We start from the raw sequence: 1,151,468 nt of genomic DNA, 5'->3' as shown, positions 1-1,151,468 counted from the left end.
CCCCTTCGTCGCCCCAGAACAGGCCCCCTTCGTCGCCCAGAACAGGCCCCCTTCGTCGCGCCAGAACAGGCCCCCTTCGTCGCCCCAGAACAGGCCTTCTTCGTCGCCAGAACAGGGCCCCTTCGTCGCCCCAGAACAGGCCCCCTTCGTCGCCACAAAACAGGCCCCCTTCGTCGCCCAGAACAGGCCCCCTTCGTCGCCCAGAACAGGCCCCCTTCGTCGCCCAGAACAGGCCCCCTTTGTCGCCCCAGAACAGGCCCCCTTCGTCGCCCAGAACAGGCCACCTTCGTCGCGCCAGAACAGGCCCCCTTCGTCGCCCCAGAACAGGCCCCCTTCGTCGCCAGAACAGGACCCCTTCGTCGCCCCAGAACAGGGCCCCTTCGTCACCCCAGAACAGGTCCCCTTCGTCACTCCAGAGCCAGACTCTTTGTCTCCACAGAACCGGACTCTTCTTCACCCTAGAACTGGGCCACTACATCAGCTCAGAACCAGGGCACTACATCACCCAAGAATCGGGACACTACATCGCCCCAGAACCGGGCCATAACATTGCCCCAGAATCGGGCCACTACTTCATTGCCCCAGAACTGGGCCACTACATCTCCCAAGAATTGAGCCACTACATCACCCTAGAATCGACCACTACATCACCCCAGAATCGGGCTGCTACAACACCTCAGAACCGGGCCGCTTCATCTCCCCAGAACCGGGCCACTACAGCATCCCAGAACCAGGCCACTACATAACCCAAGAACCAGGCCACTACATCGCCCCAGAACCGGGCCACAACATTGCCCCAGAATTGGGCCACTACTTCATTGCTCAAGAACTGGGCCAAAACATCACCCCAGAAATGGCAAAATATTGGAAATTATTGAAGGGTGTGCCTTTACTTGGAATGGAGGGGGAGGGGTATAAAAGTAAGCCATTGCTTAATTTCTGCCTTTTCGGAGCCCAGGCATCAGGATATCAGGATGTCTGTGTAATGTACCATCATTGCTCTGTTTCTTTACTGTAACTTTCCTGTCTGGTCAGAGATTCCTACTGCTGCCCTGCCTGAGTTCCTTTTGCAGTCTTTTTATTTCTGTTGTGCCAAAGCCTGGTTTCGGACACCCACTCTGAATTTGTTAACTGCACTCGCTATTACAGCTCCAGGAGGTAGGGGTCTTCATGGTAAGGGCAAAGCTTCATATAAACTGTCCTGACCTAGGCATAATCTCTACATCTGCAAGTGGACTAGGGGACCTTTGCTGGGTAACCAGTGCTTTGAACAGACCTGGGTGGCTGTTGAAGTGCAAAGCAGTTTACTAGCAACCAGACAAGAAACGCACATGCGGAATGTCCAGTTGCCAAAAGAAAAAAACAACAAACAAAAAAAAGACTCCAATGTTAAGCCTTCAGATGGCCAATGGGTAATATCCCTGGGGATCCCAGCATTGGGATGTTTGCTGCCTTGTGGAACTGCAAGTGTTGCACCTCCTGCAGGATCTGATCTTCGGGGGAACCCAACCAGTTTCAAGACTCCAGTGGTGAGGCACCTCAATGCCCCAAAACTTTGGCCCTGCTGTATATTTTGCAGTGCATAGCAATGCACACTGAAGTAGGAGTACAATAAAAATATAATAAAAACCTCCAGCATTGGTGTCAGTGGATGCAATAAAAATCCCCTGCATTGACTTGAGTGGACACAATAACAACCCCCAGCATTGATGTCAGGTGATGTGGAATTGGCAATATACAGCAGAGAGCACAGAATAATGTATATAAGTGTCCTATACTCTTATATTGGGACTGAGTACAGCAATGCTGGCCAATGGCACTTTAACGCATGTTGTGGTGCACTGCAGTGCCGGTACTTTGCCCACTACTGTAAGGGCTTGTTTACACTAGCTTCAAAACATGGCATTGGACACACTTTTTTAAAGCACTCTGAACGCCAATCAAAGCACTTGTTACTAAATAAAAAGTTTACAGTCCTGTGTTTGCTTTGCTTCGCTTCAAAAGTTATACCCCATGTCACTTTAATGGTGCTTCAAAGCGTCTTCAAAGCCTCCATAGAAGTCTATGACAAAGCTATGACCTGTAGCTTTTGGGAAACTTTTATTCAGCTTTGGCTTCGCTTTGTTTTGGAGGTATTGCAGGTATGAGATATTCACACACACACAGCTTCATTAAAGCTTCACAAAAGCATCATTGAAGCACCACCAAAGCATCATTGAAGTACCACCAAAGCATCTTTGAAGCACCATCAAAGCATCATTGAAGCACCACCAAAGCATCTTTGAAGCACCACCGAAGCATCATTGAAGAACCACCAAAGCATCTTTGAAGCATCAAAAACACATCAAAAAAGCATGTTGAAGCAGTAGGCGCTTTAATGTGTGTTGAAGTAGAAGCAAGTATAAATGAGTCCTAATAGTGTTTTGTGTGCCTTCAAAATTAATGCATCGTAATGCACTTATTTAAAGGGAGTCCCTATTTAAAATGGGCCCAGTTGGGGCCAGCATAATAGTCCTGAGCATATATAAGAGCCAGTGATGACAATTCCCAGAAATATAAACCCCCAATAAGCATCAGGGCCAGCAATAACAATCCACTGTAAAACTAACCCACAGCAAATATCAGGGCCAGCAATGATAATCCCCAGCAATACTAACCCTCATTAATCATCAGGGCCAGCAATGATAATTCTCATCAAGGGCCAGGGCCAGCAAAGACAATCCCCAGCAATACAAACCTCCAGTGTCAGGGCAAGCAATAATCCCCAACAATGCTAACCCTCAGCAAGTGTCAAGGCCAGTGATAATCCACAGCAATAGTAACCTCCAGCAAGTGTCAGGGCCAGAGATGATGGTCCCCAGCAATGCTAACTCCAGTAAGTGTGAGGACATCGATGATAATCCCAAACATGTCTAAACCAAGCAAGGGTCAGAGCCAGTGATGATAATCCCCAATAATACTAACTCCCAGTAAGTGTCAGGGTCAGTGATAAACCCAGCAATACGTACCCCCCAGTAAGTGTCAAGGCCACCAATGCAAATCCCCCGCAACACTAACCCCCATTAAGTGTCAGGACCAGCAATAATACCCAGTACTTCTAACAACCAGTAAGTGTCAGGGACAGCAGTGATAATCACCAGTAATAATAATCCCCAGTGAGTATCAGGACCATTGATGATAATCCACAGCAATGCAAACTCCTAGTAAGTGACAGGGCCAAGGTGATAATCCTCGACAAAACTAACCCTCAGCACGTGAGGTGATGATAATCCCCCTATAATACAAACCCCCAGCAAATGTCAGGGCCAGCGATCATAATCCCAGCAATACTACTGACCCCCAGAAAGTGTCAAGTCAAGTAGAGCCTTGGACTACATGGAAAACACTGTGCATGCATTTCTGATACAGAAAAATAGGTACTGGACTTTATTTAGTGTAAACCAGCCTTAGTAAATATTTTGTACCTTCTGCGTCTTGAGTCTACAAGTACTGTCAGAACTGCATACAGTGAGCACTGATTTTGCATCTGGAAATGGCCCTAACATCCAGAGTCATCCAAATTCTATCTCTAGTTATATTTGTTAGCCACTAGATGGCAGCTTGTTACCATATTTCATCTTATTTGTGTTCACAAAGTTGACCACAAGCTGGCCATATACTCTGCAATTGTCTTACATTTAACCAAGTAATTACAGACCTGTTAGTTTAACTTCTATAGTTGGGAAGATACTGGAGAGTTTAATAAAAGACCACATAGATGAGTTCTTGCTGGAAAAACAGATGTTGTCAAACAAATCTGATTTCTTTTTATGAGGAGGTGAACAAAACGTTGAACAGAGGAGTGGCGTTGAACTTGGTATACATGGATTTTGCAAAAGCGTTTGACACAGTTCCCCACACACGGCTAATGTGTAAGGTAAAGTCTACAGGCTTGGAAAAATCCGTATGTAAATGGATAGAAAACTGGCTAAAAGATTGTATTCAGAGAGTAGTGGTTAATGATTCATACTCTGAATGGTCTGAGGTTGTCAGTGGTGTACCCCAAGGTTCAGTGTTGGGACCCTTACTTTTTAATATATTTATAAATGATATAGGGTCTGGGATTAAAAATCCCATTTCAGTCTTTGCAGATGAAACCAAGCTGTGCAGAGGAATAACGTCCTTACAGGATGTCTCCAATTTACAAGCCGACCTCAATGTACTGTTTAATTGGGCAACTATGTGGCAAATGAGGTTTAATGTTGATAAATGTAGGTTAGCACTTGGGGGATAAGAATATGCATGCATCATACATATTAGGTGGGGTACAACTGGGGGAATCAATGGTGGAGAAGGATCTGGGGGTTCTGGTAGATCACAAGCTTAATAATGACATGCAATGCCAAGCTGCAGTTTCTAAAGCGACCAAAATCCTCTCTTGTATTAAGGTATAGGCTCCAGAGAGAGATATCATATTACCCCTGTACACATCATTAGTAACACCTCATCTGGAATATGCAGTTGAATTTTGGGCACCAATTCACAAAAAGAACATTGGGGAACTGAAGAAAGTACAGAGAAGGGCAACTAAACTGATAAAAGGCATGGGGGAGCTCAGCTATGAGGAAATATTAGAGGAACTGAATTTATTCTCTCTAGAGAAGAGGAGATTAAGGGGGGATATGATCAACATGTATAAATACATCAGTGGTTCATATAGTGAACTCGGTGTAGAGTTATTCACCCTGAGGTCATCACAGAGGACAAGGGGGCACTCTTTACGTCTGGAGGAAAATAAATTTAATCTCCAAACATGAAAAGGTTTCTTCACAGTAAGAGCTGTGAAAATGTGGAATAGACTCCCTCAAGAGTGGGTTCTGGCCAGCTCAGTGGGTTGCTTTAAAAAAGTCCTGGATTCTTTCCTAGATACACAGAATATAACTGGATACTAACATTGATAGGTAAAGTTGATCCAGGGAATATCCGATTGCCTCTCAGGGGATCAGGAAGGATGACAAAGCAGATCACTGGGTAAATACAGTTGCCGGTAATCGGCTGCACTTTCCTCACGCTGTCACAGCGTGAGGAAAGTACTGTCAAGAACCGGCAATTGTCAGTGAAGAGATCGTCCCTGATGATCAGGGCCCAGCAGTGTCGCCCACCTGTGCCCATTAGTGCCATCCACCTGTGCCCTGCCGTGCCACCCACCTGTGCTCTGCAGTGCCACCCATCAATGCTGCCCAGCAGTGCCGCCCATCATTGCTGCACATCAGTGCTGCCTATCCGTGCCACCTCATCAGTGCCCATCAGTGCTGCCTATCAGTGCAGCCTCATCAATGCCCATCAGTGATGGAGAACAATTACCTGTTTGCAAAATTTTATAATAGAAACAAAGAAAACCTTTTTTTTTTCAAATGTTTAGCTCTTTTTTTGTTTATAGTGCAATAAATAAAACACCCAGCGGTGAGTAAATACCACCAAAAGAAAGCTTTATTTGTGTGAGAAAAAAAACAATAAAAATTTCATATGGGTACAATGTTGCATGACCGCACAATTGTCATTCAACGTGCGACAGCGCTGAAAGCTGAAAATTGCCCTGGGCAGGAAGGGGGTATAAGTGCCCAGTAGGCAAGTGGTTAAAGTGATATTAACTGCTTCACCACCGGCCTATAGAGAGACTACTGCTACAGCAGAGCAATACACAGCAGAGCTATACAAAGCAACATGTCTCCCTAGTAAAACACACACAGCACATAATGTAAAACACAACACAGCACACAGTTAACCCTTTGATTGCCCCAGATGTTAACCTGTTCCTGCCCAGTGCCATTAGTACAGTGTCAGTGCTTTTTATTAGCACTGATCACTGTATTAGTGTCACTGGGGATGTCAGTGGCAGTTAGTTAGTTCCAACCTAGTGTCAGAATGCCCGCTGCAGTCCCACTGTAAGTCATTGATCGCCACCATTACTAGTATAAAAAAATAAACAAATACAATTCCAGTATATATACCTCCATTTGTAAACGCTGTAACTTTCACATAAACCAATTAATTTACATGTATTGGAATGTTTTTAGCAAAGACATGTAGAAGAATACATTTTGGCCTACATTTATACCGAAATCTGATTTTTTTTTTATATTTTTTTACTATGATATGTTATATAGCAAAAAGTCAAAAATAGATTTTCTTTTCAAAATTGTCAGTGTTTTTTTGTTTATAGCACAAAAAAATAAAAACTGCAGAGGCGATCAAATACCACTGAAAGAAAGCTCTATTTGTGGGGAAAAAAAGGACATAATTTTCATTTGGGTGCAGCGGTGCATGACCGCGCAATTGGCAGTTAAAATAGCACAGTACCTATATCTCAAAAAATGGCCTGGTTAGGAAGGGGGTAAATCCTCTGGAGTGCAAGTGGTTAAACCCTTTAAGCACTAATTTATTTACCTATTGAGGATGCTGCCTATTTATCTTTTAATCCTTGCCTATGTTCCAGTTTAAACTGGTCCACTGATCACTACCCCAAGTTTCCAGTTTCAGGGTGGCTCCTTTCTCTTGCAGTGTTCTATGGAGCCACCCTTGCATACAAGGACCAGAGTTCAGTCTCCCTTCACTGTGTGCATCAATAGAAACACACAGCCCCATAGCCTGGAATGGCAAAGCACTCCCCTGCTCTTCCTTCCTCCCTTCTCCAAATAACAGACTCAATGGAGACTGCACTGCTCACTGTTAACTTTTTCCTGTGCAGACCAAATGTTCAGGCAAGCAGCACCGACAGAGCAGGAGCCATCAGTATTAAAAAATCCCATTGAAGAATTTTAGCAAATAGTTTACCAGGGAATATCAATTTTACTGTGCTCATTGTTTTAAACTAAAAACACCAAGGGGTTAACACTACTTTAAGGCTTCTTGAAATGCAGGAATTCATGTTTAGTGGCTGGAGGCTAATGGTGGTAGATGCTGGAGATGCAAAAGGGTGCAGGAGTAGAGAAACATGGAAGCTGGTATCAGAGAAGATAAAAGTCAATTACTTCTCCTAGATGTAAGCAGTGAGCTTTCATACACACTCATACGTTTTGACAATGCTGAGGGAGACTTGACTGCATGTAGTCATGGTAAATAAAAATGCATCCAAGAACTGCAAAATGTCTTTGTGGGATCTTGTTCTTGGAAGAGTTAGTGTCACAGTGCATGCACCTACACTTAGAGAGTGCATCACTTTAACCTGCATGGGTGGTGTGCCTTGGAAAAACCTTTGCTGTCCAAAAAGAACATTAAAATAACACTAGAGTTTGTCATCGAACATATAGGCAATGACCAAGTCTTCTGGAACAATGTGATGTTGATTTGTGAATTAAATATAAAATTGTTTGACTACAGTAGCAATAGACATCATTGGTACAAACCAATGACTTCATTTCAGAAGAGCTTCATACCAACAGTGAAGCATAGTGGTGAAACAGGTATGGTTTGGGGCTGCTTTAGATCTTGGGCAACTTGTAGTCATCCAGTCAACTATGAATTCTGCATCATATCAAAGTGTGCTTGATGAGAATGTGATTATAAAAAGAACTTTTCTCATATAAGTCCAAAAACATAAAAACCCTAAATCCCAAAATACCCAAATACAAATAGAAATCACTAAAAAGTCTCCATATAATATAATAAAGTCTCTATATAATAAAGTCTTTCAATATATTTCTTTGCTTTATCCCACGTGATGCTTCCAGATTTTCTTGTACCTCAAAAAAAATATAAACTCAAGATAGTGTGTTACCTTCAAAACTAATACTTGACGTGCCATAAATCGTGAATCATGCAAAACTGCATAACATGTGCAATACACACGTGAAGAGGATGAAAGAGAAAGAAAAAAAAAATTATGTAAGATAAAAACAAAAATATAAACAAATAAAATTTTAGATATGAAAAATATATATTCTTATTGTGATCAAAATATAATATCATCAATACAAAAATCAGTATTACACGTGAATACACTCAAATTGTGAATACTCAAACTGCAAACAACAAAAAGTGATTCACTCCAATTAGTGTAAAACCACACTTAATACAAAAAGGTGATCACACTTCCAAAGCAGCTATTATGCAAACAACCCCTTATCTATTTGTGCAAAAAGAATATGTAAATATTATTGTACATAAAGCCATGCTATCAGAAGTATCAGGAGTGCAGAACAAAGGCTTTCCTACAACTCACAAGAGAAGTATAGCCAAAAGAGCTTTAGCCATACTTCTCCTTTAGACTCGGTTCACATTACTGCGACCCCAACGTCATGCCACTTGCTTGCAACCTCCTTGCGACTTGCTTGTGACTGTTGTGATTTAACATTGCGGTTTGTGGCACTCAAGTCGCACGAAAGTCACAAAAGTAGTTCAGGAACCTTTTGTTTGTTGCTGCGACTTGAGTCACATTGATTAAGACCCATTGAAATTAATGTGTTTTGACTTTTCATGCGACTTTATGTGTCGCAAGTCGCATGATAAGTCGCAGCAGTGTGAACCAGGGGGCTTAGGGGTCCATTCACACTATGGAGGTGCAATTGAGTGCATGAAGGTTTTGGGTGTTCCCATGTGTTGATTTTAGGGCAGCCCATTGATATCAATGGGCCACCCTATGTGGTAGGAACATACATAAAAAGATCCAGCACCATTTTAACAATAGCACAGCACCAAAATGCATAGTTTGCGTGTATATATGCAAGATCCGCGGGGGTGCCACTAAGAATTGCAGGAAAGTGCGCAATTGTGCACACATCCCTGCAATGCACTGGTGTGAACAAAGTACTAGGGTCGGTTCAGACTATAGAAATGCAGTCCAGATGCATTCTGGATGCGTTTTTGCATGCACGTTTTTGGTGCGTTTCGGTGCGTTTTTGAAGCATTCCAGTGTGTTTTTGACGCAATCCAGTTCATTTTTTCTACTCCCTTTTTCTTCAATTTAAATAGGGACATGTGCGTGCCAATGCATTTTTGGTGCATTTTGGTGCGTTCCAGTGCGTTTTTGATGCGTTTTACCACGTTCCAGTACAGTGCTGTGCAGAAAAAATGCAGCATGTTCTACTTTTTTCTGCAACTGGAATGCACTGAAACTGCAAGCACTGATGTAAACTATGACATTGTCAACCATATAACCTATTTTCTGTGTGTTTTGGATGCAGAAAAAAAGCAATTGAAACGCATGTAGTGTGAACTGGCCCTTAGAGATTTTTCAAATTTCTTTTTATGGTTTACTGTACTCATAATGTGTATAGATGTGGCACACCCACAGTGTCTATATTCAATGATTATTGTGAACATTCTTGTATTGTACAGCAGGGGCAGACTGACAACTCATGGGGCCCCCGGGCAATAGGGGATCATGGGGCCCCTGTGTCCTTGCCCAAACTCAAAAAAGCCTATGAAAAAGGTACCAGGGGCATCTCATGGGGCCCCCTACTGACCCCAGGCCCTCCAAATGGTCAGTCCGCCCCTGTTGTACAGTAACCCTTAAGGCCTCATGCACACAGGGTGTTTTTGCAGCCACTTTTAGGGGCGTCAGGCGTTTTTTTTACTGCTTCCAAACAGCCCTCCATGCACACATAGACTTTTAGAAGCTTTTAGTAGCAGTAGCGTTTAAAAAAAATCCCAGAGCTAGTGCGTCAGTGAGCAGTAGCATTTCAGCAGAAAAATGCTTGACGCTGCTAAACTCGTGTTAATGCTAGGCCTGTTTAGCGCTTATTAATTTCAATGGTCAGAATAAATTATTATTTTGGCCAATGAAATTAATTAACGCCCAATCGCTTGATGATTGTAACCACGACTAAACGCTTGTAAAGCGTTAAATACTTTTACAAGCAGCAGGCGTTTTTTCAGCAAAAATGCTGCTACCAGGAGAAAGGCCTCTAGGAGAGTTTTCTTTAACTACTTCCCGCCTAGCCTATAGTAATATGATGGCCGGGCGAAACTCTCGGCCCTCCGGGGGGACATCATATGACCATACACAATTCTTTGCTATGCGCAATCAAATTGTGTAAAAAAAAACTGATTACTACTTTGGGCATAGTGTAATATGAAAAAAAAATCTTAAAAAAAGCAAAAACAATTTAATAAAAAATTTTAAAAAAAATTAAAAAAAAATTTTTTCCGTACTGTCACCAGTCAGTGTCACTGATCACTGCCACACCAGTTATTTGATGACACTGTACTGGTGACAGTATGTAAAAAACAATTGTGAAAAATTTTTTTTAATCTCTTCTTTTTCCAAAAAATTATAACAAAAAAATTACAACTTCAAAAAACTCGCCATGCCTCTTATGAAGTACGTCGGACTGTCTACTTTGCAAAAAGGGGTCATTTGGGGGATATCTGTACTGTTCTGACATTCTTGGACCTCAAGAAATTAGATTGGCTGTCAGTACTTCAGGATTGATCAATTTCCAGATATATCCCATAGTTTGTGAACTCTATAACTTTTCCTACAGACCAAATAATAAAAACTGCTTTGGGTTATTTTCACCAAAGACATGTAGTAGAATACATCTCGGCCTAAATTTATGAAGAACAATTATTTATTTGCAAACTTTTATAACAGAAACAAAAAAAAAGTGTTTTTTTTTTTTTAAATTGTGATCTTTTTCTGCTAATTTAGCAAAAAATAAAAACCCCAGTGGTGATTAAATACTGCCAAAAGAAAGCTCTAGTTGTGTGAACAAAATGATAAAAATTCAGTTTGGGTACAATGTTGTATGACCGCGCAATTGTCATTCAAAGTGTGAGAGCTTTGAAACCTGAAAATTGGCCTGGGCAGGAAGGGGATAAAAGTGCCCGGTATGGAAGTGGTTAATGTCCTGTGTGCATGAGGCCTTATAAGTGTACCAGATTTTTAAATACAATGTTGGATTTTGTTAAAAATTTGACACCCCCCCCCCAGGGGTGGACTGACAACTCATGGGGCCCCCGGGCAATAGGGGATCATGGGGCCGCTGTGTCCTTGCCCAAACTCAAAAAAGCCTATGAGAAAGGTATCAGGGGCATCTCATGGGGCCCCCTACTGACCCCGGGCCCTCAGGGAGTGCCCGAGTTTCCAAATGGTCAGTCCGCCCCTGACCCCCCCCTTCCCAACGGAAAACATTGCATCCAGGGGCGGACTGACCATTTGGAAACTCAGGCACTGCCCGAGGGCCGGGGGTCAGTAGGGGGCCCCATGAGATGCCCCTGGACCTTTTTTATAGGCTTTTTTGAGTTTGGGCAAGGACACAGGGGCCCCATGATCCCCTATTGCCCGGGGGCCCCATGAGTTGTCAGTCCGCCCCTGATTGCATCACTTTACTTTAAAAAAAAAAAAAAAAAAGGCCAATCTCAAAAGTTTATTTTTTTTATACATTCAAGTCAAGTATGTGTTCTGTTCTCTTTACTGATAGGATTCCGTTATTATATATTCGTTTTCAGGATATGCTGTGTCATTTCAGAGAGCTTTTCAAAGAGATAAGATGATGAGAGCAATCTGCACTGTACAATCAGCAGTCATTGATCTGATAGGCTACCATACATTGCTATATATCATACCGTCGATCTGATAGGCTACCATTGATTGCTATATTTTCCATCATTGATCTGATAGGCCACCATGGATTTCTATCTATCATATCATTGATCTGATATAGGGTTGCCACCTCATTCCTTTAAAACCGAACACATAATGACACAGGTTCTGTGGCTAATGTAATGCAGATAAGGCACGAAGTGAGTTTACTTAACTCCTTAATCAGCCACAAAACCTGTGTAATTAATATGTATTCAGTTTTAAAGGAATGAAGTGGCAACCCTAGCCTCATCCAGTCGCAGCAGCTGTCAGCCTCTCATAGAGTTTACCATGCTGCCGGCAGTGGAGATGAATGATGCACCTGTACCTTCCACCAGCACCTAAGTGCCAAAGCCTCATACACCAGGGCTATTTTGCATGAGACCTTCAGGCCAGTTCACACCATCCAACATCTGAATCGCACTTGAACACGCTGTGCATTCCTGTGCAATTCAAACCGCATGCAAAACGCACTATGACTGCAATCTGCAGAGGGTGTCAATAAAAAGGTAATGACACCCGAAATACAGGCTGCGTTTGCCCACTCCGGATTAGTGCATAGGTTTGCCACCTCACCCCTTTAAAACCGGACACATATTAATTTCACATGTTCTGAGGCTAATTTAATGCAGATAAGGCACTTAGTCTAAGTTCACACCTATGCAGGTTGTGTTTGAACCATTTCTGCATTGCATTTTGCATTTGTTTTCTTGTTGCTAAGCAGATTTAAAATGCAAAACGAATCAAATCATGGCACAAATGCATCAAAAATGCACTACATGCTTTTCTGCGGTGTTTCCATTGAAGTTCTATAGAACCAAAAATGCAACTTTTTGCATTCAAAAAAGTCCCTTACCCTTCCCAAAAAACGCACCAGGTGAAAATGCGCAGATGTGAATATGTCCCATAGGAAATCATGTTAAACGGACTGTACTGTCTTTCTGCAAAACACTGCAGAAAACAATTAGGTGTAAACCTAGGGTCAGGATCCTTTCACATGGCCTGGACCCATTTAGCTGATCTGCTTGCTCAGCGGGGGCTCTCTCCACTGATCCCCCGCTGAGCAGGCAGATGACAGCTCTGTGTCCGCTCCACTGCTGCAAAGCAAACACAGAGCTGCTTACTCTCCTCAATGGGTAGTCGGATGAAAATGGTCATCCAATCATCCAACCTGATCCAACGGAGGGAAAGGGAATTGGATCCCTATCCGTCCATTTTTGGCGGAAATGTAAAAGGACACGTCTGTTCATATCTGCCACTCCATAGAGGAGAATGGAGGTTCCAATCCGGTCGGCCTGAAAAACAGGCAGGTGGACCTGATTGGAACATCCATGTAAAAGAGCCCTTAGTGAGTTTAATTACCACCTTAATCAGCCACAGAACCTGTGTAATTGATGTGTTCGGTTTTAAAGGGATGAGGTGGCAACCCTAATCTGATATATATTAGGTTATATTTCCCATCATCAATCTGGTAGGTCACCATGGTTTTCTATATATCATCAATATGATATCTGATATATATCAGGTTACAGTGAATTGCTATTTTTACTGGTACTTGTCTGTTAATTCACCGGATTTATATATATATATATATATATATATATATATATATATATATATAAATCCGGTGAATTAACAGACAAGTACCTTTTTCCCATCATCACTCTGGAAGGCCACTATGGTTATATAGCACATCATCATTGCTCTTTGCACATTCTTGTTGTTGGACAAAGTTGAAAGTGCTAACAATAACATCAATACTATGGTATTAGGTTGGCTTTGCTCATTCATCTATTTGTTACCATTCATTAATTCTGCTGTAAAACATAAAGGCTGAAGTGTAATAATATAAGAGTTGCCATAACAGGACTCCGCTTGATAATGACTCATTTCAGCTAACAATTAGTTCTTGTATCTTTCTTAAGAGGCCACAGTCTCCACCAATGAGTTCCCTGTAATGTACGTCATAAGCTTCATTCTATCTTCATTTCAGACACCTAGCCATAAATAGATGTGGATGAATGAAGCCATAATGAAGAGAGGCCACATTTCAGGAAAGGCTCTTAGCATTACAGCTCTATTCATAGGTTATCTGGCTAGACCTTTAACCCTTTCAATACTTAAATAGAATGGAGCTCACTGAAAAAGACTTCCAGAGGTTCACTTGGTCCTAGTCACTCTAAAAAGTTCCAAACATTTATGGGTGTGCACTAAATTGTGGCCATACATGTTTCCATACATTTTTTTTTCTGATCGATCTCTTCTGATAGGGGTAATCAATCTATAGTTGGCAACCCATATGATCAATATGCTGCACAGATGGATTTAGATTTGGATTTATAGTTGAGATATGATAGTAAACGATCAATCTTTCCACCATGTTATCTTATAATCTGATCAATCGAAATTAGTGATGCACCGAAATGAAAATTCTGGTGCCGAAACCGAAAATTAAAAATGCACTTGGCCAAAAAACCAAAACCGAAATGCGCGTTTTTTTTTTTTGGAAAAAAATACGCTTTGATTTAAAAAAACAACATAAACTCTATTTTTTTGTAAAATATGAAAGAGGATGTTACAGCGAGTAAATAGATACCCAACATGACATGCTTTAAAATTGCGCACACTCGTGGAATGGCGTGAAACTGCGGTGCTTAAAAATCTCCATGGGTGATGCTTTACAAATTCCTACAGGTTAGCAGTGTAAAGTTACAGAGGAGGTCTAGTGCGAGAATTATTGTTCTTATAATAAATAAATTGGTGCTATCCCAAAAATAATATTGTGAAATGCCCTCAATGCTGAAATATCCTTTCTCTCCCAAAAATCAAAGTCATAAAGTCCAGTAGTTCAGCGTCTCTATAGAAACACGTGAAACCCCACAAAAAATGTTTTCTTTATAAAATGATCTTCCAAATTAACAGGAATCCTTCTTTAAAAGGAAAAAAAATGTTGTTGTTTTTTTAACTCTTCTTCTGTGAAATTCCCTAAAAAAAAAAGAAAAAAACAAAATCTCAAATAGTGCATTATCAAAAAACGCATGATAACTTTCAAAAACGCATTTTCAATAAATGTGGAAATACGTGAAAAAACACTTCAAAAACCACTTCAAAATAAAGTGCACAAATGTGTCACACATTCCACCTAGTGAGGGTGTAACTATACCTTCCCCATAAAATAACGTGCTCTCCAAATCACAATTAAGACAGGTTAATAATTGTTCTTGCTCTGACGTTCGTGGAGATACCTCACATGTGTGGTTTGAACACCATTTACATATGTGGGGATGGCCTACATATGCGTTCACCACTATGTGTGAGCATGGGGGGCCGGGGACACTTTAAACATTTTTAAAAAATTTTTTTTTTTTTTACACTGTCCCTTTAAAAAAAATTTTAATCACTTTTATTCTTATCACAAGAAATGCATTCATCCCTTGTGATAGAAATAATTAGTGACAGGTCCTCTTCATGGAGAGATATGGAATCAATAAGCATTGATCTAGTGCTTTAGAAAAAAAAATTGCCGGAACTGGAAGTGACATCGCTCCGGTCCTCCAAGGGCACCAAGAGTGAAGGCCATCTTTCCTTCACTAATCTCTATGCCCAGCGCCGGGATCGTTTCATAGTTTCTCAGGTAAGGCTGAGAACTACTGAGCGGCGGCCGTGCGGTGGCGAGGGGCAGGGTTTTCTCGGCACCTGTATTGATGCTTTTTTTCATAATGGCCGAAAGGGGTTATTTCGCCCAAAACGTTTCGACCACCGAAATAGGATCGTATTCATGAACAAAGTATCTCAATGCTGATAACTGATGCAAAATGACTGATCATTTTCTACTCTGGCCTGGCCGAACGACTCAATTTGATTGATTTGATAAAAAATTGAGCCTAAGGGCCCTTTCACACAGGTGGACCGATCGGGTCTGCCTGTCCATTTTTCAGGCTTCCCGATCGGACCACCCATTGTTCTCTATGTAGACATGGATGTACAGTAAATGAACATAGTTACATAGTTAGTCTGGCTGAAAAAAGACAAAAGTCCATCCAGTTCAACCATAGAAAAAAAATTTAAAATCCTATACCCACAGTTGATCCAGAGGAAGGCAAAAAAAAAACAGCAAAGCATGATCCAATTTGCTCCTGCAGGGAAAAAAATTCCTTCCTGATCCCCCGAGAGGAAATCGGATATTCCCTGGATCAACTTTACCTATAAATGTTAGTATCCAGTTATATTTTGTGTATCTAAGAAAGAATCCAGGACTTTTATAAAAGCAATCAACTGAGCTGGCCAGAACCAACTCTTGAGGGAGTCTATTCCACATTTTCACAGCTCTCACTGTGAAGAAACCTTTCCGTGTTTGGAGATTAAATTTCTTTTCCTCCAGACGTAAAGAGTGCCCCTTGTCCTCTGTGATGACCTCAGGGGGAATAGCTCTACACCCAGTTCACTATATGAACCACTGATGTATTTATACATGTTGATCATATCCCCCCTTAATCTCCTCTTCTCAAGAGAGAATAAATTCAGTTCCTCTAATCTTCCCTCATAGCTGATCTCCTCCATGCCTCCATGTGTCCTTGTACACCGGCTTGCATCCGATCCAATCCGCTAAAAACAGACGAATGGGAATCAGTTCCCCATCCGTGTAGTGAATCAGATGACAGTCGGATGTAACCAGAGAGGCGGTCCATTTACATCCGTCCGCCCCATAGACAACAGAGGGCTCTGCACAAGCAGAGCAGACACAGACCTGTCATCTGCCTGATCAGCAGGAATCAGCGCACAGATGCCCTGCTGACCAGGCAGATCTGCTTGGCGGAGTCCACCTATGTAAAAGGGCCCTAAGCCCCCGGTTACATCGGGTGCAACTTGGCATGCGATTTGCATACCATGCGACTTGCAAATGCTAAGTCGCACCCTATTGTTCGCTTTACAGTGGTCATATTGGTGAGGTTCCAACTTGGTCAGAGCCGCACCGATTTCTAAAGTAGTGCACTGTGTCAGATGTCTTGCAAATCGCAACTGAAATCGGCAGGTCACCCAATTTTGAAATCATGAGACTTCGCTGTAGGTCCTGTAATTTCAAAATTGGCTTTGATGTGACCGGGGGGGGTAAATCAATGAAATGGGAAGTTATGGCTTTTTGATTGTTTGCAGGTTTGATTGTTTTGATTGCACATGGATCAGATAACAAAAATAACAATCCTTCCTCCTGCTGGGTGTGTGTTTTATTAAGATTTTTTTTTAATTTAAAGGGGTGGATTGTTGGATGACAGACACCTATCAATTGTTAAAAAGAGATCCTGTCCATGAGAATAAAGAAAAATTACATAAATTGGCTAGGAAAGGAGAGAAAAAAGGAATCCCTAATAAGAAAAGAAGCCTTATATTTGGACCAGGGGCGGACTGACCATTTGGAAACTCGGGCACTGCCCGAGGGCCCGGGGTCAGTAGGGGACCCCATAAGATGCCCCTGGTACCTTTTTCATAGGCTTTTTTGAGTTTGGGCAAGGACACAGGGGCCCCATGATCCCCTATTGCCCGCGGGCCCCATGAATTGTCAGTCCGCCCCTGATTTGGACTTAATTTCTTGCTATATACCTATCATATACTTTTTGCCCAACATACATAAAAGTGCTGAAAAACAACCTGGCAGTCCCATTGTTAATGAGAGCGAGTCTGTAACCTCTAAGTTCGGGCAATATATAGAATATTATTTGCAATCAGTGGCTGCAGTCACTAATGCATATTTGAAAGATACCAAACAGTTGTATGGAAATTCCATGCCATAATCAGAAGCCAAGCACTTGGCTTGCGGTTGCAGCACAGCCCCATTGACCTAGATGATGGTAATGCCAGTCAAATTCTGCAAGTTGATCTACGTTTGCTGTTTCCGCAGCATATGTGCTATGCTATCTGGCTGCCATGTTAGGATTTAGGTGGGTGGTTGAGGGGCAATAAAAACATGGCTGAACCACCTGTTTTTACTGCACCTATGCCACCTGTGTGAAATGGCCCTAAGGGGTGTGCTGTGTAGCAGCGGTGACGTGTGCTTTATGTTGGTACAATATGTGCTACTGTTTAGCTTCTTTTTTTTTTTTTACTTTTTCACATAAAAGACTTTTCATTCAACACATGTTGTGGCATGCCGCAGTGCAATGAGTTGTGCTGCATAAAAACACATATATGCTGCACTTTTTGTGTAACGCACACCACCACACATATATGGTGTGAACAAAATCTAAAACCCAAATCAGAAATGCAATACAGTGCCTTGAAAAAGTATTCATACCCCTTGAAATTTTCCACATTTTGTCATATTACAACCAAATATGTAAATGTATTTTATTGGGATTTTATGTGATAGACCGATACAAAGTGGCACATAATTGTGAACTGGATGGAAAATGAGAAATGGTTTTCAAAATTCTTTACAAATAAATCTGTGAAAAGTGTGGTGTGCATTTGTATTCAGCCCCCCGGAGTCAATACTTTGTAGAACAACCTTTCGCTGTAATTACAGCTGCAAGTCTTTTTGGGGATGTCTCTCCCAGCTTTGCACATCTAGAGAGGGACATTTTTGCCCATTCTTCTTTGTAAAAAAGCTCAAGCTCTGTCAGATTGGATGGAGAGTCTTTTGCAGGCCATACATGGCCTTAATATAAACGGGTAAAAAGTGAACGCTTTTCCTATAAGCAGCTGTACACTCAAGGTAACCAATAAAAATCCTTATTCGTATAAAAAAGTAAAAAGTGCAGCGCTAAGTAAAATGACAGCTATTTCCAACTAAATAAAACAAACAAATGCATACAGATGTAAATTGGTGCGAATAACCATAAGTGGGGTGATTAATAAATATTAATGGGTAAATTGAAACAAAATTTCCACATATGTGATTATGTAGAAGAAAGTCCCACAGCTTCAAACCGTTGCCAGTGCTTCGTATTAGTAGAAATGCCCACTCACCCGACGTGCACTATATTAGTGCATTGTGTATGGTATCCTGGTGTCAATAAGTAGTCATCTGGGCCACAAAAAGGAAAACTCCCTCTCAGGATGATTAGGGTCTAGGGACTTTATTGTAGATGTCCAGGAGTGTCCAGAGTTCCCCTTTAGGGATGGATGGGTGCAGCTCTCACAAGATAGGCAGGAGGCTCCCTCTCTGGTTACATAGGGTACTGAGCGTCTGTGGAAAATGATACTCCCTGCAAGGGGTCAGAACAGAAGGATGCCGATAGTGTAGTATAAATGTATTTATTGGTAAAACATAAAGGATGCATCCAGAAAAGTTAAAATCATGTGCAGTTAAGAACAAACGGACTAACCATCCCTTAGAGGAATGGCCACCGGAGCTCCACGATGCTCCGACGGCGTGACGTCACGGCGTGCGTAGGCTCCTCCTTACGCATTACGTGCTACGCACATCATCTTTCTCTCAACTGATTTTGCTACAGAAAAGAATTTTCGTGGTCAATAATTTTCTTTTCTTTCCAGGTCACAGCTCACGCTCATTTCTTTTTCAATTACAATTCTTGCACGACTCTCCCATCATTGATTAGAAATTCGTTCGTTTTTAAAAAAATTTCCAGCATGCCCAATCACTCAAATTCAATGGTCTCGAAAATCGGCTGTTTCTGTGGCCCACCAACGGTGCGAAATTTGAACGAAAATTCTTAGAAAAGATTTTCAAAAGAAAATTCTTTCAGAATTCGACCCATGTATGGATGGCTTTGCCAGAGATTCTCAATTGGATTTAGGTCTGGACTTTGACTGGGCCATTCTAACACATGAATATGCTTTGATCTATACCATTCCATTGTAGCTCTGGCTGTATGTTTAGGGTCATCATTGTCTTGCTGGTTAAAACACATTTACGTTTTTGGTTGTAACATGACAAAATGTGGAAAATTTCAAGGGGTATGAATACTTTTTCAAGGCACTGTATATTGCAGCTTGTCAATTCTTAGATGTGATGGCTGCATTAGTTTTCTTTTTTTTAGGGGTTTTTCTTTTTTTTCACCTGTTGATCCTGCCGGTATTCTAGTATTTTTAACTTAGTTTACAGAAGAACTAAAGTCACAGTACTTACCTCTTCCCCATCGATCGTCCATGAGGGGATGACATAACTCCTGCACATGTGGTGGAACTCATACTGGCAAAATAGGCTGGCATGCTCGGCTCATTGTACATACCACACAAGACTGCAAGCAGGCAGGTAGGTTTATTTTTTTTTTGCAGAAGAGATATTGCATGTCTCTTGTGCTATAAACTGCCTGTCTGCACGTTTTGTCATTTCGACTTTAGTTCTGCTTGAACAGGCCTGGCTGTTCTGCATATGTATCAGTTAGAGGGTTGAGAAAAAGGCTATGTAAAACCTTTATCTTATAAGGAAGTACACTGTTGCTGTAACTGCTTAAAAAGTCTTAGCTGGAGTCTGTCTTTAATTTGTAATAATCCACCTTAGGGGCGGACTGACAACTCATGGGGCCCCCGGGCAAGAGGGGATGATGGGGCCCCTGTGTCCTTGCCCAAACTCAAAAAAGCCTATGAAAAAGGTACCAGGGGCATCTCATGGGGCCCCCTACTGACCCCGGGCCCTTGGGCAGTGCCTGAGTTTCCAAATGGTCAGTCTGCCCCTGATTCACCTAAACCTACCCTACTAGTCCCTCTGATACTACCCTTCCCCCAGATTGACAATACTGCTGCTGAATGGTGTCTCAGATTCTCCTCCAATCAGACTTGAGATACCCAAAGGTCCCTTTGACGTGGGCAGCCGGAGGGCAGTAAAAACAGGCAGCTGAGCCACCATTTTTCCTCCCCTAGCTGCCCACCTTAAGTGCAAAATACACCTTGAGTAGGCTGTTCATATGTTGTGGGTGCAATGCTTTGCATCTTGGCAAATTTAATGGCAGCATTGCCTGTCAAACTCAAGCATTGAAGTCAATGAGGCTTGCCATTTGCATTGTATTAGCCCCATTATAAATTGCCATTTAGAAAAAAAAAAAGCCAGCTACTCAGGAGGAGGCAGAATCACCTCTTGAACACTTGACAGCAGCTGCTTAGTTCCATTTTGAAAAGTGATCTACCACAGATTGCTTTTCTGAGACTGGGCTAGTATGAAACTAGACAGGATGTGTGTTACTGACCGAATCAACAGGTGAAAATAAAGGAAAAAACACCTAAAAAAAAGAAAACAAATGCAAATACTAAAAGTAACCCCTTCATGATGAAGGTTAAACAATACCTGAACACAGTTTTGCAATTTTGAAGTATGTTAATAAAACTGTACAGAGCATGACAACTACTTAGTGTATCTAGGAGACTTTTACCTTGGTTTTTTTAAGGACAAATTGAGCTTTCATTTAGCAGTAAATGGTAATATTTCTGATTTTCTTTTTTTAATGAAAGGAAAACTGTCATAAAGAACCAACCCAACCCAACACAGAACAACCCAACATTAATTATCCTGCTCCTGAGGATCACAACGATACCACATACAGTATGTGTATATTAGTTGTTGTTTGGGCTCTACTAAAATCATACTTAAAACACATCGACACTGACATATTTTTTTTTAAAGCTTTTTTTTTAATCATACCAAAAATACACTGACCTGACCACTGACCCTGACTTTTGACCATAACCTTGACCCTAGGTCCCTTTCACATGGGTGATTTGATCAGGTCTGCCTGCTAGTTTTTCAGGCAGACCCAATCAGACCCTTCATTCAGCCCAATGAACCGGTGGGTGCAAACACCACTGTGGGCAGCACAGTGGCTAAATGGTTAGCACTTCTGCCTGGCAGTACTAGGGTTGTCGGTTCGAATCCCAACCACAGCACCTCCTGCCTGGAGTTTGCATGTTCTCCCTGTGCCTGCGTGGGTTTCCTCCAGGTACTCTGGTTTCCTCCCACACTCCAAAGACATGCTGGTAGGTTAATTGGATCCTGTCTAAATTGGCCCTAGTATATGTATGTATGAATGTGATTTAGGGACTTTAGATTGTACACCCCTTGAGGGTTAGGGACTGATGTGAATGTACAATATATATGTAAAGCGCTGTGTAAATTGACAGCACTATACAAGTACCTGAAAGAAATAAATAAATATAATACCTCCAATCTAATCTGGTAGTATGCTAAAAAAACACAAGGGGATCCATCCCCCTCTGTCTCTGATTGGATCAGAGGGCAGTCAGTTAAAAGCGGACAGTGGGGTCCAGTTACACCCGGTTGCCCATAGAGCAGAGCGGGCTGTGTCCATGTCCACTCTTCATGGACCTGTCATCCACCTGTTCTGCTCTGATCAGTGAAGGCTCTGTAGACAGCTCCCCTGCTGATCAATAAGAGCCCTCCCCGGGTGACTTAGATTAAACCCTGAGCTAGATATTTTTTCTTTATTTCTGTCTTATGTATTTAGTTTTTGCACACACTTATCTTTGTTTACTCATTTTTTTATTATTTATTTATTTCAGGTACTTATATAGCACCATCCATATTACACAGAGCTTTACACATATATATATTGTACATTCACATCAGTGCCTAACCCTCAAGGGGCGTACAATCTAAGGTCCCTAACTTACATTCATACATACACATACTAGGGCCACTTTAGACAGGAGCCAATTAACCTACCAGCATGTCTTTGGAGTGTGGGAGAAAACTGGAGTACCCAGAGAAAACCCACGCAGGCACAGGGAGAACATGCAAACTCCAGGCAGGTGGTGCTGTGGCTGGGATTCGAACCAGCAACCCTAGTACTGCCAGGCGGAAGTGCTAACTATTTAGCCACTGTGCTGCCCATACTCTTTTCTCTTCTACCAGGGAGAAAAAGATCAATCTTTTTCTCCATTCAAATGAGTAAAACCACACAGGGGTGGGCTGTACAATGATGCTCACTGCAATAGCCAATTAGAGGCTATCTCAGTGATCAGATGATTAGGAACCGGACCTCCAGGTTCCCAATCTTTAGTAAGAGACCCAGAGCTCTCAGTGAAAGCTCGGTCTCTGTGCTGGGAGCTCTCTGTGCAGTGTGCTCTCAGCACAAACACAGTGGCACATCTGCGTGGTCCCATGGATAAAGACCCTCTCTTGAGAGGGCACGTATATGTGTACACTCATCAGGAAGGTTAAAGATGCATTCCATTTATGGCAATTTTTACTTAGTTACATTGGTCCAGCTTGGAACAACAGAAGTATGCATGTCCTACCTCTGCTGGATCCCTTTGGAAGCTGGAAATCACTGTAGTGGGATCACCACTACAGTGATCTCCAATAGCTTCTGGGTCCTGTGCCGAGCAGCTGCCGTGCTTCCTAATGAACACAGGAGGTCGTTCACTTTGCCTTGGCACCATTCAGGGAACACTTTGCATCTTCTCAATGACGGCAAAGCATTTTCTGATTGGATGAGGTGGGGTTCTGACATCATGATCTTCACCTCATCCAATCAGAGAGCAAAAAAAAAAAATGCAAATGTAAGGCAGGGGCTGATTGGCAACTTTTGGTCCCCCTCCCGCTTTCCTTCTTCCATGCCTCCTCTTGACCCCCATCCCAAGCTGAAGCTCTGCTCCAGGTACTCTCTGCTCGCTGGGTAGGCAGGACTGGACAGTGCCTGCTGCACTGACTCCGGGTTCCTGAACTGGCCAGCAGAGGGGGGCTGGGAGCTGCAGGGAGGGGGGGCTGGGTGGCTTGGTTGGGGTTGGCTGGGGAAAGAGAGCTTCCAGTGGGGCACGGAGACAGCCTCTGCTCAGACACGGCATACACCATCTATGCCTGGGGGCCGCCTTTGCTCTGTCCTCATCCTCATCCCGCACTTGGTAGGACTCCAGCAGGAACATTTTATACCCCTTCACCAGAAAGCTTTTAGGCATGTCTGTCAGTGTTGCCAAAAACAACATTTCTCCTTTTATATGAAGGTCTGGTTAATATAACCATGCACAGAGTTCCCCCTTCCATCAGAGTCTGCAGGATTCCCCCTATCTGCAAGGGGAATTCTGATGTAATGTCGAACGCTCTGCCAGGGGCGGACTGACAACTCATGGGGCCCCCGGGCAATAGGGGATCATGGGGCCCCTGTGTCCTTGCCCAAACTCAAAAAAGCCTATGAAAAAGGTACCAGGGGCATCTCATGGGGCCCCCTACTGACCCCGAGCCCTCGGGCAGTGCCCGAGTTTCCAAATGGTCAGTCTGCCCCTGCGCTCTGCTATTCATGAATTAAGGAGGAATGCTGCAGACTTTGGTGTAAAGAGGAACTCTAATATAAGGTGGTCTTTGGTCACCAGAGTCCTCCCTTACATCAGAGTCCACAGCGTTCTCCTTTACATCAGAATTGCCACTTACATCAGGGTCTGCACAGCTTCCCCTTGCACTGTAATGGGGAATCCTGCAAACTTTGATGTAAAGGGTAACTCTGAGGACACTGATTTAAGGGAGAATGCTAGAAATTTTGATGTCGGGGATCTGGTGACCACAGACCACCTTTTGCAGTGAATAGACTAAGGTGTGGGGGGAGGGGATTCTGATATAAAGGGTAACCTTTATATCAGTGTCCCCCCTTACCTTACTGTATTCACTCCTCCCTTACATCAGTGAACCCCCCCCAGACTGGCCTCGCGGTGCTGTCACTAACCTCCTCCCATGTGCACCATGCAGGGCTCAGTCAGACGGACCTCTCCGGCTCCAGCTTGTTGGCTCTGGCTTCATCCCACATTCTTCTTTCCACAGTCCACACATGTCTGACACCTCCTGTGACTCCCGTCTTGGCGGTGCTCCCTCTCTTGACTCCTCTCCAGGCTCCCCTTCAGAGACTGCAGACATGATACAAGAGATGGTCAGAGACTGCAGACATGATACAAGAGATGGTCAGAGACTGCAGACATGATACAAGAGATGGTCAGAGACTGCAGACATGATACAAGAGATGGTCAGAGACTGCAGACACACTGCAAGAGATGTACAAAAAATGGCAACCATCCCAACCTATAACCAGCCTTAGCAGCAAGGTGCACATGGAAGGACAATGCACATCACAAACAAACAAAGGATTTCCTAGCACAGTTACCAGCCAGCCTGCAAAACAACCAAATTGGCCTTGTCTGACAGTTTGCATTAAAACAGAGGGTTTTGTTAGCACACATTTGTAAATACAAGCGTAAGTAACTATATAACGTAACACCTATGTAACTATATAATATATGGGCACACACTGTGGAAAGGGGCACTCTGATGGGCACACCTGACGTGATGGGGATACATGATGTAAAGTTGCCCTCTGATGGCAACACCTAATGTAAGGGGGCACACTGATGGGCACACCCTATGTAAGGTGTCACTGTGATGTGGGAACCTTATATAATGGGGCACTCTAATGGGGACAACTGATGTAAGGGGGCACACTGATGGGAGACACCAAATGTAAGGGGGCCTTCTCATGCATAAACCTGATGTAAGGGGGCACACTGATGGAAATGCCTGATGTATGGGGGCACTCTGATGGGAATGCCTGATGTAAGGGGGCACTCTGATGGGAATGCCTGATGTAAGGGGGCACTCTGATGGGAATGCCTGATGTATGGGTTCACTCTGATGGGAATGCCTGATGTATGGGGGCACTCTGATGGGAATGCCTGATGTAAAGGGGCACTCTGATGGGAATGCCTGATGTAAGGGGGCACTCTGATGTGAATGCCTGATGTAAGGGGGCACTCCGATGGGAATGCCTGATGTATGGGGCACTCTGATGGGAATGCCTGATGTAAGGGAGCACTCTGATGGGAATGCCTGATGTAAGGGGGCACTCTGATGTATGGGGGCACGCTGATGGGAATGCCTGATATATGGGGGTACTCTGATGGGAATGCCTGATGTATGGGGCACTCTGATGGAAATGCCTGATGTATGGGGCACTCTGATGGGAATGCCTGAAATAAGGGGCACTCTGATGGGAATGTCTGATGTATGAGGCACTCTGATGGGAATGCCTGAAATATGGGGGTACTCTGATGGGAATGTCTGATGTATGGGGGCACTCTGATGGGAATGCCTGAAATATGGGGCACTCTGATGGGAATGTCTGATGTATGGGGCACTCTGATGGGAATGCCTGAAATATGGGGGTACTCTGATGGGAATGCCTGATACATGGGGGCACTCTGATGGGAATGCCTGATGTATGGGGGCACACTGATGGGAATGCCTGATGTATGGGGGCACTCTGATGGCAATGCCTGATGTATGGGGGCACTCTGATGGGAATGCCTGATACATGGGGGCACTCTGATGGGAATGCCTGATGTATGGGGGCACTCTGCTGGGAATGCCTGATGTATGGGGGCACTCTGATGGGAATGCCTGATACATGGGGGTACTCTGATTGGAATGCCTGATACATGGGGGTACTCTGATGGGAATGCCTGATGTATGGGGGCACTCTGATGGGAATGCCTGATGTATGGGGGCACTCTGATGGGAATGCCTGATACATGGGGCACTCTGATGGGAATGCCTGATACATGGGGCACTCTGATGGAAATGCCTGATGTATGGGGGCACTCTGATGGGAATGCCTGATGTATGGGGGCACTCTGATGGGAGTGCCTGATACATGGGGGCACTCTGATGGGAATGTCTGATGTATGGGGGCATTCTAATGGAAATGCTTGATGTATGGGTGCACTCTGATGGGAATGCCTGATACATGGGGGTACTCTGATGGGAATGTCTGATGTATGGGGCACTCTGATGGAAATGCCTGATACATGGGGGTACTCTGATGGGAATGCCTCATACATGGGGGAACTCTGATGGGAATGCCTCATACATGGGGGCACTCTGATGGAAATGTCTTATTGACAGGATCTTCTTGAATTTGAATTCATTACCCCTGGTGTATATAGTGGCATTGGTGAAAGCTGGAGCAATGTAACTATGTAACAATGGAGCACACCTGGGATCCTTCTTCACTGATTGGACATTGTATTATATATGTACTATTATATGTAGAGTGTATTCTGTATTTTCAGTATTTGGGTCGCATTCCTTTCATCACATTCCGCTTCCCAATGTTTCCCTTCTACATGAACAGCTCCTATATGTGTAGATCCAGATCATCATCAGAAGGGGCGTGTCCCCATCCTCCAATCACAGCTCTCTGGGCTCCAATCAGAGTGGGCGTTACATGTCCAGCCGGGGAGATGGAGTTAAAGGTCTTCTGTCACATGTCGGTATTGGTGGTGTCAGGAGCCCCGTCCAGGTGACGCACACAGGACTCCTCATCCCCGGCACAGCGAGGAGCGCTGCCCACTGACACTCCGCTGTCTGGGGATGAACAATAGACGGACCCGGCGCTGTGCCGCCTCCGCTCCTCAGCGCCGCTCCGTTCAGCACCACCGCCGTCCCGGACAGCTCCGACACCATCACTGAGCGAGCCCAGCTTCCTCCCCCTCCCCCCTCCGATACACTGCAAGACGGTTCTAGCAGGGCACCGAGCCCGGGGGGCCATGGGGCTCCACTCTATCCTTGTCTTCACTGCCCTCCTCGGGGTCTATGTACACGGATTCCCCAAACCCGACACCACCCAAGGTGAGATCTCCCCCCACCACCTACCGATCCGTCCTACTCCGACATTACATCACATCGTCAGGACAGACTCCGATCTACTGCAACCTTCATCGGATTACATCGGGCAATACTTCATCACATTATTACTGCAGAGTATCATGTTATTGGGGAAATGTAGATCATCAGTGGAGGATGGAGCCATAGAGACTCCGATGTGCTGCAACCTTCATCGGATTATTACATCGGGGCAATACTTCATCGGATTAATAATGTAGATTGTTACATGGGGGGAAGGGGATAAACTCAATGTAGAGGAGTCTGGTGCAAATGATTTCATTGGGGAAATACTTCATCAAACTATTAATGGAGATTATTTCATGGGGATATGTATAGGATACTTCATCAGATTATTTAATGGGGGAGATGTAGAGGATACCTCATCAGATTATTTCATTGGGGAGATGTATAGGATACCTCATCAGATTATTTAATGGGGGAAATGTATAGGATACCTCATCAGATTATTTCATGGGGGAGATGTATAGGATACTTCATCAGATTATTTAATGGGGGGAGATGTATAGGATACCTCATCAGATTATTTAATGAGGGAAATGTATAGGATACCTCATCAGATTATTTCATAGGAGAGATGTATAGGATACTTCATCAGATTATTTAATGGGGGAGATGTATAGGATACCTCAACAGATTATTTCTTGGGGGAGATGTATAGGATACTTCATCAGATTATTTCATGGGGGAGATGTATAGGATACTTCATCAGATTTTTTCATGGGGGAGATGTATAGAATACTTCATCAGATTATTTCATGGGGGAGATGTATAGGATACCTCATCAGATTATTTCATGGGGAGATGTATAGGATACTTCATCAGATTATTTCATGGGGGAGATGTATAGGATACCTCATCAGATTATTTCATGGGGGAGATGTATAGGATACCTCATCAGATTTTTCCATGGGGGAGATGAATAGGTTACCTCATCAGATTATTTCATGGGGAGATGTATAGGATACTTCATCAGATTATTTCTTGGGGAGATGTATAGGATACCTCATCAGATTATTTCTTGGGGAGATGTATAGGATACTTCATCAGATTATTTCATGGGGAGATGTATAGGATACTTCATCAGACTATTTCATGGAGGAAATGTATAGGATACTTCATCAGATTATTTCATGAGGTAAATACTTCATCAAACTAATACTGCAGATTATAATTTTATTGGGAAAATGTAGACTAAATGTAGAAGATATTCATCAGATCATCAATGCTGGATGGAGCCATAGAGCAACTGATTTACTAGTAAACCATAAATGTATCATCTATCAGATATGTATACAGATTATTTCATTAGAGAAATATATACTAAATATAGACGATACTACATCAGATTAATAATGTAGGAAGCAGTGATAAAGCAATCGATTCACTATTAAAGCATGACTGACATTCATCAGATTAATAATGCAGATTATTTCAAACAGAAATGTAGCCTAAATGTAGAATACACTTCTTTAGATCATTTCATTCATGAAATACGTCATCAGATTATTGCTGCAGAATATGTATAGGATGTAGAGGAATCTGAATTAAATGATTTAATTGGGGAAATACTTAATCAAACTATTAATGTGGATTATTTCATGGGGGGAATGGATAGTATACGTCATCAGATTATTACAGATTGGGGAAATACTTCATCAGATTAATAATGTAGATTATTACATGGGGGGATAGACTCGGTGTAAAGGAATCTGAATCAGATGATTTCATTGGAAAAAAACTTCATCAAACTATTAATGCAGATTATTTCATGGGAGCAATGTTTAGTATACTTCATCAGATTATATCATGGGGGGAAGTGTATAGGATACTTCATCAGATTATTTTATTGGGGGAAGTGTATAGGATACTTCATCAGATTATTTTATTGGGGAAAATGTATAGGATACTTCATCAGATTATATCATGGGGGGAAGTGTATAGGATACTTCATCAGATTATTTTATTGGGGAAAGTGTATAGGATACTTCATCAGTTTATATCATGGGGGAAGTGTATAACATACTTCATCAGATTATTTTATTGGGGGAAGTGTATAACATACTTCATCAGATTATTTTATTGGGGAAAGTGTATAGGATATTTCATCAGATTATTTTATTGGGGAAAGTGTATAGGATATTTCATCAGATTATTTTATTGGGGGAAGTGTATGGGATACTTCAGATTATTTCATTAGGGAAATACTTCATCAAATTATTACTGAAGATTATAATTTTATTGGGAGAAAGTAGACTAAATATAAATGCTTCATCAGATCATCAATGCTGGATGCAATAGAGCAACTGATTTACTAGTAAACTATAAATGTATAATTTATCAGTTTATTTATACAGATTATTTCATTAGATAAATATATACTAAATACAGAAGATACCACATCAGATTAATATGCAGGATGTAGTGATTAGAGAATTGATTTACTATTAAAGCATGACTAACATTTATCAGATTATTCATGCAGAATATTTCAAAGGGGAAATGCAGACTAAATGTAGAATATACTTCTTTAGATTATTTCATTGGTGAAATACTTCACCACATTATTACTATAGAATATCATGTTATTGGGGAAATGTAGATCATCAATGGAGAATGGAGCCATAGAGACTCCGATCTACTGCAACCTTCGTCATATTATTACATTGGGGAAATACTTCATCGGTTTATCTCTGCAGATTATAATTTTATTGGGGGAATATGGATGAAATGTGGAAGATACTTCATGAGATTATTAATGTAAATTATTACATTGGGGGAAAGTATACTCAATGTAGAGTATTCTTAATCAGATTATTTCATTGGGACATACTTTATCAGATTATTCATGCAGATCATAATTTTAGTGGGGGAAATGTAGACTGAATATTGAAGATACTTCATCAGATTATAAATGCAGGATGGGATGATAGAGCGACTGATTTACTATTAAAGCATGATTGTAACCTTTATCGGATTATTAATACAGAATATTTAATTAAGGAAATGTAGAAAATACTTCTTGAGATTGTTAATACAGATTATTTAATTGGAGGGAATGTATCCTAAATATAGAAGGTACTTTATCAGATTATTATTACAGATTATTTCATTGGAGAGAATGTATCCTAAACATAGAATATACTTCATCAGATTATTAATACAGATTATTTCATTGGAGAGAATGTATCCTAAATGTAGTATATACTTAAGATTATTAATACAGATTATTTCATTGGGGGAATGTATCCTAAATGTAGAAGATACTTTATCAGATTATTTCATTGGGGGGAATGTATCCTAAATGTAGAAGATACTTTATCAGATTATTTCATTGGGGGGAATGTATCCTAAATGTACAAGATACTTTATCAGATTATTAATACAGATTATTTCATTGGAGGAAATGTATCCTAAATGTAGAAGATACTTTATCAGATTATTTCATTGGGGGGAATGTATCCTAAATGTAGAAGATACTTTATCAGATTATTAATACAGATTATTTCATTGGAGAGAATGTATCCTAAATGTAGTATATACTTAAGATTATTAATACAGATTATTTCATTGGGGGAATGTATCCTAAATGTAGAAGATACTTTATCAGATTATTTCATTGGGGGGAATGTATCCTAAATGTAGAAGATACTTTATCAGATTATTTCATTGGGGGGAATGTATCCTAAATGTAGAAGATACTTTAGCAGATTATTTCATTGGGGGGAATGTATCCTAAATGTAGACGATACTTTATCAGATTATTAATACAGATTATTTCATTGGAGGAAATGTATCCTAAATGTAGAAGATACTTTATCAGATTATTAATACAGATTATTTCATTGGAGGAAATGTATCCTAAATGTAGAAGATACTTTATCAGATTATTTCATTGGGGGGAATGTATCCTAAATGTAGAAGATACTTTATCAGATTATTAATACAGATTATTTGATTGGAAAGAATGTATCCTAAATGTAGAATATACTTCAGATTATTAATACAGATTATTTAAATGGAGATAATGTATCCTAAATGTAGAATATACTTTATCAGATTAATAATACAGATTATTTCATTGGGGGGAATGTATCCTAAATGTAGAAAATACTTCATCAGATTATTAATGTTGGATGTAGTGATGAAGTTAGCAATTCTTATTAAAGCATGACTGTAACATTCATCCGATTGATAACACAGATTATTTCATTGGAGAATTGTTGACTAAACGAAGAATATACTTCATCAGATTACCAATGCAGGATATAGTGATATAGGAACTGACGTCCTGTGAAAGCCTGACTTGAATGGTATACATGTGTAGTTTGCATAAAGGAAATGCAGAGCAGGATGGATTTGAAGGGTGGCCAGTAGAGATGTTCCCTTCTAATCCTCAGATTAAACTAATCCGATTAGACGTGTTTCTCCACAACCAGCTCTTAAAGGAATGACATGTTCTGTAAAGCACAAGAATTCTTCAAAAGGTTATATTTGTTAATTGAAAATGAAGTCCATTCGTTATACCTTATGTCTAAAGCACCAGTCTGAAAATCTGTTAATCTGTTTTGTTCTTTGTAGACAAAGCTCTGCATAATAGAGAACTAAGTGTAGAAAGACCCCTAGAAGAGCAGGTAAGTTACCATGTGGTGTGCCTGCATATAGCTGGTATATTTTCATTTTGTATCAAAAGAATATTGCTAGGGCACATATACGGGATATCTACTAGAATGGAATTGATTTGTATAGTCTCGTAGTAGATCACTTGCTACAAGCAGGGGCGGACTGACAACTCATGGGGCCCCCGGGCAATAGGGGAACATGGGGCCCCTGTGTCCTTGCCCAAACTCAAAAAAGCCTCTGAAAAAGTTACCAGGGGCATCTCATGGGGCCCCCTACTGACCCCAGGCCCTCGGGCAGTGCCCGAGTTTCCAAATGGTCAGTCCGCCCCTGGCTACAAGTGTAAAGAAGTTGTTAAATTGTGCAATATGTTCAAGCAGATGTTATGTTTACAAACATAGAAAGACCCCTAGAAGAGCAGAGACATGTAATGTGTCTGCCTACAACTTGTATGTTTTCATTCATTTCATATGACATGTCTGTGACGGTTCCCATTTATTCAGATCATGGTATATTTAGTAGTAGATAGTCACATTGATGCAGACTGTAATGTTGAAGATGTTTCATAGCTCAGTGTTTCTCAACCTTTTTTCAGTCAAGGCACCCTTTAAAATTCTGCACAATGTTGAGGTCCCCCCGTTACAAAATGTAAAAAAACGAATAGTTTTACAAAATGCAAAAATATCTTCACATGTGGGACACCCAGTGTTAGAGGTGATTTATTCTTCCAGAGCAAATATACCTTTGCACACTGGTACTGACTAGTATTCCTTTGTTTCTCTTCTCCCTCAGTTTCTCTCTAACTCAGCTAATGTGATCTCAGTGCTGATGGAGAGGGGCAGGGAAGGGGCAAACAAGGATGCTGTGCTGGTGCCCAACGTCCTTCTTATCAACTGATGACATCATTGGTTGTTATGTCATCGACAACTAGAAAGTTGTAATGACCCACATCGAAAACCTGTGCCTTTGCATAATTAAAAGGCAGGCTTGATCCACCTGTTGGTTTGTATACAATGTTTTAGGCAATTTTTAGGCATTTTACCAAGGCACCCCTGAAGAAACCTGAAGGCACCCTGGTTGAAAAAGGCTGTCATAGCTTATAAGGCCATCTTCTGCGTTTCTAGAGTGTCAGGAAGATACCCCAGCATTTATATCCACACCTTAGGACACCCTAATCCAATCACCACAGAATGTACCAATTGATTGTTTAGGAGCAGGATCAGGGGTATGAAAATTGTGGTGCCATCACCTCTTAGGTATACCCCATTGTTGGTGTCAGAAACCTGCATATGTGCTTTTTCCTAGATTTACCTGCCTAAAAGTGTGAATTGTTGTCAAATGGAAGGGTAAAGGTGTTAAACTGGCATTATATCAAAAGAATAATGCTAGAGCAGAATATATAGAATATTTACTACTGTAAACCTAGTAACGAATTAAGATGGATTGTGTATAATAGGGATGCAACGATACCAGTTTTTTAAGACCGAGTACAAGTACTGACACTTTTTCTCAATTACTTGCCAATGCCAATCACCGATACCTATATTTGGTGTTGTGACAGTTTTTTTAAATCAAAAATTATTACTGTTTCTTTATCATTATAAAGGATTGTAGCTCATAAGACATTGCTCGGGTGATTTAGTGGTAGCCCAGCAGTGTATGGATTTATATATTTACAAATTAAATACTAAATGTAACTATTTTTTACGTTTTTAACTTATTTATTTCACTACACCTATTTGCTGTGCCTTTGTCCTGGTGGTGTAGTGGTAGGCCCCAGCAAACATAAAATCAATCATTGCCCTTGGATACATTTATTTTTACACATAATGCCCAACTCACCTGTCTCTGCCCTGGTGGTGTAGTGGTCGTGCACTTGGCAGAGCTTCAACAGTCTGGATGTTGTCTCACACTGCAGCACCCTAATTGATGTGTGTGACGTCAGACTTCCATGAGTCGCCCTTGCATGATGTGCTCCTGCGTCTCTCTCCATAAAGGGGCGGTTACATTCTGCAGACTTGAAGGTATTGGTTTAGTATTGGAGCATTTGCACGAGTAAAAATGCTTAGTATCGCCACCAATACTGGTATCGATGCAACGCTAGTGTATATACAGCAGGTAAACTATTGAACATGTCACCATTTTCTCAGTAAATATATTTCTAAAGGTGCTATTGACATGAAATTTTCATCACATGTCAGTAACAACCAATGAAATCTATACATACAAAGAAATCAAAACAAATAAATTCAGAAATTAAGTTATGTGTAATAAAATGGAATGACATAGGGAAAAAGTATTGAACACATGAAGAAAGGGAGATGCAAAAAGGCATGGAAAGCCAAGACACCAGCTGAAATTAATCAGTAATCAGAAAGCAATCCTGACACTTGTTAGTGCAAATCAGCTGGTTCAGTCTCAACTGTTGGCCTATTAAAAGGTGTCTCATTACCAAGGTGTCGCACAAGAACGAGAAACGCAAATAACCTTCTCAAGACCTTCGCAACTTTTTTGTTGCAAAACATACTGATGGCATTGGTTACAGAAGGATTTCTAAACTTCAGAATGTTCCAGTGAGCACTGTTGGGGCCATAATCCAGAAGTGGAAAGAACATGATTTCACCATACATTGGCCACGACCAGGTGCTCCTTGCAAGATTTCTGACAGAGGATGGAAACGAATTATCAGAAGAGTTGTCCAAGAGCCAAGAACCACTTGTGGAGAGCTTCAGAAAGGCCTGGCATTAGCAGGTACAATTGTTTCAAAGATAACAATAAGTAATGCACTGAACTGCCATGGCCTGTATACACACTCACCACGCAAGACTCCATTGCTGAATAAAAAGCATGTTGAATCTCGTTTAAAGCTTGCACAACATTTAGACAAGCCTGTGAAATACAGAGAGAATATAGTCTGGTCAGCTGAGAACAAAACTGAACTCTTTGGATGTCATAATACACACCATGTTTGGATGTCAAATGGCATTGCACATCACCCCAAAAACACCATACCAACAGTCAAGTTTGGAGGTGGGAACATCATGGTGTGGGGCTGTTTTTCAGCATACGGTACTGGCAAACTTCATGTGATTGAAGGAAGGTTGATTGGAAAAATGTACCAAGACATTCTTGATAAAAATCTGCTGCCATCTACCAGGATGATGAAGATGAAATGAGGGTGGACATTTCAGCAAGACAATAATCCCAAACACAAAGCCAAGAAAACTCTCAATTAGTATCAAAGAAAGAAAATAAAGCTGCTAGAATGGCCCAGCCAATCCTTTGACGTGAATCCAATAGAAAATCTATGGAAAGAACTAAAGTTCAGAGTTCATAGAAGATTTGAAGGCTGTATGGAAGAATGGGCCAAAATCAAACCTGAGCGATGCATGCGAAGCATACCAACAAAGGATTTTGTACGAAGTATTAAATAAATTTCAGTTAGTGTGTTCAATACTTTTTCCCTGTATTATTCCATTTTATTACACATAACTTAATTTCTGAACTTATCTGTTTTGGTTTTTTTTTCTATGTCTGGATTGCATGGGTTGTTACTGACATGTGGTGAAAATTTCATGTCAATAGCACCTTTAAAAATATACAGTATTTACTTAGAAAAATGGTGACATGTTCAATACTTATCTTGTCCGCTGTACATATGCACACACACATATATATATATATATATATATATATATATATATATACAGTCAGGTCCATAAATATTGGGACATCAACACAATTCTAAAATTTTTGGCTCTATACACCACCACAATGGATTTGAAATGAAATGAACAAGATGTGCTTTAACTGCAGACTGTCAGCTTTAATTTGAGGGTATTTATATCGAAATCAGGTGAACGGTGTAGGAATTACAACAGTTTGCATATTTGCCTCCCACTTAATGGACCAAAAGTAATGGGACAGAATAATAATCATAAATCAAACTTTCACTTTTTAATTCTTGGTTGCAAATCCTTTGCAGTTAATTACAGCCTGAAGTCTGGAACGCATAGACATCACCAGACGCTGGGTTTCATCCCTGGTGATGCTCTGCCAGGCCTCTACTGCAACTGTCTTCAGTTCCTGCTTGTTCTTGGGGCATTTTCCCTTCAGTTTTGTCTTCAGCAAGTGAAATGCATGCTCAATCGGATTCAGGTCAGGTGATTGACTTGGCCATTGCATAACATTCCACTTCTTTCCCTTAAAAAACACTTTGGTTGCTTTTGCAGTATGCTTTGGGTCATTGTCCATCTGCACTGTGAAGCGGCGTCCAATGAGTTTTGAAGTATTTGGCTGAATATGAGCAGATAATATTCCCGAAACACTTCAGAATTCATCCTGCTGCTTTTGTCAGCAGTCACATCATCAATAAATAAAAGAGAACCAGTTCCATTGGCAGCCATACATGCCCACGCCATGGCACTACCACCACCATGCTTCACTGATGAGGTGGTATGCTTAGGATCATGAGCAGTTCCTTTCCTTCTCCATACTCTTCTCTTCCCATCACTCTGGTACAAGTTGATCTTGGTCTCATCTGTCCATAGGATGTTGTTCCAGAACTGTGAAGGCTTTTTTAGATGTCGTTTGGCAAACTCTAATCTGGCCTTCCTGTTTTTGAGGCTCACCAATGGTTTACAACTTGTGGTGAACCCTCTGTATTCACTCTGGTGAAGTCTTCTCTTGATTGTTGACTTTGACACACATACACCTACCTCCTGGAGAGTGTTCTTGATCTGGCCAACTGTTGTGAAGGGTGTTTTCTTCACCAGGGAAAGAATTCTTCGGTCATCCACCACAGTTGTTTTCCGCGGTCTTCCGGGTCTTTTGGTGTTGCTGAGCTCACCGGTGCGTTCCTTCTTTTAAAGAATGTTCCAAACAGTTGTTTTGGCCACGCCTAATGTTTTTGCTATCTCTCTGATGGGTTTGTTTTGTTTTTTCAGCCTAATGATGGCTTGCTTCACTGATAGTGACAACTCTTTGGATCTCATCTTGAGAGTTGACAGTAACAGATTCCAAATGCAAATAGCACACTTGAAATGAACTCTGGACCTTTTATCTGCTCATTGCAATTGGGATAATGAGGGAATAACACACACCTGGCCATGGAACAGCTGAGAAGCCAATTGTCCCATTACTTTTGGTCCCTTAACAAGTGGGAGGCACATATCCAAACTGTTGTAATTCCAACACCGTTCACCTGATTTGGATGTAAATACCCTCAAATTAAAGCTGACAGTCTGCAGTTAAAGCACATCTTGTTCGTTTCATTTCAAATCCATTGTGGTGGTATATAGAGCTAAAAATGTTAGAATTGTGTCTATGTCCCAATATTTATGGATCTGACTGTATATATATAGTCTCACAGTAATTTGCTTGTTACAAGTGTATTGAAGTTGTTAAATTGTGCAAAATGTTCAAGCAGATGTTTTGCTCACAAATATAGAAAGACCCCTAAAAGAGTAGAATAACATGTAAAGTGCCTGCCTAAAACATATATGTTTCATTCATGTCAAATTAAAGTGTATGTGAAGGTTCTCATTTATCCAGGTCATGTTATATATACAGTCATGGCCGAAATTGTTGGCACCCTTGATATTTTTCCTGAAAATCAAGTATTTCACACAAAAAAGGTATTGCATTAACACATGTTTTGCTATACACATGTTTATTCCCTTTGTATGTATTGGAACAAATATAAAACAGAGGCAGAAAAGCAAATATGACATAATGTCACACAAAACCCCAAAAATGGGCTGGACAAAAGTATTGGCACCCTTAACTTAATATTTGGTTGCACACCCTTTGGAAAACATAACTGAAATCAGTCGCTTCCTATAACCATCAATAAGCTTCTGACACCTCTCACCCGGAATTTTGGACCACTCTTCCTTTGCAAACAGCTCCAGGTCTCTCTTATTGGAAGGACACCTTTTCCCAACAGCAATTTTAAGATCTCTCCACAGGTGTTCAATGGGATTTAGATCTGGGCTCATTGCTGGCCACTTCAGAACTCTCCAGCGCTTCTTTGCCATCCATTTCTGAGTGCTTTTTGACGTATGTTTGGGGTCATTGTCCTGCTGGAAGACCCAGGATCTTGGACGCAAACCCAGCTTTCTGACACTGGGCCCTACAGTGCGACCCAAAATCCTTTGGTAATCCTCAGATTTCATGATGCCTTGCACACAGTCAAGGCACCCAGTGCCAGAGGCAGCAAAACAACCCCAAAACATCATTGAACCTCCACCATATTTTACCGTAGGTACTGTGTTTTGTTCTTTGTAGGCCTCATTCCGTTTTCGGTAAACAGTAGAATGATGTGCTTTACCGAAAAGCTCTATCTTGGTCTCATCTGTCCACAAGACGTTTTCCCAGAAGGCTTTTGGCTTACTCAAGTACATTTTGGCAAACTGTAGTCTTGCTTTTTTATGTCTCTGTGTCAGCAGTGGGGTCCTCCTGGGTCTCCTGCCATAGCGTTTCATTTCATTTAAATGTCGACGGATAGTTCGCGCTGACACTGATGCTCCCTGAGCCTGCAGGACAGCTTGAATGTCTTTGGAACATGTTTGGGGCTGCTTATCCACCATCCGGACTATTCTGCGTTGCAATCTTTCATCAATTTTCCTCATCCGTCCACGACCAGGGAGATTAGCTACAGTGCCATGGGTTGCAAACTTCTTGATAATGTTGCGCACTGTGGACAAAGGCAAATCTAGTTCTCTGGAGATGGACTTGTAACCTTGAGATTGTTGATATTTTGCCACAATTTTGGTTCTCAGGTCCTCAGACAGTTCTCGTCTCCTCTTTCTGTTGTCCATGCTTAGTGTGGCACAGACAGACACACAATGCAAAGGTTAAGTGAACGTCTCTCCTTTTTATCTGCTTTCAGGTGTGATTTCTATATTGCCCACACCTGTTACTTGCCCCAGGTGAGTTTACAGGAGCATCACATGCTTGTAACATTCTTATTTATCCGCAGTTGTGAAAGGGTGCCAATACTTTTGTCCAGCCCATTTTTGGAGGTTTGTGTGACATTATGTCGAATTTGCTTTCTTTCCTCCCTTTTTTTGTTTTGTCCCAATACACACAAAGGGAATAAACATGTGTATAGCAAAACATGTGTTAATGCAATACGTTTCGTGAGAAATACATGATTTCCTGGAGAAATATCAAGGGTGCCAACAATTTCGGCCATGACTGTAGTTAGTCACATTCAGTTGGACTTGTTTTGCAATATTGAAGACGTTTTATAGCTTATCAAGTCAATCTTCAAGTGGAACTTCACCCAAAACGGGAAGTTCCGCTTGTCTGCCTCCTTTTTAAGTTTTGGCGCTTCATTTTACTTGGGGGGGCGGTAGGGGGCAAGTACCTAGTTTTGACAGGTACCCTCTCCCACTTCCGGTCGGATCGCCGTGGTGTTCTGAGAGTAAAATCACCTCCCCTCCTTTCCCTGCATCCTTCTGGGACACATCACGTCCCAGAAAGCTGCAGCAAAATTCACAAAGTGCAGTGCGGCTCTTGCATGCGCAGTGGGAGGCCAGCAGTCACAGCTAGCTTCCCAAAGTAAACACGGCAGCGCCTGTATCCGAAGACAGCCAAAGAGCTGACTCGGGTAAGGAGAGGACAGGTAAGTGTCCTATTGTTAAAAGTCAGCAGCACTGGATCCCTGGACAGGTAAGTGTCCTATTTTTAAAAGTCAGCAGCACTGGATCCCTGGACAGGTAAGTGTCTTATTGTTAGAAGTCAGCAGCGCTGGATCCCTGGACAGGTAAGTGTCCTATTGTTAAAAGTGAACAGCAGCTGCAGTATTTGTAGCGGCTGACTTTAAATGTGTAGTTTTCAGGGTTTTTAGAGTGTCAGGATACCCCAGCATCTATATGGACACCCTAATCTAATCACCACAAAATGTGTAAATTGATTGTCCAGGAGCAGGAAGAAGGGTATGAAAATTGTTGTGCCACTTTGTTTTAAGTACACCCCATTGTTGGTGTCAGAAGGCTGCAGAAGTGTGAATCTTTGATTTCCAGGGCTAAATGTGTGAATTGTCAAATAGAAAGGTAGAAATGTTAAACTGGCATGTGGAAGAAAGATGATTATGGTGATGGTGGTATCAACAGAATATTGCTAGAGCAGAATATACAGCATAGTGCACACCTAGTAACGGAGTAAGATGGATTGTGTCTATGTATAGCCTCATAGTAGATTGCTTGCTACGAGTGTAATGAAGTTGTTTAATTGTACAATATGTTTAAGCAGATGGGTTGTAGATACCAAATAAAGGTAGTCAATGACTGTGCCGGTTCCTACCGTATCAGATATTGTGAATGCAATGTACAAATGATGTGTATGACCTTTTTCAAACGGACTTTTATGTGAAAATTGTGCGCATCGTAGGTGGATGTTGTATAAGTCTTGAGTGAAAACATCGACAAATGGACCCCTAGGTATTTGAAAGGCTTTTTTATGGTGTGAAATGTAGCATATGTTACAATCTGGTGCATAAAAATGGCATGTTATGGGGGCTTATGTTACAATATTATGTACATATAGGATACAGTGATTATGTTACAATATTATGTACATATAGGATACAGTGATTATGTTACAATATTATGTACATATAGGTTACAGTGAATATATTACAATATTAGGTATACATAGGATACAGTATTATGTTACAATATTATGTACATATAGATTACAGAGAATATATTACAATATTATGTATACATAGGATACAGTGATTATGTTACAATATTATGTACATATAGGTTACAGTGAATATATTACAATATTATGTACATATAGGTTACAGTGATCATGTTACAATATTATGTACATATAGGATACAGTGATTATATTACAATATTATGTACATATAGGATACAGTGATCATGTTACAATATTATGTACATATAGGATAAAGTGATTATATTACAATATTATGTACATATAGGATAAAGTGATTATATTACAATATTATGTACATATAGGATACAGTGATTATATTACAATATTATGTACATATAGGTTACAGTGAATATATTACAATATTATGTATACATAGGATATAGTGATTATGTTACAATATTATGTACATATAGGTTACAGTGAATATATTACAAAATTATGTATACATAGGATATGGTGATTATGTTACAATATTATGTACATATAGATTACAGTGATTATGTTACAATATTATGTACATATAGGTTACAGTGAATATATTACAATATGATGTATACATAGGATACGGTGATTATGTTACAATATTATGTACATATCAGATACAGTGATTATGTTACAATATTATGTACTTATAAGTTACAGTGATTGTGTTAAAATATTATGTATATATAGAGGCTGATTTACTAGACAATTTGAGAAGATTCCCTTCAGTTATCCAATCATGCAAATGTGCAGCTGAAACAAATTAACAAAATTTTTTTTTCACATGGCTGTATATTTAAAGTGATACTAAAGGCTTACATTAAAAAAAAAAACAAAAATGTCTATACTTACCTGATGTGTGCAGTGGTTTTGCACAGAGCAGCCCCACATTTTTCTTTAAGCCCCCATTCACACCAATGGGATTTGTCATGCGATTTTTCAGTTCAAAATCGCATGACAAGTCGCACCCTATTTGTGCCTATGGAACTGTTCAAATTGGTGCGACTCCGACTTTGCGGTGTAGCACCAATTTTGAAAAAAGTTCCTGCACTATTTTTGCCGATTTCAAGTGCGACTTGCATAGACATCTGTGCATAGAGTTGCACAGATGTCAGGCAAGCTGAACATGAAGTCTCACTTACCAGCGGCTTTGAAATCGCGCTACTTCAAGTGAAGTAGTGTGATTGCAAAGCCGCATTCAGTGTGAATCAGGGCTAAGAGTAACTTAGATCAAGGCACAAGTCACACTGAGAAATGTTAATGAGAAAAAAAGATAATTATACAAATCACGAAGAATACTGCATCATGTTAATTCTCTGGGTTTTTTTTTTTAATCCTTTCTCTAAAAAGATTGCTGAGGCTGACACAGTGAGCAGAGGTGCAAGCACAGGTAAGTCACAACAGCCATGGAAAGGAAACATTTTTATTGTTATGCAGTTTTGAAAATGCTAAATTTATATTCATTTTGTCATCCTGTAGAAACGAAAACTAAAAATGATTCCCTTGTGGATGACTTGAGTTTCTTGATGTCAGTGGCAGAGAAAGAGAAAAATGTGAAAAGAAGCGGTGGAGTAATAAGTACAACTGGTGGCCAGAGGACTGCCACTGATGACGCAGACTCAACAAAGAGCTTGAAGCCTGTGGAGTATTTTGACTCCACCAAAAGTGGCCTGGATTATAAAGATGAAGGTATTTTACTGTTTTTTACTGTTTTGCAACCCGACACTTTTATATATTTAGATGATGAAGCCAGACATGTTCATCTTAGTATGATTCTGAGATTCTTCTCATTTCCACCAGCAATACTTGTAAGGAATTCTCAAACTCAGATGTGGAAAACACCTTTCAAAACAAAGGGAAAAAAATAACCTTCTTTCCCTGACAGCCACTGCACTCCATAGACAACTTGACATAGGAATCAATTACTTAAGCCTACTTTCAAACTGCTTCGTAGCAAAATTGCAGTAAAAACACATATGAGTTTTTGCCGCGTTTTAGATGCGTTTCCATTTAGTTTCCAGTGTGTTTTCTGATTGCATGCACCAGTGACAGATGGAAATGTGACTCAAAAACGCACCAAAAATGCAAATGTGGTGCTTTTTTTACTCATTTCTGCTGTGTTTTTGCCATGTTTTCCATTAATTTTAATGGAGAGGCTGTGTTTTTGGTGTGGTTTGAAAACCAAAGATGCATCATGCAGGAGTTTTCAAAACGCAGTGCACCCCAGTAGTGTAAAGAGTCCCATAGGACTTAAAGGGAAACATTTTTCTTCTGTTTTTCTTGGACAGTAAAGATGCAGGAAAAATGCATCAGTGTGATCCCGTAAGGGTTCAGTAGTTTACCCTATTTCCCTAACTAGAAAAATATACAATAAGAACCGATAATATACATAGGATTCTTCATTAACTTAAAATTGTTATTATTAGTATTAACATTATTATTAATAATAATAATAATAATAATAATATTACTCTATGATTTTTCATGGATTATTGTTTATTTTGACATTGTATTACATATTTTATATTTTGATTATATATGAATATTCAGGCCATGCTTGGTAGGCATGATTTCCTAAGTAGCATATCTACATTTTGCATTTATATTGGTAAAATGTTTTATAATGAATGTCTTTGTATTCTTACATCTGTATTTGGACAGATTTTGTTACTTTTAGTATAATGCATTTTTATATTTCACAAAGTATACACTGCTATAAACCAGACAGTCTCCAGTCTTCATTTATTTACAGACTTCTGTTAAGATTAACTGAAATTTAATTATAAGTTCATAGAAAATGTAGACGTATATTTACAGCAATTCACCATATCTGCAAATATTTGTGAAGTCCAATTTTGGTTTGGCTTTTTAATTACAGACAGCTTTTAATATCTTTCTTTCTCAAGTGCATTATTTTTTGTATATTAAGTACACAAAACTGAAAGAAATTCCTTGTGTAAATGAAACCGATAAATAATTTTACCTTCTTTATGTATGATGCATTATAAATGCAAATAAGCTAGGAGAGGTTATAAAGAGTGGAATCAAAACTAAAACCATGTACTAATGAAAGCAATGTTGCCATCGTTAGCTCTGATCTAAGCTGTATTTATAACCAAGATCCAGACAGTAGAAGCAATTAAAATTTTATTTATTCCCTTAGATGATCCTGATGGTCTCCATCAATTAGATGGAACCCCATTAACTGCAGAAGATATTGTTCAGAAGATCGCAATGAGAATTTATGAAGAAAATGACCGAGGGGTGTTTGATAAGATTGTTTCCAAGCTCCTAAATCTGGGTCTGGTAAGTGATCAAATATGTATAATTGTAGTTATTTTCTTACTGTACAACTTTCAGCTTTGCAGCCATCAGCACAAGGGACATATTTAATTCAATAAATGTACTAAAAGTACCATCCTGTGTGCTGAATAAAATAACTAAACTTAAAGAGTAACTCCACTTTTGTTGAGAAAAAAATCATTCCCCTTTGGGTGGTACTATGTACATTGCAAGGATTTTACCACAGTTTGTTGCAGATTCCTACCTTTTGTTATTCAGAGTGAATCTGTATGGGAGTGATTTTATAATTATCAATCAGCTGCTGCACCTGTAGCGCTCTAATAAGGAAAATTGGCTTTAGACAGGATTGCCCTTTAGGAGTATCTCACCAAAAATGACTTTGTTGCAGGGGATGCCAAAAATCTGACTTATCTTAGTGCAGACTTCTGGGAAAATCAGTGAGCCAATCACACAAGCAGGAAATGAGGTTTCTTGGGGGCGTTCTGTACACCTTCTATGTACAGAACACTTCCAGGTTGCCATATTGCATTACATTTTACAGAAAATTACAGCTCTGCAGATTGAAAAGGAAAGGTCATTTTTATTAACATTCAACTACAATATAACTTGTGTCGCAGTTTTATACATATCATTATTTTTTTTTCATTTGCTACATTTTTTCCCATGAAAGTGGAGTTACCCTTTAAGCTTTAAAGTTAACTCGTAGTGAGGGAGGCTGCCATTGCTTGACCTCCTTTTAAAATTGTGAGAACCTTGACTCTTTTGCTGACCTACTGGCATTATTACTGAATAGAACAAGAACATAGCAGATCAGGAACATCAAATGTCTTTAAAGGAAAACTGGTTTTCAGCTAGGGACTCAAAAAACTGAAGCAAAAGAGTCAGCGTGGCAGCCAGGCAACTAACAATGGCTGCTTTTATGATAGTTTTCCTTTTGAGAGGGTTAGTTCACCTTTTCAGAAAAAATTAAAAGGTAAACCAACACCCTGAGAGGTAAGTACAGAAGGGACCGGGAAGGGGGTGTAGGGTGCTGGTCCACGTTTTTACTTTTTTCTGAAAAGGTCAACTTATATTAAATGTGTTCCTCTTGTTATACTGTATATATGGACTCCATTCCTGCTTTTGCAAATGCATTGTAAATCACAGATTAGGGACTGGATAAAATAATAAATATGCTGTTGTCATATAAATTGAAATGTGCACTACATCTGGCTACTTTGAGACTATTGTATCACCAATATGGTAATCCAATAATTTTTTACTAGAACAGTGCATTAAAAACACAGATACTAAATAAGAAATTATTTGATGAATATTAATGTTCTAAATTAGGAGATAATTTTAGAGCTATGTGGGTTTGGGTGTACAACTTAGAACGCAGTTAGTATGCACCTGTACCCGCACGCATGTCAAATTGGGAACAGCGGGTGTGTCCATGCAGCCACTGCATCCAAGTTGACATGAATGGGACTGCCTGCACAAGGAAGCACAAAGCACCTGTAAATCCCCATGTGAGCAAACACGGCCTTCGCACAGGCTTAATCTTAAAGAGGTTCTTCGCCCTGATTGAAAAAAATAAAAATACTGTAGCTGCTGACTTTTAATAAAAGGACACTCACCTGTCCAGGGATCCAGTGCCATCCTCCTCAGTTGTTCACTAGTCTTTGGGTCCCCTCCGCCCATATGGAAGAAAAATATATTTTAAATATATTTTAAAAATATTTTTCCCAAATATATTGACATATATATGAAATGCTACAATTTTGGCCATATTCAATATATTTCAAAATATATTTATATAGATATATATATATATATATATATATATATATATATATATATATATATATACATACACACACTGCATGTTGAAATGTGTTTTTATTACAAAATATATGCAAAATATTTTTTAAAATACATGTCAAACATACTGTATGTCTTTAAAAATACAAATTACATTTTTGGAATACATTTACAAATATATGTAAAAATAAAAATGTAAAATGACTTTTTTTAAAAATCTGAAGAATATATTTTAAAAAAACCTATTTTAATATAAATATAAAAATGTCATTTTAACATATATTTTTGCATATATTTGTAAAAATGTAGATTTACATATTTAAAGACATACAGTATATTTGAAATGTATTTAAAAAAATATTTTTCATATATTTTGTAATAAAAACGCATTTCAATATGCAGTATGTGTGTGCGTGCGTGTGTGCGTGCGTGTGTGTGTGTGTATATATATATATGTGTATATATATATATATATATATATATTTATTTATTTTTTTTAAATATATTTCAAATATATTTTTCTTCCATGTGGGGGGTGCCAGCATGTTTACTGTGGGAAGCCGGCTGTGATTCCATGTGGCTTCACAGCCTGCTTCCCACTGTGCATGCGCGAGCCGAGGTGCGCTTTGTGAATGGTTCCACAGCCTTCTGAGACCTACAGTCCCAATAGGTTGCCGGAAAGTGGGGGGGGGGGAGAACTTCCATTGGAATCACCATGGCAATCTGAACATAGGTGTCAAAACCAGGTACCCATTCCCCCCGCCCCTCCAAAAAAAGTGCCAAAAAATAGAAGAGGAGGGCATAAAGCAGAACTTCCCCTTTAGGGTGAAATTCTGCTTTAAGTATGCCCATGTAAATGAGGCCTTACGGTCCCCTGTACAGGAGTGTTCAAACTAGAAGTGGGTACTGGAGCACTCAGAGACAATTCATTGCATTGTTTTCTCTGTGGATATGGCTACAGAAAGAGTAGAGCACAATTAATAAATGCTGCTCTTTCATTGTCATGTCACAAACTGGGGTCGGTCCCCAGCAAGGACCTATTGTCTCTGTCCTCACAGATGGGGGGGGGGTCGCAAGACAGGCTGAACAGAATCATATATCATTTGGCAAGATAGTGGTAAACAAAATTTCAGCTTTTGTGATGTTCCCCTGGAGTTCAGCATTAATACCTCATGAAAAGTAATTATTTTAGTTTTGCTGACTGCAGTGTTGGACTGGTAAATGTCCATTAAATGGATATTTGATGTTTTAATGCCATATTAAAATTACATTTTTCAGCAGAGAATGTCATAAAGGAAAACCTTTGATCTTGGAGGTGACTGGATAATGAAAGTTGAATAGAATATTATTTCGAGGGGTCTGCAGGCACAGCTTAAGTTACAGTGCTGGGAATAGCAGGAAGTTAAAGATCCAGAGCCAGAGCTGCAGCACGTCTCATGCGGGTCCGCAGACAATAAATGAAGAAATTAGACGCCAGGAGGCTTAATAAATCAATTCCTCCAGCAGCAGAGAAAGGAGGCAGCCAATGCTTATCCCGACTTGTAGGACACGAGCTGGATGACTAAGAGGAGGGAAAACATTGGCAGCAATTTTATGATGACGACTATCACTTTTATTAAAATAGCTGAAATTCACAGCTTTTTACCAGAGAAAATGACTTGAGTCACTGTGACATTATGTTATTGAATTTCTGATCTATACAGCATGCATAAAAGCCTGAGATTACAGAGACCTGAACTTTTCCAAGTTAAATCCTTGTCTATGGGGCAGATTTGTTAAAGGGGTAATGAGTGTTCACATAGCATCCAGAATATAATGAAGCTATATCTAATTTCAAGGTCTAGTTATGTGCTAGGAAATGTTCAGTACATATGAACATAACTGGATGATGAAAATGAACACAGCTTTACTTAAAATGGATCTTCACCCTTCCAGATTAGTGTCCTCCATTCCCAACCCTCCAACTCCATTACACAGGCATTGTTTTTTTTTTGTTTACGTACAAGAAAAAGTTTCGGCATGCCCCCCCCCATCCTCCCTCATGTATGTGACATGCATATCCCAGGAGGCTTCAGGAGCACTATAATTATTGCATTCAAAAAAGCATGAGGGGCGGGCTTAGCGGCACCTGACTGGGAGGTGGTGCCTGAACACGGAAGAGCCTTCTGATGACTTCCCAGGAGGAGATGGTGCCACGGGACCCGAGCAGTGGCTACAGAGAAGAGGATCTCAGCGGGACAACACTGGATCTCCTGGATGGGTGAGTATCTTTACTGTGCAGAACACAGCATCAGCTAAGCAGGGATATATTAGGGAGGAGGGTAAAGTTTAAACAAGAATTCCAGGTATGGAAATATTATACATAGTGGTCTAATAGTATATATACATAGTGGACATAGTGGTCTAATAGTATATATAGAATATTATATATACTGGTCCAGCTTGGACTAGTGTATTTAGGTTTTCTACTGCCCTAGGCAACACAAAAATCGGAGGCCCCCTCCCCCTCCCTGGCGTAGAGAGCCTGAAACCGACCAACACCAGCCTGCCCGCGGAGAGAGTCTGACAGTGACCAACAACACCCCTGCCCCCCCCCCCCCCCCACCCAAGAGCCTTCCACTAACAAACCAACCCCCCCTCCCCCCCCGGCGACAGAGAGAAAAACACTCACCTTCACAGCTCTGGACAACCCCGGGAACGACAGTCGGGCTCTGCATACACCATCAAGCAGCCTCTCGGGTTCCCACTTGGTCCCCATGCCGCATATGTCCCTTCTTCCAGGGGGCAGTGCTGCCCACCTAAAAAGAAACGCCTTAGGCAAATGCCTTGTTTGCCTTGTGGTAAATATGCCCCTGGCTTGGATCAGTGTAACTTTGTATTTACTATGCCTGGCTGATTCCCCTGGTAGTGGGAAATCAGTTTTGGTTACTTCAGTGATCCCCTCTTGCTTCCTGAGCTGAGTGGCTGTCCTGATGTATTCTAAACACAAGAGGTTGGCTGAACATCATGGACGTCTTTCAGAGAATGGTTTGCATCTTGGAATGAATGCAAAGTATTCTCTGAATGAACAAGGTGAAGAGCCAGGGCAAATTAAAGCAGAATTCTACTGCCATATCCATCCCCTCCCCCATCTCTCTTCCATGCCGCCATCTTGAAATTTTTGGTGACTGTGCAGATGTGACGCCAGTCCAAAACACTTGGAAGAACCTGGTGACACATCTGCCCAAACATGAAAGGGGGGGGGGGGGGGGTTCTATGCGCATGAACAATGCCACCAGTGCTGGTATATAGGCACTCTATTTGCTGATATTGCAACGTTTTGTGCCGATGAGCAGATGTACAGTACACTGCCTTCTGGGATAGCCGCGACTTAGGCAATTCCAGGAAGGATTGGGGCCCAGCCTAGACCAAAAAGTAGGAAGTGTTGCAGCACAAAAAAACACCCAAGGGTACACATTTTTAACACGTTTTTTTTTTCACATTTTTGGGGAGGGGGAAAGACCAAAAAGAAAACAAAAATTGCTTACATTCTGCTTTAACCCCTTTACAACTGCCCAACACATATGTCCAATGGCAAAAGGGCAGGCTCTAACACCTACTTCTCATTATAAAGCACAAAGACCGAGCTGTCAAACACAGCTGTCAGTCTGGAATAATAATCAGCAGCCGACAACACCAGTTTCAGATCATGTGACCACTGTGACAGTGGGCATTACGAACTATTGAAAGGGACCCTGGGGCAGATGGGAATCAGTTAAATACCGTGTTCATTTTTGGAAATTTTTTACTTCTATGTACCCCGTATTGAGAAAGATGGATTTTAGTTTTTTTCAACTCCTGGCTAATCTAGTTGTGTAGTTGTCTCTCTATTCATTATTATCTGAGACGGTGACTACTTGGATCTGGAAAGTCAGTGCGGAGTCACAACTACTTATTTGAAACTTGTTCTATTTCATTGACTAATTACTGAAGCCATTGGATCAGCATGACAGCCAAGGAACTGTCATCATAGGCATCCTCTATACTTCCTCGGTACAGATTTCCTTTAAACAGACAGTAATATAAATGGTCCACTTGGCCTGCCCTGCAGTTGGCAGCATTACTGTCAGGCTGATTCAACAGTATGATGTAATGAACTAAGTATAGTTTAATGAGCATTGTCCTTTTTTTACCAGATTACAGAAAGCCAGGCATACGCATTAGAAGATGAGGTGGCTGTTGTTTTACAACAGTTAATTGCTAATGAGGCTAAAAATCGTGAAAAGGGATCAGAAGATGTGGATAATCCTGCAGTCAGAACAGACGTCAATACAGAGGAGAAGCAGGAGGGGAAAGTGGTAAGTTTCTTTATTCTGATTGGCGAATGGAGAATAGTGAGCAGTTTGGCCTTAGGAAATCAATATTTTACAAAAGCTTTTATTGAAGATGTCTCATATATTGACTAGATATCGGGCTAATAATAACTCCTGTGTTCTGACATCTCCATAACACTGGTTATTCAAAGAAGGTTTGAGCTTAGAAGGAGGACAAGGGTTTTCATTATTTATTACAGGTACTTAAATAGCACCGTCAATTTACATTTTACCTATATAGTATATTCACATCAGTCTCTAACCTTCAAGGAGCGTACAATCTAAGGTTCCAACTCACATTTATACACATACTAGGGCCAATTTAGACAGGAACCAATTAACCTACTAGGGTATGTTTGGAGTGTGGGAGGAAACCACACAAGCACAGGGAGAACATGCAAACTCCACCTTAGTTTAGTGCTGCTAGGCAGAAGTGCTAACCACTTACTCACTGTTCTGCCAATTATCATTGGCATGTAGCTACAAAACAACCATTATTGTCACTATGATACCTTTGGTTCACAATGACATGTAGAAAAGAGAAGAGGGAAATGAGAAGCTCAAGAAAGGAAAAAAAAGGAAAGGAATGAAAAAATGTAGTAAGTTCCCCCCTCCCCATGGACCACAGTGGTGTTTTAGTACCTCAAAGATGTAGCACTCTGTGGCTCAATTTGGAGTATGAAATCCATGGACACCACATTTTAAAACATTTCTCATGGGTATCAGATGAGATAGCTGATAGTTTGTCATTTACCATGGTTCCATTGATTTGTTAATCAAACTTTATTAAAGCTTTTATGCAGTACAAATATGTAGAAGAAAAATGGTAGAAAATGTATACAAAGTACATACAATGTACAGCAATTCACTTGCGTAAAATATAGCAGACACAAAATAGACATGGTCCAGGTGCAAGCTGAACATGAAGAGATAGGCTGGGCCAAACATACACAAAGGCACTCAAGCTAGGTCAAGCACATGTGGGTCCAGTAAGACTAGCAGGAATACAGCATATTCAAATTAGCATCAACACATAATGACAAACTATGTGAAGTCTGTACATTGTAGGAAGATCCACTATGTGATGGAATAAACATAAAAAAAATGCACAAAAAGAAAATCATAAAAAAACAGGAGAGCAAAAAAATAAATAAATACCTGACAAACTATCATCCGGGTTGTTTGGTTTTTCAGCAGAGTAGTACAACCAGCCCTTCCCCGCATCCCTAAATTTCTTGTGTTGAATGTTAACCATATGTACCCACGGTTTTGCTTCAATAATAACTTTCACTTCACTTTTCCATTCTGTAAGTGTGGGGCAGGCAGTCTGTTTCCAGAATCTAGGAATTAAAGATTTTGCCTCATTCAGCAAATGGGAAGTAACACTCTTTTTATAAGATGTCATAGAGGAGGGAACCCCATGGAAAAGCAATTGAAAGGGGTTACCATCTATTGGTTTAAGGGTTGTTTTCTTAGTCCAAGGGGTAATTGCTTCCCAAAAATCTCTAAACTTGGTGCAAGACCACCAGAGGTGGAGAAATGTGTCTCTATCGGCTCACCTCCTTCAACAGCAGGGAGTTTTGTACCACCTGGTGAGTAATTTGTAGGATAACTCTTGGATACAGGTACTAATGGATGAGGTGTGTGTCAATTGATTGATCCTCTGAATTCCAATCCAAGTTTCTTCTTCCATTTCCATATAAAGTATGGAACAGACACAGAATGAGTGCTTAAAATGAGTTTATACATATGAGTTAACAGGTGTCTCAAATCCGAAAGTTGTTTACACATGGATTCAGACGGCGTAAGAGTATTTTAAGGATGTGGCTTAGGCTCCAAGCTTAGTTAGGAAGTCTGTAAGTTGGCATTATCACCAATTCATGAGTGGGAAGGCCCCATAGGAGGATTGTAGGATGTGGAGGGGTAAAGGGGTACTTTGGGGAGCAAAATCTCCAACCTTTCCCCAAGAGCAAAAGAACCCAAGATCCTCTCCTGGTGGAAACCAGGGATATCCCTCTAAAGGTTTTAATAGGGACATTCTGGGAGTATATTGGCCAGAACCATTCACTCTATGCCAAACTGCCAGCGTAGTTTGAGTCAGGGGGGACGCCCAGATTGAAAGTCCTTAGGAAGCAGTTGGGATCCAAGGAGCACTCACCAAGTTCCTGCCTGGCACTGATTTCTCTAATGAGACCCACAATTTAGTTGGAAGCCATGGTCTTATAATATAGCGTTACATCCGGGAGACCGACCCTGCCATCCAATTTATGTATACATAAAATGTTGCATGCCATTCTAGAATGTTTGCCATGCCAAGTAAAGGTCAAAAATGCTAAACGCAAATGTTTAAATATAATTTGGGGTAGGGTAATGGGCACTGCATATAAAATATATGCAATCATAGAAGGATAATCAATCTGAGGACAATCACCCTCCCAAACCAGGTCAAGGGGTGGACCCTCCAAAGATGCAAATCTTTCAGCACTCTGTCCAACAAAGTACCATAGTTAAGGTCATATAGAAGATTTGGGTCAGTACAAATGTAAGATCTTAAATATGGCAACAAGCCCTTCCGCCACACAAAAGGGAAAGATTATTTGAATGATTCTGCTAATGTGGAAGGAACATGGATTGGTAAAAGCTCAGACTTTATTTAATTGATTTTAAAGTTCAACAGTAAGCCTAAACTGTGGAGTTCCATCTTGAGTACTGGAAAGGAGATATGAGGTTTAATAGGGTAAAAGAGGATATCATTGGTCTAGGCCCATCATTTTTATTCCTTAGAACCAGTTTGGAACCCTGTAATGTCTGCATGGCTCCTAACTATTCTTAGGAATGACTCTAGGACTAGGGCAAACAGCAAGGGAGACAATGGACAGACAAGGGAGACAATGTGAATATCAACATGAACAGATAACATACCATTAACCTTAATATGGGCCTTAGATTCCTGATATAGCTCCAGAATCCAGCCCAGCATCCAGTCACTGAGACCCAGCCCTCGAAGTAATTCCACCATTCACCCTATTGAAGTCCTTCTCGGCATCCATCGACAGGCATGCATTCAGGACCGTGTTCGGCTCATTGTACCATGGTTCCTTTTAGTCAGGAAGGCTGGAAACTTTCCATGAATGGGCAATTGTTTTATGGCATTAGAAATAAAAGTGCTTAGTTTCAATACTGAGCGTGTATTGTCCTTTGAAGGTCGTCATCCCCTCATTTCGCCCCATGTATCATCACAGATCACATGATTTCATCAGGGAATCAGCCCCATCCCCTAATGAAGTCACGTGATCTGTGACAATCCGCGTGGGGCGGGATCATCATTAGGTGATGCTGAGACTAGAGGACAGAAAGTGCAGTGGGGAGCCTTAATGCAGTTTTTATATATGTGAAATGTGAGTGCAATCTTAATAAATCTACTGGTAGTGTTAAATACTTCACAATGTTGGCGTCCATGTTTCCTTTGAGCTAACCTTGCAGAGAGAGAGAGTTGCAGAGGAAGAGTTGAAGGTGTAGTGACCCTGAATATCTGAGTGGACTGGAGAGATCCCGGTCAGATCTGAGAAAGCATTTTATTATCCCTATAGTGGGGACAATGCTCTTTTGACCTATACTGGTTTATGGGTCAAAGGTCCACCTTTAATCACGGTGATGGTACACAAAGTGTGAAGAATTCCCTGTTACAGTACAGGGATTGCGGGATCAGTTCACTTATGTTGACTTTTTAGGGACACTTGAAACCCCATTTGTATATAATTGTGAAGAGGAATGTGGGTGTTTTGAAGGCATTGGGATGTAAATGGACTAATATGCATGTGCACTATACACACCGGTATATATGTTAAGTGCTTATTTAAGCGTTGTGGGAAGAAGTGTTATCACATTTTTGTAAATATTTTATTATATCTATTCATGTGACAATACTGAAGAAATGACACTGTGTACAGCTTGTATAACAGTGTAAATTTGCTGTCTCTTCAAAATAACTCAACACACAGCCATTGATGTCTAAATCACTGGCAACAAAAGTGAGTACACCCCTAAGTGAAAATGTCCAAATTGGGTCCAAAGTGTCGATATTTTCTGTGGCTACCATTATTTTCCAGCACTGTCTTAACCCCCTTGTGTATGGAGTTCACCAGAGCTTCACAGGTTGCCACTGGAGTCCTCTTCCACACCTCCATGACAACATCATGGAGCTGGTGGATGTTAGCAACCATGCACTCCTCCATTTTCCGTTTGAGGATGCCCCATAGATGCTCAATAGGGTTTAGGTCTGGAGACATGCTTGGCCTGTCCATCACCTTTACCCTCAGCTTCTTTAGCAAGGCAGTGGTCATCTTGGAGGTGTGTTTGGGGTCGCTATCATGTTGGAATACTGCCCTGCGACCCAGTCTCCGAAGGGAGGGGATCATGCTTTGCTTCAGTATGTCACAGTACATGTTGGCATTCATGGTTCCCTCATGAACTATAGCTCCCCAGTGCCAGCAGTACTCATGCAGCCCCAGACCATGACACTCCTACCACCATGCTTGACTGTAGGCAAGACACACTTGTCTTTGTACTCCTCACCTGGTTGTCACCACACACACTTGACACCATCTGAACCAAATACGTTTATCTTGGTCTCATCAGACCACAGGACATGGTTCCAGTAATCCATGTCCTTAGTCTGCTTGTCTTCAGCAAACTGTTTTCGGGCTTTTTTGTGCATCATCTTTAGAAGAGACTTCCTTCAGAGACGACAGCCATGCAGACCAATTTGATGCAGTGTGCGGCGTATGGTCTGAGCACTGACAGGCTGACATCCCACCCCTTCAACCTCTTCAGCAATGCTGGCAGCACTCATATGTCTATTTCCCAAAGACAACCTCTGGATATGATGCTGAGCACGTGCACTCAACTTCTTTGGTCGACCATGGCGAGGCCTGTTCTGAGTGGAATTTGTCCTGTTAAACCGCTGTATGGTCTTGGCCACCGTGCTGCAGCTCAGTTTCAGGGTCTTGGCAATCTTCTTATAGCTTAGGCCATCTTTATGTAGAGCAACAATTCTTTTTTCAGATCCTCACAGAGTTCTTTGCCATGAGGTGCCATGTTGAACTTCCAGTGACCAGTATGAGAAAGTAAGAGCGATAACGCCAAATTTAGCACACCTGCTCCCCATTCACACCTGAGACCTTGTAACACTAATGAGTCACATGACATAGAGGAGGGAAAATGGCTAATTGGGCCCAATTTGGACATTTTCACTTAGGGGTGTACTCACTTTTGTTGCCAGCAGTTTAGACATTAATGTCTGTGTGTTGAGTTATTTTGAAGGGACAGCAAATTTACATGTTATACAAGCTGTACACTCACTACTTTACATTGTAGCAAAGTGTCATTTCTTCAGTGTTGTCACATGAAAAGATATAATAAAATATTTACAAAAATGTGAGGGGTGTACTCTGTGAGATACTGTAGGTTTATTTTCTGGTCTACATGTGAAGCTGTGATATTACTTTGCATTTCACTTTTTGAGTTTAATTTACACCATCATCAGTGCAACACAAGGCACATTTGTGGGAAAAATCCTGAGAGGGGTTATATCCCTCTCTTACTCTATCTTTTTTTACATATATGGATCTTTACCATCAGTGTGATAGACTATTATTGCACATAACGATTTTGGTGGACACCTTTCCATGTGTTTGGACTATTTGCACCGTATTTGTGTTTTAGATTATTTGCACTGATTTTTCCATGGTTTTGCACATCATTAGCTTTATTGCACTATTGCACTTTATTGAGGGAGTCTTATTTGCCGAGGGAGTTCATTCATATTGTCATTTTTATGATTTTATAGATTTATGATATGGCTTTCTTTATTCATTTTTGCACATTTAGCTATCTACTTTCAAATAGTTTACACACTGAATTATTTAGTCATTTGACTGCATAGTTGAAAAATCTATTTTGAATGTTTGCACATTTGTTTGAACTATTGGGTTGTTTTGTTGGGTGTCATTCTTGTTTGAGGGTGACAGGGATGGGTCATAGATGGCAGGTATATTTTCCCACTATTTGGGTTGTGGTCCCTTTGAGGGGGATAGTTTGATGACAGGGTACTCAGCGGTTTTCATCCATGCTGGGTGAGGGGTTCTGGGGTAGTTCAGTTAGAGGAGAGGACTGATTTTCAGTACTCTCTGGATTGGTAAGTCCTCATTAGTAACCTGGAATTTGGAGGTTAAGCCTAGTATACACGATCAGAAAATCGGACGGAAAATTGCGCTTTTGAAGTGATTGTACAATAATCTGATCGTTAGTACACAGCTTTCGTCTGAAATTATTAGAAGGGACAAACACAAAAGTTTTTTTTTGTACAATACCAGATTGTACAATTTTCATTTAATCAGTACATAATCAGAAAGCAAGACTACACATGCTCAGAAACTAAAGTATACATTACAATACAATACAATACAACACATTACATCACTTCCGAAGTTATATTCTGTTGTATGAGAATATTTGTAACTTTAGTAACCTCTGCGTTTTCATTATGAAACTAGCATGCAAAAAAAAAATGGATGATCATTTGTCCTATATTCTCATTGTGTGTACCAGGCTTTAGATGGGAAAGAACCTCCAAATGCTAATTATGGGTACTTTTGAAGGAGTTAACCTATCTGCATCAGAGTCCAGAATAGGAAGAGTTAACAGCCAGCACCTGTCTGTATGAGTTCAGATGAGTGAGCAATGTGGGCTAGCTTGTGGCAGAGACACGGCTGCTGAACTGTGGAGGCCTCCTCTGTGGGACCCCTGAGACAGACAGGAGCTTTCAACACCCTGTAAAGGACGAGTGTAACTGGCGGAAGACCAACATCTTTTTTTGTTGTACCAACAATTGATGGACTATCGTGTTTGCTGAAGATTAGCTATTTTTCTGTTTGCCTGTTTTTTGAAAATAAAGATGACTGTTTGCTTTTACCAACGTGCTTGGCTGATGGTCTGGGGCTCCTCAAGGCTGCAGAAGGGTAGCAGAGAATTTCTTGGTTTATATATTTTTATTGTTTGTGTCTGCACATCTATTGCACCATTTCAGAAAGAAAATACTCTCCCTGAAGGATTGTTAAATTGTTTAAATCACAGAGGATGAAGAAGAAGAAATGGAAAACCCACATGAGTGCAAACATAAAGCACACTAAGAAATCCATATAAAATACATGCCAGAAGATGACTCAATACACTGCACTCCACCCTTTTTGAAAAATAACATAATATTTTTGTTGCTGGGCGATTACATAATGTGGGCCAAGCTAATATTTGGCATCCAAATTATCGGTTGTAATTGCAATGCTGAGTAATCCTGATATTTAATTAACTCTTCGGCACAGGCATATTCTTCAGAGAGACAGTATGCAGCTAATATACAACAGGAGAAACATAAAGTACATTATTATTATTATTATTACACAGCATTTATATAGCGCCAACAGTTTGCTCAGCACTGTACATTACAATGGGAGACAATACATGAGACAGTACAGTAACAATACAATAGAAGACACGAGGGGTTCGAGGGCCCTGCTCCTTGGAGCTTACAATCTAGAAGTACATGACATCCTATGAAATTAACATAGACCTCCTACATATTGTTTTCTAAATAAATTTCAGTATTTGTTACTTTAGCTTGCCTCTATAGAAAAGCCTTATCAATTCTGAAAAAAAGATGTATGTATATTTATACAATATTTTTTATTGTATATTTGTAATTAAGGAACCACAAGAGAAAGAAGTCTCAGAACAGAGCACCAGTGTAGCTGACAGTGACTGGTCCCCTGCAACTAATTTGGAAAGGAGAAATGAAATGCCAGTGGAAGAAAACTTTGAAGATTTACAATATTTCCCAAACTTCTATCAACTCATAAAGAGCCTTAATTCAGGTAAATGATGAATAATAACTATTTGGATCCTATTCCTGCACCATTGTATTAACCTTCACTGGAAAAGCATAGAAAAATATAATAAGGCAAAGGAAAACCATCCTACTGAAAAAATACTTGATTAAAATGGCATAAAACATAAGCAGCAATTGCACTCACATGTCATCCATCAGAGTAAGCATCAAAGTAAACAGCCAGACTGCAGAGAAGGAAATCCTGGAATTCGGGGTTATAGGGAATATCCAGGTGTTTGAAACTGGCCCACTCTTCCACAAGCAGATTCCTACAGGCCTTGAAGGAAGATGGCACCTGTCCACGCCTGCCAGATACCTCGACATCGCCGCTGAGCTGAGACAATGGCCAGATCTCCAGCTGTAATTTGTTCTGCCAAGGCTTGAGAAAGGGGGATCTGCCTCCAAAACACGTTGTCATGGATCATTACCGCACTGATGCTCCCTGTTTCCTGAGAGGAAATGGGCAGAACGTTTCACAGCTGCAGCTCTGAAAAAGAAGATCCCAAAACTGGGGAAAGGTAGTGCATCTCTCCTGCACAATTATAGATTTTTGTTTGTCACCAGAACAACAGTAGAGGTAAAATCTGTTAGTGGGGGCACAGGTGATGACCGGGGATCCAATCAGTTTTGAGGGATTTCCTCCCACTTCCTGTTTTGAATATGGGACAAGAAGTGAAAGGAAATCTTCCCAATGGGACACAGGTGGCAAAAGTAAAATTAAAACAGTTATATCCCTCCCTAACGTTATCCAAATTAAAAAAAAATGGCTTTAGTTCTACTTTAAGTGCATTTTAGTTAAAAATCCTACCTAGTTTTGCTACATTTGCTTTGTAAAGTTTAAGAGGGGGCCGTGGAGTAATGTTTGTCCTAATTATCGCTGTCTGTACTGTGCTGGCAGGTATCAATATCAGTTGAATTAAAGACCTTTAATCCTAACCCAAGTTTTCAGTGAACTTTAAATAGTTTGTTAGGACCAAGCTGGTCTAAATGAACTATTTTCTTCACAAATGTTTGTGCCTCCTATTAGCTACATACAGTACACAGCACTGTGTTCTGGCAGTGGGGTGGGAACTTGCCGTCTCACTCCCGGAGCAAAACTGAGTTTGGCTGAGTGCTGCTCAGCCATTCATAGAAAGCTTTATGAATTGATGCATGCTTCCTCTGATCGTGCCTACCTTTCCACCTCAGCCAATCAGAGGAAGCTTTGTATTCATTCACAATATTACAAGGCTTTGAGTAAATGGCAGAACAGCACCCAGCCTGACTCGAATGTATTCCATATGGCTGCTGGAATATAGCGCTGTATACTATACAGGCGTACCTCGGTTTACGAACGCCTTGGTTAACGTAATTCTCGGTTTACGAATGAAAATCCATTGAAAATAATGCCTCGGTTTACTATTTGTTTTCGCAATGAGAAGTTTCCCCAGGATGCATTGCATCTGGGAGGTTTATAGTGCCAGCCCCGTGCCTTTAAAGTGTAGTTTATAAAGAGTTTTGAACAGATAAGACTTTTTTTACTTTTTTCTGACCTCCGGAACGGATTAATTGGTTTTCAATACATTTATGAATTTTTTTTTTAATCATGTCCCTGTACAGTATTTATGCCTTTAAATTGCATTTTATAAAGAGTTGTGAACAGATAAAACTTTTTTTAACTTTTTTCTGATCTCTGGAACGGATTAATTGGTTTTCAATGCATTCCTATGGGAAACCGCCTTTCGGTTTACGAATTTTTCGCAATACATTCTGGAGAACGCATTAAATTTGTAAACTGAGGTACGCCTGTATATAGCTTATGCTACATACAGTTTATAAAGTACTGATGGGGCACAAGTTGTCGAGCCCTGGACCAGCAATTGCATCCTGGCACCAGGGCTCGACAAATCCCAAGCGCTATCATTAGGTCGCCATGGTGATTAGAAATTGCGTCCTGGCACCTGTCAGCCCATTCTCTGCCGTGGTTGCTGGCTACAGGGCTCTGAGAATGTCTCTCTCATGCAGCCCAGAGACAGCAGTGACAGATTCTCATATCTGCCCCTTATCTTCACATTATCCTCTATTCTAAGCACTTCTTTTTAGGCATGCTATGTAAATGGAAAAACGTAACAACATACAGTAGGGGTTCCTCAAATTTAACTGCAAAAGTGTAAATACACTTTAAAATTCTTCCCAGGCAGCATTCAACATTTTTACAATTTTCCTGGAAGTACAAGAGATTTTTTTTGGAAATATGGCATTACATTTAAAGCAAGTATGTCTTTACAAAATAAGAAGTACAATGCAAAATTGGCATTCAAGTACAACCACCATAATGTGTTATAGATAATTTTTTTATTTTTCATATCAGCCTTCTGTCTGAAATGTGGAGTATATTCTGCCTATTGGCCTATTGCCTGTTGGTATTTGTAGAAAAAAAAAAAAAAAGGTGTTTGGATTCCAAGGGCACTTTAGTCTATTTGTACTGTAACCTCATAATATAGGTACCTGTATGCCAAGGTTGCTTATCCGCTTCTTGACCAGCCGCAGTACATTTACTGTGTGCAGCTGCACTAGATTGCATACATGTATTTGATTAATCCAGCTCTTCCGGGTATAGGGCGCACACGCGCACGCCCCCTGCCCAATTTGTGCTGTGAATTGCTACAGCACAAGTTTGGCAGCAGGTACTGGTCAATGATTTATGGTCTGGACCTGCTGATCGGCTATATTGTCAGCAAAGAGCCTTGTGTTTACTAACAACACAGGGCTCTGTACACAGAGCAGTGATCTGGCTGTTTCTTCTCCCTGCAAAGCAGATCTGACATCTATTTGTAAAAGCAGCACATAGTACACATTGTTAGGTTAACCCTTTGATTGCCCCTATATGATCCCTCCCTTCACAGCCCGTGTTATTAGTACAGTGACAGTCTACAATATTAGCACTTATTACTGTATTAGTGTCACTATTGATGTGTCAGTAAGTTTGTGTCCCTCCCAGCCAGTGTCAGCTAGCGCAAGATTTCCCGCTACACTATCAGTTACATTATAAGTCACTGATCACCGCCATTAACAGTATATCTTCATATCTGCATTAATTCTTGTTTATATAACATAGTTTGCAGATGCTATAACTTTTACACAAACCAATTAATATACACTTATTGGGATTTGTTTTTACTAAAGACATAGCAGAATACATTGGGCCCTAAATTTATGAAGAAATCTGATTTTATTGGATATGTTTTATAACAGAAAGTAGAAAGTATAGGTTTTTTTCAAACATTTCAGTGTTTTTTCATTTATATAGCAAAAAATAAAAAACCCAGTGGTGATCAAATCCAAAAAAAAAGAAAGCTCTACTTGTGTGAAAAAAAAATATAAATTTGATTTACGTACAGTGTTGTATGACCACGCAATTGCCAGTTAAAGTAGCACAATGCTGAATAGCAAAAAATGCCCTGGTCATGAAGGGGGTAAAACCTTCTGGAGGTCAAGTGGTTATAATTGTATATGTTATGGCATGGAGTTATATTAACTGTAAAGTGATTGATAATATATTGATAACATTTCATATAAAATTATTTGTATGCATAATTATATTTATGTTTATAAATTGTATAGCTTTATCTAATTCCCACATTTTTATCCATAGAAAATGACGCTAAAGAAAAGGAAACATTAATAACCATAATGAAAACTCTTATTGACTTTGTGAAAATGATGGTAAAATATGGAACAATTACACCAGAAGAAGGAGTCAATTATTTGGGTAAGAACACATTTACATATACGTACAAAACAAAATGTAGCTTTTTGACTGCAACTGGAATATAAAACTTTAGAAGGATAACACAACCGTAAAATCATTTTACTTTATAAGGAAACATGTACTGAAATAAATGTTAAAGTAGATCTAAACTCAGTAATTAAAATTGCTTATATGCATTAATATGTTTATGTAATTTCAAAAGATGCATTCAGTCTTTCTTTCTTTTTTTTTTCAGCCTTCATTAACCACCTCAGTACTAGCATGTTATTCCCAGGGGCAGACTGACAACTCATGGGGCCCCCGGGACCCTGTGTCCTTGCCCACACTCAAAAAAGCCTATGAAAAAGGTACCATGGGCATCTAATGGGGCCCCCTACTGACCCCGGGCCCTCGGGCAGTGCCCGAGTTTCCAAATGGTCAGTCCGCCCCTGGTTATACCCCCTTCCTTTCCAAGCCATTTTTCAGTTTTTATTTCTATCATAGTTTGACTGACAATTACTTGACCATTCGTTAGTTACATCATTTCTTAGACAAATAGACACAAATATATCATTATTTTGGTGGTATTTATGGTATTTAATAGCTATTGGATTTTTTTTTTCGCTATATAAAGAAAGAAGTTCTAAAAGATTTTGAAAAATACTGTTCCACTTACATTCCGTTATGTCCAATAAATAGCTTTTCTTCATAAAGAAAATAATATAAATGAAAATGTATTGTATGGTAGGTGTCATACTCACACATGTAAAAGCAGGAGATGTGTATACATTTTATGGAGGGGGGGGGGTGGTGTTATACATATATAGGCAGGAGGATGTGTATATTGATTATGTTATACACATGTACAGGAACAAATGTTGTTTGTGTATACATTCTATATAACTGTGTCATACTTGCACATGTACAAGCAAGAATGTTGTGCATACATTCTATATAGGGGTGTCATACAGGAAAGAACATTGTGCATACATTTTATATAGGAGTGTCCTACAGGCAAGAATGTTGTGCATACATTCTATATAGGGGTGTCATACAGGAAAGAACATTGTGCATACATTTTATATAGGAGTGTCCTACAGGCAAGAATGTTGTGTATACATTCTATATAGGGGTGTCATACAGACAGGAATGTTGTGCATACATTCTATATAGGGGTGTCATACAGGCAAGAACCTTGTGCATACATTTTATATAGGGGTGTCTTACAGGCAAGAATGTTGTGTATACATTCTATATAGGGGTGTCCTACAGGCAAGAATTTTGTGCTTACATTCTATATAAGGGTGTCATACAGACAGGAACGTTGTGCATACCTTCTATATAGGGGTGTCATACAGGCAGGAACGTTGTGCATATATTCTATATAAGGGTGTCATACAGGCAGGAACGTTGTGCATATATTCTATATAAGGGTGTCATACAGGCAAGAATGTTGTGCATACATTCAATATAGGGGTGTCATACAGACAGGAACGTTGTGCATACATTCTATATAAGGGTGTCATGCAGGCAAGAATGTTGTGCATACATTCTATATAAGGGTGTCATGCAGGCAAGAATGTTGTGTATACATTCTATATAGGGGTGTCAAACAGGCAAGAAAGTTGTGCTTACATTCGATATAGGGGTGTCATACAGGCAGGAACATTGTGCGTACATTCTATATAGGGGTGTCATACAGGCAGCAACATTGTGCATACATTCTATATAGGGGTGTCATACAGGCAGGAACGTTGTGCATACATTCTATATAGGGTTGTCATACAGGCAGGAACATTGTGCGTACATTCTATATAGGGGTGTCATACAGGCAGGAACGTTGTGCATACATTCTATATAGGGGTGTCATACAGGCAGGAACGTTGTGCATGCATTCTATATAGGGGTGTCACACAGGCAGCAACGTTGTGCATACATTCTATATAGGGGTGTCATACAGGCAAGAATGTTGTGCATACATTCTATATAGGGGTGTCAAACCGCTAGCAACGTTGTGCGTACATTCTATATAGGGGTGTCATACAGGCAGCAACGTTGTGCATACATTCTATATAGGGGTGTCATACAGGCAGGAATGTTGTGCATACATTCTATATAGGGGTGTCAAACCGGCAGCAACGTTGTGCATACATTCTATATAGGGGTGTCATACAGGCAGCAACATTGTGCATACATTCTATATAGGGTTGTCATACAGGCAGGAACATTGTGCGTACATTCTATATAGGGGTGTCATACAGGCAGGAACGTTGTGCATACATTCTATATAGGGGTGTCATACAGGCAGGAACGTTGTGCATGCATTCTATATAGGGGTGTCACACAGGCAGCAACGTTGTGCATACATTCTATATAGGGGTGTCATACAGGCAAGAATGTTGTGCATACATTCTATATAGGGGTGTCAAACCGCTAGCAACGTTGTGCGTACATTCTATATAGGGGTGTCATACAGGCAGCAACGTTGTGCATACATTCTATATAGGGGTGTCATACAGGCAGGAATGTTGTGCATACATTCTATATAGGGGTGTCAAACCGGCAGCAACGTTGTGCATACATTCTATATAGGGGTGTCATACAGGCAGGAACGCTGTGCATACATTCTATATAGGGGTGTCATACAGGCAGGAATGTTGTGCATACATTCTATATAGGGGTGTCATACAGGCAGGAACGTTGTGCATACATTCTATATAGGGGTGTCATACAGGCAGGAACGTTGTGCATACATTCTATATAGGGGTGTCATACAGGCAGGAACGTTGTGCATACATTCTATATAGGGGTGTCATACAGGCACCATGTCACAAAGGTCAAACAATTTATTGAACATGACAATGAGTTCTCTGTACTCCAATGGCCTCCACAGTCACCAGATCTCAATCCAATAGAGCACCTTTGCGATGTGGTGAAATGGGAGATTTGCATCATGGATGTGCAGCCAACAAATCTGCAGCAACTGCGTGATGCTATCATGTGAATATGTTTCCAACACCTTGTTGAATCTGCCAGGAAGAATTAAGGCAGTTCTGAAGGCAAAAGGGGTCCAACCTGGTATTAGCAAGGTGTACCTAATAAAGTGGCCAGTGAGTAGATAATTTGGCCAGTAGTAGTAAAGTAGGGACCAGCAGATGGAATCATAGCATGTGGCAGGATGAATCAGGCACAGAGTAGTCTGGAACCTCCTCTTTTGGGGTCCTCTGCCAATGCCTTTGAATCCTCCTGTTCTCTGTATGCCACTATAGGAAATCAGTTCCTATGGTGGCACACCTGTGGGCTCGCTTCCGAGCCAGGCTGTTTGCATCCATACACACACACAGCACAGCTCATCCCTGCCCCCCACTCCCCCCTCACAGGATTTGATTGACTTCAGCAGAAGCCAATAGTTCCTACTGCTGTCTCGGAGCCAGTGAGGAGACAGAGAGAGACCAGCGCTGCTGCAGACGGGCACATCGCTGGATCGATACAGGTGAGAAGTAAAGGGGAGTTACAGCTATTAGGACGTTATTGCAGGAAATGCATTAACATGATACTAAACCCACAACAGTAAAATCAGTCTGTATATGCAGTAAAATGTGCTTGTTATACTGATTGTGGAATGTAAGGGGTTAATCCTTTGTAATGTGTAAAAAGGCTGTTACTGATGATGTCTTCTCTGATCCTCCCCTTCTTCTACTGTCTCAATCCATCTGCGATAGTATAGAGCACTAGGAGTCACTCTGCACATCCTCAGTTTAGTGTGTATTCCTTGTGAGTTTTATTTTTTCTTTGGGAGGGTGCATGTGATCAGCACAGACCCAATCAGCACTGTCCAGACAGAGGTTCAGGGGTTATTCAGCCTCATACGACAGTCAGAGCAGAATGAAAACACTTCCTACAAGCTTTGACCAGTGCTCAGCTGGACCTGGTAGAGGATCTTTCTGTTTTTCTGGGAATACTCCCATCCTACAACTTTTATTTGGAGTGGCATGCTATCCATCACTATTCCAGCCTTTACGACTTTATTATATATTTTGCATTGCACTTGCAGATTTGGACATTTAGCATTCAATGCACATTTTTGATGTTTATCACATTTGTTATTTATGAATTATCACAACACTTGTTCTGTGCCACTCTATGTGACCAGTACATTAACTCCTTCACTTCTTCCTTCCTCTGTGTACAACCTAAATATTATTGCAGCTAGTGCACCTTTACCAAGCTTTGTGTTTAACTCCCTCAATATCAGCGGGTTTCTCAATTTCCCAAAAATTGTGGCAAAAAATTAGATCACGGTCTCTACTTTCCAAGAAATGGTCACTCGGGGGGTTTTTGTACTACTGTATTTGTGCCATTTTAATTTCTACCAGAAAGTAAGGGAAACAGGTTTTCATTTTCAAAATGTTTGATCTTTTTTTCATTTTTATAGTAAAAAATTAAAATCCCACCAAAATAAAGCTCTGCCTGTTTCAAAAAATGATATGAAGGTAATTTGGGTACAGTGCTGCATGACAGAGTGATTGTCAGCCAAGCTACCATCACATTGAAAAAATGGCCTGGTAATGAAGGGGTATTACAGGCTGGTATACAATTGGTCAATCAATTGATACATGGGCTGTCTTTGGCTGGCCATACACTATACAATTTTCTGTCCAATTTCTGCTCAATTTTATTTAGATTTACCTTCAACTGTGTAGAGCCTGCCTAATTGGATACAATTGAAAGTGTTGTTTGGGTTTGACCTCATATTATATGGTTTTTGGTAAATCTAAAGCAAAATTCTCAAAAAAATTGTATAATGTATTGCCAGCCTTTGGCTCACTTGGTTTCAAATGTGTTCCATCAGCGCAGATAGCAAGTCCTAAAATTTGACTTTGCAAAGCACATGCAAAAGTCACATTTTCTTAGCTGTCACTTACCTTCATTCTACATTCTCTGCCCCTGAATATCACTTTGACTGACAGACTAGTGTGGACTATTTTAATAACCCAGCTTTTCTTTTCCTAAGGCAGCACGAACCCTGTCATTGCACCCAATTCATCCTGCAGAAAGAACATCTGCAAACTACTAGATCAAATAGCAAATGAGTCATGTATACTGCAGAGATCACGATCTATGCATATCACGTCTATTGATTTTTTTTTCAACCCAGAGAATATTAGATATATGTAATCTAATACCATGAGCATAATGGGAAATCTCCTACAAAGAGCACTGCACTTCTTGGCTGTAGTATGGATCTGAATGACATTAGAAAAAAAATCTACAACTTTCTGATCTCCCAGCAAAATTTCAATGACCCCGTAAAGCTTCAAGGTCTTTCAGATTCCACTTGTCAGGGTTTTAAAAGAAAATTGTGATGCGAACAATAACTGCCAGTTATACGAGCTGGATAACAGAGATGGGGATGCCCTTGTAAATTCTCCTAGCCTGTTTATAACCTTGGTTCCTTTTATCACCCAACAATGCATCTGCTTATAAATATTTATATGTGCTTGCTAAGCTATAGGTGTTACTGTGCGTCTGTGGACACCGTGTACTGATATCCGAAGCTCTGCTTGCTGCATAGAATAGGGCTGCTCACTGGCAGAATGGCAGATCTGAGAACCTGATATGGGAAATACAGTGTAATAAGAAGGCAAATAACAGAATTGGAACGAATAGGAATAATAATAGGAATAATAATGGGCAGCACAGTGGCTAAGTGGTTAGCACATCTGCCTGGCAGTACTAGGGTCGTTGGTTCGAATCCCAACCATGGCACCACCTGCCTGGAGTTTGCATGTTCTCCCTGTGCCTGCATGGGTTTCTTCCGGGTACTTCCAGTTTCCTCCCACACTCCAAAGACATGCTGATGGGTTAATCGGTTCCTGTCCAAATTGGCCCTAGTATGTGTATGTATGCTATGCACAGCCATACAAAGCAGCGTGCAGGAACTGACAGGGGAGAGATCTGTATTGTTTACATACAGGTCTCTCCCCTGTTGCAGATACTCGGCAATCACTGGGTGCCAGAGAGTAATCACCAGCCGGGACTCGGTGATTGACAACCAAGGCCGTGATTGGCAGCGCGGGTAGGGCGCGCACACGCCCCCTACCTGGAACTGCAAAATCACGTATATATACATGATTTTGCGCACCCCTGCCGCCCTGTAGCAGTATTTCTGCTATAGGGCGAAGAAGAAGTGGTTAAAGTGATAATAAACCCTTAGGCCCCTGTGGGGAGGTGTCACTTGGTGCGAGTGGTAAATACACAGTCCGGTTGTAGTAAAACTTGGAATTTTTATTAAACAGAATGCCAACATTACAAACACCCTGGTGGGAGAGCTCCAATTGGGAAATAACTCACAGCTCAGTGTAGTCAAATGTGGCGAAGGAGAGGTGCCAATGGCATCTGGTTCAGAGGGTGAAGTGCAGCCTGGCCGGTCGATTTTTATTAAACAGAATGCCAACATTACAAACACCCTGGTGGGAGAGCTCCAATTGGGAAATAACTCACAGCTCAGTGTAGTCAAATGTGGCGAAGGAGAGGTGCCAATGGCATCTGGTTCAGAGGGTGAAGTGCAGCCTGGCCGGTCGATTTCAGGAGCGATTTCAATTCGCAATTTGCAATCGCACCGGTGTGACCTGGCACTTAGGTAAAACCTTTATCCCAAAAGCAACAAAACTCTTGTTACTGTAACTGGTTAAAAAGTGTGAGTCCACGGTCCTCTAGTCCACGGGTGTCAAACTGGTGGCCCTCCAGTTGTTGCCAAACTACAAGTCCCATGAGGCATTGCAAGACTGACAGTTACAAGCATGAATCCCAAAGATAAAGGCATGATGGGACTTGTAGTTTCGCAACAGCTGGAGGGCCACCAGTTTGACACCCCTGTAATGATTTAAAACTACCCTCCCCCCAGATTGACACTGATGCTTTCCAAAGGTGTCTCTGTTGCTCCCTCATCCAGAGTGTAGGCACTGTAATACAGGAGGTATGTTTCTGGCCAGATCACCAGGCAAAAACAGAGGAAAAAAAACTAAAAAAAGAAAACGAATAATGGCCTGTGGGCAATAAAGTCCACCCTTTTGTTACTGCACATACAGTGTTCATCACAAAGGGGTTAAAGGCTGACTCCACCTTTTCACCATGTTACACCTTGCACCTGTAGTTAGGGCGACCATTTAACTTGGTGCAAATGGAAACCCCACCCATGAGTCATATGTTGGGCATCAGGCTTTCAGATTTAACAAGTTTTCCTGAACATTGCATTCAACTTCTATATAAACATGTAGGTCTTTGCACTGTACAGTCAATAAATCTAAAGGAGATTGTACAATAAAGTTGTAACCAGTCTGACTAGCTTCATGGGACAGGTGCTGCAACAAGGTCCTCCAGCTCCCAGGACAAGGTCCTCCAGCGCCCAGGACAAGGTCCTCCAGCGCTCAGGACAAGGTCCTCCAGTGCTCAGGACAAGGTCCTCCAGCGCCCAGGATGAGGTCCTCCAGCGCCCAGGACAAGGTTCTCCAGCTCCCAGGACAAGGTCCTCCAGCACCCAGGACAAGGTCCTCCAGCGCTCAGGACAAGGTCCTCCAGTGCTCAGGACAAGGTCCTCCAGCGCCCAGGACGAGGTCCTCCAGCGCCCAGGACAAGGTCCTCCAGCGCCCAGGACAAATATGCCAAACTGCGCCCCCCCTTTCAAGATGTGCAAGCATAGGGAATCCTATGGCCAGGAGTCACTCAATTGTCAAAATCACTACTCCTGTCAGCTATGTAACAGAAGGAAGGTGCCCCGTCCCTACAGTAAGCCACGGCACCCAAGGCAGCCGCCCCTCCTGCCCACCCTTTGTCCCGGCCCCAGGTGCAGTGTTTAGTATCACATGATATAAGGGTAGGACAACAATGGGGCAAAGCCTGTTTTTCACCCCAGATTTTGGATTAAGCCCAGGTTCACACTGATGCGGTGCGTAATTCGCGTTTTCTGTGCGAATTCCGCACTGCATCAGAATCGCACCCCGTTCATGCAAACCGCTGCAGGTGTGTATGTTAAGTTAACAACACCACGGAATCGGTCTGCAAAATGCTTTGCGACGTGCAGAATCGAGTCGCATAGGTGTGAATACTCATGTGATCTGATTCTAGTGCGGACCCAAAAAAGGGTCCTGCATCTTTTTAGTGCGGGTGCGGTGCAAATAGATACAATCGCACTGCACACAAATCGCATGTGATTTGCACAGGAATGCGGTGCGATTCCTGTGCGAATCACATGTGATGTACCACACCGCATATATGTGAACCCAGGCTGAAAGGTTTATGTCTGAGAGAGCCAGGCATATGTCTGAAGTTAGAAATAAAATCAAATACTTAATTTGTCTTTTTTTTTTTTTTTAAGTTACTGACCTCCTTTCTCCTTAGAAAGTAAATAGAGGCCGCTTATAGCCTTCACCTGCCAAGCTCAATTACTACAGAGTCTGTAGGCTGTCCCTTGTGTTCCGGAGAGCTCCAAGCAAATTATTATTTTTCACAATCTCAGATTACTCCTAGAGCCTCCTGAGCATGAATATAATAATGTAGCCAGTACTACCTTGGCTGCAAGTATTTGTTTCCTGAAAAATAAATAACATCCATAGCCATTGGGCAATAAATACATAAATTAGTAACTATCATTAGTAACTCTTCCTGAAATAATAATCATCATTTGTAGCTACACGGTCTGATTCAGATGTGATTTTAAAATGTAAAACATTTATTCTGCTACAATATATTGTCCATGTGTGGACATTTGTTCTATTTTATTTTTACAAGTTTCAATGTGAAAGAGATCTAATGAGTTTTTAAAAAATGGTGGATACCTGTCTTGGAAAAATAACCCTAAGCCTGGGTTCACATACGTGCAGCTCTGTATATCGAATGTGATTTGCACAGGAACCGCACTGCATTCCTGTGCAAATCACATGTGATTTGTGTGCAGTGTGATCGGAGCCATACATTTTGTATGGCTCTAATCGCACCGCACCCACACCAAAAAGGTGCAGGACCCTTTTTTGGGTCCGCGCTAGAATCGGATCACATGCGACTCGATTCTGCATGTCGCAAAGCATTTTGCGGACCGATTCCGGGGTGTTGTTAACTTAACATACACACCCGCTGCGGCTCGCATGAAAAGGGTGCAATTCTGGTGCGGAATTCGCAAATTCCGCACCGCCTCAGTGTGAACCAGGGCTCAAGGTGAAAGGAAATCCCAAATTTTGGGTTGTCGCCCGAACACTAATAGATGGGAAATTTTCCAGTGAAAACATTAGTTCTGGTGGTCACCTATATGGAAGAAAACTATATTTGAAATATATTTTACAAATATTCTTCCCAAATATATTGACATAAATATACATTTCAAATATACTGTATGTCTTTAAAAATACAAATCTACATTTTTGGAATGCATGTACAAATATGTGTAAAAATATATGTTAAAATGACTTTTTTATATGTTAAAAAAAATTTGAAGAATATATTAAAAATATATATATTTTAAAAAATATATATTTTTTTAAATATATCCTTCAGATTGTTTTTAACATATAAAAAAGTAATTTTAACATACTTTTACATATATATATATATATATATATATATATATATATATATATATATATATATATTCATATACATAATTTATATTATTAAAAATATATTTCTTTAAAATATATCCCTCAGATTTTTTTTAACATATAAAAAAAGTAATTTTAACATATGTTTTTACATATATAAGTAAATGAATTCCTATAATGTAGATTTGTATTTTTAAAGACATATTTTTCATATATTTTGTAATTAAAACGCATTTCAACATACAGTGTATATATATATATATATATATATATATATATATATATATATATATATTTATTGAAGTATATTTTGAAATATATTGAATACAGCCAAAATTGTAGCATTTCAAATATATGTCAATATATTTGAGAAGAATATCTTTAAAATATATTTCAAATATATTTTTCTTCCATGTTGGTTTCCCTCATTTTGTGGGGATTTCATCTCACTTCCTCTTTTGGCTATGAGACAGGAAGTGAAGGGAAATCTCCCCAATGACAGGGGTTATATCCCTCCCTTACTTTATCCAAAATTAGTTTTGCCCTTAGTTCTACTTTAAGCCTGAGAGATAATTTGCTGTCATTTCAGCCAGTGCAAATAAAACCATAAAAATGGAGATCCTGCTAGAGCTAGGCCGTATATTAAACATTGAGTATAGTATTATAAAATATCAGGTTTCATATCCATTACCAGTAAGAGTATATTTGGTAGAAGAACAAACGTTTAATCCATTACAGGAAGCGCTTTCTATAAAGTAAATATACTCCCGCACATTTTCTTTTAACTCCTCTAAGCCACGAGCGCTTTGTAATAGATAATTACCATGAACTGCACCGCAGTAAAATGGAGAACTTAATACTGTGTTTCATTGAAATGCATTAATGTAGCTTTATCTGTAATAGAAATGAGAAACTGTGCTAACTGAAGTATAATACATTCAGAATAAAATCTGAATAATAATACAGAAGACGTTTGAAGAAATAAAAGCTTATCATTAAGGCTTCATTTTTTAGGGTCGGCATCTTTGATCTTTTTTTTTGCAAGTTTCAACACACATTTTCCGCACATTTTCCGCACATTTTCAGGTTTGAGTGGTTTTTGTTTTTTATTAGCCAGTGGAAGGCTAAGTAAGCACCAAGGAGCAGCGCCCTCCTTTCCCTCTTGTATTGAACTGTATTGTTGCTGTATTGTCTCCCTTTATATTGTAAAGAGCTGAGCAAACTGTTGGTGCCATATAAATCCTGTATAATAATAATAGTAATAAAATAAGTACTAGGAGTGACTATTCATCACTCTGTCACAATGCTTAAGGTGTGCTCAAGTTGCCCATTAGCACATTGCACGTGAGCCCACTTTAGCTTTCCATAAGTGATGAATTAGAGACCAAACATGTATTCATATCTGGATGTTAACCAGAGAATAAATGTAGAAGTTAGATGCAAAAATGATATTTAGCACTGGCACACATGATGTTAAGAAATATATTTACATCAGCTATTCCATTGTATTCTATTTCTATATTTTCTATAGTGATATACTATAATGTAACTCTGGCCTAGGGACCACTGCCAAGGGTAGTAGTAAACTAGAGAAACACCATGACTTTCCCTCAATACATGTCACATTGGTCTTAGTGGATGGAAGTCTGGTGTGGATTCTGACTACTAACCAACCTTTCAGAGGTCTCCTCTGTCATTATGTGAAGAATTAATTTGGATTACAGCTCATGGCTTTGTGCCTTCATGAGGTCTTAGTGACATTAACATTGCAGGCAAAGGACATATGATACAGGCTGTATTGTGAGGGAGTGGAAATTTCCGTACCTGGGATATGGACAGTGATAAAGACGTGTCAGTAGTTCCAACCTTTACCTTCTCAATCCAAAACAAAGATGGAGTTCTAATCCAGATTGCAAAAACAGCCAATGGTTTGAAAATTGCAGTAACCTTCTTTTTATTTTTTAAAGAAGTCAAAGTGCTTTTAACCACTTGCCTACCCGGCACTTTCACCCCCTTCCTGCCCAGGCCAATTTTCAGCTTTCAGCGCTGTCGCACTTTGAATGACAATTGCGCGGTCATGCAACACTGTACCCATATGAAATTTTTATCATTTTTTTGAGACAGATAGAGCTTTTTTTTGGTGGTATTTAATCACCACTGTTTTTTTTTTATTTTTTGATAAACAAACCAAAAACAACTGAACATTTTGAAAAAAATAATTTTTTCTTAGTTTCTGTTAAACAATTTTGTAAATGAGTAATTTTGCTCCTTCACTGATGTGCGCTAATGAGGCTGCACTGATGGGCACTGATAGGCGGCACTGATGGGCACTAATGAGGAGGCACTGGTAAATGGCACTGATGGGCATTGACAGGCATCACTGATGGGCATTCACAGACATCACTGATGGGCACTGAAAGGCAGTACTCATATATGGCACTGATAGGTGGCACTGATAGGTGGCACTGACTGGCACTGATAGGCGGCACTGACTGGAACTGTTAGGTGGCACTGATGGGCACTGATAGGTGTCACTGACTGGCACTGATAGGTGGCCCTGATTGGCAGCACTCATAAGTGGCACTGACTGGCAGCTCAGATGGGCACTGATATGAGGCATTGATGTGCACTGACAGGTGGCACTGATGGAACTACACTGATCATCAGGGCACTGACCATCAGTGCCCTGATGATCAGTGTATATGTCCCCTCTGAGAAATGCCCATTACCGGCTCTGCTCTCCTCATGAGCTGTCAGTGTGACAGCTCGTGAGGAGAGAAATGCCGATAACCAGCATTTCCCTATTTATATGCGATCAGCTGTGATTGGACACAGCTGATCACATGACCGAGCCAACATCTTCGGCTCTTTCCGTTGATCGGTGATCCACTGCATCCGAGGGACACAGCGCACCACCGATCGCCACGCTAGGCGCCCCTGGAGCCGCGCACGCACGGTTAGAGTGGGAGGACGTGATGTGACGTCCTCCCAAAACGAGGGAACCGCCTTGGGCCCGTCATTTCCTTATATGGCAGGTGGGAGGCGGTTAAAATGCACTTTATAAAGAGTTTTGAACAGATAAAACTTGTTTTGACTTTTTTCTGACCTCCGGAACGGATTAATTGGTATTTAGTGCATTCCTATGGGAAACCTCGTTTCGGTTTACAAATTTTTCGCAATACAAAACGTCCCAGAGAACGCATTAAATTCGTAAAACGAGGTACACCTGTACATCATTATTAATAGCCCAATAAAACGGTTCTGGATGCACTTGTTTTCTACTTTTTTCTAGGTTGCCAAATGCAGTGCAAATGTACACTGCAAGACACCCAAAGGCTTAATTAATGCATTTTCTGCAACTGTGGAAATGAGCCCTTTGCCTGAAATCCTGGATAATATAATAGTGCATGTGTGCTGTACAAAGAAGTATGTGTTTAGAAGAGTATTATTGGAGGCAGACAGAGAGGGGCTTCCTACGTGCAGTCGAACTACACACCCCTGCATACTCACCCAGCATTGAACTTACAGCCAAGCTCCAGACAAAACCTTTTTTGTATTTCAATGGTTTTTATTAATTTTAAACAGTATAAAACAGAGGCAACAAAACACACCCACGCAGGGGCTATCAATTGCACCAATAAAAAAGGCATAATAGAGCAGACAACGCTCTAATTCCAATAAGGCAAAACGTATGCCCACCAAAGAGCAGGGGTCCACGAGCGCCAATACCAAACTCCATTGACAAAACCTTTTTTAATATTTGGTAGGGCAGGCAAGAGTCAAATTGTCATTAAAGTGTTTATTGCTGTACAGACCATTCATGCTTATATAAAAATCATTCATAATCACATAGAATGATACAACCAAAGATCAAAAAGCTGAAGTAGATATCTCTTTATAAAGACTAATTATTAACACACATATGTTGTATTAAAACTGCATTCCATGGTATTCTACATTTAATACCATTCTGAATAACTTGGACATCCAGTTTATAAGACATAGTATAATATACAAGTTGGGACACATCAGAGTCTTCCTTTACATCAAGGACCTCAATAGACTAGGGCCCTCATCACAGTCCCCCCTTACACCAGGGACCTCATCAGAGCCCCTCTTACATCAGGGTCCTCCTCATAATCTCCCCTTACACCAGTGTCCTCACCAGAATCTTCCCTTTCACCAGGGTCCTCATCAGAATCTCCCCTTACACCAGGGTCCTCATCAGAATCTCCCCTTACACCAGGGTCCTCATTAGAATCTCCCTTTACACTAGGGTCTTCATCAGAATCTGCTCTTACATCAGTGTCCTCATCAGAATCTCCCCTTACACCATGGTCCTCATTAGAATCTGCTCTTAAACCAGGGTCCTCATCAGTATCTTCTCTTACACCAGGGTCCTCATCAGAATCTCCCCTTACACCAGGGTCCTCATTAGAATCTCCCTTTACACTAGGGTCTTCATCAGAATCTGCTCTTACATCAGGGTCCTCATCAGAATCTCCCCTTACACCATGGTACTCATTAGAATCTGCTCTTAAACCAGGGTCCTCATCAGTATCTTCTCTTACACCAGGGCCCTCATCAGAATCTGGTCTTACACCAGGGTCCTCATCAGAATCTCCCCTTACACCATGGTCCTCATCAGAATCTACCCTTACACCAGGGTCCTCATCAGAATATGGTCTTACACCAGGGACCTCATCAGAATCTTTTCTTACACCAGGGTCCTCATCAGAATCTACCCTTACAGCAGGGTCCTCATCAGAATCATTCCTTACACCAGGGTCCTCATCAGAATCTCCCCTTACACCAGGGTCTTCATCAGAATATCCCCTTACACCATGGTCCTCATCAGAATCTACCCTTACACCAGGGTCCTCATCAGAATATGGTCTTACACCAGGGTCCTCATCAGAATCTTCTCTTACACCAGGGTCCTCATCAGAATCTGGTCTTACACCAGGGTCCTCATCAGAATCTGGTCTTACACCAGGGTCCTCATCAGAATCTCCCCTTACACCAGGGTCCTCATCAGAATCTGGTCTTACACCAGGGTCCTCATCAGAATCTCCCCTTACACCATGGTCCTCATCAGAATCTCCCTTTACACCATGGTCCTCATCAGAATCTACGCATACACCAGTGTCCTCATCAGAATTGTTCCTTACACCAGTGTCCTCATCAGAATCTTCTCTTACACCAGGGTCCTCATCAGAATCTTCTCTTACACCAGGGTCCTCATCAGAATCTACCCTTACACCAGTGTCCTCATCAGAATCATTCCTTACACCAGGGTCTTCATCAGAATCTACCCTTACACCAGTGTCCTCATCAGAATCGTTCCTTACACCAGTGTCCTCATCAGAATCGTCCCTTACACCAGGGTCCTCATCAGAATCTACCCTTACACCAGTGTCCTCATCAGAATCATTCCTTACACCAGGGTCTTCATCAGAATCTACCCTTACACCAGTGTCCTCATCAGAATCGTTCCTTATACCAGTGTCCTCATCAGAATCGTCCCTTACACCAGGGTCCTCATCGGAATCTTCCCTTACACCAGTGCTTCTCAAATAGTGGGGCGCGCCCACCAGGGGGGGCACGTCGCCGCCCCCCCCCCTTCCGACAGAAGGGACACTAAGTACAGGGGTGGGCAGAGGGCTGCTGTCTCTTACCTGGCTCCCACGATGATCCATCCAGGAAGCGCTGCTCCTTCCGTCACTCCGGCCACTCCCTCACTCCTGCCGCTCGGCTCCGCCTCCTCACCGGTGATTGGCCGCCAGAACTGTAGCTCAGGAAAGGTACACAGCGGCCAATCACGGGCGAGGAGGCGGAGCCGAGCAGACCCGCGAAAATCGAGTGAGGGAAAAGCCGGTAAGTGTGCAGTGCAGAGGTGCTGCTGTAACCACATATGCTGGCTGCAGCAGCACCATCATACTGCAACAGGGGTCAGCAAGTGTCATTGGTGTCAGTGGGAGGAATAGTGCCGCATCATTGGTGTCACTGATACTAATGATGGGGCATTATTCCTCCCACTGACACCAACGATGGGGCACTATTCCTCCCACTGACACAAACGATGGGGCACTATTCCTCCCCCCCACTGACACCAACGATGGGGCACTATTCCTCTCCCGACTGACAGGGTACTATTCCTCCCACTGACACCAATGTTGGGACACTATTCCTCCCACTGACACCAATGTTGGGACACTATTCCTCCCACTGACACCAATGATGGGGCGCTATTCCTCCCACTGACACCAATGATGGGGCGCTATTCCTCCTACTGACACCAATGTTGGGACACTATTCCTCCCACTGACACCAATGATGGGACGCTATTCCTCCCACTGACACCAATGTTGGGACACTATTCCTCCCACTGACACCAATAATGAGGCACTATTCCTCCCACTGACACCAATGATGGGGCGCCAATGATTAGGTCCTAAGTAAATGTTGGTGATCGGTTTGAATTCATTATTATTTATTGATTTTATGTATTTTTTCAGTATCATATGGTTTGACATGTCCAATCAAAAAATGTTTATAGTTTAATTAAGGATTTAATTTTTTTTGAATTTCTAATGCACTTTAAATCTTTTCTGCTACAGTTAATAAAGCTATTCTTTGTTGTAAATTGATCCACATTTCTTTCTTTTTTTATTCTCTTATACGTTAATAAGGATACAGTGTTATGCAGAGGTGTACTTATAACAATTTTATAGACAAATGATACTATTTACAGTCGCGCGGGGGGCGCGAAATGTTTTCTTCTTCCTAGGGGGGGCATGACAGAAAATAATTAAGAAGCACTGCCTTACACCAAGGTCCTCATCGGAATCTTCCCTTACACCAGGGAACTCATCAGAATCCCACCTTACACCAGGGTCCTCATCATATTTCCCCCCTACATTGGGGCCATGATCAGAGCCCCCCCACCTACCTTCACATCAAGGTTCTCCTTGCCACTGTAATTAGGCTTACAGTGTGGCTGTAGCTTTGTGCAGCTGGGAGGTGGAGCAGGTCTCCTCCTGTGAATGCTGGGGAAAACAGTCTGTCAAGTGTGGTCAGTTTTAATAAAAAAATAGAGGGACTGGCAGGAACACCAGGGATTTCACACAAAGGAAGCAATACAAAGAGAACAGGATACATTTTCATACAAGTACATGGTACAACAGGCATGTATCAGGAATATGAAATGTTGGGTTTACGTATTCTTTAAATCAAAATACTTTTAGGCATCAGAGAGCTCTTCTTCAGCCCTTCATAGGGTGGTAAATATTCCAAGAAAACAATACAAAAAATAGCACTCAACTCCCTCTACCAAGACCCCAACAAGTCACTTAGCATTCCTTCCCCTGAAGTACATAAGTAATGAGATAATAATAAGCAAACTTAAATAAATAAATAAATAAACAAAAATACAAAGTCCCATACACCTAGAGTCCAAATAAAGTCCAACTTAAAATCCAAATCCAAAGAATTCTTGCATGTGATTTCCCAATAAATCTTTATCCCCGAATAAGATCGATGGTATACTCCAGAAAATCTTCATATACCTCAAAGAAAAAAATCTCAACATAGTGTATTACCCCAAGTATTAAAATAAAGTGCCACACGTGTCACATGCAGACAAACAAAAGTGCCACAGCAATCGTGAGATATCAGGACTCCAATAACTCAATTAGTAACTCCACTGCACACAATATAAAGAGTGCATAATGTTTGGAGGCAATCTCATCTTTATTATGGATCCTATGCTGATTTTGTTTATGTTGGGGTAATTATGCACTCTTTATATTGTGTGCAGTGGAGTTACTAATTGAGTTATTGGAGTCCTGATATCTCACGATTGCTGTGGCACTTTTGTTTGTCTGCATGTGACACGTGTGGCACTTTATTTTAATACTTGGGGTAATACACTATGTTGAGATTTTTTTCTTTGAGGTATATGAAGATTTTCTGGAGTATACCATCAATCTTATTCAGGGATAAAGATTTATTGGGAAATCACCTGCAAGAATTCTTTGGATTTGGATTTTAAGTTGGACTTTATTTGGACTCTAGGTGTATGGGACTTTGTATTTTTGTTTATTTATTTATTTAAGTTTGCTTATTATTATTTCATTCAAAGAAAACAGCTATTTGCTTTAATATGATTAGCACAGGGGCCATCCATTTAGGCTGTATTGTGCTGTCCCCATTTGTATCAGTCAACATCATGCAACACATTAAGCAATAAAATCATAGAATGACTACAAATGGTGCACAGAGAGGTTAGAACAAATACGTCAGTAAAACATGAGCTAAAATAAAGATGCTTCTGGAATTATTTGTTATCCATGGAATAAAAGTCAAACTGAAATGTCAGAATGATAAGATCCTGCGAAGCCATTAGGACAATCAGTTGCTTGGAAACTAGCCACAAACTCCAACCTGGTGCCTGGGATGAGTCACCTCCAGCTATGCCGTAATGTACCTCAAAGCAAACATTGTCCACCTGTGCACAGATGGCTGTTATCCCATTATGTATTTATGCTTCAGACAATCAAGGTATAGCTGTCAGCCATTTGTGGAATATCAGGCAGATGGTTCCGTTTATGCAATTAGACGGACAAACATAATATATATCTTTTAAAAAAAAAACACATTCATTTTCTTGTCTCTTTGATGAAAGGTTTTGTTCTTATGATGTGATGTTGTTACACTTCTCCTTGTGTGTAGCTCCGGCCATAGGAAACCAACCAAATGCCAAAAAATATGTTTTTCTAAGACTGACAGTTTTTATTAACTTTTGTACAAGAAAATACAGGACAGCTGTGCAGCTTATATGAGATAAACCTTCTAAACCCCCAAGACCAGCAATATGCCTTGAGGCTGAACGTCACCACAATCCCCCAAGGTAGTCCCCACTAGAAGGTGGTGAGTTAGGTAAGTGGAGTCTCCAAGACGTCCCACAGTTCTCAGACTTGATTATGTTTGTCTAAGGAATTATTCAGGGAAGTTCTAAAGTATTCCATCTTCATTACATCCCGGATCCTGGCATGTAACTCAGTCAAAGAGGGAGGATCCTTCTGTTTCCACCTAAGTGGTGACACTAGGCACCATGCAGCTGTTTTTTGGAAGTTTTAAAGAACGTTGGGTGGGGGGGAAGTCCTAGGAGTCTCAATGAGAATGTTTAGGATCAAAGGGGATCCAGGACCTAAAGAGGGAATAGAGAAGAGTGTAAACGGACTGCCAATAAGGCTTGGGGACTAGACAGGACCAAGAAATATGGTACAACATTCCCAACTTCTTCTTGCAGCACCTATCAGTAGATGTGAATGGAGCAGTTCGAGGACTTGGTACCAGTGAAAAAGGATTTTATACTTATTTTCCTTATACGATGTGCAAACTGAGCTTTTGGAGGTTTGTGACCTTACAATTTGCCATGTTTTTAGTGGTTATTCCTTCCCCCGGATCTACTCCCATTTTTTCATATATGCATGTCAGGGTGGGTCTTGTTCAGGAGGAGACATATCAATTTTATACATCCAGGAAATTAAACCCTTGGAGGACGGCCCCACCATACAGGTTGTATTAGATGCTCTCAATTTAGAAAATTAAAGGTAGTTTGTAAGAGATTGTGCATAGTTGCAAATTCGTACGTAAATGAAGAAAGCCTGTTTAGGAAGATCATAAGGTTCTTGCAGGTCCTGGAAGGAGCGCAATACTCTGGTTTTAACATCCACCAATTGACCAAAGTGAAACAAAGCCTTATCTTTCCGATAACACTGTTCAACAGGTAAAAAGTTTTGGGCATAAAATTAGCTAATCTTACATAATTTTGGGGTGCTGAAAATGAAAATGACCCTAAAAAATGTTGATTGGCTCTAGTTTCCATGATATATTCACCCATCTAATGACGTAAGCCATTCAAAATTATGATGCAACTTCAGCTGCATATTGCGCAATTGATACTGGTGACCAATAGAAAATTGCATGTATACTGAGATGATGCAATATTAGCCTTTAATTGCATCACTTCACTGCATAAAAGCTGCAGTATCTGTAGCTGATTGTAGTTCGACAGCGTCTTTACATTTCGTTTTATGCTTATATAGGCTACTCAGTAATGCCTCGAACTTGTGTGAATAAAGCAGATAATTTCTGCTATATCTGCGGTGAAATAACTTTTATCTCACAAAAAAGGAGGATAACAGGAATGATTAAGAAAGCCTACAACTTGTATTTTGGCTGCAAGATAGGAGACCAGGACAAGAACTGGGCACCACATATATGCTGCAATTCTTGTGGGACGGCACTGGAGCAATGGTTGAATGGGGAAAAAAGGCATCTATGCCTTTCGCTGTGCCAATGATTTGGAGAGAGCCAACAGATCATGTTAGTAATTGTTACTTTTGTATGGTGCCTCCAACAAAAGGGCTAAATAAGAAGAAAAAGTTATCTGTGCACTATCCAAATATTCCATCGGCAATACGTCCAGTTCCTCATGGAGAGGGGCTACCAATTCCTAAAGCACCAGAATCCTTCGTGGTTGAGTCAAGTGAGGAAGAACCTGAAGCGTGTAGTCACGTGCAGTTGTAAGAGATAGCCCTTTCCTCGAAAATAAGAGAAAAGCCAAGAGAAGCAAAACCGACACAAACTGAAGACAAAACTAGTGAGAATCCTAAGTATTAAAATGATTCAACTTAGCTTATGGCTATAATTTTTCTTGGTAATCCTATGCAATATATTATGCCATTTAGGCTTTGTTATGTAGTCAATATCACTTGCTTTATATTTGTGGAAAGACATCTATCTATATAATTATTGTGCATTATGTAGTCATTACGCCTATAGTAGAAAACTTTCCGTTTACAGAAAAACTAGAGCCAATTGACAAATTTCATTGTTATATTTGAACTCAGAATGTGAAATTCATTAAGAAATGGATCCTTTTGTTTCCAAAACTGGCAAAAAATAAAAATTTGTTGAACAGTGTAATGGGACATCTGCATGGTTAAATAATCTGGTATAGCAGGTGTGAATATGAAGGAGGTTGCTAAAGAAGCTGCAGTGGTGAGGGGATATGACTGCTTAACACACTTCCATATGGTTCGTAGGAGACATAGGACCCAACAAGCGAATGAGATCGAAAGTCACAGTGCCAAAAAATATTTGAGACACTTGACAGATACAGGGACATACAATAAATGCTTGCAAAGAGAACATTGCCTTTCTACAACAGACAGTCAGCAGAGGATTTGGTTATATCATCACCTTCTCCCTTATTCTTGTTATATGTGCATGTTCTTTTAGTTTTTGTTACTGAAGTAAGTACAGTATGTGCATATTATTTAAGTATACCTTTAAAACATTTAATCAGTTTTTTTATCCTTTCTCTCAATGTCTAACTATTCTGAATCTTTTCTTGGCAGAAAATCTAGATGCCACGATAGCTGTACAGACAAAGAACAAACTTGGAAATAATTCCACATATCAGAAAAACAGGCTCTCAACAGGTATTTCAATTTTTAGTGGTCAGAGTTATTTGTTATAACTGAAATGATTGCATGGTGGTGCCATCCACCAATACGGTACAGCACTCTGAATGATCTGTGGGCAAACCTGTAAGTTGTGCAATTTATGCAATTCAACTTCCCTATGGACCGCAAAACCAGATAAACAAAATTATTAATATTATAGGCAGGTCAAGATAGCTGGTTTTCTTTTTTTAACCACTTGGGCCCTGGAAGATTTTACCCCCCTTCATGACTAGGCCATTTTTGCTATACCGTGCTGTGTTACTTTAAGTGGTAATTGCACAATCATTCAATGCTGTACCAAAATAAAACTTATATAATTTTTTTCACACAAACAGAGCTTTCTTTTGGTGGTATTTAAACACCACAGTTTTTTTATTTTTTGGCAATATAAATAAACATTTCTTCCATAAAACAAATCCAATATAAAATTTTTTTTTAATTTCTTCATAAATTTTGGCCAAAATGTTTTCTGCTTCATGTCTTTGATAAAAAAAAAATCCCAATAAGTATATATTGATTGGTTTGTGTGAAGGTTATATTGCCTACAAACCATGGTATATAGCAGGTAAAATAAGTATTGAACACGTCACCATTTCAGTCACCGTCTCAGTAATTATGTCTAAAGGTGGTATTGACATGAAATTTTCACCACATGTCAGTAACAACCCATGTAATCCATACATACAAAGAAACCAAAAGAAATAGGTTCAGAAATTAAGTTATGTGTAATAAAATTGAATGACACAGGGAAAAAGTATTGAACACGCTAACTGAAATTTATCTAATACTTCGTACAAAATCCTTTGTAGGTAATGACAGCTTCAAGACACCTCCTGTATGAAGAAACTAGTCACATGCATTGCTCAGGTGTGGTTTTGCCCCATTCTTCCACACAGTCTTCAAATCTTGAAGGTTCCATGGACCTCTTCTATGAACTCTGATCTTTCGTTCTTAGATTTTCTGCTGGATTCAAGTCAGGTGATAGACTGAGCCATTCTAGTAGCTTTATTTTTATTCTTTGAAACCAGTTGAGAGTTTCCTTGGCTTTGTGTTTGGGATCATTGTCTTGCTGAAATGTCCACCGTCGTTTAACCTTCATCATCCTGGTAGATGGCAGCAGATTTTTATCAAGAATGTCTTGGTACATTTTTCCAATCAACCTTCCTTCAATTACATGAAGTTTGCCAGTACCGTATGCTGAAAAACAGCCCCACACCATGATGTTCCCACCTTCAAACTTCACTGTTGGTATGGTGTTTTTGGGGTGAAGTGCAGTGCCATTTGACCTCCAACATGGTGAGTATTTTGGTGCCCATGGAGTTCAATTTTGGTCTCATCTGACCAGACTATATTCTCCCAGCATTTCACAGGCTTGTTTAAATGTTGTACAGCAAACTTTAAATGAGCTTCAACATGCTTTTTCTTCAGCAATGGAGTCTTGCATGGTGAGTGTGTATACAGGCCATGGCAGTTGAGTGCATTACATATTGTTTTCTTTGAAACAATTGTACCTGCTAACTCCAGGTCTGTCTGAAGCTCTCCACAAGTGGTCCTTGTCTCTTGGACAACTCTTCTGATAATTCTTTTCACTCCTCTGTTAGAGATCTTGTGAGGAGCAACTGGTCGTGGCCGTTTTATGGTGAAATAATGTTCTTGCCATTTCCGGATTATGGCCCCAACAGTGCTCACTGGAACATTCAGAAGTTTAGAAATCCTTCTGTAACCAATGCCATTGGTATGTTTTGCAACAGTAAGGTTGCAAAGCTCTTTGCTTTTACCTATCATGAGATGTTTCTTGTGTGACACCTTGATATTGAGACACCTTTTTATAGGCTATCAGTTGAGACTGAACCAGCTGATATTAATTTGCACTGACAAGGGGCAGGGTTGCTTTTTAATTACTGGTAGATTTCAGCTGGTGTCTTGGCTTGCCATGTCTTTCTTGCACCTCCCTTTCTTCATGTCTTCAATACTTTTTCCCTGTGTCATTCAATTTTTTTGCACATAACTTAATGTCTAAACTTATTTGATTTGGTTTCTTTCTATGTATGGATTGCATGGGTTGTTACCGACGTGGTGAAAATTTCATGTCAATAGCACCTTTAGAAATATATTTACTGAGAAAAATAGTGATGTGTTCAAAACATATTTTACCTGCTGTATAGTCAGTAATTTTTATTTTTTTTTATACTATTATACTACTAATGGCAGTGATAGACTGTGATAGTGCAGCTGACACTAACTGATGCTGGGGGGAACTAACTAACTGCCACTGACATTAATACATTGATCAGTGATAATATTATACACTGTCACTGTACTAATGACACTGGCTGGGAAGAGGTTGACATCAAGGGCAATCAAGGGGTTAAATGTGTTCCTAACTATGTGTAATGTGTGTAAAATTTGCTGATTTTACTAAGAGATTTCTAACACAGAGAAGCAGAGATTGTTCCCTTTGTACAGAGCTCTGTGTTGATTGTCAACACAGAGCTTTAGGCTGTGATTGTAAACAGCCAATCTGCAGGTCCCGGCTTTGAATCATCGGCTGGCACTTGCTGACAGGCTCCCGATATGTACAATCACAGCGGGTTCCGACAGCTGGTGCGCATGCAAGCCCCCGAAACCTGCAAGTAGGCAACAACGTATGGGTACATTGCTTTGCTTACAGCGGCCACCCATCCGCAGTACATTGCAAGTGGACAGTTGCTAAGTGGTCAGTAGAAGAATACAGCAAAGATTTAACATTGAGTAGGAATGGGTGCCTAAAGCAAACACCTTTAAAATCCCATTCCTACACAATGTTAAATGTGGTGCTACTAAGGTATACGCCTCTAACCCGCAATCACATTTATTGGTTAATAGAGATGTTTTCCTCTCTAAATGTTCATTTCCTATAAGCCCAGCTGTAGTGGCAGGGAAGGGTCACTTCCTTCATACCCAGTGTGTAGGCCATTATAGAATGTCTTTTTTATTGCAGGTGAAAATTGACTGATTGTCCCTGCTTACATGTGCAATAATGAGGGAGATACTTCTGCACTGCTACACATTGTAAAGGCCAAAGGGTGCAGTGTATAGATTGGTTCATTTTCCACTTTTCCCTGCACTATGACACTGATCAATGCACACACAGTATGTCACAGAAGTGAGTACACCCCTCACATTTTTTGTAAATAATTTTTTCTATCTTTTCATGTGACAACACTGAAGAAATGACACTTTGCTACAATGTAAAGTAGTGAGTGTACAGCTTGTATAACAGTGTAAATTTGCTGTCCCCTCAAAATAACTCAACACACAGCCATTAATGTCTAAACCGCTGGCAACAAAAGTGAGCACACCCCTAAGTGAAAATGTCCAGATTGGGCCCAAAGTGTCAATATTTTGTGTGGCCACCATTGTTTTCCTTTCCAGTACTGCCTTAACCCACTTGGGCATGGAGTTCACCAGAGCTTCACAGGTTGCCACTGGAGTCCTCTTCCACTCCTCCATGACGACATCACGAAGCTGGTGGATGTTAGAGACTTTGCGCTCCTCCACCTTCCGTTTGAGGATGCCCCACAGATGCTCAGTAGGGTTTAGGTCTGGAGACATGCTTGGCCAGGCCATCACCTTTACCCTCAGCTTCTTTAGCAAGGCAATGGTCAACTTGGAGGTGTGTTTGGGGTCATTATCATGTTGGAATATTGCCCTGTGGCCCAGTCTCCGAAGGGAGGGGATCATGCTCTGCTTCATTATGTCACAGTACATGTTGGCATTCATGGTTCCTCAATGAACTGTAGCTCCCCAGTCCCGGCAGCACTCATGCAGCCCCAGACCATGACACTCCCACCACCATGCTTGACTGTAGGCAAGACACACTTGTTTTGTACTCCTCAACCTGGTTGCCGCCACACACGCTTGACACCATCTGAACCAAATCAGTTGATCTTGGTCTCATCAGACCACAGGACATGGTTCCAGTAATCCATGTCCTTAGTCTGCTTGTCTTCAGCAAACTGTGGGCTTTCTTGTGCATCATCTTTAGAAGAGGCTTCCTTCTGGGATGACAGCCATGCAGACCAATTTGATGCAGTGTGAGGCGTATGGTCTGAGCACTGACAAGATGACCCCCCCACCCCTTCAACCTCTGCAGTAAAGCTGGCAGCACTCATACGTCTATTTCCCAAACACAACCTCTGGATATGATGCTCAGCAGGTGCATTCAACTTCTTTGGTCGACCATGGCGAGGCCTGTTCTGAGTGGAACCTGTCCTGTTAAACCACTGTATGGTCTTGGTCACCGTGCTGCAGCTCAGTTTCAGGGTCTTGGCAATCTTCTTATAGCCTACACCATCTTTATATAGAGCAACAATTCTTTTCTTCAGATCCTCAGAGAGTTCTTTGCCATGAGGTGTCATGTTGAACTTCCAGTGACCAGTATGAGAGAGTGAGAGCGATAACACCAAATTTAACAAACTTGCTCCCCATTCACCCCTTAGACCTCGTACCACTAACGAGTCACATGACATCGGGGAGGGAAAATAGCAAATTGGGCCCAATTTGAACATTTTCCCTTAGGGGTGTACTCACTTTTGTTGCCAGCAGTTTAGACATTAATGGCTGGGTGTTGAGTTATTTTGAAGGGACAGTAAATTTACACTGTTATACAAGCTGTACACTCACTACTTTACATTGTAGCAAAGTGTCATTTCTTCAGTGTTGACACATGAAAAGATATAATAAAATACTTACAAAAATGTGAGGGGTGTACTGTGAGATACTGTATTCACCTGCACTCCCTGGATCATCAAATGTTGTCCAAGACTTTTAGTGCAGAAAGATCACATCACAAAGGACCAAGTGCAATGTTTCAGACCTGCACAGGACCCGTTCGTCAGGCATGGAATGACGTTATCACAAGCTTGTCATAGGGATCCTGCATGGCTCAGAAACATTGCACTTGGTCCTTTGTGATGTGGTCTTTCTGCACTAAAAGTCTTGGACAACATTTGATGATCCAAGGTGTGCTGGTGAATATGTGCATTGATCATCATGATGAGTCCAGTATCCAGCTGGTGGTCGCTGCAGCACTGTTACTAACAAGTGTCCAGGAATGTGTGCAATGGGAATATAGACAATATAGAACATAGACAATACACTATGGCACTGTAACAAGCCATGCATGTCACAGCTATGTTGCTTGAGAATGTATCATATGGTATAGTGAACATTACCCATGATCCCTTACTTTATCAGAGTCAGTCATTATTTTAGCAATAAATGTTGGAATGGCAGAACACCAAACTATAGAATACATGGTACACCATTTACTGATTCCTCCTTGTGTATTCTACAATCAAGCTGAGATGAAAGTTGAATGTTTGCATTTTTCAAGAACATGAATTATTTATTCATCGATGATCCCACAAGACACAAGCTAAGAGATGTAACGCCCTGTCATTTCTTGATGTAGCTGACAAAATAGATGAAGAGGCCGATAGCACCAAAGAAGCTGCAGCTAACATGGAAAAGGAGTATGAGAAAATCAAGGATTCTACAAAACTCGAGGAGCCTAAAGAATCTGCAGATGTTATAAAACCCAAAGGTATTCGATGATAAGTACAGTGAATGTGTTCTTCTTTTAAATATGCGTTCAGTGATATACTGAACACATAGTTAAAGGATAAGTTCACCTTTTAGAAGAAAATAATAAATGCACATTTTTTTGCAGGTAAAAAAATGTGCATTTTTTATTTTTGTCTGTAGGAGTCTGGAAACAATTGCACCCGCCATCAGAAGATCGTTGGCGCCATGCAGGTGTCCTGCAGATCTGTCAGTATATCTGGTTGGCCGTACGGGATGTACTGTCAAGCACATTTACTGACAGGAAGAATGAATGAACTACTATGCTGCTGTGAAGTGCCGTGGTAGTTCATTGAGGACTACAAGCTGACAGACAATAAGGCTGTTGGGACTTGTAGTCCCTCACTCACAGATGACAGCAAATGAGTGACGCGGCTGTGTGGGTGGAGCCCCGCAAGCCCACTTTTTTTTTAATTTGACAGTTAGCAGGGGAGGTTTGAGATCCCCCGCTAGCTGTCAAACAGGGGGAGCAGGGGACGGTCAAATCGTAACATGTTACACCCTGAAAAGGTGAACTTATCCTTTAAAAGCAAAACTGCCATTCTTTTCCATAGAGTGAAATCTCCCCTCACCTCTCCCAGGGCCAATGCAATGTTTGCTTGCTAGTAGCTTTAGGTTGGCAAAAATCTTCCCAACGAGAATGCGAGGCGCTAAACACATTTTTAGAAAAATGGGGAAATATATATCTTTTGTCGGGATTTTAATTGCGTTTGGTGTTTCCATGAAAGAGATGTGGTCTTGGACCGGAAGTGAGGAGAAATCCCCTTGCTGGGGCACAAACAGAAAAAAAGAGCTTATGCATAACAATTCATTAAACCATACCACACAGACATCCATAGGTAAGGGCTCATGTACACTGTAGCTGAGAAACTCACACTTAGGAGCTGTTCAGCGTTTTTTTTCAGCAGCCCCTGAACTCACCCTAATGTTTTCCTATGTGTCCATGTACAGTCGTTTATTTGAATGCAGAAAACTTGCATTCAGCAGTCGGTTTTATCAGCGTTTCAAACCCAAAACACTTCTAAACGCAGCAAATCGCGTTTATAAGCGTTTGCCTTTAAATTGTTTTTTAACTCTTCACATTCCTGATGCTGTCCAGAGCCTTTTTTTATCATGAAAAATGCATGCAAAGTGTTTTCAAGGTACTCAAATGGACAAAACACTGAACACAGGATGTTCCTACCAAGCTTGTCACACATTGTGATCACCAAGTCACACCTCAGACTTCTCCCACCCATGGAAACAAAAGATATGTTAATGGACATTCACACCTCAAATTCCTCATGAAGACCCGCCGCCAGGTTGCCTTAATGACTCATTCCACCAGACACCTTTCCCACCCTTGGAAACAAAAGAAATGTTAATGAGCAACTCACACCTAAGTTAATCTCAACACATACTGCTCTCTCTGCTTCTACTCTCTGTATTTTTCTGAAACAGTCTGAAATAGTTAATAATTTACCACTTTTCAGTGAATTCTGGGCATTTGGGAGGTTCTCCTGTGCTTATCTTTAAAAAATGCTTCTAAATGCAAATGCTCATAAACGCATTATGCAAGCGCGGCTAAACAGACGTTTTTTAACCTACGTTTTCCAGCAGTCAGTTTCCCGTGTACATGGGGCCTAACTGTAAGGGCTCGTTCACACTTGACTTTATTTCTAACTCTTACCAAACGCTCCTATAGCGTTTGACAGGTGTTTGGGAAGCATTTTAACGCACCCCAAACGCTCCCAAAACACCCTATGCGTGGTTTTGAGGTGGTTGATAGGCGTTTGCCAAGCGTTAAAACCGCACCACAAACGCCTATAATGAAGTTAAATGGTATTAACGCTCCACAACTGCCTCGCAAACACCTGCCAGGCGTTTGAGGAGCGGCACCATGGACTTGAATGGGAGGCTTCAACTCCTCCTGACTCGACAAAAGACATCAGTTTTGCCGCGATCCTAATGCTTTAGTGTGAACAGCACTGTGTGCTGCCATGTACATAATTTTCATAAGCATTTGAGAAGCGTTAAAAACGCTTCCCAAACGCCTGTCTGATGCCTGCTGACAAAGCTAGTGTGAACGTAGCCTAATAATAACTTTACATAAGCTGCTTTTTAGGTTCGTATTCTTTTAATTATGAATTCATACCATACGCCAACCACTTTTGTTGGTCTTAAAAAGTAAAGTGAAATGTTTGAGCCATGTTGAGTTTAGCAATAAGTAAAGTCAATTGGGAGCCGGAGCCTCTCATGTATTTGACACTGGTTTATTAATCCTTTAGGCTGGTTTTATTCTGGCAAGCAAAAGCTATTAGGTTAAGTTAAGACTTTGTTGGAAGAAAAAAAAAAAAAAGAAGCTACCCTGTAACTTTGGTTACTCATACAACACAATGCAACGCAATGTAGATGTCTTAAAAAATCACAACAGCTTTTCAACTTGTCCATGATCATCCTTAAATCACTGTTATGCTGTAGACAAGGGAAAAGAGAGCGCTGTTCTAATAAAAGCATACAGGATATACCGTAGTGTGATCACGTCAGTCTCTTTTCCCACTCATCAATTATAAATCATCCCTGCTGTTTTTCTCCAGGGAAAGGAGAAGCATATTTAGAAGCAATCAGAAAGAATATCGAGTGGCTGAAAAAACACAAGCAAGGAAGCAAAGAAGGTAAAAGCAATCCTAAAATTTTGAGCAAACATGACACTATGGAAATAGGCCGCAGTGTTATTTCATGGACAATTTATTGATAATGTGATGTACAGCGCCGCCATCTTGAAACAGAAGGTATTTACAAATAACATTGATCGCTGACATATAGCACAGATAAAGCTCAAAAATGAAAGAGTCGTGGAATTTTTACTTTAAAACAGCTGTTTAACCCCTTCACGCCTAAGGGTAAAACAAATCTAAATGCCTAAGAACAATTTTGCAACGTTAACATGTGTTAGTAAAACTGTACATATCATCACAACTACTTTGTACATCCAGGTGAATTATACCGCGTTTTCAGGACAGATTGGGTTTTCATTTAGTGGTAAATGGTAATGGATATTTTCTGATTTTTTTTTATTATCAAAGGAAAACTGGCCCAAAATAGTAAAAAAAAAAATTTTTTTTTAATTTAGCTGTGTGTTTCTTGTACCTACCATAACCTACCACCAAAGAGCAACCCAAAATAAATTCTGCAGCTCTTGACGATTGCAGTTATTTGTTGTTTGTACCTGTAGTACAGCCCAAAAACAATAGTGCGCATTTTGTTTTTGTCTTTTTTTTACCTAAAACACATTGACACTAACTGACACTGATACCAATTTTTTTTTTTTTTAATCCTGACATTTGACTCTGACCTTGACCCAAACAGTAACCCTGGCACTGAACTAGCTCAAACCTTGATCTAGGTATTTTTTCTTTATTTTTTCTTTTATTTTGTAATATTTATTTATTTATTTATTACAAACATTTTTTTTCCCTCTATGCCAGAAGTTAGAGAGATACAGTGTATCGCTCTTCTCCATTCATAGAGAGATAAAAAAAACAAGGGGGGCTGGGCTGTACAGTGACTGATCACTGTGATAGCCAATCAGAGGCTATCACAGTGATCATGTGACCCGGAATCGGGAGTCCCGGGTCCCGATTGTTAGAACGGGACCCGAGGCTCTCAGTGACACCATGGTCTTTGTGCTGGGAGCGCATAGTGCGCTCCAAACACAAAGACGGGTATGCAAATATGCGGCCCCATCAAAAAGGCCCAGTTCCTTGAGGCCGCATATTTATGTGACGTCAGCGTGAAGGGGTTAAAATTTGTTGGCTTTTATCAATGCAGAGTGTGGAAACCATATCTTTATGCAGAAGGCTTGGGGAGTAAGGCCTAGTTTATATTTTTGGTTGGGGATGGGGTGTAAAAACAGGCAATTAAGCTGTGTTTTTAAACCCCACCCTTCCCAGCAAGCTGTAAAGGCGTTGCCCTGGAAAATGAGAAAAATGATCCCCCTAGTCGCAAAGAGGACCCATTCAAAAATAGGAGGTGAACCACTGGTGCAGAGTTTTAGGGACCTGATGTGTTCTCCTAGCAGGGGGGCAGGGAATCGTCCCTGCCAGGAGAACACACTGGGGTAATTTACTTCAAATGGAAAGTGCAAAATCTGGTGCAGCTGTGCATGGTAGCCAATCAGCATCTAACTTCAGCTTGTTCAATTAATGCAGGCCATACATGGTTCGAATTCCGAACAATTTTTCATCCGAAAATTGAAAACACCGTTCGCTCAGTAATCCGATGGTGCCATCAATGATTTTGAAAATCAGCCAACCAAGTCATAAAGTTCACTCCATATAACATGCAAAACTTTTGTTCCTTCCAGGTTACTGCTCATGCGCATATTCTTTTTGGAAAAACGATCATACGATTTGACCATCATTGAGTCAAAAATCGGTCATTTTTCACAAATGTTCCAACATGCCTGATCACCAAAAAGAGGAGGAACCACAAAACTCGACCAGTGCCATTGACCCACTAACAGAGCACTAATCGGCTGATTATTCTTAGGTCCGATTTTCAGATGACAAATCGGTCAAATTTCGACCCATGTATGGCTGGCCTAAGCGTTCACAAAAAAACCTGGAAGCTGATTGGTTTCTATGCATATCTGCACCAGATTTTGCACTCTCCAGTTTTAGTAAATCAACCCCAGTGAATATTGCTAGCAGCATTAGCCACTGGCAACGATCACATGTAAAAAAAACGACATGCTGGTTGTACCCAAGTCAATCAATGGATCGACTTGGGTACAATCAGCCTGCCCATAAATGATCTGAATCTTGGCTCCTGCTGAACCAGCTAAGATTCGAAACACCTATGGCCATCTTATCTGTGTTAAAAAATAGTAGATGGCAATTTTAATATCTGTGTTTAATGACTTCTTGTGTCATTACTTTTGAACCAGTGATCTTATATCTACATCTCCCTAACTTTTTAGATAACTTATTAGCTTCAGTCATAAAAACACAATGCTTGGTAATATTCTAATGCAGGATTGTCTCCAAACTTTCTACACAAAGGGCCTGTTTACTGTCCATCTGACTTTAGGGGGGGGTCGGAGTATGGTCAGTGGGAGTAGAAAATGGCCTGGCATAAGTGGAAGTAAATAATGCCCCATCTGTGGTATTAGGTGTAATTGTGCCCTATCATTGGTGTCAATGGAAGGAATAGTGTCCCATGATTGGCGCCAATGGAAGGAATAGTGTCCCATCATTGGCGCCAATGGAAGGAATAGTGTCCCATCATTGGTGTCAATGGAAGGAATAGTGCCCCATCATTGGTGTCAATGGAAGGAATAGTGCCCCATCATTGGTGTCAGTGGAAGGACTAGTACCCTCTCATTGGTGTCAGTGAAAGGAATAGTGCCCCATCATTGGTGTCAATGGAAGGAATAGTGTCCCATCATTGGTGTCAATGGAAGGAATAGTGTCCCATCATTGGTGTCAATGGAAGGAATAGTGTCCCATCATTGGTGTCAATGGAAGGAATAGTGCCCCATCATTGGTGTCAGTGGGAGGACTAGTACCCTCTCATCGGTGTCAGGGAAAGCAATAGTGCCTCATTGTTGGTGTCAGTGGGAGGCACAATGTCCCAATGGCTGGATAAGGGGCAAGCAAAGGGCCACAGTTTGGAGACCACTGCCGTAGACAAACTACATTTATATAGAGATGGAAACATTTGCATTCAAAATTAATGCTGACTGCTTGCTAGATATTTGTGTTCCTAAAGATTCACCCATAATTTGAATATCTTTCCAGATTATGATCTTTCCAAACTGAGAGACTTCATTGATCAGCAAGCAGATTCGTACGTAGAAAAGGGAATCCTCGATCAGGAAGAAGCTAATGTAATAAAGCGTATCTATAGCAGCCTGTGAAGAAGAAATGGAGCTGAGCTCTCTTCTGTTGTGGGAAATAAGCTTTAGATTTAGAAACAAATACCATAAATTTCACTGTTTTCCAAAGTTTACTGCAAAATATTCACTGGGTAATTGACTAAAGGTGTATTTTTTCACCAGTCCAGTGTCCGAGTTATTTTGCTATATTTCCTTGTGTTAGCTTGGTTTTGTCCAACCCACGAAGGACTGGAGGTAAATGTTCCACATTCTGGAGAAAAGTTACACCTTTCAAGTGCACCTGCCATCTACACACAAAGTGTGGGAGAAATGTATGAGTCTGAACCCTCCAGAAAAATGTACCTCATGAAGATTTTGTCATTAAAGGGGTTTTCTGTGTTACCAAGTTATCCAATACCCCATTTCTTCTTGAACATTTGATAGTTAAAATATAAAGTGCCAATTTCTTCCAGTTTACAATTTTCATGCAATTTAATGAGACCCCCTAAACAGCTTTCTGAGAGTTCAGACAACTGTTATGTCACTGAGATTATGTATCTATGGCATAATCTTTCACAGAGCTGTAATGGGTCCACATGCTGCCCTGTGATTGGGTTGAATAGCTTTAAATATATCAGGTCTGCACACAGGGGAAGTTGCACAGGCAGAACTAACTAGACTACATATTACAATAAAAGTGTCCATGAGGTATAATTAATCTTAATTATATGGTAGTTTTACCTCCTTTGTAGTATTTGAAACAGGGTTCAAATGGTAATCCCTATATGTGCCCCAATGCTTTCACAAAATAGCTTCAAGCCACCATCAAATGGTTTACAGGTTTTGAAATCTGTAGGTGACAGGTGCTCTTTAAGTCACTGGTTCAATCTCCTTACATGTGTCTAGTCTGTAATTTCAGCCCTTTGATCGATTAGGATTCCTCTTTTATAACTGATGTGACAACCTTGATAACCTCCCTGGTTGTGTTTTCAGCACCTTTAGTAAGTCAATGGATTTTCTTCATAGTCTACAGAGATAAGGCTTCCTGTAGTTTCATAGTGTTTTACAGGACCAATCTTCTGTGCTCTGCTTAATCTTCTGATTTGAGTTCAACCCAAATATTACAGATACTGAAAAAATACAGGAAAAGAACAAGTTTGACTATTTCCAGTTATTCCAAAAGATAGAGAATGAAAAAGCCAGAATCGAGGGATGCCTTATTTTATATTGTACAGATGTATGTTCCCTGTAGAAGATACGTTAAAGCTGTGTATCCAAGATAAGATTGTGCCCTGAGATGAACAGATTATCACAGGCTGTGGCCATGTTTACCTTGTCAATACCCTGGGATGTCTATGCTAAGGCAAACCTTTGATGACAGTAATACTGAGATTTAGAAGGGAAATCCCTCTACGCTTGGGTTGGTGGTAGGGTCATAATACAGGGACTGCACACATCGTATACACTGCCAAAAACAAGGTGATATCAGACATTGTCAGTGTCTATGGCCTGTGAATGCACATAAATAATTCTGATGGCTAGAAATAAAATTGAACTGTGACATCCTACAAAGGCTGTATTTTCAATTCTACCATAGAGCTGTACATAATTACTGTTACATGAGCTCTAGGTTTTGTCTGGCATATTGGTGCCATGCAGTAGAACATTTGTATAGATCTATGCACCAGTAACTGGAATAGGTTAAAAGGATAAACCGTAGAATGCAATGGTAGCTTGCAATAATATATTGAAAGCCATCTCTCTACGTTGTATTCTTTGCATTACAAACTGTATTCTCCTTGAACCAAACAAGCACTTTCTAAGACTGGATCTGTAAAGTAAACTAAAGTATACAGTTGTGTCCAAAATTATTCAACCCCCAATGCTGTAAAGGGGTTTAGGGACTATAGTGTACATTTGGAATTGTATTCAGAATCAAATCCTACAAGGACGTTGTAACTACCCAAATGCAACTAAAATGACATCAATTGTTTATGTAATACAGTAGTAAATGGTTCTTATGTGGTTTCTTCATTGCCACAATTATTCAACCCCTTAAAGACTACCACTCTGAAGAACAGAGGTTCATACAGGTGCTTTCCATCAGGTATTGAAAACACCTGTGGATGTCACCGAGCAGCAATCAAGCATAATAAGCACCAATTAGGCAGCTTTAAAATGACTGTGATACTCAGCTCCTTCTAGACATTTACTGGTGTGGTTACAAACATGGTGAAGGCAAGAGAATGGTCCAGGAAGACAAGAGAAGAGGTGATTTCTCTTCACAGGAAGGGCAATGGCTATAAGAAGATTGCAAAGATGTTAAACATACCAAGAGACACCTTAGGAAGCATCATTCGCAAATTCAAGGCAAAGGGCACTGTTGAAACGCTACCTGGTCGTGGCAGAAAGAAGATGCTGACTTCGACTGCTGTGCGCTACCTGAAGCGTAGAGTGGAGAGAAGTCCCCGTGTGACTGCTGAGGAACTGAGAAAAGATTTGTCAGATGTGGGTACAGAAGTTTCAGCCCAGACAATAAGACGCACACTGCGTAATGAAGGCCTCCGTGCCAGAACTCCCAGGCGTACCCCCTTGCTGTCTCCAAAGAATAAGAAGAGTCGACTGCAGTATGCCAAAAGCCATGTGGACAAACCACAAAAGTTGTGGGATAGTGTTCTGTGGACTGATGAAACAAAATTAGAACTGTTTGGGCCCATGGATCAACGCTATGTTTGGAGGAGGAAGAACAAGGCCTATGATGAAAAGAACACCTTGCCTACTGTGAAGCATGGTGGAGGGTCAATCATGCTTTGGGGCTGTTTTGCTTCTGCAGGTACAGGGAAGCTTCAGCGTGTGCAAGGTACCATGAATTCTCTTCAGTACCAGGAGATATTGGATGGAAACGTGATGCAGTCCGTCACACACCTGAGGCTTGGGAGACGTTGGACCTTTCAACAGGACAATGATCCCAAGCATACCTCCAAGTCCACTAGAGCATGGTTGCAGAGGAAAGGCTGGAACATTTTGGAGTGGCCATCGCAGTCACCAGACTTAAATCCGATTGAGAACCTCTGGTGGGACTTAAAGAAAGCAGTTGCAGTGCGCAAGCCTAAGAATGTGACTGAACTGGAGGCCTTTGCCCATGAAGAATGGGCGAAGATACCCGTAGATCGCTGCAAGACACTTGTGTCAAGCTATGCTTCACGTTTAAAAGCTGTTATAACTGTAAAAGGATGCTGTACTAAGTACTAAGATTGAATGTCACTTGGGGGTTGAATAAAACTGATAATGCTGTGAGCACAGAAAAGACATTTGTGGTTATTTCATTATAACTGTTATGTTATATTTGTCTGACCTACAAGTGCCTCTTTAATGTAAATGTAAGCAAGATGACTGAATGATCAAAAGCAATGTCAAACTGGCCAAAACACTCAATTTCAGTGGGGGTTGAATAATTTTGGACACAACTGTAGATCTACCATTTTGCACCTTTTGGGTAGATGCTGTATTTTCTGTGGCATCAGAATAATCAGATTTGTAAATTATATTTATTAATAGTCTTGTTTTTTAGGCTAGTAAAGTAGGCATTGGGGTCGGTTTTATTTATTTTTTGCCTTGTTCAAATTTGAATTAAGGGCAATGTATGCACATGGAATGCTGGGTAACCATTCCACGGGCAGTACTTGATGACTGACACTCAACCAGAACATTTGCATAAATTCAGCATTAGCAATGGGCATATACTTCAACAGTCTGTACAAGCACAGCAGAACTAGAACATTGCCACTGGGCACATTCCATATTTCATGAGTCTGTACAAGCGCAAGATGGAATGCCCATATAGTCCTGTAGTACATTCTATAAATACAATATCTGATTTGCCTGAAAGGTGCAGATAGGTAGAGTTATGCATGGAGCTCTAACTTTACCTAAAGTAGAACTCCAGCCGAAATGTTTTTTTTTGTTGTGGATAGAGTGGGGGAGGTTTACAACCTCTTTCAGTTTGTGGTTTCTCTTTGGACCCCCATAGCAGAAGATTTCTAATTCAGTTACGGTGGTCATTGAAAGAGGAAGTGGTAGAAATCATTGATATGAGGATGCATACAGCAATAAAAAAAATGAAAAGTTGTATCAAATACTTCCCATAATTTTACTTCAGTGGTGCCAATCCATGGCAGTATACGTAACCACATGTATGCTATGTTGGTGTCAGGGAAAAACGTTTTCACTACAGTGGAGAAGTGTTTTTTTTATGGTCCAAACCCAAGTTGGAGAGATTTCACTCACTGCCCATGCAGACAACAATCACTAGATTGTGGAGTGAAGGGAAGTATTTCCAAAGGGGACTCAAAGGGCATTAGAAGCCTGAATAAGGTTCTAGCCATTCAGTATTTTATCCAAAACGAAAAAAAATGGTTTGGCTGGAGTTACGTTTTAATTTCTAGATGTGTGATTTACTGTTACTATTTGCATTCTTGTAATTTATATAAAAAAGGAAAATAAACTGTTAATTTTTAATGTAAAAGAAATATATGAAAGTATAAATTATACAGAAAGCAGAAGTAATCTTTATTTAATCTAGAAGGTCATGATGGGGCAATTAAGAGGTGGGAGGTGAAAATGGAAGAGATGTAGTCTAGAGATGTATGTAAAACACTCATGATACCATTAAAGTGGTAGTAAACTCCGTTTTTTTTATTTTTACCTACAGGTAAGCTTGCTAAGCACCGTTTAGGAGATATTCGCTCCTTTTGACAGCTGGCGCATGCGCTCTGAAGAAATGGCATACCGGTACCATTCCTTCAGAGGACTATGCAGTGGCTTGGGACTCCCACACGCATGCATGGGAGTGACATCATTGTGGCTCGGCCAGTCAGACGGCCGTGGCTCATGAACTCAGAAGGAAACCAGGTGAAGATGGAAACCTCTGCAGCGGTGACAACACACCACTGGAGGGCTTCATTTTAAGGCAAGTCCTTCATAATATGCTTAGTATGCAATGCATATTAGCACATTATGAAATTATCTTTCAGGGGAAAACTTTTTTTTTTTTCTTAAGTGCGGTTTACTATCACTTTAATGAATCTGTGGATAAACATTGTAGGCTGAAGGACTAGTAAAATCGTAGGAAACCCAAAAACAAAAATTTGTTATATTACAGTTTACCGATTCTTAAATGTGGTGGTTGCATTATTCTTAATGCTTTTTTTCCTTTATTTTCACTTGGTGATCGAGCCAGTAACACATTTCCTGTTCTAATATGTCCACTCTGGATGAAGAAGCAATGGACACACCTTTGGACAGCAGAACTGTCAATCAGGAGAAAAGGTAGCTGGGTACACATAGGATATCACCTGAATCGGTCAATTCGGCAGGAACCATCCAACTTTCAACCTGTGTATACGGCTCCTTGTTGTGACAGAAGCCGGTCACATGACCAACTTCTGTCGAACGAGCATGCTGGAAATCCAGCATCCGATCAGCGCTCACAGCCAATGGCTGCAAGTGTTGATCATTGTGTCCTGGCAGGGGGTGGCCCCCCTATCAGAACACAGTAGCTCAGCGGGGAGATTGCCACACTTATTGGATGTGTTAGTAGGGTCATCTATAAGTTTTTCATTCAGCCCGCTGGGTTGAATGAAAGAAAAGCTTCCTATGTGTACCTGGTGTTAGAAGCATTAGCACATTTAACAAATCTAACAAATATCACCTTAGATTGTGCGCCCCTTGAGGGTTAGGAACTGATGTAAATGTACAATATATATGTAAAGCGCTGCGTAAATTGACAGTGCTATATAAGTACCTGTAACAATAATAAATATTACAGCTGAACTCCAGCTAACACTTTTTAAACAGTTACAACAGTGTTTTCTTTTTGGGATAGAGATTTTATACAAAATGAAATTAGGCTGATAACCGTAAACACCCCTGTCAGTGCTAGATGGTTGATCTCATCCCTTTAACTGCTACTTTTGCCTGGACCACTTGGTCTGTTAACCACTTCCTGTCCGGACACTTTTACCCCCTTCCTGTCCAGGGCAATTTTCAGCTTTCAGCGCTATCACACTTTGAATGACAATTGCGCGGTCATGCAATACTGTACCCATATGAATTTTTTACCATTTTTTTGAGACAGATAAAGCTTTATTTTGGTGGTATTTATTCACCGTTGGGATTTTTATTTTTTTTAATATGTAAATGAAAAAGTCCAAAAGTTTTGAAAAAAAGTTTTTTTTTATAAAATTTTGCAAATAAATAATATTTCATCATAAATCTTGGCCAAAATTTATTCCGTTATTTTTTTAGTAAAAAACAAAATCCAAATTAGTTTATAACCAAAAATTATAATTTTTAAACATTTTTTTTTACATTTGTATTTTATTTTTTTTATATTATTATTTTTTTTTTTTTTTTTTTTTTTACATAATGTCACCCTAGCAGTACAGTGTCACCATGGTGACACTGTACTACTTGTGGGGGGTGATGAAGATTTGTTTTTGTTTTGTTTTTTTACACTGATTGCTTTTACACCCATATAGGATGTAAAAGCAATCATTTCTCTTTCTCTCTGTCTGCATTCTTGCAGTCATTGAGAAGTACTGAGTGAGTTGTGATTGGTCACAGCTTGTCACATGGTACAAGGCTGTTGTGAATAGCCTTGTACCATGTGACCTCTGTGATCATACACAGATTTCACACATAGTAAGCAATGATGTCACAAGTGACATCTTGCTTACTACTTTGCATGTGATCACTGATTCGCCAATCAGTGATCACATGATCGGGACCTCGTACAGAGGTCCCGTCCGACGATCGGTGTTTCACTGTGTCCGGAGGACACAGCGGGCACCAGATCGCGGTGCTGCGCGCACCCAGGGAGCGCGCACAGCTAGAAAAGGCGGGTGCCGTTTATGAACGGCAACCCGCCCCTGGTCTGCCAACGCCCTGCTGTTTATAAACAGCAGGCGGACGGCAAGTGGTTAAAGGAAGTCAGATTACCAGGTGAAAATAAAGGGGGAAAAAAAGCAAAAAAAAAAGAGAGAAAGAAAACAAATACAGTCACCACATCTAGGAATTGGTAAACTGCAATATATCACATTTTTGGGTTTGGGTTTAATACTGCTGTAATAATTTACACAATTACATATTTGCTAATAATAATGTGTGCGTTTAGAGGTGAATGGATGACGGTGGAGTTTTTGTTTAGTACCACACCACTCACAGCAGTGTTACAGAATCTTTCCGACATGCTTGGAAACTAATGATGAAGGATTGTTCCAATTCGCAACAGGATAGAAGGTGATATTTTACCATGTATCAGTATGAAAACAATGCCCTTAAATAAAATAAAGTGTCTCTTGCAGATACCTCAAAATAGGAAAGAAATCGTCTGGTGTATGGCTAGCCCCACTGGAATCTGCCTGAAGTGACCTTTTATTACACTTCAGTTTTGTGTAGGACAAGGCCCTTCCCGCAGGACCAGAACTTTATTTTAAGCAGGCCATACATTATGCAAGTGTATCTCCTTTAACTGTGGGTTAAAGGAAAGAAAATTGCTGGATTCCCCACAGTCAGTGTGATCAGCACTATTGTGTACTGCCGGTGGGGAAAGCAGTGAGATCTCCCCACTGGCAGAATACAATGATCACTGCTGGCGGCTGTAGCTACTAGCAGTGAACGCATGTAAAAAACCAACAGGCTGGTTGTACTGAAGTCGATCGATAGATATCTGTGTCTTGAAGAAACAACACAACTAAATGTATATTAAAAAAATACAGATGATCCTCAAAACTTTTTTAGACGCTTCATACCCTAATACAACAGCAGAACTCCTTCTCAACCCTCATTCTAGGCATATCAAATTCTAAAGCTGATGTCAGCCTGGTGACACATTGCCAGCAGCAGAATCACCGAGCGGCAGAAAGCACTTCTCCTAATTGGCAATGCTCCCTTGCTGGCTTGGAATGTCACAGAAACACATTAGAGAGGAAGCAGCACCAAAAGCAACATTTCGCTACTTTAGGCAGCAAGGGAGCGAAGGAACAGGAGACGGTAAATGGTCTTTTAACCTTCCTTTTGCTCATGAGTTGCTGCTAGTGACAGGAAAGCTCATATAACATGGCCTTTGTTCTTTCCCAACAGCTTCAATATCAAGTACTGGGGTGACCATCCACTATACTTCGTTCCGCAATGAATGTTAAGCAAAGATAAAAGACAGCAGAGAATGGACTGGAAAGAAAAAAATAAAAGCTACACCTGCTTTTAAGCCACCTATCTGTCAATAAAAGCACTATGAAGTGCTTTGCCTATGGCTACAGGTGTCCAGGTTGGAAAACAAATATCCAGCAATTTAAATGGTGGCCCAAAGCAGCTGTAAAGTTTTTTTTTCAGGGAAGAAGTGATCAAATAGCTGAAACTTTTGAACTTTAACTTTATTCCAATCCCCCCTGATACACACCAGTATCAAAGATATTCATAGCACATAGACCCCTTGCATAGGCTAAGCACAATGGGCACAGTGCAAAAAAGGAAAATACATCAGTTGTTGATGTCCATAGGTCTCAGGCTTAGTATGTTAGAACACAAAAATGAATAGGCCAAAACTTAAAATAGACTTAAAATGATTCAACCAAAACCCCTAAGAAAATGCTTTGTAGAAGTTAGCTAAAAATATGGCTGGAGTTCCTAAGCTTTTGGTTGAAGTTTGCAGTACTTTCTAGAAATATCATGGATCATACTAAATCTAATCCACGTGTCAAACACATCTGGCTCGCCAGTCCATTTCATGTGGCCCTTGCTCCTCTCCTGCAGTTGCAGCACCCCCCCTTGTCTCTGCCCCCATCTTGTTTCAGCAGTCAGCAGCAGAGAAGAGGATAGAAAGAACTCCTACAGATCCTGTGCCTCTCTGTGCAACCGCAGCACCCAGGTCCCAGCATTCAGCAGACTCTAGCAGCTCACTCCAGCCCTCCTCTGGTTCTCCTCCAGACCCCCAAATCTGCTTCCTAGCTCCACGTCCAGCTTCGTTCTGGTAGCAGCACAAGGTAAGGGAGGTGCACTGTGATGTAAGGGAGGGTGGGGGTCTCTAGACCTCTGGTGGTGGTGGTGGGGGGGGTCTGGGCTCTTGAAATCTAATGTAAGGGAGGTAGGGTGCTCTGGATATCTAGTCTTACAGACACAACTGTCCCTTTGAGGGCAACCATAATGCTGATGTTGCCCGCAATGAACCTAAGTTTGACACCTCTGGTCTAATCCATTGGTTGTCAACTTATGACCTATAGGGGCATCAAATGTGACCCCTGACAAAGCCAAACATAATGTTCCATATGTGTAATTCTTGAGAGGATTGTCAGTAACTGCAGACCTAATAGAGGAATTGAGGGTCAGATAATGTGTAGATGTGGACATGCTACATTTTTGGCTGGTAATATGCTACAGAAGACAATATGAAACTGGAAACATGTTACATGAGGCTAAAAGAGATCAATGCTATTACCGTAATCAATATTCCCACTACAGACTGCTAAGGTCCGTGGGCCGCACATCATATACCAAAGGGACACAAGTTGGGCACCAGAGATATAATCGCTATGGACAGTGGACACCTTGAATTGATTTTGTAGGTAAGAAGGAAAATTAAAACACGCAACCTGCACTTACCTCGCTCTGCACCACTGGAGCCCCCAAAATGCCTCATAACTTGTACAGGGCTAAGGGAGCTCCACCGCCATTCAAGTGACATCATTTAGGTCACTCAATCCTCAAAAACACTCCAGTTTTCCCAATGGTGCTCAGATGTGCAATGAGGCATGCATCCCTCCACAGATCAGGGAATCTTCAATCAACTGCAAAAAACATACACAAGAGAGCACAAACTCCTCGTCCATTACCACCATACAATTTATTTCATTTCCAGAAACCAATGGATACTCACATTTAAAAACAGCAGGCATATAACATGGAAACTTCAGACATAGGAGATGGGACCTGTCATTGAACCATCTGGTTGGAAAATGAATGCGTTTCGGGAGATTAGCTTCTTTCTTCAGAGCTGAACCAACCTCTTACCATGTCACCCCTTAAAAGGTCACGGAACAGATGGTCCAATGGCGGGTCACATCGTCTATGTCTGAACTTCCCATGTTATATGCCTGCTGTTTATAAACGTTTGGGAGTATCCATTTGTCTTTGCGGACAAAATAAATTGTATGGTGGTAATGAAAGAGGAGTTTGTGCCCTCTTGTGTGTGTTTCTTGAACTTAACATCATTTAGGCCCAATACTTGGTCACTCAGGCACCGAGAACAACATTGTGGGATGAAGGGATATTGTACAAGTGTACCTGGTATTTGTACAGGATCGGGTGGTGAAACCTAGCAGCCGTGGAGCAAAGCCAAACCATCTGCATAGTCAGCATAGGCCATGGCTAATTTTGCCTGCAGCTTTAGGAATTGGTTACATTGGCAATAGAAACAGGCAACTGAGACAAGTTTTTACCACTCCTTGAATGCCTAGTAAAGCAATGAATAATATGGACTGCAAACAGAGTTGTTCACATTAGAAAAACGTAGCATTTGCATTGCTGTGCGGCAAAAATGAAGCTGCATGTCAAGTGTGGGAGCAGTTGAAGCTTGTCAACTTCTTCCATTCAAGTCTATGGTAACGTGCCATAAACGTGCTTCAAGCCTTTACAGCGTGTTGACAGGTGTTATTTAAATATCAATGAAGTGGAAGGTGGAATATCAGTGAGGTGGAAAAAAAATCACTTGGAGGGTGTCTGGGGTGTGTTTTTAGAACGCCTTAAACATGTATAAAATGGATGTTAATGCTATACGCACATTGGTTTGCGCTACTGTCAGCTTTAGTATTTTTAGAAAGTGAAACTTAGCCTTGAAACGGAATGGCACTCTCTTAACACTGACTATTTTTAATCCTCATGCTGCTAGAATTAAAAAATAGATAGGAAAGAATATTGTATTTGCTTGTTTTACACATTTTTTACAATTATTCCATTACTTCCTGGTGTCTGTGCCTAAACAAATGATGTCACACATCCCAGGAGTCTTCAAGAGGGGAGGAGGGTTTTTTTCAGCTAAACACACCCTCCTGCTTGTATGCCTGAGCTAAGGGGAGATGGATTCCAGGAAGTAAATGCTACATGAATCATATGCCCTTACTCAAAATGGCTGCAGCCAGAAATGCTAGGGGGGTGTTTTTCAAAGTGATTTCTCAACAAATAAAGCATGGAGACATGGATGGATAGATGAGTTTGTTTTGAATAATAACATTTATTAAGTAGCATTTTTGGTTTGTGGTGCTCAAATGCAGTGTAGATCTGCTTTAACCATTTGCTGACCAGTCATGTACCTGGTAGGTCACCAATCTTCAAGTGTGTGTAGCATGATGATGCAGCTGCAGGCATCATCCTGGTAATGTTGTTTTAGAGCCGGAGGTTGACTCTGTTATAATAAAAGCAATCAGAACAGCTAGATAGCCGCTCAATCGCTATTACAAGCAGAGGTAGGGGACATCTCTCCCCTCCGGACACCTTCTGTTGCTTCCTCGGGCTCTTGTGTCCCACCAGGAGACCTGAGCAACCAGTCGGCATGTCTGCTGGCTGGTCGGATAGCAGAACAAAGCTGGGATCGGCTTTAATTGCCTCCCTGCCATGGTATCTGCCTTCTGGGTTACTCGGATGTAAACGGTGCCATTTTTAAAAACTAAGAAGCATTCAAAAACACAGATCTTGCTTTTAAGTGCAGAGGAGGGCTATTGCTGTCACAAGGATGTTTACATTCCTTGTAACAGCAATAAAAGTGATTTTAAAAAAAATTAATTCACAAAGCAAGTGTAAAATAAATAATTATATCTATCTATATATATACAGGTGAAACTCGAAAAATTAGAATATCGTGCAAAAGTTCATTTATTTCAGTAATGCAACTTAAAAGGTGAAACTAATATATGAGATAGACTCATTACATGCAAAGCAAGATAGTTAAAGCCGTGATTTGTCATAACTGTGATGATTATGGCTTACAGCTCATGAAAACCCCAAATCCACAATCTCAGAAAATGAGAATATTGTGAAAAGGTGCAATATTCACGGCTCAAAGTGTCAAACTCTAATCAGCTAATTAAGCCATAACACCTGCAAAGGGTTCCTGAGCCTTTAAATGGTCTCTCAGTCTGGTTCAGTAGGAATCACAATTATGGGAAAGACTGCTGACCTGACAGTTGTGCAGAAAACCATCATTGACACCCTCCTTCCTGCTTCCTGCCGCAGACGAGCTTTATGGGGATGCTTTTCAGAGGTCCGATATTGTTCTATGTACAATCCTTGTTTTATTGATTGCATGTAATATTCTAATTTTCGGAGATTGTGGATTTGGGGTTTTCATGAGCTGTAAGCCATAATCATCACAATTATGATAAATCACGGCTTGAACTATCTTGCTTTGCATGTAATGAGTCTATCTCATATATTAGTTTCACCTTTTAAGTTGCATTACTGAAATAAATGAACTTTTGCACCATATTCTAATTTTTTGAGTTTCACCTGTATATAAATTAAAGTGCTCCCATCCCCCTGTGCTCTTGTGGAAAACAACGATCATCCCACACATTTGAGGTATCACCTGAAACTTCAGACCATGGGCAGTAGTTCTAGCACCAGACCTCCTCTGTAAATCTGAAGTGGTAACCTGTAAAGGCTTTTAAAGCATTGCCTACATATAGTAAAGTGTACATTGCTGCCGTTGCACAGGCGTGCACAATTTTAAAGCATGACATGTTTGGTATCTATTTGGTGTGGTTTTTTTGCATTAAAATTTTTTAAAAAGTGTATATTATTCCAAACAATTGTGTTTGAAAAAATGCTGTGCAAATGCTTTGTGACATAAAAAATTGCAAAACCCACCAATTTCTTCTCTAGGTGCTTTGCTTTAAAAATATATAATATTTGGGGGTTCTAAGTAATTTTCTAGCAAAAAAACGGATTATTAGATGTGAACAAAAAGTGCCATAAAATGCATGGTCCTTAAAGTGGAGCTCCAGTCTCTGATGAGAAAAATAAATCAGCAGCTACAAAACCTGTAGCTGCTGATTTTTAAAATATAGAAACTCATTTGTCCCTCGATCCAGCAGTGGATCTGTCCCCGGCATCTTCAGTGTGGGCACCCGGCTGTGACAGCTTGCGGCTTCACAGCCGGGTGCTCACTGCGCACATGCTAATAGTACTGCTCATTGTGAATGGTCCCGCAATCTTCTGGGACCAGTCACGTATCCCACAAGACTGCGCGGGGGGGGGGGGGGAGATGACATTCTGCTTCCAATCAACTAGGTGGTCGGAGTGGAAGTGGGAGCAGGTACCTGTCAAAATTGAGTACCCACTCCCCAAAGGTGTCAATTCCTAATGGGGGAGTCATTAAAATGGAACTTCCCCTTTTGGGTGGAACTCCACTTTAAAACACTGCCACCTTGCCCATGCAAATTTACAAGGTATGCAATAAATACTCCTAAAGTTACAAAGCAATCTCTCTTGATAAAGAAATCTGATTTTCATTTTCATCCAGAAAAGTATCAAAATCTTGGAGAGCCTTTGGCCTGCCACCCCCAGCTTCAGCCCTGATATCTGAAGCTTTTCTGCCCATTGCAGTCAAAATCTTTGCCTTTCCTAATTATATCTATGAGCTTGCAATTGGAAGCTCCAGCACTTACACTTTGACACATCGGTGGTTCACTGCAGCAGGTTCTTGGCAGAGCGTCGTTAAAGTGACAGTTCTGCAGATACTAGGTCCACTGCCATCACTAGGAAGATGGCAGTGGCCAGGTAAGGAAGATAGTAGAATGAGGATTATTTATTATTTGAAAGAGTAACTGAGGACAACGAAAAGGGCAAATTTACGTTATGAATAAAACATTTTGATCACTATTTAGTGCTGATAGTTAACTTCAGAGGGCATTGGGGTTGATTTACAAAGACAAAAAGGTTGTCCACTTTGCAATAATAAAATTCTATGGCGCAACCCTGGTCCACATGGGACATAGGAGCCAAATTAATAACAATTACATAAGTCCATAAAGTCCAAAATATTAAAATAGTCCACAAGTAGATTATGCACCATGTAGGCAGCTCCATCAAAAGGACTGGAATTGGTCCCTTCTGTATTAACAAGACAAAGCACAAGGGGGCACCTCTGAGTGCAGCATTAGAAACACATTATTAAAAATTATCAGTAATGCACTCACATTAATAGATGAACAGTGCGCTTGTGAAATGAAACAGGCTTCAAAGTCAGATCTGCGAGTCCAATGGTGGTGATCTGGGAGATAGAGATCAGGTCCAGGTGGTAGCAGACCCCTGTAACCACCGCTGTAGAAAGTCCAGACAGGCGCAGGACCGGAAGTGACGCCAGAACCACCGTTGAACACACGACAGGATGTGACGCTAATGTGTATAAATGTGATCTACACTGCATTAAATTCATTGGAGGGTGAGAGAATGTCTCATTAAAGAGAACCAAAAAAAGAATCACCTAAAAATAATCACCTAAGGGACTCATTGTCTCCTATGTGATGAAAAAAAAGTTAAGCAAAAAAATTTTTTTTTTTATTAAACCCCACCTACCTTCATATACACGCACATACAAATGTAAATCTACATGTCAATTGAGCTACACATGCTGCATATTGTCGTGCGCACCAGTGAGAACAATAATTCTAGGGCCACTATTTACTGTTAACTCCAAACTCATGACCTATAGGGGCTTTTAAAGTATTGCCCATGGACAATTTATGGTACTGAAGTTTGTTGACGTTTTAAGGGTGCACACAATTTTAAGGCTTGACATGTTGGGTATCTATTTACTTGGTGCAACTTCATCTGATATATTCTACCAAAACATTGGGCAATTTATTGCATTAGTGTGCCCTAAAATTAACTTTAGTATGTCTTTTACTGAAATCTTGTGTTTCCTAAACCATTATAAGCAATAATATTGCGTGACATAAAAAATTGGAACTACCACTATTTTATTCTCTAGGATGTCTGCTTTCAGAAAGTATATACAGTGGGGAAAATAATTATTTGATCCCCTGCAGATTTTGTAAGTTTGTCCATTTACAAAGAAACAAAGGGTCTATAATTTGTATCATAGGTGTATTTTAAATAATAGAGACAGAATATCAACCAAAAATCCAGAAAAAACATGATAGAAATATTATAAATTGAGTTGCAGTTCAGTGAGTAAAATAAGTATTTGATCCCCAAGCAAAACATGACTTAGTACTTGGTGCAGAAACCCTTGTTGGCAAGCACATAGGTAATACATTTCTTGTAGTTGGTTACCAGGTTTGCACACATCTCAGGAGGGATTTGGTCCACTCTTCTTCACAGATCTTCTCTAAATCATTAAGGTTTCTTGGCTGATGCTTAGCAACTTGAAGTTTCAGCTCCCTCCGTAAATTCTTTATATGAATAAAGTTTTGGAGACTGGCTAGGCCTCTTCATGACCTTATTGTGCTTCTTCTTGAGCCACTCCTTTGTTCTCTTAGTGGTATGTTTTGGGTCATTGTTATGCCAGAAGACCCATCCACGACCCATCTTCAGTGTTCTGGCTGAGGGAAGAAGGTTCTCATCCAAGATTTTAAGATATATGGCCCCGTCTATTGGCCTCTCAATGCGGCAAAGTCAACCTGTATATTAGCAGAGAACCAGCCCCAAAGCACAATGTTTCCACCTCCGTGCTTGACTGTAGGGATGGTGTTCTTAAGGTCATAGTCAGCAATTTTCTTCCTCCAAATATGGCAAGTTGAGTTAATGCCAAAGAGCTCAATTTTGGTCTCATCTGACCACAGCACTATCTCCCAATCCTTCTCTGAATACTTAATATGTTCATTGGCAAACTTCAGATGGGCCTGTACATGTGCTTTCCTAAGGAGGGGGACCTTCTGGGCGCTGCAAGATTTCAATCCATGGTGACGTATTGTGGTTTGTTTGCTGACTGCCTTGAGATCATTAACAAGCTCCTCCCGTGTAGTTCTGGGCTGATCCCTCACTTTTCTCATGATCATCCTTACCCCATGAGGTGAAATAGGTATGGAGCTCCAGACTGAGGGCGATTGATGGTTATTTTGTATTTCTTCCATTTGCAAATAATCGCTCCAACAGTTGTCTCCTTCTCACCAAGCTTCTTGCTGATTGTCTTGTAGCCCATTCCAGCCTTGTGCAGGACTACAATCTTGTCCCAGACGGCCTTTGACAGCTCTTTGGTCTTGCCCATGATGGTGAGGAAGAATGAGATTGTGTGGACAGGTGTCTTTTATACACATAATGAGTTGTCATTAGGAGCACCCACTTAAACTGACAGAACTAATCTGTGTACCACATGAGAACAAAACCAGTCTGTGGGAGCCAGATTTATTGTTGGTTGGTAGGGGAGCAAATACTTATTTTACTCACTGAACTGCAACTCAATTATAACATTTGTATCATGTGTTTTTTTCTGGATTTTTGGTTGATATTCTCTCCCTATCATTTAAAATACACCTATGATAAAAATGATAGACCCTTCAGTTCTTTGTAAGTGGAAAAACTTACAAAATCTGCAGGGGATCAAATAATAATCTGCAGGGGATCAAACAATTATTTTCCCTGCTGTATTGTTAGGAAGTTTTATGTAATCTTCAAGCCTAAAATTATTGAAAAAAAAAAAAAGCAAAAACTGCTCTGGTTTAAGGTTTATTGCTTAGGGTTAATCCGTAAAGCCAAACCATGTCAAGAGAAACCTGGCACTAACTTCTTCTGAAAATGCTAGTTGTAGATTGGTTTTATGCCATGTCATAAATTAAAAGAGAAGCATGGGTTACAAAAAAACCCATTTATACTCACCTACGTGGATGCAGCATCAGTCTGATGTTGCGTCTGTCCCCTGCCAGCTCGAAGACTGAGAACTGAGCGATCAAAGATCGCTGTTCACTCAGTTATCAGTCTTCAGTGAGCAATCTGTGGCTCTCTGCTCTGCCGCAAGCTCTGAGCTGTGCTGGGGGGGGAGTGGGAATCTCAGGCTCTCCGATGCCAGTCCAGGCATCTTGGCGGACTAACTGCAGTCCTGTGATCCCTAGAAGAAGTGCATACTTCTCCTTTAATTTGCTACATGCATGTTTCAAGACAGTAGCTCAGACTTTATTGAACACAGGATTAGCATTAATGCCAGGCAAGTAGCATTTGTAGCAGCAACTCAGCGATAGCAGCCTGCAGGTTTCTCCCAGCACAGGTTTCCTTTAAGGGAAAACTAGCATGTATTTTAAATGGCAGGCTAGTTGTAGGGTAACATTATTTGCTGTGACACTGAAGTCAAACTCAATTGCTCACATATGGTTGCGTTATAACAATAAAAGGATATGAACTGTAATTTCACGTTCCATCCAAAAGATGAAAGCAGCTATTTATAGTACACCTCAGCTACGGATGTAACAAAAGCTGCACAAAATGTCTAATGTGACTTAGATCCGACACCAATTCATCAGTTTTTATTACACACAGGCCTAAATGACTTCCTAAGGGCATAGATACACAAATGATTGTTAACTGGTTAGAACATGAGATTAACTTGATTACAAATGTCTTATTACAACGCTTTGATTTTAATTGTGTCTTAAATGAGAACATCATTTTTCGAGAGCTAATCTCTTGCTTCTATGTAGGTAAAAGCCGCAGGTGTAGCGAAGTCCATAATTACTAATCAGGCAATATGATTTCTTGTATTCCTGTTTAGTAACATTTATATACTTGGAGAGACCACAGGGAAATGAGCCAATTCAGGAGAAAAATCCATTGCCAATCACTATTGTTCCCCCTGAAGACAAGCTGGCACCTGCGGTGCCCCCCTCCACTGTCCATAGGCAGAATGCAAGTTTCCCATGGCTAACCTGAATATTTGTAGAATATTTGCTCCACAGTACATTTGTTCACCTGCTGGAAAGTTCATGCCTGGCTAGGCTCAATGTAATGGTTTTTCAGCCCTTTAAAGTGCGCCTGACCTAAATTTAAAAAAAAAGTGAAGATTTGCTATCTTCTAGGAAACATCTAGAAATATTCATTATGCCTAAGGCCCCATGCACACTGGGCTTTTCAACAAAAGGCTTTGGCATTTAGGTGCGGGCAGAAGGCACAGTTGCACCATCCAGCCCTGCTGTCAGCAGCCTGTCAAACAAAATGAGAGGTTGACAGCTGCTGCTGGACAGTGCACTGGAGTGGGGCTAATATTAACTGTTTTTTGTCAAAAGGTGCACTTATCCTTTAAGCAGCAGGAAAGGTGCAGAAAGCAAGGCTAATATTTAGGACAGTATGCACCCAGGACAAATTCCTGGAACGCAAGAAGTCTGTATTCCAAGTATTTACCGCTGCTGGCATACTGTCCTAAATGTTATAACTACTCAGTGCACTGACCAGCACCATCCAGCCTCAGCAGTTCTCAGCCTCTCATGGAGTTTTATAGGCTGGCGGCAATTGGACTGCACGGGGTACCTGTGCCTTTCTGCAGAACGTAAGGGCCACAGGCTCATGCTAGATGCCCAGTGTACATGGGGCCTAAGTAGTACACTAACACAAAAAAAAAATTACTTGTAATCCATGAATGAAAAATCCTGAATCCATTCTGAAAAAATGCGTTGCAGGTCTGTGCCTATAACTGGCCATACACAGTTAGACCTGGTTCACACTAGCCTGCAGGCTGCTGTTCCCGCAACTGTATCGTGCTGTTCTTGTGAGACATGCAAGGGTGCCATTCGTTCTGAATGGCACCCCCATGCATCTCAGACCAGAGCACGCTCGGATGAGTTTTTGAAAAAGTTCTTGTACCTTTTTCCTGCTAGAAACATGTGCACAGCAGCCCATTCAAATGAATGGGCTGTCATGCCCACGCAAACGTGGGCCACATGACCCATGCTAGTGTGAACCGAGCCATAGGTTTTCAATTAAAAACAATCATTTTTGTAACATTCATTCTATTTTAACAGTTGATGGGGACAAAGTGAAAATAGTTTTTGACTGTAGGGAGCAAAAAAGAATTCAAGAAGGGTTAAAAATGTTTCAGATTTTTTATCTAAACCAAACTTTATAAACAAAGGGCCAGTTAACTGTCCTTCAGGCTTCTAGGGGGAGGGAGCAGACTGTGGCCGATGGGATTAGAAAATGCCTTGGCATCAGTGGGAGTAAACAAAGCCCCATTACTGGTTTTAGTGGGAGGAATGGTACCACATTATTGGTGTCAGTGGGAGGAATGCTGTCTCAAGGGCTAGATAAAGGTAAGCAAAGGGCAGCATCCGTTCTGTGGGCTGCAGTTTGGAGACTACTGATCTAAACAAATTACATTTCAACAGAGAATGTTCTCAATTGGAAAAGTCTGTTATTGTAATGAGCATGAGTGGCCATCAATATTCGTTTTAATATCTATGGTATAGAAATGTATGAAAGAATAATGCAAAGGTTTGTGTAAACTTGGAAATGTACTGTATATGTATAATTATATAAGTATATTGTATCTATATATTCAGTACATCCACTGTAACCCCACAGGCCCATACTTGGAATATACCTACTGTATAAATCTACATATAAATATACACAAACTTTGATTTGCATTATTCTTTGGTTGTTTTTATTAAGCGTTACAAAAGAATAATTTTATAATAAAACACATTATTTAACAGCTGCACTTATCTTTCATATGAAATTGACAAAAGATTTTTTCAGAAATATGTACAAACATTGGACGATGGTCTAACTCCATATGACCAGCTTAAGAACTCCTGTATCTTGATCTCATCCTGCAGACATACAGCTATGAGTCTTACTGAAGGCACTCGGCCTCTGATTGCTAGTTTGACAAGATTTTGAGTGAGATTTGAGTTACAGTCACCACTGTACTGCTCACTGTTCTCCTTGCTGCAGAGAAAGCAGTCCCTGCAAATCTGCAGTGCAAAGTTCTCCCTCCTTCGACGTAATCTGTTCTGGGGCCTGTGCTTTCTGCACCTTTCCTGCTGCTTAAAGGATAAGTTCACCTTTTGATAAAAAACAGTTAATGCACATTTATTTGCAGGTAGAAAACACACCAAGCATTTGTGTGCCATTCATTTTTAATGGCACTTAAAATGCAGTGCAGTCTTACCATGATTACTGCATGGCAATCATGGCAAACCACACTGAGTGAAGCTTATAGTCCAAAAAGCAGCAGGAATTTAATTTGTGGACAAGCTTCGTGTGTTGCAGTTTGCCACGTGACAATCAAAGCAAAACCGCACCACATTTTAGTTGCCAATAAAACTGAATGGAACACAAACATGCCTGGTGTGTTTTGCAAAAATTGCAGTGCAATTTGTAATTCTAAACCGCTAGATGTGAACAGGCCTGAATGTTCCCTCATCAGTTATCAGGGGGGTAGTTCGAAATAAGGAAGCAGCTGCACCTCTATCAAGATGGCTGCCTTCACACAGGCTTGTCTATATTCGCATCGCACACTTTTATGGAAACGGTAACATTTTGAAGCAGCGCAGGACCTCTGGCAGTCATGTGATTAATCACATGTCTGATGAAGGGGTCCTGTGAGGCTCAGAAACTTTGCACTTGGTCCTTTCTTATGTGATCTTTTTGCAGTAAAGGTTTTGGACAACATTTGTTGATCCATGGTGTTCTGGCGAATATGTGCATTGTGGCTTCACACAGTGGGGGGAATGCATAAAGGCTGTTCTAGACACCTTGTAGAATGTCATCAGAGAGAGGTATATAAAGCATTCAGAGCACCGACAGCGCTTTAGTCTGCTTGCTTGATCCATCTGGCAATAGTTGACTTAGCAGCCTGAAACCCTTGACGTTTGCCGGAAAAGAGGACAAATAGAGAATCAGACATACTGAATTGTTTGGATACTTCCCAGTAATGCAAAAGACATTTCCTTACGTCCAGCAGACTGAAATTCTTTTCTTTCTCGTTTGAGGCAGAGGAACAAAAAGAGGGCAGCATAATGTCGTGTTACCTATGGAAATCCATGGTTACTTTCAGCAAAAAGTCAGGATCTGTTTTCAGAATTATCCGGTCATCAAAAACCGCCAAGTATGGCTCTCTGATTGATAGAGCTTGCAGCTCACTAATTCTACGAGCCGTAGCGATAGCCACCAGAAATACTGTCTTCCACACAACAATCTTCACAGAACCTCCATCAAAGGCTCAAGGTTTTAGACGTCAAAACCTGTAAGACTAATGAAAGATCCCAAGAAGGGCAAGACTTCGAAGGTACGGGTCTCATTCTAGCCACTGACTTAAGGAAGCGAAAAACTGTAGGATCTCCCAGGAGGGAAACTTTCAGAAATGTTGCCATGAAATAAGCTCTTGTCTACACCCTCCTGAAAAAAAACTAAGATTGTCTGAATGGAAGTTTCTAAATGTTCCTTCTCCATTACCCAAGAGTTAAATTTATTCCATATCTTAATATATATAGCTCTAGTAACCGGCTTTCTGTAGCTGACCAACATTTTGCAGTACTTTATCCAAAAAAACCTTCCTGCTTTAATAACTGCTCCTAAGGTATCACGCTGAGAGGTTTAACATGTCCAAATCTGGACACCGAACGGGCCCCCGGGACAAGAGATCCTCCCCTTTTAGGAGTAATACTGGAGGACCAACTGCAAAGGATTTCAGGAGGACGAACCAAGGGCATTTCGGCCAATGTGGAACTATCAGAAAGAGATCCAACTTCTCCAGCTGAAATGTTTGTAATACCGCTTGGACCAATTTAAAGGGGGGAAAAGCATAAGCTAGACTGTAGGGATACAGATTTGCCAGAGCATCTATGGCTACTGCTGCATCCTCTAGATTCATGGAAAAAAAATCTTGGAACCTTCATGTTCGCTTGACAGGCAAACAGGTCTATCTCCGGCTAGCCCAAAATATCTGTGAGCCAAAAGAAAAGCTCTTCGGCAAGAGTCCATTCTTTCTGGCACACCGCTTGACAGCTGAGAAAATCTGCGAACACATTCTGAGAGCCCTTCAGGTGTAAGGCCGAGATTGATGCTAGGTTGACTTCCGAACAAATCAAGATCCTCTGCAATTGCCTGGAGCACGGACTTCTGGTTTCTCCTGGTTTGTTAATATAAGCCACCGTCATGCTATTGTCTGAGAGAACTTGTAAATAATCCTTCAATTGCTCCTGAAATTTTACCATTGCCTTTTCCACAGCTCCTTTTGGTTTGAGGAATACTTGGCCTCGTCCGCTGGCAACTGGCCCTGGGTCAACCTCTCTTGTATGTGTGCCCTCAACTCCATGAGGAGGCATCTGTCGTTATCCTCTGGGAAACCAGCAAGATCCACTCTAGCCCCCTGGAAAGATGAGCCTCCGTTCTCCAACACCACAGAGACTGCCTGACGCTCCGCGGAAGGAGAAACCTGAGCTCCAGGGTGTCCCTTGCTGCATCTCAAGCCCTGAGCAGAAAGTGCTGTACAGGCCTCTGGTGAAAACAAGCCCATAAAACTGTTGGAAAACATGCTGTCATGAGACCTATAACTGCAGAGATCTCCCACAGGAAGAATTGACTGCAACAACGCTACCCGGTACCTCACTTTGTCTAGTTTGTCTGCGGGGAGAAACACCATTTGAACTGTCGAATCTATGATGTACCCCAGGAATCTTATCGACTGAGATGAAACTAGATTCGATTTTTCCCAATTGATCACCCATCCCAGTGATTGAAGGTAGCTCTGGGTAAACTGTAGATCTTTCCGCAACTGCTGTTTGCTAACAGGAGATCGTCTAAATAAGGAACTATCAGAATGCTCTTTAGTCTCAATGGGGCAATAGCTTCTCCCAGGACCTTGGAGAAAACCCTTGGGGCTGAAGATAGTCCAAAAGGGAGTGCTCTGCACTGCAAGTGCTGGAAATTCTCCCCTAACTTGATGGCCATTTTCAAGTATTTTTGATAAGGATGAATGGGTATATGAAGGTATGCATTCTTCAGATCTAGGGTCACAATACAACATCCCTGACGCAGGATATACCTGAGAGAGAATATTGATTCCATACAAAATTCACAGATTCAGAATCAGACATAATTTGCCGGAGGGTTTTTTCAACACAAAAATGTGAGAATAGAAACCCTGACCCCTTTCTTCCACCAGAACTGGGACCAGCACCCTCTGATCTACCATCTCTCTGATCTGCAAGCACAACACGCTTGCTTTTTCCTGATCCTGAGGAAGATTTGTGATCAAAAACCTTTGAAGGGGCAAGGAGTTGAACTCCAGCCTGTAACCCTGATTTATTAGAAGGATGAACGAACTGGAGGTGACGGACTCCCACACTGGGTGGAATGCCTCCAATCTTCCTCCCACTGGGAGGAAGGAGTCATTGGGTCTTGGTGGAGAGTTGAGGAGGATTAAATAAGATTCCTCATTTACTCTTGGCTTTGTTACCTGACCAACGTTTCCTTGGCCTGGCCTCTTTACCTTGGTCGGCTTGTTGTCTTTTGTCCCCTAAAGCTCGGCGTCCTTTTATTTTTCTGGAAAGGACTTTTTCTTATCAGCTGTGTGTGCTCTAGCGCCTCCTGTAATCCGGAGCCAAACGGGTTATCTCCCAAAAAGAGCAAAGCACACAACCGTGCCTTAGAAGTGAAATCACCAGACCACTTCTTTAGCCAAAGTGATCTCCTAGTGGAATTTACCAGAGCTACCATTCCAACTGCTTCCGCTGAAGAATCAACCAAAAACCCAACAGCTTTAAAAAGCATAGGAAATGATTTTAAAATTTTCTCTCTAGATGTACCACCCACTAAGTCATATAAGTCTTAAGCCAAGAGAATCAAAAATCTAAATTTCTGGCTTCACATGGAGAAACAAGGGCTGGTTTGAGACTATTTACAGTAGAATCCCAGGCCCTTTTGAGGAAGACATCCCTATTCTTATTCATAGTGTCCCTAAAGACTCCCATGTCCTCAAACGCAAGGACAGATCTTTTAGAAACCTTTGACAAAGGTGCGTCTAATTTAGGCTCTTTATTCCAAGGATGCTCAACCTTTCTTCAAAGGGGAATCTTCTTTTGAGGTTGTTGGAAAATAAAGGTTTGCACCCTGGCTTCCATTCCAATTTAGTAGCCTCCTTCAGGGGTTTATGGACAGGGAAAACCCTGCACTTTTTACCCTGAAGACTCTCATACATTAAGTCATGTCTAGAGAGATGGACCCTGTCTTCTTCTATTTCTAAGGTTTCGTAAATGGCCTTCGGCACTTCAACTACTTCATCTAGAGAGAGATTGTACTTAGATGACCTAAAACCAGAGCCCTCCCGCTCCTCCTCCTCTTCTTCTGAAGAACTCCCCTTATCCTCACTTTACGAAGAAGATGAGGAATTTATCACTGAAGCCCTATCTGTGACTTCCCGCCTGATCTCAACAGGTGTACGTCTTGGCTGTAGAAGCACGGGCTTCCCCAGAGGAAAGTGGAGGTGGGGTAGGACTTTTAAAATCCTCCAAAAAAGTCTTGAAGGAACTGAACATTGTTACCAATTCATTCTTGACTGGCAACAGCAATTTGACACAAGCTGAGGAGAGTCCTCCTTCACAATACTAGTAATACAAGACTGGCATTTCTCCAAGAAGATCCAAGTTTTTCTGCACAAAACGCACATATCCTTCTCTTGGGGCCAGGGTCTGGACCTTTATCCTGAGCCTTAGTCTGTAAACAAAAAATAGAAAAAAAGGGGACCTTCGGACACTATTTCACTAGATCAGTGTTTTTCAACCTTTTTTGTGCAAAGGCACACTTTTTTCATGAAAAAAATCACGAGGCACACCACCATTAGAAAATGTTAAAAAAATTTATTGAAAAACTTTTTGACTTGAGGGCCGCAATGGGTTCATATATTGGACCCGGGGGCCGGACCAAGAGTAGATGAATGATGTGTATGTGTCATCCATAGTAAGTATAGTAATTAGAGATGAGCGAATTATTCAAAAATTCGATTCGGCTGATTCGCCGAATTCGCGGAATAAATTCGATTCGAGGCGAATATATTCGCTGCGAATTTAACTTATAAAAAGGGTGTTTCTAGGCTTCAGAGAGCCTTTATATTAGTGCAGAACACTGTACCTTTAATTTAAATGCCCTTGGAGTCTGCTGGGGAAGAGAAATAATACTGTCAGTCAGTATGACATGCAGATGAGTGCCGTCGATCTTAGAATCACCGCACACTTCACTCATTTGGGCAGTCACGGGGCCAAAACCAGAGTGTGGAGCCACAGTGTGGCGGTGGAGGCAGCAGCAATGGGAGGCCATACAGCACCCTATGACAAAATGGAACCCACCAGCAGTGTGAGGAGACCTGAAAGTGGCACATGGCAGAGTGTGGCGACAGCAGCAATGGGAGGCCGTACAGGGACCCATGACACACTCTGGACCTGGCAGCAGCATGAGGAGGCGGTACAGGGGCCCATGACAGATTACGGGCCTGGCAGCAGCAGTGGGCGGGCGGTGGATGCAGCAGTATTCGGAAGCCAAACACAGGCCTCGGTTAAAAAGCGGAAGCCGTCAGCAGCGTGAGCAGACGACAGAGACACATGGCGCAGGGTGGCGGTGGAGGCAGCAGTATTCGGAAGCCATACACAGGCCTAGGTTAAAAAGCGGAAGCCGTCAGCAGCGTGAGCAGACGACAGAGACACATGGCGCAGGGTGGCGGTGGAGGCAGCAGTATTCGGAAGCCAAACACAGGCCTCGGTTAAAAAGCGGAAGCCGTCAGCAGCGTGAGCAGACGACAGAGGCACATGGCGCAGGGTGGCGGTGGAGGCAGCAGCAATGGAAGGCCATACAGCACCCTATCACAAAATGGAACCCACCAACAGTGTAAGGAGACCTGAAAGTGGCACATGGCGCAGGGTGGCGGTGGAGGCAGCAGTATTCGGAAGCCATACACAGGCCTAGGTTAAAAAGCGGAAACCGTCAGCAGCGTGAGCAGACGACAGAGACACATGGCGCAGGGTGGCGGTGGAGGCAGCAGTATTCGGAAGCCATACACAGGCCTAGGTTAAAAAGCGGAAGCCGTCAGCAGCGTGAGCAGACGACAGAGACACATGGCGCAGGGTGGCGGTGGAGGCAGCAGTATTCGGAAGCCATACACAGGCCTAGGTTAAAAAGCGGAAGCCGTCAGCAGCGTGAGCAGACGACAGAGACACATGGCGCAGGGTGGCGGTGGATGCAGCAGTATTCGGAAGCCAAACACAGGCCTCGGTTAAAAAGCGGAAGCCGTCAGCAGCGTGAGCAGACGACAGAGGCACATGGCGCAGGGTGGCGGTGGAGGCAGCAGCAATGGAAGGCCATACAGCACCCTATCACAAAATGGAACCCACCAACAGTGTAAGGAGACCTGAAAGTGGCACATGGCAGAGTCTGGCGATGAAGTCAGCAGCAATGGGAGGCCGTACAGGGACCCATGACACACTCTGGACCTGGCAGCAGCAAGAGGAGGCGGTACAGGGGCCCATGGCAGAGTGGCGAAGCGTAAGCAGCTTAAATTGAAGGCCATACAGAGGCCTATGTTAAAAATAATAACATGTTTGGGGCATGATTCATGGCGGATTTAGTCAGTTGTGTCAGGAACTGGTGGTTTGAAATCCAGACTAATCCACGCCTGATTAATTTTCACAAACGTGAGTCTCTCCACACTTTGTGTGGACAGTCGTGTCCTCCGCGGAGTTACAATACCTCCTGCCGCACTAAACACGCGCTCCGATGCCACGCTACTGGCCGGGCATGACAGCCTTTCAAGGGCAAATTCAGCTAGGTGGGGCCAAAGGTCAAGTTTCGTTGCACAGTAGTCAAGGGGATTGTCTACCTCGGTTGGCAGGGTGCTGTCCAAGTAGGCCCGAGCCTGTTGTTTGAGGTCCTGCTCCAGGTCCACCTGATGCTGCTGCTGCTGCGGCTGGTTAGTAGTTTCCTCACTGCGCTGGTGAAGAAAGCTACTCATCATCGACTGCAGACTGAGGCAGCCGCTGCTGGTGGAGCTGCCACTGCTCCTACCACCCCACCCCTCCCCTGCTGCCATGGCAGCGGAACGCGAGCGCACAGGGCCCACAGTGTCTGAGGATGGACGTTGGCGCAGACAAGCAGAGACCAACTGACTACATAGGTGGTTTTTATAGTACGTTATTTTGGCCTCCCTCTCAGCAGGTGTGAAAAAGGCCACCATTTTTGAACGGTAGCGAGGGTCCAACAAGGTGGACAGCCAAAAGTCATCCCTCTGTCTGATGGTTATTATTCGGCTGTCGCTACGCAAGCAACCGAGCATGCTATGGGCCATTTGTGCCAAGGAATGCGAGGGACTCCCTGCCTCCATCTCCACAGCATACTGCCACGGTGCGTCTGGGTCCTCTGTCTCCTCCTCCTCTACCAGATGCTCCTGCTCCTCCACTCCTGTCCGCTGAGTGGAAAAACCACCCATTTCACTCAATAATTCCTGAGCACCAATGTCCTCCTCTACCTCCTCCTCTTCTTCCTGTCCTGCCCCCACAGGGGTCATGTGGCGTTGAGATCTGTGCGCCACGTCTACCGCACCCTGACCAGCCATTGTTAACAGCATTTGTTCCAGGACGTGCAACAGAGGAATGACGTCGTTCATCCCATAGTCCTGCCGACTCACGAATAGCGTGGCCTCCTCAAAGGGCCTGAGCAAGCGGCAGGTGTCACGCATGAGCTGCCAATGGCTGACATCTAAGTTACACAGGGGAGTACCTTTATCCGCTTGTAACATCAGGAAATCGGTGATGGCCTTTCGCTGTTCGTAAAGGCGGTCTAACATATGTAGGGTTGAATTCCACCTTGTTGCAACGTCGCAGATCAGGCGATGCTGTGGAATTCCGTTCTGCCGCTGCAGCTCAAGGAGGGTGTGCTTTGCGGTGTAGGAATGGCTGAAATGCATGCAAAGTTTACGTGACATTTTAAGGATGTCTTGCAGTGGGATGGTGGATTTTAGGAACCGCTTGACAACCAGATTGAACACGTGAGCCATGCATGGCGCATGGCACAACCTTCCTTGACGCAGAGCAGACACCATGTTCTTTCCGTTGTCGGTCAACATGGTTCCGATTTTCAGTTTGCGCGGAGACAGCCATCTGTCGATTTCTCTGTTCATTACACTCAGAAGTTCCTCCCCTGTGTGACTACGTTCGCCAAGGCATACCAGGTGCAGCACAGCGTGACACCGTTGTGCCCTGCACATGTGATATGCCGGTCGGGTAATGGGACTTGGCACGGGGGTGGCGGCTGAGGACACGGCGGAAGAAGAGGTGGTAGAGGCGGACATCTTTGCTGGACCAAGGACGTGCAAACGTGGAGGCAAAAGCGGCGTGACCTGTCCAAGTTGCTGGTGCGGCTGTGCCGGCACCACGTTCACCCAGTGGGCCGTAAATGACATGTACTGTCCCTGACCGTAGTTACAGCTCCACACGTCGGCGCTGCCGTGCACTTTGGCAGAGACCGACATGCTCAAAGACTGGCCCACCATCTCTTCTACATGTGAATGCAGGGCTGGCACTGCCTTTTTGGCGAAGAAATGCCGGCTTGGCACTCTCCACCGCGGCTCGGCACAAGCCATCATTTCTCGGAAAGGTGCTGAGTCCACCACTTGGAAAGGGAGGGACTGCAGCACCAGCAACTTGGACAGGAGGACGTTCAGCTTCTGCACCGTCGGGTGCGTGCTCGCAAACTGTTGTCTCTTGGAAACGGATTCCAAGAAAGACTGCTGACGGAATCCGTGAAGAGGAGTAGCAGGAGAAGGAGCATCTGAACGAGCGGAAGATGCCAACGAGCGACAACTCCCCTCAGCAGAGGTGTTGGAGCCTTGACTGGCTGATAGAGGGCGATTGACGTCGGGTGACGGAGCAAGTAACGGAGCGGGTGATGGAGCGGGGGCTGGGGCAGGCAGAACCGCCGTATCTTTATCACGGTTTTCCCAGGCCACCGAATGGTGACGCTGCATATTCTGACGCAACGCTTTAGTCCCAACATGGGCCCCCTGGCCACGCTTGACTTTCTGGCCACATAGTCGACATACGGCTACGTTTACTTCCTCGGGCGGCTTGACGAAAAATTGCCACACCGCCGAGTAGGAAACTTTGCCCCCGCTACTCCTCACTGGCTGACTGCTACTTCCTCCGTGCACACCGGCACCACTACTGGCCGTGGTGGTAGGCTGCAGTGGAGCTGGTGCTCTACTCCGTGGCCGTTTGCCTCCACTGACACTGCTGCGACCCTGCTGCCTCCTGGGCAACCCACCGACTGTTTTGCTCGCTGGCAAGCTGGCACCCTCTTCTCCTGATGATGCGGAAGCAATAGCCTGATGACGACGAGGCTGCCAAGTGCAATCAGCCTCATCATCATCAATTAGGGTCTCCGCGTCACTACTAGCCCCCTCGGCTGCGTGTGGGTCAGGAGACAGACCTGTCTCTAGACCGGCTACCGAGCCACTCTCCTCGCCAGTACTTCTTCGCCTGGCTGCTGAAGAGGCGGATGTCTCCCCCCGTTCATGACCGCCCTCTGTTAGCTCTTCCTCACTGTACAGTGGGGCTGAGCCCACAGCATGCGATACTTCGCTTGGTGAGGGAACACCAAAGGACAGGGGCAGGTAGAGGACACGTGATTTCAGTGGGCTTGCTCCCGGGCCATGCCAACTAACGGTTGTGTCTGACGTACCCACCGACCGTTGGCTGTAGGTGTCAGAGGTGACCTGGGAAGAGGAAGACAACCGAGTCAACCAATCGATGACGGCAGGGTTGTCGGTGGAGACACGACCGCTGGATGACACCGGGAGCACTGGCCTCTGGCTGCGACTAGTGCTGCCTCGACCCCTTCCTCTGCTGCCACGTCTGCTCGCTCCTGAAACATTGCCTCCTCTGCCACTCCTCTGCGTGTTGTCTGACATACTCTTTAATTCAATAAGCACCCCAAACATAAAACAGGATTTAACTCTTTGAACGTACAATAGTGGTTGTGAAGCAGAAAGTAACGATTCTGTGTCCCTGAGTAACAATTCTGTGTCCCTGAGTAACGATTCTGTGTCCCTGAGTAACGATTCTGTGTCCCTGAGTAACGATTCTGTGTCCCTGAGTAAAAATTCTGTGTCCCTGAGTAACAATTCTGTGTCTGTCCCTGAGTAACGATTCTGTGTCCCTGAGTAACGATTCTGTGTCCCTGAGTAAAGATTCTGTGTCCCTGAGTAACGATTCTGTGTCTGTCCCTGAGTAACGATTCTGTGTCCCTGAGTAACGATTCTGTGTCCCTCAGTAACGATTCTGTGTCCCTGAGTAACGATTCTGTGTCCCTCAGTAACGATTCTGTGTCCCTGAGTAACGATTCTGTGTCCCTGAGTAACGATTCTGTGTCCCTGAGTAACGATTCTGTGTCCCTCAGTAACGATTCTGTGTCCCTCATTCTGTGTCCGAGTAACAATTCTGTGTCCCTGAGTAACAATTCTGTGTCCCTGAGTAACGATTCTGTGTCCCTGAGTAACGATTCTGTGTCCCTCAGTAACGATTCTGTGTCCCTGAGTAACAATTCTGTGTCCCTGAGTAACAATTGTGTCCCTGAGTAACGATTCTGTGTCCCTGAGTAACGATTCTGTGTCCCTGAGTAACGATTCTGTGTCCCTGAGTAACGATTCTGTGTGTCCCTGAGTAACGATTCTGTGTCCCTGAGTAACGATTCTGTGTCCCTGAGTAACAATTCTGTGTCCTTGAGTAACGATTCTGTGTCCCTGAGTAACGATTCTGTGGCCCTAAAGTCTCTGTGGCCCTAACTCTGTCCCTAATACAGACAGGTCTGTCTCTCTTGAATGACCGGAGGCTAATGGAGAATTCTAAGATGGCCACGATTTATAGCTCCACCATTACACAGTGCTGGCTGGCTGGCTGCTGATTGGCTAATGCGATCACATGTCCTGAATGAATGCATTATGGGTCAGCGCGCCTTGTCTTCCCGCTCCGTCGCCACACATGTCGCCGCCATTTTTGGGAAAATTCGATTCGTGCATCCGAAGTTTGCTAATTTTCGGATTCGGCGCGAATCGAATTTTTCCTAATCTTCTAAACGAATTCCACTTCGTCATGTTCGATTCGCTCATCTCTAATAGTAATTCATCCCCCATATAGTAATTCATCCCCCATATAGTAATTCATCCCCCATAGTAATTCATCCCCCATATAGTAATTCACCCCCCCTATAGTAATTCATCCCCCATATAGTAATTCATCCCCCATATTAAGTCCCCAAGCCCCCCGTGTCAATTCACTTACCTTTGCTCCGCTCGTTCCTCTCGCCGTTCCGGTGTAGCATGAAAATCTGTCTCCTATGAGGATCTGTCCCCCTCGACGTATCTGCGCATGTGCCAGTTTCAGGCATTAGCAGCCGATCGGCGATCTCCGGCACATGCGCAGATACGTCGAGGAGGACAGATCATCCTGACAGTATCACGCTCCGCGGGCCGGATTAAAAGGTCCGCCGGGCCGTATACGGCCCGCAGTTTGCCCATTGCTGTTCTAATGATTGGTCTATTTGTGAGCCGAGGCCACATGTTACGGATGAAATTGCAATTTTTCCCACGGCACACCAGACAATATCTCACGGCACTCTAGTGTGCCGCGGCACAGTGGTTGAAAAACGCTGCACTAGATAAGACACCCTGTGCTCTAGCAGAAAGAGGAGGAAATGTGCTCTGTCAGAAAACAGCATCTCACCCCAGAAGCTGTATGTGACAGAAATAAGAACCTACATAGGCATACATCTGGGAGCTTTCCCCACTGTCATTACCTGTGAGTAGCTGGTGCCTGCTTGCCCGGAATCAAGCCCCTGAGTATCAGCCGCAGGAGGATTCATAGCCGCCGGTCTTCCCATTTCAGCCTCTGCTGTAGTGAAGACCACTGCACCAGCCACCCGAAAAGTCAGCCCTGCGTCCTTTTTCAAATGGGGATCAGAACCAGAGTCCCCAGTGCTCAGTGATGATATCACCCGCATCCCAGAAATTATTTCACTACAACATCCGGAGCCAGCCTGGAACGCAGAAGCTCCGCCCCCGTGGCACGAAGAGGAAGGCCGGGCAGCAGCAGAATTCAGCTGCCTACACTCCCACAGAAAGTGGACGGCAAGTGAAGGTAAAGCCACGGAGACCACCCTACTTCCCTCCACAGGCAGGGAGACTGTCACCACTGTCCCAGCCCCAGGAAGGCTCAGGCTGATACAGCCTAGTCTCCTACCGCCCCTAGATGAGAGTGCTGCAGGGCTAGAAGACAGGAGATTTTGAGTGAACCCTCCACAACCAAGCTTCCAGCCAACCCTGATGAGAGCGATTTTCACATGGTTTCAGGAAACATGTTACCTCCATCCAGAGGAAACACTAAAAACTGAGGCTTGGAGGACCGCCTTTTATTCTCTGAAGGGTAACGTGTCCTGTGGAAGGATCTATACGTCTCTTGGGCTGTCTTGGAAGATGGCTTGGGAAATGGTGCATATGCTTGCCTGAATGATACAAGCCATACATGGGTCGAATTCCGAAATAATTTTTTTTCGAAAATTGCAACTAAGAATGTTCATTCAAATTTCTCACCATTAGTAGGCAGCATTGGCTGATTTTCATGCGGACGTCAAATTTAAATATTATTCTACAGGAATTATATAACGCCAACAATTTGCACAGCACTTTACAAAATGAAGGTAGACATTACAGTAACAATAAAATTTGGTACAAGAAACAGAGGGCCCTGCTCGTAAGAGCTTACAATCTAGGAGGAAGGGTTGAGTGATACAAAATGTAATAGCTGTGGGGGATGAGCTGAAGGAGGAAATAAAAGTCAGTTTACTAGTTAGAAGTAGGATAGGCTTCTTTAAAGAGAAAGGTTTTCAGGGATCATATAAAGGTGGATAGATTAGGAAATAGACGTACAGAATGGGGTAGGGAGTGCCATAGGATGGGAGAAGCTCAGAAGTCCTGGAGGCAAGCATGGGAGGAGGTGACATGGGAACTAGACAGCAGAAGGTCTTGGGAGGATCGAAGAGAGCGGTTTGGTTGATATCTTTAGACCAGGTTGGTGATGTAGCTGTGGACGGCTTTGTAAGTTGCTGTTAGCATTCTGAATATTATTCGTTGGGTGAGTGGAAGCCAGTGGAGGGATTAGCAGAGAGGGGTAGCAGACACTGGTAAGGTGGATGAGCCTGGCAGCAGCATTCGTGATGGACTTAAGGGGGGATAGCCTATGTAAAGGTAAGACAATGAGGAGGGAGTTGCAGCAGTTGAGGCAAGAGGTAACCAGGGAGTGATTTAGGAGGTTTGCGGTATCATTGGTTAAAAAGGGGCGTATTCAGGAGATGTTGCGAAGGTTGAAGCAGCATGATTTGGACTGGGATTGGATGGGGGCCTAAAAGGATAGTTCAGAATCCAGGGTTACCCCAAGCACCCTGGCAAGTGGGGATGGGTTGATAGTTGTGCTACTGATCCTGACCGAGAAATCAGGGGAAGAGGCACGTGGAGGAGAAAACATTATGAGCTCAGTTTTGGATAGATTGAGTTTTAGGAAGTGGTAGGATATCCCGTCTGATATGTCTGTTAGTAAATCAGTGATATGTGAGGAAACTGATGGGGTGAGCTAAGGAATAGAGAGATAGAATTGTGTGTCATCAGCATAGAAATGATATTGGAAACCATGGGAAGCTATCAGTGTAGATCGAGAATAGGAGAGGTCTAAAGGACAGAACCTTGGGAGATCCTGACGGTAAGTTGTAAGTGACACTGAAGGTACGGTGAGATAGGCAAGATTCAAACCAATGGAAAGTACAGTCACGGAGGCAAGTAAATAGAGTTTTTTGAGGAGGAGGAGGGGGTGGTCAACCATGTCAAAGGCAGAGGAGAGGTCCAAGATAAACAGTATGGAATAGTGACCACTGGTTTTAGATGTTAGTAAGTCGTTTGTGAGTTTTAGGAGAGCAGTTTCTGTGGAGTGCTGTGGGCGAAATCCAGACCAGAAAGGGATTGAGAAGGTTATTCTCAATGAGATGGCAGATCAGCCAGTTGTAGATTAGATTTTCAAGGAGTTTGGAGGCAAAAGGGAGTAAGGAGATGGGTCTCAGGTTGCTAGGATTGGTGGGGTCCAGTGAGGCCTTTTTAAGTATGGGGGTGACTAGCACATGTTTTAGAGAGTTGGGGAAGCTGCCAGTAGAAATGGAGAGACTGAAGATATAAGTCAAAGAGTGAAGGATAGAGCCTGAGAGTGACCGTAGTATTTGCGAGGGAACAGGGTCCAGGGGACAGGTGGCTAGGTGGGCGTTAGAAAAATAGTTTGCCAACCTCCTCTATAGTAGCTGGATTAAACAAGGAAAGTATAGATTGAGCAGGTGAACAAGGAGTATAGGGTGATGGAAGTATTTGTACAGGGGAGATCTCTTCACTAATTGTATCAATTTTATTTTTGAAGTCATTAACGATCTCCTGGGCAGCGAGTAAATTAGTGGATGGAAGTAATGAAGGACGAAGTAGAGAGTTAAAGGTAGAAAAGAGTTGACAGGGACTGCGTGAGAGGGTGTTAATGAGAGTGATAAAATAGCTCTGTTTGGCAGTGTGGAGACAGGAATTGCATTTTTGAAGGGCAGATTTATATTGGTCGAAGTCTTGCTAGGTTTTAGTCTTAGGCCATAAACACTCAAGAGCACGGCTATGTTTTTTGAGGCATCTGGTATTGTCTGTTTACCAGGGCTGTAGCGGTTGGGGTCTAATTCTGTGTGTAGTGAGGGGGACCAATGTGTAGACAGAAGTGGCCAGCTTGGGGAAGAACAGGGTTGAGATTTTGTCATAGAGACAATTTGTTGCAGAAAAAAGTAGAGAAGGCTTAAGATAGCAAAGGTTTCTATGCGTAACTGTTCGGTAGTTGGAAGACAAGGAGAGAGTTGAGTTAACTTCCCTAGCGGACTGATTATGCCCATATTTCTGTGCTCAAAGCGGTACATTTTTTTGCATGGAAATATGTATTTTTTTTTACTGTAGGCCTGTAATTTTTAGGAATAACTCACTGAAATCTGTCCGAACAAGAGTCTAGTAAACATCCCGGGTATGTTAAAATTTGAAACACGAAATCATAAATTATAATTTACTAAATAATCATAAAAAATAATAATATATTAATAATAAATGTAAATCAATAATATAATCAAGCCAAAAACACTGAAATTTGAAATATGGCGCCAAGTTCGCACATCACTGAGCAAAGTCGCAGAATCGTTTTCAGTGTCTGATGACGAATTTCCCCACAAATCATTATCACTCAATTCTGCAAGTAGTACTAATTTACTATCGCTGTTCTGTAGCTGGTCTAAAACCGCTTTTGACTTAAAAGGGACGCTTTTTGGACACCATGGACGTTTCTCAGTTTCCAGGCAGAAAGAATGGTAAAAATGCAGGCAGGGCACAGGGCAAAGCACTAGGGACAAAATGTATGTGAAATGGTTTGATACAGTAATGTTTTACTATGAGATTTTAGTGAATTTAGTGACTGTCACTTTTTGTCATTTTCAAATTTCCCGCCAGTTCCGTCCCCGTACGTCCCGACGCTCGCAGGGGACGGAACCTAGATGACAGATGCCGGCATCCGCCAGAGGACATTACAGGGGACACTGCAGGAGGGACATCGTGGGAGTGCAGGACAAGGTAAGTGATCGAGGGATCCCGGAGCAGCGCCGCATGGTAAGCCCGAGCGTAGCTCTGGGTTACCACTTCTGGTACTGAAACTTTACCCCGAGCTACACTCAGGAATACCGCCAAGGAGGTTAACAAGGGAGTGATCAGAGAGAGGAAAAGGAAAGTTGGTGAGGTTGCAAGGAGTGCATAGGTAGAATACATAGTCGAGGCAGTTACCATTAGAGTGAGTAGAAGCATGTGTCCTTTGTTTTAGGTCAAAAAAGTGGTTAGACTCAGAGGTTTAGAAGTAGCAGGAGTGTTAAGATTAACAGGGATGTAGAAGAGAGAAAGTAAGGCAGCCAAGCAGAGAAGTCATCAAGGATGGAAGGAATAATCGGGTATGTTGGAAATTTTTTGAAAAATGATAACATTTCTAATCAATGATGGGAGAATCGTGCGAGAAATATAAATCGAAAAAGAAATGAGCATGAGCCATGACCCGAAAAGCCACAAAAATTCTTTTCTTAGGTAACATGAGGTGAAATTGAAGGATTGGTTGGTAGAATTTCAGAATCAATGGTGGCACCATCGGATTGCAAAACACACAAAATTTCTGATTTTCTAAAGAAAATTTGTTCCGAATTCAATCCATGTATGGTCTGCATTAGATACGGGTAGTTCTAAAGGGAACTACTGTTAAAAAAAGGGTTCTAAGTACTTTATTAAATTCTCCTGTGAAACAAGGCATGGTAAGTTAGTAATGAAAGCAGTAATAAAGTCCTCTTGCAGTGTTATGCCATAATGCGCTACTAAGCATCACATACTAGCAGATTATGGCAGACTTACTTTTAAAACAGAGTCCTCCAGCACTGCCCTGTCACTGCTGCTTCCACTCTCAGGTTTGCACTCTCCAGGTGTATAAATGACTGTGCGGGGTTGTGATGACTTCACTCCCGCACATGCACATAAGACTCATCATCGCATGTAGTGACTTCAATGGCACATGTTTAGGAGTTATTCAGTGTACCTAGAGGTAAGACGTAACTGTAGGTACAAGTTTTATATATAACTTTGCAGGGAGCCTATAGGCAATACTGGTGACCTTAGGCTAAGCTTCTAAAAACCAAACCCTAGAAGTCTAAAACTAATCTACATTTAATGGGTATAATGTAAAATTAATTTAAAAAAAGAATCGGAATGGTAAGCTTAAGATTTTTAATCTTCAAAGCACACACAACACAAGTCATACTCCATTCTTTCGGAAAACTAAAATACAAATAAAACAAACGCAAGGGACTGAAGAAACAATAGTTAAAATGAGCAATGATAAATCAAAGACACGCTGTCTGTATTGCAAATGGAACAGGTTGCTGAACAGTCATATAATAGAAACAGTCATAGGGAATGAATATTGCAAACAACGTCCCTTTGTTTAAAACTTCAAACACAAAATAATAAATCTTGAAAATAGCTGGTTACATGAAAGGTCAGCAAAAGATAGATAAAAGTAAAGGCTGCTGTGACATGAAATTCTGTGAATAAAATAGATATAACAGATTCAGTGCAATTATAGCAATAAAATAGCTATGGATCAGCAGATCAGATAGAAGTCCATTAGATCTTCCGGGTGTGGTGAGATCCAGATCTTGAGGAATCTGATGGATCGTGCTCAATGCTGATAGGAGGAAGTCGAATAGTACTCCTCCTCTTCATGTCTAGAAGTAAAAAAGAAACATAAAATTGGTCAAGATTATCGAAAGACAAGACCTTATATAGAACTATATTCCCTTTAGTCAAATGAGTTGCTCTACATGCTATGCTTCAAGCTGTGGCCACTGCAAATTCACCACAACATGGGGAGCTGACAGCATGACTGGTCACACGTGGTCTTTAAAATCAATGGGGCCACACCAGAACTGTGGGACAAATGCTTGGCTCACAGTTGTAGTGCATTAGCCCCATTATAAAAAAAAAAAAAAAAAAAACCCAAAACGGCATTCAGGGGGCGGCAGGATCTCCTTCTGAACACCTGACAGCAGCTGCTTAGCTGTGCTCTGAAAAGTGAGCCACTGCAGATTTCTTTTTCAGAGCCTTGCCTATTGTACGTCTAGCTTTGCAGGTTATTTTTTTTTACCCTTCCTACTGCTGTAGATTAAAGACTTGATACATGCATTGCACCATCCAGAGTTCAGATTCATTTCTAAAGGGACACGAGGAATGCCGCGTTCCAGCTAGTTTTGCACGACTCAGACTTGTCTGCAGTAATGCTCAGAGAGGAAAATGGGAAAGGAACCCACATTTCCTCTGTATTCCTTTAGACAAAACAGTACAGAGCTAATTTATAAAAAAAATTGCTGTGTGAATGTCTCTGCATTCACACAGTTGCCGTTAAGAATCCCCTTAATGTGTCTAAAATGTGTGAAATGTCATCTCTTTATTTTCTATGATCGCTCACTCCATCTAGTGGCCATAGTGCAGTATTTTCCTAATTAAGGTATTTCTGGAAAATACTGCATTATGGCCACCAGATGGAGCTGACAAACATAGAAAATAACATTTCACACATAATACACACATTACAGGGATTTTTCACTACGATTATGTGAATGCTGAGGCATTTACACAAAATATCTTTTAATAAATAGACCACCTTGTGTTTTCACAGAAATAGGATCTTATTTCCAAAACTCCAGTAGGATATTATTAAGAGGACCTTTATGATATAAACATTGCTTCAAAGTTGTTCTTTAACCACTTGCCCTCCAGAGGATTTACCCCCTTCCTGACCAGGCCATTTTTTGAGTTACGGCACTGCGTTATTTTAACTGACAATTGCGCGGTCATGCAACACTACACCCAAATGAAACGTACGTCCTTTTTTTCCCACGAATAGAGCTTTCTTTTGGTGGTAATTGTTCACCTATGCGGTTTTTATTTTTGTGCTATAAAAAAAAAAAAGTGACAATTTTGAGAAAAAAAAACAATATTTTTGACTTTTTGCTATTAAACATGTCCAGTACAAAACTTTTCAAAATGTTGTCATAAATTAGGGCAAAATGTATTCTACTACATGTCTTTGCTAGAGGAAAAAAAATTCCCAATACATGTAAATAATTGGTTTACGTGAATGTTATATGTGTTACAAATGGCGGTATATATACACTGGGATTTTACTATTAATGCAGGAAATCAGCGACTTATAGCAGGACTACGGTGGGTATTCTGACACTGGGGGGAACTGACTTGGTGTCACTGACATCCCCGGTAACACCAATACAGTGATCAGTGCTAAAAAAAAAGCACTTACAGTGTACTAATGGCACTGGGCAGGAAGGGGTTAACATGTGGGGCCATCAAAGGGTTAATTGTGTGCTGTGTGTTTGCTTCACTGTAAACACACTGCTTTGCATGGCTCTGCTATGCAAAGCCATGCATAGCAGTGTGCGGGAACTGACAGGGGAGAGAACTGTATTGTAATTACAGTTCTCTCCCTCCATCAGTAATAATCCTTGTTCACTGGATGCCAGCGAGTAATCACCGGCTGGGACCCAGTGATTGACAGCTCACGCGCACCCCCTACCTGGAGATGCAAAATCACGTATATATACATGTGATTTTGCGCATCCGTGCCGCTCTGTAGCAGTATTACTGCTATAGGGCGAATGGGAAGCAGTTAATTAGATAGTTCTGCAAAGGAATTAAAAAAAAAAATGGTGACAGACAGTTTTTGTCAGAATTACAGCTGTAAACCATTGTAATGTATACACACACACACACACACACACCATACATACACACTTGCACGGCTAGTAACAGCCAAACCAATACAGTTAACCAAACAAAAAACAACACTATCCCAGTAGGAGCTTTATTGCAGCAGGGGCATGGGGCACATTTTTTTAACTGAGCAAATTTATTAGAACTTTTACCCCTGGTTCACATCTGTGCGGGTGGTGCCGTTGCAGATCCACACAAAAATAAGCACAGCGGAATGCGGACCCGCAGGCGGGTGCCTTTAATTCTAATGGCATGCCACCTGCACTGGAAATCGAAACCTACTGGGAACCGAGGTTCCTGTGTGGCCCGCAGGAACGCGGAGATGTGAACCTAACCTTAATCAGAGGCACATTTTCTGCAAAAAAAATTAAATGAAAAAATAAATATTGTCCGATTGATTGTCTGCCTCGATTTTGAGGGTGATATTTATAGATTCAGGGTTCAAAAAAACAGATTTGTGACTTTCAGACCTAAAAGCGGGAATGGGCCTCGGAATGTCAATATATTTTTTTGACATCTGGTAGAGAAAGAGTCACTAAAATCTATTTTGAGAGGAAGACTACTGTTATTCTGAAGCCATGTCACCCACAAAGGACCTTTAAAAGGATGCCATTTACAGTATGATTATTTCTTTTATGTTGCAGTGACAATGTTGATGCGTGACCACACAAAATTCAATTCAGTAAATGCTTGGTGATCCCCATGCAGTAAAGCCAAACTACAAAAAACATACACACACACACACACACACACACACACACACACACACACACACACACACACACACACACACTGCTCTCGAAACACCCCGGTCACATCAAGCCCGACTTTGAAATCATGTGACTTACATTGGAGCCACGCGATTTCAAAGTTGGGCGACATGTCGATTTCAGGACACAGATGTCTATGCAAATCGCACCAAAAGCAGTGCATGCATTACTTTGGAAATCTGTGTGGCTCCGACCAAGTCGAAACCGCACTGATATGACCACTGTAATTGCAGACAATAGGGTGCTACTTGCAATGAGATTTGCAAGTCGCAGGGCATGAAAGTCTCACCCAATGTGACCGGGGTGTAAAGAAACACTTTTTAATCAGAGTATAGCATCAAGTCAATTAAACTCCTGGGATATTGATCTGGTCAGTTAAGTAGCAGAGAGGGTTGCTAATCAGTTTCAGCTGCTTTCGTTTTACAGGTGGAGGCCACTGACATTTTTTTCCCTACTCATCTTTTCTGACTGTTTTTCACTAGTTTTGTATTTGGCTAGGGTCAGTGTCACTACTGGTAGCATGAGGTGATACCTGGACCCTACAGAGGCAGTCCAACTCCCCCAGAATGGCACATCAATACGTGTCATTGCTAGTGCCGTTTGCTGTGTCTCCCAGCACAGTCTCAGGAGCATGGAGGAGATTCCAGGAGACAGGCAGTTACTCTAGGAGAGCTGGACAGGGCTGTAGAAGGTCCTTAACCCATCAGCAAGATCTGTATCTGATCCTTTGTGCAAGGAGGAACAGGAGAGCACTGCCAGAGCCCTACAAATAACCTCCAGCAGGCCACTGGTGTGAATGTCTCTGACCAAACAATCAGAAACAGACTTCATGAGGCTGACCTGAGGGCCCAACAACCTCTAGTGGGCCCTGTGCTCACTGCCTGGCAGCGTAGAGCTCGATTGGCATTTGAACACCAGAATGGGCAGGTCCGTTACTGGTGCCCTGTGCTTTTCACAGATGAGAGCAGGTTCACCCTGAGAAGCACATGTGACAGACATGAAAGGGTCTGGAGAAGCCGTGGAGAATGTTATGCTGCCTGTAACATCGTTCATCATGACCACTTTGGTGGTGGGTTAGTGATGGTCTGGGGAGGAATATCCATGGAGGGACACACAGACCTCTACAGGCTAGACAATGGCACTCTGACTGCCATTAGGTATCAGGATGAAATCCTTGGACCCATTCTCAGACCCTATGCTGGTGTGGTAGGTCCTGGGTTCCTCCTGGTGCACGATAATGCCTGGCCTCATGTGGCGAGAGTATGCAGGCAGTTCCTGGAGGATGAAGGAACTGATACCATTGAATGGCCCCCACGCTCGCCTGACCTAAATCCAATAGAACACCTCTGGGATATCATGTTTCAGTCCATCCGACGACGCCAGGTTGCACCTCAGACTGTCCAGGAGCTCAGTGATGCCCTGGTCCAGATCTGGGAGGAAATACCCCAGGACACCATCTATCACCTCATTAGGAACTTGCCCCGACGTTGTCAGGCATGCATACAAGCACATGGGGGCCATACAAACTACTGAGTATCATTCTGAGTTGCTGCAATGAAATTTCAGCAAAATGGACTATAAAGCGCTGCACTTTTTTGTTTTATTATACATACATATATACATATATTATATACACACGCGCATACACATTGTGTGTGTTTATATACATAAAATTTTAAATAAAAAAAAACAAAACTACTTGAGATCTACATTAACATTAGTTTAAATTTTTAAATCAGTCCCCAAGCTGTGAGTGGGAAATTGTGTACTGCATATCAGTGACATTTAACTGAATCACACAATGCCACCAATTCACCATGTTTCAGGCCCTGGAGCTGCAGCGGAGTTGTTCAAGCAGCTTAATGTAAGATAAGAACCCTTTGCTAGTTAAATCAGCAGGACAGTGACACTTTCAGCTGCCAAACTGAGAAAGTAAATTGTGGCCGCATCCTCCGACCCATACAATGTGCCAGAGATGTGTGACTCAGAACCAGCAGAAGAAAAGTAGAAATATTATGGCAGACGAAGCAGTTTCTGGACTGATGCACACTGTGCATTTGCTTAGCTCCTCTGAACGCCTTTACTCCTGGCTGGAAAAAATTCCTTAAAAAAGTGGTAAGAGCCGAGAATTGCACACACCAGAATGCTAATTTAGGCATTTTAAATGCAAGTTTTGCATTCTTTCTACTCAAAAGCTCCTCTCTCAAACGTGCTAGTGAGGTTTTTTTTTCTGCCTGTAAACGCTCTTCTTCTAATTCGCCTGTAAATGCCAATGAGGGCATTGACACATAGGCTATCATAGAGAAAAAAAAGTGGCCTTTTTTAACCACTTCCAGTCCGGGCACTTTTACCCCCTTCCTGTCCAGGCCAATTTTCAGCTTTCAGTGCTATCACACTTTGAATGACAATTGCGCGGTCATACAACACTGTACCCATATGAATTTTTTAGCATTTTTTTGAGACAGATAAAGCTTTATTTTGGTGGTATTTATTCACCACTGGGATTTTTATTTTTTTTGCTATATAAATGAAAATGTCCTAAAATTGTGAAAAAAATATTTCATCATAAATCTTAGCCAAAATTTATTCAGTTATCTTTTTAGAAAAAAAAAATAACCCAAATTAGTTTAGAACCAAAAATTATAATTTTTAAAAAATTTTTTTACATTTTTATTTTATTTTTTTATATTTATTTATTTCAGGTACTAGTATAGCTTTGTCAATTTACACAGCGCTTTACATATATATTGTACATTCACATCAGTCCCTAACCCTCAAGGAGAGTACAATCTAATGTCCCTAACTCACATTCATACATACACATATTAGGGCCAATTTAGACAGGATCCAATTAACCTACCAGCATGTCTTTGGAGTGTTGGAGGAAACCGGAGTACCCGGAGGAAACCCACGCAGGCACAGGGAGAACATGCAAACTCCAGGCAGGTGGTGCCATGGTTGGGATTTAAACCAACGACCCTAGTACTGCCAGCCGGAAGTGCTTATATTATTATTTGGGGTTTTTTTCTACATACTGTCACCCTAGCATTACAGTGTCACCATAGTGACGCTGTACTACATGTGGGGGGGTGATGAAGATTTTTTTTTTTCTACACTGATTGCTTTTACACCCATAAAGCAAAGCTGTAAAAGCAATAATTTCTCCTCCTCTCTGGCTGCATTCTTGCAGCCATTGAGAACTACTGTGTGAGCTGTGATTGGTCACAGCTTGTCACATGGTACAAGGCTGTAGTGAATAGCCTTGTACCATGTGACCGCTGTGATCATTCACAGATTTCACACGTAGTAAGCAATGATGTCAGAAACCGGAGTACCCGGAGGAAACCTACGCAGGCACAGGGAGAACATGCAAACTCCAGGCAGGTGGTGCCGTGGTTGGGATTTGAACCAACGACCTTAGTACTGCCAGCCAGAAGTGCTTATATTATTATTTATGGGGGGTTTTTTCTACATACTGTCACCCTAGCAGTACAGTGTCACCATAGTGACACTGTACTACATGTGGGGGGTGATGAAGATTTTTATTTATTTTTTTTTTACACCGATTGCTTTTATACCCATAAAGGCTGTAAAAGCAATCATCTCTCCTCTTCTCTGGCTGCATTCTTGCAGCCATTGAGAACTACTGTGTGAGCTGTGATTGGTCACAGCTTGTCACATGGTACAAGGCTGTTGTGAATAGTCTTGTATCATGTGACCTCTGTGATCATTCACAGATTTCACACATAGTAAGCAATGATGTCAGAAGTGACATCTTGCTGACTACTCTGCATGTGATCACTGATTGGCCAATCAGTGATCACATGACCGGGACCTCGCACAGAGGTCCCGTACGAAGATCGGTGTTCCACTGTGTCCCAGGGAGCACGCACAGTCCATAATGGCGTGCTCCATTTATGAACGGCAACCCGCCCCTGGACTGCCACCGTCCCGCCGTTTATATACAGCGGCCGGGCGGAAAGTGGTTAAGCCCTGTGTGCATGAGAGATAGATAGATAGATAAAAATGCTTATCAAATGTACATTTAGCGGTTAGGCTACAACTCTAATTTTTTTCTTCTACCTTTTGCAGAAAATTGCCTGAATGGTATATAATTTATGTTATAGTCACCAGAAATATGATCTAGCTTGTAAACATCTGGAGATGCATACAAGGGAATTCAAAACAGTCCTTATAGCACTTTTATAGCAGTAGTTCCCTTAAAAGAGAAGTAGAGCCTTATTCCCTATTTATATTTACCTAGGTGGATGTTGCATCTGTTCCCCACCAGCTCTAAGTGTGAGAACTCAGAGATCACACGATCACCAAGTTCTCCTCTCCAAGCATAGAGCGGGACTGTCATTCACCGCTGTCTGCTCAGCCCCTCCAGTGCTCACTGGAGCACTGGGCTGTGGACAGGGAGGGAGTGGCTGACTCAGGCTCTCAGTGCATCCTTCAGAGGCTGAGCCAGGTGCCCCTCTAGATTCGGGTGGATCCTGGCATTGAAGTTGTGATCCTTCCCCAGCCTGGACTGGCTAAGTGACATCAACCAACAGCGGACTTCAGTACGCTGTCAGCTGAAAACTTGGTACCAGGAGTGCAGAATGAACTGCACCCATGCTGCAGGAGAAGCACACCAGGTCAGTGTGAAAGAAGCTTTACTATGAAGAAGCCTTTCCATATGTGAAGGTTGAATCTCTATTCATCCAGACATAAAGAGTGCCTCTTGTCCCCTGTAATGACCTGAAAGTGAATAAGTCCAAGTTCATTACATGGACCACAAATGTATTTATACACGTTGATCATATCCCCCTTAATCTCCTCTTCTCTAGAGAGAATACATTCAGTTCCTCTAATCTTTACTCAGAGCTGAGCTCCTCCATGCCTCTTATCAGTTTGGATGCCCTTCTCTGCATTGGAGACCAAAAATTTTTTTTTACAAAAATCATGCTATTTACAAATTTTTTCTGCACGCCGCAGACACAGCTAAGAGCTCCTTTGACATTCCAGGTTATGCTCCAGTTCTATGGACGATATATCTCTGTAGCACCAAGGACTTCTAAAACAAACCCAGACAAACACTGGTAAAGCCTCCTGTAATAAAAGTGTAGCAACTGACATTTACACATGGATCAAGCTGTATTTATTTTTTGGAAGATTTATAAACTTCTGTTCTGATCTCATAGTACAAGCCCTCTCTAAGCAGTTATCACATTGACATGGAATACAAGAAATCATGCAGTACAGGAAGAGTGTCTATGACATGGTTTGGAATCCCGTTGTGCATTCACACGACAAATGTTGATGCGGACAACAGATTCATGTACCTGCTGTAGACAAGTACATGAATCTGCGGCACAAGCCAAGTGTGGACGCACACTGAGACCAGAGCATCCATACGAACACTCCACCCTCAGTGCAGGTGTGCTCTCCCACCTCTGCTGCACACATCAGACATCACAGCGGCAGGGAGTTTTGTGCCTGAAGGGGCAGAGCCTGATGGAGATTTACAGCTACTACTTCCTCAGCAGGTCCACTCCCCTTGTGACTGACATCAGGCAGTGGGAGGATCCTTAGCCAACAGACAGCTTTCTATTGGCTGTATACACTCACCGGCCACTTTATTAGGTAAACCTGTTCAATTGCTTGGTATCACAAATTGCTAATCAGCCAATCCTATGGCAGCAACTCAATGCATGTAGACGTGGTGAAGACGACTTGCCGAAGTTCAAAGAGAGCATCAGAATGGGGAAGATGGGATTTAAGTGACTTTGAACATGGCATAGTTAGCACAAGACAGGCTGGTCTGAGCATTTCAAAAACTGCTGATCTACTGGGATTTCCACACACAACCATCTCTAGGGTTTACAGAGAATGGTCCAAAAAAAGAGAAAATATCCAGTGAGCAGCAGCTGTGTGGACAAAAACGTCTTGATGTCAGAGGAGAATGGGCAGACTGGTTTGAGATGATAGAAAGGCAACACTAATTCAAATAACCACTCGTTACAACCAAAGTATGCAGAATACTATTTCTGAACGCACAACACATCGAACCTTGAAGCAGATGGGCTACAGCAGCAGAAGACCACACCAAGTGCCACTCCTGTCAGCTAGGAACAGGAAACAGAGGCTACAATTCACAGGAAACAGAGGCTACAATTCACAAAGGCTCACAAAAATTGGACAAGAGAATATTAGAAAAATGTTGCCTGGTCTGAGGAGTCTCGATTTCCCTAGAGATGGCTGTGTGTGAAAATCCCAGTAGATCAGCAGTTTTTGAAATACTCAGACCAGCTCGTCTAGCACAAACAACCATGTCACGTTCAAGGTCACTTACAGTGGGGCAAAAAAGTATTTAGTCAGCCACCAATTGTGAAAGTTCTCCCACTTAAAAAGATGAGAGAGGCCTGTAATTGGCATCATAGGTAGACCTCAACTATGAGAGACAAAATGAGAAAAAAAATCCAGACAATCACATTGGCTGATTTGGAAAGAATTTATTTGCAAATTATGGTGGAAAATAAGTATTTGGTCAATATCAAAAGTTCATCTCAATACTTTGTTATATATCCTTTGTTGGTAATGACAGAGGTCAAACGTTTCCTGTAAGTCTTCACAAGGTTGGCACACACTGTTGCTGGTATGTTGGCCCATTCCTCCATGCAGATCTCCTCTAGAGCAGTGATGTTTTGGGGCTGTCGCTGGGCAACACGGACTTTCAACTCCCTCCAAAGGTTTTCTATGGGGTTGAGATCTGGAGACTGGCTAGGCCACTCCAGGACCTTGAAATGCTTCTTACGAAGCCACTCCTTCGTTGCCCGGGCGGTATGTTTGGGATCATTGTCATGTTGGAAGACCCAGCCACATTTCATCTTCAATGCCCTTGCTGATGGAAGGAGGTTTGCACTCAAAATCTCACGATACATGGCCCCATTCATTCTGTCCTGTACATGGATCAGTCGTCCTGGTCCCTTTGCAGAGAAACAGCCCCAAAGCATGATGTTGCCACCCCCATGCTTTACAGTAGTTATGGTGTTCTTTGGATGCAACTCAGCATTCTCTCTTCTCCAAACACGACGAGTTGTGTTTCTACCAAACAGTTCTATTTTGGTTTCATCTGACCATATGACATTCTCCCAATCCTCTTCTGGATCATCCAAATACTCTCTAGCAAACTTCAGACAGGCCCGGACATGTACTGGCTTAAGTAGGGGGATACGTCTGGCACTGCAGGATCTGAGTTCCTGACAACGTAGTGTGTTACTGATGGTAGCCTTTGTTACGTTGGTCCCAGCTCTCTGCAGGTCATTCACTAGGTCCCCCCGTGTGGTCCTGGGATTTTTGCTCACCGTTCTTGTGATCATTTTGACCCCACGGGGTGAGATCTTGCGTGGAGCCCCAGATCGAGGGAGATTATCAGTGGTCTTGTGTGTCTTCCATTTTCTAATTATTGCTCCCACGGTTGATTTGTTCACACCAAGCTGCTTGCCTATTGCAGATTCAGTCTTCCCAGCCTGGTGCAGGTCTACAATTTGGTTTCTGGTGTCCTTTCGACAGCTCTTCTGTGTGATAAAAATTACATCAAAATTTGTCCAGCTTAAAGCTGATTATATGTGACCAGTGTTTTACATTGAATTTCCATGCTTGTTTAGTGCTTCCCTCTTACTGTTTATACAGCTGCTCCTGCCTTGTCTACTGCTAGCAACTAGAAGCTAGCTTCGGCTTAATTTTGAGGTTATTAGGCAACTATACAGAGACACAACTGGTGTTTGCAGGAACATCTGCTTGTATTTGGATAGTGGTGCTATGACACATAAACCTGTTGATTGTTGTATTATCAGAGAACGTATAAATGTTTGCACAATAGTTGCTGTCCTTTGCTCTGCAATGTACAGTTCGTCATGAGTATTGTAAGCTATACAAGGCTACCTGAGCAAACATGAGGCTTCAGTGATGTAAAAAGCAGTATTTTTTTCGTTTTGCTATGTATTGAGTTCCGTGGTGAAAAATGACCAGAAAGTGCACCGGCATAGTGTAAAAATGCCCAATACAAGTTTATTTTATTAGAAGTCTTAAAGGAAAAGTTCATCTTCGGGAACATGTTACATGTTCCACCCAGGGGCGTATTTACAACAAGGCATTTGCCTAGGGCGGCTTTTATTTTTTAGGGGGGCAGCACCGCCCCCTGGAAGAAGGGGCATATGCAGCATGGGGACCAAGTGGGATCCGAGAGAGGCTTTGGGCTCCGCGGGCGGGCTGGTGTTGATCGGTGTCAGGCTCTCTCCACCAGGGAGGGGGTGCCTCTGATTTTTGGGTTGCCTAAATACACCACTGGCACCACTCTAAAAATGGAACATGTTTCCATCGCTGCAGCCGCTGACCGATTGCCCCCCACCTTACCCTCCTTGGGACAGCAGTACGGGGAGAAGGTCCCTGTACTAGCTGTCATTACTTAAAAACAGCACACCCGTGTGGGGCTCCACCCACACAACCACGTTCTACATTCACAGTGTTCTGTGAATGAACTACAAGTCCCAAAAGCCTTAGTGGTTGCCGGCTTGTAGTTCTCAATGAACTTCCACGGTGCTGTGGAGAGTCGTGGTAGTTCACTGAATCTTCCTGTGGGTATATTTGGGTATATCTAGGTCTGCAGGAGACTTGCATGGCACCAGCGATCTACTGATCGCTGGAGCAATGCATTCCAGGGTCCTGCAACCAAAAATAATAAATGCACATTTTTTTACCTGCAGAAAATGTGCATTTATTATTTTTGTTCAAAAGGGGAACTTTAAACTCACAAAAGCACTTGTGGTAAGAGCATGTAATACATCTTCCATATAATGCACAATCTCTCTGACCAATGGGCACAGTTATTTGACTGCTGAACCCTCACAGGCTACATAGGCAATGCCACCATCCTGGTTTATGTACTTGAGGGCATACCCTCTTCATTAGAGCCCTGATAAAGAGGGTACCCCTCAAAATCCAAAAAGAAAAATCATCATGTTCTGAACACAATAGCATCCCCAGTGCCCAAAACCACCTGCTCCTCTAAAAGCATCTTTTCTGGCAGATGTGCTAAAACAGTAAAATTACTGAATAAATGTGTTTTTCAGAGACTTTTTATTAGGAAATGTAAATACCCCATCTGACTAAGCAGCAAACCCTAATGTAATATATTACAGTTTATCAGTCTCCTTAGATATGGTGGCTACATTAGTTTTATTTTTCAGGCTTTTTTCCCCCTAAAAAAACACAAATATTTGGTTGCGGTGTGGCCACACTCTCTTGAATACGTTGAATTTGGATGCTATACTGCCCACTGCCAAGATGGTATAATTTATGTGTGTAGAACCCTGAGTGGCTGAATGCTATCTTTTAGGTGGGTGGTTGGAAGGTGGCAAAACCATGCCTCAACTGCCTATTTCTGCTGCCCACCACCCTGGCAGCTCAACAAAGCCTTGCAGTATAGAAGCAGCCCCCTGCAAGGGAGGATTTTTACTTTCTCTGGAGATGGGATTTTAAAACATGTAAGTACACACCACTTCCCCAATATACATTGTGTTTAGTGGACTGATATCTCTTGGATGGTCTTGGTATAGAGAGTTATTTTTCTAATGATTAAAAACCAATAGAAAAAGTTTATTGTAGCCTCCCTAGCGGTCTGATTATGTCAGTATTTCTGTGCTCAAAGCGGTATATTTTTTTGCATGGAAATATGTCGTTTTTTTATTGTAGGCCTCTAATTTTTAGGAATAACTCACTGAAATCTGTCCGAACAAGAGTCTAGTAAACATCCCGGGTATGATAAAATTTGAAACACGAAATCATAAATTATAATTTAATAAATAATCCTAAAAAACAATAATAATAATACATTTAAATCAATAATATAATCAAACCAAAAACACTGAAATTTAAAATATAGCACCAAGTTCACACATCACTGAGCAAAGTCACAAAATCGTTTTCAGTGTCTGATGACGAATTTCCCCACGAATCATTATCACTCAATTCTGCAAGTGGTTCTGATTTACTATCGCTGTTCTCTAGCTGGTCTAAAACCGCTTTTGACCTAAAGGGATGCTTTTTGGACACCATGGACGTTTCTCAGTTTCAAGGCAAAAAAAACCCAGTAAAAATGCAGGCAGGGCACAGGACAAAGCACTCGGGACAATATGTATGTGAAATGGTTTTATACAGTAATGTTTTACTATGTGATTTTAGTGTATTTAGTGAATGTCACTTTTTGACATTTTTAAATTTCCCGCCAGTTCCATCCCCTGTGCGTCCCGACGCTCGCAGGGAATGGAACCCGGGAGACAGATGTCGGCATCGGCCGGGGGACATTGCAGGGGACACTGCAGGAGGGACAAGGTAAGTGTAGAAGAGATCCCGGAGCAGCGCTGCAAGGTATTCCCGAGTGTAGCTCGGGGTTACTGCTTGTGGTGCTGAAACTTTACCCCGAGCTACACTCGGGAATACCTCCAGGGAGGTTAAGCAACCAGTACACAAGCAGTGCTCTTCCTAGATTAATTAAAGCATATATCGCTACCCCCCCCTGAGAAAAAAACAAAAAAAATACACAGCCAAGCTCGCAGACAAAATTGGCCTATATGAAAAAATATGGACACCACGGGCCTTAAGCTCATCCCTTCAGACTTCAATGAACACCTTTTATCACTTTGATCTTTTTCCATTATTCCCACATCAAACAGACATGGGACTGTTAATCCTCCTGTATTACCCTACCTTGTTTCCTCCATCCTTTTTTCTCTACTCCTTTATATTCTCCTGTAACTTTGACTACCACAGATGCCTTTTGCATGTCTCACCTAAAACTGGAGAGTGCAGAATCTGGTGTAGCTGTGCATGGCAGCCAATCAGCTTCTAACCTCAGCTTGATCAATTAAGTTTTGGTAACAAAACCAGGTAGTATTATTATTATACAGGATTTATATAGCGCCAACAGTTTGTGCAGTGCTGTACAATATAAGGGAGACAGAACAATTACAATACATTTCAGTACAGAAGGAATGTGAGGGCCCTGGTCGTGGAGCTTACAATCTAAAAGGTAGCTGATTGATTTCTATGCACAGCTGCACAAACATACAACCACCATCTCCTGAACTCAGGGGCTCCGATCAGAGGAAGATTATTACTGATAAAGTATGTTCGTCCAATACTGATCAAAGGTTGTGCGGCTCTATCACAAAGCTGGGGAAGCTTGATATAGACTTTTTTTTGTTCTTCACTACAGTCTATGCAGAGCTGCACCAGATTTTGCACTCTCCAGTTTTAGTAAATGAACCCCACAGAGTAATACACTGAGTAATGGATCTCTCATTTCTAAATACCAACATAATGCATCTCCTTATCCTCTACTTTGATTGTAACACTGTTGGTTCATCAAATGGTATTTCCTCTTCATTTTGTACAATGTATCCACTTTTATACCAAAATGAAAATTGATTGAATCAGAGAATGCTGCATGTAAGGAACAGTACTCACTGATCCTGCCAGAAACCCAGAGAGATCCTAACTCGGCCTTTCTAGCACTAAATCCCAAGAAGTGTTTCTCCAATCAACTACAGAACACCTCCCCTCCATGTTATGTGGAGACGGGGGGGTATGTATTCCATCAGGGAAAAACTCAGGGCAGGACTGCCAACATGGCATTTCAAGAAGTTAGGCATTCACTGGATTTCTGGCAGATCCAGGATTTGTTTTCTGTATATGCAGCATGTTTAAAGAGATATATGTATCTCTAATACATGTAGTGCAGAGATGTACTGCATATTTTATAAGATTTTCCCCAGACACACACTTTAAATGAAAAATAACAGATACTGCAATTATTTTAGCCAAAGTAAAATATATCTACAAAATAAAATGTATTTGCCTTATCCCTACAAGGCCTTTCTCCTATAGTTTTTCCTTTTTTTTGGACAAATTCAAATATACTTTGAAAACCTCCAATTTCAACAATGCACCAAACTGTTAAGAGAGGAGTAAAGTATGCAGAAAGGACAGGGTTAACTTCCAGGCAGCTGAATGGATGAAGCTTCTTTCCAGCACAAATAATCTGCATAGTTAACACATAGCTGTGAGCACCCGATTCACACTGGGGAAGCCGACAGACAAGATCATCTCAGCCTGACGGAGTGGAAAGAGAGCTCCGGGCAGTCAGCCAGAAGACAGCCAGCAAAAACAATATGGTATTATACAGGAAAAAAGAGCTGTGCTCTACAATCTCTATACCAGTCCACTCATCTGCCCAAAGCCGTCCATACACACATACTGCAGATTTATGTCTGTTCAGCTTGCAGCCTAAATTGAATAAAATCAAACCGATTCCTCCATTTACGTTATACAACACAGATGAACAAATCTCTCTCTGCAGCTACTGTATATTGACAGCTGGCAGGGCCCACTGTCAAACTACCAAAACAGTGGCAGCATCTGATTGGATGCAGCTACTGTTTGTCTGACAATTTTCCAATCACAGGGCCACCCACTGATCAAGTATCAGAATTCACAGTGCGTACAGCCAGCTTAAAAGGCTACCTCCAGCTTTTTCACAATGTTACAGATTACAGGTAATTAGGGGCAAATGCCCCCCTTCCCTCCTGTAAAAAAAAAGTGAAAAGGTGGACTAAATCAGGCCATACATGGGTCGAATTCTGAATGATTTTTCAATCGAAAACATTGTTCATTCTGTAATCCGATGCTGCCACCAATAATTTAGAAAATCAGTCCTTTTTCACAAATTTTCCAGCATGCCTGATAAACGAACGGGGGAGGAACCACAAAAATCGGCCAGTGCCATTGCCTCACTAACAGAGCAAAAATCAGCCGATTATTCTTCGGTCCGATTTTTGAACAAAAAATCATTCGAAAATCGACCCATGTATGGCCAGCCTAAGCCTTTAACTATACTTACACAGGTATACAGTATGCCTGATGCCATAATTTGTATACCCAGCTATTATACCACACTCTATACAGTAATTAAAACCACTATATTTCTATATACAGTAAAATTAATTTAGACCCTTCCATGATAACTATAAGTTCTTTTAGTTTACAATTCTTATTTTTGGATTTTAGAACATTAAGGTCTAGTTCACACCATGTGTTCCAGTGCATTTTGTCTGCATCCAAAACACATAACGAGTAGGCTCAGTTGTTTTCAATGGCATAGTTCACACCAGTGCTTGCAGTTCCAGTAAGTTCTGGTTCCAGAAAAAGTAATAAAATATGATGCATTTTTCTTGCACAGGACTGTACTGTAATACATTAAAACAAATCAAAAATGCATCTACACATCTCCTGCCAGAGAACACAGTGATTACTGCTAGCGGCTATAATAGTCCCTAAGAATGATCTCATGTAAAATCCAACAGGCTGGTTGAATGATCGATCAACTTGGGTACATTCAGCTGGACCACACATGGTTCGAATCTTGGCCGGTCCCTACTGCACCAGTTGAGACTTCAACTGTCTATGGCCGGCTTTAGGGCAGCTCATTCTTTTTAGTGAGAAAAAAAACCAAACATACAGTCAGGTCCATAAATATTGGGACATCGACACAATTCTAACATGTTTGGCTCTATACACCACCACAATGGATTTGAAATGAAACGAACAAGATGTGCTTTAACTGCAGACTGTCAGCTTTAATTTGAGGGTATTTACATCCAAATCAGGTGAACGGTGTAGGAATTACAACAGTTTGCATATGTGCCTCCCACTTGTTAAGGGACCAAAAGTAATGGGACAATTGGCTTCTCAGCTGTTCCATGGCCAGGTGTGTGTTATTCCCTCATTATCCCAATTACAATGAGCAGATAAAAGGTCCAGAGTTCATTTCAAGTGTGCTATTTGCATTTGGAATCTGTTGCTGTCAACTCTCAAGATGAGATCCGAAGAGCTGTCAATATCAGTGAAGCAAGCCATCATTAGGCTGAAAAAACAAAACAACAGATCAACTTGTACCAGAGTGATGGGAAGAGAAGAGTATGGAGAAGGAAAGGACCTGCTCATGATCCTAAGCATACCACCTCATCAGTGAAGCATGGTGGTGGTAGTGTCATGGCGTGGGCATGTATGGCTGCCAATGGAACTGGTTCTCTTGTATTTATTGATGATGTGACTGCTGACAAAAGCAGCAGGATGAATTCTGAAGTGTTTCGGGCAATATTATCTGCTCATATTCAGCCAAATGCTTCAGAACTCATTGGATGCCGCTTCACAGTGCAGATGGACAATGACCCAAAGCAGACTGCAAAAGCAACCAAAGCGTTTTTTTTAAGGGAAAGAAGTGGAATGTTATGCAATGGCCAAGTCATTCACCTGACCTGGATCCGATTGAGCATGCATTTCACTTGCTGAAGACAAAACTGAAGGGAAAATGCCCCAAGAACAAGCAGGAACTGAAGACAGTTGCAGTAGAGGCCTGGCAGAGCATCACCAGGGATGAAACCCAGCGTCTGGTGATGTCTATGCGTTCCAGACTTCAGGCTGTAATAGACTGCAAAGGATTTGCAACCAAGTATTAAAAAGTGAAAGTTTGATTTATGATTATTATTCTGTCCCATTACTTTTGGTCCTTTAACAAGTGGGAGGCGCATATGCAAACTGTTGTAATTCCTACACCGTTCACCTGATTTGGATGTAAATACCCTCAAATTAAAGCTGACAGTCTGCAGTTAAAGCACATCTTGTTCGTTTCATTTCAAATCCATTGTGGTGGAGTATAGAGCCAAAAATGTTAGAATTGTGTCGATGTCCCAATATTTATGGACCTGACTGTACAATCACACAAGTGCATAATCCTTTTTAAAATATGGCCCACATTAAAATGCAATGGTACTTTATTATCATGCATTTCGACCCGTGTGTCAGCATGGTGCATTAAGAATGAATGACACCACTGCACGCTTGTAAAAGCAAAACGTATTTTTCTGTATTACAGATATAAGCGCAATTTTACATTCATTCCCGCAACACACAAAGGGAACCTAGACCAATTTCTCTTTCAGAGAAAGAATCAGATACAGGAACTGACAGCACGCTATGGGCGTTGTTCAAACAATTGTTTTCAATAAAAAAAGAACATTCAGTTTTTATCACAAGTGCAATAAAATCAATCTTTCCTCATTTGGTAGGGTTGAATCTTTGAAAGGATCAAATCTTGGTTAAAGCTGAACTCTGAGCAGACACGACAGAAACAAATTAATGCAGCTCTATATTCATGAATACATTGATACATTTATTTATTTTATTGCAAGCAGTGTAATGGCCGGACTCTGACTTGGCATCAGCTTCTTAAAATCCCTGTACATCAGAGCTCAGGCTGGAAGAGGGCGTAGCAGCACAAAGGGCCAATCAGGTGTGCTGAAAGAAGAAGCATGCTGACAGGAGGAACGAGCAGAGTAACAGAGAGATATTCGGTTCCTGTGTGACTCACATGCAGTTCTGCGCAGTGCAATTTCAGCCCCATTTATGCATTTGTGACCTGCATTTGGGGTGTTAACTTTGCACTGACACCAGTTGTAGATCGCAAGGGCATTGCAATTAGAATGCCATGCAGGAAACCGCACAGGAACGCACGTTTTCCATACTTCGTTCTACATTAGTGTGAGTATATAAGTGTTGTTGAACTACAGCTGACAAAACTCAGGACTGTGCTATGGGGCAGAGCTGTAAACCTCACAAAAAAATACAAAACCTTTGGCTGGAAAAACAGCTGCCATACATGTATTTCATCTGTATATTTAGCCATTTGCCTGGAGTTCAGCTTGATCATTATGTGTATGGCCAGCATTCAACTAAATCCCCCCAGCCCCAGCTGTCTACCTTGTCATCTTCATATAATGAAGGTGATGGTTTATATCTATTAGGAGTTCTAATTGAATTCACGGATGTGCAAGTTTGCATGGCTTCTGACAGAATGCAAGGTGACATGCATGACTAGCAGTGACATATGTAAAGAGCAATCAACTCCTCATCTCCCCTACGTGATAAATGAATAAGACATTCATTTAGTTATCATTTTCCTTACCGCCATCTATTTCTGAAGACTGCTGATGGGCATTCAAACATCTGCAAGTATCAAAGTGACACTATATAAATACGGGACCACCAAACGGGTCTGCTTTCTGCCAAACAGTCATGTAGTTGTATTTATTTCTAACACAGACATTCAGGAGGATGCAAGGAACGGGCTAACAATTCTAGCAATCACCTTGTTCCATGCTGTCACATAAAGGATACACCATCTTCGTATCCCTATGTTTTTCTGAAGAGCAGACTTATATTGCAGAATCATTACTTCTTTGTGAAGTCATCAGCAAAACTGCATACTACTAGTAAAGCGTTCAGATTGCCAGATTTTCAGTCCATGTATTTTTATCGATATCCCGCAGTGTACTGGCATGCCTCCTGCTAATGGATGCCAATGTTTCCTCCGCAACTGCCTTTCTAATAGCAAAACGTATGCCAGGAATGTTAACAAATCTACTGAAATTCCTTTTCAGACAAACAATATCACTCCCTGCTCAAAGCTATGCCTCACATATGCTGGTCTAGCGTCCCCTACTGGTGAAAATAAGTATATTCCAGAATGCTTTGTGTTTGCTTCTATTGTATCCATAAGATGGTTCGAGATCATACATAGCTATACGTGGAGGTGGAAGCCACACAAATGTTAAATCACAAAGTCAAAATAAAATTGTGTCTGCTATCTTCCCAATGCAGTTTATTAGGGCTCATTCACACTTGACTTATTTCTAACTCTTGCCAAACGCCCCTATAGCATTTGACAGGCGTTAGGCGTTTTGCTCCCCAAATGCCCCATGCACAGTTTTGAGGCATTTGATAGGCGTTTGCCAAGCGTTAAAACCGCACCACAAACACCTATAATGAAGTTAAATGGTATTAACACTCCGCAACCGCACCGCAAACACCTGCCAGGCATTTCAGGAGTGGCACCAGAGACTTCAATGGGAGGCTTCAACTCCTCCTGACTCCACATGAGGTGCCAGTTTTGCCAAGACGCAACACTAACGCTTCGGTGTGAACAACACTGTGTGCTGCCATGAGCAGAATTTTCACAGGCATTTGAGAAGCATCAAAAACGCTTCCCAAACACCTGTCTGACGCCTGCTGACAAAGCTAGTATGAACGTAGCCTAAGAGGTAAAACAACAGCTTTTCCTCTGCAGAAGTGCTGTAAGTAAATTATACCAAAACATTTCTAAACGGTAAATAGCAGAGATGAGATTGTGGGTGGTGGACTTCCTGAACACATTACATTGCTGCATTTAGGTCTAGACGTTTTGTGGCTAAGCATGTGGAAGTGGGTTTAGCTTTGCTCAAAGATAGGCTTTAAAGTCCTACTAAATGTTAGTTTTCTTACCTTAAAAGTTACACTAAAGTTTTTTTTTTTTTAAAGCAGATTAACTTACATGTATTTGCTGTTTTTTTCCCCAATAAATTCCTTCTCTGTTTACTTTTGAAAGTGTTCCCCAGACACACTGACTCTATATGTTCCCCCGTGTCGCAGGGACCTATGGAGCCCCGTAGGAGTCCTCTTTACATGCACACTCCCGCTTTGTTCTGCAACTGTACTTGCATTGTCCCAGTCCCACACACACACAGGCAGTACATGAAGGACACAGAGCAAAAGCCATGCCTCTCCTCCTCAGCAGTGGTTGACCAGGGCTGTGTGTGCAGCACTCGGTGCATGTACATTTGTAGCAAAAACAAAAAAGAAGCGCACCAACCTTGCACATTACCTCGGTAAACCAAATTTTATTGAATACAAAAATATACTCACAAACAATGAAGTATTTCAAGCATGTAAGTTCTCAGAGCAACTTTGGAAAGGTAAAACCTGCGCGAGTCCCATCATAGGGGTGGACACTCAGGGAACAGCTGACGCATTTCGAAGGGCGTCCCTTCTTCATCAGAGCTCCTCTGAGAACTTACATGCTTGAAATACTTCATTGTTTGTGAGTATATTTTTGTATTCAATAAAATTTGGTTTACCAAGGTAATGCGCAAGGTTGGTGCGCTTCTTTTTTGTTTTTATTTCACAGTATTGGTCGGGCTTCCCCAGCCTTGTTTGAAGCTCCACAGCCCCATATACGCAGGTGGTCAAATTTTTTCAAGTTCTGGTTCCATCTTTCCACCTCCTTTGGGTCTCTGAGCGCAGGAGAGTTTGTGTCTATTTGGAATGTACATTTGTAGAACAGAGTGAGAGTGTGCCTATATGAAATATGAAATGTTGGGGTCACTTGAAGGCCCAATTCACGCTAGTGTGAGTTCACTTGTGTTTGTGCTGCAATGCACAACAATGGATATTACATTATTCCCCATGGCGCTCATTCACATTAATGTAACAGGGTGAATTGCAATTTTTGAAAAAGTACAGGTGCATTTTCTGGTGTGGAACATTGTGCTTTTTTTGGCCCCACAGACTTCAATTAGAACACATGAAAACATGTGTATAAACATTTTTGGTGTGTTTTAGGCAGGGTTTAGTGTTCAGACTCCAGTCTCCTATGCATGAAAATGCATCAAATATATGTGTAAAAACAAGAAAAGAAAACACACTGAAAAAGCATGATAATGCGGCAGCACTAGTGCAAACCTAGGCTGACACAGAAAAAAAACAATGGGATTGATTTTCTAAAACTGGAGAGTGCAAAATCTGGCGCAGCTCTGTATAGAAATCAGCTTTCAGGTTTTTTTTGTCAAAGTTTAAAGGAACAAGCTGATGTTAGAAGCTGATTAACATGCACAGCAGCACCAGATATAGCACTCTCCAGTTTTAGCAAATCAACCCCACTGCTTTTCAGAGGTTTGTTAAGAACCACTGCATGTGTGAACAAGGCCTAAAGGAGCTTTTGCAAACAAACCAGAACAAAATATTTGAACAATAAAATGGAAATTTTTTTGTTTAGTTTAAAACTTTTCTTCAAAACCTTACCTAGGAAAAATAAATGATACTTCTCAAGGCCTGGTTCACACCTATGTTTTTCTTTAGTGCTTTTTGCATTTCGCAGAAATGCACTACAGTCCATTTAACATGGTTTCCTATGGGACACATTTACATTTTTTTTGGTTTTTTTTTTCAGCTGAGGTGTTTTTGGAAAGGGTCAGGGACTTTTTCAAATGCAAAACGGATTGTTTTCGGTTCATCAGACTTCAATGGAGATGCTGCAGAAAAGCATGTAGGGCGTTTTTGACGTGTTTTTTAATCTGCAAATTGGGCAAAGAAAGCATAAAAAAGGCATCAAAAAACAGTGTGCAGCATGCGTGTGCAAAAATGCAAAACTGCAGAAATGGATCAAAAGCAAAAACTGTAGGTGTGAACCAAGCAGGTATCAGAATAACATAACACCTTCTCCCTCAATACAGTTCTGATCTTTCAATTTCTTCTCTGAAAGTCTATTTATACTTCTGATAAATTTAAAAAACTGAAAATATTTAAATTAATTTTACTTACAAGGGAGATCACAATTTGCCTACACCAAAGCAAGCATGTCATTGGCTGTTAGGAAGCCATCCAGGAGAAGCAGAGACCGTAGGAAGCCTCTGTTGATTTGAATTCTCAAACTTTGCACATTGAGGTTACATCAGATGTTGCAAAAAAAAAAAAAAATGTCCAGTTTTTTTTTTTGCAACTGAATATTGGTTCACTTATTTTGATCACTGTATGTTTTTTGCCACTATATTGTCTTATGTTTATATTTGTCACCTTTTTGCACTAGATATTCCCTATGAGGGATTACACGCATGACACTATTATATAATTATTGATGAGTTTGGATATATACTCCTAGGGGGTGTATATTGATTATATTTATTGAGTTTATTTATTGTATCACCTATTCACTGGATATTTATATACATTATTTATTAGCGCTGCACTGTTTATTTAATTGATCATTCACTTATTTTGGGTATAAGTTTAGTGTCAGCAGCTTTCTTTTAAGGTTAGGATTCCATATAAGCGCAGGAGGTCCTTTGTAATTATCAAATGTTGGCCAAATACAATCTTGTAGTGGGACCAGATGTGGCCCGAGGGCGATAAAATGGAAGCTCCTGCCCTATACAGATATACAGTACTCTATAAGCATCTTTATAAAATGGAGGCTCCTGACCTATACAGATATACAGTACTCCATAAGCATCTTTATAAAATGGAGGCTCCTGACCTATACAGATATACAGTACTCTATAAGCATCTTTATAAAATGGAGGCTCCTGCCCTATACAGATATACAGTACTCCATAAGAATCTTTATAAAATGGAGGCTCCTGCCCTATACAGATATACAGTACTCCATAAGCATCTTTATAAAATGGAGGCTCCTGCCCTATACAGATATACAGTACTCCATAAGAATCTTTATAAAATGGAGGCTCCTGACCTATACAGATATACAGTACTCCATAAGAATCTTTATAAAATGGAGGCTCCTGACCTATACAGATATACAGTACTCCATAAGAATCTTATCTTGTTTGTAAAAATCCAACCTTCAATACAGAAGGAGGCTTCTATTACCTTGGAGTGGAGAATATATTTTGTTAAATAGTGTATTAGGGCACTTCTGTTTGAACGGTTTACCTGAGGTATTCTTCTTCTTTTAGCCTTTTGGCTGCCTGTGTAGACCTCTTTATCTGCAAGTCCAGTCTATGAAGGAAGTCTTTGGCAGACAGCTCTTCATCCTGTGTAACTATGGGTCGGTTTGATTCTGGAGAGCTAGGTGGAGATGCATTCTTAGCTGGGGAAGAAACAATGTCTTCCCCTTGAATATTGCTATCTTCTTGAGAATCAGTCTCAGGTGAGTCCAATAAATTAAGTCCGTTAAATAGGGAGGTCTTCTCTGATATAACTGGAATGTTCAGTGACTTTCTCAGGAAAATACAATCTGTGGAAAACAGTTTGTTGGCCCTTTTAATCTGTTCCATCTGGAAAACAACAAAGGAGAAAACAGGATCATTATATGGCTATAAAATAGGACATGTATTTGGATAATCAATCATTATTCTAAAAGATAACATCCCTTAATTTTGCAAGAAGCTCCGGTCATTTTGCATGGCACCCCAGAACAATGCATCCACACTACAGGGCACCACAATATACTGACATATGTTATCTATGGCACAGCTCATGTTAAAATGCATTGGTTAGGGCATTGGAGCATCAACATGTGAATGGGCTCTTAGGAACTATTCATACCTATGCGTTGCATTAATGCACAGTAAAGCGCACGCTACCATAACATACATATCACAGTGCAGTACTGTACTTCATGCATTCTATGCCTGAAAGTAAAAAACCTTCTGTGTGCAGCAGTGCCCCCCCATCCCCCCGCAATACTTACCTGAGCCTCGCGATCCAGCGACGTGCACCACCGCCTTGGCTGTTCCAGGTCTCTGCCTCCTCAATGGCTGAGACAGCAAGCGGAAGCCATTGGCTCCCGCTGCTGTCAATCACAACCAGTAAGCCAATGAGGAGAGGGGGGTGGGGCCAAGCCACAGCTCCGTGTGTGAATGGACACACAGAGCAGGGGCTTGAGAACACACCTGCTCGGGTGCCCCCATAACAAGCTGCTTGCTATGGGGGCACCCGACAGAAAGGAGGAGCCAGGAGCGCTGGCAGGGGACCTGAGAAGAGGAAGATCCAGGCTGCTCTGTGCAAAACCATTGCACACAGTAGGTAAGTACAGACACGTTTGTTATTTAAAAAAGAAAAAAATTAACCTTTAGTATCGCTTTAATGTATTGACCAGCTGCACTTCCTAGGTTTTCAAGATTTACTTTGAAGCTGATAACTAAGCAGACGTAAACATGAATATTTAATACAGATATTGTTTCTTCTCTAAACCTGGGCACACACTCGCAGATAAGGGGTGAAAGAAACCTAGAAGATTCCTAAATCCACTCTAAACAGTGTTAATAGAAGTATCCTCCCTTCTGGTTATTGTATTCTGACAACTGCAACTTTTGCTGTCAGAATACCCAAGCAGTACTGCATCTGATTATATGTAGGCACTGTTCAGCCGACAATTTTCTGCCTGGTGCCTCTGACAAAAATCAACTGAACAATCGACTCTTTTTGATCCAGGTGGTGCAAACAGGGGCACCAATGGCTCAAAGTTCAATGGATTCAGCTGAATCAAACAACATTCGAGCCGTGTATGGCAGCTTTTCATCACCCTCGTATTGTATTGTATTGTTACTGTCTTGTCTCATGTTCTGTCCCCCTTGCTACTGTACAGCGCTGAGCATACCCTTTGGCGCTATATAAATACTGTATAATAATAATAATCAAAATCTGCCATAGTACATTATCTGATCAATGTACTGATGCTCCTCCATTCACAGGCTGGGATGGGTCTTAGACAAGGTTGTGTTTCTGACTCATGGAGCTTAGAGCTTCGCTGTGCTGTCCAGGAGTGCCTGGATCGCAAGACTAGCTGGATAAAAAGTACAAACCCTCCCCGGCCCCGTGGTGCCACCTCACCCACCGACGCCACATGCGGGTGGGCAGCGCGCCGCACATATGCGTGACGTCATCGTGCTCATGCGTGGCTTCAGTGCGTGGGTGGGTGGGGCGGCACTGAGCACTCGCGGGGCTGGTGGACCGCTATTTGAGGCCATGGGGCTGCCTTTGTGCAGCAACACAGAGAGAGAATTCAATGATAAATTATATTTGGCACCAAATATAGGCAATCAGCCACTGGCCTACCAGTATCAGCTTACCACTATTTACACTAGCCGTTTTCCCATTATTATCTCCCTTGGATCATCATGAGGTGGCTCCACGTGATAGCACAGCAATACCATTGGTGAGCACTCTATAATATCCTTTTACGCTCTCTTTCTAGTGGGGGGTGGGTCTGTTTAGAGATAGGCTCACAAATGTGTTCTTTGCTATCTTTACCTAGGTCGGACTTACTAGGCTATTGATTACTATATTATATATTTGAATTGAGCCCCTACATTAATAATTCATGCGTCTGAGCTATATAGTAGATTACCCCTTTGTGATAAATAACAAATAGCAGATCTCTTTTACTATTTATGGCCTCTATTATACTTTACAGATCCACTCATTGGCTGTTATAACGTGGTCCTTGCCTGCCCTCTTCCTGACGTGTCATTCGGAGAGCATCCTCATTCAATTTTATACAAATATTTGTCATTCATTATTCGATATGGTGCAATTTGTAAGTGTTTGAGTAATCAGCTTTGTTTCACATATTTTTAAAGTAATACTATGTATTATGTTGTTCACATCTATCGAATACTTTATGTTTTAGACCTGACATACTTGTTCCTTGAAGAAGGAAACACGAGTTCCAAAACAAGTTGGATTTGTCTGGACAACATTACTGTACAGGCACTTTTGGGTTGTTAGCCCATTTGTCAGTTGATGTATTACAGTCTGTTGTCAGGTCTTATGCACACTGTGTATGTTTTTGTATGTGAACTATGAACTATTGTTTTGAATTGCAATTATTGTATTGCAACCTACTTTATAGAATCTTCTGATTCATTTTATAGAAACTATTTTATTGTAATAAACATTTACGGTTTTATACCTTTTGTATACTCACTGTGCTCTTTGCCATACAAAGCCCCAGGGGGATATCTTTACATTTTTTCTTGGACTTTTCCGAAGACAGTATAGCATTGGAAACCCTGCTGCCTCCTAAACATCTTTTTTTTTTTTTCCTTTTTTTTTTTACCCAGGGGGATTCTGTATTAAAATATCATACAGTAACCGCATGCCAATTGCTTGGCTCACAGTTTTGGTGCGTGCCAAGTCACCTCAATTGGCAAGTTGATGGGCAGTGCTGACTGTCAAACTCTGCACGCCAAGTTAAAATTGCATGTGTACAACCCTGACCAGCTGTAATGCTAGAATTTAGGTGAGATTCCAGGTGGTAGAAAAACTGGGGCCTAACCACCTGTTTTTACTTCACCCCAGCCTCCCGTGTGAAGGAGCCCCAAGAGTGAGCAAAGGAAAATGGTCAGCAGGTATAAGACTCCATGTACACGAGCCTACCCTGACCGTCGGTCACGGGAAAGTGCAAAACGCGGCAAAAGCGGTACAGCGATTTTGCATTTTCCTGCGGCCGGCGGTAAAAACGTTCCTATCCTGAACGCGATCCTTCTTCATTCAGGAGAGGTAGGTTTAACCTCACCTAAACGCAGCAACTCCTAAACTCTGCTAAAAGCCTATGTGTACATGGACACATAGACTTTTATGGAGTTGAGTTTAGGAGCTTTGGCAAAAAAAATGCTAAAAGCTCCTAAACTCGAGTTTAGCAGCTGCTTGTGTACACGACCCCTTGGTGTTCCACCATGCTCAAAATTTACAATATAAAAAGCAGTGGGAGAAACATAAATGGAAATGCATTCAGCATACAATATGAGCATATAATAGGCTATGTATAACAACAGATTTGTTTACAGTAAGCAAGCCAGCAAATTCTAAATTCCAAGTTAGATTCCAGAATGCTTAGTGGATAAGAAACAGAAAACACAATTACAAGACTATAAATTAAACAATTTCCTGGGTCTGTACTACAGGAAATCTTCTCATAGCCGGTTTATGACTTGTGGAAATATCTACATGCTGCAGATATTTCCTTGTGTAAATTCAATTATTGTCATTTATACAGATCGCTGTTAATGACTTACTACAGCAAGATTTCAATGGAAATACAAAAAGGTTCCAGAGCTAGATGAATCCCTATTGCCAGTGAATTGATACGTAAAGTTTACTAGTTTATTGTGTGTAATATACATTTCCTGCAGAATATAAACGAAGGGTCCATGTACACGGTACCAATATAATCTACTACTAAAGAAGGAGATGTGCTTTATGTGCCTACGCAAGTAAAATATTGACCAGTAATGCAGATTATTTTTTTTACTGATCTAAACATGGCACTAGTTTACTAATATTTACATGCCTCTGTGTACAGGTCCAGTGAAAGCAATGGGCTGCATTCAGATCAGTAAAAAAAAAAAAAAAAGGCCTGAACACCTAATAATGTGGCATATTTGGCATTTTTTACAGAAGCCCTAAAAGTTATATATTTTCACATTTGTGATGGATGGGTGATGGGTGATGGATGGGTTTTCAGTGACTAAGACTATCTGACAGTTACAGTTTTTTTATTTCTCATTCTTTTTGGACCTCTCTAAGGCTACATGTACACTGGAACTGCCGTTGACATTAACACTACTGGCAGCAGAAAAGCGCTAAACGTGTTACCACTTTTGGGCGTAAATTAATTTCATTGGCCAGAGTACTTGCGATGGAAAAGAATTTAAGCCCAAGCACTGAATGCGTCTACTGCTTAGGCACGTTTACACCCGTTTTTGCCCCATTTGGCAGTCTTTTGGCCAAAACGTTCCTCTCCTGAACATGATTCTTCTGCGTTCAGGAGAGGGACGTTTATCTGCCCTTAAACTCTGCTGCTGCTAAACTCTGATAAAAGCGTATCTGTACATGGACACATTGGCTTTTATTGAGTTCAGGGGCCTTGGCAAAAAAAACACCAAAAGCTCCTAAACTCAAATTTAATAACAGCAGTGTGCATGAGGCCCAAGATTTTTACTGTGCCCACCAGTTTTTTCCTGTAGTCTATGAACCATTGGACCACATTTACCATCCTCCTCTTTCCATTCTCTGACATAGATAAATCCACACCATCACGCAGCCATAAATAATGAGTATATTACCCCATCAAAAGCCAATAGAACATCATTAAACAAAAAAGTACCATAAAGGTTTCAAAACTAAAATCCTAAAAGAGCACCTAAATGCAAACACCTTTACACATGGATTGAGGAAATCTAAACATGTTGGGGATGATTCAAAAAGGAATCTGCAACATTTCCAAAGGTGTGGATGTAGTCGGAAGCCTTGGGCAAACATCATGAAGGCTGTGCAACATTTTCATTGTCAAGCTGGCCATACACCGAGCGGGGACCACACGAAGCACCCCTACTCAACAGAACATGATCTGACTTTTGTCAAAGCAGGAGGATTGCTCTATCCACTTCATTATGTGGATGGAAGAACCTGATTCCCTCCCCCCCCCGTTCAGCCTATTGGGTGAAAGGACAAAAAAAAAAAAAAAGGAGTATGGACACAGCTTTAGTAGCAATATGTGCAAAAACTTCATGTAGTCCTTATTTGTAACACTTTTACTGCCTGTCGCCATTGCTGCAACAAATTTGGAAATAAATACCAAGATATTGGTGATGAGGAAGGTGCGGATAAATCAGACCTCTTGCATGTTGGAGTAAATTGTATCACACATATTAACTATGGTTCTACATCTATGAGACAATTCTGCAACAAAATTCTTCTGAGACAACAGATTCATACAGTATGTAACTTACCGGTACACACATGACTCTAACGCAAGTTGTGCCATTTGCCGCACTACCATGACACAGATGGTTTGGATCTTTGCTTTATTGCATGAATTGACTTTTCAACTACAGGAAGGCAAGTCATAATTAATAGAATTTCTTTCCTTCCAACAGGGATAGAAGCAGTGATGTTCGATTCCTATCGCCCGAGACATGTAATTTGGGTAGGAAGTTTTCTCTACCTTTAGCCCTGCTGCGGGCAAGCAGCGGGCTCACCTCTCAGGTGGAAACATTTGGCGGCAGCACTGCCACCCGACTGCTTCCACACAGTGCCAGCCTCTCCCCCCTGTGAGGTCTCCTGGGCTCCGCTTGCCCATCTGCGGGCCCAGGACCAGCTCACCGCCATCGGCTAGAGGGGAGGGAGGAGAGCAGACACGTCCGCTCCACTCCCCTTCTTGTCCTGACCCGGAAGCATCGTTATGATGTCACTTCCAGGTCTCCATTGAGAGATTCCCAGCCATGGAAGCCAGGTAAGAATGTAATGCATTACATTCCGTGTAGCACAGGGGAGACATGCAGGGTCTTTTAGACCCTGGATGCCTCAATAAAGAGAACCTGTCACCAAAAAAATTAACACAAAGGGACTTTGTCCCCTAAGTTATTGAACAAAAAAGTAAAGAAAAAAAAACAAAGTTTTTTTTCTAATTGTAAAAACTGAAAGTTACACCCAAACACATACCACCCCCCCAAAAAAAAATTGAGGCCCCCCTACCCCCACATATACGCACGTACAAACATAAAAGCACACGCTGCAGTGCCTATGCACTGAGATACACAAGTCACATATAAACACGCATGCCAGACTGAGAGCCATAATTCTAGCACCAGACCTCCTCCATAACACTAAACTGGTGACCTATAAGGAGCTTTAAAAATGTCACCTATAGAAAATACAGGGTACTGAAGTTTGTCAGCATTTCACGGGCGCGCACAAATTTAAGGTTTGACAATTTGAATATCTATTTACTCAGTGCAACCTCATCTTTTGTTTTAGAAAATAGGGTAATTTATTGCTTTTTTGTGCCCTAAAATTAACTTACTTGTATTTTTTACTGAAATTTTGCAGTGATTGTACATATTGTAAATATACAAAATTGGAACTACTACAATTTTATTCTCTAGGGTCTCTGCTTTCAGAAAATATATGTTTGGTGGTTTTATGTAATCTTCAGGCCCAAAATGATTTTTTAAAATTGTGCAAAAAAATGCAAAAATGGCTTTGGCAGCAAAAGGGATAAAGGATAAGCCCTACACTCCCCTTTCCTGAGGAGCAGCCAATTAATGCTCACTACACTGCAAGGTATCTCTCCTCCCTGCTAGTCCCCGGGTGTAGTGCTGGAGACAGGCAGGGAGGGGAGGAGGAGATAAACAGCGCAATGGAAAAAATATTAAACGTTTAAGTTGCCATAAAGCCCCTTTTTTTTTTTAAAAGCCCCAGAGATTCCTAATATCACCTCCGATTTAAATACAGTTTTGGTTAAAATGTATTTTTTTTTTTATCTGGACAAGTAGATTGTCATGAGGGACAAGTACATTAGGGCACTGATTTAGTTCCTGGACAGGCAGTTTTTTCAAAAACTTCCACACCCCTGAGAAGGAAAGAAAAATGCTTGATTCACTTATCAACACAGTCCGTGTTGATGGGTGAAGCCCTCTCGCAGCATTATTGTGTTCTGCCAGCGGAGAGCCACAACACAATGATTGCTGCTGGCTACCATAACCGCTGGCAGGTATCGCATGCAAAAAATCTGAAAGGCTAATTGTACAGAAAACGATCAGCGTAAGGAATGAATGAGGGACTATACACCTATTGTCTAATATCCGACAATAGTGAAAGAAGTAGTGGCGTTTGGAATACACATAGTATATATTTGAACCAAGAAATACATAGAACACATTGTAAATCATCCCTGTGGGAGAGCCAGTGGGGTGAAAGAAAGAGAAGAAGGGGAAAAAAGACAAGAAAGGATTGAAAGTAGAACCTCAAAAGCGTCTGAACCTGGGTTATGGGGCCTCCAAAGTTATAGCGAAGTAAAACTGCCTATTGGTATAGCAGGATGGGTGTGTTGAATCCACATAGTCCATGTTTTAAGGAATCTCTCGTGAGTATCTGAAATAATGATAGAGAGTTTTTCATTAACCAGGAAGAAATCTAGGGAGTGATGGACTTCCGTAAAGCATATGAACTGTTGTTTCCAGGCTTTTGCTATAGTTTGTTTAGCTGCCAATAGTACGTATGTAGCCAAATTGAATTGGTGTTTTGTAAGGCCCGGGGGCTTTGGGTATAGAAAAACATGCCAAGGGTCCCTTGGGAAAGGGCAAGCTAATAATGAATGCAAGAGTTTAAGGATCTTTGACCAAAACCAAGAGAGCATAGGGCATGTTCACCATATGTGTAGGACTTCTCACTGGGTAGCACAGCCTCAGAAACAGGTACCGGTGGTAGATGCATGAACGTGAGCTAGATGGAACAGGACCAAGTACCAACTTGTAACAGTTTTAAAGGCTGACTTCACTGTAAGAATACTGATAGAGCATGAGGTCAGGGTTGTCCATATCTGTGACCAGCAGACAATATCTTTGTTACTTTTAAGGTCCTATTCCCACCTGGACATGCAAGTGTGGTTGTTGGGATTCTGAAGGTTAGTCAACTGTGAGTAAAGGATACAAATAAGTTTGGGGGAGAAGGGTGTCCGATGACAAACATGTTAAAACAGGGACAATTGAGTCGTCGAGTCTTTGTCAGTGAGCACCAAAGTCACCCAATGGTTAATTTGTAAAAATCGGAAAAGTTCAGTATGAGGAGCTTGGTATTCCTTATTTCTGCCCAAGTGTAAACAGAACGACCACTGAGGAACGAGTGGATATACTGAAGTTTGTGGGAGACCCACCAATGGAAGGCACTGGGAAACTCAAGGCCAGGAGGAAACAGAGGGTTGCCTAAGAGGGGGAAAAGTGGTAGATAAAGGGAGATTAGACCACTGGAGTATTTGGTGGAGTCCCATATGTGCAACGAGTGGGCCATTAGAGGGCTGAGAGTTGAGGGCCTAGATCTTGGGGGAAGCCATAAAAGTGAGTGTGACGGGAGTGACTTTTGGGGGTGGGGGGACCGCTTGGTCAGCTCATGTCACCCTCATTATGTTTAACCCACCCTGTGCCTGTTGAGGGGTACAGGGTGTGAATGTCCCAGTATTGTGTATAGTGTGTGTCCCTTTGTCCCTGCCATGTGCTCCCCCCCATGGTGCTGTGTCTTCCTGCCCAGCCAACTATTATGGGATGTACTGTTTGTGTATTGGTGTGGGGGTTGGTCAATGTCCTTTGCCACATGGTTGCATCCCACTGTTCTGTGTCTGGTTGGATGGGGAGGGGTGATGAGGTGTTTCCTGCCTATACTGTAGCCCTTCCCACTGATAGGGTGGGCTGATGATGTGTTTCCTGTCCCTGGTTGTCTTTCCCCGCCCTCTGTATAAAACATGTTGTTTTGTGTACAATAAAGTTGTTGGCTTCCTGTTTTAGTAAGAGCTGGGTGTTGTCTGTTTTTCCTGAGGAATTTCGAGGGTGTGGTCCGTGGATGGTGTTCGGACAGGGGAAGTTGTGCTATAACGGAAAAACTCAGTGCAGTCTGGGTTCCGGTTCCGTTACATTGGTGGCAAGCGGTGGGATTGTGCTTCCAGCTGTAAACACATCCAAACCACCACCGGGATTCAAGAGCAGGAAAAGACGTCAGTCACCCCAGTGGAGATATGGACCTGGCATCAGAGTTCCCAGGGCTGCTACAGACTGTTCTTGCAACATACCCCAGGACTGTGTCTACGGATCAGTACCTGGAGCTCAGGCAGCGGATTTGGGAGGTGCTTTGGAGAGGAGCCGTCCAGGCTGCTAGAATGGACAAAGGCAAGTGGTATCCAACCCCAGAGGAGAGGGCCAGGGACCATCGGAATTTACGGATGCCATTCCTGGGAGAGCAACCCCAGGAGCAGTGGGTGACTGAGTTGGACAGGCTGGTCCAGCAGGAAATACAACTGGACAATAGATATCGGGCTCTGCGGTGGTACGCAGAGCAGGAGTATTTAGGGGAGGCAACAGAATGCTTTCCTGAGGGACATGACTTTGGTGGGCCTGGATTGCTGTGGGAGAGCCTTACAAATCTTTCTGTGTTTGGCGATAGAGGAGAACCTACTCTGAAAGAGTTACGAGAAGGCAGAGAGGCTATGTTCGGTCTCAGAGGGGTCTCAGAATTTAAACCAGATCTGGAATACCTGCTCAATAAAGAACTGGATCTAGAGAGGGCATACAGGCAGCTGCTAGGATATGTTCGGCCGCATGCCCAAGAGTCATCAGTGGAAATTCCAGAGACTGGGGATCTGATAGACCTCTCAGCTGAGGAGGAACCAGCAGTAGATCTGGCAACAGGGCCAAACAGTACTGAACTCTGCCCAGCACTGGTAATGTCTCCTGAGTTCCACGGACAGGAGATGGTGAGCCCCGATCCCCAAACACCAGTTGCAGAGGCTGGGGATTTGATTGATTTCTTTTCTGAGGAGGAACCAGCCGGGGAGCCGCCACCTGAAGTGCTGACAACCGGACAGAGGGTCCAGGACCTCTGTCCCATGCCTGTGGTAGTTTCAGAGGCCCAGGGTGAGAAGGGAGAGGAGGTTGTTGTCCTCTCCCCCCCACAGTCAGCCAGAGTGGAGGAAACTGTTTTCCCTCCCAAGCCAGGATCTGTGCACCAGGGGGACAGTGACAGAGGAATGCCATATCAGCAGCAGATCCACAGTCTGGGAGGGGAGGAAGCCGGCCTCCCTCCCCTACAGTTAGCCGGAGCAGATGTGGGGTCCCCAGCAGAAGTTCTGGCAACAGGGCAGAGCGCCGCTGGCCTCTGCCTAGCAACTACAGCCACCACCTGGATACCCCAGGGATGCTGGGCAGTCGGCCCAGATTCCCCACAGAAGGATGAAGGCGGCCCAGCCACCCTGTCTTCTCCCCAGCGGCTGAGAGGATTCCCGGGAGAAGGACTAGTCCGTACTTCTCCCCAGCGGCGGGTATGTTCTACGGGAGAGGCAGAGGTTGGCTGGGTGAGTAACGCTTGGTGTGGGACAATTTGCATGGGGTACTGTGCGGGTGCTGGCATTGGGGGACTGGAGGTGCAGAGTAACTTCAGAGTACATCCGTCTGGGATCTACTCCTGTGTTACTCTCCTACCGAAAGGGGAGATATGTGACGGGAGTGACTTTTGGGGGTGGGGGGACCGCTTGGTCAGCTCATGTCCCCCTCATTATGTTTAACCCACCCTGTGCCTGTTGAGGGGTACAGGGTGTGAATGTCCCAGTATTGTGTATAGTGTGTTTCCCTTTGTCCCTGCCATGTGCTCCCCCCCATGGTGCTGTGTCTTCCTGCCCAGCCAACTATTATGGGATGTACTGTTTGTGTATTGGTGTGGGGGTTGGTCAATGTCCTTTGCCACATGGTTGCATCCCATTGTTCTGTGTCTGGTTGGATGGGGAGGGGTGATGAGGTGTTTCCTGCCTATACTGTAGCCCTTCCCACTGATAGGGTGGGCTGATGATGTGTTTCCTGTCCCTGGTTGTCTTTCCCCGCCCTCTGTATAAAACATGTTGTTTTGTGTACAATAAAGTTGTTGGCTTCCTGTTTTAGTAAGAGCTGGGTGTTGTCTGTTTTTCCTGAGGAATTTCGAGGGTGTGGTCCGTGGATGGTGTTCGGACAGGGGAAGTTGTGCTATAACGGAAAAACTCAGTGCAGTCTGGGTTCCGGTTCCGTTACATTGGTGGCAAGCGGTGGGATTGTGCTTCCAGCTGTAAACACATCCAAACCACCACCGGGATTCAAGAGCAGGAAAAGACGTCAGTCACCCCAGTGGAGATATGGACCTGGCATCAGAGTTCCCAGGGCTGCTACAGACTGTTCTTGCAACATACCCCAGGACTGTGTCTACGGATCAGTACCTGGAGCTCAGGCAGCGGATTTGGGAGGTGCTTTGGAGAGGAGCCGTCCAGGCTGCTAGAATGGACAAAGGCAAGTGGTATCCAACCCCAGAGGAGAGGGCCAGGGACCATCGGAATTTACGGATGCCATTCCTGGGAGAGCAACCCCAGGAGCAGTGGGTGACTGAGTTGGACAGGCTGGTCCAGCAGGAAATACAACTGGACAATAGATATCGGGCTCTGCGGTGGTACGCAGAGCAGGAGTATTTAGGGGAGGCAACAGAATGCTTTCCTGAGGGACATGACTTTGGTGGGCCTGGATTGCTGTGGGAGAGCCTTACAAATCTTTCTGTGTTTGGCGATAGAGGAGAACCTACTCTGAAAGAGTTACGAGAAGGCAGAGAGGCTATGTTCGGTCTCAGAGGGGTCTCAGAATTTAAACCAGATCTGGAATACCTGCTCAATAAAGAACTGGATCTAGAGAGGGCATACAGGCAGCTGCTAGGATATGTTCGGCCGCATGCCCAAGAGTCATCAGTGGAAATTCCAGAGACTGGGGATCTGATAGACCTCTCAGCTGAGGAGGAACCAGCAGTAGACCTGGCAACAGGGCCAAACAGTACTGAACTCTGCCCAGCACTGGTAATGTCTCCTGAGTTCCACGGACAGGAGATGGTGAGCCCCGATCCCCAAACACCAGTTGCAGAGGCTGGGGATTTGATTGATTTCTTTTCTGAGGAGGAACCAGCCGGGGAGCCGCCACCTGAAGTGCTGACAACCGGACAGAGGGTCCAGGACCTCTGTCCCATGCCTGTGGTAGTTTCAGAGGCCCAGGGTGAGAAGGGAGAGGAGGTTGTTGTCCTCTCCCCCCCACAGTCAGCCAGAGTGGAGGAAACTGTTTTCCCTCCCAAGCCAGGATCTGTGCACCAGGGGGACAGTGACAGAGGAATGCCATATCAGCAGCAGATCCACAGTCTGGGAGGGGAGGAAGCCGGCCTCCCTCCCCTACAGTTAGCCGGAGCAGATGTGGGGTCCCCAGCAGAAGTTCTGGCAACAGGGCAGAGCGCCGCTGGCCTCTGCCTAGCAACTACAGCCACCACCTGGATACCCCAGGGATGCTGGGCAGTCGGCCCAGATTCCCCACAGAAGGATGAAGGCGGCCCAGCCACCCTGTCTTCTCCCCAGCGGCTGAGAGGATTCCCGGGAGAAGGACTAGTCCGTACTTCTCCCCAGCGGCGGGTATGTTCTACGGGAGAGGCAGAGGTTGGCTGGGTGAGTAACGCTTGGTGTGGGACAATTTGCATGGGGTACTGTGCGGGTGCTGGCATTGGGGGACTGGAGGTGCAGAGTAACTTCAGAGTACATCCGTCTGGGATCTACTCCTGTGTTACTCTCCTACCGAAAGGGGAGATATGTGACGGGAGTGACTTTTGGGGGTGGGGGGACCGCTTGGTCAGCTCATGTCCCCCTCATTATGTTTAACCCACCCTGTGCCTGTTGAGGGGTACAGGGTGTGAATGTCCCAGTATTGTGTATAGTGTGTTTCCCTTTGTCCCTGCCATGTGCTCCCCCCCATGGTGCTGTGTCTTCCTGCCCAGCCAACTATTATGGGATGTACTGTTTGTGTATTGGTGTGGGGGTTGGTCAATGTCCTTTGCCACATGGTTGCATCCCATTGTTCTGTGTCTGGTTGGATGGGGAGGGGTGATGAGGTGTTTCCTGCCTATACTGTAGCCCTTCCCACTGATAGGGTGGGCTGATGATGTGTTTCCTGTCCCTGGTTGTCTTTCCCCGCCCTCTGTATAAAACATGTTGTTTTGTGTACAATAAAGTTGTTGGCTTCCTGTTTTAGTAAGAGCTGGGTGTTGTCTGTTTTTCCTGAGGGATTTCGAGGGTGTGGTCCGTGGATGGTGTTCGGACAGGGGAAGTTGTGCTATAACGGAAAAACTCAGTGCAGTCTGGGTTCCGGTTCCGTTACAGTGAGCAAGGGGAGACCGGGAAGCAAGAGAGTGCTTCCAAGGTGATCCACATAGGGGCTTGCTGGGCTGCATATAAGGAGGTTCAAGGATGCGATTTGAGCCACCACATAGTACTTGGAAAAGTTGTGAACCCCTAAACCCCCTTGTTTCCGGTGTATGAGCATGGTGTGTTTGGTGACCCAAGGTCTCTTGTTAGCCCAGATAAAGTGGAGAACATAAATTTGAAATAACTTTAGGGCATAAGAAGGGACTGGAATGGGGAGGGTACGGAATAGGTATACCTCCCTCTTCTTCTAAGACACAGGTTGGAGGGGTTTGACATAGCCTGTGACTGGCAGAAATTCACCCACACCGTGTTATTTCCATAAAATAATAAAGAATTGATTTCAAATATATATTTGTATGACAATTTAAAACAGTTTATTGATATCATTTATTTTACTTTGTACCCCAAAGGCTGTTTTTTTTAATTTTGGTATTTTGACCATGTGACCAGCAGCAGAGGACTGGAAGTTTCTCCTGCTTATGTTTCCCTGCAGACAGAAAAGATCTGGGTCATGTGACAGCTGTATATCTATTAGAAAAAAAAGGTACATAGGTGCTTTTTTATTTCTATTAAAATACTTACAGTGCCATCATCTCCATACAGAAATAAAACAAATAATGTAAACTAAAACAGTATGTGTTTAGTATCATTTTAAAAGGAGACATATAGCCAAAGCTATTTTGGCTACACTTCACCTATGGATCACAGGAGTGCAATTCTTTCTGCCACACTTTTCAGATATTTTGGAAATCATTTATCATTTTCCTTCCACTTCACAATTATGTGCCACTTTGTGTTGGTCTATCACATAAAACCCCAATAAAATACATTTACGTTTTTTTTGGTTGTAACATGACAAAATGTGGAAAATTTTAATGGGTATGAATTCTTTGTCAAGGCACTGTAGGTCAGTATAATAATAAAAAAAAAAAAAGAATCCAATACTTCTATTTTACCATAAGTTTTAGCAGCTCTGTGGAGGAACATCATAAATAGCATATGTGGAAAACAGCAAGTAAGAACGGCTAAAATAGGGAGATCCCCAAGCTTCTTTTGCAAATCCATTATCTTCTATGTAAAGAAGGAGATATAAAAGTCACAAATATTGGGGACCATCTTCCAGATTTTTTTATACCAAAAAGACAATACATTCTGTGGATTTCTGAGCAAATATAACCAACATAAAATAGGCCATGTGATTTTTTTCCTCTAAACCAGGATTGCTTTGTGTCCCTGCCTTAGAATACATCTCTGTCCCAGCAGACATACCCCCCTCCCATCCTGTTTTCCTATTATTTAAGCCCTCGCTACTGGGGTCACGGTGTACTTTTTCCAGTGGCAGTGGAAAAGTTATTTACTGCAGTCACATGAAACACAAATGTTCTGAGACACAAAATTTCACACCTGGGTGCACAATACAATGAGCGGCAGGCCTGACACATAAAGGACAGCATTCATTTCTACAATGCTCGGCTCAGAATGCACTATGCTCAGAAAACGACAGCCCAACTGTCTCACGAGGTCCTGGAATTTTTAGTATATACACTGCTCAAAAAAAGTAAAAGAACATTTTTTTATTCAGAGTATAGCATCAAGTCAATGAAACTCCTGGGATACTGATCTGGTTAAAGTGAAGCTCCATTCAAAAAGGGAAGTTTCGCTTTAAAGACTGGTCCTCTGCTCCCCATTAAGGATTTGCACCTTTGGGGAGCGGGTACCCGAAATTGACAGGTACCCGCTTCCACGTTTGCTGCGATCGCCTAGGCAAAACAGAAGACATATGTATTCAAACTAAGCATAGGTGTTTGCCAAAGCATATACAAAAAAGAAAAAGTGCCATAAATAGGGGTGTATCCACCCATCAAAAAGCATTTCCCCGACTCACCATAACTGAGGTGTGGATTCTAAACCAAAAAGCTTATAAGATAAAGTTAGCAGCTGACAAGAGCAGACCTGCCAAGAGATGGTATATTATGAATACTACGCGGAGTAAATTTATTTTATTAATTTATTTACTCTGCATAGGATTCATAATATACCGTCTTTTTTGGCAGGTCTGCTCGTCAGCTAACTTTATCTTGTTTGCCAAAGCATGTTCAGTTTCCAAAAAGTACCCTGTTCCTTAACTTTGGTCAATTGATAAGGTAGCTCCTCTCGCTCCATAGTAAGTGGAGACATAGGCGTGCAATCGGCAGCATTTTTTACCTGCCCACCAGAGCTCCTCCTTGAAATCACCCTATACCAGGGGTGGGCAACCGTGAAACAGGCAGTGAGGAGTCATCACATCACTTCCTCACCGCCCATCAGTAGCCTCTGAGACGCGATCCGAACATGGATCAGACTTCAGAGCAGGGGTGTGCAATTCATATCGCCTGGGCACCGGACAGGTGTTTTTCATTTTTTTCTTTTTCATTTTTTACACATAGCCCTGCTGTTATGAATCAATGCCATTCATTACAGCTGTTTCTCTTCCTAGTGAGCGGTGATTGGCCTACAGTTGTCACATGATACATGAGGCCAATCACAGCACCCTGTACCATGTGACCAGCTCCAGCCAATCACAGATCACTAATCTGAGCTGTCCAACTTAACGCATTCATGACAGTTCATGAATGAGTTAGGTTCTGACAGCAAGCTTTGCAGTGCAGGAGAAATTATTTTCATTTCTCCTGCAAAGCAACGTGTTAAGAAAATAAATAAAAAATCCCTGATCACCCCTCCAACACACACACACACACACACACACTAGTACAATGTTGCTATGGTAACATTGTACTATTCTTATAAAAGTATTAAAAAAGAAAAAAAATATTAAAAATGTAAAAAAAAAAAAAAAACCCATATTGAGAATTTTTTTTTTTTTTTAACTACTTGCCAACTGCATACCCGCATTTAGCGGGTGAGCAGCAGCTCTTGGCAAAGCGACGTAATCATGCATTGCTTCCTATTTCCTGCGCCCCTCACTGCCCCCCACCTGTCGGTCCAGGGAGAGAAGAGAGAACACGGCATCAAGTAAAAGCACCACTACATTTTACACGCATGTCACCCAGCCAGTGCCATTAGTACAGTGTCAGTATATAGAATATTTCACTAATCACTGTATTCCTGCCACTAGTGACATCAGATAGTGTCAGGGTCAATTAGTGTACCTCCCAGCCAGGGTCAGCTAGCGTTAGATTGCCCGCACACTATCGCACTCACGCTCTAGGTCACTGATCACTGCTATTACTAGTTTAGTCTTTGTACGGATCAATATATTGATCATGAACAGAACTATACTAGTGCCTCCTTTGTATAGTGTCCACAAAAATGCAGAGTTACAGGATCGGCCCCGTTTGCTGCCAGCACTAGCGTTTAACCCCTCTGCTGTTTTTCACGGAAGATTTGTATCAATTGATTGTGGGCCAAGGCAATTTATACACACAACAATACATGGTCGCCCACCCAAATTCAGCTCTTGCCAGACAATTCACATTGAAACCTATCATGGTTTCTGAATTTAAAACTCTTTTGGGCCTAACCCTCAACGTGGGCCTTACAGAAAAGAATGAATTGCGGTCATGTTGATCCACAGAGCCAATTCATCATATGCCTGTGTTCTCTGCTGTTACATACAGTCAGGTCCATAAATATTGGGACATCGACACAATTCTAACATTTTTGGCTCTATACACCACCACAATGGATTTGAAATGAAACGAACAAGATGTGCTTTAACTGCAGACTGTTAGCTTTAATTTGAGGGTATTTACATCCAAATCAGGTGAACGGTGTAGGAATTACAACAGTTTGCATCTGTGCCTCCCACTTGTTAAGGGACCAAAAGTAATGGGACAGAATAATAATCATAAATCAAACTTTCACTTTTTAACACTTGGTTGCAAATCCTTTGCAGTCAATTACAGCCTGAAGTCTGGAACGCATAGACATCACCAGACGCTGGGTTTCATCCCTGGTGATGCTCTGCCAGGCCTCTACTGCAACTGTCTTCAGTTCCTGCTTGTTCTTGGGGCATTTTCCCTTCAGTTTTGTCTTCAGCAAGTGAAATTCATGCTCAATCGGATTCAGGTCAGGTGATTGACTTGGCCATTGCATAACATTCCACTTCTTTCCCTTAAAAAACTCCTTGGTTGCTTTTGCAGTATGCTTTGGGTCATTGTCCATCTGCACTGTGAAGTGGCGTCCAATGAGTTCTGAAGCATTTGTGTGAATATGAGCAGATAATATTACCCGAAACACTTCAGAATTCATCCTGCTGCTTTTGTCAGCAGTCACATCATCAATAAATACAAGAGAACCAGTTCCTTTGGCAGCCATACATGCCCACGCCATGACACTACCACCACCATGCTTCACTGATGAGGTGGTATGCTTAGGATCATGAGCAGTTCCTTTCCTTCTCCATACTCTTCTCTTTCCATCACTCTGGTACAAGTTGATCTTGGTCTCATCTGTCCATAGGATGTTGTTCCAGAAATGTGAAGGCTTTTTTAGATGTCGTTTGGCAAACTCTAATCTGGCCTTCCTGTTTTTGAGGCTCACCAATGGTTTACATCTTGTGGTGAACCCTCTGTATTCACTCTGGTGAAGTCTTCTCTTGATTGGTGACTTTGACACACATGCACCTACCTCCTGGAGAGTGTTCTTGATCTGGCCAACTGTTGTGAAGTGTGTTTTCTTCACCAGAGAAAGAATTCTTTGGTCATCCACCACAGTTGTTTTCTGTGGTCTTCCGGGTCTTTTGGTGTTGCTGAGCTCACCGATGCGTTCCTTCTTTTTAAGAATGTTCCAAACAGTTGTTTAGGCCACGCCTAATGCTTTTGTTATCTCTCTGATGGTGTTGTTTTGTTTTTTCAGCCTAATGATGGCTTGCTTCACTGATAGTGACAGCTCTTTGGATCTCATCTTGAGAGTTGACAGCAACAGATTCCAAATGCAAATAGCACACTTGAAATGAACTCTGAACCTTTAATCTGCTCATTGTAATTGGGATAATGAGGGAATAACACACACCTGGCCATGGAACAGCTGAGAAGCCAATTGTCCTATTACTTTTGGTCCCTTAACAAGTGGGAGGCACATATGCAAACTGTTGTAATTCCTACACCGGTCACCAGATTTGGATGTAAATACCCTCAAATTAAAGCTGACAGTCTGCAGTTAAAGCACATCTTATTCATTTCATTTCAAATCCATTGTGGTGGTGTATAGAGCCAAAAATGTTAGAATTGTGTCCATGTCCCAATATTTATGGACCTGACTGTATATGCCCAACATGGACCAGCAATGTACTGGTACGTTGCTGGACTTTGAGTGGTTATACCATGATGCCTGCAGCTACAGGCATCATCCTGGTATCGTTTTTTTCAGCTGGCGGTTGGCTTTCATGTAAAAACAATCCTAGTGGCCAATTAGCTGCTGAATTGTTTTTACAAGCAGCGGGAAGGGACAACCCCCACCCTATCTCCTGCTGCCTTGCACAGTTTTCTTGGGCTCTGCTGTCCCACAGGGGAATCTGAAAATGCACCCGCAGATCCGCTGGCTGACTATAGAGCTGATCAGAGACCAGAATGGCTCCAATCATCTGTATCGTCTAAGAGACCGGAATCTACAAGCATTTCATAATTTCCATTGCGCCGGACTTTAACAGCACCATTTGTAAATTGGGAAAGCATCTGATCACACCGATCTTGGTGAGTTTAGATAATGTAAGGGCAGAGGAGATATCTAGAGTCTCATAGACCCCACATTTCTCAAAAAAGAATGTATGACAATTCCTATTGAAGCTATAGGGGATATTTGCATACCCTGTGATAGCATTAAAAGTGATAAAAAAAAAAAATATGAAAGGGACAGTGTAAAAATAATTTAAAAAAATAGCATCCTTGCCCCCCTGAGCAAGCACACCTGCGTGCGCAAGCGTTGACCCAGTGGTTGTACCATGCATGTGAGGTATCACCGCGAACGTCAGATCGAGGAGAGTAATTCTAGCACTAGATCTCTTGTGTAAATATAAATTGGTGACTGGTAAAGGCTTTTAAAGCATTGCCTATTAATAACAAATATGTATGTACTTTGTTGCCATTGCAGGGGCTTGCGCAATTTTAAAGCATGTCATGTTTGGTATACATTTACTCAGCGTAACATCATCTTTTATATTTTATCAAACAATTGGGCAATATATTGTGTTTTTGTGAATTAAAATTCTAAAAAATGTATTTTTCCCAAAAGATTTGTGTTTGAAAAATTGCTGCGCAAATACTGTGTGACGTAAAAAATTTCAACACTCACCATTTTATTCTCTAGGGCTTTAAAAAAATATATAATGTTTGGGGGTTGAAAGTAATTTTCTAGCAAAAAAAGTTTTTTCATGTGAAAAAAAAAAGTGTCAGAAAAGGCTTGGTCTTCAAGAGTGGGTGGTATGTGGCATAAGCTTCTAATGTTGGCCCTGAAATGCCAGAATAGTAGAAGCCCCCCCCCTTCCAAATGACCCCTTTTTGGAAAGTAGACACTCCAAGGTATTTTCTAAGAGGCATGGTGAGTGTTTTGCAGATCTCATTTGTTGCCACGTTTTTGGAAAATTTTTTTTTTTTTCTATTTCAAATCCCTGTGACAAAAATGATATCTGTAAAATACTCACCATTACTCTTATCAAATTCCTTGGGGTGTCTACTTTCCGAAAAGGAGTCATCTGGGGGGGAGGGGGGTTTACTATCCTGGCGTTTTAGAGCCTCCGAAACTGTGATAGGTAGTGGGGAAGTGACATGAGGAAATAAAGCCCTTTGAAAGCCTGGAGCTGGTCATTGGATTTTGGGGGCCTGTATGTAGCTAGGCTGCCAAAAAGTCTCACACATGTGGTATCCATATACTCGGTAGAAGTAGAAGAATGTATTTTGGGGTGTTGTTCCACATATACCCATGGCTTGTGTGAGCAATATATCAGCTAAGTGTCACTTTGTGTAACAAAAAAAAAAAAAATTGGCATATTCAAAAAATTGGTGTCAAAAAATAAAATGTTCAATGGACTCAACATGCCTCTCTACAAAATCCTTGGGGTGTCTACTTTCCAAAAAGGGGTCATTTGGGCGGGGGGGGGTTGTACTGCCCTGGCATTTTAGCACCCCAAGAAATGTGATAGGCAGTCAGAAAGTAAAAGCTCCGTATATTCCAATATATATACCATAGTTAGTAGACACTATAACTTTCACACAAACCAATTAATATGCAGGAATTGAGATTTTTGTTAGACATGTAACAGAATACATTTTAGCCTAAATTTATGACTAACTTTGAGTTTATTGGATATATTTTATAACCAAAAGTGAAAAACGTTAGGGTCTTTTTTTGTTTATAGCGCAAAAAATAAAAACCGCAGAGGTGATCAAATACCACCAAAAGAAAGCGCTATTTGTGTGAAAAAAGGACATAAATTTCATTTGGGTATAGCACTGCACGACCGTGCAGTGCGAACAGCAAAAAATGGCCTGGTCAGGAAGGGGGGTAAATCTTCAGGAGGGCAAGTTGTTGCCCTCCTGAAGATTTCTTCAGGGGTTATAGGGCCCTACTCTTTCGAGCTTACAATCTCCTAGATTGTAAGCTCGAAAAAGTAGGGCCGTATAACCCCTCGTGTGCTGTTTGTAGTTGCTGTAATGTTTCATGTATTGTCCACCCCTCTATTGTACAGCGCTGAGCAAACCCTTTGGCGCTATATAAACTAGATGTAATAATAATAATAATAATACTCGTGTGCTGCATAATTGCAGAGCTGTGTTGTTCTGGGGGTGCACTCAGTTGGATCCTAGTCCAAACAGAGAGCATTTAGAAGGTGGTGAGGATGCATTATGTTGCTTCCTCACTGCCTGCTTTAACCCCTTGATCCCTGCACAAATATGCCACAACCTCTGCCAATCCTTCCACTTGTTTCCGATTTCCCAACGGATAAAATTCAAAATGCTAATATTGACGTACAAAGCTGTTCATAACACTGACCCAAACTACATCACCGACCTGATATCCAAATACCACCCAAAATGCACTCTCCGCTCCTCACAAGACCTACTACTCTCTAGTTCCCTGGTCTCCTCCTCCCATGCCCGCCTCCAGGGCTTCCCCCATCCTCTGGAACTCACTACCCCAATCCATCAGACTGTCACCTACCCTCCTCACCTTTAGGCACACCCTGAAAACCCATCTCTTCAGAGAAGCCTACCCCACCCTACCCCACCCTCACCTAACTGCTGATCTCCTCCACTCTTCCTACCACTCCATCCCCCACAGCTATTTCCTCCTGTACCACTCTCCCCTCCCTCCTAGATTGTAAGCTCCAAGGAGCAGGGCCCTCGAACCCCTCGTGTATTTTATTGTATTGTTACTGTACTGTCTCATGTATTGTCTCCCACTATAATGTACAGCGCTGAGCAAACTGTTGGCGCTATATAAATACTGAATAATAATAATAACAACAATGTGCATTTCACGCGGTTGCAGGGAGCTTCCATTCACTAAAACTGGTCATGTTTGGCGGATGTTATACCCTTCAAAAGCAGGTAAAATTATTGCTGCAGCTTAAAGCAAAGCATTGAGGTTGCAGCATGTGTACACCCCTGACCACTGCCTCTGCTGCAGCTAAAGGGGGTAGCGGTTGGGGGGGTGGCAAACCTGTGGGCTTTTACTGCGTCCCTTAGAGCTTGTTCACACAGACAGCAAGTGGATGGTAAAAGTAGACAGTTGAGCCATGACTTTACTGCCGTCTGGTCACCCTCCTAAACTTTGGCATGCAGCCACTCAAAACTATACACATGCCACAGCACAAATGATACAGTATGTAGCTATTGGCACGTATGGTAGTACCACCACCAAACGCATCCCATTTAAGTGAAAGGGGTTGTACCGTAACCACCATGCAACCATGTGCAATGCGCTGGGTCACCATTTTGAAGGATAAAACAGGCAGGGAGGTGATATATCACCTCCTCTCCACCTGTCAAATGCCTTTCGAAAAATGATCCACCTTGGATTGCTTCTTGGGGGGTAGCATTTCAGCCACATATGTGGATGAGCTTGGGCCTTCCGCAAATGTATTTCTGGCCAATCCTGGGCCCTTTTTTTTTTTTAAACTCCAATAAGCTGCAGGCCGGGTCATTCCTGTTTGGCAGCTCATGCAGACAGAAGGCTGTGGAGAGAGGAGTTGGAATGACCTGGCCTGCGGTACATCGGTGTACAAAAAAAAAATGAGTATAGGTAAGGTCCCTTTCATACAAGCGGTTCTGTCAGGTTCACCTTTCCATTTTCAAACAGACCTGATCAGAACCTCCATTCTCCTCTACGAGTAGTCGGATGTAAATGGGCTTGTGTCCATTTACACCCAGCTACCTCCGATCCGATATGGCACAAACAAACAGAAGGGAGATCTGTTCCCTTCCGTCTGCCCGGATCGGATGGCAGTAGGGTGTAAATGAACAACCAGTCTGTTTACCTCTGACTGCCCATAGACCAAAGCATGCTGTATCTGTTCTGCAGAAGCGGAGCGGACATGGTACTGTCATCCGGAAGCTCTGCTCAGCTCAGCAGGGGATCAGAGGACAGATACCAGGCTGAGCAAAACGAGATGAGGCCTGTGTGAAAAGGGCCTTAGAGATGAGCAGGAAGAACCCCTGAGCTCATCTGTCCTGGTAATGAAAGGCTAATACAGGCTGGTACATAAGTGGTTAAAAGTGACTCCATCTTTTATGTCACATATATATTTAAGGCTTCTTCATGTGAGCACTCACTAGTCTTTGAAGAGCAATCGGCGTTTGGTGCATTTTTTGAGTCACTTTTTCCACTGGTGCAAAACACACCAGAAACACAGGAAAACACATGCTTTTTTTTTTTTTTTACACAACAGAGCAGTGTGGAAGTAGGCTTAAAGCTGGTTCACACCAAATGCAGTCCAGTGCTTTTTTCTGCAGGCATGTTAACTGTGGGCAGCCGGCCATGACTCCTTGCAGCTTCACAGCTGCCTCCCCACTGAGCATGTGCGAGTCACGCTGCGCTTTGTGAATGGTCCCACAGCCTTCTGGGACCTGTGGTGTGTCCTATAAGGCTGCGGGGAGGGGGGAGGGAGAGAACCTTCAGTGGATTGCCATGGTGATCTGACCGAAAGTGGGAGTGGAAACCTGATGAAACCAGGTAAGCGCCCCCCCAAAAAATCTAGGGGGGGTTCTCCTTTAAGGCTCCACTCCTATCTGTGGGTTCTGTGAACATGCAAAGAACGCATGAAATATTCCATTTACAATGAGGCTCCATTCACACTAGGGTGTTTCAAATCGCGGGTGCAATGACCGCGATTTGAAAACGCATTGTGAAAGTGTGAAAACGTGCAATCGCATGTTCAGGTGCCATTCATTTCAATGGCACCTGAAAACGCAGGGTGTTTTTGCAGCGATCCCACAAACAAAATAAAATGTTTTGGGGCGTTACACATCCCGTGATTTTGTTTGTACAAGCGCGGCGCGTTTGCCCTGTGTAAAAACGCACCACCCTACGTTTTCAGGTGACACTGAAATGAATTGCACCTGAACACGAGATTGCACGGTTTCAGACTTCCATAGCGGGTTTTCGAATTGCGTTGATTCCACCCGAGATTTGAAATGCCCTAGTGTAAATGGAGCCTGAAAGATGTCTTGTCTGCCACGCTGGCACCTGAGTGTTGTGGGAAGGAGTGAGGGAACGCGCAGTGTGCTTGTCATCTCATTCCTCCCGATTGGCCCCCCAGACTCCGGCCTTCAGGCTCCATTCACATCTGAGCGCAACGCTTTTGTCGCGATTAGTTCAGGTGTTTTCAGGCTTGAGTTCTGGCGTTTTTGTGCATTTTTTCACGTTTTGTTGTGCGATTTTATGCGCTAATTGTTCAGGCTTCAGTTCTGACAATTTTGACAGGGAACATTTACACTGAATCAGCGCAGACCCAACAGTGCCGTCTCATCAGTGCCCATCTATGAACATCAGTGAAGGAGAAAAATTACTTTTTTTGCAAAAATGTTATAAAAGAAACTAAGAAAAATGCTTTTTAATAGAGAAAATTTTCATCTGTGACATCAATTGTTGCCATGCCAGATAAGCTGCTATTGGTCGCACAAAACACACAAAAGTGCATAAAATTTAGTGATTTGCGCGTTTCTATATATTTCTATGAGAATAAAAACGCATAAATCTGCCTTAATGGAGCTACAAAAAGTAGTTCCAAAACTTTTTTGTGCTTTAGGTGTTCTGCTTCAGGCGACTTGGAGTGGAGCCGTGAACCATCTCCATAGAGTAATATTGATTTTTTTCTCCGCGAGCGTTCTGGACATTGGCGCTACAAAAGCTCAGGTGTGATTGGAGCTTCATACAGGAGCCATTCACACCTGGTGTAGCGGGAACGCACGCTTTTTGCACAATGCGCATTGAGCAACCAATTCATTTGAATGGCCGGCCTACGCATGACAAGAGCGCAGAAGAGGCCCCAGTACCTTTTCCAGGTGCAGAGCTCGGGGCGTTTTTACTGGGTGATGACAGAGAGGGCGGCGGGGTCCTGTGCTATATCCCGGGGTCACCATCATCACATGTCATATGAAGGCTGACGGATGATTCAGCAGGTAGGCAATAGTGTGACCCCTGGGGAGAAGTGATGTCTGGGGTCACCATGACCTCCTATACAGAATACACATGACTCCATAGAGAATGAGGTCTTCCCCTCCCCCACCCCCGGTCCAGGCCCAGGCTTACCGTCACTCCGTACTTCAGAGCGATCCCCTGCAGAGTATCGCTGGGGCTGACGGTGTGCTCGATGAAGCGCTCAGCCCAGGGGGTGGTCACACTGGCCGTGCTACCGTATGAGCGGGTCTTAGTGCGGGCCAGGCTCAGGGACAGCTCGGCCTCAGACTCCCCCTCCGAGCCGGGGAATACCGTGTACCCGAGACGGCTCCCTCCACCCCTGTGCGAGGGCAGCACCGGAGACAGTTCCGCCATCTTCTGCGGGGGGAGACGCTCCGGTAACGGTACAGTGGACACTCTACACCACCACCACTGACATGACTGAGGGCTGCCGCTAGGGGCGCTACACGGGCCGGGACAGCTGGGGCGGGGCCTGGTGTCCATAGAGATGGATACATCCTCTGCTGTGATACTGTATGCATGCCGGGCATGCGCAATGATTTAGGTGCATTTTACATTTGACTGAGGGTGTCGGGTGGCAGGGATGTGAAGGTTGCACTGCCGGAGCTACGGCCTACTGCTGGGGGTACCAGGATGTCATACAGAATCCCTGTCTGCCGTCTCTGACCGCGTGCTTTTACCCTCGTGTTCTCCGTCTCTGACCGCGTGCTTTTACCCTTGTGTCCGCCGTCCCTGGCTTTCTGCTTGTACCCTTGTGTTCTCCGTCTATGACCATGTGTTTGTACCCTCGTGTCTGACCGCATGCTTGTAATCTCGTGTTCTGCGTCTCTGACCGCATGCTTGTACCCTGGCGTTCTCTGTGTATGACCGCGTGTTTGTACTCTCGTGTTCTCCGTCTATGATCATGCACCGCTTGCTTGTGCCCTCGTGTTCGCCGCCTCTGACCGTGTGCTTGCGCCCTCGTGTCCGCTGTCTCTGGCTGTCTGCTTGTACCCTCGTGTTCTACGTCTATGACCGCGTGCTTGTACTCTCGTGTCCGCCATCTCTGGCCATCTGCTGGTACCCTCGTGTTCTCCGTCTATGACCGCGTGCTTGTACCCTCGTGTTTTCCATCTATGACCATTTGTTTGTACCCTTGTGTCTGACCGCGTGCTTGTACTCTCGTGTTCGCCACGTCTGACCGCGTGCTTGTATCCTCGTGTTCGCCACGTCTGACCGCGTGCTTGTACCCTTGTGTTCGCCGTCTGCTTGTACCCTCAAGTTCTCTGTCTATGACCATGTGCTTGTACCATCGCGCCTGACTGCGTGCTTGTACCCTTGTGTTCTCTGTCTATGACCACGTGCTCGCCGCATTTGACCGCGTGCTTGTGCCCCCGTGTCCGCCGTGTCTTACTACGTGCTTGTAACCTTGTCCGCCACTTCTGACCACGTGCTGTGCCCTCGTGGCTGCCATCTCTCACTGGGTGTTTGTACCCTTGTGGCCGCCTTCTCTGACCACGTGCTGTGCCCTCGTGTTCATTGTCTGCTGTTTCACTCGTGTCTGACCGTGTGCTGTACCCTCGTGTTCGCTGCCCCGACCGCATGCTGTACCCTCGTGTCTGACCGCGTGCTGTACCCTCGTGTCCGCAGCCGCTGACCGCGTGCTGTGCCCTCGTGTCCGCCGCCCCTGATCGTGTGCTGTGCCCTCGTGTCCCCAACAAAAAGACATATATGCAAATTAGCAGCCCCACGGAAAAAAGTCCTGTCCAGTGGGGCCGCATATATGTGTACCAAAGGCAAAAAAGGTTACAGAATCGTATATAATCCTATACCAAACAAATGTTTCCTCATAAACAGATGCAACACAAATAGGCTGATTTACTAAATGAGTAAAGATTGAAGATTCACTTCAATTGTCCAATCAATGAAAGACACGTGTTTTATTTTATCTGCACAGGATTGAATACGTAAAGTAAATCTCTTCTTCAGTGAACATTCTCAACTGTAGTAAATCAGCATCAATCTGCCTTCAACCAGAAAGTTGACTCAACTGAATGTATGAAAGAGCTGAATGTTAACCACTTGCCCTGGAAGATTTATCCCCTTTAATGACCAGGCCAATTTTGCTATTTGGCACTGCAGTATTTCAACGGGTAATTGCACAGTCATGCAATGCTGTACCCAAACTAAATTTATGGCCTTTTTTTTTTACACACAAATAGAGCTTTTTTATGGTGGTATTGGATCACCAATGTTTTTTTTCTTTGTGATATAAACGAAAAAAGACTGAAAATGTAAAAAAATTTTTTACTTTTGGTTATAAAAATTATCCAGTAAACTCAAAGTTAGTCATAAATTTAGACCAGAATGTATTCCGCTACATGTCTAGTAAGAAAAAAAATCCCAATACAGGTATATTAACTGGTTTGTGTGAAAGTTATAGCATCTATAAACTATGGTATGTGTGCGCGCACACACTCTCACTCTCAATAATACCAGTGTGGTGAATAAAGCTCAAAATCCTTCTAATAGCTTTTATTTCCATACACACAAATGCATTGGGAACACTACACATTCTATTCCAAATCAAAACATGAAGAAAACGCAGTTATTTACCTGTTAACTGTATTTCCAGGAATCTTCTAGGGCAGCTTTACTTGAGAGATAGGGCTCCTCCCAGGAAACACCCGCTCTACCTTTTTCCCCTTTATAAGTATCCTCTCTCCCAGGGGACCCTCAGTATAAGAATATGACCGAAGGCTTAGGAGAAAGCATTAAAAAAAACGGTAATAGAGACAACCCATCACAGGTTTATAACATGCCTGGACATCAGTACATAATCACACAGTAATCGGGAGTTACGCTGTCCTAGAAGATTCCTGGAAATACAGTTAACAGGTAAATAACTGCGTTTTCCCAAGTCATCTTCTAGGACAGCTTCACTTGAGAGGAGTTGAATAGAAATACATACACTAGGGTGGGCCTCTTGCTTGTAGGACCTTCCTGCCGAATGCCTGGTCCTTGCTGCCAATCAGATCCAATCTGTAGTGCTTAGCGAAGGTGGCGAAACTGGACCACGTTGCGGCTCTGCAGATCTGTCCGGGGGAGGCCCCCACCTTTTCCGCCCAGGAGGCTGTGGTTGCCCTGGTCGAGTGTGCTTTTAGGCCGGGCGGTGGTGACAGGGCCGCCGTTCTATAACCTTCTGAGATTGCCTCTCTTATCCACCTTGCGATGGTGCCTTTGGAGGTGCTGTCCCCCTTTTTTGGACCCTGGAATAGGATGAAAAGACGGGACGAACGCCTCCATGTTTTTGTGCGCTTGATGTATGCAATCAAACATCTCACATCGATTTTGCTGTAGTCCCCCTGTTCTGTGCCGCCTGGGTTGCCATTAACCTCCCTGGCGGTATGATCATGTCAGGAATTTTGTGCTGAAAGCGGTACCATTTTTTTGCATGGAAATATGTAGTTTTTAATTGTAGGCTGTAATTTTTAGGAATAACTCACTGAAATCTATCCGAAAAAGAGTCTATTAAACATTCCGAATATGATAAAACTTGAAACACGAAATCATAAATTATAATTTAATAAATAATCATAAAAAATAATAATATAATAATAATAAATTTAATTCAATAATATAATCAAACCAAAAACACTGAAATTTGAAATACAGAGGCAAATTCGCACATCGCTGAGCAAAGTCGCAAAATCGTTTTCAGTGTCTGATGACGAATTTCCCCACAAATCATTATCACTCAATTCTGCAAGTGGTTCTGATTTACTATCGCTGTTCTAAAACCGCTTTTGATGTAAAGGGACGCTTTTTGGCCGCCATGGACTTTTCTAAGTTTCCAGGCAGAAAGAACAGTCAAAATGCAGGCAGGGCACAGGACAAAGCAGTGGGGACAAAATGTATGTGAAATGCAGTGAAAAAGCAATGACAGCAAAAATGTCATTTTTTAAAAATTTCAAATTTCCCGCCGGTTCCGCCGCCCGAACGTTCCGACGTCACGGGGACCGGAACACGGAAGTCAGATGCCGGCATCCGCCGGAGGAGATGGACGGGGACGCTGCAGGGGACACATCGTGGGAGCGAAGGACAAGGTAAGTGCTGCAGGGACCCCCAGAGAACGCTGCATAGTAAGCCCGAGTGTAGCTCGGGGTTACCGTTCTTGATATAGAAATTCTACCCCGAGCTACACTCGGGAAAACCGCCAAGGAGGTTAAGGGAAGGTATTATTATTTCCTGTGACCTATGAAAATGTGACGCGACCTTAGGTAGAAATGCCGAATCTGTGCGGAGGATGATTCTGTCCAACATGATCGTGCAGTATGGTTCGATTACTGATAGAGCTTGCAATTCGCTGACTCTGCGGGCGGAAACTAATGCTATAAGGAGGGTGGTTTTAAGAGTTAGAAATCTGAGAGAACATTCCTCCAGTGGGCTCAAAAGGTTCTTGCTGAAAACTCTTCAGGACTGTGCCCAGGTCCCATATGGGGTATTTCGATGTGGACGGGGCTCGGCGCCTAGAGATAGCCTTCAGGAACCTGATTATCAACGGGTCTGCCGCCAACCTCAACTCCAGAAAGTTTGACAGAGCCGCTACCTGCACTTTAAGGGTATTGGCAGCCAGGTTCTTATCCGCCCCGGCTTGGAGGAATTCAAGCACTGTATGCAAGATGGGGGCCCCCGGTGCCTCATTCCTGTCCTTCCAGGAGGAAAATTTCTTCCAGACTTTATCATATATGGCGTTTTTCGATTTCTTCCTTCCATCCAAGATGGTGGCGACCACTCTTTCTGACAGCCCCTTCTCCGCTAGCCTGTCCCGTTCAGAAACCACGCTGCTAAGGACAGCCTTTCTGGGTGAGGATGTAGCACTCCCCCTTGCGCGAGTAAATCGTGTGAGGGTGGTATCATCCATGGGTCTGTTAAGCTTAGTTCCCTCAACCGGGAGAACCATGATCTTTTGGGCCAAAATGGCGCAATCAGGATGACCATGGCTTGAGATGACTGGCTCTTCTGTACCACCTTTGGTAACAATCTGAACGGAGGAAAGGCATAGAGGAGGTTTCCTTCCCAATGCTGGGATAGCGCATCTATCCCTGCTCTCCTGGGGTCCTTCTGCAGGCAGAAGTACCTCTCTAGTTTCGTGTTTTGGCTGTTGGCGAAGAGATCCGTAGAGGGAGTGCCCCATCTGGCGCATATTTGATTGAATGCTGTACGGCTGAGGCACCATTCTGTCTGGGTGACCTCTTTCCGACTCAACTGGGCCGCCAACTGATTCAGATCCCCTTTTAGATGCACCGCAGTGATGGACTCTAGGTTTCTCTCTGCCCAGCTCAGGTGGGTTCCTGCCAACTCCATCAGCCTCGGGGATCTCGTGCCCCCCTGCCTGTTCAAGTATGCAACTGCCGTTGTGTTGTCGGATAAGATCTGGACTTCTCTCCCCTCTATCCTCTCCTGAAAAGCCGTAAGCGCTTCGAAGATTGCCAAAAACTCTTTGTAGTTCGATGATTTCCTCAAATTTTCTACATCCCATCTGCCCTGGGCCAGGCAGTCCTCCATATGAGCGCCCCACCCTGTCATGCTTGCATCCGTGGTGATCCTTACTGGGCTGGCTTGCTTCCATTTCCTTCCTGCCTCCAAGGTGTTGATGTCCCCCCACCTTGCGCGTGAGGCGGATCCTGGAATTTAGACCTGCTTGGCTGCCATCCCAGTGGGAGAGGGTGTGATTCTGTAGTACCCTGGAGTGAAGCTGTGCCCATTGCACCCTTGGTATTGCGGTTGTCATGCTCCCGACTAGCTTCATTGCGGTCCTGACTGTGCAGGTCGACATCCTCCGGAAGGTCCTCGTATCTTGCTGCAGTTTGAGAGCTTTTTTCGTTGTCAGGTATGAGCAGGCATTTGCAGAGTCCAGGATGTACCCCAAATACGTGATCCTCCTGGAGGGTACTAGCTGTGATTTTTCCTCGATCAACCACCCCAAGCTCCCTAGAAAAGATATTGTGCGTTCTACGTGGGATCTCAGGCCTCTTTCTGTATCCGCAAATAGAAGCAGGTCGTCCAAATAGGGAATGATATTTATCCCTTCCAGCCTCAAGACTCTTAGGGGTTCCGCTAGGATCTTGGTGAATATCCTTGGAGCTGATGACAGGCCAAAGGGGAGTGCATTGAACTGAAATAGAACCGTTCTTCTTGTGCCTTCCAGCGCAAACCTCAGAAACTTCCTCGGTTCCTCCCTTATCGGGACGTGCAGATATGCGTCCTTCAAATCTAGGTCATAAATGCTCCTGGCGACAGGAGTTCCTTCACCATGTGTATGGTCTCCATGCGGAGCTTCTTGAGTCTCACAAACTCGTTTACCTTTTTCAGATTTAGTATCATCCTGTAGGTTCCGGACGCCTTCTTCCTTAGGAAGAAATGGGAGTAGAAACCACTTCCCCTCTCTTCCTCCTCTAGCTGGCAAATCACGTTCTGCCTGAGCATTCCTTCCAGGAGGTCCACCAATGCATCTGCCTTTTCCCTGTCCCTTGGCAGGGGTGTTGTGAAGAATCTTTGAGGGGGGGGGGCCTTGAAAACTCTATTCTGTAACCTCTGTGAATGGCATCTAGAATGTAAGTGTTCTGGGTGATCTTCAGCCATTGTGTGTGGAAGTGTCCCAGCCTTCCTCCCACCTGGCTTTTCCAGTCACTTGGGCTGGGTCTTGGGTCTATTCTGGTTGGGATTGAAGAGGAAACCTCCCCTTCCCCTTGACTTGTTCCTGCCTCTCCTCGAGCCCCAGCCTGTGCGCTGCCCTTGAAACCTAGTCTCCCCTCGTCGTGTACTGCCTGTTGGGGCGAAACCCCTTCCGTCCTACTTGCCTGCTGGGGACTGGGAAGCTTTTCCTTTTATCAGCCGACGTTTCCAGGACCGAAGTTAGTTCCAGCCCGAAGAGGAGTTTTCCCTCAAAGGGCAGGCCGCAGAGTTTGGACTTAGAGGCAAGGTCCCCCTGCCAAGACTTTAACCAGATAGCTCTTCTCGCGGAGTTTATGAGCACCGTTGATCTAGCTGAGAATCTGTAAAACCACCGCTTTTTCCAGTACCGGCAGCGATTTCAGGATCTCCTCCGCCGGGGTACCTTGTTCCAGGTGAGAACGGAGCTGCCCCAACCATACATCCAAAGTTCTGGAGACGAAAGTCGTCGCTACTGCTGGCTTGAAGTTCACCGCGGACGCTTCCCATGCTCTCCTCAGGAATGTGTCTGCTTTCCGGTCCAGTGGATCTTTCAGGGACCCGCCGTCCTCGAAGGACAGGTCCGTCACTTTTGAGATTCTAGAAAGAGGGGCATCTGGCTTTGGGCAGGTTTCCCACACGGAAGCGTCTTCTTCTTTGAACGGGAATCGCCTCATAAGATTCTTGGGAAAGAAAGCCTTCTTTTCCGGCTCTTCCCACTCCCTTATAGTGGACCATAGGGTAGGGTGCACTGGGAATGTGCGGCTGCTCCTTGTTTGTAGCCCTGCGTACAGCTGGTCATGGAGAGAGAGGTCCTGTTGTTCCTCCTCCAGATCCAGAGTATCGTAGATCACTTTCAGAAGGCCATCCGTGTCTTCTGTCTGAAAAAGAAATCTTTGCGCTTTTGGGTTGTGATCCTCTATCTCGCCTTCCGCCGAGTCCGAAGTGCTCGAGGGTTCGGCTCCTTTGCAGCAGTTGCCTGGTCCTGCTTCCTCTTTTTCCCCCCCTGGGTACTGCCTGAAGTGCCTGGTTGGGGCTCGTCCTGGGCTGGTCCCGGCCTCTGCTCCCTAAAGCTCTGAAAGGTCTTAGACATCTCTTGTGTCATATTCTGCAGGAAATCCTTAAAGAGGAACCCAGACTCCTTTTTGATAAGCTTATCTATGCAGACCTGGCAGAGTTGCTTCCGCCAGGAGCTTGCCAGCTTCTTTCTGCAAGTAGCGCATTTCTTTTTCCGCTTGCAAGGAGCTTCTCTTCCCCCTCTATCCTCCTCCTGTGGGCCCATCTGGGGATAAGGAGACATAGGTATTTATCAACCGCGGGGGGCCCCCAGGGATTGCCCTACGTGCACCCCCCAACACCTTGAAAAGCCAGCAGTGGGGGGCGCCCGAGGATCCCGGAGAGGGGAAGGGGATGAGTGGTGGCCAAAAAGTCCCTTACCTTGCCGCAGGCCTCCCCCGGCCCTGACAGATCTGCCTCCATCCTTGCTGCGAACTCCTCCTCAGTGCGGTGGTTTTTCAGGGACTGGCGGGCCCCCCCCCCCCGGGGGTCCCTGCGCGCTGACCTCCCTCTCACGGTTGCCGGTGAAGAAGCGGCCGTGGCGTGGGCTAATCCCGCGGTCCGCCGCCCACATCCAACATGGCGGCGGCTGCTCCATGTTTCCTGTGCCGGAAGTGACGCGGTTGCGGCGTCCTGACCCCGAGCAGCTGCACCCCCTGGCCATGCTGCCGGGATCCCGGAAACAGGTAGGACTTACCTCAGCCCACAGGGAAGGGCACCACTGCCCAGGTCGGCGGAGCGGGCTCCTACCCCCTTGGAGAGCCCCGCTAGGACCATCCGGGGTCTATCACTCCCACCCCGAACGGTCTGTCCATGACAGGAGCCTGACTGAAAGCCCTCCCACAAGGCCCCTGCCTTGCTAGAGAAAGGAGGAAGGGGGGTCTCAGCCAGGGGCCCTCTGTACCTCGCCAGACAGCCGGGAAGAAAAAAATAAATCGGGTGTAGCTCCATTCTGGCTGGAGGAAACACTAATATTGAGGGTCCCCTGGGAGAGAGGATACTTATAAAGGGAAAAAAGGTGGAGCGGGTGTTTCCTGGGAGGAGCCCTATCTCTCAAGTGAAGCTGTCCTAGAAGCTGACGTGCGTTGCATGGAGTCAACCAACTTCTGGCACCTGTGAACAGGTATTCCAGCCCAGGATGATTGGACTACATTCCACAGTTCTTCTCTATTTCTTGCTTTTGCCTCAGAAACTGCATTTTTGATGTCACCCCACAAGTTTTCTATTAGATTAAGATTCGGGGATTGGGCTGGCCACTCTACAACGTCAATCTTGTTGGTCTGGAACCAAGATGTTGCACGTTTACTGGTGTGTTTGGGGTCGTTGTCTTGTTGGAACACCCATTTCAAGGGCATTTCCTCTTCAGCATAAGGCACCATGACCTCTTCAAGTATTCTGATGTATTCAAACTGATCCATGATCCCTGGTATGCGATAAATAGGCCCAACACCGTAGTATGAGAAACATCCCCATATCATGATGCTTGCGCAACCATGCTTCACTGTCTTCACAGTGTACTGTGGCTTGAATTGAGTGTTTGGGGGTCGTCTAACAATCTGTCTCCGGCCACTAGACCCAAAAAGAACAATCTTACTTTCATCAGTCCACAAAATGTTGCGCCGTTTCTCTTTAGGCCAGTCAATGTGCTCTTTGGCAAATTGTAACCTCTTCAGCACGTCTTTTTTTCAACAGTGGGACTTTGCGGCGGCTTCTTGCAGATAGCTTGGCTTCACATAGGCGTCTTCTAATTGTAACAGTACTCACAGGGAACTTTAGACCTTCTTTGATCTTCCTGGAGCTGATTGTTGGTTGAGTCCTTGCCATTTTGGCTATTCTTCTATCCATTCCAATGGTAGTTTTTTGCTTTCTTCCACGTCTTTCAGGTTTTGGTTGCCATTTTAAAGCATTTGTGATCATTTTAGCTGAGCAGCCTATCATTTTCTGCACTTCTTTACATGTTTTCCCCTCTCCAATCAACTTTTTAATCAAGGTACGCTGTTCTTCTGAACAATGTCTGGGACGACCCATTTTCCTCAGAATTTCAGAGAGAAATGCACTGTAACCAGCATGTACAACATTTGCTGCCTTCCTTCCTTAAATAAGGGCAATAATTGCCACTTGTTTTTCAAAGAATGAATGACCTCACTAGTAGAACTCCACACTGCTATTTTTTTGAACATGCCCCTTTCAATTAGTGATTCAATTACACAGAATCAGCAGCATGCATGTCATGACTGTTGGGTCTGTTGGATTTCTATTACTCTACTACACCTGCTAGTAAATTATTTGCCATGTAAAAATATCATTTCTATCAAAAACAGCGATTGATCAGGTTAGTGATGTCTGACTGCTATTATTTTGAACACAACTGTATATATTGGAATTTACGGAGCTTTTACTTCCTATCACATTTCTTGAGGTGCTAAATTGCCAGGGCAGTTCACAAAACCCTATAATGACCCCTTTTTGGAAAGTAGACACCCCAAGGAATTTAGTGAGAAGCATGTTGAGTCCATAGAACATTTTATTTTTTGCCACAAATTTTTGAAAACTGATTTTTTTCTTTTACTCAAAGTTGTCACTTAAAATGATATATTGCTCACACAGGCCATGGGTATATGTGGAATAACACCCTAAAACACATTCTGCTACTTCTCCCAAGTATGGGGATATCACGTGTGAGATTTTTTGGCAGACAAGCTACATACAGGCCCCCAAAGTCCAATGACCAGCTCTAGGCTTTCAAAGGGCATATTTCCTCATATAACATCCTCACTACCTATCACAGTTTCGGAGGCTGTTAAATGACAGGATAGTAGAAACATCCCCCAAATTATCCCTTTTTGGAAAGTAGACACCCCAAGGAATTTAATAAGAGGCATGGTGAGTATTTTGTAGATATCTTTTTTTGTCAGGGTTTTGAAATACGTTTTCATTTTCTTTCTTTGTTTTACAAAAACTTGTTTTACAAATGAGATCTCCAAAATACTCACTATGCCTCTTAGCAAATACCATGGGGTGTCCACTTTCCAAAAAGGGGTAATTTGGGGGGGGTGACGATTGTGCGCAATAGAGGCATGGGCGCTGTACATGACAAGCCATCTTGTTAGGGCGTGTTGTCTCTCCTATTCTCCCTCCTCCCTTTTGAATGGAATGTGAGTCTGTAAGTGAATGGAGTTCAAAAGTGCATATCATCCTAGATAAGCACAGCTGGATGAGCTCCATGGCTGTAAACCACTAATTAGTCTGGTTCCAGGAGGTCTGCTTGAAAACCTGTTTCCTCTGCCCAATCGTAAAACAATAACTCAGTCAGTCATGACCTGTTAGGCCATAAGGGGTAAAGCATGCCATAAAACGTACATTCCACATGAGTCATTTTTCATACAAATTCATAAACTTCAGCAGGAATTGGGCACATTAATATGACGTATATATTCAGATAGTTAATGTCACATGACACCTTACATCCCTTTGTAGCACCTACAAGAGGGTAGAAAGCAATTTCTTTTATCCGGAGTGGCAGCATATGCTAAAGTTTGGTATCTGTGAAATATAATTCTAATTATTAATCTGCCAGTTGCTAGGATGCTACCTGTACCTATTGAAGGTTATTGACCTTAGTATGAACTTGTAAGGGATTTGGTCATAACCTTAGTTCCCGCCTAACACCCATCCCCAAATGGGGTGACTGGCCATTTGTTCTCAGGAGACACCCCTTTGAGATAATAGAAAAAGACTGACAGCCTGGAGAAAAATGAGCTCTCCTTCTAACATCGAACAGGAACATCTAACAGATTTGAGAGCAAAGGCATTCTTTTGTTCGGAGGATTGGACTCTGCTCAAACCAAGGATTTTCTCAAGTATTCTGCCTTCTGAAACTTTTCTTTTATTTCTCTGTTGTTTTATTGCTCGCTTTATATATTTGTTACATCTTTTTCTGTAAATATTTTAATTGCACCATTTTGCCATTTTTAGTAATAAATCCTATTTTCTGAAAAGTGTTGAACTGTCTCTAAAGCTTTTAATGCAAACTAAAGAATTGCCTCTTGAAGAGTGCTACTGCATGTAATAGTCCTCTGAATACATTTGTCTGTGGTGAGTGTGTATTACAGACGCTTATACTAATATCATAGTGTTACTGTGAAGATTTGTGAGTTTCCTCCTTCTCTGTAAAAAAGGTGGTGGTGGCAGTGTGAAGGGTTAATTACGTAATTAACCTGACCCAGTAACAATCGCTCTCAGGCTGCTGGCACTTAGATTGTGGTCCTGCGAGCTGGAAAATCTTTGTGCAGGGCGCAGCTGAGAGTGGTATTGTTACGCAAGTGACAGCGCGGTGTGAGATCGGCTGGTCCTTCGGTCACAAGTTGGTGGGAAGGGCTGGGGTCTGACGCCGCACAACGTCACAGGGGGTGTTTCTACTATTCTGGCATTTCAGGGCAAACATTAGAAGCTTATTCCAGACATCACCCACTTTTCTAACCACTTGAAGACCAAGCCTTTTCTGACGATTTTTGCTTACTTGAAAAACGTTTTATTTTGCTAGAAAATTGCTTTGAACCCCCAACCATTATATTTTTTTTTTTTTAAGCAGAGACCCTAGAGAATAAAGCGGTGGGTTTCGAATTTTTTTATGTCACACAGTATTTGTGAAGCGATTTTTCAAACGCAAATATTTTAGAAAAATACACTTTTTATAATTTTAATGCTTGAAAACACAATATATTGTGCAGGAGAAACAGCAGAACACTGATCTTCCTGGTGAACGACCATGAAGGGCTCCAGTGTCAGGAGACATGTGATCATTGGAAAAGAGCAGGCTAGAGCATTGACCGCACTTACAGTTACATTGGCTGAAAAAAGACAAAAGTTCATCTAGTTCAACCATTTAAAAAAAAATAAAAGTTATCCTATACCCACAGTTGATCCAGAGGAAGGCAAAAAAACCCTGCAAAGCATGATCCAATTTGCTCCTGCAGGGAAAAAAAATTCTTCCTGATCCCCTGAGAAGCAATCAGATATTCCCTGGATCAACTTTACCTATAAATGTTAGTATCCAGTTCTATTCTGTGTATCCAAGAAAGAATCCAGGCCTTTTTTTTTGAAGCAATCCACTGAGCTGGCCAGAACCAACTCTTGAGGGAGTCTATTCCACATGTTCACAGCCCTCACTGTGAAGAAACCTTTCCATGTTTGGAGATTAAATTTCTTTTCCTCTGGACATAAGAGTGCCCCCTTGTGCTCTGTGATGACCTCAGGGTGAATAACTCTACACCCAGTTCACTATATGAACCACTGATGTATTTATACATGTTGATCATATCCCCCCTAATCTCTTCTCAAGAGAGAATACTTCAGTTCCTCTAATCTTTCCTCATAGCTGATCTCCTCCGTGATTCTTATCAGTTTGGTTGCCCTTCTCTGTACTTTCTTCAGTTCCCCAATGTTCTTTTTTGCCCAAAACTGAACTGTATATTCTAGATGAGGCATTACTAATGATTTGTACCGGGGTGATATGATCTCTCTCTCTGGAGTCTATACCTCTTTTAATACAAGGGAGGATTTTAACAGGATAGCAGAGGGACTGGAAGGAATAGGAGGGATTTCCAACAAGAAAAGCAATACAGAGAGAACAGGATACATTTTCATATAAGTACATGGTACAGCAGGCACATATACAGAACATGAAATGCTGGGTTTACATATTCTTTAATGTGAAAATTATCACCTAAAATGACTGGTAAATGTGTTTTATGTTGTAGAATAAAAATGTTATCCAAAGTGCTTACATACAAATGATGACATCAAAGAAAAAGTTTGACTTTCATTCATAACAGGATTTCTGTGAATCCCCTTCAGTTTGTAACGGAAAACACAGCTATAAATATTCCAAGAAAGAGGCTATTAGAGAATAGCTGGAAACCTGCGTGTGTACAACAATAGAGCATGCTTCACTATACGGGGAGCTTATGAATGGAAATAGATGGAGATGCGGATGTGGATAATAGAAAAGGATTACGTCATGGGAGCGGTTGCCATAACAACACTGCCTACTTGGGATGAGTCATGCTCCGTAGATCGCTCCGATAACTTGACATGCCCTTTGTCATCTCACTGTAATGAAAATATGTTGTGGTTCTGCTTTCCTTGCTAGATATTGAATATGACAAATGTGATGCTAAGACAGAGAGCGTAGTCTGCGTGGGAGGATCAGATATAGGATTGGAGGAAGGAATCCCTACTAAAAATGATCATAGAGACCTGATGCTGAACACCCACGGACTTGTGCAGTGATTGTGCAAGGAAGGAGCTTCTTTCTGATATCTCTCTCCAGATCTTATCCTCTATTTGCCTTTTATCAAAGAAGAATTCTTGCTAATATATACACAACTGAATGGGCTTACTACAGAATTTCAGGCACGGTTTATTTTAGTTCGGACCGATGCCCCTGGTAGCTAGAAGTCACTGAAGAATAGGCTGCTATTGCAGTGATCTGCACTTGAAGAGTTATCTCCCATGCCAGCTTGATGCGTCCTAAATACAGGAGGTCGGCTGTTCAGCAAGGGTGCCATTCGGAGATCGCATTGCATTTTCTGAATGAATGCAAAGTGTTCTCTGATTGGAAGAGGGGGAGAGCATGATGTCACCGACCGCCTCTTCACTTTGTCCAATCAGAGAACACTTTGCATTCATTTAGAAAAAGCTAAGCATTCTCTGAATGGCACCCATGCTGTGTGGCTGGCCTTTTGTGTTCATAATACATCGGGACAGCTGCTCAGCACGGGACCTGGAAGCAAGTGGAAGTCACTGGAGTAACCAAATCTACTTCAGTGATTTCAAACTTTCAGGGGCATTGGCCAGGTATGGTATATGCCAGGGACATCCTAAAGTGATTCTAAAAGCTTATTTAAAAAAAAAAAAAAACATGTCTATATTTACCTGCTGTGTGCAGTAATTTTGCACAGAGCAGCCCGGATCTTCCTTTTCTCGGGTCCCCTATCAGTGCACCTGGCCCATCCCTCCTGTCGGGTGCCCCCACAGCAAGGAGCTTGCTATTGAGGCACCCACTGCTCCGTGTGCCCATTCACACACTGAGCCGTGTCTCAGCCCCGCCCCTCTCTTCACATTGGCTTACTGGCTGTGATTGACAGCAGTGGGAGCTAATGGCTCCCTCTTCTGTTCTAGCCAATGGGGAGAGGGAGTCCTGGGATAGCCAAGACTCCAATGCATATTGCTGGATCTAGAAGGGCTTAGGTGAGCATTAGGGGGGCTGCTACACAAAGATGTTTTTTTTACCTTCATGCATGAAGGTAAAAAACCTTGAGCCTTTAGAACCACTTTAATGTGTGGTCACTGCCCAGGGGCCCTAGGTACATGGCAGGGGCCATGATCAGGGCCAGGAGAAGGGGGGAAAAGCGCTGTGTTGGGGAGGGGTTGCAGTGGCGGTTTGACCGCTTGTGTCGCTCTTCTTTGACAAGTGTTACTGCAATATCAGTCCTGTCAGCAGGAGCAGTGGCTGGCCTCTGCTGGAGAGACACTGTGATGGGGATGCCTTTTGTATATAGACTCTGTGATGGGGACACCTAATGTATATGGACTCTGTGATGGGGACACCTGATGTATATGGACACTGATGGGGACACCTGATGCAGGCTGGTAGGGGCCCCAGTGCCTTACTTTGCCCAGGGGTCCATGATGCTATTAAGGTAGCACTGTTAGTTACATTGGTAAAAATATATATCACACCAGGAATTCATCTTTAAGTGCAGGTTTGAAAAATGTTCAGAATTTATCATTTCTATTTCTTTTGAACATAATAGTATTTTGAGTTGCATGGACTTGGATTACTGGTCATTGTCTGCATTTGCTGGACTAAATGACTTGAAAGCACCTTTTTTTATTTGCAAGAAGCACGTCTTGTTCCAAGACACATGGGTGGAAACACACCTGTGGGGAACCAAAACTGTACCAATTTATGATGTCTCAGTTATGTCCGACTGTACTTCCCTTCTTTTTCCTTTACAAAATTCTACCCTGATCACATTTCTTATGCTTTCTGAGCAAATTTATAGTGATACCAAGTCCAGACCATGCATGCTAAAGTGTTTACATATTCTGACCGTGCAGTAACATTGCTTTAAAAGAAGCCACTATAGTCCCTTTAGCTATAGGTATTGTGCAGGGAAATTCATCTTCAAATGGCACAACAAAAGCACAGAAATCTTTTTTTTTCTCTTTACTTTTTTTGCTGCAAAATCAGGCTAGCTCTCTATCCTAAACCCACAGTAGGTGTTTCTAAGTTGTTGGAGACCAACTGAAACCCAGCTTCAGAGTCCTTGTTCTGATCTTTGAGATTGAACTTCTTCACTGTGTAGCAGCTAGAGAGGTTAGGGATTGTTTAGAAACTATTCACTAAAAATACTTTAAAGTGGAAGTTCATCCTAGAATTATTCGATGAACATTAAACAGCCATATAAAATAGGATATAGAACGAGCGCTAGGTAAGAAGCTGCTAGCATCAAGGTATACAGTTGTGTTCAAAATAAAAGCAGTCAGACATCATTAACCTGATCAATCACTGTTTTTGGTAGAAATGATATTTCTACATGGCAAATAATTTACTAGCAGGTGTAGTAGAGTAATAGAAATCCAACAGACCCAACAGTCATGACATGCATGCTGCTGATTCTGTGTAATTGTTCAAAATAATAGCAGTGTGGAGTTCTATTAGTGAGGTCATTCATTCTTTGAAAAACAGGTGGCAATTATTGCCCTTATTTAAGGAAGGAAGGCAGCAAATGTTGTACATGCTGGTTACAGTGCATTTCTCTCTGAAATTCTGAGGAAAATGGGTCGTTCCAGACATTGTTCAGAAGAACAGCGTACCTTGATTAAAAAGTTGATTGGAGAGGGGAAAACATATAAAGAAGCACAGAAAATGATAGGCTGCTCAGCTAAAATGATCGCAAATGCTTTAAAATGGCAACCAAAACCTGAAATACGTGGAAGAAAGCAAAAAACTACCATTGGAATTTCTAGAAGAATAGCCAAAATGGCAAGGACTCAGCCAACAATCAGCTCCAGGAAGATCAAAGAAGGTCTAAAGTTACCTGTGAGGACTGTTACAATTAGAAGACGCCTATGTGAAGCCAAGCTATCTGCAAGAAGCCCCCGCAAAGTCCCACTGTTGAAAAAAAGACGCGCTGAAGAGGTTACAATTTGCCAAAGAGCACATTGACTGGCGCAACATTTTGTGGACTGATGAAAGTAAGATTGTTCTTTTTGGGTCTAGTGGCCGGAGACAGTTTGTCAGACGACCCCCAAACACTGAATTCAAGCCACAGTACACTGTGAAGACAGTGAAGCATGGTTGTGCAAGCATCATGATATGGGGATGTTTCTCATACTACGGTGTTGGGCCTATTTATCGCATACCAGGGATCATGGATCAGTTTGAATACATCAGAATACTTGAAGAGGTCATGCTGCCTTATGCTGAAGAGGAAATGCCCTTGAAATGGGTGTTCCAACAAGACAACGACCCCAAACACACCAGTAAACGTGCAACATCTTGGTTCCAGACCAACAAGATTGACATTGTAGAGTGGCCAGCCCAATCCCCGGATCTTAATCCAATAGAAAACTTGTGAGGTGACATCAAAAATGCAGTTTCTGAGGCAAAAGCAAGAAATAGAGAAGAACTGTGGAATGTAGTCCAATCATCCTGGGCTGGAATACCTGTTTACAGGTGCCAGAAGTTGGTTGACTCCATGCAACACAGATGTACAGCAGTTCTCAGAAACAGTGCTTATACAACTAAATATTCATTAAGTGATTCAAAGGAAAGCAAAATCTTCAAACATTTTTCAGTTTATATAGTGAATGTTTGAGTTTGTAAAGAAGAATACAAACACTGCTATTTTTTTAAACAGTCTAATATTCACTTTTCTTCAATTGTTTTAGAGGAACAACACAAATTTGATATATTTTTCTTCATGTTTTGATTTGTAATAGAATGTGTAGTGTTCCCAATGTATTTGTGTGTATGGAAATGAAAGCTATTAGAAGGATTTTGAGCTTTATTCACTTTTTTCAACACACTGCTATTATTTTGAACACAACTGTACCCCCTACCCTCTAAAAAAATCTCAAAATGGATGCAACTCCAAAATAATAATAGTAATAAAAGTGAAGCATGTGCAAGCGCCAGCAGGCGTAGAAGTGAAAAGATCATGAATCGTCCAAATTTGACGTATAAATAGTGAGAACAATAATCAATGACCAATATAATCAATAAACTAGTCATGTGACTATGGTGGTGAATATGAAGTCCACTGAAGTAATAATTTGATTCCGTGAATTCCATGACTTGAGTGATTAGACATGGGAATGTGAATGCACTAACCGGAAGCACAATCTTTTTGCGCATTTGTGTGAAAGGTAAATCCGTCATAGTCATCTGGATGTGGATAGGACCAAGGCAATCATCTGTCTCACGTCAGCATACAAGTTTATTAACGGACCATATGCACATTCTCGAGGGATATCTCATATGTTCATGACCGATGGACAGGGACATACAAAGTGCGTAATGGTATCCACCTTAAAAGGCTTGTGTATTGCCAGCACTCTAGTACAAAATATGCAGAAGGATCGAATTTTTAAGGAAGTTCACCGACCTCCTGATGTGCAATCCACACTTCGAACTGCTAGCCAGTAACTGACCAAATACTGCACAGGAAGACAAACTACAAGGTTCATCATGCCTTGCGGAAATGTTTCTCTTCACAGCCGGGTGCCCACTGAGAATGCACGAGTAGTGCTGCGCTTTGTGAATGGTCCCGTAGTCTTGTGGGACCTATCAGGTGTCCCAGAAGACTACGGGGAGGGAGGACAACTTCCGTTTCCAATTGCCTTAGGCGATCGCAGCTGAAGTGGGAGCGGGTACCTCTCAAATTCAGTTACCCGCTCCCCAAAGGTGCCAATCCTTAACAGGGAGAAGGGGGGGCAATGCATTAAAGTGGAACTTCCCCTTTTGGATGGAGCTCCGCTTGAAGACAGAAAGGGGTGTATTTACTAAAACTGGTGCACTCAGAATGTGGTGCAGCTGTGCATGGTAGCCAATCAGCTTCTAACCTCAGCTTGTTCAATTAAGCTTTGCCAATAAAACCTGGAAGCTGATTGGTTTCTGGGCAGAGCTGCACCAAATTTTGCGCACACCAGATTTAGTAGATAGCCCCTAATGTGTGCTAATGGCAGAATCACCAGGATAAAGGAATAAAAGAATAAAGGAAAACATCTATAAAAGAAAATGCAGCCATGATTTTTAAGGATTGGTAAGCTGCAATATATTACACTTTTGTTTTGGGGTTAAGTAGTACTATATGCAAACAGAAACTTCTCTTTTCTAGAATCTTACAGTTATAGTTTTAAATCTCACCCTTACAGGTGCATCTCAATAAATTGGAATACCATCAAAAAGTTATTTATTTTAGTAATTCAATTCAAAAAGTGAAACTCATATGTTATATAGATTCGTTACACACAGAGTGATATATTGCAAGCATTTCTTTCTTTTAATTTTGATGATTATGGCTTATAGCTAGTGAAAACCCAAAATTCAGTATCTCAGAAAATAAGAATATTGTGAAAAAACACCTGTAAAAGGTTTCCTGAGCCTTCAAATGGTCTCAGTCTGGTTCAGTAGATTACACAATCGTGGAGAAGACTGCTGACAAGACAGTCATTGACACCTCTACAAGTCACAAAAGGTCATTGCTAAAGAAGCTGGCTGTTCAGAGTGCTGTATCCAAGCATATTAATGGAAAGTTGAGTGGAAGGAAAAAGTGTGGTAGAAAAAGGTGCACAAGCGACAGGGAAAACCACAGCCTTGAGAGAATTGTGAAGCAAAGGCCATTCAAGAATTTGGGAAGATTCACAAGGAGTGGACTACGGCTGGAGTCAGTGATTCAAGAGCCACCATACACAGACGTATCCAGGACATGGGCTACAACTGTCGCATTCCATGTTGTAAGCTACCCCTGAACCAGAGACAACTTCAGAAGCGTCTTACCTGGGCTAAGGAGAAAAAGGACTGGACTGTTGCTCAGTGTTCCAAAGTCGTCCTCTTTTCAGATGAAAGTAAATTTTGCATTTTATTTGTGAATCAAGGTCCCAGAGTCTGGAGCAAGAGTGGAGAGGCACAGAATCCAAGTTGCATGAGGTCTAGTGTGAAGTTTCCACAGCTTGATAATTTGGGGAGCCATGTCATCTGCTGGTGTTGGTCCACTGTGTTTTATCAAGTGCAAAAGTCAGCGCAGCCCTCTATCAGGAAATCCTAAAGCACTTCATGCTTCCCTCTGCTGACCAGCTTTATGGAGATGCTGATTTCATTTTCCAGCAGAACTTGGCACCTACCCACGCTGCCAAAAGTACCAATACCTGATCATGGTATCACTGTGCTTGATTGGCCAACAAACTTGCCTGACCTAAACCCCATAGAAAATCTGTGAGGTATTGTCAAGAGAAAGATGAGACACCAGATCCAAGAATGCAGACGAGCTATGGCCACTATCAAAGCAAACTGGGCTTCCATAACACCTCAGCAGTGCCGCAGGCTGATTCCCTCCATGCCACGCTGAATTGATGCAGTAATTCATGCAAAAGGAGTCCTGACCAAGTATTGAGTGCATGGACATACTTTTCAGTAAGCCAACATTCCTGTATTAAAATTCCCTTTTTATTGGTTTTATGTGATATTTTAATTTTCTGAGATACTGAATTTTGGGTTTTCACTAGCTGTAAGCCATAATCATCAAAATTAAAAGAAAGACATGCTTGAAATAGACAGTGCCTTGAAAAAGTATTCATATCCCTTGAAATCTTCCACATTTTGTCATGTAACAGCCAGGGGCAGCACAGCCAGGGGTAGCATTGGCAACTATCATCTTGGCTAAAGTATTCATCTTGGATTAAGTATTGAGCATTGCACTTCGGCTCTGCACTTTACTGAATGCACAAAGTGAGAAGCAGGCAACTTCAAATACTAAACAGACAGCAGGTGTCCTGTTTCCCCATCAAGCTCTTTTAGCTCTTATCCAGTCTGCTTCTTCATCTCACCACTCTGTAACATGCACTCCCTACTCCTCCTTCTCACAGTTGTATCCTCTCTCTTCAAAATCTCTCTCCTTCACGCCACAACTTATATATATCACCCTCACTCCTGTCTTCACTTTACTACTGTTCTCATCAACTCCTGCTAATTCTGAACCCACATACTAATAAAACCGCCAGGACCCTGGAACCTGTCTCTCCATATAAGTCATACTCCTATATTTCCTCCTTCATCCTTCTGCTTCTCCTAACATCTGGAGATATTTCCTCAAATCCTGGGCCGCCATCTTTTTCCTTTGATCAACACACTCGGCACCCCCTCTCTTCTAACAGCAGCCAAAATCCACACAATCTAGTTACTATTCCTCTTCTTCCTAGAACCATCTTCCTCTTTTCCTTTGCCCTCTGGAATGCCCGTTCTGTCTATAACAAACCTCTGTCCATTACGTTTTTATCACAAACTCCTTTAACTTGCTTGCAATTACAGAAAACTGGCTTCATGAATCTGACTTTCCCTCTCCTGCTGCGCTCTCCCATGGTGGCCTCCTCTGGACTCACTCTCCCAGGCCTAGTGGAGGGAAAAGAGGTGGAGTTGGAATCCTGCTATCCCCTCAAAACACTTTTCAGGTCACCTTCATTCACCTCCCTCTCTATCCCTATCCTCATTTGAAGTTCATTCTATTCGTCTATTCTCTCCAGTTTCTTTAAGAATTGCTGTGATCTATCGGCCTCCTGGAGCGGTATCAAGCTTCCTTGATGACTTCTCTTACTGGCTGCCTTACTTTCTCTCTTCTGAAATTCCCACAATCTTTCTTTGTGACTTCAATATCCCTGTTAATCTTAACACTCCTGCTACTTCTAAACTTCTGAGCCTAACCACTTCTTTTGACCTAAAACAATGGACACATGCTTCTACTCACTCTAATGGTAACTTCCTTGACCTTGTATTCTCTTACCTATGCACTCCTTGCAACCTCACCAACTTTCCTTTTCCTCTCTCTGATCACTCCCTTATTAGCTTCACTCTCTCCTTGGCTTCCTCCTCCTTGTCTTCCAACTACCAAACAGTTACCGGTAGAAACTTAGCAATCTATGGCCCATCTCATTCAGGCCCACATCCAATCCCTGCCCAAACATGCCGCCTCAACCATCGCAACATTTTCAGAATACGCCCCTTTTTAACCAATAATACCACAAAGCTCCTAATTCACTCCCTGGTTATCTCTCACCTGACTTACCTTTACATAGGCTATCCCCCCTCCAGTCCATCATGAATACTGCTGACAGTCTCATCCACCTTACCAACCATTCAGTGTCTGCTACCCCTCTCTGTCAATCCCTCCACTGGCTTTCACTCGCTCAAGGAATAAAATTCAAAATACTAACAACAACTTACAAAGCCTTCCACAACTCTGCCCCCAGCTACATCACCAACCTGATCTCAAAATATCAACCAAACCGCTCTCTTCCATCCTCCCAAGACCTTCTGCTCTTTAGTTCCCATGTCACCTCCTCCCATGCTCGCCTCCAGAACTTCTCCCAAGCTTCTACAATCCTATGGAACTCCCTACCCCAATCTGTCCGGCTATCTCCTAATCTATCCACCTTTAGACGATCCATGAAAACCTCTCGTTAAAGAGGCCTATCCTACTTCTAACTAGTAAACTGTTATTTATTTCCTCCATCAGCTCAACCCCCCCACAGCTATTACCTTTTGTATAACTCAACCCTTCCTCCTAGATTGTAAACTGTAACAAGCAGGGCCCTCTGTTTCCTCTTGTACCAAATTGTATTGTAACAGTAATTGTAACTGTAATGTCTACCTTCATTTTGTAAAGCGCTGTGCAAACTGTTGGCTCTATTTAAATCCTGTATAATAATAATAATGTTACAGCCAAAAACGTAAATGTATTTTATTGGGATTTTATGTGATAGACCAACACAAAGTGGCACATAATTGTGAAGTGAAAAGAAAATGATAAATGGTTTTCAAAATTTTTTACAAATAATTATCTGAAAAATGTGGCATGCATTTGTATTCAGCCCCCTTTACTCTGATAACTAAAATCTAGTGGAACCAATTGCCTTCAGAAGTCACCTAATTAGTAAACAGAGTCCACCTGTGTGTAATTTAATCTCAGTATAAATACAGCTGGTCTGTGAAGCCCTCAGAGGTTTGTTAGAGAACATTAGTGAACAAACCGCATCATGAAGGCCAAGGAACAAACAAGACAGGTCAGGGATAAAGTTGTGGAGAAGTTTAAAGCAGTGTTAGGTTATACAAAAATATCCCAAGCTTTGAACATCTCATGGAGCACTGTTCAATCCATCTTCTGAAAATGAAAAGAGTATGGCGCAACTGTAAACCTACCAAGACATTGCCGGCCACCTAAACGGACAGGCTGGACAAGGAGAGCATTAATCAGAGAAGCAGCCAAAAGGCCCATGGTAACTCTGGAGGAGCTGCAGAGATCCACAAATCGGGTGGGAGAATTTGTCCACATGAAAAGTATGAGTCGTGCACTCCACAAATCTGGCCCTTATGGAAGAGTGGCAAGAAGAAAGCCATTGTTGAAAGGAAGCCATAAGAAGTCCTGTTTGCAGTTTGTGAGAAGCCATGTGGGGGACACAGCAAACATGTGGGACACACTAAACATACAGCCAGAGCTACAATGGAATGGTTTAAATCAGAGCATATTCATGTGTTAGAATGGCCCAGTCAAAGTCCAGACCTAAATTCAATTGAGAATCTGTGGCAAGACTTGAAAATTGCTGCTCTCCATCCAATCTGACAGAGCTTGAGCTATTTTTCAAAGAAGAATGGGCAAAAATGTCACTCTCTAGATGTGCAAAGCTGGTAGAGACATCCCCAAAAAGACTTGCAGCTGTAATTGCAGCGAAAGGTGGTTCAACAAAGCATTGACTCAGGGGGGCTGAATACAAATGCACGCCACACTTTTCACATATTTATTTTTAAAAAGATTTGAAAACCATTTATCATTTTCCTTCCACTTCACAATTCTGTGCCACTTTGTGTTGGTCTATCACATAAAATCCCAATAAAATACATTTAAGTTTTTGGTTGTAACATGACAAAATGTGGAAAATTTCAAGGGGTATGAATACTTTTTAAAGGTGCTGGGTCACTCTGTGTGTAATGAAGCTATATACAGTAATATATTTTCATTTTTTGAATTGAAGTACTGAATTTAACTTTTTGACGATATTCTGATTTATTGAGATGCACCTGTATTTGTTTTATATCTAGTTCTTATTTCCAAGAGTTTTTCTGAACCAAAAGAACAGCATCGTTTTCCATACAATGGTGCTTGTACATGAACAGCTTCATACTCCGTTCACTTGCCAGTTTACCCACAGATGCATCTCCTGCATGGCAGACTTACCCCTGCTGATCAGGTCATGGAAGAAGCTGAGATGATAGGTGCCTTTTGTTAGACCTGTCATATTCTGTAATGAATGAACAGCCTTCGCCCCCACCCCCCTTTTTTTAATTCAATGAAAGACATGTAGCAGCTGCTTTTGAACAACTTAGTGAACTGTTTTATTTGAAATGAACACAAAGCAGAAAAAAAAGGTAAAGTGAAAATAGTCGAGAAACAACCTCTGACCCTTCACATAAAGTGTAATTCTTCATTTCCAGCTCCACAGAAGTATAACAATAATTTGGTCATTGAACAGTTAACTTTCAGTTTTGCTGGAGTCAGGATTCTGCAGGAGGAAACCAGTAATTACAAGAATGACACAGTTTGCATTGCAGGATATTGAAAAAAAACCAATGATTTCCGTTGTAAAGTACTACTAAAAGTTCTTTGTTCCATGGAGAACTAAATGTAAAAAAAATTGTGATAATTCTTCTTTAAAGCAGAACTAAACCGTATCTGAGCACTGAAAACTGAAAGCACTATTAAATTAATTTTTAATCATCAAAGCAATCCCAGCCATCCATCCACTCATGTCTCTGTGCTTTATTTTGTTGAGAAATCACTTTGAAAATCACCCCTAGCATTTCTAGCTGAGGCCATCTTCAGTAGGGGCAGAAGATTCAGGTAGCATGCTGTGCATGTGTCTCTCCTTTGAGTATTGGGTTCTTATGTGGCAAAGCAGTGTGCTAGCAGTTGAAAGCACTAACACAGCCCACAGTAAAACAGCACACAGTTAACCCCTTTGTGCCCAGTGCCATTAGTACATTGTCAGTGCTTTTTATTAGCACTGATCACTGTAATGGTGTCACTGGGGATGTCAGTGACACCAAGTCAGTTCCCCCCAGTGTCAAAATGCCCACCACAGTCCCACTATAAGTCGCTGATCATCGCCATTACTAGTAAAAATAAAACATTTTTTAAAATTCCCAGTATATATACCACCATTTGTAAATGTTATAACTTACACGTAAACCAATTAATTTAAATTTTTTTTACTGGACATGTTTAACCACTTGAGCTCCTGAGGATTTACCCCCCTTAATGACCAGGCCTCTTTTTGCTACTCGGTGCTGCACTAATTCAACTGATAATTGCGCGGTCATGCAATGCTGCACCTAAACAAAATTTACGGCCTTTTTTTCACACAAATAGAGCTTTCTTTCGGTGGTATTTGATCACCTGTGCGCTTTTTAGTTTTCACGCTATAAACAAAAAAAGACCAAATATTTTGAAGAAAAACGATATTTTGTAACTTTCAGCTATAAAAAATATATAGTAAACTCAAAGTTAGTTATAAATTTAGGCCAAAATGTATTCTTCTAGATGTTTTTGGTAAAAAAATCCCAATAAGTGTATATTGATTGCTTTGTGTGAAAATTATAGCGTCTACAAACTATGGTATAGATACTGCAATTTACGCCATTTTTTTGCTATACAGCGCTGCACTAGTTTAACGGACAATTGCGCAGTCATGCAATACGGTACATAAATTAAATTTATGTCCTTTTTTTTAACACAAATAGAGCATTCTTTTGGTGGTATTTGATCACCTGTGCACTTTTTTATTTTTGGCGCTATAACCAGAAAAAGTTTTGAAGAAAATTTTTTTTTTGAAAAAAACAATATTTTCTCATTTTGGTCATAAAAAATATCTAAAAAAACTAAAATTTCATCATAAATTTAGGCCAAAATGTATTCTGCTACATGTTTTTGGTTAAAAAAATCCCAATAAGTGTATATTGATTGCTTTTTGTGAACGTTATAGCGTCTACAAACTATGGTATAGATAATGGAATTTACATAGCTTTTACTTTCTGACTGTCAATCACATTTCTTGAGGTGCTAAAATACCAGAATAGTACAAAGACCCTCAAATGACCCCTTTTCGGAAATTAGACACCCTAAGCTATCTGCTGAGAGGCATATTGAGTCCATGGAAGATTTATTTTTTTCCACAAGTTTCTGGAAAATGACAAAAACTTTTTTTTTTTTTTTTTTACACGAAGTTGTCCTTTTAATGATTTATTTCTCGCACAAGCCATGGGTATATGTGGAATTACACCCCAAAATACATTCTGCTATTTCTACTGAGTATGGGGATACCACATGTGTGAGACTTTTTGGGAGCCTAGCCACATACAGGAGCCTGAAATCCAATGACCACTTTGAAAGCCTGAAGGTGCTTAACTTCCTCATTTCACTTCCTCACTACCTATCACAGTTTCGAAGGCCCTGACATGCCAGGATAGCCCCAAACCCCCCCAAATGACCCCTTTCTGGAAATTAGACACCCCAAGGAATTTAAAAAGAGGCATGGTGAGTATTTTGCAGATCTCATTTTTTTCTCACAAGGTTTTGAAATATAAAAAAATAGAAAAAATGTTTTTATTTTTTTTCTTCATTTTCCAAAACCTTGTGGCAACAAATGAGATCTGCAAAATACTTATTGTGCTTTTTATCAAATTCCTTGGGGCGTCTACTTTCCAAAAAGGGGTCATTTGGGGTGGTTAGGTGCTATCCTGGCATTCCAGGGCCTCCGAAACTGTGATAGGTAGTCAGGAAGTGTAATGAGGAAATAAAGCCCTTTAAAAGCCTGAAGGTGCTTATTGGATTTTGGGGTCCTGTACTTGGCTAGACTGCCAAAAAGTCTCTCACATGTGGTACCCCCATACTCGGGAGAAGTAGCAAAATGTATTTTGGGGAGTAATTCTACATATAACCATGGCATGTGTGAGCAGTAAATCATTTAAGTGACAATTTTGTGTACAAAAAAAATATATATTTATTTTTGTCATTTTCCAAAAACTTGTGGTAAAAAAATAAATTCTTCTATCGATTCAACATTCCTCTCAGCAAATAGTTTGGGGTGACTACTTTCCAAAAAGGGGTCATTTTGGGGGGTGGGGGTGTTTTATGCCCAGCATTAGAAGTTTATGCCACACATCATTCACTCTTCTAACCACCTGAAGACCAAGCCTTTTTGTTCACATGAAAAAAATCAGTATTTTTTGCTAGGAAATTAATTTAAACCCCCAAACATTATATATTTTTTTAAAGCAGACACCCTAGTGAATAAAATGGTGGGTACTACAATTTTTTATGGCACATAGTACTCGCGCAGCGATTTTTCAAAAGCAATTTTTTAAAAAAAAATACACTTTTTTTACTTTTAATGCACAAAAACACAATATATTGGCCAATTGGTTGGTAAAATATAAAAGATAATGGTATGCCGAGTAAATAGATACCAAACATGACATGCTTTAAAACCGCGCATGCCCCGTTCAATGGTGACAAACTGCAAACATTTTTAATATCCATAGGCAGCGCTTTAAAAGCCTTTAAAAGCCACCATTTTAGATTTACAGAGGAGGTCTAGTGTTAGAATTGATCTGACGTTCACGGCAATACCTCACATGCATGGTGCAACCGCTGTTTACATAACGGCACAGGGTCAAGGCTTGTGCACACAGGTGTGCACGCATGGGAGAGGCAATTTTTTTTTTTTTTTTAGTTATTTTGATTTTTCTTTTTATTATTTTCACATTGTACCTTTCATTTTTTTTTTTTAATCACTTTTAATGCTATAACAGGGAATGCAAATAACCCCTATAACTTCAATGGGCATTGTCATATGTTCTTTTTTGAGAAATCTGGGGTCTATCAGACTCTAGATATCTCCTCTGCCCTTACATTATCTAATCAAACCAAGATCGGTGTGATCAGATGCTTTCCCAATTTACAAATGCCGCTGTTTATATCCTGCGAAACTGAAGTGATGAAATGCTTGTAACTTCCGAATTCTTAGACTATAGAGATGATTGGCACCATTCTGGTCTCCGATCAGCTCTATGGTCAGCTGGCAGAAACACCCGCTGCATTCTCAGGTTCCCCTGATGGCACAGGACTGCCCGAGAAGGCCGTGGAAGGCAGCGGGGGAGGGGGGACATCATCTCCCACTGCTTGTAAAAGCAATCTTGCAGCTAATTAGCCACTAGGATTGCTTTTACATGAAAGCCGATCACCGGCTGAAAAAAACGACACCAGGATGATACCTGCAGCTGTAGGCATCATCCTGGTATAACCATTCAAATCCAGTGATGTACCAGTACATCGCTGGTCCTTGTTGATTATATATGCTATGTTCTTTTTTTTTTGTATGCAGCCAGTGTACTGAATGAAAAAATTAGAAGAAATCTCTGCCAGAAAAAGTGTGTGGTATGCCCACCATTAGAATATACCGCCCTGCATCCACCCACTTCTAATGGTGGGCATACATTAGGTCACACTTTGCCACAAGTGCCAGTTCCAAGATTGAATAAATGTCTAAATAGTGGCACACTTGAATAAAAATTGTCCACGTATAAGTGGTACCCCATATGGAGAAATTATGACACCAAGTCCCAAACTATCTTGCCACTGCTCCCCATGTAGTCTGGGCATCCAGGAGGCTCCATGTGACTATCTTTTCCCTCGTAAATCCAAAACTTATAAGTATAGCCTGTTGTCCTCTCACAGGTCTTCTACATCTTGACCCCATATCTGGCACGCTTGCAAGGGAGAAATTGTTTGAATGCAAGGCGGCCAGAAAAATTAACCAGGGACTCATCAATGCAGATGTTTTGCTGGGGAGTATAAACATCTGCAAATTTTAGGTTAAGGTGATTTGCGAGGGGCTGAATTTTGTGGAGCCGGTCAAAATTCAGGGTCACCCCGAGGATGACAGAATGTATTGTCGCTGAAATGCATAAAACACATTATACTCTCATATCTATGCCTGGCCATGGCAGCAGAGAACACGGCATATGATGAATCGGGTCTGCAGACCAATACAACCGCAATTCATTTCTTTTAGTAATGCCCATGTTGAGGGTTAGGCCCCAAAAAAATGTAAATTTGAAAACCGTAATGAGTTTCCATGCGAATGGTCTGGCAAAGTTTGAATTTGGGTTGGCGGCGATAAATTGTTGTGCATATAAATTGCTTTGATCCACAATCAACGCATACAGATATTCCGTGAAAAACAGCTCCAAAAATCAAGGATGCATGTAAAAGACCAGGATGTACTAGACCGCTGGTACTCGCCAGTTCACCAAAAGGTAGCGCGGCACTAGTACTTGCAACTCTGCTGCATATGAGAGTCATCAAAATTTACCAGCAAGTGCTAACAGAGATCAGGCCTGATTCTGCGAACACTGCGGTTTTGTGTGCAATGTATCAAGTGACAGTGACCTACTGACACTGCACTTGCTGGGGGAGAAGGGGGGGTAAGCGTAGGGGCTAAACGCAGGTGCTGGCAGGTGCAGGGGCTGATCCCGCTAACGCTGCGTTTTTGGGGACGCTATACTAATGTGAACGCTGGTATAGTGCTGACCTGATCAAAGATATTGACCCGTTCAGACACTATACTAGCAATGGAGGTTTATTGTACATGAGCGTGCTCCTGGCAATCAAGGGGTTAAATGTGATGACTGGTGTACTGACGGGCAATCTGACGCTATCTGGGAGGGGCGTGAAAACCACGGGAGCGCGAATCACGTATATATATATATACGTATATATATATATAAGTGATTTTGCGTACCCATGCCGCCCTGTAGCAGTATTTCTGCTGTAGGGTGGTCAGGAAATGGTTACAGAAGAGGTTTGTGTTACGGCGCTGCGTTACTTTAACTGACAATTGCGCGGTCATGCAATACTGCACCCAAATTAAATTTACATCCTTTTTTTCCCACAAATTGAGCTTTCTTTCGGTGGTATTTGATCGCCTGTGCATTTTAAATTTTTTGCGCTATTAAAAAAAAGGTTGACAATTTTGAGAAAAAAAAACAATATTTTGGACTTTTTGCTATAAAACATGTCCAGTAAAAAAAATTAAAAAATCAAATTTTGTCACAAATTTCATCCAAAATGCATTCTGCGACATGTCTCTGCTAAAAAAAATCCCAATACGTGTAAATTAATTGGTTTACATGAAAGTTATAGCGTTTCCAAATGGTGGGAAAGATACTGGGATTTTTAATTTTTATTTATACTAATAATGGCGGCGATCAGCGACATATGGCGGTGATCAGTGACTTATGGCAGGACTGCGGGACTGCGGCAGACATTTTGACACTGGGGGGGAACTGACTTGGGGTCACTGACATCCCCAGTGACACCAATACAGTGATCAGTGAAAAAAAACCCCACTGACACTGTACTAATGGCACTGGGGAGGAAGGGTTAACATTTTTAGGGTTTACTGTGTGAGGGGAGTGTTTTACTAGGGGGCGGGGGTGTGTGCTGGGCGGGGACAGGCTGATCGAGGGAGAGAAACTCTTCTCTCCCTCTGCAGCTTGTCACGAGCTGTCAGGGAACTGACACAGAGCAGGGCTGTGTGTAAACAATGCAGCCCTGCTCTCTGTCAGCGATCACCGCTAATCCCAGGGAAACGGCCGGTAATCACCGGCCCTGACCCGGCGGCTGACACCCGCTGCTGACACCCGCGGGACAGGTAGGGCGCGCGCGCACGAGGTTTTGCCCAGCAGTGCCGCCCTGCAACCGTTTTAATGTGGTGGCTGGGCGGCAAGTGGTTAATAGCAAAAAGTCAAAAATACTGTTTTTTTTTCTCAAAATTGTTGGACTGTTTTTTTTTTATAGTGCAAAAAATAAAAACTGCACAGGCAATTAAATACCACCGAAAGAAGAAAGCTCTATTTGTAGGAAAAAAAGAACGTAAATTTCATTTGGATGCAGCGTTGCATGACCGCGCAGTTGTCAGTTAAAGTAACGCAGCGCCGTAATGCAAAAAATGGCCTGGTCAGGAAGGGGGGTAAATCCTCAGGAGGGCAAGTGGTTAAAGTCAGCCAGAAATGGTCAGAGATAATTGTGTGATCTAACCTCTAAATGATCTTTCCTTGTGAGATATTCTCCCATAAATGCACAGTATTGGATTGCTGGAGTGTAAATGATTGTGGCTATGGGGGAGAAGATAAAAATGGAAGACATGCCTTCTCACAGCTTATTTTGGAGGAAAACAATAGCTATCAGTTTAAAAAAAAATAAAAAATAAAATGTACCAGAGCTCAGTAATATGACCCCCAAGATCAGGTGGGTGGGAATATCTTTGGAGGTCTCCCGCCGCATATAGACAAAGGATCTTTGCTAATCCAGCCAAGTTCAGCAATCATCCCATATCTAGGGGTCATCTAAGTCACTCCAGATATATTTTCAGTTACCCAAGTATGTCTGGAAAACAGACATTTAGTGCATAATTTGTTTCCTAATTGACTGTTTTGACTTTGTTCAATTCTAATCTACATCTCTGCAGAACCACAGAATGTGAAATATCTGTTCCCTACCAAAATCTGTTTCTGCCCTCCTGTGGCTATCAGTAGGCATAGCAAGGAAAAAATACTCAAAATATTTATTTTAATATAGGCTTTCTTTTAACTGGAGCTCTGGAAGGTTTTTACCCGCTTCATGACCAGGGCATATTTTACTATTCAGCACTGCGCTATTTTAACTGACAATTTGCATGGTCATGCAACACTGTATGCAAATTAAATTTGTATAATTTTTTTCACGCAAATAGAGCTTTCTTTTGGTGGTATTTCATCACCACTGGGATTCACTGGTCAGAGACTGCAGACATGATACAGGAGATGATGAGAGGCTGCGTACTCAGTACAGGAGATGGTTAGAGGCTGCAGACTGTCAGAACTTTTGCTATGAGAAAATAATCAGTATATAATTTATAACAGGCAGGGATCTGGAATTAAGGAGATTCACTACTAATTTTTATAAATCAACTGATAATCCGAGTTCTTTACTTGTGCTAATTTGAAGACGAAATAAAAAGCAATAATGTGCAAAAGATAGATATTTATTAATAAAAATCAGTGCAAAAATGGTAATGAAATATACACTGCTCAAAACAAATTAAAGGAACACTTTGAAAACACATCAGATCTCAATGAGGAAAAATCTCATGCTGGATATCTATACTGATATGGACTTGGTAATGTGTTAGGAATGTAAGGATGCCCCATCGTTTGATGGAAATGAAAATTATCAACCTACAGAGGACTGAATTCAAAGACACCCCAAAAATCAAAGTGAAAAAATGATGCAGCAGGCTAGTCCATTTTGCTGAAATTACATTGCAGCAACTCAAAATGGTTCTAGGTCAAGTGAGCGTGGGGGCCATTCAGTGGTATCAATTCCTTCATCCTCAAGGAACTCCCTGCATACTCTCGCCACATGAGGCCGGGCATTGTCGTGCACCAGGAGGAACCTAGGACCCACTGCACCAGCGTAGGCTCTGACAATGGGTCCAAGGATTTCATCCCCATACCTAATGGCAGTCAGGGTGCCACTGTCTAGCCTGTAGAGGTCTGTGCGTCCCTCCATGGATATGCCTCCCCCAACCATCACTGACCCACAACCGAAACGATCATGCTGAATGATGTTGCAGAAAGCATAATGTTCTCCACGGCTTCTCCAGACCCTTTCATGTCTGTCACATATGCTCAGGGTGAACCTGCTCTCATCTGTGAAAAGCACAGGGTGCCAGTGGCGGACCTGCCAATTCTGGTGTTCAATGGCAAATGCCAATCAAGCTTTGTGGTGCCGGGAAGTGAGCACAGGGCCCACTAGAGGATGTCGGGTCCTCAGGCCACCCCCATGAAGTCTGTTTCTGATTGGTTAGAGACATTCACACCAGTGGCCTGCTGGAGATCATTTTGTAAGGCTCTGCCAGTGCCCATCTAGTGCACCGGTTCCTGTTCCTCCTTGCACAAAGGAGCAGATACCGGTCCTGCTGATGGGTTAAGGACCTTCTACGGCCCTGTCCAGCTCTCCTAGAGTAACAGCCTGTCCCCTGGAATCTCCTCCATGCTCTTGAGACTGTCCTGGGGACACAGCAAACCTTCTGGCAATGGCAGATATTGATGTGCCATCCTGGAGGAGTTGGACTGCCTGTGCAACCTCTGTAGGGTCCAGGTATCGCCTCATGCTACCAGTAATAACACTGACCATAGCCAAATGTAAAACTAGTTAAAAACAGTCAGAAGAGATGAGTAGGGAAAAAAATGTCAATGGCCTCCACCTGTAAAGCCATTCCTGTTTTGGGGGTCATCTCATTGTTGCCCATCTAGTGCACCTGTTGTTAATTTCATTAACACCAAAGCAGCTGAAACTGATTACCAACCTCCTCTGCTACTTAACTGACCAGATCAATATCCCAGGAGTTTAATTGACTTGATGCTATACTCTGATTAAAAAGTGTTCCTTTAATTTTTTTGAGCAGTGTAAAAGGTGATAAATAATAAATCAAATCTAATCAAAAATAATGGTTAGAAATTTAAACCAGCAAGTATTTTCAAATATTAATGAATTAGGACTGTCTAGAAATGCAGCATAGGAAACTATCAGTAACTTTACTATCAGTAAAGTAAGAAGAATATGACAATGGCTATGCAAATCGACCACGTGATCTCTCTACAGCCAGATATTCAAAGCTCAAAGTGTAGCTTGGCATGAATTGATTTGGAATACCATACACAGGACAATCCAATAAGCTTAGAATCTATCTGAGGCTAAGAACAAATGTTACGCTACGTTGTCTACTTTGTCATATATACCCAGCTAAAGCATTGAAAAAAAGCTGAAATTAACTTCAGGGATATTTCAAAGAGAATCGTCTTCCCAGAGAATTGAAATTAGGATAATTTATACTGCAGTTAAAATTATTTCACATCCACTCCGTTGCTAACCATATCCGTTATCAGACTAAACGGTTTAGCTGGAGAAATAAGGCGAGTACAAATTGCCTGCAGAAAAATGAAAGTTATACTTTACCAATATAGATTCTATGGTGTCAGTGATGTCTGCTTTTGGTCAGTGTGCTTCTGTGTGTATGTATGTCCATCTGTTGTCCCTTGTATCCTGTCATGTGTCCGTCTCTGCCCATCCTCTAACTTTCTGATAAAAAAAAACAAAAATAGTTCACAAGTAAAAACACCCCCAAATAGCAATACCCGGCGTAAAACCTAAAATGACCCAATAGAAAATGTTAATAACTAATAATAAATATAAGGTAAAAATGGGGACTCTCATTACGCTGCTTGAGTTCGGCACATCACATGACTATCATGAATATCCATCCTTTTACATACATACCCACATATAATCTATTTATTAATTCAGCAAAAAGCAAAAAACAGCATAATAAATAATAATTTATTTCCCATATAAAAATACAGGCGTACCTTAGTTTACGAATTTAATTTGTTCTGTGTTCCGGAGGTCAGAAAAAAGTTAAAAAAAAGTATTTTATCTGTTCAAAACACTTTATGAAGTGCACTTTAAAGGCATAAATACTGTACAGGGACATGATTAAAAATTTATTCGTAAATGCACTGAAAACCAATTAATCCATTCTGGAGGTCAGAAAAAAGTAAAAAAAAAAAGTTTTATCTGTTCAAAACTCTTTATAAAGTGCACTTTAAAGACATAAAGGGACATGATTAAAAAAAAAATCGTAAATGCATTGAAAACCAATTAATCCGTTCCGGAGGTCAGAAAAAAGTTTTAAAAAAAAGTATTTTCTGTTCAAAACTCTTTACAAAGTGCACTTTAAAGGCATAGTACTGTACAGGGACATGATTAAAAAAAATAGTAATTTCATTGAAAACCAATTAATCTGTTCGTATTGTGAACAAAATTCATAAACCGAGGCATTATTTTCAATGGATTTTCATTCATAAACCGAAAATTACTTAAACCAATATACTCCTGTACATAAAAACACAAAAAAGTGAAAAATGCCATCTAGTGGCCAAAAAGTATATAACTTCCTCAGCACAAAATAAATGTATGACCCTAAAATAAATATTCCTGAATAATTATAATTAAAATCTACAATAAAACAATTTAAGTCAAAATCTAGATTTAAACCCAAAGAAACCAAAGTCTTCATAAGATAAATCCAATTAGCTTCTTTTTGATTCAGGACCTTAATTTTTAAGGAACCCCTCAAATGTCGCTGAGGTTAAACCTTAGATCTAGATACAGTGAGGAACAGAAGTATTTGAACACCCTGCGATTTTGCACGTTCTCCCACTTAGAAATCATGGAGGGGTCTGAAATTCACATTGTAGGTGCATTCCCACTCTGAGAGACAGAATTAAAAAAAATATTTAGGAAATCACATTGTATGATTTTTAAAGAATTTATTTGTCTTGCACTGCTGAACATAAGTATTTGAACACCTAAGAAACAGCAAGAATTCTGGCTCTCAAAGACCTGTTACTGTGCCTTCAAAACGTCCACCTCTACTCCACTCATTAATCTAACTTAGTAGCACCTGTCTGAGCTCTTTAAAGACACCTGTCCACCCCACAGTCAGTCAGACGCCAACTACTACCATGGGCAAGACCAAAGAGCTGTCAAAAGACACCAGAGACAAAATTGTGGACCTCCACAAGGCTGGAAAGGGCTACGGGGCAATTGCAAAGCAGCTTGGTGAAAATAGATCAACTGTTGGAGCAATTGTTAGAAAATGGAAGAGGCTAAAGACGACTGTCAGTCTCCCTCGGATTGGGGCTCCCCTGCCCCTCATGGGGTATCACTGATGATAAGAAAGGTGAGGAATCAGCCCAGAACTACAAGGGAGGAGCTGGTCAATGACATGAAGAGAGCTGGGACCACAGTTTCAAAGGTCAATGTCGGTAGAACACTACACCATCATGGTTTCAAATCATGCATTGCACGGAAGGTTCCCCTGCTCAAGTCATCACATGTCCAGGTCTGTCTGAAGTTTGCCAGTGACCATCTGGATGATCCAGAGGAGGCATGGGAGAAAGTCACGTGGTCAGATGAGACCAAAGTAGAACTTTTTGGTCTAAACTTCACTCGTCGTGTTTGGAGGAAAAAGAAGGATGAGTTGCATCCCAAGAACAGCATCCCTACTGTGAAGCATGGGGGTGGTAACATCATGCTTTGGGGGTGCTTTTCTGCAAAGGGGAGAGGACGACTGCACTGTATTAAGGAGAGGATGAATGGGGCCATTTATTGTGAGATTGTGAGCAGCAACCTCCTTCCCTCAGTCAGAGCATTGAAGATGGGTCGTGGCTGGGTCTTCCAACATGACAACGACCCGAAGCACACAGCCAGGATAACCAAGGAGTGGCTCCGTAAGAAGCATATCAAGGTTCTGGAGTGGCCTAGCCAGTCTCCAGACCTAAATCCAATCTTTGGAGGGAGCTGAAACTCCGTGTTGCTCAGCGACAGCCCCGAAACCTGACAGATCTAGAGGAGATCTGTGTGGAGGAGTGGGCCAAAATCCCTGTTGCAGTGTGTGCAAACCTGGTCAAGAACTACAGGAAACGTTTGACCTCTGTAATTGCAAACAAAGGCTTCTGTACCAAATACTAACATATTATATATGTTAATATTTAAATTCTGTGTCTCAGAGTGGGAATGCACCTACAATGTGAATTTCAGACCCCTCCATGATTTCTAAGTGGGAGAACTTGCAAAATCGCAGGGTGTTCAAATACTTCTGTTCCTCACTGTATATCTAATATGGCTAATAGGGACAAATACCAAAATGAGAGAAATAACCCCAAGGAGTTTATAGAATGCTGGGTTTTAATGATTATGGTGGGAATGCCCCTAGAGGCCACAGAGGAGGCTATAGGGGTTCATAGAGAAGGGAAAGACCTTTCTTTAGACAACAACCTAATTGAGGACCCCCTGCTATAAATTATCCATACCACATCCCAATCAATACTTATAATCGATTTGCTCCTCTACAAGCTGAATATAAGACCCCGAGGAGGGATTTTTTAGACCGATGGGGGGAACCCATGGGTCCTACAGGGAATCAAGGTGGCGGCAGAAGGTCTCCAGACGAAATAGGGGATGCAGAGGAGGCAAGAAGAAACAAAAGACGCAGAGTGTAATAGGTGAAGGAATTGTTAATGTTAGCGGAGTACCCCTTAACCAGGATGAATTAAGAATTTTGGATCAGGGATTAAAGTTAGCCCCTTTTAAGAAACTATATAAATTTGATACATACATAGGGATACATAAGTATATTAGGAAGCTAACTATTAAGAAATATTAGTTATCTGGGAATAGTGACAATGAAATAAAACATAGTGGACTTCGCAATAAATCTAACCAAATTTTTAACCCTCAGCTTAATGATAATAAATTTGTGGATGTTTTTAAAAAGATGGTGATAGAGGACCTTGAAAAATTACAAGTAAAAAAAGCTAAAGACTCTGATTTTATTACTGAATGCATAACGTCATTGGAAGAAAAGAAAGATGTGATCACCAGCTGATAAGGGGGGGGGGGGTATTGTAGTCATGTTGAAGGATGACTACAACAGGGAGGTTTCTAGACAGTTGGAGGATAGAGGAACAGATGGTTTTAAGGGGTAACCCCACCCAAGAATTCAAGAATTCACTATGCTCTCTGGTTAAGAAAGGACAAAAGAAGAAAATCTCGGACCAGAGGGAAGGTAAATATTTGGTTCCTAATATATGTATATATTACCTAAGATTCATAAGGATAAGGACCATCCCCCAGGATATCCTATTGTAAATGGGATTGGTTCAGTTTGCTCTAAGATGAGATGAGTACATAGATGAATTCTCATAGCCAGTGGTCTCCAAAACTAGTGCATATCTAAGGGATACTAAACATTTATTGCAGCTTTTGAATTAGGTAGATGTCAGTGAGGATCTGATCTTTGCTACGGCAGATGTTGGGTCTTTATACACGATTATTGATCATTCTGAAGCAGTGGAGGCTGTTAGATGGGCACTTGACAGGTAAGGTGAGTTTTGTGGAAAACAGAAAAGATATCTTGTGAAATGCCTTGATTTCTGTCTGGGCCATAATTACTTTTGGAAAAGGGGGGGGGGGCACTACTATCAACAGATTATGAGAATTGCCATGGGGGTCTCTTTTGCCATAAGTGTCCCTAAACTGTTCATGGCTAAATAGGAAGATAAGGTGATATTCACCAACAGACCTAGAACATTGGGGAGCTGGAGAAAGTGAAGGGAAGGGCAACTAAACTGATAAGAAGCATGGAGGAGCTCAGCTATGAGGAAAGATTAGAGGAACTGAATGTATTCATGGAGGAGATTAAGGGGGATATGATCAACATGTATAAATACATCAGTGGTTCATATAGTGAACTCGGTGTAGAGTTATTCACCCTGAGGTCATCACAGAGGGCAAGGGGGCACTCTTTACATCTGGAGGGAAAGAGATTCAATCTCCAAACATGGAAAAGTTTCTTCACAGTGGGAAAAATGTGGAATAGACTCCCTCAAGAGTTGATTCTGGCCAGTTCAGTGGATTGCTTAAAAAAAGTCCTGGATTCTTTCTTAGATACACAGAATATAACTGGATACTAACATTTATAGGTAAAGTTGATCCAGGGAATATCCGATTGCCTCTCGGGGGATCAGGAAGGATTTTTTTTCCCTACAGGAGCAAATTGGATCGTGCTTTGCTGAGTTTTTTTGCCTTCCTCTGTGGGTATAGGATTAGAACTTTTTTTTTTTTATGATTGAACTGAATGGACTTTTTTCTTTTTTCAGCCAGACTAACTATGTAACTATGTAACCTAGTCAGCTGATTCGGTATCGTAGATTCATAGATGATATACTGATATGGAAAGGTGACCGGAAGGAGTTGACAGTATTTGTGGAGACTTTAAACAGGAATAATAAAAATATTGAATTATCCTGGGAAATCAGTAAACATAAGATCACTTATTTAGATTCTGAGATTTTTAAGGATTCTGAAGCAATTATCACCAAAACATTTTTTAAACCCACGGACAGGAATGCTTACATCCCTTATAATAGTTGTCATGCCTGGCTTAACAATATTCCTACAGGGCAGTTGTTGGAAGTCAGGAGAAATTGTTCTAGCATTAGTGATAACCCTCAGCAAGCAAATATTATTGGAAAAAGGTTTATGAACAAGGGATATGAGGAGTAGGTGATCATGGATCATATAAAAAAAATGTGAGACAAGTGGATAGGAAAGAGTTGATTGAGGACAAAAAGAACTGACAGGAATGTGGATTTTTCTACGGCAATTGTTTTGGATTTTAATCGTCAACATAAAAAGGTAGAAAAGATCATAAAAAACATTGGTCTATTCTGAAAGCTGACAAACTGTTAGGGAAAGCAATCCCGGAGGCCCCTATGTTTATTTATAAGTTGTTAGATCAGTAGTGCACAATGTGCCATTTTTTTGCCCAGAAAAGTTTTCATGTGTGTGGTAGATGCTACAGTTGTTGTAGGACTATAGGCAACCTGAATAAGAGGACTTTTATTTCAGAAGTCGCAAAAAAAGAAATTGATATTAGGAACTGTATTACATGTGACACAGAGGGTGTCATATTGTATCAGGTGCCCTTGTGGAATGCAATACATTGGGTGCACTAAGCTCAAAAGAGAATACAAGAACACATCTAACATTTCTATTGGGTAGAAGAAACACTTTCTTTCTAATCACTTTATACAGGTCCAATACAAGGATCTGACTGGCCTTCGGTTCTGGGGAATTGAGACGTATAGGAGACATTGGAGGGGTTCTGATAAAATTAGGGTCCTAAATCAAAAAGAAGAAAAGTGGATTTATCTTAGGAAGACATTGGCTCCTTTGGGTTTAAATCTAGATTTTAACTTAAATTGTTTTATAGAACATTTGTATTTATAGTTATTCAGGGTCTGAATATTTATATAAGGGTCATACATTTATTTTATGCTGAAGGAGTTATATACTTTTTGGCCACTAGATGGCATTTTTCAATTGTTTTGTGTTTGTATGTATTTTTATATGGGAAATAAATTATTATGCTTTTTTTTGCTTTTTGCTGCATTAATAAATAGATTACATGTGGGTATGTATGGAAAATGTGATGTGCCGAACTCAAGCAGTGTAATGAGAGGCCCCATTTTTACCTTATATTTATTATTAGTTATTAACATTTTTTTATTGGGTCAATTTTAAAGGTTTTGCCCCCCTGATATTGCTTTTTAGGGGCGTTTTTACTTGTGAACTATTTTTGTTTCTTTTTTATCGTGTTTCGTTTTTTGGTCTTCTTTAAAATGGCTCAGAGGGTAATAGGTATTTGGTTGTATTTGGTTTGACCTCTACATTTTGAGCCTAGGCAAAATGGCCACCATCACTTTGAAATTGACAATTGGGCGAGTATATATATATCTCTTGATGTTGGCACCAGCTTTTCCTATGATTAAGTCACTGCAACAAAACGCGTCAGAGGGGGCGCCAAGACATCATTACACCCGGAAGTGTGAGTTCAGCCATTTTAGATACTACTCCACAAATACGAATCCTTAATAGGGCCATATACTATTAGAATGGAAATGTAAGCAAGCGATCAATCAATCTAGTGCAATGGATGTTACAAGTGCACCATACTTGTGAGTGTTTTTAATCTTCTTTTAATAAACAATATTAAGTTACTCTGATACTTCTATGAGATCTTTGTTTTATTTTTGACATGGATTTGGTTGGCGTCTTGGGGTCTTAAAGTGATACTTACCTATTACAAGTGAATTGGAGGAATATTGCCATTTGTTACACTTAGAGTGTTGGGAAAGAGTGCTTGACCTTACCTTTGTGTGGGTCAAACCTTGAGCTTGGAAGGTGATGGTTCACTGTGGTGGAGGACATCAGCAATTTTATATTGAGCACGCATGACATGTTCATGTCATGAAACATGATATTTTGAAGATAAAAATTTCTCCCTGGATATTCTGGGACTTTATGAATTTTGCTTTTTGTATTTGTTTAATGTGTATGTGTTTACAAGCATTTTTTAGTATTTATAAAGTTTATAGAGGGAATATGAATTAAGCTCTCTATATATAAGGGAGGTTGGGATTCATTGCACGTTATCTATTGATATCATCAGTCATATCACTTATTGTGTTTTATGCATTTCCATGCGTTTGCCATTTTCATTGAAAAATGTTTTTTTGCACATTTGGTATTGGGTTATTCATTGCACTTTATCTATTCATAATATCAGTTATATCACTTATTGTGTTTGATGCATTTACATGTGTTTCCCTTTTTTAATAACACACATATATATATATATATATATATATATATATATATATATATACATACATACATACACATATATACATACGTATACATACATATACATGTATGTATGTATATATATTTATATATATACATATTTTTTTTTTTTTTGCACATTTATATTGGATTATACACATTTTACTCGCGCTACTCTTTTCTATATTGATTTCTATTGGTGTTTGAATGCACAATAGTGAGGAGCTACAACATAACACATAGGGTTTTGATGTATATTTGGGTTAGCGCAGATGTTTTCATTTGTTTGGTTGAATTTTTTTTTATTTCTTTATTGGATATGTTTTATAACAAAGTAAAAAAAATTGATTTTCTTTTTTTAAAATTGGTGTTTTTTAATCTATATAAAAAAAAAAACCCACAGGTGATAAAATACTACCAAAAGAAAACTCTATTCATGTGAATAAAATTATATAATTTTTTGGGGGTACAGCACTGCATGACCGTGCAATTGCCAGTTAAAGTAACGCAGTTTCCCCTCATTTCTGTTTACATCTGGACAGGAAGGAATAAAAAAGAAAAAGGAAGAAGCAAGGTGTTTAGTAAGAGAGGGTTATAACACTGTCCCACTTTTATTTTTGCCATCCCTTTTGGGGAGATTTGATTCACTTCCTGTCCCTTAGTCATAACAGGAGGTGACATAAAATCCCTCCAAAGTCACTGATAGTCAACTGAACTAGTGTTCCTCTATTGTTATGTCCAGTGATGATGGCAAATCAAAGGGCAAATAGGACAAGTCTCCTTCTTTGTTGTGGGCAGGGACCACAATAAAAATCTGCCAGGAGTCCTAATCCCTCTCCACTCTATCCAAACTTTAAAAAGTTTTGCCTTCAGTTATACTTTATACGTTTTAACTGACCTCCGTCATTTTCTACCTTGCAAGTTTTTATCTTAAGGCTACATACACATGAGCGCATTTGCCCAATCAGTGTAAAGATACGACGTGTTTCTGGTGTCCCAGAGCTGTAAACAGCCGCCTGTAGACATGAATGGATGAAAGTAGCTGTATGCAGTTATTTGCGTAAAGTAGCGCACATGCACAGACATAATGCACTGAGTGCGCCTAAAGTGCATTTGGTGTATTACGTTTGTGTGTGTGCGCTACTTTCCACAAATAGCAGTGCATACAGCCACCTTCACTAATTCATATCCATGGATGGCTGTATGCAGCTCTAGAACATTTGGCACATCAGAAATATGTAGTGTCTTTAAGCCGCACAGGAAAATGTGCTCATGTGCTTGTAGCCTAAGGCGGACGAAAACCCAAAACAAAACTTTACACCGTGTTCCAAATTATTATGCAAATGATATTTTTCTCATTTACCTAAATAATTGATGTAAATAACAGTCAGCATAATTCTCATGTTATCAACTATTAAGAGTACAATTCACATTTTATTGAACAAACCTCCTAATTAGAGATGAGCGAATTATTCAAAAATTCGATTCGGCTGATTCGCCGAATTTGCGGAATAAATTCGATTCGATGCGAATTTATTCGCTGCGAATTTAACTTATTAAAAGGGTTTCTAGGCTTCAGAGAGCCTTTATATTAGTGCAGAACACTGTACCTTTAATTTAAATACCCTTGGAGTCTGCTGGGGAAGAGAAATAATACTGTCAGTCAGTATGACATGCAGATGAGTGCCGTCGATCTTAGAATCACCGCACACTTCACTCATTTGGGCAGTCACGGGGCCAAAACCAGAGTGTGGAGCCACAGTGTGGCGGTGGAGGCAGCAGCAATGGGAGGCCATACAGCACCCTATGACAAAATGGAACCCACCAGCAGTGTGAGGAGACCTGAAAGTGGCACATGGCAGAGTGTGGCGATGGAGACAGCAGCAATGGGAGGCCGTACAGGGACCCATGACACACTCTGGACCTGGCAGCAGCATGAGGAGGCGGTACAGGGGCCCATGGCAGATTACGGGCCTGGCAGCAGCATGAGGAGTCGGTACGGGGGCCCATGGCAGATTACGGGCCTGGCAGAAGCATGAGGAGGCGGTACAGGGGCCCATGGCAGAGTGGCGAAGCGTAAGCAGCTTAAATTGAAGGCCATACAGAGGCCTATGTTAAAAAGTCCCCCCAGCAGCAGTGTGGGGAGACGACTCTCAAGAGTCCCCCACACTGCTGAAGAAGAAGGAGAAGAGGATGATGAAGAGGATGAGGATGAAGAAGAAGATGAGGATGAAGAAGAAGATGAGGATGAAGAAGAAGAAGAAGAAGAGGAGGATGAGGAAGAAGAAGAAGAAGAAGAAGAGGAGGATGAGGAAGAAGAAGAAGAAGAAGAAGAAGAAGAAGAAGAGGATGAGGATGAAGAAGAAGAAGAATAGGATGAGGATGAAGAAGAAGAAGAAGAATAGGATGAGGATGAAGAAGAAGAAGAGGATGAGGATGAAGAAGAAGAAGATGAGGATGAGGATGAAGAAGAAGAGGATGAGGATGAGGATGAAGAAGAAGAGGATGAGGATGAAGAAGAAGAGGATGAGGATGAAGAAGAAGAAGAGGATGAGGATGAAGAAGAAGAAGAGGATGAGGATGAAGAAGAAGAAGAGGATGAGGATGAAGAAGAAGAGGATGAGGATGAAGAAGAAGAAGAAAAAGAAGAAGAGGATGAGGATGAAGAAGAGGATGAGGATGAAGAAGAAGAGGATGAGGAAGAAGAAGAAGAAGAAGAAGAAGAGGATGAGGATGAAGAAGAGGATGAGGATGAAGAAGAAGAGGATGAGGATGAAGAAGAAGAAGAAGAAGAAGAGGATGAGGATGAGGATGAAGAAGAAGAGGATGAAGAAGAGAATGAGGATGAAGAAGAGGAATGAGGATGAAGAAGAAGAAGAGGAAGAGGATGAAGAAGAAGAAGAGGATGAGGATGAAGAAGAGGATGAGGATGAAGAAGAAGAAGAAGTAGGATGAAAATAAGAATTCCAGTACAGCAAAAAGTGTATCTGCAGAGAGCTCCGCTATTTCTGACAGTTCTCTGACAGTTCCTTCACATTTACAGCGGTTGAAACATTGTATCTATTTGTTTCCGAATAAAAACATCTGTATCCTAAATGGAAACAAATAGATACAATGTTTCAACCGCTGTAAATGTGAAGGAACTGTCAGAGAACTGTCAGAAATAGCGGAGCTCTCTGCAGGGACACTTTTTGCCGGCTGTAGAAGGGATGAAAATCTGCCGATCGGGGAAAATTCGATTCGTGCATCCGAAGTTTGCTAATTTTCGAATTCGGCGCGAATCGAATTTTTCCTAATATTCGAAACGAATTCCACTTCGCCAAGTTCGATTCGCTCATCTCTACTCCTAATGATAACAGGATTTTTTTTTAAACATAACTGTTACAAATTATTACGCACAGTAAGTTTCAAAACACTTTATAGGTTGTAAAGAACTGAAAATTGTCATTTGTTGTGTCTGCAGCATATTTACTGAAATCAAAAGCTATTTCAATCAAACTTTTAACAACCTTTTAACTTTTTAAACATTTTAACAGATCACGTTACATTTTAACATAGGACCCCTATTTGATAGCAGCTTCACAAGTCTTGCATCCATTGAACGTGTGAGTTTTTGGACAGTTTCTGCTTGAATTTGTTTGCAAGATGTCAGAATAGCCTCCCAGAGCTGCTGTTTGGATGTAAACTGCCTCCCACCCTCATAGATCTTTTGCTTGAGGATGCTCCAAAGGTTCTCAATAGGATTGAGGTCAGGGGAGGACCATGACCATGACTTTCTCTCCTTTTATCCCCATAGCAGCCATTGATGCAGAGGTATTCTTTGCAGCAGGAGATGGTGCATTGTCATGCATGAAGATGATTTTATTACGGAAAGCATAGTTCTTCCTTCTGTACCAGGGAAGAAAGTGGTCAGTCATAAACTCCACATACTTTGCAGAGGTCATCTTTACACCTTCGGGGTCCCTAAAGGGGCTGACCAGCTCTGTTCCCATGATTCCGACCCAAAACATGACTCCACCACCGCCTTGCTGACGTCGCAGCCTTGTTGGAACAGGGTGGCCGTCCACCAACCATCCACTACTCCATCCATCTGGACCATCCAGGGTTGCACGGCACTCATCAGTGAACAGGAATGTTTGAAAATGAGTCTTCATGTGTTTTTCTGCCCAATGCAGCCATTTCTGCTTGTGAGCATTGGTTAGTGGTGGCCGAATAGAAGGTTTATGCACAGTTGCAAGACTCTGGAGGACTCTACACCTTGATGTCCATGGGACTCCAGAGGCACCAGCAGCTTCAAATATCTGTTTGCTGCTATGTAATGGTATTTTACAAGCTGCTCTCTTGATCCGATGCATGAATTTGGCAGAAATCTTCCTCAATGTGCCTTTATCTGCATGAACCCGTCTGTGCTCTGAATCAGCCACAAATCTCTTAATAGTGCGATGATCACGCTTAAGTTTTCGTGAAATATCTAATGTTTTCATACCTCGTCCAAGGCATTGAACTATTTCACTCTTTTCGGCAGCAGAGAGATCCTTTTTCTTCCCCATATTGCTTGAAAATAGTGCTCTGCTTAATAATGTGGAACACCCTCCTTTAGTAGTTTTTCCTTAAATTGGGCTCACCAGCCAATCTAATTATCACAGGTGTCCGAGATTGTTTTCAGTGATCAAAAGAGCCTTGACACACAATGCCATCCATGAGTTACACTGAAAAACAAAATATGTAATCTTTGTGACACTTAAATAGAATTTGCATAATAATTTGGAACACGGTGTAAAGTAAAAGGAAAGGCCATCACAATAACCCGCCAATTAAATCTTTCTCCGTTAGCTGTAATCTGTTTCTCTGCAGTCACTTGACCACAAAGCTGCTGCTGCTCTCTCTCTCTTTCCCAGCTGAGAATGCTTGGACACCCTGGGAGCTATGGATGCTGGCAGCATGACGTCACCTCCCTGATATTCAGCACTATTGGTGGAGGCGCTGAAGCTGTGTGGTCATCAACCACACAGAAACACTTTGCCCTTCCATTCTGCAAAAAGAAATAGCAGTTTATATAATGTTTCAAACTGGTGCATAGAAGCAGAAGTCAGTAGAACTTCAACATGTAGCAAAATATTTTGTAGCCCTGGGCATACGGACTGTGTTGATGGAGGAATCGAGCAATCTTCTTTTCTTCCACCCATGGTGGAAGGAAATAAAATTGCATAATCTATTGCATGCCTAACTTTAGAGAGACCATGTCACCAGACCATTTATTTCAAAAACAAAAAAAATCCCAAAAGATTATATACACATTTAAAGTATTCTCCGCAGTGTATTACCTGTCAAAGCCTCTCTTGTGTAGGCATCCAAAGCCCTGAAACTCCTGCTGAGTGCCACCATCATGGTTATGATGTCTGGAACTCCAGCAGACTCAGAACTCAAGTGATACTTTTTATATTTCCCTTCACTCCTCCCCCAGTAGCTACATATAAGGATTTGTAGAGGGGAGAGGTAGAGGAGCTAGACCAGCACACACAGTAATTAGACACTTCCAGAAGAGGAGAGAGCTATGATGTACAAGAAGGGAAGGGGTGGTACTAGGGAACAGACTAGCCATTTTTTCTAACCATTTCAAAAAATCATTTATGTTAAAGAAAAGCACTGCAAATGAGAATTTGAAATTGTGTGATTTTTATGCACAATTTTTGAGCTGAGGACAGGGTCTCTAAGTTCCTTCCATCAGTACATTGCAGTGTTATTTTTGTTGCTGTACTTAGTTGGTTACTGATGACAGACGTAGATCTGCAGATGCTATTGTCGCTTCAAAACAACCGTGCTGCTACCTAATATACACTGTATTAATCAAACATTGGCTAAGTTCACACAGGCAGCAGAGGGGCAGTAAAAACAGGCGGTTGATTTGTGTTTTGGCAGTACACCTCCAAATGAACACGACGGATGCTCAGGTGAGTATGAATGGCCATGATGCTTCATGGTTCAGCAACTTAAACTCGAAATGTGGCTTGGCAACTGTGACACAAACTCGCCTATGGAAGTCAATGGGATTGCATTCAGTTGTAGCATGGTATTTCACTGCAAGATCATTCTTCGGCTAGAAAAAAAAAAGACAGAAAAGGAGAAAAAAAAAAAGCATTCTGGAGGCCAGCAGTTTCGCCCCCCCCTAACGTCTGTAAACTGTCTCTGAAATCCACCACTAGGCGGTAGGGACTGGTGCCCGTGTGAAACAGGCCTTACTAAGTGAATGCATAAGATGAGTGTAACTGTGTAATGCACTGAACTATTACAAGTGAAATATTAGAGTGGGCAGACATATGGTCTCACTGAGAAGGAAGTGGGAGAGATATCTAAAAGTCCTCAGCCCCACCAGTACCTACCTTGACTTTCACTTAGTGCTGTGTAGTGGCCAAATGAAGATTCCATGAAGTTGAAAAAACACCCTGTGTGGTAAAAGCACATTTCTGCTGGTGCTGTTATCACCCCCTAGGGAAGTCCTGCATGGGCCTATATGTTGAAGACAATTCTTAAATTTTGCTGACACAGACAATGTGTTTGGTCACACATAATTATAGAGTTATTGCTGTTTTCATAATTAGCTAACCACTTGCCCTCCAGAAGATTTACCCCCCCCTCCCCTCCCCTTCCTGCCTGACCAGGCCATTTTTTTGCAATATGGCGCTGCTTTACTTTAACTGACAATTGCGCGGTCATGCAATGCTGTACATAAATGAAATTTATACAGTTTTTTTTCCCACAAATAGCGCTTTCTTTCTGTGATATTTGATCACCTCTGCATTTTTTATTTTTTGTGCTATAAACAAAAAAGACTGGCAATTTTGAAAAAAACTATATTTTTGACTTTTTTTTGCTATAAAACATATTCAATAAAAAAAAATTTCTTCATAAATTTAGGCCAAAATGTACTCTACATGTCTTTGCAAACAAAATCCCAAGAAGTGTATATTAATTGGTTTAAGTGAAAGTTATAGCATCTACAAATGGCGGTATATATACTGGAATTTTTTTTTTTCATACTAGTAATGGCGGCGATCAGCCATTTATAATGGGACTACAGCGGGCATTCTGACACTGGGTGGGAACTAACTGCCACCGACATCTCCAGTGGCACTAATACAGTGATCAGTGGGCAGTTAGACATAACTGAGGCATCATAAATTGGTACAGTTTTGGTTCCCCACAGGTATGTTTCTACCCATGTGTTTTGGAACAAGGCCTGCTTCTTGTGGCTAAAAAAAGGTGCTTGCAAGTCATTTAGTCCAGCAGATGTAGACAATAACCAGTAATCCAAGTCCATGCAACTCAAAATACTATTATGTTCAATGGAAATAGTGGGTGGACCTATTAAAGGCAGGAGTACCTAAAGATAAGATAGATGGGATTTCTACTTCACAATTGTTTAAGAGGTGGAAACAGTGGGGAAACCTGTCAGGATTAGGAACACTAGTCTTGGTGAAGATAACATCAACCTAGATTTAGAGGAAACAGAACAGACCCCTCCTTTTAGCCTCAAACCAATTCCCAAAACAGCACATGAACCCAAACCCCTTTATACTGGGAAGGAGTTAGAGACTCAGAAAAGGGGACTGGGAGGTTCCTTGTCCTTTATGAAGGGAAGGTGGGTCTCCCGTGATAGAAGTAAGAACAGTGACAGCAGGAGAATGACGCCCATATGCACCTGTCCCTGAATGATGGGGGAAGTCATCTTCTCCTACACATTTGATGGCTTTAATTGATACTGGAGCTGAAGTTACACTTTTGCAAGAAAATCCTTCCCATCACAAAGGAGAAGTGATTCATGTAGAAGGTTTGGGAGGGCAAACCACACCAGCAGTTAGGACATGGGTGAAATTGGCAACTGGCAAGGGACCAGGATTTTGGACAAATGTTTTGCTATCAAAGTTACCCGAAAATATTCTTGGGATGGATGTACTTCAAGGTCAATCAATTCAGACTGAAAGGGGTACATTCACATTCGGGTATCCTGATAAAGCATATCTGGTTAGGGCGGTGAATGCTGTGGTCAGAGGTCATGCAAAATGGACCAGTCTACATTCCTCCACCAGAGAAGCCAGTCTGTCTCAAGCAGTACAGACTTCCTGAGGCCACAAAGAAATTGGGAAGACTATTCAAGAACTGTTGACAGTAGGGATCCTTTGACCTGCTGTAAGTTCTTTTTCGTCTCCGGTGTTCCCTGTAAAAAAAACCTGATGGGACATTTAGAATGACTGTGGATTACAGAGGTCTAAACAAAGTGGCACCTCAATTGAAGTCAGCTGTACCTGATATGATCTCCATCATTGGAGAAAATTGCTAAAGCAGGAGAATATCATGCTGTGATAGCTAATGTTATTTTTCTTGATTTTGATAGACCCGGAGTGTCAGGACCAGTTTGCCTTTGTGTGGAATGACCTCCAGTACACTTTTACTGTCCTTTCGCAAGACTACATTCATTCTCCAATGATTTGTCATGGACTGATTGCCCAAACTCCAAACACACCAGTAAACGTGCAACATCTTGGTTCCAGACCATCTCCACCAAACTTTGGTTTTATTAGAAATCACTCTGCTGTGTGCAGAGTGAGCTGTGACTGCAATCAGCTGTAGTAAGGGGGGTCCCGATATACAGTTGTGTTCAAAATAATAGCAGTGTGTTGAAAAAAGTGAATAAAGCTCAAAATCCTTCTAATAGCTTTTATTTCCATACACACAAATGCATTGGGAACACTACACATTCTATTCCAATTCAAAACATGAAGAAAAATATATCAAATTAGTGTTGTTCCTCTAAAAAAATTGAAGAAAAGTGAATATTAGACTGTTCAAAATAATAGCAGTGTTTGTATTCTTCTTTACAAACTCAAACATTCACTATATAAACTGAAAAATGTTTGAAGATTTTGCTTTCCTTTGAATCACTTAATGAATATTTAGTTGTATAAGCAGTGTTTCTGAGAACTGCTATACATCGGTGTTGCATGGAGTCAACCAACTTCTGGCACCTGTGAACAGGTATTCCAGCCCAGGATGATTGGACTACATTCCAGTATTTCTCTATTTCTTGGTTTTGCCTCAGAAACTGCATTTTTGATGTCACATCACAAGTTTTCTATTGGATTAAGATCCGGAGATTGGGCTGGCCACTCCATAACGTCAATCTTGTTGGTCTGGAACCAAGATGTTGCACGTTTACTGGTGTGTTTGGGGTCGTTGTCTTGTTGGAACACCCATTTCAAGGGCATTTCCTCTTCAGCAGAAGGCAGCATGACCTCTTCAAGTATTCTGATGTATTCAAACTGATCCATGATCCCTGGTATGCGATAAATAGGCCCAACACCGTAGTATGAGAAACATCCCCATATCATGATGCTTGCCAACCATGCTTCACTGTCTTCACAGTGTATTGTGGCTTGAATTCAGTGTTTGGGGGTCGTCTGACCAACTGTCTCCGGCCACTAGACCCAAAAAGAACAATCTTACTTTCATCAGTCCACAAATTGTTGCACCATTTCTCTTTAGGCCAGTCAATGTGCTCTTTGGCAAATTGTAACCTCTTCAGCACGTCTTTTTTTCAACAGTGGGACTTTGTGGGGGCTTCTTGCAGATAGCTTGGCTTCACATAGGCATCTTCTAATTGTAACAGTACTCACAGGTAACTTTAGACGTTCTTTGATCTTCCTGGAGCTGATTGTTGGCTGAGTCCTTGCCATTTTGGCTATTCTTCTATCCATTCCAATGGTAGTTTTTCGCTTTCTTCCACGTCTTTCAGGTTTTGGTTGCCATTTTAAAGCATTTGCGATCATTTTTAGCTGAGCAGCCTATCATTTTCTGCACTTCTTTATATGTTTTCCCCTCTCCAATCAACTTTTTAATCAAGGTACGCTGTTCTTCTGAACAATGTTTGCAAAGACCCATTTTCCTCAGAATTTCAGAGAAAAATGCACTGTAACCAGCATGTACAACATTTGCTGCCTTCCTTCCTTAAATAAGGGCAATAATTGCCACCTGTTTTTCAAAGAATGAATGACCTCACTAATAGAACTCCACACTGCTATTATTTTGAACATGCCCCTTACAATTAGTGATTCAATTACACAGAATCAGCAGCATGCATGTCATGACTGTTGGATTTCTATTACTCTACTACACCTGCTAGTAAATTATTTGCCATGCAGAAATATAATTTCTACCAAAAACAGTGATCAGGTTAGTGATGTCTGACTGCTATTATTTTGAACACAACTGTATGTGCTCCAACTTTGGAAACACTCAAAATGTATAGATAAGACTGCAGTACACTGGGGTGCCATGACGTGCCCACTGAAGCTTACGCAAACATTTACAAATGTGTGCAAACTAAACCCCTTGTTTTATCACGAACTGTTAGGGTTAATTTAGTTTGTTGCAGGCTGGCTGGTAAGTGAGCTGGGAATTTTTGTTTGAGGTTTTAAATATCTTGTTTGCAGAAAGCACATTTTTAGACTCACTAAAATACATACTTGCCCCAACAGTAATAGCTGGCAACATGTACGATATTCATACCGCTTGAAATTTTCCACATTTTGTCATGTTACAACCAAAAACATTTATTTTATTGGGATTTTATGTGGTAGACCAGCACAAAGTGGCACATAATTGTGCAGTGAAAGGGAAATGATAAATGGTTTTCAACAATTTTTACAAATAAATATCTGAAAAGTGTGGCATGCATTTGTATTCAGTCCCCCACGAGTCAATCTTTTGTAGAACCACCATTTATTGCAATTACCACTGCAAGTCTTTTTGGGCATGTTTCTACCAGCTTTGCACATCTAGAGTGTAAAATTTATGGTGGGGATGGTATGTTCAGGATGATGAGCAGTGTTAGTTTTCTGCCACACATAGCCTTCTGCTTTTAGGCCAAACAGTTCAATTTTGGTCTCATCTGACCAGAGCACCTTCTTCCATGTTTGCTGTGTCCCCCACATGGCTTCTCTCAAACTGGACTTCTTCTAGCTTTCTTCTTGTCACTCCTCCAGAAAGGCCAGATTTGTGGAGTAATAGTTGTCCTGTGGACAGAGATTTCTGTAGCTCCTCGAGAGTTACCATGGGCCTCTTGGCTGCTTCTCTGATTAATGCTCTCCTTGTCCCACCTGTCAGTTTAGGTGGGCGGCCATGTCTTGGTAGGTTTGCAGTTGTGCCATACTTTCCATTTTCAGATGATGGATTGAACAGTGCTCCGTGAGATGTTCAATGCTTGGGATATTTTTTTTTTTTTAAACCTAACCCTGCTTTAAACATCTCCACAATTTTATCCCTGACCAGCCTGGTGTGTTCCTTGGCCTTCATGATGCGGTTTGTTCAGCAATGTTCTCTAACAAACTCTGAGGGCTTCACAGGACAGCTTTATTTATACTGAGATTAATTTACACACAGGAGGACACCATTTACTAATTAGGTGACTTCTGAAGGCAGTTGGTTCCACTAGATTTTAGTTAGGGGTATCAGAATAAAGGGGGCTGAATACAAATGAACGCCACAATTTTCAGATATTTGTAAAAAAAAATTTGAAAACCATTTCTCATTTTCCTTCCACTTCACAATTATGGGCCACTTTGTGTTGGTCTAACACATAACATCCCAATAAAGTACATTTACGTATTTGGTTGTAACATGACAAAATGTGGAAAATTTCAATAATTTGTTTTATAAATTATTTAGTATTTTTAAGTACAAAAACACGTAAACACGTAATTAGAATAGGCAGTGTTCTAAACAACATATCAAAAGGTAGAAATAGAACATACATTCTTTTGTCGGTTAGTTAGTGCACAGAAAGGGTTGTATGTCTGTAGCTCAACCGCCATCACTGGTCAAGGGTATAGCATTTGAGATATACTGATATGCTATCAAACTAAGAAATGTAGGACATCTCGTGAGTTGTAGGGAGTCAAAAAACAGAAATGAAAGAAAGAGGAAGAAGTAGAAGCAGATTGAAAGAGGTGGACATTCAGAACGCTTGAGTTGAATTTGGAAAGTTCAAGAGGGGTATAGTGGAGTGAAGCTGTTCACTGAAATCTCGGGATGGGCGTGTTGGATCCATGGAGTCCAAGTTTTGAAGAATCTCTCATGAGTGTCTGAGAAGATGCTAGACAGTTTTTTGTTTATTAAAAAAAAGTCTAGATGGCGGTGAACTTCTGTAAAGGATACAAACTGCTGTTTCCAGGCTATTGCTATGCTTTGGCCGCCAAGAGTACATGGGTGGCTGGTTTAATTTGGTGCTTAAGACATGCCCGGAGGTTTTAAGTGTAAAAGCATACCAAGGGTCTCTCGGAAAAGGGCAAGTAAGTAGTGACTGGAGTAGTTTGAGAACCTTAGACCAAAATCTGGAAAGCACAGGGCATGTCCACCATATGTGTAGAAAATCGCCCGGAGCGTTACAACCTTAAAAGCAAATATTAGGAGCGGATGGTGAAGAAATGCTAAGCGGGACAGGACAAGATACCATCTTGTCACCATTTTGAAAGCCGATTCCATACTGAGGACGTTGATAGAACATAAGGTCAGCGTTAATCATATTTGTGACCAGCACACACGATCTTTAGTGCCTCTAAGATCTCTTTCCCATCTGAAAACGTAAGCATGATTGTTGGGGTTCTGTAAGTTAGTTATTTGTGAGTACAGGATAGAGATATGTTTAGGAGAGAGAGGCGTCCAGTGGCATATGTGTTCGAACAAGGATAATTGTGTGGTCAGGTGTTTATCAGTAAGGACTACTTGAGTTTACCCAACATTTGATCTGGAGATATCGGAAAAGTTCCGTGGAGGGGGCTTGATGTTTATCCCGTAATTCTGCCCATGTGTAAACTGAGTGGCCTGTGGGGAATGAGTGAATACATTTGAAGTTGGTATGAATACTTTTTCAAGGCACTGTAGTGCACTCATCTCCTGCACATCCTGCCCACAAAAGTGTTGTTCTACATTCTACAATATCCCCCATATCTATTCTGAAACAGGCATATTTTGCTAATCTATAAGTAATATCATCAGTTCTGAGTATGTCCAGAATTACCAGTCCTTATAAAAGGTTAGTTCACCTTTTCAGAAAAAATGAAAAGGTGAACTCTGTACACCCTCCCATCCCCTGACGTACTTACCTGTGTGGGTGACAATCTGTCAGTGCCTAGGCAGCCTGTGCAGCAGTCCAGGCATTTGAAAACCCCACTCTTCTCCTCTTCTTTCTCTAGTGCTTCCAGGACAGGTCAGAGCCATGTTCTGTATCAGTGCTGACAAATCAGAGTTGCTTTGATCCATCCAGGAACTGCTGCAGAATAAACGGCGTGGATTTAGAATCCCCAGACTCCTGCACTATGTTGCCTGGGCATTGACAGCTAATCACCCAAGGAGGCAAGTATAGTGGGAACTGGGAAGGCAGTGAGAGTTATTTCACCTTTTCATTTTTCTAACAAGGATTTAATCATTCTTGACTCTATACTTAAAGTGTATGTAAGGCTAATTTTTTTTTTTTAGTTTTGGATAATTATTTTTATTTATCTGTGTAGAAAGCAGGCACAGCTGGTTTAACGACACCTATCCCTATGAAGATACACACATTGAAAAAAAAATCTTTATTTATAAATGCTGAAAACATAAAGGGCTTTCATTTGAAGGCAAAAGTAGTATATATTTTACACATGATTTTCTTCTAACACAATACAGTGTTTGGCACCCTTTAATGATGTATAAACTATAACAAAAAATACAGCCAATGTACATAATTTCAGCATCTAAATTAGGAATGATAAAGGAAATAAAATGTTATTTTACTCACATAACTATGAAAGTAAACATGGAGTTCAGACAATGAAATCTAAATAACATCAATGTTTACTGGGGCTATCCCTTAATTCATGAACATAGTTAAGACATATTCCTGCTTTTACACTGTAAAACCGCAGGCAAACGCGGTTAAGACATAAAATAGCATACCCAGATATATAGCTGCCTGGGCCGTGATATTTGGTACATTCTGTTTCCCTGAAGTTATCAATTGTTCTTTTTTTGTAGCTTGTACATTTCTCCATGAATGATATCATAAAACTGATGGAAATCGTTCAATACCTTGTATTACCGAAGAAGTCATCTTGCTGGAGAAGTGGTTTTCCATAGGTCTGCATTTGTGTTTGATAATTAGGAATAAAATCCAGCACTTGAGTATACAAAAATATAATTATCACTTCATCCTACCAATCAACATGTCCTTAGGTCTAAAACATATACAAAAACTGGAGCAGGTACCCATAATGATTACGTTTCAGCTTTTAAATAAAGCAGTAAAGTGGCTTGCTACAGGAACCAGCTGTAGTTTTTTTTTTTCTAAATGATTCCTTTAAAACTGAATTTAATTTAGTCTACAGCTGGTCACAGAAATTAGACAATAGTTGGATGTCAGAAAATGGGGTAACAGTTGACCTAGGGAATCACAACTCAAGTCCTTAACAGCCAAAAAACCCTTTTACTTGTGGCACCGCACTTTGCTTAATTGTCTAATATCTATTGGAGAACACTCTGTGAGGAACCTGGCTCACCTGGGCAGCCCTGAATTAATCTGGGAGCAATAGTATTTTTCCACAAATTGTGTCTTCAAAGATCATGATTACCCCACAGTTAGCCTAGTTTTTGTGGATACGAACAAAAGTTAGAAGTATGAACTGATGGAGTCTAATGGCAACCACAAGGCTCTCTGTTCTACACTACCACAGAATGCCTCCAGTTTAAAGATGCTTGTAGATGGAGATTTTTCATTGTTCTTTTACAAACTATTCAACCGCTGAAATACAGCTGTATGCCACTTTCACCGGATGGAGGAATATAGTCTTCAGTGCATATTGTACCCTATTGGCTGCACATAATGAAGAAATCGCACGATACATTATGAGTGCAGGATCTACATTTTTCTCAATGCTTCACTCCCAAGCTATCTGTTCTGATTGGTCTTCCCATACACACCAGTGTGTGATTGTCATGCAAGGTGTGTAAATCTATAACATTTAAGACAAACTCTATGTATGGGTACATTTAGCCAAATGCTAAGGTATATTTTGTTTATCCAAATTACCATAATCTGTCAGACGAAAGTATCATGGATAGTTATACCATTGCTACAAAGTTCTGGTTCAATTAGGGAAACTCTTTACGTTAATATATACATTTCACCAATTTTTTCATACAAAATAGCAGTGAAATGGAATACTATTCCTATAATAACTCTGACATAACAGTCTTCACCATTTATTATATCATTGATTATATTTTTTAGACAGTTGTAAATTAATGAGAGGACACAGTATTGAAGTTCCCTGCAACCAAGACATTCCCTTTTTAAGGTCCAGCACATGATACTATTAAGCTTCTGTCTTCATATTCCACATCTCTTTAAGCTGGTCTTTCCATCAAATATTTTTGGATGACGGCTATTCCTATCATTTCATAAGCAGACTTTAAATTGCAAATATCCAATATATGGCTCTTCAGTTCATTGTCTAATGAGTTTAAACTAGGTTTAATAAAAAGAAGCAAGGGTGTCTAATATAGTGAAAGAATGATCAGATAATGGTTCTGCTGTTTTCCAGTATCTTCCCTTCGTCTCAGCCAGGTCTGAGACTCTGATTACTCAAACAGAGCAGATTTTTTTCAGCAATGGAGCACGCTCTTCAAATAATAAATAAAGCTTACTCGCAGTCCCCTTCCACTCTTCGCTTACGGACTGTAAAGAGAATAGAAAACATATGTGAATCACATTTTTGAAAGTGTGTTTAACCACTTGCCTACAGGGCACTTATACCCCCTTCCTGCCCAGGCCAATTTCCAGCTTTCAGCGCTGTCACACTTTGAATGACAATTGCACGGTCATGCAACACTGTACCCATATGAAATTTTTATCATTTTTTTGAGACAGATAGAGCTTTCTTTTGGTGGTATTTAATCACCTCTGGGATTTTTTTTTTTTAAACAAACCAAAAACCACTGAAAATTTTGAAAAAAAAAGTTTTTTCTTAGTTTTTGTTATACAATTTTGTAAATAAGTGATTTTTCTCCTTCACTGATGTGCGCTAATGAGGCTGCACTGATGGGCACTGATAGGCTGCACTGATGGACACTGACAGCTGGCACTGATGAGGAGGCACTGGTAGGTTGCACTGATGGGCACTGACAGGCATCACTGATGGGCACTGAAAGGCAGCACTGATACATGACACTGATATATGGCACTGATAGGCGACACTGACTGGCACTGATAGGCGACACTGACTGGCAGCACTGATTGGCATTGATAGGTGGCACTGACTGGCACTGATGGGTGACATTGAAAGGCAGCTCAGATGGGCACTGATATGTGTCATTGATGTGCACTGGTATGCACTATGTGGCACTGATGGGCACTGACTGCTGGCACTAATGGACACTGACAGGTGGCACTTCAGTGCCCTGATGATCAGTGTACATGTCCCCTCCGCGGAAAGCCGATTACCGGCTCTCCTCACCTCTCGAGCTGTCAACGTGACAGCTCGAGAGGAGAGAAATGCCGATAACCGGCATTTCCATGTTTACATGTGATCAGCTGTGATTGGACACAACTGATCACATGACCGAGCCGACATCTTCGGCTCTTTCCGTGAGCCGCTTTGTCCGAGGGACACAGCGCACCGGCGCTGAGCCGCGCACGCACGGTGAGAATGGAAGGACGTCATATGGCGTCCTATTAGAATGAGAGAACCACCTTGCGCCAGTCATTGTACTATATGGTGGGCGGAAGGTGGATTAATTATAATGTCCCATGCCTCTATACCTTAACAGCATTGGCACAGTCCCAACTCCTGAATTCCCTTGTTGCTGTGGTTTGCAATAGCAAAAAGCCTACAAAACTCTTTGATAAATCAGTGCTGAAGACGATTCCACTGTGACTAGTTTCCACCAGCAGGTGGAGCTGTATGTGACAAGGAATATCAGCCTCTAGTACCATTGCACCCATAACAACCTAAAAGAGGAATGTAAAGGTGGTTGTATTTTTATAATGAAACTGAAAGACGTCATTTTTAACCACTTCCCATCCAGGCCCATGTATATAAACAGCCGGACGGGGGCAGTGCAGGAGCGGGTTGCCATTCATAAACGGCGCCCGCCATTTTGGACTGTGCGTGCTCCCTGGGAGCACGCAGCACTGCGATCTGGTGCCCGCTGTGTCCGGAGGACACAACAGAACACCGATAGCTGTACGGGACCTCTGTGCGAGGTCCCAATCATGTGATCACTGATTGGCCAATTAGTGATCACATGAATAGTACTAAGCAAGATGCCACTTTTGACATCATTGCTTACTACTTGTGCAATCTGTGAATGATCATAGAGATCACATGGTACAAGGCTATCACAGCAGCCTTGTATCATGTGACAAACTGTGACCAATCACAGCTCACACAGTATTTCTCAATGGCTGCAAGAAAGCAGCCAGAGAGAAGGAGAAATGATTGCTTTTACAGCCTTTATGGGTGTAAAAGCAATCAATCAGTGTTAAAGAAAGGAAAAAGAAAAAAAAATCACCCCCCACAAGTAGTACGGTGTCATTACAGTGACATTGTACTGCTAGGATGACGTACATTAAAAAATAAAAATAAAAAAAATTTAAATGTAAAAACAAAATTTGAAAAATTATAATTTTTGGTTATAAACTAATTTGTTTTTTTTTTTTTACTAAAAAGATAACTGAATAAATTTTGGCCAAGATTTATGAAGAAAGATTATTTATTTGCAAACACTTTTTTTTCAAAATTTTTGGACTTTTTCATTTATATAGCAAAAAAAATAAAATAAAAATCCCAGTTGTGAATAAATATCACAAAAGTTTTAGCGGTCTCAAAAAAATTAATATGGGTACAGTGTTGCATGACCGCACAATTGTCATTCAAAGTGTGACAGCACTGAAAGCTGAAAATTGGCCTGGACTGGAAGGGGGTAAAAGTGTCCGGACTTGAAGTGGTTAAGTAAATTCTATGCAACCTCTGATTTTTCTCTTAAGTTTCTTTTCAGTATCTTTACACGGAACAGATGTGGAACAACACTAGTTTAACTACTTGTCCTACAAGGCCTCATTTAATAGGTACAGTGGATAAGACAACGTCCACATGCATGTAATATTTTAATCATTGGCATTAGTATTGCACCACAAATCACATATGGTAGTAGCATACAGGACAGGTAGTGTACAAAATGTTGGCTCATGCTATTAGAATAACAATACACACATACAACAGATCTAGAATTAGAACTTAAGCCAAAACCCTTTTTTTTTTTTTAATTCAGGAGGAGATTACAGCCCCACTCACTTTCTTTTTTTCCCCCCATCTGAGCCCTATTGGACAGATTTCTCTTCACTGCCTGTCCTACAGCCACAGCAGGAATGGAGAAAATCCCTCCAAAGTGAGGGAAATCCCTGGTAGTCACCAGAGCCCGAACCGCTATTTGAAGATTTCCTCTTCTGGTGACAACTCAAAATATGGGAATTTATTTTGCTTTATAATACTCACCAGGACAAATAAAAAAAAAAAAAAAAAAAAAAGAAGGAGGGTGAATCTCCCAAGGGGGACACAGATAGCAATGAAAACCTGAAATGTATTCTAAGCCCTCTCCACTCTATCCAAAACTAAAAATAAAGGTTTTGCCTTTAGTTATACTTCAAAAGTAAACTCGAATTGTATATAACCAGATGAATTCAGCTAACACATTCACCTGTCCTCAAGGACACACCAAATTCTTTTGGATAATTAAACCAGGTTTTAAAAAGCAGACAAGCAAAGCATAAACACCAGGCAGACAGGACAATGGAAAGAGATGGTACATTTGGCAGCACTATAACCTGTGTCCCTGCAGAGTGAAGGTTGAAGAAATGCCAGTAGATGTGAAGTGACAAAGACTCGTAAACGCCACACTGAGGAATGTAACATATCGGAAAGAAAAGAGAACAGCAGAAAAGACTTAGCAAACAGCTGGAATTAGACAGGTCACTCCCTGGCCCTAATATAGGAGTGAGATTTCAATAACAAATGAATAGAGAATATCTGTTAATTTCACAAGAGTTTTGCTTTTCTAAGATGAGACCTTCAAATATCAATTTAACAGTAAGCAGCACAACTGCAGAGACAGGATGAACAGAAAAGACACCCAATGATTAACAAGGTTTGGTATCATACAGTATACCGTATATAGAAATTGTTATTTAGCAAGCTTCACTTTTTCACTAGAGGCTACCATACACTACTCATACTTCAAGCTGTGGAACCCACTGTAAGCTTCATCCGGCTAAATCAGCTTTTGTTGAAGGAGTGTGTTGGAAAACGGTCGGTCAAACAGTGACTGCATCCAATCAGGTGCAGCCACTGTTCAAATATTCTGACAACCACTGATGCCGGCTCTCAGAATACAATAGCTGTCTGTGGAGATTCATCCATTTGTGATGTTTAGCATGGATGGACAAATCTGTTCGATTCTATATGTTCAGCTAGCAGGCTGAATGAAAGAAATCTATAAATGTCTAGATTGTAAGCTCCAAGGAGCAGGGCCCTCAAATCCCTCTTGTATTGAACTGTATTGTCTCCCGTTATATTGTAAAGCACTGAGCAAACTGTTGGCGCTATATAAATCCTGTATAATAATAATAAATGTTTTTCCATTATGGAGACTGGAGGCTGGTCTGGTTCTGAATCACCTCAACACTGTATCTTCTATTTGCTGTGTCTGAATACATTTTCTTTTTGCATGAAGATAAAAAACCTTCAATGTGCAGCTCTTCCCTGCAGCCCCCTAGATAGTTACCCGAGTCTGATCGCGATCCAGCGCTGTGCACGAGGGTCTCGCCTGTTTTGGCTCTCGTTCACCTCACTGGCTGAGACACAGCAACGGGAGCCATTGACTCCTGCTGCTCTCAATCACAGGCAGTGAGGAGGGATCAGGGGGTGGGGCCGAGTTGCACTCTGTATGTCTTATGGACATACAGAGCCACCGCAGGAGCGAGGAACGCACAAATACCCTCAGAGCAAGCGGCCTACACTCAGCAAGGAGGGGTCAGGAGCGCAAGCAGTACGTATGTATGGTCAGCTGAAGAATCTGGGTCAATGACATTAGCTTGAGATGCTTCTTGCAGAAGACCTACCTCTTACCAGTTTCAAGCAAGATATGCATTACCACAGACTTGTATGAAAATGCAGAACCCACAAAAACAAAAGCCCATCGACACTGGCCGTAAAAAGACTCATTTACAAAAACAAACAAAAAAAAAATACCCACATTGATAAAGCACCAAAGTGCATTACAAATGTGCTGTGCACAGACAGATTAGGAACTTTGAAAGAAAAAAAAAAAAAAAAGTTCTACAAAAAGCAGGGAGGAGAGCCTGACTTTCCTCCAATCATTGAGCTCCCTCTGCTCCATCAAAAATGAACCCCATGGGGCTCTGCCAGCTCCACACTGCTTAGTTTTAGAAGCCATTTGGGGAAGCCCTGGCAATTAGGAGGCATGGTTCCACATGTGCCAAGTCCAAGATTGTACAAATGTCTAAATAGTGACACACTTGTATAACAATTGTCCACGTATAAGGGGTACCCCATATGGAAAAAGGGTAACACCAAGTCCCAAACTATCTTGTCACTGCTCCCTATCTAGTCTGGGCATCTGGGGGGCTCCACATGACTATCTTTTTTCTCAGAAATTACATATGTAATCTGTTGCCCTCTCACAGGTCTTCTACATCTTGACCCCATATCTGGCACGCTTGCTGCAGAGAAATTGTTTGAATGCAAGGCGGCCAGAAAAATTAATAAGGAATTCATCAACGCAGATGTTTTGCTGGGGTGTATACACATCTGCAAATTTCTGGTTAAGGTGATTTATGAAGGGCCGAATTTTGTGGAGCATATCATATTCAGGGTCACCCCGAGGACAATAGAGTGTATTGCCGTTGAGATGCATACATTGCAGTACATTCTCATATCTATGCCTGGCCATGGCAGCAGAGAACACGGGCATATAATGAATTTGGTCTGTAGACCAATTCAACCGCAACTCATTCTTTTTAAGCCCAAAAGAAATTTTAAATTCGGAAACCGTAATAGGTTTCCATGCAAATAGTCTGGCAAGGTTTGAATTTGGGTTGGCGGCAATACATTATTGTGTATAAATTGCTTTGGTCCACAATCAAATTATACAAATCATCTGTGAAAAACAGCTCCAAAAAAAAAGGGGAGTAGTTAAATTTGCTGTTTCCACCTGAATTCCAGGTTGGGCAGTGAATGGGGGAAGTACGGGTGCTGCAGAATGTGTAGGATACTATGGGCTCTACGGGCCTGTGTTCGAATTCTTGGTGGCTTTGGGTCACTCCCCGTGCTAGCCATCGCACCAGTTTGTACTGCACTTATGGGACTTGCCACGTCACCAAGTGATACTGCAGTGCTGGTATGTAAAAGACCAGGATGTACTAGGCCGCTGCTGCTCACCAGTTCACCAAAAGGAAGAGTGGCACTAGTACTGGCACTCTGCTGCATGAGAATCATGTAATTGTAACACCTCAGCAACCTGGGAATGGGGTCAGGTACGCCTGACCTTAGCAGGGACCTCTACTCCATCGTCTGACCTATCTGTCAGGGTGCCGCTGCTCTCCACAGGGTCGTATTCTGAGCTAGATTCTGTCAATGAGGCTTCCCCTTCACTCTCATCTGACATAATCAGAAGCCTGTAGGCCTCTTCACTAGTGTACCTTTCGTTGGACATTTTGGCCACTAAATTTAAAAGGTACCTAGTGCAACTCACAGGAAAAAGAGCACCTGGCTGTCAGGGACTGCTTTGCTTGAACCACTACATAAAAAAAATTACCTGCTGGTGCTAGCAGAGATCAGGCCTGATCTTGCTAACCCTGCAGTTTTGCATGCAATGTACTAAGTGACAGTGATGTACTGACACTGCACTTGCTGGGGGAGAAGGGGGGGGGGGGTTAAGTGTAGGGGCTAAACATAGGTAGTGGCAGGTGTCCGGCTGATCCTGCTAGCGCTGTGTTTTTGAGAACACTAAACTATTGTGAACGCTGGTATAGTGCTGATCTGATCAAAGATATTGATCCGTTCAGACACTATACTAGCAATGGAGGTTTATTGTGTACGTGAGCGTGTTCCCAGCCAACAAAGGTTTAAATGTGATGACTGATGCAGTGGCAGGCAATCTGACGTTATCTGGGAGGGACGTTAACTGATGCTAAAGCTATCTGAAGTTGCCCGTGACACTAATACAGTGATCAGTAAAAATAAAAATAAATAAAAAATCTGTACACTGTAATAATAACACTGGTGACAGGGCAGTGAAAGCGTTAACTGGGGGGGGGGCAATCAAGGGGTTAAATGTGACCTAGCTGTACTTTTACTGTCTCAGTGTAGTGCTTTAACTCATGTGGATCTGCTTTCTTCTCTCTATGGACTGGAATGTGGTCCAGGGAAAGAGGATTGCATAATTTCCTGTGTAATGTAAACACAGGCACAGGAAGACCTCTGGATCAGATTGGTTTTGCACCAAATCACAGCACACACGTGATTTTGTGTAGGAAGTCTACCCTGTAGCAGTAAAACTGCTATAAGGTGGAGTTTAACTGGGTAAGGAGCTCAAAATGTGCTTCTCATACTACCTGCCAAATAAAAAGAACTAAGCTCACCGGCCACTTTATTAGGTGCACTGGTACTTGCTGGTACTGGGTTGGACCCCCCTTTTGCTTTCAGAACTGCCTAAATTCTTCATGACAGATATTCAACAAGGTGTTGGAAATATTCCTCAGAGATTTTGGTCCATTTTGACAGGAGTAACTGTTGCCTATCATCTCAAACCAAACAACCCATTCTCCTCTGGCCTCTGAGATCAACAAGGCATTTTTGTCCACACAACTGCTGCTCACTGGATATTTTATCTTTTTTGGACCATTCTCTGTAAACCCCAGAGATGGTTGTACGTGAAAATCCCAGTAGATCAGCAGTTTTGAAACACTTAGACCAGCCCATCTGGCACCAACACCCTTGCCACGTTCAAAGTCACTTAAATCCCATTTCTTCCCCATTGTGATGCGTAGTTTGAACTTCAGCAAGTCATCTTCACCATGTCTAGATGTGTAAATGCATTGAGTTGCTGCCATGTGATTGGCTGATTAGCAATTTTTTTTACTAAGCAACTGAACAGGTGTACCTAGTAAAGTGACCAGTGAGTGTGTAAATATATCAATCATTCAGAAAGTATTCAGACCCCCTTCAATTTTAGAAATGTCTGTGGATTTATTAAAAATAAAATAAAAAGAAATATCACATTGGCATAAGTATTGAGACCCTTTCCAACAACACTTGAAATTTAGCTTAGCTCAGGTGCCTCCCATGTCTATTGATTGTTGTTGAATGTATCTACACTTTCATTGGAGTCCATCTGTGGCAAATTAAATTGATTGGACATGATTTGAAAAGGCAACAAAATTGAAAAAAGTGAAGGGGAAATATCTAGCAGCGTAGCCTGCGCCCTGTTTTGAGGGGTGTTCAGACCCGGGCGACGTGAAGCACTTATGGAAGACCTGCCCCTAAGTTAAGCACCTCTGGATTTGAGTGTACGCTTTAGTCAATGCGATCTTTTATTCTAATATATGCAAGGACCCATATACAAACACTATATTGCCAAAAGTATTGGGATGCCTGCTTTTACATGCACATGAACTTTAATGCATCCCAGTCTTAGTCCATAGGGTTCAATATTAAGTTGGCCCGCCCTTTGCAGCTATAACAGCTTCAACTCTACCAGGAAGGCTGTCCACAAGGTTTAGGAGTGTGTCTATGGGAATGTTTGACCATTCTTCCAGAAGCGCATGTGAGGTCAGGCACTGATGTTGGACAAGAAGGCCTGGCTCACAGTCTTTGCTCTAATTCGTTCCAAAGGTGTTCTATTGGGTTGAGGTCAGGACTCTGTGCAGGCCAGTCAAGTTCCTCCACCCCAAACCTGCTCATCCATGTCTTTATGGACCTTGCTTTGTGCACTAGTGTGCAGTGATGTTGGAACAGGAAGGGGCCATCCCCAAACTGTTTCCACAAAGTTGGGAGCATGAAATTGTCCAAAACATCTTAGTATGCTGACGTCTTAAGAGTTCCCTTCACTGGAACTAAGGGGCCAAGCCCAACCCCTGAAAAACAACCCCACATCATAATCCCCCCTCCACCAAACTTTACACTTGGCACAATGCAATCAGGCAAGTACCGTTTTCCTGGCAATTGCCAGACCAAGAAACGTCTATCAGATTGCCAGACAGTGAAGAGTGATTCGTCACTCCAGAGAACACGTCTCTACTGCTCTAGAGTCCATTGATGGCGTGCTTTACTCTGCTGCATCCAACGCTTTGCATTGCACTTGGTGATGTAAGGCTTGGATGCAGCTGCTCAGCAATGGAAACCCATTCCATGAACCTCTCTACACACTGTTGTGCTAATCTGAAGGCCACACGAAGTTTGGAAGTCTTTAGCTATTGACTCTGCAGACAGTTGGTGACTTCTGCGCAATGTGCGATGCAGCATGCACTGACCCAGCTCTGTCATTTTAAGTGGCCTACCACTTCGTGGCTGAGTTGCTGTTGTTCCCAGTTGCTTCCACTTTGTTATAATACCTCTAACAGTTGGCCAGGGAATATTTAGTAGCAAGTAGATTTCACGGATGGACTTATAGACAGTTGGCAACCTACATGGTACCACACTTGAATTCACTGAGCTCAAGAGAGAGACCCATTCTTTCACAAATGTTTGTAGAAGCAGTCTGCATGCCTAGGTGCTTGATTGTATACACCTGTGGCCATGGAGTTGATTGGAACACCTGAATCCAATGATTTGGAGGGGCGTCCCAATACTTTTGCCAATATAGTATGTGTATATAATATATACACATACATACATACATGTACACACAGGTTGACCTTAGGTGCTGTTCTGTGTACGGTACTTGCTATGCTGGGAGTATTTTTTGGTTTACATACAGGTCTTCAACCACTGGGAGCCATATTTATCCCTGTCTTCCTGAAGAAACGCAATGAACCCAGGGCACCTTCATTTTGTTGTTTTTCATTGTCATTTTTTTTTCTTCTTTTTTTATTGTATGCAAAAAAAATATTGTGCAAAAAGTGAAGGGAGTCTGAATACTTTGTGAATGGTTGGTGTGTGTGTGTGTGTGTTGCTTAATTTAATAAACAGTGAAAATAATTGGCAACAGCCTCAATAATATGTAAGATGAAGTAAAACACATCTTGCATTACCGAGATCGTTGTTCTTTGTTATGGCAGCGGCTGCCCTTGTCCGTGGACCTTGCTGTGTAAAGTGATATCCAAATTTAAGAATCGATGAATTTTCCTCCAGCAGTTGAGCAATCTTCATCTCCACTTCAGTTCCCAGCTGTTGTCTCTGTTGGAAAATTGAAAAATGAAATGATAAAAAAACAAAGACAAGCATAGCCAAGATGAAATGGTAACTTCTATTAATCTTTCTGAGGTTTTGGTACTTACAGTGGCGCAAAAAAGTATTTAGTCAGCCACCAATTGCGCGAGTTCTCCCACTTAAAAAGATGAGAGGCCTGTAATTGGCATCATAGATAGACCTCAACTATGAGAGACAAAATGAGAAAAAAATCCAGACAATCACATTGGCTGATTTGGAAAGAATTTAATTTGCAAATTATGGTGGAAAATAAGTATTTGGTCAATATTAAAAGTTCATCTCAATACTTTGTTATATATCCTTTCTTGGCAATGACAGATGTCAAACGTTTCCTGGAAGTCTTCACAAGGTTGGCACACACTGTTGCTGGTATGTTGGCCCATTCCTCCATGCAGATCTCCTCTAGAGCAGTGATGTTTTGGGGCTGTCGCTGGGCAACACGGACTTTCAACTCCCTCCAAAGGTTTTCTATGGGGTTGAGATCTGGAGACTGGCTAGGCCACTCCAGGACCTTGAAATGCTTCTTACGAAGCCACTCCTTCGTTGTCCGGGCGGTATGTTTGGGATCATTGTCATATTGGAAGACCCAGCCACATTTCATCCTTAATGCCCTTGCTTATGGAAGGAGGTTTGCACTCAAAATCTCACGATACATGGCCCCATTCATTCTGTCCTGTACATGGATCAGTCGTCCTGGTCCCTTGGCAGAGAAACAGCCCCAAAGCATGATGTTGCCACCCCCATGCTTCACAGTAGGTATGGTGTTCTTTGGATGGAACTCAGCATTCTCTCTCCTCCAAACACGACGAGTTGTGTTTCTACCAAACAGTTCTATTTTGGTTTCATCTGACCATATGACATTCTCCCAATCCTCTTCTGGATCACCCAAATGCTCTCTAGCAAACTTCAGACGGGCCCGGACATGTACTGGCTTAAGCAGGGGGACACGTCTGGCACTGCAGGATCTGAGTCCCTGGCAGTGTAGTGTGTTACTGATGGTAGCCTTTGTTACGTTGGTCCCAGCTCTCTGCAGGTCATTCACTAGGTCCCCCCGTGTGGTCCTGAGATTTTTGCTCACCGCTCTTGTGATCATTTTGACCCCACGGGGTGAGATCTTGCGTGGAGCCCCAGATTGAGGGAGATTATCAGTGGTCTTGTATGTCTTCCATTTTCAAATTATTGCTCCCACAGTTGATTTGTTCACACTAAGCTGCTTGCCTATTGCAGATTCAGTCTTCCCAGCCTGGTGCAGGTCTACAATGTTGTTTCTGGTGTCCTTCGACAGCTCTTTGGTCTTCACCATAGTGGAGTTTAGAGTGCGACTGTTTGAAGTTGTGGACAGGTGTCTTTTATAATGATAACAAGTTCAAACAGGTGCCATTGATACAGGTAATGAGTGCAGGACAGAGGAGCCTCTTAAAGAAGAAGGTACAGGTCTGTGAAACCAGAAATCTTGCTTGTTTGTAGGTGACCAAATACTTATTTTCCACCATAATTTTCAAATAAATTCTTTGCAAATCAGCCAATGTGATTGTCTGGATTTTTTTCTCATTTTGTCTCTCATAGTTGAGGTCTACCTATGATGCCAATTACAGGCCTCTCTCATCTTTTTTAAGTGGGAGAACTTGCACAATTGGTGGCTGACTAAATACTTTTTTCCCCCACTGTATTAGGAAATAATGCAACTAACAATGTCAAAATATTAAAATTACCTAATCTTATGCACCATTTTCCTTTCGGAAAATGAATATGCAGTCAAAATGTGACCTAAAACTGTGTCATACTAGAGTGCAGGGCTGTGTTAAAGTCAAAATTATACCAGATTATGGTTCATCTTATTATTACCTCAGATTGCAGTACTGTATCCCATGGCAAACAGTTGTGATCTCACTTCTACAATTAGGTGAGTAGTTAGGACTCTTACAAAAGTAGGGAAGTTTTCTGTGCTGATGTCAACATAATGGGTATCTGGTTACTAGTGGCTTCTGCCTCACATTAATGCTGAAATCCCAGCAAACACATAAATGCACCAATAATACATAAGTGAGCCCATTTTTCCTACCAAAAGATCTGTATATATTTGTCCATCCAGTTTTGAGATTTACACAGCTCTACATAACTCTCTTCTATGGTCACATTCATTTTATACCATAAGCACTGTAAGAACAATACAAACAATAGTTATTTTTGACAATCCAATATAAGCTTACTTGGAAACCCTCCTTTCATGTTGTGAGCTCTGCCTGTTTGCTGGCCATCTCTTTCCACAACTTCCTGTAATCCACTCAAACTAGAGTAGTAAAAGCATATCCCTGTATCCCAGAGTATACCAATCCAGAGGGCTAGTAAATGTAGAGGATCGTTACTACTTCCAACCAGCTCAGGTGAGTAAACGATAAGGAGCAGGCTCAGCCTACATGTCTCCACCAAACCACACACCCTGGTGCACTTTACCCCACCCACCGGGACTTAAGCTGACCATACAATATACAATTTTCTTGTTCAATTTCATTTAGATTTACCTTTAACTATGTAGGGCAAGGGAGTGCCTGACTGCATACAAATTGAGTGTTTAGATTTACCAAAACCATATATATCAAATCTAAAGGAAAATTGCATGACATATGGCCAACCTTAGCCATAGGGTCACCAAGCCCTAGTGGGTGAGACAAATTGCATAGGGTTGTCTGGTTTGGTGGAGACATGTAGGCTGACACCGCTCTGTATCATTTATTTTTCTGGGCTGGTAGGGAGTAGCGGCGATCCTTTCCTCATTCCATTTACTAGCTTCCTGGATTCCCCTCGTGCCTATTCATAGGTCATAGAGAATACGTGTCACAGGACTCAAGGAAGTGAATACGAGAGGAATCTCCTAAAATACATTTACAAATTTCTAGTTTGTTTAGATTAATATGATTAGGCTAGAAATAAATGAAATTCAATGTAGAAATGAATTTCTGATGTTCCATTTTGACCATAGATACATGTTAACGATTACAGTTGTGTCCTCTCTCCACCCCACCATGCTTACTGGACAGTGAAAGAGCAGCGGCTATCCCCTCCTAATGGCATGTTTCTTGCATATGAATTTTGAATGGGCAGATACCATTTTGAATTCAGGTATTTAAAGCTAGGCAAGCATGGGGGTTTTTTTGAACGAACGAACGAACACGCACGCACACACACACACTGGATGGAGGAATTCTCCCCGCTGAAACATTGTATTCTGACAGAACTCCTCTGCTGTCAGAATACACTGATCACTGCTGCAGTCAATTGGCTGCGGCCACAGATCGAGAACGATTTTCAAACATCTCATTAGATTGACTTCTGTCATACGGAAACAGCCACAGATGGAACTGGTTGAATTTCGATCCATCTATGGCCTGCTTTACACTGCTTAAGTTTACCATATACTTTAGCTCATTTTCTTTGTTGTCCCATTGATAAATTGTTCAAAATATATATTAAATATCCTGGAAAAAAAAAAATCACACAAAGCATGCCAGTGGCCTAGAATGCTTTAAAAGTTCTGGCTGTGGTTAGAGTTAGCCTGATCACTTGGGGCTTCATTCTGAATATGACCAATCATGTATGCCATATTAGCTTCAATGTAAAAAATTAACTACAAAACAGATACACTTGATATGGCAAAGTCCCTGGAATCAGGGACATCTGTGAAGGGTTTTGCCATGTCTGGGATGCTTCCCCACAATGGCTTGTGCCATTTCCCTGTGCCATTGTAAGTATGGTATGCTGAATTTATAAAAGCCTATCTGTACTGATGCAGGCATTTAAGAACTGGTGGTGGACATGTTGTGCATAATGCTAGATTTGGCTCTGCTTGTCTGTGTGAACTAAATGGAATGGGCCCTACTGAAACAATCCAACACCATTTACATATCTGCCAGAGCAACACTGCAGATGTGTTTGGGGAACACCAAAAGGCCATAAGGCGTATTCTGCTGCATACAGCATTGAAATATACCAAGAAAGCCTTACCTGATTGTCAATTTTAATTTCTCGTAAACTTTCATTTTCTTTTAGTGCCTCTAACAAAGCCAAGATGCCTGTTCCAGTGACAAAATTGGATTCAATATTTAAACTCTTCAGACTTCGGTTTACCTTCAACATGTCAGCAAATGCCTTAGAACAAGAAAAAAAAAAAAAAAAAAAAAACAGGAAAATTATACATTTACTTTAAAGTGGTTCTAAAGCCTTAAGGTTTTTCACCTTAATGAGTTCTATGCATTAAGGTGAAAAACCTTCTGTGCAGCAGCCCCCCCCCCCCTTTTTTTTTTTACCCGAGCCATGTCCAATCCAGTGATGTGCATGAGAGCAGCAGCTCCAGCCACCATCTCCTTCCTCATTGAGCAGATTGATAGCAGTGGGATTCTGCTGTCAGTAAATTGCTGTGACACAGGAGCAGGGCGGGGTCGAGCCGCCTGCTCTGTGTCAACAGACGCAGACAGGGAGGCTCAGAAGCAAGCCCGCAAGGGTGCCCCCATGAAGAGCAGCTTTCCATTGGGGCACCCCTCACATTGGAGGGGCCTGGAGTGCCAGCCGGAGACCCCAGAAAAGGAGAATCGGGGCTACTCTGTGCAAAAGCATTGCACAGAGCAGGTAAGTATAGACATGTTTGTTATTTTAATGAAAAAAAATATCACTTTAAGAGATGCATTCTATTTAAGATACTGCTATAATACAATAGCTAAAACAACTGATTTGTTAGCTGGTTTTCTATTGCATATATTCTAGTGTTTGTGCCCACCTCCCCTCCTCTGGCATTATTATGCAGTGCACATTGCATTTCTTAATCTTACACGTTTACGACAATTAGAGCTACAGATATCCTATGTGTTATCTGGTATTTTTTAAGCCATATAGTATTGTTCTTGAATAGAAGACAAACAAAACTCATAAACATTAAAGCCATGTGAAGTCATGCAATAAATACCGGTAACTTAAACCAACACAGGATAAATTCTCTTTAATTCTGTAGCAACACTATAATCTAAAACAGGGGGTCAGCAACCTGCAGATCGTGCCCTGCCAGTAGATAGCACCCAGGTGGCTGGTAGATCGTGGTCTGGGCTTGCTGACCCACCATTCCAGAGCATCAAACAGTGCAATCAGAGGGACTACTTGTAAAGTTGGAGCTGTATTAGGGAGCAAGAGCCACATAAGCTGATGCCTCCTCCGTAGTGCTGGCTCCTGTCCCATGTGGAGTGATACCAACTGCACTCCATCTCTTATCCCGGCTAGTGGTCTCCAGAGTGGTGCCAGCAGCAGGAAAGGAGAGATCTTCATGTCAGTGTGAAGTAATACACTGGGCATAATAGTATAGGGCTGCTTTCACACTGATGTGCTGCGGTTTACCCAAAACGCAGTGTACCTGCAGCTTTCCTGAGGGTTTGCTGCGCTTAGCCATAGGCTTCTATTATATCCTGCAGGTTTGGTGCACTTTCTGAAATCACAACAATACTCTTGCATTCAGGAGTTTCGGTGTGCTTTCAGAAAGTGCACCACACCTGCAGGATATAATAGAAGTCTATGGCAAAATGCAGCTAACCCAGGAAAGTCACAGATGCACTGCTCTGCACGCGTGGTGCTAGTAAACTGCAGCACATCAGTGTAAAAGCAGCCTTAAAGGAGCTCAGAACAGTAAGGGCTCACTTACATTCGCAGTTTGGGGGTGGTAAAACCCCATAGTTAAGATGTGATTTTACCACCCCTGCCCCAACTGCACACTCTTCAGCTGAAGTAGACATGTTGTACACATGTTGCGGCCAAAGCAGGAGCTATATGCCATGTCATGATTGGTGGATGCTGTGCTATTGCTTTTGGTGGGTGCTACCGCCTGCCAATCACGACCCATTCAAGTAAATGGGGCCACTCTGCAAGCTCCCTGCAACTGCATGCATCTGTTCATGGGGTTAAAGAAGTGGTGAGAAAGCAAAACAACACTGCCTGATTTAGCCCCTTGTTTGCTGTACTGCACAAGGTTGAAGGGCACTTGCAGAGCGGCCACATTCGCTTGTCAGGCAGTAGATCCCACCAAAAGAAACAGCGAGTTTATTTCCTGGCATGTGTACACCTTTGGCTGCTGCTTCAGCAGCTAAAGGGGGTAGGGTTTGGGGCAGTAAAACCATGAATCAGCTGCAGAGTTTTACCACTCCCTAACGTTATGTGTGAACCAGCCCTAAGGGTGCCGCTGCCAAAATGCAACTACGGGCTCATTCACAAGTGCAGTAGGCACTGCTGCTCCTCTGAAAAGCAATCAGTGTTTTTGACAGGTACTGACCTCACCACCTGTATTAAACCCATGATTGCTGTGCGATGCTCACGATTGCAACACGGTAATATGGCAATTAGAGGTTTAAATCAGCTGTGAGGAGGTGACACTGTGCCAGTGATCTTTGACTTCTCCCATGTTGGTCAGGTAGATCTACACCTCTTTAAGGTTGCCTACCCCTGAACTAAAAGCATTCCCCCCTTTCTATGGCAAATAGTCGCTGAACTAATATATTAAACGGCTTCAGAATGAAAACAAATACATATTTACCACTGCAACTGGATCATTGCTTCTTGTTGCTGCAACACTGAATTTTTTAACTTGTGTGTTTTTTTCCAAAGCCTTTGCAAATTCCTTTAAGGTGGGAATTGGGATATTCTGGGGAAAAAAAAAAAAAAAAAAGTTAAAACATGATGCCCATATAATCAAAGTATTCATTTTGTGGGGAAACAATTAGGAAAAATGCTGCATTCACACAAGTAAGCAGTAAATACATTTAATTAAAGTGTTACTAAACCCAGGACCCTGCAATCACTATATCTGGTCTCTCACAGTACACAGAACATGGACGTGCAATTATTTTAGTAAATATAAACTGCTAAATACCTTTTCTCATTGGCAGTACATAGCAGTCTTGTGACTTCTGTGTCCAGCCCAGCACTAGCTAAAACTTGTAGGAGAAGTTTTCTTTCTTCTCTTGGAGGATGCAAAACCCCTGACCCTCTGTCTGGACAGTGCTGATTATCCCTGTGCTGATCACAGGCACCCTCCCAAGAAAAAAAAAAACCTCTCTAGCAATACACACAAAACTGAGCATGTGCATGTCAATGGATCAGTCTGGAGATAAGAGGTGGTCGCTTGAAAAAAAAGGAGAAAAAGAGAAGAAAGAATCAAAACGGCCTTTTTACACAATGCAGAGGAATAACCCCTTAGGTTACACAGTGAGTATAACAAGCATGCTTTACTGCATATACAGACTGATTTTACTGTTGTGGGTTTAGTAACACTTTAATTCTGTACATAAATTTCTATTTCAAACCGTACAGACCAAGGTGTCCAGTAAAAATGACGGGTTTTGGGACAAAACAAAGACAGGAGTGTTTGAACAGTTATATTTAATTCACATGATTTATAACTTCCTCAAGTCAACTAGTTAAAGTGGTAGTAAACATGTTTAATCCATGCATACTAAGCAATGTGGTAAACATCCCCCACAGCACAACATGCAATGTATGTGTGCAGAAACACATTCTCTTATTCCCCACCGCTGGTTCTGGGTTCTCAGTGCGGCTTCTCCAACGTCCTTTGAAGTGAAAGCAAGCACTCACCCAGATCAAAGAGCATAGCACAAGCACCAGCAGCCAATAAGTTTGGAGGGGGGGGGGGGGGGAGAGAATGGCTTGCTTGGGTTGTGTGTTTGAATGGATACACTTCCATTCAGTATTAGTCTGGACCGGAAAGCACACAGGGTGTTCTCTAGTCCAGGTATCATGGCCAGAGATGGGGGGGGGGGCAGCTGAAACAACAGAAAAGTCAGAACAACAAGAGGCAGCATACGAGATAAGTCTGCATCTTAGTAGGTGAAATTTATTTTAAAAATGTATCCTAAAAAAAAAAAAAAAAATTATTTTGGTCCGATGCTGCATCTGTCTTCCGCTGGCTCTAAGTGTGACAACTCAAAGATCACATGACCGCTGAGTTCTCACAGCCAGTCTGAGCAGACAGCGGTGACCGTCAGTCACCACTGTCCGTTTTGCCCCCCCCCCCCCCCTTTTCCTGCGCTCACTGGAGTACTGGGCTGTGGAGGGAGAGGGAGCAGCTCAGGCTCTCAGCAGAGAGGCTGAGGCAGGAGGTGCCGCTCCAGAGTCTGGGGTACATCCCAACTTTAAAGTCGGGATCTTTCCCCAGCCTGGACCAGCTGAGTGACATCAACTGACAGCTGAAAACAGGTCACAGAAGTGCAGAACTGCACTCCTATGATCCATAGGAGAGGTACAGCCAAAAGAGCTTTGGCTGTACTGCTCCTTTAATAAGTGTTTTAGACTCTTTACCATATTCTTTAAAGCAAAGTGCCGTTGTCTTAACATTGCATCCATAATATCACCTTTATGTTATTCAGGTTAACTTCGGTTAATCGTGGGTCATTGTCTTTGATCCTTTTTAAACTCTCTTCCACGTTGGTGGGATTTGGAGGTTCATCAAAGACAGGCAGTAGTGCCTCTGCTTTCACCACATCTATTAATAAGTAGAAAATACACAAATTTATAAAACAAGAACAAGGAAAGTGTATAAGAGAGGTAAGCAGTTTGGTCTGTATATAGTGGAGAGCACCCTGGCCATAATAGGAGTCAGAGTTACCTACTAGGATTGACTTACAAGTTCTGGAGAATCATTTGGAAGGCTGACTTAGAATTATTCATTCATAAGAGGAAGTAAGTTATTGTGTGCAATTACAATCCTCTGAGGCCACAGACTTGTGTAGTAACGGGTTTCATTTATAAATACATGCTATGCTCAGAGAATATACATTAACCCCTTGCCCTCCAGAGGATTTACCCCCCTTCCTAAACAGGCCATTTCTCACGATAGGGTGCTGCATTACTTTAACTGACAATTGCTGGTCATGCAACACTGCACCCAAATTACATTTATGTCCATTTTTTCCCAAAAATGGAGCTTTTCTTTCAGTAGTTTTTGATCTCCTGTGCGGTTTTTATTTTCTGCGCTATAAACAAAAAAAGACCGACAATTTTGAGAAAAAAACATTTTTGACTTTTTGCTATTAAACATATCCAGTAAAAAAATTTTAAAAATCTAATTTCTTCAGAAATTTAGGCCAAAATGTATTCTGCTACATCTTTGCTAAAAAAAAAAAAAAAAAATCCCAATTTTTTTTATATACTAGTAACGGTGTCGATCAGCGACTTATAGCGGGACTGCAGTGGGCATTCTGACACTGGGGGGAACTGTCACTGACATCCCCAGCGACACTAATACAGTGATCAGTGCTAATAAAAAACACTGACACTGTACTAATGGCACTGGGCAAGGAGTTAGCATCTGGGGTGATCAAAGGGTTAACTCTGCTATGCAGAGCAATACAAAGCAGTGTGCAGGAGCTGACAGGGGAGAGATCTGTATTGTTTGCATACAGGTCTCCCCCCCCATCAGTGATACTCGACGATGAATAACTGGCGTGAACCCCCTACCGGAAATGCAAATGTGTGTGTGTGTGCGATTTTGCGCAGCCCTGCTGCCCTGTAGCAGTATTTCTGCTATAAGACAGCTGGAAGGCGGTTAACTAGTTCACTTTCCCTTCCTATTTTTAGTTGAACAAATGTGGATAGGTTTTCACATCAGTAGGGCCATACAAATGTTACGGTTTGGCATAGGAAGCTATTACAATAGACTTGTAACACTAACTGTAGAGTTATCTGGCAATGAACAAAGCTCAGAATATATCCTGCTCCCAGAACCCGGATGAGTGTATTGGCCAGACTGATTCAGTTATTGTTTCCCTAAGGCTCCATTCACGCTATGACGCAGGTGTCAGGTACCATTCACATGCATGTAATTTTTTGTTCATACACTATTCACATAGGGCAGCTCAATCATTTCAGTGGGCTGCTCTACGTGAGGCAATGCACCCTTTTGTGCTTTGCACATTTAACTGCATGGTTTTGAGCATTGATCAAGCAAAAAACACGTCTGCTTGCCAAATTTGGGGTGTCATTAATAATTAATGGCACTGCAAAGATGGCGTGTGTTTTTTGTGCATTTCATAAACGCATTCAGGCACTGCTATAGTGTGAATGCAGTCTAAAATAAGAATAGCACTTTGGTGCCTGCCAAGTATACAGCATACATGTTGCAATGATCATTAGACAATTTTCTAAAATGAATGATCTCTTAACAACCAAGCCTATCTTTAGTTGCAAATGTTTACAAATCAGTAAATATACACAAAGCTTTACTACTTACTTGGAAATCCTTGACTATCATAACCATTGCTGGCGTTATTTGGCAGCAGATTGTGCATTCCAAGGATTGCTAAAAATATATAAACAAATATGTATTAAGAATCCACATTATGAATTTTCCATAAATGAACTGTCTTATTCACATGTTATCAATGCTTACTCTATTCATAACATTTTTGGGCCTGTACAAAACAATCATTTTTTAAATGTCATATTAAAATACATGTGTTGCTGCACGTATTTTACCTTAAAGTGGTTGTAAACCCTTACATATACCCAGTGAGGTGACTGGCCTCAGATGATACTCAGAGATTAAACAAACCCTCTTAAATAAGTTGTATTTGTCTATCTGCAATCTTCTCTTCTCTACCTCACAGTGTTAAATTTATAAAGCTTATCTGAGAGTTCAGAAAACAGGGTGTGGCAAGCTGAAATTACACACTGCAGAGCTCAGTGAGGGGAGGTCTGAGAGCTGATTGGAGTGAAGAGACACCCCCCCTCCACACATCTCACAGGAACAGAGCTGAGGCTGTCAATCTGCTGGAGGTCCCTTCCCCTGTCACCATTTTTCTCTTGGGTGCCAGGAAAGCTTGTCAGAAGCAATTCATGCTGATGGCAGTGGAACAAAGAGGTACTATAGAGGGATGTGCTTTGTTCATATGTCATATCGGAGGTTTACAATCAGTTTAATGTAATTAAAGCCCCACTCTGAGCAAACCCAATTTATTTATTTTTTTTTTTTTACAGTACCGACCTTGGGATTTTGAGCACTCAGGTTTCCTGGAAGGTGGCAACAATGTAACGGGCACCTTGAGGAAGTGGGGGTATTCAGCAAGGCAGACCTTGAAATTTTATGAAGTGTTTTAAAAAGCAGTCTAATGCAATCACATTCATTCAGTGTAGATGCATTTAACAAACAGTCCAGTCTAGTTTAGATGTATTAACTATTTATGAGCCAGTTTGTCTATTAAATGCTAACCTGCAAGGTCACACAGTTCTGTGTCTGTGGCACTGCTCAATGCCTCTTCCAGCTCCGGATCAAGTGATAACGTCTCCTCTGTATGGAAATCTTTGGGCTTTTGTTTAGGAACAAATATTTTTCCTGCAAAAGAAATACATTTTGATGTTAAAGGTCAGCCTGGAACTAAACAGTTTTAATTACTACAAAAGAAAGCATGCAGAGTCTTTGTCCTGTAGATATTGCAATGATGATCAACTGCATAAATCACAACAAATATGATGTAATCTTCCCCTCTTAGGCTAGGTTCGCATTTCACATGCATCCCTTTTGCAGGCATGTGGCAGTGCCATCAATTCTTAATGGCACTGCAACCCACCTTGCTAAAGTGCGGGAAATTGTGCGCCAAAGCACATGGCGCCAAGGTACCATACGTTTTGGTGTAGAACACACACAAAAAAAAAAAAGAAAGAAAAAAGTAATGCACTTCTCTTGTGTGATTTTTGTGCACAAGGATAAATGTAATGTGCACAAACACATGCACACTGTTACACCTGCATATGTGTGAAAGGGGCACTGGAGTCCCCCATTTCAGAAGACAAACTTTATTTTTAAAAAGGTTTTCCAGTTTTACTGAAAACTTCATGAGTAATATTTTACAGGTCATCGTGCACATGACCTGCACAATATTGAATACTACCACTGATGAGCCTAATTACAAGTCAAGTTGTTAGGCAGTCCATTCAAAATAAATGCGCTGTAACATTCCTTTATGCAAAAAAATAAAATGTTGCCATTTATTGCATTTTTACAGTGAGGAAAAAAATTGTGGTACACTATAATGCATTAAATGGATGAAGATTGCACCCCAATGCATGAATGTCTGCACAGTGTATTACCAGGATAGTGCATTTGGTTCCTAACTCTACATATCAGAAACTTTTAATTATTTTTTACTTAATAACATGGTGCTTGAGTGTTGATAGTAGTTTTCATTTGATATTATTACACCACACTCTAAACTATATTCATGTAGCATCAAGTAAGTCAAATCATAAACAAAACATGCTCTCGGCATTTAAATATTTGCATGGTATGCATGGTTGTTTATACTGGAACTCAATGTATTATATACGTTGTGTTCTGTAACAACCCCCACTGAGATCCTGGCGCATGAGAGAAACACAAACAGGAGCTGAGAAACACACAGTACACAGCAATACATACAAGTGGTACATCATTATATAATAAACATACAATCCAAATAGAAAGCTGAGCCTCCCTGGAGACCGAGTCTGAGTGCGCAGGAAGCAAACAGCAGTCATCAACTGCGGATATAAGGCATGGAAACGTTTATGTATTTACTAAGCCGTTTGTCTTTTAGTCAATGCTCATCCAGATATTCCTGTTCTACAACATCAGCTGTAAACGTTTCCAGTGCTAGGCATGTGAAACCTCAACTGACAGATGTCAGTGCTGCCATTCAGTAAAATGTATTAGTGGCATTATTCCTGACCAGACAGTAAAGTGTCCTGACAAACGGTCACACAACCATAATGCACTCGAGCCGTCACATCGTATAACAAGGATGGTAATTCTAGATTTCAACCTGGCAATAGAGATTTTTATGAGTCTGCTTATCACTGAGGGCTCATTTACATCGCAGTCCCTGCGTTTAGTGTGCAATTCCACATTTACATGCATTTGTGGTGTGTCTGCAGTGCGTTTTTTGTCATCAATGATTTTTATTTATTTTTTTTTACTAAATTGCATTTACATGGGGATTGCAATGTGTTGTAGAAGTTTATGTGTGCAAAAAATGCAGCATGCTGTGCTTTTATTAGGGCTCTTTTATACCCCAATCCTTTTCTTTAGTGTACAGTTCCTCATGCATATTTACATGCTTTTGTAACACTTTTATGGTGGTTATTTTGGCATTATTAAGAGATTTTTCTTCTTTCTACTGAGTTGCATTTACAGACATTTGAGGTACATTCATGTGTGTCCCAGTCCAGACAGTGTTTGGCTGCATTTGGTCTAAACGAGCCCTTCAGTCTCACATGAAAGTTCCACAATGTTGTAAACTAGGCTCATTAAAATCCATTACATTTTATTGAATATGCATTCACACTCCAGGCTGAAACAAAAACATTCTCTTGCAGTGGGGCCCCCTACACTGCAAGGGTTAACCACCTGTTATGTCTAGGAGTGTTGGAATGAGGAAAGGTGCTCATCTTATTGCACCCTCCAGCAGGCTCCTTCTATCTGTGCGACCAAGTTGCTGTAGCCTCGTCTTTAAGGTGCTCCCAGCAACGACATGCTTGTCCCCCCATATACAATGCAGGATTAATGGCCCTGTATTGTACGTGATGACGTCAAGGGACTGCCCACAGGCTGGAGCTATGGGGAGAAGAGGAGAGTGCTGGAGCCAGCTGGAACGAATAGGGCAAGTACTGTAATACAGACTTCTCTACCCCCCAGAAAAAAAACAGTTAACCCTTGGAGTGCAGGGGGGCCCATTTGAAGGGTATGTATGTTTGTGTTCCAGTCCAAAGTGCAACTTTAAATCTTACTGTGATATCACTTTTGCATACAAGGATGACAGCAGACTGAAAAACAGGAGTCGGCTATTGTGCTCAATCCCCAATATGTAAACACAGCTCAGTGTTCTAAAACACATGCAGATATTCTCACATGTATCAAATTATTGGCTGTTATACAAGGGCTTAGCTTCAGAATACGATCAGAACAGTCCAGGCTATTATTCAGCTGGTTTTGTTTCAAATAGGAACTCACAATACAGTCCTGGATCTAATGTAATTTACCTGTGTATTTGGGTAAACCAGTCAGTAACACAAGGCATTAACAGTCTTGCCTGCTCTTTCTTATATAGAAAATAATGGAATACATGCATCACAGATATAAAATATAGCCAGCTACCCATAGTAGGCATTTCATGGAAATTATTGTATTATAAATATCTTCATTCAGAGAACTCACAGATCATTACATTTTCTCTAAGCCTATAGCGCAGGACACAATAAGGCATAATTATAAAAAATAAATTCAGAGCTCTGTGAAACTGCAGGTACCGTATTTTCCGGCGTATAAGACGACTGGGCGTTTAAGACGACCCCCTACTTTTCCTGTTAAAATATAGGGTTTGAGCTATACTCGCCCTATAAGACTACCCCTCTTCCAACGCACACCAAATAAAAATGAAAAAACATCAGATTTGATTTCAATATGGTATGCTATTTCAGTATGGTATTCCAATGATGGGGTGCTATTCCTCCCACTGACACCAATGATGGGGCACGATTCCTTGCTCTGACACCAATGATGGGGCACTATTCCTCCCACTGACACCAATGATGGGGCACTATTCCTCCCACTGATACCAATGATGAGGCACTACTCCTCCCACTGACACCAATGATGGGGCACTATTTCATCCACTGACACCAATGATGGTGCCTCATCATTAGTGTCAGTGGGAGGAATAGTGCCCCATCATTGGTGTCAGTGGGAGGAGTAGTGCCTCATCATTGGTATCAGTGGGAGGAATAGTGCCCCATCATTGGTGTCAGTGGGAGGAATAGTGCCCCATCATTGGTGTCAGTGGGAGGAATAGTGCCCCATCATTGGTGTCAGTGGGAGGCATAGTGCCCCATCATTGGTGTCAGTGGATGAAATAGTGCCGCATCATTAGTCAGTGGGAGGAATAGTGCCCCATCATTGGTGTCAATGGGAGGAGTAGTGCCTCATCATTGGTGTCAGTGGGAGGAATAGTGCCCCATCATTGGTGTCAGTGGGAGGAATAGCGCCCCATCATTGGTATCAGTGGGAGGAATAGCGCCCCATCATTGGTATCAGTGGGAGGAATAGCGCCCCATCGTTGGTATCAGTGGGAGGAATAGCGCCCCATCGTTGGTATCAGTGGGAGGAATAGCGCCCCATCGTTGGTATCAGTGGGAGGAATAGCGCCCCATCGTTGGTATCAGTGGGAGGAATAGCGCCCCATCGTTGGTATCAGTGGGAGGAATAGCGCCCCATCGTTGGTATCAGTGGGAGGAATAGCGCCCCATCGTTGGTATCAGTGGGAGGAATAGCGCCCCATCGTTGGTATCAGTGGGGAGAATAGCGCCCCATCTTTGGTGTCAGTGGGGAGTAGGAATAGTGCCCCACCGTTGGTGTCAGTGTGGAGGAGGAATAGTGCCTCATCGTTGGTGTCAGTGGGGGGAGGAATAGTGCCTCATCGTTGGTGTCAGTGGGGGGAGGAATAGTGCCCCATCGTTGGTGTCAGTGGGGGAGGAACAGTGCCCCATCGTTGGTGTCAGTGGGGGAGGAACAGTGCCCCATCGTTGGTGTCAGTGGGGGAGGAACAGTGCCCCATCGTTGGTGTCAGTGGGGGAGGAACAGTGCCCCATCGTTGGTGTCAGTGGGGGAGGAACAGTGCCCCATTGTTGGTGTCAGTGGGGGAGGAACAGTGCCCCATCGTTGGTGTCAGTGGGGGAGGAACAGTGCCCCATCGTTGGTGTCAGTGGGGGAGGAACAGTGCCCCATCGTTGGTGTCAGTGGGGGAGGAACAGTGCCCCATCGTTGGTGTCAGTGGGGGAGGAACAGTGCCCCATCGTTGGTGTCAGTGGGGGAGGAACAGTGCCCCATCGTTGGTGTCAGTGGGGGAGGAACAGTGCCCCATCGTTGGTGTCAGTGGGGGAGGAACAGTGCCCCATCGTTGGTGTCAGTGGGGGAGGAACAGTGCCCCATCGTTGGTGTCAGTGGGGGAGGAACAGTGCCCCATCGTTGGTGTCAGTGGGGGAGGAACAGTGCCCCATCGTTGGTGTCAGTGGGGGAGGAACAGTGCCCCATGGTTAGTGTCAGTGGGGGAGAGGAATAGTGCCAAGAGTGTCACAGCATGGTGCTGCTGCACACTTACTGGCCGCTCCCTCACTCGATTTTTGCAGGGCCGCTCGGCTCCGCCTCCTCGTCGGTGATTGGTCGCCTGTGTGCCTTTCCAGTGCTGGCGCCCAATCACCGGTGAGGAGGCGGAGCCGAGCGGCCGCACGACCACCGAGCGGCCGAACTGAAAGAAGGAGCAGCCGCGCTTCCTGGACCGGATCGTCGTGGGACCGGAGCCAGGTAAGGTACAGCAGCCCCCTGCCCGCCCCTGTACTTAGTGTCCCTTCCGCCACCGTGCCGCCCCTCGAAAAAGTGCCGCCCTGACACCGGCTCGCCATATATCGGCATATAAGATGACCCCCGACTTTTCAGAAGATTTTCATGGGTTAAAAAATCGTCTTATACGCCCGGCAAATACGGTACATTTGTTTAAATGTTAGACAATTTTTTTTTCTCCAGGTTAAATGTTACACATCCATTAAAAATACAGTGATTCAGGAAAATATTGAAGTATGGCTACATAATGGAGCTGACAATTATATAAACATTTATTTCCTATGATCACCATCTCCATCTAGTGGCCATAATGCAGTATTTTCCAGATTCACTCTATTCTGTATGAAGAATCACATTCAACCTGGAGAGTAACACTAGATTTCGACTCCATTCCCATGGAATAAATATGCATGCAGTTTCACAGAACACATACTGTAGTTATATGAACCGTTTTACATAATTAGTTGTATGGCAGATACAGCTAAGTCCACCTGAAAAACAACAAAAGCTGCACAAAACGTTTTGCATAAACACTGGGTCCATGTCACATTATACTTCAATGTCTTGTGCAGTGACCCATAGCAGCATGTATGAGAAATCCTAACAAATCAAGCTGTATAAGACAACTTCTGATTGGTTATGTTACTGCATGTCAAAAAATGTTACTCCAATAGTTATAAGAAAGCCGAAGAAATCTAACCAATCTGATCCGAATAAGGCATTACCCCCTAGTGACCAAAGGACTAATGTTTCAATGACCAGAGGAACAGAAATGTAAATGGTTACCAGTGGCTTAGTGGTTAGCACTTCTGCCTAGCAGCACCGTGATCATCAGGTTCTCCGGAGTTCTTCCACACATGCTGGTAGGCTATCTGGATTCTCTCCAAAGTGACCCTAGTATGTGTATGAATGTGAGATAGGGAACTTCGATTGGGAGTCATGCTTGTAACTGTCAATCTTGCAATGCCTCATGGGACTTGTAGTTTGGCAACAGCTGGAGGGCCACCAGTTTGACACCTGTGCTCTACACTATACAAGTTACATAGTTAGACTGGCTGAAAAAAAGACAAAAGTCCATCCAGTCCATGTAATAAATAATTACTACAGTCTGTACATCCAATGATTACAGAATTACTCTTTCTAGAAGGAATATCTAGCCGGCAATCCTTCGTGGACTTTCAAGGAGTCTGCAGCCATAGAGCAATCTAAGACATCACTTTTCATCGTGTTATTTTAATCCACCAATGCAAACAATATGCGATTGACATAACTGAATGACATCATCCAAAACAAACCAACTCAGTATTTATTGCTCTGAAGGGTTTGGACTTGTAGTATGTTACACAGTGTTCACACAAACACTCCCAAAACCTCACCTAAGCCACCAAACACATACAGTGCAATGAGGAGACGTGGAAATGAATGGAAATGTATCGATTTTCATATTTTAAGTCTTAACCGCATCTTACAAAACCAAAATGGACATCATGATCAACAATAGATTCTACAAATCAAACACTCTTTAGCATTATATAAAAGCCATCCCATTGCTTTAAAACCATTTTAATCCCACACCTAGAAAAAGCCTTACACTTTCCGGCTCCATGCACACTGGGTGGTTAGCCCCGATACCTGAGACTCTGGTGTACAGGTGGATGAAGGCACAGATGTACCATCCAGCCCAACTTCGGCCAGCCTATAAAGGTCTACTGAATGCTGAACCAAGGTTTAGAGCCGTATGTGCTCAGGGATGAATGTCCATAACACAAGCAGTTTTCATTCCGGGCATTCTTCCCTGGGCACACACCGCATTAAACATTAGTAGTGCTTGGTGCAACGTTTAGCCGCAGCAGCTGTCATCAGCCTCTCAGACGTATACAGGTTGGCATCAGCAGAGCTGGATGATGCGTCTGTAGCTTCTGCCTTCACCTATACGCCGGAGTCTCATGCGCTGAGGCCAAACATTGAGTGTGCATAAGGCCATACAGTGTATCTAACTTTTTGCTTTTTTCAATTTTATTTGCTTTATTTTCAGCTGTTGATCTTGCCAGTAACAAACATCTTGCTCTGGGGTGAACATGTTCTCTCAGTGCCAGAAGTGCAGTGTTGACATCAAACCCCAGGCAGTATGCTAGGACTAGCACACCGCTCCTCTCCACAATGGTCTTCTCTATAACAAGAGAAGTGGGGAGTCCACAGATGTTATCTCGGCTGGGTTAACATTTTTTGAGATAACACAGGCAGAAGACTCGGGACAGCACTGGATTTGTGGCAGGATCAATGGGTATTTCTTGCACAAACAGATTGATAATATTTAACAGACCACAAGAGAGCAAATAAGAGAAGTTCATCATTACGGTTTGCTGACACTTTAAAGTGGTTCTAAAGGCTCAAGGTTTTTTACCTTCCTGCAAGGTAAAAAACCTTCTCTGTGCAGCATCCCCCCCCATACTTACCTAGGCTCCCTCTCGACACAGCGATGCCATTCGCTCGATGCCGACAGCCGTTGGCTTCGGCTGCTGTCAATCACAACCAGTGAGCCAATGAGAAGAGGGGGGGGGCGAGCCACGGCTCCGTGTGAGAATGGACACACAGAGCAGCAGGTGCCCCCATGGCAAGCTGCTTGCTGTGGGGGAACCCGACAGGAGGGAAATGCCAGGAGCTGGGGGGGACCCGAGAAGAGGAGGATCCGGGCTGCTCTGTGCAAAACCACTGCACACAGCAAGTAAGTATAGACTTTTTTTTTTTAATTTAAGCCTTTATAATCACTTTAAGGGATCATTCACATGTAGCTGCTGGCATGTGTCATGAAGGAAGCTGCTTTTGTGTTGTAATGACGCAGTGCACTGTTTATATTGTCCTTTTTTCTCCCAATTTTATTGAAATGTGATAACATTGCTCCATGCATGGTCAACGTTACATAAGCAGCCTACATTTTGATTGGTTCCATTGAATACTATAGCACTATTATTTGCTTTATTGAAAAAAATCTGTTGGTAACGAACAATTCTGCCACAACTTTTGTTGAACACATGTAATTTATCAAAATGATCAATACTTTTCCTATTAGCTTCAGTATAAAGTTTTGGGTGGTTTTAGATTTTAAAAGAGAATGTTTGAAACTCTCGTCACTTAGGGAATGTATTTATAAAAAAAAACAAAAACATTTGCATAGTTAATTGTCCACCGAAAAAACTGCATGTAAATGCATTGTGTGCAAAATCAAACGTTCATTATGGCCACTAGATGGGGCATACTTGTTTCCAATGATAGTCAGCACCATCTAGTGGCCCTAATACAGTATTTTCCAAATTCACACATTTGAATTGCAAAATATATAAACTAGATTTTGCCCCATTCACAAAGATTGAATTTACATGCTATTTCAATGCAAACAGTTAGGCACATTTTGTATAAATACACCCCTTGGTGTGAGCTAGCATTTGCAGACACCTGCTGCTGCTGTTCTTTTGTCAGCTGCACTAATTTCTCAACTGCCTGATGTGCTAAGCACTCCTCAACTTTCTTCTTTTTAAGGCAAAATCAGACAACATCCTTGCATTAGAAGTTTGAAGACCAGCTAAACCATTGTAAACCAATTACACAATGAAATATCTGACTGTAAATACCTCTGCAAACATGACAGTACAATAAAACCTTTGGGAAAATCTGACTATTACCACATCAAAGCTCCAGAAAGACGTATGCTTCAGAAAAGATTGAATAAAGCTTTTCTGGCAAACTACCATTTTCTGTGGTTTTCTGTTAGTCAAAATACACTAAACCTCTTGGTGTAATAAATGTAATGAACAGCCATATAAAACATCAATGCAGCTCCCAACTCCATTGTGATGGTGCTGCTGTTACTGGCATGTAATCAGGAGTTTGTTACTATATATTAATCTGCTTGTTCAAGCCACATTGCTTTCTATTGACTAAGAAATAGGAATAACCTGCAACTCCACAGTAAGCAGAACAACCCATGAGCCAGGTCATAGCTGGATCAGTTTTTTTCGATCGGCCAGCTGGACTCCTCCACTGTCAGAATACATAAAAAAAAAAAAAAACACAAAAAAAAAAACAAAAAAAACACTGATCAGAGCTGCAGCTAACTGGCTGCAACTCTGAACACAAATTTTGCGACAAGCTTGTTTGTGAAAAGATGTATTTTTGATCAACTTCTCACGAACAGGACTAGAAAGACCAGAATTCAGCTGGTCCTTGCTGATCCAGCCAAATTTCAATCCATCTATGACCAGCTTAAGAACCTAAAACACCAAGTGCCTACCAGCACTCAGGATTTGGCTGATCTTTTGAATTGTACAATTATTTGACCATTCTGAAGCATAGCCTGCAGTGGATTGGCATGACGCAGCAAGGTAAGAACAACCACAATATACAGCGGGTAGAATAAGTATTGAACACGTCACCATTTTTCTCAGTAAATAGATTTCTAAAAGTGCAACTGACATGAAATTTTCACCAAGTCGGTAACAACTCATGTAATCCATAAATACAAAAACTAAAACAAATAAGTTCAGAAATTAAGTTATATGTAATAAAATGGAATGACACAGGGAAACCGTATTGATCACGCTAACTGAAATGTATTTAATACTTCATACAAAATCCTTTGTAGGTAATGACAGCTTCAAGATGCCTCCTGTATGGAGAAACTAGTCACATGCATTGCTCAGGTGTGATTTTGGCCCATTCTTCCACATAGTCTTCAACTCTTGAAGGTTCCATGGACCTCTTCTATGAACTCTGATCTTTAGTTCTTTCCATAGATTTTCTATTGAATTCAAGTCAGAGAATTGGCTGGGCCATTCTAGCAAGCAGCTTTATTTTCTTTCTTTGAAACCAATTGCGATCTTCCTTGGCTTGCTGACATGTCCACCTGACATGTCGTTTCATCTTCATCATCCTGGTAGATGGCAGCAGATTTTTATCAAGAATGTCTTGGTACATTTTTCCATTCATCCTTCCTTGAATGAAATGACATTTGCCAGTACCGTATGCTGAAAAACAGCCCCACACCATGATGTTCCCACCTCCAAACTTCACTGTTGGTATGGTGTTTTTGGGGTGATGTGAAATGCCAGTTGACCTCCAAACATGGTGTGTATTATGGCATCCAAAGAGTTCAATTTTGGTCTCAGCTGACCAGACTATATTCTCTCTATTTCACAGGCTTGTCTACATGTTGTGCAGCAAACTTTAAACGAGCTTCAACATGCTTTTTCTTCAGCAATGAAGTCTTGCATGGTGAGTGTGCATACAGGCCATGGTGGATGAGTGCATTACTTACTGTTTTCTTTGAAACAATTGTACCCACACCGGGTATGTTAAAATTTGAAACACAAAATCATAAATTATAATTAATCATTAAAAAAAATATAATAATAATACATTTAATTCTATAATATAATCAAAGCAAAAACACTGAAATTTGAAATAGAGCGCCAAGTTCGCACATCACTGAGCAAAGTCACAAAATCGTTTTCAGTGTCTGATGACAAATGTCCCCACGAATCATTATCACTCAATTCTGCAAGTGGTTCTAATTTACTATCACTGTTCTCTAGCTGATCTAAAACCGCTTTTGACCTAAAGGGACGCTTTTTGGACACCATGGACATTTCTCAGTTTCCAGGTAGAAAGAACAGTAAAAATGCAGGCAGGGCACAGGACAAAGCACTCGGGACAATATGTATGTGAAATGGTTTGATACAGTATGTGATTTTACTATGTGATTTTAGTGTATTTAGTGAATGTCACTTTTTGACATTTTAAATTTCCCACCAGTTCCGTCCTCGTACATCCTGACATCACAGGGAATGGAACCTGGAAGACGGATGCCGGCATCAGCCGGAGGACATGGGCTGAGACGCTGTAGGGGGACATCACAGGAGCGAAGGACAAGGTAAGTGCAGAAGGGATCCCGGAGCAACGCTGCAGAGTAATCCCGAGTGTAGCTCGGGGTTACCGCTTGTGGTGCTGAAATTTTACCCCGAGCTACACTCAGGAATACCTCCAGGGAGGTTAACCTAAACCCAAACAAAAAAATACAATAATAATAATAAATACACACATAAAAATAATCAATACTTGTAATAATAAATTAATAATTAACCCATAACCTTAACTCCTATAACCTAAAAAAGTAATAAAATATTAATACCAATAATTTATTAATAATAATGTATTTTTTGTTCAGGTGTTTATTATTAATTCATTTATTTTAAGGTTAGGGGTTAATTACTATTTATGATTTATTTATCATGATTTACTTATATGTGTATTTATTTTACATTTGTTTATTCATATATTACGGTTTTTGAAAACATTTTTTCATTTGAGCAGAAAATTTTGCAAAACGTGCAAAAGCGCACAAAAACGCGCCAATTGCGCGTTTCTAATATTTTCCATGGGAATAAAAACGCACACAAAAATGTGCAAATCTACCCAATTTGAGCTACAAAATTAGCTCCAAAACTTTTTTGAGCTTCAGGCGTTCTGCATCAAGCAATTTGGAGTGGAGATGTGAACCATCTCCATAGAGTAATATTAATTTTTTAATTGAGCTTCAAGCTACAAAACGCTCAGGTGTGAATGGGGCCTTACTGAGACATGTAAAATAAATTTCTTCTAACAATATGGTATAAAGGTAATGAATAAAACCATAAGCCATACATATTAGTATTCCCAGTGATTGTTTTGCCACTTCCCATAAACTCTCTCTATCCAACTTTTGCACACATGAACAAGTACACTGGTAAAGCGTTACACAAACTAATCACCTAGTTGTCAGACAATTTACTAGGACTCCAGTACATGGGTGCCTGTACCAAAACACCTGGATACACTGGTATACATAGACTTGGCAAAAGTCTCCACAAGATTTAAAAAAAAAAAGTTTTTCACCTTTTTTTTTTTTTTTGTAAGGATTCTTCTTTCTGACCTATTCTTAGTCCTCACTATTTTATCAGCATTCACAGAACTGAACTCTGCCCAGGAGTCTGAAACAAAGAGGGAAAGCCTCTCATAACAGCCATAGAGCTTGGTGACCAGACTTTTTGATGCCTTCCTAATGAAGACTTTTTCTGAATGAATCCAACATCATCAATTCCAATATGCAATAGATATTTCATCAGAAACAAATGGGTGTTATGAGAAAGATGTGGTAAAATAGTACAAAATACTCCAAATACAGTATATGGTATATGAGATCAGCTCTTGGGCACACTGTCTTTATAGGGCCAAGACTTGAGAAAGGTGACTCTCATAACCAGACTTCATTTTACTAAAGTCCAATTCAGTAAGATATGCAATTAGAATGGTCGCCATAGGACACTACACATTGCACATTACACCTGCTCTGTTCTCCGAGCGACAGAATACTTAATGCGGAACTTCACCCAAAAGGGGAAGTTCCGCAAGTTTGCATCCTGTCCCCTCCACTGCCACATTTGGCACTTTTATAAGAAGGGGGGGGGGTACCTGGTTTTGATAAGTGCCCAGCTCCCACTTCCAGGTAAGATTGCCACAATAATCTTTCAGCCCCCCCCCCCCCCTGCAGCCTTCTGGGACACATACAGAGCCCAGAAGACTGTGGGACTGTGGGAGCAGATTGGCTCACACATGTGCAGTAGGAAACCAGCTGTGAAACCAAAAGGGTTAGCTGCTGGCTTCCCTTATCCAAGATGCTGGCTCCTGAACCCGAAGCCGACTGAAGAATAGGCTCGGGTGAGGACATTGCTGGATCCATTGGACAGGTAAGTGTACGTATATTAAAAGTCAGAAGCTACAGTATTTGTAGCTGCTGACTTAATTTTTTTGGGGGGAGACTGCAGCTTCACTTTAAAATACAACCTAAAGTAAATGTAAACCACAGACATGAAACAAAGCATATCCCTCTATAGCGTGTGCTTTTTTCAATCCAGAGCACTAAGTGTGATATCTGTTCACTGCCTCCTTCCTCTGTTATAAGAACAAGTCATTTCTGACAAGTTATCCTGACACCAAGAGAAAAATGGTGACAGGGGAGGGCACAGCATGTAATTGACAGCCTCAACTCTTGTTCCTGCATGCTTTGTGAAGGGGGGGGTGTTCCTTCCCTCCAATCAGCTCTCAGAGCTCTCCTCAGAGATTTACCTTCAGCTCTCTACCCCATGCTTTTCATAGCTGAGAGATCCTGTTTAAATTCTGCACTATGAATTCACCAAAACAAAAAAAAAAAAAAAAGAGAGGGTGAATCTTCAAAATGGGGGGACAGGCATAAAAATAAAAAAAAATATTTTAATCCACCTCCATTCTAAAACAAAAAGAAAAAAAATGTTCTGCTTTTAGTTATACAGTACTTTAATGCTGACACACAACTATCCCAGGACAAAGACGCAAATATGCAGTAATCCGAAAGGTAATGTCACTGTGACAACTACTTCTGTAATGACAGTGATCATTGAAAGGATTACAAGTTCATCATTTGGAAGCCTAAGGGCCACGTCACATAAGAGAGTCTGTCACTGGCACCTTCTGTCCACTCACCTTCTATGATGTAACCTCGTCACTCCTTAGCTGGGAATCGAGATTAATTCCAGGGATGAAGTAAGTAAAGTGGAATTTTACTTTGGTGATCCTTCTACTAGTGAGGTATTGACATCGGCATTATTGCCAGCGTGACTTAGGCTAGCCATACACTATACAATTTTCTGCCCAATGTCTTTTAGATTTACCTTCAACTATGTAGTGCAAGGGCCCGCCTAATTGGATACAATTAAAAGTGTTGTTAGTTTGACCTCCTATTATATGGTTTTTGGTAAATCTAAAGCAAAATTCCCAAGAAAATTGGATAATGTATGGCCAGCCTTAGGCTCCATCCATCAGTGCAGTGCACAAAAATACGTGTCCTTATTATAGTTGTGCTGTATTGCCATCAGCACCCCAATCACTTTGCTAAGGCACTACATCCTAGAGAACCAGATACTCAGGCACATCTGGCCAGCAAGGTGGTGTAAACCATTTCAGAACTCTCTTTATTGAATGACCTACACAATTACAGTATAGGAAATGGACCACACTGTCATATCACAATCACTATGAAATAAAACTCAGGCTGTGTGTACAGCAAACACGGCTGCTGCTGCCATATACATATATAAAACTATACACAGAAACATTTCTTCTTCATTTAGATGAGTGATTACATTCACTCTGTATTGTTTTAATTTACGAGAGTTGCATTTTTTTTTTGTGACAGTGAATGTCATACCTGTCTATATCCACCACCTGCTGCCAGATTTACATTTAAGGTAGTTAAGCACAGAGGTCAAAGATGCATTTCATGGTGCTATTGTATTTGATACATTGTATACATAAAAAAGGAGGAAGATAGACAAAGCTGGCAATGAATCGCAGGACTCAACACCAAACATTCAGCTGGACTCAAACAGTGTGCTTCCTTGTAAGCAATCCTCGGAATATTCAAGGCTGATGCAAATGGGGATGGTGTTATTGCTGGCGGCTCCACCACCGCCAGGACATTTAGGCAAAACAAGAAGTGTTTGGGTTATGTTTGACAAGTAAGGACAGGATCTCAGCAGGCGAGGACAGCTATCCAAATTCATGTACGAACAAGGCATAATATTTATCATTTCTTCTGAATTGGACAAGTAATGACAGGGCCTGAGGCAGTCTCTTCATGGCTCAATACCACATCAATTGTGTTCCCACAGCAATGTTCACAATACTTACAATGCCACAACCTGAAAAAAAAAATGTTATTGGAGAGCCGGAACTTTGAACACAAAATATCCTTGGAGTAGGCACCTGGGTACACCCCCTCCCTAGGCTGCTAGGGGTAAATGCTCAGCATGTCTAGGGGTACCGGAACATGGAGACATACTGTACTTACCCTATTCGGCACTCCAGCAGGCTAATGCTATCTGTGTGACTGGCTTGCTGCTGGACTCCTCTCTAAGCCACTCATGGCTTCAGATGTACAATGGATCACCCCCTTCACATACAATGCGGGGCTAATAGCCCTGCTGGATATCGCTGGAGCCTGCCGTAGTGAGGAAAAAGGTAAAAAAAAAGTCTTTACCTCCTAAAACATTTACCGTTTGTAGTGCAGGGGGACCCACTACAAGAGTATTTTTTGTTCCAGCCCAGAGTTTAGCTTTAACAAATGAAGGTTATTGCTGAAGGTTTTTGCCTACTACAGCAGTGAAGGTCAAACTACATTTCTATGTTTTCTGCACAATCCTCACAGAACAAGTCTAGCCAAAAAAATAATAAAAAACTACAGTCAAAAGAACCAGAACAGTATGTTAGGCTTCAATCTTATAAAAGGAAAGATGGTGAATTTGCTTTACAGAACGCTGTACAAAGGTTAGAGGAGTGCCATAAAAGTCAGCCTTGGTAATGTATTGTGAGGACATAAAGGACACTGACAATGATATACAATGTAGCATCATTTACTAAAACTGATCAGCCATTTATAGAGTGGCCCCCAAGAGCCCTGCAAACTGTATATTTTTCAGTTTTCTTTATCTAAGCGTTACTCAGGCCAGTAAAAGGAAAAAAACATTTAGACTTGAGTCTAGTAGTTAAATGGCTGGATTTACTTCTTTCACACTATGTTACTTTTTCTGTGCTGTACATTCCTTTTCACATTTACACCGCGGTCACATCGGTTGCAATTTGGCATGCAATTTGCATGCCATGCGACTTCCAAATTATATGCAAAGTTGCACCCTATTGTCCGCTATTAGTGATCATATCGGTGCGGTTCCGGCTTGGTGAGAGCAGCACCGATTTCAAAAGTAGTACGTGCACTACTTTTGGTGCGATTTGCATAGACATCTGTGTCAGATGTCTTGCAAATCGCAACTGGAATTGTTAGGTCAACCGATTTTGAAATCGTGCAACTTCATTGTAAGAGCTCATGTACACTGCAGCTGATAAACTGACGTTCAGGAGCTTTTCTGTGTTTTTTTCAGCAGCCCCTGAACTCTCCCTAATGTTTTCCTATGTGTCCATATACACAGTCATTTACAGTGGTTTACAGGCAGTTGAGTTTACAGTCGTTTTTTTGAACGCACCAAACTTGCATTCAGGAATAGATTTTATCAGCGTTTCAAACGCTTGTAAATGCGTATAAACGCGGATAACCGCTTTTGTAAGCGTTGTTTAACTGTTCCATATCCAGATGCTGTCCAGAGCCTTTTTTCATCATCATGCATGCAAAGTGTTTTCCATGTATTCAAATGGACCAGGTACACCAGTGCAGTCAGTTCCAGGTTTTGTGTGAAGGAAAAAAAATGGTAGAACGTGCCGCATTATGCTCATGATAGGATCCATAGTGAATACAACCAGAAAAGACAGGTCATCTCAACACATACTGCTCTCTCTGCTTCGGCTCGCTCTATTTCTTTTAAAATGTCTGAAAGTTAATTTTTACTGTTTTTCAGTGCATTCTGGGCATTTTGGAAGGTCACCTGAGGTTATCTTAAAAAAAAAAAACCCCTCTAAACGCAAACGCTCATAAATGCGCATGCATACGTGGCTCAACAGACATTTTTTAACCTACGTTTTCCAGCAGTCAGTTTTCATCGTTCAGAAGAGTTTTCCAAACGTCCCGTGTACATGGAGCCTAAGTCGCACAATTTCATAATTGGCTTTCATGTGACGGGGGGGGGGGGCTAAGGGCTGTTTTAAAATGCAGCACAGTGTACCCAGTTTTCGTGCAGATTACCCAAGGTTCCCATAGACTTCTGTTAGATTTTTGTGCGTTTTTTGAAAACATACTAAACATTGAAGGTTTGAAGGGATACATCCAAGACACGCCAGGACTCATTAATTTAGATCAGTAGAGTAGTGAAAGGTAAAAGACAATCATTTAAAGAGCTCACTGGTTTTGGTTAGCAGGTTCACATGCAACAAGGGCTACCTTCCAATACTCAAGAATGTGACTCAGCAGCTTAAAACAAGTGCCAGAGCAAATTCATAAAGGAGTATAAAATAGACCATTCACTAAGCAACCCGTGGTTGGAGGAAAAAAAATTGCATGATTCCACCATCAACACATTCATGTTTTTGGGGCAATCCAAACAAAGTGTTTGTATTCCGACAGCCAGAGGTTTCCCAGCTGTCAGAGTACAGTGATCACTGCCAGCTGCTGTAGTCACCAGCAGTGATCAAAGGGAAAAAAAAAAAAAAGACAGCTTCAGTACAACCAGCTTGCCCCCATACATGGATCAAAATTTGTCCGGTTCCTGCTGAACCGGCCAACTTTCAATCCATCTATGGCCAGATTAAAACCACTTTAAAGTGGGATTCCAGGCTAGAACTAAACTTAAAACTTCTCCCACTCCCTTCTAACACCTATACTAACTACCCTGGAGAAGGAACATGCTTATACTTACCTATTTTCAGAGTGGTCTGGTCACATGATTGCCTTCCTTGTGGTCGGTTTCAGGGGAGATGAAGGTCAGCTGACAACAGATGCCTCATAGTAAGCTTTTGGGTGATGTCAACACCCAGGCATTCCATCCGTTGTCAGCGCTCTCGCCTCTCCCCTGAAGATGCTTGCAGAGGAGATCACATGACCGGACCAAAGCGCCCTGAGAATAAGCAAGTGTACGCACCTTCCTTTTACAGGGTAGTTGGTATATGTGTCAGAAGTGGGAGCAGTTTTAAGTTAGATTGAATTTTGAATTCCACTTGAATGCTTCACAAAACAGCCACTGGGTTTCGGGGGGGGAAACCCTCCCCCCCCCATTTGGAGTGTCAAAAGAAACTGAAGTACCTGGAGGGAGAACATGCAAACCACATGTTCTGACTGAGATAAAAACTGGGTCCCCAGTGCTGTAAGGCAGATATGCTAAAAGCTGAGCCACTGTATTGCGGTGTATATACTTTTCTTGAAGCAGGAAACAATTTAATATAGATTAAAGGATTCTCGCAAAGTTTGCATCGGCGTCCCAACCCAACACTGCACCTTCTCAGAAGAAAGGTGGGCCAGGGAATGAATGCACAGCATCATGGCAGATTAGCCTTTACTTTGTTCAAGCTGAGTTGACATTACCAAGGCTGACTGTCCACATACAAACATTTACAACTGTAGAATTTCAGAAATCGTATCCAGCCACCCAATCCAGTAGTGCCCAAGCAAGAGAAGAGGGCTATCACCTGGATAAGAAGTGGATTTGGGGATCAGAAGGGTTGCTTTATTTTGAATGGGATGAGCTCTAAATGATATATTGGAGGTGAACAGGTTTATCACCTGGTGTGGTGGAGGTACACTGATTATGTAAGGAAGAAGTGAACACATTTAAGTCACGAGCGGATGTATATGTGTGTTATGGAGATTCAATTGGACGTCCATATTTTAGACTTTGGTTATAATATTTTTTGCACCAATTGAGTTTAGATGGTGTTTTTGAGTAAATTTGATTATGTTGCGCTGCACTTTTAATTTTATTATCAATAGTGACACTAATACAGTGATCAATGATTATACTATACCCTGTCACTGTACTAATGACACTGGCTGGGAAGGGGTTAACATCTAGAGGCAAAGGGTTAATTGTGTGCCTAACAATGTGTAATGTATGTAATATGTGCTGCTTTTACTTTACTATATGGCTGTTCCCTGTACACAGATTTCTGTGTTTTGAAAAATCACTGGCTCTAATCAGCTGTCAAACTCGTGCTGTGTCAAATTACAGCATGGGTCGGCAGGGGGTGTGCAAAGGAAATTTGTAAATTCTGTATAAAACTGTATTCTATTTTGTATGCTTTGCCTATGTATTGCACACTGCACTTGTGCAATAATAATTTTTTGATTACGTTTGCATTCCTTCAAGTCCTGATTAGATATTAGACTGCCTATGTAATGCCCCTTGTTACCATAAAAGTACTATAATATTTGTGATAATGTGATACTATAATATTAATATAATGTGATACCTAGGTAAGCATGTGTATAAAAAAATTAAATTGCACCAAATAAACAGAAAAGGTATTTGGAAAGATGCTGAGTTACATAGTTAGTATGGCCAAAAAAAAGACAAAAGTCCATCCAGTTCAACCATATAAAAAAAAAAAAAAGTTATAATCCTACACCCACAGTTGATCTAGAGCAGGGGTGGGCAAACTTTTGACTTGAGGGCCGGAATGGGTTCATATATTGGACCCGGGGGCCAGACCAAGAGTAGATGAATGATGTGTATGTGTCATCCATAGTAAGTATAGTAATATTCCCCCATAGTAAGCATAGTAATTAATCCCCCATATAGTAATTCATCCCCCATATAGTAATTCATCCCCCCTATAGTAATTCATTCCCCATATTGTAATTCATCCCCCATCGTAATTCATCCCCCATATAGTAATTCATCCCCCACAGTACTATTCCCCCCCAAGTAGTAAGCCAAGTCCCCCCTGTGTCAATTCACTTACCTTTGCTCCGCGCGTTCCTCTCGCCGTGTTCCCGCGCCGTTCCGGTCTTCAGGGCGGACTGTGAGAGGAGCCTAGCTCCCCTCACGTTCGTCACGCTGCCCCGCCTACACACATCCTGACAGCCACATCCGCGGGCCGGATTAAAAGGTCCGCCGGGCCGTATACAGCCCGCGGGCCGTAGTTTGCCCATTGCTGATCTAGAGGAAGGCAAAAAACCCAGAAAAGCATGATCCAATTTGCTCCTGCAGGGAAAAACATTCCTTCCTGATCCCCCGAGAGGCAATCGGATATTCCGTGAATCAACTTTACCTATAAATGTTAGTATCCAGTTATATTCTGTGTATCCAAGAAAAAATAAAGGCCTTTTTTAAAGCAATCCACTGAGCTGGCCAGAACCAACTCTTGAGGGAGACTATTCCACATTTTCATAGCTCTTACTGTGAAGAAACCTTTCCGTGTTTGGAGATTAAATTTCCTCTAGACGTAAAGAGTGCCCCCTTGTCCTCTGTGATGACCTCAGGGTGAATAGCTCTACACCGAGTTCACTATATGAACCACTGATGTATTTATACATGTTGATTATATCCCCCCTTAATCTCCTCTTCTCAAGAGAGAATACATTCAGTTCCTCCAATCTCTCCTCATAGCTGAGCTCCTCCATGCCTCTTATCAGTTTGGTTGTCCTTCTCTGTACTTTCTCCAGTTCCCCAATGTTCTTTTTGTGAATTGGTGCTCAAAACTGAACTGCATATTCCAGATGAGGTCTTACTAATGATTTGTACAGGGGTAATATGATATCTCTCTCTGGAGTCTATACCTCTTTTAATACAAGAGAGGATTTGGTCGCTTTAGAAGACACAGCTTGGCATTGCATGCCATTATTAAGCTTGTGATCTACCAGAACTCCCAGATCCTTCTCCGCCATTGATTCCCCCAGTTGTACCCCCCTAGTATGTATGATGCATGCATATTCTTAGCCCCCAAGTGCATAACCTTACATTTATCAACATGAAACTTTATTTTCCACATAGTTGCCCAATTACACAGTGCATTGAGGTTGGCTTGTAAGTTGGAGACATCCTGTAAGGACGTTATTCCACTGCACAGCTTGGTGTCATCTGCAAAGACTGAAATGGGATTTATAATCCCAGACCCTATATTGTTTATAAATATATTAAAAAGTAAGGGTCCCAACACTGAACCTTGGGGTACACCACTGACAACCCTAGACCATTCAGAGTATGAATCATTAACCACTACTCTCTGAATACGATCTTTTAGCCAGTTTTCTATCCATTTACATATTTTTCCAAGGCTGTAGACTTTACCTCACACATTAGCCGTGTGTAGGGAACTGCGTCAAACGCTTTTTCAAAATCCATGTATACCAAGCCTGTTCCCTACTGCAGTAGTTATTAATTTGGAACCACTAATCAATACAAGGATAGGAGTTGCCTATCTATCAAATTTCCAGAACAGGGCACGATCATGTATATATAAACATGTGATCATGCCTGCACCTTCCGCCCTGCCGTGGTAAATTTACTGTGGTGGGATGGCAAGTGGTTAAGCACACGAAAGTCTAACTCTAGCTACCACTTTTTAAACATTTACAGCAACATTTTTCTTTTTGTGATAAAGATTTGAACCCACAAGTTAACCGTTGCAACATTCAAATCCCCTGTCAGTGATAAATTATATATTCCAACCCCAGTAAATTCAATTTCTGCTAGACAGCTTGGCCTGACAGAGGAAGAGAAAAAAATAACAGATCTACTGGCAGGATCAACAGGTAATAAAATTATGTTACAGGGTTAATGCTACTGACATCATATTTTATTATTTATTATAAATACTTATATAGAGCTGTTGATTTACATATTTATTATACATTCACATCAGTCCCTGCCCTCAAGAAGCTTACAATCTAAGGTCCCTAACTCACATTCATATATACACATACTAGTGCCAATTTAAACAGGAGCCAATTAACCTACTAGCATGTCTTTGGAGTGCTGGAGGAAACCAGAGTACCCGGAGGAAACCCAAAAGGAGAACATGCAAGCTCCATGCAGCTGTGGTTGGGATTTGAACCAACGACCCTAGTGCTGCTAGGTGTTGTCATATATAACAAGGATGAGGAGTGATAATTATAGTTGTTGAGGCAACAGTTCGCTAGCCGATATGGAATACAAGAGTTCGCTAGCTGATTTGGAGTGCAAAACTCCTCTATCCAAGAAATGAATTTTTCCAGCAGTAACTTTGTTCTGTGCTGTGACCCAATAAATGCAAGCCTCTCTAGAAAACCGAGTCCACAGTGTTTGCAAATAATACAATGATCAGAACCCTTCAACGTACCCAATCCTGCTCTGACGATACGTTAGTTTGCCCACTTACAAAGAAATGTAAGGTCTATAATTTATATCACAGGTGTATTTTAAATGACAAAGAGAATATTTTAAAAAATCCAGAAAAAGCATTATACAAATGTTATAAATTGAGTCGCAGTTCAGTGAGTACAATAAGTATTTGATCCCCTACCAACCAACAATAAATCTGGCTCCCACAGATTGGCTATGTCCTCATGTGGTAGGCAGATTAGTCATGTCAATTAGAGGTGTTCTTAATGACAACTCATTATGTGTAAAAAAGACACCTGTCCACAGAATCTGTTTCTTCTATTCAAACCTTGCCACCATGGGCAAATGACCAAAAAGCTGTCAAAAACCGTCCGGGACAAGGTTGTAAACCTACACAAGGCTGGAATGGGCTACAAAACCATCAGCAAGAGGCTTGGTGAGAAGGAAACAACTGTTGGAGCGATTATTCCAGCATGACAATGACCCAAAAAATATTGCCAAGGCAACAAAGGAGTGGCTCAACAAAAAGCACATTAAGGTCATTGAGTGGCCAAGCCAGTCTTCAGACCTAAATCCTATAAAAAAAATTTAAAAAAATTTATGGAGGGAGCTGAAACTTCAAGTTGCCAAGCGACAGCCATGAAACCTTAAGGATTTAGAGAAGATCTGTAAAGAAGAGTGGACCAAAATCCCTCCTGAGATGTGTGCAAACCGGGTAACCAACTACAAGAAACATCTTACCTATGTGCTTGCCAACAAGGGTTTATCCACCAAGTACTAAGTCACGTTTTGCTTGGGGATCAAATACTTATTTTACTCACTGAACTGCAACTTAATTTACAATATTTGTATCCATGTGTTTTCTGGATATTTTGTTGACATTCTGTCTCTATCATTTAAAATACACCTATGATAAAAATGTCTTAATTTCTTTCTAAGTGGGCAAACTTACAAAATCTGCAGGGGATCAACTAATTACTTTCCCCAGTGTGTGTGTAACTAACACACATACATACATATATACATACATATACACACACTCCCCACTTAGTCGCTGTGCTTCTCATGTAAGTAATGTGTGATTTTGCCCATAGTTCCACTTCAGTTCCCACTGTTTAGTCACAACAATCTATGGATAATCCTGTAACCATGCTGAGTCTGCCATTTCCATCAAAGTTGATCACCCCAATAAAATCAAATTTGACTGTCAGGTGCAGCAGCCATGTAACAAAAGGACCTGCATCAACTAACTATGCTAGATGCAAAACCTGAAGCTACAAAAATATTTTACAGCTAAGTCCCATCTCACTAATAGTAAGTAATGTTCTAAAATCCAACACATAACACTTTTTCTAATAAAACTAATCACCGCAGTGAAAAAAACAAAAAAACCCACCAGCGTCTATCCTTAGCATGTTCAGGTAAGCTTTGAAAATTAAAGCTTAAAATGCACAACTGCTCCAGATTGATTAAATTTCCTTCATTGTGTGCAATAATTTATTAACATTTGTGACCTTATTTAGTCAGCTGTCGCTATTTAGTGTTTTGATAATTATATCAGCAAAGGAAAGTCATGTGTGACCTTTTTATCTTTTCTCCATGTGTGAACTCTACCTGTGCAGGTATAAACGCAGCAAAATAAAATGATTCCATTTAAGGTATTGTAACCAAATTGTTAACCATATCTCTTCATTTGTGTCTGAGTCACAGGCTGGGATGCAAGTTCAGTTAATCAGTTACTGATATGTAGGTCTGCTCTGTTTATTACACTTAAATACTTGGTTTACAGTGTGTTTTGTCATCAACAATCCCTAGGAAACACCCTATACTTTCAACCCCTAATATACAGACTGCATACCAGAAAATCAGATTTACAGTATTTTCTGGCATATAAGACTACTTTTTATACTTAAAAATATACCCCAAAATTTGGGGGTCGTCTTATAAGCGGGGTATAAAATGTGAACCCTGAGTTTGTTTGGGTCAAGCTGGCTGGATGTGTGGTGATACTGTACATACAGTACACCATGCTGAGCCAAGCTGGCTCACAACAAATGTCCCTATGACAGATTAATCTGTCAGCCCACTGGATGTGTGGTATATACAGTATACTGAGTATATACCACTGTGGTATATACAGTATACTGAGCCAAGCTGTTTCAAAACATACCGGTACGTCCCTACTGTAATCAGCCCGCTGGATGCATGTATGTACGGTAGCTGCGGCTACATATAGTATACACTGGGCCAATCACGGCGAGTGATGTATTCTACTAATGAATACAAAGCCTGCTTGGACTGGCTGAGTCAGAGAGGTGGGCTGATGATGTCACAACCTCAGCCAATCATTAGTAGAATACATCGCTCGCCTCAATTGGCCCAGTGTATACTGTATGTAGCCGCAGCTACCGTACATACACGCATCCAGCGGTCTGATTACCGTAGGGACGTACCGGTACGTTTTGAAACAGCTTGGCTCAGTATACTGTATATACCACAGTGGTATATACTCAGTATACTGTATATACCACACATCCAGTGGGCTGACAGATTAATCTGTCATAGGGACATTTGTTTTGAGCCAGCTTGGCTCAGCACGGTATACTGTATGTACATTACCGCACATCCAGCGGGCTGTATATATACTGTATACTGTATGTAGCCGAAGCTACCGTATTACCGCACATCCAGCGGTAACCATCCGATTTGGAATTTGATCCATATGACTGTCTTACAAATGTATCACAAGATGTCATTCATGAACTTATGATGTCAGAGGATGAACATGAGGATTTTAAGTACCGGTAAGTCATAACCATTTCAATTAAAAAATCTGATGTTTTTAAATGGTGTTGCCTCGGAAGGGGGGTAGTCTTATATGGAGAGTATACCCCGAAACCTATGTTTTAACTGGAAAATTAGTCGTCTTATACACCCAGTCGCCTTATACGCCGGAAAATACGGTACATATGTAGACCATGTACTATGTGCATGTGTGTCTTTATTCACGTGAAAGTGAGCAGGTTCCTCTCCTTGCACCTGCTGTCACATTTAAAAATTGTCACGGCTGTGCAGTCATTCATTCATTCACAGCAATCAAGTCCCATCTTCCACCATGGCAAACTGCTTGTAGTACTCAATGAACTGTGAAGGAATCGATGAGCGCCTTTGTAGTTCATTCAGAAGCTCTGCGGCTTTCAAACTGACGGCCCATACTGAGGTACAGGCAGAAAGCATAGCATTTGTCTGCAGGAGCCTGACATTGCACATGTGATCCACTGATCGCAGCTGCAATGCTTTGCAGGCTCCTTGGGGAAAAAAATAATAAATGCACAATTTTTTTTCTGCAAAAAATACATGCATTTATTATTTTTCTCCCCAAAGGTGATCTCATCCTTTAACTTATTAAACTAACTTTTCTGGACACATTTTCCTGAGACACACAATTCTGTCAGTTGTCTTTAGAAACTCTGTAGGTGGATAATGAGATCAAACATATCTAAAATGTATTTTTTGGGATTATTCTACCTTTTTTTTCTCCTGTAAATGGCACATAGTCCTCCCGGTCCTTCTGTGCAAGTGCCTCCTTTTCCAAATATTCCAAAAGACCTTCCCTATCAAAAGGACCTGTGGCATGCTTCACCGTCTGGTCTTTCTGACGAAATCCTGCTGGTAGCAGTGCATTCTGTTATAAAAAAAAACATTAGTTGGCAATATTCATGACATACAGATACTTCCAATTGAATCCCAAAAGCACTTTACACAAGGATAGGTTAAAACATTTCTCAACAACCTCCACTTTTTAGCACACTACTTACTCCTAATAACACAGATGGAAATTAATGAACACATTTCATTGTGTCATTTTTAGAGATCTTACATTAAGAAGTTAATATGACTTCAGAGACGTAATGATATGTGGGTGAGAAAGTCATTGGCAGGGCAGATGAGATGCTATTCTTATCAATGACAGGGAGCAGAGAATCTGGTAAAGCATGGAGGATCTTTCCACACATACATAATTTGTTTTTTACCTGTGTGCCAAGGGGGGCCTTTCTCTACAAATGGAACTTTGTATACTTTGGAGGGCATAATTCTGAAGACTGAGTAGGCCTCTCTAGCTTAGCAAGAAGGGAGGCAATTCTACATTCTGATGGTATTTCAAGGGCAGTTGCCCTATAAAAGTGAATAAGAGGAGGAAGGAGCCCATGAATGGAAATAGTAGGAGGCCCTGTAATCTGAAATGCCACATGAGGCAGAAGGAATCACCACTGTACCCCTAAAGGTAGAATTTCAAGTTTAATATGACTTTAAAATAGTTCATATTTCCCCTACATAATGCAGCCACTGTGTGCATTGTAATATACGGTGGTAGATTTGCTACACACAGTAAGCGATGCTGTGTTCTGGAACTAGTATGGACAAATTCCTGCTTGCAGTTCGAGCTAAACAGAGTCGAGCTGAAAGCTTCTTTACCATTCAGGAGAAACATAGATGAATGATGACAGAAAAAAAAGGCCAAATAGTCCACTGAGTCTGCCCCATTGTTTTTCTTTATATATGTTTTTGGTGAATGTTTTTTATAGAACTTTTTTTGTCTGAGTATTGATCTACAGTATGTTTGGCCCGCGTGTTTGAATAAACTTAATGTTGCCTGACTCACTACCTCTGCTAGAAGTCTATTCCAAGCATCAAGGATTACCTTTTTCAGTAAAATAATACTTTCTAAGAATAGTTTTGAACTTCCCTTCTACTTGTTTGATGTCATGTCCCTGTGTTCTTGATCTTGGCATCATACTGAAAATACAGCTTCCACTGACTGGCCAAGGTGGAAAGAGGAGTAGATGATGTCACAATTTCAACCCAGCCAATCAGATGAAGCCTTCTATTCAATGATAAAAGTACAAGGCTTCTCCTGAATAGCGGAGAAGCATTCAATCCAACTTTAGTTCCGGCAGCAGATGGGGAGTCGCTCATACTGCTACTGGAACAGTGTTGAATCCTCCATCTGACTAATGCTACTACAGTACATTACACCATGGCTGCAGAATTAATCAAAATAGTTAGTTTGTACCAGCTAAGCCAAAACAAACTATTTAAAGGTCTAAAAAACATGGAATTTTACTTTAAAGTAAACCTGTCCTGATGAGATATGATATGAGCACAAAACTAAACAATCTATTCAATTTGTACCTAATCATGCAGGCTCTTTCATTACATCAGTTATTAAAAGACTCAAAGGAGATTGCACATTCGGATTGTAGAGTGTGAGTAGTTTAAAAGGGAAACATACAAGTAAATTAGATATTTCTACAAGGTGAAATTCCTATAAAGGGAGGATATACATTTGCAGTTACAGGACTTGCTGAAAACAGCTTATCAAAATGAAGGTCTTGCATGTTCCTACAGCGTAAGAAATGAAGGCGTTACAACACCAGTATATCCTGATAATCTGGGAAACCGAAAACTACAGTAACACATTATTATAGATGAAAAAACTTTGTCCATGCTTTTACTGCAAACAATAAATGGTGGCTTCAAACAGCAAGACTTCATGTTCTTTCTTGCCTGAAGCGCCGGAGACCTAAGAACAAACCCTGGGGAGGGACCGTAATCTACAGGAAATGCAAAACTCAAGACAAACAGAAACTGTTTGGCACACAGGAGCTCTGAAGACAGGAGTTCAGAGAAGTAGAGAAGACAGGCCTAATCTTCAGGTGTGCTGGGCTGAAGGGATTGAAGGATTAATTAGATTGCTTTCTAAATTCAGATATAAATGTAGGCTTCTGTTATAACAATCAGTAAAATGTTAAACCATAATGTCACAGGAAACAATCATTACTGTTTCACTAAAATGTGCAAGTCCCCATAAACCCTGCTTACTCTGGAACTGACTCATTTCAGACTGTACCTTGCAGCTGTCTCTATCAACTCTTACATCAAGAAAAAATGTGCCCGTTCTAGATTGGGTAAGGGTAGGAGATTACTAACAATGGTAAAGAACTGTTAAGACAGATAATATGTACAAGAAAGGAGTGCAGATTGTATGATAGTAGGCAGTATGTGTAGGAGTGGATAGTGACGGGAGTGACAGCTGGTAACGTGAGAAGTGTGAAGGGTACGGGAGCTGGCACTATGTGCAGGAGAGAAGTGTGAAGGGGATAGTAGCTGGCACTATGTACAGGAGAGAAGTGTGAAGGGGATAGTAGCTGGCACTATGTACAGGAGAGAAGTGTGAAGGGGATAGTAGCTGGCACTATGTACAGGAGAGAAGTGTGAAGGGGATAGTAGCTGGCACTATGTACAGGAGAGAAGTGTGAAGGGTACAGTAGCTGGCACTATGTACAGGAGAGAAGTGTGAAGGGTACGGGAGCTGGCACTATGTGCAGGAGAGAAGTGTGAAGGGTACAGTAGCTGGCACTATGTGCAGGAGAGAAGTGTGAAGGGTACAGTAGCTGGCACTATGTGCAGGAGAGAAGTGTGAAGGGTACAGTAGCTGGCACTATGTGCAGGAGAGAAGTATGAAGGGGATAGTAGCTGGCACTATGTACAGGAGAGAAGTGTGAAGGGGATAGTAGCTGGCACTATGTACAGGAGAGAAGTGTGAAGGGGATAGTAGCTGGCACTATGTACAGGAGAGAAGTGTGAAGGGGATAGTAGCTGGCACTATGTACAGGAGAGAAGTGTGAAGGGTACAGTAGCTGGCACTATGTACAGGAGAGAAGTGTGAAGGGTACGGGAGCTGGCACTATGTGCAGGAGAGAAGTGTGAAGGGTACAGTAGCTGGCACTATGTGCAGGAGAGAAGTATGAAGGGGATAGTAGCTGCACTATGTACAGGAGAGAAGTGTGAAGGGGATAGTAGCTGGCACTATGTACAGGAGAGAAGTGTGAAGGGTACGGGAGCTGGCACTATGTGCAGGAGAGAAGTGTGAAGGGTACAGTAGCTGGCACTATGTGCAGGAGAGAAGTGTGAAGGGTACAGTAGCTGGCACTATGTGCAGGAGAGAAGTGTGAAGGGTACAGTAGCTGGCACTATGTGCAGGAGAGAAGTATGAAGGGGATAGTAGCTGGCACTATGTACAGGAGAGAAGTGTGAAGGGTACAGTAGCTGGCACTATGTGCAGGAGAGAAGTATGAAGGGGATAGTAGCTGGCACTATGTACAGGAGAGAAGTGTGAAGGGGATAGTAGCTGGCACTATGTACAGGAGAGAAGTGTGAAGGGGATAGTAGCTGGCACTATGTACAGGAGAGAAGTGTGAAGGGTACGGGAGCTGGCACTATGTGCAGGAGAGAAGTGTGAAGGGTACGGGAGCTGGCACTATGTACAGGAGAGAAGTGTGAAGGGTACAGTAGCTGGCACTATGTACAGGAGAGAAGTGTGAAGGGTACAGTAGCTGGCACTATGTACAGGAGAGAAGTGTGAAGGGTACAGTAGCTGGCACTATGTACAGGAGAGAAGTGTGAACGGTACAGTAGCTGGCACTATGTGCAGGAGAGAAGTGTGAAGGGGATAGTAGCTGGCACTATGTACAGGAGAGAAGTGTGAAGGGGATAGTAGCTGGCACTATGTGCAGGAGAGAAGTGTGGAGAGTATTACAGTAGGCAGTAAGTGCAAGAGAGGAGAGTTGGGGATAGAACAGTATTTAGTATTTACAGAAGTGGAGTGCAGGGGTATGACAGCGGGCAGTATGGGTGACAGCACAAGGGGCAGTATATACACAAAAGTAATTCAAAGGGTATGGCAGTGGGTAGTATGCACGGAAGAAGAGGGTGTAAAAGCGAGTAGTATGTGTAGGAGAGAAGTGCAGAGTGTATGACAGTGGGCAGTTTGTACAATGGAGGGCATGACAGCAGGCAGTATATGCATGACAGGAATGCAGAGATGCGATAGTGGGCAGCACAGTGGCTAAATGGTTAGCACTTCTGCCTGGCAGTACTAGAGTCACTGGTTCGAATCCCAGCCAAAGCTCCACCTGCCTGGAGTTTGCATGTTCTCCATGTGCCTGCGTGGGTTTCCTCCAGGTACTCCGGTTTCCTCCCACACTCCAAGGACATTCTAGAAGGTTCATTGGATCCTGTCTAAATTGCCCCTAGTATGTGTATGTATGAATGTGAGTTAGGGACCTTAGATTGTACGCCCCTTGAGGGTTAGGGACTGATGTGAATGTACAATATATATGTAAAGCGCTGCGTAAATTGACGTCGCTATATAAGTACCTAAATAAATAAATAAAATATATGCAAGAGAGTAGTACGGAGGGTATGAGAGGAGGACAGGGATATGTAGGGTATGAAAATGGACTGTATATGCAGGAAAGAAGTGACCCATCAGTTTTGTCCCCAAGCATCCCCCTCAGTGTGGCTTGTTGTGACTCCTCTGTGTGGCTTTTGCGTGAAACCTCTGTACAAAAGGTGGCAATAACTCCAACCCTTAACCAGCCTATACAGTAAGGTGCACATGGAAGGGCAACACATGTCACAAACAAACAAAAGATTTCCAGGCACACTTACCAGCCAGCCTGCAAAACATCCAAACTGACCCTGCCTAACAATCGTTAAAACAGAGAGTTTTGTTTGCACACATTTGCAAATGTATGCGCAAGTGTGCTGGGAAAACTTTTGTTTGTGGCATCTGTTGCCCTTCCAAGGGCACCTTAATGCAATGGCTAGTTATAGGTTGGGATGGTTGCCACTTTTTGTACAGTTGGTTGAATTGGGTGTGGGGATACACTGGATGCCTTCAGCTGCGATCATGCTCTATCTGGGCGTCACGGTCATCCCTGTGCCTTTAAGGAGGGGTTCGCACCCTCTAGGCACACTTGCAATTATTCAGCCCATTTCTATATGTGCTCCTACTAAGAAGTTCGGACTGCAGTATACAAAAGAGCCTTGACATGGGCACTGCAGCGTATTCATGTATTTGAAAAAGTGTGCAAACAAAACCCCAATTTAATGATTGTTAGACAGGGTCAATTCGGTTGTTTTGCAGGCTGGCTAGTGTGCCCGGAAATATTTTGTTGTGGCAGTGGCAAGTCAGCTCTGTGTTTGCACTGTTCGGTGACTCTTGACTGTAACAGCCGAACCTACTTTGATATATTTATCCTTGAGTTAATATAGCTCATGGAAAAGCCCATGCAGACATTGAGTGTGTACCCTGCAGGTAGCAGTCCGGGGTCTGAGGACGTTAAAAACTTTGAGGGAACAGTGGCCACAGAAGTGAGTGTGCAGGGATGCTTGGAGGTGGTGGAGGAACTTGGGAAGAAGGTGTTAGCGAGGTTCTGGCAGCAGCTCCCTGAAAGGATTTGTGATTGTCACCATTGAGCTGGGTGCAGATTCAATGGAGGTTGGGGTTCCATCCCTTGCTGGGGAGGGGGGTTAATGTGCTGTGTCCTACTGGAATGTTTCACCTGGGGACCAGAAACCGAGCAGAGTGTTACATGCGTCTGTTTAGTTTCCCCATTGGTAAAGCAGAAGTAGGACATTTTCCTTATATTGAGGATTTAAAATGAGCTGATTTAAAATGTTTTGCTGCACTTGGTTTGAACCAGTTGATGTCAGCCAGTGAAGTAGGATAAATGGAAGTAGCCAGAGAATTAGACATGTCCCAGCTACGCTGCTCTTCAAGGAAACAATTCCTTGCATTTCATTGTCGAACACAAACATAAAATTCACTACAGTGGAGGCACACCAAAAAAGTTTCGTTAATGCACACCTAAAAAAGTTTAGTTAGATGAACTTCCAGAAAGCAAGTGAATTTACAGGGAGTTTACAACTTAGCCACTAGGCCCCATCTTTTTGTAGCCCACGGCCAGGGGTCTCATGACTCTTGAGCCTCATCTACATGTAGACAATAGGGCAAGGGATAGGTGTACTAATTTCAACTGAAAGGTTGCCAACATTTTATATATTCTGTGGTGCAAGTGTCTACCCCCCAAAAAAAACTATTTAAAAAGCAAAATAAACACCCGTTCCAAGTCCAGTGTAAACGTTTCTCTGCTTACATTACATTTGTCTGTAGTCTGGACAGCAGTGTACAGAGCAACTTATTCTCAAACCAGAAAAGAGGACAAGGGAAGATTTGGATTCTGCAGTGCACAATTGGTTGTCTGAAATTATGTGGAACTGAGGTGTGTGAGGGGCTTAACTACTTTAACTATTGGAGTAGATGCCTTGTTCCCAGCCATGCTGCTCTCCATACTCTCCTGTGCAAACTGCAGACTGACTAACCAAAGAAAGCAATGTTTACAGTAGCATGGCCCTGTGGTGACACCTTTAAACACATCAGGAAGGAACAGGCAAAGGTAATATGTTATCTAAAAAGTTATTTGGTGTCCCTAGGTACAGGCTAGAAGCAAATGTGTTTTAAAAGTAGTTACCCTTACAGAAGAATTCCAAGTATGGATCTTCATGCATAGTTACATTGGTTCAGCTTAGACCTGTACCATTCCTGGCGAATACCCCTGGAAGCTGGAAATCAGTGTAATAGACACCGCTACTCCAGTGATCTCCACTTGCTTTCAGGTACCATGCCAAACAGATGCCTTCTAAATGAATGCAAAGTGTGTCCTGACTAGGCGATGTAGAGAGGTGGAGCTGGGAGGTGGCATCATGTTCTTCACCTTGCCCAATCAGAGAACACTTTGCATGCATTCAGAAAATGCAAAGCATTCATGACACCCCTTTCGAGGGGCCGACCTCCTGTGTTCAGTACACAAAATTACAACTGCTGAATTTGGGACCTGGAAGAGAGTGGAGATCACTGAAGTAGCAGTTTCTATAGTATGGTGTATAGTACAGTATATACATAGTTACCTTGGTCTAAGCTGGGTAGTCCATACCTGGATTTATTATTTGATATTCCATTTAGACAGAAAAGGAAAATATTCGATAACAAACATCATATATCAAAATATGATTCGTTTAAAAACATTCCCAGCCAGCAATAGGAAACAAAATCTTTAGAATCGTGCATCTGCATGCAGCACTAATGATTCTCATGTCTCTTCTTCTCAGTAACACAATTGACTTTTTATTGTTAAAGTGGAACTTCACTCTCAATCAACATGGTCTATTTGTAATCCCTATGTTGCTAGCATTAATAAATAGATAGGAAAGTATATCAGATTTACTAAGTTTTAAACCTTTTTTTTTTTTTTACATTTCTTCAGTTACTTCCCGATTTCCTGCCTAGGCAAGTCTTCAGGAGGGGAAGAGGATTCTCAGCTCAGCCAACCCCTAAGCTAAGGGCAGATGTATTCCAGGAAGTAAATGCTACATTAATCATTTGCCCTTACTCAAGATGACCACAGCCAGAAATGCTAGGGGGTATTTTTCAAAATAATTTCTCAGCAAAATAAAGCATGGAGACATGGATGGATGGGGGAGTTTGCTTTGAATATTAACAATTAATTAAATAGCATTTTTGGTTTGTGGTGCTTAGATGTAGTGCAGTTCCACTTTAAGAATTTCACTAACATTTTAGTTTTGCTAATGATCTGCCTTGATTAGTAACTCAGTGCTTAAAAATAGATTTAATTCTTATCTGTGTACCACGCCTTCCTTTCTTGACAGCCCTTTCCTAACACAGTGGTTGGGTCATTACCACTCAAACATTAAAACCGGAAGGAACATTTGTATTTACGCTTTAATTTGCCTACAAAATGAGTACGTCTTAAAAACAAAATTAAAATAAACATGACTATTTTAACACTATACTTCATACTATCTCAGTGCTATCCCACTATCATATCAGCAAGAAAGGTACTTAGCAACTTTTTCTATTGTCTTAAATAAAACAATAAGGCTTACATATAATTTCACAAGATTTTGGCCTCTTTCACAAGGATATCTGGGGAAGAGTGGTAAAGACATGGTCTTACTGCCGTCCACCTAAATTGTAACATACAGCCAGAGTGGGCTGTTAACATGCCACAGCAGTGATGCTTTGTGTCATAGCAAATTTAATGTGCCATGCCGAGTTGACAGGTGGTGGCGCCTATAAAACTTGGCCATTCTAGTCAATTGGCCGGTGCTGCAACCCAAACGCATGGGTTGCGGCGCATTAGTGCCATTTGTTAAAAATTCTTTATTTAGGTAAAGAGAAGGTAGAATTCACTGTTACATTCAGTGTAATGAAGTAGCGCTGGTATTACAGGCATACATTATAAATCAGTGCCCAAAAATTATAATCAAATGTATTTCCTATGCAGTAGACAAGTGTGTTTTTTATACTTAAAAACTCCTACTCAAATCATATAGATTGTTGTGACATTCTAAATTTTGTTACCTGCTTTCTTTTGTTCTCCATTTTTTAAAAGGGAGAAACGTACTATGGTAGGTAAAGCTGTAAGTGAAGAGGGGGGTTAATGGGCAAACCGGGTATAGGGAACAAGAAGAGGGGTAAGGAAGATTATAATTGGGGAGAGAAAAGGATGGAAAAAAAAAAAAAGAGAGGAAGATTCCCTTTTTTTTTTTGTGTCATTTCATTAGACGTCAGGCTCGCATGGCTCAAGGAGTCTGGCGGCTGTTATGGACTGTTATGAGTAAGAAGTCAAAGATCACCGGGCACCGTGTCAACTTCTCAAAACTTAAACCTCTAACTGACCTAGTACCGTTTAGCAATCGCGTACGTAGCACAGCAATCATGGGTTGAAATCAGGTGGTGAGAAGGCAACACATCCCTTCCTCACCACCTGTCAAACACACTCAGATCAACCCTGCGGTTCAGTCATGGTTTTACCACCCCCAATCCCTACCCCTTTAGTAGCTGAGACAGCAACCAAAGGTGTACACATGCCGCAGCAGGAATTAAACCCCTTGTTGCTTAAGGTGGGTGCTACCGCCTGCCAATCACATTTCCAGTAAATGGGGCCACTCTTCAAGAGCCCTGCAACTGAATGCCTCTGTTGGGTCCAAGGGGTGTGACACAGCAACACAATGCTGCCTGATTTAATCCCTTGTTTGCGGTACTGCACAAGGTTGCAGGGAACTTGCAGAGGGCCGGTAAATTCACTTGAATTAGTCATGCTTGGCAGGTGCTACACCCACCAACCATGACAGAGCATATAACTTCTGCTGTGGCTGCGACATGTGTACACCCACGGCCACTGCAGCTAAAAAAGGATTCGGTGGGGTGGTAAAAACACATCTTAACTATGGGGTTTTGCCACGCCCCAAACTGTGGCATGGCAGTTCAAATTGAAAAAAAAAAAAAAAAAAAAGGGGGCATTCACCAGGGTGGCAGGATCACCTTCTAAACACCCGACAGTGGCTGCTTAGCTGTACTCTGAAAAGCAATCCACCATTGGCTAGTGTAAACCTAATGGCTGCACACCGATTATGTCCCTTCTGCTATACCAGTACTCGTGGCCTTTTTCAGTTTAAAAAGAAGCATGTGTCAAAACCATTAGCAGCCAATCAGAATGCATTTTTAACTAACTTGACTACAAAAACTAAAACCTGATGGGCTACTGCACTTTGCACATCATCGTGAGCCAATGTAAGATGAGACAATCCCTGGTAAGCAGCTTGATCAGAAATCTAAAAACAACTCCTATCTGCTCTTACCTCTGGATCAAGTTCTTCCAGGACATTTTCAAGTTGTTTTAGATCAGCTTCAGAGAGATTCCCGAGCAGCTCATCATCATCCATGTCCCTGTACTTTTCAAAGTCTTTCCGAAATGCTGTGGTCATGGCTTCAGCTAAGCGTCTCCAACACCTGACTGCAAGTTTATCACCGTCTTGTTAATGAAGCGATCGCTCTACAGAAAGAAGACAATAACATCTGTTTAGGTCATAACAAAACAAAATTGTAAAACTGACGGTAATCTAAATGTTGGCTTGCTGAAAACGGAGCACTTACAGTGGGGATCGAAAGTTTGGGCACCCCAGCTAAAAATTTGTATTAATGTGCATAAAGAAGCCAAGGAAAGATGGAAAAATCTCCAAAAGGCATCAAATTACAGATTAGACATTCTTATAATATGTCAACAAAAGTTAGATTTTATTTCCATCATTTACACTTTCAAAATAACAGAAAACAAAAAAATGGCGTCTGTGCAAAAGTTTGGGCACCCTGCAGAATTTATAGCATGCACAGCCCCCTTTGCAAAGCTGAGACCTGCCAGTGTCATGGATTGTTCTCAATCATCGTCTGGGAAGACCAGGTGATGTCAAGCTCAAATGTTTTAAATGCCCAGACTCATCTGACCTTGCCCCAACAATCAGCACCATGGGTTCTTCTAAGCAGTTGTCTAGAAAACTGAAACTGAAAATAGTTGACGCTCACAAAGCTGGAGTAGGCTATAAGAAGATAGCAAAGCGTTTTCAGATGTCAATATCCTCTGTTCAGAATGTAATTAAGAAATGGCAGTCATCAGGAACAGTGGAAGTTAAAGCAACATCTGGAAGACCAAGAAAAATATCAGACAGAACAGCTCGCAGGAGTGTGAGAAAAACAATTCAAAACCCACGTTTGACTGCACGATCCCTCCAGAAAGATCTGGCAGACACTGGAGTTGTGGTACACTATTCCACTATAAAGAGATACTTGTACAAATATGGTCTTCATGGAAGAGTCATCAGAAGAAAACCTCTTCTACGTCCTCACTACAAAAATCATCATTTGAACTTTGCAAATGAACATATAGACAAGCCTGATGCATTTTGGAAACAAGTTCCGTGGACCGATGAGGTTAAAATTGAACTTTTTGGCTGGAATGAGCAAAGGTACGTTTGGAGAAGAAGGGGCACAGAATTTAATGAAAAGAACCTCTGTCCAACTATTAAGCATGGGGTTGGATCAATCATGCTTTGGGGTTGTGTTGCAGCCAGTGGCACAGGGAACATCTCACGAGTAGAAGGAAAATGGATTCAATAAAATTTCAGCAAATTTTGGATGGTAACTTGATGCCATCTATGAAAAACCTGAAGTTAAAGAGAGGATGGCTTCTACAAATGGATAATGATCCTAAACACACCTCGAAATCCACGGGGGATTACATCAAGAGGCGTAAACTGAAGGTTTTGCCATGGCCTTCACAATCTCCTGACCTCAACATCATTGAAAATCTATGGATAGACCTTAAAAGAGCAGTGCGTGACAGACAGCCCAGGAATCTCAAAGAACTGGAAGACTTTTGTAAGGAAGAATGGGCAAAGATACCTCAAACAAGAATTGAAAGACTCTTGGCTGGCTACAAAAAGCGTTTGCAAGCTGTGATACTTGCCAAAGGGGGCAGTACAAGATATTAACTCTGCAGGGTGCCCAAACTTTTACAGATGCCATTTTTTTGTTTTCTGTTATTTTGAAAGTGTAAATGATGGAAATAAAATCTAACTTTTGTTGACATATTTATAAGAATGTCTAATCTGTAATTTGATGCCTTTTGGAGATTTTTCCATCTTTCCTTGGCTTCTTTATGCACATTAATACAAATTTTTAGCTGGGGTGCCCAAACTTTCGATCCCCACTGTATGTTCTGTGATTTTTTTTTTCCTTTTTTCAACAGTTTTTCTACAGCATATATGATGAAGTGGTTTTCCGCTAGGAAACACATTGTGGAGGGGATTTTATCTGCGGCAGCTCAAAATAATAATGTTTTAGGCTCCATGCTACAGTTTTGCCATCCTAATATAGGCAGCAAGCTCATATTTATTAATTAGGCTGCATAAACTGGTGTATTTGTTTTGTGCTGCAGATTTTACCTGAGCTGCTAGCACACTTGAGATCCAGACCGCTGCTCAACACAGAGCACATCAGTTCAGGTCTCCAGCTGCCTGACACTCAGGGAAGTGAGAGGTGTGCTGAGCAGTAGTCCAGATCTCCAGCATGCTGCCAGCACACAGAATTTGAATAAAAACTGCAGCACCCAAATATTAAAAAAAAAAAAAAAAAAAAAAAACCACAACATCCTTTACTATTATTGAAACCTGACTACATCGCAAGAAAAACCAAGGTTCAAGTGGGTTCAAACTGCTATTTGGGATTGGCCAAGCAGACATATTAATGCAGTGGAGGATGGAAGGGTGAAAGCAGCTAGATAATTCTACAGGAAACATCTATAATTAACAGAAAAAAATCCAAACAGGCCAATTCTTTGGTTCTTTGAGAATTGGGTGACAGCCATCCTTTATTTTTTGGGTACTTTAGATCTATTGAATGTATTTTGCAATTCATCAATAAAAAAAGAGATCCATCTGTAATCTGTGCACAGATATTTAGCATTTTAAACAATGCTTTGCATTCATTATTCACTTTCTGTAAAATCACTTTTAAAACGGGCTTAAAGCCATTAGCAGCAATGAAAGCTACTAAAGTGCATGCATTATTTCTGATCTTTAACAAGCTGATATATTGGACAATGGTAAAGATTTTGTAGACTGCACATGCAACTGAACTAAAAAATGTCTCTGTAAAGACTATCCACAGTATGTTCATATGGAGCTACAATAACAATCAGACCTACCTTTTCCACACCCTTTTAGATCAGTAACTACTTGCAGGTCACCAGCTGCTGTGTAACCACAAATCCTAATTCTTGCCATATCCCTGGTTAACCTTCTATATATTCTTTGGATATTGTAGTATGATAAATCTACTGGTTGCCAAACCCTTGGTTACACCAACACCAGTGCAAAGGGACAAACTACCTCTCATTATGTATGTCCCGTGTGTGGATGGCTGCTACATTAGTTAGAACCCTGCTCGTTAGAGCTTACAATCTAGGAGGAAGGGTTGAGTGATACAAAAGGTAATAGCTAGTGGTGGGGGGGGGGGGGAATGAGCTGATGGAGGAAATAAATGGCAGTTTACTAGGTAGAAGCAAGATAGACTTCTTTAAAGAGAAAAGTTTTCAGGGATGTTCTTTCACTTTCGGTGATAATGGTAAACATGACAAAGCGGGTGAATCTCCCTAAAGGGGGCACAGACAGAAACAAAAACCTGACAGGTGTTCTAATCCCTCTCCACTTCATCCACAACAAAAAATGCCTTTATTATACTTTAAAATTTGCTAGTCCCTAATATAAAGTCCAGCTAAATCTACTAGTTCATCTAAAAGTCCGCCATAGACGTTCAACTCTCGGCCAGTTTAGAGTGGGCGAGCCGAGATTCGAACCACATATAGGCAGGCTGAAAATACCCAAGTTGACCGGTCAACTTGGAAACAACCAGCCTGCTGGATCTTATATGTGATAATTGCTAGGGGCTGTTATAGCTGCTAGCATTAATCACTGTGTTCTCCTGGCAGGGACAAAATTCCCACACCCAGAGAACAGAATGGCTCCACAGGAGGGATTCCCCTTTCAACACTGACTGTGTTGGTGGGGGAATCAAGTAAATTTCTTCGAATGGGGAGATTTGCTCCACCTATGGCCAGCCTAACACTACCTTTTGTAGACAGTGCTGCTGTTCAGAGGGTGTCTCTGTTGCTCCTCTGTCCAGAGTGGAGAAGCCATAAGACAGGAAGTGTCTTACATTCCCTCCTAGATTGTAAGCTCCAAGGATCAGGCCCTCCTAACCCTCTTGTATTGAACTGTATTGTTGCTGTATTGTCTCCCGTTATATTGTAAAGCGCTGAGCAAACTGTTGGCGCTATATAAATCCTGTATAATAATAATAATCGACCGGATCATCAGCTGAAAATAAATGAAGACCAAAAAAAAGTAAATGCAGCTAAGGATTGACAAACTGCAATATATAAAGTTTTTGGGTTTGATACACTTTAAATTGCCTATAGATGGATCTTTTTCAAAAGAAAAAAAAAAACCACAACAGATTGTCCATCCATACATTAGAGGCTGATGAAGGAATCCTCTCTGCTGTGCTATTGTGGTCCGACAGTGGGACAGCTCCAAGAGCTGATCGAACAAAAACACACCAACAGTTCCATTTGAGAGGAGTCAATCGTTAGACCGACTCCTCTCCAACAGGAACCACCATAGGTGGATCAAAATTCAGTGGGTCCCTGCTGAACTGGTCAAATTTCGATCCATCAATAGCCAGCTTTAATAAAATGTTCTCACTAGTGCTGGTTTTGTATTGTGGCAAAATGAAAAAGGAAATCTGATTTGGAGGCATTTAAAGTCATCAATATTTAGATTATTTCCATATTTCCTATAATAAAATTAAAACCTAAGAGTTCATTTAATTCATTTGTTCAGAGTTTGTAATTTTCCTTGAAGGAACGCAGAAAAATGAAGGCTAAGAAGCTTGATAAATAACTTGTGATAAATGTAAACCTTTAGCTTCCGAAAGATGAGGGGAGAGGGAGTTTTTCCGGTCTGCTGTAACACTGGAAACATTAAACAGTCATCAGCACAGTATCAGGCGAGGAAACTCCTTCCTGTAACTAATAACAGAGTACACTGGAGCCAAGGACTGGGCTGTATAAACAACCTTGCTATTATATTGTGCTGAGATATCAGTAGCTCTCTTTCTTTTCTCTACTTCATAGTAAGTTTTGCATCTTATGTCTACAGAAACCTCTGTATTGTCACTACGTTTACAGCATCTATATTTATTTCAGGTACTTATATAGCGCTGTCAATTTACGCAGCGCATTACATATATATTGTACATTCACATCAGTCCCTAACCCTCAAGGGGTGTACAATCTAAGTTCCCTAACTCACATTCATACATACACATACTAGGGCCAATTTAGACAGGAGCGAATTAACCTACCAGCATGTCTTTGGAATGTGGGAGGAAACCGGAGTACCCGGAGGAAACCCACACAGGCACAGGGAGAATATGCAAACTCCATGCAGGAGGCGCCATGGTTGGAAATCAAACCCATGTCCCATTTACTGCAAGGCAGACATGCTAACCACTATATGTCCTACAAGTCAACAAATGCACAGAAAATATTTGTGCTGTCTACGAGTTATTCTAGACGTTATTGTTGTTGCATCTCATTTAATTCATATACCAGTGAAAGTTTTCTTTTTTTCAAGGATTCCCATGAAAAACATTCATAGAAATACATCTACAAAACAAAGAATGATCAGCCACTTCTTCATATTGATGAAATGCATCTCTATCATGAGAAAACAAGATATGACAAGCAATGTACTCTCCTGAACAGTGGAGAGCCTAGCTGGGGGCAGACAAAACATCATGAACATGGACAATAGGACCATTGAATTACGTAGGCAGATGGTAAACATGGTCTCTGGGAAAGAAGCCTGTCTGCACTTGCTGAGGTGTTTGAGCATGTCGGAGCCTTCCCTTCTGGTAGCAGTGTAAAATCAAAGCCTACACTAGACACATAAAGACAGCAAAATAGGTCTTGAAGGTGCTAGACAGTGTAAAATAGAGTTGGCTCAAAGCGCTAGACTTTCTAACATAAGTCACATTCCTACAAGGGAAAAGATACTATCCACATGGTGTAGGCTCATTCACCAAGAACGTTTTCATCCACCAAATGAATACACTTTCTCATACGCCAATCGGCCATAACATTATGACCACTAACAGGTAAAGTTAATACCAATGTTTATCTCATTACAATGACATCTGAAAGTCATTGAGATATATTAGGTAGCAAGTAAACCTGTTGTGCATTAGGCTGATGTGTTGAAAGCAGAAACAAATGGTAATTGCAGTTTGCGGTGTTCGGTGTTGTCTAGCTGCAGACCAGTCAAGAGTGCCCATGCTGACCCGTGTCCACAGCCAAACGCATCTACAATGGGCATGTGAACATCAGAACTGGACCACGGAGCAATGAAAGGTGGTCTGGTCTGATGAATCACATTTTCCTTTACATCATGAGGATGGGCGGGTGCGTGTGCGATGCTTACCTGGGGAATAGATTGCAGCAGGATGCATCATAGGAAGAAGGCAAGCTGGAAGAGGCAGTGTGATGCTTTGGGCAATGTTTTTCTGGGAAACCTTGGGTCCTGCCATTCATTTGGATGTTAGTGGACACCAGTGCTTTTTTTTCTGGCGGAATGCGCTGGACTACTGTTTCAGCACCTCCGCCAGAGGCAGTGTGGGCGGCACTGGGAGCAAAACCTGCTGCCGCGGTGAAATGATCATATGGTGGAGCGGGTGGGCAGATGAAGTAGGCAGGAAGGCAGACATGTGATAAGGCTCAGCTCCAGCCACTCCTGACAGAGCAAAAGGCGGAATCATCTGCACTCCACTCCGCCTCTCCCTGCAGACCAGAAGCTCGTTTTGGTGCCATTGTGTGTAGGAGAGGTGTGGAGTGGATCGACTGTGGGGGAGACAACTTATTAATTGACAATGCTGCGGTTTGGGAATTTGCTGTGCCTGTCCCTTTGCTGGATTGGGTTATTGGTTTGCTGGATGATGGGCCTGACTCTTTACAGGACTGGGCTGCCTGCTGGATTGAGCTATTTGCTGGATATAGGGGATGCCTCTTGGCTGGATACAGGATCTGACTCGGCGTGGCCTCGGGGAGGGAAGGTGAGTTCCTGCACCATTTCTCTGAGAAAAAAAGCCCTGCTTGACACGTACCACCTATCTATACATTGTTGCTGACCAAGTACATCCCTTCATGGAAACGGCATTCCCTGTGGCCTCCTTCAGCAGGATAATGCATCCTGCTACACTGTAAAAATAGTTCAAGAAAGATTTCAGGAACACGACAATGAGTCTGAGGTATTGGTTTGGCCTCCAAATTCTCCAGATCTCAATCCATTTGAGCATCTGTGGGATGTGCTGGAAAAACAAGTCCAATCCATGGAGGCCCTCCTGGCAACTTTCAGGACTTAAAGGATCTGCTACTGGCAGCTTGGTGCCAGATAGAACAGCACACCTGCAGAGGTTCAGTGGTGTCCATGCCTTGACAGGTCAGGGCTGTTGTGGTGCCAAAAGCGGCTATTTTGGCAGCAAAAGGAGGACCTACTCAATATTAGTTGGCTGGTCAAAGTTATGGCTGATCAATGTATTATCTGCACATCAACACACTTTGTTTCCAACAAGAAAGCAATAATCTGTAAATCATTGTGCCAGTTTAGCTCGGACACTTTCATACACTGGGCTATAGACTGTTTAGTGATACCTAAATCTGAAGTTTAACTGATTTCAATACGTGGCTGCTTGCCCTATTTTAATCCAAACATGTCATAATAATAAACAAACAGTTAAAAGGTATGTGAAAAATGACAACGGGTCCCAGTAGTACAGAGATTCCAGAGAGCACAAGTCAGGTCTCTTAGGCCCATCATTCTAATAGGTAATGCAAACCCAATCATTATAAATTAATAGGATTCAACAAGTTAAAAGTGATTTAGCAATTTGTTTTCAATCTCTTTACATCTGCAGCTTTCATTAACATTATACCTGGTGATCCTGCCACAAGGGTCCTTATTCAGACACTTCCTGTTAAAGGGTGAAAACTATCTCCCAATTGTGCTCTTGCATTGTTACTCTATTACACACTCCCAGTAGAGAATAAAAGTAGCCATGATGAAACACAGGCATGTTCTGATGTTGGAGACCATTCATGTGAAATAACATGCAGTGTACAAGCACTTAGGATAGGTTCACACCTATGCAAGTTGTGTTTGAGCAGCTTCTGCATTGCGTTTTTGCAGAGTTTAGCTGGGTTTTATTTGTATTTTTTTTATTTTCCTTGTTGCTTGGCAAATTTAAAATGCGAAGCGCATCAAAAACGCAATACATGCTTTTCTGCAGCGTTTCCATTGAAGTCTATAGAAACAAAAACGCAACTTTTTGTGTTCAAAAAAGTCCCTGACCCTTTCCAAAAAACACACCAGGTGAAAACGCACAGGTGTGAACATGTCCCATAGGATATCATGTTAAATGGACTGTACTTTGTTTCTGCAGAAACTCCTAGGTGTGAAGCTAGGGTTAGACAGGAAGAGGCTGCATCAGTGCTGCAGGTAATTAAGGGTACGGAGATGCTGCTGATCACCTCAGTTTAATAAAACATAGTGACCATTTTAAATATGTTAAAAATGTCAACTGATTATTTTACATAGTGCTTTAAACAAAATTTCAAAAGTAATATGTTTTTACTGATGTCTGTGCTGCTGTTAGGCAGATTCACACTATTTGTCCTGTTTACTGTTAGTGAAAGTAAAAGAAAATCCCAAATTTTGGGAATAGGAACATCCAATGACACTAGTTCTGGTGACAACCAGGGATTTCCTCACTTTCGATGGACTTTCTCGCTCTCTTCTTGTTTTGGCTATGGGACAGGAAGTGAAGAGAAATCTCTCCAATTGGACCTAAATGCAAAAAATAAACTTTACAAAGGCTAACCACCCTTACTCTATTTAAATTGAAAAAAAATAAGTTTGCCGGTACTTGTCTGTCAATTCACCAGATTTATTTATATATATATATATATATATATATATATATATATATATATTTTTTTTTTTTTTTTTTTAATGTTGTATTTAAATATATCATATATATTTAAATAAAACAAAAAATAAAACAAATATATATATATATATATATAAATCCGGTGAATTGACAAGTACCAGTTTGCCCTTTAGTTCTACTTTAACCTTTAGAAAAGTGAACACCACTGCAGACTTTTGAATTTCCAATTACTGGGATTAAGAAACATTCTATGGTATTTTGTGAGCTGCCAAATGCTATGAATGCTCTAATGCTGGCTGTAACCTGTGAGACCTTTCACAAGTACAGTACAAAATATCCAAATATTTTCTCCTTCTGCAATCTCTGAGCAAGCAAACTGAGTGTCGAAAGCTCTTCTTGTTATTCAGAAACACCCAGCTCTTCCATAGAAAATGGTCACACTGTTGAAATGATGAAAGATTTCACTTGCCCGGTTAATTTTCTTAGCAATATAATGATTGTGTCATCAGTGAGGACAATGCTTTTAAAGGAATCCGTAAATTACACAAAGGTTACCTTTGTGCAAAAGAAATACTATGTATGTGAGAATTCCTACACCTATACAAAACTTGAGATCATGGGGTTGATATGCAAAAAGGTAAAAAAGCTCTTCACTTTGCAAAATGAAATTGTACTTTTCAAGGGTTTTTCTTCTTTAGCTTAGAGAATGAGGTGAAACTCTGCTGACTTCCATCATCCAACCATGTACAAGCAAAGACACTTTTTTTTCCTTGCATTTGATTGGGTATTCTTTGCAAAGTGAATTTTCACCAAATTCATTAAGCTCAGGGAAAATGCCCTTGCAAAGTGAACAGCCTATTTTCCTTTAGTAAATCAATCTCTGTGAGTCAGCAAAGTCTGATAGGCTAAATCATCCCTTGTTTCTCATAAGGCTTTTGAATCCTCCTGAAATGAGGTCATATAATAATCAGAATAAGGAGAGGAATCTCAGTCATCACACACTATGTAAGTCCAGCATGTAATAGGTGATGACAGCCTCAGTCTGAGTGCCGATTCACAAATATGCGGATTGGATGCGGTTTGACCCCACATTCCATTCTGCATGATATGTGAAATAACATTGCTTCCTATGGTGCCTGTTCACATATATCTGGTGCACTGGTGGTGCAGATTAAGTGCTGTTTGGAAAGAGCAATTTTCAAGCAGTGCCGTCAGGTTCAGGTGCAGATTACAGGCTACTAACTTCTATGGGAACCATTTTTAAACTGCAAACATGTGAACAGGAGAAGATCCTGACCTAATCCTCTCCTGAACCTGATGTAAACTGCTGAATAACTACCGTGTCAATTAGCTGTGAAATCTGAGCTTCAATCCGTGTGAATCAGCTCTTACTCCATTCAGTCTATGCCTTCCCGACATGTTTCGCCCCGCCAAAATATGTTGGGGGGCGTGGACCTCATTAAACCTCATTAACTCAGATGAAAATAACTCTCACTTTCTTGGAAAACAGACATTCATTTATCTTGGTACGTTAGATTATGAAACTCTTTCTTTAGCTTTAATGGGAGCAGTTTGCCCACTGCAAGAAAAATGTTGTCCAATTCCTGGCGTTCAGCTTTAAACCTGCAGCTTCATATTCTTTCATAGGTTCTGCAGTGTTCATGCTCTTCAACTATCCCCCTTCTACCAAAAACAGAAATATCAGTTTCAGATGAACTGATCCTTTAAAAAACTATTGTATAGTGACAGCTTAGTATTCAAGTTTCAATCTTTTATACCTTTTGTGTAGCTCTAGTACAGTATGCTGCATGCAGAATATTTCACTGAGAACACCAGCCTAGATACTGAATCTATTGCTTTTCCAGTAGCTACTTCTATGCACACAGCTCCAGGGAGACCTTGTTACCTGATCTGTAGAATTATTTCCTCCAACTTGGTTGCAAATGTAGAAAGCACATGAAAAGTTTTACGCCTTATCCATAAAAAATCAAGATGAGAAACATAGAACATAGAAACAGAAGACAAGATGAGAAACACATGTTTCGGTTTCTAAGAAGGATGTACATATGCAGGGCATATTTGCTATACATACACATTTCCCTGTGTTTTATCCCTTCAGAGACCCTGCAGTCACAGAAAAATTCAAGCTAGACATACCGGTAATTTGTTTTCCAGGAATCTTTCAGCACAGTACCAGAGAGGCTCCTCTCACAAGACAATTAGAAACACCTCTTCCACCAAACTTTTAAAAGGAGGCTTCTACTCACAGTTTGCCAGTTGTAGCAGAGTACCTCCAGCCCAAGCTGGAACACATAAGCATAATATATTAAACAGCATAAGGCGGGTCAATACTGTCCTGAAAGACTCCTGGAAAACAAGTTACCGGTAAGTCGAATTTGAATTTTCCCAAAACATCTTTCAGGACAGTACCTGAGAGGATAAACAAGACTTACCAAATTAGGGAGGGACAACTGCTTGTAGGACTTTTCTGACAGGAAGTCCAGTCTATAGTAACAAACACAAGTTGAAAAGTTTGACGAAGTGGCTTCTTTGGAAATTTGTTCTAGAGTGGCACCAGTCTTTTCTGCCCAAGTGGCTGCAAGAAAATATGCCCGGATCCCCAACGGGGGAGACAAATCTGTCCTGGAGTAAGCTTCCAAAATAGCCAATTTCAGCCACCTAGCAATAGACCCCCCTGAAGCTTGGTGACCCTTTCTGCTGCCTGAAAAAGAATAAATAGAGTCCAAAGACCTAAAGTCTCTTGTAGCCTCAAGGTACCTTAACAAAATCCTTCTTACATCTAAAGTATGAAAAATGTCTCTTTTTGCCCTTAAGGACTGGAACAAAAAGTTGGAAGAGCAATGTCCTGAGAAAGGTTTTGAACTGATGCCACTTTTGGTAAGAAACTCGGATCCATCCTAAGAATATTTCTATCTGGGAATATAGACAGGAAAGGCTCCCTGATGGATAGAGCGTGGAGCTCACCGATTCTACGTGCAGATGTAAGACCAACTAGAAGCACCGTCTTGAAGCTTAAATTTTTCAGAGAAATCGATTCCAGTGGTTCAAAAGGTTCCTTTGTCAAAGCCTGTAGAACTAGACAGGTCCCATTTTGGGAATTTCTTTGTAGGGGCTGGTCTGGATCGAACAAGTGCTTTGAAGAATCTTGAGACCAAGGGTTCTGAAGAGATAGATCTTTCTATCGTACTAGCTGCCAGATCCTCACCCGCTCCTTCCTCGAAGAATTCCAAAGCAAACTTCTCCAGGGCTCGGTTCGTTGAAATACACCAAGAATTATAAACTTGCCAAAATTTTTCATAAATAGCCCTAGACACTTTCTTTCTACTTGACAGCAGGGTGGATATTAAGGGTTCTTAAAATCAATTTTCCTAAACAGCTGCTCCTTAGATACCAGGCGGTTAGTGTCAACCTTGCTACCTCTGGGTAGCTCACTGGACCCTGGATCAGCAAATCTTGTCTGAGTGGACGGTGCCAAAAAGGTTTGAACTCTAGCTGTAGAATGGTGGAAAACCAGGCCCTCCTTGGCCAGAAAGGAGTAACCATAATTATTGGAACTCTTTCTTTCTGAATCTCTCTCAATACTAGCGGGATCAGCTGAAAAAGGGGGGGGGGGGGAGGCATAACACAGGTGAAATCTCCAAGGGTGTGCCAGAGCATTCATCCCCAGGGATCTGTCATCTCTGTGCAGAGAGAAGAATTGAGGAAGTCTTGCATTCTCCTTGGGTGCACACAGGTTCACCTGTGATTGCCCCCAATTCCTGGCGATCAGAGCATAGACTTCAGGCAGAGGTTCAGTGACCATTCTGCCTCCTGAATGCGTTGCCTGCTTAGGAAATCTGCCACCTTGTTCAAAGTGCCTGAGGTGGATCGCTGACAAGGACAGTAAATGATTTTTGGCTCATTTCAAGATTTCTACGACCAGCAACTGAAGGGACCTGCTTCTTGTGCCCCCCGCCTTTTTCAAGTAAGCCACTGTTGTGGCACGGTCTGATAGAACCTGGACATGAGGCCCCCTCCAATTCAAGGATTTTTTTCGCTTCTGTTCTGGACCAGTTTCCCTGTGCCAAACTTTCTCTCCAATGGGCACCCCCAACCCCAGGAACTGGCATCTGTCATCTCTTCTCTCGACTGGAAAAGACCATAGGAGACCGCTTGACGATTCCTCCACCACCAAACAGACCTCTTTACCTTGGTGGGAACCTTCACTACCACGTCTAAGGATTCCTGACTGTGGTCCCACACCATCAGAAGAAAACTTTGGAGCAGTCTGAAGTGCAGCCCTTGCCCACTGAATGGCTGGTATCTTCTTATTGACAAAGTCTGATTGGACAGCAACAGAGATACAACATTCTGAACTTTGATGCTTTTCCACTGAACTGATCTGGTAGCCCAGAAACTGCATTTCCTGTGCAGGCTCTAAATTTGACTTTTGGTAGTTCAAATTCCACCCCAGTTTCTCCAGATGGTCGCGGGCTCTGACCTAAGCTTCCTGCAATCTTTCTCTGGAAGGGGCAAAAAAGAGAATATCGTCTAGTGATTGCAATATCACTGCAATCCCCTGAAGATGAAGTGACGCGAGAGCTTCCACCTTTACCTTCGTGAATATCCACGGGGCAGACGAAAGGCCAAAAGGAAGAGCTTTGAATTGCAAATGAAGAATCTGATTCCCCATATTTACTGCAAACCTGAGAAATACCTGCGACTGAGAAGCAATGGCAATATGAAGGTAGGTGTCCCTCAAATCTATCGATGCCATTAAGCATCCGGTCATGCAGCGTTAATTCTTTTCTCTCTCCTCCTGAGCCCAATGTAGCTTAAATAGCCTTAAGCAGTCCATCCACTTCGTCTAGGCACAGCTTATACTTAGAGGGAGTACATTCACCCCCTTCACCTACCCTCTTCCTCTGAATCGTCTTCAGAATGAGTGGGGTAATGTTCCTCTTAGATTGCAGTATCCCCTGCTTCTGCTTCTACCAAAGCGGTCAACAGTGAGCTCTGTGGGGATGCTGAGGTATACTCTTGACTCGGGGTTGGAACTATTAGTGAGGAATGGAAAGACTGCATAGTGGCATACAGCTCGCTCTTAAAAGTAGCAATTAAATCACTGCCCACAGAAGCAGGCACCAGACCCCTATAGCGCCGCTGCGCCAGACCAGAACTGGAAATAGGCACCAGCCCCAGGTCCTTTCTTCTCCCCCTGCGCCGAGCGGCTGGAAATGACGCAGTGTGCCTGACCAGGTAGCTCTGCCCCTTTCAGATACCTCACTACTGGCAGTACGGCCTGGCCACCAAAAAGATGGTAGCAGCATCCTATCGGCAGCGCTGCCACCTGGGAGCAGAGCTGCCCCTGCCAGTACAGACTCCCCGAGTAGAGAAGAGGGAGAACAGCCCATCCACTGCCTACAACCTCAGGTGGGACTGGGAGTCTTCAAACAAAAAGAAACAAAGGTTAGTGAAAAAAACAAAAACAAATAATACACACAAAGTCTCTCAAGACAAAACCCAAGAAATCCTGGCTCCCAGGTGTTGCCATCAGGCTGGAGGAAACATAAAAACTGGCAAGCTATGGGGAGAAGCCTCCTTTTAAAAGTTAGGTGGAAGAGGGGTTTCCGATTGTCTGGAGGAAGAGCCACAAGCTCTCAGGTACTGTCCTGAAAGATGTTTTGGGAAAATACCTATTGATTTGCCAAAAAAGCACTCAGCTTCTAAATTCCTATTTTGGGCTGACAACACACAGCCTTTTTGTGGACTAAGCCCTGGTTCACACTGCTGCAATTTCTCATGCAACTTGCTATGACATAGACAAGTCTGATGACAAGACAAAATACATTCATTTCCATGGCTGCCATCTTAATTGCTGTGACTCAAGTTGCAGCAACAAAGTTCCTGCAACACTTTTCTGTGTCTTCCTTGTGACATGAGTGCCATAGAATGCAATAATAAAATCACAAGGAAGTTGTTTCTTTGTTTTATCTTTGTGACTGCCTGCCTTTGTAAGTTCAATAATATATGTCACACTCTGTATAGTGATGATTGGTCAAAGTGGCAGGCAAGTCACAAGCAAGTCGCACAACTATGGGGTTGCAGCAGTGTGAACTAAGTGGTGCCCAAGTGGTGTCACTCCTGCCAAATGTCTCTTGCTAAACTACTCAACCATTTCCACTGTCTTTTTATACACAGAATAGAGACTAACTGACTTGTAGCCCAAAAGAAGAACAGAGGGCCAAGTAGTCTCTTTGAAATAACACAGACATAGGCTCCTTTCACACAGGCTGTCTGATCAGGTCAGTAAAGACAATGGTGTGGCACAAAACAGCAACTTCTCTGAACAATAATATAAATTCCCAGTGGCACCATACACATGAAACTGTACTACAATGCACCTCCCTCAGTAGTGCCCTTAAAGCAGAGTTCCAGTTTTAATAAACACACACTCACCTATCCCAGGATCCAACAATGTGCTCACCTGCGCCGTCCCTTCTCTCCCCCTGGCACCGGTATCTCAACCGTGGGCACCTGCCTGTGACAACTTGCAGCTTCCAGCAGGTGCCAGCTGCGCCTGCTGAATGGTCTGGCAGTCTTCTAGGACCTGTAAAGTGTTCCAGAAGACTGCAGGGGGGGGGGGGTGCCAAACTCACAGCGGCAAACTGAGTCGTTGGTGGGAGTGGGTACCTGTCAAACCACCTTTTGGGTGGAGCTCCACATTAAGTAAAGTGCATGCATCAGTAAAGTGCATAAATCGATAACACACAATATTTCAACTATAACAGTCACTGTGCAATACAATGCCGTTACTGTTATCATTGAAATATTGTGTGTTATTGACTTATGTACTTTACTGATACTGCGCTTCACGTTAGTTAAGGATGCTACTGAGGGAGGTGCATTGTAGTACAGTTTCATGTGTATGGTGTCACTGAAGGGAACTTATAATATTGTTTAGGTGAATTGCCATGTTGTAGTATTGAAGGTGCCAGATCATAGTGTTTACTTACCTTGGTTGTATCCTATTCATAGGATAGGAGGACGGTGGGGGCAGCTGCACTTGGTAAAACCCATAGCATGGAGTATTGAATTGATTGATTAACTGTCTGATCAGGTCAGCCTGTCAGCTTTTAAGATCAGAAGCTCAGTGTTAGTCTATGGGCACCTTAATGTTAACAGACTTGTTTTTACACCTCTGAGTCTGTCCACATTTCGAAAAAAAACATTGATAAGGTTTGCCTTGTTTTTTTTTTTCATTTTAGCAAGCTTAACTATGATGGATCAGAAGAAATGTGAAGTAAACAGCCATCCTTTTACATCCAGCTGCTCAAAAATACAGGTTTTAATTGCAAGAAGAACTAGACAGTTTTTATTGTGCTGCAAATCACAGTTCCCTTGCTGATCGGACCAGACAAGGCCTATGTCACAGGAGCCTAGAAGCACAGAACAGCTCTGAATTTCAGACAACACCAACAGGTATTCTTTTGCACTTATAAAATAGATGTAACAAAAGGCTTTCTGTGGCAGACAGAAAGAGATCAAATAAAAGAAGTTCATTGTTGGTCCTCATGCACACGGGACATTTTTACAGCTGCTGTTTTGGCTTTTGACATTTTTTTCTACAGCCGGTAAACTACCCAGCATGTTTTCCTATGTGTGCATGCACACAGACTGTAATCAGCATTTTTTTTTAAACCCAGAATTAGTGGGTTTCTAGAGAAGTTTTTTTTTAGCTGTAAAAACGATCTAGCACTGGAAAACTAGGCAAAACTGCATTTTTTAACTTTTTTGAGCAAAAAAAAAAAAAAATGTTTTGTTAAAAACATGCTAAAAATCGCAAACGCGAAAAAACGCAGCTAGATGCTACTGGAAAAAAAACTGACGTTTTTAACCTGACTTTACACAGCTATGTTACCAGCGTTATTAAAAGGCCTGTGTGCATACAGCCTGAAAGTAGAATGGAAAAATGCATTTTTTTTCCCTTTTGGATGAATTAAAAGGTTTTTTTGCCATCTGTGTCCCATTGGGAAAATTTCCGTTTACTTCTGTTTTGGCTCTGGGTCAGGAAATCCCTAGTTGTCACCAGTATAAGTGCTGGTTCACATACATGCGCATCAAATCCGCACGGCATGTGAAATAGCATTGCTTCCTATAGTGCCTGCTCACATACTGAGACAAAAAAAAAAGTTAAAAAGTCAAACATCCCCCCCAGAAAAACAAAAGAAAAAAAAAGAAAACAGGCAGACTCAATGGACCACTCGGTCTTTTTCTGCCATCACTTGTCTATGTCCGGTACACTGGCAGTGTGGATTCAGTGCAGTTTAAAAAAAAAAAAAAAAGTCATGTACGATTTCTGAGCAGTGCCATCAGGCTCAAGTGCAGATTACAGGCTATTGACTTCTATGTTTCTAAACCACATATGTGTGAACAGGATAAAATCCTGTCCTAAACCTGACATGAACCACTCAACATCTACTATGTCAATTAGTTGTGAAACCTGAGATTCAATCCGCAACGCACATGTGTGAATCAGCTCTAGTGTCCCCATTGGAAGATTTCCCCTCTGTTATTGTTCTGGGGACAACCTATAATTTGGGATTTTCTTTTCTTCTTTCACTTTTGGTGATCATGGTAAAACAGGACAAATAGGTGAATCCCCCCAAATAGGGACACAGACACCAATAAAAACCTGACAGGTGTTCTACAACCCCTGGCAAAAAGTATGGAATCAACACTCTTGGAAAACATTCATTCACTTGTTTAATTGTGTAAAAAAAACAAGCAACCACAGACATGTCTCACAACTATTTTCCTTTAACATTCCAACCTTCTGGCTTTAAGAAACTTTTAAAAAAAAAAAAAAAGAAAGAAAACTAGTCAATTGCAACTGTTTTTGCAGTTCAAGCAGAGGAAAAAATATGGAATCTATTCTGTGGAAAATATTATGGAATCACCATGTACTTTGCAGTTCTAAAACAAACGTCTGCATCAGATTACATCTGCTAATTAGTCTGCAGTTAAAAAAAAAAAAAAAAAAGTGCTTTGCACACCTTGGTGACCTGTTCCACCAAGCTGATTGACATGAATCATGGCTCCAACACAAGAGATGTCAGTTGAAACAAATGACAGGATTATACAGTGGATGTAAAAAGTCTACACACCCCTGTTAAAATATCAGGTTTCTGTGATGTAAAACAATGAGACAAAGATAAGTCATTTCTGAACTTTTTCCACCTTTAACGTGACTTATAACTGTACAACTCAATTGAAAAACAAACTGAAATCTTTTAGGGGGGAGTAAACATAAAAAAACTAAAATAACCCTCTTATAACTGGGGATGTAGCTGTGTTCAGAATTAAGCAATCACATTCAAAATCACGTTAAGGCTAGGTTCACACCTATGCAGTTCGCGTTTGACCCTTTTCTGCTTCGCGTTGCATTTTGCACCTGCATTTTTTTTGCTCTTGTTGCTAGTCAGATTTAAAACATGAAACGCATCAAAATGCGGCAAAAAACGCACTACATGCTTTTCTGCAGCATTTCCATTGAAGTTTATAGAACCAAAAAAGCAACTTTTTGCGATTACAAAAATTCCGACCCTTTCCAAAAAACGCACCAGGTGAAACTACGGAGATGTGAACCTGTCCCATAGGAAATCATGTTAAATGGACTGTAGTGCGTTTCTGCAAAAACGCTTAGGTGTGAACTTAGGAAAAATAGGAGTCAATACACACCTGCCATCATTTAAAGTGCCTCTAATTAACCCCAAATAAAGTTCAGCTGTTCTAGTAGGTTTTCTTGACATTTTCTTACTCGCATCCTACAGCAAAAGCCATGGTCTGCAGAGAGCTTCCAAAGCATCAGAGGGATCTCATTGTTAAAAGGTATTAGTCAGGAGAAGGGTACATAAGAATTTCCAAGGCCTTAGATATACCATGGAACACAGTGAAGACAGTCATCATCAAGTTGAGAAAATATGGCGCAACAGTGACATTACCAAGAACTGGATGTCCCTCCAAAATTGGTGAAAAGACGAAAAGAAAACTGGTCTGGGGGGCTGCCAAGAGGCCTACAGCAACATTAAAGGAGCTACAGGAATATCTGGCAAGTACTGGCTGTGTGGTCCATGTGACAATAATCTATTCTTATATTCGTATTCTTCATATGTCTGGGCTATGGGGTAGAGTGGCAAGACAGAAGCCTTTTCTTAAGAAGAAAAACATCCAAGCCCGGCTAAATTTTGCAAAAACACATCTCAAGTCTCCCAAAAGCATGTGGGAAAATGTGTTCTGGTCTGATGAAACCAAGGTTGAACTTTTTGGCTGTAATTTCAAAAGATGTGTTTCACCAAAAGAACACCAGACCCACAGTGAAGCATGGTGGTGGCAGCATCATGCTTTGGGGCTGTTTTTCTTCAGCTGCAACTGGGGCCTTATGCAGGCCACAGACGGGGAGAAAACTGATCGTTTTTTTTCTATTTGAAAAATGAAAAATCGGTCGTTCAATCAGCCGACATTACCAGTATTGGTAAAAAAAAAAAAAAAAAGGTCGGCTGATTTTCGTCCCGTCTACGGCCGGCAATTATATAGAATATATGCAGAAGAAGAAGAAAAAGAATACGAATAAAAAGAGGAAATAGAATATGCAGAAGAAGGAAAAAATGGAATATGAAGAAGAAGAAATAGAATACGAATAAAAAGAAGAAATAGAATATGCAGAAGAAGAAAAAGTTGCAACATTGTATCTATTTGTATCCATTTCGGATACAAATGTTTCTATTCAGATACAAATAGATACAATGTTGCTATACTTTTAAATGTCAAATATAATATCGGACTGAAATTCTTTTTTTTCTTCTTCTTCTTCATATTCGATTTCTTCTTTTCATTCATATTCTATTTTTTTCATTTTCTTCTTTTCCTTCTTCTTTCATGTCACTGCTCATGCGCATTTTTAAACATCGGAAAAAGATCGGCAAATTTGTCCATCATTGCCGTGAAAATCGGCAGAACGACAAATTTGGCCGATTATTTTCCAGCAGGACCAATAATCTAAAAGGTCAAAAATCACAAAAAATGGCCGACAGATTACCGCACTAATGATCCGAAAATCGTCCGATTTTTTTTTTTCCGGCCGATTTTTGTTTGTTTTCATCTCATCTATGGCCCGCATTAGTCAGGGTAGAGGGAATTATGAACAGTTCCAAACAAGTTGGAAAGTCAATTTGGCCACCTCCTCCTATTCTACCCATCATCCATGAAAATTTTGTTGCTGCATTGTTATTCAAGTGTTGGTAAAGTACTTGTGAAGCTTACAAAGAATCTACTTACCAATCCAATATAGCCACTGAGGGTTATTTACTAAAACTGCATGGTGCAAAATCTGGTGCAGCTCTGCATAGAAACCAATCAGCTTCCAGGTTTTATTGTCAAAGCTTAATTGAACAAGCCAAGATTAGAAGCTGATTGGCTGCCATGCACAGCTGCACCAGATTTAGTAAATCATAGCGTTTCCAACCTAAAGTAGAACTAAAAGCAAAACTTTTTTTTCATTTCTAATTTTATTTGGAGTAATGCAGGTGATAGATGGGTCAAACATCAGCCGTTTTTTCGAACGATAAATGAAAAATTGGTTGTTCATTCGGCCGACGTTACCACCACCGGTTTAAGAAAAAAAAAAACCGGCCGACTAAATCATAAAGTTCACCCCATAACTTCTGTCCCTTGCAGGTCACTGCTCACATGCCGATTTTTTATCATTAAAACGATCAGCCGATTTGACCATCATTGGCGGGATAATCGGCCGATCATCCAAATCGACCGCAAAATTTCCAACATGACCGATAATTTCAAAGTGCAAAAAACTCGAAAAACGGCCGACCAATTAACCTACTAACAGTGCGAAACCTATTTTCAAACCGTCTATGGCCGAAATAAGGTAGAGTTGTAACCCCTGCCAGATTTATTTTGCCATTTGTGTCCCATTAGGGAGATTTCCCTTCACATCCTGTTGCATAGCCAAAACAGGGAGTGTGAGGAAATCCCTTCAAAGTGAGAGAATCCCTTATTGTCACCAGGGTGACCAGAATTAATGACCCTGATTGTTGCTGGGACAACTCAAAATTTGGGATTTTTTTTTTTAAACTTTCACTTTCTGTGAAAAAGTACACAGGACAAATAGGTTGAATTACCCTAATGGGGCATGTTCTTATCTACTCTATTCACTTACACTCTTTGGTTGTTGTACCACTTAGAAACACTTACCAGAAAATGTTTGTTCCTGATCAACAGGTTTCAACAAACAGATGTGAGAAGGAACTTTATCAGACTACAACAAAGACTGAAACATTCAAACCAGCAGGGTGAGGTCAGTTGTTTTGTTAATTAAGATCTAAAGCCAGAAAAGCGGAGAAATTCCTTTGTGATTCCTTGCCTTCCGCATCAACAAAGCGCACTGAAAAGCTGTTTTTTCCGTTCAGTGAAACTTGTTTTGAAGTATACTTTTTTGTAATAAAAGGTACGCATAAAAGACAATCAACAGCATTGTGCTAAGCCGGCCATCAGAGGAAACGGGGCAATGCTAGGTTAGAGGAGCTCCTCATAGCTAGCTATGCACAAGGACAGCTTATCTCTGCTGGATCAGAATACAGTAATAAGGAATATATGCCGGCATTCTTCAAATCACTGAAACTCTTTGTTATAGAGAGCCGTCTCTCTCCGCTACCACCTGCAGACACCGCGACCACATACTCTTTTATAAAACACCATTCAGGACACACAAGAACCTCTTTTATGACCAACTTTGAAGACACACAGTAAAGTTGGCCATATAATAGAAGAACTTAGGCCAGTTTCTGGGGAACCGGCTGAAATTCATTACATGGGAGGCCCTTTTGGCCCCCTCCTATTCAACATTATTTGATTAAAAAGAAAGAAAAGAAAAAAAACAATCATAGAAGCCAGATGAAAATTGTATGGCCTAAATGAGACAGCATCCAATCAGATGCAGTCGCTGATCGGGTATCCTGACAGTCACCGGTCACAGCAGGAGATTCGTCCTTCCACACTGCTTAGCATGAAAGGAGGAACCTGCCAGCTTAAGTCCCCATTCACACTTGAGAGTAGCATAAGTAGGTTCTATTGAGGAGATCGTTTTGCGCATTTTCCAAAATCTTAGCAACGGTGCCAGGAATTTGAGACAGAACTGCGTGTTTTTAGGTTCCACATAGCAATTATTTAAGTTCCTAGAAGCTTTTATGACCATTTTATTTCTGCTCCTAGAAGCTAAGGCTCCATGCACACTAGCGATTTTTTAGGTTCCTAGAAGCTATTAGCATTTTTTTCCTGCTCCTAGAAGCTAAATAGTGTTATGTTATGTGTCCATGCACGCTACTTTAGGCTATTAGCATTTTCTGAGCTTTAGCGTCTAGAAGCAGAAATAAAAATGTTTTTGTAGAGTTTTTTCCAACAGAAAAAAAACCGCTAAACGCTCCTAAATGCTACTAAAATCCTTTTTTCTAGCTTGTTTTCCCTCTATATGTACTGTAAAAATGCTAATAAAAACCCAACACTCCTAAAAAATGCTATTACCAGTGTTTTGTATAGCTAAAAAACTTTTTCAAGCTTCAGCGTTTATGTGCTGTAAAAACACTAATGTCAGTATTTTTCTTTCAACATTTTTCCAAAGTTTATGATCTTATAAAAAAACCGCTAGTGTGCATGGAGCAGACTACTGGTATGAGAATGCCTGAAAGATGTTTTTACATTTTTTTTCCCCCCCACACGCTCCCTGTTAAAGTCAAAGAGGCCAAAACTGACCCATTCTGTTCCAAAAGTAGCTCATGTACCTTTGTGAGCTTCAGGATTCGAGATACAAGCACCTGAATGCTGAAATGTGCCCAGCCACAATTTAAAAACAAACATAGGATTTGGCTTGTTTAGTTTTTGGGAGCTTTGAGGTTCAAGTTACAAAACTCTAAGGCCCCTTTCACACGGGCGTTCCATCGTTTCATCAGTTCAGTCATGTTTTTTTTTTTTTTTGCAAGCCAAAACGGATCAGTTTACATCCGTTTTTCATCAGTTTACATCAGTGTTTTCCGTCCGTGTCGTTTTCTTTTCTTTTTTTTAAAAACGGAAGAAAAATAGGGTTTATCCGTTAACGGATATGGACAGTAACAGATGTAAATGGATGATTATCCGTTTACATCTGCTAGTCCACAGAAATACATGGGTGTCCGTTCTTCATCCGTAAACGGACAGATGAAAAACACATATGGAATGCTCGTGTGAAAGGGGCCTAAAAGTGAAGTTTCACTCGCACTGTAAAAAAAATAAAAGTCAGCAGCTACTAAAACTATAGCTGCTGACTTTTTTTTAAAAAAGCCATTTACCTGTCCTTCGGTCCAGCGGTGTCCTCACCACCGCTGGTTTCACCGTCCGTCTTCTCTCCTTGGCGCCAACATCTTCGGTATGGGCACCCGGCTGTGACAGCTTCTGGCTTCACAGCTGGGTGCCCACTGCGCATGCGTGAGAAGTGCTGCACTTCCTGAATGGCCCCGTAGTCTTCTGAGACTGGGACTTTAAAAATATTCACAAATTAGAAGATCTGCTAGAACAGTTTTACTGAGCCTTACATAGTAACTAAACTCAGTTAGCAGTGGCGGCTATTGTATTCTGAAAGACTGCATTGTCAGAACATCCGAATACTGCATGCATTTCATTGGATGCAGGTACTGTTTGGCCGAGAATTTTCTGCCTGGCTCCTTCAACAAAAGTCAATTGAAATATCAACTTTTGGTTGAGCTGGGTTGTGCCAATTAATTCGAGCACATTCAGCAGGAATCAGCTTAGATTCGATCCACACATGGTCAGCTTTAGTCTATGCACACTGGGCTTAAAAACATGCCAGTTCTCTTTGCAGAAGTGCTCATTTAGAGGAGTTTTGTACAAGCATTTAGGAGCGTTTTGCGTTTTCTCTGCCGGAAAACTCCCCTCAAAAACGTAAACCAGAAGGTTTTTGTCATCTGTCTCTCAGCCCCCATTTACACCGATGCGACTTGTCATGTGAATATAAACCATATAAATGCTGCGCTACATTCAAAAATAAAAGTGAATGTGGAATCCAATGACATAAATCAATATAGTGATATTAAAAAACCATATAAATGCTGCGCTATATTAAAACTAATTAAAGTGAATGTGGAATTAGATAACTTAAATAAAATAATAGCAATAATAATAAATATAATAAAAAATGTGCTTAGTGATAACAAAAATAATGGCAAAACACAAACTAAAATCAATACGCATGTGCATAAAAATGCACATACATATATTACACGTGCAAAATGTGAAGTGAGGTCAATCTAAATAATACACACAAAACTCAAAGTCCAATAATGGAATATTAAGGTGAAAAAAGTCCAATAATGGAATATTAAAGGTGAAAAAATTTTAGGTTTTGGTAAACTGTGTTTCCAATATGCTGTAAGGTGACCACAGGTGAAACAAAACGTGCAGGTATCTGGGTGTAGATAACTTGTGAATCCAACCACCTTCTGGATTAGCCTCTCACCTCATCACTTCGACCCTTGCGGGTCACAGAGCAGTATGGATCTCTCTCACAGATCCTCCAGGCACCACAGCACTCCAAAACCACTTCTCAGGATACAATATTCCCACTCAGCTCTTCTCCAAGTGTAGATGAAATATCACTTTCCCAGAATAAAACAGATGGATCCTCCCATAGTGTAGTAAGTTTATTATACCATAGGAACATCACATGTATAATAAAAAAGCACTCACGTAGCAGCCAGTCCACATTAAACCCTCATGCTCTCAAATGAGGATATGTGTATCCTCATTTCGGGTGGGACTTGCACAAACCTCTGTGTATGAAGTCGCACAGATGTCTTACAAGTCACACCTGAAGTCGCACTGACATCTGAATTTGAAATTGTGTGACTTCAAGTGAAGTCGCACAATTTCAAAGTCGTATTCAGTGTGAACCCAGGCTAAACGCGGAGCTTAAAATATGCCTCTAAACATCCTAATGTGCATGGACACACAGGATGACACTGAGCTGCTTCTACAGGCAAAACTCCCGTTGAAGCAAAGTTTTTTTTAAGCAGGCCATAGATGGTTTGACTCTCAGCTGGTTCAGCAGGGACTGGCCGAGATTCAATCCATGTGTGGGTAGGCTGATTGGACCGACTTAGGTACAATCAGCATGTTGAATTTTCAGGATGGAAATATTGCCAGCGGCTATAGCCGTTCGCAAAAACCACTGTGAGGGATTCCCCCATCAACAATGGCTGTGTTGATAGGGGAATCAAACCACGGATTGCATGAAAGAAAATCGCATCATCTATGGCCTGCCTTAAGCCTGGTACACAGGGTCCGAATATTGTCCGGTTCAACATAAACTGGCCGCCATTCGGCCCATGTGTATAGCCGCCTGTCCGACAGAAGCTAGCTGAACATCCGGCTTCTGTAGAACAGGCATGCCAGAAAAACATCTGCTGATCTGCATCCAATCAGCACTCGCAGCTGGCTGCGAGAGTGGACCGGTGTGTTCTGGCGGAGGGCAGTCTCCCTTTCACAACACAATAGCTCCTCAGCTGGGTGATCGCTGCATTAAAATCGCATTGTTCGTATTGTTAGCTCCTCCTGAGCTTATAGCGTGTACCAGGCAAAAGTCTCACGTATTCCCCACCATGCTTTCAATTTTTTGAACAGTAGTGAACAAGATATGATTTGTCTGTCAAGAATATCAACTATGAGCCTAGCAGGCTACTATAGCAGGCAGCTTTCACTTACCATCACAACTGACAGGGATCAGTGGTGTTAAAGACAGCTGAACAGATTTCAGGAATGATTACAGCCTACACCTTTACATTATTGTAAGCAGATCTGTAGTAATACTTTCACAGAAGACAAAAATAGACATAAGAAATTCTTCAGCTACATCTGGCTCTCTATCATCCTACTAACCAAAAAAAGTCATCTGCCAGATTAACTTGTCTTTCCTGCTGGAACAAGAGTCACCACTAGTGTAACGTCATATTTTTCTATTATCCCGGCCTAACTGGAATATTTTGACATTAGAATGTGACCCACAGGATTTAACCGTCTCAGGTATTTTGACATTTTGCTCTAAAACAAATGATCATTGTAACAACATGGTAACCCTGCACTACTCTGATCACCTTCACCCAACTATAACCTCTTTCACAATGACTACACTAAAGATGGCCATAAACCAGCAGAATTTCATTAAAACATTTAGTTTTAGGAACATTTGTTTGATTTTTTTTTAATGGTTAGTGGGGTCAAATCAACATTCATTTTCATCCACAGTGATGGGAAAATTCAAAGGTGAAGGATGGAAAATTTTTCTCAAACAGAGCAAAAACAAAGTAGAACTATAGGCACCGTATAATTTATTTATAGTAATGGTGGGTTATAACCCCTGTCAGTTTATTTTTTGCCATCTGTATCCCATTGGGGAGATATAACTTCACTTCCTGTCCCATAGCCAAAACAGGAAGTGAGAGAAAATTACTGCAAATTAGGAAAAATCCTTGGCAACCCCCAGGTCTCCATAACGAGTGCGCCCATTGGAAGATTTCCCCTCTATTACGCAGGTCTCCATAACGAGTGTGCCCATTGGAAGATCTCCCCTCTATTACGCAGGTCTCCATAACGAGTGTGCCCATTGGATGATCTCCCCTCTATTACGCAGGTCTCCATAACGAGTGCGCCCATTGGAAGATCTCCCCTCTATTACGCAGGTCTCCATAACGAGTGTGCCCATTGGAAGATCTCCCCTCTATTACTCAGGTCTCCATAACGAGTGCGCCCATTGAAAGATCCCCCCTCTATTACGCAGGTCTCCATAACGAGTGCGCCCATTGGAAGATCTCCCCTCTATTACACAGGTCTCCATAACGAGTGCGCCCATTGGAAGATCTCCCCTCTATTACGCAGGTCTCCATAACGAATGCGCCCATTGGAAGATTTCCCCTCTATTACACAGGTCTCCATAACGAGTGTGCCCATTGGAAGATTTCCCCTCTATTACACAGGTCTCCATAACGAGTGTGCCCATTGGAAGATTTCCCCTCTATTACACAGGTCTCCATAATGAGTGTTCCCATTGGAAGATTTCCCCTCTATTACACAGGTCTCCATAACTAGTGTGCTCATTGGAAGATTTCCCTTCTATCACTTTTCTGGGGACAACTCAAATTGGAGGTTTTTTTACTTTCACTTTTAATACTAATGGTAAACAGGACATAGAGAGAGAGAGTGAATCTCCCTAAATGGGGGAAAGACAGCAATAAAAACCTGACAGGGGGTCTAAGCAATCTCCACTATATCCAAAACTTAAAAAAAAGAAGAAGTTGTGCCTTTAGTTATACTTTACTTTCTAACAGTGAAAGTCATTTTTGTTTGGGAAAGTCCATTCACTCCAAATTCAAATGTATAAAAAAAAATTTGTCAAGCCATCGAATGTACTGGAGAATTTTCATACGAATGTTCGTACCAACGTTCATTTGAAAATCTACTAGTATATCGCCAGCTTAACATGTCCAGTCTATCATTAAAGCCCAACTCCTGGAATTAGACAAAATCTATTCTTGCAGTGGGATGCCCACACCACAAGGGTTTACGTTTGCTAGGTCTACAAGAAACTAAGAGGCTGCCTTTACTTACTTTACCTCGGCTTTGGCCAACAAGGATAGGATTTTTGTCTATTACCAAGATAGAGAGGTGAGCTATAAAATATGGGGTTGCAGAGCCAAAGTTTACCATCCACTGCCTTATTAAGTCCAGCTATATTTTCATTGGTGTCATCAATACAAGCTGCATCCCTAAGGCTGCATTCACACCTAAGAGTAGGGATTTACTGGCATTTTTCATTTGAGAGTTTTTGAACATTTTTAGAAGTGTATTACAATCGTTTTAGAAGTGTATTACAAGCATTTTACAGTTTCAGGCGTTTTTGTTTAGTCAATAGAAAGCACTAGAGGGAAGAGAGGGGGAAGAAAATCAGGGGTGGAGAGTTGCTCTTTAAGCAGAAAATGCGCAACAAAATGCTCGTAAAGTACTCAAGCCACATGTTTTCAGGTGTTTCTTTTGAAGTTTATGGAGCCAAAAAACGCTTTTAATCTGCCAAAAGCCCATGTACGTTTTTGAGCGACAAGCATTTTGCTTCAGGCAACAAAACGCTCATATGTGAATAAGGGCTATTGAAATGAAGGGGATTTGGCTTGCTGAGCGTTTTAGAGCTACAAGCTTCAAGCAGAAAATCGCTCAGGTATGAATGGGGTCTGTGAAACACCAGCAACAACTGCCCAAATTCAACACCTCAGCCAACTGTTAACTGTTGTAGTTCCTAACACACAGAGACCACAGATTTAGTCATCAGTAGAAGAAAAGTATCTCCTCCATCCCATCTTCCTGAAAGGCTTCCTTACATTTCTGAATGGAACAGGTAGTACATTGGCCTATACAGCCAAGCAAGCTACAATATTATATCTATGAGGCCCTCACAGATACCACCAACTAAGGCTTTTTCTCACAGTAAACATTTTGATTGGACAGGTAAGAAAAATGGTCTGCACATAACTTGATAACATGTCTTATAAGGCAGTGCCAGGGGAATCTGAAGTGAGTCTTCCTCACGCTCTAAAGACAAACACAAGCCTACATCTTGGGTGCCAAATTCAACTGCAAGAACCTGCTAGAAGACCTAGATACCTGAAGGTGGTAGGATTGTGCCTGCAAGTCCAACCACCTTCTACTATCTATGGTCACTTTAAGGGTGCCCACAAACAAGTCTACAGGATGCCTCCAGTCCTACACAGCATCTATTGAGTGGGGGGAAGGCATCAACCAGGAACTTCAGCTATCCTACCCCCAACATCATTGTTCCCCCTGAAATAATTGCTGCTTCATTGTTCTCTTCAACAACAGGAACAACTGATTTATGGACCTGCCAACCTGATCTCATTGTCTGAGGGTGGTCGGAGGTAACCAATGCACCAGCACTGCCATTTCAATTCTGTTTTCTGCTATACATGTACCAAACCTGACAAATCTTGTGTGCACTTTGAGAAGATAACGTTCTATAATTAATTGTAACCTATAAATCCTAAATATAAGTATGGTACCTATTATCTATTGTTTTGATTTTCTACTGTCTAACAGACAAGCACCACGATTCATGACGTTACTACGACATTAAATAAGTTAAACATCCGGTCATCTTTGCCGTGGGGATTGATTGGGAGTTTGTTTGTACAGCGATGTTTCATACCTGGTACCTTGTAAGTGCAATTTTGTTTTAATAAAAGTTTTTAGTTATGTTTTACACTATGGATAGCTTTTTTACTTCCCATATGTCACAAATGGATGCCTGATACATCGAGAGAGGGTGTTCTCTAAGAACCGAGATTTAAGGAGTCATATCTGATGGTGTGGAGGGAGCTGTGACCGACGTTATCTGAAATCCTCGAGTTGTTTTTGACTACTCAGTAAAATGGGGGTCAAACACATCTGGTAAGCCTTTTTTGAGCACGGTGTGGGGTGACACATTTGCATGTGTTGACAACACGGTTTCACCATTCCACCACTTGAAGAGTATCCAGTTATTCTATAGAAGATTTTCATAAGGAGACGGGACTTTCATAGATGAACTTTCTATTTATTTATTAGCATGGGATATATACACTATTTATTTACGAGTATCAAATATTTAATAATGAAATACATCTTTTGTTTATTTACATTTTCACGTGGTATTAGTTAGGTATTCACTTTTTTTTTTTGAGTGCTACACTGTTTTATTGTTAAAGTTAAATATCGGACATTAAAGCAGTAGGCCAATTGCTTACGAATTACATTTTTACATTTGTTGATACTTAGTCATACTTTGAGGATCTACACCAGTCATTCTCAACCAGGGTTACACAGAATACTAGAGTTCCTCCTGAGGTTGCAAAGGGTTCGTTGAGTAGCACAGTGGCTAAATGGCTAGCACTTCCGCCTGGCAGTACTAAGGTCGTTGGTTCGAATCCCAACCATGGCACCACCTGCCTGGAGTTTATATGTTCTCCTTGTGACTGCGTGGGTTTCCTCCGTATACTCCGGTTTCCTCCAACACTACAAAGACATGCTGGTAGGTTAATTGGATCCTGTCTACATTGGCCCTAATATGTGTATGTATTAATGTAAGTTAGGGACTTTAGATTGTAAGCCCCTGGAGTGTTAGGGACTGATGTGAATGCACAATATATATGTAAAGTGCTGCGTAAATTGACAGCACTATAGAAGTACCTGTAATAAAATAAAATAAAAAAATAAAAAAAATGGTGAGCAATGGCAAACTGCCCTCTTGTCTTAGGGTGCCTGTATAATTCTAGGGCCAATATCACCTGGTGTCAGTGGTGTAGGACCAGTGGAGTCTCTCCCCTCATATAAATAAACTCCAATACCAATGATTTCCTTATATGTCTAGAAGGGTGACATTTTTCCCACTGACCCCAGTATAAGGGAGCCCGTTTCCTACTAACCACCAATGTAAGGGACAACCACCATGACCACCAATGTTAAGGGGTTCTTCTCCCACTGACCCCAATGTAAGGGGCTCCTTCTCCATTGACCACTATTGTGAGGGAAGGGCTTCACTGACCTTCAATTTGAGGGAACACTAAATTTTTCACTGTCTACTTTTCTTTTCAGGCTGGTATTATTCTTCTCATATTATTTTTATAATGGATACTGTACAGTGTTGAGAAATGGGGATTAAAAGGATGATCCTCCTTGGTGTCATGTCTAGGTACACCAGACCTGAAAATGATTTTGACGTTTTCTCCAAGGCAAAAAGTTTGAGAAAGGTTGGTCTAGACTATTTTCAACATAACCTCCAAAGAATTTTAATAGATGCACCTTAAAAATGTGCTGCTTTAGACAAGCAAACTTGAGTCACAGCACAATGTGCAATGCTGATAGAATTCACTGATGTTCTTTTTAACTGGTTAGCTTGTAAAATGTGGTTTCCAGTGTGCCTATAAAAACTTGTTGAATCCACATTCCCTAATAAAACTCATTACATAACAAAAAAAAAAAAACCCTAAAAAAAAGCTAAAACGCAAAGCGGTAGTAAGAGGTGAGGTCTCTGCATGTATGGAAATAACAACAGGCTGCAACAAAGGAGTGTCATTTGTCATAACAGCTGAAAAGGATAAGATCTTCCTTGCAGCAAGCTGTATTCAAAGACATGTTCAACAGGCTGAACTGCTGACAGAGATAAGAGCAGCACCTATCTATGGAATTACTGTGATCAGCACTTTCTTGTTTGGGCCTCATGCACACTGGATGTTATATAAACGCCAGCAACTTCAACTGTAGAATGCCATATTATAAACCAGTTTTGTCATGTTTTTCAGTGTTTACGGTGTTTTTCAGCATTAAAGCATTTTTACAGCAGCAAGAGCTGAAAAACTCCTCTTCAAATGCAGTAGTTCTGGGATTTTTCCAGCCTTAAAACACCCCTGGACAAAAAATGCCGATAAAAGCCTATGTTTGCATGGACACATAGGATGATATGCTGGGGAGTTTACGGACTATGGAAAAAAACCGCCTGACACCCAAAACAGCAGCTGTAAAAACACCTAGTGTGCATGAGGCCTTAAAGTTGATGTTTATTATATTTTTATGCACAAAACACATTAGTTATGTGTAATGGTGTATATTCCTTGTACTGTAGGCGCCATGTGTGCCCTCACAGCTGTCAAATATTGCCTTGAGTGGGTATCTTCCAATGCTGCAGGGCTTACCAGCAGCTTATGCCAGTGTCAGTCACTCACCCCTTCTCACCTCTCTGCCATTCAGAGACCTCATATTATTAATGACCCAAATGCAATGTGTTCTGTGAATGAGGAGGACCTATCTAAATGGTGGAGGGCAGAAGGGGATGGGCAAGTGACTGAGCTCGTCACAATAGCATCGGCTGCTGTTAGGGCTCGTTCACACTTGGCTGTTTTACCAACGCTTGCCAAACGCCCCTATAGCGTTTGGCAAGCGTTGGTCCGGTGTTTGCGGAGTGTTTAACGCTCGGCAAACGCTCCGCAAACGCCGCATGCGCGGTTTAGCGGCGGTTGCTAGGCGTTTGCCGAGCGTTAATAACGCCCCACAAACGCCTATAATGCAATTTGAGTGGTGTTACCGCTCTGCAAACGCCCTGCAACCGCGTCGCAACCGCACCGCAAACGCCGGCTGGGCGTTTGCGGAGCGGCACCATAGACGAGAATAGGAGGCTTCAAAGCCTCCTGACTCGACCAGAGGCATCCGTTTTGCCGCGACGCAAACGCTCCCGTTAGAACAGCACCATGTGCTGTAATGTGAAGAATTGGCAGAGGCGTTTGGGAAGCGGTAAAAACGCTTCCCAAACGCCTCTCTGCCGCCTGCACACAACGCTAGTGTGAACGTAGCCTCAAAGTATATGTGAACTCTCACCTTGCAAGACAACACATTCAGTTTAAGATAGAAACCAAAAGCAAAACATTTGTGTATGGATATAAAAAATATTTACATCTCTTTTCCCTTTTTTATAAGTGATCACATACCCTCTGTTCTCAGCTGCACAAGGAGCGCAGAAAGGTGGGGGAGCAGAAACAACGTACACTGGTCTTCTCAATGAAGGGGTGTGTCAGAACACATTTGACCATTGGAGGAGAGCAGGCTGAGATTTCAACACAGCTAGAGAACTGACCATGCGGTGCTCCCCTGCCTACTGTGGTCAGTTTTTAGGGCACTTTCATACCTAACACAGTGGGATGCAGTTGGATGCATTTTGGACTACATTCCAACTGCATAGACAGTCCACAATCCAGGTTATCATATGGGCATAGTTTACACCATTTCTGTGCTGTGCAGCGCAGAAAAGTACAGCATGCTGCATTTTTTTTGCACCACAAATGTGCAGAAACAGATGCAAATGCACTGCAACGGATCACAGTGCACATAGAAGGCCAAGGGAAGAAAGAAGAAGGAAGCAACCTCACAGATCAAATGCAGATAGGAAAGCGCGCATCACCTGCATGCATAGGTACAAAGAAAAAACACAGTTTCTGGTGTGAATGGGCCCTTAATAGGAAAGCAGAGGAACTGGTAGGAGCACCAGGGATTTCAAACAAAGAAAGCAATACAAAGAACAGGATATGTTTTCATACAAGTACATGGTATAGCAGACACATATCAAGAATATGAAATGTTGGGTTTACATATTCTTTAACTCCTGCAGCACCGGAAGACAGCCACTCAGGGCAATCTCCAGTGGCATGAAGGAAGGGGCATGATATACACATCATTACAGGTAACTAATGTGTATGGAGCTGTATCCCAAAAAAACCCCAAAAAAAAACATTAAACTTCCTTCAAGAAATCACACATGGGCGTCAATAAGGAATGACCCAGCCCGCAGCTTACTGGAGCACAAAAAAAGGAGTTTGGGTTAGAGATGAGTTCGGAGGATGCCTGAGCTCATCCCTAGACCCCAGTACTTCAAAGTATGCCAACTACAGATGAGCCGATAGTTGTATGAGTCACACCTATCCCTATTATCTAGTACATATAGAAAACATATCATTACTCCCAATTTGACATTTGGGTGGGTGCGGGTACGTGTCCCCAAATCCACACTGTCAGCATTCAGGAAAGCGCACCCACTCGGCTGTCAAATTGGAAGAAGCAGCAGCTGTGTCCGTGCAGTCACTGCGCCCCAATTAACATGAATGGGACTGTCTGCATGCAGATGAATGGAACACGGTGAATGGAACACCTGTGCATCCCATTCAGGCGTAACGTGGCCCTCACATAGGTATACACTTAAGGACGCCCATGTGAATGAGGCCTTATTGCTTCTTTACAATGCTGCAGAGCAGTGTTGGATTGCAGCCAGGGTATAATCTGCATGGAGGCTGTGATATCACCTTATCTGAATGAGCTTTATCCAGGTGTTCCAGTTCCCTGCCACAATGTAAAAATGTGCTGGGCGTCTGTCCAAGCTGGCATGTGTCTATGAATAAGGCAATGACATTAGACTGTAAGTTGTTCTACATTAATGACTGATATACAATATATTGCCAAACGTATTGGGACACCCCTGCAAATCATGTGATTCAGGTGTTCCAATCACCTCCATGGCCACAGGTGTATAAAATCAAGCACCTAGGCATGCAGACTGCTTCTACAAACATTTGTAAAAGAATGGGTCGCTCTCAGGAGCTCAGTGACTTCAAGCGTGGTACCGTGATAGGTTGCCACCTGTGCAATAAGTCCATCCGTGACATTTCCTTCCTACTAAATATTCCACGGTCAACTGTTAGTTGTATTATAACAAAGTGGAAGAAACTGGGAACAACAGCAACTCAGCCATGAAGTAGTAGACCACGTAAAATGACAGAGCGGGGTCAGCGCATGCTGAAGTGCACAGTGCATAGAAGTTGACAACTGTCTGCAGAGTCAATAAAAAAAGAGCTCCAAATTTTGTGTGGCCTTCAGATTAGCGCAACAACATAGAGAGCTCCATAGAATGAGTTTCTATGGCCGAGCAGCTACATCCAAGCCTTACATCGCCAAGTGCAATGCAAAGAGTCGGATACAGTGGTGTAAAGCACGCCGCCACTGGATCTAGAGCATGTTCTCTGGAGTGATAAATCATGCGTCTCTCTCTTGCGGGTGCCAGAAGTACAGTACTTGTCTGACTGCATTGTGCCAAGTGTAAGATTTGGTGGTGGGGGGGGGTTTATGGCGTGGGGTTGTTTTTCAGGGGTTGGGCTTAGCCCCTTAGTTCCAGTGAAGGGAACTCTTACGGTGTCAGCATACCAAGACATTTTTTGGACAATTTCATGCTCCCAACTTTATTGGAAAAGTTAGGGGATGGCCCCTTCCTATTCCAACATGACTGCACACCAGTGCACAAAGCAAGGTCCATAAAGACATGGATGAGCGAGTTTGGGGTGGAGGAACTTGACTGACCTGCACAGAGTCCTGACCTCAACCCCATAGAACACCTTTGGGATGAATTACAGCACAGACTGTGAGCCAGACCTTCTCGTCGGACATCAGTGCCTGACCTCACAAATGCGCTTCTGGAAGAATGGTCACACATTCCCATAGACACCCTCCTAGACCTTGTGGACAGAATAGTTAAGGATGTTATAACTGCAAAGGGCGGGCCAACTCAATATTGAACCCTACGGACTAAGACTGGGATGCCATTAAAGTTCATGTGTAAAAGCAGGCGTCCCAATACTTTTGGCAGTATAGTGTATATACAGCCCCAAAGTCTCTGTGGAAAATGATGTTACTATGAACAAGTTTTTTGTAGCTCAGACGCCCATACCAAGTTTAGTAGCATCACTATGTGCCAGTAATCGTGACAACAACACTATGACACCACACCTGAGAACTAGGAACACACACATTTGCGCATTTCTAGCTCTCTGCTGCAAAGTTAACAATCTCACAGTAAGGGGCATGTTTCATGTGGACTCAGCACAGTAGCTTAGCGGTTAACACTTCTGCCTTGCAGCACTGAGGACCCCAAATCAAATCCCAGTCAAGACATTATCTGTATGGAGTTTGCATGTTCCCCATGTGTGGATTTACTCTGGGTACTCTGTTTTCCATGCACACTACAAAGAAATGCTGGACGGTTAATTAGTTCCTGTCCTAATGTATGTATGTAGATAGGAACCTCAGAATGTAGGCTCCCTAAGGGCAGGAAATGCTATGAATGTACAGTATATAAAGTACTGTGTAAATTGTTGGCACTTTAAATAGTTGTAATAAATAATGTCAACTTAAATAAGCATATTGTGGTAGCATAAAATAACTAAAATGATCATGTTATAATAAAACATCAGTAAAAACATATCCTCTAGCTGCAAATACCCCCTAGGGATCGCCATCCGTAGTTACTCTAAGGGGTCATTGAGAAGTATGATGCTTAAGGTTTACTACTTACAGCATCTGGGGATCTATACCACAAGCTGGTGCCCAATCCCCCCCCCCCTTTTTATGCTTTCCCCTGTATATTGATATTTGTATTACTATTATATTATTTTTTTTTTTATATTAGTGCATTATAAATTGATTTGAGTTGTTTATAATTTTATTGTTGTACTATTATATATTGATATACAGTATGTACGATGTGCCTTGTTTTGCTGATCTAAGGATGTTTACAAAAAATCTTCAATTAAACATTACAGAGCAATTAAAAAAGGCATCTTCTTCATTGCATGATCATAACAATGTAACATACAAGCCAACAAATAAACCTGCATAGAAAGATAAACATCACGTCTACAAACAATAAAAGAAACACAAAGTTGCCAATTGATGAAACAAAGTAACACATTTTTATGATTTGCAGTGTGGAGAAGAGTGTATTACATAATACAGACATGTGTCCCGCATACTGTAGAGAGCAGATACAGAGACTGCAATGAATCATACACAGAGCTCATAGAGTCCACACACCCCAATGAGAGGCACTGCTCCTCCCTGCTGTTTAAATGTCTGCTCCTTACAATACAAACACTGCACTACAGACCACAACCTATACAGACTAGATCCTCTACTGTCTAAATACTATCTATATATTATAAAGGTCCAGTATATTGGTATACACAGGAAATAGATAATATATATAATAGACAGTATATTAGATCTTCTATAGCCTACATCCTATTCAGACTAGATCTCCTAAAGACTAAAGGGTTGATTTACTAAAGTCTGTGCACTGCAAGTACAGTTGCTCTAGATCTAAAGGGAACATGCAAGGACAATTAAAAAACACTGCCTTTTTGCTTTCACATGATTGGATGATAGAAAATGGCAGTGCTTCCCCTCAGATCTAGCACAACTGCACCTGCAGCGCACAGATTATTCGCCTTTCATAAATCAACCCTGCTGACCCTAGGTTCACACCTAAGCATTTTTCGCAGCGTTTTGCAGAAACGTACTACAGTCCATTTAACATGATTTCCTATGGGACATGTTCACATCTCCGTGTTTTCACCCGATGCATTTTTTGGAAAAGGTCAGGGACTTATTTGAACGCAAAAAGTTGCATTTTTGGTTCTAAAGACTTCAATGGAAACACTGCAGAAAAGCATGTGGTGCGATTTTGCAGCGTTCTAAATCTGCCTAGCAACAAGAACAAAAAAAAATGCAAAATGCATCAAAAACGTAATGCAGAACGCACTGCAGAAACGGATCAAACACAAACTGCATAGGTGTGAACCTAGCCTTAAATCTTCCACACACCACAATCTATATAAACCCCAGCATAGGTGTCAGTGGATGCAATAATAACCTCCAACATACAGTCATGGTAAAAATATTTGCACGCCTGCATTTGTCAGACAATGTACACCTTCACCCAGAAAATTGATACAATCACAAACGTTTAGGCATTCTCATGTTTCTTTCTTTTGTTTGTATTGGTATGACACAAAAAAAAGTGGAGAAACAAAAAGCCAAATCTGACATTCCACGCAAAACCCCAAAAATGGACTGGACATAATTTTTGGCACCTTCTCAAAATTGTAAGAAATAATTGCATTCCAAGTTTGTGATGCTCCTGTAATTTGTAATTAAATTCGTCTGTATCAATTAACAGGTGCTGACAATATAGAAATCACACCGGCAACTAGTTACAATGGTGAGAAATTGACTCAACCTTTCTTTTGTGTGTCTTTGTGCTCCACATGAAGCATGGAGAAGAGAAAGAGCAGCAAAGAGAACTGCAGCTAATCTCCCTGGACGTGGATGAAAGAGAAAAATTGATCAAAGATTGCAATGAAGGATTGTTATAATGGTGGATAAAGAACCTCGGTCCACTTCCACACAAATTCAAGCTGACCTTCAGGCACAGGGTACAACTGTCAGCTCGCACTCTAGTTTGCCAAAATCTAACTGAGGAAGCAAAAATCCTTTTGGGAGAAGGTGCTGTGGACAGCAGAAACAAAATGAAAGTTTTTTTGTAAAGCCCATCATTCTACTGTTTTCAGAAAAAGCAATGAGGCCTTTAAAGAAAAGAATACAGTCCCTACAGTCAATCATGGTGGAGGTTCACTGATGTTTTGGGGTTGCATTGCTGCTTCAGGCACTGGATGTCTTGACCCTGTGCATGGCATTATGAAATGTGAAGACTACCAGACAATTCTGGGGTGCAATATAGGAACCTCTGTCAGAGGTCATGGGACTTACAGCAAGACAATGACCCAAAGCACACGTCAAAAAGCAGCCAGAAATGGTTTCAGACAAAGCGCTGAAGCGTACTGAACTGGCCAGCAACGAGTCCAGATCTCAATCCCATAGAGCTCCTGTGGAGAGATCTCAAAACAGCAGTTGGGAAAAGGAACCCTTCCAATCTGAGAGACCTGGAGCAGTTGGAGAAAGAAAAGTGGTCCAAAATTCCAGAAGTGTGGTGTAAGAAACTCATTGATGGTTACAGGAAGCGATTGATTTCAGTTATTTTTTCCAAGGGGTATACTACCAACTTTTTTGTCATACCAATATAAACATGAGAATGTCGAAACATTTGTAATTGCAACAATTTGCTGGGTGAAGTGGTGCATTATCTGACAGAAATGCAGGGGTGCAAAAAATTTTTGGTCATGACTGTAGGTGTCAGTGGACTAATTATTGGCCCCCAACATTGGTACTGGTGACTGCAATAATAATTCCCGATGCTGGTGTCAGCGGATGCAATAACCCCCCCCCCCTCCTCCAATCATTGGTGGTCATGGCAGTGAAACAGAACCTCTTCCACACCCCCTAACTGCATTGGTGATCATGGCAGCAATCACTTATCTATCACACGTCCCTGTCCTGCTCTCCCCAGGATGGGACTTCAGTCCTACAGGGGTTGGAAATAACTCCTCCCATGGTACAGTCTTTCAGTGCCGGGTACTGAGCACAGACAGAATCCTGCTGTCACTCTGCTATGTATATGGTGTCCAACAGCCTGTAGCATGTATTGGGCCAGGACCTTAGGATTCTCTTAAGTCCAGATCATAAACTGGCCATACATATTACAATCTGGTTGTGCAGTCTCTACACCAATCAGGCAGAACATTATGACCACCCAGCATAACTCATTAAGGCACAGATTCCACTACACCTTTGAAGGTATGCTCAGGTATTGGGCACCAAGCCATCAGTAGCAGATTTAAAGTAGGACTATAGAGAAAATCTTTTTTTTTTTTGTATAGAGCAGGGGAGGGTTATAACCCGTCAGATTTCTTTTTTCGCCATATAGGTCCCATTTCGGAGATTTCCCTTCACTTCCTGTCCCATAGACTAACAGGAAGTGAGAGGGATTCCCTGCAAATTAAAAGGAATCCCTTTGGGACCCCCAGGTCACCAGAACAGTGTGCCCATTGGAAGATTTGCCCTCTATTACCTTTCTGGGGACAACCCAAAATTTGACATTTTTGGCATGGGCAGTAAGCCCATGTAGTGCAGGCACAGCTCCACTACATGGTTCAAAAACATTTTTGCCCAGATTTCTGCTTTAAGTCCTGTAGATTACTAGACAAGACCTCCATGGATTAGACTTGTTTTTCCAGCACAGATGCTGGAATGGATTGAGATCTGGAGAAAATGGAGGCCAAGTCAACATCTTGGATTCATTGTTGTGTTCCTCAAACCATTCTTGAATTCATCATACCAGACCACCTTCTGCCATTGTGGTTCAGTGCTGGTGCTCATGTATGCATGGGGCAGCATGAGGAATCTGACTGGTCTGCAGCTACACAGCACCATACACAAACTGCAATGCACTGCGTGTTCTGACACCTCTCCATTGGAACTAGCATTAAATCCATACTAAAGGCTTACATTTTTTTTAAATAACAAACATGTCTATACTTACCTGCTGTGTGCAGTGATTTTGCACAGAGCAACCCCGATCCTCCTCTTCTCGGGTCCCCCGCTGGCCCCTCCCTCCTGTGGGGTGCCCCCACTGCAAGGAGCTTGCTATGGGGGCACCTGCTGCTCTGTGTGTCCATTTACACATGAAGCCGTGGCTCGGCCCCGTCTCTTCTATCTTCTCATTGGCTCACTGGCTGAGACTGACAGCAGCTGGAGTCAATGGCTCCCGCTCTGTCTCAGCCAATGAGGGAGTCCCGGGATAGCTGAGACTCCAGTGCACTTCGCTGGATCAAGAGGGGGCTTATGTGAGTATTAGTTGGGGGGGGGGGGGTGCTGTACACAGAAGGTTTTTTACCTGCATGCATAGAATGCCCTATCTTGACTTGTACCTACAAGTAAGTGTACAATCTTTTAGATTGTAAGCTCCAAGGATCAGGCCCTCCTAACCCTTTTGGATTGAACTGTATTGTTGCTGTATTCTCTCCCGTTATATTGTAAAGCGCTGAGCAGACTGTTGGCGCTGTATAAATCCTGTATAATAATAATCAGGCGTACCTGTAGGTACAATAACTATCTCCTAAACCTGCACCGTTTAGGAGATAATCACATGGGCACTATCTGATGACGTCACCTGCGCAGCGCCGTTCTGCATTTAGGGCATTCGGGATGCTGCTGAACGCAGGCAAGTCTGTCACAATATGCAGGTATGCACACACTAGCACATGATGGGATAGACCTGCAGGGGGCACAGTTTTTTATTTTTGGTCCCTGAGCTCCTTTGGTGGGACTCACATGCACAGGATCGCCCCGCCAAGTCATTTTACTAAGACTAACTTTTTCATCCATTTTATCTGCAGTAGCTCCTCTGTTGGATGGGACTACACATGCCAGTCCTCGCTCCCTATGTGCATCAATACGATTGGCCGCCCATGACCCTGTCCCTGGTTCTCCTTCCTTGGACCACTTTTGGTCGAGTCCTGACCACTGCAAACTGGGATTGTCCCACAAGAGGTGCAGTTCTGGAGTTGCTCTGACCCAGACATCCAGCCAGTACAATCTGTCCATCAGTCGGTCAAATCCTCACACTTGCCCATTCTTTTGCTATTACCTTCAGGGATAACATGTTCACTTGCTGCCTAATATATCCCATAATATATCCCACCCACTTTCAGATGTCACTGTAACAAGGAAATCCATGTCATTCACTTTACCTGTCAGTGGTCATAATGTTATGGCTGATCGGCGTGTACAATGTACAGGTCTATGTCACCACCCCACACAATCTGTATCCAATCAGGCAGATCCCTGAACTACCGTCCAATCAGATTGTACAGTGTGTGTCCAGCTGTACACAGCCCAGATCTACAGCAACAAGGACCCCCGAGGAACTACAAATCCCAGCAAGCCAACCTGCTGAGCCTTGTAGTTCCACAGCAGCACTGCCTCTACAGGTGACCCCCTATCCCCGCAGTGAGCCCGGGCTGTCCGCACACTTCCTGGACCGGAGACTCCGCGGGTGGTAGAGAAGTTCTTCCTCCAACATAACACAGCGACCCACCGCTCCTCCCTTCCTTCACCGACCCCCCTGACACCTACCGTATGCTCCTACCTGTCCGCCCCGAGTCCCGGCTCTGCTGCCAGGAAGCCGCCAGCACCCACCAACTACTCACGCCGCTCACTCGGGCTCACACACTGCGCATGCGCAGACACTCCCTGGAGGCTGGGCGCGGAGGAGACTGGGAGTTGTAGTGAGTCAGTCAGTGAGCAGGAATGTGTGTGACTGGGGTATGCTGTGTTCTCACTGACTAAACACAAGTCCTGTGTGTACAGGGACAATAGGAGTCTATATACACACAGTCCTGTGCGGCAGGTACAGACACACTTCATAAAATGCTGGAAGACGAGGGTGCCATAAAAAATGCAGTCAATTATCTAGTAATAATAACTCTACAAAGTGCATACATAGAGATAAGTACATTTTCACCTTTAAGGCCCCCTTCATGCTCTAGCTATTAGGAATTATAGGCAGAAACAGCGTGAGTCTACCCATGATTCCGAATCGCACAGCAAAACGAATAGCACGCACTTGGCATGTGACAATTGTAGCAGAACGTGTGTAGGGCCGGATCTAGCCTGTCCGATATGGGGGTGCAGTAAAAAATGTCACAGGGCAGAAGAAAGGGGACACTTCTGGCAGGGCACAGGACAGGGGTCACAGCCGGCAGGGCAGGGGTCACAGTCGGCAGGGCACAGGGCAGGGGTCACAGCCGGCAGGGCACAGGGCAGGGGTCACAGTCGGCAGGGGACAGGGGTCACAGCCGGCAGGGCAGGGGACAGGGTTCACAGCTGGCAGGGCAGAGGACAGGGGTCACAGCCGGCAGGGCACAGGACAGGGGTCACAGCCGGCAGTGAACAAAATGCGATATCTCCTGCGCTCCAGGACCCAGACCGGTGGTGAGTAGATGGAACAAACTCCAAAAAAGGAAGGAACCACCGAAATAGACAAGGTCGTGCAGCTCCACACCAAGGCTGGGGAAGCCCAAACGAAACTGTGAGGAAGAACAACAAGAAGAAGCGCACCAACCTTGCACATTACCTCAGTAACCAAAATTTATTAAATAAAAGAATGGTACTCACAAACAGCAAATAAAAACAGGCATGTAAGTCCTTAAAGGGACTTTAAAGGCAAGATGCAAATGCGAATCCCATCATGGAGGAAGCCACTCAGTACAGGTGACGCGTTTCGAAGGACAAGCCTTCTTCCTCAGAGCTGACTGGGCAGAGGACAGGGGTCACAGCCGGCAGGGCAGAGGAAAGGGAACACTGCCGGCAGAGAACAGGAGTCACAGCCGGCAGAGGACAGGGGTCACTACCGGCAGGGCAGAGGACAGGGTCACTACCGGCAGGGCAGAGGACAGGGGTCACAGCCGGCAGGGCAGAGTAAAGGGGACACTGGTGGCAGGGCAGAGGACAGGGGACACTGGTGGCAGGGCAGAAGACAGGGGTCACTGCTGGCAGGGCAGAAGACAGGGGTCACTGCTGGCAGGGCAGAGGACAGGGGTCACTGTTGGCAGGGCAGGGTACAGGGATCAATGGTGGCAGAATACAGGGGTCAATGCCGGTAGGGTACAGGTCAGGGGTCACGTCCAGCAGGGCAGAAGACTGGGGTCACTGGTGGCAGGGCAGAAGACTGGGGTCACTGGTGGCAGGGCAGAGGATAGGGGTCACTGGTGGCAGGGCAGAGGACAGGGATCACTGCAGCAGGGGAGAGGACAGTGGATCAGTGGTCTTGTATGTCTTCCATTTTCTAATTATTGCTCCCACAGTTGATTTGTTCACACCAAGCTTCTTGCCTATGGCAGATTCAGTCTTCCCAGCCTGGTGCAGGTCTACAATTTTGACTCTGGTGTCCTTTGACAGCTCTTTGGTCTTCACCATAGTGGAGTTTGGAGTGTGACTGTTTGAGGTTGTGGACAGGTGTCTTTTATACTGATAACAAGTTCAAACAGGTGCTATTGATACAGGTAATGAGTGCAGGACAGAGGAGCCTCTTAAAGAAGAAGGTACAGGTCTGTGAGAGCCAGAAATGTTGCTTGTTGGTAGGCGACCAAATACTTAATTACCACCATAATTTGCAAATAAATTCTTTCCAAATCAGCCAATGTGATTGTCTGGATTTTTTTTCTCATTTTGTCTCTTATAGTTGAGGTCTACCTATGATGCCAATTACAGGCCTCTCTCATCTTTTTAAGTGGGAGAGCTTGCACAATTGGTGGCTGACTAAATACTTTTTTGCCCCACTGTACATTACTATGATTACTGTATACATGTCATATCACTATAATGGAGTACAGGGGAGCTGGGATATACATACTGTATACCAGGGGCGGACTGACCATTTGGAAACTTGGGCACTGCCTGAGGGCCCGGGGTCAGTAGGGGGCCCCATGAGATGCCCCTGGTACCTTTTTCATAGGCTTTTTTGAGTTTGGGCAAGGACACAGGGGCCCCATGATTCCCTATTGCCCGGGGGACCAATGAGTTGTCAGTCCGCCCCTGCTGTATACATGTCATATCACTATAATGGAGTACAGGGGATCTGGGATATACATTACTGTATACATGTCATATCACTGTAATGGAGTACAGGGGAGCTGGGATATACATTACTGTATACATGTCATATCACTATAATGGAGTACAGGGGAGGGGGGATATACATTACTATGATTACTGTATACATGTCATCACTATAATGGAGTACAGGGGAGCTGGGATACACATTACTGTGTACATGTCATATCACTATAATGGGGTACAGGGGAGCTGGGATATACATTACTGTATACACGTCATATCACTATAATGGAGTACAGGGGAGGGGGGATATACATTACTGTGTACATGTCATATCACTATAATGGAGTACAGGGGAGGGGAGATATACATTACTGTATACATGTCATATCACTATAATGGAGTACAGGGGAGCTGGGATACACATTACTGTGTACATGTCATATCACTATAATGGAGTACAGGGGAGGGGAGATATACATTACTGTATACACGTCATATCACTATAATGGAGTACAGGGGAGGGGGGATATACATTACTGTGTACATGTCATATCACTATAATGGAGTACAGGGGAGGGGAGATATACATTACTGTGTACATGTCATATCACTATAATGGAGTACAGGGGAGCTGGGATATACATTACTGTGTACATGTCATATCACTATAATGGAGTACAGGGGAGCTGGGATATACATTACTGTATACATGTCATATCACTATAATGGAGTACAGGGGAGCTGGGATATACATTACTGTATACATGTCATATCACTATAATGGAGTACAGGGGAGGGGGGATATACATTACTGTATACAGTTTTATATTTTGGACTCTTTATTCTAAAGAAAAATTTAATTTCATAAGCTTTAAGGGAGCGTGCTTTGGGGCAGGGCTGGGGGCGTGGTTGGGGGCAGGGCTGGGGGTTGGGGCGGGGCAGGGTGGGGGTGGGGTTGGAGGCGGACCTGGGCAAGGTTGGGTGGGGCAACTGATGGAGAGTAAGGTTTGTGCCTGGCTAGTAGGTCTAGACTCTAAATTTTAAGCCCTGACATAAGGAATTTTTTGTCCCGTGTGATGAGAAAGAAAACATTTAGAAAAAAAGCGTTAAAAATTCTGAAAAAGAAACGTTACACACAAACACATAAAATACCCCCCCCCCGAAACATTTTTTGAGCCCCCTGACACACACATGTATAAATGTAAATACAGTTATCGGGGGCACCAATGCATGAAAATGTTGATTGCACTGCACGTTACTGACACGTGTTATTGACACGCAAGCCAGTGAGTGAGAGCAGTAATTTTAGGCCAATTATTCACAGCTAACACTGAACTTTTTTTTTGTGCTAAAAATAGTTCTTTTTATTTTGTTTGTATGTATGGGGTTGTTGTCCTGCTATAGAATCAATTTAGGACCTGTCAGGAACCTCCCTTATGGTATTGTATGATGGATTAGAATCTGCCTGTCCTTTTTTTCCCTATTCAAGGTTTATTGAAGATTTTTCAAGAAATCTTGATAAAGGTAACAAACAATATACAGTACTCTGATTCCTCTTGCATCAAATTGTATTGTAGCTGTGGTGTCTGCCTTCGTTCTCTAAAGCACTGTGCAAGCTGTTGGCGCTATATAAATCTTGTATGATAATAATGTGACATAATATGCAATCAAGGCATTAGTATTTAAAGGACATTGAGGGAACCCGTCAAAAGCTTTGTATGGAGGTATAAAATATTGTGCAGTAGAGAAGGTTTTTGTCATCTGTCTCAGGTACATGGGAGGTGTCATCCTGTAGTTACTTAGGTCCCATTCACACAGGGTACAGGCATGCGTCTCCCATGCAGGCCCATATTTTACTGGCAGGGGGATACACAGCTGTTGCATGAATCCCCATCCTGGCGTCCTAGTCATTTCTTTTTTCTTTTTTTTTATATATGTTTTTTAATTTTTCAACATATCACTTACACCATTAAAGTATCAAAATATTAAAAATATTCAAAAATACACAATTTCTTTATACAGTTGTGTTCAAAATAATAGCAGTGTGCTGAAAAAAGTGAATAAAGCTCAAAATCCTTCTAATAGCTTTTATTTCCATACACACAATTGCATTGGGAACACTACACATTCTATTCCAAATCAGAACATGAAGAAAATATATCAAATTTGTGTTGTTCCTCTAAAAAGTTGAAGAAAAGTGAATATTAGACTGTTCAAAAAAATAGCAGTGTTTGTATTCTTCTTTACAAACTCAAACATTCACTATATAAACTGAAAAATGTTTGAAGATTTTGCTTTCCTTTGAATCACTTAATGAATATTTAGTTGTATAAGCACTGTTTCTGAGAACTGCTGTACATCTGTGTTGCATGGAGTCAACCAACTTCTGGCACCTGTGAACAGGTATTCCAGCCCAGGATGATTGGACTACATTTCACAGTTCTTCTCTATTTCTTGGATTTGCCTCAGAAACGGCATTTTGGATGTCACCCCACAAGTTTTCTATTGGATTAAGCTCCGGGGATTGGGCTGTCCACTCCATAACGTCACTCTTGTTGGTCTAGAACCAAGATGTTGCACGTTTACTGGTGTGTTTGGGGTCGTTGTCTTGTTGGAACACCCATTTCAAGGGCATTTCCTCTTCAGCATAAGGCAGCATGACCTCTTCAAGTATTCTGATGTATTCAAACTGATCCATGATCCCTGGTATGCGATAAATAGGCCCAACACCGTAGTATGAGAAACATCCCCATATCATGATGCTTGCACCACCATGCTTCACTGTCTTATGCTTGAACTATGGCTTGAATTCAGTGTTTGGGGGTCGTCTGACAAACTGTCTCCGGCCACTAGACCCAAAAAGAACAATCTTACTTTCATCAGTCTACAAAATGTTGTGCCATTTCTCTTTTTTCCAGTCAATGTGCTCTTTGGCAAATTGTAACCTCTTCAGCACGTCTTTTTTTCAACAGTGGGACTTTGCGGGGCTTCTTGCAGATAGCTTGGCTTCACATAGGCGTCTTCTAATTGTAACAGTACTCACAGGTAACTTCAGACCTTCTTTGATCTTACTGGAGCTGATTGTTGGCTGAGTCCTTGCCATTTTGGCCATTCTTCTATCCATTCAAATGGTAATTTTTCGCTTTCTTCCACGTCTTTCAGGTTTTGGTTGCCATTTTAAAGCATTTGCGATCATTTTAGCTGAGCAGCCTATCATTTTCTGCACTTCTTTATAATTTTTCCCCTTTCCAATCAACTTTTTAATCAAGGTACGCTGTTCTTCTGAACAATGTCTGGAATGACCCATTTTCCTCAGAATTTCAGAGAGAAATGCACTGTAACCAGCATGTACAACATTTGCTGCCTTCCTTCCTTCCTTAAATAAGGGCAATAATTGCCACCTGTTTTTCAAAGAATGAATGACCTCACTAATAGAACTCCACACTGCTTTTATTTTGAACATGCCCCTTTCAATTAGTGATTCAATTACACAGAATCCGCAGCATGCATGTCATGACTGTTGGGTCTGTTGGATTTCTATTACTCTACTACACCTGCTAGTAAATTATTTGCCATGTAGAAATATCATTTCTACCAAAAACAGTGATTGATCAGGTTAGTGATGTCTGACTGCTATTATTTTGAACACAACTGTATATCCTCATTTTAAAAGAAAAACCCCGCCCTCCCATTCCCTCTTCCTATTCCCCAATCTGCTCCCTAGTTTTCTCCCTTTTCTTCTTATCTCTTCACTCCTCCTCTTCTCTCTTCCCTCACAAGGCACCCTTCTCTTCCTTCCTTACTCTTTATTTTTCTTTAAATTGCTCTTTGAACCTATCCCACTTTTCCCATCTTTCTCTGAATCTCTCCATTCTATCTTCTTCCTGGTGGTAGAGCTCCTCCATTTTATATACATAGTTAACCCTACTTATCCAATCTTTTCTTTTTGGTATTTCCTGATCTTGCCAGAATTTAGGTTTCAATCCCTTTTGCCGCATTTATCAGGTGAAATACAAGCGAGTTCTTATATTTTTCTACTGTACTTTCAGTTTTATGGAATAAGCAAGTGCCTGGATCTTTCGGGACCTCAACCCCCGTTATCTCCTGAATTAGATAAATTATTTCTCTCCAATATTCCTGAATTTTGGGACACTCCCGCCATACAGTCAGGTCCATAAATATTGGGACATCTACACAATTCTAACATTTTTGTCTCTATACACCACCACAATGGATTTGAAATGAAACAAACAAGATGTGCTTTAACTGCAGACTGTCAGCTTTAATTTGAGGGTATTTACATCCAAATCAGGTGAACGGTGTAGGAATTACAATAGTTTGCATATGTGCCTCCCACTTGTTAAGGGACCAAAAGTAATGGGACAATTGGCTTCTCAGCTGTTCCATGGCCAGGTGTGTGTTATTCCCTCATTATCCCAATTATAATGAGCAGATAAAAAGTCCAGAGTTCATTTCAAGTGTGCTATTTGCATTTGGAATCTGTTGCTGTCAACTCTCAAGATGAGATCCAAAGAGCTGTCACTATCAGTGAAGCAAGCCATCATTAGGCTGAAAAAACAAAACAAACCCATTAGAGAGATAGCAAAAACATTAGGCGTGGCCAAAACAACTATTTGGAACATTCTTAAAAAGAAGGAATGCACCAGTGAGCTCAGCAACACCAAAAGACCTGGAAGACAGCGGAAAACAACTGTGGTGGATGACCGAAGAATTCTTTCCCTGGTGAAGAAATCACAATTCACAACACTTGGCCAGATCAAGAACACTCTCCAGGAGGTAGGTGTATGTGTGTCAAAGTCAACAATCAAGAGAAGACTTCACCAGAGTGAATACAGAGGGTTCACCACAAGATGTAAACCATTGGTGAGCCTCAAAAACAGGAAGGCCAGATTAGAGTTTGCCAAACAACATCTAAAAAAGCCTTCACAGTTCTGGAACAACATCCTATGGACAGATGAGACCAAGATCAACTTGTACCAGAGTGATGGAAAGAGAAGAGTATGGAGAAGGAAAGGAACTGCTCATGATCCTAAGCATACCACCTCATCAGTGAAGCATGGTGGTGGTAGTGCCATGGCGTGGGCATGTATGGCTCCCAATGGAACTGGTTCTCTTGTATTTATTGATGATGTGACTGCTGACAAAAGCAGCCGGATGAATTGTGAAGTGTTTCGGGAATATTATCTGCTCATATTCAGCCAAATGCTTCAGAACTCATTGGACGCCGCTTCACAGTGCAGATGGACAATGACCCAAAGCATACTGCAAAAGCAACCAAAGAGTTTTTTAAGGGAAAGAAGTGGAATGTTATGCAATGGCCAAGTCAATCACCTGACCTGAATCCGATTGAGCATGCATTTCACTTGCTGAAGACAAAACTGAAGGGAAAATGCCCCAAGAACAAGCAGGAACTGAAGACAGTTGCAGTAGAGGCCTGGCAGAGCATCACCAGGGATGAAACCCAGCGTCTGGGGATGTCTATGCGTTCCAGACTTCAGGCTGTAATTGACTGCAAAAGGATTTGCAACCAAGTATTAAAAAGTGAAAGTTTGATTTATGATTATTATTCTGTCCCATTACTTTTGGTCCCTTAACAAGTGGGAGGCACATATGCAAACTGTTGTAATTCCTACACCGTTCACCTGATTTGGATGTAAATACCCTCAAATTAAAGCTGACAGTCTGCAGTTAAAGCACATCTTGTTCGTTTCATTTCAAATCCATTGTGGTGGTGTATAGAGCCAAAAATTTTAGAATTGTGTCGATGTCCCAATATTTATGGACCTGACTGTATGTGTGCCATTGTGCCTTTCATTCCACAATCTCTCAAGCATAAAGGTGATTTATCTATTTGTAGCTTATGTGCCACAATTGGTGTAATATACCACCTAGCCAAACACTTATAATTAATTTCCACCACCCTCATATCTACAGTTCCGTGTGCTAATCTACATATTTTCTTTCTCTGTTGCACCGTCAAACGTTATTACAAGTTCCCTTTCCCATTTCTCCATGTACAAAGGTGGGGTAACTTCAATTATTTCAGTAAGAATTTTATAAATCCGAGTAGTACCATGTTTCCATATTTTATTTGTATTAAAGAGTAGTTCTAATGAATTTAAATCCCTCATTGGTCTTAAGGGCTTTGGGAGCAAAATAACAAAATGTTTTAACTGGAGATATCTTCATTCGTTTAATAAGGAAAACAACTCCTTTTTTTTTAACTCCTGAAAGGAGAAAATTTTCCTCCCATTCATTATGTCCTTTAACTGTGTATTCGCTTTTCTTATCCAGGCCTAGTCATTTCTATTGGGACACGTGGCTGCATGGGCAAAGACGATCCTGTGTGAATGGGCTACTAAGCTAATCATACATGGCTCAGATTTTGTCTCATTCCTGCTTAAACGGCCAAAATTCCAGCCATGGGTGACCCTGTTGGCACCACCCAGTTTGAGAAACACCGACTCAAAAATAGTTGGGCCCAGATGGTAAATTGTTGGCTGAACAGTGATCACATCCTATTACATGCAGGCACTTTTCAGGCATTTAGGCAGCTGCAGGGGTTGCAATGGGGAGAAGAAGGAGAGAAGTTGGGAGAGTGAAAAAAAGGGAGGGGAGCTCTCTGCATTTTTGAATAGAATAAAAATGCACTGAACTGCATCTAGCGTGAACCAACCCTAATTGTTCCAGCAATATTCATGTTCCTGTCATGTGACAACTGCATTTGTCTGAGTAAGAGAATAGTAGCCAAGGACTGCCTGCATTTTTCAGCATTGAGGAGACTGATCATTCTGACCAAATCCCCAATTCCATGTACAGAAATGCCGCCCCAAATCTGCAAGGGATCCCCATCATGCTTTGTTGCATGCGTTCAGACTTGTAAAGCTCTCCAGGTCTGTAGCAAAATTTAGGATGATCTTTGCTGAATCATCTGGTCACCTGCAATTTTCTAACAGTGTCAGCCATTTTAGAAGTGAGTCATCTGTTTTAGAGATGTTTTCACTACAAGGTTAATAGAACTACACGTCTAAAACTTGTAGTAAAATGAGGAGAAATACTACAGAGTCATCATCTTCTGACCTATGATCGATTGCCATGGACATTACCAAACATTAAAACACCCTACCTCTGGACATCAGGAGCTACCAGGAGTAGTCAACATCCTACCAGACTCTTGGAGGACACATCTAATGTACATGGACTTACAGGTGAAACTCAAAAAATTTGAATATCGTGCAAAAGTTCATTTATTTCAGTAATGCAACTTAAAAGTTGAAACTAATATATGAGATACTCATTACATGCAAAGCAAGATAGTTCAAGCCGTGATTTATCATAATTGTGATGATTATGGCTTACAGCTCATGAAAACCCCAAATCCACAATCTCAGAAAATGAGAATATTGTGAAAAGGTGCAATATTCTAGGCTCAAAGTGTCCCACTCTAATCAGCTAATTAAGCTATAACACCTGCAAAGGGTTCCTGAGCCTTTAAATGGTCTCTCAGTCTGGTTCAGCAGGAATCACAATCATGGGAAAGACTGCTGACCTGACAGTTGTGCAGAAAACCATCATTGACACCCTCCATAAGGAGGGAAAGCCTCAAAAGGTAATTGCAAAAGAAGTTGGATGTTCCCAAAGTGCTGTATCAAAGCACATTAATAGAAAGTTATGTGGAAGGGAAAAGTGTGGAAGAAAAAGGTGCACTAGCAGCAGGGATGACCGCAGCCTGGAGAGGATTGTCAGGAAAAGGCCATTCAAAAGTGTTGGGGACTTTCACAACGAGTGGACTGAGGCTGGAGTCAGTGCATCAAGAGCCACCACACACAGACGGATCCTGGACATGGGCTTCAAATGTCGTATTCCTCTTGTCAAGCCGCTCCTGAACAACAAACAACATCAAAAGCGTCTTACCTGGGCTTCCATGCCACGCCGCATTGAGGCAGTAATTGCTGCAAAAGGGGCCTAAACCAAGTACTGAGTACATATGCATGCTTATACTTTTCAGAGGTCCGATATTGTTCTATGTACAATCCTTGTTTTATTGATTGCATGTAATATTCTAACTTTCTGAGATTGTGGATTTGGGGTTTTCATGAGCTGTAAGCCATAATTATCACAATTATGACAAATTACGGCTTGAATTATCTTGTTTTGCATGTAATGAGTCTATCTCATATATTAGTTTCACCTTTTAAGTTGCATTACTGAAATAAATGAACTTTTGCACGATATTCTAATTATTCGAGTTTCACCTGTATGATGATTGGACATAAATGAAGTCATTAGATGTTGTTAATCTATGATGTTTAAGCTTGCTTTTTATCTTGACTGTAGAGTATATACAAAAATATATGATCTCAGGGGGAGTTTGGCGGTCTCTGACTTGAAAGTTGACCCCTCACATATGTGTACAGAGGGTGTTTCTGTTTGTCTCTGAAAAATCTCTATCAGAAAACTGCCTTCACTTACAATAAAATATTTCTTTTGTACTTATTCCGACCATCCTCTGCCATTTTTCTGCACACCAGATCTTGTGTTTTCATGCATAGGCGAGTTGCTTGTTTCCACCTCAGAGGTATGGTTTTCTAGCCACAAGTCTTCCAAGAAAAACAACTTCAGATCAGACTTCTCCAGGCTGTAAATGGGTGTACCTGGGTCCCACTGGCTTCTGATAAGTCTGAGCGGATTGTGACACTGGACATCTTTCAATTAGGAACTGAAGTCAGCAAGATGTGTCTTTCATCTGCTTCCTTGACTGATCACTGCATTTTTGGTCTTCAGTGTTGCCTGTTTTTTTGTGCACTTGAGAACTTGAAATATCCATCTTCCTTGACGTTTCTGCCTGAGAGAAACCTTGTTGTTGCAGTCACATTACCCTGTGTCTCGTTGCTGTGCTCAGTCTTGCCCAGGGGTGGACTGACCATTTGGAAACTCGGGCACTGCCCGAGGGCCTGGGGTCAGTAGGGGGCCCCATGAGATGCCCCTGGTACCTTTTTCATAGGCTTTTTTGAGTTTGGGCAAGCACACAGGGGCCCCATGATCCCCTATTGCCTGGGGGTCCCATGAGTTGTCAGTCCGCCCCTGGTCTTGCCATTATGTAAGATTTTTTACATTGAACTGTTTTCATTTGCCTCAAATGTTGATAGAGCACGGCTTCTCCTCATCCAATTTCATTCCTCCTACTTAGCTAATTCTGTTTAATTTAATGATTGTATTTTTACCTACAACTTATCTTTATGATCATTAGCACCTTGTGCTGCTGACTCCTCTATTCCTCTGTTAGCTGAAATCCTTCTCCGTCTCCTCCCCCCCAAGTAGCCTTGGTTGTGCATTGCCATACTAGGAGATAGATTCATGCTTACTTCAAGAGAGACCTTCATGTACACAGATATGGGAACATGAACACGTAAGTACATGTTTTGAAGAGCGCACATTAATTTGTACACATGTGTATGAAATAAGCCCTCTCTGACTGCATGATCAATCCAAGAACAATTAGGTCTCATTTACACAAGCAATCAGTGGTGCTGGCAGATGCTGTTGGTGCAACCTATCTTTGGTTACCAACAGTGATCAAGATAGAGGTTGTGGGCTCCCCAGAGACATAATGCCAAATCTGTCAGGATTGCATGACTTTAATCTGATATCTGTGGGTACCTATAACACCTACATAGTTTAACAAATATCCACAAATTCCACCAGACTCCATTCACTTGCTAATGATGATGAGGTCTCACCAAAGAAATTAGCTTAGCTCAACCTCCTGCCTGTTATCATCATGCATCAGGTACCGGTCTTCCACCTGGGTCCCTGTTGGCCCCATCCACTTGATACTCGAAAATGTCAACGCTGTAGTCAGTTACATAGTTGGTAGGGTTAAATAAAAACACAAGTCCATCCAGTTCAGCCTGTCTGTATATGAGTTTGTGTGTATTTATGCCTCTACCACTTCCCATATCCCTGTATATTGTGCTCAATAAGATGCCCATCTAAGAGTTTTTTGAAATTAGCAACATTTCCTGCTGCAAACACCGATTGTGGAAGGTAGTTCAACATCCTTACAGCTCTAGCAATAAAAAAAACCCTTACGCAGTTTAAGATTGAACTGCTTCCTGTCCAAATTCATTGAGCAGCCACATGTCTTCTCCAGTGACCTGAGACTGAGTAGTTTCCTCCCAGTGTTGGAATCAGCATTAAGATATTTGTATATTGATTTCATATTCACAATCAAGCATCTCTTCTCCAGGAAGAATACGTTTGTTTGTAATCATTCCAGTCCCCTTATTAGTTTTGTTGCCCTTCTCTGGACTCTCTCCAGGTGCAGAACATTCCTCCTGAGGACTGGTGACCAGAAATGGACGGCATACTCGAGGTGTGGCTAAACCAACGTTTTGTAAAGTGGTAGAATTATAGTTTTATCTCTTGAGCAAATACCTTTTTTAATGCATGCTAATATTCTACTGGCCTTGCTTGCTGCAGCTTGGCATTGCAAGCTTTCATTGAGTCTGTCATCAACAAGGACCCCCAAATCCTTTTCCATGCTCAATTACCCCAGAGGTTCTTCCCTTGCCATTTAGCTTGCATTCATATTTTTAGACCCCAAGTGCATTATTGTACATTTCCCTACATTGAACCTCATGTGTCATGTGTTTACCCACCCCTCCATTTTATCAAGGTCTTCCTGTAGAGTTTCTATATCCTGTTGTGAAGTTACTGTTCTGCTTAGATTTTTATCATCAGCAAACACTGAGATTGAACTATTTATCCCAACCGCTATATTGTTTATGATAAGTTAAACAGGATTGGTCCCAGGACAGAGCCACAGGGTACCCCACCATTCAGAAGAAATGCTGAATGCACAGAGTATATTTAATAAACATTAAGTGCTCCAGTATACAGCAGAAAGCTATTACATTTCAGCTTAAAAAGACTTACAGCCTTTTAAGGGATTTAAAGGTGAAACATGTTAGCTTTCTGCTGTACACTGGACTATTTGGTTTTTAATAGATACATTCTGATGTTACATAGTTCTAGAAGAAGGCAAAAAAAACAGCAAAGCATGATCCAATTTGCTCCTGCAGGGAAAAAAATTCCTACCTGATCCACCGAGAGGCAATAGGATATTCCCTGGATCAACTTTACCTATAAAATGTTAGTATCCAGTTATATTATGTGTATCTAGGAAAGAATCCAGGCCTTTTTTAAAGCAATCCACTGAGCTGGCCAGAACCCACTCTTGAGGGAGTCTATTCCACATTTTCACAGCTCTTACTGTGAAGAAACCTTTCCGTGTTTGGAGATTAAAGTTACTTTCCTCCAGATGTAAAGAGTGCCCCCTTGTCCTCTGTGATGACCTCAGGGTGAATAGCTCTACATTAAGTTCATTATATGAACCACTGATGTATTTATACATGTGGATGATATCCCCCCTTAATCTCCTCTTCTGAAGAGAGAATAAATTCAGTTCCTCTAATCTTTCCTCATAGCTGAGCTCCTCCATGCCTCTTATCAGTTTGGTTGCTCTTCTCTGTACTTTCTCCAGTTCCCCAATGTTCTTTTTGTGAATTGGTGCCCAAAACTGATCTGCATATTCCAGATGAGGTCTTACTAATGATTTGTACAGGGGTGAAATGATATCTCTCTCTCTTTTAATACAAGCGAGGATTTGGTCGCTTTAGAACCCGCAGCTTGGCATTGCATGCCATTATTAAGCTTGTGATCTACCAGAACTCCCAGATCCTTCTCCACCATTGATTCCCCCATTTGTACCCCCCTCCCCTTTGTATGTATGATGCATGCATATTCTTAGCCCCCAAGTGCATAACCTTACATTTATCAACATTAAACCTCATTTGCCTCATAGTTGCCCAATTAAACAGTGCATTGAGGTCAGCTTGTAAATTGGAGACATCCTGTAAGGACGTTATTCCACTGCACAGCTTGGTGTCATCTGCAAAGACTGAAATGGGATTCTTAATCCCAGACCTATACCGTTTATAAATATATTAAAAAGTAAGGGTCCCAACACTGAACCTTGGGGTACACCACTGACAACCCTAGACCATTCAGAGTATGAATCATTAACCACTACTCTCTGAATAAGATCTTTTAGACAGTTTTCTATCCATTTACATACAGATTTTTGCTTAAAATATTTTTTCCAGCAAGAACTCATCTTTGTGGTCTTTTATTAAACTCTCCAGTATCTTCCCAACTATAGAAGTTAAACTAACAGGTCTATAATTACTTGGTAAAGAATTTGACCCCTTTTTCAATTAAAGATTTTGACTTCTTTTTAAATAATGTGTAAATCTCAGAGAAGAAAGGACATTACAAATCGTGTGCCAGGAAAGACAGCTCTCTATATATGCAGTTCATCTGTGTATTTAGCTCTTTGAAACAAGTTTTGCTTTACAAGTTATATATTTTATTAGGCTTTATAAATATAAATAATATACAAGAGGACGTCTGTATGACTATAAAGGGGTTAATATATAATTGATCCATATTACTATACAGTTTAGAAAAGAGGAACACAAGCTTTATTACTGTTTTACTGTATGTACAGTACAATAATGTGTGTAGTATTTGCTTTAATTTACAAAGCAAGCAAGTTGGAATTTTTTCTTTTCCCTATTATTCGTTCTTTCCATTTCCCTTAAGCTGATACTGCTATGTACAATGGAAACATTTATGCCTGTATTTTTACTTAATGATACGTCGCTGCCAGTGTGAGAGGACAATTTATGGGAAAGTTTATGAGTCGGGTACTCAGTGAACTGATGTCAGTACTGTTGTTTATACTAGCTTGGATGGTGCCATACCCAAGCTATAGAAAGACAAGCTCATTTTCTAAATACAGATTATAAATCAGTGCTAATCCAGGTAAATCACTGTGAGCGAATCTATACCACTGAACTTGGGTGTCATGGAAAGGAGCTTTCAGCACACTAGCCTGAATGGGGCAGGTAAGAGCAGAAAAAAGAATTTCCTTTAAAAAAAACAACATTTTAGGAATGTATTAAAATCACTAAATATGACAAATACCTACAGTATACAAAAAAAAATAGTCTCACCTCCATTTTTATTCATTTGTTCTGTTTCTAAGGGGGCGAGGTACACGTTGTACTTTGTCCCATCTTTGTAAGTGCTGTTGAAGGCTAGCTGTGAGGTCAGATAGGTTGCCTGCCATTCAACAACACAGGAGAGGTCTGCTTTGACAGGTGGACCTTGTCTGGAATATTTTAGTTGACAGGCAAGCGCTTGGTTTAAAAAAAAACTATCATTGTATGACCATCTTCAAATAGCACATAAGAAGTTAGGACAAAGTACTATTTTCAGGTACTTAAACTAGTTACATTAAATAAAAGCAAATTGAATTGTTTTAATTATTTGTTACTGACATTTTTAACTGCTAACTGGTTCCCTGACAAATTCAGTAGACATGCTAAGAAGGATAAGCCATATCTAGGAATACGATGTAATATTTTTATGCATCCCTCCCAACTGTTCCAGATTCCATGGGATTGTCCCAGGACCTTAGCATGATCCTTGTGCCCCCCCCCCCGGATTCAGGCTGTGCCCGAAAGGTGAGTGACACTCATTCCAGCACCCAGCTTTAACTTCTTGCTCAAACTGATCACTAGAGAGATCCTCCTGCTCAACAGGATTTGTACAGTCCCAGCAGCAGGAGGAGGCATAGCAAGAGAAGCAGCCCTAGGCACTCACTACAAAGATAGTGCCTAACAGTGAGCTCCCTTCACTGACCATAAATGTCTTCCTACCCACCTATATTTACCAGCAATGCCCCCCTATCAATAATTTTTATCTCCAGTGTGGTTTTTTTTTTCCTTATATTTTCACCCCACTAACATTAAGGCTGGGTTCACACTGCTGTGCTACATTAGTGCATTAAAGGATAAGTTCACCTTTCTCAACATGTTATATCCGTATTTAGGATGTAGCATGTAACATGTTGAGCATCCTCCACCTCACCCCCTGATCTGCCCCTCTCCCCCTCCTTGTACAGCGGGTGGGGGACTTTCTCCCCGAAACCGTTGTCACAATTTGAAAACAGCACAACCATGCGGGCCGGGGCTCTGCCTCCATGGTCGTGTCATTCATTGACAGAGTTCTGTGCACGAATGCCTACAAGTACCGTTGGACTCTGCGGCTGATGGCTTGTAGTTCTCAATGAGCTGTGAGGTAGCTGGTGAGTGATCTCATAGTCCATTAAATTTCCTGGACTTCAGTAACTGCCTGCTAGTATTGGTGGTTAACATTGCACGATCTTCTGATTGTGGGTGCAATGCTCTACAGGCTCCCAAGAAAAAAATAATAAATGCACATTTTTTTACCTGAAAAAAAAAGTGCATTTATTTTTTTTTGTTCATTAACCACATGCCGCCCAGCCACTGTATAAATATGGCGGCAGGGCGGCACGGCTGGGCAAAAGCATGTTTTAAAATGTGTGTTTTGTAAACAGGTAGGGGGTGCGCACGAGGTGCGTCGCCACCCTACCTGTCCCGCCCTAACAGCCGTGGATGTCAGTCGCCGGGTCACAGCAGGTCGTTACCGGCTATGTCCCAGAGATCGGCCGCAATCGCTGACAGAGAGCACAGCTGCAGTAGCTGTGCTTTCTGTCAGTTCCCTGACAGCTCCAGGACAAGCTGATCGGGACAGAAGAGTTTCTCTCTCCCGATCAGTGGTGTTCCCTGCAGTACACACCCCCGCCCAATAGTAAAACACTCCCCTCACACAATTAACCCTTTCCCTGAAAAATAAACTTAACCCCTTCCTCCCCAGTGCCATTAGTACAGTGTCAGTGTTTTTGTTTTGCACTGACACTGTATTTGTGTCACTGGGGATGTCAGTGACCCCAAGTCAGTACCCCCCAATGTCAGAATGTCCACTGCAGTCCCGCCATAAGTCACTGATTGCGGCCATAAGTCGCTGATCGCCGCCATTATAGCGCTGTATAGCAAAAAAATGGCGTAAATTGCAGTATCTATACCATAGTTTGTAGACGCTATAACTTTCACACAAAGCAATCAATATACACTTATTGGGATTTTTTTTAACCAAAAACATGTAGCAGAATACATTTTGGCCTAAATTTATAACCAACTTTGAGTTTACTATATACTTTTATAGCTGAAAGTAAAAAATGTTGTTTTTCTTCAAAATTTTTGGCCTTTTTTTGTTTATAGCGTGAAAAATAAAAAGCGCACAGGTGATCAAATACCACCAAAAGAAAGCTCTATTTGTGTGAAAAAAAGGACGTAAATTTCGTTTGGGTGCAGCATTGCATGACCGCGCAATTATCAGTTGAATTAGTGCAGCGCCGAGTAGCAAAAAGAGGCCTGGTCATTAAGGGGGTAAATCCTCTGGAGGTCAAGTGGTTAAAAATTAACTTATCCATGTGGTCGGTTAATTGCCTCTTGTGTAAATTGGCCCTAGTATGTGTATATATGAATGTGAGTTAGGGACCTTAGACTGTAAGCTCCTTCAGGGTTAGGGACTGATGTGAATGTACAATATATATGTAATGCGTAAGGCAGTCCGTTCATTTCAATGGGCTGCTCAACACACCAATACATTTGTAAGTGCTATTTTTGTAATGCAGCACACTGCAACACATAATAGAAAATTGTTGTGGTGTGCTTTAGCACATATACGTCGGCAAGGTGCTTGAATGGCATTGCAATGCACCAAGACACATAACACGTATTACTGTATGTTACACTAACACACGCAGTGGTGTGAACAGGGCCTAATACATTTTTCCCACCCCATTGACATGCTTTTCTTTTTTTCACCCAGCTGACCACTGATGTGAAGGCATTGATGACAACCATTTTTTTGACCCACTGACCACCAACGCTGGGCATTTTCCCTCCCACTGACTATTGACACCAGGCTTTTTGTCCTCCCTTTGACGGAGGGATTTTTTTTTTTCCCACTGATGTGGGGCACTTTTTCCTCCCACTGACCCCTGATGCTCTGCATGTTTTTCTTTCAATGACTACCAGCACTAAGCCATAATTTCCTCAAGCTGACCACCCAAAGCCTGGCATTTCCAACCCCCCTGCTGACACTGGTACAATATTTTCACACCACAGCTGAGACTTTATAACATCTAACATGCATTCTGTACACTGTGTTGTACATTGCATGGTCCTGACAGCAACACTCTATGTGCTGTGTAGTACAATACATACAGTCAGGTCCATAAATATTGGGACATCGACACAATTCTAACATTTTTGGCTCTATACACCACCACAATGGATTTGAAATGAAACAAACAAGATCTGCTTCAACTGCAGACTGTCAGCTTTAATTTGAGGGTATTTACATCCAAATCAGGTGAACGGTGTAGGAATTACAACAGTTTGCATATGTTCCTCCCACTTGTTAAGGGACCAAAAGTAATGGGACAGAATAATAATCAAAAATCAAACTTTCACTTTTTAATACTTGGTTGCAAATCCTTTTGCAGTCAATTACAGCCTGAAGTCTGGAATGCATAGACATCACCAGACATTGGGTTTCATCCCCGGTGATGCTCTGCCAGGCCTCTACTGCAACTGTCTTCAGTTCCTGCTTGTTCTTGGGGCATTTTCCCTTCAGTTTTGTCTTCAGCAAGTGAAATGCATACTCAATCGGATTCAGGTCAGGTGATTGACTTGGCCATTGCATAACATTCCACTTCTTTCCCTTAAAAAACTCTTTGGTTGCTTTTGCAGTATGCTTTGGGTCATTGTCCATCTGCACTGTGAAGTGGCGTCCAATGAGCAGATAATATTACCCGAAACACTTCAGAATTCATCCTGCTGCTTTTGTCAGCAGTCCCATCATCAATAAATACAAGAGAACCAGTTCCATTGGCAGCCATACATGCCCACGCCATGACACTACCACCACCATGCTTCACTGATGAGGTGGTATGCTTAGGATCATGAGCAGTTCCTTTCCTTCTTCATACTCTTCTCTTCCCATCACTCTGGTACAAGTTGATCTTGGTCTCATCTGTCCATAGGATGTTGTTCCAGAACTGTGAAGGCTTTTTTAGATGTCGTTTGGCAAACTCTAATCTGGCCTTCTTGTTTTTGAGGCACACCAATGGTTTACATCTTGTGGTGAACCCTCTGTATTCACTCTGGTGAAGTCTTCTCTTGATTGTTGACTTTGACACACATACACCTACCTCCTGGAGAGTGTTCTTGATCTGGCCAACTGTTGTGAAGGGTGTTTTCTTCACCAGGGAAAGAATTCTTCGGTCATCCACCACAGTTGTTTTCTGTGGTCTTCCGGGTCTTTTGGTGGTGCTGAGCTCACCGGAGCGTTCCTTCTTTTTAAGAATGTTCAAAACAGTTGTTTTGGCCACGCCTAATGTTTTTGCTATCTCTTTGATGGGTTTGTTTTTTCAGCCTAATGATGGCTTGCTTCACTGATAGTGACAGCTCTTTAAATCTCATCTTGAGAGTTAACAGCAACAGATTCCAAATGCAAATAGCACACTTGAAATGAACTCTGGACCTTTTATCTGCTCATTGTAATTGGGATAATGAGGGAATAACACACACCTGGCCATGGAACAGCTGAGAAGCCAATTGTCCCATTACTTTTGGTCCCTTAACAAGTGGGAGGCACATATGCAAACTGTTGTAATTCCTACACCGTTCACCTGATTTGGATGTAAATACCCTCAAATTAAAGCTGACAGTCTGCAATTTAATTACATCTTGTTCCTTTCATTTCAAATCCATTGTGGTGGTGTATAGAGCCACAAAATATTAGAATTGTGTCAATGTCCCAATATTTATGGACCTGACTATAGATCTGACCCCTGTGCTCTGTTCGTGATGTTGTCTGTTACATAGCACTGACCGAAGTGTTTCTTTCCCCCACAGTTGATCGTTAATGTGTATTTTGCAACTATTTAATGAATATTTAATGAAGTTCTTCTCTAAAGTAAGCTCATACAAAGTGTTATTTGTTTTCTGCTTGGTTTTATTTTAAACTGGCTTTTAGGCATCAATGTATCTTTGAGGCTCTCATTCATAGCACAGTAATTAAGGGGTATTTTGTGGCTACAAGAAATGTGGACTTTGTATAGTGTATACTATAAGGCGCCACTCACATTTGGGCGATTAGATTGTTGTGTGAAAAACGTGCCTGGCTCAGGGTTAAAATTTAGTCCATAAGCTACTTTATCATGAAAAATGCACATAGGGCAGCCCATTTAACTGAATGGGTTGCCTTATGCCCGACTTGTGGAAACACGCAAGAATAGAGCTTTTAAAATTACTAGCAAGAGCCCGCATTCCTGCTAGGCGATATGTGAACGGGGCCTAAGTAGGCTCAGACCCTATTTAACCTTGCCTTTTAGTGCATCGTAGCTACACCTGCCATTGCTGTAGAGGACTGTGCATAGTAGATGTTTTGTCCATCTCAAAATGTTCTTCTTTCACAAGTTCCATAATTGGGAGGTATTTTTGTGTACCATTTTTTCACAGAAACTGTTGTAGAGGTTTCTGTAATGAAATTGAGTTGCTTTGCATTGCACACGGCCACGGCAACAAAGGAGTGGTCAAGAAGAAGCACATTAAGGTCCTGGAGTGGCCTAGCCAGTCTCCAGACCTTAATCCAATTGAAAATCTGTGGAGGGAGCTGAAAGTTCGAGTTGCCAAATGTCAGCCACCAAACCTTAATGACTTGGAGAGGATCTGCCAAGAGGAGTGGGCCAAAATCCCTCCTGAGATGTGTGCAAACCTGGTGGCCAACTACAGGAAACGTCTGACCTCTGTGATTGCCAACAAGGGATTTGCCACCAAGTACTAAGTCATGTTTTGTGAAGGGGATCAAATACTTATTTCCCTCATGAACATGCAAATCAGCACATAATTTGTTAGACATGCATTTCTTTTGAATTTTTTGTTGCTATTCTGTCTCTCAGTGTTACAATACACCTACTATTCGACTTTTAGACTGATCATTTCTTTGTGAGTGGGCAAACATTCAAAATCAGCAGGGGATCAAATACTTATTTCTTTCACTGTACATATGAAGAGTGCTAAATGCCTTATTTAACAAAATTCAAAGATGGCAGAGCCAAGCTGTTAAGGGTGCACCCAAGCTCTCATTAGATGCGAGAACCCCAGCGATTAGCTGTGTGAGGCAGCCCCACTTAAAGCAATGGGGGGTTGCTGGCTTCCACCCCTAATCGCAGCCACTCACATGTAATCACTTACGCAGACATCACATTCAAATGATTGGCCCTGAGTGCAGACTGCAGGTGCATTCACAGATTTGAATGCATCCTAAAACAGACAAAAGTTATTTATCATTAAGGGCTCGTTCACACTTGGCTGTTTTACCAACGCTTGTCAAACGCCCCTATAGCGTTTGGCAAGCGTTGGTCCGGCGTTTGTGGGGCGTTATTAACGCTCGGCAAACGCTCCGCAAACGCCGCATGCGCGGTTTAGTGGCGGTTGCTAGGCGTTTGCCGAGCGTTAATAACGCCCCACAAACGCCTATAATACAGTTTGAGTGGTGTTACCGCTCCGCAAACGCGTCGCAACCGCACCGCAAACGCCGGCCGGGCATTTGCGGAGCGGCACCATAGACGAGAATAGGAGGCTTCAAAGCCTCCTGACTCGACCAGAGGCGTCCGTTTTGCCACGACGCGACGCAAACGCTCCCGTTAGAACAGCACCATGTGCTGTAATGTGCAGAATTGGCAGAGGCGTTTGGGAAGCGGTAAAAACGCTTCCCAAACTCCTCTCTGCCGCCTGCACACAAGGCTAGTGTGAACGTAGCCTAAGTTTAAAGAGGACCTCCCTCTGTCCCTTTTGTCGATAAATTTATAAAGATTACCTACACAATACACATCATATTTTTTTTAAAGCCTTCCCCCTTCCTCCCTCTCACTTCTGTCACTCAAAAGGAGAAGTTCTGCTTTAAGTACTGCTCCCCTGCTGCCTGTGAGGAATGAGGAATTGGCATCTTTGGGGAGTGAGGGGGAAGGGGGAGAAGGGGGAATAGCGGGTGCCCGATTTTGACAGGTACCAACTCCCACTTCCTCTGTGATTGCCTAGGCCAGGGGAAGGCAACCTGTGGCTCTCTAGCTGTTGTGGAACTACATTTCCCATGAGGCATTGCAAAGATTACAAAACTGACAGTTACAGCTATGACTTGCAGAGGCATGATTGAACTTGTAGTCCTGCGGCTCTCAGGTTGCCTACCCCTGGCCTAGGTGATTGGAAGTAGGAGTTGTCCTCCCTCCCCATAGTCTTGTGGGACATGTGACAGATCCCAGAAGGCTATGGGAGCTTTCATAAGGCGCAGCGCTTCTCGCACATGCGCAATGGGCACCTAGCTGTGAAGCCGCAAGTTGTCACAGCCAGGTGCCCACATTTAAGATGCCGGTGCTGGGGCGTGAGGAAGGACTATGAAACTGGCTGTGGTGAGTGCACCGCTGGATCATGGGACAGGTGAGTGGCTGTTTTTCTAAAGTCAGCAGCTACAGTTTTTGTAGCTGCTGACTCTTATTTTTTTATCTTTGACTGGAGCTCTGCTTGAATAAAAACAAATTATAGTAGAGTAAGAAAAAGTTCAGACAATGTTTTTATTGCTGTCTGTGTCTTCATTTCCTGGTGATGACTGCTGCCCCATTTTCCATTATAAAGTAACAAGAAGTGAGGGGACATCTTTCCAACATAATCATAGGCATGAATTAAAATACATTTTAACTTTTGACTGCTCTATCCAAAACTGGATAAATACATTTGTTTACAAAGCATAAAAACTGTTCATTCTTGACCTCCACCAGCAGCAGTGATAATCATTGCTTAGGGCCAAGACTCCATCAGTCAGTTCTACTAATATTATATTACTAGGCATGCAGTCAACTGTTAAAATATGTTACATACTTTGTAATAACCAAATGACTCTAGTGCCTCTGAACTTTGGTATACTGAACTCCTTGGTCATTCTGGTTTGACATCTGGGATGCTCTGGATCTGCTATGCTGTCCATCTGTTGGGTGGCCTCACTATCTGCCTGATTCTGTGATTATGTCTGTCTGCTACCCACCTTCCCACCCTGACCTGGTTTCTTGAGTAAGCCTGTGTCCTGCCAAACCCGACCTCTGGCCTCCATGTCTACTGAAGGTGAGCTGGACGATTCACCAATAAAAGGGACTTTGTACTTTGATATTGATTTTTTTTTATCTACCTTCATCCACTAGCTGCACTTTGAGAGAGATTCTTTTCATACAACTTTTGAATATTAGGCCCCTTTTAGACAGGGCGGATCTGTCAGCATGATCCACCTGATCCCTGCTGAGCAGGTGGATGACAGGTCTCTGTCTGCTCTGCTGCTGCAGAGTGGACACAGACACTGCCCGCTGATTTCAATAAAACAATCAGATGGAAAATGACTGCCTGGCCATTTCCACCTGATTGTCATCTGATCCGATCCACTGGACAGATGGGGAACGGATCCCCATCCGTCTTATTTTGGCATTTGGGATCGGATCAGATGCCAGCAGCAATGTACCTGTGCTCTATATACATAAGACCTTGTGTCGTTGTCTTTACAGCACAATCATATACATGGCCGGTCATGACGTCCTTCTTTTATTATTTTTTTGTTTTAGGTTGAATTTGTTTGGTATTGTCTCATCTTCTGGTGATGGCTAATTGTGGTATTTACCTTAATGTATAAATATGTGCAAAATTTGCAATAAAGCATCATTTTTTTATAAATCTTTGGGTATCACTTTCTGTCCATAATGTAACCGTTTTTTTCTTGTGAATTCTTTTTTTCACACCCCCCCTTTTTTGCTGTCTGTTTTTGGTTACTTGGCAGATAAAATGCGTCCAGCGATATAGATAAATATATATAGCCTCATGCTCCCTTGTTGTTATTCTAAATGATATTTTGGGTTCATATGGACCTGTTCCTATAGAGGCCGAGGCTATTTAATAAGTTACCCATCACCACTGTTTGAGGGTTTTTACTATTTTCTTGAATGTTGCCTGGTGCTCACAGTTAGAAATTACCTATGGCGTTTATACCTGGGGAAGAGATTGAACAAGAAATGCACAGAGCCTTCCTTGCTGAGAGTTCAAAAATAACTACTGAGGATGAAGAAATTAAAACCAGATTTAAAGAACACAAAAAATTAGTTATTAACCGTTTCAATACCGTGCAATTTTACACCTTCCTGCCCAGGCCATTTTTCAGGTTTCAGCGCTCTCACACTTTGAATGACAATTGCGCGGTCATACAACATTGTACCCAAACTAAAATTTTATCATTTTCTTCACACAACTAGAGCTTTCTTTTTGTGGTATTTAATCACCGCTGGGGTTTTTATTTTTTGCTAAATTAACAAAAAAAGACCAAAAATTTTGAAAAAAAAACACATTTTTCTTTGTTTCTCTTATAAAAGTTTACAAATAAATAATTGTTCTTCATAAATTTAGGCCGAGATGTATTCTGCTACATGTCTTTGGTGAAAATAACCAAAATTAGGATGTATTTTTTAGTTTGTAGGAAAGTTATAGAGTTCACAAACTATGGTATAGATCTGAAAATTGATCAATCCTGAAGTACTGACAGCCAATCTAATTTCTTGAGGTCCAAGAATGTCATAATAGTACAGATATCCCCCAAATGACCCATTTTTGCAGAGTAGACAGTCCGACGTACTTCATAAGAGGCATGGCGAGTTTTTTGAAGTTGTATTTTCTTGTCAGAATTTTTCGGAAAATGAAAAAATGAAAAAAATTATTTTCACTATTTTTTTTTTTACATACTGTCACCAGTGCAGTACAGCGTCATCATATAACTGGCATGGCGGTGAACAGGGACACTGACTGGTGACAGTATGAAAAAAAAAAATATATATATATATTTTATTTTTTTAATTTTTTTATTATATTTAATTTTTTATTACATTTTTTTTTTTCTTTAGGATTTTGTTTTCATATTTTACTATGACCAAAGTAGTACAATGTTACCATAGTAACATTGTACTACTTTGGGGAAGTGATCAGTATTTTTTTTTTTTTTTTACACAATTTGCTTATAGCAAACAATTACTTTGCTATAAGCAAGCATTTACCTGAATGAAATCGATTCATTCAGCTTTTCTTTTTTTTTTTTGTGCTTAGCTGTGATTTGGTCACAGCTAATCACATGACATGTGCATGTGATTAGCTGTGACCATTCACAGCTAGGCACCAGTATACAATGGATGGCATCATGAATGAAGCCATCCATGTATACAACTGTCATGTGACCTGCTGTGATTGGTCACAGCAGGTCACATGGTAACAGAAAGGGGAGCCGGTACTCTGATCTGTCATCGGCCGTGTCCGAGGTGCACGGCCGGTGACAGATCACACTGCTGCGCCGCTCTGCATTAGCGCAAACGGTGCATGTGCGGGAGCACGCCAAACGGCGTGCACCCGGAATGGATGTATGTTTTTAGGAAGCCTACATCGAACAAAATATTATTCCTCGTGGTTTAAGAAGTAAAGTAGTACCTGCTGAACATTTATATAATGAAAGATTTCTGAGCAAATGGAAGGCCTTATGCATTGAACAAGGGATTAGTGGTATGAAATTGATTGTGGAAGAAGAGAAATTGCAATTGGAAGAACTTGATATAGCTATTAGGGAAAGTGTTAATAGCTTAGATCCATTTAAAACCACTGAAAGCTTTGAGAAACAAAATGAACAACTTAGGAAAGAAGTTGAGAGGGTACAAAAAAAATCTCAGAATAACGAAACAAACTAAGTTTAAACAAGATCTTAAAGATTGGGAAACAAGATGAAGTCGATCTAAGGGTTGATTTTTCCATTCTCATTCTAGATCGATTGGAGAAACTCCATCTAGTGAAAGTAACTCAGAGAGCCTTGGTAAATCGGTATCTTTTTTAGATCAACGGGATGGGGATCTACCTTCGGAGCAACAGGAAGGCAAGGGCAGAACAAGTAGTCAAAGAAGATAGCAGGTAGCAAGCCTTATGATCAAAAGGTCATTAATTTAACTGACTTTCCACTTAAACAGGAACATATTATGTTATTAAATAAAGGGATGTCCTTTTCTCCTATGACCCCCATGGACGAATTTGAGGCCTTTAAAGATGTCAACTTATTTCTAAGGAAAGTGTTTGTTAGATTGGTACATGAAAAATCTGGGGTTGGCTGTGAATCTGACTCAGATACACCCATGGAGGACAAAGAGGCCTTGGAAATGCTTGTTTCCATAACAGAGGAGGGTGGATTTTGTGATCAGGAAGAAAATGATGAAATTGGCCACCTGGATGTAATTAGAAAGGTAGATTTAACAATTAGATCCACAAAAATGCAAAAAATACGCAGTAATAAAAGGATTGCAGCATTTCTAGACCTTTTGTCAGCAGATTTAATGTGCCTTGAATGTAAAATGCCTCTGGATGATAATCTCACTAAGAGAGAAAAGAAGGCACTTAAATAATTAAAGGAAGCTAAGGATATTATTATTAAGAGAAGTGACAAGGATGGAAATGTTGTAATCCTGAAAGAACAGAACTACGTGAAAGAAGTTAAACGTCAACTAGGTGACCATAGTACATATCGAAAGCTAGATACTAACCCTTTTCCCACTTTGGTTAAAAAACTTAATTTTACATTATCCCTAGGAAGAGAAGCTGGCATACTAACTAAGAAAGAATATGAATACCACAGGATTGATAAATTTAATTTTCCTATACCTTCTATATAATCTCTAAAATTCATAAAGATCTGTTTAATCCACCAGGGAGACCAATAATCTCTGCGATTCAGGGTCCCCTAGAAAGAACAGTTAAATATATTGATCTCTTTCTTAAAGATATGGTTCCCAATTTATCCTCCTATGTGAGAGATACCAAGGATGTCCTTGCTAAAATCCAGGATCTGGAAATTGAAGAAAACTCCATCCTAGTTGGGGTGGACGTTGAATCACTTTATACGTCCATCCCACATGAATGTGGTCTTAAATCAGCCCATCACTTTCTGGACTTCTTTTATCCAGAAATTGGTAGACAGAATGAGTTCATTATTGATCTATTGGATTTCGCGTTGCATCATAATTTTTTCCAGTTCAATAATAGCTTCTATCAACAGATAAGAGGCACAAGCATGGGAGCACCTTGGGCCCCAGAGTATGCATGTCTACATCTTGGATATTGGAAGGAACAATTTGTATATCGGTCACAAATGTTTCTCACTCACATACAGATTTGGTTGAGATATATTGATGACGTGTTCCTTGTTTGGAGAAGGTCTATTGAGGATTTGAGTCAGTTCATGGACGAATTAAATCATAATTCATTGAATATTAAACTTACGTCCGTTCATGACAGATGGCAAATTTCCTTTTTGGACCTTAATATTAGAATTGAGAACCTTAGATTAGTCACTAAAACTTTTAGAAAACCTACTGCGGCTAATACATTACTTGAGGCAAAAAGTCACCATCCACATTCGTTGATTATGGGTATACAGTTGCAAGAAAAAGTATGTGAACCCCTTGGGATTACGTGGAGTTTTGCATGAATTGGGCATAAAATGTGCTCTGAACGTCATCTAAGTCACAGCAATAGAAGAACACAGTCTGCTGAACATAATACCTACACAAACATTAGATGTTGCCATGGTTTAATTGCACATAACATGTAAACATTCACAGTGCAGGGAGGAAAAAGTATGTGAGGCCCTAGCTTAATGACTTCTCCCAGAGCTAATTAGAGCCAGGAGTGAGCCAACCTTGACTCCAATCAGTGTGATGATATTGGATGTGTTGCTGACAGCTGTCCTGCCCTTAAAAAACACACACCTGTTTTGGGTTTACTGGTTTCAAGAAGAACTGTCTGATGTGAACCATGCCTCGCAGAAAAGAGCTCTCAGAAGACCTACGATCAAGAATTGTTGACTTGCATGAAGCTGGAAAGGGTTACAAGAGCATCTCCAAAAGCCTTGATGTTCATGTGTCCACGGTAAGACAGACTTTCTACAAATGGAGAAAGTTTAGCACTGTTGCTACTCTCCCTAGGCGAGGTCGTCCTGTAAAAATGACTGCAAGAGCACAGCGCAGAATGCAGCATGAGGTCAAGAAGAATCCCAGAGTGTCAGCTAAAGACCTACAGAAATCTCTGGCACATGCTAACATTTTTGTTGACACATCTACAATAAGGAAAACATTAAACAAGAATGGAGTACATGGGAGGACACCACGGAGGAAGCCATTGCTGTCCAAAAAAGAATATTGCAGCACGTTTGAAGTTTGCAAAAGAGCACCTGGATGTTCCACAGCACTACTGGCAAAATATACTGTGGACAGATGAAACCAAGATTGAGTTGTTTGGGAAGAACACACAACACTATGTGTGGAGAAAAAAAGGCACAGCACACCAACATCAAAACCTCATCCCCACTGTAAAACATGGCGGAGGGAGCATCATGGTTTGGGGCTGCTTTGCTGCCTCAGGGCCTGCAAGGATTGTTGTCATTGATGGGAAAATTAATTCCAGAGTTTATCAAGACATTTTGCAGGAAAACGTACGACCATCTGTCCGCCAACTGAAGCTCCACAGAGGATGGGTGATGCAACAGGACAATGACCCAAAGCATACAAGTAATTCAACAAAACAATGGCTGCAACAGCACAAAATAATTGGCTAATTAATATTCTCACTTGCTCTCCTGTGTATGACCCCGGCTTGGCTAAATGATATTCTCACTTGCTCTTCTGTGTATGACCCCAGATATCCATCTGACTATGTCTGCTCTAATCCCGCCTGGCATCTGACCCTGGCTCCCAACGGACTACTCTACTGTCCTCTGCTACTCTGAAGGCCTGCTATGTCTCACAGGCACCACCTGTCTGCAGAAACCATTCCACTGAACCAGCTGTGCTCTTGGGTGTACCTCTGAGAAGCATCATCAGCCAGATCATCTCTACAAGCACTCCTGCAGGCGACCCGCGCTACTTTAGGCCTGACTCTTTCTGTCCCATCTCCAGGGGAGTCTGGAACATAGAATAACAACAAGGGAGCATGAGGCCATATATATTTATCTATATCGCTGGACGTATTTTATCTGCCAAGTAACCAAAAACAGACAGCAAAAAGGGGTGTGTGTGTGAAAAAAGAATTCACAAGAAAAAAGTGGTTACATTATGGACAGAAAGCGATACCCAAAGATTTATCAAAAAAATATGCTTTATTGCAAATTTTTGCACATATTTAGACATTAAGGTAAATACTACAGTTAGCTATCACCACAAGATGAGACAATACCAAAAGAACTAACCTAAAACAAAAAAATAATAAAAGAAGGACGTCATGACCGGCTATGTATATGATTGTGCTGTAAAGACAACGACACAAGGTCTTTGTATATACAGCACAGGCACATTGGAAACACCACCATGTAGGGGATGTACACAAATAATCTGAACATATAGGACTGTGCATCAAAATTGCAATGCAAAACATTAGTACCAAAGTCTGGAACTTAGCCGCAAGGGAAGCCCTCTCTCCATTGGCCTCCAGCACCAGGTATGTGAGCACACAGAGTATGCAGCACTCTTTCAGCACCAAGAAATGCATTTCACCTCAACGACAACAACCTCCTCGACCCCCTACAGTCCGGCTTCCGTCCCTTACACTCCACCGAAACTGCCTTATTTAAACTCACCAACGACCTGCTAACCGCCAAAGCTAATGGCCACTATTCAGTGCTCTTACTCCTTGACCTTACCTATAACGCTACAACCTCCCCCCCACTCCCCCTCTCTGTCGGGGTCCCTCAAGGCTCTGTTCTCAGGCACCTTCTCTTCTCCATCTACACCTCCTCCCTTGGCCAACTGATACACTCTCACGGCTTCAAACTACCATCTCTATGCCGACGACACGCAAATCCATCTCTCGACCCCTCGCCTTACCCCTTCAGTCTCCGCCCGAATCACTAGCCTGCTGAACGACATATCAGATTGGATGTCGCTCCACTTCCTTAAACTGAACCTCTCCAAAACTGAGCTCCTAGTTTTCACCACAGCCCGCACCCCCCCCCCCACTGACTTCTCCATCACGTCCAACAATGCCACCATCAGGCCCACCCCGCAAGCCAGAGTACTTTGTGTCATTCTTGACTCCAATCTATCCTTCCTGCCCCAAGTCCAATAGCTAACAAACTCATGCAGACTCCACCTCTGCACTATCGCCAAAATACACCCATTCCTAACCCCAGAAACAACTCATCTACTCCCTCATCATATCACGACTCAATTACTACAACTCCCTCCTCACTGGCCTCCCTCACCATAGACTAGCCCCACTTCAGTCGATCCTGAATACGGCAGCCAGACTCATCCACCTTACCAACCGCTCCATTTCCGCCACCCCCCTCTGCCAATCCCTCCAATGGCTTCCGATTGCCCAATGGATCAAATTCAAAATGCTTACACTGACGTACAAAGCGGTCCATAATACTGCCCCAAACTACATCACCAACCTAATATCCAAATACCACCCAAAACGCACTCTCCTCTCCTCACAAGACCTCCTTCTCTCTAGTTCCCTGGTCTCCTCCTCCCATGCCTGCCTCCAGGACTTCTCTAGGGCATCACCCATCCTCTGGAACTCCCTACCCCAATCCATCAGACTATCACCTACTCTCCTCTCCTTTTAGGCGTACCCTGAAAACCCACCTCTTCTTGGAAGCCTACCCCGCCCCCTGCTAATTGCTGATCTCCTCCACTCTTCCTACCACTCCATCCCCCACAGCTTTTCCTCCTGTACCACTATCCCCCCCATCCTAGATTGTAAGCTCCAAGGAGCAAGGCCCTCGAACTCCTCGTGTATCGCATTGTATTGTTATTTTACTGTCTCATGTATTGTCTCCCATTGTAATGTACAGTGCTCAGCGAACTATTGGCGCTTTATAAATACTGTATAATAATAATAATAATTTCATGGTAGAACACTTGGAAATTTGAGTGGTTTTAAGTTTTATTTTCAAGTGTTGTTTATAAGCAATATCACACTATATTGGTCTTTATCTTTTGGGAACCATTCGCACAAGTCCCACTGATAAAGAGCAGGAAGAAGGTGGAATGGTTTATTAAAAGCACAGTTTATTGGAAGTTTGGTAAGGAGCATGGAGTGTCTTTGGTGAGGTGATGCACTCGATGGATCCTTCTATGGGTATTAATGGGAATACACAGTTAATATATTATAGCATGGGTGTCAAACTGGCGGCCCTCGAGCTGTTGCCAAACTACAAGTCCCATGAGGCATTACAAAGTTGCCAGTTACAAGCATGACTCCCAATGGCAGAGACATAATGGGACTTGTAGTTTCACAACAGCTGGAGGGCCACCTTTTTGATAGCCCTGTATTATAGTGTGAGTGACTTCCTGGGTAGTGATCAGTACCTATATTGTTGTTTTATATAATATACCTGATTGGTTTGCCTCACGGACAGCGAACATTTCTACTTTTCATACTCCCTGTACTCTACAGGGTTTGTTTCTGCCTTTGTAAGTATATCATGTATTGATATATAGCTGGCATGAGGTATCTGTCTGTTGTTGTTTCAGATTACCAGTAATACTTTGAAATAAAACATGATTCAGCACAATGTGAGTGGCTTTCTATCTGAGAGAGATTTTTAGAAAACAGTATTACAGTATATTGGTATTTTGAGTAAAACCGTGTTGATCTTCATGAGAGACAATCATTGAAGTACCAGACACAAGGAAACACAGAGCTCAAGTGAATCTGAGAATAAGTGATTGGATACACACCAAGTATATGAAGGGTAAGGCTAGGTAAAGAAGAACACTTGTGAACAAATACATGTATGGGTATTTAATATAAATGTGAGCACGTTGGACAGGATTTGAGGCATGATGTACTGAGCATACTACACTATATTTCTTTTTTTGAAGATCACTGTATGGGAAGATTGGATTCACAGGAAGAAGTTGATGGATATATGACATCTGATCTTCGGTTATACAGAGACAATAGTGAACTTATTTTGAGAGAGATGCTCACTTCTATTATTACTATCTCTTTCTGTGAGCGGAACAGATTGACTTCAGCTGTTAAGGGAAGGATTGTTGTTTACTACATTTTGTGTGTGTGTGTGTGGGGGGGGGGGGGGGGTCCAGTGCTCTGCTTAAAAATATTTAAAGTTAAATCTAGTTGTAGGATTTGGTTTAGGTTACCTTTGTCTGTCTTTGGCAGGGCATATCTAGTGAAGAGAAATTGGATTCTTCATCTGCTTTACATCTTATATAATACCCCAGTAGGGGTCCCTTTTGAAGCAGATTGGTGTCCTATTTAGGAGTCTTCTATGGAATTAAAAACAGAATTAAATACATAACACTGCTATTGTCAAAGGGCAAGTGAGGCCTGGCAGTGTTCAACACTAAACTTTATTTTGTGGCATCCCAGCTTCAACGAGTGGCAGAATGGAGTATATTGGACATCTCTGATCCATCCCCTAGGGTAACAGCATCCATTTTGCCCCATAATCCCCTCATATCTCTCTTGGATGCCGGCAACATTCTAAAGGGATCATAAAATCCTACACTTATGCTTCTACATGCAGTAAGGTGTGATCTACTGTGAAATCTATCATCAGTCATAAGGTATACACACATTGCAGTTGATTTACTAAAGGCAAATATACTGTGCACTACAAGTGCAGTTGCTCCAGAACATAGTAAATGAGGTAAAGCATCACTTTGAAAAGAATACCCAATCACATGCAAGGAAAATAAAAAAACAGCAATTTTTTCTTGCATGTGATTGGATGATAGAATCAGCTGAGCTTCCCTTCATTTCATAGCGTCCCCTTAGATCTAGAGCTCTCGCAGTTCACAGACTATTTGCCTTTAGCCCCCGGACACGTTGGGTGCAACTTGGCATGCAATTTGCATGCCCTGTAACTTGTAAATTGTATTCCAAGTTGCACCCTATTGTCCGCTATTAGAGCGGTCATATCAGTGTGGTTCCGACTTGGTCGGAGCTGCACCAATTTCTAAAATAGTGCATGCACTACTTTTGTTGCGATTTGCATAGACATCTGAGTCAGATGACTTGCAAATCGCAAACAACCCCAATTTATGCCAATATGACACAACTTGAGTTTGACAGAGCTATCCAGTAAGTTACAAGGTTTTGAGAAATGGAATGGAACTGATATAACTTTACTTACTTTACTTCACAAAATCTACCATGCTAATGTTTTTAAACCCTACCGATTATTGCAAGAGGAATGTGTTCTAATTAGACAGTCATTTTTTCAATATGTGCAAAGCCATGAACTACAGGCCTAATCCTGCTTAATTCCCCTAATATGAGTCTTCCTCAGTACTCTCCCTAGTGAAACAATTCACAGATACCAGGAAAGGGCGGATAACTATTGTGTTTTCTATCCTCCACCCAGTTTTCAAATACTGGATTTGCCTACTTTGCTTGATTATTAGAATTAGGACCTTGGTTCTCTTAACCAGGGCTGCTGTTAGAAACAATGGGGCCCCATACAGCCAACATGACAGGGCCTCCCTCCCAAAAAAACCCAGTTTACTATGCTTAGAGTAGGAATGAATACAGTGAGTAAGCAGTAGTGATCACTCGTGTTCATTCAGGAAAGACGGGGCTGGTAAATGTGACATTGCCACATATGGCACTCTCCATCCTGAAGGATCCAATTGTGCACTTGCAGCTGTTGTTGGGAAGCAGAAGAGGGAAGCCAGAAGTGCTGTGGCAGTGGGGGGCCCTGGGCAGAAGGGGGAAATGTATGGTGCACAGAAAGTGATGGGTGTGGTGGGGGGCAAATACTTGAACTGATCCCCTGTATGACTCTCTCTACAGAAGAGAAAGTCAGCCAGGGAGAAGAGAAGAAGTCAGCTTTCAGCTGCTGCAGAGAGAGCCACACAGGGGATTGGTTCCAGTAATTGCCCCCCTGCTGTTCTGATCACCTTCCTTGCCCACATGTGATTAACCCAGCTGCCTGGTCCCCCCCTGCTGGCCTGGGCCCCGTACAGGAGGACTGGTGGTACCCCCTTATCCAGGGCCCTGCCCTGAACCCTGACCAATGGGACAAGACTTGAGAGACTGCCTAGCTGTCTCTCTCTCAACCCACAGACCCCCTAGCTGGTGACATCACACACACACACTGACACCCGTGGCTTCAGCGTTTGTTGTATATGCGCTCTTATATTCATTATCTTCTGTGAGTATATGTCTGCTTATTTTTAACAAACATTGGTTTTACGTTATAACACCCTTGCGGCTTCTTGATGATCCCCTTTGGGGGGATTATCTATGTACTATATAAGGAGATTCCTTCTGAGTTTTGATACATTATACGGAGGAGGCAATGAGAGTATCCTACCAGGGAGATGAGTGCCACGTGTGAGCACATAAGCGTGTATTGATCTCTGGAAATGAGATCAATATTTCTGGTAAGAGGTTATTTATTTGGTGGAGGTTTCACGGGTGAACACTATATATATATTTTTCAAGATTGAATTGAATCACCGGCAATATATGTTGGATTGAACACTTGTTTGTTTTTCATATGGTGAACTGAATAGTTGTTCACTGTTCATATGATGGACTGCACCTATTTATTATATAGTCTGTTGATTTTCTCATACAGTTGTAAGAAAAAGTATGTGAACCCCTTGGGATTACGTGGAGTTTTGCATGAATTGGGCATAGGATGTGCTCTGAACGTCATCTAAGTCACAACAATAGAAGAACACAGTCTGCTGAACATAATACTACACAAACATTAGATGTTGGCATGGTTTAATTGCACATAACATGTAAACATTCACAGTGCAGGGAGGAAAAAGTATGTGAGGCCCTAGCTTAATGACTTCTCCCAGAGCTAATTGGAGCCTGGAGTGAGCCAACCTTGACTCCAATCAGTGTGATGATATTGGATGTGTTGCTGACAGCTGTCCTGCCCTTAAAAAACACACACCGGTTTTGGGTTTACTGGTTTCAAGAAGCACTGTCTGATGTGAACCATGCCTCACAGAAAAGAGCTCTCAGAAGACCTACGATCAAGAATTTTTGACTTGCATGAAGCTGGAAAGGGTTACAAAATAATCTCCAAAAGCCTTGATGGTCATTTGTCCACGGTAAGCCAGACTGTCTACAAATGGAGAAAGTTTAGCACTGTTGCTACTCTCCACTATGCTGAAGACCAAAGAGCTGTCGAAGGACACCAGAGTCAAAATTGTAGACCTGCACCAGGCTGGGAAGACTGAATCTGCAATAGGCAAGCAGCTTGGTGTGAACAAATCAACTGTGGGAGCAATAATTAGAAAATGGAAGACATACAAGACCACTGATAATCTCCCTTGATCTGGGGCTCCACGCAAGATCTCACCCCGTGGGGTCAAAATGATCACAAGAACGGTGAGCAAAAATCCCAGGACCACACGGGGGGACCTAGTGAATGACCTGCAGAGAGCTGGGACCAACGTAACAAAGGCTACCATCAGTAACACACTACGCCGCCAGGGACTCAGATCCTGCAGTGCCAGACGTATCCCCCTACTTAAGCCAGTACATGTCCGGGCCCGTCTGAAGTGTGCTAGAGAGCATTTGGATGATCCAGAAGAGGATTGGGAGAATGTCATATGGTCAGATGAAACCAAAATAGAACTGTTTGGTAGAAACACAACTCGTCGTGTTTGGAGGAGAGAGAATGCTGAGTTGCATCCAAAGAACACCATATCTACTGTGAAGCAGGGGGGTGGCAATATCATGCTTTGGGGCTGTTTCTCCGCAAAGGGACCAGGACGACTGATCCATGTACAGGTCAGAATGAATGGGACCATGTATCGTGAGATTTTGAGTGCAAACCTCCTTCCATCAGCAAGGGCATTGAAGATGAAACGTGGCTGGGTCTTCCAACATGACAATGATCCCAAACATACCGCCCGGGCAACGAAGGAGTGGCTTCATAAGAAGCATTTCAAGGTCCTGGAGTGACCTAGCCAGTCTCCAGATCTCAACCCCATAGAAAACCTTTGGAGGGAGTTGAAAGTCCGTGTTGCCCAGCGACAGCCCCAAAACATCACTGCTCTAGAGGAGATCTGCATGGAGGAATGGGCCAACATACCAGCAACAGTGTGTGCCAACCTTGTGAAGACTTACAGGAAACGTTTGACCTCTGTCATTGCCAACAAAGGATATATAACAAAGTATTGAGATGAACTTTTGATATTGACCAAATACTTATTTTCCACCATAATTTGCAAATAAATTCTTTCCAAATCAGCCAATGTGATTGTCTGGATTTTTTTTCTCATTTTGTCTCTCATAGTTGAGGTTTACCTATGATGCCAATTACAGCCCTCTCTCATCTTTTTAAGTGGGAGAACTTGCACAATTGGTGGCTGACTAAATACTTTTTTGCCCCACTGTATGTTGTACATTCACATCAGTCCCTAACCCTCAAGGGGTGTGCAATCTAAGGTTCCTAACTCACATTCATACATACATATACTAGGGCCAATTTAGACAGGATCCAATTAACCTACCAGCATGTCTTTGGAGTGTGGGAGGAAACCGGAGTACCTGTAGGAAACCCACACAGGCACAGGGAGAACATGCAAACTCCAGGCAGGAGGTGCCATGGCTGGGATTTGCACCAACGACCCTAGTACTGCCAGGCAGAAGTGCTAACCATTTAGCCACTGTGCTGCACTATTGTATGAGTATGTGTAGGTGTGGGCAGCTTTTCATTTTGTTGTTGTTTTTTTGAGGTATTTTAGAATTGCTCACGGGTTTCCATTTATATCTTTGTAAAACATAGGATCAAACCAAATGTGACAGTTATTGTATTTTCAGTTTGTAGAACTTCACAATTTTCATGGTTATCCTCTTTTTTTTGTTAACCTCTATTGATTTCTTTTTACGTTGCTTCTCATGTCTTGCTACATCAGTGTAGTATTTAGTTTTCCAGCGGAAGGATTTGCCAGACCGACCACTACACAGCTGCAAATGATGAGTTCAAGAGATTGTGTGTATGTTGGATAGAGCCTGGAAACCTTTCTCCTAGAGGCAGCATGACCAATAACCCCCACTTTCTGAAGAGGAAATGCAGACATTTGGAATTCATTATATTTCAGGCACTCCTTGCTTGCAGCCCAATAAAGTGAAAGACAAAAATGCAGATAATGTTGTTGATAATTTGCATGCGAATTTTAGGAGAACTTTCCAATTACATTGTGATATTTTAAAGGTAATATAATAATAAAAAGTTTTTAATCTATACATCTAGAGATCATCTTTATGTAAATGAGGTTAACAGTGAGATTTAAAAGCCTTGTGCATAATTTGTATTACACTGACGTTGCACTTTACTGTTCATTGTGAGAAGTATGTATTGTACAATATAGTATATAGAGTACAGATCTGTATAGCACAGAGAGCAGGCATGTGTAATGCAAGGATAATGTCAGTGCAAAGGTTATGAGTATATAATGCACAGAGCGCAGGTGTCAGGCATAGGTAACACAGAGCGCAGGAGTCAGGAGTATACAACGCACAACCAAAAATACAATTCCCCTTCCAATCTTTGCCCCCCCAAATCCCGCTCCTAGTACAAATCTTCTCTCTCCCCACACCCAAACTCCCCTCCCTGTACAAATATCCCCACCTGCTGAAATCACTGCTCCCAGAACAGATCTCTATGCCCCCCCCCCCAAAAAAAAAAACCTCCATGACAGCATAAATGCTCTGTCCCATCACCCTGGAAGTCCCCTTCCCATCTCAGTACAAATCCTCCCTCTCAGTAAAAATCCTGCTCTCCCCCCACAAATCCCACTTCTCAGCACAAATCCTTTCCCCCTACAAATACCCCTCCCAGAACAAATGTGAGCGTAAATGGTGAACATGGATAAGTTGCGCATAATAGTGGGAGTGGATTACACAAAACTTGTGCCTATTCACTGTATACACTGCATGCACATGCCACAGTCTGTGTGACACAGTGTTAGTCATTGTGCCACAAGTGATCACTTATAAACCAGAGGTCAAAGGATCATTATTTAAAAACTGAACTCATTTCATATACTTTTCTGCACTCAGGAAGCTAACACATTGTCTTAAAAAATAACTTAATTAACAGCTTAAGGACCGCCCTATGGCAGATATACTGCTACAAAGCGGCACCTGTGCACAAAATCACGTGTATATACGTGATTTTGCATTTCCAGGTAGGGGGCGCATGCGAGCTAAAGTCCCGCTAAAAGTTGTGGATTGCCACCATTACTAGCAGAAAAAAAAATCCCATTATCTGTACCACCATTTGTAAATGCTATAACTTTCACATAAACCAATTAATTTACACGTATTGGTATTTTGTTTAGCAAAAACATGTAGCAGAATACATTTTGGCCTAAATTTATGACGAAATGTGATTTTTTTTACTGAACACGTTTAATGGTAAAAAGTCCAAAATATTGTTTTTTTTCTCAAAATTGTCAGCCTTTTTTTGCTTATAGTGCAAAAAATCAAAAAAAACGCACAGGCGATCAAATACCATCAAATGAAAGCTCAATTTGTGGGGAAAAAAGGATGTAAATTTCATTTGGGTGCAGCGTTGCATGACCGCGCAATTGTCAGTTAAAATAACGCAGTGCCGTACCGCAAATAATGGCCTGGTCATGAAGGGGGGGTAAATGCTCAGGAGGGCAAGTGGTTAAAGCCAGCAATTGTTGAGACAATGAACATTGTGATCAGAGGACTTTGTTACATAAAGCATGATATATATATAGTGCAGTTGTCAGGAGCATGTAGTGTTTAGAATGCAGTCATGCCTAAGTAGTGCATAGCATAGTATAGTGTATACAGAGTGCAGCAGTCAGGGCTAAAATGCATGGCAAAGTTTGCAGAGGAAAATTGTCAGGAGAATGTGCCTCTTTAACTTTTGATGGTAAGTGATGAGTCCCCCCCCCGTAAAATGTAGGTGGTCATTGATGTGTGCGTTGTTCCTTAAGTATTAGTGAACATCCTGGTGTGTACATCCTTAAAGTGTTACTAAACCCAGGACCCTGCATTCACTATATCCGGTCTCCCACAGAACACACATGGAAATGCAATTATGTTAGTAAATAAAAAAATGGCTAAATGCCTTTTCTTATCAGCAGTTAGAGTAGTCTTGTGACTTCTATCAGTGTCCAGCAGAGCACATGTTAAAGCTTATACGAGGAGTTTTCATTTTGCTCTAGGAGGATGCAGGACCCCTGACTTCTGTCTGGACAGTGCTGTCTGTCCCTGTGCTGACCACATGCACTCTCCCAAGAAAAAAAAAAAAAAACCTCCATAGCAATACACACCAAACTGAGCATGTGCAGAGTGACTCCACACAATATGTATCATCAGGAGATGGGGGGGGGGGGGGGACACTGGAAGAAGACGAGGATCAGAGAAGTCAGAATCATACAACGTTTTTACACAATTCAGAGGATTAACCCCTTAAGTTCCACAGTGAGTATAACAAGCATGCTTTACTTCATATACAGCCTGATGTTGCTGTTGTGGGTTTAGTAACACTTTAAAGTGGTCCTGCCATGTCTGAAAAAAATGTAACAAGGTGAACCTGTAAAAGAAGACAAATACCTATCTGCTGCCATTCTTTGCTTTTTTTTTTTTAAAATCATTCCTTTATTGTAACAAAGGTTAAACGGTTTACAGATATGGGTTCAATAGACCAGCCTTTCTCAACCAGGGTGCCCAGGCAAAATGTCTAAAAATTGCCCAAAACTTGTATACAAGCCAGCTGGTGGAACAAGCCTGCCTTTTATTTACACAAAGCCACAGGTTTTCATTCAGCGCCATCACAACCTTCTAGCCGCTGGCGTCCTGACAAGCAATGACATCATCAATTGATAAGGAGGATGTCAGCTGCCTGCACAGCATCCTAGTTTGACCCTTCCTTGCCCTTCTCTGGTAGTGCTGGGGTCACATTAGCTCAGTTATGGAGAAAAACGGAGGGAGAAGAGAAACATGGGAATACTAGTCAGTACCAAATGTGCAAAAGTGTATTTGCTCTGGAAGAATAAATCACCACTAATGTTGGGTGTCCTACATGTGTGGATGTTGCTGTTAGAATAGTTTTTCACATTTTAGAATGGGGTGCCCTTTTGTATTTCAAAGTTTTTTATTATTTTTTTAAACAGTTTAAGACAGGAGCAACAAATCATGCCCATGCAGGGGCTATCAATTGCACATAAAAAAATATAAAAAACAGTGCTTTAACACCAACAGAGCAAAAGGTGCGCCTAAGCAGGGGCTATCAATGGCACATAAATGACAAAAACATTAGTATAACACCGACAGTAACTCAAACTAAAGGCAGCTATCCACTGCCACACCAAAAACAAACAAAAAAAGAAAAGGAAGGAGGAGTACAAAAGAAAACAGATAAAACCAAGACCAGGGGTCCAAGAACGCCAATACCGAACAACATCACATCCTCAGAGAATGGGGTGCCCTTTTAAAATTATGGACAGTCTTGAAGCACCCTATTTTAGAACTGTCCATAAGTTTAAAGGGTGCCTTGACTGAAAAAAGGTTGAGAAACACTACAATAGACACACAACAGAATGTCATGGATAATGGTGTTAACTGCAGTGGTCTAATCCCAGATATGGTATTAAATGAGCAATTACCAAATTTTTAAGCGTAAAAACAAATTGAGAGAAGCTTCAAGGAGCGGGGGGAAGGCTGGAAGACAAGGCATTGGAGTCACTGGGTTTCAGCCAACTCACTGAGGTAGGCATCCGAGTATAAGAAATAATGCCAGGGCCTCCAAGTTTCAGTAAACACTTCCTCTGTATTGTGCAGCATGGCCGTAAGGTCTTCCATGTCCCGGAGTTCACTGACTTTTGAAAACCATAGAGCTTTCGTCGGTGGGTTGACATCTGTCCAGTGGAGAGGGATGCATGCTTTAGCAGCATTCAAGAGTTGTATAGTAAGGGAGTGCTTATACTTTTTAGTAGATCTGTCAGGTGCAGCAGGCAGGCCGCAGGGTCATCGTGTAGGTCAACCGCAGTTAGTTGCTTAATGATAGCGGCCACTGCCGGCCCAAAAGACTGAATTAGTGGGCATTGACAGAAGATGTAGAACATGGATCCCTCACCCACCCCACAGTGCCAGCATGAGCCAGATATCTGAGGGGAAATGCGGCAGTGAGTGAGTGGGAAACTTATACCACCTGGTAAGAATTTTGTACCTGGTTTCCTGGACCCTGCCATTCTTTGCTTTAACTGCCTGGAGAAATTTCTGAATTCAACACATCCTGGTGTGACAGATGCATGTTCTCTGGTTGCGTTCTGTGGCTCCTCCTGTCAATCCCCATAGCAATACAGGTCAAAGTTATGAAGTAGGTAACAGCATGAGGAACCACGGAACACAGCAAGGAACCACAAATCTGACTCACTAGCAGAAGGGTCTTCGGCAATGGTGGAGAGTGGGATCGGTGATATAGACGGCTGGACAGGTAAATGCACATCAATTTCCTTTACAGGCTGGACTTTAATTTTACTGACTGCTCTTATTGATGGCATGCCTCCTTACTGATGGTTGGCAGTGTGTGCCCCACTACAGCATGTTGGTGGTGTGTGCCCTCTTACTGCTGATTGGTGGTGTGGACCCCCTTATTACTGGTTGTCAGGTGTGTGCCTTCTAACTGCTAGACAATAGAGAAGTGCGCCCCTTACTGTCTATCAGAAGTGTGTGTTCCATTGTTTCTGGTCAATGATACAGTTCCAATGATACAATTTTGAAAGACAATGGTGAGGCTTAAAGGCAGGGAAACAGGAAGGAGCTGGCACAGATGAGCAGGAGGAGAGGTGAGATTGTAGTGACAGTTCAGGTTCTAAATTCAAAAGGTTTTTTTTACCTTAATGCATTACTTGCATTAAGGCAAAAAAACCTTCCACTTGCTGCTCCCCACCCTACCCACCAGTCTAAATACTTACCTGAGCCCTCTCTCGATCCAGTACTGTGCCCATCTGCAGCAGCACTGGTCTCTCTTCCTGCTTTTGCAGGACAGGCTGAGAGCAGCAGGTGCCATTGGCTCTTGCTGCTGTCAGTCAAATCCAGTGAGGAGGCAGTGGACAATCTGACCGAGCCATGATGTGTATATCTATAGATATACACACAGCTCAGCTTGGGATCGTACCTGCACATGCCCTCAAAGAACAGCGCTTGCTATGGAGATACACAGAGAAGAAGAGGACCCCAGAAGAGGAAGTAAGGCGAAACTCTGTCAATATCCTTGCACAGAGCTCCTACAAGGCTGACCAGAGGGTACCCCACAATGACCAAAAGGCTTGGGTAGATCCGAGTAGTTCTCAACGACACGGCTGGAAAGAAGGGACACCCCTAAGGACCTAGGTCGATACTAAACTTGATCATGGCCAAAAGGCCGAGAAGCAATAATGCAGAAAATCAGAGAGCAGAAGGGTAGATCGCAGTCTCGTTCCTTGTGGGCACTAAGCCTCTAACCCAATAGCACCAAGTAGGTTTAGCCAAAAGTTAAATGACAATTCTACAAGGCCAAGCAGAGGGTACCCCACGAGGACACAAAAGCATGGGTAGATCCTAGTAGTTCTCAACGACACAGCTGGACAGCAGGGGCACCAAAAAGGGTCTAGATCAATACTAAACTTGATCATTGCCAAAAGGCCGAGAAGCAATAATGCAGAAAAACAAAGAGGGCAGGATAGATCGCAGTATCGTTCCTTGTGGGGACTAAGCCTCTAACCCAATAGCAGCAAGTAGATGAAACTGAAATTTAATTAATAATCCTACAAGGCCGAGCAGAGGGTACCCCACAAGGACCAAAAGGTTTGGGTAGATCCTAGTCGTTCTCAATAACGAAGCTGGACAAGACAGACACTTCTAAGGGCCTAGATCGATACTAAACTTGATCATGGCAAAAAAGCCGAGAACCAATAATGCAGAAAAACAAAGAGGGCAGGATAGATCGCAGTCTCGTTCCTTGTAGGGACTAAGCCTCTAACCCTATAGCAGCAAGTAGGTGAAGCCAAAATGTAATTGACGATTCTACAAGGCCGAGCGGAGGGTACCCCACAAGGAGCAAAAGACATGGTTAGATCCTTGTAGTTCTCGACGACGCAGTTGGACAGCCGGGACACCCCTAAGGGCCTAGTTCGATACTAAACATGATCATGGCCAAAAGGCCGAGAAGCAATAATGCAGAAAGACAAAGAGGGCAGTAGGGTAGATCGGAGTCTTGTTCCTTGTGGGGACTAAGCCTCTAACCCAATAGCAGCAAGTAGGTGAAACTGAAATTTAATTGACAATCCTACAAGGCCAAGCAGAGGGTACCCCACAAGGGCCAAAAGGCTTGGGTAGATCCTAGTACTTCTCAACAACGAAGCTGGACAACATAGACACTTCTAAGGGCCTAGGTCGATACTGAACTTGATCATGGCCAAAAGGCCGAGAAGCAATAATGCAGAAAAAAGAGGGCAGAGGGTTAGATCGCAGTCTCGTTCTTTGTGGGGACTAAGCCTCTCACACAATAGCAGGAAGTAGGTGAAGTCAAAATGTAATTGATGATCCTACAAGGCTGAGCAGAGAGTACCCCACAAGGACCCAAAGGATTGGGTAGATCCTAGTACTTCTCAACGATTGGGCTGGACAGCAGGGACACCCCTAAGGGCCTAGGTCGATAGTAAACTTGATCATGGCCAAAAGGCCAAGAAGCAATAATGAAGAAAGACAAAGAGGGCAGTAGGGTAGATCGCAGTCTCGTTCCTAATGGGGACTAAGCCTCTAACCCAATAGCAGCAAGTAGGTGAAGCCAAAAGTTAAATGATGAATCTACAAGACCGAGCAGAGGGTACCCCACAAGGACCAAAAGGCTTGGGTAGATCGTAGTAGTTCTCAACGACGCAGCTGGACAGCAGGGACACCCCTAAGGACCTAGCTCAATACTAAACTTGATCATGGCCAAAAGGCCGAGAAGCGATAATGCTGAAAAACAAAGATGGCAGAAAGATAGACTGCAGTTTTGTTCCTAATGGGGACTAAGCCTCTAACCCAATAGCAGCAAGTAGGTGAAGCCGAAATTTAATTGACGATCCTACAAGGCCGAGCAGAGGGTACCGCACAAGGATCAAAAGGCTTGGTTAGATCCAAGTAGTTCTCAACGACGCAGCTGGACAGCAAGGACACCCCTATGGACATAGGGTGATACTAAACTTGATCATGGCCAAAAGGCAGAGAAGCAACAATGCAGAAAAACAAAGAAGGCAGGTTAGATCGCAGTATCGTTTCTTGTGGGGACTAAGCCTCTAACCCAATAGCAGCAAGTAGGTGAAGCTAAAATTTAATTGACGATCCTACAAGGCCGAGCAGAGGGTACCCCACAAGGACCAAAAGGCTTGGGTAGATCCTAGTAGTTCTCAACGATGCAGCTAGACAGCTGGGACACCCCTAAGAGCTAAGATCGCTCTAAAATTGTATCAATAGACTGAGAAGTGATAATGCAAAAAGGCAAAGCCTGGTCACAAGAGCTAAGAAATGATCTTCAGTCCTGTAGTGCTTTAAAGAGTAACTCCACTTTTGTTGAGAGGACAACACTCCCCTCTGGGTGATTGATGTATATTGCTATGGTTGTGAAAGTCTCGGAGATTCTTACCTTTTGTTATTGTGAAGATAGAGCCATCTGTGTTCTTGTACCAAATCCATGGGAACGGCTTTTGCAATGATCGATCAGCTGCTGCTCCTGCGGGGTACTTATGGAGAAAGTGGCAGGGTCTGCAACCCTGTAGAGGTGATGGTTGGTTGAAGAGGACGCCATCATCTGCCTGATGTCAGGGCAGACTTGTGGGAATATCGGCTTGCCAGTCACACAGCAGGAAATTACACTTCCTGGGGCACCCTCTAGATCCGAAAGGGAAGTTGCTGGTTAATAACAATGAAGACAATGTGACTTGTGTAGGAATTGTAGATGTCACGTGTCTTTCCCAGCAAAAGTGGAGTTACTTTTTAAATGAGGCACTATTATTTATTGGATCATAAATAAGCATTAGGTTGGCCTGTTGGAGATTCTTCCTCACTTCCGGTCTGGTAAAATATCCTTCACAAGACAGGAAGTGACCGGAGAAGAGGGCTTCCCGCAGTAAACAAAAATGCGACCGTCCCGGACCAATGCCGGCTACGGACTGAAAGACCGCCTCCTCACACCTGATACGGCACTGGCTGCACTGTGACGTCACAGGCATGCGAAGAAAGTCCAGTACGTGAAATGGAATGGCACATGACCACTGAAAGACATCCAGTGCTGGGAGGAGCTAAGGCCGTTCACATGACTCCATAGCTGGGAGGTGCTAATTGGTGGTGGATTGCCTGTCTCCCATTTTTTGTTTCTGTCTTATTATTTCTTCATTTCCATTTTCATAGATTTATTCCTATTCGCATGTCCCGGTTTCAGACATAAGCCAATCACCAACGGTAGTACAGAGCTGCCACAGTTAACCCCTTTTAGGCTGCACCGCTGATTATTTGTGAACATAATGGATCAGAGAGAGGACAGTTACATGGGGGGGTGACATGGGGAGTACAGACACGTGGGGAGGACAGTGACATGGGGGGAGTTACATGGGGAGGCCTGTGACATGGGGGGGGCCGTTGTAGCGGCAAGATGTGTCTCCCATATAGATATGTCCCTCCTGAAGCAAATTGGTATGGAAGGGGTTATTTCACCAAAGGTACATATACAGTAGTTCAATCACCGATTGATCGTGCCTGAAACCGGGACATGCGTGGTTGCTTCAGGGGGGACATATCTACATGGGAGACACATCTTGCCGCTACATCGGCACTAAGAGCGGGGAAGGGGGGACGGCTGGCTGGGAGGAGTGTGTAGGTGGGATGCAGGGGAATCACATGGGCAGCCTTGTGTCCGTGGACGCCCCCTGCTGGATGGTGACGTCGTTGCCCCTGCAGGTGGTGGCGGTGAGAGATGGGGGTGCAGAAGAGAAGGCTGTGGGGGGTACAGACGTGTTCATGGTGAAGTTTTTTGGGATTCAGAGGTGAAATCTGCTTAGCTCTCTCCTGACCTCTGCACTCTCTGTTCATAGCACACTCCTGACCTCTGCACTCTCTGTTCATAGCACACTCCTGACCCCTGCACTCTTTGTACATAACACACTCCTGACCCCTGCACTCTCTGTACATAGCACACTCCTGACCCCTGCACAATCTTTTCATAGCACACTCATGACCCCTGCACTCTCTCTCTCTATGGCACACTTGCGAATGCCTCTTTAAGTCCCTCCCACTTTTAATGCAATGTGACACCCAGCCTATGATATGGCATCCACTGGGTGGGGAGGGGAGGAGTCCTGCACCTCTATCCTGTGTGTATGTATATATAATATACATCTCTCATGTGCTTTGCCCCTCCCCATTCATATATGTACAATGATCTCCCTCCCCCCATATATATGTTCTAAGATGCCCCAACCCCGTATGTGTATGTGATATTCTATGAGGCCTCTCCCCCTATAAATGATACTCCATAAGGCCCTTCCCCTATATATTTAATTTCCTAAAAGGCCCTTCCCCCTATATATCTGGTTTTCTATAATGCCCCTCCCCCTATATAACTGATTTTCTTTGAGCCCCTCCCCCTATATGTCGAATGTTCTTGGTCCCCTCCCCCTATATATCTGATGTTCTTAGTCCCCTCCCCCTATATATATATATATATATATATATATATGATTTTCTATGAGGCCCCTCCCCCTATATATCTGATTTTCTATTAGGCCCCTCCCCCATACACACACTTTTGTGTCTGATGGTCTCCGTTCTCTCTTCAGCCCGCAGGAAGCAGAAGTGCTTGGTGGAGCCCAGGAACAGCTCCTGCAGCAAAGACCACCTCTAGTTTGGCAAAAGGGTTACTTGCTTTCTGTGACCCCCGTTTGGGAGATTTCTCCTCAGTTCCTGGTTGATGGTCATCTGTCAGAACAAAAGAAAAATGGTAGGACATCCCTCACTTAATAAACCGTTATTGCCAACGTCCCAATAATAAAGAGCAAGAAAAAATGTCTATGTTCCCCTGGGACTTTACATAGCAAAAACTCCAATGAGGATAGGAAAGTAGAAAATGAGAATGTTTAAAAAATGTTACAATAAACAACCAACCAATGGGTTGGATGAAGTAGATTCCAATACAAAGGTACAAAATCCATACAGAACATATACACAGTGCAAATATCCTGATAGTCTGTATTACATCACCTGACCTATGTGCCAACAGCTCAAAAGAACTCTTGCAGTGATGTTGTCCATTCAAATCCAACGCATTTCGGAACTCATGTTTCCTTCTTCAGGGGTTAAACATGTCAGGTCTAAAACATAACAGCATATCAGGTAAATGTAAACGACATCGTACATTATACCATGTAGGAAAATGCTGGGTACCCAAAATTTTAAAGATTGCACCACATCACCTAATAGGTAACAGATATTCCTAGAGAATTGGATAGGGATGCTCTCCAAAAGGACACGTCAGGGGGAAGACAGGCAAAGACACACAGACGCACCATTCTCCAGCGAGGACCGCATAGTGGCTGCCACTGGGGGGGATCTATCAAAAATAATCCATGCCATAGATCAGAAAATAGTGTCCTACTTGTTGTTTGACACAAAAAACAAATATATATAGTATGAACTATAGCTCCCGCATCTAAATGATTGGTATATGGGCTATAAAATAGAGAATGGGAATAGTCCAAAACATCCGCTTAGGTAAGAGTAAGAAAAAATATATCTATGTAAGCCCGAATCCAACACAAAATGGCCCCACTAAGGGGAGAGCACAGGAAGACATGGAAGTATTGGAGTATAAGGAAGCACTCATCATAGTGCTTTGTGTCATCACATGGAGCCATCCAGTGTCTAAAAAGAGTGTCCACCACCCGGTGTGCCCAGGCCCCCTTGATTCACTCTGGGGGGGCCTTGTGTTGTCCGGCCTCTACCCTGGATGCCTCTCATTCACATTTCCCCCTTGTGGGGCTAGCATCTGTGACGATTGTACACAATAGAGGCATGGACATTGTACGTGACAGGCATCTTGTTAGGTCTCAGCCATGTTGTCTCTCCTGTCCTCCCTCCTCCCTTTTGAATGGAAAGTATCCCCCCAATGGCCACCACTATGCGGCCCTCGCTGATGGATGGTGCGTCTGTGTGTCTTTGCCTGTCCTCCGACAAGACAAGTCACCCTGCACAAGGAGAGAGGCAACAGTGACTGGTCTATATTACAGGAAGCTCCCACACAGAGGTCAAGTCCCACACTACATTACTACATAGATCTGGAGAAAATACGCAAAATACACCAAGATCCAAGTAACAACACACATGCCTCTTGTAATTGGACAATATTTGCTTATCTCAGAGTTCAGTTTTAAAGGCATTAGCACCGTGTTTACACAAAGCAAATGTCATAGAATATATAAATGGTTGTTAAAATACACTATATTGCCAAAAGTATTGGGATGCCTGCCTTTACACACACATGAATAATAGCATCCCAGTCTTAGTCCATAGGGTTGATTATTGAGTTGGCCCGCCCTTTGCAGCTATAACAGCTCCAACTCTTCTGGGAAGGCTGTCCACAAGGTTTAGGAGTGTGTCTATGGGAATGTTTGACCATTCTTCCAGAAGTGCATTTGTGAGGTCAGGCACTGATGTTGGATGAGAAGGTCTGGCTCACAGTCTGTGCTCTAATTCATCTCAAAGGTGTTCTATCGGGTTGAGGTCAGGACTCTGTGCAGGCCAGTCAAGTTCCTCCACCCCAAACTCACTCATCTATGTCTATATGGACCTTGCTTTGTGCACTGGTGTTCAGTCATGTTGGAACAGGAAGGGGCCATCCCCAAACTGTTCCCACAAAGCTGGGAGCACAAAATTGTCCAAAAGGTCTTGGTATGCTGCCACATTAAGAGTTCTTTTCACTGGAACTAAGGGACCAAGCCCAACCCCTGAAACATAACCCCACATCATAATCCCTTCTCCACCAAACTTTACACTTGGCACAATGCTGTCAGGCAAGTACCATTCTCCTGGCAACTGCCAAACCCAGACACGTCCATCGGATTGCCAGACAGAGAAGCGTGATTCATCACTCCAGAGAACACATCTCTACTGCTCTAGAGCTCAGTGGTGGCCTGCTTTACACCACTGCACCTAATGCTTTGCATTGCACTTGGTGATGTAAGGCTTGGATTCAGCTTCTCAGGTATGGAAACCCATTCCATGAAGATCTCTATGCATGGTTATTGTGCTAATCTGAAGGTCACGCTGTGACCTTCAGCATGCACTGACCTTGCTCTGTGATTTTACGTGGCCTACCACTTTGTGGCAGAGTTGCTGTTATTCCCAGTTGCTTCCGCTTTGTTATAATACCACTAACAGTTGACCGTGGAATATTTAGTAACAAGGAATTTTCATGGATGGACTTATGCAGGCCATAGATGGGGAGAAAAAACGACAGATTTTTCTTTTAAAAACCGAAAATTCGGTCGTTCAAGCGGCCGACGTTACCATCAATGGTAAAAAAAATCGGCCGATTTTCATCCCTTCTACAGCTGGCAAAAAGTGTCCCTGCAGAGAGCTCCGCTATTTCTGACAGTTCCTTCACATTTACAGCGGTTGAAACATTGTATCTATTTGTTTCCATTTAGGATACAGATGTTTTTATTCGGAAACAAATAGATACAATGTTTCAACCGCTGTAAATGTCAAAGAACTGTCAGAGAACTGTCAGAAATAGCAGAGCTCTCTGAAGAGATACTTTTTGCTGGACTCGAATTCTTCTTATTTTCATCCTACTTCTTCTTCTTCTTCTTCTTCTTCTTCTTCATCCTCATCCTCTTCTTCTTCTTCTTCTTCTTCATCCTCATCCTCTTCTTCTTCTTCATCCTCATCCTCTTCTTCTTCTTCTTCCTCATCCTCTTCTTCTTCTTCATCCTCATCTTCTTCATCATCCTCATCCTCTTCTTCTTCTTCATCATCATCCTCCTCCTCCTCCTCTTCTTCATCCTCCTCTTCTTCCTCATCCTCATCCTCTTCTTCTTCTTCTTCTTCTTCATCATCCTCTTCTTCTTCTTCTTCTTCTTCTTCATCCTCCTCCTCTTCTTCTTCATCATCCTCATCCTCTTCCTCTTCATCCTCCTCCTCCTCCTCCTCTTCTTCTTCTTCTTCTTCATCCTCCTCCTCCTCCTCCTCTTCTTCCTCATCCTCTTCTTCTTCTTCATCATCCTCATCTTCTTCTTCTTCTTCATTCTCTTCTTCATCTTCATCCTCTTCTTCTTCTTCTTCTTCATCCTCATCCTCTTCTTCTTCTTCTTCTTCTTCTTCTTCATCCTCATCCTCTTCTTCTTCTTCATCATCCTCTTCTTCTTCATCATCCTCCTCCTCTTCTTCTTCTTCATCAGCATCATCCTCATCCTCTTCTTCTTCATCCTCTTCTTCTTCTTCATCCTCATCCTCTTCTTCTTCTTCATCATCCTCATCCTCTTCTTCTTCATCCTCATCCTCTTCTTCTTCATCCTCTTCTTCTTCTTCATCCTCTTCTTCATCCTCTTCCTCTTCTTCTTTTTCTTCTTTTTGTCTTCCTCTTGCAGGTCACTGCTCATGCGCAGATTTTTTATCGGTAAAAAATCGGCCGATTTGCCCACTAATTGCCGCGAAAATCGGCCGATCGGCAAAATCGGCCGATTTTTTTCCAACTTTACCGAAAAAAAAAAACGGCCAAAATACCGAAAAACGGCCGACCAAATCGCCCACTAACGATCCGAAAATCGGCCGATTTTATTTTCGGCCGAATAATCGGCCGATTTTCGACCCGTCTATGGCCTGCATTATTGTATAGGTTGAAGCCTATCTCTGCACCACGCTTGAATTCAGTGAGCTTCTGAGAGCGACCTATTCTGTCACAAATGTTTGTAGAAGCAGTCTGCATGCCTAGGGGCTTGATTTTATACACCTGTGTCCATGGAGGTGATTGGAACACCTGAATCCAATGATTTGGAGAGGTGTCCCAATACTTTTGGCAATATAGTGTAAATTTGTATTTTGTTGTGGGTCAGTATACTCCTCATAATTTGTATTACAATTTGTATTTTTTGTATTTGTTACAATCCAGTATGTCATTTTATAATTGAAAATTATACGAAAAAGTTTTATACCTGTGCAAGCATAATTTGTAATAAAATATTTTGACATAAATATGTTTGGTTTGTCTTGGTTTTTCAAGGATGTTGTTTTATTGTGACAATCCTACAACCCCCAGTGGTGTAGGAGGCAGCACTGTGTACAGGTGTGTGAGTGGTGACAGAAGAGCGCAGACCTCCCCTGTCATTGCCAATTTCTACTAGTCACTTTATAAAAGTGGCCGTTGTTGTTTCCATAATAATGATTGGAAAGACACTTTGGCCTAGTAAGCATTGGCAGTGACTGAGGAGTTCTTAGTAGTAGCCATCTGAGTGGTTTTGAACCAGACAGGCCAGTTTTAGAAACCACCATCTTGTTCAAAAACGGTTTTCCCAACTATTTTGTGGGAGCTGTAAAGGACAAATGTAAGGTAATTGACTCAGAGGTGGCTAGCCACAGGTAGGTCACTCAGCATGCATCTACCTGTGCCCAACCCCATACAATCATTTTTTGATGGCCTCTGCTGAATAGGAGCCATAGGGGAACTAAAAGTGAGAAGCAGATCAAGGAATTCTGCTGCTTAACTGCTTGCTGACTGTATAACTTGTATATACAGCAGCAGAGCTGCTCTCCTGCGCTGGATTACGTACCTAGTATGCAATCCATGCACTCAAGCAAGGGGCGCACGCTTACCCGCTGGCCTGGCAGTGTGGTGATTTGTCACAACACATGCCGATTATTGAGTTTTGGACAATGATTGACAGCCGGCACATGGTGATTGGCTCTGAGCATCACTGAACACAGCTCTGTGAATGTAAAAAAACAGAGCTGTGTTCAATGACAGGGGATCTTGTTTTTTTCATTCCCTTATTCAGTGAATAAAAACAACAAGATCCCTCAAAAAAGCAACACACATTATACATAGGCATGGTTAACCCCCTTGATCACCCTAGATGTTAACACCTTCCTGCCCAGTGTCATTAGTATAGTGACAGTGCATATTATTAGCACTAATTACTGTAATAATGTCACTGGCGCAATCTGACACTATCCGCGTCCCGTTATAAGTCGCCGATCGCCACCATTACTAGCTTAAAAATTAAATAAAAATTCCAGTAGCAGAATACATTTTGGCCACAATTTTTTCAGAGTTTTTTTTTAATGGGATATGCTTTATAGCAGAAATTTTCAATGGTTTTATTTACAAAATTGTTTTTTTTTTCATTTCTCTAATAAAAAATCCAGGTGGTGATCAAATACCACCAAAAGAAAGTTCTATTTGTGTGAAAAAAAATTATACATTTTGTTGGGGTACAGCACTGCATGACCTTGCAATTGTCAGTTAAAGAATGCAGTGCCGCATAGCAAAAAATGGCCTGCTCAGGAACGGGGTAAAATCTTCTGCAGCTGAAGTGGCTAAACCACTCTGACCAACTCCTTGTTATCTTGAGGTGACCGCTGCAGATCTGTGCACTCTTTTCTACAAGTTTTTTTCATGCTGCCACTGCCCATACATGTCAGTTGGCACATAGGGAGCACATCTAGAATAGTAGTACACCATTCCCCATAAGAGGCGGGAAAGGGTGGGAGATTCCACTTACAGGGTATAGTAGCATATACAGCCCTACCATAGGATGAATAGAAAAGAAGGCATTTAACATTTTTATGCAGGCCATAGATGGGTCGAAAATCGGCCGATTTTTCGGCCGAAAATAAAATCGGCCGATTTTCGGATCGTTAGTGGGCTATTTGGTCGGCCGTTTTTCGGTATTTTGGCCGTTTTTTTTTCTGTAAAGTTGGAAAAAAAACGGCCGATTTTGCCGATCGGCCGATTTTCGCGGCAGTTAGTGGGCAAATCGGCCGATTTTTTGCCGATAAAAAATCTGCGCATGAGCAGTGACCTGCAAGAGGAAGACAAAAAGAAGAAAAAGAAGAAGAGGAAGAGGATGAAGAAGAGGATGAAGAAGAAGAAGAGGAAGAAGAAGAGGATGAAGAAGAAGAAGAAGAAGAGGATGAAGAAGAAGAAGAAGAGGATGAGGAAGAAGAAGAAGAGGATGAGGATGAAGAAGAAGAAGAAGAAGAAGAGGATGAGGATGAAGAAGAGGATGAAGAAGAAGAAGAGGATGAGGATGAAGAGGATGAGGATGTAGAAGAAGAAGAAGAGGATGAGGATGAAGAAGAAGAGGATGAGGATGAAGAAGAAGAAGAAGAAGAAGATGAGGATGAGGAAGAAGAAGAAGAAGAAGAAGAAGAAGAAGAGGAGGAGGAGGAGGAGGATGATGAAGAAGAAGAGGATGAGGATGAAGAAGAAGAAGAGGATGAGGATGAAGAAGAAGAAGAGGATGATGATGATGAAGAAGAAGAGGATGAAGAAGAAGAAGAAGAAGAAGAAGAGGATGAAGATGAAGAAGAAGAAGAAGTAGGATGAAAATAAGAAGAATTCCAGTCCAGCAAAAAGTGTCTCTGCAGAGAGCTGCGCTATTTCTGACAGTTCTCTGACAGTTCTTTGACATTTACAGCGGTTGCAACAATGTATCTATTTGTTTCCGAATAAAAACATCTGTATCCTAAGTGGAAACAAATAGATACAATGTTTCAACCGCTGTAAATGTGAAGGAACTGTCAGAGAACTGTCAGAAATAGCGGAGCTCTCTGCAGGGACACTTTTTGCCGGCTGTAGAAGGGATGAAAATCGGCCGATTTTTTTTACCATTGATGGTAACGTCGGCCGCTTGAACGACCGAATTTTCGTTTTTTAAAAGAAAAATCTGCCGTTTTTCTCCCCATCTATGGCCTGCATTAGGTTGTGTGATCATCTAGGATGCTGCCAATGTCAGAGGTAAACCAAATACTGTGGATAGTCTAGCTCCCATCTGATGCCAATTTGGGATTAAAGTCACAGCACACCATGTGATAAAAGGTACCTATCTCACTTCCACATCGGCTACAGATAGGATTTACTGTAACTCCGTGGATTTCATCACATCAACCCTATGTAGAAATTTCAGCTGAATAAATTGGACTTTAGCAGAGATAATCAGTATGAAAAGACAAGAGAGGCTTCACTGCTGTATTTCACAAAGCACTCAGTAAAGATGTCACTGTGGATCAGCAGTCTTCAACTCCTGCTCTTCCCAGTACTGATCACCCCACAATCTGTGACCCTCATTGCCCTTATATTGCATACTAGTCACCCTGCAAACTGACTCCCCCTCCATCCCCATCACAACTGGCACGCTGCAATATGTGCACCCCACCTCACCGTACTGTGACCCTCCACTTCTCCATACTACAGCAGACAGCTTGCAATCCATGTATTGCATGTTAATAACACAAGATCTCTTACACAAGATTGCAAGTGACACATTCGGCTAGTTATGCTAACTAGCTTCAGAGAGGATGGTCCCATAAGGCAGAGAGATCCCCAATGAGGGTCTTGAAAGAATTCCAAAAACATAAGAATAGCTGTTTGTGCCAAACCAAGGTGTGCAGAGTCCAGACAGGATTTCAGTTAAACCTTGTTAGAATGACCTAAAACAGACCACGTTTCAGGGGGTTTATGCACTCCCCCTTCATCTGGACCATGATGCTGTATAAGCTCGATAAGACTGGACTCAATGGAATGATTGTAGTAGATGTACCATCATAAGGTGGTAGCAGCAGCTCAACCAGTCCAGGCCCTCACAGCATTCTATGTCATTCTGTATGGTCTAGGCTAGAATGGAGTGGGTACAAGAAGAGGAGCACTTTGCAGTTTTTATGCATTTCTTCTTCATGAAGACGGCAGACAGACAGGCACAGGGGCAGGAGACACATAAGGATGATGATGACAAAGGCAGCTTGTTTTTATCATATTATGCAGCCAGGCTTGCTGCCCTTGTAAATGAAAAGTACCAGGGCAAAGCAAAGACGTCCTGGCTGAAGACAGAATCTGACCTCTTTCTAAAAATGCTAGCTGCCTGGCTGTTATGCTTTTACACCAACACTAAGGGCTCGCTTGCATGTGCAACAACCATTTCTTTCCCCTCTGAAAAGAGATCCACAATGGATCACTTTGCAAAGGGCGTTTTAATATAGTAAATCCCGTGTACTGAATGTGGATGCAGGACCGTGCCCATAGGCTAGTATGGATCATGCTCAGCAGCAGTACTGCCACAATTGAATAGAAATCTGAATTACCAAATTAGAGATCTGTTCAAAAATATTCCTTTAAAAAATTACACACACAGACTAGAATACCACATGTATTTAACCCCCTCCCGTCCGGCCATTGTATATAAACAGCCAGACGGTGGCAGTGCAGGGTTGGGTGGCTGTTTATAAATATCCTCCCCGACCCCTGCTTGTGCGCGCTCCCTGGGAGCACGCAGCACCGCGATGCGATGCCTGCTGTGTCCTCCGGACACAGTGGAACACCGATTGTCGTACAGGACCTCTGTGCGAGGTCCTGATCATGTAATCACTGATTGGCCAATCAGTGATCACATGCAGAGTAGTAAGCAAGATGTCACTTCTGAAATCATTGCTTACTACGTGTGAAATCTGTGAATGATCACAGAGGTCACATGGTACAAGGTTATTCACGACAGCTTTGTACCATGTGACAAGCTGTGACTAATCACAGCTCACACAGTAATTCTCAATGGCTGCAAGAATGCAGCCAGAGAGAAGGAGAAATGATTGCTTTTACAGCCTTTATGGGTGTAAAAGCAATCAGTGTAAAAAAACAAAAAAAATATTCATCACCCCCCACAAGTAGTACCAACACAGCCTGGGAAACGGTTTAAATTAGCAAAATAAGATGTCAGAAAAGTGTATGTGAGAAAACAAGATACATTTCATCAGTATATATCATCAATACATGCACACTTCCCCTTGGTTTATCCCTATTGTTTTCCATGTGCCCTGGTCACAGCAGATCGCTGGTGTGATGTACAGTGAGGAAATATACAGACATGCTGCATTTTCATACAGTGGAACAAATAGGAACTGCATGTCCTCACACAGCACTGCAGTGCAGAGATATGGATGAAGTGGGACTCTGTGACACTTCACCAGGGGTGTTGAAATTTTTGAATAAACTACTTGTCCAGGGACTAAATCGGGGCCCCAATCTACTTGTCCCTCATGACAATCTACTTGTCCAGATAAAATAAAAAAACTTAACCAAAACCATATTTAAATCGGAGGTGATTTTAGGAATCTCTGGGGCTTTTAAAAATCAAAAGAGGCTTTATGGCAACTTAAACGTGTAATATTTTTAACATTATGCTGTATATCTCCTCCTCCCCTCCCTGCCTGTCTTCAGCACCACACCCGGGGACTAGCAAGGAGGAGAGACACCTTGCAGTGTGATGAACAACGATTAGATGCTTGTCAGGAAACGGGGGGGGGGGAATCAGGGCTTATACTTTATCCCTTTCGCTGCCAGAGCCGTGTTTGAGTTTTTTGCACGTTTCAAAAATCATTTTAGGCCTGAAGATTACATAAAACTGCCAAACATTATATATTTTCTGAAAGCAGAGACCCTAGAGAATAAAATAGTGGTCGTTCCAATTTTTATGTCGCATGATTTTACCACAAAATGTTAGTACAAAAAACAAGTTAATTTTAGGGCACAAAAAATTACCCTATTTTTTTTGTAAAATATAAAAGATGAGGTTGCAGCGAGTAAATAAATATCCAACTTGTCAAACCTTAAATTTGTGTGCGCTCATGAAATGGCGATGAACTTCAGTACCCTATATTTTCTATAGGTCAACACTTTTAAAGCTCCTTATAGGTCATCAATTTAGCGTTACAAAGGAGGTCTGGTGCTAAAGTTATTGCTCTCATTTTGGCATGGGCGATATGTGATGTGTGTATCGCAATCGACAGTTTCATGCGTAGGCGCCCCAGCGTGTGCTTTTACATTTATATGTGCGTATGTGTAGGGGCCTCAATATTGTTTTTGGGGGGATGGTATAACTTTCATTTTTTACAATTAAGAAAAAAAAATCAATCACATAGGAGACAAAGTGATTTTTGGTGACAGGTTCTCTTTGAGACATCCAAGGTCTAAAAGACCCCGCAGATGGCCGAGAAAAGCCCGGGGGGGGGGGCGAGCCGATGGCTGGTGTGTTGGTGTCACTGTGAGCAACGGCGCCTCATCGTTCGTGTCACTGGGAAGGAGGAAACCAAAATTGTAGATAATGTGGTGGACCAATCTAGGCAAGTGCATGAAAACACAGCCCCTCTACACATCAATTGATGCTGGCCCAATCCGTGATTGTAGCATTGGAGGAACATGAAAGAAAGTTGGCAGCACTTCAACCATTTTTCAGATAAAGCATTTACTGGTATGCAATACTAACGTGACAGGGTCCTGAATGGACAGAGAACAGTAAATGTGTTTTGATACAGACATTACTAAGTGATGACTAAGCACATGCCTGTGTGAAACGCGTTTACTGCTCTCTGTGTATTGTGGGAGCCGTCATGTTTGAATTACATTTTTCTTGAAGATTCCAATAAAAGATGTTTTATCTGCAACATCGTTGACGTGCGCCCAACCTACTTTCCTGTTCTTCGAGTCCTTAGAAGGAATTGTGCCCCATCGTTGGTGTCATTGGGAGAGTTTAGGGTTAACGGTTTCATGTTCTATAGTTTGAATGCCATGCCATAGATATATTAATTATATTTGCAAAAGAGCATATTCCACGCTCTCCATTTTTTCCAATTTTTCAAGGAAAAAAAAAACACATAAAAACTTTTGCCAGGCCTTCCCATCTCTAGATGTGGCAACGATTCACTGCAATATTTATATTCTTCACCTTACTAGGCTGCTAATTGCATCATGATCAGAAGCTGTAAATTGCAAAACACTAAAACAGATTCCCTCCTCCACTTAAAGACTGGAGGGACCTGTCATTGCAAAAATAACTACATTCACCATAAAGAACTGGAAACTGGATGCTGGGACATGTAGTCCCAAAGAGGGTCATCTTGTGATGTGCTCAGTTTGCACTTCCTGGTCAGAGAGTTGGGGAAGCACTGCTAAACATCTGCAGCCAGCAACGGTGATAACCTCAGTGCAATAAGTGTTTCCTCATATTTGTAAATTAAATGATTTACCGAGCAGTGTTTTATTTGCGGATTTTGATATATTAAAAAGGCAAAAAAAATGGAGAATTTATTACCACTTTAAAACCAGACAAGACGCAGAGACTGGCCAACAGATTGGAACTTCTATGGTCCCGAAACCTGATGCAAGCATATCAGCAAATGGAGACCATGCAGGTTTATCTGTACCTACACAATGTGCTGAACCAACTCCCAATTCTCTTCTACTAGGAGAGAGTGACCCAAGTCTGTCTATGCACACCCATCAAAATGTTACATTTATAAAAAACCACTGACAACCAAAAAGTGAACAGTTCTTGTATCAGTGTGCTGGATGGCATAATGCATGTCTACAAGTGGCATGAAATGGGCAGACTTTAGCCTTCCAGAGAACACAGTGAACTGGTTTCTGAAATTAGCTGGCTGTATCATACAGTACATACACTATATGGCTAAACAATATGGGGCAGCTCAGTGGCTAAATGGTTAGGACTTCCACCTGGCAGTACTAGGGTCGTTGGTTCGAATCCCAGCCATGGCACCACTTGCCTGGAGTTTGCATGTTCTCCCTGTGCCTGCGTGAGTTTCATCCGGGTACTCCGGTTTCCTCCCACACCCCAAAGACATGCTGGTAGGTTAAATGGATCCTGTCTAAATTGGCCCTAATATGTGTATGTATGAATGTAAGTTAGGGACCTCAGATTGTACACCCCTTGAGGGTTAGGGACTGATGTGAATGTACAATATATATGTAAAGCACTGCGTAAATTGATGGCGCTATAGAAGTACCTGAAATAAATAAATAATAAACTCTTTCAAATTATTGAGTCCAGGTGCACAAAGGCAGGTCTATGATGACACCGTTTATGGAGTTTGGTTTAAAATAACTCACGTGACCAACACAGAATCTTGAATTCAATCCTACTGGCAGGATCACTGCTGGGCTGAACGGAAAAAACAAAAAAAAACAAACAAACTTGTAGTGTGTACCAAGCTGAACATTCAGTTGCTGACTTCAAAAAAAAAAAGTATGCATAGTCTGTGTGTTTACTATAGTAAGCAGTCACAGTCTGAGAAGAAAAGCCTGTCCCCTGACAGCATCTTGCAGTGAAGGACCCTTGCTCTTTCTGTGGAAGCAGCAGTTGTTCTGCAGAGGACAGACCTATAGCTTTGGGATCAGCGACACTCATGCACCTTGCAGATTGGAGAGTTCTGTCTCTGACTCAGCAGTGGGTGTATCAGGTCTCTGAAAGGCAACCGTTGCCTCCACACAGCGAGAAAGGGTCCTTCTCAGCAGCATTGCAGGTAGTGGACAAAATGTTTTTTGTTTTTTTTTACAATACTTTTGTTTTGATGCAACTTAAATGTATTTAGCTGATTTAAACTGAAAAATGTGTTGACTTTTACATTTTCAAAAGGAGAAAAGATATGGCAATCCCCTGTAATTGTCTCAGAACAGCAACTTAAAGTGATTCTAAACCCATTTAATTTCCTTTAAAATAATAAACATGTCATACATATCTATATAGGGTAAGGTAAGTGAGCGCAAACAGACAGGACAAGCAGCTAACATACAGGGTAATCCTCAGTACCTAAAACATAAAATATAAAAAGGGGTATGTAGCGCTAAAAAATAATAAACAAAGTGTCATCATATATCATCACAGTATCAAGCATATATTGTCCATAAAGTGTATCCGGAGGGCAGACGGATAAGATCCTATGGTGTCCCCAATCCAACTTAACAGAACGGAAAATGTATATAGTGCGGTTATGCGCTTACCACAGTTACATACAATATGGGCATTGTATGTAAATCAGCAACAGGACATCATGGTCTGGTCAGCAGCATGAGCAGCATCTGGACATGTAAGGACATCAAGGCCAGTGGGTCCAACGTTGTCCAGGCATCCAGTGGCTCCTTGTTCCAGATCACCACCTTACAAAGCTCATTATAAACGAACCAGGAGGCAAGAAGGTATCAATGGTGAAGTACGTTTATTCAGAGTAAAAAAAATGAAACAAAAGGAAGGAACTCACATCAGCATAGAAAAGTACATCCAGGTGTCATTCATAGGTTCCCTGGTGGCTAGTGGTTCCACCAACATAAAAGACTTGCATCCAGGTTTAATTAAAAGTCCCTGGTGGCTAGTGACAGAAAGGGATCATATATAAATATATATGATCCATGGCAGATTACGGGCCTGGCAGCAGCATGAGGAGGCGGTACAGGGGCCCATGGCAGAGTGGCGGAGCGTAAGCAGCAAAAATTGAAGGCCATACAAAGGCCTCTGTTAAAAAGTCCCCCCAGCAGCAGCGTGGGGAGACGACTATCAAGAGTCCAATGGCAGAGTGGCGGAGCAGAAGCAGCTTCAATTGAAGGCCATACACAGGCCTAGGTTTAAAAGTCCCTCACAGTTAATTCCAATAACGAACTCTACTCCTCCGTGCAATCTACTTACGAGACCCTGGGCAGGTCTGGGTCCAATTTGTGGTAGAGACTGGTTTTGTTCAGCCATGCTTGAGCGATTAATAACAGGTCTGTGCTGCCCTTTGGTGTCTGGCTTAATGCGCACAACACTGAACATCCCAGCGTTTGTCAACGATTTGCCGTTAAGTGATGCAAACCCGCTGAACCACGTTCATGAGGAGCCGGTACAGGGGGCCATGAATCAGTATGGACCTGGCAGCAGCGTGAGCAGACGACAGAGGCACATGGCGCAGGGTGGCGGTGTAGGCAGCATTATTCTGAAGCCATACACAGGCCTAGGTTAAAAAGCGGAAGCCGTCAGCAGCGTGAGCAGACGACAGAGACACATGGCGCAGGGTGGCGGTGGATGCAGCAGTATTCGGAAGCCAAACACAGGCCTCGGTTAAAAAGCGGAAGCTGTCAGCAGCGTGAGCAGACGACAGAGGCACATGGCGCAGGGTGGCGGTGGAGGCAGCAGCAATGGAAGGCCATACAGCACCCTATCACAAAATGGAACCCACCAACAGTGTAAGGAGTCCTGAAAGTGGCACATGGCAGAGTCTGGCGATGAAGTCAGCAGCAATGGGAGGCCGTACAGGGACCCATGACACACTCTGGACCTGGCAGCAGCAAGAGGAGGCGGTACAGGGGCCCATGGCAGAGTGGCGAAGCGTAAGCAGCTTAAATTGAAGGCCATACAGAGGCCTATGTTAAAAAGTCCCCCCAGCAGCAGTGTGGGGAGACGACTATCAAGAGTCCAATGGCAGAGTGGCGGAGCAGAATCAGCTTCAATTGAAGGCCATACACAGGCCTAGGTTAAAAAGTCCCCCCAGCAGCAGCGTGGGGAGACGACTATCAAGAGTCCAATGGCAGAGTGGTGGAGCGGAAGCAGCTTCAATTGAAGGCCATACACAGGCCTAGGTTAAAAAGTCCCCCCAGCAGCAGTGTGGGGAGACGACTATCAAGAGTCCAATGGCTGAGTGGCGATCCGGGAAGTCAGCGTTGTGATTGCAGATGCAATGCAGAGATTCTATGAGGTGATGCCGTGGGTGCGAAGAAGATCATATACCGTCGTACTTCCATCCATAAGACGGAACAACCTGCGAACCGGGAGCTTTATTGCCCTGACCCGCTGAGCAGCTTCTGGGATACCCAAGAGGCCCATGGCAGAGTGGCGGAGAGTAAGCAGCTTCAATTAAAGGCCATACAGAGGCCTATGTTAAAAAGTCCCCCCAGCAGCAGCGTGGGGAGACGACTATCAAGAGTCCAATGGCAGAGTGGCGGAGCGGAAGCAGCTTCAATTGAAGGCCATACACAGGCCTAGGTTAAAAAGTCCCCCCAGCAGCAGTGTGGGGAGACGACTATCAAGAGTCCAATGGCTGAGTGGCGATCCGGGAAGTCAGCGTTGTGATTGCAGATGCAATGCAGAGATTCTATGAGGTGATGCCGTGGGTGCGAAGAAGATCATATACCGTCGTACTTCCATCCATAAGACGGAAAAACCTGCGAACCAGGAGCTTTATTGCCCTGACCCGCTGAGCAGCTTCTGGGATACCCAAGAGGCCCATGGCAGAGTGGCGGAGCGTAAGCAGCTTCAATTAAAGGCCATACAGAGGCCTATGTTAAAAAGTCCCCCCAGCAGCAGCGTGGGGAGACGACTATCAAGAGTCCAATGGCAGAGTGGCGGAGCGGAAGCAGCTTCAATTGAAGGCCATACACAGGCCTAGGTTAAAAAGTCCCCCCAGCAGCAGTGTGGGGAGACGACTATCAAGAGTCCAATGGCTGAGTGGCGATCCGGGAAGTCAGCGTTGTGATTGCAGATGCAATGCAGAGATTCTATGAGGTGATGCCGTGGGTGCGAAGAAGATCATATACCGTCGTACTTCCATCCATAAGACGGAACAACCTGCGAACCGGGAGCTTTATTGCCCTGACCCGCTGAGCAGCTTCTGGGATACCCAAGAGGCCCATGGCAGAGTGGCGGAGCGTAAGCAGCTTCAATTAAAGGCCATACAGAGGCCTATGTTAAAAAGTCCCCCCAGCAGCAGCGTGGGGAGACGACTATCAAGAGTCCAATGGCAGAGTGGCGGAGCGGAAGCAGCTTCAATTGAAGGCCATACACAGGCCTAGGTTAAAAAGTCACCCCAGCAGCAGTGTGGGGAGACGACTATCAAGAGTCCAATGGCTGAGTGGCGATCCGGGAAGTCAGCGTTGTGATTGCAGATGCAATGCAGAAATTTTATGAGGTAATGCCGTGGGTGCGAAGAAGATCATATACCGTCGTACTTCCATCCATAAGACGGAACAACCTGCGAACCGGGAGCTTTATTGCCCTGACCCGCTGAGCAGCTTCTGGGATACCCAAGAGTTTGGCTTCTGTGGGGAATATGGTTGAAAACTGAAACTTAAAGGCATGTTGACGGAAGGGCACCAGTGTCAGTGCTCCGGAGGGAATATAGCTTCAAAGCTGACACTTAAAGGTATATCGACGGTCAGAGACCACAGGAAGTTGAGCTTGCGTCTTAAATCGACTGAATGTGGCAGACGTGAAACGTCTACGGGCCGTATATGAAACGGGTTGTTCCTCTTTCTGGAATAAGTGTTGGAAATGGCCACTCTTTTTGGTGTGGCGTTTTGTCTATTTAATTCCGATAACGGACTCTACTCCTCCGTGCAATCTAGTTACGAGACCCTGGGCAGGTCTGGGTCCAATTTGTGGTAGAGACTGGTTTTGTTCAGCCATGCTTGAGCGAGTAATAACAGGTCTGTGCTGCCCTTTGGTGTCTGGCTTAATGCGCACAACACTGAACGTCCCAGCATTTGTTAACGATTTGCCGTTAAGTGATGCAAACCCGCTGAACCACGTTCATGAGGAGCCGGTACAGGGGGCCATGAATCAGTATGGACCTGGCAGCAGTGTGAGGAGACCCGAAAGTGGCACATGGCGCAGGGTGGCGGTGGAGGCAGCAGTATTCGGAAGACATACACAGGACTAGTTTAAAAAGCGGAAGCCGTCAGCAGCGTGAGCAGACGACAGAGGCACATGGCGCAGGGTGGCGGTGGAGGCAGCAGTATTCGGAAGCCATACACAGGCCTAGGTTTAAAACTGGAACCCAGCAGCGTGAGCAGACGACAAATACGCACATGGCAGAGGATGGATCTGGCAGCAGTATGAGAAGGCGGTACAGGGGCCCGTGGCACAGTGTGGTGATGGGGGCTACAGCAACTGGATGCCAGAAAGTGGCCGATAGGGCTATATACTGCATGGAATTATAAAGTTGTAAAGACAGCGGCCTATAAGGCTATACACACTATAACAATCATGACTTGATTGACCATTGGCCTATAAGGCTATACACAGCATGAATATCATGACTTATTCTGAGAGTGGTTTGGAAGGCTATATACAAAAAGTAATTCATGAGCTGTCCGGACAGCGGACAATAAGTACATATATACAAATCAATTCATCAGCTGACCAGCCAGCGGCCTCAAAGACGACACATATAGAAAGCAATTCATGAGCTGTTCAGACAGCGGCCTCTAAGGCGACAGATATACAAAGCAATTCCCGAGGTGCAGCTTGCCGTTGGCTGTAAACTGTACGTTTATGTCACTGGAATGCACTAATCACCCAAAAAATATTACCGCCAGCCGGCGTGTAAATGGATTTAACTCTTTGAACGTACAATAGTGGTTGTGAAGCAGAAAGTCAGTTTATTGTACACAATCGGTCAATTGCAGCTTGCCGTCGGCTGGAAACTGTACGTTTCTGTCACTGGAATGCACTAATCACCCAAAAAATATTACCGCCAGCCGGCGTGTAAATGGATTTAACTCTTTGAACGTACAATAGTGGTTGTGAAGCAGAAAGTCAGTTTATTTAGCACAATCGGTCAATTGCAGCTTGCCGTTGGCTGGAAACTGTACGTTTATGTCACTGGAATGCACTAATCACCCAAAAAATATTACCGCCACCCGGCGTGTAAATGGATCTAACTCTTTGAACGTACAATAGTGGTTGTGAAGCAGAAAGTCAGTTTATTTTGCACAATCGGTCAATTGCAGCTTGCCGTTGGCTGTAAACTGTACGTTTATGTCACTGGAATGCACTAATCACCCAAAAAATATTACCGCCAGCCGGCGTGTAAATGGATTTAACTCTTTGAACGTACAATAGTGGTTGTGAAGCAGAAAGTCAGTTTATTGTACACAATCGGTCAATTGCAGCTTGCAGTTGGCTGGAAACTGTACGTTTATGTCACTGGAATGCACTAATCACCCAAAAAATATTACCGCCACCCGGCGTGTAAATGGATCTAACTCTTTGAACGTACAATAGTGGTTGTGAAGCAGAAAGTCAGTTTATTGTACACAATCGGTCAATTGCAGCTTGCCGTTGGCTGGAAACTGTACGTTTATGTTACTGGAATGCACTAATCACCCAAAAAATATTACCGCCACCCGGCGTGTAAATGGATTTAACTCTTTGAATGTACAATAGTAGTTGTGAAGCAGAAAGTCAGTTTATTTAGCACAACCGGTCAATTGCAGCTTGCCGTTGGCTGCAAACTGTACATTTATGTCACTGGAATGCACTAATCACCCAAAAAAATATTACCGCCAGCCGGCGTGTAAATGGATTTAACTCTTTGAACGTACAATAGTGGTTGTGAAGCAGAAAGTCAGTTTATTGTACACAATCGGTCAATTGCAGCTTGCCGTTGGCTGGAAACTGTACGTTTATGTCACTGGAATGCACTAATCACCCAAAAAATATTACCGCCACCCGGCGTGTAAATGGATCTAACTCTTTGAACGTACAAAAGTGGTTGTGAAGCAGAAAGTCAGTTTATTGTACACAATCGGTCAATTGCAGCTTGCCGTTGGCTGGAAACTGTACGTTTATGTCACTGGAATGCACTAATCACCCAAAAAATATTACCGCCACCCGGCGTGTAAATGGATCTAACTCTTTGAACGTACAATAGTGGTTGTGAAGCAGAAAGTCAGTTTATTGTACACAATCGGTCAATTGCAGCTTGCCGTTGGCTGGAAACTGTACGTTTCTGTCACTGGAATGCACTAATCACCCAAAAAATATTACCGCCAGCCGGCGTGTAAATGGATTTAACTCTTTGAACGTACAATAGTGGTTGTGAAGCAGAAAGTCAGTTTATTTAGCACAATCGGTCAATTGCAGCTTGCCGTTGGCTGGAAACTGTACGTTTATGTCACTGGAATGCACTAATCACCCAAAAAATATTACCGCCACCCGGCGTGTAAATGGATCTAACTCTTTGAACGTACAATAGTGGTTGTGAAGCAGAAAGTCAGTTTATTTAGCACAATCGGTCAATTGCAGCTTGCCGTTGGCTGGAAACTGTACGTTTATGTCACTGGAATGCACTAATCACCCAAAAAATATTACCGCCAGCCGGCGTGTAAATGGATTTAACTCTTTGAACGTACAATAGTGGTTGTGAAGCAGAAAGTCAGTTTATTTAGCACAATCGGTCAATTGCAGCTTGCCGTTGGCTGGAAACTGTACGTTTATGTCACTGGAATGCATTAATCACCCAAAAAATATTACCGCCACCCGGCGTGTAAATGGATCTAACTCTTTGAACGTACAAAAGTGGTTGTGAAGCAGAAAGTCAGTTTATTTAGCACAATCGGAAAATTGCAGCTTGCCGTTGGCTGGAAACTGTACGTTTATGTCACTGGAATGCACTAATCACCCAAAAAATATTACCGCCACCCGGCGTGTAAATGGATCTAACTCTTTGAACGTACAATAGTGGTTGTGAAGCAGAAAGTCAGTTTATTGTACACAATCGGTCAATTGCAGCTTGCCGTTGGCTGGAAACTGTACGTTTCTGTCACTGGAATGCACTAATCACCCAAAAAATATTACCGCCACCCGGCGTGTAAATGGATTTAACTCTTTGAACGTACAATAGTGGTTGTGAAGCAGAAAGTCAGTTTATTTAGCACAATCGGTCAATTGCAGCTTGCCGTTGGCTGGAAACTGTACGTTTATGTCACTGGAATGCACTAATCACTCAAAAAATATTACCGCCACCCGGCGTGTAAATGGATCTAACTCTTTGAACGTACAATAGTGGTTGTGAAGCAGAAAGTCAGTTTATTTAGCACAATCGGTCAATTGCAGCTTGCCGTTGGCTGGAAACTGTACGTTTATGTCACTGGAATGCACTAATCACCCAAAAAATATTACCGCCAGCCGGCGTGTAAATGGATTTAACTCTTTGAACGTACAATAGTGGTTGTGAAGCAGAAAGTCAGTTTATTTAGCACAATCGGTCAATTGCAGCTTGCCGTTGGCTGGAAACTGTACGTTTATGTCACTGGAATGCACTAATCACCCAAAAAATATTACCGCCAGCCGGCGTGTAAATGGATTTAACTCTTTGAACGTACAATAGTGGTTGTGAAGCAGAAAGTCAGTTTATTTAGCACAATCGGTCAATTGCAGCTTGCCGTTGGCTGGAAACTGTACGTTTATGTCACTGGAATGCACTAATCACCCAAAAAATATTACCGCCACCCGGCGTGTAAATGGATCTAACTCTTTGAACGTACAAAAGTGGTTGTGAAGCAGAAAGTCAGTTTATTTAGCACAATCGGAAAATTGCAGCTTGCCGTTGGCTGGAAACTGTACGTTTATGTCACTGGAATGCACTAATCACCCAAAAAATATTACCGCCACCCGGCGTGTAAATGGATCTAACTCTTTGAACGTACAATAGTGGTTGTGAAGCAGAAAGTCAGTTTATTGTACACAATCGGTCAATTGCAGCTTGCCGTTGGCTGGAAACTGTACGTTTCTGTCACTGGAATGCACTAATCACCCAAAAAATATTACCGCCAGCCGGCGTGTAAATGGATTTAACTCTTTGAACGTACAATAGTGGTTGTGAAGCAGAAAGTCAGTTTATTTAGCACAATCGGTCAATTGCAGCTTGCCGTTGGCTGGAAACTGTACGTTTATGTCACTGGAATGCACTAATCACCCAAAAAATATTACCGCCACCCGGCGTGTAAATGGATCTAACTCTTTGAACGTACAATAGTGGTTGTGAAGCAGAAAGTCAGTTTATTTAGCACAATCGGTCAATTGCAGCTTGCCGTTGGCTGGAAACTGTACGTTTATGTCACTGGAATGCACTAATCACCCAAAAAATATTACCGCCAGCCGGCGTGTAAATGGATTTAACTCTTTGAACGTACAATAGTGGTTGTGAAGCAGAAAGTCAGTTTATTTAGCACAATCGGTCAATTGCAGCTTGCCGTTGGCTGGAAACTGTACGTTTATGTCACTGGAATGCACTAATCACCCAAAAAATATTACCGCCAGCCGGCGTGTAAATGGATTTAACTCTTTGAACGTACAATAGTGGTTGTGAAGCAGAAAGTCAGTTTATTTAGCACAATCGGTCAATTGCAGCTTGCCGTTGGCTGGAAACTGTACGTTTATGTCACTGGAATGCACTAATCACCCAAAAAATATTACCGCCACCCGGCGTGTAAATGGATCTAACTCTTTGAACGTACAAAAGTGGTTGTGAAGCAGAAAGTCAGTTTATTTAGCACAATCGGAAAATTGCAGCTTGCCGTTGGCTGGAAACTGTACGTTTATGTCACTGGAATGCACTAATCACCCAAAAAATATTACCGCCACCCGGCGTGTAAATGGATCTAACTCTTTGAACGTACAATAGTGGTTGTGAAGCAGAAAGTCAGTTTATTGTACACAATCGGTCAATTGCAGCTTGCCGTTGGCTGGAAACTGTACGTTTCTGTCACTGGAATGCACTAATCACCCAAAAAATATTACCGCCAGCCGGCGTGTAAATGGATTTAACTCTTTGAACGTACAATAGTGGTTGTGAAGCAGAAAGTCAGTTTATTTAGCACAATCGGTCAATTGCAGCTTGCCGTTGGCTGGAAACTGTACGTTTATGTCACTGGAATGCACTAATCACCCAAAAAATATTACCGCCACCCGGCGTGTAAATGGATCTAACTCTTTGAACGTACAATAGTGGTTGTGAAGCAGAAAGTCAGTTTATTTAGCACAATCGGTCAATTGCAGCTTGCCGTTGACTGGAAACTGTACGTTTATGTCACTGGAATGCACTAATCACCCAAAAAATATTACCGCCAGCCGGCGTGTAAATGGATTTAACTCTTTGAACGTACAATAGTGGTTGTGAAGCAGAAAGTCAGTTTATTTAGCACAATCGGTCAATTGCAGCTTGCCGTTAGCTGGAAACTGTACGTTTATGTCACTGGAATGCACTAATCACCCAAAAAATATTACCGCCACCCGGCGTGTAAATGGATCTAACTCTTTGAACGTACAATAGTGGTTGTGAAGCAGAAAGTCAGTTTATTTAGCACAATCGGTCAATTGCAGCTTGCCGTTGGCTGGAAACTGTACGTTTATGTCACTGGAATGCACTAATCACCCAAAAAATATTACCGCCACCCGGCGTGTATATGGATTTAACTCTTTGAACGTACAATAGTGGTTGTGAAGCAGAAAGTCAGTTTATTTAGCACAATCGGTCAATTGCAGCTTGCCGTTGGCTGGAAACTGTACGTTTATGTCACTGGAATGCACTAATCACCCAAAAAATATTACCGCCAGCCGGCGTGTAAATGGATTTAACTCTTTGAACGTACAATAGTGGTTGTGAAGCAGAAAGTCAGTTTATTGTACACAATCGGTCAATTGCAGCTTGCCGTTGGCTGGAAACTGTACGTTTATGTCACTGGAATGCACTAATCACCCAAAAAATATTACCGCCACCCGGCGTGTAAATGGATCTAACTCTTTGAACGTACAATAGAGGTTGTGAAGCAGAAAGTCAGTTTATTTAGCACAATCAGTCAATTGCAGCTTGCCGTTGGCTGGAAACTGTACGTTTATGTTACTGGAATGCACTAATCACCCAAAAAATATTACCGCCACCCGGCGTGTAAATGGATTTAACTCTTTGAATGTACAATAGTGGTTGTGAAGCAGAAAGTCAGTTTATTGTACACAATCGGTCAATTGCAGCTTGCCGTTGGCTGGAAACTGTACGTTTCTGTCACTGGAATGCACTAATCACCCAAAAAATATTACCGCCAGCCAGCGTGTAAATGGATTTAACTCTTTGAACGTACAATAGTGGTTGTGAAGCAGAAAGTCAGTTTATTTAGCACAATCGGTCAATTGCAGCTTGCCGTTGGCTGGAAACTGTACGTTTATGTCACTGGAATGCACTAATCACCCAAAAAATATTACCGCCACCTGGCGTGTAAATGGATCTAACTCTTTGAACGTACAATAGTGGTTGTGAAGCAGAAAGTCAGTTTATTTAGCACAATCGGAAAATTGCAGCTTGCCGTTGGCTGGAAACTGTACGTTTATGTCACTGGAATGCACTAATCACCCAAAAAATATTACCGCCACCCGGCGTGTAAATGGATCTAACTCTTTGAACGTACAATAGTGGTTGTGAAGCAGAAAGTCAGTTTATTGTACACAATCGGTCAATTGCAGCTTGCCGTTGGCTGGAAACTGTACGTTTCTGTCACTGGAATGCACTAATCACCCAAAAAATATTACCGCCAGCCGGCGTGTAAATGGATTTAACTCTTTGAACGTACAATAGTGGTTGTGAAGCAGAAAGTCAGTTTATTTAGCACAATCGGTCAATTGCAGCTTGCCGTTGGCTGGAAACTGTACGTTTATGTCACTGGAATGCACTAATCACCCAAAAAATATTACCGCCACCCGGCGTGTAAATGGATCTAACTCTTTGAACGTACAATAGTGGTTGTGAAGCAGAAAGTCAGTTTATTTAGCACAATCGGAAAATTGCAGCTTGCCGTTGGCTGGAAACTGTACGTTTATGTCACTGGAATGCACTAATCACCCAAAAAATATTACCGCCACCCGGCGTGTAAATGGATCTAACTCTTTGAACGTACAATAGTGGTTGTGAAGCAGAAAGTCAGTTTATTGTACACAATCGGTCAATTGCAGCTTGCCGTTGGCTGGAAACTGTACGTTTCTGTCACTGGAATGCACTAATCACCCAAAAAATATTACCGCCAGCCGGCGTGTAAATGGATTTAACTCTTTGAACGTACAATAGTGGTTGTGAAGCAGAAAGTCAGTTTATTTAGCACAATCGGTCAATTGCAGCTTGCCGTTGGCTGGAAACTGTACGTTTATGTCACTGGAATGCACTAATCACCCAAAAAATATTACCGCCACCCGGCGTGTAAATGGATCTAACTCTTTGAACGTACAATAGTGGTTGTGAAGCAGAAAGTCAGTTTATTTAGCACAATCGGTCAATTGCAGCTTGCCGTTGGCTGGAAACTGTACGTTTATGTCACTGGAATGCACTAATCACCCAAAAAATATTACCGCCAGCCGGCGTGTAAATGGATTTAACTCTTTGAACGTACAATAGTGGTTGTGAAGCAGAAAGTCAGTTTAGTTAGCACAATCGGTCAATTGCAGCTTGCTGTTAGCTGGAAACTGTACGTTTATGTCACTGGAATGCACTAATCACCCAAAAAATATTACCGCCACCCGGCGTGTAAATGGATCTAACTCTTTGAACGTACAATAGTGGTTGTGAAGCAGAAAGTCAGTTTATTTAGCACAATCGGTTAATTGCAGCTTGCCGTTGGCTGGAAACTGTACGTTTATGTCACTGGAATGCACTAATCACCCAAAAAATATTACCGCCACCCGGTGTGTATATGGATTTAACTCTTTGAACGTACAATAGTGGTTGTGAAGCAGAAAGTCAGTTTATTTAGCACAATCGGTCAATTGCAGCTTGCCGTTGGCTGGAAACTATACGTTTATGTCACTGGAATGCACTAATCACCCAAAAAATATTACCGCCAGCCGGCGTGTAAATGGATTTAACTCTTTGAACGTACAATAGTGGTTGTGAAGCAGAAAGTCAGTTTATTTAGCACAATCGGTCAATTGCAGCTTGCCGTTGGCTGGAAACTGTACGTTTATGTCACTGGAATGCACTAATCACCCAAAAAATATTACCGCCACCCGGCATGTAAATGGATCTAACTCTTTGAACGTACAATAGTGGTTGTGAAGCAGAAAGTCAGTTTATTTAGCACAATCGGAAAATTGCAGCTTGCCGTTGGCTGGAAACTGTACGTTTATGTCACTGGAATGCACTAATCACCCAAAAAATATTACCGCCACCCGGCATGTAAATGGATCTAACTCTTTGAACGTACAATAGTGGTTGTGAAGCAGAAAGTCAGTTTATTGTACACAATCGGTCAATTGCAGCTTGCCGTTGGCTGGAAACTGTACGTTTCTGTCACTGGAATGCACTAATCACCCAAAAAATATTACCGCCAGCCGGCGTGTAAATGGATTTAACTCTTTGAACGTACAATAGTGGTTGTGAAGCAGAAAGTCAGTTTATTTAGCACAATCGGTCAATTGCAGCTTGCCGTTGGCTGGAAACTGTACGTTTATGTCACTGGAATGCACTAATCACCCAAAAAATATTACCGCCACCCGGCGTGTAAACGGATCTAACTCTTTGAACGTACAATAGTGGTTGTGAAGCAGAAAGTCAGTTTATTTAGCACAATCGGTCAATTGCAGCTTGCCGTTGGCTGGAAACTGTACGTTTCTGTCACTGGAATGCACTAATCACCCAAAAAATATTACCGCCAGCCGGCGTGTAAATGGATTTAACTCTTTGAACGTACAATAGTGGTTGTGAAGCAGAAAGTCAGTTTATTTAGCACAATCGGTCAATTGCAGCTTGCCGTTGGCTGGAAACTGTACGTTTATGTCACTGGAATGCACTAATCACCCAAAAAATATTACCGCCACCCGGCGTGTAAATGGATCTAACTCTTTGAACGTACAATAGTGGTTGTGAAGCAGAAAATCAGTTTATTTAGCACAATCGGTCAATTGCAGCTTGCCGTTGGCTGGAAACTGTACGTTTCTGTCACTGGAATGCACTAATCACCCAAAAAATATTACCGCCACCCGGCGTGTAAATGGATTTAACTCTTTGAATGTACAATAGTGGTTGTGAAGCAGAAAGTCAGTTTATTGTACACAATCGGTCAATTGCAGCTTGCCGTTGGCTGGAAACTGTACGTTTCTGTCACTGGAATGCACTAATCACCCAAAAAATATTACCGCCAGCCGGCGTGTAAATGGATTTAACTCTTTGAACGTACAATAGTGGTTGTGAAGCAGAAAGTCAGTTTATTTAGCACAATCCGTCAATTGCAGCTTGCCGTTGGCTGGAAACTGTACGTTTCTGTCACTGGAATGCACTAATCACCCAAAAAATATTACCGCCACCCGGCGTGTAAATGGATCTAACTCTTTGAACGTACAATAGTGGTTGTGAAGCAGAAAGTCAGTTTATTTTGCACAATCGGTCAATTGCAGCTTGCCGTTGGCTGGAAACTGTACGTTTCTGTCACTGGAATGCACTAATCACCCAAAAAATATTACCGCCAGCCGGCGTGTAAATGGATTTAACTCTTTGAACGTACAATAGTGGTTGTGAAGCAGAAAGTCAGTTTATTTAGCACAATCGGTCAATTGCAGCTTGCCGTTGGCTGGAAACTGTACGTTTATGTCACTGGAATGCACTAATCACCCAAAAAATATTACCGCCACCCGGCGTGTAAATGGATCTAACTCTTTGAACGTACAATAGTGGTTGTGAAGCAGAAAGTGAGTTTATTTAGCACAATCGGTCAATTGCAGCTTGCCGTTGGCTGGAAACTGTACGTTTATGTCACTGGAATGCACTAATCACCCAAAAAATATTACCGCCACCCGGCGTGTAAATGGATCTAACTCTTTGAACGTACAATAGTGGTTGTGAAGCAGAAAGTCAGTTTATTTAGCACAATCGGTCAATTGCAGCTTGCCGTTGGCTGGAAACTGTACGTTTATGTCACTGGAATGCACTAATCACCCAAAAAATATTACCGCCACCCGGCGTGTAAATGGATCTAACTCTTTGAACGTACAATAGTGGTTGTGAAGCAGAAAGTCAGTTTATTGTACACAATCGATCAATTGCAGCTTGCCGTTGGCTGGAAACTGTACGTTTCTGTCACTGGAATGCACTAATCACCCAAAAAATATTACCGCCAGCCGGCGTGTAAATGGATTTAACTCTTTGAATGTACAATAGTGGTTGTGAAGCAGAAAGTCAGTTTATTTAGCACAATCGGTCAATTGCAGCTTGCCGTTGGCTGGAAACTGTACGTTTATGTCACTGGAATGCACTAATCACCCAAAAAATATTACCGCCACCCGGCGTGTAAATGGATCTAACTCTTTGAACGTACAATAGTGGTTGTGAAGCAGAAAATCAGTTTATTTAGCACAATCGGTCAATTGCAGCTTGCCGTTGGCTGGAAACTGTACGTTTCTGTCACTGGAATGCACTAATCACCCAAAAAATATTACCGCCACCCGGCGTGTAAATGGATTTAACTCTTTGAATGTACAATAGTGGTTGTGAAGCACAAAGTCAGTTTATTGTACACAATCGGTCAATTGCAGCTTGCCGTTGGCTGGAAACTGTACGTTTCTGTCACTGGAATGCACTAATCACCCAAAAAATATTACCGCCAGCCGGCGTGTAAATGGATTTAACTCTTTGAACGTACAATAGTGGTTGTGAAGCAGAAAGTCAGTTTATTTAGCACAATCCGTCAATTGCAGCTTGCCGTTGGCTGGAAACTGTACGTTTATGTCACTGGAATGCACTAATCACCCAAAAAATATTACCGCCACCCGGCGTGTAAATGGATCTAACTCTTTGAACGTACAATAGTGGTTGTGAAGCAGAAAGTCAGTTTATTTTGCACAATCGGCAAACTGCAGCACCAACTGTGCACGACAGCCACCAAAAAAAAAAAGGGTGTATGTCACTTTAAATTTTCGATTCTTTGATAGCTGTGGCCCTAAGTAACGATTCTGTGTCCCTGAGTAACGATTCTGTGTCCCTGATTAACGATTCTGTGTCCCTGAGTAACGATTCTGTGGCCCTAAAGTCTCTGTGGCCCTAACTCTGTCCCTTAATACACACAGGTCTGTCTCTCTTGAATGACCGGAGGCTAATGGAGAATTCTAAGATGGCCGCGATTTATAGCTCCACCATTACACAGTGCTGGCTGGCTGCTGATTGGCTAATGCGATCACATGTCATGAATGCATGATGGGTCAGCGCGCCTTGTCTGCGCGCCTTCCCAGAGATCCCCGCCCCATCTTCTCTGTCCATTTTCTCCGTCGCCGCCATTTTTGGGAAAATTCGATTCGTGCATCCGAAGTTTGCTAATTTTTGGATTCGTCGCGAATAGAATTTTTCCAAATCTTCGGAACGAATTCCACTTCGTCATGTTCGATTCGCTCATCTCTAGTGATGATATATGATGACACTTTGTTTATTATTTTTTAGCGCTACATACCCCGTTTTATATTTTATGTCATACATATCTGCTCTGCAATCCCCTCAGGTCCCCTGCTGGTGGTCCTGGCTCCTCCCCCTTTGCCAAGTGTCCTCATAGGGAGCACTCGTGAAGGTTCACTGCCAAGCCAGCTCTGAGTATCCATTGACTCACAGAGCACAGCCTGGCCCGGCTCCCTCCTCACTGGCTGTGATTGACAGCAGCAGAAGCCAATGGTTCCCGCTGCTGTCTCTGAGCCAAAGAGGGAGAGAACAGAGAGATGGAATATTGATTTTTGCCAAAATGTCATCTATCCTTCTAGTGTATGATCTGAAATTACTAAGAATAAAAAGGAGCTCTAGATAGGCAGTGGATTGCTGCTGACAATGTATGTGTGTTTTGGTTGTAGCACTAAACTGCCCGAGTGATGCCTGCTGTAGTACTCTAGTGATAAAACATGAAAAGGAACCATGGCTTACCTTGCGCCTATGATCACCAGGTAATCCAGTAACCTGAGAAATGGCTTTTTTTCTGCCCCATGGTCCCAAATTCCTACTGAATCATCTCACACACTGCTTAGCTCACTGGACCATCACTGATCAAGGAGAAACCAGCAGGAACCTTAAACCACGAGAAAAATACACAAAAAGAAACAAAAATAAATAAATACATTTCACACATACCAGCCTTTATATAATATTAAAATCAAACATATGGCTGAAATATTTATACAGGTCTTATCTGACAAAGGATTTGTATTTCTATCCCTCCAGTCCTGAGATCTACACAGCTCTGCCACACAGCACAGTACTGTTTGGCAGGGCAGGAACCCCATTTTTCTCTGCTGCAGATAACTAACACTTACAGGTCTTGCCTTTCCCCTAGCCTATGACTGAACAGTAAAGAGAGAAGCAGAAAGCAGAATCTTTCTGTCACTTCCCCTTCTCCTCCTATCAGCACATGAGCACAATTAACTGGTCCCTTGCACTGCTTCTCCCCCCCTTAGTCTGAGCTCTGCTGCAAAGGACTTCAAGAAACTAACAATAAATCAAATTTCAGCTACTGTTTGCATTTAAAAAAAATAATTTATAGATATATTAAAGTGGAGCTCCACCAAAAAGGGGAAGCTTTGCTGGTCTGCCTCCTCCCCCCTCCACTGCCACATTTCGCACTTTTGTTGGGGGAGGGGAGCGGCTCCCTGGTTCTGGCATGCACTCCTCTTTCCCCCCCGCAGTCTTCTGGGACACTTTACAGGTCCCAGAAGACTGCCGGACCATTTGGGAGGCGCAGTACAAATCGTGCATGCGCAGTGGGCACCCAGCTGTGAAGCCACAAGGTGTCAAAGCTGGGTGCCCACAGTTGAGATGCCGGCGCCAGAGGGGGGGGGGGGGGGTTGGGGGGGGAGACAAGCGGGAGAAGGGATGGCATGGGAGAGAACATCACTGATCCTGCTAAGGCGGAGTTTAATATTTTAATAGGGGTATAAAGTAGAACAATAGGCAACATTTTTTTTTCATTTTGGATAGAGGAAGGGAGGGTTATAACCCCTGTCAAGTTTTATTTTTTGCCATCTGTGTCCTAAACAGGACAAATAGAGAGGGGGAATCTTCCAGGGGCACAGACAGCAATACAGACCTGACAGGTGTTCTAATCCCTCTCCTCTCTACCCAAACAAAAAAAAAAGTTTTTCCTTTAGTTTTACCTTAAGGCTTTCTAATCCCAAGAATGAAAATACTCCATAATACTTGCTGCCGGTATTCTCACCTTCCAAATCCTTTTAGTTCATGGATAAGTTCACCTTTTGATAAAAAAAAATAAAAAATGCACATTTTATTTTTTGCTGCAGAAGCCTGGAAAGCATTGCACCAGCAACAGGCAGATCACTGATGCCATGCAGGTCTCCTGCAGATCTGTCAGTACATCTGCTCACCCCATACAGGATGTACAAGCAAGCAGACATACTGACAGGAAGACTGAATGAACTATCCCAGTGCTCCACAGTGCCGTGGTAGTTCATTGAGAACTACAAACTGACAGCCGCTAAGTCTGTCAGGACTAGTAGTTTCTCATTCACAGAGGAGCGACGCGGCCAGACAAATGGAGCCCCACACGGCCACATTTTTACAAAATTTGACAGCTATCGGGGATGAGAAGATCGCTCACTAGCTGACAAAGCTGGAGATCTGCAGGGAGCGGGGGCCAGTGCTTTCATAACATGTTACACTCTGAATATGGGGGTAACATGTTACAAAAGGTGAATTAGCCTTTAACCACTTGCCCTCCAGAGGATTTACCCCCCTTCCTGAGCAGGCCATTTTTTTTGCATTACGGCTGGTCAAGGGTACGGTGGTATTTGATTGCCTATGCGTTTTTTATTTAAAAAAAAAAAAAAAAGACTGACAATTTTGAGAAAAAAAAAACAATATTTTTGCTATTTGCTATTAGACATGTCCGGTAAAAAATGTTTTAAAAATCACATTGTTATAAATTTAAGCAAAAATGTGTTCTGCTCCATGTCTTTACTATAAAAAATCCCAATATGTGTAAATTAATTGGCTTACGTAAAATTTATAGTGTTTACAAATGGCGGTATATATACTGGGTTTTTTTTTTCTTACTAGTAATGACGGCGATCAGTAACTTATAGCGGGACTGCGGTGGGCCGTAGCTTGCCCATTGCTGATCTATACCATAGTTTGTAGACACTATAACGTTCGCACAAAGCAATCAATATACACTTATTGTGATTTTTTTTTACCAAAAACATGCAGCAGAATACATTTTGGCTTAAATTTATGACTAACTTTGAGTTTACGATATATTTTTTTATAGTCGAAAGGAGAAAATATTGATTTTTTTTCAAAATTTTCGTGGTTTTTTGTTTATAGCGCAAAAAATGAAAATCACAGAAGTGATCAAATACCACCAAAAGAAAGCTCTATTTGTGTGAAAAAAAGGACGTAAATTTCATTTGGGTACAGCATTGCATGACCGCGCAATTATCAGTTGAATTAGTGCAGCACCAAAAAGCAAAAAAAGGCCTGGTCATTAAGGGGGGTAAATCCTCAGGAGTGCAAGTGGTTAATATTATATATTTTAAGATGTTTTCTGCTCATAGTAGTTAATGATTAAAAAAAAATACAAAAAAATATTGTTATTGTATATTAGTATTATTTTAATGATATAATTTAAGATGTGCTCTGGCTTGAAGTAGTTATAATAGTTTGTGCTTTAAAAAAAAAAAAAAAAAAAATACATATATATATATATATATATATATAATTTTTATTTATAATATTATCAGCTTAGATGTATTTATTGTATTATATATTTTAAGAGCTTTCCTGTCTTCTAGAAGTTATAGTATTTAATGCTTTGAAAAAAAAAACCCCAAAAAATATATATAGTTATTGAATATTATTATTAGTATTATATATTTTAAAATAAGTTCTTTATTGTAGTAGTCTAATAGTTTATGCTTAAAAATTACTTTTATTGTTATTTTTATTATTGTTATTATCATTATTATTATATATTTTAAGATATTTTCTGCTCATTGTAGTTAATGATTAAAAAAAATACAAAAAAATATTGTTATTGTATATTAATATTATTATGATGATATATTTTAAGATGTGTTCTGGCTTGAAGTAGTTATAATAGTTTATGCTTTAAAAAAAAAATATATATATTTCTTTGCAGGAATGTCATTCAGCTGCAGCACCGACCTGTTTATTTTGACAGCAACAGGAACTTGCTCTCAGAATATACATTAGTCAGTGTGGGATGAGATTTTTCATGCGCAGTTAAAAAAAGAGCATACGGTATATGCCGAAGCATAGGGGCCTGGGGTGGCCAGTGGGTGGATGGCCCCTATGCTTCAGTATATATATATATTTTTTAAATTGTTGGCAGAGATTTCTTCATCCACATCGACCGATGTGAATAGAGGAATCTGTTAGTTTATTTTTTTTTCGTTTCATGTGTGCCCACCATTAGAAGTGGGTGGACAGAGAGGTATATTCTAATGGTGGGCATACCACACACTTTTTCTGGCAGAGATTTCTTCTTTTTTTTTCATTCAGTACACAGGCTGCATAAAAGAAAAAAAAACATAGCATATATACCAAACAAGCGATGTACTGGTACATCACTGGACTTTGAGTGGTTATATCAGGATCCTGGTATAATTTTTTTCAGCTGGCGATCAGTTTTCATGTAAAAGCAATCCTAGTGGCTAATTAGCTGCAGGATTGTTTTTACAAGCAGCAGGAGAAGATGCCCCCACTGCTTTCCACTGTCTTCTCTGGCTTTCCCGTGCCATCAGGGGAAACTGAGAATGCAGCCGGTGTTTCTGCCAGCTAACCATAGATTTGACTGGAAACCGCCATGGTGCCAATCATCTCTGTAGTCTAAGAAATCGGAAGCTTACCAGCATTTGATCACTTCAGTTTTGCAGGATATAAACAGCGCCATTTGTAAATTGGGAAAGCATCTGATCACACCGATCTTGGTGAGATTAGATAATGTAAGAGCAGAGGAGATATCTAGAGTCTGATAGACCCCAAATTTCTCAAAAATGAATGTATGACAATGTCCATCGCAGTTATAGGGGATATTTGTATTCCCTGAGATAGCATTAAAAGTGATAAAAAAAAATGAAAGGGACAGTGTAAAAATAATTTAAAAAATCAAAATAACTTTAAACTTCATTAAAGATTTATTTTTTTCTCCACAAGTTTTTGGAGAATGACAAAAACATTTTTTTTTACACAAAGTTGTCACTTAAATGATATATTGCTCACACAAGCCATGGGTATATGTGGAATTACATATATAAAATACATTCTGCTATGTCTCTTGAGTATGGGGGTACCACATGTGAGAGACTTTAGCAGTCTAGCCAAGTACAGGACCCCAAAATCCAATATGCTCCTTCAGGCGTTTAAAGGGCTTTATTTACTCATTACACTTCCTGACTACCTATCACAATTTAGGAGGCCCTGAAATGCCAGGATAGCACCAATCCCCCCCCCCTTTTTTGAAAAGTAGACACCCTAAGAAATTTGATAAGAAGCATGGTTAGTATTTTGCAGATCTCATTTGTTGCCACAAGTTTTTGGAAAATGAAGAAAGAAAACAAAAACATACTTTTTTTGTTTTTTTTATATTTCAAAACCTTGTGAGAAAAAATTAGATCGGCAGGGTTTATTTGGGGGGGGGGGGGGGTTGTGCTATCCTGGCATTTCAGGGCCTCCGAAACTGTGATAGGTAGTGAGGAAGTGAAATTAGGAAGTTACACACCGTCCAGCTTTCAAAGTGTTCATTGGATTTCAGGCTCCTGTATTTGGCTAGGCTCCCAAAAAGTCTCTCACATGTGGTACCCCCACACTCGGTAGAAGTAGCAGAATGTATTTTGGGGTGTAATTCCACATATACCCATGGCTTGTGTGAGAAATATATCATTTAAGTGACTAGTGACTGGTATTTTAGCGCCTCAAGAAATGTGATGGGCAGTCAGAAAGTAAAAACTGTGTGAATTCCATTCTCTATACCTTAGTTTGTAGATACTATAACTTTCACACAGAGCAATCAATATTCACTTACTGGGATTTTTTTTACCAAAAACATGTAGCAGAAAAATAGCACAAAAAAATAAAAAGCGCACAGGTGATGAAATACCACTGAAAGAAAGCTCTATTTGTGTGAAAAACAGGAAGGAAATTTCATTTCTGTACAGCTATTTTCTTCTTGTAGTAGTTAATAATTAAAAAAACAAAACAAAAATTAAACAACAAAAAATATTATACCATTATTGGTATGAGCAGGGGCGTATTTGCCGCGTGGCAAACTAGGCATTTGCCTAGGGCGGCACTTTCCAGAGGGGCGGCACAGCGGCAGGGCCGCCATGGCTGAGGGACCGGCTGCAGAGGAGAGCGGAGTGGTGGGTGGATCCCCGGTGTGCGCTCAGAGCGCGTGAGGGGCGGGGCCCGCTGTCAGTGTGCCGGGATCTGCAGAAAGGCCAGAAGGTGCCGCGAAGGAGGAAGCAGAAGAGGACGAGGTCAGAGGGGCGGAGCCCGCCCGGTCCTTTGCAGCTGCCGCCAGAGATCGTGGGGGAGAAGGGACACAGGCACAGGAATGATCCTGACACCATCTGGAGGAGCCGCTGCTGGACAGGTAAGTGCTTGGAGGACTGGTGCTCCCTCGGTCCTGTCTCACTGTCCCCTGATACACTGCCCCCCACCTGTTCTACTTCCCTCCCCCATCCCATTGCTCCCCATCCATCACACTGCCCCCACATGTCACCCTGCCCCACACCTGTTCCACTTCCCCTTTCTGATCCCCAAATTGTCCCACTACCACCCATCTGTCCCCACTACCACCCATCTGTCCCCACTGCCCCCCACCTGTCCCTCTGTGCTCCTCCTGTCCATCTGCCCCTCAGCTGTCCCTCTGCGTTCCTCCTGTCCAGCTGCCCCAATCCTGTCCCATGCCCCCTGTCACGCTGCCCCCCACCTATCCCTCTGCGCTCCTCCTGTCCATCTGCCCCTCACCTGTCCCTCTGCGCTCCTCCTGTCCCACTGCCCCCCACCTATCCCTCTGCGCTCCTCCTGTCCCTCTGTGGTCCTTCTCCTGTCCCACTGCCCCTCATCTGTTCCACTGCGCTCCTCCTGTCACAGTGCCCCTCACCTGTCCCACTGGCCTCACCTGTCCCACTGCACTACTCCTCCCGCTGTCCCGATCCTGTCCCATGCCCCCCCGTCACGCTGCCCCCCATCTGTCCCTTTGCACTCCTCCTGTCCCACTGCGCTCCTCCTGTACCACGGCCCGTCACCTGTCCCACTGTGCTCCTCCTGTCCCACTGTCCCTCACCTGTCCCACTGCCCCCCACCTATCCTTCTGTGCTCCTCCTGTCCCAGTGCCCCTCACCGGTCCCACTGCCCCTCACCTATCCTTCTGCGCTCCTCCTGTCTCTATGTGCTCCTTCTCCTGCCCCACTGCCCCTCACCTGTCCCACTGAGCTCCTCCTGTCCCACTGCCCGTCACCTGTCCCACTGCCCCTCACCTGTCCCATGCCCACTGTCAGGCTGCCCCCCACCTGTCCCTCTGCACTCCTCCTGTCCCACTGCCCCGCACCTATCCTTCTGCGCTTCTCTTGTCCCAATGTGCTTCTCCTGTCCCGCTGCCCCGATCCTGTCCCATGTCCCCCTGTCACGCTGCCCCCTACCTATCCCTCTGCGCTCCTCCTGTCCAGCTGCCCTGATACTGTCCCATGCCCCCTGTCACGCTGCGCTCATCCTGTCCCACTGCCCCTCACCTACCCTTCTGCGTTCCTCCTGTCCCACTGCGCTTCTCCTGTCTTGCTGCCCCGATCCTGTCCCATGCCCCACTGTCACGTTGCCCCCCATCTGTCCCTCTGCGCTCCTCCTGTCCCACTGCCCATCACCTGTCCCACTGCGCTCCTCCTGTCCCACTGCCCCTCACCTGTCCCACTGCGCTCCTCCTGTCCCACTGCCCCTCACCTGTTCCACTGCCCCCCACCTATCCTTCTGCGCTCCTCCTGTCCCACTGCCCCTCACCTATCCTTCTGCGCTCCTCCTGTCCCTCTGTGCTCCTTCTCCTGCCCCACTGCCCCTCACCTGTCCCATTGCCCCTCACCTGTCCCACTACGCTCCTCCTGTCCCACTGCCCCTCACCTGTCCCACTGCGCTCCTCCTGTCCCACTACACTCCTCCTGTCCCACTGCCCCCCACCTATCCTTCTGCACTCCTCCTGTCCCACTTCCCCTCACCTGTTCCACTGCCCCTCACCTATCCTTCTGGGCTCCTCCGGTCCCTCTGTGCGCCTTCTCCTGTCCCATTGCCCCTCACCTGTCCCACTGCGCTCCTCCTGTCCCACTGCCCCTCACCTGTCCCACTGCGCTCCTCCTGTCCCACTGCCCCTCACCTGTCCCTCTGCGCTCCTCCTGTCCCTCTGCCCCCCACCTATCCTTCTGCACTTCTCCTGTCCAATGCCCCCCCGTCACGCTGCACCCCTAAATGTCCCTCTGTGCTCCTCCTGTCCAGCTGCCCCGATACTGTCTCATGTCCCCTGTCACGCTGTCCCCCACCTGTCCCTCTGCGCTCCTCCTGTCCCACTGCCCCTCACTTGTCCCACTGCGCTCCTTCTGTCCCACTGCCCCTCACTTGTCCCAGGGGCGTATTTGCCACGAGGCAAACAAAGCATTTGCCTAGGGCGGCACTTTTCAGGGGGGCGGCACGGCGATGTAAGTATAATTGGTGTCAGTGGGAGTAATAGTGCCCCATCATTAGTGTCAGTGTGGGAGGAATAGTGTCCTCTCATTGGTGTCACTGACACCAATGAGGGGGCACTTTTCCTCCCACTGACACCAATGATGGGGCACTATTCCACTGACACCAATGATGGGGCACTATGCCTCTGGGCCTCTCACTGACACCAATTATGGGGCACTATTCCTCCCACTGATACCAATGATGGGGCACTATTCCTCCCCCTGACACCAATGATGGGGCATGATTCTCCCACTGACACCAATGATGGGGCACGATTCCTCCCACTGACACCAATGATGGGGCACGATTCCTCCCACTGATACCAACAATGGGGCACTATTCCTCATACACTGACACTAATGATGGGGCACGGGGCACGATTTCCCATTAAACTGCACGGGGTGTGATCTTCCTTTGAAGTGCACGGGTCACGATTTATCACTGAAGTCTATGAGGTGCAATTTCCCATTGAAGTCTACAGGGCGTGATTTCCCTCTGAAGTCTACGAGGATTTCCCATTGAAGTCAATGCAAAGCAGTATGTGAACCCAGGTGCCAGGAAGCAATTTCTAATCCTGGGCCTGGGATTTGTTGAGCCCTGTACAAATGTAAATCTTATATCTCCAGGGCTTTTTTTTCTCAGAGAATAGGTGCAGGAACTCAAATCATCGAGCGGGTGTGGCCTAATGTTACAGTGGGAGTTAAAGAGACATTGTTGCACCAATGATCTCTGTAAGCTATACTGCAGGGGTTTAAATTTCGAGTCCAGACCTACTAGCCGGTCACAAAACTTATTCCCCACCAGTTGCCCCACCCAACCTTGCCCTGGTCCACCCCCAACCCCGCCCCAACCCCAACCAAAGCTTATGAAATTACATTTTTCTTTAGAATAAATAGTCCGAAATATAAAACTGTACACAGTAATGTATATCCCAGCTCCCCTGTACTCCATTATAGTGATATGACATGTATACAGTAATCACAGTAATGTATATCCCAGCTCCCCTGTACTCCATTATAGTGATATGACATGTATACAGTAATCATAGTAATGTATATCCCAGCTCCCCTGTACTCCATTATAGTGATATGACATGTATACAATAATGTATATCCCAGCTCCCCTGTACTCCATTATAGTGATATGACATGTATACAGTAATCATAGTAATGTATATCCCAGCCCCCCTGTACTCCATTATAGTGATATGACATGTATACAGTAGTCATAGTAATGTATATCCCAGCTCCCCTGTACTCCATTATAGTGATATGACATGTATACAGTAATGTATATCCCCCCTCCCCTGTACTCCATTATAGTGATATGACATGTACACAGTAATGTATATCCCAGCTCCCCTGTACTCCATTATAGTGATATGACATGTATACAGTAATGTATATCCCCCCTCCCCTGTACTCCATTATAGTGATATGACGTGTATACAGTAATGTATATCCCCCCTCCCCTGTACTCCATTATAGTGATATGACGTGTATACAGTAATGTATATCTCCCCTCCCCTGTACTCCATTATAGTGATATGACATGTACACAGTAATGTGTATCCCAGCTCCCCTGTACTCCATTATAGTGATATGACATGTACACAGTAATGTATATCCCCCCTCCCCTGTACTCCATTATAGTGATATGACATGTACACAGTAATGTGTATCCCAGCTCCCCTGTACTCCATTATAGTGATATAACATGTTCACAGTAATGTATATCCCAGCTCCCCTGTACTCCATTATAGTGATATGACATGTACACAGTAATGTATATCCCAGCTCCCCTGTTCTCCATTATAGTGATATGACATGTATACAGTAATCATAGTAATGTATATCCCAGCTCCCCTGTTCTCCATTATAGTGATATGACATGTATACAGTAATCATAGTAATGTATATCCCAGCTCCCCTGTACTCCATTATAGTGATATGACATGTATACAGTAATCATTACTGTATACATGTCATCACTATAATGGAGTACAGGGGAGCTGGGATATACATTACTGTATACATGTCATATCACTATAATGGAGTACAGAGGAGCTGGGATATACGTACATTACTGAGTAATGTATATCCCAGCTCCCCTGTACTCCATTATAGTGATAGGACATGTTGTATACAGTACTTACTGTCCCCTCGAGTCCCCCGCGGCGGTGGAGAGGGTGTCTCCTCTCAGCGGAGGAGAGCAGACCTCTCCTGCACTTGTCCCCTCGGCGGCGGTGCCGCAGAAGTCGGAAACCGGAAGTTATAAACCGGAACTCGGCTTCACAATGAGGCTTGGAGCACAGGTGCAGTCGCTCCAAGCTTCATCTGTGCTCGCCGCTCTCCACAGAGGAATTGCTCCTCACATTTGGCGAGCGGCTTTTTCAAGCCCTGCTATACTGTATGTATGCTGTCCCTGCCTACCAAGTAAAAATCTTCCCCAGTGAAAACTTTACAAATTTTATTCTCTAAAAAAGCAAAACCCAACACTCACCTATGCACCTCCTATCCACTGCTCACCTCTCCCCCATGTCCAAAGCTCTCCTCTGTACCACTGTTCAAAGCTCACGCCTGTCCACAGCTCACCCCTGTATCCCTCTCCAAAGCTCACCTCTATATCTTTGTCCACAGCTCACCCGTGTCCCTCTCAAAAGCTCACCTCTATATCTTTGGCCAAAGCTCAGCCCTGTATCCCTCTCCAAAGCTCACCTCTATATCTCTGTCCAAAGCTCACCCCTGTACCCAAGCCCGCAGCTCACTTCTGTACCCTTTTTCAAAGCTTACCTCTGTACCCCTGCCCACAGCTCACCCCTGTATCATGACCACAGTTCACTTCTGTACTCTCTCTCTAAAGCTCATCTCTGTAACCCTGCCAAAGCTCACCCCATACCCTGTCCACAGTTCACCTCTGTACCCTACCCACAGCTCAACTCTGTACCCCTGTGTATGGCTCAACCCTGTACCCCTGTCCACCTCTCACCCCAGTACCCTGCCCATAGTTCACCTCTGTAACCTGCCCTCAGCTCACCTCAGTACCCCTGTCCACCTCTCACCCCAGTACCCTGCCCGCAGCTCACCCCAATACCCTGGCTGCAGCTCACCTCTGTACTCCTCTCCAAAACTCACCTCTGTACCCCTGCCACAGCTCACCCCTGTACCCTACCAACAGTTCACCCTTGCTCGCAGCTCACACATTTACCTCTGTCCACTGCTCACCTTTGTACCCTGCCCGCAGCTCACTCCTGTACCCTGCCCGCAGATCACCCCTGTACCCTACTCGCAGCTCACCCCAGTACCTTGCCCAAAGTTCACACCCTGTACTCCTCTCCAAAGCTAATTTCTGCACCCTCCAGCAACAGAAGAATTGACTTTTATGCTAAAATAAATATTAAAGTTAAACTTTCACCAGTCTTATCTCTGCCCTCCACTCTTTTCTCATCAATTCTTACTTCTGCACCCCCCCCCCCCCACCTAATCTGCCCACACATTAAAAGGAAGGGAGAGCCAGAATAGAATTGCCAGGCTTAGTAGCTGATAAGCTGGAGGGTGGTAGGGCGGGATGGCTTACTAGCTGATGAGCGGGAGGGAGGGCACTGCACCATCCCCATTCAGAGGCGCAGAGATAAAGAGGCTAGTTAGAGCTGAAGCTGCAAGTGCTTAAGTCACTGGAATTAATGATTTGACTGCCGTGAATTCTTTCTGCACTGTGTGCAAAGGCAGGGAGAGCTGTAGAGAGCCGCCTGCTAGTTTAGCTCAGCTGTGCTGTCACAGGGGAGCTGGGCAGTAGATAGTGGTGAGCACAGGGCTAGTGTTGGAAGTAGCGGAATGCCATTCCGCCATGTTCCAGCTGAAAAAAAGCCCTGAATATCTAACTTTACTAGTTTCTTCCCCGGCTAGGAACACCAGGACCTGGAAATTACATTTTACATGCCACTTCTGGGTCATTAACAGAAATGGAAGATCCATTTACTGATCTTCCTCCCATCTACCCAGCGGCACACAGCATGCTGGTTCTGGGTTCACCGATTGGGTGTAGAACCTGGAAATCCAGTGAAAGCATGTGCTAAGATTGGTGGTGGGGGGATATCAAAAGAAAAGATTTATAGCCACCTTTTAGGAATAGTTCACCTTTCCGCCAAATCTGTCAATGCATATGTTCACCTTTCACAAAAAATAAATAATATATATGCATATGTTTTTTAATACGTTTCTATGGCTTTCATTATTTTTACTCTTTTTCTATTCAACAAAAAAAAAAGGATCGTGATTGGCCGGCTCTAAGGGGAGGAAGAGGCCGGATTTATTTTTTAAGCATCTTGCAAAAAAGAGAAAGGAGTGTGATTGGCCGGCTATGAGGGAAGGAGGAGGCCAGATATTTTTTTTTTTAAGCAATTTAAGAATTAACAATTATTTCTGGTATGCAGGAGATTTTTGTCCAGAAAAAAAGCGTGGCAATGGGCGCAAAATTTGCACCTAGCCTACCAAATATTTTCATGGCGAGATGGGAACATGAAGTAATTTTTGGGAAGGTATGAAAAGGGTTAAGAACATGGAAGAGATTTATAGATGATATCCTGGTTATATGAAGCCACTACAGGTTTTTTTTAAAACACATAGAAAATAATCCACACGGTTTGGGTTTTTCCCAGACTATAAATGTTGAATCAGTAAATTTTCTAGATTTATGTATTTTTAAAGATAATCAGAGATTATATACCAAAACATACTTTAAGGAGACAGATAGGAATGAATACATGCCTACCTCCAGTTGTCACCATCCACAATGGATTCAGGGGAAACCGAAGGGGCAGTTTAGTCGCATAAGGAGAAATTGTTTGAGGGTTACGGATTATATTGATCAAAATGAACTGATTAAACAAAGGTTTGTGCAAAAAGGGTATGATCCAGGTAGATTGGAAAAACAGATTTGAAATCAGTAAAGAATACATGGGAAACAGAAAGATAAAAACAATAAAAAGAAATGAGACCTAAAAAAGAAGAAAAGAAGATGGAATTTGCTTTTATTTCCAACTTCAGTTGCCAGTATGGAGATGGAAGGGATTATGTGTAAGTACTGGCCTATATTAAAAAGGGATAACATTTTGGGCCTATTGTTACTGTCAGGGATCGTCCCCTTGCCAACGCACATCTATGCGCTGGAGCCAGATCCCTGTCAGCCATGGCGGTGCGCGTTCACATGCGCAGGAGCGTGCGGTTAGGCGCATGCGCACCGGCGTGCACGTCATCGCAAGGCGGGTTATTTAAATCACCAACACACTTTAGCCTATGCCTTCGGGTCTACAACGTCCTGTACTCCATAACCTGATTCTGTTGCTGTATCTGATCTGACCCTAAGAAAGAACTCCGCTTGCACCAACCCGGCTTATCCCTGACTATCCGCTTGGATGCTCCCTTGTACCTGATCTACCTGGTCGTACCTGGCCTATATACTGGTTACCGCCATACCTACCTGCTGCTGCACCTACGTTCCTGCATCTGCACCTGGCCTGTATCCTGGTTACCGCCATACCTACCTGCTGCTGCACCTACGTTCCTGCATCCGCACCTGGCCTGTATCCTGGTTGCCGCCATACCTACCTGCTGCTGCACCAACATTCCTGCATCTGCACCTGGCCTGTATCCTGGTTGCTGCCATACCTACCTGCTGCTGCACCTACGTTCCTGCAACCGCACCTGGCCTGCTCCCGGGTCATCACCTGCCTACAGTCATCTCAAGACCCACCAGGCACTCAAACCACTCCTGGCTCAGTGCCCTCTGTCCCCACTATCAGGGGCTCCGAGCGGGCGTAGTAAGAGGATGCCCTCCTCTCCACATCAGGCTCCCCAACCAGGTACGTAACAGTACCAGAAGGCCATGTCGGAGCCTGAGAGAAGGGCCTCTCCTCTAGAAGAAATCTGTCAGCACATTGCGGCACTGACACAAGCCGTCAAGGGCATGCAAGAGGGATATAACCGATTTGAAAATCGTTTTCAAACCCTATCTGTACCCGCACTTTCTGCCAGCGCCACAGCGACATCTGTTCCAACTGTCGCTTCGGGAGCTATGATGAACCCTGCAGTGATGCTGCTGCCCCCGGAGCCAAGGGTCCCCACACCCGAAAGGTTTTCTGGTGATCGCAACAAATTCAGGGCATTACGCAACGCATGTGAACTGTATTTTGCATTACAACCTCGCACCTTTTCATTAGAGGCAACCAAGGTGGGGTTCGTGATATCACTCCTCCAGGGAGAACCACAAGCATGGGCTCACAATCTGCTGGAAAAGGAAGACGTCAAGTTAGTTTCCTTAAATCACTTCTTCGAGGCTATGGCTCAGCTCTATGACGATCCCCAGCAATCTGCATCAGCAGAAGCAGCTCTCCATTCCCATTAGCAGGGCAGCTGAGGACTATGTGACGGAGTTTAGGCGCTGGAGCTCCGATACCAATTGGAACAATGCTGCCCTACGCTATCAGTTCCGTTTAGGCCTTGCTGAACCCCTTAAAAATGAGCTAGCCTGTGTAGGGGTACCAAACACACTGGAAGAGCTCATTAATTTTGCTATCCAGATTGACCGCCGGCTTAGGGAACGAAGACTGGAAAGGTCTGCCAACCAAGTCCGCCCTATGTGGATGCTACCCAGGGCACCATCTCCAGCAAACATGGTACCACCTAGTCCTACCACACCCAGTGTTGAAGAATCCGAACCAATGCAAATACGGTTGCTATGAACCTCACTTACTCCGGAAGAACGCCAACGCCGTGCCTCTATTACGGAGAACCCAGCCATTATGTATGAAATTGTCCCGCAAAGCTATGTAAGTCTCTGACTATCCTGCCTGCTAAACTACCACCTGCAACCATCACCCTGCTCGCCATTTCTGTCTCATTCCAGCTTCCGGGAAGACCCCTGCCAGTGTCCGCTATCATTGATTCCGGGGTCTGCAGCTGCTTTATCGACTCAACTTTCGCCCTGCAACATCAAATACCCTTAAAAGCCAAAACGCAGAGACTGACAGTATACTTGGCTGACAGATCCAACATTAAATCTGGGGCAGTCACTCAGGAGACCATTCCGCTACCCATTGTAATACCTCCATCTAGTCACAAGGAACTACTATGCCTGGATGTTATTGCAGCACCACTGTTTCCAGTTATCTTGGGAATCACATGGTTACAAGCCCACAACCCCAGCGCGAATTGGGTATCTGGTGAAGTGGACTTTAAATTGGCCTACTGCCACACAAGCATTGCTTACCTCAACTTCCTGCTCAACCTGTGCCCCTACTGTGTATGGACATTGATGCTGAGGTATGCCAAATCGTTCCTGCAGTCTACCATGACTTCCTGGATGTTTTTAGTAAACGTGGTGCAGACACCCTTCCACCCCACAGACCCTATGACTGCCCAATTTAACTGCTACCCGGGGCTGAGATTCCCTTCGGTCGGATCTTCCCACTGTCAGAGCGTGAGTTGGAGGCACTGAAAGACTACATTGATGATAATCTAAACAAGATTATCAACAAGATCCGCCCCTCCACCTCCCCAGCAAGAGCAGGTATCTTCTTTGTAGAAAAAAAAGATCATTCCCTCCGTCCACGTGTAGACTACAGCAAGTTGAACAATATTACGGTTAAAAACAGCTATCCCTTGCCATTAGTCCCAGAACTAATCCAAAGACTCAGGTCCGCAACCGTATTTACCAAGTTGGACTTAAGAGGGGCATACAATCTCGTATGAATCCGGGAGGGAGATGAGTGGAAGACAGCCTTCTGTACCAGATTTGGGCAGTTTGAGTACCTAGTCATGCCCTTTGAACTATGTAATGCCCCTGCAACCTTTCAGCACCTGGTAAATGACATTTTCAGAGACTTCTTAGATAATTTTGTGATAGTCTACCTGGATGACATTCTGATTTTTTCCACATCTATTGAACTTCACCGAGGACTTGTGCAGAAGGTCCTCGGTCGCCTCAGACTACACAGACTATATGCAAAGCCTGAAAAATGCGAGTTTGAACGCCAGAGCATTCAATTCCTAGGATTAATTATATCCTCTGAAGGCTTTAGGATGGACCCCCAAAAAGTCTCTGCCATCCTGGAATGGCCTGCACCATCTGAAAAAAGAGGAATACAACGTTTCATAGGTTTCGCAAACTTTTATAGGAGATTTATCAAAGGATTCTCATCTATCATTGCTCCTATCAACCAACTGACCAAACAAGGGATCTGATTCTGTTGGACACCAGAAGCTCAAAGCGCTTTTGACTCATTAAAAGGACTATTTACTTCAGCACCCATACTAAACCATCCAGATCCAGCACTACCCTTTGTGGTAGAGGTAGATGCCTCGGAGAATGTTGTTGGGGCTGTCCTATCACAGCGGCAAGGCCTGCAACTCTTACTTCATCCAGTTGTCTTTTTTTTCCCGTAAGCTATCCGCTGCGGAGAGAAACTATGATGTAGAGGATCGAGAATTGCTTGCCATCGAGCCAGCTTTGGAGGAATGGAGGTACCTTTTAGAGGGAGCAGCACACCCCATTTTGATCTATACCGATCACAAGAATCTGGAGTACCTGAAGACTGCGAGACGTCTAAAACCCCGACAAGCCAGGTGGGCACTTTTGTTTCGCCAGGTTTATATTTCACATTACCTACAGACCAGGCTCTAAGAATATCAAGCCCAATGTTCTGTCTAGGATGTCCAATGATCCTAAGGATCCTCCTACCCCTGATACGGTGCTCTCAGCAGGCAACTTCTGTCTTTTACAAACAGACCTTTTTTTACAAATTCAGCAGGCATCTTTAGGGGCTCCTTCCCCACCAGGAGTAACTCTATCCATTAGAGAAGGTTTACTCTTGTCAGTAGACAAGATCTTTGCACCAGAAAGTATCCGATTGGTCATTTTGGGGCTATGTCATGACCATCCCCTGGCAGGACATTTTGGGGTCCACAAGACTTTAGACCTAGTGCAGCGCCTGTTCTGGTGGCCTGATTGGGAGAAGGACTGCAAAGCTTATGTAAATTCCTGCCCCACATGTATACGTAACAAGGGCAACAGAAGCAAGACCTGGGGATTGAGGCCCCTACCAGTCCCTGTTCGACCTTGGGAAATTATCTCAATGGATTTCATTGTAGAACTGCCACCATCAGAGGGATGTTCGCCCATTTTTGTCGTAGTGGATCGTTTTTCATAAATGGCCCATTTTATTGCCATGAAGGGAGTACATTCTGCAGCTGAGACTGCCCAAATCTTCATAAGAGAGGTGGTGAGGCTCCATGATGTTCCAGGGAACATTGTCTCAGATCGAGAGGTACAATTCACTTCAAAATTCTGGAAAGCACTCTGTGAGAAGCTGAAAATGGGACTCTTTCTCTTCCACTTATCACTCACCCTCAGACCAACGGGCAAACGGAAAGAACCAACCAGACCTTGGTACAATACATTCACTGTTTTACGTCATTTTCCCAAGATGACTGGGTATCAGTTTTATCCTTGGCCGAGTTTGTATATAACAATTCAAAACACTCGGCCACGAAACAGTCCCCCTTTTTCTCTAATTATGGATTTTATCCTGTGTTTCTATACAAAATAGTGCCTGAATCATCAATTCCAGCGGTCCAAAACACTTTTGAATTCCTTCAGCAAAACAACAAGGTGGTACAGGAGACAATCACAAAAGCTCAACTGGACAACAAAAGATTCTTTGACAGGAAAAGGAAGGGGGACCTGGTCCTGGAACCTTGTGAGGAAGTATGGTTGTCAACAGCCAATTTAAAATTGACTTATCCCTCAAAGAAGCTAGGTGCCAAGTTCGTGGGACCCTTCCCAGTAAAAAGAAAGATTAATGACGTAGCATACGAGCTTACATTACCGGAATCACTAAGGATTCACCCGGTATTCCACGTATCACTGCTCAAAACCTTTTCCTGGCCGGGGATTGGGGCCACCTGAGCCAGTGATCGTCAATGGTGAAGAGGAATATGAGGTAGAGACAATTATCGACTGTAGAAAGAGGAGGAACCAGCTCCAATATTTAATTAAATGGAAAGGATATGGACCTGAAGACAATTCATGGGAATCGGAATCCAACATCCACGCTAAAGACTTAATCTTGGCAGTCAGACGCAGGCATCCAGAGAAAATGGCCCAGTTGGCATCCAGAGGCTGCCCTTGGGGGGGGGGAGCTGTCAGGGATCGTACCCTCGCCGATGCACATCTATGCGCCTGTGCCGGATCCCTGTCAGCTGTGGCAATGCACATGGGAGCATGCGGTTACACACATGCGTACTGGCGTGCACATCATCGCAAGGCGGGCTATTTAAATCACCAACACACTTTAGCCTATGCCTTCTGGTCTACAACATCCTGTACTCCATAACCTGATTCTGTTGCCTATATCTGATCTGACCCTGACAAAGAAAGAACTCCGCTTGCACCGACCCAGCTTGACCCTGACTATCCGCTTACCTGCTCTCTTGTACCTGATCTGCCCGATTGATCCTGACTTGGCTTGTCTGACGCTGCTGCACCTACGTTCCTGTATCCGTATCTAGCCTATATCCCGGTTACCGCTATACCTACCTGCTGCTGAAACTACGTTCCTGCATCCGCACCTGGCCTGTATCCTGGTTGCCGCCATACTTACCTGCTGCTGCACCTACGTTCCTACATCCGCACCTGGCCTGTATCCTGATTGCCGCCATACCTGCTGTTGAAACTACATCCCTGCATCCGCACCTGGCCTGTATCCTGGTTGCTGCCATACTTACCTGCTGCACCTATGTTCCTGCATCCGCACCTGGCCTGTATCCTTGTTGCCGCCATACCTACCTGCTGCTGCACTTACACTCCTGCACCCGCACCTGGCCTGCACTCGGATCTTCCGAGTCATCACCTGCCTACAGTCATCTCAAGACCCACCAGGCACTTGTGCCACTCCTGGCTCGGTGCCCTCTGTCCCCACTATCAAGGGCCCCGAGTGGGAGTAGTAAGAGGACGCCATCCTCTCCACGTCAGGCTCCCCAACCAGGTACGTGACAGTTACCAAATAAACCTGGGTTTATATATAGAAAGGCATCGAATCTACGGAACAAGCTGGTTAAAAATATAATTTCCCCTCCAAGGAAAAATCCAATTAAGATGTTTGATCTCAAAGGGTTTTTCCCATGTAAAAAGTGTAATATTTGTAAAACAACAGGGATGAAAACTAGGAAAATAGAGAGCTTTATGTCACAGGTCACGACAAAAGAATTTAAGATTGATTAGTTCATAACATGCACTACCCCTTATGTGACCTATTTATTGGAAACTTCATGTAAACTTCAATATGTAGGCAGAACGACTAGGTCACTGTGTAAAAGACTCAGAGAACATGTCTCTAATATAAAGAAGGGGAAGAAGAACCATAATTTGTCCAGGCATTTTAGAGACGTCCACAAATGTGATCCAACACAATAACGATTTTGTGGAATAGATGAAGTGGAGGGACACTGGAGAGGAAGTAACAAAATTATAGAAATCTCTAGAAATGAAATGTTTTGGATTTTCCAACTGGACACTTTGAAACCTAAAGGTCTGGATGTTGATCTGGACCTTAATTGTTTTATTTCAGACACATAAATTGTTTTACTATATATTATATTAAATAGGGATTTAAATCTAAATTTTCTAGTTGTCCACGTCCCATCTCCCATACCCAGCTCTGGGATATTAGCATACTGGTGGAGTGTAATGGTAATTACTATTTATATTCTAGACGGGCTTTAAGCTCAGTACAGAGATACCGTTTGCATGACGGGTTCTATTAGTTTCTAGTCTATTTTAGAATAGATATTTAGGGGATTAGGAGTAGTTGCCTTTCCACTGGATTAGAGGTATTTTAGATGAACGTTTGGTATTTTAATACATGGTAATTGGGTTTTATTATAACTGTGTCTAGGTGCCTTATTTCTATTTTTAAACTCATTCATTTTTAACCAAAATTGTATAGTTTTATATAGGGGTAAAATATTCCCATTTAGTTGTCCACTAATAGATAGATTTACGAGGTATTATATTATTTATAGGATTCATTTGCATATAGTGTTATGGATATTGTATATTAATAACAATTAATTAATTTATTCATATTTATTCATGAGATAGTCGGGAGATTTTTTTAAAATTGTGTATTTATTATTATTTATCTATTTATCCAATATTTATTTGAATAGTGGATGGATAGTGCATATACAATTTATACCACTAGATGGTGTTAGGTATAATATTATGCATTGCTGCTATTGTTATCGTATGTCCGGGTGTATATGTGTGCGGGTGTATATGTGCGGGTATAGAGTGTTATGCCAGTTATGCCCCCATGATATGTATATACAGCATTATACATACTAGAATTTATATACTGGCCCATTTGAGTTGGTGGTTTTCATTTATTTTATCAGTGGGCTAATGCCCTATTTCAAGATGGCGCTATCGGTCTGTGTTAAGGGGAGGAGTGAGAGTATATAAGTGGCCGCCGGTCTGACGTACGCACCCTTTGTGAAGAAGTCGGAAGTGACGAAACACATCAAGGACTTGACATCGGACATAGACATAGACCGGAAGTTGCGGAGTGGCCATCTTGATTGAGGTTTATTCACTGATTGACGTTTTTTCTGAGGATTCATGTTCCCCACAATGGAAGATAATGCGTTTTACTACTGTTTTAATTGTAAGCATAACTTTAATAAACTAGACCCTTTTTCTAAGACTTACTACACTATAAGGATCTTGTTTTTTGACCCATGTCGTGATGCCATATGGAGATTGAACAGGGCAGGGATTATCAGATGAGGAGAGCCATTTATACTTGTGGAAGTGTTTAGTCCGGTAAGGTGCATGGTGTGTAAGGTGACGGGGAGTGGATTTACATTACACTAATGCTGTGAAATATAAGGGGAGCACTTTTTGGTATCCCAAAGAATATTGCACTATTATGTTTTTTGTCGGAGGTAATACCGATGGGAGAAAAGGACGGCATGGAGCACCAGTTTTTGTGGATTATTATGAGATAGAAAGTCGTTTACAAGCTTTGATAGGGTAAGGGTGTTTAATACAGCCGCTTAGAAGTGGACACTGAGTGGCGTGACACTTTATTAGCACCGGGTGGTTATTATATTCCCTAATGTTTTGTGGGGTAATGCACTATGTAGAATTTTCTTTTTGAGGAACACATGGATATAAAGAATGCCTTCATGAAGGTGGACTAATTTTAGGAGCACAAATTCACATTGATTTGAGGATATCACACACATCGAGAGACTGTTATCTTAAATACTATCTCCACCATCAGGAGCTCTGGTGGAGACGGGTTGGTACTTAGACCCTGCACCTCGGGTAAGCCTGCATCATCCATTAGGATGACCTGCCAGTGTACTTATCCTGCTGGTCTGTGGGAACCTCTCTACTGCTATAGCTACTGGTCTTCGAGCCTGACCCCAGGACATGACCTATTCACTGATCTACCTCCCCTCTACCCAGCAGCATCAACCATTCTGGTCCTGAGTTTCAGATGGGCACAAAAAGTCTGGAAAAAATAATGAGGGTGCATGGGGTTAAAAGGCATTCTTGGGGCATGTGGAAGAAATCCAGCAGAAGTGCTTGGGTATAACTTTAATTTTTTACACAATTTTTTCTAAGTCTTTTTTTCCCCATCACATAGGGGACGTAAAGTCCCTCATGTGATGCATTTTTGGTGACTGACTCTTGATGTCTCACCTGCTCTGAAATGAAACTAATAGAGTGCAGTTCCCATACTAAGCTCGAAAGAGCAGGGCCCTCGAACCCCTCGTGTATCACATTGTATTGGTATTGTTCTGTCACATGTTCTGTCCCCCTTTGTAATGTACAGCGCTGAGCGAACTATTGACGCTTTATAAATACTGTATAATAATAATAATAATACTGGCTGGGAAAAGGGACACCACCACTCAGAAGTATCTCTTATATGTCCCTTCTGAGTCATTAACGGGAAGGGGAGATCAGCAAATGGACATTCACAGATCTCCCTACCATCTACACGGTGGCATCTGCCATGCTCGTCCCAGGATAACCGGGATCAGGCATGGAGCCTGGAAATCTGGTGGAGGAGGAACCAAGATTGCCAGTGGGGGACACCAGAAGAGGAATATTGGGTCCACTCTGTGCAATACCATTACACAGAGAAGGAAAGAATGACATGTTTGTTTGTTATTTTAATTTAAAAAAAAAACAAAAAAAAAAACAGAATTTACAACCGCTTTAACAGGTAAGGGAGAACTCCCTCCCTTTTACCAGCTATGCTGGGGCTAGGTTTGCTACTAAGCACAGTGCGGGGAAATACAAGTGTAACATGGTGCAAAAGGAACTTAGACTTTAGAGGGTTAGTTCACCTTTCCCTAAAATCTGCCATGGCATTTTAAGTGCCTTGCAAAGAAGAAAAAGGAGTGTGATTGGCCGGCTATAAGGGGAGGAGGAGGCCTCATTTTTTTTTTTTTAAGCATCTTGCAAAAAAACAGAAAGGAGCATGATTGGTTGGCTATAAGGGGAGGAGGAGGCCGCAATTTTATTTTTTTTAAGCATCTTGCAAAAAAGAGAAAGAAGCGTGATTGGCTGGCTATAAGGGGAGGAGACCGAATTGTTTTTTTTTTTTAAGCATCTTGCAAAAAAGAGATTGATTGGATGGCTATAAGGGAAGGAGAAGGCCTGATTTTTTTTTTCTAAAACAGATCTGGCAAAAAAAAAGAAAGAAAAAGATTACCAGACTTTCAGTGATGGGGAAGGCCAGATTTTAATTTTTGTCATTTAGGGTTTGTTCACACCATGTTCATTTAGCTGCATTTTAAGGAGTGTGATTGGCCGGCTATAAAAGGAGGAGGAGGCCAGATTTTCTTTTTTTCTTTAAGCATCTTGCAAAAAAGAGAAAGGAGCGTGCTTGGCAGGCTATAAGGGGAGGAGGAGGCTGCTGGATTTTACTTTTAAAAACATCTTGCAAAAAAGAGAGCTTGACTGGTTGGCTATAAGGGGAGGAGGAGTCAGGATTTTTTTTTTTAAACAGGTCTGGCAAAAAAAGAAGAAAAATGAAAAAAGGAATGTGACTAGCAGACTTTCAGTGATGAAGAAGGCCAGATTTTTATTTTTGTCATTTAGGGCTTGTTCACACCATGTTCATTTAGCTGCATTTTACTTCATGCCATCATACATGTGTGGAGGTGTACAGTAAAATGCAACTCAACAGACATGTTATGAACAAGCCTTTATTTAGAATTACTGCACTGGATGGTGCTAACGTGAGACCCCTTCGGTATAATTTAATGACCACCCAGCCCAGAGAATGAGTATATGCAACTTTCTGAAAGCGGAACTAAGCTTCCATTGCCATAATCAGTGAGCAGGCAGGCTTTTTATTGCTAAAGAGACATGCAGTGTTTTTGCAGTAAAATACATCTACCTGCCTGCCCGCTGTCTTCTCTGGCTATGTAAACTGAGCTGCACATGCGTATGGTCACTGTGTGCTGGGATGATGGCCTTCTGAGCATGTGCAGAAATGACTTCATCCTGCACCAGCCAACGAAGATGGCTGATAACTAACACTGCCAGGGGAATCATATGGTCGTGTGTGAAGATATGCGCATGTGTATAATACAACTCTCAAAAACAAGAACTGGACATGCCCTACTCATGCACATGCGTAAGCACATTAGCATGGTCATTACACTCACGCACATGAGCATGAGTAAGCATGGGTGTTTGGCACCCACTTGCCTATTTAAAGCTGCTGTAGAAACCAGAGGATTGCTGAGTGATCGTCAGCTCCTACTGCCTGTGACCTGATTCTGTGCTCACTCCTGTGTTTGGCCCGATCTGTTTGACTCCGCTTGTTCCTGATACTCTGTTGACTCCGGCTTGTGACCTGACTCTGCCTCCTGCCAGCTGTTCCCATACCCTCTCGTCAGCTTGGCCTCGACCAGGTATGTGACAATCACCTAGGAGGACATGCCATTGAGAGACAAGACCATTGAAGGAACAGTAAGGTTAGCTCCATTTTAAGTGTGAAAACAGGAAAATGTTTCTTAGAAAAAAAAAAAAAAACACTGCTTTAATAGTGATTTTTATTCTAGGGTCTCATATTCTATCATGTTTAGGGTTTTTTTTTTTTTAGAAAATAATAAAGATATATATCTTCTATAGCTCTTGTCAGGTGATTCATTTACTTATTTAAGCCTAATTATACACTCAACAGCCACTTTATTAGATAAACCTGTTCAATTGCTTGGTAACACAAATTGCTAATCAGCCAATCACATGGCAGCAACTCAATACATTTAGGCATCTAGACATGGTCAAGACGACTTGCTGAAGTTCAAACCGAGCATCAGAATGGAGTAGAAAAGGGATTTAAGTGACTTGAACATGGCATGGTTGTTGGTGCCAGATGGGCTGGTCTGAGTATTTCAGAAACTGCTGACATACTGGGATTTTCAGGCACAACAATCTCTAGGATTTACAGAGAATGGTCTGAAAAAGTGAAAATATCTAGTAAGCGGCAGTTGTGTGAGCGAAAATACCTTGATGATGTCAGAGGAGTATGGGCAGACTGGTTGCTGAGACATTCAAATGGTAGGGTTAGAATTTGGTGTAAAAAACATGAAAGCATGAATCCATCCTGCCTTGTATCTATGGTTCAGGCGGGTGGTGGTGGTATAATACACACACACATCAATTCAGGGAAGTCAAACCTCTTGCTCTATATGTTGAATTTATTTCAGGTAACAACTGCACAACAATGGTTGAGCTTACCTGCACCTGGTGAAGAGTGGGGACACTTGAAACGGTTGTGCAGCTGTTAAACCTGAAATGAATTAAACATATTGATTGAGACATTTTGGAATGCAACGACTTTCCTGGATTGATAGGTCTATGTGACAGTTTGGAGCCTGTCAGTTACCGGCTATATTTATATATACTGTATCTCTAATCTTACAAATGTATCGGGCTACATTGGATCCAGTCAAGCTCTGTATATATATATCCAAGGGCCAATTATACATGACAGAAGCAGAGCACACTGGAGAGTGCAGATAAAACCACTTTAATACAGAAAACATTTACATTGTACCTGCATACAAGTGAATTGATCAGTGCCTATCACCACAATCAGCTCATCCAAAGGTGTACCATATTCCAGATGTAAATTTAGTTTCATTGAGAAGTTGACTATGGAGACTTTTCCCCAATTGTTTGGGATTTTTACAGCCAATATGTAAAAAAAACAATTTTGTGTAGTTTCACAATAAATAAAACAATACTTATAAAATGCAGTCATGGCCAAAAATACTAGCACCCCTACATTTCTGTCAGACAATGCACCACTTTGCTCCAGAAAATTGTTGCAATTATAAATGTTTAAGCATTCTCATGTTTATTTCTTTTGTTTGTATTGATATGAGACAAAAAAATGGAGGAACAAAAAGCCAAATCTGACATATTCCATGCAAAATGCCAAAAATGGACTGGACAAAATTATTTCGACCCACCATAGTACATAAGGAAAACTTGAAATGTACAATTTGTCATGCAAGACCCCAAGCGTTTCAGAGTCATAATGCTCCTTCTTCAGGGATATTTCTGCATGAAGGATAGTTTAATCTATGGAACTGAAATTGCAATTTTTGAATAAATACACTATCAATATACAGATATATGTAAGTATGCAATACTCACACTAGAGTGAATATAAGGTTGAAACATCAGCCGTAGCATAAAAACAAACCACATGACCATCACTTCCCCACTTGTGTCCCCTTAGGGTCCCAGCTACCTGTGGCTCATGATACAGTCACTGGGGCTGTCTAAGTGATAGGTACGTAAGGGAGGCTGCATTAATGTCAGTCAATACAATCAAAAAAAGATGTAAAAAGGAAGTAACTGCCAAACACCCACCAATTGCTCTTTATGATAGATGTCTGCACAGATAAGGGCCAAAAGCATCCATCTAAGATGACAGTTAGTATTGGATGTTGGAACAGAAGACAGTTTTCTACAAGAGAAACAAAATGTATATATATATATATATATATATATATATATATATATATATCAAAAGATTCCTTTAGAAGTATATTAAAGTAGAGACATATATTTCAGTGGGGGGCATTACACAGAGGCTCCCAAGTCACAAAAACAAACATATCCACCAAGTCAATATACTCACCAAAATGTAATCGATCTTATTTGTTTTGGTGTTTTGGGTGCCTCTGTTTAATGCCCCCCACTGAAATATATGCCTCTACTTTAATATACTTTCAAAAGAAAAAGAAAAAAAAAAAAAATATATATATATATGTGTATATTCTTGTAGAGAATTTTCTTCTGTTCCACTATCCCAATACTATTTATCATCTTATATGGATGCTTTTGCACTTATCTGTGCATACATCTATCATAAACAGCAGTTGGTGGGTGTTTCGCAGTCATATGATATTAATGCAGCCTTCCTTATGTACCTGTCACTTAGGCGGCCCCAGTGACTGTTTTTAACTCTTCACTCACTATAGTGTGAGTATTGCATTCTTATGTGGATACATTGATTTTAATGCATCGTGTACATATATATTGATATTCTATATATTATAAAATTGCAATTTCAGTTTCATAGATTACATCACTCTTTATGCAGAAATACTCCAAAGAAGGAGTTTTATGACTCTGAAACACTCAGGATCTCGTATGACAAATTCTACATTTCAAGTTTTCCCTATGTACTATAATTGATGGTGTATTTGTATCTATATGAAATAACTAGAGATGAGCGAATCGAACATGACGAAGTGGAATTCGTTTCGAAGATTTGGAAAAATTCTATTCGCGACGAATCCGAAGATTAGCAAACTTCGGATGCACGAATCGAATTTTCCCAAAAATGGCGGCGACATGTGTGGCGACGGAGAAAATGGACAGAGAAGATGGGGCGGGGATCTCTGGGAAGGCGCGCAGACAAGGCGCGCTGACCCATAATGCATTCATGACATGTGATCGCATTAGCCAATCAGCAGCCAGCCAGCACTGTGTAATGGTGGAGCTATAAATCGTGGCCATCTTAGAATTCTCCATTAGCCTCCGGTCATTCAAGAGAGACAGACCTGTGTGTATTAAGGGACAGAGTTAGGGCCACAGAGACTTTAGGGCCACAGAATCGTTACTCAGGGACACAGAATCGTTACTCAGGGACACAAAATCGTTACTTAGGGCCACAGCTATCAAAGAATCGAAAATTTAAAGTGACATACACCCTTTTTTTTTTTGGTGGCTGTCGTGCACAGTTGGTGCTGCAGTTTGCCGATTGTGCAAAATAAACTGACTTTCTGGTTCACAACCACTATTGTACGTTCAAAGAGTTAAATCCATTTACACGCCGGCTGGCGGTAATATTTTTTGGGTGATTAGTGCATTCCAGTGACACAAACGTACAGTTTCCAGCCAACGGCAAGCTGCAATTGACCGATTGTGTACAATAAACTGACTTTCTGCTTCACAACCACTATTGTACGTTCAAAGAGTTAGATCCATTTACACGCCGGGTGGCGGTAATATTTTTTGGGTGATTAGTGCATTCCAGTGACATAAACGTACAGTTTCCAGCCAACGGCAAGCTGCAATTGACCGATTGTGCTAAATAAACTGACTTTCTGCTTCACAACCACTATTGTACGTTCAAAGAGTTAAATCCATTTACACGCCGGCTGGCGGTAATATTTTTTGGGTGATTAGTGCATTCCAGTGACAGAAACGTACAGTTTCCAGCCAACGGCAAGCTGCAATTGACCGATTGTGCTAAATAAACTGACTTTCTGCTTCACAACCACTATTGTACGTTCAAAGAGTTAAATCCATTTACACGCCGGCTTGCGGTAATATTTTTTGGGTGATTAGTGCATTCCAGTGACATAAACGTACAGTTTACAGCCAACGGCAAGCTGCAATTGACCGATTGTGCAAAATAAACTGACTTTCTGCTTCACAACCACTATTGTACGTTCAAAGAGTTAAATCCATTTACACGCCGGCTGGCGGTAATATTTTTTGGGTGATTAGTGCATTCCAGTGACACAAACGTACAGTTTACAGCCAACGGCAAGCTGCAATTGACCGATTGTGTACAATAAACTGACTTTCTGCTTCACAACCACTATTGTACGTTCAAAGAGTTAGATCCATTTACACGCCGGGTGGCGGTAATATTTTTTGGGTGATTAGTGCATTCCAGTGACATAAACGTACAGTTTCCAGCCAACGGCAAGCTGCAATTGACCGATTGTGCTAAATAAACTGACTTTCTGCTTCACAACCACTATTGTACGTTCAAAGAGTTAAATCCATATACACGCCGGGTGGCGGTAATATTTTTTGGGTGATTAGTGCATTCCAGTGACATAAACGTACAGTTTCCAGCCAACGGCAAGCTGCAATTGACCGATTGTGCTAAATAAACTGACTTTCTGCTTCACAACCACTATTGTACGTTCAAAGAGTTAGATCCATTTACACGCCGGGTGGCGGTAATATTTTTTGGGTGATTAGTGCATTCCAGTGACATAAACGTACAGTTTCCAGCCAACGGCAAGCTGCAATTGACCGGTTGTGCTAAATAAACTGACTTTCTGCTTCACAACCACTATTGTACGTTCAAAGAGTTAAATCCATTTACACGCCGGCTGGCGGTAATATTTTTTGGGTGATTAGTGCATTCCAGTGACAGAAACGTACAGTTTCCAGCCAACGGCAAGCTGCAATTGACCGATTGTGCTAAATAAACTGACTTTCTGCTTCACAACCACTATTGTACGTTCAAAGAGTTAAATCCATTTACACGCCGGCTTGCGGTAATATTTTTTGGGTGATTAGTGCATTCCAGTGACATAAACGTACAGTTTACAGCCAACGGCAAGCTGCAATTGACCGATTGTGCAAAATAAACTGACTTTCTGCTTCACAACCACTATTGTACGTTCAAAGAGTTAAATCCATTTACACGCCGGCTGGCGGTAATATTTTTTGGGTGATTAGTGCATTCCAGTGACACAAACGTACAGTTTCCAGCCAACGGCAAGCTGCAATTGACCGATTGTGTACAATAAACTGACTTTCTGCTTCACAACCACTATTGTACGTTCAAAGAGTTAGATCCATTTACACGCCGGGTGGCGGTAATATTTTTTGGGTGATTAGTGCATTCCAGTGACATAAACGTACAGTTTCCAGCCAACGGCAAGCTGCAATTGACCGATTGTGCTAAATAAACTGACTTTCTGCTTCACAACCACTATTGTACGTTCAAAGAGTTAAATCCGGTTTTATTTTTGGGGTGCTTATTGAATTAAAGAGTATGTCAGACAACACGCAGAGGAGTGGCAGAGGAGGCAATGTTTCAGGAGCGAGCAGACGTGGCAGCAGAGGAAGGGGTCGAGGCAGCACTAGTCGCAGCCAGAGGCCAGTGCTCCCGGTGTCATCCAGCGGTCGTGTCTCCACCGACAACCCTGCCGTCATCGATTGGTTGACTCGGTCGTCTTCCTCTTCCCAGGTCACCTCTGACACCTACAGCCAACGGTCGGTGGGTACGTCAGACACAACCGTTAGTTGGCATGGCCCGGGAGCAAGCCCACTGAAATCACGTGTCCTCGACCTGCCCCTGTCCTATGGTGTTCCCTCACAAAGCGAAGTATCGCATGCTGTGGGCTCAGCCCCACTGTACAGTGAGGAAGAGCTAACAGAGGGCGGTCAGGAACGGGGGGAGACATCCGCCTTTTCAGCAGCCAGGCGAAGAAGTACTGGCGAGGAGAGTGGCTCGGTAGCCGGTCTAGAGACAGGTCTGTCTCCTGACCCACACGCAGCCGAGGGGGCTAGTAGTGACACGGAGACCCTAATTGATGATGATGAGGCTGATCGCACTTGGCAGCCTCGTCGTCATCAGGCTATTGCTTCCGCATCATCAGGAGAAGAGGGTGCCAGCTTGCCAGCGAGCAAAACAGTCGGTGGGTTGCCCAGGAGGCAGCAGGGTCGCAGCAGTGTCAGTGGAGCCAAACGGCCACGGAGTAGAGCACCAGCTCCACTGCAGCCTACCACCACGGCCAGTAGTGGTGCCGGTGTGCACGGAGTAAGTAGCAGTCCGCCAGTGAGGAGTAGCGGGGGCAAAGTTTCCTACTCGGCGGTGTGGCAATTTTTCGTCAAGCCGCTCGAGGAAGTAAACGTAGCCGTATGTCGACTATGTGGCCAGAAAGTCAAGCGTGGCCAGGGGGCCAGTGTTGGGACTACAGCGTTGCGTCAGCATATGCAGCGTCGCCATTCGGTGGCCTGGGAAAACCGTGATAAAGATACGGCGGTTCTGCCTGCCCCAGCCCCCGCTCCATCACCCGCTCCGTTACGTGCTCCGTCACCCGACGTCAATCGCCCTCTATCAGCCAGTCAAGGCTCCAACACCTCTGCTGAGGGGAGTTGTCGCTCGTTGGCATCTTCCGCTCGTTCAGATGCTCCTTCTCCTGCTACTCCTCTTCACGGATTCCGTCAGCAGTCTTTCTTGGAATCCGTTTCCAAGAGACAACAGTTTGCGAGCACGCACCCGACGGTGCAGAAGCTGAACGTCCTCCTGTCCAAGTTGCTGGTGCTGCAGTCCCTCCCTTTCCAAGTGGTGGACTCAGCACCTTTCCAAGAAATGATGGCTTGTGCTGAGCCACGGTGGAGAGTGCCAAGCCGGCATTTCTTTGCCAAAAAGGCAGTGCCAGCCCTGCATTCACATGTAGAAGAGATGGTGGGCCAGTCTTTGAGCATGTCGGTCTCTGCCAAAGTGCACGGCAGCGCCGACGTGTGGAGCTGTAACTACGGTCAGGGACAGTACATGTAATTTACGGCCCACTGGGTGAACGTGGTGCCGGCACAGCCGCACCAGCAACTTGGACAGGTCACGCCGCTTTTGCCTCCACGTTTGCACGTCCTTGGTCCAGCAAAGATGTCCGCCTCTACCACCTCTTCTTCCGCCGTGTCCTCAGCCGCCACCCCCGTGCCAAGTCCCATTACCCGATTGGCATATCACATGTGCAGGGCGCAACGGTGTCACGCTGTGCTGCACCTGGTATGCCTTGGCGAACGTAGTCACACAGGGGAGGAACTTCTGAGTGTAATGAACAGAGAAATCGACAGATGGCTGTCTCCGCGCAAACTGAAAATCGGAACCATGTTGACCGACAACGGAAAGAACATGGTGTCTGCTCTGCGTCAAGGAAGGTTGTGCCATGCGCCATGCATGGCTCACGTGTTCAATCTGGTTGTCAAGCGGTTCCTAAAATCCACCATCCCACTGCAAGACATCCTTAAAATGTCACGTAAACTTTGCATGCATTTCAGCCATTCCTACACCGCAAGGCAGACCCTCCTTGAGCTGCAGCGGCAGAACGGAATTCCACAGCATCGCCTGATCTGCGACGTTGCAACAAGGTGGAATTCAACCCTACATATGTTAGACCGCCTTTACGAACAGCGAAAGGCCATCACCGATTTCCTGATGTTACAAGCGGATAAAGGTACTCCCCTGTGTAACTTAGATGTCAGCCATTGGCAGCTCATGCGTGACACCTGCCGCTTGCTCAGGCCCTTTGAGGAGGCCACGCTATTCGTGAGTCGGCAGGACTATAGGATGAACGACGTCATTCCTCTGTTGCACGTCCTGGAACAAATGCTGTTAACAATGGCTGGTCAGGGTGCGGTAGACGTGGCGCACAGATCTCAACGCCACATGACCCCTGTGGGGGCAGGACAGGAAGAAGAGGTGGAGGTAGAGGAGGACATTGGTGCTCAGGAATTATTGAGTGAAATGGGTGGTTTTTCCACTCAGCGGACAGGAGTGGAGGAGCAGGAGCATCTGGCAGAGGAGGAGGAGGAGGAGGAGGAGACAGAGGACCCAGACGCACCGTGGCAGTATGCTGTGGAGATGGAGGCAGGGAGTCCCTCGCATTCCTTGGCACAAATGGCCCATAGCATGCTCGGTTGCTTGCGTAGCGACAGCCGAATAATAACCATCAGACAGAGGGATGACTTTTGGCTGTCCACCTTGTTGGACCCTCGCTACCGTTCAAAAATGGTGGCCTTTTTCACACCTGCTGAGAGGGAGGCCTTGATAGTCGTCTCCCCACACTGCTGCTGGGGGGACTTTTTAACCTAGGCCTGTGTATGGCCTTCAATTGAAGCTGCTTCCGCTCCGCCACTCTGCCATTGGACTCTTGATAGTCGTCTCCCCACGCTGCTGCTGGGGGGACTTTTTAACATAGGCCTCTGTATGGCCTTTAATTGAAGCTGCTTACGCTCCGCCACTCTGCCATGGGCCTCTTGGGTATCCCAGAAGCTGCTCAGCGGGTCAGGGCAATAAAGCTCCCGGTTCGCAGGTTGTTCCGTCTTATGGATGGAAGTACGACGGTATATGATCTTCTTCGCACCCACGGCATCACCTCATAGAATTTCTGCATTGCATCTGCAATCACAACGCTGACTTCCCGGATCGCCACTCAGCCATTGGACTCTTGATAGTCGTCTCCCCACACTGCTGCTGGGGGGACTTTTTAACCTAGGCCTGTGTATGGCCTTCAATTGAAGCTGCTTCCGCTCCGCCACTCTGCCATTGGACTCTTGATAGTCGTCTCCCCACGCTGCTGCTGGGGGGACTTTTTAACCTAGGCCTGTGTATGGCCTTCAATTGAAGCTGCTTCTGCTCCGCCACTCTGCCATTGGACTCTTGATAGTCGTCTCCCCACACTGCTGCTGGGGGGACTTTTTAACATAGGCCTCTGTATGGCCTTCAATTTAAGCTGCTTACGCTTCGCCACTCTGCCATGAGCCCCTGTACCGCCTCCTCTTGCTGCTGCCAGGTCCAGAGTGTGTCATGGGTCCCTGTACGGCCTCCCATTGCTGCTGACTTCATCGCCAGAATCTGCCATGTGCCACTTTCAGGTCTCCTTACACTGTTGGTGGGTTCCATTTTGTGATAGGGTGCTGTATGGCCTTCCATTGCTGCTGCCTCCACCGCCACCCTGCGCCATGTGCCTCTGTCGTCTGCTCACGCTGCTGACGGCTTCCGCTTTTTAACCGAGGCCTGTGTTTGGCTTCCGAATACTGCTGCATCCACCGCCACCCTGCGCCATGTGTCTCTGTCGTCTGCTCACGCTGCTGACGGCTTCCGCTTTTTAACCTAGGCCTGTGTATGGCTTCAGAATAATGCTGCCTACACCGCCACCCTGCGCCATGTGCCTCTGTCGTCTGCTCACGCTGCTGCCAGGTCCATACTGATTCATGGCCCCCTGTACCGGCTCCTCATGAACGTGGTTCAGCGGGTTTGCATCACTTAACGGCAAATCGTTGACAAACGCTGGGACGTTCAGTGTTGTGCGCATTAAGCCAGACACCAAAGGGCAGCACAGACCTGTTATTACTCACTCAAGCATGGCTGAACAAAACCAGTCTCTACCACAAATTGGACCCAGACCTGCCCAGGGTCTCGTAAGTAGATTGCACGGAGGAGTAGAGTTCGTTATTGGAATTAACTGTGAGGGACTTTTAAACCTAGGCCTGTGTATGGCCTTCAATTGAAGCTGCTTCTGCTCCGCCACTCTGCCATTGGACTCTTGATAGTCGTCTCCCCACGCTGCTGCTGGGGGGACTTTTTAACATAGGCCTCTGTATGGCCTTCAATTTTAGCTGCTTACACTCCGCCACTCTGCCATGGGCCCCTGTACCGCCTCCTCATGCTGCTGCCAGGCCCGTAATCTGCCATGGGCCCCCGTACCGACTCCTCATGCTGCTGCCAGGCCCGTAAACTGTCATGGGCCCCTGTACCGCCTCCTCATGCTGCTGCCAGGTCCAGAGTGTGTCATGGGTCCCTGTACGGCCTCCCATTGCTGCTGTCTCCATCGCCACACTCTGCCATGTGCCACTTTCAGGTCTCCTCACACTGCTGGTGGGTTCCATTTTGTCATAGGGTGCTGTATGGCCTCCCATTGCTGCTGCCTCCACTGCCACACTGTGGCTCCACACTCTGGTTTTGGCCCCGTGACTGCCCAAATGAGTGAAGTGTGCGGTGATTCTAAGATCGACGGCACTCATCTGCATGTCATACTGACTGACAGTATTATTTCTCTTCCCCAGCAGACTCCAAGGGCATTTAAATTAAAGGTACAGTGTTCTGCACTAATATAAAGGCTCTCTGAAGCCTAGAAACACCCTTTTTATAAGTTAAATTCGCAGCGAATATATTCGGCTCGAAGCGAATTTATTCGGCGAATTCGGCGAATCAGCCGAACCGAATTTTTGAATAATTCGCTCATCTCTAGAAATAACAACAGCAGACAGACATATTTTATAAGTTTAGTTTTATTTATTGTGAAACTACTAAAATTGGTTGTATTTTTTATATATTTGAGTATTTGCTCTGGTCACAGTGTGTTAAAAATCGTAATAAAATAAATAAGAAAAAAAAAGATGAAAACTGAATTAATGAAAAACTATTTTTTTTGTACTGTCACCAGTTTTCCTGATCACCACCACACCAGTTATATGATGATGCTGTACTGTCCTGATTCTTCATTTTTAAAAATATCAGGACAAAAAAATTACAACTTCAAAAAACTCGCCATGCCTCTTACTAAATACCTTGAACTGTCTACTTTCCAAAAAGGGGTCATTTGGGGGATATTTGTACTGTCCTGGCTTGTTAGGGCCTTAAGAATGAGGCAGGCTATTAGTACATCAGGAATTATTGATTTTCAGATACACTGCCTTAAAAAAGTATTCATACCCCTTGAAATTGTCCACATTTTGGCATGTTACAACCAAAAACGTAAATGTATTTTATCAGGGTTTTATGTGATAGACCAACACAAAGTGGCACATAATTGTGAAGTGGAAGGAAAATGAGAAATGGTTTTCAAATTTTTTTACAAATAAATATGTGAAAAGTGTGCCGTGCATTTATATTCAGCCCCCCGGAATCAATACTTTGTAGAACCACCTTTCGCTGCAATTACAGCTGCAAGTCTTTTTGGGGATGTCTCTACCAGGTTTGCATATCTAGAGAGTGAAATTTTTGCCCATTCTTCTGTGCAAAATAGCTCAAGCTCTGTCAGATTGTATGGAGAGTGTCTGTGAACATCAATTTTCAAGTCTTTCCACAGATTCTCAATTGGATTTAGGGCTGGACTTTGACTGGGCCATTCTAACACATAAATATGCTTTGGTCTAAACCATTCCATTGTAGCTCTGACTGTATGTTTAGAGTCGTTGTCCTGCTGGAAGGTGACCCTGAACCCCAGACTCAAGTCTTTTGAAGACTCTAACAGGTTTTCCTTTAAGATTGCCCTGTATTTGGCTCCATCCATCTTTCCTTCAACTCTGACCAGCTTCCCTGTTTTTGCTGAAGAAAAGCATCCCCACAACATGATGCTGCCACCACCATGTTTCACGGTGGGGATGGTGTGTTCAGGGTGATGTGAGCTGTGGATCTCTGCAGCTCCTCCAGAGTTACCATGGTCCTCTTGGTTGCTTTTCTGATTAATGCTCTCCTTGCCCGGCCTGTCAGTTTACGTGGACGGCCATGTCTCGGTAGGTGTGCAGTTGTTCCATACTCTCCATTTTCAGATGATGGATTGAACAGTGCTCCATGAGATGTTCAAAGCTTGGGATGCTTTTTTATAACCTAACCCTGCATTACACCTCTCCACAACTTTATCCCTGACCTGTCTGGTGTGTTCCTTCGCCTTCATGATGCTGTTTGTTCACTAATGTTCTCTAACAAACCTCTGAGGGCTTCACAAAACAGCTGTATTTATACTGAGATTAAATTACACATAGATGGACTGATTAGATGATTTCTGAAGGTAGTTAGTCCCACTAGATCTTACTTAGGGGTATCAGAGTAAAGAGTCTGAATACTAATGCACACCACACTTTTCAGATATTTATTTGTAAAAATTTTCAAAACCATTTATCATTCCTTCCACTTCACAATTATTTGCCACTTTGTGTTGGTCTATCACATAAAATCCCAATAAAATACATTTATGTTTTTGGTTGTAACATGACAAAATGTGGACAATTTCAAGGGGTATGAATACTTTTTCAAGGCACTGTATATACGATAGTTTGTGGTTTCTATAACATTACTACAGACTAAATAATAAACACTGATTCGAGTTATTTTCAACAAAGAAATGTAGCAGAAAATATTTTGGCCTAAATTTGATGAAATTTGATTTTTTAAAAATTTTTACTGGACATGTTTAATAGCAAAAAGTCAAAAATATTGTTTTTTTTTCAAAATTGTTGATCAAAAATGCACAGGCGATCAAATACCACTGAAAGAAAGCTCAATTTGTGGGGAACAAAAGGACATAAATTTCATTTGGGTGCAGCGTTGTGTGACTGTGCAATTGTCAGTTAAAGTAACGCAGCGCCGCAACACAAAAAATTGCCTGGTCAGGATGAAGGGGGGGGGGGGATCCTCAGGAGGGTAAGTGGTTAAAGTCAAGATCTTTCCTGAACCTGGACCAGCTGAGTGATGTCAGCTGACGGGGTTTCAGAAAATGGGTCATAGGAGTGCTGAACGAACTGCACTACTGTGATTCCCAGGAGAAGTAGAGCCAAACGAGCTTTGGCTTTACTCCTTTAATAAACCCTTAAAAAGAAAAAAATATGACACTCACCTCAGTGACAATGTAGACCAAATAAGGGAGAGCTTTGTTCATTTTGCGTTCTGTCTCTTTCCATTTTCTCCTTCACTGATTCTACCTCAAGTGCGACTCACAAATCCTTGCTCTTCATCATCTGAAATGCAATCAAATAATTCATTACTTGGATAACTTAGTAAAACATGTCATCTGTACAACAGAAGACCCCATTTCTCTGTGGAAGAGGGATAAAAATAAAATTAAATCTGCAGCCTATTGGTTCCTTTCCCCTGCATTAGTGGCCAAAGTAGTGAAAGTTACCCCGCTGCATTGGGGATCACCTACCTGATTACAAGACTTTATTTACATAGTTACATTGTTAGTCTGGCTGAAAAAAGACAAAAGTCCATCCAGTTAACCATTAAAAAAAAAGTTAAAATCCTATACCCACAGTTGATCCAGAGGAAAGCAAAAAACTCAGCAAAGCATGATCGAATTTTGCTCCTGCAGGGAAAAAAGTTGCTTCCTGATCCCCCGAGAGGCAATCGGATATTCCCTGGATCAACTTTACCTATAACTGTTAGTATCCAGTTATATTCTGTGTACATAGGAAAGAATCCAGGCTTTTTTTTAAAGAAAACCACCGAGCTGGCCAGAACCAACTCTTGAGGGAGTCTATTCCACCTTTTCACAGCTCTCACTGTGAAGAAACTTTTCCGTGTTTGGAGATTAAATTTCTTTTCCTCCAGACATAAATAGTTCCTCCTTGTCCTCTATGATGACCTCAGGGTGAATAGCTCTACACCCAGTTCACTATATGAACCCCTGATGTATTTATACATGTTGATCATATCCCCCCTTAATCTCCTCTTCTCTAGAGAGAATAAATTCAGTTCCTCTAATATTTCCTCATAGCTGAGCTCCCCCATGCCTTTTATCAGTTTAGTTGCCCTTCTCTGTACTTTCTTCAGTTCCCCAATGTTCTTTTTGTGAATTGGTGCCCAAAATTGAACTGCATATTCCAGATGAGGTCTTAATAATGATGTGTACAGGGGTAATATGATATCTCTCTCTGGAGCCTATACCTCTTTTAATACAAGCGAGGATTTGGTCGCTTTAGAAACCGCAGCTTGGCATTGCATGCCATTATTAAGCTTGTGATCTACCAGAACTCCCAGAACCTTCTCCACCATTGATTCCCACAGTTGTACTGCCCCCTAGTATGTATGATGCATGCATATTCTTAGTCCCCAAGTGCTAACCTACATTTATCAACATTAAACCTCATTTGCCACATAGTTGCTCAATTAAACAGTGCATTGAGGTCAGCTTGTAAATTGGAGACATCCTGTAAGGACGTTATTCCTCTGCACAGCTTGGTGTCATCTGCAAAGACTGAAATGGTATTTTTAATCCCAGACCCTATATTGTTTATAATTATATTAAAAAATAAGGGTCCCATCACTGAACCTTGGGGTACACCACTAACAAAGCTAGACCATTTAGAGTATCTCTCCCTTTCTACAGGCGCATTCCCCTTCCCCCTAAAGCACGCACACATCACTCCCATACTCAAAAAACCCTCCCTGGACCCCACTGACCTGAACAACCTTAGACCCATCTCCCTGCTGCCATTCACATCCAAGCTCCTTGAGCGCTTAGTCTACAATCGCCTAAGCGCCCACCTCACTGACAACAACCTCCTTGATCCACTACAGTCTGGCTTCCGTCCCATACACTCCTCCGAAACCGCCCTACTCAAAATCACTAATGACCTGCTAACCGCCAAAGCTAATGGCCACTACTCAGTCCTCTTACTCCTTGACCTTTCCGCGGCCTTTGACACAGTTGACCACCCCCTCCTCCTTGATAAACTACACTCCCTCGGCATCAGAGACTCCGCTCTCTCCTGGCTCTCCTCCTATCTCTCCCAACGCTCCTTCAGCATTACCTATAACGCTACCACCTCCCCCTCTCTCCCCCTCTCTGTTGGGGTCCCCCAAGGCTCTGTCCTCAGGCCCCTTCTCTTCTCCATCTACACCTGCTTCCTCGGCAAACTGATACACTCCCATGGCTTTAACGATCACCTCTACGCCGATGACATGCAAACTTACCTCTCCACCCCTCAACTCACCCCTTCAGTCTCCACCCGTATCACCCACCTGCTGAACGACATATCAGACTGGATGTCGCTCCACTTCCTCATACGGAACCTTTCCAAAACCAAGCTCCTAATTTTCCCCCCAGCCCGCGCCCCCCCCCCCCTACCCTCTCCATAACGACCAACAATGCCACCATCAGTCCACTCGTTTACTCCCTTATTATCTCACGTCTGGACTACTGCAACTCCCTCCTCACCGGCCTACCTCATCACAGACTATCCCTGCTTCAGTCTATCCTGAACTCAGCAGACAGACTCATCCACCTTACCAACCGCTCCTCTTCTGCTACCCCCCTCTGTCATTCTCTCCATTGGCTCCCGATAGCCCAACGCATCAAATTCAAACTACTAACACTGACATACAAAGCCATTCACAACGCTGCCCCAAACTACCTCACCGACTTGATACCCAAATACCACCCAACCCGTAATCTTCGCTCCTCACAAGACCTCCTACTTTCTAGCTCCCTGGTCTCCACCTCCCACGCCCAACTGCAAGACTTCTCCAGGACCTCCCCTATCCTCTGGAACTCACTACCCCAATCCATCAGACTGTCACCTTCCCTCCTCACCTTTAGGCGCACCCTGAAAACCCATCTCCTCAGGGAAGCCTCCCCACTCTCACCTAACTGCCGATCTCCTCCACTCCTCCTACCACTCCATCCCCCACAGCCACTTCCTCCTGTGCCACTATCCCCTCCCTCCTAGATTGCAAGCTCGAAAGAGCAGGGCCCTCGAACCCCTCGTGTATTGTTTGTTGCTGTATTGTCTCATGTTCTGTCCCCCACTATAATGTACAGCGCTGAGCAAACCTTTTTGGCGCTATATAAATACTGTATAATAATAATAATAATAATTAACAGCTACTCTCTGAATACGATCTTTTAGCCAGTTTTCTATCCATTTAGATACAGATTTTTCCAAGCCTGTAGACTTTACCTTACACATTAGCCATATTATTATTATATTATTATACAGGAGTTATATAGCGCCAACAGTTTGCTCAGCGCTTTACAATATAACGGGAGACAATACAGTAACAATAAAGTTCAATACAAGAGCGATTTGAGGGCCCTGCTGCTTGGAGCTTACAATCTAGGAGGGAGGGGCTAGTGGTGCAAAAGGTAGTAACTGTGGGGGATGGACTGGTTGGAAGAGTAGAAGATTCCAGTATTAGCTGAGGGCAGGATAGGCTTCCCTGAAGAGATAGGTTTTCAGAGCTCGCCTAAAAGTGAGCAGAGTAGGCGATAGTCTGATAAATTGGGGTAGAGAGTTCCAGAGGATGGGGAAAGCTCTGGAGAAGTCCTGGAGACGAGCATGGGAGGAGGAGACAAGGGAGCTAGAGAGTAGGAGGTCTTGTGAGGAGCGGAGAGTACAGTTTGGGTGATATTTACAGACAAGATTGGTGATGTAATTTGGGGCAGAGTTATAAATGGCTTTATACGTTATTGTTAGTGCTTTGAATTTTATTCGTTGGGCAACTGGAAGGCAGTGGAGGGATAGGCAGAGAGGGGTGGCAGATACAGAATGGTTAGTAAGGTGGATGAGTCTGGCAGCAGCATTCATGATAGACTGAAGAGGGGATAGCCTGCGATGAGGTCGGCCAATGAGGAGGGAGTTACAATAGTCAAGGAGAGATATAACAAGGGAGTGAATAAGTTGCTTAGTAGTTTCCGAGGTTAGGAATGGTCGTATCTTGGAGATGTTGCGGAGGTGAAGTCTACATGATTTGGACAGCGATTGGATTTGGGGCTGAAAGGACAGATGGGAGTCTAGGATTACACCTAGTACCCTGGCATGAGGGGAGGAACTGATGACTGTGTTATTGATCTTGATGGAGAAGTCAGGGGAGGGGGCACGGGCTGGGGGGAATACTAAGAGCTCAGTTTTGGAAAGATTGAGTTTGAGGATGTGGAGTGACATCCATGCCGATATGTCACTTAGAAGGTTAGTAATGCGAGTGGAGACTGAAGGGGTGAGGTGAGGAGTAGAAAGATAGATTTGTGTGTCATCAGCATAGAGATGGTACTTAAAGTCATGGGAGTTTATCAAGTGACCAAGGGAGGAGGTGTAGATGGAAAAGAGAAGGGGTCCAAGGACAGAACCTTGAGGGACCCCTACAGAAAGAGGGAGTGAAGAGGAGGAGGTAGCGTTATAGGTAACACTGAAGGAGCGCTGCGATAGGTAGGAGAACCAGGAGAGAGCAGAGTCTCTGAGGCCAAGAGAGTGGCGTTTTTTGAGGAGGAGGGGATGGTCAACTGTATCAAAAGCCTCGGAGACTTCAAGTAGTAAGAGTACCGAGTAGTGGCCATTGGTTTTAGCAGTTAGTAGATCATTAGTGAGTTTTAGTAAAGCAGTTTCAGTGGAGTGTAGAGAGCGAAAGCCAGACTGTAAAGGGTCAAGAAGGTTGTTGTCGGTGAGGTGGGAGCTCAGGTGATTGTAGACTAAGCATTCTAGGAGTTTAGAGGTAAATGGCAGCAGGGAGATGGGTCTTAAGTTGTTCAGGTTGGTGGGGTCCAGGAAGGGCTTTTTAAGTATGGGAGTGACGTTCGCATGCTTTAGAGGGGAAGGCTCTGTTAGAGAGGAAGAGATTGAAGATGTGAGTGAGGAAGTATAGGATGGAAGAAGAGGGTGACAGTAGTAGTTGTGAGGGGACAGGATCCAGGGGGCAGGTAGTGAGACGGGCTTCTGAGAAAATCTTAGTGACCTCTTCGGTAGTAGTGAGGTCAAAAGAGGAAAGTGTTGAGGGAGGTTTAGTAGAACGTATGCTAAGTGGGATGGATGTCTGTGCAGTGGCGATGCCCCTATAAATTGCGTCAATCTTGTTTTTGAAATGATTTGCAATCTCGTGAGCAGTGAGCGAGGTACTGGGTGGAGGTGGAGAAAGTAGAGAGTTAAAAGTAGAGAAGAGACGACGAGGACTGGATGAGAAGGTATTAATAAGAGTGACAAAGTAGGCTTGTTTGGCAGCATGAAGGGAGGAATTGTATGTTAAGAAAGCAGATTTATATCGGGTGAATGCTTGGTGGGATTTGGATTTACACCACAATCGCTCCAGCGCATGACTATGTCGTTTAAGATTTTTGGTGTGGTCAGTCTGCCAAGGTTGTAATGGTCGGGGCCTGATGCTTTGTGTTGTTAGAGGAGCAACCGAGTCTAATGCGGATGAAAGCAAACTGTTGTAGACAGCAGTGGCCAGGTCAGAGCAGGACAGGGGAGAGATTCTGTCATAGAGTTGGTCAGTGGCAGAGTGGAAAGGAGCAGGGTTCAAGTTGTGAAGGTTTCTGCGGGTAATTGTTTGCTGTTTGGAGGGATAGGTGTGTGAAGGTGATGAGATTGTGATCAGAGAGAGGAAAGGGGGTGTTTGTGAGGTTGTAGGGAGTGCAAAGATGAAAGAAAACAAGGTCTAATGTATTCCCATTAAAGTGAGTGGAGGACTGTATACACTGTGCTAATGCAAAAGATGAGGTTATGTTGAAGAGTTGGGATGTTGCCGGGTTGTTGGCATTAATAGGGATGTTAAAATCTCCAAGAATGATAGCGGGTAGTTCAGAGGAGAGAAAGTAGGGTAGCCAGGCGGAGAAATTATCCAGAAAGCTGGACACCTGTCCAGGAGGCCGATAGATCACTGCGATCCTCAGAGAAATGGGAGAAAACAGCCGGATGCAGTGAGTCTCGAAAGAAGAGAAGGATAGAGAGAGAGGGTTAGGGAAGACTTGAAAGGTGCTCAGTGGGAATAGAAGCAAACCAACCCCACCACCTTTCTGACCACTGGGTCTGGGTGGTGTGTGGGGAACTGTGTAAAATGCTTCTGCAAAATCCAAGTACTGTATACCACAGCCACCCCTCTGTACAAGGTTTTGCTTACCTCCTCATAAAAAGAAATCAGATTTGTTTGACAACTTCTGTCTTTCATGAATCCATGCTGTCTGTTGCTTAAAATATTTTTTTCCAGCAAGAACTCATCTATGTGGTCTTTTAATAAACTCTCCATTATCTTCCCAACTATAGAAGTTAAACTAACAGGTCTATAATTACTTGTTAAAGATTTTGTCCCCTTTTTAAATATAGGCACCACATTGGCCTTACGCCAATCCAGTGGTACTATGTCAGTCATTAAAGAGTCCCTAAAAATGAGAAACAATGGCTTTGAAATGACAGAGCTCAATTCTTTAAGGACCCGTGGGTGTATGCCATCCAGTCCAGGTGCTTTATTTACCTTTATTCTGTCTAAATATTTTTGGATCATATCAATTGTGAGCCAATGTGGATCATCTGGAGCTGTGTCAATACCATGTCCATTATGGACAAGAGCTCCCCCATGCTCCTTTGTATACACAGAGCTTAAGAAGGTATTTAATAAATTTGCTTTCTCTTTGTCCCCAGTCACCCACTCTCATTATTTTATAAAGGGCCTACATGCTCGGACTGAACCTTTTTTCTATTAATATATTTTGAAGAATTTTTCGGGTTTATCCTGCTATCTTTTGCAATCTGTCGTTTTTTTTTTTCAATTTTTTGCGGCCTTGATTTTCTTTTTTGTATATTCTGTTATATTCTTTGTAATGTTTAAACGATGATAGCGTTCCTTCATTTCAACATTTCATAAAAGCTCTTTTCTTATTATTTATTGCTTTTTTAACTGTGGCCGTAAGCCACATAGGTTTGCTTTTTAGCCTTTTAAACTTGTTGCTCATGGGAATGTATTTTGCAGTGTGTTCACATACAGTCTTTTTGAAGAACTCCCATGTCTGTGTTGTGTTCATCGATGCTAATATTCCCTCCCAGTCTAATTCTTGGAGAGCAGCTCTTAGCCTTGGAAAAATTAGCTTTCTTAAAGTTGAGTGTTTTTATTTTCCCATATATGCTTGTTGTTTACAGCTAACAATAAATGAAATCATGAAAATGTTGAACTAGATAGTGTGGGATTTTCAGGGTGCAAATTTACAATGATAAACACATTTAAAAACCACAATAAATTTTATTTAATCTTACAAAAAAAGGGGAAAGAAAAAGAGAAAATAATTACAATACTGTAAAAACAAAAATTGAAGCTTGGCTGTATTGTTGCAGTAATTCCCTACATGTTTCGCCCAACAAGGGCTTCTTCAGGAGAGAGAGAGAAAATCTTCAATCGCAATACAGTCTACAATATATCAAAAAGAATATACATAAACAACGGAGTTATGACATACATCCACACAATGAACATGTTTTTTGTGATTTTACAATTTCTTTTATCCTGCCTATCCATCACCCCACAGTAAGGACCGATTAAAAAAAGTTGTTATATTTTAATACTATGCTTATGAAATGATAAACATAAATGCTATAATATTTTGTTTAGTCTGTACATTTTTTATCTATTGTAATAAAATTAAAGAATAAATGCTGTTATTTGCTAGAAAATTATTCTGATTTGGGAACCCACCTTGCTCACTCGGATGTTACTTACAATCTCTAGTGTTTGTAACTTATGCCATAATGCGTCCCTAGGTGCAATTGTACGGACGCCCAGGGCGTAGCTGCACCTGAAGATTCCTTTTCCGATGTGCTTGCCTAAACACAACTTGCAAACCATAATTCCGGCCCCCTTTTACTTAGATTTGGAATTGTTGTCTTTTAGACTTAATTATTTTTTGTTTGGATTGGACCAAAACAGGCTTATATAGAAATGATTGGATGTCTTCCTTACATGGTATAAATGAATTTGTTTTTTTTGTTTGTTTGTTTTTATTTCTTTTCTTCAGCTGTCCTGCTTAGGTGTTGCTCCTATTAAGAGATCTGGCTGTGTTTTCGTCGGCTTCAGTTTGTGCATGCGCAATAGAGACCTCACGCATGCACAGTTGTATGTCTGACTTCTGCACCCGGCCTGTGACGTCACAAGTCGGCCGGCGTGGAAGGTATAAATTATGGCGGGAATAAAGATATGGTACTTTGGCTAATCAACTGTGCACATGTAGGATCTCTCGAGACGTTTTGAGACCCCCTGGAGGTAATTTGAGAGACTTGTGTTGAGGGGAGGGCTTCAGGAAAATGGTGACTGCTCAGTCACCTGGGTGATTCTGTACACTGCATTGTTTTGAGTACTGTTTGATTTTTACAGCTAATATTCTATGAACTTGTGACCTCTCCTGACATCTAGTGGCTGAATTGTATATTAACAATTTGAGTCAAAAACTGTTTTCTTGTTTCCTCTATTGCCTGAATTGTGATAATTTACAGGTAAATTCATTTTTCATTTATTTTTTAATTATTTCAATGACTTGACATCACCTGGTGTTCTCTCTCCCTCTATCTGATTCTTTTTTTGCCCCATCTGGTAGAAATGTAATTATTAATTTTCGCTTATTTATACCTATGTTTGGATGGATATTTGATCCCTATTATATCCTCTACAATTGCACGGACGCATAGGCCAACTAAGTTCTTTGATAGTGCATTTTCATATGCGGTAGTAGCTCCGTGAACCTGACATCTAGGGTGACCCAGCGTGTTCTTTTATACTTTTGATTATTATGTTCATTGTGTGGATGTATGTCATAACTCCGTTGTTTATGTATATTCTTTTTGATATATTGTAGACTGTATCGTGGTTGAAGCTTTTCTCTCTCTCTCTTACCTGAAGAAGCCCTTGTTGGGTGAAACATGTAGGGAATTACTGCAACAATACAGCCAAGCTTCAATTTTTGTTTTTTACAGTATTGTAATTATTTACTCTTTTTCTTTTCCCTTTTTTTTGTAAGATTAAATAAAATTTATTGTGGTTTTTAAATGTGTTTATCATTGTAAATTTGCACCCTGAAAATCCCACACTATCTAGTTCAACGTTTTCAAATTCCAGGGATGTGGTGCAATTTATTATCTTGTCACTCACTCACCACATCCTGACAATAAATGAAATCATGTTATAGTCACTGCTGCCCAGATGTTCTTTTATATGGACATTAGTAATAAGCTCTGCATGGTTTGAGATTACCAGGTCCAGCAGAGCACCATTCCAAGTTGGGGCTTCTATGAATTGTACCATAAAATTGTCCTGTAGAAGGATGATAAATGTTTGCCCTTTTACTGTTCCTGCAGTACCATTACTCCAGTCAATTTCCGGGTAGTTAAAATCCCCCATTATTATCACTGTCCCAGCCCTTGCAGCCCTTTCAATCTGTGCAAGGAGCTGAGTCTCCACCTCCTCATTAACATTGGGAGGCCTATAACAAACTCCAATGCTTACCTTTGTAGTACACACCCCCATATGCAGTTCCACCCATGATGCTTCAGCCTCATCACACTCTCCATCAACTAGGTCCTCTTTCACACTCGCTCTGAGATCACTTCGCACATAGAGACAGACACCACCACCTTTCCTTTTTACCATCTCTCCCCGAAAGAGAACATCGTCAGGAATATTAATGGCCCAGTCATGTAAAGAATGAAGCCAGGATTCAGCAATACCAATCAAATCATAGTTCTCTTCATGTACCAAAGCTTACAGCCAGGGCTGCTGATAAGGGGGTACCACCGGGCCTCCTGTAGGGGGCCTGGGCTCTGCCACAGAAAAGGGGGGCCCAGACAGCAGCTTCAGGCTTCATGTAGGATCACATGTACAGTCAGTGCATACACACTGTTCCCCTGTGTACATGGCTCCCGGGTGGTGGTAACATTATTCCTGGGCTGAGGGGGCTCCATCAGTTCATCCTGAGGGTTGGGAGACAAGGGGGACTTTTATTTCTTTTTCGGGCACCTGCGGACCCAGCTGCAGCAGAAGTCACAGGAACGGTACAGTAATTACATGAGACAATACACACCTTTCCCTGTGCCCTGACCATTGCCTAGACTATGTTCAATTATACAGCAGGGAGCAGCCAAATGAGATCATCATTGTCATGATGATAGTCACACAGTACAGGTGCTTTGAGCCACAGCACCTGTACTATGATTATCATGATAATCGTGATGATTGATGAGCCCTGGTTTACACTGGAACCGTTCAAATCACTGCGACTCATGTCACAGCGACTTTGAAAAAGGTTCCTGCACTAATTTTTTCCGATTTCATTGCGACTTGCATTGACTGGTAAATGGAGTTGCAAGCCGCAGTAAAATCCTAGGTACAAATCTCTCTGATCTGTGGCTTTGAAATCACACTGAATTAGCACAATTTCAAAGCCACAGTGGTGTGAGTCAGGGCTGAAGATAGGACAGTCAGATGCATCCTTAAGCCAGCCATAGATGTTGATGGGGGAATTGATCGATTTTTGCAAAATTTGCATCATGTATGGCCTGCCTATAACAGGCTGGGGAAAGATAACTATCCTTAAACACAGAGCTGCATTTTTTTTTAGGTGGGTAGGCGGGGTAAGAGGGGTGGGGCAGGGTTGGGGTTTTGGGGCCCCATCAGGTAGGCTGTATGGAGCCCCATGATTGCTAACAGCAGCCCTGCTTCCAACTCACCTATTTTGCTTGGCAGACTTCTGGCATTGGTGAACAAATACTTTAATTCATTTAAACCTTTTGCACGCGTATGTTGCATGTTTTTTATTTTTCTACAAATGGTACCAGTTCCAATGGTTGTTTGCAACATGGGAACCTTCTTATCATCTGCCATAGCCCTCCCCTCATCTTTCAACATTCCACCCACCAATAAGGACTGACCCCTGCCTGATCTGTCTACCCCATTCTAATCCAATTCTCCCTCCCCCCTCGATCCTAGTTTATATACTCCTCCAGCCTTCCCATAAGCCTCTCCCCCAGCACAGCAGACCCCCTCACATTTAGGTGCAAACCATCTCTAGCATATAGGTTGCACCCCAATGAAAAGGTTGTTTGTAACATTGGAATCTTCCTACTTCACAAAAGTACATAAAATGTCAATTTTCAGTGAACAACAGTGCAAATATCAATATTTAAGATATAAACATATAGCTAGTGCAATTAGCAATCTGTTTAAGTTATATGAAAAGTGAAAAAAACATATTTTTCCATTTCCATGAAGGTCAGGTTGATATAACACAGCAGTGTTGTCACCTTCATCCATCTGGAGAGATTTTCCTTCAATTTTAGTCCCATAGCCAATTAGCCATCACCACAGAAATAGAAGGGAAATCCCAGGATGAAGAGAGCAAAAATCCCCTCAATTTCTGTTCTGAACTTGGTGGAAAAGTGAACAGGGCAAATGGAGGGTATTTCTCCCCAGCTGGAGCACAGAGACAACATTAAAAACTGACATATCAGTTACCAAAGAGACAGTAATGCTAATGCTTGGTTAAAAAAAAATGTGTTCAAAGAGCTTGCTGCAGTTTTCAGTATGACAGGTGTCCTCGTGTGATGGTTTCCCCTCACCACCTGTTCCAGTAAAAACTGCTGCAATAGACCAATTTCCACAGAACTAATTAATTAAGGTGCGGGGGGGGGGGGGGGGGTTATTGATATAACAGGGAACCTGTATATTAGTGCACCCCTTACTAGTGGTTCACCAAAATTAAAATTCTGGTGCCGAAACCAAAACTTCATAATGCACTTGGCCGAAAACCGAAATGCGCAGTTTTTAAGTATGAATATATATTTTATTTTAAAATACACTTTGGTTAAAAAAAAAACATTCAAAAAAAAAAAACCCAATATATGCCCCAATTTCTTGTAAAATAAGAAAGAGGATGTTATGGCAAGTAACTAGATACCCAACATGTCACGCTTTAAAATTGTGCACGCTCATGGAATGGTGTGAAACTGCAGTACCTAAAAATCTTGATGGGTGATGCTTTAAAAATGTGTACAGGTTAGCAGTGTAAAGTTACAGAGGAGGTCTGGTGTGAGTATTATTGCTCTTGCTCTGACGTAAGTGGCAATACCTCACATGTGTGGTTTGAACACCATTTACATACGTGGGCATGGCCTATGTATACGTTCACCACTACATGTAAGCACGGGGGATGGGGGCACTTTAAACTTTTTTTTAAAATTAATTTAATGGGGGTCAATAAGACTCCACATCTCTCCTCTGCAATGTAAAGCATTCGATCAAAAAAAAAGCATTGATCTGTGCCTTAAAGAAAAAAAAATGGCTGGAAAGGGAAGTGACATCGCTGCGGACCTCCAAGGGCATAGAGATGCGTGGCAGCCATTTCTCCTTTACTCATCTCTATGCCCAGCGCCGAGATCGATGGTTTCTCAGGTAAGGCTGAGAACTACCGAGCGGCAGCGGGCGGCGGCGAGAGGCAGGGTTTTTTCGGCACCTGTATCGGTGCTTCTTTTTCATTTCGGCCAACAGCCGAAAGGAGTGTTTTCGGCTGAAACGTTTCGGTCACCGAAATTTTGGTGCATCCCTACCCCTTACCTAACTCAATTCAGTCCCTCCTTACATCAGTGACCCCCCTCAGACTGGACTGGTAGCACTGTCAATGACCTCCTCTCAGATGCTCAAAGTAGGGTTCAGTGAGATGATCCTCTCCGGACTCCAGCTTGGCAGCTCTGGTTCCATTGGATATTCTCTCCACAGTCAACATATATCTGACTCCTCCTGTGACCCCTGTGCTAGCAACGTTCTCGCTCTTGACTCCTCTCCAGGCTCCTCTTCAGAGATTGCAGACATCATACAAGAATTGGTCAGAGATTGCAGACATGATACAAGAGATATTCGAAAACTGTGGACATGATACAAGAGATGGTCAGAGATTATGGACATAATACAGAAGACGGTTAGTGAATGTGGACACGATACAAGAAATAGTTAGAGATTGTGGACATGAAACAGGACATGGTTAAAGGCTGCAGATAGGATACAAGAGATCATAGAAACATGTGCAAAAATATATATACTTTGAAATGTAAGGGCACCTACGTCCAAAGCCTGTTATACAAAGGACATTTTTTGGTTGAGGCCGAAAGTACTTTATTACAATGGTAAAATACAAGCATTTACAAACATGTACCAATAATATGCCCACACAATTTTCATAATTCTTTCATAACGGGACTAATGTTACTGAAAACGAATACAAAACGCCAGAGAGTACAATCTAGAGCATAAAAATTACCCACTTCTTCTCAACATGTTTTGCAGTTATTCCATTTTTTCAGGAGAAAACAGAGAGCAGAACATCTGAAAAATGAATGGATACAACATAATACATGCATATAATACTATATCTACAATATACACATGAACCCAGTTTTCAAGTGGGGCACCTAGGCTTACCCAGAAAACCCAGATAGGAAACCAGCTACTGAAGAGCTGGGGCATAGATAAGGGGGGGGTCATGGTGGTCTGAACCCCCCCAGAGCAGTGTTACTGACTGTCATATCAGAGGGGTGAAACCTAGGGCCGGACGCCAGATTGACTCCACCGCTGTCACTAACATAACAGAGCAAAGCCAGCAGCGCTGAATAGAGGGTGGGATCTGCCTGGGTTAACTTTCCAGGTTAGCCATCAAGTGACCGTTTGCTACAATATGCCTGACAACACCTTGACATGGGTCACTAACCTTTTTTGTCGCATTGCCGCAGTAAAGGCTTCTTTCTGGCAACTTGACCATGCACCTAATTTTTTCAAGTATTGTCATATTGTGCTCCATCAAACACACCATCTTTTCCAAGAGCAGCCTGTATTTGAGGTTGCTTGTGGGTTTTTCTTTGTATCCCAAATAATGCTTCTGACAGTTGTGGCTGCAATTTTTCTTGGTCTACCTGACCTTGGCTTAGTATCAAGTGATCCTCAAACTTTCCACTTCTTAATAAGTGATTGAACAGTACTGATTTGCATATCCAAGGCTTTGGATATCTTTTAATATCCTTTTCCATCTTTATAAAGTGTCTTTACCTTGTTATGCTGGTTTTTTGACAGCTCTGTTCTGCTTCCCATGACTTAGTATCTCGCCTGCTCAGTGCTTCCACATAACAGCTAACAAACTCAGTGACTATTATACACAGACACTAACTGCAATTTAAAAAGTCACAGATATGGGAAATGAACCTTTATTTGCCATTTTAACCAGTGTGTGTCACCTCGTGTGTCTATACAAAGGCCATTCCATGGTATGTAAACTTTTGATCAGGGCAACTTGGGTGATTTCTGTTATCATTATGATTTAAAAATGAACCAAACAACTATGTGATAACTAGAAAAGCTACAATTTCTGGGGAAATTGTGTGAAGTGTTCTTGCCTCCACCAGTAGTCTACAACTGGAGTGGACGGAGTAACTGGGTGGAGTGGCTTGTCACTCTGCTGCCTGCTCACACACCTGGGTTCCTATGGCAACTCACTCTACAGCAAGGGCAGAGAAGAGCGGTAAAAAACAAACTGCTCCAACTTGCTCACTTCACTGGCGGTTGCCATCTTCAAATGCATCTTTGATGCATAGTATGTCTCTGAAATATGAAATATTAAAAATGAAGGCACAGTCGCAGTTTAGAAATTGCCCTTCAAATTTGAGGTGGTTAGAGTGGAGTTTCAATGAATGTCAATGGGCGGCGTGAGTTGCAAACAAATGGTCATATTGTAAAAACTATCAGGACTATGGCTTAGCCGTGGACATTTTTAGTGGCAGCGGTGATAGCTGAACGTTTTGATATAAGATTTGTGTAGGTGGGCTTGAAAATGAGGGAGTGATGGCAGTTTAGAAATCATGTCCTGATTTTTCAGCTCCCACTCTAGTTTTGAACATTCCGCCATTCATTCCTATGGGACCAATTTCACCACAAAAACGCCGATATTTCGTGAACCATTTGTCGAATCGTTCCACAAAGTAATAGCACACCAATCGGGAACAATTCGCACGTTTCGGTATATTACTGTCTATGTAGTGTAAAAACTGTGGGAGGAGTTAGGGTGGTAAATTTGGCTATTATAATAATAGGAATATATATGTGAGATAACAGTAAGTGGTCTTGCCATGCAAGAACACTTAATAAATGGCTTCATATGATTACTATCCTTAAATAAAAGACTTCTTTTGGCATGATCAGTCATATTTTCAATATCAATTCAAAAATTTCACGATGTCTGCCAGTGTATGCAAACTTTTGAGCACAATTGTATATGTTTTAGCATCTAGATCAGGACAACCTGCAGATCTCCAGCTACCAAAGTACCAGCTTGTCCACTTCACCCACACATTTGGTCTCCTGGTCATAGTGGGTACATCCCACATCAGAGACCAATGTCTATAGTTAGTGTCATCGTAAACATTCAATGACACTTAAGGTGACTAATGGATTAGTGCTTTCTGTTATCATTATGATTTAAAAAGGAGCCAAATAACTATGAGAAAATAAATGGCTTCATATGATCACTATCCTTAAATAGAAGACAATTATTTGGCATAATCAGTCATATTTTCAATATCAATGCCCAAATTTCACAATTTCTGCCAGGGGATGCAAACTTTTGAGCACAACCGTATATAATAATACTCAATCTGTGGCTACAAAAAATTTAGGAACTCTTGAAAGAGGAACTGCAGCCTATCTAGCTAAAGTTTTTTTATTTCTAGTCTATATGACCTGGCAGAGGCCCATGGCACGTCTATGCATGTGCAAAACTCTGCGAGACTCCATTGTATGCATGGAAATACCTGTATGTCTCTGTCTGGCCCCAGAGACTGGCAAGGACCTACTGCTTTCCAGACATGAATTTGGGTTTTGTGGGATTGCACAAATGTGTACACACGCTGCAGCTCTCTGCCATGCGTTATAGACCTGACAGAGATCCCCATCATATCTTCGCCCATGTAAACTATATGTAGATATCCTACTTCATATGTCATCCTCGCCTAGGTGAGCATACAAGCTTTGAAAGGACGGGTTTCTCCCATTTAGTTTGCTCTTTTAATTAGGCTGGCCATACATTATACAATTTTCTTGAGAATTTTGCTTTAGATTTACCAAAAACCATAGAATATGAGGTCAAACCTGAACAACACTTTCAACTGTATCCAATTAGGCAGGCCCTTGCTTTACATAGTGGAAGTTAAATCTAAAGGAAAATGGGCAGAAATTGGACAGAAAATTGTATAGTGTATGGCCAGCCTTATAATGTCCTCCAAAAAGCCAGCAATATATCCAGAGCATATATTGAGAGATACCTGAACCCAGATGTCTGTTCACGTCTGAATGATGTGTCCTGCATTTACTGACAGTCGCATCCACCAGAATACAGCTATTGGGTTTCTAGGGGACATGTTTGAACACAAGTTTCCAGTGGTACATTAGGATTTTTAAAAAGGTCTTTGGACCAAAATATTTCTTAAATCTGGTGGACATAAAGTTACTTGCAAAGGAGTCGTGTGGGTACACACATGTGCGTTGCAGATTGAAGCTCAGATATCACAGCTAAGTGACACAGTAGTTGTTCAGCGGTTCAGGTTAGTTTTAGATCAGGTTCAGGTCAAGATTTTATCCTGTTCACAACTGATGACGTGTGGTTTAGAAACAGTTCCCATAGAATTCAATAGCCTGTTAATCCGCACCTGAACCAGACTGCACTGCTCAGAAATCAGACAGGACTCTTTTTCAATCCGCATTGAATCAGCACTGCCAGTGTACAGGACATACAGTATGTGAACAGGCACCATAGGAAGCAATGTTATTTCACTTGTCATGCAGATTGGATGTGGTTCAAACCGCATCCAATCTGCATATATGTGAACCAGTACAGTACATAAACAGTTGGGGACTGGGGATTGTAATTACCAAGAGCCCTTATGGAGCAGACCAATATAGAGTGCTGTTGGGACGTTTAATATGGGAGTAGTGTAATGCACTAACATCACACTTCATTACTGTTCTGTTAACTATGATCCTGTTTTTTCCTCCTATGTGCCCAGCCCTTTCTATTAGTGTTGTCTTGGGTATTGACCTACTACATTTCAGCCATCTGTGCTATGTAAGGATTGCCCTGTGTACCTCCCTTCCCTTGAGCAATTTCCTTCCCCTTTAACCCACAGCTCCTTGCCTCTGGGTGCTGGGATTGCATCACTGCTCAAGCCTCTCTCTTGCTGACCTTCATTCATGCATTTCACCATATTCCTTTGAATAAGTATTTTGTTTCCTGTAGATGACACTGAAAATCTGTATAAATTGCCCTTCATACGCACGTGTGTGTGTATATATATATATATATATTTATTTATTTTTTTAAATACCAATCAGCAATAGGTAGGCAGCAAGTAAATCTGTTGTCCCTGAAATTGTTGTGTCGAAAGCAGAATAAACGGGCAGTGCAGTCTGTGGTGTGTGCAGCTGTGTATCCGCAGACCATCCAGAGTGCCCATGCTGACCCATGTCCACTGGCAAAAGCGCCTACAATGGGCAAAACAGCATCAGAACTGGATCACGGAGTAATGGAAGAAGGTGGCCTGTCTGATGAATCGCGTTTCCTTTTACATAGTAATGGGCTGTAAGTTCGACTCGAACATCGGCCATTCATGTGTTCTGCGAACACATGAATGGTAAGGGCATTTGGCAGGCTGTTCACCTGCCGGGTCCCACAATGCACTGCACTTTCACAGTGTATTGTGATTGGCCAAACAATGCAACTGACCACAGGTCGTCAGGTGCAATGTTTTGGCCAATCACATCACAATAGTTACCCCTAGCTCCGCCCGATTGTTCACATTTGACCGGCAAAGGACTTATTACAAACGTTTGTTTTTTTTATGTTAAAGGAATTTTTAAAAAGTCTGGTCTCTTTATTTTTTACTCAATTTAACCCTTTAGTGAATGGGTAGGGGTACAAGTACCCCTTACTCACTCACAAGGAGGGGGGCAGAATCATTATTTAAAGGGGTACCCTGATGGTAATGAGCTCCCCTGCCTGCAGACCCCCACAACCACTGGGTCAGGGTTGTGGGGAAGAGGCCCTTGTCCCCATCGGCATGGGGACACTGTCCTAATTTAAAAGGCATGTGGCCTAAAGGGCCTGGTATGGCTTTTAGGGGGAACCCCACGCACTTTTTAAAATATCTTTTACTGTAGAGTCCCTCCAAACCATCCTACCAGACGTAAAGGATTAGGTTTTTTTTCTAAATATTACATTTCACTTTTTTTTTGCTAAAGCAGGTTCTATACATTGTACAGATGTGAAAGTTTGCAGATAGTTTAAGAGAACCCCCCAGGCATGATATTTAAAAGTTTTTTGTTTTTTTTTTAACTGTAGGCAATGAAAAATGACTACCCCTTTAAAAATAATACTTTTGTAAGTTTTTTTTTTCACTGATTTATGTACCTCAGGACCGTACCCGAGTCCCCACACCCCTTTCATGGCCAATAACTTGTATATAAGCCTTCAAAATGGGCACTTTTGAATTTACAAGTTCGAGTCCCATAGACTTGCAATGAGTTCGAAATTCAGGGGGGGGTGTTCGGCCCATCACTATTTTTACATTGTGTGGATGGTTGGGTGCATGAATATAAACAAATAATACGGCGCTATATTAAAACAGGCGACTCAGTGATATATATCCCAAGTATGCAAATAGACTTGAACACAAATAACTGACATCAATGTGGGGTGAAGCGGACAACTAGGAAAATGACATACATAGAGGTGACATGAATAAATTGGTGAAATAGTGTCCTTATGTGTCACACAAACTCCATGCAGATGTGAATTGCAGTGTGCCAATCCTCTATAGCTTGGGTGCCCCCTCACCTTCCTGCCCAGGCCCCCAGGGACCAAAGAGCCTTGTGTAATAGATGGAATATTCCTCCAGATAGTAGATGGATCCCTCTTGCAATGGTGCAAATCCCTCCTCTTGGCTATAACATAAGCGGTGGATGAAGTCCGTGGTGTCTCTCCAGTGTATGGCCCTCCAGTATGGTCACCAGTGAGGCAAAAGAGACTCGTATAGTGTAAAACCTTTTATTATAAAACAAAGAAGACTAAAAACTACTCACATAGACCTGAAAGCAAGCAAGCCTTTACACCACTCCAGGGGTGTACTGTGATTCGGAAACCAGAGCACCAAGATGGCGCTCGTGCCGGATATGACGTCAAGCCGTCGATCGTCAAAAGCTCCTCCCGCTGGCGTATCTACGCGTTACGTCACTCTCGCACGTGACTTGGTTGGGTGCATGTGTGTGTCGCATACCTGGGGAAGAAATGGCATCAGGATGCATTATGGGAAGAAGGCAAGCCAGTGGTGGCAGTGTGATGTTTTGGAAAATGTTATGGGAAGCCTTGGGTGCTGCCTTTTCATGTGGATATTACTTGACACATACCAGATAGAGAGAAAACAGGTGGCGCGCACACCTAGTGCATTATCCAAGGTTTATTGTAGGAATGAAATAATAAAAATATACTCACAGACGAAGCATGTATCTAAAAAGCATAGAAAAATGACAATGGCCACAACGGCGGGCAAGGTGTTCTCACTGTCAGTGCGGTCAAATGGCTGACGCGTTTCGGGGACGAATCCCTTTCCTCAGAGCTGATGACCAACCTGTATGGAGGTCAAGTAGTAAATAACCAGGGCTAGATGCCTTGGGAGCAAAGCTCAACCTCCTCTACTTGTTATAAGATGAGGGGTTGGAGGGGGTTATTTAAAGTGCAATCTTTTGTAGTTGTTATAAACGCATATACATACATATATATATACGTATATATACCACCTTTCTAAGCATTGTTGCTGACCAAGTACACCCCTTCAGGGAAACTGTATTTTATAATGGCAGTGGCCTCTTTCAGCAGGATAATGTGTCCTGCCCCACTGCAAAAATGGTTCAAGAATGCTTTGAGGAATGCAATAAGTTAAAGGTGCTGATTTGGCTTCCACATTCTACATATCTCGATCCAATCTAGCATATGTAGAATGTGCTGGAAAAATAAGTCTAATCCATTGAGGCCTCACCTCACAATTTACATAACTTAAAGGCTGTTACTGATGGCTTGGTGACAGATACCAAACTGTATTTTATAATGGCAGTGGCCTCTTTCAGCAGAATAAAGCGCCCTGCCCCACTGCAAAAATGGTTCAAGAATGCTTTGAGGAATGCAATGAGTTCAAGGTGTTGATTTGGCTTCCAAATTCTGCAGATCTCGATCCAATCTAGCATCTGCAGGATGTGCTGGAAAACTAAGTATGATCCATGGAGGCCTCACCTCACAATGGGTCAGGGCTGTTTTGGTGACAAAAGGGGGAGCTATTCAACATTAGGTGGGTGGCCATCGAGATATACTTAAATAGACCATGCAAAATGAGCCACTTATCTAGTTTGCAGTACTGACATTTTACATGTTTAACCTGTCACATTAAGATTTAAAAATTTTGCTCTCATGAGATGACATACAAAACAGGGAAGGGGAAATTCCAGTAATTTGTGTTAGGTGCAGAATTTCAGTGCTGTTTTTAGTGCTCAAGGTGACTTTCGTTTTTTATCACATGCTGTATATATGTGCTACTATATGTGTGTTCTGCCTGACACACCCTCACACTTGTCATCTATTGTCTGTGCAGGTTTAAAAAATGTGGTCTTTGATATACAGTTGTGTTCAAATGTTTGTATACCCTGTCAGAAACTGAAATATTGGAATTGATATTGAAAATATGACTGATCATTCCAAAAAACAGTCTTTTATTAAAGGATAGTAATCATATTGTTATGATCCGCCGGTGGTGCCTCAGGCTGCCAACTGGCGGACCTACTCAGAGCGTGGGGTCTAAGCCCGGGCTGTGCTTTCACCAGGGCCCCTGATGGTGGGGATGGACTTAAAACAGTCCCGGGCCAGGTCACGACCTCCGAGCAGGCCCCCCAGCGGCCGAGGAGACCTTTGGGGACAGGTACCGGGAGAGCCAGATGTGAAGTGGCTAACGGCCCTAGCAGGGTAACAACTGATCGTGAGCCCGTGAGGCAAGCGGGGTACAGGATCGGTAGGCCAAGAGTAGTCGGGTCACACGCAGGGTCAGCAGGGGGTATCAATCCGTAGAATGGTCAGGGCAATCCGGGTCAAACGCAGGAGCAGGCAGAATAGTCAGGGTCAATCCAGGTCAAAACGCAGGGGCAGGCAGAATAGTCAGGGTCAATCCGGGTCAATCACAGGGGCAGGCAGCGTAGTCAGGGTCAATCAGGGTCTCAGGCAGGTACAGGAACTTCAGGATCACAGGAAGACCTTGCGGCAACTTGTGACAGTGCAGGGCATCTTTAAATAGTGCGCCCTGCACTGTCATTGGCCGGCTAGGACGCGCCCCCGGCTGTCATTGGACGCCTGAGGCGCGCCCGCGGCTCCTACTGCGCATGCGCGGCGTCCTGTCAGCCGCGGCTCGCCGGGCCCTGGTGCCTGTGTCCCGGCGCGATCTGCCGCCACCGCGCATGCGCGAGGGACGGAGCCGCGATCGCGGCTCCATGGGCCGTGATCCCTGACACATATGAAGCCATTTATTTTCACATAGTTGTTTGGCTCCTTTTTAAATCGTAATAACAGAAATCTAACAAATAGCCCTGATTAAAAGTTTCCATCCCTTGGAATGTTTGGCCTTGGTACAGACACACAAGGTGACACACACAGGTTAAAATGGCAATTAAAGGGGGCGCTCGTGAGCAGCAACCAGGATGGTTGCCTTTTAGATCTGTGCTGTGGCCGCCGGACACATCGGCCGATTTCTGTCCCTCAGGGGGGGTCCCCCTGCTCCTTTTCTGGCCCCTCGCTACCCTGGTGCCCCGATGGGCAAAAAAACGCCGGCCGCCCGTGCCTCCAGCTCCCGCCGGGCGGCGCCGGAGTTTGCGGCCTACCCGCCGGAGGTCGCGGCTGAAGCTGCGGCCTCGATTTTGGGCCGGCCGCCGACCACTTCCAGGACCTCGGCCGCGGATTCGCGGCTCCCGCCCGAGACCTTAAATGGAGCCCCAGCCGCAATTTTGGGTCCCATGCCATCACCATCTGCAGGTGGGTCGGATCATGGCAGTGTGGAGGACCCGTCCCAGCAGTCTCCCATGCCATTGGAGCCACCCCAGCAGTCTCCCATGCCATCTCTGCGGGATGCTGAGCTCCTGCGCCGCTTCCAGTTTATGTTACAATCAGAATTGTCCTCCGCCACCTCCAAGCTGGCCGACCGTCTCTCACGGGAAATTCGGGAGTTGGGCAGCCGGACGAGCGACCTTGAAGATAAAATGGATGCTGCGGCTACGGTCCTTGAAAATCACGAGCAGGATTTATGCGACCTCAAGAAAGAATTGGCGGACACGCTGCTACGGCTTGAGGATTTTGAAAATCGTTCCCGCCGTGGCAATTTGCGGTTAAGGGGTATCCCGGAAACGGTTACGGATCTTACCTCCACTGCTACTGCTCTGTTCCAGGAGCTGACGCCCGCCATTCCCATTGACCGTCTTGAATTTGATCGCATACATCGTGCCTTGGGCCCCAGACGACCGGATGGGCCCTCGAGAGACATTATCATCAAGTTCACTTATTACCGCACTAAGGAAACCATCCTCTTGGCGGCCAGAAATAAACCTGATCTCAGCTTCCAGGGGCATCGCTATCAGCTCTTTGCGGACCTCTCCCAGACCACTCTACAAAAGCGCCGCCAGTTGAAGCCCTTTACTTCGGTCCTGGTGAAACATAGTATTAAATACGCCTGGGGCTTTCCGTTCCGCCTCACCTTCACCTACCGGGGCCGCAGTCACTCTGTGGCTACACCAGAGGAGGCTCACTCTCTCCTGGAATCCTTACACCTTCTTTCGCCGGAGGCTGCGGATCGGAGCCCAGTTCATTCATCTGGATCACCGGCAAGGCCGCTTCCTCCGAGCCGCATCTGGGAGCGGTCGTCCAATAGGAAGAGGGCCCTTTCTCAGACCCCTTCGCGATCAAGTCCTTCCTGTTCTTCTCCGGGCTGAAGATGCGTCCTGAATTTTCCATGTATCATCTCACCGATGAACTCTCTGACGGGACCGTGAGTTTGGCCCTTGGGGCTCCCCCAGTTTGTTTGCATTTCGGGTTGGTACTGCTCCTTGGGCCCCGGGGTGGGAGGTTGACCCGGTGGGCCTGGTTGGGTGGAAGGGGGTTGGCTCCTATGGTTCTCTGGGTTCCTATGGGGAGGTTATCGCGGAGGTTCCTGCTCCTGGGACTTTTAGTTTCATTACGTTTTATTACATTATATTATGTTTTTTGCTTTTTTGCCCTCTGAGGGCTTCAGTTTTGATGTTTCCATTTGCAGCCATGTGTCCGGTGGTAGAGTTACCCCTAATTGTATCCTTCATGTGTAGGATGCGCGTCACCATTGGTGTGACACAATTGCACTGTTATGTATACTTTTTATGTCTTTTTCCTTTTTTCTTTCTTTGTTCTTTTCTTTTTCTCTGTTTTTTTTCGTTTTTGTTTTCTGCAGGGTTCTGGGACGCCATGGTCCGATCACCATTGGGAGTGGAGATTGCTGGCTGCTTTGGGCTTTTTTCTGCTGAGCGTGTTGCGTTGATACCGCCATGGCCTCGCCCCTTTTGAAAATACATTCACAAAATGTTCAAGGCTTCAATTCGCCTCAGAAACGGGCTAAAGTTTTTCATCATCTCAAATCGCAACAAATTGATGTGGTATGTCTACAGGAGACCAGGTTTTCTCAGTCCTCCGCTCCGCGTTATCTTTCACCTCGCTATCCCATCTTTTACACGGCCTCGGCTTCTGAGAAGCGTCGGGGTGTTCTGATAGCTTTTAAACGCAATCTCCCCTTTGTCTGTTCTAGGCATATAGCGGACCCCACGGGCAGGTATTTGCTTCTGCAGGGCACCCTCTGGGACCAGGAGGTTACCTTTGTCTCTTACTACGCGCCTAACCGTTTCCAGCATAAATTCTTTTCGCATCTTTGCACCATTGTTTCTCGACATTCTAAGGGTCTTCTTCTTGTTATGGGGGATTCGAATGTTACCTTGGATTCCACATTGGATAGGCGCTACGCACGGGGAGCGACCCCCTCTCATGACTTGGTGTTAGAGGAACGTATGCGCTCTCTTTTGCGGACGGCGGGGCTAGCAGACGTCTGGAGGGAACTTCATCCAACTGAACGCGACTTTACGTTCTATTCCAATCCCCATGATAGTTTTTGTAGAATTGATCATATATTCATGCAGGTCCAGCAGCTCCCCTCGGTCCGGCGGATAACTATTCCTTCCTCACCCTGGTCAGATCATGATCCCTTGGTACTCCTCCTTGCCCTTTCTGGGTCAGAACGGCGCCCTTTTCATTGGCGCATCAATGACTCTTTACTGACCACTCAGGCTACCTGCCAACAAATAGAATTCTTTTTACGGACATACTTTGCGGAAAACTCGGGATCGGTCTCTTCAGCAGTGCCCCTATGGGAAGCGCATAAGGCCACGGTGCGGGGTCATGTTATACAGCTGGCTGCGGTCCGGAAGCGGGAGCGGGAACGCCGACTCTTGGAGCTTCATTCTCTCCTGGCCTCTGCGGATGCGCGTTGGAAGTCATCTCCATCCGTGGCCCATAAACGCGCTCGGGACGCTCTGGCGACAGAATTGGACCTCCTCGCCTCTTCGGAGGCGGAACGGGCCCTGCGTTGGACCAGACATAAATTTTATTCCTGCGCTAATAAGCCCGGTCCCATGCTAGCCAGGAAACTCAATTCTGTGGGGAAGCCCCATAAACCAATTCGACTTCGACTTTCCACAGGTGGCTGTACTTCTAATCCCCAGCAGATTGTTTCCCGATTCTCGGACTTCCTTTCGCGCCTCTATGCTGCCCCAGATCCTTTCCCTGTGGCCCAGGCAGAGGCATTCTTTCAAGACCTCCATCTTCCCGGATTAACCGAGGCAGCACAGGCGGCCCTCAATGCTGGTGTCACCGTACCGGAAGTGCTCCAAGCGATCAAGTCTTTACGGTCCACCGCGGCCCCAGGTCCCGACGGCTTCTCCGGTCTCTATTATAAAAAATTCTCAGCCCTATTGGCGCCTTTTTTAGCGGCCTATTTCAATGAGTTACGACAGGGCTCTTTGCCCTCTCCGGATGCACTTAGGGCACATATCTCTATGATTCCTAAGACGACCGACGATGTCCAGGAACCGCAAGCCTTCCGGCCCATTTCTCTTCTTAATGAAGACCTGAAGATATTGGGCAAGATCCTTAGTTTTCGCATCAATAAATATTTGTGTAGCTTGGTCCACAGGGACCAAGTAGGGTTCGTCCCCGGGAGGCAGGCGGGTGATAACGTCCGTAAGGTGGTCCATCTTATACATTTTCTGCAACAACGGAAAATCCCAGGATTCCTACTGTCCTTGGACATATATAAAGCTTTTGATTCTCTATCTTGGGAATATCTGCGGTTTGTGCTGTCTCGTTGGGGTTTCGGGGATTCTATCCTCTCTTGGATTCAGGCCTTGTATTCCTTTCCTTCGGCCTCCGTTAAATACGCTGGGTATTTCTCGGATCCCTTTCCTGTTGGGCAAGGGACGAGGCAGGGTTGCCCGCTGTCCCCGGCGCTCTTTGTCCTGGCGCTTGAGCCACTGGCTTTAGCGCTCCGGACCGATTGCAATATATCGGGGGTTCCATATGCGGGACAGGAGTTTAAGCTGAGCCTCTTTGCGGACGATGCCCTCTTGACCCTTACTAATCCTCTGACGATGCTTCCTAACTTGCAACGAGTTCTTGAGCGCTTCTCCTTGATTTCGGGTCTACGTATCAATTTAGATAAAACCGTCGCTCTCAATATTACTTTGGCTTCAGATTTGGTTTCGCGCCTACAATCCCACTTCCCTTACCGGTGGGCTTCCTCTTCTCTGGAATACTTGGGCATTCGCTTGACCCCCACCTATGACTCCCTTTTTGCTGCAAATTATTATCCTTTGCTTAGCTCTTTATCTTCTCTTATGCATTCCTGGCAATTTCCGCACCTGTCTTGGATAGGACGGGTTCATTCAGTGAAAATTACCATTTTGCCGAAATTGTTATATTATTTTCGCACCCTCCCTGTGCGGGTTCCTCCTCACTTTCTTCGGTTGCTTCAGGCGAAGTTTATGCGTTTTATTTGGGCCGATAAACACCCCAGAGTCTCTAGAAACACGCTCTTTGCTCATAGACTCCAGGGTGGTCTTGGGGTACCCAATGTAACTAAGTATTATCAGGCGAGCCAGATTGCCCCGCTGTCTATGTTGCATGCTTCCTCCGATGTTCCTCTCTGGGTCCTGCTGGAACTACCTAATTGTGCCCCTATCGCACTGTCAACACTCCTATGGCTTCCCCCTGCCCTGCGCCCTATGGCGCTGAGTCCGAAGTTGCTCCATGGCCTACAAGTCTGGGACTCAGTACGTTACTCCAGTGGCCTGATGTCACCCTTTTTGCCCTTGCTTCCAATCGTTAACAACCCTCTTTTCCCACCGGGTCTAGATCACCCGAGGGCATTCTCTTGGTGGGTGGCTCATGGTTTCTCACAGGTGCAACACTTTTTGACTTTTCGGTCCTTTCCCACCTGGAATGTCCTTCGGGAGTCTCGGGATGTTCCCCCAGCGGAATTTTTTCGGTACCTTCAATTGCGGCACTGGCTACTTTCGCTGAGGGCCACTTCTGCTTTCCCATATCAGAAATCTGCCTTTGAACGGCTTTGCCAGCAGCACCCGGGCGCCCCAGGCCTTATCTCCCTTCTTTACGCAGCTTTGAACAGACGCTCGTCTCACACTTCTCTTTCATATGTTGTTCAGTGGGAACGCGACCTGGGAGTGGCTGTGGATCCGGAGGACTGGAGTAGGGCCTGGTCACTCATAGCTAAATGTTCATTTAATACGACCACGCTGGAAGCAGCCTACAAGGTGTTGTTCCGTTGGTACTGGGTTCCAGCTCGTCTGGCCCAGGCTAACCCTGCCTGTAGTGATCGATGTTTTCGGGGTTGTGGCCATCGCGGCGATGTACTGCATATCTGGTGGTCATGCCCGAGGTTGGTTCGTTTTTGGTCTCGTGTGTTTGGCCTCCTTTTCACTTTGTTCCATCTCTCTATACGCCGGGATGCTCGGTATGCTTTGCTTCATTGCCCCATACCGGGCCTTTTGGCTCGTCAGCAGCGGTTGGCTTCCTATTTGTTTTTATCGGCTACTAGGACAATTGCTCAGGCCTGGAAGAGTCCGTTTGTACTTTTCCAGGGGGTGCGGGATCGTATGACTACTATGATGCTCAACGAACAGATGTCGAGCATATGCAACGATTCTCAACATAAATTTTTGAAAGTTTGGGAGCCTTGATTGCAATACGCCTTTCCCACGCTCCCCCCGACCAGTGTGGGGAGGTAATGGAGTTTGGTATTGGCGCTCGTGGACCCCTGATCTTTGGTGTGGTTTTTTTTTTTTCTTTCTTCCTTTTTTTTTTTTTTTCCCTTTCTTCTCTGCTCTTCTTCTCTCCTTTTCTGTTTGTTTTGATGTGACAGTGGACAGCTGTCTTTAGTTGAGATAATCAAAGTCTCACTGATGTTACTGTAATCTATGTGCCATTGATAGCCCCTGCGTGGGCATACGTTTTGCCTTATTAGAATTAGAGCGTTGTCTGCTCTATTTTGCCTTTTTTATTGGTGCAATTGATAGCCCCTGCGTGGGCGTATTTTGTTGCTTGTGTTTTACACTGTTTAAAATTAATAAAAACCATTGAAATACAAAATGACAATTAAAGGTTAATTTCCTACATCTGTGGCTTTTAAATTGCAATTATTATTATTATACAGTATTTATAAAGCGCCAATAGTTCGCTCAGCGCTGTACATTACAAAGGGGGACAGAACATGTGACAGAACAACAACAATACAATGCAAAACATGAGAGGATCAAGGGCCCTGCTCTTTCGAGCTTACAATCTAGGAGGGAGGGGATGGTGGCACAGGAGGAGATAGCTGTGGGGGATGGGGTGGTAGGAAGAGTGGAGGAGGTTGGCAAGTTAGCAGGGGGTGGGGTAGGCTTCCCTGAAGAGGTGGGTTTTCAGGGTGCGCATAAAGGAGAGGAGAGTAGGTGATAATCTGATGGGTTGGGGCAGGGAGTTCCAGAGGATGGGTGAAACTCTGGAGAAGTCCTGGAGGTGGGCATGGAAGGAGGAGACCAGGGAACTAGAGAGAAGGAGGTCTTGTGAGGAGCGGAGTGTGCGTGCTGGGTGGTACTTGGATAGTAGGTCAGTGATGTAGTTCGGGGCAGTATGGTGGGCAGCTTTGTACGTCAGTGTTAGGATTTTGAATTTGATCCGTTGCGCAATCGGAAGCCAGTGGAGGGATTGGCAGAGGGGGGTGGCGGAAATGGAGCTGTTGGAAAGGTGAATGAGTCTGGCAGCCGTATTCAGGATCGACTGAAGCGGGGATAGCCAGCGACGAGGCAGGCCAGTAAGGAGGGAGTTGCAGTAGTCGAGTCGTGATATGATGAGGGAGTGGATGAGCTGTTTAGTGGTTTCTGGGGTTAGGAACGTGCGTATTTTGGCGATGTTGCGGAGGTGGAGTCTGCACGAGCTTGGTAAAGATTGGACTTGGGGCTGGAAGGATAGGTTGGAGTCCAGAATGACACCAAGTACTCTGGCCTGCGGGGCGTGTTTGATGGTGGCGTTGTTGGATGTGATGAAGAAGTCAATGGGGGGTGGTGTCAGGGCTGGGGGGAAGACAAGAAACTCTGTTTTGGAGAGGTTCAGTTTCAGGAAGTGGAGCGACATCCAGTCTGATATGTCGCTCAGTAGGTGTGTGATTCGGGCAGAGACTGAGGTGGTGAGGTGTGTCGTCGGCATATAGGTGGTAGTTGAAGCCGTGAGAGTGTATGAGTTGGCCAAGGGAGGAGGTGTAGATGGAGAAGAGAAGGGGCCCGAGGACGGAGCCTTGAGGGACCCGAACAGAGAGGGGGAGGTGGTAGCATTATAGGTAACGCTGAAAGAGCATTGTGACAGGTAGGATGAGAGCCAGGAGGGAGCAGAATCTCTGAGGCCAAGAGAGTGTAGTTTTTTGAGGAGGAGGGGGTGGTCGACTGTGTCGAAGGCCGCAGAGAGATCAAGGAGTAGGAGCACTGAATAGTGGCCATTAGCTTTGGCGGTTAGCAGGTCGTTGGAGAGTTTAAGTAGGGCAGTTTCGGTGGAGTGTAGGGGACAGAAGCCGGACTGTAGGGGATCGAGGAGGTTGTTGTTGTTGTTAGTTTCTGTTTATAAATAGTATTAGAGTTTGTAAGCTCTCACATGAATGCACTGAGCAGGCTAGATATTGAGCCATGGGGAGCAGAAAAGAACTGTCAAAAGACCTGCATAACAAGGTAATGGAACTTTATAAAGATGGAAAAAGATATAAAAGATATCCAAAGCCTTGAATATGACAGTCAGTACTGTTCAATCATTTATTAAGAAGTGGAAAATTCAGGGATCCCTTGATACCAAGCCAAGGTCAGGTAGACCAAAAAAAGATTGCAGACACAAGTGCCAGAAAAATTGTTTGGGATACAAAGAAAAACCCATAGGTAACCTCAGGAGGAATACAGGCTGCTTTGGAAAATTACGGCGTGGTTGTTTTGGAGGAGCACACTACAATATTTGCACAAAAATTAGCTACATGGTCGAGTGGGCAGAAAGAAGCCATTACTGTATCAATGCCTCAAAAATGCCTGGTTACAATATCCCGACAACACCTTGATGTGCCTCACCAGCCTTTTTTGTGGCATTGGCGCAGTACAGGCTTCTTTCTGGCCACTTGACAATGCAGCTCATTTTTGTCCAAGTATCTGTGTATTGTGCTCCTTCAAAACAACCACACCATCTTTTTCCAGATAAGCGTGTATTTCTCTTGAGGTTACTTGTAGGTTTTCCTTTAGAACTTGAACAATTCTTCCGGAAGCTGTGACTGCAATCTTTCTTGGTCTACTTGACCTTGGCTTGGTTTCAAAAGATCCCAAAACTTTTCAGTTCTTAATAAGTGATTGGACAGTACTGATAGGCATATTCAAGGCTTTGGATATCTTTTTATATCATTTTCCAGCATTATAAAGTTCCATTACCTTGTTACACAGGTCTTTTGACAGTTCTTTTCTGATCCCCATGGCTCAGTATCTAGCCTTCATCCACGTGAGAGCTAACAAACTCAGTGACATTTTATAAATAGGCATTAATTGCAGTGTAAAAAGCCACGGATGTGGGAAATTAACCTTTAATTGCCATTTTTAACCTGTGTGTGTCACCTTTTGTGTCTGTACCAAGGGCAAACATTCCAGGGTATGTAAACTTCTGGTCAGGGCTATTTGGGTGATTTCTCATATCAATATGATTTAAAAAGGAGCCAAACAACTATGTGATAATAAATGGCTTCGTATGATCACTATCTTTAAATAAAAGACCGTTTAATAGCATGATTAGTCATATTTTCAATATCAATTCCAAAATTTCATGATTTTTGCCAGGGTATGCAAACTTTTGAGCACAACTATATACGGATTTCCTTTTGGCTACCTATACCTTGTATACTAGTTTCTGTGTTCTATGAAAGTGTTGCCAAACTGGAATGTAACTCCAGGCAATTTTATTTGTTTTCTGAAAGCAGAACTGGTGCATTTTTTTTTTTAACTTCAATGCTTTCTGGCATAATGTTTTGTTTAGATTTTTCAAATTATATTATACTATGGAAGGGTTTAAAATGTTGGATCCAGCATCATCTCATCTGATATATTTTCACTGCAATCCTGGTTTCTGCAGAATTAGTTATTTAACATTGTAAAAATACTGAATTAGTTAAAACTTCTCCTATAAAAGTGTTTTATAGTAATGTATGCAGTGAAAAGAAGTACCTTTATCAAAACTGGGGTTAATTTACTAAAGGCAGATATAATGGGCACTGCAAGTGCAGTTGCTCCAGAGCTTAGTAAATGAGGTACAGCTTGACTTAGCAAAGACTACCCAATCACAAGCAAGGAAAATTTAAAAAAAAAACTGCATTTTTGCTTTCACATGCTTGGATGATAGAAGTTTCCTCTCGTTTCAGAGCTTCCCCTCGGGTCTAGAGCAACTGCACTTGCAGGGCACAGTATATTTGCCTTTAGTAAATCAACCGCTTAAATCTCTATGGCCGCATAATAAAAAGAGTATGAATGTTCTTGAATATTCTTTGTCCACCAACCCCTCCCCACCCGTAATTACTGCCAAATACATTTTTATATGGTGAACACCGGTGCCAGTACATATTGACCGTTTGGTGACCACTGAATGCACCTTGAAGGTATCTTTAAAATTTTTTACCAATCCATTAGTCACCTTAAGCGTCATTGAATGTTCATGATGACACCAACTATAGACAGCATTGGTCTCTAATGTGGAATGGACCCACTATGACCAGGAGACCAAATGTGTGGGTGAAGTGGACAAGCTGGGACTTTGGTAGCTGGAGATCTGCAGGTTGTCCTGATCTAGATGCTAAAACATATACAGTTGTAATCAAAAGTTTGCATACCCTGGCAGACATCGTGACATTTTTTAATTGACTAATATGCCAAAAAAACAGTCTTTTATTTAACCTCCCTAGCGGTATTCCCAAGTGTAGCTCGGGGTAAAATGTCAGTACCAAAAGCGGTAACCCCGAGCTACACTCGGGCTTACCATGCGGCGCTGCATAGGGAGTCCCTGCAGAGCTTACCTTGTCCTTCGCTCCCACGATGTGTCCCCTGCAGCGTCCCCGGCCATCTCCTCTGGCCGATGCCGGCATCCGGCTTCTGTGTTCCGGTCCCTGTGACGTCGGGACGTACGGGTGCCGGCGGGAAATTTGAAAATTTTTAAAAATGTCATTTTTTTCCAAACAAATTTTACATAGTAAAACATTGCTGTTTCAACCCATTTCACATACATATTGTCCCTAGTGCTTTGTCCTGTGCCCTGCCTGCATTTTGTCTGTTCTTTCTGCCTGGAAACTGAGAAACGTCCATGGCGTCCAAAAAGCGTCCTTTTAGGTCAAAAGCGGGTTTAGATCAGCTAGAGAACAGCGATAGTAAATCAGAACCACTTGCAAAATTGAGTGATAATGATTCGTGGGGAAATTCGTCATCAGACACTGAAAACGATTTTGCGACTTTGCTCAGCAATGTGCAAACTTGGCGCTTTATTTCAAATTTCAGTGTTTTCGGTTTGATTATATTATTGAATTAAATGTATTATTATTATATTATTATTTTTTATGATTATTTATTAAATTATAATTTATGATTTCGGGTTTCAAATTTTATCCTACCCGGGATGTTTAATAGACTCTTGTTCGGACAGATTTCAGTGAGTTATTCCTAAAAATTACAGCCTACAATAAAAAAAACGACATATTTCCATGCAAAATAATGGTACCGCTTTCAGCACCAAAATCTGAAATAATCATACCGCTAGGGAGGTTAAGGATAGTGATCATATGAAGCCATTTATTATCACATAGTTGTTTGGATCCTTTTTAAATCATAATAACATAAATCACCCAAATAGCCATGATCAAAAGTTTACATACCCTGGAATGTTTGGTCTTGGTACAGACACACAAAGTGACACACACAGGTTAGAATGGCAATTAAATTTAATTTCCTACATCTGTGTCTTTTTAAATTGCAATTAGGCTAGGTTCACATATGTGCGGGTGGTGCCGCTGCGGATCTGCACAAAAATCCGTGCAGCCGCACTACCCACACAGAAGAATGGGGACCCACGGGCGGATACCATTAATTCTAATGGCATGCAGCCCGCACTGGAAATCGCAACCGCACTGGGAACCGAGGTTCCCATGCGGGCTGCGGTTTCCAAAAAAGTACAGGGACTTCTTCCCTGCGTGTCCCAGGGCACGGGATTCCATTCAAATGAATGGGCTCTCGAGCCCGTGCAAAAGACAGCCCACAGGAACGTGGATTTGTGAACCAAGGGTAAGTGTCTGTGTATAAATAATCAGTTTGTTAGCTCTTATGTGGATGACCTGAGCAAGCTAGATACTGAGCCATGGGGATCAGAAAAGATCTGTTAAAAGACCTGCATAACAAGGTAATGGAATGTTATAAAGATGGAAAAGGAAATAAAAAGAAGTCCAAAGCCTTGAATATGCCCCATCATCTTCTGGGACCTGTCACGTGCCACACAAGACTTCGGGGAGGGAGGACAACTACCGCTTACGATCGCCTAGGCAATCGCAGTGGAAGTGGGTACCTGTCAAATTCGGGTACCCATTCCACTGACCCCCCCCCTCTCCCCAAAGGTGTCAATCCTTAATGGGAAGTGGGGGACCAATCTTTAAAGCGGAACTTCCCCTTAAGATGCTGGATCTTATATTTCTTTCTCTAAATTCATATTAAGAGACAGACCTTATACAGTTGTGACCAAAATTATTCAACCCCCAATGCTGTAAAGGGGTTTAGGGACTATAGTGTACATTTGGAATTGTATTCAGAATCAAATCCTACAAGGACGTTGTAACTACCCAAATGCAACTAAAATGACATCAATTGTTTATGTAATACAGTAGTAAATGGTTCTTATGTGGTTTCTTCATTGCCACAATTATTCAACCCCTTAAAGACTACCACTCTGAAGAACAGAGGTTCATACAGGTGCTTTCCATCAGGTATTGAAAACACCTGTGGATGTCACCGAGCAGCAATCAAGCATAATAAGCACCAATTAGGCAGCTTTAAAATGACTGTGATACTCAGCTCCTTCTAGACATTTACTGGTGTGGTTACAAACATGGTGAAGGCAAGAGAATGGTCCAGGAAGACAAGAGAAGAGGTGATTTCTCTTCACAGGAAGGGCAATGGCTATAAGAAGATTGCAAAGATGTTAAACATACCAAGAGACACCTTAGGAAGCATCATTCGCAAATTCAAGGCAAAGGGCACTGTTGAAACGCTACCTGGTCGTGGCAGAAAGAAGATGCTGACTTCGACTGCTGTGCGCTACCTGAAGCGTAGAGTGGAGAGAAGTCCCCGTGTGACTGCTGAGGAACTGAGAAAAGATTTGTCAGATGTGGGTACAGAAGTTTCAGCCCAGACAATAAGACGCACACTGCGTAATGAAGGCCTCCGTGCCAGAACTCCCAGGCGTACCCCCTTGCTGTCTCCAAAGAATAAGAAGAGTCGACTGCAGTATGCCAAAAGCCATGTGGACAAACCACAAAAGTTGTGGGATAGTGTTCTGTGGACTGATGAAACAAAATTAGAACTGTTTGGGCCCATGGATCAACGCTATGTTTGGAGGAGGAAGAACAAGGCCTATGATGAAAAGAACACCTTGCCTACTGTGAAGCATGGTGGAGGGTCAATCATGCTTTGGGGCTGTTTTGCTTCTGCAGGTACAGGGAAGCTTCAGCGTGTGCAAGGTACCATGAATTCTCTTCAGTACCAGGAGATATTGGATGGAAACGTGATGCAGTCCGTCACACACCTGAGGCTTGGGAGACGTTGGACCTTTCAACAGGACAATGATCCCAAGCATACCTCCAAGTCCACTAGAGCATGGTTGCAGAGGAAAGGCTGGAACATTTTGGAGTGGCCATCGCAGTCACCAGACTTAAATCCGATTGAGAACCTCTGGTGGGACTTAAAGAAAGCAGTTGCAGTGCGCAAGCCTAAGAATGTGACTGAACTGGAGGCCTTTGCCCATGAAGAATGGGCGAAGATACCCGTAGATCGCTGCAAGACACTTGTGTCAAGCTATGCTTCACGTTTAAAAGCTGTTATAACTGTAAAAGGATGCTGTACTAAGTACTAAGATTGAATGTCACTTGGGGGTTGAATAAAACTGATAATGCTGTGAGCACAGAAAAGACATTTGTGGTTATTTCATTATAACTGTTATGTTATATTTGTCTGACCTACAAGTGCCTCTTTAATGTAAATGTAAGCAAGATGACTGAATGATCAAAAGCAATGTCAAACTGGCCAAAACACTCAATTTCAGTGGGGGTTGAATAATTTTGGTCACAACTGTATGCTTACTGCCTTCATATCCAGCGGACTACACAATAGCAGCACTTTTTCATGGATTGAAGTGCATTGCATCAAGTTAGGCAGAGCACTCATTGGCTGTAAAACACCTCAACACCTGAAAATGTTGGTCCTGCTGTATTTTATACTGCAGTGCACACTGAGGAGAAAGTGGGGGTAAAACCAGCCTCATCATTGGTGTTCATAGCAGTAATAGTAATTGCCCACATTGATGTCAATTGATAAAGTAATGTCCCCCTGCATTGCTGTCTGTGACTGCAATAATTACACCTATATTGGTGATCAGTATTGTGCTATTTAAACCCCCTTCATTGGTGGTCAGTGGCAGTTTTACTTAACTTGTTTCCTCCTTGTTCATTGTCATTCAATTTAGCCATTAGCCGCCCGGCCTATAGCCATTTGGCGGTCGCAAAAATGCTGCAGCTTTCCGGGTGCACGCCATTTGGCGTGCTCCCGCACATGCGCAGTTCGCGCGGTTGCAGAGCCGCGCAGCGGCGCGATCTGTCACCGGCCGTGTGCCTCGGACACGGCCGATGACAGATCTGAGTACCGGCCCCCGTTGCCGGTACCACGTGACCTGCTGTGACCAATCACAGCAGGTCACATGACAGTTGTATACAATGGATGGCTTCATTCATGCCATCCATTGTATACTAGTGCCTAGCTGTGAATGGTCACAGCAGGTCACATGCACATGTCATGTGATTAGCTGTGGCCAAATCACAGCTAAGCACAAAAAAAAAAAACCTGAATGAATCGATTTCATTCAGGTAAATGCTTGCTTATAGCAAAGTAATTCTTTGCTATAAGCAAATTGTGTAAAAAAAAAAAAAATACTGATCACTTCCCCAAAGTAGTACAATGTTACTTTGGTAACATTGTACTACTTTGGTAATAGTAAAATATGAAAAAAAATCTTAAAAAAAAAAAAAAACTGTAATTAAAAATAATAAAAAAAATAAAATATATATATATATATTTTTTTTTTATTTTCATACTGTCACCAGTCAGTGTCCCTGTTCAACGCCATGTCAGTTATATGATGACGCTGTACTGCACTGGTGACAGTATGTAAAAAAAAAAAAAATACTGAAAATAATTTTTCATTTTCCAAAAAATTATGACAAAAAAAATACAACTTCAAAAAACTCGCCATTCCTCTTATGAAGTACGTCGGACTGTCTACTCTGCAAAAAGGGGTCATTTGGGGGATATCTGTACTATTATGACATTCTTGGACCTCAAGAAATTAGATTGGCTGTCAGTACTTCAGGACTGATCAATTTTCAGATCTATACCGTAGTTTGTGAACTCTATAACTTTCCTACAAACTAAATAATACATCTTAATTTGGGTTATTTTCAAAGACATGTAGCAGAATACATCTCGGCCTAAATTTATGAAGAACAATTATTTATTTCTAAACTTTTATAACAGAAACAAAGAAAAACGTGTTTTTGTTTTCAAAATTTGTGGTCTTTTTTTGTTAATTTAGCAAAAAATAAAAACCCCAGCGGTGATTAAATACCACCAAAAGAAAGCTCTAGTTGTGTGAAGAAAATGATAACATTTTAGTTTGGGTACAATGTTGTATGACCGCGCAATTGTCATTCAAAGTGTGAGAGCGCTGAAACATGAAAAATGGCCTGGGCAGGAAGGTGTAAAATTGCCCGGTATTGAAATGGTTAAGAGGGCACTTCAATGCCCACCAATGTATGGAGGCACGTCATAGTGACTGCCAATTTGGTGTTCAGTGGTTAGGTGACCCCCTCACATTGGTTAGGCATGGTCAGTCGTCACAAAGCGGAAGATTGTCACAGGTTCCAACTGAGTTTTCAAACTGCCTTCTTCCCACCTGTATACAGCCCTGCCCCATCACTGATTCAGTGGGCAATGCGCTGACAATTGCAAGCTAGGGGTGGGAATAATGGTTGGGACCAGCAGGTACAGTTGGCACTGGGAATGTTGGTGGGCAGGCGGCAAGGCTAGTGGGCAACACTACGGTTGATACTGCTTAAACCCTCTAGTCTCCAACTGGTGATGGACCCAGCCCAAAACATGGCTGGCCTCACATAGGAACCACCAGGCTGTGCATTGGGCACCAGGGATATTTACAATGTGAGGAATAGTATAAGATCATGTAAGGCACTTAGTGCAGAAGATAAACCAGAAATTTTATGTTTAAAACGAAAAAGGCAGAAAACTTTACTGAACATGTATGCAATAAATAAATCTGTCCTGAATTTTAATTAAAAGCTTGCTGTGCTTTCTACTTCAGGAGATTTGTAATCAAAGGTGATATCGACAAAGGAGAAAGGCTGAACTGGTGAAGCTGCAGCAGACTCATTCTGCTCTGAACTCCAAGGCTCTGTTTTATGAAGAACAAGTAGACTATTACAAGAGTTACATCAAGACTTGCCTGGACAACCTGGCAAGCAAGGGCAAGTGAGTACCAAAGATATTCTTTCTGTGATTTGGGCGGGCTTGGTTTGACTTGTGTTTTCAACACAAATAGACTTATTTTTTTTAATTATATTTAAAAAGTGATGTTTCGTTACCAATATCAAGCAATCAGATTTTAGAATTGGTCACTTTCAGAACTTAGATGATTTGAAATTTGGTTGCTGCTGACTGCTTTTTTTTTTTTTGCTTTTTAAATATTAGATACTTTCTTCTTTTCTATAAAAAAAAAACCACAGAATTGGGAAACATTCAGTTTATTTTTTTATTTCTTAAATTCAGAGTTTCCAAGAAACCAGGAGGGGTGAAAAAGAGCAAGAAGATATCTCTGAAATATACGGCAGCCCGGCTCCATGAGAAAGGTGTGCTACTGGAGATTGAGGATCTACAAGCAAACCAGTAAGTGTATACCAGCCTGAGTGACTTTATACATAAAACCGTGCCCTTCATTCAAAGATATTAGACTGCAAATGGAAGATGTGCACACGTACCCGAACTTCATGCTGACAAGCAATCTACTTGATGTTTTTTTTATGGAAACTAGAATAAGTTAAATTGCAGAGGGCAGTCCATCCATGGGATAGACATGTGGCAGGACAAAGATTTTGAAGTGGAATATCTGTGTTTTCAAGAGCCACTGAGGCACGTTCCATTGAGAAAAAAAAACACTCTCTCCAACCCAGTTGGTGCACTAACGAAGTACTTTGAGCCCGGGTTCACACTGATGCAGTGCGGGATTTGCACTGGTTTGTGTGCAAATTCTACACCTCATCATATTCGCACCCCGTTCATACAAAACGCTGTGGGTGTGTATGGTAACAGCACCCCGAAATCGGTTTGCAAAACATGGTGAGATGTGCAGAATCAGATTGCATAGGTGTGAATACCCATGAAATCCAATTCTAGTGCGAACAAAAAAAAAGGGTCCTGCAGCTTGCCCAGGAATGCAGTGCGGTTTCTGTGTGAATCACATGTGATATACCACACCGCATAAGTGTGAGGGCTCAAGGGGAAAAGTAAAGGACCAGTCTGTCTTGAGTATGTTTTTCATCAATCACTATAATGTAACTTTTATGCAGTTAATGCAAAAATACTTTATTAGCCAAAAGGGTTTTTTTTAGCATTGCCTCTTCCAATAAAAAGCAGTTGTAAGAAAACTGTAGCTGTCTTTATTAGGCCAGCCTCTGTATTTGTCAGTCTTTTTTGAAGTCCCTTGTTCATCTATCATCTCCCTGCTGCTATGCTGTTGACTGTACCTTACCCTGCCCGACATTCCAAAATACACTGACTAAAAAGCATGCGGGAGGTATAAGTGAAAATAAGTATCATACATAAGACTGTTAGCAGTTTGATTTTGTACTATTGGGCAATTACTGAGTAGTTCCATTTCCTTATGCCCGGTCAAACCGGTGCGATTTCAGGTGCAATTTGTGAATTGAAATCGCATCTAATGAATGTGAATTTCAGTGTCTTAACATGTGCGATTTGCTACAGCGTGATTTCTAAAGTAGTTCTTGCATTACCTTTTCTTCAGTTTTGTTGCAATTTCACATACATAGAATATAATGGAAATCACACTGCAAATTGCAAGAAATTGCTGAAAATCTTTACAAGTAGCAATAAAGTCTTCAGAAATCAGACCTGAAATTACACACAAATCGCACGATTTTAAATTGCAGTGGTGTGATTAGAAAGTATTCAGACTCTCATTTACTTTTCTCAATTTTGTCATGTTGCAACCTGATACTACAGTTTAAATAATTTTTTTCATTGATCTACACTCAGTACCCCATAATAACAAAATGAAAACAGGATTTTAGAAATGTCTGTGAATTTATTAAAAATAAAAAACTGAAATATCACATTGGCATAAGTATTCAGACCCTTTGCAGCAACACTTGAAATTTAGCTCAGGTGCCTCCCATTTCTCTTGATCATTGCTGAGATGTTTCTACACCTTGATTGGAGTCCACCTGTGGTAAGATGAATTGATTAGATGTGATTTGGAAAGGCACACACCTCTCTATAATGCAGGCCATAGACGGGTCGAAAATCGGCCGATTTTTCAGCCGAAAAAAGAAAAAAAATCAGCCGATTTTCACACCGTTAGTGGGTTAATTGGTCGGCCATTTTTCGGGGTTTTGGCACTTTTTTTTATCGGTAAAGTTAGGAAAAAATCAGCCGATTTTCCCGGCAATGATGGGCAAATCGGCCGATTGTTTTACCAATAAAAAATCTGCACATGAGCCGTGACCTGCAAGAAGAAGAAAAAATAAGAAAAAGAAGAATTCCAGTCCGCTATTATATTTTATATGAAAAGTATTGCGGTTGCAACAATGTATCTATTTGTATCCGAATAAAAAACAGCTGTATCCGAAATGGATACATTGTTGCAACCGCAATATGTTTTCATGTCAAATATAATAGCTGTGCTCTCTGCAAGGAACAGAAGTAATTAAATGCCGGCCGTAGACGGGACGAAAATCGGCCGATTTTTTTATTTTTTACCATTGGTGGTAACGGCGGCCTATTAAACGACCGATTTTTAGTTTTTTTAAAAATGGCCGGTTTTCGACCCGTCTATGGCCTGCATAAGGCGGGTGGTGCGGCTGCGGATCCGCACGAAAATCCGTGCAGCTGTACCACCCGCACTGAGGAATGCGGACCCGGGGGCTGGTGCCATTAGTTCTAATGGCACGCTGCCCGCACTGGAAGACGCAGCCGTAATGCGAACCGAGGCTCCCATGCGGGCTGTGTATTCAGAAGAAGTGCAGGGACTTCCCTGCATGTCACAGGAGTCCATTCAAATGAATTGGCTCTTGTGCCCGCGCAAAACGAAGCCCGCACGGCTGCATATATGTGAACCGGGGGTAAAAGGCCTCACAGTTTACAATGCATACTGTATCAGAAAAAAAAGCCATGATTCAAAGAAACGGTCTGTAGAGCTCCGGGATAGGATTATTGCAAGGCACAGATCTGGGGAAGGCGATAAATCATTTCTGCTGCGCTGAAGGTTGCCAAGAGCACAGAGGCCTCCATAATTCTGAATTGAAAGAAGTTTGGCACAGCCAGGACTCTTCAATGATCTGGTTGCCCGGCCAAACTGAGCAATCGGGGAAGAAGGACTTCTGTAAGAGAGGTGACCAAGAACCTGATGGTCACTCTGATTGCTCTCCAGAGATCCCATTACTGCAGCCTTCCACTGATCTGGGCTTTATGGCAGAGTGTCTAGACGGAAGCCCCTTCTTCCACACTAAAATTACACTTCATTACTCTGTTAACTAGGATCCTGTTTCTCTCTTGTTTACACACCTAGCCCATTCTGCTAGTGTTGTCTTGTGTATCTACCCACTGGAATTCAGCCATTTGTGTTATGAGAGGATTGCCCTGTGTACCTCCCTTCCCTTGAACAATTCCCTTCCCCTTTAACCCACAGCTGCTTCCCCTCTGGGTGCTGGGATTGCATCACTTCTCAAGCCTGTCTTTTGCTCACCTTCCTTCTTGTATTTCACCAGATCAACAAAATGTTTCCTAGTAAGCATAAGTTAGTATACATTTCACCTTTTACATTAAAAATTAAGTTTACTCTCCTGAGATAACAAGACAGGGAAGCAGAAATTCCAGATTTTGTGTAATGCAAGCCACACACAGGTCGAATTCTGTAAGAATTTTCTTTCGAAAATTGGAACGAAGAATTTTCATTCGAATTTCGCACCATTAGTTTCTAATCATTGATGGAAGAATCATGCGAGAAACTTAATCGAAAAAGAAGTAAGCATGAGCTGTGGCCTGGAAAGAAAAGAAGATTCCCAGCCACGAAAATTCTTTTCTTTAGCAACTTGAGGTGAAATTGAAGGCTTGGTTGGTCAAATTTCAAAATCACTGGTGGCACCATTGGATTACAAAATGCACAAAATTTCCGATTTTCTAAAGAAGGTGCAGAATTTCATTGCTGGTTTCAGTGTTGAAGATGAATTTCTTTTTTTTTATCTCATGCTGTATATATGTGTTGCAACACTGTCTGTCTGACACACCCCTCACACTTGTCATCTGTTGTCTATGCAGATTTAAAAATGTGATCTTTGAAATATCTCCTATGGAAGAAGTTGGTGATTTTGAAGTGAAAGCCAAGTTCATGGGTGTTCAAATGGAAACATATATGTTGCATTATCAGGTAATCTCATTGGAGTTTTGTTAACCCATTATCTGTACTATTTGCTCATGGTCTGCCAAAAAATGAAAGACTGCACATTTCCAATATAGCAGAGAGATGTCTAGGTTATTATAACTCTGAAGTTACGATTCATGTGCTTACTGAAAAATTAAACCAGACTTAATTGCTTTTTTTTCTTTTTTAAATTAAGTCGCAATACTACTATATAACTTTTATAAAGATAAATTATGATTTATAGAAAGGGGAAGGGACACTTTTCATGCCTTTACTATTCATTACTGCATGCCTGTATGTGTGTAGAGGTAAGAAAGATCATTCATTTGATATGGGCTGCCAAAGCACCATAGCAGACCTTTGTAATGCACATGCAACGGTTTTTTTTTTTTTAATTTGCAGCACACCACAGGACCCTAATAACATTTGTGCACTGTAGCACCTAAAATGTAGGTCTTTTATGCATTGGGAATGTGCATTTCAAATTTAAAATGTGTTTTACCGCAAAGCAAAGATGTGAATCTTTGAAAGTGTTTTTTTTTCTCCTCACAAGAATGACCATTGAAGTGTTTGTGTAGGGGTAGTGTGAAAATATATATTATTTTCTTAAAGTGATTTTAAAGATAAGTTTCTCTATTTTATTTTTAAATCAAAAAACTTGTTATACTTACCTGCTCTGTGCAATGCCTTTGCACAGAGTAGCCCCAACCATCCTCTTCTCAGGTCCCCCGCCGACGCTCCTGGTCCCTCTCTCCTGCCAAGTGCCTGCATGACAGCAGTGAGAGCCGAAGGCTTCCAATGCTTTCTCAGGTGTAGGGAAATATCGGCTGAAGCCTATGCTTCTTTCATCTACTTCTGCCCCCAGGCCCACTTAGGCAGTCCACAAACTCTATTTAAAAAGTTTCAGTATGAAGATGCAGCACGCACTTTGGGGGGGGGGGGGGTTGATTGTGAACCCCAGGGGTCCTTGGGTAGTTTGTGTCTCAGGAATTCAGGTTCAGAGAATGCCTCTTTCTACTCACAGGCTAATCCTTTTTTCCTGTGGCACCCCCTTCCCCTATATGGTTTTGCTCACTGGAGAGCCACTATTCCTGGGGCAACTGTCTTGCCCTTCAAAACAGTTTGGGCATCATCTGCTGCCACGTCTTCAACAAGAAGGAGTAGGGAGTCCTTTCTGCGTGAAGGAAAATAGTCTGGTTCTTTCACTGCAGCAGGTATCCTCTGAAAAGAACAGAGTATATCCTGATGACTTTGTGAGACCTGTGCACCTGCAGATAGGTCCCCTTCCTTTGACTGATCATCAGCTTCTTAAGAAAGGTTCTTCAGATGCTTTGTTTTGTTCTGCCCTCAATGTATTGCTTTTAGCTGTACTACAAAGATATCTGTCCCTTGCTCCATGATGTCTGATACTTCTCTAGATCTGAAGGATCGGGGGCTTTCCTTTTTTTTTTTTTTTTTTTCTCCTCCATATCTTTATTTAACAATAAAACAGAGTACAGAGATCATACACAACAATGGTAAAAAGAAAAGTATACAGGGATTTCCGTGTACAACATCATAATTATAATGTCCATAATACAAATAGTAGACTTTGTAAAACACAGCAAATAAAATTATGAGCTTATTTAATCCCCCGGCTCAGCAGAAAAATAAAACATGGCACCTGCCCCGGTCTATAACTGGCTTATGAAGCAAGGACTAAGTGAACCGGGCAACGCATATCCGTAATAAAGGAAAAATGGTTCAAAAATCAACTCGCCAGCCAGCTTGCTCAGCAGAGCTGTACAGACTGAAGAGAGGAAATCCGATACCATATGTGCCATGTTACACGTGGCTCTCTGCACTCATTAACATTTTTAAAAATGGGTGGGGGTAAACTCACCTGAACAGCGTGGGAAAGGATACAATAGCGTGGGAAAGGATAGATGCCGTGCTCTTACTTTCGGGTCCCATAAGACAAGTTGTGTTCTGCTAACATTACAGGGTTTAGATCCAAGTTTAGTAGGGCTGAATAATCAGAGCAGACATTTTTTTCAAACATGTATCTCTTGTGCTCTCTGTTGCAACCAAGTCTTCCATTTCATTGATTTCCCTGATTTTTGCTAGCCATACAACATTCAAGGAGGCATACCATTGTTTCCTTGGGAGCTTTCATAGATCCAGCGCTTGAGGTCAGGGATAGACAAGGCAGTTTCTCAACAGGATCCTCTGAAATGTAACAACAGCACCTGTGCATGCCAGGGAGCATGTATGAGCGCCAGTGGTCCCCTTCTCACCAGTATATGGGGCTATGCTTTCGATTCCATTTCCTGCCTACCCTTGTGGGGGGTGCCTTCTCTTCAGTCAAACCCTTGAGTCACATTGACTTTGTGGAATCTATCCCTTTGATTCTCTGGTCTCACTCTTTTTCACACCCGATGGCTGTTTGTTTTTGCTGCTCAAGTTTTCCCTGGTAAGTGTCACATAGCCAGTTTGGTTGTATAGCCAGACCTCTTCTTTAATGCTTGACTTTGTGTCGTTTTGATTCTAGACAGCTTAGTCCTTCCCATGAAGATTGGCTAGTCTTTCTCACCTGGACCTGGTTTGTCCTAATTACTTCTTGGGACTTTTTCCTTCCAGGGTTTGTCCCCATTTTCTGTTGATCACATCCAGTTGTGTTTTTATTTTCTTTTGTTACTATAGTTGTTCCATCTGTTTTAGTGGGTAGTGGTTGATCAGCTTTTAGATCCATGTTTAGCATTCCTTTCTGTTTGGTGCAACTCTCTGGCAGTGATCTCCAAACTGTGGCCCTTTGCTTGCCTTTATCTGGCCCTTGGGGCACTATTCCACCAACTGAAACCAATGATGGAGCACCATTCCCCCTACTGACACCATCAATGGGGCACTGTTCTTTTTGTTATCAACAATGTTGCACTATTCCTCCTATTAACCACTTGTCCTCCAGAGGATTTACCCCACTTAATGACCAGGCCTCTTTTTGCTACTCGGCGCTGCACTAATTCAACTGATAATTGCGCGGTCATGCAATGCTGCACCCAAACAAAATTTACGTCCTATTTTTCACACAAATAGAGCTTTCTTTCGGTGGTATTTTTAATCACCTGTGCGCTTTTTATCTTTCACGCTATAAACAAAAAAAGACCAACAATTTTGAAGAAAAACTATATTTTTTACTTTCAGCTATAAAAAATATATAGTAAACTCAAAGTTAGTTATAAATTTAAGCCAAAATGTATTCTTCTACATGTTTTTGGTAAAAAAAAATCCCAATGAGTGTATATTGATTGCTTTGTGTGAAAGTTATAGCGTCTACAAACTATGGTATAGATACTGCAATTTACGCCATTTTTTTGCTATACAGCGCTGCGCTAGTTTAACGGACAATTGTGCGGTCATGCAATCGATACATAAATGAAATTTATGTCCTTTTTTTCACACAAATAGAGCTTTCTTTCGGTGGTATTTGATCGCCTGTGCGGGTTTTTATTTTTTGCGCTATAAAAAAAAAAAAAGCTGACAATTTTGAGAAAAAAAACAATATTCTGGACTTCTTGCTATAAAACATATCCAGTAAAAAAAATTTCAAAATCAAATTTCGGCCAAAATGTATTCTGCGACATGTCTTTGCTAAAAAAAAACCCAAAAAACCCCAATACGTGTAAATTAATTGGTTTACGTGAAAGTTATAGCGTTTACAAATGGCGGTAAAGATACCGGGATATTTAATTTTTTTTTATACTAATAACGGCGATCAGCGACTTATGGCGGCAATCAGTGACTTATGGCGGGACTGCGGCGGACATTCTGACACGGGGGGGAACTGACTTGGGGTCACGGACATCCCCAGTGACACCAAAACAGTGATCAGTGCAAAAAAAAAAAAAAAAAAAATGACGCTGTACTAATGGCACTGGGGAGGAAGGGGTTAACTTTATTTACTGAAAGGGTTAACTGTGTGAGGGGAGTGTTTTACTAGGGGGCAGGGGTGTGTACTGCACAGGGGACAGCTGATCGGGAGAGATAAACTCTTCTTTCCAGCTCAGCATGTCAGGAGCTGACAGGGAACTGACAGAAAGCAGAGTTACTGCAGCCCTGCTCTCTGTCAGTGATTGCCGCTAATCGGCGGGACACAGCCGGTAACTGACACCCGTGGCCGTGATCGGCGGGACAGGTAGGGCGGTGGCGCGCCCCCTACCTGTTTTGCAAACACGTTTTAAAACGTGGTTTTGCCCAGCCATGCCGCCCTGCCAACGTATTTCTACAGTGGCTGGGCGGCATGTGGTTAAAGCCAATGATAGGGCACTGTTGCCAGGGCATTTTCTACTCCCACTGGCCACAGTCCAGCACCCCTAAAGGCGGAAGGACAGCAACCTGGCCCTTTGCTTAAAAAGTTTGGAGACCCCTGGTCTTGAGCATCAGGCTGATTCTGTGTCCTTCCTTGGTTGTCTGGCAGGTTACTCTATCGGGTAAGAGGCTTAGCCTAATCAAGTGTCAGATGTTGGTCCTTCAAGCATCTCTTCCCCAGTCCTGTTGGGCTTGTTAGAGGTTGTTCCTCTGTAGCACACCACATTTGGGTGTCCCAGCAGCATCTAAATTGTGTGTCTCTCAATGGGCAAGAAAAGAAGTAGGAATGCAGAGTATCTAGCAGCCAATTGAGGGACACAGGTCCTACCATTCTGTGTTAATGTTCAGGTACTGCTTGCTACCATCTGAGGCATGCTTTTGTAGATGAAGGGTTATCATGAGGTTGGTTTACAATTTGTTGGTTTTCCAATGTTTAATCTTCCTGCGGATAATAGTAGAACCTGACAGCATCTGAATTTCTGTGTTCATCAATCAATTCCAAGAAATAGATTTTAGCAGTTTGCAAAAAGATCATATTAACAAGAGAAGAGAACAGAAATGTAGAACTGAAGGTTTTTTTTTTTTATATATATATAGTTTGCAGAGATTTCCACACCATTCTACCAGTGGGCTCAACTATTGCTAGTTTTGTTACTGACAATGATACCCTGTAACATAGCTCAATGAATGTGCCAGTATGTGTCCAGATCATCCATGTAAAGGTCTGCGTGTGTATCCTAAATTTGTATGAAAACAAGACATGTATTATGTGTTCTCCAATCAACTTTGCAGATTGAATGCAGGCTTTTATACCAAGTGTTCACCTTCCTGATTTTCCCCATTTGCACTTTCAGGACCTTCTCCAGCTGCAGTATGAGGGTGTTGCGGTTATGAAGATGATTGACCGAGCAAAGGTCAATGTAAACCTTCTCATCTTCCTTCTAAACAAGAAGTTCTATGGAAAGTAAAGTCAGAAGAGCCTTCAGAGCTGGTGGCGCTAGTGGAAGAGGCACCACATTGCCTTCCTGTCATCAATAAAGACACAATGGCTGCAAAACTGCGCAAAATGCTTTTGTACACATTAGGAGCTGTATGCCTACACTCTGCCAGGACTGTATTTTACTCTGTGATGCCATCTGTGGTGACTACAGTGTTAATGAAAATTTCTCTTGGAGGTAACTTAGAATAGAAGAGGACTGTTCTAGCAGAGTCGCAATAACTGCATATTTAGATACATATTATAAAATGTATTGTTTAATGTAGTTTACAGTGATTGTTCTAGTATCTTCCAGGATCACTATTTGTTGACTGTTTTTAAGCATGGAATTGTATGATCCATATTGAATAGTGCAGGCACTTTTTTGCTTTATGGGCTGTGATGTTCTAGGCACAGATATTTTTATACCTAAGGTATCCATATACAGTAGCCTATTTATACATAATCCTTTTTTTTTTCTGTTTAGCCTGTGCTCCCACTGTTCTCAAACGTCTAGTCATTGGCTACTGTTAAACATCAGCTTTTGCTTTTTCTGGTGTAGGCCAAATTGTCATGTAAAATCAGTTGTCAAAACTCTTAGCCAGACGATGGTTTATTTTATTCATGTTCCTTTTCAACACAATGATGATGATTGCACTATTCCTTGTAATGGAATATATCCAGTTCTAAGGATTTCCTTTGGCTACCTGTACCTCATATACTAATTTGTGTTCTATGAAAGTGTTGCCAAACTGGAATGTAACTCCAGGCAATGTTCTTTCTGAAAGCTGAACTGGTGCATGTTTTCATTTTGGTTTACCTTCAATGCATTCCTTACTTTCTTGCCCCCTACCCACAAATGCAAAAAAAAAAATGGAATTTTGTGCAGAGTGGCCACCTTGGAGTAGTAAAACTGCTATAGGGTGGCTGGGAAGTGGTTATTCCTTTTTTTTTTTTTTTTTTTTTAAATACACCACTTAGAATTCTCATTTTACCCTACAATGAAAGGTGCAATTAGGTTGGTTAAACCCCAGTGTGGTTGTATGAGTGCATGTAACTACAAACGTGGTTGTAAGCTCAGCTGGAACAGCGGTTAACTAGGTGGCAAGCCACTGATCTGCGGTGCCTTGAAAAAGTATTTTTACCCCTTGAAATTTTCCACATAATTTTCATCATGACCAAAAACGAAATGTATTTTTCACATAAAATCCCAATAAAATACATTTAAGTTTTTGGCTGTAAAATGACACAAATGTGGAAAATTTCAAGGGGAATGAAGACTTTTTCAAGGCACTGTATGTAAAATGTTTTAGAATACACTGATAATATAAACAAAAGGAAATAATAGAATTTTTCTAATTAAGTGAATGTGACTTTTTCATTATAAACCTTCCCACTTGCATCTTTTGTATTTTACCTGGATCAGATGTGCATTGATTGTGTAGCTTCATGGTGTCATTTGTTGCCACATATGCGCACACTATAGTAGAGTTAGTGCCGGTTCACATACAGTTGTGTTCAAAATAATAGCAGTCAGACATCACTAACCTGATCAATCACTGTTTTTGGTAGAAATGATATTTCTACATGGCAAATAATTTACTAGCAGGTGTAGTAGAGTAATAGAAATCCAACAGACCCAACAGTCATGACATGCATGCTGCTGATTCTGTGTAACTGAATCACTAATTGAAAGGGGCATTTTCAAAATAATAGCAGTGTGGAGTTCTATTAGTGAGGTCATTCATTCTTTGAAAAACAGGTGGCAGTTATTGCCCTTATTTAAGGAAGGAAGGCAGCAAATGTACATGCTGGTTACAGTGCATTTCTCTCTGAAATTCTGAGGAAAATGGGTCGTTCCAGACATTTTCCTTGATTAAAAAGTTGATCGGAGAGGGGAAAACATATAAAGAAGTGCAGAAAATGATAGGCTGCTCAGCTAAAATGATCGCAAATGCTTTAAAATGGCAACCAAAACCTGAAAGTCGTGGAAGAAAGCAAAAAACTACCATTCAAATGGATAGAATAGTCAAAATGGCAAGGACTCAGCCAACAATCAGCTCCAGGAAGATCAAAGAAGGTCTAAAGTTACCTGTGAGTACTGTTACAATTAGAAGACGCCTATGTGAAGCCAAGCTATCTGCAAGAAGCCCCCGCAAAGTCCCACTGTTGAAAAAAAAGACGCGCTGAAGAGGCTACAATTTGCCAAAGAGCACATTGACTGGCCTAAAGAGAAATGGCGCAACATTTTGTGGACTGATGAAAGTAAGATTGTTCTTTTTGGGTCTAGTGGCCGGAGACAGTTTGTCAGACGACCCTCAAACACTGAATTCAAGCCACAGTACACTGTGAAGAGAGTGAAGCATGGTGGTGCAAGCATCATGATATGGGGATGTTTCTCATACTACGGTGTTGGGCCTATTTATCGCATACCAGGGATCATGGATCAGTTTGAATACATCAGAATACTTGAAGAGGTCATGCTGCCTTATGCTGAAGAGGAAATGCCCTTGAAATGGGTGTTCCAACAAGACAACGACCCCAAACACACCAGTATACGTGCAACATCTTGGTTCCAGACCAACAAGAGTGACGTTATGGAGTGGTCAGCCCAATCCCCGGATCTTAATCCAATAGAAAACTTGTGGGGTGACATTAAAAATGCAGTTTCTGAGGCAAAACCAAGAAATAGAGAAGAACTGTGGAATGTAGTCCAATCATCCTGGGCTGGAATACCTGTTCACAGGTGCCAGAAGTTGGTTGACTCCATGCAACACAGATGTACAGCAGTTCTCAGAAACAGTGCTTATACAACTAAATATTCATTAAGTGATTCAAAGGAAAGCAAAATCGTCAAACATTTTTCATTTTATATAGTGAATGTTTGAGTTTGTAAAGAAGAACACAAACACTGCTATTTTTTTGAACAGTCTAATATTCACTTTTCTTCAATTTTTTTTAGAGGAACAACACAAATTTGATATTTTTCTTCATGTTTTGATTTGGAATAGAATGAGTAGTGTTCCCAATGCATTTGTGTGTATGGAAATAAAAGCTATTAGAAGGATTTTGAGCTTTATTCACTTTTTTCAACACACTGCTATTATTTTGAACACAACTGTATATATGGATTGCATGTGGTTTGAACCGCATCCAATCCGCATGACATGTGAAAAAACATTGCTTCCTATTGTGCCTGTTCACATATGTCCAATGCGGATTCAGTGCGGTGTGGAAAAGTCCGTTCCGATTTCTGAGCAGTGCCTGCAGGTGCAGATTACAGGCTATTACCTTCTGGGGAACCATTTCTAAGGCACAGATGGGCGAATAGGATAAGATCCTGAGCTAATCCTGTCCTGAACCTGATGTAAACCTGACATGAACCGCTGAACAACTACTGTGTCAATTAGCAGTGAAACCTGAGCTTCAATCCGCTCTACACGTGTGAATCAGCTCTAAATCTTGACATTTTTGTGTCAGAATTTTCTGTTGTGTTCAAACATGAGGCATGCAGCCTGGCACTGCACCAAATAGTGCATGGCCTCTGTCTGTAACCTGAAAACTGAACCATCCTGTGAAGAAACTATATATATCCCACAGTCCCTGGGTATCTCAGTCTGGTGCTGTGCAAAGGAGACCTACACAGTAATTAGATCTGACACAGACACAAGCAGGCAAACCAAACAACAGATCACCATGCCGAAGGATGTGTTTTATCACATTAGCACTTCCACATTTGTGATACAACAGGAATAAAAAAAACGAGGGCTCTAACATATGAGCCTGAAAGCATGGGCATGCGGACGCCATCCCTAATTTAATTAAAAAGAAAAAAAAAAAAAACTTCTCCTCAGGAATAGGTAGGAATTAGGTTAGGGCCCCTTTAAGAAATCTGACAGGGAAAAAAGCAAGAAGAGAATAACCACGTGACCTTAGAAAAAGCGGGAAAAATCACGTGACCTGGAACATTCTGGAATTGTTTGGGGCTCATTATATACAGGGCACTTCGTAACAGAATTCTCACAGTTGGTCAGAGTTGGCCAACAGGTTGCAAGGAGCTATAATATTAAGGAGCCGGTTTGTGCTAATTCTGACCATGAAGACCCTCATGAGGCAAGTTTTGGAGCAAGCCAGGAGCAGCGGAGGAGAAGAATGGCTGTGGCGCTGCCTTGATATGGCAGCCGAAGGGGAAGAGGGGAAGGAGCGGGAAGACACAGAACAGGGGTTGGAGAACTCACCGAAGCGCTGTCAGAGGAAGAGCGGCCGAATAGAGCCTGTCACAGAAGAGCGAGTCTCGGCACGGTTCCAGTGGTTGACCAGCATCATCAGCAGGGCAAGAGGAGTCCGGCTGGGCATCGGAAGAAACGGTGGTCGGAAGAGCAAGCCAGCATGAGAGGAGGAAGAGACAGGTTCCTTCGCTGCCAGGAAGAGTAAGTATTCATGGAAGTCGAGCATCCCTCGGAGCTGAAAGTGAGGCTGCGGCCTCCGAAGTGGTTGCTAGGCAACAACCTCAACTGGAGCTGAGTCAGGAAAGCCCGAAGAGAACCGAGCCTGTGCATGCAATACCGACTTTATCCAGTGGTGGCAACAGAGGTCAGCACAGGGATCCAGAAATCGAAACAGCGACATCTTGTGGAAATGATGAGATTAACAGCTTATTAAAAAATATTAGATTTCATTACAACACTTACTAATAATTTAAACAAAAATGTTAATAGTGATAATTTGTTAAAAATAGTAGTCATGCTAATGTGTGGGTTAATAAGGATAGTAATGTTAATATTAATGATAAATTGTCCAGTAATTTAGGTAGCATGAGTATAGAAAAAAATAATACGGGAATGAATATTAATTCGCCAATACCAGAAACATGTTTAAAAGAAGTTTTGCTATGTGAAATATCCCCGCTAGGATATCATTTATCAACGCAATTAAAAGAAAAAATATGGAAAGGAGAATTTATGGTTATTCTGTCATTGTTACCCTCAGCAAAAGATTTCACAGGCAAAACTGATAGAAAACCCGACGATGAAGACAGGCGTAGACCAATAGCGAGATAATTTCATAATTGGCTGCAAGCTTTTGCAATATATTCTAGCGTGCTAGGGGAAAAACACCCAGAGCATTGCAGTGGTTTATTCCAACATTTGGAACAAGTTTTAGAGGCCTATAAAAATTTTGGAGGATTAGGATGGTATCATTACGACAAATCTTTCCGGCAAAAACTATCTATATATCCATCACTAAAATGGGGTATGAAGAATGTAGGCTTGTGGCTAAACTTAATATTACCTCAAAAACAGACATTTCAAAAACCACAATCTTCCATCACAGTATTCCCTTATATAAAAGGGATATGGTTACGCATTCAATGAAAGTCAATGTAAGTGGGCAGGGTCATGTAGGTACAAAACACGAATGTTCGCATTGTTCAGGCCCACATTCATTTCTTAAAGGTTTCAAAAGAAATATGGCTTTTCAAGGACAAAAGAGAGAATGTATCAAAAGGCAGCACACCAGTGAATTTGGAAAACATGCGTCAAAGTTGGAAATATATCCAAACAAGGAGACAGTTAAGTTTTTAAACGGATGGTTTTTTGAATGGTTTTTGTTACCAATATTTTCAGGTTATGGATGTAATATTGTTGATAATTTAAAGTCGGTAGATCAATTTCACATTGTTAGAAAAAAATTAGAAACAGAAATAAAAGAAGGACGCCTGGCTGGTCCTTTTAACCTCTTCACACTGGCCGAACGCAAATGTGCGGCCTCCCGGCGTCTGGGCCTAGACGCCGAGCGGTCGCACATTTGCATTCTATTAAAAAAGGACATATGTGACGAGAGCGCACACCCTGCCGTGCTCCCAGCACACATGTCCGATACTCACGGAAAGGTCCCGATCTCCTCTTTCGATTGGGACCTTTCCCGATCATGTGACCGCCGCATCACAGCGGTCACATGACCCTGAACCCCGCCTCCCGGCTTCTGAAACTCTTAAAAGGGCCGGGAGGCGCCGGCGCAAAGGGGTTAAGGAACCACCTTTTCATAATTTTAGGATATCGCCACTGGGTAATATTCCTAAATAAGAACCGAATACGTATCGGCTTATTCACCACCTATCATTCCCAAAAGGCTTTTCTTTAAACGACAAAATAGATGAAGGATCAGCATCAGTATCATGTTGCACGTTTGAAGGAGCCATTCATAAAATAAGAAAGTTTGGAAAAGGAGCATTACTAGCCAAGGCAGATATAAAGGCAGCATTTAGGCTATTACCTATTAACCCAGAAGCATTTAACTCATTGGGTATCCATTATGAAGGTCAACTTTACTACGATAGATGTTTACCAATGGGTTGTTCACTGTCTTGTGCGTATTTCGAAACATTTTCAAAATTCTTACAATGGGCTATTGAAAAAGAATCAGGCCAGAATGGGAGAACTCATTATCTGGATGATTTTTTGTTTATAGGCCCAGCATTTTCAACAATATGTGTAGACATGCTGCAAATGTTCAGTAAGGTAACGCAGCATTTCGGTATACCATTAGCAAATGAAAACGATTTATCCAACCACAAAATTGGAATTTTTAGGAATACTGATAGACACAGAAAAATTTGAATTTCGACTGCCAAGAGGAAAAAATTGACAACAATAAGAGGGTAAAAAAAAGTATTATTAATAGAATTACAGTCATTATTAGGCCTACTGGCATTTGCATCCAGAATAATGCCAGTGGGAAAAATATTTTCGTGTACGCTTTATTTAGCGATTTCGGGTTTAAATCTCCTTTCTCACATGTAAGATTAACCTGTGAATTAAAGGAGGATTTAGTAGTGTGGTTAAAATTTTTTGAGGAATATAAAGGTTGTTCGTTTTTTCAGGATGAATTTATCTTTGCAACGGATTTTGAATTGTTCACTGATTCAGCTGGCTCATTTGGTTTTGCGGAAATATGGAAATCACATTGGAGTTGTGGTAAATGGCCATCAAAATGGATTCGAATGAATGCAACAAAGAACATACCGTATTTTCCGGCATATAAGACGACTTTTTACCCCATGGAAATCTTCTACAAAGTTGGGGGTCGTCTTATATGCCGGGTGTTGTGTTGAATCCATACCGGTACTTCCGAGCTGACGCTTCTGCGCATGTCTTCGGCACCAGTAGACGATCGCCGATCACCATTCATAGCAGAACTGCATGAAACTTCAACAAGGTCGGATGCAGCAGTTGAGTGCTCGATTGAGCTGGACTGAAACTGTGACATGCAGAAAAGGGATACACATCGGCTAGCAGCAAGATGAGTATGCCCAGGAAGATGTGTATCCCTGACGCTTCTGCGCATGTCACAGTTTCAGTCACAATCAATCGAGCACTCAACTGCTGCATCCAACCTTGTTGAATTGACCCCTTCATGGCAATATCTTAATGAAATACGGTAATTAGCTAAGCATTATAATCATAATAATAATGTCTTCACTGTGGCAGTTCTGTGCAAACTACGGTACCGCTCGGATCATCTTGGAGACAGGGAGGGCTGGGCAGGCAGGGAGAGCTGACCCACCCAATCCAAGCAGGCTTTGTATGCAGTGTGCACAAAAAATACATCGCTTGCCGTGATTTGTTGGTTGTTGTATACTGGGTTGGATTGGCGATTCTGAGGGAAGGCAGGGGGAAGCAGGAGCATCTGCACTTCAACCAATTCGAATGTTGGAACAGCGCATCTCTAATGAAGTTTGGTGTGCATCTTATATGTGGTGAAAAAACAGAGTCTATCTGGTGAGCAGATACATGTGGTGGTGAATACAGTACAGCACCAGTATCTGTACCGGTTCATACAGTACAGCACCAGTATCTGTACCGGTTCATACAGTACAGCACCAGTATCTGTACCAGTTCATACAGTACAGCACCAGTATCTGTACCGGTTCATACAGTACAGCACCAGTATCTGTACCGGTTCATACAGTACAGCACCAGTATCTGTACCGGTTCATACAGTACAGCACCAGTATCTGTACCGGTTCATACAGTACAGCACCAGTATCTGTACCGGTTCATACAGTACAGCACCAGTATCTGTACCGGTTCATACAGTACAGCACCAGTATCTGTACCGGTTCATACAGTACAGCACCAGTACATACAGTACAGTATACAAATGGATAACAGTCAAGACCCTATCATGGCTCCACCAGCAAGAAGAACGAAATATGAAGCCAGTTTCAAACTTAAAGTTGTAAACTTTGCCATGGAACAGAATAACTGTGCTGCTGCAAGACAATATGGAGTAACAGAAAAGATGGTTCGGGACTGGAAAGCAAATGGAAAAGCATTAAAGTGTATGCCAAGGGGTAAGTGTGCATTAAGAAGAGGCACCCCACATTGGCCAGAACTCGAAAAACATGTAGCAGACATGGTGAATAAGCATCGCCAAAACGGTTATATAGTGACCCGAAATAAAATACGTTTGTTTGCACTTCAGTGGGCCAAATCTAACCCAGATCACAGCAACAGATTTAAGGCCACTGTATCCTGGTGTACTAGATTCTTGGAAAGGCATAATATGACACTTAGGCAAAAGATGAAAATTGCACAAGAATTACCTGCAGATCTTGATGCCAAAGTAAATAGTTTCCATCGATACGTAATACAACAGCGCAATAAATATGGCTATGCGTTAAGTAGTATCGGAAATATGGATGAAACTCCAATGAATTTTGATATGGTTGGAAATAAAGCTGTCCATCCAAAAGGTGAAAAAACAATTTTAATTAAAAACAACAGGACATGAGAAGTCCAGTTTTACAGTGGTACTAGCATGCACAGCTGATGGTGCCAAACTGAGACCAACGATTATTTTTAAAAGAAAAACAATGCCGAAACTCAAGTTCCCTGTTGGTTGTTTTGTACACGTGAATGAAAAAGGCTGGATGGATGAAGAAGGGGTAAAGCTATGGCTTGATAATGTATGGAGCAGGCGACCAGGTGGACTTATTCAAAAACGTAGTCTACTGGTGTGGGATATGTTCAGGGCTCATTTAACTCCCAGCACCAAGCAAAGGCTTGCAAGAATAAACACAGATGCGGCAGTTATTCCTGCAGGATTGACATCGTTGGTACAGCCACTGGATGTGTGCCTAAACAAGCCATTTAAAGATCGCATTTGAGAACAGTGGAATGAGTGGATGGTTAGCGGCGGAAAGTCATTCACAAAAGGAGGAAACATGCGGGCTCCACAGCTGGATGTTTTGTGCAAGTTTGTCATAAAAGCCTGGAATGATATTGATGCAGAAACAGTAATCAAGTCTTTCAAGAAGTGTGGCATATCAAATTCATTAGATGGTATGGAGGATGACTACTTGTGGCAAGATGAAGAGGAAGCCGAAGCTGAGACCACACCATCTGATACGGAATTAGATCCATACGATGACTGCCTTACAAATGTATCACAAGATGTCATTGATGTACTTATGATATCAGATGACAAACAGGAGGATTTTGAAGGCTTTTAAAGGGAAACTGTCACACCAGCAAAACCTTGCAGTTATGATGGGCGTTGCTGACTCGCCAGGAACTTGCTCTCTCTCTATTGTTTGTTATCTTCCTCCTATCATCATCAGTTCCAGTTTGGTTGACTGCTTAGAAAACAAACAGCATGGCAGCTCCCATGGGTTTATTGTCTTATCCTTCCTTTCAGCTTTAGAGTGAATTAGGAAAAGTTTAATCCACTTGCACTGTTTTATGTTTACATGTTTGATGACAAACAGCCTTTGTTTATAAGTGACAGTTTTCCTGCTAGGTATCTGCATGTCATAAGCATTTGAATTAAAATGACCATATTGAAATCAAATCTGATGTTTTTTAATTTTTATTTGGTGTGCGTTGGAAGAGGGGTAGTCTTCCATGGCGAGTATAGCCCAAACCCTATATTTTAACAGGAAAAGTAGGAGGTCTTCTTATACGCCCAGTCGTCTTATACGCCGGAAAATACGGTAGTTTTGCTAGAACTATTTCCTCTAATAGTAGCGTTGGAATTATGGGGAGAGCACTTTTCCAACAAAAGGCTGTTAGTACAGACAGATAATAAAGGGGTTATGTATGCAGTATATTGTTTATCATCTAGGTCAATTTTGGTGGTAAAATTGCTTAGATATTTAGTTTTGAAATGTTTAAAACTTAATATTTGGATTAAAGCAAGATATGTCCCAGGTAAAGAAAATCAAATAGCTGACGCCTTATCTCGATTCCAGATATCAAGATTCAGACAATTATTTCCAACAGCAGATTTAAAAGGGTTTCGAGTGCCCAGATCACCTGTGCAACCGGATTTAAACGTACTGATAAAGGCCATAAAAAATTCGGTATCCAACAGCACATGGGTTGAATATTCATCTTCATGGAATAAATGGAAGCAGTTTTCCAGAGAATTGGGTTATCAGTTCAATTGCCCATCTGAGAATACAATTCTTTCTTTTTTGTGCTCATTCATGCACATGAATTTTGCTTATAGCCATATAGTTAAAATTCTAGCAGGAGTTTCCTTTTTCCTCAAGTAATTTTCCAGCATGTACATCATTCTTTTCGGTGAAACAAGCGCTCAATGGATATAAAAAACAGCATTATTCTCCAGACACAAGACATCCCATATCTATCGAATTATTAAAAAAAATATGTAGGATTACCAAAGAAATTAGTTTTTCAGACTCCAAATCTATACTGTTTAACGTGGCATTTATTCTAGCATTTTTTGGAGCATTACGCATATCAGAACTATTGCCCCCAAATAAAAAAAGAAATGTCTGGTCTACTACTACAAAATGTGACGGTTTTGGAAAATGGAATTAGTTTGTTTATTCCATTTTCAAAAACAGATCAGGCTGGAAGAGGAAAATGGATCAATCTTTATACTTACTGTATAATAATAATAATACTTGGGGAGACATGGATATTTGCCCTTTTGTCATGGTAAAAAAGTATTTGAATATTAGACCGGTCAGCCTGGGTCTTTTTCTGGTGCATGCTGATGCATCAGCTGTAAGTAAGTCTCAATTTAATGCCATTTTAAACAGCTTCCCGCCCTGCCACTGTATATATACGTGTGCAGGGCGGCACTCAGGCGCAAAACCACGTTTTAAAACGGGTTCCGCGCTCCCGACGTTTTCACCAGCAGGGGGCGCGTGCGCTCCCGCCGACCCGCGGGTGACACCATTTGATCCCGGAGGGATCAATCATTAGATTTCAGCCAGTGATGTCTGGCTGAAATCAGATGATTGGTCCCTGTCCTATCCTGTCCTTTGTTGAAGTTTACACAGGACAGGATATGATGTCATTCTTCTCTGCCTGGACACATTCCGTTCCAGACAGAGAAGAAGACACAGTAAAAATGAGTAAAACAGCACATACCCACAGTTAGAACACACCTAGGACACATTCAACCCCCTGATCGCCCCGCCCCCCCCCCCCCCCCCCAGTTAACCCCTTCACTGCCCTGTCACCAGTGTCACTGATCAGTGAATCGATTTTTACTCATCACTGTATCAGTGTCGCTGGCGACTTCCGATAGTGTTAGCGTCCCTCCCAGATAGCGCCAGATTGCCCGCCAGTACACCAGTAATCCCATTTAACCCCTTGATCGCCCCCCCCAGTTAACCCCTTCACTGCCCTGTCACCAGTGTCATTGATTACAGTGAATAGATTTTTACTGATCACTGTATTAGTGTCACTGGTGACTTCCGATAGTGTTAGCGCCCCTCCCATATAGCGCCAGTTTGCCCGCTAATGCACGGGATTTTTTTTCACCAAAAACATGTAGCAGAATACATTTTGGCTTAAATTTATGACTAACTTTGAGTTTACGATATATTTTTTATAGCTGAAAGTAGAAAATATTGTTTTTTTTTTCAAAATTTTTGTGATTTTTTTGTTTATAGCGCAAAAAATAAAAAGCGCACAGATGATAAAATACCATCAAAAGAAAGCTCTATTTGTGTGAAAAAAAGGACGTAAATTTCGTTTGGGTACAGCATTGCATGACCGCACAATTATTTGAATTAGTGCAGCGCCAAAACAGCAAAAAAAGGCCTGGTCATTAAGGGGGGTAAATCCTCAGGCGCTCAAGTGGTTAAAGAAGGCATTAACAAACTAGGTCTTATACAATTTAAATTCACATCTCATTCGTTTAGAATAGGCGCAGCTACGCAAACTGCAAAAATGGGCTTGGATGATGAAATAATAAAAAAATTAGGTAGATAGGAGTCACAACGTTTCCAATTATATGTTAGACCTAACCTGTCTGTTTATTTCTTCAGGTGATAGAAGATATATATGGATACTGGGACATTCATTTGTCTACTGGGCTTTGAAAAGAGCGGCTCAGCGTTCATATTCAGCTAATTTAACAACGGATCCTGCAAAATCTCTAATTTTATGGAAAGGAATACGTGGTCTTAAATGGTTTAACTTGTTTTTTCATCTTTCTAAGTTGTTTGAAGTTTGGCCTGCACCTCAGATATTAATCATACACCTTGGGGGAAATGCCATAGACAACGAGAAAACTCTAGAACTAATGTTCATGACGTAACGGGACTTACACCGTTGCCACTTACCATCCCCGAATACTACCATTATCTTTTCAGAAGTAGTCCCTAGACTTGTATGGTTAGTTAATCCTCAATTAAAAAAGACGACTAAACAAGTCTATGGAAAAATTCATGCCTCTGATAGGTGGAATTTCATACCATCACACGGATCTAGAAGGAGGAGTTAGTGGCATTTATCGTTCAGACGGTGTGCATCTATCAAACGTAGGTATAGATATCTTTCATTTAGCATTACAAAATAGTATAGAATTGGCCTGCGGCTCTTGGGTAGGCCGGACGTTGTAAATAGTTTGGCTGGTGGGGTCTTATTGATAGAATTATTTCAGATAGCTCGAGTCCTAAAAGACTGAGCAAGTTTATTCCTGGTTGATAATTAAAATGTAAAAGTTTTGAATAAATGATATTGCAAATTTAATTTATGTTGTGTGTAATTACCAATAAAAGTGCCGCAGCCAAAATTTTATGCCAATAGAAGAAATATTGTGTATGTGTCATTATTTAAATAAGTGTAGTTATTTCGGGGATGAGGAATAACGTGCAGCCTGCATTTCCATGCACAGGACCCTGTGTGACCCAAAACAAGTAGTTGCCTGTCCTAAGGGACAAGTTAGGTGTATGAATACATAGACACAGGAGAACTGATCAGCCTATCATTACAAGCAGGGGCGGACTGACCATTTGGAAACTTGGGCACTGCCCGAGGGCCCGGGGTCAGTAGGGGGGCCCCATGAGATGCCCGTGGTACCTTTTTCATAGGCTTTTTTGAGTTTGGGCAAAGACACAGGGGCCCCATGATCCCCTATTGCCCGGGGACCCCATGAGTTGTCAGTCCGCCCCTGATTACAAGGTGAGATAAACAGAAAACACAAGGTGTAGAATTACACGAATAACTATTTGAAAGCGTACAACATATTTAACAAAGAATAAAGTATGTTTAGGTATGTAGTTGCACGTGTACCTGGCTACAGCAAGTGTCATGGCCCTCTATGCTTCAATGTCAGGCCAATCTGACAATTCCGGTAACTGTTGAAACTTGCCTGCTCTCTGCTGCCTGGAGGATGATGAAGACGAGGTGTTACTCTTAAAAACTAATTTCTCATAATCCTTTCGTGACTCCTTGCAAGTGGAAAACTAGCAGGAACAGTCTTGGCTCCCCACCTGATGCGGAGGCATCTATCCTGGCTCCAGAAATCCCTATGCATGGCCCTTTTCACAGCAGCTCCAGCCTGATCACCTGAAGCTCTGACACCTGTGACTGGTCCTGCTCGGATATATTCCTGCCATCCTATTTTACACTTGTGAGCGCATATAAATGTGTTGACCACTTGCCCTCCTGAGGATTTACCTCCCTTCCTGACCAGGCTTTTTTTTGCTATTCGGCGCTGCACTATTTCAACTGATAATTGGGTGCAGCATTGCATGACCGCATAAACAAAATTTATGTACTTTTTCACACAAATAGAGCTTTCTTTCGGTGGTATTTGATCACCTGTGTGCTTTTTTATATCATGTGTGAGACTTTTTGGGAGCCTAGCCACATACAGGAGCCTGAAATCCAATGACCACTTTGAAAGCCTGAAGGTGCGTAACTTCCTCATTTCACCTCCTAACTACCTAGCACAGTTTTGGAGGCCCTGACATGCCAGGACAGCACCAACCCCCCCAAAATGACCCCTTTTTGGAAACTAGACACCTCAAGGAATTTGAAAGAGGCAGGGTGAGTATTTTTCAGATCTCATTTTTTCCTCACAAGGTTTTGAAATATAAAAAAAAAAAAGTTTCTAAAAACGCGTGGCAACAAACAAGATCTGCAAAGCACTCACCATGCCTCTTTTAAATTCCTTGAGGTGTCTACTTTCCAAAAAGGGATCATTTGGGGGGGTTGGTGCTATCTTGGCATTTCAGGGTCTCCGAAACTGTGATAGGTAGTCAGGAAGTGTAATGAGGAAATAAAGCCCTTTAAAAGCCTGAAGGAGCATATTGGATTTTGGGGTCCTGTACTTGGCTAGACTGCCAAGACGTCTCTCACATATGGTATCCCCATACACGGGAGCAAATAGTTTGGGGTGTCTACTTTCCAAAAAGGGGTCGTTTTGGGGGTGGGGGCATTTTATGCCCAGCATTAGAAGTTTATGCCACACATCATTCACTCTTCTAACCACCTGAAGACTAAGCCTTTTCCGACACTTCTCTGTTCACATGAAAAAAAATCAGTATTTTGTTCTAGGAAATTACTTTGAACCCGCCAACATCATATATTTTTTAAAGCAGACACGCTAGTGAATAAAATGGTGGGTGCTGCAATTTATGGCACATAGTACTCGAGCAGCGATTTGTTTTTTTAAAAATACACTTTCTTTACTTTTAATGCACAAAAACACAATATATTGGCCAATTATTTGGTAAAATATAAAAGATGATGGTATGCCGAGTAAATTGATACCAAACATGACATGCTTTAAAACTGCGCATGCCCTGTGCAATGGCGACAAACTGCATACATTTTTAATATCCATAGGTAATGCTTTAAAAGCCTTTACAAGCTACCATTTTAGATTTACAGAGGTCTAGTGCTAGAATTACTGACCTTAATCTGACTTTTGCAACGATACCTCACATGCATGGTGCAACCGATGTTAACATACTGGCACGGGATCAATGTGGGGGGGGGGGGGGGGGAGGGTGCTTTATTTTTTAAGTTATTTTGATTTTTTACATTATTTTTACACTGTCCTTTTCATTTTTTTGATCACTTTTAATGCTATCACAGGGAATGCAAATATCCCTTATAACTTCAATGGATATTGTCATACATTCATTTTTGAGAAATCTGGGGTCTATGAGACTCTAGATATCTCCTCTACTCTTACATTATCTAATCTCACCAAGATCGGTGTGATCAGATGCTTTCCCAATTTACAAATGGCGCTGTTTATATCCTGCGAAACTGAAGTGATGAAATGCTCGTAGCTTCTGATTTCTTAGACTATAGAGATGATTGTCACCATTCTGGTCTCCAATCAGCTCTATGGTCAGCTGGCAGAAACACCCGCTGCATTCTCAGGTTCCCCCGAGAAGGCCGTGGAAGGCAGCGGGGGAGGGGGGCATCGTCTCTCGCTGCTTGTAAAAGCAATCTTGCAGCTAATTAGCCACTAGGATTGCTTTTACATGAAAGCTGATCACTGGCTGAAAAACATTATACCAGGATGATGCCTGCAGCACCAGCTTGTACTACACTTGTGGGACTTGCCACATCACCAAGTGATACTGCAGTGCTAGTATGTGAAAGACCAGGATGTACTAGGCTGCTGGTGCTCGCCAGTTCACCAAAAGGTAGAGTGGCACTAGTACTGGCACTCTGCTGCATATGAGAGTCATCATGCAATTGTAACATCTCAGCAACCTGGGATTGGGGTTGGGTACGCCTGATCTTAGCAGAGACCTCTTCTCCATCATCTGAGCTATCTGTCAGGATGCAGCTGTTGTCTATAGGTTCGTATTTTGAGGCTGATTGTGTCAGGGAGTCTTCCCCTTCGTTCTCACCTGACATACTCAGAATCCTGTAGGCCTCTTCACTAGAGTACCTTTCCATTGGCATTTTGGCCACTACATTTATAGGTACCTAGTGCGCCCCACGGTAAAAGGAGCACCTAGCTGTCAGGGACTGCTTGAACCACTACAAAAAAATGTACCAGCAAGTGCTAACAGAGATCGGGCCTGATTCTACAAACACTGCGGTTTTGTGTGCAATGTATCAAGTGACAGTGACCTACTGACACTGCACTTGCTGGGGGAGAAGGGGGCGGTAAGCGTAGGGGCCAAACGCAGGTGCTGGCAGGTATCGGGGCTGATCCCGCTAATACTGCGTTTTTGGGGACGCTATACTAATGTGAACACTGGTATAGTGCTGATCTGATCAAAGATATTGATCCATTCAAAGACTATACTAGCAATGGAGGTTTATAGTGTATGTGAGTGTGCTCCTGGCAAACAAGGGGTTAAATGGGATTACTGGTGTACTGTCAGGAAATCTGACGCTATCTGGGAGGGGCACGAAAACCGTGGGAGTGCAAATCACATACATATATGTGATTTTATGCACCCGTGCCGCCCTGTATTTCTACTATAGGGTGGCGCGGAAGCGATTAAACATGTCCAGTAAAAAAAAAAAAAAAATTAAAAAGTAAAATTTGGTCATAAATTTAGTCCAAAATGTATTCTGCTCCATGTCTTTGCTAAAATAAAATCCCAATAAGAGTAAATTAATTGGTTTACGTGAAAGTTATAGCGTCTAGAAATGGCGGTATAGATACTGGAATTTATTTTCTTTTTTCTATAAATAATGACGGCGATCAGCGACTTATAGCGGGACTGTGGTGGGCATTCTGACACTGGGAGGAACTGACTTGGTGTCACTGATATCCCCAGTGACACCAATAGAGTGATCAGTGCTAAAAAAAAAAAAAAAAGCACTGACACTGTACTAATGGCACTGGGCAAAAAAGGGTTAACATAAGGGGTGATCAAAGGGTTAACTGTGCGCTGTTTTACTATGGGGGCGTGCTTACACCCGGAGCAGTGTGCCCGAGCCGACAGGGAGGACGACTGTTAGTAAACAAAGTAGCCCTCCTCCCCGTCAGTGATTGTCGGTAATCACCGGGTGCTGGCAGGTAATCATCGGCCTGGGCCCGCTGATTGACAGCCGTGGCCGCGAATGGCGGCGTGGGTAGGGCATGAACGCGGCCTGCGCGCACCCCCTACTTGGAAATGCAAAATCACGTGTACATACGTGATTTTGTGCACCCGTGCTGCCCTTTGGCAGCATTTCTGCTATAGGGCGGTAAGGAAGTGGTTAATTGGTGTTTATAAGTGGACTTGCAGTCCAAGTTACCTTCTTTGTGTGTCTTTCATACAATATGGAAATGTAAGAACCGCAGTCATATCATTATGGCTAACTGTGCTCTTATTTCTAACAATAACCCTAAATATCCCAAAAAATTAAAAGTCTGCAGCCCCTGCGGAGCAGGCACCTTTCGCTGAAAAAGAAAGTAAAAGTCTCCTAAACAAGATACAGAAAAAAAATCTGAAAGCTAAACCCTGGAATAACCAAATCTTGTCTAATTACCAGAGGCGTGTGTATTCTTCCTTCAATCTTTGTGTGCTTTGTGTATCTCTGCCACATCTGTGCAGCAATCCAGTGTGAAATGTTATCTCTGTACAGCAGCTTTCTGTAAAATCTTTAGTGGGAGAGGCCTTCTGGGTACCTCTCACAGCTCTAGACTCCACACAGCCTAGCGATGGGACTGCTACTTTTGCAAGGTAATAACCAAGTTTGCAAAGACATTTGGTGCACACAAAGTGAACTTATATCCTTTGTGACTATTGAAGAATAAAGAAAACAAATATAGGTTTATGTGTAGCTTTATGACCTACAGGTTATACCAGGGGTCCTCAAACTATTTAAACAGGGGGCCAGTTCACAGACCTTCACACTGTTGGGGGGCCGGACTCTAGTTTGAAGAAGAAAAAAAAAAAGAACAAATTCATATGCGCACCACACACATCTTATTTGTAGTGGAAAAAAACTGGAAAAAAACAATACAATATTTAAAATACACTGTACTCTAACGCACTGGACACCGCCATTAACTGTACACTGTGATGCACTGGACACCGCCATGCACCGTACACTAACGCAACGGGCACCGCAATGCACTGTACTGTGTGACGTACTGGACACCGCAATGCACTGTACACTGGACACCGCAATGCAGCGTACTGTGTGATGTACTGGACACCGCAATGCACTGTACACTGGCACACTGGACACTGCAATGCACTGTACACTAACGCACTAGACCAGCCTTTCTCAACCAGGGTGCCTTGAGGTTTCTTTAGGGGTGCCTTGGAAAAAGGTCTAAAAATTGCCCAAAACTTGTACACAAGCCAGCGGGTGGAACAAGCCTGCCTTTTAGTAACACAAAGCCACAGGTTTTCATTGTGCACCATTAGGACCTTTTAGCCACCAGTGCCTGACAACCAATGACATCATCAGTTGATAAGGAGGATGTTGGTTGCCTGCACAGTATCTTGGTTTGACCCTCTCCCGCCCCTCTCGGTCTGTGCTGGGGGTCACATCTCAGTGATAGAGAAAAACTGAGGGAGAAGAGAAACATTGGAATACTAGTCAGTACCAGTGTGCAAAAGTGTATTTACTTTGGAAAAACAAATCACCTCTAATGTTGGGCGTCCTATGTATGCGGATGTTGCTGCGTTATATAAAACTATTAGAATACTTTTATACATTTCAGAATAGGGTGCCTCAGGATTGTCCATAATTTCAAAGGGTGCTGTGACAAGAAGGCAGGAAGAACTAAGGGATGTGTCCAAGATGGAAGGTATATTTGCCCCAGGTTCATGTTATACACGGACTGTTTCTCCTGTTGTGCTGTGTAGTGAGCCGTTTTAGGTCACTGATGATTTCATTAGCTCAGCTGTAGCGAGTTGAGGGCTCTGGGCTCTATAAAACGCCCAGGCTGCTTAGAGAGGATGCTCCAACCTGGAACCAGTTTGCTGTGCAGGACAGACTGGGGAGCAACCAAACCATCCTGTGGTGAGAGATAATCTGTGTGATCTTAGACTGTGTGAACACTCTGTGTCTAAGCAGCAATAGGCTGTATTCAGACAGCTAGATAGGAAACCTGTGTTTGTAGTTAGATGCCCAGCAGGGCAAGGTTTTATTTTCTGTTTGTATTTTTTTGCTGTTTTGACTATTTGCACCGTGTGTTCACCCGACTTGTAAATAAAGCACAAACTTTTCACCAAGATCCTGCTGTCGTGCTGAGCCTCTTTCACGGTGTTCTGACCCATCCAGGGGGCCAAGCACAACCCGCTACTGGGTTAATCCCTCACATATGGTGGAGGATGCAGGCAGGTGAAGCAAGGCCAGCATGGAAGAGATACTGAGACAGCTTGCTTTGGCAAATGCAAGTCAGCAGAAAACAAATGCAAGTTTGCAACAGAGCCTTGCAGCCCAGCAGCAGGTTTTGCAACAGAGCCTTGCAGCCCAGCAGCAGGTTTTGCAACAGAGCCTTGCAGCCCAGCAGCAGGTTTTGCAACAAAGCCTTGCAGCCCAGCAGCAAGCCCCGGAACAGGCGTAGGCACGCCTTAGGGAATCGTTGGAATGGCAGGAACAGATACACCAACAGCAAATTGCAGCCATCATGAAACAGCTTCAGCAGAGTGAGCAGACTGAGGCTGGGAGTGATTTTACTACCATACCATCTTTCCGTGTAAGTCACCTGCTGCCAAAGATGTCTGCAGATGAGGACCCTGAGATGTTTCTGACCACTTTTGAGAGGACAGCTGAAAAAGAAAGTTGACCTAAAGAGCAGTGGGCTGGACTAGTGGCCACCCCACTATCTGGCGAGTCCCAAAAGGCTTATTTTGACCTTGAGCCTGAGGAAGCCAAGAACTAGGATCGTTTAAAAATGGAAATTTTGGCGCGGCTGGGCGTAACCCTGGCTGTCCGGGCTCATCGGGTACACAACTGGAGTTATCGACTGGGAAAACCACCCGATCCCAAATGTATGACCTTATTCATTTGACCAGGAAATGGCTGCAGCCAGATACACTGTCTGGACCAAAGATTGTGGAAAGGGTGGTGATGGACAAATTTCTGAGGTCTCTCCCTACTACCTTGCAGAAATGGATGAGTCATGGAGATCCACAAACAGCAGACAAGCTTTTGGACCTTGTGGAGAGATATCTAGCAACTGAAAATCTTACGTCTTCCCTCAAGGAATCACCGACTTTCCACCCCAAGACCAGACCATCCCCAGCAATGGGTAACATTGCACCAAGGGATGGGGGTGGAGAGATTGGAAAAGGGGGAACGAAAGGTACTTTTGGGACTGTTTCCAATATCTGGCGTGAGCGGCCTGGAAAGCCAAACCCGCCAGAGGTGAGCAGAAGGATAATCTGTTACCGCTGCCGGGAAAAGGGACATGTAGCAGCAGATTGCCCAAGTACGGATGAACCAATGCACTGTGACTTTCTTACTGAGAGACAGCAGTCCCCATTTGCAACTGTTACTTGCACTGCTGAAAAGGGAAATGAGAAACCTTTATGCAAAATGGGTATTGATGGTAAAAATGTTGTTGCATTGTTGGATTCAGGTAGCCTGGTTACTTTGGAAAAAACTGAATTGGTAACGGGAAAAACCTTGCACCCTAGAAAATTGGCAGTCATTTGTGTTCATGGGGACACGAGAGAGTATCCAGTGGCAACAGTGTCCTTTGAGACCTCCCTCGGTAACCTGTGTCATCAGGTGGATCTGGTTCCCCAACTGCCACATGACGCCATTGTGGGGAGGGATTTCCCAAAATTCTGGGAGCTCTAGAATGGCCCAGATTTCCCATTAAATGGTCCTTCAGAGCCTGAAGGTTATCCTAGGGAATCCTCTGAGGGTGAGGATTGAGCCTGTGTTTCCCTTGCCAGTATTAGCAGGGAAAACAGAGCCTAGGGAGGAGCCTACAACCCCTAGTGTTTGACTTAGAAGTACACAGGGAAAATTTTGCCACTGAACAACTGAAGGACCCCACATTACTAAGGGCCCGAGAGAATGTAGTAAAAATAGAGGGGGAATCCTTTCTATGAGTGGATTCATCTGGTGTGCTGCATACTACCCGGATAAACAAAACTGTGATGATTGTACAGGGGAATACACCACAAGTGCTGTTGACCATACTAGAGATAATTGGTCACCTACATAGGGTGAGTGTTGGTCCATGTGGGGCACCAACAGTACTGTTAAGTGGAGCATGTTATTACAAGTACCAAACCACTGGCCCTTTTCACACCTTCGTATTATCTTTTTGAACTTTTAACTTACATATTCTTTGGTTTACTTTATGTTTATCGAATGTATACACAATGTTGTAATATGAGCAGTTTGCATTTGATTATTTATGGTACACTGTGTTGAGGTTAACACATATTTAACCCCTTGCCCTACTGAGGATTTACCCCCCCCCCCTTCCTTACCAGCCCATTCTTTGCATTACAGCGCTGCGTTACTTTAACTGACAATTTCGTGGTCATGCAACGCTGAACCCAAATGAAATTTACGTACTTTCTTTCCCGTGAACTGAGCTTTTTTTCCCCTGACAGCATTTTGCAGTGAAGGACCCTTGCTCTTTCTGTGGAAGCAGCAGTTGTTCTGCAGAGGACAGACCTATAGCTTTGGGATCAGCGACACTCATGCACCTTGCAGATTGGAGAGTTCTGTCTCTGACTCAGCAGTGGGTGTATCAGATCTCTGAAAGGCAACCGTTGCCTCCACACAGCGAGAAAGGGTCCTTCTCAGCAGCATTGCAGGTAGTGGACCAAACTAGGGATGCACCGAAATTTCAGTGGCCCGAAGCGTTTCTGCCAAAAACACCCCTTTCGGCCGTCGGCCGAAATGAAAAAAAGCACCGATACGGGTGCCAAAAAAACCCCGCCCCTCGCTGCCGCCACTCGGGAGTTCTCAGCCTCACCTGAGAAACCATCGATCCCGGCGCTGGGCATAGAGATGAGTGAAGGAAAGATGGCCTCCACTCATCTCTATGCCCTTGGAGGACCGGAGCGATGTCACTTCCGGTTACGGACATTTTTTTTTTTAAAGCACTAGATCAATGGGTTTTTTTTTTGATCCAATTCTTTACATTGTAAAGGAGAGATGTTGGGTCTTATTGACCCCATATCTCTCCATAAAGAGGACCTGTCACTAATTATTTCTATCACAGGGGATGCATGCATTTCTTGTGATAAGAATAAAAGTGATAACAATTTTTTTTAAAGGGACAGTGCAAAAAACAAAACAAAAATAAATAAATTAAAAAAAAGTTGAAAGTGTCCCTGTCACCCCACGTAGTGGTGAACGCATATGTAGGCCATGTCCACATATGTAAACAATATTCAAACCACGTGTGAGGGTATCGCCACGAACATCAGAGCAAGAACAATAATTATCGCACTAGACCTCCTCTGTAACTTTACACTGCTAACCTGTAGAAATTTTTACAGCATCACCCATGGAGATTTTTTAAGTACCGCAGTTTCACACCATTCCAAGAGCGTGCACAATTTTAAAGCATGACATGTTGGGCATCTATTTACTCGCCGTAAAATTCTCTTTCATATTTTACAAAAAAATTGAGGTATATATTGTTGTTTTTTTTCTAATCAAAGTGTATTTTTTTCAAAAAAATATATATTCATGTTTAAAAATTGTGCATTTCGGTTCTCGGCTAAGTGCATTTTGAATTTTCATTTTCGGCACCAGAATTATCATTTCTATGTACCACTAGACAAAATATTTTTTTTTTGTTACAATACTTTTGTTTTGAAGCATCCAAAATGTATTTAGCTGATTTAAATTGAAGAATGTGTTGACTTTTACATTTTCAAAAGGAAAACAGATATGGCAATCCCCTGTAATTGTCTCAAAACAGCAACTTAAAGTGATTCTAAACCCATTTTATTTTCTTTAAAATAATAAACATGTCATACTTACCTGCTCTGTGCTCCCCTCGGGTCCCTGGCTCCTCCCCCTTTGCCAAGTGTCCTCATAGCAAGCCACTGGCTATGGGAGCACTCGTGCAGGTTCACTGCAGAGCCAGCTCTGAGTGTCTATTGACTCACAAAGCACAGCCTGGCCCGGCTTCCTCCTCACTGGCCAATGGCTCCCGCTGCTGTCTCTGAGCCAAAGACAAAGGAGAGAACAGAGAGATGGAATATTGATTTTTGCTAAAATGTCATCTATCCTTCTAGTGTATGATCTGAAATTACTAAGAATAAAAAGGAGCTCTGGATAGGCAGTGGATTGCTGCTGACAATGTATGTGTGTTTTGGTTATAGAACTAAACTGCCCGAGTGATGCCTGCTGTAGTACTCTAGTGATAAAACATGAAAAGGAACCATGGCTTACCTTGCGCCTATGATCACCAGGTAATCCAGTAACCTGAGAAATGGCTTTTTCTTCTGCCCCATGGTCCCAACTTCTTACTTAATCATCTCACACACTGCTTAGCTCACTGGACCATCACTGATCAAGGAGAAACCAGCAGAAACCTTAAACCAGGAGAAAAATACACAAAAAGAAACAACAAAATATATAAATACATTTCACACATACCAGCCTTTATATAATATTAACCTCAAACATATGGCTGAAATATTTATACAGGTCTTATCTGACAAAGGACTTATATTTCTATCCCTCCAGTCCTGAAATCTACACAGCTCTGCCACACAGCACAGTACTGTTTGTCAGAGCAGGAACCCCATTTTTCTCTGCTGCAGATAACTAACACTTACAGGTCTTGCCTTTCCCCTAGCCTATGACTGAACAGTAAAGAGAGAAGCAGAAAGCCGAATCTTTCTGTCACTTCCCCTTCTCCTCCTATCAGCACATGAGCACAATCAACTGGTCCCTTGCACTGCTGCAGCACCCCCCCCCCCCCCTTAGTCTGATCTCTGCTGACTTCAAGAAGCTGATAATAAATCAAATTTCAGTTACTGTTTGCATTTAAAAAAAAATAATTTATAGATATATTAAAGGGAGCTCCACCAAAAGGGGCAGCTCTGTTTGTCTGCCTCCTACCCCCTCCACTGCCACATTTTACACTTTTTTTGGGGGGGGGGGGGGGGGGAGCGGGTCCCTGGTTCTAGCATGCCCTCCTCCTTCCCCCCACAGTCTTCTAGGACACTTTACAGGTCCAAGAAGACTGCCGGACCATTCGGGAGGTGCAGTACACCTCGTGCAGTGGGCACCCAGCTGTGAAGCCAAAAGGTGTCACAGCTGGGTGACCACAATTAAGATGTCAGCTCAAGGGGGGAGACAAGCGGGTGAAGGGACGGCATAGGCGAGAACATCACTGATCCTGCTAAGAAAGAGTTCAATGTTTTAATAGGGGTATAAAGTAGAACTATAGGCAACATTTCTTTTTCATTTTGGACATTTATAACCCCCGTCAGTTTTATTTTTTGCCATCTGTGTCCCATTGGGGAGATTTACCTTCACTTCCTGTCCCATAGCCAAAACAGGAAGTCAAAAAAATCCCTGAAAATTAAGGGAATACTTTGGGGTCCCTCATTGGAAGATTTCCCCTCTATTACTTTTCTGGGGACAACACAAAATTTGGGATTTTCTTTTACATTTACCTTCGATGATAATGGCAAACAGGACACATAGAGAGGGGGGATCTCTCAGGGACAAAGACAGCAATAAAAACCTGACAGGTGTTCTAATCCCTCTCCTCTCTACCCCCCCAAAAAAAAAAAAAAAGTTTTTCCTTTAGTTATACATTAAGGCTTTCTAATCCCAAGAATTAAAATACTCCATAATACTTGCTGCCGGTATTCTCACCTTCCAAAGCCCTTTAGTTCACGGGTAAGTTCACCTTTTGATAAAAAAAAATAAAAAAATGCACATTTTATTTTTTGCTGCAGAAGCCTGGAAAGCATTGCACCAGCAACAGGCAGATCACTGATGCCATGCAGGTCTCCTGCAGATCTGTCAGTACATCTGCTCACCCCATACAGGATGTACAAGCAAGCAGACATACTGACAGGAAGACATTTGACAGCTATCGGGGAGAAGATCGCTCACTAGCTGACAAAGCTGGTGATCTGCAGGGAGCGGGGGCCAGTGCTTTCATAGCATGTTACACTCTGAATATGGGGGTAACATGTTACAAAAGGTGAATTAACCTTTAACCACTTGCCCTCCAGAGGATTTAACCCCCTTCCTGAGCAGGCCATTGTTTTGCATTACGGCTGGTCAATGATACGGTGGTATTTGATTGCCTATGCATTTTTATTTTTTGCACAATAAAAAAAAAAAAAAGTGACGATTTTGAAAAAAAAAACCAATATTTTTGACTTTTTGCTATTAGACATTTAGACATGTCCAGTAAAATTTTTTTAAAAATCACATTTCATCACAAATTTAAGCCAAAATGTGTTCTGCTCCATGTCTTTGCTATAAAAAAATCCCAATATGTGTAAATTAATTGGCTTACGTGAAATTTATAGTGTTTACAAATGGCGGTATATATACTGGGTTTTTTTTTTTTGTTTTTTACTAGTAATGACGGCGATCAGTAACTTATAGCGGGACTGCAGTGGGCATTCTGACACTGGGTGGAACTGACCTGTTTTCACTGACATCCCTAAGAACACCAATACAGTGATCAGTGCTAATAAAAACCACTGACACTGTACTAATGGCAGCTGGGAGGAAGGGGTTAACATGTGGGGCAATTAAAGGGTTAACCTGTGTTCTGTGTTACTATGGGGCTGTGTGTTAGTGCTCTGCACAGCCATGCAAAGCAGTGGGCAGGAGCTGACAGGGGAGAGAACTGTTTTGTTTACAAACCATTCCCCCCCCCCCTTCACTGTCGGAGATGTTCGGCAATCACCGTGTGCCGGTGAGTAAACACCGACTGGGACCCGGTGACTGATAGCTGCAGCTGCGAATGGTGACGCGGGTAGGGCACATGGGCGCCCCCTACATGGAAATGCAAAATCAGGTATATACACGTGATTTTGTGCACCCGTGCCGCCTTGTAGCAGTACTTCTGCTATAGGGTGGACGGGAAGCGGTTAATACAATACTGATGTTTACCTTCCTGGGGACACCTCTGGCACGTGTGCATTCTAACGAATATTCTCAGTATCCTAAAATGCTGCGATGTGAAGACACCTTTGCTCTAATGACATGATCACAGATCTATAGTATAGGTTCTCACTCTCACAAGCCTTCCTCTGTTTACTTCCCGAAACACCATGTGACAAGCAACATCACAGGGGCTGTGTCATCACTTAGGCTACTTTCACGCTGACTTGCGGCAAAAACACATATGCATATTTCACACGTTTATACCACGGTTGCTGTGCGTTTTGTGGTGTGTGTTAAATGTGTTGCATTGCAAAGCATATTGGTGAATAGCTGGTTGTTAAGGACGTCATCAGGTACTGGCTTCTTAACCATTTGACAACCAGCCTATAGCCGAATAAAGGCTACAGCGCAGTTGTCCAGTTCTGGGAGGGCGTCATACGACATCCTCCTAGAACGCGCCCTCCCGCGTGCCCCCAGCAGCGCGCATCTGGTGATCTCTGTGATTGCTGAGTACCAGCAATCAGCCATCTGCTGATTGCTGGTACAAAGCTTTACAGGCTCCTGAAACAAATAAATAAGTGCACATTTTTTTTCCACCAGAAAATTTTAAAAAAAAAGTGCTTTTATTCATAAAAAGTGAACTTATCCTTTAACTAGCAGCTATTGATTGGCTGTGAAGGATGCCGGTGGGCGGCCACTTCTTAACAACCAGCACATTTCTGCCACATGACCTAAAAAAACGCACCCTGGGTGAGGACTGGTTACACTCTGAGGGCCGGATGACACCAGGACGGCCCAGGAATGCGGCACTGAAAGACTTGTGGAAGAAGTGGGAGGACTGGAGAACTCGGACACTCAGGGCATTGTTGGCCACAACTTGGGGGCCAGTCACACAGTTTTGTTTTTCTTTTATTTTGATTTCAGTGAGCTGTACCCTGTGCAGGCCTGGGGGGGGGTCAGCCACAGTCTGCCTCCCCAGTGTTCTGGGGGAAAACTGGGGGAGGCAGGTGGAGGGAAACACTGGGCTGGGGGGGGGGGGGAAACTGGGGGAAAAGGTGGGGGGGGGGAAACGCTAAGGGGGCAGGGGGGAAGAACGCTAAGTGGGCGGAGGGGGGGATAAAGCTAAGTGGGTGCGGGGGGGATAACCCGGAGGGTGTGGAGGGGGGGGATAAAGCTGAGGGTGTGGGGGGATAAAGCTGGGGGGGGATAAAGCTGAGGGTGTGGGGGGGATAAAGCTGAATGGGGCGGGGGGGATAACGCTGAGGGGGAAATTGGGGAGATGCTGAGGAGGCAGGTGGGGGGGGGACGCTGGGGGGCAGGTTGGGGAGCCCCAGCTATATCTGTGCCTCTTATTCCCCCACCTTCTCCAGACATGACCTCCTATCAGCCTTTTTATACAGACAATCCCCCCAGCCTTCTCCACAAAGCCCCCCGGCCTCCTCCATCCACCTACCCAGCTCTCCTGCCCTCTGTCCTCCTCACCTGCTCAGCTCAGCTCCCCCCGGGAGGCCATCATCCCCACCCCGGCCGTTCCTTTCCTGTTCCCCTCTCAGCTGCTCCTCTCCTCCGCCTCCCATAGACTTTACATAGCTAAAGATGGCCGCCGTTTTCTCTGTATAGAGCCGACTGGGAAGGGAGACATCTATGGCGAGGAGCGGTATTACACCTGAGAATGCCATCTTGTGGCAGAACTCAATAATAACCATTGAATGGCCCCAATCCTGTGTAATTCAGTGTTCTTGCAAAGATCACTTATTGTTATCTCACAAATATATTCTTATTCTTATAGCCAAATTTGCCACGCTAACTCCTCCCACAGTTTTTACACTACAAAGACAAGTAATATATCAAAACGTGCGGATTGTTCCCGATCGGATTGCTATTACTTTGTGGAACGTTTCGCCGAATCGTTCACGAAATATCGCGGTTTTTGTGGTGAAATTTTCCCATAGGAATGAATGGTGCAACTAGAGTGAGAAATGACAAAGCTACAGTGTGGAAGGAAAAATCAGAACATAATTTGTAAACTGCCATCACTATGTCATTTTCAAGCCCACCTACACATATCTTATATCAAAACGTTCAGCTAACCCTGCTGTCACTAAAAATGTTCACGGCTAAGCCATAGTCCTGATAGTTTTCACAATATGACCATTTGTTTGCAACTCACCCCTCCCATTGACTTTCATTGAAACTTCACTCACAGTCACCTGAAATTTTAAGGGACATTTTTAAACTGCGACTGTGCATTCATTTTTAATATTTCAGACACATACTATACATCAAAATTTAGGTCTGGTTCTTGTGATTCTAACAATATAACCCTTTTCACGGTAGCATTTATACTTTTAAAACTACAAGTGTTTGAAGATGGCAATCGCCAGTGAAGTTGGCAAGTTGGAGCAGTGTGTATATAAAAATGCCTCTCAGAGTGAGTTGCCATAGCAACCCAGCTGTGTCAACAGAGGCTCCGCCCACTCCTCTGCCCTTGCTGTAGAGTGAGTTGCCATAGGAACCCAGGTGTGTGAGCAGCCAGCAGAGTGACAAATGCTACTCCGCCCACTGCACTTGTAGACTACTGCTGCAGGCAAGAACACAATTTCCCCAGAAATTGTACCTTTTCTACTTAATATTAGATATATTTAAGCTGTTTTCAGGTACTCCGGCATCAATTACTACCAGGATGCCGAGATCTTCACGACGTCCATCTCGTGGAAGGCCATCACGTCAGGAGGGCGGAGAGTCTCCCATAGCTCATCGGACGAGGTCCAGAGCGCAACATCGGCAGAGAAGGGAGGACGCCGCCATCAGCCGAAGCCGATCTCCAAGAGACCGCAACAGGGCTGCTGAGCACCACCCAGAGCCACAGGGAGCACCGGCCATGGAGCCACAGGGAGCTCTGGCCATGGAGCCACAGGGAGCTCTGGCCATGGAGCCACAGGGAGCTCTGGCCATGGAGCCACAGGGTGCACCGGCCATGGAGCCACAGGGTGCACCAGCCATGGAGCCACAGGGTGCACCAGCCATGGAGCCACAGGGTGCACCAGCCATGGAGCCACAGGGTGCACCAGCCATGGAGCCACAGGGAGCACCGGCCATGGAGCCTCGCGGCGAGGAGCAGGTAATCTGTACCATTTGTTTAGCAGATTGTGAAGATGGAGACGCCAATACTACCCTACCCTGCGATCACCAATTCCACAACCGCTGCCTCCAACAATGGGTTGAACAGAGTGCTACCTGTCCCATGTGCCGGGCGAACATTCCTATCGTGCGAGGGAACCAGGATTTCAACCGTATGAGAGAGTTTCTAGATGACAATGGAATCGACTACGTGATCGATGAGGAGAATGGTATTATAGAGATCTATTATTAATATTATCAGCTTAGATGTATTTATTGTATTATATATTTTAAGAGTTTTCCTGTCTTGTAGAAGTTATAGTATTTAATGCTTTAAAAAAAAACCCAAAAAAACAAAAAAATTAAAAAAAAAAACAAAAAAAAATATAGTTGTTGAATAGTATTATTAGTATTATATATTTTAAAATATGTTCTTTATTGTAGTAGTCTAAATATTATTATTATACTGTATTTATATAGCGCCAACAGTTTGCTCAGCGCTGTACATTACAATGGGAGACAATACATGAGACAATACAGTAACAATACAATAAAATACATGAGGGGTTCGAGGGCCCTGCTCCTTGGAGCTTACAATCTAGGAGGGAGGGGAGAGTGGTACAGGAGGAAATAGCAGTGGGGGATGGAGTGGTGGGGGGAGCGGAGGAGATCAGCAGTTAGGTGAGGGCGGGGTAGGCTTCTCTGAAGAGATGGGTTTTCAGGGTGCGCCTAAAGGTGAGGAGGGTAGGTGACAGTCTGATGGATTGGGGTAGTGAGTTCCAGAGGATGGGAGAAGCCCTGGAGGCGGGCATGGGAGGAGGAGACCAGGGAACTAGAGAGTAGGAGGTCTTGTGAGGAGCGGAGAGTGCGATTTGGGTGGTAGATGGATATCAGGTCGGTGATGTAGTTTGGGGCAGTGTTATGAACAGCTTTGTACATCAGTGTTAGTATTTTGAGTGTTATGCGTTGGGCAATCGGAAGCCAGTTGAGGGATTGGCAGAGGGGGGTGGCAGATACGGAGCAGTTAGTAAGGTGGATGAGTCTGGCCGCAGAATTCAGAGTAGACTGAAGCAGGGTTAGCCTGTGTTGGGGTAAGCCGACAAGGAGGGAGTTACAGTAGTCAAGTCGTTATATGATAAGGGAGTGAACGCGTTGCTTTGTAGTTTCTGGAGTTAGGAATGTGCGTATTTTGGAGATGTTGTGGAGGTGGAGTCTGCATGAATTTGTCAGCGATTGGATCTGGGGCTGGAAAGACAGATTGGAGTCTAGAATGACACCAAGTACTCTGGCTTGCGGGGTGGGGCTGATGGTGGTGTTGTTGGTCGTGATGGAGAGGTCGGGGGGGGGGGGGGGCGCGGGCTGGGGGGAAAACTAGGAGCTCGGTTTTGGCAAGGTTTACTTTGAGGAAGTGAAGTGACATCCAATCTGAAATGTCGTTCAGAAGGCTAGTGATTCGGGCGGAGACTGAAGGGATGAGGCGAGGGGTAGAGAGATAGATTTGAGTGTCATCGGCATAGAGATGGTAGTGGAAGCCATGGGAGTTTATCAGGTGACCAAGGGAGGAGGTGTAGATGGAGAAGAGAAGGGGCCCGAGGACAGAACCTTGGGGGACCCCAACAGAGAGGGGGAGTGAGGGGGAGGTGGCAGCGTTATAAGTAATGCTGAAGGAGCGTTGTGATAGATAGGAAGAGAGCCAGGAGATAGCGGAGTCTCTGAGGCCGAAAGAGTATAGTCTTTTGAGGATGAGGGGGTGGTCGACCATGTTGAAAGCCGCGGAGAGGTTGAGGAGTTGTAGCACTGAGTAGTGGCCATTGGCTTTAGCGGTTAGCAGGTCGTTGGTGAGTTTGAGTAGGGCGGTTTCAGTGGAGTGTAGAGGACGGAAGCCAGATTGTAGGGGATCAGGAGGTTAAAAAATAGAAAACATAAAACAGTGCAGCGCTACAAATTCCTATACAAATGAACATATATTATATGCTAATCCAATATATCTTATCCCTTGTAAGAATATAGTACTGTGGTCACTCCCAGTGACATCTAAAATACTATGTCCTTGAGTGTCCTAATAAGTGAAACACAACAACTCTTCATGCAGGTGCTCCAAACTGAGTGTGAATCCACAGTGACAGGGGTGCCCCCTCACCTTCCTGCCCAGGCCCCTCAGGACCAATGAGCTAAAAGTGCCTCTTTATGTTCCTCCAAAACCATGGAATCCTCCTCAGCAGTAGTGGTGGGACTCTCCTCCTCTGGTAGGTTTTGTGTCCAGTTAATACCTCCCGGTACTAGGACAGGTGCCTCTCCATAACAATCCCCAGTAAAGCCAAAAGATCCAACATAGTGTAAAACCGTTTACTTTATTAAAAGCCACACTACAGTTGTCTACTCACACTTATGCAGCTATTCATCAGCGTTTGTTACACCACACCATAGGTGTACTGCCTGTGTGGATCCTAATAGGGTGCACCAAGATGGCACCCACGCTGGATATGACGTCACTGCGCGGTCCGTTTAGGCCCCTCCCACTGGCGTATCTACGCGTTACGTCACGATTGGTGCACGTGACTTCCTCAGGATATCCTGAGGAAATCACGTGCACCAATCGTGACGTAACGCATAGATACGCCAGTGGGAGGGGCCTAAACGGACCGCGCAGTGACGTCATATCCAGCGTGGGTGCCATCTTGGTGCACCCTATTAGGATCCACACAGGCAGTACACCTATGGTGTGGTGTAACAAACGCTATTTTAGATGTCACTGGGAGTGACCACAGTACTATATTCCTACAAGGGATGAGATATATTGGATTAGCATATATTATATGTTCATTTGTATAGGAATTTGTAGCGCTGCACTGTTTTATGTTTTCTATTTTTTGACTGTGTTTGGTGCCTGGGTTGTGGCACTTAAGTGCTGGCTGCTTAGCGTTTTAACGGTATAATAGCACAGGGGGTACTATATATTAATAGGATCAAGGAGGTTGTTGTCGGTGAGGTGGGAGCTTAAGCGATTATAGGCAAAGCGTTCGATGAGTTTGGATGTAAATGGCAGCAGGGAGATGGGTCTAAGGTTGTTCAGGTCAGTGGGATCCAGGGAGGGTTTTTTAAGTATGGGAGTGATGTGCGCGTGCTTCAGAGTGGAGGGGAATGTGCCAGTAGAGAGGAAGAGATTAAAGATGTGAGTGAGGGAGCGTAGGATGGAGGAGGAGGGTGATCGTAGGAGTTGTGTGGGGACAGGGTCAAGGGGGCAGGTGCTAAGGCGAGCTTCAGAGATCTTAGTGACCTCTTGGGTGGTAACGGGGTCGAAGGAGTGGAGTGTTGAGGGGGTTTTAGCGTGAGGAATGTTGGGTGGGGTGGAGGTCTGGACAGTGGTGAGGTTGAAGGAGAGGAGTGTCGAGGGGGTTTTCGTGTGAGGGATGCTAGGTGGGGCGGAAGTCTGAGCAGTGGTGATGTCCCTGCGAATTGCGTCGATCTTGCTTTGGAAGTGGTTAGCAATCTCGTGGGCGGTGAGTGAGGTACTGGGTGGAGGTGGGGGCAGAGCGAGCAGGGAGTTGAAGGTGGAAAACAGCCGGCGAGGAAAATATTTATATTTGTTGGCACATTTCATGTGTGCCCACCATTAGAAGTGGGTGGATGCAGGGAGGTTTCTAATGGTGGGCATACCACCACACACTTTTCCTTGAAGAGATATTTCAATTATAAAGTTGTTTTATTGAGTTAATGTTTTATTGTTAACCATTGTTGATTTCTTTGCAGGAATGTCAAACTGCAGCACTGACCTGTTTATTCTGACAGCAACAGGGTCTTGCTTTCAGAATAGACATAGGTAGGTGTGTGCAGTGCTGTCGGATGAGATTTTTCATCCGCAGTTAAAAAAAAGAGCATATATGCCGAAGCATGAGGGCCTGGGGTGGCCAGTGGGTGGATGGCCCCTATGCTTCGGTATATATATTTTATATTTGTTGGCACATTTCATGTGTGCCCACCATTAGAAGTGGGTGGATGCAGGGAGGTTTCTAATGGTGGGCATACCACCACACACTTTTCCTTGCAGAGATTTCTTCTCTTTTTTTTCATTCAGCCCACAGGCTGCATAAAGAAAAAAAGAACATAGCATATACACCCAACAAGGACCAGCGACGTACTGGTACACCACTGGACTTTGAATGGTTATACCAGGGTGATGCCTGCAGCTGCAGGCATCATCCTGGTATCATTTTTTTCAGCCGGCGATGGGCTTTCATGTAAAAGCATTCCTAGTGGCTAATTAGCTGCAGAAAATGCCCCCCTCCCCCTCCCTGAGATAGCATTAACAGTGATCAAAAAAAAAAATTAAAGGGACAGTGTAAAAATAATTAAATCAGAAAAAAAAAAGGAACCTCGCCCACCCTCACCTGCGGTCGACAGCGTTGACCCTGTGCCAGTATGGAAACAGCGATTGCACCATGCAGGTGAGGTATCGCCACGAACGTTGGATCAAGGGCAGTAATTATAGCTCTAGACCTCCTCTCTAAATTTAAAATGGTAGCTTGTAAAGGCTTTTAAAGCGTTGCCTATAGATATTAAAAATGTATGCAATTTGTCGCCATTGCACAGGGCATGCGCAATTTTAAAGCATGTCATGTTTGTTATCTATTTACTCAGCATAGCATCATCTTTTATATCATACCAAATAACTGGCCAATATATTGTGTTTTTGTGCATTAAAATGTAAAAAAGTGTATATTTTAAAAAACAATTGCGTTTGAAAAATCGCTGTGTAAGTACTATGTGAGATAAAAAGTTGCAGCACCCACCATTTTATTTACTAGGGTGTCTGCTCTAAAAAAATATATAATGTTTGGGGGTTCACTTTAATTTTCTAGCAAAAATACTGATTTTTTTAATGTGAACAAAAAGTGTCAGAAAAGGCTTGGTCTTCAGGTGGTTAGAAGAGTGAGTGATGTGTGGCATAAACTTCTAATGCTAAGCATAAAATGCCCCAAACCCCCAAAATGACCCCTTTTTGGAAAGTAGACACCCCAAACTATTTGCTGAGAGGCATGTTGAATCGATAGAAGAATTTATTTTTTTACCACAAGTTTTTGGAAAATGACAAAAAATTACACAAAATTGTCATTTAAATCGTTTCTTGCTCACACATGCCATATGTATATGTGGAATTACTCCCCAAAATACATTCTGCTACTTCTCCCGAGTATGGGGGTACCACATGTGAGAGACACGGGCTGGGGGGAAAACTAGGAGCTCGGTTTTGGCAAGGTTTAATTTGAGGAAGTGAAGTGACATCCAATCTGAAATGTCGATCAGAAGGCTAGTGATTCGGGCGGAGACTGAAGGGGTGAGGCGAGGGGTAGAGAGATAGATTTGAGTGTCATCGGCATAGAGATGGTAGTGGAAGCCATGGGAGTTTATCAGATGACCAAGGGAGGAGGTGTAGATGGAGAAGAGAAGGGGCCCGAGGACAGAACCTTGGGGGACCCCAACAGAGAGGGGGAGTGAGGGGGAGGTGGCAGCGTTATAGGTAACGCTGAAGGAGCGTTGTGATAGGAAGAGAGCCAGGAGATAGCGGAGTCTCTGAGGCCGAAAGAGTATAGTCTTTTGAGGACGAGGGGGTGGTCGACCATATTGAAAGCCGCGGAGAGGTTGAGGAGTTGTAGCACTGAGTAGTGGCCATTGGCTTTAGCGGTTAGCAGGTCGTTGGTGAGTTTGAGTAGGGCGGTTTCAGTGGAGTGTAGAGGACGGAAGCCAGATTGTAGGGGATCAAGGAGGTTAAAAAATAGAAAACATAAAACAGTGCAGCGCTACAAATTCCTATACAAATGAACATATAATATATGCTAATCCAATATATCTTATCCCTTGTAAGAATATAGTACTGTGGTCACTCCCAGTGACATATAAAATACTAAGTCCTTGAGTGTCCTAATAAGTGAAACACAACAACTCTTCATGCAGGTGCTCCAAACTGAGTGTGAATCCACAGTGACAGGGGTGCCCCCTCACCTTCCTGCCCAGGCCCCTCAGGACCAATGAGCTAAAAGTGCCTCTTTATGTTCCTCCAAAACCGTGGAATCCTCCTCAGCAGTAGTGGTGGGACTCTCCTCCTCTGGTAGGTTTTGTGTCCAGTTAATACCTCCCGGTACTAGGACAGGTGCCTCTCCATAAGCATCCCCAGTAAAGCCAAAAGATCCAACATAGTGTAAAACCGTTTACTTTATTAAAAGCCACACTACAGTTGTCTACTCACACTTATGCAGCTATTCATCAGCGTTTGTTACACCACACCATAGGTGTACTGCCTGTGTGGATCCTAATAGGGTGCACCAAGATGGCACCCACGCTGGATATGACGTCACTGCGCGGTCCGTTTAGGCCCCTCCCACTGGCGTATCTACGCGTTACGTCACGATTGGTGCATGTGACTTCCTCAGGTCATCCTGAGGAAGTCACGTGCACCAATCGTGACGTAACGCATAGATACGCCAGTGGGAGGGGCCTAAAGGGACCGCGCAGTGACGTCATATCCAGCGTGGGTGCCATCTTGGTGCACCCTATTAGGATCCACACAGGCAGTACACCTATGGTGTGGTGTAACAAACGCTATTTTAGATGTCACTGGGAGTGACCACAGTACTATATTCCTACAAGGGATGAGATATATTGGATTAGCATATATTATATGTTCATTTGTATAGGAATTTGTAGCGCTGCACTGTTTTATGTTTTCTATTTTTTGACTGTGTTTGGTGCCTGGGTTGTGGCACTTAAGTGCTGGCTGCTTAGCGTTTTAACGGTATAATAGCACAGGGGGTACTATATATTAATAGGATCAAGGAGGTTGTTGTCGGTGAGGTGGGAGCTTAAGCGATTATAGGCAAAGCGCTCGATGAGTTTGGATGTAAATGGCAGCAGGGAGATGGGTCTAAGGTTGTTTAGGTCAGTGGGATCCAGGGAGGGTTTTTTAAGTATGGGAGTGATGTGCGCGTGCTTCAGAGTGGAGGGGAATGTGCCAGTAGAGAGGAAGAGATTAAAGATGGGAGTGAGGGAGCGTAGGATGGAGGAGGAGGGTGATCGTAGGAGTTGTGTGGGGACAGGGTCAAGGGGGCAGGTGCTAAGGCGAGCTTCAGAGATCTTAGTGACCTCTTGGGTGGTAACGGGGTCGAAGGAGTGGAGTGTTGAGGGGGTTTTAGCGTGAGGAATGTTGGGTGGGGTGGAGGTCTGGACAGTGGTGAGGTTGAAGGAGAGGAGTGTCGAGGGGGTTTTCGTGTGAGGGATGCTAGGTGGGGCGGAAGTCTGAGCAGTGGTGATGTCCCTGCGAATTGCGTCGATCTTGCTTTGGAAGTGGTTAGCAATCTCGTGGGCGGTGAGTGAGGTACTGGGTGGAGGTGGGGGCAGAGAGAGCAGGGAGTTGAAGGTGGAAAACAGCCGGCGAGGAAAATATTTATATTTGTTGGCACATTTCATGTGTGCCCACCATTAGAAGTGGGTGGATGCAGGGAGGTTTCTAATGGTGGGCATACCACCACACACTTTTCCTTGAAGAGATATTTCAATTATAAAGTTGTTTTATTGAGTTAATGTTTTATTGTTAACCATTGTTGATTTCTTTGCAGGAATGTCAAACTGCAGCACTGACCTGTTTATTCTGACAGCAACAGGGTCTTGCTTTCAGAATAGACATAAGTAGGTGTGTGCAGTGCTGTCGGATGAGATTTTTCATCCGCAGTTAAAAAAAAGAGCATATATGCCGAAGCATGGGGGCCTGGGGTGGCCAGTGGGTGGATGGCCCCTATGCTTCGGTATATATATTTTATATTTGTTGGCACATTTCATGTGTGCCCACCATTAGAAGTGGGTGGATGCAGGGAGGTTTCTAATGGTGGGCATACCACCACACACTTTTCCTTGCAGAGATTTCTTCTCTTTTTTTTCATTCAGCCCACAGGCTGCATAAAGAAAAAAAGAACATAGCATATACACCCAACAAGGACCAGCGACGTACTGGTACACCACTGGACTTTGAATGGTTATACCAGGGTGATGCCTGCAGCTGCAGGCATCATCCTGGTATCATTTTTTTCAGCCGGCGATGGGCTTTCATGTAAAAGCATTCCTAGTGGCTAATTAGCTGCAGAAAATGCCCCCCTCCCCCTCCCTGAGATAGCATTAACAGTGATCAAAAAAAAAAATTAAAGGGACAGTGTAAAAATAATGAAATCAGAAAAAAAAAAAGGAACCTCGCCCACCCTCACCTGCGGTCGACAGCGTTGACCCTGTGCCAGTATGGAAACAGCGATTGCACCATGCAGGTGAGGTATCGCCACGAACGTTGGATCAAGGGCAGTAATTATAGCTCTAGACCTCCTCTCTAAATTTAAAATGGTAGCTTGTAAAGGCTTTTAAAGCGTTGCCTATAGATATTAAAAATGTATGCAATTTGTCGCCATTGCACAGGGCATGCGCAATTTTAAAGCATGTCATGTTTGTTATCTATTTACTCAGCATAGCATCATCTTTTATATCATACCAAATAACTGGCCAATATATTGTGTTTTTGTGCATTAAAATGTAAAAAAGTGTATATTTTAAAAAACAATTGCGTTTGAAAAATCGCTGTGTAAGTACTATGTGAGATAAAAAGTTGCAGCACCCACCATTTTATTTACTAGGGTGTCTGCTCTAAAAAAATATATAATGTTTGGGGGTTCACTTTAATTTTCTAGCAAAAATACTGATTTTTTTAATGTGAACAAAAAGTGTCAGAAAAGGCTTGGTCTTCAGGTGGTTAGAAGAGTGAGTGATGTGTGGCATAAACTTCTAATGCTAAGCATAAAATGCCCCAAACCCCCAAAATGACCCCTTTTTGGAAAGTAGACACCCCAAACTATTTGCTGAGAGGCATGTTGAATCGATAGAAGAATTTATTTTTTTACCACAAGTTTTTGGAAAATGACAAAAAATTACACAAAATTGTCATTTAAATCGTTTCTTGCTCACACATGCCATATGTATATGTGGAATTACTCCCCAAAATACATTCTGCTACTTCTCCCGAGTATGGGGGTACCACATGTGAGAGACACGGGCTGGGGGGAAAACTAGGAGCTCGGTTTTGGCAAGGTTTAATTTGAGGAAGTGAAGTGACATCCAATCTGAAATGTCGATCAGAAGGCTAGTAATTCGGGCGGAGACTGAAGGGGTGAGGCGAGGGGTAGAGAGATAGATTTGAGTGTCATCGGCATAGAGATGGTAGTGGAAGCCATGGGAGTTTATCAGATGACCAAGGGAGGAGGTGTAGATGGAGAAGAGAAGGGGCCCGAGGACAGAACCTTGGGGGACCCCAACAGAGAGGGGGAGTGAGGGGGAGGTGGCAGCGTTATAGGTAACGCTGAAGGAGCGTTGTGATAGGAAGAGAGCCAGGAGATAGCGGAGTCTCTGAGGCCGAAAGAGTATAGTCTTTTGAGGACGAGGGGGTGGTCGACCATATTGAAAGCCGCGGAGAGGTTGAGGAGTTGTAGCACTGAGTAGTGGCCATTGGCTTTAGCGGTTAGCAGGTCGTTGGTGAGTTTGAGTAGGGCGGTTTCAGTGGAGTGTAGAGGACGGAAGCCAGATTGTAGGGGATCAAGGAGGTTAAAAAATAGAAAACATAAAACAGTGCAGCGCTACAAATTCCTATACAAATGAACATATAATATATGCTAATCCAATATATCTTATCCCTTGTAAGAATATAGTACTGTGGTCACTCCCAGTGACATATAAAATACTAAGTCCTTGAGTGTCCTAATAAGTGAAACACAACAACTCTTCATGCAGGTGCTCCAAACTGAGTGTGAATCCACAGTGACAGGGGTGCCCCCTCACCTTCCTGCCCAGGCCCCTCAGGACCAATGAGCTAAAAGTGCCTCTTTATGTTCCTCCAAAACCGTGGAATCCTCCTCAGCAGTAGTGGTGGGACTCTCCTCCTCTGGTAGGTTTTGTGTCCAGTTAATACCTCCCGGTACTAGGACAGGTGCCTCTCCATAAGCATCCCCAGTAAAGCCAAAAGATCCAACATAGTGTAAAACCGTTTACTTTATTAAAAGCCACACTACAGTTGTCTACTCACACTTATGCAGCTATTCATCAGCGTTTGTTACACCACACCATAGGTGTACTGCCTGTGTGGATCCTAATAGGGTGCACCAAGATGGCACCCACGCTGGATATGACGTCACTGCGCGGTCCGTTTAGGCCCCTCCCACTGGCGTATCTACGCGTTACGTCACGATTGGTGCATGTGACTTCCTCAGGTCATCCTGAGGAAGTCACGTGCACCAATCGTGACGTAACGCATAGATACGCCAGTGGGAGGGGCCTAAAGGGACCGCGCAGTGACGTCATATCCAGCGTGGGTGCCATCTTGGTGCACCCTATTAGGATCCACACAGGCAGTACACCTATGGTGTGGTGTAACAAACGCTATTTTAGATGTCACTGGGAGTGACCACAGTACTATATTCCTACAAGGGATGAGATATATTGGATTAGCATATATTATATGTTCATTTGTATAGGAATTTGTAGCGCTGCACTGTTTTATGTTTTCTATTTTTTGACTGTGTTTGGTGCCTGGGTTGTGGCACTTAAGTGCTGGCTGCTTAGCGTTTTAACGGTATAATAGCACAGGGGGTACTATATATTAATAGGATCAAGGAGGTTGTTGTCGGTGAGGTGGGAGCTTAAGCGATTATAGGCAAAGCGCTCGATGAGTTTGGATGTAAATGGCAGCAGGGAGATGGGTCTAAGGTTGTTCAGGTCAGTGGGATCCAGGGAGGGTTTTTTAAGTATGGGAGTGATGTGCGCGTGCTTCAGAGTGGAGGGGAATGTGCCAGTAGAGAGGAAGAGATTAAAGATGGGAGTGAGGGAGCGTAGGATGGAGGAGGAGGGTGATCGTAGGAGTTGTGTGGGGACAGGGTCAAGGGGGCAGGTGCTAAGGCGAGCTTCAGAGATCTTAGTGACCTCTTGGGTGGTAACGGGGTCGAAGGAGTGGAGTGTTGAGGGGGTTTTAGCGTGAGGAATGTTGGGTGGGGTGGAGGTCTGGACAGTGGTGAGGTTGAAGGAGAGGAGTGTCGAGGGGGTTTTCGTGTGAGGGATGCTAGGTGGGGCGGAAGTCTGAGCAGTGGTGATGTCCCTGCGAATTGCGTCGATCTTGCTTTGGAAGTGGTTAGCAATCTCGTGGGCGGTGAGTGAGGTACTGGGTGGAGGTGGGGGCAGAGAGAGCAGGGAGTTGAAGGTGGAAAACAGCCGGCAAGGAAAATATTTATATTTGTTGGCACATTTCATGTGTGCCCACCATTAGAAGTGGGTGGATGCAGGGAGGTTTCTAATGGTGGGCATACCACCACACACTTTTCCTTGAAGAGATATTTCAATTATAAAGTTGTTTTATTGAGTTAATGTTTTATTGTTAACCATTGTTGATTTCTTTGCAGGAATGTCAAACTGCAGCACTGACCTGTTTATTCTGACAGCAACAGGGTCTTGCTTTCAGAATAGACATAAGTAGGTGTGTGCAGTGCTGTCGGATGAGATTTTTCATCCGCAGTTAAAAAAAAGAGCATATATGCCGAAGCATGGGGGCCTGGGGTGGCCAGTGGGTGGATGGCCCCTATGCTTCGGTATATATATTTTATATTTGTTGGCACATTTCATGTGTGCCCACCATTAGAAGTGGGTGGATGCAGGGAGGTTTCTAATGGTGGGCATACCACCACACACTTTTCCTTGCAGAGATTTCTTCTCTTTTTTTTCATTCAGCCCACAGGCTGCATAAAGAAAAAAAGAACATAGCATATACACCCAACAAGGACCAGCGACGTACTGGTACACCACTGGACTTTGAATGGTTATACCAGGGTGATGCCTGCAGCTGCAGGCATCATCCTGGTATCATTTTTTTCAGCCGGCGATGGGCTTTCATGTAAAAGCATTCCTAGTGGCTAATTAGCTGCAGAAAATGCCCCCCTCCCCCTCCCTGAGATAGCATTAACAGTGATCAAAAAAAAAAATTAAAGGGACAGTGTAAAAATAATGAAATCAGAAAAAAAAAAAGGAACCTCGCCCACCCTCACCTGCGGTCGACAGCGTTGACCCTGTGCCAGTATGGAAACAGCGATTGCACCATGCAGGTGAGGTATCGCCACGAACGTTGGATCAAGGGCAGTAATTATAGCTCTAGACCTCCTCTCTAAATTTAAAATGGTAGCTTGTAAAGGCTTTTAAAGCGTTGCCTATAGATATTAAAAATGTATGCAATTTGTCGCCATTGCACAGGGCATGCGTAATTTTAAAGCATGTCATGTTTGTTATCTATTTACTCAGCATAGCATCATCTTTTATATCATACCAAATAACTGGCCAATATATTGTGTTTTTGTGCATTAAAATGTAAAAAAGTGTATATTTTAAAAAACAATTGCGTTTGAAAAATCGCTGTGTAAGTACTATGTGAGATAAAAAGTTGCAGCACCCACCATTTTATTTACTAGGGTGTCTGCTCTAAAAAAATATATAATGTTTGGGGGTTCACTTTAATTTTCTAGCAAAAATACTGATTTTTTTAATGTGAACAAAAAGTGTCAGAAAAGGCTTGGTCTTCAGGTGGTTAGAAGAGTGAGTGATGTGTGGCATAAACTTCTAATGCTAAGCATAAAATGCCCCAAACCCCCAAAATGACCCCTTTTTGGAAAGTAGACACCCCAAACTATTTGCTGAGAGGCATGTTGAATCGATAGAAGAATTTATTTTTTTACCACAAGTTTTTGGAAAATGACAAAAAATTACACAAAATTGTCATTTAAATCGTTTCTTGCTCACACATGCCATATGTATATGTGGAATTACTCCCCAAAATACATTCTGCTACTTCTCCCGAGTATGGGGGTACCACATGTGAGAGACACGGGCTGGGGGGAAAACTAGGAGCTCGGTTTTGGCAAGGTTTAATTTGAGGAAGTGAAGTGACATCCAATCTGAAATGTCGATCAGAAGGCTAGTAATTCGGGCGGAGACTGAAGGGGTGAGGCGAGGGGTAGAGAGATAGATTTGAGTGTCATCGGCATAGAGATGGTAGTGGAAGCCATGGGAGTTTATCAGATGACCAAGGGAGGAGGTGTAGATGGAGAAGAGAAGGGGCCCGAGGACAGAACCTTGGGGGACCCCAACAGAGAGGGGGAGTGAGGGGGAGGTGGCAGCGTTATAGGTAACGCTGAAGGAGCGTTGTGATAGGAAGAGAGCCAGGAGATAGCGGAGTCTCTGAGGCCGAAAGAGTATAGTCTTTTGAGGACGAGGGGGTGGTCGACCATATTGAAAGCCGCGGAGAGGTTGAGGAGTTGTAGCACTGAGTAGTGGCCATTGGCTTTAGCGGTTAGCAGGTCGTTGGTGAGTTTGAGTAGGGCGGTTTCAGTGGAGTGTAGAGGACGGAAGCCAGATTGTAGGGGATCAAGGAGGTTAAAAAATAGAAAACATAAAACAGTGCAGCGCTACAAATTCCTATACAAATGAACATATAATATATGCTAATCCAATATATCTTATCCCTTGTAAGAATATAGTACTGTGGTCACTCCCAGTGACATATAAAATACTAAGTCCTTGAGTGTCCTAATAAGTGAAACACAACAACTCTTCATGCAGGTGCTCCAAACTGAGTGTGAATCCACAGTGACAGGGGTGCCCCCTCACCTTCCTGCCCAGGCCCCTCAGGACCAATGAGCTAAAAGTGCCTCTTTATGTTCCTCCAAAACCGTGGAATCCTCCTCAGCAGTAGTGGTGGGACTCTCCTCCTCTGGTAGGTTTTGTGTCCAGTTAATACCTCCCGGTACTAGGACAGGTGCCTCTCCATAAGCATCCCCAGTAAAGCCAAAAGATCCAACATAGTGTAAAACCGTTTACTTTATTAAAAGCCACACTACAGTTGTCTACTCACACTTATGCAGCTATTCATCAGCGTTTGTTACACCACACCATAGGTGTACTGCCTGTGTGGATCCTAATAGGGTGCACCAAGATGGCACCCACGCTGGATATGACGTCACTGCGCGGTCCGTTTAGGCCCCTCCCACTGGCGTATCTACGCGTTACGTCACGATTGGTGCATGTGACTTCCTCAGGTCATCCTGAGGAAGTCACGTGCACCAATCGTGACGTAACGCATAGATACGCCAGTGGGAGGGGCCTAAAGGGACCACGCAGTGACGTCATATCCAGCGTGGGTGCCATCTTGGTGCACCCTATTAGGATCCACACAGGCAGTACACCTATGGTGTGGTGTAACAAACGCTATTTTAGATGTCACTGGGAGTGACCACAGTACTATATTCCTACAAGGGATGAGATATATTGGATTAGCATATATTATATGTTCATTTGTATAGGAATTTGTAGCGCTGCACTGTTTTATGTTTTCTATTTTTTGACTGTGTTTGGTGCCTGGGTTGTGGCACTTAAGTGCTGGCTGCTTAGCGTTTTAACGGTATAATAGCACAGGGGGTACTATATATTAATAGGATCAAGGAGGTTGTTGTCGGTGAGGTGGGAGCTTAAGCGATTATAGGCAAAGCGCTCGATGAGTTTGGATGTAAATGGCAGCAGGGAGATGGGTCTAAGGTTGTTCAGGTCAGTGGGATCCAGGGAGGGTTTTTTAAGTATGGGAGTGATGTGCGCGTGCTTCAGAGTGGAGGGGAATGTGCCAGTAGAGAGGAAGAGATTAAAGATGGGAGTGAGGGAGCGTAGGATGGAGGAGGAGGGTGATCGTAGGAGTTGTGTGGGGACAGGGTCAAGGGGGCAGGTGCTAAGGCGAGCTTCAGAGATCTTAGTGACCTCTTGGGTGGTAACGGGGTCGAAGGAGTGGAGTGTTGAGGGGGTTTTAGCGTGAGGAATGTTGGGTGGGGTGGAGGTCTGGACAGTGGTGAGGTTGAAGGAGAGGAGTGTCGAGGGGGTTTTCGTGTGAGGGATGCTAGGTGGGGCGGAAGTCTGAGCAGTGGTGATGTCCCTGCGAATTGCGTCGATCTTGCTTTGGAAGTGGTTAGCAATCTCGTGGGCGGTGAGTGAGGTACTGGGTGGAGGTGGGGGCAGAGAGAGCAGGGAGTTGAAGGTGGAAAACAGCCGGCGAGGAAAATATTTATATTTGTTGGCACATTTCATGTGTGCCCACCATTAGAAGTGGGTGGATGCAGGGAGGTTTCTAATGGTGGGCATACCACCACACACTTTTCCTTGAAGAGATATTTCAATTATAAAGTTGTTTTATTGAGTTAATGTTTTATTGTTAACCATTGTTGATTTCTTTGCAGGAATGTCAAACTGCAGCACTGACCTGTTTATTCTGACAGCAACAGGGTCTTGCTTTCAGAATAGACATAAGTAGGTGTGTGCAGTGCTGTCGGATGAGATTTTTCATCCGCAGTTAAAAAAAAGAGCATATATGCCGAAGCATGGGGGCCTGGGGTGGCCAGTGGGTGGATGGCCCCTATGCTTCGGTAAATATATTTTATATTTGTTGGCACATTTCATGTGTGCCCACCATTAGAAGTGGGTGGATGCAGGGAGGTTTCTAATGGTGGGCATACCACCACACACTTTTCCTTGCAGAGATTTCTTCTCTTTTTTTTCATTCAGCCCACAGGCTGCATAAAGAAAAAAAGAACATAGCATATACACCCAACAAGGACCAGCGACGTACTGGTACACCACTGGACTTTGAATGGTTATACCAGGGTGATGCCTGCAGCTGCAGGCATCATCCTGGTATCATTTTTTTCAGCCGGCGATGGGCTTTCATGTAAAAGCATTCCTAGTGGCTAATTAGCTGCAGAAAATGCCCCCCTCCCCCTCCCTGAGATAGCATTAACAGTGATCAAAAAAAAAAATTAAAGGGACAGTGTAAAAATAATTAAATCAGAAAAAAAAAAGGAACCTCGCCCACCCTCACCTGCGGTCGACAGCGTTGACCCTGTGCCAGTATGGAAACAGCGATTGCACCATGCAGGTGAGGTATCGCCACGAACGTTGGATCAAGGGCAGTAATTATAGCTCTAGACCTCCTCTCTAAATTTAAAATGGTAGCTTGTAAAGGCTTTTAAAGCGTTGCCTATAGATATTAAAAATGTATGCAATTTGTCGCCATTGCACAGGGCATGCGCAATTTTAAAGCATGTCATGTTTGTTATCTATTTACTCAGCATAGCATCATCTTTTATATCATACCAAATAACTGGCCAATATATTGTGTTTTTGTGCATTAAAATGTAAAAAAGTGTATATTTTAAAAAACAATTGCGTTTGAAAAATCGCTGTGTAAGTACTATGTGAGATAAAAAGTTGCAGCACCCACCATTTTATTTACTAGGGTGTCTGCTCTAAAAAAATATATAATGTTTGGGGGTTCACTTTAATTTTCTAGCAAAAATACTGATTTTTTTAATGTGAACAAAAAGTGTCAGAAAAGGCTTGGTCTTCAGGTGGTTAGAAGAGTGGATGATGTGTGGCATAAACTTCTAATGCTAAGCATAAAATGCCCCAAACCCCCAAAATGACCCCTTTTTGGAAAGTAGACACCCCAAACTATTTGCTGAGAGGCATGTTGAATCGATAGAAGAATTTATTTTTTTACCACAAGTTTTTGGAAAATGACAAAAAATTACACAAAATTGTCATTTAAATCGTTTCTTGCTCACACATGCCATATGTATATGTGGAATTACTCCCCAAAATACATTCTGCTACTTCTCCCGAGTATGGGGGTACCACATGTGAGAGACACGGGCTGGGGGGAAAACTAGGAGCTCGGTTTTGGCAAGGTTTAATTTGAGGAAGTGAAGTGACATCCAATCTGAAATGTCGATCAGAAGGCTAGTGATTCGGGCGGAGACTGAAGGGGTGAGGCGAGGGGTAGAGAGATAGATTTGAGTGTCATCGGCATAGAGATGGTAGTGGAAGCCATGGGAGTTTATCAGGTGACAAAGGGAGGAGGTGTAGATGGAGAAGAGAAGGGGCCCGAGGACAGAACCTTGGGGGACCCCAACAGAGAGGGGGAGTGAGGGGGAGGTGGCAGTGTTATAGGTAACGCTGAAGGAGCGTTGTGATAAGAAGAGAGCCAGGAGATAGCGGAGTCTCTGAGTCCGAAAGAGTATAGTCTTTTGAGGACGAGGGGGTGGTCGACCATATTGAAAGCCGCGGAGAGGTTGAGGAGTTGTAGCACTGAGTAGTGGCCATTGGCTTTAGCGGTTAGCAGGTCGTTGGTGAGTTTGAGTAGGGCGGTTTCAGTGGAGTGTAGAGGACGGAAGCCAGATTGTAGGGGATCAAGGAGGTTAAAAAATAGAAAACATAAAACAGTGCAGTGCTACAAATTCCTATACAAATGAACATATAATATATGCTAATCCAATATATCTTATCCCTTGTAAGAATATAGTACTGTGGTCACTCCCAGTGACATCTAAAATACTAAGTCCTTGAGTGTCCTAATAAGTGAAACACAACAACTCTTCATGCAGGTGCTCCAAACTGAGTGTGAATCCACAGTGACAGGGGTGCCCCCTCACCTTCCTGCCCAGGCCCCTCAGGACCAATGAGCTAAAAGTGCCTCTTTATGTTCCTCCAAAACCGTGGAATCCTCCTCAGCAGTAGTGGTGGGACTCTCCTCCTCTGGTAGGTTTTGTGTCCAGTTAATACCTCCCGGTACTAGGACAGGTGCCTCTCCATAAGCATCCCCAGTAAAGCCAAAAGATCCAACATAGTGTAAAACCGTTTACTTTATTAAAAGCCACACTACAGTTGTCTACTCACACTTATGCAGCTATTCATCAGCGTTTGTTACACCACACCATAGGTGTACTGCCTGTGTGGATCCTAATAGGGTGCACCAAGATGGCACCCACGCTGGATATGACGTCACTGCGCGGTCCGTTTAGGCCCCTCCCACTGGCGTATCTACGCGTTACGTCACGATTGGTGCATGTGACTTCCTCAGGTCATCCTGAGGAAGTCACGTGCACCAATCGTGACGTAACGCATAGATACGCCAGTGGGAGGGGCCTAAAGGGACCGCGCAGTGACGTCATATCCAGCGTGGGTGCCATCTTGGTGCACCCTATTAGGATCCACACAGGCAGTATACCTATGGTGTGGTGTAACAAACGCTATTTTAGATGTCACTGGGAGTGACCACAGTACTATATTCCTACAAGGGATGAGATATATTGGATTAGCATATATTATATGTTCATTTGTATAGGAATTTGTAGCGCTGCACTGTTTTATGTTTTCTATTTTTTGACTGTGTTTGGTGCCTGGGTTGTGGCACTTAAGTGCTGGCTGCTTAGCGTTTTAACGGTATAATAGCACAGGGGGTACTATATATTAATAGGATCAAGGAGGTTGTTGTCGGTGAGGTGGGAGCTTAAGCGATTATAGGCAAAGCGCTCGATGAGTTTGGATGTAAATGGCAGCAGGGAGATGGGTCTAAGGTTGTTCAGGTCAGTGGGATCCAGGGAGGGTTTTTTAAGTATGGGAGTGATGTGCGCGTGCTTCAGAGTGGAGGGGAATGTGCCAGTAGAGAGGAAGAGATTAAAGATGTGAGTGAGGGAGCGTAGGATGGAGGAGGAGGGTGATCGTAGGAGTTGTGTGGGGACAGGGTCAAGGGGGCAGGTGCTAAGACGAGCTTCAGAGATCTTAGTGACCTCTTGGGTGGTAACGGGGTCGAAGGAGTGGAGTCTTGAGGGGGTTTTAGCGTGAGGAATGTTGGGCGGGGTGGAGGTCTGGACAGTGGTGAGGTTGAAGGAGAGGAGTGTCGAGGGGGTTTTCGTGTGAGGGATGCTAGGTGGGGCTGAAGTCTGAGCAGTGGTGATGTCCCTGCGAATTGCGTCGATCTTGCTTTGGAAGTGGTTAGCAATCTCGTGGGCGGTGAGTGAGGTACTGGGTGGAGGTGGGGGCAGAGAGAGCAGGGAGTTAAGGGTGGAAAAGAGCCGGCGAGGAAAATATTTATATTTGTTGGCACATTTCATGTGTGCCCACCATTAGAAGTGGGTGGATGCAGGGAGGTTTCTAATGGTGGGCATACCACCACACACTTTTCCTTGCAGAGATATTTCAATTATAAAGTTGTTTTATTGAGTTAATGTTTTATTGTTAACCATTGTTGATTTCTTTGCAGGAATGTCAAACTGCAGCACTGACCTGTTTATTCTGACAGCAACAGGGTCTTGCTTTCAGAATAGACATAAGTAGGTGTGTGCAGTGCTGTCGGATGAGATTTTTCATCCGCAGTTAAAAAAAAGAGCATATATGCCGAAGCATGGGGGCCTGGGGTGGCCAGTGGGTGGATGGCCCCTATGCTTCGGTATATATATTTTATATTTGTCGGATGAGATTTTTCATCCGCAGTTAAAAAAAAGAGCATATATGCCGAAGCATGGGGGCCTGGGGTGGCCAGTGGGTGGATCTTTTATATCATACCAAATAACTGGCCAATATATTGTGTTTTTGTGCATTAAAATTTTAAAAAGTGTATATTTTAAAAAACAATTGCGTTTGAAAAATCGCTGTGTAAGTACTATGTGAGATAAAAAGTTGCAGCACCCACCATTTTATTTACTAGGGTGTCTGCTCTAGAAAAATATATAATGTTTGGGGGTTCACTTTAATTTTCTAGCAAAAATACTGATTTTTTTAATGTGAACAAAAAGTGTCAGAAAAGGCTTGGTCTTCAGGTGGTTAGAAGAGTGAGTGATGTGTGGCATAAACTTCTAATGCTAGGCATAAAATGCCCCAAACCCCCAAAATGACCCCTTTTTGGAAAGTAGACACCCCAAACTATTTGCTGAGAGGCATGTTGAATCGATAGAAGAATTTATTTTTTTACCACAAGTTTTTGGAAAATGACAAAAAATTACACAAAATTGTCATTTAAATCGTTTTTTGCTCACACATGCCATATGTATATGTGGAATTACTCCCCAAAATACATTCTGCTACTTCTCCCGAGTATGGGGGTACCACATGTGAGAGACATTTTCGCAGTCTAGCCAAGTACAGGACCCCAAAATCCAATAAGCACCTTCAGGCTTTTAAAGGGCTTTATTTCCTCATTACACTTCCTGACTACCTATCACAGTTTCGGAGGCCCTGGAATGCCAGAATAGCACCAAACCCCCTCGAATGACCAATTTTTGGAAAGTAGACACCCCAAGGAATTTTATAAGAAGCATGATGAGTATTTTGCAGATCTCGTTTGTTGCCAAAAGTTTTTGGAAGATGAAGAAAGAAAACAAAAACATATTTTTTTCTTTTCTTTTTTTATATTTCAAAACCTTTCCAGAAAGGGGTCATTTGGGGGGGGGGGGGTTGGTGCTATCCTGGCATGTCAGGGCCTTCAAAATTGTGATAGGTAGTGATAGGTAGTTACGCACCTTCAGGCTTTCAAAGTTGTCATTGGATTTCAGGCTCCTGTATGTGGCTAGGCTCCCAAAAAGTCTCACACGTGTGGTAACCTCATACTCGGTAGAAGTAGCAGAATGTATTTTGGGGGTATAATTCCACAAATACCCATGGCTTGTGCGAGAAATAAATAATTTAAATGACAACTTTGGGTACAAAAAAAAAAAATGTTTTTGTCATTTTCCAGAAACTTGTGGAAAAATATATCTTCCATGGACACTATATGCCTCTCAGCAGATAGCTTAGGGTGTCTACTTTCCGATAAGGGGTCATTTGGGGGTGTTTGTTCTATCCTGGTATTTTAACACCTCAAGAAATGTGATGGGCTGTCAGAAAGTAAAAGCTGTGCAAATTTCAAATTATCTATACCATAGTTTGTAGATGCTATAACTTTCACACAAAGCAATCAATATACACTTATTGGGATTTTTTTTATTTTGTTACCAAAAACATGTAGCAGAATACATTTTGGCATAAATTTATGATGAAATTGGAGATTTGTGGATATTTTTTATGACGGAAATGAAAAAATATTGGGTTTTTCAAAATTTGGGGGTTTTTTTTGTTTATAGCGCAAAAAATAAAAAGCGCACAGGTGATCAAATACCACTGAAAGAAAGCTCTATTTGTGTGAAAGAAAGGACATAAATTTTGTTTGGGTGCAGCTTTGCATGACCGCGCAATTGTCAGTTAAACTAGTGCAGCGCTGTATAGCAAAAAATGGGATAAATTACAGTATCTATACCATAGTTTGTAGACACTATAACGTTCACACAAAGCAATCAATATACACTTATTGTGATTTTTTTTTACCAAAAACATGCAGCAGAATACATTTTGGCTTAAATTTATGACTAACTTTGAGTTTACGATATATTTTTTTATAGCCGAAAGGAGAAAATATTGTTTTTTTTTTCAAAATTTTCGTGGTTTTTTGTTTATAGCGCAAAAAATGAAAATCACAGAAGTGATCAAATACCACCAAAAAAAAGCTCTATTTGTGTGAAAAAAAAGGACGTAAATTTCATTTGGGTACAGCATTGCATGACCGCGCAATTATCAGTTGAATTAGTGCAGCACCAAAAAGCAAAAAAAGGCCTGGTCATTAAGGGGGGTAAATCCTCAGGAGTGCAAGTGGTTAATATTATATATTTTAAGATATTTTCTGCTCATAGTAGTTAATGATTAAAAAAAAATACAAAAAAATATTGTTATTGTATATTAGTATTATTATAATGATATAATTTAAGATGTGCTCTGGCTTGAAGTAGTTATAATAGTTTGTGCTTTAAAAAAAAAAAAAAAATATATATATATATATAATTTTTATTTATAATATTATCAGCTTAGATGTATTTATTGTATTATATATTTTAAGAGCTTTCCTGTCTTCTAGAAGTTATAGTATTTAATGCTTTGAAAAAAAACCCCCAAAAAATATATATAGTTATTGAATATTATTATTAGTATTATATATTTTAAAATAAGTTCTTTATTGTAGTAGTCTAATAGTTTATGCTTAAAAATTACTTTTATTGTTATTTTTATTATTGTTATTATTATTATTATTATTATATATTTTAAGATATTTTCTGCTCATTGTAGTTAATGATTAAAAAAAATACAAAAAAATATTGTTATTGTATATTAATATTATTATGATGATATATTTTAAGATGTGTTCTGGCTTGAAGTAGTTATAATAGTTTATGCTTTAAAAAAAATATATATATATTTCTTTGCAGGAATGTCATTCAGCTGCAGCACCGACCTGTTTATTTTGACAGCAACAGGAACTTGCTCTCAGAATATACATTAGTCAGTGTGGGATGAGATTTTTCATGCGCAGTTAAAAAAAGAGCATACGATATATGCCGAAGCATGGGGGCCTGGGGTGGCCAGTGGGTGGATGGCCCCTATGCTTCAGTATATATATATTTTTTTAAATTGTTGGCAGAGATTTCTTCATCCACATCGACCGATGTGAATAGAGGAACCTGTTCGTTTATTTTTTTTTCGTTTCATGCGTGCCCACCATTAGAAGTGGGTGGACAGAGAGGTATATTCTAATGGTGGGCATACCACACACTTTTTCTGGCAGAGATTTCTTCTTTTTTTTTCATTCAGTACACAGGCTGCATAAAAGAAAAAAAAACATAGCATATATACCAAACAAGCGATGTACTGGTACATCACTGGACTTTGAGTGGTTATATCAGGATCCTTGTATAATTATTTTCAGCTGGCGATCAGTTTTCATGTAAAAGCAATCCTAGTGGCTAATTAGCTGCAGGATTGTTTTTACAAGCAGCGGGAGAAGATGCCCCCGCTGCTTTCCACTGCCTTCTCAGGCTTTCCCGTGCCATCAGGGGAAACTGAGAATGCAGCCGGTGTTTCTGCCAGCTAACCATAGATTTGACTGGAAACCGCCATGGTGCCAATCATCTCTGTAGTCTAAGAAATCGGAAGCTTACCAGCATTTGATCACTTCAGTTTTGCAGGATATAAACAGCGCCATTTGTAAATTGGGAAAGCATCTGATCACACCGATCTTGGTGAGATTAGATAATGTAAGAGCAGAGGAGATATCTAGAGTCTGATAGACCCCAAATTTCTCAAAAATTTATGTATGACAATGTCCATCGCAGTTATAGGGGATATTTGCATTCCCTGAGATAGCATTAAAAGTGATAAAAAAAAAATGAAAGGGACAGTGTAAAAATAATTTAAAAAATCAAAATAACTTTAAACTTCATTAAAAATTTATTTTTTTCTCCACAAGTTTTTGGAGAATGACAAAAACATTTTTTTTTACACAAAGTTGTCACTTAAATGATATATTGCTCACACAAGCCATGGGTATATGTGGAATTACATATATAAAATACATTCTGCTGTGTCTCTTGAGTATGGGGGTACCACATGTGAGAGACTTTAGCAGTCTAGCCAAGTACAGGACCCCAAAATCCAATATGCTCCTTCAGGCGTTTAAAGGGCTTTATTTACTCATTACACTTCCTGACTACCTATCACAATTTAGGAGGCCCTGAAATGCCAGGATAGCACCAATCTCCCCCCCCCCTTTTTGAAAAGTAGACACCCTAAGAAATTTGATAAGAAGCATGGTTAGTATTTTGCAGATCTCATTTGTTGCCACAAGTTTTTGGAAAATGAAGAAAGAAAACAAAAACATACTTTTTTTGTTTTTTTTATATTTCAAAACCTTGTGAGAAAAAATTAGATCGGCAGGGTTTATTTGGGGGGGGGGGGGGTTGTGCTATCCTGGCATTTCAGGGCCTCCGAAACTGTGATAGGTAGTGAGGAAGTGAAATGAGGAAGTTACACACCGTCCAGCTTTCAAAGTGTTCATTGGATTTCAGGCTCCTGTATTTGGCTAGGCTCCCAAAAAGTCTCTCACACGTGGTACCCCCACACTCGGTAGAAGTAGCAGAATGTATTTTGGGGTGTAATTCCACATATACCCATGGCTTGTGTGAGAAATATATCATTTAAGTGACTAGTGACTGGTATTTTAGCGCCTCAAGAAATGTGATGGGCAGTCAGAAAGTAAAAACTGTGTGAATTCCATTCTCTATACCTTAGTTTGTAGATACTATAACTTTCACACAGAGCAATCAATATTCACTTACTGGGATTTTTTTTTACCAAAAACATGTAGCAGAAAAATAGCACAAAAAAATAAAAAGCGCACAGGTGATGAAATACCACTGAAAGAAAGCTCTATTTGTGTGAAAAACAGGAAGGAAATTTCATTTGGGTACAGCTATTTTCTTCTTGTAGTAGTTAATAATTAAAAAAACAAAACAAAAATGAAACAACAAAAAATATTATACCATTATTGGTATGAGCAGGGGCGTATTTGCCGCGTGGCAAACTAGGCATTTGCCTAGGGCGGCACTTTTCAGGGGGGCGGCACAGCGGCAGGGCCGCCATGGCTGAGGGACCGGCTGCAGAGGAGAGCGGAGTGGTGGGTGGATCCCCGGTGTGCGCTCAGAGCGCGTGAGGGGCGGGGCCCGCTGTCAGTGTGCCGGGATCTGCAGAAAGGCCAGAAGGTGCCGCGAAGGAGGAAGCAGAAGAGGACGAGGTCAGAGGGGCGGAGCCCGCCCGGTCCTTTGCAGCTGCCGCCAGAGATCGTGGGGGAGAAGGGACACAGGCACAGGAATGATCCTGACACCATCTGGAGGAGCCGCTGCTGGACAGGTAAGTGCTTGGAGGACTGGTGCTCCCTCGGTCCTGTCTCACTGTCCCCTGATACACTGCCCCCCACCTGTTCTACTTCCCTCCCCCATACCATTGCTCTCCATCCATCACACTGCCCCCACATGTCACCCTGCCCCACACCTGTTCCACTTCCCCCTTCTGTCCCCCACATTGTCCCACTACCACCCATCTGTCCCCACTACCACCCATCTGTCCCCACTGCCCCCCACCTGTCCCTCTGTGCTCCTCCTGTCCATCTGCCCCTCACCTGTCCCTCTGCGTTCCTCCTGTGCAGCTGCCCCAATCCTGTCCCATGCCCCCTGTCACGCTGCCCCCCACCTATCCCTCTGCGCTCCTCCTGTCCATCTGCCCCTCACCTGTCCCTCTGCGCTCCTCCTGTCCCACTGCCCCCCACCTATCCCTCTGCGCTCCTCCTGTCCCTCTGTGCTCCTTCTCCTGTCCCACTGCCCCTCATCTGTTCCACTGCGCTCCTCCTGTCCAACTGCCCCTCACCTGTCCCACTGCGCTCCTCCTGTCACAGTGCCCCTCACCTGTCCCACTGGCCTCACCTGTCCCACTGCGCTACTCCTCCCGCTGTCCCGACCCTGTCCCATGCCCCCCCCGTCACGCTGCCCCCCATCTGTCCCTCTGCACTCCTCCTGTCCCACTGCGCTCCTCCTGTACCACGGCCCGTCATCTGTCCCACTGTGCTCCTCCTGTCCAACTGCCCCTCACCTGTCCCACTGCCCCCCACCTATCCTTCTGTGCTCCTCCTGTCCCACTGCCCCTCACCTATCCTTCTGCGCTCCTCCTGTCTCTCTGTGCTCCTTCTCCTGCCCCACTGCCCCTCACCTGTCCCACTGAGCTCCTCCTGTCCCACTGCCCGTCACCTGTCCCACTGCCCCTCACCTGTCCCATGCCCACTGTCACGCTGCCCCCCACCTGTCCCTCTGCACTCCTCCTGTCCCACTGCCCCGCACCTATCCTTCTGCGATTCTCTTGTCCCAATGTGCTTCTCCTGTCCCGCTGCCCCGATCCTGTCCCATGTCCCCCTGTCATGCTGCCCCCTACCTATCCCTCTGCGCTCCTCCTGTCCAGCTGCCCTGATACTGTCCCATGCCCCCTGTCACGCTGCGCTCATCCTGTCCCACTGCCCCTCACTTACCCTTCTGCGTTCCTCCTGTCCCACTGCGCTTCTCCTGTCTTGCTTCCCCGATCCTGTCCCATGCCCCCCTGTCACGTTGCCCCCCATCTGTCCCTCTGCGCTCCTCCTGTCCCACTGCCCATCACCTGTCCCACTGCGCTCCTCCTGTCCCACTGCGCTCCTCCTGTCCCACTGCCGCTCACCTGTCCCACTGCGCTCCTCCTGTCCCACTGCCCCTCACCTGTCCCACTGCCCCCCACCTATCCTTCTGCGCTCCTCCTGTCCCACTGCCCCTCACCTATCCTTCTGCGCTCCTCCTGTCCCTCTGTGCTCCTTCTCCTGCCCCACTGCCCCTCACCTGTCCCATTGCCCCTCACCTGTCCCACTACGCTCCTCCTGTCCCACTGCCCCTCACCTGTCCCACTGCACTCCTCCTGTCCCACTGCACTCCTCCTGTCCCACTGCCCCCCACCTATCCTTCTGCACTCCTCCTGTCCCACTGCCCCTCACCTGTTCCACTGCCCCTCACCTATCCTTCTGGGCTCCTCCGGTCCCTCTGTGCGCCTTCTCCTGTCCCATTGCCCCTCACCTGTCCCACTGCGCTCCTCCTGTCCCACTGCCCCTCACCTGTCCCACTGCGCTCCTCCTGTCCCACTGCCCCTCACCTGTCCCTCTGCGCTCCTCCTGTCCCTCTGCCCCCCACCTATCCTTCTGCACTTCTCCTGTCCAATGCCCCCCCGTCACGCTGCCCCCTAAATGTCCCTCTTTGCTCCTCCTGTCCAGCTGCCCCGATACTGTCTCATGTCCCCAGTCACGCTGCCCCCCACCTGTCCCTCTGCGCTCATCCTGTCCCACTGCCCCTCACCTATCCTTCTGCGCTTCTCCTGTCCCACTGCGCTTCTCCTGTCTCGCTGCCCTGATTCTGTTCTATGCCCCCGTCACGCTGCCCCCTACCTGTCCTTCTGCGCTCCTTCTGTCCCACTGCCCCTCACTTGTCCCACTGCGCTCCTCCTGTCCCACTGCCCCTCACTTGTCCCAGGGGCGTATTTGCCACGAGGCAAACAAAGCATTTGCCTAGGGCGGCACTTTTCAGGGGGGCGGCACGGCGATGTAAGTATAATTGGTGTCAGTGGGAGTAATAGTGTCCCATCATTAGTGTCAGTGTGGGAGGAATAGTTCCTCTCATTGGTGTCACTGACACCAATGAGGGGGCACTTTTCCTCCCACTGACACCAATGATGGGGCACTATTCCACTGACACCAATGATGGGGAACTATGCCTCTGGGCCTCTCACTGACACCAATGATGGGGCACTATTCCTCCCCCTGACACCAATGATGGGGCATGATTCTCCCACTGACACCAATGATGGGGCACGATTCCTCCCACTGACACCAATGATGGGGCATGATTCCTCCCACTGATACCAACAATGGGGCACTATTCCTCACACACTGACACTAATGATGGGGCACGGGGCACGATTTCCCATTAAACTGCACGGGGTGTGATCTTCCTTTGAATTGCACGGGTCACGATTTATCACTGAAGTCTATGAGGTGCAATTTCCCATTGAAGTCTACAGGGCGTGATTTCCCTCTGAAGTCTATGAGGATTTCCCATTGAAGTCAATGCAAAGCAGTATGTGAACCAAGGTGCCAGGAAGCAATTTCTAATCCTGGGCCTGGGATTTGTTGAGCCCTGTACAAATGTAAATCTTATATCTCCAGGGCTTTTTTTTCTCAGAGAATAGGTGCAGGAACTCAAATCATCGAGCGGGTGTGGCCTAATTTTACAGTGGGAGTTAAAGAGACATTGTTGCACCAATGATCTCTGTATGCTATACTGCAGGGGTTTAAATTTCGAGTCCAGACCTACTAGCCGGTCACAAAACTTATTCCCCACCAGTTGCCCCACCCAACCTTGCCCAGGTCCACCCCCAACCCCGCCCCAACCCCAACCAAAGCTTATGAAATTACATTTTTCTTTAGAATAAATAGTCCGAAATATAAAACTGTACACAGTAATGTATATCCCAGCTCCCCTGTACTCCATTATAGTGATATGACATGTATACAGTAATCACAGTAATGTATATCCCAGCTCCCCTGTACTCCATTATAGTGATATGACATGTATACAGTAATCATAGTAATGTATATCCCAGCTCCCCTGTACTCCATTATAGTGATATGACATGTATACAGTAATCATAGTAATGTATATCTCAGCCCCCCTGTACTCCATTATAGTGATATGACATGTATACAGTAGTCATAGTAATGTATATCCCAGCTCCCCTGTACTCCATTATAGTGATATGACATGTATACAGTAATGTATATCCCCCCTCCCCTGTACTCCATTATAGTGATATGACGTGTATACAGTAATGTATATCCCCCCTCCCCTGTACTCCATTATAGTGATATGACGTGTATACAGTAATGTATATCTCCCCTCCCCTGTACTCCATTATAGTGATATGACGTGTATACAGTAATGTATATCTCCCCTCCCCTGTACTCCATTATAGTGATATGACGTGTATACAGTAATGTGTATCCCAGCTCCCCTGTACTCCATTATAGTGATATGACATGTACACAGTAATGTGTATCCCAGCTCCCCTGTACTCCATTATAGTGATATGACATGTACACAGTAATGTGTATCCCAGCTCCCCTGTACTCCATTATAGTGATATGACATGTTCACAGTAATGTATATCCCAGCTCCCCTGTACTCCATTATAGTGATACGACATGTACACAGTAATGTATATCCCAGCTCCCCTGTTCTCCATTATAGTGATATGACATGTAAACAGTAATCATAGTAATGTATATCCCAGCTCCCCTGTACTCCATTATAGTGATATGACATGTATACAGTAATCATTACTGTATACATGTCATCACTATAATGGAGTACAGGGGAGCTGGGATATACATTACTGTATACATGTCATATCACTATAATGGAGTACAGAGGAGCTGGGATATACGTACATTACTGAGTAATGTATATCCCAGCTCCCCTGTACTCCATTATAGTGATAGGACATGTTGTATACAGTACTTACTGTCCCCTCGAGTCCCCCGCGGCGGTGGAGAGGGTGTCTCCTCTCAGCGGAGGAGAGCAGACCTCTCCTGCACTTGTCCCCTCGGCGGCGGTGCCGCAGAAGTCGGAAACCGGAAGTTATAAACCGGAACTTGGCTTCACAATGAGGCTTGGAGCACAGGTGCAGTCGCTCCAAGCTTCATCTGTGCTCGCCGCTCTCCACAGAGGAATTGCTCCTCACATTTGGCGAGCGGGCGAGCGGCTTTTTCAAGCCCTGCTATACTGTATGTATGCTGTCCCTGCCTACCAAGTAAAAATCTTCCCCAGTGAAAACTTTACAAATTGTATTCCCTAAAAAAGCAAAACCCAACACTCACCTATGCACCTCCTATCCACTGCTCACCTCTCCCCCATGTCCAAAGCTCTCCTCTGTACCACTGTTCAAAGCTCACGCCTGTCCACAGCTCACCTCTGTATCCCTCTCCAAAGCTCACCTCTATATCTTTGTCCACAGCTCACCCGTGTCCCTCTCCAAAGCTCACCTCTATATCTTTGGCCAAAGCTCAGCCCTGTATCCCTCTCCAAAGCTCACCTCTATATCTCTGTCCAAAGCTCACCCCTGTACCCAAGCCCACAGCTCACTTCTGTACCCTTTTTCAAAGCTTACCTCTGTACCCCTGCCCACAGCTCACCCCTGTATCATGACCACAGTTCACTTCTGTACTCTCTCTATAAAGCTCATCTCTGTAACCCTGCCAAAGCTCATCCCATACCCTGTCCACAGTTCACCTCTGTACCCTACCCACAGCTCAACTCTATACCCCTGTGTATGGCTCAACCCTGTACCCCTGTCCACCTCTCACCCCAGTACCCTGCCCATAGTTCACCTCTGTAACCTGCCCTCAGCTCACCTCAGTACCCCTGTCCACCTCTCACCCCAGTACCCTGCCCGCAGCTCACCCCAATACCCTGGCTGCAGCTCACCTCTGTACTCCTCTCCAAAGCTCACCTCTGTACCCCTGCCACAGCTCACCCCTGTACCCTACCAACAGTTCACCCTTGCTCACAGCTCACACATTTACCTCTGTCCACTGCTGACCTTTGTACCCTGCCCGCAGCTCACTCCTGTACCCTGCCCGCAGATCACCCCTGTACCCTACTCGCAGCTCACCCCAGTACCTTGCCCAAAGTTCACACCCTGTACTCCTCTCCAAAGCTAATTTCTGCACCCTCCAGCAACAGAAGAATTGACTTTTATGCTAAAATAAATATTAAAGTTAAACTTTCACCAGTCTTATCTCTGCCCTCCACTCTTTTCTCATCAATTCTTACTTCTGCACCCCCCCCCCCCCACCTAATCTGCCCACACATTAAAAGGAAGGGAGAGCCAGAATAGAATTGCCAGGCTTAGTAGCTGATAAGCTGGAGGGTGGTAGGGCGGGATGGCTTACTAGCTGATGAGCGGGAGGGAGGGCACTGCACCATCCCCATTCAGAGGCGCAGAGATAAAGAGGCTAGTTAGAGCTGAAGCTGCAAGTGCTTAAGTCACTCAAATTAATGATTTGACTGCCGTGAATTCCGTCTGCACTGTGTGCAAAGGCAGGGAGAGCTGTAGAGAGCCGCCTGCTAGTTTAGCTCAGCTGTGCTGTCACAGGGGAGCCGGGCAGTAGATAGTGGTGAGCACAGGGCTAGTGTTGGAAGTAGCGGAATGCCATTCCGCCATGTTCCAGCTGAAAAAAAGCCCTGAATATCTCACTTTACTAGTTTCTTCCCCGGCTAGGAACACCAGGACCTGGAAATTACATTTTACATGCCACTTCTGGGTCATTAACAGAAATGGAAGATCCATTTACTGATCTTCCTCCCATCTACCCAGCGGCACACAGCATGCTGGTTCTGGGTTCACCGATTGGGTGTAGAACCTGGAAATCCAGTGAAAGCATGTGCTAAGATTGCTGGTGGGGGGATATCAAAAGAAAAGATTTATAGCCACCTTTTAGGAATAGTTCACCTTTCCGCCAAATCTGTCAATGCATATGTTCACCTTTCACAAAAAATAAATAATATATATGCATATGTTTTTTAATACGTTTCTATGGCTTTCATTTTTTTTACTCTTTTTCTATTCAACAAAAAAAAAAAAGGATCGTGATTGGCCGGCTCTAAGGGGAGGAAGAGGCCGGATTTATTTTTTAAGCATCTTGCAAAAAAGAGAAAGGAGTGTGATTGTCCGGCTATGAAGGAAGGAGGAGGCCAGATATTTTTTTTTTTAAGCAATTTAAGAATTAACAATTATTTCTGGTATGCAGGAGATTTTTGTCCAGAAAAAAAGCGTGGCAATGGGCGCAAAATTTGCACCTAGCCTAGCAAATATTTTCATGGCGAGATGGGAACATGAAGTAATTTTTGGGAAGGTATGAAAAGGGTTAAGAACATGGAAGTGATTTATAGATGATATCCTGGTTATATGGAGCCACTACAGGTTTTTTTTAAAACACATAGAAAATAATCCACACGGCTTGGGTTTTTCCCAGACTATAAATGTTGAATCAGTAAATTTTCTAGATTTATGTATTTTTAAAGATAATCAGAGATTATATACCAAAACATACTTTAAGGAGACAGATAGGAATGAATACATGCCTACCTCCAGTTGTCACCATCCACAATGGATTCAGGGGATACCGAAGGGGCAGTTTAGTCGCATAAGGAGAAATTGTTCGAGGGTTACGGATTATATTGATCAATCTGAACTGATTAAACAAAGGTTTGTGCAAAAAGGGTATGATCCAGGTAGATTGGAAAAACAGATTTGAAATCAGTAAAGAATACATGGGAAACAGAAAGATAAAAACACTAAAAGAAATGAGACCTAAAAAAGAAGAAAAGAAGATGGAATTTGCTTTTATTTCCAACTTCAGTTGCCAGTATGGAGATGGAAGGGATTATGTGTAAGTACTGGCCTATATTAAAAAGGGATAACATTTTGGGCCTATTGTTACTGTCAGGGATCGTCCCCTGGCCTGCTCCCGGGTCATCACCTGCCTACAGTCATCTCAAGACCCACCAGGCACTCAAACCACTCCTGGCTCAGTGCCCTCTGTCCCCACTATCAGGGGCTCCGAGCGGGCGTAGTAAGAGGATGCCCTCCTCTCCACATCAGGCTCCCCAACCAGGTACGTAACAGTACCAGAAGGCCATGTCGGAGCCTTAGAGAAGGGCCTCTCCTCTAGAAGAAATCTGTCAGCACATTGCGGCACTGACACAAGCCGTCAAGGGCATGCAAGAGGGATATAACCGATTTGAAAATCGTTTTCAAACCCTATCTGTAGCCGCACTTTCTGCCAGCGCCACAGCGACATCTGTTCCAACTGTCGCTTCGGGAGCTATGATGAACCCTGCAGTGATGCTGCTGCCCCCGGAGCCAAGGGTCCCCACACCCGAAAGGTTTTCTGGTGATCGCAACAAATTCAGGGCATTACGCAACGCATGTGAACTGTATTTTGCATTACAACCTCGCACCTTTTCATTAGAGGCAACCAAGGTGGGGTTCGTGATATCACTCCTCCAGGGAGAACCACAAGCATGGGCTCACAATCTGCTGGAAAAGGAAGACGTCAAGTTAGTTTCCTTAAATCGCTTCTTCGAGGCTATGGCTCAGCTTTATGACGATCCCCAGCAATCTGCATCAGCAGAAGCAGCTCTCCATTCCCATTAGCAGGGCAGCTGAGGACTATGTGACGGAGTTTAGGCGCTGGAGCTCCGATACCAATTGGAACGATGCTGCCCTACGCTATCAGTTCTGTTTAGGCCTTGCTGAACCCCTTAAAGATGAGCTAGCCTGTGTAGGGGTACCAAACACACTGGAAGAGCTCATTAATCTTGCTATCCAGATTGACCGCCGGCTTAGGGAACGAAGACTGGAAAGGTCTGCCAACCAAGTCCGCCCTATGTGGATGCTACCCAGGGCACCATCTCCAGCAAACATGGTACCACCTAGTCCTACCACACCCAGTGTTGAAGAATCCGAACCAATGCAAATAGGGTTGCTACGAACCTCACTTACTCCGGAAGAACGCCAACGCCGTGCCTCTATTACGGAGAACCCAGCCATTATGTATGAAATTGTCCCGCAAAGCTATGTAAGTCTCTGACTATCCTGCCTGCTAAACTACCACCTGCAACCATCAACCCTGCTCACAATGCCATTTCTGTCTCATTCCAGCTTCCGGAAAGACCCCTGCCAGTGTCCGCTATCATTGATTCCGGGGTCTGCAGCTGCTTTATCGACTCAACTTTCGCCCTGCAACATCAGATACCCTTAAAAGCCAAAACGCAGAGACTGACAGTATACTTGGCTGACAGATCCAACATTAAATCTGGGGCAGTCACTCAGGAGACCATTCCGCTACCCATTGTAATACCTCCATCTAGTCACAAGGAACTACTATGCCTGGATGTTATTGCAGCACCACTGTTTCCAGTTATCTTGGGAATCACATGGTTACAAGCCCACAACCCCAGCGCGAATTGAGTATCTGGTGAAGTGGACTTTAAATTGGCCTACTGCCACAAGCATTGCTTACCTCAACTTCCTGCTCAACCTGTGCCCCTACTGTGTATGGACATTGATGCTGAGGTATGCCAAATCGTTCCTGCAGCCTACCATGACTTCCTGGATGTTTTTAGTAAACGTGGTGCAGACACCCTTCCACCCCACAGACCCTATGACTGCCCAATTTAACTGCTACCCGGGGCTGAGATTCCCTTCGGTCGGATCTTCCCACTGTCAGAGCGTGAGTTGGAGGCACTGAAAGACTACATTGATGATAATCTAAACAAGGGGTTCATCCGCCCCTCCACCTCCCCAGCAAGAGCAGGTATCTTTTTTGTAGAAAAAAAAGATCATTCCCTCCGTCCACGTGTAGACTACAGCAAGTTGAACAATATTACGGTTAAAAACAGCTATCCCTTGCCATTAGTCCCAGAACTAATCCAAAGACTCAGGTCCGCAACCGTATTTACCAAGTTGGACTTAAGAGGGGCATACAATCTCGTATGAATCCGGGAGGGAGATGAGTGGAAGACAGCCTTCTGTACCAGATTTGGGCAGTTCGAGTACCTAGTCATGCCCTTTGAACTATGTAATGCCCCTGCAACCTTTCAGCACCTGGTAAATGACATTTTCAGAGACTTCTTAGATAATTTTGTGATAGTCTACCTGGATGACATTCTGATTTTTTCCACATCTATTGAACTTCACCGAGGACTTGTGCAGAAGGTCCTCGGTCGCCTCAGACTACACAGACTATATGCAAAGCCTGAAAAATGCGAGTTTGAACGCCAGAGCATTCAATTCCTAGGATTAATTATATCCTCTGAAGGCTTTAGGATGGACCCCCAAAAAGTCTCTGCCATCCTGGAATGGCCTGCACCATCTGAAAAAAGAGGAATACAACGTTTCATAGGTTTCGCAAACTTTTATAGGAGATTTATCAAAGGATTCTCATCTATCATTGCTCCTATCAACCAACTGACCAAACAAGGGGTCTGATTCTGTTGGACACCAGAAGCTCAAAGCGCTTTTGACTCATTAAAAGGACTATTTACTTCAGCACCCATACTAAACCATCCAGATCCAGCACTACCCTTTGTGGTAGAGGTAGATGCCTCGGAGAATGTTGTTGGGGCTGTCCTATCACAGCGGCAAGGCCTGCAACTCTTACTTCATCCAGTTGTCTTTTTTTTCCCGTAAGCTATCCCCTGCGGAGAGAAACTATGATGTAGGGGATCGAGAATTACTTGCCATCGAGCCAGCTTTGGAGGAATGGAGGTACCTTTTAGAGGGAGCAGCACACCCCATTTTGATCTATACCGATCACAAGAATCTGGAGTACCTGAAGACTGCGAGACGTCTAAAACCCCGACAAGCCAGGTGGGCACTTTAGTTTCGCCAGGTTTATATTTCACATTACCTACAGACCAGGCTCTAAGAATATCAAGCCCAATGTTCTGTCTAGGATGTCCAATGATCCTAAGGATCCTCCTACCCCTGATACGGTGCTCTCAGCAGGCAACTTCTGTCTTTTACAAACAGACCTTTTTTTACAAATTCAGCAGGCATCTTTAGGGGCTCCTTCCCCACCAGGAGTAACTCTATCCATTAGAGAAGGTTTACTCTGGTCAGTAGACAAGATCTTTGCACCAGAAAGTATCCGATTGGTCATTTTGGGGCTATGTCATGACCATCCCCTGGCAGGACATTTTGGGGTCCACAAGACTTTAGACCTAGTGCAGCGCCTGTTCTGGTGGCCTGATTGGGAGAAGGACTGCAAAGCTTATGTAAATTCCTGCCCCACATGTATATGTAACAAGGGCAACAGAAGCAAGACCTGGGGATTGAGGCCCCTACCAGTCCCTGTTCGACCTTGGGAAATTATCTCAATGGATTTCATTGTAGAACTGCCACCATCAGAGGGATGTTCGCCCATTTTTGTCGTAGGGATCGTTTTTCATAAATGGCCCATTTTATTGCCATGAAGGGAGTACATTCTGCAGCTGAGACTGCCCAAATCTTCATAAGAGAGGTGGTGAGGCTTCATGGTGTTTCAGGGAACATTGTCTCGGATCGAGAGGTACAATTCACTTCAAAATTCTGGAAAGCACTCTGTGAGAAGTTGAAAATGGGACTCTTTCTCTTCCACTTATCACCCTCAGACCAACGGGCAAACGGAAAGAACCAACCAGACCTTGGTACAATACATTCACTGTTTTACGTCATTTCCCCAAGATGACTGGGTATCAGTTTTATCCTTGGCCGAGTTTGTATATAACAATTCAAAACACTCGGCCACGAAACAGTCCCCCTTTTTCTCTAATTATGGATTTTATCCTGTGTTTCTATACAAAATAGTGCCTGAATCATCAATTCCAGCGGTCCAAAACACTTTTGAATTCCTTCAGCAAAACAACAAGGTGCTACAGGAGACAATCACAAAAGTTCAACTGGACAACAAAAGATTCTTTGACAGGAAAAAAAAGGGGGACCTGGTCCTGGAACCTGGTGAGGAAGTATGGTTGTCAACAGCCAATTTAAAATTGACTTATCCCTCAAAGAAGCTAGGTGCCAAGTTCGTGGGACCCTTCCCAGTAAAAAGAAAGATTAATGACGTAGCATACGAGCTTACATTACCGGAATCACTAAGGATTCACCCGGTATTCCACGTATCACTGCTCAAAACCTTTTCCTGGCCGGGGATTGGGGCCACCTGAGCCAGTGATCGTCAATGGTGAAGAGGAATATGAGGTAGAGACAATTATCGACTGTAGAAAGAGGAGGAACCAGCTCCAATATTTAATTAAATGGAAAAGATATGGACCTGAAGACAATTCATGGGAATCGGAATCCAACATCCACGCTAAAGACTTAATCTTGGCAATCAGACGCAGGCATCCAGAGAAAATGGCCCAGTTGGCATCCAGAGGCTGCCCTTGGGGGGGGGGAGCTGTCAGGGATCGTACCCTCGCCGATGCACATCTATGCGCCTGTGCCGGATCCCTGTCAGCTGTGGCAATGCACATGGGAGCATGCGGTTACACACATGCGTACTGGCGTGCACATCATTGCAAGGCGGGCTATTTAAATCACCAACACACTTTAGCCTATGCCTTCTGGTCTACAACATCCTGTACTCCATAACCTGATTCTGTTGCCTATATCTGATCTGACCCTGACAAAGAAAGAACTCCGCTTGCACCGACCCAGCTTATCCCTGACTATCCGCTTACCTGCTCCGTGGTACCTGATCTGTCCGATTGATCCTGACTTGGCTTGTCTGACGCTGCTGCACCTACGTTCCTGTATCCGTATCTGGCCTATATCCTGGTTACCGCCATACCTACCTGCTGCTGAAACTACGTTCCTGCATCCGCACCTGGCCTGTATCCTGGTTGCCGCCATACTTACCTGCTGCTGCACCTACGTTCCTACATCCGCACCTGGCCTGTATCCTGATTGCCGCCCTACCTGCTGTTGAAACTACATCCCTGCATCCGCACCTGGCCTGTATCCTGGTTGCTGCCATACTTACCTGCTGCACCTACGTTTCTGCATCCGCACCTGGCCTGTATCCTTGTTGCCGCCATACCTACCTGCTGCTGCACTTACACTCCTGCACCCGCACCTGGCCTGCACTCGGATCGTCCGAGTCATCACCTGCCTACAGTCATCTCAAGACCCACCAGGCACTCGTGCCACTCCTGGCTCGGTGCCCTCTGTCCCCACTATCAAGGGCCCCGAGTGGGAGTAGTAAGAGGACGCCATCCTCTCCACGTCAGGCTCCCCAACCAGGTACGTGACAGTTACCAAATAAACCTGGGTTTATATATAGAAAGGCATCGAATCTACGGACCAAGCTGGTTAAAAATATAATTTCCCCTCCAAGGAAAAATCCAATTAAGATGTTTGATCTCAAAGGGTTTTTCCCATGTAAAAAGTGTAATATTTGTAAAACAACAGGGATGAAAACTAGGAAAATAGAGAGCTTTATGTCACAGGTCACGACAAAAGAATTTAAGATTGATTAGTTCATAACATGCACTACCCCTTATGTGACCTATTTATTGGAAACTTCATGTAAACTTCAATATGTAGGCAGAACGACTAGGTCACTGTGTAAAAGACTCAGAGAACATGTCTCTAATATAAAGAAGGGGAAGAAGGACCATCATTTGTCCAGGCATTTTAGAGACGTCCACAAATGTGATCCAACACAATAACGATTTTGTGGAATAGATGAAGTGGAGGGACACTGGAGAGGAAGTAACAAAATTATAGAAATCTCTAGAAATGAAATGTTTTGGATTTTCCAACTGGACACTTTGAAACCTAAAGGTCTGGATGTTGATCTGGACCTTAATTGTTTTATTTCAGACACATAAATAGTTTTACTATATATTATATTAAATAGGGATTTAAGTCTAAATTTTCTAGTTGTCCACGTCCCATCTCCCATACCCAGCTCTGGGATATTAGCATACTGGTGGAGTGTAATGGTAATTACTATTTATATTCTAGACGGGCTTTAAGCTCAGTACAGAGATACCGTTTGCATGACGGGTTCTATTAGTTTCTAGTCTATTTTAGAATAGATATTTAGGGGATTAGGAGTAGTTGCCTTTCCACTGGATTAGAGGTATTTTAGATGAACGTTTGGTATTTTAATACATGGTAATTGGGTTTTATTATAACTGTGTCTAGGTGCCTTATTTCTATTTTTAAACTCATTCATTTTTAACCAAAATTGTATAGTTTTATATAGGGGTAAAATATTCCCATTTATTTGTCCACTAATAGATAGATTTACGAGGTATTATATGCTATGGGGATTATTTATAGGATTCATTTGCATATAGTGTTATGGATATTGTATATTAATAACAATTAATTAATTTATTCATATTTATTCATGAGATAGTCAGGAGATTTTTTTAAAATTGTGTATTTATTATTATTTATCTATTTATCCAATATTTATTTGAATAGTGGATGGATAGTGCATATACAATTTATACCACTAGATGGTGTTAGGTATAATATTATGCATTGCTGCTATTGTTATCCTATGCCCGGGTGTATATGTGTGCGGGTGTATATGTGCGGGTATAGAGTGTTATGCCAGTTATGTCCCCATGATATGTATATAGAGCATTATACATACTAGCATTTATATACTGGCCCATTTGAGTTGGTGGTTTTCATTTATTTTATCAGTGGGCTAATGCCCTATTTCAAGATGGCGCTATCGGTCTGTGTTAAGGGGAGGAGTGAGAGTATATAAGTGGCCGCCGGTCTGACGTACGCACCCTTTGTGAAGAAGTCGGAAGTGACGAAACACATCAAGGACTTGACATCGGACATAGACATAGACCGGAAGTTGCGGAGTGGCCATCTTGATTGAGGTTTATTCACTGATTGACGTTTTTTCTGAGGATTCATGTTCCCCACAATGGAAGATAATGCGTTTTACTACTGTTTTAATTGTAAGCATAACTTTAATAAACTAGACCCTTTTTCTAAGACTTACTACACTATAAGGATCTTGTTTTTTGACCCATGTCGTGATGCCATATGGAGATTGAACAGGGCAGGGATTATCAGATGAGGAGAGCCATTTATACTTGTGGAAGTGTTTAGTCCGGTAAGGTGCATGGTGTGTAAGGTGACGGGGAGTGGATTTACATTACACTAATGCTGTGAAATATAAGGGGAGCACTTTTTGGTATCCCAAAGAATATTGCACTATTATATGTTTTTTGTCGGAGGTAATACCGATGGGAGAAAAGGACGGCATGGAGCACCAGTTTTTGTGGATTATTATGAGATAGAAAGTCGTTTACAAGCTTTGATAGGGTAAGGGTGTTTAATACAGCCACTTAGAAGTGGACACTGAGTGGCGTGACACTTTATTAGCACCGGGTGGTTATTATATTCCCTAATGTTTTGTGGGGTAATGCACTATGTAGAATTTTCTTTTTGAGGAACACATGGATATAAAGAATGCCTTCATGAAGGTGGACTAATTTTAGGAGCACAAATTCACATTGATTTGAGGATATCACACACATCGAGAGACTGTTATCTTAAATACTATCTCCACCATCAGGAGCTCTGGTGGAGACGGGTTGGTACTTAGACCCTGCACCTCGGGTAAGCCTGCATCATCCATTAGGATGACCTGCCAGTGTACTTATCCTGCTGGTCTGTGGGAACCTCTCTACTGCTATAGCTACTGGTCTTCGAGCCTGAACCCCAGGACATGACCTATTCACTGATCTACCTCCCCTCTACCCAGCAGCATCAACCATTCTGGTCCTGAGTTTCAGATGGGCACAAAAAGTCTGGAAAAAATAATGAGGGTGCATGGGGTTAAAAGGCATTCTTGGGGCATGTGGAAGAAATCCAGCAGAAGTGCTTGGGTATAACTTTAATTTTTTACACAATTTTTTCTAAGTCTTTTTTTCCCCATCACATAGGGGACATAAAGTCCCTCATGTGATGCATTTTTGGTGACTGACTCTTGATGTCTCACCTGCTCTGAAATGAAACTAATAGAGTGCAGTTCCCATACTAAGCTCGAAAGAGCAGGGCCCTCGAACCCCTCGTGTATCACATTGTATTGGTATTGTTCTGTCACATGTTCTGTCCCCCTTTATAATGTACAGCGCTGAGCGAACTATTGGCGCTTTATAAATACTGTATAATAATAATAATAATAATAATACTGGCTGGGAAAAGGGACACCACCACTCAGAAGTATCTCTTATATGTCCCTTCTGAGTCATTAACGGGAAGGGGAGATCAGCAAATGGACATTCACAGATCTCCCTACCATCTACACGGTGGCATCTGCCATGCTCGTCCCAGGATAACCGGGATCAGGCATGGAGCCTGGAAATCTGGTGGAGGAGGAACCAAGATTGCCAGTGGGGGACACCAGAAGAGGAAGATTGGGTCCACTCTGTGCAATACCATTACACAGAGAAGGAAAGAATGACATGTTTTTTTGTTATTTTAATTAAAAAAAAAAAAAAAAAAAAAAACAACAGAATTTACAACCGCTTTAACAGGTAAGGGAGAACTCCCTCCCTTTTACCAGCTATGCTGGGGCTAGGTTTGCTACTAAGCACAGTGCGGGGAAATACAAGTGTAACATGGTGCAAAAGGAACTTAGACTTTAGAGCAGTGGTTCTTAACCTTGTTGGAGGTACTGAACCCCACCAGTTTCATATGCGCATTCACCGAACCCTTCTTAATTGGAAAAATAAAATATGATTTTTAAAATTCAAAACATAGGTATATATTTATACATAGGTGCACAAAATGAACAAAACCGTTAAGAACAAAGAACAAAACCATTAAAACATGTTTTTCACACAAAAACAAAAACATAATAATGAATATTTACTGCACGAATCATATGAGTCGGGTGTGGGTCTTCACCTCCGCTGAACCCGCGAGACTGACTCACCGAACCCCTGGGGTTCGATCGAACCCAGGTTAAGAACCACTGCTTTAGAGGGTTAGTTCACCTTTCCCTAAAATCTGCCATGGCATTTTAAGTGCCTTGCAAAGAAGAGAAAGGAGTGTGATTGGCCGGCTATAAGGGGAGGAGGAGGCCTCATTTTTTTTTTAAGCATCTTGCAAAAAAACAGAAAGGAGCATGATTGGTTGGCTATAAGGGGAGGAGGAGGCCGCAATTTTATTTTTTTTAAGCATCTTGCAAAAAAGAGAAAGAAGCGTGATTGGCTGGCTATAAGGGGAGGAGACCGAATTGTTTTTTTTTTTAAGCATCTTGCAAAAAAGAGATTGATTGGATGGCTATAAGGGAAGGAGAAGGCCTGATTTTTTTTTTCTAAAACAGATCTGGCAAAAAAAAAAAAGAAAAAGATTACCAGACTTTCAGTGATGGGGAAGGCCAGATTTTTATTTTTGTCATTTAGGGTTTGTTCACACCATGTTCATTTAGCTGCATTTTAAGGAGTGTGATTGGCCGGCTATAAAAGGAGGAGGAGGCCAGATTTTCTTTTTTTCTTTAAGCATCTTGCAAAAAAGAGAAAGGAGCGTGCTTGGCAGGCTATAAGGGGAGGAGGAGGCTGCTGGATTTTACTTTTAAAAACATCTTGCAAAAAAGAGAGCTTGACTGGTTGGCTATAAGGGGAGGAGGAGTCAGGATTTTTTTTTTAAACAGGTCTGGCAAAAAAAGAAGAAAAATTAAAAAAGGAATGTAACTAGCAGACTTTCAGTGATGAAGAAGGCCAGATTTTTATTTTTGTCATTTAGGGCTTGTTCACACCATGTTTATTTAGCTGCATTTTACTTCATGCCATCATACATGTGTGGAGGTGTACAGTAAAATGCAACTCAACAGACATGTTATGAACAAGCCTTTATTTAGAATTACTGCACCGGATGGTGCTAACGTGAGATCCCTTCGGTATAATTTAATGACCACCCAGCCCAGAGAATGAGTATATGCAACTTTCTGAAAGCGGAACTAAGCTTCCATTGCCATAATCAGTGAGCAGGCAGGCTTTTTATTGCTAAAGAGACATGCAGTGTTTTTGCAGTAAAATACAGCTACCTGCCTGCCCGCTGTCTTCTCTGGCTATGTAAACTGAGCTGCACATGCGTATGGTCACTGTGTGCTGGGATGATGGCCTTCTGAGCATGTGCAGAAATGACTTCATCCTGCACCAGCCAACGAAGATGGCTGATAACTAACACTGCCAGGGGAATCATATGGTCGTGTGTGAAGATATGCGCATGTGTATAATACAACTCTCAAAAACAAGAACTGGACGTGCCCAACTCATGCACATGCGTAAGCACATTAGCATGGTCATTACACTCACGCACATGAGCATGAGTAAGCATGGGTGTTTGGCACCCACTTGCCTATTTAAAGCTGCTGTAGAAACCAGAGGATTGCTGAGTGGTCGTCAGCTCCTACTGCCTGTGACCTGATTCTGTGCTCACTCCTGTGTTTGGCCCGATCTGTTTGACTCCGCTTGTTCCTGATACTCTGTTGACTCCGGCTTGTGACCTGACTCTGCCTCCTGCCAGCTGTTCCCATACCTTCTCTGCTAAACTTTACTTTCCCTGGCCTGGCTCGGAGTACGCTCTGGTTCTCGATTCTGTACCTCGGCTACCTGGCTACTACCGACTTCTGCCCACCTGAGATCCTGCATCCACCTGCTCACCAGCTTGACTACTGCCTGCTCTTCTGCACCTGCTACAGCGCCTTCTGTATCTGTAAGTTCACCAGTCTGCCTGCTGTCCGGCATCTCTTCCAGCCAGGATCTCCAGCAAGGCACCCATGCCCCTCCATGCCCTGTTATCACCTGTCATCAACTCCAGGTGAAACAGGACAGGAGGTGTAAGGGAAAGCCCTCTCGTCAGCTTGGCCTCGACCAGGTATGTGACAGTCACCTAGGAGGACATGCCATTGAGAGACAAGACCATTGAAGGAACAGTAAGGTTAGCTCCATTTTAAGTGTGAAAACAGGAAAATGTTTCTTAAAAAAAAAACACTGCTTTAATAGTGATTTTTATTCTAGGGTCTCATATTCTATCATGTTTAGGGTTTTTTTTTTTTTTAGAAAATAATAAAGATATATATCTTCTATAGCTCTTGTCAGGTGATTCATTTAGTTATTTAAGCCTAATTATACACTCAACAGCCACTTTATTAGGTAAACCTGTTCAATTGCTTGGTAACAGAAATTGCTAATCAGCCAATCACATGGCAGAAACTCAATACATTTAGGCATCTAGACATGGTCAAGACGACTTGCTGAAGTTCAAACCGAGCATCAGAATGGAGTAGAAAAGGGATTTAAGTGACTTGAACATGGCATGGTTGTTGGTGCCAGATGGGCTGGTCTGAGTATTTCAGAAACTGCTGACATACTGGGATTTTCAGGCACAACAATCTCTAGGATTTACAGAGAATGGTCTGAAAAAGTGAAAATATCTAGTAAGCGGCAGTTGTGTGAGTGAAAATACCTTGATGATGTCAGAGGAGTATGGGCAGACTGGTTGCTGAGACATTCAAATGGTAGGGTTAGAATTTGGCGTAAAAAACATGAAAGCATGAATCCATCCTGCCTTGTATCTATGGTTCAGGCGGGTGGTGGTGGTATAATACACACACACATCAATTCAGGGAAGTCAAACCTCTTGCTCTATATGTTGAATTTATTCCAGGTAACAACTGCACAACAATGGTTGAGCTTACCTGCACCTGGTGAAGAGTGGGGACACTTGAAACGCTTGTGCAACTGTTAAACCTGAAATGAATTAAACATATTGATTGAGACATTTTGGAATGCAACGACTTTCCTGGATTGATAGGTCTGTGTGACAGTTTGGAGCCTGTCAGTTACCGGCTATATTTATATAGACTGTATCTCTAATCTTACAAATGTATCGGGCTACATTGGATCCAGTCAAGCTCTGTATATATATATCCAAGGGCCAATTATACATGACAGAAGCAGAGCACACTGGAGAGTGCAGATAAAACCACTTTAATACAGAAAACATTTACATTGTACCTGCATACAAGTGAGTTGATCAGTGCCTATCACCACAATCAGCTCATCCAAAGGTGTACCATATTCCAGATGTAAATTTAGTTTCATTGAGAAGTTGACTATGGAGACTTTTCCCCAATTGTTTGGGATTTTTACAGCCAATATGTAAAAAAAACAATTTTGTGTAGTTTCACAATAAATAAAACAATACTTATAAAATGCAGTCATGGCCAAAAATACTAGCACCCCTACATTTCTCTCAGACAATGCACCACTTTGCCCCAGAAAATTGTTGCAATTATAAATGTTTAAGCATTCTCATGTTTATTTCTTTTGTTTGTATTGATACGAGACAAAAAAATGGAGGAACAAAAAGCCAAATCTGACATATTCCATGCAAAATGCCAAAAATGGACTGGACAAAATTATTTCGACCCACCATAGTACATAAGGAAAACTTGAAATGTACAATTTGTCATGCAAGACCCCAAGCGTTTCAGAGTCATAATGCTCCTTCTTCAGGGATATTTCTGCATGAAGGATAGTTTAATCTATGGAACTGAAATTGCAATTTTTGAATAAATACACTATCAATATACAGATATATGTAAGTATGCAATACTCACACTAGAGTGAATATAAGGTTGAAACATCAGCCGTAGCATAAAAACAAACCACATGACCATCACTTCCCCACTTGTGTTCCCTTAGGGTCCCAGCTTCCTGTGGCTCATCAAACAGTCTGTCTAAGTGATAGGTACGTAAGGGAGGCTGCATTAATGTCAGTCAATACAATCAAAAAAAGATGTAAAAAGGAAGTAACTGCCAAACACCCACCAATTGCTCTTTATGATAGATGTCTGCACAGATAAGGGCCAAAAGCATCCATCTAAGATGACAGTTAGTATTGGATGTTGGAACAGAAGACAGTTTTCTACAAGAGAAACAAAATGTATATATATATATATATATATATATATATCAAAAGATTCCTTTAGAAGTATATTAAAGTAGAGACATATATTTCAGTGGGGGGCATTACACAGAGGCTCCCAAGTCACAAAAACAAACATATCCACCAAGTCAATATACTCACCAAAATGTAATCGATCTTATTTGTTTTGGTGTTTTGGGTGCCTCTGTTTAATGCCCCCCACTGAAATATATGCCTCTACTTTAATATACTTTCAAAAGAAAAAAAAAAAAATATATATATATATATATATGTATATATATGTGTATATTCTTGTAGAGAATTTTCTTCTGTTCCACTATCCCAATACTATTTATCATCTTATATGGATGCTTTTGCACTTATCTGTGCATACATCTATCATAAACAGCAGTTGGTGGGTGTTTCGCAGTCATATGATATTAATGCAGCCTTCCTTATGTACCTGTCACTTAGGCGGCCCCAGTGACTGTTTTTAACTCTTCACTCACTATAGTGTGAGTATTGCATTCTTATGTGGATACATTGATTTTAATGCATCGTGTACATATATATTGATATTCTATATATTATAAAATTGCAATTTCAGTTTCATAGATTACATCACTGTTTATGCAGAAATACCCCAAAGAAGGAGTTTTATGACTCTGAAACACTCAGGATCTCGTATGACAAATTCTACATTTCAAGTTTTCCCTAGGTACTATAATTGATGGTGTATTTGTATCTATATGAAATAACAACAGCAGAGAGACATATTTTATAAGTTTAGTTTTATTTATTGTGAAACTACTAAAATTGGTTGTATTTTTTATATATTTGAGTATTTGCTCTGGTCACAGTGTGTTAAAAATCGTAATAAAATAAATAAGAAAAAAAAAGATGAAAACTGAATTAATGAAAAACAATTTTTTTTGTACTGTCACCAGTTTTCCTGATCACCACCACACCAGTTATATGATGATGCTGTACTGTCCTGATTCTTCATTTTTAAAAATATCAGGACAAAAAAATTACAACTTCAAAAAACTCGCCATGCCTCTTACTAAATACCTTGAACTGTCTACTTTCCAAAAAGGGGTCATTTGGGGGATATTTGTACTGTCCTGGCATGTTAGGGCCTTAAGAATGAGGCAGGCTATTAGTACATCAGGAATTATTGATTTTCAGATACAGTGCCTTAAAAAAGTATTCATACCCCTTGAAATTGTCCACATTTTGTCATGTTACAACCAAAAACGTAAATGTATTTTATCAGGGTTTTATGTAATAGATCAACACAAAGTGGCACATAATTGTGAAGTGGAAGGAAAATGAGAAATGGTTTTCAAATTTTTTTACAAATAAATATGTGAAAAGTGTGCCGTGCATTTATATTCAGCCCCCCGGAATCAATACTTTGTAGAACCACCTTTCGCTGCAATTACAGCTGCAAGTCTTTTTGGGGATGTCTCTACCAGGTTTGCATATCTAGAGAGTGAAATTTTTGCCCATTCTTCTGTGCAAAATAGCTCAAGCTCTGTCAGATTGTATGGAGAGTGTCTGTGAACATCAATTTTCAAGTCTTTCCACAGATTCTCAATTGGATTTAGGTCTGGACTTTGACTGGGCCATTCTAACACATGAATATGCTTTGGTCTAAACCATTCCATTGTAGCTCTGACTGTATGTTTAGAGTCGTTGTCCTGCTGGAAGGTGACCCTGCACCCCAGACTCAAGTCTTTTGAAGACTCTAACAGGTTTTCTTTTAAGATTGCCCTGTATTTGGCTCCATCCATCTTTCCTTCAACTCTGACCAGCTTCCCTGTTTTTGCTGAAGAAAAGCATCCCCACAACATGATGCTGCCACCACCATGTTTCACGGTGGGGATGGTGTGTTCAGGGTGATGTGATGTGCAATGGTAGTTTTCTACCACACATAGCGTTTTGCTTTTAGGCCAAAAAGTTCAATTTTGATCTCATCTGACCAGAGCAATTTCTTCGACGTGTTTGCAAACTGGACTTCTTATGGCTTTCTTTCAACAATGGCTTTCTTCTTGCCACTGTTTCATAAAGGCCAGATTTGTGGAGTGCATGACTATTAGTTGTCCTGTGGACAGATTCTCCTCTTGGTTGCTTTTCTGATTAATGCTCTCCTTGCCCGGCCTGTCAGTTTACGTGGACGGCCATGTCTCGGTAGGTGTGCAGTTGTTCCATACTCTCCATTTTCAGATGATGGATTGAACAGTGCTCCATGAGATGTTCAAAGCTTGGGATGCTTTTTTATAACCTAACCCTGCATTACACCTCTCCACAACTTCATCCCTGACCTGTCTGGTGTGTTCCTTCGCCTTCATGATGCTGTTTGTTCACTAATGTTCTCTAACAAACCTCTGAGGGCTTCACAAAACAGCTGTATTTATACTGAGATTAAATTACACATAGATGGACTGATTAGATGATTTCTTAAGGTAGTTAGTCCCACTAGATCTTACTTAGGGGTATCAGAGTAAAGAGTCTGAATACTAATGCACACCACACTTTTCAGATATTTATTTGTAAAAATTTTGAAAACCATTTATCATTCCTTCCACTTCACAATTATTTGCCACTTTGTGTTGGTCTATCACATAAAATCCCAATAAAATACATTTATGTTTTTGGTTGTAACATGACAAAATGTGGACAATTTCAAGGGGTATGAATACTTTTTCAAGGAACTGTATATACGATAGTTTGTGGTTTCTATAACTTTCCTACAGACTAAATAATAAACACTGATTCGAGTTATTTTCAACAAAGAAATGTAGCAGAAAATATTTTGGCCTAAATTTGATGAAATTTGATTTTTTAAAAATTTTTACTGGACATGTTTAATAGCAAAAAGTCAAAAATATTGTTTTTTTTTCAAAATTGTCGATCAAAAATGCACAGGCGATCAAATACCACTGAAAGAAAGCTCAATTTGTGGGGAACAAAAGGACATAAATTTAATTTGGGTGCAGCGTTGTGTGACTGTGCAATTGTCAGTTAAAGTAACGCAGCGCCGCAACACAAAAAATTGCCTGGTCAGGATGAAGGGGGGATCCTCAGGAGGGCAAGTGGTTAAAGTCAAGATCTTTCCTGAACCTGGACCAGCTGAGTGATGTCAGCTGACGGGGTTTCAGAAAATGGGTCATAGGAGTGCTGAACGAACTGCACTACTGTGATTCCCAGGAGAAGTAGAGCCAAACGAGCTTTACTCCTTTAATAAACCCTTAAAAAGAAAAAAATATGACACTCACCTCAGTGACAATGTAGACCAAATAAGGGAGAGCTTTGTTCATTTTGCGTTCTGTCTCTTTCCATTTTCTCCTTCACTGATTCTACCTCAAGTGCGACTCACAAATCCTTGCTCTTCATCATCTGAAATGCAATCAAATAATTCATTACTTGGATAACTTAGTAAAACATGTCATCTGTACAACAGAAGACCCCATTTCTGTGTGGAAGAGGGATAAAAATAAAATTAAATCTGCAGCCTATTGGTTCCTTTCCCCTGCATTAGTGGCCAAAGTAGTGAAAGTTACCCCGCTGCATTGGGGATCACCTACCTGATTACAAGACTTTATTTACATAGTTACATTGTTAGTCTGGCTGAAAAAAGACAAAAGTCCATCCAGTTAACCATTAAAAAAAAAGTTAAAATCCTATACCCACAGTTGATCCAGAGGAAAGCAAAAAACTCAGCAAAGCATGATCGAATTTTGCTCCTGCAGGGAAAAAAGTTGCTTCCTGATCCCCCGAGAGGCAATCGGATATTCCCTGGATCAACTTTACCTATAACTGTTAGTATCCAGTTATATTCTGTGTATCTAGGAAAGAATCCAGGCTTTTTTTTAAAGAAATCCACCGAGCTGGCCAGAACCAACTCTTGAGGGAGTCTATTCCACCTTTTCACAGCTCTCACTGTGAAGAAACTTTTCTGTGTTTGGAGATTAAATTTCTTTTCCTCCAGACATAAAGAGTTCCTCCTTGTCCTCTGTGATGACCTCAGGGGGAATAGCTCTACACCCAGTTCACTATATGAACCACTGATGTATTTATACATGTTGATCATATCGCCCCTAATCTCCTCTTCTCTAGAGAGAATAAATTCAGTTCCTCTAATATTTCCTCATAGCTGAGCTCCCCCATGCCTTTTATCAGTTTAGTTGCCCTTCTCTGTACTTTCTTCAGTTCCCCAATGTTCTTTTTGTGAATTGGTGCCCAAAATTGAACTGCATATTCCAGATGAGGTCTTACTAATGATGTGTACAGGGGTAATATGATATCTCTCTCTGGAGCCTATACCTCTTTTAATACAAGCGAGGATTTGGTCGCTTTAGAAACCGCAGCTTGGCATTGCATCCATTATTAAGCTTGTGATCTACCAGAACTCCCAGAACCTTCTCCACCATTGATTCCCACAGTTGTACCGCCCCCTAGTATGTATGATGCATGCATATTCTTAGTCCCCAAGTGCTAACCTACATTTATCAACATTAAACCTCATTTGCCACATAGCTGCTCAATTAAACAGTGCATTGAGGTCAGCTTGTAAATTGGAGACATCCTGTAAGGACGTTATTCCTCTGCACAGCTTGGTGTCATCTGCAAAGACTGAAATGGTATTTTTAATCCCAGACCCTATATTGTTTATAATTATATTAAAAAGTAAGGGTCCCATCACTGAACCTTGGGGTACACCACTAACAAAGCTAGACCATTCAGAGTATCTCTCCCTTTCTACTGGCGCATTCCCCTTCCCCCTAAAGCACGCACACATCACTCCCATACTCAAAAAACCCTCCCTGGACCCCACTGACCTGAACAACCTTAGACCCATCTCCCTGCTGCCATTCACATCCAAGCTCCTTGAGCGCTTAGTCTACAATCGCCTAAGCGCCCACCTCACTGACAACAACCTCCTTGATCCACTACAGTCTGGCTTCCGTCCCATACACTCCACCGAAACCGCCCTACTCAAAATCACTAATGACCTGCTAACCGCCAAAGCTAATGGCCACTACTCAGTCCTCTTACTCCTTGACCTTTCCGCGGCCTTCGACACAGTTGACCACCCCCTCCTCCTTGATAAACTACACTCCCTCGGCATCAGAGACTCCACTCTCTCCTGGCTCTCCTCCTATCTCTCCCAATGCTCCTTCAGCATTACCTATAACGCTACCACCTCCCCCTCTCTCCCCCTCTCTGTTGGGGTCCCCCAAGGCTCTGTCCTCGGGCCCCTTCTCTTCTCCATCTACACCTCCTTCCTCGGCAAACTGATACACTCCCATGGCTTTAACTATCACCTCTACGCCGATGACATGCAAACTTACCTCTCCACCCCTCAACTCACCCCTTCAGTCTCCACCCGTATCACCCACCTGCTGAATGACATATCAGACTGGATGTCGCTCCACTTCCTCATACAGAACCTTTCCAAAACCGAGCTCCTAATTTTCCCCCCAGCCCGCGCCCCCCCCCCCCACCCTCTCCATAACGACCAACAATGCCACCATCAGTCCCACCCCGCAAGCCAAAGTCCTAGGTGTCACTCTAGATTCAAACCTGTCCTTCCAACCCCATGTCCAATCATTAGCAAGCTCATGCAGGCTCCACCTCCGCAACATCTCCAAAATACATACGTTCCTAACCCCAGACACTACTAAACAACTCGTTTACTCCCTTATTATCTCACGTCTGGACTACTGCAACTCCCTCCTCACCGGCCTACCTCATCACAGACTATCCCTGCTTCAGTCTATCCTGAACTCAGCAGACAGACTCATCCACCTTACCAACCGCTCCTCTTCTGCTACCCCCCTCTGTCATTCTCTCCATTGGCTCCCGATAGCCCAACGCATCAAATTCAAACTACTAACACTGACATACAAAGCCATTCACAGCGCTGCCCCAAACTACCTCACCGACTTGATACCCAAATACCACCCAACCCGTAATCTTTGCTCCTCACAAGACCTCCTACTTTCTAGCTCCCTGGTCTCCACCTCCCACGCCCAACTGCAGGACTCCCCTATCCTCTGGAACTCACTACCCCAATCCATCAGACTGTCACCTTCCCTCCTCACCTTTAGGCGCACCCTGAAAACCCATCTCCTCAGGGAAGCCTACCCCACTCTCACCTAACTGCCGATCTCCTCCACTCCTCCTACCACTCCATCCCCCACAGCCACTTCCTCCTGTGCCACTATCCCCTCCCTCCTAGATTGCAAGCTCGAAAGAGCAGGGCCCTCGAACCCCTCGTGTATTGTTTGTTGCTGTATTGTCTCATGTTCTGTCCCCCACTATAATGTACAGCGCTGAGCAAACCTTTTTGGCGCTATATAAATACTGTATAATAATAATAATAATAATAATTAACAGCTACTCTCTGAATACGATCTTTTAGCCAGTTTTCTATCCATTTAGATACAGATTTTTCCAAGCCTGTAGACTTTACCTTACACATTAGCCATATTATTATTATATTATTATACAGGATTTATATAGCGCCAACAGTTTGCTCAGCGCTTTACAATATAACGGGAGACAATACAGTAACAATACAGTTCAATACAAGAGCGATTTTAGGGCCCTGCTCCTTGGAGCTTACAATCTAGGAGGGAGGGGCTAGTGGTGCAAAAGGTAGTAACTGTGGGGGATGGACTGGTTGGAAGAGTAGAAGATTCCAGTATTAGCTGAGGGCAGGATAGGCTTCCCTGAAGAGATAGGTTTTCAGAGCTCGCCTAAAAGTGAGCAGAGAAGGTGATAGTCTGATAAATTGGGGTAGAGAGTTCCAGAGGATGGGGAAAGCTCTGGAGAAGTCCTGGAGACGAGCATGGGAGGAGGAGACAAGGGAGCTAGAGAGTAGGAGGTCTTATGAGGAGCGGAGAGTACAGTTTGGGTGATATTTAGAGACAAGATTGGTGATGTAATTTGGGGCAGAGTTATAAATGGCTTTATACGTTATTGTTAGTGCTTTGAATTTTATTCGTTGGGCAACTGGAAGGCAGTGGAGGGATAGGCAGTGTAGTGCCTTTTGAAGTTATTTATCAAAAACATAACTTTATTTCAACAGCCAACCAGCCTAGCCATCTGTTAAGGGTTAACTCTTTTTGGTCGAAATTCGAAGGACCCTCTAATGAAGTTACATGCAGACAATGGGTGGAAGGAGCTCTTTCCAGAGACAATAGACTGTTTGACTATCTACAGCTGGCCCAAGATAGACAATCCTGAGAAGTTTAAGTTGGCGACTATGAGACTAGTTAAAATGTATATTCTCAACAAATGCTATTTATCCATTGGGGTTGGGGAAAGTGCATCTACAAAAGTTAATCAGACAGTCAAATAAGACGTTGGACCTCTAAACATTGAGTCACCACACCGACAGTTAACAATATATGAGACCATACTTGCAAGTCTGAGAAGAGTAAACAAAGCCTTGAAAAGAGTGATGAGTCAACAGTCTTTTCAAACTGTTTTTTTTCAAACTACAAGGACAACTGGTTGTTGCCCTATTATCTTTACAATGGACGTAAACATCAGTATTGTGTCATTCTTAAGACTAAAAGTTAAAGCTTGGAACTTATATTTTACCCACAAAGACATTAACAAAAAGAGACATTATTCCTACTCTTTCTGAAACAAAAATACATTCAGCAATGGGGATTGTATATCACTAAATTGAGTATGAAATGATGAAAAGTAAGATATATTGTGAATTAGTATCAGTTGTATGTTTTATCAGAAAACAAATGCTTTCACACAAGTTTGTATCTCAGGGAAATGAATAACTGAATACACATATATCTTCTATAGTTCCTATCCAGGACATTATAGGTATAATCAAATATATATATCTGGATGAGACGTATATTTAATACCTGAAATCACCTTGAATTCCACCCGAGGTGTGAGTCATCATAAATACTCAAATTGTTCTATGGTACCTGACTGTCACCTCGCGGACAGGTGAGAGATAGCTTAGGTACATACACTTCTCGACCGGCCAATCAAAAGCCTGTTGGGAGGGTCTTTTAGAACAATAGTTTAGATGGTATAAAAAGCCATGCACCTGATTTAGAAAAAAAAAAAAACCTGCAAAAAAAACCTCACTAAAAAAAAAGACTGACTGAAAGACTCACTGAAAAATCTCACTGGAGCCAAAGAAAAACAAGCTGAAGAAATCAGACGAGGCTGAAATCCATCCCTGCTGAATAACCACTCTTTCATCCTTTCAAACTTTTAAAAACTTTTTACTAAACTTCTACACTCTCTAAATTTCTCCCATCCTACATTTTCCAACACTGCCTATCTATCACTTGCCCTGTGGCCATTATTCTGAAGGCGTTTCCATTGCCAGCTGAATCCACTGGGAAGGTGTCATAGTCCAAGTTCTGGGTGTGGTGAGACTGTCTATATTTAATATTGTATTGCATATTTCCTATGTGTTTAGAGTGATAAGAATTACCTTAGAGTGATAACAACTGCAGTGGGTATTCACATATATATAGAGAGATCCTGTATTACTGTTAGATATTGTTGGTGTCATATTGCAAATTTACATATTTCATAAATTATTAAATATTAGTAGTTAGAGTATAATTTATCAGGGAATATCTTCTCCCATTCCTATGGCCACGTTATGAGAGAAAATAACCTCTGAGATACTCTAAATTATCAGTTATTATTAAATTTAATTTTTAATCATTATCATCTAGAAAAATTGTTATCTTGTTTATCATTATTTAGAAATATTGTATTGTGTATGATATTGGTATAGTATATCTTTGATCGTGTGTACCAGTATTCATTCATCACCAGTCTTTTGCGTTTTGTGTTAATATATATATAATTTTTGTACATAAATAAATTTATATATTTATCTATTATAAGGCAAATTTTGTGTGTATGGTACGAAATCACACTGGCTAAAAGAATTCAAGGTATAATAATAAGTGGTGATCAAATTATCAAGGTGTCCAAATTATTGGTTCACTAAATATTTGCCGTATTTTAACGGCTGGAGGCACTGTAACATTTCATCTAAGGGAAATGGACACCGCCCTTCATAAATAGAATAAATCCTTACATAAACCACCACAGCAGATAGGGGTGGCAGATACAGAATGGTTAGTTAGGTGGATGAGTCTGGCATCAGCATTCATGATAGACTGAAGAGGGGATAGCCTGCGAAGAGGTCGGCCAATGAGGAGGGAGTTACAATAGTCAAGGAGAGATATAACAAGGGAGTGAATAAGTTGCTTAGTAGTTTCCGAGGTTAGGAATGGTCGTATCTTGGAGATGTTGCGGAGGTGAAGTCTACATGATTTGGACAGCGATTGGATTTGGGGCTGAAAGGACAGATGGGAGTCTAGGATTACACCTAGTACCCTGGCATGAGGGGAGGAACTGATGACTGTGTTATTGATCTTGATGGAGAAGTCAGGGGAGGGGGCACGGGCTGGGGGGAATACTAAGAGCTCAGTTTTGGAAAGATTGAGTTTGAGGATGTGGAGTGACATCCATGCCGATATGTCACTTAGTAGGTTAGTAATGCGAGTGGAGACTGAAGGGGTGAGGTGAGGAGTAGAAAGATAGATTTGTGTGTCATCAGCATAGAGATGGTACTTAAAGTCATGGGAGTTTATCAAGTGACCAAGGGAGGAGGTGTAGATGGAAAAGAGAAGAGGTCCAAGGACAGAACCTTGAGGGACCCCTACAGAAAGAGGGAGTGAAGAGGAGGAGGCAGCGTTATAGGTAACACTGAAGGAGCCCTGCGATAGGTAGGAGAACCAGGAGAGAGCAGAGTCTCTGAGGCCAAGAGAGTGGAGTTTTTTGAGGAGGAGGGGATGGTCAACTGTATCAAAAGCCTCTGAGACGTCAAGTAGTAAGAGTACGGAGTAGTGGCCATTGGTTTTAGCAGTTAGTAGATCATTAGTGAGTTTTAGTAAAGCAGTTTCAGTGGAGTGTAGAGAGCGAAAGCCAGACTGTAAAGGGTCAAGAAGGTTGTTGTCGGTGAGGTGGGAGCTCAGGTGATTGTAGACTAAGCGTTCTAGGAGTTTAGAGGTAAATGGCAGCAGGGAGATGGGTCTTAAGTTGTTCAGGTTGGTGGGGTCCAGGAAGGGCTTTTTAAGTATGGGAGTGACAGTCACATGCTTTAGAGGGGAGGGGAAGGCACCGTTAGAGAGGAAGAGATTGAAGATGTGAGTGAGGGAGCATAGGATGGAAGAAGAGGGTAACTGTAGTAGTTGTGAGGGGACAGGATCCAGGGGGCAGGTAGTGAGACGGGCTTCTGAGAAAACCTTAGTGACCTCTTTGGTAGTAGTGAGGTCAAAAGAGGAAAGTGTTGAGGGAGGTTTAGTATAACGTATGCTAAGTGGGATGGATGTCTGTGCAGTGGCGATGCCCCTATAAATTGCGTCAATCTTGTTTTTGAAATGATTTGCAATCTCGTGAGCAGTGAGTGAGGTACTGGGTGGAGGTGGAGAAAGTAGAGCGTTAAAAGTAGAGAAGAGACGACGAGGACTGGATGAGAAGGTATTAATAAGAGTGACAAAGTAGGCTTGTTTGGCAGCATGAAGGGAGGAATTGTATGTTAAGAAAGCAGATTTATATCGGGTGAATGCTTGGTGGGATTTGGATTTACACCACAATCGCTCCAGCGCATGACTATGTCGTTTAAGATTTTTGGTGTGGTCAGTCTGCCAAGGTTGTAATGGTCGGGGCCTGATGCTTTGTGTTGTTAGAGGAGCAACCGAGTCTAATGCGGATGAAAGCAAACTGTTGTAGACAGCAGTGGCCAGGTCAGGGCAGGACAGGGGAGAGATTCTGTCATAGAGTTGGTCAGTGGCAGAGTGGAAAGGAGCAGGGTTCAAGTTGTGAAGGTTTCTGCGGGTAATTGCCGTTTGGAGGGATAGGTGTGTGAAGGTGATGAGATTGTGATCAGAGAGAGGAAAGGGGGTGTTTGTGAGGTTGTAGGGAGTGCAAAGATGGAAGAAAACAAGGTCTAATGTATTCCCATTAAAGTGAGTGGAGGACTGTATACACTGTGCTAATGCAAAAGATGAGGTTATGTTGAAGAGTTGGGATGTTGCCGGGTTGTTGACATTAATAGGGATGTTAAAATCTCCAAGAATGATAGCGGGTAGTTCAGAGGAGAGAAAGTAGGGTAGCCAGGCGGAGAAATTGTCCAGAAAGCTGGACACCTGTCCAGGAGGCCGATAGATCACTGCGATCCTCAGAGAAATGGGAGAAAACAGCTGGATGCAGTGAGTCTCGAAAGAAGAGAAGGATAGAGAGAGAGCGTTAGGGAAGACTTGAAAGGTGCTCAGTGGGGATAGAAGCAAACCAACCCCACCACCTTTCTGACCACTGGGTCTGGGTAGTGTGTGGGGAACTGTGTAAAATGCTTCTGCAAAATCCAAGTACTGTATACCACAGCCACCCCTCTGTACAAGGTTTTGCTTACCTCCTCATAAAAAGAAATCAGATTTGTTTGACAACTTCTGTCTTTCATGAATCCATGCTGTCTGTGGCTTAAAATATTTTTTTCCAGCAAGAACTCATCTATGTGGTCTTTTAATAAACTCTCCATTATCTTCCCAACTATAGAAGTTAAACTAACAGGTCTATAATTACTTGTTAAAGATTTTGTCCCCTTTTTAAATATAGGCACCACATTGGCCTTACGCCAATCCAGTGGTACTATGTCAGTCATTAAAGAGTCCCTAAAAATGAGAAACAATGGCTTTGAAATGACAGAGCTCAATTCTTTAAGGACCCGTGGGTGTATGCCATCTAGTCCAGGTGCTTTATTTACCTTTATTCTGTCTAAATATTTTTGGATCATATCAATTGTAAGCCAATGTGGATCATCTGGAGCTGTGTCAATACCATGTCCATTATGGACAAGAGCTCCCCCATGCTCCTTTGTATACACAGAGCTTAAGCAGGTATTTAATAAATTTGCTTTCTCTTTGTCCCCAGTCACCCACTCTCATTATTTTATAAAGGGCCTACATGCTCGGACTGAACCTTTTTTCTATTAATATATTTTGAAGAATTTTTCGGGTTTATCCTGCTATCTTTTGCAATCTGTCGTTTTTTTTTTCAATTTTTTGCGGCCTTGATTTTCTTTTTTGTATATTCTGTTATATTCTTTGTAATGTTTAAACGATGATAGCGTTCCTTCATTTTAACATTTCATAAAAGCTCTTTTCTTATTATTTATTGCTTTTTTAACTTTGGCCGTAAGCCACATAGGTTTGATTTTTAGCCTTTTAAACTTGTTGCTCATGGGAATATATTTTGCAGTCTGTTCACATGCAGTCTTTTTGAAGAACTCCCATGTCTGTGTTGTGTTCATCGATGCTAATATTCCCTCCCAGTCTAATTCTTGGAGAGCAGCTCTTAGCCTTGGAAAAATTAGCTTTCTTAAAGTTGAGTGTTTTTATTTTCCCATATATGCTTGTTGTTTACAGCTAACAATAAATGAAATCATGAAAATGTTGAACTAGATAGTGTGGGATTTTCAGGGTGCAAATTTACAATGATAAACACATTTAAAAACCACAATAAATTTTATTTAATCTTACAAAAAAAGGGGAAAGAAAAAGAGAAAATAATTACAATACTGTAAAAACAAAAATTGAAGCTTGGCTGTATTGTTGCAGTAATTCCCTACATGTTTCGCCGAACAAGGGCTTCTTCAGGGGAGAGAGAGAAAATCTTCAATCGCAATACAGTCTACAATATATCAAAAAGAATATACATAAACAACGGAGTTATGACATACATCCACACAATGAACATGTTTTTTGTGATTTTACAATTTCTTTTATCCTGCCTATCCATCACCCCACAGTAAGGACCGATTAAAAAAAGTTGTTATATTTTAATACTATGCTTATGAAATGATAAACATAAATGCTATAATATTTTGCTTAGTCTGTACATTTTTTATCTATTGTAATAAAATTAAAGAATAAATGCTATTATTTGCTAGAAAATTATTCTGATTTAGGAACCCACCTTGCTCACTCGGATGTTACTTACAATCTCTAGTGTTTGTAACTTATGCCATAATGCGTCCCTAGGTGCAATTGTACGGACGCCCAGGGCGTAGCTGCACCTGAAGATTCCTTTTCCGATGTGCTCGCCTAAACACAACTTGCAAACCATAATTCCGGCCCCCTTTTACTTAGATTTGGAATTGTTGTCTTTTAGGCTTAATTATTTTTTGTTTGGATTGGACCAAAACAGGCTTATATAGAAATGATTGGATGTCTTCCTTACATGGTATAAATGGATTAGTTTTTTTTGTTTGTATTTCTTTTCTTCAGCTGTCCTGCTTAGGTGTTGCTCCTATTAAGAGATCTGGCTGTGTTTTTGTCGGCTTCAGTTTGTGCATGCGCAATAGAGACCTCACGCATGCACAGTTGTATGTCTGACTTCTGCACCCGGCCTGTGACGCCACAAGTCGGCCGGCGTGGAAGGTATAAATTATGGCGGGAATGAAGATATGGTACTTTGGCTAATCAACTGTGCACATGTAGGATCTCTTGAGACGTTTTGAGACCCCCTGGAGGTAATTTGAGAGACTTGTGTTGAGGGGAGGGCTTCAGGAAAATGGTGACTGCTCAGTCACCTGGGTGATTCTGTACACTGCATTGTTTCGAGTACGGTTTGATTTTTACAGCTAATATTCTATGAACTTGTGACCTCTCCTGACATCTAGTGGCTGAATTGTATATTAACAATTTGAGTCAAAAACTGTTTTTTTGCTTCCTCTATTGCCTGAATTGTGATAATTTAAAGGTAAATTCATTTTTCATTTATTTTTTAATTATTTCAATGACTTGACATCACACCTGGTGTTCTCTCTCCCTCTATCTGATTCTTTTTTTGCCCCATCTGGTAGAAATGTAATTATTAATTTTCGCTTATTTATACCTATGTTTGGATGGATATTTGATCCCTATTATATCCTCTACAATTGCACGGATGCATAGGCCAACTAAGTTCTTTGATAGTGCATTTTCATATGCGGTAGTAGCTCCGTGAACCTGACATCTAGGGTGACCCGGCGTGTTCTTTTATACTTTTGATTATTATGTTCATTGTGTGGATGTATGTCATAACTCCGTTGTTTATGTATATTCTTTTTGATATATTGTAGACTGTATCGTGGTTGAAGCTTTTCTCTCTCTCTCACACCTGAAGAAGCCCTTGTTGGGTGAAACATGTAGGGAATTACTGCAACAATACAGCCAAGCTTCAATTTTTGTTTTTTACAGTATTGTAATTATTTACTCTTCTTCTTTTCCCTTTTTTTTGTAAGATTAAATAAAATTTATTGTGGTTTTTAAATGTGTTTATCATTGTAAATTTGCACCCTGAAAATCCCACACTATCTAGTTCAACGTTTTCAAATTCCAGGGATGTGGTGCAATTTATTATCTTGTCACTCACTCACCACATCCTAACAATAAATGAAATCATGTTATAGTCACTGCTGCCCAGATGTTCTTTTATATGGACATTAGTAATAAGCTCTGCATGGTTTGAGATTACCAGGTCCAGCAGAGCACCATTCCAAGTTGGGGCTTCTATGAATTGTACCATAAAATTGTCCTGTAGTAGGATGATAAATGTTTGCCCTTTTACTGTTCCTGCAGTACCATTACTCCAGTCAATTTCCGGGTAGTTAAAATCCCCCATTATTATCACTGTCCCAGCCCTTGCAGCCCTTTCAATCTGTGCAAGGAGCTGAGTCTCCACCTCCTCATTAACATTGGGAGGCCTATAACAAACTCCAATGATTACCTTTGTAGTACACACCCCCATATGCAGTTCCACCCATGATGCTTCAGCCTCATCACACTCTCCATCAACTAGGTCCTCTTTCACACTCGCTCTGAGATCACTTCGCACATAGAGACAGACACCACCACCTTTCCTTTCTACCATCTCTCCCCGAAAGAGAACATCGTCAGGAATATTAATGGCCCAGTCATGTAAAGAATGAAGCCAGGATTCAGCAATACCAATCAAATCATAGTTCTCTTCATGTACCAAAGCTTACAGCCAGGGCTGCTGATAAGGGGGTACCACCGGGCCTCCTGTAGGGGGCCTGGGCTCTGCCACAGAAAAGGGGGGCCCAGACAGCAGCTTCAGGCTTCATGTAGGATCACATGTACAGTCAGTGCATACACACTGTTCCCCTGTGTACATGGCTCCCGGGTGGTGGTAACATTATTCCTGGGCTGAGGGGGCTCCATCAGTTCATCCTGAGGGTTGGGAGACAAGGGGGACTTTTATTTCTTTTTCGGGCACCTGCGGACCCAGCAGCAGCAGAAGTCACAAGAACGGTACAGTAATTACATGACACAATACACACCTTTCCCTGTGCCCTGACCATTGCCTAGACTATGTTCAATTATACAGCAGGGAGCAGCCAAATGAGATCATCATTGTCATGATGATAGTCACACAGTACAGGTGCTTTGAGCCACAGCACCTGTACTATGATTATCATGATAATCGTGATGATTGATGAGCCCTGGTTTACACTGGAACCGTTCAAATCACTGCGACTCATGTCACAGCGACTTTGAAAAAGGTTCCTGCACTAATTTTTTCCGATTTCATTGCGACTTGCATTGACTGGTAAATGGAGTCGCAAGCCGCAGTAAAATCCTAGGTACAAATCTCTCTGATCTGTGGCTTTGAAATCACACTGAAGTAGCACAATTTCAAAGCCACAGTGGTGTGAGTCAGGGCTGAAGATAGGACAGTCAGATGCATCCTTAAGCCAGCCATAGATGTTGATCGGGGAATTGATCGATTTTTGCAAAATTTGCATCATGTATGGCCTGCCTATAACAGGCTGGGGAAAATAACTTTCCTTAAAGACAAAGCTGCATATTTTTTTAGGTGGGTAGGCGGGGTAAGGGGGGTGGGGCAGGGTTGGGGTTTTGGGGCCCCATCAGGTAGGCTGTATGGAGCCCCATGATTGCTAACAGCAGCCCTGCTTCCAACTCACCTATTTTGCTTGGCAGACTTCTGGCATTGGTGAACAAATACTTTAATTCTTTTAAACCTTTTGCACGCGTATGTTGCATGTTTTTTATTTTTCTACAAATGGTACCAGTTCCAATGGTTGTTTGCAACATGGGAACCTTCTTATCATCTGCCATAGCCCTCCCCTCATCTTTCAACATTCCACCCACCAATAAGGACTGACCCCTGCCTGATCTGTCTACCCCATTCTAATCCAATTCTCCCTCCCCCCTCGATCCTAGTTTATATACTCCTCCAGCCTTCCCATAAGCCTCTCCCCCAGCACAGCAGACCCCCTTACATTTAGGTGCAAACCATCTCTAGCATATAGGTTGCACCCCAATGAAAAGGTTGTTTGTAACATTGGAATCTTCCTACTTCACAAAAGTACATAAAATGTCAATTTGCAGTGAACAACAGTGCAAATATCAATATTTAAGCTATAAACATATAGCTAGTGCAATTAGCAATCTGTTTAAGTTATATGAAAAGTGAAAAAAACATATTTTTCCATTTCCATGAAGGTCAGGTTGATATAACACAGCAGTGTTGTCACCTTCATCCATCTGGAGAGATTTTCCTTCAATTTCAGTCCCATAGCCAATTAGCCATCACCACAGAAATAGAAGGGAAATCCCAGGATGAAGAGAGCAAAAATCCCCTCAATTTCTGTTCTGAACTTGGTGGAAAAGTGAACAGGGCAAATGGAGGGTATTTCTCCCCAGCAGGAGCACAGAGACAACATTAAAAACTGACATATCAGTTACCAAAGAGACAGTAATGCTAATGCTTGGTTAAAAAAAAATGTGTTCAAAGAGCTTGCTGCAGTTTTCAGTATGACAGGTGTCCTCGTGTGATGGTTTCCCCTCACCACCCGTTCCAGTAAAAACTGCTGCAATAGACCAATTTCCACAGAACTAATTAATTAAGGTGCGGGGGGGGGGTTATTGATATAACAGGGAACCTGTATATCAGTGCACCCCTTACTAGTGGTTCACCAAAATTAAAATTCTGGTGCCGAAAAAAAAACTTCATAATGCACTTGGCCGAAAACCGAAATGCGCAGTTTTTAAATATGAATATATATATATATATATTTTTAAAATACACTTTGGTTAAAAAAAAAATTCAAAAAAAAAAACCAATATATGCCCCAATTTCTTGTAAAATAAGAAAGAGGATGTTATGGCAAGTAACTAGATACCCAACATGTCACGCTTTAAAATTGTGCACGCTCGTGGAATGGTGTGAAACTGCAGTACTTAAAAATCTTGATGGGTGATGCTTTAAAAATTTGTACAGGTTAGCAGTGTAAAGTTACAGAGGAGGTCTGGTGTGAGTATTATTGCTCTTGCTCTGACGTAAGTGGCAATACCTCACATGTGTGGTTTGAACACCATTTACATACGTGGGCATGGCCTATGTATGCGTTCACCACTACATGTAAGCACGGGGGATGGGGGCACTTTAAACTTTTTTTAAAAATAATTTAATGGGGGTCAATAAGACTCCACATCTCTCCTCTGCAATGTAAAGCATTCGATAAAAAAAAAGCATTGATCTAGTGCCTTAGAAAAAAAAAAATGGCTGGAAAGGGAAGTGACATCGCTGCGGACCTCCAAGGGCATAGAGATGCGTGGCAGCCATTTCTCCTTCACTCATCTCTATGCCCAGCGCTGAGATCGATGGTTTCTCAGGTAAGGCTGAGAACTACCGAGCGGCAGCGGGCGGCGGCGAGAGGCAGGGTTTTTTCGGCACCTGTATCGGTGCTTATTTTTCATTTCGGCCAACAGCCGAAAGGAGTGTTTTCGGCTGAAACGTTTCGGCCACCGAAATTTTGGTGCATCCCTACCCCTTACCTAACTCAATTCAGTCCCTCCTTACATCAGTGACCCCCCTCAGACTGGACTGGTAGCACTGTCAATGACCTCCTCTCAGATGCTCAAAGTAGGGTTCAGTGAGATGATCCTCTCCGGACTCCAGCTTGGCAGCTCTGGTTCTCTGGTTCCATTGGATATTCTCTCCACAGTCAACATATATCTGACTCCTCCTGTGACCCCTGTGCTAGCAACGTTCTCGCTCTTGACTCCTCTCCAGGCTCCTCTTCAGAGATTGCAGACATCATACAAGAATTGGTCAGAGATTGCAGACATGATACAAGAGATATTCGAAAACTGTGGACATGATACAAGAGATGGTCAGAGATTATGGACATGATACAGAAGACGGTTAGTGAATGTGGACACGATACAAGAAATAGTTAGAGATTGTGGACATGAAACAGGACATGGTTAAAGGCTGCAGATAGGATACAAGAGATCATAGAAACATGTGCAAAAATATATATACTTTGAAATGTAAGGGCACCTACGTCCAAAGCCTGTTATACAAAGGACATTTTTTGGTTGAGGCCGAAAGTACTTTATTACAATGTTAAAATACAAGCATTTACAAACATGTACCAATAATATGCCCACACAATTTTCATAATTCTTTCATAACGGGACTAATGTTACTGAAAACGAATACAAAACGCCAGAGAGTACAATCTAGAGCATAAAAATTACCCACTTCTTCTCAACATGTTTTGCAGTTATTCCATTTTTTCAGGAGAAAACAGAGAGCAGAACATCTGAAAAATGAATGAATACAACATAATACATGCATATAATACTATATCTACAATATACACATGAACCCAGTTTTCAAGTGGGGCACCTAGGCTTACCCAGACAGGAAACCAGCTACTGAAGAGCTGGGGCATAGATAAGGGGGGGTCATGGTGGTCTGAACCCCCCCAGAGCAGTGTTACTGACTGTCATATCAGAGGGGTGAAACCTAGGGCCGGACGCCAGATTGACTCCACCGCTGTCACTAACATAACAGAGCAAAGCCAGCAGCGCTGAATAGAGGGTGGGATCTGCCTGGGTTAACTTTCCAGGTTAGCCATCAAGTGACCGTTTACTACAATATGCCTGACAACACCTTGACATGGGTCACTAACCTTTTTTGTCGCATTGCCGCAGTAAAGGCTTCTTTCTGGCAACTTGACCATGCACCTAATTTTTTCAAGTATTGTCATATTGTGCTCCATCAAACACACCATCTTTTCCAAGAGCAGCCTGTATTTGAGGTTGCTTGTGGGTTTTTCTTTGTATCCCAAATAATGCTTCTGACAGTTGTGGCTGCAATTTTTCTTGGTCTACCTGACCTTGGCTTAGTATCAAGTGATCCTCAAACTTTCCACTTCTTAATAAGTGATTGAACAGTACTGATTTGCATATCCAAGGCTTTGGATATCTTTTAATATCCTTTTCCATCTTTATAAAGTGTCTTTACCTTGTTATGCTGGTTTTTTGACAGTTCTGTTCTGCTTCCCATGACTTAGTATCTCGCCTGCTCAGTGCTTCCACATAAGAGCTAACAAACTCAGTGACTATTATACACAGACACTAACTGCAATTTAAAAAGTCACAGATATGGGAAATGAACCTTTATTTGCCATTTTAACCAGTGTGTGTCACCTCGTGTGTCTATACAAAGGCCATTCCATGGTATGTAAACTTTTGATCAGGGCAACTTGGGTGATTTCTGTTATCATTATGATTTAAAAATGAACCAAACAACTATGTGATAACTAGAAAAGCTACAATTTCTGGGGAAATTGTGTGAAGTGTTCTTGCCTCCACCAGTAGTCTACAACTGGAGTGGACGGAGTAACTGGGTGGAGTGGCTTGTCACTCTGCTGCCTGCTCACACACCTGGGTTCCTATGGCAACTCACTCTACAGCAAGGGCAGAGAAGAGCGGTAAAAAACAAACTGCTCCAACTTGCTCACTTCACTGGCGGTTGCCATCTTCAAATGCATCTTTGATGCATAGTATGTCTCTGAAATATGAAATATTAAAAATGAAGGCACAGTCGCAGTTTAGAAATTGCCCTTCAAATTTGAGGTGGTTAGAGTGGAGTTTCAATGAATGTCAATGGGCGGCGTGAGTTGCAAACAAATGGTCATATTGTAAAAACTATCAGGACTATGGCTTAGCCGTGGACATTTTTAGTGGCAGCAGTGATAGCTGAACGTTTTGATATAAGATTTGTGTAGGTGGGCTTGAAAATGAGGGAGTGATGGCAGTTTAGAAATCATGTCCTGATTTTTCAGCTCCCACTCTAGTTTTGAACATTCCGCCATTCATTCCTATGGGACCAATTTCACCACAAAAACGCCGATATTTCGTGAACCATTTGTCGAATCGTTCCACAAAGTAATAGCACACCAATCGGGAACAATTCGCACGTTTCGGTATATTACTGTCTATGTAGTGTAAAAACTGTGGGAGGAGTTAGGGTGGTAAATTTGGCTATTATAATAATAGGAATATATATGTGAGATAACAGTAAGTGGTCTTGCCATGCAAGAACACTTAATAAATGGCTTCATATGATTACTATCCTTAAATAAAAGACTTCTTTTGGCATGATCAGTCATATTTTCAATATCAATTCAAAAATTTCACGATGTCTGCCAGGGTATGCAAACTTTTGAGCACAATTGTATATGTTTTAGCATCTAGATCAGGACAACCTGCAGATCTCCAGCTACCAAAGTACCAGCTTGTCCACTTCACCCACACATTTGGTCTCCTGGTCATAGTGGGTACATCCCACATCAGAGACCAATGTCTATAGTTAGTGTCATCGTAAACATTCAATGACACTTAAGGTGACTAATGGATTAGTGATTTCTGTTATCATTATGATTTAAAAAGGAGCCAAATAACTATGAGAAAATAAATGGCTTCATATGATCACTATCCTTAAATAGAAGACAATTATTTGGCATAATCAGTCATATTTTCAATATCAATGCCCAAATTTCACAATTTCTGCCAGGGGATGCAAACTTTTGAGCACAACCGTATATAATAATACTCAATCTGTGGCTACAAAAAATTTAGGAACTCTTGAAAGAGGAACTGCAGCCTATCTAGCTAAAGTTTTTTTATTTCTAGTCTATATGACCTGGCAGAGGCCCATGGCACGTCTATGCATGTGCAAAACTCTGCGAGACTCCATTGTATGCATGGAAATACCTGTATGTCTCTGTCTGGCCCCAGAGACTGGCAAGGACCTACTGCTTTCCAGACATGAATTTGGGTTTTGTGGGATTGCACAAATGTGTACACACGCTGCAGCTCTCTGCCATGCGTTATAGACTTGACAGAGATCCCCATCATATCTTCGCCCATGTAAACTATATGTAGATATCCTACTTCATATGTCATCCTCGCCTAGGTGAGCATACAAGCTTTGAAAGGACGGGTTTCTCCCATTTAGTTTGCTCTTTTAATTAGGCTGGCCATACATTATACAATTTTCTTGAGAATTTTGCTTTAGATTTACCAAAAACCATAGAATATGAGGTCAAACCTGAAAAACACTTTCAACTGTATCCAATTAGGCAGGCCCTTGCTTTACATAGTGGAAGTTAAATCTAAAGGAAAATGGGCAGAAATTGGACAGAAAATTGTATAGTGTATGGCCAGCCTTATAATGTCCTCCAAAAAGCCAGCAATATATCCAGAGCATATATTGAGAGATACCTGAACCCAGATGTCTGTTCACGTCTGAATGATGTGTCCTGCATTTACTGACAGTCGCATCCACCAGAATACAGCTATTGGGTTTCTAGGGGACATGTTTGAACACAAGTTTCCAGTGGTACATTAGGATTTTTAAAAAGGTCTTTGGACCAAAATATTTCTTAAATCTGGTGGACATAAAGTTACTTGCAAAGGAGTCGTGTGGGTACACACATGTGCGTTGCAGATTGAAGCTCAGATATCACAGCTAAGTGACACAGTAGTTGTTCAGCGGTTCAGGTTAGTTTTAGATCAGGTTCAGGTCAAGATTTTATCCTGTTCACAACTGATGACGTGTGGTTTAGAAACAGTTCCCATAGAATTCAATAGCCTGTTAATCCGCACCTGAACCAGACTGCACTGCTCAGAAATCGGACAGGACTCTTTTTCAATCCGCATTGAATCAGCACTGCCAGTGTACAGGACATACAGTATGTGAACAGGCACCATAGGAAGCAATGTTATTTCACTTGTCATGCAGATTGGATGTGGTTCAAACCGCATCCAATCTGCATATATGTGAACCAGTACAGTACATAAACAGTTGGGGACTGGGGATTGTAATTACCAAGAGCCCTTATGCAGCAGACCAATATAGAGTGCTGTTGGGACGTTTAATATGGGAGTAGTGTAATGCACTAACATCACACTTCATTACTGTTCTGTTAACTATGATCCTGTTTTTTCCTCCTATGTGCCCAGCCCTTTCTATTAGTGTTGTCTTGGGTATTGACCTACTACATTTCAGCCATCTGTGCTATGTAAGGATTGCCCTGTGTACCTCCCTTCCCTTGAGCAATTTCCTTCCCCTTTAACCCACAGCTCCTTGCCTCTGGGTGCTGGGATTGCATCACTGCTCAAGCCTCTCTCTTGCTGACCTTCATTCATGCATTTCACCATATTCCTTTGAATAAGTATTTTGTTTCCTGTAGATGACACTGAAAATCTGTATAAATTGCCCTTCATACGCACGTGTGTGTGTATATATATATATATATATATATATATATATATATATATATATATTTTTTTTTTTTTTTTAAATACCAATCAGCAATAGGTAGGCAGCAAGTAAATCTGTTGTCCCTGAAATTGTTGTGTCGAAAGCAGAATAAACGGGCAGTGCAGTCTGTGGTGTGTGCAGCTGTGTATCCGCAGACCATCCAGAGTGCCCATGCTGACCCATGTCCACTGGCAAAAGCTCCTACAATGGGCAAAACAGCATCAGAACTGGATCACGGAGTAATGGAAGAAGGTGGCCTGTCTGATGAATCGCGTTTCCTTTTACATAGTAATGGGCTGTAAGTTCGACTCGAACATCGGCCATTCATGTGTTCTGCGAACACATGAATGGTAAGGGCATTTGGCAGGCTGTTCACCTGCCGGGTCCCACAATGCACTGCACTTTCACAGTGTATTGTGATTGGCCAAACAATGCAACTGACCACAGGTCGTCAGGTGCAATGTTTTGGCCAATCACATCACAATAGTTACCCCTAGCTCCGCCCGATTGTTCACATTTGACCGGCAAAGGACTTATTACAAACGTTTGTTTTTTTTATGTTAAAGGAATTTTTAAAAAGTCTGGTCTCTTTATTTTTTACTCAATTTAACCCTTTAGTGAATGGGTAGGGGTACAAGTACCCCTTACTCACTCACAAGGAGGGGGGCAGAATCATTATTTAAAGGGGTACCCTGATGGTAATGAGCTCCCCTGCCTGCAGACCCCCACAACCACTGGGTCAGGGTTGTGGGGAAGAGGCCCTTGTCCCCATCGGCATGGGGACACTGTCCTAATTTAAAAGGCATGTGGCCTAAAGGGCCTGGTATGGCTTTTAGGGGGAACCCCACGCACTTTTTAAAATATCTTTTACTGTAGAGTCCCTCCAAACCATCCTACCAGACGTAAAGGATTAGGTTTTTTTTCTAAATATTACATTTCACTTTTTTTTTGCTAAAGCAGGTTCTATACATTGTACAGATGTGAAAGTTTGCAGATAGTTTAAGAGAACCCCCCAGGCATGATATTTAAAGGTTTTTTTTTTTTTTTAACTGTAGGCAATGAAAAATGACTACCCCTTTAAAAATAATACTTTTGTAAGTTTTTTTTTTCACTGATTTATGTACCTCAGGACCGTACCCGAGTCCCCACACCCCTTTCATGGCCAATAACTTGTATATAAGCCTTCAAAATGGGCACTTTTGAATTTACAAGTTCGAGTCCCATAGACTTGCAATGAGTTCGAAATTCAGGGGGGGGTGTTCGGCCCATCACTATTTTTACATTGTGTGGATGGTTGGGTGCATGAATATAAACAAATAATACGGCGCTATATTAAAACAGGCGACTCAGTGATATATATCCCAAGTATGCAAATAGACTTGAACACAAATAACTGACATCAATGTGGGGTGAAGCGGACAACTAGGAAAATGACATACATAGAGGTGACATGAATAAATTGGTGAAATAGTGTCCTTATGTGTCACACAAACTCCATGCAGATGTGAATTGCAGTGTGCCAATCCTCTATAGCTGGGGTGCCCCCTCACCTTCCTGCCCAGGCCCCCAGGGACCAAAGAGCCTTGTGTAATAGATGGAATATTCCTCCAGATAGTAGATGGATCCCTCTTGCAATGGTGCAAATCCCTCCTCTTGGCTATAACATAAGCGGTGGATGAAGTCCGTGGTGTCTCTCCAGTGTATGGCCCTCCAGTATGGTCACCAGTGAGGCAAAAGAGACTCGTATAGTGTAAAACCTTTTATTATAAAACAAAGAAGACTAAAAACTACTCACATAGACCTGAAAGCAAGCAAGCCTTTACACCACTCCAGGGGTGTACTGTGATTCGGAAACCGGAGCACCAAGATGGCGCCCGCGCCGGATATGACGTCAAGCCGTCGATCGTCAAAAGCTCCTCCCGCTGGCGTATCTACGCGTTACGTCACTCTCGCACGTGACTTGGTTGGGTGCATGTGTGTGTTGCATACCTGGGGAAGAAATGGCATCAGGATGCATTATGGGAAGAAGGCAAGCCAGCGGTGGCAGTGTGATGTTTTGGAAAATGTTATGGGAAGCCTTGGGTGCTGCCTTTTCATGTGGATATTACTTGACACATACCAGATAGAGAGAAAACATGTGGCGCACACACCTAGTGCATTATCCAAGGTTTATTGTAGGAATGAAATAATAAAAATATACTCACAGACGAAGCATGTATCTAAAAAGCATAGAAAAATGACAATGGCCACAACGGCGGGCAAGGTGTTCTCACTGTCAGTGCGGTCAAATGGCTGACGCGTTTCGGGGACGAATCCCTTTCCTCAGAGCTGATGACCAACCTGTATGGAGGTCAAGTAGTAAATAACCAGGGCTAGATGCCTTGGGAGCAAAGCTCAACCTCCTCTACTTGTTATAAGATGAGGGGTTGGAGGGGGTTATTTAAAGTGCAATCTTTTGTAGTTTTTATAAACGCATATACATACATATATATATACGTATATATACCACCTTTCTAAGCATTGTTGCTGACCAAGTACACCCCTTCAGGGAAACTGTATTTTATAATGGCAGTGGCCTCTTTCAGCAGGATAATGTGCCCTGCCCCACTGCAAAAATGGTTCAAGAATGCTTTGAGGAATGCAATAAGTTAAAGGTGCTGATTTGGCTTCCACATTCTACATATCTCGATCCAATCTAGCATATGTAGAATGTGCTGGAAAAATAAGTCTAATCCATTGAGGCCTCACCTCACAATTTACATAACTTAAAGGCTGTTACTGATGGCTTGGTGACAGATACCAAACTGTATTTTATAATGGCAGTGGCCTCTTTCAGCAGAATAAAGCGCCCCGCCCCACTGCAAAAATGGTTCAAGAAAGCTTTGAGGAATGCAATGAGTTCAAGGTGTTGATTTGGCTTCCAAATTCTGCAGATCTCGATCCAATCTAGCATCTGCAGGATGTGCTGGAAAACTAAGTATGATCCATGGAGGCCTCACCTCACAATGGGTCAGGGCTGTTTTGGTGACAAAAGGGGGAGCTATTCAACATTAGGTGGGTGGCCATCGAGATATACTTAAATAGACCATGCAAAATGAGCCACTTATCTAGTTTGCAGTACTGACATTTTACATGTTTAACCTGTCACATTAAGATTTAAAAATTTTGCTCTCATGAGATGACATACAAAACAGGGAAGTGGAAATTCCAGTAATTTGTGTTAGGTGCAGAATTTCAGTGCTGTTTTTAGTGCTCAAGGTGACTTTCGTTTTTTATCACATGCTGTATATATGTGCTACTATATGTGTGTTCTGCCTGACACACCCTCACACTTGTCATCTATTGTCTGTGCAGGTTTAAAAAATGTGGTCTTTGATATACAGTTGCGTTCAAATGTTTGTATACCCTGTCAGAAACTGAAATATTGGAATTGATATTGAAAATATGACTGATCATTCCAAAAAACAGTCTTTTATTAAAGGATAGTAATCATATGAAGCCATTTATTTTCACATAGTTGTTTGGCTCCTTTTTAAATCGTAATAACAGAAATCTAACAAATAGCCCTGATTAAAAGTTTCCATCCCTTGGAATGTTTGGCCTTGGTACAGACACACAAGGTGACACACACAGGTTAAAATGGCAATTAAAGGTTAATTTCCTACATCTGTGGCTTTTAAATTGCAATTATTATTATTATACAGTATTTATAAAGCGCCAATAGTTCGCTCAGCGCTGTACATTACAAAGGGGGACAGAACATGTGACAGAACAACAACAATACAATGCAAAACATGAGGGGATCAAGGGCCCTGCTCTTTCGAGCTTACAATCTAGGAGGGAGGGGATGGTGGCACAGGAGGAGATAGCTGTGGGGGATGGGGTGGTAGGAAGAGTGGAGGAGGTTGGCAAGTTAGCAGGGGGTGGGGTAGGCTTCCCTGAAGAGGTGGGTTTTCAGGGTGCGCATAAAGGAGAGGAGAGTAGGTGATAATCTGATGGGTTGGGGCAGGGAGTTCCAGAGGATGGGTGAAACTCTGGAGAAGTCCTGGAGGTGGGCATGGAAGGAGGAGACCAGGGAACTAGAGAGAAGGAGGTCTTGTGAGGAGCGGAGTGTGCGTGCTGGGTGGTACTTGGATAGTAGGTCAGTGATGTAGTTCGGGGCAGTATGGTGGGCAGCTTTGTACGTCAGTGTTAGGATTTTGAATTTGATCTGTTGCGCAATCGGAAGCCAGTGGAGGGATTGGCAGAGGGGGGTGGCGGAAATGGAGCGGTTGGAAAGGTGAATGAGTCTGGCAGCCGTATTCAGGATCGACTGAAGCGGGGATAGCCAGCGACGAGGCAGGCCAGTAAGGAGGGAGTTGCAGTAGTCGAGTCGTGATATGATGAGGGAGTGGATGAGCTGTTTAGTGGTTTCTGGGGTTAGGAACGTGCGTATTTTGGCGATGTTGCGGAGGTGGAGTCTGCACGAGCTTGGTAAAGATTGGACTTGGGGCTGGAAGAATAGGTTGGAGTCCAGAATGACACCAAGTACTCTGGCCTGCGGGGCGGGTTTGATGGTGGCGTTGTTGGATGTGATGAAGAAGTCAATGGGGGGTGGTGTCAGGGCTGGGGGGAAGACAAGAAACTCTGTTTTGGAGAGGTTCAGTTTCAGGAAGTGGAGCGACATCCGGTCTGATATGTCGCTCAGTAGGTGTGTGATTCGGGCAGAGACTGAGGTGGTGAGGTGGGGGGTTGAGAGATAGATTTGTGTGTCGTCGGCATATAGGTGGTAGTTGAAGCCGTGAGAGTGTATGAGTTGGCCAAGGGAGGAGGTGTAGATGGAGAAGAGAAGGGGCCCGAGGACGGAGCCTTGAGGGACCCGAACAGAGAGGGGGAGTGAGGGGGAGGTGGTAGCATTATAGGTAACGCTGAAAGAGCATTGTGACAGGTAGGATGAGAGCCAGGAGGGAGCAGAATCTCTGAGGCCAAGAGAGTGTAGTTTTTTGAGGAGGAGGGGGTGGTCGACTGTGTCGAAGGCCGCAGAGAGGTCAAGGAGTAGGAGCACTGAATAGTGGCCATTAGCTTTGGCGGTTAGCAGGTCGTTGGAGAGTTTAAGTAGGGCAGTTTCGGTGGAGTGTAGGGGACAGAAGCCGGACTGTAGGGGATCGAGGAGGTTGTTGTTGTTGTTAGTTTCTGTTTATAAATAGTATTAGAGTTTGTAAGCTCTCACATGAATGCACTGAGCAGGCTAGATATTGAGCCATGGGGAGCAGAAAAGAACTGTCAAAAGACCTGCATAACAAGGTAATGGAACTTTATAAAGATGGAAAAAGATATAAAAGATATCCAAAGCCTTGAATATGACAGTCAGTACTGTTCAATCATTTATTAAGAAGTGGAAAATTCAGGGATCCCTTGATACCAAGCCAAGGTCAGGTAGACCAAAAAAAGATTGCAGACACAAGTGCCAGAAAAATTGTTTGGGATACAAAGAAAAACCCACAGGTAACCTCAGGAGGAATACAGGCTGCTTTGGAAAATTACGGCGTGGTTGTTTTGGAGGAGCACACTACAATACTTGCACAAAAATTAGCTACATGGTCGAGTGGCCAGAAAGAAGCCATTACTGTATCAATGCCTCAAAAATGCCTGGTTACAATATCCCGACAACACCTTGATATGCCTCACCAGCCTTTTTTGTGGCATTGGCGCAGTACAGGCTTCTTTCTGGCCACTTGACAATGCAGCTCATTTTTGTCCAAGTATCTGTGTATTGTGCTCCTTCAAAACAACCACACCATCTTTTTCCAGATAAGCGTGTATTTCTCTTGAGGTTACTTGTAGGTTTTCCTTTAGAACTTGAACAATTCTTCCGGAAGCTGTGACTGCAATCTTTCTTGGTCTACTTGACCTTGGCTTGGTTTCAAAAGATCCCAAAACTTTTCAGTTCTTAATAAGTGATTGGACAGTACTGATAGGCATATTCAAGGCTTTGGATATCTTTTTATATCATTTTCCAGCATTATAAAGTTCCATTACCTTGTTACACAGGTCTTTTGACAGTTCTTTTCTGATCCCCATGGCTCAGTATCTAGCCTTCATCCACGTGAGAGCTAACAAACTCAGTGACATTTTATAAATAGGCATTAATTGCAATGTAAAAAGCCACGGATGTGGGAAATTAACCTTTAATTGCCATTTTTAACCTGTGTGTGTCACCTTTTGTGTCTGTACCAAGGGCAAACATTCCAGGGTATGTAAACTTCTGGTCAGGGCTATTTGGGTGATTTCTCATATCAATATGATTTAAAAAGGAGCCAAAACAACTATGTGATAATAAATGGCTTCATATGATCACTATCTTTAAATAAAAGACCGTTTAATAGCATGATTAGTCATATTTTCAATATCAATTCCAAAATTTCATGATTTTTGCCAGGGTATGCAAACTTTTGAGCACAACTATATATGGATTTCCTTTTGGCTACCTATACCTTGTATACTAGTTTCTGTGTTCTATGAAAGTGTTGCCAAACTGGAATGTAACTCCAGGCAATTTTATTTGTTTTCTGAAAGCAGAACTGGTGCATTTTTTTTTAACTTCAATGCTTTCTGGCATAATGTTTTGTTTAGATTTTTCAAATTATATTATACTATGGAAGGGTTTAAAATGTTGGATCCAGCATCATCATCTCATGTATTTTCACTGCAATCCTGGTTTCTGCAGAATTAGTTATTTAACATTGTAAAAATACTGAATTAGTTAAAACTTCTCCTATAAAAGTGTTTTATAGTAATGTATGCAGTGAAAAGAAGTACCTTTATCAAAACTGGGGTTAATTTACTAAAGGCAGATATAATGGGCACTGCAAGTGCAGTTGCTCCAGAGCTTAGTAAATGAGGTACAGCTTGACTTAGCAAAGACTACCCAATCACAAGCAAGGAAAATTTAAAAAAAAAACTGCATTTTTGCTTTCACATGCTTGGATGATAGAAGTTTCCTCTCGTTTCAGAGCTTCCCCTCGGGTCTAGAGCAACTGCACTTGCAGGGCACAGTATATTTGCCTTTAGTAAATCAACCGCTTAAATCTCTATGGCCGCATAATAAAAAGAGTATGAATGTTCTTGAATATTCTTTGTCCACCAACCCCTCCCCACCCGTAATTACTGCCAAATACATTTTTATATGGTGAACACCGGTGCCAGTACATATTGACCGTTTGGTGACCACTGAATGCACCTTGAAGGTATCTTTAAAATTTTTTTACCAATCCATTAGTCACCTTAAGCGTCATTGAATGTTCATGATGACACCAACTATAGACAGCATTGGTCTCTAATGTGGAATGGACCCACTATGACCAGGAGACCAAATGTGTGGGTGAAGTGGACAAGCTGGGACTTTGGTAGCTGGAGATCTGCAGGTTGTCCTGATCTAGATGCTAAAACATATACAGTTGTAATCAAAAGTTTGCATACCCTGGCAGACATCGTGACATTTTTTAATTGACTAATATGCCAAAAAGACAGTCTTTTATTTAACCTCCCTAGCGGTATTCCCAAGTGTAGCTCGGGGTAAAATGTCAGTACCAAAAGCGGAAACCCCGAGCTACACTCGGGCTTACCATGCGGCGCTGCATAGGGAGTCCCTGCAGAGCTTACCTTGTCCTTCGCTCCCACGATGTGTCCCCTGCAGCATCCCCGGCCATCTCCTCTGGCCGATGCCGGCATCCGGCTTCTGTGTTCCGGTCCCTGTGACGTCGGGACGTACGGGTGCCGGCGGGAAATTTGAAAATTTTTAAAAATGTCATTTTTTTCCAAACAAATTTTACATAGTAAAACATTGCTGTTTCAACCCATTTCACATACATATTGTCCCTAGTGCTTTGTCCTGTGCCCTGCTTGCATTTTGTCTGTTCTTTCTGCCTGGAAACTGAGAAACGTCCATGGCGTCCAAAAAGCGTCCTTTTAGGTCAAAAGCGGGTTTAGATCAGCTAGAGAACAGCGATAGTAAATCAGAACCACTTGCAAAATTGAGTGATGATTCGTGGGGAAATTCGTCATCAGACACTGAAAACGATTTTGCGACTTTGCTCAGCAATGTGCAAACTTGGCGCTTTATTTCAAATTTCAGTGTTTTCGGTTTGATTATATTATTGAATTAAATGTATTATTATTATATTATTATTTTTTATGATTATTTATTAAATTATAATTTATGATTTCGTGTTTCAAATTTTATCCTACCCGGGATGTTTAATAGACTCTTGTTCGGACAGATTTCAGTGAGTTATTCCTAAAAATTACAGCCTAAAATAAAAAAAACGACATATTTCCATGCAAAATAATGGTACCGCTTTCAGCACCAAAATCTGAAATAATCATACCGCTAGGGAGGTTAAGGATAGTGATCATATGAAGCCATTTATTATCACATAGTTGTTTGGATCCTTTTTAAATCATAATAACATAAATCACCCAAATAGCCATGATCAAAAGTTTACATACCCTGGAATGTTTGGTCTTGGTACAGACACACAAAGTGACACACACAGGTTAGAATGGCAATTAAATTTAATTTCCTACATCTGTGTCTTTTTAAATTGCAATTAGGCTAGGTTCACATATGTGCGGGTGGTGCCGCTGCGGATCTGCACAAAAATCCGTGCAGCCGCACTACCCACACAGAAGAATGGGGACCCACGGGCGGATACCATTAATTCTAATGGCACGCAGCCCGCACTGGAAATCGCAACCGCACTGGGAACCGAGGTTCCCATGCGGGCTGCGGTTTCCAAAGAAGTACAGGGACTTCTTCCCTGCGTGTCCCAGGGCACGGGATTCCATTCAAATGAATGGGCTCTCGAGCCCGTGCAAAAGACAGCCCACAGGAACGTGGATTTGTGAACCAAGGGTAAGTGTCTGTGTATAAATAATCAGTTTGTTAGCTCTTATGTGGATGACCTGAGCAAGCTAGATACTGAGCCATGGGGATCAGAAAAGATCTGTTAAAAGACCTGCATAACAAGGTAATGGAATGTTATAAAGATGGAAAAGGAAATAAAAAGAAGTCCAAAGCCTTGAATATGCCCCATCATCTTCTGGGACCTGTCACGTGCCACACAAGACTTCGGGGAGGGAGGACAACTACCGCTTACGATCGCCTAGGCAATCGCAGTGGAAGTGGGTACCTGTCAAATTCGGGTACCCATTCCACTGACCCCCCCCTCTCCCCAAAGGTGTCAATCCTTAATGGGAAGTGGGGGACCAATCTTTAAAGCGGAACTTCCCCTTAAGATGCTGGATCTTATATTTCTTTCTCTAAATTCATATTAAGAGACAGACCTTATATGCTTACTGCCTTCATATCCAGCGGACTACACAATAGCAGCACTTTTTCGTGGATTGAAGTGCATTGCATCAAGTTAGGCAGAGCACTCATTGGCTGTAAAACACCTCAACACCTGAAAATGTTGGTCCTGCTGTATTTTATACTGCAGTGCACACTGAGGAGAAAGTGGGGGTAAAACAAGCCTCATCATTGGTGTTCATAGCAGTAATAGTAATTGCCCACATTGATGTCAATTGATAAAGTAATGTCCCCCTGCATTGCTGTCTGTGACTGCAATAATTACACCTATATTGGTGATCAGTATTGTGCTATTTAAACCCCCTTCATTGGTGGTCAGTGGCAGTTTTACTTAACTTGTTTCCTCCTTGTTCATTGTCATTCAATTTAGCCATTAGCCGCCCGGCCTATAGCCATTTGGCGGTCGCAAAAATGCTGCAGCCTTCCGGGTGCACGCCATTTGGCGTGCTCCCGCACATGCGCAGTTCGCGCGGTTGCAGAGCCGCGCAGCGGTGCGATCTGTCACCGGCCGTGTGCCTCGGACACGGCCGATGACAGATCTGAGTACCGGCCCCCGTTGCCGGTACCATGTGACCTGCTGTGACTAATCACAGCAGGTCACATGACAGTTGTATACAATGGATGGCTTCATTCATGCCATCCATTGTATACTAGTGCCTAGCTGTGAATGGTCACAGCAGGTCACATGCACATGTCATGCGATTAGCTGTGGCCAAATCACAGCTAAGCACAAAAAAAAAAACCTGAATGAATCGATTTCATTCAGGTAAATGCTTGCTTATAGCAAAGTAATTCTTTGCTATAAGCAAATTGTATAAAAAAAAAAAAAAAAAATCTGATCACTTCCCCAAAGTAGTACAATGTTACTTTGGTAACATTGTACTACTTTGGTCATAGTAAAATATGAAAAAAAAAATCTTAAAAAAAAAAAAAAAAAAAATGTAATTAAAAATAATAAAAAAATAAAAAAAAATATATATATTTTTTTTTCATACTGTCACCAGTCAGTGTCCCTGTTCACCGCCATGTCAGTTATATGATGACGCTGTACTGCACTGGTGACAGTATGTAAAAAAAAAAAAATAGTGAAAATAATTTTTTCATTTTTCAAAAAATTATGAAAATAAAATACAACTTCAAAAAACTCGCCATTCCTCTTATGAAGTACGTCGGACTGTCTACTCTGCAAAAAGGGGTCATTTGGGGGATATCTGTACTATTATGACATTCTTGGACCTCAAGAAATTAGATTGGCTGTCAGTACTTCAGGACTGATCAATTTTCAGATCTATACCGTAGTTTGTGAACGCTATAACTTTCCTACAAACTAAATAATACATCTTAATTTGGGTTATTTTCACCAAAGACATGTAGCAGAATACATCTCGGCCTAAATTTATGAAGAACAATTATTTATTTGTAAACTTTTATAACAGAAACAAAGAAAAACGTGGGTTTTTTTTCAAAATTTGTGGTCTTTTTTTGTTAATTTAGCAAAAAATAAAAACCCCAGCGGTGATTAAATACCACCAAAAGAAAGCTCTAGTTGTGTGAAGAAAATGATAACATTTTAGTTTGGGTAAAATGTTGTATGACCGCGCAATTGTCATTCAAAGTGTGAGAGAGCGCTGAAAATGGCCTGGGCAGGAAGGTGTAAAATTGCTCGGTATTGAAATGGTTAAGAGGGCACTTCAATGCCCACCAATGTATGGAGGCACGTCATAGTGACTGCCAATTTGGTGTTCAGTGGTTAGGTGACCCCCTCACATTGGTTAGGCATGGTCAGTCGTCACAAAGCGGAAGATTGTCACAGGTTCCAACTGAGTTTTCAAACTGCCTTCTTCCCACCTGTATACAGCCCTGCCCTATCACTGATTCAGTGGGCAATGCGCTGACAATTGCAAGCTAGGGGTGGGAATAATGGTTGGGAAAGGGTGGGACCAGCAGGTACAGTTGGCACTAGGAATGTTGGTGGGCAGGCGGCAAGGCTAGTGGGCAACACTACGGTTGATACTGCTTAAACCCTCTAGTCTCCAACTGGTGATGGACCCAGCCCAAAACATGGCTGGCCTCACATAGGAACCACCAGGCTGTGCATTGGGCACCAGGGATATTTACAATGTGAGGAATAGTATATGATCATGTAAGGCACTTAGTGCAGAAGATAAACCAGAAATTTTATGTTTAAAACGAAAAAGGCAGAAAACTTTACTGAACATGTATGCAATAAATAAATCTGTCCTGAATTTTAATTAAAAGCTTGCTGTGCTTTCTACTTCAGGAGATTTGTAATCAAAGGCCATACCGACAAAGGAGAAAGGCTGAACTGGTGAAGCTGCAGCAGACTCATTCTGCTCTGAACTCCAAGGCTCTGTTTTATGAAGAACAAGTAGACTATTACAAGAGTTACATCAAGACTTGCCTGGACAACCTGGCAAGCAAGGGCAAGTGAGTACCAAAGATATTCTTTCTGTGATTTGGGCGGGCTTGGTTTGACTTGTGTTTTCAACACAAATAGACTTATTTTTTTTAATTATATTTAAAAAGTGATGTTTAGTTACCAATATCAAGCAATCAGATTTTAGAATTGGTCACTTTCAGAACTTAGATGATTTGAAATTTGGTTGCTGCTGACTGCTTTTTTTTTTTTGCTTTTTAAATATTAGATACTTTCTCCTTTTCTATAAAAAAAAACACAGAATTGGGAAACATTCAGTTTATTTTTTTATTTCTTAAATTCAGAGTTTCCAAGAAACCAGGAGGGGTGAAAAAGAGCAAGAAGATATCTCTGAAATATACGGCAGCCCGGCTCCATGAGAAAGGTGTGCTACTGGAGATTGAGGATCTACAAGCAAACCAGTAAGTGTATACCAGCCTGAGTGACTTTATACATAAAACCGTGCCCTTCATTCAAAGATATTAGACTGCAAATGGAAGATGTGCACACGTACCCGAACTTCATGCTGACAAGCAATCTACTTGATGTTTTTTTTTATGGAAACTAGAATAAGTTAAATTGCAGAGGGCAGTCCATCCATGGGATAGACATGTGGCAGGACAAAGATTTTGAAGTGGAATATCTGTGTTTTCAAGAGCCACTGAGGCACGTTCCATTGAAAAAAAAACAAAACAAACACTCTCTCCAACCCAGTTGGTGCACTAACGAAGTACTTTGAGCCCGGGTTCACACTGATGCAGTGCGGGATTTGCACTGGTTTGTGTGCAAATTCTACACCTCATCATATTCGCACCCCGTTCATACAAAACGCTGTGGGTGTGTATGGTAACAGCACCCCGAAATCGGTTTGCAAAACATGGTGAGATGTGCAGAATCAGATTGCATAGGTGTGAATACCCATGAAATCCAATTCTAGTGCGAACAAAAAAAAAGGGTCCTGCAGCTTGCCCAGGAATGCAGTGCGGTTTCTGTGTGAATCACATGTGATATACCACACCGCATAAGTGTGAGGGCTCAAGGGGAAAAGTAAAGGACCAGTCTGTCTTGAGTATGTTTTTCATCAATCACTATAATGTAACTTTTATGCAGTTAATGCAAAAATACTTTATTAGCCAAAAGGGTTTTTTTTAGCATTGCCTCTTCCAATAAAAAGCAGTTGTAAGAAAACTGTAGCTGTCTTTATTAGGCCAGCCTCTGTATTTGTCAGTCTTTTTTGAAGTCCCTTGTTCATCTATCATCTCCCTGCTGCTATGCTGTTGACTGTACCTTACCCTGCCCGACATTCCAAAATACACTGACTAAAAAGCATGCGGGAGGTATAAGTGAAAATAAGTATCATACATAAGACTGTTAGCAGTTTGATTTTGTACTATTGGGCAATTACTGAGTAGTTCCATTTCCTTATGCCCGGTCAAACCGGTGCGATTTCAGGTGCAATTTGTGAATTGAAATCGCATCTAATGAATGTGAATTTCAGTGTCTTAACATGTGCGATTTGCTACAGCGTGATTTCTAAAGTAGTTCTTGCATTACCTTTTCTTCAGTTTTGTTGCAATTTCACATACATAGAATATAATGGAAATCACACTGCAAATTGCAAGAAATTGCTGAAAATCTTTACAAGTAGCAATAAAGTCTTCAGAAATCAGACCTGAAATTACACACAAATCGCACGATTTTAAATTGCAGTGGTGTGATTAGAAAGTATTCAGACTCTCATTTACTTTTCTCAATTTTGTCATGTTGCAACCTGATACTACAGTTTAAATAATTTTTTTCATTAATCTACACTCAGTACCCCATAATAACAAAATGAAAACAGGATTTTAGAAATGTCTGTGAATTTATTAAAAATAAAAAACTGAAATATCACATTGGCATAAGTATTCAGACCCTTTGCAGCAACACTTGAAATTTAGCTCAGGTGCCTCCCATTTCTCTTGATCATTGCTGAGATGTTTCTACACCTTGATTGGAGTCCACCTGTGGTAAGATGAATTGATTAGATGTGATTTGGAAAGGCACACACCTCTCTATAATGCAGGCCATAGACGGGTCGAAAATCGGCCGATTTTTCAGCCGAAAAAAGAAAAAAAATCAGCCGATTTTCACACCGTTAGTGGGTTAATTGGTCGGCCATTTTTCGGGGTTTTGGCACTTTTTTTATCGGTAAAGTTAGGAAAAAATCAGCCGATTTTCCCGGCAATGATGGGCAAATCGGCCAATTGTTTTACCAATAAAAAATCTGCACATGAGCCGTGACCTGCAAGAAGAAGAAAAAATAAGAAAAAGAAGAATTCCAGTCCGCTATTATATTTTATATGAAAAGTATTGCGGTTGCAACAATGTATCTATTTGTATCCGAATAAAAAACAGCTGTATCCGAAATGGATACATTGTTGCAACCGCAATATGTTTTCATGTCAAATATAATAGCTGTGCTCTCTGCAAGGAACAGAAATAATTAAATGCCGGCCGTAGACGGGACGAAAATCGGCCGATTTTTTTATTTTTTACCATTGGTGGTAACGGCGGCCTATTAAACGACCGATTTTTCGTTTTTTTAAAAATGGCCGGTTTTCGACCCGTCTATGGCCTGCATAAGGAGGGTGGTGCGGCTGCGGATCCGCACGAAAATCCGTGCAGCTGTACCACCCGCACTGAGGAATGCGGACCCGGGGGCTGGTGCCATTAGTTCTAATGGCACGCTGCCCGCACTGGAAGACGCAGCCGTAATGCGAACCGAGGCTCCCATGCGGGCTGTGTATTCAGAAGAAGTGCAGGGACTTCCCTGCATGTCACAGGAGTCCATTCAAATGAATTGGCTCTTGTGCCCGCGCAAAACGAAGCCCGCACGGCTGCATATATGTGAACCGGGGGTAAAAGGCCTCACAGTTTACAATGCATACTGTATCAGAAAAAAAAGCCATGATTCAAAGAAACGGTCTGTAGAGCTCCGGGATAGGACTATTGCAAGGCACAGATCTGGGGAAGGCGATAAATCATTTCTGCTGCGCTGAAGGTTGCCAAGAGCACAGAGGCCTCCATAATTCTGAATTGAAAGAAGTTTGGCACAGCCAGGACTCTTCAATGATCTGGTTGCCCGGCCAAACTGAGCAATCGGGGAAGAAGGACTTCTGTAAGAGAGGTGACCAAGAACCTGATGGTCACTCCGATTGCTCTCCAGAGATCCCATTACTGCAGCCTTCCACTGATCTGGGCTTTATGGCAGAGTGTCTAGACGGAAGCCCCTTCTTCCACACTAAAATTACACTTCATTACTCTGTTAACTAGGATCCTGTTTCTCTCTTGTTTACACACCTAGCCCATTCTGCTAGTGTTGTCTTGTGTATCTACCCACTGGATTTCAGCCATTTGTGTTATGAGAGGATTGCCCTGTGTACCTCCCTTCCCTTGAACAATTCCCTTCCCCTTTAACCCACAGCTGCTTCCCCTCTGGGTGCTGGGATTGCATCACTTCTCAAGCCTGTCTTTTGCTCACCTTCCTTCTTGTATTTCACCAGATCAACAAAATGTTTCCTAATAAGCATAAGTTAGTATACATTTCACCTTTTACATTAAAAATTAAGTTTACTCTCCTGAGATAACAAGACAGGGAAGCAGAAATTCCAGATTTTGTGTAATGCAAGCCACACACAGGTCGAATTCTGTAAGAATTTTCTTTCGAAAATTGGAACGAAGAATTTTCATTCAAATTTCGCACCATTAGTTTCTAATCATTGATGGAAGAATCATGCGAGAAACTTAATCGAAAAAGAAGCATGAGCTGTGGCCTGGAAAGAAAAGAAGATTCCCAGCCACGAAAATGCTTTTCTTTAGCAACTTGAGGTGAAATTGAAGGCTTGGTTGGTCAAATTTCAAAATCACTGGTGGCACCATTGGATTACAAAATGCACAAAATTTCCGATTTTCTAAAGAAGGTGCAGAATTTCATTGCTGGTTTCAGTGTTGAAGATGAATTTCTTTTTTTTATCTCATGCTGTATATATGTGTTGCAACACTGTCTGTCTGACACACCCCTCACACTTGTCATCTGTTGTCTATGCAGATTTAAAAATGTGATCTTTGAAATATCTCTTATGGAAGAAGTTGGTGATTTTGAAGTGAAAGCCAAGTTCATGGGTGTTCAAATGGAAACATATATGTTGCATTTATTTGAAAGAAATCTTGCGAGCCAAGTAATAAAAATTCCTATTGTTGGATCGCAAACTTATAACACATAACTACCAATGTGAAAAAAGCGTGAAAATAAAAATGTAGTATTGCGCTCACAACCTTTCAATCTTATATATCTAGACAAATAAATGTGTATATAATATACATAAATGACTGCATTTGTGAATCTGTAAAAATCAACTCACATAAGCAAAATAAAAAACACTGAACAGTTAATAAAAAAGAAATAGTAATATAATATAATGATAATGTCCCACAGAGAAATAAGTGACTTTGTGCTGAAAAATCTTCAGTATCTTTAAATAGGTGACTGCTTGTGCCTCCTCCCTTAAGTGAAGATGTGCGCTCACCTCATGAATAGCCTGCAATTAGGCTATTAAAGCTTGCGGTTCACCTCCTTGGAACCTACTTGTTTAGGAACTGCTGTAGATGAGATAACCATGAAATGCGACATGTGTTGTAGAAAAATATCCTCTCACTGGGTGCCACTCCACTGTCTTCTTATTTCCATGCGGTTCTCCATAAATAAGAAAAATCCTGACATGGTGCTTTATCGTTTTTAAAAAAGCTTTAATGTGAAGCTGACAGGTGGCACTCACATAAATCGTATAGTGGTAGTACAATTATCTCAGACCTCCGCTGACTGTCGGAGCTGTGCGCTCGTGGTCCGATGGCCGGACTGACTCCCTCCGAGTGACGTGAACAGTCCCACCCCTACGCGTTACGCCACCAATCACGTGGCTTCATCAGGGGGATTTGATTGGACCAATCAAATCCCCCTGATGAAGCCACGTGATTGGTGGCGTAACGCGTAGGGGTGGGACTGTTCACGTCACTCGGAGGGAGTCAGTCCGGCCATCGGACCACGAGCGCACAGCTCCGACAGTCAGCGGAGGTCTGAGATAATTGTACTACCACTATACGATTTATGTGAGTGCCACCTGTCAGCTTCACATTAAAGCTTTTTTAAAAACGATAAAGCACCATGTCAGGATTTTTCTTATTTATGGAGAACCGCATGGAAATAAGAAGACAGTGGAGTGGCACCCAGTGAGAGGATATTTTTCTACAACACATGTCGCATTTCATGGTTATCTCATCTACAGCAGTTCCTAAACAAGTAGGTTCCAAGGAGGTGAACCGCAAGCTTTAATAGCCTAATTGCAGGCTATTCATGAGGTGAGCGCACATCTTCACTTAAGGGAGGAGGCACAAGCAGTCACCTATTTAAAGATACTGAAGATTTTTCAGCACAAAGTCACTTATTTCTCTGTGGGACATTATCATTATATTATATTACTATTTCTTTTTTATTAACTGTTCAGTGTTTTTTATTTTGCTTATGTGAGTTGATTTTTACAGATTCACAAATGCAGTCATTTATGTATATTATATACACATTTATTTGTCTAGATATATAAGATTGAAATATATGTTGCATTATCAGGTAATCTCATTGGAGTTTTGTTAACCCATTATCTGTACTATTTGCTCAAGGTCTGCCAAAAAATGAAAGACTGCACATTTCCAATATAGCAGAGAGATGTCTAGGTTATTATAACTCTGAAGTTACGATTCATGTGCTTACTGAAAAATTAAACCAGACTTAATTGCTTTTTTTTCTTTTTTAAATTAAGTCGCAATACTACTATATAACTTTTATAAAGATAAATTATGATTTATAGAAAGGGGAAGGGACACTTTTCATGCCTTTACTATTCATTACTGCATGCCTGTATGTGTGTAGAGGTAAGAAAGATCATTCATTTGATATGGGCTGCCAAAGCACCATAGCAGACCTTTGTAATGCACATGCAACGGTTTTTTTTTTTTTTTAATTTGCAGCACACCACAGGACCCTAATAACATTTGTGCACTGTAGCACCTAAAATGTAGGTCTTTTATGCATTGGGAATGTGCATTTCAAATTTAAAATGTGTTTTACCGCAAAGCAAAGATGTGAATCTTTGAAAGTGTTTTTTTTCTCCTCACAAGAATGACCATTGAAGTGTTTGTGTAGGGGTAGTGTGAAAATATATATTATTTTCTTAAAGTGATTTTAAAGATAAGTTTCTCTATTTTATTTTTAAATCAAAAAACTTGTTATACTTACCTGCTCTGTGCAATGCCTTTGCACAGAGTAGCCCCAACCATCCTCTTCTCAGGTCCCCCGCCGACGCTCCTGGTCCCTCTCTCCTGCCAAGTGCCTGCATGACAGCAGTGAGAGCCGAAGGCTTCCAATGCTTTCTCAGGTGTAGGGAAATATCGGCTGAAGCCTATGCTTCTTTCATCTACTTCTGCCCCCAGGCCCACTTAGGCAGTCCACAAACTCTATTTAAAAAGTTTCAGTATGAAGATGCAGCAAGCACTTTGGGGGGGGGGGTTGATTGTGAACCCCAGGGGTCCTTGGGTAGTTTGTGTCTCAGGAATTCAGGTTCAGAGAATGCCTCTTTCTACTCACAGGCTAATCCTTTTTTCCTGTGGCACCCCCTTCCCCTATATGGTTTTGCTCACTGGAGAGCCACTATTCCTGGGGCTACTGTCTTGCCCTTCAAAACAGTTTGGGCATCATCTGCTGCCACGTCTTCAACAAGAAGGAGTAGGGAGTCCTTTCTGCGTGAAGGAAAATAGTCTGGTTCTTTCACTGCAGCAGGTATCCTCTGAAAAGAACAGAGTATATCCTGATGACTTTGTGAGACCTGTGCACCTGCAGATAGGTCCCCTTCCTTTGACTGATCATCAGCTTCTTAAGAAAGGTTCTTCAGATGCTTTGTTTTGTTCTGCCCTCAATGTATTGCTTTTAGCTGTACTACAAAGATATCTGTCCCTTGCTCCATGATGTCTGATACTTCTCTAGATCTGAAGGATCGGGGGCTTTCCTTTTTTTTTTTTTTTTCTCCTCCATATCTTTATTTAACAATAAAACAGAGTACAGAGATCATACACAACAATGGTAAAAAGAAAAGTATACAGGGATTTCCGTGTACAACATCATAATTATAATGTCCATAATACAAATAGTAGACTTTGTAAAACACAGCAAATAAAATTATGAGCTTATTTAATCCCCCGGCTCAGCAGAAAAATAAAACATGGCACCTGCCCCGGTCTATAACTGGCTTATGAAGCAAGGACTAAGTGAACCGGGCAACGCATATCCGTAATAAAGGAAAAATGGTTCAAAAATCAACTCGCCAGCCAGCTTGCTCAGCAGAGCTGTACAGACTGAAGAGAGGAAATCCGATACCATATGTGCCATGTTACACGTGGCTCTCTGCACTCATTAACATTTTTAAAAATGGGTGGGGGTAAACTCACCTGAACAGCGTGGGAAAGGATACAATAGCGTGGGAAAGGATAGATGCCGTGCTCTTACTTTCGGGTCCCATAAGACAAGTTGTGTTCTGCTAACATTACAGGGTTTAGATCCAAGTTTAGTAGGGCTGAATAATCAGAGCAGACATTTTTTTCAAACATGTATCTCTTGTGCTCTCTGTTGCAACCAAGTCTTCCATTTCATTGATTTCCCTGATTTTTGCTAGCCATACAACATTCAAGGAGGCATACCATTGTTTCCTTGGGAGCTTTCATAGATCCAGCGCTTGAGGTCAGGGATAGACAAGGCAGTTTCTCAACAGGATCCTCTGAAATGTAACAACAGCACCTGTGCATGCCAGGGAGCATGTATGAGCGCCAGTGGTCCCCTTCTCACCAGTATATGGGGCTATGCTTTCGATTCCATTTCCTGCCTACCCTTGTGGGGGGTGCCTTCTCTTCAGTCAAACCCTTGAGTCACATTGACTTTGTGGAATCTATCCCTTGGATTCTCTGGTCTCACTCTTTTTCACACCCGATGGCTGTTTGTTTTTGCTGCTCAAGTTTTCCCTGGTAAGTGTCACATAGCCAGTTTGGTTGTCTAGCCAGACCTCTTCTTTAATGCTTGACTTTGTGTCGTTTTGATTCTAGACAGCTTAGTCCTTCCCATGAAGATTGGCTAGTCTTTCTCACCTGGACCTGGTTTGTCCTAATTACTTCTTGGGACTTTTTCCTTCCAGGGTTTGTCCCCATTTTCTGTTGATCACATCCAGTTGTGTTTTTATTTTCTTTTGTTACTATAGTTGTTCCATCTGTTTTAGTGGGTAGTGGTTGATCAGCTTTTAGATCCATGTTTAGCATTCCTTTCTGTTTGGTGCAACTCTCTGGCAGTGATCTCCAAACTGTGGCCCTTTGCTTGCCTTTATCTGGCCCTTGGGGCACTATTCCACCAACTGAAACCAATGATGGAGCACCATTCCCCCTACTGACACCATCAATGGGGCACTGTTCTTTTTGTTATCAACAATGTGGCACTATTCCTCCTATTAACCACTTGTCCTCCAGAGGATTTACCCCACTTAATGACCAGGCCTCTTTTTGCTACTCGGCGCTGCACTAATTCAACTGATAATTGCGCGGTCATGCAATGCTGCACCCAAACAAAATTTACGTCCTATTTTTCACACAAATAGAGCTTTCTTTCGGTGGTATTTGATCACCTGTGCGCTTTTTATCTTTCACGCTATAAACAAAAAAAGACCAACAATTTTGAAGAAAAACTATATTTTTTACTTTCAGCTATAAAAAATATATAGTAAACTCAAAGTTAGTTATAAATTTAAGCCAAAATGTATTCTTCTACATGTTTTTGGTAAAAAAAAATCCCAATGAGTGTATATTGATTGCTTTGTGTGAAAGTTATAGCGTCTACAAACTATGGTATAGATACTGCAATTTACGCCATTTTTTTGCTATACAGCGCTGCGCTAGTTTAACGGACAATTGTGCGGTCATGCAATCGATACATAAATGAAATTTATGTCCTTTTTTTCACACAAATAGAGCTTTCTTTCGGTGGTATTTGATCGCCTGTGCGGGTTTTTATTTTTTGCGCTATAAAAAAAAAAAAAGCTGACAATTTTGAGAAAAAAAACAATATTCTGGACTTCTTGCTATAAAACATATCCAGTAAAAAAAATTTCAAAATCAAATTTCGGCCAAAATGTATTCTGCGACATGTCTTTGCTAAAAAAAAACCCAAAAAACCCCAATACGTGTAAATTAATTGGTTTACGTGAAAGTTATAGCGTTTACAAATGGCGGTAAAGATACCAGGATTTTTAATTTTTTTTTATACGAATAACGGCGATCAGCGACTTATGGCGGCAATCAGTGACTTATGGCGGGACTGCGGCGGACATTCTGACACGGGGGGGGGGGAACTGACTTGGGGTCACGGACATCCCCAGTGACACCAAAACAGTGATCAGTGCAAAAAAAAAAAAAAAAAATGACGCTGTACTAATGGCACTGGGGAGGAAGGGGTTAACTTTATTTACTGAAAGGGTTAACTGTGTGAGGGGAGTGTTTTACTAGGGGGCGGGGGTGTGTACTGCACAGGGGACAGCTGATCGGGAGAGATAAACTCTTCTTTCCAGCTCAGCATGTCAGGAGCTGACAGGGAACTGACAGAAAGCAGAGTTACTGCAGCCCTGCTCTCTGTCAGTGATTGCCGCTAATCGGCGGGACACAGCCGGTAACTGACACCCGTGGCCGTGATCGGCGGGACAGGTAGGGCGGTGGCGCGCCCCCTACCTGTTTTGCAAACACGTTTTAAAATGTGGTTTTGCCCAGCCATGCCGCCCTGCCAACGTATTTCTACAGTGGCTGGGCGGCATGTGGTTAAAGCCAATGATAGGGCACTGTTGCCAGGGCATTTTCTACTCCCACTGGCCACAGTCCAGCACCCCTAAAGGCGGAAGGACAGCAACCTGGCCCTTTGCTTAAAAAGTTTGGAGACCCCTGGTCTTGAGCATCAGGCTGATTCTGTGTCCTTCCTTGGTTGTCTGGCAGGTTACTCTATCGGGTAAGAGGCTTAGCCTAATCAAGTGTCAGATGTTGGTCCTTCAAGCATCTCTTCCCCAGTCCTGTTGGGCTTGTTAGAGGTTGTTCCTCTGTAGCACACCACATTTGGGTGTCCCAGCAGCATCTAAATTGTGTGTCTCTCAATGGGCAAGAAAAGAAGTAGGAATGCAGAGTATCTAGCAGCCAATTGAGGGACACAGGTCCTACCATTCTGTGTTAATGTTCAGGTACTGCTTGCTACCATCTGAGGCATGCTTTTGTAGATGAAGGGTTATCATGAGGTTGGTTTACAATTTGCTGGTTTTCCAATGTTTAATCTTCCTGCGGATAATAGTAGAACCTGACAGCATCTGAATTTCTGTGTTCATCGATCAATTCCAAGAAATAGATTTTAGCAGTTTGCAAAAAGATCATATTAACAAGAGAAGAGAACAGAAATGTAGAACTGAAGGGTTTTTTTTTTTATATATATATAGTTTGCAGAGATTTCCACACCATTCTACCAGTGGGCTCAACTATTGCTAGTTTTGTTACTGACAATGATACCCTGTAACATAGCTCAATGAATGTGCCAGTATGTGTCCAGATCATCCATGTAAAGGTCTGCGTGTGTATCCTAAATTTGTATGAAAACAAGACATGTATTATGTGTTCTCCAATCAACTTTGCAGATTGAATGCAGGCTTTTATACCAAGTGTTCACCTTCCTGATTTTCCCCATTTGCACTTTCAGGACCTTCTCCAGCTGCAGTATGAGGGTGTTGCGGTTATGAAGATGATTGACCGAGCAAAGGTCAATGTAAACCTTCTCATCTTCCTTCTAAACAAGAAGTTCTATGGAAAGTAAAGTCAGAAGAGCCTTCAGAGCTGGTGGCGCTAGTGGAAGAGGCACCACATTGCCTTCCTGTCATCAATAAAGACACAATGGCTGCAAAACTGCGCAAAATGCTTTTGTACACATTAGGAGCTGTATGCCTACACTCTGCCAGGACTGTATTTTACTCTGTGATGCCATCTGTGGTGACTACAGTGTTAATGAAAATTTCTCTTGGAGGTAACTTAGAATAGAAGAGGACTGTTCTAGCAGAGTCGCAATAACTGCATATTTAGATACATATTATAAAATGTATTGTTTAATGTAGTTTACAGTGATTGTTCTAGTATCTTCCAGGATCACTATTTGTTGACTGTTTTTAAGCATGGAATTGTATGATCCATATTGAATAGTGCAGGCACTTTTTTGCTTTATGGGCTGTGATGTTCTAGGCACAGATATTTTTATACCTAAGGTATCCATATACAGTAGCCTATTTATACATAATCCTTTTTTTTTTCTGTTTAGCCTGTGCTCCCACTGTTCTCAAACGTCTAGTCATTGGCTACTGTTAAACATCAGCTTTTGCTTTTTCTGGTGTAGGCCAAATTGTCATGTAAAATCAGTTGTCAAAACTCTTAGCCAGACGATGGTTTATTTTATTCATGTTCCTTTTCAACACAATGATGATGATTGCACTATTCCTTGTAATGGAATATATCCAATTCTAAGGATTTCCTTTGGCTACCTGTACCTCATATACTAATTTGTGTTCTATGAAAGTGTTGCCAAACTGGAATGTAACTCCAGGCAATGTTCTTTCTGAAAGCTGAACTGGTGCATGTTTTCATTTTGGTTTACCTTCAATGCATTCCTTACTTTCTTGCCCCCTACCCACAAATGCAAAAAAAAAAAAATGGAATTTTGTGCAGAGTGGCCACCCTGGAGTAGTAAAACTGCTATAGGGTGGCTGGGAAGTGGTTATTCCTTTTTTTTTTTTTTTTTAAATACACCACTTAGAATTCTCATTTTACCCTACAATGAAAGGTGCAATTAGGTTGGTTAAACCCCAGTGTGGTTGTATGAGTGCATGTAACTACAAACGTGGTTGTAAGCTCAGCTGGAACAGCGGTTAACTAGGTGGCAAGCCACTGATCTGCGGTGCCTTGAAAAAGTATTTTTACCCCTTGAAATTTTCCACATAATTTTCATCATGACCAAAAACGAAATGTATTTTTCACATAAAATCCCAATAAAATACATTTAAGTTTTTGGCTGTAAAATGACACAAATGTGGAAAATTTCAAGGGGAATGAAGACTTTTTCAAGGCACTGTATGTAAAATGTTTTAGAATACACTGATAATATAAACAAAAGGAAATAATAGAATTTTTCTAATTAAGTGAATGTGACTTTTTCATTATAAACCTTCCCACTTGCATCTTTTGTATTTTACCTGGATCAGATGTGCATTGATTGTGTAGCTTCATGGTGTCATTTGTTGCCACATATGCGCACACTATAGTAGAGTTAGTGCCGGTTCACATACAGTTGTGTTCAAAATAATAGCAGTCAGACATCACTAACCTGATCAATCACTGTTTTTGGTAGAAATGATATTTCTACATGGCAAATAATTTACTAGCAGGTGTAGTAGAGTAATAGAAATCCAACAGACCCAACAGTCATGACATGCATGCTGCTGATTCTGTGTAACTGAATCACTAATTGAAAGGGGCATTTTCAAAATAATAGTGTGGAGTTCTATTAGTGAGGTCATTCATTCTTTGAAAAACAGGTGGCAGTTATTGCCCTTATTTAAGGAAGGAAGGCAGCAAATGTACATGCTGGTTACAGTGCATTTCTCTCTGAAATTCTGAGGAAAATGGGTCGTTCCAGACATTTTCCTTGATTAAAAAGTTGATTGGAGAGGGGAAAACATATAAAGAAGTGCAGAAAATGATAGGCTGCTCAGCTAAAATGATCGCAAATGCTTTAAAATGGCAACCAAAACCTGAAAGTCGTGGAAGAAAGCAAAAAACTACCATTCAAATGGATAGAATAGTCAAAATGGCAAGGACTCAGCCAACAATCAGCTCCAGGAAGATCAAAGAAGGTCTAAAGTTACCTGTGAGTACTGTTACAATTAGAAGACGCCTATGTGAAGCCAAGCTATCTGCAAGAAGCCCCCGCAAAGTCCCACTGTTGAAAAAAAAGACGCGCTGAAGAGGCTACAATTTGCCAAAGAGCACATTGACTGGCCTAAAGAGAAATGGCGCAACATTTTGTGGACTGATGAAAGTAAGATTGTTCTTTTTGGGTCTAGTGGTCGGAGACAGTTTGTCAGACGACCCCCAAACACTGAATTCAAGCCACAGTACACTGTGAAGAGAGTGAAGCATGGTGGTGCAAGCATCATGATATGGGGATGTTTCTCATACTACGGTGTTGGGCCTATTTATCGCATACCAGGGATCATGGATCAGTTTGAATACATCAGAATACTTGAAGAGGTCATGCTGCCTTATGCTGAAGAGGAAATGCCCTTGAAATGGGTGTTCCAACAAGACAACGACCCCAAACACACCAGTATACGTGCAACATCTTGGTTCCAGACCAACAAGAGTGACGTTATGGAGTGGTCAGCCCAATCCCCGGATCTTAATCCAATAGAAAACTTGTGGGGTGACATTAAAAATGCAGTTTCTGAGGCAAAACCAAGAAATAGAGAAGAACTGTGGAATGTAGTCCAATCATCCTGGGCTGGAATACCTGTTCACAGGTGCCAGAAGTTGGTTGACTCCATGCAACACAGATGTACAGCAGTTCTCAGAAACAGTGCTTATACAACTAAATATTCATTAAGTGATTCAAAGGAAAGCAAAATCGTCAAACATTTTTCATTTTATATAGTGAATGCTTGAGTTTGTAAAGAAGAACACAAACACTGCTATTTTTTTGAACAGTCTAATATTCACTTTTCTTCAATTTTTTTTAGAGGAACAACACAAATTTGATATTTTTCTTCATGTTTTGATTTGGAATAGAATGTGTAGTGTTCCCAATGCATTTGTGTGTATGGAAATAAAAGCTATTAGAAGGATTTTGAGCTTTATTCACTTTTTTCAACACACTGCTATTATTTTGAACACAACTGTATATATGGATTGCATGTGGTTTGAACCGCATCCAATCCGCATGACATGTGAAAAAACATTGCTTCCTGTTCACATATGTCCAATGCGGATTCAGTGCGGTGTGGAAAAGTCCGTTCCGATTTCTGAGCAGTGCCTGCAGGTGCAGATTACAGGCTATTACCTTCTGGGGAACCATTTCTAAGCCACAGATGGGCGAATAGGATAAGATCCTGAGCTAATCCTGTCCTGAACCTGATGTAAACCTGACATGAACCGCTGAACAACTACTGTGTCAATTAGCAGTGAAACCTGAGCTTCAATCCGCTCTACACGTGTGAATCAGCTCTAAATCTTGACATTTTTGTGTCAGAATTTTCTGTTGTGTTCAAACATGAGGCATGCAGCCTGGCACTGCACCAAATAGTGCATGGCCTCTGTCTGTAACCTGAAAACTGAACCATCCTGTGAAGAAACTATATATCCCACAGTCCCTGGGTATCTCAGTCTGGTGCTGTGCAAAGGAGACCTACACAGTAATTAGATCTGACACAGACACAAGCAGGCAAACCAAACAACAGATCACCATGCCGAAGGATGTGTTTTATCACATTAGCACTTCCACATTTGTGATACAACAGGAATAAAAAAAAACGAGGGCTCTAACATATGAGCCTGAAAGCATGGGCATGCGGACGCCATCCCTAATTTAATTAAAAAGAAAAAAAAAAAAACTTCTCCTCAGGAATAGGTAGGAATTAGGTTAGGGCCCCTTTAAGAAATCTGACAGGGAAAAAAGCAAGAAGAGAATAACCACGTGACCTTAGAAAAAGCGGGAAAAATCACGTGACCTGGAACATTCTGGAATTGTTTGGGGCTCATTATATACAGGGCACTTCGTAACAGAATTCTCACAGTTGGTCAGAGTTGGCCAACAGGTTGCAAGGAGCTATAATATTAAGGAGCCGGTTTGTGCTAATTCTGACCATGAAGACCCTCATGAGGCAAGTTTTGGAGCAAGCCAGGAGCAGCGGAGGAGAAGAATGGCTGTGGCGCTGCCTTGATATGGCAGCCGAAGGGGAAGAGGGGAAGGAGCGGGAAGACACAGAACAGGGGTTGGAGAACTCACCGAAGCGCTGTCAGAGGAAGAGCGGCCGAATAGAGCCTGTCACAGAAGAGCGAGTCTCGGCACGGTTCCAGTGGTTGACCAGCATCATCAGCAGGGCAAGAGGAGTCCGGCTGGGCATCGGAAGAAACGGTGGTCGGAAGAGCAAGCCAGCATGAGAGGAGGAAGAGACAGGTTCCTTCGCTGCCAGGAAGAGTAAGTATTCATGGAAGTCGAGCATCCCTCGGAGCTGAAAGTGAGGCTGCGGCCTCCGAAGTGGTTGCTAGGCAACAACCTCAACTGGAGCTGAGTCAGGAAAGAGAAACGAGCCTGTGCATGCAATACCGACTTTATCCAGTGGTGGCAACAGAGGTCAGCACAGGGATCCAGAAATCGAAACAGCGACATCTTGTGGAAATGATGAGATTAACAGCTTATTAAAAAATATTAGATTTCATTACAACACTTACTAATAATTTAAACAAAAATGTTAATAGTGATAATTTGTTAAAAATAGTAGTCATGCTAATGTGTGGGTTAATAAGGATAGTAATGTTAATATTAATGATAAATTGTCCAGTAATTTAGGTAGCATGAGTATAGAAAAAAATAATACGGGAATGAATATTAATTCGCCAATACCAGAAACATGTTTAAAAGAAGTTTTGCTATGTGAAATATCCCCGCTAGGATATCATTTATCAACGCAATTAAAAGAAAAAATATGGAAAGGAGAATTTGTGGTTATTCTGTCATTGTTACCCTCAGCAAAAGATTTCACAGGCAAAACTGATAGAAAATCCGACGATGAAGACAGGCGTAGACCAATAGCGAGATCATTTCATAATTGGCTGCAAGCTTTTGCAATATATTCTAGCGTGCTAGGGGAAAAACACCCAGAGCATTGCAGTGGTTTATTCCAACATTTGGAACAAGTTTTAGAGGCCTATAAAAATTTTGGAGGATTAGGATGGTATCATTACGACAAATCTTTCCGGCAAAAACTATCTATATATCCATCACTAAAATGGGGTATGAAGAATGTAGGCTTGTGGCTAAACTTAATATTACCTCAAAAACAGACATTTCAAAAACCACAATCTTCCATCACAGTATTCCCTTATATAAAAGGGATATGGTTACGCATTCAATGAAAGTCAATGTAAGTGGGCAGGGTCATGTAGGTACAAAACACGAATGTTCGCATTGTTCAGGCCCACATTCATTTCTTAAAGGTTTCAAAAGAAACATGGCTTTTCAAGGACAAAAGAGAGAATGTATCAAAAGGCAGCACACCAGTGAATTTGGAAAACATGCGTCAAAGTTGGAAATATATCCAAACAAGGAGACAGTTAAGTTTTTAAACGGATGGTTTTTTGAATGGTTTTTGTTACCAATATTTTCAGGTTATGGATGTAATATTGTTGATAATTTAAAGTCGGTAGATCAATTTCACATTGTTAGAAAAAAATTAGAAACAGAAATAAAAGAAGGACGCCTGGCTGGTCCTTTTAACCTCTTCACACTGGCCGAACGCAAATGTGCGGCCTCCCGGCGTCTGGGCCTAGACGCCGAGCGGTCGCACATTTGCATTCTATTAAAAAAGGACATATGTGACGAGAGCGCACACCCTGCCGTGCTCCCAGCACACATGTCCGATACTCACGGAAAGGTCCCGATCTCCTCTTTCGATTGGGACCTTTCCCGATCATGTGACCGCCGCATCACAGCGGTCACATGACCCTGAACCCCGCCTCCCGGCTTCTGAAACTCTTAAAAGGGCCGGGAGGCGCCGGCGCAAAGGGGTTAAGGAACCACCTTTTCATAATTTTAGGATATCGCCACTGGGTAATATTCCTAAATAAGAACCGAATACGTATCGGCTTATTCACCACCTATCATTCCCAAAAGGCTTTTCTTTAAACGACAAAATAGATGAAGGATCAGCATCATGTTGCACGTTTGAAGGAGCCATTCATAAAATAAGAAAGTTTGGAAAAGGAGCATTGCTAGCCAAGGCAGATATAAAGGCAGCATTTAGGCTATTACCTATTAACCCAGAAGCATTTAACTCATTGGGTATCCATTATGAAGGTCAACTTTACTACGATAGATGTTTACCAATGGGTTGTTCACTGTCTTGTGCGTATTTCGAAACATTTTCAAAATTCTTACAATGGGCTATTGAAAAAGAATCAGGCCAGAATGGGAGAACTCATTATCTGGATGATTTTTTGTTTATAGGCCCAGCATTTTCGACAATATGTGTAGACATGCTGCAAATGTTCAGTAAGGTAACGCAGCATTTCGGTATACCATTAGCAAATGAAAACGATTTATCCAACCACAAAATTGGAATTTTTAGGAATACTGATAGACACAGAAAAATTTGAATTTCGACTGCCAAGAGGAAAAAATTGACAACAATAAGAGGGTAAAAAAAAGTATTATTAATAGAATTACAGTCATTATTAGGCCTACTGGCATTTGCATCCAGAATAATGCCAGTGGGAAAAATATTTTCGTGTACGCTTTATTTAGCGATTTCGGGTTTAAATCTCCTTTCTCACATGTAAGATTAACCTGTGAATTAAAGGAGGATTTAGTAGTGTGGTTAAAATTTTTTGAGGAATATAAAGGTTGTTCGTTTTTTCAGGATGAATTTATCTTTGCAACGGATTTTGAATTGTTCACTGATTCAGCTGGCTCATTTGGTTTTGCGGAAATATGGAAATCACATTGGAGTTGTGGTAAATGGCCATCAAAATGGATTCGAATGAATGCAACAAAGAACATACCGTATTTTCCGGCATATAAGACGACTTTTTACCCCATGGAAATCTTCTACAAAGTTGGGGGTCGTCTTATATGCCGGGTGTTGTGTTGAATCCATACCGGTACTTCCGAGCTGACGCTTCTGCGCATGTCTTCGGTAGCAGTAGACGATCGCCGATCACCATTCATAGCAGAACTGCATGAAACTTCAACAAGGTCGGATGCAGCAGTTGAGTGCTCGATTGAGCTGGACTGAAACTGTGACATGCAGAAAAGGGATACACATCGGCTAGCAGCAAGATGAGTATGCCCATGAAGATGTGTATCCCTGACGCTTCTGCGCATGTCACAGTTTCAGTCACAATCAATCGAGCACTCAACTGCTGCATCCGACCTTGTTGAATTGACCCCTTCATGGCAATATCTTAATGAAATACGGTAATTAGCTAAGCATTATAATCATAATAATAATGTCTTCACTGTGGCAGTTCTGTGCAAACTACGGTACCGCTCGGATCATCTTGGAGACAGGGAGGGCTGGGCAGGGAGAGCTGACCCACCCAATCCAAGCAGGCTTTGTATGCAGTGTGCACAAAAAATACATTGCTTGCCGTGATTTGTTGGTTGTTGTATACTGGGTTGGATTGGCGATTCTGAGGGAAGGCAGGGGGAAGCAGGAGCATCTGCACTTCAACCAATTCGAATGTTGGAACAGCGCATCTCTAATGAAGTTTGGTGTGCATCTTATATGTGGTGAAAAAACAGAGTCTATCTGGTGAGCAGATACATGTGGTGGTGAATACAGTACAGCACCAGTATCTGTACCGGTTCATACAGTACAGCACCAGTATCTGTACCGGTTCATACAGTACAGCACCAGTATCTGTACCGGTTCATACAGTACAGCACCAGTATCTGTACCGGTTCATACAGTACAGCACCAGTATCTGTACCGGTTCATACAGTACAGCACCAGTATCTGTACCGGTTCATACAATACAGCACCAGTATCTGTACCGGTTCATACAGTACAGCACCAGTATCTGTACCGGTTCATACAGTACAGCACCAGTATCTGTACCGGTTCATACAGTACAGCACCAGTATCTTTACCGGTTCATACAGTACAGCACCAGTACATACAGTACAGTATACAAATGGATAACAGTCAAGACCCCATCATGGCTCCACCAGCAAGAAGAAAGAAATATGAAGCCAGTTTCAAACTTAAAGTTGTAAACTTTGCCATGGAACAGAATAACTGTGCTGCTGCAAGACAATATGGAGTAACAGAAAAGATGGTTCGGGACTGGAAAGCAAATGAAAAAGCATTAAAGTGTATGCCAAGGGGTAAGTGTGCATTAAGAAGAGGCACCCCACATTGGCCAGAACTCGAAAAACATGTAGCAGACATGGTGAATAAGCATCGCCAAAACGGTTATATAGTGACCCGAAATAAAATACGTTTGTTTGCACTTCAGTGGGCCAAATCTAACCCAGATCACAGCAACAGATTTAAGGCCACTGTATCCTGGTGTACTAGATTCTTGGAAAGGCATAATATGACACTTAGGCAAAAGATGAAAATTGCACAAGAATTACCTGCAGATCTTGATGCCAAAGTAAATAGTTTCCATCGATACGTAATACAACAGCGCAATAAACATGGCTATGCGTTAAGTAGTATCGGAAATATGGATGAAACTCCAATGAATTTTGATATGGTTGGAAATAAAGCTGTCCATCCAAAAGGTGAAAAAACAATTTTAATTAAAAACAACAGGACATGAGAAGTCCAGTTTTACAGTGGTACTAGCATGCACAGCTGATGGTGCCAAACTGAGACCAACGATTATTTTTAAAAGAAAAACAATGCCGAAACTCAAGTTCCCTGTTGGTTGTTTTGTACACGTGAATGAAAAAGGCTGGATGGATGAAGAAGGGGTAAAGCTATGGCTTGATAATGTATGGAGCAGGCGACCAGGTGGACTTATTCAAAAACGTAGTCTACTGGTGTGGGATATGTTCAGGGCTCATTTAACTCCCAGCACCAAGCAAAGGCTTGCAAGAATAAACACAGATGCGGCAGTTATTCCTGCAGGATTGACATCGTTGGTACACCCACTGGATGTGTGCCTAAACAAGCCATTTAAAGATCGCATTTGAGAACAGTGGAATGAGTGGATGGTTAGCGGCGGAAAGTCATTCACAAAAGGAGGAAACATGCGGGCTCCACAGCTGGATGTTTTGTGCAAGTTTGTCATAAAAGCCTGGAATGATATTGATGCAGAAACAGTAATCAAGTCTTTCAAGAAGTGTGGCATATCAAATTCATTAGATGGTATGGAGGATGACTACTTGTGGCAAGATGAAGAGGAAGCCGAAGCTGAGACCACACCATCTGATACGGCATTAGATCCATACGATGACTGCCTTACAAATGTATCACAAGATGTCATTGATGTACTTATGATATCAGATGACAAACAGGAGGATTTTGAAGGCTTTTAAAGGGAAACTGTCACACCAGCAAAACCTTGCAGTTATGATGGGCGTTGCTGACTCGCCAGGAACTTGCTCTCTCTCTATTGTTTGTTATCTTCCTCCTATCATCATCAGTTCCAGTTTGGTTGACTGCTTAGAAAACAAACAGCATGGCAGCTCCCATGGGTTTATTGTCTTATCCTTCCTTTCAGCTTTAGAGTGAATTAGGAAAAGTTTAATCCACTTGCACTGTTTTATGTTTACATGTTTGATGACAAACAGCCTTTGTTTATAAGTGACAGTTTTCCTGCTAGGTATCTGCATGTCATAAGCATTTGAATTAAAATGACCATATTGAAATCAAATCTGATGTTTTTTAATTTTTATTTGGTGTGCGTTGGAAGAGGGGTAGTCTTCCATGGCGAGTATAGCCCAAACCCTATATTTTAACAGGAAAAGTAGGAGGTCTTCTTATACGCCCAGTCGTCTTATACGCCGGAAAATACGGTAGTTTTGCTAGAACTATTTCCTCTAATAGTAGCGTTGGAATTATGGGGAGAGCACTTTTCCAACAAAAGGCTGTTAGTACAGACAGATAATAAAGGGGTTATGTATGCAGTATATTGTTTATCATCTAGGTCAATTTTGGTGGTAAAATTGCTTAGATATTTAGTTTTGAAATGTTTAAAACTTAATATTTGGATTAAAGCAAGATATGTCCCAGGTAAAGAAAATCAAATAGCTGACGCCTTATCTCGATTCCAGATATCAAGATTCAGACAAATATTTCCAACAGCAGATTTAAAAGGGTTTCGAGTGCCCAGATCACCTGTGCAACCGGATTTAAACGTACTGATAAAGGCCATAAAAAATTCGGTATCCAACAGCACATGGGTTGAATATTCATCTTCATGGAATAAATGGAAGCAGTTTTCCAGAGAATTGGGTTATCAGTTCAATTGCCCATCTGAGAATACAATTCTCTCTTTTTTGTGCTCATTCATGCACACGAATTTTGCTTATAGCCATATAGTTAAAATTCTAGCAGGAGTTTCCTTTTTCCTCAAGTAATTTTCCAGCATGTACATCATTCTTTTCGGTGAAACAAGCGCTCAATGGATATAAAAAACAGCATTATTCTCCAGACACAAGACATCCCATATCTATCGAATTATTAAAAAAGTTATGTAGGATTACCAAAGAAATTTGTTTTTCAGACTCCAAATCTATACTGTTTAACGTGGCATTTATTCTAGCATTTTTTGGAGCATTACGCATATCAGAACTATTGCCCCCAAATAAAAAAAGAAATGTCTGGTCTACTACTACAAAATGTGACGGTTTTGGAAAATGGAATTAGTTTGTTTATTCCATTTTCAAAAACAGATCAGGCTGGAAGAGGAAAATGGATCAATCTTTATACTTACTGTATAATAATAATAATACTTGGGGAGACATGGATATTTGCCCTTTTGTCATGGTAAAAAAGTATTTGAATATTAGACCGGTCAGCCTGGGTCTTTTTCTGGTGCATGCTGATGCATCAGCTGTAAGTAAGTCTCAATTTAATGCCATTTTAAACAGCTTCCCGCCCTGCCACTGTATATATACGTGTGCAGGGCGGCACTCAGGCGCAAAACCACGTTTTAAAACGGGTTCCGCGCTCCCGATGTTTTCACCAGCAGGGGGCGCGTGCGCTCCCGCCGACCCGCGGGTGACACCATTCGATCCCGGAGGGATCAATCATTAGATTTCAGCCAGTGATGTCTGGCTGAAATCAGATGATTGGTCCCTGTCCTATCCTGTCCTTTGTTGAAGTTTACACAGGACAGGATATGATGTCATTCTTCTCTGCCTGGACACATTCCGTTCCAGACAGAGAAGACGACACAGTAAAAATGAGTAAAACAGCACATACCCACAGTTAGAACACACCTAGGACACATTCAACCCCCTGATCGCCCCCCCCCCCCCCCCCCCCAGTTAACCCCTTCACTGCCCTGTCACCAGTGTCACTGATCAGTGAATCGATTTTTACTCATCACTGTATCAGTGTCGCTGGCGACTTCCGATAGTGTTAGCGTCCCTCCCAGATAGCGCCAGATTGCCCGCCAGTACACCAGTAATCCCGTTTAACCCCTTGATCGCCCCCCCCCCAGTTAACCCCTTCACTGCCCTGTCACCAGTGTCATTGATTACAGTGAACAGATTTTTACTGATCACTGTATTAGTGTCACTGGTGACTTCCGATAGTGTTAGCGCCCCTCCCATATAGCGCCAGTTTGCCCGCTAATGCACGGGATTTTTTTTTACCAAAAACATGTAGCAGAATACATTTTGGCTTAAATTTATGACTAACTTTGAGTTTACGATATATTTTTTATAGCTGAAAGTAGAAAATATTGGTTTTTTTTCAAAATTTTTGTGATTTTTTTGTTTATAGCGCAAAAAATAAAAAGCGCACAGATGATAAAATACCATCAAAAGAAAGCTCTATTTGTGTGAAAAAAAGGACGTAAATTTCGTTTGGGTACAGCATTGCATGACCGCACAATTATTTGAATTAGTGCAGCGCCAAAACAGCAAAAAAAGGCCTGGTCATTAAGGGGGGTAAATCCTCAGGCGCTCAAGTGGTTAAAGAAGGCATTAACAAACTAGGTCTTATACAATTTAAATTCACATCTCATTCGTTTAGAATAGGCGCAGCTACGCAAACTGCAAAAATGGGCTTGGATGATGAAATAATAAAAAAATTAGGTAGATAGGAGTCACAACGTTTCCAATTATATGTTAGACCTAACCTGTCTGTTTATTTCTTCAGGTGATAGAAGATATATATGGATACTGGGACATTCATTTGTCTACTGGGCTTTGAAAAGAGCGGCTCAGCGTTCATATTCAGCTAATTTAACAACGGATCCTGCAAAATCTCTAATTTTATGGAAAGGAATACGTGGTCTTAAATGGTTTAACTTGTTTTTTCATCTTTCTAAGTTGTTTGAAGTTTGGCCTGCACCTCAGATATTAATCATACACCTTGGGGGAAATGCCATAGACAATGAGAAAACTCTAGAACTAATGTTCATGACGTAACGGGACTTACACCGTTGCCACTTACCATCCCCGAATACTACCATTATCTTTTCAGAAGTAGTCCCTAGACTTGTATGGTTAGTTAATCCTCAATTAAAAAAGACGACTAAACAAGTCTATGGAAAAATTCATGCCTTTGATAGGTGGAATTTCATACCATCACACGGATCTAGAAGGAGGAGTTAGTGGCATTTATCGTTCAGACGGTGTGCATCTATCAAACGTAGGTATAGATATCTTTCATTTAGCATTACAAAATAGTATAGAATTGGCCTGCGGCTCTTGGGTAGGCCGGACGTTGTAAATAGTTTGGCTGGTGGGGTCTTATTGATAGAATTATTTCAGATAGCTCGAGTCCTAAAAGACTGAGCAAGTTTATTCCTGGTTGATAATTAAAATGTAAAAGTTTTGAATAAACGATATTGCAAATTTAATTTATGTTGTGTGTAATTACCAATAAAAGTGCCGCAGCCAAAATTTTATGCCAAAAGAAGAAATATTGTGTATGTGTCATTATTTAAATAAGTGTAGTTATTTCGGGGATGAGGAATAACGTGCAGCCTGCATTTCCATGCACAGGACCCTGTGTGACCCAAAACAAGTAGTTGCCTGTCCTAAGGGACAAGTTAGGTGTATGAATACATAGACACAGGAGAACTGATCAGCCTATCATTACAAGCAGGGGCGGACTGACCATTTGGAAACTTGGGCACTGCCCGAGGGCCCGGGGTCAGTAGGGGGGCCCCATGAGATGCCCGTGGTACCTTTTTCATAGGCTTTTTTGAGTTTGGGCAAAGACACAGGGGCCCCATGATCCCCTATTGCCCGGGGACCCCATGAGTTGTCAGTCCGCCCCTGATTACAAGGTGAGATAAACAGAAAACACAAGGTGTAGAATTACACGAATAACTATTTGAAAGCGTACAACATATTTAACAAAGAATAAAGTATGTTTAGGTATGTAGTTGCACGTGTACCTGGCTACAGCAAGTGTCATGGCCCTCTATGCTTCAATGTCAGGCCAATCTGACAATTCCGGTAACTGTTGAAACTTGCCTGCTCTCTGCTGCCTGGAGGATGATGAAGACGAGGTGTTACTCTTAAAAACTAATTTCTCATAATCCTTTCGTGACTCCTTGCAAGTGGAAAACTAGCAGGAACAGTCTTGGCTCCCCACCTGATGCGGAGGCATCTATCCTGGCTCCAGAAATCCCTATGCATGGCCCTTTTCACAGCAGCTCCAGCCTGATCACCTGAAGCTCTGACACCTGTGACTGGTCCTGCTCGGATATATTCCTGCCATCCTATTTTACACTTGTGAGCGCATATAAATGTGTTGACCACTTGCCCTCCTGAGGATTTACCTCCCTTCCTGACCAGGCTTTTTTTTGCTATTCGGCGCTGCACTATTTCAACTGATAATTGGGTGCAGCATTGCATGACCGCATAAACAAAATTTATGTACTTTTTCACACAAATAGAGCTTTCTTTCGGTGGTATTTGATCACCTGTGTGCTTTTTTATATCATGTGTGAGACTTTTTGGGAGCCTAGCCACATACAGGAGCCTGAAATCCAATGACCACTTTGAAAGCCTGAAGGTGCGTAACTTCCTCATTTCACCTCCTAACTACCTAGCACAGTTTTGGAGGCCCTGACATGCCAGGACAGCACCAACCCCCCCAAAATGACCCCTTTTTGGAAACTAGACACCTCAAGGAATTTGAAAGAGGCATGGTGAGTATTTTTCAGATCTCATTTTTTCCTCACAAGGTTTTGAAATATAAAAAAAAAAAAGTTTCTAAAAACGCGTGGCAACAAACAAGATCTGCAAAGCACTCACCATGCCTCTTGTAAATTCCTTGAGGTGTCTACTTTCCAAAAAGGGATCATTTGGGGGGGTTGGTGCTATCTTGGCATTTCAGGGTCTCCGAAACTGTGATAGGTAGTCAGGAAGTGTAATGAGGAAATAAAGCCCTTTAAAAGCCTGAAGGAGCATATTGGATTTTGGGGTCCTGTACTTGGCTAGACTGCCAAGACGTCTCTCACATATGGTATCCCCATACACGGGAGCAAATAGTTTGGGGTGTCTACTTTCCAAAAAGGGGTCGTTTTGGGGGTGGGGGCATTTTATGCCCAGCATTAGAAGTTTATGCCACACATCATTCACTCTTCTAACCACCTTAAGACTAAGCCTTTTCCGACACTTCTCTGTTCACATGAAAAAAAATCAGTATTTTGTTCTAGGAAATTACTTTGAACCCGCCAACATCATATATTTTTTAAAGCAGACACGCTAGTGAATAAAATGGTGGGTGCTGCAATTTATGGCACATAGTACTCGAGCAGCGATTTGTTTTTTTAAAAATACACTTTCTTTACTTTTAATGCACAAAAACACAATATATTGGCCAATTATTTGGTAAAATATAAAAGATGATGGTATGCCGAGTAAATTGATACCAAACATGACATGCTTTAAAACTGCGCATGCCCTGTGCAATGGCGACAAACTGCATACATTTTTAATATCCATAGGTAATGCTTTAAAAGCCTTTACAAGCTACCATTTTAGATTTACAGAGGTCTAGTGCTAGAATTACTGACCTTAATCTGACTTTTGCAACGATACCTCACATGCATGGTGCAACCGATGTTAACATACTGGCACGGGATCAATGTGGGGGGGGGGGGGGGCGAGGGTGCTTTATTTTTTAAGTTATTTTGATTTTTTACATTATTTTTACACTGTCCTTTTCATTTTTTTGATCACTTTTAATGCTATCACAGGGAATGCAAATATCCCTTATAACTTCAATGGATATTGTCATACATTCATTTTTGAGAAATCTGGGGTCTATGAGACTCTAGATATCTCCTCTACTCTTACATTATCTAATCTCACCAAGATCGGTGTGATCAGATGCTTTCCCAATTTACAAATGGCGCTGTTTATATCCTGCGAAACTGAAGTGATGAAATGCTCGTAGCTTCTGATTTCTTAGACTATAGAGATGATTGTCACCATTCTGGTCTCCAATCAGCTCTATGGTCAGCTGGCAGAAACACCCGCTGCATTCTCAGGTTCCCCCGAGAAGGCCGTGGAAGGCAGCGGGGGAGGGGGGCATCGTCTCTCGCTGCTTGTAAAAGCAATCTTGCAGCTAATTAGCCACTAGGATTGCTTTTACATGAAAGCTGATCACTGGCTGAAAAACATTATACCAGGATGATGCCTGCAGCACCAGCTTGTACTACACTTGTGGGACTTGCCACATCACCAAGTGATACTGCAGTGCTAGTATGTGAAAGACCAGGATGTACTAGGCTGCTGGTGCTCGCCAGTTCACCAAAAGGTAGAGTGGCACTAGTACTGGCACTCTGCTGCATATGAGAGTCATCATGCAATTGTAACATCTCAGCAACCTGGGATTGGGGTTGGGTACGCCTGATCTTAGCAGAGACCTCTTCTCCATCATCTGAGCTATCTGTCAGGATGCAGCTGTTGTCTATAGGTTCGTATTTTGAGGCTGATTGTGTCAGGGAGTCTTCCCCTTCGTTCTCACCTGACATACTCAGAATCCTGTAGGCCTCTTCACTAGAGTACCTTTCCATTGGCATTTTGGCCACTACATTTATAGGTACCTAGTGCGCCCCACGGTAAAAGGAGCACCTAGCTGTCAGGGACTGCTTGAACCACTACAAAAAAATGTACCAGCAAGTGCTAACAGAGATCAGGCCTGATTCTACAAACACTGCGGTTTTGTGTGCAATGTATCAAGTGACAGTGACCTACTGACACTGCACTTGCTGGGGGAGAAGGGGGCGGTAAGCGTAGGGGCCAAACGCAGGTGCTGGCAGGTATCGGGGCTGATCCCGCTAATACTGCGTTTTTGGGGACGCTATACTAATGTGAACACTGGTATAGTGCTGATCTGATCAAAGATATTGATCCATTCAAAGACTATACTAGCAATGGAGGTTTATAGTGTATGTGAGTGTGCTCCTGGCAAACAAGGGGTTAAATGGGATTACTGGTGTACTGTCAGGAAATCTGACGCTATCTGGGAGGGGCACGAAAACCGTGGGAGTGCAAATCACATACATGTGATTATATGTGATTTTATGCACCCGTGCCGCCCTGTATTTCTACTATAGGGTGGCGCGGAAGCGATTAAACATGTCCAGTAAAAAAAAAAAAAAATTAAAAAGTAAAATTTGGTCATAAATTTAGTCCAAAATGTATTCTGCTCCATGTCTTTGCTAAAATAAAATCCCAATAAGAGTAAATTAATTGGTTTACGTGAAAGTTATAGCGTCTAGAAATGGCGGTATAGATACTGGAATTTATTTTCTTTTTTCTATAAATAATGACGGCGATCAGCGACTTATAGCGGGACTGTGGTGGGCATTCTGACACTGGGAGGAACTGACTTGGTGTCACTGATATCCCCAGTGACACCAATAGAGTGATCAGTGCTAAAAAAAAAAAAAAAGCACTGACACTGTACTAATGGCACTGGGCAAAAAAGGGTTAACATAAGGGGTGATCAAAGGGTTAACTGTGCGCTGTTTTACTATGGGGGCGTGCTTACACCCGGAGCAGTGTGCCCGAGCCGACGGGGAGGACGACTGTTAGTAAACAAAGTAGCCCTCCTCCCCGTCAGTGATTGTCGGTAATCACCGGGTGCTGGCAGGTAATCATCGGCCTGGGCCCGCTGATTGACAGCCGTGGCCGCGAATGGCGGCGTGGGTAGGGCATGAACGCGGCCTGCACGCACCCCCTACTTGGAAATGCAAAATCACGTGTACATACGTGTTTTTGTGCACCCGTGCTGCCCTTTGGCAGCATTTCTGCTATAGGGCGGTAAGGAAGTGGTTAATTGGTGTTTATAAGTGGACTTGCAGTCCAAGTTACCTTCTTTGTGTGTCTTTCATACAATATGGAAATGTAAGAACCGCAGTCATATCATTATGGCTAACTGTGCTCTTATTTCTAACAATAACCCTAAATATCCCAAAAAATTAAAAGTCTGCAGCCCCTGCGGAGCAGGCACCTTTCGCTGAAAAAGAAAGTAAAAGTCTCCTAAACAAGATACAGAAAAAAAATCTGAAAGCTAAACCCTGGAATAACCAAATCTTGTCTAATTACCAGAGGCGTGTGTATTCTTCCTTCAATCTTTGTGTGCTTTGTGTATCTCTGCCACATCTGTGCAGCAATCCAGTGTGAAATGTTATCTCTGTACAGCAGCTTTCTGTAAAATCTTTAGTGGGAGAGGCCTTCTGGGTACCTCTCACAGCTCTAGACTCCACACAGCCTAGCGATGGGACTGCTACTTTTGCAAGGTAATAACCAAGTTTGCAAAGACATTTGGTGCACACAAAGTGAACTTATATCCTTTGTGACTATTGAAGAATAAAGAAAACAAATATAGGTTTATGTGTAGCTTTATGACCTACAGGTTATACCAGGGGTCCTCAAACTATTTAAACAGGGGGCCAGTTCACAGACCTTCACACTGTTGGGGGGCCGGACTCTAGTTTGAAGAAGAAAAAAAAAAAAGAACAAATTCATATGCGCACCACACACATCTTATTTGTAGTGGAAAAAAACTGGAAAAAAACAATACAATATTTAAAATACACTGTACTCTAACGCACTGGACACCACAATGCACAGTACACTGTGATGCACTGGACACCGCCATTAACTGTACACTGTGATGCACTGGACACCGCCATTAACTGTACACTGTGATGCACTGGACACCGCCATGCACTGTACACTAACGCAACGGGCACCGCAATGCACTGTACTGTGTGACGTACTGGACACCGCAATGCACTGTACACTGGACACCGCAATGCAGCGTACTGTGTGATGTACTGGACACCGCAATGCACTGTACACTGGCACACTGGACACTGCAATGCACTGTACACTAACGCACTAGACCAGCCTTTCTCAACCAGGGTGCCTTGAGGTTTCTTCAGGGGTGCCTTGGAAAAAGGTCTAAAAATTGCCCAAAACTTGTACACAAGCCAGCGGGTGGAACAAGCCTTTTAGTAACACAAAGCCACAGGTTTTCATTGTGCACCATTAGGACCTTTTAGCCACCAGTGCCTGACAACCAATGACATCATCAGTTGATAAGGAGGATGTTGGTTGCCTGCACAGTATCTTGGTTTGACCCTCTCCCGCCCCTCTCGGTCTGTGCTGGGGGTCACATCTCAGTGATAGAGAAAAACTGAGGGAGAAGAGAAACATTGGAATACTAGTCAGTACCAGTGTGCAAAAGTGTATTTACTTTGGAAAAACAAATCACCTCTAATGTTGGGCGTCCTATGTATGCGGATGTTGCTGCGTTATATAAAACTATTAGAATTCTTTTATACATTTCAGAATAGGGTGCCTCAGGATTGTCCATAATTTCAAAGGGTGCTGTGACAAGAAGGCAGGAAGAACTAAGGGATGTGTCCAGGATGGAAGGTATATTTGCCCCAGGTTCATGTTATACACGGACTGTTTCTCCTGTTGTGCTGTGTAGTGAGCCGTTTTAGGTCACTGATGATTTCATTAGCTCAGCTGTAGCGAGTTGAGGGCTCTGGGCTCTATAAAACGCCCAGGCTGCTTAGAGAGGATGCTCCAACCTGGAACCAGTTTGCTGTGCAGGACAGACTGGGGAGCAACCAAACCATCCTGTGGTGAGAGATAATCTGTGTGATCTTAGACTGTGTGAACACTCTGTGTCTAAGCAGCAATAGGCTGTATTCAGACAGCTAGATAGGAAACCTGTGTTTGTAGTTAGATGCCCAGCAGGGCAAGGTTTTATTTTCTGTTTGTATTTTTTTGCTGTTTTGACTATTTGCACCGTGTGTTCACCCGACTTGTAAATAAAGCACAAACTTTTCACCAAGATCCTGCTGTCGTGCTGAGCCTCTTTCACGGTGTTCTGACCCATCCAGGGGGCCAAGCACAACCCGCTACTGGGTTAATCCCTCACATATGGTGGAGGATGCAGGCAGGTGAAGCAAGGCCAGCATGGAAGAGATACTGAGACAGCTTGCTTTGGCAAATGCAAGTCAGCAGAAAACAAATGCAAGTTTGCAACAGAGCCTTGCAGTCCAGCAGCAGGTTTTGCAACAGAGCCTTGCAGCCCAGCAGCAGGTTTTGCAACAGAGCCTTGCAGCCCAGCAGCAAGCCCCGGAACAGGCGTAGGCACGCCTTAGGGAATCGTTGGAATGGCAGGAACAGATACACCAACAGCAAATTGCAGCCATCATGAAACAGCTTCAGCAGAGTGAGCAGACTGAGGCTGGGAGTGATTTTACTACCATACCATCTTTCCGTGTAAGTCACCTGCTGCCAAAGATGTCTGCAGATGAGGACCCTGAGATGTTTCTGACCACTTTTGAGAGGACAGCTGAAAAAGAAAGTTGACCTAAAGAGCAGTGGGCTGGACTAGTGGCCACCCCACTATCTGGCGAGTCCCAAAAGGCTTATTTTGACCTTGAGCCTGAGGAAGCCAAGAACTAGGATCGTTTAAAAATGGAAATTTTGGCGCGGCTGGGCGTAACCCTGGCTGTCCGGGCTCATCGGGTACACAACTGGAGTTATCGACTGGGAAAACCACCCCGATCCCAAATGTATGACCTTATTCATTTGACCAGGAAATGGCTGCAGCCAGATACACTGTCTGGACCAAAGATTGTGGAAAGGGTGGTGATGGACAAATTTCTGAGGTCTCTCCCTACTACCTTGCAGAAATGGATGAGTCATGGAGATCCACAAACAGCAGACAAGCTTTTGGACCTTGTGGAGAGATATCTAGCGACTGAAAATCTTACGTCTTCCCTCAAGGAATCACCGACTTTCCACCCCAAGACCAGACCATCCCCAGCAATGGGTAACATTGCACCAAGGGATGGGGGTGGAGAGATTGGAAAAGGGGGAACGAAAGGTACTTTTGGGACTGTTTCCAATATCTGGCGTGAGCGGCCTGGAAAGCCAAACCCGCCAGAGGTGAGCAGAAGGATAATCTGTTACCGCTGCCGGGAAAAGGGACATGTAGCAGCAGATTGCCCAAGTACGGATGAACCAATGCACTGTGACTTTCTTACTGAGAGACAGCAGTCCCCATTTGCAACTGTTACTTGCACTGCTGAAAAGGGAAATGAGAAACCTTTATGCAAAATGGGTATTGATGGTAAAAATGTTGTTGCATTGTTGGATTCAGGTAGCCTGGTTACTTTGGAAAAAACTGAATTGGTAACGGGAAAAACCTTGCACCCTAGAAAATTGGCAGTCATTTGTGTTCATGGGGACACGAGAGAGTATCCAGTGGCAACAGTGTCCTTTGAGACCTCCCTCGGTAACCTGTGTCATCAGGTGGATCTGGTTCCCCAACTGCCACATGACGCCATTGTGGGGAGGGATTTCCCAAAATTCTGGGAGCTCTAGAATGGCCCAGATTTCCCATTAAATGGTCCTTCAGAGCCTGAAGGTTATCCTAGGGAATCCTCTGAGGGTGAGGATTGAGCCTGTGTTTCCCTTGCCAGTATTAGCAGGGAAAACAGAGCCTAGGGAGGAGCCTACAACCCCTAGTGTTTGACTTAGAAGTACACAGGGAAAATTTTGCCACTGAACAACTGAAGGACCCCACATTACTAAGGGCCCGAGAGAATGTAGTAAAAATAGAGGGGGAATCCTTTCTATGAGTGGATTCATCTGGTGTGCTGCATACTACCCGGATAAACAAAACTGTGATGATTGTACAGGGGAATACACCACAAGTGCTGTTGACCATACTAGAGATAATTGGTCACCTACATAGGGTGAGTGTTGGTCCATGTGGGGCACCAACAGTACTGTTAAGTGGAGCATGTTATTACAAGTACCAAACCACTGGCCCTTTTCACACCTTCGTATTATCTTTTTGAACTTTTAACTTACATATTCTTTGGTTTACTTTATGTTTATCGAATGTATACACAATGTTGTAATATGAGCAGTTTGCATTTGATTATTTATGGTACACTGTGTTGAGGTTAACACATATTTAACCCCTTGCCCTACTGAGGATTTACCCCCCCCCCCTTCCTTACCAGCCCATTCTTTGCATTACAGCGCTGCGTTACTTTAACTGACAATTTCGTGGTCATGCAACGCTGAACCCAAATGAAATTTACGTACTTTCTTTCCCGTGAACTGAGCTTTTTTTCCCCTGACAGCATTTTGCAGTGAAGGACCCTTGCTCTTTCTGTGGAAGCAGCAGTTGTTCTGCAGAGGACAGACCTATAGCTTTGGGATCAGCGACACTCATGCACCTTGCAGATTGGAGAGTTCTGTCTCTGACTCAGCAGTGGGTGTATCAGATCTCTGAAAGGCAACCGTTGCCTCCACACAGCGAGAAAGGGTCCTTCTCAGCAGCATTGCAGGTAGTGGACCAAACTAGGGATGCACCGAAATTTCAGTGGCCCGAAGCGTTTCTGCCAAAAACACCCCTTTCGGCCGTCGGCCGAAATGAAAAAAAGCACCGATACGGGTGCCAAAAAAACCCCGCCCCTCGCTGCCGCCACTCGGGAGTTCTCAGCCTCACCTGAGAAACCATCGATCCCGGCGCTGGGCATAGAGATGAGTGAAGGAAAGATGGCCTCCACTCATCTCTATGCCCTTGGAGGACCGGAGCGATGTCACTTCCGGTTACGGACATTTTTTTTTTTTAAAGCACTAGATCAATGGGTTTTTTTTGATCCAATTCTTTACATTGTAAAGGAGAGATGTTGGGTCTTATTGACCCCATATCTCTCCATAAAGAGGACCTGTCACTAATTATTTCTATCACAGGGGATGCATGCATTTCTTGTGATAAGAATAAAAGTGATAACAATTTTTTTAAAGGGACAGTGCAAAAAACAAAACAAAAATAAATAAATTAAAAAAAAGTTGAAAGTGTCCCTGTCACCCCACGTAGTGGTGAACGCATATGTAGGCCATGTCCACATATGTAAACAATATTCAAACCACGTGTGAGGGTATCGCCACGAACATCAGAGCAAGAACAATAATTATCGCACTAGACCTCCTCTGTAACTTTACACTGCTAACCTGTAGAAATTTTTACAGCATCACCCATGGAGATTTTTTAAGTACCGCAGTTTCACACCATTCCAAGAGCGTGCACAATTTTAAAGCATGACATGTTGGGCATCTATTTACTCGCCGTAAAATTCTCTTTCATATTTTACAAAAAAATTGAGGTATATATTGTTGTTTTTTTTCTAATCAAAGTGTATTTTTTTCAAAAAAATATATATTCATGTTTAAAAATTGTGCATTTCGGTTCTCGGCTAAGTGCATTTTGAATTTTCATTTTCGGCACCAGAATTTTCATTTCTATGTACCAGTAGACAAAATATTTTTTTTTTGTTACAATACTTTTGTTTTGAAGCATCCAAAATGTATTTAGCTGATTTAAATTGAAGAATGTGTTGACTTTTACATTTTCAAAAGGAAAACAGATATGGCAATCCCCTGTAATTGTCTCAAAACAGCAACTTAAAGTGATTCTAAACCCATTTTATTTTCTTTAAAATAATAAACATGTCATACTTACCTGCTCTGTGCTCCCCTCGGGTCCCTGGCTCCTCCCCCTTTGCCAAGTGTCCTCATAGCAAGCCACTGGCTATGGGAGCACTCGTGCAGGTTCACTGCAGAGCCAGCTCTGAGTGTCTATTGACTCACAAAGCACAGCCTGGCCCGGCTTCCTCCTCACTGGCCAATGGCTCCCGCTGCTGTCTCTGAGCCAAAGACAAAGGAGAGAACAGAGAGATGGAATATTGATTTTTGCTAAAATGTCATCTATCCTTCTAGTGTATGATCTGAAATTACTAAGAATAAAAAGGAGCTCTGGATAGGCAGTGGATTGCTGCTGACAATGTATGTGTGTTTTGGTTATAGAACTAAACTGCCCGAGTGATGCCTGCTGTAGTACTCTAGTGATAAAACATGAAAAGGAACCATGGCTTACCTTGCGCCTATGATCACCAGGTAATCCAGTAACCTGAGAAATGGCTTTTTCTTCTGCCCCATGGTCCCAACTTCTTACTTAATCATCTCACACACTGCTTAGCTCACTGGACCATCACTGATCAAGGAGAAACCAGCAGAAACCTTAAACCAGGAGAAAAATACACAAAAAGAAACAACAAAATATATAAATACATTTCACACATACCAGCCTTTATATAATATTAACCTCAAACATATGGCTGAAATATTTATACAGGTCTTATCTGACAAAGGACTTATATTTCTATCCCTCCAGTCCTGAAATCTACACAGCTCTGCCACACAGCACAGTACTGTTTGTCAGAGCAGGAACCCCATTTTTCTCTGCTGCAGATAACTAACACTTACAGGTCTTGCCTTTCCCCTAGCCTATGACTGAACAGTAAAGAGAGAAGCAGAAAGCCGAATCTTTCTGTCACTTCCCCTTCTCCTCCTATCAGCACATGAGCACAATCAACTGGTCCCTTGCACTGCTGCAGCACCCCCCCCCCCCTTAGTCTGATCTCTGCTGACTTCAAGAAGCTGATAATAAATCAAATTTCAGTTACTGTTTGCATTTAAAAAAAAATAATTTATAGATATATTAAAGGGAGCTCCACCAAAAGGGGCAGCTCTGTTTGTCTGCCTCCTACCCCCTCCACTGCCACATTTTACACTTTTTTTTTGGGGGGGGAGCGGGTCCCTGGTTCTAGCATGCCCTCCTCCTTCCCCCCACAGTCTTCTAGGACACTTTACAGGTCCAAGAAGACTGCCGGACCATTCGGGAGGTGCAGTACACCTCGTGCAGTGGGCACCCAGCTGTGAAGCCAAAAGGTGTCACAGCTGGGTGACCACAATTAAGATGTCAGCTCAAGGGGGGGGGGGGGGGGGGGAGACAAGTGGGTGAAGGGACGGCATAGGCGAGAACATCACTGATCCTGCTAAGAAAGAGTTCAATGTTTTAATAGGGGTATAAAGTAGAACTATAGGCAACATTTCTTTTTCATTTTGGACATTTATAACCCCCGTCAGTTTTATTTTTTGCCATCTGTGTCCCATTGGGGAGATCTACCTTCACTTCCTGTCCCATAGCCAAAACAGGAAGTCAAAAAAATCCCTGAAAATTAAGGGAATACTTTGGGGTCCCTCATTGGAAGATTTCCCCTCTATTACTTTTCTGGGGACAACACAAAATTTGGGATTTTCTTTTACATTTACCTTCGATGATAATGGCAAACAGGACACATAGAGAGGGGGGATCTCTCAGGGACAAAGACAGCAATAAAAACCTGACAGGTGTTCTAATCCCTCTCCTCTCTACCCCCCAAAAAAAAAAAAAAAAAAGTTTTTCCTTTAGTTATACATTAAGGCTTTCTAATCCCAAGAATTAAAATACTCCATAATACTTGCTGCCGGTATTCTCACCTTCCAAAGCCCTTTAGTTCACGGGTAAGTTCACCTTTTGATAAAAAAAAAAAAAAAAATGCACATTTTATATGCAGGTAAAAAAATGTGCATTATTTTTTGCTGCCGAAGCCTGGAAAGCATTGCACCAGCGATAGGCAGATCACTGATGCCATGCAGGTCTCCTGCAGATCTGTCAGTACATCTGCTCACCCCATACAGGATGTACAAGCAAGCAGATATACTGACAGAAAGACTGAATGAACTATCCCAGTGCTCCACAGTGCCGTGGTAGTTCATTGAGAACTACAAACTGACAGCCGCTAAGTCTGTCGGGACTAGTAGTTTCTCATTCACAGAGGAGTGATGTGACCAGGCAAATGGAGCCCCGCACGGCCACATTTTTTAAACATTTGACAGCTATCGGGGAGAAGATCGCTCACTAGCTGACAAAGCTGGTGATCTGCAGGGAGCGGGGGCCAGTGCTTTCATAACATGTTACACTCTGAATATGGGGGTAACATGTTACAAAAGGTGAATTAACCTTTAACCACTTGCCCTCCAGAGGATTTAACCCCCTTCCTGAGCAGGCCATTGTTTTGCATTACGGCTGGTCAATGATACGGTGGTATTTGATTGCCTATGCATTTTTATTTTTTGCACAATAAAAAAAAAAAAAAAGTGACGATTTTGAAAAAAAAAAACAATATTTTTGACTTTTTGCTATTAGACATTTAGACATGTCCAGTAAAAATTTTTTAAAAATCACATTTCATCACAAATTTAAGCCAAAATGTGTTCTGCTCCATGTCTTTGCTATAAAAAAATCCCAATATGTGTAAATTAATTGGCTTACGTGAAATTTATAGTGTTTACAAATGGCGGTATATATACTGGGTTTTTTTTTTTTTTGTTTTTTACTAGTAATGACGGCGATCAGTAACTTATAGCGGGACTGCAGTGGGCATTCTGACACTGGGTGGAACTGACCTGTTTTCACTGACATCCCTAAGAACACCAATACAGTGATCAGTGCTAATAAAAACCACTGACACTGTACTAATGGCAGCTGGGAGGAAGGGGTTAACATGTGGGGCAATTAAAGGGTTAACCTGTGTTCTGTGTTACTATGGGGCTGTGTGTTAGTGCTCTGCACAGCCATGCAAAGCAGTGGGCAGGAGCTGACAGGGGAGAGAACTGTTTTGTTTACAAACCATTCCCCCCCCCCCCCCTTCACTGTCGGAGATGTTCGGCAATCACCGGGTGCCGATGAGTAAACACCGACTGGGACCCGGTGACTGATAGCTGCAGCCGCGAATGGTGACGCGGGTAGGGCACATGGGCGCCCCCTACCTGGAAATGCAAAATCAGGTATATACACGTGATTTTGTGCACCCGTGCCGCCTTGTAGCAGTACTTCTGCTATAGGGTGGACGGGAAGAGGTTAATACAATACTGATGTTTACCTTCCTGGGGACACCTCTGGCACGTGTGCATTCTAACGAATATTCTCAGTATCCTAAAATGCTGCGATGTGAAGACACCTTTGCTCTAATGACATGATCACAGATCTATAGTATAGGTTCTCACTCTCACAAGCCTTCCTCTGTTTACTTCCCGAAACACCATGTGACAAGCAACATCACAGGGGCTGTGTCATCACTTAGGCTACTTTCACGCTGACTTGCGGCAAAAACACATATTTCACACGTTTATACCACGGTTGCTGTGCGTTTTGTGGTGTGTGTTAAATGTGTTGCATTGCAAAGCATATTGGTGAATAGCTGGTTGTTAAGGACGTCATCAGGTACTGGCTTCTTAACCATTTGACAACCAGCCTATAGCCGAATAAAGGCTACAGCGCAGTTGTCCAGTTCTGGGAGGGCGTCATACGACATCCTCCTAGAACGCGCCCTCCCGCGTGCCCCCAGCAGCGCGCATCTGGTGATCTCTGTGATTGCTGAGTACCAGCAATCAGCCATCTGCTGATTGCTGGTACAAAGCTTTACAGGCTCCTGAAACAAATAAATAAGTGCACATTTTTTTTCCACCAGAAAATTTTAAAAAAAAAGTGCTTTTATTCATAAAAAGTGAACTTATCCTTTAACTAGCAGCTATTGATTGGCTGTGAAGGATGCCGGTGGGCGGCCACTTCTTAACAACCAGCACATTTCTGCCACATGACCTAAAAAAACGCACCCTGGGTGAGGACTGGTTACACTCTGAGGGCCGGATGACACCAGGACGGCCCAGGAATGCGGCACTGAAAGACTTGTGGAAGAAGTGGGAGGACTGGAGAACTCGGACACTCAGGGCATTGTTGGCCACAACTTGGGGGCCAGTCACACAGTTTTGTTTTTTCTTTTATTTTGATTTCAGTGAGCTGTACCCTGTGCAGGCCTGGGGGGGGTCAGCCACAGTCTGCCTCCCCAGTGTTCTGGGGGAAAACTGGGGGAGGCAGGTGGAGGGAAACACTGGGCTGGGGGGGGGAAACTGGGGGAAAAGGTGGGGGGGGGGGGAAATGCTAAGGGGGCAGGGGGGAAGAACGCTAAGTGGGCGGAGGGGGGGATAAAGCTAAGTGGGTGCGGGGGGGATAACCCAGAGGGTGTGGAGGGGGGGGGATAAAGCTGAGGGTGTGGGGGGGATAAAGCTGAATGGGGCGGGGGGGATAACGCTGAGGGGGAAATTGGGGAGATGCTGAGGAGGCAGGTGGGGGGGACGCTGGGGGGCAGGTTGGGGAGCCCCAGCTATATCTGTGCCTCTTATTCCCCCACCTTCTCCAGACATGACCTCCTATCAGCCTTTTTATACAGACAATCCCCCCAGCCTTCTCCACAAAGCCCCCCGGCCTCCTCCATCCACCTACCCAGCTCTCCTGCCCTCTGTCCTCCTCACCTGCTCAGCTCAGCTCCCCCCGGGAGGCCATCATCCCCACCCCGGCCGTTCCTTTCCTGTTCCCCTCTCAGCTGCTCCTCTCCTCCGCCTCCCATAGACTTTACATAGCTAAAGATGGCCGCCGTTTTCTCTGTATAGAGCCGACTGGGAAGGGAGACATCTATGGCGAGGAGCGGTATTACACCTGAGAATGCCATCTTGTGGCAGAACTCAATAATAACCATTGAATGGCCCCAATCCTGTGTAATTCAGTGTTCTTGCAAAGATCACTTATTGTTATCTCACAAATATATTCTTATTCTTATAGCCAAATTTGCCACGCTAACTCCTCCCACAGTTTTTACACTACAAAGACAAGTAATATATCAAAACGTGCGGATTGTTCCCGATCGGATTGCTATTACTTTGTGGAACGTTTCGCCGAATCGTTCACGAAATATCGCGGTTTTTGTGGTGAAATTTTCCCATAGGAATGAATGGTGCAACTAGAGTGAGAAATGACAAAGCTACAGTGTGGAAGGAAAAATCAGAACATGATTTGTAAACTGCCATCACTATGTCATTTTCAAGCCCACCTACACATATCTTATATCAAAACGTTCAGCTAACCCTGCTGTCACTAAAAATGTTCACGGCTAAGCCATAGTCCTGATAGTTTTCACAATATGACCATTTGTTTGCAACTCACCCCTCCCATTGACTTTCATTGAAACTTCACTCACAGTCACCTGAAATTTTAAGGGACATTTTTAAACTGCGACTGTGCATTCATTTTTAATATTTCAGACACATACTATACATCAAAATTTAGGTCTGGTTCTTGTGATTCTAACAATATAACCCTTTTCACGGTAGCATTTATACTTTTAAAACTACAAGTGTTTGAAGATGGCAATCGCCAGTGAAGTTGGCAAGTTGGAGCAGTGTGTATATAAAAATGCCTCTCAGAGTGAGTTGCCATAGCAACCCAGCTGTGTCAACAGAGGCTCCGCCCACTCCTCTGCCCTTGCTGTAGAGTGAGTTGCCATAGGAACCCAGGTGTGTGAGCAGCCAGCAGAGTGACAAATGCTACTCCGCCCACTGCACTTGTAGACTACTGCTGCAGGCAAGAACACAATTTCCCCAGAAATTGTACCTTTATTACTTAATATTAGATATATTTAAGCTGTTTTCAGGTACTCCGGCATCAATTACTACCAGGATGCCGAGATCTTCACGACGTCCATCTCGTGGAAGGCCATCACGTCAGGAGGGCGGAGAGTCTCCCATAGCTCATCGGACGAGGTCCAGAGCGCAACATCGGCAGAGAAGGGAGGACGCCGCCATCAGCCGAAGCCGATCTCCAAGAGACCGCAACAGGGCTGCTGAGCACCACCCAGAGCCACAGGGAGCACCGGCCATGGAGCCACAGGGAGCTCTGGCCATGGAGCCACAGGGAGCTCTGGCCATGGAGCCACAGGGAGCTCTGGCCATGGAGCCACAGGGTGCACCAGCCATGGAGCCACAGGGTGCACCAGCCATGGAGCCACAGGGTGCACCAGCCATGGAGCCACAGGGAGCACCGGCCATGGAGCCTCGCGGCGAGGAGCAGGTAATCTGTACCATTTGTTTAGCAGATTGTGAAGATGGAGACGCCAATACTACCCTACCCTGCGATCACCAATTCCACAACCGCTGCCTCCAACAATGGGTTGAACAGAGTGCTACCTGTCCCATGTGCCGGGCGAACATTCCTATCGTGCGAGGGAACCAGGATTTCAACCGTATGAGAGAGTTTCTAGATGACAATGGAATCGACTACGTGATCGATGAGGAGAATGGTATTATAGAGATCTATTATTAATATTATCAGCTTAGATGTATTTATTGTATTATATATTTTAAGAGTTTTCCTGTCTTGTAGAAGTTATAGTATTTAATGCTTTAAAAAAAACCCCAAAAAAACAAAAAAATTTAAAAAAAAAACAAAAAAAAACAAAAAAAAATATAGTTGTTGAATATTATTATTAGTATTATATATTTTAAAATATGTTCTTTATTGTAGTAGTCTAAATATTATTATTATACTGTATTTATATAGCGCCAACAGTTTGCTCAGCGCTGTACATTACAATGGGAGACAATACATGAGACAATACAGTAACAATACAATAAAATACATGAGGGGTTCGAGGGCCCTGCTCCTTGGAGCTTACAATCTAGGAGGGAGGGGAGAGTGGTACAGGAGGAAATAGCAGTGGGGGATGGAGTGGTGGGGGGAGCGGAGGAGATCAGCAGTTAGGTGAGGGCGGGGTAGGCTTCTCTGAAGAGATGGGTTTTCAGGGTGCGCCTAAAGGTGAGGAGGGTAGGTGACAGTCTGATGGATTGGGGTAGTGAGTTCCAGAGGATGGGAGAAGCCCTGGAGGCGGGCATGGGAGGAGGAGACCAGGGAACTAGAGAGTAGGAGGTCTTGTGAGGAGCGGAGAGTGCGATTTGGGTGGTAGATGGATATCAGGTCGGTGATGTAGTTTGGGGCAGTGTTATGAACAGCTTTGTACATCAGTGTTAGTATTTTGAGTGTTATGCGTTGGGCAATCGGAAGCCAGTTGAGGGATTGGCAGAGGGGGGTGGCAGATACGGAGCAGTTAGTAAGGTGGATGAGTCTGGCCGCAGAATTCAGAGTAGACTGAAGCAGGGTTAGCCTGTGTTGGGGTAAGCCGACAAGGAGGGAGTTACAGTAGTCAAGTCGTTATATGATAAGGGAGTGAACGCGTTGCTTTGTAGTTTCTGGAGTTAGGAATGTGCGTATTTTGGAGATGTTGTGGAGGTGGAGTCTGCATGAATTTGTCAGCGATTGGATCTGGGGCTGGAAAGACAGATTGGAGTCTAGAATGACACCAAGTACTCTGGCTTGCGGGGTGGGGCTGATGGTGGTGTTGTTGGTCGTGATGGAGAGGTCGGGGGGGGGGGGGCGCGGGCTGGGGGGAAAACTAGGAGCTCGGTTTTGGCAAGGTTTACTTTGAGGAAGTGAAGTGACATCCAATCTGAAATGTCGTTCAGAAGGCTAGTGATTCGGGCGGAGACTGAAGGGATGAGGCGAGGGGTAGAGAGATAGATTTGAGTGTCATCGGCATAGAGATGGTAGTGGAAGCCATGGGAGTTTATCAGGTGACCAAGGGAGGAGGTGTAGATGGAGAAGAGAAGGGGCCCGAGGACAGAACCTTGGGGGACCCCAACAGAGAGGGGGAGTGAGGGGGAGGTGGCAGCGTTATAAGTAACGCTGAAGGAGCGTTGTGATAGATAGGAAGAGAGCCAGGAGATAGCGGAGTCTCTGAGGCCGAAAGAGTATAGTCTTTTGAGGATGAGGGGGTGGTCGACCATGTTGAAAGCCGCGGAGAGGTTGAGGAGTTGTAGCACTGAGTAGTGGCCATTGGCTTTAGCGGTTAGCAGGTCGTTGGTGAGTTTGAGTAGGGCGGTTTCAGTGGAGTGTAGAGGACGGAAGCCAGATTGTAGGGGATCAGGAGGTTAAAAAATAGAAAACATAAAACAGTGCAGCGCTACAAATTCCTATACAAATGAACATATATTATATGCTAATCCAATATATCTTATCCCTTGTAAGAATATAGTACTGTGGTCACTCCCAGTGACATCTAAAATACTATGTCCTTGAGTGTCCTAATAAGTGAAACACAACAACTCTTCATGCAGGTGCTCCAAACTGAGTGTGAATCCACAGTGACAGGGGTGCCCCCTCACCTTCCTGCCCAGGCCCCTCAGGACCAATGAGCTAAAAGTGCCTCTTTATGTTCCTCCAAAACCATGGAATCCTCCTCAGCAGTAGTGGTGGGACTCTCCTCCTCTGGTAGGTTTTGTGTCCAGTTAATACCTCCCGGTACTAGGACAGGTGCCTCTCCATAACAATCCCCAGTAAAGCCAAAAGATCCAACATAGTGTAAAACCGTTTACTTTATTAAAAGCCACACTACAGTTGTCTACTCACACTTATGCAGCTATTCATCAGCGTTTGTTACACCACACCATAGGTGTACTGCCTGTGTGGATCCTAATAGGGTGCACCAAGATGGCACCCACGCTGGATATGACGTCACTGCGCGGTCCGTTTAGGCCCCTCCCACTGGTGTATCTACGCGTTACGTCACGATTGGTGCACGTGACTTCCTCAGGATATCCTGAGGAAATCACGTGCACCAATCGTGACGTAACGCATAGATACGCCAGTGGGAGGGGCCTAAACGGACCGCGCAGTGACGTCATATCCAGCGTGGGTGCCATCTTGGTGCACCCTATTAGGATCCACACAGGCAGTACACCTATGGTGTGGTGTAACAAACGCTATTTTAGATGTCACTGGGAGTGACCACAGTACTATATTCCTACAAGGGATGAGATATATTGGATTAGCATATATTATATGTTCATTTGTATAGGAATTTGTAGCGCTGCACTGTTTTATGTTTTCTATTTTTTGACTGTGTTTGGTGCCTGGGTTGTGGCACTTAAGTGCTGGCTGCTTAGCGTTTTAACGGTATAATAGCACAGGGGGTACTATATATTAATAGGATCAAGGAGGTTGTTGTCGGTGAGGTGGGAGCTTAAGCGATTATAGGCAAAGCGTTCGATGAGTTTGGATGTAAATGGCAGCAGGGAGATGGGTCTAAGGTTGTTCAGGTCAGTGGGATCCAGGGAGGGTTTTTTAAGTATGGGAGTGATGTGCGCGTGCTTCAGAGTGGAGGGGAATGTGCCAGTAGAGAGGAAGAGATTAAAGATGTGAGTGAGGGAGCGTAGGATGGAGGAGGAGGGTGATCGTAGGAGTTGTGTGGGGACAGGGTCAAGGGGGCAGGTGCTAAGGCGAGCTTCAGAGATCTTAGTGACCTCTTGGGTGGTAACGGGGTCGAAGGAGTGGAGTGTTGAGGGGGTTTTAGCGTGAGGAATGTTGGGTGGGGTGGAGGTCTGGACAGTGGTGAGGTTGAAGGAGAGGAGTGTCGAGGGGGTTTTCGTGTGAGGGATGCTAGGTGGGGCGGAAGTCTGAGCAGTGGTGATGTCCCTGCGAATTGCGTCGATCTTGCTTTGGAAGTGGTTAGCAATCTCGTGGGCGGTGAGTGAGGTACTGGGTGGAGGTGGGGGCAGAGAGAGCAGGGAGTTGAAGGTGGAAAACAGCCGGCGAGGAAAATATTTATATTTGTTGGCACATTTCATGTGTGCCCACCATTAGAAGTGGGTGGATGCAGGGAGGTTTCTAATGGTGGGCATACCACCACACACTTTTCCTTGAAGAGATATTTCAATTATAAAGTTGTTTTATTGAGTTAATGTTTTATTGTTAACCATTGTTGATTTCTTTGCAGGAATGTCAAACTGCAGCACTGACCTGTTTATTCTGACAGCAACAGGGTCTTGCTTTCAGAATAGACATAGGTAGGTGTGTGCAGTGCTGTCGGATGAGATTTTTCATCCGCAGTTAAAAAAAAGAGCATATATGCCGAAGCATGGGGGCCTGGGGTGGCCAGTGGGTGGATGGCCCCTATGCTTCGGTATATATATTTTATATTTGTTGGCACATTTCATGTGTGCCCACCATTAGAAGTGGGTGGATGCAGGGAGGTTTCTAATGGTGGGCATACCACCACACACTTTTCCTTGCAGAGATTTCTTCTCTTTTTTTTCATTCAGCCCACAGGCTGCATAAAGAAAAAAAGAACATAGCATATACACCCAACAAGGACCAGCGACGTACTGGTACACCACTGGACTTTGAATGGTTATACCAGGGTGATGCCTGCAGCTGCAGGCATCATCCTGGTATCATTTTTTTCAGCCGGCGATGGGCTTTTATGTAAAAGCATTCCTAGTGGCTAATTAGCTGCAGAAAATGCCCCCCTCCCCCTCCCTGAGATAGCATTAACAGTGATCAAAAAAAAAAATTAAAGGGACAGTGTAAAAATAATTAAATCAGAAAAAAAAGGAACCTCGCCCACCCTCACCTGCGATCGACAGCGTTGACCCTGTGCCAGTATGGAAACAGCGATTGCACCATGCAGGTGAGGTATCGCCACGAACGTTGGATCAAGGGCAGTAATTATAGCTCTAGACCTCCTCTCTAAATTTAAAATGGTAGCTTGTAAAGGCTTTTAAAGCGTTGCCTATAGATATTAAAAATGTATGCAATTTGTCGCCATTGCACAGGGCATGCGCAATTTTAAAGCATGTCATGTTTGTTATCTATTTACTCAGCATAGCATCATCTTTTATATCATACCAAATAACTGGCCAATATATTGTGTTTTTGTGCATTAAAATGTAAAAAAGTGTATATTTTAAAAAACAATTGCGTTTGAAAAATCGCTGTGTAAGTACTATGTGAGATAAAAAGTTGCAGCACCCACCATTTTATTTACTAGGGTGTCTGCTCTAAAAAAATATATAATGTTTGGGGGTTCACTTTAATTTTCTAGCAAAAATACTGATTTTTTTAATGTGAACAAAAAGTGTCAGAAAAGGCTTGGTCTTCAGGTGGTTAGAAGAGTGAGTGATGTGTGGCATAAACTTCTAATGCTAAGCATAAAATGCCCCAAACCCCCAAAATGACCCCTTTTTGGAAAGTAGACACCCCAAACTATTTGCTGAGAGGCATGTTGAATCGATAGAAGAATTTATTTTTTTACCACAAGTTTTTGGAAAATGACAAAAAATTACACAAAATTGTCATTTAAATCGTTTCTTGCTCACACATGCCATATGTATATGTGGAATTACTCCCCAAAATACATTCTGCTACTTCTCCCGAGTATGGGGGTACCACATGTGAGAGACACGGGCTGGGGGGAAAACTAGGAGCTCGGTTTTGGCAAGGTTTAATTTGAGGAAGTGAAGTGACATCCAATCTGAAATGTCGATCAGAAGGCTAGTGATTCGGGCGGAGACTGAAGGGGTGAGGCGAGGGGTAGAGAGATAGATTTGAGTGTCATCGGCATAGAGATGGTAGTGGAAGCCATGGGAGTTTATCAGGTGACAAAGGGAGGAGGTGTAGATGGAGAAGAGAAGGGGCCCGAGGACAGAACCTTGGGGGACCCCAACAGAGAGGGGGAGTGAGGGGGAGGTGGCAGCGTTATAGGTAACGCTGAAGGAGCGTTGTGATAGGAAGAGAGCCAGGAGATAGCGGAGTCTCTGAGTCCGAAAGAGTATAGTCTTTTGAGGACGAGGGGGTGGTCGACCATATTGAAAGCCGCGGAGAGGTTGAGGAGTTGTAGCACTGAGTAGTGGCCATTGGCTTTAGCGGTTAGCAGGTCGTTGGTGAGTTTGAGTAGGGCGGTTTCAGTGGAGTGTAGAGGACGGAAGCCAGATTGTAGGGGATCAAGGAGGTTAAAAAATAGAAAACATAAAACAGTGCAGCGCTACAAATTCCTATACAAATGAACATATAATATATGCTAATCCAATATATCTTATCCCTTGTAAGAATATAGTACTGTGGTCACTCCCAGTGACATCTAAAATACTAAGTCCTTGAGTGTCCTAATAAGTGAAACACAACAACTCTTCATGCAGGTGCTCCAAACTGAGTGTGAATCCACAGTGACAGGGGTGCCCCCTCACCTTCCTGCCCAGGCCCCTCAGGACCAATGAGCTAAAAGTGCCTCTTTATGTTCCTCCAAAACCGTGGAATCCTCCTCAGCAGTAGTGGTGGGACTCTCCTCCTCTGGTAGGTTTTGTGTCCAGTTAATACCTCCCGGTACTAGGACAGGTGCCTCTCCATAAGCATCCCCAGTAAAGCCAAAAGATCCAACATAGTGTAAAACCGTTTACTTTATTAAAAGCCACACTACAGTTGTCTACTCACACTTATGCAGCTATTCATCAGCGTTTGTTACACCACACCATAGGTGTACTGCCTGTGTGGATCCTAATAGGGTACACCAAGATGGCACCCACGCTGGATATGACGTCACTGCGCGGTCCGTTTAGGCCCCTCCCACTGGCGTATCTACGCGTTACGTCACGATTGGTGCATGTGACTTCCTCAGGTCATCCTGAGGAAGTCACGTGCACCAATCGTGACGTAACGCATAGATACGCCAGTGGGAGGGGCCTAAAGGGACCGCGCAGTGACGTCATATCCAGCGTGGGTGCCATCTTGGTGCACCCTATTAGGATCCACACAGGCAGTACACCTATGGTGTGGTGTAACAAACGCTATTTTAGATGTCACTGGGAGTGACCACAGTACTATATTCCTACAAGGGATGAGATATATTGGATTAGCATATATTATATGTTCATTTGTATAGGAATTTGTAGCGCTGCACTGTTTTATGTTTTCTATTTTTTGACTGTGTTTGGTGCCTGGGTTGTGGCACTTAAGTGCTGGCTGCTTAGCGTTTTAACGGTATAATAGCACAGGGGGTACTATATATTAATAGGATCAAGGAGGTTGTTGTCGGTGAGGTGGGAGCTTAAGCGATTATAGGCAAAGCGCTCGATGAGTTTGGATGTAAATGGCAGCAGGGAGATGGGTCTAAGGTTGTTCAGGTCAGTGGGATCCAGGGAGGGTTTTTTAAGTATGGGAGTGATGTGCGCGTGCTTCAGAGTGGAGGGGAATGTGCCAGTAGAGAGGAAGAGATTAAAGATGTGAGTGAGGGAGCGTAGGATGGAGGAGGAGGGTGATCGTAGGAGTTGTGTGGGGACAGGGTCAAGGGGGCAGGTGCTAAGGCGAGCTTCAGAGATCTTAGTGACCTCTTGGGTGGTAACGGGGTCGAAGGAGTGGAGTGTTGAGGGGGTTTTAGCGTGAGGAATGTTGGGTGGGGTGGAGGTCTGGACAGTGGTGAGGTTGAAGGAGAGGAGTGTCGAGGGGGTTTTCGTGTGAGGGATGCTAGGTGGGGCGGAAGTCTGAGCAGTGGTGATGTCCCTGCGAATTGCGTCGATCTTGCTTTGGAAGTGGTTAGCAATCTCGTGGGCGGTGAGTGAGGTACTGGGTGGAGGTGGGGGCAGAGAGAGCAGGGAGTTGAAGGTGGAAAACAGCCGGCGAGGAAAATATTTATATTTGTTGGCACATTTCATGTGTGCCCACCATTAGAAGTGGGTGGATGCAGGGAGGTTTCTAATGGTGGGCATACCACCACACACTTTTCCTTGAAGAGATATTTCAATTATAAAGTTGTTTTATTGAGTTAATGTTTTATTGTTAACCATTGTTGATTTCTTTGCAGGAATGTCAAACTGCAGCACTGACCTGTTTATTCTGACAGCAACAGGGTCTTGCTTTCAGAATAGACATAAGTAGGTGTGTGCAGTGCTGTCGGATGAGATTTTTCATCCGCAGTTAAAAAAAAGAGCATATATGCCGAAGCATGGGGGCCTGGGGTGGCCAGTGGGTGGATGGCCCCTATGCTTCGGTATATATATTTTATATTTGTCGGATGAGATTTTTCATCCGCAGTTAAAAAAAAGAGCATATATGCCGAAGCATGGGGGCCTGGGGTGGCCAGTGGGTGGATCTTTTATATCATACCAAATAACTGGCCAATATATTGTGTTTTTGTGCATTAAAATGCAAAAAAGTGTATATTTTAAAAAACAATTGCGTTTGAAAAATCGCTGTGTAAGTACTATGTGAGATAAAAAGTTGCAGCACCCACCATTTTATTTACTAGGGTGTCTGCTCTAAAAAAATATATAATGTTTGGGGGTTCACTTTAATTTTCTAGCAAAAATACAGATTTTTTTAATGTGAACAAAAAGTGTCAGAAAAGGCTTGGTCTTCAGGTGGTTAGAAGAGTGAGTGATGTGTGGCATAAACTTCTAATGCTAAGCATAAAATGCCCCAAACCCCCAAAATGACCCCTTTTTCGAAAGTAGACACCCCAAACTATTTGCTGAGAGGCATGTTGAATCGATAGAAGAATTTATTTTTTTACCACAAGTTTTTGGAAAATGACAAAAAATTACACAAAATTGTCATTTAAATCGTTTCTTGCTCACACATGCCATATGTATATGTGGAATTACTCCCCAAAATACATTCTGCTACTTCTCCCGAGTATAGGGGTACCACATGTGAGAGACACGGGCTGGGGGGAAAACTAGGAGCTCGGTTTTGGCAAGGTTTAATTTGAGGAAGTGAAGTGACATCCAATCTGAAATGTCGATCAGAAGGCTAGTGATTCGGGCGGAGACTGAAGGGGTGAGGCGAGGGGTAGAGAGATAGATTTGAGTGTCATCGGCATAGAGATGGTAGTGGAAGCCATGGGAGTTTATCAGGTGACAAAGGGAGGAGGTGTAGATGGAGAAGAGAAGGGGCCCGAGGACAGAACCTTGGGGGACCCCAACAGAGAGGGGGAGTGAGGGGGAGGTGGCAGCGTTATAGGTAACGCTGAAGGAGCGTTGTGATAGATAGGAAGAGAGCCAGGAGATAGCGGAGTCTCTGAGGCCGAAAGAGTATAGTCTTTTGAGGACGAGGGGGTGGTCGACCATGTTGAAAGCCGCGGAGAGGTTGAGGAGTTGTAGCACTGAGTAGTGGCCATTGGCTTTAGCGGTTAGCAGGTCGTTGGTGAGTTTGAGTAGGGCGGTTTCAGTGGAGTGTAGAGGACGGAAGCCAGATTGTAGGGGATCAAGGAGGTTAAAAAATAGAAAACATAAAACAGTGCAGCGCTACAAATTCCTATACAAATGAACATATAATATATGCTAATCCAATATATCTTATCCCTTGTAAGAATATAGTACTGTGGTCACTCCCAGTGACATCTAAAATACTAAGTCCTTGAGTGTCCTAATAAGTGAAACACAACAACTCTTCATGCAGGTGCTCCAAACTGAGTGTGAATCCACAGTGACAGGGGTGCCCCCTCACCTTCCTGCCCAGGCCCCTCAGGACCAATGAGCTAAAAGTGCCTCTTTATGTTCCTCCAAAACCGTGGAATCCTCCTCAGCAGTAGTGGTGGGACTCTCCTCCTCTGGTAGGTTTTGTGTCCAGTTAATACCTCCCGGTACTAGGACAGGTGCCTCTCCATAAGCATCCCCAGTAAAGCCAAAAGATCCAACATAGTGTAAAACCGTTTACTTTATTAAAAGCCACACTACAGTTGTCTACTCACACTTATGCAGCTATTCATCAGCGTTTGTTACACCACACCATAGGTGTACTGCCTGTGTGGATCATAATAAGGTGCACCAAGATGGCACCCACGCTGGATATGACGTCACTGCGCGGTCCGTTTAGGCCCCTCCCACTGGCGTATCTACGCGTTACGTCACGATTGGTGCATGTGACTTCCTCAGGTCATCCTGAGGAAGTCACGTGCACCAATCGTGACGTAACACATAGATACGCCAGTGGGAGGGGCCTAAAGGGACCGCGCAGTGACGTCATATCCAGCGTGGGTGCCATCTTGGTGCACCCTATTAGGATCCACACAGGCAGTACATCTATGGTGTGGTGTAACAAACGCTATTTTAGATGTCACTGGGAGTGACCACAGTACTATATTCCTACAAGGGATGAGATATATTGGATTAGCATATATTATATGTTCATTTGTATAGGAATTTGTAGCGCTGCACTGTTTTATGTTTTCTATTTTTTGACTGTGTTTGGTGCCTGGGTTGTGGCACTTAAGTGCTGGCTGCTTAGCGTTTTAACGGTATAATAGCACAGGGGGTACTATATATTAATAGGATCAAGGAGGTTGTTGTCGATGAGGTGGGAGCTTAAGCGATTATAGGCAAAGCGCTCGATGAGTTTGGATGTAAATGGCAGCAGGGAGATGGGTCTAAGGTTGTTCAGGTCAGTGGGATCCAGGGAGGGTTTTTTAAGTATGGGAGTGATGTGCGCGTGCTTCAGAGTGGAGGGGGATGTGCCAGTAGAGAGGAAGAGATTAAAGATGTGAGTGAGGGAGCGTAGGATGGAGGAGGAGGGTGATCGTAGGAGTTGTGTGGGGACAGGGTCAAGGGGGCAGGTGCTAAGACGAGCTTCAGAGATCTTAGTGACCTCTTGGGTGGTAACGGGGTCGAAGGAGTGGAGTGTTGAGGGGGTTTTAGCGTGAGGAATGTTGGGTGGGGTGGAGGTCTGGACAGTGGTGAGGTTGAAGGAGAGGAGTGTCGAGGGGGTTTTCGTGTGAGGGATGCTAGGTGGGGCGGAAGTCTGAGCAGTGGTGATGTCCCTGCGAATTGCGTCGATCTTGCTTTGGAAGTGGTTAGCAATCTCGTGGGCGGTGAGTGAGGTACTGGGTGGAGGTGGGGGCAGAGAGAGCAGGGAGTTGAAGGTGGAAAAGAGCCGGCGAGGAAAATATTTATATTTGTTAGGACATTTCATGTGTGCCCACCATTAGAAGTGGGTGGATGCAGGGAGGTTTCTAATGGTGGGCATACCACCACACACTTTTCCTTGAATAGATATTTCAATTATAAAGTTGTTTTATTGAGTTAATGTTTTATTGTTAACCATTGTTGATTTCTTTGCAGGAATGTCAAACTGCAGCACTGACCTGTTTATTCTGACAGCAACAGGGTCTTGCTTTCAGAATAGACATAAGTAGGTGTGTGCAGTGCTGTCGGATAAGATTTTTCATCCGCAGTTAAAAAAAAGAGCATATATGCCGAAGCATGGGGGCCTGGGGTGGCCAGTGGGTGGATGGCCCCTATGCTTCGGTATATATATTTTATATTTGTCGGATGAGATTTTTCATCCGCAGTTAAAAAAAAGAGCATATATGCCGAAGCTTGGGGGTCTGGGGTGGCCAGTGGGTGCATCTTTTATTTCATACCAAATAACTGGCCAATATATTGTGTTTTTGTGCATTAAAATGCAAAAAAGTGTATATTTTAAAAAACAATTGCGTTTGAAATATCGCTGTGTAAGTACTATGTGAGATAAAAAGTTGCAGCACCCACCATTTTATTTACTAGGGTGTCTGCTCTAGAAAAATATATAATGTTTGGGGGTTCACTTTAATTTTCTAGCAAAAATACTGATTTTTTTAATGTGAACAAAAAGTGTCAGAAAAGGCTTGGTCTTCAGGTGGTTAGAAGAGTGAGTGATGTGTGGCATAAACTTCTAATGCTAGGCATAAAATGCCCCAAACCCCCAAAATGACCCCTTTTTGGAAAGTAGACACCCCAAACTATTTGCTGAGAGGCATGTTGAATCGATAGAAGAATTTATTTTTTTACCACAAGTTTTTGGAAAATGACAAAAAATTACACAAAATTGTCATTTAAATCGTTTTTTGCTCACACATGCCATATGTATATGTGGAATTACTCCCCAAAATACATTCTGCTACTTCTCCCGAGTATGGGGGTACCACATGTGAGAGACACGGGCTGGGGGGAAAACTAGGAGCTCGGTTTTGGCAAGGTTTAATTTGAGGAAGTGAAGTGACATCCAATCTGAAATGTCGATCAGAAGGCTAGTGATTCGGGCGGAGACTGAAGGGGTGAGGCGAGGGGTAGAGAGATAGATTTGAGTGTCATCGGCATAGAGATGGTAGTGGAAGCCATGGGAGTTTATCAGGTGACAAAGGGAGGAGGTGTAGATGGAGAAGAGAAGGGGCCCGAGGACAGAACCTTGGGGGACCCCAACAGAGAGGGGGAGTGAGGGGGAGGTGGCAGCGTTATAGGTAACGCTGAAGGAGCGTTGTGATAGATAGGAAGAGAGCCAAAAGATAGCGGAGTCTCTGAGGCCGAAAGAGTATAGTCTTTTGAGGACGAGGGGGTGGTCGACCATGTTGAAAGCCGCGGAGAGGTTGAGGAGTTGTAGCACTGAGTAGTGGCCATTGGCTTTAGCGGTTAGCAGGTCGTTGGTGAGTTTGAGTAGGGCGGTTTCAGTGGAGTGTAGAGGACGGAAGCCAGATTGTAGGGGATCAAGGAGGTTAAAAAATAGAAAACATAAAACAGTGCAGCGCTACAAATTCCTATACAAATGAACATATAATATATGCTAATCCAATATACCTTATCCCTTGTAAGAATATAGTACTGTGGTCACTCCCAGTGACATCTAAAATACTAAGTCCTTGAGTGTCCTAATAAGTGAAACACAACAACTCTTCATGCAGGTGCTCCAAACTGAGTGTGAATCCACAATGACAGGGGTGCCCCCTCACCTTCCTGCCCAGGCCCCTCAGGACCAATGAGCTAAAAGTGCCTCTTTATGTTCCTCCAAAACCGTGGAATCCTCCTCAGCAGTAGTGGTGGGACACTCCTCCTCTGGTAGGTTTTGTGTCCAGTTAACACCTCCCGGTACTAGGACAGGTGCCTCTCCATAAGCATCCCCAGTAAAGCCAAAAGATCCAACATAGTGTAAAACTGTTTACTTTATTAAAAGCCACACTACAGTTGTCTACTCACATTTATGCAGCTATTCATCAGCGTTTGTTACACCACACCATAGGTGTACTGCCTGTGTGGATCCTAATAGGGTGCACCAAGATGGCACCCACGCTGGATATGACGTCACTGCGTGGTCCGTTTAGGCCCCTCCCACTGGCGTATCTACGCGTTACGTCACGATTGGTGCACGTGACTTCCTCAGGATATCCTGAGGAAGTCAAGTGCACCAATCGTGACATAACGCATAGATACGCCAGTGGGAGGGGCCTAAAGGGACCGCGCAGTGACGTCATATCCAGCGTGGGTGCCATCTTGGTGCACCCTATTAGGATCCACACAGGCAGTACACCTATGGTGTGGTGTAACAAACGCTATTTTAGATGTCACTGGGAGTGACCACAGTACTATATTCTTACAAGGGATGAGATATATTGGATTAGCATATATTATATGTTCATTTCTATAGGAATTTGTAGCGCTGCACTGTTTTATGTTTTCTATTTTTTGACTGTGTTTGGTGCCTGGGTTGTGGCACTTAAGTGCTGGCTGCTTAGCGTTTTAACGGTATAATAGCACAGGGGGTACTATATATTAATAGGATCAAGGAGGTTGTTGTCGGTGAGGTGGGAGCTTAAGCGATTATAGGCAAAGCGCTTGATGAGTTTGGATGTAAATGGCAGCAGGGAGATGGGTCTAAGGTTGTTCAGGTCAGTGGGATCCAGGGAGGGTTTTTTAAGTATGGGAGTGATGTGCGCGTGCTTCAGAGTGGAGGGGAATGTGCCAGTAGAGAGGAAGAGATTAAAGATGTGAGTGAGGGAACGTAGGATGGAGGAGGAGGGTGATCGTAGGAGTTGTGTGGGGACAGGGTCAAGGGGGCAGGTGCTAAGACGAGCTTCAGAGATCTTAGTGACCCCTTGGGTGGTAACGGGGTCGAAGGAGTGGAGTCTTGAGGGGGTTTTAGCGTGAGGAATGTTGGGCGGGGTGGAGGTCTGGACAGTGGTGAGGTTGAAGGAGAGGAGTGTCGAGGGGGTTTTCGTGTGAGGGATGCTAGGTGGGGCGGAAGTCTGAGCAGTGGTGATGTCCCTGCGAATTGCGTCGATCTTGCTTTGGAAGTGGTTAGCAATCTCGTGGGCGGTGAGTGAGGTACTGGGTGGAGGTGGGGGCAGAGAGAGCAGGGAGTTGAAGGTGGAAAAGAGCCGGCGAGGAAAATATTTATATTTGTTGGCACATTTCATGTGTGCCCACCATTAGAAGTGGGTGGATGCATGGAGGTTTCTAATGGTGGGCATACCACCACACACTTTTCCTTGCAGAGATATTTCAATTATAAAGTTGTTTTATTGAGTTAATGTTTTATTGTTAACCATTGTTGATTTCTTTGCAGGAATGTCAAACTGCAGCACTGACCTGTTTCTTCTGACAGCAACAGGGTCTTGCTTTCAGAATAGACATAAGTAGGTGTGTGCAGTGCTGTCGGATGAGATTTTTCATCCGCAGTTAAAAAAAAGAGCATATATGCCGAAGCATGGGGGCCTGGGGTGGCCAGTGGGTGGATGGCCCCTATGCTTCGGTATATATATTTTATATTTGTTGGCACATTTCATGTGTGCCCACCATTAGAAGTGGGTGGATGCAGGGAGGTTTCTAATGGTGGGCATACCACCACACACTTTTCCTTGCAGAGATTTCTTCTCTTTTTTTTCATTCAGCCCACAGGCTGCATAAAGAAAAAAAGAACATAGCATATACACCCAACAAGGACCAGCGACGTACTGGTACACCACTGGACTTTGAATGGTTATACCAGGGTGATGCCTGCAGCTGCAGGCATCATCCTGGTATCATTTTTTTCAGCCGGCGATGGGCTTTCATGTAAAAGCATTCCTAGTGGCTAATTAGCTGCAGAAAATGCCCCCCTCCCCCTCCCTGAGATAGCATTAACAGTGATCAAAAAAAAAAATTAAAGGGACAGTGTAAAAATAATTAAATCAGAAAAAAAAAAAGGAACCTCGCCCACCCTCACCTGCGGTCGACAGCGTTGACCCTGTGCCAGTATGGAAACAGCGATTGCACCATGCAGGTGAGGTATCGCCACGAACGTTGGATCAAGGGCAGTAATTATAGCTCTAGACCTCCTCTCTAAATTTAAAATGGTAGCTTGTAAAGGCTTTTAAAGCGTTGCCTATAGATATTAAAAATGTATGCAATTTGTCGCCATTGCACAGGGCATGCGCAATTTTAAAGCATGTCATGTTTGGTATCTATTTACTCAGCATAGCATCATCTTTTATATCATACCAAATAACTGGCCAATATATTGTGTTTTTGTGCATTAAAATGTAAAAAAGTGTATATTTTAAAAAACAATTGCGTTTGAAAAATCGCTGTGTAAGTACTATGTGAGAAAAAAAGTTGCAGCACCCACCATTTTATTTACTAGGGTGTCTGCTCTAAAAAAATATATAATGTTTGGGGGTTCACTTTAATTTTCTAGCAAAAATACTGATTTTTTTAATGTGAACAAAAAGTGTCAGAAAAGGCTTGGTCTTCAGGTGGTTAGAAGAGTGAGTGATGTGTGGCATAAACTTCTAATGCTAAGCATAAAATGCCCCAAACCCCCAAAATTACCCCTTTTTGGAAAGTAGACACCCCAAACTATTTGCTGAGAGACATGTTGAATCGATAGAAGAATTTATTTTTTACCACAAGTTTTTGGAAAATGACAAAAAATTACACAAAATTGTCATTTAAATCGTTTTTTGCTCACACATGCCATATGTATATGTGGAATTACTCCCCAAAATACATTCTGCTACTTCTCCCGAGTATGGGGGTACCACATGTGAGAGACACGGGCTGGGGGGAAAACTAGGAGCTCGGTTTTGGCAAGGTTTAATTTGAGGAAGTGAAGTGACATCCAATCTGAAATGTCGATCAGAAGGCTAGTGATTCGGGCGGAGACTGAAGGGGTGAGGCGAGGGGTAGAGAGATAGATTTGAGTGTCATCGGCATAGAGATGGTAGTGGAAGCCATGGGAGTTTATCAGGTGACAAAGGGAGGAGGTGTAGATGGAGAAGAGAAGGGGCCCGAGGACCGAACCTTGGGGGACCCCAACAGAGAGGGGGAGTGAGGGGGAGGTGGCAGCGTTATAGGTAACGCTGAAGGAGCGTTGTGATAGATAGGAAGAGAGCCAGGAGATAGCGGAGTCTCTGAGGCCGAAAGAGTATAGTCTTTTGAGGACGAGGGGGTGGTCGACCATGTTGAAAGCCGCGGAGAGGTTGAGGAGTTGTAGCACTGAGTAGTGGCCATTGGCTTTAGCGGTTAGCAGGTCGTTGGTGAGTTTGAGTAGGGCGGTTTCAGTGGAGTGTAGAGGACGGAAGCCAGATTGTAGGGGATCAAGGAGGTTAAAAAATAGAAAACATAAAACAGTGCAGCGCTACAAATTCCTATACAAATGAACATATAATATATGCTAATCCAATATATCTTATCCCTTGTAAGAATATAGTACTGTGGTCACTCCCAGTGACATCTAAAATACTAAGTCCTTGAGTGTCCTAATAAGTGAAACACAACAACTCTTCATGCAGGTGCTCCAAACTGAGTGTGAATCCACAGTGACAGGAGTGCCCCCTCACCTTCCTGCCCAGGCCCCTCAGGACCAATGAGCTAAAAGTGCCTCTTTATGTTCCTCCAAAACCGTGGAATCCTCCTCAGCAGTAGTGGTGGGACTCTCCTCCTCTGGTAGGTTTTGTGTCCAGTTAATACCTCCCGGTACTAGGACAGGTGCCTCTCCATAAGCATCCCCAGTAAAGCCAAAAGATCCAACATAGTGTAAAACCGTTTACTTTATTAAAAGCCACACTACAGTTGTCTACTCACACTTATGCAGCTATTCATCAGCGTTTGTTACACCACACCATAGGTGTACTGCCTGTGTGGATCCTAATAAGGTGCACCAAGATGGCACCCACGCTGGATATGACGTCACTGCGTGGTCCGTTTAGGCCCCTCCCACTGGTGTATCTACGCGTTACGTCACGATTGGTGCATGTGACTTCCTCAGGTCATCCTGAGGAAGTCACGTGCACCAATCGTGACGTAACGCATAGATACGCCAGTGGGAGGGGCCTAAAGGGACCGCGCAGTGACGTCATATCCAGCGTGGGTGCCATCTTGGTGCACCCTATTAGGATCCACACAGGCAGTACACCTATGGTGTGGTGTAACAAACGCTATTTTAGATGTCACTGGGAGTGACCACAGTACTATATTCCTACAAGGGATGAGATATATTGGATTAGCATATATTATATGTTCATTTGTATAGGAATTTGTAGCGCTGCACTGTTTTATGTTTTCTATTTTTTGACTGTGTTTGGTGCCTGGGTTGTGGCACTTAAGTGCTGGCTGCTTAGCGTTTTAACGGTATAATAGCACAGGGGGTACTATATATTAATAGGATCAAGGAGGTTGTTGTCGGTGAGGTGGGAGCTTAAGCGATTATAGGCAAAGCGCTTGATGAGTTTGGATGTAAATGGCAGCAGGGAGATGGGTCTAAGGTTGTTCAGGTCAGTGGGATCCAGGGAGGGTTTTTTAAGTATGGGAGTGATGTGCGCGTGCTTCAGAGTGGAGGGGAATGTGCCAGTAGAGAGGAAGAGATTAAAGATGTGAGTGAGGGAGCGTAGGATGGAGGAGGAGGGTGATCGTAGGAGTTGTGTGGGGACAGGGTCAAGGGGGCAGGTGCTAAGACGAGCTTCAGAGATCTTAGTGACCTCTTGGGTGGTAACGGGGTCGAAGGAGTGGAGTCTTGAGGGGGTTTTAGCGTGAGGAATGTTGGGCGGGGTGGAGGTCTGGACAGTGGTGAGGTTGAAGGAGAGGAGTGTCGAGGGGGTTTTCGTGTGAGGGATGCTAGGTGGGGCGGAAGTCTGAGCAGTGGTGATGTCCCTGCGAATTGCGTCGATCTTGCTTTGGAAGTGGTTAGCAATCTCGTGGGCGGTGAGTGAGGTACTGGGTGGAGGTGGGGGCAGAGAGAGCAGGGAGTTGAAGGTGGAAAAGAGCCGGCGAGGAAAATATTTATATTTGTTGGCACATTTCATGTGTGCTCACCATTAGAAGTGGGTGGATGCAGGGAGGTTTCTAATGGTGGGCATACCACCACACACTTTTCCTTGAATAGATATTTCAATTATAAAGTTGTTTTATTGAGTTAATGTTTTATTGTTAACCATTGTTGATTTCTTTGCAGGAATGTCAAACTGCAGCACTGACCTGTTTATTCTGACAGCAACAGGGTCTTGCTTTCAGAATAGACATAAGTAGGTGTGTGCAGTGCTGTCGGATGAGATTTTTCATCCGCAGTTAAAAAAAAGAGCATATATGCCGAAGCATGGGGGCCTGGGGTGGCCAGTGGGTGGATGGCCCCTATGCTTCGGTATATACATTTTATATTTATCGGATGAGATTTTTCATCCGCAGTTAAAAAAAAGAGCATATATGCCGAAGCATGGGGGCCTGGGGTGGCCAGTGGGTGGATCTTTTATATCATACCAAATAACTGGCCAATATATTGTGTTTTTGTGCATTAAAATGCAAAAAAGTGTATATTTTAAAAAACAATTGCGTTTGAAAAATCGCTGTGTAAGTACTATGTGAGATAAAAAGTTGCAGCACCCACCATTTTATTTACTAGGGTCTCTGCTCTAGAAAAATATATAATGTTTGGGGGTTCACTTTAATTTTCTAGCAAAAATATTGATTTTTTTAATGTGAACAAAAAGTGTCAGAAAAGGCTTGGTCTTCAGGTGGTTAGAAGAGTGAGTGATATGTGGCATAAACTTCTAATGCTAGGCATAAAATGCCCCAAACCCCCAAAATGACCCCTTTTTGGAAAGTAGACACCCCAAACTATTTGCTGAGAGGCATGTTGAATCGATAGAAGAATTTATTTTTTTACCACAAGTTTTTGGAAAATGACAAAAAATTACACAAAATTGTCATTTAAATCGTTTTTTGCTCACACATGCCATATGTATATGTGGAATTACTCCCCAAAATACATTCTGCTACTTCTCCCGAGTATTGGGGTACCACATGTGAGAGACATTTTCGCAGTCTAGCCAAGTACAGGACCCCAAAATCCAATAAGCACCTTCAGGCTTTTAAAGGGCTTTATTTCCTCATTACACTTCCTGACTACCTATCACAGTTTCGGAGGCCCTGGAATGCCAGAATAGCACCAAACCCCCTCGAATGACCAATTTTTGGAAAGTAGACACCCCAAGGAATTTGATAAGAAGCATGATGAGTATTTTGCAGATCTCGTTTGTTGCCAAAAGTTTTTGGAAAATGAAGAAAGAAAACAAAAACATATTTTTTCTTTTCTTTTTTTATATTTCAAAACCTTTCCAGAAAGGGGTCATTTGGGGGGGGGGGGGGTTGGTGCTATCCTGGCATGTCAGGGCCTTCAAAATTGTGATAGGTAGTGAGGAAGTGAAATGAAGAAGTTACGCACCTTCAGGCTTTCAAAGTTGTCATTGGATTTCAGGCTCCTGTATGTGGCTAGGCTCCCAAAAAGTCTCACACGTGTGGTAACCTCATACTCGGTAGAAGTAGCAGAATGTATTTTGGGGGTATAATTCCACAAATACCCATGGCTTGTGCGAGAAATAAATAATTTAAATGACAACTTTGGGTAAAAAAAAAAAAAAAATGTTTTTGTCATTTTCCAGAAACTTGTGGAAAAAAAATATATCTTCCATGGACACTATATGCCTCTCAGCAGATAGCTTAGGGTGTCTACTTTCCGATAAGGGGTCATTTGGGGGTGTTTGTTCTATCCTGGTATTTTAACACCTCAAGAAATGTGATGGGCTGTCAGAAAGTAAAAGCTGTGCAAATTTCAAATTATCTATACCATAGTTTGTAGATGCTATAACTTTCACACAAAGCAATCAATATACACTTATTGGGATTTTTTTTATTTTGTTACCAAAAACATGTAGCAGAATACATTTTGGCATAAATTTATGATGAAATTGGAGATTTGTGGATATTTTTTATGACGGAAATGAAAAAATATTGGGTTTTTCAAAATTTGGGGGTTTTTTTTTGTTTATAGCGCAAAAAATAAAAAGCGCACAGGTGATCAAATACCACTGAAAGAAAGCTCTATTTGTGTGAAAGAAAGGACATAAATTTTGTTTGGGTGCAGCTTTGCATGACCGCGCAATTGTCAGTTAAACTAGTGCAGCGCTGTATAGCAAAAAATGGGATAAATTACAGTATCTATACCATAGTTTGTAGACACTATAACGTTCACACAAAGCAATCAATATACACTTATTGTGATTTTTTTTTACCAAAAACATGCAGCAGAATACATTTTGGCTTAAATTTATGACTAACTTTGAGTTTACGATATATTTTTTTATAGCCGAAAGGAGAAAATATTGTTTTTTTTTTCAAAATTTTCGTGGTTTTTTGTTTATAGCGCAAAAAATTAAAATCACAGAAGTGATCAAATACCACCAAAAAAAAGCTCTATTTGTGTGAAAAAAAAGGACGTAAATTTCATTTGGGTACAGCATTGCATGACCGCGCAATTATCAGTTGAATTAGTGCAGCACCAAAAAGCAAAAAAAGGCCTGGTCATTAAGGGGGGTAAATCCTCAGGAGTGCAAGTGGTTAATATTATATATTTTAAGATATTTTCTGCTCATAGTAGTTAATGATTAAAAAAAAATACAAAAAAATATTGTTATTGTATATTAGTATTATTATAATGATATAATTTAAGATGTGCTCTGGCTTGAAGTAGTTATAATAGTTTGTGCTTTAAAAAAAAAAAAAAAAAAAAAAAATATATATATATATATATAATTTTTATTTATAATATTATCAGCTTAGATGTATTTATTGTCTTATATATTTTAAGAGCTTTCCTGTCTTCTAGAAGTTATAGTATTTAATGCTTTGAAAAAAAAACCCCAAAAAATATATATAGTTATTGAATATTATTATTAGTATTATATATTTTAAAATAAGTTCTTTATTGTAGTAGTCTAATAGTTTATGCTTAAAAATTACTTTTATTGTTATTTTTATTATTGTTATTATTATTATTATTATTATTATATATTTTAAGATATTTTCTGCTCATTGTAGTTAATGATTAAAAAAAATACAAAAAAATATTGTTATTGTATATTAATATTATTATGATGATATATTTTAAGATGTGTTCTGGCTTGAAGTAGTTATAATAGTTTATGCTTTAAAAAAAAATATATATATTTCTTTGCAGGAATGTCATTCAGCTGCAGCACCGACCTGTTTATTTTGACAGCAACAGGAACTTGCTCTCAGAATATACATTAGTCAGTGTGGGATGAGATTTTTCATGCGCAGTTAAAAAAAGAGCATACGGTATATGCCGAAGCATGGGGGCCTGGGGTGGCCAGTGGGTGGATGGCCCCTATGCTTCAGTATATATACACTTTTTCTGGCAGAGATTTCTTCTTTTTTTTTCATTCAGTACACAGGCTGCATAAAAGAAAAAAAAACATAGCATATATACCAAACAAGCGATGTACTGGTACATCACTGGACTTTGAGTGGTTATATCAGGATCCTTGTATAATTATTTTCAGCTGGCGATCAGTTTTCATGTAAAAGCAATCCTAGTGGCTAATTAGCTGCAGGATTGTTTTTACAAGCAGCGGGAGAAGATGCCCCCGCTGCTTTCCACTGCCTTCTCAGGCTTTCCCGTGCCATCAGGGGAAACTGAGAATGCAGCCGGTGTTTCTGCCAGCTAACCATAGATTTGACTGGAAACCGCCATGGTGCCAATCATCTCTGTAGTCTAAGAAATCGGAAGCTTACCAGCATTTGATCACTTCAGTTTTGCAGGATATAAACAGCGCCATTTGTAAATTGGGAAAGCATCTGATCACACCGATCTTGGTGAGATTAGATAATGTAAGAGCAGAGGAGATATCTAGAGTCTGATAGACCCCAAATTTCTCAAAAATTAATGTATGACAATGTCCATCGCAGTTATAGGGGATATTTGCATTCCCTGAGATAGCATTAAAAGTGATAAAAAAAAATGAAAGGGACAGTGTAAAAATAATTTAAAAAATCAAAATAACTTTAAACTTCATTAAAAATTTATTTTTTTCTCCACAAGTTTTTGGAGAATGACAAAAACATTTTTTTTTACACAAAGTTGTCACTTAAATGATATATTGCTCACACAAGCCATGGGTATATGTGGAATTACATATATAAAATACATTCTGCTGTGTCTCTTGAGTATGGGGGTACCACATGTGAGAGACTTTAGCAGTCTAGCCAAGTACAGGACCCCAAAATCCAATATGCTCCTTCAGGCGTTTAAAGGGCTTTATTTACTCATTACACTTCCTGACTACCTATCACAATTTAGGAGGCCCTGAAATGCCAGGATAGCACCAATCTCCCCCCCCCCTTTTTGAAAAGTAGACACCCTAAGAAATTTGATAAGAAGCATGGTTAGTATTTTGCAGATCTCATTTGTTGCCACAAGTTTTTGGAAAATGAAGAAAGAAAACAAAAACATACTTTTTTTTGTTTTTTTTATATTTCAAAACCTTGTGAGAAAAAATTAGATCGGCAGGGTTTATTTGGGGGGGGGGGGGGGGGGGGGGTTGTGCTATCCTGGCATTTCAGGGCCTCCGAAACTGTGATAGGTAGTGAGGAAGTGAAATGAGGAAGTTACACACCGTCCAGCTTTCAAAGTGTTCATTGGATTTCAGGCTCCTGTATTTGGCTAGGCTCCCAAAAAGTCTCTCACACGTGGTATCCCCACACTCGGTAGAAGTAGCAGAATGTATTTTGGGGTGTAATTCCACATATACCCATGGCTTGTGTGAGAAATATATCATTTAAGTGACTAGTGACTGGTATTTTAGCGCCTCAAGAAATGTGATGGGCAGTCAGAAAGTAAAAACTGTGTGAATTCCATTCTCTATACCTTAGTTTGTAGATACTATAACTTTCACACAGAGCAATCAATATTCACTTACTGGGATTTTTTTTTACCAAAAACATGTAGCAGAAAAATAGCACAAAAAAATAAAAAGCGCACAGGTGATGAAATACCACTGAAAGAAAGCTCTATTTGTGTGAAAAACAGGAAGGAAATTTCATTTGGGTACAGCTATTTTCTTCTTGTAGTAGTTAATAATTAAAAAAACAAAACAAAAATGAAACAACAAAAAATATTATACCATTATTGGTATGAGCAGGGGCGTATTTGCCGCGTGGCAAACTAGGCATTTGCCTAGGGCGGCACTTTTCAGGGGGGCGGCACAGCGGCAGGGCCGCCATGGCTGAGGGACCGGCTGCAGAGGAGAGCGGAGTGGTGGGTGGATCCCCGATGTGCGCTCAGAGAGCGTGAGGGGCGGGGCCCGCTGTCAGTGTGCCGGGATCTGCAGAAAGGCCAGAAGGTGCCGCGAAGGAGGAAGCAGAAGAGGACGAGGTCAGAGGGGCGGAGCCCGCCCGGTCCTTTGCAGCTGCCGCCAGAGATCGTGGGGGAGAAGGGACACAGGCACAGGAATGATCCTGACACCATCTGGAGGAGCCGCTGCTGGACAGGTAAGTGCTTGGAGGACTGGTGCTCCCTCGGTCCTGTCTCACTGTCCCCTGATACACTGCCCCCCACCTGTTCTACTTCCCTCCCCCATACCATTGCTCTCCATCCATCACACTGCCCCCACATGTCACCCTGCCCCACACCTGTTCCACTTCCCCCTTCTGTCCCCCACATTGTCCCACTACCACCCATCTGTCCCCACTACCACCAATCTGTCCCCACTGCCCCCCACCTGTCCCTCTGTGCTCCTCCTGTCCATCTGCCCCTCACCTGTCCCTCTGCGTTCCTCCTGTGCAGCTGCCCCAATCCTGTCCCATGCCCCCTGTCACGCTGCCCCCCACCTATCCCTCTGCGCTCCTCCTGTCCATCTGCCCCTCACCTGTCCCTCTGCGCTCCTCCTGTCCCACTGCCCCCCACCTATCCCTCTGCGCTCCTCCTGTCCCTCTGTGCTCCTTCTCCTGTCCCACTGCCCCTCATCTGTTCCACTGCGCTCCTCCTGTCCAACTGCCCCTCACCTGTCCCACTGCGCTCCTCCTGTCACAGTGCCCCTCACCTGTCCCACTGGCCTCACCTGTCCCACTGCGCTACTCCTCCCGCTGTCCCGACCCTGTCCCATGCCCCCCCCGTCACGCTGCCCCCCATCTGTCCCTCTGCACTCCTCCTGTCCCACTGCGCTCCTCCTGTACCACGGCCCGTCACCTGTCCCACTGTGCTCCTCCTGTCCAACTGCCCCTCACCTGTCCCACTGCCCCCCACCTATCCTTCTGTGCTCCTCCTGTCCCACTGCCCCTCACCTATCCTTCTGCGCTCCTCCTGTCTCTCTGTGCTCCTTCTCCTGCCCCACTGCCCCTCACCTGTCCCACTGAGCTCCTCCTGTCCCACTGCCCGTCACCTGTCCCACTGCCCCTCACCTGTCCCACTGCCCCTCACCTGTCCCATGCCCACTGTCACGCTGCCCCCCACCTGTCCCTCTGCACTCCTCCTGTCCCACTGCCCCGCACCTATCCTTCTGCGCTTCTCTTGTCCCAATGTGCTTCTCCTGTCCCGCTGCCCCGATCCTGTCCCATGTCCCCCTGTCACGCTGCCCCCTACCTATCCCTCTGCGCTCCTCCTGTCCAGCTGCCCTGATACTGTCCCATGCCCCCTGTCACGCTGCGCTCATCCTGTCCCACTGCCCCTCACCTACCCTTCTGCGTTCCTCCTGTCCCACTGCGCTTCTCCTGTCTTGCTTCCCCGATCCTGTCCCATGCCCCCCTGTCACGTTGCCCCCCATCTGTCCCTCTGCGCTCCTCCTGTCCCACTGCCCATCACCTGTCCCACTGCGCTCCTCCTGTCCCACTGTGCTCCTCCTGTCCCACTGCCCCTCACCTGTCCCACTGCCCCCCACCTATCCTTCTGCGCTCCTCCTGTCCCACTGCCCCTCACCTATCCTTCTGCGCTCCTCCTGTCCCTCTGTGCTCCTTCTCCTGCCCCACTGCCCCTCACCTGTCCCATTGCCCCTCACCTGTCCCACTACGCTCCTCCTGTCCCACTGCCCCTCACCTGTCCCACTGCGCTCCTCCTGTCCCACTGCACTCCTCCTGTCCCACTGCCCCCCACCTATCCTTCTGCACTCCTCCTGTCCCACTGCCCCTCACCTGTTCCACTGCCCCTCACCTATCCTTCTGGGCTCCTCCGGTCCCTCTGTGCGCCTTCTCCTGTCCCATTGCCCCTCACCTGTCCCACTGCGCTCCTCCTGTCCCACTGCCCCTCACCTGTCCCACTGCGCTCCTCCTGTCCCACTGCCCCTCACCTGTCCCACTGCGCTCCTCCTGTCCCACTGCCCCTCACCTGTCCCACTGCCCCCCACCTATCCTTCTGCGCTCCTCCTGTCCCACTGCCCCTCACCTATCCTTCTGCGCTCCTCCTGTCCCTCTGTGCTCCTTCTCCTGCCCCACTGCCCCTCACCTGTCCCATTGCCCCTCACCTGTCCCACTACGCTCCACCTGTCCCACTGCGCTCCTCCTGTCCCACTGCACTCCTCCTGTCCCACTGCCCCCCACCTATCCTTCTGCACTCCTCCTGTCCCACTGCCCCTCACCTGTTCCACTGCCCCTCACCTATTCTTCTGGGCTCCTCCGGTCCCTCTGTGCGCCTTCTCCTGTCCCATTGCCCCTCACCTGTCCCACTGCGCTCCTCCTGTCCCACTGCCCCTCACCTGTCCCACTGCGCTCCTCCTGTCCCACTGCCCCTCACCTGTCCCTCTGCGCTCCTTCTGTCCCTCTGCCCCCCACCTATCCTTCTGCACTTCTCCTGTCCAATGCCCCCCCGTCACGCTGCCCCCTAAATGCTCCTCCTGTCCAGCTGCCCCGATACTGTCTCATGTCCCCAGTCACGCTGCCCCCCACCTGTCCCTCTGCGCTCATCCTGTCCCACTGCCCCTCACCTATCCTTCTGCGCTTCTCCTGTCCCACTGCGCTTCTCCTGTCTCGCTGCCCCGATTCTGTTCTATGCCCCCGTCACGCTGCCCCCTACCTGTCCTTCTGCGCTCCTTCTGTCCCACTGCCCCTCACTTGTCCCACTGCGCTCCTCCTGTCCCACTGCCCCTCACTTGTCCCAGGGGCGTATTTGCCACGAGGCAAACAAAGCATTTGCCTAGGGCGGCACTTTTCAGGGGGGCGGCACGGCGATGTAAGTATAATTGGTGTCAGTGGGAGTAATAGTGTCCCATCATTAGTGTCAGTGTGGGAGGAATAGTTCCTCTCATTGGTGTCACTGACACCAATGAGGGGGCACTTTTCCTCCCACTGACACCAATGATGGGGCACTATTCCACTGACACCAATGATGGGGAACTATGCCTCTGGGCCTCTCACTGACACCAATTATGGGGCACTATTCCTCCCACTGAAACCAATGATGGGGCACTATTCCTCCCCCTGACACCAATGATGGGGCATGATTCTCCCACTGACACCAATGATGGGGCACGATTCCTCCCACTGACACCAATGATGGGGCATGATTCCTCCCACTGATACCAACAATGGGGCACTATTCCTCACACACTGACACTAATGATGGGGCACGGGGCACGATTTCCCATTAAACTGCACGGGGTGTGATCTTCCTTTGAAGTGCACGGGTCACGATTTATCACTGAAGTCTATGAGGTGCAATTTCCCATTGAAGTCTACAGGGCGTGATTTCCCTCTGAAGTCTATGAGGATTTCCCATTGAAGTCAATGCAAAGCAGTATGTGAACCAAGGTGCCAGGAAGCAATTTCTAATCCTGGGCCTGGGATTTGTTGAGCCCTGTACAAATGTAAATCTTATATCTCCAGGGCTTTTTTTTCTCAGAGAATAGGTGCAGGAACTCAAATCATCGAGCGGGTGTGGCCTAATTTTACAGTGGGAGTTAAAGAGACATTGTTGCACCAATGATCTCTGTATGCTATACTGCAGGGGTTTAAATTTCGAGTCCAGACCTACTAGCCGGTCACAAAACTTATTCCCCACCAGTTGCCCCACCCAACCTTGCCCAGGTCCACCCCCAACCCCGCCCCAACCCCAACCAAAGAAATTACATTTTTCTTTAGAATAAATAGTCCGAAATATAAAACTGTACACAGTAATGTATATCCCAGCTCCCCTGTACTCCATTATAGTGATATGACATGTATACAGTAATCACAGTAATGTATATCCCAGCTCCCCTGTACTCCATTATAGTGATATGACATGTATACAGTAATCATAGTAATGTATATCCCAGCTCCCCTGTACTCCATTATAGTGATATGACATGTATACAATAATGTATATCCCAGCTCCCCTGTACTCCATTATAGTGATACGACATGTATACAGTAATCATAGTAATGTATATCCCAGCTCCCCTGTACTCCATTATAGTGATATGACATGTATACAGTAATCATAGTAATGTATATCTCAGCCCCCCTGTACTCCATTATAGTGATATGACATGTATACAGTAGTCATAGTAATGTATATCCCAGCTCCCCTGTACTCCATTATAGTGATATGACATGTATACAGTAATGTATATCCCCCCTCCCCTGTACTCCATTATAGTGATATGACATGTATACAGTAATGTATATCCCCCCTCCCCTGTACTCCATTATAGTGATATGACGTGTATACAGTAATGTATATCCCCCCTCCCCTGTACTCCATTATAGTGATATGACGTGTATACAGTAATGTATATCTCCCCTGTACTCCATTATAGTGATATGACGTGTATACAGTAATGTATATCTCCCCTCCCCTGTACTCCATTATAGTGATATGACGTGTATACAGTAATGTGTATCCCAGCTCCCCTGTACTCCATTATAGTGATATGACATGTACACAGTAATGTGTATCCCAGCTCCCCTGTACTCCATTATAGTGATATGACATGTACACAGTAATGTGTATCCCAGCTCCCCTGTACTCCATTATAGTGATATGACATGTTCACAGTAATGTATATCCCAGCTCCCCTGTACTCCATTATAGTGATACGACATGTACACAGTAATGTATATCCCAGCTCCCCTGTTCTCCATTATAGTGATATGACATGTAAACAGTAATCATAGTAATGTATATCCCAGCTCCCCTGTACTCCATTATAGTGATATGACATGTATACAGTAATCATTACTGTATACATGTCATCACTATAATGGAGTACAGGGGAGCTGGGATATACATTACTGTATACATGTCATATCACTATAATGGAGTACAGAGGAGCTGGGATATACGTACATTACTGAGTAATGTATATCCCAGCTCCCCTGTACTCCATTATAGTGATAGGACATGTTGTATACAGTACTTACTGTCCCCTCGAGTCCCCCGCGGCGGTGGAGAGGGTGTCTCCTCTCAGCGGAGGAGAGCAGACCTCTCCTGCACTTGTCCCCTCGGCGGCGGTGCCGCAGAAGTCGGAAACCGGAAGTTATAAACCGGAACTTGGCTTCACAATGAGGCTTGGAGCACAGGTGCAGTCGCTCCAAGCTTCATCTGTGCTCGCCGCTCTCCACAGAGGAATTGCTCCTCACATTTGGCGAGCGGGCGAGCGGCTTTTTCAAGCCCTGCTATACTGTATGTATGCTGTCCCTGCCTACCAAGTAAAAATCTTCCCCAGTGAAAACTTTACAAATTGTATTCCCTAAAAAAGCAAAACCCAACACTCACCTATGCACCTCCTATCCACTGCTCACCTCTCCCCCATGTCCAAAGCTCTCCTCTGTACCACTGTTCAAAGCTCACGCCTGTCCACAGCTCACCTCTGTATCCCTCTCCAAAGCTCACCTCTATATCTTTGTCCACAGCTCACCCGTGTCCCTCTCCAAAGCTCACCTCTATATCTTTGGCCAAAGCTCAGCCCTGTATCCCTCTCCAAAGCTCACCTCTATATCTCTGTCCAAAGCTCACCCCTGTACCCAAGCCCACAGCTCACTTCTGTACCCTTTTTCAAAGCTTACCTCTGTACCCCTGCCCATAGCTCACCCCTGTATCATGACCACAGTTCACTTCTGTACTCTCTCTATAAAGCTCATCTCTGTAACCCTGCCAAAGCTCACCCCATACCCTGTCCACAGTTCACCTCTGTACCCTACCCACAGCTCAACTCTATACCCCTGTGTATGGCTCAACCCTGTACCCCTGTCCACCTCTCACCCCAGTACCCTGCCCATAGTTCACCTCTGTAACCTGCCCTCAGCTCACCTCAGTACCCCTGTCCACCTCTCACCCCAGTACCCTGCCCGCAGCTCACCCCAATACCCTGGCTGCAGCTCACCTCTGTACTCCTCTCCAAAGCTCACCTCTGTACCCCTGCCACAGCTCACCCCTGTACCCTACCAACAGTTCACCCTTGCTCGCAGCTCACACATTTACCTCTGTCCACTGCTGACCTTTGTACCCTGCCCGCAGCTCACTCCTGTACCCTGCCCGCAGATCACCCCCGTACCCTACTCGCAGCTCACCCCAGTACCTTGCCCAAAGTTCACACCCTGTACTCCTCTCCAAAGCTAATTTCTGCACCCTCCAGCAACAGAAGAATTGACTTTTATGCTAAAATAAATATTAAAGTTAAACTTTCACCAGTCTTATCTCTGCCCTCCACTCTTTTCTCATCAATTCTTACTTCTGCACCCCCCCCCCACCTAATCTGCCCACACATTAAAAGGAAGGGAGAGCCAGAATAGAATTGCCAGGCTTAGTAGCTGATAAGCTGGAGGGTGGTAGGGCGGGATGGCTTACTAGCTGATGAGCGGGAGGGAGGGCACTGCACCATCCCCATTCAGAGGCGCAGAGATAAAGAGGCTAGTTAGAGCTGAAGCTGCAAGTGCTTAAGTCACTCGAATTAATGATTTGACTGCCGTGAATTCCGTCTGCACTGTGTGCAAAGGCAGGGAGAGCTGTAGAGAGCCGCCTGCTAGTTTAGCTCAGCTGTGCTGTCACAGGGGAGCCGGGCAGTAGATAGTGGTGAGCACAGGGCTAGTGTTGGAAGTAGCGGAATGCCATTCCGCCATGTTCCAGCTGAAAAAAAGCCCTGAATATCTCACTTTACTAGTTTCTTCCCCGGCTAGGAACACCAGGACCTGGAAATTACATTTTACATGCCACTTCTGGGTCATTAACAGAAATGGAAGATCCATTTACTGATCTTCCTCCCATCTACCCAGCGGCACACAGCATGCTGGTTCTGGGTTCACCGATTGGGTGTAGAACCTGGAAATCCAGTGAAAGCATGTGCTAAGATTGCTGGTGGGGGGATATCAAAAGAAAAGATTTATAGCCACCTTTTAGGAATAGTTCACCTTTCCGCCAAATCTGTCAATGCATATGTTCACCTTTCACAAAAAATAAATAATATATATGCATATGTTTTTTAATACGTTTCTATGGCTTTCATTTTTTTTACTCTTTTTCTATTCAACAAAAAAAAAAAAGGATCGTGATTGGCCGGCTCTAAGGGGAGGAAGAGGCCGGATTTATTTTTTAAGCATCTTGCAAAAAAGAGAAAGGAGTGTGATTGGCCGGCTATGAGGGAAGGAGGAGGCCAGATATTTTTTTTTTTAAGCAATTTAAGAATTAACAATTATTTCTGGTATGCAGGAGATTTTTGTCCAGAAAAAAAGCGTGGCAATGGGCGCAAAATTTGCACCTAGCCTAGCAAATATTTTCATGGCGAGATGGGAACATGAAGTAATTTTTGGGAAGGTATGAAAAGGGTTAAGAACATGGAAGAGATTTATAGATGATATCCTGGTTATATGGAGCCACTACAGGTTTTTTTTAAAACACATAGAAAATAATCCACACGGCTTGGGTTTTTCCCAGACTATAAATGTTGAATCAGTAAATTTTCTAGATTTATGTATTTTTAAAGATAATCAGAGATTATATACCAAAACATACTTTAAGGAGACAGATAGGAATGAATACATGCCTACCTCCAGTTGTCACCATCCACAATGGATTCAGGGGATACCGAAGGGGCAGTTTAGTCGCATAAGGAGAAATTGTTCGAGGGTTACGGATTATATTGATCAATCTGAACTGATTAAACAAAGGTTTGTGCAAAAAGGGTATGATCCAGGTAGATTGGAAAAACAGATTTGAAATCAGTAAAGAATACATGGGAAACAGAAAGATAAAAACACTAAAAGAAATGAGACCTAAAAAAGAAGAAAAGAAGATGGAATTTGCTTTTATTTCCAACTTCAGTTGCCAGTATGGAGATGGAAGGGAATATGTGTAAGTACTGGCCTATATTAAAAAGGGATAACATTTTGGGCCTATTGTTACTGTCAGGGATCGTCCCCTGGCCTGCTCCCGGGTCATCACCTGCCTACAGTCATCTCAAGACCCACCAGGCACTCAAACCACTCCTGGCTCAGTGCCCTCTGTCCCCACCACTATCAGGGGCTCCGAGCGGGCGTAGTAAGAGGATGCCCTCCTCTCCACATCAGGCTCCCCAACCAGGTACGTAACAGTACCAGAAGGCCATGTCGGAGCCTTAGAGAAGGGCCTCTCCTCTAGAAGAAATCTGTCAGCACATTGCGGCACTGACACAAGCCGTCAAGGGCATGCAAGAGGGATATAACCGATTTGAAAATCGTTTTCAAACCCTATCTGTACCCGCACTTTCTGCCAGCGCCACAGCGACATCTGTTCCAACTGTCGCTTCGGGAGCTATGATGAACCCTGCAGTGATGCTGCTGCCCCCGGAGCCAAGGGTCCCCACACCCGAAAGGTTTTCTGGTGATCGCAACAAATTCAGGGCATTACGCAACGCATGTGAACTGTATTTTGCATTACAACCTCGCACCTTTTCATTAGAGGCAACCAAGGTGGGGTTCGTGATATCACTCCTCCAGGGAGAACCACAAGCATGGGCTCACAATCTGCTGGAAAAGGAAGACGTCAAGTTAGTTTCCTTAAATCACTTCTTCGAGGCTATGGCTCAGCTCTATGACGATCCCCAGCAATCTGCATCAGCAGAAGCAGCTCTCCATTCCCATTAGCAGGGCAGCTGAGGACTATGTGACGGAGTTTAGGCGCTGGAGCTCCGATACCAATTGGAACGATGCTGCCCTACGCTATCAGTTCTGTTTAGGCCTTGCTGAACCCCTTAAAGATGAGCTAGCCTGTGTAGGGGTACCAAACACACTGGAAGAGCTCATTAATCTTGCTATCCAGATTGACCGCCGGCTTAGGGAACAAAGACTGGAAAGGTCTGCCAACCAAGTCCGCCCTATGTGGATGCTACCCAGGGCACCATCTTCAGCAAACATGGTACCACCTAGTCCTACCACACCCAGTGTTGAAGAATCCGAACCAATGCAAATAGGGTTGCTACGAACCTCACTTACTCCGGAAGAACGCCAACGCCGTGCCTCTATTACGGAGAACCCAGCCATTATGTATGAAATTGTCCCGCAAAGCTATGTAAGTCTCTGACTATCCTGCCTGCTAAACTACCACCTGCAACCATCAACCCTGCTCACAATGCCATTTCTGTCTCATTCCAGCTTCCGGGAAGACCCCTGCCAGTGTCCGCTATCATTGATTCCGGGGTCTGCAGCTGCTTTATCGACTCAACTTTCGCCCTGCAACATCAGATACCCTTAAAAGCCAAAACGCAGAGACTGACAGTATACTTGGCTGACAGATCCAACATTAAATCTGGGGCAGTCACTCAGGAGACCATTCCGCTACCCATTGTAATACCTCCATCTAGTCACAAGGAACTACTATGCCTGGATGTTATTGCAGCACCACTGTTTCCAGTTATCTTGGGAATCACATGGTTACAAGCCCACAACCCCAGCGCGAATTGGGTATCTGGTGAAGTGGACTTTAAATTGGCCTACTGCCACAAGCATTGCTTACCTCAACTTCCTGCTCAACCTGTGCCCCTACTGTGTATGGACATTGATGCTGAGGTATGCCAAATCGTTCCTGCAGCCTACCATGACTTCCTGGATGTTTTTAGTAAACGTGGTGCAGACACCCTTCCACCCCACAGACCCTATGACTGCCCAATTTAACTGCTACCCGGGGCTGAGATTCCCTTCGGTCGGATCTTCCCACTGTCAGAGCGTGAGTTGGAGGCACTGAAAGACTACATTGATGATAATCTAAACAAGGGGTTCATCCGCCCCTCCACCTCCCCAGCAAGAGCAGGTATCTTCTTTGTAGAAAAAAAAGATCATTCCCTCCGTCCACGTGTAGACTACAGCAAGTTGAACAATATTACGGTTAAAAACAGCTATCCCTTGCCATTAGTCCCAGAACTAATCCAAAGACTCAGGTCCGCAACCGTATTTACCAAGTTGGACTTAAGAGGGGCATACAATCTTGTATGAATCCGGGAGGGAGATGAGTGGAAGACAGCCTTCTGTACCAGATTTGGGCAGTTCGAGTACCTAGTCATGCCCTTTGAACTATGTAATGCCCCTGCAACCTTTCAGCACCTGGTAAATGACATTTTCAGAGACTTCTTAGATAATTTTGTGATAGTCTACCTGGATGACATTCTGATTTTTTCCACATCTATTGAACTTCACCGAGGACTTGTGCAGAAGGTCCTCGGTCGCCTCAGACTACACAGACTATATGCAAAGCCTGAAAAATGCGAGTTTGAACGCCAGAGCATTCAATTCCTAGGATTAATTATATCCTCTGAAGGCTTTAGGATGGACCCCCAAAAAGTCTCTGCCATCCTGGAATGGCCTGCACCATCTGAAAAAAGAGGAATACAACGTTTCATAGGTTTCGCAAACTTTTATAGGAGATTTATCAAAGGATTCTCATCTATCATTGCTCCTATCAACCAACTGACCAAACAAGGGGTCTGATTCTGTTGGACACCAGAAGCTCAAAGCGCTTTTGACTCATTAAAAGGACTATTTACTTCAGCACCCATACTAAACCATCCAGATCCAGCACTACCCTTTGTGGTAGAGGTAGATGCCTCGGAGAATGTTGTTGGGGCTGTCCTATCACAGCGGCAAGGCCTGCAACTCTTACTTCATCCAGTTGTCTTTTTTTTCCCGTAAGCTATCCCCTGCGGAGAGAAACTATGATGTAGGGGATCGAGAATTACTTGCCATCGAGCCAGCTTTGGAGGAATGGAGGTACCTTTTAGAGGGAGCAGCACACCCCATTTTGATCTATACCGATCACAAGAATCTGGAGTACCTGAAGACTGCGAGACGTCTAAAACCCCGACAAGCCAGGTGGGCACTTTTGTTTCGCCAGGTTTATATTTCACATTACCTACAGACCAGGCTCTAAGAATATCAAGCCCAATGTTCTGTCTAGGATGTCCAATGATCCTAAGGATCCTCCTACCCCTGATACGGTGCTCTCAGCAGGCAACTTCTGTCTTTTACAAACAGACCTTTTTTTACAAATTCAGCAGGCATCTTTAGGGGCTCCTTCCCCACCAGGAGTAACTCTATCCATTAGAGAAGGTTTACTCTGGTCAGTAGACAAGATCTTTGCACCAGAAAGTATCCGATTGGTCATTTTGGGGCTATGTCATGACCATCCCCTGGCAGGACATTTTGGGGTCCACAAGACTTTAGACCTAGTGCAGCGCCTGTTCTGGTGGCCTGATTGGGAGAAGGACTGCAAAGCTTATGTAAATTCCTGCCCCACATGTATATGTAACAAGGGCAACAGAAGCAAGACCTGGGGATTGAGGCCCCTACCAGTCCCTGTTCGACCTTGGGAAATTATCTCAATGGATTTCATTGTAGAACTGCCACCATCAGAGGGATGTTCGCCCATTTTTGTCGTAGGGATCGTTTTTCATAAATGGCCCATTTTATTGCCATGAAGGGAGTACATTCTGCAGCTGAGACTGCCCAAATCTTCATAAGAGAGGTGGTGAGGCTCCATGGTGTTCCAGGGAACATTGTCTCGGATCGAGAGGTACAATTCACTTCAAAATTCTGGAAAGCACTCTGTGAGAAGCTGAAAATGGGACTCTTTCTCTTCCACTTATCACCCTCAGACCAACGGGCAAACGGAAAGAACCAACCAGACCTTGGTACAATACATTCACTGTTTTACGTCATTTTCCCAAGATGACTGGGTATCAGTTTTATCCTTGGCCGAGTTTGTATATAACAATTCAAAACACTCGGCCACGAAACAGTCCCCCTTTTTCTCTAATTATGGATTTTATCCTGTGTTTCTATACAAAATAGTGCCTGAATCATCAATTCCAGCGGTCCAAAACACTTTTGAATTCCTTCAGCAAAACAACAAGGTGCTACAGGAGACAATCACAAAAGCTCAACTGGACAACAAAAGATTCTTTGACAGGAAAAAAAAGGGGGACCTGGTCCTGGAACCTGGTGAGGAAGTATGGTTGTCAACAGCCAATTTAAAATTGACTTATCCCTCAAAGAAGCTAGGTGCCAAGTTCGTGGGACCCTTCCCAGTAAAAAGAAAGATTAATGACGTAGCATACGAGCTTACATTACCGGAATCACTAAGGATTCACCCGGTATTCCACGTATCACTGCTCAAAACCTTTTCCTGGCCGGGGATTGGGGCCACCTGAGCCAGTGATCGTCAATGGTGAAGAGGAATATGAGGTAGAGACAATTATCGACTGTAGAAAGAGGAGGAACCAGCTCCAATATTTAATTAAATGGAAAGGATATGGACCTGAAGACAATTCATGGGAATCGGAATCCAACATCCACACTAAAGACTTAATCTTGGCAATCAGACGCAGGCATCCAGAGAAAATGGCCCAGTTGGCATCCAGAGGCTGCCCTTGGGGGGGGGGAGCTGTCAGGGATTGTACCCTCGCCGATGCACATCTATGCGCCTGTGCCGGATCCCTGTCAGCTGTGGCAATGCACATGGGAGCATGCGGTTACACACATGCGTACTGGCGTGCACATCATTGCAAGGCGGGCTATTTAAATCACCAACACACTTTAGCCTATGCCTTCTGGTCTACAATATCCTGTACTCCATAACCTGATTCTGTTGCCTATATCTGATCTGACCCTGACAAAGAAAGAACTCCGCTTGCACCGACCCAGCTTATCCCTGACTATCCGCTTACCTGCTCCCTTGTACCTGATCTGTCCGATTGATCCTGACTTGGCTTGTCTGACGCTGCTGCACCTACGTTCCTGTATCCGTATCTGGCCTATATCCTGGTTACCGCCATACCTACCTGCTGCTGAAACTACGTTCCTGCATCCGCACCTGGCCTGTATCCTGGTTGCCGCCATACTTACCTGCTGCTGCACCTACGTTCCTACATCCGCACCTGGCCTGTATCCTGATTGCCGCCATACCTGCTGTTGAAACTACATCCCTGCATCCGCACCTGGCCTGTATCCTGGTTGCTGCCATACTTACCTGCTGCACCTACGTTTCTGCATCCGCACCTGGCCTGTATCCTTGTTGCCGCCATACCTACCTGCTGCTGCACTTACACTCCTGCACCCGCACCTGGCCTGCACTCGGATCGTCCGAGTCATCACCTGCCTACAGTCATCTCAAGACCCACCAGGCACTCGTGCCACTCCTGGCTCGGTGCCCTCTGTCCCCACTATCAAGGGCCCCGAGTGGGAGTAGTAAGAGGACGCCATCCTCTCCACGTCAGGCTCCCCAACCAGGTACGTGACAGTTACCAAATAAACCTGGGTTTATATATAGAAAGGCATCGAATCTACGGACCAAGCTGGTTAAAAATATAATTTCCCCTCCAAGGAAAAATCCAATTAAGATGTTTGATCTCAAAGGGTTTTTCCCATGTAAAAAGTGTAATATTTGTAAAACAACAGGGATGAAAACTAGGAAAATAGAGAGCTTTATGTCACAGGTCACGACAAAAGAATTTAAGATTGATTAGTTCATAACATGCACTACCCCTTATGTGACCTATTTATTGGAAACTTCATGTAAACTTCAATATGTAGGCAGAACGACTAGGTCACTGTGTAAAAGACTCAGAGAACATGTCTCTAATATAAAGAAGGGGAAGAAGGACCATCATTTGTCCAGGCATTTTAGAGACGTCCACAAATGTGATCCAACACAATAACGATTTTGTGGAATAGATGAAGTGGAGGGACACTGGAGAGGAAGTAACAAAATTATAGAAATCTCTAGAAATGAAATGTTTTGGATTTTCCAACTGGACACTTTGAAACCTAAAGGTCTGGATGTTGATCTGGACCTTAATTGTTTTATTTCAGACACATAAATAGTTTTACTATATATTATATTAAATAGGGATTTAAGTCTAAATTTTCTAGTTGTCCACGTCCCATCTCCCATACCCAGCTCTGGGATATTAGCATACTGGTGGAGTGTAATGGTAATTACTATTTATATTCTAGACGGGCTTTAAGCTCAGTACAGAGATACCGTTTGCATGACGGGTTCTATTAGTTTCTAGTCTATTTTAGAATAGATATTTAGGGGATTAGGAGTAGTTGCCTTTCCACTGGATTAGAGGTATTTTAGATGAACGTTTGGTATTTTAATACATGGTAATTGGGTTTTATTATAACTGTGTCTAGGTGCCTTATTTCTATTTTTAAACTCATTCATTTTTAACCAAAATTGTATAGTTTTATATAGGGGTAAAATATTCCCATTTATTTGTCCACTAATAGATAGATTTACGAGGTATTATATGCTATGGGGATTATTTATAGGATTCATTTGCATATAGTGTTATGGATATTGTATATTAATAACAATTAATTAATTTATTCATATTTATTCATGAGATAGTCAGGAGATTTTTTTAAAATTGTGTATTTATTATTATTTATCTATTTATCCAATATTTATTTGAATAGTGGATGGATAGTGCATATACAATTTATACCACTAGATGGTGTTAGGTATAATATTATGCATTGCTGCTATTGTTATCGTATGCCCGGGTGTATATGTGTGCGGGTGTATATGTGCGGGTATAGAGTGTTATGCCAGTTATGTCCCCATGATATGTATATAGAGCATTATACATACTAGCATTTATATACTGGCCCATTTGAGTTGGTGGTTTTCATTTATTTTATCAGTGGGCTAATGCCCTATTTCAAGATGGCGCTATCGGTCTGTGTTAAGGGGAGGAGTGAGAGTATATAAGTGGCCGCCGGTCTGACGTACGCACCCTTTGTGAAGAAGTCGGAAGTGACGAAACACATCAAGGACTTGACATCGGACATAGACATAGACCGGAAGTTGCGGAGTGGCCATCTTGATTGAGGTTTATTCACTGATTGACGTTTTTTCTGAGGATTCATGTTCCCCACAATGGAAGATAATGCGTTTTACTACTGTTTTAATTGTAAGCATAACTTTAATAAACTAGACCCTTTTTCTAAGACTTACTACACTATAAGGATCTTGTTTTTTGACCCATGTCGTGATGCCATATGGAGATTGAACAGGGCAGGGATTATCAGATGAGGAGAGCCATTTATACTTGTGGAAGTGTTTAGTCCGGTAAGGTGCATGGTGTGTAAGGTGACGGGGAGTGGATTTACATTACACTAATGCTGTGAAATATAAGGGGAGCACTTTTTGGTATCCCAAAGAATATTGCACTATTATATGTTTTTTGTCGGAGGTAATACCGATGGGAGAAAAGGACGGCATGGAGCACCAGTTTTTGTGGATTATTATGAGATAGAAAGTCGTTTACAAGCTTTGATAGGGTAAGGGTGTTTAATACAGCCGCTTAGAAGTGGACACTGAGTGGCGTGACACTTTATTAGCACCGGGTGGTTATTATATTCCCTAATGTTTTGTGGGGTAATGCACTATGTAGAATTTTCTTTTTGAGGAACACATGGATATAAAGAATGCCTTCATGAAGGTGGACTAATTTTAGGAGCACAAATTCACATTGATTTGAGGATATCACACACATCGAGAGACTGTTATCTTAAATACTATCTCCACCATCAGGAGCTCTGGTGGAGACGGGTTGGTACTTAGACCCTGCACCTCGGGTAAGCCTGCATCATCCATTAGGATGACCTGCCAGTGTACTTATCCTGCTGGTCTGTGGGAACCTCTCTACTGCTATAGCTACTGGTCTTCGAGCCTGAACCCCAGGACATGACCTATTCACTGATCTACCTCCCCTCTACCCAGCAGCATCAACCATTCTGGTCCTGAGTTTCAGATGGGCACAAAAAGTCTGGAAAAAATAATGAGGGTGCATGGGGTTAAAAGGCATTCTTGGGGCATGTGGAAGAAATCCAGCAGAAGTGCTTGGGTATAACTTTAATTTTTTACACAATTTTTTCTAAGTCTGTTTTTCCCCATCACATAGGGGACATAAAGTCCCTCATGTGATGCATTTTTGGTGACTGACTCTTGATGTCTCACCTGCTCTGAAATGAAACTAATAGAGTGCAGTTCCCATACTAAGCTCGAAAGAGCAGGGCCCTCGAACCCCTCGTGTATCACATTGTATTGGTATTGTTCTGTCACATGTTCTGTCCCCCTTTGTAATGTACAGCGCTGAGCGAACTATTGGCGCTTTATAAATACTGTATAATAATAATAATAATAATACTGGCTGGGAAAAGGGACACCACCACTCAGAAGTATCTCTTATATGTCCCTTCTGAGTCATTAACGGGAAGGGGAGATCAGCAAATGGACATTCACAGATCTCCCTACCATCTACACGGTGGCATCTGCCATGCTCGTCCCAGGATAACCGGGATCAGGCATGGAGCCTGGAAATCTGGTGGAGGAGGAACCAAGATTGCCAGTGGGGGACACCAGAAGAGGAAGATTGGGTCCACTCTGTGCAATACCATTACACAGAGAAGGAAAGAATGACATGTTTGTTTGTTATTTTAATTAAAAAAAAAAAAAAAAAAAAAAACAACAGAATTTACAACCGCTTTAACAGGTAAGGGAGAACTCCCTCCCTTTTACCAGCTATGCTGGGGCTAGGTTTGCTACTAAGCACAGTGCGGGGAAATACAAGTGTAACATGGTGCAAAAGGAACTTAGACTTTAGAGCAGTGGTTCTTAACCTTGTTGGAGGTACTGAACCCCACCAGTTTCATATGCGCATTCACCGAACCCTTCTTAATTGGAAAAATAAAATATGATTTTTAAAATTCAAAACATAGGTATATATTTATACATAGGTGCACAAAATGAACAAAACCGTTAAGAACAAAGAACAAAACCATTAAAACATGTTTTTCACACAAAAACAAAAACATAATAATGAATATTTACTGCACGAATCATATGAGTCGGGTGTGGGTCTTCACCTCCGCTGAACCCGCGAGACTGACTCACCGAACCCCTGGGGTTCGATCGAACCCAGGTTAAGAACCACTGCTTTAGAGGGTTAGTTCACCTTTCCCTAAAATCTGCCATGGCATTTTAAGTGCCTTGCAAAGAAGAGAAAGGAGTGTGATTGGCCGGCTATAAGGGGAGGAGGAGGCCTCATTTTTTTTTTAAGCATCTTGCAAAAAAACAGAAAGGAGCATGATTGGTTGGCTATAAGGGGAGGAGGAGGCCGCAATTTTATTTTTTTTAAGCATCTTGCAAAAAAGAGAAAGAAGCGTGATTGGCTGGCTATAAGGGGAGGAGACCGAATTGTTTTTTTTTTTAAGCATCTTGCAAAAAAGAGATTGATTGGATGGCTATAAGGGAAGGAGAAGGCCTGATTTTTTTTTTCTAAAACAGATCTGGCAAAAAAAAAAAAGAAAAAGATTACCAGACTTTCAGTGATGGGGAAGGCCAGATTTTTATTTTTGTCATTTAGGGTTTGTTCACACCATGTTCATTTAGCTGCATTTTAAGGAGTGTGATTGGCCGGCTATAAAAGGAGGAGGAGGCCAGATTTTCTTTTTTTCTTTAAGCATCTTGCAAAAAAGAGAAAGGAGCGTGCTTGGCAGGCTATAAGGGGAGGAGGAGGCTGCTGGATTTTACTTTTAAAAACATCTTGCAAAAAAGAGAGCTTGACTGGTTGGCTATAAGGGGAGGAGGAGTCAGGATTTTTTTTTTAAACAGGTCTGGCAAAAAAAGAAGAAAAATTAAAAAAGGAATGTAACTAGCAGACTTTCAGTGATGAAGAAGGCCAGATTTTTATTTTTGTCATTTAGGGCTTGTTCACACCATGTTTATTTAGCTGCATTTTACTTCATGCCATCATACATGTGTGGAGGTGTACAGTAAAATGCAACTCAACAGACATGTTATGAACAAGCCTTTATTTAGAATTACTGCACCGGATGGTGCTAACGTGAGATCCCTTCGGTATAATTTAATGACCACCCAGCCCAGAGAATGAGTATATGCAACTTTCTGAAAGCGGAACTAAGCTTCCATTGCCATAATCAGTGAGCAGGCAGGCTTTTTATTGCTAAAGAGACATGCAGTGTTTTTGCAGTAAAATACATCTACCTGCCTGCCCGCTGTCTTCTCTGGCTATGTAAACTGAGCTGCACATGCGTATGGTCACTGTGTGCTGGGATGATGGCCTTCTGAGCATGTGCAGAAATGACTTCATCCTGCACCAGCCAACGAAGATGGCTGATAACTAACACTGCCAGGGGAATCATATGGTCGTGTGTGAAGATATGCGCATGTGTATAATACAACTCTCAAAAACAAGAACTGGACGTGCCCAACTCATGCACATGCGTAAGCACATTAGCATGGTCATTACACTCACGCACATGAGCATGAGTAAGCATGGGTGTTTGGCACCCACTTGCCTATTTAAAGCTGCTGTAGAAACCAGAGGATTGCTGAGTGGTCGTCAGCTCCTACTGCCTGTGACCTGATTCTGTGCTCACTCCTGTGTTTGGCCCGATCTGTTTGACTCCGCTTGTTCCTGATACTCTGTTGACTCCGGCTTGTGACCTGACTCTGCCTCCTGCCAGCTGTTCCCATACCTTCTCTGCTAAACTTTACTTTCCCTGGCCTGGCTCGGAGTACGCTCTGGTTCTCGATTCTGTACCTCGGCTACCTGGCTACTACCGACTTCTGCCCACCTGAGATCCTGCATCCACCTGCTCACCAGCTTGACTACTGCCTGCTCTTCTGCACCTGCTACAGCGCCTTCTGTATCTGTAAGTTCACCAGTCTGCCTGCTGTCCGGCATCTCTTCCAGCCAGGATCTCCAGCAAGGCACCCATGCCCCTCCATGCCCTGTTATCACCTGTCATCAACTCCAGGTGAAACAGGACAGTAGGTGTAAGGGAAAGCCCTCTCGTCAGCTTGCCCTCGACCAGGTATGTGACAGTCACCTAGGAGGACATGCCATTGAGAGACAAGACCATTGAAGGAACAGTAAGGTTAGCTCCATTTTAAGTGTGAAAACAGGAAAATGTTTCTTAAAAAAAAAACACTGCTTTAATAGTGATTTTTATTCTAGGGTCTCATATTCTATCATGTTTAGGGTTTTTTTTTTTTTTAGAAAATAATAAAGATATATATCTTCTATAGCTCTTGTCAGGTGATTCATTTAGTTATTTAAGCCTAATTATACACTCAACAGCCACTTTATTAGGTAAACCTGTTCAATTGCTTGGTAACACAAATTGCTAATCAGCCAATCACATGGCAGCAACTCAATACATTTAGGCATCTAGACATGGTCAAGACGACTTGCTGAAGTTCAAACCGAGCATCAGAATGGAGTAGAAAAGGGATTTAAGTGACTTGAACATGGCATGGTTGTTGGTGCCAGATGGGCTGGTCTGAGTATTTCAGAAACTGCTGACATACTGGGATTTTCAGGCACAACAATCTCTAGGATTTACAGAGAATGGTCTGAAAAAGTGAAAATATCTAGTAAGCGGCAGTTGTGTGAGCGAAAATACCTTGATGATGTCAGAGGAGTATGGGCAGACTGGTTGCTGAGACATTCAAATGGTAGGGTTAGAATTTGGCGTAAAAAACATGAAAGCATGAATCCATCCTGCCTTGTATCTATGGTTCAGGCGGGTGGTGGTGGTATAATACACACACACATCAATTCAGGGAAGTCAAACCTCTTGCTCTATATGTTGAATTTATTCCAGGTAACAACTGCACAACAATGGTTGAGCTTACCTGCACCTGGTGAAGAGTGGGGACACTTGAAACGCTTGTGCAACTGTTAAACCTGAAATGAATTAAACATATTGATTGAGACATTTTGGAATGCAACGACTTTCCTGGATTGATAGGTCTATGTGACAGTTTGGAGCCTGTCAGTTACCGGCTATATTTATATAGACTGTATCTCTAATCTTACAAATGTATCGGGCTACATTGGATCCAGTCAAGCTCTGTATATATATCTCCAAGGGCCAATTATACATGACAGAAGCAGAGCACACTGGAGAGTGCAGATAAAACCACTTTAATACAGAAAACATTTACATTGTACCTGCATACAAGTGAGTTGATCAGTGCCTATCACCACAATCAGCTCATCCAAAGGTGTACCATATTCCAGATGTAAATTTAGTTTCATTGAGAAGTTGACTATGGAGACTTTTCCCCAATTGTTTGGGATTTTTACAGCCAATATGTAAAAAAAACAATTTTGTGTAGTTTCACAATAAATAAAACAATACTTATAAAATGCAGTCATGGCCAAAAATACTAGCACCCCTACATTTCTGTCAGACAATGCACCACTTTGCCCCAGAAAATTGTTGCAATTATAAATGTTTAAGCATTCTCATGTTTATTTCTTTTGTTTGTATTGATATGAGACAAAAAAATGGAGGAACAAAAAGCCAAATCTGACATATTCCATGCAAAATGCCAAAAATGGACTGGACAAAATTATTTCGACCCACCATAGTACATAAGGAAAACTTGAAATGTACAATTTGTCATGCAAGACCCCAAGCGTTTCAGAGTCATAATGCTCCTTCTTCAGGGATATTTCTGCATGAAGGATAGTTTAATCTATGGAACTGAAATTGCAATTTTTGAATAAATACACTATCAATATACAGATATATGTAAGTATGCAATACTCACACTAGAGTGAATATAAGGTTGAAACATCAGCCGTAGCATAAAAACAAACCACATGACCATCACTTCCCCACTTGTGTCCCCTTAGGGTCCCAGCTTCCTGTGGCTCATCAAACAGTCTGTCTAAGTGATAGGTACGTAAGGGAGGCTGCATTAATGTCAGTCAATACAATCAAAAAAAGATGTAAAAAGGAAGTAACTGCCAAACACCCACCAATTGCTCTTTATGATAGATGTCTGCACAGATAAGGTCCAAAAGCATCCATCTAAGATGACAGTTAGTATTGGATGTTGGAACAGAAGACAGTTTTCTACAAGAGAAACAAAATGTATATATATATCAAAAGATTCCTTTAGAAGTATATTAAAGTAGAGACATATATTTCAGTGGGGGGCATTACACAGAGGCTCCCAAGTCACAAAAACAAACATATCCACCAAGTCAATATACTCACCAAAATGTAATCGATCTTATTTGTTTTGGTGTTTTGGGTGCCTGTTTAATGCCCCCCACTGAAATATATGCCTCTACTTTAATATACTTTCAAAAGAAAAAAAAAAAATATATATATATATATATATGTGTATATTCTTGTAGAGAATTTTCTTCTGTTCCACTATCCCAATACTATTTATCATCTTATATGGATGCTTTTGCACTTATCTGTGCATACATCTATCATAAACAGCAGTTGGTGGGTGTTTCGCAGTCATATGATATTAATGCAGCCTTCCTTATGTACCTGTCACTTAGGCGGCCCCAGTGACTGTTTTTAACTCTTCACTCACTATAGTGTGAGTATTGCATTCTTATGTGGATACATTGATTTTAATGCATCGTGTACATATATATTGATATTCTATATATTATAAAATTGCAATTTCAGTTTCATAGATTACATCACTGTTTATGCAGAAATACCCCAAAGAAGGAGTTTTATGACTCTGAAACACTCAGGATCTCGTATGACAAATTCTACATTTCAAGTTTTCCCTATGTACTATAATTGATGGTGTATTTGTATCTATATGAAATAACAACAGCAGAGAGACATATTTTATAAGTTTAGTTTTATTTATTGTGAAACTACTAAAATTGGTTGTATTTTTTATATATTTGAGTATTTGCTCTGGTCACAGTGTGTTAAAAATCGTAATAAAATAAATAAGAAAAAAAAAGATGAAAACTGAATTAATGAAAAACAATTTTTTTTGTACTGTCACCAGTTTTCCTGATCACCACCACACCAGTTATATGATGATGCTGTACTGTCCTGATTCTTCATTTTTAAAAATATCAGGACAAAAAAATTACAACTTCAAAAAACTCGCCATGCCTCTTACTAAATACCTTGAACTGTCTACTTTCCAAAAAGGGGTCATTTGGGGGATATTTGTACTGTCCTGGCATGTTAGGGCCTTAAGAATGAGGCAGGCTATTAGTACATCAGGAATTATTGATTTTCAGATACAGTGCCTTAAAAAAGTATTCATACCCCTTGAAATTGTCCACATTTTGTCATGTTACAACCAAAAACGTAAATGTATTTTATCAGGGTTTTATGTAATAGATCAACACAAAGTGGCACATAATTGTGAAGTGGAAGGAAAATGAGAAATGGTTTTCAAATTTTTTTACAAATAAATATGTGAAAAGTGTGCCGTGCATTTATATTCAGCCCCCCGGAATCAATACTTTGTAGAACCACCTTTCGCTGCAATTACAGCTGCAAGTCTTTTTGGGGATGTCTCTACCAGGTTTGCATATCTAGAGAGTGAAATTTTTGCCCATTCTTCTGTGCAAAATAGCTCAAGCTCTGTCAGATTGTATGGAGAGTGTCTGTGAACATCAATTTTCAAGTCTTTCCACAGATTCTCAATTGGATTTAGGTCTGGACTTTGACTGGGCCATTCTAACACATGAATATGCTTTGGTCTAAACCATTCCATTGTAGCTCTGACTGTATGTTTAGAGTCGTTGTCCTGCTGGAAGGTGACCCTGCACCCCAGACTCAAGTCTTTTGAAGACTCTAACAGGTTTTCTTTTAAGATTGCCCTGTATTTGGCTCCATCCATCTTTCCTTCAACTCTGACCAGCTTCCCTGTTTTTGCTGAAGAAAAGCATCCCCACAACATGATGCTGCCACCACCATGTTTCACGGTGGGGATGGTGTGTTCAGGGTGATGTGATGTGCAATGGTAGTTTTCTACCACACATAGCGTTTTGCTTTTAGGCCAAAAAGTTCAATTTTGATCTCATCTGACCAGAGCAATTTCTTCGACGTGTTTGCAAACTGGACTTCTTATGGCTTTCTTTCAACAATGGCTTTCTTCTTGCCACTCTTTCATAAAGGCCAGATTTGTGGAGTGCATGACTATTAGTTGTCCTGTGGACAGATTCTCCTCTTGGTTGCTTTTCTGATTAATGCTCTCCTTGCCCGGCCTGTCAGTTTACGTGGACGGCCATGTCTCGGTAGGTGTGCAGTTGTTCCATACTCTCCATTTTCAGATGATGGATTGAACAGTGCTCCATGAGATGTTCAAAGCTTGGGATGCTTTTTTATAACCTAACCCTGCATTACACCTCTCCACAACTTCATCCCTGACCTGTCTGGTGTGTTCCTTCGCCTTCATGATGCTGTTTGTTCACTAATGTTCTCTAACAAACCTCTGAGGGCTTCACAAAACAGCTGTATTTATACTGAGATTAAATTACACATAGATGGACTGATTAGATGATTTCTTAAGGTAGTTAGTCCCACTAGATCTTACTTAGGGGTATCAGAGTAAAGAGTCTGAATACTAATGCACACCACACTTTTCAGATATTTATTTGTAAAAATTTTGAAAACCATTTATCATTCCTTCCACTTCACAATTATTTGCCACTTTGTGTTGGTCTATCACATAAAATCCCAATAAAATACATTTATGTTTTTGGTTGTAACATGACAAAATGTGGACAATTTCAAGGGGTATGAATACTTTTTCAAGGAACTGTATATACGATAGTTTGTGGTTTCTATAACTTTCCTACAGACTAAATAATAAACACTGATTCGAGTTATTTTCAACAAAGAAATGTAGCAGAAAATATTTTGGCCTAAATTTGATGAAATTTGATTTTTTAAAAATTTTTACTGGACATGTTTAATAGCAAAAAGTCAAAAATATTGTTTTTTTTTCAAAATTGTCGATCAAAAATGCACAGGCGATCAAATACCACTGAAAGAAAGCTCAATTTGTGGGGAACAAAAGGACATAAATTTCATTTGGGTGCAGCGTTGTGTGACTGTGCAATTGTCAGTTAAAGTAACGCAGCGCCGCAACACAAAAAATTGCCTGGTCAGGATGAAGGGGGGATCCTCAGGAGGGCAAGTGGTTAAAGTCAAGATCTTTCCTGAACCTGGACCAGCTGAGTGATGTCAGCTGACGGGGTTTCAGAAAATGGGTCATAGGAGTGCTGAACGAACTGCACTACTGTGATTCCCAGGAGAAGTAGAGCCAAACGAGCTTTACTCCTTTAATAAACCCTTAAAAAGAAAAAAATATGACACTCACCTCAGTGACAATGTAGACCAAATAAGGGAGAGCTTTGTTCATTTTGCGTTCTGTCTCTTTCCATTTTCTCCTTCACTGATTCTACCTCAAGTGCGACTCACAAATCCTTGCTCTTCATCATCTGAAATGCAATCAAATAATTCATTACTTGGATAACTTAGTAAAACATGTCATCTGTACAACAGAAGACCCCATTTCTGTGTGGAAGAGGGATAAAAATAAAATTAAATCTGCAGCCTATTGGTTCCTTTCCCCTGCATTAGTGGCCAAAGTAGTGAAAGTTACCCCGCTGCATTGGGGATCACCTACCTGATTACAAGACTTTATTTACATAGTTACATTGTTAGTCTGGCTGAAAAAAGACAAAAGTCCATCCAGTTAACCATTAAAAAAAAAGTTAAAATCCTATACCCACAGTTGATCCAGAGGAAAGCAAAAAACTCAGCAAAGCATGATCGAATTTTGCTCCTGCAGGGAAAAAAGTTGCTTCCTGATCCCCCGAGAGGCAATCGGATATTCCCTGGATCAACTTTACCTATAACTGTTAGTATCCAGTTATATTCTGTGTATCTAGGAAAGAATCCAGGCTTTTTTTTAAAGAAATCCACCGAGCTGGCCAGAACCAACTCTTGAGGGAGTCTATTCCACCTTTTCACAGCTCTCACTGTGAAGAAACTTTTCTGTGTTTGGAGATTAAATTTCTTTTCCTCCAGACATAAAGAGTTCCTCCTTGTCCTCTGTGATGACCTCAGGGGGAATAGCTCTACACCCAGTTCACTATATGAACCACTGATGTATTTATACATGTTGATCATATCGCCCCTAATCTCCTCTTCTCTAGAGAGAATAAATTCAGTTCCTCTAATATTTCCTCATAGCTGAGCTCCCCCATGCCTTTTATCAGTTTAGTTGCCCTTCTCTGTACTTTCTTCAGTTCCCCAATGTTCTTTTTGTGAATTGGTGCCCAAAATTGAACTGCATATTCCAGATGAGGTCTTACTAATGATGTGTACAGGGGTAATATGATATCTCTCTCTGGAGCCTATACCTCTTTTAATACAAGCGAGGATTTGGTCGCTTTAGAAACCGCAGCTTGGCATTGCATCCATTATTAAGCTTGTGATCTACCAGAACTCCCAGAACCTTCTCCACCATTGATTCCCACAGTTGTACCGCCCCCTAGTATGTATGATGCATGCATATTCTTAGTCCCCAAGTGCTAACCTACATTTATCAACATTAAACCTCATTTGCCACATAGCTGCTCAATTAAACAGTGCATTGAGGTCAGCTTGTAAATTGGAGACATCCTGTAAGGACGTTATTCCTCTGCACAGCTTGGTGTCATCTGCAAAGACTGAAATGGTATTTTTAATCCCAGACCCTATATTGTTTATAATTATATTAAAAAGTAAGGGTCCCATCACTGAACCTTGGGGTACACCACTAACAAAGCTAGACCATTCAGAGTATCTCTCCCTTTCTACTGGCGCATTCCCCTTCTCCCTAAAGCACGCACACATCACTCCCATACTCAAAAAACCCTCCCTGGACCCCACTGACCTGAACAACCTTAGACCCATCTCCCTGCTGCCATTCACATCCAAGCTCCTTGAGTGCTTAGTCTACAATCGCCTAAGCGCCCACCTCACTGACAACAACCTCCTTGATCCACTACAGTCTGGCTTCCGTCCCATACACTCCACCGAAACCGCCCTACTCAAAATCACTAATGACCTGCTAACCGCCAAAGCTAATGGCCACTACTCAGTCCTCTTACTCCTTGACCTTTCCGCGGCCTTCGACACAGTTGACCACCCCCTCCTCCTTGATAAACTACACTCCCTCGGCATCAGAGACTCCACTCTCTCCTGGCTCTCCTCCTATCTCTCCCAATGCTCCTTCAGCATTACCTATAACGCTACCACCTCCCCCTCTCTCCCCCTCTCTGTTGGGGTCCCCCAAGGCTCTGTCCTCGGGCCCCTTCTCTTCTCCATCTACACCTCCTTCCTCGGCAAACTGATACACTCCCATGGCTTTAACTATCACCTCTACGCCGATGACATGCAAACTTACCTCTCCACCCCTCAACTCACCCCTTCAGTCTCCACCCGTATCACCCACCTGCTGAATGACATATCAGACTGGATGTCGCTCCACTTCCTTATACAGAACCTTTCCAAAACCGAGCTCCTAATTTTCCCCCCAGCCCGCGCCCCCCCCCACCCTCTCCATAACGACCAACAATGCCACCATCAGTCCCACCCCGCAAGCCAAAGTCCTAGGTGTCACTCTAGATTCAAACCTGTCCTTCCAACCCCATGTCCAATCATTAGCAAGCTCATGCAGGCTCCACCTCCGCAACATCTCCAAAATACATACGTTCCTAACCCCAGACACTACTAAACAACTCGTTTACTCCCTTATTATCTCACGTCTGGACTACTGCAACTCCCTCCTCACCGGCCTACCTCATCACAGACTATCCCTGCTTCAGTCTATCCTGAACTCAGCAGACAGACTCATCCACCTTACCAACCGCTCCTCTTCTGCTACCCCCCTCTGTCATTCTCTCCATTGGCTCCCGATAGCCCAACGCATCAAATTCAAACTACTAACACTGACATACAAAGCCATTCACAGCGCTGCCCCAAACTACCTCACCGACTTGATACCCAAATACCACCCAACCCGTAATCTTTGCTCCTCACAAGACCTCCTACTTTCTAGCTCCCTGGTCTCCACCTCCCACGCCCAACTGCAGGACTCCCCTATCCTCTGGAACTCACTACCCCAATCCATCAGACTGTCACCTTCCCTCCTCACCTTTAGGCGCACCCTGAAAACCCATCTCCTCAGGGAAGCCTACCCCACTCTCACCTAACTGCCGATCTCCTCCACTCCTCCTACCACTCCATCCCCCACAGCCACTTCCTCCTGTGCCACTATCCCCTCCCTCCTAGATTGCAAGCTCGAAAGAGCAGGGCCCTCGAACCCCTCGTGTATTGTTTGTTGCTGTATTGTCTCATGTTCTGTCCCCCACTATAATGTACAGCGCTGAGCAAACCTTTTTGGCGCTATATAAATACTGTATAATAATAATAATAATAATAATTAACAGCTACTCTCTGAATACGATCTTTTAGCCAGTTTTCTATCCATTTAGATACAGATTTTTCCAAGCCTGTAGACTTTACCTTACACATTAGCCATATTATTATTATATTATTATACAGGATTTATATAGCGCCAACAGTTTGCTCAGCGCTTTACAATATAACGGGAGACAATACAGTAACAATACAGTTCAATACAAGAGCGATTTTAGGGCCCTGCTCCTTGGAGCTTACAATCTAGGAGGGAGGGGCTAGTGGTGCAAAAGGTAGTAACTGTGGGGGATGGACTGGTTGGAAGAGTAGAAGATTCCAGTATTAGCTGAGGGCAGGATAGGCTTCCCTGAAGAGATAGGTTTTCAGAGCTCGCCTAAAAGTGAGCAGAGAAGGTGATAGTCTGATAAATTGGGGTAGAGAGTTCCAGAGGATGGGGAAAGCTCTGGAGAAGTCCTGGAGACGAGCATGGGAGGAGGAGACAAGGGAGCTAGAGAGTAGGAGGTCTTGTGAGGAGCGGAGAGTACAGTTTGGGTGATATTTAGAGACAAGATTGGTGATGTAATTTGGGGCAGAGTTATAAATGGCTTTATACGTTATTGTTAGTGCTTTGAATTTTATTCGTTGGGCAACTGGAAGGCAGTGGAGGGATAGGCAGTGTAGTGCCTTTTGAAGTTATTTATCAAAAACATAACTTTATTTCAACAGCCAACCAGCCTAGCCATCTGTTAAGGGTTAACTCTTTTTGGTCGAAATTCGAAGGACCCTCTAATGAAGTTACATGCAGACAATGGGTGGAAGGAGCTCTTTCCAGAGACAATAGACTGTTTGACTATCTACAGGTGGCCCAAGATAGACAATCCTGAGAAGTTTAAGTTGGCGACTATGAGACTAGTTAAAATGTATATTCTCAACAAATGCTATTTATCCATTGGGGTTGGGGAAAGTGCATCTACAAAAGTTAATCAGACAGTCAAATAAGACGTTGGACCTCTAAACATTGAGTCACCACACCGACAGTTAACAATATATGAGACCATACTTGCAAGTCTGAGAAGAGTAAACAAAGCCTTGAAAAGAGTGATGAGTCAACAGTCTTTTCAAACTGTTTTTTTTCAAACTACAAGGACAACTGGTTGTTGCCCTATTATCTTTACAATGGACGTAAACATCAGTATTGTGTCATTCTTAAGACTAAAAGTTAAAGCTTGGAACTTATATTTTACCCACAAAGACATTAACAAAAAGAGACATTATTCCTACTCTTTCTGAAACAAAAATACATTCAGCAATGGGGATTGTATATCACTAAATTGAGTATGAAATGATGAAAAGTAAGATATATTGTGAATTAGTATCAGTTGTATGTTTTATCAGAAAACAAATGCTTTCACACAAGTTTGTATCTCAGGGAAATGAATAACTGAATACACATATATCTTCTATAGTTCCTATCCAGGACATTATAGGTATAATCAAATATATATATCTGGATGAGACGTATATTTAATACCTGAAATCACCTTGAAAGTAGAGAGTTAAAAGTAGAGAAGAGACGACGAGGACTGGATGAGAAGGTATTAATAAGAGTGACAAAGTAGGCTTGTTTGGCAGCATGAAGGGAGGAATTGTATGTTAAGAAAGCAGATTTATATCGGGTGAATGCTTGGTGGGATTTGGATTTACACCACAATCGCTCCAGCGCATGACTATGTCGTTTAAGATTTTTGGTGTGGTCAGTCTGCCAAGGTTGTAATGGTCGGGGCCTGATGCTTTGTGTTGTTAGAGGAGCAACCGAGTCTAATGCGGATGAAAGCAAACTGTTGTAGACAGCAGTGGCCAGGTCAGGGCAGGACAGGGGAGAGATTCTGTCATAGAGTTGGTCAGTGGCAGAGTGGAAAGGAGCAGGGTTCAAGTTGTGAAGGTTTCTGCGGGTAATTGCCGTTTGGAGGGATAGGTGTGTGAAGGTGATGAGATTGTGATCAGAGAGAGGAAAGGGGGTGTTTGTGAGGTTGTAGGGAGTGCAAAGATGGAAGAAAACAAGGTCTAATGTATTCCCATTAAAGTGAGTGGAGGACTGTATACACTGTGCTAATGCAAAAGATGAGGTTATGTTGAAGAGTTGGGATGTTGCCGGGTTGTTGACATTAATAGGGATGTTAAAATCTCCAAGAATGATAGCGGGTAGTTCAGAGGAGAGAAAGTAGGGTAGCCAGGCGGAGAAATTGTCCAGAAAGCTGGACACCTGTCCAGGAGGCCGATAGATCACTGCGATCCTCAGAGAAATGGGAGAAAACAGCCGGATGCAGTGAGTCTCGAAAGAAGAGAAGGATAGAGAGAGAGCGTTAGGGAAGACTTGAAAGGTGCTCAGTGGGGATAGAAGCAAACCAACCCCACCACCTTTCTGACCACTGGGTCTGGGTAGTGTGTGGGGAACTGTGTAAAATGCTTCTGCAAAATCCAAGTACTGTATACCACAGCCACCCCTCTGTACAAGGTTTTGCTTACCTCCTCATAAAAAGAAATCAGATTTGTTTGACAACTTCTGTCTTTCATGAATCCATGCTGTCTGTTGCTTAAAATATTTTTTTCCAGCAAGAACTCATCTATGTGGTCTTTTAATAAACTCTCCATTATCTTCCCAACTATAGAAGTTAAACTAACAGGTCTATAATTACTTGTTAAAGATTTTGTCCCCTTTTTAAATATAGGCACCACATTGGCCTTACGCCAATCCAGTGGTACTATGTCAGTCATTAAAGAGTCCCTAAAAATGAGAAACAATGGCTTTGAAATGACAGAGCTCAATTCTTTAAGGACCCGTGGGTGTATGCCATCTAGTCCAGGTGCTTTATTTACCTTTATTCTGTCTAAATATTTTTGGATCATATCAATTGTAAGCCAATGTGGATCATCTGGAGCTGTGTCAATACCATGTCCATTATGGACAAGAGCTCCCCCATGCTCCTTTGTATACACAGAGCTTAAGCAGGTATTTAATAAATTTGCTTTCTCTTTGTCCCCAGTCACCCACTCTCATTATTTTATAAAGGGCCTACATGCTCGGACCGAACCTTTTTTCTATTAATATATTTTGAAGAATTTTTCGGGTTTATCCTGCTATCTTTTGCAATCTGTCGTTTTTTTTTTCAATTTTTTGCGGCCTTGATTTTCTTTTTTGTATATTCTGTTATATTCTTTGTAATGTTTAAACGATGATAGCGTTCCTTCATTTTAACATTTCATAAAAGCTCTTTTCTTATTATTTATTGCTTTTTTAACTTTGGCCGTAAGTTACATAGGTTTGATTTTTAGCCTTTTAAACTTGTTGCTCATGGGAATATATTTTGCAGTCTGTTCACATGCAGTCTTTTTGAAGAACTCCCATGTCTGTGTTGTGTTCATCGATGCTAATATTCCCTCCCAGTCTAATTCTTGGAGAGCAGCTCTTAGCCTTGGAAAAATTAGCTTTCTTAAAGTTGAGTGTTTTTATTTTCCCATATATGCTTGTTGTTTACAGCTAACAATAAATGAAATCATGAAAATGTTGAACTAGATAGTGTGGGATTTTCAGGGTGCAAATTTACAATGATAAACACATTTAAAAACCACAATAAATTTTATTTAATCTTACAAAAAAAGGGGAAAGAAAAAGAGAAAATAATTACAATACTGTAAAAACAAAAATTGAAGCTTGGCTGTATTGTTGCAGTAATTCCCTACATGTTTCGCCGAACAAGGGCTTCTTCAGGGGAGAGAGAGAAAATCTTCAATCGCAATACAGTCTACAATATATCAAAAAGAATATACATAAACAACGGAGTTATGACATACATCCACACAATGAACATGTTTTTTGTGATTTTACAATTTCTTTTATCCTGCCTATCCATCACCCCACAGTAAGGACCGATTAAAAAAAGTTGTTATATTTTAATACTATGCTTATGAAATGATAAACATAAATGCTATAATATTTTGCTTAGTCTGTACATTTTTTATCTATTGTAATAAAATTAAAGAATAAATGCTATTATTTGCTAGAAAATTATTCTGATTTAGGAACCCACCTTGCTCACTCGGATGTTACTTACAATCTCTAGTGTTTGTAACTTATGCCATAATGCGTCCCTAGGTGCAATTGTACGGACGCCCAGGGCGTAGCTGCACCTGAAGATTCCTTTTCCGATGTGCTTGCCTAAACACAACTTGCAAACCATAATTCCGGACCCCTTTTACTTAGATTTGGAATTGTTGTCTTTTAGGCTTAATTATTTTTTGTTTGGATTGGACCAAAACAGGCTTATATAGAAATGATTGGATGTCTTCCTTACATGGTATAAATGGATTTGTTTTTTTTGTTTGTATTTCTTTTCTTCAGCTGTCCTGCTTAGGTGTTGCTCCTATTAAGAGATCTGGCTGTGTTTTTGTCGGCTTCAGTTTGTGCATGCGCAATAGAGACCTCACGCATGCACAGTTGTATGTCTGACTTCTGCACCCGGCCTGTGACGTCACAAGTCGGCCGGCGTGGAAGGTATAAATTATGGCGGGAATAAAGATATGGTACTTTGGCTAATCAACTGTGCACATGTAGGATCTCTTGAGACGTTTTGAGACCCCCTGGAGGTAATTTGAGAGACTTGTGTTGAGGGGAGGGCTTCAGGAAAATGGTGACTGCTCAGTCACCTGGGTGATTCTGTACACTGCATTGTTTCGAGTACTGTTTGATTTTTACAGCTAATATTCTATGAACTTGTGACCTCTCCTGACATCTAGTGGCTGAATTGTATATTAACAATTTGAGTCAAAAACTGTTTTTTTGCTTCCTCTATTGCCTGAATTGTGATAATTTAAAGGTAAATTCATTTTTCATTTATTTTTTAATTATTTCAATGACTTGACATCACACCTGGTGTTCTCTCTCCCTCTATCTGATTCTTTTTTTGCCCCATCTGGTAGAAATGTAATTATTAATTTTCGCTTATTTATACCTATGTTTGGATGGATATTTGATCCCTATTATATCCTCTACAATTGCACGGATGCATAGGCCAACTAAGTTCTTTGATAGTGCATTTTCATATGCGGTAGTAGCTCCGTGAACCTGACATCTAGGGTGACCCGGCGTGTTCTTTTATACTTTTGATTATTATGTTCATTGTGTGGATGTATGTCATAACTCCGTTGTTTATGTATATTCTTTTTGATATATTGTAGACTGTATCGTGGTTGAAGCTTTTCTCTCTCTCTCACACCTGAAGAAGCCCTTGTTGGGTGAAACATGTAGGGAATTACTGCAACAATACAGCCAAGCTTCAATTTTTGTTTTTTACAGTATTGTAATTATTTACTCTTCTTCTTTTCCCTTTTTTTTGTAAGATTAAATAAAATTTATTGTGGTTTTTAAATGTGTTTATCATTGTAAATTTGCACCCTGAAAATCCCACACTATCTAGTTCAACGTTTTCAAATTCCAGGGATGTGGTGCAATTTATTATCTTGTCACTCACTCACCACATCCTAACAATAAATGAAATCATGTTATAGTCACTGCTGCCCAGATGTTCTTTTATATGGACATTAGTAATAAGCTCTGCATGGTTTGAGATTACCAGGTCCAGCAGAGCACCATTCCAAGTTGGGGCTTCTATGAATTGTACCATAAAATTGTCCTGTAGTAGGATGATAAATGTTTGCCCTTTTACTGTTCCTGCAGTACCATTACTCCAGTCAATTTCCGGGTAGTTAAAATCCCCCATTATTATCACTGTCCCAGCCCTTGCAGCCCTTTCAATCTGTGCAAGGAGCTGAGTCTCCACCTCCTCATTAACATTGGGAGGCCTATAACAAACTCCAATGATTACCTTTGTAGTACACACCCCCATATGCAGTTCCACCCATGATGCTTCAGCCTCATCACACTCTCCATCAACTAGGTCCTCTTTCACACTCGCTCTGAGATCACTTCGCACATAGAGACAGACACCACCACCTTTCCTTTTTACCATCTCTCCCCGAAAGAGAACATCGTCAGGAATATTAATGGCCCAGTCATGTAAAGAATGAAGCCAGGATTCAGCAATACCAATCAAATCATAGTTCTCTTCATGTACCAAAGCTTACAGCCAGGGCTGCTGATAAGGGGGTACCACCGGGCCTCCTGTAGGGGGCCTGGGCTCTGCCACAGAAAAGGGGGGCCCAGACAGCAGCTTCAGGCTTCATGTAGGATCACATGTACAGTCAGTGCATACACACTGTTCCCCTGTGTACATGGCTCCCGGGTGGTGGTAACATTATTCCTGGGCTGAGGGGGCTCCATCAGTTCATCCTGAGGGTTGGGAGACAAGGGGGACTTTTATTTCTTTTTCGGGCACCTGCGGACCCAGCAGCAGCAGAAGTCACAGGAACGGTACAGTAATTACATGACACAATACACACCTTTCCCTGTGCCCTGACCATTGCCTAGACTATGTTCAATTATACAGCAGGGAGCAGCCAAATGAGATCATCATTGTCATGATGATAGTCACACAGTACAGGTGCTTTGAGCCACAGCACCTGTACTATGATTATCATGATAATCGTGATGATTGATGAGCCCTGGTTTACACTGGAACCGTTCAAATCACTGCGACTCATGTCACAGCGACTTTGAAAAAGGTTCCTGCACTAATTTTTTCCGATTTCATTGCGACTTGCATTGACTGGTAAATGGAGTCGCAAGCCGCAGTAAAATCCTAGGTACAAATCTCTCTGATCTGTGGCTTTGAAATCACACTGAAGTAGCACAATTTCAAAGCCACAGTGGTGTGAGTCAGGGCTGAAGATAGGACAGTCAGATGCATCCTTAAGCCAGCCATAGATGTTGATGGGGGAATTGATCGATTTTTGCAAAATTTGCATCATGTATGGCCTGCCTATAACAGGCTGGGGAAAATAACTATCCTTAAAGACAAAGCTGCATATTTTTTTAGGTGGGTAGGCGGGGTAAGGGGGGTGGGGCAGGGTTGGGGTTTTGGGGCCCCATCAGGTAGGCTGTATGGAGCCCCATGATTGCTAACAGCAGCCCTGCTTCCAACTCACCTATTTTGCTTGGCAGACTTCTGGCATTGGTGAACAAATACTTTAATTCTTTTAAACCTTTTGCACGCGTATGTTGCATGTTTTTTATTTTTCTACAAATGGTACCAGTTCCAATGGTTGTTTGCAACATGGGAACCTTCTTATCATCTGCCATAGCCCTCCCCTCATCTTTCAACATTCCACCCACCAATAAGGACTGACCCCTGCCTGATCTGTCTACCCCATTCTAATCCAATTCTCCCTCCCCCCTCGATCCTAGTTTATATACTCCTCCAGCCTTCCCATAAGCCTCTCCCCCAGCACAGCAGACCCCCTTACATTTAGGTGCAAACCATCTCTAGCATATAGGTTGCACCCCAATGAAAAGGTTGTTTGTAACATTGGAATCTTCCTACTTCACAAAAGTACATAAAATGTCAATTTGCAGTGAACAACAGTGCAAATATCAATATTTAAGCTATAAACATATAGCTAGTGCAATTAGCAATCTGTTTAAGTTATATGAAAAGTGAAAAAAACATATTTTTCCATTTCCATGAAGGTCAGGTTGATATAACACAGCAGTGTTGTCACCTTCATCCATCTGGAGAGATTTTCCTTCAATTTCAGTCCCATAGCCAATTAGCCATCACCACAGAAATAGAAGGGAAATCCCAGGATGAAGAGAGCAAAAATCCCCTCAATTTCTGTTCTGAACTTGGTGGAAAAGTGAACAGGGCAAATGGAGGGTATTTCTCCCCAGCAGGAGCACAGAGACAACATTAAAAACTGACATATCAGTTACCAAAGAGACAGTAATGCTAATGCTTGGTTAAAAAAAAATGTGTTCAAAGAGCTTGCTGCAGTTTTCAGTATGACAGGTGTCCTCGTGTGATGGTTTCCCCTCACCACCCGTTCCAGTAAAAACTGCTGCAATAGACCAATTTCCACAGAACTAATTAATTAAGGTGCGGGGGGGGGGGGGTTATTGATATAACAGGGAACCTGTATATCAGTGCACCCCTTACTAGTGGTTCACCAAAATTAAAATTCTGGTGCCGAAACCAAAACTTCATAATGCACTTGGCCGAAAACCGAAATGCGCAGTTTTTAAATATGAATATATATATATATTTTTAAAATACACTTTGGTTAAAAAAAAAATTCAAAAAAAAAACCCAATATATGCCCCAATTTCTTGTAAAATAAGAAAGAGGATGTTATGGCAAGTAACTAGATACCCAACATGTCACGCTTTAAAATTGTGCACGCTCGTGGAATGGTGTGAAACTGCAGTACTTAAAAATCTTGATGGGTGATGCTTTAAAAATTTGTACAGGTTAGCAGTGTAAAGTTACAGAGGAGGTCTGGTGTGAGTATTATTGCTCTTGCTCTGACGTAAGTGGCAATACCTCACATGTGTGGTTTGAACACCATTTACATACGTGGGCATGGCCTATGTATGCGTTCACCACTACATGTAAGCACGGGGGATGGGGGCACTTTAAACTTTTTTTTAAAATTAATTTAATGGGGGTCAATAAGACTCCACATCTCTCCTCTGCAATGTAAAGCATTCGATAAAAAAAAAGCATTGATCTAGTGCCTTAGAAAAAAAAAAATGGCTGGAAAGGGAAGTGACATCGCTGCGGACCTCCAAGGGCATAGAGATGCGTGGCAGCCATTTCTCCTTCACTCATCTCTATGCCCAGCGCTGAGATCGATGGTTTCTCAGGTAAGGCTGAGAACTACCGAGCGGCAGCGGGCGGCGGCGAGAGGCAGGGTTTTTTCGGCACCTGTATCGGTGCTTATTTTTCATTTCGGCCAACAGCCGAAAGGAGTGTTTTCGGCTGAAACGTTTCGGCCACCGAAATTTTGGTGCATCCCTACCCCTTACCTAACTCAATTCAGTCCCTCCTTACATCAGTGACCCCCCTCAGACTGGACTGGTAGCACTGTCAATGACCTCCTCTCAGATGCTCAAAGTAGGGTTCAGTGAGATGATCCTCTCCGGACTCCAGCTTGGCAGCTCTGGTTCTCTGGTTCCATTGGATATTCTCTCCACAGTCAACATATATCTGACTCCTCCTGTGACCCCTGTGCTAGCAACGTTCTCGCTCTTGACTCCTCTCCAGGCTCCTCTTCAGAGATTGCAGACATCATACAAGAATTGGTCAGAGATTGCAGACATGATACAAGAGATATTCGAAAACTGTGGACATGATACAAGAGATGGTCAGAGATTATGGACATGATACAGAAGACGGTTAGTGAATGTGGACACGATACAAGAAATAGTTAGAGATTGTGGACATGAAACAGGACATGGTTAAAGGCTGCAGATAGGATACAAGAGATCATAGAAACATGTGCAAAAATATATATACTTTGAAATGTAAGGGCACCTACGTCCAAAGCCTGTTATACAAAGGACATTTTTTGGTTGAGGCCGAAAGTACTTTATTACAATGTTAAAATACAAGCATTTACAAACATGTACCAATAATATGCCCACACAATTTTCATAATTCTTTCATAACGGGACTAATGTTACTGAAAACGAATACAAAACGCCAGAGAGTACAATCTAGAGCATAAAAATTACCCACTTCTTCTCAACATGTTTTGCAGTTATTCCATTTTTTCAGGAGAAAACAGAGAGCAGAACATCTGAAAAATGAATGAATACAACATAATACATGCATATAATACTATATCTACAATATACACATGAACCCAGTTTTCAAGTGGGGCACCTAGGCTTACCCAGACAGGAAACCAGCTACTGAAGAGCTGGGGCATAGATAAGGGGGGGTCATGGTGGTCTGAACCCCCCCAGAGCAGTGTTACTGACTGTCATATCAGAGGGGTGAAACCTAGGGCCGGACGCCAGATTGACTCCACCGCTGTCACTAACATAACAGAGCAAAGCCAGCAGCGCTGAATAGAGGGTGGGATCTGCCTGGGTTAACTTTCCAGGTTAGCCATCAAGTGACCGTTTACTACAATATGCCTGACAACACCTTGACATGGGTCACTAACCTTTTTTGTCGCATTGCCGCAGTAAAGGCTTCTTTCTGGCAACTTGACCATGCACCTAATTTTTTCAAGTATTGTCATATTGTGCTCCATCAAACACACCATCTTTTCCAAGAGCAGCCTGTATTTGAGGTTGCTTGTGGGTTTTTCTTTGTATCCCAAATAATGCTTCTGACAGTTGTGGCTGCAATTTTTCTTGGTCTACCTGACCTTGGCTTAGTATCAAGTGATCCTCAAACTTTCCACTTCTTAATAAGTGATTGAACAGTACTGATTTGCATATCCAAGGCTTTGGATATCTTTTAATATCCTTTTCCATCTTTATAAAGTGTCTTTACCTTGTTATGCTGGTTTTTTGACAGTTCTGTTCTGCTTCCCATGACTTAGTATCTCGCCTGCTCAGTGCTTCCACATAAGAGCTAACAAACTCAGTGACTATTATACACAGACACTAACTGCAATTTAAAAAGTCACAGATATGGGAAATGAACCTTTATTTGCCATTTTAACCAGTGTGTGTCACCTCGTGTGTCTATACAAAGGCCATTCCATGGTATGTAAACTTTTGATCAGGGCAACTTGGGTGATTTCTGTTATCATTATGATTTAAAAATGAACCAAACAACTATGTGATAACTAGAAAAGCTCCAATTTCTGGGGAAATTGTGTGAAGTGTTCTTGCCTCCACCAGTAGTCTACAACTGGAGTGGACGGAGTAACTGGGTGGAGTGGCTTGTCACTCTGCTGCCTGCTCACACACCTGGGTTCCTATGGCAACTCACTCTACAGCAAGGGCAGAGAAGAGCGGTAAAAAACAAACTGCTCCAACTTGCTCACTTCACTGGCGGTTGCCATCTTCAAATGCATCTTTGATGCATAGTATGTCTCTGAAATATGAAATATTAAAAATGAAGGCACAGTCGCAGTTTAGAAATTGCCCTTCAAATTTGAGGTGGTTAGAGTGGAGTTTCAATGAATGTCAATGGGCGGCGTGAGTTGCAAACAAATGGTCATATTGTAAAAACTATCAGGACTATGGCTTAGCCGTGGACATTTTTAGTGGCAGCAGTGATAGCTGAACGTTTTGATATAAGATTTGTGTAGGTGGGCTTGAAAATGAGGGAGTGATGGCAGTTTAGAAATCATGTCCTGATTTTTCAGCTCCCACTCTAGTTTTGAACATTCCGCCATTCATTCCTATGGGACCAATTTCACCACAAAAACGCCGATATTTCGTGAACCATTTGTCGAATCGTTCCACAAAGTAATAGCACACCAATCGGGAACAATTCGCACGTTTCGGTATATTACTGTCTATGTAGTGTAAAAACTGTGGGAGGAGTTAGGGTGGTAAATTTGGCTATTATAATAATAGGAATATATATGTGAGATAACAGTAAGTGGTCTTGCCATGCAAGAACACTTAATAAATGGCTTCATATGATTACTATCCTTAAATAAAAGACTTCTTTTGGCATGATCAGTCATATTTTCAATATCAATTCAAAAATTTCACGATGTCTGCCAGGGTATGCAAACTTTTGAGCACAATTGTATATGTTTTAGCATCTAGATCAGGACAACCTGCAGATCTCCAGCTACCAAAGTACCAGCTTGTCCACTTCACCCACACATTTGGTCTCCTGGTCATAGTGGGTACATCCCACATCAGAGACCAATGTCTATAGTTAGTGTCATCGTAAACATTCAATGACACTTAAGGTGACTAATGGATTAGTGATTTCTGTTATCATTATGATTTAAAAAGGAGCCAAATAACTATGAGAAAATAAATGGCTTCATATGATCACTATCCTTAAATAGAAGACAATTATTTGGCATAATCAGTCATATTTTCAATATCAATGCCCAAATTTCACAATTTCTGCCAGGGGATGCAAACTTTTGAGCACAACCGTATATAATAATACTCAATCTGTGGCTACAAAAAATTTAGGAACTCTTGAAAGAGGAACTGCAGCCTATCTAGCTAAAGTTTTTTTATTTCTAGTCTATATGACCTGGCAGAGGCCCATGGCACGTCTATGCATGTGCAAAACTCTGCGAGACTCCATTGTATGCATGGAAATACCTGTATGTCTCTGTCTGGCCCCAGAGACTGGCAAGGACCTACTGCTTTCCAGACATGAATTTGGGTTTTGTGGGATTGCACAAATGTGTACACACGCTGCAGCTCTCTGCCATGCGTTATAGACTTGACAGAGATCCCCATCATATCTTCGCCCATGTAAACTATATGTAGATATCCTACTTCATATGTCATCCTCGCCTAGGTGAGCATACAAGCTTTGAAAGGACGGGTTTCTCCCATTTAGTTTGCTCTTTTAATTAGGCTGGCCATACATTATACAATTTTCTTGAGAATTTTGCTTTAGATTTACCAAAAACCATAGAATATGAGGTCAAACCTGAAAAACACTTTCAACTGTATCCAATTAGGCAGGCCCTTGCTTTACATAGTGGAAGTTAAATCTAAAGGAAAATGGGCAGAAATTGGACAGAAAATTGTATAGTGTATGGCCAGCCTTATAATGTCCTCCAAAAAGCCAGCAATATATCCAGAGCATATATTGAGAGATACCTGAACCCAGATGTCTGTTCACGTCTGAATGATGTGTCCTGCATTTACTGACAGTCGCATCCACCAGAATACAGCTATTGGGTTTCTAGGGGACATGTTTGAACACAAGTTTCCAGTGGTACATTAGGATTTTTAAAAAGGTCTTTGGACCAAAATATTTCTTAAATCTGGTGGACATAAAGTTACTTGCAAAGGAGTCGTGTGGGTACACACATGTGCGTTGCAGATTGAAGCTCAGATATCACAGCTAAGTGACACAGTAGTTGTTCAGCGGTTCAGGTTAGTTTTAGATCAGGTTCAGGTCAAGATTTTATCCTGTTCACAACTGATGACGTGTGGTTTAGAAACAGTTCCCATAGAATTCAATAGCCTGTTAATCCGCACCTGAACCAGACTGCACTGCTCAGAAATCGGACAGGACTCTTTTTCAATCCGCATTGAATCAGCACTGCCAGTGTACAGGACATACAGTATGTGAACAGGCACCATAGGAAGCAATGTTATTTCACTTGTCATGCAGATTGGATGTGGTTCAAACCGCATCCAATCTGCATATATGTGAACCAGTACAGTACATAAACAGTTGGGGACTGGGGATTGTAATTACCAAGAGCCCTTATGCAGCAGACCAATATAGAGTGCTGTTGGGACGTTTTAATATGGGAGTAGTGTAATGCACTAACATCACACTTCATTACTGTTCTGTTAACTATGATCCTGTTTTTTCCTCCTATGTGCCCAGCCCTTTCTATTAGTGTTGTCTTGGGTATTGACCTACTACATTTCAGCCATCTGTGCTATGTAAGGATTGCCCTGTGTACCTCCCTTCCCTTGAGCAATTTCCTTCCCCTTTAACCCACAGCTCCTTGCCTCTGGGTGCTGGGATTGCATCACTGCTCAAGCCTCTCTCTTGCTGACCTTCATTCATGCATTTCACCATATTCCTTTGAATAAGTATTTTGTTTCCTGTAGATGACACTGAAAGTCTGTATAAATTGCCCTTCATACGCACGTGTGTGTGTGTGTGTATATATATATATATATATATATATATATATATATTTATTTTTTTTTTAAATACCAATCAGCAATAGGTAGGCAGCAAGTAAATCTGTTGTCCCTGAAATTGTTGTGTCGAAAGCAGAATAAACGGGCAGTGCAGTCTGTGGTGTGTGCAGCTGTGTATCCGCAGACCATCCAGAGTGCCCATGCTGACCCATGTCCACTGGCAAAAGCTCCTACAATGGGCAAAACAGCATCAGAACTGGATCACGGAGTAATGGAAGAAGGTGGCCTGTCTGATGAATTGCGTTTCCTTTTACATAGTAATGGGCTGTAAGTTCGACTCGAACATCGGCCATTCATGTGTTCTGCGAACACATGAATGGTAAGGGCATTTGGCAGGCTGTTCACCTGCCGGGTCCCACAATGCACTGCACTTTCACAGTGTATTGTGATTGGCCAAACAATGCAACTGACCACAGGTCGTCAGGTGCAATGTTTTGGCCAATCACATCACAATAGTTACCCCTAGCTCCGCCCGATTGTTCACATTTGACCGGCAAAGGACTTATTACAAACGTTTGTTTTTTTTATGTTAAAGGAATTTTTAAAAAGTCTGGTCTCTTTATTTTTTACTCAATTTAACCCTTTAGTGAATGGGTAGGGGTACAAGTACCCCTTACTCACTCACAAGGAGGGGGGCAGAATCATTATTTAAAGGGGTACCCTGATGGTAATGAGCTCCCCTGCCTGCAGACCCCCACAACCACTGGGTCAGGGTTGTGGGGAAGAGGCCCTTGTCCCCATCGGCATGGGGACACTGTCCTAATTTAAAAGGCATGTGGCCTAAAGGGCCTGGTATGGCTTTTAGGGGGAACCCCACGCACTTTTTAAAATATCTTTTACTGTAGAGTCCCTCCAAACCATCCTACCAGACGTAAAGGATTAGGTTTTTTTTCTAAATATTACATTTCACTTTTTTTTTGCTAAAGCAGGTTCTATACATTGTACAGATGTGAAAGTTTGCAGATAGTTTAAGAGAACCCCCCAGGCATGATATTTAAAGGTTTTTTTTTTTTTTTAACTGTAGGCAATGAAAAATGACTACCCCTTTAAAAATAATACTTTTGTAAGTTTTTTTTTTCACTGATTTATGTACCTCAGGACCGTACCCGAGTCTCCACACCCCTTTCATGGCCAATAACTTGTATATAAGCCTTCAAAATGGGCACTTTTGAATTTACAAGTTCGAGTCCCATAGACTTGCAATGAGTTCGAAATTCAGGGGGGGGTGTTCGGCCCATCACTATTTTTACATTGTGTGGATGGTTGGGTGCATGAATATAAACAAATAATACGGCGCTATATTAAAACAGGCGACTCAGTGATATATATCCCAAGTATGCAAATAGACTTGAACACAAATAACTGACATCAATGTGGGGTGAAGCGGACAACTAGGAAAATGACATACATAGAGGTGACATGAATAAATTGGTGAAATAGTGTCCTTATGTGTCACACAAACTCCATGCAGATGTGAATTGCAGTGTGCCAATCCTCTATAGCTGGGGTGCCCCCTCACCTTCCTGCCCAGGCCCCCAGGGACCAAAGAGCCTTGTGTAATAGATGGAATATTCCTCCAGATAGTAGATGGATCCCTCTTGCAATGGTGCAAATCCCTCCTCTTGGCTATAACATAAGCGGTGGATGAAGTCCGTGGTGTCTCTCCAGTGTATGGCCCTCCAGTATGGTCACCAGTGAGGCAAAAGAGACTCGTATAGTGTAAAACCTTTTATTATAAAACAAAGAAGACTAAAAACTACTCACATAGACCTGAAAGCAAGCAAGCCTTTACACCACTCCAGGGGTGTACTGTGATTCGGAAACCGGAGCACCAAGATGGCGCCCGCGCCGGATATGACGTCAAGCCGTCGATCGTCAAAAGCTCCTCCCACTGGCGTATCTACGCGTTACGTCACTCTCGCACGTGACTTGGTTGGGTGCATGTGTGTGTTGCATACCTGGGGAAGAAATGGCATCAGGATGCATTATGGGAAGAAGGCAAGCCAGCGGTGGCAGTGTGATGTTTTGGAAAATGTTATGGGAAGCCTTGGGTGCTGCCTTTTCATGTGGATATTACTTGACACATACCAGATAGAGAGAAAACATGTGGCGCACACACCTAGTGCATTATCCAAGGTTTATTGTAGGAATGAAATAATAAAAATATACTCACAGACGAAGCATGTATCTAAAAAGCATAGAAAAATGACAATGGCCACAACGGCGGGCAAGGTGTTCTCACTGTCAGTGCGGTCAAATGGCTGACGCGTTTCGGGGACGAATCCCTTTCCTCAGAGCTGATGACCAACCTGTATGGAGGTCAAGTAGTAAATAACCAGGGCTAGATGCCTTGGGAGCAAAGCTCAACCTCCTCTACTTGTTATAAGATGAGGGGTTGGAGGGGGTTATTTAAAGTGCAATCTTTTGTAGTTTTTATAAACGCATATACATACATATATATATACGTATATATACCACCTTTCTAAGCATTGTTGCTGACCAAGTACACCCCTTCAGGGAAACTGTATTTTATAATGGCAGTGGCCTCTTTCAGCAGGATAATGTGCCCTGCCCCACTGCAAAAATGGTTCAAGAATGCTTTGAGGAATGCAATAAGTTAAAGGTGCTGATTTGGCTTCCACATTCTACATATCTCGATCCAATCTAGCATATGTAGAATGTGCTGGAAAAATAAGTCTAATCCATTGAGGCCTCACCTCACAATTTACATAACTTAAAGGCTGTTACTGATGGCTTGGTGACAGATACCAAACTGTATTTTATAATGGCAGTGGCCTCTTTCAGCAGAATAAAGCGCCCCGCCCCACTGCAAAAATGGTTCAAGAAAGCTTTGAGGAATGCAATGAGTTCAAGGTGTTGATTTGGCTTCCAAATTCTGCAGATCTCGATCCAATCTAGCATCTGCAGGATGTGCTGGAAAACTAAGTATGATCCATGGAGGCCTCACCTCACAATGGGTCAGGGCTGTTTTGGTGACAAAAGGGGGAGCTATTCAACATTAGGTGGGTGGCCATCGAGATATACTTAAATAGACCATGCAAAATGAGCCACTTATCTAGTTTGCAGTACTGACATTTTACATGTTTAACCTGTCACATTAAGATTTAAAAATTTTGCTCTCATGAGATGACATACAAAACAGGGAAGTGGAAATTCCAGTAATTTGTGTTAGGTGCAGAATTTCAGTGCTGTTTTTAGTGCTCAAGGTGACTTTCGTTTTTTATCACATGCTGTATATATGTGCTACTATATGTGTGTTCTGCCTGACACACCCTCACACTTGTCATCTATTGTCTGTGCAGGTTTAAAAAATGTGGTCTTTGATATACAGTTGTGTTCAAATGTTTGTATACCCTGTCAGAAACTGAAATATTTGAATTGATATTGAAAATATGACTGATCATTCCAAAAAACAGTCTTTTATTAAAGGATAGTAATCATATGAAGCCATTTATTTTCACATAGTTGTTTGGCTCCTTTTTAAATCGTAATAACAGAAATCTAACAAATAGCCCTGATTAAAAGTTTCCATCCCTTGGAATGTTTGGCCTTGGTACAGACACACAAGGTGACACACACAGGTTAAAATGGCAATTAAAGGTTAATTTCCTACATCTGTGGCTTTTAAATTGCAATTATTATTATTATACAGTATTTATAAAGCGCCAATAGTTCGCTCAGCGCTGTACATTACAAAGGGGGACAGAACATGTGACAGAACAACAACAATACAATGCAAAACATGAGGGGATCAAGGGCCCTGCTCTTTCGAGCTTACAATCTAGGAGGGAGGGGATGGTGGCACAGGAGGAGATAGCTGTGGGGGATGGGGTGGTAGGAAGAGTGGAGGAGGTTGGCAAGTTAGCAGGGGGTGGGGTAGGCTTCCCTGAAGAGGTGGGTTTTCAGGGTGCGCATAAAGGAGAGGAGAGTAGGTGATAATCTGATGGGTTGGGGCAGGGAGTTCCAGAGGATGGGTGAAACTCTGGAGAAGTCCTGGAGGTGGGCATGGAAGGAGGAGACCAGGGAACTAGAGAGAAGGAGGTCTTGTGAGGAGCGGAGTGTGCGTGCTGGGTGGTACTTGGATAGTAGGTCAGTGATGTAGTTCGGGGCAGTATGGTGGGCAGCTTTGTACGTCAGTGTTAGGATTTTGAATTTGATCTGTTGCGCAATCGGAAGCCAGTGGAGGGATTGGCAGAGGGGGGTGGCGGAAATGGAGCGGTTGGAAAGGTGAATGAGTCTGGCAGCCGTATTCAGGATCGACTGAAGCGGGGATAGCCAGCGACGAGGCAGGCCAGTAAGGAGGGAGTTGCAGTAGTCGAGTCGTGATATGATGAGGGAGTGGATGAGCTGTTTAGTGGTTTCTGGGGTTAGGAACGTGCGTATTTTGGCGATGTTGCGGAGGTGGAGTCTGCACGAGCTTGGTAAAGATTGGACTTGGGGCTGGAAGAATAGGTTGGAGTCCAGAATGACACCAAGTACTCTGGCCTGCGGGGCGGGTTTGATGGTGGCGTTGTTGGATGTGATGAAGAAGTCAATGGGGGGTGGTGTCAGGGCTGGGGGGAAGACAAGAAACTCTGTTTTGGAGAGGTTCAGTTTCAGGAAGTGGAGCGACATCCGGTCTGATATGTCGCTCAGTAGGTGTGTGATTCGGGCAGAGACTGAGGTGGTGAGGTGGGGGGTTGAGAGATAGATTTGTGTGTCGTCGGCATATAGGTGGTAGTTGAAGCCGTGAGAGTGTATGAGTTGGCCAAGGGAGGAGGTGTAGATGGAGAAGAGAAGGGGCCCGAGGACGGAGCCTTGAGGGACCCGAACAGAGAGGGGGAGTGAGGGGGAGGTGGTAGCATTATAGGTAACGCTGAAAGAGCATTGTGACAGGTAGGATGAGAGCCAGGAGGGAGCAGAATCTCTGAGGCCAAGAGAGTGTAGTTTTTTGAGGAGGAGGGGGTGGTCGACTGTGTCGAAGGCCGCAGAGAGGTCAAGGAGTAGGAGCACTGAATAGTGGCCATTAGCTTTGGCGGTTAGCAGGTCGTTGGAGAGTTTAAGTAGGGCAGTTTCGGTGGAGTGTAGGGGACAGAAGCCGGACTGTAGGGGATCGAGGAGGTTGTTGTTGTTGTTAGTTTCTGTTTATAAATAGTATTAGAGTTTGTAAGCTCTCACATGAATGCACTGAGCAGGCTAGATATTGAGCCATGGGGAGCAGAAAAGAACTGTCAAAAGACCTGCATAACAAGGTAATGGAACTTTATAAAGATGGAAAAAGATATAAAAGATATCCAAAGCCTTGAATATGACAGTCAGTACTGTTCAATCATTTATTAAGAAGTGGAAAATTCAGGGATCCCTTGATACCAAGCCAAGGTCAGGTAGACCAAAAAAAGATTGCAGACACAAGTGCCAGAAAAATTGTTTGGGATACAAAGAAAAACCCACAGGTAACCTCAGGAGGAATACAGGCTGCTTTGGAAAATTACGGCGTGGTTGTTTTGGAGGAGCACACTACAATACTTGCACAAAAATTAGCTACATGGTCGAGTGGCCAGAAAGAAGCCATTACTGTATCAATGCCTCAAAAATGCCTGGTTACAATATCCCGACAACACCTTGATATGCCTCACCAGTCTTTTTTGTGGCATTGGCGCAGTACAGGCTTCTTTCTGGCCACTTGACAATGCAGCTCATTTTTGTCCAAGTATCTGTGTATTGTGCTCCTTCAAAACAACCACACCATCTTTTTCCAGATAAGCGTGTATTTCTCTTGAGGTTACTTGTAGGTTTTCCTTTAGAACTTGAACAATTCTTCCGGAAGCTGTGACTGCAATCTTTCTTGGTCTACTTGACCTTGGCTTGGTTTCAAAAGATCCCAAAACTTTTCAGTTCTTAATAAGTGATTGGACAGTACTGATAGGCATATTCAAGGCTTTGGATATCTTTTTATATCATTTTCCAGCATTATAAAGTTCCATTACCTTGTTACACAGGTCTTTTGACAGTTCTTTTCTGATCCCCATGGCTCAGTATCTAGCCTTCATCCACGTGAGAGCTAACAAACTCAGTGACATTTTATAAATAGGCATTAATTGCAATGTAAAAAGCCACGGATGTGGGAAATTAACCTTTAATTGCCATTTTTAACCTGTGTGTGTCACCTTTTGTGTCTGTACCAAGGGCAAACATTCCAGGGTATGTAAACTTCTGGTCAGGGCTATTTGGGTGATTTCTCATATCAATATGATTTAAAAAGGAGCCAAAACAACTATGTGATAATAAATGGCTTCATATGATCACTATCTTTAAATAAAAGACCGTTTAATAGCATGATTAGTCATATTTTCAATATCAATTCCAAAATTTCATGATTTTTGCCAGGGTATGCAAACTTTTGAGCACAACTATATATGGATTTCCTTTTGGCTACCTATACCTTGTATACTAGTTTCTGTGTTCTATGAAAGTGTTGCCAAACTGGAATGTAACTCCAGGCAATTTTATTTGTTTTCTGAAAGCAGAACTGGTGCATTTTTTTTTAACTTCAATGCTTTCTGGCATAATGTTTTGTTTAGATTTTTCAAATTATATTATACTATGGAAGGGTTTAAAATGTTGGATCCAGCATCATCATCTCATATATTTTCACTGCAATCCTGGTTTCTGCAGAATTAGTTATTTAACATTGTAAAAATACTGAATTAGTTAAAACTTCTCCTATAAAAGTGTTTTATAGTAATGTATGCAGTGAAAAGAAGTACCTTTATCAAAACTGGGGTTAATTTACTAAAGGCAGATATAATGGGCACTGCAAGTGCAGTTGCTCCAGAGCTTAGTAAATGAGGTACAGCTTGACTTAGCAAAGACTACCCAATCACAAGCAAGGAAAATTTAAAAAAAAAACTGCATTTTTGCTTTCACATGCTTGGATGATAGAAGTTTCCTCTCGTTTCAGAGCTTCCCCTCGGGTCTAGAGCAACTGCACTTGCAGGGCACAGTATATTTGCCTTTAGTAAATCAACCGCTTAAATCTCTATGGCCGCATAATAAAAAGAATATGAATGTTCTTGAATATTCTTTGTCCACCAACCCCTCCCCACCCGTAATTACTGCCAAATACATTTTTATATGGTGAACACCGGTGCCAGTACATATTGACCGTTTGGTGACCACTGAATGCACCTTGAAGGTATCTTTAAAATTTTTTTACCAATCCATTAGTCACCTTAAGCGTCATTGAATGTTCATGATGACACCAACTATAGACAGCATTGGTCTCTAATGTGGAATGGACCCACTATGACCAGGAGACCAAATGTGTGGGTGAAGTGGACAAGCTGGGACTTTGGTAGCTGGAGATCTGCAGGTTGTCCTGATCTAGATGCTAAAACATATACAGTTGTAATCAAAAGTTTGCATACCCTGGCAGACATCGTGACATTTTTTAATTGACTAATATGCCAAAAAGACAGTCTTTTATTTAACCTCCCTAGCGGTATTCCCAAGTGTAGCTCGGGGTAAAATGTCAGTACCAAAAGCGGAAACCCCGAGCTACACTCGGGCTTACCATGCGGCGCTGCATAGGGAGTCCCTGCAGAGCTTACCTTGTCCTTCGCTCCCACGATGTGTCCCCTGCAGCATCCCCGGCCATCTCCTCTGGCCGATGCCGGCATCCGGCTTCTGTGTTCCGGTCCCTGTGACGTCGGGACGTACGGGTGCCGGCGGGAAATTTGAAAATTTTTAAAAATGTCATTTTTTTCCAAACAAATTTTACATAGTAAAACATTGCTGTTTCAACCCATTTCACATACATATTGTCCCTAGTGCTTTGTCCTGTGCCCTGCTTGCATTTTGTCTGTTCTTTCTGCCTGGAAACTGAGAAACGTCCATGGCGTCCAAAAAGCGTCCTTTTAGGTCAAAAGCGGGTTTAGATCAGCTAGAGAACAGCGATAGTAAATCAGAACCACTTGCAAAATTGAGTGATGATTCGTGGGGAAATTCGTCATCAGACACTGAAAACGATTTTGCGACTTTGCTCAGCAATGTGCAAACTTGGCGCTTTATTTCAAATTTCAGTGTTTTCGGTTTGATTATATTATTGAATTAAATGTATTATTATTATATTATTATTTTTTATGATTATTTATTAAATTATAATTTATGATTTCGTGTTTCAAATTTTATCCTACCCGGGATGTTTAATAGACTCTTGTTCGGACAGATTTCAGTGAGTTATTCCTAAAAATTACAGCCTAAAATAAAAAAAACGACATATTTCCATGCAAAATAATGGTACCGCTTTCAGCACCAAAATCTGAAATAATCATACCGCTAGGGAGGTTAAGGATAGTGATCATATGAAGCCATTTATTATCACATAGTTGTTTGGATCCTTTTTAAATCATAATAACATAAATCACCCAAATAGCCATGATCAAAAGTTTACATACCCTGGAATGTTTGGTCTTGGTACAGACACACAAAGTGACACACACAGGTTAGAATGGCAATTAAATTTAATTTCCTACATCTGTGTCTTTTTAAATTGCAATTAGGCTAGGTTCACATATGTGCGGGTGGTGCCGCTGCGGATCTGCACAAAAATCCGTGCAGCCGCACTACCCACACAGAAGAATGGGGACCCACGGGCGGATACCATTAATTCTAATGGCACGCAGCCCGCACTGGAAATCGCAACCGCACTGGGAACCGAGGTTCCCATGCGGGCTGCGGTTTCCAAAGAAGTACAGGGACTTCTTCCCTGCGTGTCCCAGGGCACGGGATTCCATTCAAATGAATGGGCTCTCGAGCCCGTGCAAAAGACAGCCCACAGGAACGTGGATTTGTGAACCAAGGGTAAGTGTCTGTGTATAAATAATCAGTTTGTTAGCTCTTATGTGGATGACCTGAGCAAGCTAGATACTGAGCCATGGGGATCAGAAAAGATCTGTTAAAAGACCTGCATAACAAGGTAATGGAATGTTATAAAGATGGAAAAGGAAATAAAAAGAAGTCCAAAGCCTTGAATATGCCCCATCATCTTCTGGGACCTGTCACGTGCCACACAAGACTTCGGGGAGGGAGGACAACTACCGCTTACAATCGCCTAGGCAATCGCAGTGGAAGTGGGTACCTGTCAAATTCGGGTACCCATTCCACTGACCCCCCCCTCTCCCCAAAGGTGTCAATCCTTAATGGGAAGTGGGGGACCAATCTTTAAAGCGGAACTTCCCCTTAAGATGCTGGATCTTATATTTCTTTCTCTAAATTCATATTAAGAGACAGACCTTATATGCTTACTGCCTTCATATCCAGCGGACTACACAATAGCAGCACTTTTTCGTGGATTGAAGTGCATTGCATCAAGTTAGGCAGAGCACTCATTGGCTGTAAAACACCTCAACACCTGAAAATGTTGGTCCTGCTGTATTTTATACTGCAGTGCACACTGAGGAGAAAGTGGGGGTAAAACAAGCCTCATCATTGGTGTTCATAGCAGTAATAGTAATTGCCCACATTGATGTCAATTGATAAAGTAATGTCCCCCTGCATTGCTGTCTGTGACTGCAATAATTACACCTATATTGGTGATCAGTATTGTGCTATTTAAACCCCCTTCATTGGTGGTCAGTGGCAGTTTTACTTAACTTGTTTCCTCCTTGTTCATTGTCATTCAATTTAGCCATTAGCCGCCCGGCCTATAGCCATTTGGCGGTCGCAAAAATGCTGCAGCCTTCCGGGTGCACGCCATTTGGCGTGCTCCCGCACATGCGCAGTTCGCGCGGTTGCAGAGCCGCGCAGCGGTGCGATCTGTCACCGGCCGTGTGCCTCGGACACGGCCGATGACAGATCTGAGTACCGGCCCCGTTGCCGGTACCATGTGACCTGCTGTGACTAATCACAGCAGGTCACATGACAGTTGTATACAATGGATGGCTTCATTCATGCCATCCATTGTATACTAGTGCCTAGCTGTGAATGGTCACAGCAGGTCACATGCACATGTCATGCGATTAGCTGTGGCCAAATCACAGCTAAGCACAAAAAAAAAAACCTGAATGAATCGATTTCATTCAGGTAAATGCTTGCTTATAGCAAAGTAATTCTTTGCTATAAGCAAATTCTATAAAAAAAAAAAAAAAAATCTGATCACTTCCCCAAAGTAGTACAATGTTACTTTGGTAACATTGTACTACTTTGGTCATAGTAAAATATGAAAAAAAAATCTTAAAAAAAAAAAAAAAAAATTTAATTAAAAATAATAAAAAAATAAAAAAAATATATATATATTTTTTTTTCATACTGTCACCAGTCAGTGTCCCTGTTCACCGCCATGTCAGTTATATGATGACGCTGTACTGCACTGGTGACAGTATGTAAAAAAAAAAAAATAGTGAAAATAATTTTTTCATTTTTCAAAAAATTATGAAAATAAAATACAACTTCAAAAAACTCGCCATTCCTCTTATGAAGTACGTCGGACTGTCTACTCTGCAAAAAGGGGTCATTTGGGGGATATCTGTACTATTATGACATTCTTGGACCTCAAGAAATTAGATTGGCTGTCAGTACTTCAGGACTGATCAATTTTCAGATCTATACCGTAGTTTGTGAACGCTATAACTTTCCTACAAACTAAATAATACATCTTAATTTGGGTTATTTTCACCAAAGACATGTAGCAGAATACATCTCGGCCTAAATTTATGAAGAACAATTATTTATTTGTAAACTTTTATAACAGAAACAAAGAAAAACGTGGGTTTTTTTTCAAAATTTGTGGTCTTTTTTTGTTAATTTAGCAAAAAATAAAAACCCCAGCGGTGATTAAATACCACCAAAAGAAAGCTCTAGTTGTGTGAAGAAAATGATAACATTTTAGTTTGGGTAAAATGTTGTATGACCGCGCAATTGTCATTCAAAGTGTGAGAGAGCGCTGAAAATGGCCTGGGCAGGAAGGTGTAAAATTGCTCGGTATTGAAATGGTTAAGAGGGCACTTCAATGCCCACCAATGTATGGAGGCACGTCATAGTGACTGCCAATTTGGTGTTCAGTGGTTAGGTGACCCCCTCACATTGGTTAGGCATGGTCAGTCGTCACAAAGCGGAAGATTGTCACAGGTTCCAACTGAGTTTTCAAACTGCCTTCTTCCCACCTGTATACAGCCCTGCCCTATCACTGATTCAGTGGGCAATGCGCTGACAATTGCAAGCTAGGGGTGGGAATAATGGTTGGGAAAGGGTGGGACCAGCAGGTACAGTTGGCACTAGGAATGTTGGTGGGCAGGCGGCAAGGCTAGTGGGCAACACTACGGTTGATACTGCTTAAACCCTCTAGTCTCCAACTGGTGATGGACCCAGCCCAAAACATGGCTGGCCTCACATAGGAACCACCAGGCTGTGCATTGGGCACCAGGGATATTTACAATGTGAGGAATAGTATATGATCATGTAAGGCACTTAGTGCAGAAGATAAACCAGAAATTTTATGTTTAAAACGAAAAAGGCAGAAAACTTTACTGAACATGTATGCAATAAATAAATCTGTCCTGAATTTTAATTAAAAGCTTGCTGTGCTTTCTACTTCAGGAGATTTGTAATCAAAGGCGATACCGACAAAGGAGAAAGGCTGAACTGGTGAAGCTGCAGCAGACTCATTCTGCTCTGAACTCCAAGGCTCTGTTTTATGAAGAACAAGTAGACTATTACAAGAGTTACATCAAGACTTGCCTGGACAACCTGGCAAGCAAGGGCAAGTGAGTACCAAAGATATTCTTTCTGTGATTTGGGCGGGCTTGGTTTGACTTGTGTTTTCAACACAAATAGACTTATTTTTTTTAATTATATTTAAAAAGTGATGTTTCGTTACCAATATCAAGCAATCAGATTTTAGAATTGGTCACTTTCAGAACTTAGATGATTTGAAATTTGGTTGCTGCTGACTGCTTTTTTTTTTTTGCTTTTTAAATATTAGATACTTTCTCCTTTTCTATAAAAAAAAAACACAGAATTGGGAAACATTCAGTTTATTTTTTTATTTCTTAAATTCAGAGTTTCCAAGAAACCAGGAGGGGTGAAAAAGAGCAAGAAGATATCTCTGAAATATACGGCAGCCCGGCTCCATGAGAAAGGTGTGCTACTGGAGATTGAGGATCTACAAGCAAACCAGTAAGTGTATACCAGCCTGAGTGACTTTATACATAAAACCGTGCCCTTCATTCAAAGATATTAGACTGCAAATGGAAGATGTGCACACGTACCCGAACTTCATGCTGACAAGCAATCTACTTGATGTTTTTTTTTATGGAAACTAGAATAAGTTAAATTGCAGAGGGCAGTCCATCCATGGGATAGACATGTGGCAGGACAAAGATTTTGAAGTGGAATATCTGTGTTTTCAAGAGCCACTGAGGCACGTTCCATTGAGAAAAAAACAAAACAAACACTCTCTCCAACCCAGTTGGTGCACTAACGAAGTACTTTGAGCCCGGGTTCACACTGATGCAGTGCGGGATTTGCACTGGTTTGTGTGCAAATTCTACACCTCATCATAATCGCACCCCGTTCATACAAAACGCTGTGGGTGTGTATGGTAACAGCACCCCGAAATCGGTTTGCAAAACATGGTGAGATGTGCAGAATCAGATTGCATAGGTGTGAATACCCATGAAATCCAATTCTAGTGCGAACAAAAAAAAAGGGTCCTGCAGCTTGCCCAGGAATGCAGTGCGGTTTCTGTGTGAATCACATGTGATATACCACACCGCATAAGTGTGAGGGCTCAAGGGGAAAAGTAAAGGACCAGTCTGTCTTGAGTATGTTTTTCATCAATCACTATAATGTAACTTTTATGCAGTTAATGCAAAAATACTTTATTAGCCAAAAGGGTTTTTTTTAGCATTGCCTCTTCCAATAAAAAGCAGTTGTAAGAAAACTGTAGCTGTCTTTATTAGGCCAGCCTCTGTATTTGTCAGTCTTTTTTGAAGTCCCTTGTTCATCTATCATCTCCCTGCTGCTATGCTGTTGACTGTACCTTACCCTGCCCGACATTCCAAAATACACTGACTAAAAAGCATGCGGGAGGTATAAGTGAAAATAAGTATCATACATAAGACTGTTAGCAGTTTGATTTTGTACTATTGGGCAATTACTGAGTAGTTCCATTTCCTTATGCCCGGTCAAACCGGTGCGATTTCAGGTGCAATTTGTGAATTGAAATCGCATCTAATGAATGTGAATTTCAGTGTCTTAACATGTGCGATTTGCTACAGCGTGATTTCTAAAGTAGTTCTTGCATTACCTTTTCTTCAGTTTTGTTGCAATTTCACATACATAGAATATAATGGAAATCACACTGCAAATTGCAAGAAATTGCTGAAAATCTTTACAAGTAGCAATAAAGTCTTCAGAAATCAGACCTGAAATTACACACAAATCGCACGATTTTAAATTGCAGTGGTGTGATTAGAAAGTATTCAGACTCTCATTTACTTTTCTCAATTTTGTCATGTTGCAACCTGATACTACAGTTTAAATAATTTTTTTCATTAATCTACACTCAGTACCCCATAATAACAAAATGAAAACAGGATTTTAGAAATGTCTGTGAATTTATTAAAAATAAAAAACTGAAATATCACATTGGCATAAGTATTCAGACCCTTTGCAGCAACACTTGAAATTTAGCTCAGGTGCCTCCCATTTCTCTTGATCATTGCTGAGATGTTTCTACACCTTGATTGGAGTCCACCTGTGGTAAGATGAATTGATTAGATGTGATTTGGAAAGGCACACACCTCTCTATAATGCAGGCCATAGACGGGTCGAAAATCGGCCGATTTTTCAGCCGAAAAAAGAAAAAAAATCAGCCGATTTTCACACCGTTAGTGGGTTAATTGGTCGGCCATTTTTTGGGGTTTTGGCACTTTTTTTATCGGTAAAGTTAGGAAAAAATCAGCCGATTTTCCCGGCAATGATGGGCAAATCGGCCGATTGTTTTACCAATAAAAAATCTGCACATGAGCCGTGACCTGCAAGAAGAAGAAAAAATAAGAAAAAGAAGAATTCCAGTCCGCTATTATATTTTATATGAAAAGTATTGCGGTTGCAACAATGTATCTATTTGTATCCGAATAAAAAACAGCTGTATCCGAAATGGATACATTGTTGCAACCGCAATATGTTTTCATGTCAAATATAATAGCTGTGCTCTCTGCAAGGAACAGAAATAATTAAATGCCGGCCGTAGACGGGACGAAAATCGGCCGATTTTTTTATTTTTTACCATTGGTGGTAACGGCGGCCTATTAAACGACCGATTTTTCGTGTTTTTAAAAATGGCCGGTTTTCGACCCGTCTATGGCCTGCATAAGGAGGGTGGTGCGGCTGCGGATCCGCACGAAAATCCGTGCAGCTGTACCACCCGCACTGAGGAATGCGGACCCGGGGGCTGGTGCCATTAGTTCTAATGGCACGCTGCCCGCACTGGAAGACGCAGCCGTAATGCGAACCGAGGCTCCCATGCGGGCTGTGTATTCAGAAGAAGTGCAGGGACTTCCCTGCATGTCACAGGAGTCCATTCAAATGAATTGGCTCTTGTGCCCGCGCAAAACGAAGCCCGCACGACTGCATATATGTGAACCGGGGGTAAAAGGCCTCACAGTTTACAATGCATACTGTATCAGAAAAAAAAGCCATGATTCAAAGAAACGGTCTGTAGAGCTCCGGGATAGGACTATTGCAAGGCACAGATCTGGGGAAGGCGATAAATCATTTCTGCTGCGCTGAAGGTTGCCAAGAGCACAGAGGCCTCCATAATTCTGAATTGAAAGAAGTTTGGCACAGCCAGGACTCTTCAATGATCTGGTTGCCCGGCCAAACTGAGCAATCGGGGAAGAAGGACTTCTGTAAGAGAGGTGACCAAGAACCTGATGGTCACTCTGATTGCTCTCCAGAGATCCCATTACTGCAGCCTTCCACTGATCTGGGCTTTATGGCAGAGTGTCTAGACGGAAGCCCCTTCTTCCACACTAAAATTACACTTCATTACTCTGTTAACTAGGATCCTGTTTCTCTCTTGTTTACACACCTAGCCCATTCTGCTAGTGTTGTCTTGTGTATCTACCCACTGGATTTCAGCCATTTGTGTTATGAGAGGATTGCCCTGTGTACCTCCCTTCCCTTGAACAATTCCCTTCCCCTTTAACCCACAGCTGCTTCCCCTCTGGGTGCTGGGATTGCATCACTTCTCAAGCCTGTCTTTTGCTCACCTTCCTTCTTGTATTTCACCAGATCAACAAAATGTTTCCTAATAAGCATAAGTTAGTATACATTTCACCTTTTACATTAAAAATTAAGTTTACTCTCCTGAGATAACAAGACAGGGAAGCAGAAATTCCAGATTTTGTGTAATGCAAGCCACACACAGGTCGAATTCTGTAAGAATTTTCTTTCGAAAATTGGAACGAAGAATTTTCATTCGAATTTCGCACCATTAGTTTCTAATCATTGATGGAAGAATCATGCGAGAAACTTAATCGAAAAAGAAGCATGAGCTGTGGCCTGGAAAGAAAAGAAGATTCCCAGCCACGAAAATTCTTTTCTTTAGCAACTTGAGGTGAAATTGAAGGCTTGGTTGGTCAAATTTCAAAATCACTGGTGGCACCATTGGATTACAAAATGCACAAAATTTCCGATTTTCTAAAGAAGGTGCAGAATTTCATTGCTGGTTTCAGTGTTGAAGATGAATTTCTTTTTTTTATCTCATGCTGTATATATGTGTTGCAACACTGTCTGTCTGACACACCCCTCACACTTGTCATCTGTTGTCTATGCAGATTTAAAAATGTGATCTTTGAAATATCTCCTATGGAAGAAGTTGGTGATTTTGAAGTGAAAGCCAAGTTCATGGGTGTTCAAATGGAAACATATATGTTGCATTATCAGGTAATCTCATTGGAGTTTTGTTAACCCATTATCTGTACTATTTGCTCATGGTCTGCCAAAAAATGAAAGACTGCACATTTCCAATATAGCAGAGAGATGTCTAGGTTATTATAACTCTGAAGTTACGATTCATGTGCTTACTGAAAAATTAAACCAGACTTAATTGCTTTTTTTTCTTTTTTAAATTAAGTCGCAATACTACTATATAACTTTTATAAAGATAAATTATGATTTATAGAAAGGGGAAGGGACACTTTTCATGCCTTTACTATTCATTACTGCATGCCTGTATGTGTGTAGAGGTAAGAAAGATCATTCATTTGATATGGGCTGCCAAAGCACCATAGCAGACCTTTGTAATGCACATGCAACGGTTTTTTTTTTTTTAATTTGCAGCACACCACAGGACCCTAATAACATTTGTGCACTGTAGCACCTAAAATGTAGGTCTTTTATGCATTGGGAATGTGCATTTCAAATTTAAAATGTGTTTTACCGCAAAGCAAAGATGTGAATCTTTGAAAGTGTTTTTTTTTCTCCTCACAAGAATGACCATTGAAGTGTTTGTGTAGGGGTAGTGTGAAAATATATATTATTTTCTTAAAGTGATTTTAAAGATAAGTTTCTCTATTTTATTTTTAAATCAAAAAACTTGTTATACTTACCTGCTCTGTGCAATGCCTTTGCACAGAGTAGCCCCAACCATCCTCTTCTCAGGTCCCCCGCCGACGCTCCTGGTCCCTCTCTCCTGCCAAGTGCCTGCATGACAGCAGTGAGAGCCGAAGGCTTCCAATGCTTTCTCAGGTGTAGGGAAATATCGGCTGAAGCCTATGCTTCTTTCATCTACTTCTGCCCCCAGGCCCACTTAGGCAGTCCACAAACTCTATTTAAAAAGTTTCAGTATGAAGATGCAGCAAGCACTTTGGGGGGGGGGGTTGATTGTGAACCCCAGGGGTCCTTGGGTAGTTTGTGTCTCAGGAATTCAGGTTCAGAGAATGCCTCTTTCTACTCACAGGCTAATCCTTTTTTCCTGTGGCACCCCCTTCCCCTATATGGTTTTGCTCACTGGAGAGCCACTATTCCTGGGGCTACTGTCTTGCCCTTCAAAACAGTTTGGGCATCATCTGCTGCCACGTCTTCAACAAGAAGGAGTAGGGAGTCCTTTCTGCGTGAAGGAAAATAGTCTGGTTCTTTCACTGCAGCAGGTATCCTCTGAAAAGAACAGAGTATATCCTGATGACTTTGTGAGACCTGTGCACCTGCAGATAGGTCCCCTTCCTTTGACTGATCATCAGCTTCTTAAGAAAGGTTCTTCAGATGCTTTGTTTTGTTCTGCCCTCAATGTATTGCTTTTAGCTGTACTACAAAGATATCTGTCCCTTGCTCCATGATGTCTGATACTTCTCTAGATCTGAAGGATCGGGGGCTTTCCTTTTTTTTTTTTTTTTTCTCCTCCATATCTTTATTTAACAATAAAACAGAGTACAGAGATCATACACAACAATGGTAAAAAGAAAAGTATACAGGGATTTCCGTGTACAACATCATAATTATAATGTCCATAATACAAATAGTAGACTTTGTAAAACACAGCAAATAAAATTATGAGCTTATTTAATCCCCCGGCTCAGCAGAAAAATAAAACATGGCACCTGCCCCGGTCTATAACTGGCTTATGAAGCAAGGACTAAGTGAACCGGGCAACGCATATCCGTAATAAAGGAAAAATGGTTCAAAAATCAACTCGCCAGCCAGCTTGCTCAGCAGAGCTGTACAGACTGAAGAGAGGAAATCCGATACCATATGTGCCATGTTACACGTGGCTCTCTGCACTCATTAACATTTTTAAAAATGGGTGGGGGTAAACTCACCTGAACAGCGTGGGAAAGGATACAATAGCGTGGGAAAGGATAGATGCCGTGCTCTTACTTTCGGGTCCCATAAGACAAGTTGTGTTCTGCTAACATTACAGGGTTTAGATCCAAGTTTAGTAGGGCTGAATAATCAGAGCAGACATTTTTTTCAAACATGTATCTCTTGTGCTCTCTGTTGCAACCAAGTCTTCCATTTCATTGATTTCCCTGATTTTTGCTAGCCATACAACATTCAAGGAGGCATACCATTGTTTCCTTGGGAGCTTTCATAGATCCAGCGCTTGAGGTCAGGGATAGACAAGGCAGTTTCTCAACAGGATCCTCTGAAATGTAACAACAGCACCTGTGCATGCCAGGGAGCATGTATGAGCGCCAGTGGTCCCCTTCTCACCAGTATATGGGGCTATGCTTTCGATTCCATTTCCTGCCTACCCTTGTGGGGGGTGCCTTCTCTTCAGTCAAACCCTTGAGTCACATTGACTTTGTGGAATCTATCCCTTGGATTCTCTGGTCTCACTCTTTTTCACACCCGATGGCTGTTTGTTTTTGCTGCTCAAGTTTTCCCTGGTAAGTGTCACATAGCCAGTTTGGTTGTCTAGCCAGACCTCCTCTTTAATGCTTGACTTTGTGTCGTTTTGATTCTAGACAGCTTAGTCCTTCCCATGAAGATTGGCTAGTCTTTCTCACCTGGACCTGGTTTGTCCTAATTACTTCTTGGGACTTTTTCCTTCCAGGGTTTGTCCCCATTTTCTGTTGATCACATCCAGTTGTGTTTTTATTTTCTTTTGTTACTATAGTTGTTCCATCTGTTTTAGTGGGTAGTGGTTGATCAGCTTTTAGATCCATGTTTAGCATTCCTTTCTGTTTGGTGCAACTCTCTGGCAGTGATCTCCAAACTGTGGCCCTTTGCTTGCCTTTATCTGGCCCTTGGGGCACTATTCCACCAACTGAAACCAATGATGGAGCACCATTCCCCCTACTGACACCATCAATGGGGCACTGTTCTTTTTGTTATCAACAATGTGGCACTATTCCTCCTATTAACCACTTGTCCTCCAGAGGATTTACCCCACTTAATGACCAGGCCTCTTTTTGCTACTCGGCGCTGCACTAATTCAACTGATAATTGCGCGGTCATGCAATGCTGCACCCAAACAAAATTTACGTCCTATTTTTCACACAAATAGAGCTTTCTTTCGGTGGTATTTGATCACCTGTGCGCTTTTTATCTTTCACGCTATAAACAAAAAAAGACCAACAATTTTGAAGAAAAACTATATTTTTTACTTTCAGCTATAAAAAATATATAGTAAACTCAAAGTTAGTTATAAATTTAAGCCAAAATGTATTCTTCTACATGTTTTTGGTAAAAAAAAATCCCAATGAGTGTATATTGATTGCTTTGTGTGAAAGTTATAGCGTCTACAAACTATGGTATAGATACTGCAATTTACGCCATTTTTTTGCTATACAGCGCTGCGCTAGTTTAACGGACAATTGTGCGGTCATGCAATCGATACATAAATGAAATTTATGTCCTTTTTTTCACACAAATAGAGCTTTCTTTCGGTGGTATTTGATCGCCTGTGCGGGTTTTTATTTTTTGCGCTATAAAAAAAAAAAAGCTGACAATTTTGAGAAAAAAAAACAATATTCTAGAGTTACTGCAGCCCTGCTCTCTGTCAGTGATTGCCACTAATCGGCGGGACACAGCCGGTAACTGACACCCGTGGCCGTGATCGGCGGGACAGGTAGGGCGGTGGCGCGCCCCCTACCTGTTTTGCAAACACGTTTTAAAACGTGGTTTTGCCCAGCCATGCCGCCCTGCCAACGTATTTCTACAGTGGCTGGGCGGCATGTGGTTAAAGCCAATGATAGGGCACTGTTGCCAGGGCATTTTCTACTCCCACTGGCCACAGTCCAGCACCCCTAAAGGCGGAAGGACAGCAACCTGGCCCTTTGCTTAAAAAGTTTGGAGACCCCTGGTCTTGAGCATCAGGCTGATTCTGTGTCCTTCCTTGGTTGTCTGGCAGGTTACTCTATCGGGTAAGAGGCTTAGCCTAATCAAGTGTCAGATGTTGGTCCTTCAAGCATCTCTTCCCCAGTCCTGTTGGGCTTGTTAGAGGTTGTTCCTCTGTAGCACACCACATTTGGGTGTCCCAGCAGCATCTAAATTGTGTGTCTCTCAATGGGCAAGAAAAGAAGTAGGAATGCAGAGTATCTAGCAGCCAATTGAGGGACACAGGTCCTACCATTCTGTGTTAATGTTCAGGTACTGCTTGCTACCATCTGAGCCATGCTTTTGTAGATGAAGGGTTATCATGAGGTTGGTTTACAATTTGTTGGTTTTCCAATGTTTAATCTTCCTGCGGATAATAGTAGAACCTGACAGCATCTGAATTTCTGTGTTCATCAATCAATTCCAAGAAATAGATTTTAGCAGTTTGCAAAAAGATCATATTAACAAGAGAAGAGAACAGAAATGTAGAACTGAAGGGTTTTTTTTTTTATATATATATATAGTTTGCAGAGATTTCCACACCATTCTACCAGTGGGCTCAACTATTGCTAGTTTTGTTACTGACAATGATACCCTGTAACATAGCTCAATGAATGTGCCAGTACGTGTCCAGATCATCCATGTAAAGGTCTGCGTGTGTATCCTAAATTTGTATGAAAACAAGACATGTATTATGTGTTCTCCAATCAACTTTGCAGATTGAATGCAGGCTTTTATACCAAGTGTTCACCTTCCTGATTTTCCCCATTTGCACTTTCAGGACCTTCTCCAGCTGCAGTATGAGGGTGTTGCGGTTATGAAGATGATTGACCGAGCAAAGGTCAATGTAAACCTTCTCATCTTCCTTCTAAACAAGAAGTTCTATGGAAAGTAAAGTCAGAAGAGCCTTCAGAGCTGGTGGCGCTAGTGGAAGAGGCACCACATTGCCTTCCTGTCATCAATAAAGACACAATGGCTGCAAAACTGCGCAAAATGCTTTTGTACACATTAGGAGCTGTATGCCTACACTCTGCCAGGACTGTATTTTACTCTGTGATGCCATCTGTGGTGACTACAGTGTTAATGAAAATTTCTCTTGGAGGTAACTTAGAATAGAAGAGGACTGTTCTAGCAGAGTCGCAATAACTGCATATTTAGATACATATTATAAAATGTATTGTTTAATGTAGTTTACAGTGATTGTTCTAGTATCTTCCAGGGTCACTATTTGTTGACTGTTTTTAAACATGGAATTGTATGATCCATATTGAATAGTGCAGGCACTTTTTTGCTTTATGGGCTGTGATGTTCTAGGCACAGATATTTTTATACCTAAGGTATCCATATACAGTAGCCTATTTATACATAATCCTTTTTTTTTTCTGTTTAGCCTGTGCTCCCACTGTTCTCAAACGTCTAGTCATTGGCTACTGTTAAACATCAGCTTTTGCTTTTTCTGGTGTAGGCCAAATTGTCATGTAAACTCAGTTGTCAAAACTCTTAGCCAGACGATGGTTTATTTTATTCATGTTCCTTTTCAACACAATGATGATGATTGCACTATTCCTTGTAATGGAATATATCCAGTTCTAAGGATTTCCTTTGGCTACCTGTACCTCATATACTAATTTGTGTTCTATGAAAGTGTTGCCAAACTGGAATGTAACTCCAGGCAATGTTCTTTCTGAAAGCTGAACTGGTGCATGTTTTCATTTTGGTTTACCTTCAATGCATTCCTTACTTTCTTGCCCCCTAACCACAAATGCAAAAAAAAAAATGGAATTTTGTGCAGAGTGGCCACCCTGGAGTAGTAAAACTGCTATAGGGTGGCTGGGAAGTGGTTATTCCTTTTTTTTTTTTTTTTTTTTTTAAAATACACCACTTAGAATTCTCATTTTACCCTACAATGAAAGGTGCAATTAGGTTGGTTAAACCCCAGTGTGGTTGTATGAGTGCATGTAACTACAAACGTGGTTGTAAGCTCAGCTGGAACAGCGGTTAACTAGGTGGCAAGCCACTGATCTGCGGTGCCTTGAAAAAGTATTTTTACCCCTTGAAATTTTCCACATAATTTTCATCATGACCAAAAACGAAATGTATTTTTCACATAAAATCCCAATAAAATACATTTAAGTTTTTGGCTGTAAAATGACACAAATGTGGAAAATTTCAAGGGGAATGAAGACTTTTTCAAGGCACTGTATGTAAAATGTTTTAGAATACACTGATAATATAAACAAAAGGAAATAATAGAATTTTTCTAATTAAGTGAATGTGACTTTTTCATTATAAACCTTCCCACTTGCATCTTTTGTATTTTACCTGGATCAGATGTGCATTGATTGTGTAGCTTCATGGTGTCATTTGTTGCCACATATGCACACACTATAGTAGAGTTAGTGCCGGTTCACATACAGTTGTGTTCAAAATAATAGCAGTCAGACATCACTAACCTGATCAATCACTGTTTTTGGTAGAAATGATATTTCTACATGGCAAATAATTTACTAGCAGGTGTAGTAGAGTAATAGAAATCCAACAGACCCAACAGTCATGACATGCATGCTGCTGATTCTGTGTAACTGAATCACTAATTGAAAGGGGCATTTTCAAAATAATAGCAGTGTGGAGTTCTATTAGTGAGGTCATTCATTCTTTGAAAAACAGGTGGCAGTTATTGCCCTTATTTAAGGAAGGAAGGCAGCAAATGTACATGCTGGTTACAGTGCATTTCTCTCTGAAATTCTGAGGAAAATGGGTCGTTCCAGACATTTTCCTTGATTAAAAAGTTGATTGGAGAGGGGAAAACATATAAAGAAGTGCAGAAAATGATAGGCTGCTCAGCTAAAATGATCGCAAATGCTTTAAAATGGCAACCAAAACCTGAAAGTCGTGGAAGAAAGCAAAAAACTACCATTCAAATGGATAGAATAGTCAAAATGGCAAGGACTCAGCCAACAATCAGCTCCAGGAAGATCAAAGAAGGTCTAAAGTTACCTGTGAGTACTGTTACAATTAGAAGACGCCTATGTGAAGCCAAGCTATCTGCAAGAAGCCCCTGCAAAGTCCCACTGTTGAAAAAAAAGACGCGCTGAAGAGGCTACAATTTGCCAAAGAGCACATTGACTGGCCTAAAGAGAAATGGCGCAACATTTTGTGGACTAATGAAAGTAAGATTGTTCTTTTTGGGTCTAGTGGCCGGAGACAATTTGTCAGACGACCCCCAAACACTGAATTCAAGCCACAGTACACTGTGAAGAGAGTGAAGCATGGTGGTGCAAGCATCATGATATGGGGATGTTTCTCATACTACGGTGTTGGGCCTATTTATCGCATACCAGGGATCATGGATCAGTTTGAATACATCAGAATACTTGAAGAGGTCATGCTGCCTTATGCTGAAGAGGAAATGCCCTTGAAATGGGTGTTCCAACAAGACAACGACCCCAAACACACCAGTATACGTGCAACATCTTGGTTCCAGACCAACAAGAGTGACGTTATGGAGTGGTCAGCCCAATCCCCGGATCTTAATCCAATAGAAAACTTGTGGGGTGACATTAAAAATGCAGTTTCTGAGGCAAAACCAAGAAATAGAGAAGAACTGTGGAATGTAGTCCAATCATCCTGGGCTGGAATACCTGTTCACAGGTGCCAGAAGTTGGTTGACTCCATGCAACACAGATGTACAGCAGTTCTCAGAAACAGTGTTTATACAACTAAATATTCATTAAGTGATTCAAAGGAAAGCAAAATCGTCAAACATTTTTCATTTTATATAGTGAATGCTTGAGTTTGTAAAGAAGAACACAAACACTGCTATTTTTTTGAACAGTCTAATATTCACTTTTCTTCAATTTTTTTTAGAGGAACAACACAAATTTGATATTTTTCTTCATGTTTTGATTTGGAATAGAATGTGTAGTGTTCCCAATGCATTTGTGTGTATGGAAATAAAAGCTATTAGAAGGATTTTGAGCTTTATTCACTTTTTTCAACACACTGCTATTATTTTGAACACAACTGTATATATGGATTGCATGTGGTTTGAACCGCATCCAATCCGCATGACATGTGAAAAAACATTGCTTCCTATTGTGCCTGTTCACATATGTCCAATGCGGATTCAGTGCGGTGTGGAAAAGTCCGTTCCGATTTCTGAGCAGTGCCTGCAGGTGCAGATTACAGGCTATTACCTTCTGGGGAACCATTTCTAAGCCACAGATGGGCGAATAGGATAAGATCCTGAGCTAATCCTGTCCTGAACCTGATGTAAACCTGACATGAACCGCTGAACAACTACTGTGTCAATTAGCAGTGAAACCTGAGCTTCAATCCGCTCTACACGTGTGAATCAGCTCTAAATCTTGACATTTTTGTGTCAGAATTTTCTGTTGTGTTCAAACATGAGGCATGCAGCCTGGCACTGCACCAAATAGTGCATGGCCTCTGTCTGTAACCTGAAAACTGAACCATCCTGTGAAGAAACTATATATCCCACAGTCCCTGGGTATCTCAGTCTGGTGCTGTGCAAAGGAGACCTACACAGTAATTAGATCTGACACAGACACAAGCAGGCAAACCAAACAACAGATCACCATGCCGAAGGATGTGTTTTATCACATTAGCACTTCCACATTTGTGATACAACAGGAATAAAAAAAACGAGGGCTCTAACATATGAGCCTGAAAGCATGGGCATGCGGACGCCATCCCTAATTTAATAAAAAAGAAAAAAAAAAAAACTTCTCCTCAGGAATAGGTAGGAATTAGGTTAGGGCCCCTTTAAGAAATCTGACAGAGAAAAACGCAAGAAGAGAATAACCACGTGACCTTAGAAAAAGCGGGAAAAATCATGTGACCTGGAACATTCTGGAATTGTTTGGGGCTCATTATATACAGGGCACTTCGTAACAGAATTCTCACAGTTGGTCAGAGTTGGCCAACAGGTTGCAAGGAGCTATAATATTAAGGAGCCGGTTTGTGCTAATTCTGACCATGAAGACCCTCATGAGGCAAGTTTTGGAGCAAGCCAGGAGCAGCGGAGGAGAAGAATGGCTGTGGCGCTGCCTTGATATGGCAGCCGAAGGGGAAGAGGGGAAGGAGCGGGAAGACACAGAACAGGGGTTGGAGAACTCACCGAAGCGCTGTCAGAGGAAGAGCGGCCGAATAGAGCCTGTCACAGAAGAGCGAGTCTCGGCACGGTTCCAGTGGTTGACCAGCATCATCAGCAGGGCAAGAGGAGTCCGGCTGGGCATCGGAAGAAACGGTGGTCGGAAGAGCAAGCCAGCATGAGAGGAGGAAGAGACAGGTTCCTTCGCTGCCAGGAAGAGTAAGTATTCATGGAAGTCGAGCATCCCTCGGAGCTGAAAGTGAGGCTGCGGCCTCCGAAGTGGTTGCTAGGCAACAACCTCAACTGGAGCTGAGTCAGGAAAGCCCGAAGAGAAACGAGCCTGTGCATGCAATACCGACTTTATCCAGTGGTGGCAACAGAGGTCAGCACAGGGATCCAGAAATCGAAACAGCGACATCTTGTGGAAATGATGAGATTAACAGCTTATTAAAAAATATTAGATTTCATTACAACACTTACTAATAATTTAAACAAAAATGTTAATAGTGATAATTTGTTAAAAATAGTAGTCATGCTAATGTGTGGGTTAATAAGGATAGTAATGTTAATATTAATGATAAATTGTCCAGTAATTTAGGTAGCATGAGTATAGAAAAAAATAATACGGGAATGAATATTAATTCGCCAATACCAGAAACATGTTTAAAAGAAGTTTTGCTATGTGAAATATCCCCGCTAGGATATCATTTATCAACGCAATTAAAAGAAAAAATATGGAAAGGAGAATTTGTGGTTATTCTGTCATTGTTACCCTCAGCAAAAGATTTCACAGGCAAAACTGATAGAAAACCCGACGATGAAGACAGGCGTAGACCAATAGCGAGATCATTTCATAATTGGCTGCAAGCTTTTGCAATATATTCTAGCGTGCTAGGGGAAAAACACCCAGAGCATTGCAGTGGTTTATTCCAACATTTGGAACAAGTTTTAGAGGCCTATAAAAATTTTGGAGGATTAGGATGGTATCATTACGACAAATCTTTCCGGCAAAAACTATCTATATATCCATCACTAAAATGGGGTATGAAGAATGTAGGCTTGTGGCTAAACTTAATATTACCTCAAAAACAGACATTTCAAAAACCACAATCTTCCATCACAGTATTCCCTTATATAAAAGGGATATGGTTACGCATTCAATGAAAGTCAATGTAAGTGGGCAGGGTCATGTAGGTACAAAACACGAATGTTCGCATTGTTCAGGCCCACATTCATTTCTTAAAGGTTTCAAAAGAAACATGGCTTTTCAAGGACAAAAGAGAGAATGTATCAAAAGGCAGCACACCAGTGAATTTGGAAAACATGCGTCAAAGTTGGAAATATATCCAAACAAGGAGACAGTTAAGTTTTTAAACGGATGGTTTTTTGAATGGTTTTTGTTACCAATATTTTCAGGTTATGGATGTAATATTGTTGATAATTTAAAGTCGGTAGATCAATTTCACATTGTTAGAAAAAAATTAGAAACAGAAATAAAAGAAGGACGCCTGGCTGGTCCTTTTAACCTCTTCACACTGGCCGAACGCAAATGTGCGGCCTCCCGGCGTCTGGGCCTAGACGCCGAGCGGTCGCATATTTGCATTCTATTAAAAAAGGACATATGTGACGAGAGCGCACACCCTGCCGTGCTCCCAGCACACATGTCCGATACTCACGGAAAGGTCCCGATCTCCTCTTTCGATTGGGACCTTTCCCGATCATGTGACCGCCGCATCACAGCGGTCACATGACCCTGAACCCCGCCTCCCGGCTTCTGAAACTCTTAAAAGGGCCGGGAGGCGCCGGCGCAAAGGGGTTAAGGAACCACCTTTTCATAATTTTAGGATATCGCCACTGGGTAATATTCCTAAATAAGAACCGAATACGTATCGGCTTATTCACCACCTATCATTCCCAAAAGGCTTTTCTTTAAACGACAAAATAGATGAAGGATCAGCATCAGTATCATGTTGCACGTTTGAAGGAGCCATTCATAAAATAAGAAAGTTTGGAAAAGGAGCATTGCTAGCCAAGGCAGATATAAAGGCAGCATTTAGGCTATTACCTATTAACCCAGAAGCATTTAACTCATTGGGTATCCATTATGAAGGTCAACTTTACTACGATAGATGTTTACCAATGGGTTGTTCACTGTCTTGTGCGTATTTCGAAACATTTTCAAAATTCTTACAATGGGCTATTGAAAAAGAATCAGGCCAGAATGGGAGAACTCATTATCTGGATGATTTTTTGTTTATAGGCCCAGCATTTTCGACAATATGTGTAGACATGCTGCAAATGTTCAGTAAGGTAACGCAGCATTTCGGTATACCATTAGCAAATGAAAACGATTTATCCAACCACAAAATTGGAATTTTTAGGAATACTGATAGACACAGAAAAATTTGAATTTCGACTGCCAAGAGGAAAAAATTGACAACAATAAGAGGGTAAAAAAAAGTATTATTAATAGAATTACAGTCATTATTAGGCCTACTGGCATTTGCATCCAGAATAATGCCAGTGGGAAAAATATTTTCGTGTACGCTTTATTTAGCGATTTCGGGTTTAAATCTCCTTTCTCACATGTAAGATTAACCTGTGAATTAAAGGAGGATTTAGTAGTGTGGTTAAAATTTTTTGAGGAATATAAAGGTTGTTCGTTTTTTCAGGATGAATTTATCTTTGCAACGGATTTTGAATTGTTCACTGATTCAGCTGGCTCATTTGGTTTTGCGGAAATATGGAAATCACATTGGAGTTGTGGTAAATGGCCATCAAAATGGATTCGAATGAATGCAACAAAGAACATACCGTATTTTCCGGCATATAAGACGACTTTTTACCCCATGGAAATCTTCTACAAAGTTGGGGGTCGTTTTATATGCCGGGTGTTGTGTTGAATCCATACCGGTACTTCCGAGCTGACGCTTCTGCGCATGTCTTCGGCAGCAGTAGACGATCGCCGATCACCATTCATAGCAGAACTGCATGAAACTTCAACAAGGTCGGATGCAGCAGTTGAGTGCTCGATTGAGCTGGACTGAAACTGTGACATGCAGAAAAGGGATACACATCGGCTAGCAGCAAGATGAGTATGCCCATGAAGATGTGTATCCCTGACGCTTCTGCGCATGTCACAGTTTCAGTCACAATCAATCGAGCACTCAACTGCTGCATCCGACCTTGTTGAATTGACCCCTTCATGGCAATATCTTAATGAAATACGGTAATTAGCTAAGCATTATAATCATAATAATAATGTCTTCACTGTGGCAGTTCTGTGCAAACTACGGTACCGCTCGGATCATCTTGGAGACAGGGAGGGCTGGGCAGGGAGAGCTGACCCACCCAATCCAAGCAGGCTTTGTATGCAGTGTGCACAAAAAATACATCGCTTGCCGTGATTTGTTGGTTGTTGTATACTGGGTTGGATTGGCGATTCTGAGGGAAGGCAGGGGGAAGCAGGAGCATCTGCACTTCAACCAATTCGAATGTTGGAACAGCGCATCTCTAATGAAGTTTGGTGTGCATCTTATATGTGGTGAAAAAACAGAGTCTATCTGGTGAGCAGATACATGTGGTGGTGAATACAGTACAGCACCAGTATCTGTACCGGTTCATACAGTACAGCACCAGTATCTGTACCGGTTCATACAGTACAGCACCAGTATCTGTACCGGTTCATACAGTACAGCACCAGTATCTGTACCGGTTCATACAGTACAGCACCAGTATCTGTACCGGTTCATACAGTACAGCACCAGTATCTGTACCGGTTCATACAGTACAGCACCAGTATCTGTACCGGTTCATACAGTACAGCACCAGTATCTGTACCGGTTCATACAGTACAGCACCAGTATCTGTACCGGTTCATACAGTACAGCACCAGTATCTGTACCGGTTCATACAGTACAGCACCAGTATCTGTACCGGTTCATACAGTACAGCACCAGTATCTTTACCGGTTCATACAGTACAGCACCAGTACATACAGTACAGTATACAAATGGATAACAGTCAAGACCCCATCATGGCTCCACCAGCAAGAAGAAAGAAATATGAAGCCAGTTTCAAACTTAAAGTTGTAAACTTTGCCATGGAACAGAATAACTGTGCTGCTGCAAGACAATATGGAGTAACAGAAAAGATGGTTCGGGACTGGAAAGCAAATGAAAAAGCATTAAAGTGTATGCCAAGGGGTAAGTGTGCATTAAGAAGAGGCACCCCACATTGGCCAGAACTCGAAAAACATGTAGCAGACATGGTGAATAAGCATCGCCAAAACGGTTATATAGTGACCCGAAATAAAATACGTTTGTTTGCACTTCAGTGGGCCAAATCTAACCCAGATCACAGCAACAGATTTAAGGCCACTGTATCCTGGTGTACTAGATTCTTGGAAAGGCATAATATGACACTTAGGCAAAAGATGAAAATTGCACAAGAATTACCTGCAGATCTTGATGCCAAAGTAAATAGTTTCCATCGATACGTAATACAACAGCGCAATAAACATGGCTATGCGTTAAGTAGTATCGGAAATATGGATGAAACTCCAATGAATTTTGATATGGTTGGAAATAAAGCTGTCCATCCAAAAGGTGAAAAAACAATTTTAATTAAAAACAACAGGACATGAGAAGTCCAGTTTTACAGTGGTACTAGCATGCACAGCTGATGGTGCCAAACTGAGACCAACGATTATTTTTAAAAGGAAAACAATGCCGAAACTCAAGTTCCCTGTTGGTTGTTTTGTACACGTGAATGAAAAAGGCTGGATGGATGAAGAAGGGGTAAAGCTATGGCTTGATAATGTATGGAGCAGGCGACCAGGTGGACTTATTCAAAAACGTAGTCTACTGGTGTGGGATATGTTCAGGGCTCATTTAACTCCCAGCACCAAGCAAAGGCTTGCAAGAATAAACACAGATGCGGCAGTTATTCCTGCAGGATTGACATCGTTGGTACAGCCACTGGATGTGTGCCTAAACAAGCCATTTAAAGATCGCATTTGAGAACAGTGGAATGAGTGGATGGTTAGCGGCGGAAAGTCATTCACAAAAGGAGGAAACATGCGGGCTCCACAGCTGGATGTTGTGTGCAAGTTTGTCATAAAAGCCTGGAATGATATTGATGCAGAAACAGTAATCAAGTCTTTCAAGAAGTGTGGCATATCAAATTCATTAGATGGTATGGAGGATGACTACTTGTGGCAAGATGAAGAGGAAGCCGAAGCTGAGACCACACCATCTGATACGGAATTAGATCCATACGATGACTGCCTTACAAATGTATCACAAGATGTCATTGATGTACTTATGATATCAGATGACAAACAGGAGGATTTTGAAGGCTTTTAAAGGGAAACTGTCACACCAGCAAAACCTTGCAGTTATGATGGGCGTTGCTGACTCGCCAGGAACTTGCTCTCTCTCTATTGTTTGTTATCTTCCTCCTATCATCATCAGTTCCAGTTTGGTTGACTGCTTAGAAAACAAACAGCATGGCAGCTCCCATGGGTTTATTGTCTTATCCTTCCTTTCAGCTTTAGAGTGAATTAGGAAAAGTTTAATCCACTTGCACTGTTTTATGTTTACATGTTTGATGACAAACAGCCTTTGTTTATAAGTGACAGTTTTCCTGCTAGGTATCTGCATGTCATAAGCATTTGAATTAAAATGACCATATTGAAATCAAATCTGATGTTTTTTAATTTTTATTTGGTGTGCGTTGGAAGAGGGGTAGTCTTCCATGGCGAGTATAGCCCAAACCCTATATTTTAACAGGAAAAGTAGGAGGTCTTCTTATACGCCCAGTCGTCTTATACGCCGGAAAATACGGTAGTTTTGCTAGAACTATTTCCTCTAATAGTAGCGTTGGAATTATGGGGAGAGCACTTTTCCAACAAAAGGCTGTTAGTACAGACAGATAATAAAGGGGTTATGTATGCAGTATATTGTTTATCATCTAGGTCAATTTTGGTGGTAAAATTGCTTAGATATTTAGTTTTGAAATGTTTAAAACTTAATATTTGGATTAAAGCAAGATGTGTCCCAGGTAAAGAAAATCAAATAGCTGACGCCTTATCTCGATTCCAGATATCAAGATTCAGACAATTATTTCCAACAGCAGATTTAAAAGGGTTTCGAGTGCCCAGATCACCTGTGCAACCGGATTTAAACGTACTGATAAAGGCCATAAAAAATTCGGTATCCAACAGCACATGGGTTGAATATTCATCTTCATGGAATAAATGGAAGCAGTTTTCCAGAGAATTGGGTTATCAGTTCAATTGCCCATCTGAGAATACAATTCTTTCTTTTTTGTGCTCATTCATGCACATGAATTTTGCTTATAGCCATATAGTTAAAATTCTAGCAGGAGTTTCCTTTTTCCTCAAGTAATTTTCCAGCATGTACATCATTCTTTTCGGTGAAACAAGCGCTCAATGGATATAAAAAACAGCATTATTCTCCAGACACAAGACATCCCATATCTATCGAATTATTAAAAAAGTTATGTAGGATTACCAAAGAAATTTGTTTTTCAGACTCCAAATCTATACTGTTTAACGTGGCATTTATTCTAGCATTTTTTGGAGCATTACGCATATCAGAACTATTGCCCCCAAATAAAAAAAGAAATGTCTGGTCTACTACTACAAAATGTGACGGTTTTGGAAAATGGAATTAGTTTGTTTATTCCATTTTCAAAAACAGATCAGGCTGGAAGAGGAAAATGGATCAATCTTTATACTTACTGTATAATAATAATAATACTTGGGGAGACATGGATATTTGCCCTTTTGTCATGGTAAAAAAGTATTTGAATATTAGACCGGTCAGCCTGGGTCTTTTTCTGGTGCATGCTGATGCATCAGCTGTAAGTAAGTCTCAATTTAATGCCATTTTAAACAGCTTCCCGCCCTGCCACTGTATATATACGTGTGCAGGGCGGCACTCAGGCGCAAAACCACGTTTTAAAACGGGTTCCGCGCTCCCGATGTTTTCACCAGCAGGGGGCGCGTGCGCTCCCGCCGACCCGCGGGTGACACCATTCGATCCCGGAGGGATCAATCATTAGATTTCAGCCAGTGATGTCTGGCTGAAATCAGATGATTGGTCCCTGTCCTATCCTGTCCTTTGTTGAAGTTTACACAGGACAGGATATGATGTCATTCTTCTCTGCCTGGACACATTCCGTTCCAGACAGAGAAGACGACACAGTAAAAATGAGTAAAACAGCACATACCCACAGTTAGAACACACCTAGGACACATTCAACCCCCTGATCGCCCCGCCCCCCCCCCCAGTTAACCCCTTCACTGCCCTGTCACCAGTGTCACTGATCAGTGAATCGATTTTTACTCATCACTGTATCAGTGTCGCTGGCGACTTCCGATAGTGTTAGCGTCCCTCCCAGATAGCGCCAGATTGCCCGCCAGTACACCAGTAATCCCGTTTAACCCCTTGATCGCCCCCCCCCAGTTAACCCCTTCACTGCCCTGTCACCAGTGTCATTGATTACAGTGAACAGATTTTTACTGATCACTGTATTAGTGTCACTGGTGACTTCCGATAGTGTTAGCGCCCCTCCCATATAGCGCCAGTTTGCCCGCTAATGCACGGGATTTTTTTTTACCAAAAACATGTAGCAGAATACATTTTGGCTTAAATTTATGACTAACTTTGAGTTTACGATATATTTTTTATAGCTGAAAGTAGAAAATATTGTTTTTTTTTCAAAATTTTTGTGATTTTTTTGTTTATAGCGCAAAAAATAAAAAGCGCACAGATGATAAAATACCATCAAAAGAAAGCTCTATTTGTGTGAAAAAAAGGACGTAAATTTCGTTTGGGTACAGCATTGCATGACCGCACAATTATTTGAATTAGTGCAGCGCCAAAACAGCAAAAAAAGGCCTGGTCATTAAGGGGGGTAAATCCTCAGGCGCTCAAGTGGTTAAAGAAGGCATTAACAAACTAGGTCTTATACAATTTAAATTCACATCTCATTCGTTTAGAATAGGCGCAGCTACGCAAACTGCAAAAATGGGCTTGGATGATGAAATAATAAAAAAATTAGGTAGATAGGAGTCACAACGTTTCCAATTATATGTTAGACCTAACCTGTCTGTTTATTTCTTCAGGTGATAGAAGATATATATGGATACTGGGACATTCATTTGTCTACTGGGCTTTGAAAAGAGCGGCTCAGCGTTCATATTCAGCTAATTTAACAACGGATCCTGCAAAATCTCTAATTTTATGGAAAGGAATACGTGGTCTTAAATGGTTTAACTTGTTTTTTCATCTTTCTAAGTTGTTTGAAGTTTGGCCTGCACCTCAGATATTAATCATACACCTTGGGGGAAATGCCATAGACAATGAGAAAACTCTAGAACTAATGTTCATGACGTAACGGGACTTACACCGTTGCCACTTACCATCCCCGAATACTACCATTATCTTTTCAGAAGTAGTCCCTAGACTTGTATGGTTAGTTAATCCTCAATTAAAAAAGACGACTAAACAAGTCTATGGAAAAATTCATGCCTCTGATAGGTGGAATTTCATACCATCACACGGATCTAGAAGGAGGAGTTAGTGGCATTTATCGTTCAGACGGTGTGCATCTATCAAACGTAGGTATAGATATCTTTCATTTAGCATTACAAAATAGTATAGAATTGGCCTGCGGCTCTTGGGTAGGCCGGACGTTGTAAATAGTTTGGCTGGTGGGGTCTTATTGATAGAATTATTTCAGATAGCTCGAGTCCTAAAAGACTGAGCAAGCTTATTCCTGGTTGATAATTAAAATGTAAAAGTTTTGAATAAACGATATTGCAAATTTAATTTATGTTGTGTGTAATTACCAATAAAAGTGCCGCAGCCAAAATTTTATGCCAAAAGAAGAAATATTGTGTATGTGTCATTATTTAAATAAGTGTAGTTATTTCGGGGATGAGGAATAACGTGCAGCCTGCATTTCCATGCACAGGACCCTGTGTGACCCAAAACAAGTAGTTGCCTGTCCTAAGGGACAAGTTAGGTGTATGAATACATAGACACAGGAGAACTGATCAGCCTATCATTACAAGCAGGGGCGGACTGACCATTTGGAAACTTGGGCACTGCCCGAGGGCCCGGGGTCAGTAGGGGGGCCCCATGAGATGCCCGTGGTACCTTTTTCATAGGCTTTTTTGAGTTTGGGCAAAGACACAGGGGCCCCATGATCCCCTATTGCCCGGGGACCCCATGAGTTGTCAGTCCGCCCCTGATTACAAGGTGAGATAAACAGAAAACACAAGGTGTAGAATTACACGAATAACTATTTGAAAGCGTACAACATATTTAACAAAGAATAAAGTATGTTTAGGTATGTAGTTGCACGTGTACCTGGCTACAGCAAGTGTCATGGCCCTCTATGCTTCAATGTCAGGCCAATCTGACAATTCCGGTAACTGTTGAAACTTGCCTGCTCTCTGCTGCCTGGAGGATGATGAAGACGAGGTGTTACTCTTAAAAACTAATTTCTCATAATCCTTTCGTGACTCCTTGCAAGTGGAAAACTAGCAGGAACAGTCTTGGCTCCCCATCTGATGCGGAGGCATCTATCCTGGCTCCAGAAATCCCTATGCATGGCCCTTTTCACAGCAGCTCCAGCCTGATCACCTGAAGCTCTGACACCTGTGACTGGTCCTGCTCGGATATATTCCTGCCATCCTATTTTACACTTGTGAGCGCATATAAATGTGTTGACCACTTGCCCTCCTGAGGATTTACCTCCCTTCCTGACCAGGCTTTTTTTTGCTATTCGGCGCTGCACTATTTCAACTGATAATTGGGTGCAGCATTGCATGACCGCATAAACAAAATTTATGTACTTTTTCACACAAATAGAGCTTTCTTTCGGTGGTATTTGATCACCTGTGTGCTTTTTTATATCATGTGTGAGACTTTTTGGGAGCCTAGCCACATACAGGAGCCTGAAATCCAATGACCACTTTGAAAGCCTGAAGGTGCGTAACTTCCTCATTTCACCTCCTAACTACCTAGCACAGTTTTGGAGGCCCTGACATGCCAGGACAGCACCAACCCCCCCAAAATGACCCCTTTTTGGAAACTAGACACCTCAAGGAATTTGAAAGAGGCATGGTGAGTATTTTTCAGATCTCATTTTTTCCTCACAAGGTTTTGAAATATAAAAAAAAAAAAGTTTCTAAAAACGCGTGGCAACAAACAAGATCTGCAAAGCACTCACCATGCCTCTTGTAAATTCCTTGAGGTGTCTACTTTCCAAAAAGGGATCATTTGGGGGGGTTGGTGCTATCTTGGCATTTCAGGGTCTCCGAAACTGTGATAGGTAGTCAGGAAGTGTAATGAGGAAATAAAGCCCTTTAAAAGCCTGAAGGAGCATATTGGATTTTGGGGTCCTGTACTTGGCTAGACTGCCAAGACGTCTCTCACATATGGTATCCCCATACACGGGAGCAAATAGTTTGGGGTGTCTACTTTCCAAAAAGGGGTCGTTTTGGGGGTGGGGGCATTTTATGCCCAGCATTAGAAGTTTATGCCACACATCATTCACTCTTCTAACCACCTGAAGACTAAGCCTTTTCCGACACTTCTCTGTTCACATGAAAAAAAATCAGTATTTTGTTCTAGGAAATTACTTTGAACCCGCCAACATCATATATTTTTTAAAGCAGACACGCTAGTGAATAAAATGGTGGGTGCTGCAATTTATGGCACATAGTACTCGAGCAGCGATTTGTTTTTTTAAAAATACACTTTCTTTACTTTTAATGCACAAAAACACAATATATTGGCCAATTATTTGGTAAAATATAAAAGATGATGGTATGCCGAGTAAATTGATACCAAACATGACATGCTTTAAAACTGCGCATGCCCTGTGCAATGGCGACAAACTGCATACATTTTTAATATCCATAGGTAATGCTTTAAAAGCCTTTACAAGCTACCATTTTAGATTTACAGAGGTCTAGTGCTAGAATTACTGACCTTAATCTGACTTTTGCAACGATACCTCACATGCATGGTGCAACCGATGTTAACATACTGGCACGGGATCAATGTGGGGGGGGGGGGGGCGAGGGTGCTTTATTTTTTAAGTTATTTTGATTTTTTACATTATTTTTACACTGTCCTTTTCATTTTTTTGATCACTTTTAATGCTATCACAGGGAATGCAAATATCCCTTATAACTTCAATGGATATTGTCATACATTCATTTTTGAGAAATCTGGGGTCTATGAGACTCTAGATATCTCCTCTACTCTTACATTATCTAATCTCACCAAGATCGGTGTGATCAGATGCTTTCCCAATTTACAAATGGCGCTGTTTATATCCTGCGAAACTGAAGTGATGAAATGCTCGTAGCTTCTGATTTCTTAGACTATAGAGATGATTGTCACCATTCTGGTCTCCAATCAGCTCTATGGTCAGCTGGCAGAAACACCCGCTGCATTCTCAGGTTCCCCCGAGAAGGCCGTGGAAGGCAGCGGGGGAGGGGGGCATCGTCTCTCGCTGCTTGTAAAAGCAATCTTGCAGCTAATTAGCCACTAGGATTGCTTTTACATGAAAGCTGATCACTGGCTGAAAAACATTATACCAGGATGATGCCTGCAGCACCAGCTTGTACTACACTTGTGGGACTTGCCACATCACCAAGTGATACTGCAGTGCTAGTATGTGAAAGACCAGGATGTACTAGGCTGCTGGTGCTCGCCAGTTCACCAAAAGGTAGAGTGGCACTAGTACTGGCACTCTGCTGCATATGAGAGTCATCATGCAATTGTAACATCTCAGCAACCTGGGATTGGGGTTGGGTACGCCTGATCTTAGCAGAGACCTCTTCTCCATCATCTGAGCTATCTGTCAGGATGCAGCTGTTGTCTATAGGTTCGTATTTTGAGGCTGATTGTGTCAGGGAGTCTTCCCCTTCGTTCTCACCTGACATACTCAGAATCCTGTAGGCCTCTTCACTAGAGTACCTTTCCATTGGCATTTTGGCCACTACATTTATAGGTACCTAGTGCGCCCCACGGTAAAAGGAGCACCTAGCTGTCAGGGACTGCTTGAACCACTACAAAAAAATGTACCAGCAAGTGCTAACAGAGATCAGGCCTGATTCTACAAACACTGCGGTTTTGTGTGCAATGTATCAAGTGACAGTGACCTACTGACACTGCACTTGCTGGGGGAGAAGGGGGCGGTAAGCGTAGGGGCCAAACGCAGGTGCTGGCAGGTATCGGGGCTGATCCCGCTAATACTGCGTTTTTGGGGACGCTATACTAATGTGAACACTGGTATAGTGCTGATCTGATCAAAGATATTGATCCATTCAAAGACTATACTAGCAATGGAGGTTTATAGTGTATGTGAGTGTGCTCCTGGCAAACAAGGGGTTAAATGGGATTACTGGTGTACTGTCAGGAAATCTGACGCTATCTGGGAGGGGCACGAAAACCGTGGGAGTGCAAATCACATACATATATGTGATTTTATGCACCCGTGCCGCCCTGTATTTCTACTATAGGGTGGCGCGGAAGCGATTAAACATGTCCAGTAAAAAAAAAAAAAAAATTAAAAAGTAAAATTTGGTCATAAATTTAGTCCAAAATGTATTCTGCTCCATGTCTTTGCTAAAATAAAATCCCAATAAGAGTAAATTAATTGGTTTACGTGAAAGTTATAGCGTCTAGAAATGGCGGTATAGATACTGGAATTTATTTTCTTTTTTCTATAAATAATGACGGCGATCAGCGACTTATAGCGGGACTGTGGTGGGCATTCTGACACTGGGAGGAACTGACTTGGTGTCACTGATATCCCCAGTGACACCAATAGAGTGATCAGTGCTAAAAAAAAAAAAAAAGCACTGACACTGTACTAATGGCACTGGGCAAAAAAGGGTTAACATAAGGGGTGATCAAAGGGTTAACTGTGCGCTGTTTTACTATGGGGGCGTGCTTACACCCGGAGCAGTGTGCCCGAGCCGACGGGGAGGACGACTGTTAGTAAACAAAGTAGCCCTCCTCCCCGTCAGTGATTGTCGGTAATCACCGGGTGCTGGCAGGTAATCATCGGCCTGGGCCTGCTGATTGACAGCCGTGGCCGCGAATGGCGGCGTGGGTAGGGCATGAACGCGGCCTGCGCGCACCCCCTACTTGGAAATGCAAAATCACGTGTACATACGTGATTTTGTGCACCCGTGCTGCCCTTTGGCAGCATTTCTGCTATAGGGCGGTAAGGAAGTGGTTAATTGGTGTTTATAAGTGGACTTGCAGTCCAAGTTACCTTCTTTGTGTGTCTTTCATACAATATGGAAATGTAAGAACCGCAGTCATATCATTATGGCTAACTGTGCTCTTATTTCTAACAATAACCCTAAATATCCCAAAAAATTAAAAGTCTGCAGCCCCTGCGGAGCAGGCACCTTTCGCTGAAAAAGAAAGTAAAAGTCTCCTAAACAAGATACAGAAAAAAAATCTGAAAGCTAAACCCTGGAATAACCAAATCTTGTCTAATTACCAGAGGCGTGTGTATTCTTCCTTCAATCTTTGTGTGCTTTGTGTATCTCTGCCACATCTGTGCAGCAATCCAGTGTGAAATGTTATCTCTGTACAGCAGCTTTCTGTAAAATCTTTAGTGGGAGAGGCCTTCTGGGTACCTCTCACAGCTCTAGACTCCACACAGCCTAGCGATGGGACTGCTACTTTTGCAAGGTAATAACCAAGTTTGCAAAGACATTTGGTGCACACAAAGTGAACTTATATCCTTTGTGACTATTGAAGAATAAAGAAAACAAATATAGGTTTATGTGTAGCTTTATGACCTACAGGTTATACCAGGGGTCCTCAAACTATTTAAACAGGGGGCCAGTTCACAGACCTTCACACTGTTGGGGGGCCGGACTCTAGTTTGAAGAAGAAAAAAAAAAAAGAACAAATTCATATGCGCACCACACACATCTTATTTGTAGTGGAAAAAAACTGGAAAAAAACAATACAATATTTAAAATACACTGTACTCTAACGCACTGGACACCACAATGCACAGTACACTGTGATGCACTGGACACCGCCATTAACTGTACACTGTGATGCACTGGACACCGCCATTAACTGTACACTGTGATGCACTGGACACCGCCATTAACTGTACACTGTGATGCACTGGACACCGCCATGCACTGTACACTGTGATGCACTGGACACCGCCATGCACTGTACACTAACGCAACGGGCACCGCAATGCACTGTACTGTGTGACGTACTGGACACCGCAATGCACTGTACACTGGACACCGCAATGCAGCGTACTGTGTGATGTACTGGACACCGCAATGCACTGTACACTGGCACACTGGACACTGCAATGCACTGTACACTAACGCACTAGACCAGCCTTTCTCAACCAGGGTGCCTTGAGGTTTCTTCAGGGGTGCCTTGGAAAAAGGTCTAAAAATTGCCCAAAACTTGTACACAAGCCAGCGGGTGGAACAAGCCTGCCTTTTAGTAACACAAAGCCACAGGTTTTCATTGTGCACCATTAGGACCTTTTAGCCACCAGTGCCTGACAACCAATGACATCATCAGTTGATAAGGAGGATGTTGGTTGCCTGCACAGTATCTTGGTTTGACCCTCTCCCGCCCCTCTCGGTCTGTGCTGGGGGTCACATCTCAGTGATAGAGAAAAACTGAGGGAGAAGAGAAACATTGGAATACTAGTCAGTACCAGTGTGCAAAAGTGTATTTACTTTGGAAAAACAAATCACCTCTAATGTTGGGCGTCCTATGTATGCGGATGTTGCTGCGTTATATAAAACTATTAGAATACTTTTATACATTTCAGAATAGGGTGCCTCAGGATTGTCCATAATTTCAAAGGGTGCTGTGACAAGAAGGCAGGAAGAACTAAGGGATGTGTCCAGGATGGAAGGTATATTTGCCCCAGGTTCATGTTATACACGGACTGTTTCTCCTGTTGTGCTGTGTAGTGAGCCGTTTTAGGTCACTGATGATTTCATTAGCTCAGCTGTAGCGAGTTGAGGGCTCTGGGCTCTATAAAACGCCCAGGCTGCTTAGAGAGGATGCTCCAACCTGGAACCAGTTTGCTGTGCAGGACAGACTGGGGAGCAACCAAACCATCCTGTGGTGAGAGATAATCTGTGTGATCTTAGACTGTGTGAACACTCTGTGTCTAAGCAGCAATAGGCTGTATTCAGACAGCTAGATAGGAAACCTGTGTTTGTAGTTAGATGCCCAGCAGGGCAAGGTTTTATTTTCTGTTTGTATTTTTTTGCTGTTTTGACTATTTGCACCGTGTGTTCACCCGACTTGTAAATAAAGCACAAACTTTTCACCAAGATCCTGCTGTCGTGCTGAGCCTCTTTCACGGTGTTCTGACCCATCCAGGGGGCCAAGCACAACCCGCTACTGGGTTAATCCCTCACATATGGTGGAGGATGCGGGCAGGTGAAGCAAGGCCAGCATGGAAGAGATACTGAGACAGCTTGCTTTGGCAAATGCAAGTCAGCAGAAAACAAATGCAAGTTTGCAACAGAGCCTTGCAGTCCAGCAGCAGGTTTTGCAACAGAGCCTTGCAGCCCAGCAGCAGGTTTTGCAACAGAGCCTTGCAGCCCAGCAGCAGGTTTTGCAACAAAGCCTTGCAGCCCAGCAGCAAGCCCCGGAACAGGCGTAGGCACGCCTTAGGGAATCGTTGGAATGGCAGGAACAGATACACCAACAGCAAATTGCAGCCATCATGAAACAGCTTCAGCAGAGTGAGCAGACTGAGGCTGGGAGTGATTTTACTACCATACCATCTTTCCGTGTAAGTCACCTGCTGCCAAAGATGTCTGCAGATGAGGACCCTGAGATGTTTCTGACCACTTTTGAGAGGGCAGCTGAAAAAGAAAGTTGACCTAAAGAGCAGTGGGCTGGACTAGTGGCCACCCCACTATCTGGCGAGTCCCAAAAGGCTTATTTTGACCTTGAGCCTGAGGAAGCCAAGAACTAGGATCGTTTAAAAATGGAAATTTTGGCGCGGCTGGGCGTAACCCTGGCTGTCCGGGCTCATCGGGTACACAACTGGAGTTATCGACTGGGAAAACCACCCCGATCCCAAATGTATGACCTTATTCATTTGACCAGGAAATGGCTGCAGCCAGATACACTGTCTGGACCAAAGATTGTGGAAAGGGTGGTGATGGACAAATTTCTGAGGTCTCTCCCTACTACCTTGCAGAAATGGATGAGTCATGGAGATCCACAAACAGCAGACAAGCTTTTGGACCTTGTGGAGAGATATCTAGCGACTGAAAATCTTACGTCTTCCCTCAAGGAATCACCGACTTTCCACCCCAAGACCAGACCATCCCCAGCAATGGGTAACATTGCACCAAGGGATGGGGGTGGAGAGATTGGAAAAGGGGGAACGAAAGGTACTTTTGGGACTGTTTCCAATATCTGGCGTGAGCGGCCTGGAAAGCCAAACCCGCCAGAGGTGAGCAGAAGGATAATCTGTTACCGCTGCCGGGAAAAGGGACATGTAGCAGCAGATTGCCCAAGTACGGATGAACCAATGCACTGTGACTTTCTTACTGAGAGACAGCAGTCCCCATTTGCAACTGTTACTTGCACTGCTGAAAAGGGAAATGAGAAACCTTTATGCAAAATGGGTATTGATGGTAAAAATGTTGTTGCATTGTTGGATTCAGGTAGCCTGGTTACTTTGGAAAAAACTGAATTGGTAACGGGAAAAACCTTGCACCCTAGAAAATTGGCAGTCATTTGTGTTCATGGGGACACGAGAGAGTATCCAGTGGCAACAGTGTCCTTTGAGACCTCCCTCGGTAACCTGTGTCATCAGGTGGATCTGGTTCCCCAACTGCCACATGACGCCATTGTGGGGAGGGATTTCCCAAAATTCTGGGAGCTCTAGAATGGCCCAGATTTCCCATTAAATGGTCCTTCAGAGCCTGAAGGTTATCCTAGGGAATCCTCTGAGGGTGAGGATTGAGCCTGTGTTTCCCTTGCCAGTATTAGCAGGGAAAACAGAGCCTAGGGAGGAGCCTACAACCCCTAGTGTTTGACTTAGAAGTACACAGGGAAAATTTTGCCACTGAACAACTGAAGGACCCCACATTACTAAGGGCCCGAGAGAATGTAGTAAAAATAGAGGGGGAATCCTTTCTATGAGTGAATTCATCTGGTGTGCTGCATACTACCCGGATAAACAAAACTGTGATGATTGTACAGGGGAATACACCACAAGTGCTGTTGACCATACTAGAGATAATTGGTCACCTACATAGGGTGAGTGTTGGTCCATGTGGGGCACCAACAGTACTGTTAAGTGGAGCATGTTATTACAAGTACCAAACCACTGGCCCTTTTCACACCTTCGTATTATCTTTTTGAACTTTTAACTTACATATTCTTTGGTTTACTTTATGTTTATCGAATGTATACACAATGTTGTAATATGAGCAGTTTGCATTTGATTATTTATGGTACACTGTGTTGAGGTTAACACATATTTAACCCCTTGCCCTACTGAGGATTTACCCCCCCCCCCTTCCTTACCAGCCCATTCTTTGCATTACAGCGCTGCGTTACTTTAACTGACAATTTCGTGGTCATGCAACGCTGAACCCAAATGAAATTTACGTACTTTCTTTCCCGTGAACTGAGCTTTTTTTCCCCTGACAGCATTTTGCAGTGAAGGACCCTTGCTCTTTCTGTGGAAGCAGCAGTTGTTCTGCAGAGGACAGACCTATAGCTTTGGGATCAGCGACACTCATGCACCTTGCAGATTGGAGAGTTCTGTCTCTGACTCAGCAGTGGGTGTATCAGATCTCTGAAAGGCAACCGTTGCCTCCACACAGCGAGAAAGGGTCCTTCTCAGCAGCATTGCAGGTAGTGGACCAAACTAGGGATGCACCGAAATTTCAGTGGCCCGAAGCGTTTCTGCCAAAAACACCCCTTTCGGCCGTCGGCCGAAATGAAAAAAAGCACCGATACGGGTGCCAAAAAAACCCCGCCCCTCGCTGCCGCCACTCGGGAGTTCTCAGCCTCACCTGAGAAACCATCGATCCCGGCGCTGGGCATAGAGATGAGTGAAGGAAAGATGGCCTCCACTCATCTCTATGCCCTTGGAGGACCGGAGCGATGTCACTTCCGGTTACGGACATTTTTTTTTTTTAAAGCACTAGATCAATGGGTTTTTTTTTGATCCAATTCTTTACATTGTAAAGGAGAGATGTTGGGTCTTATTGACCCCATATCTCTCCATAAAGAGGACCTGTCACTAATTATTTCTATCACAGGGGATGCATGCATTTCTTGTGATAAGAATAAAAGTGATAACAATTTTTTTAAAGGGACAGTGCAAAAAACAAAACAAAAATAAATAAATTAAAAAAAAGTTGAAAGTGTCCCTGTCACCCCACGTAGTGGTGAACGCATATGTAGGCCATGTCCACATATGTAAACAATATTCAAACCACGTGTGAGGGTATCGCCACGAACATCAGAGCAAGAACAATAATTATTGCACTAGACCTCCTCTGTAACTTTACACTGCTAACCTGTAGAAATTTTTACAGCATCACCCATGGAGATTTTTTAAGTACCGCAGTTTCACACCATTCCAAGAGCGTGCACAATTTTAAAGCATGACATGTTGGGCATCTATTTACTCGCCGTAAAATTCTCTTTCATATTTTACAAAAAAATTGAGGTATATATTGTTGTTTTTTTTCTAATCAAAGTGTATTTTTTTCAAAAAAATATATATTCATGTTTAAAAATTGTGCATTTCGGTTCTCGGCTAAGTGCATTTTGAATTTTCATTTTCGGCACCAGAATTTTCATTTCTATGTACCACTAGACAAAATATTTTTTTTTTGTTACAATACTTTTGTTTTGAAGCATCCAAAATGTATTTAGCTGATTTAAATTGAAGAATGTGTTGACTTTTACATTTTCAAAAGGAAAACAGATATGGCAATCCCCTGTAATTGTCTCAAAACAGCAACTTAAAGTGATTCTAAACCCATTTTATTTTCTTTAAAATAATAAACATGTCATACTTACCTGCTCTGTGCTCCCCTCGGGTCCCTGGCTCCTCCCCCTTTGCCAAGTGTCCTCATAGCAAGCCACTGGCTATGGGAGCACTCGTGCAGGTTCACTGCAGAGCCAGCTCTGAGTGTCTATTGACTCACAAAGCACAGCCTGGCCCGGCTTCCTCCTCACTGGCCAATGGCTCCCACTGCTGTCTCTGAGCCAAAGACAAAGGAGAGAACAGAGAGATGGAATATTGATTTTTGCTAAAATGTCATCTATCCTTCTAGTGTATGATCTGAAATTACTAAGAATAAAAAGGAGCTCTGGATAGGCAGTGGATTGCTGCTGACAATGTATGTGTGTTTTGGTTATAGAACTAAACTGCCCGAGTGATGCCTGCTGTAGTACTCTAGTGATAAAACATGAAAAGGAACCATGGCTTACCTTGCGCCTATGATCACCAGGTAATCCAGTAACCTGAGAAATGGCTTTTTCTTCTGCCCCATGGTCCCAACTTCTTACTTAATCATCTCACACACTGCTTAGCTCACTGGACCATCACTGATCAAGGAGAAACCAGCAGAAACCTTAAACCAGGAGAAAAATACACAAAAAGAAACAACAAAATATATAAATACATTTCACACATACCAGCCTTTATATAATATTAACCTCAAACATATGGCTGAAATATTTATACAGGTCTTATCTGACAAAGGACTTATATTTCTATCCCTCCAGTCCTGAAATCTACACAGCTCTGCCACACAGCACAGTACTGTTTGTCAGAGCAGGAACCCCATTTTTCTCTGCTGCAGATAACTAACACTTACAGGTCTTGCCTTTCCCCTAGCCTATGACTGAACAGTAAAGAGAGAAGCAGAAAGCCGAATCTTTCTGTCACTTCCCCTTCTCCTCCTATCAGCACATGAGCACAATCAACTGGTCCCTTGCACTGCTGCAGCACCCCCCCCCCCTTAGTCTGATCTCTGCTGACTTCAAGAAGCTGATAATAAATCAAATTTCAGTTACTGTTTGCATTTAAAAAAAAATAATTTATAGATATATTAAAGGGAGCTCCACCAAAAGGGGCAGCTCTGTTTGTCTGCCTCCTACCCCCTCCACTGCCACATTTTACACTTTTTTTGGGGGGGGGGGGAGCGGGTCCCTGGTTCTAGCATGCCCTCCTCCTTCCCCCCACAGTCTTCTAGGACACTTTACAGGTCCAAGAAGACTGCCGGACCATTCGGGAGGTGCAGTACACCTCGTGCAGTGGGCACCCAGCTGTGAAGCCAAAAGGTGTCACAGCTGGGTGACCACAATTAAGATGTCAGCTCAAGGGGGGGGGGGGGAGACAAGTGGGTGAAGGGACGGCATAGGCGAGAACATCACTGATCCTGCTAAGAAAGAGTTCAATGTTTTAATAGGGGTATAAAGTAGAACTATAGGCAACATTTCTTTTTCATTTTGGACATTTATAACCCCCGTCAGTTTTATTTTTTGCCATCTGTGTCCCATTGGGGAGATTTACCTTCACTTCCTGTCCCATAGCCAAAACAGGAAGTCAAAAAAATCCCTGAAAATTAAGGGAATACTTTGGGGTCCCTCATTGGAAGATTTCCCCTCTATTACTTTTCTGGGGACAACACAAAATTTGGGATTTTCTTTTACATTTACCTTCGATGATAATGGCAAACAGGACACATAGAGAGGGGGGATCTCTCAGGGACAAAGACAGCAATAAAAACCTGACAGGTGTTCTAATCCCTCTCCTCTCTACCCCCCAAAAAAAAAAAAAAAAAGTTTTTCCTTTAGTTATACATTAAGGCTTTCTAATCCCAAGAATTAAAATACTCCATAATACTTGCTGCCGGTATTCTCACCTTCCAAAGCCCTTTAGTTCACGGGTAAGTTCACCTTTTGATAAAAAAAAAAAAAAAATGCACATTTTATATGCAGGTAAAAAAATGTGCATTATTTTTTGCTGCCGAAGCCTGGAAAGCATTGCACCAGCGATAGGCAGATCACTGATGCCATGCAGGTCTCCTGCAGATCTGTCAGTACATCTGCTCACCCCATACAGGATGTACAAGCAAGCAGATATACTGACAGAAAGACTGAATGAACTATCCCAGTGCTCCACAGTGCCGTGGTAGTTCATTGAGAACTACAAACTGACAGCCGCTAAGTCTGTCGGGACTAGTAGTTTCTCATTCACAGAGGAGTGATGTGACCAGGCAAATGGAGCCCCGCACGGCCACATTTTTTAAACATTTGACAGCTATCGGGGAGAAGATCGCTCACTAGCTGACAAAGCTGGTGATCTGCAGGGAGCGGGGGCCAGTGCTTTCATAACATGTTACACTCTGAATATGGGGGTAACATGTTACAAAAGGTGAATTAACCTTTAACCACTTGCCCTCCAGAGGATTTAACCCCCTTCCTGAGCAGGCCATTGTTTTGCATTACGGCTGGTCAATGATACGGTGGTATTTGATTGCCTATGCATTTTTATTTTTTGCACAATAAAAAAAAAAAAAGTGACGATTTTGAAAAAAAAAACCAATATTTTTGACTTTTTGCTATTAGACATTTAGACATGTCCAGTAAAAATTTTTTAAAAATCACATTTCATCACAAATTTAAGCCAAAATGTGTTCTGCTCCATGTCTTTGCTATAAAAAAATCCCAATATGTGTAAATTAATTGGCTTACGTGAAATTTATAGTGTTTACAAATGGCGGTATATATACTGGGTTTTTTTTTTTTGTTTTTTACTAGTAATGACGGCGATCAGTAACTTATAGCGGGACTGCAGTGGGCATTCTGACACTGGGTGGAACTGACCTGTTTTCACTGACATCCCTAAGAACACCAATACAGTGATCAGTGCTAATAAAAACCACTGACACTGTACTAATGGCAGCTGGGAGGAAGGGGTTAACATGTGGGGCAATTAAAGGGTTAACCTGTGTTCTGTGTTACTATGGGGCTGTGTGTTAGTGCTCTGCACAGCCATGCAAAGCAGTGGGCAGGAGCTGACAGGGGAGAGAACTGTTTTGTTTACAAACCATTCCCCCCCCCCCCCCCTTCACTGTCGGAGATGTTCGGCAATCACCGTGTGCCGGTGAGTAAACACCGACTGGGACCCGGTGACTGATAGCTGCAGCCGCGAATGGTGACGCGGGTAGGGCACATGGGCGCCCCCTACCTGGAAATGCAAAATCAGGTATATACACGTGATTTTGTGCACCCGTGCCGCCTTGTAGCAGTACTTCTGCTATAGGGTGGACGGGAAGCGGTTAATACAATACTGATGTTTACCTTCCTGGGGACACCTCTGGCACGTGTGCATTCTAACGAATATTCTCAGTATCCTAAAATGCTGCGATGTGAAGACACCTTTGCTCTAATGACATGATCACAGATCTATAGTATTGGTTCTCACTCTCACAAGCCTTCCTCTGTTTACTTCCCGAAACACCATGTGACAAGCAACATCACAGGGGCTGTGTCATCACTTAGGCTACTTTCACGCTGACTTGCGGCAAAAACACATATGCATATTTCACACGTTTATACCACGGTTGCTGTGCGTTTTGTGGTGTGTGTTAAATGTGTTGCATTGCAAAGCATATTGGTGAATAGCTGGTTGTTAAGGACGTCATCAGGTACTGGCTTCTTAACCATTTGACAACCAGCCTATAGCCGAATAAAGGCTACAGCGCAGTTGTCCAGTTCTGGGAGGGCGTCATACGACATCCTCCTAGAACGCGCCCTCCCGCGTGCCCCCAGCAGCGCGCATCTGGTGATCTCTGTGATTGCTGAGTACCAGCAATCAGCCATCTGCTGATTGCTGGTACAAAGCTTTACAGGCTCCTGAAACAAATAAATAAGTGCACATTTTTTTTCCACCAGAAAATTTAAAAAAAAAAGTGCTTTTATTCATAAAAAGTGAACTTATCCTTTAACTAGCAGCTATTGATTGGCTGTGAAGGATGCCGGTGGGCGGCCACTTCTTAACAACCAGCACATTTCTGCCACATGACCTAAAAAAACGCACCCTGGGTGAGGACTGGTTACACTCTGAGGGCCGGATGACACCAGGACGGCCCAGGAATGCGGCACTGAAAGACTTGTGGAAGAAGTGGGAGGACTGGAGAACTCGGACACTCAGGGCATTGTTGGCCACAACTTGGGGGCCAGTCACACAGTTTTGTTTTTCTTTTATTTTGATTTCAGTGAGCTGTACCCTGTGCAGGCCTGGGGGGGGTCAGCCACAGTCTGCCTCCCCAGTGTTCTGGGGGAAAACTGGGGGAGGCAGGTGGAGGGAAACACTGGGCTGGGGGGGGGGAAACTGGGGGAAAAGGTGGGGGGGGGGAAACGCTAAGGGGGCAGGGGGGAAGAACGCTAAGTGGGCGGAGGGGGGGATAAAGCTAAGTGGGCGGAGGGGGGGATAACCCAGAGGGTGTGGAGGGGGGGGGGATAAAGCTGAGGGTGTGGGGGGATAAAGCTGGGGGGGGATAAAGCTGAGGGTGTGGGGGGGATAAAGCTGAATGGGGCGGGGGGGATAACGCTGAGGGGGAAATTGGGGAGATGCTGAGGAGGCAGGTGGGGGGGACGCTGGGGGGCAGGTTGGGGAGCCCCAGCTATATCTGTGCCTCTTATTCCCCCACCTTCTCCAGACATGACCTCCTATCAGCCTTTTTATACAGACAATCCCCCCAGCCTTCTCCACAAAGCCCCCCGGCCTCCTCCATCCACCTACCCAGCTCTCCTGCCCTCTGTCCTCCTCACCTGCTCAGCTCAGCTCCCCCCGGGAGGCCATCATCCCCACCCCGGCCGTTCCTTTCCTGTTCCCCTCTCAGCTGCTCCTCTCCTCCGCCTCCCATAGACTTTACATAGCTAAAGATGGCCGCCGTTTTCTCTGTATAGAGCCGACTGGGAAGGGAGACATCTATGGCGAGGAGCGGTATTACACCTGAGAATGCCATCTTGTGGCAGAACTCAATAATAACCATTGAATGGCCCCAATCCTGTGTAATTCAGTGTTCTTGCAAAGATCACTTATTGTTATCTCACAAATATATTCTTATTCTTATAGCCAAATTTGCCACGCTAACTCCTCCCACAGTTTTTACACTACAAAGACAAGTAATATATCAAAACGTGCGGATTGTTCCCGATCGGATTGCTATTACTTTGTGGAACGTTTCGCCGAATCGTTCACGAAATATCGCGGTTTTTGTGGTGAAATTTTCCCATAGGAATGAATGGTGCAACTAGAGTGAGAAATGACAAAGCTACAGTGTGGAAGGAAAAATCAGAACATGATTTGTAAACTGCCATCACTATGTCATTTTCAAGCCCACCTACACATATCTTATATCAAAACGTTCAGCTAACCCTGCTGTCACTAAAAATGTTCACGGCTAAGCCATAGTCCTGATAGTTTTCACAATATGACCATTTGTTTGCAACTCACCCCTCCCATTGACTTTCATTGAAACTTCACTCACAGTCACCTGAAATTTTAAGGGACATTTTTAAACTGCGACTGTGCATTCATTTTTAATATTTCAGACACATACTATACATCAAAATTTAGGTCTGGTTCTTGTGATTCTAACAATATAACCCTTTTCACGGTAGCATTTATACTTTTAAAACTACAAGTGTTTGAAGATGGCAATCGCCAGTGAAGTTGGCAAGTTGGAGCAGTGTGTATATAAAAATGCCTCTCAGAGTGAGTTGCCATAGCAACCCAGCTGTGTCAACAGAGGCTCCGCCCACTCCTCTGCCCTTGCTGTAGAGTGAGTTGCCATAGGAACCCAGGTGTGTGAGCAGCCAGCAGAGTGACAAATGCTACTCCGCCCACTGCACTTGTAGACTACTGCTGCAGGCAAGAACACAATTTCCCCAGAAATTGTACCTTTTCTACTTAATATTAGATATATTTAAGCTGTTTTCAGGTACTCCGGCATCAATTACTACCAGGATGCCGAGATCTTCACGACGTCCATCTCGTGGAAGGCCATCACGTCAGGAGGGCGGAGAGTCTCCCATAGCTCATCGGACGAGGTCCAGAGCGCAACATCGGCAGAGAAGGGAGGACGCCGCCATCAGCCGAAGCCGATCTCCAAGAGACCGCAACAGGGCTGCTGAGCACCACCCAGAGCCACAGGGAGCACCGGCCATGGAGCCACAGGGAGCTCTGGCCATGGAGCCACAGGGAGCTCTGGCCATGGAGCCACAGGGAGCTCTGGCCATGGAGCCACAGGGTGCACCAGCCATGGAGCCACAGGGTGCACCAGCCATGGAGCCACAGGGTGCACCAGCCATGGAGCCACAGGGAGCACCGGCCATGGAGCCTCGCGGCGAGGAGCAGGTAATCTGTACCATTTGTTTAGCAGATTGTGAAGATGGAGACGCCAATACTACCCTACCCTGCGATCACCAATTCCACAACCGCTGCCTCCAACAATGGGTTGAACAGAGTGCTACCTGTCCCATGTGCCGGGCGAACATTCCTATCGTGCGAGGGAACCAGGATTTCAACCGTATGAGAGAGTTTCTAGATGACAATGGAATCGACTACGTGATCGATGAGGAGAATGGTATTATAGAGATCTATTATTAATATTATCAGCTTAGATGTATTTATTGTATTATATATTTTAAGAGTTTTCCTGTCTTGTAGAAGTTATAGTATTTAATGCTTTAAAAAAAAAACCCAAAAAACAAAAAAATTAAAAAAAAAAACAAAAAAAAAACAAAAAAAAATATAGTTGTTGAATATTATTATTAGTATTATATATTTTAAAATATGTTCTTTATTGTAGTAGTCTAAATATTATTATTATACTGTATTTATATAGCGCCAACAGTTTGCTCAGCGCTGTACATTACAATGGGAGACAATACATGAGACAATACAGTAACAATACAATAAAATACATGAGGGGTTCGAGGGCCCTGCTCCTTGGAGCTTACAATCTAGGAGGGAGGGGAGAGTGGTACAGGAGGAAATAGCAGTGGGGGATGGAGTGGTGGGGGGAGCGGAGGAGATCAGCAGTTAGGTGAGGGCGGGGTAGGCTTCTCTGAAGAGATGGGTTTTCAGGGTGCGCCTAAAGGTGAGGAGGGTAGGTGACAGTCTGATGGATTGGGGTAGTGAGTTCCAGAGGATGGGAGAAGCCCTGGAGGCGGGCATGGGAGGAGGAGACCAGGGAACTAGAGAGTAGGAGGTCTTGTGAGGAGCGGAGAGTGCGATTTGGGTGGTAGATGGATATCAGGTCGGTGATGTAGTTTGGGGCAGTGTTATGAACAGCTTTGTACATCAATGTTAGTATTTTGAGTGTTATGCGTTGGGCAATCGGAAGCCAGTTGAGGGATTGGCAGAGGGGGGTGGCAGATACGGAGCAGTTAGTAAGGTGGATGAGTCTGGCCGCAGAATTCAGAGTAGACTGAAGCAGGGTTAGCCTGTGTTGGGGTAAGCCGACAAGGAGGGAGTTACAGTAGTCAAGTCGTTATATGATAAGGGAGTGAACGCGTTGCTTTGTAGTTTCTGGAGTTAGGAATGTGCGTATTTTGGAGATGTTGTGGAGGTGGAGTCTGCATGAATTTGTCAGCGATTGGATCTGGGGCTGGAAAGACAGATTGGAGTCTAGAATGACACCAAGTACTCTGGCTTGCGGGGTGGGGCTGATGGTGGTGTTGTTGGTCGTGATGGAAAGGTCGGGGGGGGGGGGGGCGCGGGCTGGGGGGAAAACAAGGAGCTCGGTTTTGGCAAGGTTTACTTTGAGGAAGTGAAGTGACATCCAATCTGAAATGTCGTTCAGAAGGCTAGTGATTCGGGCGGAGACTGAAGGGATGAGGCGAGGGGTAGAGAGATAGATTTGAGTGTCATCGGCATAGAGATGGTAGTGGAAGCCATGGGAGTTTATCAGGTGACCAAGGGAGGAGGTGTAGATGGAGAAGAGAAGGGGCCCGAGGACAGAACCTTGGGGGACCCCAACAGAGAGGGGGAGTGAGGGGGAGGTGGCAGCGTTATAGGTAACGCTGAAGGAGCGTTGTGATAGATAGGAAGAGAGCCAGGAGATAGCGGAGTCTCTGAGGCCGAAAGAGTATAGTCTTTTGAGGATGAGGGGGTGGTCGACCATGTTGAAAGCCGCGGAGAGGTTGAGGAGTTGTAGCACTGAGTAGTGGCCATTGGCTTTAGCGGTTAGCAGGTCGTTGGTGAGTTTGAGTAGGGCGGTTTCAGTGGAGTGTAGAGGACGGAAGCCAGATTGTAGGGGATCAGGAGGTTAAAAAATAGAAAACATAAAACAGTGCAGCGCTACAAATTCCTATACAAATGAACATATATTATATGCTAATCCAATATATCTTATCCCTTGTAAGAATATAGTACTGTGGTCACTCCCAGTGACATCTAAAATACTATGTCCTTGAGTGTCCTAATAAGTGAAACACAACAACTCTTCATGCAGGTGCTCCAAACTGAGTGTGAATCCACAGTGACAGGGGTGCCCCCTCACCTTCCTGCCCAGGCCCCTCAGGACCAATGAGCTAAAAGTGCCTCTTTATGTTCCTCCAAAACCATGGAATCCTCCTCAGCAGTAGTGGTGGGACTCTCCTCCTCTGGTAGGTTTTGTGTCCAGTTAATACCTCCCGGTACTAGGACAGGTGCCTCTCCATAACAATCCCCAGTAAAGCCAAAAGATCCAACATAGTGTAAAACCGTTTACTTTATTAAAAGCCACACTACAGTTGTCTACTCACACTTATGCAGCTATTCATCAGCGTTTGTTACACCACACCATAGGTGTACTGCCTGTGTGGATCCTAATAGGGTGCACCAAGATGGCACCCACGCTGGATATGACGTCACTGCGCGGTCCGTTTAGGCCCCTCCCACTGGTGTATCTACGCGTTACGTCACGATTGGTGCACGTGACTTCCTCAGGATATCCTGAGGAAATCACGTGCACCAATCGTGACGTAACGCATAGATACGCCAGTGGGAGGGGCCTAAACGGACCGCGCAGTGACGTCATATCCAGCGTGGGTGCCATCTTGGTGCACCCTATTAGGATCCACACAGGCAGTACACCTATGATGTGGTGTAACAAACGCTATTTTAGATGTCACTGGGAGTGACCACAGTACTATATTCCTACAAGGGATGAGATATATTGGATTAGCATATATTATATGTTCATTTGTATAGGAATTTGTAGCGCTGCACTGTTTTATGTTTTCTATTTTTTGACTGTGTTTGGTGCCTGGGTTGTGGCACTTAAGTGCTGGCTGCTTAGCGTTTTAACGGTATAATAGCACAGGGGGTACTATATATTAATAGGATCAAGGAGGTTGTTGTCGGTGAGGTGGGAGCTTAAGCGATTATAGGCAAAGCGCTCTATGAGTTTGGATGTAAATGGCAGCAGGGAGATGGGTCTAAGGTTGTTCAGGTCAGTGGGATCCAGGGAGGGTTTTTTAAGTATGGGAGTGATGTGCGCGTGCTTCAGAGTGGAGGGGAATGTGCCAGTAGAGAGGAAGAGATTAAAGATGTGAGTGAGGGAGCGTAGGATGGAGGAGGAGGGTGATCGTAGGAGTTGTGTGGGGACAGGGTCAAGGGGGCAGGTGCTAAGGCGAGCTTCAGAGATCTTAGTGACCTCTTGGGTGGTAACGGGGTCGAAGGAGTGGAGTGTTGAGGGGGTTTTAGCGTGAGGAATGTTGGGTGGGGTGGAGGTCTGGACAGTGGTGAGGTTGAAGGAGAGGAGTGTCGAGGGGGTTTTCGTGTGAGGGATGCTAGGTGGGGCGGAAGTCTGAGCAGTGGTGATGTCCCTGCGAATTGCGTCGATCTTGCTTTGGAAGTGGTTAGCAATCTCGTGGGCGGTGAGTGAGGTACTGGGTGGAGGTGGGGGCAGAGAGAGCAGGGAGTTGAAGGTGGAAAACAGCCGGCGAGGAAAATATTTATATTTGTTGGCACATTTCATGTGTGCCCACCATTAGAAGTGGGTGGATGCAGGGAGGTTTCTAATGGTGGGCATACCACCACACACTTTTCCTTGAAGAGATATTTCAATTATAAAGTTGTTTTATTGAGTTAATGTTTTATTGTTAACCATTGTTGATTTCTTTGCAGGAATGTCAAACTGCAGCACTGACCTGTTTATTCTGACAGCAACAGGGTCTTGCTTTCAGAATAGACATAGGTAGGTGTGTGCAGTGCTGTCGGATGAGATTTTTCATCCGCAGTTAAAAAAAAGAGCATATATGCCGAAGCATGGGGGCCTGGGGTGGCCAGTGGGTGGATGGCCCCTATGCTTCGGTATATATATTTTATATTTGTTGGCACATTTCATGTGTGCCCACCATTAGAAGTGGGTGGATGCAGGGAGGTTTCTAATGGTGGGCATACCACCACACACTTTTCCTTGCAGAGATTTCTTCTCTTTTTTTTCATTCAGCCCACAGGCTGCATAAAGAAAAAAAGAACATAGCATATACACCCAACAAGGACCAGCGACGTACTGGTACACCACTGGACTTTGAATGGTTATACCAGGGTGATGCCTGCAGCTGCAGGCATCATCCTGGTATCATTTTTTTCAGCCGGCGATGGGCTTTCATGTAAAAGCATTCCTAGTGGCTAATTAGCTGCAGAAAATGCCCCCCTCCCCCTCCCTGAGATAGCATTAACAGTGATCAAAAAAAAAAATTAAAGGGACAGTGTAAAAATAATTAAATCAGAAAAAAAAAAAGGAACCTCGCCCACCCTCACCTGCGGTCGACAGCGTTGACCCTGTGCCAGTATGGAAACAGCGATTGCACCATGCAGGTGAGGTATCGCCACGAACGTTGGATCAAGGGCAGTAATTATAGCTCTAGACCTCCTCTCTAAATTTAAAATGGTAGCTTGTAAAGGCTTTTAAAGCGTTGCCTATAGATATTAAAAATGTATGCAATTTGTCGCCATTGCACAGGGCATGCGCAATTTTAAAGCATGTCATGTTTGTTATCTATTTACTCAGCATAGCATCATCTTTTATATCATACCAAATAACTGGCCAATATATTGTGTTTTTGTGCATTAAAATGTAAAAAAGTGTATATTTTAAAAAACAATTGCGTTTGAAAAATCGCTGTGTAAGTACTATGTGAGATAAAAAGTTGCAGCACCCACCATTTTATTTACTAGGGTGTCTGCTCTAAAAAAATATATAATGTTTGGGGGTTCACTTTAATTTTCTAGCAAAAATACTGATTTTTTTAATGTGAACAAAAAGTGTCAGAAAAGGCTTGGTCTTCAGGTGGTTAGAAGAGTGAGTGATGTGTGGCATAAACTTCTAATGCTAAGCATAAAATGCCCCAAACCCCCAAAATGACCCCTTTTTGGAAAGTAGACACCCCAAACTATTTGCTGAGAGGCATGTTGAATCGATAGAAGAATTTATTTTTTTACCACAAGTTTTTGGAAAATGACAAAAAATTACACAAAATTGTCATTTAAATCGTTTCTTGCTCACACATGCCATATGTATATGTGGAATTACTCCCCAAAATACATTCTGCTACTTCTCCCGAGTATGGGGGTACCACATGTGAGAGACACGGGCTGGGGGGAAAACTAGGAGCTCGGTTTTGGCAAGGTTTAATTTGAGGAAGTGAAGTGACATCCAATCTGAAATGTCGATCAGAAGGCTAGTGATTCGGGCGGAGACTGAAGGGGTGAGGCGAGGGGTAGAGAGATAGATTTGAGTGTCATCGGCATAGAGATGGTAGTGGAAGCCATGGGAGTTTATCAGATGACCAAGGGAGGAGGTGTAGATGGAGAAGAGAAGGGGCCCGAGGACAGAACCTTGGGGGACCCCAACAGAGAGGGGGAGTGAGGGGGAGGTGGCAGCGTTATAGGTAACGCTGAAGGAGCGTTGTGATAGGAAGAGAGCCAGGAGATAGCGGAGTCTCTGAGGCCGAAAGAGTATAGTCTTTTGAGGACGAGGGGGTGGTCGACCATATTGAAAGCCGCGGAGAGGTTGAGGAGTTGTAGCACTGAGTAGTGGCCATTGGCTTTAGCGGTTAGCAGGTCGTTGGTGAGTTTGAGTAGGGCGGTTTCAGTGGAGTGTAGAGGACGGAAGCCAGATTGTAGGGGATCAAGGAGGTTAAAAAATAGAAAACATAAAACAGTGCAGCGCTACAAATTTCTATACAAATGAACATATAATATATGCTAATCCAATATATCTTATCCCTTGTAAGAATATAGTACTGTGGTCACTCCCAGTGACATATAAAATACTAAGTCCTTGAGTGTCCTAATAAGTGAAACACAACAACTCTTCATGCAGGTGCTCCAAACTGAGTGTGAATCCACAGTGACAGGGGTGCCCCCTCACCTTCCTGCCCAGGCCCCTCAGGACCAATGAGCTAAAAGTGCCTCTTTATGTTCCTCCAAAACCGTGGAATCCTCCTCAGCAGTAGTGGTGGGACTCTCCTCCTCTGGTAGGTTTTGTGTCCAGTTAATACCTCCCGGTACTAGGACAGGTGCCTCTCCATCAGCATCCCCAGTAAAGCCAAAAGATCCAACATAGTGTAAAACCGTTTACTTTATTAAAAGCCACACTACAGTTGTCTACTCACACTTATGCAGCTATTCATCAGCGTTTGTTACACCACACCATAGGTGTACTGCCTGTGTGGATCCTAATAGGGTGCACCAAGATGGCACCCACGCTGGATATGACGTCACTGCGCGGTCCGTTTAGGCCCCTCCCACTGGCGTATCTACGCGTTACGTCACGATTGGTGCATGTGACTTCCTCAGGTCATCCTGAGGAAGTCACGTGCACCAATCGTGACGTAACGCATAGATACGCCAGTGGGAGGGGCCTAAAGGGACCGCGCAGTGACGTCATATCCAGCGTGGGTGCCATCTTGGTGCACCCTATTAGGATCCACACAGGCAGTACACCTATGGTGTGGTGTAACAAACGCTATTTTAGATGTCACTGGGAGTGACCACAGTACTATATTCCTACAAGGGATGAGATATATTGGATTAGCATATATTATATGTTCATTTGTATAGGAATTTGTAGCGCTGCACTGTTTTATGTTTTCTATTTTTTGACTGTGTTTGGTGCCTGGGTTGTGGCACTTAAGTGCTGGCTGCTTAGCGTTTTAACGGTATAATAGCACAGGGGGTACTATATATTAATAGGATCAAGGAGGTTGTTGTCGGTGAGGTGGGAGCTTAAGCGATTATAGGCAAAGCGCTCGATGAGTTTGGATGTAAATGGCAGCAGGGAGATGGGTCTAAGGTTGTTCAGGTCAGTGGGATCCAGGGAGGGTTTTTTAAGTATGGGAGTGATGTGCGCGTGCTTCAGAGTGGAGGGGAATGTGCCAGTAGAGAGGAAGAGATTAAAGATGTGAGTGAGGGAGCGTAGGATGGAGGAGGAGGGTGATCGTAGGAGTTGTGTGGGGACAGGGTCAAGGGGGCAGGTGCTAAGGCGAGCTTCAGAGATCTTAGTGACCTCTTGGGTGGTAACGGGGTCGAAGGAGTGGAGTGTTGAGGGGGTTTTAGCGTGAGGAATGTTGGGTGGGGTGGAGGTCTGGACAGTGGTGAGGTTGAAGGAGAGGAGTGTCGAGGGGGTTTTCGTGTGAGGGATGCTAGGTGGGGCGGAAGTCTGAGCAGTGGTGATGTCCCTGCGAATTGCGTCGATCTTGCTTTGGAAGTGGTTAGCAATCTCGTGGGCGGTGAGTGAGGTACTGGGTGGAGGTGGGGGCAGAGAGAGCAGGGAGTTGAAGGTGGAAAACAGCCGGCGAGGAAAATATTTATATTTGTTGGCACATTTCATGTGTGCCCACCATTAGAAGTGGGTGGATGCAGGGAGGTTTCTAATGGTGGGCATACCACCACACACTTTTCCTTGAAGAGATATTTCAATTATAAAGTTGTTTTATTGAGTTAATGTTTTATTGTTAACCATTGTTGATTTCTTTGCAGGAATGTCAAACTGCAGCACTGACCTGTTTATTCTGACAGCAACAGGGTCTTGCTTTCAGAATAGACATAGGTAGGTGTGTGCAGTGCTGTCGGATGAGATTTTTCATCCGCAGTTAAAAAAAAGAGCATATATGCCGAAGCATGGGGGCCTGGGGTGGCCAGTGGGTGGATGGCCCCTATGCTTCGGTATATATATTTTATATTTGTTGGCACATTTCATGTGTGCCCACCATTAGAAGTGGGTGGATGCAGGGAGGTTTCTAATGGTGGGCATACCACCACACACTTTTCCTTGCAGAGATTTCTTCTCTTTTTTTTCATTCAGCCCACAGGCTGCATAAAGAAAAAAAGAACATAGCATATACACCCAACAAGGACCAGCGACGTACTGGTACACCACTGGACTTTGAATGGTTATACCAGGGTGATGCCTGCAGCTGCAGGCATCATCCTGGTATCATTTTTTTCAGCCGGCGATGGGCTTTCATGTAAAAGCATTCCTAGCGGCTAATTAGCTGCAGAAAATGCCCCCCTCCCCCTCCCTGAGATAGCATTAACAGTGATCAAAAAAAAAAATTAAAGGGACAGTGTAAAAATAATTAAATCAGAAAAAAAAAAAGGAACCTCGCCCACCCTCACCTGCGGTCGACAGCGTTGACCCTGTGCCAGTATGGAAACAGCGATTGCACCATGCAGGTGAGGTATCGCCACGAACGTTGGATCAAGGGCAGTAATTATAGCTCTAGACCTCCTCTCTAAATTTAAAATGGTAGCTTGTAAAGGCTTTTAAAGCGTTGCCTATAGATATTAAAAATGTATGCAAATTGTCGCCATTGCACAGGGCATGCGCAATTTTAAAGCATGTCATGTTTGTTATCTATTTACTCAGCATAGCATCATCTTTTATATCATACCAAATAACTGGCCAATATATTGTGTTTTTGTGCATTAAAATGTAAAAAAGTGTATATTTTAAAAAACAATTGCGTTTGAAAAATCGCTGTGTAAGTACTATGTGAGATAAAAAGTTGCAGCACCCACCATTTTATTTACTAGGGTGTCTGCTCTAAAAAAATATATAATGTTTGGGGGTTCACTTTAATTTTCTAGCAAAAATACTGATTTTTTTAATGTGAACAAAAAGTGTCAGAAAAGGCTTGGTCTTCAGGTGGTTAGAAGAGTGAGTGATGTGTGGCATAAACTTCTAATGCTAAGCATAAAATGCCCCAAACCCCCAAAATGACCCCTTTTTGGAAAGTAGACACCCCAAACTATTTGCTGAGAGGCATGTTGAATCGATAGAAGAATTTATTTTTTTACCACAAGTTTTTGGAAAATGACAAAAAATTACACAAAATTGTCATTTAAATCGTTTCTTGCTCACACATGCCATATGTATATGTGGAATTACTCCCCAAAATACATTCTGCTACTTCTCCCGAGTATGGGGGTACCACATGTGAGAGACACGGGCTGGGGGGAAAACTAGGAGCTCGGTTTTGGCAAGGTTTAATTTGAGGAAGTGAAGTGACATCCAATCTGAAATGTCGATCAGAAGGCTAGTGATTCGGGCGGAGACTGAAGGGGTGAGGCGAGGGGTAGAGAGATAGATTTGAGTGTCATCGGCATAGAGATGGTAGTGGAAGCCATGGGAGTTTATCAGATGACCAAGGGAGGAGGTGTAGATGGAGAAGAGAAGGGGCCCGAGGACAGAACCTTGGGGGACCCCAACAGAGAGGGGGAGTGAGGGGGAGGTGGCAGCGTTATAGGTAACGCTGAAGGAGCGTTGTGATAGGAAGAGAGCCAGGAGATAGCGGAGTCTCTGAGGCCGAAAGAGTATAGTCTTTTGAGGACGAGGGGGTGGTCGACCATATTGAAAGCCGCGGAGAGGTTGAGGAGTTGTAGCACTGAGTAGTGGCCATTGGCTTTAGCGGTTAGCAGGTCGTTGGTGAGTTTGAGTAGGGCGGTTTCAGTGGAGTGTAGAGGACGGAAGCCAGATTGTAGGGGATCAAGGAGGTTAAAAAATAGAAAACATAAAACAGTGCAGCGCTACAAATTTCTATACAAATGAACATATAATATATGCTAATCCAATATATCTTATCCCTTGTAAGAATATAGTACTGTGGTCACTCCCAGTGACATATAAAATACTAAGTCCTTGAGTGTCCTAATAAGTGAAACACAACAACTCTTCATGCAGGTGCTCCAAACTGAGTGTGAATCCACAGTGACAGGGGTGCCCCCTCACCTTCCTGCCCAGGCCCCTCAGGACCAATGAGCTAAAAGTGCCTCTTTATGTTCCTCCAAAACCGTGGAATCCTCCTCAGCAGTAGTGGTGGGACTCTCCTCCTCTGGTAGGTTTTGTGTCCAGTTAATACCTCCCGGTACTAGGACAGGTGCCTCTCCATCAGCATCCCCAGTAAAGCCAAAAGATCCAACATAGTGTAAAACCGTTTACTTTATTAAAAGCCACACTACAGTTGTCTACTCACACTTATGCAGCTATTCATCAGCGTTTGTTACACCACACCATAGGTGTACTGCCTGTGTGGATCCTAATAGGGTGCACCAAGATGGCACCCACGCTGGATATGACGTCACTGCGCGGTCCGTTTAGGCCCCTCCCACTGGCGTATCTACGCGTTACGTCACGATTGGTGCATGTGACTTCCTCAGGTCATCCTGAGGAAGTCACGTGCACCAATCGTGACGTAACGCATAGATACGCCAGTGGGAGGGGCCTAAAGGGACCGCGCAGTGACGTCATATCCAGCGTGGGTGCCATCTTGGTGCACCCTATTAGGATCCACACAGGCAGTACACCTATGGTGTGGTGTAACAAACGCTATTTTAGATGTCACTGGGAGTGACCACAGTACTATATTCCTACAAGGGATGAGATATATTGGATTAGCATATATTATATGTTCATTTGTATAGGAATTTGTAGCGCTGCACTGTTTTATGTTTTCTATTTTTTGACTGTGTTTGGTGCCTGGGTTGTGGCACTTAAGTGCTGGCTGCTTAGCGTTTTAACGGTATAATAGCACAGGGGGTACTATATATTAATAGGATCAAGGAGGTTGTTGTCGGTGAGGTGGGAGCTTAAGCGATTATAGGCAAAGCGCTCGATGAGTTTGGATGTAAATGGCAGCAGGGAGATGGGTCTAAGGTTGTTCAGGTCAGTGGGATCCAGGGAGGGTTTTTTAAGTATGGGAGTGATGTGCGCGTGCTTCAGAGTGGAGGGGAATGTGCCAGTAGAGAGGAAGAGATTAAAGATGTGAGTGAGGGAGCGTAGGATGGAGGAGGAGGGTGATCGTAGGAGTTGTGTGGGGACAGGGTCAAGGGGGCAGGTGCTAAGGCGAGCTTCAGAGATCTTAGTGACCTCTTGGGTGGTAACGGGGTCGAAGGAGTGGAGTGTTGAGGGGGTTTTAGCGTGAGGAATGTTGGGTGGGGTGGAGGTCTGGACAGTGGTGAGGTTGAAGGAGAGGAGTGTCGAGGGGGTTTTCGTGTGAGGGATGCTAGGTGGGGCGGAAGTCTGAGCAGTGGTGATGTCCCTGCGAATTGCGTCGATCTTGCTTTGGAAGTGGTTAGCAATCTCGTGGGCGGTGAGTGAGGTACTGGGTGGAGGTGGGGGCAGAGAGAGCAGGGAGTTGAAGGTGGAAAACAGCCGGCGAGGAAAATATTTATATTTGTTGGCACATTTCATGTGTGCCCACCATTAGAAGTGGGTGGATGCAGGGAGGTTTCTAATGGTGGGCATACCACCACACACTTTTCCTTGAAGAGATATTTCAATTATAAAGTTGTTTTATTGAGTTAATGTTTTATTGTTAACCATTGTTGATTTCTTTGCAGGAATGTCAAACTGCAGCACTGACCTGTTTATTCTGACAGCAACAGGGTCTTGCTTTCAGAATAGACATAGGTAGGTGTGTGCAGTGCTGTCGGATGAGATTTTTCATCCGCAGTTAAAAAAAAGAGCATATATGCCGAAGCATGGGGGCCTGGGGTGGCCAGTGGGTGGATGGCCCCTATGCTTCGGTATATATATTTTATATTTGTTGGCACATTTCATGTGTGCCCACCATTAGAAGTGGGTGGATGCAGGGAGGTTTCTAATGGTGGGCATACCACCACACACTTTTCCTTGCAGAGATTTCTTCTCTTTTTTTTCATTCAGCCCACAGGCTGCATAAAGAAAAAAAGAACATAGCATATACACCCAACAAGGACCAGCGACGTACTGGTACACCACTGGACTTTGAATGGTTATACCAGGGTGATGCCTGCAGCTGCAGGCATCATCCTGGTATCATTTTTTTCAGCCGGCGATGGGCTTTCATGTAAAAGCATTCCTAGTGGCTAATTAGCTGCAGAAAATGCCCCCCTCCCCCTCCCTGAGATAGCATTAACAGTGATCAAAAAAAAAAATTAAAGGGACAGTGTAAAAATAATTAAATCAGAAAAAAAAAAAGGAACCTCGCCCACCCTCACCTGCGGTCGACAGCGTTGACCCTGTGCCAGTATGGAAACAGCGATTGCACCATGCAGGTGAGGTATCGCCACGAACGTTGGATCAAGGGCAGTAATTATAGCTCTAGACCTCCTCTCTAAATTTAAAATGGTAGCTTGTAAAGGCTTTTAAAGCGTTGCCTATAGATATTAAAAATGTATGCAATTTGTCGCCATTGCACAGGGCATGCGCAATTTTAAAGCATGTCATGTTTGTTATCTATTTACTCAGCATAGCATCATCTTTTATATCATACCAAATAACTGGCCAATATATTGTGTTTTTGTGCATTAAAATGTAAAAAAGTGTATATTTTAAAAAACAATTGCGTTTGAAAAATCGCTGTGTAAGTACTATGTGAGATAAAAAGTTGCAGCACCCACCATTTTATTTACTAGGGTGTCTGCTCTAAAAAAATATATAATGTTTGGGGGTTCACTTTAATTTTCTAGCAAAAATACTGATTTTTTTAATGTGAACAAAAAGTGTCAGAAAAGGCTTGGTCTTCAGGTGGTTAGAAGAGTGAGTGATGTGTGGCATAAACTTCTAATGCTAAGCATAAAATGCCCCAAACCCCCAAAATGACCCCTTTTTGGAAAGTAGACACCCCAAACTATTTGCTGAGAGGCATGTTGAATCGATAGAAGAATTTATTTTTTTACCACAAGTTTTTGGAAAATGACAAAAAATTACACAAAATTGTCATTTAAATCGTTTCTTGCTCACACATGCCATATGTATATGTGGAATTACTCCCCAAAATACATTCTGCTACTTCTCCCGAGTATGGGGGTACCACATGTGAGAGACACGGGCTGGGGGGAAAACTAGGAGCTCGGTTTTGGCAAGGTTTAATTTGAGGAAGTGAAGTGACATCCAATCTGAAATGTCGATCAGAAGGCTAGTGATTCGGGCGGAGACTGAAGGGGTGAGGCGAGGGGTAGAGAGATAGATTTGAGTGTCATCGGCATAGAGATGGTAGTGGAAGCCATGGGAGTTTATCAGATGACCAAGGGAGGAGGTGTAGATGGAGAAGAGAAGGGGCCCGAGGACAGAACCTTGGGGGACCCCAACAGAGAGGGGGAGTGAGGGGGAGGTGGCAACGTTATAGGTAACGCTGAAGGAGCGTTGTGATAGGAAGAGAGCCAGGAGATAGCGGAGTCTCTGAGGCCGAAAGAGTATAGTCTTTTGAGGACGAGGGGGTGGTCGACCATATTGAAAGCCGCGGAGAGGTTGAGGAGTTGTAGCACTGAGTAGTGGCCATTGGCTTTAGCGGTTAGCAGGTCGTTGGTGAGTTTGAGTAGGGCGGTTTCAGTGGAGTGTAGAGGACGGAAGCCAGATTGTAGGGGATCAAGGAGGTTAAAAAATAGAAAACATAAAACAGTGCAGCGCTACAAATTTCTATACAAATGAACATATAATATATGCTAATCCAATATATCTTATCCCTTGTAAGAATATAGTACTGTGGTCACTCCCAGTGACATATAAAATACTAAGTCCTTGAGTGTCCTAATAAGTGAAACACAACAACTCTTCATGCAGGTGCTCCAAACTGAGTGTGAATCCACAGTGACAGGGGTGCCCCCTCACCTTCCTGCCCAGGCCCCTCAGGACCAATGAGCTAAAAGTGCCTCTTTATGTTCCTCCAAAACCGTGGAATCCTCCTCAGCAGTAGTGGTGGGACTCTCCTCCTCTGGTAGGTTTTGTGTCCAGTTAATACCTCCCGGTACTAGGACAGGTGCCTCTCCATCAGCATCCCCAGTAAAGCCAAAAGATCCAACATAGTGTAAAACCGTTTACTTTATTAAAAGCCACACTACAGTTGTCTACTCACACTTATGCAGCTATTCATCAGCGTTTGTTACACCACACCATAGGTGTACTGCCTGTGTGGATCCTAATAGGGTGCACCAAGATGGCACCCACGCTGGATATGACGTCACTGCGCGGTCCGTTTAGGCCCCTCCCACTGGCGTATCTACGCGTTACGTCACGATTGGTGCATGTGACTTCCTCAGGTCATCCTGAGGAAGTCACGTGCACCAATCGTGACGTAACGCATAGATACGCCAGTGGGAGGGGCCTAAAGGGACCGCGCAGTGACGTCATATCCAGCGTGGGTGCCATCTTGGTGCACCCTATTAGGATCCACACAGGCAGTACACCTATGGTGTGGTGTAACAAACGCTATTTTAGATGTCACTGGGAGTGACCACAGTACTATATTCCTACAAGGGATGAGATATATTGGATTAGCATATATTATATGTTCATTTGTATAGGAATTTGTAGCGCTGCACTGTTTTATGTTTTCTATTTTTTGACTGTGTTTGGTGCCTGGGTTGTGGCACTTAAGTGCTGGCTGCTTAGCGTTTTAACGGTATAATAGCACAGGGGGTACTATATATTAATAGGATCAAGGAGGTTGTTGTCGGTGAGGTGGGAGCTTAAGCGATTATAGGCAAAGCGCTCGATGAGTTTGGATGTAAATGGCAGCAGGGAGATGGGTCTAAGGTTGTTCAGGTCAGTGGGATCCAGGGAGGGTTTTTTAAGTATGGGAGTGATGTGCGCGTGCTTCAGAGTGGAGGGGAATGTGCCAGTAGAGAGGAAGAGATTAAAGATGTGAGTGAGGGAGCGTAGGATGGAGGAGGAGGGTGATCGTAGGAGTTGTGTGGGGACAGGGTCAAGGGGGCAGGTGCTAAGGCGAGCTTCAGAGATCTTAGTGACCTCTTGGGTGGTAACGGGGTCGAAGGAGTGGAGTGTTGAGGGGGTTTTAGCGTGAGGAATGTTGGGTGGGGTGGAGGTCTGGACAGTGGTGAGGTTGAAGGAGAGGAGTGTCGAGGGGGTTTTCGTGTGAGGGATGCTAGGTGGGGCGGAAGTCTGAGCAGTGGTGATGTCCCTGCGAATTGCGTCGATCTTGCTTTGGAAGTGGTTAGCAATCTCGTGGGCGGTGAGTGAGGTACTGGGTGGAGGTGGGGGCAGAGAGAGCAGGGAGTTGAAGGTGGAAAACAGCCGGCGAGGAAAATATTTATATTTGTTGGCACATTTCATGTGTGCCCACCATTAGAAGTGGGTGGATGCAGGGAGGTTTCTAATGGTGGGCATACCACCACACACTTTTCCTTGAAGAGATATTTCAATTATAAAGTTGTTTTATTGAGTTAATGTTTTATTGTTAACCATTGTTGATTTCTTTGCAGGAATGTCAAACTGCAGCACTGACCTGTTTATTCTGACAGCAACAGGGTCTTGCTTTCAGAATAGACATAGGTAGGTGTGTGCAGTGCTGTCGGATGAGATTTTTCATCCGCAGTTAAAAAAAAGAGCATATATGCCGAAGCATGGGGGCCTGGGGTGGCCAGTGGGTGGATGGCCCCTATGCTTCGGTATATATATTTTATATTTGTTGGCACATTTCATGTGTGCCCACCATTAGAAGTGGGTGGATGCAGGGAGGTTTCTAATGGTGGGCATACCACCACACACTTTTCCTTGCAGAGATTTCTTCTCTTTTTTTTCATTCAGCCCACAGGCTGCATAAAGAAAAAAAGAACATAGCATATACACCCAACAAGGACCAGCGACGTACTGGTACACCACTGGACTTTGAATGGTTATACCAGGATGATGCCTGCAGCTGCAGGCATCATCCTGGTATCATTTTTTTCAGCCGGCGATGGGCTTTCATGTAAAAGCATTCCTAGTGGCTAATTAGCTGCAGAAAATGCCCCCCTCCCCCTCCCTGAGATAGCATTAACAGTGATCAAAAAAAAAAATTAAAGGGACAGTGTAAAAATAATTAAATCAGAAAAAAAAAAAGGAACCTCGCCCACCCTCACCTGCGGTCGACAGCGTTGACCCTGTGCCAGTATGGAAACAGCGATTGCACCATGCAGGTGAGGTATCGCCACGAACGTTGGATCAAGGGCAGTAATTATAGCTCTAGACCTCCTCTCTAAATTTAAAATGGTAGCTTGTAAAGGCTTTTAAAGCGTTGCCTATAGATATTAAAAATGTATGCAATTTGTCGCCATTGCACAGGGCATGCGCAATTTTAAAGCATGTCATGTTTGTTATCTATTTACTCAGCATAGCATCATCTTTTATATCATACCAAATAACTGGCCAATATATTGTGTTTTTGTGCATTAAAATGTAAAAAAGTGTATATTTTAAAAAACAATTGCGTTTGAAAAATCGCTGTGTAAGTACTATGTGAGATAAAAAGTTGCAGCACCCACCATTTTATTTACTAGGGTGTCTGCTCTAAAAAAATATATAATGTTTGGGGGTTCACTTTAATTTTCTAGCAAAAATACTGATTTTTTTAATGTGTACAAAAAGTGTCAGAAAAGGCTTGGTCTTCAGGTGGTTAGAAGAGTGAGTGATGTGCGGCATAAACTTCTAATGCTAAGCATAAAATGCCCCAAACCCCCAAAATGACCCCTTTTTGGAAAGTAGACACCCCAAACTATTTGCTGAGAGGCATGTTGAATCGATAGAAGAATTTATTTTTTTACCACAAGTTTTTGGAAAATGACAAAAAATTACACAAAATTGTCATTTAAATCGTTTCTTGCTCACACATGCCATATGTATATGTGGAATTACTCCCCAAAATACATTCTGCTACTTCTCCCGAGTATGGGGGTACCACATGTGAGAGACACGGGCTGGGGGGAAAACTAGGAGCTCGGTTTTGGCAAGGTTTAATTTGAGGAAGTGAAGTGACATCCAATCTGAAATGTCGATCAGAAGGCTAGTGATTCGGGCGGAGACTGAAGGGGTGAGGCGAGGGGTAGAGAGATAGATTTGAGTGTCATCGGCATAGAGATGGTAGTGGAAGCCATGGGAGTTTATCAGGTGACAAAGGGAGGAGGTGTAGATGGAGAAGAGAAGGGGCCCGAGGACAGAACCTTGGGGGACCCCAACAGGGAGGGGGAGTGAGGGGGAGGTGGCAGCGTTATAGGTAACGCTGAAGGAGCGTTGTGATAGATAGGAAGAGAGCCAGGAGATAGCGGAGTCTCTGAGGCCGAAAGAGTATAGTCTTTTGAGGACGAGGGGGTGGTCGACCATGTTGAAAGCCGCGGAGAGGTTGAGGAGTTGTAGCACTGAGTAGTGGCCATTGGCTTTAGCGGTTAGCAGGTCGTTGGTGAGTTTGAGTAGGGCGGTTTCAGTGGAGTGTAGAGGACGGAAGCCAGATTGTAGGGGATCAAGGAGGTTAAAAAATAGAAAACATAAAACAGTGCAGTGCTACAAATTCCTATACAAATGAACATATAATATATGCTAATCCAATATATCTTATCCCTTGTAAGAATATAGTACTGTGGTCACTCCCAGTGACATCTAAAATACTAAGTCCTTGAGTGTCCTAATAAGTGAAACACAACAACTCTTCATGCAGGTGCTCCAAACTGAGTGTGAATCCACAGTGACAGGGGTGCCCCCTCACCTTCCTGCCCAGGCCCCTCAGGACCAATGAGCTAAAAGTGCCTCTTTATGTTCCTCCAAAACCGTGGAATCCTCCTCAGCAGTAGTGGTGGGACTCTCCTCCTCTGGTAGGTTTTGTGTCCAGTTAATACCTCCCGGTACTAGGACAGGTGCCTCTCCATAAGCATCCCCAGTAAAGCCAAAAGATCCAACATAGTGTAAAACCGTTTACTTTATTAAAAGCCACACTACAGTTGTCTACTCACACTTATGCAGCTATTCATCAGCGTTTGTTACACCACACCATAGGTGTACTGCCTGTGTGGATCCTAATAGGGTGCACCAAGATGGCACCCACGCTGGATATGACGTCACTGCGCGGTCCGTTTAGGCCCCTCCCACTGGCGTATCTACGCGTTACGTCACGATTGGTGCATGTGACTTCCTCAGGTCATCCTGAGGAAGTCACGTGCACCAATCGTGACGTAACGCATAGATACGCCAGTGGGAGGGGCCTAAAGGGACCGCGCAGTGACGTCATATCCAGCGTGGGTGCCATCTTGGTGCACCCTATTAGGATCCACACAGGCAGTATACCTATGGTGTGGTGTAACAAACGCTATTTTAGATGTCACTGGGAGTGACCACAGTACTATATTCCTACAAGGGATGAGATATATTGGATTAGCATATATTATATGTTCATTTGTATAGGAATTTGTAGCGCTGCACTGTTTTATGTTTTCTATTTTTTGACTGTGTTTGGTGCCTGGGTTGTGGCACTTAAGTGCTGGCTGCTTAGCGTTTTAACGGTATAATAGCACAGGGGGTACTATATATTAATAGGATCAAGGAGGTTGTTGTCGGTGAGGTGGGAGCTTAAGCGATTATAGGCAAAGCGCTCGATGAGTTTGGATGTAAATGGCAACAGGGAGATGGGTCTAAGGTTGTTCAGGTCAGTGGGATCCAGGGAGGGTTTTTTAAGTATGGGAGTGATGTGCGCGTGCTTCAGAGTGGAGGGGAATGTGCCAGTAGAGAGGAAGAGATTAAAGATGTGAGTGAGGGAGCGTAGGATGGAGGAGGAGGGTGATCGTAGGAGTTGTGTGGGGACAGGGTCAAGGGGGCAGGTGCTAAGACGAGCTTCAGAGATCTTAGTGACCTCTTGGGTGGTAACGGGGTCGAAGGAGTGGAGTGTTGAGGGGGTTTTAGCGTGAGGAATGTTGGGCGGGGTGGAGGTCTGGACAGTGGTGAGGTTGAAGGAGAGGAGTGTCGAGGGGGTTTTCGTGTGAGGGATGCTAGGTGGGGCGGAAGTCTGAGCAGTGGTGATGTCCCTGCGAATTGCGTCGATCTTGCTTTGGAAGTGGTTAGCAATCTCGTGGGCGGTGAGTGAGGTACTGGGTGGAGGTGGGGGCAGAGAGAGCAGGGAGTTAAGGGTGGAAAAGAGCCGGCGAGGAAAATATTTATATTTGTTGGCACATTTCATGTGTGCCCACCATTAGAAGTGGGTGGATGCAGGGAGGTTTCTAATGGTGGGCATACCACCACACACTTTTCCTTGCAGAGATATTTCAATTATAAAGTTGTTTTATTGAGTTAATGTTTTATTTTTAACCATTGTTGATTTCTTTGCAGGAATGTCAAACTGCAGCACTGACCTGTTTATTCTGACAGCAACAGGGTCTTGCTTTCAGAATAGACATAAGTAGGTGTGTGCAGTGCTGTCGGATGAGATTTTTCATCCGCAGTTAAAAAAAAGAGCATATATGCCGAAGCATGGGGGCCTGGGGTGGCCAGTGGGTGGATGGCCCCTATGCTTCGGTATATATATTTTATATTTGTCGGATGAGATTTTTCATCCGCAGTTAAAAAAAAGAGCATATATGCCGAAGCATGGGGGCCTGGGGTGGCCAGTGGGTGGATCTTTTATATCATACCAAATAACTGGCCAATATATTGTGTTTTTGTGCATTAAAATTTTAAAAAGTGTATATTTTAAAAAACAATTGCGTTTGAAAAATCGCTGTGTAAGTACTATGTGAGATAAAAAGTTGCAGCACCCACCATTTTATTTACTAGGGTGTCTGCTCTAGAAAAATATATAATGTTTGGGGGTTCACTTTAATTTTCTAGCAAAAATACTGATTTTTTTAATGTGAACAAAAAGTGTCAGAAAAGGCTTGGTCTTCAGGTGGTTAGAAGAGTGAGTGATGTGTGGCATAAACTTCTAATGCTAGGCATAAAATGCCCCAAACCCCCAAAATGACCCCTTTTTGGAAAGTAGACACCCCAAACTATTTGCTGAGAGGCATGTTGAATCGATAGAAGAATTTATTTTTTTACCACAAGTTTTTGGAAAATGACAAAAAATTACACAAAATTGTCAATTAAATCGTTTTTTGCTCACACATGCCATATGTATATGTGGAATTACTCCCCAAAATACATTCTGCTACTTCTCCCGAGTATGGGGGTACCACATGTGAGAGACATTTTCGCAGTCTAGCCAAGTACAGGACCCCAAAATCCAATAAGCACCTTCAGGCTTTTAAAGGGCTTTATTTCCTCATTACACTTCCTGACTACCTATCACAGTTTCGGAGGCCCTGGAATGCCAGAATAGCACCAAACCCCCTCGAATGACCAATTTTTGGAAAGTAGACACCCCAAGGAATTTTATAAGAAGCATGATGAGTATTTTGCAGATCTCGTTTGTTGCCAAAAGTTTTTGGAAGATGAAGAAAGAAAACAAAAACATATTTTTTTCTTTTCTTTTTTTATATTTCAAAACCTTTCCAGAAAGGGGTCATTTGGGGGGGGGGGGGGGGTTGGTGCTATCCTGGCATGTCAGGGCCTTCAAAATTGTGATAGGTAGTGAGGAAGTGAAATGAAGAAGTTACGCACCTTCAGGCTTTCAAAGTTGTCATTGGATTTCAGGCTCCTGTATGTGGCTAGGCTCCCAAAAAGTCTCACACGTGTGGTAACCTCATACTCGGTAGAAGTAGCAGAATGTATTTTGGGGGTATAATTCCACAAATACCCATGGCTTGTGCGAGAAATAAATAATTTAAATGACAACTTTGGGTACAAAAAAAAAAAAATGTTTTTGTCATTTTCCAGAAACTTGTGGAAAAAAAATATATCTTCCATGGACACTATATGCCTCTCAGCAGATAGCTTAGGGTGTCTACTTTCCGATAAGGGGTCATTTGGGGGTGTTTGTTCTATCCTGGTATTTTAACACCTCAAGAAATGTGATGGGCTGTCAGAAAGTAAAAGCTGTGCAAATTTCAAATTATCTATACCATAGTTTGTAGATGCTATAACTTTCACACAAAGCAATCAATATACACTTATTGGGATTTTTTTTATTTTGTTACCAAAAACATGTAGCAGAATACATTTTGGCATAAATTTATGATGAAATTGGAGATTTGTGGATATTTTTTATGACGGAAATGAAAAAATATTGGGTTTTTCAAAATTTGGGGGTTTTTTTTGTTTATAGCGCAAAAAATAAAAAGCGCACAGGTGATCAAATACCACTGAAAGAAAGCTCTATTTGTGTGAAAGAAAGGACATAAATTTTGTTTGGGTGCAGCTTTGCATGACCGCGCAATTGTCAGTTAAACTAGTGCAGCGCTGTATAGCAAAAAATGGGATAAATTACAGTATCTATACCATAGTTTGTAGACACTATAACGTTCACACAAAGCAATCAATATACACTTATTGTGATTTTTTTTTACCAAAAACATGCAGCAGAATACATTTTGGCTTAAATTTATGACTAACTTTGAGTTTACGATATATTTTTTTATAGCCGAAAGGAGAAAATATTGTTTTTTTTTTCAAAATTTTCGTGGTTTTTTGTTTATAGCGCAAAAAATGAAAATCACAGAAGTGATCAAATACCACCAAAAAAAAGCTCTATTTGTGTGAAAAAAAAGGACGTAAATTTCATTTGGGTACAGCATTGCATGACCGCGCAATTATCAGTTGAATTAGTGCAGCACCAAAAAGCAAAAAAAGGCCTGGTCATTAAGGGGGGTAAATCCTCAGGAGTGCAAGTGGTTAATATTATATATTTTAAGATATTTTCTGCTCATAGTAGTTAATGATTAAAAAAAAATACAAAAAAATATTGTTATTGTATATTAGTATTATTATAATGATATAATTTAAGATGTGCTCTGGCTTGAAGTAGTTATAATAGTTTGTGCTTTAAAAAAAAAAAAAAATATATATATATATAATTTTTATTTATAATATTATCAGCTTAGATGTATTTATTGTATTATATATTTTAAGAGCTTTCCTGTCTTCTAGAAGTTATAGTATTTAATGCTTTGAAAAAAACCCCCCAAAAAATATATATAGTTATTGAATATTATTATTAGTATTATATATTTTAAAATAAGTTCTTTATTGTAGTAGTCTAATAGTTTATGCTTAAAAATTACTTTTATTGTTATTTTTATTATTGTTATTATTATTATTATTATTATATATTTTAAGATATTTTCTGCTCATTGTAGTTAATGATTAAAAAAAATACAAAAAAATATTGTTATTGTATATTAATATTATTATGATGATATACTTTAAGATGTGTTCTGGCTTGAAGTAGTTATAATAGTTTATGCTTTAAAAAAAAAAATATATATTTCTTTGCAGGAATGTCATTCAGCTGCAGCACCGACCTGTTTATTTTGACAGCAACAGGAACTTGCTCTCAGAATATACATTAGTCAGTGTGGGATGAGATTTTTCATGCGCAGTTAAAAAAAGAGCATACGGTATATGCCGAAGCATGGGGGCCTGGGGTGGCCAGTGGGTGGATGGCCCCTATGCTTCAGTATATATATTTTTTTTTAAATTGTTGGCAGAGATTTCTTCATCCACATCGACCGATGTGAATAGAGGAACCTGTTAGTTTATTTTTTTTTCGTTTCATGCGTGCCCACCATTAGAAGTGGGTGGACAGAGAGGTATATTCTAATGGTGGGCATACCACACACTTTTTCTGGCAGAGATTTCTTCTTTTTTTTTCATTCAGTACACAGGCTGCATAAAAGAAAAAAAAACATAGCATATATACCAAACAAGCGATGTACTGGTACATCACTGGACTTTGAGTGGTTATATCAGGATCCTTGTATAATTATTTTCAGCTGGCGATCAGTTTTCATGTAAAAGCAATCCTAGTGGCTAATTAGCTGCAGGATTGTTTTTACAAGCAGCGGGAGAAGATGCCCCCGCTGCTTTCCACTGCCTTCTCAGGCTTTCCCGTGCCATCAGGGGAAACTGAGAATGCAGCCGGTGTTTCTGCCAGCTAACCATAGATTTGACTGGAAACCGCCATGGTGCCAATCATCTCTGTAGTCTAAGAAATCGGAAGCTTACCAGCATTTGATCACTTCAGTTTTGCAGGATATAAACAGCGCCATTTGTAAATTGGGAAAGCATCTGATCACACCGATCTTGGTGAGATTAGATAATGTAAGAGCAGAGGAGATATCTAGAGTCTGATAGACCCCAAATTTCTCAAAAATGTATGTATGACAATGTCCATCGCAGTTATAGGGGATATTTGCATTCCCTGAGATAGCATTAAAAGTGATAAAAAAAAAATGAAAGGGACAGTGTAAAAATAATTTAAAAAATCAAAATAACTTTAAACTTCATTAAAAATTTATTTTTTTCTCCACAAGTTTTTGGAGAATGACAAAAACATTTTTTTTTACACAAAGTTGTCACTTAAATGATATATTGCTCACACAAGCCATGGGTATATGTGGAATTACATATATAAAATACATTCTGCTGTGTCTCTTGAGTATGGGGGTACCACATGTGAGAGACTTTAGCAGTCTAGCCAAGTACAGGACCCCAAAATCCAATATGCTCCTTCAGGCGTTTAAAGGGCTTTATTTACTCATTACACTTCCTGACTACCTATCACAATTTAGGAGGCCCTGAAATGCCAGGATAGCACCAATCTCCCCCCCCCCTTTTTGAAAAGTAGACACCCTAAGAAATTTGATAAGAAGCATGGTTAGTATTTTGCAGATCTCATTTGTTGCCACAAGTTTTTGGAAAATGAAGAAAGAAAACAAAAACATACTTTTTTTGTTTTTTTTATATTTCAAAACCTTGTGAGAAAAAATTAGATCGGCAGGGTTTATTTGGGGGGGGGGGGGGGGGGGTTGTGCTATCCTGGCATTTCAGGGCCTCCGAAACTGTGATAGGTAGTGAGGAAGTGAAATGAGGAAGTTACACACCGTCCAGCTTTCAAAGTGTTCATTGGATTTCAGGCTCCTGTATTTGGCTAGGCTCCCAAAAAGTCTCTCACACGTGGTACCCCCACACTCGGTAGAAGTAGCAGAATGTATTTTGGGGTGTAATTCCACATATACCCATGGCTTGTGTGAGAAATATATCATTTAAGTGACTAGTGACTGGTATTTTAGCGCCTCAAGAAATGTGATGGGCAGTCAGAAAGTAAAAACTGTGTGAATTCCATTCTCTATACCTTAGTTTGTAGATACTATAACTTTCACACAGAGCAATCAATATTCACTTACTGGGATTTTTTTTTACCAAAAACATGTAGCAGAAAAATAGCACAAAAAAATAAAAAGCGCACAGGTGATGAAATACCACTGAAAGAAAGCTCTATTTGTGTGAAAAACAGGAAGGAAATTTCATTTGGGTACAGCTATTTTCTTCTTGTAGTAGTTAATAATTAAAAAAACAAAACAAAAATGAAACAACAAAAAATATTATACCATTATTGGTATGAGCAGGGGCGTATTTGCCGCGTGGCAAACTAGGCATTTGCCTAGGGCGGCACTTTTCAGGGGGGCGGCACAGCGGCAGGGCCGCCATGGCTGAGGGACCGGCTGCAGAGGAGAGCGGAGTGGTGGGTGGATCCCCGGTGTGCGCTCAGAGCGCGTGAGGGGCGGGGCCCGCTGTCAGTGTGCCGGGATCTGCAGAAAGGCCAGAAGGTGCCGCGAAGGAGGAAGCAGAAGAGGACGAGGTCAGAGGGGCGGAGCCCGCCCGGTCCTTTGCAGCTGCCGCCAGAGATCGTGGGGGAGAAGGGACACAGGCACAGGAATGATCCTGACACCATCTGTAGGAGCCGCTGCTGGACAGGTAAGTGCTTGGAGGACTGGTGCTCCCTCGGTCCTGTCTCACTGTCCCCTGATACACTGCCCCCCACCTGTTCTACTTCCCTCCCCCATACCATTGCTCTCCATCCATCACACTGCCCCCACATGTCACCCTGCCCCACACCTGTTCCACTTCCCCCTTCTGTCCCCCACATTGTCCCACTACCACCCATCTGTCCCCACTACCACCCATCTGTCCCCACTGCCCCCCACCTGTCCCTCTGTGCTCCTCCTGTCCATCTGCCCCTCACCTGTCCCTCTGCGTTCCTCCTGTGCAGCTGCCCCAATCCTGTCCCATGCCCCCTGTCACGCTGCCCCCCACCTATCCCTCTGCGCTCCTCCTGTCCATCTGCCCCTCACCTGTCCCTCTGCGCTCCTCCTGTCCCACTGCCCCCCACCTATCCCTCTGCGCTCCTCCTGTCCCTCTGTGCTCCTTCTCCTGTCCCACTGCCCCTCATCTGTTCCACTGCGCTCCTCCTGTCCAACTGCCCCTCACCTGTCCCACTGCGCTCCTCCTGTCACAGTGCCCCTCACCTGTCCCACTGGCCTCACCTGTCCCACTGCGCTACTCCTCCCGCTGTCCCGACCCTGTCCCATACCCCCCCCCGTCACGCTGCCCCCCATCTGTCCCTCTGCACTCCTCCTGTCCCACTGCGCTCCTCCTGTACCACGGCCCGTCACCTGTCCCACTGTGCTCCTCCTGTCCAACTGCCCCTCACCTGTCCCACTGCCCCCCACCTATCCTTCTGTGCTCCTCCTGTCCCACTGCCCCTCACCTATCCTTCTGCGCTCCTCCTGTCTCTCTGTGCTCCTTCTCCTGCCCCACTGCCCCTCACCTGTCCCACTGAGCTCCTCCTGTCCCACTGCCCGTCACCTGTCCCACTGCCCCTCACCTGTCCCATGCCCACTGTCACGCTGCCCCCCACCTGTCCCTCTGCACTCCTCCTGTCCCACTGCCCCGCACCTATCCTTCTGCGCTTCTCTTGTCCCAATGTGCTTCTCCTGTCCCGCTGCCCCGATCCTGTCCCATGTCCCCCTGTCACGCTGCCCCCTACCTATCCCTCTGCGCTCCTCCTGTCCAGCTGCCCTGATACTGTCCCATGCCCCCTGTCACGCTGCGCTCATCCTGTCCCACTGCCCCTCACCTACTCTTCTGCGTTCCTCCTGTCCCACTGCGCTTCTCCTGTCTTGCTTCCCCGATCCTGTCCCATGCCCCCCTGTCACGTTGCCCCCCATCTGTCCCTCTGCGCTCCTCCTGTCCCACTGCCCATCACCTGTCCCACTGCGCTCCTCCTGTCCCACTGCCGCTCACCTGTCCCACTGCGCTCCTCCTGTCCCACTGCCCCTCACCTGTCCCACTGCCCCCCACCTATCCTTCTGCGCTCCTCCTGTCCCACTGCCCCTCACCTATCCTTCTGCGCTCCTCCTGTCCCTCTGTGCTCCTTCTCCTGCCCCACTGCCCCTCACCTGTCCCATTGCCCCTCACCTGTCCCACTACGCTCCTCCTGTCCCACTGCCCCTCACCTGTCCCACTGCACTCCTCCTGTCCCACTGCACTCCTCCTGTCCCACTGCCCCCCACCTATCCTTCTGCACTCCTCCTGTCCCACTGCCCCTCACCTGTTCCACTGCCCCTCACCTATCCTTCTGGGCTCCTCCGGTCCCTCTGTGCGCCTTCTCCTGTCCCATTGCCCCTCACCTGTCCCACTGCGCTCCTCCTGTCCCACTGCCCCTCACCTGTCCCACTGCGCTCCTCCTGTCCCACTGCCCCTCACCTGTCCCTCTGCGCTCCTCCTGTCCCTCTGCCCCCCACCTATCCTTCTGCACTTCTCCTGTCCAATGCCCCCCCGTCACGCTGCCCCCTAAATGTCCCTCTGTGCTCCTCCTGTCCAGCTGCCCCGATACTGTCTCATGTCCCCAGTCACGCTGCCCCCCACCTGTCCCTCTGCGCTCATCCTGTCCCACTGCCCCTCACCTATCCTTCTGCGCTTCTCCTGTCCCACTGCGCTTCTCCTGTCTCGCTGCCCTGATTCTGTTCTATGCCCCCGTCACGCTGCCCCCTACCTGTCCTTCTGCGCTCCTTCTGTCCCACTGCCCCTCACTTGTCCCACTGCGCTCCTCCTGTCCCACTGCCCCTCACTTGTCCCAGGGGCGTTTTTGCCACGAGGCAAACAAAGCATTTGCCTAGGGCGGCACTTTTCAGGGGGGCGGCACGGCGATGTAAGTATAATTGGTGTCAGTGGGAGTAATAGTGTCCCATCATTAGTGTCAGTGTGGGAGGAATAGTTCCTCTCATTGGTGTCACTGACACCAATGAGGGGGCACTTTTCCTCCCACTGACACCAATGATGGGGCACTATTCCACTGACACCAATGATGGGGAACTATGCCTCTGGGCCTCTCACTGACACCAATTATGGGGCACTATTCCTCCCACTGATACCAATGATGGGGCACTATTCCTCCCCCTGACACCAATGATGGGGCATGATTCTCCCACTGACACCAATGATGGGGCACGATTCCTCCCACTGACACCAATGATGGGGCATGATTCCTCCCACTGATACCAACAATGGGGCACTATTCCTCACACACTGACACTAATGATGGGGCACGGGGCACGATTTCCCATTAAACTGCACGGGGTGTGATCTTCCTTTGAATTGCACGGGTCACGATTTATCACTGAAGTCTATGAGGTGCAATTTCCCATTGAAGTCTACAGGGCGTGATTTCCCTCTGAAGTCTATGAGGATTTCCCATTGAAGTCAATGCAAAGCAGTATGTGAACCAAGGTGCCAGGAAGCAATTTCTAATCCTGGGCCTGGGATTTGTTGAGCCCTGTACAAATGTAAATCTTATATCTCCAGGGCTTTTTTTTCTCAGAGAATAGGTGCAGGAACTCAAATCATCGAGCGGGTGTGGCCTAATTTTACAGTGGGAGTTAAAGAGACATTGTTGCACCAATGATCTCTGTATGCTATACTGCAGGGGTTTAAATTTCGAGTCCAGACCTACTAGCCGGTCACAAAACTTATTCCCCACCAGTTGCCCCACCCAACCTTGCCCAGGTCCACCCCCAACCCCGCCCCAACCCCAACCAAAGCTTATGAAATTACATTTTTCTTTAGAATAAATAGTCCGAAATATAAAACTGTACACAGTAATGTATATCCCAGCTCCCCTGTACTCCATTATAGTGATATGACATGTATACAGTAATCACAGTAATGTATATCCCAGCTCCCCTGTACTCCATTATAGTGATATGACATGTATACAGTAATCATAGTAATGTATATCCCAGCTCCCCTGTACTCCATTATAGTGATATGACATGTATACAGTAATCATAGTAATGTATATCTCAGCCCCCCTGTACTCCATTATAGTGATATGACATGTATACAGTAGTCATAGTAATGTATATCCCAGCTCCCCTGTACTCCATTATAGTGATATGACATGTATACAGTAATGTATATCCCCCCTCCCCTGTACTCCATTATAGTGATATGACATGTATACAGTAATGTATATCCCCCCTCCCCTGTACTCCATTATAGTGATATGACGTGTATACAGTAATGTATATCCCCCCTCCCCTGTACTCCATTATAGTGATATGACGTGTATACAGTAATGTATATCTCCCCTCCCCTGTACTCCATTATAGTGATATGACGTGTATACAGTAATGTATATCTCCCCTCCCCTGTACTCCATTATAGTGATATGACGTGTATACAGTAATGTGTATCCCAGCTCCCCTGTACTCCATTATAGTGATATGACATGTACACAGTAATGTGTATCCCAGCTCCCCTGTACTCCATTATAGTGATATGACATGTACACAGTAATGTGTATCCCAGCTCCCCTGTACTCCATTATAGTGATATGACATGTTCACAGTAATGTATATCCCAGCTCCCCTGTACTCCATTATAGTGATACGACATGTACACAGTAATGTATATCCCAGCTCCCCTGTTCTCCATTATAGTGATATGACATGTAAACAGTAATCATAGTAATGTATATCCCAGCTCCCCTGTACTCCATTATAGTGATATGACATGTATACAGTAATCATTACTGTATACATGTCATCACTATAATGGAGTACAGGGGAGCTGGGATATACATTACTGTATACATGTCATATCACTATAATGGAGTACAGAGGAGCTGGGATATACGTACATTACTGAGTAATGTATATCCCAGCTCCCCTGTACTCCATTATAGTGATAGGACATGTTGTATACAGTACTTACTGTCCCCTCGAGTCCCCCGCGGCGGTGGAGAGGGTGTCTCCTCTCAGCGGAGGAGAGCAGACCTCTCCTGCACTTGTCCCCTCGGCGGCGGTGCCGCAGAAGTCGGAAACCGGAAGTTATAAACCGGAACTTGGCTTCACAATGAGGCTTGGAGCACAGGTGCAGTCGCTCCAAGCTTCATCTGTGCTCGCCGCTCTCCACAGAGGAATTGCTCCTCACATTTGGCGAGCGGGCGAGCGGCTTTTTCAAGCCCTGCTATACTGTATGTATGCTGTCCCTGCCTACCAAGTAAAAATCTTCCCCAGTGAAAACTTTACAAATTGTATTCCCTAAAAAAGCAAAACCCAACACTCACCTATGCACCTCCTATCCACTGCTCACCTCTCCCCCATGTCCAAAGCTCTCCTCTGTACCACTGTTCAAAGCTCACGCCTGTCCACAGCTCACCTCTGTATCCCTCTCCAAAGCTCACCTCTATATCTTTGTCCACAGCTCACCCGTGTCCCTCTCCAAAGCTCACCTCTATATCTTTGGCCAAAGCTCAGCCCTGTATCCCTCTCCAAAGCTCACCTCTATATCTCTGTCCAAAGCTCACCCCTGTACCCAAGCCCACAGCTCACTTCTGTACCCTTTTTCAAAGCTTACCTCTGTACCCCTGCCCACAGCTCACCCCTGTATCATGACCACAGTTCACTTCTGTACTCTCTCTATAAAGCTCATCTCTGTAACCCTGCCAAAGCTCATCCCATACCCTGTCCACAGTTCACCTCTGTACCCTACCCACAGCTCAACTCTATACCCCTGTGTATGGCTCAACCCTGTACCCCTGTCCACCTCTCACCCCAGTACCCTGCCCATAGTTCACCTCTGTAACCTGCCCTCAGCTCACCTCAGTACCCCTGTCCACCTCTCACCCCAGTACCCTGCCCGCAGCTCACCCCAATACCCTGGCTGCAGCTCACCTCTGTACTCCTCTCCAAAGCTCACCTCTGTACCCCTGCCACAGCTCACCCCTGTACCCTACCAACAGTTCACCCTTGCTCGCAGCTCACACATTTACCTCTGTCCACTGCTGACCTTTGTACCCTGCCCGCAGCTCACTCCTGTACCCTGCCCGCAGATCACCCCTGTACCCTACTCGCAGCTCACCCCAGTACCTTGCCCAAAGTTCACACCCTGTACTCCTCTCCAAAGCTAATTTCTGCACCCTCCAGCAACAGAAGAATTGACTTTTATGCTAAAATAAATATTAAAGTTAAACTTTCACCAGTCTTATCTCTGCCCTCCACTCTTTTCTCATCAATTCTTACTTCTGCACCCCCCCCCCCCCCCCACCTAATCTGCCCACACATTAAAAGGAAGGGAGAGCCAGAATAGAATTGCCAGGCTTAGTAGCTGATAAGCTGGAGGGTGGTAGGGCGGGATGGCTTACTAGCTGATGAGCGGGAGGGAGGGCACTGCACCATCCCCATTCAGAGGCGCAGAGATAAAGAGGCTAGTTAGAGCTGAAGCTGCAAGTGCTTAAGTCACTGGAATTAATGATTTGACTGCCGTGAATTCCGTCTGCACTGTGTGCAAAGGCAGGGAGAGCTGTAGAGAGCCGCCTGCTAGTTTAGCTCAGCTGTGCTGTCACAGGGGAGCCGGGCAGTAGATAGTGGTGAGCACAGGGCTAGTGTTGGAAGTAGCGGAATGCCATTCCGCCATGTTCCAGCTGAAAAAAAGCCCTGAATATCTCACTTTACTAGTTTCTTCCCCGGCTAGGAACACCAGGACCTGGAAATTACATTTTACATGCCACTTCTGGGTCATTAACAGAAATGGAAGATCCATTTACTGATCTTCCTCCCATCTACCCAGCGGCACACAGCATGCTGGTTCTGGGTTCACCGATTGGGTGTAGAACCTGGAAATCCAGTGAAAGCATGTGCTAAGATTGCTGGTGGGGGGATATCAAAAGAAAAGATTTATAGCCACCTTTTAGGAATAGTTCACCTTTCCGCCAAATCTGTCAATGCATATGTTCACCTTTCACAAAAAATAAATAATATATATGCATATGTTTTTTAATACGTTTCTATGGCTTTCATTTTTTTTACTCTTTTTCTATTCAACAAAAAAAAAAAAGGATCGTGATTGGCCGGCTCTAAGGGGAGGAAGAGGCCGGATTTATTTTTTAAGCATCTTGCAAAAAAGAGAAAGGAGTGTGATTGGCCGGCTATGAAGGAAGGAGGAGGCCAGATATTTTTTTTTTTAAGCAATTTAAGAATTAACAATTATTTCTGGTATGCAGGAGATTTTTGTCCAGAAAAAAAGCGTGGCAATGGGCGCAAAATTTGCACCTAGCCTAGCAAATATTTTCATGGCGAGATGGGAACATGAAGTAATTTTTGGGAAGGTATGAAAAGGGTTAAGAACATGGAAGTGATTTATAGATGATATCCTGGTTATATGGAGCCACTACAGGTTTTTTTTAAAACACATAGAAAATAATCCACACGGCTTGGGTTTTTCCCAGACTATAAATGTTGAATCAGTAAATTTTCTAGATTTATGTATTTTTAAAGATAATCAGAGATTATATACCAAAATATACTTTAAGGAGACAGATAGGAATGAATACATGCCTACCTCCAGTTGTCACCATCCACAATGGATTCAGGGGATACCGAAGGGGCAGTTTAGTCGCATAAGGAGAAATTGTTCGAGGGTTACGGATTATATTGATCAATCTGAACTGATTAAACAAAGGTTTGTGCAAAAAGGGTATGATCCAGGTAGATTGGAAAAACAGATTTGAAATCAGTAAAGAATACATGGGAAACAGAAAGATAAAAACACTAAAAGAAATGAGACCTAAAAAAGAAGAAAAGAAGATGGAATTTGCTTTTATTTCCAACTTCAGTTGCCAGTATGGAGATGGAAGGGATTATGTGTAAGTACTGGCCTATATTAAAAAGGGATAACATTTTGGGCCTATTGTTACTGTCAGGGATCGTCCCCTGGCCTGCTCCCGGGTCATCACCTGCCTACAGTCATCTCAAGACCCACCAGGCACTCAAACCACTCCTGGCTCAGTGCCCTCTGTCCCCACTATCAGGGGCTCCGAGCGGGCGTAGTAAGAGGATGCCCTCCTCTCCACATCAGGCTCCCCAACCAGGTACGTAACAGTACCAGAAGGCCATGTCGGAGCCTTAGAGAAGGGCCTCTCCTCTAGAAGAAATCTGTCAGCACATTGCGGCACTGACACAAGCCGTCAAGGGCATGCAAGAGGGATATAACCGATTTGAAAATCGTTTTCAAACCCTATCTGTAGCCGCACTTTCTGCCAGCGCCACAGCGACATCTGTTCCAACTGTCGCTTCGGGAGCTATGATGAACCCTGCAGTGATGCTGCTGCCCCCGGAGCCAAGGGTCCCCACACCCGAAAGGTTTTCTGGTGATCGCAACAAATTCAGGGCATTACGCAACGCATGTGAACTGTATTTTGCATTACAACCTCGCACCTTTTCATTAGAGGCAACCAAGGTGGGGTTCGTGATATCACTCCTCCAGGGAGAACCACAAGCATGGGCTCACAATCTGCTGGAAAAGGAAGACGTCAAGTTAGTTTCCTTAAATCGCTTCTTCGAGGCTATGGCTCAGCTCTATGACGATCCCCAGCAATCTGCATCAGCAGAAGCAGCTCTCCATTCCCATTAGCAGGGCAGCTGAGGACTATGTGACGGAGTTTAGGCGCTGGAGCTCCGATACCAATTGGAACGATGCTGCCCTACGCTATCAGTTCTGTTTAGGCCTTGCTGAACCCCTTAAAGATGAGCTAGCCTGTGTAGGGGTACCAAACACACTGGAAGAGCTCATTAATCTTGCTATCCAGATTGACCGCCGGCTTAGGGAACGAAGACTGGAAAGGTCTGCCAACCAAGTCCGCCCTATGTGGATGCTACCCAGGGCACCATCTCCAGCAAACATGGTACCACCTAGTCCTACCACACCCAGTGTTGAAGAATCCGAACCAATGCAAATAGGGTTGCTACGAACCTCACTTACTCCGGAAGAACGCCAACGCCGTGCCTCTATTACGGAGAACCCAGCCATTATGTATGAAATTGTCCCGCAAAGCTATGTAAGTCTCTGACTATCCTGCCTGCTAAACTACCACCTGCAACCATCAACCCTGCTCACAATGCCATTTCTGTCTCATTCCAGCTTCCGGAAAGACCCCTGCCAGTGTCCGCTATCATTGATTCCGGGGTCTGCAGCTGCTTTATCGACTCAACTTTCGCCCTGCAACATCAGATACCCTTAAAAGCCAAAACGCAGAGACTGACAGTATACTTGGCTGACAGATCCAACATTAAATCTGGGGCAGTCACTCAGGAGACCATTCCGCTACCCATTGTAATACCTCCATCTAGTCACAAGGAACTACTATGCCTGGATGTTATTGCAGCACCACTGTTTCCAGTTATCTTGGGAATCACATGGTTACAAGCCCACAACCCCAGCGCGAATTGGGTATCTGGTGAAGTGGACTTTAAATTGGCCTACTGCCACAAGCATTGCTTACCTCAACTTCCTGCTCAACCTGTGCCTCTACTGTGTATGGACATTGATGCTGAGGTATGCCAAATCGTTCCTGCAGCCTACCATGACTTCCTGGATGTTTTTAGTAAACGTGGTGCAGACACCCTTCCACCCCACAGACCCTATGACTGCCCAATTTAACTGCTACCCGGGGCTGAGATTCCCTTCGGTCGGATCTTCCCACTGTCAGAGCGTGAGTTGGAGGCACTGAAAGACTACATTGATGATAATCTAAACAAGGGGTTCATCCGCCCCTCCACCTCCCCAGCAAGAGCAGGTATCTTCTTTGTAGAAAAAAAAGATCATTCCCTCCGTCCACGTGTAGACTACAGCAAGTTGAACAATATTACGGTTAAAAACAGCTATCCCTTGCCATTAGTCCCAGAACTAATCCAAAGACTCAGGTCCGCAACCGTATTTACCAAGTTGGACTTAAGAGGGGCATACAATCTCGTATGAATCCGGGAGGGAGATGAGTGGAAGACAGCCTTCTGTACCAGATTTGGGCAGTTCGAGTACCTAGTCATGCCCTTTGAACTATGTAATGCCCCTGCAACCTTTCAGCACCTGGTAAATGACATTTTCAGAGACTTCTTAGATAATTTTGTGATAGTCTACCTGGATGACATTCTGATTTTTTCCACATCTATTGAACTTCACCGAGGACTTGTGCAGAAGGTCCTCGGTCGCCTCAGACTACACAGACTATATGCAAAGCCTGAAAAATGCGAGTTTGAACGCCAGAGCATTCAATTCCTAGGATTAATTATATCCTCTGAAGGCTTTAGGATGGACCCCCAAAAAGTCTCTGCCATCCTGGAATGGCCTGCACCATCTGAAAAAAGAGGAATACAACGTTTCATAGGTTTCGCAAACTTTTATAGGAGATTTATCAAAGGATTCTCATCTATCATTGCTCCTATCAACCAACTGACCAAACAAGGGGTCTGATTCTGTTGGACACCAGAAGCTCAAAGCGCTTTTGACTCATTAAAAGGACTATTTACTTCAGCACCCATACTAAACCATCCAGATCCAGCACTACCCTTTGTGGTAGAGGTAGATGCCTCGGAGAATGTTGTTGGGGCTGTCCTATCACAGCGGCAAGGCCTGCAACTCTTACTTCATCCAGTTGTCTTTTTTTTCCCGTAAGCTATCCCCTGCGGAGAGAAACTATGATGTAGGGGATCGAGAATTACTTGCCATCGAGCCAGCTTTGGAGGAATGGAGGTACCTTTTAGAGGGAGCAGCACACCCCATTTTGATCTATACCGATCACAAGAATCTGGAGTACCTGAAGACTGCGAGACGTCTAAAACCCCGACAAGCCAGGTGGGCACTTTAGTTTCGCCAGGTTTATATTTCACATTACCTACAGACCAGGCTCTAAGAATATCAAGCCCAATGTTCTGTCTAGGATGTCCAATGATCCTAAGGATCCTCCTACCCCTGATACGGTGCTCTCAGCAGGCAACTTCTGTCTTTTACAAACAGACCTTTTTTTACAAATTCAGCAGGCATCTTTAGGGGCTCCTTCCCCACCAGGAGTAACTCTATCCATTAGAGAAGGTTTACTCTGGTCAGTAGACAAGATCTTTGCACCAGAAAGTATCCGATTGGTCATTTTGGGGCTATGTCATGACCATCCCCTGGCAGGACATTTTGGGGTCCACAAGACTTTAGACCTAGTGCAGCGCCTGTTCTGGTGGCCTGATTGGGAGAAGGACTGCAAAGCTTATGTAAATTCCTGCCCCACATGTATATGTAACAAGGGCAACAGAAGCAAGACCTGGGGATTGAGGCCCCTACCAGTCCCTGTTCGACCTTGGGAAATTATCTCAATGGATTTCATTGTAGAACTGCCACCATCAGAGGGATGTTCGCCCATTTTTGTCGTAGGGATCGTTTTTCATAAATGGCCCATTTTATTGCCATGAAGGGAGTACATTCTGCAGCTGAGACTGCCCAAATCTTCATAAGAGAGGTGGTGAGGCTCCATGGTGTTTCAGGGAACATTGTCTCGGATCGAGAGGTACAATTCACTTCAAAATTCTGGAAAGCACTCTGTGAGAAGTTGAAAATGGGACTCTTTCTCTTCCACTTATCACCCTCAGACCAACGGGCAAACGGAAAGAACCAACCAGACCTTGGTACAATACATTCACTGTTTTACGTCATTTCCCCAAGATGACTGGGTATCAGTTTTATCCTTGGCCGAGTTTGTATATAACAATTCAAAACACTCGGCCACGAAACAGTCCCCCTTTTTCTCTAATTATGGATTTTATCCTGTGTTTCTATACAAAATAGTGCCTGAATCATCAATTCCAGCGGTCCAAAACACTTTTGAATTCCTTCAGCAAAACAACAAGGTGCTACAGGAGACAATCACAAAAGCTCAACTGGACAACAAAAGATTCTTTGACAGGAAAAAAAAGGGGGACCTGGTCCTGGAACCTGGTGAGGAAGTATGGTTGTCAACAGCCAATTTAAAATTGACTTATCCCTCAAAGAAGCTAGGTGCCAAGTTCGTGGGACCCTTCCCAGTAAAAAGAAAGATTAATGACGTAGCATACGAGCTTACATTACCGGAATCACTAAGGATTCACCCGGTATTCCACGTATCACTGCTCAAAACCTTTTCCTGGCCGGGGATTGGGGCCACCTGAGCCAGTGATCGTCAATGGTGAAGAGGAATATGAGGTAGAGACAATTATCGACTGTAGAAAGAGGAGGAACCAGCTCCAATATTTAATTAAATGGAAAGGATATGGACCTGAAGACAATTCATGGGAATCGGAATCCAACATCCACGCTAAAGACTTAATCTTGGCAATCAGACGCAGGCATCCAGAGAAAATGGCCCAGTTGGCATCCAGAGGCTGCCCTTGGGGGGGGGGAGCTGTCAGGGATCGTACCCTCGCCGATGCACATCTATGCGCCTGTGCCGGATCCCTGTCAGCTGTGGCAATGCACATGGGAGCATGCGGTTACACACATGCGTACTGGCGTGCACATCATTGCAAGGCGGGCTATTTAAATCACCAACACACTTTAGCCTATGCCTTCTGGTCTACAACATCCTGTACTCCATAACCTGATTCTGTTGCCTATATCTGATCTGACCCTGACAAAGAAAGAACTCCGCTTGCACCGACCCAGCTTATCCCTGACTATCCGCTTACCTGCTCCCTTGTACCTGATCTGTCCGATTGATCCTGACTTGGCTTGTCTGACGCTGCTGCACCTACGTTCCTGTATCCGTATCTGGCCTATATCCTGGTTACCGCCATACCTACCTGCTGCTGAAACTACGTTCCTGCATCCGCACCTGGCCTGTATCCTGGTTGCCGCCATACTTACCTGCTGCTGCACCTACGTTCCTACATCCGCACCTGGCCTGTATCCTGATTGCCGCCATACCTGCTGTTGAAACTACATCCCTGCATCCGCACCTGGCCTGTATCCTGGTTGCTGCCATACTTACCTGCTGCACCTACGTTTCTGCATCCGCACCTGGCCTGTATCCTTGTTGCCGCCATACCTACCTGCTGCTGCACTTACACTCCTGCACCCGCACCTGGCCTGCACTCGGATCGTCCGAGTCATCACCTGCCTACAGTCATCTCAAGACCCACCAGGCACTCGTGCCACTCCTGGCTCGGTGCCCTCTGTCCCCACTATCAAGGGCCCCGAGTGGGAGTAGTAAGAGGACGCCATCCTCTCCACGTCAGGCTCCCCAACCAGGTACGTGACAGTTACCAAATAAACCTGGGTTTATATATAGAAAGGCATCGAATCTACGGACCAAGCTGGTTAAAAATATAATTTCCCCTCCAAGGAAAAATCCAATTAAGATGTTTGATCTCAAAGGGTTTTTCCCATGTAAAAAGTGTAATATTTGTAAAACAACAGGGATGAAAACTAGGAAAATAGAGAGCTTTATGTCACAGGTCACGACAAAAGAATTTAAGATTGATTAGTTCATAACATGCACTACCCCTTATGTGACCTATTTATTGGAAACTTCATGTAAACTTCAATATGTAGGCAGAACGACTAGGTCACTGTGTAAAAGACTCAGAGAACATGTCTCTAATATAAAGAAGGGGAAGAAGGACCATCATTTGTCCAGGCATTTTAGAGACGTCCACAAATGTGATCCAACACAATAACGATTTTGTGGAATAGATGAAGTGGAGGGACACTGGAGAGGAAGTAACAAAATTATAGAAATCTCTAGAAATGAAATGTTTTGGATTTTCCAACTGGACACTTTGAAACCTAAAGGTCTGGATGTTGATCTGGACCTTAATTGTTTTATTTCAGACACATAAATAGTTTTACTATATATTATATTAAATAGGGATTTAAGTCTAAATTTTCTAGTTGTCCACGTCCCATCTCCCATACCCAGCTCTGGGATATTAGCATACTGGTGGAGTGTAATGGTAATTACTATTTATATTCTAGACGGGCTTTAAGCTCAGTACAGAGATACCGTTTGCATGACGGGTTCTATTAGTTTCTAGTCTATTTTAGAATAGATATTTAGGGGATTAGGAGTAGTTGCCTTTCCACTGGATTAGAGGTATTTTAGATGAACGTTTGGTATTTTAATACATGGTACCGTATTTGCCGGCGTATAAGACGACTGGGCGTATAAGACGACCCCCCTACTTTTCCTGCTAAAATGTAGTGTTTGGGCTATACTCGCCGTATAAGACTACCCCTCTTCCAGTGCACACCAGTGGGAGGAATAGTGCCCCATCATCGGTATCAGTGGGGGGAATAGTGCCCCATCATTGGTATCAGTGGGGGGAATAGTGCCCCATCATTGGTATCAGTGGGGGGAATAGTGTCCCATCATTAGTATCAGTGGGGGGAATGGTGCCCCATCATTGGAGTCAGTGGGAGGAATAGTGCCCCATCATCGGTATCAGTGGGGGGAATAGTGCCCCATCATTGGTATCAGTGGGGGGAATAGTGTCCCATCATTAGTATCAGTGGGGGGAATGGTGCCCCATCATTGGTGTCAGTAGGAGGAATAGTATCCCAACATTGGTGTCAGTGGGAGGAATGGTGTCCCATCATTGGTGTCAGTGGGGGGTGGAATAGTGCCCCATCGTTGGTGTCAGTGGGGGGGGGAATAGTGCCCCATCGTTGGTGTCAGTGGGGGGGGGAATAGTGCCCCATCGTTGGTGTCAGTGGGGGGGAGGAATAGTGCCCCATCATTGGTGTCAGTGGGGGTGGAATAGTGCCCCATCATTGGTGTCAGTGGGGGGTGGAATAGTGCCCCATCGTTGGTGTCAGTGGGGGGGGGAATAGTGCCCCTTCGTTGGTGTCAGAGGGGGGGAGGAATAGTGCCCCATCGTTGGTGTCAGTGGGAGGAATAGTGCCCCATCATAGGTATCAGCGGGAGGAATAGTGCCCCATCATTGGTATCAGTGGGAGGAATAGTGCCCCATCATTGGTATCAGTGACACCAATGATGGGGCACTATTCCTCCCACTGACACTTGCTGACTCTGTTCTCGTATGGTGCTGCTGCAGCCAGCATATGTGGTTGCAGCAGCACCTCTACACTGACCACTTACCTGCTGGTCCTGCACTCGATTTTCGCGCGGCCGCTCGGCTCCACCCTCTCGCCGGTGATTGGCCGCCTGTGTGCCTTTCCTGAGTTACAGTTCTGGCGGCCAATCGCTGGTGAGGAGGCGGAGCCGAGCAGCCGTGCGAACTCCAGTGGCCGAACTGAAGGCGCAGCCGCGCTTCCTGGACCGGATCGTCGTGGGACCGGAACCAGGTAAGAAATAGCCCCTGCCCACCCCTGTACTTAGTGTCCCTTCCGTTAGGGGAAGGGGCGGGGCGGCGGCGGCACCGCGCCGCCCCCCTAAAAAGTGTCATGTCATGTTATACCGGCGTATAAGACGACCCCCGACTTTTGAGAAGATTTTTAAGGGGTAAAAAGTCGTCTTATACGCCGGCAAATACGGTAATTGGGTTTTATTATAACTGTGTCTAGGTGCCTTATTTCTATTTTTAAACTCATTCATTTTTAACCAAAATTGTATAGTTTTATATAGGGGTAAAATATTCCCATTTATTTGTCCACTAATAGATAGATTTACGAGGTATTATATGCTATGGGGATTATTTATAGGATTCATTTGCATATAGTGTTATGGATATTGTATATTAATAACAATTAATTAATTTATTCATATTTATTCATGAGATAGTCAGGAGATTTTTTTAAAATTGTGTATTTATTATTATTTATCTATTTATCCAATATTTATTTGAATAGTGGATGGATAGTGCATATACAATTTATACCACTAGATGGTGTTAGGTATAATATTATGCATTGCTGCTATTGTTATCGTATGCCCGGGTGTATATGTGTGCGGGTGTATATGTGCGGGTATAGAGTGTTATGCCAGTTATGTCCCCATGATATGTATATAGAGCATTATACATACTAGCATTTATATACTGGCCCATTTGAGTTGGTGGTTTTCATTTATTTTATCAGTGGGCTAATGCCCTATTTCAAGATGGCGCTATCGGTCTGTGTTAAGGGGAGGAGTGAGAGTATATAAGTGGCCGCCGGTCTGACGTACGCACCCTTTGTGAAGAAGTCGGAAGTGACGAAACACATCAAGGACTTGACATCGGACATAGACATAGACCGGAAGTTGCGGAGTGGCCATCTTGATTGAGGTTTATTCACTGATTGACGTTTTTTCTGAGGATTCATGTTCCCCACAATGGAAGATAATGCGTTTTACTACTGTTTTAATTGTAAGCATAACTTTAATAAACTAGACCCTTTTTCTAAGACTTACTACACTATAAGGATCTTGTTTTTTGACCCATGTCGTGATGCCATATGGAGATTGAACAGGGCAGGGATTATCAGATGAGGAGAGCCATTTATACTTGTGGAAGTGTTTAGTCCGGTAAGGTGCATGGTGTGTAAGGTGACGGGGAGTGGATTTACATTACACTAATGCTGTGAAATATAAGGGGAGCACTTTTTGGTATCCCAAAGAATATTGCACTATTATATGTTTTTTGTCGGAGGTAATACCGATGGGAGAAAAGGACGGCATGGAGCACCAGTTTTTGTGGATTATTATGAGATAGAAAGTCGTTTACAAGCTTTGATAGGGTAAGGGTGTTTAATACAGCCACTTAGAAGTGGACACTGAGTGGCGTGACACTTTATTAGCACCGGGTGGTTATTATATTCCCTAATGTTTTGTGGGGTAATGCACTATGTAGAATTTTCTTTTTGAGGAACACATGGATATAAAGAATGCCTTCATGAAGGTGGACTAATTTTAGGAGCACAAATTCACATTGATTTGAGGATATCACACACATCGAGAGACTGTTATCTTAAATACTATCTCCACCATCAGGAGCTCTGGTGGAGACGGGTTGGTACTTAGACCCTGCACCTCGGGTAAGCCTGCATCATCCATTAGGATGACCTGCCAGTGTACTTATCCTGCTGGTCTGTGGGAACCTCTCTACTGCTATAGCTACTGGTCTTCGAGCCTGAACCCCAGGACATGACCTATTCACTGATCTACCTCCCCTCTACCCAGCAGCATCAACCATTCTGGTCCTGAGTTTCAGATGGGCACAAAAAGTCTGGAAAAAATAATGAGGGTGCATGGGGTTAAAAGGCATTCTTGGGGCATGTGGAAGAAATCCAGCAGAAGTGCTTGGGTATAACTTTAATTTTTTACACAATTTTTTCTAAGTCTTTTTTTCCCCATCACATAGGGGACATAAAGTCCCTCATGTGATGCATTTTTGGTGACTGACTCTTGATGTCTCACCTGCTCTGAAATGAAACTAATAGAGTGCAGTTCCCATACTAAGCTCGAAAGAGCAGGGCCCTCGAACCCCTCGTGTATCACATTGTATTGGTATTGTTCTGTCACATGTTCTGTCCCCCTTTGTAATGTACAACGCTGAGCGAACTATTGGCGCTTTATAAATACTGTATAATAATAATAATAATAATACTGGCTGGGAAAAGGGACACCACCACTCAGAAGTATCTCTTATATGTCCCTTCTGAGTCATTAACGGGAAGGGGAGATCAGCAAATGGACATTCACAGATCTCCCTACCATCTACACGGTGGCATCTGCCATGCTCGTCCCAGGATAACCGGGATCAGGCATGGAGCCTGGAAATCTGGTGGAGGAGGAACCAAGATTGCCAGTGGGGGACACCAGAAGAGGAAGATTGGGTCCACTCTGTGCAATACCATTACACAGAGAAGGAAAGAATGACATGTTTGTTTGTTATTTTAATTAAAAAAAAAAAACAAAAAAACAACAACAGAATTTACAACCGCTTTAACAGGTAAGGGAGAACTCCCTCCCTTTTACCAGCTATGCTGGGGCTAGGTTTGCTACTAAGCACAGTGCGGGGAAATACAAGTGTAACATGGTGCAAAAGGAACTTAGACTTTAGAGCAGTGGTTCTTAACCTTGTTGGAGGTACTGAACCCCACCAGTTTCATATGCGCATTCACCGAACCCTTCTTAATTGGAAAAATAAAATATGATTTTTAAAATTCAAAACATAGGTATATATTTATACATAGGTGCACAAAATGAACAAAACCGTTAAGAACAAAGAACAAAACCATTAAAACATGTTTTTCACACAAAAACAAAAACATAATAATGAATATTTACTGCACGAATCATATGAGTCGGGTGTGGGTCTTCACCTCCGCTGAACCCGCGAGACTGACTCACCGAACCCCTGGGGTTCGATCGAACCCAGGTTAAGAACCACTGCTTTAGAGGGTTAGTTCACCTTTCCCTAAAATCTGCCATGGCATTTTAAGTGCCTTGCAAAGAAGAGAAAGGAGTGTGATTGGCCGGCTATAAGGGGAGGAGGAGGCCTCATTTTTTTTTAAGCATCTTGCAAAAAAACAGAAAGGAGCATGATTGGTTGGCTATAAGGGGAGGAGGAGGCCGCAATTTTATTTTTTTTAAGCATCTTGCAAAAAAGAGAAAGAAGCGTGATTGGCTGGCTATAAGGGGAGGAGACCGAATTGGTTTTTTTTTTAAGCATCTTGCAAAAAAGAGATTGATTGGATGGCTATAAGGGAAGGAGAAGGCCTGATTTTTTTTTTCTAAAACAGATCTGGCAAAAAAAAAAAAAGAAAAAGATTACCAAACTTTCAGTGATGGGGAAGGCCAGATTTTTATTTTTGTCATTTAGGGTTTGTTCACACCATGTTCATTTAGCTGCATTTTAAGGAGTGTGATTGGCCGGCTATAAAAGGAGGAGGAGGCCAGATTTTCTTTTTTTCTTTAAGCATCTTGCAAAAAAGAGAAAGGAGCGTGCTTGGCAGGCTATAAGGGGAGGAGGAGGCTGCTGGATTTTACTTTTAAAAACATCTTGCAAAAAAGAGAGCTTGACTGGTTGGCTATAAGGGGAGGAGGAGTCAGGATTTTTTTTTTTTAAACAGGTCTGGCAAAAAAAGAAGAAAATGAAAAAAGGAATGTGACTAGCAGACTTTCAGTGATGAAGAAGGCCAGATTTTTATTTTTGTCATTTAGGGCTTGTTCACACCATGTTTATTTAGCTGCATTTTACTTCATGCCATCATACATGTGTGGAGGTGTACAGTAAAATGCAACTCAACAGACATGTTATGAACAAGCCTTTATTTAGAATTACTGCACCGGATGGTGCTAACGTGAGACCCCTTCGGTATAATTTAATAACCACCCAGCCCAGAGAATGAGTATATGCAACTTTCTGAAAGCGGAACTAAGCTTCCATTGCCATAATCAGTGAGCAGGCAGGCTTTTTATTGCTAAAGAGACATGCAGTGTTTTTGCAGTAAAATACAGCTACCTGCCTGCCCGCTGTCTTCTCTGGCTATGTAAACTGAGCTGCACATGCGTATGGTCACTGTGTGCTGGGATGATGGCCTTCTGAGCATGTGCAGAAATGACTTCATCCTGCACCAGCCAACGAAGATGGCTGATAACTAACACTGCCAGGGGAATCATATGGTCGTGTGTGAAGATATGCGCATGTGTATAATACAACTCTCAAAAACAAGAACTGGACGTGCCCAACTCATGCACATGCGTAAGCACATTAGCATGGTCATTACACTCACGCACATGAGCATGAGTAAGCATGGGTGTTTGGCACCCACTTGCCTATTTAAAGCTGCTGTAGAAACCAGAGGATTGCTGAGTGGTCGTCAGCTCCTACTGCCTGTGACCTGATTCTGTGCTCACTCCTGTGTTTGGCCCGATCTGTTTGACTCCGCTTGTTCCTGATACTCTGTTGACTCCGGCTTGTGACCTGACTCTGCCTCCTGCCAGCTGTTCCCATACCTTCTCTGCTAAACTTTACTTTCCCTGGCCTGGCTCGGAGTACGCTCTGGTTCTCGATTCTGTACCTCGGCTACCTGGCTACTACCGACTTCTGCCCACCTGAGATCCTGCATCCACCTGCTCACCAGCTTGACTACTGCCTGCTCTTCTGCACCTGCTACAGCGCCTTCTGTATCTGTAAGTTCACCAGTCTGCCTGCTGTCCGGCATCTCTTCCAGCCAGGATCTCCAGCAAGGCACCCATGCCCCTCCATGCCCTGTTATCACCTGTCATCAACTCCAGGTGAAACAGGACAGGAGGTGTAAGGGAAAGCCCTCTCGTCAGCTTGCCCTCGACCAGGTATGTGACAGTCACCTAGGAGGACATGCCATTGAGAGACAAGACCATTGAAGGAACAGTAAGGTTAGCTCCATTTTAAGTGTGAAAACAGGAAAATGTTTCTTAAAAAAAAAACACTGCTTTAATAGTGATTTTTATTCTAGGGTCTCATATTCTATCATGTTTAGGGTTTTTTTTTTTTTTAGAAAATAATAAAGATATATATCTTCTATAGCTCTTGTCAGGTGATTCATTTAGTTATTTAAGCCTAATTATACACTCAACAGCCACTTTATTAGGTAAACCTGTTCAATTGCTTGGTAACAGAAATTGCTAATCAGCCAATCACATGGCAGCAACTCAATACATTTAGGCATCTAGACATGGTCAAGACGACTTGCTGAAGTTCAAACCGAGCATCAGAATGGAGTAGAAAAGGGATTTAAGTGACTTGAACATGGCATGGTTGTTGGTGCCAGATGGGCTGGTCTGAGTATTTCAGAAACTGCTGACATACTGGGATTTTCAGGCACAACAATCTCTAGGATTTACAGAGAATGGTCTGAAAAAGTGAAAATATCTAGTAAGCGGCAGTTGTGTGAGCGAAAATACCTTGATGATGTCAGAGGAGTATGGGCAGACTGGTTGCTGAGACATTCAAATGGTAGGGTTAGAATTTGGCGTAAAAAACATGAAAGCATGAATCCATCCTGCCTTGTATCTATGGTTCAGGCGGGTGGTGGTGGTATAATACACACACACATCAATTCAGGGAAGTCAAACCTCTTGCTCTATATGTTGAATTTATTCCAGGTAACAACTGCACAACAATGGTTGAGCTTACCTGCACCTGGTGAAGAGTGGGGACACTTGAAACGCTTGTGCAACTGTTAAACCTGAAATGAATTAAACATATTGATTGAGACATTTTGGAATGCAACGACTTTCCTGGATTGATAGGTCTATGTGACAGTTTGGAGCCTGTCAGTTACCGGCTATATTTATATATACTGTATCTCTAATCTTACAAATGTATCGGGCTACATTGGATCCAGTCAAGCTCTGTATATATATCTCCAAGGGCCAATTATACATGACAGAAGCAGAGCACACTGGAGAGTGCAGATAAAACCACTTTAATACAGAAAACATTTACATTGTACCTGCATACAAGTGAGTTGATCAGTGCCTATCACCACAATCAGCTCATCCAAAGGTGTACCATATTCCAGATGTAAATTTAGTTTCATTGAGAAGTTGACTATGGAGACTTTTCCCCAATTGTTTGGGATTTTTACAGCCAATATGTAAAAAAAACAATTTTGTGTAGTTTCACAATAAATAAAACAATACTTATAAAATGCAGTCATGGCCAAAAATACTAGCACCCCTACATTTCTGTCAGACAATGCACCACTTTGCCCCAGAAAATTGTTGCAATTATAAATGTTTAAGCATTCTCATGTTTATTTCTTTTGTTTGTATTGATATGAGACAAAAAAATGGAGGAACAAAAAGCCAAATCTGACATATTCCATGCAAAATGCCAAAAATGGACTGGACAAAATTATTTCGACCCACCATAGTACATAAGGAAAACTTGAAATGTACAATTTGTCATGCAAGACCCCAAGCGTTTCAGAGTCATAATGCTCCTTCTTCAGGGATATTTCTGCATGAAGGTTAGTTTAATCTATGGAACTGAAATTGCAATTTTTGAATAAATACACTATCAATATACAGATATATGTAAGTATGCAATACTCACACTAGAGTGAATATAAGGTTGAAACATCAGCCGTAGCATAAAAACAAACCACATGACCATCACTTCCCCACTTGTGTCCCCTTAGGGTCCCAGCTTCCTGTGGCTCATCAAACAGTCTGTCTAAGTGATAGGTACGTAAGGGAGGCTGCATTAATGTCAGTCAATACAATCAAAAAAAGATGTAAAAAGGAAGTAACTGCCAAACACCCACCAATTGCTCTTTATGATAGATGTCTGCACAGATAAGGTCCAAAAGCATCCATCTAAGATGACAGTTAGTATTGGATGTTGGAACAGAAGACAGTTTTCTACAAGAGAAACAAAATGTATATATATATCAAAAGATTCCTTTAGAAGTATATTAAAGTAGAGACATATATTTCAGTGGGGGGCATTACACAGAGGCTCCCAAGTCACAAAAACAAACATATCCACCAAGTCAATATACTCACCAAAATGTAATCGATCTTATTTGTTTTGGTGTTTTGGGTGCCTGTTTAATGCCCCCCACTGAAATATATGCCTCTACTTTAATATACTTTCAAAAGAAAAAAAAATAATATATATATATATATATGTGTATATTCTTGTAGAGAATTTTCTTCTGTTCCACTATCCCAATACTATTTATCATCTTATATGGATGCTTTTGCACTTATCTGTGCATACATCTATCATAAACAGCAGTTGGTGGGTGTTTCACAGTCATATGATATTAATGCAGCCTTCCTTATGTACCTGTCACTTAGGCGGCCCCAGTGACTGTTTTTAACTCTTCACTCACTATAGTGTGAGTATTGCATTCTTATGTGGATACATTGATTTTAATGCATCGTGTACATATATATTGATATTCTATATATTATAAAATTGCAATTTCAGTTTCATAGATTACATCACTGTTTATGCAGAAATACCCCAAAGAAGGAGTTTTATGACTCTGAAACACTCAGGATCTCGTATGACAAATTCTACATTTCAAGTTTTCCCTATGTACTATAATTGATGGTGTATTTGTATCTATATGAAATAACAACAGCAGAGAGACATATTTTATAAGTTTAGTTTTATTTATTGTGAAACTACTAAAATTGGTTGTATTTTTTATATATTTGAGTATTTGCTCTGGTCACAGTGTGTTAAAAATCGTAATAAAATAAATAAGAAAAAAAAAGATGAAAACTGAATTAATGAAAAACAATTTTTTTTGTACTGTCACCAGTTTTCCTGATCACCACCACACCAGTTATATGATGATGCTGTACTGTCCTGATTCTTCATTTTTAAAAATATCAGGACAAAAAAATTACAACTTCAAAAAACTCGCCATGCCTCTTACTAAATACCTTGAACTGTCTACTTTCCAAAAAGGGGTCATTTGGGGGATATTTGTACTGTCCTGGCATGTTAGGGCCTTAAGAATGAGGCAGGCTATTAGTACATCAGGAATTATTGATTTTCAGATACAGTGCCTTAAAAAAGTATTCATACCCCTTGAAATTGTCCACATTTTGTCATGTTGCAACCAAAAACGTAAATGTATTTTATCAGGGTTTTATGTGATAGACCAACACAAAGTGGCACATAATTGTGAAGTGGAAGGAAAATGAGAAATGGTTTTCAAATTTTTTTACAAATAAATATGTGAAAAGTGTGCCGTGCATTTATATTCAGCCCCCCGGAATCAATACTTTGTAGAACCACCTTTCGCTGCAATTACAGCTGCAAGTCTTTTTGGGGATGTCTCTACCAGGTTTGCATATCTAGAGAGTGAAATTTTTGCCCATTCTTCTGTGCAAAATAGCTCAAGCTCTGTCAGATTGTATGGAGAGTGTCTGTGAACATCAATTTTCAAGTCTTTCCACAGATTCTCAATTGGATTTAGGTCTGGACTTTGACTGGGCCATTCTAACACATGAATATGCTTTGGTCTAAACCATTCCATTGTAGCTCTGACTGTATGTTTAGAGTCGTTGTCCTGCTGGAAGGTGACCCTGCACCCCAGACTCAAGTCTTTTGAAGACTCTAACAGGTTTTCTTTTAAGATTGCCCTGTATTTGGCTCCATCCATCTTTCCTTCAACTCTGACCAGCTTCCCTGTTTTTGCTGAAGAAAAGCATCCCCACAACATGATGCTGCCACCACCATGTTTCACGGTGGGGATGGTGTGTTCAGGGTGATGTGATGTGCAATGGTAGTTTTCTACCACACATAGCATTTTGCTTTTAGGCCAAAAAGTTCAATTTTGATCTCATCTGACCAGAGCAATTTCTTCGACGTGTTTGCAAACTGGACTTCTTATGGCTTTCTTTCAACAATGGCTTTCTTCTTGCCACTCTTTCATAAAGGCCAGATTTGTGGAGTGCATGACTATTAGTTGTCCTGTGGACAGATTCTCACACCTGAGCTGTGGATCTCTGCAGCTCCTCCAGAGTTACCATGGTCCTCTTGGTTGCTTTTCTGATTAATGCTCTCCTTGCCCGGCCTGTCAGTTTACGTGGACGGCCATGTCTCGGTAGGTGTGCAGTTGTTCCATACTCTCCATTTTCAGATGATGGATTGAACAGTGCTCCATGAGATGTTCAAAGCTTGGGATGCTTTTTTATAACCTAACCCTGCAATACACCTCTCCACAACTTTATCCCTGACCTGTCTGGTGTGTTCCTTCGCCTTCATGATGCTGTTTGTTCACTAATGTTCTCTAACAAACCTCTGAGGGCTTCACAAAACAGCTGTATTTATACTGAGATTAAATTACACATAGATGGACTGATTAGATGATTTCTGAAGGTAGTTAGTCCCACTAGATCTTACTTAGGGGTATCAGAGTAAAGAGTCTGAATACTAATGCACACCACACTTTTCAGATATTTGTAAAAATTTTGAAAACCATTTATCATTCCTTCCACTTCACAATTATTTGCCACTTTGTGTTGGTCTATCACATAAAATCCCAATAAAATACATTTATGTTTTTGGTTGTAACATGACAAAATGTGGACAATTTCAAGGGGTGTGAATACTTTTTCAAGGCACTGTATATACGATAGTTTGTGGTTTCTATAACTTTCCTACAGACTAAATAATAAACACTGATTCAAGTTATTTTCAACAAAGAAATGTAGCAGAAAATATTTTGGCCTAAATTTGATGAAATTTGATTTTTTAAAAATTTTTACTGGACATGTTTAATAGGAAAAAGTCAAAAATATTGTTTTTCTTTCAAAATTGTCGATCAAAAATGCACAGGCAATCAAATACCACTGAAAGAAAGCTCAATTTGTGGGGAACAAAAGGACATAAATTTCATTTGGGTGCAGCGTTGTGTGACTGTGCAATTGTCAGTTAAAGTAACGCAGCGCCGCAACACAAAAAATTGCCTGGTCAGGATGAAAGGGGGGGGGGGGGGGGGAATCCTCAGGAGGGCAAGTGGTTAAAGTCAAGATCTTTCCTGAACCTGGACCAGCTGAGTGATGTCAGCTGAGGGGGTTTCAGAAAATGGGTCATAGGAGTGCTGAACGAACTGCACTACTGTGATTCCCAGGAGAAGTAGAGCCAAACGAGCTTTGGCTTTACTCCTTTAATGAACCCTTAAAAAGAAAAAAATATGACACTCACCTCAGTGACAATGTAGACCAAATAAGGGAGAGCTTTGTTCATTTTGCGTTCTGTCTCTTTCCATTTTCTCCTTCACTGATTCTACCTCAAGTGCGACTCACAAATCCTTGCTCTTCATCATCTGAAATGCAATCAAATAATTCATTACTTGGATAACTTAGTAAAACATGTCATCTGATCATATCGCCCCTAATCTCCTCTTCTCTAGAGAGAATAAATTCAGTTCCTCTAATATTTCCTCATAGCTGAGCTCCCCCATGCCTTTTATCAGTTTAGTTGCCCTTCTCTGTACTTTCTTCAGTTCCCCAATGTTCTTTTTGTGAATTGGTGCCCAAAATTGAACTGCATATTCCAGATGAGGTCTTACTAATGATGTGTACAGGGGTAATATGATATCTCTCTCTGGAGCCTATACCTCTTTTAATACAAGCGAGGATTTGGTCGCTTTAGAAACCGCAGCTTGGCATTGCATGCCATTATTAAGCATGTGATCTACCAGAACTCCCAGAACCTTCTCCACCATTGATTCCCACAGTTGTACCGCCCCCTAGTATGTATGATGCATGCATATTCTTAGTCCCCAAGTGCTAACCTACATTTATCAACATTAAACCTCATTTGCCACATAGCTGCTCAATTAAACAGTGCATTGAGGTCAGCTTGTAAATTGGAGACATCCTGTAAGGACGTTATTCCTCTGCACAGCTTGGTGTCATCTGCAAAGACTGAAATGGTATTTTTAATCTCAGACTCTATATTGTTTATAATTATATTAAAAAGTAAGGGTCCCATCACTGAACCTTGGGGTACACCACTAACAAAGCTAGACCATTCAGAGTATCTCTCCCTTTCTACTGGCGCATTCCCCTTCCCCCTAAAGCACGCGCACATCACTCCCATACTCAAAAAACCCTCCCTGGACCCCACTGACCTGAACAACCTTAGACCCATCTCCCTGCTGCCATTCACATCCAAGCTCCTTGAGCGCTTAGTCTACAATCGCCTAAGCGGCCACCTCACTGACAACAACCTCCTTGATCCACTACAGTCTGGCTTCCGTCCCATACACTCCACCGAAACCGCCCTACTCAAAATCACTAATGACCTGCTAACCGCCAAAGCTAATGGCCACTACTCAGTCCTCTTACTCCTTGACCTTTCCGCGGCCTTCGACACAGTTGACCACCCCCTCCTCCTTGATAAACTACACTCCCTCGGCATCAGAGACTCCGCTCTCTCCTGGCTCTCCTCCTATCTCTCCCAACACTCCTTCAGTATTACCTATAACGCTACCACCTCCCCCTCTCTCCCCCTCTCTGTTGGGGTCCCCCAAGGCTCTGTCCTCAGGCCCCTTCTCTTCTCCATCTACACTTCCTTCCTCGGCAAACTGATACACTCCCATGGCTTTAACTATCACCTCTACGCCGATGACATGCAAACTTACCTCTCCACCCCTCAACTCACCCCTTCAGTCTTTACCCGTATCACCCACCTGCTGAACGACATATCAGACTGCATGTCGCTCCACTTCCTCATACGGAACCTTTCCAAAACCGAGCTCCTAATTTTCCCCCCAGCCCGCGCCCCCCCCCCCCCCCTCTCCATAACGACCAACAATGCCACCATCAGTCCCACCCCGCAAGCCAAAGTCCTAGGTGTCACTCTAGATTCAAACCTGTCCTTCCAACCCCATGTCCAATCATTAGCAAGCTCATGCAGGCTCCACCTCCACAACATCTCCAAAATACATACCTTCCTAACCCCAGACACTACTAAACAACTCGTTTACTCCCTTATTATCTCACGTCTGGACTACTGCAACTCCCTCCTCACCGGCCTACCTCATCACAGACTATCCCTGCTTCAGTCTATCCTGAACTCAGCAGACAGACTCATCCACCTTACCAACCGCTCCTCTTCTGCTACCCCCCTCTGTCATTCTCTCCATTGGCTCCCGATAGCCCAACGCATCAAATTCAAACTACTAACACTGACATACAAAGCCATTCACAACGCTGCCCCAAACTACCTCACTGACTTGATACCCAAATACCACCCAACCCGTAATCTTCGCTCCTCACAAGACCTCCTACTTTCTAGCTCCCTGGTCTCCACCTCCCACGCCCAACTGCAAGACTTCTCCAGGACCTCCCCTATCCTCTGGAACTCACTACCCCAATCCATCAGACTGTCACCTTCCCTCCTCATCTTTAGGCGCACCCTGAAAACCCATCTCCTCAGGGAAGCCTACCCCACTCTCACCTAACTGCCGATCTCCTCCACTCCTCCTACCACTCCATCCCCCACAGCCACTTCCTCCTGTGCCACTATCCCCTCCCTCCTAGATTGCAAGCTCGAAAGAGCAGGGCCCTCGAACCCCTCGTGTATTGTTTGTTGCTGTATTGTCTCATGTTCTGTCCCCCACTATAATGTACAGCGCTGAGCAAACCTTTTTGGCGCTATATAAATACTGTATAATAATAATAATAATAATTAACAGCTACTCTCTGAATACGATCTTTTAGCCAGTTTTCTATCCATTTAGATACAGATTTTTCCAAGCCTGTAGACTTTACCTTACACATTAGCCATATTATTATTATATTATTATACAGGATTTATATAGCGCCAACAGTTTGCTCAGCGCTTTACAATATAACGGGAGACAATACAGTAACAATACAGTTCAATACAAGAGCGATTTTAGGGCCCTGCTCCTTGGAGCTTACAATCTAGGAGGGAGGGGCTAGTGGTGCAAAAGGTAGTAACTGTGGGGGATGGACTGGTTGGAAGAGTAGAAGATTCCAGTATTAGCTGAGGGCAGGATAGGCTTCCCTGAAGAGATAGGTTTTCAGAGCTCGCCTAAAAGTGAGCAGAGTAGGCGATAGTCTGATAAATTGGGGTAGAGAGTTCCAGAGGATGGGGAAAGCTCTGGAGAAGTCCTGGAGACGAGCATGGGAGGAGGAGACAAGGGAGCTAGAGAGTAGGAGGTCTTGTGAGGAGCGGAGAGTACAGTTTGGATGATATTTAGAGACAAGATTGGTGATGTAATTTGGGGCAGAGTTATAAATGGCTTTATACGTTATTGTTAGTGCTTTGAATTTTATTCGTTGGGCAACTGGAAGGCAGTGGAGGGATAGGCAGTGTAGTGCCTTTTGAAGTTATTTATCAAAAACATAACTTTATTTCAACAGCCAACCAGCCTAGCCATCTGTTAAGGGTTAACTCTTTTTGGTCGGAATTCGAAGGACCCTCTAATGAAGTTACTAGAGATGAGCGAATCGAACCAGGCGAAGTGGAATTCGTTTCGAATTTCAGGAAAAATTCGATTTGTGCCGAATCCGAATATTAGCCAACTTCGGGTGCACAAACCGGATTTTTCCCGATCAGCCGGCAAAAGTGTCCCTGCAGAGAGCTCCGCTATTTCTGACAGTTCTCTGACAGTTCCTTCACATGTACAGCGGTTGAAACATAGTAATGGGCGCAGCAGGTGTGCAGACCTGGGACCTCAGCACAGGGATGGTAGAAACCCCTCATAATGGGAACAGCAGGTGTACAGACCCAGGAATTTAGCACAGGGATGGTGGGAACTCCTCCTAATGGGCAGAGCAGGTGTACAGACCCAGGAACTCAGCACAGGGATGGTGGGAACTTCTCATAATGGGCGCAGCAGGTGTGCAGACCTGGAACCTCAGCACAGGGATGGTGGGAACCCCTAATAATGGGTAAAGCAGGTGGGCAGACCCGGAATCTCAGCACATGGATGGTAGGAACCCCTCATAATGGGCACAGCAGGTGTGCATACCCAGAACCTCAGCACAGGGATGGTGGGAACCCCTAGTAATGGGCGCAGCAGGTGTTCTTCTCATTCTTCTTTTCGTTCTTCTTCTTCTTCTTTTCATTCTTCTCATTCTTCTTTTCATTCTTCTTCTTCTTCTTCTTTTCATTCTTCTTCTTTTCATTCTTCTTTTCATTCTTCTTCTTCTTCTTTTCATTCTTCTTCTCATTCTTCTTTTCATTCTTCTTCTTCTTCTTTTCATTCTTCTCATTCTTCTTCTCATTCTTCTTTTCATTCTTCTTCTTCTTTTCATTCTTCTCATTCTTCTTTTCATTCTTCTTTTCATTCTTCTCATTCTTCTTTTCATTCTTCTCATTCTTCTTCTCATTCTTCTTTTCATTCTTCTTCTCATTCTGCTTTTCATTCTTCTCATTCTTCTTTTCATTCTTCTCATTCTCCTTTTCATTCTTCTTCTTCTTCTTTTCATTCTTCTTTTCATTCTTCTCCTTCTTCTTTTCATTCTTCTCATTGTTCTTTTCATTCTTCTTCTTCTTTTCATTCTTCTTCTTCTTCTTTTCATTCTTCTTCTTCTTCTTTTCATTCTTCTTTTCATTCTTCTTCTTCTTATTTTCATTCTTCTTCTTCTTATTTTCATTCTTCTTCTTCTTTTCATTCTTCTCATTCTTCTTCTCATTCTTCTTCTTCTTTTCATTCTTCTCATTCTTCTTTTCATTCTTCTTCTTCTTCTTTTCATTCTTCTTCTTCTTCTTTTCATGTACAGACCCAGGAATTTAGCACAGGGATGGTAGGAACCCCTCATAATGGGTAAAGCAGGTGGGCAGACCCGGAATCTCAGCACATGGATGGTAGGAACCCCTCATAATGGGCACAGCAGGTGTGCATACCCAGAACCTCAGCACAGGGATGGTGGGAACCCCTAGTAATGGGCGCAGCAGGTGTTCTTCTCATTCTTCTTTTCATTCTTCTTCTTTTCATTCTTCTCATTCTTCTTTTCATTCTTCTTCTTCTTCTTTTCATTCTTCTTCTTCTTCTTTTCATTCTTCTTTTCATTCTTCTTCTTCTTCTTTTCATTCTTCTTCTCATTCTTCTTTTCATTCTTCTTCTTCTTCTTTTCATTCTTCTTCTTCTTCTTTTCATTCTTCTCATTCTTCTTTTCATTCTTCTTCTTCTTTTCATTCTTCTCATTCTTCTTTTCATTCTTCTCATTCTTCTTCTCATTCTTCTTTTCATTCTTCTTCTCATTCTTCTTTTCATTCTTCTTCTCATTCTTCTTTTCATTCTTCTCATTCTTCTTTTCATTCTTCTTCTTCTTTTCATTCTTCTTTTCATTCTTCTCCTTCTTCTTTTCATTCTTCTCATTGTTCTTTTCATTCTTCTTCTTCTTTTCATTCTTCTTCTTCTTCTTTTCATTCTTCTTCTTCTTCTTTTCATTCTTCTTTTCATTCTTCTTCTTCTTCTTTTCATTCTTCTCATTCTTCTTCTTCTTTTCATTCTTCTCATTCTTCTTTTCATTCTTCTCCTTCTTCTTTTCATTCTTCTTCTTCTTCTTTTCATTCTTCTTCTTTTCATGTACAGACCCAGGAATTTAGCACAGGGATGGTGGGAACTCCTCCTAATGGGCAGAGCAGGTGTACAGACCCAGGAACTCAGCACAGGGATGGTGGGAACTTCTCATAATGGGCGCAGCAGGTGTGCCGACCTGGAACCTCAGCACATGGATGGTAGGAACCCCTCATAATGGGCACAGCAGGTGTGCATACCCAGAACCTCAGCACAGGGATGGTGGGAACCCCTAGTAATGGGCGCAGCAGGTGTGCAGACCTGGGACCTCAGCACAGGGATGGTAGAAACCCCTCATAATGGGAACAGCAGGTGTACAGACCCAGGAATTTAGCACAGGGATGGTGGGAACTCCTCCTAATGGGCAGAGCAGGTGTACAGACCCAGGAACTCAGCACAGGGATGGTGGGAACTTCTCATAATGGGCGCAGCAGGTGTGCAGACCTGGAACCTCAGCACAGGGATGGTGGGAACCCCTAATAATGGGTAAAGCAGGTGGGCAGACCCGGAATCTCAGCACATGGATGGTAGGAACCCCTCATAATGGGCACAGCAGGTGTGCATACCCAGAACCTCAGCACAGGGATGGTGGGAACCCCTAGTAATGGGCGCAGCAGGTGTGCAGACCTGGGACCTCAGCACAGGGATGGTAGAAACCCCTCATAATGGGAACAGCAGGTGTACAGTCCCAGGAATTTAGCACAGGGATGGTGGGAACTCCTCCTAATGGGCAGAGCAGGTGTACAGACCCAGGAACTCAGCACAGGGATGGTGGGAACTTCTCATAATGGGCGCAGCAGGTGTGCCGACCTGGAACCTCAGCACATGGATGGTAGGAACCCCTCATAATGGGCACAGCAGGTGTGCATACCCAGAACCTCAGCACAGGGATGGTGGGAACCCCTAGTAATGGGCGCAGCAGGTGTGCAGACCTGGGACCTCAGCACAGGGATGGTAGAAACCCCTCATAATGGGAACAGCAGGTGTACAGACCCAGGAATTTAGCACAGGGATGGTGGGAACTCATCCTAATGGGCAGAGCAGGTGTACAGACCCAGGAACTCAGCACAGGGATGGTGGGAACTTCTCATAATGGGCGCAGCAGGTGTGCAGACCTGGAACCTCAGCACAGGGATGGTGGGAACCCCTAATAATGGGTAAAGCAGGTGGGCAGACCCGGAATCTCAGCACATGGATGGTAGGAACCCCTCATAATGGGCACAGCAGGTGTGCATACCCAGAACCTCAGCACAGGGATGGTGGGAACCCCTAATAATGGGTAAAGCAGGTGGGCAGACCCGGAATCTCAGCACATGGATGGTAGGAACCCCTCATAATGGGCACAGCAGGTGTGCATACCCAGAACCTCAGCACAGGGATGGTGGGAACCCCTAGTAATGGGCGCAGCAGGTGTGCAGACCTGGGACCTCAGCACAGGGATGGTAGAAACCCCTCATAATGGGAACAGCAGGTGTAAAGTCCCAGGAATTTAGCACAGGGATGGTGGGAACTCCTCCTAATGGGCAGAGCAGGTGTACAGACCCAGGAACTCAGCACAGGGATGGTGGGAACTTCTCATAATGGGCGCAGCAGGTGTGCCGACCTGGAACCTCAGCACATGGATGGTAGGAACCCCTCATAATGGGCACAGCAGGTGTGCATACCCAGAACCTCAGCACAGGGATGGTGGGAACCCCTAGTAATGGGCGCAGCAGGTGTGCAGACCTGGGACCTCAGCACAGGGATGGTAGAAACCCCTCATAATGGGAACAGCAGGTGTACAGACCCAGGAATTTAGCACAGGGATGGTGGGAACTCCTCCTAATGGGCAGAGCAGGTGTACAGACCCAGGAACTCAGCACAGGGATGGTGGGAACTTCTCATAATGGGCGCAGCAGGTGTGCAGACCTGGAACCTCAGCACAGGGATGGTGGGAACCCCTAATAATGGGTAAAGCAGGTGGGCAGACCCGGAATCTCAGCACATGGATGGTAGGAACCCCTCATAATGGGCACAGCAGGTGTGCATACCCAGAACCTCAGCACAGGGATGGTGGGAACCCCTAGTAATGGGCGCAGCAGGTGTTCTTCTCATTCTTCTTTTCATTCTTCTTCTTTTCATTCTTCTCATTCTTCTTTTCATTCTTCTTCTTCTTCTTTTCATTCTTCTTCTTCTTCTTTTCATTCTTCTTTTCATTCTTCTTCCTCTTCTTTTCATTCTTCTTCTCATTCTTCTTTTCATTCTTCTTCTTCTTCTTTTCATTCTTCTTCTTCTTCTTTTCATTCTTCTCATTCTTCTTTTCATTCTTCTTCTTCTTTTCATTCTTCTCATTCTTCTTTTCATTCTTCTCATTCTTCTTTTCATTCTTCTTCTCATTCTTCTTTTCATTCTTCTTCTCATTCTTCTTTTCATTCTTCTTCTCATTCTTCTTTTCATTCTTCTCATTCTTCTTTTCATTCTTCTTCTTCTTCTTTTCATTCTTCTCCTTCTTCTTTTCATTCTTCTCATTGTTCTTTTCATTCTTCTTCTTCTTTTCATTCTTCTTCTTCTTCTTTTCATTCTTCTTCTTCTTCTTTTCATTCTTCTTTTCATTCTTCTTCTTCTTCTTTTCATTCTTCTCATTCTTCTTCTTCTTTTCATTCTTCTCATTCTTCTTTTCATTCTTCTTCTTCTTCTTTTCATTCTTCTTCTTCTTCTTTTCATGTACAGACCCAGGAATTTAGCACAGGGATGGTGGGAACGCCTCCTAATGGGCAGAGCAGGTGTACAGACCCAGGAACTCAGCACAGGGATGGTGGGAACTTCTCATAATGGGCGCAGCAGGTGTGCCGACCTGGAACCTCAGCACATGGATGGTAGGAACCCCTCATAATGGGCACAGCAGGTGTGCATACCCAGAACCTCAGCACAGGGATGGTGGGAACCCCTAGTAATGGGCGCAGCAGGTGTGCAGACCTCGGACCTCAGCACAGGGATGGTAGAAACCCCTCATAATGGGAACAGCAGGTGTACAGACCCAGGAATTTAGCACAGGGATGGTGGGAACTCCTCCTAATGGGCAGAGCAGGTGTACAGACCCAGGAACTCAGCACAGGGATGGTGGGAACTTCTCATAATGGGCGCAGCAGGTGTGCAGACCTGGAACCTCAGCACAGGGATGGTGGGAACCCCTAATAATGGGTAAAGCAGGTGGGCAGACCCGGAATCTCAGCACATGGATGGTAGGAACCCCTCATAATGGGCACAGCAGGTGTGCATACCCAGAACCTCAGCACAGGGATGGTGGGAACCCCTAGTAATGGGCGCAGCAGGTGTTCTTCTCATTCTTCTTTTCATTCTTCTTCTTTTCATTCTTCTCATTCTTCTTTTCATTCTTCTTCTTCTTCTTTTCATTCTTCTTCTTCTTCTTTTCATTCTTCTTCTTTTCATTCTTCTTCTCATTCTTCTTTTCATTCTTCTTCTTCTTCTTTTCATTCTTCTTCTTCTTCTTTTCATTCTTCTCATTCTTCTTCTCATTCTTCTTTTCATTCTTCTTCTTCTTTTCATTCTTCTCATTCTTCTTTTCATTCTTCTCATTCTTCTTTTCATTCTTCTCATTCTTCTTCTCATTCTTCTTTTCATTCTTCTTCTCATTCTTCTTTTCATTCTTCTTCTCATTCTTCTTTTCATTCTTCTCATTCTTCTTTTCATTCTTCTTCTTCTTCTTTTCATTCTTCTTTTCATTCTTCTCCTTCTTCTTTTCATTCTTCTCATTGTTCTTTTCATTCTTCTTCTTCTTTTCATTCTTCTTCTTCTTCTTTTCATTCTTCTTCTTCTTTTCATTCTTCTTCTTCTTCTTTTCATTCTTCTCATTCTTCTTCTTCTTTTCATTCTTCTCATTCTTCTTTTCATTCTTCTTCTTCTTCTTTTCATTCTTCTTCTTTTCATGTACAGACCCAGGAATTTAGCACAGGGATGGTGGGAACTCCTCCTAATGGGCAGAGCAGGTGTACAGACCCAGGAACTCAGCACAGGGATGGTGGGAACTTCTCATAATGGGCGCAGCAGGTGTGCTGACCTGGAACCTCAGCACATGGATGGTAGGAACCCCTCATAATGGGCACAGCAGGTGTGCATACCCAGAACCTCAGCACAGGGATGGTGGGAACCCCTAGTAATGGGCGCAGCAGGTGTGCAGACCTGGGACCTCAGCACAGGGATGGTAGAAACCCCTCATAATGGGAACAGCAGGTGTACAGACCCAGGAATTTAGCACAGGGATGGTGGGAACTCCTCCTAATGGGCAGAGCAGGTGTACAGACCCAGGAACTCAGCACAGGGATGGTGGGAACTTCTCATAATGGGCGCAGCAGGTGTGCAGACCTGGAACCTCAGCACAGGGATGGTGGGAACCCCTAATAATGGGTAAAGCAGGTGGGCAGACCCGGAATCTCAGCACATGGATGGTAGGAACCCCTCATAATGGGCACAGCAGGTGTGCATACCCAGAACCTCAGCACAGGGATGGTGGGAACCCCTAGTAATGGGCGCAGCAGGTGTGCAGACCTGGGACCTCAGCACAGGGATGGTAGAAACCCCTCATAATGGGAACAGCAGGTGTACAGTCCCAGGAATTTAGCACAGGGATGGTGGGAACTCCTCCTAATGGGCAGAGCAGGTGTACAGACCCAGGAACTCAGCACAGGGATGGTGGGAACTTCTCATAATGGGCGCAGCAGGTGTGCCGACCTGGAACCTCAGCACATGGATGGTAGGAACCCCTCATAATGGGCACAGCAGGTGTGCATACCCAGAACCTCAGCACAGGGATGGTGGGAACCCCTAGTAATGGGCGCAGCAGGTGTGCAGACCTGGGACCTCAGCACAGGGATGGTAGAAACCCCTCATAATGGGAACAGCAGGTGTACAGACCCAGGAATTTAGCACAGGGATGGTGGGAACTCCTCCTAATGGGCAGAGCAGGTGTACAGACCCAGGAACTCAGCACAGAGATGGTGGGAACTTCTCATAATGGGCGCAGCAGGTGTGCAGACCTGGAACCTCAGCACAGGGATGGTGGGAACCCCTAATAATGGGTAAAGCAGGTGGGCAGACCCGGAATCTCAGCACATGGATGGTAGGAACCCCTCATAATGGGCACAGCAGGTGTGCATACCCAGAACCTCAGCACAGGGATGGTGGGAACCCCTAGTAATGGGCGCAGCAGGTGTGCAGACCTGGGACCTCAGCACAGGGATGGTAGAAACCCCTCATAATGGGAACAGCAGGTGTACAGTCCCAGGAATTTAGCACAGGGATGGTGGGAACTCCTCCTAATGGGCAGAGCAGGTGTACAGACCCAGGAACTCAGCACAGGGATGGTGGGAACTTCTCATAATGGGCGCAGCAGGTGTGCCGACCTGGAACCTCAGCACATGGATGGTAGGAACCCCTCATAATGGGCACAGCAGGTGTGCATACCCAGAACCTCAGCACAGGGATGGTGGGAACCCCTAGTAATGGGCGCAGCAGGTGTGCAGACCTGGGACCTCAGCACAGGGATGGTAGAAACCCCTCATAATGGGAACAGCAGGTGTACAGACCCAGGAATTTAGCACAGGGATGGTGGGAACTCCTCCTAATGGGCAGAGCAGGTGTACAGACCCAGGAACTCAGCACAGGGATGGTGGGAACTTCTCATAATGGGCGCAGCAGGTGTGCAGACCTGGAACCTCAGCACAGGGATGGTGGGAACCCCTAATAATGGGTAAAGCAGGTGGGCAGACCCGGAATCTCAGCACATGGATGGTAGGAACCCCTCATAATGGGCACAGCAGGTGTGTATACCCAGAACCTCAGCACAGGGATGGTGGGAACCCCTAGTAATGGGCGCAGCAGGTGTGCAGAACTGGGACCTCAGCACAGGGATGGTAGAAACCCCTCATAATGGGAACAGCAGGTGTACAGACCCAGGAATTTAGCACAGGGATGGTGGGAACTCATCCTAATGGGCAGAGCAGGTGTACAGACCCAGGAACTCAGCACAGGGATGGTGGGAACTTCTCATAATGGGCGCAGCAGGTGTGCAGACCTGGAACCTCAGCACAGGGATGGTGGGAACCCCTAATAATGGGTAAAGCAGGTGGGCAGACCCGGAATCTCAGCACATGGATGGTAGGAACCCCTCATAATGGGCACAGCAGGTGTGCATACCCAGAACCTCAGCACAGGGATGGTGGGAACCCCTAGTAATGGGCGCAGCAGGTGTGCAGACCTGGGACCTCAGAACAGGGATGGTAGAAACCCCTCATAATGGGAACAGCAGGTGTACAGTCCCAGGAATTTAGCACAGGGATGGTGGGAACTCCTCCTAATGGGCAGAGCAGGTGTACAGACCCAGGAACTCAGCACAGGGATGGTGGGAACTTCTCATAATGGCGCAGCAGGTGTGCAGACCTGGAACCTCAGCACAGGGATGGTGGGAACCCCTCATAATGGGCACAGCAGGTGTTAGGGGGTTTAACTCTCCAGCATCCATTAGAGACTGATATAGTAATATAGTTCATTCTTCTTTTCATTCTTCTTCTTCTTCTTTTCATTCTTCTTTTCATTCTTCTTCTTCTTTTCATTCTTCTTCTTCTTCTTTTCATTCTTCTTTTCATTCTTCTCATTCTTCTTTTCATTCTTCTTCTCATTCTTCTTTTCATTCTTCTTCTCATTCTTCTTCTTCTTTTCATTCTTCTTTTCATTCTTCTCCTTCTTCTTTTCATTCTTCTTTTCATTCTTCTCATTCTTCTTTTCATTCTTCTTCTTTTCATTCTTCTTCTTCTTTTCATTCTTCTCATTCTTCTTTTCATTCTTCTTCTTTTCATTCTTCTTATTCTTCTTTTCATTCTTCTTCTTCTTTTCATTCTTCTTCTTTTCATTCTTCTTCTTCTTCTTTTCATTCTTCTTTTCATTCTTCTCATTCTTCTTTTCATTCTTCTTCTCATTCTTCTTTTCATTCTTCTTCTCATTCTTCTTCTTCTTTTCATTCTTCTTTTCATTCTTCTCCTTCTTCTTTTCATTCTTCTTTTCATTCTTCTCATTCTTCTTTTCATTCTTCTTCTTTTCATTCTTCTTCTTCTTTTCATTCTTCTCATTCTTCTTTTCATTCTTCTTCTTTTCATTCTTCTTATTCTTCTTTTCATTCTTCTTCTTCTTTTCATTCTTCTTCTTCTTTTCATTCTTCTTCTTCTTCGTCGTGCCCCGTGACTGCCCAAATGAGTGAAGTTTGCGGTGATTCTAAGATCGACGGCACTCATCTGCATGTCATACTGACTGACAGTATTATTTCTCTTCCCCAGCAGACTCCAAGGGCATTTAAATTAAAGGTACAGTGTTCTGCACTAATATAAAGGCTCTCTGAAGCCTAGAAACCCTTTTAATTAGTTAAATTCGCAGCGAATAAATTCGCATCGAATCGAATTTCTCCCGCAAATTCGGCGAATCAGCCGAATCAAATTTTTGAATAATTCGCTCATCTCTAGAAGTTACATGCAGACAATGGGTGGAAGGAGCTCTTTCCAGAGACAATAGACTGTTTGACTATCTACAGGTGGCCCAAGATAGACAATCCTGAGAAGTTTAAGTTGGCGACTATGAGACTAGTTAAAATGTATATTCTCAACAAATGCTATTTATCCATTGGGGTTGGGGAAAGTGCATCTACAAAAGTTAATCAGACAGTCAAATAAGACGTTGGACCTCTAAACATTGAGTCACCACACCGACAGTTAACAATATATGAGACCATACTTGCAAGTCTGAGAAGAGTAAACAATGCCTTGAAAAGAGTGATGAGTCAACAGTCTTTTCAAACTGTTTTTTTTCAAACTACAAGGACAACTGGTTGTTGCCCTATTATCTTTACAATGGACGTAAACATCAGTATTGTGTCATTCTTAAGACTAAAAGTTAAAGCTCGGAACTTATATTTTACCCACAAAGACATTAACAAAAAGAGACATTATTCCTACTCTTTCTGAAACAAAAATACATTCAGCAATGGGGATTGTATATCACTAAATTGAGTATGAAATGATGAAAAGTAAGATATATTGTGAATTAGTATCAGTTGTATGTTTTATCAGAAAACAAATGCTTTCACACAAGTTTGTATCTCAGGGAAATGAATAACTGAATACACATATATCTTCTATAGTTCCTATCCAGGACATTATAGGTATAATCAAATATATATATCTGGATGAGACGTATATTTAATACGTGAAATCACCTTGAATTCCACCCGAGGTGTGAGTCATCATCAATACTCAAATTGTTCTATGGTACCTGACTGCCACCTGGCGGACAGGTGAGAGATAGCTTAGGTACATACACTTCTCGACCGGCCAATCAAAAGCCTGTTGGGAGGGTCTTTTAAAACAATAGTTTAGATGGTATAAAAAGCCATGCACCCGATTTAGAAAAAAAAAAAAAACCTGAAAAAAAAACCTCACTAAAAAAAAAGACTGACTGAAAGACTCACTGAAAAATCTCACTGGAGCCAAAGAAAAACAAGCTGAAGAAATCAGACGAGGCTGAAATCCATCCCTGCTGAATAACCACTCTTTCATCCTTTCAAACTTTTAAAAACTTTTTAGTAAACTTCTACACTCTCTAAATTTCTCCCATCCTACATTTTCCAACACTGCCTATCTATCACTTGCCCTGTGGCCATTATTCTGAAGGCGTTTCCATTGCCAGCTGAATCCACTGGGAAGGTGTCATAGTCCAAGTTCTGGGTGTGGTGAGACTGTCTATATTTAATATTGTATTGCATATTTCCTATGTGTTTAGAGTGATAAGAATTACCTTAGAGTGATAACAACTGCAGTGGGTATTCACATATATATAGAGAGATCCTGTATTACTGTTAGATATTGTTGGTGTCATATTGCAAATTTACATATTTCATAAATTATTAAATATTAGTAGTTAGAGTATAATGTATCAGGGAACATCTTCTCCCATTCCTATGGCCACGTTATGAGAGAAAATAACCTCTGAGATACTCTAAATTATCAGTTATTATTAAATTTAATTTTTAATCATTATCATCTAGAAAAATTGTTATCTTGTTTATCATTATTTAGAAATATTGTATTGTGTATAATATTGGTATAGTATATCTTTGATCGTGTGTACCAGTATTCATTCATCACCAGTCTTTTGCGTTTTGTGTTAAGATATATATAGTTTTTGTACATAAATAAATTTATATATTTATCTATTATTAGGCAAATTTTGTGTGTATGGTACGAAATCATACTGGCTAAAAGAATTCAAGGTATAATAATAAGTGGTGATCAAATTATCAAGGTGTCCAAATTATTGGTTCACTAAATATTTGCCGTATTTTAACGGCTGGAGGCACTGTAACATTTCATCTAAGGGAAAGGGACACCGCCCTTCATAAATAGAATAAATCCTTACATAAACCACCACAGCAGAGAGGGGTGGCAGATACAGAATGGTTAGTAAGGTGGATGAGTCTGGCAGCAGCATTCATGATAGACTGAAGAGGGGATAGCATGCGATGAGGTCGGCCAATGAGGAGGGAGTTACAATAGTCAAGGAGAGATATAACAAGGGAGTGAATAAGTTGCTTAGTAGTTTCCGAGGTTAGGAATGGTCGTATCTTGGAGATGTTGCGGAGGTGAAGTCTACATGATTTGGACAGCGATTGGATTTGGGGCTGAAAGGACAGATGGGAGTCTAGGATTACACCTAGTACCCTGGCATGAGGGGAGGAACTGATGACTGTGTTATTGATCTTGATGGAGAAGTCAGGGGAGGGGGCACGGGCTGGGGGGGATACTAAGAGCTCAGTTTTGGAAAGATTGAGTTTGAGGATGTGGAGTGACATCCATGCCGATATGTCACTTAGTAGGTTAGTAATGCGAGTGGAGACTGAAGGGGTGAGGTGAGGAGTAGAAAGATAGATTTGTGTGTCATCAGCATAGAGATGGTACTTAAAGTCATGGGAGTTTATCAAGTGACCAAGGGAGGAGGTGTAGATGGAAAAGAGAAGAGGTCCAAGGACAGAACCTTGAGGGACCCCTACAGAAAGAGGGAGTGAAGAGGAGGAGGCAGCGTTATAGGTAACACTGAAGGAGCGCTGCGATAGGTAGGAGAACCAGGAGAGAGCAGAGTCTCTGAGGCCAAGAGAGTGGAGTTTTTTGAGGAGGAGGGGATGGTCAACTGTATCAAAAGCCTCTGAGACGTCAAGTAGTAAGAGTACGGAGTAGTGGCCATTGGTTTTAGCAGTTAGTAGATCATTAGTGAGTTTTAGTAAAGCAGTTTCAGTGGAGTGTAGAGAGCGAAAGCCAGACTGTAAAGGGTCAAGAAGGTTGTTGTCGGTGAGGTGGGAGCTCAGGTGATTGTAGACTAAGCGTTCTAGGAGTTTAGAGGTAAATGGCAGCAGGGAGATGGGTCTTAAGTTGTTCAGGTTGGTGGGGTCCAGGAAGGGCTTTTTAAGTATGGGAGTGACGTTCACATGCTTTAGAGGGGAGGGGAAGGCACCGTTAGAGAGGAAGAGATTGAAGATGTGAGTGAGGGAGCATAGGATGGAAGAAGAGGGTAACTGTAGTAGTTGTGAGGGGACAGGATCCAGGGGGCAGGTAGTGAGACGGGCTTCTGAGAAAACCTTAGTGACCTCTTCGGTAGTAGTGAGGTCAAAAGAGGAAAGTGTTGAGGGAGGTTTAGTATAACGTATGCTAAGTGGGATGGATGTCTGTGCAGTGGCGATGCCCCTATAAATTGCGTCAATCTTGTTTTTGAAATGATTTGCAATCTCGTGAGCAGTGAGTGAGGTACTGGGTGGAGGTGGAGAAAGTAGAGAGTTAAAAGTAGAGAAGAGACGACGAGGACTGGATGAGAAGGTATTAATAAGAGTGACAAAGTAGGCTTGTTTGGCAGCATGAAGGGAGGAATTGTATGTTAAGAAAGCAGATTTATATCGGGTGAATGCTTGGTGGGATTTGGATTTACACCACAATCGCTCCAGCGCATGACTATGTCGTTTAAGATTTTTGGTGTGGTCAGTCTGCCAAGGTTGTAATGGTCGGGGCCTGATGCTTTGTGTTGTTAGAGGAGCAACCGAGTCTAATGCGGATGAAAGCAAACTGTTGTAGACAGCAGTGGCCAGGTCAGGGCAGGACAGGGGAGAGATTCTGTCATAGAGTTGGTCAGTGGCAGAGTGGAAAGGAGCAGGGTTCAAGTTGTGAAGGTTTCTGCGGGTAATTGCCGTTTGGAGGGATAGGTGTGTGAAGGTGATGAGATTGTGATCAGAGAGAGGAAAGGGGGTGTTTGTGAGGTTGTAGGGAGTGCAAAGATGGAAGGAAACAAGGTCTAATGTATTCCCATTAAAGTGAGTGGAGGACTGTATACACTGTGCTAATGCAAAAGATGAGGTTATGTTGAAGAGTCGGGATGTTGCCGGGTTGTTGACATTAATAGGGATGTTAAAATCTCCAAGAATGATAGCGGGTAGTTCAGAGGAGAGAAAGTAGGGTAGCCAGGCGGAGAAATTATCCAGAAAGCTGGACACCTGTCCAGGAGGCCGATAGATCACTGCGATCCTCAGAGAAATGGGAGAAAACAGCCGGATGCAGGGAGTCTCGAAAGAAGAGAAGGATAGAGAGAGAGGGTTAGGGAAGACTTGAAAGGTGCTCAGTGGGGATAGAAGCAAACCAACCCCACCACCTTTCTGACCACTGGGTCTGGGTGGTGTGTGGGGAACTGTGTAAAATGCTTCTGCAAAATCCAAGTACTGTATACCACAGCCACCCCTCTGTACAAGGTTTTGCTTACCTCCTCATAAAAAGAAATCAGATTTGTTTGACAACTTCTGTCTTTCATGAATCCATGCTGTCTGTTGCTTAAAATATTTTTTTCCAGCAAGAACTCATCTATGTGGTCTTTTAATAAACTCTCCATTATCTTCCCAACTATAGAAGTTAAACTAACAGGTCTATAATTACTTGTTAAAGATTTTGTCCCCTTTTTAAATATAGGCACCACATTGGCCTTACGCCAATCCAGTGGTACTATGTCAGTCATTAAAGAGTCCCTAAAAATGAGAAACAATGGCTTTGAAATGACAGAGCTCAATTCTTTAAGGACCCGTGGGTGTATGCCATCTAGTCCAGGTGCTTTATTTACCTTTATTCTGTCTAAATATTTTTGGATCATATCAATTGTAAGCCAATGTGGATCATCTGGAGCTGTGTCAATACCATGTCCATTATGGACAAGAGCTCCCCCATGCTCCTTTGTATACACAGAGCTTAAGCAGGTATTTAATAAATTTGCTTTCTCTTTGTCCCCAGTCACCCACTCTCATTATTTTATAAAGGGCCTACATGCTCGGACTGAACCTTTTTTCTATTAATATATTTTGAAGAATTTTTCGGGTTTATCCTGCTATCTTTTGCAATCTGTCGTTTTTTTTTTTCAATTTTTTGCGGCCTTGATTTTCTTTTTTGTATATTCTGTTATATTCTTTGTAATGTTTAAACGATGATAGCGTTCCTTCATTTTAACATTTCATAAAAGCTCTTTTCTTATTATTTATTGCTTTTTTAACTTTGGCCGTAAGCCACATAGGTTTGATTTATAGCCTTTTAAACTTGTTGCTCATGGGAATATATTTTGCAGTGTGTTCACATACAGTCTTTTTGAAGAACTCCCATGTCTGTGTTGTGTTCATCGATGCTAATATTCCCTCCCAGTCTAATTCTTGGAGAGCAGCTCTTAGCCTTGGAAAAATTAGCTTTCTTAAAGTTGAGTGTTTTTATTTTCCCATATATGCTTGTTGTTTACAGCTAACAATAAATGAAATCATGAAAATGTTGAACTAGATAGTGTGGGATTTTCAGGGTGCAAATTTACAATGATAAACACATTTAAAAACCACAATAAATTTTATTTAATCTTACAAAAAAAGGGGAAAGAAAAAGAGAAAATAATTACAATACTGTAAAAACAAAAAATTGAAGCTTGGCTGTATTGTTGCAGTAATTCCCTACATGTTTCACCCAACAAGGGCTTCTTCAGGGGAGAGAGAGAAAATCTTCAATCGCAATACAGTCTACAATATATCAAAAAGAATATACATAAACAACGGAGTTATGACATACATCCACACAATGAACATGTTTTTTGTGATTTTACAATTTCTTTTATCCTGCCTATCCATCACCCCACAGTAAGGACCGATTAAAAAAAGTTGTTATATTTTAATACTATGCTTATGAAATGATAAACATAAATGCTATAATATTTTGCTTAGTCTGTACATTTTTTATCTATTGTAATAAAATTAAAGAATAAATGCTGTTATTTGCTAGAAAATTATTCTGATTTAGGAACCCACCTTGCTCACTCGGATGTTACTTACAATCTCTAGTGTTTGTAACTTATGCCATAATGCGTCCCTAGGTGCAATTGTACGGACGCCCAGGGCGTAGCTGCACCTGAAGATTCCTTTTCCGATGTGCTCGCCTAAACACAACTTGCAAACCATAATTCCGGCCCCCTTTTACTTAGATTTGGAATTGTTGTCTTTTAGGCTTAATTATTTTTTGTTTGGATTGGACCAAAACAGGCTTATATAGAAATGATTGGATGTCTTCCTTACATGGTATAAATGGATTTGTTTTTTTTGTTTGTTTGTTTTTATTTCTTTTCTTCAGCTGTCCTGCTTAGGTGTTGCTCCTATTAAGAGATCTGGCTGTGTTTTCGTCGGCTTCAGTTTGTGCATGCGCAATAGAGACCTCACGCATGCGCAGTTGTATGTCTGACTTCTGCACCCGGCCTGTGACGTCACAAGTCGGCCGGCGTGGAAGGTAAATTATGGCGGGAATAAAGATATGGTACTTTGGCTAAACAACTGTGCACATGTAGGATCTCTTGAGACGTTTTGAGACCCCCTGGAGGTAATTTGAGAGACTTGTGTTGAGGGGAGGGCTTCAGGAAAATGGTGACTGCTCAGTCACCTGGGTGATTCTGTACACTGCATTGTTTCGAGTACTGTTTGATTTTTACAGCTAATATTCTATGAACTTGTGACCTCTCCTGACATCTAGTGGCTGAATTGTATATTAACAATTTGAGTCAAAAACTGTTTTCTTGCTTCCTCTATTGCCTGAATTGTGATAATTTAAAGGTAAATTCATTTTTCATTTATTTTTTAATTATTTCAATGACTTGACATCACCTGGTGTTCTCTCTCCCTCTATCTGATTCTTTTTTTGCCCCATCTGGTAGAAATGTAATTATTAATTTTTGCATATTTATACCTATGTTTGGATGGATATTTGATCCCTATTATATCCTCTACAATTGCACGGATGCATAGGCCAACTAAGTTCTTTGATAGTGCATTTTCATATGCGGTAGTAGCTCCGTGAACCTGACATCTAGGGTGACCCGGCGTGTTCTTTTATACTTTTGATTATTATGTTCATTGTGTGGATGTATGTCATAACTCCGTTGTTTATGTATATTCTTTTTGATATATTGTAGACTGTATCGTGGTTGAAGCTTTTCTCTCTCTCTCACACCTGAAGAAGCCCTTGTTGGGTGAAACATGTAGGGAATTACTGCAACAATACAGCCAAGCTTCAATTTTTGTTTTTTACAGTATTGTAATTATTTACTCTTTTTCTTTTCCCTTTTTTTTGTAAGATTAAATAAAATTTATTGTGGTTTTTAAATGTGTTTATCATTGTAAATTTGCACCCTGAAAATCCCACACTATCTAGTTCAACGTTTTCAAATTCCAGGGATGTGGTGCAATTTATTATCTTGTCACTCACTCACCACATCCTGACAATAAATGAAATCATGTTATAGTCACTGCTGCCCAGATGTTCTTTTATATGGACATTAGTAATAAGCTCTGCATGGTTTGAGATTACCAGGTCCAGCAGAGCACCATTCCAAGTTGGGGCTTCTATGAATTGTACCATAAAATTGTCCTGTAGTAGGATGATAAATGTTTGCCCTTTTACTGTTCCTGCAGTACCATTACTCCAGTCAATTTCCGGGTAGTTAAAATCCCCCATTATTATCACTGTCCCAGCCCTTGCAGCCCTTTCAATCTGTGCAAGGAGCTGAGTCTCCACCTCCTCATTAACATTGGGAGGCCTATAACAAACTCCAATGATTACCTTTGTAGTACACACCCCCATATGCAGTTCCACCCATGATGCTTCAGCCTCATCACACTCTCCATCAACTAGGTCCTCTTTCACACTCGCTCTGAGATCACTTCGCACATAGAGACAGACACCACCACCTTTCCTTTTTACCATCTCTCCCCGAAAGAGAACATCGTCAGGAATATTAATGGCCCAGTCATGTAAAGAATGAAGCCAGGATTCAGCAATACCAATCAAATCATAGTTCTCTTCATGTACCAAAGCTTACAGCCGGGGCTGCTGATAAGGGGGTACCACCGGGCCTCCTGTAGGGGGCCTGGGCTCTGCCACAGAAAAGGGGGGCCAAGACAGCAGCTTCAGGCTTCATGTAGGATCACATGTACAGTCAGTGCATACACACTGTTCCCCTGTGTACATGGCTCCCGGGTGGTGGTAACATTATTCCTGGGCTGAGGGGTCTCCATCAGTTCATCCTAAGGGTTGGGAGACAAGGGGGACTTTTATTTCTTTTTCGGGCACCTGCGGACCCAGCAGCAGCAGAAGTCACAGGAACGGTACAGTAATTACATGACACAATACACACCTTTCCCTGTGCCCTGACCATTGCCTAGACTATGTTCAATTATACAGCAGGGAGCAGCCAAATGAGATCATCATTGTCATGATGATAGTCACACAGTACAGGTGCTTTGAGCCACAGCACCTGTACTATGATTATCATGATAATCGTGATGATTGATGAGCCCTGGTTTACACTGGAACCGTTCAAATCACTGCGACTCATGTCACAGCGACTTTGAAAAAGGTTCCTGCACTAATTTTTTCCGATTTCATTGCGACTTGCATTGACTGGTAAATGGAGTCGCAAGCCGCAGTAAAATCCTAGGTACAAATCTCTCTGATCTGTGGCTTTGAAATCACACTGAAGTAGCACAATTTCAAAGCCACAGTGGTGTGAGTCAGGGCTGAAGATAGGACAGTCAGATGCATCCTTAAGCCAGCCATAGATGTTGATGGGGGAATTGATCGATTTTTGCAAAATTTGCATCATGTATGGCCTGCCTATAACAGGCTGGGGAAAATAACTATCCTTAAAGACAAAGCTGCATATTTTTTTAGGTGGGTAGGCGGGGTAAGGGGGGTGGGGCAGGGTTGGGGTTTTGGGGCCCCCTCAGGTAGGCTGTATGGAGCCCCATGATTGCTAACAGCAGCCCTGCTTCCAACTCACCTATTTTGCTTGGCAGACTTCTGGCATTGGTGAACAAATACTTTAATTCTTTTAAACCTTTTGCACGCGTATGTTGCATGTTTTTTATTTTTCTACAAATGGTACCAGTTCCAATGGTTGTTTGCAACATGGGAACCTTCTTATCATCTGCCATAGCCCTCCCCTCATCTTTCAACATTCCACCCACCAATAAGGACTGACCCCTGCCTGATCTGTCTACCCCATTCTAATCCAATTCTCCCTCCCCCCTCGATCCTAGTTTATATACTCCTCCAGCCTTCCCATAAGCCTCTCCCCCAGCACAGCAGACCCCCTTACATTTAGGTGCAAACCATCTCTAGCATATAGGTTGCACCCCAATGAAAAGGTTGTTTGTAACATTGGAATCTTCCTACTTCACAAAAGTACATAAAATGTCAATTTTCAGTGAACAACAGTGCAAATATCAATATTTAAGCTATAAACATATAGCTAGTGCAATTAGCAATCTGTTTAAGTTACATGAAAAGTGAAAAAAACATATTTTTCCATTTCCATGAAGGTCAGGTTGATATAACACAGCAGTATTGTCACCTTCATCCATCTGGAGAGATTTTCCTTCAATTTCAGTCCCATAGCCAATTAGCCATCACCACAGAAATAGAAGGGAAATCCCAGGATGAAGAGAGCAAAAATCCCCTCAATTTCTGTTCTGAACTTGGTGGAAAAGTGAACAGGGCAAATGGAGGGTATTTCTCCCCAGCTGGAGCACAGAGACAACATTAAAAACTGACATATCAGTTACCAAAGAGACAGTAATGCTAATGCTTGGTTAAAAAAAAATGTGTTCAAAGAGCTTGCTGCAGTTTTCAGTATGACAGGTGTCCTCGTGTGATGGTTTCCCCTCACCACCCGTTCCAGTAAAAACTGCTGCAATAGACCAATTTCCACAGAACTAATTAATTAAGGTGCGGGGGGGGGGGGTTATTGATATGACAGGGAACCTGTATATCAGTGCACCCCTTACTAGTGGTTCACCAAAATTAAAATTCTGGTGCCGAAACCAAAACTTCATAATGCACTTGGCCGAAAACCGAAATGCGCAGTTTTTAAATATGAATATATATATATTTTTAAAATACACTTTGGTTAAAAAAAAAAAATCAAAAAAAAAAAACAATATATGCCCCAATTTCTTGTAAAATAAGAAAGAGGATGTTATGGCAAGTAACTAGATACCCAACATGTCACGCTTTAAAATTGTGCACGCTCGTGGAATGGTGTGAAACTGCAGTACTTAAAAATCTTGATGGGTGATGCTTTAAAAATTTGTACAGGTTAGCAGTGTAAAGTTACAGAGGAGGTCTGGTGTGAGTATTATTGCTCTTGCTCTGACGTAAGTGGCAATACCTCACATGTGTGGTTTGAACACCATTTACATACGTGGGCATGGCCTATGTATGCGTTCACCACTACATGTAGCACGGGGGATGGGGGCACTTTAAACTTTTTTTTAAAATTAATTTAATGGGGGTCAATAAGACTCCACATCTCTCCTCTGCAATGTAAAGCATTCGATAAAAAAAAGCATTGATCTAGTGCCTTAGAAAAAAAAAAATGGCTGGAAAGGGAAGTGACATCGCTGCGGACCTCCAAGGGCATAGAGATGCGTGGCAGCCATTTCTCCTTCACTCATCTCTAAGCCCAGCGCTGAGATCGATGGTTTCTCAGGTAAGGCTGAGAACTACCGAGCGGCAGCGGGCGGCGGCGAGAGGCAGGGTTTTTTCGGCACCTGTATCGGTGCTTATTTTTCATTTCGGCCAACAGCCGAAAGGAGTGTTTTCGGCTGAAACGTTTCGGCCACCGAAATTTTGGTGCATCCCTACCCCTTACCTAACTCAATTCAGTCCCTCCTTACATCAGTGACCCCCCTCAGACTGGACTGGTAGCACTGTCAATGACCTCCTCTCAGATGCTCAAAGTAGGGTTCAGTGAGATGATCCTCTCCGGACTCCAGCTTGGCAGCTCTGGTTCTCTGGTTCCATTGGATATTCTCTCCACAGTCAACATATATCTGACTCCTCCTGTGACCCCTGTGCTAGCAACGTTCTCGCTCTTGACTCCTCTCCAGGCTCCTCTTCAGAGATTGCAGACATCATACAAGAATTGGTCAGAGATTGCAGACATGATACAAGAGATATTCGAAAACTGTGGACATGATACAAGAGATGGTCAGAGATTATGGACATGATACAGAAGACGGTTAGTGAATGTGGACACGATACAAGAAATAGTTAGAGATTGTGGACATGAAACAGGACATGGTTAAAGGCTGCAGATAGGATACAAGAGATCATAGAAACATGTGCAAAAATATATATACTTTGAAATGTAAGGGCACCTACGTCCAAAGCCTGTTATACAAAGGACATTTTTTGGTTGAGGCCGAAAGTACTTTATTACAATGTTAAAATACAAGCATTTACAAACATGTACCAATAATATGCCCACACAATTTTCATAATTCTTTCATAACGGGACTAATGTTACTGAAAACGAATACAAAACGCCAGAGAGTACAATCTAGAGCATAAAAATTACCCACTTCTTCTCAACATGTTTTGCAGTTATTCCATTTTTTCAGGAGAAAACAGAGAGCAGAACATCTGAAAAATGAATGAATACAACATAATACATGCATATAATACTATATCTACAATATACACATGAACCCAGTTTTCAAGTGGGGCACCTAGGCTTACCCAGACAGGAAACCAGCTACTGAAGAGCTGGGGCATAGATAAGGGGGGGTCATGGTGGTCTGAACCCCCCCAGAGCAGTGTTACTGACTGTCATATCAGAGGGGTGAAACCTAGGGCCGGACGCCAGATTGACTCCACCGCTGTCACTAACATAACAGAGCAAAGCCAGCAGCGCTGAATAGAGGGTGGGATCTGCCTGGGTTAACTTTCCAGGTTAGCCATCAAGTGACCGTTTACTACAATATGCCTGACAACACCTTGACATGGGTCACTAACCTTTTTTGTCGCATTGCCGCAGTAAAGGCTTCTTTCTGGCAACTTGACCATGCACCTAATTTTTTCAAGTATTGTCATATTGTGCTCCATCAAACACACCATCTTTTCCAAGAGCAGCCTGTATTTGAGGTTGCTTGTGGGTTTTTCTTTGTATCCCAAATAATGCTTCTGACAGTTGTGGCTGCAATTTTTCTTGGTCTACCTGACCTTGGCTTAGTATCAAGTGATCCTCAAACTTTCCACTTCTTAATAAGTGATTGAACAGTACTGATTTGCATATCCAAGGCTTTGGATATCTTTTAATATCCTTTTCCATCTTTATAAAGTGTCTTTACCTTGTTATGCTGGTTTTTTGACAGTTCTGTTCTGCTTCCCATGACTTAGTATCTCGCCTGCTCAGTGCTTCCACATAAGAGCTAACAAACTCAGTGACTATTATACACAGACACTAACTGCAATTTAAAAAGTCACAGATATGGGAAATGAACCTTTATTTGCCATTTTAACCAGTGTGTGTCACCTCGTGTGTCTATACAAAGGCCATTCCATGGTATGTAAACTTTTGATCAGGGCAACTTGGGTGATTTCTGTTATCATTATGATTTAAAAATGAACCAAACAACTATGTGATAACTAGAAAAGCTACAATTTCTGGGGAAATTGTGTGAAGTGTTCTTGCCTCCACCAGTAGTCTACAACTGGAGTGGACGGAGTAACTGGGTGGAGTGGCTTGTCACTCTGCTGCCTGCTCACACACCTGGGTTCCTATGGCAACTCACTCTACAGCAAGGGCAGAGAAGAGCGGTAAAAAACAAACTGCTCCAACTTGCTCACTTCACTGGCGGTTGCCATCTTCAAATGCATCTTTGATGCATAGTATGTCTCTGAAATATGAAATATTAAAAATGAAGGCACAGTCGCAGTTTAGAAATTGCCCTTCAAATTTGAGGTGGTTAGAGTGGAGTTTCAATGAATGTCAATGGGCGGCGTGAGTTGCAAACAAATGGTCATATTGTAAAAACTATCAGGACTATGGCTTAGCCGTGGACATTTTTAGTGGCAGCAGTGATAGCTGAACGTTTTGATATAAGATTTGTGTAGGTGGGCTTGAAAATGAGGGAGTGATGGCAGTTTAGAAATCATGTCCTGATTTTTCAGCTCCCACTCTAGTTTTGAACATTCCGCCATTCATTCCTATGGGACCAATTTCACCACAAAAACGCCGATATTTCGTGAACCATTTGTCGAATCGTTCCACAAAGTAATAGCACACCAATCGGGAACAATTCGCACGTTTCGGTATATTACTGTCTATGTAGTGTAAAAACTGTGGGAGGAGTTAGGGTGGTAAATTTGGCTATTATAATAATAGGAATATATATGTGAGATAACAGTAAGTGGTCTTGCCATGCAAGAACACTTAATAAATGGCTTCATATGATTAGTATCCTTAAATAAAAGACTTCTTTTGGCATGATCAGTCATATTTTCAATATCAATTCAAAAATTTCACGATGTCTGCCAGGGTATGCAAACTTTTGAGCACAATTGTATATGTTTTAGCATCTAGATCAGGACAACCTGCAGATCTCCAGCTACCAAAGTACCAGCTTGTCCACTTCACCCACACATTTGGTCTCCTGGTCATAGTGGGTACATCCCACATCAGAGACCAATGTCTATAGTTAGTGTCATCGTAAACATTCAATGACACTTAAGGTGACTAATGGATTAGTGATTTCTGTTATCATTATGATTTAAAAAGGAGCCAAATAACTATGAGAAAATAAATGGCTTCATATGATCACTATCCTTAAATAGAAGACAATTATTTGGCATAATCAGTCATATTATCAATATCAATGCCCAAATTTCACAATTTCTGCCAGGGGATGCAAACTTTTGAGCACAACCGTATATAATAATACTCAATCTGTGGCTACAAAAAATTTAGGAACTCTTGAAAGAGGAACTGCAGCCTATCTAGCTAAAGTTTTTTTATTTCTAGTCTATATGACCTGGCAGAGGCCCATGGCACGTCTATGCATGTGCAAAACTCTGCGAGACTCCATTGTATGCATGGAAATACCTGTATGTCTCTGTCTGGCCCCAGAGACTGGCAAGGACCTACTGCTTTCCAGACATGAATTTGGGTTTTGTGGGATTGCACAAATGTGTACACACGCTGCAGCTCTCTGCCATGCGTTATAGACTTGACAGAGATCCCCATCATATCTTCGCCCATGTAAACTATATGTAGATATCCTACTTCATATGTCATCCTCGCCTAGGTGAGCATACAAGCTTTGAAAGGACGGGTTTCTCCCATTTAGTTTGCTCTTTTAATTAGGCTGGCCATACATTATACAATTTTCTTGAGAATTTTGCTTTAGATTTACCAAAAACCATAGAATATGAGGTCAAACCTGAACAACACTTTCAACTGTATCCAATTAGGCAGGCCCTTGCTTTACATAGTGGAAGTTAAATCTAAAGGAAAATGGGCAGAAATTGGACAGAAAATTGTATAGTGTATGGCCAGCCTTATAATGTCCTCCAAAAAGCCAGCAATATATCCAGAGCATATATTGAGAGATACCTGAACCCAGATGTCTGTTCACGTCTGAATGATGTGTCCTGCATTTACTGACAGTCGCATCCACCAGAATACAGCTATTGGGTTTCTAGGGGACATGTTTCAACACAAGTTTCCAGTGGTACATTAGGATTTTTAAAAAGGTCTTTGGACCAAAATATTTCTTAAATCTGGTGGACATAAAGTTACTTGCAAAGGAGTCGTGTGGGTACACACATGTGCGTTGCAGATTGAAGCTCAGATATCACAGCTAAGTGACACAGTAGTTGTTCAGCGGTTCAGGTTAGTTTTAGATCAGGTTCAGGTCAAGATTTTATCCTGTTCACAACTGATGACGTGTGGTTTAGAAACAGTTCCCATAGAATTCAATAGCCTGTTAATCCGCACCTGAACCAGACTGCACTGCTCAGAAATCGGACAGGACTCTTTTTCAATCCGCATTGAATCAGCACTGCCAGTGTACAGGACATACAGTATGTGAACAGGCACCATAGGAAGCAATGTTATTTCACTTGTCATGCAGATTGGATGTGGTTCAAACCGCATCCAATCTGCATATATGTGAACCAGTACAGTACATAAACAGTTGGGGACTGGGGATTGTAATTACCAAGAGCCCTTATGGAGCAGACCAATATAGAGTGCTGTTGGGACGTTTAATATGGGAGTAGTGTAATGCACTAACATCACACTTCATTACTGTTCTGTTAACTATGATCCTGTTTTTTCCTCCTATGTGCCCAGCCCTTTCTATTAGTGTTGTCTTGGGTATTGACCTACTACATTTCAGCCATCTGTGCTATGTAAGGATTGCCCTGTGTACCTCCCTTCCCTTGAGCAATTTCCTTCCCCTTTAACCCACAGCTCCTTGCCTCTGGGTGCCGGGATTGCATCACTGCTCAAGCCTCTCTCTTGCTGACCTTCATTCATGCATTTCACCATATTCCTTTGAATAAGTATTTTGTTTCCTGTAGATGACACTGAAAATCTGTATAAATTGCCCTTCATACGCACGTGTGTGTGTATATATATATATATATATATATATATATATATTTATTTATTTTTTTAAATACCAATCAGCAATAGGTAGGCAGCAAGTAAATCTGTTGTCCCTGAAATTGTTGTGTCGAAAGCAGAATAAACGGGCAGTGCAGTCTGTGGTGTGTGCAGCTGTGTATCCGCAGACCATCCAGAGTGCCCATGCTGACCCATGTCCACTGGCAAAAGCGCCTACAATGGGCAAAACAGCATCAGAACTGGATCACGGAGTAATGGAAGAAGGTGGCCTGTCTGATGAATCGCGTTTCCTTTTACATAGTAATGGGCTGTAAGTTCGACTCGAACATCGGCCATTCATGTGTTCTGCGAACACATGAATGGTAAGGGCATTTGGCAGGCTGTTCACCTGCCGGGTCCCACAATGCACTGCACTTTCACAGTGTATTGTGATTGGCCAAACAATGCAACTGACCACAGGTCGTCAGGTGCAATGTTTTGGCCAATCACATCACAATAGTTACCCCTAGCTCCGCCCGATTGTTCACATTTGACCGGCAAAGGACTTATTACAAACGTTTGTTTTTTTTTATGTTAAAGGAATTTTTAAAAAGTCTGGTCTCTTTATTTTTTACTCAATTTAACCCTTTAGTGAATGGGTAGGGGTACAAGTACCCCTTACTCACTCACAAGGAGGGGGGCAGAATCATTATTTAAAGGGGTACCCTGATGGTAATGAGCTCCCCTGCCTGCAGACCCCCACAACCACTGGGTCAGGGTTGTGGGGAAGAGGCCCTTGTCCCCATCGGCATGGGGACACTGTCCTAATTTAAAAGGCATGTGGCCTAAAGGGCCTGGTATGGCTTTTAGGGGGAACCCCACGCACTTTTTAAAATATCTTTTACTGTAGAGTCCCTCCAAACCATCCTACCAGACGTAAAGGATTAGGTTTTTTTTCTAAATATTACATTTCACTTTTTTTTTGCTAAAGCAGGTTCTATACATTGTACAGATGTGAAAGTTTGCAGATAGTTTAAGAGAACCCCCCAGGCATGATATTTAAAGGTTTTTTTTTTTTTTTTTAACTGTAGGCAATGAAAAATGACTACCCCTTTAAAAATAATACTTTTGTAAGTTTTTTTTTTCACTGATTTATGTACCTCAGGACCGTACCCGAGTCCCCACACCCCTTTCATGGCCAATAACTTGTATATAAGCCTTCAAAATGGGCACTTTTGAATTTACAAGTTCGAGTCCCATAGACTTGCAATGAGTTCGAAATTCAGGGGGGGGGGTGTTCGGCCCATCACTATTTTTACATTGTGTGGATGGTTGGGTGCATGAATATAAACAAATAATACGGCGCTATATTAAAACAGGCGACTCAGTGATATATATCCCAAGTATGCAAATAGACTTGAACACAAATAACTGACATCAATGTGGGGTGAAGCAGACAACTAGGAAAATGACATACATAGAGGTGACATGAATAAATTGGTGAAATAGTGTCCTTATGTGTCACACAAACTCCATGCAGATGTGAATTGCAGTGTGCCAATCCTCTATAGCTGGGGTGCCCCCTCACCTTCCTGCCCAGGCCCCCAGGGACCAAAGAGCCTTGTGTAATAGATGGAATATTCCTCCAGATAGTAGATGGATCCCTCTTGCAATGGTGCAAATCCCTCCTCTTGGCTATAACATAAGCGGTGGATGAAGTCCGTGGTGTCTCTCCAGTGTATGGCCCTCCAGTATGGTCACCAGTGAGGCAAAAGAGACTCGTATAGTGTAAAACCTTTTATTATAAAACAAAGAAGACTAAAAACTACTCACATAGACCTGAAAGCAAGCAAGCCTTTACACCACTCCAGGGGTGTACTGTGATTCGGAAACCGGAGCACCAAGATGGCGCCCGCGCCGGATATGACGTCAAGCCGTCGATCGTCAAAAGCTCCTCCCGCTGGCGTATCTACGCGTTACGTCACTCTCGCACGTGACTTGGTTGGGTGCATGTGTGTGTCGCATACCTGGGGAAGAAATGGCATCAGGATGCATTATGGGAAGAAGGCAAGCCAGCGGTGGCAGTGTGATGTTTTGGAAAATGTTATGGGAAGCCTTGGGTGCTGCCTTTTCATGTGGATATTACTTGACACATACCAGATAGAGAGAAAACAGGTGGCGCACACACCTAGTGCATTATCCAAGGTTTATTGTAGGAATGAAATAATAAAAATATACTCACAGACGAAGCATGTATCTAAAAAGCATAGAAAAATGACAATGGCCACAACGGCGGGCAAGGTGTTCTCACTGTCAGTGCGGTCATATGGCTGACGCGTTTCGGGGACGAATCCCTTTCCTCAGAGCTGATGACCAACCTGTATGGAGGTCAAGTAGTAAATAACCAGGGCTAGATGCCTTGGGAGCAAAGCTCAACCTCCTCTACTTGTTATAAGATGAGGGGTTGGAGGGGGTTATTTAAAGTGCAATCTTTTGTAGTTTTTATAAACGCATATACATACATATATATATACGTATATATACCACCTTTCTAAGCATTGTTGCTGACCAAGTACACCCCTTCAGGGAAACTGTATTTTATAATGGCAGTGGCCTCTTTCAGCAGGATAATGTGCCCTGCCCCACTGCAAAAATGGTTCAAGAATGCTTTGAGGAATGCAATAAGTTAAAGGTGCTGATTTGGCTTCCACATTCTACATATCTCGATCCAATCTAGCATATGTAGAATGTGCTGGAAAAATAAGTCTAATCCATTGAGGCCTCACCTCACAATTTACATAACTTAAAGGCTGTTACTGATGGCTTGGTGACAGATACCAAACTGTATTTTATAATGGCAGTGGCCTCTTTCAGCAGAATAAAGCGCCCTGCCCCACTGCAAAAATGGTTCAAGAATGCTTTGAGGAATGCAATGAGTTCAAGGTGTTGATTTGGCTTCCAAATTCTGCAGATCTAGATCCAATCTAGCATCTGCAGGATGTGCTGGAAAACTAAGTATGATCCATGGAGGCCTCACCTCACAATGGGTCAGGGCTGTTTTGGTGACAAAAGGGGGAGCTATTCAACATTAGGTGGGTGGCCATCGAGATATACTTAAATAGACCATGCAAAATGAGCCACTTATCTAGTTTGCAGTACTGACATTTTACATGTTTAACCTGTCACATTAAGATTTAAAAATTTTGCTCTCATGAGATGACATACAAAACAGGGAAGGGGAAATTCCAGTAATTTGTGTTAGGTGCAGAATTTCAGTGCTGTTTTTAGTGCTCAAGGTGACTTTCGTTTTTTATCACATGCTGTATATATGTGCTACTATATGTGTGTTCTGCCTGACACACCCTCACACTTGTCATCTATTGTCTGTGCAGGTTTAAAAAATGTGGTCTTTGATATACAGTTGTGTTCAAATGTTTGTATACCCTGTCAGAAACTGAAATATTGGAATTGATATTGAAAATATGACTGATCATTCCAAAAAACAGTCTTTTATTAAAGGATAGTAATCATATGAAGCCATTTATTTTCACATAGTTGTTTGGCTCCTTTTTAAATCGTAATAACAGAAATCTAACAAATAGCCCTGATTAAAAGTTTCCATCCCTTGGAATGTTTGGCCTTGGTACAGACACACAAGGTGACACACACAGGTTAAAATGGCAATTAAAGGTTAATTTCCTACATCTGTGGCTTTTAAATTGCAATTATTATTATTATACAGTATTTATAAAGCGCCAATAGTTCGCTCAGCGCTGTACATTACAAAGGGGGACAGAACATGTGACAGAACAACAACAATACAATGCAAAACATGAGGGGATCAAGGGCCCTGCTCTTTCGAGCTTACAATCTAGGAGGGAGGGGATGGTGGCACAGGAGGAGATAGCTGTGGGGGATGGGGTGGTAGGAAGAGTGGAGGAGGTTGGCAAGTTAGCAGGGGGTGGGGTAGGCTTCCCTGAAGAGGTGGGTTTTCAGGGTGCGCATAAAGGAGAGGAGAGTAGGTGATAATCTGATGGGTTGGGGCAGGGAGTTCCAGAGGATGGGTGAAACTCTGGAGAAGTCCTGGAGGTGGGCATGGAAGGAGGAGACCAGGGAACTAGAGAGAAGGAGGTCTTGTGAGGAGCGGAGTGTGCGTGCTGGGTGGTACTTGGATAGTAGGTCAGTGGTGTAGTTCGGGGCAGTATGGTGGGCAGCTTTGTACGTCAGTGTTAGGATTTTGAATTTGATCCGTTGCGCAATCGGAAGCCAGTGGAGGGATTGGCAGAGGGGGGTGGCGGAAATGGAGCTGTTGGAAAGGTGAATGAGTCTGGCAGCCGTATTCAGGATCGACTGAAGCGGGGATAGCCAGCGACGAGGCAGGCCAGTAAGGAGGGAGTTGCAGTAGTCGAGTCGTGATATGATGAGGGAGTGGATGAGCTGTTTAGTGGTTTCTGGGGTTAGGAACGTGCGTATTTTGGCGATGTTGCGGAGGTGGAGTCTGCACGAGCTTGGTAAAGATTGGACTTGGGGCTGGAAGGATAGGTTGGAGTCCAGAATGACACCAAGTACTCTGGCCTGCGGGGCGTGTTTGATGGTGGCGTTGTTGGATGTGATGAAGAAGTCAATGGGGGGTGGTGTCAGGGCTGGGGGGAAGACAAGAAACTCTGTTTTGGAGAGGTTCAGTTTCAGGAAGTGGAGCGACATCCAGTCTGATATGTCGCTCAGTAGGTGTGTGATTCGGGCAGAGACTGAGGTGGTGAGGTGGGGGGTTGAGAGATAGATTTGTGTGTCGTCGGCATATAGGTGGTAGTTGAAGCCGTGAGAGTGTATGAGTTGGCCAAGGGAGGAGGTGTAGATGGAGAAGAGAAGGGGCCCGAGGACGGAGCCTTGAGGGACCCGAACAGAGAGGGGGAGGTGGTAGCATTATAGGTAACGCTGAAAGAGCATTGTGACAGGTAGGATGAGAGCCAGGAGGGAGCAGAATCTCTGAGGCCAAGAGAGTGTAGTTTTTTGAGGAGGAGGGGGTGGTCGACTGTGTCGAAGGCCGCAGAGAGGTCAAGGAGTAGGAGCACTGAATAGTGGCCATTAGCTTTGGCGGTTAGCAGGTCGTTGGAGAGTTTAAGTAGGGCAGTTTCGGTGGAGTGTAGGGGACAGAAGCCGGACTGTAGGGGATCGAGGAGGTTGTTGTTGTTGTTAGTTTCTGTTTATAAATAGTATTAGAGTTTGTAAGCTCTCACATGAATGCACTGAGCAGGCTAGATATTGAGCCATGGGGAGCAGAAAAGAACTGTCAAAAGACCTGCATAACAAGGTAATGGAACTTTATAAAGATGGAAAAAGATATAAAAGATATCCAAAGCCTTGAATATGACAGTCAGTACTGTTCAATCATTTATTAAGAAGTGGAAAATTCAGGGATCCCTTGATACCAAGCCAAGGTCAGGTAGACCAAAAAAAGATTGCAGACACAAGTGCCAGAAAAATTGTTTGGGATACAAAGAAAAACCCATAGGTAACCTCAGGAGGAATACAGGCTGCTTTTGAAAATTACGGCGTGGTTGTTTTGGAGGAGCACACTACAATATTTGCACAAAAATTAGCTACATGGTCGAGCGGCCAGAAAGAAGCCATTACTGTATCAATGCCTCAAAAATGCCTGGTTACAATATCCCGACAACACCTTGATGTGCCTCACCAGCCTTTTTTGTGGCATTGGCGCAGTACAGGCTTCTTTCTGGCCACTTGACAATGCAGCTCATTTTTGTCCAAGTATCTGTGTATTGTGCTCCTTCAAAACAACCACACCATCTTTTTCCAGATAAGCGTGTATTTCTCTTGAGGTTACTTGTAGGTTTTCCTTTAGAACTTGAACAATTCTTCCGGAAGCTGTGACTGCAATCTTTCTTGGTCTACTTGACCTTGGCTTGGTTTCAAAAGATCCCAAAACTTTTCAGTTCTTAATAAGTGATTGGACAGTACTGATAGGCATATTCAAGGCTTTGGATATCTTTTTATATCATTTTCCAGCATTATAAAGTTCCATTACCTTGTTACACAGGTCTTTTGACAGTTCTTTTCTGATCCCCATGGCTCAGTATCTAGCCTTCATCCACGTGAGAGCTAACAAACTCAGTGACATTTTATAAATAGGCATTAATTGCAGTGTAAAAAGCCACGGATGTGGGAAATTAACCTTTAATTGCCATTTTTAACCTGTGTGTGTCACCTTTTGTGTCTGTACCAAGGGCAAACATTCCAGGGTATGTAAACTTCTGGTCAGGGCTATTTGGGTGATTTCTCATATCAATATGATTTAAAAAGGAGCCAAACAACTATGTGATAATAAATGGCTTCGTATGATCACTATCTTTAAATAAAAGACCGTTTAATAACATGATTAGTCATATTTTCAATATCAATCCCAAAATTTCATGATTTTTGCCAGGGTATGCAAACTTTTGAGCACAACTATATACGGATTTCCTTTTGGCTACCTATACCTTGTATACTAGTTTCTGTGTTCTATGAAAGTGTTGCCAAACTGGAATGTAACTCCAGGCAATTTTATTTGTTTTCTGAAAGCAGAACTGGTGCATTTTTTTTTTAACTTCAATGCTTTCTGGCATAATGTTTTGTTTAGATTTTTCAAATTATATTATACTATGGAAGGGTTTAAAATGTTGGATCCAGCATCATCATCTCATATATTTTCACTGCAATCTTGGTTTCTGCAGAATTAGTTATTTAACATTGTAAAAATACTGAATTAGTTAAAACTTCTCCTATAAAAGTGTTTTATAGTAATGTATGCAGTGAAAAGAAGTACCTTTATCAAAACTGGGGTTAATTTACTAAAGGCAGATATAATGGGCACTGCAAGTGCAGTTGCTCCAGAGCTTAGTAAATGAGGTACAGCATGACTTAGCAAAGACTACCCAATCACAAGCAAGGAAAATTTAAAAAAAAAAACTGCATTTTTGCTTTCACATGCTTGGATGATAGAAGTTTCCTCTCGTTTCAGAGCTTCCCCTCGGGTCTAGAGCAACTGCACTTGCAGGGCACAGTATATTTGCCTTTAGTAAATCAATCGCTTAAATCTCTATGGCCGCATAATAAAAAGAGTATGAATGTTCTTGAATATTCTTTGTCCACCAACCCCTCCCCACCCGTAATTACTGCCAAATACATTTTTATATGGTTCTTCCCTGCGTGTCCCAGGGCACGGGATTCCATTCAAATGAATGGGCTCTCGAGCCCGTGCAAAAGACAGCCCACAGGAACGTGGATTTGTGAACCAAGGGTAAGTGTCTGTGTATAAATAATCAGTTTGTTAGCTCTTATGTGGATGACCTGAGCAAGCTAGATACTGAGCCATGGGGATCAGAAAAGATCTGTTAAAAGACCTGCATAACAAGGTAATGGAATGTTATAAAGATGGAAAGGAAATAAAAAGAAGTCCAAAGCCTTGAATATGCCCCATCATCTTCTGGGACCTGTCACGTGCCACACAAGACTTCGGGGAGGGAGGACAACTACCGCTTACGATCGCCTAGGCAATCGCAGTGGAAGTGGGTACCTGTCAAATTCGGGTACCCATTCCACTGACCCCCCCCTCTCCCCAAAGGTGTCAATCCTTAATGGGAAGTGGGGGACCAATCTTTAAAGCGGAACTTCCCCTTAAGATGCTGGATCTTATATTTCTTTCTCTAAATTCATATTAAAGAGACAGACCTTATATGCTTACTGCCTTCATATCCAGCGGACTACACAATAGCAGCACTTTTTCGTGGATTGAAGTGCATTGCATCAAGTTAGGCAGAGCACTCATTGGCTGTAAAACACCTCAACACCTGAAAATGTTGGTCCTGCTGTATTTTATACTGCAGTGCACACTGAGGAGAAAGTGGGGGTAAAACAAGCCTCATCATTGGTGTTCATAGCAGTAATAGTAATTGCCCACATTGATGTCAATTGATAAAGTAATGTCCCCCTGCATTGCTGTCTGTGACTGCAATAATTACACCTATATTGGTGATCAGTATTGTGCTATTTAAACCCCCTTCATTGGTGGTCAGTGGCAGTTTTACTTAACTTGTTTCCTCCTTGTTCATTGTCATTCAATTTAGCCATTAGCCGCCCGGCCTATAGCCATTTGGCGGTCACAAAAATGCTGCAGCCTTCCGGGTGCACGCCATTTGGCGTGCTCCCGCACATGCGCAGTTCGCGCGGTTGCAGAGCCGCGCAGCGGTGCGATCTGTCACCGGCCGTGTGCCTCGGACACGGCCGATGACAGATCTGAGTACCGGCCCCCGTTGCCGGTACCATGTGACCTGCTGTGACCAATCACAGCAGGTCACATGACAGTTGTATACAATGGATGGCTTCATTCATGCCATCCATTGTATACTAGTGCCTAGCTGTGAATGGTCACAGCAGGTCACATGCACATGTCATGTGATTAGCTGTGGCCAAATCACAGCTAAGCACAAAAAAAAAAAACCTGAATGAATCGATTTCATTCAGGTAAATGCTTGCTTATAGCAAAGTAATTCTTTGCTATAAGCAAATTGTATAAAAAAAAAAAAAAAATCTGATCACTTCCCCAAAGTAGTACAATGTTACTTTGGTAACATTGTACTACTTTGGTCATAGTAAAATATGAAAAAAAAATCTTAAAAAAAAAAAAAAAAAATGTAATTAAAAATAATAAAAAAAAATAAAAAAAATATATATATATTTTTTTTTCATACTGTCACCAGTCAGTGTCCCTGTTCACCGCCATGTCAGTTATATGATGACGCTGTACTGCACTGGTGACAGTATGTAAAAAAAAAAAATAGTGAAAATAATTTTTTCATTTTTCAAAAAATTATGAAAATAAAATACAACTTCAAAAAACTCGCCATTCCTCTTATGAAGTACGTCGGACTGTCTACTCTGCAAAAAGGGGTCATTTGGGGGATATCTGTACTACTATGACATTCTTGGACCTCAAGAAATTAGATTGGCTGTCAGTACTTCAGGACTGATCAATTTTCAGATCTATACCGTAGTTTGTGAACGCTATAACTTTCCTACAAACTAAATAATACATCTTAATTTGGGTTATTTTCACCAAAGACATGTTGCAGAATACATCTCGGCCTAAATTTATGAAGAACAATTATTTATTTGTAAACTTTTATAACAGAAACAAAGAAAAACGTGGGTTTTTTTTCAAAATTTGTGGTCTTTTTTTGTTAATTTAGCAAAAAATAAAAACCCCAGCGGTGATTAAATACCACCAAAAGAAAGCTCTAGTTGTGTGAAGAAAATGATAACATTTTAGTTTGGGTACAATGTTGTATGACCGCGCAATTGTCATTCAAAGTGTGAGAGAGCGCTGAAAATGGCCTGGGCAGGAAGGTGTAAAATTGCCCGGCATTGAAATGGTTAAGAGGGCACTTCAATGCCCACCAATGTATGGAGGCACGTCATAGTGACTGTCAATTTGGTGTTCAGTGGTTAGGTGACCCCCTCACATTGGTTAGGCATGGTCAGTCGTCACAAAGCGGAAGATTGTCACAGGTTCCAACTGAGTTTTCAAACTGCCTTCTTCCCACCTGTATACAGCCCTGCCCTATCACTGATTCAGTGGGCAATGCGCTGACAATTGCAAGCTAGGGGTGGGAATAATGGTTGGGAAAGGGTGGGACCAGCAGGTACAGTTGGCACTAGGAATGTTGGTGGGCAGGCGGCAAGGCTAGTGGGCAACACTACGGTTGATACTGCTTAAACCCTCTAGTCTCCAACTGGTGATGGACCCAGCCCAAAACATGGCTGGCCTCACATAGGAACCGTGAAGGAGAACAACAAAAGAGAAGCGCACCAACCTTGCGCATTACCTCAGTAACCAAAAATTTATTGAATAAAAGAATGGTACTCACAAACAGCGAATAAAAACAAGCATGTAAGTCCTCAAGGGGACTTTAGAGGCAAGATGCCAATGCGAATCCCGTCAGCTCTGAGGAAGAAGGCACGTCCTTCGAAACGCGTCAGCTGTACTGAGTGGCTTCCTCCATGACGGGATTCGCATTGGCATCTTGCCTCTAAAGTCCCCTTGAGGACTTACATGCTTGTTTTTATTCGCTGTTTGTGAGTACCATTCTTTTATTCAATAAATTTTTGGTTACTGAGGTAATGCGCAAGGTTGGTGCGCTTCTCTTTTGTTGTTCTCCTTCACAGTTTAGTTTGGGCTTCCCCAGCCTTGATGTGGAGCTGCACGACCTTGTCTATTCCGGTGGTCCCTTCCTTTTTGGAGTTTGATTCCATCTACTTACCACCGGCCTGGGTCCCGGAGCGCAGGAGTTTTGCATTTGGCTCACATAGGAACCACCAGGCTGTGCATTGGGCACCAGGGATATTTACAATGTGAGGAATAGTATATGATCATGTAAGGCACTTAGTGCAGAAGATAAACCAGAAATTTTATGTTTTAAACGAAAAAGGCAGAAAACTTTACTGAACATGTATGCAATAAATAAATCTGTCCTGAATTTTAATTAAAAGCTTGCTGTGCTTTCTACTTCAGGAGATTTGTAATCAAAGGCGATACCGACAAAGGAGAAAGGCTGAACTGGTAAAGCTGCAGCAGACTCATTCTGCTCTGAACTCCAAGGCTCTGTTTTATGAAGAACAAGTAGACTATTACAAGAGTTACATCAAGACTTGCCTGGACAACCTGGCAAGCAAGGGCAAGTGAGTACCAAAGATATTCTTTCTGTGATTTGGGCGGGCTTGGTTTGACTTGTGTTTTCAACACAAATAGACTTATTTTTTTTAATTATATTTAAAAAGTGATGTTTAGTTACCAATATCAAGCAATCAGATTTTAGAATTGGTCACTTTCAGAACTTAGATGATTTGAAATTTGGTTGCTGCTGACTGCTTTTTTTTTTTTTGCTTTTTAAATATTAGATACTTTCTCCTTTTCTATAAAAAAAACACAGAATTGGGAAACATTCAGTTTATTTTTTTATTTCTTAAATTCAGAGTTTCCAAGAAACCAGGAGGGGTGAAAAAGAGCAAGAAGATATCTCTGAAATATACGGCAGCCCGGCTCCATGAGAAAGGTGTGCTACTGGAGATTGAGGATCTACAAGCAAACCAGTAAGTGTATACCAGCCTGAGTGACTTTATACATAAAACCGTGCCCTTCATTCAAAGATATTAGACTGCAAATGGAAGATGTGCACACGTACCCGAACTTCATGCTGACAAGCAATCTACTTGATGTTTTTTTTTATGGAAACTAGAATAAGTTAAATTGCAGAGGGCAGTCCATCCATGGGATAGACATGTGGCAGGGCAAAGATTTTGAAGTGGAATATCTGTGTTTTCAAGAGCCACTGAGGCACGTTCCATTGAAAAAAAAACAAAACAAACACTCTCTCCAACCCAGTTGGTGCACTAACGAAGTACTTTGAGCCCGGGTTCACACTGATGCAGTGCGGGATTTGCACTGGTTTGTGTGCAAATTCTACACCTCATCATATTCGCACCCCGTTCATACAAAACGCTGTGGGTGTGTATGGTAACAGCACCCCGAAATCGGTTTGCAAAACATGGTGAGATGTGCAGAATCAGATTGCATAGGTGTGAATACCCATGAAATCCAATTCTAGTGCGAACAAAAAAAAAGGGTCCTGCAGCTTGCCCAGGAATGCAGTGCGGTTTCTGTGTGAATCACATGTGATATACCACACCGCATAAGTGTGAGGGCTCAAGGGGAAAAGTAAAGGACCAGTCTGTCTTGAGTATGTTTTTCATCAATCACTATAATGTAACTTTTATGCAGTTAATGCAAAAATACTTTATTAGCCAAAAGGGTTTTTTTTAGCATTGCCTCTTCCAATAAAAAGCAGTTGTAAGAAAACTGTAGCTGTCTTTATTAGGCCAGCCTCTGTATTTGTCAGTCTTTTTTGAAGTCCCTTGTTCATCTATCATCTCCCTGCTGCTATGCTGTTGACTGTACCTTACCCTGCCCGACATTCCAAAATACACTGACTAAAAAGCATGCGGGAGGTATAAGTGAAAATAAGTATCATACATAAGACTGTTAGCAGTTTGATTTTGTACTATTGGGCAATTACTGAGTAGTTCCATTTCCTTATGCCCGGTCAAACCGGTGCGATTTCAGGTGCAATTTGTGAATTGAAATCGCATCTAATGAATGTGAATTTCAGTGTCTTAACATGTGCGATTTGCTACAGCGCGATTTCTAAAGTAGTTCTTGCATTACCTTTTCTTCAGTTTTGTTGCAATTTCACATACATAGAATATAATGGAAATCACACTGCAAATTGCAAGAAATTGCTGAAAATCTTTACAAGTAGCAATAAAGTCTTCAGAAATCAGACCTGAAATTACACACAAATCGCACGATTTTAAATTGCAGTGGTGTGATTAGAAAGTATTCAGACTCTCATTTACTTTTCTCAATTTTGTCATGTTGCAACCTGATACTACAGTTTAAATAATTTTTTTCATTAATCTACACTCAGTACCCCATAATAACAAAATGAAAACAGGATTTTAGAAATGTCTGTGAATTTATTAAAAATAAAAAACTGAAATATCACATTGGCATAAGTATTCAGACCCTTTGCAGCAACACTTGAAATTTAGCTCAGGTGCCTCCCATTTCTCTTGATCATTGCTGAGATGTTTCTACACCTTGATTGGAGTCCACCTGTGGTAAGATGAATTGATTAGATGTGATTTGGAAAGGCACACACCTCTCTATAATACAGGCCATAGACGGGTCGAAAATCGGCCGATTTTTCAGCCAAAAAAAAAAAAAAAAATCAGCCGATTTTCACACCGTTAGTGGGTTAATTGGTCGGCCATTTTTCGGGGTTTTGGCACTTTTTTTATCGGTAAAGTTAGGAAAAAATCAGCCGATTTTCCCGGCAATGATGGGCAAATCGGCCGATTGTTTTACCAATAAAAAATCTGCACATGAGCCGTGACCTGCAAGAAGAAGAAAAAATAAGAAAAAGAAGAATTCCAGTCCGCTATTATATTTTATATGAAAAGTATTGCGGTTGCAACAATGTATCTATTTGTATCCGAATAAAAACCAGCTGTATCCGAAATGGATACATTGTTGCAACCGCAATATGTTTTCATGTCAAATATAATAGCTGTGCTCTCTGCAAGGAACAGAAGTAATTAAATGCCGGCCGTAGACGGGACGAAAATCAGCCGATTTCTTTATTTTTTACCATTGGTGGTAACGGCGGCCTATTGAACGACCGATTTTTCGTTTTTTTAAAAATGGCCGGTTTTCGACCCGTCTATGGCGTGCATAAGGCGGGTGGTGCGGCTGCGGATCCGCACGAAAATCCGTGCAGCCGTACCACCCGCACTGAGGAATGCGGACCCGGGGGCTGGTGCCATTAGTTCTAATGGCACGCTGCCCGCACTGGAAGACGCAGCCGTAATGCGAACCGAGGCTCCCATGCGGGCTGTGTATTCAGAAGAAGTGCAGGGACTTCCCTGCGTGTCACAGGAGTCCATTCAAATGAATTGGCTCTTGTGCCCGTGCAAAACGAAGCCCGCACGGCTGCATATATGTGAACCGGGGGTAAAAGGCCTCACAGTTTACAATGCATACTGTATCAGAAAAAAAAGCCATGATTCAAAGAAACGGTCTGTAGAGCTCCGGGATAGGATTATTGCAAGGCACAGATCTGGGGAAGGCGATAAATCATTTCTGCTGCGCTGAAGGTTGCCAAGAGCACAGAGGCCTCCATAATTCTGAATTGAAAGAAGTTTGGCACAGCCAGGACTCTTCAATGATCTGGTTGCCCGGCCAAACTGAGCAATCGGGGAAGAAGGACTTCTGTAAGAGAGGTGACCAAGAACCTGATGGTCACTCTGATTGCTCTCCAGAGATCCCATTACTGCAGCCTTCCACTGATCTGGGCTTTATGGCAGAGTGTCTAGACGGAAGCCCCTTCTTCCACACTAAAATTACACTTCATTACTCTGTTAACTAGGGTCCTGTTTCTCTCTTGTTTACACACCTAGCCCATTCTGCTAGTGTTGTCTTGTGTATCTACCCACTGGATTTCAGCCATTTGTGTTATGAGAGGATTGCCCTGTGTACCTCCCTTCCCTTGAGCAATTCCCTTCCCCTTTAACCCACAGCTGCTTCCCCTCTGGGTGCTGGGATTGCATCACTTCTCAAGCCTGTCTTTTGCTCACCTTCCTTCTTGTATTTCACCAGATCAACAAAATGTTTCCTAATAAGCATAAGTTAGTATACATTTCACCTTTTACATTAAAAATTAAGTTTACTCTCCTGAGATAACAAGACAGGGAAGCAGAAATTCCAGATTTTGTGTAATGCAAGCCACACACAGGTCGAATTCTGTAAGAATTTTCTATCGAAAATTGGAACGAAGAATTTTCATTCGCATTTCGCACCATTAGTTTCTAATCATTGATGGAAGAATCATGCGAGAAACTTAATCGAAAAAGAAGTAAGCATGAGCTGTGGCCTGGAAAGAAAAGAAGATTCCCAGCCACGAAAATTCTTTTCTTTAGCAACTTGAGGTGAAATTGAAGCCTTGGTTGGTCAAATTTCAAAATCACTGGTGGCACCATTGGATTACAAAATGCACAAAATTTCCGATTTTCTAAAGAAGGTGCAGAATTTCATTGCTGGTTTCAGTGTTGAAGATGAATTTCTTTTTTTTTTATCTCATGCTGTATATATGTGTTGCAACACTGTCTGTCTGACACACCCCTCACATTTGTCATCTGTTGTCTATGCAGATTTAAAAATGTGATCTTTGAAATATCTCCTATGGAAGAAGTTGGTGATTTTGAAGTGAAAGCCAAGTTCATGGGTGTTCAAATGGAAACATATATGTTGCATTATCAGGTAATCTCATTGGAGTTTTGTTAACCCATTATCTGTACTATTTGCTCATGGTCTGCCAAAAAATGAAAGACTGCACATTTCCAATATAGCAGAGAGATGTCTAGGTTATTATAACTCTGAAGTTACGATTCATGTGCTTACTGAAAAATTAAACCAGACTTAATTGCTTTTTTTTCTTTTTTAAATTAAGTCGCAATACTACTATATAACTTTTATAAAGATAAATTATGATTTATAGAAAGGGGAAGGGACACTTTTCATGCCTTTACTATTCATTACTGCATGCCTGTATGTGTGTAGAGGTAAGAAAGATCATTCATTTGATATGGGCTGCCAAAGCACCATAGCAGACCTTTGTAATGCACATGCAACGGTTTTTTTTTTTTTAATTTGCAGCACACCACAGGACCCTAATAACATTTGTGCACTGTAGCACCTAAAATGTAGGTCTTTTATGCATTGGGAATGTGCATTTCAAATTTAAAATGTGTTTTACCGCAAAGCAAAGATGTGAATCTTTGAAAGTGTTTTTTTTTCTCCTCACAAGAATGACCATTGAAGTGTTTGTGTAGGGGTAGTGTGAAAATATATATTATTTTCTTAAAGTGATTTTAAAGATAAGTTTCTCTATTTTATTTTTAAATCAAAAAACTTGTTATACTTACCTGCTCTGTGCAATGCCTTTGCACAGAGTAGCCCCAACCATCCTCTTCTCAGGTCCCCCGCCGACGCTCCTGGTCCCTCTCTCCTGCCAAGTGCCTGCATGACAGCAGTGAGAGCCGAAGGCTTCCAATGCTTTCTCAGGTGTAGGGAAATATCGGCTGAAGCCTATGCTTCTTTCATCTACTTCTGCCCCCAGGCCCACTTAGGCAGTCCACAAACTCTATTTAAAAAGTTTCAGTATGAAGATGCAGCAAGCACTTTGGGGGGGGGGGGGTTGATTGTGAACCCCAGGGGTCCTTGGGTAGTTTGTGTCTCAGGAATTCAGGTTCAGAGAATGCCTCTTTCTACTCACAGGCTAATCCTTTTTTCCTGTGGCACCCCCTTCCCCTATATGGTTTTGCTCACTGGAGAGCCACTATTCCTGGGGCTACTGTCTTGCCCTTCAAAACAGTTTGGGCATCATCTGCTGCCACGTCTTCAACAAGAAGGAGTAGGGAGTCCTTTCTGCGTGAAGGAAAATAGTCTGGTTCTTTCACTGCAGCAGGTATCCTCTGAAAAGAACAGAGTATATCCTGATGACTTTGTGAGACCTGTGCACCTGCAGATAGGTCCCCTTCCTTTGACTGATCATCAGCTTCTTAAGAAAGGTTCTTCAGATGCTTTGTTTTGTTCTGCCCTCAATGTATTGCTTTTAGCTGTACTACAAAGATATCTGTCCCTTGCTCCATGATGTCTGATACTTCTCTAGATCTGAAGGATCGGGGGCTTTCCTTTTTTTTTTTTTTTTCTCCTCCATATCTTTATTTAACAATAAAACAGAGTACAGAGATCATACACAACAATGGTAAAAAGAAAAGTATACAGGGATTTCCGTGTACAACATCATAATTATAATGTCCATAATACAAATAGTAGACTTTGTAAAACACAGCAAATAAAATTATGAGCTTATTTAATCCCCCGGCTCAGCAGAAAAATAAAACATGGCACCTGCCCCGGTCTATAACTGGCTTATGAAGCAAGGACTAAGTGAACCGGGCAACGCATATCCGTAATAAAGGAAAAATGGTTCAAAAATCAACTCGCCAGCCAGCTTGCTCAGCAGAGCTGTACAGACTGAAGAGAGGAAATCCGATACCATATGTGCCATGTTACACGTGGCTCTCTGCACTCATTAACATTTTTAAAAATGGGTGGGGGTAAACTCACCTGAACAGCGTGGGAAAGGATACAATAGCGTGGGAAAGGATAGATGCCGTGCTCTTACTTTCGGGTCCCATAAGACAAGTTGTGTTCTGCTAACATTACAGGGTTTAGATCCAAGTTTAGTAGGGCTGAATAATCAGAGCAGACATTTTTTTCAAACATGTATCTCTTGTGCTCTCTGTTGCAACCAAGTCTTCCATTTCATTGATTTCCCTGATTTTTGCTAGCCATACAACATTCAAGGAGGCATACCATTGTTTCCTTGGGAGCTTTCATAGATCCAGCGCTTGAGGTCAGGGATAGACAAGGCAGTTTCTCAACAGGATCCTCTGAAATGTAACAACAGCACCTGTGCATGCCAGGGAGCATGTATGAGCGCCAGTGGTCCCCTTCTCACCAGTATATGGGGCTATGCTTTCGATTCCATTTCCTGCCTACCCTTGTGGGGGGTGCCTTCTCTTCAGTCAAACCCTTGAGTCACATTGACTTTGTGGAATCTATCCCTTGGATTCTCTGGTCTCACTCTTTTTCACACCCGATGGCTGTTTGTTTTTGCTGCTCAAGTTTTCCCTGGTAAGTGTCACATAGCCAGTTTGGTTGTCTAGCCAGACCTCCTCTTTAATGCTTGACTTTGTGTCGTTTTGATTCTAGACAGCTTAGTCCTTCCCATGAAGATTGGCTAGTCTTTCTCACCTGGACCTGGTTTGTCCTAATTACTTCTTGGGACTTTTTCCTTCCAGGGTTTGTCCCCATTTTCTGTTGATCACATCCAGTTGTGTTTTTATTTTCTTTTGTTACTATAGTTGTTCCATCTGTTTTAGTGGGTAGTGGTTGATCAGCTTTTAGATCCATGTTTAGCATTCCTTTCTGTTTGGTGCAACTCTCTGGCAGTGATCTCCAAACTGTGGCCCTTTGCTTGCCTTTATCTGGCCCTTGGGGCACTATTCCACCAACTGAAACCAATGATGGAGCACCATTCCCCCTACTGACACCATCAATGGGGCACTGTTCTTTTTGTTATCAACAATGTGGCACTATTCCTCCTATTAACCACTTGTCCTCCAGAGGATTTACCCCACTTAATGACCAGGCCTCTTTTTGCTACTCGGCGCTGCACTAATTCAACTGATAATTGCGCGGTCATGCAATGCTGCACCCAAACAAAATTTACGTCCTATTTTTCACACAAATAGAGCTTTCTTTCGGTGGTATTTGATCACCTGTGCGCTTTTTATCTTTCACGCTATAAACAAAAAAAGACCAACAATTTTGAAGAAAAACTATATTTTTTACTTTCAGCTATAAAAAATATATAGTAAACTCAAAGTTAGTTATAAATTTAAGCCAAAATGTATTCTTCTACATGTTTTTGGTAAAAAAAAATCCCAATGAGTGTATATTGATTGCTTTGTGTGAAAGTTATAGCGTCTACAAACTATGGTATAGATACTGCAATTTACGCCATTTTTTTGCTATACAGCGCTGCGCTAGTTTAACGGACAATTGTGCGGTCATGCAATCGATACATAAATGAAATTTATGTCCTTTTTTTCACACAAATAGAGCTTTCTTTCGGTGGTATTTGATCGCCTGTGCGGGTTTTTATTTTTTGCGCTATAAAAAAAAAAAAAGCTGACAATTTTGAGAAAAAAAACAATATTCTGGACTTCTTGCTATAAAACATATCCAGTAAAAAAAATTTCAAAATCAAATTTCGGCCAAAATGTATTCTGCGACATGTCTTTGCTAAAAAAAAAAACAAAAAACCCCAATACGTGTAAATTAATTGGTTTACGTGAAAGTTATAGCGTTTACAAATGGCGGTAAAGATACCAGGATATTTAATTTTTTTTTATACTAATAACGGCGATCAGCGACTTATGGCGGCAATCAGTGACTTATGGCGGGACTGCGGCGGACATTCTGACACGGGGGGGGGGGGGGGACGGGACTGACTTGGGGTCACGGACATCCCCAGTGACACCAAAACAGTGATCAGTGCAAAAAAAAAAAAAAAAAAATGACGCTGTACTAATGGCACTGGGGAGGAAGGGGTTAACTTTATTTACTGAAAGGGTTAACTGTGTGAGGGGAGTGTTTTACTAGGGGGCAGGGGTGTGTACTGCACAGGGGACAGCTGATCGGGAGAGATAAACTCTTCTTTCCAGCTCAGCATGTCAGGAGCTGACAGGGAACTGACAGAAAGCAGAGTTACTGCAGCCCTGCTCTCTGTCAGTGATTGCCGCTAATCGGCGGGACACAGCCGGTAACTGACACCCGTGGCCGTGATCGGCGGGACAGGTAGGGCGGTGGCGCGCCCCCTACCTGTTTTGCAAACACGTTTTAAAACGTGGTTTTGCCCAGCCATGCCGCCCTGCCAACGTATTTCTACAGTGGCTGGGCGGCATGTGGTTAAAGCCAATGATAGGGCACTGTTGCCAGGGCATTTTCTACTCCCACTGGCCACAGTCCAGCACCCCTAAAGGCGGAAGGACAGCAACCTGGCCCTTTGCTTAAAAAGTTTGGAGACCCCTGGTCTTGAGCATCAGGCTGATTCTGTGTCCTTCCTTGGTTGTCTGGCAGGTTACTCTATCGGGTAAGAGGCTTAGCCTAATCAAGTGTCAGATGTTGGTCCTTCAAGCATCTCTTCCCCAGTCCTGTTGGGCTTGTTAGAGGTTGTTCCTCTGTAGCACACCACATTTGGGTGTCCCAGCAGCATCTAAATTGTGTGTCTCTCAATGGGCAAGAAAAGAAGTAGGAATGCAGAGTATCTAGCAGCCAATTGAGGGACACAGGTCCTACCATTCTGTGTTAATGTTCAGGTACTGCTTGCTACCATCTGAGGCATGCTTTTGTAGATGAAGGGTTATCATGAGGTTGGTTTACAATTTGTTGGTTTTCCAATGTTTAATCTTCCTGCGGATAATAGTAGAACCTGACAGCATCTGAATTTCTGTGTTCATCAATCAATTCCAAGAAATAGATTTTAGCAGTTTGCAAAAAGATCATATTAACAAGAGAAGAGAACAGAAATGTAGAACTGAAGGTTTTTTTTTTTTATATATATATAGTTTGCAGAGATTTCCACACCATTCTACCAGTGGGCTCAACTATTGCTAGTTTTGTTACTGACAATGATACCCTGTAACATAGCTCAATGAATGTGCCAGTATGTGTCCAGATCATCCATGTAAAGGTCTGCGTGTGTATCCTAAATTTGTATGAAAACAAGACATGTATTATGTGTTCTCCAATCAACTTTGCAGATTGAATGCAGGCTTTTATACCAAGTGTTCACCTTCCTGATTTTCCCCATTTGCACTTTCAGGACCTTCTCCAGCTGCAGTATGAGGGTGTTGCGGTTATGAAGATGATTGACCGAGCAAAGGTCAATGTAAACCTTCTCATCTTCCTTCTAAACAAGAAGTTCTATGGAAAGTAAAGTCAGAAGAGCCTTCAGAGCTGGTGGCGCTAGTGGAAGAGGCACCACATTGCCTTCCTGTCATCAATAAAGACACAATGGCTGCAAAACTGCGCAAAATGCTTTTGTACACATTAGGAGCTGTATGCCTACACTCTGCCAGGACTGTATTTTACTCTGTGATGCCATCTGTGGTGACTACAGTGTTAATGAAAATTTCTCTTGGAGGTAACTTAGAATAGAAGAGGACTGTTCTAGCAGAGTCGCAATAACTGCATATTTAGATACATATTATAAAATGTATTGTTTAATGTAGTTTACAGTGATTGTTCTAGTATCTTCCAGGATCACTATTTGTTGACTGTTTTTAAACATGGAATTGTATGATCCATATTGAATAGTGCAGGCACTTTTTTGCTTTATGGGCTGTGATGTTCTAGGCACAGATATTTTTATACCTAAGGTATCCATATACAGTAGCCTATTTATACATAATCCTTTTTTTTTCTGTTTAGCCTGTGCTCCCACTGTTCTCAAACGTCTAGTCATTGGCTACTGTTAAACATCAGCTTTTGCTTTTTCTGGTGTAGGCCAAATTGTCATGTAAAATCAGTTGTCAAAACTCTTAGCCAGACGATGGTTTATTTTATTCATGTTCCTTTTCAACACAATGATGATGATTGCACTATTCCTTGTAATGGAATATATCCAGTTCTAAGGATTTCCTTTGGCTACCTGTACCTCATATACTAATTTGTGTTCTATGAAAGTGTTGCCAAACTGGAATGTAACTCCAGGCAATGTTCTTTCTGAAAGCTGAACTGGTGCATGTTTTCATTTTGGTTTACCTTCAATGCATTCCTTACTTTCTTGCCCCCTACCCACAAATGCAAAAAAAAAAATGGAATTTTGTGCAGAGTGGCCACCTTGGAGTAGTAAAACTGCTATAGGGTGGCTGGGAAGTGGTTATTCCTTTTTTTTTTTTTTTTTTAAATACACCACTTAGAATTCTCATTTTACCCTACAATGAAAGGTGCAATTAGGTTGGTTAAACCCCAGTGTGGTTGTATGAGTGCATGTAACTACAAACGTGGTTGTAAGCTCAGCTGGAACAGCGGTTAACTAGGTGGCAAGCCACTGATCTGCGGTGCCTTGAAAAAGTATTTTTACCCCTTGAAATTTTCCACATAATTTTCATCATGACCAAAAACGAAATGTATTTTTCACATAAAATCCCAATAAAATACATTTAAGTTTTTGGCTGTAAAATGACACAAATGTGGAAAATTTCAAGGGGAATGAAGACTTTTTCAAGGCACTGTATGTAAAATGTTTTAGAATACACTGATAATATAAACAAAAGGAAATAATAGAATTTTTCTAATTAAGTGAATGTGACTTTTTCATTATAAACCTTCCCACTTGCATCTTTTGTATTTTACCTGGATCAGATGTGCATTGATTGTGTAGCTTCATGGTGTCATTTGTTGCCACATATGCACACACTATAGTAGAGTTAGTGCCGGTTCACATACAGTTGTGTTCAAAATAATAGCAGTCAGACATCACTAACCTGATCAATCACTGTTTTTGGTAGAAATGATATTTCTACATGGCAAATAATTTACTAGCAGGTGTAGTAGAGTAATAGAAATCCAACAGACCCAACAGTCATGACATGCATGCTGCTGATTCTGTGTAACTGAATCACTAATTGAAAGGGGCATTTTCAAAATAATAGCAGTGTGGAGTTCTATTAGTGAGGTCATTCATTCTTTGAAAAACAGGTGGCAGTTATTGCCCTTATTTAAGGAAGGAAGGCAGCAAATGTACATGCTGGTTACAGTGCATTTCTCTCTGAAATTCTGAGGAAAATGGGTCGTTCCAGACATTTTCCTTGATTAAAAAGTTGATTGGAGAGGGGAAAACATATAAAGAAGTGCAGAAAATGATAGGCTGCTCAGCTAAAATGATCGCAAATGCTTTAAAATGGCAACCAAAACCTGAAAGTCGTGGAAGAAAGCAAAAAACTACCATTCAAATGGATAGAATAGTCAAAATGGCAAGGACTCAGCCAACAATCAGCTCCAGGAAGATCAAAGAAGGTCTAAAGTTACCTGTGAGTACTGTTACAATTAGAAGACGCCTATGTGAAGCCAAGCTATCTGCAAGAAGCCCCTGCAAAGTCCCACTGTTGAAAAAAAAGACGCGCTGAAGAGGCTACAATTTGCCAAAGAGCACATTGACTGGCCTAAAGAGAAATGGCGCAACATTTTGTGGACTAATGAAAGTAAGATTGTTCTTTTTGGGTCTAGTGGCCGGAGACAGTTTGTCAGACGACCCCCAAACACTGAATTCAAGCCACAGTACACTGTGAAGAGAGTGAAGCATGGTGGTGCAAGCATCATGATATGGGGATGTTTCTCATACTACGGTGTTGGGCCTATTTATCGCATACCAGGGATCATGGATCAGTTTGAATACATCAGAATACTTGAAGAGGTCATGCTGCCTTATGCTGAAGAGGAAATGCCCTTGAAATGGGTGTTCCAACAAGACAACGACCCCAAACACACCAGTATACGTGCAACATCTTGGTTCCAGACCAACAAGAGTGACGTTATGGAGTGGTCAGCCCAATCCCCGGATCTTAATCCAATAGAAAACTTGTGGGGTGACATTAAAAATGCAGTTTCTGAGGCAAAACCAAGAAATAGAGAAGAACTGTGGAATGTAGTCCAATCATCCTGGGCTGGAATACCTGTTCACAGGTGCCAGAAGTTGGTTGACTCCATGCAACACAGATGTACAGCAGTTCTCAGAAACAGTGTTTATACAACTAAATATTCATTAAGTGATTCAAAGGAAAGCAAAATCGTCAAACATTTTTCATTTTATATAGTGAATGCTTGAGTTTGTAAAGAAGAACACAAACACTGCTATTTTTTTGAACAGTCTAATATTCACTTTTCTTCAATTTTTTTTAGAGGAACAACACAAATTTGATATTTTTCTTCATGTTTTGATTTGGAATAGAATGTGTAGTGTTCCCAATGCATTTGTGTGTATGGAAATAAAAGCTATTAGAAGGATTTTGAGCTTTATTCACTTTTTTCAACACACTGCTATTATTTTGAACACAACTGTATATATGGATTGCATGTGGTTTGAACCGCATCCAATCCGCATGACATGTGAAAAAACATTGCTTCCTATTGTGCCTGTTCACATATGTCCAATGCGGATTCAGTGCGGTGTGGAAAAGTCCGTTCCGATTTCTGAGCAGTGCCTGCAGGTGCAGATTACAGGCTATTACCTTCTGGGGAACCATTTCTAAGCCACAGATGGGCGAATAGGATAAGATCCTGAGCTAATCCTGTCCTGAACCTGATGTAAACCTGACATGAACCGCTGAACAACTACTGTGTCAATTAGCAGTGAAACCTGAGCTTCAATCCGCTCTACACGTGTGAATCAGCTCTAAATCTTGACATTTTTGTGTCAGAATTTTCTGTTGTGTTCAAACATGAGGCATGCAGCCTGGCACTGCACCAAATAGTGCATGGCCTCTGTCTGTAACCTGAAAACTGAACCATCCTGTGAAGAAACTATATATCCCACAGTCCCTGGGTATCTCAGTCTGGTGCTGTGCAAAGGAGACCTACACAGTAATTAGATCTGACACAGACACAAGCAGGCAAACCAAACAACAGATCACCATGCCGAAGGATGTGTTTTATCACATTAGCACTTCCACATTTGTGATACAACAGGAATAAAAAAAACGAGGGCTCTAACATATGAGCCTGAAAGCATGGGCATGCGGACGCCATCCCTAATTTAATAAAAAAGAAAAAAAAAAAAACTTCTCCTCAGGAATAGGTAGGAATTAGGTTAGGGCCCCTTTAAGAAATCTGACAGAGAAAAACGCAAGAAGAGAATAACCACGTGACCTTAGAAAAAGCGGGAAAAATCATGTGACCTGGAACATTCTGGAATTGTTTGGGGCTCATTATATACAGGGCACTTCGTAACAGAATTCTCACAGTTGGTCAGAGTTGGCCAACAGGTTGCAAGGAGCTATAATATTAAGGAGCCGGTTTGTGCTAATTCTGACCATGAAGACCCTCATGAGGCAAGTTTTGGAGCAAGCCAGGAGCAGCGGAGGAGAAGAATGGCTGTGGCGCTGCCTTGATATGGCAGCCGAAGGGGAAGAGGGGAAGGAGCGGGAAGACACAGAACAGGGGTTGGAGAACTCACCGAAGCGCTGTCAGAGGAAGAGCGGCCGAATAGAGCCTGTCACAGAAGAGCGAGTCTCGGCACGGTTCCAGTGGTTGACCAGCATCATCAGCAGGGCAAGAGGAGTCCGGCTGGGCATCGGAAGAAACGGTGGTCGGAAGAGCAAGCCAGCATGAGAGGAGGAAGAGACAGGTTCCTTCGCTGCCAGGAAGAGTAAGTATTCATGGAAGTCGAGCATCCCTCGGAGCTGAAAGTGAGGCTGCGGCCTCCGAAGTGGTTGCTAGGCAACAACCTCAACTGGAGCTGAGTCAGGAAAGCCCGAAGAGAAACGAGCCTGTGCATGCAATACCGACTTTATCCAGTGGTGGCAACAGAGGTCAGCACAGGGATCCAGAAATCGAAACAGCGACATCTTGTGGAAATGATGAGATTAACAGCTTATTAAAAAATATTAGATTTCATTACAACACTTACTAATAATTTAAACAAAAATGTTAATAGTGATAATTTGTTAAAAATAGTAGTCATGCTAATGTGTGGGTTAATAAGGATAGTAATGTTAATATTAATGATAAATTGTCCAGTAATTTAGGTAGCATGAGTATAGAAAAAAATAATACGGGAATGAATATTAATTCGCCAATACCAGAAACATGTTTAAAAGAAGTTTTGCTATGTGAAATATCCCCGCTAGGATATCATTTATCAACGCAATTAAAAGAAAAAATATGGAAAGGAGAATTTGTGGTTATTCTGTCATTGTTACCCTCAGCAAAAGATTTCACAGGCAAAACTGATAGAAAATCCGATGATGAAGACAGGCGTAGACCAATAGCGAGATCATTTCATAATTGGCTGCAAGCTTTTGCAATATATTCTAGCGTGCTAGGGGAAAAACACCCAGAGCATTGCAGTGGTTTATTCCAACATTTGGAACAAGTTTTAGAGGCCTATAAAAATTTTGGAGGATTAGGATGGTATCATTACGACAAATCTTTCCGGCAAAAACTATCTATATATCCATCACTAAAATGGGGTATGAAGAATGTAGGCTTGTGGCTAAACTTAATATTACCTCAAAAACAGACATTTCAAAAACCACAATCTTCCATCACAGTATTCCCTTATATAAAAGGGATATGGTTACGCATTCAATGAAAGTCAATGTAAGTGGGCAGGGTCATGTAGGTACAAAACACGAATGTTCGCATTGTTCAGGCCCACATTCATTTCTTAAAGGTTTCAAAAGAAACATGGCTTTTCAAGGACAAAAGAGAGAATGTATCAAAAGGCAGCACACCAGTGAATTTGGAAAACATGCGTCAAAGTTGGAAATATATCCAAACAAGGAGACAGTTAAGTTTTTAAACGGATGGTTTTTTGAATGGTTTTTGTTACCAATATTTTCAGGTTATGGATGTAATATTGTTGATAATTTAAAGTCGGTAGATCAATTTCACATTGTTAGAAAAAAATTAGAAACAGAAATAAAAGAAGGACGCCTGGCTGGTCCTTTTAACCTCTTCACACTGGCCGAACGCAAATGTGCGGCCTCCCGGCGTCTGGGCCTAGACGCCGAGCGGTCGCACATTTGCATTCTATTAAAAAAGGACATATGTGACGAGAGCGCACACCCTGCCGTGCTCCCAGCACACATGTCCGATACTCACGGAAAGGTCCCGATCTCCTCTTTCGATTGGGACCTTTCCCGATCATGTGACCGCCGCATCACAGCGGTCACATGACCCTGAACCCCGCCTCCCGGCTTCTGAAACTCTTAAAAGGGCCGGGAGGCGCCGGCGCAAAGGGGTTAAGGAACCACCTTTTCATAATTTTAGGATATCGCCACTGGGTAATATTCCTAAATAAGAACCGAATACGTATCGGCTTATTCACCACCTATCATTCCCAAAAGGCTTTTCTTTAAACGACAAAATAGATGAAGGATCAGCATCAGTATCATGTTGCACGTTTGAAGGAGCCATTCATAAAATAAGAAAGTTTGGAAAAGGAGCATTGCTAGCCAAGGCAGATATAAAGGCAGCATTTAGGCTATTACCTATTAACCCAGAAGCATTTAACTCATTGGGTATCCATTATGAAGGTCAACTTTACTACGATAGATGTTTACCAATGGGTTGTTCACTGTCTTGTGCGTATTTCGAAACATTTTCAAAATTCTTACAATGGGCTATTGAAAAAGAATCAGGCCAGAATGGGAGAACTCATTATCTGGATGATTTTTTGTTTATAGGCCCAGCATTTTCGACAATATGTGTAGACATGCTGCAAATGTTCAGTAAGGTAACGCAGCATTTCGGTATACCATTAGCAAATGAAAACGATTTATCCAACCACAAAATTGGAATTTTTAGGAATACTGATAGACACAGAAAAATTTGAATTTCGACTGCCAAGAGGAAAAAATTGACAACAATAAGAGGGTAAAAAAAAGTATTATTAATAGAATTACAGTCATTATTAGGCCTACTGGCATTTGCATCCAGAATAATGCCAGTGGGAAAAATATTTTCGTGTACGCTTTATTTAGCGATTTCGGGTTTAAATCTCCTTTCTCACATGTAAGATTAACCTGTGAATTAAAGGAGGATTTAGTAGTGTGGTTAAAATTTTTTGAGGAATATAAAGGTTGTTCGTTTTTTCAGGATGAATTTATCTTTGCAACGGATTTTGAATTGTTCACTGATTCAGCTGGCTCATTTGGTTTTGCGGAAATATGGAAATCACATTGGAGTTGTGGTAAATGGCCATCAAAATGGATTCGAATGAATGCAACAAAGAACATACCGTATTTTCCGGCATATAAGACGACTTTTTACCCCATGGAAATCTTCTACAAAGTTGGGGGTCGTCTTATATGCCGGGTGTTGTGTTGAATCCATACCGGTACTTCCGAGCTGACGCTTCTGCGCATGTCTTCGGTAGCAGTAGACGATCGCCGATCACCATTCATAGCAGAACTGCATGAAACTTCAACAAGGTCGGATGCAGCAGTTGAGTGCTCGATTGAGCTGGACTGAAACTGTGACATGCAGAAAAGGGATACACATCGGCTAGCAGCAAGATGAGTATGCCCATGAAGATGTGTATCCCTGACGCTTCTGCGCATGTCACAGTTTCAGTCACAATCAATCGAGCACTCAACTGCTGCATCCGACCTTGTTGAATTGACCCCTTCATGGCAATATCTTAATGAAATACGGTAATTAGCTAAGCATTATAATCATAATAATAATGTCTTCACTGTGGCAGTTCTGTGCAAACTACGGTACCGCTCGGATCATCTTGGAGACAGGGAGGGCTGGGCAGGGAGAGCTGACCCACCCAATCCAAGCAGGCTTTGTATGCAGTGTGCACAAAAAATACATCGCTTGCCGTGATTTGTTGGTTGTTGTATACTGGGTTGGATTGGCGATTCTGAGGGAAGGCAGGGGGAAGCAGGAGCATCTGCACTTCAACCAATTCGAATGTTGGAACAGCGCATCTCTAATGAAGTTTGGTGTGCATCTTATATGTGGTGAAAAAACAGAGTCTATCTGGTGAGCAGATACATGTGGTGGTGAATACAGTACAGCACCAGTATCTGTACCGGTTCATACAGTACAGCACCAGTATCTGTACCGGTTCATACAGTACAGCACCAGTATCTGTACCGGTTCATACAGTACAGCACCAGTATCTGTACCGGTTCATACAGTACAGCACCAGTATCTGTACCGGTTCATACAGTACAGCACCAGTATCTGTACCGGTTCATACAGTACAGCACCAGTATCTGTACCGGTTCATACAGTACAGCACCAGTACATACAGTACAGTATACAAATGGATAACAGTCAAGACCCCATCATGGCTCCACCAGCAAGAAGAAAGAAATATGAAGCCAGTTTCAAACTTAAAGTTGTAAACTTTGCCATGGAACAGAATAACTGTGCTGCTGCAAGACAATATGGAGTAACAGAAAAGATGGTTCGGGACTGGAAAGCAAATGAAAAAGCATTAAAGTGTATGCCAAGGGGTAAGTGTGCATTAAGAAGAGGCACCCCACATTGGCCAGAACTCGAAAAACATGTAGCAGACATGGTGAATAAGCATCGCCAAAACGGTTATATAGTGACCCGAAATAAAATACGTTTGTTTGCACTTCAGTGGGCCAAATCTAACCCAGATCACAGCAACAGATTTAAGGCCACTGTATCCTGGTGTACTAGATTCTTGGAAAGGCATAATATGACACTTAGGCAAAAGATGAAAATTGCACAAGAATTACCTGCAGATCTTGATGCCAAAGTAAATAGTTTCCATCGATACGTAATACAACAGCGCAATAAACATGGCTATGCGTTAAGTAGTATCGGAAATATGGATGAAACTCCAATGAATTTTGATATGGTTGGAAATAAAGCTGTCCATCCAAAAGGTGAAAAAACAATTTTAATTAAAAACAACAGGACATGAGAAGTCCAGTTTTACAGTGGTACTAGCATGCACAGCTGATGGTGCCAAACTGAGACCAACGATTATTTTTAAAAGAAAAACAATGCCGAAACTCAAGTTCCCTGTTGGTTGTTTTGTACACGTGAATGAAAAAGGCTGGATGGATGAAGAAGGGGTAAAGCTATGGCTTGATAATGTATGGAGCAGGCGACCAGGTGGACTTATTCAAAAACGTAGTCTACTGGTGTGGGATATGTTCAGGGCTCATTTAACTCCCAGCACCAAGCAAAGGCTTGCAAGAATAAACACAGATGCGGCAGTTATTCCTGCAGGATTGACATCGTTGGTACAGCCACTGGATGTGTGCCTAAACAAGCCATTTAAAGATCGCATTTGAGAACAGTGGAATGAGTGGATGGTTAGCGGCGGAAAGTCATTCACAAAAGGAGGAAACATGCGGGCTCCACAGCTGGATGTTTTGTGCAAGTTTGTCATAAAAGCCTGGAATGATATTGATGCAGAAACAGTAATCAAGTCTTTCAAGAAGTGTGGCATATCAAATTCATTAGATGGTATGGAGGATGACTACTTGTGGCAAGATGAAGAGGAAGCCGAAGCTGAGACCACACCATCTGATACGGAATTAGATCCATACGATGACTGCCTTACAAATGTATCACAAGATGTCATTGATGTACTTATGATATCAGATGACAAACAGGAGGATTTTGAAGGCTTTTAAAGGGAAACTGTCACACCAGCAAAACCTTGCAGTTATGATGGGCGTTGCTGACTCGCCAGGAACTTGCTCTCTCTCTATTGTTTGTTATCTTCCTCCTATCATCATCAGTTCCAGTTTGGTTGACTGCTTAGAAAACAAACAGCATGGCAGCTCCCATGGGTTTATTGTCTTATCCTTCCTTTCAGCTTTAGAGTGAATTAGGAAAAGTTTAATCCACTTGCACTGTTTTATGTTTACATGTTTGATGACAAACAGCCTTTGTTTATAAGTGACAGTTTTCCTGCTAGGTATCTGCATGTCATAAGCATTTGAATTAAAATGACCATATTGAAATCAAATCTGATGTTTTTTAATTTTTATTTGGTGTGCGTTGGAAGAGGGGTAGTCTTCCATGGCGAGTATAGCCCAAACCCTATATTTTAACAGGAAAAGTAGGAGGTCTTCTTATACGCCCAGTCGTCTTATACGCCGGAAAATACGGTAGTTTTGCTAGAACTATTTCCTCTAATAGTAGCGTTGGAATTATGGGGAGAGCACTTTTCCAACAAAAGGCTGTTAGTACAGACAGATAATAAAGGGGTTATGTATGCAGTATATTGTTTATCATCTAGGTCAATTTTGGTGGTAAAATTGCTTAGATATTTAGTTTTGAAATGTTTAAAACTTAATATTTGGATTAAAGCAAGATATGTCCCAGGTAAAGAAAATCAAATAGCTGACGCCTTATCTCGATTCCAGATATCAAGATTCAGACAATTATTTCCAACAGCAGATTTAAAAGGGTTTCGAGTGCCCAGATCACCTGTGCAACCGGATTTAAACGTACTGATAAAGGCCATAAAAAATTCGGTATCCAACAGCACATGGGTTGAATATTCATCTTCATGGAATAAATGGAAGCAGTTTTCCAGAGAATTGGGTTATCAGTTCAATTGCCCATCTGAGAATACAATTCTTTCTTTTTTGTGCTCATTCATGCACATGAATTTTGCTTATAGCCATATAGTTAAAATTCTAGCAGGAGTTTCCTTTTTCCTCAAGTAATTTTCCAGCATGTACATCATTCTTTTCGGTGAAACAAGCGCTCAATGGATATAAAAAACAGCATTATTCTCCAGACACAAGACATCCCATATCTATCGAATTATTAAAAAAGTTATGTAGGATTACCAAAGAAATTTGTTTTTCAGACTCCAAATCTATACTGTTTAACGTGGCATTTATTCTAGCATTTTTTGGAGCATTACGCATATCAGAACTATTGCCCCCAAATAAAAAAAGAAATGTCTGGTCTACTACTACAAAATGTGACGGTTTTGGAAAATGGAATTAGTTTGTTTATTCCATTTTCAAAAACAGATCAGGCTGGAAGAGGAAAATGGATCAATCTTTATACTTACTGTATAATAATAATAATACTTGGGGAGACATGGATATTTGCCCTTTTGTCATGGTAAAAAAGTATTTGAATATTAGACCGGTCAGCCTGGGTCTTTTTCTGGTGCATGCTGATGCATCAGCTGTAAGTAAGTCTCAATTTAATGCCATTTTAAACAGCTTCCCGCCCTGCCACTGTATATATACGTGTGCAGGGCGGCACTCAGGCGCAAAACCACGTTTTAAAACGGGTTCCGCGCTCCCGATGTTTTCACCAGCAGGGGGCGCGTGCGCTCCCGCCGACCCGCGGGTGACACCATTCGATCCCGGAGGGATCAATCATTAGATTTCAGCCAGTGATGTCTGGCTGAAATCAGATGATTGGTCCCTGTCCTATCCTGTCCTTTGTTGAAGTTTACACAGGACAGGATATGATGTCATTCTTCTCTGCCTGGACACATTCCGTTCCAGACAGAGAAGAAGACACAGTAAAAATGAGTAAAACAGCACATACCCACAGTTAGAACACACCTAGGACACATTCAACCCCCTGATCGCCCCGCCCCCCCCCCCCCCCAGTTAACCCCTTCACTGCCCTGTCACCAGTGTCACTGATCAGTGAATCGATTTTTACTCATCACTGTATCAGTGTCGCTGGCGACTTCCGATAGTGTTAGCGTCCCTCCCAGATAGCGCCAGATTGCCCGCCAGTACACCAGTAATCCCGTTTAACCCCTTGATCGCCCCCCCCAGTTAACCCCTTCACTGCCCTGTCACCAGTGTCATTGATTACAGTGAACAGATTTTTACTGATCACTGTATTAGTGTCACTGGTGACTTCCGATAGTGTTAGCGCCCCTCCCATATAGCGCCAGTTTGCCCGCTAATGCACGGGATTTTTTTTCACCAAAAACATGTAGCAGAATACATTTTGGCTTAAATTTATGACTAACTTTGAGTTTACGATATATTTTTTATAGCTGAAAGTAGAAAATATTGTTTTTTTTTCAAAATTTTTGTGATTTTTTTGTTTATAGCGCAAAAAATAAAAAGCGCACAGATGATAAAATACCATCAAAAGAAAGCTCTATTTGTGTGAAAAAAAGGACGTAAATTTCGTTTGGGTACAGCATTGCATGACCGCACAATTATTTGAATTAGTGCAGCGCCAAAACAGCAAAAAAAGGCCTGGTCATTAAGGGGGGTAAATCCTCAGGCGCTCAAGTGGTTAAAGAAGGCATTAACAAACTAGGTCTTATACAATTTAAATTCACATCTCATTCGTTTAGAATAGGCGCAGCTACGCAAACTGCAAAAATGGGCTTGGATGATGAAATAATAAAAAAATTAGGTAGATAGGAGTCACAACGTTTCCAATTATATGTTAGACCTAACCTGTCTGTTTATTTCTTCAGGTGATAGAAGATATATATGGATACTGGGACATTCATTTGTCTACTGGGCTTTGAAAAGAGCGGCTCAGCGTTCATATTCAGCTAATTTAACAACGGATCCTGCAAAATCTCTAATTTTATGGAAAGGAATACGTGGTCTTAAATGGTTTAACTTGTTTTTTCATCTTTCTAAGTTGTTTGAAGTTTGGCCTGCACCTCAGATATTAATCATACACCTTGGGGGAAATGCCATAGACAATGAGAAAACTCTAGAACTAATGTTCATGACGTAACGGGACTTACACCGTTGCCACTTACCATCCCCGAATACTACCATTATCTTTTCAGAAGTAGTCCCTAGACTTGTATGGTTAGTTAATCCTCAATTAAAAAAGACGACTAAACAAGTCTATGGAAAAATTCATGCCTCTGATAGGTGGAATTTCATACCATCACACGGATCTAGAAGGAGGAGTTAGTGGCATTTATCGTTCAGACGGTGTGCATCTATCAAACGTAGGTATAGATATCTTTCATTTAGCATTACAAAATAGTATAGAATTGGCCTGCGGCTCTTGGGTAGGCCGGACGTTGTAAATAGTTTGGCTGGTGGGGTCTTATTGATAGAATTATTTCAGATAGCTCGAGTCCTAAAAGACTGAGCAAGTTTATTCCTGGTTGATAATTAAAATGTAAAAGTTTTGAATAAACGATATTGCAAATTTAATTTATGTTGTGTGTAATTACCAATAAAAGTGCCGCAGCCAAAATTTTATGCCAAAAGAAGAAATATTGTGTATGTGTCATTATTTAAATAAGTGTAGTTATTTCGGGGATGAGGAATAACGTGCAGCCTGCATTTCCATGCACAGGACCCTGTGTGACCCAAAACAAGTAGTTGCCTGTCCTAAGGGACAAGTTAGGTGTATGAATACATAGACACAGGAGAACTGATCAGCCTATCATTACAAGCAGGGGCGGACTGACCATTTGGAAACTTGGGCTCTGCCCGAGGGCCCGGGGTCAGTAGGGGGGCCCCATGAGATGCCCGTGGTACCTTTTTCATAGGCTTTTTTGAGTTTGGGCAAAGACACAGGGGCCCCATGATCCCCTATTGCCCGGGGACCCCATGAGTTGTCAGTCCGCCCCTGATTACAAGGTGAGATAAACAGAAAACACAAGGTGTAGAATTACACGAATAACTATTTGAAAGCGTACAACATATTTAACAAAGAATAAAGTATGTTTAGGTATGTAGTTGCACGTGTACCTGGCTACAGCAAGTGTCATGGCCCTCTATGCTTCAATGTCAGGCCAATCTGACAATTCCGGTAACTGTTGAAACTTGCCTGCTCTCTGCTGCCTGGAGGATGATGAAGACGAGGTGTTACTCTTAAAAACTAATTTCTCATAATCCTTTCGTGACTCCTTGCAAGTGGAAAACTAGCAGGAACAGTCTTGGCTCCCCATCTGATGCGGAGGCATCTATCCTGGCTCCAGAAATCCCTATGCATGGCCCTTTTCACAGCAGCTCCAGCCTGATCACCTGAAGCTCTGACACCTGTGACTGGTCCTGCTCGGATATATTCCTGCCATCCTATTTTACACTTGTGAGCGCATATAAATGTGTTGACCACTTGCCCTCCTGAGGATTTACCTCCCTTCCTGACCAGGCTTTTTTTTGCTATTCGGCGCTGCACTATTTCAACTGATAATTGGGTGCAGCATTGCATGACCGCATAAACAAAATTTATGTACTTTTTCACACAAATAGAGCTTTCTTTCGGTGGTATTTGATCACCTGTGTGCTTTTTTATATCATGTGTGAGACTTTTTGGGACCCTAGCCACATACAGGAGCCTGAAATCCAATGACCACTTTGAAAGCCTGAAGGTGCGTAACTTCCTCATTTCACCTCCTAACTACCTAGCACAGTTTTGGAGGCCCTGACATGCCAGGACAGCACCAACCCCCCCAAAATGACCCCTTTTTGGAAACTAGACACCTCAAGGAATTTGAAAGAGGCATGGTGAGTATTTTTCAGATCTCATTTTTTCCTCACAAGGTTTTGAAATATAAAAAAAAAAAAGTTTCTAAAAACGCGTGGCAACAAACAAGATCTGCAAAGCACTCACCATGCCTCTTGTAAATTCCTTGAGGTGTCTACTTTCCAAAAAGGGATCATTTGGGGGGGTTGGTGCTATCTTGGCATTTCAGGGTCTCCGAAACTGTGATAGGTAGTCAGGAAGTGTAATGAGGAAATAAAGCCCTTTAAAAGCCTGAAGGAGCATATTGGATTTTGGGGTCCTGTACTTGGCTAGACTGCCAAGACGTCTCTCACATATGGTATCCCCATACACGGGAGCAAATAGTTTGGGGTGTCTACTTTCCAAAAAGGGGTCGTTTTGGGGGTGGGGGCATTTTATGCCCAGCATTAGAAGTTTATGCCACACATCATTCACTCTTCTAACCACCTGAAGACTAAGCCTTTTCCGACACTTCTCTGTTCACATGAAAAAAAAATCAGTATTTTGTTCTAGGAAATTACTTTGAACCCGCCAACATCATATATTTTTTAAAGCAGACACGCTAGTGAATAAAATGGTGGGTGCTGCAATTTATGGCACATAGTACTCGAGCAGCGATTTGTTTTTTTAAAAATACACTTTCTTTACTTTTAATGCACAAAAACACAATATATTGGCCAATTATTTGGTAAAATATAAAAGATGATGGTATGCCGAGTAAATTGATACCAAACATGACATGCTTTAAAACTGCGCATGCCCTGTGCAATGGCGACAAACTGCATACATTTTTAATATCCGTAGGTAATGCTTTAAAAGCCTTTACAAGCTACCATTTTAGATTTACAGAGGTCTAGTGCTAGAATTACTGACCTTAATCTGACTTTTGCAACGATACCTCACATGCATGGTGCAACCGATGTTAACATACTGGCACGGGATCAATGTGGGGGGGGGGGGGGGGGGCGAGGGTGCTTTATTTTTTAAGTTATTTTGATTTTTTACATTATTTTTACACTGTCCTTTTCATTTTTTTGATCACTTTTAATGCTATCACAGGGAATGCAAATATCCCTTATAACTTCAATGGATATTGTCATACATTCATTTTTGAGAAATCTGGGGTCTATGAGACTCTAGATATCTCCTCTACTCTTACATTATCTAATCTCACCAAGATCGGTGTGATCAGATGCTTTCCCAATTTACAAATGGCGCTGTTTATATCCTGCAAAACTGAAGTGATGAAATGCTCGTAGCTTCTGATTTCTTAGACTATAGAGATGATTGTCACCATTCTGGTCTCCAATCAGCTCTATGGTCAGCTGGCAGAAACACCCGCTGCATTCTCAGGTTCCCCCGAGAAGGCCGTGGAAGGCAGCGGGGGAGGGGGGCATCGTCTCTCGCTGCTTGTAAAAGCAATCTTGCAGCTAATTAGCTACTAGGATTGCTTTTACATGAAAGCTGATCACTGGCTGAAAAACATTATACCAGGATGATGCCTGCAGCACCAGCTTGTACTACACTTGTGGGACTTGCCACATCACCAAGTGATACTGCAGTGCTAGTATGTGAAAGACCAGGATGTACTAGGCTGCTGGTGCTCGCCAGTTCACCAAAAGGTAGAGTGGCACTAGTACTGGCACTCTGCTGCATATGAGAGTCATCATGCAATTGTAACATCTCAGCAACCTGGGATTGGGGTTGGGTACGCCTGATCTTAGCAGAGACCTCTTCTCCATCATCTGAGCTATCTGTCAGGATGCAGCTGTTGTCTATAGGTTCGTATTTTGAGGCTGATTGTGTCAGGGAGTCTTCCCCTTCGTTCTCACCTGACATACTCAGAATCCTGTAGGCCTCTTCACTAGAGTACCTTTCCATTGGCATTTTGGCCACTACATTTATAGGTACCTAGTGCGCCCCACGGTAAAAGGAGCACCTAGCTGTCAGGGACTGCTTGAACCACTACAAAAAAATGTACCAGCAAGTGCTAACAGAGATCAGGCCTGATTCTACAAACACTGCGGTTTTGTGTGCAATGTATCAAGTGACAGTGACCTACTGACACTGCACTTGCTGGGGGAGAAGGGCGCGGTAAGCGTAGGGGCCAAACGCAGGTGCTGGCAGGTATCGGGGCTGATCCCGCTAATACTGCGTTTTTGGGGACGCTATACTAATGTGAACACTGGTATAGTGCTGATCTGATCAAAGATATTGATCCATTCAAAGACTATACTAGCAATGGAGGTTTATAGTGTATGTGAGTGTGCTCCTGGCAAACAAGGGGTTAAATGGGATTACTGGTGTACTGTCAGGAAATCTGACGCTATCTGGGAGGGGCACGAAAACCGTGGGAGTGCAAATCACATACATATATGTGATTTTATGCACCCGTGCCGCCCTGTATTTCTACTATAGGGTGGCGCGGAAGCGATTAAACATGTCCAGTAAAAAAAAAAAAAAATTAAAAAGTAAAATTTGGTCATAAATTTAGTCCAAAATGTATTCTGCTCCATGTCTTTGCTAAAATAAAATCCCAATAAGAGTAAATTAATTGGTTTACGTGAAAGTTATAGCGTCTAGAAATGGCGGTATAGATACTGGAATTTATTTTCTTTTTTCTATAAATAATGACGGCGATCAGCGACTTATAGCGGGACTGTGGTGGGCATTCTGACACTGGGAGGAACTGACTTGGTGTCACTGATATCCCCAGTGACACCAATAGAGTGATCAGTCCTAAAAAAAAAAAAAAAAGCACTGACACTGTACTAATGGCACTGGGCAAAAAAGGGTTAACATAAGGGGTGATCAAAGGGTTAACTGTGCGCTGTTTTACTATGGGGGCGTGCTTACACCCGGAGCAGTGTGCCCGAGCCGACGGGGAGGACGACTGTTAGTAAACAAAGTAGCCCTCCTCCCCGTCAGTGATTGTCGGTAATCACCGGGTGCTGGCAGGTAATCATCGGCCTGGGCCCGCTGATTGACAGCCGTGGCCGCGAATGGCGGCGTGGGTAGGGCATGAACGCGGCCTGCGCGCACCCCCTACTTGGAAATGCAAAATCACGTGTACATACGTGTTTTTGTGCACCCGTGCTGCCCTTTGGCAGCATTTCTGCTATAGGGCGGTAAGGAAGTGGTTAATTGGTGTTTATAAGTGGACTTGCAGTCCAAGTTACCTTCTTTGTGTGTCTTTCATACAATATGGAAATGTAAGAACCGCAGTCATATCATTATGGCTAACTGTGCTCTTATTTCTAACAATAACCCTAAATATCCCAAAAAATTAAAAGTCTGCAGCCCCTGCGGAGCAGGCACCTTTCGCTGAAAAAGAAAGTAAAAGTCTCCTAAACAAGATACAGAAAAAAAATCTGAAAGCTAAACCCTGGAATAACCAAATCTTGTCTAATTACCAGAGGCGTGTGTATTCTTCCTTCAATCTTTGTGTGCTTTGTGTATCTCTGCCACATCTGTGCAGCAATCCAGTGTGAAATGTTATCTCTGTACAGCAGCTTTCTGTAAAATCTTTAGTGGGAGAGGCCTTCTGGGTACCTCTCACAGCTCTAGACTCCACACAGCCTAGCGATGGGACTGCTACTTTTGCAAGGTAATAACCAAGTTTGCAAAGACATTTGGTGCACACAAAGTGAACTTATATCCTTTGTGACTATTGAAGAATAAAGAAAACAAATATAGGTTTATGTGTAGCTTTATGACCTACAGGTTATACCAGGGGTCCTCAAACTATTTAAACAGGGGGCCAGTTCACAGACCTTCACACTGTTGGGGGGCCGGACTCTAGTTTGAAGAAGAAAAAAAAAAAAGAACAAATTCATATGCGCACCACACACATCTTATTTGTAGTGGAAAAAAACTGGAAAAAAACAATACAATATTTAAAATACACTGTACTCTAACGCACTGGACACCACAATGCACAGTACACTGTGATGCACTGGACACCGCCATTAACTGTACACTGTGATGCACTGGACACCGCCATTAACTGTACACTGTGATGCACTGGACACCGCCATGCACTGTACACTAACGCAACGGGCACCGCAATGCACTGTACTGTGTGACGTACTGGACACCGCAATGCACTGTACACTGGACACCGCAATGCAGCGTACTGTGTGATGTACTGGACACCGCAATGCACTGTACACTGGCACACTGGACACTGCAATGCACTGTACACTAACGCACTAGACCAGCCTTTCTCAACCAGGGTGCCTTGAGGTTTCTTCAGGGGTGCCTTGGAAAAAGGTCTAAAAATTGCCCAAAACTTGTACACAAGCCAGCGGGTGGAACAAGCCTGCCTTTTAGTAACACAAAGCCACAGGTTTTCATTGTGCACCATTAGGACCTTTTAGCCACCAGTGCCTGACAACCAATGACATCATCAGTTGATAAGGAGGATGTTGGTTGCCTGCACAGTATCTTGGTTTGACCCTCTCCCGCCCCTCTCGGTCTGTGCTGGGGGTCACATCTCAGTGATAGAGAAAAACTGAGGGAGAAGAGAAACATTGGAATACCAGTCAGTACCAGTGTGCAAAAGTGTATTTACTTTGGAAAAACAAATCACCTCTAATGTTGGGCGTCCTATGTATGCGGATGTTGCTGCGTTATATAAAACTATTAGAATACTTTTATACATTTCAGAATAGGGTGCCTCAGGATTGTCCATAATTTCAAAGGGTGCTGTGACAAGAAGGCAGGAAGAACTAAGGGATGTGTCCAGGATGGAAGGTATATTTGCCCCAGGTTCATGTTATACACGGACTGTTTCTCCTGTTGTGCTGTGTAGTGAGCCGTTTTAGGTCACTGATGATTTCATTAGCTCAGCTGTAGCGAGTTGAGGGCTCTGGGCTCTATAAAACGCCCAGGCTGCTTAGAGAGGATGCTCCAACCTGGAACCAGTTTGCTGTGCAGGACAGACTGGGGAGCAACCAAACCATCCTGTGGTGAGAGATAATCTGTGTGATCTTAGACTGTGTGAACACTCTGTGTCTAAGCAGCAATAGGCTGTATTCAGACAGCTAGATAGGAAACCTGTGTTTGTAGTTAGATGCCCAGCAGGGCAAGGTTTTATTTTCTGTTTGTATTTTTTTGCTGTTTTGACTATTTGCACCGTGTGTTCACCCGACTTGTAAATAAAGCACAAACTTTTCACCAAGATCCTGCTGTCGTGCTGAGCCTCTTTCACGGTGTTCTGACCCATCCAGAGGGCCAAGCACAACCCGCTACTGGGTTAATCCCTCACATATGGTGGAGGATGCAGGCAGGTGAAGCAAGGCCAGCATGGAAGAGATACTGAGACAGCTTGCTTTGGCAAATGCAAGTCAGCAGAAAACAAATGCAAGTTTGCAACAGAGCCTTGCAGTCCAGCAGCAGGTTTTGCAACAGAGCCTTGCAGCCCAGCAGCAGGTTTTGCAACAAAGCCTTGCAGCCCAGCAGCAAGCCCCGGAACAGGCGTAGGCACGCCTTAGGGAATCGTTGGAATGGCAGGAACAGATACACCAACAGCAAATTGCAGCCATCATGAAACAGCTTCAGCAGAGTGAGCAGACTGAGGCTGGGAGTGATTTTACTACCATACCATCTTTCCGTGTAAGTCACCTGCTGCCAAAGATGTCTGCAGATGAGGACCCTGAGATGTTTCTGACCACTTTTGAGAGGACAGCTGAAAAAGAAAGTTGACCTAAAGAGCAGTGGGCTGGACTAGTGGCCACCCCACTATCTGGCGAGTCCCAAAAGGCTTATTTTGACCTTGAGCCTGAGGAAGCCAAGAACTAGGATCGTTTAAAAATGGAAATTTTGGCGCGGCTGGGCGTAACCCTGGCTGTCCGGGCTCATCGGGTACACAACTGGAGTTATCGACTGGGAAAACCACCCCGATCCCAAATGTATGACCTTATTCATTTGACCAGGAAATGGCTGCAGCCAGATACACTGTCTGGACCAAAGATTGTGGAAAGGGTGGTGATGGACAAATTTCTGAGGTCTCTCCCTACTACCTTGCAGAAATGGATGAGTCATGGAGATCCACAAACAGCAGACAAGCTTTTGGACCTTGTGGAGAGATATCTAGCGACTGAAAATCTTACGTCTTCCCTCAAGGAATCACCGACTTTCCACCCCAAGACCAGACCATCCCCAGCAATGGGTAACATTGCACCAAGGGATGGGGGTGGAGAGATTGGAAAAGGGGGAACGAAAGGTACTTTTGGGACTGTTTCCAATATCTGGCGTGAGCGGCCTGGAAAGCCAAACCCGCCAGAGGTGAGCAGAAGGATAATCTGTTACCGCTGCCGGGAAAAGGGACATGTAGCAGCAGATTGCCCAAGTACGGATGAACCAATGCACTGTGACTTTCTTACTGAGAGACAGCAGTCCCCATTTGCAACTGTTACTTGCACTGCTGAAAAGGGAAATGAGAAACCTTTATGCAAAATGGGTATTGATGGTAAAAATGTTGTTGCATTGTTGGATTCAGGTAGCCTGGTTACTTTGGAAAAAACTGAATTGGTAACGGGAAAAACCTTGCACCCTAGAAAATTGGCAGTCATTTGTGTTCATGGGGACACGAGAGAGTATCCAGTGGCAACAGTGTCCTTTGAGACCTCCCTCGGTAACCTGTGTCATCAGGTGGATCTGGTTCCCCAACTGCCACATGACGCCATTGTGGGGAGGGATTTCCCAAAATTCTGGGAGCTCTAGAATGGCCCAGATTTCCCATTAAATGGTCCTTCAGAGCCTGAAGGTTATCCTAGGGAATCCTCTGAGGGTGAGGATTGAGCCTGTGTTTCCCTTGCCAGTATTAGCAGGGAAAACAGAGCCTAGGGAGGAGCCTACAACCCCTAGTGTTTGACTTAGAAGTACACAGGGAAAATTTTGCCACTGAACAACTGAAGGACCCCACATTACTAAGGGCCCGAGAGAATGTAGTAAAAATAGAGGGGGAATCCTTTCTATGAGTGGATTCATCTGGTGTGCTGCATACTACCCGGATAAACAAAACTGTGATGATTGTACAGGGGAATACACCACAAGTGCTGTTGACCATACTAGAGATAATTGGTCACCTACATAGGGTGAGTGTTGGTCCATGTGGGGCACCAACAGTACTGTTAAGTGGAGCATGTTATTACAAGTACCAAACCACTGGCCCTTTTCACACCTTCGTATTATCTTTTTGAACTTTTAACTTACATATTCTTTGGTTTACTTTATGTTTATCGAATGTATACACAATGTTGTAATATGAGCAGTTTGCATTTGATTATTTATGGTACACTGTGTTGAGGTTAACACATATTTAACCCCTTGCCCTACTGAGGATTTACCCCCCCCCCCTTCCTTACCAGCCCATTCTTTGCATTACAGCGCTGCGTTACTTTAACTGACAATTTCGTGGTCATGCAACGCTGAACCCAAATGAAATTTACGTACTTTCTTTCCCGTGAACTGAGCTTTTTTTCCCCTGACAGCATTTTGCAGTGAAGGACCCTTGCTCTTTCTGTGGAAGCAGCAGTTGTTCTGCAGAGGACAGACCTATAGCTTTGGGATCAGCGACACTCATGCACCTTGCAGATTGGAGAGTTCTGTCTCTGACTCAGCAGTGGGTGTATCAGATCTCTGAAAGGCAACCGTTGCCTCCACACAGCGAGAAAGGGTCCTTCTCAGCAGCATTGCAGGTAGTGGACCAAACTAGGGATGCACCGAAATTTCAGTGGCCCGAAGCGTTTCTGCCAAAAACACCCCTTTCGGCCGTCGGCCGAAATGAAAAAAAGCACCGATACGGGTGCCAAAAAAACCCCGCCCCTCGCTGCCGCCACTCGGGAGTTCTCAGCCTCACCTGAGAAACCATCGATCCCGGCGCTGGGCATAGAGATGAGTGAAGGAAAGATGGCCTCCACTCATCTCTATGCCCTTGGAGGACCGGAGCGATGTCACTTCCGGTTACGGACATTTTTTTTTTTTAAAGCACTAGATCAATGGGTTTTTTTTTGATCCAATTCTTTACATTGTAAAGGAGAGATGTTGGGTCTTATTGACCCCATATCTCTCCATAAAGAGGACCTGTCACTAATTATTTCTATCACAGGGGATGCATGCATTTCTTGTGATAAGAATAAAAGTGATAACAATTTTTTTAAAGGGACAGTGCAAAAAACAAAACAAAAATAAATAAATTAAAAAAAAGTTGAAAGTGTCCCTGTCACCCCACGTAGTGGTGAACGCATATGTAGGCCATGTCCACATATGTAAACAATATTCAAACCACGTGTGAGGGTATCGCCACGAACATCAGAGCAAGAACAATAATTATCGCACTAGACCTCCTCTGTAACTTTACACTGCTAACCTGTAGAAATTTTTACAGCATCACCCATGGAGATTTTTTAAGTACCGCAGTTTCACACCATTCCAAGAGCGTGCACAATTTTAAAGCATGACATGTTGGGCATCTATTTACTCGCCGTAAAATTCTCTTTCATATTTTACAAAAAAATTGAGGTATATATTGTTGTTTTTTTTCTAATCAAAGTGTATTTTTTTCAAAAAAATATATATTCATGTTTAAAAATTGTGCATTTCGGTTCTCGGCTAAGTGCATTTTGAATTTTCATTTTCGGCACCAGAATTTTCATTTCTATGTACCACTAGACAAAATATTTTTTTTTTGTTACAATACTTTTGTTTTGAAGCATCCAAAATGTATTTAGCTGATTTAAATTGAAGAATGTGTTGACTTTTACATTTTCAAAAGGAAAACAGATATGGCAATCCCCTGTAATTGTCTCAAAACAGCAACTTAAAGTGATTCTAAACCCATTTTATTTTCTTTAAAATAATAAACATGTCATACTTACCTGCTCTGTGCTCCCCTCGGGTCCCTGGCTCCTCCCCCTTTGCCAAGTGTCCTCATAGCAAGCCACTGGCTATGGGAGCACTCGTGCAGGTTCACTGCAGAGCCAGCTCTGAGTGTCTATTGACTCACAAAGCACAGCCTGGCCCGGCTTCCTCCTCACTGGCCAATGGCTCCCGCTGCTGTCTCTGAGCCAAAGACAAAGGAGAGAACAGAGAGATGGAATATTGATTTTTGCTAAAATGTCATCTATCCTTCTAGTGTATGATCTGAAATTACTAAGAATAAAAAGGAGCTCTGGATAGGCAGTGGATTGCTGCTGACAATGTATGTGTGTTTTGGTTATAGAACTAAACTGCCCGAGTGATGCCTGCTGTAGTACTCTAGTGATAAAACATGAAAAGGAACCATGGCTTACCTTGCGCCTATGATCACCAGGTAATCCAGTAACCTGAGAAATGGCTTTTTCTTCTGCCCCATGGTCCCAACTTCTTACTTAATCATCTCACACACTGCTTAGCTCACTGGACCATCACTGATCAAGGAGAAACCAGCAGAAACCTTAAACCAGGAGAAAAATACACAAAAAGAAACAACAAAATATATAAATACATTTCACACATACCAGCCTTTATATAATATTAACCTCAAACATATGGCTGAAATATTTATACAGGTCTTATCTGACAAAGGACTTATATTTCTATCCCTCCAGTCCTGAAATCTACACAGCTCTGCCACACAGCACAGTACTGTTTGTCAGAGCAGGAACCCCATTTTTCTCTGCTGCAGATAACTAACACTTACAGGTCTTGCCTTTCCCCTAGCCTATGACTGAACAGTAAAGAGAGAAGCAGAAAGCCGAATCTTTCTGTCACTTCCCCTTCTCCTCCTATCAGCACATGAGCACAATCAACTGGTCCCTTGCACTGCTGCAGCACCCCCCCCCCTTAGTCTGATCTCTGCTGACTTCAAGAAGCTGATAATAAATCAAATTTCAGTTACTGTTTGCATTTAAAAAAAAATAATTTATAGATATATTAAAGGGAGCTCCACCAAAAGGGGCAGCTCTGTTTGTCTGCCTCCTACCCCCTCCACTGCCACATTTTACACTTTTTTTTGGGGGGGGGGAGCGGGTCCCTGGTTCTAGCATGCCCTCCTCCTTCCCCCCACAGTCTTCTAGGACACTTTACAGGTCCAAGAAGACTGCCGGACCATTCGGGAGGTGCAGTACACCTCGTGCAGTGGGCACCCAGCTGTGAAGCCAAAAGGTGTCACAGCTGGGTGACCACAATTAAGATGTCAGCTCAAGGGGGGGGGGGGGGGGGGGAGACAAGTGGGTGAAGGGACGGCATAGGCGAGAACATCACTGATCCTGCTAAGAAAGAGTTCAATGTTTTAATAGGGGTATAAAGTAGAACTATAGGCAACATTTCTTTTTCATTTTGGACATTTATAACCCCCGTCAGTTTTATTTTTTGCCATCTGTGTCCCATTGGGGAGATTTACCTTCACTTCCTGTCCCATAGCCAAAACAGGAAGTCAAAAAAATCCCTGAAAATTAAGGGAATACTTTGGGGTCCCTCATTGGAAGATTTCCCCTCTATTACTTTTCTGGGGACAACACAAAATTTGGGATTTTCTTTTACATTTACCTTCGATGATAATGGCAAACAGGACACATAGAGAGGGGGGATCTCTCAGGGACAAAGACAGCAATAAAAACCTGACAGGTGTTCTAATCCCTCTCCTCTCTACCCCCCAAAAAAAAAAAAAAAAAAGTTTTTCCTTTAGTTATACATTAAGGCTTTCTAATCCCAAGAATTAAAATACTCCATAATACTTGCTGCCGGTATTCTCACCTTCCAAAGCCCTTTAGTTCACGGGTAAGTTCACCTTTTGATAAAAAAAAAAAAAAAAAATGCACATTTTATATGCAGGTAAAAAAATGTGCATTATTTTTTGCTGCCGAAGCCTGGAAAGCATTGCACCAGCGATAGGCAGATCACTGATGCCATGCAGGTCTCCTGCAGATCTGTCAGTACATCTGCTCACCCCATACAGGATGTACAAGCAAGCAGATATACTGACAGAAAGACTGAATGAACTATCCCAGTGCTCCACAGTGCCGTGGTAGTTCATTGAGAACTACAAACTGACAGCCGCTAAGTCTGTCGGGACTAGTAGTTTCTCATTCACAGAGGAGTGATGTGACCAGGCAAATGGAGCCCCGCACGGCCACATTTTTTAAACATTTGACAGCTATCGGGGAGAAGATCGCTCACTAGCTGACAAAGCTGGTGATCTGCAGGGAGCGGGGGCCAGTGCTTTCATAACATGTTACACTCTGAATATGGGGGTAACATGTTACAAAAGGTGAATTAACCTTTAACCACTTGCCCTCCAGAGGATTTAACCCCCTTCCTGAGCAGGCCATTGTTTTGCATTACGGCTGGTCAATGATACGGTGGTATTTGATTGCCTATGCATTTTTATTTTTTGCACAATAAAAAAAAAAAAAGTGACGATTTTGAAAAAAAAAACCAATATTTTTGACTTTTTGCTATTAGACATTTAGACATGTCCAGTAAAAATTTTTTAAAAATCACATTTCATCACAAATTTAAGCCAAAATGTGTTCTGCTCCATGTCTTTGCTATAAAAAAATCCCAATATGTGTAAATTAATTGGCTTACGTGAAATTTATAGTGTTTACAAATGGCGGTATATATACTGGGTTTTTTTTTTTTGTTTTTTACTAGTAATGACGGCGATCAGTAACTTATAGCGGGACTGCAGTGGGCATTCTGACACTGGGTGGAACTGACCTGTTTTCACTGACATCCCTAAGAACACCAATACAGTGATCAGTGCTAATAAAAACCACTGACACTGTACTAATGGCAGCTGGGAGGAAGGGGTTAACATGTGGGGCAATTAAAGGGTTAACCTGTGTTCTGTGTTACTATGGGGCTGTGTGTTAGTGCTCTGCACAGCCATGCAAAGCAGTGGGCAGGAGCTGACAGGGGAGAGAACTGTTTTGTTTACAAACCATTCCCCCCCCCCCCCTTCACTGTCGGAGATGTTCGGCAATCACCGTGTGCCGGTGAGTAAACACCGACTGGGACCCGGTGACTGATAGCTGCAGCCGCGAATGGTGACGCGGGTAGGGCACATGGGCGCCCCCTACCTGGAAATGCAAAATCAGGTATATACACGTGATTTTGTGCACCCGTGCCGCCTTGTAGCAGTACTTCTGCTATAGGGTGGACGGGAAGCGGTTAATACAATACTGATGTTTACCTTCCTGGGGACACCTCTGGCACGTGTGCATTCTAACGAATATTCTCAGTATCCTAAAATGCTGCGATGTGAAGACACCTTTGCTCTAATGACATGATCACAGATCTATAGTATAGGTTCTCACTCTCACAAGCCTTCCTCTGTTTACTTCCCGAAACACCATGTGACAAGCAACATCACAGGGGCTGTGTCATCACTTAGGCTACTTTCACGCTGACTTGCGGCAAAAACACATATGCATATTTCACACGTTTATACCACGGTTGCTGTGCGTTTTGTGGTGTGTGTTAAATGTGTTGCATTGCAAAGCATATTGGTGAATAGCTGGTTGTTAAGGACGTCATCAGGTACTGGCTTCTTAACCATTTGACAACCAGCCTATAGCCGAATAAAGGCTACAGCGCAGTTGTCCAGTTCTGGGAGGGCGTCATACGACATCCTCCTAGAACGCGCCCTCCCGCGTGCCCCCAGCAGCGCGCATCTGGTGATCTCTGTGATTGCTGAGTACCAGCAATCAGCCATCTGCTGATTGCAGGTACAAAGCTTTACAGGCTCCTGAAACAAATAAATAAGTGCACATTTTTTTTCCACCAGAAAATTTTAAAAAAAAAGTGCTTTTATTCATAAAAAGTGAACTTATCCTTTAACTAGCAGCTATTGATTGGCTGTGAAGGATGCCGGTGGGCGGCCACTTCTTAACAACCAGCACATTTCTGCCACATGACCTAAAAAAACGCACCCTGGGTGAGGACTGGTTACACTCTGAGGGCCGGATGACACCAGGACGGCCCAGGAATGCGGCACTGAAAGACTTGTGGAAGAAGTGGGAGGACTGGAGAACTCGGACACTCAGGGCATTGTTGGCCACAACTTGGGGGCCAGTCACACAGTTTTGTTTTTCTTTTATTTTGATTTCAGTGAGCTGTACCCTGTGCAGGCCTGGGGGGGGTCAGCCACAGTCTGCCTCCCCAGTGTTCTGGGGGAAAACTGGGGGAGGCAGGTGGAGGGAAACACTGGGCTGGGGGGGGAAAAACTGGGGGAAAAGGTGGGGGGGGGGAAACGCTAAGGGGGCAGGGGGGAAGAACGCTAAGTGGGCGGAGGGGGGGATAAAGCTAAGTGGGTGCGGGGGGGATAACCCAGAGGGTGTGGAGGGATAAAGCTGGGGGGGGATAAAGCTGAGGGTGTGGGGGGGATAAAGCTGAATGGGGCGGGGGGGATAACGCTGAGGGGGAAATTGGGGAGATGCTGAGGAGGCAGGTGGGGGGGACGCTGGGGGGCAGGTTGGGGAGCCCCAGCTATATCTGTGCCTCTTATTCCCCCACCTTCTCCAGACATGACCTCCTATCAGCCTTTTTATACAGACAATCCCCCCAGCCTTCTCCACAAAGCCCCCCGGCCTCCTCCATCCACCTACCCAGCTCTCCTGCCCTCTGTCCTCCTCACCTGCTCAGCTCAGCTCCCCCCGGGAGGCCATCATCTCCACCCCGGCCGTTCCTTTCCTGTTCCCCTCTCAGCTGCTCCTCTCCTCCGCCTCCCATAGACTTTACATAGCTAAAGATGGCCGCCGTTTTCTCTGTATAGAGCCGACTGGGAAGGGAGACATCTATGGCGAGGAGCGGTATTACACCTGAGAATGCCATCTTGTGGCAGAACTCAATAATAACCATTGAATGGCCCCAATCCTGTGTAATTCAGTGTTCTTGCAAAGATCACTTATTGTTATCTCACAAGTATATTCTTATTAAGTGTTCTTGCATAGCAAGGAACACTTATTGTTATCTCACATATATATTTAAGTGTTCTTGCATAGCAAGGAACACTTATTGTTATCTCACAAGTATATTCTTATTCTTATTCTTATTCTTATTATTATAGCCAAATTTGCCACGCTAACTCCTCCCACAGTTTTTACACTACAAAGACAAGTAATATATCAAAACGTGCGGATTGTTCCCGATCGGATTGCTATTACTTTGTGGAACGTTTCGCCGAATCGTTCAAGAAATATCGCGGTTTTTGTGGCGAAATTTTCCCATAGGAATGAATGGTGCATCTAGAGTGGCAGCAGAGCACAGCTAGAGTGTGCAAAGGAAAAATCAGAACATGATTTGTAAACTGCCATCACTCTGCCATTTTCAAGCCCACCTACACATATCTTATATCAAAACGTTCAGCTAACCCTGCTGTCACTAAAAATGTTCACGGCTAGGACATACTCCTGATAGTTTTCAGAATATGACCATTTGTTTGGACCTCACACCTCCCATTGACTTTCATTGAAACTCCACTTTAGACACAAGAAATTTTAAGGGACGTTTTTAAACTGCGACTGTGCCTTCATTTTTTATCTTTCAGAGACATACTATACATCAAAATTTAGGTCTGTTTCTTGTGATTGTCACAATATAAGCCTTTTCATGGTAGCATTTATACTTTTAAAACTACAAGCGTTTGAAAATGGCAATCGCCAGTGAACTTGGCAAGTTTAAACAGCCTGTTTAGAGCAGACCTTCTCACACACCTGTGACTGACTGAGGTAACAGGTGCAAGCAAAGGTCACTCAGGGGGCAGCTGAGTCACATTAGAGTGATAAAGCTGCAGTGTGAAAGGAAAAATCAGAACATGATTTGTAAACTGCCATAACTATGTCATTTTCATGCCCACCTACACATATCTTATATCAAAACGTTCAGCTATCCCTGCTGTCACTAAAAATGTTCACAGCTAGGACATACTACTGATAGTTTTCAGAATATGACCATGTGTTTTCACCTCACCCCTCCCATTGACTTTCATTGAAACTCCACTCTAGATACCTGACATTTTAAGGGACGTTTTTAAACTGCGACTGTGCCTTCATTTTTAATATTGCAGAGATATACTATATATCAAAATTTAGGTCTTTTTCTTGTGATTGTCACAATATAAACCTTTTCACGGTAGCATTTATACTTTTAAAACTACAAGCGTTTGAAAATGGCAATCGCCAGTGAACTTGGCAAGTTTAAACAGCCTGTTTAGAGCAGAGCTTCTCACACACCTGTGACTGACTGAGTCACAGGTGCAAGCAGAGGTCACTCAGGGGGCAGCTGAGTCACATTAGAGTGAGAAGTGAGAAAGCTGCAGTGTGAAAGGAAAAATCAGAACATGATTTGTAAACTGCCATAACTGTGTCATTTTCAAGCCCACCTACACATATCTTATATCAAAACGTTCAGCTAACCCTGCTGTCACTAAAAATGTTCACGAATGCCAGTAGTGTACCGCGCTCCAATATATTCTACCTTATGTGATATAATGAATTCATAAGTGTACCACCGATAATCAAATAATTACATCAATTAATTATACTTAAATATATGATTTGTGTAAATATATCAAATAAATTAATTTATCAATGTAAAAAAACAAAAACTATGAATGAAAAATATAAATAAAAAATAAAAAATATTTGCAGTGGGAATGACAGTTCCTTCTGTATAAATGAGATGGTAATATTATTCAGTCTGGATAAAAATAAAAATAAAATAAAAATTAAAATAAAAATAAAATAAAATAAAATTAAATATAAAATAAAATTAAAAATAAAAATAAAATTAAAATTAAAAAAAAAAATTAAATAAAAATAAAATTAACATAAAATTAAAATAAAAATAAAATTAAAATAACATAAAATAAAAATAAAAATAAAATTAAAAATAAAATAAAATTAAAATAAAATAAAATTAAAATAAAATAAAATTAAAATAAAAATAAAAATAAAATTAAAAATAAAATAAAATTAAAATAAAATAAAAATAAAATTAAATTAAAATAAAAATAAAATTAAAAATAAAATAAAAATTAAAATTAAAATAAAAAAAAAATTAAAATAAAAATAAAAATAAATAATTGATATCCCGGATAAGACACTATGTTTCTTTTCTTTAATATTTAATTAATACTAATTTTAGCACGCAATTGAACTTGGCAAGTTTAAAAAGCCTGTTTAGAACAGGCATGCTGACATTCCTCTCAGAGTGAGTTGTCATAGCAACCCAGCTGTCTCAGCACAGTGAGCCTACTCCGCCCTCTCCAGGTGCAGCAACCAAAGGTCACTCAAGAGGCAGATGACTCACGAGGCTGGACTGTGAGCTTCAAAATACAAGCTGAAATGCATTTCTCACTATCAGGCTTGCAATGTGCACTGCTTACATTTCATCAATCATTTGGTAAAGGTTGCGGCAAGAACACTTTACACAATTTCCCCAGAAATTGTAGATTGTCTAGTTCTTATTCTTATTATTATAGCCAAATTTGCCACGCTAACTCCTCCCACAGTTTTTACACTACAAAGACAAGTAATATATCAAAACGTGCGGATTGTTCCCGATCGGATTGCTATTACTTTGTGGAACGTTTCGCCGAATCGTTCAAGAAATATCGCGGTTTTTGCGGCGAAATTTTCCCATAGGAATGAATGGTGCATCTAGAGTGGCAGCAGAGCACAGCTAGAGTGTGCAAAGGAAAAATCAGAACATGATTTGTAAACTGCCATCACTCTGCCATTTTCAAGCCCACCTACACATATCTTATATCAAAACGTTCAGCTAACCCTGCTGTCACTAAAAATGTTCACGGCTAGGACATACTCCTGATAGTTTTCAGACTATGACCATTTGTTTGCACATCACCCCTCCCATTGACTTTCATTGAAACTCCACTCTAGACACCAGACATTTTAAGGGACGTTTTTAAACTGCGACTGTGCCTTCATTTGTTATCTTTCAGAGACATACTATACATCAAACTGTAGGTCTTTTTCTTGTGATTGTCACAATATAAACCTTTTCACGGTAGCATTTATACTTTTAAAACTACAAGCGTTTGAAGATGGCAATCGCCAGTGAATTTGGCAAGTTTAAATAGCCTGTTTAGAGCACAGCTCCTCACACACCTGTGACTGACTGAGGTAACAGGTGCAAGCAAAGGTCACTCAGGGGGCAGCTGAGTCACATTAGAGTGAGAAAGCTGCAATGTGGAAGGAAAAATCAGAACATGATTTGTAAACTGCCATAACTATGTCATTTTCAAGCCCACCTACACATATCTTATATCAAAACGTTCAGCTAACCCTGCTGTCACTAAAAATGTTCACGGCTAGGACATACTCCTGATAGTTTTCAGAATATGACCATTTGTTTGCACCTCACTCCTCCCATTGACTTTCATTGAAACTCCACTTGAGACACAAGAAATTTTAAGGGACGTTTTTAAACTGCGACTGTGCCTTCATTTTTAATATTGCAGAGACATACTATATATCAAAATTTAGGTCTGTTTCTTGTGATTGTCACAATATAAGCCTTTTCACGGTAGCATTTATACTTTTAAATCTACAACCGTTTGAAGATGGCAATCGCCAGTGATGTCAGCAACTTGGAGCAGTTTGTTTATAACCATGACTCTGCCCTTGGTGTGGAGGGAGTTGCCATAGGAACCCAGCTGTGTGAGCAGGAAGCAGAGAGACAAAAGCTAACCTGCCCACTCCAGTTGTGTGGAGGCCAGAACACCACACAATTTCCACAGAAATTGTGAAGACACCAGTGAAGTGAGCAATTTGAAGCAGTTTGTTTTTAACCGCTCTTCTCTGCCATATTTGAAATCTAATTCTTATTCTTATTATAGCCATATTTGCCACGCTAACTCCTCCCACAGTTTTTACACTACAAAGACAAGTAATATATCAAAACGTGCGCATTGATCCCGATCGGATTGCTATTACTTTGTAGAACGTTTCGCCGAATCGTTCAAGAAATATCGCGGTTTTTGCGGCGAAATTTTCCCATAGGAATGCATTGAGCAGCACAGCACAGCTAGAGTGTGCAAAGGAAAAATCAGAAAAATCAGAACATGATTTGTAAACTGCCATCACTCTGCCATTTTCAAGCCCACCTACACATCTTATATCAAAACGTTCAGCTAACCCTGCTGTCACTAAAAATGTTCACGAATACCAGTAGTGTACCGCGCTCCAATATATTCTACCTTATGTGATATAATGAATTCATAAGTGTACCACCGATAATCAAATAATTACATCAATTAATTATACTTAAATATATGATTTGTGTAAATATATAAAATAAATTAATTTATCAATGTGAAAAAACAAAAACTATGAATGAAAAATATAAATAAAAAATAAAAAATATTTGCAGTGGGAATGACAGTTCCTTCTGTATAAATGAGATGGTGTTATTATTCAGTCTGGATAAAAATAAAAATAAAATAAAATTAAAATAAAAATAAAATTAAAAATTAAAATTAAAACAAAATAAAAATTAAAAATAAAATAAAAATTAAATAAAAATTAAAATAAATAAAAAATATTTGCAGTGGGAATGACAGTTCCTTCTGTATAAATGAGATGGTATTCTTATTCAGTCTGGATAAAAATAAAAATAAAATAAAAATTTAATTAAAATAAAAAAAAAAAAATTAAAATTAAAATAAAATTAAAAATAAAATAAAAATAAAAATTAAAATAAAAATCAAATTAAATTTAAAAAAAAATTAAAATAAAAATAAAATTAACATAAAATTAAAATAAAATAAAAATAAAAATAAAATTAAAAATAAAATAAAATAATAAAAATTAAAATTAAAATAAAATTAAAATAAAAAAAAAATTAAAATAAAAATAAAAATAAATAATTGATATCCCGGATAAGACACTATGTTTCTTTTCTTTAATATTTAATTAATACTAATTTTAGCACGCAATTGAACTTGGCAAGTTTAAAAAGCCTGTTTAGAACACACATGCTGACATTCCTCTCAGAGTGAGTTGTCATAGCAACCCAGCTGTCTCAGCACAGTGAGCCTACTCCACCCTCTCCAGGTGCAGCAACCAAAGGTCACTCAAGAGGCAGATGACTCACCAGGCTGGACTGTGAGCTTCAAAATACAAGCTGAAATGCATTTCTCACTATCAGGCTTGCAATGTGCACTGCTTACATTTCATCAATCATTTGGTAAAGGTTGCGGCAAGAACACTTTACACAATTTCCCCAGAAATTGTAGATTGTCTAGTCTTATTCTTATTCTTATTATAGCCAAATTTGCCACGCTAACTCCTCCCACAGTTTTTACACTGCAAAGACATGTAATATATCAAAACGTGCGGATTGTTCCCGATCGGATTGCTATTACTTTGTGGAACGTTTCGCCAAATCGTTCAAGAAATATCGCGGTTTTTGTGGCGAAATTTTCCCATAGGAATGAATGGTGCATCTAGAGTGGCAGCAGAGCACAGCTAGAGTGTGCAAAGGAAAAATCAGAACATGATTTGTAAACTGCCATCACTCTGCCATTTTCAAGCCCACCTACACATATCTTATATCAAAACGTTCAGCTAACCCTGCTGTCACTAAAAATGTTCACGGCTAGGACATACTCCTGATAGTTTTCAGAATATGACCATTTGTTTGGACCTCACACCTCCCATTGACTTTCATTGAAACTCCACTTTAGACACAAGAAATTTTAAGGGACGTTTTTAAACTGCGACTGTGCCTTCATTGTTTATCTTTCAGAGACATACTATACATCAAAATTTAGGTCTGTTTCTTGTGATTGTCCCAATATAAGCCTTTTCATGGTAGCATTTATACTTTTAAAACTACAAGCGTTTGAAAATGGCAATCGCCAGTGAACTTGGCAAGTTTAAACAGCCTGTTTAGAGCAGACCTTCTCACACACCTGTGACTGACTGAGGTAACAGGTGCAAGCAAAGGTCACTCAGGGGGCAGCTGAGTCACATTAGAGTGATAAAGCTGCAGTGTGAAAGGAAAAATCAGAACATGATTTGTAAACTGCCATAACTATGTCATTTTCAAGCCCACCTACACATATCTTATATCAAAACGTTCAGCTAACCCTGCTGTCACTAAAAATGTTCACGGCTAAGACATACTACTGATAGTTTTCAGAATATGACCATGTGTTTTCACCTCACCCCTCCCATTGACTTTCATTGAAACTCCACTCTAGATACCTGACATTTTAAGGGACGTTTTTAAACTGCGACTGTGCCTTCATTTTTAATATTGCAGAGATATACTATATATCAAAATTTAGGTCTTTTTCTTGTGATTGTCACAATATAAACCTTTTTACGGTAGCATTTATACTTTTAAAACTACAAGCGTTTGAAAATGGCAATCGCCAGTGAACTTGGCAAGTTTAAACAGCCTGTTTAGAGCAGAGCTTCTCACACACCTGTGACTGACTGAGTCACAGGTGCAAGCAGAGGTCACTCAGGGGGCAGCTGAGTCACATTAGAGTGAGAAGTGAGAAAGCTGCAGTGTGAAAGGAAAAATCAGAACATGATTTGTAAACTGCCATAACTGTGTCATTTTCAAGCCCACCTACACATATCTTATATCAAAACGTTCAGCTAACCCTGCTGTCACTAAAAATGTTCACAAATGCCAGTAGTGTACCGCGCTCCAATATATTCTACCTTATGTGATATAATGAATTCATAAGTGTACCACCGATAATCAAATAATTACATCAATTAATTATACTTAAATATATGATTTGTGTAAATATATAAAATAAATTAATTTATCAATGTAAAAAAACAAAAACTATGAATGAAAAATATAAATAAAAAATAAAAAATATTTGCAGTGGGAATGACAGTTCCTTCTGTATAAATGAGATGGTAATATTATTCAGTCTGGATAAAAATAAAAATAAAATAAAAATTAAAATAAAAATAAAATAAAATTAAAATTAAAATAAAATTAAAAATAAAAATAAAAATAAAATTAAAATTAAAAAAAAAAATTAAATAAAAATAAAATTAAAAAACATAAAATAAAAATAAAATTAAAAATAAAATAAAATTAAAATAAAATAAAATTAAAATAAAATAAAATTAAAATAAAAATAAAAATAAAATTAAAAATAAAATAAAATTAAAATAAAATTAAAATAAAATTAAAAAAAAATTAAAATAAAATTAAAATAAAATTAAATTAAAATAAAAATAAAATTAAAAATAAAATAAAAATTAAAATTAAAATTAAAATAAAAAAAAAATTAAAATAAAAATAAAAATAAATAATTGATATCCCGGATAAGACACTATGTTTCTTTTCTTTAATATTTAATTAATACTAATTTTAGCACGCAATTGAACTTGGCAAGTTTAAAAAGCCTGTTTAGAACAGGCATGCTGACATTCCTCTCAGAGTGAGTTGTCATAGCAACCCAGCTGTCTCAGCACAGTGAGCCTACTCCGCCCTCTCCAGGTGCAGCAACCAAAGGTCACTCAAGAGGCAGATGACTCACGAGGCTGGACTGTGAGCTTCAAAATACAAGCTGAAATGCATTTCTCACTATCAGGCTTGCAATGTGCACTGCTTACATTTCATCAATCATTTGGTAAAGGTTGCGGCAAGAACACTTTACACAATTTCCCCAGAAATTGTAGATTGTCTAGTTAAGTGTTCTTGCATAGCAAGGAACACTTATTGTTATCTCACATATATATTCTTATTCTTATTCTTATTATAGCCATATTTGCCACGCTAACTCCTCCCACAGTTTTTACACTACAAAGACAAGTAATATATCAAAACGTGCGCATTGATCCCGATCGGATTGCTATTACTTTGTAGAACGTTTCGCCGAATCGTTCAAGAAATATCGCGGTTTTTGCGGCGAAATTTTCCCATAGGAATGCATTGAGCAGCACAGCACAGCTAGAGTGTGCAAAGGAAAAATCAGAAAAATCAGAACATGATTTGTAAACTGCCATCACTCTTTCATTTTCAAGCCCACCTACACATATCTTATATCAAAACGTTCAGCTAACCCTGCTGTCACTAAAAATGTTCACGGCTAAGCTATACTCCTGATAGTTTTCAGAATATGACCATTTGTTTGCACATCACCCCTCCCATTGACTTTCATTGAAACTCCACTCTAGACACCAGACATTTTAAGGGACGTTTTTAAACTGCAACTGTGCCTTCATTTTTAATATTGCAGAGACATACTATACATCAAAATTTAGGCCTTTTTCTTGTGATTGTCGCAATATAAACCTTTTCACGGTAGCATTTATACTTTTAAAACTACAAGCGTTTGAAAATGGCAATCGCCAGTGAACTTGGCAAGTTTAAACAGCCTGTTTAGAGCAGAATTTGTCACACACCTGTGACTGACTGAGGTAACAGGTGCAAGCAAAGGTCACTCAGGGGGCAGCTGAGTCACATTAGAGTGAGAATGCTGCAGTGTGAAAGGAAAAATCAGAACATGATTTGTAAACTGCCATAACTATGTCATTATCAAGCCCACCTACACATATCTTATATCAAAACGTTCAGCTAACCCTGCTGTCACTAAAAATGTTCACGGATGCCAGTAGTGTACCGCGCTCCAATATATTCTACCTTATGTGATATAATGAATTCATAAGTGTACCACCGATAATCAAATAATTACATCAATTAATTATACTTAAATATATGATTTGTGTAAATATATAAAATAAATTAATTTATCAATGTGAAAAAACAAAAACTATGAATGCAAAATATAAATAAAAAATAAAAAATATTTGCAGTGGGAATGACAGTTCCTTCTGTATAAATGAGATGGTGTTATTATTCAGTCTGGATAAAAATAAAATAAAATTAAAATAAAAAAATAAAATAAAATAAAATTAAAATAAAAATAAAATTAAAAATTAAAATTAAAATAAAAATAAAATGAAAAATAAAATAAAAATTAAATTAAAATTAAAATAAATAAAAAATATTTGCAGTGGGAATGACAGTTCCTTCTGTATAAATGAGATGGTATTATTATTCAGTCTGGATAAAAATAAAAATAAAATAAAAATTAAATTAAAATAAAAAAAAAATAAAACTAAAATTAAAATAAAATTAAAAATAAAAATAAAAATTAAAATAAAAAAATTAAAATTAAAATAAAAAATTAAATAAAAATAAAATTAAAAATAAAATTAAATTAAAATAAAATAAAAATAAAATCAAAATTAACATAAAATTAAAATTAACATAAAATTAAAATAAAAATAAAATTAAAAAAAAAAAAAAAATTATATTAACATAAAATTAAAATTAAATTAAAATAAAAGTAAAAATAAAATAAAAATAAAATAAAATAAAAATTAAAATTAAAATAAAAAAAAATTAAAATAAAAATAAAATTAAAATAACATAAAATAAAAATAAAAATAAAATTAAAATAAAATTAAAAATAAAATAAAATAAAAATTAAAATTAAAATAAAAAAAAATTAAAATAAAAATAAAATTAAAATAACATAAAATAAAAATAAAATTAAAATAAAAATAAAATTAAAAATAAAATAAAATTAAAATAAAATAAAAATAAAATTAAAATTAACATAAAATTAAAATTAAAATGAAATAAAAATAAAAATAAAATTAAAATTAACATAAAATTAAAATTAAATTAAAATAAAAATAAAATTAAAAATAAAATAAAATTAAAATTAAAATTAAAATAAAAAAAAAATTAAAATAAAAATAAATAATTGATATCCCGGATAAGACACTATGTTTCTTTTCTTTAATATTTAATTAATACTAATTTTAGCACGCAATTGAACTTGGCAAGTTTAAAAAGCCTGTTTAGAACAGGCATGCTGACATTCCTCTCAGAGTGAGTTGTCATAGCAACCCAGCTGTCTCAGCACAGTGAGCCTACTCCGCCCTCTCCAGGTGCAGCAACCAAAGGTCACTCAAGAGGCAGATGACTCACGAGGCTGGACTGTGAGCTTCAAAATACAAGCTGAAATGCATTTCTCACTATCAGGCTTGCAATGTGCACTGCTTACATTTCATCAATCATTTGGTAAAGGTTGCGGCAAGAACACTTTACACAATTTCCCCAGAAATTGTAGATTGTCTAGTTCTTATTCTTATTCTTATAGCCAAATTTGCCACGCTAACTCCTCCCACAGTTTTTACACTACAAAGACAAGTAATATATCAAAACGTGCGGATTGTTCCCGATCGGATTGCTATTACTTTGTGGAACGTTTCGCCGAATCGTTCAAGAAATATCGCGGTTTTTGTGGCGAAATTTTCCCATAGGAATGAATGGTGCATCTAGAGTGGCAGCAGAGCACAGCTAGAGTGTGCAAAGGAAAAATCAGAACATGATTTGTAAACTGCCATCACTCTGCCATTTTCAAGCCCACCTACACATATCTTATATCAAAACGTTCAGCTAACCCTGCTGTCACTAAAAATGTTCACGGCTAGGACATACTCCTGATAGTTTTCAGAATATGACCATTTGTTTGGACCTCACACCTCCCATTGACTTTCATTGAAACTCCACTTTAGACACAAGAAATTTTAAGGGACGTTTTTAAACTGCGACTGTGCCTTCATTTTTTATCTTTCAGAGACATACTATACATCAAAATTTAGGTCTGTTTCTTGTGATTGTCACAATATAAGCCTTTTCATGGTAGCATTTATACTTTTAAAACTACAAGCGTTTGAAAATGGCAATCGCCAGTGAACTTGGCAAGTTTAAACAGCCTGTTTAGAGCAGACCTTCTCACACACCTGTGACTGACTGAGGTAACAGGTGCAAGCAAAGGTCACTCAGGGGGCAGCTGAGTCACATTAGAGTGATAAAGCTGCAGTGTGAAAGGAAAAATCAGAACATGATTTGTAAACTGCCATAACTATGTCATTTTCAAGCCCACCTACACATATCTTATATCAAAACGTTCAGCTATCCCTGCTGTCACTAAAAATGTTCACAGCTAGGACATACTACTGATAGTTTTCAGAATATGACCATGTGTTTTCACCTCACCCCTCCCATTGACTTTCATTGAAACTCCACTCTAGATACCTGACATTTTAAGGGACGTTTTTAAACTGCGACTGTGCCTTCATTTTTAATATTGCAGAGATATACTATATATCAAAATTTAGGTCTTTTTCTTGTGATTGTCACAATATAAACCTTTTCACGGTAGCATTTATACTTTTAAAACTACAAGCGTTTGAAAATGGCAATCGCCAGTGAACTTGGCAAGTTTAAACAGCCTGTTTAGAGCAGAGCTTCTCACACACCTGTGACTGACTGAGTCTGGGGTGCAAGCAGAGGTCACTCAGGGGGCAGCTGAGTCACATTAGAGTGAGAAGTGAGAAAGCTGCAGTGTGAAAGGAAAAATCAGAACATGATTTGTAAACTGCCATAACTGTGTCATTTTCAAGCCCACCTACACATATCTTATATCAAAACGTTCAGCTAACCCTGCTGTCACTAAAAATGTTCACGAATGCCAGTAGTGTACCGCGCTCCAATATATTCTACCTTATGTGATATAATGAATTCATAAGTGTACCACCGATAATCAAATAATTACATCAATTAATTATACTTAAATATATGATTTGTGTAAATATATAAAATAAATTAATTTATCAATGTAAAAAAACAAAAACTATGAATGAAAAATATAAATAAAAAATAAAAAATATTTGCAGTGGGAATGACAGTTCCTTCTGTATAAATGAGATGGTAATATTATTCAGTCTGGATAAAAATAAAAATAAAATAAAAATTAAAATAAAAATAAAATAAAATAAAATTAAATATAAAATAAAATTAAAAATAAAAATAAAATTAAAATTAAAAAAAAAAATTAAATAAAAATAAAATTAACATAAAATTAAAATAAAAATAAAATTAAAATAACATAAAATAAAAATAAAAATAAAAATAAAATTAAAAATAAAATAAAATTAAAAATAAAATAAAATTAAAATAAAATAAAATTAAAATAAAATAAAATTAAAATAAAATAAAATTAAAATAAAAATAAAAATAAAATTAAAAATAAAATAAAATTAAAATAAAATAAAAATAAAATTAAATTAAAATAAAAATAAAATTAAAAATAAAATAAAAATTAAAATTAAAATAAAAAAAAAATTAAAATAAAAATAAAAATAAATAATTGATATCCCGGATAAGACACTATGTTTCTTTTCTTTAATATTTAATTAATACTAATTTTAGCACGCAATTGAACTTGGCAAGTTTAAAAAGCCTGTTTAGAACAGGCATGCTGACATTCCTCTCAGAGTGAGTTGTCATAGCAACCCAGCTGTCTCAGCACAGTGAGCCTACTCCGCCCTCTCCAGGTGCAGCAACCAAAGGTCACTCAAGAGGCAGATGACTCACGAGGCTGGACTGTGAGCTTCAAAATACAAGCTGAAATGCATTTCTCACTATCAGGCTTGCAATGTGCACTGCTTACATTTCATCAATCATTTGGTAAAGGTTGCGGCAAGAACACTTTACACAATTTCCCCAGAAATTGTAGATTGTCTAGTTGTTATCTCACAAATATATTCTTATTCTTATAGCCAAATTTGCCACGCTAACTCCTCCCACAGTTTTTACACTACAAAGACAAGTAATATATCAAAACGTGCGGATTGTTCCCGATCGGATTGCTATTACTTTGTGGAACGTTTCGCCGAATCGTTCACGAAATATCGCGGTTTTTGTGGTGAAATTTTCCCATAGGAATGAATGGTGCAACTAGAGTGAGAAATGACAAAGCTACAGTGTGGAAGGAAAAATCAGAACATGATTTGTAAACTGCCATCACTATGTCATTTTCAAGCCCACCTACACATATCTTATATCAAAACGTTCAGCTAACCCTGCTGTCACTAAAAATGTTCACGGCTAAGCCATAGTCCTGATAGTTTTCACAATATGACCATTTGTTTGCAACTCACCCCTCCCATTGACTTTCATTGAAACTTCACTCACAGTCACCTGAAATTTTAAGGGACATTTTTAAACTGCGACTGTGCATTCATTTTTAATATTTCAGACACATACTATACATCAAAATTTAGGTCTGGTTCTTGTGATTCTAACAATATAACCCTTTTCACGGTAGCATTTATACTTTTAAAACTACAAGTGTTTGAAGATGGCAATCGCCAGTGAAGTTGGCAAGTTGGAGCAGTGTGTATATAAAAATGCCTCTCAGAGTGAGTTGCCATAGCAACCCAGCTGTGTCAACAGAGGCTCCGCCCACTCCTCTGCCCTTGCTGTAGAGTGAGTTGCCATAGGAACCCAGGTGTGTGAGCAGCCAGCAGAGTGACAAATGCTACTCCGCCCACTGCACTTGTAGACTACTGCTGCAGGCAAGAACACAATTTCCCCAGAAATTGTACCTTTTCTACTTAATATTAGATATATTTAAGCTGTTTTCAGGTACTCCGGCATCAATTACTACCAGGATGCCGAGATCTTCACGACGTCCATCTCGTGGAAGGCCATCACGTCAGGAGGGCGGAGAGTCTCCCATAGCTCATCGGACGAGGTCCAGAGCGCAACATCGGCAGAGAAGGGAGGACGCCGCCATCAGCCGAAGCCGATCTCCAAGAGACCGCAACAGGGCTGCTGAGCACCACCCAGAGCCACAGGGAGCACCGGCCATGGAGCCACAGGGAGCTCTGGCCATGGAGCCACAGGGAGCTCTGGCCATGGAGCCACAGGGAGCTCTGGCCATGGAGCCACAGGGTGCACCAGCCATGGAGCCACAGGGTGCACCAGCCATGGAGCCACAGGGTGCACCAGCCATGGAGCCACAGGGAGCACCGGCCATGGAGCCTCGCGGCGAGGAGCAGGTAATCTGTACCATTTGTTTAGCAGATTGTGAAGATGGAGACGCCAATACTACCCTACCCTGCGATCACCAATTCCACAACCGCTGCCTCCAACAATGGGTTGAACAGAGTGCTACCTGTCCCATGTGCCGGGCGAACATTCCTATCGTGCGAGGGAACCAGGATTTCAACCGTATGAGAGAGTTTCTAGATGACAATGGAATCGACTACGTGATCGATGAGGAGAATGGTATTATAGAGATCTATTATTAATATTATCAGCTTAGATGTATTTATTGTATTATATATTTTAAGAGTTTTCCTGTCTTGTAGAAGTTATAGTATTTAATGCTTTAAAAAAAAAACCAAAAAAACAAAAAAATTAAAAAAAAAAACAAAAAAAAAACAAAAAAAAATATAGTTGTTGAATATTATTATTAGTATTATATATTTTAAAATATGTTCTTTATTGTAGTAGTCTAAATATTATTATTATACTGTATTTATATAGCGCCAACAGTTTGCTCAGCGCTGTACATTACAATGGGAGACAATACATGAGACAATACAGTAACAATACAATAAAATACATGAGGGGTTCGAGGGCCCTGCTCCTTGGAGCTTACAATCTAGGAGGGAGGGGAGAGTGGTACAGGAGGAAATAGCAGTGGGGGATGGAGTGGTGGGGGGAGCGGAGGAGATCAGCAGTTAGGTGAGGGCGGGGTAGGCTTCTCTGAAGAGATGGGTTTTCAGGGTGCGCCTAAAGGTGAGGAGGGTAGGTGACAGTCTGATGGATTGGGGTAGTGAGTTCCAGAGGATGGGAGAAGCCCTGGAGGCGGGCATGGGAGGAGGAGACCAGGGAACTAGAGAGTAGGAGGTCTTGTGAGGAGCGGAGAGTGCGATTTGGGTGGTAGATGGATATCAGGTCGGTGATGTAGTTTGGGGCAGTGTTATGAACAGCTTTGTACATCAGTGTTAGTATTTTGAGTGTTATGCGTTGGGCAATCGGAAGCCAGTTGAGGGATTGGCAGAGGGGGGTGGCAGATACGGAGCAGTTAGTAAGGTGGATGAGTCTGGCCGCAGAATTCAGAGTAGACTGAAGCAGGGTTAGCCTGTGTTGGGGTAAGCCGACAAGGAGGGAGTTACAGTAGTCAAGTCGTTATATGATAAGGGAGTGAACGCGTTGCTTTGTAGTTTCTGGAGTTAGGAATGTGCGTATTTTGGAGATGTTGTGGAGGTGGAGTCTGCATGAATTTGTCAGCGATTGGATCTGGGGCTGGAAAGACAGATTGGAGTCTAGAATGACACCAAGTACTCTGGCTTGCGGGGTGGGGCTGATGGTGGTGTTGTTGGTCGTGATGGAGAGGTCGGGGGGGGGGGGGGGCGCGGGCTGGGGGGAAAACTAGGAGCTCGGTTTTGGCAAGGTTTACTTTGAGGAAGTGAAGTGACATCCAATCTGAAATGTCGTTCAGAAGGCTAGTGATTCGGGCGGAGACTGAAGGGATGAGGCGAGGGGTAGAGAGATAGATTTGAGTGTCATCGGCATAGAGATGGTAGTGGAAGCCATGGGAGTTTATCAGGTGACCAAGGGAGGAGGTGTAGATGGAGAAGAGAAGGGGCCCGAGGACAGAACCTTGGGGGACCCCAACAGAGAGGGGGAGTGAGGGGGAGGTGGCAGCGTTATAGGTAACGCTGAAGGAGCGTTGTGATAGATAGGAAAAGAGCCAGGAGATAGCGGAGTCTCTGAGGCCGAAAGAGTATAGTCTTTTGAGGATGAGGGGGTGGTCGACCATGTTGAAAGCCGCGGAGAGGTTGAGGAGTTGTAGCACTGAGTAGTGGCCATTGGCTTTAGCGGTTAGCAGGTCGTTGGTGAGTTTGAGTAGGGCGGTTTCAGTGGAGTGTAGAGGACGGAAGCCAGATTGTAGGGGATCAGGAGGTTAAAAAATAGAAAACATAAAACAGTGCAGCGCTACAAATTCCTATACAAATGAACATATATTATATGCTAATCCAATATATCTTATCCCTTGTAAGAATATAGTACTGTGGTCACTCCCAGTGACATCTAAAATACTATGTCCTTGAGTGTCCTAATAAGTGAAACACAACAACTCTTCATGCAGGTGCTCCAAACTGAGTGTGAATCCACAGTGACAGGGGTGCCCCCTCACCTTCCTGCCCAGGCCCCTCAGGACCAATGAGCTAAAAGTGCCTCTTTATGTTCCTCCAAAACCATGGAATCCTCCTCAGCAGTAGTGGTGGGACTCTCCTCCTCTGGTAGGTTTTGTGTCCAGTTAATACCTCCCGGTACTAGGACAGGTGCCTCTCCATAACAATCCTCAGTAAAGCCAAAAGATCCAACATAGTGTAAAACCGTTTACTTTATTAAAAGCCACACTACAGTTGTCTACTCACACTTATGCAGCTATTCATCAGCGTTTGTTACACCACACCATAGGTGTACTGCCTGTGTGGATCCTAATAGGGTGCACCAAGATGGCACCCACGCTGGATATGACGTCACTGCGCGGTCCGTTTAGGCCCCTCCCACTGGTGTATCTACGCGTTACGTCACGATTGGTGCACGTGACTTCCTCAGGATATCCTGAGGAAATCACGTGCACCAATCGTGACGTAACGCATAGATACGCCAGTGGGAGGGGCCTAAACGGACCGCGCAGTGACGTCATATCCAGCGTGGGTGCCATCTTGGTGCACCCTATTAGGATCCACACAGGCAGTACACCTATGGTGTGGTGTAACAAACGCTATTTTAGATGTCACTGGGAGTGACCACAGTACTATATTCCTACAAGGGATGAGATATATTGGATTAGCATATATTATATGTTCATTTGTATAGGAATTTGTAGCGCTGCACTGTTTTATGTTTTCTATTTTTTGACTGTGTTTGGTGCCTGGGTTGTGGCACTTAAGTGCTGGCTGCTTAGCGTTTTAACGGTATAATAGCACAGGGGGTACTATATATTAATAGGATCAAGGAGGTTGTTGTCGGTGAGGTGGGAGCTTAAGCGATTATAGGCAAAGCATTCGATGAGTTTGGATGTAAATGGCAGCAGGGAGATGGGTCTAAGGTTGTTCAGGTCAGTGGGATCCAGGGAGGGTTTTTTAAGTATGGGAGTGATGTGCGCGTGCTTCAGAGTGGAGGGGAATGTGCCAGTAGAGAGGAAGAGATTAAAGATGTGAGTGAGGGAGCGTAGGATGGAGGAGGAGGGTGATCGTAGGAGTTGTGTGGGGACAGGGTCAAGGGGGCAGGTGCTAAGGCGAGCTTCAGAGATCTTAGTGACCTCTTGGGTGGTAACGGGGTCGAAGGAGTGGAGTGTTGAGGGGGTTTTAGCGTGAGGAATGTTGGGTGGGGTGGAGGTCTGGACAGTGGTGAGGTTGAAGGAGAGGAGTGTCGAGGGGGTTTTCGTGTGAGGGATGCTAGGTGGGGCGGAAGTCTGAGCAGTGGTGATGTCCCTGCGAATTGCGTCGATCTTGCTTTGGAAGTGGTTAGCAATCTCGTGGGCGGTGAGTGAGGTACTGGGTGGAGGTGGGGGCAGAGAGAGCAGGGAGTTGAAGGTGGAAAACAGCCGGCGAGGAAAATATTTATATTTGTTGGCACATTTCATGTGTGCCCACCATTAGAAGTGGGTGGATGCAGGGAGGTTTCTAATGGTGGGCATACCACCACACACTTTTCCTTGAAGAGATATTTCAATTATAAAGTTGTTTTATTGAGTTAATGTTTTATTGTTAACCATTGTTGATTTCTTTGCAGGAATGTCAAACTGCAGCACTGACCTGTTTATTCTGACAGCAACAGGGTCTTGCTTTCAGAATAGACATAGGTAGGTGTGTGCAGTGCTGTCGGATGAGATTTTTCATCCGCAGTTAAAAAAAAGAGCATATATGCCGAAGCATGGGGGCCTGGGGTGGCCAGTGGGTGGATGGCCCCTATGCTTCGGTATATATATTTTATATTTGTTGGCACATTTCATGTGTGCCCACCATTAGAAGTGGGTGGATGCAGGGAGGTTTCTAATGGTGGGCATACCACCACACACTTTTCCTTGCAGAGATTTCTTCTCTTTTTTTTCATTCAGCCCACAGGCTGCATAAAGAAAAAAAGAACATAGCATATACACCCAACAAGGACCAGCGACGTACTGGTACACCACTGGACTTTGAATGGTTATACCAGGGTGATGCCTGCAGCTGCAGGCATCATCCTGGTATCATTTTTTTCAGCCGGCGATGGGCTTTCATGTAAAAGCATTCCTAGTGGCTAATTAGCTGCAGAAAATGCCCCCCTCCCCCTCCCTGAGATAGCATTAACAGTGATCAAAAAAAAAAATTAAAGGGACAGTGTAAAAATAATTAAATCAGAAAAAAAAAAAGGAACCTCGCCCACCCTCACCTGCGGTCGACAGCGTTGACCCTGTGCCAGTATGGAAACAGCGATTGCACCATGCAGGTGAGGTATCGCCACGAACGTTGGATCAAGGGCAGTAATTATAGCTCTAGACCTCCTCTCTAAATTTAAAATGGTAGCTTGTAAAGGCTTTTAAAGCGTTGCCTATAGATATTAAAAATGTATGCAATTTGTCGCCATTGCACAGGGCATGCGCAATTTTAAAGCATGTCATGTTTGTTATCTATTTACTCAGCATAGCATCATCTTTTATATCATACCAAATAACTGGCCAATATATTGTGTTTTTGTGCATTAAAATGTAAAAAAGTGTATATTTTAAAAAACAATTGCGTTTGAAAAATCGCTGTGTAAGTACTATGTGAGATAAAAAGTTGCAGCACCCACCATTTTATTTACTAGGGTGTCTGCTCTAAAAAAATATATAATGTTTGGGGGTTCACTTTAATTTTCTAGCAAAAATACTGATTTTTTTAATGTGAACAAAAAGTGTCAGAAAAGGCTTGGTCTTCAGGTGGTTAGAAGAGTGAGTGATGTGTGGCATAAACTTCTAATGCTAAGCATAAAATGCCCCAAACCCCCAAAATGACCCCTTTTTGGAAAGTAGACACCCCAAACTATTTGCTGAGAGGCATGTTGAATCGATAGAAGAATTTATTTTTTTACCACAAGTTTTTGGAAAATGACAAAAAATTACACAAAATTGTCATTTAAATCGTTTCTTGCTCACACATGCCATATGTATATGTGGAATTACTCCCCAAAATACATTCTGCTACTTCTCCCGAGTATGGGGGTGCCACATGTGAGAGACACGGGCTGGGGGGAAAACTAGGAGCTCGGTTTTGGCAAGGTTTAATTTGAGGAAGTGAAGTGACATCCAATCTGAAATGTCGATCAGAAAGCTAGTGATTCGGGCGGAGACTGAAGGGGTGAAGCGAGGGGTAGAGAGATAGATTTGAGTGTCATCGGCATAGAGATGGTAGTGGAAGCCATGGGAGTTTATCAGATGACCAAGGGAGGAGGTGTAGATGGAGAAGAGAAGGGGCCCGAGGACAGAACCTTGGGGGACCCCAACAGAGAGGGGGAGTGAGGGGGAGGTGGCAGCGTTATAGGTAACGCTGAAGGAGCGTTGTGATAGGAAGAGAGCCAGGAGATAGCGGAGTCTCTGAGGCCGAAAGAGTATAGTCTTTTGAGGACGAGGGGGTGGTCGACCATATTGAAAGCCGCGGAGAGGTTGAGGAGTTGTAGCACTGAGTAGTGGCCATTGGCTTTAGCGGTTAGCAGGTCGTTGGTGAGTTTGAGTAGGGCGGTTTCAGTGGAGTGTAGAGGACGGAAGCCAGATTGTAGGGGATCAAAGAGGTTAAAAAATAGAAAACATAAAACAGTGCAGCGCTACAAATTCCTATACAAATGAACATATAATATATGCTAATCCAATATATCTTATCCCTTGTAAGAATATAGTACTGTGGTCACTCCCAGTGACATATAAAATACTAAGTCCTTGAGTGTCCTAATAAGTGAAACACAACAACTCTTCATGCAGGTGCTCCAAACTGAGTGTGAATCCACAGTGACAGGGGTGCCCCCTCACCTTCCTGCCCAGGCCCCTCAGGACCAATGAGCTAAAAGTGCCTCTTTATGTTCCTCCAAAACCGTGGAATCCTCCTCAGCAGTAGTGGTGGGACTCTCCTCCTCTGGTAGGTTTTGTGTCCAGTTAATACCTCCCGGTACTAGGACAGGTGCCTCTCCATAAGCATCCCCAGTAAAGCCAAAAGATCCAACATAGTGTAAAACCGTTTACTTTATTAAAAGCCACACTACAGTTGTCTACTCACACTTATGCAGCTATTCATCAGCGTTTGTTACACCACACCATAGGTGTACTGCCTGTGTGGATCCTAATAGGGTGCACCAAGATGGCACCCACGCTGGATATGACGTCACTGCGCGGTCCGTTTAGGCCCCTCCCACTGGCGTATCTACGCGTTACGTCACGATTGGTGCATGTGACTTCCTCAGGTCATCCTGAGGAAGTCACGTGCACCAATCGTGACGTAACGCATAGATACGCCAGTGGGAGGGGCCTAAAGGGACCGCGCAGTGACGTCATATCCAGCGTGGGTGCCATCTTGGTGCACCCTATTAGGATCCACACAGGCAGTACACCTATGGTGTGGTGTAACAAACGCTATTTTAGATGTCACTGGGAGTGACCACAGTACTATATTCCTACAAGGGATGAGATATATTGGATTAGCATATATTATATGTTCATTTGTATAGGAATTTGTAGCGCTGCACTGTTTTATGTTTTCTATTTTTTGACTGTGTTTGGTGCCTGGGTTGTGGCACTTAAGTGCTGGCTGCTTAGCGTTTTAACGGTATAATAGCACAGGGGGTACTATATATTAATAGGATCAAGGAGGTTGTTGTCGGTGAGGTGGGAGCTTAAGCGATTATAGGCAAAGCGCTCGATGAGTTTGGATGTAAATGGCAGCAGGGAGATGGGTCTAAGGTTGTTCAGGTCAGTGGGATCCAGGGAGGGTTTTTTAAGTATGGGAGTGATGTGCGCGTGCTTCAGAGTGGAGGGGAATGTGCCAGTAGAGAGGAAGAGATTAAAGATGTGAGTGAGGGAGCGTAGGATGGAGGAGGAGGGTGATCGTAGGAGTTGTGTGGGGACAGGGTCAAGGGGGCAGGTGCTAAGGCGAGCTTCAGAGATCTTAGTGACCTCTTGGGTGGTAACGGGGTCGAAGGAGTGGAGTGTTGAGGGGGTTTTAGCGTGAGGAATGTTGGGTGGGGTGGAGGTCTGGACAGTGGTGAGGTTGAAGGAGAGGAGTGTCGAGGGGGTTTTCGTGTGAGGGATGCTAGGTGGGGCGGAAGTCTGAGCAGTGGTGATGTCCCTGCGAATTGCGTCGATCTTGCTTTGGAAGTGGTTAGCAATCTCGTGGGCGGTGAGTGAGGTACTGGGTGGAGGTGGGGGCAGAGAGAGCAGGGAGTTGAAGGTGGAAAACAGCCGGCGAGGAAAATATTTATATTTGTTGGCACATTTCATGTGTGCCCACCATTAGAAGTGGGTGGATGCAGGGAGGTTTCTAATGGTGGGCATACCACCACACACTTTTCCTTGAAGAGATATTTCAATTATAAAGTTGTTTTATTGAGTTAATGTTTTATTGTTAACCATTGTTGATTTCTTTGCAGGAATGTCAAACTGCAGCACTGACCTGTTTATTCTGACAGCAACAGGGTCTTGCTTTCAGAATAGACATAAGTAGGTGTGTGCAGTGCTGTCGGATGAGATTTTTCATCCGCAGTTAAAAAAAAGAGCATATATGCCGAAGCATGGGGGCCTGGGGTGGCCAGTGGGTGGATGGCCCCTATGCTTCGGTATATATATTTTATATTTGTTGGCACATTTCATGTGTGCCCACCATTAGAAGTGGGTGGATGCAGGAAGGTTTCTAATGGTGGGCATACCACCACACACTTTTCCTTGCAGAGATTTCTTCTCTTTTTTTTCATTCAGCCCACAGGCTGCATAAAGAAAAAAAGAACATAGCATATACACCCAACAAGGACCAGCGACGTACTGGTACACCACTGGACTTTGAATGGTTATACCAGGGTGATGCCTGCAGCTGCAGGCATCATCCTGGTATCATTTTTTTCAGCCGGCGATGGGCTTTCATGTAAAAGCATTCCTAGTGGCTAATTAGCTGCAGAAAATGCCCCCCTCCCCCTCCCTGAGATAGCATTAACAGTGATCAAAAAAAAAAATTAAAGGGACAGTGTAAAAATAATTAAATCAGAAAAAAAAAAAGGAACCTCGCCCACCCTCACCTGCGGTCGACAGCGTTGACCCTGTGCCAGTATGGAAACAGCGATTGCACCATGCAGGTGAGGTATCGCCACGAACGTTGGATCAAGGGCAGTAATTATAGCTCTAGACCTCCTCTCTAAATTTAAAATGGTAGCTTGTAAAGGCTTTTAAAGCGTTGCCTATAGATATTAAAAATGTATGCAATTTGTCGCCATTGCACAGGGCATGCGCAATTTTAAAGCATGTCATGTTTGTTATCTATTTACTCAGCATAGCATCATCTTTTATATCATACCAAATAACTGGCCAATATATTGTGTTTTTGTGCATTAAAATGTAAAAAAGTGTATATTTTAAAAAACAATTGCGTTTGAAAAATCGCTGTGTAAGTACTATGTGAGATAAAAAGTTGCAGCACCCACCATTTTATTTACTAGGGTGTCTGCTCTAAAAAAATATATAATGTTTGGGGGTTCACTTTAATTTTCTAGCAAAAATACTGATTTTTTTAATGTGAACAAAAAGTGTCAGAAAAGGCTTGGTCTTCAGGTGGTTAGAAGAGTGAGTGATGTGTGGCATAAACTTCTAATGCTAAGCATAAAATGCCCCAAACCCCCAAAATGACCCCTTTTTGGAAAGTAGACACCCCAAACTATTTGCTGAGAGGCATGTTGAATCGATAGAAGAATTTATTTTTTTACCACAAGTTTTTGGAAAATGACAAAAAATTACACAAAATTGTCATTTAAATCGTTTCTTGCTCACACATGCCATATGTATATGTGGAATTACTCCCCAAAATACATTCTGCTACTTCTCCCGAGTATGGGGGTACCACATGTGAGAGACACGGGCTGGGGGGAAAACTAGGAGCTCGGTTTTGGCAAGGTTTAATTTGAGGAAGTGAAGTGACATCCAATCTGAAATGTCGATCAGAAGGCTAGTGATTCGGGCGGAGACTGAAGGGGTGAGGCGAGGGGTAGAGAGATAGATTTGAGTGTCATCGGCATAGAGATGGTAGTGGAAGCCATGGGAGTTTATCAGATGACCAAGGGAGGAGGTGTAGATGGAGAAGAGAAGGGCCCGAGGACAGAACCTTGGGGGACCCCAACAGAGAGGGGGAGTGAGGGGGAGGTGGCAGCGTTATAGGTAACGCTGAAGGAGCGTTGTGATAGGAAGAGAGCCAGGAGATAGCGGAGTCTCTGAGGCCGAAAGAGTATAGTCTTTTGAGGACGAGGGGGTGGTCGACCATATTGAAAGCCGCGGAGAGGTTGAGGAGTTGTAGCACTGAGTAGTGGCCATTGGCTTTAGCGGTTAGCAGGTCGTTGGTGAGTTTGAGTAGGGCGGTTTCAGTGGAGTGTAGAGGACGGAAGCCAGATTGTAGGGGATCAAGGAGGTTAAAAAATAGAAAACATAAAACAGTGCAGCGCTACAAATTCCTATACAAATGAACATATAATATATGCTAATCCAATATATCTTATCCCTTGTAAGAATATAGTACTGTGGTCACTCCCAGTGACATCTAAAATACTAAGTCCTTGAGTGTCCTAATAAGTGAAACACAACAACTCTTCATGCAGGTGCTCCAAACTGAGTGTGAATCCACAGTGACAGGGGTGCCCCCTCACCTTCCTGCCCAGGCCCCTCAGGACCAATGAGCTAAAAGTGCCTCTTTATGTTCCTCCAAAACCGTGGAATCCTCCTCAGCAGTAGTGGTGGGACTCTCCTCCTCTGGTAGGTTTTGTGTCCAGTTAATACGTCCCGGTACTAGGACAGGTGCATCTCCATAAGCATCCCCAGTAAAGCCAAAAGATCCAACATAGTGTAAAACCGTTTACTTTATTAAAAACCACACTACAGTTGTCTACTCACACTTATGCAGCTATTCATCAGCGTTTGTTACACCACACCATAGGTGTACTGCCTGTGTGGATCCTAATAGGGTGCACCAAGATGGCACCCACGCTGGATATGACGTCACTGCGCGGTCCGTTTAGGCCCCTCCCACTGGCGTATCTACGCGTTACGTCACGATTGGTGCATGTGACTTCCTCAGGTCATCCTGAGGAAGTCACGTGCACCAATCGAGACGTAACGCATAGATACGCCAGTGGGAGGGGCCTAAACGGACCGCGCAGTGATGTCATATCCAGCGTGGGTGCCATCTTGGTGCACCCTATTAGGATCCACACAGGCAGTACACCTATGGTGTGGTGTAACAAACGCTATTTTAGATGTCACTGGGAGTGACCACAGTACTATATTCCTACAAGGGATGAGATATATTGGATTAGCATATATTATATGTTCATTTGTATAGGAATTTGTAGCGCTGCACTGTTTTATGTTTTCTATTTTTTGACTGTGTTTGGTGCCTGGGTTGTGGCACTTAAGTGCTGGCTGCTTAGCGTTTTAACGGTATAATAGCACAGGGGGTACTATATATTAATAGGATCAAGGAGGTTGTTGTCGGTGAGGTGGGAGCTTAAGCGATTATAGGCAAAGCGCTCGATGAGTTTGGATGTAAATGGCAGCAGGGAGATGGGTCTAAGGTTGTTTAGGTCAGTGGGATCCAGGGAGGGTTTTTTAAGTATGGGAGTGATGTGCGCGTGCTTCAGAGTGGAGGGGAATGTGCCAGTAGAGAGGAAGAGATTAAAGATGGGAGTGAGGGAGCGTAGGATGGAGGAGGAGGGTGATCGTAGGAGTTGTGTGGGGACAGGGTCAAGGGGGCAGGTGCTAAGGCGAGCTTCAGAGATCTTAGTGACCTCTTGGGTGGTAACGGGGTCGAAGGAGTGGAGTGTTGAGGGGGTTTTAGCGTGAGGAATGTTGGGTGGGGTGGAGGTCTGGACAGTGGTGAGGTTGAAGGAGAGGAGTGTCGAGGGGGTTTTCGTGTGAGGGATGCTAGGTGGGGCGGAAGTCTGAGCAGTGGTGATGTCCCTGCGAATTGCGTCGATCTTGCTTTGGAAGTGGTTAGCAATCTCGTGGGCGGTGAGTGAGGTACTGGGTGGAGGTGGGGGCAGAGAGAGCAGGGAGTTGAAGGTGGAAAAGAGCCGGCGAGGAAAATATTTATATTTGTTGGCACATTTCATGTGTGCCCACCATTAGAAGTGGGTGGATGCAGGGAGGTTTCTAATGGTGGGCATACCACCACACACTTTTCCTTGAAGAGATATTTCAATTATAAAGTTGTTTTATTGAGTTAATGTTTTATTGTTAACCATTGTTGATTTCTTTGCAGGAATGTCAAACTGCAGCACTGACCTGTTTATTCTGACAGCAACAGGGTCTTGCTTTCAGAATAGACATAAGTAGGTGTGTGCAGTGCTGTCGGATGAGATTTTTCATCCGCAGTTAAAAAAAAGAGCATATATGCCGAAGCATGGGGGCCTGGGGTGGCCAGTGGGTGGATGGCCCCTATGCTTCGGTATATATATTTTATATTTGTTGGCACATTTCATGTGTGCCCACCATTAGAAGTGGGTGGATGCAGGGAGGTTTCTAATGGTGGGCATACCACCACACACTTTTCCTTGCAGAGATTTCTTCTCTTTTTTTTCATTCAGCCCACAGGCTGCATAAAGAAAAAAAGAACATAGCATATACACCCAACAAGGACCAGCGACGTACTGGTACACCACTGGCCTTTGAATGGTTATACCAGGGTGATGCCTGCAGCTGCAGGCATCATCCTGGTATCATTTTTTTCAGCCGGCGATGGGCTTTCATGTAAAAGCATTCCTAGTGGCTAATTAGCTGCAGAAAATGCCCCCCTCCCCCTCCCTGAGATAGCATTAACAGTGATCAAAAAAAAAAATTAAAGGGACAGTGTAAAAATAATTAAATCAGAAAAAAAAAAGGAACCTCGCCCACCCTCACCTGCGGTCGACAGCGTTGACCCTGTGCCAGTATGGAAACAGCGATTGCACCATGCAGGTGAGGTATCGCCACGAACGTTGGATCAAGGGCAGTAATTATAGCTCTAGACCTCCTCTCTAAATTTAAAATGGTAGCTTGTAAAGGCTTTTAAAGCGTTGCCTATAGATATTAAAAATGTATGCAATTTGTCGCCATTGCACAGGGCATGCGCAATTTTAAAGCATGTCATGTTTGTTATCTATTTACTCAGCATAGCATCATCTTTTATATCATACCAAATAACTGGCCAATATATTGTGTTTTTGTGCATTAAAATGTAAAAAAGTGTATATTTTAAAAAACAATTGCGTTTGAAAAATCGCTGTGTAAGTACTATGTGAGATAAAAAGTTGCAGCACCCACCATTTTATTTACTAGGGTGTCTGCTCTAAAAAAATATATAATGTTTGGGGGTTCACTTTAATTTTCTAGCAAAAATACAGATTTTTTTAATGTGTACAAAAAGTGTCAGAAAAGGCTTGGTCTTCAGGTGGTTAGAAGAGTGAGTGATGTGTGGCATAAACTTCTAATGCTAAGCATAAAATGCCCCAAACCCCCAAAATGACCCCTTTTTGGAAAGTAGACACCCCAAACTATTTGCTGAGAGGCATGTTGAATCGATAGAAGAATTTATTTTTTTACCACAAGTTTTTGGAAAATGACAAAAAATTACACAAAATTGTCATTTAAATCGTTTCTTGCTCACACATGCCATATGTATATGTGGAATTACTCCCCAAAATACATTCTGCTACTTCTCCCGAGTATGGGGGTACCACATGTGAGAGACACGGGCTGGGGGGAAAACTAGGAGCTCGGTTTTGGCAAGGTTTAATTTGAGGAAGTGAAGTGACATCCAATCTGAAATGTCGATCAGAAGGCTAGTGATTCGGGCGGAGACTGAAGGGGTGAGGCGAGGGGTAGAGAGATAGATTTGAGTGTCATCGGCATAGAGATGGTAGTGGAAGCCATGGGAGTTTATCAGGTGACAAAGGGAGGAGGTGTAGATGGAGAAGAGAAGGGGCCCGAGGACAGAACCTTGGGGGACCCCAACAGAGAGGGGGAGTGAGGGGGAGGTGGCAGCGTTATAGGTAACGCTGAAGGAGCGTTGTGATAGATAGGAAGAGAGCCAGGAGATAGCGGAGTCTCTGAGGCCGAAAGAGTATAGTCTTTTGAGGACGAGGGGGTGGTCGACCATGTTGAAAGCCGCGGAGAGGTTGAGGAGTTGTAGCACTGAGTAGTGGCCATTGGCTTTAGCGGTTAGCAGGTCGTTGGTGAGTTTGAGTAGGGCGGTTTCAGTGGAGTGTAGAGGACGGAAGCCAGATTGTAGGGGATCAAGGAGGTTAAAAAATAGAAAACATAAAACAGTGCAGTGCTACAAATTCCTATACAAATGAACATATAATATATGCTAATCCAATATATCTTATCCCTTGTAAGAATATAGTACTCTGGTCACTCCCAGTGACATCTAAAATACTAAGTCCTTGAGTGTCCTAATAAGTGAAACACAACAACTCTTCATGCAGGTGCTCCAAACTGAGTGTGAATCCACAGTGACAGGGGTGCCCCCTCACCTTCCTGCCCAGGCCCCTCAGGACCAATGAGCTAAAAGTGCCTCTTTATGTTCCTCCAAAACCGTGGAATCCTCCTCAGCAGTAGTGGTGGGACTCTCCTCCTCTGGTAGGTTTTGTGTCCAGTTAATACCTCCCGGTACTAGGACAGGTGCCTCTCCATAAGCATCCCCAGTAAAGCCAAAAGATCCAACATAGTGTAAAACCGTTTACTTTATTAAAAGCCACACTACAGTTGTCTACTCACACTTATGCAGCTATTCATCAGCGTTTGTTACACCACACCATAGGTGTACTGCCTGTGTGGATCCTAATAGGGTGCACCAAGATGGCACCCACGCTGGATATGACGTCACTGCGCGGTCCGTTTAGGCCCCTCCCACTGGCGTATCTACGCGTTACGTCACGATTGGTGCATGTGACTTCCTCAGGTCATCCTGAGGAAGTCACGTGCACCAATCGTGACGTAACGCATAGATACGCCAGTGGGAGGGGCCTAAAGGGACCGCGCAGTGACGTCATATCCAGCGTGGGTGCCATCTTGGTGCACCCTATTAGGATCCACACAGGCAGTATACCTATGGTGTGGTGTAACAAACGCTATTTTAGATGTCACTGGGAGTGACCACAGTACTATATTCCTACAAGGGATGAGATATATTGGATTAGCATATATTATATGTTCATTTGTATAGGAATTTGTAGCGCTGCACTGTTTTATGTTTTCTATTTTTTGACTGTGTTTGGTGCCTGGGTTGTGGCACTTAAGTGCTGGCTGCTTAGCGTTTTAACGGTATAATAGCACAGGGGGTACTATATATTAATAGGATCAAGGAGGTTGTTGTCGGTGAGGTGGGAGCTTAAGCGATTATAGGCAAAGCGCTCGATGAGTTTGGATGTAAATGGCAGCAGGGAGATGGGTCTAAGGTTGTTCAGGTCAGTGGGATCCAGGGAGGGTTTTTTAAGTATGGGAGTGATGTGCGCGTGCTTCAGAGTGGAGGGGAATGTGCCAGTAGAGAGGAAGAGATTAAAGATGTGAGTGAGGGAGCGTAGGATGGAGGAGGAGGGTGATCGTAGGAGTTGTGTGGGGACAGGGTCAAGGGGGCAGGTGCTAAGACGAGCTTCAGAGATCTTAGTGACCTCTTGGGTGGTAACGGGGTCGAAGGAGTGGAGTCTTGAGGGGGTTTTAGCGTGAGGAATGTTGGGTGGGGTGGAGGTCTGGACAGTGGTGAGGTTGAAGGAGAGGAGTGTCGAGGGGGTTTTCGTGTGAGGGATGCTAGGTGGGGCGGAAGTCTGAGCAGTGGTGATGTCCCTGCGAATTGCGTCGATCTTGCTTTGGAAGTGGTTAGCAATCTCGTGGGCGGTGAGTGAGGTACTGGGTGGAGGTGGGGGCAGAGAGAGCAGGGAGTTAAGGGTGGAAAAGAGCCGGCGAGGAAAATATTTATATTTGTTGGCACATTTCATGTGTGCCCACCATTAGAAGTGGGTGGATGCAGGGAGGTTTCTAATGGTGGGCATACCACCACACACTTTTCCTTGCAGAGATATTTCAATTATAAAGTTGTTTTATTGAGTTAATGTTTTATTGTTAACCATTGTTGATTTCTTTGCAGGAATGTCAAACTGCAGCACTGACCTGTTTATTCTGACAGCAACAGGGTCTTGCTTTCAGAATAGACATAAGTAGGTGTGTGCAGTGCTGTCGGATGAGATTTTTCATCCGCAGTTAAAAAAAAGAGCATATATGCCGAAGCATGGGGGCCTGGGGTGGCCAGTGGGTGGATGGCCCCTATGCTTCGGTATATATATTTTATATTTGTCGGATGAGATTTTTCATCCGCAGTTAAAAAAAAGAGCATATATGCCGAAGCATGGGGGCCTGGGGTGGCCAGTGGGTGGATCTTTTATATCATACCAAATAACTGGCCAATATATTGTGTTTTTGTGCATTAAAATTTTAAAAAGTGTATATTTTAAAAAACAATTGCGTTTGAAAAATCGCTGTGTAAGTACTATGTGAGATAAAAAGTTGCAGCACCCACCATTTTATTTACTAGGGTGTCTGCTCTAGAAAAATATATAATGTTTGGGGGTTCACTTTAATTTTCTAGCAAAAATACTGATTTTTTTAATGTGAACAAAAAGTGTCAGAAAAGGCTTGGTCTTCAGGTGGTTAGAAGAGTGAGTGATGTGTGGCATAAACTTCTAATGCTAGGCATAAAATGCCCCAAACCCCCAAAATGACCCCTTTTTGGAAAGTAGACACCCCAAACTATTTGCTGAGAGGCATGTTGAATCGATAGAAGAATTTATTTTTTTACCACAAGTTTTTGGAAAATGACAAAAAATTACACAAAATTGTCATTTAAATCGTTTTTTGCTCACACATGCCATATGTATATGTGGAATTACTCCCCAAAATACATTCTGCTACTTCTCCCGAGTATGGGGGTACCACATGTGAGAGACATTTTCGCAGTCTAGCCAAGTACAGGACCCCAAAATCCAATAAGCACCTTCAGGCTTTTAAAGGGCTTTATTTCCTCATTACACTTCCTGACTACCTATCACAGTTTCGGAGGCCCTGGAATGCCAGAATAGCACCAAACCCCCTCGAATGACCAATTTTTGGAAAGTAGACACCCCAAGGAATTTTATAAGAAGCATGATGAGTATTTTGCAGATCTCGTTTGTTGCCAAAAGTTTTTGGAAGATGAAGAAAGAAAACAAAAATATATTTTTTTCTTTTCTTTTTTTATATTTCAAAACCTTTCCAGAAAGGGGTCATTTGGGGGGGGGGGGGGGGGGGTTGGTGCTATCCTGGCATGTCAGGGCCTTCAAAATTGTGATAGGTAGTGAGGAAGTGAAATGAAGAAGTTACGCACCTTCAGGCTTTCAAAGTTGTCATTGGATTTCAGGCTCCTGTATGTGGCTAGGCTCCCAAAAAGTCTCACACGTGTGGTAACCTCATACTCGGTAGAAGTAGCAGAATGTATTTTGGGGGTATAATTCCACAAATACCCATGGCTTGTGCGAGAAATAAATAATTTAAATGACAACTTTGGGTACAAAAAAAAAAAAATGTTTTTGTCATTTTCCAGAAACTTGTGGAAAAAAAATATATCTTCCATGGACACTATATGCCTCTCAGCAGATAGCTTAGGGTGTCTACTTTCCGATAAGGGGTCATTTGGGGGTGTTTGTTCTATCCTGGTATTTTAACACCTCAAGAAATGTGATGGGCTGTCAGAAAGTAAAAGCTGTGCAAATTTCAAATTATCTATACCATAGTTTGTAGATGCTATAACTTTCACACAAAGCAATCAATATACACTTATTGGGATTTTTTTTATTTTGTTACCAAAAACATGTAGCAGAATACATTTTGGCATAAATTTATGATGAAATTGGAGATTTGTGGATATTTTTTATGACGGAAATGAAAAAATATTGGGTTTTTCAAAATTTGGGGTTTTTTTTTGTTTATAGCGCAAAAAATAAAAAGCGCACAGGTGATCAAATACCACTGAAAGAAAGCTCTATTTGTGTGAAAGAAAGGACATAAATTTTGTTTGGGTGCAGCTTTGCATGACCGCGCAATTGTCAGTTAAACTAGTGCAGCGCTGTATAGCAAAAAATGGGATAAATTACAGTATCTATACCATAGTTTGTAGACACTATAACGTTCACACAAAGCAATCAATATACACTTATTGTGATTTTTTTTTACCAAAAACATGCAGCAGAATACATTTTGGCTTAAATTTATGACTAACTTTGAGTTTACGATATATTTTTTTATAGCCGAAAGGAGAAAATATTGTTTTTTTTTTCAAAATTTTCGTGGTTTTTTGTTTATAGCGCAAAAAATGAAAATCACAGAAGTGATCAAATACCACCAAAAAAAAGCTCTATTTGTGTGAAAAAAAAGGACGTAAATTTCATTTGGGTACAGCATTGCATGACCGCGCAATTATCAGTTGAATTAGTGCAGCACCAAAAAGCAAAAAAAGGCCTGGTCATTAAGGGGGGTAAATCCTCAGGAGTGCAAGTGGTTAATATTATATATTTTAAGATATTTTCTGCTCATAGTAGTTAATGATTAAAAAAAAATACAAAAAAATATTGTTATTGTATATTAGTATTATTATAATGATATAATTTAAGATGTGCTCTGGCTTGAAGTAGTTATAATAGTTTGTGCTTTAAAAAAAAAAAAAATATATATATATATATAATTTTTATTTATAATATTATCAGCTTAGATGTATTTATTGTATTATATATTTTAAGAGCTTTCCTGTCTTCTAGAAGTTATAGTATTTAATGCTTTGAAAAAAAAACCCCAAAAAATATATATAGTTATTGAATATTATTATTAGTATTATATATTTTAAAATAAGTTCTTTATTGTAGTAGTCTAATAGTTTATGCTTAAAAATTACTTTTATTGTTATTTTTATTATTGTTATTATTATTATTATTATTATATATTTTAAGATATTTTCTGCTCATTGTAGTTAATGATTAAAAAAAATACAAAAAAATATTGTTATTGTATATTAATATTATTATGATGATATATTTTAAGATGTGTTCTGGCTTGAAGTAGTTATAATAGTTTATGCTTTAAAAAAAAAAATATATATTTCTTTGCAGGAATGTCATTCAGCTGCAGCACCGACCTGTTTATTTTGACAGCAACAGGAACTTGCTCTCAGAATATACATTAGTCAGTGTGGGATGAGATTTTTCATGCGCAGTTAAAAAAAGAGCATACGGTATATGCCGAAGCATGGGGGCCTGGGGTGGCCAGTGGGTGGATGGCCCCTATGCTTCAGTATATATATTTTTTTTTAAATTGTTGGCAGAGATTTCTTCATCCACATCGACCGATGTGAATAGAGGAACCTGTTAGTTTATTTTTTTTTCGTTTCATGCGTGCCCACCATTAGAAGTGGGTGGACAGAGAGGTATATTCTAATGGTGGGCATACCACACACTTTTTCTGGCAGAGATTTCTTCTTTTTTTTTCATTCAGTACACAGGCTGCATAAAAGAAAAAAAAACATAGCATATATACCAAACAAGCGATGTACTGGTACATCACTAGACTTTGAGTGGTTATATCAGGATCCTTGTATAATTATTTTCAGCTGTCGATCAGTTTTCATGTAAAAGCAATCCTAGTGGCTAATTAGCTGCAGGATTGTTTTTACAAGCAGCGGGAGAAGATGCCCCCCCTGCTTTCCACTGCCTTCTCAGGCTTTCCCGTGCCATCAGGGGAAACTGAGAATGCAGCCGGTGTTTCTGCCAGCTAACCATAGATTTGACTGGAAACCGCCATGGTGCCAATCATCTCTGTAGTCTAAGAAATCGGAAGCTTACCAGCATTTGATCACTTCAGTTTTGCAGGATATAAACAGCGCCATTTGCAAATTGGGAAAGCATCTGATCACACCGATCTTGGTGAGATTAGATAATGTAAGAGCAGAGGAGATATCTAGAGTCTGATAGACCCCAAATTTCTCAAAAATTTATGTATGACAATGTCCATCGCAGTTATAGGGGATATTTGCATTCCCTGAGATAGCATTAAAAGTGATAAAAAAAAAATGAAAGGGACAGTGTAAAAATAATTTAAAAAATCAAAATAACTTTAAACTTCATTAAAAATTTATTTTTTTCTCCACAAGTTTTTGGAGAATGACAAAAACATTTTTTTTTACACAAAGTTGTCACTTAAATGATATATTGCTCACACAAGCCATGGGTATATGTGGAATTACATATATAAAATACATTCTGCTGTGTCTCTTGAGTATGGGGGTACCACATGTGAGAGACTTTAGCAGTCTAGCCAAGTACAGGACCCCAAAATCCAATATGCTCCTTCAGGCGTTTAAAGGGCTTTATTTACTCATTACACTTCCTGACTACCTATCACAATTTAGGAGGCCCTGAAATGCCAGGATAGCACCAATCTCCCCCCCCCTTTTTGAAAAGTAGACACCCTAAGAAATTTGATAAGAAGCATGGTTAGTATTTTGCAGATCTCATTTGTTGCCACAAGTTTTTGGAAAATGAAGAAAGAAAACAAAAACATACTTTTTTTGTTTTTTTTATATTTCAAAACCTTGTGAGAAAAAATTAGATCGGCAGGGTTTATTTGGGGGGGGGGGGGGGGGTTGTGCTATCCTGGCATTTCAGGGCCTCCGAAACTGTGATAGGTAGTGAGGAAGTGAAATGAGGAAGTTACACACCGTCCAGCTTTCAAAGTGTTCATTGGATTTCAGGCTCCTGTATTTGGCTAGGCTCCCAAAAAGTCTCTCACACGTGGTACCCCCACACTCGGTAGAAGTAGCAGAATGTATTTTGGGGTGTAATTCCACATATACCCATGGCTTGTGTGAGAAATATATCATTTAAGTGACTAGTGACTGGTATTTTAGCGCCTCAAGAAATGTGATGGGCAGTCAGAAAGTAAAAACTGTGTGAATTCCATTCTCTATACCTTAGTTTGTAGATACTATAACTTTCACACAGAGCAATCAATATTCACTTACTGGGATTTTTTTTTACCAAAAACATGTAGCAGAAAAATAGCACAAAAAAATAAAAAGCGCACAGGTGATGAAATACCACTGAAAGAAAGCTCTATTTGTGTGAAAAACAGGAAGGAAATTTCATTTGGGTACAGCTATTTTCTTCTTGTAGTAGTTAATAATTAAAAAAACAAAACAAAAATGAAACAACAAAAAATATTATACCATTATTGGTATGAGCAGGGGCGTATTTGCCGCGTGGCAAACTAGGCATTTGCCTAGGGCGGCACTTTTCAGGGGGGCGGCACAGCGGCAGGGCCGCCATGGCTGAGGGACCGGCTGCAGAGGAGAGCGGAGTGGTGGGTGGATCCCCGGTGTGCGCTCAGAGCGCGTGAGGGGCGGGGCCCGCTGTCAGTGTGCCGGGATCTGCAGAAAGGCCAGAAGGTGCCGCGAAGGAGGAAGCAGAAGAGGACGAGGTCAGAGGGGCGGAGCCCGCCCGGTCCTTTGCAGCTGCCGCCAGAGATCGTGGGGGAGAAGGGACACAGGCACAGGAATGATCCTGACACCATCTGGAGGAGCCGCTGCTGGACAGGTAAGTGCTTGGAGGACTGGTGCTCCCTCGGTCCTGTCTCACTGTCCCCTGATACACTGCCCCCCACCTGTTCTACTTCCCTCCCCCATACCATTGCTCTCCATCCATCACACTGCCCCCACATGTCACCCTGCCCCACACCTGTTCCACTTCCCCCTTCTGTCCCCCACATTGTCCCACTACCACCCATCTGTCCCCACTACCACCCATCTGTCCCCACTGCCCCCCACCTGTCCCTCTGTGCTCCTCCTGTCCATCTGCCCCTCACCTGTCCCTCTGCGTTCCTCCTGTGCAGCTGCCCCAATCCTGTCCCATGCCCCCTGTCACGCTGCCCCCCACCTATCCCTCTGCGCTCCTCCTGTCCATCTGCCCCTCACCTGTCCCTCTGCGCTCCTCCTGTCCCACTGCCCCCCACCTATCCCTCTGCGCTCCTCCTGTCCCTCTGTGCTCCTTCTCCTGTCCCACTGCCCCTCATCTGTTCCACTGCGCTCCTCCTGTCCAACTGCCCCTCACCTGTCCCACTGCGCTCCTCCTGTCACAGTGCCCCTCACCTGTCCCACTGGCCTCACCTGTCCCACTGCGCTACTCCTCCCGCTGTCCCGACCCTGTCCCATGCCCCCCCGTCACGCTGCCCCCCATCTGTCCCTCTGCACTCCTCCTGTCCCACTGCGCTCCTCCTGTACCACGGCCCGTCACCTGTCCCACTGTGCTCCTCCTGTCCAACTGCCCCTCACCTGTCCCACTGCCCCCCACCTATCCTTCTGTGCTCCTCCTGTCCCACTGCCCCTCACCTATCCTTCTGCGCTCCTCCTGTCTCTCTGTGCTCCTTCTCCTGCCCCACTGCCCCTCACCTGTCCCACTGAGCTCCTCCTGTCCCACTGCCCGTCACCTGTCCCACTGCCCCTCACCTGTCCCATGCCCACTGTCACGCTGCCCCCCACCTGTCCCTCTGCACTCCTCCTGTCCCACTGCCCCGCACCTATCCTTCTGCGCTTCTCTTGTCCCAATGTGCTTCTCCTGTCCCGCTGCCCCGATCCTGTCCCATGTCCCCCTGTCACGCTGCCCCCTACCTATCCCTCTGCGCTCCTCCTGTCCAGCTGCCCTGATACTGTCCCATGCCCCCTGTCACGCTGCGCTCATCCTGTCCCACTGCCCCTCACCTACCCTTCTGCGTTCCTCCTGTCCCACTGCGCTTCTCCTGTCTTGCTTCCCCGATCCTGTCCCATGCCCCCCTGTCACGTTGCCCCCCATCTGTCCCTCTGCGCTCCTCCTGTCCCACTGCCCATCACCTGTCCCACTGCGCTCCTCCTGTCCCACTGCCGCTCACCTGTCCCACTGCGCTCCTCCTGTCCCACTGCCCCTCACCTGTCCCACTGCCCCCCACCTATCCTTCTGCGCTCCTCCTGTCCCACTGCCCCTCACCTATCCTTCTGCGCTCCTCCTGTCCCTCTGTGCTCCTTCTCCTGCCCCACTGCCCCTCACCTGTCCCATTGCCCCTCACCTGTCCCACTACGCTCCTCCTGTCCCACTGCCCCTCACCTGTCCCACTGCACTCCTCCTGTCCCACTGCACTCCTCCTGTCCCACTGCCCCCCACCTATCCTTCTGCACTCCTCCTGTCCCACTGCCCCTCACCTGTTCCACTGCCCCTCACCTATCCTTCTGGGCTCCTCCGGTCCCTCTGTGCGCCTTCTCCTGTCCCATTGCCCCTCACCTGTCCCACTGCGCTCCTCCTGTCCCACTGCCCCTCACCTGTCCCACTGCGCTCCTCCTGTCCCACTGCCCCTCACCTGTCCCTCTGCGCTCCTCCTGTCCCTCTGCCCCCCACCTATCCTTCTGCACTTCTCCTGTCCAATGCCCCCCCGTCACGCTGCCCCCTAAATGTCCCTCTGTGCTCCTCCTGTCCAGCTGCCCCGATACTGTCTCATGTCCCCAGTCACGCTGCCCCCCACCTGTCCCTCTGCGCTCATCCTGTCCCACTGCCCCTCACCTATCCTTCTGCGCTTCTCCTGTCCCACTGCGCTTCTCCTGTCTCGCTGCCCTGATTCTGTTCTATGCCCCCGTCACGCTGCCCCCTACCTGTCCTTCTGCGCTCCTTCTGTCCCACTGCCCCTCACTTGTCCCACTGCGCTCCTCCTGTCCCACTGCCCCTCACTTGTCCCAGGGGCGTATTTGCCACGAGGCAAACAAAGCATTTGCCTAGGGCGGCACTTTTCAGGGGGGCGGCACGGCGATGTAAGTATAATTGGTGTCAGTGGGAGTAATAGTGTCCCATCATTAGTGTCAGTGTGGGAGGAATAGTTCCTCTCATTGGTGTCACTGACACCAATGAGGGGGCACTTTTCCTCCCACTGACACCAATGATGGGGCACTATTCCACTGACACCAATGATGGGGAACTATGCCTCTGGGCCTCTCACTGACACCAATTATGGGGCACTATTCCTCCCACTGATACCAATGATGGGGCACTATTCCTCCCCCTGACACCAATGATGGGGCATGATTCTCCCACTGACACCAATGATGGGGCACGATTCCTCCCACTGACACCAATGATGGGGCATGATTCCTCCCACTGATACCAACAATGGGGCACTATTCCTCACACACTGACACTAATGATGGGGCACGGGGCACGATTTCCCATTAAACTGCACGGGGTGTGATCTTCCTTTGAATTGCACGGGTCACGATTTATCACTGAAGTCTATGAGGTGCAATTTCCCATTGAAGTCTACAGGGCGTGATTTCCCTCTGAAGTCTATGAGGATTTCCCATTGAAGTCAATGCAAAGCAGTATGTGAACCAAGGTGCCAGGAAGCAATTTCTAATCCTGGGCCTGGGATTTGTTGAGCCCTGTACAAATGTAAATCTTATATCTCCAGGGCTTTTTTTTCTCAGAGAATAGGTGCAGGAACTCAAATCATCGAGCGGGTGTGGCCTAATTTTACAGTGGGAGTTAAAGAGACATTGTTGCACCAATGATCTCTGTATGCTATACTGCAGGGGTTTAAATTTCGAGTCCAGACCTACTAGCCGGTCACAAAACTTATTCCCCACCAGTTGCCCCACCCAACCTTGCCCAGGTCCACCCCCAACCCCGCCCCAACCCCAACCAAAGCTTATGAAATTACATTTTTCTTTAGAATAAATAGTCCGAAATATAAAACTGTACACAGTAATGTATATCCCAGCTCCCCTGTACTCCATTATAGTGATATGACATGTATACAGTAATCACAGTAATGTATATCCCAGCTCCCCTGTACTCCATTATAGTGATATGACATGTATACAGTAATCATAGTAATGTATATCCCAGCTCCCCTGTACTCCATTATAGTGATATGACATGTATACAGTAATCATAGTAATGTATATCTCAGCCCCCCTGTACTCCATTATAGTGATATGACATGTATACAGTAGTCATAGTAATGTATATCCCAGCTCCCCTGTACTCCATTATAGTGATATGACATGTATACAGTAATGTATATCCCCCCTCCCCTGTACTCCATTATAGTGATATGACATGTATACAGTAATGTATATCCCCCCTCCCCTGTACTCCATTATAGTGATATGACGTGTATACAGTAATGTATATCCCCCCTCCCCTGTACTCCATTATAGTGATATGACGTGTATACAGTAATGTATATCTCCCCTCCCCTGTACTCCATTATAGTGATATGACGTGTATACAGTAATGTATATCTCCCCTCCCCTGTACTCCATTATAGTGATATGACGTGTATACAGTAATGTGTATCCCAGCTCCCCTGTACTCCATTATAGTGATATGACATGTACACAGTAATGTGTATCCCAGCTCCCCTGTACTCCATTATAGTGATATGACATGTACACAGTAATGTGTATCCCAGCTCCCCTGTACTCCATTATAGTGATATGACATGTTCACAGTAATGTATATCCCAGCTCCCCTGTACTCCATTATAGTGATACGACATGTACACAGTAATGTATATCCCAGCTCCCCTGTTCTCCATTATAGTGATATGACATGTAAACAGTAATCATAGTAATGTATATCCCAGCTCCCCTGTACTCCATTATAGTGATATGACATGTATACAGTAATCATTACTGTATACATGTCATCACTATAATGGAGTACAGGGGAGCTGGGATATACATTACTGTATACATGTCATATCACTATAATGGAGTACAGAGGAGCTGGGATATACGTACATTACTGAGTAATGTATATCCCAGCTCCCCTGTACTCCATTATAGTGATAGGACATGTTGTATACAGTACTTACTGTCCCCTCGAGTCCCCCGCGGCGGTGGAGAGGGTGTCTCCTCTCAGCGGAGGAGAGCAGACCTCTCCTGCACTTGTCCCCTCGGCGGCGGTGCCGCAGAAGTCGGAAACCGGAAGTTATAAACCGGAACTTGGCTTCACAATGAGGCTTGGAGCACAGGTGCAGTCGCTCCAAGCTTCATCTGTGCTCGCCGCTCTCCACAGAGGAATTGCTCCTCACATTTGGCGAGCGGGCGAGCGGCTTTTTCAAGCCCTGCTATACTGTATGTATGCTGTCCCTGCCTACCAAGTAAAAATCTTCCCCAGTGAAAACTTTACAAATTGTATTCCCTAAAAAAGCAAAACCCAACACTCACCTATGCACCTCCTATCCACTGCTCACCTCTCCCCCATGTCCAAAGCTCTCCTCTGTACCACTGTTCAAAGCTCACGCCTGTCCACAGCTCACCTCTGTATCCCTCTCCAAAGCTCACCTCTATATCTTTGTCCACAGCTCACCCGTGTCCCTCTCCAAAGCTCACCTCTATATCTTTGGCCAAAGCTCAGCCCTGTATCCCTCTCCAAAGCTCACCTCTATATCTCTGTCCAAAGCTCACCCCTGTACCCAAGCCCACAGCTCACTTCTGTACCCTTTTTCAAAGCTTACCTCTGTACCCCTGCCCACAGCTCACCCCTGTATCATGACCACAGTTCACTTCTGTACTCTCTCTATAAAGCTCATCTCTGTAACCCTGCCAAAGCTCATCCCATACCCTGTCCACAGTTCACCTCTGTACCCTACCCACAGCTCAACTCTATACCCCTGTGTATGGCTCAACCCTGTACCCCTGTCCACCTCTCACCCCAGTACCCTGCCCATAGTTCACCTCTGTAACCTGCCCTCAGCTCACCTCAGTACCCCTGTCCACCTCTCACCCCAGTACCCTGCCCGCAGCTCACCCCAATACCCTGGCTGCAGCTCACCTCTGTACTCCTCTCCAAAGCTCACCTCTGTACCCCTGCCACAGCTCACCCCTGTACCCTACCAACAGTTCACCCTTGCTCGCAGCTCACACATTTACCTCTGTCCACTGCTGACCTTTGTACCCTGCCCGCAGCTCACTCCTGTACCCTGCCCGCAGATCACCCCTGTACCCTACTCGCAGCTCACCCCAGTACCTTGCCCAAAGTTCACACCCTGTACTCCTCTCCAAAGCTAATTTCTGCACCCTCCAGCAACAGAAGAATTGACTTTTATGCTAAAATAAATATTAAAGTTAAACTTTCACCAGTCTTATCTCTGCCCTCCACTCTTTTCTCATCAATTCTTACTTCTGCACCCCCCCCCCCCACCTAATCTGCCCACACATTAAAAGGAAGGGAGAGCCAGAATAGAATTGCCAGGCTTAGTAGCTGATAAGCTGGAGGGTGGTAGGGCGGGATGGCTTACTAGCTGATGAGCGGGAGGGAGGGCACTGCACCATCCCCATTCAGAGGCGCAGAGATAAAGAGGCTAGTTAGAGCTGAAGCTGCAAGTGCTTAAGTCACTCAAATTAATGATTTGACTGCCGTGAATTCCGTCTGCACTGTGTGCAAAGGCAGGGAGAGCTGTAGAGAGCCGCCTGCTAGTTTAGCTCAGCTGTGCTGTCACAGGGGAGCCGGGCAGTAGATAGTGGTGAGCACAGGGCTAGTGTTGGAAGTAGCGGAATGCCATTCCGCCATGTTCCAGCTGAAAAAAAGCCCTGAATATCTCACTTTACTAGTTTCTTCCCCGGCTAGGAACACCAGGACCTGGAAATTACATTTTACATGCCACTTCTGGGTCATTAACAGAAATGGAAGATCCATTTACTGATCTTCCTCCCATCTACCCAGCGGCACACAGCATGCTGGTTCTGGGTTCACCGATTGGGTGTAGAACCTGGAAATCCAGTGAAAGCATGTGCTAAGATTGCTGGTGGGGGGATATCAAAAGAAAAGATTTATAGCCACCTTTTAGGAATAGTTCACCTTTCCGCCAAATCTGTCAATGCATATGTTCACCTTTCACAAAAAATAAATAATATATATGCATATGTTTTTTAATACGTTTCTATGGCTTTCATTTTTTTTACTCTTTTTCTATTCAACAAAAAAAAAAAAGGATCGTGATTGGCCGGCTCTAAGGGGAGGAAGAGGCCGGATTTATTTTTTAAGCATCTTGCAAAAAAGAGAAAGGAGTGTGATTGGCCGGCTATGAAGGAAGGAGGAGGCCAGATATTTTTTTTTTTAAGCAATTTAAGAATTAACAATTATTTCTGGTATGCAGGAGATTTTTGTCCAGAAAAAAAGCGTGGCAATGGGCGCAAAATTTGCACCTAGCCTAGCAAATATTTTCATGGCGAGATGGGAACATGAAGTAATTTTTGGGAAGGTATGAAAAGGGTTAAGAACATGGAAGTGATTTATAGATGATATCCTGGTTATATGGAGCCACTACAGGTTTTTTTTAAAACACATAGAAAATAATCCACACGGCTTGAGTTTTTCCCAGACTATAAATGTTGAATCAGTAAATTTTCTAGATTTATGTATTTTTAAAGATAATCAGAGATTATATACCAAAATATACTTTAAGGAGACAGATAGGAATGAATACATGCCTACCTCCAGTTGTCACCATCCACAATGGATTCAGGGGATACCGAAGGGGCAGTTTAGTCGCATAAGGAGAAATTGTTCGAGGGTTACGGATTATATTGATCAATCTGAACTGATTAAACAAAGGTTTGTGCAAAAAGGGTATGATCCAGGTAGATTGGAAAAACAGATTTGAAATCAGTAAAGAATACATGGGAAACAGAAAGATAAAAACACTAAAAGAAATGAGACCTAAAAAAGAAGAAAAGAAGATGGAATTTGCTTTTATTTCCAACTTCAGTTGCCAGTATGGAGATGGAAGGGATTATGTGTAAGTACTGGCCTATATTAAAAAGGGATAACATTTTGGGCCTATTGTTACTGTCAGGGATCGTCCCCTGGCCTGCTCCCGGGTCATCACCTGCCTACAGTCATCTCAAGACCCACCAGGCACTCAAACCACTCCTGGCTCAGTGCCCTCTGTCCCCACTATCAGGGGCTCCGAGCGGGCGTAGTAAGAGGATGCCCTCCTCTCCACATCAGGCTCCCCAACCAGGTACGTAACAGTACCAGAAGGCCATGTCGGAGCCTTAGAGAAGGGCCTCTCCTCTAGAAGAAATCTGTCAGCACATTGCGGCACTGACACAAGCCGTCAAGGGCATGCAAGAGGGATATAACCGATTTGAAAATCGTTTTCAAACCCTATCTGTAGCCGCACTTTCTGCCAGCGCCACAGCGACATCTGTTCCAACTGTCGCTTCGGGAGCTATGATGAACCCTGCAGTGATGCTGCTGCCCCCGGAGCCAAGGGTCCCCACACCCGAAAGGTTTTCTGGTGATCGCAACAAATTCAGGGCATTACGCAACGCATGTGAACTGTATTTTGCATTACAACTTCGCACCTTTTCATTAGAGGCAACCAAGGTGGGGTTCGTGATATCACTCCTCCAGGGAGAACCACAAGCATGGGCTCACAATCTGCTGGAAAAGGAAGACGTCAAGTTAGTTTCCTTAAATCGCTTCTTCGAGGCTATGGCTCAGCTCTATGACGATCCCCAGCAATCTGCATCAGCAGAAGCAGCTCTCCATTCCCATTAGCAGGGCAGCTGAGGACTATGTGACGGAGTTTAGGCGCTGGAGCTCCGATACCAATTGGAACGATGCTGCCCTACGCTATCAGTTCTGTTTAGGCCTTGCTGAACCCCTTAAAGATGAGCTAGCCTGTGTAGGGGTACCAAACACACTGGAAGAGCTCATTAATCTTGCTATCCAGATTGACCGCCGGCTTAGGGAACGAAGACTGGAAAGGTCTGCCAACCAAGTCCGCCCTATGTGGATGCTACCCAGGGCACCATCTCCAGCAAACATGGTACCACCTAGTCCTACCACACCCAGTGTTGAAGAATCCGAACCAATGCAAATAGGGTTGCTACGAACCTCACTTACTCCGGAAGAACGCCAACGCCGTGCCTCTATTACGGAGAACCCAGCCATTATGTATGAAATTGTCCCGCAAAGCTATGTAAGTCTCTGACTATCCTGCCTGCTAAACTACCACCTGCAACCATCAACCCTGCTCACAATGCCATTTCTGTCTCATTCCAGCTTCCGGGAAGACCCCTGCCAGTGTCCGCTATCATTGATTCCGGGGTCTGCAGCTGCTTTATCGACTCAACTTTCGCCCTGCAACATCAGATACCCTTAAAAGCCAAAACGCAGAGACTGACAGTATACTTGGCTGACAGATCCAACATTAAATCTGGGGCAGTCACTCAAGAGACCATTCCGCTACCCATTGTAATACCTCCATCTAGTCACAAGGAACTACTATGCCTGGATGTTATTGCAGCACCACTGTTTCCAGTTATCTTGGGAATCACATGGTTACAAGCCCACAACCCCAGCGCGAATTGGGTATCTGGTGAAGTGGACTTTAAATTGGCCTACTGCCACAAGCATTGCTTACCTCAACTTCCTGCTCAACCTGTGCCCCTACTGTGTATGGACATTGATGCTGAGGTATGCCAAATCGTTCCTGCAGCCTACCATGACTTCCTGGATGTTTTTAGTAAACGTGGTGCAGACACCCTTCCACCCCACAGACCCTATGACTGCCCAATTTAACTGCTACCCGGGGCTGAGATTCCCTTCGGTCGGATCTTCCCACTGTCAGAGCGTGAGTTGGAGGCACTGAAAGACTACATTGATGATAATCTAAACAAGGGGTTCATCCGCCCCTCCACCTCCCCAGCAAGAGCAGGTATCTTCTTTGTAGAAAAAAAAGATCATTCCCTCCGTCCACGTGTAGACTACAGCAAGTTGAACAATATTACGGTTAAAAACAGCTATCCCTTGCCATTAGTCCCAGAACTAATCCAAAGACTCAGGTCCGCAACCGTATTTACCAAGTTGGACTTAAGAGGGGCATACAATCTCGTATGAATCCGGGAGGGAGATGAGTGGAAGACAGCCTTCTGTACCAGATTTGGGCAGTTCGAGTACCTAGTCATGCCCTTTGAACTATGTAATGCCCCTGCAACCTTTCAGCACCTGGTAAATGACATTTTCAGAGACTTCTTAGATAATTTTGTGATAGTCTACCTGGATGACATTCTGATTTTTTCCACATCTATTGAACTTCACCGAGGACTTGTGCAGAAGGTCCTCGGTCGCCTCAGACTACACAGACTATATGCAAAGCCTGAAAAATGCGAGTTTGAACGCCAGAGCATTCAATTCCTAGGATTAATTATATCCTCTGAAGGCTTTAGGATGGACCCCCAAAAAGTCTCTGCCATCCTGGAATGGCCTGCACCATCTGAAAAAAGAGGAATACAACGTTTCATAGGTTTCGCAAACTTTTATAGGAGATTTATCAAAGGATTCTCATCTATCATTGCTCCTATCAACCAACTGACCAAACAAGGGGTCTGATTCTGTTGGACACCAGAAGCTCAAAGCGCTTTTGACTCATTAAAAGGACTATTTACTTCAGCACCCATACTAAACCATCCAGATCCAGCACTACCCTTTGTGGTAGAGGTAGATGCCTCGGAGAATGTTGTTGGGGCTGTCCTATCACAGCGGCAAGGCCTGCAACTCTTACTTCATCCAGTTGTCTTTTTTTTCCCGTAAGCTATCCCCTGCGGAGAGAAACTATGATGTAGGGGATCGAGAATTACTTGCCATCGAGCCAGCTTTGGAGGAATGGAGGTACCTTTTAGAGGGAGCAGCACACCCCATTTTGATCTATACCGATCACAAGAATCTGGAGTACCTGAAGACTGCGAGACGTCTAAAACCCCGACAAGCCAGGTGGGCACTTTTGTTTCGCCAGGTTTATATTTCACATTACCTACAGACCAGGCTCTAAGAATATCAAGCCCAATGTTCTGTCTAGGATGTCCAATGATCCTAAGGATCCTCCTACCCCTGATACGGTGCTCTCAGCAGGCAACTTCTGTCTTTTACAAACAGACCTTTTTTTACAAATTCAGCAGGCATCTTTAGGGGCTCCTTCCCCACCAGGAGTAACTCTATCCATTAGAGAAGGTTTACTCTGGTCAGTAGACAAGATCTTTGCACCAGAAAGTATCCGATTGGTCATTTTGGGGCTATGTCATGACCATCCCCTGGCAGGACATTTTGGGGTCCACAAGACTTTAGACCTAGTGCAGCGCCTGTTCTGGTGGCCTGATTGGGAGAAGGACTGCAAAGCTTATGTAAATTCCTGCCCCACATGTATATGTAACAAGGGCAACAGAAGCAAGACCTGGGGATTGAGGCCCCTACCAGTCCCTGTTCGACCTTGGGAAATTATCTCAATGGATTTCATTGTAGAACTGCCACCATCAGAGGGATGTTCGCCCATTTTTGTCGTAGGGATCGTTTTTCATAAATGGCCCATTTTATTGCCATGAAGGGAGTACATTCTGCAGCTGAGACTGCCCAAATCTTCATAAGAGAGGTGGTGAGGCTCCATGGTGTTCCAGGGAACATTGTCTCGGATCGAGAGGTACAATTCACTTCACAATTCTGGAAAGCACTCTGTGAGAAGCTGAAAATGGGACTCTTTCTCTTCCACTTATCACCCTCAGACCAACGGGCAAACGGAAAGAACCAACCAGACCTTGGTACAATACATTCACTGTTTTATGTCATTTTCCCAAGATGACTGGGTATCAGTTTTATCCTTGGCCGAGTTTGTATATAACAATTCAAAACACTCGGCCACGAAACAGTCCCCCTTTTTCTCTAATTATGGATTTTATCCTGTGTTTCTATACAAAATAGTGCCTGAATCATCAATTCCAGCGGTCCAAAACACTTTTGAATTCCTTCAGCAAAACAACAAGGTGCTACAGGAGACAATCACAAAAGCTCAACTGGACAACAAAAGATTCTTTGACAGGAAAAAAAAGGGGGACCTGGTCCTGGAACCTGGTGAGGAAGTATGGTTGTCAACAGCCAATTTAAAATTGACTTATCCCTCAAAGAAGCTAGGTGCCAAGTTCGTGGGACCCTTCCCAGTAAAAAGAAAGATTAATGACGTAGCATACGAGCTTACATTACCGGAATCACTAAGGATTCACCCGGTATTCCACGTATCACTGCTCAAAACCTTTTCCTGGCCGGGGATTGGGGCCACCTGAGCCAGTGATCGTCAATGGTGAAGAGGAATATGAGGTAGAGACAATTATCGACTGTAGAAAGAGGAGGAACCAGCTCCAATATTTAATTAAATGGAAAGGATATGGACCTGAAGACAATTCATGGGAATCGGAATCCAACATCCACGCTAAAGACTTAATCTTGGCAATCAGACGCAGGCATCCAGAGAAAATGGCCCAGTTGGCATCCAGAGGCTGCCCTTGGGGGGGGGGGAGCTGTCAGGGATCGTACCCTCGCCGATGCACATCTATGCGCCTGTGCCGGATCCCTGTCAGCTGTGGCAATGCACATGGGAGCATGCGGTTACACACATGCGTACTGGCGTGCACATCATTGCAAGGCGGGCTATTTAAATCACCAACACACTTTAGCCTATGCCTTCTGGTCTACAATATCCTGTACTCCATAACCTGATTCTGTTGCCTATATCTGATCTGACCCTGACAAAGAAAGAACTCCGCTTGCACCGACCCAGCTTATCCTTGTTGCCGCCATACCTACCTGCTGCTGCACTTACACTCCTGCACCCGCACCTGGCCTGCACTCGGATCGTCCGAGTCATCACCTGCCTACAGTCATCTCAAGACCCACCAGGCACTCGTGCCACTCCTGGCTCGGTGCCCTCTGTCCCCACTATCAAGGGCCCCGAGTGGGAGTAGTAAGAGGACGCCATCCTCTCCACGTCAGGCTCCCCAACCAGGTACGTGACAGTTACCAAATAAACCTGGGTTTATATATAGAAAGGCATCGAATCTACGGACCAAGCTGGTTAAAAATATAATTTCCCCTCCAAGGAAAAATCCAATTAAGATGTTTGATCTCAAAGGGTTTTTCCCATGTAAAAAGTGTAATATTTGTAAAACAACAGGGATGAAAACTAGGAAAATAGAGAGCTTTATGTCACAGGTCACGACAAAAGAATTTAAGATTGATTAGTTCATAACATGCACTACCCCTTATGTGACCTATTTATTGGAAACTTCATGTAAACTTCAATATGTAGGCAGAACGACTAGGTCACTGTGTAAAAGACTCAGAGAACATGTCTCTAATATAAAGAAGGGGAAGAAGGACCATCATTTGTCCAGGCATTTTAGAGACGTCCACAAATGTGATCCAACACAATAACGATTTTGTGGAATAGATGAAGTGGAGGGACACTGGAGAGGAAGTAACAAAATTATAGAAATCTCTAGAAATGAAATGTTTTGGATTTTCCAACTGGACACTTTGAAACCTAAAGGTCTGGATGTTGATCTGGACCTTAATTGTTTTATTTCAGACACATAAATAGTTTTACTATATATTATATTAAATAGGGATTTAAGTCTAAATTTTCTAGTTGTCCACGTCCCATCTCCCATACCCAGCTCTGGGATATTAGCATACTGGTGGAGTGTAATGGTAATTACTATTTATATTCTAGACGGGCTTTAAGCTCAGTACAGAGATACCGTTTGCATGACGGGTTCTATTAGTTTCTAGTCTATTTTAGAATAGATATTTAGGGGATTAGGAGTAGTTGCCTTTCCACTGGATTAGAGGTATTTTAGATGAACGTTTGGTATTTTAATACATGGTAATTGGGTTTTATTATAACTGTGTCTAGGTGCCTTATTTCTATTTTTAAACTCATTCATTTTTAACCAAAATTGTATAGTTTTATATAGGGGTAAAATATTCCCATTTATTTGTCCACTAATAGATAGATTTACGAGGTATTATATGCTATGGGGATTATTTATAGGATTCATTTGCATATAGTGTTATGGATATTGTATATTAATAACAATTAATTAATTTATTCATATTTATTCATGAGATAGTCAGGAGATTTTTTTAAAATTGTGTATTTATTATTATTTATCTATTTATCCAATATTTATTTGAATAGTGGATGGATAGTGCATATACAATTTATACCACTAGATGGTGTTAGGTATAATATTATGCATTGCTGCTATTGTTATCGTATGCCCGGGTGTATATGTGTGCGGGTGTATATGTGCGGGTATAGAGTGTTATGCCAGTTATGTCCCCATGATATGTATATAGAGCATTATACATACTAGCATTTATATACTGGCCCATTTGAGTTGGTGGTTTTCATTTATTTTATCAGTGGGCTAATGCCCTATTTCAAGATGGCGCTATCGGTCTGTGTTAAGGGGAGGAGTGAGAGTATATAAGTGGCCGCCGGTCTGACGTACGCACCCTTTGTGAAGAAGTCGGAAGTGACGAAACACATCAAGGACTTGACATCGGACATAGACATAGACCGGAAGTTGCGGAGTGGCCATCTTGATTGAGGTTTATTCACTGATTGACGTTTTTTCTGAGGATTCATGTTCCCCACAATGGAAGATAATGCGTTTTACTACTGTTTTAATTGTAAGCATAACTTTAATAAACTAGACCCTTTTTCTAAGACTTACTACACTATAAGGATCTTGTTTTTTGACCCATGTCGTGATGCCATATGGAGATTGAACAGGGCAGGGATTATCAGATGAGGAGAGCCATTTATACTTGTGGAAGTGTTTAGTCCGGTAAGGTGCATGGTGTGTAAGGTGACGGGGAGTGGATTTACATTACACTAATGCTGTGAAATATAAGGGGAGCACTTTTTGGTATCCCAAAGAATATTGCACTATTATATGTTTTTTGTCGGAGGTAATACCGATGGGAGAAAAGGACGGCATGGAGCACCAGTTTTTGTGGATTATTATGAGATAGAAAGTCGTTTACAAGCTTTGATAGGGTAAGGGTGTTTAATACAGCCGCTTAGAAGTGGACACTGAGTGGCGTGACACTTTATTAGCACCGGGTGGTTATTATATTCCCTAATGTTTTGTGGGGTAATGCACTATGTAGAATTTTCTTTTTGAGGAACACATGGATATAAAGAATGCCTTCATGAAGGTGGACTAATTTTAGGAGCACAAATTCACATTGATTTGAGGATATCACACACATCGAGAGACTGTTATCTTAAATACTATCTCCACCATCAGGAGCTCTGGTGGAGACGGGTTGGTACTTAGACCCTGCACCTCGGGTAAGCCTGCATCATCCATTAGGATGACCTGCCAGTGTACTTATCCTGCTGGTCTGTGGGAACCTCTCTACTGCTATAGCTACTGGTCTTCGAGCCTGAACCCCAGGACATGACCTATTCACTGATCTACCTCCCCTCTACCCAGCAGCATCAACCATTCTGGTCCTGAGTTTCAGATGGGCACAAAAAGTCTGGAAAAAATAATGAGGGTGCATGGGGTTAAAAGGCATTCTTGGGGCATGTGGAAGAAATCCAGCAGAAGTGCTTGGGTATAACTTTAATTTTTTACACAATTTTTTCTAAGTCTGTTTTTCCCCATCACATAGGGGACATAAAGTCCCTCATGTGATGCATTTTTGGTGACTGACTCTTGATGTCTCACCTGCTCTGAAATGAAACTAATAGAGTGCAGTTCCCATACTAAGCTCGAAAGAGCAGGGCCCTCGAACCCCTCGTGTATCACATTGTATTGGTATTGTTCTGTCACATGTTCTGTCCCCCTTTGTAATGTACAGCGCTGAGCGAACTATTGGCGCTTTATAAATACTGTATAATAATAATAATAATAATACTGGCTGGGAAAAGGGACACCACCACTCAGAAGTATCTCTTATATGTCCCTTCTGAGTCATTAACGGGAAGGGGAGATCAGCAAATGGACATTCACAGATCTCCCTACCATCTACACGGTGGCATCTGCCATGCTCGTCCCAGGATAACCGGGATCAGGCATGGAGCCTGGAAATCTGGTGGAGGAGGAACCAAGATTGCCAGTGGGGGACACCAGAAGAGGAAGATTGGGTCCACTCTGTGCAATACCATTACACAGAGAAGGAAAGAATGACATGTTTGTTTGTTATTTTAATTAAAAAAAAAAAACAAAAAAAAAACAACAGAATTTACAACCGCTTTAACAGGTAAGGGAGAACTCCCTCCCTTTTACCAGCTATGCTGGGGCTAGGTTTGCTACTAAGCACAGTGCGGGGAAATACAAGTGTAACATGGTGCAAAAGGAACTTAGACTTTAGAGCAGTGGTTCTTAACCTTGTTGGAGGTACTGAACCCCACCAGTTTCATATGCGCATTCACCGAACCCTTCTTAATTGGAAAAATAAAATATGATTTTTAAAATTCAAAACATAGGTATATATTTATACATAGGTGCACAAAATGAACAAAACCATTAAGAACAAAGAACAAAACCATTAAAACATGTTTTTCACACAAAAACAAAAACATAATAATGAATATTTACTGCACGAATCATATGAGTCGGGTGTGGGTCTTCACCTCCGCTGAACCCGCGAGACTGACTCACCGAACCCCTGGGGTTCGATCGAACCCAGGTTAAGAACCACTGCTTTAGAGGGTTAGTTCACCTTTCCCTAAAATCTGCCATGGCATTTTAAGTGCCTTGCAAAGAAGAGAAAGGAGTGTGATTGGCCGGCTATAAGGGGAGGAGGAGGCCTCATTTTTTTTTTAAGCATCTTGCAAAAAAACAGAAAGGAGCATGATTGGTTGGCTATAAGGGGAGGAGGAGGCCGCAATTTTATTTTTTTTAAGCATCTTGCAAAAAAGAGAAAGAAGCGTGATTGGCTGGCTATAAGGGGAGGAGACCGAATTGTTTTTTTTTTTAAGCATCTTGCAAAAAAGAGATTGATTGGATGGCTATAAGGGAAGGAGAAGGCCTGATTTTTTTTTTCTAAAACAGATCTGGCAAAAAAAAAAAAGAAAAAGATTACCAGACTTTCAGTGATGGGGAAGGCCAGATTTTTATTTTTGTCATTTAGGGTTTGTTCACACCATGTTCATTTAGCTGCATTTTAAGGAGTGTGATTGGCCGGCTATAAAAGGAGGAGGAGGCCAGATTTTCTTTTTTTCTTTAAGCATCTTGCAAAAAAGAGAAAGGAGCGTGCTTGGCAGGCTATAAGGGGAGGAGGAGGCTGCTGGATTTTACTTTTAAAAACATCTTGCAAAAAAGAGAGCTTGACTGGTTGGCTATAAGGGGAGGAGGAGTCAGGATTTTTTTTTTAAACAGGTCTGGCAAAAAAAGAAGAAAAATTAAAAAAGGAATGTAACTAGCAGACTTTCAGTGATGAAGAAGGCCAGATTTTTATTTTTGTCATTTAGGGCTTGTTCACACCATGTTTATTTAGCTGCATTTTACTTCATGCCATCATACATGTGTGGAGGTGTACAGTAAAATGCAACTCAACAGACATGTTATGAACAAGCCTTTATTTAGAATTACTGCACCGGATGGTGCTAACGTGAGATCCCTTCGGTATAATTTAATGACCACCCAGCCCAGAGAATGAGTATATGCAACTTTCTGAAAGCGGAACTAAGCTTCCATTGCCATAATCAGTGAGCAGGCAGGCTTTTTATTGCTAAAGAGACATGCAGTGTTTTTGCAGTAAAATACAGCTACCTGCCTGCCCGCTGTCTTCTCTGGCTATGTAAACTGAGCTGCACATGCGTATGGTCACTGTGTGCTGGGATGATGGCCTTCTGAGCATGTGCAGAAATGACTTCATCCTGCACCAGCCAACGAAGATGGCTGATAACTAACACTGCCAGGGGAATCATATGGTCGTGTGTGAAGATATGCGCATGTGTATAATACAACTCTCAAAAACAAGAACTGGACGTGCCCAACTCATGCACATGCGTAAGCACATTAGCATGGTCATTACACTCACGCACATGAGCATGAGTAAGCATGGGTGTTTGGCACCCACTTGCCTATTTAAAGCTGCTGTAGAAACCAGAGGATTGCTGAGTGGTCGTCAGCTCCTACTGCCTGTGACCTGATTCTGTGCTCACTCCTGTGTTTGGCCCGATCTGTTTGACTCCGCTTGTTCCTGATACTCTGTTGACTCCGGCTTGTGACCTGACTCTGCCTCCTGCCAGCTGTTCCCATACCTTCTCTGCTAAACTTTACTTTCCCTGGCCTGGCTCGGAGTACGCTCTGGTTCTCGATTCTGTACCTCGGCTACCTGGCTACTACCGACTTCTGCCCACCTGAGATCCTGCATCCACCTGCTCACCAGCTTGACTACTGCCTGCTCTTCTGCACCTGCTACAGCGCCTTCTGTATCTGTAAGTTCACCAGTCTGCCTGCTGTCCGGCATCTCTTCCAGCCAGGATCTCCAGCAAGGCACCCATGCCCCTCCATGCCCTGTTATCACCTGTCATCAACTCCAGGTGAAACAGGACAGTAGGTGTAAGGGAAAGCCCTCTCGTCAGCTTGCCCTCGACCAGGTATGTGACAGTCACCTAGGAGGACATGCCATTGAGAGACAAGACCATTGAAGGAACAGTAAGGTTAGCTCCATTTTAAGTGTGAAAACAGGAAAATGTTTCTTAAAAAAAAAACACTGCTTTAATAGTGATTTTTATTCTAGGGTCTCATATTCTATCATGTTTAGGGTTTTTTTTTTTTTTAGAAAATAATAAAGATATATATCTTCTATAGCTCTTGTCAGGTGATTCATTTAGTTATTTAAGCCTAATTATACACTCAACAGCCACTTTATTAGGTAAACCTGTTCAATTGCTTGGTAACACAAATTGCTAATCAGCCAATCACATGGCAGCAACTCAATACATTTAGGCATCTAGACATGGTCAAGACGACTTGCTGAAGTTCAAACCGAGCATCAGAATGGAGTAGAAAAGGGATTTAAGTGACTTGAACATGGCATGGTTGTTGGTGCCAGATGGGCTGGTCTGAGTATTTCAGAAACTGCTGACATACTGGGATTTTCAGGCACAACAATCTCTAGGATTTACAGAGAATGGTCTGAAAAAGTGAAAATATCTAGTAAGCGGCAGTTGTGTGAGCGAAAATACCTTGATGATGTCAGAGGAGTATGGGCAGACTGGTTGCTGAGACATTCAAATGGTAGGGTTAGAATTTGGCGTAAAAAACATGAAAGCATCAATCCATCCTGCCTTGTATCTATGGTTCAGGCGGGTGGTGGTGGTATAATACACACACACATCAATTCAGGGAAGTCAAACCTCTTGCTCTATATGTTGAATTTATTCCAGGTAACAACTGCACAACAATGGTTGAGCTTACCTGCACCTGGTGAAGAGTGGGGACACTTGAAACGCTTGTGCAACTGTTAAACCTGAAATGAATTAAACATATTGATTGAGACATTTTGGAATGCAACGACTTTCCTGGATTGATAGGTCTATGTGACAGTTTGGAGCCTGTCAGTTACCGGCTATATTTATATAGACTGTATCTCTAATCTTACAAATGTATCGGGCTACATTGGATCCAGTCAAGCTCTGTATATATATCTCCAAGGGCCAATTATACATGACAGAAGCAGAGCACACTGGAGAGTGCAGATAAAACCACTTTAATACAGAAAACATTTACATTGTACCTGCATACAAGTGAGTTGATCAGTGCCTATCACCACAATCAGCTCATCCAAAGGTGTACCATATTCCAGATGTAAATTTAGTTTCATTGAGAAGTTGACTATGGAGACTTTTCCCCAATTGTTTGGGATTTTTACAGCCAATATGTAAAAAAAACAATTTTGTGTAGTTTCACAATAAATAAAACAATACTTATAAAATGCAGTCATGGCCAAAAATACTAGCACCCCTACATTTCTGTCAGACAATGCACCACTTTGCCCCAGAAAATTGTTGCAATTATAAATGTTTAAGCATTCTCATGTTTATTTCTTTTGTTTGTATTGATATGAGACAAAAAAATGGAGGAACAAAAAGCCAAATCTGACATATTCCATGCAAAATGCCAAAAATGGACTGGACAAAATTATTTCGACCCACCATAGTACATAAGGAAAACTTGAAATGTACAATTTGTCATGCAAGACCCCAAGCGTTTCAGAGTCATAATGCTCCTTCTTCAGGGATATTTCTGCATGAAGGATAGTTTAATCTATGGAACTGAAATTGCAATTTTTGAATAAATACACTATCAATATACAGATATATGTAAGTATGCAATACTCACACTAGAGTGAATATAAGGTTGAAACATCAGCCGTAGCATAAAAACAAACCACATGACCATCACTTCCCCACTTGTGTCCCCTTAGGGTCCCAGCTTCCTGTGGCTCATCAAACAGTCTGTCTAAGTGATAGGTACGTAAGGGAGGCTGCATTAATGTCAGTCAATACAATCAAAAAAAGATGTAAAAAGGAAGTAACTGCCAAACACCCACCAATTGCTCTTTATGATAGATGTCTGCACAGATAAGGTCCAAAAGCATCCATCTAAGATGACAGTTAGTATTGGATGTTGGAACAGAAGACAGTTTTCTACAAGAGAAACAAAATGTATATATATATCAAAAGATTCCTTTAGAAGTATATTAAAGTAGAGACATATATTTCAGTGGGGGGCATTACACAGAGGCTCCCAAGTCACAAAAACAAACATATCCACCAAGTCAATATACTCACCAAAATGTAATCGATCTTATTTGTTTTGGTGTTTTGGGTGCCTGTTTAATGCCCCCCACTGAAATATATGCCTCTACTTTAATATACTTTCAAAAGAAAAAAAAAATATATATATATATATATATATGTGTATATTCTTGTAGAGAATTTTCTTCTGTTCCACTATCCCAATACTATTTATCATCTTATATGGATGCTTTTGCACTTATCTGTGCATACATCTATCATAAACAGCAGTTGGTGGGTGTTTCGCAGTCATATGATATTAATGCAGCCTTCCTTATGTACCTGTCACTTAGGCGGCCCCAGTGACTGTTTTAACTCTTCACTCACTATAGTGTGAGTATTGCATTCTTATGTGGATACATTGATTTTAATGCATCGTGTACATATATATTGATATTCTATATATTATAAAATTGCAATTTCAGTTTCATAGATTACATCACTGTTTATGCAGAAATACCCCAAAGAAGGAGTTTTATGACTCTGAAACACTCAGGATCTCGTATGACAAATTCTACATTTCAAGTTTTCCCTATGTACTATAATTGATGGTGTATTTGTATCTATATGAAATAACAACAGCAGAGAGACATATTTTATAAGTTTAGTTTTATTTATTGTGAAACTACTAAAATTGGTTGTATTTTTTATATATTTGAGTATTTGCTCTGGTCACAGTGTGTTAAAAATCGTAATAAAATAAATAAGAAAAAAAAAGATGAAAACTGAATTAATGAAAAACAATTTTTTTTGTACTGTCACCAGTTTTCCTGATCACCACCACACCAGTTATATGATGATGCTGTACTGTCCTGATTCTTCATTTTTAAAAATATCAGGACAAAAAAATTACAACTTCAAAAAACTCGCCATGCCTCTTACTAAATACCTTGAACTGTCTACTTTCCAAAAAGGGGTCATTTGGGGGATATTTGTACTGTCCTGGCATGTTAGGGCCTTAAGAATGAGGCAGGCTATTAGTACATCAGGAATTATTGATTTTCAGATACAGTGCCTTAAAAAAGTATTCATACCCCTTGAAATTGTCCACATTTTGTCATGTTACAACCAAAAACGTAAATGTATTTTATCAGGGTTTTATGTAATAGATCAACACAAAGTGGCACATAATTGTGAAGTGGAAGGAAAATGAGAAATGGTTTTCAAATTTTTTTACAAATAAATATGTGAAAAGTGTGCCGTGCATTTATATTCAGCCCCCCGGAATCAATACTTTGTAGAACCACCTTTCGCTGCAATTACAGCTGCAAGTCTTTTTGGGGATGTCTCTACCAGGTTTGCATATCTAGAGAGTGAAATTTTTGCCCATTCTTCTGTGCAAAATAGCTCAAGCTCTGTCAGATTGTATGGAGAGTGTCTGTGAACATCAATTTTCAAGTCTTTCCACAGATTCTCAATTGGATTTAGGTCTGGACTTTGACTGGGCCATTCTAACACATGAATATGCTTTGGTCTAAACCATTCCATTGTAGCTCTGACTGTATGTTTAGAGTCGTTGTCCTGCTGGAAGGTGACCCTGCACCCCAGACTCAAGTCTTTTGAAGACTCTAACAGGTTTTCTTTTAAGATTGCCCTGTATTTGGCTCCATCCATCTTTCCTTCAACTCTGACCAGCTTCCCTGTTTTTGCTGAAGAAAAGCATCCCCACAACATGATGCTGCCACCACCATGTTTCACGGTGGGGATGGTGTGTTCAGGGTGATGTGATGTGCAATGGTAGTTTTCTACCACACATAGCGTTTTGCTTTTAGGCCAAAAAGTTCAATTTTGATCTCATCTGACCAGAGCAATTTCTTCGACGTGTTTGCAAACTGGACTTCTTATGGCTTTCTTTCAACAATGGCTTTCTTCTTGCCACTCTTTCATAAAGGCCAGATTTGTGGAGTGCATGACTATTAGTTGTCCTGTGGACAGATTCTCCTCTTGGTTGCTTTTCTGATTAATGCCCTCCTTGCCCGGCCTGTCAGTTTACGTGGACGGCCATGTCTCGGTAGGTGTGCAGTTGTTCCATACTCTCCATTTTCAGATGATGGATTGAACAGTGCTCCATGAGATGTTCAAAGCTTGGGATGCTTTTTTATAACCTAACCCTGCATTACACCTCTCCACAACTTCATCCCTGACCTGTCTGGTGTGTTCCTTCGCCTTCATGATGCTGTTTGTTCACTAATGTTCTCTAACAAACCTCTGAGGGCTTCACAAAACAGCTGTATTTATACTGAGATTAAATTACACATAGATGGACTGATTAGATGATTTCTTAAGGTAGTTAGTCCCACTAGATCTTACTTAGGGGTATCAGAGTAAAGAGTCTGAATACTAATGCACACCACACTTTTCAGATATTTATTTGTAAAAATTTTGAAAACCATTTATCATTCCTTCCACTTCACAATTATTTGCCACTTTGTGTTGGTCTATCACATAAAATCCCAATAAAATACATTTATGTTTTTGGTTGTAACATGACAAAATGTGGACAATTTCAAGGGGTATGAATACTTTTTCAAGGAACTGTATATACGATAGTTTGTGGTTTCTATAACTTTCCTACAGACTAAATAATAAACACTGATTCGAGTTATTTTCAACAAAGAAATGTAGCAGAAAATATTTTGGCCTAAATTTGATGAAATTTGATTTTTTAAAAATTTTTACTGGACATGTTTAATAGCAAAAAGTCAAAAATATTGTTTTTTTTTCAAAATTGTCGATCAAAAATGCACAGGCGATCAAATACCACTGAAAGAAAGCTCAATTTGTGGGGAACAAAAGGACATAAATTTCATTTGGGTGCAGCGTTGTGTGACTGTGCAATTGTCAGTTAAAGTAACGCAGCGCCGCAACACAAAAAATTGCCTGGTCAGGATGAAGGGGGGATCCTCAGGAGGGCAAGTGGTTAAAGTCAAGATCTTTCCTGAACCTGGACCAGCTGAGTGATGTCAGCTGACGGGGTTTCAGAAAATGGGTCATAGGAGTGCTGAACGAACTGCACTACTGTGATTCCCAGGAGAAGTAGAGCCAAACGAGCTTTACTCCTTTAATAAACCCTTAAAAAGAAAAAAATATGACACTCACCTCAGTGACAATGTAGACCAAATAAGGGAGAGCTTTGTTCATTTTGCGTTCTGTCTCTTTCCATTTTCTCCTTCACTGATTCTACCTCAAGTGCGACTCACAAATCCTTGCTCTTCATCATCTGAAATGCAATCAAATAATTCATTACTTGGATAACTTAGTAAAACATGTCATCTGTACAACAGAAGACCCCATTTCTGTGTGGAAGAGGGATAAAAATAAAATTAAATCTGCAGCCTATTGGTTCCTTTCCCCTGCATTAGTGGCCAAAGTAGTGAAAGTTACCCCGCTGCATTGGGGATCACCTACCTGATTACAAGACTTTATTTACATAGTTACATTGTTAGTCTGGCTGAAAAAAGACAAAAGTCCATCCAGTTAACCATTAAAAAAAAAGTTAAAATCCTATACCCACAGTTGATCCAGAGGAAAGCAAAAAACTCAGCAAAGCATGATCGAATTTTGCTCCTGCAGGGAAAAAAGTTGCTTCCTGATCCCCCGAGAGGCAATCGGATATTCCCTGGATCAACTTTACCTATAACTGTTAGTATCCAGTTATATTCTGTGTATCTAGGAAAGAATCCAGGCTTTTTTTTAAAGAAATCCACCGAGCTGGCCAGAACCAACTCTTGAGGGAGTCTATTCCACCTTTTCACAGCTCTCACTGTGAAGAAACTTTTCTGTGTTTGGAGATTAAATTTCTTTTCCTCCAGACATAAAGAGTTCCTCCTTGTCCTCTGTGATGACCTCAGGGGGAATAGCTCTACACCCAGTTCACTATATGAACCACTGATGTATTTATACATGTTGATCATATCGCCCCTAATCTCCTCTTCTCTAGAGAGAATAAATTCAGTTCCTCTAATATTTCCTCATAGCTGAGCTCCCCCATGCCTTTTATCAGTTTAGTTGCCCTTCTCTGTACTTTCTTCAGTTCCCCAATGTTCTTTTTGTGAATTGGTGCCCAAAATTGAACTGCATATTCCAGATGAGGTCTTACTAATGATGTGTACAGGGGTAATATGATATCTCTCTCTGGAGCCTATACCTCTTTTAATACAAGCGAGGATTTGGTCGCTTTAGAAACCGCAGCTTGGCATTGCATCCATTATTAAGCTTGTGATCTACCAGAACTCCCAGAACCTTCTCCACCATTGATTCCCACAGTTGTACCGCCCCCTAGTATGTATGATGCATGCATATTCTTAGTCCCCAAGTGCTAACCTACATTTATCAACATTAAACCTCATTTGCCACATAGCTGCTCAATTAAACAGTGCATTGAGGTCAGCTTGTAAATTGGAGACATCCTGTAAGGACGTTATTCCTCTGCACAGCTTGGTGTCATCTGCAAAGACTGAAATGGTATTTTTAATCCCAGACCCTATATTGTTTATAATTATATTAAAAAGTAAGGGTCCCATCACTGAACCTTGGGGTACACCACTAACAAAGCTAGACCATTCAGAGTATCTCTCCCTTTCTACTGGCGCATTCCCCTTCTCCCTAAAGCACGCACACATCACTCCCATACTCAAAAAACCCTCCCTGGACCCCACTGACCTGAACAACCTTAGACCCATCTCCCTGCTGCCATTCACATCCAAGCTCCTTGAGTGCTTAGTCTACAATCGCCTAAGCGCCCACCTCACTGACAACAACCTCCTTGATCCACTACAGTCTGGCTTCCGTCCCATACACTCCACCGAAACCGCCCTACTCAAAATCACTAATGACCTGCTAACCGCCAAAGCTAATGGCCACTACTCAGTCCTCTTACTCCTTGACCTTTCCGCGGCCTTCGACACAGTTGACCACCCCCTCCTCCTTGATAAACTACACTCCCTCGGCATCAGAGACTCCACTCTCTCCTGGCTCTCCTCCTATCTCTCCCAATGCTCCTTCAGCATTACCTATAACGCTACCACCTCCCCCTCTCTCCCCCTCTCTGTTGGGGTCCCCCAAGGCTCTGTCCTCGGGCCCCTTCTCTTCTCCATCTACACCTCCTTCCTCGGCAAACTGATACACTCCCATGGCTTTAACTATCACCTCTACGCCGATGACATGCAAACTTACCTCTCCACCCCTCAACTCACCCCTTCAGTCTCCACCCGTATCACCCACCTGCTGAATGACATATCAGACTGGATGTCGCTCCACTTCCTTATACAGAACCTTTCCAAAACCGAGCTCCTAATTTTCCCCCCAGCCCGCGCCCCCCCCCACCCTCTCCATAACGACCAACAATGCCACCATCAGTCCCACCCCGCAAGCCAAAGTCCTAGGTGTCACTCTAGATTCAAACCTGTCCTTCCAACCCCATGTCCAATCATTAGCAAGCTCATGCAGGCTCCACCTCCGCAACATCTCCAAAATACATACGTTCCTAACCCCAGACACTACTAAACAACTCGTTTACTCCCTTATTATCTCACGTCTGGACTACTGCAACTCCCTCCTCACCGGCCTACCTCATCACAGACTATCCCTGCTTCAGTCTATCCTGAACTCAGCAGACAGACTCATCCACCTTACCAACCGCTCCTCTTCTGCTACCCCCCTCTGTCATTCTCTCCATTGGCTCCCGATAGCCCAACGCATCAAATTCAAACTACTAACACTGACATACAAAGCCATTCACAGCGCTGCCCCAAACTACCTCACCGACTTGATACCCAAATACCACCCAACCCGTAATCTTTGCTCCTCACAAGACCTCCTACTTTCTAGCTCCCTGGTCTCCACCTCCCACGCCCAACTGCAGGACTCCCCTATCCTCTGGAACTCACTACCCCAATCCATCAGACTGTCACCTTCCCTCCTCACCTTTAGGCGCACCCTGAAAACCCATCTCCTCAGGGAAGCCTACCCCACTCTCACCTAACTGCCGATCTCCTCCACTCCTCCTACCACTCCATCCCCCACAGCCACTTCCTCCTGTGCCACTATCCCCTCCCTCCTAGATTGCAAGCTCGAAAGAGCAGGGCCCTCGAACCCCTCGTGTATTGTTTGTTGCTGTATTGTCTCATGTTCTGTCCCCCACTATAATGTACAGCGCTGAGCAAACCTTTTTGGCGCTATATAAATACTGTATAATAATAATAATAATAATAATTAACAGCTACTCTCTGAATACGATCTTTTAGCCAGTTTTCTATCCATTTAGATACAGATTTTTCCAAGCCTGTAGACTTTACCTTACACATTAGCCATATTATTATTATATTATTATACAGGATTTATATAGCGCCAACAGTTTGCTCAGCGCTTTACAATATAACGGGAGACAATACAGTAACAATACAGTTCAATACAAGAGCGATTTTAGGGCCCTGCTCCTTGGAGCTTACAATCTAGGAGGGAGGGGCTAGTGGTGCAAAAGGTAGTAACTGTGGGGGATGGACTGGTTGGAAGAGTAGAAGATTCCAGTATTAGCTGAGGGCAGGATAGGCTTCCCTGAAGAGATAGGTTTTCAGAGCTCGCCTAAAAGTGAGCAGAGAAGGTGATAGTCTGATAAATTGGGGTAGAGAGTTCCAGAGGATGGGGAAAGCTCTGGAGAAGTCCTGGAGACGAGCATGGGAGGAGGAGACAAGGGAGCTAGAGAGTAGGAGGTCTTGTGAGGAGCGGAGAGTACAGTTTGGGTGATATTTAGAGACAAGATTGGTGATGTAATTTGGGGCAGAGTTATAAATGGCTTTATACGTTATTGTTAGTGCTTTGAATTTTATTCGTTGGGCAACTGGAAGGCAGTGGAGGAATAGGCAGTGTAGTGCCTTTTGAAGTTATTTATCAAAAACATAACTTTATTTCAACAGCCAACCAGCCTAGCCATCTGTTAAGGGTTAACTCTTTTTGGTCGAAATTCGAAGGACCCTCTAATGAAGTTACATGCAGACAATGGGTGGAAGGAGCTCTTTCCAGAGACAATAGACTGTTTGACTATCTACAGGTGGCCCAAGATAGACAATCCTGAGAAGTTTAAGTTGGCGACTATGAGACTAGTTAAAATGTATATTCTCAACAAATGCTATTTATCCATTGGGGTTGGGGAAAGTGCATCTACAAAAGTTAATCAGACAGTCAAATAAGACGTTGGACCTCTAAACATTGAGTCACCACACCGACAGTTAACAATATATGAGACCATACTTGCAAGTCTGAGAAGAGTAAACAAAGCCTTGAAAAGAGTGATGAGTCAACAGTCTTTTCAAACTGTTTTTTTTCAAACTACAAGGACAACTGGTTGTTGCCCTATTATCTTTACAATGGACGTAAACATCAGTATTGTGTCATTCTTAAGACTAAAAGTTAAAGCTTGGAACTTATATTTTACCCACAAAGACATTAACAAAAAGAGACATTATTCCTACTCTTTCTGAAACAAAAATACATTCAGCAATGGGGATTGTATATCACTAAATTGAGTATGAAATGATGAAAAGTAAGATATATTGTGAATTAGTATCAGTTGTATGTTTTATCAGAAAACAAATGCTTTCACACAAGTTTGTATCTCAGGGAAATGAATAACTGAATACACATATATCTTCTATAGTTCCTATCCAGGACATTATAGGTATAATCAAATATATATATCTGGATGAGACGTATATTTAATACCTGAAATCACCTTGAATTCCACCCGAGGTGTGAGTCATCATCAATACTCAAATTGTTCTATGGTACCTGACTGTCACCTCGCGGACAGGTGAGAGATAGCTTAGGTACATACACTTCTCGACCGGCCAATCAAAAGCCTGTTGGGAGGGTCTTTTAGAACAATAGTTTAGATGGTATAAAAAGCCATGCACCTGATTTAGAAAAAAAAAAAAACCTGAAAAAAAAACCTCACTAAAAAAAAAGACTGACTGAAAGACTCACTGAAAAATCTCACTGGAGCCAAAGAAAAACAAGCTGAAGAAATCAGACGAGGCTGAAATCCATCCCTGCTGAATAACCACTCTTTCATCCTTTCAAACTTTTAAAAACTTTTTACTAAACTTCTACACTCTCTAAATTTCTCCCATCCTACATTTTCCAACACTGCCTATCTATCACTTGCCCTGTGGCCATTATTCTGAAGGCGTTTCCATTGCCAGCTGAATCCACTGGGAAGGTGTCATAGTCCAAGTTCTGGGTGTGGTGAGACTGTCTATATTTAATATTGTATTGCATATTTCCTATGTGTTTAGAGTGATAAGAATTACCTTAGAGTGATAACAACTGCAGTGGGTATTCACATATATATAAAGAGATCCTGTATTACTGTTAGATATTGTTGGTGTCATATTGCAAATTTACATATTTCATAAATTATTAAATATTAGTAGTTAGAGTATAATTTATCAGGGAATATCTTCTCCCATTCCTATGGCCACGTTATGAGAGAAAATAACCTCTGAGATACTCTAAATTATCAGTTATTATTAAATTTAATTTTTAATCATTATCATCTAGAAAAATTGTTATCTTGTTTATCATTATTTAGAAATATTGTATTGTGTATGATATTGGTATAGTATATCTTTGATCGTGTGTACCAGTATTCATTCATCACCAGTCTTTTGCGTTTTGTGTTAATATATATATAATTTTTGTACATAAATAAATTTATATATTTATCTATTATAAGGCAAATTTTGTGTGTATGGTATGAAATCACACTGGCTAAAAGAATTCAAGGTATAATAATAAGTGGTGATCAAATTATCAAGGTGTCCAAATTATTGGTTCACTAAATATTTGCCGTATTTTAACGGCTGGAGGCACTGTAACATTTCATCTAAGGGAAATGGACACCGCCCTTCATAAATAGAATAAATCCTTACATAAACCACCACAGCAGATAGGGGTGGCAGATACAGAATGGTTAGTTAGGTGGATGAGTCTGGCATCAGCATTCATGATAGACTGAAGAGGGGATAGCCTGCGAAGAGGTCGGCCAATGAGGAGGGAGTTACAATAGTCAAGGAGAGATATAACAAGGGAGTGAATAAGTTGCTTAGTAGTTTCCGAGGTTAGGAATGGTCGTATCTTGGAGATGTTGCGGAGGTGAAGTCTACATGATTTGGACAGCGATTGGATTTGGGGCTGAAAGGACAGATGGGAGTCTAGGATTACACCTAGTACCCTGGCATGAGGGGAGGAACTGATGACTGTGTTATTGATCTTGATGGAGAAGTCAGGGGAGGGGGCACGGGCTGGGGGGAATACTAAGAGCTCAGTTTTGGAAAGATTGAGTTTGAGGATGTGGAGTGACATCCATGCCGATATGTCACTTAGTAGGTTAGTAATGCGAGTGGAGACTGAAGGGGTGAGGTGAGGAGTAGAAAGATAGATTTGTGTGTCATCAGCATAGAGATGGTACTTAAAGTCATGGGAGTTTATCAAGTGACCAAGGGAGGAGGTGTAGATGGAAAAGAGAAGAGGTCCAAGGACAGAACCTTGAGGGACCCCTACAGAAAGAGGGAGTGAAGAGGAGGAGGCAGCGTTATAGGTAACACTGAAGGAGCCCTGCGATAGGTAGGAGAACCAGGAGAGAGCAGAGTCTCTGAGGCCAAGAGAGTGGAGTTTTTTGAGGAGGAGGGGATGGTCAACTGTATCAAAAGCCTCTGAGACGTCAAGTAGTAAGAGTACGGAGTAGTGGCCATTGGTTTTAGCAGTTAGTAGATCATTAGTGAGTTTTAGTAAAGCAGTTTCAGTGGAGTGTAGAGAGCGAAAGCCAGACTGTAAAGGGTCAAGAAGGTTGTTGTCGGTGAGGTGGGAGCTCAGGTGATTGTAGACTAAGCGTTCTAGGAGTTTAGAGGTAAATGGCAGCAGGGAGATGGGTCTTAAGTTGTTCAGGTTGGTGGGGTCCAGGAAGGGCTTTTTAAGTATGGGAGTGACAGTCACATGCTTTAGAGGGGAGGGGAAGGCACCGTTAGAGAGGAAGAGATTGAAGATGTGAGTGAGGGAGCATAGGATGGAAGAAGAGGGTAACTGTAGTAGTTGTGAGGGGACAGGATCCAGGGGGCAGGTAGTGAGACGGGCTTCTGAGAAAACCTTAGTGACCTCTTCGGTAGTAGTGAGGTCAAAAGAGGAAAGTGTTGAGGGAGGTTTAGTATAACGTATGCTAAGTGGGATGGATGTCTGTGCAGTGGCGATGCCCCTATAAATTGCGTCAATCTTGTTTTTGAAATGATTTGCAATCTCGTGAGCAGTGAGTGAGGTACTGGGTGGAGGTGGAGAAAGTAGAGAGTTAAAAGTAGAGAAGAGACGACGAGGACTGGATGAGAAGGTATTAATAAGAGTGACAAAGTAGGCTTGTTTGGCAGCATGAAGGGAGGAATTGTATGTTAAGAAAGCAGATTTATATCGGGTGAATGCTTGGTGGGATTTGGATTTACACCACAATCGCTCCAGCGCATGACTATGTCGTTTAAGATTTTTGGTGTGGTCAGTCTGCCAAGGTTGTAATGGTCGGGGCCTGATGCTTTGTGTTGTTAGAGGAGCAACCGAGTCTAATGCGGATGAAAGCAAACTGTTGTAGACAGCAGTGGCCAGGTCAGGGCAGGACAGGGGAGAGATTCTGTCATAGAGTTGGTCAGTGGCAGAGTGGAAAGGAGCAGGGTTCAAGTTGTGAAGGTTTCTGCGGGTAATTGCCGTTTGGAGGGATAGGTGTGTGAAGGTGATGAGATTGTGATCAGAGAGAGGAAAGGGGGTGTTTGTGAGGTTGTAGGGAGTGCAAAGATGGAAGAAAACAAGGTCTAATGTATTCCCATTAAAGTGAGTGGAGGACTGTATACACTGTGCTAATGCAAAAGATGAGGTTATGTTGAAGAGTTGGGATGTTGCCGGGTTGTTGACATTAATAGGGATGTTAAAATCTCCAAGAATGATAGCGGGTAGTTCAGAGGAGAGAAAGTAGGGTAGCCAGGCGGAGAAATTGTCCAGAAAGCTGGACACCTGTCCAGGAGGCCGATAGATCACTGCGATCCTCAGAGAAATGGGAGAAAACAGCCGGATGCAGTGAGTCTCGAAAGAAGAGAAGGATAGAGAGAGAGCGTTAGGGAAGACTTGAAAGGTGCTCAGTGGGGATAGAAGCAAACCAACCCCACCACCTTTCTGACCACTGGGTCTGGGTAGTGTGTGGGGAACTGTGTAAAATGCTTCTGCAAAATCCAAGTACTGTATACCACAGCCACCCCTCTGTACAAGGTTTTGCTTACCTCCTCATAAAAAGAAATCAGATTTGTTTGACAACTTCTGTCTTTCATGAATCCATGCTGTCTGTTGCTTAAAATATTTTTTTCCAGCAAGAACTCATCTATGTGGTCTTTTAATAAACTCTCCATTATCTTCCCAACTATAGAAGTTAAACTAACAGGTCTATAATTACTTGTTAAAGATTTTGTCCCCTTTTTAAATATAGGCACCACATTGGCCTTACGCCAATCCAGTGGTACTATGTCAGTCATTAAAGAGTCCCTAAAAATGAGAAACAATGGCTTTGAAATGACAGAGCTCAATTCTTTAAGGACCCGTGGGTGTATGCCATCTAGTCCAGGTGCTTTATTTACCTTTATTCTGTCTAAATATTTTTGGATCATATCAATTGTAAGCCAATGTGGATCATCTGGAGCTGTGTCAATACCATGTCCATTATGGACAAGAGCTCCCCCATGCTCCTTTGTATACACAGAGCTTAAGCAGGTATTTAATAAATTTGCTTTCTCTTTGTCCCCAGTCACCCACTCTCATTATTTTATAAAGGGCCTACATGCTCGGACCGAACCTTTTTTCTATTAATATATTTTGAAGAATTTTTCGGGTTTATCCTGCTATCTTTTGCAATCTGTCGTTTTTTTTTTCAATTTTTTGCGGCCTTGATTTTCTTTTTTGTATATTCTGTTATATTCTTTGTAATGTTTAAACGATGATAGCGTTCCTTCATTTTAACATTTCATAAAAGCTCTTTTCTTATTATTTATTGCTTTTTTAACTTTGGCCGTAAGTTACATAGGTTTGATTTTTAGCCTTTTAAACTTGTTGCTCATGGGAATATATTTTGCAGTCTGTTCACATGCAGTCTTTTTGAAGAACTCCCATGTCTGTGTTGTGTTCATCGATGCTAATATTCCCTCCCAGTCTAATTCTTGGAGAGCAGCTCTTAGCCTTGGAAAAATTAGCTTTCTTAAAGTTGAGTGTTTTTATTTTCCCATATATGCTTGTTGTTTACAGCTAACAATAAATGAAATCATGAAAATGTTGAACTAGATAGTGTGGGATTTTCAGGGTGCAAATTTACAATGATAAACACATTTAAAAACCACAATAAATTTTATTTAATCTTACAAAAAAAGGGGAAAGAAAAAGAGAAAATAATTACAATACTGTAAAAACAAAAATTGAAGCTTGGCTGTATTGTTGCAGTAATTCCCTACATGTTTCGCCGAACAAGGGCTTCTTCAGGGGAGAGAGAGAAAATCTTCAATCGCAATACAGTCTACAATATATCAAAAAGAATATACATAAACAACGGAGTTATGACATACATCCACACAATGAACATGTTTTTTGTGATTTTACAATTTCTTTTATCCTGCCTATCCATCACCCCACAGTAAGGACCGATTAAAAAAAGTTGTTATATTTTAATACTATGCTTATGAAATGATAAACATAAATGCTATAATATTTTGCTTAGTCTGTACATTTTTTATCTATTGTAATAAAATTAAAGAATAAATGCTATTATTTGCTAGAAAATTATTCTGATTTAGGAACCCACCTTGCTCACTCGGATGTTACTTACAATCTCTAGTGTTTGTAACTTATGCCATAATGCGTCCCTAGGTGCAATTGTACGGACGCCCAGGGCGTAGCTGCACCTGAAGATTCCTTTTCCGATGTGCTTGCCTAAACACAACTTGCAAACCATAATTCCGGACCCCTTTTACTTAGATTTGGAATTGTTGTCTTTTAGGCTTAATTATTTTTTGTTTGGATTGGACCAAAACAGGCTTATATAGAAATGATTGGATGTCTTCCTTACATGGTATAAATGGATTTGTTTTTTTTGTTTGTATTTCTTTTCTTCAGCTGTCCTGCTTAGGTGTTGCTCCTATTAAGAGATCTGGCTGTGTTTTTGTCGGCTTCAGTTTGTGCATGCGCAATAGAGACCTCACGCATGCACAGTTGTATGTCTGACTTCTGCACCCGGCCTGTGACGTCACAAGTCGGCCGGCGTGGAAGGTATAAATTATGGCGGGAATAAAGATATGGTACTTTGGCTAATCAACTGTGCACATGTAGGATCTCTTGAGACGTTTTGAGACCCCCTGGAGGTAATTTGAGAGACTTGTGTTGAGGGGAGGGCTTCAGGAAAATGGTGACTGCTCAGTCACCTGGGTGATTCTGTACACTGCATTGTTTCGAGTACTGTTTGATTTTTACAGCTAATATTCTATGAACTTGTGACCTCTCCTGACATCTAGTGGCTGAATTGTATATTAACAATTTGAGTCAAAAACTGTTTTTTTGCTTCCTCTATTGCCTGAATTGTGATAATTTAAAGGTAAATTCATTTTTCATTTATTTTTTAATTATTTCAATGACTTGACATCACACCTGGTGTTCTCTCTCCCTCTATCTGATTCTTTTTTTGCCCCATCTGGTAGAAATGTAATTATTAATTTTCGCTTATTTATACCTATGTTTGGATGGATATTTGATCCCTATTATATCCTCTACAATTGCACGGATGCATAGGCCAACTAAGTTCTTTGATAGTGCATTTTCATATGCGGTAGTAGCTCCGTGAACCTGACATCTAGGGTGACCCGGCGTGTTCTTTTATACTTTTGATTATTATGTTCATTGTGTGGATGTATGTCATAACTCCGTTGTTTATGTATATTCTTTTTGATATATTGTAGACTGTATCGTGGTTGAAGCTTTTCTCTCTCTCTCACACCTGAAGAAGCCCTTGTTGGGTGAAACATGTAGGGAATTACTGCAACAATACAGCCAAGCTTCAATTTTTGTTTTTTACAGTATTGTAATTATTTACTCTTCTTCTTTTCCCTTTTTTTTGTAAGATTAAATAAAATTTATTGTGGTTTTTAAATGTGTTTATCATTGTAAATTTGCACCCTGAAAATCCCACACTATCTAGTTCAACGTTTTCAAATTCCAGGGATGTGGTGCAATTTATTATCTTGTCACTCACTCACCACATCCTAACAATAAATGAAATCATGTTATAGTCACTGCTGCCCAGATGTTCTTTTATATGGACATTAGTAATAAGCTCTGCATGGTTTGAGATTACCAGGTCCAGCAGAGCACCATTCCAAGTTGGGGCTTCTATGAATTGTACCATAAAATTGTCCTGTAGTAGGATGATAAATGTTTGCCCTTTTACTGTTCCTGCAGTACCATTACTCCAGTCAATTTCCGGGTAGTTAAAATCCCCCATTATTATCACTGTCCCAGCCCTTGCAGCCCTTTCAATCTGTGCAAGGAGCTGAGTCTCCACCTCCTCATTAACATTGGGAGGCCTATAACAAACTCCAATGATTACCTTTGTAGTACACACCCCCATATGCAGTTCCACCCATGATGCTTCAGCCTCATCACACTCTCCATCAACTAGGTCCTCTTTCACACTCGCTCTGAGATCACTTCGCACATAGAGACAGACACCACCACCTTTCCTTTTTACCATCTCTCCCCGAAAGAGAACATCGTCAGGAATATTAATGGCCCAGTCATGTAAAGAATGAAGCCAGGATTCAGCAATACCAATCAAATCATAGTTCTCTTCATGTACCAAAGCTTACAGCCAGGGCTGCTGATAAGGGGGTACCACCGGGCCTCCTGTAGGGGGCCTGGGCTCTGCCACAGAAAAGGGGGGCCCAGACAGCAGCTTCAGGCTTCATGTAGGATCACATGTACAGTCAGTGCATACACACTGTTCCCCTGTGTACATGGCTCCCGGGTGGTGGTAACATTATTCCTGGGCTGAGGGGGCTCCATCAGTTCATCCTGAGGGTTGGGAGACAAGGGGGACTTTTATTTCTTTTTCGGGCACCTGCGGACCCAGCAGCAGCAGAAGTCACAGGAACGGTACAGTAATTACATGACACAATACACACCTTTCCCTGTGCCCTGACCATTGCCTAGACTATGTTCAATTATACAGCAGGGAGCAGCCAAATGAGATCATCATTGTCATGATGATAGTCACACAGTACAGGTGCTTTGAGCCACAGCACCTGTACTATGATTATCATGATAATCGTGATGATTGATGAGCCCTGGTTTACACTGGAACCGTTCAAATCACTGCGACTCATGTCACAGCGACTTTGAAAAAGGTTCCTGCACTAATTTTTTCCGATTTCATTGCGACTTGCATTGACTGGTAAATGGAGTCGCAAGCCGCAGTAAAATCCTAGGTACAAATCTCTCTGATCTGTGGCTTTGAAATCACACTGAAGTAGCACAATTTCAAAGCCACAGTGGTGTGAGTCAGGGCTGAAGATAGGACAGTCAGATGCATCCTTAAGCCAGCCATAGATGTTGATGGGGGAATTGATCGATTTTTGCAAAATTTGCATCATGTATGGCCTGCCTATAACAGGCTGGGGAAAATAACTATCCTTAAAGACAAAGCTGCATATTTTTTTAGGTGGGTAGGCGGGGTAAGGGGGGTGGGGCAGGGTTGGGGTTTTGGGGCCCCATCAGGTAGGCTGTATGGAGCCCCATGATTGCTAACAGCAGCCCTGCTTCCAACTCACCTATTTTGCTTGGCAGACTTCTGGCATTGGTGAACAAATACTTTAATTCTTTTAAACCTTTTGCACGCGTATGTTGCATGTTTTTTATTTTTCTACAAATGGTACCAGTTCCAATGGTTGTTTGCAACATGGGAACCTTCTTATCATCTGCCATAGCCCTCCCCTCATCTTTCAACATTCCACCCACCAATAAGGACTGACCCCTGCCTGATCTGTCTACCCCATTCTAATCCAATTCTCCCTCCCCCCTCGATCCTAGTTTATATACTCCTCCAGCCTTCCCATAAGCCTCTCCCCCAGCACAGCAGACCCCCTTACATTTAGGTGCAAACCATCTCTAGCATATAGGTTGCACCCCAATGAAAAGGTTGTTTGTAACATTGGAATCTTCCTACTTCACAAAAGTACATAAAATGTCAATTTGCAGTGAACAACAGTGCAAATATCAATATTTAAGCTATAAACATATAGCTAGTGCAATTAGCAATCTGTTTAAGTTATATGAAAAGTGAAAAAAACATATTTTTCCATTTCCATGAAGGTCAGGTTGATATAACACAGCAGTGTTGTCACCTTCATCCATCTGGAGAGATTTTCCTTCAATTTCAGTCCCATAGCCAATTAGCCATCACCACAGAAATAGAAGGGAAATCCCAGGATGAAGAGAGCAAAAATCCCCTCAATTTCTGTTCTGAACTTGGTGGAAAAGTGAACAGGGCAAATGGAGGGTATTTCTCCCCAGCAGGAGCACAGAGACAACATTAAAAACTGACATATCAGTTACCAAAGAGACAGTAATGCTAATGCTTGGTTAAAAAAAAATGTGTTCAAAGAGCTTGCTGCAGTTTTCAGTATGACAGGTGTCCTCGTGTGATGGTTTCCCCTCACCACCCGTTCCAGTAAAAACTGCTGCAATAGACCAATTTCCACAGAACTAATTAATTAAGGTGCGGGGGGGGGGGGTTATTGATATAACAGGGAACCTGTATATCAGTGCACCCCTTACTAGTGGTTCACCAAAATTAAAATTCTGGTGCCGAAACCAAAACTTCATAATGCACTTGGCCGAAAACCGAAATGCGCAGTTTTTAAATATGAATATATATATATATTTTTAAAATACACTTTGGTTAAAAAAAAAATTAAAAAAAAAAACCCAATATATGCCCCAATTTCTTGTAAAATAAGAAAGAGGATGTTATGGCAAGTAACTAGATACCCAACATGTCACGCTTTAAAATTGTGCACGCTCGTGGAATGGTGTGAAACTGCAGTACTTAAAAATCTTGATGGGTGATGCTTTAAAAATTTGTACAGGTTAGCAGTGTAAAGTTACAGAGGAGGTCTGGTGTGAGTATTATTGCTCTTGCTCTGACGTAAGTGGCAATACCTCACATGTGTGGTTTGAACACCATTTACATACGTGGGCATGGCCTATGTATGCGTTCACCACTACATGTAAGCACGGGGGATGGGGGCACTTTAAACTTTTTTTTAAAATTAATTTAATGGGGGTCAATAAGACTCCACATCTCTCCTCTGCAATGTAAAGCATTCGATAAAAAAAAAGCATTGATCTAGTGCCTTAGAAAAAAAAAAATGGCTGGAAAGGGAAGTGACATCGCTGCGGACCTCCAAGGGCATAGAGATGCGTGGCAGCCATTTCTCCTTCACTCATCTCTATGCCCAGCGCTGAGATCGATGGTTTCTCAGGTAAGGCTGAGAACTACCGAGCGGCAGCGGGCGGCGGCGAGAGGCAGGGTTTTTTCGGCACCTGTATCGGTGCTTATTTTTCATTTCGGCCAACAGCCGAAAGGAGTGTTTTCGGCTGAAACGTTTCGGCCACCGAAATTTTGGTGCATCCCTACCCCTTACCTAACTCAATTCAGTCCCTCCTTACATCAGTGACCCCCCTCAGACTGGACTGGTAGCACTGTCAATGACCTCCTCTCAGATGCTCAAAGTAGGGTTCAGTGAGATGATCCTCTCCGGACTCCAGCTTGGCAGCTCTGGTTCTCTGGTTCCATTGGATATTCTCTCCACAGTCAACATATATCTGACTCCTCCTGTGACCCCTGTGCTAGCAACGTTCTCGCTCTTGACTCCTCTCCAGGCTCCTCTTCAGAGATTGCAGACATCATACAAGAATTGGTCAGAGATTGCAGACATGATACAAGAGATATTCGAAAACTGTGGACATGATACAAGAGATGGTCAGAGATTATGGACATGATACAGAAGACGGTTAGTGAATGTGGACACGATACAAGAAATAGTTAGAGATTGTGGACATGAAACAGGACATGGTTAAAGGCTGCAGATAGGATACAAGAGATCATAGAAACATGTGCAAAAATATATATACTTTGAAATGTAAGGGCACCTACGTCCAAAGCCTGTTATACAAAGGACATTTTTTGGTTGAGGCCGAAAGTACTTTATTACAATGTTAAAATACAAGCATTTACAAACATGTACCAATAATATGCCCACACAATTTTCATAATTCTTTCATAACGGGACTAATGTTACTGAAAACGAATACAAAACGCCAGAGAGTACAATCTAGAGCATAAAAATTACCCACTTCTTCTCAACATGTTTTGCAGTTATTCCATTTTTTCAGGAGAAAACAGAGAGCAGAACATCTGAAAAATGAATGAATACAACATAATACATGCATATAATACTATATCTACAATATACACATGAACCCAGTTTTCAAGTGGGGCACCTAGGCTTACCCAGACAGGAAACCAGCTACTGAAGAGCTGGGGCATAGATAAGGGGGGGTCATGGTGGTCTGAACCCCCCCAGAGCAGTGTTACTGACTGTCATATCAGAGGGGTGAAACCTAGGGCCGGACGCCAGATTGACTCCACCGCTGTCACTAACATAACAGAGCAAAGCCAGCAGCGCTGAATAGAGGGTGGGATCTGCCTGGGTTAACTTTCCAGGTTAGCCATCAAGTGACCGTTTACTACAATATGCCTGACAACACCTTGACATGGGTCACTAACCTTTTTTGTCGCATTGCCGCAGTAAAGGCTTCTTTCTGGCAACTTGACCATGCACCTAATTTTTTCAAGTATTGTCATATTGTGCTCCATCAAACACACCATCTTTTCCAAGAGCAGCCTGTATTTGAGGTTGCTTGTGGGTTTTTCTTTGTATCCCAAATAATGCTTCTGACAGTTGTGGCTGCAATTTTTCTTGGTCTACCTGACCTTGGCTTAGTATCAAGTGATCCTCAAACTTTCCACTTCTTAATAAGTGATTGAACAGTACTGATTTGCATATCCAAGGCTTTGGATATCTTTTAATATCCTTTTCCATCTTTATAAAGTGTCTTTACCTTGTTATGCTGGTTTTTTGACAGTTCTGTTCTGCTTCCCATGACTTAGTATCTCGCCTGCTCAGTGCTTCCACATAAGAGCTAACAAACTCAGTGACTATTATACACAGACACTAACTGCAATTTAAAAAGTCACAGATATGGGAAATGAACCTTTATTTGCCATTTTAACCAGTGTGTCACCTCGTGTGTCTATACAAAGGCCATTCCATGGTATGTAAACTTTTGATCAGGGCAACTTGGGTGATTTCTGTTATCATTATGATTTAAAAATGAACCAAACAACTATGTGATAACTAGAAAAGCTACAATTTCTGGGGAAATTGTGTGAAGTGTTCTTGCCTCCACCAGTAGTCTACAACTGGAGTGGATGGAGTAACTGGGTGGAGTGGCTTGTCACTCTGCTGCCTGCTCACACACCTGGGTTCCTATGGCAACTCACTCTACAGCAAGGGCAGAGAAGAGCGGTAAAAAACAAACTGCTCCAACTTGCTCACTTCACTGGCGGTTGCCATCTTCAAATGCATCTTTGATGCATAGTATGTCTCTGAAATATGAAATATTAAAAATGAAGGCACAGTCGCAGTTTAGAAATTGCCCTTCAAATTTGAGGTGGTTAGAGTGGAGTTTCAATGAATGTCAATGGGCGGCGTGAGTTGCAAACAAATGGTCATATTGTAAAAACTATCAGGACTATGGCTTAGCCGTGGACATTTTTAGTGGCAGCAGTGATAGCTGAACGTTTTGATATAAGATTTGTGTAGGTGGGCTTGAAAATGAGGGAGTGATGGCAGTTTAGAAATCATGTCCTGATTTTTCAGCTCCCACTCTAGTTTTGAACATTCCGCCATTCATTCCTATGGGACCAATTTCACCACAAAAACGCCGATATTTCGTGAACCATTTGTCGAATCGTTCCACAAAGTAATAGCACACCAATCGGGAACAATTCGCACGTTTCGGTATATTACTGTCTATGTAGTGTAAAAACTGTGGGAGGAGTTAGGGTGGTAAATTTGGCTATTATAATAATAGGAATATATATGTGAGATAACAGTAAGTGGTCTTGCCATGCAAGAACACTTAATAAATGGCTTCATATGATTACTATCCTTAAATAAAAGACTTCTTTTGGCATGATCAGTCATATTTTCAATATCAATTCAAAAATTTCACGATGTCTGCCAGGGTATGCAAACTTTTGAGCACAATTGTATATGTTTTAGCATCTAGATCAGGACAACCTGCAGATCTCCAGCTACCAAAGTACCAGCTTGTCCACTTCACCCACACATTTGGTCTCCTGGTCATAGTGGGTACATCCCACATCAGAGACCAATGTCTATAGTTAGTGTCATCGTAAACATTCAATGACACTTAAGGTGACTAATGGATTAGTGATTTCTGTTATCATTATGATTTAAAAAGGAGCCAAATAACTATGAGAATATAAATGGCTTCATATGATCACTATCCTTAAATAGAAGACAATTATTTGGCATAATCAGTCATATTTTCAATATCAATGCCCAAATTTCACAATTTCTGCCAGGGGATGCAAACTTTTGAGCACAACCGTATATAATAATACTCAATCTGTGGCTACAAAAAATTTAGGAACTCTTGAAAGAGGAACTGCAGCCTATCTAGCTAAAGTTTTTTTATTTCTAGTCTATATGACCTGGCAGAGGCCCATGGCACGTCTATGCATGTGCAAAACTCTGCGAGACTCCATTGTATGCATGGAAATACCTGTATGTCTCTGTCTGGCCCCAGAGACTGGCAAGGACCTACTGCTTTCCAGACATGAATTTGGGTTTTGTGGGATTGCACAAATGTGTACACACGCTGCAGCTCTCTGCCATGCGTTATAGACTTGACAGAGATCCCCATCATATCTTCGCCCATGTAAACTATATGTAGATATCCTACTTCATATGTCATCCTCGCCTAGGTGAGCATACAAGCTTTGAAAGGACGGGTTTCTCCCATTTAGTTTGCTCTTTTAATTAGGCTGGCCATACATTATACAATTTTCTTGAGAATTTTGCTTTAGATTTACCAAAAACCATAGAATATGAGGTCAAACCTGAAAAACACTTTCAACTGTATCCAATTAGGCAGGCCCTTGCTTTACATAGTGGAAGTTAAATCTAAAGGAAAATGGGCAGAAATTGGACAGAAAATTGTATAGTGTATGGCCAGCCTTATAATGTCCTCCAAAAAGCCAGCAATATATCCAGAGCATATATTGAGAGATACCTGAACCCAGATGTCTGTTCACGTCTGAATGATGTGTCCTGCATTTACTGACAGTCGCATCCACCAGAATACAGCTATTGGGTTTCTAGGGGACATGTTTGAACACAAGTTTCCAGTGGTACATTAGGATTTTTAAAAAGGTCTTTGGACCAAAATATTTCTTAAATCTGGTGGACATAAAGTTACTTGCAAAGGAGTCGTGTGGGTACACACATGTGCGTTGCAGATTGAAGCTCAGATATCACAGCTAAGTGACACAGTAGTTGTTCAGCGGTTCAGGTTAGTTTTAGATCAGGTTCAGGTCAAGATTTTATCCTGTTCACAACTGATGACGTGTGGTTTAGAAACAGTTCCCATAGAATTCAATAGCCTGTTAATCCGCACCTGAACCAGACTGCACTGCTCAGAAATCGGACAGGACTCTTTTTCAATCCGCATTGAATCAGCACTGCCAGTGTACAGGACATACAGTATGTGAACAGGCACCATAGGAAGCAATGTTATTTCACTTGTCATGCAGATTGGATGTGGTTCAAACCGCATCCAATCTGCATATATGTGAACCAGTACAGTACATAAACAGTTGGGGACTGGGGATTGTAATTACCAAGAGCCCTTATGCAGCAGACCAATATAGAGTGCTGTTGGGACGTTTTAATATGGGAGTAGTGTAATGCACTAACATCACACTTCATTACTGTTCTGTTAACTATGATCCTGTTTTTTCCTCCTATGTGCCCAGCCCTTTCTATTAGTGTTGTCTTGGGTATTGACCTACTACATTTCAGCCATCTGTGCTATGTAAGGATTGCCCTGTGTACCTCCCTTCCCTTGAGCAATTTCCTTCCCCTTTAACCCACAGCTCCTTGCCTCTGGGTGCTGGGATTGCATCACTGCTCAAGCCTCTCTCTTGCTGACCTTCATTCATGCATTTCACCATATTCCTTTGAATAAGTATTTTGTTTCCTGTAGATGACACTGAAAGTCTGTATAAATTGCCCTTCATACGCACGTGTGTGTGTGTGTGTATATATATATATATATATATATATATATTTATTTTTTTTTTAAATACCAATCAGCAATAGGTAGGCAGCAAGTAAATCTGTTGTCCCTGAAATTGTTGTGTCGAAAGCAGAATAAACGGGCAGTGCAGTCTGTGGTGTGTGCAGCTGTGTATCCGCAGACCATCCAGAGTGCCCATGCTGACCCATGTCCACTGGCAAAAGCTCCTACAATGGGCAAAACAGCATCAGAACTGGATCACGGAGTAATGGAAGAAGGTGGCCTGTCTGATGAATTGCGTTTCCTTTTACATAGTAATGGGCTGTAAGTTCGACTCGAACATCGGCCATTCATGTGTTCTGCGAACACATGAATGGTAAGGGCATTTGGCAGGCTGTTCACCTGCCGGGTCCCACAATGCACTGCACTTTCACAGTGTATTGTGATTGGCCAAACAATGCAACTGACCACAGGTCGTCAGGTGCAATGTTTTGGCCAATCACATCACAATAGTTACCCCTAGCTCCGCCCGATTGTTCACATTTGACCGGCAAAGGACTTATTACAAACGTTTGTTTTTTTTATGTTAAAGGAATTTTTAAAAAGTCTGGTCTCTTTATTTTTTACTCAATTTAACCCTTTAGTGAATGGGTAGGGGTACAAGTACCCCTTACTCACTCACAAGGAGGGGGGCAGAATCATTATTTAAAGGGGTACCCTGATGGTAATGAGCTCCCCTGCCTGCAGACCCCCACAACCACTGGGTCAGGGTTGTGGGGAAGAGGCCCTTGTCCCCATCGGCATGGGGACACTGTCCTAATTTAAAAGGCATGTGGCCTAAAGGGCCTGGTATGGCTTTTAGGGGGAACCCCACGCACTTTTTAAAATATCTTTTACTGTAGAGTCCCTCCAAACCATCCTACCAGACGTAAAGGATTAGGTTTTTTTTCTAAATATTACATTTCACTTTTTTTTTGCTAAAGCAGGTTCTATACATTGTACAGATGTGAAAGTTTGCAGATAGTTTAAGAGAACCCCCCAGGCATGATATTTAAAGGTTTTTTTTTTTTTTTAACTGTAGGCAATGAAAAATGACTACCCCTTTAAAAATAATACTTTTGTAAGTTTTTTTTTTCACTGATTTATGTACCTCAGGACCGTACCCGAGTCTCCACACCCCTTTCATGGCCAATAACTTGTATATAAGCCTTCAAAATGGGCACTTTTGAATTTACAAGTTCGAGTCCCATAGACTTGCAATGAGTTCGAAATTCAGGGGGGGGTGTTCGGCCCATCACTATTTTTACATTGTGTGGATGGTTGGGTGCATGAATATAAACAAATAATACGGCGCTATATTAAAACAGGCGACTCAGTGATATATATCCCAAGTATGCAAATAGACTTGAACACAAATAACTGACATCAATGTGGGGTGAAGCGGACAACTAGGAAAATGACATACATAGAGGTGACATGAATAAATTGGTGAAATAGTGTCCTTATGTGTCACACAAACTCCATGCAGATGTGAATTGCAGTGTGCCAATCCTCTATAGCTGGGGTGCCCCCTCACCTTCCTGCCCAGGCCCCCAGGGACCAAAGAGCCTTGTGTAATAGATGGAATATTCCTCCAGATAGTAGATGGATCCCTCTTGCAATGGTGCAAATCCCTCCTCTTGGCTATAACATAAGCGGTGGATGAAGTCCGTGGTGTCTCTCCAGTGTATGGCCCTCCAGTATGGTCACCAGTGAGGCAAAAGAGACTCGTATAGTGTAAAACCTTTTATTATAAAACAAAGAAGACTAAAAACTACTCACATAGACCTGAAAGCAAGCAAGCCTTTACACCACTCCAGGGGTGTACTGTGATTCGGAAACCGGAGCACCAAGATGGCGCCCGCGCCGGATATGACGTCAAGCCGTCGATCGTCAAAAGCTCCTCCCGCTGGCGTATCTACGCGTTACGTCACTCTCGCACGTGACTTGGTTGGGTGCATGTGTGTGTTGCATACCTGGGGAAGAAATGGCATCAGGATGCATTATGGGAAGAAGGCAAGCCAGCGGTGGCAGTGTGATGTTTTGGAAAATGTTATGGGAAGCCTTGGGTGCTGCCTTTTCATGTGGATATTACTTGACACATACCAGATAGAGAGAAAACATGTGGCGCACACACCTAGTGCATTATCCAAGGTTTATTGTAGGAATGAAATAATAAAAATATACTCACAGACGAAGCATGTATCTAAAAAGCATAGAAAAATGACAATGGCCACAACGGCGGGCAAGGTGTTCTCACTGTCAGTGCGGTCAAATGGCTGACGCGTTTCGGGGACGAATCCCTTTCCTCAGAGCTGATGACCAACCTGTATGGAGGTCAAGTAGTAAATAACCAGGGCTAGATGCCTTGGGAGCAAAGCTCAACCTCCTCTACTTGTTATAAGATGAGGGGTTGGAGGGGGTTATTTAAAGTGCAATCTTTTGTAGTTTTTATAAACGCATATACATACATATATATATACGTATATATACCACCTTTCTAAGCATTGTTGCTGACCAAGTACACCCCTTCAGGGAAACTGTATTTTATAATGGCAGTGGCCTCTTTCAGCAGGATAATGTGCCCTGCCCCACTGCAAAAATGGTTCAAGAATGCTTTGAGGAATGCAATAAGTTAAAGGTGCTGATTTGGCTTCCACATTCTACATATCTCGATCCAATCTAGCATATGTAGAATGTGCTGGAAAAATAAGTCTAATCCATTGAGGCCTCACCTCACAATTTACATAACTTAAAGGCTGTTACTGATGGCTTGGTGACAGATACCAAACTGTATTTTATAATGGCAGTGGCCTCTTTCAGCAGAATAAAGCGCCCCGCCCCACTGCAAAAATGGTTCAAGAAAGCTTTGAGGAATGCAATGAGTTCAAGGTGTTGATTTGGCTTCCAAATTCTGCAGATCTCGATCCAATCTAGCATCTGCAGGATGTGCTGGAAAACTAAGTATGATCCATGGAGGCCTCACCTCACAATGGGTCAGGGCTGTTTTGGTGACAAAAGGGGGAGCTATTCAACATTAGGTGGGTGGCCATCGAGATATACTTAAATAGACCATGCAAAATGAGCCACTTATCTAGTTTGCAGTACTGACATTTTACATGTTTAACCTGTCACATTAAGATTTAAAAATTTTGCTCTCATGAGATGACATACAAAACAGGGAAGTGGAAATTCCAGTAATTTGTGTTAGGTGCAGAATTTCAGTGCTGTTTTTAGTGCTCAAGGTGACTTTCGTTTTTTATCACATGCTGTATATATGTGCTACTATATGTGTGTTCTGCCTGACACACCCTCACACTTGTCATCTATTGTCTGTGCAGGTTTAAAAAATGTGGTCTTTGATATACAGTTGTGTTCAAATGTTTGTATACCCTGTCAGAAACTGAAATATTTGAATTGATATTGAAAATATGACTGATCATTCCAAAAAACAGTCTTTTATTAAAGGATAGTAATCATATGAAGCCATTTATTTTCACATAGTTGTTTGGCTCCTTTTTAAATCGTAATAACAGAAATCTAACAAATAGCCCTGATTAAAAGTTTCCATCCCTTGGAATGTTTGGCCTTGGTACAGACACACAAGGTGACACACACAGGTTAAAATGGCAATTAAAGGTTAATTTCCTACATCTGTGGCTTTTAAATTGCAATTATTATTATTATACAGTATTTATAAAGCGCCAATAGTTCGCTCAGCGCTGTACATTACAAAGGGGGACAGAACATGTGACAGAACAACAACAATACAATGCAAAACATGAGGGGATCAAGGGCCCTGCTCTTTCGAGCTTACAATCTAGGAGGGAGGGGATGGTGGCACAGGAGGAGATAGCTGTGGGGGATGGGGTGGTAGGAAGAGTGGAGGAGGTTGGCAAGTTAGCAGGGGGTGGGGTAGGCTTCCCTGAAGAGGTGGGTTTTCAGGGTGCGCATAAAGGAGAGGAGAGTAGGTGATAATCTGATGGGTTGGGGCAGGGAGTTCCAGAGGATGGGTGAAACTCTGGAGAAGTCCTGGAGGTGGGCATGGAAGGAGGAGACCAGGGAACTAGAGAGAAGGAGGTCTTGTGAGGAGCGGAGTGTGCGTGCTGGGTGGTACTTGGATAGTAGGTCAGTGATGTAGTTCGGGGCAGTATGGTGGGCAGCTTTGTACGTCAGTGTTAGGATTTTGAATTTGATCTGTTGCGCAATCGGAAGCCAGTGGAGGGATTGGCAGAGGGGGGTGGCGGAAATGGAGCGGTTGGAAAGGTGAATGAGTCTGGCAGCCGTATTCAGGATCGACTGAAGCGGGGATAGCCAGCGACGAGGCAGGCCAGTAAGGAGGGAGTTGCAGTAGTCGAGTCGTGATATGATGAGGGAGTGGATGAGCTGTTTAGTGGTTTCTGGGGTTAGGAACGTGCGTATTTTGGCGATGTTGCGGAGGTGGAGTCTGCACGAGCTTGGTAAAGATTGGACTTGGGGCTGGAAGAATAGGTTGGAGTCCAGAATGACACCAAGTACTCTGGCCTGCGGGGCGGGTTTGATGGTGGCGTTGTTGGATGTGATGAAGAAGTCAATGGGGGGTGGTGTCAGGGCTGGGGGGAAGACAAGAAACTCTGTTTTGGAGAGGTTCAGTTTCAGGAAGTGGAGCGACATCCGGTCTGATATGTCGCTCAGTAGGTGTGTGATTCGGGCAGACTGAGGTGGTGAGGTGGGGGGTTGAGAGATAGATTTGTGTGTCGTCGGCATATAGGTGGTAGTTGAAGCCGTGAGAGTGTATGAGTTGGCCAAGGGAGGAGGTGTAGATGGAGAAGAGAAGGGGCCCGAGGACGGAGCCTTGAGGGACCCGAACAGAGAGGGGGAGTGAGGGGGAGGTGGTAGCATTATAGGTAACGCTGAAAGAGCATTGTGACAGGTAGGATGAGAGCCAGGAGGGAGCAGAATCTCTGAGGCCAAGAGAGTGTAGTTTTTTGAGGAGGAGGGGGTGGTCGACTGTGTCGAAGGCCGCAGAGAGGTCAAGGAGTAGGAGCACTGAATAGTGGCCATTAGCTTTGGCGGTTAGCAGGTCGTTGGAGAGTTTAAGTAGGGCAGTTTCGGTGGAGTGTAGGGGACAGAAGCCGGACTGTAGGGGATCGAGGAGGTTGTTGTTGTTGTTAGTTTCTGTTTATAAATAGTATTAGAGTTTGTAAGCTCTCACATGAATGCACTGAGCAGGCTAGATATTGAGCCATGGGGAGCAGAAAAGAACTGTCAAAAGACCTGCATAACAAGGTAATGGAACTTTATAAAGATGGAAAAAGATATAAAAGATATCCAAAGCCTTGAATATGACAGTCAGTACTGTTCAATCATTTATTAAGAAGTGGAAAATTCAGGGATCCCTTGATACCAAGCCAAGGTCAGGTAGACCAAAAAAAGATTGCAGACACAAGTGCCAGAAAACTTGTTTGGGATACAAAGAAAAACCCACAGGTAACCTCAGGAGGAATACAGGCTGCTTTGGAAAATTACGGCGTGGTTGTTTTGGAGGAGCACACTACAATACTTGCACAAAAATTAGCTACATGGTCGAGTGGCCAGAAAGAAGCCATTACTGTATCAATGCCTCAAAAATGCCTGGTTACAATATCCCGACAACACCTTGATATGCCTCACCAGCCTTTTTTGTGGCATTGGCGCAGTACAGGCTTCTTTCTGGCCACTTGACAATGCAGCTCATTTTTGTCCAAGTATCTGTGTATTGTGCTCCTTCAAAACAACCACACCATCTTTTTCCAGATAAGCGTGTATTTCTCTTGAGGTTACTTGTAGGTTTTCCTTTAGAACTTGAACAATTCTTCCGGAAGCTGTGACTGCAATCTTTCTTGGTCTACTTGACCTTGGCTTGGTTTCAAAAGATCCCAAAACTTTTCAGTTCTTAATAAGTGATTGGACAGTACTGATAGGCATATTCAAGGCTTTGGATATCTTTTTATATCATTTTCCAGCATTATAAAGTTCCATTACCTTGTTACACAGGTCTTTTGACAGTTCTTTTCTGATCCCCATGGCTCAGTATCTAGCCTTCATCCACGTGAGAGCTAACAAACTCAGTGACATTTTATAAATAGGCATTAATTGCAATGTAAAAAGCCACGGATGTGGGAAATTAACCTTTAATTGCCATTTTTAACCTGTGTGTGTCACCTTTTGTGTCTGTACCAAGGGCAAACATTCCAGGGTATGTAAACTTCTGGTCAGGGCTATTTGGGTGATTTCTCATATCAATATGATTTAAAAAGGAGCCAAAACAACTATGTGATAATAAATGGCTTCATATGATCACTATCTTTAAATAAAAGACCGTTTAATAGCATGATTAGTCATATTTTCAATATCAATTCCAAAATTTCATGATTTTTGCCAGGGTATGCAAACTTTTGAGCACAACTATATATGGATTTCCTTTTGGCTACCTATACCTTGTATACTAGTTTCTGTGTTCTATGAAAGTGTTGCCAAACTGGAATGTAACTCCAGGCAATTTTATTTGTTTTCTGAAAGCAGAACTGGTGCATTTTTTTTTAACTTCAATGCTTTCTGGCATAATGTTTTGTTTAGATTTTTCAAATTATATTATACTATGGAAGGGTTTAAAATGTTGGATCCAGCATCATCATCTCATATATTTTCACTGCAATCCTGGTTTCTGCAGAATTAGTTATTTAACATTGTAAAAATACTGAATTAGTTAAAACTTCTCCTATAAAAGTGTTTTATAGTAATGTATGCAGTGAAAAGAAGTACCTTTATCAAAACTGGGGTTAATTTACTAAAGGCAGATATAATGGGCACTGCAAGTGCAGTTGCTCCAGAGCTTAGTAAATGAGGTACAGCTTGACTTAGCAAAGACTACCCAATCACAAGCAAGGAAAATTTAAAAAAAAAACTGCATTTTTGCTTTCACATGCTTGGATGATAGAAGTTTCCTCTCGTTTCAGAGCTTCCCCTCGGGTCTAGAGCAACTGCACTTGCAGGGCACAGTATATTTGCCTTTAGTAAATCAACCGCTTAAATCTCTATGGCCGCATAATAAAAAGAATATGAATGTTCTTGAATATTCTTTGTCCACCAACCCCTCCCCACCCGTAATTACTGCCAAATACATTTTTATATGGTGAACACCGGTGCCAGTACATATTGACCGTTTGGTGACCACTGAATGCACCTTGAAGGTATCTTTAAAATTTTTTTACCAATCCATTAGTCACCTTAAGCGTCATTGAATGTTCATGATGACACCAACTATAGACAGCATTGGTCTCTAATGTGGAATGGACCCACTATGACCAGGAGACCAAATGTGTGGGTGAAGTGGACAAGCTGGGACTTTGGTAGCTGGAGATCTGCAGGTTGTCCTGATCTAGATGCTAAAACATATACAGTTGTAATCAAAAGTTTGCATACCCTGGCAGACATCGTGACATTTTTTAATTGACTAATATGCCAAAAAGACAGTCTTTTATTTAACCTCCCTAGCGGTATTCCCAAGTGTAGCTCGGGGTAAAATGTCAGTACCAAAAGCGGAAACCCCGAGCTACACTCGGGCTTACCATGCGGCGCTGCATAGGGAGTCCCTGCAGAGCTTACCTTGTCCTTCGCTCCCACGATGTGTCCCCTGCAGCATCCCCGGCCATCTCCTCTGGCCGATGCCGGCATCCGGCTTCTGTGTTCCGGTCCCTGTGACGTCGGGACGTACGGGTGCCGGCGGGAAATTTGAAAATTTTTAAAAATGTCATTTTTTTCCAAACAAATTTTACATAGTAAAACATTGCTGTTTCAACCCATTTCACATACATATTGTCCCTAGTGCTTTGTCCTGTGCCCTGCTTGCATTTTGTCTGTTCTTTCTGCCTGGAAACTGAGAAACGTCCATGGCGTCCAAAAAGCGTCCTTTTAGGTCAAAAGCGGGTTTAGATCAGCTAGAGAACAGCGATAGTAAATCAGAACCACTTGCAAAATTGAGTGATGATTCGTGGGGAAATTCGTCATCAGACACTGAAAACGATTTTGCGACTTTGCTCAGCAATGTGCAAACTTGGCGCTTTATTTCAAATTTCAGTGTTTTCGGTTTGATTATATTATTGAATTAAATGTATTATTATTATATTATTATTTTTTATGATTATTTATTAAATTATAATTTATGATTTCGTGTTTCAAATTTTATCCTACCCGGGATGTTTAATAGACTCTTGTTCGGACAGATTTCAGTGAGTTATTCCTAAAAATTACAGCCTAAAATAAAAAAAACGACATATTTCCATGCAAAATAATGGTACCGCTTTCAGCACCAAAATCTGAAATAATCATACCGCTAGGGAGGTTAAGGATAGTGATCATATGAAGCCATTTATTATCACATAGTTGTTTGGATCCTTTTTAAATCATAATAACATAAATCACCCAAATAGCCATGATCAAAAGTTTACATACCCTGGAATGTTTGGTCTTGGTACAGACACACAAAGTGACACACACAGGTTAGAATGGCAATTAAATTTAATTTCCTACATCTGTGTCTTTTTAAATTGCAATTAGGCTAGGTTCACATATGTGCGGGTGGTGCCGCTGCGGATCTGCACAAAAATCCGTGCAGCCGCACTACCCACACAGAAGAATGGGGACCCACGGGCGGATACCATTAATTCTAATGGCACGCAGCCCGCACTGGAAATCGCAACCGCACTGGGAACCGAGGTTCCCATGCGGGCTGCGGTTTCCAAAGAAGTACAGGGACTTCTTCCCTGCGTGTCCCAGGGCACGGGATTCCATTCAAATGAATGGGCTCTCGAGCCCGTGCAAAAGACAGCCCACAGGAACGTGGATTTGTGAACCAAGGGTAAGTGTCTGTGTATAAATAATCAGTTTGTTAGCTCTTATGTGGATGACCTGAGCAAGCTAGATACTGAGCCATGGGGATCAGAAAAGATCTGTTAAAAGACCTGCATAACAAGGTAATGGAATGTTATAAAGATGGAAAAGGAAATAAAAAGAAGTCCAAAGCCTTGAATATGCCCCATCATCTTCTGGGACCTGTCACGTGCCACACAAGACTTCGGGGAGGGAGGACAACTACCGCTTACGATCGCCTAGGCAATCGCAGTGGAAGTGGGTACCTGTCAAATTCGGGTACCCATTCCACTGACCCCCCCCTCTCCCCAAAGGTGTCAATCCTTAATGGGAAGTGGGGGACCAATCTTTAAAGCGGAACTTCCCCTTAAGATGCTGGATCTTATATTTCTTTCTCTAAATTCATATTAAGAGACAGACCTTATATGCTTACTGCCTTCATATCCAGCGGACTACACAATAGCAGCACTTTTTCGTGGATTGAAGCGCATTGCATCAAGTTAGGCAGAGCACTCATTGGCTGTAAAACACCTCAACACCTGAAAATGTTGGTCCTGCTGTATTTTATACTGCAGTGCACACTGAGGAGAAAGTGGGGGTAAAACAAGCCTCATCATTGGTGTTCATAGCAGTAATAGTAATTGCCCACATTGATGTCAATTGATAAAGTAATGTCCCCCTGCATTGCTGTCTGTGACTGCAATAATTACACCTATATTGGTGATCAGTATTGTGCTATTTAAACCCCCTTCATTGGTGGTCAGTGGCAGTTTTACTTAACTTGTTTCCTCCTTGTTCATTGTCATTCAATTTAGCCATTAGCCGCCCGGCCTATAGCCATTTGGCGGTCACAAAAATGCTGCAGCCTTCCGGGTGCACGCCATTTGGCGTGCTCCCGCACATGCGCAGTTCGCGCGGTTGCAGAGCCGCGCAGCGGTGCGATCTGTCACCGGCCGTGTGCCTCGGACACGGCCGATGACAGATCTGAGTACCGGCCCCGTTGCCGGTACCATGTGACCTGCTGTGACTAATCACAGCAGGTCACATGACAGTTGTATACAATGGATGGCTTCATTCATGCCATCCATTGTATACTAGTGCCTAGCTGTGAATGGTCACAGCAGGTCACATGCACATGTCATGCGATTAGCTGTGGCCAAATCACAGCTAAGCACAAAAAAAAAAACCTGAATGAATCGATTTCATTCAGGTAAATGCTTGCTTATAGCAAAGTAATTCTTTGCTATAAGCAAATTCTATAAAAAAAAAAAAAAAATCTGATCACTTCCCCAAAGTAGTACAATGTTACTTTGGTAACATTGTACTACTTTGGTCATAGTAAAATATGAAAAAAAAATCTTAAAAAAAAAAAAAAAAAATTTAATTAAAAATAATAAAAAAATAAAAAAAATATATATATATTTTTTTTTCATACTGTCACCAGTCAGTGTCCCTGTTCACCGCCATGTCAGTTATATGATGACGCTGTACTGCACTGGTGACAGTATGTAAAAAAAAAAAAATAGTGAAAATAATTTTTTCATTTTTCAAAAAATTATGAAAATAAAATACAACTTCAAAAAACTCGCCATTCCTCTTATGAAGTACGTCGGACTGTCTACTCTGCAAAAAGGGGTCATTTGGGGGATATCTGTACTATTATGACATTCTTGGACCTCAAGAAATTAGATTGGCTGTCAGTACTTCAGGACTGATCAATTTTCAGATCTATACCGTAGTTTGTGAACGCTATAACTTTCCTACAAACTAAATAATACATCTTAATTTGGGTTATTTTCACCAAAGACATGTAGCAGAATACATCTCGGCCTAAATTTATGAAGAACAATTATTTATTTGTAAACTTTTATAACAGAAACAAAGAAAAACGTGGGTTTTTTTTCAAAATTTGTGGTCTTTTTTTGTTAATTTAGCAAAAAATAAAAACCCCAGCGGTGATTAAATACCACCAAAAGAAAGCTCTAGTTGTGTGAAGAAAATGATAACATTTTAGTTTGGGTAAAATGTTGTATGACCGCGCAATTGTCATTCAAAGTGTGAGAGAGCGCTGAAAATGGCCTGGGCAGGAAGGTGTAAAATTGCTCGGTATTGAAATGGTTAAGAGGGCACTTCAATGCCCACCAATGTATGGAGGCACGTCATAGTGACTGCCAATTTGGTGTTCAGTGGTTAGGTGACCCCCTCACATTGGTTAGGCATGGTCAGTCGTCACAAAGCGGAAGATTGTCACAGGTTCCAACTGAGTTTTCAAACTGCCTTCTTCCCACCTGTATACAGCCCTGCCCTATCACTGATTCAGTGGGCAATGCGCTGACAATTGCAAGCTAGGGGTGGGAATAATGGTTGGGAAAGGGTGGGACCAGCAGGTACAGTTGGCACTAGGAATGTTGGTGGGCAGGCGGCAAGGCTAGTGGGCAACACTACGGTTGATACTGCTTAAACCCTCTAGTCTCCAACTGGTGATGGACCCAGCCCAAAACATGGCTGGCCTCACATAGGAACCACCAGGCTGTGCATTGGGCACCAGGGATATTTACAATGTGAGGAATAGTATATGATCATGTAAGGCACTTAGTGCAGAAGATAAACCAGAAATTTTATGTTTAAAACGAAAAAGGCAGAAAACTTTACTGAACATGTATGCAATAAATAAATCTGTCCTGAATTTTAATTAAAAGCTTGCTGTGCTTTCTACTTCAGGAGATTTGTAATCAAAGGCGATACCGACAAAGGAGAAAGGCTGAACTGGTGAAGCTGCAGCAGACTCATTCTGCTCTGAACTCCAAGGCTCTGTTTTATGAAGAACAAGTAGACTATTACAAGAGTTACATCAAGACTTGCCTGGACAACCTGGCAAGCAAGGGCAAGTGAGTACCAAAGATATTCTTTCTGTGATTTGGGCGGGCTTGGTTTGACTTGTGTTTTCAACACAAATAGACTTATTTTTTTTAATTATATTTAAAAAGTGATGTTTCGTTACCAATATCAAGCAATCAGATTTTAGAATTGGTCACTTTCAGAACTTAGATGATTTGAAATTTGGTTGCTGCTGACTGCTTTTTTTTTTTTGCTTTTTAAATATTAGATACTTTCTCCTTTTCTATAAAAAAAACACAGAATTGGGAAACATTCAGTTTATTTTTTTATTTCTTAAATTCAGAGTTTCCAAGAAACCAGGAGGGGTGAAAAAGAGCAAGAAGATATCTCTGAAATATACGGCAGCCCGGCTCCATGAGAAAGGTGTGCTACTGGAGATTGAGGATCTACAAGCAAACCAGTAAGTGTATACCAGCCTGAGTGACTTTATACATAAAACCGTGCCCTTCATTCAAAGATATTAGACTGCAAATGGAAGATGTGCACACGTACCCGAACTTCATGCTGACAAGCAATCTACTTGATGTTTTTTTTTATGGAAACTAGAATAAGTTAAATTGCAGAGGGCAGTCCATCCATGGGATAGACATGTGGCAGGACAAAGATTTTGAAGTGGAATATCTGTGTTTTCAAGAGCCACTGAGGCACGTTCCATTGAGAAAAAAACAAAACAAACACTCTCTCCAACCCAGTTGGTGCACTAACGAAGTACTTTGAGCCCGGGTTCACACTGATGCAGTGCGGGATTTGCACTGGTTTGTGTGCAAATTCTACACCTCATCATATTCGCACCCCGTTCATACAAAACGCTGTGGGTGTGTATGGTAACAGCACCCCGAAATCGGTTTGCAAAACATGGTGAGATGTGCAGAATCAGATTGCATAGGTGTGAATACCCATGAAATCCAATTCTAGTGCGAACAAAAAAAAAGGGTCCTGCAGCTTGCCCAGGAATGCAGTGCGGTTTCTGTGTGAATCACATGTGATATACCACACCGCATAAGTGTGAGGGCTCAAGGGGAAAAGTAAAGGACCAGTCTGTCTTGAGTATGTTTTTCATCAATCACTATAATGTAACTTTTATGCAGTTAATGCAAAAATACTTTATTAGCCAAAAGGGTTTTTTTTAGCATTGCCTCTTCCAATAAAAAGCAGTTGTAAGAAAACTGTAGCTGTCTTTATTAGGCCAGCCTCTGTATTTGTCAGTCTTTTTTGAAGTCCCTTGTTCATCTATCATCTCCCTGCTGCTATGCTGTTGACTGTACCTTACCCTGCCCGACATTCCAAAATACACTGACTAAAAAGCATGCGGGAGGTATAAGTGAAAATAAGTATCATACATAAGACTGTTAGCAGTTTGATTTTGTACTATTGGGCAATTACTGAGTAGTTCCATTTCCTTATGCCCGGTCAAACCGGTGCGATTTCAGGTGCAATTTGTGAATTGAAATCGCATCTAATGAATGTGAATTTCAGTGTCTTAACATGTGCGATTTGCTACAGCGTGATTTCTAAAGTAGTTCTTGCATTACCTTTTCTTCAGTTTTGTTGCAATTTCACATACATAGAATATAATGGAAATCACACTGCAAATTGCAAGAAATTGCTGAAAATCTTTACAAGTAGCAATAAAGTCTTCAGAAATCAGACCTGAAATTACACACAAATCGCACGATTTTAAATTGCAGTGGTGTGATTAGAAAGTATTCAGACTCTCATTTACTTTTCTCAATTTTGTCATGTTGCAACCTGATACTACAGTTTAAATAATTTTTTTCATTAATCTACACTCAGTACCCCATAATAACAAAATGAAAACAGGATTTTAGAAATGTCTGTGAATTTATTAAAAATAAAAAACTGAAATATCACATTGGCATAAGTATTCAGACCCTTTGCAGCAACACTTGAAATTTAGCTCAGGTGCCTCCCATTTCTCTTGATCATTGCTGAGATGTTTCTACACCTTGATTGGAGTCCACCTGTGGTAAGATGAATTGATTAGATGTGATTTGGAAAGGCACACACCTCTCTATAATGCAGGCCATAGACGGGTCGAAAATCGGCCGATTTTTCAGCCGAAAAAAGAAAAAAAATCAGCCGATTTTCACACCGTTAGTGGGTTAATTGGTCGGCCATTTTTTGGGGTTTTGGCACTTTTTTTATCGGTAAAGTTAGGAAAAAATCAGCCGATTTTCCCGGCAATGATGGGCAAATCGGCCGATTGTTTTACCAATAAAAAATCTGCACATGAGCCGTGACCTGCAAGAAGAAGAAAAAATAAGAAAAAGAAGAATTCCAGTCCGCTATTATATTTTATATGAAAAGTATTGCGGTTGCAACAATGTATCTATTTGTATCCGAATAAAAAACAGCTGTATCCGAAATGGATACATTGTTGCAACCGCAATATGTTTTCATGTCAAATATAATAGCTGTGCTCTCTGCAAGGAACAGAAATAATTAAATGCCGGCCGTAGACGGGACGAAAATCGGCCGATTTTTTTATTTTTTACCATTGGTGGTAACGGCGGCCTATTAAACGACCGATTTTTCGTTTTTTTAAAAATGGCCGGTTTTCGACCCGTCTATGGCCTGCATAAGGAGGGTGGTGCGGCTGCGGATCCGCACGAAAATCCGTGCAGCTGTACCACCCGCACTGAGGAATGCGGACCCGGGGGCTGGTGCCATTAGTTCTAATGGCACGCTGCCCGCACTGGAAGACGCAGCCGTAATGCGAACCGAGGCTCCCATGCGGGCTGTGTATTCAGAAGAAGTGCAGGGACTTCCCTGCATGTCACAGGAGTCCATTCAAATGAATTGGCTCTTGTGCCCGCGCAAAACGAAGCCCGCACGGCTGCATATATGTGAACCGGGGGTAAAAGGCCTCACAGTTTACAATGCATACTGTATCAGAAAAAAAAGCCATGATTCAAAGAAACGGTCTGTAGAGCTCCGGGATAGGACTATTGCAAGGCACAGATCTGGGGAAGGCGATAAATCATTTCTGCTGCGCTGAAGGTTGCCAAGAGCACAGAGGCCTCCATAATTCTGAATTGAAAGAAGTTTGGCACAGCCAGGACTCTTCAATGATCTGGTTGCCCGGCCAAACTGAGCAATCGGGGAAGAAGGACTTCTGTAAGAGAGGTGACCAAGAACCTGATGGTCACTCTGATTGCTCTCCAGAGATCCCATTACTGCAGCCTTCCACTGATCTGGGCTTTATGGCAGAGTGTCTAGACGGAAGCCCCTTCTTCCACACTAAAATTACACTTCATTACTCTGTTAACTAGGATCCTGTTTCTCTCTTGTTTACACACCTAGCCCATTCTGCTAGTGTTGTCTTGTGTATCTACCCACTGGATTTCAGCCATTTGTGTTATGAGAGGATTGCCCTGTGTACCTCCCTTCCCTTGAACAATTCCCTTCCCCTTTAACCCACAGCTGCTTCCCCTCTGGGTGCTGGGATTGCATCACTTCTCAAGCCTGTCTTTTGCTCACCTTCCTTCTTGTATTTCACCAGATCAACAAAATGTTTCCTAATAAGCATAAGTTAGTATACATTTCACCTTTTACATTAAAAATTAAGTTTACTCTCCTGAGATAACAAGACAGGGAAGCAGAAATTCCAGATTTTGTGTAATGCAAGCCACACACAGGTCGAATTCTGTAAGAATTTTCTTTCGAAAATTGGAACGAAGAATTTTCATTCGAATTTCGCACCATTAGTTTCTAATCATTGATGGAAGAATCATGCGAGAAACTTAATCGAAAAAGAAGCATGAGCTGTGGCCTGGAAAGAAAAGAAGATTCCCAGCCACGAAAATTCTTTTCTTTAGCAACTTGAGGTGAAATTGAAGGCTTGGTTGGTCAAATTTCAAAATCACTGGTGGCACCATTGGATTACAAAATGCACAAAATTTCCGATTTTCTAAAGAAGGTGCAGAATTTCATTGCTGGTTTCAGTGTTGAAGATGAATTTCTTTTTTTTATCTCATGCTGTATATATGTGTTGCAACACTGTCTGTCTGACACACCCCTCACACTTGTCATCTGTTGTCTATGCAGATTTAAAAATGTGATCTTTGAAATATCTCCTATGGAAGAAGTTGGTGATTTTGAAGTGAAAGCCAAGTTCATGGGTGTTCAAATGGAAACATATATGTTGCATTATCAGGTAATCTCATTGGAGTTTTGTTAACCCATTATCTGTACTATTTGCTCATGGTCTGCCAAAAAATGAAAGACTGCACATTTCCAATATAGCAGAGAGATGTCTAGGTTATTATAACTCTGAAGTTACGATTCATGTGCTTACTGAAAAATTAAACCAGACTTAATTGCTTTTTTTTCTTTTTTAAATTAAGTCGCAATACTACTATATAACTTTTATAAAGATAAATTATGATTTATAGAAAGGGGAAGGGACACTTTTCATGCCTTTACTATTCATTACTGCATGCCTGTATGTGTGTAGAGGTAAGAAAGATCATTCATTTGATATGGGCTGCCAAAGCACCATAGCAGACCTTTGTAATGCACATGCAACGGTTTTTTTTTTTTTAATTTGCAGCACACCACAGGACCCTAATAACATTTGTGCACTGTAGCACCTAAAATGTAGGTCTTTTATGCATTGGGAATGTGCATTTCAAATTTAAAATGTGTTTTACCGCAAAGCAAAGATGTGAATCTTTGAAAGTGTTTTTTTTTCTCCTCACAAGAATGACCATTGAAGTGTTTGTGTAGGGGTAGTGTGAAAATATATATTATTTTCTTAAAGTGATTTTAAAGATAAGTTTCTCTATTTTATTTTTAAATCAAAAAACTTGTTATACTTACCTGCTCTGTGCAATGCCTTTGCACAGAGTAGCCCCAACCATCCTCTTCTCAGGTCCCCCGCCGACGCTCCTGGTCCCTCTCTCCTGCCAAGTGCCTGCATGACAGCAGTGAGAGCCGAAGGCTTCCAATGCTTTCTCAGGTGTAGGGAAATATCGGCTGAAGCCTATGCTTCTTTCATCTACTTCTGCCCCCAGGCCCACTTAGGCAGTCCACAAACTCTATTTAAAAAGTTTCAGTATGAAGATGCAGCAAGCACTTTGGGGGGGGGGGTTGATTGTGAACCCCAGGGGTCCTTGGGTAGTTTGTGTCTCAGGAATTCAGGTTCAGAGAATGCCTCTTTCTACTCACAGGCTAATCCTTTTTTCCTGTGGCACCCCCTTCCCCTATATGGTTTTGCTCACTGGAGAGCCACTATTCCTGGGGCTACTGTCTTGCCCTTCAAAACAGTTTGGGCATCATCTGCTGCCACGTCTTCAACAAGAAGGAGTAGGGAGTCCTTTCTGCGTGAAGGAAAATAGTCTGGTTCTTTCACTGCAGCAGGTATCCTCTGAAAAGAACAGAGTATATCCTGATGACTTTGTGAGACCTGTGCACCTGCAGATAGGTCCCCTTCCTTTGACTGATCATCAGCTTCTTAAGAAAGGTTCTTCAGATGCTTTGTTTTGTTCTGCCCTCAATGTATTGCTTTTAGCTGTACTACAAAGATATCTGTCCCTTGCTCCATGATGTCTGATACTTCTCTAGATCTGAAGGATCGGGGGCTTTCCTTTTTTTTTTTTTTTTCTCCTCCATATCTTTATTTAACAATAAAACAGAGTACAGAGATCATACACAACAATGGTAAAAAGAAAAGTATACAGGGATTTCCGTGTACAACATCATAATTATAATGTCCATAATACAAATAGTAGACTTTGTAAAACACAGCAAATAAAATTATGAGCTTATTTAATCCCCCGGCTCAGCAGAAAAATAAAACATGGCACCTGCCCTGGTCTATAACTGGCTTATGAAGCAAGGACTAAGTGAACCGGGCAACGCATATCCGTAATAAAGGAAAAATGGTTCAAAAATCAACTCGCCAGCCAGCTTGCTCAGCAGAGCTGTACAGACTGAAGAGAGGAAATCCGATACCATATGTGCCATGTTACACGTGGCTCTCTGCACTCATTAACATTTTTAAAAATGGGTGGGGGTAAACTCACCTGAACAGCGTGGGAAAGGATACAATAGCGTGGGAAAGGATAGATGCCGTGCTCTTACTTTCGGGTCCCATAAGACAAGTTGTGTTCTGCTAACATTACAGGGTTTAGATCCAAGTTTAGTAGGGCTGAATAATCAGAGCAGACATTTTTTTCAAACATGTATCTCTTGTGCTCTCTGTTGCAACCAAGTCTTCCATTTCATTGATTTCCCTGATTTTTGCTAGCCATACAACATTCAAGGAGGCATACCATTGTTTCCTTGGGAGCTTTCATAGATCCAGCGCTTGAGGTCAGGGATAGACAAGGCAGTTTCTCAACAGGATCCTCTGAAATGTAACAACAGCACCTGTGCATGCCAGGGAGCATGTATGAGCGCCAGTGGTCCCCTTCTCACCAGTATATGGGGCTATGCTTTCGATTCCATTTCCTGCCTACCCTTGTGGGGGGTGCCTTCTCTTCAGTCAAACCCTTGAGTCACATTGACTTTGTGGAATCTATCCCTTGGATTCTCTGGTCTCACTCTTTTTCACACCCGATGGCTGTTTGTTTTTGCTGCTCAAGTTTTCCCTGGTAAGTGTCACATAGCCAGTTTGGTTGTCTAGCCAGACCTCCTCTTTAATGCTTGACTTTGTGTCGTTTTGATTCTAGACAGCTTAGTCCTTCCCATGAAGATTGGCTAGTCTTTCTCACCTGGACCTGGTTTGTCCTAATTACTTCTTGGGACTTTTTCCTTCCAGGGTTTGTCCCCATTTTCTGTTGATCACATCCAGTTGTGTTTTTATTTTCTTTTGTTACTATAGTTGTTCCATCTGTTTTAGTGGGTAGTGGTTGATCAGCTTTTAGATCCATGTTTAGCATTCCTTTCTGTTTGGTGCAACTCTCTGGCAGTGATCTCCAAACTGTGGCCCTTTGCTTGCCTTTATCTGGCCCTTGGGGCACTATTCCACCAACTGAAACCAATGATGGAGCACCATTCCCCCTACTGACACCATCAATGGGGCACTGTTCTTTTTGTTATCAACAATGTGGCACTATTCCTCCTATTAACCACTTGTCCTCCAGAGGATTTACCCCACTTAATGACCAGGCCTCTTTTTGCTACTCGGCGCTGCACTAATTCAACTGATAATTGCGCGGTCATGCAATGCTGCACCCAAACAAAATTTACGTCCTATTTTTCACACAAATAGAGCTTTCTTTCGGTGGTATTTGATCACCTGTGCGCTTTTTATCTTTCACGCTATAAACAAAAAAAGACCAACAATTTTGAAGAAAAACTATATTTTTTACTTTCAGCTATAAAAAATATATAGTAAACTCAAAGTTAGTTATAAATTTAAGCCAAAATGTATTCTTCTACATGTTTTTGGTAAAAAAAAATCCCAATGAGTGTATATTGATTGCTTTGTGTGAAAGTTATAGCGTCTACAAACTATGGTATAGATACTGCAATTTACGCCATTTTTTTGCTATACAGCGCTGCGCTAGTTTAACGGACAATTGTGCGGTCATGCAATCGATACATAAATGAAATTTATGTCCTTTTTTTCACACAAATAGAGCTTTCTTTCGGTGGTATTTGATCGCCTGTGCGGGTTTTTATTTTTTGCGCTATAAAAAAAAAAAAGCTGACAATTTTGAGAAAAAAAAACAATATTCTAGAGTTACTGCAGCCCTGCTCTCTGTCAGTGATTGCCACTAATCGGCGGGACACAGCCGGTAACTGACACCCGTGGCCGTGATCGGCGGGACAGGTAGGGCGGTGGCGCGCCCCCTACCTGTTTTGCAAACACGTTTTAAAACGTGGTTTTGCCCAGCCATGCCGCCCTGCCAACGTATTTCTACAGTGGCTGGGCGGCATGTGGTTAAAGCCAATGATAGGGCACTGTTGCCAGGGCATTTTCTACTCCCACTGGCCACAGTCCAGCACCCCTAAAGGCGGAAGGACAGCAACCTGGCCCTTTGCTTAAAAAGTTTGGAGACCCCTGGTCTTGAGCATCAGGCTGATTCTGTGTCCTTCCTTGGTTGTCTGGCAGGTTACTCTATCGGGTAAGAGGCTTAGCCTAATCAAGTGTCAGATGTTGGTCCTTCAAGCATCTCTTCCCCAGTCCTGTTGGGCTTGTTAGAGGTTGTTCCTCTGTAGCACACCACATTTGGGTGTCCCAGCAGCATCTAAATTGTGTGTCTCTCAATGGGCAAGAAAAGAAGTAGGAATGCAGAGTATCTAGCAGCCAATTGAGGGACACAGGTCCTACCATTCTGTGTTAATGTTCAGGTACTGCTTGCTACCATCTGAGGCATGCTTTTGTAGATGAAGGGTTATCATGAGGTTGGTTTACAATTTGTTGGTTTTCCAATGTTTAATCTTCCTGCGGATAATAGTAGAACCTGACAGCATCTGAATTTCTGTGTTCATCAATCAATTCCAAGAAATAGATTTTAGCAGTTTGCAAAAAGATCATATTAACAAGAGAAGAGAACAGAAATGTAGAACTGAAGGGTTTTTTTTTTTATATATATATAGTTTGCAGAGATTTCCACACCATTCTACCAGTGGGCTCAACTATTGCTAGTTTTGTTACTGACAATGATACCCTGTAACATAGCTCAATGAATGTGCCAGTACGTGTCCAGATCATCCATGTAAAGGTCTGCGTGTGTATCCTAAATTTGTATGAAAACAAGACATGTATTATGTGTTCTCCAATCAACTTTGCAGATTGAATGCAGGCTTTTATACCAAGTGTTCACCTTCCTGATTTTCCCCATTTGCACTTTCAGGACCTTCTCCAGCTGCAGTATGAGGGTGTTGCGGTTATGAAGATGATTGACCGAGCAAAGGTCAATGTAAACCTTCTCATCTTCCTTCTAAACAAGAAGTTCTATGGAAAGTAAAGTCAGAAGAGCCTTCAGAGCTGGTGGCGCTAGTGGAAGAGGCACCACATTGCCTTCCTGTCATCAATAAAGACACAATGGCTGCAAAACTGCGCAAAATGCTTTTGTACACATTAGGAGCTGTATGCCTACACTCTGCCAGGACTGTATTTTACTCTGTGATGCCATCTGTGGTGACTACAGTGTTAATGAAAATTTCTCTTGGAGGTAACTTAGAATAGAAGAGGACTGTTCTAGCAGAGTCGCAATAACTGCATATTTAGATACATATTATAAAATGTATTGTTTAATGTAGTTTACAGTGATTGTTCTAGTATCTTCCAGGGTCACTATTTGTTGACTGTTTTTAAACATGGAATTGTATGATCCATATTGAATAGTGCAGGCACTTTTTTGCTTTATGGGCTGTGATGTTCTAGGCACAGATATTTTTATACCTAAGGTATCCATATACAGTAGCCTATTTATACATAATCCTTTTTTTTTTCTGTTTAGCCTGTGCTCCCACTGTTCTCAAACGTCTAGTCATTGGCTACTGTTAAACATCAGCTTTTGCTTTTTCTGGTGTAGGCCAAATTGTCATGTAAACTCAGTTGTCAAAACTCTTAGCCAGACGATGGTTTATTTTATTCATGTTCCTTTTCAACACAATGATGATGATTGCACTATTCCTTGTAATGGAATATATCCAGTTCTAAGGATTTCCTTTGGCTACCTGTACCTCATATACTAATTTGTGTTCTATGAAAGTGTTGCCAAACTGGAATGTAACTCCAGGCAATGTTCTTTCTGAAAGCTGAACTGGTGCATGTTTTCATTTTGGTTTACCTTCAATGCATTCCTTACTTTCCTGCCCCCTAACCACAAATGCAAAAAAAAAAATGGAATTTTGTGCAGAGTGGCCACCCTGGAGTAGTAAAACTGCTATAGGGTGGCTGGGAAGTGGTTATTCCTTTTTTTTTTTTTTTTTTTTTAAAATACACCACTTAGAATTCTCATTTTACCCTACAATGAAAGGTGCAATTAGGTTGGTTAAACCCCAGTGTGGTTGTATGAGTGCATGTAACTACAAACGTGGTTGTAAGCTCAGCTGGAACAGCGGTTAACTAGGTGGCAAGCCACTGATCTGCGGTGCCTTGAAAAAGTATTTTTACCCCTTGAAATTTTCCACATAATTTTCATCATGACCAAAAACGAAATGTATTTTTCACATAAAATCCCAATAAAATACATTTAAGTTTTTGGCTGTAAAATGACACAAATGTGGAAAATTTCAAGGGGAATGAAGACTTTTTCAAGGCACTGTATGTAAAATGTTTTAGAATACACTGATAATATAAACAAAAGGAAATAATAGAATTTTTCTAATTAAGTGAATGTGACTTTTTCATTATAAACCTTCCCACTTGCATCTTTTGTATTTTACCTGGATCAGATGTGCATTGATTGTGTAGCTTCATGGTGTCATTTGTTGCCACATATGCACACACTATAGTAGAGTTAGTGCCGGTTCACATACAGTTGTGTTCAAAATAATAGCAGTCAGACATCACTAACCTGATCAATCACTGTTTTTGGTAGAAATGATATTTCTACATGGCAAATAATTTACTAGCAGGTGTAGTAGAGTAATAGAAATCCAACAGACCCAACAGTCATGACATGCATGCTGCTGATTCTGTGTAACTGAATCACTAATTGAAAGGGGCATTTTCAAAATAATAGCAGTGTGGAGTTCTATTAGTGAGGTCATTCATTCTTTGAAAAACAGGTGGCAGTTATTGCCCTTATTTAAGGAAGGAAGGCAGCAAATGTACATGCTGGTTACAGTGCATTTCTCTCTGAAATTCTGAGGAAAATGGGTCGTTCCAGACATTTTCCTTGATTAAAAAGTTGATTGGAGAGGGGAAAACATATAAAGAAGTGCAGAAAATGATAGGCTGCTCAGCTAAAATGATCGCAAATGCTTTAAAATGGCAACCAAAACCTGAAAGTCGTGGAAGAAAGCAAAAAACTACCATTCAAATGGATAGAATAGTCAAAATGGCAAGGACTCAGCCAACAATCAGCTCCAGGAAGATCAAAGAAGGTCTAAAGTTACCTGTGAGTACTGTTACAATTAGAAGACGCCTATGTGAAGCCAAGCTATCTGCAAGAAGCCCCTGCAAAGTCCCACTGTTGAAAAAAAAGACGCGCTGAAGAGGCTACAATTTGCCAAAGAGCACATTGACTGGCCTAAAGAGAAATGGCGCAACATTTTGTGGACTAATGAAAGTAAGATTGTTCTTTTTGGGTCTAGTGGCCGGAGACAGTTTGTCAGACGACCCCCAAACACTGAATTCAAGCCACAGTACACTGTGAAGAGAGTGAAGCATGGTGGTGCAAGCATCATGATATGGGGATGTTTCTCATACTACGGTGTTGGGCCTATTTATCGCATACCAGGGATCATGGATCAGTTTGAATACATCAGAATACTTGAAGAGGTCATGCTGCCTTATGCTGAAGAGGAAATGCCCTTGAAATGGGTGTTCCAACAAGACAACGACCCCAAACACACCAGTATACGTGCAACATCTTGGTTCCAGACCAACAAGAGTGACGTTATGGAGTGGTCAGCCCAATCCCCGGATCTTAATCCAATAGAAAACTTGTGGGGTGACATTAAAAATGCAGTTTCTGAGGCAAAACCAAGAAATAGAGAAGAACTGTGGAATGTAGTCCAATCATCCTGGGCTGGAATACCTGTTCACAGGTGCCAGAAGTTGGTTGACTCCATGCAACACAGATGTACAGCAGTTCTCAGAAACAGTGTTTATACAACTAAATATTCATTAAGTGATTCAAAGGAAAGCAAAATCGTCAAACATTTTTCATTTTATATAGTGAATGCTTGAGTTTGTAAAGAAGAACACAAACACTGCTATTTTTTTGAACAGTCTAATATTCACTTTTCTTCAATTTTTTTTAGAGGAACAACACAAATTTGATATTTTTCTTCATGTTTTGATTTGGAATAGAATGTGTAGTGTTCCCAATGCATTTGTGTGTATGGAAATAAAAGCTATTAGAAGGATTTTGAGCTTTATTCACTTTTTTCAACACACTGCTATTATTTTGAACACAACTGTATATATGGATTGCATGTGGTTTGAACCGCATCCAATCCGCATGACATGTGAAAAAACATTGCTTCCTATTGTGCCTGTTCACATATGTCCAATGCGGATTCAGTGCGGTGTGGAAAAGTCCGTTCCGATTTCTGAGCAGTGCCTGCAGGTGCAGATTACAGGCTATTACCTTCTGGGGAACCATTTCTAAGCCACAGATGGGCGAATAGGATAAGATCCTGAGCTAATCCTGTCCTGAACCTGATGTAAACCTGACATGAACCGCTGAACAACTACTGTGTCAATTAGCAGTGAAACCTGAGCTTCAATCCGCTCTACACGTGTGAATCAGCTCTAAATCTTGACATTTTTGTGTCAGAATTTTCTGTTGTGTTCAAACATGAGGCATGCAGCCTGGCACTGCACCAAATAGTGCATGGCCTCTGTCTGTAACCTGAAAACTGAACCATCCTGTGAAGAAACTATATATCCCACAGTCCCTGGGTATCTCAGTCTGGTGCTGTGCAAAGGAGACCTACACAGTAATTAGATCTGACACAGACACAAGCAGGCAAACCAAACAACAGATCACCATGCCGAAGGATGTGTTTTATCACATTAGCACTTCCACATTTGTGATACAACAGGAATAAAAAAAACGAGGGCTCTAACATATGAGCCTGAAAGCATGGGCATGCGGACGCCATCCTTAATTTAATAAAAAAGAAAAAAAAAAAAACTTCTCCTCAGGAATAGGTAGGAATTAGGTTAGGGCCCCTTTAAGAAATCTGACAGAGAAAAACGCAAGAAGAGAATAACCACGTGACCTTAGAAAAAGCGGGAAAAATCATGTGACCTGGAACATTCTGGAATTGTTTGGGGCTCATTATATACAGGGCACTTCGTAACAGAATTCTCACAGTTGGTCAGAGTTGGCCAACAGGTTGCAAGGAGCTATAATATTAAGGAGCCGGTTTGTGCTAATTCTGACCATGAAGACCCTCATGAGGCAAGTTTTGGAGCAAGCCAGGAGCAGCGGAGGAGAAGAATGGCTGTGGCGCTGCCTTGATATGGCAGCCGAAGGGGAAGAGGGGAAGGAGCGGGAAGACACAGAACAGGGGTTGGAGAACTCACCGAAGCGCTGTCAGAGGAAGAGCGGCCGAATAGAGCCTGTCACAGAAGAGCGAGTCTCGGCACGGTTCCAGTGGTTGACCAGCATCATCAGCAGGGCAAGAGGAGTCCGGCTGGGCATCGGAAGAAACGGTGGTCGGAAGAGCAAGCCAGCATGAGAGGAGGAAGAGACAGGTTCCTTCGCTGCCAGGAAGAGTAAGTATTCATGGAAGTCGAGCATCCCTCGGAGCTGAAAGTGAGGCTGCGGCCTCCGAAGTGGTTGCTAGGCAACAACCTCAACTGGAGCTGAGTCAGGAAAGCCCGAAGAGAAACGAGCCTGTGCATGCAATACCGACTTTATCCAGTGGTGGCAACAGAGGTCAGCACAGGGATCCAGAAATCGAAACAGCGACATCTTGTGGAAATGATGAGATTAACAGCTTATTAAAAAATATTAGATTTCATTACAACACTTACTAATAATTTAAACAAAAATGTTAATAGTGATAATTTGTTAAAAATAGTAGTCATGCTAATGTGTGGGTTAATAAGGATAGTAATGTTAATATTAATGATAAATTGTCCAGTAATTTAGGTAGCATGAGTATAGAAAAAAATAATACGGGAATGAATATTAATTCGCCAATACCAGAAACATGTTTAAAAGAAGTTTTGCTATGTGAAATATCCCCGCTAGGATATCATTTATCAACGCAATTAAAAGAAAAAATATGGAAAGGAGAATTTGTGGTTATTCTGTCATTGTTACCCTCAGCAAAAGATTTCACAGGCAAAACTGATAGAAAACCCGACGATGAAGACAGGCGTAGACCAATAGCGAGATCATTTCATAATTGGCTGCAAGCTTTTGCAATATATTCTAGCGTGCTAGGGGAAAAACACCCAGAGCATTGCAGTGGTTTATTCCAACATTTGGAACAAGTTTTAGAGGCCTATAAAAATTTTGGAGGATTAGGATGGTATCATTACGACAAATCTTTCCGGCAAAAACTATCTATATATCCATCACTAAAATGGGGTATGAAGAATGTAGGCTTGTGGCTAAACTTAATATTACCTCAAAAACAGACATTTCAAAAACCACAATCTTCCATCACAGTATTCCCTTATATAAAAGGGATATGGTTACGCATTCAATGAAAGTCAATGTAAGTGGGCAGGGTCATGTAGGTACAAAACACGAATGTTCGCATTGTTCAGGCCCACATTCATTTCTTAAAGGTTTCAAAAGAAACATGGCTTTTCAAGGACAAAAGAGAGAATGTATCAAAAGGCAGCACACCAGTGAATTTGGAAAACATGCGTCAAAGTTGGAAATATATCCAAACAAGGAGACAGTTAAGTTTTTAAACGGATGGTTTTTTGAATGGTTTTTGTTACCAATATTTTCAGGTTATGGATGTAATATTGTTGATAATTTAAAGTCGGTAGATCAATTTCACATTGTTAGAAAAAAATTAGAAACAGAAATAAAAGAAGGACGCCTGGCTGGTCCTTTTAACCTCTTCACACTGGCCGAACGCAAATGTGCGGCCTCCCGGCGTCTGGGCCTAGACGCCGAGCGGTCGCATATTTGCATTCTATTAAAAAAGGACATATGTGACGAGAGCGCACACCCTGCCGTGCTCCCAGCACACATGTCCGATACTCACGGAAAGGTCCCGATCTCCTCTTTCGATTGGGACCTTTCCCGATCATGTGACCGCCGCATCACAGCGGTCACATGACCCTGAACCCCGCCTCCCGGCTTCTGAAACTCTTAAAAGGGCCGGGAGGCGCCGGCGCAAAGGGGTTAAGGAACCACCTTTTCATAATTTTAGGATATCGCCACTGGGTAATATTCCTAAATAAGAACCGAATACGTATCGGCTTATTCACCACCTATCATTCCCAAAAGGCTTTTCTTTAAACGACAAAATAGATGAAGGATCAGCATCAGTATCATGTTGCACGTTTGAAGGAGCCATTCATAAAATAAGAAAGTTTGGAAAAGGAGCATTGCTAGCCAAGGCAGATATAAAGGCAGCATTTAGGCTATTACCTATTAACCCAGAAGCATTTAACTCATTGGGTATCCATTATGAAGGTCAACTTTACTACGATAGATGTTTACCAATGGGTTGTTCACTGTCTTGTGCGTATTTCGAAACATTTTCAAAATTCTTACAATGGGCTATTGAAAAAGAATCAGGCCAGAATGGGAGAACTCATTATCTGGATGATTTTTTGTTTATAGGCCCAGCATTTTCGACAATATGTGTAGACATGCTGCAAATGTTCAGTAAGGTAACGCAGCATTTCGGTATACCATTAGCAAATGAAAACGATTTATCCAACCACAAAATTGGAATTTTTAGGAATACTGATAGACACAGAAAAATTTGAATTTCGACTGCCAAGAGGAAAAAATTGACAACAATAAGAGGGTAAAAAAAAGTATTATTAATAGAATTACAGTCATTATTAGGCCTACTGGCATTTGCATCCAGAATAATGCCAGTGGGAAAAATATTTTCGTGTACGCTTTATTTAGCGATTTCGGGTTTAAATCTCCTTTCTCACATGTAAGATTAACCTGTGAATTAAAGGAGGATTTAGTAGTGTGGTTAAAATTTTTTGAGGAATATAAAGGTTGTTCGTTTTTTCAGGATGAATTTATCTTTGCAACGGATTTTGAATTGTTCACTGATTCAGCTGGCTCATTTGGTTTTGCGGAAATATGGAAATCACATTGGAGTTGTGGTAAATGGCCATCAAAATGGATTCGAATGAATGCAACAAAGAACATACCGTATTTTCCGGCATATAAGACGACTTTTTACCCCATGGAAATCTTCTACAAAGTTGGGGGTCGTTTTATATGCCGGGTGTTGTGTTGAATCCATACCGGTACTTCCGAGCTGACGCTTCTGCGCATGTCTTCGGCAGCAGTAGACGATCGCCGATCACCATTCATAGCAGAACTGCATGAAACTTCAACAAGGTCGGATGCAGCAGTTGAGTGCTCGATTGAGCTGGACTGAAACTGTGACATGCAGAAAAGGGATACACATCGGCTAGCAGCAAGATGAGTATGCCCATGAAGATGTGTATCCCTGACGCTTCTGCGCATGTCACAGTTTCAGTCACAATCAATCGAGCACTCAACTGCTGCATCCGACCTTGTTGAATTGACCCCTTCATGGCAATATCTTAATGAAATACGGTAATTAGCTAAGCATTATAATCATAATAATAATGTCTTCACTGTGGCAGTTCTGTGCAAACTACGGTACCGCTCGGATCATCTTGGAGACAGGGAGGGCTGGGCAGGCAGGGAGAGCTGACCCACCCAATCCAAGCAGGCTTTGTATGCAGTGTGCACAAAAAATACATCGCTTGCCGTGATTTGTTGGTTGTTGTATACTGGGTTGGATTGGCGATTCTGAGGGAAGGCAGGGGGAAGCAGGAGCATCTGCACTTCAACCAATTCGAATGTTGGAACAGCGCATCTCTAATGAAGTTTGGTGTGCATCTTATATGTGGTGAAAAAACAGAGTCTATCTGGTGAGCAGATACATGTGGTGGTGAATACAGTACAGCACCAGTATCTGTACCGGTTCATACAGTACAGCACCAGTATCTGTACCGGTTCATACAGTACAGCACCAGTATCTGTACCGGTTCATACAGTACAGCACCAGTATCTGTACCGGTTCATACAGTACAGCACCAGTATCTGTACCGGTTCATACAGTACAGCACCAGTATCTGTACCGGTTCATACAGTACAGCACCAGTATCTGTACCGGTTCATACAGTACAGCACCAGTATCTGTACCGGTTCATACAGTACAGCACCAGTATCTGTACCGGTTCATACAGTACAGCACCAGTATCTGTACCGGTTCATACAGTACAGCACCAGTATCTGTACCGGTTCATACAGTACAGCACCAGTATCTTTACCGGTTCATACAGTACAGCACCAGTACATACAGTACAGTATACAAATGGATAACAGTCAAGACCCCATCATGGCTCCACCAGCAAGAAGAAAGAAATATGAAGCCAGTTTCAAACTTAAAGTTGTAAACTTTGCCATGGAACAGAATAACTGTGCTGCTGCAAGACAATATGGAGTAACAGAAAAGATGGTTCGGGACTGGAAAGCAAATGAAAAAGCATTAAAGTGTATGCCAAGGGGTAAGTGTGCATTAAGAAGAGGCACCCCACATTGGCCAGAACTCGAAAAACATGTAGCAGACATGGTGAATAAGCATCGCCAAAACGGTTATATAGTGACCCGAAATAAAATACGTTTGTTTGCACTTCAGTGGGCCAAATCTAACCCAGATCACAGCAACAGATTTAAGGCCACTGTATCCTGGTGTACTAGATTCTTGGAAAGGCATAATATGACACTTAGGCAAAAGATGAAAATTGCACAAGAATTACCTGCAGATCTTGATGCCAAAGTAAATAGTTTCCATCGATACGTAATACAACAGCGCAATAAACATGGCTATGCGTTAAGTAGTATCGGAAATATGGATGAAACTCCAATGAATTTTGATATGGTTGGAAATAAAGCTGTCCATCCAAAAGGTGAAAAAACAATTTTAATTAAAAACAACAGGACATGAGAAGTCCAGTTTTACAGTGGTACTAGCATGCACAGCTGATGGTGCCAAACTGAGACCAACGATTATTTTTAAAAGGAAAACAATGCCGAAACTCAAGTTCCCTGTTGGTTGTTTTGTACACGTGAATGAAAAAGGCTGGATGGATGAAGAAGGGGTAAAGCTATGGCTTGATAATGTATGGAGCAGGCGACCAGGTGGACTTATTCAAAAACGTAGTCTACTGGTGTGGGATATGTTCAGGGCTCATTTAACTCCCAGCACCAAGCAAAGGCTTGCAAGAATAAACACAGATGCGGCAGTTATTCCTGCAGGATTGACATCGTTGGTACAGCCACTGGATGTGTGCCTAAACAAGCCATTTAAAGATCGCATTTGAGAACAGTGGAATGAGTGGATGGTTAGCGGCGGAAAGTCATTCACAAAAGGAGGAAACATGCGGGCTCCACAGCTGGATGTTTTGTGCAAGTTTGTCATAAAAGCCTGGAATGATATTGATGCAGAAACAGTAATCAAGTCTTTCAAGAAGTGTGGCATATCAAATTCATTAGATGGTATGGAGGATGACTACTTGTGGCAAGATGAAGAGGAAGCCGAAGCTGAGACCACACCATCTGATACGGAATTAGATCCATACGATGACTGCCTTACAAATGTATCACAAGATGTCATTGATGTACTTATGATATCAGATGACAAACAGGAGGATTTTGAAGGCTTTTAAAGGGAAACTGTCACACCAGCAAAACCTTGCAGTTATGATGGGCGTTGCTGACTCGCCAGGAACTTGCTCTCTCTCTATTGTTTGTTATCTTCCTCCTATCATCATCAGTTCCAGTTTGGTTGACTGCTTAGAAAACAAACAGCATGGCAGCTCCCATGGGTTTATTGTCTTATCCTTCCTTTCAGCTTTAGAGTGAATTAGGAAAAGTTTAATCCACTTGCACTGTTTTATGTTTACATGTTTGATGACAAACAGCCTTTGTTTATAAGTGACAGTTTTCCTGCTAGGTATCTGCATGTCATAAGCATTTGAATTAAAATGACCATATTGAAATCAAATCTGATGTTTTTTAATTTTTATTTGGTGTGCGTTGGAAGAGGGGTAGTCTTCCATGGCGAGTATAGCCCAAACCCTATATTTTAACAGGAAAAGTAGGAGGTCTTCTTATACGCCCAGTCGTCTTATACGCCGGAAAATACGGTAGTTTTGCTAGAACTATTTCCTCTAATAGTAGCGTTGGAATTATGGGGAGAGCACTTTTCCAACAAAAGGCTGTTAGTACAGACAGATAATAAAGGGGTTATGTATGCAGTATATTGTTTATCATCTAGGTCAATTTTGGTGGTAAAATTGCTTAGATATTTAGTTTTGAAATGTTTAAAACTTAATATTTGGATTAAAGCAAGATGTGTCCCAGGTAAAGAAAATCAAATAGCTGACGCCTTATCTCGATTCCAGATATCAAGATTCAGACAATTATTTCCAACAGCAGATTTAAAAGGGTTTTGAGTGCCCAGATCACCTGTGCAACCGGATTTAAACGTACTGATAAAGGCCATAAAAAATTCGGTATCCAACAGCACATGGGTTGAATATTCATCTTCATGGAATAAATGGAAGCAGTTTTCCAGAGAATTGGGTTATCAGTTCAATTGCCCATCTGAGAATACAATTCTTTCTTTTTTGTGCTCATTCATGCACATGAATTTTGCTTATAGCCATATAGTTAAAATTCTAGCAGGAGTTTCCTTTTTCCTCAAGTAATTTTCCAGCATGTACATCATTCTTTTCGGTGAAACAAGCGCTCAATGGATATAAAAAACAGCATTATTCTCCAGACACAAGACATCCCATATCTATCGAATTATTAAAAAAGTTATGTAGGATTACCAAAGAAATTTGTTTTTCAGACTCCAAATCTATACTGTTTAACGTGGCATTTATTCTAGCATTTTTTGGAGCATTACGCATATCAGAACTATTGCCCCCAAATAAAAAAAGAAATGTCTGGTCTACTACTACAAAATGTGACGGTTTTGGAAAATGGAATTAGTTTGTTTATTCCATTTTCAAAAACAGATCAGGCTGGAAGAGGAAAATGGATCAATCTTTATACTTACTGTATAATAATAATAATACTTGGGGAGACATGGATATTTGCCCTTTTGTCATGGTAAAAAAGTATTTGAATATTAGACCGGTCAGCCTGGGTCTTTTTCTGGTGCATGCTGATGCATCAGCTGTAAGTAAGTCTCAATTTAATGCCATTTTAAACAGCTTCCCGCCCTGCCACTGTATATATACGTGTGCAGGGCGGCACTCAGGCGCAAAACCACGTTTTAAAACGGGTTCCGCGCTCCCGATGTTTTCACCAGCAGGGGGCGCGTGCGCTCCCGCCGACCCGCGGGTGACACCATTCGATCCCGGAGGGATCAATCATTAGATTTCAGCCAGTGATGTCTGGCTGAAATCAGATGATTGGTCCCTGTCCTATCCTGTCCTTTGTTGAAGTTTACACAGGACAGGATATGATGTCATTCTTCTCTGCCTGGACACATTCCGTTCCAGACAGAGAAGACGACACAGTAAAAATGAGTAAAACAGCACATACCCACAGTTAGAACACACCTAGGACACATTCAACCCCCTGATCGCCCCGCCCCCCCCCCCCAGTTAACCCCTTCACTGCCCTGTCACCAGTGTCACTGATCAGTGAATCGATTTTTACTCATCACTGTATCAGTGTCGCTGGCGACTTCCGATAGTGTTAGCGTCCCTCCCAGATAGCGCCAGATTGCCCGCCAGTACACCAGTAATCCCGTTTAACCCCTTGATCGCCCCCCCCAGTTAACCCCTTCACTGCCCTGTCACCAGTGTCATTGATTACAGTGAACAGATTTTTACTGATCACTGTATTAGTGTCACTGGTGACTTCCGATAGTGTTAGCGCCCCTCCCATATAGCGCCAGTTTGCCCGCTAATGCACGGGATTTTTTTTCACCAAAAACATGTAGCAGAATACATTTTGGCTTAAATTTATGACTAACTTTGAGTTTACGATATATTTTTTATAGCTGAAAGTAGAAAATATTGTTTTTTTTTCAAAATTTTTGTGATTTTTTTGTTTATAGCGCAAAAAATAAAAAGCGCACAGATGATAAAATACCATCAAAAGAAAGCTCTATTTGTGTGAAAAAAAGGACGTAAATTTCGTTTGGGTACAGCATTGCATGACCGCACAATTATTTGAATTAGTGCAGCGCCAAAACAGCAAAAAAAGGCCTGGTCATTAAGGGGGGTAAATCCTCAGGCGCTCAAGTGGTTAAAGAAGGCATTAACAAACTAGGTCTTATACAATTTAAATTCACATCTCATTCGTTTAGAATAGGCGCAGCTACGCAAACTGCAAAAATGGGCTTGGATGATGAAATAATAAAAAAATTAGGTAGATAGGAGTCACAACGTTTCCAATTATATGTTAGACCTAACCTGTCTGTTTATTTCTTCAGGTGATAGAAGATATATATGGATACTGGGACATTCATTTGTCTACTGGGCTTTGAAAAGAGCGGCTCAGCGTTCATATTCAGCTAATTTAACAACGGATCCTGCAAAATCTCTAATTTTATGGAAAGGAATACGTGGTCTTAAATGGTTTAACTTGTTTTTTCATCTTTCTAAGTTGTTTGAAGTTTGGCCTGCACCTCAGATATTAATCATACACCTTGGGGGAAATGCCATAGACAATGAGAAAACTCTAGAACTAATGTTCATGACGTAACGGGACTTACACCGTTGCCACTTACCATCCCCGAATACTACCATTATCTTTTCAGAAGTAGTCCCTAGACTTGTATGGTTAGTTAATCCTCAATTAAAAAAGACGACTAAACAAGTCTATGGAAAAATTCATGCCTCTGATAGGTGGAATTTCATACCATCACACGGATCTAGAAGGAGGAGTTAGTGGCATTTATCGTTCAGACGGTGTGCATCTATCAAACGTAGGTATAGATATCTTTCATTTAGCATTACAAAATAGTATAGAATTGGCCTGCGGCTCTTGGGTAGGCTGGACGTTGTAAATAGTTTGGCTGGTGGGGTCTTATTGATAGAATTATTTCAGATAGCTCGAGTCCTAAAAGACTGAGCAAGCTTATTCCTGGTTGATAATTAAAATGTAAAAGTTTTGAATAAACGATATTGCAAATTTAATTTATGTTGTGTGTAATTACCAATAAAAGTGCCGCAGCCAAAATTTTATGCCAAAAGAAGAAATATTGTGTATGTGTCATTATTTAAATAAGTGTAGTTATTTCGGGGATGAGGAATAACGTGCAGCCTGCATTTCCATGCACAGGACCCTGTGTGACCCAAAACAAGTAGTTGCCTGTCCTAAGGGACAAGTTAGGTGTATGAATACATAGACACAGGAGAACTGATCAGCCTATCATTACAAGCAGGGGCGGACTGACCATTTGGAAACTTGGGCACTGCCCGAGGGCCCGGGGTCAGTAGGGGGGCCCCATGAGATGCCCGTGGTACCTTTTTCATAGGCTTTTTTGAGTTTGGGCAAAGACACAGGGGCCCCATGATCCCCTATTGCCCGGGGACCCCATGAGTTGTCAGTCCGCCCCTGATTACAAGGTGAGATAAACAGAAAACACAAGGTGTAGAATTACACGAATAACTATTTGAAAGCGTACAACATATTTAACAAAGAATAAAGTATGTTTAGGTATGTAGTTGCACGTGTACCTGGCTACAGCAAGTGTCATGGCCCTCTATGCTTCAATGTCAGGCCAATCTGACAATTCCGGTAACTGTTGAAACTTGCCTGCTCTCTGCTGCCTGGAGGATGATGAAGACGAGGTGTTACTCTTAAAAACTAATTTCTCATAATCCTTTCGTGACTCCTTGCAAGTGGAAAACTAGCAGGAACAGTCTTGGCTCCCCATCTGATGCGGAGGCATCTATCCTGGCTCCAGAAATCCCTATGCATGGCCCTTTTCACAGCAGCTCCAGCCTGATCACCTGAAGCTCTGACACCTGTGACTGGTCCTGCTCGGATATATTCCTGCCATCCTATTTTACACTTGTGAGCGCATATAAATGTGTTGACCACTTGCCCTCCTGAGGATTTACCTCCCTTCCTGACCAGGCTTTTTTTTGCTATTCGGCGCTGCACTATTTCAACTGATAATTGGGTGCAGCATTGCATGACCGCATAAACAAAATTTATGTACTTTTTCACACAAATAGAGCTTTCTTTCGGTGGTATTTGATCACCTGTGTGCTTTTTTATATCATGTGTGAGACTTTTTGGGAGCCTAGCCACATACAGGAGCCTGAAATCCAATGACCACTTTGAAAGCCTGAAGGTGCGTAACTTCCTCATTTCACCTCCTAACTACCTAGCACAGTTTTGGAGGCCCTGACATGCCAGGACAGCACCAACCCCCCCAAAATGACCCCTTTTTGGAAACTAGACACCTCAAGGAATTTGAAAGAGGCATGGTGAGTATTTTTCAGATCTCATTTTTTCCTCACAAGGTTTTGAAATATAAAAAAAAAAAAGTTTCTAAAAACGCGTGGCAACAAACAAGATCTGCAAAGCACTCACCATGCCTCTTGTAAATTCCTTGAGGTGTCTACTTTCCAAAAAGGGATCATTTGGGGGGGTTGGTGCTATCTTGGCATTTCAGGGTCTCCGAAACTGTGATAGGTAGTCAGGAAGTGTAATGAGGAAATAAAGCCCTTTAAAAGCCTGAAGGAGCATATTGGATTTTGGGGTCCTGTACTTGGCTAGACTGCCAAGACGTCTCTCACATATGGTATCCCCATACACGGGAGCAAATAGTTTGGGGTGTCTACTTTCCAAAAAGGGGTCGTTTTGGGGGTGGGGGCATTTTATGCCCAGCATTAGAAGTTTATGCCACACATCATTCACTCTTCTAACCACCTGAAGACTAAGCCTTTTCCGACACTTCTCTGTTCACATGAAAAAAAATCAGTATTTTGTTCTAGGAAATTACTTTGAACCCGCCAACATCATATATTTTTTAAAGCAGACACGCTAGTGAATAAAATGGTGGGTGCTGCAATTTATGGCACATAGTACTCGAGCAGCGATTTGTTTTTTTAAAAATACACTTTCTTTACTTTTAATGCACAAAAACACAATATATTGGCCAATTATTTGGTAAAATATAAAAGATGATGGTATGCCGAGTAAATTGATACCAAACATGACATGCTTTAAAACTGCGCATGCCCTGTGCAATGGCGACAAACTGCATACATTTTTAATATCCATAGGTAATGCTTTAAAAGCCTTTACAAGCTACCATTTTAGATTTACAGAGGTCTAGTGCTAGAATTACTGACCTTAATCTGACTTTTGCAACGATACCTCACATGCATGGTGCAACCGATGTTAACATACTGGCACGGGATCAATGTGGGGGGGGGGGGGGGCGAGGGTGCTTTATTTTTTAAGTTATTTTGATTTTTTACATTATTTTTACACTGTCCTTTTCATTTTTTTGATCACTTTTAATGCTATCACAGGGAATGCAAATATCCCTTATAACTTCAATGGATATTGTCATACATTCATTTTTGAGAAATCTGGGGTCTATGAGACTCTAGATATCTCCTCTACTCTTACATTATCTAATCTCACCAAGATCGGTGTGATCAGATGCTTTCCCAATTTACAAATGGCGCTGTTTATATCCTGCGAAACTGAAGTGATGAAATGCTCGTAGCTTCTGATTTCTTAGACTATAGAGATGATTGTCACCATTCTGGTCTCCAATCAGCTCTATGGTCAGCTGGCAGAAACACCCGCTGCATTCTCAGGTTCCCCCGAGAAGGCCGTGGAAGGCAGCGGGGGAGGGGGGCATCGTCTCTCGCTGCTTGTAAAAGCAATCTTGCAGCTAATTAGCCACTAGGATTGCTTTTACATGAAAGCTGATCACTGGCTGAAAAACATTATACCAGGATGATGCCTGCAGCACCAGCTTGTACTACACTTGTGGGACTTGCCACATCACCAAGTGATACTGCAGTGCTAGTATGTGAAAGACCAGGATGTACTAGGCTGCTGGTGCTCGCCAGTTCACCAAAAGGTAGAGTGGCACTAGTACTGGCACTCTGCTGCATATGAGAGTCATCATGCAATTGTAACATCTCAGCAACCTGGGATTGGGGTTGGGTACGCCTGATCTTAGCAGAGACCTCTTCTCCATCATCTGAGCTATCTGTCAGGATGCAGCTGTTGTCTATAGGTTCGTATTTTGAGGCTGATTGTGTCAGGGAGTCTTCCCCTTCGTTCTCACCTGACATACTCAGAATCCTGTAGGCCTCTTCACTAGAGTACCTTTCCATTGGCATTTTGGCCACTACATTTATAGGTACCTAGTGCGCCCCACGGTAAAAGGAGCACCTAGCTGTCAGGGACTGCTTGAACCACTACAAAAAAATGTACCAGCAAGTGCTAACAGAGATCAGGCCTGATTCTACAAACACTGCGGTTTTGTGTGCAATGTATCAAGTGACAGTGACCTACTGACACTGCACTTGCTGGGGGAGAAGGGGGCGGTAAGCGTAGGGGCCAAACGCAGGTGCTGGCAGGTATCGGGGCTGATCCCGCTAATACTGCGTTTTTGGGGACGCTATACTAATGTGAACACTGGTATAGTGCTGATCTGATCAAAGATATTGATCCATTCAAAGACTATACTAGCAATGGAGGTTTATAGTGTATGTGAGTGTGCTCCTGGCAAACAAGGGGTTAAATGGGATTACTGGTGTACTGTCAGGAAATCTGACGCTATCTGGGAGGGGCACGAAAACCGTGGGAGTGCAAATCACATACATATATGTGATTTTATGCACCCGTGCCGCCCTGTATTTCTACTATAGGGTGGCGCGGAAGCGATTAAACATGTCCAGTAAAAAAAAAAAAAAAATTAAAAAGTAAAATTTGGTCATAAATTTAGTCCAAAATGTATTCTGCTCCATGTCTTTGCTAAAATAAAATCCCAATAAGAGTAAATTAATTGGTTTACGTGAAAGTTATAGCGTCTAGAAATGGCGGTATAGATACTGGAATTTATTTTCTTTTTTCTATAAATAATGACGGCGATCAGCGACTTATAGCGGGACTGTGGTGGGCATTCTGACACTGGGAGGAACTGACTTGGTGTCACTGATATCCCCAGTGACACCAATAGAGTGATCAGTGCTAAAAAAAAAAAAAAAGCACTGACACTGTACTAATGGCACTGGGCAAAAAAGGGTTAACATAAGGGGTGATCAAAGGGTTAACTGTGCGCTGTTTTACTATGGGGGCGTGCTTACACCCGGAGCAGTGTGCCCGAGCCGACGGGGAGGACGACTGTTAGTAAACAAAGTAGCCCTCCTCCCCGTCAGTGATTGTCGGTAATCACCGGGTGCTGGCAGGTAATCATCGGCCTGGGCCTGCTGATTGACAGCCGTGGCCGCGAATGGCGGCGTGGGTAGGGCATGAACGCGGCCTGCGCGCACCCCCTACTTGGAAATGCAAAATCACGTGTACATACGTGATTTTGTGCACCCGTGCTGCCCTTTGGCAGCATTTCTGCTATAGGGCGGTAAGGAAGTGGTTAATTGGTGTTTATAAGTGGACTTGCAGTCCAAGTTACCTTCTTTGTGTGTCTTTCATACAATATGGAAATGTAAGAACCGCAGTCATATCATTATGGCTAACTGTGCTCTTATTTCTAACAATAACCCTAAATATCCCAAAAAATTAAAAGTCTGCAGCCCCTGCGGAGCAGGCACCTTTCGCTGAAAAAGAAAGTAAAAGTCTCCTAAACAAGATACAGAAAAAAAATCTGAAAGCTAAACCCTGGAATAACCAAATCTTGTCTAATTACCAGAGGCGTGTGTATTCTTCCTTCAATCTTTGTGTGCTTTGTGTATCTCTGCCACATCTGTGCAGCAATCCAGTGTGAAATGTTATCTCTGTACAGCAGCTTTCTGTAAAATCTTTAGTGGGAGAGGCCTTCTGGGTACCTCTCACAGCTCTAGACTCCACACAGCCTAGCGATGGGACTGCTACTTTTGCAAGGTAATAACCAAGTTTGCAAAGACATTTGGTGCACACAAAGTGAACTTATATCCTTTGTGACTATTGAAGAATAAAGAAAACAAATATAGGTTTATGTGTAGCTTTATGACCTACAGGTTATACCAGGGGTCCTCAAACTATTTAAACAGGGGGCCAGTTCACAGACCTTCACACTGTTGGGGGGCCGGACTCTAGTTTGAAGAAGAAAAAAAAAAAAGAACAAATTCATATGCGCACCACACACATCTTATTTGTAGTGGAAAAAAACTGGAAAAAAACAATACAATATTTAAAATACACTGTACTCTAACGCACTGGACACCACAATGCACAGTACACTGTGATGCACTGGACACCGCCATTAACTGTACACTGTGATGCACTGGACACCGCCATTAACTGTACACTGTGATGCACTGGACACCGCCATTAACTGTACACTGTGATGCACTGGACACCGCCATGCACTGTACACTGTGATGCACTGGACACCGCCATGCACTGTACACTAACGCAACGGGCACCGCAATGCACTGTACTGTGTGACGTACTGGACACCGCAATGCACTGTACACTGGACACCGCAATGCAGCGTACTGTGTGATGTACTGGACACCGCAATGCACTGTACACTGGCACACTGGACACTGCAATGCACTGTACACTAACGCACTAGACCAGCCTTTCTCAACCAGGGTGCCTTGAGGTTTCTTCAGGGGTGCCTTGGAAAAAGGTCTAAAAATTGCCCAAAACTTGTACACAAGCCAGCGGGTGGAACAAGCCTGCCTTTTAGTAACACAAAGCCACAGGTTTTCATTGTGCACCATTAGGACCTTTTAGCCACCAGTGCCTGACAACCAATGACATCATCAGTTGATAAGGAGGATGTTGGTTGCCTGCACAGTATCTTGGTTTGACCCTCTCCCGCCCCTCTCGGTCTGTGCTGGGGGTCACATCTCAGTGATAGAGAAAAACTGAGGGAGAAGAGAAACATTGGAATACTAGTCAGTACCAGTGTGCAAAAGTGTATTTACTTTGGAAAAACAAATCACCTCTAATGTTGGGCGTCCTATGTATGCGGATGTTGCTGCGTTATATAAAACTATTAGAATACTTTTATACATTTCAGAATAGGGTGCCTCAGGATTGTCCATAATTTCAAAGGGTGCTGTGACAAGAAGGCAGGAAGAACTAAGGGATGTGTCCAGGATGGAAGGTATATTTGCCCCAGGTTCATGTTATACACGGACTGTTTCTCCTGTTGTGCTGTGTAGTGAGCCGTTTTAGGTCACTGATGATTTCATTAGCTCAGCTGTAGCGAGTTGAGGGCTCTGGGCTCTATAAAACGCCCAGGCTGCTTAGAGAGGATGCTCCAACCTGGAACCAGTTTGCTGTGCAGGACAGACTGGGGAGCAACCAAACCATCCTGTGGTGAGAGATAATCTGTGTGATCTTAGACTGTGTGAACACTCTGTGTCTAAGCAGCAATAGGCTGTATTCAGACAGCTAGATAGGAAACCTGTGTTTGTAGTTAGATGCCCAGCAGGGCAAGGTTTTATTTTCTGTTTGTATTTTTTTGCTGTTTTGACTATTTGCACCGTGTGTTCACCCGACTTGTAAATAAAGCACAAACTTTTCACCAAGATCCTGCTGTCGTGCTGAGCCTCTTTCACGGTGTTCTGACCCATCCAGGGGGCCAAGCACAACCCGCTACTGGGTTAATCCCTCACATATGGTGGAGGATGCGGGCAGGTGAAGCAAGGCCAGCATGGAAGAGATACTGAGACAGCTTGCTTTGGCAAATGCAAGTCAGCAGAAAACAAATGCAAGTTTGCAACAGAGCCTTGCAGTCCAGCAGCAGGTTTTGCAACAGAGCCTTGCAGCCCAGCAGCAGGTTTTGCAACAGAGCCTTGCAGCCCAGCAGCAGGTTTTGCAACAAAGCCTTGCAGCCCAGCAGCAAGCCCCGGAACAGGCGTAGGCACGCCTTAGGGAATCGTTGGAATGGCAGGAACAGATACACCAACAGCAAATTGCAGCCATCATGAAACAGCTTCAGCAGAGTGAGCAGACTGAGGCTGGGAGTGATTTTACTACCATACCATCTTTCCGTGTAAGTCACCTGCTGCCAAAGATGTCTGCAGATGAGGACCCTGAGATGTTTCTGACCACTTTTGAGAGGGCAGCTGAAAAAGAAAGTTGACCTAAAGAGCAGTGGGCTGGACTAGTGGCCACCCCACTATCTGGCGAGTCCCAAAAGGCTTATTTTGACCTTGAGCCTGAGGAAGCCAAGAACTAGGATCGTTTAAAAATGGAAATTTTGGCGCGGCTGGGCGTAACCCTGGCTGTCCGGGCTCATCGGGTACACAACTGGAGTTATCGACTGGGAAAACCACCCCGATCCCAAATGTATGACCTTATTCATTTGACCAGGAAATGGCTGCAGCCAGATACACTGTCTGGACCAAAGATTGTGGAAAGGGTGGTGATGGACAAATTTCTGAGGTCTCTCCCTACTACCTTGCAGAAATGGATGAGTCATGGAGATCCACAAACAGCAGACAAGCTTTTGGACCTTGTGGAGAGATATCTAGCGACTGAAAATCTTACGTCTTCCCTCAAGGAATCACCGACTTTCCACCCCAAGACCAGACCATCCCCAGCAATGGGTAACATTGCACCAAGGGATGGGGGTGGAGAGATTGGAAAAGGGGGAACGAAAGGTACTTTTGGGACTGTTTCCAATATCTGGCGTGAGCGGCCTGGAAAGCCAAACCCGCCAGAGGTGAGCAGAAGGATAATCTGTTACCGCTGCCGGGAAAAGGGACATGTAGCAGCAGATTGCCCAAGTACGGATGAACCAATGCACTGTGACTTTCTTACTGAGAGACAGCAGTCCCCATTTGCAACTGTTACTTGCACTGCTGAAAAGGGAAATGAGAAACCTTTATGCAAAATGGGTATTGATGGTAAAAATGTTGTTGCATTGTTGGATTCAGGTAGCCTGGTTACTTTGGAAAAAACTGAATTGGTAACGGGAAAAACCTTGCACCCTAGAAAATTGGCAGTCATTTGTGTTCATGGGGACACGAGAGAGTATCCAGTGGCAACAGTGTCCTTTGAGACCTCCCTCGGTAACCTGTGTCATCAGGTGGATCTGGTTCCCCAACTGCCACATGACGCCATTGTGGGGAGGGATTTCCCAAAATTCTGGGAGCTCTAGAATGGCCCAGATTTCCCATTAAATGGTCCTTCAGAGCCTGAAGGTTATCCTAGGGAATCCTCTGAGGGTGAGGATTGAGCCTGTGTTTCCCTTGCCAGTATTAGCAGGGAAAACAGAGCCTAGGGAGGAGCCTACAACCCCTAGTGTTTGACTTAGAAGTACACAGGGAAAATTTTGCCACTGAACAACTGAAGGACCCCACATTACTAAGGGCCCGAGAGAATGTAGTAAAAATAGAGGGGGAATCCTTTCTATGAGTGGATTCATCTGGTGTGCTGCATACTACCCGGATAAACAAAACTGTGATGATTGTACAGGGGAATACACCACAAGTGCTGTTGACCATACTAGAGATAATTGGTCACCTACATAGGGTGAGTGTTGGTCCATGTGGGGCACCAACAGTACTGTTAAGTGGAGCATGTTATTACAAGTACCAAACCACTGGCCCTTTTCACACCTTCGTATTATCTTTTTGAACTTTTAACTTACATATTCTTTGGTTTACTTTATGTTTATCGAATGTATACACAATGTTGTAATATGAGCAGTTTGCATTTGATTATTTATGGTACACTGTGTTGAGGTTAACACATATTTAACCCCTTGCCCTACTGAGGATTTACCCCCCCCCCCCCTTCCTTACCAGCCCATTCTTTGCATTACAGCGCTGCGTTACTTTAACTGACAATTTCGTGGTCATGCAACGCTGAACCCAAATGAAATTTACGTACTTTCTTTCCCGTGAACTGAGCTTTTTTTCCCCTGACAGCATTTTGCAGTGAAGGACCCTTGCTCTTTCTGTGGAAGCAGCAGTTGTTCTGCAGAGGACAGACCTATAGCTTTGGGATCAGCGACACTCATGCACCTTGCAGATTGGAGAGTTCTGTCTCTGACTCAGCAGTGGGTGTATCAGATCTCTGAAAGGCAACCGTTGCCTCCACACAGCGAGAAAGGGTCCTTCTCAGCAGCATTGCAGGTAGTGGACCAAACTAGGGATGCACCGAAATTTCAGTGGCCCGAAGCGTTTCTGCCAAAAACACCCCTTTCGGCCGTCGGCCGAAATGAAAAAAAGCACCGATACGGGTGCCAAAAAAACCCCGCCCCTCGCTGCCGCCACTCGGGAGTTCTCAGCCTCACCTGAGAAACCATCGATCCCGGCGCTGGGCATAGAGATGAGTGAAGGAAAGATGGCCTCCACTCATCTCTATGCCCTTGGAGGACCGGAGCGATGTCACTTCCGGTTACGGACATTTTTTTTTTTTAAAGCACTAGATCAATGGGTTTTTTTTTGATCCAATTCTTTACATTGTAAAGGAGAGATGTTGGGTCTTATTGACCCCATATCTCTCCATAAAGAGGACCTGTCACTAATTATTTCTATCACAGGGGATGCATGCATTTCTTGTGATAAGAATAAAAGTGATAACAATTTTTTTAAAGGGACAGTGCAAAAAACAAAACAAAAATAAATAAATTAAAAAAAAGTTGAAAGTGTCCCTGTCACCCCACGTAGTGGTGAACGCATATGTAGGCCATGTCCACATATGTAAACAATATTCAAACCACGTGTGAGGGTATCGCCACGAACATCAGAGCAAGAACAATAATTATTGCACTAGACCTCCTCTGTAACTTTACACTGCTAACCTGTAGAAATTTTTACAGCATCACCCATGGAGATTTTTTAAGTACCGCAGTTTCACACCATTCCAAGAGCGTGCACAATTTTAAAGCATGACATGTTGGGCATCTATTTACTCGCCGTAAAATTCTCTTTCATATTTTACAAAAAAATTGAGGTATATATTGTTGTTTTTTTTCTAATCAAAGTGTATTTTTTTCAAAAAAATATATATTCATGTTTAAAAATTGTGCATTTCGGTTCTCGGCTAAGTGCATTTTGAATTTTCATTTTCGGCACCAGAATTTTCATTTCTATGTACCACTAGACAAAATATTTTTTTTTTGTTACAATACTTTTGTTTTGAAGCATCCAAAATGTATTTAGCTGATTTAAATTGAAGAATGTGTTGACTTTTACATTTTCAAAAGGAAAACAGATATGGCAATCCCCTGTAATTGTCTCAAAACAGCAACTTAAAGTGATTCTAAACCCATTTTATTTTCTTTAAAATAATAAACATGTCATACTTACCTGCTCTGTGCTCCCCTCGGGTCCCTGGCTCCTCCCCCTTTGCCAAGTGTCCTCATAGCAAGCCACTGGCTATGGGAGCACTCGTGCAGGTTCACTGCAGAGCCAGCTCTGAGTGTCTATTGACTCACAAAGCACAGCCTGGCCCGGCTTCCTCCTCACTGGCCAATGGCTCCCGCTGCTGTCTCTGAGCCAAAGACAAAGGAGAGAACAGAGAGATGGAATATTGATTTTTGCTAAAATGTCATCTATCCTTCTAGTGTATGATCTGAAATTACTAAGAATAAAAAGGAGCTCTGGATAGGCAGTGGATTGCTGCTGACAATGTATGTGTGTTTTGGTTATAGAACTAAACTGCCCGAGTGATGCCTGCTGTAGTACTCTAGTGATAAAACATGAAAAGGAACCATGGCTTACCTTGCGCCTATGATCACCAGGTAATCCAGTAACCTGAGAAATGGCTTTTTCTTCTGCCCCATGGTCCCAACTTCTTACTTAATCATCTCACACACTGCTTAGCTCACTGGACCATCACTGATCAAGGAGAAACCAGCAGAAACCTTAAACCAGGAGAAAAATACACAAAAAGAAACAACAAAATATATAAATACATTTCACACATACCAGCCTTTATATAATATTAACCTCAAACATATGGCTGAAATATTTATACAGGTCTTATCTGACAAAGGACTTATATTTCTATCCCTCCAGTCCTGAAATCTACACAGCTCTGCCACACAGCACAGTACTGTTTGTCAGAGCAGGAACCCCATTTTTCTCTGCTGCAGATAACTAACACTTACAGGTCTTGCCTTTCCCCTAGCCTATGACTGAACAGTAAAGAGAGAAGCAGAAAGCCGAATCTTTCTGTCACTTCCCCTTCTCCTCCTATCAGCACATGAGCACAATCAACTGGTCCCTTGCACTGCTGCAGCACCCCCCCCCCCCTTAGTCTGATCTCTGCTGACTTCAAGAAGCTGATAATAAATCAAATTTCAGTTACTGTTTGCATTTAAAAAAAAATAATTTATAGATATATTAAAGGGAGCTCCACCAAAAGGGGCAGCTCTGTTTGTCTGCCTCCTACCCCCTCCACTGCCACATTTTACACTTTTTTTTGGGGGGGGGGAGCGGGTCCCTGGTTCTAGCATGCCCTCCTCCTTCCCCCCACAGTCTTCTAGGACACTTTACAGGTCCAAGAAGACTGCCGGACCATTCGGGAGGTGCAGTACACCTCGTGCAGTGGGCACCCAGCTGTGAAGCCAAAAGGTGTCACAGCTGGGTGACCACAATTAAGATGTCAGCTCAAGGGGGGGGGGGGGGGGGGAGACAAGTGGGTGAAGGGACGGCATAGGCGAGAACATCACTGATCCTGCTAAGAAAGAGTTCAATGTTTTAATAGGGGTATAAAGTAGAACTATAGGCAACATTTCTTTTTCATTTTGGACATTTATAACCCCCGTCAGTTTTATTTTTTGCCATCTGTGTCCCATTGGGGAGATTTACCTTCACTTCCTGTCCCATAGCCAAAACAGGAAGTCAAAAAAATCCCTGAAAATTAAGGGAATACTTTGGGGTCCCTCATTGGAAGATTTCCCCTCTATTACTTTTCTGGGGACAACACAAAATTTGGGATTTTCTTTTACATTTACCTTCGATGATAATGGCAAACAGGACACATAGAGAGGGGGGATCTCTCAGGGACAAAGACAGCAATAAAAACCTGACAGGTGTTCTAATCCCTCTCCTCTCTACCCCCCAAAAAAAAAAAAAAAAAGTTTTTCCTTTAGTTATACATTAAGGCTTTCTAATCCCAAGAATTAAAATACTCCATAATACTTGCTGCCGGTATTCTCACCTTCCAAAGCCCTTTAGTTCACGGGTAAGTTCACCTTTTGATAAAAAAAAAAAAAAAAAATGCACATTTTATATGCAGGTAAAAAAATGTGCATTATTTTTTGCTGCCGAAGCCTGGAAAGCATTGCACCAGCGATAGGCAGATCACTGATGCCATGCAGGTCTCCTGCAGATCTGTCAGTACATCTGCTCACCCCATACAGGATGTACAAGCAAGCAGATATACTGACAGAAAGACTGAATGAACTATCCCAGTGCTCCACAGTGCCGTGGTAGTTCATTGAGAACTACAAACTGACAGCCGCTAAGTCTGTCGGGACTAGTAGTTTCTCATTCACAGAGGAGTGATGTGACCAGGCAAATGGAGCCCCGCACGGCCACATTTTTTAAACATTTGACAGCTATCGGGGAGAAGATCGCTCACTAGCTGACAAAGCTGGTGATCTGCAGGGAGCGGGGGCCAGTGCTTTCATAACATGTTACACTCTGAATATGGGGGTAACATGTTACAAAAGGTGAATTAACCTTTAACCACTTGCCCTCCAGAGGATTTAACCCCCTTCCTGAGCAGGCCATTGTTTTGCATTACGGCTGGTCAATGATACGGTGGTATTTGATTGCCTATGCATTTTTATTTTTTGCACAATAAAAAAAAAAAAAAGTGACGATTTTGAAAAAAAAACCCAATATTTTTGACTTTTTGCTATTAGACATTTAGACATGTCCAGTAAAAATTTTTTAAAAATCACATTTCATCACAAATTTAAGCCAAAATGTGTTCTGCTCCATGTCTTTGCTATAAAAAAATCCCAATATGTGTAAATTAATTGGCTTACGTGAAATTTATAGTGTTTACAAATGGCGGTATATATACTGGGTTTTTTTTTTTTGTTTTTTACTAGTAATGACGGCGATCAGTAACTTATAGCGGGACTGCAGTGGGCATTCTGACACTGGGTGGAACTGACCTGTTTTCACTGACATCCCGAAGAACACCAATACAGTGATCAGTGCTAATAAAAACCACTGACACTGTACTAATGGCAGCTGGGAGGAAGGGGTTAACATGTGGGGCAATTAAAGGGTTAACCTGTGTTCTGTGTTACTATGGGGCTGTGTGTTAGTGCTCTGCACAGCCATGCAAAGCAGTGGGCAGGAGCTGACAGGGGAGAGAACTGTTTTGTTTACAAACCATTCCCCCCCCCCCCCCCTTCACTGTCGGAGATGTTCGGCAATCACCGTGTGCCGGTGAGTAAACACCGTCTGGGACCCGGTGACTGATAGCTGCAGCCGCGAATGGTGACGCGGGTAGGGCACATGGGCGCCCCCTACCTGGAAATGCAAAATCAGGTATATACACGTGATTTTGTGCACCCGTGCCGCCTTGTAGCAGTACTTCTGCTATAGGGTGGACGGGAAGCGGTTAATACAATACTGATGTTTACCTTCCTGGGGACACCTCTGGCACGTGTGCATTCTAACGAATATTCTCAGTATCCTAAAATGCTGCGATGTGAAGACACCTTTGCTCTAATGACATGATCACAGATCTATAGTATAGGTTCTCACTCTCACAAGCCTTCCTCTGTTTACTTCCCGAAACACCATGTGACAAGCAACATCACAGGGGCTGTGTCATCACTTAGGCTACTTTCACGCTGACTTGCGGCAAAAACACATATTTCACACGTTTATACCACGGTTGCTGTGCGTTTTGTGGTGTGTGTTAAATGTGTTGCATTGCAAAGCATATTGGTGAATAGCTGGTTGTTAAGGACGTCATCAGGTACTGGCTTCTTAACCATTTGACAACCAGCCTATAGCCGAATAAAGGCTACAGCGCAGTTGTCCAGTTCTGGGAGGGCGTCATACGACATCCTCCTAGAACGCGCCCTCCCGCGTGCCCCCAGCAGCACGCATCTGGTGATCTCTGTGATTGCTGAGTACCAGCAATCAGCCATCTGCTGATTGCTGGTACAAAGCTTTACAGGCTCCTGAAACAAATAAATAAGTGCACATTTTTTTTCCACCAGAAAATTTAAAAAAAAAAGTGCTTTTATTCATAAAAAGTGAACTTATCCTTTAACTAGCAGCTATTGATTGGCTGTGAAGGATGCCGGTGGGCGGCCACTTCTTAACAACCAGCACATTTCTGCCACATGACCTAAAAAAACGCACCCTGGGTGAGGACTGGTTACACTCTGAGGGCCGGATGACACCAGGACGGCCCAGGAATGCGGCACTGAAAGACTTGTGGAAGAAGTGGGAGGACTGGAGAACTCGGACACTCAGGGCATTGTTGGCCACAACTTGGGGGCCAGTCACACAGTTTTGTTTTTCTTTTATTTTGATTTCAGTGAGCTGTACCCTGTGCAGGCCTGGGGGGGGTCAGCCACAGTCTGCCTCCCCAGTGTTCTGGGGGAAAACTGGGGGAGGCAGGTGGAGGGAAACACTGGGCTGGGGGGGGGGGGAAACTGGGGGAAAAGGTGGGGGGGGGGGGAAACGCTAAGGGGGCAGGGGGGAAGAACGCTAAGTGGGCGGAGGGGGGGATAAAGCTAAGTGGGTGCGGGGGGGATAACCCAGAGGGTGTGGAGGGGGGGGGATAAAGCTGAGGGTGTGGGGGGATAAAGCTGGGGGGGGATAAAGCTGAGGGTGTGGGGGGGATAAAGCTGAATGGGGCGGGGGGGATAACGCTGAGGGGGAAATTGGGGAGATGCTGAGGAGGCAGGTGGGGGGGACGCTGGGGGGCAGGTTGGGGAGCCCCAGCTATATCTGTGCCTCTTATTCCCCCACCTTCTCCAGACATGACCTCCTATCAGCCTTTTTATACAGACAATCCCCCCAGCCTTCTCCACAAAGCCCCCCGGCCTCCTCCATCCACCTACCCAGCTCTCCTGCCCTCTGTCCTCCTCACCTGCTCAGCTCAGCTCCCCCCGGGAGGCCATCATCCCCACCCCGGCCGTTCCTTTCCTGTTCCCCTCTCAGCTGCTCCTCTCCTCCGCCTCCCATAGACTTTACATAGCTAAAGATGGCCGCCGTTTTCTCTGTATAGAGCCGACTGGGAAGGGAGACATCTATGGCGAGGAGCGGTATTACACCTGAGAATGCCATCTTGTGGCAGAACTCAATAATAACCATTGAATGGCCCCAATCCTGTGTAATTCAGTGTTCTTGCAAAGATCACTTATTGTTATCTCACAAATATATTCTTATTCTTATAGCCAAATTTGCCACGCTAACTCCTCCCACAGTTTTTACACTACAAAGACAAGTAATATATCAAAACGTGCGGATTGTTCCCGATCGGATTGCTATTACTTTGTGGAACGTTTCGCCGAATCGTTCACGAAATATCGCGGTTTTTGTGGTGAAATTTTCCCATAGGAATGAATGGTGCAACTAGAGTGAGAAATGACAAAGCTACAGTGTGGAAGGAAAAATCAGAACATGATTTGTAAACTGCCATCACTATGTCATTTTCAAGCCCACCTACACATATCTTATATCAAAACGTTCAGCTAACCCTGCTGTCACTAAAAATGTTCACGGCTAAGCCATAGTCCTGATAGTTTTCACAATATGACCATTTGTTTGCAACTCACCCCTCCCATTGACTTTCATTGAAACTTCACTCACAGTCACCTGAAATTTTAAGGGACATTTTTAAACTGCGACTGTGCATTCATTTTTAATATTTCAGACACATACTATACATCAAAATTTAGGTCTGGTTCTTGTGATTCTAACAATATAACCCTTTTCACGGTAGCATTTATACTTTTAAAACTACAAGTGTTTGAAGATGGCAATCGCCAGTGAAGTTGGCAAGTTGGAGCAGTGTGTATATAAAAATGCCTCTCAGAGTGAGTTGCCATAGCAACCCAGCTGTGTCAACAGAGGCTCCGCCCACTCCTCTGCCCTTGCTGTAGAGTGAGTTGCCATAGGAACCCAGGTGTGTGAGCAGCCAGCAGAGTGACAAATGCTACTCCGCCCACTGCACTTGTAGACTACTGCTGCAGGCAAGAACACAATTTCCCCAGAAATTGTACCTTTTCTACTTAATATTAGATATATTTAAGCTGTTTTCAGGTACTCCGGCATCAATTACTACCAGGATGCCGAGATCTTCACGACGTCCATCTCGTGGAAGGCCATCACGTCAGGAGGGCGGAGAGTCTCCCATAGCTCATCGGACGAGGTCCAGAGCGCAACATCGGCAGAGAAGGGAGGACGCCGCCATCAGCCGAAGCCGATCTCCAAGAGACCGCAACAGGGCTGCTGAGCACCACCCAGAGCCACAGGGAGCACCGGCCATGGAGCCACAGGGAGCTCTGGCCATGGAGCCACAGGGAGCTCTGGCCATGGAGCCACAGGGAGCTCTGGCCATGGAGCCACAGGGTGCACCAGCCATGGAGCCACAGGGTGCACCAGCCATGGAGCCACAGGGTGCACCAGCCATGGAGCCACAGGGAGCACCGGCCATGGAGCCTCGCGGCGAGGAGCAGGTAATCTGTACCATTTGTTTAGCAGATTGTGAAGATGGAGACGCCAATACTACCCTACCCTGCGATCACCAATTCCACAACCGCTGCCTCCAACAATGGGTTGAACAGAGTGCTACCTGTCCCATGTGCCGGGCGAACATTCCTATCGTGCGAGGGAACCAGGATTTCAACCGTATGAGAGAGTTTCTAGATGACAATGGAATCGACTACGTGATCGATGAGGAGAATGGTATTATAGAGATCTATTATTAATATTATCAGCTTAGATGTATTTATTGTATTATATATTTTAAGAGTTTTCCTGTCTTGTAGAAGTTATAGTATTTAATGCTTTAAAAAAAAACCCCAAAAAACAAAAAAATTAAAAAAAAAAACAAAAAAAAAACAAAAAAAAATATAGTTGTTGAATATTATTATTAGTATTATATATTTTAAAATATGTTCTTTATTGTAGTAGTCTAAATATTATTATTATACTGTATTTATATAGCGCCAACAGTTTGCTCAGCGCTGTACATTACAATGGGAGACAATACATGAGACAATACAGTAACAATACAATAAAATACATGAGGGGTTCGAGGGCCCTGCTCCTTGGAGCTTACAATCTAGGAGGGAGGGGAGAGTGGTACAGGAGGAAATAGCAGTGGGGGATGGAGTGGTGGGGGGAGCGGAGGAGATCAGCAGTTAGGTGAGGGCGGGGTAGGCTTCTCTGAAGAGATGGGTTTTCAGGGTGCGCCTAAAGGTGAGGAGGGTAGGTGACAGTCTGATGGATTGGGGTAGTGAGTTCCAGAGGATGGGAGAAGCCCTGGAGGCGGGCATGGGAGGAGGAGACCAGGGAACTAGAGAGTAGGAGGTCTTGTGAGGAGCGGAGAGTGCGATTTGGGTGGTAGATGGATATCAGGTCGGTGATGTAGTTTGGGGCAGTGTTATGAACAGCTTTGTACATCAATGTTAGTATTTTGAGTGTTATGCGTTGGGCAATCGGAAGCCAGTTGAGGGATTGGCAGAGGGGGGTGGCAGATACGGAGCAGTTAGTAAGGTGGATGAGTCTGGCCGCAGAATTCAGAGTAGACTGAAGCAGGGTTAGCCTGTGTTGGGGTAAGCCGACAAGGAGGGAGTTACAGTAGTCAAGTCGTTATATGATAAGGGAGTGAACGCGTTGCTTTGTAGTTTCTGGAGTTAGGAATGTGCGTATTTTGGAGATGTTGTGGAGGTGGAGTCTGCATGAATTTGTCAGCGATTGGATCTGGGGCTGGAAAGACAGATTGGAGTCTAGAATGACACCAAGTACTCTGGCTTGCGGGGTGGGGCTGATGGTGGTGTTGTTGGTCGTGATGGAGAGGTCGGGGGGGGGGGGGGGGCGCGGGCTGGGGGGAAAACAAGGAGCTCGGTTTTGGCAAGGTTTACTTTGAGGAAGTGAAGTGACATCCAATCTGAAATGTCGTTCAGAAGGCTAGTGATTCGGGCGGAGACTGAAGGGATGAGGCGAGGGGTAGAGAGATAGATTTGAGTGTCATCGGCATAGAGATGGTAGTGGAAGCCATGGGAGTTTATCAGGTGACCAAGGGAGGAGGTGTAGATGGAGAAGAGAAGGGGCCCGAGGACAGAACCTTGGGGGACCCCAACAGAGAGGGGGAGTGAGGGGGAGGTGGCAGCGTTATAGGTAACGCTGAAGGAGCGTTGTGATAGATAGGAAGAGAGCCAGGAGATAGCGGAGTCTCTGAGGCCGAAAGAGTATAGTCTTTTGAGGATGAGGGGGTGGTCGACCATGTTGAAAGCCGCGGAGAGGTTGAGGAGTTGTAGCACTGAGTAGTGGCCATTGGCTTTAGCGGTTAGCAGGTCGTTGGTGAGTTTGAGTAGGGCGGTTTCAGTGGAGTGTAGAGGACGGAAGCCAGATTGTAGGGGATCAGGAGGTTAAAAAATAGAAAACATAAAACAGTGCAGCGCTACAAATTCCTATACAAATGAACATATATTATATGCTAATCCAATATATCTTATCCCTTGTAAGAATATAGTACTGTGGTCACTCCCAGTGACATCTAAAATACTATGTCCTTGAGTGTCCTAATAAGTGAAACACAACAACTCTTCATGCAGGTGCTCCAAACTGAGTGTGAATCCACAGTGACAGGGGTGCCCCCTCACCTTCCTGCCCAGGCCCCTCAGGACCAATGAGCTAAAAGTGCCTCTTTATGTTCCTCCAAAACCATGGAATCCTCCTCAGCAGTAGTGGTGGGACTCTCCTCCTCTGGTAGGTTTTGTGTCCAGTTAATACCTCCCGGTACTAGGACAGGTGCCTCTCCATAAGCATCCCCAGTAAAGCCAAAAGATCCAACATAGTGTAAAACCGTTTACTTTATTAAAAGCCACACTACAGTTGTCTACTCACACTTATGCAGCTATTCATCAGCGTTTGTTACACCACACCATAGGTGTACTGCCTGTGTGGATCCTAATAGGGTGCACCAAGATGGCACCCACGCTGGATATGACGTCACTAAGCGGTCCGTTTAGGCCCCTCCCACTGGCGTATCTACGCGTTACGTCACGATTGGTGCATGTGACTTCCTCAGGTCATCCTGAGGAAGTCACGTGCACCAATCGTGACGTAACGCATAGATACGCCAGTGGGAGGGGCCTAAAGGGACCGCGCAGTGACGTCATATCCAGCGTGGGTGCCATCTTGGTGCACCCTATTAGGATCCACACAGGCAGTACACCTATGGTGTGGTGTAACAAACGCTATTTTAGATGTCACTGGGAGTGACCACAGTACTATATTCCTACAAGGGATGAGATATATTGGATTAGCATATATTATATGTTCATTTGTATAGGAATTTGTAGCGCTGCACTGTTTTATGTTTTCTATTTTTTGACTGTGTTTGGTGCCTGGGTTGTGGCACTTAAGTGCTGGCTGCTTAGCGTTTTAACGGTATAATAGCACAGGGGGTACTATATATTAATAGGATCAAGGAGGTTGTTGTCGGTGAGGTGGGAGCTTAAGCGATTATAGGCAAAGCGCTCGATGAGTTTGGATGTAAATGGCAGCAGGGAGATGGGTCTAAGGTTGTTCAGGTCAGTGGGATCCAGGGAGGGTTTTTTAAGTATGGGAGTGATGTGCGCGTGCTTCAGAGTGGAGGGGAATGTGCCAGTAGAGAGGAAGAGATTAAAGATGTGAGTGAGGGAGCGTAGGATGGAGGAGGAGGGTGATCGTAGGAGTTGTGTGGGGACAGGGTCAAGGGGGCAGGTGCTAAGGCGAGCTTCAGAGATCTTAGTGACCTCTTGGGTGGTAACGGGGTCGAAGGAGTGGAGTGTTGAGGGGGTTTTAGCGTGAGGAATGTTGGGTGGGGTGGAGGTCTGGACAGTGGTGAGGTTGAAGGAGAGGAGTGTCGAGGGGGTTTTCGTGTGAGGGATGCTAGGTGGGGCGGAAGTCTGAGCAGTGGTGATGTCCCTGCGAATTGCGTCGATCTTGCTTTGGAAGTGGTTAGCAATCTCGTGGGCGGTGAGTGAGGTACTGGGTGGAGGTGGGGGCAGAGAGAGCAGGGAGTTGAAGGTGGAAAACAGCCGGCGAGGAAAATATTTATATTTGTTGGCACATTTCATGTGTGCCCACCATTAGAAGTGGGTGGATGCAGGGAGGTTTCTAATGGTGGGCATACCACCACACACTTTTCCTTGAAGAGATATTTCAATTATAAAGTTGTTTTATTGAGTTAATGTTTTATTGTTAACCATTGTTGATTTCTTTGCAGGAATGTCAAACTGCAGCACTGACCTGTTTATTCTGACAGCAACAGGGTCTTGCTTTCAGAATAGACATAGGTAGGTGTGTGCAGTGCTGTCGGATGAGATTTTTCATCCGCAGTTAAAAAAAAGAGCATATATGCCGAAGCATGGGGGCCTGGGGTGGCCAGTGGGTGGATGGCCCCTATGCTTCGGTATATATATTTTATATTTGTTGGCACATTTCATGTGTGCCCACCATTAGAAGTGGGTGGATGCAGGGAGGTTTCTAATGGTGGGCATACCACCACACACTTTTCCTTGCAGAGATTTCTTCTCTTTTTTTTCATTCAGCCCACAGGCTGCATAAAGAAAAAAAGAACATAGCATATACACCCAACAAGGACCAGCGACGTACTGGTACACCACTGGACTTTGAATGGTTATACCAGGGTGATGCCTGCAGCTGCAGGCATCATCCTGGTATCATTTTTTTCAGCCGGCGATGGGCTTTCATGTAAAAGCATTCCTAGTGGCTAATTAGCTGCAGAAAATGCCCCCCTCCCCCTCCCTGAGATAGCATTAACAGTGATCAAAAAAAAAAATTAAAGGGACAGTGTAAAAATAATTAAATCAGAAAAAAAAAAAGGAACCTCGCCCACCCTCACCTGCGGTCGACAGCGTTGACCCTGTGCCAGTATGGAAACAGCGATTGCACCATGCAGGTGAGGTATCGCCACGAACGTTGGATCAAGGGCAGTAATTATAGCTCTAGACCTCCTCTCTAAATTTAAAATGGTAGCTTGTAAAGGCTTTTAAAGCGTTGCCTATAGATATTAAAAATGTATGCAATTTGTCGCCATTGCACAGGGCATGCGCAATTTTAAAGCATGTCATGTTTGTTATCTATTTACTCAGCATAGCATCATCTTTTATATCATACCAAATAACTGGCCAATATATTGTGTTTTTGTGCATTAAAATGTAAAAAAGTGTATATTTTAAAAAACAATTGCGTTTGAAAAATCGCTGTGTAAGTACTATGTGAGATAAAAAGTTGCAGCACCCACCATTTTATTTACTAGGGTGTCTGCTCTAAAAAAATATATAATGTTTGGGGGTTCACTTTAATTTTCTAGCAAAAATACTGATTTTTTTAATGTGAACAAAAAGTGTCAGAAAAGGCTTGGTCTTCAGGTGGTTAGAAGAGTGAGTGATGTGTGGCATAAACTTCTAATGCTAAGCATAAAATGCCCCAAACCCCCAAAATGACCCCTTTTTGGAAAGTAGACACCCCAAACTATTTGCTGAGAGGCATGTTGAATCGATAGAAGAATTTATTTTTTTACCACAAGTTTTTGGAAAATGACAAAAAATTACACAAAATTGTCATTTAAATCGTTTCTTGCTCACACATGCCATATGTATATGTGGAATTACTCCCCAAAATACATTCTGCTACTTCTCCCGAGTATGGGGGTACCACATGTGAGAGACACGGGCTGGGGGGAAAACTAGGAGCTCGGTTTTGGCAAGGTTTAATTTGAGGAAGTGAAGTGACATCCAATCTGAAATGTCGATCAGAAGGCTAGTGATTCGGGCGGAGACTGAAGGGGTGAGGCGAGGGGTAGAGAGATAGATTTGAGTGTCATCGGCATAGAGATGGTAGTGGAAGCCATGGGAGTTTATCAGATGACCAAGGGAGGAGGTGTAGATGGAGAAGAGAAGGGGCCCGAGGACAGAACCTTGGGGGACCCCAACAGAGAGGGGGAGTGAGGGGGAGGTGGCAGCGTTATAGGTAACGCTGAAGGAGCGTTGTGATAGGAAGAGAGCCAGGAGATAGCGGAGTCTCTGAGGCCGAAAGAGTATAGTCTTTTGAGGACGAGGGGGTGGTCGACCATATTGAAAGCCGCGGAGAGGTTGAGGAGTTGTAGCACTGAGTAGTGGCCATTGGCTTTAGCGGTTAGCAGGTCGTTGGTGAGTTTGAGTAGGGCGGTTTCAGTGGAGTGTAGAGGACGGAAGCCAGATTGTAGGGGATCAAGGAGGTTAAAAAATAGAAAACATAAAACAGTGCAGCGCTACAAATTTCTATACAAATGAACATATAATATATGCTAATCCAATATATCTTATCCCTTGTAAGAATATAGTACTGTGGTCACTCCCAGTGACATATAAAATACTAAGTCCTTGAGTGTCCTAATAAGTGAAACACAACAACTCTTCATGCAGGTGCTCCAAACTGAGTGTGAATCCACAGTGACAGGGGTGCCCCCTCACCTTCCTGCCCAGGCCCCTCAGGACCAATGAGCTAAAAGTGCCTCTTTATGTTCCTCCAAAACCGTGGAATCCTCCTCAGCAGTAGTGGTGGGACTCTCCTCCTCTGGTAGGTTTTGTGTCCAGTTAATACCTCCCGGTACTAGGACAGGTGCCTCTCCATAAGCATCCCCAGTAAAGCCAAAAGATCCAACATAGTGTAAAACCGTTTACTTTATTAAAAGCCACACTACAGTTGTCTACTCACACTTATGCAGCTATTCATCAGCGTTTGTTACACCACACCATAGGTGTACTGCCTGTGTGGATCCTAATAGGGTGCACCAAGATGGCACCCACGCTGGATATGACGTCACTGCGCGGTCCGTTTAGGCCCCTCCCACTGGCGTATCTACGCGTTACGTCACGATTGGTGCATGTGACTTCCTCAGGTCATCCTGAGGAAGTCACGTGCACCAATCGTGACGTAACGCATAGATACGCCAGTGGGAGGGGCCTAAAGGGACCGCGCAGTGACGTCATATCCAGCGTGGGTGCCATCTTGGTGCACCCTATTAGGATCCACACAGGCAGTACACCTATGGTGTGGTGTAACAAACGCTATTTTAGATGTCACTGGGAGTGACCACAGTACTATATTCCTACAAGGGATGAGATATATTGGATTAGCATATATTATATGTTCATTTGTATAGGAATTTGTAGCGCTGCACTGTTTTATGTTTTCTATTTTTTGACTGTGTTTGGTGCCTGGGTTGTGGCACTTAAGTGCTGGCTGCTTAGCGTTTTAACGGTATAATAGCACAGGGGGTACTATATATTAATAGGATCAAGGAGGTTGTTGTCGGTGAGGTGGGAGCTTAAGCGATTATAGGCAAAGCGCTCGATGAGTTTGGATGTAAATGGCAGCAGGGAGATGGGTCTAAGGTTGTTCAGGTCAGTGGGATCCAGGGAGGGTTTTTTAAGTATGGGAGTGATGTGCGCGTGCTTCAGAGTGGAGGGGAATGTGCCAGTAGAGAGGAAGAGATTAAAGATGTGAGTGAGGGAGCGTAGGATGGAGGAGGAGGGTGATCGTAGGAGTTGTGTGGGGACAGGGTCAAGGGGGCAGGTGCTAAGGCGAGCTTCAGAGATCTTAGTGACCTCTTGGGTGGTAACGGGGTCGAAGGAGTGGAGTGTTGAGGGGGTTTTAGCGTGAGGAATGTTGGGTGGGGTGGAGGTCTGGACAGTGGTGAGGTTGAAGGAGAGGAGTGTCGAGGGGGTTTTCGTGTGAGGGATGCTAGGTGGGGCGGAAGTCTGAGCAGTGGTGATGTCCCTGCGAATTGCGTCGATCTTGCTTTGGAAGTGGTTAGCAATCTCGTGGGCGGTGAGTGAGGTACTGGGTGGAGGTGGGGGCAGAGAGAGCAGGGAGTTGAAGGTGGAAAACAGCCGGCGAGGAAAATATTTATATTTGTTGGCACATTTCATGTGTGCCCACCATTAGAAGTGGGTGGATGCAGGGAGGTTTCTAATGGTGGGCATACCACCACACACTTTTCCTTGAAGAGATATTTCAATTATAAAGTTGTTTTATTGAGTTAATGTTTTATTGTTAACCATTGTTGATTTCTTTGCAGGAATGTCAAACTGCAGCACTGACCTGTTTATTCTGACAGCAACAGGGTCTTGCTTTCAGAATAGACATAGGTAGGTGTGTGCAGTGCTGTCGGATGAGATTTTTCATCCGCAGTTAAAAAAAAGAGCATATATGCCGAAGCATGGGGGCCTGGGGTGGCCAGTGGGTGGATGGCCCCTATGCTTCGGTATATATATTTTATATTTGTTGGCACATTTCATGTGTGCCCACCATTAGAAGTGGGTGGATGCAGGGAGGTTTCTAATGGTGGGCATACCACCACACACTTTTCCTTGCAGAGATTTCTTCTCTTTTTTTTCATTCAGCCCACAGGCTGCATAAAGAAAAAAAGAACATAGCATATACACCCAACAAGGACCAGCGACGTACTGGTACACCACTGGACTTTGAATGGTTATACCAGGATGATGCCTGCAGCTGCAGGCATCATCCTGGTATCATTTTTTTCAGCCGGCGATGGGCTTTCATGTAAAAGCATTCCTAGTGGCTAATTAGCTGCAGAAAATGCCCCCCTCCCCCTCCCTGAGATAGCATTAACAGTGATCAAAAAAAAAAATTAAAGGGACAGTGTAAAAATAATTAAATCAGAAAAAAAAAAAGGAACCTCGCCCACCCTCACCTGCGGTCGACAGCGTTGACCCTGTGCCAGTATGGAAACAGCGATTGCACCATGCAGGTGAGGTATCGCCACGAACGTTGGATCAAGGGCAGTAATTATAGCTCTAGACCTCCTCTCTAAATTTAAAATGGTAGCTTGTAAAGGCTTTTAAAGCGTTGCCTATAGATATTAAAAATGTATGCAATTTGTCGCCATTGCACAGGGCATGCGCAATTTTAAAGCATGTCATGTTTGTTATCTATTTACTCAGCATAGCATCATCTTTTATATCATACCAAATAACTGGCCAATATATTGTGTTTTTGTGCATTAAAATGTAAAAAAGTGTATATTTTAAAAAACAATTGCGTTTGAAAAATCGCTGTGTAAGTACTATGTGAGATAAAAAGTTGCAGCACCCACCATTTTATTTACTAGGGTGTCTGCTCTAAAAAAATATATAATGTTTGGGGGTTCACTTTAATTTTCTAGCAAAAATACTGATTTTTTTAATGTGAACAAAAAGTGTCAGAAAAGGCTTGGTCTTCAGGTGGTTAGAAGAGTGAGTGATGTGTGGCATAAACTTCTAATGCTAAGCATAAAATGCCCCAAACCCCCAAAATGACCCCTTTTTGGAAAGTAGACACCCCAAACTATTTGCTGAGAGGCATGTTGAATCGATAGAAGAATTTATTTTTTTACCACAAGTTTTTGGAAAATGACAAAAAATTACACAAAATTGTCATTTAAATCGTTTCTTGCTCACACATGCCATATGTATATGTGGAATTACTCCCCAAAATACATTCTGCTACTTCTCCCGAGTATGGGGGTACCACATGTGAGAGACACGGGCTGGGGGGAAAACTAGGAGCTCGGTTTTGGCAAGGTTTAATTTGAGGAAGTGAAGTGACATCCAATCTGAAATGTCGATCAGAAGGCTAGTGATTCGGGCGGAGACTGAAGGGGTGAGGCGAGGGGTAGAGAGATAGATTTGAGTGTCATCGGCATAGAGATGGTAGTGGAAGCCATGGGAGTTTATCAGATGACCAAGGGAGGAGGTGTAGATGGAGAAGAGAAGGGGCCCGAGGACAGAACCTTGGGGGACCCCAACAGAGAGGGGGAGTGAGGGGGAGGTGGCAGCGTTATAGGTAACGCTGAAGGAGCGTTGTGATAGGAAGAGAGCCAGGAGATAGCGGAGTCTCTGAGGCCGAAAGAGTATAGTCTTTTGAGGACGAGGGGGTGGTCGACCATATTGAAAGCCGCGGAGAGGTTGAGGAGTTGTAGCACTGAGTAGTGGCCATTGGCTTTAGCGGTTAGCAGGTCGTTGGTGAGTTTGAGTAGGGCGGTTTCAGTGGAGTGTAGAGGACGGAAGCCAGATTGTAGGGGATCAAGGAGGTTAAAAAATAGAAAACATAAAACAGTGCAGCGCTACAAATTCCTATACAAATGAACATATAATATATGCTAATCCAATATATCTTATCCCTTGTAAGAATATAGTACTGTGGTCACTCCCAGTGACATATAAAATACTAAGTCCTTGAGTGTCCTAATAAGTGAAACACAACAACTCTTCATGCAGGTGCTCCAAACTGAGTGTGAATCCACAGTGACAGGGGTGCCCCCTCACCTTCCTGCCCAGGCCCCTCAGGACCAATGAGCTAAAAGTGCCTCTTTATGTTCCTCCAAAACCGTGGAATCCTCCTCAGCAGTAGTGGTGGGACTCTCCTCCTCTGGTAGGTTTTGTGTCCAGTTAATACCTCCCGGTACTAGGACAGGTGCCTCTCCATAAGCATCCCCAGTAAAGCCAAAAGATCCAACATAGTGTAAAACCGTTTACTTTATTAAAAGCCACACTACAGTTGTCTACTCACACTTATGCAGCTATTCATCAGCGTTTGTTACACCACACCATAGGTGTACTGCCTGTGTGGATCCTAATAGGGTGCACCAAGATGGCACCCACGCTGGATATGACGTCACTGCGCGGTCCGTTTAGGCCCCTCCCACTGGCGTATCTACGCGTTACGTCACGATTGGTGCATGTGACTTCCTCAGGTCATCCTGAGGAAGTCACGTGCACCAATCGTGACGTAACGCATAGATACGCCAGTGGGAGGGGCCTAAAGGGACCGCGCAGTGACATCATATCCAGCGTGGGTGCCATCTTGGTGCACCCTATTAGGATCCACACAGGCAGTACACCTATGGTGTGGTGTAACAAACGCTATTTTAGATGTCACTGGGAGTGACCACAGTACTATATTCCTACAAGGGATGAGATATATTGGATTAGCATATATTATATGTTCATTTGTATAGGAATTTGTAGCGCTGCACTGTTTTATGTTTTCTATTTTTTGACTGTGTTTGGTGCCTGGGTTGTGGCACTTAAGTGCTGGCTGCTTAGCGTTTTAACGGTATAATAGCACAGGGGGTACTATATATTAATAGGATCAAGGAGGTTGTTGTCGGTGAGGTGGGAGCTTAAGCGATTATAGGCAAAGCGCTCGATGAGTTTGGATGTAAATGGCAGCAGGGAGATGGGTCTAAGGTTGTTCAGGTCAGTGGGATCCAGGGAGGGTTTTTTAAGTATGGGAGTGATGTGCGCGTGCTTCAGAGTGGAGGGGAATGTGCCAGTAGAGAGGAAGAGATTAAAGATGTGAGTGAGGGAGCGTAGGATGGAGGAGGAGGGTGATCGTAGGAGTTGTGTGGGGACAGGGTCAAGGGGGCAGGTGCTAAGGCGAGCTTCAGAGATCTTAGTGACCTCTTGGGTGGTAACGGGGTCGAAGGAGTGGAGTGTTGAGGGGGTTTTAGCGTGAGGAATGTTGGGTGGGGTGGAGGTCTGGACAGTGGTGAGGTTGAAGGAGAGGAGTGTCGAGGGGGTTTTCGTGTGAGGGATGCTAGGTGGGGCGGAAGTCTGAGCAGTGGTGATGTCCCTGCGAATTGCGTCGATCTTGCTTTGGAAGTGGTTAGCAATCTCGTGGGCGGTGAGTGAGGTACTGGGTGGAGGTGGGGGCAGAGAGAGCAGGGAGTTGAAGGTGGAAAACAGCCGGCGAGGAAAATATTTATATTTGTTGGCACATTTCATGTGTGCCCACCATTAGAAGTGGGTGGATGCAGGGAGGTTTCTAATGGTGGGCATACCACCACACACTTTTCCTTGAAGAGATATTTCAATTATAAAGTTGTTTTATTGAGTTAATGTTTTATTGTTAACCATTGTTGATTTCTTTGCAGGAATGTCAAACTGCAGCACTGACCTGTTTATTCTGACAGCAACAGGGTCTTGCTTTCAGAATAGACATAGGTAGGTGTGTGCAGTGCTGTCGGATGAGATTTTTCATCCGCAGTTAAAAAAAAGAGCATATATGCCGAAGCATGGGGGCCTGGGGTGGCCAGTGGGTGGATGGCCCCTATGCTTCGGTATATATATTTTATATTTGTTGGCACATTTCATGTGTGCCCACCATTAGAAGTGGGTGGATGCAGGGAGGTTTCTAATGGTGGGCATACCACCACACACTTTTCCTTGCAGAGATTTCTTCTCTTTTTTTTCATTCAGCCCACAGGCTGCATAAAGAAAAAAAGAACATAGCATATACACCCAACAAGGACCAGCGACGTACTGGTACACCACTGGACTTTGAATGGTTATACCAGGGTGATGCCTGCAGCTGCAGGCATCATCCTGGTATCATTTTTTTCAGCCGGCGATGGGCTTTCATGTAAAAGCATTCCTAGTGGCTAATTAGCTGCAGAAAATGCCCCCCTCCCCCTCCCTGAGATAGCATTAACAGTGATCAAAAAAAAAAATTAAAGGGACAGTGTAAAAATAATTAAATCAGAAAAAAAAAAAGGAACCTCGCCCACCCTCACCTGCGGTCGACAGCGTTGACCCTGTGCCAGTATGGAAACAGCGATTGCACCATGCAGGTGAGGTATCGCCACGAACGTTGGATCAAGGGCAGTAATTATAGCTCTAGACCTCCTCTCTAAATTTAAAATGGTAGCTTGTAAAGGCTTTTAAAGCGTTGCCTATAGATATTAAAAATGTATGCAATTTGTCGCCATTGCACAGGGCATGCGCAATTTTAAAGCATGTCATGTTTGTTATCTATTTACTCAGCATAGCATCATCTTTTATATCATACCAAATAACTGGCCAATATATTGTGTTTTTGTGCATTAAAATGTAAAAAAGTGTATATTTTAAAAAACAATTGCGTTTGAAAAATCGCTGTGTAAGTACTATGTGAGATAAAAAGTTGCAGCACCCACCATTTTATTTACTAGGGTGTCTGCTCTAAAAAAATATATAATGTTTGGGGGTTCACTTTAATTTTCTAGCAAAAATACTGATTTTTTTAATGTGAACAAAAAGTGTCAGAAAAGGCTTGGTCTTCAGGTGGTTAGAAGAGTGAGTGATGTGTGGCATAAACTTCTAATGCTAAGCATAAAATGCCCCAAACCCCCAAAATGACCCCTTTTTGGAAAGTAGACACCCCAAACTATTTGCTGAGAGGCATGTTGAATCGATAGAAGAATTTATTTTTTTACCACAAGTTTTTGGAAAATGACAAAAAATTACACAAAATTGTCATTTAAATCGTTTCTTGCTCACACATGCCATATGTATATGTGGAATTACTCCCCAAAATACATTCTGCTACTTCTCCCGAGTATGGGGGTACCACATGTGAGAGACACGGGCTGGGGGGAAAACTAGGAGCTCGGTTTTGGCAAGGTTTAATTTGAGGAAGTGAAGTGACATCCAATCTGAAATGTCGATCAGAAGGCTAGTGATTCGGGCGGAGACTGAAGGGGTGAGGCGAGGGGTAGAGAGATAGATTTGAGTGTCATCGGCATAGAGATGGTAGTGGAAGCCATGGGAGTTTATCAGATGACCAAGGGAGGAGGTGTAGATGGAGAAGAGAAGGGGCCCGAGGACAGAACCTTGGGGGACCCCAACAGAGAGGGGGAGTGAGGGGGAGGTGGCAGCGTTATAGGTAACGCTGAAGGAGCGTTGTGATAGGAAGAGAGCCAGGAGATAGCGGAGTCTCTGAGGCCGAAAGAGTATAGTCTTTTGAGGACGAGGGGGTGGTCGACCATATTGAAAGCCGCGGAGAGGTTGAGGAGTTGTAGCACTGAGTAGTGGCCATTGGCTTTAGCGGTTAGCAGGTCGTTGGTGAGTTTGAGTAGGGCGGTTTCAGTGGAGTGTAGAGGACGGAAGCCAGATTGTAGGGGATCAAGGAGGTTAAAAAATAGAAAACATAAAACAGTGCAGCGCTACAAATTCCTATACAAATGAACATATAATATATGCTAATCCAATATATCTTATCCCTTGTAAGAATATAGTACTGTGGTCACTCCCAGTGACATATAAAATACTAAGTCCTTGAGTGTCCTAATAAGTGAAACACAACAACTCTTCATGCAGGTGCTCCAAACTGAGTGTGAATCCACAGTGACAGGGGTGCCCCCTCACCTTCCTGCCCAGGCCCCTCAGGACCAATGAGCTAAAAGTGCCTCTTTATGTTCCTCCAAAACCGTGGAATCCTCCTCAGCAGTAGTGGTGGGACTCTCCTCCTCTGGTAGGTTTTGTGTCCAGTTAATACCTCCCGGTACTAGGACAGGTGCCTCTCCATAAGCATCCCCAGTAAAGCCAAAAGATCCAACATAGTGTAAAACCGTTTACTTTATTAAAAGCCACACTACAGTTGTCTACTCACACTTATGCAGCTATTCATCAGCGTTTGTTACACCACACCATAGGTGTACTGCCTGTGTGGATCCTAATAGGGTGCACCAAGATGGCACCCACGCTGGATATGACGTCACTGCGCGGTCCGTTTAGGCCCCTCCCACTGGCGTATCTACGCGTTACGTCACGATTGGTGCATGTGACTTCCTCAGGTCATCCTGAGGAAGTCACGTGCACCAATCGTGACGTAACGCATAGATACGCCAGTGGGAGGGGCCTAAAGGGACCGCGCAGTGACATCATATCCAGCGTGGGTGCCATCTTGGTGCACCCTATTAGGATCCACACAGGCAGTACACCTATGGTGTGGTGTAACAAACGCTATTTTAGATGTCACTGGGAGTGACCACAGTACTATATTCCTACAAGGGATGAGATATATTGGATTAGCATATATTATATGTTCATTTGTATAGGAATTTGTAGCGCTGCACTGTTTTATGTTTTCTATTTTTTGACTGTGTTTGGTGCCTGGGTTGTGGCACTTAAGTGCTGGCTGCTTAGCGTTTTAACGGTATAATAGCACAGGGGGTACTATATATTAATAGGATCAAGGAGGTTGTTGTCGGTGAGGTGGGAGCTTAAGCGATTATAGGCAAAGCGCTCGATGAGTTTGGATGTAAATGGCAGCAGGGAGATGGGTCTAAGGTTGTTCAGGTCAGTGGGATCCAGGGAGGGTTTTTTAAGTATGGGAGTGATGTGCGCGTGCTTCAGAGTGGAGGGGAATGTGCCAGTAGAGAGGAAGAGATTAAAGATGTGAGTGAGGGAGCGTAGGATGGAGGAGGAGGGTGATCGTAGGAGTTGTGTGGGGACAGGGTCAAGGGGGCAGGTGCTAAGGCGAGCTTCAGAGATCTTAGTGACCTCTTGGGTGGTAACGGGGTCGAAGGAGTGGAGTGTTGAGGGGGTTTTAGCGTGAGGAATGTTGGGTGGGGTGGAGGTCTGGACAGTGGTGAGGTTGAAGGAGAGGAGTGTCGAGGGGGTTTTCGTGTGAGGGATGCTAGGTGGGGCGGAAGTCTGAGCAGTGGTGATGTCCCTGCGAATTGCGTCGATCTTGCTTTGGAAGTGGTTAGCAATCTCGTGGGCGGTGAGTGAGGTACTGGGTGGAGGTGGGGGCAGAGAGAGCAGGGAGTTGAAGGTGGAAAACAGCCGGCGAGGAAAATATTTATATTTGTTGGCACATTTCATGTGTGCCCACCATTAGAAGTGGGTGGATGCAGGGAGGTTTCTAATGGTGGGCATACCACCACACACTTTTCCTTGAAGAGATATTTCAATTATAAAGTTGTTTTATTGAGTTAATGTTTTATTGTTAACCATTGTTGATTTCTTTGCAGGAATGTCAAACTGCAGCACTGACCTGTTTATTCTGACAGCAACAGGGTCTTGCTTTCAGAATAGACATAGGTAGGTGTGTGCAGTGCTGTCGGATGAGATTTTTCATCCGCAGTTAAAAAAAAGAGCATATATGCCGAAGCATGGGGGCCTGGGGTGGCCAGTGGGTGGATGGCCCCTATGCTTCGGTATATATATTTTATATTTGTTGGCACATTTCATGTGTGCCCACCATTAGAAGTGGGTGGATGCAGGGAGGTTTCTAATGGTGGGCATACCACCACACACTTTTCCTTGCAGAGATTTCTTCTCTTTTTTTTCATTCAGCCCACAGGCTGCATAAAGAAAAAAAGAACATAGCATATACACCCAACAAGGACCAGCGACGTACTGGTACACCACTGGACTTTGAATGGTTATACCAGGGTGATGCCTGCAGCTGCAGGCATCATCCTGGTATCATTTTTTTCAGCCGGCGATGGGCTTTCATGTAAAAGCATTCCTAGTGGCTAATTAGCTGCAGAAAATGCCCCCCTCCCCCTCCCTGAGATAGCATTAACAGTGATCAAAAAAAAAAATTAAAGGGACAGTGTAAAAATAATTAAATCAGAAAAAAAAAAAGGAACCTCGCCCACCCTCACCTGCGGTCGACAGCGTTGACCCTGTGCCAGTATGGAAACAGCGATTGCACCATGCAGGTGAGGTATCGCCACGAACGTTGGATCAAGGGCAGTAATTATAGCTCTAGACCTCCTCTCTAAATTTAAAATGGTAGCTTGTAAAGGCTTTTAAAGCGTTGCCTATAGATATTAAAAATGTATGCAATTTGTCGCCATTGCACAGGGCATGCGCAATTTTAAAGCATGTCATGTTTGTTATCTATTTACTCAGCATAGCATCATCTTTTATATCATACCAAATAACTGGCCAATATATTGTGTTTTTGTGCATTAAAATGTAAAAAAGTGTATATTTTAAAAAACAATTGCGTTTGAAAAATCGCTGTGTAAGTACTATGTGAGATAAAAAGTTGCAGCACCCACCATTTTATTTACTAGGGTGTCTGCTCTAAAAAAATATATAATGTTTGGGGGTTCACTTTAATTTTCTAGCAAAAATACTGATTTTTTTAATGTGAACAAAAAGTGTCAGAAAAGGCTTGGTCTTCAGGTGGTTAGAAGAGTGAGTGATGTGTGGCATAAACTTCTAATGCTAAGCATAAAATGCCCCAAACCCCCAAAATGACCCCTTTTTGGAAAGTAGACACCCCAAACTATTTGCTGAGAGGCATGTTGAATCGATAGAAGAATTTATTTTTTTACCACAAGTTTTTGGAAAATGACAAAAAATTACACAAAATTGTCATTTAAATCGTTTCTTGCTCACACATGCCATATGTATATGTGGAATTACTCCCCAAAATACATTCTGCTACTTCTCCCGAGTATGGGGGTACCACATGTGAGAGACACGGGCTGGGGGGAAAACTAGGAGCTCGGTTTTGGCAAGGTTTAATTTGAGGAAGTTAAGTGACATCCAATCTGAAATGTCGATCAGAAGGCTAGTGATTCGGGCGGAGACTGAAGGGGTGAGGCGAGGGGTAGAGAGATAGATTTGAGTGTCATCGGCATAGAGATGGTAGTGGAAGCCATGGGAGTTTATCAGATGACCAAGGGAGGAGGTGTAGATGGAGAAGAGAAGGGGCCCGAGGACAGAACCTTGGGGGACCCCAACAGAGAGGGGGAGTGAGGGGGAGGTGGCAGCGTTATAGGTAACGCTGAAGGAGCGTTGTGATAGGAAGAGAGCCAGGAGATAGCGGAGTCTCTGAGGCCGAAAGAGTATAGTCTTTTGAGGACGAGGGGGTGGTCGACCATATTGAAAGCCGCGGAGAGGTTGAGGAGTTGTAGCACTGAGTAGTGGCCATTGGCTTTAGCGGTTAGCAGGTCGTTGGTGAGTTTGAGTAGGGCGGTTTCAGTGGAGTGTAGAGGACGGAAGCCAGATTGTAGGGGATCAAGGAGGTTAAAAAATAGAAAACATAAAACAGTGCAGCGCTACAAATTCCTATACAAATGAACATATAATATATGCTAATCCAATATATCTTATCCCTTGTAAGAATATAGTACTGTGGTCACTCCCAGTGACATATAAAATACTAAGTCCTTGAGTGTCCTAATAAGTGAAACACAACAACTCTTCATGCAGGTGCTCCAAACTGAGTGTGAATCCACAGTGACAGGGGTGCCCCCTCACCTTCCTGCCCAGGCCCCTCAGGACCAATGAGCTAAAAGTGCCTCTTTATGTTCCTCCAAAACCGTGGAATCCTCCTCAGCAGTAGTGGTGGGACTCTCCTCCTCTGGTAGGTTTTGTGTCCAGTTAATACCTCCCGGTACTAGGACAGGTGCCTCTCCATAAGCATCCCCAGTAAAGCCAAAAGATCCAACATAGTGTAAAACCGTTTACTTTATTAAAAGCCACACTACAGTTGTCTACTCACACTTATGCAGCTATTCATCAGCGTTTGTTACACCACACCATAGGTGTACTGCCTGTGTGGATCCTAATAGGGTGCACCAAGATGGCACCCACGCTGGATATGACGTCACTGCGCGGTCCGTTTAGGCCCCTCCCACTGGCGTATCTACGCGTTACGTCACGATTGGTGCATGTGACTTCCTCAGGTCATCCTGAGGAAGTCACGTGCACCAATCGTGACGTAACGCATAGATACGCCAGTGGGAGGGGCCTAAAGGGACCGCGCAGTGACATCATATCCAGCGTGGGTGCCATCTTGGTGCACCCTATTAGGATCCACACAGGCAGTACACCTATGGTGTGGTGTAACAAACGCTATTTTAGATGTCACTGGGAGTGACCACAGTACTATATTCCTACAAGGGATGAGATATATTGGATTAGCATATATTATATGTTCATTTGTATAGGAATTTGTAGCGCTGCACTGTTTTATGTTTTCTATTTTTTGACTGTGTTTGGTGCCTGGGTTGTGGCACTTAAGTGCTGGCTGCTTAGCGTTTTAACGGTATAATAGCACAGGGGGTACTATATATTAATAGGATCAAGGAGGTTGTTGTCGGTGAGGTGGGAGCTTAAGCGATTATAGGCAAAGCGCTCGATGAGTTTGGATGTAAATGGCAGCAGGGAGATGGGTCTAAGGTTGTTCAGGTCAGTGGGATCCAGGGAGGGTTTTTTAAGTATGGGAGTGATGTGCGCGTGCTTCAGAGTGGAGGGGAATGTGCCAGTAGAGAGGAAGAGATTAAAGATGTGAGTGAGGGAGCGTAGGATGGAGGAGGAGGGTGATCGTAGGAGTTGTGTGGGGACAGGGTCAAGGGGGCAGGTGCTAAGGCGAGCTTCAGAGATCTTAGTGACCTCTTGGGTGGTAACGGGGTCGAAGGAGTGGAGTGTTGAGGGGGTTTTAGCGTGAGGAATGTTGGGTGGGGTGGAGGTCTGGACAGTGGTGAGGTTGAAGGAGAGGAGTGTCGAGGGGGTTTTCGTGTGAGGGATGCTAGGTGGGGCGGAAGTCTGAGCAGTGGTGATGTCCCTGCGAATTGCGTCGATCTTGCTTTGGAAGTGGTTAGCAATCTCGTGGGCGGTGAGTGAGGTACTGGGTGGAGGTGGGGGCAGAGAGAGCAGGGAGTTGAAGGTGGAAAACAGCCGGCGAGGAAAATATTTATATTTGTTGGCACATTTCATGTGTGCCCACCATTAGAAGTGGGTGGATGCAGGGAGGTTTCTAATGGTGGGCATACCACCACACACTTTTCCTTGAAGAGATATTTCAATTATAAAGTTGTTTTATTGAGTTAATGTTTTATTGTTAACCATTGTTGATTTCTTTGCAGGAATGTCAAACTGCAGCACTGACCTGTTTATTCTGAAAGCAACAGGGTCTTGCTTTCAGAATAGACATAAGTAGGTGTGTGCAGTGCTGTCGGATGAGATTTTTCATTCGCAGTTAAAAAAAAGAGCATATATGCTGAAGCATGGGGGCCTGGGGTGGCCAGTGGGTGGATGGCCCCTATGCTTCGGTATATATATTTTATATTTGTTGGCACATTTCATGTGTGCCCACCATTAGAAGTGGGTGGATGCAGGGAGGTTTCTAATGGTGGGCATACCACCACACACTTTTCCTTGCAGAGATTTCTTCTCTTTTTTTTCATTCAGCCCACAGGCTGCATAAAGAAAAAAAGAACATAGCATATACACCCAACAAGGACCAGCGACGTACTGGTACACCACTGGACTTTGAATGGTTATACCAGGGTGATGCCTGCAGCTGCAGGCATCATCCTGGTATCATTTTTTTCAGCCGGCGATGGGCTTTCATGTAAAAGCATTCCTAGTGGCTAATTAGCTGCAGAAAATGCCCCCCTCCCCCTCCCTGAGATAGCATTAACAGTGATCAAAAAAAAAAATTAAAGGGACAGTGTAAAAATAATTAAATCAGAAAAAAAAAAGGAACCTCGCCCACCCTCACCTGCGGTCGACAGCGTTGACCCTGTGCCAGTATGGAAACAGCGATTGCACCATGCAGGTGAGGTATCGCCACGAACGTTGGATCAAGGGCAGTAATTATAGCTCTAGACCTCCTCTCTAAATTTAAAATGGTAGCTTGTAAAGGCTTTTAAAGCGTTGCCTATAGATATTAAAAATGTATGCAATTTGTCGCCATTGCACAGGGCATGCGCAATTTTAAAGCATGTCATGTTTGTTATCTATTTACTCAGCATAGCATCATCTTTTATATCATACCAAATAACTGGCCAATATATTGTGTTTTTGTGCATTAAAATGTAAAAAAGTGTATATTTTAAAAAACAATTGCGTTTGAAAAATCGCTGTGTAAGTACTATGTGAGATAAAAAGTTGCAGCACCCACCATTTTATTTACTAGGGTGTCTGCTCTAAAAAAATATATAATGTTTGGGGGTTCACTTTAATTTTCTAGCAAAAATACTGATTTTTTTAATGTGAACAAAAAGTGTCAGAAAAGGCTTGGTCTTCAGGTGGTTAGAAGAGTGAGTGATGTGTGGCATAAACTTCTAATGCTAAGCATAAAATGCCCCAAACCCCCAAAATGACCCCTTTTTGGAAAGTAGACACCCCAAACTATTTGCTGAGAGGCATGTTGAATCGATAGAAGAATTTATTTTTTTACCACAAGTTTTTGGAAAATGACAAAAAATTACACAAAATTGTCATTTAAATCGTTTCTTGCTCACACATGCCATATGTATATGTGGAATTACTCCCCAAAATACATTCTGCTACTTCTCCCGAGTATGGGGGTACCACATGTGAGAGACACGGGCTGGGGGGAAAACTAGGAGCTCGGTTTTGGCAAGGTTTAATTTGAGGAAGTTAAGTGACATCCAATCTGAAATGTCGATCAGAAGGCTAGTGATTCGGGCGGAGACTGAAGGGGTGAGGCGAGGGGTAGAGAGATAGATTTGAGTGTCATCGGCATAGAGATGGTAGTGGAAGCCATGGGAGTTTATCAGATGACCAAGGGAGGAGGTGTAGATGGAGAAGATGAGGGGCCCGAGGACAGAACCTTGGGGGACCCCAGCAGAGAGGGGGAGTGAGGGGGAGGTGGCAGCGTTATAGGTAACGCTGAAGGAGCGTTGTGATAGGAAGAGAGCCAGGAGATAGCGGAGTCTCTGAGGCCGAAAGAGTATAGTCTTTTGAGGACGAGGGGGTGGTCGACCATATTGAAAGCCGCGGAGAGGTTGAGGAGTTGTAGCACTGAGTAGTGGCCATTGGCTTTAGCGGTTAGCAGGTCGTTGGTGAGTTTGAGTAGGGCGGTTTCAGTGGAGTGTAGAGGACGGAAGCCAGATTGTAGGGGATCAAGGAGGTTAAAAAATAGAAAACATAAAACAGTGCAGCGCTACAAATTCCTATACAAATGAACATATAATATATGCTAATCCAATATATCTTATCCCTTGTAAGAATATAGTACTGTGGTCACTCCCAGTGACATCTAAAATACTAAGTCCTTGAGTGTCCTAATAAGTGAAACACAACAACTCTTCATGCAGGTGCTCCAAACTGAGTGTGAATCCACAGTGACAGGGGTGCCCCCTCACCTTCCTGCCCAGGCCCCTCAGGACCAATGAGCTAAAAGTGCCTCTTTATGTTCCTCCAAAACCGTGGAATCCTCCTCAGCAGTAGTGGTGGGACTCTCCTCCTCTGGTAGGTTTTGTGTCCAGTTAATACCTCCCGGTACTAGGACAGGTGCCTCTCCATAAGCATCCCCAGTAAAGCCAAAAGATCCAACATAGTGTAAAACCGTTTACTTTATTAAAAGCCACACTACAGTTGTCTACTCACACTTATGCAGCTATTCATCAGCGTTTGTTACACCACACCATAGGTGTACTGCCTGTGTGGATCCTAATAGGGTGCACCAAGATGGCACCCACGCTGGATATGACGTCACTGCGCGGTCCGTTTAGGCCCCTCCCACTGGCGTATCTACGCGTTACGTCACGATTGGTGCATGTGACTTCCTCAGGTCATCCTGAGGAAGTCACGTGCACCAATCGTGACGTAACGCATAGATACGCCAGTGGGAGGGGCCTAAAGGGACAGACGCAGTGACGTCATATCCAGCGTGGGTGCCATCTTGGTGCACCCTATTAGGATCCACACAGGCAGTACACCTATGGTGTGGTGTAACAAACGCTATTTTAGATGTCACTGGGAGTGACCACAGTACTATATTCCTACAAGGGATGAGATATATTGGATTAGCATATATTATATGTTCATTTGTATAGGAATTTGTAGCGCTGCACTGTTTTATGTTTTCTATTTTTTGACTGTGTTTGGTGCCTGGGTTGTGGCACTTAAGTGCTGGCTGCTTAGCGTTTTAACGGTATAATAGCACAGGGGGTACTATATATTAATAGGATCAAGGAGGTTGTTGTCGGTGAGGTGGGAGCTTAAGCGATTATAGGCAAAGCGCTCGATGAGTTTGGATGTAAATGGCAGCAGGGAGATGGGTCTAAGGTTGTTTAGGTCAGTGGGATCCAGGGAGGGTTTTTTAAGTATGGGAGTGATGTGCGCGTGCTTCAGAGTGGAGGGGAATGTGCCAGTAGAGAGGAAGAGATTAAAGATGTGAGTGAGGGAGCGTAGGATGGAGGAGGAGGGTGATCGTAGGAGTTGTGTGGGGACAGGGTCAAGGGGGCAGGTGCTAAGGCGAGCTTCAGAGATCTTAGTGACCTCTTGGGTGGTAACGGGGTCGAAGGAGTGGAGTGTTGAGGGGGTTTTAGCGTGAGGAATGTTGGGTGGGGTGGAGGTCTGGACAGTGGTGAGGTTGAAGGAGAGGAGTGTCGAGGGGGTTTTCGTGTGAGGGATGCTAGGTGGGGCGGAAGTCTGAGCAGTGGTGATGTCCCTGCGAATTGCGTCGATCTTGCTTTGGAAGTGGTTAGCAATCTCGTGGGCGGTGAGTGAGGTACTGGGTGGAGGTGGGGGCAGAGAGAGCAGGGAGTTGAAGGTGGAAAACAGCCGGCGAGGAAAATATTTATATTTGTTGGCACATTTCATGTGTGCCCACCATTAGAAGTGGGTGGATGCAGGGAGGTTTCTAATGGTGGGCATACCACCACACACTTTTCCTTGAAGAGATATTTCAATTATAAAGTTGTTTTATTGAGTTAATGTTTTATTGTTAACCATTGTTGATTTCTTTGCAGGAATGTCAAACTGCAGCACTGACCTGTTTATTCTGACAGCAACAGGGTCTTGCTTTCAGAATAGACATAAGTAGGTGTGTGCAGTGCTGTCGGATGAGATTTTTCATCCGCAGTTAAAAAAAAGAGCATATATGCCGAAGCATGGGGGCCTGGGGTGGCCAGTGGGTGGATGGCCCCTATGCTTCGGTATATATATTTTATATTTGTTGGCACATTTCATGTGTGCCCACCATTAGAAGTGGGTGGATGCAGGGAGGTTTCTAATGGTGGGCATACCACCACACACTTTTCCTTGCAGAGATTTCTTCTCTTTTTTTTCATTCAGCCCACAGGCTGCATAAAGAAAAAAAGAACATAGCATATACACCCAACAAGGACCAGCGACGTACTGGTACACCACTGGCCTTTGAATGGTTATACCAGGGTGATGCCTGCAGCTGCAGGCATCATCCTGGTATCATTTTTTTCAGCCGGCGATGGGCTTTCATGTAAAAGCATTCCTAGTGGCTAATTAGCTGCAGAAAATGCCCCCCTCCCCCTCCCTGAGATAGCATTAACAGTGATCAAAAAAAAAAATTAAAGGGACAGTGTAAAAATAATTAAATCAGAAAAAAAAAAGGAACCTCGCCCACCCTCACCTGCGGTCGACAGCGTTGACCCTGTGCCAGTATGGAAACAGCGATTGCACCATGCAGGTGAGGTATCGCCACGAACGTTGGATCAAGGGCAGTAATTATAGCTCTAGACCTCCTCTCTAAATTTAAAATGGTAGCTTGTAAAGGCTTTTAAAGCGTTGCCTATAGATATTAAAAATGTATGCAATTTGTCGCCATTGCACAGGGCATGCGCAATTTGAAAGCATGTCATGTTTGTTATCTATTTACTCAGCATAGCATCATCTTTTATATCATACCAAATAACTGGCCAATATATTGTGTTTTTGTGCATTAAAATGTAAAAAAGTGTATATTTTAAAAAACAATTGCGTTTGAAAAATCGCTGTGTAAGTACTATGTGAGATAAAAAGTTGCAGCACCCACCATTTTATTTACTAGGGTGTCTGCTCTAAAAAAATATATAATGTTTGGGGGTTCACTTTAATTTTCTAGCAAAAATACTGATTTTTTTAATGTGTACAAAAAGTGTCAGAAAAGGCTTGGTCTTCAGGTGGTTAGAAGAGTGAGTGATGTGCGGCATAAACTTCTAATGCTAAGCATAAAATGCCCCAAACCCCCAAAATGACCCCTTTTTGGAAAGTAGACACCCCAAACTATTTGCTGAGAGGCATGTTGAATCGATAGAAGAATTTATTTTTTTACCACAAGTTTTTGGAAAATGACAAAAAATTACACAAAATTGTCATTTAAATCGTTTCTTGCTCACACATGCCATATGTATATGTGGAATTACTCCCCAAAATACATTCTGCTACTTCTCCCGAGTATGGGGGTACCACATGTGAGAGACACGGGCTGGGGGGAAAACTAGGAGCTCGGTTTTGGCAAGGTTTAATTTGAGGAAGTGAAGTGACATCCAATCTGAAATGTCGATCAGAAGGCTAGTGATTCGGGCGGAGACTGAAGGGGTGAGGCGAGGGGTAGAGAGATAGATTTGAGTGTCATCGGCATAGAGATGGTAGTGGAAGCCATGGGAGTTTATCAGGTGACAAAGGGAGGAGGTGTAGATGGAGAAGAGAAGGGGCCCGAGGACAGAACCTTGGGGGACCCCAACAGAGAGGGGGAGTGAGGGGGAGGTGGCAGCGTTATAGGTAACGCTGAAGGAGCGTTGTGATAGATAGGAAGAGAGCCAGGAGATAGCGGAGTCTCTGAGGCCGAAAGAGTATAGTCTTTTGAGGACGAGGGGGTGGTCGACCATGTTGAAAGCCGCGGAGAGGTTGAGGAGTTGTAGCACTGAGTAGTGGCCATTGGCTTTAGCGGTTAGCAGGTCGTTGGTGAGTTTGAGTAGGGCGGTTTCAGTGGAGTGTAGAGGACGGAAGCCAGATTGTAGGGGATCAAGGAGGTTAAAAAATAGAAAACATAAAACAGTGCAGTGCTACAAATTCCTATACAAATGAACATATAATATATGCTAATCCAATATATCTTATCCCTTGTAAGAATATAGTACTGTGGTCACTCCCAGTGACATCTAAAATACTAAGTCCTTGAGTGTCCTAATAAGTGAAACACAACAACTCTTCATGCAGGTGCTCCAAACTGAGTGTGAATCCACAGTGACAGGGGTGCCCCCTCACCTTCCTGCCCAGGCCCCTCAGGACCAATGAGCTAAAAGTGCCTCTTTATGTTCCTCCAAAACCGTGGAATCCTCCTCAGCAGTAGTGGTGGGACTCTCCTCCTCTGGTAGGTTTTGTGTCCAGTTAATACCTCCCGGTACTAGGACAGGTGCCTCTCCATAAGCATCCCCAGTAAAGCCAAAAGATCCAACATAGTGTAAAACCGTTTACTTTATTAAAAGCCACACTACAGTTGTCTACTCACACTTATGCAGCTATTCATCAGCGTTTGTTACACCACACCATAGGTGTACTGCCTGTGTGGATCCTAATAGGGTGCACCAAGATGGCACCCACGCTGGATATGACGTCACTGCGCGGTCCGTTTAGGCCCCTCCCACTGGCGTATCTACGCGTTACGTCACGATTGGTGCATGTGACTTCCTCAGGTCATCCTGAGGAAGTCACGTGCACCAATCGTGACGTAACGCATAGATACGCCAGTGGGAGGGGCCTAAAGGGACCACGCAGTGACGTCATATCCAGCGTGGGTGCCATCTTGGTGCACCCTATTAGGATCCACACAGGCAGTATACCTATGGTGTGGTGTAACAAACGCTATTTTAGATGTCACTGGGAGTGACCACAGTACTATATTCCTACAAGGGATGAGATATATTGGATTAGCATATATTATATGTTCATTTGTATAGGAATTTGTAGCGCTGCACTGTTTTATGTTTTCTATTTTTTGACTGTGTTTGGTGCCTGGGTTGTGGCACTTAAGTGCTGGCTGCTTAGCGTTTTAACGGTATAATAGCACAGGGGGTACTATATATTAATAGGATCAAGGAGGTTGTTGTCGGTGAGGTGGGAGCTTAAGCGATTATAGGCAAAGCGCTCGATGAGTTTGGATGTAAATGGCAACAGGGAGATGGGTCTAAGGTTGTTCAGGTCAGTGGGATCCAGGGAGGGTTTTTTAAGTATGGGAGTGATGTGCGCGTGCTTCAGAGTGGAGGGGAATGTGCCAGTAGAGAGGAAGAGATTAAAGATGTGAGTGAGGGAGCGTAGGATGGAGGAGGAGGGTGATCGTAGGAGTTGTGTGGGGACAGGGTCAAGGGGGCAGGTGCTAAGACGAGCTTCAGAGATCTTAGTGACCTCTTGGGTGGTAACGGGGTCGAAGGAGTGGAGTCTTGAGGGGGTTTTAGCGTGAGGAATGTTGGGCGGGGTGGAGGTCTGGACAGTGGTGAGGTTGAAGGAGAGGAGTGTCGAGGGGGTTTTCGTGTGAGGGATGCTAGGTGGGGCGGAAGTCTGAGCAGTGGTGATGTCCCTGCGAATTGCGTCGATCTTGCTTTGGAAGTGGTTAGCAATCTCGTGGGCGGTGAGTGAGGTACTGGGTGGAGGTGGGGGCAGAGAGAGCAGGGAGTTAAGGGTGGAAAAGAGCCGGCGAGGAAAATATTTATATTTGTTGGCACATTTCATGTGTGCCCACCATTAGAAGTGGGTGGATGCAGGGAGGTTTCTAATGGTGGGCATACCACCACACACTTTTCCTTGCAGAGATATTTCAATTATAAAGTTGTTTTATTGAGTTAATGTTTTATTTTTAACCATTGTTGATTTCTTTGCAGGAATGTCAAACTGCAGCACTGACCTGTTTATTCTGACAGCAACAGGGTCTTGCTTTCAGAATAGACATAAGTAGGTGTGTGCAGTGCTGTCGGATGAGATTTTTCATCCGCAGTTAAAAAAAAGAGCATATATGCCGAAGCATGGGGGCCTGGGGTGGCCAGTGGGTGGATGGCCCCTATGCTTCGGTATATATATTTTATATTTGTCGGATGAGATTTTTCATCCGCAGTTAAAAAAAAGAGCATATATGCCGAAGCATGGGGGCCTGGGGTGGCCAGTGGGTGGATCTTTTATATCATACCAAATAACTGGCCAATATATTGTGTTTTTGTGCATTAAAATTTTAAAAAGTGTATATTTTAAAAAACAATTGCGTTTGAAAAATCGCTGTGTAAGTACTATGTGAGATAAAAAGTTGCAGCACCCACCATTTTATTTACTAGGGTGTCTGCTCTAGAAAAATATATAATGTTTGGGGGTTCACTTTAATTTTCTAGCAAAAATACTGATTTTTTTAATGTGAACAAAAAGTGTCAGAAAAGGCTTGGTCTTCAGGTGGTTAGAAGAGTGAGTGATGTGTGGCATAAACTTCTAATGCTAGGCATAAAATGCCCCAAACCCCCAAAATGACCCCTTTTTGGAAAGTAGACACCCCAAACTATTTGCTGAGAGGCATGTTGAATCGATAGAAGAATTTATTTTTTTACCACAAGTTTTTGGAAAATGACAAAAAATTACACAAAATTGTCAATTAAATCGTTTTTTGCTCACACATGCCATATGTATATGTGGAATTACTCCCCAAAATACATTCTGCTACTTCTCCCGAGTATGGGGGTACCACATGTGAGAGACATTTTCGCAGTCTAGCCAAGTACAGGACCCCAAAATCCAATAAGCACCTTCAGGCTTTTAAAGGGCTTTATTTCCTCATTACACTTCCTGACTACCTATCACAGTTTCGGAGGCCCTGGAATGCCAGAATAGCACCAAACCCCCTCGAATGACCAATTTTTGGAAAGTAGACACCCCAAGGAATTTTATAAGAAGCATGATGAGTATTTTGCAGATCTCGTTTGTTGCCAAAAGTTTTTGGAAGATGAAGAAAGAAAACAAAAACATATTTTTTTCTTTTCTTTTTTTATATTTCAAAACCTTTCCAGAAAGGGGTCATTTGGGGGGGGGGGGGTTGGTGCTATCCTGGCATGTCAGGGCCTTCAAAATTGTGATAGGTAGTGAGGAAGTGAAATGAAGAAGTTACGCACCTTCAGGCTTTCAAAGTTGTCATTGGATTTCAGGCTCCTGTATGTGGCTAGGCTCCCAAAAAGTCTCACACGTGTGGTAACCTCATACTCGGTAGAAGTAGCAGAATGTATTTTGGGGGTATAATTCCACAAATACCCATGGCTTGTGCGAGAAATAAATAATTTAAATGACAACTTTGGGTACAAAAAAAAAAAAATGTTTTTGTCATTTTCCAGAAACTTGTGGAAAAAAAATATATCTTCCATGGACACTATATGCCTCTCAGCAGATAGCTTAGGGTGTCTACTTTCCGATAAGGGGTCATTTGGGGGTGTTTGTTCTATCCTGGTATTTTAACACCTCAAGAAATGTGATGGGCTGTCAGAAAGTAAAAGCTGTGCAAATTTCAAATTATCTATACCATAGTTTGTAGATGCTATAACTTTCACACAAAGCAATCAATATACACTTATTGGGATTTTTTTTATTTTGTTACCAAAAACATGTAGCAGAATACATTTTGGCATAAATTTATGATGAAATTGGAGATTTGTGGATATTTTTTATGACGGAAATGAAAAAATATTGGGTTTTTCAAAATTTGGGGTTTTTTTTTGTTTATAGCGCAAAAAATAAAAAGCGCACAGGTGATCAAATACCACTGAAAGAAAGCTCTATTTGTGTGAAAGAAAGGACATAAATTTTGTTTGGGTGCAGCTTTGCATGACCGCGCAATTGTCAGTTAAACTAGTGCAGCGCTGTATAGCAAAAAATGGGATAAATTACAGTATCTATACCATAGTTTGTAGACACTATAACGTTCACACAAAGCAATCAATATACACTTATTGTGATTTTTTTTTACCAAAAACATGCAGCAGAATACATTTTGGCTTAAATTTATGACTAACTTTGAGTTTACGATATATTTTTTTATAGCCGAAAGGAGAAAATATTGTTTTTTTTTTCAAAATTTTCGTGGTTTTTTGTTTATAGCGCAAAAAATGAAAATCACAGAAGTGATCAAATACCACCAAAAAAAAGCTCTATTTGTGTGAAAAAAAAGGACGTAAATTTCATTTGGGTACAGCATTGCATGACCGCGCAATTATCAGTTGAATTAGTGCAGCACCAAAAAGCAAAAAAAGGCCTGGTCATTAAGGGGGGTAAATCCTCAGGAGTGCAAGTGGTTAATATTATATATTTTAAGATATTTTCTGCTCATAGTAGTTAATGATTAAAAAAAAATACAAAAAAATATTGTTATTGTATATTAGTATTATTATAATGATATAATTTAAGATGTGCTCTGGCTTGAAGTAGTTATAATAGTTTGTGCTTTAAAAAAAAAAAAATATATATATATATATATAATTTTTATTTATAATATTATCAGCTTAGATGTATTTATTGTATTATATATTTTAAGAGCTTTCCTGTCTTCTAGAAGTTATAGTATTTAATGCTTTGAAAAAAAACCCCCAAAAAATATATATAGTTATTGAATATTATTATTAGTATTATATATTTTAAAATAAGTTCTTTATTGTAGTAGTCTAATAGTTTATGCTTAAAAATTACTTTTATTGTTATTTTTATTATTGTTATTATTATTATTATTATTATATATTTTAAGATATTTTCTGCTCATTGTAGTTAATGATTAAAAAAAATACAAAAAAATATTGTTATTGTATATTAATATTATTATGATGATATATTTTAAGATGTGTTCTGGCTTGAAGTAGTTATAATAGTTTATGCTTTAAAAAAAAAATATATATATTTCTTTGCAGGAATGTCATTCAGCTGCAGCACCGACCTGTTTATTTTGACAGCAACAGGAACTTGCTCTCAGAATATACATTAGTCAGTGTGGGATGAGATTTTTCATGCGCAGTTAAAAAAAGAGCATACGGTATATGCCGAAGCATGGGGGCCTGGGGTGGCCAGTGGGTGGATGGCCCCTATGCTTCAGTATATATATTTTTTTTTAAATTGTTGGCAGAGATTTCTTCATCCACATCGACCGATGTGAATAGAGGAACCTGTTAGTTTATTTTTTTTTCGTTTCATGCGTGCCCACCATTAGAAGTGGGTGGACAGAGAGGTATATTCTAATGGTGGGCATACCACACACTTTTTCTGGCAGAGATTTCTTCTTTTTTTTTCATTCAGTACACAGGCTGCATAAAAGAAAAAAAAACATAGCATATATACCAAACAAGCGATGTACTGGTACATCACTGGACTTTGAGTGGTTATATCAGGATCCTTGTATAATTATTTTCAGCTGGCGATCAGTTTTCATGTAAAAGCAATCCTAGTGGCTAATTAGCTGCAGGATTGTTTTTACAAGCAGCGGGAGAAGATGCCCCCGCTGCTTTCCACTGCCTTCTCAGGCTTTCCCGTGCCATCAGGGGAAACTGAGAATGCAGCCGGTGTTTCTGCCAGCTAACCATAGATTTGACTGGAAACCGCCATGGTGCCAATCATCTCTGTAGTCTAAGAAATCGGAAGCTTACCAGCATTTGATCACTTCAGTTTTGCAGGATATAAACAGCGCCATTTGTAAATTGGGAAAGCATCTGATCACACCGATCTTGGTGAGATTAGATAATGTAAGAGCAGAGGAGATATCTAGAGTCTGATAGACCCCAAATTTCTCAAAAATGTATGTATGACAATGTCCATCGCAGTTATAGGGGATATTTGCATTCCCTGAGATAGCATTAAAAGTGATAAAAAAAAAATGAAAGGGACAGTGTAAAAATAATTTAAAAAATCAAAATAACTTTAAACTTCATTAAAAATTTATTTTTTTCTCCACAAGTTTTTGGAGAATGACAAAAACATTTTTTTTTACACAAAGTTGTCACTTAAATGATATATTGCTCACACAAGCCATGGGTATATGTGGAATTACATATATAAAATACATTCTGCTGTGTCTCTTGAGTATGGGGGTACCACATGTGAGAGACTTTAGCAGTCTAGCCAAGTACAGGACCCCAAAATCCAATATGCTCCTTCAGGCGTTTAAAGGGCTTTATTTACTCATTACACTTCCTGACTACCTATCACAATTTAGGAGGCCCTGAAATGCCAGGATAGCACCAATCTCCCCCCCCCCTTTTTGAAAAGTAGACACCCTAAGAAATTTGATAAGAAGCATGGTTAGTATTTTGCAGATCTCATTTGTTGCCACAAGTTTTTGGAAAATGAAGAAAGAAAACAAAAACATACTTTTTTTGTTTTTTTTATATTTCAAAACCTTGTGAGAAAAAATTAGATCGGCAGGGTTTATTTGGGGGGGGGGGGGGGGGTTGTGCTATCCTGGCATTTCAGGGCCTCCGAAACTGTGATAGGTAGTGAGGAAGTGAAATGAGGAAGTTACACACCGTCCAGCTTTCAAAGTGTTCATTGGATTTCAGGCTCCTGTATTTGGCTAGGCTCCCAAAAAGTCTCTCACACGTGGTACCCCCACACTCGGTAGAAGTAGCAGAATGTATTTTGGGGTGTAATTCCACATATACCCATGGCTTGTGTGAGAAATATATCATTTAAGTGACTAGTGACTGGTATTTTAGCGCCTCAAGAAATGTGATGGGCAGTCAGAAAGTAAAAACTGTGTGAATTCCATTCTCTATACCTTAGTTTGTAGATACTATAACTTTCACACAGAGCAATCAATATTCACTTACTGGGATTTTTTTTTACCAAAAACATGTAGCAGAAAAATAGCACAAAAAAATAAAAAGCGCACAGGTGATGAAATACCACTGAAAGAAAGCTCTATTTGTGTGAAAAACAGGAAGGAAATTTCATTTGGGTACAGCTATTTTCTTCTTGTAGTAGTTAATAATTAAAAAAACAAAACAAAAATGAAACAACAAAAAATATTATACCATTATTGGTATGAGCAGGGGCGTATTTGCCGCGTGGCAAACTAGGCATTTGCCTAGGGCGGCACTTTTCAGGGGGGCGGCACAGCGGCAGGGCCGCCATGGCTGAGGGACCGGCTGCAGAGGAGAGCGGAGTGGTGGGTGGATCCCCGGTGTGCGCTCAGAGCGCGTGAGGGGCGGGGCCCGCTGTCAGTGTGCCGGGATCTGCAGAAAGGCCAGAAGGTGCCGCGAAGGAGGAAGCAGAAGAGGACGAGGTCAGAGGGGCGGAGCCCGCCCGGTCCTTTGCAGCTGCCGCCAGAGATCGTGGGGGAGAAGGGACACAGGCACAGGAATGATCCTGACACCATCTGGAGGAGCCGCTGCTGGACAGGTAAGTGCTTGGAGGACTGGTGCTCCCTCGGTCCTGTCTCACTGTCCCCTGATACACTGCCCCCCACCTGTTCTACTTCCCTCCCCCATACCATTGCTCTCCATCCATCACACTGCCCCCACATGTCACCCTGCCCCACACCTGTTCCACTTCCCCCTTCTGTCCCCCACATTGTCCCACTACCACCCATCTGTCCCCACTACCACCCATCTGTCCCCACTGCCCCCCACCTGTCCCTCTGTGCTCCTCCTGTCCATCTGCCCCTCACCTGTCCCTCTGCGTTCCTCCTGTGCAGCTGCCCCAATCCTGTCCCATGCCCCCTGTCACGCTGCCCCCCACCTATCCCTCTGCGCTCCTCCTGTCCATCTGCCCCTCACCTGTCCCTCTGCGCTCCTCCTGTCCCACTGCCCCCCACCTATCCCTCTGCGCTCCTCCTGTCCCTCTGTGCTCCTTCTCCTGTCCCACTGCCCCTCATCTGTTCCACTGCGCTCCTCCTGTCCAACTGCCCCTCACCTGTCCCACTGCGCTCCTCCTGTCACAGTGCCCCTCACCTGTCCCACTGGCCTCACCTGTCCCACTGCGCTACTCCTCCCGCTGTCCCGACCCTGTCCCATGCCCCCCCGTCACGCTGCCCCCCATCTGTCCCTCTGCACTCCTCCTGTCCCACTGCGCTCCTCCTGTACCACGGCCCGTCACCTGTCCCACTGTGCTCCTCCTGTCCAACTGCCCCTCACCTGTCCCACTGCCCCCCACCTATCCTTCTGTGCTCCTCCTGTCCCACTGCCCCTCACCTATCCTTCTGCGCTCCTCCTGTCTCTCTGTGCTCCTTCTCCTGCCCCACTGCCCCTCACCTGTCCCACTGAGCTCCTCCTGTCCCACTGCCCGTCACCTGTCCCACTGCCCCTCACCTGTCCCATGCCCACTGTCACGCTGCCCCCCACCTGTCCCTCTGCACTCCTCCTGTCCCACTGCCCCGCACCTATCCTTCTGCGCTTCTCTTGTCCCAATGTGCTTCTCCTGTCCCGCTGCCCCGATCCTGTCCCATGTCCCCCTGTCACGCTGCCCCCTACCTATCCCTCTGCGCTCCTCCTGTCCAGCTGCCCTGATACTGTCCCATGCCCCCTGTCACGCTGCGCTCATCCTGTCCCACTGCCCCTCACCTACCCTTCTGCGTTCCTCCTGTCCCACTGCGCTTCTCCTGTCTTGCTTCCCCGATCCTGTCCCATGCCCCCCTGTCACGTTGCCCCCCATCTGTCCCTCTGCGCTCCTCCTGTCCCACTGCCCATCACCTGTCCCACTGCGCTCCTCCTGTCCCACTGCCGCTCACCTGTCCCACTGCGCTCCTCCTGTCCCACTGCCCCTCACCTGTCCCACTGCCCCCCACCTATCCTTCTGCGCTCCTCCTGTCCCACTGCCCCTCACCTATCCTTCTGCGCTCCTCCTGTCCCTCTGTGCTCCTTCTCCTGCCCCACTGCCCCTCACCTGTCCCATTGCCCCTCACCTGTCCCACTACGCTCCTCCTGTCCCACTGCCCCTCACCTGTCCCACTGCACTCCTCCTGTCCCACTGCACTCCTCCTGTCCCACTGCCCCCCACCTATCCTTCTGCACTCCTCCTGTCCCACTGCCCCTCACCTGTTCCACTGCCCCTCACCTATCCTTCTGGGCTCCTCCGGTCCCTCTGTGCGCCTTCTCCTGTCCCATTGCCCCTCACCTGTCCCACTGCGCTCCTCCTGTCCCACTGCCCCTCACCTGTCCCACTGCGCTCCTCCTGTCCCACTGCCCCTCACCTGTCCCTCTGCGCTCCTCCTGTCCCTCTGCCCCCCACCTATCCTTCTGCACTTCTCCTGTCCAATGCCCCCCCGTCACGCTGCCCCCTAAATGTCCCTCTGTGCTCCTCCTGTCCAGCTGCCCCGATACTGTCTCATGTCCCCAGTCACGCTGCCCCCCACCTGTCCCTCTGCGCTCATCCTGTCCCACTGCCCCTCACCTATCCTTCTGCGCTTCTCCTGTCCCACTGCGCTTCTCCTGTCTCGCTGCCCTGATTCTGTTCTATGCCCCCGTCACGCTGCCCCCTACCTGTCCTGCGCTCCTTCTGTCCCACTGCCCCTCACTTGTCCCACTGCGCTCCTCCTGTCCCACTGCCCCTCACTTGTCCCAGGGGCGTATTTGCCACGAGGCAAACAAAGCATTTGCCTAGGGCGGCACTTTTCAGGGGGGCGGCACGGCGATGTAAGTATAATTGGTGTCAGTGGGAGTAATAGTGTCCCATCATTAGTGTCAGTGTGGGAGGAATAGTTCCTCTCATTGGTGTCACTGACACCAATGAGGGGGCACTTTTCCTCCCACTGACACCAATGATGGGGCACTATTCCACTGACACCAATGATGGGGAACTATGCCTCTGGGCCTCTCACTGACACCAATTATGGGGCACTATTCCTCCCACTGATACCAATGATGGGGCACTATTCCTCCCCCTGACACCAATGATGGGGCATGATTCTCCCACTGACACCAATGATGGGGCACGATTCCTCCCACTGACACCAATGATGGGGCATGATTCCTCCCACTGATACCAACAATGGGGCACTATTCCTCACACACTGACACTAATGATGGGGCACGGGGCACGATTTCCCATTAAACTGCACGGGGTGTGATCTTCCTTTGAATTGCACGGGTCACGATTTATCACTGAAGTCTATGAGGTGCAATTTCCCATTGAAGTCTACAGGGCGTGATTTCCCTCTGAAGTCTATGAGGATTTCCCATTGAAGTCAATGCAAAGCAGTATGTGAACCAAGGTGCCAGGAAGCAATTTCTAATCCTGGGCCTGGGATTTGTTGAGCCCTGTACAAATGTAAATCTTATATCTCCAGGGCTTTTTTTTCTCAGAGAATAGGTGCAGGAACTCAAATCATCGAGCGGGTGTGGCCTAATTTTACAGTGGGAGTTAAAGAGACATTGTTGCACCAATGATCTCTGTATGCTATACTGCAGGGGTTTAAATTTCGAGTCCAGACCTACTAGCCGGTCACAAAACTTATTCCCCACCAGTTGCCCCACCCAACCTTGCCCAGGTCCACCCCCAACCCCGCCCCAACCCCAACCAAAGCTTATGAAATTACATTTTTCTTTAGAATAAATAGTCCGAAATATAAAACTGTACACAGTAATGTATATCCCAGCTCCCCTGTACTCCATTATAGTGATATGACATGTATACAGTAATCACAGTAATGTATATCCCAGCTCCCCTGTACTCCATTATAGTGATATGACATGTATACAGTAATCATAGTAATGTATATCCCAGCTCCCCTGTACTCCATTATAGTGATATGACATGTATACAGTAATCATAGTAATGTATATCTCAGCCCCCCTGTACTCCATTATAGTGATATGACATGTATACAGTAGTCATAGTAATGTATATCCCAGCTCCCCTGTACTCCATTATAGTGATATGACATGTATACAGTAATGTATATCCCCCCTCCCCTGTACTCCATTATAGTGATATGACATGTATACAGTAATGTATATCCCCCCTCCCCTGTACTCCATTATAGTGATATGACGTGTATACAGTAATGTATATCCCCCCTCCCCTGTACTCCATTATAGTGATATGACGTGTATACAGTAATGTATATCTCCCCTCCCCTGTACTCCATTATAGTGATATGACGTGTATACAGTAATGTATATCTCCCCTCCCCTGTACTCCATTATAGTGATATGACGTGTATACAGTAATGTGTATCCCAGCTCCCCTGTACTCCATTATAGTGATATGACATGTACACAGTAATGTGTATCCCAGCTCCCCTGTACTCCATTATAGTGATATGACATGTACACAGTAATGTGTATCCCAGCTCCCCTGTACTCCATTATAGTGATATGACATGTTCACAGTAATGTATATCCCAGCTCCCCTGTACTCCATTATAGTGATACGACATGTACACAGTAATGTATATCCCAGCTCCCCTGTTCTCCATTATAGTGATATGACATGTAAACAGTAATCATAGTAATGTATATCCCAGCTCCCCTGTACTCCATTATAGTGATATGACATGTATACAGTAATCATTACTGTATACATGTCATCACTATAATGGAGTACAGGGGAGCTGGGATATACATTACTGTATACATGTCATATCACTATAATGGAGTACAGAGGAGCTGGGATATACGTACATTACTGAGTAATGTATATCCCAGCTCCCCTGTACTCCATTATAGTGATAGGACATGTTGTATACAGTACTTACTGTCCCCTCGAGTCCCCCGCGGCGGTGGAGAGGGTGTCTCCTCTCAGCGGAGGAGAGCAGACCTCTCCTGCACTTGTCCCCTCGGCGGCGGTGCCGCAGAAGTCGGAAACCGGAAGTTATAAACCGGAACTTGGCTTCACAATGAGGCTTGGAGCACAGGTGCAGTCGCTCCAAGCTTCATCTGTGCTCGCCGCTCTCCACAGAGGAATTGCTCCTCACATTTGGCGAGCGGGCGAGCGGCTTTTTCAAGCCCTGCTATACTGTATGTATGCTGTCCCTGCCTACCAAGTAAAAATCTTCCCCAGTGAAAACTTTACAAATTGTATTCCCTAAAAAAGCAAAACCCAACACTCACCTATGCACCTCCTATCCACTGCTCACCTCTCCCCCATGTCCAAAGCTCTCCTCTGTACCACTGTTCAAAGCTCACGCCTGTCCACAGCTCACCTCTGTATCCCTCTCCAAAGCTCACCTCTATATCTTTGTCCACAGCTCACCCGTGTCCCTCTCCAAAGCTCACCTCTATATCTTTGGCCAAAGCTCAGCCCTGTATCCCTCTCCAAAGCTCACCTCTATATCTCTGTCCAAAGCTCACCCCTGTACCCAAGCCCACAGCTCACTTCTGTACCCTTTTTCAAAGCTTACCTCTGTACCCCTGCCCACAGCTCACCCCTGTATCATGACCACAGTTCACTTCTGTACTCTCTCTATAAAGCTCATCTCTGTAACCCTGCCAAAGCTCATCCCATACCCTGTCCACAGTTCACCTCTGTACCCTACCCACAGCTCAACTCTATACCCCTGTGTATGGCTCAACCCTGTACCCCTGTCCACCTCTCACCCCAGTACCCTGCCCATAGTTCACCTCTGTAACCTGCCCTCAGCTCACCTCAGTACCCCTGTCCACCTCTCACCCCAGTACCCTGCCCGCAGCTCACCCCAATACCCTGGCTGCAGCTCACCTCTGTACTCCTCTCCAAAGCTCACCTCTGTACCCCTGCCACAGCTCACCCCTGTACCCTACCAACAGTTCACCCTTGCTCGCAGCTCACACATTTACCTCTGTCCACTGCTGACCTTTGTACCCTGCCCGCAGCTCACTCCTGTACCCTGCCCGCAGATCACCCCTGTACCCTACTCGCAGCTCACCCCAGTACCTTGCCCAAAGTTCACACCCTGTACTCCTCTCCAAAGCTAATTTCTGCACCCTCCAGCAACAGAAGAATTGACTTTTATGCTAAAATAAATATTAAAGTTAAACTTTCACCAGTCTTATCTCTGCCCTCCACTCTTTTCTCATCAATTCTTACTTCTGCACCCCCCCCCCCCCCACCTAATCTGCCCACACATTAAAAGGAAGGGAGAGCCAGAATAGAATTGCCAGGCTTAGTAGCTGATAAGCTGGAGGGTGGTAGGGCGGGATGGCTTACTAGCTGATGAGCGGGAGGGAGGGCACTGCACCATCCCCATTCAGAGGCGCAGAGATAAAGAGGCTAGTTAGAGCTGAAGCTGCAAGTGCTTAAGTCACTCAAATTAATGATTTGACTGCCGTGAATTCCGTCTGCACTGTGTGCAAAGGCAGGGAGAGCTGTAGAGAGCCGCCTGCTAGTTTAGCTCAGCTGTGCTGTCACAGGGGAGCCGGGCAGTAGATAGTGGTGAGCACAGGGCTAGTGTTGGAAGTAGCGGAATGCCATTCCGCCATGTTCCAGCTGAAAAAAAGCCCTGAATATCTCACTTTACTAGTTTCTTCCCCGGCTAGGAACACCAGGACCTGGAAATTACATTTTACATGCCACTTCTGGGTCATTAACAGAAATGGAAGATCCATTTACTGATCTTCCTCCCATCTACCCAGCGGCACACAGCATGCTGGTTCTGGGTTCACCGATTGGGTGTAGAACCTGGAAATCCAGTGAAAGCATGTGCTAAGATTGCTGGTGGGGGGATATCAAAAGAAAAGATTTATAGCCACCTTTTAGGAATAGTTCACCTTTCCGCCAAATCTGTCAATGCATATGTTCACCTTTCACAAAAAATAAATAATATATATGCATATGTTTTTTAATACGTTTCTATGGCTTTCATTTTTTTTACTCTTTTTCTATTCAACAAAAAAAAAAAAGGATCGTGATTGGCCGGCTCTAAGGGGAGGAAGAGGCCGGATTTATTTTTTAAGCATCTTGCAAAAAAGAGAAAGGAGTGTGATTGGCCGGCTATGAAGGAAGGAGGAGGCCAGATATTTTTTTTTTTAAGCAATTTAAGAATTAACAATTATTTCTGGTATGCAGGAGATTTTTGTCCAGAAAAAAAGCGTGGCAATGGGCGCAAAATTTGCACCTAGCCTAGCAAATATTTTCATGGCGAGATGGGAACATGAAGTAATTTTTGGGAAGGTATGAAAAGGGTTAAGAACATGGAAGTGATTTATAGATGATATCCTGGTTATATGGAGCCACTACAGGTTTTTTTTAAAACACATAGAAAATAATCCACACGGCTTGGGTTTTTCCCAGACTATAAATGTTGAATCAGTAAATTTTCTAGATTTATGTATTTTTAAAGATAATCAGAGATTATATACCAAAATATACTTTAAGGAGACAGATAGGAATGAATACATGCCTACCTCCAGTTGTCACCATCCACAATGGATTCAGGGGATACCGAAGGGGCAGTTTAGTCGCATAAGGAGAAATTGTTCGAGGGTTACGGATTATATTGATCAATCTGAACTGATTAAACAAAGGTTTGTGCAAAAAGGGTATGATCCAGGTAGATTGGAAAAACAGATTTGAAATCAGTAAAGAATACATGGGAAACAGAAAGATAAAAACACTAAAAGAAATGAGACCTAAAAAAGAAGAAAAGAAGATGGAATTTGCTTTTATTTCCAACTTCAGTTGCCAGTATGGAGATGGAAGGGATTATGTGTAAGTACTGGCCTATATTAAAAAGGGATAACATTTTGGGCCTATTGTTACTGTCAGGGATCGTCCCCTGGCCTGCTCCCGGGTCATCACCTGCCTACAGTCATCTCAAGACCCACCAGGCACTCAAACCACTCCTGGCTCAGTGCCCTCTGTCCCCACTATCAGGGGCTCCGAGCGGGCGTAGTAAGAGGATGCCCTCCTCTCCACATCAGGCTCCCCAACCAGGTACGTAACAGTACCAGAAGGCCATGTCGGAGCCTTAGAGAAGGGCCTCTCCTCTAGAAGAAATCTGTCAGCACATTGCGGCACTGACACAAGCCGTCAAGGGCATGCAAGAGGGATATAACCGATTTGAAAATCGTTTTCAAACCCTATCTGTAGCCGCACTTTCTGCCAGCGCCACAGCGACATCTGTTCCAACTGTCGCTTCGGGAGCTATGATGAACCCTGCAGTGATGCTGCTGCCCCCGGAGCCAAGGGTCCCCACACCCGAAAGGTTTTCTGGTGATCGCAACAAATTCAGGGCATTACGCAACGCATGTGAACTGTATTTTGCATTACAACCTCGCACCTTTTCATTAGAGGCAACCAAGGTGGGGTTCGTGATATCACTCCTCCAGGGAGAACCACAAGCATGGGCTCACAATCTGCTGGAAAAGGAAGACGTCAAGTTAGTTTCCTTAAATCGCTTCTTCGAGGCTATGGCTCAGCTCTATGACGATCCCCAGCAATCTGCATCAGCAGAAGCAGCTCTCCATTCCCATTAGCAGGGCAGCTGAGGACTATGTGACGGAGTTTAGGCGCTGGAGCTCCGATACCAATTGGAACGATGCTGCCCTACGCTATCAGTTCTGTTTAGGCCTTGCTGAACCCCTTAAAGATGAGCTAGCCTGTGTAGGGGTACCAAACACACTGGAAGAGCTCATTAATCTTGCTATCCAGATTGACCGCCGGCTTAGGGAACGAAGACTGGAAAGGTCTGCCAACCAAGTCCGCCCTATGTGGATGCTACCCAGGGCACCATCTCCAGCAAACATGGTACCACCTAGTCCTACCACACCCAGTGTTGAAGAATCCGAACCAATGCAAATAGGGTTGCTACGAACCTCACTTACTCCGGAAGAACGCCAACGCCGTGCCTCTATTACGGAGAACCCAGCCATTATGTATGAAATTGTCCCGCAAAGCTATGTAAGTCTCTGACTATCCTGCCTGCTAAACTACCACCTGCAACCATCAACCCTGCTCACAATGCCATTTCTGTCTCATTCCAGCTTCCGGAAAGACCCCTGCCAGTGTCCGCTATCATTGATTCCGGGGTCTGCAGCTGCTTTATCGACTCAACTTTCGCCCTGCAACATCAGATACCCTTAAAAGCCAAAACGCAGAGACTGACAGTATACTTGTAAAAAATATATAAGTGAACAGCGCAAACATAGACCTCTACATCAAATCAATATACAAAGTGCAAACATATATAAAAAATTAAATAAATAGTGAAGTCCATCAAAATTAATAAACATAAAATTCAAAAATAGTTTGTGCAAACAGAAATTTTCAAATTCTTCTTCTATTATAAAGAAACTTCCACCTTCCACCCGTGAAAACCAACATCAAATGCACTCACCAGATTAAGGTGAATGAAACGCCTTTTAGGAATTTATGGGATCCTAAACCCTCTTTGGTATCCACTCTATAGGAATCCTCACCTCCAGCATAGACTCCACCATCAACTCCACCATCCAACCAGGGAGAAAAAAACTCAGATAGTGTAATATTGCAAAACACCATTCATAAGTGAAATCAAGGATTAAGGCCACTCACATTATAATCGCTTTAAAAAGGCATATTTATTAAGACCAGCTTCTTTCCAGATGAACAGTAGATGTAAGGCAACCTCTCACAGAATCTCACATCACAGCTCCAGGTTACAGCAGAAGCTCCACAGAGACCACACATATACAGATCCCAAAAGATGGCCGCTGGAACGCACCGCTCAGCGTGCGCTCCACTCACCGGAAGTGACGTCAGACGTACGGGGTAGTGACCGGAAATGCGTCAATTTCCGGTCACTACCCCGTACGTCTGACGTCACTTCCGGTGAGTGGAGCGCACGCTGAGCGGTGCGTTCCAGCGGCCATCTTTTGGGATCTGTATATGTGTGGTCTCTGTGGAGCTGCTGCTGTAACCTGGAGCTGTGATGTGAGATTCTGTGAGAGGTTGCCTTACATCACTTATATATTTTTTACAATTTGTGTTGATCACATTGCACAGCAGCAGGATAGAACCTATAGTAGGGTGTTTCACTAGGCGCAGGAAAAAAATTTTTTAGTTGACAGTATACTTGGCTGACAGATCCAACATTAAATCTGGGGCAGTCACTCAGGAGACCATTCCGCTACCCATTGTAATACCTCCATCTAGTCACAAGGAACTACTATGCCTGGATGTTATTGCAGCACCACTGTTTCCAGTTATCTTGGGAATCACATGGTTACAAGCCCACAACCCCAGCGCGAATTGGGTATCTGGTGAAGTGGACTTTAAATTGGCCTACTGCCACAAGCATTGCTTACCTCAACTTCCTGCTCAACCTGTGCCCCTACTGTGTATGGACATTGATGCTGAGGTATGCCAAATCGTTCCTGCAGCCTACCATGACTTCCTGGATGTTTTTAGTAAACGTGGTGCAGACACCCTTCCACCCCACAGACCCTATGACTGCCCAATTTAACTGCTACCCGGGGCTGAGATTCCCTTCGGTCGGATCTTCCCACTGTCAGAGCGTGAGTTGGAGGCACTGAAAGACTACATTGATGATAATCTAAACAAGGGGTTCATCCGCCCCTCCACCTCCCCAGCAAGAGCAGGTATCTTCTTTGTAGAAAAAAAAGATCATTCCCTCCGTCCACGTGTAGACTACAGCAAGTTGAACAATATTACGGTTAAAAACAGCTATCCCTTGCCATTAGTCCCAGAACTAATCCAAAGACTCAGGTCCGCAACCGTATTTACCAAGTTGGACTTAAGAGGGGCATACAATCTCGTATGAATCCGGGAGGGAGATGAGTGGAAGACAGCCTTCTGTACCAGATTTGGGCAGTTCGAGTACCTAGTCATGCCCTTTGAACTATGTAATGCCCCTGCAACCTTTCAGCACCTGGTAAATGACATTTTCAGAGACTTCTTAGATAATTTTGTGATAGTCTACCTGGATGACATTCTGATTTTTTCCACATCTATTGAACTTCACCGAGGACTTGTGCAGAAGGTCCTCGGTCGCCTCAGACTACACAGACTATATGCAAAGCCTGAAAAATGCGAGTTTGAACGCCAGAGCATTCAATTCCTAGGATTAATTATATCCTCTGAAGGCTTTAGGATGGACCCCCAAAAAGTCTCTGCCATCCTGGAATGGCCTGCACCATCTGAAAAAAGAGGAATACAACGTTTCATAGGTTTCGCAAACTTTTATAGGAGATTTATCAAAGGATTCTCATCTATCATTGCTCCTATCAACCAACTGACCAAACAAGGGGTCTGATTCTGTTGGACACCAGAAGCTCAAAGCGCTTTTGACTCATTAAAAGGACTATTTACTTCAGCACCCATACTAAACCATCCAGATCCAGCACTACCCTTTGTGGTAGAGGTAGATGCCTCGGAGAATGTTGTTGGGGCTGTCCTATCACAGCGGCAAGGCCTGCAACTCTTACTTCATCCAGTTGTCTTTTTTTTCCCGTAAGCTATCCCCTGCGGAGAGAAACTATGATGTAGGGGATCGAGAATTACTTGCCATCGAGCCAGCTTTGGAGGAATGGAGGTACCTTTTAGAGGGAGCAGCACACCCCATTTTGATCTATACCGATCACAAGAATCTGGAGTACCTGAAGACTGCGAGACGTCTAAAACCCCGACAAGCCAGGTGGGCACTTTAGTTTCGCCAGGTTTATATTTCACATTACCTACAGACCAGGCTCTAAGAATATCAAGCCCAATGTTCTGTCTAGGATGTCCAATGATCCTAAGGATCCTCCTACCCCTGATACGGTGCTCTCAGCAGGCAACTTCTGTCTTTTACAAACAGACCTTTTTTTACAAATTCAGCAGGCATCTTTAGGGGCTCCTTCCCCACCAGGAGTAACTCTATCCATTAGAGAAGGTTTACTCTGGTCAGTAGACAAGATCTTTGCACCAGAAAGTATCCGATTGGTCATTTTGGGGCTATGTCATGACCATCCCCTGGCAGGACATTTTGGGGTCCACAAGACTTTAGACCTAGTGCAGCGCCTGTTCTGGTGGCCTGATTGGGAGAAGGACTGCAAAGCTTATGTAAATTCCTGCCCCACATGTATATGTAACAAGGGCAACAGAAGCAAGACCTGGGGATTGAGGCCCCTACCAGTCCCTGTTCGACCTTGGGAAATTATCTCAATGGATTTCATTGTAGAACTGCCACCATCAGAGGGATGTTCGCCCATTTTTGTTGTAGGGATCGTTTTTCATAAATGGCCCATTTTATTGCCATGAAGGGAGTACATTCTGCAGCTGAGACTGCCCAAATCTTCATAAGAGAGGTGGTGAGGCTCCATGGTGTTTCAGGGAACATTGTCTCGGATCGAGAGGTACAATTCACTTCAAAATTCTGGAAAGCACTCTGTGAGAAGTTGAAAATGGGACTCTTTCTCTTCCACTTATCACCCTCAGACCAACGGGCAAACGGAAAGAACCAACCAGACCTTGGTACAATACTTTCACTGTTTTACGTCATTTCCCCAAGATGACTGGGTATCAGTTTTATCCTTGGCCGAGTTTGTATATAACAATTCAAAACACTCGGCCACGAAACAGTCCCCCTTTTTCTCTAATTATGGATTTTATCCTGTGTTTCTATACAAAATAGTGCCTGAATCATCAATTCCAGCGGTCCAAAACACTTTTGAATTCCTTCAGCAAAACAACAAGGTGCTACAGGAGACAATCACAAAAGCTCAACTGGACAACAAAAGATTCTTTGACAGGAAAAAAAAGGGGGACCTGGTCCTGGAACCTGGTGAGGAAGTATGGTTGTCAACAGCCAATTTAAAATTGACTTATCCCTCAAAGAAGCTAGGTGCCAAGTTCGTGGGACCCTTCCCAGTAAAAAGAAAGATTAATGACGTAGCATACGAGCTTACATTACCGGAATCACTAAGGATTCACCCGGTATTCCACGTATCACTGCTCAAAACCTTTTCCTGGCCGGGGATTGGGGCCACCTGAGCCAGTGATCGTCAATGGTGAAGAGGAATATGAGGTAGAGACAATTATCGACTGTAGAAAGAGGAGGAACCAGCTCCAATATTTAATTAAATGGAAAGGATATGGACCTGAAGACAATTCATGGGAATCGGAATCCAACATCCACGCTAAAGACTTAATCTTGGCAATCAGACGTAGGCATCCAGAGAAAATGGCCCAGTTGGCATCCAGAGGCTGCCCTTGGGGGGGGGGAGCTGTCAGGGATCGTACCCTCGCCGATGCACATCTATGCGCCTGTGCCGGATCCCTGTCAGCTGTGGCAATGCACATGGGAGCATGCGGTTACACACATGCGTACTGGCGTGCACATCATTGCAAGGCGGGCTATTTAAATCACCAACACACTTTAGCCTATGCCTTCTGGTCTACAACATCCTGTACTCCATAACCTGATTCTGTTGCCTATATCTGATCTGACCCTGACAAAGAAAGAACTCCGCTTGCACCGACCCAGCTTATCCCTGACTATCCGCTTACCTGCTCCCTTGTACCTGATCTGTCCGATTGATCCTGACTTGGCTTGTCTGACGCTGCTGCACCTACGTTCCTGTATCCGTATCTGGCCTATATCCTGGTTACCGCCATACCTACCTGCTGCTGAAACTACGTTCCTGCATCCGCACCTGGCCTGTATCCTGGTTGCCGCCATACTTACCTGCTGCTGCACCTACGTTCCTACATCCGCACCTGGCCTGTATCCTGATTGCCGCCATACCTGCTGTTGAAACTACATCCCTGCATCCGCACCTGGCCTGTATCCTGGTTGCTGCCATACTTACCTGCTGCACCTACGTTTCTGCATCCGCACCTGGCCTGTATCCTTGTTGCCGCCATACCTACCTGCTGCTGCACTTACACTCCTGCACCCGCACCTGGCCTGCACTCGGATCGTCCGAGTCATCACCTGCCTCCTACAGTCATCTCAAGACCCACCAGGCACTCGTGCCACTCCTGGCTCGGTGCCCTCTGTCCCCACTATCAAGGGCCCCGAGTGGGAGTAGTAAGAGGACGCCATCCTCTCCACGTCAGGCTCCCCAACCAGGTACGTGACAGTTACCAAATAAACCTGGGTTTATATATAGAAAGGCATCGAATCTACGGACCAAGCTGGTTAAAAATATAATTTCCCCTCCAAGGAAAAATCCAATTAAGATGTTTGATCTCAAAGGGTTTTTCCCATGTAAAAAGTGTAATATCTGTAAAACAACAGGGATGAAAACTAGGAAAATAGAGAGCTTTATGTCACAGGTCACGACAAAAGAATTTAAGATTGATTAGTTCATAACATGCACTACCCCTTATGTGACCTATTTATTGGAAACTTCATGTAAACTTCAATATGTAGGCAGAACGACTAGGTCACTGTGTAAAAGACTCAGAGAACATGTCTCTAATATAAAGAAGGGGAAGAAGGACCATCATTTGTCCAGGCATTTTAGAGACGTCCACAAATGTGATCCAACACAATAACGATTTTGTGGAATAGATGAAGTGGAGGGACACTGGAGAGGAAGTAACAAAATTATAGAAATCTCTAGAAATGAAATGTTTTGGATTTTCCAACTGGACACTTTGAAACCTAAAGGTCTGGATGTTGATCTGGACCTTAATTGTTTTATTTCAGACACATAAATAGTTTTACTATATATTATATTAAATAGGGATTTAAGTCTAAATTTTCTAGTTGTCCACGTCCCATCTCCCATACCCAGCTCTGGGATATTAGCATACTGGTGGAGTGTAATGGTAATTACTATTTATATTCTAGACGGGCTTTAAGCTCAGTACAGAGATACCGTTTGCATGACGGGTTCTATTAGTTTCTAGTCTATTTTAGAATAGATATTTAGGGGATTAGGAGTAGTTGCCTTTCCACTGGATTAGAGGTATTTTAGATGAACGTTTGGTATTTTAATACATGGTACCGTATTTGCCGGCGTATAAGACGACTGGGCGTATAAGACGACCCCCCTACTTTTCCTGCTAAAATGTAGTGTTTGGGCTATACTCGCCGTATAAGACTACCCCTCTTCCAGTGCACACCAGTGGGAGGAATAGTGCCCCATCATCGGTATCAGTGGGGGGAATAGTGCCCCATCATTGGTATCAGTGGGGGGAATAGTGCCCCATCATTGGTATCAGTGGGGGGAATAGTGTCCCATCATTAGTATCAGTGGGGGGAATGGTGCCCCATCATTGGAGTCAGTGGGAGGAATAGTGCCCCATCATCGGTATCAGTGGGGGGAATAGTGCCCCATCATTGGTATCAGTGGGGGGAATAGTGTCCCATCATTAGTATCAGTGGGGGGAATGGTGCCCCATCATTGGTGTCAGTAGGAGGAATAGTATCCCAACATTGGTGTCAGTGGGAGGAATGGTGTCCCATCATTGGTGTCAGTGGGGGGTGGAATAGTGCCCCATCGTTGGTGTCAGTGGGGGGGGGAATAGTGCCCCATCGTTGGTGTCAGTGGGGGGGGGGAATAGTGCCCCATCGTTGGTGTCAGTGGGGGGGAGGAATAGTGCCCCATCATTGGTGTCAGTGGGGGTGGAATAGTGCCCCATCATTGGTGTCAGTGGGGGGTGGAATAGTGCCCCATCGTTGGTGTCAGTGGGGGGGGGGAATAGTGCCCCATCGTTGGTGTCAGAGGGGGGGAGGAATAGTGCCCCATCGTTGGTGTCAGTGGGAGGAATAGTGCCCCATCATAGGTATCAGCGGGAGGAATAGTGCCCCATCATTGGTATCAGTGGGAGGAATAGTGCCCCATCATTGGTATCAGTGACACCAATGATGGGGCACTATTCCTCCCACTGACACTTGCTGACTCTGTTCTCGTATGGTGCTGCTGCAGCCAGCATATGTGGTTGCAGCAGCACCTCTACACTGACCACTTACCTGCTGGTCCTGCACTCGATTTTCGCGCGGCCGCTCGGCTCCACCCTCTCGCCGGTGATTGGCCGCCTGTGTGCCTTTCCTGAGTTACAGTTCTGGCGGCCAATCGCTGGTGAGGAGGCGGAGCCGAGCAGCCGCGCGAACTCCAGTGGCCGAACTGAAGGCGCAGCCGCGCTTCCTGGACCGGATCGTCGTGGGACCGGAACCAGGTAAGAAATAGCCCCTGCCCACCCCTGTACTTAGTGTCCCTTCCGTTAGGGGAAGGGGCGGGGCGGCGGCGGCACCGCGCCGCCCCCCTAAAAAGTGTCATGTCATGTTATACCGGCGTATAAGACGACCCCCGACTTTTGAGAAGATTTTTAAGGGGTAAAAAGTCGTCTTATACGCCGGCAAATACGGTAATTGGGTTTTATTATAACTGTGTCTAGGTGCCTTATTTCTATTTTTAAACTCATTCATTTTTAACCAAAATTGTATAGTTTTATATAGGGGTAAAATATTCCCATTTATTTGTCCACTAATAGATAGATTTATGAGGTATTATATGCTATGGGGATTATTTATAGGATTCATTTGCATATAGTGTTATGGATATTGTACATTAATAACAATTAATTAATTTATTCATATTTATTCATGAGATAGTCAGGAGATTTTTTTAAAATTGTGTATTTATTATTATTTATCTATTTATCCAATATTTATTTGAATAGTGGATGGATAGTGCATATACAATTTATACCACTAGATGGTGTTAGGTATAATATTATGCATTGCTGCTATTGTTATCGTATGCCCGGGTGTATATGTGTGCGGGTGTATATGTGCGGGTATAGAGTGTTATGCCAGTTATGTCCCCATGATATGTATATAGAGCATTATACATACTAGCATTTATATACTGGCCCATTTGAGTTGGTGGTTTTCATTTATTTTATCAGTGGGCTAATGCCCTATTTCAAGATGGCGCTATCGGTCTGTGTTAAGGGGAGGAGTGAGAGTATATAAGTGGCCGCCGGTCTGACGTACGCACCCTTTGTGAAGAAGTCGGAAGTGACGAAACACATCAAGGACTTGACATCGGACATAGACATAGACCGGAAGTTGCGGAGTGGCCATCTTGATTGAGGTTTATTCACTGATTGACGTTTTTTCTGAGGATTCATGTTCCCCACAATGGAAGATAATGCGTTTTACTACTGTTTTAATTGTAAGCATAACTTTAATAAACTAGACCCTTTTTCTAAGACTTACTACACTATAAGGATCTTGTTTTTTGACCCATGTCGTGATGCCATATGGAGATTGAACAGGGCAGGGATTATCAGATGAGGAGAGCCATTTATACTTGTGGAAGTGTTTAGTCCGGTAAGGTGCATGGTGTGTAAGGTGACGGGGAGTGGATTTACATTACACTAATGCTGTGAAATATAAGGGGAGCACTTTTTGGTATCCCAAAGAATATTGCACTATTATATGTTTTTTGTCGGAGGTAATACCGATGGGAGAAAAGGACGGCATGGAGCACCAGTTTTTGTGGATTATTATGAGATAGAAAGTCGTTTACAAGCTTTGATAGGGTAAGGGTGTTTAATACAGCCACTTAGAAGTGGACACTGAGTGGCGTGACACTTTATTAGCACCGGGTGGTTATTATATTCCCTAATGTTTTGTGGGGTAATGCACTATGTAGAATTTTCTTTTTGAGGAACACATGGATATAAAGAATGCCTTCATGAAGGTGGACTAATTTTAGGAGCACAAATTCACATTGATTTGAGGATATCACACACATCGAGAGACTGTTATCTTAAATACTATCTCCACCATCAGGAGCTCTGGTGGAGACGGGTTGGTACTTAGACCCTGCACCTCGGGTAAGCCTGCATCATCCATTAGGATGACCTGCCAGTGTACTTATCCTGCTGGTCTGTGGGAACCTCTCTACTGCTATAGCTACTGGTCTTCGAGCCTGAACCCCAGGACATGACCTATTCACTGATCTACCTCCCCTCTACCCAGCAGCATCAACCATTCTGGTCCTGAGTTTCAGATGGGCACAAAAAGTCTGGAAAAAATAATGAGGGTGCATGGGGTTAAAAGGCATTCTTGGGGCATGTGGAAGAAATCCAGCAGAAGTGCTTGGGTATAACTTTAATTTTTTACACAATTTTTTCTAAGTCTTTTTTTCCCCATCACATAGGGGACATAAAGTCCCTCATGTGATGCATTTTTGGTGACTGACTCTTGATGTCTCACCTGCTCTGAAATGAAACTAATAGAGTGCAGTTCCCATACTAAGCTCGAAAGAGCAGGGCCCTCGAACCCCTCGTGTATCACATTGTATTGGTATTGTTCTGTCACATGTTCTGTCCCCCTTTGTAATGTACAACGCTGAGCGAACTATTGGCGCTTTATAAATACTGTATAATAATAATAATAATAATACTGGCTGGGAAAAGGGACACCACCACTCAGAAGTATCTCTTATATGTCCCTTCTGAGTCATTAACGGGAAGGGGAGATCAGCAAATGGACATTCACAGATCTCCCTACCATCTACACGGTGGCATCTGCCATGCTCGTCCCAGGATAACCGGGATCAGGCATGGAGCCTGGAAATCTGGTGGAGGAGGAACCAAGATTGCCAGTGGGGGACACCAGAAGAGGAAGATTGGGTCCACTCTGTGCAATACCATTACACAGAGAAGGAAAGAATGACATGTTTGTTTGTTATTTTAATTAAAAAAAAAAAACAAAAAAACAACAACAGAATTTACAACCGCTTTAACAGGTAAGGGAGAACTCCCTCCCTTTTACCAGCTATGCTGGGGCTAGGTTTGCTACTAAGCACAGTGCGGGGAAATACAAGTGTAACATGGTGCAAAAGGAACTTAGACTTTAGAGCAGTGGTTCTTAACCTTGTTGGAGGTACTGAACCCCACCAGTTTCATATGCGCATTCACCGAACCCTTCTTAATTGGAAAAATAAAATATGATTTTTAAAATTCAAAACATAGGTATATATTTATACATAGGTGCACAAAATGAACAAAACCGTTAAGAACAAAGAACAAAACCATTAAAACATGTTTTTCACACAAAAACAAAAACATAATAATGAATATTTACTGCACGAATCATATGAGTCGGGTGTGGGTCTTCACCTCCGCTGAACCCGCGAGACTGACTCACCGAACCCCTGGGGTTCGATCGAACCCAGGTTAAGAACCACTGCTTTAGAGGGTTAGTTCACCTTTCCCTAAAATCTGCCATGGCATTTTAAGTGCCTTGCAAAGAAGAGAAAGGAGTGTGATTGGCCGGCTATAAGGGGAGGAGGAGGCCTCATTTTTTTTTAAGCATCTTGCAAAAAAACAGAAAGGAGCATGATTGGTTGGCTATAAGGGGAGGAGGAGGCCGCAATTTTATTTTTTTTAAGCATCTTGCAAAAAAGAGAAAGAAGCGTGATTGGCTGGCTATAAGGGGAGGAGACCGAATTGTTTTTTTTTTTAAGCATCTTGCAAAAAAGAGATTGATTGGATGGCTATAAGGGAAGGAGAAGGCCTGATTTTTTTTTTCTAAAACAGATCTGGCAAAAAAAAAAAAAGAAAAAGATTACCAGACTTTCAGTGATGGGGAAGGCCAGATTTTTATTTTTGTCATTTAGGGTTTGTTCACACCATGTTCATTTAGCTGCATTTTAAGGAGTGTGATTGGCCGGCTATAAAAGGAGGAGGAGGCCAGATTTTCTTTTTTTCTTTAAGCATCTTGCAAAAAAGAGAAAGGAGCGTGCTTGGCAGGCTATAAGGGGAGGAGGAGGCTGCTGGATTTTACTTTTAAAAACATCTTGCAAAAAAGAGAGCTTGACTGGTTGGCTATAAGGGGAGGAGGAGTCAGGATTTTTTTTTTTAAACAGGTCTGGCAAAAAAAGAAGAAAATGAAAAAAGGAATGTGACTAGCAGACTTTCAGTGATGAAGAAGGCCAGATTTTTATTTTTGTCATTTAGGGCTTGTTCACACCATGTTTATTTAGCTGCATTTTACTTCATGCCATCATACATGTGTGGAGGTGTACAGTAAAATGCAACTCAACAGACATGTTATGAACAAGCCTTTATTTAGAATTACTGCACCGGATGGTGCTAACGTGAGACCCCTTCGGTATAATTTAATAACCACCCAGCCCAGAGAATGAGTATATGCAACTTTCTGAAAGCGGAACTAAGCTTCCATTGCCATAATCAGTGAGCAGGCAGGCTTTTTATTGCTAAAGAGACATGCAGTGTATTTGCAGTAAAATACAGCTACCTGCCTGCCCGCTGTCTTCTCTGGCTATGTAAACTGAGCTGCACATGCGTATGGTCACTGTGTGCTGGGATGATGGCCTTCTGAGCATGTGCAGAAATGACTTCATCCTGCACCAGCCAACGAAGATGGCTGATAACTAACACTGCCAGGGGAATCATATGGTCGTGTGTGAAGATATGCGCATGTGTATAATACAACTCTCAAAAACAAGAACTGGACGTGCCCAACTCATGCACATGCGTAAGCACATTAGCATGGTCATTACACTCACGCACATGAGCATGAGTAAGCATGGGTGTTTGGCACCCACTTGCCTATTTAAAGCTGCTGTAGAAACCAGAGGATTGCTGAGTGGTCGTCAGCTCCTACTGCCTGTGACCTGATTCTGTGCTCACTCCTGTGTTTGGCCCGATCTGTTTGACTCCGCTTGTTCCTGATACTCTGTTGACTCCGGCTTGTGACCTGACTCTGCCTCCTGCCAGCTGTTCCCATACCTTCTCTGCTAAACTTTACTTTCCCTGGCCTGGCTCGGAGTACGCTCTGGTTCTCGATTCTGTACCTCGGCTACCTGGCTACTACCGACTTCTGCCCACCTGAGATCCTGCATCCACCTGCTCACCTGCTTGACTACTGCCTGCTCTTCTGCACCTGCTACAGCGCCTTCTGTATCTGTAAGTTCACCAGTCTGCCTGCTGTCCGGCATCTCTTCCAGCCAGGATCTCCAGCAAGGCACCCATGCCCCTCCATGCCCTGTTATCACCTGTCATCAACTCCAGGTGAAACAGGACAGGAGGTGTAAGGGAAAGCCCTCTCGTCAGCTTGCCCTCGACCAGGTATGTGACAGTCACCTAGGAGGACATGCCATTGAGAGACAAGACCATTGAAGGAACAGTAAGGTTAGCTCCATTTTAAGTGTGAAAACAGGAAAATGTTTCTTAAAAAAAAAACACTGCTTTAATAGTGATTTTTATTCTAGGGTCTCATATTCTATCATGTTTAGGGTTTTTTTTTTTTTTTTAGAAAATAATAAAGATATATATCTTCTATAGCTCTTGTCAGGTGATTCATTTAGTTATTTAAGCCTAATTATACACTCAACAGCCACTTTATTAGGTAAACCTGTTCAATTGCTTGGTAACACAAATTGCTAATCAGCCAATCACATGGCAGCAACTCAATACATTTAGGCATCTAGACATGGTCAAGACGACTTGCTGAAGTTCAAACCGAGCATCAGAATGGAGTAGAAAAGGGATTTAAGTGACTTGAACATGGCATGGTTGTTGGTGCCAGATGGGCTGGTCTGAGTATTTCAGAAACTGCTGACATACTGGGATTTTCAGGCACAACAATCTCTAGGATTTACAGAGAATGGTCTGAAAAAGTGAAAATATCTAGTAAGCGGCAGTTGTGTGAGCGAAAATACCTTGATGATGTCAGAGGAGTATGGGCAGACTGGTTGCTGAGACATTCAAATGGTAGGGTTAGAATTTGGCGTAAAAAACATGAAAGCATGAATCCATCCTGCCTTGTATCTATGGTTCAGGCGGGTGGTGGTGGTATAATACACACACACATCAATTCAGGGAAGTCAAACCTCTTGCTCTATATGTTGAATTTATTCCAGGTAACAACTGCACAACAATGGTTGAGCTTACCTGCACCTGGTGAAGAGTGGGGACACTTGAAACGCTTGTGCAACTGTTAAACCTGAAATGAATTAAACATATTGATTGAGACATTTTGGAATGCAACGACTTTCCTGGATTGATAGGTCTATGTGACAGTTTGGAGCCTGTCAGTTACCGGCTATATTTATATATACTGTATCTCTAATCTTACAAATGTATCGGGCTACATTGGATCCAGTCAAGCTCTGTATATATATCTCCAAGGGCCAATTATACATGACAGAAGCAGAGCACACTGGAGAGTGCAGATAAAACCACTTTAATACAGAAAACATTTACATTGTACCTGCATACAAGTGAGTTGATCAGTGCCTATCACCACAATCAGCTCATCCAAAGGTGTACCATATTCCAGATGTAAATTTAGTTTCATTGAGAAGTTGACTATGGAGACTTTTCCCCAATTGTTTGGGATTTTTACAGCCAATATGTAAAAAAAACAATTTTGTGTAGTTTCACAATAAATAAAACAATACTTATAAAATGCAGTCATGGCCAAAAATACTAGCACCCCTACATTTCTGTCAGACAATGCACCACTTTGCCCCAGAAAATTGTTGCAATTATAAATGTTTAAGCATTCTCATGTTTATTTCTTTTGTTTGTATTGATATGAGACAAAAAAATGGAGGAACAAAAAGCCAAATCTGACATATTCCATGCAAAATGCCAAAAATGGACTGGACAAAATTATTTCGACCCACCATAGTACATAAGGAAAACTTGAAATGTACAATTTGTCATGCAAGACCCCAAGCGTTTCAGAGTCATAATGCTCCTTCTTCAGGGATATTTCTGCATGAAGGTTAGTTTAATCTATGGAACTGAAATTGCAATTTTTGAATAAATACACTATCAATATACAGATATATGTAAGTATGCAATACTCACACTAGAGTGAATATAAGGTTGAAACATCAGCCGTAGCATAAAAACAAACCACATGACCATCACTTCCCCACTTGTGTCCCCTTAGGGTCCCAGCTTCCTGTGGCTCATCAAACAGTCTGTCTAAGTGATAGGTACGTAAGGGAGGCTGCATTAATGTCAGTCAATACAATCAAAAAAAGATGTAAAAAGGAAGTAACTGCCAAACACCCACCAATTGCTCTTTATGATAGATGTCTGCACAGATAAGGTCCAAAAGCATCCATCTAAGATGACAGTTAGTATTGGATGTTGGAACAGAAGACAGTTTTCTACAAGAGAAACAAAATGTATATATATATCAAAAGATTCCTTTAGAAGTATATTAAAGTAGAGACATATATTTCAGTGGGGGGCATTACACAGAGGCTCCCAAGTCACAAAAACAAACATATCCACCAAGTCAATATACTCACCAAAATGTAATCGATCTTATTTGTTTTGGTGTTTTGGGTGCCTGTTTAATGCCCCCCACTGAAATATATGCCTCTACTTTAATATACTTTCAAAAGAAAAAAAAAAATATATATATATATATATATATGTGTATATTCTTGTAGAGAATTTTCTTCTGTTCCACTATCCCAATACTATTTATCATCTTATATGGATGCTTTTGCACTTATCTGTGCATACATCTATCATAAACAGCAGTTGGTGGGTGTTTCGCAGTCATATGATATTAATGCAGCCTTCCTTATGTACCTGTCACTTAGGCGGCCCCAGTGACTGTTTTAACTCTTCACTCACTATAGTGTGAGTATTGCATTCTTATGTGGATACATTGATTTTAATGCATCGTGTACATATATATTGATATTCTATATATTATAAAATTGCAATTTCAGTTTCATAGATTACATCACTGTTTATGCAGAAATACCCCAAAGAAGGAGTTTTATGACTCTGAAACACTCAGGATCTCGTATGACAAATTCTACATTTCAAGTTTTCCCTATGTACTATAATTGATGGTGTATTTGTATCTATATGAAATAACAACAGCAGAGAGACATATTTTATAAGTTTAGTTTTATTTATTGTGAAACTACTAAAATTGGTTGTATTTTTTATATATTTGAGTATTTGCTCTGGTCACAGTGTGTTAAAAATCGTAATAAAATAAATAAGAAAAAAAAAGATGAAAACTGAATTAATGAAAAACAATTTTTTTTGTACTGTCACCAGTTTTCCTGATCACCACCACACCAGTTATATGATGATGCTGTACTGTCCTGATTCTTCATTTTTAAAAATATCAGGACAAAAAAATTACAACTTCAAAAAACTCGCCATGCCTCTTACTAAATACCTTGAACTGTCTACTTTCCAAAAAGGGGTCATTTGGGGGATATTTGTACTGTCCTGGCATGTTAGGGCCTTAAGAATGAGGCAGGCTATTAGTACATCAGGAATTATTGATTTTCAGATACAGTGCCTTAAAAAAGTATTCATACCCCTTGAAATTGTCCACATTTTGTCATGTTGCAACCAAAAACGTAAATGTATTTTATCAGGGTTTTATGTGATAGACCAACACAAAGTGGCACATAATTGTGAAGTGGAAGGAAAATGAGAAATGGTTTTCAAATTTTTTTACAAATAAATATGTGAAAAGTGTGCCGTGCATTTATATTCAGCCCCCCGGAATCAATACTTTGTAGAACCACCTTTCGCTGCAATTACAGCTGCAAGTCTTTTTGGGGATGTCTCTACCAGGTTTGCATATCTAGAGAGTGAAATTTTTGCCCATTCTTCTGTGCAAAATAGCTCAAGCTCTGTCAGATTGTATGGAGAGTGTCTGTGAACATCAATTTTCAAGTCTTTCCACAGATTCTCAATTGGATTTAGGTCTGGACTTTGACTGGGCCATTCTAACACATGAATATGCTTTGGTCTAAACCATTCCATTGTAGCTCTGACTGTATGTTTAGAGTCGTTGTCCTGCTGGAAGGTGACCCTGCACCCCAGACTCAAGTCTTTTGAAGACTCTAACAGGTTTTCTTTTAAGATTGCCCTGTATTTGGCTCCATCCATCTTTCCTTCAACTCTGACCAGCTTCCCTGTTTTTGCTGAAGAAAAGCATCCCCACAACATGATGCTGCCACCACCATGTTTCACGGTGGGGATGGTGTGTTCAGGGTGATGTGATGTGCAATGGTAGTTTTCTACCACACATAGCGTTTTGCTTTTAGGCCAAAAAGTTCAATTTTGATCTCATCTGACCAGAGCAATTTCTTCGACGTGTTTGCAAACTGGACTTCTTATGGCTTTCTTTCAACAATGGCTTTCTTCTTGCCACTCTTTCATAAAGGCCAGATTTGTGGAGTGCATGACTATTAGTTGTCCTGTGGACAGATTCTCACACCTGAGCTGTGGATCTCTGCAGCTCCTCCAGAGTTACCATGGTCCTCTTGGTTGCTTTTCTGATTAATGCTCTCCTTGCCCGGCCTGTCAGTTTACGTGGACGGCCATGTCTCGGTAGGTGTGCAGTTGTTCCATACTCTCCATTTTCAGATGATGGATTGAACAGTGCTCCATGAGATGTTCAAAGCTTGGGATGCTTTTTTATAACCTAACCCTGCAATACACCTCTCCACAACTTTATCCCTGACCTGTCTGGTGTGTTCCTTCGCCTTCATGATGCTGTTTGTTCACTAATGTTCTCTAACAAACCTCTGAGGGCTTCACAAAACAGCTGTATTTATACTGAGATTAAATTACACATAGATGGACTGATTAGATGATTTCTGAAGGTAGTTAGTCCCACTAGATCTTACTTAGGGGTATCAGAGTAAAGAGTCTGAATACTAATGCACACCACACTTTTCAGATATTTGTAAAAATTTTGAAAACCATTTATCATTCCTTCCACTTCACAATTATTTGCCACTTTGTGTTGGTCTATCACATAAAATCCCAATAAAATACATTTATGTTTTTGGTTGTAACATGACAAAATGTGGACAATTTCAAGGGGTGTGAATACTTTTTCAAGGCACTGTATATACGATAGTTTGTGGTTTCTATAACTTTCCTACAGACTAAATAATAAACACTGATTCAAGTTATTTTCAACAAAGAAATGTAGCAGAAAATATTTTGGCCTAAATTTGATGAAATTTGATTTTTTAAAAATTTTTACTGGACATGTTTAATAGGAAAAAGTCAAAAATATTGTTTTTCTTTCAAAATTGTCGATCAAAAATGCACAGGCAATCAAATACCACTGAAAGAAAGCTCAATTTGTGGGGAACAAAAGGACATAAATTTCATTTGGGTGCAGCGTTGTGTGACTGTGCAATTGTCAGTTAAAGTAACGCAGCGCCGCAACACAAAAAATTGCCTGGTCAGGATGAAAGGGGGGGGGGGGGAATCCTCAGGAGGGCAAGTGGTTAAAGTCAAGATCTTTCCTGAACCTGGACCAGCTGAGTGATGTCAGCTGAGGGGGTTTCAGAAAATGGGTCATAGGAGTGCTGAACGAACTGCACTACTGTGATTCCCAGGAGAAGTAGAGCCAAACGAGCTTTGGCTTTACTCCTTTAATGAACCCTTAAAAAGAAAAAAATATGACACTCACCTCAGTGACAATGTAGACCAAATAAGGGAGAGCTTTGTTCATTTTGCGTTCTGTCTCTTTCCATTTTCTCCTTCACTGATTCTACCTCAAGTGCGACTCACAAATCCTTGCTCTTCATCATCTGAAATGCAATCAAATAATTCATTACTTGGATAACTTAGTAAAACATGTCATCTGATCATATCCCCCCTAATCTCCTCTTCTCTAGAGAGAATAAATTCAGTTCCTCTAATATTTCCTCATAGCTGAGCTCCCCCATGCCTTTTATCAGTTTAGTTGCCCTTCTCTGTACTTTCTTCAGTTCCCCAATGTTCTTTTTGTGAATTGGTGCCCAAAATTGAACTGCATATTCCAGATGAGGTCTTACTAATGATGTGTACAGGGGTAATATGATATCTCTCTCTGGAGCCTATACCTCTTTTAATACAAGCGAGGATTTGGTCGCTTTAGAAACCGCAGCTTGGCATTGCATGCCATTATTAAGCATGTGATCTACCAGAACTCCCAGAACCTTCTCCACCATTGATTCCCACAGTTGTACCGCCCCCTAGTATGTATGATGCATGCATATTCTTAGTCCCCAAGTGCTAACCTACATTTATCAACATTAAACCTCATTTGCCACATAGCTGCTCAATTAAACAGTGCATTGAGGTCAGCTTGTAAATTGGAGACATCCTGTAAGGACGTTATTCCTCTGCACAGCTTGGTGTCATCTGCAAAGACTGAAATGGTATTTTTAATCTCAGACTCTATATTGTTTATAATTATATTAAAAAGTAAGGGTCCCATCACTGAACCTTGGGGTACACCACTAACAAAGCTAGACCATTCAGAGTATCTCTCCCTTTCTACTGGCGCATTCCCCTTCCCCCTAAAGCACGCGCACATCACTCCCATACTCAAAAAACCCTCCCTGGACCCCACTGACCTGAACAACCTTAGACCCATCTCCCTGCTGCCATTCACATCCAAGCTCCTTGAGCGCTTAGTCTACAATCGCCTAAGCGGCCACCTCACTGACAACAACCTCCTTGATCCACTACAGTCTGGCTTCCGTCCCATACACTCCACCGAAACCGCCCTACTCAAAATCACTAATGACCTGCTAACCGCCAAAGCTAATGGCCACTACTCAGTCCTCTTACTCCTTGACCTTTCCGCGGCCTTCGACACAGTTGACCACCCCCTCCTCCTTGATAAACTACACTCCCTCGGCATCAGAGACTCCGCTCTCTCCTGGCTCTCCTCCTATCTCTCCCAACACTCCTTCAGTATTACCTATAACGCTACCACCTCCCCCTCTCTCCCCCTCTCTGTTGGGGTCCCCCAAGGCTCTGTCCTCAGGCCCCTTCTCTTCTCCATCTACACCTCCTTCCTCGGCAAACTGATACACTCCCATGGCTTTAACTATCACCTCTACGCCGATGACATGCAAACTTACCTCTCCACCCCTCAACTCACCCCTTCAGTCTTTACCCGTATCACCCACCTGCTGAACGACATATCAGACTGCATGTCGCTCCACTTCCTCATACGGAACCTTTCCAAAACCGAGCTCCTAATTTTCCCCCCAGCCCGCGCCCCCCCCCCTCTCCATAACGACCAACAATGCCACCATCAGTCCCACCCCGCAAGCCAAAGTCCTAGGTGTCACTCTAGATTCAAACCTGTCCTTCCAACCCCATGTCCAATCATTAGCAAGCTCATGCAGGCTCCACCTCCACAACATCTCCAAAATACATACCTTCCTAACCCCAGACACTACTAAACAACTCGTTTACTCCCTTATTATCTCACGTCTGGACTACTGCAACTCCCTCCTCACCGGCCTACCTCATCACAGACTATCCCTGCTTCAGTCTATCCTGAACTCAGCAGACAGACTCATCCACCTTACCAACCGCTCCTCTTCTGCTACCCCCCTCTGTCATTCTCTCCATTGGCTCCCGATAGCACAACGCATCAAATTCAAACTACTAACACTGACATACAAAGCCATTCACAACGCTGCCCCAAACTACCTCACCGACTTGATACCCAAATACCACCCAACCCGTAATCTTCGCTCCTTACAAGACCTCCTACTTTCTAGCTCCCTGGTCTCCACCTCCCACGCCCAACTGCAAGACTTCTCCAGGACCTCCCCTATCCTCTGGAACTCACTACCCCAATCCATCAGACTGTCACCTTCCCTCCTCATCTTTAGGCGCACCCTGAAAACCCATCTCCTCAGGGAAGCCTACCCCACTCTCACCTAACTGCCGATCTCCTCCACTCCTCCTACCACTCCATCCCCCACAGCCACTTCCTCCTGTGCCACTATCCCCTCCCTCCTAGATTGCAAGCTCGAAAGAGCAGGGCCCTCGAACCCCTCGTGTATTGTTTGTTGCTGTATTGTCTCATGTTCTGTCCCCCACTATAATGTACAGCGCTGAGCAAACCTTTTTGGCGCTATATAAATACTGTATAATAATAATAATAATAATTAACAGCTACTCTCTGAATACGATCTTTTAGCCAGTTTTCTATCCATTTAGATACAGATTTTTCCAAGCCTGTAGACTTTACCTTACACATTAGCCATATTATTATTATATTATTATACAGGATTTATATAGCGCCAACAGTTTGCTCAGCGCTTTACAATATAACGGGAGACAATACAGTAACAATACAGTTCAATACAAGAGCGATTTTAGGGCCCTGCTCCTTGGAGCTTACAATCTAGGAGGGAGGGGCTAGTGGTGCAAAAGGTAGTAACTGTGGGGGATGGACTGGTTGGAAGAGTAGAAGATTCCAGTATTAGCTGAGGGCAGGATAGGCTTCCCTGAAGAGATAGGTTTTCAGAGCTCGCCTAAAAGTGAGCAGAGTAGGCGATAGTCTGATAAATTGGGGTAGAGAGTTCCAGAGGATGGGGAAAGCTCTGGAGAAGTCCTGGAGACGAGCATGGGAGGAGGAGACAAGGGAGCTAGAGAGTAGGAGGTCTTGTGAGGAGCGGAGAGTACAGTTTGGATGATATTTAGAGACAAGATTGGTGATGTAATTTGGGGCAGAGTTATAAATGGCTTTATACGTTATTGTTAGTGCTTTGAATTTTATTCGTTGGGCAACTGGAAGGCAGTGGAGGGATAGGCAGTGTAGTGCCTTTTGAAGTTATTTATCAAAAACATAACTTTATTTCAACAGCCAACCAGCCTAGCCATCTGTTAAGGGTTAACTCTTTTTGGTCGGAATTCGAAGGACCCTCTAATGAAGTTACTAGAGATGAGCGAATCGAACCAGGCGAAGTGGAATTCGTTTCGAATTTCAGGAAAAATTCGATTTGTGCCGAATCCGAATATTAGCCAACTTCGGGTGCACAAACCGGATTTTTCCCGATCAGCCGGCAAAAGTGTCCCTGCAGAGAGCTCCGCTATTTCTGACAGTTCTCTGACAGTTCCTTCACATGTACAGCGGTTGAAACATAGTAATGGGCGCAGCAGGTGTGCAGACCTGGGACCTCAGCACAGGGATGGTAGAAACCCCTCATAATGGGAACAGCAGGTGTACAGACCCAGGAATTTAGCACAGGGATGGTGGGAACTCCTCCTAATGGGCAGAGCAGGTGTACAGACCCAGGAACTCAGCACAGGGATGGTGGGAACTTCTCATAATGGGCGCAGCAGGTGTGCAGACCTGGAACCTCAGCACATGGATGGTAGGAACCCCTCATAATGGGCACAGCAGGTGTGCATACCCAGAACCTCAGCACAGGGATGGTGGGAACCCCTAGTAATGGGCGCAGCAGGTGTGCAGACCTGGGACCTCAGCACAGGGATGGTAGAAACCCCTCATAATGGGAACAGCAGGTGTACAGACCCAGGAATTTAGCACAGGGATGGTGGGAACTCCTCCTAATGGGCAGAGCAGGTGTACAGACCCAGGAACTCAGCACAGGGATGGTGGGAACTTCTCATAATGGGCGCAGCAGGTGTGCAGACCTGGAACCTCAGCACAGGGATGATGGGAACCCCTAATAATGGGTAAAGCAGGTGGGCAGACCCGGAATCTCAGCACATGGATGGTAGGAACCCCTCATAATGGGCACAGCAGGTGTGCATACCCAGAACCTCAGCACAGGGATGGTGGGAACCCCTAGTAATGGGCGCAGCAGGTGTTCTTCTCATTCTTCTTTTCATTCTTCTTCTTCTTTTCATTCTTCTCATTCTTCTTTTCATTCTTCTTCTTCTTCTTTTCATTCTTCTTCTTCTTCTTTTCATTCTTCTTTTCATTCTTCTTCTTCTGCTTTTCATTCTTCTTCTCATTCTTCTTTTCATTCTTCTTCTTCTTCTTTTCATTCTTCTCATTCTTCTTCTCATTCTTCTTTTCATTCTTCTTCTTCTTTTCATTCTTCTCATTCTTCTTCTCATTCTTCTTCTCATTCTTCTTTTCATTCTTCTTCTCATTCTTCTTTTCATTCTTCTCATTCTTCTTTTCATTCTTCTTCTTCTTCTTTTCATTCTTCTCCTTCTTCTTTTCATTCTTCTCATTGTTCTTTTCATTCTTCTTCTTCTTTTCATTCTTCTTCTTCTTCTTTTCATTCTTCTTCTTCTTCTTTTCATTCTTCTTCTTCTTATTTTCATTCTTCTTCTTCTTATTTTCATTCTTCTTCTTCTTCTCATTCTTCTTCTTCTTTTCATTCTTCTCATTCTTCTTTTCATTCTTCTTCTTCTTCTTTTCATTCTTCTTCTTCTTCTTTTCATGTACAGACCCAGGAATTTAGCACAGGGATGGTGGGAACTCCTCCTAATGGGCAGAGCAGGTGTACAGACCCAGGAACTCAGCACAGGGATGGTGGGAACTTCTCATAATGGGCGCAGCAGGTGTGCCGACCTGGAACCTCAGCACATGGATGGTAGGAACCCCTCATAATGGGCACAGCAGGTGTGCATACCCAGAACCTCAGCACAGGGATGGTGGGAACCCCTAGTAATGGGCGCAGCAGGTGTGCAGACCTGGGACCTCAGCACAGGGATGGTAGAAACCCCTCATAATGGGAACAGCAGGTGTACAGACCCAGGAATTTAGCACAGGGATGGTGGGAACTCCTCCTAATGGGCAGAGCAGGTGTACAGACCCAGGAACTCAGCACAGGGATGGTGGGAACTTCTCATAATGGGCGCAGCAGGTGTGCAGACCTGGAACCTCAGCACAGGGATGGTGGGAACCCCTAATAATGGGTAAAGCAGGTGGGCAGACCCGGAATCTCAGCACATGGATGGTAGGAACCCCTCATAATGGGCACAGCAGGTGTGCATACCCAGAACCTCAGCACAGGGATGGTGGGAACCCCTAGTAATGGGCGCAGCAGGTGTGCAGACCTGGGACCTCAGCACAGGGATGGTAGAAACCCCTCATAATGGGAACAGCAGGTGTACAGTCCCAGGAATTTAGCACAGGGATGGTGGGAACTCCTCCTAATGGGCAGAGCAGGTGTACAGACCCAGGAACTCAGCACAGGGATGGTGGGAACTTCTCATAATGGGCGCAGCAGGTGTGCCGACCTGGAACCTCAGCACATGGATGGTAGGAACCCCTCATAATGGGCACAGCAGGTGTGCATACCCAGAACCTCAGCACAGGGATGGTGGGAACCCCTAGTAATGGGCGCAGCAGGTGTGCAGACCTGGGACCTCAGCACAGGGATGGTAGAAACCCCTCATAATGGGAACAGCAGGTGTACAGACCCAGGAATTTAGCACAGGGATGGTGGGAACTCATCCTAATGGGCAGAGCAGGTGTACAGACCCAGGAACTCAGCACAGGGATGGTGGGAACTTCTCATAATGGGCGCAGCAGGTGTGCAGACCTGGAACCTCAGCACAGGGATGGTGGGAACCCCTAATAATGGGTAAAGCAGGTGGGAAGACCCGGAATCTCAGCACATGGATGGTAGGAACCCCTCATAATGGGCACAGCAGGTGTGCATACCCAGAACCTCAGCAGAGGGATGGTGGGAACCCCTAGTAATGGGCGCAGCAGGTGTGCAGACCTGGGACCTCAGCACAGGGATGGTGGGAACCCCTAATAATGGGTAAAGCAGGTGGGCAGACCCGGAATCTCAGCACATGGATGGTAGGAACCCCTCATAATGGGCACAGCAGGTGTGCATACCCAGAACCTCAGCACAGGGATGGTGGGAACCCCTAGTAATGGGCGCAGCAGGTGTTCTTCTCATTCTTCTTTTCATTCTTCTTCTTTTCATTCTTCTCATTCTTCTTTTCATTCTTCTTCTTCTTCTTTTCATTCTTCTTCTTCTTCTTTTCATTCTTCTTCTTCTTTTCATTCTTCTTCTTCTTCTTTTCATTCTTCTTTTCATTCTTCTTCTTCTTCTTTTCATTCTTCTTCTCATTCCTCTTTTCATTCTTCTTCTTCTTCTTTTCATTCTTCTTCTTCTTCTTTTCATTCTTCTCATTCTTCTTCTCATTCTTCTTTTCATTCTTCTTCTTCTTTTCATTCTTCTCATTCTTCTTTTCATTCTTCTCATTCTTCTTTTCATTCTTCTCATTCCTCTTCTCATTCTTCTTTTCATTCTTCTTCTTCTTTTCATTCTTCTCATTCTTCTTTTCATTCTTCTTCTTCTTTTCATTCTTCTTTTCATTCTTCTCCTTCTTCTTTTCATTCTTCTCATTGTTCTTTTCATTCTTCTTCTTCTTTTCATTCTTCTTCTTCTTCTTTTCATTCTTCTTCTTCTTCTTTTCATTCTTCTCATTCTTCTCATTCTTCTTCTTCTTTTCATTCTTCTCATTCTTCTTTTCATTCTTCTTCTTCTTCTTTTCATTCTTCTTCTGCTTCTTTTCATTCTTCTTCTTCTTCTTTTCATGTACAGACCCAGGAATTTAGCACAGGGATGGTGGGAACTCCTCCTAATGGGCAGAGCAGGTGTACAGACCCAGGAACTCAGCACAGGGATGGTGGGAACTTCTCATAATGGGCGCAGCAGGTGTGCCGACCTGGAACCTCGGCACATGGATGGTAGGAACCCCTCATAATGGGCACAGCAGGTGTGCATACCCAGAACCTCAGCACATGGATGGTAGGAACCCCTCATAATGGGCACAGCAGGTGTGCATACCCAGAACCTCAGCACAGGGATGGTGGGAACCCCTAGTAATGGGCGCAGCAGGTGTGCAGACCTGGGACCTCAGCAAAGGGATGGTAGAAACCCCTCATAATGGGAACAGCAGGTGTACAGACCCAGGAATTTAGCACAGGGATGGTGGGAACTCCTCCTAATGGGCAGAGCAGGTGTACAGACCCAGGAACTCAGCACAGGGATGGTGGGAACTTCTCATAATGGGCGCAGCAGGTGTGCAGACCTGGAACCTCAGCACAGGGATGGTGGGAACCCCTAATAATGGGTAAAGCAGGTGGGCAGACCTGGAACCTCAGCACATGGATGGTAGGAACCCCTCATAATGGGCACAGCAGGTGTGCATACCCAGAACCTCAGCACAGGGATGGTGGGAACCCCTAGTAATGGGCGCAGCAGGTGTGCAGACCTGGGACCTCAGCACAGGGATGGTAGAAACCCCTCATAATGGGAACAGCAGGTGTACAGACCCAGGAATTTAGCACAGGGATGGTGGGAACTCCTCCTAATGGGCAGAGCAGGTGTACAGACCCAGGAACTCAGCACAGGGATGGTGGGAACTTCTCATAATGGGCGCAGCAGGTGTGCAGACCTGGAACCTCAGCACAGGGATGGTGGGAACCCCTAATAATGGGTAAAGCAGGTGGGCAGACCCGGAATCTCAGCACATGGATGGTAGGAACCCCTCATAATGGGCACAGCAGGTGTGCATACCCAGAACCTCAGCACAGGGATGGTGGGAACCCCTAGTAATGGGCGCAGCAGGTGTTCTTCTCATTCTTCTTTTCATTCTTCTTCTTTTCATTCTTCTCATTCTTCTTTTCATTCTTCTTCTTCTTCTTTTCATTCTTCTTCTTCTTCTTTTCATTCTTCTTCTTCTTTTCATTCTTCTTCTTCTTCTTTTCATTCTTCTTTTCATTCTTCTTCTTCTTCTTTTCATTCTTCTTCTTCTTCTTTTCATTCTTCTTCTTCTTTTCATTCTTCTCATTCTTCTCATTCTTCTTTTCATTCTTCTCATTCTTCTTTTCATTCTTCTCATTCTTCTTCTCATTCTTCTTTTCATTCTTCTTCTTCTTTTCATTCTTCTCATTCTTCTTTTCATTCTTCTTCTTCTTCTTTTCATTCTTCTTTTCATTCTTCTCCTTCTTCTTTTCATTCTTCTCATTGTTCTTTTCATTCTTCTTCTTCTTTTCATTCTTCTTCTTCTTCTTTTCATTCTTCTCATTCTTCTTCTCATTCTTCTTCTTCTTTTCATTCTTCTCATTCTTCTTTTCATTCTTCTTCTTCTTCTTTTCATTCTTCTTCTTCTTCTTTTCATGTACAGACCCAGGAATTTAGCACAGGGATGGTGGGAACTCCTCCTAATGGGCAGAGCAGGTGTACAGACCCAGGAACTCAGCACAGGGATGGTGGGAACTTCTCATAATGGGCGCAGCAGGTGTGCCGACCTGGAACCTCAGCACATGGATGGTAGGAACCCCTCATAATGGGCACAGCAGGTGTGCATACCCAGAACCTCAGCACATGGATGGTAGGAACCCCTCATAATGGGCACAGCAGGTGTGCATACCCAGAACCTCAGCACAGGGATGGTGGGAACCCCTAGTAATGGGCGCAGCAGGTGTGCAGACCTGGGACCTCAGCACAGGGATGGTAGAAACCCCTCATAATGGGAACAGCAGGTGTACAGACCCAGGAATTTAGCACAGGGATGGTGGGAACTCCTCCTAATGGGCAGAGCAGGTGTACAGACCCAGGAACTCAGCACAGGGATGGTGGGAACTTCTCATAATGGGCGCAGCAGGTGTGCAGACCTGGAACCTCAGCACAGGGATGGTGGGAACCCCTAATAATGGGTAAAGCAGGTGGGCAGACCCGGAATCTCAGCACATGGATGGTAGGAACCCCTCATAATGGGCACAGCAGGTGTGCATACCCAGAACCTCAGCACAGGGATGGTGGGAACCCCTAGTAATGGGCGCAGCAGGTGTGCAGACCTGGGACCTCAGCACAGGGATGGTAGAAACCCCTCATAATGGGAACAGCAGGTGTACAGTCCCAGGAATTTAGCACAGGGATGGTGGGAACTCCTCCTAATGGGCAGAGCAGGTGTACAGACCCAGGAACTCAGCACAGGGATGGTGGGAACTTCTCATAATGGGCACAGCAGGTGTGCATACCCAGAACCTCAGCACAGGGATGGTGGGAACCCCTAGTAATGGGCGCAGCAGGTGTGCAGACCTGGGACCTCAGCACAGGGATGGTAGAAACCCCTCATAATGGGAACAGCAGGTGTACAGACCCAGGAATTTAGCACAGGGATGGTGGGAACTCCTCCTAATGGGCAGAGCAGGTGTACAGACCCAGGAACTCAGCACAGGGATGGTGGGAACTTCTCATAATGGGCGCAGCAGGTGTGCAGACCTGGAACCTCAGCACAGGGATGGTGGGAACCCCTAATAATGGGTAAAGCAGGTGGGCAGACCCGGAATCTCAGCACATGGATGGTAGGAACCCCTCATAATGGGCACAGCAGGTGTGCATACCCAGAACCTCAGCACAGGGATGGTGGGAACCCCTAGTAATGAGCGCAGCAGGTGTGCAGACCTGGGACCTCAGCACAGGGATGGTAGAAACCCCTCATAATGGGAACAGCAGGTGTACAGTCCCAGGAATTTAGCACAGGGATGGTGGGAACTCCTCCTAATGGGCAGAGCAGGTGTACAGACCCAGGAACTCAGCACAGGGATGGTGGGAACTTCTCATAATGGGCGCAGCAGGTGTGCCGACCTGGAACCTCAGCACATGGATGGTAGGAACCCCTCATAATGGGCACAGCAGGTGTGCATACCCAGAACCTCAGCACAGGGATGGTGGGAACCCCTAGTAATGGGCGCAGCAGGTGTGCAGACCTGGGACCTCAGCACAGGGATGGTAGAAACCCCTCATAATGGGAACAGCAGGTGTACAGACCCAGGAATTTAGCACAGGGATGGTGGGAACTCCTCCTAATGGGCAGAGCAGGTGTACAGACCCAGGAACTCAGCACAGGGATGGTGGGAACTTCTCATAATGGGCGCAGCAGGTGTGCAGACCTGGAACCTCAGCACAGGGATGGTGGGAACCCCTAATAATGGGTAAAGCAGGTGGGCAGACCCGGAATCTCAGCACATGGATGGTAGGAACCCCTCATAATGGGCACAGCAGGTGTGCATACCCAGAACCTCAGCACAGGGATGGTGGGAACCCCTAGTAATGGGCGCAGCAGGTGTTCTTCTCATTCTTCTTTTCATTCTTCTTTTCATTCTTCTCATTCTTCTTCTTCTTTTCATTCTTCTCATTCTTCTTTTCATTCTTCTTCTTCTTTTCATTCTTCTTCTGCTTCTTTTCATTCTTCTTCTTCTTCTTTTCATGTACAGACCCAGGAATTTAGCACAGGGATGGTGGGAACTCCTCCTAATGGGCAGAGCAGGTGTACAGACCCAGGAACTCAGCACAGGGATGGTGGGAACTTCTCATAATGGGCGCAGCAGGTGTGCCGACCTGGAACCTCAGCACATGGATGGTAGGAACCCCTCATAATGGGCACAGCAGGTGTGCATACCCAGAACCTCAGCACATGGATGGTAGGAACCCCTCATAATGGGCACAGCAGGTGTGCATACCCAGAACCTCAGCACAGGGATGGTGGGAACCCCTAGTAATGGGCGCAGCAGGTGTGCAGACCTGGGACCTCAGCACAGGGATGGTAGAAACCCCTCATAATGGGAACAGCAGGTGTACAGACCCAGGAATTTAGCACAGGGATGGTGGGAACTCCTCCTAATGGGCAGAGCAGGTGTACAGACCCAGGAACTCAGCACAGGGATGGTGGGAACTTCTCATAATGGGCGCAGCAGGTGTGCAGACCTGGAACCTCAGCACAGGGATGGTGGGAACCCCTAATAATGGGTAAAGCAGGTGGGCAGACCCGGAATCTCAGCACATGGATGGTAGGAACCCCTCATAATGGGCACAGCAGGTGTGCATACCCAGAACCTCAGCACAGGGATGGTGGGAACCCCTAGTAATGGGCGCAGCAGGTGTGCAGACCTGGGACCTCAGCACAGGGATGGTAGAAACCCCTCATAATGGGAACAGCAGGTGTACAGACCCAGGAATTTAGCACAGGGATGGTGGGAACTCCTCCTAATGGGCAGAGCAGGTGTACAGACCCAGGAACTCAGCACAGGGATGGTGGGAACTTCTCATAATGGGCGCAGCAGGTGTGCAGACCTGGAACCTCAGCACAGGGATGGTGGGAACCCCTAATAATGGGTAAAGCAGGTGGGCAGACCCGGAATCTCAGCACATGGATGGTAGGAACCCCTCATAATGGGCACAGCAGGTGTGCATACCCAGAACCTCAGCACAGGGATGGTGGGAACCCCTAGTAATGGGCTCAGCAGGTGTTCTTCTCATTCTTCTTTTCATTCTTCTTCTTTTCATTCTTCTCATTCTTCTTCTTCTTCTTCTTTTCATTCTTCTTCTTCTTCTTTTCATTCTTCTTTTCATTCTTCTTCTTCTTCTTCTCATTCTTCTTTTCATTCTTCTTCTTCTTCTTTTCATTCTTCTTCTTCTTCTTTTCATTCTTCTCATTCTTCTTCTCATTCTTCTTTTCATTCTTCTTCTTCTTTTCATTCTTCTCATTCTTCTTTTCATTCTTCTCATTCTTCTTCTCATTCTTCTTTTCATTCTTCTTCTCATTCTTCTTTTCATTCTTCTCATTCTTCTTTTCATTCTTCTTCTTCTTCTTTTCATTCTTCTTTTCATTCTTCTCCTTCTTTTCATTCTTCTCATTGTTCTTTTCATTCTTCTTCTTCTTTTCATTCCTCTTCTTCTTCTTTTCATTCTTCTTCTTCTTCTTTTCATTCTTCTTTTCATTCTTCTTCTTCTTATTTTCATTCTTCTTCTTCTTTTCATTCTTCTTCTTCTTCTCATTCTTCTTTTCATTCTTCTTCTTCTTCTTTTCATTCTTCTTCTTCTTCTTTTCATTCTTCTTCTTCTTCTTTTCATGTACAGACCCAGGAATTTAGCACAGGGATGGTAGGAACTCCTCCTAATGGGCAGAGCAGGTGTACAGACTCAGGAACTCAGCACAGGGATGGTGGGAACTTCTCATAATGGGCGCAGCAGGTGTGCCGACCTGGAACCTCAGCACATGGATGGTAGGAACCCCTCATAATGGGCACAGCAGGTGTGCATACCCAGAACCTCAGCACAGGGATGGTGGGAACCCCTAGTAATGGGCGCAGCAGGTGTGCAGACCTGGGACCTCAGCACAGGGATGGTAGAAACCCCTCATAATGGGAACAGCAGGTGTACAGACCCAGGAATTTAGCACAGGGATGGTGGGAACTCCTCCTAATGGGCAGAGCAGGTGTACAGACCCAGGAACTCAGCACAGGGATGGTGGGAACTTCTCATAATGGGCGCAGCAGGTGTGCAGACCTGGAACCTCAGCACAGGGATGGTGGGAACCCCTAATAATGGGTAAAGCAGGTGGGCAGACCCGGAATCTCAGCACATGGATGGTAGGAACCCCTCATAATGGGCACAGCAGGTGTGCATACCCAGAACCTCAGCACAGGGATGGTGGGAACCCCTAGTAATGGGCGCAGCAGGTGTGCAGACCTGGGACCTCAGCACAGGGATGGTAGAAACCCCTCATAATGGGAACAGCAGGTGTACAGACCCAGGAATTTAGCACAGGGATGGTGGGAACTCCTCCTAATGGGCAGAGCAGGTGTACAGACCCAGGAACTCAGCACAGGGATGGTGGGAACTTCTCATAATGGGCGCAGCAGGTGTGCAGACCTGGAACCTCAGCACAGGGATGGTGGGAACCCCTAATAATGGGTAAAGCAGGTGGGCAGACCCGGAATCTCAGCACATGGATGGTAGGAACCCCTCATAATGGGCACAGCAGGTGTGCATACCCAGAACCTCAGCACAGGGATGGTGGGAACCCCTAGTAATGGGCGCAGCAGGTGTGCAGACCTGGGACCTCAGCACAGGGATGGTAGAAACCCCTCATAATGGGAACAGCAGGTGTACAGTCCCAGGAATTTAGCACAGGGATGGTGGGAACTCCTCCTAATGGGCAGAGCAGGTGTACAGACCCAGGAACTCAGCACAGGGATGGTGGGAACTTCTCATAATGGGCGCAGCAGGTGTGCCGACCTGGAACCTCAGCACATGGATGGTAGGAACCCCTCATAATGGGCACAGCAGGTGTGCATACCCAGAACCTCAGCACAGGGATGGTGGGAACCCCTAGTAATGGGCGCAGCAGGTGTTCTTCTCATTCTTCTTTTCATTCTTCTTCTTTTCATTCTTCTCATTCTTCTTTTCTTTCTTCTTCTTCTTCTTTTCATTCTTCTTCTTCTTCTTTTCATTCTTCTTCTTCTTCTTTTCATTCTTCTTTTCATTCTTCTTCTTCTTCTTTTCATTCTTCTTCTCATTCTTCTTTTCATTCTTCTTCTTCTTCTTTTCATTCTTCTTCTTCTTCTTTTCATTCTTCTCATTCTTCTTCTCATTCTTCTTTTCATTCTTCTTCTTTTCATTCTTCTCATTCTTCTTTTCATTCTTCTCATTCTTCTTTTCATTCTTCTCATTCTTCTTCTCATTCTTCTTTTCATTCTTCTCATTCTTCTTTTCATTCTTCTTCTTCTTCTTTTCATTCTTCTTTTCATTCTTCTCCTTCTTCTTTTCATTCTTCTCATTGTTCTTTTCATTCTGCTTCTTCTTTTCATTCTTCTTCTTCTTTTCATTCTTCTCCTTCTTCTTTTCATTCTTCTTCTTCTTATTTCATTCTTCTTCTTCTTATTTCATTCTTCTTCTTCTTCTTTTCATTCTTCTCATTCTTCTCCTTCTTTTCATTCTTCTTCTTCTTCTTTTCATTCTTCTTCTTCTTCTTTTCATGTACAGACCCAGGAATTTAGCACAGGGATGGTGGGAACTCCTCCTAATGGGCAGAGCAGGTGTACAGACCCAGGAACTCAGCACAGGGATGGTGGGAACTTCTCATAATGGGCGCAGCAGGTGTGCCGACCTGGAACCTCAGCACATGGATGGTAGGAACCCCTCATAATGGGCACAGCAGGTGTGCATACCCAGAACCTCAGCACAGGGATGGTGGGAACCCCTAGTAATGGGCGCAGCAGGTGTGCAGACCTGGGACCTCAGCACAGGGATGGTAGAAACCCCTCATAATGGGAACAGCAGGTGTACAGACCCAGGAATTTAGCACAGGGATGGTGGGAACTCCTCCTAATGGGCAGAGCAGGTGTACAGACCCAGGAACTCAGCACAGGGATGGTGGGAACTTCTCATAATGGGCGCAGCAGGTGTGCAGACCTGGAACCTCAGCACAGGGATGGTGGGAACCCCTAATAATGGGTAAAGCAGGTGGGCAGACCCGGAATCTCAGCACATGGATGGTAGGAACCCCTCATAATGGGCACAGCAGGTGTGCATACCCAGAACCTCAGCACAGGGATGGTGGGAACCCCTAGTAATGGGCGCAGCAGGTGTGCAGACCTGGGACCTCAGCACAGGGATGGTAGAAACCCCTCATAATGGGAACAGCAGGTGTACAGACCCAGGAATTTAGCACAGGGATGGTGGGAACTCCTCCTAATGGGCAGAGCAGGTGTACAGACCCAGGAACTCAGCACAGGGATGGTGGGAACTTCTCATAATGGGCGCAGCAGGTGTGCCGACCTGGAACCTCAGCACATGGATGGTAGGAACCCCTCATAATGGGCACAGCAGGTGTGCATACCCAGAACCTCAGCACAGGGATGGTGGGAACCCCTAGTAATGGGCGCAGCAGGTGTGCAGACCTGGGACCTCAGCACAGGGATGGTAGAAACCCCTCATAATGGGAACAGCAGGTGTACAGACCCAGGAATATAGCACAGGGATGGTGGGAACTCCTCCTAATGGGCAGAGCAGGTGTACAGACCCAGGAACTCAGCACAGGGATGGTGGGAACTTCTCATAATGGGCGCAGCAGGTGTGCAGACCTGGAACCTCAGCACAGGGATGGTGGGAACCCCTAATAATGGGTAAAGCAAGTGGGCAGACCCGGAATCTCAGCACATGGATGGTAGGAACCCCTCATAATGGGCACAGCAGGTGTGCATACCCAGAACCTCAGCACAGGGATGGTGGGAACCCCTAGTAATGGGCGCAGCAGGTGTGCAGACCTGGGACCTCAGCACAGGGATGGTAGAAACCCCTCATAATGGGAACAGCAGGTGTACAGACCCAGGAATTTAGCACAGGGATGGTGGGAACTCCTCCTAATGGGCAGAGCAGGTGTACAGACCCAGGAACTCAGCACAGGGATGGTGGGAACTTCTCATAATGGGCGCAGCAGGTGTGCAGACCTGGAACCTCAGCACAGGGATGGTGGGAACCCCTAATAATGGGTAAAGCAGGTGGGCAGACCCGGAATCTCAGCACATGGATGGTAGGAACCCCTCATAATGGGCACAGCAGGTGTGCATACCCAGAACCTCAGCACAGGGATGGTGGGAACCCCTAGTAATGGGCTCAGCAGGTGTTCTTCTCATTCTTCTTTTCATTCTTCTTCTTTTCATTCTTCTCATTCTTCTTTTCATTCTTCTTCTTCTTCTTCTTTTCATTTTTCTTCTTCTTCTTTTCATTCTTCTTTTCATTCTTCTTCTTCTTCTTTTCATTCTTCTTCTCATTCTTCTTTTCATTCTTCTTCTTCTTCTTTTCATTCTTCTTCTTCTTCTTTTCATTCTTCTCATTCTTCTTCTCATTCTTCTTTTCATTCTTCTTCTTCTTTTCATTCTTCTCATTCTTCTTTTCATTCTTCTCATTCTTCTTTTCATTCTTCTTTTCATTCTTCTTCTCATTCTTCTTTTCATTCTTCTCATTCTTCTTCTTCTTCTTTTCATTCTTCTTTTCATTCTTCTCCTTCTTTTCATTCTTCTCATTGTTCTTTTCATTCTTCTTCTTCTTTTCATTCCTCTTCTTCTTCTTTTCATTCTTCTTCTTCTTCTTTTCATTCTTCTTCTTCTTCTTTTCATTCTTCTTCTTCTTTTCATTCTTCTCATTCTTCTTCTTCTTTTCATTCTTCTCATTCTTCTTTTCATTCTTCTTCTTCTTCTTTTCATTCTTCTTCTTCTTCTTTTCATTCTTCTTCTTCTTCTTTTCATGTACAGACCCAGGAATTTAGCACAGGGATGGTAGGAACTCCTCCTAATGGGCAGAGCAGGTGTACAGACCCAGGAACTCAGCACAGGGATGGTGGGAACCCCTAATAATGGGTAAAGCAGGTGGGCAGACCCGGAATCTCAGCACATGGATGGTAGGAACCCCTCATAATGGGCACAGCAGGTGTGCATACCCAGAACCTCAGCACAGGGATGGTGGGAACCCCTAGTAATGGGCGCAGCAGGTGTGCAGACCTGGGACCTCAGCACAGGGATGGTAGAAACCCCTCATAATGGGAACAGCAGGTGTACAGTCCCAGGAATTTAGCACAGGGATGGTGGGAACTCCTCCTAATGGGCAGAGCAGGTGTACAGACCCAGGAACTCAGCACAGGGATGGTGGGAACTTCTCATAATGGGCGCAGCAGGTGTGCCGACCTGGAACCTCAGCACATGGATGGTAGGAACCCCTCATAATGGGCGCAGCAGGTGTTCTTCTCATTCTTCTTTTCATTCTTCTTCTTTTCATTCTTCTCATTCTTCTTTTCTTTCTTCTTCTTCTTCTTTTCATTCTTCTTCTTCTTCTTTTCATTCTTCTTCTTCTTCTTTTCATTCTTCTTTTCATTCTTCTTCTTCTTCTTTTCATTCTTCTTCTCATTCTTCTTTTCATTCTTCTTCTTCTTCTTTTCATTTTTCTCATTCTTCTTTTCATTCTTCTTCTTCTTTTCATTCTTCTCATTCTTCTTTTCATTCTTCTCATTCTTCTTTTCATTCTTCTCATTCTTCTTCTCATTCTTCTTTTCATTCTTCTCATTCTTCTTTTCATTCTTCTTCTTCTTCTTTTCATTCTTCTTTTCATTCTTCTCATTGTTCTTTTCATTCTTCTTCTTCTTTTCATTCTTCTTCTTCTTCTTTTCATTCTTCTCCTTCTTCTTTTCATTCTTCTTCTTCTTATTTCATTCTTCTTCTTCTTCTTTTCATTCTTCTCATTCTTCTTTTCATTCTTCTCATTCTTATTCTTCTTCTTCTTCTTTTCATTCTTCTTCTTCTTCTTTTCATGTACAGACCCAGGAATTTAGCACAGGGATGGTGGGAACTCCTCCTAATGGGCAGAGCAGGTGTACAGACCCAGGAACTCAGCACAGGGATGGTGGGAACTTCTCATAATGGGCGCAGCAGGTGTGCCGACCTGGAACCTCAGCACATGGATGGTAGGAACCCCTCATAATGGGCACAGCAGGTGTGCATACCCAGAACCTCAGCACAGGGATGGTGGGAACCCCTAGTAATGGGCGCAGCAGGTGTGCAGACCTGGGACCTCAGCACAGGGATGGTAGAAACCCCTCATAATGGGAACAGCAGGTGTACAGACCCAGGAATTTAGCACAGGGATGGTGGGAACTCCTCCTAATGGGCAGAGCAGGTGTACAGACCCAGGAACTCAGCACAGGGATGGTGGGAACTTCTCATAATGGGCGCAGCAGGTGTGCAGACCTGGAACCTCAGCACAGGGATGGTGGGAACCCCTAATAATGGGTAAAGCAGGTGGGCAGACCCGGAATCTCAGCACATGGATGGTAGGAACCCCTCATAATGGGCACAGCAGGTGTGCATACCCAGAACCTCAGCACAGGGATGGTGGGAACCCCTAGTAATGGGCGCAGCAGGTGTGCAGACCTGGGACCTCAGCACAGGGATGGTAGAAACCCCTCATAATGGGAACAGCAGGTGTACAGACCCAGGAATTTAGCACAGGGATGGTGGGAACTCCTCCTAATGGGCAGAGCAGGTGTACAGACCCAGGAACTCAGCACAGGGATGGTGGGAACTTCTCATAATGGGCGCAGCAGGTGTGCCGACCTGGAACCTCAGCACATGGATGGTAGGAACCCCTCATAATGGGCACAGCAGGTGTGCATACCCAGAACCTCAGCACAGGGATGGTGGGAACCCCTAGTAATGGGCGCAGCAGGTGTGCAGACCTGGGACCTCAGCACAGGGATGGTAGAAACCCCTCATAATGGGAACAGCAGGTGTACAGACCCAGGAATTTAGCACAGGGATGGTGGGAACTCCTCCTAATGGGCAGAGCAGGTGTACAGACCCAGGAACTCAGCACAGGGATGGTGGGAATTTCTCATAATGGGCGCAGCAGGTGGGCAGACCCGGAATCTCAGCACATGGATGGTAGGAACCCCTCATAATGGGCACAGCAGGTGTGCATACCCAGAACCTCAGCACAGGGATGGTGGGAACCCCTAGTAATGGGCGCAGCAGGTATGCAGACCTGGGACCTCAGCACAGGGATGGTAGAAACCCCTCATAATGGGAACAGCAGGTGTACAGTCCCAGGAACTCAGCACAGGGATGGTGGGAACTTCTCATAATGGGCGCAGCAGGTGTGCCGACCTGGAACCTCAGCACATGGATGGTAGGAACCCCTCATAATGGGCACAGCAGGTGTGCATACCCAGAACCTCAGCACAGGGATGGTGGGAACCCCTAGTAATGGGCGCAGCAGGTGTGCAGACCTGGGACCTCAGCACAGGGATGGTAGAAACCCCTCATAATGGGAACAGCAGGTGTACAGACCCAGGAATTTAGCACAGGGATGGTGGGAACTCCTCCTAATGGGCAGAGCAGGTGTACAGACCCAGGAACTCAGCACAGGGATGGTGGGAACTTCTCATAATGGGCGCAGCAGGTGTGCAGACCTGGAACCTCAGCACAGGGATGGTGGGAACCCCTAATAATGGGTAAAGCAGGTGGGCAGACCCGGAATCTCAGCACATGGATGGTAGGAACCCCTCATAATGGGCACAGCAGGTGTGCATACCCAGAACCTCAGCACAGGGATGGTGGGAACCCCTAGTAATGGGCGCAGCAGGTGTGCAGACCTGGGACCTCAGCACAGGGATGGTAGAAACCCCTCATAATGGGAACAGCAGGTGTACAGTCCCAGGAATTTAGCACAGGGATGGTGGGAACTCCTCCTAATGGGCAGAGCAGGTGTACAGACCCAGGAACTCAGCACAGGGATGGTGGGAACTTCTCATAATGGGCGCAGCAGGTGTGCCGACCTGGAACCTCAGCACATGGATGGTAGGAACCCCTCATAATGGGCACAGCAGGTGTGCATACCCAGAACCTCAGCACAGGGATGGTGGGAACCCCTAGTAATGGGCGCAGCAGGTGTGCAGACCTGGGACCTCAGCACAGGGATGGTAGAAACCCCTCATAATGGGAACAGCAGGTGTACAGACCCAGGAATTTAGCACAGGGATGGTGGGAACTCCTCCTAATGGGCAGAGCAGGTGTACAGACCCAGGAACTCAGCACAGGGATGGTGGGAACTTCTCATAATGGGCGCAGCAGGTGTGCAGACCTGGAACCTCAGCACAGGGATGGTGGGAACCCCTAATAATGGGTAAAGCAGGTGGGCAGACCCGGAATCTCAGCACATGGATGGTAGGAACCCCTCATAATGGGCACAGCAGGTGTGCATACCCAGAACCTCAGCACAGGGATGGTGGGAACCCCTAGTAATGGGCTCAGCAGGTGTTCTTCTCATTCTTCTTTTCATTCTTCTTCTTTTCATTCTTCTCATTCTTCTTCTTCTTCTTCTTTTCATTCTTCTTCTTCTTCTTTTCATTCTTCTTTTCATTCTTCTTCTTCTTCTTCTCATTCTTCTTTTCATTCTTCTTCTTCTTCTTTTCATTCTTCTTCTTCTTCTTTTCATTCTTCTCATTCTTCTTCTCATTCTTCTTTTCATTCTTCTTCTTCTTTTCATTCTTCTCATTCTTCTTTTCATTCTTCTCATTCTTCTTCTCATTCTTCTTTTCATTCTTCTTCTCATTCTTCTTTTCATTCTTCTCATTCTTCTTTTCATTCTTCTTCTTCTTCTTTTCATTCTTCTTTTCATTCTTCTCCTTCTTTTCATTCTTCTCATTGTTCTTTTCATTCTTCTTCTTCTTTTCATTCCTCTTCTGCTTCTTTTCATTCTTCTTCTTCTTCTTTTCATTCTTCTTTTCATTCTTCTTCTTCTTATTTTCATTCTTCTTCTTCTTTTCATTCTTCTTCTTCTTCTCATTCTTCTTTTCATTCTTCTTCTTCTTCTTTTCATTCTTCTTCTTCTTCTTTTCATTCTTCTTCTTCTTCTTTTCATGTACAGACCCAGGAATTTAGCACAGGGATGGTAGGAACTCCTCCTAATGGGCAGAGCAGGTGTACAGACTCAGGAACTCAGCACAGGGATGGTGGGAACTTCTCATAATGGGCGCAGCAGGTGTGCCGACCTGGAACCTCAGCACATGGATGGTAGGAACCCCTCATAATGGGCACAGCAGGTGTGCATACCCAGAACCTCAGCACAGGGATGGTGGGAACCCCTAGTAATGGGCGCAGCAGGTGTGCAGACCTGGGACCTCAGCACAGGGATGGTAGAAACCCCTCATAATGGGAACAGCAGGTGTACAGACCCAGGAATTTAGCACAGGGATGGTGGGAACTCCTCCTAATGGGCAGAGCAGGTGTACAGACCCAGGAACTCAGCACAGGGATGGTGGGAACTTCTCATAATGGGCGCAGCAGGTGTGCAGACCTGGAACCTCAGCACAGGGATGGTGGGAACCCCTAATAATGGGTAAAGCAGGTGGGCAGACCCGGAATCTCAGCACATGGATGGTAGGAACCCCTCATAATGGGCACAGCAGGTGTGCATACCCAGAACCTCAGCACAGGGATGGTGGGAACCCCTAGTAATGGGCGCAGCAGGTGTGCAGACCTGGGACCTCAGCACAGGGATGGTAGAAACCCCTCATAATGGGAACAGCAGGTGTACAGACCCAGGAATTTAGCACAGGGATGGTGGGAACTCCTCCTAATGGGCAGAGCAGGTGTACAGACCCAGGAACTCAGCACAGGGATGGTGGGAACTTCTCATAATGGGCGCAGCAGGTGTGCAGACCTGGAACCTCAGCACAGGGATGGTGGGAACCCCTAATAATGGGTAAAGCAGGTGGGCAGACCCGGAATCTCAGCACATGGATGGTAGGAACCCCTCATAATGGGCACAGCAGGTGTGCATACCCAGAACCTCAGCACAGGGATGGTGGGAACCCCTAGTAATGGGCGCAGCAGGTGTGCAGACCTGGGACCTCAGCACAGGGATGGTAGAAACCCCTCATAATGGGAACAGCAGGTGTACAGTCCCAGGAATTTAGCACAGGGATGGTGGGAACTCCTCCTAATGGGCAGAGCAGGTGTACAGACCCAGGAACTCAGCACAGGGATGGTGGGAACTTCTCATAATGGGCGCAGCAGGTGTGCCGACCTGGAACCTCAGCACATGGATGGTAGGAACCCCTCATAATGGGCACAGCAGGTGTGCATACCCAGAACCTCAGCACAGGGATGGTGGGAACCCCTAGTAATGGGCGCAGCAGGTGTTCTTCTCATTCTTCTTTTCATTCTTCTTCTTTTCATTCTTCTCATTCTTCTTTTCTTTCTTCTTCTTCTTCTTTTCATTCTTCTTCTTCTTCTTTTCATTCTTCTTCTTCTTCTTTTCATTCTTCTTTTCATTCTTCTTCTTCTTCTTTTCATTCTTCTTCTCATTCTTCTTTTCATTCTTCTTCTTCTTCTTTTCATTCTTCTTCTTCTTCTTTTCATTCTTCTCATTCTTCTTCTCATTCTTCTTTTCATTCTTCTTCTTTTCATTCTTCTCATTCTTCTTTTCATTCTTCTCATTCTTCTTTTCATTCTTCTCATTCTTCTTCTCATTCTTCTTTTCATTCTTCTCATTCTTCTTTTCATTCTTCTTCTTCTTCTTTTCATTCTTCTTTTCATTCTTCTCCTTCTTCTTTTCATTCTTCTCATTGTTCTTTTCATTCTGCTTCTTCTTTTCATTCTTCTTCTTCTTTTCATTCTTCTCCTTCTTCTTTTCATTCTTCTTCTTCTTATTTCATTCTTCTTCTTCTTATTTCATTCTTCTTCTTCTTCTTTTCATTCTTCTCATTCTTCTCCTTCTTTTCATTCTTCTTCTTCTTCTTTTCATTCTTCTTCTTCTTCTTTTCATGTACAGACCCAGGAATTTAGCACAGGGATGGTGGGAACTCCTCCTAATGGGCAGAGCAGGTGTACAGACCCAGGAACTCAGCACAGGGATGGTGGGAACTTCTCATAATGGGCGCAGCAGGTGTGCCGACCTGGAACCTCAGCACATGGATGGTAGGAACCCCTCATAATGGGCACAGCAGGTGTGCATACCCAGAACCTCAGCACAGGGATGGTGGGAACCCCTAGTAATGGGCGCAGCAGGTGTGCAGACCTGGGACCTCAGCACAGGGATGGTAGAAACCCCTCATAATGGGAACAGCAGGTGTACAGACCCAGGAATTTAGCACAGGGATGGTGGGAACTCCTCCTAATGGGCAGAGCAGGTGTACAGACCCAGGAACTCAGCACAGGGATGGTGGGAACTTCTCATAATGGGCGCAGCAGGTGTGCAGACCTGGAACCTCAGCACAGGGATGGTGGGAACCCCTAATAATGGGTAAAGCAGGTGGGCAGACCCGGAATCTCAGCACATGGATGGTAGGAACCCCTCATAATGGGCACAGCAGGTGTGCATACCCAGAACCTCAGCACAGGGATGGTGGGAACCCCTAGTAATGGGCGCAGCAGGTGTGCAGACCTGGGACCTCAGCACAGGGATGGTAGAAACCCCTCATAATGGGAACAGCAGGTGTACAGACCCAGGAATTTAGCACAGGGATGGTGGGAACTCCTCCTAATGGGCAGAGCAGGTGTACAGACCCAGGAACTCAGCACAGGGATGGTGGGAACTTCTCATAATGGGCGCAGCAGGTGTGCCGACCTGGAACCTCAGCACATGGATGGTAGGAACCCCTCATAATGGGCACAGCAGGTGTGCATACCCAGAACCTCAGCACAGGGATGGTGGGAACCCCTAGTAATGGGCGCAGCAGGTGTGCAGACCTGGGACCTCAGCACAGGGATGGTAGAAACCCCTCATAATGGGAACAGCAGGTGTACAGACCCAGGAATATAGCACAGGGATGGTGGGAACTCCTCCTAATGGGCAGAGCAGGTGTACAGACCCAGGAACTCAGCACAGGGATGGTGGGAACTTCTCATAATGGGCGCAGCAGGTGTGCAGACCTGGAACCTCAGCACAGGGATGGTGGGAACCCCTAATAATGGGTAAAGCAAGTGGGCAGACCCGGAATCTCAGCACATGGATGGTAGGAACCCCTCATAATGGGCACAGCAGGTGTGCATACCCAGAACCTCAGCACAGGGATGGTGGGAACCCCTAGTAATGGGCGCAGCAGGTGTGCAGACCTGGGACCTCAGCACAGGGATGGTAGAAACCCCTCATAATGGGAACAGCAGGTGTACAGACCCAGGAATTTAGCACAGGGATGGTGGGAACTCCTCCTAATGGGCAGAGCAGGTGTACAGACCCAGGAACTCAGCACAGGGATGGTGGGAACTTCTCATAATGGGCGCAGCAGGTGTGCAGACCTGGAACCTCAGCACAGGGATGGTGGGAACCCCTAATAATGGGTAAAGCAGGTGGGCAGACCCGGAATCTCAGCACATGGATGGTAGGAACCCCTCATAATGGGCACAGCAGGTGTGCATACCCAGAACCTCAGCACAGGGATGGTGGGAACCCCTAGTAATGGGCTCAGCAGGTGTTCTTCTCATTCTTCTTTTCATTCTTCTTCTTTTCATTCTTCTCATTCTTCTTTTCATTCTTCTTCTTCTTCTTCTTTTCATTTTTCTTCTTCTTCTTTTCATTCTTCTTTTCATTCTTCTTCTTCTTCTTTTCATTCTTCTTCTCATTCTTCTTTTCATTCTTCTTCTTCTTCTTTTCATTCTTCTTCTTCTTCTTTTCATTCTTCTCATTCTTCTTCTCATTCTTCTTTTCATTCTTCTTCTTCTTTTCATTCTTCTCATTCTTCTTTTCATTCTTCTCATTCTTCTTTTCATTCTTCTTTTCATTCTTCTTCTCATTCTTCTTTTCATTCTTCTCATTCTTCTTCTTCTTCTTTTCATTCTTCTTTTCATTCTTCTCCTTCTTTTCATTCTTCTCATTGTTCTTTTCATTCTTCTTCTTCTTTTCATTCCTCTTCTTCTTCTTTTCATTCTTCTTCTTCTTCTTTTCATTCTTCTTCTTCTTCTTTTCATTCTTCTTCTTCTTTTCATTCTTCTCATTCTTCTTCTTCTTTTCATTCTTCTCATTCTTCTTTTCATTCTTCTTCTTCTTCTTTTCATTCTTCTTCTTCTTCTTTTCATTCTTCTTCTTCTTCTTTTCATGTACAGACCCAGGAATTTAGCACAGGGATGGTAGGAACTCCTCCTAATGGGCAGAGCAGGTGTACAGACCCAGGAACTCAGCACAGGGATGGTGGGAACCCCTAATAATGGGTAAAGCAGGTGGGCAGACCCGGAATCTCAGCACATGGATGGTAGGAACCCCTCATAATGGGCACAGCAGGTGTGCATACCCAGAACCTCAGCACAGGGATGGTGGGAACCCCTAGTAATGGGCGCAGCAGGTGTGCAGACCTGGGACCTCAGCACAGGGATGGTAGAAACCCCTCATAATGGGAACAGCAGGTGTACAGTCCCAGGAATTTAGCACAGGGATGGTGGGAACTCCTCCTAATGGGCAGAGCAGGTGTACAGACCCAGGAACTCAGCACAGGGATGGTGGGAACTTCTCATAATGGGCGCAGCAGGTGTGCCGACCTGGAACCTCAGCACATGGATGGTAGGAACCCCTCATAATGGGCGCAGCAGGTGTTCTTCTCATTCTTCTTTTCATTCTTCTTCTTTTCATTCTTCTCATTCTTCTTTTCTTTCTTCTTCTTCTTCTTTTCATTCTTCTTCTTCTTCTTTTCATTCTTCTTCTTCTTCTTTTCATTCTTCTTTTCATTCTTCTTCTTCTTCTTTTCATTCTTCTTCTCATTCTTCTTTTCATTCTTCTTCTTCTTCTTTTCATTTTTCTCATTCTTCTTTTCATTCTTCTTCTTCTTTTCATTCTTCTCATTCTTCTTTTCATTCTTCTCATTCTTCTTTTCATTCTTCTCATTCTTCTTCTCATTCTTCTTTTCATTCTTCTCATTCTTCTTTTCATTCTTCTTCTTCTTCTTTTCATTCTTCTTTTCATTCTTCTCATTGTTCTTTTCATTCTTCTTCTTCTTTTCATTCTTCTTCTTCTTCTTTTCATTCTTCTCCTTCTTCTTTTCATTCTTCTTCTTCTTATTTCATTCTTCTTCTTCTTCTTTTCATTCTTCTCATTCTTCTTTTCATTCTTCTCATTCTTATTCTTCTTCTTCTTCTTTTCATTCTTCTTCTTCTTCTTTTCATGTACAGACCCAGGAATTTAGCACAGGGATGGTGGGAACTCCTCCTAATGGGCAGAGCAGGTGTACAGACCCAGGAACTCAGCACAGGGATGGTGGGAACTTCTCATAATGGGCGCAGCAGGTGTGCCGACCTGGAACCTCAGCACATGGATGGTAGGAACCCCTCATAATGGGCACAGCAGGTGTGCATACCCAGAACCTCAGCACAGGGATGGTGGGAACCCCTAGTAATGGGCGCAGCAGGTGTGCAGACCTGGGACCTCAGCACAGGGATGGTAGAAACCCCTCATAATGGGAACAGCAGGTGTACAGACCCAGGAATTTAGCACAGGGATGGTGGGAACTCCTCCTAATGGGCAGAGCAGGTGTACAGACCCAGGAACTCAGCACAGGGATGGTGGGAACTTCTCATAATGGGCGCAGCAGGTGTGCAGACCTGGAACCTCAGCACAGGGATGGTGGGAACCCCTAATAATGGGTAAAGCAGGTGGGCAGACCCGGAATCTCAGCACATGGATGGTAGGAACCCCTCATAATGGGCACAGCAGGTGTGCATACCCAGAACCTCAGCACAGGGATGGTGGGAACCCCTAGTAATGGGCGCAGCAGGTGTGCAGACCTGGGACCTCAGCACAGGGATGGTAGAAACCCCTCATAATGGGAACAGCAGGTGTACAGACCCAGGAATTTAGCACAGGGATGGTGGGAACTCCTCCTAATGGGCAGAGCAGGTGTACAGACCCAGGAACTCAGCACAGGGATGGTGGGAACTTCTCATAATGGGCGCAGCAGGTGTGCCGACCTGGAACCTCAGCACATGGATGGTAGGAACCCCTCATAATGGGCACAGCAGGTGTGCATACCCAGAACCTCAGCACAGGGATGGTGGGAACCCCTAGTAATGGGCGCAGCAGGTGTGCAGACCTGGGACCTCAGCACAGGGATGGTAGAAACCCCTCATAATGGGAACAGCAGGTGTACAGACCCAGGAATTTAGCACAGGGATGGTGGGAACTCCTCCTAATGGGCAGAGCAGGTGTACAGACCCAGGAACTCAGCACAGGGATGGTGGGAATTTCTCATAATGGGCGCAGCAGGTGGGCAGACCCGGAATCTCAGCACATGGATGGTAGGAACCCCTCATAATGGGCACAGCAGGTGTGCATACCCAGAACCTCAGCACAGGGATGGTGGGAACCCCTAGTAATGGGCGCAGCAGGTATGCAGACCTGGGACCTCAGCACAGGGATGGTAGAAACCCCTCATAATGGGAACAGCAGGTGTACAGTCCCAGGAACTCAGCACAGGGATGGTGGGAACTTCTCATAATGGGCGCAGCAGGTGTGCCGACCTGGAACCTCAGCACATGGATGGTAGGAACCCCTCATAATGGGCACAGCAGGTGTGCATACCCAGAACCTCAGCACAGGGATGGTGGGAACCCCTAGTAATGGGCGCAGCAGGTGTGCAGACCTGGGACCTCAGCACAGGGATGGTAGAAACCCCTCATAATGGGAACAGCAGGTGTACAGACCCAGGAATTTAGCACAGGGATGGTGGGAACTCCTCCTAATGGGCAGAGCAGGTGTACAGACCCAGGAACTCAGCACAGGGATGGTGGGAACTTCTCATAATGGGCGCAGCAGGTGTGCAGACCTGGAACCTCAGCACAGGGATGGTGGGAACCCCTAATAATGGGTAAAGCAGGTGGGCAGACCCGGAATCTCAGCACATGGATGGTAGGAACCCCTCATAATGGGCACAGCAGGTGTGCATACCCAGAACCTCAGCACAGGGATGGTGGGAACCCCTAGTAATGGGCGCAGCAGGTGTGCAGACCTGGGACCTCAGCACAGGGATGGTAGAAACCCCTCATAATGGGAACAGCAGGTGTACAGTCCCAGGAATTTAGCACAGGGATGGTGGGAACTCCTCCTAATGGGCAGAGCAGGTGTACAGACCCAGGAACTCAGCACAGGGATGGTGGGAACTTCTCATAATGGGCGCAGCAGGTGTGCCGACCTGGAACCTCAGCACATGGATGGTAGGAACCCCTCATAATGGGCACAGCAGGTGTGCATACCCAGAACCTCAGCACAGGGATGGTGGGAACCCCTAGTAATGGGCGCAGCAGGTGTGCAGACCTGGGACCTCAGCACAGGGATGGTAGAAACCCCTCATAATGGGAACAGCAGGTGTACAGACCCAGGAATTTAGCACAGGGATGGTGGGAACTCCTCCTAATGGGCAGAGCAGGTGTACAGACCCAGGAACTCAGCACAGGGATGGTGGGAACTTCTCATAATGGGCGCAGCAGGTGTGCAGACCTGGAACCTCAGCACAGGGATGGTGGGAACCCCTAATAATGGGTAAAGCAGGTGGGCAGACCCGGAATCTCAGCACATGGATGGTAGGAACCCTTCATAATGGGCACAGCAGGTGTGCATACCCAGAACCTCAGCACAGGGATGGTGGGAACCCCTAGTAATGGGCGCAGCAGGTGTGCAGACCTGGGACCTCAGCACAGGGATGGTAGAAACCCCTCATAATGGGAACAGCAGGTGTACAGTCCCAGGAATTTAGCACAGGGATGGGGGGAACTCCTCCTAATGGGCAGAGCAGGTGTACAGACCCAGGAACTCAGCACAGGGATGGTGGGAACTTCTCATAATGGGCGCAGCAGGTGTGCCGACCTGGAACCTCAGCACATGGATGGTAGGAACCCCTCATAATGGGCACAGCAGGTGTGCATACCCAGAACCTCAGCACAGGGATGGTGGGAACCCCTAGTAATGGGCGCAGCAGGTGTGCAGACCTGGGACCTAAGCACAGGGATGGTAGAAAACCCTCATAATGGGAACAGCAGGTGTACAGACCCAGGAATTTAGCACAGGGATGGTGGGAACTCCTCCTAATGGGCAGAGCAGGTGTACAGACCCAGGAACTCAGCACAGGGATGGTGGGAACTTCTCATAATGGGCGCAGCAGGTGTGCAGACCTGGAACCTCAGCACAGGGATGGTGGGAACCCCTAATAATGGGTAAAGCAGGTGGGCAGACCCGGAATCTCAGCACATGGATGGTAGGAACCCCTCATAATGGGCACAGCAGGTGTGCATACCCAGAACCTCAGCACAGGGATGGTGGGAACCCCTAGTAATGGGCGCAGCAGGTGTGCAGACCTGGGACCTCAGCACAGGGATGGTAGAAACCCCTCATAATGGGAACAGCAGGTGTACAGTCCCAGGAATTTAGCACAGGGATGGTGGGAACTCCTCCTAATGGGCAGAGCAGGTGTACAGACCCAGGAACTCAGCACAGGGATGGTGGGAACTTCTCATAATGGGCGCAGCAGGTGTGCCGACCTGGAACCTCAGCACATGGATGGTAGGAACCCCTCATAATGGGCACAGCAGGTGTGCATACCCAGAACCTCAGCACAGGGATGGTGGGAACCCCTAGTAATGGGCGCAGCAGGTGTGCAGACCTGGGACCTCAGCACAGGGATGGTAGAAACCCCTCATAATGGGAACAGCAGGTGTACAGACCCAGGAATTTAGCACAGGGATGGTGGGAACTCCTCCTAATGGGCAGAGCAGGTGTACAGACCCAGGAACTCAGCACAGGGATGGTGGGAACTTCTCATAATGGGCGCAGCAGGTGTGCAGACCTGGAACCTCAGCACAGGGATGGTGGGAACCCCTAATAATGGGTAAAGCAGGTGGGCAGACCCGGAATCTCAGCACATGGATGGTAGGAACCCCTCATAATGGGCACAGCAGGTGTGCATACCCAGAACCTCAGCACAGGGATGGTGGGAACCCCTAGTAATGGGCGCAGCAGGTGTTCTTCTCATTCTTCTTTTCATTCCTCTTCTTTTCATTCTTCTCATTCTTCTTTTCATTCTTCTTCTTCTTCTTTTCATTCTTCTTCTTTTCATTCTTCTTTTCATTCTTCTTCTTCTTCTTTTCATTCTTCTTCTCATTCCTCTTTTCATTCTTCTTCTTCTTCTTTTCATTCTTCTTTTCATTCTTCTCATTCTTCTTTTCATTCTTCTCATTCTTCTTTTCATTCTTCTCATTCTTCTTTTCATTCTTCTCCTTCTTTTCATTCTTCTCATTGTTCTTTTCATTCTTCTCCTTCTTCTTCTCCTTCTTCTTTTCATTCTTCTCATTGTTCTTTTCATTCTTCTTCTTCTTTTCATTCTTCTTCTTCTTCTTTTCATTCTTCTTCTTCTTCTTTTCATTCTTCTTTTCATTCTTCTTCTTCTTATTTTCATTCTTCTTCTTTTCATTCTTCTCATTCTTCTTCTCATTCTTTTTCTTCTTTTCATTCTTCTCATTCTTCTTCTTCTTCTTTTCATTGTTCTTCTTCTTCTTTTCATTGTTCTTCTTCTTCTTTTCATGTACAGACCCAGGAATTTAGCACAGGGATGGTGGGAACTCCTCCTAATGGGCAGAGCAGGTGTACAGACCCAGGAACTCAGCACAGGGATGGTGGGAACTTCTCATAATGGGCGCAGCAGGTGTGCAGACCTGGAACCTCAGCACATGGATGGTAGGAACCCCTCATAATGGGCACAGCAGGTGTGCATACCCAGAACCTCAGCACAGGGATGGTGGGAACCCCTAGTAATGGGCGCAGCAGGTGTGCAGACCTGGGACCTCAGCACAGGGATGGTAGAAACCCCTCATAATGGGAACAGCAGGTGTACAGACCCAGGAATTTAGCACAGGGATGGTGGGAACTCCTCCTAATGGGCAGAGCAGGTGTACAGACCCAGGAACTCAGCACAGGGATGGTGGGAACTTCTCATAATGGGCGCAGCAGGTGTGCAGACCTGGAACCTCAGCACAGGGATGGTGGGAACCCCTAATAATGGGTAAAGCAGGTGGGCAAACCCGGAATCTCAGCACATGGATGGTAGGAACCCCTCATAATGGGCACAGCAGGTGTGCATACCCAGAACCTCAGCACAGGGATGGTGGGAACCCCTAGTAATGGGCGCAGCAGGTGTTCTTCTCATTCTTCTTTTCATTCTTCTCATTCTTCTTTTCATTCTTCTTCTTTTCATTCTTCTTCTTCTTCTTTTCATTCTTCTTCTTCTTCTTCTCATTCCTCTTTTCATTCTTCTTCTTCTTCTTTTCATTCTTCTTCTTCTTCTTTTCATTCTTCTCATTCTTCTTTTCATTCTTCTTTTCATTCTTCTTCTTCTTTTCATTCTTCTCATTCTTCTTTTCATTCTTCTTTTCATTCTTTTCATTCTTCTCATTCTTCTTCTCATTCTTCTTTTCATTCTTCTTCTTCTTTTCATTCTTCTCATTCTTTTCATTCTTCTTCTTCTTTTCATTCTTCTTTTCATTCTTCTCCTTCTTCTTTTCATTCTTCTCATTGTTCTTTTCATTCTTCTTCTTATTTTCATTCTTCTTCTTCTTCTTTTCATTCTTCTTTTCATTCTTCTTCTTCTTATTTTCATTCTTCTTCTTCTTCTTTTCATTCTTCTCATTCTTCTTCTCATTCTTCTTCTTCTTTTCATTCTTCTTCTTTTCATTCTTCTTCTTCTTCTTTTCATTCTTCTTCTTCTTCTTTTCATGTACAGACCCAGGAATATAGCACAGGGATGGTGGGAACTCCTCCTAATGGGCAGAGCAGGTGTACAGACCCAGGAACTCAGCACAGGGATGGTGGGAACTTCTCATAATGGGCGCAGCAGGTGTGCCGACCTGGAACCTCAGCACATGGATGGTAGGAACCCCTCATAATGGGCACAGCAGGTGTGCATACCCAGAACCTCAGCACAGGGATGGTGGGAACCCCTAGTAATGGGCGCAGCAGGTGTGCAGACCTGGGACCTCAGCACAGGGATGGTAGAAACCCCTCATAATGGGAACAGCAGGTGTACAGACCCAGGAATTTAGCACAGGGATGGTGGGAACTCCTCCTAATGGGCAGAGCAGGTGTACAGACCCAGGAACTCAGCACAGGGATGGTGGGAACTTCTCATAATGGGCGCAGCAGGTGTGCAGACCTGGAACCTCAGCACAGGGATGGTGGGAACCCCTAATAATGGGTAAAGCAGGTGGGCAGACCCGGAATCTCAGCACATGGATGGTAGGGACCCCTCATAATGGGCACAGCAGGTGTGCATACCCAGAACCTCAGCACAGGGATGGTGGGAACCCCTAGTAATGGGCGCAGCAGGTGTGCAGACCTGGGACCTCAGCACAGGGATGGTAGAAACCCCTCATAATGGGAACAGCAGGTGTACAGTCCCAGGAATTTAGCACAGGGATGGTGGGAACTCCTCCTAATGGGCAGAGCAGGTGTACAGACCCAGGAACTCAGCACAGGGATGGTGGGAACTTCTCATAATGGGCGCAGCAGGTGTGCAGACCTGGAACCTCAGCACAGGGATGGTGGAAACCCCTAATAATGAGTAAAGCAGGTGGGCAGACCCAGAATCTCAGCACATGGATGGTGGGAACCCCTCATAATGGGCACAGCAGGTGTGCATACCAAGAACCTCAGCACAGGGATGGTGGGAACCCCTAGTAATGGGCGCAGCAGGTGTGCAGACCTGGGACCTCAGCACAGGGATGGTAGAAACCCCTCATAATGGGAACAGCAGGTGTACAGATCCAGGAATTTAGCACAGGGATGGTGGGAACTCCTCCTAATGGGCAGAGCAGGTGTACAGACCCAGGAACTCAGCACAGGGATGGTGGGAACTTCTCATAATGGCGCAGCAGGTGTGCAGACCTGGAACCTCAGCACAGGGATGGTGGGAACCCCTAATAATGGGTAAAGCAGGTGGGCAGACCCGGAATCTCAGCACATGGATGGTAGGAACCCCTCATAATGGGCACAGCAGGTGTGCATACCCAGAACCTCAGCACAGGGATGGTGGGAACCCCTAGTAATGGGCGCAGCAGGTGTGCAGACCTGGGACCTCAGCACAGGGATGGTAGAAACCCCTCATAATGGGAACAGCAGGTGTACAGACCCAGGAATTTAGCACAGGGATGGTGGGAACTCCTCCTAATGGGCAGAGCAGGTGTACAGACCCAGGAACTCAGCACAGGGATGGTGGGAACCCCTCATAATGGGCACAGCAGGTGTTAGGGGGTTTAACTCTCCAGCATCCATTAGAGACTGATATAGTAATATAGTTCATTCTTCTTTTCATTCTTCTTCTTTTCATTCTTCTTCTTCTTCTTTTCATTCTTCTTCTTCTTTTCATTCTTCTTCTTCTTCTTCTTTTCATTCTTCTTTTCATTCTTCTCATTCTTCTTTTCATTCTTCTTCTCATTCTTCTTTTCATTCTTCTTCTTCTTTTCATTCTTCTCCTTCTTCTTTTCATTCTTCTTTTCATTCTTCTCATTCTTCTTTTCATTCTTCTTCTTTTCATTCTTCTTTTCATTCTTCTTCTTCTTTTCATTCTTCTCATTCTTCTTTTCATTCTTCTTCTTTTCATTCTTCTTTTCATTCTTCTTATTCTTCTTTTCATTCTTCTTATTCTTCTTTTCATTCTTCTTCTTCTTTTCATTCTTCTTCTTCTTCGTCGTGCCCTGTGACTGCCCAAATGAGTGAAGTTTGCGGTGATTCTAAGATCGACGGCACTCATCTGCATGTCATACTGACTGACAGTATTATTTCTCTTCCCCAGCAGACTCCAAGGGCATTTAAATTAAAGGTACAGTGTTCTGCACTAATATAAAGGCTCTCTGAAGCCTAGAAACCCTTTTAATTAGTTAAATTCGCAGCGAATAAATTCGCATCGAATCGAATTTCTCCCGCAAATTCGGCGAATCAGCCGAATCAAATTTTTGAATAATTCGCTCATCTCTAGAAGTTACATGCAGACAATGGGTGGAAGGAGCTCTTTCCAGAGACAATAGACTGTTTGACTATCTACAGGTGGCCCAAGATAGACAATCCTGAGAAGTTTAAGTTGGCGACTATGAGACTAGTTAAAATGTATATTCTCAACAAATGCTATTTATCCATTGGGGTTGGGGAAAGTGCATCTACAAAAGTTAATCAGACAGTCAAATAAGACGTTGGACCTCTAAACATTGAGTCACCACACCGACAGTTAACAATATATGAGACCATACTTGCAAGTCTGAGAAGAGTAAACAATGCCTTGAAAAGAGTGATGAGTCAACAGTCTTTTCAAACTGTTTTTTTTCAAACTACAAGGACAACTGGTTGTTGCCCTATTATCTTTACAATGGACGTAAACATCAGTATTGTGTCATTCTTAAGACTAAAAGTTAAAGCTCGGAACTTATATTTTACCCACAAAGACATTAACAAAAAGAGACATTATTCCTACTCTTTCTGAAACAAAAATACATTCAGCAATGGGGATTGTATATCACTAAATTGAGTATGAAATGATGAAAAGTAAGATATATTGTGAATTAGTATCAGTTGTATGTTTTATCAGAAAACAAATGCTTTCACACAAGTTTGTATCTCAGGGAAATGAATAACTGAATACACATATATCTTCTATAGTTCCTATCCAGGACATTATAGGTATAATCAAATATATATATCTGGATGAGACGTATATTTAATACCTGAAATCACCTTGAATTCCACCCGAGGTGTGAGTCATCATCAATACTCAAATTGTTCTATGGTACCTGACTGCCACCTGGCGGACAGGTGAGAGATAGCTTAGGTACATACACTTCTCGACCGGCCAATCAAAAGCCTGTTGGGAGGGTCTTTTAGAACAATAGTTTAGATGGTATAAAAAGCCATGCACCTGATTTAGAAAAAAAAAAAAACCTGAAAAAAAAACCTCACTAAAAAAAAAGACTGACTGAAAGACTCACTGAAAAATCTCACTGGAGCCAAAGAAAAACAAGCTGAAGAAATCAGACGAGGCTGAAATCCATCCCTGCTGAATAACCACTCTTTCATCCTTTCAAACTTTTAAAAACTTTTTAGTAAACTTCTACACTCTCTAAATTTCTCCCATCCTACATTTTCCAACACTGCCTATCTATCACTTGCCCTGTGGCCATTATTCTGAAGGCGTTTCCATTGCCAGCTGAATCCACTGGGAAGGTGTCATAGTCCAAGTTCTGGGTGTGGTGAGACTGTCTATATTTAATATTGTATTGCATATTTCCTATGTGTTTAGAGTGATAAGAATTACCTTAGAGTGATAACAACTGCAGTGGGTATTCACATATATATAGAGAGATCCTGTATTACTGTTAGATATTGTTGGTGTCATATTGCAAATTTACATATTTCATAAATTATTAAATATTAGTAGTTAGAGTATAATGTATCAGGGAACATCTTCTCCCATTCCTATGGCCACGTTATGAGAGAAAATAACCTCTGAGATACTCTAAATTATCAGTTATTATTAAATTTAATTTTTAATCATTATCATCTAGAAAAATTGTTATCTTGTTTATCATTATTTAGAAATATTGTATTGTGTATAATATTGGTATAGTATATCTTTGATCGTGTGTACCAGTATTCATTCATCACCAGTCTTTTGCGTTTTGTGTTAAGATATATATAGTTTTTGTACATAAATAAATTTATATATTTATCTATTATAAGGCAAATTTTGTGTGTATGGTACGAAATCATACTGGCTAAAAGAATTCAAGGTATAATAATAAGTGGTGATCAAATTATCAAGGTGTCCAAATTATTGGTTCACTAAATATTTGCCGTATTTTAACGGCTGGAGGCACTGTAACATTTCATCTAAGGGAAAGGGACACCGCCCTTCATAAATAGAATAAATCCTTACATAAACCACCACAGCAGAGAGGGGTGGCAGATACAGAATGGTTAGTAAGGTGGATGAGTCTGGCAGCAGCATTCATGATAGACTGAAGAGGGGATAGCATGCGATGAGGTCGGCCAATGAGGAGGGAGTTACAATAGTCAAGGAGAGATATAACAAGGGAGTGAATAAGTTGCTTAGTAGTTTCCGAGGTTAGGAATGGTCGTATCTTGGAGATGTTGCGGAGGTGAAGTCTACATGATTTGGACAGCGATTGGATTTGGGGCTGAAAGGACAGATGGGAGTCTAGGATTACACCTAGTACCCTGGCATGAGGGGAGGAACTGATGACTGTGTTATTGATCTTGATGGAGAAGTCAGGGGAGGGGGCACGGGCTGGGGGGGATACTAAGAGCTCAGTTTTGGAAAGATTGAGTTTGAGGATGTGGAGTGACATCCATGCCGATATGTCACTTAGTAGGTTAGTAATGCGAGTGGAGACTGAAGGGGTGAGGTGAGGAGTAGAAAGATAGATTTGTGTGTCATCAGCATAGAGATGGTACTTAAAGTCATGGGAGTTTATCAAGTGACCAAGGGAGGAGGTGTAGATGGAAAAGAGAAGAGGTCCAAGGACAGAACCTTGAGGGACCCCTACAGAAAGAGGGAGTGAAGAGGAGGAGGCAGCGTTATAGGTAACACTGAAGGAGCGCTGCGATAGGTAGGAGAACCAGGAGAGAGCAGAGTCTCTGAGGCCAAGAGAGTGGAGTTTTTTGAGGAGGAGGGGATGGTCAACTGTATCAAAAGCCTCTGAGACGTCAAGTAGTAAGAGTACGGAGTAGTGGCCATTGGTTTTAGCAGTTAGTAGATCATTAGTGAGTTTTAGTAAAGCAGTTTCAGTGGAGTGTAGAGAGCGAAAGCCAGACTGTAAAGGGTCAAGAAGGTTGTTGTCGGTGAGGTGGGAGCTCAGGTGATTGTAGACTAAGCGTTCTAGGAGTTTAGAGGTAAATGGCAGCAGGGAGATGGGTCTTAAGTTGTTCAGGTTGGTGGGGTCCAGGAAGGGCTTTTTAAGTATGGGAGTGACGTTCACATGCTTTAGAGGGGAGGGGAAGGCACCGTTAGAGAGGAAGAGATTGAAGATGTGAGTGAGGGAGCATAGGATGGAAGAAGAGGGTAACTGTAGTAGTTGTGAGGGGACAGGATCCAGGGGGCAGGTAGTGAGACGGGCTTCTGAGAAAACCTTAGTGACCTCTTCGGTAGTAGTGAGGTCAAAAGAGGAAAGTGTTGAGGGAGGTTTAGTATAACGTATGCTAAGTGGGATGGATGTCTGTGCAGTGGCGATGCCCCTATAAATTGCATCAATCTTGTTTTTGAAATGATTTGCAATCTCGTGAGCAGTGAGTGAGGTACTGGGTGGAGGTGGAGAAAGTAGAGAGTTAAAAGTAGAGAAGAGACGACGAGGACTGGATGAGAAGGTATTAATAAGAGTGACAAAGTAGGCTTGTTTGGCAGCATGAAGGGAGGAATTGTATGTTAAGAAAGCAGATTTATATCGGGTGAATGCTTGGTGGGATTTGGATTTACACCACAATCGCTCCAGCGCATGACTATGTCGTTTAAGATTTTTGGTGTGGTCAGTCTGCCAAGGTTGTAATGGTCGGGGCCTGATGCTTTGTGTTGTTAGAGGAGCAACCGAGTCTAATGCGGATGAAAGCAAACTGTTGTAGACAGCAGTGGCCAGGTCAGGGCAGGACAGGGGAGAGATTCTGTCATAGAGTTGGTCAGTGGCAGAGTGGAAAGGAGCAGGGTTCAAGTTGTGAAGGTTTCTGCGGGTAATTGCCGTTTGGAGGGATAGGTGTGTGAAGGTGATGAGATTGTGATCAGAGAGAGGAAAGGGGGTGTTTGTGAGGTTGTAGGGAGTGCAAAGATGGAAGGAAACAAGGTCTAATGTATTCCCATTAAAGTGAGTGGAGGACTGTATACACTGTGCTAATGCAAAAGATGAGGTTATGTTGAAGAGTTGGGATGTTGCCGGGTTGTTGACATTAATAGGGATGATAAAATCTCCAAGAATGATAGCGGGTAGTTCAGAGGAGAGAAAGTAGGGTAGCCAGGCAGAGAAATTATCCAGAAAGCTGGACACCTGTCCAGGAGGCCGATAGATCACTGCGATCCTCAGAGAAATGGGAGAAAACAGCCGGATGCAGGGAGTCTCGAAAGAAGAGAAGGATAGAGAGAGAGGGTTAGGGAAGACTTGAAAGGTGCTCAGTGGGGATAGAAGCAAACCAACCCCACCACCTTTCTGACCACTGGGTCTGGGTGGTGTGTGGGGAACTGTGTAAAATGCTTCTGCAAAATCCAAGTACTGTATACCACAGCCACCCCTCTGTACAAGGTTTTGCTTACCTCCTCATAAAAAGAAATCAGATTTGTTTGACAACTTCTGTCTTTCATGAATCCATGCTGTCTGTTGCTTAAAATATTTTTTTCCAGCAAGAACTCATCTATGTGGTCTTTTAATAAACTCTCCATTATCTTCCCAACTATAGAAGTTAAACTAACAGGTCTATAATTACTTGTTAAAGATTTTGTCCCCTTTTTAAATATAGGCACCACATTGGCCTTACGCCAATCCAGTGGTACTATGTCAGTCATTAAAGAGTCCCTAAAAATGAGAAACAATGGCTTTGAAATGACAGAGCTCAATTCTTTAAGGACCCGTGGGTGTATGCCATCTAGTCCAGGTGCTTTATTTACCTTTATTCTGTCTAAATATTTTTGGATCATATCAATTGTAAGCCAATGTGGATCATCTGGAGCTGTGTCAATACCATGTCCATTATGGACAAGAGCTCCCCCATGCTCCTTTGTATACACAGAGCTTAAGCAGGTATTTAATAAATTTGCTTTCTCTTTGTCCCCAGTCACCCACTCTCATTATTTTATAAAGGGCCTACATGCTCGGACTGAACCTTTTTTCTATTAATATATTTTGAAGAATTTTTCGGGTTTATCCTGCTATCTTTTGCAATCTGTCGTTTTTTTTTTTCAATTTTTTGCGGCCTTGATTTTCTTTTTTGTATATTCTGTTATATTCTTTGTAATGTTTAAACGATGATAGCGTTCCTTCATTTTAACATTTCATAAAAGCTCTTTTCTTATTATTTATTGCTTTTTTAACTTTGGCCGTAAGCCACATAGGTTTGATTTTTAGCCTTTTAAACTTGTTGCTCATGGGAATATATTTTGCAGTGTGTTCACATACAGTCTTTTTGAAGAACTCCCATGTCTGTGTTGTGTTCATCGATGCTAATATTCCCTCCCAGTCTAATTCTTGGAGAGCAGCTCTTAGCCTTGGAAAAATTAGCTTTCTTAAAGTTGAGTGTTTTTATTTTCCCATATATGCTTGTTGTTTACAGCTAACAATAAATGAAATCATGAAAATGTTGAACTAGATAGTGTGGGATTTTCAGGGTGCAAATTTACAATGATAAACACATTTAAAAACCACAATAAATTTTATTTAATCTTACAAAAAAAGGGGAAAGAAAAAGAGAAAATAATTACAATACTGTAAAAACAAAAATTGAAGCTTGGCTGTATTGTTGCAGTAATTCCCTACATGTTTCACCCAACAAGGGCTTCTTCAGGGGAGAGAGAGAAAATCTTCAATCGCAATACAGTCTACAATATATCAAAAAGAATATACATAAACAACGGAGTTATGACATACATCCACACAATGAACATGTTTTTTGTGATTTTACAATTTCTTTTATCCTGCCTATCCATCACCCCACAGTAAGGACCGATTAAAAAAAGTTGTTATATTTTAATACTATGCTTATGAAATGATAAACATAAATGCTATAATATTTTGCTTAGTCTGTACATTTTTTATCTATTGTAATAAAATTAAAGAATAAATGCTGTTATTTGCTAGAAAATTATTCTGATTTAGGAACCCACCTTGCTCACTCGGATGTTACTTACAATCTCTAGTGTTTGTAACTTATGCCATAATGCGTCCCTAGGTGCAATTGTACGGACGCCCAGGGCGTAGCTGCACCTGAAGATTCCTTTTCCGATGTGCTTGCCTAAACACAACTTGCAAACCATAATTCCGGCCCCCTTTTACTTAGATTTGGAATTGTTGTCTTTTAGGCTTAATTATTTTTTGTTTGGATTGGACCAAAACAGGCTTATATAGAAATGATTGGATGTCTTCCTTACATGGTATAAATGGATTTGTTTTTTTTGTTTGTTTGTTTTTATTTCTTTTCTTCAGCTGTCCTGCTTAGGTGTTGCTCCTATTAAGAGATCTGGCTGTGTTTTCGTCGGCTTCAGTTTGTGCATGCGCAATAGAGACCTCACGCATGCGCAGTTGTATGTCTGACTTCTGCACCCGGCCTGTGACGTCACAAGTCGGCCGGCGTGGAAGGTAAATTATGGCGGGAATAAAGATATGGTACTTTGGCTAATCAACTGTGCACATGTAGGATCTCTTGAGACGTTTTGAGACCCCCTGGAGGTAATTTGAGAGACTTGTGTTGAGGGGAGGGCTTCAGGAAAATGGTGACTGCTCAGTCACCTGGGTGATTCTGTACACTGCATTGTTTTGAGTACGGTTTGATTTTTACAGCTAATATTCTATGAACTTGTGACCTCTCCTGACATCTAGTGGCTGAATTGTATATTAACAATTTGAGTCAAAAACTGTTTTCTTGCTTCCTCTATTGCCTGAATTGTGATAATTTAAAGGTAAATTCATTTTTCATTTATTTTTTAATTATTTCAATGACTTGACATCACCTGGTGTTCTCTCTCCCTCTATCTGATTCTTTTTTTGCCCCATCTGGTAGAAATGTAATTATTAATTTTTGCATATTTATACCTATGTTTGGATGGATATTTGATCCCTATTATATCCTCTACAATTGCACGGATGCATAGGCCAACTAGGTTCTTTGATAGTGCATTTTCATATGCGGTAGTAGCTCCGTGAACCTGACATCTAGGGTGACCCGGCGTGTTCTTTTATACTTTTGATTATTATGTTCATTGTGTGGATGTATGTCATAACTCCGTTGTTTATGTATATTCTTTTTGATATATTGTAGACTGTATCGTGGTTGAAGCTTTTCTCTCTCTCTCACACCTGAAGAAGCCCTTGTTGGGTGAAACATGTAGGGAATTACTGCAACAATACAGCCAAGCTTCAATTTTTGTTTTTTACAGTATTGTAATTATTTACTCTTTTTCTTTTCCCTTTTTTTTGTAAGATTAAATAAAATTTATTGTGGTTTTTAAATGTGTTTATCATTGTAAATTTGCACCCTGAAAATCCCACACTATCTAGTTCAACGTTTTCAAATTCCAGGGATGTGGTGCAATTTATTATCTTGTCACTCACTCACCACATCCTAACAATAAATGAAATCATGTTATAGTCACTGCTGCCCAGATGTTCTTTTATATGGACATTAGTAATAAGCTCTGCATGGTTTGAGATTACCAGGTCCAGCAGAGCACCATTCCAAGTTGGGGCTTCTATGAATTGTACCATAAAATTGTCCTGTAGTAGGATGATAAATGTTTGCCCTTTTACTGTTCCTGCAGTACCATTACTCCAGTCAATTTCCGGGTAGTTAAAATCCCCCATTATTATCACTGTCCCAGCCCTTGCAGCCCTTTCAATCTGTGCAAGGAGCTGAGTCTCCACCTCCTCATTAACATTGGGAGGCCTATAACAAACTCCAATGATTACCTTTGTAGTACACACCCCCATATGCAGTTCCACCCATGATGCTTCAGCCTCATCACACTCTCCATCAACTAGGTCCTCTTTCACACTCGCTCTGAGATCACTTCGCACATAGAGACAGACACCACCACCTTTCCTTTTTACCATCTCTCCCCGAAAGAGAACATCGTCAGGAATATTAATGGCCCAGTCATGTAAAGAATGAAGCCAGGATTCAGCAATACCAATCAAATCATAGTTCTCTTCATGTACCAAAGCTTACAGCCAGGGCTGCTGATAAGGGGGTACCACCGGGCCTCCTGTAGGGGGCCTGGGCTCTGCCACAGAAAAGGGGGGCCCAGACAGCAGCTTCAGGCTTCATGTAGGATCACATGTACAGTCAGTGCATACACACTGTTCCCCTGTGTACATGGCTCCCGGGTGGTGGTAACATTATTCCTGGGCTGAGGGGGCTCCATCAGTTCATCCTGAGGGTTGGGAGACAAGGGGGACTTTTATTTCTTTTTCGGGCACCTGCGGACCCAGCAGCAGCAGAAGTCACAGGAACGGTACAGTAATTACATGACACAATACACACCTTTCCCTGTGCCCTGACCATTGCCTAGACTATGTTCAATTATACAGCAGGGAGCAGCCAAATGAGATCATCATTGTCATGATGATAGTCACACAGTACAGGTGCTTTGAGCCACAGCACCTGCACTATGATTATCATGATAATCGTGATGATTGATGAGCCCTGGTTTACACTGGAACCGTTCAAATCACTGCGACTCATGTCACAGCGACTTTGAAAAAGGTTCCTGCACTAATTTTTTCCGATTTCATTGCGACTTGCATTGACTGGTAAATGGAGTCGCAAGCCGCAGTAAAATCCTAGGTACAAATCTCTCTGATCTGTGGCTTTGAAATCACACTGAAGTAGCACAATTTCAAAGCCACAGTGGTGTGAGTCAGGGCTGAAGATAGGACAGTCAGATGCATCCTTAAGCCAGCCATAGATGTTGATGGGGGAATTGATCGATTTTTGCAAAATTTGCATCATGTATGGCCTGCCTATAACAGGCTGGGGAAAATAACTATCCTTAAAGACAAAGCTGCATATTTTTTTAGGTGGGTAGGCGGGGTAAGGGGGGTGGGGCAGGGTTGGGGTTTTGGGGCCCCATCAGGTAGGCTGTATGGAGCCCCATGATTGCTAACAGCAGCCCTGCTTCCAACTCACCTATTTTGCTTGGCAGACTTCTGGCATTGGTGAACAAATACTTTAATTCTTTTAAACCTTTTGCACGCGTATGTTGCATGTTTTTTATTTTTCTACAAATGGTACCAGTTCCAATGGTTGTTTGCAACATGGGAACCTTCTTATCATCTGCCATAGCCCTCCCCTCATCTTTCAACATTCCACCCACCAATAAGGACTGACCCCTGCCTGATCTGTCTACCCCATTCTAATCCAATTCTCCCTCCCCCCTCGATCCTAGTTTATATACTCCTCCAGCCTTCCCATAAGCCTCTCCCCCAGCACAGCAGACCCCCTTACATTTAGGTGCAAACCATCTCTAGCATATAGGTTGCACCCCAATGAAAAGGTTGTTTGTAACATTGGAATCTTCCTACTTCACAAAAGTACATAAAATGTCAATTTGCAGTGAACAACAGTGCAAATATCAATATTTAAGCTATAAACATATAGCTAGTGCAATTAGCAATCTGTTTAAGTTACATGAAAAGTGAAAAAAACATATTTTTCCATTTCCATGAAGGTCAGGTTGATATAACACAGCAGTATTGTCACCTTCATCCATCTGGAGAGATTTTCCTTCAATTTCAGTCCCATAGCCAATTAGCCATCACCACAGAAATAGAAGGGAAATCCCAGGATGAAGAGAGCAAAAATCCCCTCAATTTCTGTTCTGAACTTGGTGGAAAAGTGAACAGGGCAAATGGAGGGTATTTCTCCCCAGCTGGAGCACAGAGACAACATTAAAAACTGACATATCAGTTACCAAAGAGACAGTAATGCTAATGCTTGGTTAAAAAAAAATGTGTTCAAAGAGCTTGCTGCAGTTTTCAGTATGACAGGTGTCCTCGTGTGATGGTTTCCCCTCACCACCCGTTCCAGTAAAAACTGCTGCAATAGACCAATTTCCACAGAACTAATTAATTAAGGTGCGGGGGGGGGGGGTTATTGATATGACAGGGAACCTGTATATCAGTGCACCCCTTACTAGTGGTTCACCAAAATTAAAATTCTGGTGCCGAAACCAAAACTTCATAATGCACTTGGCCGAAAACCGAAATGCGCAGTTTTTAAATATGAATATATATATATTTTTAAAATACACTTTGGTTAAAAAAAAAAAATCAAAAAAAAAAAACAATATATGCCCCAATTTCTTGTAAAATAAGAAAGAGGATGTTATGGCAAGTAACTAGATACCCAACATGTCACGCTTTAAAATTGTGCACGCTCGTGGAATGGTGTGAAACTGCAGTACTTAAAAATCTTGATGGGTGATGCTTTAAAAATTTGTACAGGTTAGCAGTGTAAAGTTACAGAGGAGGTCTGGTGTGAGTATTATTGCTCTTGCTCTGACGTAAGTGGCAATACCTCACATGTGTGGTTTGAACACCATTTACATACGTGGGCATGGCCTATGTATGCGTTCACCACTACATGTAGCACGGGGGATGGGGGCACTTTAAACTTTTTTTTAAAATTAATTTAATGGGGGTCAATAAGACTCCACATCTCTCCTCTGCAATGTAAAGCATTCGATAAAAAAAAGCATTGATCTAGTGCCTTAGAAAAAAAAAAATGGCTGGAAAGGGAAGTGACATCGCTGCGGACCTCCAAGGGCATAGAGATGCGTGGCAGCCATTTCTCCTTCACTCATCTCTAAGCCCAGCGCTGAGATCGATGGTTTCTCAGGTAAGGCTGAGAACTACCGAGCGGCAGCGGGCGGCGGCGAGAGGCAGGGTTTTTTCGGCACCTGTATCGGTGCTTATTTTTCATTTCGGCCAACAGCCGAAAGGAGTGTTTTCGGCTGAAACGTTTCGGCCACCGAAATTTTGGTGCATCCCTACCCCTTACCTAACTCAATTCAGTCCCTCCTTACATCAGTGACCCCCCTCAGACTGGACTGGTAGCACTGTCAATGACCTCCTCTCAGATGCTCAAAGTAGGGTTCAGTGAGATGATCCTCTCCGGACTCCAGCTTGGCAGCTCTGGTTCTCTGGTTCCATTGGATATTCTCTCCACAGTCAACATATATCTGACTCCTCCTGTGACCCCTGTGCTAGCAACGTTCTCGCTCTTGACTCCTCTCCAGGCTCCTCTTCAGAGATTGCAGACATCATACAAGAATTGGTCAGAGATTGCAGACATGATACAAGAGATATTCGAAAACTGTGGACATGATACAAGAGATGGTCAGAGATTATGGACATGATACAGAAGACGGTTAGTGAATGTGGACACGATACAAGAAATAGTTAGAGATTGTGGACATGAAACAGGACATGGTTAAAGGCTGCAGATAGGATACAAGAGATCATAGAAACATGTGCAAAAATATATATACTTTGAAATGTAAGGGCACCTACGTCCAAAGCCTGTTATACAAAGGACATTTTTTGGTTGAGGCCGAAAGTACTTTATTACAATGTTAAAATACAAGCATTTACAAACATGTACCAATAATATGCCCACACAATTTTCATAATTCTTTCATAACGGGACTAATGTTACTGAAAACGAATACAAAACGCCAGAGAGTACAATCTAGAGCATAAAAATTACCCACTTCTTCTCAACATGTTTTGCAGTTATTCCATTTTTTCAGGAGAAAACAGAGAGCAGAACATCTGAAAAATGAATGAATACAACATAATACATGCATATAATACTATATCTACAATATACACATGAACCCAGTTTTCAAGTGGGGCACCTAGGCTTACCCAGACAGGAAACCAGCTACTGAAGAGCTGGGGCATAGATAAGGGGGGGGGGTCATGGTGGTCTGAACCCCCCCAGAGCAGTGTTACTGACTGTCATATCAGAGGGGTGAAACCTAGGGCCGGACGCCAGATTGACTCCACCGCTGTCACTAACATAACAGAGCAAAGCCAGCAGCGCTGAATAGAGGGTGGGATCTGCCTGGGTTAACTTTCCAGGTTAGCCATCAAGTGACCGTTTACTACAATATGCCTGACAACACCTTGACATGGGTCACTAACCTTTTTTGTCGCATTGCCGCAGTAAAGGCTTCTTTCTGGCAACTTGACCATGCACCTAATTTTTTCAAGTATTGTCATATTGTGCTCCATCAAACACACCATCTTTTCCAAGAGCAGCCTGTATTTGAGGTTGCTTGTGGGTTTTTCTTTGTATCCCAAATAATGCTTCTGACAGTTGTGGCTGCAATTTTTCTTGGTCTACCTGACCTTGGCTTAGTATCAAGTGATCCTCAAACTTTCCACTTCTTAATAAGTGATTGAACAGTACTGATTTGCATATCCAAGGCTTTGGATATCTTTTAATATCCTTTTCCATCTTTATAAAGTGTCTTTACCTTGTTATGCTGGTTTTTTGACAGTTCTGTTCTGCTTCCCATGACTTAGTATCTCGCCTGCTCAGTGCTTCCACATAAGAGCTAACAAACTCAGTGACTATTATACACAGACACTAACTGCAATTTAAAAAGTCACAGATATGGGAAATGAACCTTTATTTGCCATTTTAACCAGTGTGTGTCACCTCGTGTGTCTATACAAAGGCCATTCCATGGTATGTAAACTTTTGATCAGGGCAACTTGGGTGATTTCTGTTATCATTATGATTTAAAAATGAACCAAACAACTATGTGATAACTAGAAAAGCTACAATTTCTGGGGAAATTGTGTGAAGTGTTCTTGCCTCCACCAGTAGTCTACAACTGGAGTGGACGGAGTAACTGGGTGGAGTGGCTTGTCACTCTGCTGCCTGCTCACACACCTGGGTTCCTATGGCAACTCACTCTACAGCAAGGGCAGAGAAGAGCGGTAAAAAACAAACTGCTCCAACTTGCTCACTTCACTGGCGGTTGCCATCTTCAAATGCATCTTTGATGCATAGTATGTCTCTGAAATATGAAATATTAAAAATGAAGGCACAGTCGCAGTTTAGAAATTGCCCTTCAAATTTGAGGTGGTTAGAGTGGAGTTTCAATGAATGTCAATGGGCGGCGTGAGTTGCAAACAAATGGTCATATTGTAAAAACTATCAGGACTATGGCTTAGCCGTGGACATTTTTAGTGGCAGCAGTGATAGCTGAACGTTTTGATATAAGATTTGTGTAGGTGGGCTTGAAAATGAGGGAGTGATGGCAGTTTAGAAATCATGTCCTGATTTTTCAGCTCCCACTCTAGTTTTGAACATTCCGCCATTCATTCCTATGGGACCAATTTCACCACAAAAACGCCGATATTTCGTGAACCATTTGTCGAATCGTTCCACAAAGTAATAGCACACCAATCGGGAACAATTCGCACGTTTCGGTATATTACTGTCTATGTAGTGTAAAAACTGTGGGAGGAGTTAGGGTGGTAAATTTGGCTATTATAATAATAGGAATATATATGTGAGATAACAGTAAGTGGTCTTGCCATGCAAGAACACTTAATAAATGGCTTCATATGATTACTATCCTTAAATAAAAGACTTCTTTTGGCATGATCAGTCATATTTTCAATATCAATTCAAAAATTTCACGATGTCTGCCAGGGTATGCAAACTTTTGAGCACAATTGTATATGTTTTAGCATCTAGATCAGGACAACCTGCAGATCTCCAGCTACCAAAGTACCAGCTTGTCCACTTCACCCACACATTTGGTCTCCTGGTCATAGTGGGTACATCCCACATCAGAGACCAATGTCTATAGTTAGTGTCATCGTAAACATTCAATGACACTTAAGGTGACTAATGGATTAGTGATTTCTGTTATCATTATGATTTAAAAAGGAGCCAAATAACTATGAGAAAATAAATGGCTTCATATGATCACTATCCTTAAATAGAAGACAATTATTTGGCATAATCAGTCATATTTTCAATATCAATGCCCAAATTTCACAATTTCTGCCAGGGGATGCAAACTTTTGAGCACAACCGTATATAATAATACTCAATCTGTGGCTACAAAAAATTTAGGAACTCTTGAAAGAGGAACTGCAGCCTATCTAGCTAAAGTTTTTTTATTTCTAGTCTATATGACCTGGCAGAGGCCCATGGCACGTCTATGCATGTGCAAAACTCTGCGAGACTCCATTGTATGCATGGAAATACCTGTATGTCTCTGTCTGGCCCCAGAGACTGGCAAGGACCTACTGCTTTCCAGACATGAATTTGGGTTTTGTGGGATTGCACAAATGTGTACACACGCTGCAGCTCTCTGCCATGCGTTATAGACTTGACAGAGATCCCCATCATATCTTCGCCCATGTAAACTATATGTAGATATCCTACTTCATATGTCATCCTCGCCTAGGTGAGCATACAAGCTTTGAAAGGACGGGTTTCTCCCATTTAGTTTGCTCTTTTAATTAGGCTGGCCATACATTATACAATTTTCTTGAGAATTTTGCTTTAGATTTACCAAAAACCATAGAATATGAGGTCAAACCTGAAAAACACTTTCAACTGTATCCAATTAGGCAGGCCCTTGCTTTACATAGTGGAAGTTAAATCTAAAGGAAAATGGGCAGAAATTGGACAGAAAATTGTATAGTGTATGGCCAGCCTTATAATGTCCTCCAAAAAGCCAGCAATATATCCAGAGCATATATTGAGAGATACCTGAACCCAGATGTCTGTTCACGTCTGAATGATGTGTCCTGCATTTACTGACAGTCGCATCCACCAGAATACAGCTATTGGGTTTCTAGGGGACATGTTTGAACACAAGTTTCCAGTGGTACATTAGGATTTTTAAAAAGGTCTTTGGACCAAAATATTTCTTAAATCTGGTGGACATAAAGTTACTTGCAAAGGAGTCGTGTGGGTACACACATGTGCGTTGCAGATTGAAGCTCAGATATCACAGCTAAGTGACACAGTAGTTGTTCAGCGGTTCAGGTTAGTTTTAGATCAGGTTCAGGTCAAGATTTTATCCTGTTCACAACTGATGACGTGTGGTTTAGAAACAGTTTCCATAGAATTCAATAGCCTGTTAATCCGCACCTGAACCAGACTGCACTGCTCAGAAATCGGACAGGACTCTTTTTCAATCCGCATTGAATCAGCACTGCCAGTGTACAGGACATACAGTATGTGAACAGGCACCATAGGAAGCAATGTTATTTCACTTGTCATGCAGATTGGATGTGGTTCAAACCGCATCCAATCTGCATATATGTGAACCAGTACAGTACATAAACAGTTGGGGACTGGGGATTGTAATTACCAAGAGCCCTTATGCAGCAGACCAATATAGAGTGCTGTTGGGACGTTTAATATGGGAGTAGTGTAATGCACTAACATCACACTTCATTACTGTTCTGTTAACTATGATCCTGTTTTTTCCTCCTATGTGCCCAGCCCTTTCTATTAGTGTTGTCTTGGGTATTGACCTACTACATTTCAGCCATCTGTGCTATGTAAGGATTGCCCTGTGTACCTCCCTTCCCTTGAGCAATTTCCTTCCCCTTTAACCCACAGCTCCTTGCCTCTGGGTGCTGGGATTGCATCACTGCTCAAGCCTCTCTCTTGCTGACCTTCATTCATGCATTTCACCATATTCCTTTGAATAAGTATTTTGTTTCCTGTAGATGACACTGAAAATCTGTATAAATTGCCCTTCATACGCACGTGTGTGTGTGTGTATATATATATATATATATATATATATATATATATATATATATATTTATTTATTTTTTTAAATACCAATCAGCAATAGGTAGGCAGCAAGTAAATCTGTTGTCCCTGAAATTGTTGTGTCGAAAGCAGAATAAACGGGCAGTGCAGTCTGTGGTGTGTGCAGCTGTGTATCCGCAGACCATCCAGAGTGCCCATGCTGACCCATGTCCACTGGCAAAAGCGCCTACAATGGGCAAAACAGCATCAGAACTGGATCACGGAGTAATGGAAGAAGGTGGCCTGTCTGATGAATCGCGTTTCCTTTTACATAGTAATGGGCTGTAAGTTCGACTCGAACATCGGCCATTCATGTGTTCTGCGAACACATGAATGGTAAGGGCATTTGGCAGGCTGTTCACCTGCCGGGTCCCACAATGCACTGCACTTTCACAGTGTATTGTGATTGGCCAAACAATGCAACTGACCACAGGTCGTCAGGTGCAATGTTTTGGCCAATCACATCACAATAGTTACCCCTAGCTCCGCCCGATTGTTCACATTTGACCGGCAAAGGACTTATTACAAACGTTTGTTTTTTTTTATGTTAAAGGAATTTTTAAAAAGTCTGGTCTCTTTATTTTTTACTCAATTTAACCCTTTAGTGAATGGGTAGGGGTACAAGTACCCCTTACTCACTCACAAGGAGGGGGGCAGAATCATTATTTAAAGGGGTACCCTGATGGTAATGAGCTCCCCTGCCTGCAGACCCCCACAACCACTGGGTCAGGGTTGTGGGGAAGAGGCCCTTGTCCCCATCGGCATGGGGACACTGTCCTAATTTAAAAGGCATGTGGCCTAAAGGGCCTGGTATGGCTTTTAGGGGGAACCCCACGCACTTTTTAAAATATCTTTTACTGTAGAGTCCCTCCAAACCATCCTACCAGACGTAAAGGATTAGGTTTTTTTTCTAAATATTACATTTCACTTTTTTTTTGCTAAAGCAGGTTCTATACATTGTACAGATGTGAAAGTTTGCAGATAGTTTAAGAGAACCCCCCAGGCATGATATTTAAAGGTTTTTTTTTTTTTTTTTAACTGTAGGCAATGAAAAATGACTACCCCTTTAAAAATAATACTTTTGTAAGTTTTTTTTTTCACTGATTTATGTACCTCAGGACCGTACCCGAGTCCCCACACCCCTTTCATGGCCAATAACTTGTATATAAGCCTTCAAAATGGGCACTTTTGAATTTACAAGTTCGAGTCCCATAGACTTGCAATGAGTTCGAAATTCAGGGGGGGGGGGTGTTCGGCCCATCACTATTTTTACATTGTGTGGATGGTTGGGTGCATGAATATAAACAAATAATACGGCGCTATATTAAAACAGGCGACTCAGTGATATATATCCCAAGTATGCAAATAGACTTGAACACAAATAACTGACATCAATGTGGGGTGAAGCGGACAACTAGGAAAATGACATACATAGAGGTGACATGAATAAATTGGTGAAATAGTGTCCTTATGTGTCACACAAACTCCATGCAGATGTGAATTGCAGTGTGCCAATCCTCTATAGCTGGGGTGCCCCCTCACCTTCCTGCCCAGGCCCCCAGGGACCAAAGAGCCTTGTGTAATAGATGGAATATTCCTCCAGATAGTAGATGGATCCCTCTTGCAATGGTGCAAATCCCTCCTCTTGGCTATAACATAAGCGGTGGATGAAGTCCGTGGTGTCTCTCCAGTGTATGGCCCTCCAGTATGGTCACCAGTGAGGCAAAAGAGACTCGTATAGTGTAAAACCTTTTATTATAAAACAAAGAAGACTAAAAACTACTCACATAGACCTGAAAGCAAGCAAGCCTTTACACCACTCCAGGGGTGTACTGTGATTCGGAAACCGGAGCACCAAGATGGCGCCCGCGCCGGATATGACGTCAAGCCGTCGATCGTCAAAAGCTCTGGTACCTTCTGGGTACCTCTCACAGCTCTAGACTCCACACAGCCTAGCGATGGGACTGCTACTTTTGCAAGGTAATAACCAAGTTTGCAAAGACATTTGGTGCACACAAAGTGAACTTATATCCTTTGTGACTATTGAAGAATAAAGAAAACAAATATAGGTTTATGTGTAGCTTTATGACCTACAGGTTATACCAGGGGTCCTCAAACTATTTAAACAGGGGGCCAGTTCACAGACCTTCACACTGTTGGGGGGCCGGACTCTAGTTTGAAGAAGAAAAAAAAAAAAGAACAAATTCATATGCGCACCACACACATCTTATTTGTAGTGGAAAAAAACTGGAAAAAAACAATACAATATTTAAAATACACTGTACTCTAACGCACTGGACACCACAATGCACAGTACACTGTGATGCACTGGACACCGCCATTAACTGTACACTGTGATGCACTGGACACCGCCATTAACTGTACACTGTGATGCACTGGACACCGCCATTAACTGTACACTGTGATGCACTGGACACCGCCATTAACTGTACACTGTGATGCACTGGACACCGCCATGCACTGTACACTAACGCAACGGGCACCGCAATGCACTGTACTGTGTGACGTACTGGACACCGCAATGCACTGTACACTGGACACCGCAATGCAGCGTACTGTGTGATGTACTGGACACCGCAATGCACTGTACACTGGCACACTGGACACTGCAATGCACTGTACACTAACGCACTAGACCAGCCTTTCTCAACCAGGGTGCCTTGAGGTTTCTTCAGGGGTGCCTTGGAAAAAGGTCTAAAAATTGCCCAAAACTTGTACACAAGCCAGCGGGTGGAACAAGCCTGCCTTTTAGTAACACAAAGCCACAGGTTTTCATTGTGCACCATTAGGACCTTTTAGCCACCAGTGCCTGACAACCAATGACATCATCAGTTGATAAGGAGGATGTTGGTTGCCTGCACAGTATCTTGGTTTGACCCTCTCCCGCCCCTCTCGGTCTGTGCTGGGGGTCACATCTCAGTGATAGAGAAAAACTGAGGGAGAAGAGAAACATTGGAATACTAGTCAGTACCAGTGTGCAAAAGTGTATTTACTTTGGAAAAACAAATCACCTCTAATGTTGGGCGTCCTATGTATGCGGATGTTGCTGCGTTATATAAAACTATTAGAATACTTTTATACATTTCAGAATAGGGTGCCTCAGGATTGTCCATAATTTCAAAGGGTGCTGTGACAAGAAGGCAGGAAGAACTAAGGGATGTGTCCAGGATGGAAGGTATATTTGCCCCAGGTTCATGTTATACACGGACTGTTTCTCCTGTTGTGCTGTGTAGTGAGCCGTTTTAGGTCACTGATGATTTCATTAGCTCAGCTGTAGCGAGTTGAGGGCTCTGGGCTCTATAAAACGCCCAGGCTGCTTAGAGAGGATGCTCCAACCTGGAACCAGTTTGCTGTGCAGGACAGACTGGGGAGCAACCAAACCATCCTGTGGTGAGAGATAATCTGTGTGATCTTAGACTGTGTGAACACTCTGTGTCTAAGCAGCAATAGGCTGTATTCAGACAGCTAGATAGGAAACCTGTGTTTGTAGTTAGATGCCCAGCAGGGCAAGGTTTTATTTTCTGTTTGTATTTTTTTGCTGTTTTGACTATTTGCACCGTGTGTTCACCCGACTTGTAAATAAAGCACAAACTTTTCACCAAGATCCTGCTGTCGTGCTGAGCCTCTTTCACGGTGTTCTGACCCATCCAGGGGGCCAAGCACAACCCGCTACTGGGTTAATCCCTCACATATGGTGGAGGATGCAGGCAGGTGAAGCAAGGCCAGCATGGAAGAGATACTGAGACAGCTTGCTTTGGCAAATGCAAGTCGGCAGAAAACAAATGCAAGTTTGCAACAGAGCCTTGCAGTCCAGCAGCAGGTTTTGCAACAGAGCCTTGCAGCCCAGCAGCAGGTTTTGCAACAGAGCCTTGCAGCCCAGCAGCAAGCCCCGGAACAGGCGTAGGCACGCCTTAGGGAATCGTTGGAATGGCAGGAACAGATACACCAACAGCAAATTGCAGCCATCATGAAACAGCTTCAGCAGAGTGAGCAGACTGAGGCTGGGAGTGATTTTACTACCATACCATCTTTCCGTGTAAGTCACCTGCTGCCAAAGATGTCTGCAGATGAGGACCCTGAGATGTTTCTGACCACTTTTGAGAGGACAGCTGAAAAAGAAAGTTGACCTAAAGAGCAGTGGGCTGGACTAGTGGCCACCCCACTATCTGGCGAGTCCCAAAAGGCTTATTTTGACCTTGAGCCTGAGGAAGCCAAGAACTAGGATCGTTTAAAAATGGAAATTTTGGCGCGGCTGGGCGTAACCCTGGCTGTCCGGGCTCATCGGGTACACAACTGGAGTTATCAACTGGGAAAACCACCCCGATCCCAAATGTATGACCTTATTCATTTGACCAGGAAATGGCTGCAGCCAGATACACTGTCTGGACCAAAGATTGTGGAAAGGGTGGTGATGGACAAATTTCTGAGGTCTCTCCCTACTACCTTGCAGAAATGGATGAGTCATGGAGATCCACAAACAGCAGACAAGCTTTTGGACCTTGTGGAGAGATATCTAGCGACTGAAAATCTTACGTCTTCCCTCAAGGAATCACCGACTTTCCACCCCAAGACCAGACCATCCCCAGCAATGGGTAACATTGCACCAAGGGATGGGGGTGGAGAGATTGGAAAAGGGGGAACGAAAGGTACTTTTGGGACTGTTTCCAATATCTGGCGTGAGCGGCCTGGAAAGCCAAACCCGCCAGAGGTGAGCAGAAGGATAATCTGTTACCGCTGCCGGGAAAAGGGACATGTAGCAGCAGATTGCCCAAGTACGGATGAACCAATGCACTGTGACTTTCTTACTGAGAGACAGCAGTCCCCATTTGCAACTGTTACTTGCACTGCTGAAAAGGGAAATGAGAAACCTTTATGCAAAATGGGTATTGATGGTAAAAATGTTGTTGCATTGTTGGATTCAGGTAGCCTGGTTACTTTGGAAAAAACTGAATTGGTAACGGGAAAAACCTTGCACCCTAGAAAATTGGCAGTCATTTGTGTTCATGGGGACACGAGAGAGTATCCAGTGGCAACAGTGTCCTTTGAGACCTCCCTCGGTAACCTGTGTCATCAGGTGGATCTGGTTCCCCAACTGCCACATGACGCCATTGTGGGGAGGGATTTCCCAAAATTCTGGGAGCTCTAGAATGGCCCAGATTTCCCATTAAATGGTCCTTCAGAGCCTGAAGGTTATCCTAGGGAATCCTCTGAGGGTGAGGATTGAGCCTGTGTTTCCCTTGCCAGTATTAGCAGGGAAAACAGAGCCTAGGGAGGAGCCTACAACCCCTAGTGTTTGACTTAGAAGTACACAGGGAAAATTTTGCCACTGAACAACTGAAGGACCCCACATTACTAAGGGCCCGAGAGAATGTAGTAAAAATAGAGGGGGAATCCTTTCTATGAGTGGATTCATCTGGTGTGCTGCATACTACCCGGATAAACAAAACTGTGATGATTGTACAGGGGAATACACCACAAGTGCTGTTGACCATACTAGAGATAATTGGTCACCTACATAGGGTGAGTGTTGGTCCATGTGGGGCACCAACAGTACTGTTAAGTGGAGCATGTTATTACAAGTACCAAACCACTGGCCCTTTTCACACCTTCGTATTATCTTTTTGAACTTTTAACTTACATATTCTTTGGTTTACTTTATGTTTATCGAATGTATACACAATGTTGTAATATGAGCAGTTTGCATTTGATTATTTATGGTACACTGTGTTGAGGTTAACACATATTTAACCCCTTGCCCTACTGAGGATTTACCCCCCCCCCCTTCCTTACCAGCCCATTCTTTGCATTACAGCGCTGCGTTACTTTAACTGACAATTTCGTGGTCATGCAACGCTGAACCCAAATGAAATTTACGTACTTTCTTTCCCGTGAACTGAGCTTTTTTTCCCCTGACAGCATTTTGCAGTGAAGGACCCTTGCTCTTTCTGTGGAAGCAGCAGTTGTTCTGCAGAGGACAGACCTATAGCTTTGGGATCAGCGACACTCATGCACCTTGCAGATTGGAGAGTTCTGTCTCTGACTCAGCAGTGGGTGTATCAGATCTCTGAAAGGCAACCGTTGCCTCCACACAGCGAGAAAGGGTCCTTCTCAGCAGCATTGCAGGTAGTGGACCAAACTAGGGATGCACCGAAATTTCAGTGGCCCGAAGCGTTTCTGCCAAAAACACCCCTTTCGGCCGTCGGCCGAAATGAAAAAAAGCACCGATACGGGTGCCAAAAAAACCCCGCCCCTCGCTGCCGCCACTCGGGAGTTCTCAGCCTCACCTGAGAAACCATCGATCCCGGCGCTGGGCATAGAGATGAGTGAAGGAAAGATGGCCTCCACTCATCTCTATGCCCTTGGAGGACCGGAGCGATGTCACTTCCGGTTACGGACATTTTTTTTTTTTAAAGCACTAGATCAATGGGTTTTTTTTTGATCCAATTCTTTACATTGTAAAGGAGAGATGTTGGGTCTTATTGACCCCATATCTCTCCATAAAGAGGACCTGTCACTAATTATTTCTATCACAGGGGATGCATGCATTTCTTGTGATAAGAATAAAAGTGATAACAATTTTTTTAAAGGGACAGTGCAAAAAACAAAACAAAAATAAATAAATTAAAAAAAAGTTGAAAGTGTCCCTGTCACCCCACGTAGTGGTGAACGCATATGTAGGCCATGTCCACATATGTAAACAATATTCAAACCACGTGTGAGGGTATCGCCACGAACATCAGAGCAAGAACAATAATTATCGCACTAGACCTCCTCTGTAACTTTACACTGCTAACCTGTAGAAATTTTTACAGCATCACCCATGGAGATTTTTTAAGTACCGCAGTTTCACACCATTCCAAGAGCGTGCACAATTTTAAAGCATGACATGTTGGGCATCTATTTACTCGCCGTAAAATTCTCTTTCATATTTTACAAAAAAATTGAGGTATATATTGTTGTTTTTTTTCTAATCAAAGTGTATTTTTTTCAAAAAAATATATATTCATGTTTAAAAATTGTGCATTTCGGTTCTCGGCTAAGTGCATTTTGAATTTTCATTTTCGGCACCAGAATTTTCATTTCTATGTACCACTAGACAAAATATTTTTTTTTTGTTACAATACTTTTGTTTTGAAGCATCCAAAATGTATTTAGCTGATTTAAATTGAAGAATGTGTTGACTTTTACATTTTCAAAAGGAAAACAGATATGGCAATCCCCTGTAATTGTCTCAAAACAGCAACTTAAAGTGATTCTAAACCCATTTTATTTTCTTTAAAATAATAAACATGTCATACTTACCTGCTCTGTGCTCCCCTCGGGTCCCTGGCTCCTCCCCCTTTGCCAAGTGTCCTCATAGCAAGCCACTGGCTATGGGAGCACTCGTGCAGGTTCACTGCAGAGCCAGCTCTGAGTGTCTATTGACTCACAAAGCACAGCCTGGCCCGGCTTCCTCCTCACTGGCCAATGGCTCCCGCTGCTGTCTCTGAGCCAAAGACAAAGGAGAGAACAGAGAGATGGAATATTGATTTTTGCTAAAATGTCATCTATCCTTCTAGTGTATGATCTGAAATTACTAAGAATAAAAAGGAGCTCTGGATAGGCAGTGGATTGCTGCTGACAATGTATGTGTGTTTTGGTTATAGAACTAAACTGCCCGAGTGATGCCTGCTGTAGTACTCTAGTGATAAAACATGAAAAGGAACCATGGCTTACCTTGCGCCTATGATCACCAGGTAATCCAGTAACCTGAGAAATGGCTTTTTCTTCTGCCCCATGGTCCCAACTTCTTACTTAATCATCTCACACACTGCTTAGCTCACTGGACCATCACTGATCAAGGAGAAACCAGCAGAAACCTTAAACCAGGAGAAAAATACACAAAAAGAAACAACAAAATATATAAATACATTTCACACATACCAGCCTTTATATAATATTAACCTCAAACATATGGCTGAAATATTTATACAGGTCTTATCTGACAAAGGACTTATATTTCTATCCCTCCAGTCCTGAAATCTACACAGCTCTGCCACACAGCACAGTACTGTTTGTCAGAGCAGGAACCCCATTTTTCTCTGCTGCAGATAACTAACACTTACAGGTCTTGCCTTTCCCCTAGCCTATGACTGAACAGTAAAGAGAGAAGCAGAAAGCCGAATCTTTCTGTCACTTCCCCTTCTCCTCCTATCAGCACATGAGCACAATCAACTGGTCCCTTGCACTGCTGCAGCACCCCCCCCCCCCTTAGTCTGATCTCTGCTGACTTCAAGAAGCTGATAATAAATCAAATTTCAGTTACTGTTTGCATTTAAAAAAAAATAATTTATAGATATATTAAAGGGAGCTCCACCAAAAGGGGCAGCTCTGTTTGTCTGCCTCCTACCCCCTCCACTGCCACATTTTACACTTTTTTTTGGGGGGGGGGGGGAGCGGGTCCCTGGTTCTAGCATGCCCTCCTCCTTCCCCCCACAGTCTTCTAGGACACTTTACAGGTCCAAGAAGACTGCCGGACCATTCGGGAGGTGCAGTACACCTCGTGCAGTGGGCACCCAGCTGTGAAGCCAAAAGGTGTCACAGCTGGGTGACCACAATTAAGATGTCAGCTCAAGGGGGGGGGGGGGAGACAAGTGGGTGAAGGGACGGCATAGGCGAGAACATCACTGATCCTGCTAAGAAAGAGTTCAATGTTTTAATAGGGGTATAAAGTAGAACTATAGGCAACATTTCTTTTTCATTTTGGACATTTATAACCCCCGTCAGTTTTATTTTTTGCCATCTGTGTCCCATTGGGGAGATTTACCTTCACTTCCTGTCCCATAGCCAAAACAGGAAGTCAAAAAAATCCCTGAAAATTAAGGGAATACTTTGGGGTCCCTCATTGGAAGATTTCCCCTCTATTACTTTTCTGGGGACAACACAAAATTTGGGATTTTCTTTTACATTTACCTTCGATGATAATGGCAAACAGGACACATAGAGAGGGGGGATCTCTCAGGGACAAAGACAGCAATAAAAACCTGACAGGTGTTCTAATCCCTCTCCTCTCTACCCCCCAAAAAAAAAAAAAAAAAGTTTTTCCTTTAGTTATACATTAAGGCTTTCTAATCCCAAGAATTAAAATACTCCATAATACTTGCTGCCGGTATTCTCACCTTCCAAAGCCCTTTAGTTCACGGGTAAGTTCACCTTTTGATAAAAAAAAAAAAAAAATGCACATTTTATATGCAGGTAAAAAAATGTGCATTATTTTTTGCTGCCGAAGCCTGGAAAGCATTGCACCAGCGATAGGCAGATCACTGATGCCATGCAGGTCTCCTGCAGATCTGTCAGTACATCTGCTCACCCCATACAGGATGTACAAGCAAGCAGATATACTGACAGAAAGACTGAATGAACTATCCCAGTGCTCCACAGTGCCGTGGTAGTTCATTGAGAACTACAAACTGACAGCCGCTAAGTCTGTCGGGACTAGTAGTTTCTCATTCACAGAGGAGTGATGTGACCAGGCAAATGGAGCCCCGCACGGCCACATTTTTTAAACATTTGACAGCTATCGGGGAGAAGATCGCTCACTAGCTGACAAAGCTAATGATCTGCAGGGAGCGGGGGCCAGTGCTTTCATAACATGTTACACTCTGAATATGGGGGTAACATGTTACAAAAGGTGAATTAACCTTTAACCACTTGCCCTCCAGAGGATTTAACCCCCTTCCTGAGCAGGCCATTGTTTTGCATTACGGCTGGTCAATGATACGGTGGTATTTGATTGCCTATGCATTTTTATTTTTTGCACAATAAAAAAAAAAAAAGTGACGATTTTGAAAAAAAAAAACAATATTTTTGACTTTTTGCTATTAGACATTTAGACATGTCCAGTAAAAATTTTTTAAAAATCACATTTCATCACAAATTTAAGCCAAAATGTGTTCTGCTCCATGTCTTTGCTATAAAAAAATCCCAATATGTGTAAATTAATTGGCTTACGTGAAATTTATAGTGTTTACAAATGGCGGTATATATACTGGGTTTTTTTTTTTTGTTTTTTACTAGTAATGACGGCGATCAGTAACTTATAGCGGGACTGCAGTGGGCATTCTGACACTGGGTGGAACTGACCTGTTTTCACTGACATCCCTAAGAACACCAATACAGTGATCAGTGCTAATAAAAACCACTGACACTGTACTAATGGCAGCTGGGAGGAAGGGGTTAACATGTGGGGCAATTAAAGGGTTAACCTGTGTTCTGTGTTACTATGGGGCTGTGTGTTAGTGCTCTGCACAGCCATGCAAAGCAGTGGGCAGGAGCTGACAGGGGAGAGAACTGTTTTGTTTACAAACCATTCCCCCCCCCCCCCCCTTCACTGTCGGAGATGTTCGGCAATCACCGTGTGCCGGTGAGTAAACACCGACTGGGACCCGGTGACTGATAGCTGCAGCCGCGAATGGTGACGCGGGTAGGGCACATGGGCGCCCCCTACCTGGAAATGCAAAATCAGGTATATACACGTGATTTTGTGCACCCGTGCCGTCTTGTAGCAGTACTTCTGCTATAGGGTGGACGGGAAGCGGTTAATACAATACTGATGTTTACCTTCCTGGGGACACCTCTGGCACGTGTGCATTCTAACGAATATTCTCAGTATCCTAAAATGCTGCGATGTGAAGACACCTTTGCTCTAATGACATGATCACAGATCTATAGTATTGGTTCTCACTCTCACAAGCCTTCCTCTGTTTACTTCCCGAAACACCATGTGACAAGCAACATCACAGGGGCTGTGTCATCACTTAGGCTACTTTCACGCTGACTTGCGGCAAAAACACATATGCATATTTCACACGTTTATACCACGGTTGCTGTGCGTTTTGTGGTGTGTGTTAAATGTGTTGCATTGCAAAGCATATTGGTGAATAGCTGGTTGTTAAGGACGTCATCAGGTACTGGCTTCTTAACCATTTGACAACCAGCCTATAGCCGAATAAAGGCTACAGCGCAGTTGTCCAGTTCTGGGAGGGCGTCATACGACATCCTCCTAGAACGCGCCCTCCCGCGTGCCCCCAGCAGCGCGCATCTGGTGATCTCTGTGATTGCTGAGTACCAGCAATCAGCCATCTGCTGATTGCTGGTACAAAGCTTTACAGGCTCCTGAAACAAATAAATAAGTGCACATTTTTTTTCCACCAGAAAATTTTAAAAAAAAAGTGCTTTTATTCATAAAAAGTGAACTTATCCTTTAACTAGCAGCTATTGATTGGCTGTGAAGGATGCCGGTGGGCGGCCACTTCTTAACAACCAGCACATTTCTGCCACATGACCTAAAAAAACGCACCCTGGGTGAGGACTGGTTACACTCTGAGGGCCGGATGACACCAGGACGGCCCAGGAATGCGGCACTGAAAGACTTGTGGAAGAAGTGGGAGGACTGGAGAACTCGGACACTCAGGGCATTGTTGGCCACAACTTGGGGGCCAGTCACACAGTTTTGTTTTTCTTTTATTTTGATTTCAGTGAGCTGTACCCTGTGCAGGCCTGGGGGGGGTCAGCCACAGTCTGCCTCCCCAGTGTTCTGGGGGAAAACTGGGGGAGGCAGGTGGAGGGAAACACTGGGCTGGGGGGGGGAAACTGGGGGAAAAGGTGGGGGGGGGGGAAACGCTAAGGGGGCAGGGGGGAAGAACGCTAAGTGGGCGGAGGGGGGGATAAAGCTAAGTGGGTGCGGGGGGGATAACCCAGAGGGTGTGGAGGGGGGGGGGATAAAGCTGAGGGTGTGGGGGGATAAAGCTGGGGGGGGATAAAGCTGAGGGTGTGGGGGGGATAAAGCTGAATGGGGCGGGGGGGATAACGCTGAGGGGGAAATTGGGGAGATGCTGAGGAGGCAGGTGGGGGGGACGCTGGGGGGCAGGTTGGGGAGCCCCAGCTATATCTGTGCCTCTTATTCCCCCACCTTCTCCAGACATGACCTCCTATCAGCCTTTTTATACAGACAATCCCCCCAGCCTTCTCCACAAAGCCCCCCGGCCTCCTCCATCCACCTACCCAGCTCTCCTGCCCTCTGTCCTCCTCACCTGCTCAGCTCAGCTCCCCCCGGGAGGCCATCATCCCCACCCCGGCCGTTCCTTTCCTGTTCCCCTCTCAGCTGCTCCTCTCCTCCGCCTCCCATAGACTTTACATAGCTAAAGATGGCCGCCGTTTTCTCTGTATAGAGCCGACTGGGAAGGGAGACATCTATGGCGAGGAGCGGTATTACACCTGAGAATGCCATCTTGTGGCAGAACTCAATAATAACCATTGAATGGCCCCAATCCTGTGTAATTCAGTGTTCTTGCAAAGATCACTTATTGTTATCTCACAAATATATTCTTATTCTTATAGCCAAATTTGCCACGCTAACTCCTCCCACAGTTTTTACACTACAAAGACAAGTAATATATCAAAACGTGCGGATTGTTCCCGATCGGATTGCTATTACTTTGTGGAACGTTTCGCCGAATCGTTCACGAAATATCGCGGTTTTTGTGGTGAAATTTTCCCATAGGAATGAATGGTGCAACTAGAGTGAGAAATGACAAAGCTACAGTGTGGAAGGAAAAATCATAACATGATTTGTAAACTGCCATCACTATGTCATTTTCAAGCCCACCTACACATATCTTATATCAAAACGTTCAGCTAACCCTGCTGTCACTAAAAATGTTCACGGCTAAGCCATAGTCCTGATAGTTTTCACAATATGACCATTTGTTTGCAACTCACCCCTCCCATTGACTTTCATTGAAACTTCACTCACAGTCACCTGAAATTTTAAGGGACATTTTTAAACTGCGACTGTGCATTCATTTTTAATATTTCAGACACATACTATACATCAAAATTTAGGTCTGGTTCTTGTGATTCTAACAATATAACCCTTTTCACGGTAGCATTTATACTTTTAAAACTACAAGTGTTTGAAGATGGCAATCGCCAGTGAAGTTGGCAAGTTGGAGCAGTGTGTATATAAAAATGCCTCTCAGAGTGAGTTGCCATAGCAACCCAGCTGTGTCAACAGAGGCTCCGCCCACTCCTCTGCCCTTGCTGTAGAGTGAGTTGCCATAGGAACCCAGGTGTGTGAGCAGCCAGCAGAGTGACAAATGCTACTCCGCCCACTGCACTTGTAGACTACTGCTGCAGGCAAGAACACAATTTCCCCAGAAATTGTACCTTTTCTACTTAATATTAGATATATTTAAGCTGTTTTCAGGTACTCCGGCATCAATTACTACCAGGATGCCGAGATCTTCACGACGTCCATCTCGTGGAAGGCCATCACGTCAGGAGGGCGGAGAGTCTCCCATAGCTCATCGGACGAGGTCCAGAGCGCAACATCGGCAGAGAAGGGAGGACGCCGCCATCAGCCGAAGCCGATCTCCAAGAGACCGCAACAGGGCTGCTGAGCACCACCCAGAGCCACAGGGAGCACCGGCCATGGAGCCACAGGGAGCTCTGGCCATGGAGCCACAGGGAGCTCTGGCCATGGAGCCACAGGGAGCTCTGGCCATGGAGCCACAGGGTGCACCGGCCATGGAGCCACAGGGTGCACCAGCCATGGAGCCACAGGGTGCACCAGCCATGGAGCCACAGGGTGCACCAGCCATGGAGCCACAGGGAGCACCGGCCATGGAGCCTCGCGGCGAGGAGCAGGTAATCTGTACCATTTGTTTAGCAGATTGTGAAGATGGAGACGCCAATACTACCCTACCCTGCGATCACCAATTCCACAACCGCTGCCTCCAACAATGGGTTGAACAGAGTGCTACCTGTCCCATGTGCCGGGCGAACATTCCTATCGTGCGAGGGAACCAGGATTTCAACCGTATGAGAGAGTTTCTAGATGACAATGGAATCGACTACGTGATCGATGAGGAGAATGGTATTATAGAGATCTATTATTAATATTATCAGCTTAGATGTATTTATTGTATTATATATTTTAAGAGTTTTCCTGTCTTGTAGAAGTTATAGTATTTAATGCTTTAAAAAAAAACCCAAAAAAACAAAAAAATTAAAAAAAAAAACAAAAAAAAAACAAAAAAAAATATAGTTGTTGAATATTATTATTAGTATTATATATTTTAAAATATGTTCTTTATTGTAGTAGTCTAAATATTATTATTATACTGTATTTATATAGCGCCAACAGTTTGCTCAGCGCTGTACATTACAATGGGAGACAATACATGAGACAATACAGTAACAATACAATAAAATACATGAGGGGTTCGAGGGCCCTGCTCCTTGGAGCTTACAATCTAGGAGGGAGGGGAGAGTGGTACAGGAGGAAATAGCAGTGGGGGATGGAGTGGTGGGGGGAGCGGAGGAGATCAGCAGTTAGGTGAGGGCGGGGTAGGCTTCTCTGAAGAGATGGGTTTTCAGGGTGCGCCTAAAGGTGAGGAGGGTAGGTGACAGTCTGATGGATTGGGGTAGTGAGTTCCAGAGGATGGGAGAAGCCCTGGAGGCGGGCATGGGAGGAGGAGACCAGGGAACTAGAGAGTAGGAGGTCTTGTGAGGAGCGGAGAGTGCGATTTGGGTGGTAGATGGATATCAGGTCGGTGATGTAGTTTGGGGCAGTGTTATGAACAGCTTTGTACATCAGTGTTAGTATTTTGAGTGTTATGCGTTGGGCAATCGGAAGCCAGTTGAGGGATTGGCAGAGGGGGGTGGCAGATACGGAGCAGTTAGTAAGGTGGATGAGTCTGGCCGCAGAATTCAGAGTAGACTGAAGCAGGGTTAGCCTGTGTTGGGGTAAGCCGACAAGGAGGGAGTTACAGTAGTCAAGTCGTTATATGATAAGGGAGTGAACGCGTTGCTTTGTAGTTTCTGGAGTTAGGAATGTGCGTATTTTGGAGATGTTGTGGAGGTGGAGTCTGCATGAATTTGTCAGCGATTGGATCTGGGGCTGGAAAGACAGATTGGAGTCTAGAATGACACCAAGTACTCTGGCTTGCGGGGTGGGGCTGATGGTGGTGTTGTTGGTCGTGATGGAGAGGTCGGGGGGGGGGGGGGCGCGGGCTGGGGGGAAAACTAGGAGCTCGGTTTTGGCAAGGTTTACTTTGAGGAAGTGAAGTGACATCCAATCTGAAATGTCGTTCAGAAGGCTAGTGATTCGGGCGGAGACTGAAGGGATGAGGCGAGGGGTAGAGAGATAGATTTGAGTGTCATCGGCATAGAGATGGTAGTGGAAGCCATGGGAGTTTATCAGGTGACCAAGGGAGGAGGTGTAGATGGAGAAGAGAAGGGGCCCGAGGACAGAACCTTGGGGGACCCCAACAGAGAGGGGGAGTGAGGGGGAGGTGGCAGCGTTATAGGTAACGCTGAAGGAGCGTTGTGATAGATAGGAAGAGAGCCAGGAGATAGCGGAGTCTCTGAGGCCGAAAGAGTATAGTCTTTTGAGGATGAGGGGGTGGTCGACCATGTTGAAAGCCGCGGAGAGGTTGAGGAGTTGTAGCACTGAGTAGTGGCCATTGGCTTTAGCGGTTAGCAGGTCGTTGGTGAGTTTGAGTAGGGCGGTTTCAGTGGAGTGTAGAGGACGGAAGCCAGATTGTAGGGGATCAGGAGGTTAAAAAATAGAAAACATAAAACAGTGCAGCGCTACAAATTCCTATACAAATGAACATATATTATATGCTAATCCAATATATCTTATCCCTTGTAAGAATATAGTACTGTGGTCACTCCCAGTGACATCTAAAATACTATGTCCTTGAGTGTCCTAATAAGTGAAACACAACAACTCTTCATGCAGGTGCTCCAAACTGAGTGTGAATCCACAGTGACAGGGGTGCCCCCTCACCTTCCTGCCCAGGCCCCTCAGGACCAATGAGCTAAAAGTGCCTCTTTATGTTCCTCCAAAACCATGGAATCCTCCTCAGCAGTAGTGGTGGGACTCTCCTCCTCTGGTAGGTTTTGTGTCCAGTTAATACCTCCCGGTACTAGGACAGGTGCCTCTCCATAACAATCCCCAGTAAAGCCAAAAGATCCAACATAGTGTAAAACCGTTTACTTTATTAAAAGCCACACTACAGTTGTCTACTCACACTTATGCAGCTATTCATCAGCGTTTGTTACACCACACCATAGGTGTACTGCCTGTGTGGATCCTAATAGGGTGCACCAAGATGGCACCCACGCTGGATATGACGTCACTGCGCGGTCCGTTTAGGCCCCTCCCACTGGTGTATCTACGCGTTACGTCACGATTGGTGCACGTGACTTCCTCAGGATATCCTGAGGAAATCACGTGCACCAATCGTGACGTAACGCATAGATACGCCAGTGGGAGGGGCCTAAACGGACCGCGCAGTGACGTCATATCCAGCGTGGGTGCCATCTTGGTGCACCCTATTAGGATCCACACAGGCAGTACACCTATGGTGTGGTGTAACAAACGCTATTTTAGATGTCACTGGGAGTGACCACAGTACTATATTCCTACAAGGGATGAGATATATTGGATTAGCATATATTATATGTTCATTTGTATAGGAATTTGTAGCGCTGCACTGTTTTATGTTTTCTATTTTTTGACTGTGTTTGGTGCCTGGGTTGTGGCACTTAAGTGCTGGCTGCTTAGCGTTTTAACGGTATAATAGCACAGGGGGTACTATATATTAATAGGATCAAGGAGGTTGTTGTCGGTGAGGTGGGAGCTTAAGCGATTATAGGCAAAGCGTTCAATGAGTTTGGATGTAAATGGCAGCAGGGAGATGGGTCTAAGGTTGTTCAGGTCAGTGGGATCCAGGGAGGGTTTTTTAAGTATGGGAGTGATGTGCGCGTGCTTCAGAGTGGAGGGGAATGTGCCAGTAGAGAGGAAGAGATTAAAGATGTGAGTGAGGGAGCGTAGGATGGAGGAGGAGGGTGATCGTAGGAGTTGTGTGGGGACAGGGTCAAGGGGGCAGGTGCTAAGGCGAGCTTCAGAGATCTTAGTGACCTCTTGGGTGGTAACGGGGTCGAAGGAGTGGAGTGTTGAGGGGGTTTTAGCGTGAGGAATGTTGGGTGGGGTGGAGGTCTGGACAGTGGTGAGGTTGAAGGAGAGGAGTGTCGAGGGGGTTTTCGTGTGAGGGATGCTAGGTGGGGCGGAAGTCTGAGCAGTGGTGATGTCCCTGCGAATTGCGTCGATCTTGCTTTGGAAGTGGTTAGCAATCTCGTGGGCGGTGAGTGAGGTACTGGGTGGAGGTGGGGGCAGAGAGAGCAGGGAGTTGAAGGTGGAAAACAGCCGGCAAGGAAAATATTTATATTTGTTGGCACATTTCATGTGTGCCCACCATTAGAAGTGGGTGGATGCAGGGAGGTTTCTAATGGTGGGCATACCACCACACACTTTTCCTTGAAGAGATATTTCAATTATAAAGTTGTTTTATTGAGTTAATGTTTTATTGTTAACCATTGTTGATTTCTTTGCAGGAAAGTCAAACTGCAGCACTGACCTGTTTCTTCTGACAGCAACAGGGTCTTGCTTTCAGAATAGACATAAGTAGGTGTGTGCAGTGCTGTCGGATGAGATTTTTCATCCGCAGTTAAAAAAAAGAGCATATATGCCGAAGCATGGGGGCCTGGGGTGGCCAGTGGGTGGATGGCCCCTATGCTTCGGTATATATATTTTATATTTGTTGGCACATTTCATGTGTGCCCACCATTAGAAGTGGGTGGATGCAGGGAGGTTTCTAATGGTGGGCATACCACCACACACTTTTCCTTGCAGAGATTTCTTCTCTTTTTTTTCATTCAGCCCACAGGCTGCATAAAGAAAAAAAGAACATAGCATATACACCCAACAAGGACCAGCGACGTACTGGTACACCACTGGACTTTGAATGGTTATACCAGGGTGATGCCTGCAGCTGCAGGCATCATCCTGGTATCATTTTTTTCAGCCGGCGATGGGCTTTCATGTAAAAGCATTCCTAGTGGCTAATTAGCTGCAGAAAATGCCCCCCTCCCCCTCCCTGAGATAGCATTAACAGTGATCAAAAAAAAAAATTAAAGGGACAGTGTAAAAATAATTAAATCAGAAAAAAAAAAAGGAACCTCGCCCACCCTCACCTGCGGTCGACAGCGTTGACCCTGTGCCAGTATGGAAACAGCGATTGCACCATGCAGGTGAGGTATCGCCACGAACGTTGGATCAAGGGCAGTAATTATAGCTCTAGACCTCCTCTCTAAATTTAAAATGGTAGCTTGTAAAGGCTTTTAAAGCGTTGCCTATAGATATTAAAAATGTATGCAATTTGTCGCCATTGCACAGGGCATGCGCAATTTTAAAGCATGTCATGTTTGTTATCTATTTACTCAGCATAGCATCATCTTTTATATCATACCAAATAACTGGCCAATATATTGTGTTTTTGTGCATTAAAATGTAAAAAAGTGTATATTTTAAAAAACAATTGCGTTTGAAAAATCGCTGTGTAAGTACTATGTGAGATAAAAAGTTGCAGCACCCACCATTTTATTTACTAGGGTGTCTGCTCTAAAAAAATATATAATGTTTGGGGGTTCACTTTAATTTTCTAGCAAAAATACAGATTTTTTTAATGTGAACAAAAAGTGTCAGAAAAGGCTTGGTCTTCAGGTGGTTAGAAGAGTGAGTGATGTGTGGCATAAACTTCTAATGCTAAGCATAAAATGCCCCAAACCCCCAAAATGACCCCTTTTTGGAAAGTAGACACCCCAAACTATTTGCTGAGAGGCATGTTGAATCGATAGAAGAATTTATTTTTTTACCACAAGTTTTTGGAAAATGACAAAAAATTACACAAAATTGTCATTTAAATCGTTTCTTGCTCACACATGCCATATGTATATGTGGAATTACTCCCCAAAATACATTCTGCTACTTCTCCCGAGTATGGGGGTACCACATGTGAGAGACACGGGCTGGGGGGAAAACTAGGAGCTCGGTTTTGGCAAGGTTTAATTTGAGGAAGTGAAGTGGCATCCAATCTGAAATGTCGATCAGAAGGCTAGTGATTCGGGCGGAGACTGAAGGGGTGAGGCGAGGGGTAGAGAGATAGATTTGAGTGTCATCGGCATAGAGATGGTAGTGGAAGCCATGGGAGTTTATCAGATGACCAAGGGAGGAGGTGTAGATGGAGAAGAGAAGGGGCCCGAGGACAGAACCTTGGGGGACCCCAACAGAGAGGGGGAGTGAGGGGGAGGTGGCAGCGTTATAGGTAACGCTGAAGGAGCGTTGTGATAGGAAGAGAGCCAGGAGATAGCGGAGTCTCTGAGGCCGAAAGAGTATAGTCTTTTGAGGACGAGGGGGTGGTCGACCATGTTGAAAGCCGCGGAGAGATTGAGGAGTTGTAGCACTGAGTAGTGGCCATTGGCTTTAGCGGTTAGCAGGTCGTTGGTGAGTTTGAGTAGGGCGGTTTCAGTGGAGTGTAGAGGACGGAAGCCAGATTGTAGGGGATCAAGGAGGTTAAAAAATAGAAAACATAAAACAGTGCAGCGCTACAAATTCCTATACAAATGAACATATAATATATGCTAATCCAATATATCTTATCCCTTGTAAGAATATAGTACTGTGGTCACTCCCAGTGACATCTAAAATACTAAGTCCTTGAGTGTCCTAATAAGTGAAACACAACAACTCTTCATGCAGGTGCTCCAAACTGAGTGTGAATCCACAGTGACAGGGGTGCCCCCTCACCTTCCTGCCCAGGCCCCTCAGGACCAATGAGCTAAAAGTGCCTCTTTATGTTCCTCCAAAACCATGGAATCCTCCTCAGCAGTAGTGGTGGGACTCTCCTCCTCTGGTAGGTTTTGTGTCCAGTTAATACCTCCCGGTACTAGGACAGGTGCCTCTCCATAAGCATCCCCAGTAAAGCCAAAAGATCCAACATAGTGTAAAACCGTTTACTTTATTAAAAGCCACACTACAGTTGTCTACTCACACTTATGCAGCTATTCATCAGCGTTTGTTACACCACACCATAGGTGTACTGCCTGTGTGGATCCTAATAGGGTGCACCAAGATGGCACCCACGCTGGATATGACGTCACTGCGTGGTCCGTTTAGGCCCCTCCCACTGGCATATCTACGCGTTACGTCACGATTGGTGCACGTGACTTCCTCAGGATATCCTGAGGAAGTCACGTGCACCAATCGTGACGTAACGCATAGATACGCCAGTGGGAGGGGCCTAAACGGACCGCGCAGTGACGTCATATCCAGCGTGGGTGCCATCTTGGTGCACCCTATTAGGATCCACACAGGCAGTACACCTATGGTGTGGTTTAACAAACGCTATTTTAGATGTCACTGGGAGTGACCACAGTACTATATTCTTACAAGGGATGAGATATATTGGATTAGCATATATTATACGTTCATTTGTATAGGAATTTGTAGCGCTGCACTGTTTTATGTTTTCTATTTTTTTACTGTGTTTGGTGCCTGGGTTGTGGCACTTAAGTGCTGGCTGCTTAGCGTTTTAACGGTATAATAGCACAGGGGGTACTATATATTAATAGGATCAAGGAGGTTGTTGTCGGTGAGGTGGGAGCTTAAGCGATTATAGGCAAAGCGCTCGATGAGTTTGGATGTAAATGGCAGCAGGGAGATGGGTCTAAGGTTGTTCAGGTCAGTGGGATCCAGGGAGGGTTTTTTAAGTATGGGAGTGATGTGCGCGTGCTTCAGAGTGGAGGGGAATGTGCCAGTAGAGAGGAAGAGATTAAAGATGTGAGTGAGGGAGCGTAGGATGGAGGAGGAGGGTGATCGTAGGAGTTGTGTGGGGACAGGGTCAAGGGGGCAGGTGCTAAGACGAGCTTCAGAGATCTTAGTGGCCTCTTGGGTGGTAACGGGGTCGAAGGAGTGGAGTGTTGAGGGGGTTTTAGCGTGAGGAATGTTGGGCGGGGTGGAGGTCTGGACAGTGGTGAGGTTGAAGGAGAGGAGTGTCGAGGGGGTTTTCGTGTGAGGGATGCTAGGTGGGGCGGAAGTCTGAGCAGTGGTGATGTCCCTGCGAATTGCGTCGATCTTGCTTTGGAAGTGGTTAGCAATCTCGTGGGCGGTGAGTGAGGTACTGGGTGGAGGTGGGGGCAGAGAGAGCAGGGAGTTGAAGGTGGAAAACAGCCGGCGAGGAAAATATTTATATTTGTTGGCACATTTCATGTGTGCCCACCATTAGAAGTGGGTGGATGCAGGGAGGTTTCTAATGGTGGGCATACCACCACACACTTTTCCTTGAAGAGATATTTCAATTATAAAGTTGTTTTATTGAGTTAATGTTTTATTGTTAACCATTGTTGATTTCTTTGCAGGAATGTCAAACTGCAGCACTGACCTGTTTCTTCTGACAGCAACAGGGTCTTGCTTTCAGAATAGACATAAGTAGGTGTGTGCAGTGCTGTCGGATGAGATTTTTCATCCGCAGTTAAAAAAAAGAGCATATATGCCGAAGCATGGGGGCCTGGGGTGGCCAGTGGGTGGATGGCCCCTATGCTTCGGTATATATATTTTATATTTGTTGGCACATTTCATGTGTGCCCACCATTAGAAGTGGGTGGATGCAGGGAGGTTTCTAATGGTGGGCATACCACCACACACTTTTCCTTGCAGAGATTTCTTCTCTTTTTTTTCATTCAGCCCACAGGCTGCATAAAGAAAAAAAGAACATAGCATATACACCCAACAAGGACCAGCGACGTACTGGTACACCACTGGCCTTTGAATGGTTATACCAGGGTGATGCCTGCAGCTGCAGGCATCATCCTGGTATCATTTTTTTCAGCCGGCGATGGGCTTTCATGTAAAAGCATTCCTAGTGGCTAATTAGCTGCAGAAAATGCCCCCCTCCCCCTCCCTGAGATAGCATTAACAGTGATCAAAAAAAAAAATTAAAGGGACAGTGTAAAAATAATTAAATCAGAAAAAAAAAAAAGGAACCTCGCCCACCCTCACCTGCGGTCGACAGCGTTGACCCTGTGCCAGTATGGAAACAGCGATTGCACCATGCAGGTGAGGTATCGCCACGAACGTTGGATCAAGGGCAGTAATTATAGCTCTAGACCTCCTCTCTAAATTTAAAATGGTAGCTTGTAAAGGCTTTTAAAGCATTGCCTATAGATATTAAAAATGTATGCAATTTGTCGCCATTGCACAGGGCATGCGCAATTTTAAAGCATGTCATGTTTGGTATCTATTTACTCAGCATAGCATCATCTTTTATATCATACCAAACAACTGGCCAATATATTGTGTTTTTGTGCATTAAAATGTAAAAAAAGTGTATATTTTAAAAAACAATTGCTTTTGAAAAATCGCTGTGTAAGTACTATGTGAGATAAAAAGTTGCAGCACCCACCATTTTATTTACTAGGGTGTCTGCTCTAAAAAAATATATAATGTTTGGGGGTTCACTTTAATTTTCTAGCAAAAATACTGATTTTTTTAATGTGAACAAAAAGTGTCAGAAAAGGCTTGGTCTTCAGGTGGTTAGAAGAGTGAGTGATGTGTGGCATAAACTTCTAATGCTAAGCATAAAATGCCCCAAACCCCCAAAATGACCCCTTTTTGGAAAGTAGACACCCCAAACTATTTGTTGAGAGACATGTTGAATCGATAGAAAAATTTATTTTTTACCACAAGTTTTTGGAAAATGACAAAAAATTACACAAAATTGTCATTTAAATCGTTTCTTGCTCACACATGCCATATGTATATGTGGAATTACTCCCCAAAATACATTCTGCTACTTCTCCCGAGTATGGGGGTACCACATGTGAGAGACACGGGCTGGGGGGAAAACTAGGAGCTCGGTTTTGGCAAGGTTTAATTTGAGGAAGTGAAGTGACATCCAATCTGAAATGTCGTTCAGAAGGCTAGTGATTCGGGCGGAGACTGAAGGGGTGAGGCGAGGGGTAGAGAGATAGATTTGAGTGTCATCGGCATAGAGATGGTAGTGGAAGCCATGGGAGTTTATCAGGTGACAAAGGGAGGAGGTGTAGATGGAGAAGAGAAGGGGCCCGAGGACAGAACCTTGGGGGACCCCAACAGAGAGGGGGAGTGAGGGGGAGGTGGCAGCGTTATAGGTAACGCTGAAGGAGCGTTGTGATAGATAGGAAGAGAGCCAGGAGATAGCGGAGTCTCTGAGGCCGAAAGAGTATAGTCTTTTGAGGACGAGGGGGTGGTCGACCATGTTGAAAGCTGCGGAGAGGTTGAGGAGTTGTAGCACTGAATAGTGGCCATTGGCTTTAGCGGTTAGCAGGTCGTTGGTGAGCTTGAGTAGGGCGGTTTCAGTGGAGTGTAGAGGACGGAAGCCAGATTGTAGGGGATCAAGGAGGTTAAAAAATAGAAAACATAAAACAGTGCAGCGCTACAAATTCCTATACAAATGAACATATAATATATGCTAATCCAATATATCTTATCCCTTGTAAGAATATAGTACTGTGGTCACTCCCAGTGACATCTAAAATACTAAGTCCTTGAGTGTCCTAATAAGTGAAACACAACAACTCTTCATGCAGGTGCTCCAAACTGAGTGTGAATCCACAGTGACAGGGGTGCCCCCTCACCTTCCTGCCCAGGCCCCTCAGGACCAATGAGCTAAAAGTGCCTCTTTATGTTCCTCCAAAACCGTGGAATCCTCCTCAGCAGTAGTGGTGGGACTCTCCTCCTCTGGTAGGTTTTGTGTCCAGTTAACACCTCCCGGTACTAGGACAGGTGCCTCTCCATAAGCATCCCCAGTAAAGCCAAAAGATCCAACATAGTGTAAAACCGTTTACTTTATTAAAAGACACACTACAGTTGTCTACTCACACTTATGCAGCTATTCATCAGCGTTTGTTACACCACACCATAGGTGTACTGCCTGTGTGGATCCTAACAGGGTGCACCAAGATGGCACCCACGCTGGATATGACGTCACTGCGCGGTCCATTTAGGCCCCTCCCACTGGCGTATCTACGCGTTACGTCACGATTGGTGCACGTGACTTCCTCAGGTCATCCTGAGGAAGTCACGTGCACTAATCGTGACGTAACGCATAGATACGCCAGTGGGAGGGGCCTAAAGGGACCGCGCAGTGACGTCATATCCAGCGTGGGTGCCATCTTGGTGCACCCTATTAGGATCCACACAGGCAGTACACCTATGGTGTGGTTTAACAAACGCTATTTTAGATGTCACTGGGAGTGACCACAGTACTATATTCTTACAAGGGATGAGATATATTTGATTAGCATATATTATACGTTCATTTGTATAGGAATTTGTAGCGCTGCACTGTTTTATGTTTTCTATTTTTTGACTGTGTTTGGTGCCTGGGTTGTGGCACTTAAGTGCTGGCTGCTTAGCGTTTTATCGGTATAATAGCACAGGGGGTACTATATATTAATAGGATCAAGGAGGTTGTTGTCGGTGAGGTGGGAGCTTAAGTGATTATAGGCAAAGCGCTCAATGAGTTTGGATGTAAATGGCAGCAGGGAGATGGGTCTAAGGTTGTTCAGGTCAGTGGGATCCAGGGAGGGTTTTTTAAGTATGGGAGTGATGTGCGCGTGCTTCAGAGTGGAGGGGAATGTGCCAGTAGAGAGGAAGAGATTAAAGATGTGAGTGAGGGAGCGTAGGATGGAGGAGGAGGGTGATCGTAGGAGTTGTGTGGGGACAGGGTCAAGGGGGCAGGTGCTAAGACGAGCTTCAGAGATCTTAGTGACCTCTTGGGTGGTAACGGGGTCGAAGGAGTGGAGTCTTGAGGGGGTTTTAGCGTGAGGAATGTTGGGCGGGGTGGAGGTCTGGACAGTGGTGAGGTTGAAGGAGAGGAGTGTCGAGGGGGTTTTCGTGTGAGGGATGCTAGGTGGGGCGGAAGTCTGAGCAGTGGTGATGTCCCTGCGAATTGCGTCGATCTTGCTTTGGAAGTGGTTAGCAATCTCGTGGGCGGTGAGTGAGGTACTGGGTGGAGGTGGGGGCAGAGAGAGCAGGGAGTTAAGGGTGGAAAAGAGCCGGCGAGGAAAATATTTATATTTGTTGGCACATTTCATGTGTGCCCACCATTAGAAGTGGGTGGATGCAGGGAGGTTTCTAATGGTGGGCATACCACCACACACTTTTCCTTGCAGAGATATTTCAATTATAAAGTTGTTTTATTGAGTTAATGTTTTATTGTTAACCATTGTTGATTTCTTTGCATGAATGTCAAACTGCAGCACTGACCTGTTTATTCTGACAGCAACAGGGTCTTGCTTTCAGAATAGACATAAGTAGGTGTGTGCAGTGCTGTCGGATGAGATTTTTCATCCGCAGTTAAAAAAAAGAGCATATATGCCGAAGCATGGGGGCCTGGGGTGGCCAGTGGGTGGATGGCCCCTATGCTTCGGTATATATATTTTATATTTGTCGGATGAGATTTTTCATCCGCAGTTAAAAAAAAGAGCATATATGCCGAAGCATGGGGGCCTGGGGTGGCCAGTGGGTGGATCTTTTTTATCATACCAAATAACTGGCCAATATATAGTGTTTTTGTGCATTAAAATGCAAAAAAGTGTATATTTTAAAAAACAATTGCGTTTGAAAAATCGCTGTGTAAGTACTATGTGAGATAAAAAGTTGCAGCACCCACCATTTTATTTACTAGGGTGTCTGCTCTAGAAAAATATATAATGTTTGGGGGTTCACTTTAATTTTCTAGCAAAAATACTGATTTTTTTAATGTGAACAAAAAGTGTCAGAAAAGGCTTGGTCTTCAGGTGGTTAGAAGAGTGAGTGATGTGTGGCATAAACTTCTAATGCTAGGCATAAAATGCCCCAAACCCCCAAAATGACCCCTTTTTGGAAAGTAGACACCCCAAACTATTTGCTGAGAGGCATGTTGAATCGATAGAAGAATTTATTTTTTTACCACAAGTTTTTGGAAAATGACAAAAAATTACACAAAATTGTCATTTAAATCGTTTTTTGCTCACACATGCCATATGTATATGTGGAATTACTCCCCAAAATACATTCTGCTACTTCTCCCGAGTATGGGGGTACCACATGTGAGAGACACGGGCTGGGGGGAAAACTAGGAGCTCGGTTTTGGCAAGGTTTAATTTGAGGAAGTGAAGTGACATCCAATCTGAAATGTCGATCAGAAGGCTAGTGATTCGGGCGGAGACTGAAGGGGTGAGGCGAGGGGTAGAGAGATAGATTTGAGTGTCATCGGCATAGAGATGGTAGTGGAAGCCATGGGAGTTTATCAGGTGACAAAGGGAGGAGGTGTAGATGGAGAAGAGAAGGGGCCCGAGGACAGAACCTTGGGGGACCCCAACAGAGAGGGGGAGTGAGGGGGAGGTGGCAGCGTTATAGGTAACGCTGAAGGAGCGTTGTGATAGATAGGAAGAGAGCCAAAAGATAGCGGAGTCTCTGAGGCCGAAAGAGTATAGTCTTTTGAGGACGAGGGGGTGGTCGACCATGTTGAAAGCCGCGGAGAGGTTGAGGAGTTGTAGCACTGAGTAGTGGCCATTGGCTTTAGCGGTTAGCAGGTCGTTGGTGAGTTTGAGTAGGGCGGTTTCAGTGGAGTGTAGAGGACGGAAGCCAGATTGTAGGGGATCAAGGAGGTTAAAAAATAGAAAACATAAAACAGTGCAGCGCTACAAATTCCTATACAAATGAACATATAATATATGCTAATCCAATATACCTTATCCCTTGTAAGAATATAGTACTGTGGTCACTCCCAGTGACATCTAAAATACTAAGTCCTTGAGTGTCCTAATAAGTGAAACACAACAACTCTTCATGCAGGTGCTCCAAACTGAGTGTGAATCCACAATGACAGGGGTGCCCCCTCACCTTCCTGCCCAGGCCCCTCAGGACCAATGAGCTAAAAGTGCCTCTTTATGTTCCTCCAAAACCGTGGAATCCTCCTCAGCAGTAGTGGTGGGACACTCCTCCTCTGGTAGGTTTTGTGTCCAGTTAACACCTCCCGGTACTAGGACAGGTGCCTCTCCATAAGCATCCCCAGTAAAGCCAAAAGATCCAACATAGTGTAAAACAGTTTACTTTATTAAAAGCCACACTACAGTTGTCTACTCACATTTATGCAGCTATTCATCAGCGTTTGTTACACCACACCATAGGTGTACTGCCTGTGTGGATCCTAATAGGGTGCACCAAGATGGCACCCACGCTGGATATGACGTCACTGCGTGGTCCCTTTAGGCCCCTCCCACTGGCGTATCTACGCGTTACGTCACGATTGGTGCACGTGACTTCCTCAGGATATCCTGAGGAAGTCAAGTGCACCAATCGTGACATAACGCATAGATACGCCAGTGGGAGGGGCCTAAAGGGACCGCGCAGTGACGTCATATCCAGCGTGGGTGCCATCTTGGTGCACCCTATTAGGATCCACACAGGCAGTACACCTATGGTGTGGTGTAACAAACGCTATTTTAGATGTCACTGGGAGTGACCACAGTACTATATTCTTACAAGGGATGAGATATATTGGATTAGCATATATTATATGTTCATTTCTATAGGAATTTGTAGCGCTGCACTGTTTTATGTTTTCTATTTTTTGACTGTGTTTGGTGCCTGGGTTGTGGCACTTAAGTGCTGGCTGCTTAGCGTTTTAACGGTATAATAGCACAGGGGGTACTATATATTAATAGGATCAAGGAGGTTGTTGTCGGTGAGGTGGGAGCTTAAGCGATTATAGGCAAAGCGCTTGATGAGTTTGGATGTAAATGGCAGCAGGGAGATGGGTCTAAGGTTGTTCAGGTCAGTGGGATCCAGGGAGGGTTTTTTAAGTATGGGAGTGATGTGCGCGTGCTTCAGAGTGGAGGGGAATGTGCCAGTAGAGAGGAAGAGATTAAAGATGTGAGTGAGGGAGCGTAGGATGGAGGAGGAGGGTGATCGTAGGAGTTGTGTGGGGAAAGGGTCAAGGGGGCAGGTGCTAAGACGAGCTTCAGAGATCTTAGTGACCCCTTGGGTGGTAACGGGGTCGAAGGAGTGGAGTCTTGAGGGGGTTTTAGCGTGAGGAATGTTGGGCGGGGTGGAGGTCTGGACAGTGGTGAGGTTGAAGGAGAGGAGTGTCGAGGGGGTTTTCGTGTGAGGGATGCTAGGTGGGGCGGAAGTCTGAGCAGTGGTGATGTCCCTGCGAATTGCGTCGATCTTGCTTTGGAAGTGGTTAGCAATCTCGTGGGCGGTGAGTGAGGTACTGGGTGGAGGTGGGGGCAGAGAGAGCAGGGAGTTGAAGGTGGAAAAGAGCCGGCGAGGAAAATATTTATATTTGTTGGCACATTTCATGTGTGCCCACCATTAGAAGTGGGTGGATGCATGGAGGTTTCTAATGGTGGGCATACCACCACACACTTTTCCTTGCAGAGATATTTCAATTATAAAGTTGTTTTATTGAGTTAATGTTTTATTGTTAACCATTGTTGATTTCTTTGCAGGAATGTCAAACTGCAGCACTGACCTGTTTCTTCTGACAGCAACAGGGTCTTGCTTTCAGAATAGACATAAGTAGGTGTGTGCAGTGCTGTCGGATGAGATTTTTCATCCGCAGTTAAAAAAAAGAGCATATATGCCGAAGCATGGGGGCCTGGGGTGGCCAGTGGGTGGATGGCCCCTATGCTTCGGTATATATATTTTATATTTGTTGGCACATTTCATGTGTGCCCACCATTAGAAGTGGGTGGATGCAGGGAGGTTTCTAATGGTGGGCATACCACCACACACTTTTCCTTGCAGAGATTTCTTCTCTTTTTTTTCATTCAGCCCACAGGCTGCATAAAGAAAAAAAGAACATAGCATATACACCCAACAAGGACCAGCGACGTACTGGTACACCACTGGACTTTGAATGGTTATACCAGGGTGATGCCTGCAGCTGCAGGCATCATCCTGGTATCATTTTTTTCAGCCGGCGATGGGCTTTCATGTAAAAGCATTCCTAGTGGCTAATTAGCTGCAGAAAATGCCCCCCTCCCCCTCCCTGAGATAGCATTAACAGTGATCAAAAAAAAAAATTAAAGGGACAGTGTAAAAATAATTAAATCAGAAAAAAAAAAAGGAACCTCGCCCACCCTCACCTGCGGTCGACAGCGTTGACCCTGTGCCAGTATGGAAACAGCGATTGCACCATGCAGGTGAGGTATCGCCACGAACGTTGGATCAAGGGCAGTAATTATAGCTCTAGACCTCCTCTCTAAATTTAAAATGGTAGCTTGTAAAGGCTTTTAAAGCGTTGCCTATAGATATTAAAAATGTATGCAATTTGTCGCCATTGCACAGGGCATGCGCAATTTTAAAGCATGTCATGTTTGGTATCTATTTACTCAGCATAGCATCATCTTTTATATCATACCAAATAACTGGCCAATATATTGTGTTTTTGTGCATTAAAATGTAAAAAAGTGTATATTTTAAAAAACAATTGCGTTTGAAAAATCGCTGTGTAAGTACTATGTGAGATAAAAAGTTGCAGCACCCACCATTTTATTTACTAGGGTGTCTGCTCTAAAAAAATATATGTTTGGGGGTTCACTTTAATTTTCTAGCAAAAATACTGATTTTTTTAATGTGAACAAAAAGTGTCAGAAAAGGCTTGGTCTTCAGGTGGTTAGAAGAGTGAGTGATGTGTGGCATAAACTTCTAATGCTAAGCATAAAATGCCCCAAACCCCCAAAATGACCCCTTTTTGGAAAGTAGACACCCCAAACTATTTGCTGAGAGACATGTTGAATCGATAGAAGAATTTATTTTTTACCACAAGTTTTTGGAAAATGACAAAAAATTACACAAAATTGTCATTTAAATCGTTTTTTGCTCACACATGCCATATGTATATGTGGAATTACTCCCCAAAATACATTC

General features: G+C 43.0%; 4 protein-coding genes, 3 long non-coding RNA genes and 1 pseudogene across 29 annotated transcripts; 5 read left to right on the top strand and 3 right to left on the bottom strand.

Moving 5' to 3' along the window:
- The first annotated feature begins 26,766 nt into the window (after window positions 1-26,766).
- Window positions 26,767-94,634, top strand: SCG3 (secretogranin III). Its single transcript, XM_089666824.1, has 12 exons — window positions 26,767-27,140; window positions 31,776-31,828; window positions 41,841-41,880; window positions 41,970-42,179; window positions 43,654-43,796; window positions 49,772-49,933; window positions 57,711-57,876; window positions 61,525-61,641; window positions 82,643-82,726; window positions 88,206-88,337; window positions 90,952-91,029; window positions 94,156-94,634. Exons 1-12 carry the CDS (start codon window positions 27,059-27,061, stop codon window positions 94,272-94,274), a joined length of 1,386 nt encoding a protein of 461 aa, XP_089522950.1. The 5' UTR covers window positions 26,767-27,058; the 3' UTR covers window positions 94,275-94,634.
- Window positions 94,635-131,116: 36,482 nt separating this feature from the next.
- On the bottom strand, window positions 131,117-180,996 carry LYSMD2 (LysM domain containing 2). The gene is made up of 3 exons (XM_089666822.1): window positions 180,658-180,996; window positions 155,106-155,449; window positions 131,117-131,630 (listed from the first exon to the last, which is right to left on the bottom strand). Exons 1-3 carry the CDS (start codon window positions 180,898-180,900, stop codon window positions 131,585-131,587), a joined length of 633 nt encoding a protein of 210 aa, XP_089522948.1. The 5' UTR covers window positions 180,901-180,996; the 3' UTR covers window positions 131,117-131,584.
- Window positions 180,997-235,597: 54,601 nt separating this feature from the next.
- LOC149429014 (tropomodulin-3-like) lies at window positions 235,598-335,760 on the bottom strand. Of its 4 annotated transcripts, none has more exons than XM_089666827.1 (11): window positions 335,643-335,760; window positions 294,326-294,519; window positions 284,285-284,441; window positions 258,774-258,896; window positions 257,796-257,864; window positions 255,919-256,049; window positions 254,085-254,192; window positions 251,522-251,665; window positions 247,342-247,486; window positions 240,898-240,969; window positions 235,598-237,750 (listed from the first exon to the last, which is right to left on the bottom strand). In XM_089666827.1, exons 2-11 carry the CDS (start codon window positions 294,449-294,451, stop codon window positions 237,716-237,718), a joined length of 1,110 nt encoding a protein of 369 aa, XP_089522953.1. In that variant the 5' UTR covers window positions 294,452-294,519; window positions 335,643-335,760; the 3' UTR covers window positions 235,598-237,715. The 4 variants fall into 4 exon arrangements, with proteins under 4 accessions (XP_089522953.1, XP_089522954.1, XP_089522955.1 ...); XM_089666828.1 differs by having other exon boundaries at window positions 335,656-335,748; XM_089666829.1 differs by lacking the exon at window positions 240,898-240,969.
- A 152,089-nt stretch (window positions 335,761-487,849) lies between these two features.
- LOC149429009 (uncharacterized) lies at window positions 487,850-1,133,800 on the bottom strand. Of its 20 annotated transcripts, XR_016310627.1 has the most exons (18): window positions 1,133,692-1,133,800; window positions 1,129,337-1,129,479; window positions 1,072,405-1,072,525; window positions 1,067,865-1,067,916; window positions 1,008,085-1,008,227; window positions 944,136-944,256; window positions 939,655-939,706; window positions 881,458-881,600; window positions 809,316-809,436; window positions 804,774-804,825; window positions 753,659-753,801; window positions 692,291-692,411; window positions 687,809-687,860; window positions 638,912-639,054; window positions 573,129-573,249; window positions 568,616-568,667; window positions 519,100-519,242; window positions 487,850-488,008 (listed from the first exon to the last, which is right to left on the bottom strand). It is a non-coding gene; the product is annotated as an uncharacterized LOC149429009 (long non-coding RNA). The 20 variants fall into 20 exon arrangements; XR_016310628.1 differs by lacking the exon at window positions 568,616-568,667; XR_016310630.1 differs by lacking the exon at window positions 687,809-687,860.
- Window positions 725,018-730,259, top strand: LOC149429013 (uncharacterized). The gene is made up of 2 exons (XR_016310647.1): window positions 725,018-725,119; window positions 729,774-730,259. It is a non-coding gene; the product is annotated as an uncharacterized LOC149429013 (long non-coding RNA).
- LOC149429012 (ras GTPase-activating-like protein IQGAP1) lies at window positions 832,789-861,016 on the top strand. The gene is made up of 5 exons (XM_089666825.1): window positions 832,789-832,800; window positions 848,273-848,439; window positions 848,734-848,850; window positions 852,526-852,634; window positions 857,832-861,016. The coding sequence occupies exons 1-5, from the start codon at window positions 832,789-832,791 to the stop codon at window positions 857,943-857,945; spliced, it is 519 nt and encodes a 172-aa protein (XP_089522951.1). The 3' UTR covers window positions 857,946-861,016.
- Window positions 979,449-984,679, top strand: LOC149429011 (uncharacterized). Its single transcript, XR_016310648.1, has 2 exons — window positions 979,449-979,542; window positions 984,194-984,679. It is a non-coding gene; the product is annotated as an uncharacterized LOC149429011 (long non-coding RNA).
- On the top strand, window positions 988,136-993,894 carry LOC149429010 (uncharacterized; annotated as a pseudogene).
- Window positions 1,133,801-1,151,468: the final 17,668 nt, after the last annotated feature.

This window comes from Staurois parvus, unplaced genomic scaffold (assembly GCF_062004578.1).
Source record: "Staurois parvus isolate SC_StPar_1 unplaced genomic scaffold, SC_StPar_1.0 ptg002864l, whole genome shotgun sequence".
Taxonomy (NCBI): Eukaryota; Metazoa; Chordata; class Amphibia; order Anura; family Ranidae; genus Staurois; species Staurois parvus.
Note: the sequence above shows the minus strand (reverse complement) of the source record. Positions and strands in the feature narration are given on the sequence as shown.

Coding starts and splice junctions, on each gene's coding strand:
- LOC149429014 (XM_089666827.1), bottom strand. CDS start 294,451: ATGACCACAGCATTTCGGAAAGACTTTGAAAAGTACAGGGACATGGAT. Junction 284,442..294,325: donor TGGAAGAACTTGATCCAGAG/GTAAGAGCAGAT, acceptor TTTTTATAACAG/AATGCACTGCTACCAGCAGG. Junction 247,487..251,521: donor AAATTAAAATTGACAATCAG/GTAAGGCTTTCT, acceptor ATTTTCCAACAG/AGACAACAGCTGGGAACTGA.
- LYSMD2 (XM_089666822.1), bottom strand. CDS start 180,900: ATGGCGGAACTGTCTCCGGTGCTGCCCTCGCACAGGGGTGGAGGGAGC. Junction 155,450..180,657: donor CTCTGAAGTACGGAGTGACG/GTAAGCCTGGGC, acceptor GTTGTTTTCCAG/ATGGAACAGATTAAAAGGGC. Junction 131,631..155,105: donor AAAGAAGAAGAATACCTCAG/GTAAACCGTTCA, acceptor TTTTACTTCTAG/ACATGAAGAGGAGGAGTACT.
- SCG3 (XM_089666824.1), top strand. CDS start 27,059: ATGGGGCTCCACTCTATCCTTGTCTTCACTGCCCTCCTCGGGGTCTAT. Junction 27,141..31,775: donor CAAACCCGACACCACCCAAG/GTGAGATCTCCC, acceptor TGTTCTTTGTAG/ACAAAGCTCTGCATAATAGA. Junction 91,030..94,155: donor CAAGCAAGGAAGCAAAGAAG/GTAAAAGCAATC, acceptor ATATCTTTCCAG/ATTATGATCTTTCCAAACTG.
- LOC149429012 (XM_089666825.1), top strand. Junction 848,440..848,733: donor AACCTGGCAAGCAAGGGCAA/GTGAGTACCAAA, acceptor TCTTAAATTCAG/AGTTTCCAAGAAACCAGGAG. Junction 848,851..852,525: donor GAGGATCTACAAGCAAACCA/GTAAGTGTATAC, acceptor TTGTCTATGCAG/ATTTAAAAATGTGATCTTTG.